We start from the raw sequence: 1137088 nt of genomic DNA on the forward strand, positions 1-1137088 counted from the left end.
TCCCAAAGCCCAAAGTCATTTGCTACTGCTGTGTGGGAATTAACACCAGACCCCTAGGTTCTGGAGACAAATACCACCACGCCTGTATTAGCTCAAGCATTCACCCCTCTGTTTTGTCACTTCCCTCTTTGTTTCTGGCACCTGGGGATTTGCTTTTATTATTTGTGAGCCTACCTATACATTTAAAATAATTATGTAATGTTTTACCCAGTACTTCTAGGTGATTATAGTAAAAGGATTTTCAGGTTGTCTGAGTCCACTAAATTTCTAGAAGCTGATAAATAGACTTTTTGTATCCACTGTTATTTACTAGTAATCTTGAGGCTTCATAATTTTATCTGGACAATTATTGAATGTTCATAATATGCCATTGTGCTTGAATTATGCAACATGTGTCATTGACCGGGTTTCAATTCTTAAACTTTGGTAGCGCTTATTTCTAAATAACTTTTCTCTTTGACTTTTTTTACATAAATGGGATCATATTATATATATATTTTTGAACAGGGGCACTTTTTGTTTTCTTTTACTTTTCCTTCCCCGAGACAAGCATGGCCTTCTCCCGTACCTAGGGAAGCCATGTTAACCCACTATATGGCCTTCCATATTGTTCTCTGTCCCATATAAACCTATATGGCCCTATGCATATCCTCATATATGCATATATTTACATACACAGTAATGCCTAATCAAGGTGGATTTATTGTTGTATGCTGTATAAGAATGTGATTATATTATTTATAATTCTCTACCTTCTGCTTTTCTAAACCAAAAATAACTAGTTGAAATCCCTGCAAGCTGTAATGGCTCTAATTCTTTTTCTTTTTTGAATGCATAAATCATGAATGTACTTCTAGGTGAATTTCCACAGTGAATACAACCATGTAACCACCACCCAGCACCAGAAACAGAACATTACCAGTGTCCCCAGCATCCATATCATGCCTCTTTTCATGTACCTCCACTTCCCCCTCCACCCCCACTCAACGGGAACCATCACCTTCACTTTAACAGCATAGGTTTTTTTGTAATCTGTTTTGTGCTTTATATAAATGGAACCATTCAGTACATACTTTTTTTGTATAACATTAAACATATGACATTCATAGTAGTTGTAGTTTCTTCATTCTGGTTTCTGTATAACATCCTATTGTGTGGATATACCAGAATTTATTTATCCATTCTACTACTGATGAACATTGGGGTTATTTATGGGCAGTGCTGTCGTGAACATTTTTGTTTATTAATTTATTTTTAATAGCTATATAATAATTCAGTGCTGTAGCAGATCACTCTTTATTGAGCCAGACTGCTTTTAATAGATATTTACTTTGTTTCCAGCTCTTGACCATTAAGGCAAAGCAATAAATATTGAACATATATCCCTATATATGGGTACTAATCCATTTCTACTAATAGGATAGACAGAAGTCAAATTGTTGGTTAGTATAGTAACTTTTTTAAAATTAAGAGCTATTGCTCTATTTTCTTTCAAAAAAAAATCTTTGGCAATGCCATTTCCATCAGCAATATACGAAAATTCCCTTTCCCCTCATTTCTACCGGCATTACTTTTACATTTTATGAATCTGATGAGTATAAAATGATATCTCAATATCTCATAAGTACTTTCATTTATATGCCTTGACTTCTAGAGGGTTTGAACATATTTTCATGTGTCTGGACTAGCTCTTCTGTGGATCGTACATTGATATTTTTTGTTCACTTTTTTATTTGGGGATATTCATCTTTTTCTTATAAAGTTGTAAGGAATTTTTGTATAGTATACAAATTAGCCCCCTACCATTTGTATTAACAATTTTAATCCACATTTATTGTCTATTTACTTTGTTCATCTTATCTTTTCCATACAAAAGTTATTGTGTTTTATTTTTTGTTATTTTTTGTTGTATTTTTCCATTACCATTTAGTCCCCTTATACTCCCTCCCCCCTGTAATCACCACACTGTTGTCCATGTGTCATTTTTCCTTTACTTGATCCCTCTGCCTCCTACCCTGCCCCCTCCCCCTTAGCTGTCATCTTGCTCTCTATGAGTCTGTCTCTGTTTTGCTTGTTAGTTTAGTGTGTTCATTAGACTCCACATATGAGTAAGATCATGTGGTATTTGTCTTTCTCTGACTGGCTTATTTCACTTAGCACAATGTTCTCCAGGTCCATCCATGCTGTCCCATGGGGTAAGATTTCCTTCTTTTCTACAGCCAAGTAGTATTCCATTGTGTAAAGGTCCCATAGTGGTTTTACCCACACATCTACTGATGGACACTTGGGCTGCTTCCATATCTTGGCGATTGTAAGTAACACTGCAATGAACATAGGGGTGCTTATGTTCTTTTGAATTTGTATTTCAGATTTCTTTGGATGAATTCCCAGGAGTAGAATCACTGGGTCATAAGGCAGTTCTATTTTTAGTTTTCTGAGGAAACTTCATGCAGCTTTCCACAGTGGCTGCACCAGTCTGCATTCCCACCCACAATGCACTAGGGTTCCCTTTTCTCCACATCCTCACCAGCACTCGTTTGTTGATTTATTGATGATGGCCATTCTGATAGGTGTGAGGTAATAGCTCATCGTGGTTTTAATTTGCATTTCTCCGATGATTAGTGACATTGACCATGTTTTCACATGTGTATTGGCCATCTGTATGTCCTCTTTTGAGAAGTGTCTGGGGTTGAGAACTACTGCCCTAAAACAGTGTCTCCTTCTTGATTTTAATTATTTTTAGTGTTTTGACATTTTAAATTATATTTGTTGTTTTGATAAATATCCTTAGTTTTGTTTAGTTTCCATCTATTCCTATTTTATTTACTTTTTATTAGAAATGCCTGCTTTTAGAATCTATTAATATGCTTATATGGTTTTCTCAGTTTATTAATATAGTCATATTGCTAGGTTTCTTCATATTGAAGCATTTTCTAATTCCTTTATTTCATGCGAGTCTTTGCAAATATGTTTTTTAGGATTTGCACCTATGTTTATAAACGAAATTGAGGTTGGGAAGGTGTTGTCGGGATGACCTTTGTCTGATTTTGGTATTTATGTTACGTTGTGCTAGCTAGGAAAATGAACTGGGAGACTTTACATCTTTGTTTCCTACTGCCTGAAATTGTCAAATCCTTGCTTTCCAAAGGGGGTCCATGAACCAACAGCATCCACCTCACCTGGGAGCTGGTTAGAAATTCAGGGTCTTGGGCCCCATCCCAGACCTACTGAATCTGGTCTGCATTTTGACAAGACTCTCAGGTCATTTGTGTACACCCTCAGTGTGACAAAAGCAGGTACAAGAACATTGGACTCACTTGTTCACTAAAGGCTAGCTAAAACCCAGCTGTAGGCCTATTGTGGGTCTGTGTGGGACTGGTGCCTTTTTCATGGTAGACTGTTGCTGGTCTATTTTGGTGGCTTAAATTTTGCAAAGAAATCACCCATTTCTTTTAAATTGTTTAAATTTACCTATGACTGTTTTTTATGATTCTCTTCATTTCTAGTAAATCTGTGTTAGGCCGCCTTTCCCTCCCTCCCTCCCTCCTTCCCTCCCTCCGTCCTTCTCTCCCCTTTATTTATTTATTTATCTTTTAGAGAGAGGGAAAGGGAGGGAGAGAGAGAGAAAAGGGGAGAGGAATACACGCCCCAACTGGGGACCGAACCCACAACCCAGACATGTGCCCTGACCAGGAATCGAACTGATGACCTTTTGTTTTGTGGGACAAAACCCAACTGAGCCACACAGGTTAGGGAAGGTCTTCCTCTTGTGAACTTCTGCTTGCCTGCTTTTCCTGTGATCTGCCCTACAAAGAGCTTGCAAGACTCTTGTTTGTCCTTTCTATTTTTCCTTTAAGCTATTTTGTGGAAGGGGTGTTTGTTTTCTTTTTTGACTTTTATCTGTGCTTACTTTCTCTTCTGATTTATGTTTGTTTATTATTTTGCTGTTCTTTTTTAAATTTAAGATTGGGCCCTGGCTGGTGTGGCTCAGTGCATTGAGGGTTGGCCGGTGAACCAAAGAGTTTTTGGTTCGATTCCCAGGGCACATGCCTGGGTTGCAGGCCAGGTCCCCAGTAGGAGGGTGCTCAAGAAACACGTTGATGTTTCTCTCTCTCTCTTTCTACCTCCCTTACCCTCTCTAAAAATAAATAAATAAAATCTTTAAAAAATAAATTTAAGATTGGAATAGGTCCTTCACTTTTGGACATTTTTAAAATAACGAAGACATTTAAGGCTATGGATTTTCCTTTAAGCCCTGCTTTCTCTGGGTCCTGGAGGTTTTAGTATGATATGTTCCCTTTTTAATTAGTTTCTAGGTAGTAATTGTCCCTTTAATTTCCTCTTTAATGTAAGGGGTTTCTAGAAGTGTGTTCCTCTTTACACATTTAAAGTGTCATATTTAAAAATTTCATTCTTTCATTATTTCTTAAAGACTTAATAAGATTTTTAAAGATTTATTTATTTTTAGAGAGGGAGGAAGGGAGGGAGAAAGAGAGGGAGGGAAACAGCGATATGACCAAGAAATGATCAGTTGCTTCTTGTACGCACCCTGACTGGGGACCGAACCCATGAGCAAGATATGTGCCCTGCCTGGGGATTGAACCAGTAACCTTTAGCTTTGTGGAATGACGTCCAACCAACTGAGTCACACAGGTCAGGGCTAATAAGATTTTATTAAGAAGTAGAATGGTAGTTACAAAATAGTCTTGGGGATATAAAGTATAGCATAGGGAATATAGTGAATAATATTGTAATAACTCTGTACAGAGCCAGGTAGGTACTGGAAATATCAGGGGGGACACTTGGTAAAGTATATGATTGTCTAACCACTATATTGTATACCTGTAACTAACACAAAATAATATTGAATGCAGACTGTAATAGAAAAAATTAAAAATTAAAAAAAAGATTTTCTTTGTGGCCATGTACCTAATTCTGTAAATGTTTCATGGATATACAAACAAAATATATTTTTCATTTGAAGAATGTCAGATTCTCTATGTATTTGTTACTCCAAATTATTACTTGTATCAATCACCACATTTATGCTCCTACTGACTTTTCACTTATTAGATATATCCAGTTCTGAAATTGAAGCATCCTAGTAACACTGTATTTTTATTACATTCTATTTGCACTTCTATAGTTTTTTTTGCCTTATGATTTTGGCATCTATATTATTAAATGCACATAAGTTTATAAACATTATATGTTCTTAGTTGTATATTTTTATCATATGGAGTATCCTTTTTATTCTGTTTTGAGCCCTAATTTTCTCCTTTCCTTTGATATTCCTGCTTTTTTTTGTTGTTGGCATTTAATTTTCAGTCTTTCTTTGTCACCTTATTTCATGTTTTTATCTTCTAAGCAGCATATACCTGGATTTTAATTTTTACTGCTATCTGACAGTCTTTGCCTTTTATTGGGTGAATTCAGTTTAATCAGCTTTGGTGAATTAACTGATAGACTTGATTTTACTTTACTCATTTTACTCTGTTCATTAAACTGTTGTTTTGTTTTTTCTCTATTTTTCTAGTTTAATTAAGTTGCCATTTATTTCATTTTCCCGTTAGTAATATGATAGCCAAATAGACTTTTACTGGAACTTACAGGGTTTTTTGTTTTGTTTTGTATTTTTTTTTTTTAGTCTCCCACATGAGAGTTCTAAGTAACAAAGTAGCAGAGATACAGTCATAGACTTGAAAGTCAAACAAATGTCTTTTTGACTCAACAGATTTTTAATTTTTTTTAATTTTGGAGAGGGGGAGAGAAACATCAATTTGTTGTTCCACTTATTTATGCATTCATTGGTTGATTCTTGTATGTGCCCTGACTGGGGATCCAACCCACAACCTTCATGTATTGAGACAACACTCTAGCCAGCTGAGCTACCTGGCCAGGGCCAAATGATTTTTCCATAATACCTGCGATATAGAGTAAAGCCAAATATTTCTAAATGAATAAATGTGGTTCATGCTCAGATCAGCTTTGGGTTAGGGTCTGTCTCTCTCTCAGGGTACATTGGTGAAGGTCTCTAGTGAGTCAGAACTGAGCATCCAAGGGGAAAGGGTGGCTCCTTAGTGTCACATAGCTCTACGTACTTGATATGACCAGAACTGCAAGCCTGTTAGGTGTGTTCTCCAAGAGACTTATTAGGAGGGTTCTGGACTTCCTGCCCTTCTAGGAGTGTGTCCTTTCCAGTAGAAAGGCACACCCTTGGACTCTGAGCATCTTAGGGCAGGAGCGAAGCTTTGGGCTGTGCTGAGAGGTCCAGGAGGATGGTGCTCTCAGGTACCCTGTGGCTTTGGGGCTGTCACCAAGGAAAGAGGGTTCTGAATCATCAGAGTGGGAAGTCTCTGTCTTAGGCACATGCTTGAGACCCTGTTCCCAGCACCAGCTATTATGGCCTTTCTTTTCCTACAGTGCTTCCTTGGGCCATTGTCCAACCCTTTTCCTAGCGGGTGGGTTGCTTAGACTGGCGTAGCTGTTCAAAGTCCATGGCTCCCCTCCTGGGGTCCCTGAACCTCCTGGGAGGGCCGTCACCTTAACAGGAGTCCATGACATGTTGTCATTTTATAAAGCCCTCCAGAGACTGTTCATGGAGCTCCAGTAAGACATCTCAGGCCAACAAAAATGTCACATTTCTTTGTTTTTGGAAGGAATCCCAGCTCCTCAGCTTGGGAATACCATTCATCTCTTGCTGAACAGAAACTTCATTTGGCCATTATGTTGGTCTCTAATTAATAAATTACAGGAGAACAAATCTACTTATCACTTGAAGCTTGGTAGATAAAATCTTTGAAAGCATAGAGAACATGAGGTGATAAAAAAAAAATATTCCTGTTGCACCCTGGCTGGTGTGGCTCAGTGGATTGGGTGCCAGCCTGGGAACCAGGAGGTCGCCAGTTTGATTCCCGGTGTAGGGCACGTGCCTGGGTTGCAGGTTGGGTCCCTGGGGCGGTGGGGGGTGGGGGGAAAGGCTCGCAAAATGCAACCACACATTGATGTTTCCCTCTCGTTCTTCCTCCCTTCCCCTCTCTAAAAATAATAAAATATTTTTTAAAAAATCCCAGTTGCAAACATGTTGTAGATCCCTGAGGCCACTTACATGTTGGGGCTGAGAAGATGAAATCGCTCCTCATTAACTAGCTTCCAGGAGAGCCACAATCAGGGCAGGTCCTCACCCTGGTAAGCTCCTGGGATTGGTGTGAAGATCCGGGTGAGGGGACATTGTTGAACCTCCTGCTGCCTGAATGTGTGTGCTGAGTGATGAAGGTGACTGTGTCGTGGTTGTGGGGACCCTGCCTACTCGGCCTGGTGTGGCTTAAAGTAACACTGCTCCCCTCCCAAGGGTGTCAGCGCCACAGGACTCGGAGGGAACACATCAAAGAACACTGCTGTGGAGACAGGAGATGGCCCTGCTCCCACTCAGTTGCTAAAAATGCGTGAAATGGGACTTGCATTTCCTCACCCGTAACAAAAATGACAAGGGAGGATTCCGGAAGGGCTCTTGGCAGCTCCCACAGCCTGTGAATCTGCCTCTGTCAGGTCTGCCTGTGGCTGTCTGTGAAGGGAGTGTGGTCCAGCTCCCTCAGTGCTCAGCACTGTCACTGAAGGTCTGACAGCGCTGCGGTGGTGAGGAAGATGGTGGTAAAAGTTCAATTAGCATTTCCTCTGAGCCAAGCGCTGTTCTAAGCACTTCATGCATATTAACTCATTAATCTTCACAATCACCCTAGGAGGTAAATACTATTATCATCACTCCTATTTCACAGACAGAGCTTAAGCCAGCTGCCCAAGGTCGCCCAGCTGGTGCAGTGGCGCGGGCTATGAGGCCTCGCGTCTGCGGGTGGTCACCATGTTGCGCGGTCTCTTGTCCGTCCTGGGCGCTGAGTTAACCAAAAGCCGCGCAAGGATGTGGAAACTTCATTTTAACCAGGAGTATCAACTTCTCCCCTCTCACCAAAATTTACTTCTTAAAACCAATATTCAAAATGGTCAGATTTGCCCTTCTTTTCTTTCCCGGTGGCCCCGGGGCATCCACCTTGGTGCTGGTGAGAGGATTTCCTTCCTGGCTGCCCACTGGGCCCTGCGCCATGCCTCTGAGGCTTTTTCCGAACAGGGATAGTAGTAAGTGCGGGCAAATGATTTAAAATAAAAATAAAAACAAATCAATGCAGGCAAAGAGGGCCCCGGATCCTGCTCCCAACTATAAAGACCCCAAATAAAGCAAATAGAAATAGAAATTCTGCAGCGGAGTGATTCACTTCACCATCATGAGTCATGCTCTGCTGAGGTTTCCATGAACAATATGTTCGCAGTCTGATTTAATTATAGCCCGATGCACTGCTGCCCCCTTGGTGAGCCTTGGGAGCGCGCCCCGGCCCTCACTACCCCGGGCTGCGCGAGCTGAAAGGCCTCCCTGTGTGAGTGGGAAAGGGCCCTGGAGACGGTTTGCTGCAGGTGCCATTTGTCGTATCGCGTGTGATGGACAGCTCTTGAGAGGACCTTAGCAAGGAGAGCAGCCTCCTCGGATAGGCTGACAAAACCTTGTGATTGGTCTAAGCCCTTCGGGGTGCCTACCTCTTGGGCTTCCCTTCGTGCAGGGGCTGGATTGAGATGCACAGAGTGCCAGCGTGTGGGTGTCTGCAGTGACGGATTGGGGGAGAGAAACAGGATTTAGTCAAAGCTCCGCGGCAAGGGTGGAGGGAGACCCAGGCTGCCTGCCTGCGAGGACTGGTGCCTTCCACCCTCCTCATCGTTTTGTGGCTTCAGGGAGAACACTTGGAACTGCTGCATTTGAAGGGTCTCATGTCATGAATGTGGAGATGTGCCCACAGTTACATCCTCCGTGCGTTAGTGTTCATTTCAATGGAAAATAATGCATTTGTCTCCAATATCTGGCGTTATGCGAAGTGCACACCTACTGGCCTCTGTTGAACTTCAGTGTTGCCAGATATAAAATACAGGGCACCCAGTTCAATCTGAATTCTGTCCAAGTATTAGCTGGGACATGCCTGTACTAAAAATTTATTCATTGCTTATCTGAAATTCCACTTTAACAGGCATACTATGTTTTTATTTGCTGGGAAAATCTGGACAAATGCCTTGAGCATTGGAGACTCCATTTCTTGTCCTGCAAAATAAAAGTAACTGTTGGTGGCTGCCACATCCCCTTCATGGCCTGTGGACCCAGGCCCAGGACTAACCACTCGCATTTGTGCCCCTTTCCCCTGAATTGCCCTAGGCTGATAGGAGGCACCTGCCTAGGAGTTCGTGCCCGGTGTCTGACTGAAGGAGGAGGGTCACACAGCTCAGCCTCCTCTCCTCAAGGCAGGAAGTGGTCTGTTTTGAAGCTGACACTCCAGAGCTCCCTGAGGGTTCAGCTCCTTCCCCTGCTCCACTGTTTGCTTCTCTCACTTCCTTACAGGTCTCTTCTAAGAGCAAGCTCTCACTATGTCATGTGCACAAAAGCCCACAGCCTGAGACACTGGAATTACTGCTAGCCCACTGATTGATAACTGAGTGTTCACCTAAGCCTGCCTGAAGCCCGGGGATGGCTTGTGTCCTGAGGAGGGATGTGTTGGGGCATGGGGCCCCTGGCTGGGGTACAGTGCTGGGCAGCAGGGAAGGGACTTGTCTCTTCCCACGACAATGGGAAATGGGGAGTGGGGATGGGCTTCAGGCCTGGTCCTCTCTGCAGAGTGGAGCCGAACACCTGAGGGTGGGTGGAGGCAACCTAGCTGCCCCCTCTCCCAGAGCCAGGCCGAGGTGGCGCGGCCCCGCCCCGGGGAGGCTTGGTCTCAGCTGAGCAGTGGTTGGGGAAACAGGGCCCCATTAAATGCAGAACAATGAGATGGGGCGGGGGCTCAGCTGGGTGCTGCCTGAACTCTGCCTGTCTCCACATCTTGCTGTGCACGCTACCCCGTATTACTTTGAAAAGAAGCTGTGGGAAGGACAAATCCTTAGGAGAGGGTGCACAGTTTTAAAGAGCAAGGCCCAGCTTTGACTCTCAGCTCTGCCATTTCTATACAGGCTCTGGAATCTGGAGCAGTTTCTAAGCATCTCTAAGCCTCAGTTTTCCTTCCTACAGAATGGGGATAATACATGCTTCCTCTCAGGCACTAGGCAACAAGTTCCGAGGACTTCAGAGGCTGAAGATTAAGATAGGGCTCTGAAGCTCTTCGGTCCTCCTCCCAAAAGTGCCATCCCTTGCGCCTGTCCACCCTGCTTCATCCTTGGTCCACAGCAGAGAGCGCTGCTCAGGGTGGCATGGAGGGCAGTGAACCTGACCTCGCTACAGTGCTAGTTACTAACACCTGAATTGGGCCAACCCGAGCGCTGCCAGGTTGCAGCTGTGATAGAGCTCTTAAAAATTTTTGTTGCTCCTTCAAAATCTTAGCCTGACAAATGAGGAAATGTGACTCAGAGAGTGACTCGCCATCCATGACCATGCAGCTAAAAAGCAGCCTGTCTGAATCCAAAACCAGCACCCATAAACACCTGGGGCGCCTGCCATGGGGTTAGGAGTCTGCATACATTGGCAGGGTGCCACGCGGTGTGCTGGGGGGGTGACTGCAGCCACTGTCACTGAGCCTCTGCCATGTGCCCGTAGCTTATCTACAGTGTCGTAACATTATCAAACTACCGTGTTATTGTTATTTTTACATTATGTGCTAATCTCTGGAACTGCCCAGTGAGGAGAGTTTATACACTTACCATCCCATTTCACAGAGGAGGAAACTGAGGCACCAAGAGACCATGCATAATTCAAGGGTACCCAGATCTAAAGAGAAGTGTGGAAGTCTGACTTCAGGCCCAGCTGACTGCAGAGCACCTGTGGGATAAAGGGCCAGGGGGCCTGGGAGGTGGTCAAAGTGAGGTGCCACTCCTTAAACCACATGCTGCCTCCATTCAGTTGTGCCGAAGGCTGACTATCTGGTCAAGGCCTCTCGGGCGGCGGTATCCACATTACAACAGACACGCTAATTGTTCAGAGCTGTGAAGTTTCCAAAGCACTGACCAGTCCTTTAGAGAGGACAGAGCAGGACCTTGCCACCCCTTTTTAGCTGGGAGTCTAAGGATTGCCTAGGTAGGGGCTGGCCTTGGACTGAGGGCCAAGCCCAGAGCATTGCCGGTCCGACCCTGAGCTCTGTGTACACCCCAGGCTTCAGTCCTGATGTAATGCAGGAGAATTCATGAAATTCACAACCACTCTTGAGCCTTGGTTTCCCCCTCTGCAAAATTCTGTGCTAATAACTAAGCATAGTCATCTAACTAAGCAAATAGGTGACAACATTGTGCTCTCTACCGATATCTGAGGGATGTGTTACTCGACCGGATGTCCGGTTTAAATCTCTGCATCTTCCTCTGTCTTTCCAACACATGTGAGGGTTGCCCAGACATGAGACCCACAAAAGACAAAGTCATTAATTCCAGGGAGTCCTCAGAGCCAATTCTGTTGGCCTCAACTATTTCCAGCCACACCCGCATTCTCTTCACCCTCAAGGTGCACAGCCTGGCCAGCCTCCTGGAACGTTCCCTTGACCACCACTTGCAGCAGGGAGCTGCTTCCTTCCTCTCAAGAATGACTCACTATATTGCTTGCCTGCTTACTTGCTTTTCATTGTACTTTTTTTAAGTTCCCAAAAAGAAATGTGTCAAATTTAAAACTCAGCACAGCACATCTATTTAAAGTGCAGAGGAAGCAGCCTTTGAACGGCTTGCAGAATGCAAAGCCTTTAGAGCCTAGAAGGCCTCAGCCCCAGCCTTTTTAGTGCTTTCTAATGCCCCACTTGAAAGGCAGGTGAGTGGGTGCTTACGGGTGGCAGAGAGGAGGTCTGAAATCCCTTGGGTTGCAGATGAGGAGAAATTTCTCCAAGGGCAGTCAAGAGCAGGAAGAGCTGAGCCTGAGGGTAAACACTGGGGCCTGGGGACAGATTCCCAGCCAGCGTTCCTCTGCGAGCCCTCACGGCACAGGGCGCAGGAATCGCCACCCCATCCCCAAGTGTGGCGGGCAGAGGCGCGTGATGGCTGGCTACAGAAGTATGGCTGTGTGTTTGAAAAATGGTCAAAGGACCACTCACGGTTAGCCTGAGACAGGAAAGGAGGGTTGAAGAAGAGAGCAGGAATAATTTCCCTATCATTCAATTAGCCGATTGCCTCCACTTTCCAGCTGCCTGATTCTTACCCCTAAACAGCAGCAGAGCAGAGGCTGCTCCAGGAGCTTCTGGGCTTCTCACAGTGGGAGGAAGGAAGTTAATCATCTCCGGCACTTGCTCCCTTCCTCTCACCCACACCCCCTGGAAGGATTGGCAATAACTGTGTCATTCCTCTGTCCCAAACACCTCAAAAGCCAAAGTCTCAGCTCTTCTCTTTGAAGACACCACTTCTGTCCTCTGATCTCTTTCCCCTTCTGCAAACATTAAATGCATTCCTACCTCAGGCCTACATCAGGCCCTCTGCCTGGCATGCTATTCCCCTAGGTATTGCCTGGCTCAATGCCTCGCTTCCTCCAGGTCTCTGACCAAATCCTGCCTTATGAGAGATTTTTTCTAACCATCCCATATGACAGACCCACCACTCCTAGGCCTCCTTACCCCTTCTCCATATTATTCCTGTCCTTGGCTCTTGTCATCCACTGACACGTTAAGCATCCAACCGCTCCTTTGTTTATTGTCTGGGCAGGGACAGGAAGCAGGAGTCGAAGGCTGGTTTCGTAACCCCCTTGGCCAAGCTATAGGATGCCGTGGAGATGGCCTCACCCAGCTGTTGTTCCCACCCCCACCCCCAGCACAGCGTTTTGACATCTATCAGTAGGACAAAGTTCAATACTGATGGGTCACATTCTTAACAAGCTCTTGGTGTGAGGTCCAGTTTTTCAGGGGAGTATTTTACTTACCCTTGGCCTGCTGAGGGTGGGGGGTTCATCACACCCCAGGAGGGTTTCGAGGAGTTAACAGTCTCCCTCTCACACAAATCCACCCCGACCACCGCCAATGTGGCCTTCTCCTCCTTCAACCTTGCATCATGGAGAAAACAGGGCCAGTCCTCATGGAGTGGCCCCTGTCATCGAGTGACAAAGGGCTCTGCTACGGCCTCTCCCATCCTCCTTTCCGACCCCCCATTCCAATCTCTGCCGGCCCGGTGCTCAGAGTGAACGCTTCTCTGGCCCTGGGCTCTAATTTGACCTAGCTATGCCTGTTGACTTTCTTATTTTGTCTCTTCACTTACTAGGCCTGGAGCCGTCTACACTGCAGCCTGCCAAGCATAGTGCCAACTGCATACATCTGTGTTGACAGTGCAAAAGCCATCTCTGATCTCCATCAGGGGACAGGGACACACATGGCAGGTGTGTGTGTGATCCCCGCAGCACACGTCAGCTCAGGAGACTCAGGCTGCGAGGTCAGCACAAGCTCCCACGCTACATGGCAAGGGCCCACTTAGCAGTTTTTTCATCTCCCGGCACAAAGAGCTGCCTCCCCCGGCTGTGTGTACAAGGCCCTCTCAGAGCCACCATGGAGCCTCCTGGGCCCTTTTAGCTCTGGATCTCTTGTGGTTCAGGAGGGAGAGGGAACAGCCGTGGGACGTGGTGCTGCTGCCACAGGAGAGGGAGAGGGAGGGCAGCTGCAGAGAGAGGCCAGCTCGCTTCGATGCCTGTGCTCCCTCGAGCCCGGGAGAGTGACTCGGGTGTGTGCAAGAGCTGAGGCCCTGATCCCGGATGACAGCTGAAGGAAATGATCCACAATGTCAGGAGAGAGGCTTACATCTGGAAGCAATTCCAATTCTTTATTTTTAAATCCCCAGCTGGCTGAAGACTTAGAAAGGAAGATGCAACAATCATTTGTGTCTTGTCCCAGACGGGCTGTCACTCAGGGTCCAGAAAAAGGCTAATGGAGCTGGGCTGGGGTCACAAAAAAGCTGTGAGGCCCGGTAACTCCTCCAGGGCCCTGGCAGGAGGGCTGTGACAGCTCCCTGGAAGCTGCGTGCTGGGCAGTGGTCTGCTTGACTGGGCAGCAGTGGCCATCCAGCCACGACAGCTTCCTAACACTCCTATCCAAAGGGAGAAACTGCAATTGTCCAAGCCGAGCCCAGAGGGGGCGCTGGAATTACCTGCACAAGCCTGGGGGGTTCCCCTGCGCGCCCCTCATCACTCCTGTTGCACACCCTTTCCCAAAGGGCACAGATGCCTCTTAGGTCTGCTTTCTGGGCAGACTCGGGGGAGAAGGGAGATACAGGCCCTTTTCTGGACAAATGAATAAAAGGAAAAAGTCCTGGCTGTAGTGGACACTTAAGTTTTGGATGCTCAGCATTGAGTCCCCTTCCTGGGTCTGGGGGATCTGCCACATTTTGATGCCAACCCCGCCTCCGCTTTAGGAGGAAGTTGAAAATACTGGCTTTTCCAACCTCCCTCTCAGCTAACAAGCTGCCCCCCTACCCCCAAGCTGATGCAAGACACCTGCCCGAGACTGAATTCACAGCTAGCAGCTGTGTGAAATCCACTATGGTGACAGGTGACAGCTTCATATTCAGTTTCCAGAAGAGCAGAGACCATGATCCTAGAGATGGCAGCTGGCGTGGGGGACATCTGCGGTGCAAGCCTCAGGGTGCGTGCCTGGGAGCACCCGGCGGTGACGTGGGGCCTTGCTCCTCGCTGGGGAAGTGCCGAGCCTGCTGACCATGTGACTTATCCAGTATCCTTTAACAAATATACATCCTACCCAGCCAGAGCTGCTGTTATTTACAAGTGAGAACTCCGACACAGCGCCAAAGGGTGCCACTGATGCCATGAGAAATTAGAGCCAATGACTGGGCCTTCTCCTTGGTGTGCCTATCCTGGGTGTGTACCTGGAAAGCTCTTTCAAAAGAGGAGACACGGAAGGCACCACCATGGCCCCGTGCCCAATTCAGATGCAGCTTGTTCCCATGTGGGCAACCCAGAGTCGTGTCCTTTGCGAAGCCTGGTGCTCTAGTTATACCAGCTGGAGGTAGAAGCATCTGGCAGCCACCCGCTGAGACGGGCCGAAGCTGCTCAGGATTTAGGTTTGAGATGTGGAGGTCCTGGTAGACCAGGTGCTAGGAATTTCCAAGGGAGGCTGGGAAGTGCCCTTCCTTAAATGTCTTCGCAAACCAAAGAGCCATTTTGTTCATCTCCCACTACCCTACTCCATGTTTCTGCATGCCGAGCCATGCACAATGAATGCTTTCTGAGAAATTCATCTTTCAGAATAGTCGACATATTGCAATAAGGCAGAGGGATGAATCATCACATGACTTCAGAGTTCATTGGTTCCAATTATTCCAGTCCTTCTAAGAAGGTATTTTTGCCAAAATTGCACATATGCTCCTTAAACACACACACACACACACACACATACACGTTTTCCGATGAAATTTTTCCCTCTCAGACCATCAGTCAAACATTTCATGCATTAGACTTGAGAGCAGTTTCTCCTGCTGTTTCAGTCTTCTTATTCCTCACATAACTCTTTTGGTGACTCAAGGACATGGATTTTCCTAAATGGCTTTCTGTAGCGGAGAAAGGGGCTCTGAGAAGGTGACCGCAGCTTTACTTTACCCTCACAGCAGAGCTATTGGGGGCCAAGTCTAGGAGAGCAGAAGGAATTCTGGGACCCAGCAAAGTGCAGAGACACATGGAACAGATGGCAGGGACTTCAAAAGCATAAGTCACCTTGAGGGACAATGGTGCCAAGGGAGGGGGTGGGATGCTTTTGTACCCCCTGACAAAAAGGAAGCAGAGAAGACAAAAGCTATTTGCCAGACTTGTGCACGAGTCAATAGAACTGAGAGATGGTTCTGTGTAATTTACATCAAAGCAGGCCGTGCCTCCTGTCTTCTTGTCCAGAAATAAATGGCATCAATCAGCTGACGAACTGTTTCTCTTGCCTCCTAATCTTCGGTCTTTTTTCTTTTTCTTTACACCGGGAGCATTTACATGCTCTCTATCTAGGCAGCTAATGGGTAACAGTCTCTCCTTCCATTCATTGTGCTTCCATAGAGTTGCAGAAGCTCTGACTGACCCCTTGACAGATGGCCACCTTGGGAGACATGGGCGTGACCGACAGAGCCCAGCCCAGGTCGCCATCAGGCAGGGCTGGCTTCCTGTGAATGGGAAGGCCCTGAGCCCTGACTGCCAGAGACGGGGGCATTGGGTGGTGGTGGGGGTCCCTGTGATTTCCCTGGGCTTACTCCTGTACCTGTCTTCTTGCACATTTTCCAGATGGGTAAATTGAGGCACACAAAGCCTAAATAACTGGCCCCCATCAGAGTTGGGATGGAGGGCTAGTTTGACTCAGAGACTGAACCTTCCTCCTTGCTGCTGGATTCACCTGGGTCAAAGCCAGGGAGAGCAGCAGGTGAAGCCGCTGGCTGCTTTTCACCTGAGGATGTTAAAAGAAATGTTTGATTCTGGCTCTGAGACAGAACATTCTACCCGCAGCCCCAGCAAAGGTCAAAACTGGATTCTCTGCTCTGAGGGGGGAGAGAAGAAAGCACCCCCGGCCCCCAGCACCATGAGGCCAGGATGGTCAGGACAGGCCCTCCACCATCCCCCTGCGACATCTGTTCCTCTTTGCCGCGTGGGCTTCAGCTGCTCGTGAAAGGGATCAAGCCTCAGAAGCCTGTTCTCCTTTGAAGCTGACAGCTTGATGCTTGTGGAAATGCAGTACTATTTCAGGATTTCATTTGAAAGAGGTTTCAAAAGAGTGAATCGAAGGCTCGGCTGAATTGCTTATTATGGCTCTTCTCCCGGCCTGCATCTCTGTTGGTGAGCCCAAACACTGCATCTGTGGCTTTTGCACGTCATCCACGGGCAGGTGATTGTTCTAAATTAGCACCTGGCTCATTTCAGAGGGCCGTAACTCTTCCTGAGCCTTCTCCCAAGAAGCAAGCGGAACTTTTACAGCTTGTACCTTTCCTACATTGTCTGTGTCTGAAACGATCCACCAGGGAGTCTACCAGGTAAATTTTACATGAGCCCTGTTTATGGCAAGCATGTCGTAAGAACACCAAAAATAAAGGCTATGAAATGTTACTATGGAACCTCGGTGGCTGTGACCTGCCCTGGACCTTGGAAGCAAATGGGAGCAAACAGGTTTCCCAGCGAAGACAGCATGAACAGGAAGGCTCCAGGGCATGGTGGGGGCAGGGGGCATGGTGCCCACGCTGCCCCTGGGATCCGCCCCACCAGTGCCAGTGTTGTGGGCAGGCCCTGCGCCTTGGCTGACTCTGATACCGCCCCCGCCACAGTGAAGCATGGCCATCTTTTCACATCAGTCTTCCTTGAGTCGCATCTCATTTCTCTATATATTCTCACACAGGCACAGAGAACGCTTTCTCAACAAATGCTGACAAATGAAGTCAGGATGTGGTAATCTGAGGAGAACAGTTTTGCATACTGACATTAACGGTGGGGCGGGGGTAACCAGCACCAGAAGGGCAAGGGAAGGTGGAGAGAGAATGTGGATGTCCCTGGGGACAGAAGCTGACAGATTCTGGAGCCTTTCCCTTCAGTAACCACTCTGTACTTCATAAAGGAAAGTACTGTGTTTTGAGGAAATGAGAAACAGAGGCATTGGCGTTCCTGTGAACAGTGCCTAGACACCACCGGGCCAGGGAGGTGCACCGAGACTGTCCCGGGGGCAACTGCCAAGCATTTGGCTGGGACTGAGGAGAGGCGCTTAAGCAGGGACCATCAGGAACTTCCCTCTGCTTCCGGAATAACTGTCAGCACTACATCTTGACTCTGAGGGTGCGTTGGGCACCGCAACGTCTGTTCAAAACAGCTAGAACATCAGCTTTCTCCACGGTCACTTAAACTTCCCAGCAAAGATCCAATGACCATGTTCCCATTTCAGAGACAGGGTTGTCACAAATCCAACCCATCACTCTCAACCAGCCAGAGCTTACCATGTAGCTACCAGCAGACTGTCCTTTCGAGTCCATTATTCACATAAACTGTTTGCCTATTCACCCCCACCCTGCAGAAGAATACGACCAGAGAGAAACTCCATCACCCAGGACACTGGCAAAAGATGGACGAGGCCCGGCCCAGTCACGATTCGTTCTGCATTCTCTGAATTCGAGGCCTCCAACCACACTTACCTGACAGTGTTAAAATGGAAGTGCTTGCAGGAGAAGGGCTCGAATCCCCAGCCCCCAGCCCGGCTTTATCGTAAGAGGGAAGCACTGCGTCTGCAGGAGCACAGCACCTCCACTTTCCATGGCCTCTGGTGCCGCAGACTCACCACCTGGCTCCCCCAGAGCACAGGGGGAGGTTTGGGGTAGGGGGGCCATGGGCCTTCCCGAGGGACTCCCTGCCTGTTGCAGCCTATACAACAGTTTGCTCCTCCCCTGACATTGTTTTTTGTTTGCTGGATTCTGGGAGATGGGGGATTTTTCGGAAGGCAGGAGAAACTCCTAATTCACAGGCAGTCAGGATAAAATCCTTGAAGACCACGAGTCAAAGTTAATGAAGGTAGCTATGCCAATAAACCAAGATGTCAAGAAAGAAAGCAAGGTGCAAGAAAACCAAACTTTCCCAGAAAGCTAGAGTTGTTCTATTTGGTAAAGTATTTGGTCCACAAACAGGATACATCCCGTTAAGATGTTCCGCTTGTCAAGGTCTGCTTGTCTAGCTACTGCTACTGGAAGTATCTTTAATATGTGCAGTAGCTCGCCAAACCTATTTTGGTAACTCTCTATGAGAGCCAATTTAAGCTGGCTTCTTAGTTCACTATGTACTCAGACCAGTTTCCAATTCCTCCTGAGACTCCAGGAGACCAGATGCTGTGACAAATGTTCCAGGAAAATGGACCTAGACAACGATCCTATGCCGCTTCTTGGGGAGGCACAGGATTCCTTGGCTTTCTCTGTGGCTTGGACATACCCTGGTTTCAGGTTGCTGCCATCTCTGCCCTGCCACTGTATCTGATGAGACATGCTTTTGTGACAGCACAGGGGACCTTGGGCAACAGAAGAAAGTTCCCAACGAGGCAAGGGGGCAAGTGACAGAGTCAGAGCGCCACGGCCTTACTGCATCTGGCAGCCTGAATTGGGCAGCAATTCCTGCAAATGAGAAGCCACTGCCTTCGTTAGGTAGGTCATTGTCCCATAAGCCCCACTTGGAGCACTGTCGTAAAAGAAGTGGCAAATGCCTGTGGCTGGGTCTTTCTCCAGGGTGTCCATGGCACCAATCGACATCTGCAGCAAGAAAAGGCAGAGGAAAGGATGAGCAGAGTTCACGCTTGCAGCCCTGTGATGACTGTGTGCTGCAGGCGCACAGCCTGGGGAGCTCCCAGCCTGGGGAAGGAGAATGTACAGTGCCCGGGGCGGGGGGGGGAGCACTGGCCTCTGCTCCGGGCACTGCCCTGGGTTCCCACACACCCCAGTTCACAGGGCTCCCCTGACTCTTACAAGACAACAGCTTCTTCTAATGCAACTTCGGGTGCAGAGTAAGTGGTTTTGTCTACCCAGGGCCATACGCGAGCAAGGATGGTATCTGCAGTAAAACCTACGCTGAGCCCTGGCCAGGTAGCTCGGTTGCCTAGAGTATTGTGCCAGTATAGTAAGGTTGTGGGGTCTGATCTCTGGTCAGGGCACATATAAGAATCAATCAATGAATGTGTCAATAAGTGGAACAACAAAGTGATGTCTCTCTCAAATCAAAGAAAAAAAAATGTATGCTGAGATGGGCCTGACCATCTTCAAAGGTCTTTAGATTTCCCAAGTGGCCACTGTGCCATTTTCTAACCAAATGGTTGACATTTTTCACCATCTGTGGCGACATTTTCTTTGTTCGAGAACATTCTTTCCTATTGGACACAGAATTGCCAGCCTTGGTAAATGCCAGCCAAACTGGCTACCCTGCCCCTGTCCCCGGGTACTAGACTGGCCCGGGTACACCCACCTGGTCCTGCAGGAACAGCTGGTTGGCCACCTGCACAATCTGGTCCACGTGGATGATGCCCCCAATGCTGTTCATCTCTGTGTCTGAGAGCAGCGTCAGCACCATGATGGCCTCCACCAGCAGCTGCCGGTACTCAGGCTGGGGCACGCGGTTCAGCACTGACTCAACGTGGACAGCAAACTTGATCTCCTGCGGAGTCATCTGCCAAAGGGACCCGCCCGCCCGGGGCGTTAGGAGTGAGGCAGGACACAGTCCTGTCACCAATGCTGATCACAACACCCACTGGGTCTGGGGCTCAGCTCAAATGCTGCCTTCTTTTTGGTCACTGTCCTGATTTGCCAGCAGGGACCCTCTGGAGCAGGAGCCCGAGGCCTTGCTCTGGGAGGCAGTCGGCCTTGTCCTGGTTTTATTTACCTAGCCCGCTGGGCTCTGAGTTCCTGGGGGCCAGGACCATTTCTTATTTTTCCTTCTTTTTCATCATTCTTGTGGCATATGGCATGGTGCTTTGGGCAGGGTAAAAACTAAAAAATCAGTTTTTAAAACAATGTACAGGGGAAAAGAAACCAGGGAAGATGGCTGCTGTCAGCAGAGAGGGGTCAGAGGGGGCTGCACGGGGCCCAATGACTGTGGCATGCAGCTTTGCTCTTTTCCCTTAATAGGGTTTTATGAAGGGCAGATCTAAAGGCCGTGACAGTCAGAAATGCTGTTTCTGCCAGTAAATGTGAGAAAGAAACTTTGCAAAATTTTAGGGTTTAGTAGCTAAAAAGATCAGACCTCCAAATGGCCCGTCTCTATGTGTAAGAAGCTTGTAAGAAGCATCAGCGGTCAGAGTCCATGAATACAGGACTTGTTGGAAATGGTGGTAGGCCAGCATTTGGATTTTTCCCATTACCTCTCGTGTGGTTGAGGACGGAAGCACGTAACCATCGATGGACAGACCATGGCACTGCAGGCAGAACACATACATCGCATCTCAGTCAGATTCCAGAACGTGGTTGATACGTGTGCACACACGTGCACGCACACGCACCTGTGCACGCGCTCAAGTCACTGTGCCCTGGAAACCTGTGTGAGGGCTGGGACACGCCAGGCTGTCATTTATTTTTAGAGAGCTGTTCTCACTGCCCACAGGCTGTGTTTTTGATGGAACAATTCTAGGGAACCAGCAGGCATGTTTCAGCTCTCACATGAACAATGCCCCGGGAGCTGCTGGGTCCTCCTCTGTGGAAGCTCCGCATTTCACTTGGCAGAGAGGCCCCCACCGGTGTCATATAAAGGGAGAGCTTCATGGCTCCTGCTGGTGAAGCGCTACTTCTGTGCCTTTGCAAGGCATCTATTTCTGAGATTTCTAAAATAAGCAGCAATCACAAAAAACTCGAGCACATGCACAGACACGCACGCCCATGTATATAAGTATCAAGCGCCGACTCAATACAAAATGCTGCTTTTTCATAATAAAAGTGTCTTGGTATTGAGCCAGTGGAAGTCCGGGTGAAAGCGTGTGATGTCCCAGGAAGGGTGGGGAGATTTTCTAGGAACAGTTTGTTCGAGTCTAATTGGCTGCCTTCTAAGCCCCCATGTCCCGGCTGGCGGCAGCAGCCCACCCCGTGCCTGGGGGGCTGAGGACAGAGCGGCCGCAAACATTCGTGCCTCCTGAGAAGAGGCAGAGAATAGAGGACTAGAGGCCTTTGTGGGCTCTGAGGACTCTGCTCCCACGTGTGGACCCGGAGCCCAGCTGCATGAGGAAGGGGACCGCTCTGACCTCCCCATGCCCAGCTTGGTGAGGAAGGCCTTTGTCCTCCAACACATGGAGGCCGAAGGTTCCCTAACAGGCCTGGGGCTCTGCTGCAGAAAAACCACAGTGGGCTTTGGGGAGGGGCTTGCTGTATGTGCTCGACTGGTATGACTTTTCTCTCCTCTGCTACTGTGAACTGAGTTAACAAAAATAGCTTATGAAAAAATCGGTCCTGCCCTTTGCGAGAGGAAAGCTAGGCTCTAGGGGGACTTGGAGAAACAAGTGTTCGGGGGCTGATGCGGGAGGGGGACAGAACGGGAGTGCGGAGAGCAAAGGGGCACGGCTTCCCCGCGGACTCCTCCTTGGCTATAGGCACTTGGACGGGGCTCTCCCGTGTTTAGGTGAGTGCCCTGCAGTCTGGGGCTGTCCCCTTACATCTGTTTCTGATGACCTCTGCTGAGATTTTCACAGCCCCAGGCAGCTGCGAAATGCAGCCCCATCTGGTGGCCACAGGAATAGCAGGCACTAAGGGGTGCGGGTTTGGGGTCCTTTTCCTCCACGTGGGGAAGTGCAGGCCAGGGTGTGTGGAGCTTGTGCCCCCAGGGCACCTGGGACCTGGAGGGAGACTGGAAGCCCTTAGGACCTGACATGGTGCCCTGCAGGTGGGAGATGCTCAGTCATGTCGCTGAATGGCGTGGATACCAGGATCATGCAGGAGGCTCAGGGATGCTGAGGTGGGGGCTGTTGTGGGCCATCTATGTCATTGTGTTTTCACCCAAAGCCTTCCCTGCCTTCTCTGGTTCTTGTCTATTGTCTGACCTGTCTACATTCCCAAAATGTTAAAGGTAGTCCTACATAACCGGAGCTGCCACCTCATCTAACTTGCTGTGGTTTCTGCCAGCAGTTCTCAACCAGGGGTGACTTGCTGCCTAGGCGGCACTTGGCAATGTCCAGAGACAGTTTTGGTTGTCACAAGTGGGGCAGGGAGTGTTATTAGCATCGACGGGGAGGAGGCCAGGGATGTTGCTTGACATTCCACCATGCACAGAACAGCCCCCACAGAGAAGCATGCCCAGCCCCAAATGTCAGCTGAGCCAAGGTGGAGAAACCCTGCTTTAGGCTGTGAGCTACCCAAGGTCAGGGGCTGTGTGTTCGCTTATTATGCAGCCACATGCTGCTCAATGATCCTGGTAGGTGCCACCATGCCTCACAAAGGGAGTAAGAGGGGTCGGTTCGTTTCCCTGGGAGTGCGTGTCCCCCAGCCCCAAGGCCTGTGGAATTCAGCACAGTGGCCAAGCTCACCTTCTGAAGGATCTTCCACACCTTCTGGTAGAATCCCACGGGGACTCTGTTGATGGCCCCGTCCAGCCTTCTCCTGCGCAGCCACTGGCCCTGCCGCTCCCCCCAGCCAATGTGATGTCCGCCTGAGTCTGACGATGACGTGCCGGTGGGCGAGGATGGGGTGCTGGACTTCTGCAAGACACACAGTGCATGGCCTTTAGAAGCCTCATAGAGGGCTCTGCAGGACAGCTCAGTGAACCAGTGAAAACACCAGATCACCACTTTCCCACAGAGTAATGTGGTTCCTTGATTCAAGCCTGACCAGTTCTTGAAGCTGGATTAACTCTTTCACAGACCAGTGTGGTTCCTGAACTTCTTTGGTGCACTGCGCCAGGCCCCATGAGGTAGCGCGGCAGCAGGGGCCCCAATCTGACGGGCAGGCCGAGCAGGTGAGAGCACAGACTCTGGGCTGAGCTGCGAATCCCAGCTCAGCACCAGCTGCGGCCATCCCTGACTGTGACACTGGCTGCAGGGTGCGACCTCATCTCACAGTGGGGACACAGTCGGACTGTCTGGCAGCATTCGCTGAATAAAGATATAGAAATCCCCAAGAGCATGCCTGGCTGGTGCTAAGTGCTCATGGGGATTAGTTATCACTGGAAAGGCCTCTGGCATCGCTGTAGGAGTACTCGGAGAGTGACACTAGGCCCTTGGAGCAGGTGAGTCCCCCCAGAGGCGGTGCAGCCCAGGGAGACAATTGTCAAAGTGCCACTTTACTTCTACAGTGCAACAGAGAATGCAACACATAACAAGGGGTGGGGGTGGAGTGGGTGGGGGAGGGTCTGGAGCCAAAAACTAAAAGAAAAGGCTGGGGATCCCCTTTTAGGAGTGAGGACCTCAGAGAGTATGGCATGTGCACTTGTCCTTTTCAATCTGCTCTCTACTCTGCCTATTCTCAACACAGGGCTTTATCCTGGTTTGGGGCAGTGGCTGCCTCTGAGCCAAGAAGCCATGCTTTGCTGAAGCAGAGGGAGAGGGCGTCATCTCCTGCCCGCCTCATTGCCTGAGGCTGGACTCATCTGGCCTCCATGAGGGATGCGCTGGGGCAGGGCCAGCAGTCCCGCTCTGGCCTCAGCAGGCCCGCCCGTGACAGCAGCAGGGGTCTGGAGACCAGGCCTGAATGTGGGCCCCCCCTTCCACAGCAGCCGCAGGGGCGCTGAGGCCATACCTCTGCCCTGCAGCAAGGTTCTGGGCCTGCTTCTTCCTGTGGGTGAATTCTCGGCGCACGGCCTCCAGCTTGGAACACCCTTACACATTATCTGGACCACCTGGCACTTTCACTTCTCAATGCACGACATCACATTTAAAGGTTTAAAAATGAAATGCAAATGTTTAGCATGCTACCAGGGCAGGAGGCAGGAGTGTTCTCTATGGAGTCATTTTGACTTTATCAGATCTTATTTTGAAAAGGCTGTTTGCTGGGTTATTCCACTGGGCTCATTACTGCCATTTAAATACGGCAACAATTAGATACAAATAAAAGTAATTACAGCAGCACTCATCAATGACTCAGCTGGTTTCCTCCTTCCCATTTCAGGAGGAAGATTCAGACTCGCTTCAGCAATTCCAATACTTTCTAGTCCTGCACTTCATCTGAGGCCTAACACCAAGCAGGGGCATTATGAGCACACAGAGCTAATGAGCACATGGGGACAATGGTTCACCACTGTGGCCCCACAGAAAAGCTGCAAAGGTTCCAAAAGCATCTGGACGAAGATCAGTTTAAGAACTTCTTGGCTTTCTTTGTAGACTCTCCTCATAATGACAGTCAAGTGAAAACACTTAAACCTGTTCAAATCTTCAGGAGTGGGGCGTAAGTGGGAGCACGAGAAGGGCAACAAGAGGATCGAGACACCACAAACAAGGAGGCAGCAGTGGGGACAACGACTGGGACACACGGTTTACCATAGACTTGGAGGAATGTGGACTGCTGGACACGGCCTGGCTCACAGAAAAGAGCTACAAGACAAAGAGAGTCCATTCAGTCATGTGCAGTGATACCAATGGGCGCAAGTGGAGAGGAGGAACACAGAACAGCATGGAAAACACCTGCAGAAGGTGCAGAGGACGCAGGTGGGCAGAAGTGCTCATTCGGCAACCAGGCAAACAGCCCCAGAGGCCGGGGTGCTCTGGGGCTCCGTGCGGAGAACTTGGGAAATACTCTGTCAGTATGAAACGGGACCACGTTCTAGTCAGATGCAGACGGTTCCTCATCAAGTTAGGACCCGATTTATTTTCAAAGTCACAGACATGAAATGCTAATCTGTTATGTTAAGAGTTGTGAAAATCTATAGAAAGCAACAAAATACCCATAACCAGCATTTAGCATCTCGTACCTACTGGCATTCAGTAGATACCTGTTAAATGTGTGAATAAGATCAGGCTGATGACCTTTGGCTGAGTAATTATTTCCTCATCTAAAAATCCAGAATGTACCCTTAATACCCTTAATAATGTACTTCTATTCACACACATGTGCACCCACGCATGGTGTTTTTGTGTGAATAGAATAGAAGTGAATAGAAATTTAAAATACCATGGCATCTAATTACATTTTGGCTAGAGAAAATGTTTCCTTGATGGAAGTAGCCAAATTCAAAACTTGTACTTGACTGACTGACTCTAAAGCCATCAAAGAAGAAAGATGATCATTTTGTCCCCATAATATGCAAGGATGACATTAAATGGAGGCAGAAGGAACCACCCATATTCCCCGGAAAGCACCATAGGGATGTGAGTAACCAGAGGGACGGTGCCACCGAGTGGCTGGCAAAGGAATGTGTTTGGAAAGTCTTTTCTGTATTTGCAAAGAGGATAAATTTGAGAGAGCACGTGTGTTTTACCCTGGGACAACACAGAGTGGCTACATGTCATTATACGATTCTTCTGCCCTCTCTCAGTCGCGGAGACATTAAATCATTAGGGATGTGACTCCAGTTTTCTGGAGGAAGCACGGCACAGGGTGATGTAAAACAACAGTAGCGTTACATTTTTTTCCTTCCAGGGGTAAATCCACCCCCTCCCAAGATAATCTGGGAACAGGAATAATGGTATTCTTTCTACTGATATAATCAATGACTACATTTTACTTTTTCTTATTTATTCCCCCCCACCCCGGCTTTTTTTTTTTAAACAGAAACTCCTGCCAAGGTGAAGCCTGGGACCATCTCTTTCACAAAATATCCTACAAAACCCAAGAGTTTAATGAATGGATTTTGTTTAAATGTCTGGGGCAAGGACATTTCTCCTGCTTTCAAGTCCAGCACTGTGCCTGTCCCCAGGGCTGCCTGCCACTGCTGTGGCATCACCTCCACCTAAGCCTGCTTGTTGGGCAGAACTGCTCTCCACACATTCAGACTCTCCATATTCACAGTTTCGCTTTCCACGTCCAAGCCAGAAAGAACATGAAGCACACACAGTAAAGGGCAAAATAAGACAAAGATGTTTCACCTGTGCATCGGCACTAAATCGCCTAGTCATCTGAAAGTAAAAATACATCAGAAATAAATAAACCGGTTTTGAATCAAGGGTGCCCTGCTACTTCTATCACCCTCCGGACAAGCCAGGGAAGCACTGGTCTGAGTGCAGGGTGTGAACCCATTTGTGCCTCCTGGACTCGAACTAGTGGACCATCATCATTTGAAATGCGGAAGAAAATCTGAGCACATTTCTCACTGCAGGTCATGGTCAGAAGGAAGCCGTTTCCTCCCGTAGATCATGGTCAGGCCCTAGCACAGTACCAGCACGTTAGGATTGAAAAGCTGTTGACTTGTAGTCCTGTGGGATCCGTTCAGGAGGAATTTATTGTGAATTAAATAAAGGACAACAAAGAAAAAAGACACCTGTGGCTGGTGGAAAATACAGGTATCGTGAGCATTTATACTATTTTTAGATTTCTCTGGTTATTTCTTTTGAAAGACACATTCAATGGAGAGATGATGCAGTTAGTTTTTGTATGACTGTACTTTTTAAGTGGCTGTAGTCCACTCAAACAGCAGTACTCAGCAGCAGAGGCAAACATGGGGAAGGCGTTTTCTGGAATGTTCACATAACGTGGTAAAGTTAAGGGTGAGCATATGGGAGGGGCTCTGGGATATCTGGGTACGGGGTGTGTTCAGAGTCCAGGACAGAAGGAATTTCACATCCTCTACAAAGAGCGGGCTGCACCCTGCGTGCCCTGGTTTCTAACACTTTCTGAGGTGAGCCCAGGCAGGAAAACCACTTCTCTCCTGGCACCGTCACCACTGAGAGCCCTTCTTACCTGTTTCATCTCACTTCTCAGCCTGTTAATGCCACTCCTCTCGGTTTTGGTGACTCCGGTATGTCCCACCTCATGGATGGAGATGGCGGGGCTGGATGTAGAGGAATGGATAGGTCGCACTGGAGGGGAAACACACGTGCTTCTTAGCAACTGTAAGTAATCACCGTGAGGAATACGTGTAGTGTACTTAGTTTCATCCACGTCTCTCTCCCCCACTCGAGTATAAATTCCATTAGAGGAGGCCTCACCTACACTGTTCAGTCCTATTTCCAGCACTTGGAACCATACCTGCTACACAGCCTGGGCTCAATATGGGTCTGAGCGAATAAATGAGCGTGAACGTCACTTAAGCAGCATGCAGAAAACACTGGGAGGTCATAAACCCTTTCATGAATGGGCTATTTAAAAAAAAAAATAAAAAACTTCTTTACTCCTCCAAAAGCACACCTTCCTTGTAGAAAACAGACCACACAATTAAGGGGCCGTGAGGCTAGACAGGGAAGCCCTGGGAGAACAAGCAGACCAGGGTTAGGGGCAGAGGAGCTGTGGCTGCCCCGGGGTCAGCGCGTTGTGCCATCGCAGAAGGGGACAGAAGGGGCAGAGAGGCCTCCATCATCTCGCTCCCAACCTGCTGCTGCGGCCTCGGGACTCACGCCTGTCTGCAGCCCTGCCCCCGACTAACCAGCTCTCTGGGCTGTGGTCACAGTGACTGCTTTCAAAGGCCAAGTGTGCTCCTGTCACTGCCCACTCAGAATCCTTGCAGGCTTAGCTGTCTTCAGGATAAGGCCCCATCAGTCCTCCCAGCGGCACACAGGCCCTAAGGACTTGAGCCTCACCCGCCCCTCTCAGCTTTCCACTCTGGACCAGCCACAAAATGCTGGGCATTTGTATATGTTGCTCCCTTCTGCCCCGCCTGCTCCACACTGCCCGGCATATCCTCTCCTGCTGCTGGCCCAGTTCAAAGGTCCTCCTCAGGCAGCGTTCCCTGTGCGCCCCGGCTTCCCAAGAAACTTACCACTGAAGCCATGCAGTGGGGGACACTGCCCAGGGAGTAGAGACAAATAAAGAGCTGGGGGCACCAACATTTAAAGCACAGCAAACAGGGAGGAACCCACAAAAAACCAGTGATTAGCTAGAGAGGGAGGAGGGTCGAAAGGAAGAAGTCGAAAGGGTCTGGGAGGCTACGGTGGAGCCTGTATGAGGTAAGGAAATATTCATCTCAGACATCTCAGGATTTAATCAAAATTCTATGACTATTTCCATTTCCTGATTTATAAAAATTAAACAATTACAACGGACAATTAACAAATGATGTTATATGTCAAAAGTCAGGACTTCTGGCTTTGCTTGCAATTAGACATTTATGGCTTTCAGGTGACATTACTCTGTTTCTAGTTTTGTAAGCAGCTATAGCTTTATATCTAATAACAAAATTTTAGTGACTACCTGTGTCAAAGCATGTATATTATTTTGATGAGCAGAACAAATTAAATATTTATCTTGCATATTTACAAGAACTGGGCATTTGGAAGAACTGAAAATTACTTTTAAAAAAATCTTCATCCGAGGATATGTTTATTGTTTTGTTTTGTTTTTTTTTAGAGAGAGAAGAAAGACAGAGATGTGAGAGAGAAACATCAAATGGCTTCCTCCCATATGAACCCTGACTGGGGATCGAACCCACAGCCTAGGTATGTGCCCTGACTAGGGATCGAACCTGTAACCTTTTGGTATACAAGACAATGTTCCAATTAACTGAGTCACCTGACCAGGGTTGAAAATTACTTTTGGAAAAGATCTCTTCTTTCAGGAAAGGAGAAAAGTCATCAAAACTCATCTGATGGCACAATGCCATGTTTGTTAGCTGGCTGGCACACACTCTGGGGAAAAATATGAAGTACCCAATGTCCTTCTTATTAAATGAAAAGGATGACAGCCCACACTGCATTTCTTTGGCTTGATGAAATAAATTCACAAATGGGTCTGCAAATCATTTTGTTTTATTATGAGGAGAAATGGTAATTGCTTCAATTATAATTAGAGAGCATTTGAGAACAGAATTCCACCAGGACTTGGGCGATTTTATTTCCTAGCACTGCACACAGTGTTCCGGTACAGATAAAAACTGAGCGGGCCAGCCCGGGACGAAGCAGACTCACTCCGTGAGAAGGTGTTGTGAGGTTGTAGAGGGCTCTTTTCCCAGTCCCATAAAGGGGCCTGGGGTTTGGTTCAGGACACTTCTGTCCAAGCCAAATCTGGGCACTTGGGTGTTTGGAAAAGACAGCCCTTTCATCCTGCCACCCTGGTTACCTCACCCCTCCTAACGCCTGTGCACCGTGACAGCACCTGGACCTGGTGGGGGAAGAGGACAGGCCAGGGCACAGAGGTGTGCATATCACACCCAGGTGGGACCACAGCTCACGCAGGAAGCCTATGAGGGCTCCCAAAGCCCAACAAGCAGGAACCTAGCATCTGGAACTCTATCCATCGCATACTTTAGTAGGAACCTTACTCTCGTACATTATGCCCCAAACTGCAATTACTGATGTCAATTTGTATATAAATGAAGCAGTTTCAGGCGACACTGGATGCATCAGTCAGACCCTCTCTGCTCCCCTCTGCACAGAGGTAAAAGGAGCATTTACTTACTACTTCTTTCAACGCCAAATTCCTTTCCACTTAGGATATGGTGCAGGAGATTTTTCATATCAAAAGGGCTGAGGTTCATCAAACTTTCAGAAGCTTCTTCTCCTAAAAACAAACATCTTGTAAGTGTCCCAGACACAGGGCTGGTAGCAGGTGAACACAGAGTCAGGTGGGCCTTGGGGGCGGTGGCAATGAAGGGTGTAGCAGATCTCCCTGCCCAGGATTACCTCCTCACTGCTTCAGGGCTGAAATGTATTGATCCTTGGTGACTGTGAAAGCTATGTTTATGTTGTATACTTTCTTAACTCTCAAACATATATTTTTCACATTGTAATGATCTCGACATTGCGATGTGCCTTGCAGTTGATTTACATATTTCAGTTGGTAGGATTTCTCTCAGCGGAGGTGTTATTAAATGGGGGATGATCGTACCGCAAAGGGATACAGTATGGAATTTAGATGTCAGGATCAGGGCGGAAGATTCTAATCCCTCATTTCCCTTGACAAATGAAATCGAACACCCTGGGCTGGATGGCCAAGCGGACGTTCCATCTAAACTAGGCAACCAGGTGAAGCAGGAACACGCGTAAAGGCGCAGAAGCCCAAGTTCCAGAGTACTCGGATAGGGCTTTCCAGGGCTGACCTGCAACAGCCTCCCAAGGGCCCACCCACGCTTTGCACCTGAGCAGTTCAGGCTCCGCGCCAGCTCCGTGGCCATCACCTGAATGATGAGTCCGATCCGGAGCCTGAGCATCTCCGCGAAGAGGCTGGGCTGCGCCCTGACGTACATGGCCAAGTAGACCACAATCTCCTGATGCAAACACACACGGAGACAGTGTTTCAGAGGCCGCGTGGTGGCGAAGGCCCCTGCAGCCTGGGCAAGGCCGCAGCCCTGTCCCTCTGAGCTCACCTGTGTGAGGACGGCGATACTAATGTCCTGCCCGCTGGCTTCGTAGATGAGTCTTGTGAGCTCCTCGGGGGGAAGGGGCCTAGGAATGAGCATCAGGACACAAAAAACCGTGAAAAATACCTAAGCAGTGTTTCCTCGTCCTCCGTGGAAGATCCTTATCTTCCTGCCGGGAGCTCCCGAGTGACAGTGAGCTCCCTCTTCCTGAACAGTGGATGGCACTGACGTTCCCCCACGGCCCCCACAAACCTCAGGGCCCCAGGCTGAAGACTTACGCAGAGATGATCTTCTCCCGAGGCTCCGGCGGCAGGCCTACTGTCAGCTGTGTCTGGTGTGAGAGCAGGTCTGTGCAGGCCTAGCCATTTAGGGGAAAGGGAGAGGGGGAGAGGGGAAAATGAGCAAAGCCAAAGGGGAAGGGGACTGTCAAGATCATAAATTTACCTTTACTAACTTCATGACCCTTGTTGCCATTTATTTGGGGAAAAAAAAAAAATCATTCACAGACCCCAGACTGAGCAACCCAGGCAGAGTTGCATCTCTGTAATCTTCGTGTTCCCAATACGTGGCTCCAGGCCAAGCTCTGCAGGGCCTGCTAGTGGGCATTTAATGCCCACCCACTGTAGCAAACACGTTGGATTCCATGATATGCCACACGGGGCGGGGAGTGGACTGTCATGAGTCCTAAGATACCAATATTAGGGGTTAATAACGATATTATAATCTTAAATTGTCAGTTTCCCCATTATTCACATATAATAAATACCATCCCCTTACCATAACACTGGAGTTTAATGTCTTAGAAAGCAGCTCTGGATTTTGCAGGGCCATGGGGTTAAAAATATTAATGATGATTATGCTGTGGATATATAGGTATAAAAGAGCTCTGTTTAAGAGGATGCCAGGCCAGAGTGAACTTTCGTTTTACTTCTTACTAAACCTTTTTCTGCAGCTAAGAAGGAACAAAACTAACCAACTTCAGTTTCATTTCCTTTGCTCGCCTTCCAAGAACAGTGGGAGGTCAGGAGAGGAAGGCCCACTCCACCTACATATTAAATAACTGGTTTCCTTTACAAACAAGAGGTGCTTGCCTTTAGCTTTCATAATAGGAAGAGTGCATGGGGTAGAAAGGATAGACGGACAGCCAGAACAGTGGCTCTGACCTCAGCCAGGACCTCCACTTTCTTCCTGAGCAGGCCAGAGATGTAGCGAATCAAGCCCCACTCCTGGTTCAGGCCTGCTTTCCCATACAGCTCGCTGAGGAGGTTTTGAACTGTGACCCCATGCTGTCCGGAGAGGTTTGTGTCCCAGCTGGGGCCCCTGTTGAGAGACAGAAAACCCCAGAAGTGTGGCCAGAATTGCAGGCTGGATTCTCGTGCAGCAGAGCCCACTTGGCGGAAAGGGGAATGAATCACCGCACGCTCTGCCAAGTGCTCGGGGCCTTCCCACTGCCTCTGAATCTCAGGATCGGGCTGAGTCTTACCAAAGCATCCCTTCTGTCCATTTGAAACAGAAGCCTAACCTCAGGAAATGGTGAGCTCCTGGCCTCACCCAGCCTCCTTGTCCTGAGAGGCCAGAGTGAGTAGGCAGGAAAGGGATGGAAGTTTGTTTGCAGTGATCCTGGGTAATTTGAGTGACAGACTCATGACCCAGCTTGTTGGAAGGCCAAGAAGACTAGGACGGAATCAAGGAGGCTGGGGAAAGCTTGGCCTATCAAAGGCCAGAAACTTACTTTATTACATACAGAATGTACAGAATGTCTGCTTGGTCCTGCAGGTTCAAACAGTCTTTCAGCTGCTCAACCAGCTTTTCACAGTCCACGTCACCATGATCATCTCTGGGCCACTGGAAGTCACCTTCGGGGGCCTGGCCGTACAACAGGCAAAACTCAGGGGAGAAGAGCCGAGCATGTGAACTTTGAGATGGGGAAGTCACAGAGCAGTCTGGTCTTGGAACTCTGTCACTGTGCTCCAGTGAATCTTTTGTAGGTTTTCATTTATGCGCTTTACCATTTTTCATCAGTGAATCACTGTGTTAGTCAGTGTTTGCAAGAGACTGGGCTGACAGGTTAAAATATGTGTGACTTTTGTTTATGCCAAGTTCAAAAACAGCAAAATTAACTGTTAGAATCTGTGCTAGCAGTTACCTTTGCAGTTTCGGGTGGGAGCGAATGGGAGGGGCACAAACGGTGGCTGGTCACTGAGCCATGTTTATTGGCTCAGGGATAATTCATTGAGCTGTATAGTTACATTCTGTACACTTTTCTATATATGCTACACTTCAGTAAAAATATTTTTAAAACAAAAACAAATGCAAAAAGTATGTGAATTTTAAACAACCTAAAATTGAGGTTAGGTTAAAATATTCTCCAACAGACACTGAATCTTTCTATTTATATGGGATAAAATCAAGGGAGATTTCTGGATAAAATGATGAATTATGGGAACTGGTGTGGAACACCCTGAGATTTATTTTCCTGAGGAATCTTTTCTCGTTTTGCATTCTACTCTGCAAGGAGCCCTGCCTTGGCTGGCTGGCACAGACAGGACAGGGCTAGGCAGTGAGCTGGCTTATTAACTCCAGCATGACATAGATTCCGGTGAGTGGGCAAAAAGTCAGTAGCCTTTTTCTACATCCAGTACATAAAGGTTTGCATCAGATTCAGTGTGCATGCTGACACAAAGCACATTCTAGACAACTGAGTGGGTTCACATGGAAACCCAAAACTTTTCATCTTAAAAGTCCTGGATATCACAAAATACACTCTCTCTTTTGAGTTCAACCACTTAAAAGACTTCTTGGAGCTATACCAGCATCAAAGGATATTACACTTGTTAAAAAAGCGATTCTAAATATTTTACCTGCTTTAGGAGTGGCTGAGGAGAATCAACAAGATTCAGCGATTTACGGTGGGCACTTAGAACTTTAGTTGGCAAAGCCATGGGAACAACTGGAAAGCAAAAGAATAAAGAGAATTCTTTTGAGGAGCAGGGAGGATAAAATATTTCTTTTAAGGGTACAGTGGTTACTCCTTATTCAATACAAACCACCTAAAGGAATGATTACTTACTGAGTGTAATTAACCAGAGTTTATCACACAGCCTCACCATGTGCTGGAAACACATGAGCAGGACATGGACCTTGCTTTAAGAAGTAAAATTTCACTTTTCCTTCCTGAAATTCAGGGAAAAACTACATAGCATCTTAGGACTGGAGTGAGCCTCAGAAATGATTGAGTCCAACCTCTTTTTCTTTCAGATGATGAAGCTGAGAATCAGCAAGGGTAGACCATTTACCCAAGGTCACTGGACTTCTCATAATCAAGGTATCTGGGCTTCCTGTCCAATATGCATTTCACTTTGCCACTGCTGGGCATTGGGGCTTCCATTTTTTAGCCACCTTTAGATGCTATCATTATCATTATTTATCCATTAAGCCACCTGTATCTTCTAGGCTATATCATATCATCGTGGGAAAATAGGAAGTTTTCAAGGTATAGACCTCCAGGTTACATTAGTGAATTAAACATACATTTTAATTTTACTTCGTCTTAAACCCCAACTAACACTACAGAAACAAAATGTTTTAAAAAAGACAAATCCTCAAGAATAGGGAGAAATAGGAGAGAAGTAACAGCATTTTGGAAGAGAGAAAGCTAATGGATGAAAGATAACTGATTTAGTCAACACCAGGCAACCAAACCCCAAGTCTGTAGTGGAAAAAACCAAGAACTGGTCAGATTTACATCAGAGAATCCGTGGATGTCTCAAGAGCTTGCTGCACTATGTACCTCTGCAACAGGGGAGGTTCAGAGGGGTGGTCCAGAATGAGGAAGACTGAGAAATTGCTCTGTGAGAAGCAGTGAGCTCCCTAGATGCCTTCCTCAACTCCATATGGCCTGGCAGCTGCCTTGCTCCCCTGACAGAAGAAAAGAGGGTCTCTTTGGGGAGGGTCTCGAGAGTGCGGGCTAACCGGCATATCTCAAGGCCTGGGTATATTCCTTAGGGGGAATAAGGACCAGACCCTTACCTACCAAAGAGGAGACTAGAGTATCTCTGGGAAATCTGCCCAGCTTACACCCATAAACCCAACAGGCCCCACCTACATACTTTGAGATTCCCATGCATGAGCAGATAACCAAGGAACACCCTGCACTGAAGCAAAGACTCTACTGTGGAAGACAGAAACAAAAATAAACAGGAAAATTGACTTGGGGGAAATGGAAACCATTTAGGGAGAAGAAAATGTAAAAACCAAAACAAAACCAAAACCAAAACCCTGGATTAACATTCTTAGAATAATAAGAAATTATATTGTATGCATAAAACAAAAAAGAATGTAATTCAGAGAACAAAGATTTAAAACATGATAGCAAAAGTGAGAAAACTCAGTTGAGGGGGGTGGAACAAAAAATGGAAGCAACTGTCGTCAGAACAGAGCAAAAGACAAACAAATGGAAGACAGATGAGAAACAATAAACACCTCTCGGGGAGGTCAACACTGAAATCACAGAGTACCAGAAAGAAAGAAGAGAGAAAATGTAGGGAAGGAAGTGAGTAAGGAAATTATTCAGAAAAACTTTACAGGCCTGAAAAACACAAATTTCCAGATAGAAAAGGCCCAATGAGTACACAGCACCATGGCAGAAAATACACCTAGATCAAGGCACATCACTGAAATTTCAGAACCTGGGAGTAGGGAAGATCCTAAAAATTTTCAAAGAGAAAAAGAGTTTATAATTTGAAGGGTCAAAAATCAGAACAGATGTAGGCTTCTGGGAACACTGATATAGGGGGACAATGAAACGATGCCTTAAAAATTCTGAAGAAAAATTTCAACCTAGAATTCTATATGCAGCCAGACTCTCAAATGGACATAGAGTATTTGTAGTTATTTTCAGACTTGGAAAGTCTGAACGATTTCACTCACCATGCACTGTTTCTTGGGAAACTACTGGGTGTCCTCCACCAAATTAAGAGAGTGAACTAAGAAAGGAAAAGTTGAGACAGAAAATAGGAGAGCCAGCTCAAGAGACAAGGATACTTCAAAGAACTTCCTAGGATGAAGGTGAAGGGAGATCCCAGGGTAAAATCTATATCCTGGACTTGGAGCGCGACCAGGGCAAAGGAGCAGTGAACTTCAGAAACAAACAAGTTGATAGTTGTCATCACCATACCCTCTTCCATTGTATCATTTTTTAAAACTTACTGAAACTATTCTAGAATGTTTTCCACCAAAGGGATAAACTGAGAAAGGGGAACATGCCAGATTCAAGAACCAGGGAGCCCAACTGAAGAGATAAGCAAAGCAGATTCCAAGGATTATGGTAAAGAGAAGTCCCAGGTATGCAACAGGACTAGAGCTCAATCAGCGAGACAGAAGGAGACTCATGGATTCTTAGAGAAGTCGTGAAATCAATAAATTCCTGGATATGGCTGACCTGGTAGAAATTTGGATTGAGAGGCCATTGGAAGGTATAAAAAGGAAGCAAGGCAGATTGAAAGATAGGGCAACTATTAGCTTTAGGAAAAAAAACGTAAAAATAATATTTGCATACATACAATAATATAAAGAGTACTGATTTATTTTATTTATTTATTTTTACGGAGAAGGGAAAGGAAGGAAAAAGAGAGGGAGAGAGAAAGAATAAAGAGAATTCTTTTGAGGAGCATAATATGTGTGAGAGAAACACTGACAGGCAAGAGACACATTGACCAGCTGCCTCTTGGACACCCCCAACCAGGGACCTAGTCTGCAACCCAGGCACATGTCCTGACTGGGAATCAAACCAGAGATCTTTTGGTTTGCAGGGCAATGCCCAATCCACTGAGCCACACCAGTCAGGGCTAGAGTGAGCACTGATTTAACTAAGCCTTACTACAACTACATTGGCAGGTTAGGGGAAGCGAAGCAGAAGAATGGTGATTGAAGATACCTAAATCCTGACCCCAAGAGAAAAAAGTCTACAGATACTGAATAAAACCAATGCAGCGAAAGACAGCAGTATATGCACATTATTTTAGAAACATGGAGATATGTGAATGCCAGAAGAAACAATGAACAGTTGAAAGCAGTTGCCTCTAAGAAGGGCTGGGGGCAGTGGGGTGGGGAGGGGTGAGGCAGGAAACAGCTGCATTTTGTCTTTTCAGATTCTTTGCCTTTTAAATAATGCTCAAGCATTACTTTGATTTTAAAAAAGTTATTTTAACATGCAGAAAAGAGTTGATAACATACATGGAATTTCCAAACCCTTTGCTTTTGCCATCACAGAAAGTATATCGCGAGTGGAGTGGATGGCACTGAAAACATGGCTGTCTTCTGAAGTCTTCTTACGAAGAGGGGGCAGATAGCACTTCAAGGATGTGCTTTGCAGGAGGTGATTGATATACTGGTCGAGTTCGTCCTGGCTTTCTGTAATTGGACAGGCAAGCAAAAGAGCCAATGAAAACAAGCTGCAGAAATATTCTAAAGGCGTAATAGTGATTTTGTGTAGCATGCAGCATGGAGTAAATGTAGTGGAAGACAACATTTGGATATAAATATTTGCACCCCCACCCCACCCCTGGAAAGCAAAGAGATTTACATAGATAAAGTATGTGTTTATAAAGTTACTGATTGGATAAACCTCATCCTAGGACAAGAAAATACAGGTCAAGGTAGAGCGTATAGCACAGCAACCAAACATGAACTGAATATGTTGAGAACCCGAGGGCCAGCAGCTGGCATCTGATCTTTTTGTTTTAATTTGTCATGAGTGAACTAAGCATTATGGGACCCCGAGCCCCAATCCCAAATGCTGTCGAAAAGTAAAAATCAGGTCACTTCAACCCCAAATCCTACTTGGTCTGAAACACGTTATATACTTAGGATTTCAGCACTCATATCCAACCAAACCTAGATCATTCTACCATTCTTTTGAATATTCAAGCCCAGTGTTTCTGTCTTCAGAATATGTTTTGTGAAAAGCCCTCACTCCTGAAACTCTTTGTCCCTCTGGGTTTAAAAAAGCCCCACTTTTTCAGTTTAAATTTTTAAAGTGGCATTTTATTTATTTTAATGCCAGCAAGTTTGCAAAGCCTTTTTGTTATGTTAATTACAAGTCATTTTTTTGGTGCTTGCATATGTTAGTGCAATTTTACCACAGTGCTAAGGCTTGAGTAAATTCAATGAACCGCTTGCAAAGGCATGCCTAGCTATACCTTGATGGTAGGTGTCTTCCAAATATCCTCCCAAATCTGAATCGCTATGAGGACTGGACCTCCCTTCGCTGGCATCATCATCAAATAACTTCTCATCACAGTCGGGATCCAGGAAGGTCAGATACGTGTAGAAAGACGTGGTGAGAAATTCTGAAAGGCTCCCCAGTTTTACTCTGCCAAGGAGACACTATGTTAGAGATACAGCTGCATGTGGACAAGCTTCCACTAATGAAATCATGGGGAGACTTTTCAACAACCAGGTGGCGTTTCTGCCAGTATCAATAAATACGTCACTCTGAAGTAGTCAGCCAAGAAATTAAAATGAAAATTCAATAACAGCACGTATTAAGTGAAAGCACACAGCATATTAACAGCCAAAATGAATCATGCTGATTTCTAACTCCCGAACCCAACACAAACAGGAACTTATTTTACTGAACCAACCAAAGTTTTACAAAACATATCAAGTGAACTACTTTTAACCAGAACCATGTTTTAGGAGGTTTTTGCCCTAAAATGACTGGACCAAACTACAACCATATGCAGTGATTCTCTGGGTGCACTTGTGCCATTGTTTGAGTCCCAACCACACAACAGGGTCACTCACATGCAGGTAGGCAAATCTCAGAGCCCAAGATCCGTCCAGAAGGAATGCGACGCGTAGGACAATTCCAGACCAGAGCAGATGCTCAGAATGGCCCTAGTATATTACCAGGTTGGGAAAACTCCCACTGAAAACTGGGAGCTGCGTTTGGCAGCGTGGGGTCCTGCTGCAAAGGCAGCGGCCTCCAAGTTCTGCAGGTGCACCTCAGGTTCCGGGAGCAGGGGCTCCCCGCCCTACAGAAAGAACTCCTGCTTGCTGTGCTTTTTAAAGTGTTAGATCTGGAGGCAGAAAACAGGACGATGCCTTGGAGCTATCTGCATCAGATAATGACTTAATTGAAAAGGCTGAAAGAACCATTTAAAGAGCAAATTAAAGAGGAGGATGCAAATGAATTCACAGGTGCTTGAGCTTCAATGGGTAAATGGACTACATCATAAACATGGCCTGAGTGCAAGAAAAGCCTTCCCTTCCTAAAGTAATAACTTTCTCCCCTGGAACCCTGGGGTCCGTTCTAGTGATAGTTTTGTCCTGAGGTTAGGGACAGGGGCGGGTGAGGTGGAGCCAGGAAAAGAAACAATGGAAAGTTTCCCTCTGAGGAAGTTCAAAGGAGTCAGATCAAAGGTGAAAGGCAGCACTTTGATAGCAAGTGACTCCAGTTGGATCCAAGCGGTAGAGACCACCGTCTAGAGTGAGCCCAGCTTTTTAAATGTCCTTCAGAGAACAGCCACCACCTTTCAGACATAAAGGAAAAGGCAAAATGACATTTAATTGTAACTATCAAGAACTTAGTAGGAAAGGTGGAGCCTAGGCATTCCTGTTTCATTCCCCGGGTCTCTGAATCATTGCCATACTCCACAAAGCAGTGGCTCTCCTGACTCCTGTGAGCCCCCTGCCAGCTCCACACGGGGTTAGAGCCTGGTTTCTGGATTCACACAGAGCTTCTGCACCTATCTGTCTTGTGCCTTGGGTCTTTGAGGCAAAAGCTCCTTCTCCATAAAGTGGGAATACAGCCCACGTGACAAAGTGAAGAGTAAATGTGACAATGCAAACAAAACAACAAAGAACCGCAAGTGCTCAATTAACTGCAGTATCCTTTGGACGATGATTCTATTTCAAGTAAAGAGTTTATTTTGAAAAACAGATAATAATGGGCATATGGGATTTTCTCTCAATTGTGATGCTGTATACTAGGTGGGAACTTATCCAAACTGGAGGTAAAATGTATGAACGTGGGTGCCAACTGCAGTATGGCGCTGGTGCTGGAAACATAGATGGCAAAATTCTGGGGAAAGTCACTGACACTCCTGAGAGAGGCCGGGGAAGCTCAAAGTAAGGGTCACTGCAAGTCTGCAGCAAAACCAGCAGTGAGCTCTGTGAGCAGAGTGCCAACCCCAGCACTTAGAAATACAATGACTCAGGCCCGAAGCCATCCAGCTACGTGAAAGGGGCCAGTCACAAAGACAAATGCTAGAGGAGTCCACTGAGATGAGATATCTAGAGGCCGAAGCAGACCCGTGTCTCTCAGGGGCTGAGGGCAGGGGGAAACGGAGAGCTGTTTAAGGGGCACAGAGTTTCAGTTTTGCAAGATGAAAACCGTGGTAGCACAACAATGCAAATGTACTTAACATCACTGAACTGTATACTTTAAAATTGGTATTAAATTTTGTTATGTGCATTTTACCACAATTAAAAAAAAATAGCGTGGCAGCAGAGTCCCTAGTGTGAGAGGATGTGAGAAGAAGGACTGATTTCAAGGCCCAAACACTTTTAGCAACTGGCATTCCGTCAGGGACCAAATGGAAGCCTCCCCGAGCCCAGGAAAGGCCACGCTTCACTAGGGGCAGCTCCACAGCGAGGTTCTCCTGGGACCCTTCTGGCATATCCCAGGGAATTCAGAGATCGGGGCATAGATGCTACTGAGAAAACCTCTGCCTCCTGACAGTCACAGGGTACAAAACCAGAAGAAGTTTTCCTGGGAGGTGAGCTCCCTATCACTCCAGATGCTTAATCATGATACCTGGGAGCGTCTGTCGTACCGTGGGCCTGCGAAGGAATGGGTATCATTCCACTGAGAACGAGGGGACAATGGGCTAGGCAGGCCCATTCAGGGGCTCTGCTCTGAGGGTCACTAAGAAATTTGTAAAGTTCTGTGAATTATTCTTAAGGTGATAGCATGCTCGAGTCCATTCAAGGAGCAATTATTCAGCACTTGCCAGATCTAAGGTACTGGGTGTTTTCTGCCATGCCTTTTACTAAAAACAGACACGGCATTCCACAGATGCATTCCGGGAATGCCACTTCAGAGAAACTGATATGTTTACCTCTCCATGGCCCAGGCCTCCTGGCGCCCGCAAAAGCTTTACAAACACCCGCCGAATGCTGCTTAGAGATGATTCCCGTTTCACATGGGTCACTGGATTAACTAAGTTTGAACTTCCTTCTTACTCTAAAGCACCATGCTTCTATGTTCAGCAATTGATATGAAAAAATGGGAGAAGGGCAGCAAAATACTTTAAGAAACATCAATGTTACTTTTATTTTTTAAAAAAGTCATACATTACCTAGCTCCTCCAAAATATCCATCCTCTAGTTTTCTAATTGTAGAAAGAACTGCAGGATGAATGTCTGAGCCATCATTGACTAAGGGGGGAGAAAAGACGAATTAGTTTACTTGATACTTTTTTGGCGGGGGGAAGGGGCATGCACTGAAATGTTTTCATCAACACAATCTAATTAAGATACATATGTCATAGAAGGTTCCTGAGCTAAGAAACTGAACTGCTGAGAACCCCCTTCAATACTTAGCTCTGTCCATGGGAGCCATTTTAAACATTGTAAGAAGGGCCCAAACCAACAGTGGGATATGAATCAGGTAAATCAAGTTCCTGGAGTTACTGAGCATGGTGTGGGTGATCGGGAAGGTGAGCGTGGGTCTGCCCGTCATCCGCCAGCAGGTGCATAGGTAGGCCAGCTCAATCTTCAGCATCTCCACGATCATCTCGTTGTCCAGGGCCAGGTAGAAGTGATACTGGTCAGTGAACTGCAAGTCAGAACAGGCCAAGTAAGAGGCTGTCCTTCATTTCCCTCAACATAACCCCACATTATGCCTTGTGCTGTGTTTCCAGAGAAGCAGCTCAGTCCTGGCTGTAATCCACCCATCATGGGGCTCTCCTCGCAGTCAGACAAATGGATCTGTCACGTGCCCAGGAGCCATGGAAGGGAAAGGTGCATGGCTAGATCTATTTACAGCTCCTCAGATGAGGATTTAAGCACCTGGCTCAATACCGCTGTCTCCGAAAGGAAATCAATAGCTCCTTAATTCCCCCTCCTCCAGGGTTCCGAGATGCTTTCCAAGTGAGGGCACTGAGAGCAGGTGAGATGTGGAGACTGTTTACCTGATCAATGGCCTGGCTGATGTGAACTAAAGGCACTGTTGCCTGATGTCAATGAAAAGCAACTTGTTCTTCTGGCCCCTGGACTAGTCCATGCTCAGTCCATGCTCTGGTCTAAAGTTTGTTGTGAAAGGAAGTAACTCACAAGAATTAAGTGAGCAGTGTGGGTTAGGGCAGAAAAGAGCAACTTGGGGCTACTGACCCCTGACCGACTATGTGCCCTGGCAGTAGGGGGGCTGTGTCCCATGTTGACAAAGTGATACCATAGTTGGTCTTTCTAGCTGCCCAAATGGATGGAAAATGTTTGGTTTGGGTTCCACAGGACTAGTTTCCTTTGGAAACAAAAACTCTGAAGGAAAGTTTCATAATCGGTGTATTCAGGATCCCATCAAGGGAGTTAGTGCCTGAAAATCAGACTGGCTATGTGTTACACAGAGGGTCTGATGACAACTTAAGCAAGGGCGAGGGACTCTTGTGATTAGGGGAATAAGGACTGTGGGTCAAGTGACATGGTACTAGCTATTTTGTAAAACGATGTGACTTTCATTGCTACTTGTGACGGGAAGTGATAACACACTCAATTCGATTCAAGCCACGTTAACTAAGCACCTCCTATGAGTAAAGAATTGTACTAGGTAATGGGTGTCATCTTACATTTTTCTATTGGAACTTACGCATGCACGTTCTGATGCATTCAAAGTGGCCCACCAGCCAGAAAAGACAGCTTAATGAAAAGATGCTTGTTGGTTTGCTACTGATCTGCGCTTCTCACCTGAGGTGTGAAAGTAAATATTTGGTTCCTAATCACATATAGTTTAGATGTTCCAAGGACACCAATTGGCCGATACGGTCGCCCACTCAATTTCATATTTTTATTCCGTCCTATTTGGAAAAAAGAAAAAAGAGAAACCGGTGTTAAACACAGCAACATCTAATGCAACTGACTTCAGCTAAGACTGAACTTATTTTTATGTCAAACAACCCACTGTAGGGTTTGTTTTTTCTAATACCATTGTCTTTCTTTAAGTAGGACAAAGAGGAATTAAAAACAAATCCACCCCCCTTTTCATGCATGTATATGAGCAGCACCTGGTTCAACATCTATCTAGAATAAAACTATTAAAAGGACTTTATCAGTGTTTACTTTTAATTTGCTAAACGAAGTCAGATTTTAGGAAAAGTAAAGAAAAGCCCCTCCTATTTTATTTCATTTTTTAAAAGATTTTATTTATTCTTAGAGAGGGGAAGGGAAGGAGAAAGAGAGGCAGAGAAACATCCATGTGAGAGAAATGTTGATCTGGTACAGGCCTTGTCTGGGGACCAGACCCACAACCCAGGCATGTGCCTTGACTGAGAATCGAACTGGCCACCTTTCGCTTTGTGGGATGACACCCGACACCCAATGAATTGAGCCATGCTGGTCAGGACAACCCCCTCCTATTTTAATGGGTAAATGAGCATTTTCTGAGAGTACTGATGAAAATCAGAAACATTATCAAGACACAAATGACGGTTCCAATTGTGAATTTTCAAAAGTGGCTGCAGAATGTATAACAGATGTGGCAAATCTCATGACCAACCTGTGATGACATCTACTGAACCCGCATGAGAAGAACATGCTTGTTTGCCCATTCCTCTTCACACAGAAGTGGTCAAACCACCTGCTGTAGTGCTTTGCCCACTTCTTTAGAATTTACACACATCACTGTCTCCCCCAGATCCAAAATCTAGGACAAGATGTCTCCTTGCCAAAAATGCCCTATTTCCCCAAACCTACCAAGCTTGGCGTATATGTGACTGAGGATCCGGCCTGGTTGGACTCGGATTGGATGAATGTCAGCAATACTCTGGACATCTATCCCATGCTTCCTCAGCAAGTCCTTAATGTGGCTGTTTTCTGCCAGAACAGTAACTGCGAAGAAGAAGAGCATACAATCTGCATTACATTGTGGCCCTTGTCTCCTCACATGGATACATGCATCGTTGCCCGACTTCTTCCTTGGCCTTTGATACACACATTAGCATGCTCTCCTTGCACTGTGTGGCTCTGAAAACGACAGCACTTGTACTGCTGCTCTTCTAGGTCCTCTCTGGCCTTGCCTCCCCTCAACACCCGCAGTGCATATTTATGAAGTACACACAATTTACAAGACAGTCTGATAAGAGACTTCTAGAAATGGTCTTCAACAGATCCTAAGTCAAATCACCCCATCTCAAATGATGTCTTGCCTTTCCCTGGGTCTGCATTTATTCTAAACCTGTTTTGTGTTCTTTTCATGTGGGGTCAAGAGCGGAAACAACTCCTCATGGGGGAACCAGCAGAAACCTGTGCCCCTGCCCCGAAAGGACACAGCTCCCATCACAGCACATGCCACCTGCGTCACCACAAACATGTGAGTAATGTGTTGCACTATGATGTTACATATTAATATATGCTAAAGCATAAACACACACACTTTTTAAAAATAAAATAGAAAGCTACAAAACAATATGCATTAAAAATACATGACTTTTTCCAGAAGTGGAATTGCTGGGTCATAAGGCAGTTCTATGGGAATATATCCGAAGAAACCCAAAACACTGATTCAAAAGAATATATGCGCTCCTATGTTCACTGCAGCGTTATTTGTAATAGCCAACAGTTTGAAGCAGCCCAAGTTTCCATCAGCAGATGAGTGGATAAAAAAAGCAGTGGTACATTTACACAATAGAATGCTACCTGGCCGTGAAAAAGAAGGAAACCTTACCCTTCGCGACACCATGGATGGACCTGGAGAGCATTACGCTAAGTGAAATAAGCCAGTCAGAGAAAGACAAATACCACATGATCTCACTTATGTGTGGAGTCTAATTAACAAAATAAACTAATGAACAAAACAGAACCAGACTCATAGATACAGAGGACAGGCTGACAGCTGTCAGAGGGGAGGGGGTGGGAGAGTTGGGTGAAAAGGGTGAAGGGCTTAAGCAAAAAAAAACCCCAAACAAAAAAAAACCCTCACAGACACAAACAGTATGGTGATGACCAGAGGAAAAGCGAGGGGAGGGGGCAAGGTACGAAAGGTTAAAGGGGGATAAATGGTGATGGAAGGAGACTTGACTTAGGATGGTGAACACACAATACAATATACAGATGATGTACTATATAGAATTGTACCTCTGAAACCTATATAACTTTATTAACCACTGTCACCCCAATAAATTCAATTAAAAAATTCAAGAAAAAGATACATGGGTTTTACAAAGTTAAATAGGAATAGTAAACATGCTCACAAACCTTGTACTACAACATCAGGTTTGACGGAAGTGGAAAATCTTCTATTTAAGGGGTCAATTTCACCAGCGGCAAGGAATCCCTAGGAAAAAAGGAGCATTAACACTGTGAAATACTGATTAACTAAAATTTCACCTAAATTTGAAAATGAAATATTTGGGGGCTCAAAATATTCAGTATTTACTTCTTTAGATATTTCAAGTCACTTGCTATTTTTCTTTGAAACATAGTAAACCATTTAGATAAACAGCAATAAATGTATTATGTTTTTGGTACCTAGCTCTCCAAGGCTAGTCAAATGTGCAACCATCTTGTGTGAGTAAAAAGAACAATGGTAACTAATACTTCCAGAGCATCTAACTTTAAAGCTATGAGGATGCCAAAGACATTCACAGCCACACTGAGCAGAGAGCCCTCGTGTTCTTTTAGTTTCCCACCTGTGAAGTCCCCAAGCACCCTACCTCTGCCAACAGCGAGCTGAGGATGTACAAAGACTGTCCCCACAGATGGGGCAGCTTCCCCAGAGGAATTCTGTCCACCGTGTGAGGATTCTTATACTCTTCATCTACCTGGCAAAGAGAGCAAACCCCAAAGTCAGAATGTCAGAGGATAAAAAGGTCAATGTTACTGACACTGGGGAGCACACTGAGGACTTCCAAACTGCTACTCATTTACTCCTCCAGGCCAATTCTGTGCGAGAGCTGGGACTGGGAGGCTGAGGTGGCTAAACCCTTGCCTGGGCGGTGAGGGTGGGGGTCACACATGAAAGCAGCAGAGGCAGAACTCTAATCTAGGCCTGGTTCCAGGCCAGTGCTCTGCCCACAAGCACACTGATGGCAAAAGGCAGGCAGACAGGCCTTGGAAGCCTGGTCTGCCTTCTCTGAGCACAGCTCAGGCTTACATTACGGGTACAGTGATCTAAAACATCAGGCTTCCCGTGGCAGTGCTAAGTCAGGCTTCTTCTATCTTGCTATCCCCAGGAGTTCGTAAACTCTGTATGCTTACACAAGGAAATTACCAGAAGGTGGCACTATTTATTGAGAAAAAAACAATCGTACTATTGGATCACAAATTTTCCATCAGAGATTCAAAAAGCTGAATCAATTGGGGGGTTTTGACTCATCCAAATAAGCTGCAGCTCTCGTTCTGATGGACAGTGCTGGCTACACATTGTAAAAGTTAGCCTACAACTTCCTCTGTTGTAAACTCCATGCTGTCCTTTGGGTTTTGAGTCATTACAATGTTGGCTGAGGGCAGCGTCAGTGACTACATTTTTCTTTCAGAAAAAAATCAGCCAATTAAATGAAAGGAAATAGGAAACACTTATCCTTCTCCAAAGGGGAAAATCACACCAAGAGGGGAGTCATTCTCTGTTTGTGGATTATGAATAAATTTAGTTAAATTGAAACATTTTTATGTAGTAGTAAACATTCAGAAACCCTTAAGCTTGTAAACTAAATAGGATTAAACATCACCGGTAATCAAATAATCAAATAGGATACTAGTGTGGAAGGAGATTCTCCAAAATGTCAGTGTTTATCTCTGGGTAGTAAGAGTAGATAGATATTTACTTCGCTCAACAAGAGTCACAGGTGTTTTGCAGTGTGTAAGATTACTTTTACAAGCAGATTGTCCACTTAAAGCTTTTGAAATGTAAGTTGTGTTCAGAAAAACCGCCAAGATCTCGAATGAGAAACAGTCCATGCAAAGAACATAAAGCAGACGAGGTGTCCGGATCACAAGACAGCCTGGCTCTGCCCTCCTGCCACCCACAGGCCACTCCTGCCTCCATAGCAGCAGCCCCCTCCGCCTTCCCCGCCCCAGCCCTCCTGATCTGTTGCAGGTCCTCCAACGCATCAGGCGTTTGCCACTGCCACTACTGTGCCTGCCCTCCATCCCTGAACTGACTCCTCCAACCTGCACTGGCTTGCAAGTTTGCAGAGGTAGAGCTGGCACTGTAACGCTTTTGTGCCCCAGGACTTAGCCTGGTGCCTGGCCCAGGGCAGCTGCTTGATACATATCTGCTGGGCACACTTGCGTGAGTCTCAAGCTGTCCAATGGAGGGCCCCGCGGATGGTGACTCCTTTTGCACAGGCACGTCTGGCCAAGGAAATGAGTGAGGCAGAAATCCAGGCTGGATGCCGCATTGGCCGGGGCTGTGGTCACTCCAAGGATGAGGTTCTTTTTCTAATTTGCACAAAGTGCCATATGAGTCTCAGTGGCCCTGTCTGCAGTGGTTTTTACATGTCATTGATGTGATGGGTGACTTCCCAGCTGTCCTCTGGAAGCAGCCAACACAAAATGTGGTTAACATAAAACAGTGTTCAAAATCCGTGCCTCACCTATGTGTAAAACCCACTGGGTCCCATATTGTCATGCCAAGTAGAAACCCAAAGGTCAGTGTGGAGTCAGTAGAAGAGAGAAAGTTGCAGAGCAACATTTCACAATGTGTAGCCAGCACTGTTCATCAGAAAGAAAATTATAGCTTATAACACTCAGCATTTACTACAGTCAGAAAAATGTACCTTTTAGTAGAACACAGATGGATGGTTATTCTCTGTTACAAAACAGGTAAAATACAGGTAAAAGTCATTGACTTCCCTTTGTTCTGCTTCCAGGTTCCAAATGACCTCCCATTACTAATTTTGTTCCGCCAAATGCCTCAGTCCTGGCAAGGGGGCACTCTGAACACATAGTTGCTAGAAGATAACTATCCAGAGCCCACCATCAGCCCCTCCCCACCAACACATACATGTCACTCATAGTAAAATGAATACATTTGCAGGACATCTAGGTCTTAGACACTTAGAGAGAAAGGAGTCTTTGAAGGCTTCATGGTCTGATCTGTACAGTGAGGGACTCCCCCCCACCTGGAAATGCACCGCCCATTAGGAGGCAGTGCGGGGCAGTGGGGAAGCCCCGACCCTGGGGCCTGGGGCCAGGTAGAACTCGGTGTGGTCTGGGCCCTAACAGGTTCCACACCCTCTCTGGGCAGAGGCACACAATTTCAGAGGCTCCACCATTGCCCTGACCATGTGCTTGTGAGCCTGATTCAACCACAGAACCCCTAAACCCAAGCTGGGGCACAACAGCTTCTGGTGGGTTATGATCTCCTGCAGGCCCTCTCGGGGGGAAGACGCTGCTCTCTGAAGTCTCTTCCTCCTGCAAATGCAATAATGAAGCTTTGGAGCAAGAGGAACATCTGAAGGACAAATAGCCTTGAATCGAGAATTCCTCTAAACATGAGACACATAGAGGGAAATCTTCCCACCAAGATATATAAGTCCACCATGGCCCAATTTAGGAAGCTGGACAGAACAAAACTATCTTGAGGCATCCTGGAACTAGCCAATTTCTCTCCCTGATATAGAATGACTTAATTACTTGAGCTCTAGCTCTGGAATGACTTGACTCAAAGGAAGAGATTATCAACTATCTCTACTCTTCTGGGGATACGTGTGAGAGCATGGTGTCCAACAGTGCTCTATGCACTTTAGGGCTCATTTGGCCTTGGGCTCAGCCGGCGGACAGGTTGCCTCTGAAGGTCCTCAACTGATGCCTCACTTGGGCACCCCTTCCCAAGAGTGTCTCCAAAGCCACAACTCCTGTGGTACACAGGAACACCACCAAAGGCTTTACAAACCACTTCTTCTGGAGAAAAAGTGTTAGGTCTGAGAAGGGGATGGAAAATAGGAAAAGGCCAAGCACCAAGTCACTTTGTTCTTAACAAGAAGTTCCTGGTTACCTTGTTAGGTGGGATGGCGTAGAGTTCTGGCACCAGGTGGATCCCATTCTTGCCCCTGATTAATATTCCCTCCAGGGCTTCTCGGTATTCTTGGACCTGGAAAATAGCCCCATCCCCCACAGTGTGAAAGAGGGGTCCTTACTGCTGTAGCAGCAATGCAACACAGAAAAATAGATCTCTTGGCAGCAAAGAGATTAGAAGCAGGACACAGGGCCAAGAACTGCACAAATACCTTCAGCTCAAGGAATGCAGGAGCAACTGGGACTCTTGCTGACAGCAAATGTGGGGAGAAGCTAAACATGACTGGTCTCTTCTGTGTTGTCTTTAACTCACGAGTTAAACGTTTCACTCTTCTCACATATTCAAATTTTGTTTCACCAGCTAAGCTAGACTACACGTTTCTTACAGTGGAGGCCAGATATTAAGTGAGGCATCCCATTTCTACCTATGGGCAGTTTTCCACTAAAAGGCCCTCATTCACATATTTATTGCTCAAAACATTTACTGAATGAATCTGATGTGAGGGAAAAAGTATATGTATTATGATCCATGTACCTCTATTCATTACTCAATTTAATGCATTACTCAGTATAATGAAGGCTGCTTAGGTAAACACTTCCATTAAATTAAAAAGGTACTGATAAAAGCTAAGTACTAAAAAGGGAAAAGAAGAAAGGGGAAAAAAGCCCTTAGCCAGTCATCCAGTTATTCAACACATTTCATTTCTGGAAAGCCCAAACACTTCCCAGATCTCGTTTTCTTTTCTTTAGCAATTTATGGACAGCAAAGCATGACCAGGGGTGCGTCATTTTTTAAAATGTCATTGGGCAGCAAGTGAAAGAGACAGCATAGATTTAAGGCTAGTAAGTTCTGTGAGACCTAGAAAACAAGGTTCTAAGTACAGTCTTTTTTGTCTCCTTAGTTTTCTGTTTGTTTGTTTCTGATCATTGTCAAGCTTGTTCACAATTGAAGTTCCAACTCAATCCTTTTGAGATCTTTCAGTTCTGGGATAATAAGACTCAAGATAATCACTAAGCCATAAGAGTAAGAATGAACAAATGGGGGAACAGTATCATTTCAAGCTCGTTGCAGCACCCCCTGCCCCAGCATTCCTGAGCAGGGGCAGCTTTCAAAAACTAAAACAAATCTTAGATTGCTCACCGCACCCCAGAACATGTGATTCAAACAGGCTAAAGAAAATGGCAGATATGAGCTTGTTAAAAAAGTGGCAAAACTTTGAGTTTGTCAGTCATTTACATTAGCTTTACAAGACAGGTCTGTTCTACTTGCCAAAGTATGCATGGCAGCAAATGCTAAAGGAACCTGTCCTGAACAAATGATTGCTGCATTAACAAATAGTTACCGTGCACTTATTATGCACTAGGCACAGGGCATATGTTAGCAAACTGGATAGAGACCACCTCTACCAGGGTCCTTGGACAGCTAAGTTGGAGATTAAATACAGTTACAAGTGCCATGCTGTTATAAGAGCCGTGGGCATATAAAAGGGGCACCTGACCCAACTTCTAGGATCAGAGAAAGCTTTCTGAAAGAAGAGGCACTTATAATGAATTGAGTGAAGGAGGGAGGGACAGTTGGGCATTTGAGAAGAGGGAGAGACAGCATGATCTCTGAAAGAGTTTCAGCGTGTTTGGATCACAGAACTTAAGAAAGGAAGTAGTAAGAAATTGGGCTACAGCGGTGAAAATGAAGGTCAGACCTTACAGGACTCCATGGAACACATGAAGACGTTATATTTCATCCCAAAAGCAATCAGCAAGCCATTCAATGCTTTTAAGCAAGGCAGTAGATAATCTAATTTGCCTTTTAACAAGATCACCTTGGCAAGGTGCGTGGAAACCGGTAAGGAGAGAGGCTGGAGGAAGGGAGGCCAGTTAGGAGGCTGTTAGAGTAAACAAGACGTTAGCTGAGAGTAGCCTTAAACTAGAGCTTAACACAGCAAAACCATCAGCTGATCTGAAAAGAACAAGAGCAGCAACAAAACCTGTCTGTGGTGGACTGCTTAGTGCTCACCAATGAACCCGCCTCCTAGTACTCAAGCCTTTGTATAGTGCCCTCTCCTTGAACGTGGGATGGCTCTTTAAACAGGAGAATGCAACAGAAGTGAGACTTTGCTAGGTCCAGATATAAGCCTTGAGAAAGCTTGGCAGCTTTTGCTTTTGCTTCCTGGTGGAAGATGACAACCATGTAAAAAGCCTAGTTTGCCAGAGACCATGATGCTGTGAGAAGTGCAAGCTAGTCGCGTGGAGGAGAACCGAAGTCCAGGCCAATAGCCCAGCCAAGCTCTTGGCAAACAGGCAGCATCAGGCTAAGAGCCATCTGAGTGAGGCCGTCACAGAAGTAGATCCTCCAGCCCCACTGAACAATCCCTGCTGACACCAGGTGAAGCAGGGACAACCTGTCCCTACTGAGCCCTGCTCAAATTTCAGAATCACGAGCAAATAAATAGAAATAGTTATTGTTTTAATTCGCTAAGTTTTGGGAAAGTATGTTAAGTGGCAACAGATCATTGAAACAGTGCCCAAAATTCTTGCATAACCTTATGTTCTAAAAACAAACACACGAGTGGAATGAAAATGCTGATTATCAACACAACACCCAGCATTTTCTCACCTGGACAGCATCACCGTTGAAGACCCCATCTATTATAAAATAGGTCCAGAACACGGGCCATTCACATTCAATGTTTTCGAAGAGCTTGAGTTCAGCAGGGTCATAATGCAATCGGTTTGGGTCCTAGAATCAAATAGGTAAACCTTCTAAAAGGTGATGTCAGACTCCATACGTAACATCATTGAACCTCACTGGGTTTCTCTCATGTGTCTATTTCTGTTTAAAAAAAATTTTTTTTTATTGTTGTTCAATTACAGTTGTCCCCATTTCCCCCTGTTGCTTTCCCCTGTACTGCCTACGCCTCCTCCCACATTCAGCCCTCTCCCCCACCCCGTTGTCCTTGTCCATGGGTGCTTTCTGTACATGTTCTTTGATGGCCCTCCCCCTTCCTTCCCCGTTATCCCCCTCCCCTCTCCGCTCTGGTCACTGTCAGTTTGTTCTCTATTTCCAGGGCTCTGGTTCTGTTTTGCTTGCTTATTTGTTTTGTTGATTAAGTTCCACTTATTGGCCTCACGTGTCTATTTCAATGTAGCTCTGAGGCTGGTATAATTAGGATTCTGCTATAATGGGGAGATATTATTTTTGGCAGTTTTCCACGGTAAAATTTCAGAAAAATAAATAAAAAATATACACAAGACTCCTAGGTAACTTATTATATTAAGCTTCCTATATCGCTAACAAATAAATAGCAATTTGTTTCTCACAGTGCTTGGCAGACTGTTTTATTGATATCATTATACAAGTATCAGTCACTATGGCAAAGAAACCCAAGGAGGCGGCCAGGGTTGGTATTTAAAAAACCATGTGAGCCAAAGAACTGTTTGTCCTTGTCTACAAGCTGGTTTTAAACCACCAGCTTGCTGTCCTCCTGATGATCTTACTATTCGATTGCCTAACTCCCAGGCTTTTTGGCTCCAAAATTAAGACTTCCCTTTCCAATATTCTAACATGTAATTATAATCAACAGAGGGAGAACACCACAGTAGCAACTTAGATATGAAGCAGTTTAGGAGTCATAAGAAACATTATTTAAATACAACCTCTCTTGGGGTTTTATAACCATCTCGAAGGAAGCGACAGCATCCATAACGCCCCTGAGAAGATAAAGAAAAATAAGTACATTTGAGGAAATTAGAAGAATTTCTTTGCCTTTTGATTTTAATTCCAAACAACAGTTTGCTCCCCTTTCTCATGGATCTTTTAGTAATGAAGTGTTTACCAAGTGCTCTTTGCTCTCAGTGCAAAAAGTTATTTTTAAGTCCTAAGCGAAGTAAATTCAGGTTCGATGAGTGCTTGGAAGGAAATGCCAAAACATTACATTAGACGATGAGAGGTGCGAGAGGAATTACTGAGAGTTTAGTGAATGACCAGCCTTTCATTCTGATTTGCCATATTATGCAAAGGGACCCTCACTGCTTGGAGAAGCCACCATTCAGCTACTTGGATTGGACTGCTTCTACTTGAAAGGCTGGAAAGCTAATAGGACATTCCAGACTTCTTGCAGTTAGGTTTTGGGTACAAAGGAGCCTTGCAATCTGCAGGCTTGACAGGGAGGCCTGCGGGGCTGCCTGCAGCTTAGGACTATCACTGCTGGTTCTCCTGCTGCAGGCTCCGGGGCTCCTCCCCAGCTTCCTGAGTGTCAGCAAAGTATGGCAGTGGCAGTGCTCTTTTAATCTGCCTTCCTGACCCCTGGAGAGCAGCTCTGGGTCACCATTTCCCAGTTTCTTAAGTGTGTTTGGGCTGCTCTAGTGAGGGCTGTGGGGGCAAGCACACCCTCTGGTGGCCAGCCCCAGACTGCTCTGGGAGCCCTTGGGAGGCCCAGCCTAGAATCTGCTCCCTTATAAACACTTCATTCCCTGTATTAACTCTCAGCCTGCCCCACCTATCTAACGAGGTTCCTTTTTCTCCACTGAACCCTAACTAAGGCAGCTACCTTCTTTTGGGGGTATGATTGGAGACCCTTAAACGTCTTGTTTCTAAGGGCTAAAAGCATTTTTCACTGAATCTAAGATCATAAATATGCAGATTTTGGCTTAGGAAACTTACATTCTTGGATAATTTCACCGATAACTTCAGTTGGCTGGAATATTTAATAACATTTTCACTTTGGTGTAATGTGTCATAGTTACATAGTTACTTAGAGCAGGGATTTAAAAAAAAATCTCAATTTAGCTTTGGTATCACCAAGTCCCCTGACGTTGTGCGTAAAGTGTGAGGATATTGAAACACATGCATTTTTTTCCTATATGGACTCTATAGCTTTCAATACATTTTCAAAAGAGTCTGTCTGTGATCTCTAAAGGGTTAAGAAGCTCTGCCTTACAAGTATAGCACTGGTATGAGTTGGGGTTCAAAGACGGCAGCTTGAGTTCAAGCTCACTATTTAGGAAGAGAAGCAAGCACTTGATCACTCAGAGACTTAGTTTTTTGCCTGTAGACTCAGCTGTGGATATCTCACTCTATGAACCCACTTAGGCAAACCAAGCCATTGACCTCATGGAGAACTGGGACCTGGGTGAGCTGCTCCAAGACATCATGTGAAAATGGCACTTAACACGGGGCAGAACAAGCACCAGTGTGGCCAACACTTACCTGGAGCTTGGAAATAATTTCATTTTTGGTCACATTCACAAGATTCATATCTTCCACTGCAAAGGCCGGGAAAGAAATAATAGAAAGAAGTCCAGCGTCAATCTCTTTAGATGTCGATGCTCTTGGCAGCATGGAGAACAGAATAGACTGAATGAAAAACAGAGGTGGCTTTAACCTGGGGAGGAGGAGTAGTTACGTACAATAGCTAGAGATCATGACCTTGGTCCCAAAGGAATGTTCAAATAATTAAAGCCTTGTCCTACCAACATGATCCCTGATGGGCGACCTTGCCCACCCAGCCAATGAGTCCTGCTCCTTGGGGGAGACTAAGAAATCAGGGAGAGCACAGTACTGCCTGGAGCCCGAGCTGAGAACTGCTTGTCTCCCTTCCTTCCATGACTTCTGTTGACTCCTCTGGGCCTCAGGACACACAGGGGGGGAGCTAAGGGCTACCTGTGTCAACACGCTAAGATGTCCTGTCTGTGAAGACAGAGATAGAGAACCCGTATACAGGGTCAGTACAGAGAAATTTCTGGTTTCTATGAAATGTGGTCAGTTAGACAGGGTGACTGAGAAAACTACTTAAAGAAAACATCAAATTCAGAAGACCATAAGAACACTCAGGCAAAATGGTAAACAACAGAACTAGTTTAGTTCTAGCGAGAATGGGTTACTTAGCGACAATATAATATGGCCTCAGTTATAAGGTGGTTGGATTAGGCACTGTAAACCAAAGGAAGTTGAGATTATAAGGAAAAATCTGGGAAGGGGGAGCTAATCCTGAGATTTAACATGCACAGACATAGTGCTAGAGCCCTGCAAACATAAGCTTATTAAATCTTCCACATGAAAAAGGAATTCAGGTAGTTAAGTACATCCAATTCACACATAAAGTACTCTAAGATGCATGCCTAAAGGAATGCAGCTAGTATGCAACAGATCTAGGATTCCCACCCAGGCCCAGCTGGCTACAAAGCTCACACAATTTCCACTAGACTACAGATCTACCAAGATGCACACCAGCTTGACTCTGTTAAGCCGAACCTCCAGAAATTAGGTTCTCCACTAAGGACTGTTTAATGGGGGAAAATGGAGTGAGCTGGGCAGTGGGATAAAAAAGGGAAAGACTCTTCCAGCTTCAGAATAAAACTTCATTTTCTATAGCCAACTGATCCCTCATACTAAGCCTAGACCTTTAACTAGCTCTCCCTGCCTGGAAACATATACTCCCACTGGAAGCTCTCTGCTTAAAATTTTTTACGTATCTGACTGCCATAGCCCTAGCATACAGTGGGCCCTCACTAAATAAGAGTTAGCTGATTGGCCAGTAGTTGGTGACCTACAGTCTCCTTAATGAAGTTCCCTAATCTGCATCGAAATCACTCCTTTCCCTGATCTGTATTTCATGGATGTCCTACTAATTTGCCATTTCTCCCATCTCATCTCTCCACCATTACCCATTGTGCCCATCCGCACTCCCCTCCCCAAGTGGACTAGTGTTTGCTAGTCATTCGATTTGGGGGCATCATGAAATAAACCTGAGCGAAAACCACCTATGTGCGCAAAACAAATAGAACAGATTTTGCCTTCCGCGAAACACAGTGCCTTGATTGCTGACTCCATATACATAACGGTGGTGTATCTTATGTTTGCATGGTACTTTCTGGCTTATAAAGTGCTCTGAAAAACTGAGTTGACTTACTCTTTTCCCGAGGACCACCTTGTGCAGCAGGAGGGGAAGGGCCTGACATGTCCAGTGCATAAATGAGGGAACTAAAGCTCAAAGAAGCCAAGTACCACCGCGCTGGAGAGGAAAACTGGAGCCCAGGTCTTCCCTCCATGAGTCTCCCTCCCACCTCTCTGGAATGTGAGAGGCTGAGCTGTTACCTGGCAGTGTTCAACCTCATCAGGCAGGACATGGATCACTGACTTGCGTCCTCCATGGGCTCCAAAAAGATCCAGTTCATCAATTGCCTCAAGAGCCGCCTACAAACACAGATCTGAATTACTTTTTCTTTCTAGTGAACATGTACTCCCACATCTGATACTGCTTTTTCATTAAGCAATCTAGCATACATGTTTTCCCAAAGGTGATGAAATGCATCTTTAAAATCCAGCTGAAGAATCCTATGGTCGTTTTCTACCCTCATTTTCATGAGATCAGAGCTTTCCTGAATGCTGCGGTTCATTGAAGGAACAAGCAAGAGAAAATAGAAAAGCATTTCACAAAATGAAATCATTCTACCAAAAATGAGATATTAACGAGTTTATAACGTTGTTGGCAATGTGCAGGGGGCACTAAATTCATGGTCAGCTTTTTTTTTTTCACCTATTTTAGCAGTTAACTCCAAAAATGAGCATATCTGGCACTTAAGAAAGTTAATTCGTTTAGTACTAAGTGTATTTTCTGTCAGTTGACATTAACAGAGAATATTTTTAATTTAAAAAACTTTTCCAATTGCAGTTTACATTCAATACTATTTTGTGTTAGTTTCAGGATTACAGCCTAGTGGTTGGACAATCATATACTTTACAAACCCACCTGGCACCATACACGGTTATCACAATATTACTGACTATATTCCCTGTGCTGTACTTCACATCCCCAGGACTATTTTGGGACTACCAGTTGGTACTTCTCAACCCCTTAACTTTTTTCACCAAGTCCCCCAACCCCTGTCCCTCTGGCAACCATCACTCTGTTCTTAACAGAGCAAATTTATTGTTGCTCTAACAATTCTTGCTCTGGAGTCTTTACTCTGTCCAAAAGTACACATTGGCATTCAGGAGGATGCAAGAGAGGCGTGCTAAATGTCTAGGGCAAGAGATGTAAAGTAGGGGCCTGCAGGCTGAATCTGCCCTACAGGTGTGTTTTGTTTGGCTTCAAGAAGTTTTTAAAATGAGTTTGAATTGGAATACCTTTAGAGAATGTTCCCAGTATCCCCAGCACTCCAGAATACTTTTCCTTCTGATCGACTTCATTTGTAAATGTTACTTGCCTAACACTATACACTTTTGAACTTGTGAGCCCTGCCCTACAAAGTAGTCATGTTCTTCAGCCCTCTTTATGACCCAGAAAAGACTGGATGTCTCCATCCAGCTTCCTAGACAACAGCGAAAGCTCAGACCTCTGGGTGATAACAATGGATAATGAGGAGAGAGTGCACTTATTTTTTAGGCACATGCAGATTTCAGTGTATGAAACCTACATGCTTCACCTATAATTTCAGTTGGCTGGGATACATGTGCCACTTGAATTTCATACTTGCTGTTGACTTTTGAAAAATATGCTAATCAGATTAATTCCAAACTTCCCATGAGAACCAAATCAAAGCAGTAAAAACGCAGAGAAGGAAGAACAAAGAGGATGAGCTGTCACCTTGGCCATTCCTACAGAGCTTGCATTCAATTCTGGAATGCCCTGATTAGTCTTATCGCCACGCTCCCACATTCCATAATCCTGCAGGAGAAAAAGGCAGTAATCAGAGCAGGAGAAAGAGGAATTTGAGAGGTACTACGGAAAACTGATTCCTTTATGTTATGGCAGGCATAACGGAGCATGAATATTTCTTCTCAAAGACAACCAAATTCGTGGCTTTACAGACTCAGGCTATGTTCTTCCTCGATTTCAGTTCATTTGACCTTTGTGTAGAGTTTTAGAAGTAAACACTCAGGTGGAACAAAAAAATGCATGCAAAAGTGCTCTCGATTTTCTTTTTTTAATTAATTTTTTATTATTATTATTTTTTCAAATACATTTGTCTCTGCCTTCCCCCCACCACTATTAATTTGTAAGAAACTCTTGGTTTGTAGAGAACAAAATGTTTTATTTATCTTAAAATCAAATAAAATGCAACCCTTCTCTTTAGCTAATTCCTTTGAACTTATATTAAATTATAAGATGGAATAAAGAAACTTTAACAAATGGGTTATAAATAGCTGAAGCCAACCAAACCATTTGAAATAATTTAATATCTTTTTCTAGCATTACCTCTTGGGGAAAAAAAATGCTCAGCGAGTAACAGGAGCCCAAGTCAAAACCAAGGCACAGAATACTGGTATCTTAAACTGATTAGTCCACGTGGATGACTTGATACATGTCTATCTAACTTCTATAATTCATATTTTCTCTTTAGAAACCAAGCACTGGGTACTGTTTTGAAATAATGCTATGTGCACTATTGAAAGATTACAACTCAACAAGAATAGGACCAATGCCAAAATTTCAGTATTTATTACTTGGTCTCTGAAGATGAACATTTTCAAAATGTGAAAATTTCAACTTAGACACACTACAGCGATTTTAGACTCTGCTTTGTAGCTGAGACCCAGGACTCCTTCCTTCAGTATTCCTTACACCTGGGCCTTTCCGCGTTCCAGCTCGTCTTCACTCCAACTCAAAAATTGCTTTAATCAGCTCACTCCCTGCTTAAGAGCCTAAAGCAACAAACTGTTTATCCCACCCTAGTGGATCTTGTTTAAATCTCTCTCTCTGGATGGCCATACCTCCATTATTTGGCCTCCACCCCCTGCACGCCCACAAACTGACTTTATTTTCTACAATGTTCCAACACTCAACTTTTACCCTAAGTCTGCTCCTTCACTCTGCGGCCCCTTTCCCCAAGCATCCCTCCAAACTCACACACTCAGAGCCTGTTCCTGCCTCACCCCAAACACCCCTTTTTCTCCCTTCTGCTTATCTAATCCTACTCATCCTTTCAGGTCCAGCTGAAGTCCCACCTTTTCCACAAAGATTTCTCAAGTTTCTTTAGACCAGGGTTTGTCAACCTCAGCACTACTGACATTTGGGGCTGAGTCACTCTTTGCTGAGGGGCTGTCCTGTGCACTGCAAGATGTTCAGCAGAGTCCCTGGCTTCCCCCCGCTAGATGCCAGCAGCACCCTCTCCAGTATGACAACCAAAAATGTTTCCAGACATTGCCGACTGGCCCCCGAAAGGGAAGACTGCCCCTGGTTAAAAATCACCACTTTAGGCCTGGGGACAGCAAACTATGTCCCTTGGATGAAAAGCTAATTTGTCATCTGTTTTTGTAAATAAAGTCTATTTGAGACAGAGCCATGCCCACATGTTTATGTGTTCTCTATGGCTGCTTTCCTGATTCAATGGCAGAGTTGAGTTGTGGCAAAAGAGACCATAGGGACCACAAGGCTGAAAATATTTACCCTCTGGCCCTTTATAGAAAAAGTTTGCTGAACCTTGCTTTAGATCATACTTGCTTTCTTTTTCGAACCAAACTCTACCCTTTCTTTATCACCCTATAGTCAACCCTGGAGGAGCTGCAGTTTATGCACATTTGCATCTGGACACACCTGGCCTGGGGCACACATCTGGCTCAGGCCCTTCCACCTACGGGCAGCCTGGGGTGAGCCCCGCGGCAGTGCAGTGCCCACCAAGGCACTGATGCTGCTGCCCGTAACCCTGATTCAGGCCAGCCTGTGTACATGCCAGAGGACATTTCAGGGTCTTATTTAAAACAAGAATAATGGATTCAAACAGAGAATGTGGTGCATTCCGAAACCATGAACTCTGCAATTGCGTCCCAGGACAAAAATGTGCCCTTTGTGTGTGAAGGTGACATAATCTTATACCTCTAATCATGCTAACCTTCTGGTCAGCCTCAAATAGCCTGGCCCTCAGAGAATTGTATAATTTTTATTCTTTCTGACAACTGAAAAAAAAAATACTGGGGTTTATACGTACAGCGACTTTATATGCAGCTTCTATGTAAAAAACAAGATTCTGTATGAAAGCCACCTCATCGAGGGTAAAAATAATACGTAAACCTAGTAAAGAGAAACAGTGAAATTATAAAGTTATGTCATGAAGAGAGCTTCCAATTACAGATATCACACTAGCAAATGAATCCTTTTATCCCCATTTTCATTTTTCTTACTAGAGCATCAAAAATTAAGTCTGAAGTAAATTGTAACACTTAATGTCTAATCTCAGAAAGAGGAAGGAAGGAAGGAAGGAAGGAAGGAAGGAAGGAAGGGCTCCACTGTTGTGTGTGTGCCTACATGTCTCAGAGTCAGTGCTCATAATATTATAAAGAAGGATGCTCTTTCTTTACAGAAATAGCTTATTTTTAATACTTATTTTGCCCCTCCCTGCCCCCTTCCGGATTGTCATTCCCTGTATAATGGGCTCAAATGGCCCTGGCTCACCCGAGGCAGTCATCTGGGCCAGGAACAGGAGGTAGAGGGAGGTGGCATCCACCTGGAGGTGGCCCCACTGGTCGTCGCCGACCACGGTGCTGCAGGTGGCAGTGTTGTACTTGGCGTGCAGGCTGTCCTTGGTACTCTGAGTGTGCTTGAACTTCTCCACTTTATCCACCTGAGGGAGAAGGCAAGCCGGTTCTGCGTAGCTAAGGGATTCCTGCCTGGCAGAGGCCACACCCAAGGTCAACCTGCTAGACGCAGACGTCTTATCTGCTACCTCTGGAAGCACCACATACTGTCTGCAGATCCTAGTATGATGTTCTTTATACACAACATGCTCAATGAGTTGTTTTATTTACCCTCGCTGAAAATACCAGTAAATAATAATGTCAACTTTTACAAAGTCAAGCATTTCAACTCAAAAGAAACCCTTTTAAAAACTCAACAGAATAAATGTGGCTTTCTAGGGATGGCTTTTAAGAACAATGTTTTCTTCCCCATTTTTTTTAAAAAAAGGCATGCTCTCCTTTCACACAATTACTCAAAGAAGACTCTGAGACATAGCGTCCTTTGAGTCTGTGGTTCTCTGGTATAATGAAGTTTTGAAGATAATTTTAAAAGGAGAAGGTAAGCAAATTATTTTCAATGCCCCTCTTCATCTTGAAAGGAAAGCTCAAAATGCTTTAAGAATATTAGTTATCATGAAAATGACAAAATGCCCACTCAGATGACCTGCAAACACATTTGTTGCTTTTCGCCTACCTGTCTCATCATGCACTGGAGAAGACCCCGCATGAGTTTCACCACATTCTGTAGAAATAAAGTGGGGTCAGTAACAAGGTCAGCTTCCCTGCTCCACGGAAACCTCATCACATGGCCAGTAAGCCAGCGCTGCTTGCAGACTTCCCCGAGAAGGCAGATCCTGAGCTCTACAGGTATTCTGATTGTTTTATTATTTCCACCTCCCCACTCCATCTCAAAGAAAGAAAATCTTCACGAAGTGACTTATCTCAAATAAAGAGGTCGGACCAGATGGCACTTCATGGCTCTGGAATCCAGTGATTGTTCATTAATATTTTAGCAAGACAATGGTAGAAGCCTAGTACCCTGGAGATTTATGGCACAATTCTTAGTAATTTATTTTTGTTATGCAAGGGTGAATTAAGTCTACCATGCCTGTCCAAAGTAATGCTGATTTGTGCCAAAATAACCATTTGTGACACCATTACTGGACTATTGAGTAAAGTTCTTACAAAATGCAAGTAGATGCCAAGGTTTCTTAATAATATGTATTGTAACCAATTATTACAATTCTTGTTATCATGATAATCAGACACTTTGTCCAGGCATTGTCCAAAACACTCTACCTCATTCTGCCTAATTCTTGCAACAGCCTTATGAGGTGGGTATTATTGTTACCTCACTTTATAGATGAGAAACCAGAGGCTGAGAAAGATGAAGTAACACTGCTGAAGCCTCCCAGCTGGCGGCAGATGGAGCAAGGGCAGAGCCCAGGCCCCCTGACTCCAGAGTTTGAGCCCTTAGTCAATGCCTTACGTGGCCTCTCACTTCCTTTACCACTCAGGCCCAGTGAAACACTGGTCTTTATATGTCCTAGTAACAATGATATAAAACTACTTCACAAGTGGCTGGAGAACAGGCTACCCAGGGCCGTGAGCATCTTCTCTCTTACAGAATGTATATGGTTTGCAGAGGAGGGAGCTGATCACCAGAGAAAAGTCTGGAAAGGATCATCTTTCAGATACTCCTGCCTCTACAATCCTGAGATTCTAGAATATAATCTTACTTTGTAATATATTCTTTTGAGGCAGAAAATGTTACCTCATAAATATAAGGTATAATTAACATTGTTATAATTAACATTTCCATAGTGTATAGCATAAAGATTTGTCAGTTTTACTTCCCCTCAAATAAAGAAAAGCTGTTTTTCCATTATGAAGAAGCTGAGTGGTTCCCAACTGCAGGTGACATTACCATCTCCTGGGAGTGGGTGAACATCTGCAAATGTGGGGGTGGAGACATTTTTATTGTCACCATGATGGGAGTGGGGCTACTGGAATTTAGTAAGGACCAAGGACCCTAAGTACCCTGCAATGCATGGGTAGTCTCACACAATGAATAACTGTATTGCCTAAGCCCCAAATGCAATAGCATCTCTGTTGAGGATCAGTGGGAGATCCCACGTTAATTTCCATAATCAAAGGAGATGTCTCCTGTAGTTATTAACCACGCTCAACAAATCAAACAATGTGGGCTGTTTCACCTTGTTCTCAGTTATGGAGCAGCAAACTGAGTCAACTCTGAGATCAGAAATCACTTACAGAGGAGAGGTAGCAGTATGTGCGCACGCGCGTGTGTGTGTATAGACAAAGATGGCTTTACTTTGATTTTGTCTCAAAGAAGGATGGGAAGTTTGAAGGACACTGACATCAAATGATTATCCTATTAAATGAATTATTCATTTACTTTTAACAGCCATCCAACTTCTTGGAAGAGCATTCAATGCTTGCTGTATGTATTTAAAAAACTACATATTGTTGCCTTACCTCCAGGACTGGGTGATTTTTATCGCCTCACACTCAGCATGTTAGTCAAATTCAAACTGTCCTTCCCTTGCTCCTCTTTCAGCCTCCTACTGCTGTCAAGGCTGCCTGCCACTCATGCCCACTGTGGTTGCTGTAAATAAGCACCAACTAGGTCATAAGAACTCTACCTGGACTTGATGGTCCACTGGCTGTGAGGGCCAATGAGGAATATATGAATCAAATATAAATCCCAGCCTTGACCAGTCTGGCTCAGTTGGTTTGGTGTCATCCCATAAAGCAAAAGGCCACTGGTTCCATCCCAGGTCAGGGCAGATGCCTGGGTTGTGAGTTTGGGCCCTGGTCAAGGTGTGTATGAGAAGCAACAGATCGATGTTTCTCTTTCATATCGATGTTTCTCTCCCTCTCTTTCTCCTTTGTATATACTCTCTAAAGGAAAGAAGGAAGGAAGGAAGGGAGGGAGGGAGGGAGGGAGGGAAGGAGGAAGGAAGGGAGGGAGGGAGGGAAGGAAGAAATCCCAAAGGCTATCATGCCAAAAGAACTATACTTTTATGTGTCATTGCTCCCTAGTTCAATGCTATCACTCAAAACATTCTGAAAATACCTCCACTGCTCAGGGGCAGATTATATTCTTATATAATCAATGATGGTAAATCTTGCCTTTGGTGAGTAACTTTGTTTCTGATTTTGGAAAATAATCAAAGGACTTCATTGTGCTATGTGGTATAGGCACAAAAATTGGACAACACCAATGTAGCTCAAAATTAGAGAGTGACTATAAATTAATAAGACTGCTTTGGAATGGCTCAAACTAGAAAGGCATTTTTAAGGGAAATTCAAAACATATTTTAAACAGGGACAATACTGTTTGGATAAGTATCCTTTCAACATGACCATTCTGAAAGGAGTGTACAGTTTGGAGTATGTAGTTCTAGTGTACTGACTTTTAAAAAACAATCATATTAATTTATATAACCTTGTATATAAGTATAGATTAAACTGATAGAACATGTGTGAGATAAATGTAGTTAGTTAGAAATTTGAATGCTTTATTTTCCTATTTGGAGTGATTTTTTGGAAGGAAAAATCTCAAAGGGAAAGACAAATGAGAAGTTGAGACCACTTAAGCGCCTCCCCAAAATGTTCTATAGCAGAAACGGAGCCAACGCCTACACCAAACTGTTCTGCTCAGAGCTGCTTCTTCGTAGGCTTTTCATGTTAAGGAAAAGGTGCTGAGTGGCCAAGACATGGCAGCCAGTCAGCATTACCTGCTCCAACTCGTAGGCCTTGGCCTTGTCCTCATCACGGTCGGCATTCTTGCGGTAGGCCATGCCCAGGCCCCACACAGCCAGGATGCTGTAGATGTTATCCCGCACCCAGGCATCCTTCTGCTCATGACTGGCAGACAGCAGCCCCGTGACAGGATTCTATCAGAGAAGAGACACAAAATGACTCAGCAACACTTTTCGCCCAGCTCCTGGGCAACGAATGTTTGTCCTCAGTGGGTACAGTGAGGGTCAGGATGACAAGTGAAGAGACTGGGGTTCCAGTACTTGCTCTGCCACCAACAGTGTGATCTTGGGAGAGAAGTGACATCACTAAGAAAATCTCTTAGGAACATTCTCGCTTTGAAGCTTTTGTTCTTTTGCTTTCAGACCAGATCGCACTATTGGAACTGACAAACAGAAAAAGACTGCAAGGTATTTACAAATACATGCACTGTGGGCTTTAGGTCTTTTTTTGCCTTCACGTTTCCACACAAATTCGTAAAGCATTGAACTTGGGGAGTAGAGCCCCATTCTGTCACTGTCTCTTCCCCTGTCCCAGGGAAGCTACCCACTCTATCTTGGCCTCAGCTGCCTCACCTGTAACGCAGATACTTCATGTGCCTAAAAAGGAGGTGCTGAGCAAGAGGACATTGGAGGTCTTATTTAGCCATGATATCCCCTATATTTATTTACTTAAATACTCACCCAAAGATTTTTTTTTTATTGATTTGAGGGAGAGACAAGGGAAGGGGGAGAGAGAGATGGAGAAATATTGACCAGTTGCCTCCTGTATGGGCCCTGACCAGGGATCGAAGCCACAGCCTGGGTATGCGCCCTGACTGAGAATGGAACCCATAACCTTTTGGTGCATGGAACAATGCTCCAATTAACTGAGCCACATGGCTATGGTTGGTGTCACTGGTATTTAAGTATACATAATGTTTATAATAGCATATTCATAATAGCCCCAAAGAAGAAACAACCCAAATGTCCATCAATTGATGGGTAAACAAAATGTGGTCTATACAAATAATGAAGCATAACTTAGCAACAAATAGGAATGAAGTACTGACACACCCTACAACATGGATGAACCTTGAAGACATGATGCTAAATCAAAGAAGCCAGTCACAAAGGACCACATTTGTATGATTTCATTTATATGAAATGTCCAAAATAGGCAAATACATAGAGATAGAAAGTAGATTAGTGATTGTCTAGGGCTGGAGGTGGGGGTGGAGGGGGAGGAAATGGGGAGCAAGCGAAGGTTAGCAGGCTTTTTTTCTCTTTCTCTGGGGGATAAAATGTTCTAGAGTTGATTGTAATGAGTATATTAAAACTATTACATTGTACACTTAAAATAATTATATTGTAAGCAAATTATACCTCAATAAAGCTATTATTGTTAAAAAAGTCAATCCTAATAAACTCTGTACCTAGAAATAAAATAGATAAGAGTAATAAAGCCTCTGTTGACTTTTCCTGAAAATATGCAAAGAGTATGTATCTGATAAAATACATTGTAACAATCAGCCTTGCCAGCTTAAAATAAGGGCACCAAATTATTTACAAGAGGGCTCATGAAAAAAACTCTGCTGGGTACATTCAAAGTGATACTGCCAAAGTTATTAGGTAAAGAAACATTGGCAGAGTTTCAAATGGTCCCAGCTAAAGAATTAAATATTCAATTCTTTCCTTTAATCTATGCCCTCTTCAAAAACATCTAAAACTCAACGGATAACTGCCATCAGGGGGCAACGGCATTCAGTGTATCGACATAGTTCTACAGCCAACAACTACAAATCAATGATTTGAAAGTCAACCAGAACTGAAGTCTAGGGATGGCTGAGTGAGGTATGAGTCTCATACCAACGGTGGACTTACGGAGTTCTTTTTTAAAAAAATCACTATGCACCAACAATGTATAACACAGGCATCTTTATCTGTTCTGATGTCAGTTGACTAACTCCAGGACAGGAAACCTGGGACATCCAGGGAAAGGACTCAGCCGTTTCCCGGTGTCCCCATCGACTGTGAGTTGAGTGAGACAAACAGCCTTCCGATGACACAGCAGTGACCGCTTGCACATAGCGCCAAGTGTGGTTTGGATTATGAAATGTCACTGCCCTGTTAACGGAAAGTTACTTCTTTTATTCTTTAAGTTTGGCCTAAATTGTTGAAGTGGATTATTTCATCCCCACCCAGAGCTAGACTGTCTGAACCCTCTGCTCTACTCCAAAGCAGCAGTCTGGTGTTTTGGCAGTCCCCACATTCAAAACTGCATATGCAAACCATTTTATTTTTTTTAATTTTATTTATTTTTAGAGAGAGGGAAAGGGAGGGGGGAGAGAGAGGAAGAGAAACATCTTTGTGAGAAACATCGATTGGTTGACTCTCGCACGTGCCCTCTCGCACGTGCCCTGACCTGGGACTAAACCTGCAACCCAGGCAGGTGCCCTGACCGGGAATTGAACTGGTGAACTTCCACTTTGTGGGACAACACCCAACCAACTGAGTCACACTGGCCAGGGCCACAAGCCATTTTAAATTGGGGCGCTACTGCACTCAGCATAAGGAATATTTATTGTCATAAAGTGAATGTGTTTGTCTCCCGGAAATCGTATGTTGAAATCTAATTCCTATTGTGCTGGTATTAGGAGGTGATGCCTTTGGGAGGTGATTAGGTCATGGAGGCAGAGCACTCATGAACGGGATTGGTGCCCTTACAAGAAAAGGCCAGAGGGCCAGCTTGCTCGCCTTCTGCCTTGTGAGAATGCAACAAGAAGTCAGCTGCCTGCAACCCAGAGGAGGGCTCTCACCCAAAACCGACTGTGCTGGCACCCTGATCTCAAGACTTCCCAGCCTCTAGAACTATGAAAAATAAATTTTTTTCTGCTGGTTACCACCCAGTCTGTGGGATTTTGTTAGAGCAGCCCAAGCTGATTAGGACATGCTTCTCTCTTTAAGTCTATAGAAAAAAAAATGTACTGTGTTGGAAGATGTGGCAAGTTCCATTTTTATGTGACTCATAAAAATTGAAATGATCATAGACTGGGACATACTTTGCAATCCCCGCCCTGGCACAATGTTAAGTATTGTTTCCATGCCTTAAGCTTCCTAAGGGCAAAGCCTGCGTTTTTGGTTTACCACTCTAACTCAAGGTCCTGGCCTAGTTAGGTGCTAAATAAATAACTGAATAAATCTATAATAAAGGTTATAGTTTTACTGATATATAGCCTGAAATATCTATATTTGTACATACTACCTATCTATATTTGTATTATGCATAGCTACTGCAAGTAATTTTCCCTTTAAGAATGCTTGCTTTATTATTCTGAACATTCTTCTGTTCAAACTTTCTTCAGGAAATCCTGAAGAGGCAAATCAGGCATGCACAGCATGAATCTTGGGCATGGTTCAAATAGGAGGTAGAGCCTCTTTTTTGCTCTAAACGTAGAAAAGTGAATAAAACAGGGAACTGCTTCAAACACAGGAACTGACTTATTGCTAGACTAAGAGATGTGTGAAATAGAGAACAGTCACCTCACAGAACAGAGCTGGGGTTCGAGAAGGCAGGTGGTAGGGCGGTGGACTTCATTTGGGGTAGGGGTTCAGTGATAGAGGGTGACCAGAGAAGACTCCCTAGACTGGGGAATTCATGACTCCCTAGGGTGGTGGTGGTGTGTGTGTAGTTTATAAGCAAATATTCAACATTAGTATTACCTCCTTGAAAAAGTTTTAAAAAGCTAAAGTCTTCATCACGCAAGCTCAAGAAATGGCACGTACACAATCTTCTTGGCTGGTGGCAATATAAAGATGATTCTCAGAGCAAGCAAGGGATGGGGCAGAGTTTAACAACAGAAGAAGGCAAAGATGCTGAAATGCTGACATTTACTACTCCTTAGAGGGTGTGTGCATATAAAGGTGCAGATCTGGGCTGCGAAATGGATGCTGAGCCAATATGAAAACAGTAGGGTGCTTTTGGACTTGAACAGTAGGTCAAAACGAACTAGACAGAATTCAGCAAGAATTTATTTATTGGGCTCACCTGTTTCATAAATGTCTGCTGGACTAACTTTATTAGTCACTGCTCCCACACTTTTAAGTTGACTCAGCTCGCTACACACATATACTCCCGCCCCCAGGGCTCTAACAAACGTTCAAACAGAACCTCTTCTCTTTTTTCCAAATCAGCCCCCCTCTCCCATCCCAGCGGCTACCCCGTGACCCAGCCACATCTTACCCCAATACTTAGGTACAAGAAATTTCAACTGTATAACACTGACTGCAAGTTTGAACAGCAACCTCCCAACAGCACGTGAGTGGGTGCCAAAAGCGAATGCTGTGTTAATGGAAGTAGTTCTCAGAACAAGGGAAATAAGAGTTTCACTGAACTGCCAGTCTGGCAGAGTGCATCTGACATGCTTTGTCACTGACAAGCACCATGTTTTTAAAGGGACATTCACTAACTGCAAGGTACCCAGAGGGTGATCAAGACTACGAAGAGGCAAAAAGCCAAGTCTCATGGGAACAGGGGAAGAAGATGGTTGTTTAGAGAAGATCCCACCGCATTTGAATGTGTTCTGTTAGTTTCCACAACACCAGGCCGAGGACTGACATCTCAGTACTATCTCACCTTACTACAGGAATTAACGAGAGGCAAAGAATGAAAATCTCTTAGAGAGTGGTAAAATCATTTGCACATTATGGCCCAGAATGGTTGCTGAGTTTTGAAAATTTTAAGTTGAGGCACTGGAATCTGAAACAAAGCTGGAATAAAGAGATTGCCTGCAATGCTTTGCTACCTACCCAGTTTATTTTCCTATAAATCATCATTCAGTCATAGATGATGAATTTGCATCATTCAGAGATGGTGCAAATGTTTAGGCCCAGGACGGCTTGTAGCTTGTGCATTATCTGTAAACCTGGAGGGGGAAAATCTAATAAGCAGCAATTTAGGAAAAGACACCTCTATGCCTCTCATTTCTTTTTCATGTCTGTTAAATGGGTCACCTGTTTTGCTCCTTGGCCCCTGACGGTCAATGTTCCATGCAGCTGGTGGAGCATGTGAAGGTTCAGAATGAGCCATCCCAAAAAGTGCTTCAGGGTTACGCAGATTACCTTGAGCCAAAGGCAATTTTAGCTTGAGCAAAAGAGGAACTTCTGCCCATCCCTCAGAAGACTTTGAATTAAAGGTTTTGCCCATAGAGATTATCAGAGATAACATCTTTTGACCAACCTACAGGGCAATTTACTAATTTACTATTTACTGCTCTTCTTATCATCCTGGGCTCAGCTAATCCTTAGCTCAGGATGTTTCACAGACCTCAATCTCCCTTTCTGTCTCTGAATTTTTCTTGCATGTGGGATCTCTGACTTGCTCATGTATGTAGGGTTCCCACAAGCAAGAGCTTAAATTTGGTTTTCTCTTGTCAATCCACCTCCTGTTGATTTGAGTATTTGGTCAGCCAACACACACACACACACACAACCAAACAACAACAACAAAAACCAGAACAGGGAAAGGGGTATTTTTCCCCTTCCTCACAAATGATTCTCTTCAAGCGTTATTCAGATGTCACTTGTCTGCTCAAAATTCTCATCGCTTCCCTTCCCACTCAGAATAAAAGCCAAATTCCTTTACCCTCAAAGATAAGTGAATAAACCTCTAAATGTTCTGTGGTTCTAGTCTGTAAACACATTTTGGACTAGGACTTTTTTGTTTACTCACTCAATTTCTTTAATAGTTATAGGTAGGTGTAATTAGGATTTCATTTTTTCTTGAGTTAATGTTGGTAACATCTATCCAGAAATCTGTCCTTCTACATTTTCAAACTGACTGCCAAAAATTGCGCATAGTATTTTTCCATTTACTCCTATACTGTTTATTTGTACCTCCTCTCCCATTGTCTGGCCAGTTTACCTATTTATTAGTCCTTTCTAAAAAACAGCTTTTGGTTTTGTCAATATTTATATTACATTAATCATTACTCCTATCTTATTCTTTTCTTCTGTTTTTTGGGTGCACTCTGTTGTCCTTTTCTCAATGTTAAGTTCATTAATTTTTAAATCTTCTTTCTAATATATACATTTCAGGATATACATTTCTCCTCAAATCCCACTCTAGCTATATTCCATAAATTTGTGTTTGGAATGCTTTTGTTGTTATTCAGTTTTAGATATTTGATAATTTCCATTATAATTTCTTCTTGTATCCATGACACATGTATATATCCATGACATGTATATCCATGATCTATTTAGATATATTTGGAAGTGGATTTAAGTTAGATTCCATACATATTGGGGGGGGGGACTTTAGAAATTGTGTTTGTTATTGCTAGTTTTCTTGCATTTTGGCAAAAAAATGTGATGTGCATAAAGTTTATTTTTCAGTATTTTTATACTTTCTTTATACACTAATTTATCATCAATTTTTTAAAAATGTACTTTGCAAGATTGAAAAATTTCCCATTGGTGGAGCACAGAGTTCTTTGTATGCGTACTTGATCAAGTTTGTTTTTTATGGTGTTCAAACTTTCAATGTCCTAATTATTTCTCTGCTTGATCTATTAGTATCTGAGTGAGGGTAGTTTAAAAACTCCTACTGTAATTATGGATTTAACTTTACAATTAGGTCAAGTTTTTCTTTACACATTTTGAAGCTATGTTGTTAGTATTCTGTGGGTTTAAAATTGCTTTATTATTTTCTTGGTGAATTATCCTCTTATCATTTAGTAATAGTATTTTTATTCCTAATAATATATATTTTAAACTTTAAAATCTGTTTGATATTAGTATAATTACAATTTCTTTTTGGTTAGCATTTGCCTGGTATAGCTTGTTCCACTAAATTTTCAACCTTCCAGTATCTTCTATTTAAGGTTCTGTCTCTTATAAATCACATGTATCTTTTAAACTTTTAAAATAATTTCTATTATCTGGCTAATTTAAGAATTTGCATTTATTGTGACTACTAAGATAGCTGGACTTATTTGCATCTTATTTTGTCTTTTTTATTTACTTTTTTTTTTACTTGTCTTCTCCCCAAGCTCTCTCTTCCTTCCTTCCCTTGGTGTTATCAAATCTTCTCTGTTCCTCCATTGTTTTAAGTTATATATTCCACTCATATTGCTTTAATGTTAATGCTTAAACATGAACTCCTGACTTAAAATATATAATACTTCTATCCTCCTTAATGTGATTAGGGCCTTAGAATGCTTTAACTCCAGTCTCCTCCTATTGTTCTGCCATGTTATTACTTTTCAGTATTTAATTATATTTTTTATTATTACTATTTTTTCCACTATCCCATTCTTCTCCTTTTAAATTCCATTGCTGCTAAATAGCATTATTCAGTTACTGCCCTGGTCTCTGAATTATCTGCTTTTTATACCAAATAATCTGTAGTCACAGTGAACGCTGTCTTGATCATTATTTTTCTTTCTGATCCATATTCTCTTATCACCACTTTGTACTTAACACTTTTATGAATAAGGCTTCAAACAGAGTTGATATTGAAGAAATGTACAAAGTTAACATTTTCTAATCTGGGCCGAACACAATCTAGGAATTTATTTTTTTAAGATACCTTCTAGAGTACATATTTGTACTCTCTCACTATATAAAATCAAACCTGCAAAAAGACCTTTTATAAACATAGCTCTTTCCTTCTTGGCTTGTAAATTCAAATAATATTTAGCAGCAAGTATATTTGGCAAGTGACTAATGGGAAAAATTCTCTTTTCACAGATACAGGAAAATGAACTTATTGACATGCCAGCTGATATGAACAAACTATTGCATCTAACAGAAGAACATTTATGAGTTTGACATATTAACACTGAATGATTTCTAACAAGTGAAATCAATATAAGTCAATCTTGATTTACAAAGCAAATCAGAAACAGAGTTCAGAGCTTGTACCAACTGATACTGAAAAATGCCTCATAAACATCTGCACATATCTACTGTAGGTGGGGAGATACAGCATAAACTTTAGAAACCATTTTTGTTCATTTTTTTATTGTGGTAAAAATATAGATAACATAAAATTACTCATTCATTTTTACAGAGTGGTTAAGTGACATGCCTAAGATCACTCAGAAAAGATGATGAAGCCTTACATGGATTAGGGTTCTACAACTGTGAAGACTAGTTGTTGGGACAGGATGGGTGTGGGGTGGGGATAGGTGGGAAGGAGTACGGTTCTCCATGCGCAGGCGCATGGGATCTCCCAGCAGAACCATTCATGGAATATTCTGGTTAGCCAGCAGAGCCTGACAGTGCAGCCAGGAAGGGGAAAAGAGGGCGCACATGAAGGCTTCTCACCAGCTACCCCCAAAATAAATACAACTAAAGGCTCAGACAACTATTTAATGATTAAAATGTTAGAGAGGAAAGTCCAACGCTGCAGATTTGCTTTCATGAGAAGACAGTTCTTTCGCTCCTGATGGACTGCAAGCATGGATCAATAGCTGGGTCATTAGGATAGCTCAGAGCCTGCAGGAAGTATGTTATCAACAAGGACTTAAGGGTAACTTTCATTTGCCTGGAGCACTGCTTGATGCAAAAGGAACAAAACTAATGAGGTCTCTATGCTTAAGGATCTCATCACATCAATGGAAGACATAATTATGCTCAAAGACCAGAAAGCAATTAGTAACTGGATCAGGGCTTTTGGGGCAGGGTGGTGAGGCAAGGACATGTGGCCTGGGTACGTGTGGCTTATGTCAAAGTCATAAAACCACCAACAGCACCCACAATTTACCGATTGCCTACTATGGTGCCAGGCAACATACTGGGCGCTATTTTTTCCTGCATAATACTTTGGTGGAGGCAGGTGTTATTATTCCCATTTTAAGGATGAGGACATGGACTCAGAGGGGCTGGTTACATGTCATTCGTTCAAAGCAGAGCTCGTGATTTAAAACCGGGTGTGACACAAGAACCAAGCTTCATCAGTTTGCCTTATAGCCCCTTCCATCACAGTAATGAAGGGAACAGCCTTTCAATGTGGATTTTAAAACACTTTGTAAATGTAATGATAATATAGTCCAAAGAGGAAGGCAAAAGGACAACCTCCATTCTCCTGCTTACTCCTTCTTTAGTTCCCAACTTGAACATCATCTCTTCTAGGACTTCTCCCCTGCTCCCCAAACTGGGCTAACCTCCCAAAATAAGAGCCATAATCCTTAATGTGCAATTTCAAAAGCCAATAAGCTCTGAAAATTTCAAGTGTTTTCATAAGTTTGCAGCAAGCTCATCTGGTGACAAAAGATGGCCTGAACGGGATGTGAAGCTATTTTCAGTCCTTATTTTCCTACTCAATATGAATATTCATATTCTGATGTGGAAATAATAATGTACTTGATTAAGGGGTGCTGCCCAGACTCCACTGCAGTTATTGTAGCATATATAAGTATATTATCTTTCTAAAAATCCCAATATTTCTGACTTGCAAACCACATCTGGCCCCAGGGGTTTCAGACAATGGATTTTGGACCTACACCTTATGCATAAATCTCACTGCACTACAATCATTTATTCTTCTGTGTGAGCCCAGCACCTGACAGAGTGCCTTGCATATACTAGGTACACAATAAATGTTTCCAGAATGAGGAAACAAGACTAAGAAATTGGCTAAGAAGGGAAAATGGTTAGTGGCTTGGGAGTGACCACGGTTCCCAACATGCAGGCCAGGTATCTAACCATGGAATGCCACTGCCTTCTCTGATAGGAGGCCCTATAAATAGTTGCTGTTGATTGAGGGCAAGCAACATAGCTGCTGTCTTCACTAGGAACAAAAATAGTCCAGTTGTCTTATATGATGGACCCACGAATAGCTTTAGCCCAGTAATACAAAACAGCAGGCATACTCATACTTCAGACTACATGGGCAGCTTTATAGGTCCCCTGGAACTTGGGAGCAGAAGACCTGCATTTAGGTCTGACCCTAGTACATGCAGTAAACTTTTGGCCTGCAGTTTTCTTGTCTGTAAAATAGCAACCAGAGTAAGCCCTAAAGCCCTCCTCTCAGGTGGGTCTCTAACAAGATGATCCATGGGAGGGACAGCAGCAGTCTCCCCACATTCCAGGGTGAGATGAAAACCTCAGGAGCTTCTTCACTCCTGTGTACTGTCCTTGCAGTCCCGAGTTCATCGTCCTCATTCAGTGTGCTCTGTTCAACCTACACACACCTCCTTTCCCATCCAAAAGAAGCAGAGTCAATACAAAAAGACGCATTTTGTACCCAGGGCACCCAGGGGGCTCTTTCTGTTTTTTATCCCAAACAGTGGACAAAAAATTCTGTGAAGAGTAGCCCCATAGCCCTTTGGTCCACTAACTCGTGGAGGATGGGGTGGGATGGGGGGATGGCGTAATCACAGGCCAGCAGGACTGAATTTAAACAGGAAACCTCTTAACTGCAAAGTCTCAGGAAACGAGACGGGACTGGATAGAAGAACGAGTGAATGAGTATCAAGAGAGGGCAGCTCGGGACGGTCCCTCCTTACCTGGTAACACAGGATGGTTTGCTGAACCAGCCGCGCGTAACCGTCCAAGCGGACCCCGGAATTGCTTCTGCTCCTCATCTCCGCGATGCACTCGGGGCCGCGGTGCCCAATTTGGTGCGTGGAGGTGGGACGCGCGGGCTACGGCTGCCAAGCGTTCCTGGTTCCCAGACACTCACAATCTCGGTCAGTTCTCGGGATGGAGCCCGGCGGTCGTAGGTCAGGGCTTACAAAAATGATAGCATCAAAGTAGGATTGGAAAACAAGCCAACTAGAGTTTCGTACAACTGGAAAGCGCGGGGGCGGGGACGGGGCTGGCTCTCGCGGCCTCGCGGCCCCGCGGCAGAAGCGGCGAACTGGGTTCCAGGCGTGGGGCGACGGTACCCGCGCGGAGCCTTTTTTGTCTTCCAGCGACCGTGAGGAGGCCCCGGAGAGGACCCCCAACCCTATCCTACCCGACAGCCGCGGCCCACTTGCAGCTCCGCCCCGGTCCCGCCCCCGCCTCGGAACGGAACCCTCCGAGCCGCGGCCTAAGGGGGAAGGAAAAAGGGGTGGTCCGCTGGCGCAGCGGAGAACCCGGCTCCGGGCCGGAACCAGTTTGTCTCCCTGAGCCCCTTACCTCCCCACCGGCCGCCGACTCCAGCCGAGGCTGTAGAAACAGACCTTTCCGCTACAGCCACCTCGACGCCCCGGCCCCGCCCGTGGACCCGCCTCCGGCTCCGCCCCTGGCGCGGAGCGGAGCGGAACCCGCTGAGCCTGGCCTCCGGAGCAAGGTAGGCGAATTCTCCGCTAGGGCCCCAGAACTCTCCAAACTCCTCCCGTCACTAGCGGCCCCGCCTCTCCGAGGTGAGCTCACAGTCTAGCCCGTGGTCCCGCCCTCCAGTCCTGCTCCCAGGTCTGTCCCCTCCGTCCCCCGGCGGAGCGGAACCCTCCTACAGGGTAGGGGTAAAGACGGGTTTCCGGCGGGGCCCGAGGCAGGTTGGAGGAGGCTCCCGGGTAGAGCCACCAAACGCACCGGAGGCGGGAGAAATAGACCCGCCCATTGCAGCCTCCCGGGCACCCCTCCGCGGGCTGGAATGTAGCCCTGCCCATGGCTGAGTATCCGCAGCTGAGCGAAAGTCGAGTAGTGGGGAGAAAAGGGGGCCGCCGGGACAGGGTCCCCAGCGCTCCCAGTCCAACGGGTAGTCACTTGGATGCCGCTCACCTGGCCAGGCCTGCAGTTCATCTCCAATAGGTCTACATCTTGAAACTTACTAGTTTCTTGTGGCCCATAGTTACCTACACATCAGTCTTCTGCCCAGTATTCATTTTTCCACCAAAATCTGGCCCCATGTGAATTCCGTTGGACACCTCCGCTAATGTAATCGTTATTTCCACATGCCCATTGTTAGCCTCCATACCTTTACGGTGTGCTTCTTGACACAAGGCCCTTCCTCCTCCTTGCTTATCTGAAGCTTGTTTCCTTTAAGTGTCCTCACAGCTCCTCCCTCCTGTTAGCCCTCCCCATTCTCTTAATTCCCTTACCAATTTCTTCACTAAGAGTTTAGATCTTGGAGTGACTTTAAATCGAGTTTATATTCCAGATCTTCTACTTACAAGTGATGTGAGCTTAGGCATGCAATTTTAGCTGTTGCAGATTCACTATTCTCATCTGTAAAATGGGGATAATAATAGCACCTACCTCCTAGGGTGGCTATGAAGATTGAGAGGATGAATATAAAGCACTTAGCGCCATGCCTGGCTTAGAAAAGTACTTCATAAATCATAGGTGTTTTCATCATCATTTGACAGTAATGTAATTGTAATTTTTTTCATATATGGTGTGTTTTTATAACTGGGTTGTAAGTTACGTATGGAAACTGTCTTTGGTATTTCCCACCATGTCTGGTATGGCATTGAGCAGGTAGTTGTACCTCAATTAATGTTAAATGAATGAATGAATGAATGAAAGTCAGTCCTGCTCAGCCAGGTACCCCTATGTATGGTCCCTAATCAATGTCATTAAAAAGTTCAATAACATAAATCTTTGCCTCTCAACTAAAGAACCAACTCCCTAATCATTTTACATACTTTTTGTTTTCTTAACAATCTGGGTAACTTTCTTAAATTATGCAGTGATTCATGTGATGTGCCTCCATGCAGAATTTGTTATGGCACAGTGGTAAAAAAAACTAGACATTAAGTTATCACCATTAAATCCCTTTTGGAATCTGAATATGTACTCTTACTATAACTCTCATGTGTTCTTCTGCATCTAAAAGCTGGGATCATTGCTTCTTTTCATTCTTGCTTTTGTTCACATTGAGTGCTTCTTCAGGAATCCATTTTGCAGCCATGGGGGGAAATGGCTAATGAGCTTTGCTCATTATCTGACATTTCCATCCAGTATGGAAACATTTTCAGTTTCCTTATCTCATTCTTTGTAAATTCTGCTACACACACACACACACACACGCACACACACACACTTTTTGGCACATAGCCAGCCTGCATTCTTAGGGTTTGATCTATGCGTCAATGCATATTATCATATGATCTGTATTTTTCAATTAGCTTGAAATTCAGAGATAAAACCAAGAAGGAAGGCTACAACTTCCTAAGTTTTAAATTTTCAAGTGACTTTTAGTGACTAGATTCATTTTGGACTAGAAGCTGTGCTATATAAAAATACACTGTCTTAGTATCCTCAAGCCCCTGAGATACAAAACCTCTATATCTTGGTCCCCAGATCCAGGAAGGCTTTCTGTGGTTGGGACCCAATAGTAATCTGTCTCTAGATCATTTCTTAAATTTTTGTCAAGAATGAGGTATGGAATGTGATGGGGTCTGTTATTGTTTCTGAAGCTGGTTCACAATCTTCATAAAGGTGAAAACCCAGAACTGAATCCTGGGGTGGCACCATATCTGACCCCAGCCAGAGTGTCCACCCATTGTCCTGCCACAGGGACTGCAGCCAAGGAAGCTCCCAGAGAGCCATATGTCAGCATCCAAGGCAGAAAAACCAACAAATGTTTCTTTTAGCATGTTCAAGTCTTTGACTTTAAAGAAAGGCATTCCATCTTTGACACAGAAGAGAAGGACCATTCTGAAACAATTTGCTGAAAATAGCCAATTAGCCAATTTAGTTAATTTATGACATTTTAAGTTTAGTTAACTGGAAATCATTTTGTTTTTCATCACAATATATTAAAAAATCTTGAATTTGTCTCTGCTCCAGCTTCCTATAGATAGTTTGAAACTGGGAAGTAAAGAGGAAAAAACAGGGAACATAAGATTTCTTCACAGTGAATACTGTTTATAAATATATTTAAAAGAACACATTCCCAAGGAATGTATTCAGTTTTTGTCTGCCCTAACTTTTTGATGCTGCTTCAGACTCCAACGATAGCAGCAAGGAGCTGAGGCAGAGATAAATTGAATAGTCATTAAAATGCTGTTATGAAGACAAAATGACAACACACAAATCAATTTGGTAAATTGCTCATTTAGTAAATTAGCTCTTTTTCAAAATGGCCCTCAACAAAGTAACCTGCCTCCTAGGTGGGTTTATTAGACACAACCAAGTATCACAAACGAAGCAATTTCACCATTTTTGCTGAGAGCAATCATCATGCTGCTCATTAGTTACTTTGTGGATTAACGACTGCAGCGTGTTTTGGGGAAAAAAAACTTCTCAAACGTTCTGAGGAAATAGTTCAAATACTGGTCATTCCTGTAACACTCCTTGCCTCGTATTGGCACCACCTCTATCTCCTTCAATAGAGTCTCAGATTTGGGGGCCAATCTTAAACCCAAAGGAGGATGCTTCTCAGAATAATTATCTCTGTCCTGCCCCTTAGCTGTCTGAAGTTAAAAAAAAAAAAGACAAGAGAATTTGGCTTAAGGACCACAGTCCAGACAATAAACACTGCAGGGAAAATAAGGGGGAGGAGGTTTAAAGGACACCAGATATTATGCGCCTTGTTGCATGCATTTAGGTTACATAATCCGCTTCAGGAGACTTTGTTTTGGAGATCTTATCCCCCAAATCTAGAGTGCCTTTACCACCGTCCTCAGTACTCAACATCTTTGAAGTACCTGAGCATTGTTGAAGGAGATATTGCCTGGAGACCTGTTGGGAGTTGAGGCCAACTTTCCCTTTTGTGGTTCCCATATGCTAATAAACTCCCCAGAAACCCCACATCCTGTCCTTCTTGGAGTACTACTGTTTGATGCTGAGGAAGCAGACACTTGAAGGAGATCCAAATCTGGGGCTCACGTGGGGCCAATGGCAACATCTGTTAAGGAGATAATCTTGAAAGAATAAGGGGGATTAGATTAGAAAGAAAAATCAGAAACTGATCTCATGAGGAAGAACAAGCCTTGCTCTCATCTTGCAGTCACAGTGTGCCTGCTATTTGCCAAAGGATGTTACTATTTTGGTCATCATCATAATCAGGGCTGTCCTACCACCTCAATACCACACCTCCAGAGAAAGGATCGCAAATGTTTTCTCTTTGTGAAAGTTCTCAAACTTAAAGGAGTTAACTGCAAATTTATTGTGTTGATTTTAATATTTTTGTCGATTTTAACATATAAATACAAGACAATTAAATAGAGAAGAAATATTGCAAAGGCAAATCAGCACACATAGAAGTGTATTACATTATTATTATGGTTAGCCTGGGATACAACATTCACTTGAAATATATGCAAGGGAACCTTAGTGAAAGGCCTAACTAAAAGGTTTGGAAATGTTCCTAATAAGGACACACTTGAGGCACTGCTCAAGCAGCTGTAGGTGGGAAGCAAGACAGACCCTCTATAACTAGGAGCAATCAGGAATTGATACATATGGAAATAATAGCATTGCAGGGCAGTTCACCATTCCCAATAGCTGTTCCCCTTGTCACTACACACTCTTCAAGACTAGAGCTCTTTTAAAAAATAATTATAGCTCTGGCTAGGCCAGAGTGTACCAGTCATAACCACCAACAAAGTACCATCGAATGCCTTTTAAAGAACAGCGATATGATTTTTTCTTTATATACATCACTTTTAAAAAGTAATCCCTATGCTACTCCCCTTTTATGAAAGGCCCTGGGGATCTGAGAAGTGGCAGTGTATGTATCTCCTCCACATTCACAATTTACCTGACATGGTCTAGATTGCACTCCCATCCCTCTCTGAGGCATGGTATTAAGCCAAACATCTTGGTGCAGATTCCATAAGTTAATGATTAGGGATAAGGTCAGGAGATGGATATCGAATACCATGTCTACAGGTGTATACAATTCACACCCTGTACAAGGGTACACCCTAGAGGGTGAGTGGGGCGAAAATATGGCCCCCACTCTGTTTGCCAAACCATGAGCCCATGGGGCTGTGTCTGTCTAGTGGCAGCACCTTTTACTATTTTGCTCAAAGGCACTGTATGAGCTAATTGTGGAACTGTCTGCTTACATTTTTCCAGTCTGGCTGGCATCATTATTTCTTGATTTGAATGAAGTTTCTGTATTTCACATCCCATATAATCTCCAAAAAGGGTTTTAGAACTCACTGAACCAGCAAGGTTTTTTTGAGTTATAACATTAGACACAACAACACAAGCATGATTCTACAAAGAAATAAATTTACACAGTAGAAAATAAATACAAAAAATGTAGAACTAAGATTTTTGACATATGAGTCACTAGAATTGAGCTTATTTACAACAAAGACATGCACAACTAAACTCACCAACAGGCTGAAGTCAACAGTTGCTTAGTATAATGTTATCAAAGATAACATAACCTCTTTAAAATGTGGCTGGAAATGAACTACTTTTATTTTCTTTAAATGAATCTTATTTAGTATGTTGTTTAAAACCAATCTTCTTTTAAAATGAAGGATAAGAAACCAAGTTGCAAATGTCTCAAAATATCTTGGTTTCCTCTTCCAGTAGTAACCACTGCCCTCAATTAGCTTATGGTCCTCCAGGGGTTGCTGAGTATAAAATTAGTTGATTTCCATACATCTCACATTGCGGAAAAGGTAAAAATGGACGTTTTCACTGTCAAGCATCATGCTTTGATTTCAGAAAAAGGAATCACATTTGCTCAATAAAGTGTAAGCTTCCCCGCTTTGAAGTCCTTCTGAGAGCGATACGACTTTTACCATTATAGGAATCTTCTTTCTCATTAAACATGTGCTGTTTTCCAGTGAAATCATGAAGGCACACATCTCCGTTCTGAACACTGAAAGAAACACCATTCTTCTCTGTAGAAGCATTCCCTATATAAAGAAAAATAAAATTGGTGTCATGAAGTATCCACAAAAAGTATTTTAAAAATAAACTTCAGTATTACTTTATTTTTAAGTATACACACATATTTTAAAAAATGTTTATGATATATTGTCATATTTACTTTCATTCCTTCCCTAAAGCCACACAAGGGAAGCAAAACATGTTGGAGGATATTTCCTCTATGGCAGTTTTTAAAAATGAAATGGTCAAAATACGAAGCAAAACAATATATTTTATTTTAAAAGGCCCATTTCCTAACTCTGCTTGAACATATATTGACTTCAAGTAGTAGCATGTGTGTAATATAACCTGATGTAATATTCTGATCTACCCCCAAAAGTTATGGTTAACAGAGATCACCATATGACCTCTTACAAGGTTCTTGGTCCCCTAAGCTTCCTATTAAATAAAACTTTGTACCAGAGAAACCTAGAGTGACAACAGTCATGGCAAGGAAAAAAAACGGTCTCTTGTACACTGAACCTGCCCCTCTTACTGGACCAGGATAGGAGTGATTCCCAAGAGGAAACCTTTAATTCCAACCTTAGAGTCCAGGCCACGGGGCAGCTGGGCATTCTCGAGAAACTGTAATTTGGACTCTACCCCAAGCAGACCTTGAATTGTGTGTGTGGGGAGCGGGAGCACGTACAACAGCTGATGCCCTCTAGCTACTTGACATCATCCTTCTGACCGTTATACCATTAGAAGACAACTTAGAAAGCTGAATAATAAGCCCATTTGTTAGTTTATACCATAGGTATAATAATGACAACAGTGCTAAGAACTTTAAAAGTACTACATCATCTATTACCCTACGGGATGGGTGCAGTTATTATCCCCATCTCACAGATGATGAAACTAAGGTTTCAGAAATTAAGTGTTTTGCTTAAGGTTAAATGGCTCAGTAGTGATGGAGTCAACATGTGCTGTTTCTTCCAAACTGTGAGCTTGTGGCCTATGTACCAAGTGAGATAGCTGTTGGTACACAAGCCTCTAAGGCAGCCCATAATTGAAATATGTACCATTCACGTGAACTACATGATAGATATTGTTAACACAGCACCATCTCTGACACAGCTCAAATAAAGCATGTGACTGTCTGAGGTAGCTGTCCCGATTTAGACATTTTGCTTCGAGGACATTTTGGTGCAGGAACAATTTTACCTAGTATAGTAAAGCATTAAATTTCCAGCTTTTTTGAAAGTACCTATCCCATCCCTTGTCCATTCTAGATACTGTTGTATGGACTGAGGAGTCAGGGATGTCTGTCTGACATGCATTTTATATGGTATTAAACACTTGGCTATTTTGGTGGCCTAAAATGCAACCCCACCCTCACCATCGGGCAGCAAAAATAGCTGTGTCAAATTAGTCATGTCAGACAGCTGTGCAAACTGTGCTGCTTCCATCAAATCTGACTCCCTGAAGGATGGCAACATATTCCTAGGGTAGGCAAATGAGGCTTCATCTCAGCTCTTTCTAGAATATGCATACATCTGGCTTTTAAGATACTCAAACACTTCTTTGCAAGCCAGTAGGTCTTCCTGACATGTTGTGATTCTTGGTGGTTCACCTCACACCTTTAATTTCTCTACTTTGAACTTGCTTTCTCATGCTAACAGTGAATCAACCTTGATTACCACTGTCTCTAATCTGTTTACCTACATATGAGTCATTCCTGATAGAGTTATTTGGCACAGAAGCCAGAGCTCTTCCCTAGTACCTACAGTAAAGAGCTAAGGCCATGTGGCAGCCTTTTCTCACCTTATACAGCAATGGTTCTCAGTGATGGTGCAGGAGATTTTTACTCCCCAGAGGACATTTCCCAATGTCTAAAGACATTTTTTGTTGTCACAACTGGGGAGTGAGTATGTGGGTGCTACTGGTATCTGGTGGGTGGAAACTAGGAATGTTGCCAAATGTCCCAAAATGCACAAGACAGTGCCCTGCAACAAGGTTTTATATAGCCCCAAATGTCAATTGTACTGAGGTAGAGAAACCTCAATTTAGAGGCACCTTTGAGAGGTTGGAAAATTATTTGGTAGGTGTATGTATGAACCTTCTCATAAATTTATTTGAATTCATCATGAAAATAACTAATATCCTGAAACAATGAATAAAGGGCAAATTATCCAGGAAAGGAGAAAGTATACCAGCAAATTTAAGTTTTTTTATAAAAATGCAAAAGATGTATTAAGAAGCCAAAGGAGAAAGAAATAGATAAGCTTTTATGAGTAATGAACAGCCCAGTCTTATGAAAGAAAGGAAATGTAATGGAAGTTTTAGCTAGAAATGTCAGAATTAATGAGTAAGGCTGGTGCAGCAGCAATAATCTGTTCATATATTGGTGACATATATTGTCATCAATACTGGTTAGGGTATTTGATATATTTATGGGGATTCGGGCACTGTCACAAGGAGCCACACTGTGGAAAATAATGAACAAACATGGTAAGTGAAAAAGAGGAAGGTTTAGTCACATTGAAGATGTGTATGACTATAGGTGAGGTAAAAATTGACATAATTTTATCAACTATTTTAGGTCCTGGTCCTAGAAATAACAGAAATTTTGGGTAATACTTAAATCAGGATTTGCAATGTTAAAACTTTTAGGTCATCATCAATTCCCATCACAAAAACTGAATCTTAAAAAAAAAACAACCACCAACCCAGTTCTGGTATTTGCTCTAAAGTGAATCCATTTGGATTAATAAACTTCCTCTTTTATAAGGGAACCACACTTTGACCCACTAGCCATATGTGTAATTGTTCATTTTCCAGAGCAAAAAGGCTGTCAAAGGATAATAATACTTTAATAATATGAACACTAGCTTAAGAAATACTATATTGAGAGATACATACCATTCCCGCTCATGAGTCCTGAGCAATCATTATTCACTAGCAGTGTGGTGGAATGGGTGGAGTTACTGTTTGACTGTAGGGAATTTGAAGAGCTGGACACTCCTTGGTTTACAGTCTGCTTCTTTAAACCATTAGTAGCAGTTTTGCTCCAGTCTATAGCAGAATAAGCATTACAGAAAAACAGGGAGGAATGTTGAAGCTCAAAGGCAAGAGACAGATCACAATGTAACTTGTAGTAACTGATCTCCCACTTCGAGATCTTACAGAGAAGTCACACATTTCACAAGTTGGTATGATGAAATGTCTGCTCATTTAAGACTATATACGTTTGTTCTTTAAATGACTACTTGGCTAAAAGTAGCATATATTCTCTTAGAAACAAAGGCCAAGCTAATTTGATTATCTCTATAAATAGCCACTGAATTATGTAATAGCCAAGTTGTGTAAGTTCTTAACAACACATACTGACCTTGTTGTGATGACTCATGGTTCTTCAATCCATGCAAATGACTAAACTACATGTACTGCCATTTTCTGAATATATATCTTGTGCAACCAGAACTTTGCAATACTACAAAGGTTATATTCATGGGTGGTATTCACACAAAAGGAGTTTAGTTTTCAGACAGTACTTACATTTTCTTATTCTCTTAAAAATGAGCTATTCTACAATCCAACAGAACGTGAAAATGTTATAACTTCAAAATAACCAAGCGTATGCTATAACCAAACCACCAAATAAATGTATGCTGAAGTTTATATACAGGGTTGAGTCAAGACTTAAAAAATTATGAAAGTAAATATTAAAAATTACTTTGAGTGAATGGGAAACATTAGTTCAAAAGGAAATATATTCTAAAATTTTCACTGTTGCTTCATTAAACAAAAAAAGCCAAACATTAATTCTATTGCTCATTAAGTTCCTAGATATGAGTAATTATTTTTTAATTCATTAGGGTTTTTTGTCCCTAATATTCATAATATTTTCTGTTGAGCAGGTTCCATTCATTAATTTCCAGATCCGAAAGCCCTTTGGTATTGATTGCTTTGAATCTTAACTTATACAATCTTTTCCTCAAGATTTAGAAGGATAAAATGTAAAGTAAATCTTTACCAGAATTTTCAGCCAGCCGTAACTTTCCACAACAAAGATACCGCCTCCATTGCTTTCTGACATTCTCTTTTGCTACACAGTAAAAGATGAATATGAAAAATCCTATGGGGGAAAAAAAGACCCATAACACAATGAATTCCAAACTAAGACCTGAATGTTATGAGCTTCCTTTGCACAAAAGATAAAATCTTTGGCAGCTATAGGCAAAATGAAATTTTGCAAACTTGAAAAAAAACAAACCCAAAGTCCTGGGTTAGTTTGCTATTGAAAGGCACCCTGGGAGACTCTCTTTGTAAGATTAAAAAAAAACCTATAAAAGGAATGATAATTCTGTATTTCTAAAATTAAGCTCACTGTCTCTTCTCTGTCCTCGGCCTTCCCTAGCTTTGGAAGTACAAGCTATCCCGCCAGGATGCCAGCTCGGACCTAGGCTCCTACCTCCCACCCTTCCATATTTATAACTGACTGACTTCTAAGTCTGTCGAATGCCATCTCCTCCATTGGTCTCACATCCCTTGCTCCTCCTTTCAGCCCTCGCCTGGTCCTTCCCCTCTTCCTCACAAGCCTGGGGCACTGCAGTATTATCCTCCTGCCTTCCAGCCTCCCTCTAACCTGCTCAAGGAAATTCTCCACTGGCATCCCGGTTCAGAAGAAATGAACACTCCAGACTTAAATCAGCCCTCAGGCTCCACCCCCTATCCACCTCTGTCCTAGTCTTGCAGTCACAGAGCTTACCACACAGCCCCATTACTGTGACTCCTCAATGCTTTCACCAATAGATACTTGCTGAATGAAGGGACAAATTTGGAGTTCTCCCTCTCCCCAACCCCCAATCTATCTACTTGAAAATCTTCATTTTAAAACATCAGGTATGTCTTTTCAGGTGTTCATCCTAAAGACTGTTATCTTGACTACTGCATGCACACCTTTGTTCATTTGCAACCCTGGGCAGTTACCCTTGGTTGTATTAGGGGAGAAACAGCATGTATGAGAGAGATCAAAAAGGGGGTACCCAAGTCCCAAATCAGAGCCTAAACATATCTCTCCTTTAATCAACACCAAAGCCCTGCAAATTAGATCCCTTTTATAAATGAAACTCTACATATCTTCTGTCCATTCATATTCTAATACACAGACATTCTGGGGACATGAAGAGAAAGAGGCAGATTTAGTTTCCACATTAAATACGGGAGGGTAGATACCTTGCTTTTGTTTTTATGATTAGTGTGATCTGAGCATATTTATTTTCTCTTAAAGTGACTCTTAAAGTATGCCATTGTTGGTAAATAAAACTTTTCTATTTAATACTATGTAGTGCAACACCTAGATATACCAATCCAGGAACTGGTACATTGTAGGTTAAAATGAACAATTGTATGTAACCAACAAGCATATTAACTGGCTTCCTCCAAATAAAATAAGAACCAACGGCTAAATCAGGCATTTGAATTCAGTCTCAGGTTGGGATTTCTTTGAAAACAAACAAAATGATCTACTGCCTGATAGGACTACAGGAGGATGCTATGGGAGCTAAAGGCAACAGGAAAAGATTAAAACAAGCAGTGAGAATGCAGTTAAAAAGCATCTCAACAGAGGATTTGGAATAAAAGGAAACCAAGGGACAGGAATTATTGTTACTGTAATGTAAATCTATTAGGCTGCTCGGCTTTTAATACCAAAGTACTACACTTCCATTAAAAATTAATCAGCCCTGGCAGGTGTGGCTCAGTGGATTGAGCGCTGGCCTGCAAACCAAAGGGTCGCCGGTTCGATTCCCAGTCAGGGCACATGCCTGGATTGCAGGCCAGGTCCCCAGTAGGGGGCACGTGAGAGGCAACCACATATTGGTGTTTCTCTCCCTCTCTTTCTCCCTCCTTTCCCCTCTCTCTAAAAGTAAATAAATAAAATCTTTAAAAAATTAATCAGAGCTTACAAGTCTTCTATAACACTGGTCTAAAAGAATTAGTAATTTGCTTTCCCAAAGAATACAGCTAAGAGGTTTTGAAACAACTACAGCTGGGCTTCATTACCAAATAGGAAGCTCTGAAGTAAGGGTGATACACAGAGCCTGACCCTTTCCTGCTGCATGTCCCAGCAGAGCAACTTCTCAGGACAGGCCACTGGGTTAGGCTGCTGCCACTTGGGTCTGTCAATTGACTCCATTTTTATCATTGTCTCCCAGCCAAACACAGACCAAGGAGACCGAAGTGGTGAGACCTCACAGAAGCATGTATGGCATGTGTACTTTTCTGTATGGATGTTCTATTTCAATAATTTTTTTTAAAAGTAAGGAACCAAGCGAAGGAAGAGTAATTGACTTCTGGAATGAGTTCCTGGCAGGTTCCCCTCAGTATGTTCTTTGAGGAGATGATGGGAAAGGAAGAAAAAAACTACCACTTCTTTTTTTTAATCCTCACCCAAGGACATTTTTTTTCCCATTGGTTTTTAGAGAGAGGAAAGGAGAGAGAGAAACATCAATGTGAGAGAGAAGCATCAATCGGTTGCCCCCCTCACACCTGGACCAACAATCATACGTGACCAGACCAGGAATCATATGTGCCCAGACTGGGAGCTGAACCCGCAACCCAGGCACATACCCCTACTGGGAATCAGACCTGCAACTGTTTGGTTACAGGATGACACTCCAACTAACTGAGCCACAATGGCCAGGGCAAAGTACCACTTCTTGAATTTAATGAATGTCTTTCTTCCCAGGATCTCAAAGCACACTTTCTCAAAAATAAATCTGTTTTTCAATGAATGTATTTGAAGCTAAATAAACCACTTTGAAGATACTCGTTTAGTAGTAATATTTTTAAGTTCAACTGGGATCATTCAGTGCAGATTTACTGCTGTAGAGATTACCTTGTAAGGTGTTAAAGATGGCAAAGAGATACATGAAGGTGACATTAACTGGTCCCCAGGCAAAGAAGGCAAAGCCCCAAGTGATTCCCAGTAAAAATGTAAGGCCAGCAACGCTCCTGAGGTCTTGAATACTGGTTTTTCGCTGGGCTCCTAGTTGCTTCTTCTTTTTAATTCGACAGAGCTGGACCAGGACCACAATGAACATGCTGACATTCAGCAAAAATATCACACAGAAATATCCCACAACTGTAATGTAGAACACAGCATTGCTATTGATCCAGCAACTGTAATTTGGGAGAAAAATGGGAAAATGTATTACAATTATGAAATATGGTTTAAAATGATGCAATGAAACATATCCTACAAATAAAAAAAGGAAAAAAATGATAAAACCACTGCTCTCCACAACCATTTATACTTGTAGGGAAAAAAACCTAAGACCATTTATTTTAGGATACTTGGTTGCTGTAAATATTTAAAAATTATTCTTTAAAAACATTTAGGGTTTTACTCCATTTAAATCCTAGTAACTTTGTTCCATGAATCTTTACTAACATAATGTAACTGGTTACTTGTATTTTCTTTTTATCAGAGATTTAGAAAAGTATTTTTAAAATACCTCCTTCTTTTTTTTAATACTTGAGTAGTAGTATAGCATTTCCAATGAGTTTATCCATCTCTCTCTCTCCTTTTCCCTCTCCCTCTCGCTCTGTGTGTGTATGTGTGTGTGTACAGATTGCTGTAAATGTTACTGGATTTTATTAGGATGAGAGCCAGAATTAATATGCTGATTAGATCCCCCACTTTCTTGTTTTCCAGTTCACTTAACATTCCCTCAGGGACTTAATACTCACAAGTCATCAGGCGAGCCATTAGGGAATTTCCCATATGATCCAAGCCCATAGTTATCTGGGGATATAGTCAGGACAATGGATACAATCACAGCTGGTACTCCTGCAAGATGGGAAACACCAGTCACATGTAGTTGTAATAATCAAAGGTGGTAAGAAGAAAGGATAGAGATCATGGTCTATTTTATTCTGGCAGAAGGGCCTGGTGAATTGTTCACCAAACCCAGTTTCTCTTCCTCCTTGGTATATGGCTGAATATCTCCCAGCCTCCCTTGCAGCTAGGGAGATATGGCAACATGACTAGGTCTTGGCCAATGGAATATGGACAAAAGTAATGTGCTCTACCTCTAGGCCTGTCCCATAAAAACCTCCTATGAGATCCTCCACTCTCTTTCTCCCAAATTTAGGGCAACCTTGGAAGCCCTGTCTTGAGACAGAGCAGAGTCTCCTGAGGCTTAGATCCTCAATAACTGCAATCCCAGAGACTCCTTTGTTCCTGCTAACTGGACTGTGCATGAGTAAGAAATTATCTTCTCCTGAGGTCTCACGGTTTGTCCACTATAGCAGCTGGTGTTACCCTTATTTTATGCATGCCTGGAATATAATTTTAAGTGTCACATCGGAAGCAAAGTGAAAGGCTCCAAAATGTAAACAAAATATGAGTCATAGTCGACTTATTGGAATTACCAGCAACTCCTGGCAAATATTTTATTGTGAACTCAAAATGACTGATTATCTGGAACCCATTGATGGATTGAGGAGCCTGACCTGGTTGATTTGGGGAGGTAACTGCCATTATGCTGGCTTTCTCCAGGGCTCACAGGTCCTTCCACTAAGAGGAGGCCAATGAGAAGGCTCCTTCCAGTTTAAAATGGCTTTTGGCTAGGAAGGAGTCCTTCTCACCCACCCCTCATCACCCTCCCCCTAATCCCATGCAGACACCTCACACAGACCCACCTGATACCAAATCTCAAGGCTCTGAGATCTATAAAAACAACTCATTCTCACAGACAGGTTGGATTTCCTGGTACAACCTAACATAATATTTCATTTATCTCTTTTATATTTGTGCCTTCTGGATACACTGACATACGACTTCCAAAGTGAGACACTTTCCTAAAAATAAAATATTGGGAGTGTGGAGTTAGCCCTTGACAAGGAAATTTGACCTTTCAGGATTCTATGGAATTTGTGCCAGTGTCAGAGCAGTGACTTATTTTTCCTGGAAAGAAGTGACTTATCTCTCTGGAAAGATGTTCTGTTATTCTTCACAAATCTATAATGACAGGCAGGGTGACAAAGGTGGTAAAAGTTCTGCAACCCTGTTGTGTGGGGAATATTTGAATGAATATTTAGCCTGAGGAAGAGAAGGGAGTTTGGGAGGGATTGCATCTATAATACAGCAGAAGGGATATGCATAAGAAGTCAGAAAGCGAGGCTTGGCTGGTCTTGAGCTTGTGTGAATTGGGGTAAATCATGTCATCACTTTGAGCTGGTTTCTTCACCTGAAGTTAGCAATAACTACCTTGTTAACCTCACTGACTTGTCTTTCATGGGGTTACTTGTGTGAAAATACATTGAAAAAATGGACACTATGCACAATGTTACAGATTACCTAAAGGACTCTGGCAGAAGAGATGTCAGATGATGATGATGATAATGATGATTTTGCCTGAGAGAGTAAAATGCAGACCCGAGGTAAGTGCCAACAAAGAGCCAAATTAACTTAATGGAAAAACAGAACTGTAGAGCTTTAAAAAATTGTTACTGACTGCCTTGTAAAGTATTAAAAATAAGGCAACACGTCCCAAATGGAGTTGCTTATGCTATGGGGATTATGCTAAGCCCCATGTCACCAAACCAAGACTTAATTACAGCTTCAGCTCTCCCAGAAGTGGAATCTTACATCAATCAGTCAATCATGAATCAGCTAGTCAGCACTAGTTAGGTCATCTACCTGATAGACCCCTGTCATCCCCTAAAGGAAAGTAACCTTGCGGAAACCAACCTGTTTTTTTGTCTAGTATAACATCTTTGTGCCTGCTTCCTTCTGCCTATAAAAACCTTTCATTTTGGACAGATCATTGGAGCTCCAGTCAGTCTGCTAGATTGGATGCTGCTTAATTCATGAAATCATTGAAAAAAGCCAATTAGATCTTTAAAATTTCCTTATTAGTTGAATTGTGTTTTGTAACAAAGGTTATGAGCTCTCCCTCCCCCAAATAGAGGTGTTCAACCAGAGGTCAGGTTATCTTTTATCAGTGGTAAGTCAAGTTGAGGAGGTTCCTACATTTGGTAAGTAAGTGAATAAAGAAACCTTCAAGATCTTTGGGGTTCTAAGACTTTGTGACCCACCACCAATAGGTAGCATGGTCTGAAATATTATGCCAGTGTGGCAATGAGGCTACATTAGGTTTTATCTGTACATTCGCTCACTCTGCCCTTCTGAGCATACCATCATGCATGTATGTGATATCTGGGAGGTACAGAACAGAGTGAGGCTAGCTGGGAGCTTAGGGGCTGAGAGTCTGGCTTCATTGTTACCAAGCTAACTTTTTCAATTTATTGAGCACCTTCTGTGTGCCAGCCCCAATTCTATTTGCTGAAGATACAAATTCATAGCTCCAAACCTCAGCTTTTTTAAACTTCAGAGTTTTTTGTAAAATATATTTTTATTTATCAATTACATTTGATGTACAATATGATGTTAATTTAAGATTTATAACCCAGTGATTAGACATTTATATTATTTTTGAAGTGATCACCTCAATAAATGAAGTACCCATCTGGTACCATAGATAGTTATTACAATAGTATTGACTATATTCCCTGTGCTGTACTTTATATCCCCATGACTATTTTGTAACTACCAATTTGTGCTTCTTAATCCCTTTACCTTTTTCACCCAGTCCTCTAACCCCCTCCCCTCTGGCAACCATCAAAATGTCCTCTGTGAGTCTATTTCTGTTTTATTTTGTTCTTTAGACTTTACATTTAAGTGAAATCATATGGCATTTATCTTTCCTTGTCTGACTTATTTCACTCAGCACAATACCATCTAGTTACCAGGGGTGTCCAACCTTTTAGTGTCTCTGGGCCACACTGGAAGAACAAGAGTTGTCTTGGGCCGCACATTAAATACATTGTGACACGTAATCACAAAAAAATCTCATAATGTTTTAAGTAAATTCACAGTTTTATGTTGGGCCGCATTCACAGCCATCCTGGGCTGCATGTTGGACATCCCTGCTAGGCCCATCCATATAGTTGTAAATGACAAGATTTCATTCTTTTTTATGGCTGAGTAATATTCTATTGTGTATATATGCCACATCTTCTTTATCCATTTGTCTATAGATGGGCACCTAGCTTGTTTCCGTATCTTGGCTATTGTAAATAATGCTGCAGTGAAAATATGGATGCATATATCTTTTTGATTTAGTGTTTTGAGTTTCTTTGGATAAATACCCAGAAGTGGAATTGCTGGGTCCTTCTTTGTCTCTTATTATAGCCTCTTTTTTAAAGTCTATTTTGTCTGGTATAAATATTGCTACCCCAGCTTTTTTTTCACTTCCATTTTCATGAGATACCTTTTTCCGTTTCTTTACTTTCAGTCTGTGTGTGTATGTTTCAATCTGAAGTGAGTCTCTTGTAGTCAGCATATGAATGGGTCTTGTTTTCTTATCCATTTAGCCATGCTGTTTCTTTTGATTAGAACACTTAATTCATTTACATTTAAAGTAATTGTTGATAGATATGTATTTATTGCAATTTTATTCATAGTTTCATCTTTTTTTTTCTTCTCCTTAAAAAAGACCTTTTAGCATTTCTTTTAATACTGGTGGTGATGATGAACTCCTTTAGCTTTTTCTTATCTGGGAAGCTCTTTATTTGTCCTTTAATTCTAAATGTTAGCCTTGCTGGGTAGAGTAATCTTGGTTGTAGATTCTTGCTTTTTGTCACTTTGAATAATTCATGTCAACCATTTCTGGCCTGCGAAGTTTCTGTTGAGAAATTATCCGACAGTCTTATGGGAGCTCCTTTGTAGGTAACTAACTGCTTTTCTCTTGCTGCTTTTAAGATTCCCTCTTTGTCTTTAACCTTTGGAATTTTAATTATGATGTGTCTTGGTGTGGACACCTTTGGGTTCATCTTGTTTGGGACTCACTACACTTCTGGGACTTGTATATCTATTTTTTTTTTTTTTTTGCCAAGTTAGGAAAGATTTTTGTCATTATTTTTTTTTTCCAAATAGGTTTTCAATTCTTTTCTCTCTCTCTCTCCTCCTTCTGGCACCCTCATGGTGGGACTGTTGGTACACTAGATTTTGTCCCAAAGGCCCCTTAAACAGTCCTCATTTTGGGGGGTTCTTTTTTTGCTGCTCTAATTGGGTGTTTTCTGCTACCTTATCATTCAAATTGCTGATTTGATCCTCTGCTTCATCTAATCTACTGTTGATTCCTTCTAGTGTATTCTTCATTTCAGTTATTGTATTCTTAATTTATGATTGATCCTTTTTTGTTTTTTTATCTTCATTTTTATGTTTCCTATCTCTTTGTCAAAGTTCTCACTGAAGTGATCTATTCTTCTAAGTTCATTGAGTATCCTTATAACCAGTGTTTTGAACTCTGCATCTGACAGATCGCTCGTCTAGTTCTTTTCAAGGACTTTTGTTCTGTTCTTTAATTTGGGGCATATTTTATTGTCTCTTCATTTTGTCTCCTCCCTGTGTTTGTTTCTATGTATTACATAAAGCTGCTGTATCTTCCAATCTTCATAGAGTGGCCTTAAGTAGTGGGAGTCCTGTGGGGCCCAGTGGCACAGCATTGCCAGCCACCTGAGCTAGGCACTCCAGCTGTGCCCCACATGTGGTCTTTGTGCATTTTCCTGTTGTAGTTGAGCCTTGATTACTGTTGGCATGTCAGTGGGAGGTATTAATCCCCAGGCTGATTGGCTGTGAGGACCATCTGTGACTACAGCAGAGGAGCTACTATGCAGGGCATCACCCCACAGAGCAGGACTTGCTTCAGTCCACTCCTTTAGAATGTCACTCATGGAAGTGGGTATGTGGTGCTCTGGCATGGTCTGAAGCTGTCCACTGGGTGTGCTGGCTGTGGGGCCTTCCCAGAGGTGCAGGCCAAGGTCAGCCACTGCCTATCCCCTGTCCAGGGCCACCTACCATGAACTACAAAGTGATATGCAGATAGTTGCCACTGTACTGGACTTAGAGGTGCCTAGGAGAGGCCAAGCTGAGAACTGAGGCCAGCTGCCATTAGTGCAGGACTTGGGGCTGCTTAGCAAGAGTTACGGGACACACCAAGGCCATATGCCACTTGTCTGTGGTTTCTGAACCTTTGAGAGATTTTAGGCAAGTCTGTAGCATGAGCCAAGACAAGCCTTTTGATGGAAAAGCCACTGGAAGGGGTTCAGATGGGCCCACAAGTTAGGTGGGGCAGGGTCTCTGGAAATCACCAGGTCAGGGTGAAGAGTGTCAGGTTGATGGAGACTCAGATATGGTGCCCACCTCTGCCTGCAGGGGAAGGGATCTGTAAAGGAACAATGGCACCTGCAAGCACTTCTGTCTGGGAGAAAGCTGCTCCTTCAGCCCTTGCCCTGAAGCCAAACAATTCAGTACCTCTTGTATATCCCTGGCACCTTTCTCTGGTGCCTTTCAAGCAAGCTGCTGCCCCAGCACTGGAGGGACCAGCCCATTCCATGTCTCTGCCCCTCCTACGAGTCTCAATATGGTTTCTTCTTTATATCCTTAGTTACAGGACTTCTGTTAAACTAGCCTTCAGGTGGTTCTCAATGATGGATGTTCTGTAGTTTAGTTGTAATTTTGATGTGGTTGTGGGAGGATGTGAGTACCACATTTATCTACTCCACCATCTTGACTGGGAAGCCCTCCTAAGAGTTTTATGTCCATAACCAGTCCAGTGGAAATATACAGGTGTTCTAAAAAGAGACTTGACAAGGTTGCTCTTTGGGCAGTGCAACGTGTGAGGAAAATAAAGCTGTTTTATAAACCTGGCAAGTGTGACTGGTTTCATCATTGTTTCTATGTAATTAAAAATCAAAACACTGGAGAAAAAGCAGAGGAAGCCGAGGCAATGTACAAGCAAATTATACATACCCCAACCGATGATGCAGAATTTAAGGATGTATTTTCGGATGTAAGTATTGAACACTTTGACAAGAGCCAGATACATATGGAATGCTTCTAGGCCCATCCATGTAAATGAGACCAAGAGAAAATAATGCAAAAATACAGCTGCTGAGATGCAGAGGGCTTGCATGTCATACAGAGCAACCCATGAATCCAAGAGAAAAACCAGATTCAGCAGGAGCAGAGCGGCACAAAGCTGGATGAGAATTTTGGAAGGGTAATCCCTCCGGATCTTTCTAAATGAAAAGGACAAGAAAAGAGTTAGCATCACATTCTCCTTACATGCCTATATGAGTTTTAAGCAATTCATTTTTATTCTTTGGTAAACATTTCCAGTAGTCCCCTCTTATCCACAGGGAATATGTTCTAAGACCCTCAGTGGAGGCTTGAAATTGGGGATAGTGCCAAACCCTATATATGCTATGTTTTTACCTGTACCTACACGCCTATGATAAAGTGTAATTTATATTTTATGTACAGTAAGAGATTAAAAAATAATAAAATAGAACAATTATAACAATATAGAAATAGAAGTTATGTGAGTGTGGTGTCTTTCTTTCTCCAGTAATTTTTATATTTTTCAGCTCAAGCCTATTCCTGGATCTGTGTAACCATCTCTTCTTGGTTTGGTGTCACTTGTTTCAGGGAATCCCCTGCAGAAGTCTTCATACAATAGGATCAGTGCCTCTGGTACAACATTTGCCATCAGTTGGAACACATTTTCTGTTCTTGTCTTCCACCCATGAATTTAATGCCTTTTCTGTCTTAACTAAGCATTTATCATGCACTTGTGGCTACACCTTTTGCAGTTTGAGGTGCATCAGCAACACTAGCACAAATTGCTTTTTTCTTCTTCATAATTTCACAGATAGGAGATGAGTTCTTACTGTAGACCTTAGCAACCTCAGCATATTATTTTTTTCTTGCCTTATTAAGTTGAAAACTTTTACCTTTTCACTTAAAGGAAACACTTTACAGCTTCTCTTTGACATATCTGAATTGCCAGCATCACTATTCTTGTGATTTGGAGCCATTATTAACATAATGGTTAGTTGAACACAAGCACGGTGATAACCAAGCAGGCTACTAAGTGACTAATGGGCAGGTCATGTAAACATCATGGATATACTGGACAAAGGGATGATTCATGTACTGGGTCGGATGGAGGAGTACAGTGTGAGATTTCATCATGCTACTTACTTAGAATGGTGTGCAAGTTAAAACTTATGAATTGTTTGTTTCTGGAATTTTCCATTTAATATTTTTGGACTAGAGTTGACCATAGGCAACTGAAGCTATGGAGAACCAAACCGTGGGTAAGGGGAGACTATTGGATATGTGTAAATGTCCTCTCTTTGAGCATGTGTGTATAGACATTAAAACCAACAAAAAAAGGAAAAAATCTAAACAGAATCATCAGAGGACTCATATGGAAAATTTGTCTTTGCATTTCTGTGGAACCTTTTACATGCTGACTGTTGACCCGTCCTTTTAAATAGTTTGTAGTGGTGTCTACTGAGCACCATCCCCTTTTCTTCTAAACTACTTCTAGAAGCATTGCTGCTGCTTCTCATACAACAGGCTCCTATATTCAGATCTTCAAAACATAGCCAGATTTCCCTGTTATCTTATGTTATTAGTTAAAATGAGATCATGGAAAGAAGAGTTTAAACTATAGCTAAATGAAACAGACGTAGGAAAATATAGCTAATTGATGACATGTACATGTTTATGTATGTGAAATTAGATCTGGTGAAATCATTCTGAGTAATGGCTGGCCTTATGGTAATTTAGTCTTGTTAATATTATTTTCCAAGTTCCACTGGAAGATCTGTAGTTACAGCTGGACCTTAAGTTTGGCATTCAAAGTAGATGTGTGCATTTCTTGATCAGAGTCCAAAATCTACATCTCAGAACTTACATATTGTTTCATTTAGTTTAGTTGCCTATTTTCTTTTTTTTCCATCAGAATTTGTTGGAATTCCCCCCAAAAAAGTGACTAAAGGGACCCTTTTGTAAGCCAAGAAGAAGATGCTGTAATTTGGAATGTCATTCTTTCTTTGACCTACAAAACTGCACTCACCAAGTATCTATTTTTCATTGAGGCTTTACATCCATTATTCTTCTTTAACCTACATGTGTTAATGTATTTAATCTTTTATGCTTGCTAGGTATAATTTAGAAACATATTAAACATAGCTCTTATGCTATACATAGATCTATGGTGTATTTCAAATTGTAAGCTGTTGGATTTCAGGGTCTTCATCCATCTTTCATTTCACACTTAATGTCAACTAAGTACCAGGCATCATTTTAGGGTATAAAAATGATTAAGACACAACACCTGTCTTCAGTGAGTGCATAGACTAATGGAAGGAATTGAGTATGTAAACCAAAAAGTTTCATGAAGTTTTACATAGAGATGGCTCCACTAGATGGGTGTGCAGGATAATATAGGCTGAGGAGCACATTTAATTAATACATTTTGGCAATGGAGGTGAGCATATCCTATAATCCAAATTTCCAGTTAGTTATGGATACTCACTCAAAGGCTATGTAGGTTACAAGAGTAACTGACAGAAAAATTGATGAAAGCCCACAACCAATATATGTGATAAACGTCAGAGCCATCATTTGAGCTGCTGGCAAGGATGTTCGTGATAGATCCTAGAAAATAAAATATTGTTTTCAAGACCATATATTTTAAAATAAATAAAAGAGTCATGGTTTACATTGATTGAGTGTTCTAAGTGCCCAACTCATTGAACAAACCAACAAGATAGCCATAATTATTATCATTAGGTAAAGATAATTAAATCGAGGCCCAGAGAGGTTAAGTAATTCGTCCTAGGTCATGGAGCTATGAAAGTGGAGGAGTCAGGAACCAAATTCAGTTCTGGCTGACTCCAAAGCCCATGTACTTGATCAGTGTGTTATGGTACACTGGAGAAGCACCAGGCTAGGAATCTCTAAAGACTTGAATTTGGCCTTTGGGTCTATATTTCTTAGTTCTATGATTGTGGACAATTAACTCACAAATAAGTCTTAATTCTCACTTCATTAAAATGACAAGAACAACTCTCCTTCCTACCTATCTTGCAGAACTGTTGGGGAGATTTAAATAAGATAATTTATCTAAATAAGATAATTTTAAAGTGTATTGTGAACTAAACAATTTATTGCCCATTTTAATCTGAATTCCCTAGTCCTCCTATCTATTTAAATGAGTAAAACGGAAATGTAAAAATAGAATGGGAAAGAATACTATTATGTTCAAATATTGTCCTTCAAGTGCATTTGCTTATTAGAAGGGTAATTTCATTGGTCTATAACTTTGCCACAATATCATATCTTCTGATCTATCAAAGTCATCCAGCAGATTAGACATCATGGTATGATGTCCAGCTACCCCTCAGACCCAGAATCTAAGGCCAGGTAGTATGGGGATGTTACCAGTAGGACGCCAAAGCTCGTAAGGTGGCTGCAGGTACAGATGGTTTCATTCAGCCTCCTGTGTTTGACGGAGCAGCCATCGGAAGACCAGCCTCCTCTGCCACCTGTTGGCATCGGGAAGAGTATCTATTTCATCAGCAAGGCCACAGTTCCAATAATTGCCCTTCCTCCGCTACGCCCCCTCTCCCACCTACTCAAGACTTTGAAAAAAGTATGACTGGAACCTACCGTTTCTGCCTAAGTCCCAAAATACGCATCTTACTGTTAAGTCATCCTGCAGTAGAAAGATACATCACAAATAATTAATTTATTAAACTGAAAAAACAAAAAAGCAATTAGAAAAAAACTCTTAATTTTTAGAGACTTCTTATTTTATACTGGTCCCTAGAAGCAACTGAGTCTTATATAGGTATTTCTTAAACTCAGCAATTTTGCATAGGAATCACCTTGAAGGCTTCTTAAAATGCACATTCTGATTCAGTGGGTCTGGGGGGGAGGCCTAAGAGTCTGCAGACCCCACTTTGAGTAGCAAGATCATAGATGATGCTCCATGTGAACTAATGTGAGAAATGTTTTCTCTTTGGAGGTGAGAACAGATTGAAATGCACTGAAATTCAGCAATTGATAAGAGCTTGCTTTTGCATTGCTCCTTCTTGGAAATTAGGTAGTCAGTCAGAGTGACTATATGACTCTAGTCTTACACACTGCCCTAACTGAGTCTTAAGGTTCCACTGGATTTCCTTTTTGCAAGCCAAATCTTCCAGGTATAGTTTGCACAAGGTGTTTCTGGCCAGTGAACAGTCCAGACAGGCCTTCCCCACCTGGCTTTGGTCGATGTGCTTTAATATAACTGTCACGTTTCTTGTCAAGTTCTTGACAGTCAGGTTTGCAACACTTGATGATATGACGTAGCTGATCAGAGAGAGGTTCTGCAGGGAAGGGTCCTAGTTCACCAAAGAATCAACAAGATGGCAAGGGAAAACAAAATGTTATTAGAGAATTGAAGAGTCCCTGAGGACTATTTAGTCCTCATATTTATTTTACAACCTAGGTGAGAAATTGAGGGTCAGGGAGTAAAGTGACTTTCCCAAGGACCATAATTAGAAGCAGAGCTTGTTGCACTATACGGTGCTCTAAGTACTGAGTTAAATTTCGCAAATTGACACAACAGGAACTTCATGAATCCTAAAGGGAACAACATTACACCATTTAATATATGTGCTGCCAAAGTGAGCATGACATTAAGCCATTTAAGCTGTGTGTCCTTGAGCAAGTTACTTAACCTCTCTGTGCCTCCATGTCCTCATCTGTAAAATGGGAATAATAATTTAATAGTTCCTTCCTCACAGAGTTGTTGAGAAGATTAGAGTTATTGTTTCTAAGTGCTTAGGATAGTGCTTGGTACTGGTAAACGTTGAGTATCAGCTATTGTTACATACCATCACTAACATCATTAGGTCCTGTTTAAAAATAAACTGCAGCTTTTCAGCAATTCTTTTAGCTTACGGCAGCCATAAGATATGTGAGGATTAAAAGAACCATAAGTCCCCCACTCCAAGTAAAACCTGAACAAAAGCAGTTAGTGGCAACTTTACCTGAAACAGGGCAGGTGTTTCAAAAAAGTTGAACTGTACCCTGGAAGCTAGCTGTACATCATTAGCTGGTAAATTACTCATCAGTGATGCGGGCAGAGAAATAATGCCAATACTATTCTCAGGAGCCTCAGTTTCCAGAGAAACCTGAAAATCAAGTAAAAGATATTTAAAACTGTCTTGGGCTACCATATGAGGAGTTAGAAAACACAACAATTAATTAAGATGGAGGATCATGTAGGGGCATTTATCTGTGGTGTGTTTATGTATAACCAGTTCATTTTGCTTCTCTGATGCTGCAAAATTAGAGGGGATGAGTAATAGGGAGAGGAGGCCTTGGAGCAGGAAAGAAAACATTTTAAGTATACACATAAACAGTCAGAAAGTGCAGGATATTATATGTCAATTATATCTCAATAAAGTTGAGGGCAGGGTGCAGGATAATTGCAGATCCCAGGGAGACCACGGCAGCAACACGCCACCTTGGGGACTTGTTAGGGCAAAGTATTCATAGGCCCACACGCACTAAATTGGTAAAGGGAAGACTATAAAATTAAGTTAAAAGGGAGGACTTGGTTTTACTTGGGTGTTTCCAGCCCTGAACCCCTCTAATAGGTGGACAGAAAACAACCAGCAAGCAGATAATCAGTACCACTATACATACACACTAGTATAGTAATAAAACTTGTTAAAATAATGGAATGGGTTGATAAGTAGCTGATGTTCTTGTTATTTCTCTACTACCTAAATCCCTCTGCTGGACACTTCTCCCAATTTACCCCCCAAACTTCCACAATCCAGCTGCTAAAGGGTTAACACTGGGCCACAGCAAAGGCCTCTGAGATCCTGCTCCAGCCAACACCAATGTCCTTTTTTTTTTCATTCTGTGGTGCCTCATTGTTCTAGATATTAAATATTTTGAATATCACCCCTGATTACAAGCAGTAATTGCCTCAAAACTCATATACATATAACATATACAAGACTCTCTCATATATCATGTGATGTAAGATATGATATATCATATACAAGAAAAGGCTGTTTCCACACTAAAATAGAATGTACCTGAAGATTTGTAGGGTCTTGGGCAGCGAAGGTAGTTGTGTTGAAATTACTGGAATTCACTCTGATCACAGCCAGAGCCAAAGAAGGGGAGGTTAGACTTATGGTCTTGGTTGAAAAATTCAGCTGTAAGCCAATGTCATCCACTACTTTTAGCAATCTGTAAAGATAAGTGGCAGTTCAAATTCAGCTCTCCCACTTTGTTTTCCCTGTTCTAAGCACAAAACAGAGTAGCAACTTAACAAGTCATTATGAAACTCATAGTGGGAGAAAAATACTTGGCTATAATTATGTTAGAAGCATTGTTATCACTGTAGGGTCAGTTGGCTAAGTCATACCTTTGGGCCAGAGGAGCCAGCAAGGCAGGTGGGGAACGGAGGAGTTTGCTGACTTGGTTTATCATTTCTCCTGCAATATTGGGCTCCAAGCTGCCTAAGGACAGCACTTTCTCCATCTGAGACACTTGGCTCTCAAGATCAGAAACACTGATGCTGCTGGTGTGAACAAGTTCTACAACAGAGAGCCAGATCACTTTAGGAACACATAATGAAAAAATCACTAATACAGAAACATAGACTCTGTGATCTGGCAAACCCACTCCTAGGTATTTGCCCCAGGAAAATGAAAACATTCTTAAGAAGACTTGTTCATGAATGTTTATAGCAGCTTTTTTCCTGGTAGTCCCAAACTGGAAACAACCCAAATGTCCATCAACTTCAGAAGAGATAAACTATGGCCCATCTGTACAATGGACTATATTATTCAGTAATAAAAAAGGATGCGCTACTAATACATGCAACAACATGGATGGATCCCCAGTTCTCCAATGTATTATGTTAAGTGAGAAAAGCCAGACTCAAAAGGCTACATACTGTATGATTCTCTTCATATGACATTCTAGAAAAACCAAAAGTATAGTATAGGGAAACAAAACAGATCATTGCTGGCCAGGGGCTGGGCATAGTGGGTAGGGGTTGATGACAAAGGGTTATGAGGGAGCTCTAGGGGTAGTGGAAATGTTATGCATAGTGATGGTGGTTATATGACTGTGGGTGTTTAGTCAACCTCATAGAACTATAAAATTTTCATTCACCCATTAGAACTGTATGGATTTTACTGCATGTAAATTATACTTCAAAAAACCTAACTTAAAAAATGTAAAAGCACATCAGTACACTTAGTGTATATTCGAACAAGCATAAATATACTTGTATTTAGTTTTTATCATGCATACAGGATTTTATATGGGTAACTAGAAGTGCTTTTTGTGAAAAAGAGATTATGAAATTAATAGCTGAACTACCAGCTATAAGCCTGAGTTTTAGTAATAAAAAAAAGATTTTATGTATTTATTTTAGAGAGATGGGAAGGGAGGAAGAAAGGAAGGGAGAGAATGCATCCATCAATTGCCTCTCACACATCCCCAACTGGAAACCTGGCCCACAACCCAGGCATATGCCCTGACCGGGAATTGAACCAGCGACCTTTTGGTTCACAGGCTGGCACTCAATCCACTGAGCCACACTAGTCAGGGCTTTAGTAGTGTTTTAAATTGGGAAACAATGATGAAAAAACTAACAACAAAAAGGTCTCTTAATTTGACCACTTAACATCCTATTTCTTATTTTGCACATTATTTTCTAATCTTTATCCATGTGTTAGACATATCCATGTGTTATCCATGTGTATAAACATAGTGTGCAAACTACTTATTGTTATTTTCATTTCACTCAAGACTTGAAAACTGCCCCCAAGCTTCTGTCTAGCTGTTCTTATGCACAGTTGTGTAAAAGTCATTGTGTTATGACAGTCACTGTGAGAATATCATATTTCAACATTCCACTCCTATAGAACTGTTTAGTTATACCCACTTTTTAGCTACCAGGTAATAACCCAACACATCTTTTATACATATGTCACTTTGCTTCTGTTGTCTCATTGCCTGAAACCCAAGCCTTGGGGGCAGAAGCGCAGATGCAAGAGGCTACCTTGCTGGCCCTTCTGTGTAGCCTGTTAGGTTGATTGTAAGGGTCAATGGGGTTAGCTTTGTAAAGGTGGGCATTTTAGGCTCAGGCTAATGAATTTCAGTTTTACTTTATTCTTCATCAGTCTGTAAACCTTCCCTTGACTAGAGCCCCCCTGATTTTATAATTTGGCCTAAAATTTCCATATTTATTTTAAAAATTACTTAAGAGAGAGCAGTGCAAATATGAAGAAATATCAAGTCATTTGGCAGAAGTTCTAAATCTCCTGGGGATGCTGGCACTATGGTAGAAGAGATGGGACCACAACCTGAGCTCCAATCTCATGTCACCAAGAATTTGGCTTTGCCTCAAATGATCTAAATTCTAGAGGAAGACCTGCTTCTCACTCACTGAATTGGAACTCTGGAGAGTATCCAGATTCTTTCTGCTTCCTTCCTTCCTTCTTCCCTTTATTCTTTACCCCTAAACCTACTTTGTTTCTGGGGAGCCCTTTGCAGTTTCCATGGCATTCTCATGTATGCCATTGTTCTTAACCAAGTGCTGGTAGTATGATTATGTTCATCTTCAAGTAGAGCAGGCTGAGTAAGGAGCTAAATGGCTTATCCCAGATCCCAGTGCCTGTGAGGGCCCATGCAGAGCCATGCCTAGGTATTCTGAATGTTTCTCCTCTCCTCATGGCTACGTTGGCTCAAGTCCCAGCTCTGTCACTCTGTGACTGATTTTCAAGAACACCAGTTTGTTTGTTTTTTAAATTTGTCTTCTAATTGGAGTTACTGTGTTTAGCAGTTAAAAAGTTTTTTCTTTGGTATGTTGAAAACAGTGACCCCAAAACCTTTTGTAGGAGAAGGAAACCTTTAAATAACTCATCTCAATAAAATGAGATCTGTGCTTGCCTCAGAGCTGTTTCTCTATTCTTGGTCAAAACAATTACACTCAAATGCCTGAAAGAAAGCTCTTGAAATAAGCAGAAATTATAAAAAGAAAAGACTCAATATGATCTTTTACAGATATCTTGATTTGGCAAGCTGGCAGCTGCATTTCGGGTAGCAGAGTTACAGCAAACATGGGAGCAGCTTGGCTCCTTGTATTTACCTGTCTTGTCAGGAGATGTACTGGTCCGGATGACATCCACAGGGGCAGATGTGGTGGGAGAGCGAAGTGAGGACTTCACAGGTGGCAGGGAAGTACCAGTTTGCAGACTAGGGGAAGAGATAGTTCCGGATTGGAGGAGTGTATCAATGGTAGGGCTATAACCTTTGGGAGCTGAAGGCCGGAGAGAAGGAGGGTGGATCACCCCTGTTGAGTTCTGGGTGGCAACAGATGGATGATATTGGGACTCAGATAAGGAGGAGGCACTGGAGACCCGAGAAAGAGTGGTGGCCTGAGGAGTAACTTGGACGGAATTGCCAGAAGAAGGAACTGGTGGGTCACGTGGATAACCATCAGCAAGACACATAATTGGATCCTGCAAGTCACTAAAGGAAAGAATCAGAGAGGTGCACATGAGACACAAATGAGTTACAGAGAGGTGAATCTCCTCCTCTGGCAACCATCTGACACCACCTGGAAGCTCAGGCTACACCCCCAGACCAGTGATATCACCATCTCTAAGGGTGAGAGGCACAGTGTTTTAAAAACTCCCCAGATGATCCCAATGTGCAGCCAGGCCTTAGAACCACTGCTCTATGGTCTGGACCCCTGTTACTTGAACTGGAATCCAGGAACCAGCAGCATTGGCTTCACTGGGGAGCCTCTTAGAAATGCAGAATCCAGTCCCTGCCCAGACCTTACTGGATCAGAATATGCATTTTAAACATGATCCTCATTGATTAACATTTGCAGTAACACTTGAGAAGTGCTGAAATTGAAAGGCTGTATTCATTGTTAAAATGCAAAAATTCCTTAGTCAACATGGTGATTAAATGTTAATAGTTTTTTAGGAAAAGGGTCAGCATGTTTGCTACATACCACTGCAGTTTTTCTAATTCTTCTGGGGAGGAAGGGCAGGATATTCTGACAGAACAGCAGCACTGTTCTGGAGGAGACAAAAGGAAAGAAAGAACAAAATGCATGGTTAAGAATAAGGCAAGATAGGAGCTCAGATCCATCAAGTATTATGATTCTTACACTGACTTCATTTTAAAGAGCATTTGTCTAAGACAGGTGATAAAGTAAATTCGATGCCATTATGTTGACACTTACATATACATAATAGGTGCTCAAAAATATTTAGTGAATACTTTGGGTGGGGGGGGTTATATGCACACAATATCAATTGCCCTTCAGCAACTTCTGAATTCCCAGCAGCAAGTGATTGAACTCTCCAGATAGATCTCTGTTTCTTAACAGGGTTTTACCATGTTTTCAAACACAGTATACTGAAATTTTATTAAGGAAGCAGGAAAAATCACCTTTTAGAACTTTCTAAAAATTGCCCAAGGTCAAAAGAGCCAAAACAGAAAGCTGTAACATACATAAATTTATTAATTACATTTTCAGTTTTAAAAAAGAACACATCAAAGACATGTGAAAATGAATACAGCAATAAAGAGAACTTACCCAACGGGTGAATCTTTCCTCTTTCCAAAGCCACCATTGCGGCACATATGTTCATTGTCTTATTCAGTTTTATTGTGAATGTACAATTTAATGTGCTATAAAGAGAAATATATACAACCAGAGTGTTACTAAACTGAAAACTTATCTACATATTTGTAATTGCTTTGTCAAACTTAGAGTGAGGAAAGGAGATAATGACACTGTTAACTTGCAGTTTCACTCTATAAGCTTGTAAACACCCGCCCTTACCATGGTCTGAACTTAATCCAAAAGACTTTATAGAACAAGAAATTTATAGAGGTTTACATTCACAGAGGTTGCAAACCAGAGACCCTCTGACCACACAAGGCTGCTGATTCATTTTGCCTGTCTGCACAATGAACAGGTAGGGGTGAAACTTGACTGCAAAGATAAGCATCTTGACATCTAGAATCTTACCCCCAGCTGGCTATTTGCCTGGCATCTGTAGGCATTTGAGTTTCCATTATAGGAGCCCTTTCAAATACTAGCCTAGATGAATATCAAGGTCTCTTAAACCCAAAGTGTCTCTGGCAATCCAATCTAGATTACCAGGCAACTAGGAATTTAAGACATTCTGTTTCTTTCTACTTTAGTCTTGGTGCAAAAATATTAATATCACAAAGAACAAAAAGAAATAAGTGAAATGAATTTACAGTGGATAGGGATTTGATGTACAATTTCATAGAAGACTTGCCATTATTTGTACCAATGAACAGTTTGATGAGTAGAAACTGTCATGTTAGGACTTTTACTTTCACAGAATGCTCAAGGTTCAGGTAGTGAGATTATTGAACTATAAACCATTGGCTTATGCAGCCCAGACAACCAATGGACACAATTTAAGATGATAATCTGTGCAACCTCAAATAATTGTTGGGCAATCTCTGATTCACCTTTGCATGCACTTTTTCATTTCTCTTTCTTTCCAATCTTTTCCTTCCCTCTCCTTCTCCCATGTTCCAAATTGTGTTCCTTGTTTGCTGTCTTTCACTCTGACTGGACCACTGCAAGCCATTTCTTGGTCATATTAGTGGCCATTGGGGCTAAGGACATGGTCCTTAGCCTCATAGAACCAGAAGCCAGCAACCTGACACCACCCACCTCTCTGTGCTTCATAAAGAAATGAGAAGATGGTTGTGATAGATTGATGACTGTTTGGAAGAATAAAAATTCATATATCCAAAATATCATTAATATGTATTTATTTCAGAAGAATGCCTTTGACTTTGCAAAGACTCCTTAATACCTTTATTTCTCGTAAGTAGAGAAATAATATTTATAAAAGTATTAAAAATAACTGACCTTTGAGCCTCTTCTGTAGCACACACTATAAAATAAGTCTGAAACAAACAAAGTATACAAATATACATGTTACTTTGACAGTTGGAAGTATCAGACAAGACAACCTGGACTAATCACAGCATCACTGAATCTTAGAGCCACAAGGAAGATACAATTCACATTCCTACCAGATTCCTGACATATGATCAAAGCTATTCAGGTCATACAGGCTCTGCTTATAAATACCGCTAGTGTCATGGAGCTCACTATCATGCAAGAGAGCTCATTTTCCTGGGGCCCTTGTTTTAAGAAACTAAGTTTTACATGAAGAAAAACCTACCTCCTTGTAACATCCATCCACTATGCCTAGTTTTGATTTTTGGAATAATGGAACTAGTCCACTCACTCTTTTACATGACAGATTTAGGGGAATTTGAATACATATCTCCCCAGGAATGCAGAACTCCATGCTTTCCCCAAAACAACAATTATAAACAAGGTACAGTGTGTACTATAATTACCTCACTTAGGGTTTGCAGGGTTTTGTTGAGCTCTGTTCGTCTGTTAATAAAATTAGAGAAATTGACATAAAGGAGACCATTAGTGATGTTAAATTCAAAACAAGTTAGATTTTTAGCAAATACATTAGGCATATAGTATTTATTGCTTGCAGTGTTCACTTTGAAGAAACACTGGGCATAATAAGAGATTCCTACGTAATCTTCTTTAGTGGGAAACACTAAATTACTTATATGACAAGGGAAACTAACCAGACAGAAACTGTATTGGTACTAGCTAACAGTTGCAATATAGAAATAATGGTTGAACAATCACATTATTCATTAGGCTACTGCAACTCCAAGGCAGCTTTGGGCAGAGGGCCAAAGGAAGAGCTGGCTGGCCCAAGGTAAAATTTCTGAGACGGGCCAGCCACTCACCCTGGAGGCCCTGGGCCTCTGATTTCTTCTTCATTCCCTCTCCAACTGACCCTGCCTGCCCTCTAGCACTCTCCAGCCTTGCCTTCCCCTTCTCACAGCTCCTCTTTAGGAATTTCCCTCATTCCTCTCTAATTCCACTCCAACAACACTTTTATTTCTTTAATGTGGCAGAGCTTCATGTGAGGTTAAGATGAAAGAAATCTAGTTTAAAAATTCACTCTAAGGCAGTGGTTCTCAGCCTGTGTTGACTCTGCCTCCCAGGGGACATCTGGCAATATCTAGAAACACTTTTTTCTTGTTGCAATTGGGGGTGGGGTGCTTCTGACATCTAGTGGGTGGAGACCAGGGATTTGTTACACATCCTCCAATGTACAGGACAATCCCACATAACATGGAACTATTAGGCCCAAAATGTCAGTAGTGCTAAGATGAAGAAATTGTGCTCCAAGGAATTGGCAATAGTTCTAGGTGGCTCCAGGGAAGGTCTGGAGGTAAGAAGGGAAGGATAGTGGCAATCGCAGTCAGTTAGCTTTTTGAGCTGGCAAGAGCCTCTCCTTCATAACTGTGCTCAGAGGCAACCTTCCTTCTGGGGGTTTCCCTGGCCACTCCAGTCATGCCCAATCTGCTCTATATTCAGATACTTAGAACATCCTTTGGTGCCCTATACATGTCACCTTCATCGAAGGGATCACACTGTTGTGTTATCATTGGTTCCCATCCTGCATCTTTCCTACCAGACTCTGGACTCCCTCAAATGGCCTCATGCTGGAACCACCAGGGGAGCACTCATGAATGCTCATGCCTGCCTCTCAGCCCCCAAATACTGGTTTAATTGGTATGGAGTGTGCCTGGGCCTCAGTGTTTTTAAAAGTTCCCAAGTGACTTTAATATGCAGCCTAGTTTTCCATTTCAGAGAGTTGAGCTGATTGCCATTTGTATCCTCAAAGCCCAGCATATAGTAGCTACTTCACAAATGCTTGGCGGCTTTAAATGAACTAATCTCTATTTCAAGTCTAGTAATTAAGATGAATTACAAGTATGCTAAGTTATATTTCTATTTATAAATGTGTGAGTTTAAAAAATGTTTCCTATTACTATTATTGCTCATCTAAAGTTTAAAACCCTTCTAGGACATTGATTATTTCACAAACATACTTTGAATAGTTAGAAAAGCTAGGTTTTTATCAGAAGGTGAGAAAAAACAGGCATATAAAGGATATGAACTACACCCCAGCCCATTCCCGTTCTCACTATAACTTTTTGCCACTATAAACTCAGAAGAGCCTTAGGGATATTTGATATCCACCAGGTGGAATCATGAATGACAGTCTTTTACATCTAGGGTGTTCAGCCTTTTGTCATCTTTGGGCCACAGTGGAAGAAGAAGAGTTGTCTTAGGCCACACCTTAAGTACACAAACACTAACAAAAACAAAAAAAACCTCATAATTTTCTAAGAAAATTTATGATTTTGTGGTGGGCCACTTTCATAGCCGTTCTGGGCCACATGTGGCCTGCAGGCTGTGGGTTGGACACCCCTGAGTCCTAGGCCTTGCTGAATCATCAGAAGTGGCCAGGTCACAATGCTAATTAAAGGATGAGCCTTAAGAACAGTTTTGTTTTCTTTGACCTAGGAAAGATTTTTCTCTTCAGTGTCATCAGAGTTACTCCCCAGAGCTTTTGAATTTGGTTGAAAGTTTATAAAAACTTCATTTGAGAGGTAGTCTGAAGGTTAAAAGTAGATGAATTTCATCTCTGATGTTACTTCTCTGCCATGAGGGCAAAGACATGAAGTTGCCCCTCCAAGTGGAGAGGGTAAGGCTGTCCTGGCTTAGGCCAACTTGCTCGCCCACAGTTCGACCTATTGTCTAACTGGGGACATCTATTTGTAAACTGAGGTCTACGTGACAAACACCTCTCTGTGGCTTTTCAATCACTGATGCTTCGTGAAAGCATGAAAAAATGGTATACATGAAGTCTTAAACTGTTCTTTCAGCCTTGCTGGTTACCAAATCATATCACTCAAATACCAATTCAAATGGAGGTAATTTCTTATCATCAACAAGAACGGCCTCACAAGGATATTAATTGATGACAGGTGATTATGGTTATAGTTTGCAAAGAACTCAAGAGCCACTTCTCTATGACCTTTAGGTCTTTTTTCTATTCTGTTTCCAAAAGCAAAGATCGCTCATCAAGTATCTTTTCATAGTTGATCTTAAGTTTTAAATGAAACAATAGATTACTCACTTCAATTCACTTAGAGACAGGACTCCAGTTAAGGTGCCATTAGCCATATTTTGATTCTGTTAGGAGCACAAAATCATTAAGAATACAGCAAATATTGGTTTTTTAAACACTCTCTAACAAGAATTTGTTCTTTAGTTTTCTTCAGCCACCTAAAGAACTACACCAAAAAGACTGAATACTAACTGCAAATGATCAAATCCACATAGACTGAGCCAGTTTTTGTTTTCTTTTATCAACGAGTGTGATGTGCTAATTTCTGTCTTTTGTTATTACCCCAAAAGAAGACTATTAAAGCTCTCTACATGAAAGGTCCCAGATTTAAGTAAAAGATCTCAATGTAAAAAGGGAAACTTGATAGCAGGCATCACTACATTTCTAGAACCTAGCTCATTACCTGGCACAGGGTAGGTACTCAGGAATATTCACTGAATGAACAGACCACGTGTAGCTAGGAGCCTCTGAACCAACCTATGTTATGGAAGGCTGATACTACTGTATCCGAATCCCCAGTAGGGCAAATAAGATCAGTATCAGAAGACTGATTCAATATATATTATATATCTTCTTAAGAGGAGTTTCTAATATAATTTTACATTTTGACTGGTAAAAGAATTACATCATATAAACATTCAGCAGCAAACCTAGTGAAAACTAAAATATAATTATTAATAAAATACCATAATTATTATGAAGTCAAGCCCTCTTAGCTAGGGATTCAACAACTAAATTTATTTAAATTTGGTCATCAAAAATAAATATGCCAAATATTATAAATATGAGCCTTAAACAAATCCTTAAATACATGTGAATTCATTTTTTATGATTGTAATAAGAAAAATCTTTAAAACCTACCTGAGTAACATTGCTTTCTTCGTCATATTGAAACATTATCTCACCTCTAAAAAATGCTAAAAATAAATTTTTATAAAGAAAATTGAGACTTGCATCCATAGAGGTCAAGTATTAATATAACAGAAAAAGATTATCAAATTGCTTTATAAACAAAGTTTCATAAAATGCTTTGCTGTTATTCACATTTACTCTCTTTTCTATCAGAAAGTTAATATAATTTTCAGAAAACATGAACTATAAATTTTATGTAGGAATACATAAAGAGGGGACACTTGTTCGCTTGTCAGGAAGTTTTACCCCAGCCTGCCTGAATCCCAGTGCCCAGCGTGTCCTGGGGACGGTCTGGCAGTACCCGTGATAGTGCATAAAGCCGCACCGCTGGCCACTTCCCGGACTGCTCCTTGGTGCACCACCATCGCAGGCCTGCCTCGCCCCTGCAACCCTCATCCTTGCAGTCACCACCTCTGTTGCCTCTGCCCCCAATCCTGTTCCCTTCAGGTGCGGAGTCCCGGGAGCACTGCGTGGGCACCAGGCACGCAGACATGGGCAGCTGCGCCAGAGCCCATGGGACTGCTATGGCGCTGACCTTCACCAGGCTGCTTTGTGCCATGCTGGGTACCATTATGACTGTACAGGTGCCCTCCATCATCAAACAGTAGGTCCACAAGAATGTGCACATCGACCCCAGTAGCCTGTCCTTTCGCAAATGGAAGGAGATCCCAGTCCCCTTTCCACCTCTCCATCTACTTCTTCGACGTCCTCAACCACAATGAGATCCTCCAGGAAAAGAAGCCACAGGTGTGGGAGCACAGGCCCTACATGTACAGTGAATTCCGGCACGAGGGCAACATCACCTTCAATGACAATGACACAGTGTCTTTCCCCAAGTACTGCAACTTCCAATTCCAGTGACAAACCCAGTGGCTCGGAGAGCGACTGCATCACCACACCCAATAACCTGGTCCTGAATGTAGGAGCAATGATGCCAACCCCATCCTGGCAGAGGCAGTGCTGGGCCTCCACCTCAACAAGAAAGAACATGCCCTATTCCTGGACATCCACCCAGTCACAAGAATCCCCGTAAACTGCTCTTTGAAGCTGCAACTCAACCTCTCATCATGACTGTCAAAGGCATCTGACAAACCCCAAAAATAGAGCCAGTGGTCCTGTCGCTGATGTGGTTTGTGGAGGAGAAATGCTATTTATTTTGGAGTAGTAAAAAGGGGTCAAGGGATGAGGAGGCCATGCAGACCTATTCTGAATGCCTAATAATGTCAGTTCCCAAGGGGACTGTTCTACATGAAGCCAGACTGTAGGGTCCCGGAGATGTTGAGAGCCAGCCTAGCCCAGCTGCTCAGCCAGACCGGCTCCCTAGCCCTATACCTTGCTTCTTCAGGACCTCCTCAGCAGATGGCCAGCCAGTCCCAAAGTCTGAGCCTCCCAGTTGCCACACACGTGTCTGCGCATTGTACAACCCCCAACATGTATATGCATATGCATGTACAGACACACTAGGGGATGCAGATGCTGCTAAGAGGACTCAAGGAGGGGCTTACCTACAGAGATTGTTCAGGAACCTTCTCTCCAAGGCACCCACAGGTGCTGTGAGCACTGGGTCCTTTCCCTGGAGTGAGCCCATTCAAAATTGGGCCACCTCCCCCCGTTGCCCTCTCCATCAGTCTGGAAACACTGCAGCCCCCACACGGTAGCTCACCCAGCAGGGCCGGGCTTTCAATCCAAGGGGCTGGCCACTGTCCTGAAACCCAGCCCAGGACTGCAGACTTATTATGCCCAAGCCAGGGGGGCAGGGGGTTGTAAGGTCAGGGCCCAGCTGCGACCCAGAGCTTTGCCCTCACTGCACCCATCTGGGCTAGGGGGACAACCACTTCACACAGACCTCAGAAACCAGGGCGAGTGAGAGATGCCCTGTATGGCTGTCCTGTCTCCTCACCCCCTATAGGACTTTGGTCTCTCTGAAGTCTACACAGGCACTGGATTTGGGTGCCTGGGGGCCCTTTCCTCCAGCTAAACTGACACCATCCTGTATGTGAGTCGGCCACTCCCTGGTTAGTGTGGCAGGAGACTCTGCCCCGAGCCACCCCCCATAACAGCCCTCATCTTTTAGGTGCTGGGCCAGAGGTGGAGAGGTCTGGGCCCTGTCAGCCTGGGTGTCTGGCCAGGTGGGAGACCTGTCTACCTGCAGCTTTTGGTCTCTGGGGTAAGCCTCTGTCTCTTTTCTACTGGAAGAATAAATGAGTTTTATCATCTTTTTAAAAATAATTCACCACTGAAGTAATAAACCTTTTTAAAAAATGACAAATACCATATGATCTCACCTGTAAGAGGAATCTAATGAACAAAATAAACTAATGAACAAAATAGAAGCACAGGCTCGGAAACATGTAACAGACTGACAGTGACCAGAGGGAAGGTGGGGAATAACAGTGGAAAGAAGGGGAAGGAACCAGCCAGAGAACATGTATGAATGACCCATGGCCGTGGACCCATGGCTAGTGACTGAGGGAGTGGGGGATGGGATGGGCAGAGGAGGGCCAAGGGGAAAGAACTGGGACATCTGTAACGGAATAACAATTTTTACAAAAAGTGAAAAAAAATTTGTCTCTATATTCTTCTTATCAAAACTTTATTTCCTTTAAAGATGCTAAAGGGAGGAACCATGACTCTAAAGTTAATGTTTGTAAAAAATATTTTAAAGTTGTTATAGTTGCAGTTGCATAGATAAAGGAGGAAGGGAAAGTGTTTCTCATAAGTTTAGCAGCCTCATGGGATTCCATTTATTCCTTGCTTGTGTTTTGTTTTTTCTCTTTTTAAAAATACAGCTATCAAATTAAGTATCTTTCCCAGGAACAAAGTTGAGATTTTGCTTTGAAACCGAAATAGAGTGCAAGGCAAATTGTTTTTTTCAGTTGAACTCATTGGGATTCTCATTCCAGAAATGCTAGAAAACCCTGTTCTTAAAATGCTTACTTTGGGTAACTTGAAGTAAATTTCAGTCATCTTATTTCTTGTAGGATATACTTGGAGGGGCTATGACTCTATCTGGAAACAAATAAAATAGAGACCCCTTAACAGAAGTACATTGTGTGTACTTCATAATCTAAAGACCAAAACCAGGCCTCTTGAGCAAAAGGACAAGGATTTCGTATAAACTGGAGCTCAGCTCATTAAACTTATTTTTGTGAAGTATCAGACAGCTAGTAAGTATTTGAGATTTTGTGGGTCATATGGTTTTTGCTGAAACTATTCAGCTTTGCAGTCATAGTGCAAAAGCAGCTACAGACAATATGCAAATGAACAGGCATGGCTGTGTGCCAATAAAACTTTACTTACAAAAACAGGTAGCAAGATATATTTGGACTATGGGCAGTAGTTTGCCAAGCAAGAGGGTCGAAGGCCTCTTCATCTTCTTTTATTGTATCCCAAATTACAATTGATTCCCATAGCCCAGTTCCCAATGGTCCACTTCCACTTAAAACAGCCAACAAAGCCACTAGACCAGAGATTAACATGATTTATCTATTTCAACAGTTTTGCTACTGAGAACTTCAACTCTGCATATTGAAATTGAAATTCCAATTCATACAGCACATAAGTATTAAAAGTAAAAAGATTCTTGATATATGCAAAGACTTTTCCATTTTTGAAAAGAAAGGTTATATAAACTAATTTAGCATGTGTGTATGTGTCGACACCCACAATTTCTGTCCCTCACCTCTCTATTCTCCAAGTTCATCTATCAGTCTTGTTGAGGACATGCTGAGTTTTATAAATGTGCTGGCAGCACAGTGGTAGCAGAGCAACCAGGAAGCCATGAACTTTTGACCCTCAGCCTAACTGCGACTGGTAAGGTCCCAGTTTCTTCACTAGCCTCCGTTTCCCTTAATGAACCCACATTGGAACCTGCAAGAAGTGAAGGTTTCTAGTTTCTGGCAGGATTTCATGGTATTTCTGGTGCCAAAAGAGTTGGTCCCCTGATGAGGTTGTTTTCAACAGACACTAAGACAAATGGTCAATTCAGTCATTTAATTAGGGAAAACATTACTCCAACCAGCCTTCTGACATCTGTTATTCAAGATGACCAGTTTTTTTGACTAAATGTTCAACTTTCAAACAGTTATCAAACATCATGTAGACACAACACTAAAGTAGACATTAGTCACCAGTCCAAACATAGATGAAGCACAAAAATAATGAAATTATGGAGAATTCAGTAAAAAAGAGGAGGGGGGAAGGAGGAGAAGAGAGAATTACACAATATATGAAAGTGAAATGTATCCAACAGGTTTTTTTTTTCTTGAATCAAAACCAGATAATATTTTCCTGCTATATTCTACCTGGAGCAGAAAGCTCATATAAGCAAATCTCCCATGCAGGCAAAAAGAAAGTGTCTGTGGAACATTCTTTCAATAGAAAGTTTTCTAAACTATGCAATCTTAACTTGTTTTACTTGCAGTTTTTTCTAACATTTTTCTTTTCTTTTTTTTTTTACATTTTCAAATGCACATTAATTCCATTTACTGAATGATGCTCTGTTTTTCAAACAAATGATTAAACTGTTAAAGGGAACAGAATAAAAGGAAAATATTCCTATGAGTGTTTCTTTTTATATCAATGGGGTCATACTAAGACTTTAATATTATAAAATATTTCATTACCTTCCTTGTCTCTCTTCCCATGATCCAATTCTGACCTGCCACATCATGTTTTTCTGTTTTCACATTGGCTTTCATTGGTTTCAACAAGGACGGGAGCCCAGAGAGGGAAACCAATGTGAGAAAAGTGGTTAGTTATTTCATTCCTTTTGGCCCATGGCAGGAGGGAAAATATTCTCATTTCAAAAATAGCATGTTCTCAAGAGATTTCCATCTCAATTTTTAAAATTAGTGGGCAGTCTTAACTAGAGATGGCAAAATACACTATGGGCACTCCTGGAATTAGCACCCGATTAACTAGGTGTACGTGAGGTTTGCAACATTCTAGTAGAGTGGTTTGTTTTATTTTTAGCAAAAGACAATATCCTGTTTCTAAGCTATAATAATACTTAAGGTTCTATGGAAAAGCTTGAGGGGTTGGTATACAAGAAGTGGCTTTCCATAATTAAGTTCATTATTAATGATGTTCATGAATCAGCTCTAAGGGTATTAGTTATGAACTTGAAGCTATGATGAAAAATACCTGGTGTAGAGCTTCATGTTCTCAAATTAAAGACGCTCATCCATCATTTCACTAGGCAATGGGAAGATAATTTTAGCCAGATCTAAAATTTGCTTTTGTTTTAATTTGGGACTCATAGTAGTCAGGCAGTATGAAAGGAGACAGAACAAAGAGGCACACAGCACACACTGAAGAGGAGAAAGACCATTTTTTTTCCTCTATGAGGCTAATTTATCTAGTAACATATAATGTGCATAAGAACTAACCTGAGTCATTGCAAATAGATGACAAATTGCAGATATTTCTCTGGGGTTTGACTCCTGCAAAGAAAACACAACCCAGCTGGTTAAGCATGTCAACACTTTCACTTGTATACTACATTGTCAAGAGAATTAATAAATTTAGGCATTAAACGTGGATCAAAAATATAAGTTGGATATAATTAGTTGGGTGAATTCCACAAAGACTAAAGGAATGAGTTTTCATTTCTTAGCTGCTTAGCTATGGAACTTGATTCTTTACTATTCTTTAGTATATCAGTGTCTGGTCCCCTACTCCTTCCTAAAATTCCTTGTCCTATTCCCACCCAATTAATCCTTTTTCTGTCTGATACCAACGGAACAGTGTGAGTACAAATCAAGCATAGAGACTTTAAATGAAATAGCCTTTACTTTTAGACTCTCCTTTCTTTCTGGGTAGGGGAACACATGAACACTCTAATGCTGGTCTCAGCTCCTTATGCAAATGTATGTATGAAATAACATCAATGTTATGATATTATTTCACATGAGCAAAACCTACAAAATTCAAAAAAATATTTGCTGAGTTGCCTACCATATTCTACAGGTTTTGCAAGGCTCCAAATATAGGCCCTGCCCTCAACAACCTTACAATCTAATGAGTGATACTAGCCAGTAAAAAAGTTATAGTGAGGGCAAAATGGAGGGATGGCCGGGACAACAGACCACACAGGCATACACAGGAAGCAGAGATAAGTGGGAGACGAAATAAGCCACATTAGAACAAAAAACTTTATATATGTTAACTGGAGAAAGACTTTCACCAAAGGTAAAAGGGGAAATACATCTCTTCTTTGATTTGAAAAGAGTTTAAGGTTTACTCTAAGAATCTTTCCTTCATTAATTTCATCCTTTTGGCGGAGTATAAGAAAACTGTAGTAAATGTGAAGTTCAAATGCTGACAGAGTATTAAGCAAACTGCCAAGGGGAAAAGGTTATTATATTAAGGAATTTTTTTGTATCCTTGTTAGGTCTGGTTTGGTCGAAATTATGTACATAATGCCTGATAGCTGTTTTATTTCCATTGCATTTTATGAGTGCCTAATCCTTTCCTAAGAGAAGTAGTTTGGACACAAACTAAAATTATAATTTGAATTGGTGTGTATGATATGGTTTCTGCCAGAATGATTTAGTTGACTTGTGGTGGGTAGGCATCAGGGTTCACCTAAGTTTTGATTCTGTGAACAGACTGAATTTAGATGCCAAAAGTTACCTGACATATAGATTTCTGTATTGTTTCACAGCAATGTTACCCACATCAAAAGAGAAAGGTTTCATTTTAAATATACTTGCTTATGAATATAACTCACTAGAAATATGCAATATGCAATTATACAATATATACATAGCGGGTAGTAATGCTTTAAATGTTTCTTACAACTATCAGTCTGTTGCTTACTAAGCTTTTCATTCTATCATATCTCATCTTTTTCTGAATTTTAGTGGCACCTTCATTTCCAGTGATGTGTGTCTTTTACCGCTCATTCATACTGAGAATTTTCTTAACTACTGCTAGGGCTGTTACCTGTAATTTCTGGCAAGTACATGGCCACAGGTTATCCTTTAAATCATGAGTGAGAAAACTTTGTCTGTAAAGGGTCAAATAGTAAATATTTTAGGCTTTCTGGGCCATAAATCCTCATTGCAACTCTACCATTTATTGTAATGGAAAAGTGGCCATAGACAATATGTAAAAAAAAAAAAAAAAGAGCATGGCACTTTTCCAATAAGACTTTATTTACAAAAAAAAAAAAAAAAAGTGGATATGGCCTATAGGCCATAGTTTGTTAACCTCTGCTTTAAATCAACCTGAAACCTTTGTTAAGCATATCATGTATCTCTAGTCTTCCTAGGCACCTAAAAGCACATCCCCTCTTTTGTAATTTAAGAAGAGATTTAGGGATCTTTTGTTCATAAAATGCATCCCACTAATAATCATTAGCTCTTCTATCTCCCATGCTTCTTAACCGTGTCAGAAACACTTGTGTAATCATTGCCTGTATCTGCATACAACATATTCATATTAATTACCTGTTTGCCTTATCTCTCCCCACAGACTAGAAGATTCTTGAGGAGGGCATTGTGTCTAATCATTGCTACTATAGCCCCAAACACTTAGTACAACTTCAGGTACCCAGTGCATAAACATCTATTCATTAAGAACAAATTTCATTTTTAAAAGGTAGGAAAAGAAAACATTGACATCATCCATTTGTTTAATTTTATTTTATAAAAAAGAAAGTCTTGATATTGATAAGTCATACCTGATACACTGATGGTGTTTACTATAGTGATTTTAGTTTTTTCTGTAAAGAAGCAATTTAAACATTAGAGCAGAATTGTTGCTTGTTTTTAAAAAACAATTTGCCATGAGTATCATTTTAGTGAAGTGCTAAGAAAATCATGCTGTTGATACCTTTAAGACATTATTGGTCATCTCAGCAGAATGAATGGGAATCGCATACACAGATCATATAGCATTGGCACAGGGTGGGTCTGGGATTTAGATTCCCATGTTTATCCAGTTAGATCACAGCCATTACACACCCCACTGCTTGTGTAATTCTACTGCAGTCTCCATGCTCTGCTGCTGCTAGACAAATTAATGAGGACTTACACTTCAGATATGTAGAATTAAGTCACTATCAGGACCTTTAGGTGATAGATTGTAAAGATCAGGTGATTAGAATAAAAATTAATGGAAACAGTAAACAGCACTAAAATATTGCTACTATACTCTACAATCAACAAAGTGTCCTGCTATTTTCTCTAGGAGTTAATACAATACTATTCCCATTGTATTGATAGATAAAATTATTCTCAGAGAGGTTGAAACTATCCAACTACAGTCATACAATAAGCTCACAGCAGAACCAGGACAGAACTGTTGTGAGTCGATGACTCACAGGTGAATATTAACACATTCTGAGGAAGCAAACTTTAGAAATATCTTCCCAACACATTTCGGGGACAGAGCCCAAGGTTAATTTTGCAGATAATGGAGAACCAGGTTCAGAAATCCTGGCTGTAAGGATGGCTGTGTTCAGGGCACTGATTTACAAAGAAGCTCTGTCTCCTAGGTTGAGTGGCAAATTCTGAAGGAAACACAAAGCTCAGATCTTGGAGAGGTACTTAAGAATGATGATGTTATGCTGACAGTTCCAGAAACCTCATCTGTGTATGTGTTATTAATGACTTTCCGTTTCAGTGTGACTGACCCATGGGCAATGATTGGTGGTAATTATAGAGGCTGATAGCATTTTGTATTATAATGAATAATCCTTTAAATACATTATTTTGTTTGCCTTGATACTTTCCTTTCCAGAGCAAACAAGATACAATGGTAAAAGGAGCTTCTGGATCTAGTAACAAAAGTGCTTTATGGGAAAGTTTTCAACCTCACTAATGATCAAAAATGGAAAAAAACCAAAGAAGTTGAGAGAAAATTTTAGTGATACATCATAGAGACTCAGGTCTCAGCAAAGGTACAGTGACACAGACATTCTTAGCCACTATTGGCAGGAATATTGCTGGGTACAGCCTTTCTAATTGGGCAGCAGGTATCAAGGGCCTTAAAATCTAATAACGCTGACCCATTAAATCTAGTCCTTGGAATGCATCCTATGGAAACCAGGGACAACTGCAAAGATGTTGGCACAAGGATATTTATTGCAACAACTTCTATTTAAAAAGTAGAAACTACTCTAATGATCAACAGATGGTACATAATGGAATATTATCAAGTCGTTAACAGTAAGGGACACTAGAAAATACTTATACCTTAATATGAAGTCCAAAGGGTAAGATTTAATAATCTAGGTAAAATATGACAGTGTATATGTACATATTATACTGAATGGAAATATACCAAATTAGGAACAGTAATAGTCTTAGGAAAGTAACATTAAAGATGAATTATAGTTTCTTTGTATTTTTCTCTATTCTTCATTTTTGTGAGCTAAGATATATTATATTATACTAAAAATATTATTTTAAATGGAGTGCTATGGCCATAGAAGTTTGGAAGATCCAGAGTGCGGCGACACCAGAATTACAGTTAATGCCAAAGTAAAATGAGTACTAAGTCAACAGTTGAAGGCACAGGAAGTGGGCAAGGAAATAACTTTTACTAATCCAAAAGACCACACAAGTCAGAAACTGAAGAAGCCACAGAAGACAGCTATTATATTTAGAAATAACTTGGTATTACCTGTGTCGTTTGAAGTAGGTAACATGGTTGAAGTAGCATCTGAAATAAAATAATAAAAATTAGCCTAAGTATTGGCATGATTAATTAACACATGCATCTTCCTAGGTTTCTTTAACATTTCACTTTTCCCCAAATCTTGGAGAAGTTAGAGAGTTTTGCTAAAACCAACTGACACTACCAAATGTATTTGCTGCCCACCTCTCACCACACCATCCATTCTCCAACCCCCAGAGACAACTCCTGAGCAAGTGTTCATTCATTCAAAATGTGTTTCCTAAATAAAAGTTATATGTCCAAAACATAGCAACACTCCTGTAATTAATAGATTTAAATAAACTCATTTATGTAGCTTTGTAGTTTAATATATTATTCCCTTTTTTCTCTATTATAATGAAAGTCCCTAAGGGATATGATATTTTCACAGTTAATACTAATTTTAATAGATAGCCCCATGGATGCTTAATGCACTTTTATATAATGTAGTTCACCCTTATGAAAATCATTCTAGTTTAAATTTGGAATTCTTGAGCATTATACTCAACTAACTTTTAGGAAATCTTATTTTCATCTTGTTTCACTTAAAATCCAATTTAAAATCTATTCTATTGGTAGTTCTTTTAACAAAAAGCATTTGAGAATTTATTATTCCAGATGAAACTTTAGGGGGAAAAAAGGCATGTATTACATTATCACACTTTTAACCACATAAAATGGGATTCAAAAACTACTGCCAAAGCTATTTTGAATATGTTCTTTCAGTGTAAAAAGTAATTGCACATAAAAATGATAACGTCTGGCCCTTCCCATTGGGCCAAAATTGAATTTAAGCCAGTTTTGATCAGTGTGAGCTGCATCTATAATTATTTAGCTCTTTAACTGCCAACCACATGGTGAGATCTTATTTTAACCAAGGGATTGTGAAAAGTGCTGGATTTCGACTGCAATAAGATGGAAGGCTGGCTACCCACCAAGGGGAGGGAACAGAATGTGCTGCCCTGCCCACCTCCCTCGAATTTAACCTGGTTCTTTGCCCTTTTTGCCAGTATAATGTAGCCAGTTTTCTTTTTATATCATACTATTTTAAAATTAATAAAATCATCTGTAAAAAGGCTGCCTTTGAACACTCTGTGCCTCCAAAGGCTTGCTGAATCATATTGAAGTCACTGGATGTGCTTTTCACATTTAAGCAATCTGTCATATAAAATGTGTTGGCATTGTGTTGGTGAGCAAGTGAAACAGGGCACTCAAAATGTGATCAACATTTCTTTTCTTTTACAGAACAGTTTAGAGTGATGGAGGGCTGTCTTCCCTCTGTGATATGAATTTTATTATTTAACCAGAAAGTTTAAGTTGCTCTCCAGGGTTGACAGTCTTGGGGATTTTGCGGGTTTTTCTTTTTGTTTTTTTGTATATGGAAACCTTCAACACCATCCATTATACTTATATTCATATTAAGGGTTATCAATTTTCACTTGCTTCAGAAAAATTCTTACCATTTAGGCTTGTAGTTTCAACCTCTTTTGTTCCGAGGGAAAAAACAATACAGAGATATAATTAAATCACAAACTTAACAAATTGGACTAAATCTAGGTTTAAATTTTTTCAAAATCTTGCCTGGAGTACCATTAGGGTAGGGGACAAAGCCAACAAGAGAGTCAGCTGCAGGAGAAAAAAAAACCACAAATTTTTCAAATTAATATTTTGAAACATTCTATTTTAAGAAGTTAGAACTTTTGAGATACAATCACAAAAAGAAATGGAAAACATTCTATGAGACCAATATGTAATTAAATCTGCAAGGTTTATAATCACCTAGTATACATTTAATTGAAGAATTGTAGAGAAAGAACCCAACAGTCTCATTTTACAAGATGAAGAACCCAAGACTCATTATCACAAAGCCTGCTCCTACTTATGGATATTATGGAAATAAGTTTAGGAAGCACAACAAAATACAAGGCATACTACTTTCAAAAATTTTTTTCAACCAGAGAGTTCTAGAAAACATTTTATACTTTAAAAATTTTGTCAAACTACAATTATGAAACATATTGGCAGATTGGCTTCATTTGGTTATAATGATGCCTGGCAATTCTTCCCATAGTGAATTTAGGATTTAAAAAAAATAAAACATTGCTATCACTCAATATTGTACCACCTAACACAATTTCCTGGTAAGTTATTTTAAAGTTATAAATTTACCGTGGAATAACTCCGCTTATGCTAAGGGATCAGACTACTACATACATTTTACATGTTTAGATATTAAAAAGATCCAATGGCTTGACCTCTATATATATACAAGAAAAGTAAACACAAACATTTTATAACTTAAACTTTGCACTGGGGCGCCTGATATTCAGCCTGTAAGGACAGCATTTGGGCGTGTCAAGTCTCTTGGCTGGTCCGTTTTAGACTGTTCATGCCTTAACTGAAATACACACACCCTGTCTGTCCTACATTATTCATTCCGTATTTTGTCATTTACTACATTTTTTTAATTACCAAGGACGTTGCTTCAGAAGTAAGTTCCTGAGAAGTAAGATGCAAAGTGTGGATATGGAATCCTTTGCTCCTGTGGCAGAACAAAATACTTGGCCAAATCTGTTTTTTAATTAATGACTACCAGTTTTTCTAAATGTCAATGATTGGTGAAGCCATAAAGAGGAGGTCTGTGGGCACAGCTGCCCTTGATGTGCACTGGCTCTTACCTTCCAGTTAGTGCAGCTCTCCCCCAGGGCACCTAGAACCCAGGCTGTGGCTGGAATCAGTGTGTGCCTCCAAAGCCCCATATTCCATTCCATGCAAACAAGATTTTGCAAAGATATCACTATGATTAAGTCTGATGAGGGCTATTGTACCAGAAGAAATACAGTGGTTCATTTTACCCTAGAAGCTTCACAATGAGGGGGCAAAATGGCAAAGTAAAGAGAGCTTGGGGATTTGGAGACTTGCAGTTCTGGGTATGAATCTTTGCCCCATTTCTTAATAACCCAAAATAATGATCATTATTTCTTATTGAGGGTTTACTCTGTGCCAGGCACACGTGTTATGTCATTTCATCTTCACAGTTACTCCATGAAACAGGTACTGTTAAAGATGAAAGAGCTTGCCCAAAGTCATACAGCTAGCAATGGGCGTGGAGGACAGTGGCTGAATTCAAATCCAAGTAGTCTGGCTTCAGAGAATGTGTGAACATGAACAAGTTTTATCCTCTCTGAGCCTCAGTTTTCCATCTCTAATATGAATATAATGATTTCTGTGCTGCAAGATTAGAAGCAAAATGAGATGTCTGAACATTCCCAGGCATGTAGTATGTGCATAAGAAGTAATAGCTATTATTATTTTGTTTAAATTAATTCATAACAGTATAAGCTCATTTTCACACAACTAAGAATAGAGTGTGAGTTGATTCACTCCTTACCACAAAAGATTGTTCTGTAACACATGGTATGTCAGAAAGAACACAGAAGTAGGAGTCAGAGAAGACATCTCTGTGTGGTGTGGGGCAACTACTGTGTGACTTTAGACAAGTTACTCAGCTGCTCCAGGCTTCATGTCATCAACTAAGGGATGGGGCTAGAACGACTTTGTCCCTGATGTCCCATTTCAGTGAGTAGTCTCTAATGCAGGTTCTGTTCCTGGTTCCTGCCATACATGTCTTAGTTATAAATTTCTCTTTAATTTATTTGTCTTCCCATTCTTATGAGTGCTAAGCCCGTAGAAGCCTTTTGAAAAATATTCAGTGGGGCTACTGAGGAAATTTAAGAGGATATTTCATCCTTTGAATATAAGAACATTTAGCATGTTTATATTCTTGATGCTCTTTAGGAGACTTGTGAACTAGAATACTAAAAATAACATTGAAGAACTTAAGCAGTTACCATAATGAAAACCCACTATTTACTTCCCTACTTTGTCCAGAAATGTGTAGGAACAATGTGCCTGTCTGCTTATGTTTCCTACTGACTTTTCAAGTGTAGGTTTAATGACAGAATTTAATGTAGTTAAGCTTCATGGAGAAAAAGAAAACCAACAATTTTGCTGTATCTGACTACATGCCGTATTGCATGGAGAACTTTTAGAATATTTTCCTGAAATTTCCCAAAGTCATGAAATAACAGTCTTACCAGATGGTGGTAACAGACTGGAATTATCAGCATTCTCTGTTGAGGAAAAAGGTGACTTAAAATTAGCTTTGTTTCTGCATAAATTTGTAGGAGAGTAACATCTTTAATGGCAGAGAATGTAAAATGAGTTATAAATAGTTACCAAAAGAGGGCAGTATGTTAATCTGCTATTTCCTTTCTCCTTCTTTCTCTCTTTCTTTCTTTCTTTCTTTCTTTCTTTCTTTCTTTCTTTCTTTCTTTCTTTCTTTCTTTCTCTCTCTCTCTCTTTTTCTTTCTCTCTCTCTCTCTCTTTCTTTCTTTCTATTTTATTTATTTATTTATTTTTTCAAATACATTCGTCTCTATTTTCAACAGCCTAATCAGTACTTTTCAGTTCTCTACAAAGACATATCTCTGGTGAAGCAGTCTTCCAATTTAACTGTTGATAGTACTTAATATGTTTTGCTATATAATGGTTTAGTACATTTTAAACTAAGAGTGATGACTAAGTTGTTGGCTAACATTCATTACAATTTGTAAAAGTAAATGTATACATCTGCATATATTAAACTTCCATTAACTGTGCTTCTTTTTATACCTATTAGCACAGACTTTATACCTATTGAGCCATTTCTTATGTGTTAAACTAGATCAAATACCTCTGTGCATATAAACTACAAGAACTGCTGTGCTCCTTAAAAGAAAAGTAATTCTATTTTTTCTCTATGAAAAATAATACACAGTTATTGCAGAAACTTCAGAAATTACAGATAAACAAAAAGAAAATTTAAAAAAACTGCCTATAATTTCACCACCCAGAGATAAATGACATTAACATTTTGACAGATATTCTTTTCTCTCTTTCTATGTGTATATGCATATCTACAGATATACAGTTGACCCTAGAACAAAGTGGGGATTTGGGGCAACAATCCCCTTTGCAATTGAAAATCCGTGTATAATTTCTGACTCCCAAAAAACTTAACTGCTAATAGCCTACTGTTGACCAGAAAAAGACTTATCAATAAGATAAAAAATTGATTAACACATGTTATTATATGTATTATACACTGTATTCTTATATAGTGTAAAGTAAGTTAGAGAAAATATTATTTAGGCAATCACAAGGAAAGTACCTTTACAGTATCTATTGAAAAAATCTATGCATAACTGGACCTGCATAATTCAAACCTGTTTTGTTCAATATGTATTTATATGTATGATAAGAAGGACCATATCACATAAACTATTTATAGCCTGATTTTTCTCCATGTACCCAGTATATTTAGTGACTTGATGGCCTCATTTAACTGGAATTGCCTCTTCTTAGTCTCTGCCCTTCAATATATCCATAATTTTACTTTAGTATTTCACAAAAGAGTGTGTTAACAGGAATGTAATTTTTAAAATACTCTTGGGAGAGAGCTGGTTCTTTCAAAAGATAAAAAAGATTGATAAACCTTTAACTAGACTCATCAAAGAAAAAAGAGAGAGGGCCCAAATAAATAAAATCAGAAATTAAAGAGGAGAAATAAAAACTTACACCACAGAAACACAAAGGATTATAAGAAAATATTACAAACAGCTGTATGCCAACAAATTAGACAAACAGCAAGAGATGGATAAATTCCTGGAAACATAGAATTTCCTAAAACTGAATCAAGAAGAAACAGAAAATCTGAACAAATTACAAATAATGAAGTTGAAGCAGTAATGAAAAAAACTTCCAACAAACCAAAGTTCTGTATGGGATGGCTTCACAGGTGAACTTACTAACACCTCTCCTTATTAAACTATTCCAAAAATCTAAAGAGGAGGGAAGACTCTCAAGCTCATTTTACAAGGCCAGTGTTATCCTAATTCCAAAACTGGATAAGGACACTACAAAGAAAGAAAATTATAGGCCAATATCCCTGATGAACATAGATGCCAAAATCCTCAACAAAACATTAGCAAACCAAATCCAGCAATGCATTAAAAAGATCATACACTATGATCAAGTGGGATTTATTCCTGTGATGCAAGGTTGGTGCAATATTTGCAAATCAATTAATGTGATATACCACGTAAATAAAATAAAGGATAAAAATAATATCATATCAATAGATGTATAAAAAGCACTAGACAAAATTCAGCAACAATTTATGATAAAACTCTCAGCAAAGGGTGAATAGAGGGAACAAACCTCAACATAACACAGGCCATATATGACAAATCCACAGCTAATATCAAACTCAATGGGGAAAAACTAAAAGCATTTCTCTTAAGATCAGAAACAAGACAGGTTGTTCACTTTTACCATACCATTCTTATTCAACATAGTAGTGGAAGTCCTAGCCATCGCAATCAAACAAGAAGAAGCAATAAAGGGCATCCAAATTGAAAAGAAAAAAAAACTGTCATTATATTTGTAGATCATATGGTATTGTATATAAAGAACTCTAAAGAGTCCACCAAAACAAAACAAACAAACAAACAAAAAACCCTGCTAGAACTGACAAGTAAATTCAGTGAAGTAGCAGGATACAAAGTAAGTATCCAGAAATAGATTGCATTTTTATACACCAATAACTAGCAGAAAGGGAAGCTCAAGAAAACAATCCCATTTGCAATTACATCAAAAAAATAGAAATAAAATACCTGGGAATAAATTTAACCAGGGAGGCAAAAGAAAATAACTGTACTTGGAAAATTATAAGACACTGAAGAAGGAAACTGAAGATACAAATAAATGGAAGCATATACCATGCTCATGGACAGGAAGAATTAACATTTTTTAATGTTGGTACTACCCAGAACAATCTATAGATTCAATGCAATTCCTATCAAAATACCAGTGGTATATTTCAAAGAACTAGAACAAATAATCCAAAAATTTATATGAAGCCACAAAAGACCCCAAATAGCCTTGGCGGTCTTGAGAAAGAACACAATTGGAGAAATCATGCTACTTGGTAGCAAACCATACTACAAGGCCATAGTAACCAAAACAGCATGGTACTGGCATAAAAACAGATACGTAGATCAATGAAACAGAATAGAGAACCCAGAAATAAACCCATACCTATATGGTCAATTAACATTTGACAAAGGAGACAAGAATATACAACAGGGTAAAAAAAATTATTCAATAAATGGTGTTGGGAAAATTGGACAGGTACACATAAAAAAAGAAACTGGACTGCTTTCTTACACCATATACAAGAATAAACCAAAAATGGACTAAAGGCTTAAATGTAGGACTCAAAACATTAAAATTCCTAGAAGAAAACATAGGCAGTAAAATCTTGGACATTTCCCTTAGTAATATTCTTCTGATATATCTCCTTGGTCAAGAGAAACAAAAGAAAATAAATAAAATGGACTACATTCAAACTAAAAAGTTTTTGCACAGCAAAGGAAATCATCAACAAAATGAAAAGACAACACACTAAATGGGAGAACATATTAGCCAATGATATATATGATAAGGGGTTAATATCCTAATTTATAAAGTTCTCAACATACTACTCAACACCAAATACCAAACAATCCAATTAAAAAATGGGCAGAGGACCTGAATAGCTACTTCTCCAAAGAGGACATACAGATAGCCAATAGACATATGAAAAGGTGCTGAATGTCACTAATCATCAGAGAAATGCAAATTAAAACCACAATGAGATATCACCTCACACATGTCAGAACGGCTGTCATCAATAAATCAACAAACAATAAATGTTGGTGAGGATGAGGAGAAAAGGGAACCCTAGTGCACTGTTGGTGGGAATGCAGATTGGTGCAACCACTATGGAAAACAGTATGGATGTTTCTCAAAAAATTAAAAATGGAACTGCCTTACATACCCAGTGATTCCACTTTTGGGTATATAGCTGAAGAAACACAAAACATTAATTTGAAAGAATATAGCACCCCTATGTTCATTGCAGCGTTATTTATAATTTCCAAGGTATGGAATTAACCCAGGTGCTCATAATTAGACAAGTGGATGAAAACGCTGTGGTACATATATACAGTGGAATATTACTTGGCCGTAAAAAGAATGAAATCTTACCATTTGCAACAGCATGAATGGGTCTAGAGGGCATTATGCTCAGTGAAATAAATAAGTCAGAGAAAGACAAATACCATATGATTTCTCTTATATGTGGAATCTAAAAAAACAATATAAATGAACAAACAAAACAGAAACAGACTCAGATACAGAGAACAGACTGATGGTTGCCAGAGGGGAGGGGGGTTTGGGGACTGGGTGAGAATGGTGAAGGGATTGAAAAGTACAGATTAGTAGTTACAAAGTAGTCATGGGGATATCAAATACAGTATAAGAAGCATAGTTGATAATACTGTAATAACTATGTATGGTGCCAGGTGGGTACTGGAATTATCAAGGGGATTACTTCACTATGCTATGACACCTGAAACTAATAGAAAATAACATTGAATGTAAACTGTAATTGAAAAAAGTTAAAGAAAAAACATAGTTACTTTCATATAATACAAAAAATATTTCACTGATTATTTAATGGAAAAACTGAAGATTGTTAGTAGGGTAACAGGATACTGGTCAGTCTTTTTATGTTCTCTGCTGGCTAAAGTCCATGTTCAGAGCTGATAAAAGTTTGACATTGAATTAACCTGGCAAAAGTATCACTTTCTCTACACTATAAAACTCTCTAGAGATAGTTTTGAGTTGTAAGGTATATATAAATAATAAGTACATTGCTTTATGGTCTTTAGTCTCAGCTGTAAATAAAAAGATAGCCTATCTCCATTTAGAGATAATCATGTACTTCACACATATATTCCCACTGACAGTGACCTTAATTTAATGCTATCACAATTAAGGACTTTTACATATTACAGTTGAAAGAGCAAGCATGGTCTTAGGAGTCAAATGGTTTTGTGTGCAGTCTATATAACTTTTTTTATGTAAGTATATGAGTGATGTAAATGCTCAGAGCCTCAATTAAAAGGTTTCCTATGTATTAAAATAGTGAAAATAATACATATAGCACAAGGCTGTTGTGAGATACAATGTTTTTTATAAAGGGTGTGGCATATAATAAATAATTAATGCTTAATGGCTATCATAAAACAAAAAAAACATCTTGGGAGCACTAGGGGGAAATCAGTCATTCACACTTTAGTATGAATTAATTCCAGTTGGCTGAATTCTTCTGATCATATAGTAAAGACCTACCCTACTGAGCCATATAGAAAAGTATCAGGAAGAATCAACATCCAAAATTGGCTATTGTGAGAATGACACTATCAGTGTGTGCAGATGAGGTGGAGTGGGGAGAGAACATGGCACAGGCAGAGAATAACATAAAGACACTGACGAAGAGTTGAATACCAGTGAAGAGGGATGGAGAGTGATGTCAAAGGGCAACAGAGGCTACGAGTGGCTGCCATAGGCACCAATAGTTCCAACTTTCTCCACTGCTAAATCCTTTGAGCAGAGCTGTGTATCCACAGGGAAGGGAGCTGATTTGAGTTTCACCTCATTCTTAGATGACAGAGGATATGGACCAGTCAAGTATGACAGGAAAGCCAGAGCAGAGAAGGAAGTTTCCTGGAAAACCCACAAAACTGGTTGGCCATCTCTGGGTAGACAGGTTGGGCATGCATGAATTCACAATCAAGAGATAAAACCTGCCCTGTCTTGTGTGGCTCAGTGGATTGAGCACCAGCCTGCAAACCAAAGGGTTGTGGGTTCGGTTCCCAGTCAGGGCACGTGCCTGGGATGCAGGCCAGGTCACCAGTAGGTATGCATGAGGCAACCACACATTAATGTTTCTCTCCCTTTCTTTCTCCCTCCCTTCACCTCTGTCTAAAATTAATAAATAATATATTTTTTTAAAAAAAGAGGTAAAACATGATGAAAATGTAGTTCAAGGGGCTAGACCAGCCCATCCTACAGGCAGATCTGACCTCTCCCATTATGGAAACTACAGGGCTCCCAGAAGTAATGTACATTAAATAATGAAGGTAGAGATCTGGTAAATAGAGATTTTAAAACTGGTTTTGCTTACTTTTTTTCTTTTGGCATTTTTTCCCTCTTCCAGGATCCCTACTGCTCAGTGACTAACATTTTATTCACTTTTTCTGCCTCTCATTATGATGCTCCACATCAGTCTTCTGGTCTAACATAGAGACGTCCCCATAGACCTTACATTTTCCTGAGTATCTGCCTCTGTTTCTCTTGGGCTGTCTCCTAACTCACTTCCCAATTGTTACAACCAAAGAGGTGGTCGTCATTTCCAGTGAGTCATATATTTGAGCTTCATGCCACTCTTAGGAGACAAAACATTTCCATTGTTAAAAAGATACATAAACAAAGAAAGGAAAAACAGTTAAATTTTTCAGATTTTCCTTTGGAAACCAACAAAGCAAATTTTAAAGCATTATTCATTCATTGAAGTCTCGATTTAAGTCAATAAATAAAATTATTGTGATGTGTCTATAAAATTTACTCAGTATGACTCCCTAGTGATTTGTTAAAACAAAGTCCATATATTCCAATTAGGATGAGCAGGAGTTTGGCATGCATAAACTTAGAATAGAAGCCAAACAAAGAAACTGGAAACTCAAGAATCTGGCTCCCCAACCAGAGTCCTTAAGTTTCTTCCGTGACACTTTGTTTCAAAGTTATTGCCACTACCTCCCAAACTCCAATACTACATGGCCAAGTGTGGACTGACCACTGCCTTGTTGTTACTGCCTCTTCAACTAAATATATCTAAGAACTTAATCTCTCATCACCCCCCATCATTTTCATACCTAATCAGTTTTTAAATTTGACAGTATAGCTGGTAACACCAGCCAAATTATTCAAGCTGGAAATTTCAGTGTAGTATTAGTTTCTTGTTGCTGCTTTAACAAATTACCATGAACTTAGTGGTTTAAGACAATAGAAAATTGTTGTTAGAGTTCTGTAAGTTAGAAGTCCACTACGTGCTTCATCAGACTAAGATCAAGGTGTCAACAGGCTATATTGCTTTGGAGGCTCTAGTCGAGAATCTGTGTTTTGTTTTTGTGGGGGTTTTTGACAGAATTCAGTACCTGTGGTTGTAGGACTAAGGTCTTCATCTTCTTGCTAGCTGTAAATTGAGGGCTGCTCCTAAATTCTAGAAGCCACTCATATTTCTTGGCTCATGCCCCACTCCTCCATCTTCAAAGCTAGCAACTGTGAGATGGCGTGGGGAGTCCTTATGTGGTGCCCCTCTGACTCACGCTTCTGCTTTCCTCTTCCATTTTAAGAAGTCTTGCAATTATGTTGGGCCCACCCCGCAGTAATCCATGATAATCTCTCCATCTCCTGGTCCTTAACTTTAATCACATCTGCAAAGTCCCTTTTGCCAAAGATAACATATTTACAGGTTCCAGGCATTGGGACATGTATGTCTTTGGGGAACCATTATTCTTCCTACCATGCTCAGGAATCCAGTATTTTAAAATATGAAAAATATGAGTTGTAAGGAACCATTCTTTATGGAGAAAACTTCCATAGATGTTAAATGAAGGATCACAAACCCAGAGTTAGTTTCAGCAATAGAGCTGAGTCTAAAAACCAAATACTCACTCTCTGACCATTTCTCCCAACTCCTTCCATTCCCCACCTCTCATCTCCATATCCAGTCAATCATACTGTGCATTCTTCTCATGGTAGCATGGGGCTGTTGCAAGGATTAAAGACAAATGATGTATCTGTGTTAATAGTGAAAACTGCTTCCTGTGATCCAGGCTTAATATACTAAGGGCTTCTTACACATTTTATTATTTAAACAACTCTATGAAATATGTGAATTTATTAGCATAAGTCCTTTATAGTGCTTTAGAAACTGCAGCTAGGCAAGGTTTATTGACTTGTTCAAGGCCTCACCAGCAATTCATTGTAGAGCTGGAATTTGAACCCAGGTAGTTTGACATCAGAGTCTATTCTCTGTGCTTCTACTCTATCCTACTTCCAATGACAAACTCTGCAGACCATAAACTAGTATATAAATGTAAGGTATTATTATGAATATTCTCTAATCTCTCTGCCCGGTCCATTTTTCCCATGCTCACTGTCCCCATCCAAGCCCAGGCCTTGATTGCCTCATACATGAGTGAAATATTACAACCCTGGAATCTTTTAATTGGAAGGGATCTTAACATTCTTTGCCTCTGACTTCTCCCCCAATGCGGTAAGCCACCCGCCAAATGCACACCATTGGCAAACAATCCCAATTCAGCTCCCAGACAAGTTCTATCTTGCCCACACAGTGGGAATCAACACTGAGGTTTTTGAAAGTTTGAATTACTTACCAACATTTATAAATCAGGAGATTTCAAACAAAATTTCAAACTTTTACCCTTCCAAACTTGGAAGTTTTAGAAGACAACCCTTTTATGTCAGCTCTCTGGGCCTCAGGCATGCCCTGGCTGCAGAAGCTGATGGAGATGGCTCTCTCCTTTTTGTATCTTAAAGTTTATTCACTGACTACACCATTCACTTGGCATTTGAACATATACTGTTAGACATTGTTAGTTAACTTTGCCACTGTATGACTTGTTTTCTCAACTATATGCTAAGCTGCTTGATGCTTTATTTATTATCCTCCAGGAATTCAGTCCAGTGCCTTGTAACTAGATGTTCAAAAACATTTTTGGATTGACTGATGACATTATTGAGTCTGTCAATCAGGGATCAATCAGGAACCCATGGCAGGTAGCTCAAGAGCAGGAATTTAATCCAAATATTGCAAGGGGTCAGGTTCCTGTGATACAAAGTAGAGCAGGGGAAAGATGAGGAATGGATCTGAGAGCAATGAAGCATAGTCCATGAAGACAAGACTTGAGAATACTTCTTGAATGATTATTATTCATAATCTGAAGCTTGGAGTAGAAGTTATAGCTGCCAATTACAGTGTATAGATTGCTTATGAGACCTTACGAATATGTGCTAAAATGATCCTTCAAATACAAATCATATACAACATTAAAAAATTCAGCAGTGACCTCAGTAATGTACCTTTAATTGACTTTCCTTCTCTTTCTAATGCCCTCTCTGTGTTCCCTCACTCCTGACTCCTGGGAGCACCTCCCAAACAAGCTACCTGCACCCAGGTCATGCAAGGTCATGGCTAGGTGTTTCTGAAGTTTTTGTTTTTCTCCCCACTATTTGATACTGTGGGGGTGTAAGACTTAAAATGTGAGCTGGTTGGTTGTCTTAAACCTGTGACTGTGGTAATACTAATGAGTATTTACTGCCAACACATTCACCCCTAAGTTGGGTGGGAAAGATCAAAGCTTAATCTTCTATGAGTGGCTCTAAAGAGGATATGACTAGCCTCCTTGGGTGAATATTTTAAACCCAACCAAAACTTGTAATCTGATGGCAGTCCTTCTCTGGATTGAATTATTTTTCCATAGAAAAATGATTCAAAACAAGGCACAATGCCTAGGTGTGCTTGTATGGGAACCCCACCACCAATAATAATATTTTTTTTATTATATTGGCACTTCAGGGCTTGGGACAACAGACACTCTTCCAAGAATTATATTTTCAGATTTTACTATATAGCCAACAACACGAATGAAAAGATTTCTACTTTGGCATAGCCAAAATGTGTTTACTTGAGCTGTGGCCATCTCATATCACACTGCTCAAAAATACTCTCACATAACATTTTTATTAATTAATAATGACACCATTAAAGAAAACTTCAGCTCCAAGCTGATGGAACTTGCCAAAGTGCAAATAATCAGCAATTCTAGGTGGGCCTTGGCCAAAATGAGAAAAGGTTAGGATGTGTTCTAGATCCCCCAGCTCCTGGTTCTTACTCTTCCAACTCTCTCATAGTACCACCCTCCCATCCCTTTGCCCTTTACCCCTCCAAAACTGACATTAGTTCTCTCAGGGGTCTATGGGCTACCCCTCCCCCAAGGGTGTAGGACATACATTTTGGACTGTCCATAAATTCTGTGAAATAGAATGCAAATTTCCATGTGGATTCATATGCATTTTTTAAGATTTTATTTATTTATTTTTAGAGAGGGGAAGGAAGAGAGGAAGGGAGAAAGAGGGAGAGAAACATCAATATATGGCTGCATCTTGCACAACCCTTACTGGGGAACAGGCCCATAAGCCAGGCATGTGCCCTGAACTGGGAATCAAACCAGCGACACCCTGGTTCGCAGGCTGGCACTCAATCCACTGAGCCATATCAGCCAGGGCTCATATGCATTTTTTTTTCAGGAAACAGTAGCGTCCCAAGAGGGAGTCTATTTTTAATTAACAAGCATTTATATAGCATTAATATGACCAGGCACTTCACAAATATTAACTCATTTGGTCCACATAACAACCATGAGAAGCAAGTTACCCTCATTTTATACATAAGGGCGGAAACTGAGGCACAAGGAGGTCAAGTAACCTGCCCAAGATTACTAGTAAATAGACAGAACTAGGATCTAAGCATGGACTGTCCAGCTCCACATGACACTGGGCTACTTCTTATTTTGGGCTGTGGTCTAAAAAATCGAAAAGCCGCTGGCCTACTGGCTGTCCACTTTGCTCCCACAGGAGGGACATGTACTTTAGGAAGGATGAGAGCCTTGAAATAAACTATTTCTGGCAGGTTGGGGGATATTGGAGCATTATTCCCTCTTCCCAGTACCCCTGAAGTTAGATACATAGACAGTAAAGTAATCTAGGCTGCTGGTCAAGGCCAGTGCAGGTAATGCTAGCCATGATTTGTGTTCACTCTACTTCTGAAGGCTGATAGCTTCTAGAACTGTTTCAGTTCAATATGTAAATGTGGCTTAGGGCTTCAGGAGGTTGGATGAAAAGAGGCAGACTGCATTTACTGAACACTTACTACACTTGGTGTTACACTCATCCTTCTTTGTGCAACCTCGCTATATTCCTGTGAAACAGATGGCCCTCCACCCAGACCTCATCTCCCCCTTCCCACCCCTCACTCAGCCATACTGGCCTCCCTGCTGTTTCTCCAACACAAGAGGCATATCCCAACCTCAGGGCCTTTGCACTTGCTGCTCCCTCTGCCTTGAACACTTTTCCTCCAGAAAGCCCTTTGGCTTTCCCTGGCATTTCCTTTGAATTTTACTCAAATGTCACCTTCTCTAAGAGGCTGATCTAGACTACTCTATTTAAAATTACAACACTTTCCTCCTTGGCCTGACCCTTTCCATCCACTTTATTCACAGCACTCCTTGCCATCTAATGAGTACATATATTTTTATGTATGTGTGTGTGTTCAAACACACACAAACAGAGCCCCAAAAGTGAGTGTCTCCTAACATTTTGTGCCCTAGATCCTTTACTTGCCTCATCCTAGCCCCAGCCTTCTGCAATACATAAGATTTATTTTGCCTCCAAAAACCAATTTTCATGCCCATTGGGACAACATTGACCCTGTAGAGAATGCATATCTAGGGTTATCTCTGTTCCCTCCTGAAGAGTTACAGCTTAATAAAAGCAACATTTGCTTCGGTGTCCCCGTCTCCTCGATTCCGACTAGCGTCTGCTGTTAGTTATATTCTTTCATGCTAAAGCATCTGTAATTTATGAGTTAGCAAGAGTTTCTTGTGGTAGAGTCATAAGTACAGAAGCACCTGGAAAGGTGGAAGTGGGGGCACTAGTAATTACTGTATGGAATTTCTGGTCTCCCTTAGACCACACCACTCTTTGCTTCCTCATAGCTGAGCAGTAACCCCTTGGCATCTTAGTTTAGGTTCTCTGGGGGTGCATAGCTTATGATAAGGACTCGGTACCAAATGGACTCCCCATTCTCCCCTCTCCCCAGTCCCTGACACAGAACAATATCTTTTTATATAGCTATGAAATAAACAAGGAGCATGATCTGAAATAAGAAGGCCAGAGCAGACTATTGCAATAGGTTGGGAAAGACACAATGAGGACTTGAACCCATGTTTGGAAAGCTGGTATGAAAAGAGAGGTTCAACAGATACTTTTAAGGTAAGATGAAAGGATTTGTGGTGGGGTCACTGGAATGTGGAGGTGAGGGAGAAGCAGCAGTCAGCCTGCCAATGGTTAACCTAACAAACCCCAGCAGTCCGTGTGACATTTTCCTGAATCCCTCAAGTGTGGTAGGAAGGTTAAGAACCTAGACTCTGAAACTCAGACAGCCTAGTTCCAAGTCCACCACTTTTTAATTTTTTACTACTTTTGTAATCTGCCTCTATGTAACTTTAGATAACTTACATAACCCACCTGGCCCATCTGGAAAATAGGGGTAAAGATAATCATAAGAGGACGCACTTCATAGATACTACTATTATTACAGCATTGAGAAGAATACACAGTAAATGCCGTTCATGTCAGTAATTAATATGGTGATGCTCTCTCTATTCCTCATTTTCCTAGTGACTTTTCTAAAACTGATTTCTCCTTTCTATTGAGCAAGACTTCCACTTCAATTTCTTTCCTCTTTATATTATTTGTTTCAAATTATCTTTAGGGTTTTCAAAATGCCCTAGGGATCATTTTGGAAACATGTGAGGAAAAAGGCAGAAGTCAAAGGGTATCAGATCTAGTGACCATACCTTATGTTTCCTAAGTTCTGGTACAAAGCCACGACTCAGTGAAGTTTCAGGAGAAAATTGGAAAACACAGTTAATCATGATGTTATTAGTTTGTCCTCTGGTTGGGTGTACAGTCTCCATAGAGGTCATAGGCTGGTTTATAAAAATAAACATTAATTTCTTTTCTGATTATAATAATAATGTGGGTTTATGTAGAGAAAATTCTAAACCACAGAAAAATGTAAAGGAAAAACTTAAAAAGATAATGTTGGCTGGTTATAAGGATCTTCAGAATATCTTTGGGCCAGTTGCAGAACAGGAATAACTAAATACAGCCTTGGGAGATGTTAGTATCATGTTTTATTTAGAAGTATCAACAGATACAAAATTGAGTTCACTAGCTTTCTAGTATGTGTGATGGCTTTGTAACGTAGCATCATTGCTAGGTTGAGCTATGTTTTCCAGAATTCCCTTTTATGTGTATTTCTGGATAGTGTGGAACACAAGAGAGCTTCTTGTGGGAGATTTGGGTAGAAGTTGAGTAGCAGCCATTGTATAGCTCCCACATGTGGCAATTATTAAGTGCCTCACAACATTAATACACAGGAGCTGCCAGCCTTCCCCTCAATCCTCCTTTGGCTTCTCTAACTCCTGGGCTGAGTATATATTTAATTTTATGCCGAAGGGCTCAGCTTCTGCAGACATCCATGCCACCGAGGTCACAGGCAACAAGAATTGACATGGGTGCCAGTCTGTTTTTTGGCTACAACTCATGCTTGTGGTTTCCAGGTTGTTCTTGCTCTCCCCATCTTATATCCATCCTTCCTTCCCTACTGCCTGCCCTTCATAGATGTCATTTCTAACATCAGATATGAAGACAACAGCTTTATAGAGACTGTTTCACCAACTTCCAGAGTTGTAGAAGGTCAAATCCCTTTTACAAATTCCTGTGTGTGTGTGTGTGTGTGTGTGTGTATCCCTAGTGATTCTCCTGTGATTGAGCCCTGACTTAAATAGTATCAAATAGAAAAGTTCTGAGGTAATTAGAACAAATAATCTATAGCTGCACTGTTCAGTACAGCAGCTGCTAGCCACATGTGGCTATTTAAACTTAAATTCATTAAAATTAAATAAAATTTAAAATTCACCAAAAACTCTAAGTCTCTCAGTCATGGCACTGTGTGCATATGAAAGAAGATGTGGAAAAAGTTTGAAGGAATGGGGGCTTGCTCCATTGTTCTAAGCCAAAAATATCAAAATCTGGCTTATAAGATGATGGAAACTAAAAGTCTGCTTATTCCTATAGGAGATTAATGCATTACTCAACCTTGAAATATTATATTGCCTGGCAACTGCAAAACATGTTTAATTTTCTCAGTCCTATCTTTATTCTTTTATTTTTGAATCCAGTATCATTCAAAAGTTCTATCTGATGACAGTTAAAAATTTCATTAGGATACTGTACAGTTGATTCTGTCTTCACGCTAGGAGCTGTTAGATATGTACATTTTTTAATAGAATTTAAATAAAATTGATTCAATATTTCTTTCCATATCTACTTAGTTGTTTTTAGTTTAGGAAAAAGGGAGAACTAGAAAACACAAACTCAAACACTTCTCTAAAGAAAAAGCATTATGTATTACTTTAACATGGTTCCCTTTGAAGACCACAAAGTCACAAAATATAGAATTCTCTAAATAACAGTGTTTGGCTGATTTTATTTTCCCCTTTCAAAAATAATCAGGATGGCAAATAGCAGTAGTGGTATTGATTTTCTGTTCCAGGTTTTCTTACTTAACACCAAAAAATAATAAACTGTAGCATTGGGGGTCAAAAAATAAAATACAATAAAATACAATACAATAAAATAAAATAAAATAAAATTCAGTTCCTCAGTCACCTTTCAAGTGCTCAATAGTGATGTGCAGTTGGTGACTACTGCATTGGGAAATATAGATATCAAGCACTTCCTTTATTGCAAAAATTTATGTTAGACAGTGATGGTCTTTAGTGATAATGGCTGGTGTTTCCTGAATGTTCACAATGTCTCAGATGCATTACACGCATCTGTTCTACATGCATTAACTCATTTAATCTTCATATAACTATGAGAGATAAGGAAACTGAAGCATAATGACCTTGTTACAGTCAGAGTCACATGCCATTCTGTGAAGGTACCATAAACATTAGGGACATTAATTTATCCCGCTTAATAGGAAATCCAAAAGCAGACAGTTGTAATGTTGCTCCTGCAGCTCAGGGATAGCAATGAGCACTCAGACCCTTTCCATTCTTATGTTTTTTCATCCTCAGGATACCATTAATTGAGGGACTCAACATCTTCAAAAACTCAGGTTACCTCCACTTTCTACTTGCATTTGCTAGTTCCTCTTAGTGTTTTTTAGATGGCTACCACTGTTTCAGGCATCAAATTCAGACACAAAAACTTCCAGATACAGTATTATCCAACTGTCTGCAGTGATGGAAATATTCTACATGTGCACTGTCAAGTATAGCAACCACTAGCTTCATGTGACTATTGAGCACTTGAAATGTAACTAATGAGACCAAGGAAGAAGAGGAACTGTTTTTATTTATATCTCATCATTAAGAGTGGGGAAATTTTTCTTAGAAGTCTCCCATCAGATTTTCTCATTTGTCCTATTGGTCAAAAGTGGGTCATGTGCCTACTCCTATATCAAACACTGGCAAGGAACAGCATTCCTGTGGTTGGCTTAGAATAATCAGGACTTTTTCCTGAGTCATGAGTGAGCACCCTCTGATGAAGCCAGAGCTTAGCCAGCAAGAAAAAAAAATTAAGAAATGGTTGTTATGTAAATGCTCAGTAGTATGCACTGCACCACTTTCGCTCTGTCTAGATCAGGAGTCTGTAAACGATAACTATGGGCCAAATCCAGCCCACCAACTGTGTTTGTAAATAAAGTTTTATTGGTGCAAAGCCATGCCTATGTGTTTACATATTGCCTATAGCTGCTTTCAAGCTATACTGGCAGAGTGGTTGCCACAGATACCATATGGCCCACAAAACCAAAAATATGCATTATTTGGTTCTTTACAGAAAAGGTTTGCCAACACCTGGTCTAGAAGGACATTTCTATGTTAAAGTCACCATTGTTAAAGATCTTGGCCAAACACAAGCATTTTGTGCAGTCTGGTGTAGAGGAGAGAGTTTTGGAAAGCAGCTTTCAGGATCTTGATACTACTTCTTGCTGGGTAACCTAGAAAGTTACTACACTATTTTAACTTCAGTCTTCTCATCAACAAAGTGGGGATAATATAGACTTCTCTGCCTACCTCAGAGGGACATGGTGTAACATGTATGCCAAGGCATTTTGTAAACCATGAAGACCTATAGAAATGTCCAGTAGAGTTGCTGGTGCTATATTAACGTTCAGTACTATGAGCTGTTGCTACTGGATCCTAACAAGAGACACTGGGACGTTTTTCTGAAGATCAAGGCAACAATAGCACTGGCAACTGAGAGACTTATCAGCCAGCAAAAGCCACTTCTGGAGCTTTTATCAACTTAGAAATAAAATGATTCATTGGCTTTATTGTAATTTTAGAGCCTTTGAAACTGCCTCACATAAAAAATGTAGTTTGAAAAAAATATGACTTTTCAATGATTTCCAATTTCATATTAGGAACTTTGAATGGAGAGCAGCCTTAAAATGGGATTGCAAAGATGGGTAGTTCAGAGTTCAAAGTAGACTCAAGGATCCCTGGTATCCCTGAACAAAATTAGGAATCTGAAGACTGTCCCTACAGGGTAACTGAACTCACAGAATGTCAGAGTTTGAAGAAATCTTAACAGGCAATCATCTGAGCCCCTTTATCACATGGAAGAGGAGAAACGCATTCTTCAAGGGTAATTCTAGCCATGTACAGCCACTTCCCTGTAGTCTGTGCAGACATTTAGAGGAGTAATATATGTTGTATCAGAACTCAGGTTCAGATGAGGATAATGCTAATGATGTAAGCTGAGGGGAGAGGTCTGCTTTATTGAGCACTTACTATGGAGAATACAGAGAGGAAAAAGATGTCATCCTTACTCTCAAGGACCTCACTAGGTATTTCTTTCATACCTGAAAAGATAAACAAGGAGGAGCAGAATTCAGGATATGATGATGACCTTCAACAATTCCTCACAGAGAGTCTTGACATGTTTTGAGTTCAATATGTGTTCACTTTAGAGTTGGTTTAAAATTTATAAATATAATTTAGACATATAAATAATAGCAACAATAAACAAGTAAGTAAAAAGTCCCTGAGCTTCCTTGGATGTCTAGTTTGGCTCCGTCTTATTTTGGAGTCTCCGTTCCAGAGTTATAGGAAAAGCATTCTTAAACCCGATGATTTAAAGTAGCTCTCTCTTTTGCTCTCAAGTGCTGTTTAGTTAACACAATGTTTTTTTGGATAAATGCATAATCTTTGTTTTCCCTCCTCTTCCTTCCGGTAGTCAATATGACTTTCAGGTTGGGAATGGGGTGCTAGTGTCCTTCTGACAACCTGGAGAAGAGGCCTGAATCTGTGAGCTCCTGCTGTGCTGACCCCTGGGTTCTCAATGGCCCCTCCAGGGATCTTCCTCACCCTGCAGAGTTTCTGAGTATTCACTGCCAAAGGCTGTGGTCACTGGGCCCCATGGTCTATTCTCTTAGAATTCCACCATGGCATGGGGTCCCTCTCTTATTGACCCAGGTGTAAGCTTTCACTACTGTCTGTCACATCCTCTATCTGGCCTCTGGTCTAAGTTGTCCACAGCATCGTCTTTGCAGCTCTGTCCCTGTCCCTGGCTCTCAACACATCTGGCCACTAGGGGCATGAGGGCCATTTAGAATCCCTACCGTGCTACACAAGAGATGCGGAAGACTTAGAATGCCATCTCCTTCCTTCCCTCTGCGTAAACACACTGTACCACTGTTTCTCATCTCTGCCATAGCCCTTTGTTGATGTACAGGACCCTATGAGTTCTCACCAGTTTTAAGTGGAAAGTGGGACACATTGTCCTCTGTTTTCAGTTCCTTCCTCAAACTGTCTAGAGTCTCTGTCATTCCTTGTCACCACTTCTACCTGCCAGGGAAAAAGGGACAGGACCCAACAGAATTGGCCTCATGTTTACATGTGGGGAGTGGTATTTGGGGGGGTTGTGAAATTGGCTGAGGATCAGATCAATGCCATGGTATTTATGATCTCATCTTTACAGATATGGAATTGAGAGCAAAGGGGACCAGCACTGGGTTTAGTATTGGAGGACAAAGTCAAACAAGACAGGCTGCCAAGTGGAAGGGGGTTTGGGGAGGTGGTGAAAAAGGTAAAAGAGATTAAGAAATACAAATTGCTAGTTGTAAAAATAGTCATGGGGATGTAAAGTACAGATTAGGGTATGTAGTCAATAATATTGTAATAACTGTGTATGGTGCCAGGTGGGTACTAGAAATATTGGGGGTATCACTTCCTAAGGTATAGAAATGTCTAATCACTATGTTGTAGAACTGAAACTAATTTAATATTGTATGTCAACTGTAATCAGAAAATAAATGTTTTAAAAAGACAAGTTCCCTGCTTTTCAGGAGCATGTAGTCTACCTCTTACAGCTCTAACATGTGCTGTATGGCACAAAGAAGAACCAAGTCTTGGATGGACAAAACATGAGATGGTAAGAGGAAACAAGACAGTGAGGCCTTGGAGAAGGGGGATTATAGGGGAGTCTAATACTGGAAATGCCTAAAGCACAGAAAGATCTAGGCCTAGCCCAGAGAAAGATTATGTTGGGAATTATAGCTCATGAGATCACCAAACTGGCTCAAATGTGTAATTGTTTCCAAATGGGGAAGATAACTCTGCAAGAATGAAATTGTAACCATCTTCCACTATTATTATGTCATCTCACCCTCTGTAAAGTAGTTGTACCTAAAAGAAGACCTCCTTTGAAGATTTTTTTTTTAAGAAAGAAAGAAAAGGAGAGGAAAAAAGTATAGCCTGGGAGAGCTAGAGGCTAGATGTAAGTATAGTTACCTGCCCAATTGGGCTGCTGATGAATCAGGAATGACCCCTTCAAGCATCGCCAAATCATACAACTGGAAGTGTTAAGGTCTGAGGATTCTCTTTGTTGGCCAGTGTCCCAACAAGAGTGTCAGACCTACCTTTCCTTGCTGTCAAGAGCTATTGAGTCATCTCTCAGGCTTCCAGGGTGAAGCTACTGTGTTTGCAGTCCAGATTCCCCAGAGCCAGGAGGGATGGCTGCTCTCCGGCAGCGTATCCCTGGCTCCCTCTCCATCTTCTCTTCATGCCTTGGTGACATGTTCATTCAGTCTTCAGACACTGACTATCCTGGTATAGTATGAACAGTAGTCTATAGATTCTGATAGGGTCTCTTCCCTCCTCTTCCTTCCGGTAGTCAATATGACTTCCAGGTTGGGAATGGGGTGCTAGTGTCCTTCTGACAACCTGGAGAAGGGGCCTGAATTTTGGAGGGTACCTTCCAAGCTGTGGGACTCTGGGCAAATGACCTCATCTCTTTAATGCTCAGTTTCTTCATCTGTAAACTGAGACTAAAAATATCTACCATGAAGAGTTTTTGTGAGGCTTAATTATGATATACATGAAGTACCTAAAAGGCCCTCCATGCTCATTAGTTTTCCTCCCATTAGTTTCCCACCCACCTCACTAAATCCCCATTCTCCCTTCTCACCCGGCACTGACAATGCACTAAAAGGACTCATGGTGTGAAGTACATAATGACATGAGACAAAGTGACAAGTATAAAAAAATGGGTGAAAAGAAAAAAGAGCACTGGGGAGAGACATTTAATTCTTCTGAAGAGGTAAGGGCAGGTTTTATAGAGGTATTAATGTTTGGTTGGACCTTGGAAGATGAGCGCATTTCCCAAGAAGCAGAGGGAGGGAGTAGGGAAGTGGGATAGGGAAGGGAGTAAAGTCAACAATGGGTACATTAATGAGCAGGTTACTACTGTGGGCAACTAGGGCACACTACAGCTTGCCCCACCAAGGGATGAGGAAGCTGGCATAGGTAAACGCCAGCTCCCATCTCTCACTGTTGTGGGGTATTAACTTCCTGGCACTTCTGGCCTTTTCGATGCACAGGCAAAGCATGGTTCTATGGGCACAGATCATTCTCAGTCAGAGAGACATGGGAGCCATCAGCATTCACAGGATCTGTCTGTAGGTGACCTCTAGGGTGGGCCAGAGAATATAGATAGGGCACTAATAGCATCTGCTACTGGTGGCTTAAGATTTATCTAGACAAATCCAAAGATTTGGCCAAAAGCCTTATGCTAGAACCCTCTAGCACTGATTCACATTTTATGACTTAATTATACTTTCATTGTTCTCGTGTGTCATAATCATGTCCCTTCAACTAGCATGTAAATTCCCTGGAGTCAGAGATAATGTTCTCTGCTAGGCACATAGCAGGCTCTCATTACTACACAACTGATTATCCAGTTTTGTATCTTCTTCAATACATGTCTCTATTTTTCATATTACATGGCTGGATACCTTCTGGACAGACCTTGTATACTGAGCCTTACAAGAGCCCATTGGGGGAGCTCATGATTGCACCCATTTTGAAGATGAGGAAATAGAGATCCCTGTTGGTCTAGTGGCAAACCAAGAGCATGCCAATAGCAGGTGACAGGCATGGGGAAGGCTCCTTTCTATTGTATCATGCTGTCAGCAGTAATGTTTTAACCAATTCTTTATGACAGTGGTTCTACATCTTGAGCCTTCATCAGCATCTCCTGGAAGGCTGATTAAAACACTGACTGCTGGGCCCCACCCTCAGAATTTCCAATTCAGCAGGTCTAGGGTGGGCCTGACAATCTGCACTTCTAAAAAGCTCCCAGGTGATTCTGATACTACTTGTCTGGGGCCACACTGCTTTCAGAAATCAATTCATATGAGAATAAGAGCAAGAAATAGATTCAGTGGACATAAGCATCCACTTAAGTTTTCCCTACTAAGATTTGTTTCAGAACTATGCACTTTCTGGTTTACCTGCTCCGTTTCATCACTTTAAATATACTTTTTAAAAAAGAATTATTTCTGCCAAACAGCTTTCATCTTGATGATTTTTCGTGTGTTCCACCTTCCTTCCTTATCTACCCCTGTGGTGGAGAAAGCACTGAAACATTAGACCTAAGATCTAGTATCTAGTCTGACTCTACCACTTCCTAATGAATGATGTCCCTGGGGACATTTACTCATCAGTAATGTAGGGACATTTGACTTTTGCTCTGCTGATCCCACAGTTGAGATGTGTGTCAGCATAATGGACATGAATGTTACATAGCCACAAGAGAATTTTGTATCCCATGGTAAGTATCTGGAGGAGTTTCCTCTCTCTACTTCTTCCAGTTGTGTAGGCAGTGGTTCTCAAAGTGTAGTCTCTGAACCAGTCACATCAACATTACCTGGGAGCTTGTTAGAAATGTCAGTTCTCAGGCGCCACCCCAGCCCTACTGAATCAGAAACCCTGGAGAAAGAACACAGAAGTCTGTATTTTAACAAGCCCTCCAGGTGATTCTGATGCATATTTAAGTTTGAGAATTCTGATTTTCTGGTTTAGAGTACAAAATTCAGAGCTCAGTATAAATCTCAGCCCAGCCAGTCCTTTGAGCAAGTTTCTCTCTCTGAGCCTCAGTTTCTTGATCTGAGAAATGGAGCTAAGATTATGATATCCTTTTCATAGATTTGGTTGAGAAGCTTAAGAGAGTGAATGTAAAGCACATAGGGACCTGGCATATTGTAAGCAGTCAGTACATGTTAAGCTCTTTTTTTTCTGTAAACTATAGTGACTTTTTGACAAAATGCCCCAGAGCCTTCTTTTTGAAGGACTGTCTATTGTGTTTTAGCATGTTGGGAAGTTTTCCATTGATTTTGTGTTCATGTATGTGTGTATGTGTGTTGAATGTATGTTTTGTTTATGTTATTGTTATTTGCTCCTAGTAGATATTTGCTTTAGCCAATGAAGATTCCTTGGTCCTTCTACTCTTCTGAGTAAGAAAGGTATATCTCTGCATGTCCTTAATAATGTCTTCGTAAATAACATTCCTAAGGAGCATTCTTTTTATTTGCATAGCACTGTGTTATTTTGGCAGTTGTACCCATAGATACTGCAGCCCCAAGATTTCTAGCCTTTTTACTGCCTTCTTCAGATACCTATTCTCCTTGTTTCATAAGCTTCTAAAGGTCCTCTTTTCTGAAAATCATGCTGCTTCATTTGGCTGATTCTCTACCTCCCCTAAATTTCCATGCAGAAATGTCTTCAAGTAGATACTTTTAAAAACAAATAAACACCAGAAATAGACCTTTACATATATAGACATTTGATTTTTGACAAAGCTGCCAATGCCACTCAATGGAGGAAAACAGTCTTTTAAACAAATGGTGCTGAGAAAAGTGTATATACATATGCCAAAGAATGAATTTGGACCCTTACCTTACACCATATACCAAAATTAACTCAAAAATAGATTAAAGGACCTCAGAATAAGAGCTAAAACTATAAAACTCTTAGGAGAAAACAAAGGAAAATCTTCATGACTTTGGCAAAGTCATGGGTTTGGCAAAGATTTCTTAGATATGACAGCAAAAGCACAGGCAACAAAATAAAAATAGATAAATTGGGCTTCATCAAAGTTAAAAACTTATGTGCATCTAAGAACACTATTAAAAGAGTGAAAAGACAACTAACAGAATAAGAGAAAACATTTGCAAATCATATATCTGATAAAGGATTAATATCCAGAATATATAAAGAACTCCTAAAATTCAACAATAAAAAAACTCCCCAACAACCCAATTCAAAAATGGGCCAAAGAGTTAAAGATATTTTTGCAAAGAAGATATACAGATGGCTAATAAGCACATGAAGGGTGCTTGATATCATGAATCATTAAGGAAACACAAGTCAAAACCACAGTGAAATACCATTTCACACCCATTATCCAAACAACAGAAAATAACACGTTCCTTGACTACCCTTCCCTTTCTTTCCCCCTTTACTCCCCTCTCTCCGCCCCTCTGGTTAGTGTCAGTTTGTTCTTTATTTCCATGCCTTTGTTTATTTTGCTTGCTTGTTAGTTTTGTCGATTAGGTTCCATTTATAGGTAAGATTATATGCTATTTGTCTTTCACTGCCTGGCTTATTTTACTTAGCATAATGCTCTCCAGGTCCATCCATGCTTTTGTGAAGGGTAGAAGCTCCTTGTTTATTTCTGCTGTGTCGTATTCCATTGTATAAATGTACCATAGTTTGTTGGTGGGAGGAGGGAATGGGTGGGGCGGCGGGGGAATGGAGACAACTGTACTTGAACAACAATTAAAAAAAAAAACCTAGAATTCTGGGTTTAAGCATGTTGTGTGGCAGGGTGTGAAAACCCCATGTGCTTGTCAACAGAGAACTTATTTGCAACCTGGTTCTTGTGAACAAGAGGCCAGTATCAGTTAGTGGCTCAGGGTGATAAGTTCCTTGGGTAGGGAGTATGAATAAAGCATTAATGAAAAAGTATGAAATTGATGGGTTTACAGAAATGCTTGTGTATCAGTTAGGATTACTTCATATCAAACTTAATACTTAAATGTAATGTGGAAGCTAGGCATTATACCTGGGTACTGTGTCATATTACCAGTTGATAAAATTGACTTACTGACAAGGCACAGAATCAGTCATCCATATCTGTAGCTCTTCTTCAAAGGCTTATATGATTGTATCCATCTCGTTGTCTAGTTGTGCTAAAACACAAATCTGTCGGAAACCAATTTATAAACTAAATGACATATTTTATTATCTATTACAAACTTCTGAAACAGAAAAAAACAAGTGATGATAAAGATATAGAAAACTGTAATCCTTGTGCCTTGCTAGTAGGAATGTAAAATGGTACAGCCACTGTGAGAAACAGTTTGGCAGATCCTCAAAAAGTAATACATAGAACTACCATATGACCCAGCAATTCCACTGTGAGGTATACATACCCAAAATAAGTGGAAGCAGGAACTCAAACAGATATTTGTACAGCAATGTTCAAAGCATTATTTACAATAGCCAAAAGGTAGAAAAAACCCAAGTGTCTATGAACAATGAATGAATAAATGAAATTTATTTGTGGAGCATTATTCAGCCTTACAAAGGAGGCAAACTTTGATACATGCTATAATATGGATGAACCTCAGAAACATTATACTAAGTGAAAGAAGTCAGAAATGAAAGAACAAATATTGTATGATTCCACTTATATGGCAAAATGTATAGCAACAGAAAGAATAGAGGTTATCCAGAAGTGGGGGTAGTAGGGAAATGGGGAGTTATTGTTTAATGGGTACAGAATTTCTATATGAAATAATAAAAATGTTCTGGAAATGAACAGTGGTGATGGTTGCACAAAACTGCTAATACATTTGATGCCAGTGAATTGTACACTTAACTGTTAAAATGGTAAGTTTTATGTCATGTCTATTTTACCACAGTAAGAAATTCCTAAATAAACACACACATAAACATGCACATGCACATACACATACACATACACATACACATACACATACACATACAATGAAGGAAAACAGGTACCTTACCTTCCAGGGATGTAACCAGAACAGCATGAAGACCAATGACAAGGAATATCTTCAACATCAGTAAAAGTTCTTCAGGTCTGCCAACATGGCCACACTGCCCACCAGAGAAAAACATCCTGGAATAAAATAAGGGAAAATGTATCATCATAGCTTGCCATAATCACAATACAGCATTACCCAAAAGGTCAGTTCTTCAACCAAGGCAAACCACAATCCTACTTCCTTTAAATCACTGTAGTTGCAGAGAATTGGCAATGACAGGTGGACACTGGCTACAAAAAGCAAAACCTATGTTTAATATGGGAGGACCACCCAGTGGAATATTATATTATGTTATGTTAAAAATGACAAGCAAGGTCATCCATGTGGACTTACGGAAATCATCAACACATGTGAAATATCAAGAAGAAACTAAAAACACAAAACACTGCATATATAATTATTACCACTAAGCTAGTTTAAAACTATACTAAGAATTAGAAGGGGCCACAGAATCTTACAAATAATCTACTCTTGTTTATGTCTTATATTGTAAAAGGATGGGTACATTGCATTTCCTCTTAATTACATGTTAGTTTGTTATCATTGCTTGCATTTTCAGTAGTCAGGAAATAAGAGTCAACATTTTTTAAAAAGCAAAATTTATATCAGACCTGAATTTTAAAACCTCATTTATTCATTCACTCAACAACTATTTATTGAAGGCCAACATACATCATATGAGATTTGAGGGCTAAATAGGAGTTAACTAGATGAGATACAAGTGGTGGAGGTGGGATGGGAGCTTGGGGAGCTCAGCACACAGAATTAGAATTGCACATGTTAAGACTGTGTTGGTTCCTCTCATAGCTGGGGGGCAATGAGAGCCCAATGAGTAGGCTTCCTCTGTAAGGCCACAGGTAAAGCAGCTGGGGCAGATCAGGGTCTGTGCTCTCAGCTGATAGAGCTCCTGGCCATAGGGCACCCATGAACCCAGCCACCACTGCAACTTCTACCAACCTAAGACAGAGTGTGTGTGCAGTGGTGAAGACTAAAGAGATGAGTTCATAGGTTCTGTGCACACAATGTCTTAGTGACATTGGGCAGGTTGTGTTCAATGGCCAAGATTTCCCATTTAGCAAACTGTGATGAGAACACCAACCTACCTGATAGTGCTTCTGTGTTGAGTAAACAAGAGATCTTCACACAGTGGCTGGTACCATGAAGGCACTATAAATGCTAGCTGTACTCTTCATTCAGTCGAATAATATCTATTTTGCACATAGTACATGCAGGGTCAGATAGTGCAGGGATTACAGGGTTGCAGGGATGAGGTCATTGAAAGATGGGGATAGTCGCAATTTCTCAGTTAAAGAAAAGCTGGCAATTTTTAAGAATCTTGTAATTTTCTAGCCATCACCAGTACCAGGGGGTGATTCTTTCCTAGTCTTAGACCAGGAAATGAATCCTTCCAAAGAGAGCTTACATTTTTTTTCTTTTTTTTAATTAATTAATTTATTTTTCCAAATACATTTGTCTCCACCTTCCCCCAACCGCTTTCCCCTGCCCGCCTCCCCCCTCTCCCTCCCTCAATCCTTCCCCACTTTGGCTTTGTCCATGACTCCTTGCTATGTGTTCCTTGACTTGTCCCTTCCCTTCCTTTTCCCCTGCCCACCCCTCCCTCCTTGTATTATATATTAATATTATACTACATTAATGTATTGCAAACTACCTCTGGTTTGTCCCTCCTCTTCAGTAGTTTTATCTTCTCTCTGATCATAATGGCATATTATTGACCCTCCCAAATGAGTCACTCAAAAGAGAATGCTAATATAGTTGTGCAAAAATGTAGCAACATCTCTCTGGAGGAAAATTTAAGTGTCTGGAACAGCTACACACAATATTGATGAATCTCAGAAATATAATGTTAAATAAAGGAGCCAGACATAATGCATATTGTACATGATTCCATTCATCTGAGGAACAAAAGCAGGCAAAACTAATCTATGGAATAAATCAGGAAAGTAGTTGTCCTTGGGAGCGGGTAGAAGGTGTAATAATTAGGAGTGGGCACAAGGGGCTTCTGTTACATGGGTGTGTTCAGTCCCTGAAATTCACTGAATTGTACATTTATATGTATATCATAAAAAGTTTCATTTAAAGTTTAAAATCTAATCTATATTTTATTCCTGAACTCAGTTCCCCACTAAAATCATTACTCTTTTTTGAAAGCTCTATTTTAAAAAACAAAAACAAAAACAAAAACCTCTCTTCTATACAAATGCCTAAGATTCAATGTTACCTGGAATTCATAAAGCTGACTTAGATTTACTGCACAAGTATCTAATTTTAGTTCTGGAAAAAGTGTCAGAGCAGTTTATTTCTGGAAAGGAACTCAGACTCAGAGTTCACCTTGCCTCAAACGCGCATTCTACAGATGAAGAAAGAGGCCCAAAATGCTCTAGAGGATGGGTCAAGGTCATTTGGCTGTTTGGTGGGACTCCTGCCCTTTCTACCAGGCCATGATGTTGGCCTCCTGAGAATTTGACGCCTTGGAAGTAAACTATTTTGTGTCTGTCAGGTGAAAAAAATTAATTCACAATGCTATTTATACAATTTCAAAATTTCTGCAAACTCCCAGGGTAGGACCTAAGTGGTATTTAAAATATGGTCAGTTAAACCAGTTATTATGGGCTAGAGCTTGGGCCTCTGATGAAAACAAACTATGCCTTTCACTGAAAAGAGCTTGTACTCAACTTCCAAATGAGTACACGGTAGGCCAGAAAGAAGGGTGATTCCAACAATCATCCTGAAAACAGAATGTAGATCAAGAAGAACTTAGTAAAGACCAGGCATCATTGAAGAGACTTTTTAGTTGTTAAGGCTGGAATATGTTTCCTCAAATATATGTAAAATATATATTTCCTAAGAGAAGTTTTATGGTATTTGAAGTAATACAGCTCCTGTCACCTTTTCACATAATCTAGAGAACATCCTGTTAGGTCATAAGTTTGCTAGAATCTTTGATCAAAGAGGGAAATCTGTAGATTTTGAAACCCTTACTCATTTTAATATTTTCCAGCTGGAACTTTTCTTCATCTTCTATTGCAAGTTGGATTAACTCAATGCTATCTAAGTCATCGGTAAAGATAATCTGAATAGCTACCGGTTCTTAGCACATTTTTATGGTACTAAGGATGTCTGGTGAGATAGTATCAGTTACCAAGAAAACAATTTGTTAGCATTTAAACAGTAAAATCTAGACATTGACACTAGACAACTTCTCATTAAAGATTATCCCAGATTCATCTTGGTCCTAGGCCCCTTTCATGGTTGTGGACTCTGATATAAATGGCAACCCCAACAGTTGTATAGTGCACAAGCTACATGAATGTATGCCATGGCCTTGCTTGGACCACTCTAAGAAATTGTTTTAGGTCTCCAATTTTATTTTAAATACCATCACTATCATATTTTTAAAAATCTGTATCATCAGTACAAGCTCGAATGGCAATAAATGACAAATCTATCTTTATCTATATATAGAATAAAGAGTATATATATTTGGGTTTATTTTGTTGTTCTTTTTCAAACTTCTTGGGAGTTGAACAACAAAATAAACCCAAATAAAGGAAATAAAATAAAAGCATGAAATAATGATATAGATAAAAAATATAAAACAAAGGTTATTAACAAAGCCAAGGTTGTTCTTTGTAAAGACATTCTGACAAAATTAAGAGGAGGGGAAGAAGGAAAGAGGAAAAGTGGGGAAGAAAAAGGAGGAGTATAAATAGCCAACAGAAAGAATTTAAAAAGCAACATAACTGAATATGCTATAAATATAAAAATGATAACAGGATCTAAGGGACAACTTTAGTTATTAATGTGGAAAATCTTGATAGAAGTGGGTGAATTCTTAGAAAAAAATATAACTTATCACGAAGAAATAATCCTAGATTAAAAAGGTAAAGAGAGTAAGCAAAACATACAAACCAAAAAAATCTCATAGACAAGACTACAACTTGGTGATTACCAGAGCGGAAGGGGAGTAGGGAAGGTAGAAGAGGGTAAAGAGGGGATAAATGGTGATGGAAGGAGCCTTGACTTGGAGTGGGGAACATACAATACAATATACAGATGATGTATTACAGAACGGTACACCTGATACCTATATAATTTTATTAACCAATTTCACCACAATAAATTCAATTAAAAAATCTGGAAAATTGAAAAAATGTAAAAAATAAAAAGAAGAAATAATAAACCTGAATAGACATATAACCATCAAAAGTCTCAAAAATTTTCCCACAAAGAAAACTCCAGGCCCAGGCATTTTCACTGGTGATTCTATCAAATAATTAAAGGATAAGAATTCCAACCTCATAAGAACTCAAAGACTAGAGAAAGAGCATAGCCTAACTCATTTTTACCAGGCTAGCATAATCCTGGTGCCAAAACCTGACAAAGTCCTCACAGTTTTACCCATTTTATAAATCAAATGTGACTATTTACAAAATTCTCTGGAATGTTCACAAAAATGTCTAGCAGCAATTTTAACTCTTGTAACTTGGGGTAATTTGAATAAATGTAGGACAAAAGGAATTATTCCAAACTTCAGCAACAACATTTTTTGAAGATAAAGTCACCAAGAACTAAAGCCAGCAATGCTGTGGTGAGATAAACGTCATCCAATATGCAAAAGAAAGCCCACAAAAACAAACAAAGAAAACCACAAAACAATGTCCTAAAAATGACAGAAACCGGGTTAACTGGTAAGTGCTGAATGTGACCTTGCAAATGGCAGCTTTGTGTGTCATTTGTCATAGCATGAAGTGGTCAATGGTGGACTAGACAGCATGATTGTAACATGAAGCTTTCACGTCTCCAGAAACAAATGGAAGGAAAATGATTTATTTGGTCTTTACAGAGCAAAATGATTTCCTTAATAAGCATTAAGTAGTTTCTAATGAAGAAAAAAGTAGTTTTAATCAATAAAACAAGAGAATCAATATCAGGTGTGCAAGATCAGAAATAAATTATGCACTTAAAGAAATATTCATAAAACCTTGTGAAAGTTGTTATATTTTTCAGTTTCCTCATTCATCTCCAGATTTCTCCACTGCCCTACCTGCAATTTACCATCCTCTTGATTACCCATGTGTGAATGACCCAACACAAAATGAAAGCCTACTTTATCTCTCCTAACTCTTCAAGGTCCTCTCCCAAAGTTCATAGTAAATATGTCCAACAACACAAACAAGCAGAATAGAAAATCTCATAGACACAGACAAGAACTTGGTGATTACCAGAGAGGAAGGGGAATGGGGAAGGTAGAAGAGGGTAAAGAGGGGATATATGGTGATGGAAGGAGCCTTGACTTGGAGTGGTGAACATACAATACAAAATACAGATGATGTATTACAGAACGGTACAAGAGCATAAATGGTAGAGCCATATGCCTGCCTTCAAATCCAAGCTTCACCACTTACAGTGTAACCCTGCCCTGTTCCTTAATCTCTCTGGACCTAAATTCTTCACCTGAAAAAATGGAGGTAATATTTGGTTCTACTCATAAACTTCCTGTAGAGATGAAACAAGGAAATATAATGAAGTTCTTATTATAGTCAAGAATTGTTAGCTATTAATATAAGCATAATTAGAAGACAACTTTATAGTACACCCCTGGGATAAGTGTAAATAGATTTTGGAATTATTTTCTGCATTCATTCATCTATTTTACAAACATTTATTGAGGTTCTATTACATGAAAGGTAGTATGCTACAGGCTCAAGATATAATAAACAAGACAGATGTCTCTCCTGTGTGTAAGAGCTTACAGATGCTACTTAGATTAATTGGCCATTGGTGTGGCCAAATAAGTAGCGATTTTTAGAAAAACTTAGAAGGCACTTTCTCTTCATGGCCCATGAAACTCCTCTTGGCCTAAAGGCAAAAGATGGCACCAGAGCACAATATCCTCTCCTATACAGACTTGGTCTCTACCTCACCCTAACTCCCATAGCATGCAACTCCACCTACAGAAGGCACTCAAAAAAGATTTTTAAATTGATTTAGTCCAGAATCTGTTGCTGCGCAAAAGTTCTATCAATATGTAGAGAAGAAACATAGGAGACGCTCCTTAAAAGCATCTTCAAGGTATTGATCTGCACTGGGGGGATGGGAGCAGGGATGGGGCAGAAGCACATGGTTTATATCATCAGGAGACTACATTTGAGAGGAAGTGAGGTACTAAGGAAAGCAAACCACCTATCAATGTCTGTGCACTTTCTTGCTTTTGTCATCACACCATGTCAACTCCTGCTTCAAATCCTAGCTTGGACATTTACTAGCTGTGTGACCCTGCACATGTATTTTAACATTGTTTATAACAATAACTTATTAGCATGTATTATAATAACTATGTATGTTTTTATAATCTAAATTATAGAATAATTATTATTTATAATTAGTATTTTCATTAGTTATAAGATTTCTGTTATTTATATCAGTGAAGTCCCAGAAATAACCACTAGCTTTTTCAAATTTTTTTATTTATTAATTTTACAGAGAGAAAAGAAGGGGGAGAAAGAGACAGAGATAGACATTGATTTGTTGTTCCATGCATTTATGCACTCATTGGTTGTTTCTTGTACATGCCCTGACTGGGAATCAAACCCAAAACCTTTGTATATTGGGACAATGTTCTAACCAACTGAGCTACCTATCCAGGGTACCCCTATTAATGAGTCTCAAAGGAAACAGGAAGTGTAAGTCAGTAGTAGCTTCAGAATTTCTATATAGAAGGGAGTTGGGAGCAGAAATCTGATTGGGAGGAGCCTTTGGAAGCTGCATGCACATAACACTTTTAAAGACAGAAAACACTTCAATGGTCTGTTTCAAAATAGGAGAAGAGCTGTTGGAAATAAGGAAGCCAGTCTAGGGAAAAAGGAAGGGGAAATAGTTAAATAAAATCCCCAAAAGTTCTATCTGAATGATCATTCTCCTTCCCCAGAGTTTACTGCACCATATCATTTCAAAATCTGTACCCATCATTGAAAGTTACTTTAAAAAATTGGATTACAGAGAAGAAGTGGGTCAGCAATAGAATCCCCAAGGAAAAGAAAATGTCTGAAGAAAAGAAGGCTCCAAGTGGGTGGGAGTAAGGAGTTCAAACCAAAACAAACAAAAGAGAATACAGCAGTTAAAGGGATGGGGAATTGGAATGAAGGGGGGTAATTTGAAAGGAAAAAAACACAACCAAACATTCATTATTTCTACATTATCACTTAGAAATAGCCTTACTCACCTGACAGGAAGTTCAGAAGAAAAGACGGAAATATTCTGCACAGATCTGAAAATGAAAAAAGAAAAGAAAAAAAAAGATCAATGGAAAGTGGTCTTTGTTGGCACCATAATGCTTCAATACTACAGTTGGCCATAGGGCAGAGGCTATACAGACCACCCCCCAACCCCACCTCGCTATATACCAAGGCTTAAACTTGGCAGCAGACTTACAAAAGAAATGGAGGATGCAAACCCTGCTCTTAAGGAACATAGTGGAAAACAAGCCAAAGCCAGTTTGGGGGCTGACCTTGTTAATGTTTTAGTAGCATTGTATTACTGCCCAGCCTCCGGCTTCATTAACAGCATCATAGGGACACTGGATAATGAAGTGATCAATCTGGAGAGAGGTGGCCCCTTATAAAGACCATGCTTTGTTAGATATTTCTTCATGTTTTTGTGACTTAACTTCCCTAGAATCTGAACTCCTTGATTTTAAGGATTGGGTCATTTATGTCTGTTGTACTTCCAAAGCCAGAGGCGGAATTCTTTCTCCACAGAGGGACTGAATAAACAATCCTCTATTGGTTGTTAAGTTTGGCTCAGAGTTAAGGCAGGGGGACTGGCAATGACAAGAGTGAGGGGCAAGACGGATGCATGCTGAGGAAAGGAAATAGTGTGCCCACCCACAGCAGAGAGCATTGTTGACAATGTGATTTGTATCTTTCAGAATATTCCATCATGCTTTACTTCAAAACCAAAACACTGGTACAACTATTAGCTTAAAACTGATAGTCACTTCATACAATGGTATCTTACCATGTGAAATATATACCTAATGATTTTCAACCATTACTTCCAGTTGCCAAAATATGGAAGCAGCCCAAGTGTCCTTCAATAGGTGAGTGGATAAAACAACTATGGGACATTTACACAATGGACTACTACTCTGCCATAAAAAAGAAGAAAGTTCTACCCTTTGCAACAGTATGTATGGATGGACCTGAAGAACATTATGCTAAGTGAAATAAGCCAGTCAGAGAAAGACAAATATCATAATTTCACTCGTATGTGGAATCTAATGATCAAACTGAACTAACAAGCAAAATAGAGACAGACTCATAGATGGAGAGCAGATGACAACTAGTAGTGGAAGGTTAGGGGGTGGAGGGAAAAGGATAAAGAAGTCATGGACATGGACAACAGTGTGGTGATTGTGGGGAGCGGGGGGTATAAGAAGACTAAATTTTAATGGAAAAATACAATTAAAAATAAATAAATAAAAGAACTACTAAACTTCACGACAGCATGGATGGAACTGGAGAGCATTATGCTAAGCGAAATAAGCCAGGGGGCGAAAGACAAATACCATATGATCTCACCTATAGGCGGAACCTAACCAATAATACAAAGATGCAAGGAAAATAAGACCAGCAACACTGAAAGGAAAAGAAACCAACAGAGACAAGAGGGAAGGAGGGAGCGGGGCAGGGAAAAGGAAGGGAAGGGGAAAGTCAAGGAACATATAGCAAGGACTCATGGACAAAACCAAAGGGGAAGAGCTGAGGGAGGGTAGGAGGGAGGGGGCAAGGGAAAGTGGTTGCGGGGGAGGCAGAGACAAATGTATTTAAAAATAAAGAAAGAAAAAAAACCAAAATCTATCATGTTTTTCAAATCAGTAAGAGTATTTAACATTAATTTTATTTTCTTTTAACACATTGATCTCCTTAACTGTAAATTCTGCACATATTCTCGATTTCCAGTTCAATAAAGGAAATGTTTAAGAATCTGCAAAAAAATAAAAATAAAATAAAAATAAAAAAATAAAAAAATAAAAGAAAAAATAAATTAAAATAAAATAATAAATAAATAAATAAATAAATAAATGTAAAATAAATAGATTTACAAGAAGAAACTATCTATAGGGTGATCTTGGCACCAACTGACCTGGTTTTAGTCAACAGACTATTACGACAGAAGTTCAATGCTCAAGGAGGAATCCAGAATATGAATTCAAAGAAGAAATAAGGAGTCATGGTGAGTTTCTATTAATCACAATGTGTTCTTTAAGAGGAAAAAAATGGAGTTCTTAATAAATTGAAGCCCAATTTGTCATAGAATCTTCATTAAGCAATGTTTAAAGAAGACAAAAATGAAGGCCAAGCATGTTGTTCTGTCCTAGGATGAACAAATTACAAACACATGTCCCAGTGTTCAAAATGGAATGAATGTAGAATTAACAACTAAAAAAAATTAAAATAATCAAACAAAGAAATAAATTGATTGTGGCTTGAGTATGGAAATAATTTCACTTTATATTTGTGTGAATAAAGATTTCCTACTAGGGATTTTTGATGAAATTTCACAACTGAAGCACATTTCCTCTTCCAAAAACTTTATTGATAACTACAAAAATAGCACACAATGGTTCCCGGTAATCCAGTTTATTAATAAACAACATGAGGCTCTCTTTGCTCCTTTGGAACCCTTTCAAGTTAAAAAAACAGGGCAAGCAACAGTGAAATGTTTTGCCCACTGTATGAAAAAGTTCAAAAAGCCTAATAATATCCAAAGGTGGAGAGCATGTGAGGAAACGAACCCTTGCATAGACTACTGGAATAAACGTAAACTTTGAGAGAACAGTTTAGCTATGTTTTGAAGTTTTAAATATGCATACCTTTTGATCCAGAATTCTCATTCCAGAGATTGTCTTTATAGTAATATTGATTCATATACACAAAAATATACAAACATAGTCATTGCAACTATGTATGAGGGAGAAAGCCTAAGTATCCATCAGTAGATGAATAGTTAAATAAATGATGGTCTATCCACATTATGGAATATTATGCAATGCTTTAAAAAATTTGTCTATATATATTGACAGAGATCGTCAATCCATATAAGTCAAGTGAAAAAATCAAAATTTTTGGATTTCTAAGCAGTAGAAAGAAAGAACTCCTACCCTTCTCAACAGCATGGATGGAACTGGAGAGCATTATGCTAAGTGAAGTAAGCCAGGCAGTGAAAGAAAAATACCATATGATCTCACCTATAAGTGGAACTTAATCAACAAAACAAACAAGGGGGCGAAATAGAACCAGAGACATAGAAATAAAGAACAAACTGAGAGTGACCAGAGGGGTGGGGGGAGGGGGATAACGAGGAAAAGAAGGGGAAGGGTTGTCAAGGAATATGTATAAAGGATATACAGACAAAGGCAATTGGGGGCGGGGACTGAATGTGGGAGGTGGGGATAAGGTAGGGTGGAGGAGAGTAATGAGGGGGAAGGGGACAATTGTAATTGAACAACAATAATATAAAAACTTTTTAAAGATTTTATTTCTTTTTAGAGAGAGGGGAAGGGAGGGAGAAAGAAAGGGAGAGAAATATCAATGTGTGGTTGCCACTCACGTGCCTCCAACTGGGGATGTGGCCCGCAACCCAGGCATGCGCCCTGACTGGGAATCGAACTGTTGACCCTTTACTTTGCAGTCCAGTGCTCAATCCACTGAGCCACACCAGCCATGACAAAAAAATAAAAATTAAAAAAAATAAAATATATACAAAGATATGCTAAGCAAAGCTATATATCTGTATGCTTCTTTATATGGTGACAAGTGTGAATACATAAAAAAAAAAAGCCTTGAAGGAAACCCATCAAGCCTCCAGATAGAAGTGTGATGGGGGAAAGGGTGAAGCCCAATTTTTACTCCATGGAACACCAACAGATATTCATGTATTACTTACACAATTAAATATATTTCTTCTAGCAAAGAAAAGCAGAATGAAGGCAGGGCCAAGCCATTTAGATTCTCAAAACGGAGCTCCTAAATCAAGCTCAGAGGGAGACTAACTGGGAGGTCATGCCATTACTTGCTCAGCTGGATGCCATCTCCCCTGGCCCTGCTATAACCCAATTAGAAAGACCCCATTGAAAGACCAATGATTTCTGGTGTCAGAGCCAAGAAATCAGCTTCCCATCGAGGGAGTAGGAACTTACTTGAGCAAGTTGTGGAAAAGAATGTCAAAAGCAATGATGTGAAAAATGCCTGATGGACACAGAGGCCTAAACTTAATTAAAGAACTGCACATCCTTTGGCCTCCAGATGCCTCCTTTTGATTATTGCTGCCACACACCCACCATTCTGTATCTCCTAGAAAAACTAAACAAGATTCAGAATCTGATCAGCACCAGCACTCCAGTAACAAAACATAGTGACTGCCAATGTTCGGGCTTCTTACATCATTGAAAGAAAAGGGCAAGTCAAAAAAAAGAACCATATTGACTTATGTAAGACATGGCACGGAACAGAGAAGCTTCTCAGAGAAGAACGGCAAATTCACCAATTGCTAGGATTAACTGAAACCTCCCACAGTTGCCGACTGCCCCAAACCATGAAATCATGGAGGCTGGAAATTCATCCAATTTCCTCTATTTACCAAGTTGGCTAAAACCCAGGGCAATATCAATGTGACCAGAAAAAAAAAAAAGACAAGCTGACTGTACAAGTGGTGTGGGTGAGAAGGAAATTAAATCTGTATGTACTTGGAGCCCTCTCCAGTGCAGAGGAAGCTCTCAGAAAGGCTGCATCCAAGAACTGGAGCTCCTGCACTCACAGGCTGCTCAGAGGCCCGGAGTGTCTCCCCTCCCCCCAGGGCCAACACATCCTGGGGATAATAAACAAAACAATGAGCAAAATACACAGATAACAGAAGCCCCAGGCAGGTGTCCCTACTGTCTTGAGATAATTTAATGCTGGTCCCAGGATGAACCAAAAACAAAACAAAACAAAACAAAACAAAACAAAACAAAACAAAACAAAAAAAACCCCAGTGGCATCCAGCATCCTGGAGGGCTCAGCACTTCATTTAGAACCTAACAATTAATTAGGGGCCTAGGTTGAGGAACGGAGTCGCTCATAGTTCCTGGCAATAATATTGACAAAGAGGCCTTGAGAAATGAGGAATGGGGACAGAAATCAGCAAAGAGAAGCTTTTCATATTAGTAGGAAAAGAAAATTGCACAGATAGAAATGATGGTGAAGGTTAGGCTTGTAGGTATATCCAGGAGATGGTTGGGGATATGCAGATTCTTGACTGTAGGTATGTCACTGAGGAACAAATAAGAGTGGTTCTAGAATCTTGTGGTGGCACCATTACTGATGAGACCCTGCCTAACAGGACCTTTACCTGCACAGACTGATTTGTTCAGTTCTGGATGCCACCATTCAAGAGTAGTTAAATTGTGAGATGGCTCTGGAAAACTCTAAAGCTAATTCATTCAACACACATTTCCTGAATGCCTACTATGTACCAAAAAAGAAGGCCACTCTGCATAATTGTGCAGGTTGTGCCCTGCATAAGGGCAGTTGGCCAAGAGAACCATTAGAATCTGAATCCAGAATGCCATATGAACCATCTGGGAGCTCTGTCACAGGGATAACGAGAGCTCTGAGGAAGGGCACCTAATCCGGTGTAGGAAAATGGATCTAGGAAAATTTCCCCAAGGAGATAACAGTCATGCTGTTAACTTAGGAGGCAGTCATGCCTCCTAAATGATGTACAATACCCTTTGGGTGAAGAAATGGGAAAGAACATTCCAGAGAGAGGAAACAGCTTAAACCAAGACATAGAGCCAAAGACTGGCATTAAGTGGACATGACTCAGAATCAGCTCAATGTTGCTGAAGCATAAAGAGCAAAACAGCGACTGGCCATGAAGGACTGTGGAGATATGGAGCAGAAATCTGATGGAACATATTAAAAATACAGTCTGTGAACAGGCTAGGAAAAATCTACATTTCATATCCAGATGGAGGTTGTGATGAATTATGAATAATATCCACTATACAAGGCACTCACAGAAAGAAGATGGCAAATAGATGTTCACTATCTCTACCATGAGCAGAGGTGGTATCTAAAAGGTGGTTTAAACCATAACCCAAGGGATTTATTAAATAGCAGGAAGAATGTAGTGGTATTGATCATTGTTATATTGTAGAAGTGACCGAGAGAGCTTTTCAAATTGCTTTCTGAAACATCTAAAAAGATGACCTCTTAGTCACTGGTGAAGCTGCATGCCTGGAATGAACCAGGCCAGGAAAAGCAGCTGGTGGATCTCTTGCAACTGTTGGTACTATGCTATTTTTCTGCAGCAGTAAGTGCTTTCTTTTCTCTCCTCCCCTTTCTCCTGTCTTCTCTTTCTCTCTTCCCTTCCTTTACTCTCCTTCATCCTACACTCTCCATGTCTTCCTCCCCTCCTCCCCTGACCTAGCTTGAGACTTGTCAAACATATTCCAGGGGCTAGAATGTTGCTGGTTACCTCTGCCCAGAGCTGAAAAAAGGAAACGGTATTAAAGACCACATGGTGAAAAACCCACCTTCAAATGACTCCTTAATCACCAGACCCAACCCTCTTGGTGAGGCAACCACAGCCCTTCACCCAACATGGTGGAACTGAAGGTGTTTCAAATGGCATAGCTTTCTTTAGGGTGTAAATTATCACCACCTTAAAAGTAAATGCATATGCAAGGACATACCAATTAATTATTTCTCAGAGCATTAATTCGCTATTTCACAAAAAAAAAAAACCCACATGCTTGATTTTTTTAAATGCAAGTCTTAGATTAAGCTGTGTTCATACGAAGTTAACTAGGTTGAACTTCCATTTGTATGAAAACACTTCACCAGGAAAACTGAATTTAGATAATTAGTGCAACCTTAAATCAACCTCAATTTCCATGTCTGATGTTTTTCTGATTAACTCTTAACTTTTCTTTCCACTGGGTAGCAACAAATGCTGAGCATTTACCTCTCTTTAAACTATATTTTGATATTGTATTTTCAATAATGAAAAACAATATGACTAAAAAAAATACAGATGAGGAAGAAACAAACAACTGTACATGTAGGATGGGTCCTACCAAGTAACTTAAGACAACCACCATCTCAATTTTTCCTTTGTTTGTTAAGTTTTTGTTGTTTATTTGACACTTGGGCTAGAAATTAAGGCTGGAGCATTAAGACTTTTTTTTTGTTTCCAAATTTATTTGCCACTTGAGATGTACTAAACACTTAACTGCTCCTTAGTCCAATCCAGGGAGTAAAAAAAAAACAAGGAAACTTTTGCCCATAAAGTTTTCATTATTTCCACTGGAAATGAGTAAGAAGTTACATTATTATCTAGCCCTATTCGACAGATAAACTATGGGAGATAGGAACTTGTGATTTATTAATATCATTTTTAATTCAATGTGAGAGCCTCATACTCATCCTCTACACTGCTGTGTCTGCCAACTTTGCCAGCATAAGAAATTTCTAGCCTTTTCTCTTCTGTGGTAGATTGCAAAACTGGCCACAAATCCTCCCTATCCCAGTATGCCTATTCATAAGCAATGTGACTGCAGCTCTACTTATCAAAAGGTGTTGTTTTCTCCACCCCTTGAATGTGGGCCAGCCTTGCCACTTGCTTTGCCCAATGGGACATGAGCAAATGTGATATTAGCACTAGTTTACAAAGTGCTTGAGCATGAAAGTTTGCTCTCTCTTGCTGTTCCTGGAACCCCAGACCACCATGTAAGCATGCAAACAAGCCTAAGCTCACCTGTCAGATGGTGAAAGGCACATGCCCAGTCACTGTCATTGTACCAACCCCCAAAGACAGTCATCTAGCTGACTGGCAGCTCAATACAGGTGCCTGAGTGAGCACAAATGAGACCATCAGGACCATCCAGCTGAGCCCAGCCCGGACTGCAGGCTCCAGAACTGGGGACTAGTAAAATAGCTGTGGCTTTATTTTAGCCCCCAAATTGGTGGGGGGGGGGCGGTGTTTCATTAAAAAAGCTAACTTGTATACCTTCTTTCTTTCTTTCCTTCCTCTTCATTCTTACTTTTCCTCTCCATCTACCCTTTGTTCCCCCCATGCCTCCTGCTTTCTTCCTTCTACAAGAACTAAAAGTACCCATTGGGCATCAGACACTGGCCCAGGCTAGTTCTAATTCAAAGCCTGCCTCATTTTCTTCTACCCCACACCGTCTGAAGCCTGCAGAAGCATAGTCAATGAGCCCCACTCAAAAATGATTCAGCACGATGTTTCTGGGGATCAGCAGGCCACGTTGTGGACTCTTGGCAATTTGCACCTCATCTCTAGGCATTTGCTAGTGATCGTCTCCCCGGGAGAGTCATTTGACACTGTGACCTGTTGAAAGGACTACTGAGGTGTATTCTAGTCAAACCCTCTACCCATTGCTCCTTGCCACCACAGGGGAAGCATAATAAGAAAATGGACCTTTCCAGCCAAATGCTCAAAGGTTAAGGGGTATACTCTTTCTCTTATCTGGCTGTGCTGACTGCCTAGGCTACTTGAACATAAAATATATATATATATATATATTTTACATTTATTTTTTCAAATACATTTGTCTCTGCCTACCCCCCACCACTTTCCCTTGCCCCCTCCCTCCTACCCTCCCTCAGCTCTTCCCCTTTGGTTTTGTCCATGAGTCCTTGCTATATGAACATAAAATATATTTATAACTACAGGAAACAACCCACTGTGAGTGGTAAAATGCTTAGATTTCCATTTGTTTACTACATGAATAAAAGAAAATCAATAGGATCATCTTGCTAATGACATCACATTACTCAGTATGACTCAGAAGCCAGAAAGAGGTTCATTTCTGAAAATGCTTTTCTTCCTCTTCCATTTTTAGAGTGTACTTTATCTCCATTCTAACTTATTTTTCCAGACTTTTAAAAAGCTCACTTTTACCTTGTGTCCTGGAACCTGCCATCTGTAGTTGTAACATTAATGTTTAGAAATGTCAATTTGGGTGTCAGGGTTGAAAAAAAATGTTCATTTTGTAAATGATTTTTAAATGGGAAGCTTTTTCTCCCTTAGAATTCCCTGGAGAAGTTCTCTTCTTCTCTAGGTGCATGTGTGAATGTATTTTGAAACTGAATTCCAAAATGTCAGGTGGACAGAGATTTTTAATGGCTTCCATCAACAAATGTAGATGAGAAATCAGAAGTATACCATCTGGAACACATTTCTAAGATTTTTCTTTCTCCATGCAGTCTTCTGGAAGAGAAGGGGAAGATGTTTTCTTCTTTCTTCAAACGTCTTCCAATATCTTCCTTTCTATGTTCTAAAACTATCTCTAGAACCTCCCTGTTTAAAGAGAATTACTTTTCCTCCTTCTTGCTTGTTCTTGAGAACCTTCCAATTGTACAGTGATTCATGGTAGACAACATGCTTTTGCATATATTATCCCAATTAACACACAAATGTTTACAGAGTAGCTGCCAGGCAAATTCCTAACCCCATGCTAGATACTGGGAATACACTGGAAAGTGAAATAAATCCTGTCTTCAGGGAACTTGTTGTCTACTAGGGAGACAAAGATATGATCTGAAAATTCATAGCAAGAAATGCAAAAGTGCAACTGTGTTAAGTGCCACCCAGAAAAGCATGTGGACCTCTGGGTGAAGGCAATGCGATTTGACCTAGGGGGTCACAGCAAAGAGGCAGAGAAAGACTGCACCAAATAGAGGAAGCAGTATGTGCAAAGGCACTGTGGCAGGAGGGAGTCCAGCCCATGTAAGGAACTTAGAAAAGGCCAGAGTGGGCAGGACACAGAGGGGTAGGAAAAGCATTCTGAGAGATGAGGCTGGAAGAGTAAGCAAGGCTCAGCTCACAATGGGGCTTGGTGGCCAAGGTGAGGATTTGTGTCTTGTTCTGAGAGCAATGAAAAGTCGCCAAGAGGATCTTAAAGGAGAGTGATATGTTCACATTTTGACAAGATTGTTCTGGCAGTTAAGTGGAAAATAGACTGGAAGAGGACAGAGTAGAAGTGGGGTTCCAGCTTGGGGTTTTTGCTCTCTGTTGTAAAGGCCTTAGCAATTCATTAAAATAAAAATCCAAAGAGGTGTAATGAAGGGAAGGGAGACTATAAATTTGTTTATTTCATGTTATACACATGAAGATCTACTGAAATATAACGGGAATACAGTTCAGAAAAAGAGGAAGATTCAAAATAGTTATACAAATCAGCTTTCCCTTTACAAGAGTCAGCAAACTTTTTCTATAAAGGGTCAGATAATAAATATTTCCAGCTTTGAGGGTGTAGGATCTCTGCTGCAAGTACTCATGTATGCCACTAGCAAGAAAACAGCCATAGACAAAAATGTAAATGGATGGGCATGGCTGTGTGCCAATGCAACTTTATTTGCACAAACAAAAGCTGGTATGGGGGGATTTGGCCTGTGGCCAATAGTTTGCTCTGCTCTGTATTAGTGAGGAAGTGGTGATGTATTTGAGGTGAGAATCGATAGCTTGGATGATGATGGTGGTGATGTGATACAGACATATCTGAAAAGTATTTGGAAGGGAGAATTGGGACTTGTGTCAAGATTGGATATTAAGAGTGAGAGTGACAGGCAGTACCTAGATTTCAGCTGAGGCAAGTGAAGCTCAGAGCTGGTAAGTGGCTGAGTGTGGCCTAGTTCATCTCACTTCTCCACACCTGGTCTAGCATACCTTCCTACCACAGCCACAGCTTCTCTGGTAGTCCAATCCACAGCTCCCCATCCCAGCCCTTGCAATGTCCCAGCATTTCACTTTTGCTAGGTTGCAAGTATATGGGATGCTTCCTCAAAATGCTTTTGGCCATCATAATCACAGTTTCCATGGTGTTAACATCAATTCCTAGCTTTCCCCCCTCACACCGGTCCCTAAGAACAACTTGAAAATGAGTCAGGTATCAAAAACAACAATAAAAAACAGTATAGTAGGCAGTGAAGGCCTAATTTCAGAGGGGCACAGAATGAAGAAACCAGGAAGGGGGGGTGTAAAATTAGAGGCCAGCTTTAAAAAGATGAGCTCTGAGCCAGGTGCCTGGAGAGGATGAGGAGGGTCAAAGATGGGAGGAGGAAGGGCAAGTCCAAATGTGAGGACAAACACTTCCTAGGCTTCCAGGGAAGGTGCATAGACTGGTATAGGAAGAGCAGGAAACCAGTCCTGGAGCTTCAAGTGGTGGCTGCACAGGCACTTCTTTCCTCTCTTGCCTTCTAGCCTTGCCCCCTACTCCCCAGCATCTTAAAATTCTGTCCTTGCATCTGTCCTTGTGGGATACACAAACCTATCCTGAACCATGCTCTAGCCTAGGAGGTCTCTGGAGAGGTGGAGGAACCTCACATGGGCCTTGTGTCTTAGAATTTTAGCAATATTTTCATTTAGAGACCTTGCCTGTTCCACGGAGGCCAAGAGATAATTAACAACCAAGACCAGAGATGACAACATGGCACTCTGTATTCCCCTCCTCCCACAATGAAAAGCAGATTCAAGAAGAATATAAATTAGAAGAGATTAAAATCAAGGAGGAGAACAAGAAAACAGATTACCTGGTAATATGCTCTTCATATTTGTATCATTAAACCACAAACATGGCTGTTCAGTGCCCAGATAGAAAACAGTATCATGTTCCATTCTGAACTCTTACCCATGAAGAGGAGAAACTATAATAATCCTTTAAAGAAGCAAATTCTTGCAACTAGCTCTTAAATGAATGTGCTCAGAGGTTAGCCATACTCAGTATCTCTACTCTTCCCAGCTTCTCTTGAACTGATTTCAGTCAGGCTATCTCCAATGACTTTCACCTCATCAAACCCAGTAGTCACCTCTCAGTAGCAGCCTTGGATGGTTGATCTCATTGTCTGCAGGAAGTTGTGGCTTAATTAAATTAATTTCATCTTTTCTAAATGGAGGCCAGTCCATTTTGCACAGGAAAAGGATAAAGGGATATGTTCTGGGAAGGCAAAAAACATCTCTGGTCAACTCCTGCATGTAGATGAATGGTGTTATAAAATGTGTTCATGGTCATAAGAACATCGCTATGGGGATACAAATACAGGAGTGATTGATTCTATCCTTTGTGTGTTTAGGAGGTAGAGGCCATAGAAACATGTTCTGTATCAGAGGGACTGAAGGAGATAATGGTGACCTAGAAAGCCTGTGAAAGCTAGTGTAAAGTAGGACTCCTCTCCTATTCTGAAAGTTCTTAATTTTTGACAGATATCTAAATGGCCACCTCTCAAGGCTTACATTTTGGTAAGGCATTGCAACCCATTAAAGAATGCAAATTTCAGTCACTGTTGTCATTAACAGATGAGTTTGACTTAATTGATCAGGTCAGCTTTGATGGTGAGGAGGGAGACTACAGGCATGGATGACTGAGGAAGGCCCAATGGAGTCAGGCCTGAACAACGCAGGAGCATTGACATGGGTTCCTGCAGTGAGTTAGAGAGGGCAAAGGGGGAGGGATGGAGAAGAGACTCCCAAGGAGGGGCTTTTTCTACAATACGGGTTTGTTCAGCTGGTCCTTAGAAACCAAAGGGCAATGTCATTCCAAGCTGCTCTCCTACATCCAGGAAAATCTCCTGGTTGCTGACTGGCCTCCTCGTTTTATTTTTTTTCCCCTCCCTCATAAGTATGTTCTCTTAAAGCATTAATGCTACCTTTTCCTTTTGCTTACATTGCCTTCAAATGACTACTTGGCTCCACCGGAAGTGGAGTTATTTTTGCAGACTGGATGGTGTGAGGTAGGGTGGGGAAAGCCTCCGATGGTGGAAACTCCTCTCTCACTGGGGAACTTGGCTGCGGCACCAAGGCCTGGCCTCACCAGAAAAGGACCATCCATTTTCTTTTTTTAGAACGATCCTCTTTGACCCACCCAGTGCTGAGATTTGTCAGTGTGTTTTTCCAGGATACCTGGCAAACAACAACTTGACAGATTCAATGGTTTTCATTGACAGCCCCAAAGGAGCCCTCTGAAGACTGCAAAACTGGTCACACAAACAACCCACAAAAATCGTACCTCCCACAAATGTCTGGACTCTGCCTTTCCCCAATGACTCCCTCCAGCATTGATGCAGCATGGGTGGCTTTGCAGTATTTTTTAAATGATTTTTCCAAAATGGAGGTGTTCCAACTAGTGTGGGAAAATAGTAACATTATTTCTCTCATCTTAAGTATAAGAGTCACATAACTTAATCTCAGGGATTATGAAAATTTTTATAGGAAAAAAAGTACGGGGTGAATATAAAACAGAACCCTTCAATTGGTCTCCTGGCTTCTCACTGGAAAGGGTCGGGTTGAAGAGAAATGGACCAAAATGGGGAAGTTGGGTTACAGCTAGTGGGATTCCTCAGAAAGAAATATTCCATAACTTCCTAACTCGTGAATTGTCAATAACTGTTAACCATAGGAAAGAAAGGTTGCTGCGCCCATTCATGAAGCAAAAAGAATGTTTCAAGGGGCATAAACCTCTGCCTTTGAATTCTGGCTTTGCCATTCGCTGCTCGTAAAACCTCGGGCAAGTAACCCAGTCTCTCTGTGTGCCTCAGTTTCTTCATCTGTAAAATGGAGATAATATCAATAGTGCCCATCTCCCAGTTACTGAGACACATAAATATACCAATATATATAATATGCCTAAAACAATTCCTGGCACATAGTGAATGCTCAACAAATAGTAATCACCAGTATTATAGTTAGAAATATAAATTGAAAAATAGCATTTAATGTAAAAATGATCCTGCCTGAATAAAGATGTAGTGTGCTCATGCAAGTAAAAACAAATATACAATATCTTCAAATTTCTGCTCTTAAAATTCACATTACAGAAGTATTATAAAGTGCCTTTATTCTACTGTAATAATGCCAAATCATGGACAAAATTGGCAAAGCATTTTTACACATAAGATATTGCAGAGAAAAGGGAAGTGTAGCAAGGCAGCGAGATATTTTTCTGAGTTAGGATAAGAATGACCAATATTTAATTTTAGCCTATCACAAGGTACAGGCTGAAGTAGTCACACATATTTAATGACTCTCTACCTCAAGATTCATTACCCATAAAATGGGGATAATCATATATTTCTGTCCTAAAATTCTTATGAAGTAGTAAATATAGGAAAAGTGCTCAGCACAAAGTTTGGCTCCTGGTACATGCTCAAAAAAGTACTAGCTATTAATGTTATCACTGTTGTTAACTGCTTAAGTGTGTCAGGTGCTGTGCTATTTGCTTCACATGCCTGGGTTGTGAATGAAATTGAATGTGCTTCTCTAGAGGAAACTGTGTATATAGGTGGTGGGCCTACTGTCCTTTCTGTGCCCTTCCCTCCCTGGCCACACCCCCTTGCCCAGCCCCTCTTCTGCCTCCCTTCCCTATGCTCTTCTCCTCATTCCCACTCTATCGCAAATGCCCCCCAAAATGTAGCTAATATCTACTCTTGATCCCAAATGTGAAGGTCCTAATGAACTTCCTGTCTCAAAAGGCATTGGCACTTTAAACCAACTGGATGGTCGAATTAATGGCTTGGTCATTGTTAAAGGAATATGAGACCTGGGGGAGAGAGTCAGGATGATGTCTGAGCACCCCATTTTAGGGTTTCATTCTCTCTCAGCCAAGGACCTTGCATACTGGCCATCCCCACTCTGGCTGAGGTGGAGGGCAGCTCCACTGCATGGAAGGTAAGTGTGCTTGCTGTGCTCAGGCACCTTCCCATTCAACAAATATTTGATAAGTAAACACCACGTGCCAGGCACTACATGAGGGGCTAGGAACACATTGGTGAGCAAGACAGATAGAACTGTGCCCTTCTGGAACCTACATGCCAGAGGGGAACCTACATGCCAGTGGGGCACTCAAACAAATAAAAATGTAAATGGACAAATATATGAAACAATTATAAGTTTTAAGGCGGCCTGGGGAGCAAACATGTAAGGAGCTGAATCACATTCTTCAGTGAGACAATGACACAAAAAGAATGTGCAATTTCCTCTATATTATAAAGAAAGTCAGCAAATAGGAAGTCTGTCACTACACAATCATTTCTATTAAGACATTAATGTTGGCAGGAGTCAGGCTTTGTGAACATGCCAGTAAACCTTAACTCCAAGTGGGGTAACATTCCTTTTCACTCATCTGCTCACCCATGATTTTTCTTTACTTCTGGAGATGGGACTAGGCTGGACCAGTGCTTTAATATTTTCTGTCAGATCAGTTTCAGATGAAAATATGGAGAAAATAATTTTACCTAAAAGGAATCAAAATTATAATACTTAGGGAACAGAGTAAACCTACTTTTGCTTTTAATCTTTTGAGCTAAATGTATATAATTAAACTAGAAAGTACATTCCCTCTGGAGCTGGATGTGTAAAATTTTTTTCTTAATATACCTCAAAATACTAACTCTGGGGGCATGGGTGGGACTATGGGTGAATTATATTTATTTCATTGATGTTTTCTGTAATTTCTATAATTTTAACAATAAAAATACATTATTTTTAAAATGATAAAAATAAATCTTATGGGCAGAATGAATTTTGTGGTTTTTATCTATCCAAGTAACAGCAAAACTAAAAACATTATTAGAAAAAAATGAAAATAAAAATATTATTAGCTGCTCAATAGAATCTGTGTTATTAGTAACAAGTATTGAGTACAAAACTAAAGCAATAAAATTAATATAAAATGTGTGTGGGAGGAGGTGGCAATTTTTTTGAGAGGTGACCTGTGAAAGCATCATGAGAAGAGGACATCTGAGCCAAGATCTGCTGAAGGAGATCAGGGAGTGAGCCAGCAGGCTCTCTGGGGAATAAACACTGTGGGCAGAAGACACTGCGCCCTGGAAGAAGGATCCTTGATGGCCTGTTTACCCAGACATGCAAAATCACTTCAGACAGGAGTCAGTCTGGACTTAATGAAACCAAGCAACAAGTCAGAAGAAAATTAACTGATAGATTGGCATGGCTTTAAGATAAGAAATGACAGCCAATGTCTAATAAATGCAGGCTATGGTTGGTCAGGTTTCTAAGTGTTTTATTTCAGCTAACTCTAGCAACAACCCTAGCTAGGTAGGTATTTAATTTAATGTCCAGACTGGCATACATGAAAGTTAAATGAGACACTATTAATGCAGAGAAAACAGGCATAAATCAGGGCTGCCTCAGGCTAGCTGGGATATATCACCACCCCACCCAGAAGGCATACTATTATAATTGCTTTATAGAAAAGGAAACCAGAGGAATAGCACAGAGAGGTTAAATAACTTGCCTGAGGTCACAGAGGTAGATAGTGGAGCAAAGATTTGAACTTAGCCAAACTTCAGAGACCACACTCTTGATGCCTACGCAGTATTACCTGTCTGTGTTTCAGGTATTAGAAAGTTCCATGTGCTAAAAACCTGGGTTATATTTATCATCAAGAATAGGAAATTAGGCTGGAAAAAACACCAGCTTCTAGAATTAAACACCAGGTCAGCAGCCCTGGACAACCTCTCCAAGCCTCGGTTCAGTCACCTGTAAAACAAAGCAACTGAGACCTACCTTACAGCACTGCAGCAACACTCAGATGAGGCAGTGTTTGTGAAAATGCTTTGGAAGCTGAAAAGCACAACATGAATAATAATTCATAAAAGGAATGTCATATGTAAAAATCTGCACTTTCTCTGCACAGAGCTGCAAAGTAGTATTTTCTGTAAAAGGCCAAATAGTAAATGTTTTAGGCTTTGCAGACCATATGGTCTCTGTCACAGCTACTCAACTCTTCTGTTGTAGCATGACAGCAGTCACAGAAAATATCTGTGACTGAATGAGTGTGGCTGTGTGCTACTAAAACTTTATTTACAGAAACAGGTGGAGTGCCCACAAGACCATAGTTAACCAACCACTGACCTGTAGAAATGCTATTTAAAATTGCAACCCCTTGATGCTCCCTGTGTATATTTTCTGATTCATTTTCCTCCACAAATAGCACTAATCACCATCTAACATAGTGCATATTTTAATTTTTATTACTTGCTTCCCCCACTAGAAAATAAGCTTTGTCTGTTTGTTTCACTGTTGATTCCTCAGTGCCTAGAAGAGTGCCTGGCACATAGTAGGAACTTTATAAATATTTGTCAAAAGAATGTATGGATAAGTGAATGGAAAAATTTTGAAGTTGAACATACTATTGGAAAAGAAGGGCAGATCCATGGCAAGTAAAAAAAAAAAAAAAAGGAGGGGAGGGGACAAAAAGAGAATGATACCTGAAAACCTAGGGGAAGAAAAACTAGTGCAAATGAATTCAAACTGAGCTTTGTGATTCCTTACAGGCAAAGGGAAAAGGATTACTTCCAAAACCAATTTTGTGGGTTGTGAACTAAAGCCTTACAAAACAATTTCCAAAATAGCTGGTTAAAATCTAAAGGAATATTGGCTTGATATAGGTTTAGTTAAGAAAATAGCTTGAGGTTTGTTCCAGATCAACTAATTATGAGTGAGTGAGTGAGTGAGTGTGTGTTTGTGTGTGTGTGTGTGTGTGTGTGTGTGTGTGTTTAATCCCTCCTCACCCCAACCCTGGCAAATGTGGGTTCAGTTCACTAGGAATGATCTGGGAAGTGGTTTGAAATTGATTCAGCAGGCTTTGCAGGGAAACATATATGTTTGTGTCTAATTTAGTTTGGGGCTTGGTAAATCATAGTGTCAATCATTCTCATTTTTCTGCATGGTTCAATTCAAGCTCATGGTTAAAATTTACAGCAAAATATTGCTTAACTTGGTGATTTTCAACCTTTTTCATATAATGGCAGGAATAGATAAGCTAATTACTAAAATTCTGCAACACACAAAAACATGTTTTTTGCTGATTTGACAAAAAAATAGGTATAATTTTGATTCATTCATACTGGACAGCTATAGTTGTGTTGGCTATTGTCATTTTTTTATTTGGCAATCTAAGGGAAAAGAGGTCAGTGCCCCTTACTGAGTAGTCAGATATTGCATGTTTTATAAGTTCTTGCAGCACACCAGTTAAAAATGGCTGGTTTAATTGAATAGGAAGTTTTCTAAAGAGACAAAGGTTCTTGCCCTGGCCAGTGTGGCTCAGCAGGCTGGGCATCATCCCGTAAAAAAAGACTGTAGGTTTGATTCCTGGTTAGGGCACATGCCTAGGATGTAGGTTAGGCCTCCAGTCAGGCATGAATAAGAGGCAACCGAGATGTTTCTCTTTCACATTGATGTTTTTCTCCCTCTCTGTCTCTATCTCTTTCTCTCTCTCTGAGATCAGTAGCATGTCTTAGGTAAGGATTAAAAAGAGAAAGAGAGAGGTCCTTTACATAAGGTGCTTTATATAACTCTTTCAAAGCAAGATCTATATAACACATTCAACTGATATTACTTGGTGTTCACAGAAGAAAACACTACTTCTTCAAAAGCTAGTGTGCACATCTAATGCACACCTGACAACCTAAACAACATTCATCTTTTCAGACACAGTGCTTAGCAGAAGTTTGACAAGATTCTTTTGAAGAACTCAGATGCCGATCCTCTAACCTGGTACACTCAGCCCAGTGTTCGAGGGCCTACTGCATGCCAACAGAGAGTGAGGCTGAAGAACTTCGTTGTTAGGCTCGTGAGTAATAATTTCATTTCATCCTTAGCTTCTTGAAGAAACAAATTTCTACTTGCTGACTGATTTAATGTGTAACTGTGAAAAGAGCACTGGACTTAAGAGTCAAAAGACTTGGCTAAAGGACTGAAGGAATGAAGGAAAAGAAACAATGAAAATGAAGGAAAGAAAAAGGAATGAAGTTCTGAATCATCACATGGAAGATACTTGAAACATAATGCTAAGTGAAAGAAGCCAGGCACAGAAGGCTACATGTCACATGATTCCATTTATATAAAATGCCCAGAATAGACAAATCTATAGATATAGAAAGTAGATTAGTGGTTGCCAGGCACTGGATGAGGGGAAAAGTGGGAGATAGAGGCAGTGACTACCAAGGAGTGCAGGGCTTCTCTTTGGAGTGATGAAAATATTCTGAAATTAGATAGTGGTGATGGTTATACAACCCTGTGAATATACTAAAAACCACTGAGTTGTATACTTTAGGAAGGTGAATTTTATGATATGTGAATTATTTCTCAAGCAAAGAAAAGGGGATAAAAAGAAAAAGTTTAAAAAATAAAAGATCAGACTCTGCTATTGACAAACTAGTTTTGTGAGCTGTGGATAAGGCATTTAACCTACTTCCCATTTTGTTGGTGAGATGCAAAGGAGATATCTATGTATAAGTAATTTTGGGAAAAAAATGTGTAATGCTACAAATTCAAGGCAATTTCACTCAAAATATTAATGAGATTCTTCATGGAACTTTATGGTAATTCTAAGGTATGTATGTAAAAGCAAGTGGCCAAGACAATTTGACAAAGAACAAGAAGTGACAGCTTGACCTACCAGCACCGAGCCTCATTAGAAAGCTATAGCAATTGAGTGTAGCATTCACTCAGGGTTAGACAAATATTCCAGGAAGCCAAATTTGACTGAGCCTGGAAGCACATTCATGATATATGGGCACATATAGCAGAAGAGGTGCCAGAGTAGATGAAGTTTAGGTGGGCAAGAATCAGTTCTTCAACAGATGATGCTTAGGACAACTGGTTTTCTATATGGAAAAACAATCTACACACAGATTCCTCCCTCAATTCCAATTAGACTAAAATTATATCAAAAGCCAACATTTAAAACTTAGGAGAAAATATAGAAGAATGTCTTTATATCTTTATAATAGGAATACAAAAAGTACAAAACACAAAAGAAAAAAGAAGAAATTTGACTACATTTAAAGTAAGAACTTTATCAGAAGACACTGTAAAAAGTGAAAAAATAAGCTACAAACTGGGAGACATTATCTACAACATATATCACTAAAAATTAGTATCCAGAATATATAAAGAACATCTATAAATCAATAAAAATGCAGATAATCTCACAGAAAAAACTCAAACTAAAATTTCACAAAGATAAAATTTAAATAGTCAATGAACACTAATACTCAAAATGCAAATAAAAACTAAAAGAGATACAATATCATACCGATTATCTTAGCTATATTCAAAAGTCTGACTATGCTAAGTATTGGCAAGGATGCTGAGCAACAGGAAGTACTTATACTGTTGCTTAGAAAAGTAATCCAGTAACATCTAGTACAGTTGAAGAGGCATATACCCTGCCATCCAATACCTCCAATCCTAGATATAATCCCTATATTAGTATAAGGAAACATGTTCAAGACTGTTCATAGCAGCTTCATTTTTAATACCAAAATCTGAAACAACATAAATGACCACCAATAGAAATGTATAAATATATTATATATTTATGTAATTAAATACTACAGATCAAAGAAAAAGAATTGAGCTAGGACTAAATGTAGCAACAAGGATAAATCTCAGAAAAATAACTGATTAAAATGAAAGTCACGTGCTTGCTTCAGCAGCACATATACTAAAATTGGAACGATACAGAGAAGACTAGCATGGCCCCTGTGCAAGGATAACATGCAAATTCATGAAGCATTCCATATATTTTTGAACAATAAAATAGAAAAAGAAAATGAAAGTTGCAAAAGAACATGAGAGTAAAAAGAACAATCATATGAAGTTTAAATGCATGCAGGTAGCATTCTCTCTTGCTTAAAGACCTATTCATATGTAGAATAAGTATAAAAAAATGTCTGAAAATGTAAGTACCAATTTCAGGATAGCGCTTACCTCTGTGTACTTTTTTAATCTAATGTATGGCCAGGATTGAGGGCCTCTAGATGACACCATTGATGGAGCAGGTCCAAAGGATATGGAATTCCATGTACTTTCCTCAGCAGAACTGAACTATCACTGACCCACCCTCAGTGGGTCCCCCTAGGAGCAAAGGTCACATAGGGGTCAAAGCCATGTGCCTGACTGATAGTGTTCTGATTACCTGAAGTAATTATCCACAAGCAGCTGATCCCAGCAATAACTACCCACCAGAAGGGTCACTTTACCATTCTGATGCTAGCAAAGGAGGAGATGAAGTATTGAAGTGGACATATCTTGGTTGATAAAGGATTACCTTTTAAGCAACAAACAGTAACAAAGACTTTATCAAAATCACAGTTAATATGAAAATTATCCCATACATAATTTAATAGTTGATGATTTGAAAAGTACTTTAGGCTTCAACAGCACATAAGAATCTTTACTGCAAACATCTGTTGTCATTATACATAATTTGCTGGCTCATAAGAAGTCTATGCTGATAGAAGGCTGGATAAACCAATGAGAAGTTGTACTTCTACCTGCCCTTTGTAGAGTCAATTAGACTACTTCATTAAAAGACAACATCTTGTCTTTAAAATTGTTCGTAGATCTAAGAAAACAAGGTTAAGTACTCAATTATTTAATTTTAGGGATTATTTTTGCAAAAAATAAAAAAGATGATAAGCAAATGATTCTGAGGACTTGAACAGGTCTTGCCAAAGTTAAACAGACAGACATTGCTTGGAGAAAACTGACTTCCATTTTAGTATCCTTTCTTTCCCCTAGGTGGGGACCATTCCCAACCTATAGGTACTCAGTGACCTCATACTTTTTGAACCCTTACCTGCTCTCAGGAGACGACCTCACACAGAGGCACATCAACCAAAATCTGTGCCCATTTACATTTTAACAACTCCTTAAGCCAAATAAATGCATCTCTAATTGTGGATTTTTCGTATTCAGCTACATAAATTGGTGAAATGCTGGGGGGTTGAGGGAGGAAGCTGGGCAAAGTTATTGCTATGGACCAAACCCTGCCTGGTGTGGGTTCAAAATTCCTATGATGAAGCCCTAACCTCCCGTATGACTGTCTCTGAGACAGGGTTTTAGTAGGTAACTAAGGTTAAATGAGATAATAAGGGTGGGGCTCTAATCCAATAGGACTGTGGCCTTAGAAGAGAAAGACCTCTTTCTCAAATTCTCTCTTCTCCTCCTTCCCTCCTTGGCGTCCCTCCCTCCCTCTCCCCCTCTCTTTACTGTTTGAGGACACAGCAAGAAGGTGGCAGTATGCAAGCCAGGAAAAGAGCCCAAAGTCACAGGGAAGCAGTCACCTAGCCATCCATTCTTAAAGTTTTCACGGGTGTTTACATTAAAGCTAGCCTGGTTAATATAGCCTGTTCCTTTAAAATATGAAATCCAAAGGACCAAGGATCTCTAATTAAGAACCCTAAGAGGTCCAAACAAAGACATGGGTATTCAGCCCAGTGGGCTGCACACCCTGGCAGAGGTAGAGCACAATTGTGAGAAATTCCAGAATTCCAGAGTTCCAGAGTCCAGAGTTCCAGGTCAGGCCACCTTCCCAAACATCACTGCCTAGTGTGGGTTCCAAATATGCGAAGAACTACAGAAAGGAGAATTCTGCATACAAGGTCTTGAGAGAAGAAGGTTAGGTTATAGCATACCTCTGAACATACAGAAGGTCTAAGAACCCCCATCTGGGTGCAGACAGCTCTAAAATGCCCTGAGAGGCTTCAATTATGTGAAGGTTTGGATCCACTTTCAGTCTAGGGCAGAATGCAGGAGGAAAGGGACAAGTTGAAGACAGCTAGGAAGGGCATTGACCATCGATGCAAAGCTTGGAGAACAGGTGTGGGCATGTCCTGGAAACTTAGTGTCAGGAGCCTCCACACAATAAAGGTCCATGAAAGAACTCCTTGTCCCAATAGGATGGGCAGAGAGTCCACAACAGAGACCCCCAAGGTGGGAGGCCTGAGGAGAGGAGCATGGAAGTAGGATACAGGCAGGATGAAGTTCACAGGGGCCACAAGATGAGGTCAAGAGCTCTGAGGCAGAACTCATGAGATATGCTCCCCAACTTTTGCCCCCAGGCCAGAGTCAGAACAACCAGAATCAGCTCTGCTGGGGAGCCCAGAATATTGACTCTGTTGATGTGATCCCCAAATACCCAGGAACACGGCAGCATGCTGTCCATTTTTCGGCCTGATTTCCAGCCATCCAAATGGTTGGCATCATACCAACAAAATAACTCTACAATCTCCCCCACTTCACCCCTGCAACAAAGCCCATGGAGCTCCCTGTTGTTTTCTTGCAATGCTGTTTTATTAAAACAAAAGTACTTCCTGACTGTTGGCTTCAAACAGCTATAGCTTTGGTTCCTCCAGAAGGTAACTCTTAGGCAAGGATTCAAAAGCAAAGGTTTATTTAGGATGTGATCCCAGGAAACAGGAGAATGGGGAAGTGAGACAGGGCAGGAAGGCAGCTAATACGCACAGATGTGTTATCAAGCCAGTTACCAGTGGGGGCAACTGAAGCTCAGTCCTGGGAGTGTGGGAGTATAGAACACCCATCACTCTGTCTCAGAGTTATCCTGCTCACTCAAGGGCAGGGGAACTGGGTTGTTTACTAGTCCCAACTAGACCCAACTAGGTCTGTTGCCCAAGTGGGGTTGGGAGGGGAGAGGAGTGTTAATTCTCTGGCACTCCCAGTCTGCCACAGGGGTGGACAGAGGAGGCTCTCTGGCAGAGAAATACACAGCGAGTGGCTGGAAGGGGGCTGGTGTATACTTAAGTGGTCAGGGTCAGGGCTGTTGAAATGGATACCCAGTCTCTCTGGAATGAGTGAGGAAGTATGAAATATTGAAGCCAGGCAAGAAAAGGGTGTTTTCATGCCCGCCCTGCCCCGCTCTTTTCTTCAGGCTAGGGCTGGGAGGACAAGCCCAGAAAGGCTCTTGGGCAGAGATGTTTATCATCCATAAACGGGTAACTGACAAAGCTTTCAGGTAATCCCCAGCTGTGCTCTTAAGCCTCGCTATTCAAGGTGTGGCCCCCAAACAGCAGAAATCTCCTGCCTCACCCTAGAGCTACAGAATCCGCATCTTTATTTAACAAAATTCCCCGGATTATTGATTTGTATATTTGAAAGGCACTCCTGTAGATACTTTAGGGACTCTCAATACAGAGTACATTCAGTGAATGTGTCCTATCAAAACCAAATGGTAGGTATTTGCTCGATTTTAGGCTATATTTGCTGTAACAAATTTGTCAAATTAACTTCAGATTTGATGAATGGAGTAAGTTAATACTAGTGCCAACCTGCCTTCCTGGGTGTAATCACAGCAAAAATAAAGCATACTTGAATTTTTCAAAACCTCCTTCATTTACTTTGTTTTCCTCCTCCCCCCTTGCCAAAATTCTTAAGACATTTAAAAATGACACTTTTATACAGGTAGTTGGTAAAGGGATAAATGAGCATAGAAACAGACTCTTAGGGAAAAAAAGTAGAAAAACAACTGATGCTAAAAATTAATTAAAGTTATGAATAAAGGGCCTCAACGCTGTATATAGATACAGTTGTGTATGTCCAAAGTTGGCTACTAATCTTAATTGCATTCAGAGGAGAAAATAGTTGACAACTGTTAAAACAATTAGAAATATATTTAAAGCATTCTATTAGGGGGAGCAGCATATGACATCACAAAATATACCTATTTGGCATAAAGATTACCTTGAGATTTATTCTTTTTAAGAAATAAGACCCAGGAGGAGCTCTAAAAACTGAGAAGTTACCCTGTTGTAAGACACATTTACATTTACATTTATAAGGGAAATCTCCATTTGTAAAAGTGTGACTCTAAATCTCTAGAAGGTCTTATCAATGGATGAGCCACTGACCTAAGCCTAATAACAACCTTACCCTTATCACCTCCCATAACTGCTCCCCCACCAACATCTTCTTTTGTCTTTACCTGGCGATGCTATTTAAGGTGGTGGTTTAAGCCATTTTGGGGAGTTCCTCAGTTTTCCTGGGTCTCTCTCATGTATACATGAGGTATTCATATTATTACACTTGTTTGTTTTTCTCCCCTTAATCCATCTTTTATTATGAAGGGGTCTCAGCCAAGAACCTAGGAGAGTAGAGGGGAAATTATTTTTCCTCCTCCACAATGTCAAAGTCACAAAAGACAAATAAAGGCTGTGGAAATGTTGCAGACTAAAAGAGGCTAAGAAACCAGACAAATAAATGCCATAACAACTCCAGACCAGACCCTGTACTAAAAGTAAAAATATTGTGAAGGATGCTATCAGGTCTATTGTCAAAATTGGAATATAAATACCAGATTAGGTAACAGTTACTGTAGTTTATGACACTACTGTGGTTATGTAAGAGAATATTCTTATTCTTAGGAAATCCATACTGATGTGCTTAGAAGTAAAAGCCATGATGCATGTAACCTTATCTTCAAAATGTTCAGAAAAAAATATGTGTGTCTATGAGTGCAAATGATAAAGCAAATGGGGTAAAATGTTAGCAACAGATAAATCTGGATAAAGGGTATATGGGTATTCTCTATACCATTTTTATTTTTGCAAGTTATTTTTAAAGTTTAAAATTTCCAAATAAAAAGTTTTAAAAAATTGTTTTAAAAGAATAAGTCTAGAGCCTGGAAAAGAAGCCAGTCTTTGACACATTGGGGATGGGTCATTCACAGTTTCACAGTAACAGTGGGGCGTATCATGAGTATTGGTACAAATATGGGTATGTTAGGAGTTTGGGTGGCAAAACTATGAGGAGGTTGCTGTCTGATGAGCAGATGACGTAGGAGTGGTGGAGGAAATAAAGGAAGGTGTAAAACAGCTGTTTTGGAGGATAGAAATACAAACTCACTGTGCAAACGTGGTAGGTAATGCTGAAGGCCCACTTGAAATTTATTAAGGTCAGGAACTGCACCTAGATATCAGTATTTATTCTGAAAACTCCCCAAGTGATTTGAATGGGCTTTCAGAACTGCTGTGCTAAGGCAGGATTTCTGCAATACGGACCTTTGAGCCAGATAATTATTTGTTGGGGAATAAGGGAACAAGGCAGGGGGTACTCTGCATTACAAGATGTATAGCAACATCCTTGGCCTCTACCCACTAGATGCCAGTAGCACCCCTGCCCCTGCCGGTCATGATAACCAAAAATGTCTCCAAACATTGCCAAATGTCCCCCAGGGTGGAGTAGGGGGCAAAATCAGTCCTGGGTGAGAACTGCTATGCTAAGGGAACGAAGGCTAGAAACATTACATGTTTATAAAGGTCAAGAATTGTGTATATTCTTTGTTGCTATAAGCACTGTGGTTAAGAACACAGACTATGAAATCAGATGGCTTGTGTTCAAACCCCAGATCCACTACTTACCTTTTGTATGACCTTAGACAAGCTACTTAACCTCTCTGTGCCTCAGTTTCCTTTTCTGTAAAATGATAATAGTAGTGTCTCAAGAGGTTGAAAGGATTAAATGAGTTAATATATAAAGCAATAAGAGCAGTGCCTGCTTAATAAATATTAGCTATTAGCTATCTTTGTTATCACAGAGTCAAAAACATAATAGATACCAGATGTCTGTTGATTAATGACCTGTGTACATTAAAATATACTCCATGCTAAATCTAAAGAAGTTTCCACATTAAAATTTAACAGAAAGAGTACACTGAATTTCTATTAAGATTAGTGTGTGATTTTTTCTAGATTCTATGTGCACTCATCATCCATTTGACAAATACTTATTGATCACCTACTATGTCCCACTGTTGTAGATATTGAGAATACAACAAACATTGACTAAGATACATAAAGTCCTTGCCGTCTTGGAACTTATAGTCTAGGGGGGGTGGGGAGACATGGATTCAGTAAACAAATAAATAATATATAAACACAGATAATAGTGGTACAAAGAATACAAAAGTAGGATGAGGGAATGGACATTTATAGTGGTAAGTGACTAATGCCATTTTAGAATGAGGGTTAGAGAAGGCCCAAATTAAATAAGGGAACAAGTTATATGAACACCTGGTGAAATGGTGCAAAGGCTGGGAAGCAGGCAAATGCTTGGCTTGGGTGAGGAAGAGTGAAGAGACTGGTATATTTGAGGAAGTGTGAGAAGACTACAGGTAAAGGCCATATAGGGCCTCAGAGGCTACAGTAGGGATCTGGGATTTATTCTAAGTACAGTAGAGATTATTAATGGGCTTTGAGCTGTGAGTTTACAAGACTGCATTTACTGGTTACTCTTGGGGTCAAGGGTGGATGCTGGGAGACTGGTTTAGAGGCTACACAGCAATTCAAGAGAGAAATGTAGTTAGCATGATTATCTGAGGGTGTTATAATTGAACCCCTTTGCATCGTAGCAAGATCTGATGTAAAATGAATTTGTCCTGGACATAGTTCAGCAGTTTGGGGCTTAAAAACTAAATTGTTTTTATAAAACAATGTTTTATGAAAGAGTGGTCAAATCAATTTAGAGGGTTATGATTATCATTTTAAAACGAAATAGAATAGATGGGAGAGAATTGCAAATATCAGCATACACTGCACAAAGGAAAAGTGCATACTTTGTGAGATTCATAACACTTTGTGAAATGCTGTTTCAATTATATATACACCTATATTCATACTGGATTGAAATTTAAAGTATAGTTCTCACTATGAATAGTGGGACAGGAAAGTTCGAAAAACACTACAAAAAGCTATTTATTTATGAATAAATAGGTTATAAACTGTCCCTTTATTCTTTCTCGTCCTCATTATACCTGGCATTCCCCCCCTCAAATTTAAAATATTAAAAAGCTCGAAGGGTAGTTTCTTCACAGTCTAAATAAAATGAATTGACTTGTGCTACACTATCTTCTCCCCCAGGGAGATCAAAATATGACCATCTAAAGCTGGGAAAACCGACTCACCTCTAAACTGTTAGACTTTTCAATGAAAAAAAAGTTCCAAGCAGAACTAGAAATTTTAAAATGAAACTTCAGATATTTGAAGCTAAAAATGGAAAGAAACCCCCTGGAGGTAATAACGGAAACTACCAGAACTCTACAGCAAGCATAATTAATACCTAGTGTACACTGTTAGAAAATTCCCACCCAAATAACTGCCCTAGAGGGAAACCTAGCCACTGAGGTAGGTAAACAAAATGAGGAAAAATCATTGAGGGAGAGGGGGCCCAAGTTATTGCTATTTGCAGACAGTTTGATTGTCTGCCTTGAAAATCCAAGAAAATGGGCTGAAAAATTATGAGAGCTAACAAAAGGTCAGCAACCTGCGTTGAATATGAAAAACCTACCAATAAGTAAGCCTTTCTGTACAATAGTGTAGTAATTATAAAATGAAATGGGAAAAGGGATAAAATTTCTAAAAGCAATAAAACTTACATACACAAAGCAATCTAGGAATTCACATCACAAGAATGTGTAACACCTAAAATGTATTAGCATAAGGGTAGACATACAGTAGACATACAGATCAATGGAATAGAACAGAGTTCAAAAATAAACCCATACTTCTACTGTCTATTAATTTTTGACAAAAGGGCCAAGGGGATACAATGGGGGGAAAGTACAGTCTTTTCAACAAATAGTGTTGGAACAACTGGCTATCTATATAGAACAAAACTGAACTTTGAGCTATAAAAATTAACTCTAAATGAAGTCATAAACCCACATAAATTATAAAACTATTGGGTTGGCCAAAAAGTTCGTTTGTTTTTTTCCCCATAAGATGGCTCTAGTAGCACTTAGTTGGTCAAAACAATTTTGTTTAAACTGTATTGTGACAGCTGTCATATCAGCATGCATTTAAAAAGCTTATCAAAATTGGTGAATTTTTGTGTAGCCATTTTAATATTGAAGATGGAATAAAATACACAACATTTTTGGTATATTATGCTGTATTATTTTAAGAAAGGTAAAAATGCAACTGAAGTGCAAAAAAAGATTTGTGCAGTGTATGGAGAAGATGCTGTGACTGATTGAACTGTCAAGAGTGGTTTGCAAAGTTTCATACAGGAGATTTCTCACTGGATGATGCTTCATGGTCTGAGAGACAAGTTGAAGTTGATAGCAATCAAATCAAAACATTAACTGAGAACAATCAACGTTATACCACACAGGAGATAGCCGACATACCCAAAACATCCAAGTCAATAAAGTTATTTGTGAAAATGAAAAATAATGTCTTTTATTTTATGGAAAAAACTAAACGAACTTTTTGGCCAACCTGCTATAAAATGTCAAAAAGAAAGTATAGCAGAAAATCTCAGTACACATGATGTGAACAAAGATTTATCTAACAGGTTACTTAAAGTGCTATCAATAGAAGAAAAATAATCTGATAAATCAGACTTTGTAAGAAGTTAAAACTTCTGCTTTTCAAAAAAAATCACTAATTCTACCTTGTATAAGTCAAATAAAGTAGTGCAGCCACCTGGGAAAAGTTTGGCCGTTCTTATAAAGTTAAATTTACCACACAATATAGTAATCCTACTTCTGGTTATTTACCTAAGTAAAATTAAAATTATGTCCACACAAAAATCTGTATGTGAATGTTTATAATGACCCTATTCATAATCACCAAAAGTTGGTGAATGATAAACAAACTGAAATATTACTCAGCAACGAAAAGGAACATGTTATTGATTCTCCCAACAACAGGGATGAATCTCAGATGCATTGTGTAAGATTAAAGAAACTAGACTTGGAAAGCTATATCGTGTATAAATCCATTCACAGGACATTCTGAAAAAGGCAAATTTATAGGGATGGAAAACAATTTAGTGGTTGCCAGGGGATGAGAGTTATGGGAGGGACTGACTGACTACAAAGGGTCAATAAGGAATTATTTTTTAGTGATGGAATTCTTCTCTATCTTCTAAAAAGAGTGAATGTTATATAAATAAATTGTACCCTCAATTTTAAAAACATGGAATTGATTCATGAATTTATTAGGTAGCTTTATAAAATGGAACAGTGTTCATAGAATCTTATTTGATTGAGGGAATTTATTTTGTGATAATTTCTCCCAAATGTTTAGCCCATTTCTCAACTCCCAGTATCCCCCAGCTCATACCATGCCCCTGAAATAAGTTCCATGTGAACTAAAAACCCATGTATTTTTTTAAAAAACATAAGCTTTTTAAAAAGATCTAAAAGAAAAATGTTTTTCTCTGTCTTGAAGGAGAAAAGGCCTTTCTCAGTTAGGCATAAAAACTAGCTCCCAAGTTTTTTACTAAAGGCAGAATCTCTCCTTTCTATGTTTGAAGTTATTAACATCACAGAAACACATTCCCTCCCCCTCCCCCCTTTTTAATTGAATGGTGTTCTCCCCAGTTTGTAGCATGTATTTGAAAGTGATGTGGTACTCTCAGGCAGCAAAATGGAAAAATGTATTTGTCAGTTTCATGTGAGTAGTGAAGGCACCAGGACATATAGTTATGTCCCATTTCTGAGTCCCAAACCAGACTCAGCCACACCACAGCCACATCACAGCCACACCAGAGCCCCCAGAGTGACCACGTTGGCCTTGCAAAAGCAGCTTCTTCACCGGCTCTCCCTAACACCTGAGCAAACTCAACTTGGCCATTTCTGGAATTCTGTTCATGGTACCAAAAACATAGCGGCTCTCCATTCCCTGCCAAAGCCACCAATGAAATTCCATTTCTCAGACTTATTCTCCCTCTGTAGAACACAATCATATCCATAATTAAAGTTCAATTTTTTCTTTTCTCTGTTTCCTTTATTTTTTTTTTTCTGTAAAAGCACACACACCTGGAATCCATGGGTTTGGGGCAAGAATTCTTCACGGAGAAAACAGTGATGCTGGCCCTGCATTTCTTCAGTGTTTTTCAATAGTAAAAACTGCTCTGCCCCCTTTTAGTGAAAGTCACCTTGCAGGGATGTGGGAATGATAAAAGCAGAGGGAATCCGATCGGGGCTGGCATCTAGCTGAGGCTTTGTAAAACAATACCCCTGGAACAACTACAAAATTTGGCCACTTTTTGTTTTCCAGCTTTGCATTTGAGCTCTAAAAGCAGCCAAACCAAGCAATGTCCAGCTCACTTTAGATCTTAACTAAGCAAAACTTTGAGACACTAAAAAGGACTCTCCAAATCCTTTGGAAATAACATGCACTTTGTCACTTAATTTACAAACTATTACGACATCAACCTTAATTGTATTGTTTATTAATAATTAAGCTCTTAATAAGTTGTTTATTGTTAATATGAATAAACAATACATATTGGCATGCCCTGTGTAACTGAGGTTATACTCATAGGCTTACTTCTTAAAATAGTCCAAGAGAAGTTGAGAAAGATAGGAGGAACTGCAACATCTAGCTAGTCTCTGCTTAATAAACCTTCACTCTCCACTACCCACTCAGCAGCTCTGAACCCTCTTAGGAGAAATGGATCCTTTTTTTCTGCCTATGGCGACTATTAGTATCAGCTCCATAATCTGTGGGGCCCAGTGCAAAATGAAAAGCCAAAGCCTCTTATTCAAAAATTACTAAGAAATTCGGCAGTGACAGCAGAGCACTAAACCCAATATAGGTCGCAAGTCCATAAAGCGAGCTCTCCTATTAGATAATGTGCTTGGCTAGCAAGTAAGTGGTAAGGAAAGTACATTTCTCTACTTAAGGAGTAGGAGTCGTTACAATGTGTGTGATTGGGGTGGGGGTGGGATTGTAAAGTCGTAGGACCAACTCTTCCAATCTCCCACTTTTTCTAAGGTTTTCAGACTGTTGAACAAAAAGTACTTTTGCAGGCCCTGTCATGTAAATGTGGTCCATGGAACAGCAGCGGCGGCGGCGGCGGCAGCGGCAGCAGCGGCTTGTGGGGGCTTGTTAGAAACGCCGACTGTCAGGCCCCATCTCAGACCTATTGAATCAGAATCTGCATTTTAACGAGACCCCCAAGGGGGTCGTGTGGACAGTACATACAAAGGAGTGTCACCGTCGAAGCAGCCACGGACGACGCTACCGCCTGCCTCATCTAGCTCTCTGGAGGCCCATCAGCTTTCCTCCTCACCTTTGTAGTCGAAATGACAAGTCCCGGTCGAAATGCGCTCACCTGAGACCTCCAGCCTCCTCCTTCCCCCATGCTCACCCCCAGACTCCGGGCTGCCGCTCCATCCCGCGGTGCCCAGGGCCACCTGTTCTGGGTCCCGCCAGGCGGTGCTGCGCCAAGCCTTCCAGGGTCCGGAGCGCCTTCGGGCTCCGAAGGCTCCGCCGCACCCACTGACCGGAACGGTAAACTGAGTGCCCGCGAGTCGCGTCTCGAAGAGCGACCGCGAGAAAAAGACTCGTGGTTCCGTTTTCCGGAGGGGTGGGGAGAGTTTGAGTCCGTTTGAAGCTTTTGGGTACACTTGTCACCCCCTCGGAGAACGCGTCTCAGGAGCCCCCTTTCCCACGGCGCGCACTCTCCCACTGTCGGGGTGTCGGCCCCCGGAGCTCGGCCATTTGCCTCTGCCTTTCAGGGCGGCCTTGGGCCCCGGCTCAGAGCCGCAGCTGGGAGCGTTCGCCCCGCTGTCCCGTAGCCCTTCAAGTTCAGGCGCTGTGCCGGAGCCGCCCGCGCCCGTCGCCAGCTCCCCAGGCTGGGTCTCGGGAGCCCGAGGGGATAGACCCATCCCCGCGCTGTGCGCTTACCTGCCGGTCCCCACAGACGGGCTGGCTACTGACGCCCTCCGGCTCTCCTTTTCCCCTTTCCCTCTCTGCGCGTCCCTCCTCCCGCCTCCCGGGGGCTGGGCGCCGCCCCCGCCGCTCCCGCCGCTCCCGCCGCTCCCGCCGCTCCCGGATCCCTCGCCCGCCCGCCCGCTCTCCAGTTGCCCAGCGGCGTGGAGAGTGGAGCGCTCGGCGGCGGCGAGGCAGGGCGCTGAGACTGAACGCGGAGGTGGGGAGCGGATGGGGCTCGGAGGGAGGAGGGTATGAGCCTGTGGCGCGACCAGCCGAAGCCCTGCGGGGAGCTCGGGGCTAGGGGTGGAGAGGGAAGTGGGACGCAGGCCGGTTGGCCCACCCCACCCCACCCCACCCCACCCCAACCAAGGCCCCTGCGGCGCTCTGGACTCCCTGGACCGCGAAATCCTCGGACGCGCAGCGCCCGAGCCGACGCACTTCCTCAGGAACCCCAACGTCTAGAACCAGCCGCTTACCTTTAGGGGTCGTCCTAATACCCTAATACCTTTCAGCACCATGAACTGGGATGGGTGGTAACTCCTAGGTCGCTGCTCTGACACAATAGTTCTCATGCAAAGATCGGATGTGAGACCACTTGAAGGGAGATTCTGAAGGATTGGTAAAAAGGAAAACGTCCTGGGAGAGGATTCTGCTTCACGGTTATCTGGTGAAGCACATGTTACACAAGATATCTAGAAACTGGGATCCCCAATACTCCGCCTGCTAGGTGAAATCAGTTGTTTCTGGTTCCCTTTACTGTCTGTCAGCATTTCTTCCCTCTACCCCTTTGTAGAATAAAAACTAGATCTAGGTAGGATTTAGAGATTATCTAACCAGTTTGTAAAAGGAACCCAAGTTACAGATACGGAAACCAGAGGCCTAGAGGGGGCTGAGCTCTGTTCTGCATGCAATTAATTACTTGCAGAGACCAGGAAAAGAATAAACTCTATGAATTCCTTCTCTGGTGTCTTTTATAGCCCCCACGACCCTCTCCAGCTGTTCTCTTTATCAAATAACTCCTATATTTGCAAAATATGTTATTTTAAAAGCACCATTCTCGTCTGTTAAAACCTGCAGAGAATATTCCATTTTTCTTTACCACCAAAACGAGAGTCTATATGCTGAATTGCATTCACAACTCTGGAGACGGTGTTCATACAGTGCAGATGTTCAGAGCACATCCTGGCTGACTCTGCCATATTAGACACAACAAGGGGGAGATAAATGAATGGAAGTGTTTTCAGAGAGACTTTTGACTGGTTGGATTAAGGGAAATTGGAGATCAGAAAGCTCGTCCATGTTACATAACAAGTTAAAGACAGAATTATGATGAAGGGGAAACTGTATTTTAATAAGCAGATTCAATGTTACTCCAAAGGATTAAATTTAACCATTTAAAGTAACTTCACACTTGCATATGTTTGACTTACTACAAAATAGACCTCATAGTGTGTAAAGCCACCAGAACTCTCATACATTGCTACTGGGAATGTAAGTTACTTTAAGCATTTTGGAAAACTATTTGGCAGAATCTATTAAAATTAAGCACACAATGACACTATATCCAGCAATTCCTCTTCTAGGAGCACACTCAATACAAATAAGTATATATGTTTACCAAAGGATATGAGAATATTCATAGAAGTGTATTTGTAATTAATTCCAGATTGGAAGCTACTCAAATGTCCATCAACAGTAGAATGGATTGTGGTAGTACAGTCACAAAATGGAAAACCAGACAGCAATGAAAATGCATGAGTCACTTCTGTGCTGAGTATAGACAAACTTCATAAAAATATTGAGCAATGGAAGTTAGACATGAAAGCATACATACTATGTGATTCTGCTTATACAAAATATAGAACAGGCAAAACCAATCTATGATATTTGAAGTTACAATGGTGGTCATTGGGGGTTGGTGACTAGAGGGAGTTACAAGGGAGATAAGAAGGGTTTATGGGACACAAGTAATGCCCTGTTTATTGACTTGGGTGCTACTTATATGGATCTATTAAGTTTGTGAAAATTCATGATCTAGTCATCTATGATATGTGTACTTTTCTCCCTCTGTTTTCCTTCAATAAAAAGCTAAAATATGTATAGCTTGTATGATAAGTTGTTTTAATTTCTAAAGTAAGAGTGATGCCAAAGTAAGTATGCTTTTCCTTTAAACAACTTTGCTGTTTTTTTTAAAAATAACTTTAAGGAAATATGTCTAAAACACAAAAAGGAGGCACTCCTTAGCTTAAAATTAAACATTCGTATTTTGATGCACTTCCAGCCAAATTTTCATTCTCCTTGCCACACACTTTCAGGTCAACAGAACTCTGCCATCAGGACCCACAGAAGAGGAAAGAGGCTGAGACTGGGGAAGGGGCCCCAGCCCTCCATCCATGGCTCCCTGCATTTTCCATGAGAGGGAGTCCTGCTCACATGCCTCCTAAACAGACACTGTGTGGCGACATGAAGAAAGGCTGTGAGTGCTTAGGATTTGCAGTTAAATTTTAGCCAAAGCCCGTGGACTGATGTCCCAGCAACTGGATAGGGGGCGACTTTGTGTCTTGTCCCACAGGGTCTTTGAGCTGGTAATAGAGTTTGATCCCCAAACATCGGTAGGTCAGGAAACATAGCAGGGACTGAGTAGGGAGGGAAGAAGTCCTTGTCTCCTTTCCCTCTCCTACTGGTGGACCACTTAGTGTGGGCTCTCAGCAAAGGGAAGTGGCAGAGGGGGACAGCTCATTAGTGCTCAGAGCTCAGCTTTCTCCTTAGAACTTCAAAGGCAACTTTACCTGTGGCCAAATATTCTAAAAATATACCATGCAATGGTCTCAAACATTATTTTCCAAGGGAAATGAGCAAAAAGAGAATATAGGACTTGGGTGCAAGTCATGACAGTGGGATGAGGAACTTGAATGATGATGATAATGATAGTGATAATTGTTAACATTATAGTTACTGTGTGCCAGGCACATTAACTTTTTATGCTTTATACTTTGTTACTAAATCTTCATGGTAATCCACTGAGGATTGTTCATCTGAGGAAACTGAGGCACAGAGAGGTTAAGTAGCATCTCCCAAGGCCTACAGCTAGCAAGTGGTAGAGCCAGGACTGGAATCCGTGGGAGTGTGACTTGCAAGTTCTTGACTGGGTATGAAAGGTGGGATGTTGGGATGGCAAAAGAACCAGATGGAGAATGAAGAAATGAGGTGTTCAGTGTTTATTAGATTTTTCACTAACTTATCAGTGTAGTCACTAAGTCTACACTGAGTCTAGCTCTCAGTTTCCCCATTTGTAAAATAGTAGGGGACAGCAAATTCAATCTAATCTCCAGTGGTAATGACAAGGATTGGATTGGGGTATTTTATGCCCCCTATAATCTCTGTCAACATTCCAATACCAAAAATAAAATGTATCTTACAAAAATTGTGTGCATTACTATGAAAAAAAAACCCCAAGAGAAATCCCTTAGCTAACGTGGCCTCCACTTCCCACACAATTGTAATCAAATCACCATGTCTGAATTTATCCTTTATGGAAATTGTAAAGCTGTCACTGCTCAGAAGTCCTTTATGGCTTAAGTCATTCATTCATTCAACAAACATTTATTTTATGCCTATGGTATCTGTGAGGATAGCCCAGGTTATGCCGCAATAACAAGCAATTCTCAAAATCTTCGTTATTAATGCAACAAAGGTTTATGTCTTACACTACATGTTTACTGTACATTGGAAGGGGGGCTCTACTTATTGCAGTCACTCAGGGACCCAAGCTGACTGAGTAGCCACCTTTTCAAATGTTGCTGGTTGCTAAGTTAGAAGGAAAGAGCTCTGGACCACAAGTATTTCAATGTTCCAGCCCAGAAGTGATGTGTAACACTTCTGCTCCCAACTCTTCAGCTGTAACTGTTCATAGTTGCACCCAGGCACAGAAAATGCAGCCTACATGACTGAGGAAATACAGCCCTACAAGGACCCAGGAGGTGGAGACATAAAAGTATTTGGTAAAAAGCACTGATGACTACCACACTCACTATGTGTCAGATCCTGGGCAGATGAAGATGGGCAGGAAGTGGTCCCAGCCCTGCAGGCGCTCTCAATCAAACCAGAGAAGTATCTGGCGACGTGATTTCATCCCCTGTGGTGTAGGCTTTCGTGGATCTAGTGAAAGACCAATCACTGCCAATGTGAGTGAAGTCATGGTGTGACACAGCAAAATTTTTCTCCAGAACATTGAGCTAGTTGTAATGGTGGTGAAGCTATTGCACAATGGAGGAGATAAATAAATCACACACTCTCGTGGGAGGCAAAAAGGCTCTCCTTGTGAAAATACTGAATGAAGACAGTTGGGCATGTTGTCATTCTGGTCGATGAAAGTTACAAATGACACTTTAATGAAAAATGAAACCACACTTTGGCCTCGACCAAGATGAGGATGGTGGGACCAGCCCTTTCAGAGAATGTGTTCCAACTTGGGAAGAGCTGAGCATGGCCCTCTGCCAACACAAATAACCCAAGGATCCAGAGGAAATGAAATGCATCTCAGTAGATCTGCATGCTGGCATTAGCTTGTGCAACGTACCACCACCCTGCCTGCATGGAGCAATCCTAGGGTAGAGACTGGGAAGGAAAACAAGCCCATTAGGCTCTTCAGTAGTGAGACAGGGGGCAACTTTCTGGGTCAGACCATATCCAACTCAGTCTTAATTGAAGGTCTCTGAACAGCGATGACCCTTTTTGTTTCTTGGAGGGACCCATGAAGTCCTGGCCATGTGATTTTAAACCAAAATTTTTGGTTTACCTGTCTCTGAAACTACAGGGCATATTTTAGGGTAGAAATTCTGGATAGACAGACCTCTATAGCACCCTAGTTTGTCTTATGTCTATTTTCCCCTTTGGGGAAGATACTTTGAGGTTATGCAAATACTCTGTTCCTCCTCAAACCTTCTCCCATTAATTTTAACATCCATCAGTGGATCATGCCTGCAATAATAATTACTGTGGTGTTCTAACAGGGATTTTCTATTTCTCTCATTCTTTCTATCAACATTTATTTTGTTATCACATTTTCTTAGCTTCAGTCATTGTGAGCTCTTTCAGGTTGGCTCCTGTGTCTCATTCTTTTTTTTTTTTTTTTTTTTTAACATTTCCTTACTTTCCAGGACCACAATATATTCGGGGCGTATCTTGTATGTTACTCCATCTTTTTTATTTCACCTCAAAAGATGCTTTAATTCTCCTTTTAAAAAATTATTTCTATATTTTTTAGCCAATTCACCAATGGGGACCCAGTGCATGAAGTAATGCTCCAATTTACTTGTCCTAAGTTGCCTTTTTCAAGCCGTAAGTTATTCTACCTGGATCTAGTGTTTGAGAACTTGGTGGGGGAAAAAAAACCAGTTCACTAAATACATCCGTACTACTAAATGGAGTTTCCAGGGACACTCTGGAATATTGCTGCTCTCTCCCTCCACCTGAAAAAAAAAAGCCAAAAAACGCAAGTTACTCTCCAAGTCACCAGGTTAGATGCCCAGTTTCCCTCCGGGGAACTTCTGCTCTGGCAAGAACAACAATAAGATCCCTTTCTCCCAGCTGGAGAGGTGGGATTCAGGAATAACTACAGTCCCTTGCTTTTTGCTTCATCCTCTTTATTCCTTCACTCCACAAAGCGAAATGTGATAGTAGCATACTTTTTGTAGCTTTTCTAAGAAATTCCTCTTTGCTGGCACATAGAAAGGACTCTCCTGGATTCCTGCCATTGGCCACGGACCTTTAACACATTGTTGTTGGCTCAGCTGGGGAGCCAAGATGAGTAAAATATTCTCTAAAATCCTGTGGAAACACACAGCAAGTGTTTCCAACCATACTGTATTATTTGACCCAAAATATTTTCCCCCTCCTATTTGCCAATTCATGTGTTACTTCCCTCAAAACTGCAAGCAGCCCTTCTTACTCAAACCCCACAACCCTTGGACTACTAAGAGTATCTGGGACCATCTCTAACTAGTTTTGTGATCTTCAGCAAGTTACCTCCCTTTTCTGGGCTTCTAGTTTCACATATCATGGAAAGAAATATATTAGAACAGAGTGTCTCAAACTCTAGTGTGGATCAAAATCATCTGCAAGGTTTGTTCACACTGATGGCTAGTCCTCCCTCCAGGCTTACTGTTTCAGTAAGTTTGGAGTAGGATTCCAGGATTTTCATCTCTAACAAGTTCCCAGGTGAGGCTGAGGCTGCTGGTTTAGGGACCACACTGTGAGAGCCACTGTATTAGATGAACTCTGAAGCTTATGTCACATGTTCATTCAGTGAGTCTGAGTCAGAGCTCTTTTGGCTATAAGTGACAGAAACTTGACTCAAACTAGCTAAGTAAAAAAGGGAATTTATCAGCTCACAAATCTGGAAAAGACAGAGATGGAGCAGATTCTGGATATAGGAATTCAAATTATGTCATCAAATCTCTCTCTCTCTCTCCCTTTTCCTTCTCCTCCCTCTTCCTTTCATTCTACACAGGGCCTATTCCATGCTGGTGGCATGAAGCATGGCTATAGACACCTCCAGCTTATATTAGCCAAGATAGTGATCCCAGAAAAGAAATACAACTCCTGTTCCATAGTTCAGTGTATAATAATCCAAGGGACGGACTCTCATTGCCTGGCTAGGACCATCATATGTTAAGGAAGTTGCAGTGTTATGATTGGCTAAGACTAAGTTTCATGCCTCCTCTCAAAGTGGGATTGGGACATTAAGATAGACAGCAGCCTTCTCAGACTGTAACCTTTATGCCTACCCTGTTCATTGCCATATTTTCAGAATATAGTGCCCAGCATACAGCATGTGCTTAACAAACATTTGCTGAATGAATAAATGAATCATTTCATGAAGAATATTAGCTTTTTTTAGTGAATCCAGAAATTTTCCATATTGGTGATCCCAAGCACTCTGTGGGTAGATGTGAAATTTCTTCAGATTTCCACACAATTTTAATATACCCAAACAAAGTACAGTTTACTGTTCTTTTTATCCCCCTCCCAGTAGAGTCCAAATGCCAGCCCCACTACTTGGACAAATTGCATAGTTTCCCTAGGACTCGGTTTCTCTGTCTGTAAAATGGAGACATTAACAGTACATAGGGTTATTGTGAGAATTCCAAGAGATAATCCAACTGGGACCTTGCTGTTCAAAAAGTGTTCACATCCCAGCAATATCTGCATCAGTGTATGCTTCTTAGATATGCAGATCTCAAGTCCCTCCCCAGACCTACTGAAACATAATCTGAATTTTAATAAGATCCCTAGACTATTCTTATGCCCATTACAATTTAAAAAGCATCAGTGTTAAGAATTTAGTAGTCTATCTACAAATACCATATGATCTCACCTATTAGTGGAACCTAATCAGCAAAGCAAGCAGGCAAGGAAAATAGGACCAGCGACATTGAAACAAAGAAGCAACCACCAGGGACAGGAGGGAAGGAGTGAGTAGGGTAGCAGGGAGGGGAATGGGAAAGGTCAGATCAAGGAACAGGTGTGAAAGACACAGGACTAAGCCAAAGTGGGGAAGGATTGAGGGGAGGGGGTGGAGGTGAGTGGGCCAGGGGAGAGTGGTGGCTGGTAAATGGAGACAAATGTATTGGAAAAAAAAAAAAAGAATTGAGTAGTCTATCTAGCACATAGTAAATATTCAATCTATGTTAGTCATTACTAATGTTTATACTAATAACTCTTAAGGTAAATTATTCTATTTCCATTCCTGCCTCTCAAATTTTTCTAGACCCAACATTAATATTTTAGTCTTTGGACTGTTCTTTAAAAACATTTATTCCCAAAGCTACTCATTATTAAAGATGTAAAATACAAATTTGTTTTCATTATAAGGGGAAATACTCTATAACCAAGTTTTTTTTATTGTTGTTCTATTACATTGTCTCAATTTTCTCCCATTGCTTTCCTCTGCCCCACCCAACCCCCTCCAAGTTTTTATTGTAAATTAAACAAAACCTATTTCTGCAATGCTTATATTCAGTGCCCTTGACAGCTGTACAGTTCTTTTCCAGTTTAGAAAAATAGAAGTGTATTTCATATAACTAGGATTTTTCTTTAAAACTACCATATTTGGTATATTCTACTTAAAAGCAGAGTTTTTTCACATAGCAAGAACATGATTATTCATTTGTTTTATATTTTTGTTTTAAATGTCATGTCTTCACTTTGAAGATAATTATATGCAAGTAAAATTTGGCAACCAAAAACCCACTGACACTATGATAAAAGAAAAATAGATTTTGTGTTTTGTGGACTTAGTGTTTACATATTATGAAACAGATTCAGAAATCAACACAACCCTAAACTCTAAGCTCTTTGAATGTCAATGTGAAGTTCTTTTGTGTTTGCCACCTGCAGCTTTACCAAATTGGTCTCATTTATAAGGTTATTTTCTGATTCTTTATTTTTCCTTTTTGGTTTTTTTTTCTTTTTTGCCTAGAAGATTATTAAACATTTTTTATCGACCATGAATTTTCAGACACAGACCCATTTCTTTTACATGTTCAAGGCTCAACCAGGAAGAGAAGCCAAACACTGACATGCAATGACCTTGATGTTTTTGGGGAAGGGAAATCCTGTACTTCTTTGGCCCAACAAAAGAGACTTCATATTGGCTGCTGATACTCATGCTTCTGTTGGCACCTATAGGAATAAGGAAGGTCATCAGCTAAAGCCCTCTTCACACCTCTCCCTACTCTTATGAGGGCAGAAGTTCTTTTGGTTAGAAGTTCTTTACTTATGCAAGTTAAAGATATTCCTGTCTTTGATTGAACATAATTGCAATGCCTGTTCCTCTGACTGGCAATTTCAAGTATGGTGGTGGGATCAGTATTGGCACCATTACCTGGTTAGAAATGCAGAATCTCAGGACCACTCTGGACCGACTGTATTAGAATTGTTTTTTTCAGTAGTACAACATATAGACCTCTGTTTTAAAAATAAAATAAACCTAACCAACAATACAAAGATGCAAGGAAAATAAGACAAGCAACACTGAAAGGAAAAGAAACCGACAGAGAAAAGAGGGAAGCGGGGGGCGGGGGAAAGGAAGGGAAGGGGAAAGTCAAGGAACATATAGCAAGGACTCATGGACAAAACCAAAGGGGAAGAGCTGAGGGAGGGAAGGAGGGAGGGGGCAAGGGAAAGTGGTGGGGGGTAGGCAGAGACAAATGTATTTGAAAAAATAAAATAAAATTAAAAAAATAAAATAAAATACACAAATTTAACTATACATTGGTTGCGCTACCTTTCAAAACAAAAGTTATTTTTTTAATTTCCCCCATATTTATCAAGATAAATCAACAAATAACATTGTGTGAGCTTAAGATGTACAATATGTTGATTTGATACATTTATGTATTGTTATATGTTTACCACCATAGTGTTAGCTACCAATACCATCCCGTCACATAGCAGAATTGGTATTTTCACAAGATTCCCAAGTGTTTCATATGCACATTAATATTTAAGAAGCACTGTTCTATATACTTTTATACAATATCTTCCTATTCCATATTTTAAAAGTTGGTTTAGAGTATTGACACCTATCCTGACTAGTTTTTCCTTCAAAATAAATTTATAAAAGTTAATACCTTCCGTTTCCCCTCGTTTTGAAGGACTACTTTTCTCCACATTATCCCCCTTGATTTTCTCATTTTTAGTCATACATTTTATTCATCTGTCCAGAAAGTGATTCCGTGAAATAAGAGGACGTAAGACTGTTTGTTCCTCAGAGCCCTTGGGGACTATGTGTAAATCCATTGGTCACACCCCTTATGAGGCAACTAACTTATTGTCAACGTGAAGTTCTTTTGTGTCCTCAGGATGGCTTTTGTACACAGAAAATATTATTCAGAGGCTAATTTGGTTCTTGGAAATAACATTCAATTCAAATTAAATTAACAAATTAAAAAACTTAAAAATTGAAATCTTAAGCTTTTAAGATCAACTTACAAATCTTATTTATTTATAAATACAATGCGTTTTATCAATAATATTACAGGGACTTTACAATTAGGTTCTTTTAAATAGTTTGAACAAAATTTATGCATTTAATATATTTTATTTTCTGTTTAAATACATCAATTGTTTTCTAACAAACAATTCTTCCTCAAGAATGTCACTGGTTCTAATGAATTTAATAAATTGAACTTCTAAATAAGTTTTGTCATGTGTTCTAATACTGTTTGTAAATTTGGGAAACTGGTAATCATAAGCCTAAATCAATTACCTGTGTACAGATTTTATTTCATTTATTTTTAACCTTTAAGTATGCTTTTAAATTTTTTTAAATTAAATTTATTGGGCTGACATTGGTTAATAAGATTATATAAGTTTCAAGTGTACATTTCTATGATACATGATCTGTATATTGCATTGTGTGCCCACCACCCAAAGTCAAATCATGTTTTGTCACCATGGATTTGGCTCCCTTTACCATTTACTATCCCCCAGCCTCCTTCCCTCTGGTAACCACCATACTGTGGTCTGTGTCTAAGAGTTTTAGTTTTACCCCACATGAGTAAAATCATGAAATCATATGGTTCTTAGCTTTTTGTGAGTGACTTATTTTGCTTAGCATAATAGTCCATCATGTTGCAAATGGCAGTATTTCATCTTTTCTTATAGCTAAGTAGTATTCCTTGATATATATAAGTACCACATCTTTATCTAATCATCAATCAAAAGACACTTCAGTTGCCTCCATGTCTTGACCACCATGAATAGTGCTGCAATGAACATAAGGGTGCATGTATCTTTTAAAATAAATGTTTTCAAGTTTTGGGGGTAGATACCCAGAAGAAGGATTGCTGGGCCATGTGATAACTCTATTTTTAATTTTTTTGAGGAACTTCCATACTGTTTTCTGTAGCGGCTGTACCAGTTTACATTCCCACCAGCAGTGAATGAGGGTTCCTTTTTTTCCACAACCTCTCCAACCCTTGTTATTACTTGTCTTGTTGATAATAGCCATTCTAACAGGTATGGGGTGGTATCTCACTGTAGTTTTGATTTGCGTTTTCCTAATAGCCAGTGAAGGTGAGCATCTTTTCATATACCTCTTGGCCACTTGTGTGTTTTCTTGGGAGAAGTGTCTGTTCAGGTCTTCTGACCATTTTAAAATTGGATTGTTTATTTGGTGTTGAGTTGTGTGAGTTCTTTATATATTTTGGATATTAATTCCTTGTTGATGCTGTTGTTTGCAAATATCATCTCCCATATGATTGGTTGCCTTTTTGTTTTCTTGGCATATTCTTTTGCTGTGCATAAGTTTTCAGTCTGATGCAGTCTCATTTATTTATTTTTGCCTTTACTTCCCTTGCTTTTGGGGCCAAATTCATAAAATCTTCTCTAATAATAAGGTCTAAGAGTTTAGTACCTATGTTTTTTTCTATGTACTTTATTGTTTCAGATATTTTATTTATGTCTTTGATCCATTTTGAGCTCACTTTTGCATATGGTGACAAATAGAAATCTAGTTTCATTCTTTTGCATGTGGCTTTCCAATTCTCTCAGCACCATTTATCGAAGAGGCTTTCTTTCCTCCATTGTGTGTTTTTGGCTCTTTATTCAAAAATTATATATATAGTTCTATATATGAGCTTCTATTTCCAACCCCTGATCTGATTTTTTAAAAGCATATTAATTTGCCCAAACACAAGAACATTTATCCATCTATAAAATTTTATCACAGATATTCAAATTTTCCAAGGAGTGCAGTTGAGCTGCTGAGCTCTTGAGCTACCAATAAAGAAAGTCCTTCTCCACACAAACCTCTCTAAAGCCATGAACAGCATCTTGCTAAAATTTGCCTAATCATATTTTCCATAAATTCCCCCAAATGTTTATTTTGGTTTAAAGGGATAAAAAATTGCTCTCCAGTTATTATAATGTGTCCTTAGGTCAAACTGAGCACCAGCCCTTGAGACTTTCTAATTACACATTCATGAATAAGCAGCAATTCCATGGAGAGGATGGATAGCCATGAATATGTATATACAACTACAGAAGATGGTTCCTACAGTCAAGGATCAAAATTACCAGTACCCACCTAAAAAATAGGTAACTTTATGTGTATGATCAACTTCCTTCAAAAAAGCCAAACAGACATTTCAAAACAAACAAATAAAAATATAGAAATCAACAGAGACAAGAGGGAAGGAGGGAGGGGGTGGGGAAAAGGAAGAGAAGGGGAACGTCAAGGAACATATAGCAAGGACTCATGGACAAAACCAAAGGGGAAGAGCTGAGGGAGGGAAGGAGGGAGGGGCCAAGGGAAAGTGGTGGGGGGTAGGCAGAGACAAATGTATTTGAAAAAATAAATTAAATAAATAAATAAATAAAAAGAAAACAAAAAATAGCATTTAGAAGAGGGCAGTAAGTAAAGAAGTGGACAAGATCTTTGGCAGGTAGTTCTGAGATTTAATATTAGCCTCTTAGTCAAAGTTCCAGCAAGAAACAGAAGGCACATGCAGCCAGGATTTGTGAAGACAATTTAATGAAGAGAATGTTTTGTGGAGGTGTGGGCAGAGTTGAGGGAACCAACATGAGATGTCAAGGTACCCAGAAACCAGCAACAGCGGGAAGCTTTTAACTACACTTGGTCTGGAAAGGAAAAGAGGAAGAAATGGTGTTTCAGCTCCCAGTGAGAGCTGGAGCTATGGAGAAAGAACTGACAGAATCTGTAGCCATGAAGGGAGGCAGCTGCTACCATAACCATATAGATGGGAGTCTCCTGTGGGGATTCAAGGCAGTCTGAGGCAGTACCCCCAGATGCATGGGAGAACCAGAATAGTTCTTGTCTTGAGCCAGCGTCAGAGCTGTGAAGTCAGTTTTCATGTGTACCATTTAAAAGGTGAAGCCAGGACAGAAAACTAGTGTGGAATATGAACAGTGCCTAGGGGTGATGGTCAAAATATTTAAGAACAAGTATAATATTATAGAGATGCAGATATAGAAATATAATATATGTGGGTGGAGATAGAGACATATTTGAATATATTAATACATATATTAAACATTAAATGATATAAGTCCTTTTATTCTCTAAATTCTATGTTTATACTCATATATTATACAATTGCTTATTAAATCATTCATAAAATAGTTCACGATTTCTAAATTATATTCAATTTTTAGAAAATCTTGATGTGGTCTTTTATTTGGCAAGAGCTGTTACTGCCAAATAATGTTCCCAAGTGTGTGCAGTGATTTGATGCAGGGAACAATGTCAAATTCTTCTAACAACTATACTGTTGAATTGATAGTCATTAGGTAACTTGTAGTCTCAATTCATAGATAATTCATCTTAATATCACATTGTTCATGGTGCTAACCTCTTTTCAGCTGCTACCGAACTTAAGCATTGACCTTTGGAGACTTCCTGGTTCCTATACTTCTGATTGAGAATTTTGTAGATTCAACATCTTTTTTTTTTATTTTCATGACATTTTATAACTAAGTATGACAATCATTTACTGGAATTTTATAGAGAATTAGTTGTCTTAATTAAAAAAAAATTGTTCTCTTACAATCCAAAAAGATTCAAAACACCACTTGGTCAAATTTCAGGTTTTAGTATTTGTGTTTTTTCCTCATATTTGTCATTAAACAACGAATCAATTTTTAAATAATTTTAAAGGCAAATGAATAGTTTTCTTGGAATTCATATTTGCTTAGTTTCAAAGTGTATATACTGATTCTTTATCTCTAATAGTATCATCCACCTCTCTTTTATACTTTGATTTATTTTATTTTATATACTCAGTAACTTTCCCTTTCATCTAAATAATCTGCCAGCTTTAATATAAAAAGATGTCTTCTTGCAGAGCTGAAGAAAGTTACTGACACCTCAGTTAGAATATCACTGACTTAAGCCAGATCTCCTAAAAAATATTATTTTCCAAATATTTAATTAATTCCATTTAATAATAATTATTAAAGTGATTATATTATAGGCTAGAAGTCATCTCCAAACTTTTGTAGCTTCTAGACCTTCATATTGCCTAAGAGATACAAATATTCTCATTTTTATTATTTCTATTTCCAAATTTTCAAATGTTTTATTTAATTCTCCCCCCCCTCTTTTTTTTTAAGGCATAGATCTCTTTTATTGTTCTACTCGGGATGTTAAACATTGTCTTTCTTTTTTAATTTTTTTATTGTTGTTCAATTACAGTTGTCCTCATTTTCCTCCCCACTGTTGTCCTTGTCCATGGGTCCTTTATATACATGTTCCTTGACTTGACCCTCCCCTTCTTTCCCCCGCCCCACCCTCTGGCCACTGTCAGTTTGTTCTTTATTTCCATGTCTCTGGTTCTATTTTGCTTCTGATTATTATTTTTGTGTGGTTGTATATTATAAAATTTATGGAGAAAGTATTTTAAATATTTTACTTCAGAGGCTGTTGAACTTTTTTGGTAATGGGCCAGATGGTAAATATTTTAGGCTTTGAAGGACACAGGGTATCTGTAGTAACTATTGAACTCCGCTTGGAATTGTAGCGTAGTTGTAGTGTAAAAACGGTCACGGACAACATGTGAATGAATGGGTGTGGCTGAGTTCTAATAAAATTTTCTTTCATATGTAATGAGCATGAACACTTCCAAGTAGAACCAAGTGTCCAAATGGGTTGACTCCATGGTTCTGGGATTCAGGAGAGTGTTATAGGCAGCTGAATATAGATTCCAGAGAGGAGGGTCATCTAAATATGTGTGGTAGTTGAAATCTTGAGAATGGACTCCTCTATGGATAAAGGACCAGATGGGGAGAGAAAAGAAAGAAGAAAAGTGGAATGAGGAGTGAGGAAATAAAAGGAGAGGTATGGAGAAGGGAGGACAAGGGGGAGAAGGAGAGATAAGGGAAAGACTGAGAACAGGACCATGGATAACAGCTATATTTAAGAAGAGAGGAGGCAACCATAAGAAACCTATGAAGAATATAAAGAAAGACCAATCAAAGATCAAGAGGAACATGAGGGGAAGGGAGGGACCACCTAAATCAAGAAGAGTTTTGCCCTGGCCAGTGTGTCTCAGTTGGTTGGAACGTTGTCCCATAAACCTAAAGATCGCAGGTTCAATTCCCTGCCAGGGCACATGCCTGGGTTGAGGGTTTAGTCCCAGTCAGGGTGCATAGGAGAGGCAACAGATCAATGTTTCTCTCTCACGTCGATGTTTGTTTCTCTCCCTCTCTCTCTCCCTCCCTTTCCCTCTCTCTAAAATCAATGGGCAAGTCCTCAAGTGAGAATAAAAAAAAAAGGAGTTCTGAAAAGGAGGCAGTGGCCAGCACAACTGTGTGCACTGGTTTTGGCAATGAGTTCCTTAAGTGCCTTAGAGTGAGCAGATGCAGAAACTTACTAGGGGCTGAAGAAAAATCAAGGTGGTTTGAATAATGAACAGGAGATAAGAAGGGAAAATCATAATAAAGAAGCTGGATTGAAAGAGAAGGAAAAATAGCTGTGGCAAGATGGGACAGACAGTAAAAAAAAGGGGGGGGGTTGATTTGAAAGTGTTTACATCCTAGAGGAATAAAAGGCAGAGAAGATATGAGGGTTGAAGATGCAGGAGAATATGGTAACTGAAATACTGGGAAGAGATGGGTGCCCCTGCCCAGGTAGATATAAAGTAAATACCCCCTCATAAAAATGGAGGGAAGACTATGGAGTAGGAGAGGGAAAGAATCTGTTTGACTCGTGGGGGTAGCATGAAGGAGAGGTCTTTCTCTTTGGCTTCCACATTTTCTGTTGTGTGAGGTCATGTGCTGGAAGAAGAGAATGGAAAGTTTGTTGTGAAAGTTTGAACGAGCTGCTGTGAACAGTGGGAGAGGGAGGATGTGATCAGGAAGTAGGACTGAGTTGAAGATTTTAAGATTCAGGATAAGTGCCTCTAGTTCTCGCCAGCTATCTTGCCGTGGCTTTACTGATATTGCCAAGCTGTGATATCATCACAGGAAATTAAAACTATGTAGCCTATATTTTGTGCCTGAGATTTTCCTGTCCCATTCCCTGCTGCTTCCTAGACATTGTCAGCCATTTAGAACTGAGAATCACCTCTCTACAGTGATTCACACAATCCTAATTGAGGACAGGAAGGGAAACAACCAAGCCAAGATCCAATAGTCCCCCCATCAGTTTTATAGCATTATGAATCCCAAAACAATTCTACTTGTGTTCTTTGTCCACTGACTTTATACAATCCAGTTACCAGCCCCTAGAGTCCTTTCAGGCTAGCTTGGGACTGTGACTGAATTCTCTACAGGTCTCTTTCAGTAGTTCCCTTCATTACGTGAATATTAAGTGCCCGTGAGGTCTGATTTCCAACCTACCAATCCAAGTAAGGCCTCTCAAGTGCTCTTCCAGTCCCAACTGATGTGAGCTCTCTCAGAGCCTTGTGATTCCTCCTGGGGTCTGGATGCTGACTGGGCTTTTCTCAATCAGCCAATACTCTGCTGCTTTGCACCCCCTTCACCACTACCACCAGGTGGGCTCTACTGGGCATGGTACCCCTGGCCAGTTTTACCCATGAGATTCATTTTAGCAGGTGCTTCCCAGCAGCAACAGCCCCTATAAGCTGGGGCCACACTGTCCCTGTACGTGCATTCCATAGAATAGCATGTCTCTGCTCTGGTTGTCCAGAGTCCTGGGGCTCCAGGGGGGACCCATCCCAGCACAGCCAGGTGATGCAGCCTCATACTCCCTGGCTTTCCAAATGTCAAGTCTTCCATTTGTGGGGTATCTGTCCCATAACTCTGTCTCAAACAATCACTTAACTTTTGCAGGCAGATAGACCCATGGCTCTAGGCACTTGGCAGTGGAATGCCCATTCCTTCTGGTGAGCAGGCCTGCCATGTTACTGGCCCTCAAACCAGCCTGTTACCGCCAAGTGACTGAAGATTTGCATTTGCAGCATAGAATTGAAAATAGCCCTCCATCTTTTGGGGTCCCATCCACCAGTCAAGGCAGACACTGAATGCCACCTCTTCCATGCAGCCTTCCCAAATGCTGTGAATAAATATCATTTTTACATTCTCTAAACACCCACAGAGTCTCACCTGTGCTTCAGGTTCGTTCATTCATTCATTCAATGAGTAATTATTTAAAAAAATTTTTATTTTTAAATCATGTTTATTCTATTACAGTTGTCTCAATTTCTCCCCCTTTGCCCTCCTCCACCCATCCCACCCCGCTCTCTCCTCCCACAGTCAATTCCCACTCTGTGGCCTATGTCCATGGGACATTCATACATGTTCTTTGTCCAGTCACTTCCCCTTCTTTCCACCGTTGTCTTCCTTCCCCATCCCCTCTGGTCACTTTCAGTCTGCTCCATGTTTCCATGCCTGTGGTTTATTTTGTTTGTTATTTTGTTGAATAGAGTCCATTTATAGGTGAGATCATATGGTATTTGTCTTTCACTGACTAGCTTATTTAACTTAGCATAATATTCTCCAGTACCATCCATGTTGTTGCAAAAGGTAGGGTTTCTTCCTTCCTTCCTTCCTTCCTTCCTTCCTTCCTTCCTTCCTTCCTTCCTTCCTTCCTTCCTTCCTTCCTTCCTTCCTTCTTTCCTTCCTACCTTCCTACCTTCCTTCCTTCCTTCCTTCCTTCCTTCCTTCCTTTCTTTTTATTTTTTAAATGCATATTGATTTTATTTATTTATTTAAATGTCAAGATTCATTATGGAATACTAAAAATTTTAAATCCATTATAAAGTTTCAGCAATTAAAACAACATGACACCAGCACAGAAATAATCTTTATCAATGAAATAAAAAAGAACATTCTAGAAATAAATGTATATATCTAACAAAGTAATATATGATTAAATTGATATTTTAAATCAATGGGGAAAATAAGGCTTATTCAACAGATAAGGTGAATGAACCACTTATTACTTGCAATAAAACAAATATAGAGCCCTATTTCATACATTATACAAAAAATATTCAGGTGAGTTAAAAATCAATATGTAAAATCTAAGGAGTTTTAGGACAAAATACAAAATAATGTTTTTCTTACCTTGAAGTAAAATATTTAAAACCCAGAAGTTATAAAGTAAAATATTGATAATATGACTATATTAAACATTTAAGACTCTAAAGTAATATACATATAAAAAAAGTTAAAGGACAAGTAATAGAGTAGGAAAGTATTTGCAACACATCTGTTAATAAGTTTTTGGGGGGGTTTTTTGGAAAAGATTCTACAAACATTTAGTCAAAAAATGGATAAAGAATACCAAAAAGTCATTCAAAGCTTTTTTAAAAATAATAGAAATAGGCAAAAAAAATACAAAAACAGGTTTAGTTTCAACAAATAATAAAGTAACAATTAAAATAACACATCATTGTCACAATTAGATTAATAAGTTTTAAAAATATTGGTAATATCAAGTATTGGTGACTCTGAAAGGAACTGGGTATTCATAGAAACTTTTTCTTCATCTTAAAGCAATCCCTTTAGCATATTTTGCAGTGCTGGTTTGGTGGAGGTGTACTCTTTTAGCCCTCTTCTGTCTGGGAAACTCTGTATTTCGCCTTCCATTTGAATTGAGAGCCTTGCTGGGGAGAGCAGTCTTGGTTGCAGGCCTTTGCTCTTCATGACTTGGAAGATTTCTTGCTAATCCCTTCTGGCTTGCAGGGTTTCTGTTGAGAAGTCAGCTGCTAGCCACACCGGGGCTCCCTTTTATGTTACTACCTCTTTCTCCCTTGCTTCCTGTAGGATTCTCTGTTTGTCTTTGATATTTGCCATTCTAATGATGATGTGCCTTGGAGTGGGCCTCATTGGGTTCCTCTTGAATGGGACCCTCTGTGCTTCCTGGACTTGTGTGGCTTTTTCTCTCCTTCAATTAGGGAAGTTTTCCATCATTACTTTTTCGAACAGGTTCTCTATCCTTTCCTCATCCTCTTCTCCTTTTGGTATCCCTATTATATGGGTATTTTTATGTGTCAGGTTGTCCTGCATTTCCTTAAATGCCTCTTCATTCTTTCTGAGTCTTTTTTTTTTTTTCATTTTCTTGCTCTTTCTGGGAGCTTTTTTCTACCTTGTCCTCCAGCTCATTGATTTGATCCTCAGCTTCATCTAGCCTGCTTTGGATTCCTTCTACTGTTTTCTTCAATTCAGAAATTCTGTCCTTCATTTCCTCTTGCCTCTTATTGATAGTTTTGATGTCCTTTCATGGTGATATAGTTTGCAGGAAGTTCCTTGTAGTTTCCCTGTGGTTTTTGGTAATTCTCTCTGGGGTCACTGAGCTCATTGAGCTTCCTTAGAACTTTTGTTTGGAACTCAATATCTGATAGTTTACTTGCCTCTCTTTCATTTAGTTCTCTTTTTGGGTATTGCTCCTTTCCCTTCGACTTGGGGGGGGGGGCATGTTTCTTTGTCTTCCCATTATTTGTGAGACTCTTCTCTTTTGCTTCTGATTCTTAAGTTGATCTGTCTTGATTTCCTGACTTTGTGGTGTGAACTTCTATGGTAGGAGACTGCTGTTTTTTCTTTCTGGACCTGCCTCTGATGATGACAGATGCTGACCCTGTCTGACCTTAGGCATTCTGTTTGAGACTTCCAGGAATCTACTGTCTGTGGCTGTCTCCTTCAGTTGTTAATTTAGTCGCTTTGCACTCAGCAGTCAGGCTTAGTCATCACAGGGCGGGGCAGAGTCCCTCCAGGGGTGGGGCTATGGTATCCTCTCACACTGTTGCCACTCAGGGGAGTGGTCTGCCTGAGCAAGATGGCTGCTGCCATATGGGGGATGAGTCAGCACCGGGATCCCGCTGGCTACTCTCTCAGTTCTCTCCCCAAAGCCTCGTTCCCCAGTCTCTCCTCAGGCGTCTCTAGCCCACTCTGTGCCCACCTGTGCCAGATCCCAGGGTAAGTGGCTGTAAATAAAAATTGATGCATTGGGCCTTTAAAAGGCTTTTTGCATCTCCAGCCCCCTGTCTCTGGCAGAGAGCAACCCTGTTGTTTTTCATAGCTCGCTGTTATCTGTGTACTTTTTAGGCTGGTGCTGTAGCCTGGAGACCCCTGCTTATGGTGTAGACCCTGCTCTTCTCAGGGGGATCCCACTGGCTGTTTCAATATCTTTCTGGTGCTGCTGGCTGTGGCACCCCTCCCCCCCACCTTCTCGAGTCTCTCCCACACTCCTTATCAGTTAGGTTGTGCTAAAGCTGATTCCTCTGTCTGTCCAAGGTTATAAGGCTCTTCTCTTGTGATTTTTCAGCTGTTTGTTCCAGGCGATTTCTCCACAATTTAGTTGTAATTCCAGATTGGTCCTGAGAGGAGGTCACTGTGACTTCCATTCACTTCTCTGCCATCTTGATTCTCATTCAATAAATAATTATTGAGAATCTTCTGGGACCAGTCTCTGTGCCAAGTGCTAGAACATAAAAATGAAGATGCAAGTCTCCTACCTCATAGAACTTTCCATAGTAACTGGGAAACAGTTGTATACATGAAAAATTGAATATTAAAAAATTCTTGTGTGGTAGGTAGTAAAGTGTGGGCTCTGAAGCCAAAGTTCTTAGATTTGAATCTCAACTCCACAACTGACTGGTTATGTAAACTTGGGAAAGTGCCTAAAGCGCTCTGTGCCTTAGTTTTCACATCTGTAAACTAAGAGAGCAATAATACCTCATAGAGTGTAGGCTACTGAAAGTGCTCTATAAATGGGTTCCTAATATTATTATTGTTATGATTGCTTTAACGGTTACAAGTAGAGAGGGAAGTTATAACATGGGAGGAGCATTTAGTCCTCTTGACTTTATATTTGAATTCTTTATATGTGAGTCTTATCTCTCCTACCATATTATAAGTCCTTCAGTGCAGGCATTTGATGGCATAACATTTGACTCAATTTCTTGCACTTAGTAGGTACTCAATAAATATCTACTTGTTTAACAAAAATGGATTTACCCAGATTTGGGTCAGCACCCAGGCCACTCCAATTGGGTGTAAAAGTAATAGGAGCTGTCCCCTGCCTTCCAGACCAAATGTTGAAATGATGCATGGGTCTGGGGACAAAGGAAAGGGGTAAAGGAAAATGAAGAAAAAGCTGCCTTACCCAGAGTTGCCATGTGTCCATCCTGGGCTTTACATTTATTCCTTCTCATGAAAGCCATTTCAGTTTTGATGTTTCTGTTCCATGATGTAAACATTTCAAGGGTTGGTTATTTGGCTTTGGAGTTTACTTGGTGGACCTCAGCACTCAAAAATTTATCCTGGATGCTCAGCATCACTAGCCATTAGAGAAATGCAAATTAAAACCACAATGAGATACCACTTCACACTGGTCAGAATGGCCATCATAAATAAATCAACAAACAATAGGTGCTGGTGAGATTGTAGAGAAAAGGGAACCCTAGTGCACTGCTGGTGGGAATGCAGACTGGTGCAGCCATTGTGGAAAACAGTGTGGAATTTCCTCAAAAAGCTAAAAATGGAACTGCCTTTTGACCTGGCAATTCCACTGCTGGGATTATGCCTAAGAATCCTGAAATACCAAATCAAAGGAACTTATGCAACCCAATGTTCATAGCAGCACAATTTACAATACCCAAGTTCTGGAAGCAACCTAAATGCCCATCAATAAAGGAGTGGATCAAAAAACTATGATACATTTACACAATGGAATACTACGCAGCAGAAAGAAACAGCTACTACTCTTTGCGACAGCATGGGTGGAACTGGAGAGCATTATGTTAAGTGAAATAAGCCAGGGGTGAAAGGCAAATACCATGTGATCTCACCTATAAGTGGAACATAATCAGCAAAGCAAGCAGACAGGGAAAATATGACCAGCAACATTGAAAGAAAGAAGAAACCAATGGGGACGAGAGGGAGGGAGGGAGGGAGGTGGTGGGGAGGGGAAGTGGAAGGGTCAGATCAAGAAACAAGTATGAAGGACACATGGATGAAGCCAAGGTGGGGAAGATTCGAGGGGAGGAGGTGGGGTGGGTGGGGCAGGGGAGAGTGGTAGTGGGTAAATGGAGACAAATGGATTAGAACAATTTTTTTAAATAAATAAGTAAAAATTTATCCTGGGAACTGTTAGCACTTTCCTACTCCCTAGCTACTTAATATACTCACTCAAAGAGAACAAAATGGTCAGTTTTAAGGTCCGCAATGCAAGCAACTTATTGTTTTTCTAAGAAAGTCACTTCTAGCCCTGGCCGAGTAGCTCAGCTTGTTAGACTATTGTCTCGATATGCCAAGGTTGTGGATACGATCCACAGTCGGCACATATAAGAAGCAACCAATAAATGCATAAATATATGGAACAACAAAACTCTTTCTCTCTCTCTCTATCCCTCCCTCCCTTTCTCAAAAAAAAAATCAATAAATTTTTTTTTAAAAGTCACTTCTCTTATTGAAGTTAGTCATCATTGACCTATTATGGAATTTTCCAGAAATTCCTCAAATTTCTTAAATTTTTAGTTGTGTGGTTCTGAAGAGAAAGTATGTTGTGCTGGTGTTAATGGTTTTGAAGTCCTGGCAAGTTCTTATTCTGGATTGAACCCTAGATGGACTTTGAATTAATTCTAGTAAATGATGGAATGGATAGCTTGCCAGTTGCCAACTTCACTGAAGTAAGTTAAGGCAAGTTCAGTTAATATGTTTTTCTTTCCTACCTTGGGTATCACATGCCTGACTAATACCTTCATTCCTATAATTTCCAGTCTTCTGTAATCTTATTAGAGAAGTGTTTTTAAAATACAATTTCATAAAGTGTGCGGAACACTAATCACAAGTTCCTCAAGTAAATTTGTATTATATGTAGAATGTTTAAAGGAGCACAGATCAAAAACTGGAACTAGATGTAGCAAGAATAGGCAGGGTGACCTATTTTTGAAGGTGAAGGAATCACAGATTTTAGAGAAAAAAATCAGATCAGAAGTTTTTACATCCAACTACTTACAGAGTGTTAAGTCCTGTCTAGAGGATTCAGGGCTGTTTTTGTAATTCCAGGGAGAAACAAGTGTCTGTATGTCAGACTCTGTTTGTGCTCTATCCGTACTCCCTTCACATTCACTTCTCCACTTCTGGATATCTGTGACTCTCCTCCTGAGGGCATTTTTGTTGGAGCACATTTGGCTCACATGCAGGGTGAGCCTGGAGTGCTGGAGAGTTTGGGCTTTTGAAAGCAGTTCTAAACCAAATGGTGGGTAGGAATTGGTGAATAAGTCTTCACCGTCCTGATGATGTCCCTTGCAGGGACAACTCTGAGGCATGCTCCCTTCTGTCTCCCAGAGCTCCCCAGCAGGATAGAGCTCCAGTGGCCTGTGTACACCAGCAAGTGGCTTGCTAACACACCTGTTACTGTCTTCCTTTCTTTTCAGGCCTCATTTCCCCTCTCTCCACCAAGTATTTACTGGGATTGCCTCTCAAAGAAACTTTTTGCATGTGAATCTTCATCTCAGGGTCTGCTTTGGGAAGATCCCAAACAAAGATAATTCTTAGTTCTGCAACTCTAGTTAACTCTTTCCCACTTATCTCCTTGATGATTTTGCATATTCTTCACCTGGCCTCTGGTTTGCAATCTCTTTCCTTTTTTAACATCCATTTTTTTCCAGATCATCCTTCCTCCTGAAGTATTGCTTGGATGTGTTATTCCCCCTTCTCTTTTAGAATTACCCCACTTTCTGAGTGGGAACAAAAATCCAAACCTATCTCATAATCTGGCCCATACTCCTCCCTAGATTTTGACTCATAATACCTTTGAATGTGTCAGGTGCTCCTGCTGACTTACCATACTCAAAGTTGCTAAATATTTGTAGAATCAAAAAACTTAAAGGGAGGTAAGAAAAGTCAGTTAGGCATTATACTTCTACTTTTATTCTACTTAAGAGAAGTTCAAAGTATTTCTTTGCACTTAGAAGTTTTCTGTAAATAGATTAGAAACAGTCCCCCCACCACCCTAGTTCTTTCATTCCAGAGCTAGGTCTCTTATCAGTGTAATTAGAACAAAATTCCACATATGAATATCCTCCTATAATTTCTCATACTACAATTTAACTTTAATTCCAGGGGGGAACTAAGTCACTGGTTTTCCTATTGCTTTTATATATTGTTTAAGCCAAAAATGGGTGCTATAATGATAACTATTTCATAAGTGCAGACAGAGGGAGATAGATACTATGCTATGTTGGACTTAGCTGTGTAAAAGGCCTTAGGTCTATCCTGGCTCTGCTCAGTATAGCTCAGGTAATTTTAACAAGTCATGTACTTTCTCTGAACCTCAGTTTCCTCATCTGTAAAACAAGGAAGTTACTCTAAGATTCACTTTAGAGCCAACATGCTACTAACAAGCTGCTATGATTTGAAGCTGTGGTTGCTAGGAATGAATAGGTGGGGGTATTCAAATGTTTAGAGATGAATCTAAATTTGTTCACGCATCCCACAGTGTTAGTTTTGTGAGTCCAAAAATCCACTTAATTTTTGAAGTCCATGAAAAATGATAAATGAGTGTTACCTATTGGGACATGAACTAAAGTCAGCCATGTTCTTTGCTTCCCACCAACGCCCCTGCCTCTCCCCCTCCACCAGTACCTTCCTGATCTTCAGGCTGGATGACTATAACATGCCAACTTGGTTCTGGCTTCCTCTTGAGAAAAATAAATATTAAATGTGAAATGAAAACCACACATATAATAATGTTGGGATTAATGAGGTGCTGAATTGTATTCTTACTTTGCTATTGTTGGCAACTGTGGTATTCAGCTGAATTCAAAACTGTGGAATCATTCGTAAAAGAGAAATGTTAGAAATGTAAGTTTTGTATTCACTATGTGGCTTATTATCATACTGAATGGAATGGCAAGGCCCTTAACACCTGGGAGGCAGGGCAGGCAGTACTGGCATGATATAATCTGGGGGTTCTGGGGAAGCCCCCACTTCCAGCCTCCATTCTCAGCCAGTTGCAGAAAAGAAAAAAGAGAAGAGGAGAGTAGAAGAGAGGAAAGAAAGGAGAGTGGAGGGGAAGGGAGGGGAGGGGAGGAGAGGGGAGAGGATTGTTCCCACTTACCTATCTCTGCTGAAGGTTGCTGGGAAAGGCTGCCAATTAGACCATAATTGGTCACCAAAAAGTAAAGTCTCATTACATTCCAAAATTAACTAGTCTCCAAGCAGAGCTGAAAAGAGATGCGAATTAAGCCTCATATGTGCCATTTCTCACATATTCATTGTAATAGCTCTTTGGGAAGGTGTCATTATGAAGAAACCAAGTCTTAGAAAAATAACTGACCCACTAAAGTCACATACTTTTCAAGCCAAGGTTTAAACCAAGGCTTTCTGCTTGTAACTCCAGCAGTCAGTGCAGCTACCACCCATCCTACCCTCAGAGACATACAGGAATGTATTCCAAAATGTGCCTTTTCACTGTCCCATATGACAGGTGGGAATGAAAATTGGGCCACCTTTGTGACAGGCAATTTCAATTATGTATCAAGACCTTTAAAATGTTTATACCTTCTGATTGTGTAATTCCACTCTTAGGAATCTTTCTGAAATAAATTATCTGAGATATGGATAGTTACCAGAGATTAGTGTAAAAAGATGCTTATTATAGTATTATTTTTAATACTGAATGGCTCTAAAACCCCCTTACTAAGAGAATGATTAAATCACCATGGCAGAAGCCCTAGTTAAACCAGAACAGAAACTCATATACATTGAGTATACCCACCCTTTGAGTATAGGTTTGAATTAATTGGTACACATGGGCACTGAAGCAGAAAAAGCATTAACTCAAGCACACTGTTGGAGTTTGGATATATATGTATAGACATGTCGGGTAGACTCAATAGGGAGGAAGAAAATGACAACAGAAGCCAGGTGATAGGGAAGGACCATAGTCCCCTCCAAAAAAAATTAATCCTAGAAAAGAAGGGATCTGGTGTGATAAAGTGGATTCAGCAATAGCTTGAGATTCCAAGAAAAGTGGCTACTATATACTACAGCATGCTGCAGTGCTGTAGGGGATGAATGGGGGATGACTGCATATGTGGACTAGCAGAGCCAACTCGCTAATTTCTGTACACTTCAGAGCCCAAGCAACCTTGCTATGGAGCCCTCTCCTCAGAAGGAATGTAATGCAGAAAGGAGCCCAACACAGAATGTATCACATCTGGGGAGGCTGCTGAGTGATTGAAGCATGTGAGGAGTGGGATCATGAATGGCAAACTTGATCTCCAGGAATTTGTCCCTTTATGGGATAGAGCCTGGGTTTAAGCAGAGATCCTTTTCAGAGAGGGCAGCAAAGGCTGTGCCAGAACTTAGAGAAGCAGAAGCCAACAGAGCACTGTGGCCCAGACTGACAGTTATGAACACATGAAGTGTCCCTTGCTTTTTCCCAAACACTCGGGAAAGATTTAACAAGGGACTGAAAATTTTGAATGAGTAAGTGAGGCTTAGAAGAGTATGAGATGCAAGTATTCATGCTAAACTTATCTTTCAGCACCCACAGACTCTGAGGCCTAGGATTCAGGTTTTATGGCATATTTTGCCTATTCCTTGCTGGTATTTTTAATCCCCTGGAAAAAACTTCTCCTCTCCCCAGTATTCTACTCCACAGCTTATCAAGCTACCATCATTGGAATTTCTCTTGGTCTATTGTCTTGGTGACCACCTTAGCCCTTTGCCATATAACTCTCTGCCATTGGCTTGTTTTTGTACTAACGTCTTGGTTCGAGTCCCACCCTAGACTGCCATCTCCCTACTTCTGTTGGACACACATAAAGAAATATCTAGCAGCCATGAAAAATAATGCTTAGGAAGAAATTTAAATGAAATAGGGAAAGTGTTGGATATCTTAAGCAAGTAATGGAGGATATTTTAAAAAACTGTATATATGGGATGATTTTCATTGTAAAAATGCATTAAAATGTTAGAAAGAAATATTCTAAAGCCTTAAAATGGGTAGTGGGGTTATGGATGACATATACTTTACATTTTATTTTCCACAAACAGGAAGGAATTATTTTATACTTACAAAAGCAAGGCATTAAGAATGTGCCCTTTTGGAACAAACTGCCTATGGTCAGACAGGGTCAACATCTGACATCATCAGAGGCAGGTCCAGAAAGAAAAAACAGCAGTCTCCTACCATAGAAGTTCACACCACAAAGTCAGGAAATCAAGACAGATCAACTTAAGAATCAGAAGCAAAAGAGAAGAGTCTCACAAATAATGGGAAGACAAAGAAACATGCCCCCCCCCCCCAAGTCGAAGGGAAAGGAGCAATACCCAAAAAGAGAACTAAATGAAAGAGAGGCAAGTAAACTATCAGATATTGAGTTCCAAACAAAAGTTCTAAGGAAGCTCAATGAGCTCAGTGATCCCAGAGAGAATTACCAAAAACCACAGGGAAACTACAAGGAACTTCCTGCAAACTATATCACCATGAAAGGACATCAAAACTATCAATAAGAGGCAAGAGGAAATGAAGGACAGAATTTCTGAATTGAAGAAAACAGTAGAAGGAATCCAAAGCAGGCTAGATGAAGCTGAGGATCAAATCAATGAGCTGGAGGACAAGGTAGAAAAAAGCTCCCAGAAAGAGCAAGAAAATGAAAAAAAAAAAAGACTCAGAAAGAATGAAGAGGCATTTAAGGAAATGCAGGACAACCTGACACATAAAAATACCCATATAATAGGGATACCAAAAGGAGAAGAGGATGAGGAAAGGATAGAGAACCTGTTCGAAAAAGTAATGATGGAAAACTTCCCTAATTGAAGGAGAGAAAAAGCCACACAAGTCCAGGAAGCACAGAGGGTCCCATTCAAGAGGAACCCAATGAGGCCCACTCCAAGGCACATCATCATTAGAATGGCAAATATCAAAGACAAACAGAGAATCCTACAGGAAGCAAGGGAGAAAGAGGTAGTAACATAAAAGGGAGCCCCGGTGTGGCTAGCAGCTGACTTCTCAACAGAAACCCTGCAAGCCAGAAGGGATTAGCAAGAAATCTTCCAAGTCATGAAGAGCAAAGGCCTGCAACCAAGACTGCTCTCCCCAGCAAGGCTCTCAATTCAAATGGAAGGCGAAATACAGAGTTTCCCAGACAGAAGAGGGCTAAAAGAGTACACCTCCACCAAACCAGCACTGCAAAATATGCTAAAGGGATTGCTTTAAGATGAAGAAAAAGTTTCTATGAATACCCAGTTCCTTTCAGAGTCACCAATACTTGATATTACCAATATTTTTAAAACTTATTAATCTAATTGTGACAATGATGTGTTATTTTAATTGTTACTTTATTATTTGTTGAAACTAAACCTGTTTTTGTATTTTTTTTTGCCTATTTCTATTATTTTTAAAAAAGCTTTGAATGCCTTTTTGGTATTCTTTATCCATTTTTTGACTAAATGTTTGTAGAATCTTTTCCAAAAAACCCCCCCAAAAACTTATTAACAGATGTGTTGCAAATACTTTCCTACTCTATTACTTGTCCTTTAACTTTTTTTATATGTATATTACTTTAGAGTCTTAAATGTTTAATATAGTCATATTATCAATATTTTACTTTATAACTTCTGGGTTTTAAATATTTTACTTCAAGGTAAGAAAAACATTATTTTGTATTTTGTCCTAAAACTCCTTAGATTTTACATATTGATTTTTAACTCACCTGAATATTTTTTGTATAATGTATGAAATAGGGCTCTATATTTGTTTTATTGCAAGTAATAAGTGGTTCATTCACCTTATCTGTTGAATAAGCCTTATTTTCCCCATTGATTTAAAATATCAATTTAATCATATATTACTTTGTTAGATATATACATTTATTTCTAGAATGTTCTTTTTTATTTCATTGATAAAGATTATTTCTGTGCTGGTGTCATGTTGTTTTAATTGCTGAAACTTTATAATGGATTTAAAATTTTTAGTATTCCATAATGAATCTTGACATTTAAATAAATAAATAAAATCAATATGCATTTAAAAAATAAAAAGAAAAGAAGGAAGGAAGGAAGGAAAAAAAAAGCTTTGAATGACCCTTTGGTATTCTTTATCCATTTATTGATTTAAGGTTTGTAGAACTTCCCCCCCAAAAAAAAAACCCCAAAAAACTAAATAAAACCTATTAGCCATGATTTAGATGTGCTGCAAATACTTTCTTATTCTATTGCTTGTCCTTTAACTTTTTAATATGTATATTACTTTATAGTCTTAAATGTTTAATATAGTCATATTATCAATATTTACTTTATAACTTCTGGGTTTGAATATTTTACTTCAGGTCATGAAAAATATTAGTTCTATTTAAAAAAAAAGAATGTGCTCTTTCTCTCCCTCCTCAGGCTAACAAATTTAAAAGGCATGCAATCCACAAATCTATTAAATTTGGGTTGCAAATAGATGGAATTGGCCTGGAAGTCACTAGAGTAGTCCATCTGGTTTAGCTGTATTGGCTGAGAACCAGTTGATTGCTTAATTTGGCATTGGTTTGAGCCACTTGTGCTTTTATGCAACCTCAGAGAGAGAGAATTGAGCTGTTCCACATCTGGAAAACTGAGATGGTACCATCCTGATATAGGTGGTCCAAGGGGAATAATTTTGTATGATGTGGCAAGTTAATGTTTGCACAGAAAATGGTGTTCTGTTCTTCAAGTGTCTTTAAAAATAGCTTATTGAGACTAGACAGTCTCCTTGTCCGATTACAAAAGAACTTTCAGTTCTCATTTATGATAAGTGAACCGTGAATCAAACATTGACCAATAACCCAAATGTGATTGTGAAGATTTTTGTTACATATTAATATAAGCAAGCACATATATTTATATATTAAATTCAGAATTTACTACTTAAATGTAAATAACTTCTCTTTTCACTAAAATAGCCATAATTTATTTTTAACATATATTATGCTCCTATTTTTTCTATAGTTTAAGAACTACTAGCACTCATGTATTAAGTTTTGAATTGTTGCTTTACAGAAAGTTAAAATAATGTATATATTTTCAACTATTATTACAGTTATGCTTTTAATTGTATACACTTTCTCCTCTGCCTAAACATAAAGATTCACTCTATACCATAACTACTTATTGAATGTATAAGAACTAAAGGATTTGGGGCACTCTAATCAGCATTCCCGGTTTTATGGTACCATTTCCCCTCTGAATTTTGCTTCCCTTTATTTCCCTATCCCCAATCTGTTCCATTTGCTCTAGTTTGATTAGCTGCTTAAGAAAAGCAATTTTTAAAAACTCACACAAGCTCCTTACTTTAGCATATAAACACATTAATGTCTCTACCATCTTAAAACAACATACAAGACAGTTCCAGGTTAAAATGGAGACCAGATATTGATAAGCTAGGGGCAAGTACATTGCTCCTTGAGCCTCTAAACCTCCAATGCTGGAAGAGAAGAGGAATCCCAAAGCTCTGAGTGCTCCAAGTAAGCGCCACCTTCCTCCTCCTCTAACACTCACAACTTCACTATTACACTCTGCCTTAGAGACTATGGGGGCTCATGCTGTCCTACCCTTCGTGTTATGGGCTGAATTGTCCCCAACATTCATAGGGTGAAGTTCCAACCCCTGGTACCTCAGAATGTGACCATATTTGGAGATAAGGTCTTTAAAGAGGTAATTAAGTTAAAATGATGTTTTAAGGTGGGGCCCTGTTCTAGTATGATTGGTGTCCTTATAGAATAAGAAGACAAAGAGACACCAAAAGGGCAACGCTGTGAGAAGATAGCAAGATGGTGGCCATCTGCATACCAAGGAGAAACACCTTAAGAGAAACCAACCCTGCCGGCATCTTGATCTTGGACTTCTAGCCTTTAGAACTGTGAGAAAAGTTCCTATAGTTTAAGCCACCTAGTCTGTAGTACTTTGTTACAGTAGCCCAAGCAGATTGATACAGTCTCCATCTCTGTTTGTGTCTGAAGCCCAGCACCCCTCTTCACTACAACATTCAAACCCACGTGGCTCCATATACTTCCTAATCCAGTATTTTCAGACTGCACATTGGAACCCAGTACTGGGTTATGAAGTCAATTTAATGAATGCCAAACAACAGATGAAAAATTAAATAGAATAAAATAGAAGATAATAAACATACTGGCACAGAAGAGAATAGAATAAAACAGAAAATATCAGAATGTAGTGCATGTATGGAAGGTAAGTATTGCTCTTATGCAATCTTTATTTCCATTATTTATATATGTATATATGTTTATAGTGGGTCATGCTATAAACTGTATTTTATACTGTGGGTCGTGGTAAAAATAAATGTGGAAGCAAATGACCTACTTTGACCCCATAGTTTGTCTCTCTCCAATTCCCAAAGCACTGTGATTCTAGTCCATCATCAGCAAAATCCCCCATGCATTAAACTTTCTCCCAGTGTTCTGTTTATTTTGCTCAAACCAAAATTTAAAAATGCAAGTCTCATTAACATAATTGTGGCAAAGATAGATATTATTAGGTGTGCCCCAAGCAGGAAACCTTCTATTTCAACTTCACTTACATTGGATTTATATAGAATAACCTTGTGTTCATTTTCAAAGGAGAGAACACAATTTAAAACAGTGTATGAAAGGCTAGAAATATGTCTTAGATAATTATGTCTAAAATTAAATGCAAATTTCCTAATCATAATTTTTTATTGAATTTCTTCTTTCCTAAGATGTCATTAATTGTAAGATCGACCGTTAATTTCACAATGGCTTCTAAGGCAAGAAAGAAACCCTATAGAGTTGTTCTGTTTAATACAGTAGACACTAGCCACATGTGGCTACTTAAATTTAATTAAAATTAAAAATCCAGTTTCTTCATCTCACTAGCTACATGTCAACTTCTTGGTAGCTACATGTTCCATATTATAGAACATTTCAATCATCACACAAAGTTCTACTGGGCAGTACTGCTATAGAGAGTTATTGAATGAAGGATGATAAAGAAGGTTTGAGGGCAGCTGTGGCTTGTGAAAGCACCAGAGAGCAAGTCACTTTAGAGGAAACTGATTTTTAGCAAGTGGCATGTGTCGGTTATAGTTGGATTTTCACTAACTTCAAGAGAAAGAAGTAAAAATTGGAATTGCATAAAAGTAGAACCCTGCAACAATAGGCATATCACTTTAAAACTGTAATTATAATTTTTATTAAAAGCTTGCTGTTCTCAAATACCACCCTAAGTGCTTTATAGATCATCTGTGATTACAACCCTAGAAAGTAAGAATCAACCATTTTTATAGATGGGAAAATTGAGGATCAAGGGCTAAGGAGGTAGCCAAACAAGGTTTTGAAGCCAGTTTCCAAAGTTCATTCTCCCTGTTACCCCAGCAGTTTTAAACTGGAGATAGGACAGAAGTCAGGAGGAGCTTTAAGCATCACTTGGATTTAATGGAGAACCAGGAACACTTCCTACTCCCAGGAAACCCTTTCAAAAGTTCTCTTTTACCATCCCCGACCCTCTGTCCTACAATTCCCTTTGCAGTAGCCGTTGAGAATCTGCAACTCTCAGAGTACAAAAGGGCTGAGGCCAGAGTGGGATCATGCAAAGGCTGTCCCAGACACATAGAGTTAGAATCTGTAAGTGGGAATGAAAAGCCAGGGGAAGTGAGTTTACCAAAAAAAACCCCAAAAAACTCTCTAAGTGATTATCATTTGCATGCTGTAATAGAGGAAATTGTACCACACCATAAAAAGATTGGCAGCAAACTTGGAAGTCAATTAAATATTTAGTTAAGTAAAAATAATTGTTGTAAATATGTTTACTAAAGTCGGTGCAAAATCCAAAGCCAAAGAACATTTGTATAATAAATATAGCACAATAATTGAGTTTTATGACCCCAGGTTACATTAGTAAAAATAGGAATTTCTGGGAAGTAAAAGCAAAGCAAAACAAAACAAACAAAAATAAAACCCACTTAATTCTTAAGTGGATGATGTAAAAAATTATTCTTTTGCTCTTCATTTTGACATTAGAGAACTATAGGTTCAGGGCTACATTTAATAAAGTTAAATGTAATCACTACTAGAATTAAAAACCACCGTACAAATTACCACTGAAGAAAAGAAAAACAAAAACATAGTGCAAATGAAAAAGACAAGGAGATAGTAAAAAAGATGTTAGAAATAAGAGCTAATGCATCAGTTCTTATGGTAATTATATTTTACACTGTAATAAAAAGCAAAAATGTTCACTTTGGGCTAAAAACAAATAAAACATGATTATGTGCTGCTTATAAAAGACAACCTAAAACAAAAATACACTAAAAGGTTAAAATTAAAAGGGTGAATAAAGACATGTGAATCAAAGATGAGCAAAAGAAAATATCAGTGGCAATATTATCAATACTAAGCAGAGGATGCAAGACAAAAACACTATTCAAAATGAATATTTATTAAGTACTGGGAAGAGGGTGAACTTTACGAACTTAAAACAATGAAAAACTTCTCAAAGATCTTTTCATAAGGAAAAAGTTTACTAGACTTAACTATATAAAAATTTAAAATGTTTGAATAGCTGAAGGCAACACAATCCATTGAAAAAGAAAACAACAAAGAGGAAAATATTTTCAACAAATGTGACAAAGGGTTAATATCTTTAATATATAAAAAGTTCTTGATCCCTAGAAAAATATTAAGGCAAAGATAATTCTAAAGGAAACTGAATCAATCTAAATCAAAGAAATTAGACTAGCAATGAGATAACTTACTTCTCTCGCATTAACCATTTTAAAAAGCCCATCAAGAGCAGTGAGGGAGATATAAATTGATACCTTATTATCTGAAGATAATTCTGGCACTAGCTCTCCAGAGCTTTGAAAAATGTCCATTCCTTTTTGAACAATAACTCCACTTCTGGGATTCAAGTCTACAGTCAGAATCAGAATGTCCAGACCAGGGTTTATGAGCAATGATGTTCAAGAAAATATTCTTTATGATAGAATTTTGAGAGAGCCAGAATATTAAATGATGGTGGAAACTTCTAGAAAAATATGGTATATTCATACTTTTGGTATAAAACTGAATATTCTGGATTGTCAAAATTATATTTGAGAAGTTATTAAAGAAATTATTTATGGGATAATGTTAAGTAAAAAAGAAAAGGTATGCCATATTCTATAAACTGGGTACTAAATTGCATGATGGTATTACTCCAATTAAATTAATAGTATTTGCCTTTGAGTAATGGGATTATAAGAGTTTTTTCTGCTTCAGAGTACTTTAAGGTACTTTCTCAACTTTCTACATTGAGCACAGATTACTTTTAAAATCAGAAAAAAATATGAGTAGGCTCTTTAATAAATGGTGTTGGAAAAAATGGACATTCACATGCAAAAGAATGAAATTGTATCCCTATGGTGAGAAAATTAACAATTTACTCTGTTAGCAACTTTCAAGTATATAATAGAGTATTAACTATAGTCATCATGCTATATATTAGAGCCGTAGAACTAATTCATCTTATTATTGTAAGTTTGTGCCCTGGGACCAACATCTCCCTGTTTTTCCCACTCCCCACCCCGCCCCAGGCCCTTGTTAATTTTCTGTACCACTCACAGAAAGGAACTTGAAATGGATTAGACCTAAATGTAAGACCCAAAACCGTAAAGCTCTTAGAAGAAAACATTCCTTGACATTGGTCTTAGCAATGATTTTTTGGATATGACACCGAAAGCACAAGCCTCAAGCTGAAAAGCTCTGCACATCAAAAGAAACCATAAACAAAATTAAAATGCAACCTATGGAATGGGAGAAAATATTTGCAATCTATGTATCAGATAAAGGGTTAATATCCAAAATATATAAGGAATTCAACTCAATAGTATAAAAACCAAATAGTCCGATTTTTAAATGGGCAGCGGACCTAAATGGACATTTTTCAGAAGAAGACATACAAAGTGCCCCTTAGGTACATGAAAAGGTATTTAACATCAGTAATCGTCAGAGAAATGCAAATCAAAACCTGACACCTGTTACAGTGGGTATTATCAAAAAGTCAAGAAATAACAGCATTGGCCAGGTGGAAAAAGGGGAACCCTAGTGCACTATTGGTAACAATGCAAATTGGTATAGTCACTTGAAAAACAATATGGAGGTTCCTCAAACAATTAAAAACAGAAGTGCCATACAACCCAGCAATCCCACTTCTGGATATCTATCTAAGGGATATGAAATAAATATCTCGAAGAGATGCCTGCAAGATCATGTTAATTGCAGCAGTGTTTACAATAAGCAAGATATAGCAAGATAAGCAAAATAAATTGACAGACAGTTTTATATATATATATATATATATAATTCAGCCATAAAAAAGGAAATCCTGCCATTTGTGACAATATGAATGGACCTTGAGAGCATTACACTAAATGAAATAAGTAAAGCAGAGAAAAAACAAATGCTATATAATCTCACTTGTATGTCAAATCTTTAAAAAAGCCAAGCTCACAGAGAGTAGAATGGTGGTTTCCAGGGCCTGGGGGGTGGGTGGGGAGTGGGAAAAACAGGGAGATGTTGGTCACAGGGCACAAACTTACAATAATAAGATGAATTAGTTCTACAGCTCTAATATATAGCATGATGACTATAGTTAATACTCTATTATATACTTGAAAGTTGCTAACAGTAAATTGTTAATTTTCTCACCATACATATACAAAAAAAATCATGTGAGGTGAAGGATGTCTTAACTTATTGTGATAAATCATTTTGCACTATATATATGTATCAAATCATCAGGTACACAAACTTACACACTGTCATATGTCAATTGTACCTCATAAAGCTGGAGTGAGGAGAGAAAACCCCTAAAAGTACAATAAATGTAGCTTTAAATTATAAAATAATAAAAAAGAAAAGAGAAATATTTGAGTAGAAACAAATCACTTTCACCCTGTGAAATCTTCAGTTATAGCCTTCTTTTTATTGAGCAGGGTTCTTGGCTGCAGAAACTGCCTCTGGCAATCTTTAGCAAAAGTTAATTTGTTACAAGGAATTGCCGGACAAAAGGAAGGTCTGGCAAAGCCTGGATGGCAATGGGGTGCTGTGATAACTGACCTTTAACAAGTCTTCATATTCTTCTATCACTCAGGCCTCAGAGACCTGGGACAGGGTGTCCATGTCCCATGGCCTAGTCTGGGTCATCTGCATGCACCAGGATGAGGGATCTGGCCCATTAACTTCCACTGAGGGAGGGAGATACCACCTATCTCCAAGACAAGATAGAGTGGGAGAAAAATGAGCTCTCAAAACTATTAGGATGCTGTTAGGAAGGAGGATTAAATCCTGTTGAAATGAAATGTGATGTCACTACTGTATCTCTTCTGTTGGTAATTTTGCTTCTAAAGTGTTTTTCTCCATCGTTTCTCTCCTATTAATTTCTTATCCCCCTGAAATGTGGCATATCTCCCTCTATTTCATTTAAACTTTCTCAATCAAGGCACCAATCGAACCAATCCAGTGTGTGTTTCTCAGGTCTTATCTTTCTAGATGTCTTCGTTTGAGTTCTGCGAAAGAAGAATCACAGACAAGAATTCAAGTTAAGTAGTTTATTTGGGAGATGATCCCAGGAAATACAGGTAAAGGTAAATAAATGAGAAGGAAAGGGAACAAGTCAACACAATGTGTATTATCATGCAAATTACTGCTGTGGGCAGCTGGAGCTTAATCCTGCTGGAGAACTCTGGGAAATGTACAACATGCATCTCAGAGTTATGTCACCCAGAGGGTAACAGAGCTGGAGTAGTTACACACCAATATCTCTCAATCATTGTTTGAGGGCTGCTTGAAGGAGAGTGGGGTGCCTTAATTCCCCAGCACTTCCAACCTGCCATATTCAAGGTCAGAGCACATTCTGGAAGCCAGAGAAATGTCCAGAATCAAAGAAATGCAGGTTCTGGCAGTTGGAAGTCTATAGCCACATAAACTTTAAAGGGGTGAGGGGTGAGAGAATATGGCTTGGCACCAACAAAATTTACTTTAATAGACATTTCTGTGCTGCACATTGCTCATGACTCTTCTCAAAATTTTTCCTTCTCTTGTATACTAGACCACACCACCACACTTGCTTTTTGCCTTCCCCTCTTGCCACTTCTTCACATTCTTCAACATAAGGTCCTTGTCTTTTCCCCTATACTTAGGTATTGGTAATCAGCCACTTGTTCTCTTCTCATCCCATATGATCTCCCCATCAACCTCAACACATCCTTGCCATCAAAGCCCATCTATAGAATGACTGACCCGGAATAATATTTCTAGCCCTGCTCTCTTTTGTGGAGTCTAAACCCAACAGCTTAATAAATATCTCCACTTGGGTCTTCCATGAGTACCTCAACACTAAGGAGTCCAAAACTTCTCTAAATCTTATCTTCTCTCTAAATCTCTCTCCTCTGAGTGTCCTCTCTCAAAATGACAGTGCCATCCATCCAGGTTCCAAAGCCAGAGACCTGGAATCATCCTTCCTTAGCTCTTTGCTGTCCTCAGCTCTGATGTCTAATTGGCCACAAAATCTTAACAATTCTAACTTCTAAATTTCTCTTTTCTGCCCTCCCTACTTTTAAGGCACACTACATTTATGTACCATAGTCAATAAAGGCAAGGTTCATAAAGTTGGACTTATCCTTAGAATCTTGCCACTCTTGTTAGCATTTTGAGTAAGTCGGGATCCAGTTTGGTTGTAAACTACTGAAATCCAAAATAAGTGGGATTTACATAGGCTGGAAGTGTATTCATTTCTAATATTTAAAAAAATCTTCAAAGGAAATTGATCTGGAGCTTGTGCGGTTTCCCATAGTGTCTCAGTTCCTGATTCTGAGAAACCTAAATTAAGACAAAGGTGTAAAAATTCATATGGGGCTTTTGATTCAAAATAAGAATTTCCATTAGCGCAGTTCTTTAACAACTTGGTTTAATTTCAGATGTACATAAATCTGTGGAGGGTAGAAAACCTAGGAAGATTTTCAATGAGTTACTTCTCCATGTGAAATTATCACATAACACTGCTTTGCAACAGCTTCCAGGAAGCTCGGTTCTGAGAGGAATCAGAGAATGTGACTTTTTCCTTCTGGGGTTCCCTGGGACATTACTGCCCACAGGGAACCACCACCATGTTCTAACTTCTCAGCGTCTTTCCCCTCTTCCCCTTAGGCCTATTTATTCTGGAGTCCAGCAACTAGCTCACTGACTTCCTCAGGGTCTTACCCCACCCCCCTGGGCAAGGTCTGAAAACTAGCCCATTATCCAAGGGAGGTGTCACTGAGTTGTCTGGTTGTAAGAGCTGATAGCTTAAACACCTGAAATGTTAACAGTTCACAATAGTTTGCTGAGTTAACCCTTCCCAAGGGATATTTACATCTTAATGAGGACAATCTTGAACCAGTGTTTTTCCACCACTTGGCTCTCAAAGATGGTGGTGATTATCTGAATAGCACCCTATGGAAGACAGATGAAGCTACTCTTGGCCATAGGCTAACAGTGCAGAAATTCTGGCCACTTCTAGAGTCCCGCCCTCTGCCTTCGGCCCCACTGACAGCTTTAAGTTCTAAGGGGTTCTTTATCTCAGCCACACCTGTAATCCACACTGGCAAACTGGTAGAAAAACCACCTAACACCATTGATGGAGGGATGGGGCCAAGCTGTTGTTCAGGAGGCAAAGACAAGATTGAAAATCAGTGCCTGAAAACAGAAAAGTGGACTTTTTCTTTGGAAATATTGCAAAACTATATGAGAGTACAGAGTACAAGTAATCCCTCTGAAACTACCCCCCAGATTTAACAACCACTAATACTTTGCCATTCTTGTTTTATCAAGTACCCACCACACTTTTTTGTGGGTGAAGTTTTTTTTTCTAAAGAAAATGTCAATGGTCATATCCTTTCAATATGCATCTGGGAAGAAGGAAGGAAGACAGGAAGGAAGGAAGGGAGGGAGGGAGGGAAAGAGGGAGGGAGGGAGGAAAAGACTTTCCTTATATAACCACAATGCTATTATCACAGTTAAAACAAAATTAACAATTAATAAATATCATCTGTCACTCAGTCATATTTGAATTTCAAGACATTTGGGAAACCAGAGGAGTGCTTTTAAATGATGGGACTTTTTTTTTTTTTTACATCAAAGCAGGCAGATTTGTAGGAATAAATTAGAGGAGCAGAGACTGTACCCTCTTTGACCCTCTCAGAATACCCAGCTGACCCAAACTAAGGTGGTGGAGTCTTGCTAAGCTGAAAAATCAAATTATCTTTTTATACTTCTTCAGTCTAATAAAAAGTAAAAGTGCTTTTCCCAGTTTCGCCTTGGGCTTCTATTCACAGGATTTTGTAAGGTATTGGAAGGTTACTTTTACCCACTTCAAAGGGCACATATCAGTCACCCTCTGAAACAATGTGAATAAAAGACTCCTTGTACATTCTAATGGGGAACGTTACAGCATCCACCTGTCGTTCTTTATATCAAAGGCTCAGGAAAAACATGAGGATTTGTACCCTTGTACATGAGCCAGGAATTGTCCATTAACTTTCTAAATGATCCAGTCACAGTCTACTGGATTTGGAAGAACTGCCAAGGATGAAACAGCTTTTCCTGCTCAACTGGAACTAAGGGTAAGTGGTTTGGGACAGAGAGTGACAAGTCGGAGAAAGATAAAAATCACAACTCCTACCAGCTTGCTTAGAAGAGAGTTTGCTTTAATTTTATCTCATAAAGCTTCCTCCTTGCTTTAGAATGAGTGTTTTCTAGTTATAGCTAACATTTTTCAGTTTTTAATATGTCCCAGGCTCTATTCTCAGGGCTTAATATGTTTTAACTCATTTCATCCTTGTAACCCTGTGAAGTAGGTATAATTATTATTCTCACTTTTATAATGAGGAAACAGAAGTGTAAAGAAGTTAAATGATAACTTGCCCAAGATTGCATAGCCAGTAATAATTGGAAGACGTATGAGAGAACATAGTCACTACTCTCAATAAATAATGAAAAAGACAAATATAATAACACATTAAATCAACAAAACTTAAAATTATGAGATACATTGTTTCTAGGAAATTCTTTGTGTTTACCTGACTTATTTGAAGTTAGCTATCTCAGTTATTTCAAGCAGGTTGTTAATAAGGTGACAGTAATTGACCAACACTCTTTAAATGCTCCTCAAATAGCATGTCCTGTGAACAATGACTCATTCATTAAACATTTACTGAGCACCTATCATGTACCACATTGTGTATTAAAAGTTGGGGATACAGAGATGTGGAGTTCAGACGTCTACCAGGAAGGTTAATAAAAGGCTTCTCAGAGGGCCCAGGGGCATGCCAGTTTAGAGTTGGGATGTTTGAAAGAGCCCAAAAGATAACTATCTCTGTTTGAGATCTGGAGCACTTATAAAATAAGACAAAGAAATTGGCAGTCAGACATCTAGGCAGGGATCTGTCACAAGTCCATACAAAAAAATTTAAGAACCATCAAGCAATTCTAAGTAGTATGAAAACAGGATAAGATTTGCATATTAGAAAAATCACTACTATATCCAGCCCTCACTCACTCCAGGGAAAAGGATTGCACAATATCAGGGCATCACTGGGAACCATTTTGGAGGCTACCTACCACCATACCTTGTAAATTTTTAACTGTGCAAATAGCAGCCTCCAAATGCTGTGAAAGTGGTTATAAATCATTTATCATCCTTTCTCTCATAGTTTTGCAAACATAGTAACACTATCATCTCTTTGCTCTTCAAAATCAAAAAGTACTCCAGCCGGTAAATGGACAGTCGTAAAAACAACCTTCGCACTGCAAAGATTCCAGGGAGGTTCAAATGAATGGCTTTGGGGCAGTTTCTATTTGTGTCTTTGGAACACAAGACTGTTCCCTAACTAGAAAGAAAGTTAGGTTTATGTCTCAAGCCCATCTCCAGCAACCCAGCAAAACTAGATACCAGTTTGAGCATAAAAAAAGAACTATTGACTGATAGCTCATTTTACTTAAATGCTTGTTCTAAGATGCCCTGTGAAGATAAGTATCACTATAATTAAGCATTTTGAGTGAGTGGTCAGTGTTTTCCAAAGAACAAAATATGGATTTGTGTCCTGAAAGGAAAAAAATTTTTCTTTATTTTTAAACACACACACTTTCTCTCTCATGAAAAAAAAATCAAAGAAAAACTAAATGCTTTGCTTCTTAATGAATTTACTAAAAAATATTGACTAAGTTAGCCAAAAGCAAATGTGGTCTCATGTGAATATTTTCTAACTGGTAAACCTATATGGTCCTTTGATGGGTTAAAGATATGGGCCCTTTATCTATTTTTAGCCCATTATTTCTACAGCTTCTGCCAGTGGCTTCACAAGTGCAACTTCATTCTGTGGGATGTGGCTTTTTATGCCAATTCCAGATAAAGCCTCAGAAAATGCAATTGAATGAGGAGCACACATGGTAAAGTGGAAAAAACAATATTCCTCTTATAGGACATTTGAATCAAACTACCCCAATAGAGAAATGAAATTTGTCTAGTTAGTATCAAACACACAAAGAAAGGAAATTTTGCCAAATATGTTATGGGTGTGACATTTTCACACAGCCTTTTCTCCCACACAGTTTTGCAAGAGGCTGCCAAACCTGGTCCAGATGTTTCACATCAGTCTTCAGAGATCACATCTTCTCCTAGGTCAGCAGAAGCTCAATGTTTGCTCTGGCTGAATTTCCCTAAACTCTGTACCTCCAAGACCAAAAGCATCTTAGTCCTTAGAATTTTGTACCACCTTGGCAAGCTCTGTGTGGCTGGTAACCTTAACCATAAAAAAATGCTTTTAAATCATTTCTGTGATAATTAGATTAAGGTTTGTCCTTTGAAGTCTGCCTCTAGTTGGCATTTTCAATACCACTTAACAAACTCAAACCCGGCTTTTGTGCTCATATGTTGGCCCCGTGGCCATAGGGCCTATTAAGTTTATTTCAAGGCTGGATTAGTGGATAGGAGCAAGTTTATCGACACCAACACATCTTTGAGAAAGATGCTTTTATCAGGTAGCATTTTCTCCTTTTCTCAAACAGCTCTCTTTTCTATCAGATGTTTAAATAACAATTCATGTTGGCCTAGACTAGTGAAAGTGAATATGAATCATGAAACATCTTGTTAAAATGCAGGTTCTGATTCAGCTAGGTCTGGGTTGGGGACTGAGATTCTCTATATCTAATGAGTGTCCAGATTATGCTAATGTTGCTAATTCAAGACCTGCTTTGAGTCTCAAGGGCCTACAACTAAACCAATAGTGATTAGTGGCAAAGTCACTTTGCTTTTAGAAACCTAGGTGATCTCACTCTGTCACAAGGCAAACTCTTGAATTTTATTCCACCTACATGGGTTTGAATTGAGGAAATACTGTTTGAGCCACTTTAGATCAATAAACACATTTCTTGTTTCTAATGACTGTAGTAATGGAAATTATATGGACATTTTTAGCAATTGTCTTTTTTTCTTTAAAATGCCAGCACATTAGCTGTGGTTTATTTACTTTGTTTGAAGTAACCTCCAATGCTGCTCAGGAAACACTCTACAAGTTACTTTAAGATAATTAATCACATTGAATTAGTGATTGGTTTTTAAAAGCCTCTCTAACGCCAATACGTTTCTCAAGGACTTCCAGTGTTATTTCATTCCTCTCTCTCTTCTCATAATTGGCCCATGTCTTATAGACTCTAGAAGGCTTCCCAGTTAACTGATACTCATAATTAGAAGTAGCAAGATAGATGAGCCCCATTTCTTTAAGGATACTCCATCTAGCTCCAAGAAGCAAACTGGCCAAAAGAGACTAGAGATGGGGCTTCAGCTGTCAGAGGACTACCAGGCTAGAGAAAAATTCCCTTTGCTAGTCACTGGAGAGTTTTAGACAGTTCCAGAGGACTGGCCACACTCAGTTTCATATGCTATTTAATTTTGCAAAGCACATTGCCTTTTATGTCTTTCTTGTACTTAAAGAATGTAGAGTCTGCAGAGAGGGAAAAGCAAATGATTCCCACTGAATCTCTCTCTTGGATTGGATTTACTTGCTAGGATCTTGTAGAACAAATACTCAGGACACAAACAGTGCAATTTCACAATTTCTAAGTTACTCCAATGTCTTGGCAGGTCTAAAACATTTAGTTATTTTTTTTAACTCAAATAAGGAAGATGTATAGGTGACTTCCTTTGCATTGTCATTTCAGGATTGACCATTTTCTTTACTTTTATAGGGGAAAAAAAATAGTAGCTACCTTGCTACTACATTACCCTAGATAGAGGAGCCTCAGGAACCACAATATCTGGGTTAACTACTACTTCATTATTTAAGTTACTTAATCCCATTTTCCTCATCTGGGAAATGGGGATAATAAAAATACCTCCTCTACAGGGAGTTTGAAGGAACACTGCCTGGCACAATAAAAGTGCTCAATAAGAGTTACAGGTTATTTTAATCTAATTCAACACAATTAGCTGCAAAATGGCCAACATGGATTATTGCAACATAACCTACTACCAGATTCTGTCCAATTGGTTCTAAAAACAGCTGGTCAATCATTTGCATAAAGTCAATTCAATGGTTTAGTGGTGTGACAAGGCAGGCATATGTGCCCAGAACATCAGGGGATAGCAAATGTAATTGTTTCTTTGCAACCCGTGAGGGCTTGAATGAGAACATAAGTGATGAAAATGTTTTGAAGAGTCGAATGCCCCACACCGAACAAAATACATACAGAATAGTAATTGCTATAAACTACATTAGTATACTACAACCCTGGATTTTATTTTTAGTTTCCGGTTTCCTAAAACCCTATATGGTACAGGTCAACCAATATTCAAGTGTGCATTAGGTCCATTGCCCTAAATTAGGTGCTATGAAAACATTAAAGATCATGTAAGACAAGGTTTCTGCCCTCAAAGAGTTGGTGGTCCATATTGGAAAGATCAAGTGTCTGCAATTCACTACAAGGATGGGGAGAGGTGCTCCAGTATAGATTCATGGAGGTTTTTGAAATGTTGTTATAAAAATGAAATATCAACTGAGGCATCCCTTTTTAGAACTCAGGTTTACATCCTAAAGAATTCTGGTTCACTCCTACAATGCCCCCAAAAGTGTGTGTGTGTGTGTGTGTGTGTGTGCGCGCGCGCGCGCGCGCAAATTTGCTGCCCTAGTCCAGTATAAACCCACTTTTTTTCTTTTCTTTTTTAATTCATTCAACAAATAACTGATTAAGAGCATATTATGTGCTCTATAAATGTTACCCTATTTATTCAGGTCACAATTGTACACAAGGGTCCAGAGTCCTTCAGGCCATAGCCTTTACTAAAATGAATGAATTAGGGTAAAAATCTGTCACTCTTCGATTAAGCAAAATATCCGTATAGACCAGTTTTAAGGTATCAGATTAGTTTTAGAAACAGACATAAAGACATTGGTGGAGAAGTCCAAAGTTTAATTATGCATAGATGTGTACCAAAACCTGAAATGATTCTCAATACCTTTTAGGGTAAAATCAGAGAGTTGTTGCCTCTCTGTTCCAACGTCGTTCCATTGATAATCATTTTATTTTGGGGGTATTAATAGCTACCAAAAGAAAATAGAACCAGACCTTTAGGTCAGGCACACTGTAATAATATCCCAGTCTGCTAGATGCTGCAGGTAAAATCAGCAGGCGGCTGAACAGATGCGGCTATTTTATGTTCAGCTATAGGACACTCAACCTTTGACATGAGATCTGTTTATGAACCAAGAACTGTTAGCTTAAACCCCAGGGCTTCTTAAACCCTTGACTTCTCTGAAAAATGCTGCAGGATATGTTGAGGCAAATAGTTTAGGAAAGTTGAAAATAGAAATAAATGCTTGATGAACAAACATATCTGAACCCTTGACATTTCAGCCCTGTTGGTCAGGAGACATCTTGCTATTTTCACAGGGAAACCGTTTTTTTCTGAAATCCCTTTGGAGGTAACATTATTTTTCTTCCTTGCCACTCAAAAAATGTTTTTACTTGTCGTAAAATAAAGTGAAAAAAAACACCAAACCTGAGCCCAAGCATATAAAAGCCTTAAATGCATGAGCCTTCTCATTGTCTTTCCTTCTGTAGTTCCGTTAGTCCATAAATGTCATGGTGCTGAAGATGTTCTTTCTGCATTTATTTTCTAGATTGTTTCCTGTCTGAGCAATGATTACCAGAGTCTTTTAGAATGACTTGTATTTGTTAATTGGATTAAAGGAGATATAGCAAGAGATTTTTTTCAATATCCCAGGAGCATTCTTAATCTGGGAAACAGATGTTCCCACACCTTTTTGCATCTCTATATATACAGTGATTATAGTAAGAAGGTTTCAGAACCTTCCAAATGGTTCAAATTTATTTTCCACATAGTTGGAAGTGGGAAATATTAAAATAAAGGCCTTGAACCTTAAATGTAATAAACAGGAAGTGAAAAAAGGTAGACAAGGGAGGAGTTTATTGACTTGTTCTTTGCTCTTGTTTTCTATATTTCTCTCAGCAGTTAATGCTTTTTATTATCCCACACACACAGATAAAAATATTAAAATGTGCTTACTAAGTGGGACATGAAAAATAATCCTGACTTAGGTGGTAATAGTACCTTCATTGTAAATAGTTCTTGTATCTAAAACACCCTAAAAAAGGCAGTTTATCATCTATCCATTACAAAAAAATGTTCAGTTTAACACACAAATAAAACCTTCTCCTGTCCTTCATAATAATTTTGTCTCTTAACAGTGGTTATATAAGTTTTGTAGCCCACTGGTTTTTGAGAAAATGGTTGTTTTAATATCAAAATAGAGCGCTTAATGAAAAATGTGGTTTCTAATATTCAAGTTGTGTTTTTTTTTAAAGGCACAAAAATCTTATAACACCCTGGTTGAAAAATTTAACAAATATAGTTTTTTCCCCAAAAAGTTCAGTAATAATAATAATGGAAAAATTCCTTTGCTTATCTTATCAGTGAGATTGATTAATCTGGCATTATAAAAACCACAACCAATACTCAGAATCCAAGATGTACAGAACCTCTATTTACATTTGATGTTATACAAAAGCCTTGATGTGCATAAAAATGCAGATTCTTTGGTCCTGCACCCAAAGATGCCAATTAATTACGTCTGGAAGTTCACCTGGGAATCTGCACTTTTTGCACACTGCTGTGGGTGATTTTGATGTTGACAGCCCAAGGACCATTCCTGGAGAAGGAGATTCTGTAGCTCCTCTTGGCATGGTAACAGTGCAACCCAACATTGCCTGCCACTCTCGGCTCACACTGCTATTACTAAATATTCTTCAACAAAGATCTTCAGGGGGATGACTTCATTGCAGGTTGATATTTCTAAATACATTTTGAATTATCCTCAATTTTAAGTTATTTTTGGTTCAACACCTTTGATATATTCACTAAAATCCTCCTGAAATTAATGAATATGCAAGGCGTATCTGGTAGCTCTCTATAGTCACAATACATGTTTGGCTAGAACATTCTGATTAGATAATAGAGGTGGAGCTGCCTATTCACCCAGTTTTGAAATCCAAATGAAATGTTAGAATTCAATAAAGGGGTCTTAGCTTATCACCATTTTATATCAGAAAAGTGATTATGTCACATACAGCAAATGCTCATAAATGGTGCCTATACTTATAAAGATGTTGAAAGAGTAAAAAGAAGGGATTGAATTTAGACAAAGACCTGGTTATTTTGACAGTTGATATATAGTGTTATCCATTTTGCTGATTTTCACCAGCTACTGCTTCTGTTTATCTTTCTAAATTAATTTAGACATGTTGATGCAAGCAAGATTTGAGAAGGCTTCTGGTGAATTCTAGACTGCCACTAAGTAGCTTATCCTTCATCACAAACACCTGGAAGCAGGGAGAAATCAGGAAGTTGCTGCACCAGAGAATGGCTTTTCTCCCCCTGCATGAGGACTGGACCATCTCTTCAAAGGAAGCCAGATAAGCTCTCACAGAGGAGTTACAAGGTAGAGTTCCTGTGGAAGCCAACTATTTACTTCCTCCTATCTTACCCCTCTTTTCTCCTCTGTTGGCATCCTGCAGAAGGGAAGGGAAGTTTGGTAGAGTGTATTATTTGTTTACAGTTCTTCCTTTTATTGCCTTCACTGTGCCATGGCTTCACTAGGTAGGTTATGCTTCTCTGTCTCATTGATTTTGAGTTTGGCCATATGACTTGCTCTTACCAGGGGAAAGTGGGCAGAAGTGATCATGAATGAGTCCTGAGCTGAGATGTTCAACAGCATTGAAAATTTCTGCCAGATTCTTCTTTTATGTCTGTCATCTACCATAAGAAGAGAATGCCTTAGGAAACTGCTGATTCAAGAATGAGATACATATGGAACAGGCCTCAATGTGATGCACAGCCTTAAGCACAGCTGCCATAAGTGACCCAGAGACACATGAGTGAAAACAATACTGTAAATGTTGCTTTAGTAAGCCAATAGGATTTTAATAGGGGATGTTATGTAGCAGCATCATAACATTAGTTGACTAATATAGAAGGGTAATCTCCATTGACTCAGGACTCAGTCCTTGCCAAATACCATTTACATTAGCTCCTTTAGTCTACAAAACTTCCTTTTGAGGTCTACTAATGCTCCCATCTTTCATGAAAAATCTGCTCAGAGAGGGTAAAGGCCCACAGGTAATAAGTGGCTGAGCCAGAAACTCAAATTCATATGTGCCCATGTCCAAATACAGTGATTATTTCATGGCTTTTCCCCACCACACCGCAGGTACATCACAGGTGATAGCAACAACAACATAAAAGTAATCTCTTTTATGAAGGGATTTACAGTTCAGTGCACTTTCATATCTTTTTTCATCAATAAGAAAATGTCCAATTACTATTGGGATATTTAGTTCTGTTTAGCTCTGCTCTATATTGAATCACAGCCCATGTGATTTAAAATGGTAAGTCTTCAGTTAGGAAAGCGTTGGGCTTTAGAAACCACAGAAAAGCTTAAAATAGATTGGAATATTCTGAGGTTACAGGTATGAGAGAAAAAGTACTAAATACAAACCAGTTGAGCCAGTGTTTGGAGCTTTTTGACAAAAGCAGACAGACTCCATAGAAATTACTAACAACTGTCCCTTTGACTTACTGGAGGAGAAGGTAGTCGAAAAGCGCCACTGGTATTGTCGCTATCAATGCTCAGAAAGAACAATATTTCCAACTCTGGCTATACGTTAGAATCACTTGGGGAACTTAAGAAAAAGAAACATCTGGGCCCTGCTCCCAAACAAACTCCATCAGAATTTCTGGGTGAGAGGCTAGGCATCTGTATTTTTAAAACTTTCTGCAGTGGTTCTAATATGCAGCCAGAGTTACACACCACTAAACCAGAAGATAGGACACAGAAACCGTATTTTCTGACATTTAATGTTAAAAACCAATTCCAGTCAATGACCCATACTTGGAGATTGGAGTGAGGTTTAGTTTTGGATGTCTTTGAACTTACTGCTCAGTGCTTTCCTATTATTCTTTATCATTTCTCTTTCCTCCATTGACTATTTACTGAGTCCATATTTATTTACTGAAATCTATGTCTGTGTCAATTCCGAAATCAGTGTTTACCAAGGGCTAGACTGTAAAAATCTATAGAGGTTGTAAGGAATTCACTAAAACTGAGGTCACTAACTTAATAGGAATGATGTCACTGGCTTACTAGAGAAATATGTTTAATTAATTAATTAATTTTAAAAAGTCAAGACTGTCATATTGATTCTAAACATGATTCACATTCTCCTGTAACTATTTTTTATTATATTTCACCATTTATGCTTTTACAGTTGTACCCACTTTTTCCCCCTTTGCCCTCTTCCACCCAGCTCCACCCACAGTGCTCTCTGCGTTCTTGGGTCATGCCTATATGTTCTTTGGCTAATCCCTTCAACTTCACTCATCTTCTATAACTATTTCATAGCACTTACATTCTGGTTTAATTTGCACATTCAAGTTCCCAAGAATCGGCTTTGATTTGCATAGTCTGAGATTGGGATCCTGTAGGCTAACTTGCTTCTGCATACAGAGACCCCTTGTGGCACTTATCTGATTGCCTCCCCAGGTTCTGTGGGAAACTTTCTATTTCTTTTACAGTAAGACACAACTCCCTTACTGCACTGGTGGCAATTAATTTCAATATATTTGAATGAAAATAATACCTAACATTTATGGAATACTTTCTTTGTACCGGGTACTGTTCTTAGTGTTCTATGTGCATTAATTAATTTAATCCTTAACCTAATGGCATAGGTAATTTGTTAGCCCCATTTTACAAATGAAAAAAAGCTGAGGTAAAGAAAAGTTAAGGTACCCAAGGTCACACACTTATTATATGACGAAGCTGAAATTTGAACCCCAAAAGTTTAGTTTCAGAATCTGGATTTTTAGCCACTGAAATATATCACATCCCCCAGTAGGTAGGGGACCCGCGTAGGTACATTTTAGGAGAGGATGTAGAGCAACTGGTACTCTCATCACAGGTAGAGGAAGTGCAAACTTATACAATGACAAATAAATTGGTTGGTAGTATCTACTAAGGCTGAACAAATGCTTACCCTGTGACTTAGTAATTCCATATATACCTAACAAAAATGTACACTTGTGTTGATTGAGAGACATGAATTTGAATGTTTGTATACAACACTGAACTGGAAACTACCCAAATGTCTATCAACAGAAATTCTGGCATTTTTTTTTTTACCACAATGCAGCAATGGGAATAACCAATCTATAACTACATGCAATACTAAGGATGCATCTCATAAACATCATGTCAACTGAAAGATGTCAGGAACATAAGAGCACATGCCATGCTGTCTGATGCTATTTATATAAAGTTCAAAGGCAGTCAGAAAGAATCCCTACTATATTAGCAGTCAGGCTCTTTGTTACCCTTAGGGTTAGGAGCTGTGACTGAAAGGAGTATTTGGGGAAGGGGACTTCTGGGTGCAGGGAAGTCTACTTTCTTGATGTGGGTACTGACCACAAGCATGTGTTTAAGTTTTGAAAATTCAATGAGCTACATGTTTAGGTTATATACACTTTTTTGTATATATACTATATATCAATAAAGTTTAGAAGGGTACTGTCTGTGATTAAATATTATCTAGAGTTAGGAGACTTAGGTAAATATTTTCAAATAAACAACACATATTAAAGAAAAGTCATTCCAGGAAATGAAAGAGTAAGCTTCTGATATCTTTAGTTCTTCCCTGAATTCCCACTTATCACAAACGCCAACGTGATGAGCTAATAATAATAAGAGAAACTGATCAAATCAATCAGGCACATAAAATGGGTTCAGTGTGGCGGCGCTCACGTCTAGACAGGGGTTCAAAGGCTGGGTGACTAATGAGGAATGTAAGAAGGTGCATTTGGTAGGAGGCATCAGAACAAAGCGTCCCCTACTTGCTCGCTTTTGTGTCCTCTGGAGCATCTGCTTGTGGGGGCATGCAGAGCAAGTGAAAGCAGGAGACAGGTTTCTTCTGTAGAAATCTTCAATAATGAGGAAATCGAGGTCTAGGGTGAGAAGCAACTCCACATGATATTCTGCTGAAGGGCAATATCTCTTAAATAGAAGGGGGTAAGCCACCTTCCCTAAGAATTCTCACTACTTTTGAACCCCAACCTCTGTGAATCAACCAATCAGCCACTCCCTACACATTTGAGAGGTACAGCCCAATCCATAATGCCCCATTTATCCCACTTCTACCCTTGAAAGAAAAAGACTCCATCAACTGTCAAAAAGGCAATGCTTTGCTGGGAAAAACACTACTTGTGTTTGCTTGAGAAGCATCCCTATAAAAACTTTCACCACTTCAGATGCCTTTAGCCAAGTTCTTAGTTCCATGGGAAGAATTTTTAAATCTAGATCAAAATTTGTAATTAAAACAGCCATAAAAGTTATCTCTGTATCACAGTGGTTCCCTTCATTGTCCATTGTCCCAGCCCTTGAGTCCAGCCACTTTACCTTAAATAAAGCTATGAATCCACAACCTCTGTTTTCCTTCCCCTCTTCTGCGCATGGCACAGAATTATGGATAATTAAATATGAGATTACTTTGGCAAATACTTTTCTTAGAGCTCTGCTGATATTTTCCCCAGGGGAAAAATCATATTTAAAGGAAATAATTTGATTTAAATACTGAATTTACCCAATTATTTAGTGAATTTGCTTCTAGGCCCGATTTCCAGTTACATTTTACATCTCAAGCTATTTTTGGAATCAAATTTTTTCTCCCCTCATTCTCCTCATCATGTCTCCCTCTCATCTCCCTCTCTTTCCATTACAGACTCACCAACTACCCACCTAAAATCTTTCTTTCCCATACCAACTTAGTAGGACTGAAGCTGAGAATTACAACATGGCTTCAGTGATGGGAAAATTTTTCTATAAATCAGTTTGAATATTCAAATATTGTGAGAAGGCTTCAGCTCCCCTGGGGTCTACTGCCTGGGGACATTGTTCATCACCTCAACCCAGTGGTTTGTTGCCTCCACATTGGATATTTGAACAATCACCAAGTTTCAAAGAGCCTTTTCAGTGTCCTTGTGACAGCAGAGTTGTAGCTTCCAACTTCCATCATTACTGCAGACTGAATTTACTGAGGAGCTACAGAGTGGGCATGAAGGGTCCTCATGAAGCAAAGTGTCTCAGCGGAGTCCCAACTCAGGAGTCAGTGTGTCAGCAGAACCACTGGGCTGAGGGTACCTGCTGTCTCAGTTTTGCTTGTGTTGATTTGAGATGCTTTCATTTGGGGGCAAAAAAAAAAATGAGAAAAGAGCTCTGGAGACAGGGGAAAGGGAAGACTTTGTGTCTGCCTTGTGCGTGATCTGATGAGGGTTCTGAGATCCTGGAAGAGAGGGGTTAGGGCCTAAGGCTGAAGGGACTTTATTCACCAGACTCTCTTACATGCTGGGCCCCAGAAGGGGTTGTGCTCTGCCAGTGGTACTCTGCCCCAGATCACCACATAGCATTGGGACCCTAGGGCCTTGGAGTGGCCACTAATGGCAAATGGCACTTCACACAAGAGAAACAGGTGCCTACCTGGCAACCATCAGGAAGTAGATGCTTGACAACAGGGACAGCTCAGAAGAATGTGGGCAAGTACTTTCTTGAATACCTGTAAGACACTTGTTGTACAAAGTCCCAGGGGTATCAGAAGGATTGGGGTGGGTGGGTAGTGATGGTCTAGGAGTCATAATTTGGGCAAAAATGTTAATGTAACATCATTTGTACCCCAAACTGCTAAGATCTGGTAATATTTTAATTATTCTAGAAAAGGTCATTTACCCCAATCTCCTGGAAAAAAGTTATACAGATTGTTTTCTGGAACCACTTTCATATTAAGGTGCTCTATGAAAAGAATATTCAATAGTCAAAACAGTTTGAGAAATACTGTATTATATAATGTCAAGCAGATTTTTTTTTACTGAAAAACTTCTCATCTTCTTTAATGTGCCAGTGGAGTAGTAAATCCCTGGGTCAGTTAGGATAGACTAGGTTATGCTGCAATAAAAATTGACTCCAAAGTCTCAGTGGCTTAAATCGACAAAGGTTTATTCCTTGCTAGCTCTGCTGCACATCATCTTCACTTTGGGGTTTAGACTGAAGGAACAGACTCTTTTGTTGTTATTTTTGTTTGTAGGAAATACTCTTTGTTTTTATATATAATAAAATGCACAGGTTTTATATGGAGAAGTACAGGAAATTTAATGCCTGTGGGGCAAACTTGGACCAATGGGAGATGGGTGATTACAGTGAGTCAACTCTCCATTCTCACTGTCATAGACTGTATGAGGCACAGTTCTTTCAGTTAGCCATGGGGCCAAGTGAGTCCACCTGAGAGTGTCAGCTGTGTCTCACACAGTTTGTTGGAAAGCTTGTTGGGAGGCAGTGGCCTGTGCTACAAGTCATCATCTTATATTTGAATCTCATTCTATTGTGTCCTCACTTTAGCTGCCCTGGATTGTTACCTCCATTAAAGCATTAGTATTTAAGCCCTGCCTCAGCCTCTGTTTTCCAGGGCACCCAGAATAACACAATGTGCAAAATTATTGGGATTTCCGGTCTCCTAAGCAGATCAGTGGAGTTGCTATCTTAGGCCTCCTTCCTATTCCTCCATTTCACAAAGTACAGTCCCAGCCTCAGCACATGCTTTTTCTCTATATGGAACATTCTCCCTTCAGACATATGCATGGTTTACTCCCTCACCTCCTTCAGATCATTGCCCAAATATCACCTATTCACTCAGGTCTTCCCTGCTTTCCTATTTAAAATTGCACACATACCCCACTATATTTCTTCATCCCATTTATTTTTCTATAACTTTATATCTTCATTTATCACTCTCTAAAACTGATATATTTGCTTGGTAAGCTCCATGAAAGCAGGAACATTCAGTAAGTATTTGTGGATGGATTAATGGATAGATAGACTGATGGATGGACAAATGAATAGATAGACCAGTGAATAATAAAGAACTGTTCCTCTTCATGGCTCAGGAGCTCTGTAAACATGGTGTAAAAAGAACACTGGACCAGGAGTACTGCTTTCCAGATGTAGACCTCGTCTGATGTAAGCACTATGAGTAACCTTGGGCAAAGAGGATTATTTGAACTGTGCTTTAGAGTTTACTGTGTACCTTGACTATATTTCCCCCTTAGATCTTGAAAATAATTCTGTGGGATAGGTAAGTCTTAGCTTTCTTTTATAGGTGAGGAAACTGAGGTTCAAAAACTTACATGGCTGCCCCTGGGTCACACACACAATGACAGAGAAACACCACATGAAGAAATAGCCTCCAAAGGCTTTACAACCCCTTCTGGTTCTAAACTGTGAACAGAAATATAAGTGAAGGAGGACACTCTATACCAGGAGAGTGTTTTAGGGAAACAAGTCTTATGATAATTTTGAAAAATAGTATTCAGAATTTTATTACCACATTGATATTAATTAGACAAATTCCTGGGAAATATGTATAATATTGCTAAACTCAAATAAGTTTTCCAAGGCAGGAAATGAACATATTCTGTCTCAACAGTATTCCAAATGCACTCTATGCAATGTGATGTTGTATTTCACAAATAATATTGGTTGTCTTTCTGTCTTCCAAATGTTCCCAAAGGGACATTTTCATTGTCTTTGAAAGCTAGGACAATCCACTGTCAAATGTAAAGAGAAGAGTCAGCCTGTCGGTAAACAACATTGGGTTTATTTTATTCAATAATTTACTTATCACAGAATTCAATCATTGCTTTTAAAATGCTTTTGATGATGACAAAGAGGATGGTGGTATTTGAGAACCTGCTAAGGCCTCTGAGCTGAGACGGAGTAGGGTGTGGGAGAGTTTTGTGGATATAGACACAAGGGTAGGCAGAAGTAAATGCAACAGCCAGTATGGTCCTAGTGCCACCATGACCTCTGAATCTTGGACTGGAAAATCAGCAGATGTACTGAGGGCTTTGAGTTGTCAAAACTTTCTATAAACCTATGCAGTCAAAACCCAAGGCTTCCCCATTTCAAAGACCTATGAAAAGCGTTAATTAAGGTTTAGAAAATTCTGCATGAAGAATATTCAAAACATTTAAGAGTTTGTCAGTGGATGATTTCTTCCCTTTGCTTTTGCCAGGGTAAGTATGCGGCCCAAAGTATGAATTTAGAGTGTGTAGACTTTTAAAATTCTTCTGTGAAAGACAGTCTATACCTACTAAGGATTTATCCTCCAGGCAGGCAGGAAAAGCACTTATGCAGAAACTCAGAAGCAGACAAAACATAAATAAGAATAAAGAAAATGGAGCTACGCTGAGATGCCATATTTTCAACTTCGAATTTCAATTCTGGCTGCTATCTGAGGAGCCAGGGGCTTTAAGAGAATCTAGTTAGTATAACCCCTGGAGGGCTTCCTTTAGGAACATTTTTGAAGACTATATATAGCATGGGTAGCTGCATGGGGGCCCTGTGCTCAGAAAGACCCTGACTGTGGTTTAAGGCTCTTTGTCATTGAACTTCTTAATAATTTTATCTTTGTATTTGTGTTTTGTTAAGTCCTATGCAACAATAGAACATGTAGGGGGCAGGGATTTGGAGCCAGGCCCACTTTGAATCTACCTTCTGCCACCTCCCCACCTCTCTGGATGGGTTCTTGACTACTCACTTTCCTCTATCCACTGGAGCCTCAGTCCTGCCTGTCCTGGCCTCCCCTCTGCCCTGTGACCACTGCTATCCCTACCTGGGCAGTGTCCAGGAAGCACTGGGAGGATAGGGTGAAGTGGTGTGGGTAGGGTGAAGTGGTGTGGATAGGCTGAGGTAGGGGACTAGGGGAAGGGAGGTGCCAGAAATGTCAGGGTTGGGGTGGGGGTTAGACATGTGCCCCATATGAAGTCTCAGGTGGGGCATGGCAGGGGCCTTTCTTATCCCAGGCTGGCAGCACCATGGTGGGTTCAGAGGACAACTTGGTAGGTGCAAGCCTCTAGCCCATACCCAATCTGGGTATGGAAGTTGCAATCTCTTGAGAGTGGGCCATCTGCCATGGGTTGGGACAGTGGGTTGTGGGAAGAAGGGATTGACTTCCCAACTAGGGCAGGACTGGACATTGGTCCAGTGGCTGGTGGGAGGTGGAACCTGGCAGCCAATGGACCATATGCACCCCTCATAGAATGGGATCCTCAAGAGTTTGTGAGGGTTTAGTGTGACATTAAATAGGAACTAAAAAGAAGAGGGAGATAGAAAGAAGGAGAGAAAGAGAACACAGGGAAAAGGAAATATTTTGTATTTTAATATCTTCAACAGCACTGTTTTTCTGCCTTTTTTTTAAGAGAGAGAGGAGGGGAAGGAGAGAAACATCTACGTGACGTGAAAGAGAAACTATGATCAGCTGCTTCTCGCACATGTCCAAACTGGGGACCAAACTTACAACCTAGGCATGTGCCCTGACTGGTAATGGAACTGGCACAGTTTCACTTTGCGCAACAATACCCAACCAACTGAGCCACACCAGTCAGGGCTCTTTTTCTGCTTTTTGAAAAAGGGGCCCCACATTTTTATTTTGCATTAGACCCAGCAAATTACATAGCCATCCCTAGACTACAAAATATATTTTCAATAGTTTCAATGAAAGGAAAGGGAGCCATATCTATGATCTTGGCACAGGCTGGCCCAGAGAGTGAGGCAGTGCACACTCTTTTATATATCCATTAAGCATATAGCAGCCTGTCTCGGCACACCTTTCTTCTATATTGTGCTCCTGAGTCCTATTGGCTGTGGGCCCACATGTTGCTGCCTGCTGTAAGAACTGGGAGCAAAGACCTGGAGTTGTACTTACTATTCATCTTGATCCTAAAACTTGAAGTTCTATATCTCATCGTTTTGCATTTAAACCATTCTTGGCTCTCTGCATCTCCCTCTTGCCTTCCTGCCTTCAGCATGCATGTGCTTTGCTTGCCTTTCAAACCAGCTGGAACACACAAACTAACATTTAGACACAGGCAAAACTCTCTCATTTTAAGTCGTTTTGCCCCACAGGAAGGTGATAGCAGGACAGAAATGTTCATGAGACTCCCTTGAATAGCCATGTTGGAGTAGTATTTGGTGGAGGTGGAAGAAAAGGAAGAAATGGCAACACATTTGCAAAATAATATATACAGTTATTACCTTTTTTTTTCAAGTGTTAAAATGTAGGCCTAGTAATTAATCTAATAATTAACCAAAGCACACACTTCAATGGACAAATCTGAGTAGAACCTGATGATGTCAGACTGGGAGAAAAAAGAAAATTTTCTGCTTTGAGAGAGTTAGAAGCATTTCCCATTGCAAACAAACAAAAGACAATACTCCAAATGCACTTCGGTTTCAGGATTCATGAGTAGTTTAGGAAAGAGCTGTTGTGTTATCTCAGCTATGCTGAACATTTTCTTCAGTTACTCCCATCAGCGGCTGAGCTCATCATTTTTGGAAGACATCCTAGGATGTCTCATTAGGGTGTTTGAAACTGTTGATGTCAGAAGATAGCACTCTTACCCCTTACTTTTTCATTGTTAATTAATGGATTAAAAGTCCACTATAACAATATTAGAATCTATAGCCCAGGGAGAAGGTGGACTTGCACTGTTGCCTAGTTGTGTGTGACAGCATCCAAGGCTGCCAATGCCTGGCCATCAGTGTGCATTATGAGAGAGAAACAAAACCCACTGATAATACTTCTGGAGTGGTTGCTAAGTTTAGAAGCATCCATTAGTGGATTCCTGTTTTTAGTGAAATGGAAATTTGTTATTTAGAATTTTTGTTTTGAATTATTAATTTATGTAGAAATAAGAAGTGATTGGATTTTTAAGCCAGATCAGCTTGGGTCCGCAAGGTCATTCTGCCTATTTTAAGATGAGATAAGTCCATCTGTTTGTCTGGAAGAGAATTGAATAGCTCTTGAGTACCTTGTAAAGTAGCAAATGATGGACTGTCTTAAGTGGGTTGGTTTAGTTAAGTCTACAGACTATTCTGTATTTTAACTCTCTATTTATAGATTTTGCCCATAATGTTATGAAATGAGCATAAAACCTAGTTTTGGTGGCATCTAGCTGTTCATAGCCCTAGCTTAGTGCCTTTAATTCTAACCATAATAGCTTCCACTTAGTGCTTACTAAGACCCAGGAATCACATTAAATGCTTTCAATGTGCTATTTTATCTTATGAGCTAAATATCATTATTCCCATTTTATAGATCAGGAAACTACCATTTAATGGTAATCTGCTCAGGGTCACACAACCATTAAGGAACAGAGGCATGGCTTTACCATGTTTACAGACTTCTAAATCCAGATTCTGGGGTTTGAAGAAAAAGGGGAAAAGCCATATAAAAATTAATCAAGTTCTAAAGTGTCAAGTGGTAAAACTTAGATGATCCTCATAGAACCAGTTCTTCTGCTGTATTTATAAACCTGGAAGAATCCACCTTGTTTAGGAGGAGGGGCATACACACACATAGATACACGTTTATACATATGCACATACACATAACAGCCCTTGGCCATTCACACCAGGGCAGTCAGCAGATACTCTATTCTGGGATCCTTCAAGTTTGACACCAAGTTGTAAAGGTAAGCCAACTGGATAAGTACAATGAGCACCAATCTATAAGGACAATGATATTTCCAATGGAAATCAGAAATATGATACCATTTAATTCAGTTCTCCACATATGACTACTTCTATAACCATCAAAATATAAATTGGTTCCACTCCAGCCAAGCAGACAGTGGAAATGAAAAAAAAAATGATCTTGGTGCCAGCTCTGATTCCCCACTAAATAACTGTTGCATTAATATTGAAAGTATATCATCTGAAGTGCACCAAACCTCTAGTCTACCTTGAGTGCCATGTCTTGGCCTAGAACTGTTTGTGCTGTGAGTGGCACCAAAGTGCTAGCACCAAAAGTGCTAGAGTCTCAAGCACTGTGCCTAGTCTTCCATCCCAACTACACTGTCCTCTTGCTGTCACGTGTGGTCCAGTGCATGAAGTCTAGTGCTTGTCTCTATACTTGGACTTTAATTTTCCTCTAATCCAGTATGGGATCTGGGGAACAAATCATGATTTCCCTGCTGGCCTTCAAGCTTCTTCCACAGTTGGACTTTACATACTAGATTTTCACTTTGACTTGGAGTAAACTACTTTACTTGTTACATGGCAAACAGGCATACTGCTGAGTCCATCCAGCCTGGCCTTGCCTAACATTTGGCCTGAGCTTCTCATAGTATGTTGACTGGATCCCAAGAGGAAAGAATCTGGAGAGCAGGTGTTCAAAGAGAACTAAACAGAAGCTTCAGGCTTTTTTTGAAAAGGTCTTGGAGGTCACATACCATCACTTCTGCCACACCCCAGATTTAAGGTGGGGGAAGGGGAGAATTAGGCCCTACCAATTTAGGGGAGGAATGTCAAATATCTTGTGGCCATCTTTTAAAAGTTCCATGACAATGTTAGCACTGGACACATGAATGAAAGAATGAATGATGCTTACCTAAGCATACCTGAAAGATGTGCTCTCTAAAATCTTCACTTCTATTTATCAATTACATTTATTCTGAAATATCTTAGGCCCAAAATTAAGACAGGAATTTTGTCTTAGAAAGGTAGGTAAAAGTAAAGAAAGAAGAGGAGTGGAATGAGAGGCAGAGCAGCTATCCACCTCTTCAGGTATCTCCCCATTTATCTATCTCCATGCCTGAAATTCCTCCAACAGAGGCTTTTCTTCCTATTGAGTCTTGAGGAATTTCTATCTATAGAAATCACCCATCATGATACAGACATCATTTAGAGAAGAAGAACATCTTTTTTTTTTAAATCTCACTCTTGGAGGTTAGAGTGGGAGTGAAGAGGAAGTAGAAATGTTGGGCTTTCTTAGGTGTGAGTTCTCTGTATCTCTGTAGGAAACACTTTCCAAAGCTCCCAAATGGCCCTCCAGCAGTCTCTCCCACAAGGCTAACAGTGAAGAAGGTTATGGTCCTTCCACCCTTAAAGCACAGCAAAAATTCTCTCCAAAAAAAACCTCTTCACACCTTGACCTCTTTGATGCCCTTGTTCTGGTTGAGGGTCCAACATCATAAAAACAAAGCTTCCCCTGTGGTTTCTGCCTGTAGGGCTTCACCTTCTACTTCTAGTATCTGATATCTGCTGTATTAACACCTCAGCTGAATTTGAGGTAGGAAAGTTACATTCTAACCAACTGTTATGTAGGTTAAACTGTTGTGTTAAAGCTAGACAAGAAGCGATTTTTAAAAATCATAATTCCTGCATTCAAAAAAACTAATCCAAAATTGTACCAATCCAATGTTATTTAAGACTCTTTTTTTTTCTTTTCAACACTTTCTTGTTTTTTCATATACATTTGTCTCTGCCTACCCCCCACCACTTTCCCTTGCCCCCTCCCTCCTTCCCTCTCTCAGCTCTTCCCCTTTGGTTTTGTCCATGAGTCCTTGCTATATGTTCCTTGACTTTCCCCTTCCCTTCCTTTTCCCTGCCCGCCCCTCCCTCCTTCCCTCTTGTCTCTGTTGATTTCTTTTCCTTTCAGTGTTGCTGGTCTTATTTTCCTTGCGTCTTTGTATTGTTCGTTAGGTTCCACTTATAGGTGAGATCATATGGTATTTGTCTTTCGCCCCCTGGCTTATTTCACTTAGCATAATGCTCTCCAGTTCCATCCATGCTGCAATATCTCTGGCTAAAAAATTGCCTCATTATTTAAGACTAATTGTCTCGTTATTTAAGACTCTTACTTCTTCAACTCAGTCCTATTGATATGCTGACAGTCAATATAATTTTTCCCTGATCCTTGGCAATTTTTTAGCCAGAGATCACTTTTCATCATGTGACTGATGCAGTCATTTTATTTTATTTTATTTTTAATTAATTTATTTACTTTTTAAATACATTTGTCTCTGCCTTCCCCCCCCTCTTTCCCTTGCCCCCTCCCACCTTCCCTCCCTCAGCTCTTCCCCTTTGGTTTTGTCCCTGAGTCCTTGCTATATGTTCCTTGACTTTCCCCTTCCCTTCCCTTTCCCTGCCCCCCCCTTCCCTCTTGTCTCTGTTGATTTCTTTTCCTTTCAGTGTTGCTGGTCGTATTTTCCTTGCTTCTTTGCATTGTTGGTTAGGTTCCGCTTATAGGTGAGATCATATGGTATTTGTCTTTCGCCCCCTGGCTTATTTCGCTTAGCATGATGCTCTCCAGTTCCATCCATGCTGTCGCAAAGTTTAGTACTTCTTTTTTTCTTTCTGCTGCGTAGTATTCCATTGTGTATATGTACCATAATTTTTTGATCCAGTCATCTACTGATGGGCATTTAGGTTGCTTCCAACACTTGGCTATTGTAAATTGTGCTGCTATGAACATTGGGGTGCATAGGTTCTTTTGTATTGGCGTTTTGGTGTTCTCAGGGTATAGTCCCAGCAGGGGAATCACTGGATCAAAAGGCAGTTCCATTTTCAGCTTTTTGAGGAAATTCCACACTGCTTTCCACAGTGGCTGCACCAGTCTGATGCAGTCATTTTAAAGCCATCCCCAAGATTTGTAGGGCCAAGTACAGTGACTTACAGTTTTGCATTTCTTACTCCAACCAAAGTAACCTAAATGGAGGAGAAATCCATTGGGAAACAAGTTCTGAGGAACAAAAGTAATTTCAAGTGGACTGTCTGAATCAACTGAAATGCCAACATTACTTTGTGTAGACTTGTTTACTAGTGGGATTTTCATATATGCAAATGTGATCACAAAAGTCATGCTTAAACAGGTAGTTTAATTATAGAGGGAAGAATGTTTATCTCTGGGTATTTTTTGTGGTTTTTACGTAGTCTACTTTCTAAAAGAGAACATATATTACTTTGATAATCTGAAGATATTATTTACACATATATAGTTTTAAATGCAGTACATAGCATATTTAAAGAGAGAATGGGATAGAAATTTGAAATGGTCTTTACAGAGCTGTCCAATAGAAATACAATGCTATATAGCAAGGACTCATGGACAAAGCCAAAGTGGGGAAGGATTGAGGGAGGGAGAGGGGAGAGGGGAGCAGGGGAAAGTTGGGGGGGGGGTAGGTGGAGACAAATGTATTTGAAAAAATAAATAAATAATTTTTAAAAAAGAAATACAATGCCAAACACACAATATAATTTGAAGTTGTCTAGCCACATTTAAAAAATGAGAACTTAATTTCAATAATATATTTTATTTAACCCAATATATCCAAAATATTATCATTTCAACATGTAATCAATATAAAATTATTAATGAAATGTTACATTCTTTTTTCATACTAAGTCTTTGAACTCTGGTGTGTACATTACACTTACAGCACATCTCAAGTCACACTAGCCTCATTTCAAGTGACTCATGTGTAGTGACTACTGAATGCAACAGCTCTATAATGTCTATGATGATCTCCTTGTAATAGATAAATATTAAAGATATTATTAACATGGATTTGTTCTTATGTGCTTGATCAAAATTCTGGGAATATGCAAAAAATCTCTTCAGTTATTTAAGTAGATCATTCTTGCATTTTTCACCCTACTAATGTTATATTTATGAACTGAACCTTCCATGCCCTTTAATGATTTGTTAAATCCCAAAGCAGTGTCTAGATAAACAATAAATTGCATCTCAAAAGCATGAGTAAATCCTAAAGGAGAATAGATTAGTTCACATCATCATTTGAAGTATGGAGACCACTGCTGTCCAGTCTTTATTGGTACTTATCTGTTGAGGTAACACCTTCAAATCAATAGTTCTTTTCTATTTTTAATGTCCTTCTGCCATTAATCTGTTCTTATGTCTGTTTTTCTGGCTCAGCAAAGATTGTGCAGAGGCCTAAGTGTTTATGGTTTTTTTCCCCCTCTGTTTAAGCAAATCGTATTTCATTTGGAGTATGTTAAGTCACATCAGGATTTAAAGATTGGCAGTACACCTCCATTTTGAACAAAAGGAAAGCAATTCTTAGGTCTGCTACATGAAAAATAAAACCTGGGTGTTATGTGTCTTTTTAAAACTATGGTAGCAAAAAAACATATAATATTAAGTTTACCATCTCAACCACTTTTAAGTGTACAGTTCAGTAGTGTTAAGTATAGTTACATTTAGTACATTTTTGGTGCATCTTAGAGAAACAAGTAGCCTCCCACCTTGTGCAGACAAGCTGATTTGACCTCTCAGGCCTCAGAGATGGTTGGATGGGAAATTGACAATTAGATCATGGGCCTGTAGGGAACCAGGGAGGCATTAACTTCATCTGACCCACTGTGCAATGGAGGCAGGCAAGCTGTCCTCTCTTAAAGTTCCAAGGTTTGAGTTTGGAACACTCTGTGCAAGGGTCAGGACAGTCACCAGTGCCCCTATTGTTTCTCTTGTGACACTCTCAGTCAGCTTGTACCCTTTGCTTTTGAACATCAGTAGATGTGGAAAACTCATCTGACGGTGACTAAGCCAGAATAAACACACCCAGTTTACAAAATTCAGATCTTTCAGTGAAACCACATGTTAATAACCACCTGTTCAGAGCAACCCAATAAACAGCATTAATGTTCAGAAATTTACATCTTAGTAAGCTGCTACATTAAGCAGTGTTCTATTGTGACTCTTCTAAAAAGTAATTTTCACTATTAGAAACCTTACTGGCCAATAAAGTAATAGTTGTTCCCATTTTGACTTGCCAGTGATCAAATGATTATATGAACTGCATGAACTTTATATTCCAGCTCTTAACCTCAATTTAACAAGCTCATTAAATTATTTCTTAGTTTTCTAGAGATATTTAACTACAATTAACTTTTTATTTTGAATGAATTGCTAGAATATTATGATGAATTCCCAATGGCCTGTACCTCGATCCACTGATTGTTAATGTTTTGCTACTTTTTTTCTCTCTCTCACTAGAGATATTTCTTTATTGAGGTGAAATATACATAACATAAAATTAACCATTTTAAGTGAACAATTCAGTGACACTTACTATATTCATAATTTTGTATAATCACCACATCTATCTAGTTTCAAAACATTTGCATTACCTCAAAATAAAACCCCATATCCAGTAAGCAGTTACTCTCATTCACCTTCCTCTCAGCCCCTGGCAACCACCAAACTGCCTTCTGTCTGATTTCCCTTTTTTAGGTATTTCCTATAGACAGAATCATATAATATGTGACTTTTTGTTTCTGGCTTCTTAGCATAATGTGCTGTGGATTCATTCACAATGTAGCATGTATCCATACTTTTATCACAGATATTTTTCATTGAAGGTATAAACTGACTATAGGAGAACACTCCATCACCTGCATTTTCCTGCTCCCACTTCACCCCATGAATGGGTTGGATAGGATCTCAGAGTCTCTTAAGACCTATAGTTTCTTTTAAATCAAGCACCTCTTTGGGGAAAGGGAGGATATTTATTCAAGTACATGTGCATTCATATCGCATAAGCATATTGAATAGTTTTAAATGGCATAAAGAATAAAATTCCCAAAGATAACCACAGTAAATAGCTATATCACTCTGGATATGTCACTTAATCTCTCTTGTCCTCAGTTTCTTCATTACAGAACAACCAGAATGGATCCAAGCCCTAAGAGCCATAGTAATGAAAATTGCATGATTCTATTCCCCAGCTTACACTTTCCCTAAATCTATTATTCCAGAGAGCTACTTTTCCTCTGTGGTATATTAGAGCAAAATTGATATTGATGAATCATTAGGTGTGTGACCCTGGAGGTTACAAATTATAACGTGAATGAGTTTACAATTCAGTTGGAACTCAAAGACAGATGAGCATGTGACAACAGGGATATTCATAGCCAGAAAACAAATCATGTTAAGAGAGATTAAATATTCAACATAAACCACACACATATCCAGTAAGGAAATTGGTAAAAATGCCAAGAAGTGTCAGCCTGCCCTCACTCTTCACAGGTCACTGCCCTCTTTGATTTGACCAGTCATCCATGAGTCAAATAGTTACAGATGCTTCTGGAAAATATAAGATTAAAGTTTGCCTAACTGGTATACCAGACAGAACATTCTCTCTTCAATTTATTTTTAGTGCTGCATTTATTTTTATTTGTTCCAGTATTCTATTATAAAAATCTTCACACACACAGCAAAGTTGAGAGAATTTTACAGTGAATCCCTGTATACCCCCACCTCACAGAGTCTACCATCAACATTTTACTATACTTGTTATATTACATATTTATCCATCTTTCTATTCATTCATCCATTTTATTTTTTGAAGAATTTCAAAGTAACTTACAGACACCAGCATGCATGTCATTAATTAGAATTCGGTATTTGTTTACTGATTTTTCTTTTGATGTTAAATCTACATATAATGAAATATACAAATCTTAAAGTATATAATCATTGAGTGTTGAGAAATGCATATACTTGAGTAATCCAAAATCCTATCAAGATAGCTAACATGGAATTTATTTTTAATTTAATTTTTATATAAATATATTGTTTTAAAAACTAGTCAAACAGAAAGACTGCAGTCACCTGCCCCTTCTCCCAATTCCAGTTTCTGCTTCCCAAAGGCAACTACTTTCAAATCTTTTACATGTTTCTTCTGATACTTCTTCATATATCTCTGTATAGAATGTTATTATTTCAATTTAAGTTTTTAATTTTCAAATTATCTATTTGATTAGTTATTTTAGAAGCTTAGGATTTAGCTATCTCAAACAATTCCCTAAACATAATTTTCTTTGCTCCCACCCCAAACATATTTATGGACATAGATTGTGGTTAAATCAATATTCAATGTTTATATTATTTTAACTATGTAGATATTATTGATAGTAGACACTAGACACTGATTACATTTTATATCCTGTCTAACTTTGGTTTTTCCCAGAATTATTAATCATTCCTTTTTTTTATTTGCTATTTGCTTTTTAAATATATCTCTCACCAGTTCATCTCTAAACTCTCTCAGAAAACTTTAACATTCCTTTAAATGTGGTGTCACACATTAGATAATGGCTCAGTTCCATTTTTCTTGGAGGCATCAGTCCAGTCTGCATTATTTGCTCCCTAGGCCTTGCTGCAGGGCTGCCCCAGGGCACTCCTTCACTTCCTCTGGCTTGTGTTGGATCCCACATCTTTCTCACAGTTTTTCCCCTCTTTTTCATGGAACATATCCTGCTGTCCTTTCTTGGGCTTATAAACTTTGAGAAGCAAACCTTTTGAGATCCTACCCATCTTAAACTATTTTATTCTCCCATCACATTCAATTGATCATTTATCTGGCTATGGCATACTAGATTGGAGATGACTTTTCCCAGAAATTTGAAGATGATCTTCCATTGCCTGCTAGCTTTCAGTATTGCTGTCTGAGGCCATCTGTTTCCTAATACTTTATCTAGGCTTTTGGAACACTCTCTGTATTCCAGTGGTCTGAAACTATGTTTATACACCTTGGCATACTCATCCAATCTAGAAACTCACATCCTTGATTCCTTGAGGGATGTTCTTATATCATTTTTTTTTATAATTTCCTCTAACGGAATGTTTTCTCTGTTATCTATTTTTGTAACTCTTATTAGTTGATTGACTTCTGAATTGAGCCTCCAACTTTATATTTTTCTCATATAAAATGTTTTGTTAAATATTGAAAAGATTAAAAATTATCTTTATAAAATATGTTTAAGTTATAAGGAATAACAATGGAAACACACAGTACCACTATTCATTTTAATGAGAAGATCACTAATGGATTTGGTGTGAATTTGCTTCCATGTGACCTTCCCAGAACCAATAGCCTTCCTTCCTACCTCAGCGGTAACCAATGCACTTTTCTTTGTAGTTTTATCACATACTTCTTTATCTCTAAAGAATCTGTTGTTTAGTTTTTGATGTTTTTTAATTTTATATGAATGTAATCATATTGAATGATATCTGAGACTTGCTTTTTTTATTTACATTCAATGCCTAAGATTCACCCATGCTATTCTATGAAGCAGTAGTTTGTTCATTTTCACTGTATTTATGTATAAATCATAATTTATTTATGCATTCTTGTATTGATAGGTGTTTAGGGTTTTTCCAAATTTTTTACTATTTGTAAAAAATTGTTATTAAATTGTTATAGTAACAATGTTAATATTAAATATTAAATATTTATGCCAATATTTACATTTGGTGACCTTTAGTGATGTGTTTGAATTAACATTGTTTTTATTAACATCGTTACTATGAATGTTCATCAACAAATGTGCTAGTTCTAGAATATATATCTAAGACTGGGATTACTACACCATATTCAATTTTCCTAGGTAATACCAAATTGTTTCTCAAAGTGGTTATACCAACTTATACTTCCACTATTAATGTAGAAGAGTTCCAGTTGCTTCACATCCTTGCCATAGTTAATTTCATCTCCATTTCAATTATTGTTAATTAGGTATATATGAGTGATATATTGTGGTTTTAATCTGCATTGCTCTGATTATTAATGAAGTCAAGCAATCTCTTCATGTTTATTAAAAATTTATATTTCTTCTATGACATGCTTGTATGCCTGTTCAAATCTTTTATCCACTGTTTCATATTAGTGTTTATCTTTTCTCTTATCTACATCAAGGAGTTCTTCATATTTTCTGAATACTAATCTTTTTTTGTTATTTATGTTGCAAATATCTTCTCCCAGTTTGTGGCTTTTCTCTTCATGTTTTTTAAAAAGGCAATGGGAAGCCATTGAAAGATTCTCAAACAACAGTATGACCTGAGCAGGTGAGTACTTTTAACTAGACCATCAGTGAATGTGAGGAGTGGAGATGTGACTTTTTCAGTAGTCCAGGTAGAGGTGGTTGGTGGTGAGCTCCAGAAAAGGGTTAGTGGTGGTGGAGATAGAGATGAGGGGGAGGATTTAGGAAATACTCGTGTGGCAAAATCCTGAGAGTTTGGGGCCTGACGGGAGTGGGCGTGAGAGAGATGGAGCTGTGGAGGCTGGTTCTCTGAGGAGCTGTGTGGTCAGTGGTACATCCACCTGGGGCAGAGGAGGATAGAAGCAGAGCTTGTTCTGAAGGGAAGATAATGTGCTCAGGTTGAGTCATACTGAGTTGGAGGTTTGAGATATCCCACTTTCCATTTCCCATTTTCTATGTTGTCTATTAAAGAAAACAGCCAGTGTAAAACACATTTTAGAATCATTTCTTTCTTTCTTTAGTAAAAAGGTTAGAATGAAAGATTTGGGCATGCAAAGGAATTAGCTTCAATTTTCAAAAAAAAATATGGGATGTGAGTTTCCTTATTCTTTGAGAATTTAGATAAATGAGGAATTGCTATGATGGGAATATGCCTTCATAAGAAGTGACTTTATTAATCAGGAAGCTTGTCAATTAATCATCTATAGGAGTCTTTGGGACTCAAAAGCTGTGTATTATTTCCTGCACCTGAATCTTTACAAAACTGTTTTGGTAAAGCTTTCATCTTAGCTCAGCTTTTCAGTGACTTACTCGGGGCAGAGATGAATGTAATCATCTTCTTAGAACACAAGTAGATTTCCTAGAAAAACAGCAGCAGGGAACACCATGAACAGGATTGCCTCATGCTCTTGGGACGATCTACTTACCACACAGGACACTTGAGAAAAGAAACCAAAATCCAAATCCAGAAAGTGAGGAGGGAGGTAATGGCCAAATTATCAGAGCATCCAAGTACTTTGCTAGTTGGGGCCACTTCCTCATTTGCCACAACTCACAGTGAAAAAAGAAAATGGGCTTACATAGTTCTATTTGCAATATTATGGGATGTAGTAAGTCTAATGAGTTTGTTAGCATTCTTTTTGGTGTCTTTTACATTTGGTGACCTTTAGTGATGTGTTTGAAAAGCAAGTCTACCTGTCAGAAGGTTGCTTTCAGGGGTCTCACCCCTAGATGCTGGGGAGCTTTAAAAAGGTCAGATGCCTAGGCTCCGCTCTGGAAGAATCTGATGTTATTGGTCTGTGATACAGTCTGGACATCAAGATTTTTTTAAATCTTCCCAGATGATTTTAATGTGCAGCTAGTGTTGAGAAGCAGTGAGTGCATTCAAGCCACACTGATAACAATTTTTAAAAAAATTTTAAAACATCTTAATGTCTACTTGGCAGAATGTACATAACTGAGTTTATAAGCTCTGAAATATTTGAGTTAGGACAAAAGAAAAAGAAAATATATTTTTGCTCACAGATTCACAGCTATACCAAGCCCACTAAGCAGATAGCTGAGACAGAGATCCTAAAAGAGAATAGAGAGGAAGATAACTCAGTGTGTTCATAGTGGGGGTTCCAGCAAGCACTGGGTGGGGCATGGCAAGGAATACAGAGATGAGCCTCCAGGAGTCCACAGGGTGAGGCAAAGACAGAAAGACCACCACTAGGAAGTAGAGCAAGAAAAGTGCCATAAGAGATGCACAAGTGAATGTGAACATGGGACCAAAGGAGGAGAAGTTACTTTTTTCTTCAATAAAAGCTCCCTAGAGGAGGCAGCATTAGAACGTAATTTTTTCTGACAGCAGCACAGGTGAGATATAGGGAAGCAGCCAGAGGAGAAGTGGAAAGAGAGGCTGGGACCTTGTTTTAGGGGGCATAGTTAAGTCCCCAGGTGGAGCCCTCTCCCTTCACTGCACTAGATCCCAGCTTGCTCTCACACAAACAGTGAACTGAGCTGAGTTCTGGAGGGTGAATTTCCAGGAGGGAAAGCTAGCTGTGCCTGTCTCTCAGCCCTGAATCTTACCTCTCCCTGGGACTTTTGTTACATTGATACCTATCGTAAGCATGGAGAAAAGGCTCTTTCTTGACTTCTTTTGGCATGTTGGGGCATGATGTCACTTTCAAGATTTTTGATAAATATTAGGGAAGAATTAAAAAGGAAATAGTTATGTTTAAATAGCATTTTAGTATGGCAATAGTCAACTCTCCAAGTACCAGTTTTCTGAACCCATATCCCAATAGAAGGAACCATATGGGCGACAAAAATCTCCTTATCCTTAGTTGATAACCCACTGTAGACCCAAAGGGCTAGTATAGTCTTATATGTATCATGCTAGCTTCTTTCTGTTATGACTTCCTCTGAGTTGCAGCAAGCAACTGGCTATTAACTAACTTCTTTGTTCCCTCCCTTTCTTCCATCCTTCTTCATAAATTTATTGAACAACTACTATGTGACAGATGCTATGTGAAAAATTAAGTGGTCAATATTTTTATGTGCTTCTCACCACCAGGGATAAATCTGCTTTTACCCAATATGTTAGATTAGATGATTGTTCTGTTCTTCCCTCCGTTTTCTGCTAGTAAACTTAATAGTGCTTGTCAGTAGAGTAGAAAAGGCATATTTCCTGCCCTCAGTGACTTTGAGTTTGGCCTTGTGACTTGCTTTGGCCAATGAAATGTTAGCATATGTAACATAACTCAAGGCCTTCAAAGTGCTAGATGGTTGACTTCTGCTCTTGCACTTCATGTTAACCTTCATGAGATGAATGTACCCTGGGTAGATGCTGCTCCCATAATGAGAAGATACAGGAGTAGACATGACTCAGTCTATAATCCAGAGCCCAGCTGGGCAGAGCCATAGTCAATATGCAAATCTCTGAGCCAAAAAAGTTAGATGTTTTCATAATAAACCACTGAGAATTTGGGGTAGCTTATTATATAGCATCTTTCTAGCAATAGCTTACTAATATACCCAGATAAGGACTAGACCAACAAAACCAAAGAATCCCTTCATACAGCCTCACATCACTAAAATTCTAAATTTTTTGTGGGCATGTCCCAATCCCAGGGTCCTCTGTGTTTTAGTTTCATCTGTAAACTATGGGTAACATGCATAGATTAAATGAGTATGGTATATAAAGTGCCTAGTATAGTGTCTGGCACAAAGTAGACACTCAATAGTCGGTAGCAGGTATTCAAACATTTTAGGAAGATAATTCTACAGCAGCATAAGGGGAAAGGGACACTAAATTAACACACTCATTAAGAGCTTACTGTGTGCCACACAGTATTCTGAGTACTTTATATTTATTAACTCAAATAAATCTCATAACAACTCTCCAAGGTTGGTACTCTCATCCCAATACATAGACATAGGTAAAGAAAGTGACACACAGAAAGATTAAGTAATTTATCTGAGGACCCACAGCTTAGAAGCTGTAAACGAAGACTTTGAACACAGGCAGTTTGGCTCCAGAACCCTTGTTTTTGTTGTTGTTGTTGTTGTATAGGTATAATTGACGAATAACATATTAGTTTCAGGTGTATAACATAATGATTAGATATTTGCATACATTGTGAAGTGATCACCACAACAAGTCTAGTTACCATCCATCACCATAATTAATTATATTTTTTCTTGTAATGAGAACTTCTAAGATCTATTCTTTAGCAACTTTCAAATATTCAATACATAGACTTCTGGTCAAGATGGCTGCATAGGCAGACATAGCTCGCCTCCTCACACAACCACATCAAAATTACAACTAAAATATAGAACAACCATCACTCAGAACCATCGGAAATTGAGTTGAATGGAAGTCTGACAACTATGGAATTAAAGAAACCACATCCATCCAGACAGGTAGCGGGGGTGCAGACATGGAACAGGCTGGTCCCTCACCTACATATGGTGGATAAAAATTTGGGATGGATATCTTGGGAGCAAGGAGTCCTAGCCCCATACCAGGCCCCCCAACCAAGGGTTCCAGTGTCAGGAAGATAAGTCCTCACAACTTTTGGCTGCAAAACCAGTGGGGATTGAGCCGGTGTAAGACACTTCTCGAACCCAAAGCAGTTCCTCTTAAAGAACCCACACATGGGCTAATCTACTCAGACTCACTCCCTCTGAGCTCCAGCATCAGGGTAGCAGCTTGAAAGGCACCAATAGCATAGAGGGAGGAACTGAAGTGTCTGGTATCAAGGCAAGCAGAGGTCATTGTCCCTTTTCGAAACCCTACCCCAACAGAGCTGGCAAGATTGTGCCATATCTGAGACTCTATCAACCTGGCTAACACTGTGTTACCCACCTTGGAGATCCCCTGAGACTCTGCCACACCCAATGTACCAGCCCACCCAAGCTGCTAATCTATATGAATGGCTGGTCTTGGCTTATGCTTAACAACTTCCTAAATCCTAACAGAAAGCAACAGCTGGCCTCAGTGAGCTCCAGGCCCGGATGTAGCAGCAGCCAGCCTATTCACAGCTTAGCTGTGCCTGGGAATCTCCAAGCCCAGCACAAATAGCAGCCATCTCAGATTGCTTTGTAGCTCAGGCAGGGTGGCCCTGGGCAAAACACAGGTGGGGGCTGACCTTGGCCTGAACCACCTGGGAAACCCCAAGGTCAGCACACTCAGTGTGTTGCAGACAACATCAGAGCACCACCACCCTGCCACAGCACAGCTGATCCTCCACAGAGAGCAGAGGTTCGTGGTCAGTGGTCACAGCCAGTCCTTGCAGCTGCCTGGCCTAGGTAAGTCCCTCACATTGATCTACAAGAGCAACCAAGGCTCAATTACAAGAAGAAGGTGCACTAAGCCCACACAAAGGGCACACCTCGAGTACCCAGCTTGGGCAATAGGGGAAGCTGTGCCACTGGACCTTTCAGGATGCCTACGTTAGGCCACGCTACCAAGACATTGAGTGAAAGCAGCTCTACCTAATACATAGAAACAAACACAGGGAAGCTGCCAAAATGAGGAGACAAAGAAACGTGGCCCCAATGAAAGAACATATCAGAGCTCCAGAAAAAGGTAAATGAAAGGGAGATAAGCAATCTATCAGCTGCAGAATTCAAAACGCTGGTTAAAAGGATGATCAAGGAACTTAGTGAGGACCTCAACAGCATAAAAAAGACCCACTCAGAAACAAAGTATACACTAATTGAAATAAAGAACAATTTACAGGGAAACAACAGTAGAGTGGATGAAGCTGAGAATTAATGATTTGGAACATAAGGAAGCAAAAAACAACCATGCAGAAAAATAAGAAGAAAAAAGAATCCAAAAAACTGAGGATAGTGTAAGCAGCCTCTGAGACAACTACAAGAGGTCCAACACTCACATCATAGGGCACCAGAGAGAGAGGAGAAAAAGCAAGAAATTGGAAATCTATTTGAAAAAAATAATGAAAGAAAACTTTCCTAATTTGGTGAAAGAAATAGACACTTCAGGCCAGGAAGCACAGAGAGTCCCAAACAAGATGGATGCAAAGAGGCCCACTCCAAGACACTTCCTAATTAAAATGCCAAAGGTTAAAGATATAGAGACAATCTTAAAAGCAGCAAGGGAAAAGAAGTTAGTTACCTACAGGAAAGTTCTCATGAAACTGTCAGCTGATTTCTCAAAAGAAATTTTGCAGGCCAGAAAGGACTGACAAGAATTATTCAAAGTCATGAAATGCAGGGACCTACAGCCAAAATTGCTGTATCCAGCAGAGCTATCATTTAGAACCAAAGAGCAGATAAAGATCTTCCCAGACAAGAAAAACTAAAGGAGTTCATCATGACCAAGTCATTATTGTATGAAATGTTAACAGGACTTATTTAAGAAAAAGAAGATCAAAACTATGAACAATAAAATGCTTAAAAATATATCTTTCAACAATTGAATCTAAAAAACAAACTAAGCAAACAAGAAGAACTGAGACAGAATCATGGATATGGAGAGCATTTTCATGGTTGCCAGATGGGAGGGGGGTGCAGGGGAATGAGTGAAGAGGTGAGGGGATTTAGAAGTACAAATAGGTAGTTACAGAATAGCCATGGGGATGTAAAGTACAGTATAGGAAATGGAGTAGCCGAAGAACTTATACACATGACCTGTGGACATGAACAGTGGTGGGGGGAGTGCCTGAGGGAGGGGGGTGCTGGGTGGAGGGGGCAAAGAGGGAAAATCAGGACAACTGTAATAGCATAATCAATAAACTATAACTTAAAAATATGCAATACAGTATTATTAACTATAGTCACCATGCTGTACATTATATCCTCAAGACTTTAGTTTGTAACTGGAAGTTTTTACCTTCACCCATTTTGCCTACCTCCCACATCCCCAGAATCCTTGCTCTTAATCACAATTTGTCCCCCTCTAAGTAGGGGGCCTTTCAAAATGGTGGATTAGGGGTTCACGTGAGCCAAGAGGCAGACCTGGACTAATCTTGTGCCCAAAGGCATGCAAAGTAGGAAACAAGGGAAAACACAATGTAAAGTATAATATAGCAAGCTAACTGGGCAACCAACTACAAGTAGTGGGTGTTGGATTAAGAGGCAGAGCTTATTCTGCTGTGTGTGAGTTTTGCAAATCATGAAAGGATACATTCTCAATCAGTTTTAGGTTCTAAGAAATTACGTCATGCCCTAAGAAGTTAACATGAGATAGTTGAGAAACTTTAAACATCTTATACAGTGGATGGAGACTAAATCTGATTTGGGACTGCCACTGTTGAACTATGAGAAGACAAGTCAACTTCCACTTGGTCTTTTTTCAACCCAGAGATTTCACTTCTTCTATAGCTATGCCAAAGACATTCATGTCATATGTGTATTCTGTGTCCAAGTCTGACGTAAGTGCAAAATAACAATATGCACATCCCACTCCAATATCGAATGTCTGCCTAAAGGTCAATCACAATTCTCCACCCTTTCCAAAGGATGACTCTCTCACCTGCCTTCTACCACTCCCACTCACCAGCAACTCTTCTTTTTCCCTTTGGTGAGTTCAATAAACCTTCCTTATGTTATGAATTAAAATTTATTTCCTTTAAAATTGTTTATTATACATGGAAACATGTTTTCACCATTCAATTGATGTATTTTCCTATTTGCAAAAATCATTCCAGTATCGGTGTTTGGGGTAGGATGTACCTGATTTTTTTTCCATTGAAATTAATGAAAATATCTTATTTAATAATGTTTTACTCTGTGGCAGGATTTTTAGAATAAAATGAAGAATGGTTTAATTTGGTCATGTAATGAGAATTCAATATGTGTTTAATGAATGAACAGGAGCATGCATCAGTGAAAGTCACAGGAGGAGGGAGTTTCAAGATGGAGAAACAGGGCTGGTGCTACCCTCTATGGTGAGAATACATAAATGGTACATTCTTTTATTTCCACTCTCTCATTTCAGTCTCTTAGTAGCTATTTGGGAGAAGTTTTCTCATTTGGTCCTTTGAAAATCTAAGATTTTAAGATCTAGAGATCAATAATCTTTGATGTTTATAAGTAGTCTCCTTTTGAAATATTAAAATGACTAATCCATCTACTAGGTTACCATCCCTTGTGAACCAGGCCAATATTCAGGACTGAATTATGTGGTTAAAGGCTTGTGTTAAAATGTGAAACAGTGGAAAATGAATTCATTGGAAGCCATTATAATATTGGCATTAATTAGTGCTCTGAGGGGTTGTTCTCTCCTTTGCCACACTGTCCAGAGATTGAAACTTAACCTGGAGAAATATAGTACACAGCTAAAAAGAGGTCCCTGAGAAGACTGGGGAGGCCACAGGTAGGTGCTGAATTTCTGGGCCTGGGAATAAGTTGATGGAGCAATAGGCTGAATGTTTGTGCTCTCCCAAATTCATATGATGCAATTCTAACTCCCAATGTGATGGTATTATGAGGTGGGACTCTTGGTAAGTAGTTAGGTCATAAGAGTTGAGCTCTCACAGATTGGACCAATGCCTTTAAAAAGAGACATGAGAGAGCTTGCTTTCTCTCTCTGCTCTCTACCATGTGAAGACACAGCAAGAAGGTGGCATCTGTAAACCAGGAAGAAGGCTCTCACCAGAATCTGACCATGCTGGCACCTAATCTCAGATCAGAACTGTGAAAAATGCATTTCTGTTGTTTATAAGCCACCCAGGTTATGGTACTATGTTATAACAGCCCAAGCAGACTAAGACAGGAAACCATCAGATTAGAGGACAATCATGCTAAAAATATATAATCAGCTTTATCTGTTTCACTGGAGTTGACCATACTCATTGCATTGAATATTGTTTAGAATGTGTTATCCATGGTCTGAAAAATAGACATATGGTTAAGGACCATAAATGGACTAGGAATTTTTCTTTTTTTCTTTTTATATTTTGAAATCATGTTTATTCTATTACAGCTGTCTCAATTTTCCCCCTTTGCCCTCCTCCACCCATCCCACTCCACCCCCTGCTCCCACAGTCAATTCCCACTCTGTTGTCCATGTCCTTGGATCATTCATACATGTTCTTTGTTTAGTCCCTTCTCCTTCTTTCCACCATTGTTCACCTTCCCCAACCTCTCCGGACACATTCAGTCTGCTCCATGTTTCCATGCCTGTGGTTTATTTTGTTGAATAGATTCCACTTATAGCTGAGATCATACGGTATTTGTCTTTCACAGACTGGCTTACTTAACTTAGCATAATATTCTCCAGTTCCATCCATGCTGTCGCAAAAGGTAGTTCCTTGTTTCTTTCTTTCTTTTTATTTTTTAAATGCAGATTTTATTTATTTTTTTAAATGTCAAGATCCATTATGAAATATTAAAAAATTTAAATCCATTATAAAGTCTCAGCAATTATAACAACATGACACTGGCACAGAAATAATCAAGTAGATCAATGAAATAAAATGAGCATTCTAGAAACAAATATATATCTGTCTAACAATTAATATATGATTAAATTGATATTTCAAATCAATGGGGAAAATAAGGCTTATTCAACAGATAAGGTGCATGGACCACTATTACTTGAAATAAAACAAATAAAGAGCCCTATTTCATGCATTCAACAGCAAATATTCAGGTGAGTTAAAAATCAGTACGTAAAAATCTAAGCAGTTTTAGGAGAAAATACAAAATAATACTTTTCTTACCCTGAAGTAACATATTCAAACCCAGAAGCTATAAAGTAAAATATTGACAATATGACTATATTAAACATTTAAGACTATAAAGTAATATACATATAAAAAGTTAAAACAAATAATAGAATAGGAAAGTATTTGTAACACATCTTAAAAAGGGTTAATAGTTTGTTTGTTTCTTTCTTTCTTTCTTCAAGGAAAAGATTCTACAAACATTTAGTCAAAAAATGGATAAAGCATACCAAAAAGTCATTTAAAACATTTAAAAATATATAAATAGGCAAAAAAATATACAAAAACAGGTTTAGTTTCAAAAAATAATAAAGTAACAATTAAAATAACACATCATTGTCACAATCAGATTGATAAGTATTAAAAAAATTGGTAATATCCAGTATTGGTGACTGTGAAAGGAACTGGGTATTCATAAACTATTTTTCTTCATCTTCTTAAAGCAGTCCCTTTACAGCACTCCCATATCTTGCAATGCTGGTTTAGTGGAGGTGTGTTCTTTTAGCCCTCTTTTGTCTGGGAAACTCCTTATTTCACCTTCCATTTTAATTGAGAGCCTTACTGGGTAGAGCAGTCTTGGTTGTAGGTCTTTGCTCTTCATGACTTGGAAGATTTCTTGCCAATCCCTTCTGGCTTGTAGTGTTTCTGTTGAGAAGTCAGCTACTAGCCACACCGGGGCTCCCTTATATGTTCCTACCTCTTTCTCCCTTGCTGCCTTTAGGTTTCTCTGTCTTTGATAGTTGCCATTTTAATAACGATGTGCCTTGGAGTGGATCTCATTGAGTTCCTCTTGAATGGGACCCTCTGTGCTTCCAGGACTTGTGTGGCTTTTTCTCTTCTCCAATTAGGGAAGTTTTCCATCCTTATTTTTTCAAACAGGTTCTCTATCCCTTGCTCCTCATCTTCTCCTTCTGGTATCCCTATTATATGGATATTGTTACATTTTAAGTTGTCCTGCATTTCCCTCAATGCCTCTTCATTCTTTTTGAGTCTTTTTTCATTTTCTTGCTCTTTCGGGGAGCTTTTTTCTACCTTATCCTCCAGCTCATTGATTCGATACTCTGCTTCATCTAGCCTGATTTGGATTCCTTCTACTGTGTTCTTCATTTCAGAAATTGTATTCTTCATTTCCTCTTGCCTCTCATCAATAGTTTTTATGTCCTTTTTCATGGTGATATAGTTTGCAGTAAGTTCCTTGTAGTTTCCCTGTGGTTTTTGGTAGTTCTCTCTGAGCTCACTGAGCTTTCTTAGAACTGTTGTTTGGAACTCAATATCTGATAGTTTACTTGCCTTTCTTTCATTTAGTTCTCTTTCTGGGGATTCCTCCTTTCCTTTTGATTGGTGGAGGGTGTTTCTTTGTATTTCCATTATTTGTGAGACTCTTCTTTTTTGCTTCTGTTTCTTAAATTGATCTGTCTTGACTTCCTGACTTTGTGGTGTGAACTTCTATGGTAGGAGACCGCTGTTTTTTCTTTCTGGATCTGCCTCTGATGATGCCAGACATTGACCCTGCCTGACCTTAGGCATTCTGTTCGAGACTTCCAGGAATCTACTGTCTGTGGCTGTCTCCTTCAGTTGTTAATCTAGGCACTCTGCACTCAGCAGTCAGGCTTAGACACCACAGGGCATAGAGGAGTCCCTCTTGGGGGCAGGGTTATTGGGTCCTCTTACCTTGCTGTCGCTCAAGGGAGTGGTCTCTGCACCCCCTTTAGCCAGGGATCTACTATCTGTGGCTGCCACTCTATAGTCAACTGTCAGGCTTTAGTACCACTGGGCCAGGGCAGAGTCCCTCCTAGGGGCAGGGCTATTGTGTCTTCTCACACTGTTGCCACTTAGGGGAGTGGTCTGCCTGAGCAAGATGGCTGCTGCTGTATGGGGGATGAGTCAGCACCGGGATCCCGCCTGCTACTCTCTCAGTTCTCTCCCCAAAGCCTCGTTCCCCAGTCTCTCCTGAGGCGTCTCTAGCCCACTCTGTGCCCGCCTTTGCCAGAGCCCAGGGTAAGTGGCTGCAAATGAAAATTGATGCGTCAGGCCTTTAAAAGGTTCATTGCATCTCCAGCCGTCCATCTCTGGCAGGGAGCAACCCTGTAGCTTTTCGCAGCTCACTGTTATCTACTTTTTGGGCTGGTGTTATAGGCTGGAGATCCCTGCTTGTGGTTTAGACCCCGCTCTTCTCAGGGGGATCCCACTGGCCATTTCAATATCCTTCTGGTGCTGCTGGCCATGGGTGTCCCCCCACCTTCTCAAGTCTCTCCCACACTCTTTATCAGTTAGGTTGTGCTAAAGCTGATTCTTCTGTCTGTCCAAGGTTATAAGGCTCCTCTCTTGTGATTTTTCAGTTGTTTGTTCTAGACTATTTCTCCACAATTTAGTTGTAATTCCAGATTGGTCCTGAGAGGAGGTCACTGTGACTTCCATTCACTCCTCCGCCATCTTGATTTCTGGACCAGGAATTTTTCATTGTGTGGCATTTGTTATAATGAGATTTGAATTCTTTTTCTTTAAAACCAAGCAGTGCCCCTATAAATTAAAAGTCCAGTCTTGGACATTACCTGTGGCAGATGCTCCTGGTTGTCTACCCATCAGCCCTGTCACATCCTTTCTCTGTAACTAATAGAACCCTGATTTCATTTAGATATCAGATAGCTATGTGTTTCAATTAAGGTCAGGACACTTTCCAGCCCCACAAGATGAATCTTGAGTATTCAATGGCAAAAGTTAAAATTCTTCTTGCTGGTGATCAACTAGATATGAGAAAGAGTCTTCTGAGGGTGGGGTGCAAAGTCTTCTGGGAAAGGCTTTTCTTTATTCAAAGAGAAATAAGGAGAAACAGATGTTTCTGTGTCTGTCGATGCCTAGGTGAAGAGATAATAGTAGTCACTGCTGCAGCCATCTTGCAGCCATGAGGGGGCAAATATGTAGACTATTGCCAACATGCTGAAGGTGGCAGAAAAGGAAGGAAGGAAGGAAGGAAGGAAGGAAGGAAGGAAGGAAGGAAGGAAGGAAGGAAGGAAGGAAAGAAGAAACAAAAGAAAGTAAAGAAAGAGAGAAAGACCTGGGTTTTTTAATTGTCATTCTATTACAGTTGTCCCAAGTTTTCCCTCTTTGCCCTCCTCCACCCAGCCCATCCCCCACTCCCACAAGTTATCTCCATACTGTTGTCTGTGTCCATGGGTCATTCATACATGTTGTTTGACTAATCCCTTCCCCTTCTTTCCACCATTACCCGCCTCCTCACTTCTCCCTGGCCGCTGTCAGTCTGTTCCATGTTTCCATATCTCTGGGTCTATTTTGCTCATTGGTTTACTTTGATCATTAGATTCCTCTTAGAATTGAGATCATATGGTATTTTTCTTTCACCCCCTGGCTTATTTCACTTAGCATAATGCTCTCCAGTTCCATCCATGCTGTCACAAAAGATAGGGACTCCTTCTTTCTTTCTGCTGCATAGTATTCCATTGTGTAAATGTACCACAGTCTTTTGATCCAGTCATTTACTGATGGGCACTTAGGCTGTTTTAGCATTTGGCTATTGTAAATAGCGCTGCTATGAGCATAGGGGTGCATAAATTCTTCTAAATAGGTGTTTTGGGATTCTTAGGGTATATTCCCAACAGTGGAATCACTGGTCAAAAAGCAGTCCATTTTTAATTGTTTCAGGAACTTCCATACTGTTTCCCACAGTGGCTGCACCAATCTGCATTTCCACCAAGAGTGCACAAGAGTTCCCTTTTCTCCACATTTTCACCAGCACTTGTTTGTTGATTTATTAATGATAGCCATTCTGACAGGCATGAGGTGATATCTCATTGTGGTTTTAATTTACATCTCTCTGATGGCTAGTGACATTGAGCTTAAAACCTGGTTTCTTGATGATATCATTAAACTTCTGAATGAACCAACCCTAGAACTTTCTTCCTCTGGACTTGTTATATGAGGGAATAAAGTCTCTTACTCAAGGTGCAGTATGATTACCAATACAATCAGCAGGCTTGGGAGCTTGTTAGAAACGCAGAATCTCAACCTGCTCCAGACTTACTGAATAAGAATCAGCATTTCAAAAAGAGTCCCCAGTGTTTTCTAACCGTGTTAAAGTTTAAGAAGCACTATTCTAAGCTCTTTCTAATCAGAATTTCTGGTCAGATTTTCTAGCTGGTTGCAGCTGCAAAGCAAACTGATATCCTGTCTTATATACCGATAGCCAAGATCTTGTTTTCTTATCACCACAAAGAAAAGGATGCAAGAAAAGGACAAAAGTGTTTCTGTACAAGTCTTTTGGACCTTCTAGAAAAGTTCCCTAGCTCTTTAAACTGCTTTGTTTATAATATTGAGAGGAAACAATTTATTACATAGTAAATGCACTTTTTGGGCTTCAAAGGGTAGTAAAAACAGTTCTTAAACTCACTGAAAATGTGGACTGTACGTATACCTCTCCAGTTGATATCTCTAGATACACCAAAACTAAAGGGGCAAGACATGGAAAGAGGAAAAGGCACCAATGGAAAAAAAAAAAAGTTCTAAACTGTGTACTTGACATCTGAGATTTCCTCATTAAGACTTCTTATATTTCCTCATAAATGTTGTTACTCAAGAGTATTTGTGGTTCCCATCCAAATTGCAAACATGTTAATAACACAAAATGAAATAATTCTGAGTTGTAAGGAAAAACAAGATACTCTCATAGCACTGTTATTCCTGAAAAGACTACTCGAGTTTCTTGAGGTTGCCCAGATAAGGCAATTTCATAAGTCATTCTGTGTTTACACTACATTTAAGCAACTATTAAAATAAAAGAGGCCACTAAATATGATTATTTAATAGTCTATTGGTAGACCCTTAACCAATTTCAACAAACGAAAATTCTGCAGCTTTTTTAAAAGGAATTTTCACTGTTCTGTTTTGATTGCCTTTCAAGAAGCTATTGGGAAATCATTTAGGTTGGTGCTTATTATGAAAACACTGTTATTAAGATTATTTAATAGCCTGAATTTCTGAATCTCATTCATTATGAGAAGTAAACAGCTGAGCAAAAATTATGCTGAGAATTTAAAGGTTAAACTGGTGTATCGTTTAGTAATAATCCTTAAAAAACATTAAGGCCATGGGTTCACAAATTTCACTGGCATTCAACACTATAAAATCACTTTATTTCCACTATAGAATCTCTGAGAGGGAAAATGGATATACACCATTCTACAGTGTTTATAAAAGCAATCAAGAGGCATGATACAAACCCAAAAGAGATTCCTCCCTCCCCCACCCCCACCCCCAAGAAACCAAACTGCATCAAAACCTTGCTTTGGTCAGTTTAAATATCTATGGAAAATGATAGCCAAAGCTAATAAAAAGTAACTACTGAACTGCATGTTTGCACATTTCCCCTTAAAGAACTAATAGACACAACCTATTCCAAATAAGTCACTTGGAAGTTCATGACTCTATTTGTACATTTGTCTCCATGATCTTTTCCACTCTGGCTAACTGCATTGCTTTCCTCTTTAGCATCTCCAATGATGGAAATGTGCCAGAGAAAGGGAAGAAAAAAGTTGAGACACATCTTTGAGCAGCTTCAAGGGTTGACTGAAAAATTTACTTCAAGATCAGGAGGCATGAAATGGATAGTGCTTGTGCCCCACAGATGGAGCTCACATATATGTGGCCTCCTGGACTCTGTTCTTATGGGAACCTTGCTCTATTTCTTCTCTCAGTTGAATCTCTAATCCTCAGCATTCAGGAAAAAGGTAAGGCTGAATAGCTTCATGTGGAATTATCAAATACTGGTATCTACAATATACCTGCCATGAAGACCCTCTAGCCTGTGAGGGTTGTGGGCATACAGGTATATAAGACTTGTTATCCTACCTTGTCAGTCTTACTCATTTCTGTATTCTGAGCACCCAGAGTAGCTTCTGGCACAGAAAAAGAGCTCAGTAAATATTTGTTGAATAAATGAAGAAATTGTGACTGTAAAGGCTTTCTTCCTGGGATTTACAACAAACATATCCCTCCTAAGACAACTTGGCATTGACTCTTTTGATTTATCACATGAGAGCTCAGTAGAATCATACATTTAGAGAAATAGTGTCTAGGATTTCTCTATTGCATCTCACTAGTGAAGCACTTGCAAATTGTACATATTCTACAGTCACACAAAAGCAGCCCCACAAAGGCTCCTCTATATATTGAAAGATGACTTTGGCCATAGGAAGAGGAGTGTTCAACCAGGTGCAATCCTGTAACTATGTTCTACAGTGATTTGGGATGGCAGGAGTTAGAAGTTTTTGCCTCAATAAAAGACTATTGGTTGAAATCTTTATCTGTTCCATATTTCCTAACACAACAATTTTGTATTAGAAATACAGATCCCTGTCCCTAACCATGAAGGGTATTTTCACTGCTAATTAACCAAAATTAAAAGAGTCCAAAGAGCCTGAAGAGTGGCCAGACAAAGCCTCTGATGGTCTGTGATTTGAGCTCCTCTCTCTCATCTGTCTTGCCCTGGCATACAAGAGAACCCTTCCTCAACTCATACCCCTTCCCAGACAGAGCATACTCATACAACTATTTTCATCCAAGTGTTCAAAATATAGCTTTTTAAAATTTACTAAATAACCCAGAGTTCCTTAAAACAACCTTATAGGGCCTGTTGTATTTTACCAAAAATTTCCTAGTGTAAACAGATGCCTGTGATGTAAGGGTTGGCTCTGTTGGGCTCCAACAGTAGAAAAGAAGAAATAACCATGAAGCCCAGGAACAGAAAAAAGAGGGGCGGGGGGTGGTTTTCCTTCAGGAGAAAAAAATCCCAACACCATTTCAATGGAAACTAAGCAATGGAACAAAACATGGGACTGTAAATTTTGTCTCTTAAAGTCTTTATTTATCTAAGGTTTGTATTAATATTCTCAGTGGATGTTGTGTTAGTGATCAACTCAAACCCAAAGAAATAAGCTTCAAAATGTTAAGCTGGCTAAAGTCATTTAAAACAAAAAATAGTGAGGTGTTTGGGGGTTTCATTTTTGTTTTGCTCTTCATATCTCAAAGTGCAAAGATTGAAACTCCAAACACTGCAAGTGATTATTTATAAATATAGATAAGATTGACGCATCATCCTCCTTCTTTTCAGAGAATATGTTGCTAAGTCACAATATGTTGATGAGCTCTGGTGTGGAATCCATTTTAGTAAGAGGACTAATTGTACATTTGTTTTGGGAAATTATCCTGAGATACTTACCAATGGTTCTGAGGGGGTTTTTTCAGATCTTTTGGAAAATGGTAAATGCTTCAAAACTCTTATAGATACTGACATTTTAATTTGTAAGCTTCCCTTGTTGCATATACCGAGGCACTGAACAAAAATATTAGAGAGAAAAGCGGAAGTGAAGAAAAAGAAAAAGATTCAAGACACTTTAAAAAAAAGGGAGGGGATTAAACACACACACACACACACACACACGCACACACAGGTAAGAAGAACCTTTGTTTGTGGTTAATGTTTGTTTCCATCCACTTCCAAAAGATAATCTTTTGGTCTGTTTTTATATTATGCTTAGTTGTGTAATGTGATTATTATTTTTATCCATTCTTTAAGATGTTTAAAAGAACTAAATATTCTTGTGTGAGAATGTTGTTTCATGGTCTTATGTTTGCATTTCATGAAATCCCTGGATAACACTACCCAATTTGGGGGAGCTGAAGGCAAAACCAGATCCATGTGAAAGCATTTTATACTAGTTACATGTGTAGTTAGAAATTATTAAGAGTATTCTGAAGGAGAAAAAAAGTCTAACAGCTTCTATTAAGTATGTTATTTTTCTATTTTTCCCTGGAATTGCAATTAATATTACCCTTTTTGAGTTTCCTTTTCACACTTCAGTTTAGATTTTGGGTGGTAAAGTTTGTTTGTTAGCCATCAATGGAATGTCTAAGTCCCCAATTTCCAAAGAACCTAAATCTAAAAGTTGGACCATAAAAAATATGAAAGCATCAATGATGAAATGTCCAGAATGGGAAATCCATAGAGACAGAAAGACTAGTGGTTGCATAGACCATGAGATGGAGGGTAGGACGAGATGGGGAGTAACCCCAAATGGTACATAGTGAAGGGGTTCAGACCAAGTCTCCCACAATGTATCACTTTGGCATGTGGATTATTTTAAGCTGAAGGCAATCAAGACCCAGCAGACTCAAGGAAAACTTTTACCACTTAACTACATAAAAGAATTTAGATAGAGGGCTTGGCCCATAAAGAGAGTTATTACTAGAGATAACTGTCAATCCAAAGGACCTATCTGTATGGTAGGACAAACACCTAATTACCAAACATCTGTTCTTACCATCCTGTGAATTACCCTCCTTCCCCTTGAAGCCCCCAGCTACTATCCTGTTCTTTAGCTTAGGATGGCCTATACGCCTTAACTGCTGGACTTGTCCTTGGGCCTCATTTTATTTGTGAGGCTCCCATACATACATAATTAAATTTGTCTTTTTCCTGTTAATCCATTTTATGTGAGTTTAACTAATATACCAACCAAAAGAACCTAAAAGGGTGAAAGAAGTTTTTTCTTTCCTATGGTAGTTTCTTTTGGAAGGGATAAAAGGGTTCCAAAATTAGATTGTGGTGATGGCGCACAATTCTGTAAGACATTGTATTGTACACTCTCAGTGGGTGAATTGTGTGGTATGTAAATTATATCTCAATAAAGTTTTTTTTTAAGCATGAACCATGTCAGGCTTAAAGAAAAGTTTGGGCAATGCCACACACACACAAACACCCCTCTCCTTCCTCCCCTTTATCAACTCCAGCCCCAGACCCACAAAAGCAGGACAGATACAGGTATCCACTAGGCTCGTCTAAATGGAAAGAACAGACTCTTCAGCAAGAGAGACTGAACATTTTTTAAAAAGGAAATTTGGGTCATTATTGTTTCCATTTGTGAGAAAATCATTGTTTTTCTGAGTTACCACACACATTTCTTGAACACTGAAAGCAAAAGCCTGTGAGTCCCCTTAGAAACAAGAGTGATAGATAAGTCTCACCCCATACAACCTTGTTCATATCTCTGCTTGAGCAAGTGACAGTGTGTCATTTATCTTTGGGGATGGGCAATAGAGGTTTTTAAAATGTTGGTAATATGTTTTAAGTTTTATGAGAAAAGCTAGTATATGAGTAGGAAGGAATTCTACAAAGACTCCATAGAACTTTCTGGGTATGAAATGCAGAAAGTCAAGAAGGAAGCAAAAGGGATCCCCAACATTTGATCTGCATATAGCTGATCAGAGTTAAAGGAAGGTACAATGGCCATGTTCCCCACCCTCACCTTCTTTGCTACTTTCAGGATCCTAACTGTGGAAGTGAGAAAGGTTAGATGGTCTTTGGAGTAGAAGGCTGTTTATTTATGTATAGAGAGGGGTTAAGATGATGTGTGTGAATACACACTAGTTCTGTATTTAATGCTTTCATCATAGTCTGCCCCAGGGAGGGAATGAAAATCAAAAAGCACTCAAAATATCTGAGGATAAGATAATATTTTAAAAGCTATTTATTTGAATATTGAATGGACATTTGATAAAGAATTAAACATTTTTAAGAAGTGAAAATGATATCATGATTATATATTTTTTAAAAGAGTCCTTTTTGAGATATATACTGGAATATTTATGGATGAAACAATATAATATTGAAGATTTGCTTCAAAAAACGTTAGGCAAAGAGGAAGTAAGTAGGAGTAGAGAATGAAACAAAATTGGCCAGGAATCTTTAACTGTTGGAGCCAATGCAGTGAGCAAAGTGGTTCATTATGTTATTCTGTCTAATTTTATAAATGGTTTTTTTCCATGATAAAATGTTCAAACATTTTAAGAAAACATTCTTAAACATTCAGAATAAAAGTTAGAGCCCAAGACCAAAGATGCTAAAGGGGGGGGGGGCAAACATTTGGTAGAAATGAAACACTTACCAAAATAATATTCTAGCATTACAATAAAAGAACTATCGTCAAACATAAATGGAAATGTTAGTTCATAATCAAGTTCAAATGGATGACAGTATTCCGGTAGTATCTACTTCTGTCACCCATTTCAGAAGACAGTTGACCCAAATAGGAAGTTTCCCAGCTGAAGGTAATTGGAAGTAGCAGGCTGACTGGGGGCGGTGCAGAGAGCACTGGCCTGGTGGCCTTTTGGACTAAACACAGTGCCAATCTGAGAGGAGTTTCCCAGCTGAGACCAAGAAGGAGGAATTTAAGAAAAGAACAGAAAAACAACATTTCCGTAGACTGTAAAGTATTCTTTTTTAAAAGGGAAGGAGACAAGAATTAAAGTTAAATTGTTAACTATCTCAACAACATAAATGTCCTCTTTCATAATTTTGTTTATTAACTTCACATTCATGCAGGTTAACTTGTCTATAGTATGACACATTGAAATTTCAACTCCCTAGCATGAAACTGATCAGGACCTTGTATTAACTGGAATTTTGCTACATTCTCTGTTCAAGAGAAAATTTAGACTACTAACCAAAAAATAAAAGAGAATTTGCTCTTGCTCTTTTTCCTCAAAGAAATTTTGTACCTTTTTACACAACTTGCATCCATAGTTACAATATAGTATTTGTAACTATACTCTAGATGAGGTATCTTTTTCTGTACAGAGTCAGACAGTAAATATTTTAGGGTCTGCAGGCCCAATGGTCTCAGCCACAGCTACTTAACTCTGCCATTGTAGCACCCATGGACAATATATGAACAAACGGGTGTGGCTGGGTTCCAGTAAAACTTTACTTACAAAAACTGGTGGCAGGCAAGATTTGGCCAGCAGGCCGTTTTTTTCTGACTATTAATAAACTTATCAATAAAGGGCCTGTGTTAATTTCCTATTGCTGCTGTAACAAATTACCACAAATAGTAACAACACAATTTATTATCTTATACTTCTGGAAGTCAGAAGTCTGAAATGGGTCTCACTGAACTAAAATCAAAGTGGTGGGAGGGCTGTGTTTCTTCTGAAGGCTCTAGAGGAGAATCCCTTTTCTTGCATTTTTTTTAACTCTTCAAGGCTGCCAGCATTCCTTGGCTCATGGGCCCTTCCTCCATCTTCAAAGCTAGCAATGACCATCAGTCTTTCTCACATAATGTCGTTCTCAACTGCTCTTCTGACTCTATTTATTTCACATTTAAAGATCCTTGTGAATATATTTGTCCCACCTGGATAATCCAGGATAATCTCCCTATTTTAAGGTAAAACGATTAGCAAACTTAATTCCATCTCAGTCTTAATTCCCCTTTGCCATATAATATAATGTATTCATAGGTTTCAGGAGTTAAAATATGGATATCTTTGAGGGAGCCACTATTTTGTCTACCACAGGGCCTAATAGGAAATATCTCATTCACTAATCACACTATGGTTAGGTTTTTGCTCATTCTTGGCAGTTGGCTCATGTCATTGGCAATGATGAGGTTACATCAGCAGTGGAAGAATAACACTTATGGTTCTAAAAGCAAGACAACTAGTTCACTGTGATGCAGAGGAATGTGTGTGCATCAGTGTGTATCAGGGCACTAGGAAGCAGCATCTGACACAGCTGAGAGTGTAGCCTCTGGAGTACAGTGATTCACATCTCTGCCCTAGCACTTACAGGCCTTAAATCAATTAATTGTCTTCTTTGCGGCATCAGTTTCCTCCTGTGTGAAATGGGAATAACACTTACCTTGTAAGGTATTGTACATATTAGATGAAATAATGAATGGAAAGCAACTAGCACAACGCCTAACCTATAATTAACACTATTTGTGCAGAACTATCATATTCTACTTTGAGCCAAACCACGTCCTTTTGAACACAATAAACACATGAGAAAAGTGTGCTATGGCTTAATTTCCCTGCAAAGCAAACTCTACTAGAACATTATATTTGGGTCTTAATTATTAAGTCTAAAGCAACATTCAAAGGACCTTAAAATAACACTATACATAAGCACCTGGTTAATAAAAACCTTCCAAGTATAATAATACATCAAAATATTTACTCCCAAATTACTCTGGCAGACAATTCACTGGGGGAAATGCTGAGGACTTGCCAAGTACAGCACTCGTTAAAAATAGTTAATTCCAGCTAAGATGAAGGCATAGGTAGATATACTTTGCCTCCTCACATAACCAAAAAAAGGACAACAACAAATTTAAAAACAAAAGATAACCAGAACTGCCAGAAAATCAAACTATATGGAAGTTAAACAACCAAGGAGTTAAAGGAGAAATATTCATCCAGACTGGTAGGAACGGCAGAGATGGACAGCTGGGGCAGAGAGGACTTGCATCAAGACAGCAGCTGGCAGAATGGGTGGTCTCACATTTACATGAAGATAAACTGGGAGGAACAACTGGGGAGCGAGACAGACCTCACAACCCAGAGTTCCAGCAGAGGGAAATAAATAAAACCTCTGGCTGTAAAAACCTGTGTGGGTTGCAGCAGTGGGAGACACTCCCAGCCTCACAGGATAGTTCATTGGAGAGACCCATAGGGTCCTAGAACCTATACAAACCCACTCACCCAGGAATCAGCACCAGAAGGGCCCAGTTTGCTTGTGGGTAGTGGGGGAAGTGACTGAAAGCCTGCTGAGAGCCGAGCAAGCGGCATTGTTCCCTCTCAAACCTCTCCCCCACAGACAGCACCACAACACAGGTAAGTGGGTTGCCCAGCCCTGGAAAATACCTAAGGCTCCTCCCTTTACAACATAATAGGTGCATTGAGACAAAAAAATATATAGCCAAATGAAAGAACAGATCAAAACTCAAAAAAAAAAAAATACAACTTAGTGATGAAGAGATAGGCAACCTATCAGATGCAGAGTTCAAAACTTTGGTAATCAGGATGCTCACAAAAATGGTTGAGTATGCTCACAAAATGGAAGAAAAAGTGAAAGCTATCAAAGTGAAATAAAGAAAAATACACAGCCCTGGCTGGTGTGGCTCAGTGGGTTGAGTGCTGGCCTGCGAACCAAAGGGTTGCCAGTTTAAATCCCAGTCTAGGGCACATGCCTGAGTTGTGGGCCAGGTCCCCAGTAGAGGGCACTCAATAGGCAACCACACATTGATGTTTCTCTCCCTCTCTTCTCTATCTCTTCCCCTCTCTGAAAATAAATAAAGTCTTTTTTTAAAAAAAACTTTAAAAAAGAGAGAAAAATACACAAGGAACCAACAGTAAAGGGAAGGAAACTGGGACTCAGATCAATGATTTGGAGCAGAAGGAAGAGATAAACATTCAACCAGAACAGAATGAAGAAACAGGAATTCAAAAAAATGAGGAGATACTTAGGAGCCTCTGGGACAACTTTAAGCAGTCCAATATACAAATCATAAGGATGCCAGAAAGAGAAGAGGAAGAGCAAGAAATTGAAAACTTATTTGAAAAAATAATGAAAGAGAACTTCCCCAATCTGGCAAAGGAAATAAACTTCCAGGAAGTCCAGGAAGCTCAGAGAGTCCCAAAGAAGTTGGATCCAAGGAAGCACACACCAAAGCATATCATGATTACATTACCCAAGATTAAAGATAAGGAAAGAATCTTAAAAGCAGCAAGAGAAAAGGAGACAGTTATCTACAAAGGAGTTCCCATAAGACTATCAGCTGATTTCTCAAAAGAAACCTTGCAGGCTAGAAGGGGCTGACAAGAAATACTCACAGTCATGAAAGGCAAAGACCTCCATCCAAGATTACTCTATCCAGCAAAGCCATCATTTGGAATGGAGGGGCAGATAAAGTGCTTCCCAGATAAGGTCAGTTTAGAGGAATTCATTATCACCAAGCCCTTATTATATGAAATGTTAAAGGGACTTATCTAAGAAAAAAGAAGAAGATCAAAACTATGAACAGTAAAATGACAACAAACTCACAACTATCAACAACTGAACCTGAAAAACAAAAAACAAACTAAGCAAACAACTAGAAGAGGAAGAGAATCACAGAAATGGAGATCACATGGACGGTTATCAGTAGGGAGGGGGAGGGAGGAGAATGGGGGAAAGGTACAGGGAACAAGAAGCATAAATAGTAGGTACAGAATAGACAGAGGGAGTTAAGGATAGTATAGGGAATGGAGAATCAAAAGAACCTATATGTACAACCCATGGACATGAACTAAGGTTGCGGGGGGGGGGGGGGAATGCTGGGAGGTGGGGTGCAGGGCAGAGGGGAATAAAGGGGAGAAAAAATGGGACAACTGAAATCACATAATCAATAATATATATAAATAGTTAAACATTTTTACATCTATATGTCAAAAATAGATGTCAGAAAGCCATTCAATTCATGCAGCAGCTTTTATAGTCTTAGAAAATTGTATTAAATTGCTTTAACCCAGTTATGGGATAAAGCTTATTCAAATTTAAAAGCAATTATCTTCTCACTTTGATAGTCAATCATCATATGTTTTCGATAAGCAGTGTCAACTATTTGGTGCATCATACATGTCCTCTATCAGTAAGGTATTTGTAAAAATCTTCTAGGCACCTCTTAATTATTTGTATTTTAGCATTTTACAGAACCTGAAAAAAGGGCGAAATTAGTTGCCCAAGACCACCAAAATAAAATAATGGCAAAACAGAGAAAGGAATGCTCAAACTCATTTTGATGCCCCAACCACTATCATACTCATTTGTAGCATTAAATGAAAACAAATCACTCCCTCATAGAGAACTTCCATAATCTCAGGAGAAATACTGACATATTGCATCTGAGTCATTTTTCTGTGGTCTGAGTATCAAAATCAGAAGCTCCCTGAGCTGCTCCCAATGCACACCTATTTTGTTTTTATCCAAAAGAGTATCCAGAATGAAGAGAGCATTATCAAATGCATACTAATTTCAACAAATTCAGATGGTTTTTTTGTCAGTTCATATATGAAGGAATTCTTTCCTTTGAAGACAATTATTCCAACTACTAATAACTTTCTCTCTTCCCATCCCTAGGGCTTCCCATGTTTTTTGAATTCTCTACTTCAGAGTAAAAACTTAAAGTGAAGCTGACTCATGTACCCCATGATTAACTGGAACTTCTTTTCCTTTCTTCCTTCAGATCCTTTCCACAATGTGAATATTTCCTGTGGCACCTAGCCAAAATTCCTCAGCCAGCCAAACTAAGCAAAAAATGACCACTGTTTTAGTAACCGAAAGGTCTTTGAAAGCAGCTTCAAAATCTCCAATGGACGTGGAGATAGACTACTGTCTAATTATATTTTTTAAAATCTAATTATAAATGCAATAAAATTAGGAAAGGGTGCAAATGGATAAAGTTGTTGACTGTTTCACCTAGCTATTTGTGTGCATCAATGGGTTTGATGATTTGCTTATGAAAATAAATTTATAAAATATAATCAAAAGTTACCTTATGGACAACAGTGTGGGGGTTGGCTGGAAGTAGAGGAAGAGCTGGGCAGAGGGAGCCAAAGGGGGAAAAATTGAGACAACTGTGACAGCATAAGCAATAGTAAAAAAAGTTATCTTATAGTCAAGGAATGTATGTGATTTAACCAAATTCCAAAATTTAAGCCTTTGGAAGGACTAGACATAGTCATTTAAAAAATGACATTTCAATGCTGTGAATATCAAAGAATTTGTTTCTTTTTCATGTTTATCACTATTTTTAAAATAATACCTTATTCTCATTTTTTTAGCTGACAAATATATTTAGAAGTATGCAATTCTCAAAAAAAAAAAGATTTTTAATGATAATACCCATTGGTAGTAGAACACAAAATGAACCTCAGTCACTTCTGATGCAAACTAGAGTAGCCTTTTTGCTATTTGGCAATAGCGTATCAAAAGTCTTAAAATTATGTATCACCTATCATCCAGAAATTCCATTTCTTGAAATTTATTCTAATAAAGCCATCAACAAAGCACCCAATTCAGTTTATCAAAGGCCTTTCTCAAACAAAGACAGTTCATTCTTTTACACAAACTTGGGTGCCAGCTGGAAAACATAATATTTTTGCTCACACCACTGTACATAGACACAATATCCTTTGTGTCAAAAATTTACTAGGAACCCACTGGAATGGCAAAAATGAAAATGACTGACAATGATAAGTGGTGACAAGGTTATAGAGCCATTGGAACTCATAATATGCTAGTGGGAGTGTAGAATTATAAACCACTTTGGAAAAATGTTTGACAGTTTCAATAAGGATTTTTAACACACATCTATCTTGTGACTCAGCAATTCTACTACTAGATATTTATTCAAGAGAAATAAAAAAATATGTTCCCAGAAAGATTTGTGTAAGAATGATCATAACAGCCTTAACCATAATAGCCCCAAACTAAAAACAGCCATATGTTCATCAATAGAAGAACAGGTAAACCAGTTGAGGTACATCTATACAATGAAATATTATGCAGCATCCATAATGTGGATGAATCTTACAGACATTATGATGAGTGAAAAAAACTAGACATGAGTACGTATTATACAATTCCATTTCTCTGAAATCCTAGAATAAAAAAAATTAATCCATGGTGATAAACATAAGAAAGTGAGGTAAGAGAAAATTTCTATATCATGTGCTGGGTGGTAGTTACACAGGTGAATATAATAGAAAAACTAATCTAACTGTGCACTTATAAACTATGCATTTTATTATATGTAAATTATATTTCATTTTTTAAAATAAAAAAAATCATCCAAAAATGTAGCCTGTTAGGACACATTTGGACCTTACAGTGAGTCTTTTACACCTATAGGGGAAAAGATGGGAATTAATATTTGGGTCCTGCTGTGTTCTAGGCTCTGCGTGAGATATTTAACATAGAATTATCAGGCTTCCTCCTGAAATAGTAGGTAATTCCAGGAACCTAAATGTAATTCTGTGGCATTTCTTATCAGGCCATTTCTAGAGAAAGCATTTCAGGCATTTTAATGGCAGATGGAACTTTTAAGGAATTATTGTTTCTAGGTGGACTAATAGTTTTCCCAATTTTTCACCTTGAAAATAATTTTAGTACTTATTCATTTTTGCTCATGCAGTAAAGAAAGTAATTTCTACCTAAATGACTGATGAATTTTATTTGTCCCAATAAGATTATATTTGTCATCCCTGGCTAGGTGACTTAGTTGGTTGAAACATCGTCCTGTACAGCAAAAGGTTGCAGGTTCGATTCCTGGTCAGGGCACACACCTAAGTTGCGGGTTTGATCCGCAGTTGGGGCACGTATAGGAGGCAACCAATCAATGCTTCTCTCTCTCTCTCTCTCCCCTACCTCCCCCGTTCTCTTCCTCTCTTCCTCCCTCTCTCTAAAATCAATAAACATATCCTCAGGTAAAGACTAAAACATTTTTCTTAAAGGTTATATTTGTCATTTGAAGGGCTTAAATTGGGATTGAAATGTGAATCCAAATTTCATTGGGATTGAATTTACATATGATAATGATAAGTGCTCGATGACTCAAAAACACACGAAACAAAATAATTTTTTTTAACATTTTTGTTGAATTTATTGGGGTGACAGGTTTCAGGTGTACAATTCTATAATACATCATTTGTATATGGTATTGTGTGTTCATCACCCCAAGTCAAGTTAATAAATTTTCCCTTGAACCACAATAAATCTTTTAATAGAATTTTATTTCAAGAATATAACAATCCAGGAAAATTCCAGATGTTCATTTTATAAAGCCAAAAGGAAGAAGAGAACAAGAATAATCTATAAAACAGAAGTTGGTATTTGGGTGAGAAAATGAAGTGTTCAGGCAAAGAAAAATAGATTTAGGTTTTCTTAAGCAAGAAACATAAGATGAAAGGTTCTTGGTTGAGTGGAATCTATTAGCGCTCAACTTGCTGACTGACTATGCAGATATGACCCTTGGCACTTTAATTTAGTGCAAAAAGACATCCATGATTTCAAGAAATTTACTTTTTACTGTTCTTTCTTATTTATATAACATCCTTTGGAAAGAAGTTAAAAATTCTTTACTCTCAACTGCCAGCACTTTCCCCTTATCCATAAAAGAACATCTAAACTTTAAACCTCATATTTGAAGATTTTTATAATCTGATCCAAAGTTATCTAACTTTCACCTCCAACTGCTTCTCTATACTTGCTCTTTGATTCAGCCAACCCTATTTACTTGATGACTACAGGACTCACCAATTCTCACCTCCAAATTTTGTTCATGCTATTATTCTTGGTAAGGCGGTAAAGTGGAAAAAGTATGAATTAAATTAATTTTCACTCCCCACTCAATTATTAATTAGCCATGTGAGCTTGGGAAGGTCTTTCAATCTTCCTTAACATCAATTTTTTTATCTGTATAATGAAAATACTAATAATCTACCTATATTTTGATATTTTAGCACTCTGTTTTGAGTAATAAATGAGATCGGTGATGTGTCCGACCCATCATACATGATAAAGACTACCTCCCTAGCAGGTTTTATTCTCACTTCTGCCTAGAATTAACTGCAAGCTTTATATCTTCCAAAATCCTATCTTTCCTTCAAAGTCCAACTCAAATCAAATCCCACATCCTGAAACCTTGCCAAACTATGCCTTTACCACACAATTGGTTCTTAATATCATACTATATGATATTGCTGAAAACTTCCAAAATTTGATGAAATACATGAATATAATCATCCAAGAAGTTCAACAAACTCTAATTAAGATGAATTCAAGGGAACCCACACCAAGACATATTATAACCAAACTTTTGAAAGGCAAAGACAAAGGGAGAATTTTGAGAGCCGTAAAAAAGAAACAACTTGTCACATACAAGGGATCCTCAATAACATTGTAAGCAGATTTCTCATCAGAAACTTCGGGGACCAGAAAGCAGTAGACCAATATATTAAAAATGCTAAAAGAAAAAGAAATGTCAACCAAGAATTCTATAATCCAGCAAACTTGTCCTTCAAAATCATGACATTCCCAGGTAAACAAAAGCTGAGGAAGTTTGTTACCACTAGACCTGCCCTGCAAGAAATACTCAAGAAAGTCCCGAGGGTGAAATGAAAGGACACTAGACAATAACTAGAAGCTGTAGAAAGAAAGAAATATCTCAATAAAGGTAAATACATGGGCAATTATAAAAGCTAGTATTATTGTAACAATGGTTTGTAACTCAACTTTTTGTTTTCTACATTATTTAAGAGACTAATACACTTTTGAAAACAATTATTAGCCTAAAAACTAGTATTATTGAAAAGAAATTAGTATTATTGTAGCTTTGGTTTGTAATTCTAAATTTTGTTTTCTACATAATTTAAGAAACTAATGCATTTAAAAGAATTATTAGTTTGTGTTTGGGGACACACAATGTATAATGATGTAATTTTGTGAGATCAATAACCAAAAAGGTGGGGACAAAAATTGTTTTAACTTGAGAACATTAATGTTATCCCCATAGTAACTACCAAAAAACAACTATAGAATATACACAAGAGGAAGTGAGAAAGGAATTTAGACATTTCACTACAAAGAAAAGCTAAACACAAAAGAAGACAGTAATGCTAGAAATGAAGGCCGAAGAAGCTATAAGGCACTTAGAAAACAAATTAGCAATATGACAGAAGGAAGTCCCTTCTTTTTTAATTTTTATTTTTTATTGTTTTTCAAGACAACTGTACGTTTTCTCCATTTTCCCACTGCCACCCTTCCCTGCCCCACCCACCCCCACCTCTCACCCTCTATCCTATCCCCCTTTGGCTTTGTCCATGGGTCCTTATACATGTCCCTTGATGACCCTTCCCCTTCTTTCCCCTGTTATCCCCCACCCTCTCCCCTCTGGTTACTGTCAGTTTGTTCTTTATTTCAATGTCTCTGGTTATATTTTGCTTGCTTGTTTGCTTTGTTGATTAGGATCCACTTATAGGTGAGATCATATGGTATTTGTCTTTCACAGCCTGGCTTATTTCACTTAGCATGATACTCTCCAGTTCCATCCATGCTGTCGCAAAGGGTAGAAACTCCTTCTTTCTTCCTGCTGCGTAGTATTCCATTGTGTAAACGTACCATAGTTTTTTGATCCACTCAAAGTCCCTTCTTATCAGTAATTACTTCAAATGTAAATGGATTAAACTATCCAATTGAAAGTCAGATATTGGCAAAATGGATAAAAACACATGAGCCAACCATATACTGTTTACAAGAGACTCACTTTCAGTTCAAAAACATAAACAGATTGAAAGTGAAAGAATAAGAAAAGATATTCCATGAAAATAGTAACCAAAAGAGAGCAAGAGTGGCTATACTAATTTCAGATAAAATAGACTTTAAATTTTAAAAAAGATTTACATGAGACAAAGAAGGAAATTATATATTAATAAAAATTCCAATATAAGAAGATATAATAACTATAAACATTTACACACCAAAACATTAAGAGTAAAAATTACTTCATAATCCCATATATTGTTCCTCCTCCCAATTCTTATGAGCTGGTAGGTGTATTTATCCTATAATCTTGCTGCCGTAACACCTAAACTGATGATGACCTTGACACAAGGTTATAAAAGTGCATGAGTGACATCACAAGCTCTTCTGAACCAAAAGTCTTCTCCCTCCAAAAACCAAGTTACAATGAGCATTGCTTTCCTGGTTGGCTTGACATAGTGGTAGCTCTTCAAAATCTAAATGTCAGTATGTATTTGCTCACACCTCTGTGTTTATCATACAGCCTAAGTGATTGCATCTTTTCTTTTTACTCACTTAAGTGAAAAATGTCTCTGGCATATAACCTAAAACTTGATTTTTTAATTTTAACCCCAAAATTGTTTTTCACCTATCAATATCTTTGCCCATGTGTTGTTATGCCAAGGTAAAAATACTGAGTCCAAGGAAAACCAAAATGAAGGAAATTCTGTGTCGTCTCCCTGGGTACTCCAACTCCCAACCCCCACCCTCATGTCTAGACATTGCTACAGGCTTCGCAGTTACCACCCTTTTTTTTCCACATTTCATTAATAATTGTACAAGTCAAACAATAGCTAATCTGGCAATTATGCACAAGTTAAAACACTGGAACATGTTACCCTGCATTGCCTGCCAAATCACACTAAAATTTAGATCAATGAAGGTGCTGAATGATTTTTCAAAAGTTAATCCTGCCTTTCTTCCTGCTTGTTAGGCAGACTTCTAAAAGGGACTGAAGTTAGTCATTCTAAAAGCAAATCAACAACAGCATAAAACCTGTCTCCTTATGTCTGTATTTTCACAGTTAAACCAGAGTTTGAAACCCAGAGTTTGGGGGTAGGGAAGGAAAAAAAAGGGGAGTGAGGCAGAGTACCCACACCCTGAGATGATTGCATCAGGGTGAAGGAATGAACACCACACCCCAGGCAGTCAGATTTCTGGGGTCACTTAATCATGCTCTGTACACCTGTGCTATGAGGGCAGTGCAGCTGCAAAGACAAACGCTGTTAGACTAAGAGGCCAACGTTCCCATTCACCCCCCCCCACCCCAGATTTAGCTACTTCCAAACGTCCAAGATTAGCCACAGGATTTTTGAGGAGTGAAGTAAAGCAAAAGCAAGACTGGGTCAGCAGTGTGCTCTTCCAGAATCAGTCTCAGGGCCAAAATTTTCTTCCACACTTCTCCAACCTGCGCTCCGGCTTCCAGCTGCACACAGAATCTCAGTTCCCCGTGGCCATGGCATCCTTCAGGTGCTTACCATGGGGTAAGCTGTGTAGACAGGGGTGTCCAGCAGCTTCCAAAAACAACTTCAGAACTCAGATTCAGCCCCTATAAATAGCATCAACTCTGCGATCACCTCCTCCTCCTGAGTTTCCTCACTTTTAGTACTCCCAGTAGATATTACTAAGAGGTGAAAACATGAACATTTGCAGGAAATAGAACATTGATCATTCCTTCATTACTGATTTCCATGGAAATCCTGGAGAAGAAACAGAAAGGAAGTCAACCGAAGGACTGCTTTAGGCTTGAAGTCTGATTCTAAAGAAAGGTCAGTCAGGGGAGTTACTGCCAGGTGTGTCCTACCTGTGGCCTACAGGCCGCATGCAGCTCAGAATGGCTGTGAATGCAGCCCAGCACAAAATCATAAATTTACTTAAAGCATTATGAGATTTTTTTGTGTGTGTGATCATGTATTGCAATGTATTTAAAGTGTTGCGCAAGGCAACGCTTCTTCCAGTGTGGCCCAGAGACGTCAAAAGTTTGGACACCCCTTTCAGCCATCTCAAAAGCCAATTCAGTCCTGAAGTACTTCAATTCCTTGCCTGCACACCTGACTTGGATTTGGAATTGTATTGGGAACAGGATGTAATATACCAAAATCATGCTGGGCTTCATATTCAGGGGATGAAACCTGGCTGCTGAACTTCCAGGGTTCAAAGACATGCCTGGTTGCTGGGTCCCTCCTGAGATTTGGTCTACCTCACAGCTAGATGCAAAGACCCAGCATTTGGACGGGAATCCTGGGATAGTTCTGAGATTGCCCTTGATGATCTCAAACCTACCTTGGAAGTTTCCAGAAGGACCCATCTACCCATTCTGTCTAGGGCACTTGGGTAGAAGAAGACCTGGAGTTGTCCTGGAGCCTCTGAAAGCAATCACCAGCATAGTCTCATTCCCCCATGGGAATCCACTTCAATCTTTGCATTCATCTAGGGCTGGCATAGATAATAAACTTGGTTTGCCTTCATATCCTGTACCCCCTTTCAGAGCCCACATCTTCTATATTGTTCTTTCTCTGTCTTCCTACCAGGTGCCTAATACACTCATGTGGCTGTCAGTTGGCTCAGATTATTCTACTCTGGTGGCCCAGAAAGATAAACTCTGGTGGCCCCAACTACTATCCCTTCTTACCTGTATTCTGCAGCAACCTCTGGTCTTGAATCTCCTAAAACCCATTCTGTATTCTAAAATGTAAATCTTACAAGGACATAGTCTCATAGTCTTACCTAAAACCCTTGATTGGCTTTCCATTATCATTGGGTTAGATATCATGTTTCTTTCCGTAGTGTGCATGTTATTTAAGATCTGGCCTATGCTTATGTCTCCAGTCTCATCTCTTGCTACTTCCCCATGTATACATCAATACTCTATAGAGAATTTTCTTCAGCTCTTTTTTTAATTTTTATCTTGTATTTTTAATTTAATCTTTATTGTAACCATTCCCATTACTATTTAGTTGCCTTATACCTCTCTCCCCTCAGCAATTACCACTGCTGTTCCTGTCCATAAGTCCTGCTCTCCATCTATGAATCTGTTCCCATTTTCCTTGTTAGTTCACTTTGTTCATTGCAGCGTTATTTACAGTCACCAATATATGGAAGCAGCCCAAGTGTCCATCGGTAGATGAGTGGATAAGACAACTCTGGGACCTTTACACAATGGAATACTACTCAGCCATAAAAAAGAAGAAAAACCTACCCTTTGCAACAGTATGGATGGACCTGGAGAACATTATTCTAAGTGAAATAAGTCAGTCAGAGAAAGACAAATACCATATGATTTCACTCATATGTGGAATCTAATGAACAAACAGAATTTTCTTCCGTTCTTTACTGTACCATGGCTTCCAGCCTCCATACCTGCTATTTCCGCTCTGAGAACACCCTTTTCTTCTTTCTTTACCCAGGCCACCTTTGATGCAGAGACACCCTTCATCTATCTCCTCCATGGAGACTTCTAATTCCCCTAGGTAGGTTTAGGTCTGGAAGCCATCAACACGTAAACTGCAGTTGAAGCAAGAGGAATAGATGAGCCTACTCATGGAGACTGGAGAATAAGAAAAGAGGACCAAGCACAAAACTTTAAGATGGAAGAAACAAAACTGATGAAGGAGACTGAGAAGTGGAAGTCAGAGAACTAAGAAGGAACATCAGCAAGTGTGTTTTTAGATACATGTAACAGAATATCCTAGTTTACATCAACTTAATCAATAAGGGAACTAATTAGTTCATGTTATAGGAAGTTGAGAACTAGCATGGGCTCCAGGCACAAATACATCAGGGCTCCAGCCTCACTTCTCTGCACCTCGTCCAGAATAGTATTGGCTTCCTCCTCAAGCTGGAGGGGAAATGGCTGCAGAAGTTCTTAAAGTAACCATTCATTGTCTAGAAGAATAGAACCATAATGATTGACTTAGATAATCAGATTTGGGTTTGGATGAATGCTGAGGTATGAATCACTGTGACCACAACAAAAGGGCAGCAGGACACACAGGTGTCAGAAAGGCCAAAGAAGAAAGTACGGTGACTAGCAAAGTCAAAATGTTGCATTGAGGTCAGAATGCATACCTTGAATAATTTTTAATAAAGTATATTATTTGGTGGTTGATCTTGGTGAATTCAACTTATCCAGGTGGAACCATATATGTAACAGCTCAAAATTCTAGCAATTCAGTCAAAGTAAGAGATCAAGAAACAAAGAGGATCACAGTAAGAGAGGACAAGGGAAAAACAAGTGAAGATCAAGAGTAAAAAAGAAAGTGTTTTGAGTTGCCATTAACAGCATAGAAGACATCCCCCCACCACATTCTGCCAAAAAAAAAAAAGATTAAATCAACCAGAGAACAGATATTCTGAAGATCCAGAATTAAAACTGTAACTTGTGACTTATAGTAAATTTAAAGAACTTCAGTGTCTTGTTTTACTTAGCGTTGTCAAGGCAACCCCATAGCCTTGAGGACTTTGGCAAAGCACTCCTTGGCCAATGGAGAAACCATCTTTCAGTGGCCTCAGTTGGCCATTGCCCACTATGTAGATCAGCTCCTTGATGCTATTCTCAGAACAAATTTTCCAACAGATGCTAATTCAATGAAAACACACTGAGAATTGTAGGATAATTTATTTTCCATCTGTTTTCACCTGTACTAAATTGAGAATATCAGCTCATAGCCCAGGCAATATATAACAGAGACCATGGGCTACTCCACCCATATTTTATAAAGTGCCTAGGGTGCCAATTTCAGCACTGCAGCTGTAAATAACAAGACCTTAGAGTCATAGGGAGTGATCTCATTCTCCAACATACATCCAAACCTTAAAGAAGGCCAGTGTGTCCTTATGGATCATTGTGTTATTGGTGTTGCTGAGCTCACCAAAGCTCATGTGGCCCCGCTTAATTTCCTCAGGGCTACTCTGTATATTCTCCCCTCCCTTCCCCATCTGGCAATTGCATATACTGCTGCCGAGGGACCAAAATCTAAGAAACCATTCACTATGAAATTTGGTAAGAAGTTGGGGAGCCACATCATCTCCATTGGCATAATCTAGTAGTTTCATTTTTTGTGTTACTAAGTGGGAAATTTAATAGCAAAGCATACTGAATACATGAATTGAAAACTCTCCTTAAAATCTGTCAATAGCTTTTCATTGCTTTAGAAACAAAGATCAGATTCCTGAAGTGGCTTTTAAGCTCCTCAGGGTCTGGCAGCCACTTCAGGACCTTCAATGTTGCCCCTACTTCTCACTGTCCACTGTCTCCTATTTCCTTGGCAGATGAGGACCAGTTCCCTCTGTTTGGAATCCTCTTTACCTCACACTCAATCTTCACATAGTTTATTCTTAATCCTCAAAGCTCAATTCCAACATCTCTTCTTCAAAGAAGCTCTCCCCCGACTTCCCAGGTTAGATTGGGGTCCTCCATTTTATCTTTTACTACTATTTGACTTCTAAGACATTTTTCTCTATTATGTAATTAGTCATTTAATGTGTGCCTTTCTAGCACATTCTGAGTACTATGAGTGTAGAGACCATGCCTGTCTTGTTCACTCTTCTCAGCCCCCAACCCAGTGCCTGAAGCAAAGTAACTCAATAAATATCTTGCTAAGAATTACTATTCCTTGTGCCCACTAGTGCTAACATTGAGCAATTCTAAATTCTGATCTGTTAAAAATCAAAATAGCACAACAGTTTTTTCCAGTGCTAGTTATTTTTATTTATTTATTTATTATTTATTTATTTATATTGAATTTCTTTGGATGACATTGGTTAATACAATTATATGGGTTTCTATTTCTTCCCCTTTTGTTCAAAAAATTTAATGAGTTTTATTTAAATATAATTCATATACCATGCATTTCACTCATTTAAAGTATACAATTTAATGGTTTTTATTATATCCACTGTTGTGCAAACATTACCATAATCAATTTTAGAATATTTTCATCACCCCAAAAGGAAACCCTGTACACATTAGTAGTCATTCCCCATTTTCTCTCAGCCCTTGGCGACAATTAACCTGTTTTTCTCTCTATAGATTTGCCTCTTTTGGACATTTTATATAAGTGAAATCATACTATATGTGGCCTTTTGTGACTGGCTTCTTCACTTAGTATAATGTCTCAGACTTGTAGCATGTGTCAGTATTTATTTCATTTTATTGTCAAATAATATTCATTCTATGGGTTAATCACACTTTGTTCATCAGTGGGTGGATATTTGGGTTGTTTCCATCTTTTAGCTGTTATGAACAATGTTGCTATGAACATTGATGTACAAGCTTTTGTGTGGACATATATTTTTATTCTCTTGGTATGTATAAAGAAGTGAAATTTCTGGATCATATGGTAATACTATAAATAGCTTTTTGAGGAACTGCTGAACTGATCTCCCAAGCAGCTACATCATTCAATATTCTCACCAAAAGTACGTGACAGTTCCAGTTTCTCCACATCCTCACAGAACTTGTTGATCTGCCTTTTTAGTTGTAACCATCCTATTAGGTGTGTAGCAATATCTCATTGTGGTTTTGATTTGCATTTCCTTGATAACTAATGATGTCAAGCATCTTTTCATGCATTTATTGGCCATTTGTTTATTTTCTTTAGAGAGATGGTTAGTTAGATCTTTTGCCCATTTTTTGATTGAGTTATTTTTTTTATTATTGAGTTGTAAGTTTCTTTACATATTCTAGATAGAAATCCCTTGTCAGATATATGACCTGCAAAAATGTTTTCCATTTTTGAGTTGTGTTTTTATTCTCTTGATGCTGTTCTTTGAAACACAAAGTTTAATTTTGATAGTACCAAATCATCTACTTTTTATTTTGTTGCATGTGTCCTCACCTGATGGGAGAGATGAGCTTGCTTTCTGGGGTCTCTTTATAAGGGCACCAATCCCATTCATGAAGACTCTGCCTTCATGACCTAATTGTCTCCCAAAGGCATCACCTTCTAATACCATCACCTCCTAATACCATCAGCTTGGGCATTAGGTTTTCAATATATAAATTTTGGAGGGACACAAATATTCATACCATAGCAGTTGTCATATTTTTAGTCCCCTATAATATAGATCAGTTCCTCAGTATTTGTCTCATATGGCATTGACACTTAAAAGAATACATACCTTTTTCATTTTTAATAAAATGTTCCTTAGATTCCACTTATACATTCCTAGCTAGAATACTATATATAAACGGTGTGTTCTTCTCAGTGTACTGCATCCATCTGACCCTTATTTGTGATTTAATTCTGATCCCCTAGTTGAGGTATTACCCAACTCTGTTTAGTTACGAGTATTCTAGGATTTTAACATTTGCCTTTTCCTCTGTTCTAACTGTATAAGTTCAAGCTTTTTTCTTGAAGTCATTTGATATTTCACCTTGTGTCCATTCTCCTTGCTGTTTCTAATTAAGTTATTCAACTTCTAATTGTATTGCTCTGGTCCTCAATTTCTTTACTTAACTCTCACATATCTCTTTTTAACCACATCTGCTGTTTTAGCATTTCATCTTGGTTTTTGTCTTATTTTTATTTTCTCATTCTCCATGTTGGCAGCTGTCTGGACCTTCTGTTTTCTCTGACATGTGAGAGTGAATTCTTGACCCTCTTCTAAGTTACCTAAAACTCATTTATCTTCCTCTCAGAGCTCCAGTTTGAAGTCTAAATGAGGTGTTCTATACACTTTTCTCCACACTGATGACAAGGTGATAAGGGTAGAGATAGCAACTCCAACTGTAGTTGTGTGTTCCCTTTGTTGGAGGGACACAAACTCTCTTTAAAGAGATTCTTCTGTGTCCTGTACTAGGAGTTCAGACCTCATACTTGAAGACATATCCTATATTTAATATGTTGTATATTTAGGCTTGAAATTATGCTCTTAACTTTGTATGAATTCATAGCAAATGGCACACTCAAGGAATTTTTAGAATTGTTTGTCTCTGATGAAATATTCAGCTCTTTTCCTTAATTTTTCCTAGGGTTTCTTACTTTTCTCATCAATTCACTTCTTTCTGGTGAGAATTTGGGTTTTTGTAGACTCACTTTTCTCTCCTCCAGTACCACTTCAGGCTAGTGATGCTGGGGTTGACGTTTAGAGCAATGGTATGGCAGTAAATGTTTAACAATTGGTTATCAAAAATAAAAATCACTAATATATAGTATATGCCCATTTCCATACTAGAAATACTTCCACCACAGCCAATTTCAAGCTACCAACATGACGTTGCTAAATGTGGAACTGGAGCACACACCACTATACAGTATCTCCATCATATAGATACTACAGATGGAAATAACCTCAAGAGCATAGATGATAGTAAAGGAAGTAAAACAATTAAGAAGTGATAATTTTTAGTACTTACTACTTTGTTTTAAATATAATTTACTTAATTGTAAGTTTATATAATTTAATTTTTAATAATTTCTGTGTTTAATACCTTTTTTGAAAAATCTCTGAAAATTGGACTATCAGCTCTCATGAGCCAGTGTGCATTGGCTCCAACACACCCCAGAGCTAGAATAAGAGTCCAAATTTTCTATTTCTTCCTCTAGCTACCATTTCTTATTTTAGGAGTCATCAAGTCGTACTCTTCTATGATTGTTGTTGGTAAATTTATGCTATTTTTAAAGAAATCCCTCTTGATTTTATTAAGGGAAAGGCTCCTGTGATTGGCTTTATCCTGCTACCTTTATCTTAAGATCTTAATCTTTCTTGCTAAAAGTTTCTTTGGATATTTTTAGTTTTTATGCACTATTAGAATTCAGAAGATAATATTACCTGAGACAGTAGTCAAGTACAAAGACAACCATCTAGAGTTGGAAAAAATAGTAATTAAGCACTCTTGAAGAAAGTTTACAAAAACAATTACACAAATATGCAGTTTCGAATAGATATTCAAGGATAATAATGGAGATAATGCACCTTGGAGAGAGAAAGAATGAGGTTCTAATACATGACAAAAGCCAGCTCCTTACAGATTCCTTTGAAAGGAAACTACAAAGGATCAGGTTTGGTGAGAGGTGCCTCAATATACCCAGAATATAATTGAATTGCTCAAATATACATAATGTATTGTGTGTGCATACATGCACATATATAATATTTAAATTGCATTTTGAGAAGTGAGGGTGTTTTTAAAAGATTCCTTATTTAATGATGTTTTACTGAAACAAATCATAGATTCTAGTCAATATTTCCAACAATGCAGTTGTTCTCAGCTCTGGCTGGACATTAAAAGCACCTGGGGAGCTTTTAAAAAACATCTATACTAGGTCCCTACTCCAAAAAATTCTGATTCAGAATATGAGGGTGATCTGGCTGCGACATCTGTCATCCCATTGATCACCAGGGTTGATTTGGCTGATCTGGCTGGCTAGGCAGGTGTCCTCTTCCTCCCTCACCGATTCATGTGTGTCCCTCCCAAAGCTACGTGCTTGGTCAAAGACGACGACCTTCCCAGCTAAAGGAGAGGACAGGTCTTTGGTCAAGGGTATAAGAGCAGCTGTGTTTCCATGCTAGAACCTCCAAACAAGCTCTCAGAAAATTCTGATTCAGTTGGTCTAGGGTGGGGCCATGCCACTGGTATTTTTGAAAAGCTCCCCAGGTGATTTTAATTGGTAGCCAGGGTTAAGAATCCCTGCCATAATGTAACACTTAGAGTCTTATTAATACTCCAGAGTATCTATTGAAGTAAATATATTAACCTCCTAAGATGGATGGTAATGAACAGAAAATTCTATACCGTTCCTGAATATGTTTTAAGAAAAACAAGATAATAATGTCATTAAATTCATTTTTTGTCTGGGCCTACAAATTTTTTATGATTAAAGATAAATAAAAATGTATGCAATGACTTATGGAGCAAAAGTTTATTAAATTTAAATAGCTTGAAACTGAAGACTAAAAAACAGTATGTTTCAGTTTTTCTGTTGGAAATTCAGGATTGTCTATGATCAGGATATTAGCACATTCATTTATTCATCAGGCTGAGAAAGACTTCATAAGAAGAATACATTTTCTACAATAAAATCCCACTGATATCTTTTAGCTAAGATGGGAGTCAGAAGCTATCCTTTCTGAACAAAGTATTTCTCAGAAACACAAACATCATAAATAAGATTGTAAGGGGAAATCTCTAAGATATTTAACCAAAGAGACTTCTCCCAAAGGACTGATTATAAGAGAATTAATTAGCCTTATTAGATGCCATAATTATGTCATCACTGAAACAAGGTCTCTGGAGAGCTCCTAATTTTAAGCTTAGATTTAATTATTGCATATGTTTAAACTATTACAGATTATTTTTCCTTATCAATCAGGGCTTTTTGGTTGCAAATAAGTCCAATTAAACTAAATCTAAAAAGGAATTAATTGATCAAAAAACTGAAAACTCCAGATACAGACTTCAGGCAAGGCTTGATCTAGGGCTCAAACAATGTCACCAGAAATTTGTCTAACTCTTTCTACATCTCTTCTGTTTTCCCTCTAAGTAGACTCCATTCTCAGGTGATTGTCTCCTCATGGTAGCAAGATGGCTGCCAGTAACTCTAGGCTTTCAGAAAATTGTTCAGCAACCCCTGCAAAACATCCCTCCATCTTAAGAACTACAACAAAAATCGTGAACTGAGTCTTATTGGCTAAGATTGGCCTGGCTTTTGGTCACGTAGCTTTCCTTGAACCAATCTCCAAAGTCAATGGAATACAGCACTCTGGTCAGGCTTGTGTCACCTGACCATCCCTGGAAGTGGAGTGGCATCAACTGTACCTGAATGACATGATAGAGAGTACAGTAAAGGGTAGTTACCCAAGGAGAGTTGGATCTTTATCAGAAAATTTGGGAATGGAAGCTGAGCAAGGGAAAACAGAAGTTCACCACAATTTAGAAAAACTATTTCAAATTAAACTTCCCTGCCTCTTTCCTACAATTTCCCATTTAGCCATAACCAGTGAGGTCTTATGGCATGTTAGAAATTATCTTATTTTTCAAAATTCAAACACATCTTATAGCCCTTTGGTATAGTGAATAAACATCATCTGATATTAGGTGCTTAAGTAATAAATGTTGTAGGGGTTGTCCTATGTGAAGCCATTCGTAAAGTTCAGTATATTAAATTTTTTCTTGCCTCAACCAGAGCTAAAATTTATTTCATATGAGAAATGCACATTTTTAAAGAATAGAGTAACATGGCTGAAGACACTGCTCTCTAAACACTCATTAGCCACAGAGACACAAAGCCTTATGTCCAAGTTTCCCTTGAACCCAAAGCAGATGTCTTGGGATTATTTTCAAACTAGAAAGAGGAACTCCCTGAAATGAATGAGGATATGAATATATACTTCCTCATAAACACTATCAGCTTCCACATTTCTGAAGTGGACTGCTGGAAGGGAATTGGTGACCAGTATTGAAAAAGTTCACCAGTATTCAGAGAGTCCATGGTTTGTATTTTGTTAGTACCAATCGTCATGGCAACCAACTGGTTCTACATAAAGCCTGAAGCCAGCAGACTTGTAATGGAATACATTCCTCCAAGTGAGTCAAAGCCTTGTTGAAAAGGAAGCAATCACACTGTTATGGAAATAAATTATAAACTCCTACGAACTGCTCAGGGTTGAAATAAGCAACTTTTTTGGAATCACATTTCCCCCTCCTCCCACATATTTTTGATGATAAGTAACTTGGCAATGTTTCATTTCTGATGGGACTGCCCATCGCATCTTTGAGAAGAAGCATGGTAATATGTGGCCTGCCTACTTCACAAGATTTCAGGGAGGCTCAGATGAGAAAGTATATGGGAGGGTTCTATTAAAACTGCAATGAGCTACACTAATATGGCCAGTGTTATGGATTAAGCATTTTTAACATTCAGAAATGGAAGTTGCAGATATTATTTTAACCCACCCCTGAGCCTTTAGAGATTACTTCCTATGACACACATACTAATATTTTGTTCAGTCTAAAAAACCCAAGTGATGAAACTTCTGCTGTTCCCCTGGGGCATCATCCTACTCCACTACACAGCCAGAAAGTTTGCACCGGTAGAATATAGTGTTTAATAATAGCTTGGTGAGAGACCCATGGATTCAAATCCCAGCTCTGCTGCTTTGTAGTTATGAGAATTTGGGGATTTACTTAAAGTCTTTGCAATTCAGATTCTTGTCTTTAAAATGGGGTAATGGTATCCACTTCACAGAGCTGTGAAGAAGATTCAATGTTAACATTAAAGATAATGTTAATAAAAGCACCAAGCAATCTCTGGCACAGAAGGGGCAAATAAGTGTTGGGTATTATTGCCATTAGCTTTATTCCCATGTGGACATGACCATCTTTACTTTCCTCCTAATCCTTGTTGGAATTGTTCTGACCATATTCTTGTTTCTTCTTCATTTACTCTGTTGCTTTCAAATACCACTTCAATAAATACTTCCTGCTATTTTAAACCCTACCATTTGTTATCATCTCATTGATTATGATAAACCATTAGTGGCTTATCTTCAAAAAGTATATTCCATAACAAAGATTGTTAGCATTTTTACTTATTTATTGTCCAGTATTATTATTGGATTTTCTGGTATATGTTGACCCCAACTTACCACTGTATTCTATGGGACCTCATTGGCTCCGAAATGAGATTGTTCTTAAAGTATCAGTGCAAGAACCCACTTCCAGCAGGCCATGTAGGAAGGGGTCAGCCTTGACAGTCACACACTCCCCCATACCCTCACCTGGCAGGGAGCTGGACTTGGATGGTCCACAAAGCCAAGTTGCACAACCTTGGCAGTGAGTTTCATCCTCTCTTCACCCATTATTTGGACAAGTTGTTAAATTCCTGCAAATTGGGCCTATCTGAGCTCTTCATCATTTAACCTGAGCAGACCAATTTCTGCTTCTAGGAACATTCCTTTGAAGAAGAGTAGAAATTTCAACAAACTCTCAAGTGCTCTTCAAATTCCTGAATTGATGAGGCTCTTGAGCTGTTTTTTCTAATAAACTCATAAGAATGGTATTTGGAGCTACAAATTTGAATGGGGTCAGTTTTTCCAAGAAATGTAATCCTTCTTTGGATAGTTAATTTGAAGAGACTGGCATTTCCTTCTACCTGCCTACATTTGTTTTCTCAATCTTCTAGGAGACTGACCTTAAAATAGTTTCTCTATCTTCATCCTTCCAGCATTTTCATCTATGCTCTTCCAGCCTCTTCATTAATTTTAATACCAGGCTGATTTTTCTTTGCCATAAAATCCTTTTAGCTGCTTTAATAGCTCTTTTATTTCTCCTGAACCTGCTTCTGAAGCACATCACAGAGTAAGGTTTAACAAAGGGACTTTTTGAAACAAGCATGCTTTGTCCTTTAGTGACAAGCATTATAAGTAAGACACTGTTGGCCTCTTCTTTCACTAGCAAAACTCAATAGTTTGTTGGGCAGGAAGTAACAGTAGTCAATTACCAGAACAGCTTTTTTCCTCCTTACTCGAAGACACCTTGAGGACCTCATGATCAAGCCAGAACTGTTTTGAGTGAAAAGGAGACAGATCACTTGATACCTTTGTGTCTGGTAAAATGCTCCCCAAATACCACTAGACTCACCCCCTTCTTTGCAGTTGCTAATGATTAAGATGCTAATTCTACTACCCTCACCTTGGTCTGCACTCTGAACCACAGATCAGTTCTTTTTGGGCTGGGTATCTCTTTAGTTAAAACCACACCTGGAGGAAAAATGCTTTTGATAATAGAGGTAATTTTTTTAAAATACTCCATGTGCTCCAAAACTATTTTATTCCATATGACCAACTACCCTCATTTGTATTTTGAAAAACCTCAATTACATGCAAAAAAGGCAATAAACTTGCCATTTTCAAATACTGCAGACTCTAAGGCAATAATATTTAATGAGTAATTTATAGTGTTATCAGTAAACTAGTGGTATTTAACTTCATTGGAGTGTAGTTTTTAAATTGCAAAGTTATAAAGAGTATTTATTACTAATTTCCTTGCTGATAGGGCTGTAATTTTAATGCAGAGAAAAGCTTCTCAACCTCAGCACTAGTGACACTTTGAGTTAGATCATTCTTTGTTGTAGGGGCTGGCCTGTGCATTGTATGATGCTTAGCAGCATCCTTGGTCTCCCTCTAGTAGATGCCAATAGAATCCTCACTCTGGTGGTGACAACCAAAAATGTCTTCAGACTTTGCCAAGCTTCCCCTGGGGGGCACAGTTGCCCCTGGTTGTGAACCACTGATGTTGAGGACCTGGTGAAACAGTTTTTCCTTGCTTGCTTTTCTGGGCTATGAAAATCTTAGAGACCAATGAAAACACGTTATGTCTTGGAATGTTCTGTTTCAATTCTATTATTATAAAATTTCTTACTTTCCTCAATTGTGATATTTAGAAAAACAATCTCCAAATGTAGCTATAATACATAAACATTGATCCCTGGCAAATCTCATCCCTCTGCCAATGGGTCAAAAGAACAGGACTTTTCATGAGGTTTTCCGAGAGTTTTCAGAGCCCCTCTCTAGCCTAGTTCACTGAGGGCCAGGGTAAAACTACTCATTAGCAAAGTGACTAATCCACAGGCCTATTAGTTGAAGTAGTCAGCGAGAGGAAAAGGAGAGTAATGTTTCCTGTGTACTGTTTTCTCTTTTAAAGCAGAATATGCAGTAGTCTAATAAGTGGCCACATCCAAATTGGTTTTACAAATTGGCTAGTTTGGTCCTTGCTGTCCAGTACTTGCTTCCAGACTAATAAGGATTTCCACAGACCCTGAAAGTGAAAGGAAAATGGTGGCATGCCAGGCATTCTCTGCCCTAATAACTGCTCCTGTGCCCTATCCCCACCTTTCCTTCTACCCCTTGCCCCATTTCTCGATGGGCTGCATTGCTATTCTGAAGAGGGTTAGGCAAGAAAGGCAGGGAAGCAGATAGGAATTAAAATCACTTAGAGAGTTTATCACCCTGCATAGGCCAGCAAACCATCCCACCCACTCCCCATCAACTTAGTCCTGGCTGGAAACAAAAGGCACAATTAGGAGAAATTGAAGAGAGTTTAATAGAGGGACTATGTGCAGAGGTGTGCTCAGGGTTTAGGGAATCCCAAAGGGGAGTGCAGTACTTCAGAACAAATGACTGCAGGGACCTGTTACTACCCCTAAAGTTGGACGGGCAAAGAAAAGAGTGGTAACCAGAACCCAGAGGGTAGTAGTGGAAGCAGCCATCTTGTGGGAGCCGTTTGGCAAGTCAGCTTGACCTGGCAAGAAGAAGAGCTGGAGAATAAAAATCCCTTAACTTCACTTTCCCCTTGCTCTCCAACTTCCTGCTCCTATCTCCCATTGGATGAAGCCAACCAGAAGAGGGAGGGCAAGAGAGTCTGGTCCATTTAAGGATGCAGTTCACATGCCCTGTAAAGCAGAGAGGAGGAGGATGGAGAATGGATCTGAGAAACAAAGGGAAGATAACCAGTCCACATGTGAACGCCGAGGAACATCAGAAGCCCTCTGAGTGGGGAAGGATGTCTTCTGAAGATTCTTTCCTGGTAATTTGGCAATGTCCCCTGGAGTTCAGGTCGCCTGCCTTAAAGCCTGATGGGCTTTTTTGAAGCTCTCTAATCCCCTCTGAATGTGTCCATTGCTGAACCACTGAGAAACAGGCCCAACTTCTACAATCGCCATTCCGTTCCCTATCTTTTCCATTAACCCATTGTTCTGATTTCTACATGAGTCTGCAGGAAAATTATTTGTCAGTTTTCCTCTCACCTTAGGGTTCGCAACCACTTAAACTATGTAATAATCTTGTATAAAGCATACATTTCACTTCACATTGGAAATTAAGAATAGTTCTAGGATGCTTCCAGAACAGGCTTTGGGGAGTGAGCCTTTCTAAGGAAGAAGTAGGCTGGACAATGCTCTGAGTTAGGATTGGGCAGAAGTCAAAGGCCAGACAAACTGCTTCCTTGTCCAGTCTGCTTCTATGCAGGTGTCATTAGCATTGGAACAAATTTTGTGTGTGCTTCTGGGGAGTTTGTTTTTTGGCTTCTTTATGACATGCACATAAAGTCACACTGCCTTCTGGAAAAGCTGCCATCTTGCATTAATAGCAGTACAAAAAGGTGAAAACCTGGAGAATAGGAGAATTCCATTTCGTATACTCACCTAAATTGGAAAGCATCTCCCAGAGCATCCCCACTCCTCAGAAATATCAATGGCACAGTGTTTTCTTGCTAACTACTCAGACAGTTTTATAAGGCATGATTTATAAGCTAATTTAAACATAGCAATCTTCTCACATAGCAAAAAAATAAACCTCACAAAGAAAATGGATATGGGAAACTACTGTTTGTATCATTAAAATGCAATAGAGAAAAATAAGGATGGTGTGTGAATTACTCTTCAGTTTACACTTACATGTACAAAGATACTTATTTTGTGATGGCAGCACCTAGGTAAGTCATTAGTGCCCATTGATAAGTAAAGCATTTATTTCATAAGCATATTTGAATTTCACAACTATTATATGTAAAGCAAGAGAGCACGTTTAACCAATTTCAATGCTTTCAATCTTAAAAGAATTCCAACGAACAAATATTCACTTTTACAATTGAAGTGCACAGGTAATTCTTTGAATGTTGTAATTGTCTCTATCCTTACTATTTAATTTCTAACTACTACACTTACAATTATCTGCGTATTTGATACACACACATATATAATGGTATAGGTCTTGTTTTTGAGAAAATTAAGCTGCTAAGACTATATCCCCCCCAAGACCTGAATCCCACCCTACACTTGAAGTAGACACAAAATCTGTTAATCCTTGTATTCTTCAGAATCTGCTGTGAATTTCTCATTTCTGGTGGGGCAGGGGGTGGGGTATGCAAGCAAAGCTATCTATATGCAAGACAAGTTTTACATGTAGGTGGAGTCAGTGATTTATTATTACAACAAATATTGAATGAGAGCCTGCTATATGCCAGTCCCTGTGCTAAATGTTAGGAATGTAGTGTAAATGTGACTGGAAAGGTCCTGATCAAATTCTAGTGGAGGAGACAGACAATGAGTAAACAAATAAATAAGCAGTGCAATTCCAAGGGGTGACAAGTCTTGTGAAGAAAAACACAGCAGGGTAAAAGGATAGGAAGTGACTGGATGGTGGCTGTCTTAGTAGGATGGTCAAGGACGGCCTCTCTGATGAGATGATGTTTGAGCTAATATTGAATCAAGTGCAGAAGCAAGCCATGAGAGTATCTGGAGAGCATTCTGGCAGACCGAATGGTGAGTGTAAAGACCCTGGGGTGAGAATAAGCACTTTGCTCTTGAGAGGGCTTTGTAAACTGACTTCCGTATTGGTCAGTGTCTGCACTGTCTCACCTGTTATAGAATTTGAAATAATATTTAGGGGTTACTTTGAAACACTGGGCATTGTCTAATTCTTTAGTAGGTCTCTCTTCCATCATATAATCTTGTGCACTGAAGGCCTCAGCTTCTGTGGCTAAAAGGGAGACACAAAAGTTCACCCTAAAACAGTGCTAAACCTTAAACCTCTGCTTCTCAAACATCAACAGGCACAGGGTTCTGGTTCAACAGGTCTAGGGTGGAGCCTGGGGGTCTGCATTTGCAGCAAGCTCCCAGGAGAGGCCTATGCTTTGAATAGCAGGACCTCAGGAACTCTGAATTGGGCAGTAAGGAAAGAGAAATAACTCAGGACCGGAAGTGTCAGGAGACCTGGGTGCAAGTCTAGATGAGGACATAAACTAGCCACATAACCTCAGGTGAGTCACTTAGTTATTTCTTCATTTATGTTTTTCTGAATTAAAACATCTTTAAAATTCAAGAAAAAATATTACTGTCATATAAAATCAAGTTGTATCTTCTCTTGTACACATCATATAAAGCCATAGTCATTTAGGGCAGTGTAGAAGAAACGACAGAATTGTAATTTCTAAGAGACTTATTTATTGCTTCACTTTATCACCACACAGGAAAATATCCTTTCTCTTAGTTAGCAAAGTCTAGTGACCTTCATAGAAGGACTTGCTCTGCTGGGAACAGTTGTAGTTTTCATAGAATACCTCAGAGTGTTCTATAACAAAACATTGAGGGAGGGGAAGATTCTGCAGCCTCATTATCCCTACTGCTTTGTTGATACCTCAGGAAGATGGCAAGATTTTAGAGAGCAGAATCATGTGGTACATTCAGGGACACTGGGTCCCAAGGACAGGGGGCTCCAGCTTTGGCATAGTCCTATGACCCAAGCATATCTGGGTAGCACCAGAATTGCTGGGCTCGAAAGGGAGCTAGGACTCTGTCCAGTATGGGCCACCTGCATACTCATGGATACACAATACAGACTGATGGCTGCCAGAGGGGAGGAGGCCTAGGGGCACTGGGTGGAAAAGTTGAATAAATTAACAAGCACAAATAGGTAGTTATAGAATAGCCATGGGGATGTAAAAGTACAGCATAGGGAATATAGTCATGAATATCATAATAACTATCTATAGTGTCAGATGGGTACTTGAAACATCAAGAGAACCACTCTGTAAAGTACATGATTTTTTAACCACTCTTTTATAACCAGTGCTCTCTCTCTATATATATATATATATATATGAGACTAATACAGAATAATATTGAATGTAAACTGTAATTGAGAAAAAAATATATATATAGATGAAACAATTGCACAGCTCTGACATGGGGAAGACTTAATAATTGAGTTCAAATTTTCCTCTGCCATGGGTATCCAAAATTAAATTTACATTAAAGAAATAATAAAATGATGTTTTTATATTTGGATTTTTGCACTGAGAAGTACCTTATTACATTAAGTAACGTGTATTGAAATATATGATTTGCTAAGTTAATATGTTATCTCATTTGTCTGCACAACACTATGACTTAGGCGAAATGATCCCCATTTTACAAATAGGGCAATTGAAGCTTAAAGGAGTTAATAGCTACTTGCCTAAAGTCACACAGCAAGTCATTGATGGAGCCAGTTGAACCCAGGAAGCCTCACTGTAGCATCTGAACTCTTAGCCCTCCTACCATGCATTTAGGTGGCTACCCACCTACCATAAGACCAGCCCTTCCTGTAGCAATTTCTGCTTCTAGCCCTCAGGCCTGAATAGGGCCTGTGATTTACTAAAAGGAGATGCTACTCTGTGGTGTAACAGAAATGTAAGAAGCCCATCCCAGCTCACAGAGCACAAGAAAATCATCAATTCCATCCCTTTCAATAGGCAGCCAAACTTTCCATACTGCAGATGACTAAAAGATAGAGCTGATTGGGTCCAGGAGGGTGGGACTCTACTGCCAAATGTCCTGGCTGGTGATGCTCTCCTATCTTCCAAAGAGCAGAGTTCTTCCAAACGACATTAGTGTTCTCCATTCCCACCATGAATGTGTAACTTAGTCAGGTAAACCTGCCAAAGTCACATACTGTGCCTCATCCAGGACCTGAAAAGAGCCGGTCCCATACTAAAGGCAATTTGTGAAACATAATTAATTGCAGATTCCTTCTGGAGCTGCTCAAGCTCCTTGATGTCTCAGATGTGTGGCCAGGATGGAGTTCTCTTTGGCAGCTGAGCATCCTTCAATCTCCAGCTGGAAAGGTGGTCCACATGACAGAAACCAAGGATATCACTCAGATCAAGTTTGGCTTTCCCAAGACTTGGTGGGGCAGGCTCAGATCCATGAATGAGGCTTTGGGGAGGCTACCCTTCCAGTAGATCCAAACCACACAGATCATGGAGATCTATGGAAAATAATGTCTTCCTTACAAGCTGACTGTTAGTGATAGTCTCTGTTTGGCTCCATTATACTCTGGGTGGGAAAATGATGCAAAGGACATTTTATTTCAGTGAAAGGAACAATGTGATCAGCAAAGCACATGCTCAGTAACCTAAGAGAAAAGTTTTTCCCAAGATAACATTTGCTTTCTGCTCAGAGAAGCACAGTAGGCTTCGATTTTGCTACTGTAGTATTTCTAATTGTATTTATTATCTATTATTATTAAACCACAAAAGTAATATGGATATAACTCTGTATAATTTTTTCAGCTATCTTTAAGTTTAATTACTCCCCAATGCCTAAGACATGGCTGTCATGTATCCTATTTTACAAATAAGTAACCAAGTTAATATAAACCAGAAATAATTTTAATTTTAATAAACGTCAAATCAAACTTACAAGCAGAGGACATTGAACGACAAGACTGAATCTTAGAGATATTGAACCAAATGAAAGAAGCCAGATAAGGAAGAGCACATACTATATGATTCTATTTATATGATGTTCAAAAACAGGCAAAACTAATTTATGTTGACAGAAATCAGCATAAATTAGGGGGACTGAGTGAAAAGGTGGGTTGAGGGTTGGGAGACTGGGTGAAAAGGTGAAGGATTAAGAAGTACAAATTGGTAGTTACAGAATAATTACAGGGGTGTAAAATACAGCATAGGACATATAGGCACTAATATTGTAATAACTAAGTATGATATCAGGTAGATTTCATAAATATGAAGGGATCACTGTAAAATATGTCATTATCTAACAACTAAGCTATACACCCTAAACCAATGCATAAAAATATTTTTTAAAAAACAGTGGTTACTTTTGGGAGAGTAGTATTGACAAGAAAGGAGCATGACAGCCTTCAAGGATGCTGGAAATAGTCTAGATTTTTATTTCATGGGCTGTTCCATAAACATATACAAATGTACAGATTCATTGAGCTGTACTTCTAAGACTGCTGCACTTTACTATATTTAAGTTATCTCTCAAAACAAAAGATGAAACAAAAATGAAAAATGGTACAGAGAGCATGACCTTTAAGAAAGGAAAAGAAAGAACCAGACAGAAATCTTTGCATGACATCATTTCAAATGACTGCATGAAAGCTTCTGAAATAAACAGGTGCTAAGTTGAATGTCTGAATCTTAAATATACCAAAATATTGTATCAGTCAAGGTACCAGCAAGTAACAGATGGAGCATGTGAACTGGGTAAGTGGAGGCAAGTTTAATAAAAGGTGAATTCATAAAGGATTGGGCAAGTGCTCTAGAATGCCATGAGGAGTAAAAGCACTGACCCCGTAGGCTCCTTTTGCCCACTGTTTGGACCCAACTTGAAGGCCAAGAGTTAGGGGCCTGTGGATGTAACTTCTGCATGTAAGTCACCTGGGCCACAGCAGGGACAAAGTGGAGAAGGTGGAGGATGGACTTCAGAGGGTGGAAACAAGATACATAGCATCTCAACAAACCCAAACAAATCAGATGGCTACGCACCCCGCCTGTGCTGATCGGGGATCTGCGGGGACTATCCCTTTTTTCATTTCCCTCTGCACAAACCACCAGCCCATTCCCTGTATATTTTACACTTTCTTTGTGTTTGATGAATGGGTTTATGGAGAGCCTACCCTTCCAGTAGATCCAAACCACACAGATCATAGAGGTCTAATGAAAATAATGTCTTCCTCACTGTTAGTGATAGTCTCTGTTCTGATAGTTTCTGGGTGTCTGTGCCTTTCATGTGCTTTGAACATTTGATGACATCTCCCTAAACTTATCAGCTGAGGGAACCATAGGCCAGTGTGGCCTCGATGAGGAAGTGGCATTGGAGCCAAGCCATGACTGATGAGAAGGAGATATTTGTGCAGACATCTAGGAGAGACCATTTTGTGCAGAAGGAAACAGCGATTTCAAAACTCAGAGACAGAGGGGTGCTTGGAGTGTTTGAAGGAAAAATTATGCACCCCAGCATCTAAAGCTGAATGCTTTGTTACATGTCAGTTATTGGAAGGCTGGGGTCCATTACCCCACACTCAGGCCCTCGGAGTCCTCCATGGTTGCGGGAGGAGAGGAAGCTTTGCTTTGAGAAGCTTCCAGCTCTCTGAACATGTTTTCTCATTTTTAAAGTGGAAGATTGCTGGGATTGTGCTTGAGCCCACCTCCTACTCTAAAAAGGTGTGACTTTTTTATCCTATGAGAAAAAAAGATGCAAAGTGTCATTGGTTTATTTGAAAAATACCAAGCGGGCACCTACTGTGCACTTGCTGCAGGGCCCATGTAGCCGACATAATACTGTCAGTGCACCAACAGTACCGCCCTTGGCGCTCACCATCCCGTGCCTATCGCTGGCTCCCTCCTGCAAGCACCAGTCACTCCCCAGCCAAGGGCTTCCTCCTGTGATGGGAGCACACCCAGCCAGCAGGCAAGGAAAGTGGGCGTGGCCTTGATGAATGGGAGTGGGAGGGTCTATCCCCTGGCTTCCTCCCCGCTATATGGGACAGCTCTGAGAGGTGCTCCACACCTGCTCCTAGAACTGCTCTGGGGTGTGGAGCTGCGGTTGCCCTCAGAGGTAGCCTGCGCTGTAACGCCCCTTGCATTGGCTCCTCCCCTTTCCCTGCCTCCCCTCCTCACTCCTTGACCTATGTTTTTGCCAAGTAAGTGACCTGCATTTGAATCTTCCTCTCATATCCGCTTCTGAAGGAGCCCCACCTAAGGCAGCATGTCACAGTGAAGGATACCAGTTTAAAATACGTCTCCGCCCACCATGAGCTCACCATCTAGTTACTAGTTTTTAAAAGTGGACATTGAAGCCTTGAAATATAATGTTTGACCCAGCGGTTCAACTTCTAAGAATACATCTTACGAAATAATCAGAGTTCTGCACAAAACTTAGATACCAAAATGTCTATCTCTCATCAAAGTATTGAGAATGATAGAAAGAATTAGAAAATGTAAATGTCCTATGGTCGGGAAATAAGTAAATAGTATTACATCCACACAGCAAAACACTATGCAGTCATTAAAAACCATGTAGTACAATAATCCTTAATGACATGGACATTAAATTAAAAATAGTTACCCAACAATATCTCCAGAACATATCACTTTATTAACAGTAATATACAAGTGCATGGGAAAATTACAAGAAATCTAAAACACCAAAAGATTAATAGATGCTAGCTGTTTCTCATCTCTGGGTTTATCTATACTTCCAAAGTTTCTATAAATAACATGTATTTTCTTTCTTTAAATGACTTTCTTACATTTTCTTTTTTAAATTTATTACTTTATTTTTTATTATAGTATTTTTCCATTACAATGTACCCCCATAGTCTCTTTTACATGCACCCATCCCCTCACCCTCGCAATCACCACACTGTTGTCGTTTCCATAAGTTCCTTTATTATTGTTTTTATTGTCGTTCGAGTACAGTTGTCTCCACTTTCCCCGCACCCTTCTCCCCTGCACCACCCACCCCACCTCCCACCCTCAATCCAACCCCCTTTTGGTCTTGTCCATGGGTCCTTTATACATGTTCTTAAAGCAGTGCATTATTAATTTACATAGTCTAAAATAAAAATAGCGTTTCTCAGCCTTCGCACTGTTGACATTTTGAGCTGGATCACTCTGCTATGGGGCTGCCCTGCGCACTGTAGGACGTTTAGCAGCATCCCTGGTCTCTACCCACTAGATGCCAGCATTTGTTGTGACAAACAAAAATGCCTCCAGACATTTCCAAGTGTGCCCTGGAGGCAAAGCCACTCCCAGGTGAGAATCACTGGTCTAAGAGAACCTAAAATCACAAAACAATTGTATAAAAGAACAGCAAATGAGAGGTTCCAAGACATCAACTGTTTGTCCTCTAAGGGGCTTAGACTCTAAAATGTTGAAGACATGCTGGTATCACAGGGCATGCATTCCCCATCTGTGCACACTGGATGAAGAGCATGAGATAAAAGAACCCCTGAAATGTTCAATATCAAGACTTCCCAAGTGCCATAATTTTCCGTGATTTAACTGTGGTTCTGTGTACCTGCAGAAATGTAACAGATGCAAAGAAGCTCCAAAAGGGGATTGTGATGCTTATATTAACCTGTATGGAGATGATTCCACCGGAACATGCTTATTGAGCGCCTACTGTGTGTCCAGCACTGTTCTAGGCTCTGTGGATACGGAGCTGAACAAGATGCTCAATATGCCTACTGTGGACACTTTCTGTTGTGAGGGACAGACGGCGGATAAACACCGGCCCATCCACTTGAACAAGATCACTCCGCGGAAAAGATCAGGAGGCCAAATAGATGCGGTTCGCCCATCCTGCGGAACTGCCTTTCCCTGGGGCAGCCTCTCTGAACACCCAGTGCAGAAGCCAGAGATGGCAGCATCTATCCAAAGACCTCAGCCAGGTATGAGTCAGAGTATTTGAGGGGCAAAACGCAAAGTGGCTGGTCTACAGAGAACAGAAGGAAGGCAAGTGAAGAAGAAGGAAGTGGTCGTGGGGGCAGGTCAGGCGGCTCCTCTAGGTCTTACGCCGTTTGTGGGGCACTCGAACTGCAGTGGGCAGGTCTGGAGGGTACTAAACAAGGTAGGACAAGTTCTGGTTTATGCTTCTGGCAGATCCCCTTGACCTCATGAGGAGAGTGGGCCAGAGATGGCGACGGTGATGCAGGGAAGTCTGCCGTTCAACCTCTGCAGTAGCCCAGCTGAGAGAGGCGCAGTAGTGACCTAAGTAGGGTGGAGGGGGTGGAGGCAAAGTGCTGGCATTTGGAAGAAGATTCAAGACAAGGGCTGGAAGTCTGCATGGCCCTCGCAGTACTGGGACGCTGACACAGGTGTCCCCAGCCGAGAGGGGACAGTGTACAGATCAGGGCTTGGCAAAGCACTTGGGCTTCCTAAAGCCCAAGCTCCGGGGACTGAAACAGTGACTAATGGCAGACGGCATGAATGCCAGGGCCTTATAAACCCATTTTTGTTTGTTAAATAGGCTAACAGCCAGGAAACAGGGCATTTAGTGGCACCCAGTGCTCCCAGCTGTGTAAGCAGCACCAGCATAGGCCAAAGCGCCAGGAGCCTGAAAATCCCTAGTCAGTGGCTGAGGCCTCCAACTCCGCCATTTGAGATTTCTTTTTACTTTAGGTTTCTTTTTTTAAATTTATTTTTATTGTTTTTTTTTCCCATTACCGTTTATCCCCCTTATACTCTCTTCCACCTCCACCCCCCTGCCTCCTCCCCTACAATCTCCACACTATTGTCCCTGTACAGGAGTCCTTTAACCATTTTGCTGGATCCCTCCACCCCCTACCTCCTGCCCAGAGCTGTCAGCCTGCTCTCTATCTATGAGTCTGTCCCTATTTTGCTTGTTCAGTTTGTTCATTAGATTCCACATATGAGTGAAATCACATGCTATTTGTCTTCTCTGACTGGCTTATTTCACTTAACATATTGTTTTCTAGGTCCATCCATGCTGTCGCAAAGGGTAAAACTTTCTTCTTTTTTTATACTTGAATAGTATTCCACTGTGTAAATGTCCCATAGTTGTTTTATCCACTCATCTACTGAGGGACACTTGGGCTGCTTCCATGTATCTTAGCAATTGTACATAATGCTGAAATGAACATAGGAGTGCTACTTTAGGATTTTAGTTCAAGACAAAATGCAAATTCCCTTCCAAAAGGCAAAACAGAAGGCATGGATAGAGACTGGACCCTGATGAGCAGTGTGACCATGAATTTCAGGGTAGTCAGCTGGGACAGAAGATTAGTTCTAGTTCAGAAACAACTTTGGGGCCTTGGAAATGGGAAGCACTGAGGGTACTCTCAGTGGGCAACTGCTGGGTGGCCAGATCTCAGTGGAGTCAGGGGAGCTGAGAAGGAGGAAGCAGCATGTTCAAACCTGGCAGAGTCAGGTGGAGGGCAAGAAGGCAAGTGGAGCTTCTTCCCATGTTTCCCAAGGCAAGATCTGGCCTTCTACATCTGGTTTGCAAATTGGAAGCTCTTACCTCGCCCTCCAATGGCTGCTGGTCCAGCCCAGCCTTGGGCAAACCTGGAAGCTTCTTGGGGGATGAATCCTCAGGGGACCCACACAGGCAGCTTTCCCAGGCTCCTCTAGGTGAGTAACTCTAACATTTAATTTGAAAACTAAGTTTTAAAGCAATTAAATGACTAGAATACTTGCAAGTGCTTTTGGAAACTCAATCAAATGTAATGGTCTCACTAAACTTCATCTTTTTAAGTAAACTTTGTCAATCGTTTTTTATCTTTTAATTTACTACCTTAAAAAAATCTCAACCTTGGAAGGTATTTAAATGAAAATCATTGTTATTTCAGTATCAGTCACATTTTTCTTTACATTTTGCACTACTTGTCCAATTGCAAGATACAGAAGCCCTGAGGATAGAGTTCAGACTCTAGGTTTTTATGTTATCCATGTTGCCTTCTCTTGATTTGTTAGATCTTCCCTAGACTCTCACATTTTTATTCATTCTTTCTTTCACTTATTTAATAAGTATTTATTGAATTATCACTATACATCAGTTACTGTGGTAGAGACTGGAGAGGTAGAAAAGTTAGATATTTGGTATTTGCCCTAGAGGACCTGCCAATGGTAAGTACAAACAAGTCATCAAAATAAAAGAACATAATTAAAATATCTCTAAAGCACTGAAAATATATGTACTAAATTCTAATTTACTAAGTAAATAAATTTGATAAGTTTATCACCTCATATTTGATAATAATACCTTGTTTGGTTAAATGCCAAAAAAATTCCCATCCCCCAAAGCTCAAATCTTTTCTATTTCTTATGTTAGAGTGCCATCTAATGACATTTTCAGGAAACGCTAGCATCAACTTTTGCATTTCTTATGTTAGAGTGCCATCGTGTGGAATTTCAGTGGAGTTGCAGATGTACTTTTTCTATTTCTTGTGTTAGAGTGCCATCATGTGGGAGATTTGTGTAATTGCAGCTCGTATTATTTATTTATTTTTTTGTTGTTACATTGCCCCCCAGCGGATTTATCACGAAATTGCAGAGGATTTTCCCCCCCTATTAATCAGCTTGATGCCACCAGGTACAATTTTCATGTAATTGTTTAAACATGTTTTTATTATTCTGATTAGAATGCCACCCAGTGGAATTTTGCTGCAATTGCAGATCAGATAATTTTTCCCTATTTTTCAGATTAGAGTACCACTCAGTAAAATTTTCATTTAATTCCAAATCACCTATGTTTTTCCTATTACAGGTATTCTACTTTTTGAGAGTTTCTGTTAAGCTTGAATTTTATGAAAGATCTACATTAGTAGTTATTTTTTTTCTCACCAAAAAGAATCCAAAGATTCTCTTTTATGAAAATAGGTGAAAAGTAACAATAACATTCAGTATTTGTTTTCCATCAAGCCATTATTGGTAAGGCTTCAGGTCAACAGTAGGCTGTTTGTAATTAAGCTTTGGGGGAGTGAAAACTTAGATTTTCAACTGTGTGGGGGTCGGCAACCTTAACCTCCTCATTGTTCAAGGGTCAACTGTGCGTGCGTGCGTGCGTGCATGCGTGTGTGTGTGTTCAGAGAGAAAGAGAGAGAGCCCTGTAACAAAAAAAACATAGTATCTGATTTGGAATTGCATAACAATTCCACCAGGTGTCACTCTAAGCTCACACACAGGAAAAACTTTTTAAATCTGCAATTGCAGTAAAATTCCATTGGGTGGCATTCCAAGCAAACTGTTGGGTTGGCCAGAAAGTCTATTTAGTTTTTTCCATAAAATAAAAGACACATTTTTCATTTTCACCAATAAATTTATTGATTTGGATATGTGGAGTATGTCTGCTATCTCCCACTATTGGCTTCTAGTGGGTAGAGGCCAGGGGTGCTGCTGAACATCTTCTAATGCCTAAGACAGCCCCCCATCAAATAATTATTTGGCCAAAATGTCAATAGTACCAAGAAACTTTGCAAACCACTTTTGACATGTTCAATCAGTCACAGTACCTTCTCCATACACTGCACAAATCTTTTTTTGCATAACAGCTCCTTTTTTACCTTTCTTGACATAATATGCCAAAAATGTTGCTTGTCTTCTTCCATTTTCAATATTTAATTGGCTACACAAAAATTCATGAATTTTGATAAGTTTTTTAAAAATGCATGCTGATATGACAGCTATCACAATACAGTTGAACAAAATGATTATGAATGAAATTAAAGACAATTAAGCACTACTAGAGCCATTGTACAGAAAAAACCACATGAACTTTGTGGCCAACCCAATAATAAGAAAAACATGTCTGTATGCAGTTACATGAAAATTCCACCTGGTGGCACTCAAACTGATTAATAGAATAAAATCTCTGCAATTATGTGATAAATCCACTGAGTGACACTGTAACATAAAGAATAAGAAAATTAGCGTGGTCTGCAATTACATAAAGTTCCACCAGATGGCATTCTAACACAAGAAATAAAAAAGTCAGCTGTAATTACATGGACATTCTACCAGGTGGCAATCTAACACAAGAAATGGCTGTTTTATCTACAGTTACTTTGTGGAGTAGAATCTGAGAATTTGCATTTCTTACACATTTCTCAGTTACTTTGATGCCACCTGTCTGGAGCTACACTTTGAGAACCACTGAGGTACTCCTTAGATTTGTTTCACACATAACTGGGATTTTTTTTTTTTAACCTGTGTATAATTCTACAATTGTTTATTTTTTGAACAGTTACAGAGATTGGAAATTTTTGTCTCCGGAGCCTTTCCAAAGAAGTCAGAATACCTTTTGACCTTTATTTCAATGTCTCTGGTTATATTTTCCTTGCTTGTTTTGTTCAAGTGTAAGCCAAAGGGGGATAGGACTGAGGGTGGGAGGTAGGAGAGGGGAAGGGAGGAAAGCAGTGGCAGAAAATGGAGACAACTGTACTTGAACAATAAAAATGAAAAATGAAAAACAAAAACAAAAAAACTTCACCTAATTAAATAAAGAAAAAATGTAGTTAAAAAAGACTACCTTTTGATTAAACCTACCAATTGCTTTTGATACCAATTTTTGCAAACTTATTTAAGCCACTTACAATGGGGAGTCATGTTTCCAGGCCTTTCTCACTGCACCAGATATGTGCTGTCTTGGTGTGAAACTTAGTGGCTTAACACAACAAAGCTTTATTATCTCAGTCTCTGTGGGTCAGGAATCCAGAAGCAACAGAGCTGGGCGTTTTGGACACAGTCTCTTGGGAGATCACAGTGCAGATGCGGGCCAGGTTGTAGTCATTTGAAGGTCTGTCTGAGACTGGAGGAGCCATTTCCAGCCCCTGCTGGCTGTGGGCTCGACATCGGCTACTGTGAAAGGCTGCTCAGATGCAGCAGCGGCCTTCTCCCAGAGCCAGTGATCGGTGAGACAAAGACACAGTGCCTTTACAACTCGGTCTCAGCAGTGACAGATCATCGCTTCTGCCATATACGATTAGTCACACAAACCAACCCTGGTACAGGGTTCAAGAGGAACGGGGCCGAAGGATGAGTAGCAGGAGGCGGCACCACTGGGGCAGGCTGCGGCAGTGCCGGCATCTCATTGTGCTGATGGGACCCCAGGTGAGGGGTATGCCTGCTAAGTCTGAGGAGTGCTGCTACCTGGGCAAATACTGTCCTCTTGAGGGAAGGAAAATCTTGTTTCCCCTTTTGTGCTTTCTCCAATTCCTCTCACTTCTCCCTCTTTCAGTATTCTCTCCAGAAAAATCACTTTCTTCCCTTCCAGCCAGTCCTCCCAACCGAGGTCCCCCCACCTTCTCTCTCTCTCTCTCTCTTCCCCTCTCATCCTTTTTTTCTTCTTTTCTTCCTTTCTTCCCTGCACTTCCTGTTTTTCTCTGATTTATTCAGTATTGATAAAACCCAGGAGGATTTCTAAAAATACTGTGTCAATAAAAATACCAGGTTTAATGTGCACAAAACCAAGACAACCAGCAATACCGGGCACTAAGCTTGTATCGCACTGTCCTCTGAACGCCTCGCAGAAATAAGCCCAGGAGGGTTATTTTCAAAATGATTGCCCAGAACGACTCTAGGAGGGATGACAAATACAAAAGTGCTCTGGCCATTGAGACTCTAGTGCTTTTACAGCAGAGGTCCCAAAGCTGCCAGGAGGAAGAAATGGCCCTTCTGACTACTGGAGCCTTCAGTGAAGGCCCGCCAGCTCATCTGGGGGCAGTGCGGCCACGTGAGCAACCCCGCTTCCCGCGGAGAGTAACCGCAGCTTTCATGGGGACACTTGCCAGGAAGCAGTCCAGCTCTGCGCTCTGTTGCCTTAGAAAATGGCAAAATTCCTTAAGATCCGGCCACTTTGGAAACTGAGCAAAGTCTCTTGGTCTCATAAGGTGAGACTGATAAATATTGCCCAAGAATTTAAGACAGACATTGAGCTGGTCCTCAAGCAGGCCCAGCAACATCCCCTGGGAGCTCTTGGGAAATGTGAGTCAGCCCCGCCCAGAACTGGGGTCAGAACTCCTGGCACGGAGCAGCCCTGCCCTGAGGCCCACGGGCTCTGTTGGAGACCCAGGGTTTTCCTGAGAGCACGGGTGGGGCGTGCAGGCTGAGATCTTCCTGTAAATGAAAGCAAAACGCTGGGAGACGCCAGCAGGTGAGACCAAAACAATACTGCCATGTGGCGGGACCCCCATCTTTGCTTAGTTTTCTAGGTGTGAACAGATTCGCACGGCTGATATTCTTTCCCTTGTCCCCCAATGTGTCCCTCCACCCTCCTGCCCCATCCAAGGTTCACAGTCTTTCCTTCCCCAGAAATGACCAGGTTCACTTGCAGGGTGTCCAGCCCACAGCCCACAGGCTGCAAGAGGCCCAACATAAAATCATACATTTACTGGAAACATGATGAGACTGTGTGTGTGTGATTACGTGTCACAATGTATTTAGTGTGTGGCCCAAGATAATTCTTCTTTTTCCAGTGTGGCCCAGAGACACCAAAAGGTTGGACACCTCTGGATCGCCAAAGTACAGGGTCTGGCACAAATGATGCCCCTTTTTTATTACAAAATCTGTTACTGCAAAATCATAAGCATGTAATTCTGTAACATAATATCATGCTCAAGCATGTCATATGACATTTTAGGTGGAATGTTCAAATAAAACTATAAATAATTACACCCATATTATTACCCTACCAACCACACTGAAGCAGGCCTTACTCCTGCCGGAGCCTGTATATCACTGCAGGTGACGTACTGGCTTATGAACTGGTTTATGTGGGCTGTGTGCTTGTAGGATATTTTCATTATAAAATATTGATGTATCTTTAGTTTCCAGAATTTCTATGTGGAACATGTTTCCTTTATAATAATTTTTTTTAAAGGATGCTCGTTTTAAAATGCTTCATGGAAGAATCCTATTATAGGCATTTGGTAAATCCCATGATTCTCTCCGCCTTTTGTTTGGTCAATTCCAACTTTAGTTCCGTAGAAGTTGGCAGGTTTCTGCAGATTGCCAGGGTTTATTGGCCAATTGTGCAGACAGTTGACAAGGCCCGGTGGATCTCCTGCTGTGTACAAAGAGGTTTATTGAGGTGTTAGAAACATGTCGTCATTAAACAGGACTGGACATGAGACATGTAATACAGGCCTAGGGGACTCTGGGGTGACCGGCACAAACTCCCTCCTGGGACTTCCACATGCACCGCCAGCGAGCGTCCAGTGTGCTCACTGGCTTCTGTGCTCTGTTTCTCTGGTCAAAAGCTGTGGCCACTGTGTTCAGGGGACCTGCTCCAGCCTCTCAGCCTGGGGTCCCTTAGAACAAGCGATGTCCAGGGGCCTCTGGACAGAGACCTCGGGGGCTTGGGGTGCTCAAGGGCACTGCTGCCCCCTCAGGCACAGCCACACGTTCTCACAGCAATTGCCCAAAGCGCCAGTCTCCGAGGCACCTAGGCCTGGCAGTACCGGGCAGAACTAAGGGAGAGCTATGGAGGCCCCAGAGACCTCCGTCAGGGACACCCTATGAAATCAAACTGCTATGTTTCCCAAAAACAGTTTTTACAGCACTTTAAATAATTTACCAAAAAACCCCACAAAAATCATATTTACCAGGACACACATGTTAAATAGGGTCACAATGGCTTCCATTCCCCCTCTGCCCACAGTGTTGCCTATATACATGCACCGGCACTCTTACAGAGACGCGCTATCCACACACATGCTGGCACCTGGACGCCTCATCACAGCTTGAGGACTTTGCCCTTGACTACAGGCCAGCGTCCTGCACGGAGGTGTTGCTCAGCTCACTGGTGAGCTGCCCCAGGCCTCCTGGTCCTGCCTCTATCCATCCTGCGTCTGTCCCTCAGGTCCACAACGGCCTCGTCTGAACCCGAGTTCCTGCTGTCGTGGGAGCTGAGCACTGCTGCCGCCTTCTTCCTTCTTCATGATCAAGTGTGAGCTTTCGAACACGAGGCGGTGGGGGCGGGGCCTCCCCGAAGGCCGAGGAGGACGGGCCCTGCAGAGGCAGCTCACCAGGGCTGAAGAGGCCGCCGGCTTCGCCCCGCGGGAGACACTGTTCCCGAGGTGGGATAACTGTGTGGAGAGCAGCAGGGAGGAGCCTGCGAAGGGCAGGCCCTTGTTGGGGTCCGTGGCAAGGCCGCCGCACCCTGGGCCTGGCCCTCCGTCCCCTTCTCCCTCTGGCTCCCCAGGACCCCTTCCCACGCTGCGTCCATGCCTTCTGAGCTCAGTGTCTGCTCCAAGAGGTCACGGGCAAGGTCCCACCGGGGCTTCCTGCCGAGGCGCCGCTTCCGCACAACTGGACAGTTGACCAAAAGCGCTGTCCCCGGGGGCAGGCCCTGCCCCTCATGGGCTCTGGTCTGTGTGGGGATAAAGATTTCTTCTACATATGGGTGACCCTCTGGCAGACACAGTCCCACTGGAGCTCCTGGGCGGCGCCGGCGGGCCTCTGGACAGAGCGGCGGGAAGGCCGGACTGCCCCTCGTCCCTAGGCCACTGAAGGGTCCCCCTGCCCCTCTGGCTCCACCTGCACATACAGGGCTGAAGGGCCAGGGACTGGGGCTGCTCACCGGCTCCTCCTTGAATTTCTGAACAGCTCACGGACTCCTTGGACTCAAGCTTGATGCTGTCGTCACTGTCCACGGAACTGCTGTCGTCAGACCCAAAGAGCCGGGGTGGCGGCTGAGCCGTGAAGGTGGCTGGCTTCCGCCTCGCTGCAGCACCCACGCCCTTTGCAGGCTCTCTGCCGAGACGGGAGGGCCAGGGGTGCATCCACGGGCCCAGCGCTGCCCGGCTTTGCTCTCTCCGTCTGGCTGCAGAAGACACTGGGAGGTTTCCTCAGCGTGTCCTCCCTGTTGTCCCTTTTGGATTTGAGGGTCAGCTTTTCAACAAGGGCGGGCTTCTGTCCTTGAAACCCCTCCGGAAGCCACCCTCCAGGCTCAGGGCCTGCATCTCAGTGATGCTGAACCTGACCTTCCTGCGCACAGCTCTGGGGTCCCTGCACCGCTTCTTGGGCCTCCGCTTGAATTGTAACAAGTGCCTCTTGGCGGTGCTGGTCCTCGTCGCTGTCCAGTGAGCTGCTCCTGTCCTCAGAGCTCTCCCTTCCATCCGCACTCCTCACCTCCCGCCTTTTCCATGGCCTGGCGACACGCCGCCCCTCGAATCTGGGGCCACGTGTTCAGCACCCAGCCTGATGGTCCTGCAGGGGAGAGGCTGCCCCCTGGCTTTGCCCTCCCTTCCAGGGGCCTCACTGGCTTCTCCCTGGCTGAGGTCAGTGTCCCGGGCACCCTGCTCCGCCATCTCTCCTATTTTCTTGGGTGTGGACAGCCACATGGTGTTGCAGGCGACGGCAGCGAGCTCTGTGCGGACTGCGGGCAGGTGTCCATTCTGGCCAGCAAGCGACTGCGCCTTCAGTGCCAGAAATGTCCAGACCTCCCGCTCTACGCTGTCATCGCTGTCCATGGAGCTGCTGTGGCAATCTGAGTGGGAAGGCACATTGGGGGGCAAGTGAGTGGGCTGGCGGAAAGGGGCCTGTCACCGCCCTCCCCGGTGACAAAGTAGGATGGCTTTGGAAATGTCCAGGACCGTCCACAAACTGGCTCTTGGCCGCTGTGTTTGGCGGGGAAGGTGAGGTACAGGGGCTTTGGTTTCCTTGGGTGGCTTGGAGGGACGGTCCGGGTCAAGACCACCTGGGCCGAGGTCCACGGCCTTCGAGGCCACTGGCTTCTCTTTGCCAGGCGTTTTCCTGTGGGCTTTGGGCAAGGCACTGCTTGTGGCGTGGCTGGCGCTGTGGGCAGGAGGGCTAGGCTGCTCCCCCGCCCCACAGGGTTTTCTGCGGTGGGTCCCCACGCTCTTCCTTTCTTTTCTCCAGCAGCTAAAGCTAGACAGCCGCCTCCGCGTGGTCGGCACTGCTGGAGTCGGATGCCTGGCACAGCCCTGTGGATTTTTGCGAGTGGAGAACTTAACACACAAAGAAGCTGCAAGCTGTAATGCAAAGGCAGCTGAGCACACACTCCCACCACCATCTGCATCTGCCAATGGAGAGTCCACTTTTGTTTGGCCTGGATGTTTAGTTCACAGCCTTTGTCTAAGCGTTAGCGGTAATACAGGTTCTGTGTCTTTACTTAGTAGAGCTTGGTGGCCCCCAACAGTAGTTAACTATTGACTATAAAGATAGCAGTCACCCCTTAAATTGGCTGAGTACCCAGCTGATTCATTCTCAAAGAACACCTGGAAGACGGAAGTTTCTAAAAGTTGTTACTCATGAAGACAGCAAGGCACCAAGAGATTAAAAGATTTGTGTACTTACCGAATTCTGATATAGTGCTGCTAAGGGTAAGGTACTGTTCTAAGTGCTTGGCAAATGGTAATCCACATAAGCTTCATAACAGCTCTATGAGATAAATATTTCCATATGTTCCTTTTAAAGATGAGAAAAACCAGGCACAGAGAGGTTAGGCAACTAGCCCAAGGTCATACAGTGGTTGAGCCAGGATTTGAGACCAGGTGGACTCATTCCACAGTCCAGGTGCCATACTGCCTCTCTCAAAGCCAAAGGCTGCTTCTGTTTGGGGAGCAGCCACGGGAAGTTATTGGAAGTAACTTGAAGGGAGGCTGACAAGCCGTGGTGTGCATGACGGGAGAGCAAGCCTGGATTTAGAAGGATGTGCAATGTGATGCAATCGGTGGTCTGACGAAAGCCAGCCCAGAGTAATACAACCCACAGATAGAAGAAAAACTTTGTCCTCACTTTTGTTGGGACACGCAGAATAGGTCAAAGGCAGCACTAAGCCTGAAGTACAGACCTGGTGGCCTCAGCATTTCATGCTTACATTCTCTCGGCTTGAGCACATCCATATTTCAAGAAGGAAGATTTTAGAATCCATTATCCCACGTCGGCTAATAGAAAGAGATGCTCATACCCACCATTATTCTCACACCTTGCTGCACCATTACTGTGGATTAAGGAGACTCATGTTTCCATGAAAACACTATGGCATCTCTTTCAATTAGCTTTCCTTGGGGTCCTGTCACGAGTGGGTGCATCTTCTTTATCTTCCATATTTATAAAATGCAATGCTAACATTAAAATCCTTTTTTGACGTCTCATTGTTCCCAGGACAAAGGTCTAAAAGGACCAGGATGTCTCCCGTCAACCTTGTTTCTATTTTTCAGAAGTGTCTTTGCCCTGGGACTGCACCACTGGTCGGTGCAGCTCAGCCGTCAGATCGTATCTGCAAGGCTTTCCCTCAGCCCTTCGTGGCTGCCCTCAGCTCTCCACAACATTCTCTATCATGGAAATGTAGTCATTGTAAGTATAATCATATGTATAATTTATCCATTTAATATCTGTCCTGCAGGTCACAAGCTCCATGACAGCCATCATGCCCCTGACACCTGTAACTCCAGTGCCTGGTTTATAGGTTCAGTATGTACTGTGAAATGAATGAATGAATGGATGAATATTCATAGATGTCTGTGATGGGCTGACATAACCAAGTCTTTCCTTAGCTTCAATGTGCTGTAGCAGATACCAAAAGGTGGAGTATGGATTTTCTTAAATGAACTAAAGATAATTGTTTCATATATAATCAATGATGTCTGGCATCTATACTGCTCTTTCTGTAATAAGAAATTTCCAAGCATCCACAAGAGAGAAGAGTACCGTAAACCCTATGTGGGAACCACTAACTTGAAGAGCTGCCAGCTGGTGGTGTGTCCTGTTTCCTCTGTGGCAGCCCGCAAACTGCCCCAGCATGACCACCCTCAGGCCCGGGTGATTTTAAAGCTGCTCCCAGACATCATATCATATCAACCATAAAACTTCATTGTGTATCTGTAACAGATAAGGACTCTTTAAAATTACTTTAATGCTATTTGCACACAGGGACAATTCTTTAATATCACCAAACATCCAGTGTTTAAATTGCCAAAATTATATGATAAATGTTTTTTTTAAACAGGTTTTTTTTAAGTTTCACAGCCAAGACCCACAGGTCTCTTGGGTCTATTATCAGAAGAGAGTTCCTGTGTCCTTTTTTTTTTAACCTTGACATTTGTTTATTCAAGACAGTAGGTCATCTGTCCTATAACGTTTTCCCCGCTTTATTAAGTTCCCCAACAGCTACATCCATAATCTCCCTGGCAGTTGCAAGATGGGGGGGTATTAAAATTCTAGGGTTCCTTTTTATTTATTAGCGGAAGATGTTCTCTTAAGTACTTTTTTCATCAACTATTTGTCTACCTTGAAATTAAGTTTGTACAGGAGAGGCAAGATAAGTCTTCGACTCTTTCCTTTACTGGACTTTGCAATAATTACAGTCAGGTAACTCTTTGCTTCTAGGCCTTTCCAGTGACAAGAATTAGGGTGTATATTTTTTAAGGGGAAAATAGTCATGATTTTATACTGCCATTTTCAATTCGAAATCAGGACTACTAGGCTTTTACTTCCTTTGATTTTATGTTTGTGTCTCTTTTCTTTTATGCTGAAAATGTTGGTTCCTAATGACATTAACAATTACATATTCACTTTATCCGCAGTCTTAAATAACAATAAAATTGATAACTGAAAACAATGTGAGATTTTTTTTTTGGCAGTGTTATTCAATAACCCTGGGTCATTGTCTGCAGGGTTATGTCAACAACTTGGTATGTGGTTAAATTTACTTGCTGCATTTCGTCTCCTTTTTTTATTACATTTTGTTCTATGGTTATGTAAAAACATTTATATGGTTCCAAAGTCAAAATAGCCCCTAGCCATAATCCTTCCACCAGCACGGAGCCTAGCATATCAAAAACACTCAAATATTCATTGGCTTTTATGACCTATGTTCTATCCGAAGTCATCCACTGGGGGCATGGCTCCCACCAAGAAAGCCCAAGGCAAGGTAAGGGCCATAGTTGGCCCTAATATTCAGCTTGGTTTGTCCTAATATTTAGCTTGATTGAGTACTTTTAGGGTGATTTACAAAGGAAAGGCATTGTTTAGGATGCCTTCACTCAGAGAAGCTGGTCATAAACGCGCCAGGCAGGTGAGCTAGGGAGAAGGAAGAGTCTCTGGTTTCCAGCTCCACCCAAGAGCAGAAGCCCTCCTTTTTAAAAAAAATTATATAGACTGTCAAAGTTTATTTTCCTTTAAGAAATGAAACAATCTTTTTTTTCTTTCTTGAGCTATAATTGACATTTAACATTATGGGAAGAAGCTTTGAGAGGCAGTTTAAATGATCTATTTTCTCTCTGTCATGAAACAAGCTAAGTTCCAGACTGAAGCTGCTCATTAGTCTAGGTTCCAGAGTGAAGGTGACATGCAGCAGAGCTCCAGCCAAGTTGTGAGGACCTGTAGTTTGAGCAAAGTGGCTGAGTCACTTCAAGTTCTTGTGGAAGACAATCGTCAAACTATAACCTAACCCACTCTAAGTTAGTATGTTTTTTTCTAACTCCTTTAATCATTCTTCACCAAGTCACGATTTCAGTCCCTGACCATTCTGGTCAGTCATTTTTATCATGATCCTCTTGTGCTGGAGGGGGAGGGACATGGCTGGTGTATTAGATTAAGAATATGCCGATTAAAACCTGCTGAATGAGGAAACACAAGCCACCCACGCCAGGGCAGCAGGTAGCTTAGCATCTGAGCTCCTTCCACTTTAGGGAAATGAAAACCCTGGGTTATTTTGATTAAAGGCAGAATACACTCACACAAAGGAAGTCACGTCACAAGATTTATTACTAACATCTCAGAAAATGCCCAATGTTACTCCCCCATCCCAGGTCACGTGTGAGCAGGAGATAGCAGGGTAGTACGCACCTACTACTTACAAGGTGGTTAGGGCACAAGTCGCTAACTTTTCGCAGGCTCAACTCTAAATGGTTATTTTAAAAGGTGCCCCTGGAGAAACCAAAGCTGAAACTTGTGGTGGGAATCCTAAACTCATGTTCTTATCTAAATGTCCAGACTCTAGGTGTGAGCAAGGTTGTGATACAGTAAAATTCCTAGACAACAACTCAAAATAGCGGTTTTCTCATCACATCCCCTTAAAACGTGGAGCCTAAACTTGAACCCAGTACCCCAAGTGCACTACTAGCACACAATTAGCACTTTGACGTGGGAACTCCTCTGAAGATACCCTAGAGTTGCTTTAGTGTTGGTTTCTTTGTGCTGTTAACATCAGCAGCATCATGCTGTTCAACTGACGTTGAGCATGTGAATCAATAACTAGAGCCAAAAGGCTTTTCCCATTGACCTCTCAACATTCCCCTGGGAAACCGATTTTTGGGTCCTGGTTGAAGTAGACAGGGCAGTACTTTAAAATTTTTACATATCTCTTAAGGACATGTTAGCAGCAGAAGCATTTATAGACACCAGATGCTGTCTTTTGGCCCGACCACCCTATTAATCTTTATCATCCCGAGTATTGAGCCAAGGCAGCACCGACAGAACTGGACACACGGTAGGATTGTCCTGCACGATTTCCAATCGTACACGACTAATCCGTAGTGCTAAATTCAAGGCTCTTTTCCCGCGGGGTGCAGGAGGCGGGGCCCCACTTTCCCACGCAGGCGCTCTCGGTTCCACGGCTCCGCACCCGCTCGCCAGTTGGTGACCGAAGCGCCTTCATCCCCACCTCCCTCTGGCAACGACACCCAATAGGCGACCGCGGATTTCTCAAGTGGGAGGGGCACACCCTGGAGACCGTCCTGGTTGGCCCGCGGTCCGGCGCGTAGTGTGACGTCTCTCCGTCTCCGACACTTCGCGTTGCAGCTAAGGCGTGGCGTCCACTCCGGGCGCCTGAAGGAGACTCGAAGACGCCTGGGTCGTGCGGCTTGTGTCGTTGGGAGTCGCCGCGGCCGCCGCCAGTGCCCTCGGTCCATGAGGAAGATGCTCGCCGCCGTCTCCCGCGTGTTGTCGGGCGCTGCCCAGAAGCCGGTGAGGTGGCCTTAGCGGCCCGGTGTAGGGAGCGAGCTGGGCCGAGGCGGAGCCCGAGTCCGGAGGACGCGGAGAGCGGGCCGGGCCTCGGGGCACTAGTGTGCCTCCGGCTGGGCGCGACGGGTGCTTCCAGAACTGCGAGTCTTTGTTTTGCTTCTTTGCGGTTTGCTCCGCTCCGCTCCTGGCCTCAGGAGGAGCGGTTGTTGGGACTATCTGAACCAACAGGGGTGGGGATGGGGGCTCTACGAGGTCCGCGAGGAGGTCAGCGGTGGCTCCAGGCGCGGGACTGGGTGTGCGCCAGAAGTGCCCGTGACTTGACTTCAAACAGAAAAAGGGGCCCTTGGACTTTCTCGAGTGTCCAGTTGACCAACCCCCTGGCCCATTCATTTTAAGTTTTCCTAACTACATTCCTTTTGACCCAGAAGCCATGTAATATGTTAAGAGCATGGAATGCGGAGACTGAGTGGTTCCTTCAAACACCAGCCTCACCATTTACTAATCCTGTGACCTTGAGCACGCTCGTTCTCTGTGTTTTAACATCCCTGTGTTCAGTTTCCTCATTTCTAAAATGGAGATAAATACCCCGAGCGGTTGTGAGGCTTAAACGAGTGAAAAGTTGTGTAAACCTTTCCAAATAGTACCTGGTACATAGTAGGGGCCATTTGTATTAAGTATTATTATTTGAGTGCCCAGTTTGGTACATACACTTGTTGAACACCTGTGCTTGGTTCTGTGGAGGGTTCAGACAAGGTCAGGGTCCCCAGAAACAAACTTCTTCCCCTTTCCTCACTTTCTTGGCAGTCAGTTCCAGAGCAGTCTAGAGAAGGCAGAAAACCCTTTCCCGCTTACACACACACACTCACACACACACTCTCTCTCTCTCTCTCGCTCTCGCTCTCTCTCTACCCCCCCCCCGTCCCCCTTCCCCGTCCCCCTCCCCCCTCTGTCCCCGCTGCCCCGGCCCCCCCCAAGCTAGAAAAATCCACAGTGCTGCTTGAGAGGGTGCGGTCAGAGGTTAGCGCTATTTCTGGCTCCAGCTTTCAGATGTGCCTAATGCCTAAGCTTCTACCACAGGAAGGTAGTATTTCTTGGTGTAACTGCAGGCAAGGTTTAACTTACAATTCTGGCTCTAGAAACTCCCCCAGAACTTTGTGGCAACTCTGCTTAGTAGGGGCAGAGATGGTGAAAGGTGGGAAGTGTACCCCTCTAGGAATCCCGTTGACTGAAGTTAAGTATTTAAATTGTAACTGGATCTTCCTAAAGGAGAAGTGCATTTCACCGTTATGTTTTTCTGCATATACACATGATGTAGCCAACATTTATTGAGCTCTTAATATGTGCCAAGCACGAGGCTAGGCATTCACATGTTTTATTTCATTTACTTTCCACAAGTTTTTAGTTGAATGCAAATAATACAAACGTGTTTTCAGCATGATGAGAGGTCTTAGTTCTGTATCATGTTAAATTTAAAGGATTACATTAAAAAGGAAAAGCTTTGATAAAATTTGTAATCTGCAGGAAAAGGAGAATTTGTGTGTTGAGTTTTCAAATCATTTACCTCTATGTCTCTTCCTATGAACAGAGAAGTCATTATTTGAAATCAGAGCCTAATTCCCTCAACTGTCCAAAATACTCCTGGCTGTGTTTTTCCAATCTTCCAGCAATGTATTGGCATGGAATGCAAATTGCACTTCATCTTTCCCTTAGTAAAGCTGTGGCCTCTTCAGAAATCATATAATACAGACCATATTAAATGGAAATGAGTTTTGAGTTGCAATGATTTATTAACTACATAAAAGAGCGGAGTGTAACTTCATTCAGTCAAAAATTCTTATTGAGAGGAGACTATTGTAGTGGAATGGAAATGGATTCCCCGTGTATACCATTTTTTTTCTTTTTCTTTTGTATGAAGATGAGAAACAGTGAAAGAATTAATGGTCCTTACTTTGAGCCACCCCTGTTTTTTGGATATTTTGCATATTTTTCCTGTTGCTTGCATATGGCATTAATTATACTAAGGCACAGAGAAAAATATTTTTAGGCAATTATGTATTAACTCTAGATAATGTGTGTCTATGGCCTGAAACCCTGTTTAATAGCTCCCCCTTCCCACTGCAGAGCAAGTCAGCTAATCAGTGTTTCTATAAAATGTAGTAATTGATGAAATTTTCCCAGAGTGCTCAGTGTACTTTGGGCTCTTGGGTCTAGTGTGCTCATTCATCATCAGATTTCAGTTGTGTTAACACAGGCTACTAGCAGATTGAAAACTGTCTGCGATGGGCTGGACAAGTTTCTTGTTCCACAACATGCCAGCTTTCCAGTGATTCTGGGTTTGAAATTTTGATTTACAAAAGTGTCTTTAACATTAAGTCACCATATCAGATGTTAGTCTTATCAAGACAGAAACTACCAATTTGGAACTTTGATTTGCAAAAGTATCTATAAAGTTAATAATGTTAATCCTATCAAGACAGGAACAACCAATTTCTCTCTAAGCATAAGTGATACAAACAGGCTCAAGGAATTTATCTTTTAACAAACTCATTGTATGAATTAAAGTATGTGTATCTTAGAGAACCCAAGTGGAAATTTTGGTGTAATTTGTTATGGTGTTCTCCTCTCAGGGTTTGAGAGCATTGGGAGTTTCTGGGGTCAGCCCTCGGTGGACATTGTCCCACTCTTTCCTCTCTCTACTTATCACCCTTCAGCCAACCCACCAAAATCTTCAGAAACTGGATCTTCGTGCCTCCTACAGAAAGTTGAGAGTCTCTAAAATGAAAGCAGAGAAGCCCAGTGTAGTTTAAGTCACTTCAGGTACTTAAGCACCTGTGATTTCATATTTGAATGAAGTTGAGAGTTTTCAAAGTTTATATTTCACAAAAGATTAAGTTGCAAAGAATTTTGATTCTTTGTCTTATTGTTTGCATCTCCATTATGACTCCTTTGGTGAGATCTTTACTACCAGTATTCAAGGAGTAGGTAAAATTTTTCACTTATACTGGTAGAATCTGGAGTTTTAAAAACACTTTCTCTTTCACCTGAGTGGTTGCCATGCATTTAGGAACTTAAAGTTTTTAGTTTTGCAACTGTGAATGGGTTTTGCCATAATCTCTCAAAGAGGAAACCCTCTTAACAAAGAAGCTTTTTATGGCTCTCTAGAGAAAACAAATGGTAATCATTTCAACAATTTCAGCAGTTAAAAAGAATTATACACTCACACCTCTGTTATGACTTTTAGCTTCTTTTAACTTAGCTCCTTTCGCCTATTTTGTCTGATATGAACTCTTTGGGTTCATCTTGTTTGGGACTCCCTGCACTTCCTGGAATTTTATGTCAGTTTCCTGTACCAGGTTAGGGAATTTTTCAGTCGTTAGTTCTTCGAATAGGTTCTCAATCCCTTGTTATTCTCTGTTTTCTTCTGGTATCCCTGTCATGTGAATGTTGGTATGCTTGGTGGTGTTCCACAGGCCCTGTAAACCATCCTTATTTGTTTTTTGTTTTGTTTTTTTTCCTATTTGCTGTTCCGATAGGGTATTTTCTGCTACCTTTTCTTCCAGATTGCTGATTCAGTCCTCTGCTTCATCTGACTTGCTGTTGAGTCCCTTTGATTTATTCTTCATTTTTGACTTTTTTTTATATTTTCTATCTCCATTCTTACACTTTCTCTTTCTGTAAGTTCTGAGTTCATCTAGTCTTCCCCTAATTTTATTTAGAATAATTCTAACCAGTGTTTTGAACTATGCATCTGATAGATTGCTTATCTGCATTTTGTTTAGCTCTTTTTCTGGAGTTTTAACCTGTTCTTCCATTTGGGCCCTGTTTCTTTGTCCCTTCATTTTGGCGGCCTCCCTGTTTTTGTTTCTATGTATTAGGTGGGTCCATGTCTCCTGGGCTTGGTAGGATGGCCTTATGTAATAGCTGTCTTATGGGGTCACAGGCCTCCTTGGTTACCTGAGCTGGGTGCTTCTAGGGATGTCCCTCCTATTGTAGTTGAGCCTCGATTGCTGTTGGCATGTCAGTTGGTAGGATTGACCCTCAGCCTGACTGGCTGTGAGTGGACATGACTACATTGGACGAGCTGTTGTGTGGGGCCTGACTCCACTCAGCAGGAGTCATTTTAGCGGGGCTCTGGTGCCAGCTGAGTCCACCCTTTGGGTGTGTTGTTTGCAGAGCTGGTTGGGTGGTACTGTGGTGGGTTTGAATCCAGCCACCAGGTGTGTTGGTTCTGGAGCCTCTGAGGAGTAGTTCTGGTGTTGCTCAAGTTCTGCCACTGCTTTTCCCCCAGAAAAGGAGCTACAGAGTAATCTGCAGTTGGTTGCATCTTGTGCTGGGCTTGGAGGCCCTTGGGAGAGGCTCCTCTGTGAACCAGGACTGCCTGCCACTAGTGTCGGGTTTAGGACCCTTTGTTAAGTACCACGATATGTGCTGAAGCTAGGTGCCAGTTGGGCTGGGTTTGTCGCTGCTTAGTTGAGGCTATGTTCCAAGCCAGGACTGGCTGCTGCTTATTTAAGGTTTAGGGCTACCTGGTGGGAGGCACAATGCAAGTTGAGACTGGGTCTTCACTTATGTTGGGCTTGGGGTATCTTAGCAAGAGGTACAGGGCACGCTGAGGCCAGCTACTGCTTGTTTGGGGTTCAGACGTAGGAAAGTCTGAAGTGAGAGCTGAGGCAGGCTGCTTGTGTGGAGGAGCCACTGGAAGAGGTTCTGGCCAAGTGTGCAAGTTGGGTGGGGAGAGGTCTCAGGGAATCACCGGGGCTCAATGAACTGTGTTAGTCAGATTCACAGCGAGCTCAGATTTGACGCCCCCTCTGCTGGGCTGGCTGTGTGGGGAGAAGGCTCAGCAAAGGAACAGTGATACCTGTCAGTACTTCTGTCCCTGGAGAGCTGTCCCTGCCCTGTCCCTCCAGTCCTCACCCTGAAGCTAGTCAGTTTAGTCCCCTCAATGTCCCCGGTGCTTTTTGAGCTACTGCCTTTGCATTGGAGCCCAGAGCAAGTGAGCTTGTGAACAAGTGAGTCTGTGCATGGGCTCCTTAAGACCTGCAGTGTCTAGGTCTCCAGTAGCTCTCCGCAGTCCCTGCCAATTCACAGCCAGATGTTATGGGGACTTCTCTTCCCAGCTCTGGAGCCCTGGGCTGATGAGCCTGTTGTTGGGCTGGGACCCCTTGCTCCAGAGGGAGATCTCTGCAGCTGAGATATGTTCCGGTTTTTATGTGCCACACAGCGGTGTGGGACCTGCCTCTAGCGTGGCTCTGCCCCCTCCTACCAGTCTCCACCAGGCTTCTTTAATTCTGTAGTTGTAGGACTTCTGATCACCTAATCTTCAGGTGGCTCTTAAGTGATAGTTGTTTTGGAATTTAGTTGTAATTTTGATGTGATCATGGATGGAGGTGAGCACAACATTTACCTGCTCCCCTACCTTTACTGGAAGTCCAAAATAATTTTTTAACTTCAAAAAATGCTGTTAGCACATCTGTTTTGTAATTGCCAAACACAACCTTTTGTCACTTCACCCCTCTCAGCTCCATTTCTTCCCAAATTTCTCAATATTCTTCACTTATTCTTAGGTATATTAATGGACTTTACCTCTAACTTAATTAAGTAAAGCATTTATTTCTAGGATTTCAGCTTTTTTTTTTTTCCTCCAACACTGTCATTGTCTTTACTGGTTAACTTTATTAGACAATGGTACCCTCTTGGGAGAAGAGATAAGATGATAACAGTTTTCTGCTTGCAGGCTTGCATGCCTGGAGGTACACTTATCAGATCAATCTTAACTCTTCTCACTAAGATCAAGTCCAGTGCTAGAAGTTGGATAACTAGTATGAACATATCAAAAGGACTTTTTCTGGGGGTCTGAAGAATGTGCTTCAAGTTTCCAAGGGAAAAACTCATGTTGGTCTATATATTCAGTGTGTGAAAATTTGGCAGAATATGGCTAAGATAGTACAATAACACTAATTACTTCAATGTTTGTAATCTAATCTGGACTTTAGCCATTATGTAAAATACTTTTGCTGCAAGCAGGTATGTTCAATTGTAAGAATGAAAAGGAAACATTTCTCCCAGCTTTTTACCCCTAAGCTGTGACAGGCACTAGAAATCAAGAAGGGAACACTGTTGTAGAGAACATCTCTCCCTTGTGGGGCTTCAGGAGGAACCTACCCAAGGTATAGACTGTTCAAACTATAAAACATCCCTCAAATCCATTGTTTTTTGAGCCATGGAGTGCTAAGTACCTTTCCTTCTGCCTTACACATTTCTCTCTAATGTCTTTATTTCATACTATAGATCCATTTCATTGAAAACTGGTTTGCCTGAAATAGAAATTGGATCATAGTTTTATTTGAAGAATGATTCTGAAAGTAAAGCTTAACCTTGCTCAGTTTATCCGTTTATGGCTAAATTAGCATAAATAAACACAGTCCACAGATTATCTAGTCTCTTCAATTTCGCCATTAACTTCATTATATCCTCATTGTAATTTCTTTGGAAACAAAGTGGCTAAGTGGATTGGTTTGGTTTTCACCCCCATTCTCTTTCTGCTTGTTTGCCTTTGGATTGGGGTACAATCATGTTTCATTGGTCAATGGATTCACTTTGCAGGATAAGCTCTCAATGCAGTGAATAGAAGGGAGATAAGCTAGTGAATATAATGGAGTTTATTCAATTTCTGGGACTGCATCCTGATAGCTGATTAATATAATGACTTTAAAAATAACTGACAATAAAAATACTGATATAGTTCTATATTTTGGTCTTTTAAGGCAAGCAGAGTGCTGGTGGCATCCCGTAATTTTGCAAATGATGCTACATTTGAAATTAAGGTAAGAGGTGTTTTACTTTGTGTTAATGACTTTTCCACTGGTCCACTTTGATATATGTCATATTTTGTCATGTGTAACCCGCACCCACATTTTTGGCCCAAACTTTCAGGAAAAAATCTTTTGTTTTAATTCAGTTATTTATTTATATTTAGAAATAAAACCGATTATCATAATCCAGGCTATAATTTTGCATACAGATATTGTTATGGCTTTCTAGAGTTATACTTTTAATGCATAAGCATAAATAAAAGAATTAAAAACATTTTCTTAGATACAGAATTAGTACTACCCATATATAATGCGCATCCTTATTTTTCCCTTAAAATTTTGGGTAAAAAAGGGCATTATACACGGCAAAATACGGTAGTTTTACCTTTGGGATTAGAACATTTTGATATTCATGCTTTTTACACCATTTTCTTTCAAATGTTCTAGAATCAAAGGTTTGGAGATGTTTAGCAAAAATTAGAATTTATACTTCCGACTAAACAACTTGCTGGTGTATGGGGTGAAGGGGCAAGCTGAAAAAGTTAAACCCCTTAGAAGCCCCTTCCCATTGCGTAGTGAGCTTTATGTAAGAAGTCAAGGAGTCAGAAGCAATATGTAGCATTTCCGATGTACCCCTGTGGGTTTCGAGTTAAGTAGTATTCGTGATGGAGTTAGATCTTAGAATGGGTTGCCAGTGTTTACAGCGTAGTGACTGGAAGACAACTCATTCTGTTTCAGAAGTGTGATCTTCACCGCCTAGAGGAGGGCCCCCCTGTCACAACGGTGCTCACCAGGGAGGATGGGCTCAAATACTACAAGATGATGCAGACTGTTCGCCGAATGGAGTTAAAGGCAGATCAGCTGTATAAACAGAAAATTATTCGTGGCTTCTGTCACTTGTGTGATGGTCAGGTGAGTGATAGTTTTGTAATAAAATCGTGGTTTTTAGGAATTGAAGTGTGGCTTGTACTTAGTAGCTATTACCCTGGTTTATGCACCTCAAGGATTCCGGGCTGGTATTTTAGAATCAAAATGAAAATGCTGAGATCTGTTATGAAGCTTATGCTAAAGAATTTATTCATGCATCACATGTCTGATTTCCTTTGCCTTTATGGTATTGTGATCACTTGTATTGGCTATACTTTGGGAATTAAGAGTTTTTTGTTTCTTTTGTTGGGCGGGGTTAGACCAAGGGTTACCAATTTAGATGCCTGTAGGGACCAGCCGAGGTAGAATAAATGAGTGAAGAAGGCCAGCTATACAAAATAGAAGTGGTGACAAGGAGTGGTGGTGAACTGGAATGGGGAGGTCCCCCTTGCAGGGGACATCATGACTTGGTTCTAGCCAGCTGATGCCATATGGAAATACGGGGCTCATGCCTCCTATTGTTCATTTCTTAAAAACAAGACAGAAGTCTCAGTTGTCATGTGAAATTCCCTCTGTTTTAATACTGGTACCTGATTCAGGATATTTTTTTTTAAACCACCTTACAGACCAAAGAAAACAATACATCTGTGTATTGCTAGTTTATGACTTCTGGTTTGGACCTTACTCTCCACTCTGTTTCTGATGAAAGGTAGAGCTACCTTCTATGGTTATTAATGAAGAGTTCAGCTAGGCCAAATGTTTCATATTAGCCTAGGAAACCTTTTATCTGGGAATGTGTCCTGTATTGACTCATTGCTGCTTCTTCCTTTAATGCAGGAAGCTTGTTGTGTGGGCCTGGAAGCTGGCATAAATCCCACAGACCATCTGATCACAGCCTATCGGGCTCATGGCTTTACCTATACTCGTGGGCTTTCTGTACGAGAAATTCTTGCAGAGCTTACAGGTTTGCTATTAATTTACAAAAGGGGAAAATTAGTGAATTAAATTTTCAAATCTTTTGTTTGAGGTGCTAACTCTTGCGAGTTAATATCAAAGCCTTTTTGTGTTAAAAAATTACAAATACCCCTCTTCCTTTTGATGCTCTGGTACTTGTGTTGTGCTTCTGAGTGACCTAAACATTTTTGAGGTCATCCGACCTTTCAGGTAAAAGTTTAAAAAAGTTAGGTCTATAAAATGAGAATTGTGTTTATTATCACTAGATCATGCCAGCAAAAATAAAGCAGTCATTGAGTGGGAGCATTTAGTGGTATGCAATTTAAATTCTAGGAATGTTTGTAGTATTCCCTCTGTCTTTGTTCCCCTTGACTGTTGAACTGTTATGCTAACATCTGAAGGAAATTTAGTGATTAGAGAGCTGGAAAGGACCAAAAAGTGAAGGACATGGGAATGGTCTGTCCTTTATTATAAAAGGACCTGGGGAAAAGGAGGAATATGTGTTTGCATAGAGGGGCAGGTGCTTATGCAACAGAATTGGCCTCTGAGTTCTAGGATCAGCCTCTAAGTAAGTGCTTGGGTGTGGTTTTGTTTTGTATATTTGGTCTTTGATGCATATGTGTGTGTGCGCTGCCATTTCTAGGACGAAGAGGAGGTTGTGCTAAAGGAAAAGGAGGATCAATGCATATGTATGCCAAGAATTTCTACGGGGGCAATGGCATCGTTGGAGCTCAGGTAGTAGGGGATGAAGATTGCATGCTTTTCTAGATTTAATCCTAGCCTGTGTCTTTACAATAGTTCATGCCCCAGAGAACTTCCCTCTGATGTATTTTAGTGCTCTTGCAGCTTAGAGTGCTTTGCAGACCTATTGCTTCCTACCCTGCCATTTGGTCATTTAATAAATAAATTTGGACAGTGACTTGAATTTTTCTTAGGTATATGTTGTCTTTTATAAGTAATGCAAAAGTTTCTAGAGGTGGAGCTATACCTTCCCTTTTTTATTTATATTTAGGTACATTATTGCTTTGTCACATCCACTTTGCCCTACCTCTTTCTGCTGTAGACAGTGCTGATGCTGGTGCCAGACCAAGAGAGACAGGTGATGAGATCTCAGGGCCTAGTTAGAATCTAAAGCCAACTTTGGTGGTTATTTGGTCCTCTGTGTTCTCATCAGCTAGTGAATAATGAAGTAACAGCATAAAATCATATGCTGTTACTTTTACTTTCTAATATATTGATATTTCTATGATTTTTTTTGGCCAAGGTTTCATTTTTTAGCTCTTTAGCATTGGTAGTCGAATCTTTGAGCACAGAAATGTTACTGCCTAATGGTTGAAAGTATAATAATTACTCTCTTCTAGTGTGTTTATAATATTTGAGGTGGGTAAACAGAACTTGAGTTGGGGTAGGGAGAGTTTGTAGCAACAGTGTAATTTCTATGTCAGTTTCTGGCCAGGAATTAAAATTCTGAGCATTAATTACTCCCTTCATGGGTTTCTGTGCTTCCTTTCATGCTTGCCCTTAATGCTAGGTGCCCCTGGGAGCTGGGATTGCTCTGGCCTGTAAGTATAATGGAAAAGATGAGGTCTGTTTGACCCTCTATGGCGATGGCGCTGCTAATCAGGTGAGTATGTGTCCGTTAAGTTTTAATAATGATTAGAGTTTTATTTCCAAAGTGTTGAATATTCATAAGTCAGTTTCTAAAGAATATATTACTTACTAGTTGAAGTAGCCATTCACATGGCAAGCTAAATTTTGGTTTTATGGCCAGATTAGAATTTTGCCTCTTGGGTGTTTCCCACGTGCTTTATAGGGAAGCACTCTGGTGAGCGAGCTCTCCTCTGCTCTACGTCAGTGCTTCACAAACTCTGTGGTGAAGGACGTTTTTAGATTTCAACCTATAGCAAACCAGTTCTTAAGCCAGTACTGTAATGGTCAGATTCAAGTCTCTTGGAGGCCTTGGAACTGTCACAGTCCTTTCTCTGCTTCTCCTGTCATGGTCCCAAGCTGTCACCAGTTTGTGGATGACACTCTTAGGCCCTGCTCTGCACGCCGATTTTTAGACACTGGTTCACTCTGGTTATCCAGTGGGACTCTCAAACTTTTAAAAAAACATAAAACAAGATAGCCACACATTTTTACCTGTTCATTTTTTCCTCAATATAGTCTGTCTTGGCCCCACAGAAGCAAGTGGTGGCGGTATTTGGTTTTTCACTTCCCTTAGTTGCAAGAGATGATGTTTGCTGCTTCTCTACCCTCCCCTAACCCCAACACACACACTCTTTTCCTCAAAAACTTGGTTGTAGAAGAGGAGGCTTTTTATCCTTTATGAAAGCTTTCTCTGCTAGGTACAGCAGCAGCTGTCAGGATTGAAATCTAGAGGAAAAATAGCAAAATGAAACCACTTGAATTTTTATACACTTCCAGGGTCAGATATTTGAAGCTTACAATATGGCAGCTTTGTGGAAATTACCTTGTATTTTCATCTGTGAAAATAACCGCTATGGAATGGGGACATCTGTTGAGAGAGCAGCAGCCAGCACTGATTACTACAAGAGAGGTGACTTCATTCCTGGGCTGAGGGTAAGGATACTTGTCGTAGAGCCGGGACTGCAGCTTTGTTGCTTGATGCCTGTGTGTGTGCACTAGACAATTTCAGAAACATTGAAGAGTTCTATTGTCTTAGTGCAGGAACAGCTCATGTTGAATTAAAATGGTTTTAGGCAGTTTGATTTATGCTCTGCCCCTTTCCCATGTATTAACAGGTAGATGGGATGGATGTCCTATGTGTCCGGGAGGCAACAAAGTTTGCAGCCGCCTACTGTAGATCTGGAAAGGTAAGACTTTTTCGTAGACCTCTGGACTAAAGGTTTCCGATGATGATCATAAAGTTAAAAGAAGGCCTCCCCCGTGTCTATCTTAGGTATGCAGGGGTAGCTGCCGACTGAGGTGTGTAAGATAGAAACAGCATCCAGTCAGGTGAATCAGGTCCCGTCATAGATAGTGTCGTCGTGGTAGCTTACCTCCTGGGAAATATTCCATGTTGCCTCGATGTGGGGTAAAGTTTTTCTTCCAGTGCTTCCTCAGTATTTTGCCTCTGTCTTCATCATGGCACTTTATCTAGTTTGCCTTTTGGTTTGGTCAATTATGTGCCTCCAGCCCCCCCCCCCCATTAATTATAAGCTCCTTGGGTGAATAGACTGGAAGCCCTGCAGTGCTAAGCAGAGAACTTTGCTTATTTAATATTGGAGTATGTAATCTTAGTCATGCTGTTTGAATCCTTAAGAATCTTGACTTTTGAGTTATGGAGTGGAGAGGGGAACAGTGAGCTTGGCCTGACAAAAGGATGTGCCATCAGAGTTAGTGGAAATATGTTCTCCCTAAATCAGTTTCTGCAGCCCAGAAAGCATGCCCCAAGATGTACCTCTCAGTTACACAGGCTCCTGGTGTGTGCATGTGTTTGGGCAGTAACATAAATAAGATGTGGCCAGCAGTGATGAAAGCGGAAGGAAAGCGGGTGAGGGAGCCAGGAAAACACAGAGCACTTAGAAAACGAAAATCGAGTAGAGTGTGACGAAGATGGCAGGTTGGTGCCAGTGGGCTCAGCAGTCTGCATCAGGACTGCAGGACTAGGGATCTGGGCCCTGGGTGGTGGGTACCGTCTGCCTCTCTCCCAGTTCCTGAAAGATGTGGGGCCCATCCCCACATGGAAACGGGATCAGTGGTTTGCAGCATGTATTGACTTTCCCAACCTGACCAATGCCTGGTCTTGGAATTAGGGAGGGTCTGGAAATTCCCCTATCATGACCTCCTTAGCCCAACCCACTGTGCTTCCAAGTGGCTGCTGGATGACAAGAGAAAGAAGAGGTGACAGTTACTGAGGGATTGACACATGCCGGGTAACACACTAACCACTTTTTTATGTATTACCTTACTTAATTGGCTGGCACAACTGTGAGATTATTCCTATTTTACCTGTTTTGTAGATGAGGAAACAGGCACAGAACAGAACACTTACGGGTACACAGCTACTATATATTACAGCCAGGATTGGATCCCAAGCACTTGGACTCAGTGTCTCCCTTTTTAACTACCATACCAAACTGCCGAGGGATCCTAGATCCACCTCTCTCCACTCTGTGTTCAAAGTCATCTTCTTGTAGGGAGCTTCTAGTGCAGCATAAGCAACCTACCTGGTGGTATTTGGGCCGGCCAGACTCCCAGCAGAGTCATGGGGTCAAGTATCGTGGTGCTGTCCAGCCTTCTCTTACACACTAGCCAGATCTGTGTGCAGCAGGATGGGTTGCCAGCCCGTGAAACAGTGCCTGAAATGGGTGTGAGGTGGAAATGCACCTCCCCAGCCTATCTTTAGTTCTCCTACCGTTTTTACTTTCCAGCACACATGGAGGTTTGCTTTTAATCTTATTTTGTTAGAGTTTATATCAGTATTTTTTTTCTAGTGTTTAAAAAGGATCAAAATGCTTGTAGATGTCACCTGTGGCTGGGGGAGAAAGACTAGCCTAGTGACCCTCAAGATAAAAGCACCACTTTTCTGCTGCCATACCTACTTTCTAGTAGGTTTTTCTTCCTTAAACCTAAGCTGTTTTTAAAGGATTACATGACAAATGCAGTGCTGATGAAACAAACAACTCTTTATTTAACATCAGTCGGCTCTGTAACATGCTAAATGCCTTTTTGATTCCAAACAAACTGGGACAGGTTCCTGTTTAAAATGAGAAGGATGAAACATGCAGTCAGTATTAAAAAGGAGAACAGATAACTTAAGAATCAGTCACTAAGAAATTCCTGACAACTCACCCGATTTATAGATCTGATGAGAATGTTTGACCATGAAAGTGTGTGCACCTGAGGCCATTTGAAGCCACCGATTGTTGATGTGCTGCTGTGCCTGTGGTCTTACCTAATCTGCCTTGGGTTCTGTTTTAGGGGCCCATACTGATGGAGCTGCAGACCTACCGTTACCATGGACACAGCATGAGTGATCCTGGAGTCAGGTTGGGTCACGGGAAAGGAGTGTGGTGGTCTAAAGTGGGGTGGGCTTTGAATGGTGCTATTAACATGAAAAAGCAAAGCATGTCAACATTTACTTTTGAAGCAAGACACCAGTTGGCTTCAAGTAATTATTTGAGTCCTGGAAGATAAGCAGTGCTTTCCAATAAATTGGTTCCAATGTAGAAAGCACTGTGAAAATCCCTACTGTATATAGTATCTACATATTAGCATGAGCAGCAATAAAAATTGCAGAAAGAAATTGTCCCATAAAGCAGGTCTGCTGGTACAGTAGTATATTAGGGTAGCATTACCCTGAATTCCTTTGTGGCATATTTTTCCTGAAAAGAATTTGAAAATGTCCTGGCTGGTGTGACACAAGGCCAACTGGCATGTGGGGCATTTGATATATTGAAATAGATCAGTCACAAGAAGGGGTTACACTAGAAGATAGGAGTTTTACTTGTCACTTAGTAACTCTGCCATGTAATACTGCAGTCCAGAGTGTGACACAGAAGTAGCAGATTTCGTCATAGTAAGCCATAACAAGTGTTTGAGTGTAGAATGGCATTCTAAGGGAAAATGTTATAAAAGAGCAACTTACAGATAAAAATGTTCTGTAATTCTTTTTCCAAAAAATAAGAGTCCTTGTTTTTAGTGTTATTTCAAGTGATGTTTGGGATAAGGCTATATTACAGATTCAAGAATTGGAAAACCCGCTGTCCAGGTTTTTGCTGGCCAAACTGCTCTGAAGTCTTAAGGGAGAAAGGAAAGGCACATTTACTTCCTGCCTGACATTCTGCCTCAAAGTCTGTGGTTATCACCACATAAGACTCATGTCCCCTGTCCCCATCCATGTAAAATGTAGGAGCTCAAAAGGGTGGGACAGTTAGCACAGAAAGGCTCCACTTCTTTCAGACCGTACCTCTAGATGAGAGCTGCAAAAATAGACTTGGTCCCTGTGGTCAGAATGCTAGAGAAGCCAGGTGACTTAATTGCCAGTATAGTTTTCTATAAAAGATATAAGCAGCTCTTACAGAATGTTAGGCAGAATTCTTGTACTTTGAAAGTGTATTTCTACCATTCCATTGGTGACATAGGTATTGATGAACTTCATCGGCAACATACTTCCATATGTCACAGAACTTTTTGCTATACTGGAGCTGTTCTTACCTACTTCTAACTATGTTTGCTTCTGGGTAGTTATCGTACACGAGAAGAAATTCAGGAAGTAAGAAGCAAGAGTGACCCTATCATGCTTCTCAAGGATAGAATGGTGAACAGCAACCTTGCCAGTGTTGAAGAATTAAAGGTACTGTCACGCTTGGTGGTTTAAAAGTGGGCTCTCCTTTCTGAGCAATCTACTTTTCTCCGCACAAAAAGCTGCCACTCCTGGGTGAACTGCATGTGGGAAAGTATCTATTATCACAGGACATTAGTCAGTCATATTGGCAAAGCCCTTAAACCCCCCAAGAGTGCACTTTTTTCTTAGAAGTAGACTTTGGATTTTTTTTTTCTTGATTCGTAAGTGTTCCCTTGCCAGGATATGCATGTATATTTATATGTTGATGTCTGGACTCCAAAATATTCCTGGGTATAGAGCATTGTGTCACTTAGTTAAAAAAAAATAACATCATTGAAAATAGCAGCTATTTTATTAGTACTTACAGTACTAAAAGAATTATAGTTCTACTACTGACACGATCTGAGTAGAACTAGTTGGTACCTAAGCTGTTATCTGATTTTTTTTAGGAAATTGATGTTGAAGTGAGGAAAGAAATTGAGGATGCTGCCCAGTTTGCAACAGCGGATCCTGAACCACCTTTGGAAGAACTGGGCTATCACATCTACTCCAACGATCCACCTTTTGAAGTTCGGGGTGCAAACCAGTGGATCAAGTTTAAGTCTGTCAGTTAACAGGAGACTGCATGTGATGGTTATACCTTCAGTGGGCTATTTGACAGCAACTGTAAGGAACTTTTCTCAACTTCATTAAGGAGGGAAAACCCACAGAACATATGTAGATTAAGATAGTAATTGCATGCAGTTTATACAGTTTTGCATTAAAGGTTATGTTAGCTTTGTATAGGTCTAAATAGGTAATACTTTGCTCAGCCTTCCTTCAAATTACCTTCAAATTATTTCCTTCAAATTATTTCCTTAAAATAGTTCTATTTGACTTAGTTCACTATTTTAGTAAGTAAGTACTTTTTAGTTACTGAAAGGAAAAACAATTCCTTGTATGCCTGTCCAACTCTGCCACCTTATTGGGTGGGGAGGAGGGGGTGCTCATTCACTAGTCTCTGGCCTGACCCCACAGCTAACACAGTGTACATTAATGTGTGCGCACATGCCTCCATGAGTGTGCTTGTCAGTGTGGAAGCCTGCTCACGCTCACTACCATTGCTCTTTAATAAAACAGCATTTACTATATAACCAGGCTGTGGGTACAAGGACAATTCTACTTTTAAAGAGACTATTTCACAGTCATTTTAAAATCCAAATAACTGTATTACCTGCATTTATATGCATTTATACATTCAATATAAACAACGTTGTAACGGGGAAATAGCTTCAAATGCAATTACTCAGTTACTATTAATGTATAACCTAAAACAGTGATTCCTAGCCTTTTTGTTAAACACCCATTGTTTTACCTTTGCGGCAAGTGCTAGAGGGTGTGCTTATTTTTTTCCATTGGGTAAGTTAAAACTCATTTTTAAGAATTCCATAATATTCCAGATGTAAAAACTGGGGCTCACAATCACTGTTCTCAAAATACATACTATTCTACTCACCTTTAAAACATGTTGATAAACAGAGGCATAAAACATGTTGATAAAAGGCACAAAAAACACACCGATAAATAACAGGTACAAAAAAACATTTCATTAACTCTTTATAACTTCAAATTTTTGAACTGTTCATGGTGTGTGTGTCTGCCTGAGAAGCTTTAACAACAAAGATGTTGTCGCCTTGCTCCCTGGCTTAGCTGGCTGGCTAAGCCTCATCCTGCATAGCTGCGGCTCCCTGAGTCTGTCTTCTGTACTGGGAGATTGCAGTCCAGAGCTTGCAGAGGAGCTCACCACTACGAAACAAACAACAGTCTTCTTTAGAGTCAAAAAGAAAACTTCTTTAGGAACCCCTATGGCAAAAACTATAGCATATAATTGTAGGCTTGTCTAGATTCACCATTTGGTCTTAAAAACTTAGCTAAAATAAGAATATGTTCTTCTCACGTATGGAGGTGACACTTTGTGTCCCAGCAGGAATGGGACATGGCCTTAGAGGTATAGTCAAAGCTCAGCTGTCAAACAAAACTTTGGTTCTTGATCTGATAACCCTTTCGTGCTGATACTTGTGGGATCAGTTATGTGTCTCTCAGGTGACAAGGGAGATTTGGTTTTTGAACAAATCGCTCCTCAAACAGCCTTCCAGAATGAATTAAGTTCGAGAACCAAGGTTCCAGGTGTGCTGGCGGATGTTTGTAGAGCAGCACATTTAAGATGACAGGAATTAGAATGCAGGTTGCAATTTAAAGAGGGGTTTGGCTGTAACATGGAAGGGGGAAGAGATGCTTCTCTTTTGCCTTCCTACTTCTGACTTTTCCTATGGGGCCTTTATAGCGTGTGCCACCTTTTGGCTTTACTCCCAATTTGAACCTGGGAAAACCACAGAATGGCATTTTCTGATTAAGCCATAGGAAAGGGAGTTAATTTCAATGAAGAGTGAAAGGCAGTAGCATTTTGTTTTCTACTACTTTGTTTAAAAGCATCATCACATGAAAAGCATGTTTTTTCTGTTGTACAAAGTGTTCTGAGGCTGTTCTTACCGTATTCCGAGGGAACTAAGGTCTTCCTTAGTGAGCTCATTACGAATATCAGAAAGTGTATAACCCTCCTTAACAATCTGAAATAAAGATCAAATACATAGGAGTTAAGGAGCTTTTGTAATAATAGCATAGGAATGGTTTTCTTGGCTATAAATTTACCTTGTCGATGGTATTCGCATCTGCTCCTTGCAGTTGCAACCAGTCTACAAGCTCTTGATCTGGTCTCTGTCTATGAAACCCAGGAGGGGGTGCTGGAGGCGCTGTAATAATTAGAAGTTTGTTTTATTGTATATTGATGTATAACAGTTAAACTTCAGAAGTCACAAGGTGGATAAAATAAACTATTCCTGAGTGTAAATGTTATGTGAAAAGGAAGTGAATTCAACCTGTCTCAACTGCTCTAATGCACAGTGCACAGCAGTCCATAGTTCTTGAATTCACTCTCCACAGGTTCAAATAATCCTTACCTATGACCTTTAGTTAGTTTGGAACTTGGTTATCTGCCTATCACTTTAAATGCTTATTCTCAGCTTTAAAATGTTTTTCCCTCAGTAGTCAATCCTTAACAGCACTGGAAATTCAAAAGAGGAAATAGGTTTTAGGGAGATTTTGTTTCAGACCTCATCCATTCACATTCTAAGAGGTAGCCAGTGGCAACCCTTTTGTAAGGAGCACAAAATGAATGAGGCAGGTTCACTGAGATGTAACATGCAGCAATGTGGTAAACCACCCTTTTTTATATATGCAGCACAATGAACTTTGACAAGCAGTCATGTGAACGCTACAATCAAGATACAGAAATTTCTATCACCCCAGAAAGTTCTTGTGGTCTTTATGATTCCCCACCCATTCTAATTTGTTTTCTGTCCCTATAGCTTTGCCTTTAGCACAATATTGTATAAATATTCCATATTTATGGAGTCATAGTGTGTAGCCTTTTGAATCTGGCTTTCACTTAGCATTACACATTTGCTATTCATCGTGGTTTGAATGTACCAGTAGTTCCTTCTTAGTACTGATTAGTATTCCAGAATCTACTGGAGTGCTTACTGGTTTAACAGAGAATAATCTCAATTGTGCCAAGGTTGACTAGAATATTAGCTTTTAAATGGTCTCTCTCACACATGTAAGTCAGAGTAAGTGGAAAGTCACTTACCATTATATTTTAATTGTGACTGAAGGTGAGACAATTCCCGAGTTTTCTGTTCTAGGCTTTGCCGTAGAAGATTCTGGCGTGCTCTCTCTGTTCGAAGTAGGTTTTCCAAAATTCTGGTTTAAAAATAAAAGCCATCATCCACAGTGTCTTAACACCAGTCAACTCAACTCAAACACCTGTTGAAGACACCTCTGGTATCTTCATAGTTCTGTGATCAGGTTTCAGTGTGCATGAGGGCAAATTCCTTGGGTTTCCTCCCCTTGAAAACAGACCACCTCTGAGGGTGGGAATGTTTTGTCTCAAGATGAGTCATGAACCAAAAGATAACCCAGCAGAACTCAGCCAGAATGATTTGATAACTTCAACTTGTCTCCCTAAGTCAGATCAAGTCACTGAAACTAGCGGCCAGGCTCTTTCCTCCTCCCAGGGGATGAAGCCAAGGAGGTAGAAGCCTTGCTGGAACAGCTGAGGGATGGGATGGTGAGAAAGGCTGCTGTGGAAGTGGGAGGAGCCTACTGCAGCCCAAAACAACCCAGGACTGTGAACGCTGCACAGGAACTTGTCTCTCACACGCTCACACAGACCAGTATCCTCAGGCAACACCCTTTTGGGCAGTAGGTGCCATCTTCCTGCTCTACACAACAGCAGCTAGTACCACAAAGGACAGGTGTGCTTTGTAGGGACTCATGTTTGTGAAGCATTTGCAGTTGGAGCTGGCTGCTATTACTCATTCAACAACAGAGAAGAACCTTTGAACCTATATGTAACATTTTTTTGAATTGGTGATTATAAACTTTACCAGAAAAACATTTTTAAAAGGTGCTATTACTATCAACTTTCACATTTGTTTATAGTTCAAAAACTAAAAATTTTGCTGCCACCACAACCAGTTAATTAAAACGAAAGTTCTTTCTAAAAAGAGATTTGTTTGAGATTAAACATCAGAGATCCCTAGGGGTGTATACAGCTTGTCTTCCAAAGTGTGTACACCTGGCATCTTATCTTTCCCCCGGTTAAATATTAATCAGCATTATGGATGATCATATGGCAAAAAGACATAATTTGGGACCAATACCAACTAGTTTGCTGTAACTGTGGGCTTATACTTTTCATAAGACCATTGATGATGTGATTTCCCCAGAGCTAAAGAATCATTTTATCCCTTTAACAAATATTTTTTGAGTACCTACTGTGTGTCAGGAAATTAATAAAACAGACCAGCTCTCGGGGGAATCTCATAACAGTGTCAGGGTCCCCTGGCTGGGAGGGTAGTCCATGAATGCCAGCCTAGAGATCATTACAAATCACAAAGGAAAGATTCAAAGATGAAAGGGCAAACTTTCTTAGGGTCACAGTTATGGGCCACATGCACCTGCAAAGTGCTAAACCAATCCTCAATTCAGTGACTTTTGCAGGGGTGGGCTGCAGATCTCCACTGCTGAGCCCGCTGCACCCATAGGCCATGCCAGGGGCTCTATTTGGCAAAAAGACAGACCTCCAAGATGCTGCTGCCTTTAATGTGGCTAAATGCTGTGTGGCCTGTGGCAAGGCACTATATTTGGATTCCAACAGTAAAGAAAAGGCAGCATTTAATCTGTCAGTTGAAGCTGAGAATACCCCCTTGCTCGGTTCCTTGGTGGTGAAGATGTTTTTCTGACACCTGGGTGAGGCACTCAACAACTGAACTGATTGCCTTGCTGGTCCAGGTCACTGTCCCATCTCTGCTGACCTGTTGGTTTCCTGCCTGAGCTGTTCCAGCTGGAAGCTCAGGTCCTGCTGGTAGAGCTCCTGGGGCTGGGCATCTTGCACAGGTGCTGAAGCGGGTCTGGCCCCTCCTTGTGTCACATGTGCTTCGCTTCTGGGTGGGTCTGCTGGGGGACAGTCCTGGTTCACCTCATCCAGGTCCTTATTCACCCCTTCTGTCTTGGAGGTGGCCTCACGGTCTGCTTTGAGCTCTGAAATCATGAAAGAAGCAACAACCATGGTTTAACAAGTCCATGGCCTTGTATAGCTCATGTCCCATGCCAGCAAACAAGGCTGTTCAGAAACTGACCCCACTGTCCATTGGGACTGGGATTTTATAATTGGAGAGGAACCATTTCACTCAGTTCTCTGCAGTGCAAAGGTGATCATCCTGTTTACAGATGAGGAAAGTGAATGTTAAAGATGGTAAGTCAGTTAGCCGAGGACAGTTTTTAAAAGGTACAACTGGGCTTCTGACCTGGTCTGTGTACTTTTACTATAGAAAATAGCCTGTTTGGAGCAGGGAGTAATGGGGTCCTGGGGACTAAGGAGCCTCTCGTGGAAGCTGGGCTGGCTCCCTTGCATTCATGGGAGCAGGCAGAAGACAGGGAGCGAAGTCCAGAGAGGAAGTGGCAGTATCAACACAAGTGTTCCGAGCCTGCCTTTCTCGGAAGAAGTCACCACAGAAAGACAATCAACTTTGGTATTAAGCAGCTCTAACATAGAGTCAGCAAAAGCAAAAGATATCTAGAGCTACCACACCATTCTGAGAGATGGAGCGAGCCATTAAATCATCAACCAGCAGCAGGTGCTCCTAAGGATTCACTGTAGGATCTATGCTCACTTTTAGGTCACAAGTTTAGTGTTGGTTAGGCCCAGGGAGCATAGAAATACACCACCAGGATAAATTCTTAGACTCACAGAATCTTAGCCCCAAAGGGCCTATGACAGCGTTACTTTACTGCAAGGAAATGTAGCCAAAGTGAGAACACAACTGTTGAGTGCAGAGGACATTTCTAGTCTTTTCCATAGCTTGAAGCTGACCCTGACCGGGAAGCAGGCACTTACCTGGGAAAAGAATGCTGAGTGCAGCCAGCACAGCTTGCTGGATGATGCTGTCCATCGCAAACATCCAGTGGGGGTTAACTAAGTGCTTTTTCACAATTTTGTTGACCTATAAATCACAAAAATCCATTTCTGGTCCGTTATACTTCTAAAAAGTAGGACTTCTTACTAATTCTAATTTGCTTCTACTCTCTGATACAGTGTTAACTAAGCTTCTCTCAATTTCTACCCTACTTGTATCTCTTCTGGACTGCGTCTTTCTCCAAGCTGACCCCAAGTTGTGCTGAGGTCCAGGAGATGGGTGCAGTGATCGCACCTACTGCACTGGGCCTCTTCATTGCTTACGCATGGAGCACTTACTGAGCAACTATGAACCCTCAGGCTCTGTGTTGAGGCCTTGACACAAAGCTCAGCCAGACACGGTCTCAGGCCTGGAACAATTCACACTTGCTTGGGCAGGCATGTAAGCTTAAACCCCAAACCTAGCCAGCTGGCAGAGAATACCTGTTCCCAAACCCTACACTCCTGCTCTTTGTAGCCAAGTACAACTGGCCTGTTCACTGTATTTGCATATTCAGTGTTTAGGAGGAATTGCTGAAACCTGGACTGAGGTGTAAACAGATGAGAAAAGATGAGGACTGTGAGAGAAGATGGTAACTGAACTCCATGGGCTTGGTTATGAGCTGCTTCAGTGGGCTTCCTGCCTTCTGGCATGTTCTCTAGGGCCAGATATAGTACTTACAGCATTGTGAAATCCAAAAAATACCAGGTGAATCTGATCGAGGGACGAGCTGTCAGATTCCAGGTCCACCTTTAGCTTTGATATCATGGATGCCATCACCTTGAGCTCCTGGGACTGGATGAAGTCCCTCAGGATCCTAATTATTTGCTTGAAGTGGTCGACTGAGAGGTACAGCTCTTCTGAACTCTGATCACACACGCACACAAATCATGTTCATTTAAGTAAGTCAAAGAGAGGAAGGAAAATTTAAGTATTGCGGGGAACTAGATTAACTAGGTTGTCCATTAAGCATTTGCAAAGGAACTGTGGATGCCTCAGGTGAGACGGGGTCTCTCTTCCTGGAACTGCCTCCATCCTTCCTGTTACAGCATTAGTGGCCCCTCTCCTTGCTGGCCTGCATACACATGCAACTAAGCCCCCTTAGGAATGGTCCCGCCATCCTGCTTAACCCCTTGTAAGACCCCCTTGATAGCTTTGTCAGAAGGGACAGAGTGGGGCAGTGGCCTGTTCCTGAAAGGGCCTTTCCTCATCTGCGTTATAATTTAAATATTTTCATCCATGACCTTTTTCCCTGAAGTGGCTGTTCGTCCAGAGCAGGTCAAACCAAAGGCTGGGAGGCCCTGGACTTTGTGCTGCCATTTGGCTTGTTTTCCACCAGGGGGCAGCACCACCCTATCCATGTCCAGATTCTCTGCAGTGTTTTGCAGACTGGTTTCAGTGGGGTTCTTTTTCCCCCCTTTGCATTTTCTTTTGTTGGAGGGATGAACATTGAGAAATACTTGTGATTATTGTAACTGCAAATGTTCCAGGGTAGCAGGTACCTCAGTCCCACTGGCCCTGTTCTGGGACCTGGACATGCTCCCCCTAGCCTGTACCTGGGCCACACACTCCTGCAGGCTGGAAACCACCTGGTTCTGCTCCTCCCTGAGAATTCTGTACAGGATGGCACGGCACTCGCCATCCTCGTTCAACAGGAAGAGGCCAGGATCCCTGTTCTCGGGGCACAAGGTTGCGCACTGGTCTTCCAAGCCACAGTCCTCGACTGGAACACTGAGGACAAATACAGGTGAGACAACCCATATCCCTGAGCAAAACCTCTACTGTAGGACCCCCAGGGGTAGGGACTAAGAGCTGACTCTGCAGTCTCGCCTTCAAGAAGATAAAATTACAGGATGCAGGCTGATGGAGGAGAGATGCAGTGTGTCTTCTCTGCAGCAGTGTCGGGAGAAGGAGGGAAAAGGGAGGAAGGGAGGTAGGATAGAGAGCAAAGAGTAAGAGGCAGAATGAAGGGAAACTGGGGAGGTAGAGGTGGCGAGGGAGGAGGGGGCAGGAAAAACAGCCAGAGGAGACAGAAGGGCACAAGGGAAACAAGAAGGCAGAGGGGAGACCAGTAAGAGAACACACCACACCCTCCCCTCCCATTGTTGGCCACCTGCCACCCTATGGATCCAGCAGAAGGAAGCAAAAGCCCTTCACATCCATCTGATTTTGACAGTGGGATATTCCGCCCTCCCCTCCCCACTGAATGAGCAGCCCTCATAGACCAACAGTGAAAGGACAGGACAGGCAGTACCTGAGTAGCTGACAGATATCATGCTTGGGCTCCCAGGATCTCTCAGAGGACCTATCAGGCTGGGCATCCACCTCCGGGGGGCCAGGGTCACACTCCCTCCTGCTGTGGCTCACGCACTTACCCTTGTCCACGGCCGGGGCAGTGGCCTGGGAATCCTCTGTGTGGGGGCAAAGATGAAGGGGAGGAGAGTCAGAAAGGTAGGGTGGGCTCAGAGACGGAGGGTGCAAAAGGGGTGGGTTAAGAGAGGGAGGATGCTAGGGCGGGGAGGCTGGGACGGGTGCAGCAGGCTGAGAGAGGACCCTTGCTGGGCTTTCTAAGCCTATGCTGTCCTAATGGGTGCAAACAAATATCCAGGGATCCTGGTAAGATGTGGTTTCTGCTTCGGCATGTCTGTGATGGGCCTAAGGCTCTGGGTTCTAAGCAGCCTGTGGGAAACACTGATGTAGCTAGTCACGCTCTGGGGGCAGTACGCTGAGCCGCTCTGTTCTGCCTCTGACTCCAGCCACACCAGGGAAAAGAAAACAGCTTCCTTTTCAGGGGCCACTCTTAGGTCACTGCCAGTAGGACTTGCTGCCCTAGAAGGCATCGCCTGGCTACAGTGGACTACGGGACAGCCACCACAGGCAAATACCCCAGACATGCCCTTTAATCAAGGTCAGGAGCTGCACAAGGGACCAGGATAGGCTCGGCTCCAAAAATGAAGCACTACGCCTTGCAGGTGGGGAAGACACAAAAACCCAGCCAGGGCCCCTCTGGCTTCCCTCCTTGGCACAATCCCCAGAAAGACTTTAACAGGGTGGTGGAGGGCATCACTGTCACCTGTAGGGCTCCCTCCATCTCTGTCAGGAAATCAAGGGGCATTTATTGGCTGTTTTGACACCCCCACACCTGCTGGAACTCCTGCCACTCTTCACCAAAGTGGGCGCAGTGTGGGCTTACTCAGTGCTCTGGAGAGCTGTCACTCTCTCTCACCAACACAGAACCCAGGGGCCCAGTGCGGCACTCGGCTGTCCTGGTAGGCCTCACCTGATGGTTTGGGAGTCATTTGGATCTTCTTGTCCTTGGTCACTTCCCTTATGAAATTCTTTTTGAGAAGATCAGTGGCAGTGGCACGTTTCTGGGGTTCCGGCTCAAAACAGGATAAAAGGAAGGCTCTGGCTGCAGCTGAAAGGGCTTTCGGAATCTCAGGGTGGATCTTAAACATCCCCACCTGCATTCAAGGGAGAGGCGATCGATGTGACAGTGAGGCCTCAGGGGACCTAGCATACATGCCTTCGATACAAAGCTCCCCACTTGCCATCCTAAGGGGCTAGGGATGCAGCACAGCAGCCTCAGTGACTTGCACCCATGTCCAAGCCCCACTGGCCTCTGGGACTTTGCCCAGGAGATTGTGGTGGCAACGATGTGGGGGCAGTTTCAGAGCCCAGGCCTTAAGAAGCCTTAGGGTCTCTGCTGCAAGCCCTCCTGGAGCCCTGAAACCACCATGCTGAGGGGACACCCAGGGTGAAGGGCCACGTGAGTGAGGGCCTCAGAGCATCCTGCCCCAGCCAAGCCAGCACATAAGTGAGCCTGGGTAAGACCAGAGGGGGAGCCAATGGTCAGGCCACAGAATCGTGGGAAATAAAAAGTGACTGTTTTCAGCCTCTATAGTTTTGGGGTGGTTTGTTACACAGACTGTAACTGAGATTGACGCTGGGACCCCAGCCTGCATGCAGCAGGATGCTCTAACTGAGGGGGTTCAAAGGCATTTGTGATCTGTTTGACGATACACAGAGTCCCTGAAAGGATGGCCCACTAACCTCTAAGTGTCTGTGCATTCACAGCCCAAATCCCCTACCTCCAGCGGCACAAAACATGCAGACCAAACCTGGAGGCTGGTACCTCATGACCCGCACCCTTATCCCCAGGGGGCACAACTGGACAAGGGAGGGGCACTGCCTTTTCCTCTTCAGGTTCCTGCTACAGTTTCTATTTTGGCTCGCACTTCTGGCCAGCTCATCCTTGTCCTGCTAAAGGCTCTCTGTCCCTGTGGAATGGAGGGGAGCAGGGGTTGGGGCTGAGTTGTCACATGTCACTGTGACATGGGAGTGCTTCCCCAAGTCCTGCTCATCTATCTTGCATAACCCATCCTGTATAACTGTGCCCATCGGGGGCAGCTCTCTCTTCTTAGGAGTTCTTATCTTAAAGTTCGCAATCTACTCCGCATCTTTTTGGAGCCCACCAGATAAGCCCTGGGTGTAAGCCCCTCTGGTCCCAAGACCCACCCCATTTCTAGCTCCTTAGCACCCCCGGGGCTGGCCTACGCCTCCCTTGCACCCTAAGCAAGATCTGGGTGCTGCAGAGAATGGCCTTTCGACTTCACATCCCCAAGTCCTTTGACCAGGGTGCACTTACCACTTCTGACATGCTGCTTGTCACGGGCTCAAGAGTTTGGGTTGGGGGACAGGGAAATGGAGAGTTACTAACCAAAGGGCATAAGGTTTCAGTTAAGCGAGATGAGAAAGTTTTAGAGACCTGCTGTACAACATCATACCTGGAGTCAACCAGATGGTACTTACTGTGCACTGAAAACTTGGTTAAGGGGTAGATCTCATGTTATGCGTTCTTAACACAATACAATAAAAATCTGAAAACAAGTTTTGAATTTTGAGAACACTAAACACTGGGTGGAACTGAACCCCCAAGACCTGAAATGCAGGGTGCATTACAGGTGGCACTCCTCGCCTGAGGGGCAGGGACATGCGGGAACTATGGGAACCAGAGACAAAAATTCAGAACCAGAACCCAAAAATGTAAGTGGTGGCTCCTCCCCTGGGTCTCAGAATGAAAAGAACAAACATGGGTGGCATCCTGTAACTACATTTTATTTAAGGGTGCCTCACTGTTAATTCAAAGGTTTCGCAGGGCTTTCATGACAAAGTACGACAAAGTCGGTGGTTTAAAATAACAAATGTAGCCTCATAGCTCTGAAGGCTAAAAGTCTGAAACCTAGGTGTCAGCACTGCCAAGTTCTCTCTCTCTGAAGACTCTAGGGCAGAACCCTGCCTTTCTTCTTCCCAGTTTCTGGTGGCGGCTGGCAGTGCTTGATTTTCCTTGGCTTACAGATGCACCACTGCGATTTCTGTCTCCACTCTCACTTGGCCACCTCTCTGTGTCTCTTCAAAGTTCTTCACTCTGTGGGTGTCTGTCTCTGTGCTCAAATTTCCCATTTTTATAAGGTCACCAGTCATACGGTATTAGGCCCATCTGACTGATTCCTTTTAAACTTGATTATCTCTGTAAAGAACCTATTTCCAAATAATATCATATTCTGAGGTACTAGAGATTAGATCTTCAATATCTTTCTTTGGAGGGCACAATTAAACCTGTAATAGCGACTTGTGTGTGTGTGTGGGGTGGGGGGAACAAACAGTTCCTTTTGTTTTAGACAGTACTCAAAAGTTTCTTGAAATTTTTCTGAAGGATTCTAGAGATCCCAGAAATAGCTTCTACAGTCTTTGCAAAAAGCACACAGGAGACGTTTTTTAATAGTAGCTTTCTAGTTTGCAATAAGAGCTGACCTTACATGCCAGCCTAAAAAACTCAGTATATTTTCAGACTTTGTATAGCTAATTAGCTAGCCAGAAACAGAAGGAAGAAAGAGAGGGGAGTGACTTATGCCCTATGGATAAACTGAGCAAGTCACAGCCTCCAGAGAGGTTTCCTGAGTGTTGCAGGAAGTTGACAGATCAGATAGTGGCTGGCCAGCCATGGCTCTCAGGTTGGTCCTGATGTTTTTCTCAGCACCAGCTCCTATTTATTCCGGGGCTCATGGCTGAAGTGGCAGGTAAGAGCTTCAATGGCCCCAGTCAGCTCCATCATGGAGAGACATGAAGGGCTAGGGGAGGTCCAGCCCTGGTAGTCAGGGTCTTGTTGGGATTGCAGGTGCCAACAGACATTTGTTGACTTGAGTTCTAGGCTTTGGAACTGTCTGACAGCTCCTGGGAGGGCGGGGAGCTCTGAGAACCTTCTGCAGGGGCTGGGCTGAGGAGAGAAGCCACAACACCCACAGCACCATGGGCTGGGCTGGACTCAGCTCATGGGCACAAACCTGCACTCGCGCCTTTCATTTCTTTCAGGCAGAAATACAGGCGGGCTCAGAAGCAAAAAGGAAGAAATCACATTCTGGAATCACATTACATCAGGCTGCTTTTATGCATTGCAATCTCATTGTCCATAAGCAGCGGCCATTTGACCTTTGGTGACTCCCTCTTTTCCTTCCTACCCTTGGGGCAAACAAAAAGGCTCCACTCAAGGTTAAGGCTGGTAATGGATTCTTAAGACTACAGCCTTCTTCAACTTTTCCAAGCATACAGAGACAGAAGTGACAGACCCGACCTTGGACATACAGGGCTGTCCTGGCATCAGGTTCCCTTGGAGCCACTAGCAAGTATGTGACATCCTCAAGGGGACATGTCCAGCGGTAAAACCCCACTCACAGTGGCCAATGGTCCTATGTGGACCTCCATGTGCATGGGTTGCCCTTCCTGTTAGCTGTGGGAAGGTTTTATTTTGTATTTTTATTAATGTTTTAAATTAGTTCTGGGAGGGTGTGTAGAGTGACAAAGAAAAATCATCAGCTACCCAACGTTCCCCTCTCCCAAACCCATTCAGAAACCTGTTCTCCCAAGATACAGACCCATGTGGCCTTTGAGACTACCCAGTATAAAGGCAAATACAGATTTAAAATAAGAGGCTTAATTCTCCTTGCTAAAAATAAGGGAAAAGGCATCCCTCTTTTCTTAAGAGCATTTACTTTAGAAAACTTGTAAGTTCTCTCTGAGGTGTACATCAATATTTTGAAAAGGTGGGTAAGCCTCTTGCTGGGGATGTTTTTCTCAAGGACCCAGGAGCCATCTCTTTGAATGTCCTCATCAAGGAAAGTGATGTCTCTACCTCCCGGTGTCTGTTGGAGTACAGGAGCCCAACTTCAGTGGCACCTCACTTCAAAACTACCACCTGTCTTAAAGATCTGAGGTTATTTTTCCTTTGGGTAAAGCCTGTTAAATAACACAGATGGTCACCCCAATGAATCTCTGGTGAGCTCTTGGGACCAATGGCACTGTCCAGTCCTCACACCTGAGGGCTAATTAGTGTTTCTCTTGAGAACACGGGTGGAAAGGGTTGTACTGCTTGGTTCAATAAAAAGATGACAGTTATTTCTGTCTTTATTATCTCTTACTGGATTGCCTATGATACACATCACACTATGGTTGAATGCTTTTTCAACAATAAAACTGTTTCCTTTCTCTCCTATCTTTGTGGAGGGGTTTCTGGATTGGGAGGATATTTAGATTTTCATCACATATCTCCAACATCGACAACCTAAATCACCAAACATATCTTACTTTGTACATTGCCACTTGGGGATCACCAAGCTCATGGAATGGAGGCCTGCCGGTGGCCATCTCAATGACGGTGCAGCCCAGGGACCAGATATCAGCGGGGGAACCATACCCACGAAGTCCTTGATCAATAATCTCAGGTGCCATGTACTGCAGAGTGCCTATTGAAAAAAAAAACACACATTGTGGGCACCCTATTGCTTAGAAACTAAGCAGATTACTAGTAAACAAGAGTGTGAACTTTAACTCTCATATTAATGACAGATGAGGCCTGGCCTCATGCATAAATGATGCGGTCACATCTTTTCTTTAACCAGAGACATGCAACATGTCTTCCTTTAGTACTAACCACATTGAGAGAAGGCTGCTCAGCCCCTTGAAGGACAAATAGGCCCAATTTAATACACACATATTAACACACACCAGATAGAGGGACACCAAAATGCAAGAAACAGTGAAGGGCCTTTGGAAGCTGTCTAGTGGAGGAGACAGACACGATGATGATGATGATGATGATGATGATGATGATGATGATGATGGTGGTGGTGGTGGTAACAGTGGCAATGATAAAATGTAGTAAAGCCCCAGGCATACACATAGGACTTCACAAATATGGATAACAACTTGCTTGATTCTGCCTGGTTCAAGCCAGAGAAAGGTATGGCTAAATCAGTTTGGGTCTCTCAGAAATAAATGCTAAGACAGGATTAGACTTATGAGAGATTTACTGGGGAGAAGGTGTATGTATGGAGGATAAAAAGGGAGGGAGCAGGATGGCCAGGAGGAGCTGTCAAACTGCACTGCAGATCTGATGCCTGGTAAAGGAGAAGATGAAGGAAGAATTGGGTAGGAAGGATCTCAGATGGCACAGTAGCTCTGAGAAAGCTCTAGCCATGCCAGCTGGGAATCCCAAAAGTTGCCCACTGGAAGAGTCCCATATTTGTTCTAGCACCCCGAGTCACTGGCTAGGAATAGTCGGGGTCAAGCATGACCATCCATAAACAAGGTGACAGATCCAAAGAGGCAGTAGCAGGCACTGCCAGTGAACCAGACTCCTGGCACAAAGGTCAAGGAGGTGGACAAAAGGATGAGAGGACTTCCAAGCAAGGGGAAGAGCTTGAGCAAAGGCCCATGGATGTGAGGTACAGAGTGAGTGAGTCCAGGGAACCACAAGCAATGTCTGACACAGGGCAGGGGAGGGAAGAATGAAGGAAGCAGTGGCCAGGGCACAGCCCAATGGCAAACTGTATTCCAAAGGCTTTGGACCTTTCTCCTGTGGCTCATGAGCCACCAGTTGTCACAAGGAAAGTGGTGATCAGACAGGGAGAAGGGGCTGTTCAAGGAAAGGGAACAGGGAGGGCAATCAAGTGTTCTGGCAGTTAAAATCTTTGGTTTTCCTTGAAACTAAGCCCAAGGAAAGGGGAAGTGTAGAAGCAACAGCAGCAGACACTATGAGCTGGCAAAGAGTTTTACACTACACAGCAGACTCAGAGATGACATGGGCCAAGGTGTGAATAAAGAACACTGATGCACAGAGAAAATTCAAGTGCCTGTCTCAAGATCACCAACCAAAGCATGTTTCCTGAGTCTTGATCATTGGGGGAAAAAAGCTCATTGGTTTAAAAAAACATATGGAGATGTTACCTGCTACATCCTCCTCTTGAAGATCCAGTGTCCTATTAGCACTTTTCCTTCCTATGAGCCTTTGAAAGGGTCTAGGACAACTCTGACCAATAGAATGTTGGTAATAATGGAAATGTTCTATTCTGTGCTGTTCATTATGGTAGCCACTAACCACATACAACTGTTGAGCCCTCGAAATGTGGCTGGTTAGAATGAAGAATTTTAATTTAAAATGGTAAAAACTGTCTTTGATTCTTACTAACTTAAATATAAATTGTGTTGGATCAGTGAGTTTAACAAAGCAGGAGGACAGATATGGCAGCTTTGGTCTCCCAGCTGAAAACATGGCGGGGAAGCATTCAGCTGGCCGCAGGGTTGGGCAATGTGAAAGCTCGGCGATTGTTGTGCTGTCAGGCAGTTCCCAGAGTCCAAGGGAAGGAACTTCCAGTGCCACAATATCCCCTTCAGGTTCCTGCTGCTGTGAAGCACCAAGGGAGAGGCCTTGGCAGGGAATGTGCCTTCTAACTAATCCTTAGTTGATTCATTAAGGAAGAATTTGACATTGTGCTGTTTCTTAAGTTATTATCTCTTAGTTATGCTCTGTGATGCTGGGTATGAGGATCTACAAACCACTTTACTGCTTTGCCAGCTGCTCCCTATTAGGCTCTGCCAGTAAGCAGTGCTAGAGGGTGAGGGAGTCTGGAAGGAAGGAGGAAGAGGTTGGCTGTTCCTCTGAGCAAGCTTTACTTTGCAAGTTCCAGTGACAGTGCCTGGCTCCAGTTTCTAGCATTCTTGATCATCCAATTACATTTGTACCTCGGTACTTGTCGTTCATTCATTCCAGAACTTGTGACGAGTGCTGAAACTGATTAGTACATGAACGATAAAGCATTCTCTCTTGCAGGGCAGTGTTGTGACTCATACAAGTTCTAGCCAAGTGCAATGAGTCCTGAGCAAGCACTGAGTGCTGAAACATTTTTTTCTCATCAAAATGTGACGACTACAGGGTTTGACAAGTTCTGAAGCCGACAAGTACTGACGTATTATTGTACTTCCAGAACCAGCTTCATCTTGCCCCCTCAGAGTTACCTGTTCCAGCCCAGCGGCATCACCTCATGAGAGGTCTGAATCCCACCCTCCCGGTGCACATCCTCCCCGCCAAGCTCTAGGGTTGTAGACTGCTTCCTGATAATTCAGTCTCAGTAAACCGTTCTTTCTATTACATTGCCTCTGTAAAAACACCTAGGGTGATTTCAATTTTCCTGTTTGGACCCTGACTAATACAATCACTAAAAGTTAATTCTTAAAAGAGCAAGAGACTAAACTTACCAAGTTATTCAACAGCAGAAAATAGCACTAAACTAAAATGCAATGGCTTACTGACACTGGTCAAATAATGCTCACCTTAGTACAACTATTTCATGGTTGGAGGATTAAACTACTTAATGATAAACTGGTAGACCTTCTTTATAGGGAATCATAGTGAACACCACTCTTTCTAAAGGCAAGGACTTACCAATGATATCCATACTAATTATTTATGGCCATGTAATAAATTACCCCAAACTTCAGCAGCTTAAAACAACACTTAGGATCAGTTTCAGACTCTTGGGATCCAGAGACAGCGGGGCTGGGTGGATCTGGCCTGGCTGTTTCATTAGACCACAGCCAAGATGTCAGTGGGAGCTGCAGTCACCTGAAGGCTCAACTGGGGCTGGAGGATCCACTTCTAAGCCCACATACTCATGTGGGGGTTGAGAAGAGTCTCCAGTTTCTTTCTAGTGGAATCCTCAATAGGGTGGCTCAAGACATAGCTTCCCCTGGAGCAAGTGATCCAAGAAAGAACAAGCAACAGGGAGGTCCCACTCTTTTTTCTGACCTAGCCTCCAGGTCACACATCACCACTCTACCTTATTTGATTCATTAGAAGTGAGTCACTAAGTCTAGCTTTCATTCAAGGTGAGGAAATTATACAGGGCTGTGAGTACCAGGAGGTGGGGATCACTGAGGGGGCACATTATGGAGGCTACTGGCCACAGCATCAGACTTCCGATTTGTGCTCAATGGCTTACAAAGTGTCTCCACTGAGTATTGTCCATCTGAATCTCGTAATTCCGTGAGGTCAGGCAGAAGAGGCACTATCTACTGTTATTTCCATTTCACATCTGAGGAAACAGCCAGGGGATTTGCTCAAGCTAGAACCCAGGTCTTCTCTGAATCTGTAGCTATACACCATGGCAGAGCTCATCTATGTTATGAATCTAGGAGAAGCACAAGTGAAGGAAAAGCTCCCTGAATAAAAGGAGCTGATGCGAGGATTTCCAAAGAGATAATGTGACTTGTTTCCATATGACTAGAAGGTGTAGAGCAACAGTGGAGACCTGGGTGCTCCATTTTATTTACTATGGTATTCCTAGGGCAACCACCCACTCCCTGTAAACAGTCCAGAGATGGAGCCATGTGACTATTACAAACAGTCAAGGGGTTGTCCCCGGGTGGTGTGCATGCTACAGGCTATAGCAAAGGGTGGCTTTTGTCAAGAAAACCAAGTGAAGATGCCACAGAGGGTATCTGAGTAATGTGGGACTCCTGAAAAATTTGCTTGCCTTAAAAATGGCCCTCTAAAGGGTTTCATATCTTCCCTAAGTGCACTCCCTCAACCCCGAGTGTGTCCACACACTGCTCACCTGGCCAGCCATGGCTCTCAGGTACTGAAATCCATGCAGGGGTGTGGAATTCCGAACAAGGTGACCAAAAGATCTACAGGTACTGGTGCAGAAGCCTCCCACCCAGATCAAGGGGTTCAAAAGGTTGAAAGAGTAGAGACTGGAGATAAGAGGTGTTGAAAGTGACTTCTTTAAAGAGAACTGTGCTAGAAGGTCTACTCTTTCTCATTAAAGGAATTGGGGAAGGGCTGTCCCCAGAAAGGTAGGGACCTATAGTGACTTAAGCAACTCAACATTCACTCAGCATAATCACACTTGAAAGGAGATCACATGTATTAGCATCTTCCATGGGTCCCTCAAGATAATGTTAGAGGCCAAAATTTCAAAATTTAATATTAATGAAGTACATAAATGAGAAGTAAGGTGCAGCTTCCCATGGCCCCAGGGGCCTCCCCAGTTGCCCTGCCCAAGGGATGGCCCTGGTGGAAAGGGGCCCCACTTCCTTCTATCCAAAGCCTTTTGCAGGCTCCTTGGGGTCAACTCAGAGCTACATATGTATGTGTCCCCTGCAAGTAAGGGACACAGATAGATGGTTCCCATGGGAACAAAAGTGGCTTAGAGCAGCAGTGTGGGGGACCATACCGTCTACAGATATTGCCATTCCCTTTTGACAGCAGGTGAGAGGTACATGAACCCCAGATACCAGATGTGGGACTTGTTATATAAATAATGCTTTAGGGTCTTTTAAAAAGGAATCCTGCCCAAAGGCAGTCCTGGATCCCTCAGCAGGGAGAGATGGACAGGAGAATATAATGTGAGGAGTAAAAGACTGGGTGGGGACAGGGGACGGTCAGCTTAAAGGACAGGCCCCTGCCCTTGGCATGAGAGCTATACTCAGAGGGACCCAGTCAGAGAGTGTTAATAGTAATAGCACACAAAGCCAGCCTAGGACAGGGGGAGTCAAGTGAAAATGTGCTGTGGCCCTTTCCTCTCCTCCTGCAGCTAGCCCAGAGGAAAGAGGTGAGGGAAGGAGAAAAGGCCTACATCCCAACTCTGGTGCTGCCCGCCACTGGGCCAGCAGGGACAGGGGAAGAGTCTACCCCTTTAATGAGGACCAGAGCACTGACCAGTATGGTAGCTGGAACTCTTCCAAGTACTGTGTGCTGACTGTGTTAGCTTCTCAAAGTGCCATTAAGACTTTCTCTTTGAGGACAGACAGTTTTCAGAGGGAAGGAAGGTTTTGGGAACTGAGTAAAAAAAATGAAGGGATTAAGAAGTACAGATTGGTAGTTTCAGAACAGTATGGAGATGCAGATTACAGCATAGGGAATATAGTCAGTAATATTGTGATAACTATGCATGGTGTCAGGTGGGTACTTGAAACATTGGGGGACCACTCTGTCAAGTACATGATTTTCTAGCCACTATGTAGAACATCTAAAACTAATACAGAATATTAAATGTAAGTTGTTATTGAAAAATACAAATAAATAAGAAACTAAAAATTAAAAGAAAGACTTTCCCTGTTACCTAATGGTGGCTGGAAAAGTCACAGGAAAGGACTAGTGCCCTTGGCAGGATGTAAAGGGCAGTGGGAGACAAAAATAAAATGGCTGTTATGATTACACGCTCAGTCCAACATGTTTAACATGTGAGTTATGCCCCAAAATTCAATTCTCTCAAAGGCCCCTTCTGGCTCTAATAACCTGTGACCTCTAAGTGCAAAGTAGTACTTATTTCACAAATACTTCAGTTGCATTTGCTATGAATCAGATACTGGTCAACACACTTCACCAATATTTACTCATTTAACCTTCATAAAAGAAACTCTATGAAGTAGGTACTAAGAGCATCTCTGTTTTACTTGTGAAGCAACTGAGGCACAGAGAGTTTATTAAAGAACATGCCCAAGGTCACACAGCTAGCAAGTGATTGAGCCTGAATCTGAACCAAGGACGTTTACAGCCATAGACCAGAACAGAGTTCCTGTCCTGAGTTCCACTCCTCTGTATCGACCCAAGGGGAATGAAAATGTTTCCAGACAAAGGCTTGGTTGTGAGAGTTCACAGCTGTGTCATTCACAATAGCCCCCAAAGTGGAAATAATCCCACTGACTACTAACTGGTAGGTGGATAAACAGAATGTGGCCTAGCCACACAATGGAAGACTACTCAACCAGAAAAGGAACCAAGTGCTAACACAGGCTGTAATGGGTGAACCTCAGAAAGACTGCAGTGAAAGAAGCTCCATGCAAAGGACTATACATGCTACTACTCATCCTCTGTGAAATCTCAGGAGCAAATATACGCAAAAGGAGGGTAGATCAGTGCTCACCTGGGGCTGGATGAGAATGGAGATTAACTGCAGAGTGGCACAGGGACCTTTTGCCGGGGGGTGGAAACATTCGAAACCTAGCTTGTGGCGATGGCTGCACACCTAGGAAAACTGACTAGAAACCATTGACTTGTGCACTTCAAATGGGTTCATTTTATGATATGTAAGTTATACCTCAATAACACTGTCAATAAACAAAAGCACAGGGGGCTGGCCCTGGCCATAAAGGCCCTTCCTCCTGTTCTAGCTGGTTTACACGCACATGAAAACCCTTTAGAGGAACTCCGGAACAGAGGATTTCAGGCCGGGAAGTTGCTGGAAGCCTGTGGCTCTCCTTCCAGGTTCCAAGAGCCTCTGGGCATTTGTGTGGAAAAGGCCCACCTCACACACCAGCAGGCTGAGATGTCTTTACAGAACTGTTCTGTTTTGCAAAGAGTAATTATATGTAGGGGAATTTCCTACCCAAAATAAGACTTCTTTATTATTCCCCAAACACCCCTGCATTATTTTGCAATGCAAAATTCATGCCTCCTCAAGCCAATTAATTGGGAAAATGTGATATGCAATAATGAATTATACACGTCTTTTCTTTGTGAATTTTTTTCTCCATGGGGATGCTAATTATGAGATAAATTGTTGGGGGTTTTATGTCTTGAAATAACTTCTTGTCATATCAGAGTCATATTGCCAAGCTAACTGGTAGCTTCCAAAGAGGAGGATATAAGTCATTTTCAATTGAGGTAGTAAAAAAATGTGCCAGTCATACATACATATGTATATATCTTATATACCTGTTGATATACATATTTTTGTATCAGAAACGACGAAAGAAAATTTCACACACTCTTCCTTTGGCAGATTATGGTGGAATCCTTGGTGTAACATTTTTCCATTTTGAGGTACATGTACCTCCCCTGGTTTATAACTGAAAAGTCCTTTCTGATGCATGAAAGTTCTCTTTAGCTAGACAATGTGTCTCTACTGTGGGTGTCCAGTGACTGACATACAATAGGTCTCTTGTTGAAGAAAAGTCTTCCCAAGCTGAGATATTATTCATCCACACTAAGACTAAATCTGTCCACTGTACACTTTGGTGCTACAGGAACAGAGAACAGTCACCTGGCTTTTATATAGCTTATTTCAGAGCTATAAAATCACAAGTGCTGTTTCATAATTCCATCAAGCATGATCTTTGTGATCCCTTTATTAAACCTTAGGGGATCATAAATCTTTACTTATTCAAAATTAGTACTTCTTTCTAAGGATGAAAGTTTTTGCTATAGTTGCTTTTAAGCAGGAGTTTTAAAAAGCCATAGGTATCTTTTGAGCATCATTCTACTCATTGGTCTTGTAAATGGAAAGCTAGCTGGCAATTTTAGATCACTTTGTGAATCCAGTCCCTCTCAACACTTAAATGATCCATCACTGACACATGCAAAAGAAACTTCAATGCCTCAAACCCACTTAGGAGTACCATGTTTCTGCCTTTGGACATTTAATCCTATCAATTCTGGTACAAGGTACCAGAATTCATTCAAGTTAACAGGCTATTCTTATGACAGGCCAATAAAATGCTCTACTAAGTTATCTGAGGAATAGTGTTCTTCAGAATTACCCACAATTCCAAATTACATGCTACTAACTTAAAAGAGATGTCACCATTTTGCTGATTGGTTAGAAACCCTCAGGAAACCTCAAACAGAGCGCTACAGCCCCCCAACCTTTGAAGGCAAAGAAGAAAAGTAAGGCAATCTTGTTGCCCCAGTAGCTGGCTAAGTGCATCATTATGACAAAGTTCAAACAATTTGAAGTCGGGGACAAAAAAACCATCCACTTCTATGATCAACTGCCCACATGCCAAGTTTTGTTCTGCTTACCAGCAAAAGTGTCTGTACATGCATTCACTCCCACAAGGCGTTTAGATGTTCCAAAATCGGAGATTTTCACCACTCCACTATAGATATTCACCAGAACATTATCACCCTTTAGAGAAGAATGAAGAACAAACGCTTAAAGACATTTCAAAAAACAAACACAAAACAAACTTGGACCTTAAGAAACAGTCACAATTGTCTAGGAAGACTAGACTGTGCACTTTAGGAACTGTCATGCTCAATCCTTTCCCTTCGGCGAGCTAGCCAGTCTACAGACACTGCCAGCAGCTGGTGTGATCTGAGATGTACTAACAAGACTCCTTTGGCTCAGACAAGCAAATACCTTTATGTCTCTGTGCACAATCTGGTTTTCATGGAGATACTTAAGGCCTTCCAGGATCTGCTTGGTGTAAAACTTGATGGTGGACTCCTTTATCGGCCCCCACTTTGATTGCAAAAGAGCAGAAAGGCTTCCTGGAAATAGACACAGCAGAAAATTCATCAGGGTGACCAAGATTCAATTCTAAGAGTTCAGGGAAATAAGGTCAGGTGGTGTTTCTATCCTAATGTAAGCACTCACACCAAAATCTCTGTAGCTGGGCTAAATGCAATGCCTTTCTTCCCCCTCTGTTGCCTGTTCCCAGATGTGTGAGCACCGCAGCCAGAGAAGGCACTGGAAGGGAATCAGCACATCAGCCTGACTGCAGGAGGTGGAGGGTGAATATGAACTCCTCGTGACCCTGGAAATTCACCAGGGCTACCTTTGGGTTTAGCCCTGTTCAGCTGCACAAAATCAGAAGGAGAGTGCAGCAATGTGTCTCTGACCTTGGGAGGGCTGGCCCAACACCATAGATCCTGGACAAGTGTCTCAGCCATTCGGCTTTGGTCAAAGCCACATTTTACACCTCGCCCTGAGTTCAAAGGTGAATAGGACCAGAGAGAGGAGCACTGTGGGGTGACAGGGACGAGGACCAGAGGATGTTGGGTCTCTCCATCCTCACTGTGAGAAGCCCCCAATGCCAGGTCACAGGGACAAAGCCATCTTAGCAACTCCCCTGCAATTATACTATTAAACATCGAACCTTTGGGCCCAAAGTAAACCTTCCTTCACTTCATCCTGATCATATGTTTCAAAGGGCATTGTGCAGACTCCCAGGCATCAGCCAGTCTTGGCTTCCCCCCTAACCCAGAGCTGTGGGGAACTTTGCTATGCCTCATTTCCTCATTTCCACTGTCATCCTTAAACTTTATGCCTGGAATATCAATAAATGAGAACAGCAATTGATATATTTTCTGCTTGACTGTGAGCAAACTGAGGGAAGAAACTTTATTTCTCCTTAATGTAACCCTCAAACTCAAGCCCACTATCTGGCTCTTAATATATATAGTTAGGCTCCTAATGTGATAGTAGGCTCTTAATAATTGTTGGTTGAATGAGTGAATACAGATTTCTAACTGAAGTTTTTATATTTTGTATTGAGATCATAATTATTATTATTCCTTATTATTTTATTACTCTTATTTTTGAATGAACATTGATTGAGTTCTCACTTTCTTCCAGGCACTGTTTTGAGAGCTTCACATATATTTTCTCATTTAATCCATCCAAAACCCCACAAAGAAAGGGGCACTATTATGACAGTAATTATTACTATACCAAATATTATAGTGATATTGTTATTACTCTGATTTTACAAATCATTTAGTTAATCAGAAAACTGAGGGCACAGAGAGGTAAAGAAACTGTCTAAGGTCACAGAACTTGCATATGGAAGGGCCAATTCGAAGTAGATGATCTGGTTCTGGACCCAAGGAACTCTTCTTACTCTTGCACCATACTGCTGCATTTGGGGATTTTGCAGATAAATTTGCAGATAAGATGCATTTGGTGTTCGATTTCTCTGTCGACATGTTGTTTTGCAATGTCTAAACCACCTTTTAAGCTCTTAGACTGTGAAGGCCTCAAAACCAGAGACTACGCTTTATTCATCTTTGTATCCAGCACTCAGCCACAGATTCTCAATGAATGTTTGAAGATTGAATTAACAAACCAGAAATACTATTTACGTGAACCGGAAAGTTTTCGTCCAGCTCCTGAGTGATACACGCTCTTCCACATCTGAGAGGCCTGTCATTTTTAAATGGCAGGATGGATAATGATGTGTATATTATATTTCCATCAGTGACTTTCAGAGACCAGACCCAGCAACTACTCACCGCCAGGCACCTGCTCCATGAATATCTTAATGTAGCCGTTTTCCGAAATGGAGCCCAGGTACTGAACAACATTGCGGTGCTTGAGGTACTTGTGTAGGGCTATTTCCTCATGAAGAGACTGGGAGTGTCTACTAGGAAAAACAAAGCTGGCATCACTTGTCAAATCCCTGGGGCTTAGGGTCCACATCATATCACCAGTACCTGCCCTGATACTGGCCATTCCTTCTTTCTGTAAACCTTCTCTCCCTTGGCTCCCATGAGTCTACTCAGTTACTAGGACACTGTCCTTATCCCAGGGTGCTCCCAGTTTGGTAGGGAATGCAGAAACCTTGCCTGGGAGCCAGAGTGGCAAGTGTCATAATTGAGCACACAGAATGTTTGTAGAACATAGGAGAGGAATGAATTACTTCTGTAACTTAGTGGTAGTAATACCAGCCACAAAGGGCTGCTGGGGGCCAAAGTGTGTCAAATTTCTCAGGTACCCAGTGGAATGCCTGCTGTGTAGTAGGTACTCAATAAGTGGCTGCTGTTGTTACGGCTGCTGTTGTTACTACTGCTAGTGTTGTTAGGGCCTGAATTCTCCAACTATCCTTGACTTCTCTCACCAGTCCCCATGAAGGGTGCTGTTCTAGAAGGTTATGTACTCCTGCCTTCTGGTCTCATTCTGCAGACTCACTCCAGACTACAGCAGAAGCTAGTGAAGGGACCTTTCTGTCCCAGCCTCTGGCCTCTTTAGTTGGTGCTATCTCTGGCCACCATATTCCCTCTTCCTAAAACACAAACCTCATCATTTTACTTCCCTTCACAAAGTCCACATAAAGACCATATTGTTTAACATGGCACACAAGGATCTTCAAACTCAGGTCAGACTACATATTTAAATTTTTTTTGCTTCATCTCAAGAGCCCCCACTGACCTACATTTTACATTCAAGTCACAACAATTTATTGTTCTCTGAATACACTGTGCTTAATAGCTCTCTTCCTCCCTCAGCATAGAATGCTTTGGCCTCCTTTTCTACCAAACAAGCTCCTAGTCATCTCTCAAATACCACCTCAAAAATGATTTATTTTCTCAAACTTGCCGCAACTCAGCCAGGAGAAGGACAGTATCCTAGTAAACTTTCAGGCCACAGTGCCAGCCCAGAAAGAGAAGGTGCCCAATATCTTAAGTTCAGCCTGCAAATTTAGGAAATGGGACAAAACAGTCCCTCAGGTCCCTCCTAGTTCTGAAGCTCAGGAACAACTATCAGCAATGAAAAGCTGAAACAACTATAGCAATCAGCTGAAGGAGGTAGTACGTGCCAGAAGTGCCCCCCCCCTCCAAACCAACTGCAACACCTTAGCCATTGTGAGAACAGGAGACAGAATACTGAACGAGAAATTCAAGAGGCTGGATCCTAGTCTTGTTTCTTTGTGTTCTTAGTGAAGTCATTTAATCTTCCTCAGCCTTGGAAGAAGTTGAATGAGTTCCTCTAAGATCTTGCCTTATAATTTAAACATGATAACATGCAATCCCATTAAAAACAAACAAATGAAATGAAAGTGAATGAAAGAACAAATGAATGAATAAAGGGTCTTACAGCTGCTGGAAATCACTTGTTAGCAATTCCTAATAATTCACCAACCACCTGGGTGGAGGGTTCTTTGCGCATGGCCATCAGTGTCCAGCACTGAAGGCAACAGTGCAGATGTGGTCTGACCACACCTATGGAGCATGAAGCTATTATCTCTTATGCTGTGGCCATTACTGTGTATGTAGCTTCTCTACAAAAACACTACACAATCAGCCTACAAAAATTGACCTACAAGTAGGACTGCAATGTACTTGTGTAGAATTAGGAGGTAGATGAATTTAAAAAGAAATAAATATTTAATTAGACTCTAAAAATGTTGAAGAAATTCAGTATTAGTGGTGATTATAAAAACCCCAAAATCTATGGGTGAGATTGAAGGGCAGGATATAAAAGAAGTCTGTATTGCAAAAAGCTAATTTTTTTTACCACATTTAATTTTCTGTAATGACATATCTGAATAAATGATAGCCATTTAAAATGGTTACAGTGTGAATTAAAATACTGAGTCACATTTTTAAATGTTTGCAAACAACTATGTAAAAATGTAAAACTGTAGACCTAGTTGATCGAGGGAAATAAAACTAGTTTTCTTTTAAAATATGACTGCAATCCACATGCCCCTAAGTGAAATAGTCCGTTTTCCTCAACTGTTCATAATATGCGGACAACAAAAGTAAATCACCCTTATTACAAGAGAATTGCAAATTTTTTGATGACATAATGCTGTCATTCCTAAATCATCTGCACTGTCAGTGAATGGCACAGGATTTGGTTGTAGAGGTGGTGACTGCAGAAATGTGGAAGGTCTGATCCACTTGCCTGCCTCTCTCTGGGATTTCTTTGATAGCTATCCGTACTTGATTGCTCAGATCTCTCCCGGCATACACGATCCCATACGCACCTCTCCCCAGCACAATTCGATTACCATTTGCATCACGGTCATACTCATACTGAAGAAGGAAAAGCAAGATTAAAAAAAAAAAGTATACTACTTGTGGTATACTTTTGGGCCCCACAAAAGCCCAAACATTATCCAGCAATTTTTAAAAATTTTTGAATAATGCTATTTGACTACCAGGCAGGTCACATTTCTTAGGTTATGTTCTTTCAATTACTTACTTTAAAGGGGTAGAATTCTCAGTTACCCACATATTCATAACATGATTTTCTGAAATGGAATCCAAGAAATTTAAAAATATGGCTCATATGAAACTTAGCTAGCTCACCTTTTGGAGAATTTTTCCCACTTTAATGCTGCAAATTAAAAATGCCAAAAAAAAAAAAAAGCCTCTTAGCATCTCAACTACTCCAAGTAGGTGTTTTCCTGCATGATCCCTTATCAACCTGTCAGGAAATAAACCTCCTTCCATAGCCCAGAAAATAATCAAACGTCAGTAAAATTGAAATTGTCTTAATGCAAAATATGTATGTGGGGCTGCCCCCACCTTTAGATGTATAAACCTAGGGTTACACATACCATAAAAATTGACCTACAAGTAGGACTGCTATTTTTTCCCCCACAACTTATCATCAAAAGTTGGTGCAGAGCTGCATTCCAGTTATATCTTCTCGAGGATTAAAACAAATAGAATTCTAGGATGAGCAATCCTTATGTAAAGCAGAGCAGCAACAGATTCTTTGTTGTTTCCTATGCTCTACTGTGTCAACTTACGGAAATGCACAGGACAGCATGCATGCATGTCTCTTCCTATCTACTTCTAGTGGTGTTCATAACAATTAAGTTTACTAAAGGGTCCCCATCATTGTCCAATTAAACCAGATATCATCAGCCTGCTCCATAAAGGCTTTTTATCTTACACCTTTCTCTGCCCCACATCTGTTATCTTCAAAGTATATCACTCAGTTCATTTCTTCAATACACTTTGATTCAAAGCTAAGAATTCAAGTACCTGACTCTATTATTAAAATGACCTCTTTGATATTATCCTGAAAGAAGCCTCAAGGAATTAATTTCAGTCTAACTTGAAAGTATAATAAAACTTCATTAAATTGTAATCATTGGGAGAACCTGGATTAATGGCAAATCTGAATAATTGCACAAGATTTAAATAAATGTGTAATGGTGGACTACAACTGTGCTATTCAAAAGAGCTTATGATAATCTTACTTTCTTAAAATGATTTTTAAATTGTTATATTTAATATATTATGCGCAAGTAGCTATAACTAAAGTTACTGTAGGCATAAGCGAAAAAGTCTGCTTCCATTGATCAACTATTTCTCTTTTAATCTCAGACATTATTAATTGGCTTAGAAAAAAACTTCTCCTGAGGTTGTGCACAACAGGAAATTTTAGTCTAATCCATGCCAAACTCTTCTTAAATATGCTAGCTCAGAGGATCCCCAAATAAGGTTTTTCTATAGAGAGGCATTAAACGTAATCTCTGAAAGTCATGGTTAGTGATGGTTAGTTTCTTCATAAATGAGTATTTTTAAATACACATATAAAAAATTTCACACAAAATGGGGCATTTTCTTTAAGCATCAAAGATACAATAAATTACTTTTTCCATGTTCTAGGTCTTCCATGACTCACCTCTAAGGTGTCCCCACCTGTCTGTCCCTCCAGTTCCACTATATTCTCCTCTGCACTGGTTATCATCTCTTTGACCAAAGAGCAAAACCTGGAACAGCAAATGTCACAAAGATGCTGCTAATTATGATCACTTTTGTTCCCTACCTTTACTTTACCTTCTTACATTAAACTGCAATTAAATATAAACCAGCCTTTTACAAGTTCATGGAACAATCAATCCACTCCCTGATTAGACATGGTACTTTAATGATTATCTAATCTAGTTCAAATACCCACATGATACTTGAATGCCCTCTATATAGTATCCCCACAAGTTGGTGAGTTGATGCTTGACCACCTCCAGTGACAGGTAACTCTTTACCTCACAAGGAAGCTAATTCTTTGAAAAACTCGAGAAATGCTTCACTTATACTGAACTAAGGCTTCTTTATGTGGGTGTTACCCACAGATTCCTTAGAATTAATCCCCTTTCTACAGAACAGCCTGTTAGAAAAGTACATAATTTTATTATGTCCCTATAAGTCTTTCCCCCTTGTTCCCTCAATGTTTCCCCCAAGACTTGTTTGTGAGTCATTACACTAAGAGGTAATTCTTCAAAGGTGTCCCTGTAATACTCTCCAAGTCTGGCCCTGTGACAAGTGTTCTAGGAACACTTTTTAACCAGTGCTAAGGACAGTGGGACCATCATCTTTTCAAGTTGTAGACACTCTAGTTATTGGTAAGAAATAAGGTCTTGTACAAGGGAGATGTGAGAAGAAAATGCATAAGGTGGCCTCATTCTATTGACACAGATTAAGCTTAATTATCAACTACTACCCATATATCTTTCTCACAAATGCTACTAGGCCATATCAGCTACTCCCTAAACTTGGGTAGTAGTTTATCTGCATACAGGTGATTTGACTCTGGTAAGATGGCAGGGAAGAATATTGTACAAGTTAAAAGTAATTTCCACAAGTCTGGTAGTTCCTCAAAAGGTTAAACAGAGTTACTATAAGACCTAAGAAAACAGAAATTTGGCTCCAGGGGAAATGAAAACATGTCCACACAAAAACCTGCACACAAATATTCATAGCAGTATTATTAATAATAGCCAAAAAAGTGAAAACAACCCAAAATGCCTTTACCTGATAAACAGATAAATTAAATGTGGTCTATCCATACAATGGAATACTATTCAGTCACAAAAGGGAATGAAGTACTGGTACATGCTACAACACAGATAAACTTGAAAACTTTGTATTAGTTGGAAGAAGCCAGTCACAAAAGATCACAACCTGTATTTTATTTATATGAAATGTCAAGAATAGGCAAATCTACAGAGACAGAAAGTAGATTAATGGTTGCCTGGGGCTAGGGTTAGAGGGAAAATGGGGAGTGACTGTTAGTAGATACTGAGCTTCCTTTGGGAGCAATGAAAATATTCGAAAAATAGATTGTGGTGATGATGGCAAAACTGTAAATTTACTAAAAAAGATTAAATTGTATACTTTAAATAGATGAATTGAATGGTATGTGTATCTTATCTCAATAAAGCTGCAAAAACAATTTTCATAAGTTAAAACTTCAGGAAAGGCAGTAGAGCAAATAAGTACTTTCACAAGAAAGGCCTTTTAAAAAAATTATTCACCATAATTATATTGCAAATATTTGAATCATCTATAACTCACCTACTACAGTGCTCTTTGGTGGAAAAGTAGATTTGAAAGTCATCAGAATTTCCATGAACATAAAGAAAACAATATCGTTCATCAAACCTGGATATGCTGTAAAAATTCAAAACATAAGAATGCTTCTAATATATGTGATGATATTAATTTTAACATTTTGAGAAAAATCTAGTAACAGATTTTCTTCCATTTTACAAATTTTTAAGAATCATTGTTTTAACAAATACCCTCAAAATTTGACATTTCTCTATGAAATTTAAATAGTGGGACATTTATCATATGTTAGAGTTTGTATTCATTAACTGACTTTATTATGTATCAAGAACTTACTATATATTCAGTGCTAAGCAAAGCATATGGGCAGCAGAAAAGGGAATAAAATGTGGCCTCTGTCCTCAAGAGCTTATAATTTTACAAAAAAAAAAAAGACAGGAAAGGTATTTATGAAATAATTTATCATAATAAATGAATTTCTCGATTTCAAAAATATCAGGACACAGTGTTTGTAGCCATACAAGGGAAGGAGAAATAAACATGGTATCTTAGCTCAAAAAAGGCTTTTAAATGTTACCTGGTCCATCCCTACCCAAGGTCTGGATCTGAGTCTACAGTGCCTTTAAGAGGTAATGTACACATGGATGTGTTAAAGAGGTAATGTGTACATCCAGTGACAAAAAAAATCACCACACTCCATGTGCTGATGGATTTCACTGCTAAAAAGTTCTTTACCCACACCAAAGCCACACAATGGCCCTCATTTTGCCCATTCTAAATGATCTCTTCCTGGGACCCATAGCTCCTTGACCATTCTTCATATATTATCAATTATATGACAAATACTGAGTTGAAACAGCTTAAGCTGTACAGGGTGATTCAAAAAGAATTAAAACTAGGTTATACATGAGTAAATTTTGAAAACCAAGCCATAAAGAACTACCAGTTAGTTGGATAGCAATGAAAATGTTCAACATATGCTCTTCATGTCAACATTGGTCCCAGGGTCTGATTCACCCAGGGCCCTTTGAACATTCCTGTTGATGGTGGAAATGGCAGCAAGAGGTATCTCTATGAGAGGGTACAAACAAAAGTTTCTTGACTACGTGTTCTCATACAACTTAGTTACTAATACATTTTTGAAAATGTTCAACACTTTTTTAATTATCTTATATTTTCTGAATAGTATTCTTCAAATACCCTACTCTGTTCTTAAGTCATTTCTCCCCCTTTAAAGCAACAAACATTATCCTAATTTAAACACTGATATGTTTAGGACAGGATCATACTGTGTCTGGAGGTAACAGGTGATTCACTCAGTGGCCTGTGGACTCAGAATCAGAGAAAAGACATAGAGCAGTAGTTCAAGACCCTGGTTTGATGGAAACTAGAAGAAACTGAGACCTAGAGAGGCTGAGTGACTTTCCCAAGGTCAAGCACCAAAAGAAGGATTACAACTCATATCGACTTCAGACCTGCATCCACTCTTGGATGTGTTGGCAGGGTGAGACTCAGAGTGTAGCCATGTGGTTTAGGCCCAAACAGTTGCCACTTCTGACCCAAAGAGCATGCATTACACCTCTCCTCAGAACACACTGCCCCACTCCCTCATTAATAACAATGTCCAGGAGACCTGAGCCAAAGGTCATTACCAAGTAACTCCAAACTCTAGTTTGGGGTGGAGGTGGGGTCCCTGAATACTCTCACATTATTGGATTAAAGAAGAAACACTTTCTCTTTCTACAGATATTTTTTAAAAGTTTGAGACAACAGAGTTTGGTCTGTTGCATACAAAGAAAACTACTCTGTTATAAAAAGAAGCCCTTACTAGCAATACATTATGAACAAGCTCAGACAGGGCAACCAAAGTGAAAATAGTCCATTTTGGAGTCCTTTAAAAATTACAACATCACACATATAAGTGGAAACATTAAAGTAATAAAACATTATTATTATCGGAAAAAATCATTATCATTTATCTGTATTTAAAAAAATAATTAGCCCTGGCTGGTGTGGCTCAGTGGATTGAGTGCCGGACTGCGAACCAAAGGGTCACCGGTTTGATTTCCAGTCAGGGCACATGCCTGGGCTGCAGGCTGGTCTCCAGTAGGGGTCATGTGAGAGGCAACCACACATTGATGTTTCTCTCCTCTTTCTCCCTCCCTTAGCCTCTCTCTAAAAATAAATAAATAAAATCTTTAAAAAATAATTGTATTTTCTTTTATGATCTTACCTTATTCCCTTAATGGAAGCAGCTGTAAAATTCCATTCATGGATTTGCTTCTGCAGGTATCAAATACAAAAGTCAGTACCTTGATTTTTTCCATACAAAGAATCATTTTTTGGTTTTATTCTATGGTCAATCACTTCTGCTATTCTACTTTCAATAGAGGTTTAAGGGTTAGAACAATATATTTGGCATAATTTAGAACACCAGAAACATTTTCTAATATATTACAAAAATTCATTTGTTATCTCTAATCCAGTTTAGAGCCAATGATCTAAATTTGAAATAGAAACACTAAGCACATAGTAAGTACACAGTGATTGGCCTTTCATCATCTGTCAACATAGCAGCAAAACTCTAAAATGAGCATAAGAATAGTCCACCTAAGTTGAGTCACCTGAAAAAAAGTTTGGAGAAGCAAGAATGCGGAAGAAGACACCCGTCAGTGTTCACCAATCTTTATTGCTTTTTCTCCCTGAGCACATACCTAGAATATTTTTCGTAGCCTCCCCTGCAGCTAGATGAGGCCATAGGATAACATTCTGACCAACAGGATGTAGGAGAAGTGGTGTGCATTACCTGCAGGCCTGGCAAATAGCACCCTCCACAGAAATACTCTATATTATCTTTTCCCATTCACTACAAGATGGAATGGGGACCCAACCAACCTGGATAGGACATGAGACAGAGATATACTTTTATCATGGAAATACACTAATATTTGGTGGCTATTTGTTTTAGCAGCTAGCCTACCATGACTAACTAGATTTTCAATTTGTGCAAGACATGCTTTTAAAAAATAACGTTGTCCCCTCCCTCAACCACTATTCCCTGTTCTTAAATTTTGCACAAAACTCAGCCTTAGAAGGAATGTCCAAAATCCCAGTGTCTGAAGAGCCATAGACTACAGCACCAATACATCACAATAAATTTTAAACAAGAAAATACATTTGGTTAGTGTAAGGAATGTCGTAAGTGACCAAACAGCTAAGCCCCCTAAATAAGAGAAGTATAAGATCCAAATGACGGAACATTATGGCTCAGGAGAACAGCCACAAGCAGTTGTATGACAAATTTCTTGCCATCCAGAAGACATAACAACAGAAACAGCTGGGAGGATGATTCCTGATGGGAGAAGATCCATTTGTACATGTTGATTAAGCACCTACTATGAACGAGGCAAGGTACCAGCACTGAAGACATGACAGAGAACAAAGTCCATGTTCCTATGGTGCTTACGTTAGAGTGAGGGAGATGGACAATAAATTCCATAACAAATTAATGACGTGGTGGAGGATGAAAAGTGCTACCGAAGGGAAGGGAAGGGAAGGGGGAAGGGGGAAGGGGGAAGGGGGAAGGGGGAAGGGGGAAGGGAAGGAAAGAAAGAAATGAAGGGAAGGGAAGAGGGAAGGGAGGAGGGAAGGGAAGGGAAGAAAGAAGGGAAAAGAGAAGGAAAAAGGAAAGGAAGGAAGGAAAGAAAATGAAGAGAAAGGAAGGGAGGGAGGGAAGCAAGCAAGCAGGGATGAGCATTAAGGTGGGACAGAAGGTCATGATGCTAAATCAGATGTTCAGGGCAAGTCTCTCTGATGACTTCTGAACAAAAAACTTGGAGGTGAAAGAGTAAGCCATGCAGACATCTGGGGGAACAGTACCAGGCAGAGGAAAGAGCACATGCAACGGCCCTGAGGTAGCAGTGTGCTTGGCATGTTTGGGGACCAGCAAGGAGGGGTCTGAGTGGAATGGGTGATGGGAGAGTGGTAGAGGAAGCTGGAGAGTTCATGAGGGAGATCATGGCTCCAGGTTCCCCCAGGTGCCACTCGGCTTCTGCCCTGCTACCCCCAGAATGCAGACTTTTGAGGAGGAATCTTGGCTGTCTGTGACAATTTTGTGTTAACAGCATGGAATTCTTGTCTAAGTTTGTCCTGTTTCTTTTATATATATATATATATTTTATTGATTATGCTATTACAGTTGTCCCTTTTTTCCCTCTCCTTTATTCCTTTTCACCCTGCACCCCCCTCCCACCAGCATTCCCCCTACCCCACTCAGGTCATGTCCATGGGCTGTACATATAAGTTCTTTGGCTTCTCTATTTCCTATACTATTTTTAACATCCCCCGTCTATTTTGTACCTACTATTTAAGCTTCTTATTCCCTGTACCTTTTCCCCATTCTCCCTCCTCCCCTCTCCCCTCTGATCTCCATTTCTGTGATTCTCTTCCTGTTCTAGTTGTTTGGGCTTTTTTTAGGTTGTTGTTGATAGTTGTGAGTTTGTTGTCATTTTACTGTTCATAGTTTTAAATCTTTTTCTTACATAAGTCCCTTTAACATTTCATATAATACGGGCTTGCTGATCATGAACTCCTTTAACTTTATCTTATCTGGGAAGCACTTTATCTGCTCTTCCATTTGAAATGTTAGCTTTGCTGGATGGAGTAATCTTGGATAGAGGTCCTTGCCTTTCATGACTTTGAATACTTGCCAATCCCTTTTTGCTTGCAAAATTTCTTTTGAGAAATCAGCTGATAGTCTTATGGGAACTCCTGTGTAGTAACTGTCTCCTTTTCTCTTGCTGCTTTTAAGATTCCCTCCTTATCTTTAATCTTGGGTAATGGAATCATGACGTGCCTTGGTGTTTGCTTCTTCGGTCCCAACTTCTTTGGGACTCTTTGAGCTTCCCTGGCCAGTCTATCTCCCTGGCCAGATTGGGGAAGTTCTCCTTCATTATTTTTTCCAAGTAAGTTTTCAATTTCTTGCTCTTCCTCTTCTCTTTCTGGCAATCCTATGACGTAGATGTTGGAATGTTTAAAGTTGTCCCAGAGGTTCCTAAACCTTTCCTCATTTTTTTGAATTCTCATTTCTTCATTCAGTTCTGGTTGAATGTTTCTCTCTTCCTTCTGCTCCAAATCATTGATTTGAGTCCCGGTTTCCTTTTCTTTACTGTTGGTTCCCTGTATATTTTTCTGTATCTCACTTTGCATGGCCTTCACTTTTTCCTCCATTTTGTGACCATACTCAACCAATTATGTGGGTATTCTGATTACCAGTGTTTTGAGCTCTGCATCTGATAGGTTGGCTATCCCTTTGTCTTGCAGTTCTATTTTTGGAGCTTTGATCTGTTTTTTCATTTGGCCTATATTCCTTTTTCTAGGCACACCTGTTATGTTGGAAGGGGTGGAGCCTTAGGTGGCAACCCAGGTTGCTGCCTTGTGACACTGTAAGTGGGGGAAGGGTCTGAGAGGGAACAATGCCGCTTGCTTGACTCCCCGGCTGGCTTTCAGTCACTTGCCCCGCTACCCACAAGCAAATTGGGCCCTTCTGGTCCTGATTTCCAGGTGGGTGGGTTTGTGTACATTCTAGGACCCTGTGGGTCTCTCCAGCAAACTATCCTGTGAGGTTGGGAGTTTCTCCCACTACTGCAACACCCATAGTTTTTTTTAAATTTTTCCAATACATTTGTCTCCATTTACCTGCCACCACTTTCCCCTGCCCCACCCACCCGCACCTTCCCCGCCTCAATCCTTCCCCACTTTGGCTTCATCCATGTGTCCTTCACACCTGTTCCTTGATCTAACCCTTCCTCTTCCCCTCCCTCCTGTCCCCATCGGTTTCTTCTTTCTTTAAATGTTTCTGGTCATATTTTCCTTGTCTGCATGCTTTGCTGATTAGGTTCCACTTATAGGTGAGATCATATGGTATTTGTCTTTCACTGCCTTATTTCACTTAGCATAATGCTCTCCAGTCCCATCCATGCTGTAGCGAAGTGTAGTAGCTCTTTCTTTCTGCTGTGTAGTATTCCACTGTGTAAATGTACCACAGGTTTTTGATCCACTCATTTACTGATGGGCGCTTAGGTTGCTTCCAGCACTTGGTTATTGTCAATTGTGTTGCTGTGAACACTGCGGTGCATAGGTTCTTTTGAACTGGTGTTTGGGATTCTTAGGGTACAATCCCAGCAGTGGAATCGCTGGGTCAAAAGCCACTTCCATTTTTATCTTTTTGAGGAAATTCCAAACTGTTTTCCACAGTGGCTGCACCAGTCTGCATTCCCACCAACAGTGTACTAGGGTTCGCTTTTATCCACAACCACACCAGCACCCGTTGTTTGTTGATTTATTTATGATGGCCATTCTGATTGGTGTGAACAACCACAGTTTTTTACAGTCAGAGGTTTTGAGGTTTGCTTTTCCTACACTGGAACCCTGGACTGCGCAGTTTGTCTCGCTTCCCGGCTGTTCCTCCCAATTTATCCACATGCAAATGGGGGACTGCCCAGTCTGCCAGCTGCCACCTTTCCTACCTGGTCCTCCAGCAGCTGCCTTGCCACATGTCCTCTCCACCCCGGCTGCCCATCTCTGCCCCTCCTTCCAGGCTGGATGAATGTTTCTTTTTTAACTCCTTGGCTGTAGGAGTTCCCTCCAGCTTGATTTTCTGGCAGTTTTGGTTATTTTTTATTTTTAAATTTGTTGTCCTTCTTTTGGTTGTGCAAGGAAGCAAAGTGTATCTACCTACACCTCCATCTTGGCTGAAAGTCCCTGTCCTGTTTCTGACATAAGTATAAAAGGTACCCCAATAAAGGGCTTCCCAAAACCTGCAGTCCTACCTGTGTGGACAGGGTTGGTGGCTAGTATGTGCCTGTTGGTGACTTTGAGGCCCATGAGGAGTTGAGGAAGAAATGCTACATTTTTTCCTTCCCTGTGCAGCCTCCTTGTATCAGTGTGTTGTGTACAGCTTGTGCCATCTTGGGATGCACATCTCTTCCCAATCCCATGTTCGGTGATTCAATGAAGCTTTTTAAAAACTGACCATGGTTTTCACAGAAATTGAGGTTTTCATGCTATATCACAGAAATTAGCAAACATGACAAATCAGCCCTCTTCTCCCGTGTCCCTTGGGAAGTTTGTTGTTAAACCTTGACCAATGTAAGTTCCTGAACACTTAGCTAATAAACCACAACTTAATCTCATCTTACAGCAATGCTGTGTGGGGGTGAAAGTATGATCTCTTCCACCAGCCATAGCCCACTGGGGAAAAAAATGCAACATTGTGTAGAGAAATGTCATTTAACTGGATGCCAGTGATTTTCAACCATTCTCATGTCATGGCATACATAAATTAATTACTAAAATTCTGTGGCACAACAAAAAATATATTTTTTGCTGATCTGACAAAATTAGGTGTATTTTTGATTCATTCACATTGGATGGCTGTTGTGTTGGTTGTTCTTATTTTTTTATTTGACAATCTAAGGGAAAAGAGGTCAGTGCACCTGACTAAAGTCAGGTACTGCATGTTTTAAAAGTTCCTTCAGCACCCCAGTGTTCCTCTTGTGACACACCAGGGTGCTGCAGCACACTATTTGAAAATTGCTGCTCTAGGCCAATCTGCTTGCTTTCACAATCTGCAGAATTTCAAAACTGCACATGAAGGCAAAAGCAAAGGCTTCCTCTCAAATAAAAAAGACAATTTATATATGTCTTAGACATTTGCTCTGACAACTATAAGCACTTGTGTAAAACATTTCATCAGTCAAGGAAAACTAACAGTTGCTGCTTATGTAGTTTTTTTCCATTTCTTATTATATACCACATGTAAACAAAGTAAAACATTTACAACTAGTAAGCTATTGTAGTATATGTACCAATGGAAACTTCCACTAAGGGTCAGCAACCATTATAAGATTCAAATTAAGTGGGCAAAGTCTGTAGAATTCCATGAGACCAAAATCATTTGTATGAAGAGTCATTTTAGTAGAATTAGTTTTTCTACAAGTACTTCTCAAAATATGGGGTATTTTGTACCTATATCAATGGAATAGTGAGATTACAAGTTAAAATTTTGAAAATTCTCTTGTATCACAGTGGCATCAATGAGACAAAGAAAAAAAGAAAAGTTGGTCTCTAGTATGGAAATTTCAACACCAAGAATAGGGTGCTTCATGGAGATAGTGCCTTGAGATGGGCAAAAGGAAGCACAAACAGGGCTTTGGGGCACGGGTGAAGTCTCTTTCTTGACCTGTACCAAGTACCTAAATGTGTTCACTTAGTCCAAATCCACAATTTATGATTGATACACATTTTTGTGTATATGTAATACTAATAAAAGATTAAAAAAACCAAAGTGGCAAATTTAATAGAAACACATGCATTCTTTTTTTAAAAATTTAATCTTTATTGTATTTTTTTAAATACATGCATTCTTCAAATGAGGTATATCTGTATGTAAACCATGCATGCATTTTATTGTATCTTTAATTTTTCTCTTTTGCACTCAAATATTTAACACACACAGGGCAGGGGGGAAAATCCCAAGCACATTATGGCAGTTCATCTTCACTAATGGTTGCTGACTCTATCATCAATGAGAAGGAGGTTGCTTCTTTGTTAAATATTACGCAAGTTTACTGGGTTTGGCTTGTGTTATGGACAAATATCTGTGTCTCTGAAAATTCATCTATTGCAGCCCTAACCCCCAATATGATGGCAATTAGAGGTGGGGCCTTTGGGAGGTGATTAGGTCATGAGCGTAGAGCCCTCATGATAGGATTAGTGCCCTTATAAGAAGAGATAGGAGAGTTCTCGTGTGCTCTCATCTTAAGTAGACTAAGACAACTTGAGATGTCATTTATAACTATTTCTTTTTTATACCTTTACTGAGATATAATTGATATATTAAAAACTGCACAGCTCCTGGGCAAGATGGTGACATAGGCAGACATGGCTTGCCTCTTCACACAACACATCACAATTACAACTAAAATATAGAACCACCATCACTCAGGAACATCAGAAATTGAGTGGAATAGAAGCCTTACAATTACAGAATTGAAGAAACCACATTCATCCAGACTGGCAGGAAGGGCACAGACGTAGAATGGGCTGGCCCCATACCCACGTGGATAAAAATTCAGGAGGGATCTCTCAGTAGTGAGGAGTCCCTGACCCACACCATGCCCCCTGGCCCAGGATTCTAGTTCCAGGAAGATAAGTCCCCACAACTTCTAGCTGTGAAAACCAACGGGAATTGAGTCAGTGGAGGAAGTTGCTGGAGTCCTAAGCAGCTCCTCTTAAAGAACCCACACATGGACTCACCTACTCAGACTCACTCCCTCTGAGCTCCAGCACCAGGTTGGCAGCTTGAAGGGTACCAGTGGTATACAGGGAGAGACTGAAGTGTCTGGTACTGGGGTGAGCAGAGGCCATTGTCTCTTTGCTGAGCCCTCCCCCCAAAGAGCTGGTAAGCTGTTGGTCCTCCACAGAGGGCAGAGGTTGGTGGTCATTGGTCACAGCCAGTCCTTGCAGCTGACTGGCCTGGGTAAATCCCTCTCATTGACCTGTCAACAGCAACCAAAGATCAACTACAAGAGGAGGGTATACTCAGCCCACACAAAGGATGTACCTCAAATACTCAGCTTAGGTGATGGAGGAGGCTGTGCCACTGAACCCAACAGAACACCTACCACATTAGGCCACACTATCAAGACACAGGGTCAAAGTAGCTCTACCTAATACAAAGAAACAATCACGGGGAGGCTGCCAAATTGAGGCGACAAAGAAACGTGGTCCAAATGAAAAACAGAGCAAAACTCCAGAAAAAGAGGTAAACAAGATGCAGATAAACAATCTGTCAGATACAGAGTTCAAAACACTTGTTTATAAGGACACTCAAGGAACTTAGTGAGGACCTCAGCAGCATAAAAAAGACCCAGTCAGAAAAAAAGGATACGTTAATTGAAATAAAGAACAATTTACAGGGAAACAACTGTAGAGTGGATGAGGCCGAGAATCAAGTCAATGATTTGGTACATAAGGAAGCAAAAAACAGCTATGCAGAACAAGAAAAAAGAATTCAAAAGATGAAGGTATTATAAACAGCTTCTAGGACAACTTTAAGAGGTCCAACTTTCATCTCATAGGGGTGCCAGAAGGAGAAGAGCAAGAGCAAGAAATTGGAAATCTAACTGAAAAAATAGTGAAAGAAAACTTCCCTAATTTGGTGAAGGAAATAGACATGCAAGTCCAGGAAGTACAGAGAGTCCCAATTATGAAGGATGCTAAGAAGCCCACTCCAAGATGCATCATTATGAAAAGGTCAAAGGTTAAAGATAGACTCCTAAAAGCAAGACAAAATAAGTTACTGGGAGGTTGCCAGATTGCGGGGGGGAGGGGGAGAATGGGTGAAAAGGTGAGGGAATTAAGAAGTACAAATAGGTAGTTACAGACTAGCCATGGGGATGTACAGTATAGGAAATGGAGTAGCCAAAGAACCTATATGCATGACCCATGGACATGAACAATGGTGGGGGGATTGCCTGAGGGAGTGGCGGGGGCTGGATGGAGGGGAGCAAAGGGGGAAAAATCAGGATAACTATAATAGCATTATCAATAAAATATAATTTAAAAATAAATTTAAAAACTGTACATACTTAATATGCATAACTTGATGAGTTTGGATGTATGCAAACACCACTGATATCATCGCCACAATCAAAGTAATAGATGTAGCCATCAACCCTCAAAGTGTCCTTCTGTCTCTTGGTTTCTGTTTTTATTTGTGTGAGTGCATTAAGAACACATAATGTGGGATTTACCCTGTTCAATTTTGAAGTGCATAATACCATACTGTTAACTACAAGCACTATGTTGTATAGCCGATGGCTGCAATTTATTTATCTAGCATAGCTAAAATTTCACATCAACTGAACAATGGGAAACTGTATCCTTACTACTTCTAATAAGGAATTTGTAATATGATTTTGAGCCTCTGCTTATTGTCCAGTGTTGCGCATTTTTATTTTTTAAGATACTGCTTCTCAGTTGATTAAGATAATTTTTCTACACTCTTGTCTCCAGGGAAAAAAATAATCCTTCTTTGCCAAGTTAATGGCAGAACTCTGCACATGCCATTAAAACATATACATAGCAAATAAATCTATCTAACGCATTTGTCAAAGGTGCTACATCTTTTTATTACAAAATATTAAAGAAAAAAAGCTAGTGAAGTGCTTTAGACACATAGATATGAAAATACAGCTGTTATCACAAATATCAGGCCTGACCAAACATTTTTATAATCTCTTTAATGGGCAATTAAATTCAAATGTTTCCTCTCCTATATGGTTGCTTTGAGTAAAACTGGAAAGTTCAAATTTGACAGCAGCTATTGAAGTTTAAACATGTGCAGTCCTGAACTCAGCAGGTCTATTCTATTTCTGGGAATCCCTGCTCTGGAAACAGCTATACAAGTGTAGTAGTGTGTAACCACCAGAATGTGCACTGGTGTATCTACTATTGGGTAGAAAGCAAAACAGACCTAAATCAGCAGGGAAAGTGGTAAAATAAATTATGGTTCATCCATACTCGAAAATGCACCACATGATATGAGGATGTCAGGAATATTACGCTTAAAAAATCAGGTGGATCAGCGTGTGCATATAATGTATGGAGGTATACACACATTATACACATATAAGTCAGTTTAGAAAAAAGATATAGATGGGTAGCCACTAAATCATTGGGGATGGGAATGGGGACCAGGTTTAAGAGATTTGTAGGGACTTTTCTTTTACTCCTTATCTACGTCCTCATGGTATAACGTTTTTCCAACAAGTCTGTATTCATTTATATATACATATATATAAATACATACAATATATGATATAAATACTGTATTTTGCTGTATGTGGTGCACACTCATGTATTAATGCACACCCACATTTTTGGTCCAAACTTTAAGGAAAAAAAATCTTTCATTTTAATTTTTTAATTCAATTTTTATGTATTTATATTTAAGTACTTGTTTTTTTTGTATTATAAAGGAATTTTAGCACTTATTTTTTAACATATTATGGTACAAGAAATTTTATGTAACAAATAATAAGAACAGATACAAGGTATTTCAGGTACTACCCATGTATAATGCGCATCCATATTTTTCTCTCAAAAATTTGGGCAAAAAAAGTACACATTATACACAGCAACATGTGGTATATAAAATGGAAAAACCTGCCTCTTTTCTTTCATCTGTGGTCACTCTCACATCTACTCCCATAACCCAGAAGTTAGGCACAGCTACCTGTTCTTTCAAGGACAACATAGACTCTTCTACTTAAGAATCAAATCTTTGATTAAATCATACAAAATAAAGAGAGAGCTATTGGTGATCTTTTTCTTACCATTTCTGTGGGTGAGACATGCCACAGAGAAACTGTCCTCTCTTCAGCTTCACTGTTTACAGAGACATATGAAGGCCGATAGACTTTGGATGGTTCTAGCACCAAAACCTAGAAGAAGAACAGATTTCTGTAATGTACAGGAATACACAACGTAGGTCGCCCTGCCCACTGAGGAAGTGGGAAGCTGTGCATTCCACAAACACACATGAAGGACCTGTACAGTGTGTCAATGCTGCTCTAGGACCCATGGACACAGTAGCCCACAACAGAAGTCCCTGCCCTCAGGAGGTCTATGCTTTAATGGGGCAGATAAAGGAACAAACAGATAGGGATATGCAATATAGCATCATATAGAACTCTGAAGAAATTAAGGCAGAATTAAGGTGAGAGCAGGGGCAAACTTCTTCAGACAGGGCAGTCAAGAAAGGCCTTCTTGGGAAGGTGATAGAAAAAAGAGGAATGTTGCAGTTCTTCAGAGAAATGAGAAAGTAAACTGGGTGATCACAGATAGGTACCAAGTCTAAAAAATGCAAGGGGATGAAGAGTGAGGTGACATCAGTCATGTTTTATCTTGTTGGGGTAGAGAGGGGGAGGAAGGGAAGGGGCAGGGAGACAATACGGGAAGGAGATAGGAAGTGAATTTCCAAAGCAAATAAAGCAATATGTTTAAGACTGCTAAACCTAAGTGGAGATTACCCAAGTGTCTGCCCCATTATTTTTTCCTACCTTTCAGCAGGTTTAAAATATTTCATAATTTTAAAAAAGATTTTAATATTTATCGCCTAGGAACAAAATTATCATAATCATTTCAAATAAATTAATCTTTTATTAGTTGTTTAATGAGATTCTTGAATGCTACATATTCACAAAATCTCATGGCATAAATATGAAATGTAAGTTCAATTTCCAGAATGCTCAGATATCTTACTTATGCCTTCTTATGATATGGTCATAAAACTGCAACAAAAACTCACTAAAATGATAAAAAAAAATTTTGCTTTTAAATAAGGTTTTAAAAAGTAATTTGTGGCACTAAAGCAAATCAGAGCTAAACAGGAAACAAGCTTTGAATTCCAAAATTTTACTATTAGTACTGCATTGTTCTAGAGCAGCGTTTCTTCACCTAGGCACTACTGACATTTCGGGATAGGTAATTCTGTTTGGGGAGGTGGAATTGTCTTTGGCATCTGTGGCCTCAACCCCATGAGCTGCCAGTTGCAACACCTTTCCCACAATTGTGACAATCAAAAATGTCCCCAGACATTGCCAAATGTCTTCTGGGAGGAAAAAATCACATCCAGTTGAAAACAATTTTAGACGATACAGTATTTATTGAAAAAAATCCACATATATCTGGACTCGCACAGCTCAAACTCATGTTGTTCAAGAATGAACTATGCAGCCAACTTTTTCTAGTAAGTTGACCTATCACTCGATTCCACATAAGACTGATGAATAGCTTAATATTTTAAATTACTCTTACAGTTTTTTCCTTGCAGTAATGAACACCAATCCCCAGTTTCTTTTTTATCTCAAAGGAATGAATTTAGCATTTCTTACTGGAAATCTGACTCCATTAGGAACTTTGTTTGTCGCTGCGAAAATGATATCTAACCAGAAGTTAAGTCGTTCTCGCCGGGGTGAATGTTCGATAATAGGTTTCTTGAAGCGCAGAATTAAAAACAAATTCTGGACTAGTGATCGCAAGTACCTGGGAAAAATCACAAGCATCAGTAAATTAGATTCCCAAAGAAACTGAGTTCAATTATACTCCCTTCAAAAGAAGTTTCCTGAAAGTTTTACTTAAATTCGTATTGTGCAGTGAGTGCTTCTTAATCATTTGGCAGCCATACACTTAAAAGAAACCCAAATAGTGGGCAAAATAAGCTTGCTCAACAAAATCATACAATACGACATTTTACCAACAATGGTCTAAACCTCAATTTTGGGACACAGTGTTCAGAGACTGACAAGCATTTGCTAACTGTTCGAAATAACAAGAGCAAGTAGTTTGAATTTCAAAACAACTGCAAAATAACAAGATTTCAAACTCACTGTCTTTTTCTTTAATTCAACTTTTTATTTTGAGGTAATTGCAGATTTGCATATGGTTGTAAGAAATAATACCAAGAACCATGTACTCTTGCTTTGGCCCAGTTTACCCTACTCCAATGGCAACACCTGACTGAATTCTAGAGCAGTATCACAGTCAGGATATTGGTCTTGATACAGCCAAGATGGAGAGTACTTCCAAAGCCACAAGGATCCCTCTTGTTTCCCTTCTATAGCCATGTGTACATCCCTCTCATGCCCAACTCCTCCTGGACCTTTGGCAATCACTAATGTAAAATTCATTGTCTTTTCTTTAAAAAAAATTCGATCTCAGCAGGTAGATTTTAATGTTATGAGATCTTGAATCTGACCACATCTTTACTCTCCTCAGGCAAGATGAAGTTTTTGAAACATAATTGCCCGGCAGTGGTGGTCACATTTTCTCTGGCACTGAAGTGGGACAGGTCAGGTGAAAGCATCAGAGTATTATTTTGCCCTTTGAGGATAGTCTGGAGTTATCCTGGGAAGACAGAGCAGTTAGACTCTGAATGACTTGCTTGAGCACTGTGCAGTACAGGATTAACTCAGCCAGCCTGGGTTGTCCAAACTCTACACATTCCAAAGAAAGATCTGGCCTTAGATTGGCTGCAGGAAAATCACCTCTAAGTCCTGGGAATAGCCTGCATTATAAAAGCCTTGGGCAATGCCAGATAGTTTATATTAATAATATGATTTATGTTGGGGGATTTGGGCAATGCTGCATCGGTGTGATCTCCAGAGAGGTTGGGGACTCAGTGACTAAGGTCAGTCACATGGGTACTCCATGTCTACGTGACTGACCCCAATAAAAACCCTGTATAGCATGACTTGGTGAGCTTCCCTGGTTCACAATACATTGGGCATGCTGTCAGGCATTGTTTGAGAAAATTACCATAAACTCTGTCCATACAACTCCAACAAGAGAGGACAACTGGAAGCTTGTGCCTGGTCTCCCTGGCTGTGGCTTTTGCCTTTGCTGATTTTAATCTGTATCCTTCTATACAGTATAACAGCTTTTCTGAGGTCTGTGAGGCCTTCTAGCAAACCATGAACCTGAGGGTGGTCTTGACCCACAACAGTAGGTATCAACACTGTAATGTAGCCCAAGCTCTGATGTAATCGGAATGTATTGAAGCCTCCGGCCTGCTCTCCAAAAAGTCAGCTAAAATCATGATTCTGGAACATCAGCCACTCGGGGAGAGCTAGAGGCTCAGCCTGCCTCTGCATTCTCTCAGCCTCAGAGTAACTTTCCAGAGGTTGGCATGGTTTGGGGACCAAATTTAAGTCCTTCAAACTGGGAAGAAATGAGGTAAAACTAGATGTGACTGAAGAGATTCGTATACTTCAGAGTCCAGTTTGGCCCACTGGGCTGGGAAATAAGAGTGGGAAGATCAACACAGGTTATTAAAAGGAAAAAACTTTAAATTGTGCAAGTAATTCAGATGTATCTTCAACAAGTCAGAAAATAGAGATAAGGGAAAAAACATTAAAAACGTATAAGGCTATCACCCTGAAATAACCACTGTCAATATTTCAGAGAAAACCATCATTCATTATTTATTCATTAAAACAAGTATCTACTGAGCATCTACTATGAAAGAGTAGCAATCAATGAAATAAGCACAATTCTAAGGGAGCTTAATGTCTATTGGGAAAGTCAGGTATTACCTAACTCGCTCAGACCTTTTTTTTTTTTTTTTTGAGTCACATACCAAATACATATTTTTAATTAAGATAAGTCCATATAGAACAGTGGTTCTCCAAGTGTGGTCCCCAGACCATCAGCATCAGTTTGTAATTTGTAAATGCAAATTCTCAGACCCCACACTAGACCTTTCGAATCAGAAATCCTAAGGGTGGGCCCAGCAATCTGTTTTTTAATCAACACAGGTGATTCTAATGCATGCCAAAGCTGCTGGCTTTTCTTACTCTATGATAAATACATTTCCATGTTTCCAAGTATGGTTTCTTGTACATTTTAATGGCTGTATAACCTAGGACCATAGCTATGCCACATTTTCTCAACCATATGTCTATTATTGGTATTTTAGTTCCAGTTTTCATTTGTGATGAGTGTCTTTTTTCTTGCTGTGTTTTTCAGCTTTATGATCTACCTTCCCACAGAATCACAATACATTCTAGTACCAAAGAATGTTTTGCTCTTGAGGATCTGGATGACCTGAAAAAATTAATAGGACTGAGAGTTTCACCTTGGAGATACAGCATGTAGGGATATATCTTGTGTGTCTGTCTGTCTTCCCTTTCCTTCACATAAAACCAAGTGATCCTTCAGAATTGTTCTTTCTGCCCTAACATTGCTATAATGAAGTCAGAAGGAGAAACATAGAACTTGCTACTGTTTTTTGCATTTAAACCTCTTCTCCCTGGCAGACACGTGTCAGGACATGATCTGATATTGAGGAGGATAATGATAATGCACAGACAGGACTCACCACACTGGAGGCTTCAGTTTGAACAACCTCTCTGCTGCCTGGATGGCCTTCCCGATATTACTGGCCAACAAGCTGACGTTGAAGAACTGACCTACATCCCAGTAATTGTTCATTTTCTCCAAGCACCCTTTTCTTCCCAACAAACTGTTCAGCTGGGCACCTTAAAATATGAATTTTAGATAAAGTTATAAAAATGTTTCTAGTTTCTATCATATTTTGGAAGCCTTTAGAAAGAAGAAAAATGGGCATTTTATTTTGGCTACTGTTTCAGGTGTGCCATCAAAGAGTAACTGTCCTTTTCGAAATATAATGCTAGCTACTTGAACATAATTTTTAATGCTGAACTTGTTACCAAAGCATCCACATTTGCAAAATAAACAGCTTTACCTATATTCCTTAGTTCCGTGGATGTTTCAAATTGCTGTCCAGCGACTGTCAGCAAAACTGCAAGGTTAACTCCGGTATAAAGAGATGACTGGAGCGCGAACCCTTTGCGATACCTGCAATCACAGAACCACCCAGTTCTTAATATATAATCTTACTATGGTAGGAAAAAATGTGTAAATAACGAATGGCACAAACCAACCTTGTAAAAATTTTTACTATTCTAATTTATCGGTTTCCAGCTTTCCCTTCAATCTTTGTAACAACTACATGCAACACTCAAGTATCTTCTTAAAAATTTCACAGTAGCAACACAGGTGACCTACACTAGGGAGTTTAAAATTTTTTCATCAGCCCTGGCTGGTGTGGCTCAGTGGACTGAGCGCCGGCCTGCAAACCAAAGGGTCGCTGGTTCGACTCCCATTGTAGGGCACATACCTGGGTTGTGGGCCAGGTCCCCAGCAGGGGGCATGCGAGATGTAACTACACATTGTTTCTCTCCCTCTCTTTCTCCCTCCCTTCCCCTCTCTAAAAATAAATAAATAAATAAATAAATCTTTAAAAAAAGCAGAAAAATTTTTTCATAAGGATTAAAAACAAATAGAAACCATGATCATTGTATAAAATAAGAAAACTATATTAGTGTACAAAAGAAATTTAAAACTGATTATAACCCTACTCCCAAAAGGAGACCACAATTTGATGTCCAAATCTCATTTTTAGAGGTAGACCCCATTTGTATGTTGAACATTTTTTATTATAAAGAAATTATATCAATTATAGGCTATTTTTCTGCAGGCCATTTGTTTGTTTGCTTATATCACAAAATGTAATCATTTTTTCATGTATGAAGCAGTACTGCCAGAATCCTGGAGCTCAAAGAACTGTAAGAGCAGTGGCATAAAGTGACAGAAGGGCCAGGAATCTATTACATTAGGATAAAGATACAAAACTGTGAATGCCACTTACATACAAAAATGTTAACCATGCCACTTTTAATTCTCCTATTTATTCTTTATTCTATACATAAAAAGCTTCTTTCTCTTCCATAAGTGACTATGAGTAACCATGATGCGAAAAAAGAATCTGATCAATAAAGTATGACAAGGACTTCTAAAACAGAAGTTGTTTTGTCACTAGTGTGTCAAGAGAATTAGATACCAACAAAATACTAACTGTGGAAGTAAGAACTTATTTAAGGCCATTAAAATCTGGTTTTATAAACTTTAGGGCATAATACAAGTACACTCAGAACAGAGGACACTAAGATAGTCCTTCCAACCCCAACCACCAAAATTCCAATAAAAATGAAAAATTTTCCCCCATATGTTTTGGGGATTTTAGTTCTATATCTTACTGTATTTGATTTTTTTTTTCATTTTCTTTTACTATGAGAAGTTATCAGGGAAGAGGGCAGAGTGACTTCTCTATGCCTCTTATTGATAAATCAAACAGGCTCAGCTCGGGGGCAGACAAGACAAACTTGGAGTCAGTATTGTAGTCCTAGGTTTGTCTCTGACCAGCCCGGTGACCTTGGACCAGACCCCTATACCTCCCTGAACCACATGTCCCACATTCGTACTTGAGGGCCTGGGTCAGACAATCCCTAAGGTCTCACCTGAGCCATCATGCCCTGACCAGAAGACTAAGCTTCATATGCTCCTGTACCCACTGCTACTACTTTCTCAAGTGGATGGAGAAAGGATCCTATGACTTTCTTGAAGGAGCCACAGATAGTAATTTCCTGACCTTGGGGTTTAATTCTCGCCCACAATGGTGGGAACACAGCTTCCTATTTTGGCTCTACCAAATGTTAATTTCCCTTCCTTACCCTTCTGTTCCACACCCTGAGTGATTCCTCTCTGCTGTATAATGCATTAGGTACTACTGAACTAAGAATAACACAAGGTCCCTGCCCTCCAAGAACCTATACTATGATAAAGGTGATAAGATCCATACATAATTAGTGAAAATAGAAGCGTGACTGTGATAAATATCCTAAAATCACACAAATACATGTCTAGAGGGACTCACAGAAGACATATGGGGTAATCCTTAGGATCTTCAGAATTGGCATGAAGATGGCTAGAATTATAACAGCAGAGATCTGGAAAGTGAACCCTCAGCATAGAAAATGGTGGGTGGGAGCAGAGACTGGAGTCTGGGGAGCTCCTAAGAACTTCAGTTTAATCAGACATATATCAGGCCACAGAAAACAGGACTAGAGATGAGTTAAGGAAAGTTTGCAGAGCACCCATAACAATGATCTAAGTTTGAATTTTTATTTACTAGGGAATGGGCAGTCATGGTGGGGTCTTTGAGTTTTAGAAGTGTAGGCTTTAGAGAGACCAAGGAGGAAAGCTATATGGGATACTGTTAGAACATTCCTGACAAATAGTAAAACAAAAAAAAAAGGTGCTGATTGGAGGAGGGTGATGGGAAAGGATTGGCAGGGAGTGAGAAAAGACACAGAGAAGGGTTGGCATTGGGGAGCTGGAATTGGGGACTGATTGTGTAAGTTAATGAAACTTATCAAACATCAACTAAAAGTTAAAGTCTAGGAGGCTAAAGGTAGTAAGAAAGCAAGATAATGGAAGCCACACCTTGTGGCGATGAGAACAGTGACTCCACCCTTGGACACGGTTAGTCTCAAATACCAGCACCATCTCAAGGTAGAACAGGTGGACAAAGAGTGGGCAATGTGAGGCCACAGCTTAAAACAGAGGTTGAGCTAAAGACCAGCTAGGGGTCCCAAGATGTGGGACTGGCAAGGATCACCAGGGAAGAGTATGTGGACAGAGAGAAAAGGGTAGAGCAGCGGTCCTCATCCTTTTTGGCACTAGGGACTGGCTTCATGGAGGACAATTTTTCCACAAACCAGGGGTGGAGGGATGGTTTTGGGATGACTCAAGCACATTATATTCAAGCTCATCTCCTGCTGTGTGGCCTGGTTCCTAACAGGCCCCAACCAGTACTGATCCAACAGCCCAGAACCAGTTCATGGCCTGGAGGATGGGGAACCTGGGGGTACAGGACAGAGCCTCTAACATGTATGAAAGGAGAACAAAGATAGATAGATAGATAGATAGATAGATAGACAGATAGATAGATGGATGATAGATAAGAAAAGAAAAAGAAGTAGTCAGAATTAAATCAAAATAGAACAGCAATGCCAAGAGCTCTTGTAATGGAAATGGATAATGTGAGCTGTAGGATCTACCTTCAAAGGACATCCATGTTTTGAATTGGCATTTTCATCACTACAACCCTAGTTCAAGTCACCATCAGCTCTCATTTCATATTGAAATTATTTCAATAGTCTTCTGTTCCCTGCTTCTGCTCTTACCCTTGTGGCAAATTGTTCAATGGCCACAAATTCCTCTCATCCCACTGTGCATGTACCTTTGCAATATGGCTTTGCTATTTCTCCCACCCACACGTAGACTCTTTCTCTACTCCTTTAAACTGTGACAGCCATGTGATTTGCTTCGACCAATAGCATGTGGTAAAATTGGCCTTGCATGAGTTCCTGGTCCTAAGCCTTAAGAAGCTTTGCAGCTTCCACCTTTGCTCTCTCAGGATGCAGCCCACCCTGTGAGAAAGCTGGTATACAAGGATTAGAACCACATGGCAGAGAATGGAGGCTCACCGCCAATACTCAGCACCAGCTGGCAAACATGTGTGAGCCCCTCTTGGACCTTCCAGCCCTCTTACCCTCCAGCTGACTGAAACTTTAGGAGAGAGCCCAGCACCTGGAGAATGGAACCAGCAGAGGTACTGCCTGGCCAATCCACATAATCATGTGAATCACTGTTTAAAGCCACTAGATTTTGGAGTTGTTTCTTATGCAGGAAATGATAGCTGATACACACCCTAAAATGTATTCTTTGCATAACAGTGAGAGTACTCCAATTAAAATGCATGTCAGATCTTCTCACTCCTTTGCTCAGAATACTCCAATGTTGTATTATCTCCTTCAGAATAAAAGGGTCATTTTCCCTCTCATTTCCTGCCACTCTCCACTAATTCGTGCCTATCATCCTTGAGCTTGTCCAGCATGCTTCCTCCTCAGGGTCTTTGTCCTTGCTGTCTCCCTCTACCTGGAACACTTTCTCCACAGTTATCTGTAAGGCTCATTCTCTTACCATCTTTACATCTTTACTCACCTGCATCGACCACCCTACCAAAAATAGCAGACAACTTCTCCCAACCCTCCTTTTCCCCTCCCTGCTTAACTTTTTCCCATAGCCCTCATCATCAGTTCACATCCTATACATTTTATTTTGTTTTTCTGGCTTCCTTTTCCAGTAATGCAAGCTCCATGAGGGCGAGAATTCACATCTGCTATGTGTTTATCCCCATCATCTAGACAAGTTTCTGGCACACAGAAAATCCTCAATAAACATTTGTTGGTTGGTTGGTTGGTTGGTTGGTTGGGTGGATGGATGGATGGGTGGATGGATGGATAACTCACTGAGGAGACAATGCGTTGACAGTGGGAGAACAAGGTTCTGGAAGGAGGAGCTGGGAAAGAGCATGCCGATCCTCCTTTAGACCCCGTGAAAGAGTGACATTGTGGGAAGAATGTCACCAGTAAAAAAACCTGTCTCTTATGGTGTCCTTAGGGAAGAAGGAATGTGGAAATTCCCAAACCACACTTATGGCATGTTCTTTTCCTGCCAGCAAACAAGCATACACACATACATAGGAAAAGATGTGGATTTTTAGCCACTGTAATTCTGTTCTTTGTAGAGATACACATGCTACTGGACTAGGGTTGAGGGTTTACCACTCAATGGCGCTGTCTCTGCTGGCGTAATCTCTGCAGTGTGAATCCAAAAAGATGTCCTTGTAGATCATTCCACACAGGCAGAACATGGCAGAGGATGGGTGATCACAGCTTTGTAGGACCTGGAGTATGACCTGCAGAGACTTTTCACGATCACCTTTGCCATTTCTCCTGAAAGAGTCATGTGATGAGATCATGAATATCTAAATCAACACACAGGAGCATATATACATTCATTCTGTGAGGGGCTGGGCACGAGGACACTGTGCTTTATCAGAAAAAAATCTAAATTATATTTATTTTTCGTATCAAAATGTAACGGCTTCTTAAGATCCGCACCAGACTCCTGGGAAAGATGGAGACATAGGTAAACATGACTCGCCTCTTCACACAACCACAGCAAAAATTACAACTAAACTACAAAACAATTATCACCCAGAATCATCAAAAATCAAGCTGTATAGAAGTCTGACAACCACAGAATTAAAGAAGTCACATTCATCCAGATGGGAAGGTAGGAGGGGCAGAGAAGAGGAAATGTGGAACAGGTGGTCCAACACCCATGTGTGGCAGATAAAAATCGGGAGGGATACTTCGGGAGTGTGGGATCTCAGCCCTGCTCCAGACTGCCCAGCCCAAGGTTCCAATGCCAGGAAGATAAATCTCTGTAATGTCTGGCTGTAAAAATCAGTGGGGGTTGGGGCAGTGGAAAAAACTGTGGGGTTCTCAAGCGTCTCCTCTTAAAGGGCCCGCAACAGACTTAGGACTTACACAGACTCACTCTCTTTGGGCTCCAGCACCAGGTCAGCAGCTGGAAGGGTACCAGTGACATTCGGGGAGAAAGTAAAGTGCCTGCCATCAGGGTGAGTGCCAGGACACAGCCTCCTCCCAGACAAAACTTCAGAGGCCAGGCAGCAGCACTGCCTCCTTTCTGAGTCCTCCTCCACACAGAGCCACAGAGCAGTGACACCATATAGGAGACTCCATCAACCTGGTTCAGACGGGTTGCCCCGCCCTGGAAACAACCTAAGTCTCCGCTCCATCGAACTTACAGGTGCACTTTTCTACAACAGGCCACACTACTTAGACAGGGAGTCAAAGCAGCTATACCTAATATGGAAACAAACACACAGAGGCTGCAAAAAGGAGGAGACAAAGAAATATGGCCCAAATGAAAGGACAGAACAATACTCCAGAAAAAGAGGTAAATGAAATGGAGATAAGCAATCTATCAGATGCAGAGTTCAAAACACTGGTGATCAGGATGCTCAGGAAACTTACTGGGTACCTCAAAAGCATAAAAAGATCCAGACAGAAATGAAGGTTACACTAAGTGAAATAAAGAAAAATTTACAGGGAACCAACAGTGGAGGGTATTAAGCCAAGAATCAAATCAATGATCTGGAACATAAGGAAGAAAGAAAAATTCAATGAGAACAGCAAGAAGAAAAAAGAATCCAAAAAAAAAAAAAAAACATGGATAGGCTAAGGAGTCTCTGGGACAACTTCAAAGGTACCAACATTCACATCATAGGGGTGCCAGAAGGAACAGAGAAAGAGCAAGAAATTAAAAACTTATTTGAAAAAATAATGAAATAAAACTTCTGTAATTTGGTGAAGGAAACAGATATACAAGTCCAGGAAGCACAGAGTCCCAAAAGAGATGGATCCAAAGAGTACCACACCACGACACATCTCAATTAAAATGCCAAAGGTTAAAGATGAGAGAATCTTAAAAGCAGCAAGAGAAAAAGCAGAGAGTTACCTACAAAGAAGTTCCCATAAGATTGTCAGCAAATTTCTCAAAAGAATCCTTGCAGTCTAGAAGGGACTGGCAAGAAGTATTCAAAGTAATGAAAAGCAAGGACCTACAACCTATATTGCTCCATCCAGCAAAGCTATCATGTAGAATGGAAGGGCAGATAACGTGCTTCCCAGACAAGGTAAAGCTAAAGGAGTTCATCACCACCCAGCCATTATTATATGAAATGTTAAAGGGATTTATTTAAGAAAAAGAAGATCAAAACTATGAACATTAAAATGGCAATACAGTCACAATTATCAACAATTGAATTTAAAAAACAAATTAAGCAAACAAGCAGAACAGGAACAGAATCATAGATATGGAGATCATTTTGGGGGTCATCAGTTGGGAGGTAGAAGGGGGAGATTGAGGGAAAAGGTGCAGGGATTAAGAAGTACAAATTGGTAGGTACAGAATAGACAGGGGAATATTAAGAAAAGTATAGGAAATGGAGTAGCCAAAAAACTTACATGCATGACCCATGGACATGAACTGGGGGGAGGGGATTGCTGGAGGGAATGGGAGATACAGGGTGGAGGGAGGCAAAGAGGGAAAAATTGGGATAACTGTAATAGCATAATCCATAAAATGTGTTTTAAAAAAAGATCCACACCAGTAAATTTCATATAATCCTCCTCACTCCCTACTTGTTCCTTTCCCTTTAAATTAGACCTACACTGTGGATGACAGCGTAAAGAGATCAATGTAAATGGAAAGACAGACAAAAATAACATGGCAGCCTCCTGTAACTGGACGGAGAGCAAGGATTTTAGAACCTAAGCCTGAATCATGTGGATAAGATAGTTTGATAAAAGTTTCTTTAGAAAATATTTGAAGCCAAAATGAATTGAGAAATGTATCTTGGCATTTCTTGACCTGAAATGCCTTGCCATCCTCCAACAACAGAGGGCCTTAGTTAAGTCCTGTTTTCTTATCTGTCATACCGACCCAAACAGGAAATTTAGAAAATTATTTCTATATTCATAAATCACAGGCTTCCCTATTATTAGATTATATGGTAAAATGTTCATTTACACACAGGAAATGGATTCCTTAGACAGTTGTTAAAATAATTCTTGCCACAAAATAACCTGAGTTTGTGGCTGTGAAATGTTAAATGTTCCTATGGAGATTTGGAAACAAATGTCCATCAGCAGCGGAGACTGATTAAATCAACCATGACTAATGATATTCATATTCACATTATAAAATATTAAACATTTGTAAAAAGAAATGAAAGAATACCTCTATAACACTGCTATGGAGAGATCTCCAGAATATGTTGTTCAGACAAGAAAGAAAGGTAATGAATACTGTGCAGAGAATGCTGCCTTTTTATTTCAGAAAATGGAGATGTGAATAAATATATGTATCTGCTTTTATGTCTTCAAAATGGAAGGATGTACCAACAGGTAAAAAGAAGTGGATACTCATAGGTGGAGGGAGAAAACATGATGAAGGGGACAAGGACAGAGGTTACACTTCTTGGAATTTGACTTTGAAACTACACAATTTTACATAATTATAAAAGAAAATGAAATAAAAATTTAAAAACAGTGTTTCCTAAAAACACTGCTTGCTAATGAACATACCACCTGAATTTGTAGTTGGGGCAAAACAAATAATGAACCTATGCATCTGGTTGATGGCTTTCCCACAAAAGAGGAACTAATTCATATGATTTTAACACACAGCAAGGAGAAAAATCAGCCAAGCTTTGGACAATAGCATGGCCTTTAGGGATAGAATGGAATCTGAAAGGGTCCCCAAGCAAAACCAAGTGGCTTAACAATTTCTTGCCCCACACCTGCCTCCTGAATTTTGCCAAGAAAGCCACAGTAAAGGAGAGGTGTAAAAATAGAAATATATCATGTGCATTATCAAATCACTAGATTCTGGGATCCTGAAAAACTCAATCCAAAGGTATCAGAAACTGCAGCCCCAAACCTTTTCTGCTCAAATACTGCCAAGATAAAAAAGGTGACAGAGGGGCATGAGGTTGGAGGTTGGGTTAATTACAAGTGAACTAATTTTAATTAAAGGTAGAGTCCAATCCCAACCCAGCTATCCTGTACGAGAAATATGAAAAAAACCAGCCATTCATGCTAATTATCCAACCTAAGAAACGTTTCAGATATTCAGGATAACTTAAAAATTGAAATTATACTTCCATCTCCACTGTTCTCTTAGATAAAATATCTAGAGCACAATAAAATTATGAGATCTGCACAAGGCAAGAAAATGTGGCCCATAATCAAGATAAAACAATCAATAAAACCAGATACATAAACGACATTAAAATTAGCAGATTAGAACTTCAAAACAGCTATTAGAACTATATTTTTCTATAAATATATGTATGTGTAAAGAAATAAAAGGTACTTTGTGATAAATGGAAACTCTCACAACAAAAATGACTAGAAGTGCTAAACCTGAAAAATTTAAAAATTCAAAAAATGTTATTGAATGGGCATAACATAAAATTTGGATACTACAAAAAGAAGTATAAGTGAACTGGAACACAGGTCAATCAAAATTATCTAAAGTGGGGATGGATGGTGGAGAAAGAGCAAAAAGAAACTTTTGGAAATAAAACACTCCATATCTTAATTGTAGTGGGAGTAATGTGGGTGTATTTATTTGGCCAAAGTCATCAAATTGTGTACTTCAAATGGGTGCATTTTATTTTATGTAACATGCTTTAATTATACCTTGAAGAAGTTAACTTAAAAATATGAAGAAACCAAATAGTGTCTCTAAAAGTAAAGTATTGTTTAGTCACAATCCTTGGTATTTTTGCCGTCAGATACATTCTTCTTTCTCCTGCTCTGTTCTGTATCACAGGGGAGCTGGCTCCTCCAGACTGCTTCCCAAGCAAGCTGATTACCAGCAATGAGCAGCCAGTGGGAGGCACCAGTGGACAAGCAACTGGAAGAGGGGAAGAAGGAAGGGAAGCCAGAGTACTTTCTCCCTCTTTTTGTGTTTTGTGTGGTGGCTATAGAGACAGTTGCATCTCTTCTATAGAAGGCTGGCTCACAATAGTTCCAAGTGATCCTAGCTCCTGGATTCTGATAACATCACTTCTTTCCTGTGTGCCTGCAGCCAAGGGAGACATGGCAACAGCCTCCTGCTGATGCTAATTTCTGAGCAACCTCAGCTCCCTGTGTAATCCTCAGCAATTCCATCACCTGTGTAATCAATTTCCTGTATTAAAGTTCTTCTATTTTAAATACTTAAAGTGCCGTCTGTTTCCTGATTGGTTCACAGATGTACACCTGTCAAAAGAAAGCAGGTACTCTACTCCAGTCAGATGTCTCATATTTATATAAGGAGAAGAGAATGACTAAAGGCAACCTGTGTTTTAGCATGAACATTACCCAGAGCCAAAGAAACACATAAACCAGAATGGCTGTTTTCCTACCTACAAATAGGACCTACTTATGCAACAGGGAAGAACCACTATGATATCACCCCACTCCTGTTTCCATCATCTAAATCTTTCCCAGTCTTCTGAGACCACAAAATAATCTGTAAAGACTGGACTCTACAGTGGGCTGGCAAATCCTGATGTGGAGCCAGGCATTTCTTTTCCATTCTCACAAAGGCAACACGAGCTGAAGCGTGTTTCTGCCTGAACTCTTGGTTCTGCTATCTGACATGCTCCCAGGGATCTCCATATAGATGGATCCACTTAAATTCTACTTCTTCTTTCCAAGTTGTGGCAGAGACTATAGAATGTGTTCACTAAACCAAATTTAATTTTTCCTGGACAATCAGCCAGACCACATTTCCTAACTTCTCTTGCAGTTAGGTTAGGCCATGTAACTGAATTTTGGCCAGTGAAATATGCTAAGCAGTAACAAACACCACTTCCTGACCAGGCTCATGCAAACCTTGGTATCATCAAAAAGTGGAAACAACCCAAATATCCATCAACTGACCAATGAATAAAATATGGTATATTAGTACAACAGAATATTATTCAACCATAAAAAAGTGAAGTACTAATACATGTTATATATGGATGAACCTTGAAAACATTATGCTAAGTGAAAGAAGCCAGTCATAAAATGTTACATATTATATTACTCTATTTATATGAATTGTCCAGAATAGACAAATCCATAGAGCCAGAAAATAGGTAAGTGGTTTCCTAGGACAAGGAGTGAGGTGGGGGAATAGGGAGTAACTGTTAATGGACTGCCAAAACAGATCAGTGGTTATTTAGAGCTGGGGAAGAGGGTTAAGGGGAAATGAGGGGAGTGAAACTGGTAATGGATTCAGGGTTTTAAGGGGAGAGATAATGAAAATGTTCTAAAACTGATTATTGTGATGGTTGCACAACTCTGTGAATACACTAAAAACCACTGATTTGTAAATGTGAAATGTGTGAATTGAATGGTATGGGAATCTTATCTCAATAAAGCCATATTCTCTCTCTCTCTCTCTCTCTCTCTCTCTCTCTCTCTCTCTCTCTCTCTCTCTCACACACACACACACACACACACACACACACACACACACACACACAGTCCCCTGGTGATTCACCATGGTTTCTCTTTTCTTACTTGGTTGAAAGGAGATCTAAGGATCTAAGAGAAGACAGAGCCTCAAGCTACACAGAAATAGTTACAGCCATGGCTGAGCACCTGCTTCATGCCAGGGGTACTCCAAGTAATACTACATGGTAGATGTTAATATTCCATTATACATACAAGAAAGCTAAGGCTTTAAGAGATCTTGACCACAGCCATGACGCTTAAATACAGAAGTCAGAATTCAAACCCAAATCTGTTTGGCTTTAAAGCCCATAGTAATGATAATGATTTCTTATGTCCTGTGTAAGCTGGCTCTTAAGGCAATTCCAAAGGAAAAAATCCCCTCATCCCAGTGACATGATATTCTGAATAATGGCAACATTGTCAAAATAAATGCAGTGCATTGCAGCACAATTAGTTTGAAGAGAACAAGTTTGTCTGTATAAGCTCAAGTGTGTGCATGTGTGTAATATTTATGTGAGATTGTATTTTTAGTCACTCATTAACTTTAGTTGCCCCTCATGAGCTCTCTCTTTAGACGAAGCCCTTCCGATGACACATAAGTAAGTTAGTAAATGAAGCGGGGGAGAGAGTGAAGTAGAGCAGGAAGTAGAAAAGGAAGATATCACAGACTCAAGGATGCCAATGTGGAAGAATGAGGACAGGTGGAAGTAGTAAGCCCTTTGAATAAATATTTTTCAAAAGGAAAACATGTTATTGGCAAGGCCACTGCTTAGAGGATAACTAGATGGTCAATTTCTCATGGAAAAATGTAACTAGTCTTTTGGTATAAAAAGTATATATTACGAAAAGTGGTTTCACTATTCAGCTACCATCCAATTTCAACATATATGACAAAACAGGACATATCAAAAGTAGACCTCCAATTCCAAGTGGTCCGTGGCTGGTTTTGGTTATCCTTCACACAAACCAAATATAAGATCAAGCTTTCTGGGAATACTTTCATTGATTATGCCATCATATTATTAAACTAGTGGATGAAGAGTACTGTGCTAAAATTGGGGAGTTCTGGTCCCAGCTCTCTTATTGAACAGCTGTTATATTTTAGGTTCCTGCCTTTCTTCCTTCCATCCCCCTCTCTAAAATAAAGGGTTTGGACTAGATGATCCCTTGTAAGTTCACAGACTTTCTGGTTCTCTTCATGGTTAGGAAAACAGTCACCATACATATGTATCCTTCTTTTGCAACATGGTTTTAGATCCCTGGAGACAAATGCCCTTTAAAAATGGGGAGATGTAATCATTTCTCTACTTTACAAAAATGTTTTAAAGAATGGCTATTTATATAAACATATAGATTAAGATGGTGAGATCTTGAACAATGAACATAAACAAAAGAGACAAAGAAAAAGAGGCTGGCGGTTACTGCATAGACAATGAGCCCACACTGTCCTCCTGGAGACATCTGTGCCTCTACCTGAGCAATGGTCTGCCTGGATAGCTCAGAGGCTGAGGTTTAGGTGAGTGCTGTATGTTCTGGAACAAGCCTGTAGCCCCTCTGGCATGGGCTGAATTCAGTAACATTCATCTAGTATCTCCTCTTCACACGTTTCTAGGGCCCCCAGAGTATCTTCTCTCCATCACTCCCCTTTACTTTTACAGTGATATATTAGATATTACAATAAATGTGTCATGCATTAAGCTTCCCCTCCACTTGCTGAATAATTCAATGAATTGAATTTTGCTGGAGTTGGAGGTCTTGACAGAAAGATGCAGGGAGTAAAGTAAGTACACTCCTACTTTGCAGCAGGCAAGCTTTGTTGTTTTTAACCTAGGACTTTTATTCTTCCAGACAATTCTTTTGCTGACTGCCTGGAATCTTCTGGCTGCATTAACATATCTAATAAAGTCTTGTCTGTAAAAGAAGCAACAAATAAAAATTGCTCATAAAGGATTCATGCCACTGAGAGGCAAGCTGTTTAACTGCTCAGTGGAAATTTGAAGTAGTCTTGAATGGGCTTCAGAATGCAGTAAAGTGGAAGATACCAGGAAAAGCTGGTCAGCTCAAGTCAGGTTTTCTAATAAGAGGGAGCCCTTGACATCTGAGGGCCAAATGCCATTTATTACTGCTAACCTTTAGTAACTAATTTATGGACATGATTTGCTCCAGTTCCTACGAGTTAAACCGGCTGTAATATAGGAAAAATACCACGATTTGCCACCACCAATTTCTCCTCTATTAGTACAAGGTAAGTCCCTAAACGTCCTCAAAAGTGTATGTAATGCCAAATCCTACTACAACTATGCTGACAGCTAGCCAAGTTATACCTACAGCAAAGATGTGAAAATCAGGATCAGATCGCATGTTTAAATGAAGCAATTATAGTAATTCTATAGAAAACCCCTAGTTGGTTGGAGAAAATGAGGTTCTTGGCGTTGAGGCCTCTGCCTGGCCTACAAATCAGAGCCACTGTCTGTGTCAATCAGATGAAAAGGAAAAGACCTATTGTCAGAGAGAAAGGTAGCTCTCTGGTGTGCAAACCCGGCCATTCTGTTTCCAACTTGGAAAGATATTCATCTTGGGATCACTTCATGTTGCCGTACCCATTTCTCTAAAATACTGATTTTCCTTTTCAAAACTTTTTTTATTCTTTTATTACTTTAAGTGGATGGCAACCAGATAGTTTCATTCTGTTTGACAGCAGTTGCCTTTACTCTGTTTGGGAAAGGACATGATGGCAAGTGATTTAAATGGCCTTCAAAGCTTTTATTTAACGAACTCTTGTTTTTATGGCACTTACAGTGTGCTGGGCATTCTTCCAGGAACTTCACCAGTGATAACTTATTTAGTCATTATAAATCAAGAGTCAATCAAGTATAATTAAGTATAAATAAAAGTGGAACCCATTACTCTGTGGCAAAGGAGTTACAGGACTTCTTTTTTCAGTCTTAATGAAGATGCTTTTCCCAGCACTCCCTGCTGCTGAGTTTAAAGACCACTGGGGAGAAAGCAGGCACATTTGCACAGAGACTATGAAGACGCCCACCCTCCAAAGGAATCAAAATCCTGACCACCACTGTTTGTCCGCATCTACTATAGCAGGACACATGCATATATGATATACCTGACAGAAACATGTCCGCTTGTGTACAAAAATCATGCACACAAATGTTATACCAGCATGATCATAGTATACCTAAACTAGAAAAAACCTAAAGGTTTATCAGCAGTAAAATGGAGAAATCAGTTGTAGCATATCCACACAATGGACTACTACACGGCAACGAGAGTGAACGAACTGTTGACACATTCAACAGCATGGACGAACCTCACAAACATGATGCTGAGTGAAGGAAGCCAGACAAAAAAGAGTAAATACCATGTGATTCCATTTAGATGAAGCTCAAGGACAGGAAAAACTCATCTATGGAAACAGAGGCTGCAACAGTGGTTGCCTATGGAGGGGTGGTGATTGCTTACAAAGGTGCACAAAGTAACTTTCTGGAGGAATAGACTCTTTTTATTTTGATAGGCGTGCTGTTTACACGGGTATATCCATTATCAAAACTCATCAAACTGTATACTTAAAATCTATGCACTTCACTGTTTGTGCATTTTACTTAAATATAAAAGAGAGATGTGACCTCAAATGAGTCATGAGACTCCTTAAGCCATCGGCTTGTGTTGCTGCTGTCCTGCAAATGCTGCCAGTACCAGGCTCCTAGTCTGTAGCCTAATCCAGCTGCAGAGGCAAAGCCAAGCCTCTGAGAAACCAGACACTAGAGTCCTCTAATCCAGATCACCTCCAATCTCACTTTATTCATTCCCTGTGAAAGACGTTAGCTACAGAAGGGTAAAAAAAGGTGACAGAACTCTGGCTCTCAAGCCAAGTCTGAATTCCCTTCCAGAGTTTTTTTTTTTTTTTTTGTTTTTGTTTTTTTTTTGCTGTATGAGTCAGTATCATCATTCCTGGCCCCAGAAGAGGACAGGCCTAGCATGAAGTGTATATCCAGGCACGGTTCTCACCATAGTAGCCTAATGCTATTCCTCTTCCTGTATCTTATCAGGGAAAGAAGAGAGACTGTAAGGCTGAGACATTTAGGCATCTGAGATTTTGTGAGGTCAAATGTGGCAAACTCCTATTTATCCTCCAAATCCATAGTAACCGAGTTTGTATGGGCACATAACCACCTAGCTATAGACTATATTTCCCAGCTTTCCTTACCCACTAGATGGGGGTCACATGACTATGCTCTCACCAGTGGAATGTTAGAAGTGGAATGTGCAAATTCCACTTGCTTTAAAAGAAATTACTTGCCCTGAGCTCCTACTCTTTCCTCCTTTCCACAGGCTAGAACACAGAGTACCAGTGACTGAGCTTCAACTAGAGAAAGAGGGCAAGTCTTAGAAATGAAAGAGCTACAAAATGGTCAGAAGCCATGTCCCTGATCAACTCCTGGAGCAGTGCTATGCCACTAGCCTGGACCAGTCAGCTCTAAACTGCTATGTAAAAGACAAATTGCAACCTAATTTAAAGCACTGCATTTAGGCTTTCTTTATTACAGCATCTTAGCTAATACCCCTCACATGTGAGCTTTTGAGGCTCATGGTCTCTAGGCTGGAATTTCCAAGTCTCACATACTCTACCTAGCCCAGTAATTTGTATTTCAAAGTTCAGATTATACCAATACTTAAAGACAGCACCCTCTTTTCCTATCATACAATGTTAATCCTGCTGTTTAACCTGGTTTCCCACACTCTACAAGATACTATCAACTCCTTACTCATGTATACAAGGTCCTTTCAAGACATGGTCCCATCCTCCATGCTGAGCCTCACTGTATGCATTTGTTTCACCTGCAACTTGAGTTTTGTTCATACAGTTCTCTGAAGACACACACTGCACATAAAGAACTCTATGCTCAGCTCTGGCCAAGTGGAATGGCCTTTTTACCACCTCCCTTCCACACCCTCTCCTGGCCATGACGTAATTCTTACTAAGCCTTCAAATATCAGCCCAAAAGATCCCAGAAAATGTCCAGTAAGAGTGACTTCCTCCCTCTGTTATGCTTCCACAGCACATTGGGCAAACCTCATTAAGATCTTTATCTCTATAAGCTAGTGAGATTTAGCTACATGGCTGACCTCACAGCTAGAATATATGTTCCAAAAACAAAGTCCCTGAAGACCAAGACCTTGTCCATTTTAATAACCTTGACATTTTCGTGCCTTGCCCATTTCACAACCTTGACATTGAGCACATGATCTGGCTTATATTCAATGAGCGTTGAGTAAATGAAGGAAGCAGAATAAAACACGTGGCTTGTTTCAGAAGTCCTTATCATCCTTACCTATTCAGTGCAAATGCATAGTGGAATTTAATATTATGTTGGTCGGTCAAATCACACACAGGCAGGAGTTCCATTGTTTCTACCAGGTCCACCATTGCATCATAGTCCTGTTGGCAAGAGGTCCCAAGGTGAGAAAGAGAGGAAACACATATCTCCACAGATTTTTCTGAAAAGTTATAAGCATGAGACAGCCTAGGCACTTAAATATAAGTTGAATGTGGCAAATTCCTAGTTATTCTTCAAATCCATGGTAGCCGAGTTTGGATGGGCACATGGCCACCAAGCTACAGACTACATTTACTGAAGTTACTCACTACCCAGCAGCAGCCATGAAAAAAGCTACCATGTTTTGAGTCCAGGAGAGTTACCACCACCAGCACAGCTGTGGATTAAAATAAACTGGCCATAAACATACAAGAAACCTTGCAGCCACTTGCCACATAACGGGAAGAAACATCTCAGTCCTTCCTATTTTGCCAGAAACTAACAAATCCACCTAAACTAGCATTTCTCAGCCTTGGCACCATTGACATGTTGGGGTTGGATCATTCTGTATTATGGGGCACTGTCCTGTGCATGTGGGATGTTAAGCAGCGTCCCTGGCTTCTAGCTACTAGATGCCAGGAGCACCTCCTTCCTCCCCCCTCCAAGGATGTGACAACCAAAAATGTCTCCAGACACTGCCACATGTCCCCCAGTTGAGAACCACTGCATAATTACCTAGGGAATAATTGCTACCATGTTTGCCTCAGCTGGATCCCCTATGAGTAGTGCCATCTGCTACCCTTTCAGCCAGGCTTAGAATCACTGCTACTGACCAACTGCCTGACAGCCAGACACAGCACAGGACTTCCCACCAAAACCCCATGCCTTTTTTGTGGCTCTGCATCTGAATGCAGTTGCCCAAGGAAAGGGAAGGCAGTCGATTCTAAGAAGCTTCTGGCTCACCTTTGAATCTGAGAGCCCCAACAATGGAAGGTTATAAAAAGAAGAGATACGTGAAGACAAGGACAGGAGGAAGCCAGCAGCTCAGGAAGAAAGGCTTCAAAAAAGGGCATCCCCATTCTTCTGTCCCATGGGGCATAGTTTAATCGTTATAACCCTATTAAAATCAGTAAAATGCATCTGTTTATCACTAGTGGCACAATGGATACCGCTCTCTTTAAAGACCTGTAACCAACAATCTCCTTCCTATATGGCTTTGTGGAATTATGCAGACAAGGTGCTTTGCCTTTGTACATTCCTCCAAAGGGAAGTAAGGCAAGACATCCTTAGAAGTGGCTCAACAGCACTGAACATGGAGGGAGGACATGCCTGATTTCTTTCATGGTATAGCATCCCACAAACCCTGTCTCAGGAACTCTCCAGAAGTCTCTGACACTTGCCTTAGGATAAACATCTTTATTCCCTGGGTCCTGGATGTGCACCTGCTACTCCTTTTCTCCCTGTCACTGATGGGTGCTGGTAAATAAAGAAGGAAGTGACAAAGGCCTAAATGAAGCAGCACAGCAGATGAATTAAGAGCAAGGACAATGGAGCCAATTGCCTTGGTTTGAACGCTGACTTTGCCAACTGCTGTGTGACCTTGAGCAAGTCACTTAATTTCTCTGTGCCTCATGTTCCTCATTTGTAAAATAGGGATAATCAGAGTATTCACCCCACAGGCTTGTGATAAGGATTAAACGAATCAAGATTCACGAAGGGCTCAGAACAATGTCTAGCTTAAAGAACATATAAACTCTTAAATTCTGCATTTATGGTAGTTTTGTTGGAGTGGCCATCTGACAGGACAAAATCTTCTCCAATATTTCTACCACAACAGATACACGAGATGACCTATGACCTAGCCACATACCCATTTTGTCTATAAAACAGCTACTTCGCCATGTACCTGCTATAAGAGTACTTCATATAAGGAATTCCTCATGCCAAGGAAGAACTCAGCATGTGTTAGCCTCAGGTAAGCATACTTCATACCTGGATATCGCGGTAGGACAGCAGTAAATTAATGATGATGTCTGAACTCAGAACTTCATTACTATCCATGCGGAGTTTGATCCGAGCCAGCTCCTTCGCTAGATCTTTGTCCTGGTATCTCTCTCTGGCTCTCTGGATATCATTTAACAAAGTTTCTTCATAATAAAAACTGGAGAGGGAAACAAGAAAACCTCAGGTTGCATCTATCTCTATGCATCCAGGCTTGACTTAAAATGACCAGAGAGTGATTTAAATTTGTTGTCCACTTTCCAAGTAATTTTTTCATGGAGATTGGGCATTGCCAAGTGGTAGGACCATCAACCCATTAAGTAGCAGAAATGAGTTAACTATAGAGACTAAAATTAGGCTCTTCATTAAAAAACAGACTAACAAGCTCAATTAAATAACAGTCTTCAGAAAAAGAGAACATGTAAGAACTACTTTTTAAAAATAGATTTTATTGATTTTTATTACAGTTGTCCCAGTTTTTCCCCCTTTGTCCCTCTCCATCTGGTACCCTCATTCCCTCCAGCAATCCTCCCCCACCCCGCTTAGTTCATGTCCATGGGTCATGCATGTAAGTTCTTTGGCTTCTCCATTTTCTGTACTATTCTTAACAACCCCCCTCCGGTCTATTTTGTATCTACCAATTATGCTTCTTAATCTGTGTACCTTTCCCCCATAATTCCCCTTCCCCCCCAGCTGATAAACCTCTAAATGATCTCCATATCTATGATTCTGTTCCTGTTCTGCTTGTTTACTTTTTTAGATTCAGTTGTTGATAGTTGTGAGTTTGTTGCCATTGTAATGTTCAGTTTTGATCTTCTTTTTCTTAAATAAATCCCTTAAACATTTCATATAATAATGGCTTGGTGATGATGAACTCCTTTAGCTTTACCTTATCTGGGAAGCACTTTATCTGTCCTTCCATTCTAAATGATAGCTTTGCCGGATGGAGCAATGTAGGTTGAAGGTCCTTGCTTTTCATCACTTTGAATACTTCTTGCCAGTCCCTTCTTGCCTGCAGTTTCTTTTGAGAAATCAGCTGACAGTCTTATGGGAACTCCTCTGTAGGTAACTCTCTTTTTTCTCTTGCTGTTTTTAAGATTCTCTTTTTAACTTTTGGCATTTTAATTATGATGTGCCTTGGTGTGATCCTCTTTGGGTCCAACTTGTTTGGGACACTCTGTGCTTCCTGGACTTCCATGTCTATTTCTTTCATCAAATTAGAAGTTTTCTTTCATTATTTTTTCAAGTAACTTTTCAGTATCTTGCTCTTTCTCTTCTCCTTCTGACATCCCTGTGAGTTGGATGTTGGCACGTTTTGACATGTACCAGAGGTTCCTAAGCCTCGCCTCAATTTTTTTAAGTTCTTTTTTTCTTCTCACTATTCTAGTTGAATGCTTATTTCTTCCTTACATTCCAAATCATTGATTTGACCTCAGATTCATCACCTCCTCTGTTGTTTTCCTGTATATTTTTCTTTATTTCACTTAGTGTAACCTTCATTTCTGCCTTGATATTTTTTATTTTGTTGCTGTATTCAATGAGTTCTTAGAGCATCCTGATCACCAGTGTTTTGAACTCTGCATCTGATAGATTGCTTATCTCCATTTTGATTAGTTCTTTTTCTGGAGTTTTGCTTGTTCTTTCATTTGGGCCATATTTCTTTTTCTCCTCAATTTGGCAGCCTCCCCGTGTTTGTTTCTGTGTATTAGGTAGAGCTGCTTTGACTCCCTGTCTTAGTAGCATGGCCTGGTGTAGAAAAGTCACCTGTAAATTCTGTGAGGTAGAGCATTTGGTAATCGCAAGGGCAGGGCAACCTGCTTCACTGCTTTGTGGCAGTGTTGGGGGAGGGCTCAGAGAGGGGACACTGCGACTGCCTGACTTCTGGAGGTTTGCCTGGCACTGACTCTCTGTGGCTGGTACCCTTCCAGCTGTAGCCCTGGTGCTGAATCCCAGAGGGGGCGAGACTTTAAGCAGAGTCTCCTGAAAATCCGTCAGTTTCTTCTGCCACCGCAAACACCACTGGTTCTTACTGCCAGAATTTATGGGGATTTATCTTCCTGACATTTGAACCCAGGGTTGTGCAGTCTGGCCTGGGGCTGGGATCGCTCAATCTCAAGATATCCCTCCTGATTTTTACCCACCACACATGAATGTGGGACTGCCTTTTCTGCAGCTGCTGCCTCTCCCTGCCACACTGCATCTCTGCTCACCTCCGCATCTCCACCCCTCCTACCCGTCTGGATGAATGTAGCTTCTTTATATCTTAGTTGTCAGACTTTCATACAGCTCAATTTTCTGACAATTCTGGGTATTATTTGTTTTGAGGTCTAGTTGTAATTCTTTCTGTGGTTGTGTGAGGAAGTGAAGTGTGTTTACCTACACCTCCATCTTGACTGGAAGTCTTCAACTAGTCAGAACTGTTATTTTAATAATTATAAAACTATGCCAAATAAATATGTGAACAATACACAGCCTTGTCCCAATGCTTATAATAAAAAGTCTTAAATATTTAAAGAATGAAGTGATGCCCACACAAACTACTCTGATATAAAAATACCAGTGCACTGCTTTAATCTTTTATTTCCTTATTTGTCTATTGCTCATCACCCCAATGATAAGCAAATTAGGAGATTCTACCAATGTTTAAAATTCTATTAAGCATAAAATTCTATTATTAATCTAATGAGTCATTAACTTGGATGACAGTCATTATTCATTTGATGAACTAAAGGCATCAAAGCTATTAAGAGGTCAGTAGTTTAGCTTGACAAGTAAAAAGTTATACTTTAGTTTTGTCTTGTTTTCCAGGGTAATTCTGAAAAATAGTTTTAATAAACTAAGAAACCCAGTAAGAACAGTAACTTGTAAGTAAATAAACAAAACACTGAATTGAGTATGGCTTGAGGACATATATGTAATAAGCATGCAGCCATTTTTGCCACTGCAAACCAGCAAAGATGTTACTAGTTAACGTGAACTTGGAAATGGCTTCTAACCCCCTTTTTATCAGAGGGCTCCAGGTAGCCTTTATCAATTAAGAGTTGTCACTTGAGCTAAAAACTTTGCCATCTTCATTATAGATGTTTTTAAATCATAAGCACCATTTACCCTATCAGTAATCATTGTTAGGTATCTGTCAGCTCAAGGGGTGGAATCAACCAATAGATGTTTCAAGTCCCTTCAAATTAAACCAAACCAAAAGAGTTTTTTTTCTTCTGATACATATATACACTGAATAAAAAACAAACGAGTATGCTTCTGGAAAATACCTTGCTCATCTGGCTGATTCAAGCTAACCTATCCCCTTGTCAGATCTGAGATGACGATACCCGGAGACTCCTTACACTTTACTAAAATATTTATTAAGACAATAGTTAGCAAGGGGAGATTAAATGAGGTTTTCCAGGAAAGTGCCACAAAAGTTCCCTATTTTCTTTCTATGTTGGCATGTGGTCACAGATGTCTGGGTTTTCAGTCTTCTTTTCCAATAAAGCCTATAGGAGAAACTTTGTGTCCAGAATAGAGGTGATGAGGTAGAAAAAGAAAACAGACTGTTAACTAGAGTGTACCTCACACCAGTACTACAGTAGTTATGCTCCGCAGGTCAGGGAGCCATGATTTGAGCCAAAGTGGGACATGTGGTCCTTTACATTTCAAGTCGGTTCAGCCAGTACTTTGTATTTTCATTTGTTTTGGAAGGACAAAACCTTCCCTTTGTGATATAATTTACAGAAGTAAATCCTTTAAATTGGCTGCAAGCAAAATAACTGGATCCTTTGGTTAAGTAGAATCATTTTTATGCCTTTAAGTTTTCAAATAAGAACATTTTAAGGCATGGTTTCTTAAGCACTGAGGAACAAAGAGGTGAGCTGACTTTATAAGGCTACACAGCAATGAATTGCTTGAGCCAGCACTCAAACCCAAACCTGCCCACCTCTGAATCAGTATTCTCCACTTCATCCAACATCAATCTACAAAGAACATATTACAGGACATCCTGAGGTCAGGGTGGCTTCAGCTGGACTCAGTGCATCCTGACCTTTATAGCTCAAAAACTTGCGGTCAGAATGACCATGCTGAGGCATTTTAACAACCTCAATAACTGAATGGAGTGAAGAGGGGAGGAAATCATCTTTAGAAATTATTTAAACCACTAACTCTCAGAACATTAAGAAAAATCACTGATTTAACTTCCTTATTGCCTACATGAGAAATGATTACAGAGAAGTTATCAAAGTCACACAGAAAGTTGAGGCCAGACACATGCTCAACCCTGACCTCCTAATTCCAGTTTTATTCTCTTTTGGCTACATGTCAAGGGCCCCAACCCAGTGTAGGGAACAACAAAAGATTTCAGGATGACTTAAAATGATTGGCAGGATTCCCCATTCTCTGGACACCATGGTCTTTGGAGGGTACATCACCTCCATGAATGTGAAGGGAAGATTGTGGCAAAGATCCTAGGCTTGTTGATGGCTGAGAGGAATTACCATGAGGTCGCGTGGATGTCCCTGAGGAGGCTGGTGAACCTGTCCACCAGGGGCACGCACAGGGCACCCATGATGGTGACCCAGTTGGGCTGCATGCACTCCGAGGCAAGTTTCTGGAAATCGCCCTTGCAGGAAACGTAATCAGTGCACGGTTTCATGGTGTATGGGATGAAATAATAATTTCTACTACACACCTGGAAAAAGGAAACAAAGAGGTTTCACAAAGTAATTGATTCAGAAGCATAGCTTTGGATTTGGAACCTGGTGGGGCAGGAAGGAGAAAATGCCTAAATATCACCATAACTTGTGAAATATGACTATAAACCTATTGAGCACAGAAGAGTAAGACACTCAATTTTGTAAGCTCTAACACATGGATGTACAGTGTGACAAAAATTTGGTTTTAAATGCTGAACTGATCTGTATATGCCTCAGAACTTCACTGGCAGAGATTTTAGAGGTTTAAAGTCTCAGAAATCACATCATTTCATTACGTGCCCCCTTCAAATCAGAGGGAATCCGAACCTACTGAAAACCAAGAATTGCAATGTAAAGGCCTATTTTCTTTCTCTTAGCATTGATGGAAAAGCCATATAATTTGATAATTTAACAACAGGTGAACTATCATAAACTTTGTTGAGTAAAAATTGTTTTGTGAGCAGATACTAATAAATATAATTAGTCTCAAAGACATTTTGAAAAAGGATCTGTTTAAAAATTTTATATTGTCAAATAATACTCAAATAATAAATTTTCACTGGAATAATTACAATTTGACTATGAATTGTGATTCTTTGTAAGCATAAATGCTACTTTAAAGCATACTAAATTAATACGCTTTTTTAACACATAAGAGGGTTAAAATACATTGTTATATGACATTCTTATATCATTGAAAGCAACTGGCTCAAAATTTCAAACTTTTAATTACTATCCCTTCATTAAGTTTTAAAGAATTTATATGGTGTTAGAAATAACTCATCTGATTTCTTGCATTTAATTTTTAAAACTAATGGAGTTATCTAGGTATTTTGGCATAATAAAGACCTATCTTAGGAAACACACTTTCTCCAAGAATAAAAATTCAAATAAGAGGCACAGCCTATTATAAGTTAAATTCATTAATTACAAAGAAAACTATGTGAATACCATGGTCACATATGAAACAGAAGCATTAGGAAAACTTACAGCATTGGGGAATTATTTACAAATACATCTGTGACATACATTTGTTCTTCTACCTAAAATTGGTTGATTTTATGGTTAAAAAAAAGTCTTCACATTTCAGACTAAGAGGGAGAAAGGGACACATGAACAGTGAAGTCTAGAAGGTAAAATGTCTTTGAAAAAGTGAAGTTTGCCATTTTCAAAAAGTTAGAGCTATACTAGAGCTGTGAGGAGCTCCTCTCACATCCTCTCCCCAGAGGAAAAAAAATCATAACTGGTAACAATAATTTTAAAAAAACATTTAAGTTGCTACAAATTGTCTTTAAGAGCATGTATCAAGTAGAGAAACATTTATTCAAGAAAATTTACTAAATCTAGGTAAGAACAAGGAGAGTCTAGGCATTTGAGCTCTAACCTGTCCCTCCCTACCCTCCAGCCCAAAGTGACAGAAGCTCTACTCTGGGTAGTACAGGCAAGAATATGGGGCTCCCTCTCACCCTTAACCTCCACTCTAGGATGATAACAGCATTTTCATTCACTACAGCCATGTGTTTTAGAAGCTCTCTTCTAGGCAAGTGGTCAAAAGGACAAGGGTTCCATTTCTCTACCCAGTTCCCACTTGTAGGGAAGAAACTCTGTCCTAGGCAAAGCAGGCCAAGAATATTAAGCCCTGATCATCTTTGTCCCAGCTCACATAGGGCAAAGGTTCCAAGCCAAGAGAGGCAAGCTGAGATTAGGGCTGCTACCCCTGTCCAGACCCCCACTCATACAGCAGAGTGTTGCTCTGAGAGAGGCAGGCTGCTATCCCGCTCCTAGCTCTGGAGCGTAAGTGCAGAGGCCCTGCCTAGGAGTAGAGGCATGCTGTAAGAACAGAGCTCTGTAGCTCTCCGTAAGGGGACTTACTTAATAGGAAACATAACATGGCAAATTTCACACCTATGGGCACTGTCAAAAAATTAAGATTTTTATGGCAGGAAATAAAGAGGAGGCTAGTAGCTCCATGATAACAACAGGTAAAATGTAGACCAGCTAGAAGTTTAATAAAAAGGAAAAGGGGTAGAGAGAGCTAAGAAGAACCTTCCTGAAGTCAGAGTAAACTTTAAAGACTGGCTTTATAGACCACCTCTGCAAAGGAGCCCAACATTAATTATATCAGACTAAGGGACATTTATGTTTCAGGGCATTGTCAAAAAACAATAAATAAATCAGCTAACAATTAGGGGAGACTAGCCACTGGCTGTAACATCAATAGAGGAATCCCAGTCATCAATGTTTAACAGGGAAATATAGGGGAAAGATGTAGTCTTTCCCCTGTATAACCACTGCTAAGTTATAACCACTGTCATCCCTGGGTGAGGATTAGAGAGTCAGAATATCTGTGCACATGCCACAAACTGTACCTGCTGGGGGAGTGACATCAGCAGCTGCACACTGTGGAGGAAACAGACTTCACTGAACTAGTCTAGCAAAGTCATTAAACAAATTAACCAGCAAAAAACTAAAGCTCCAGAGTAAGGAAGAAGAGAGGTCAGTATCCAGAGTTGCTATATTATCCAAAAATGTCCAATTTTCAACAAAAATACAAAACATGCAAAGAAACATGACAGTGTGATCCCTACACAAGAAAAAGTAGCAGGCAACAATATCTGCCTTTGACGGGGGCCAGATATTAGACTTAGGAGAAAAAAACTTGAAAACAGTTTTTACAGTATGTTCAAAGAACTAAAGGAAACCATGCTTAAAGAATTAAAGATATAACAACAATGCCTTATCAAATACAGAATTATCAACAAAAAGAATGTCAATTACAACCCTAGCTCGTGTGGCTCAGTAGACTGAGTGCCAGCCTGTGAACCAAAGGGTCACCAGTTCGATTCCCAGTGTAGGGCACATGCCCGGGTTGCAGGCCAGGTCCCCAGGAGGGGGTATGTGAGAGGCAACCACACATTGATGTTTCTCTCCCTATCTTTCTTCCTCCCTTCCCCTCGATAAAAATAAATAAATGAAATCTTTTAAAAAAAAGAATAAAGAATATCAATTACAAAAAAAAGAAGCAAATGGAAACTCTGGAGTTAAAAAATATAGTAACCAAAATTAAAAATTCACTGAAGGAACCCAATGGGAAATTTGAATGGAAGAATCAGCAAACTTGTAAATATACCAATAGAGATTACGCAGTCTGAAGAATAGAGAAAAAAAGAATGAAGAAAAATGAACAGAGCCTCAAAGAAATATAGAACACCATCAAGTGAATCAACATACATTACACATATTGGGAGTCGCAGAAGGAAAGAAAAAGGAGCAGAAAAATGCTCAAAGAAATAATTGCAGATGGCCAATAGATATATAAAAAGATGTTCAACATCACTAATCATCAGAGAAATACAAATTAAAACCACAATGAGATATCACCTCCCACCTGTCAGAATGGCTATTTTATCAATAAACCAACAAACAAGTGCTGGTAAGGATGTGGAGAAAGGGAGACTCTTTTGCACTCCTGGTGGGAATGCAGATTCATACAGCCACTGTGGAAAGCACTATGGAGATGCCTCAGAAAAATAAAAAATGGATATGCCTTTTGACCCAGCAATCCCACTTCTGGGAATATATCCAAAGGAGTCCAAAACACTAATTTGAAAGAACATAAGCACCACTATGTTCATTGCAGTATTATTTATGATCATCAAGATATGGAAGCAGCCCAAGTGTCCATCAGTAGATGAATGGATGAAACAATGATGGGACATTTACACAATGGAATACTACTCAGCCATATAAAAGAAGAAAACTTTTACCCTTTGTGACAGCATGGACGGACTTGGAGAACATTATGCTAAATGAAATAAGCCAGGCAGAGAAAGACAAGTACCATATGATTTCACTCATATGTGGAATCTAATGAACAAACTAAACTAACAAGCAAAATAGAGACAGGCTCATAGATAGAAAGCAGGATGACAGCTAAAGGGGGGAGGTGGTTGAGCAAAAAGAAAAAGGACTCATGGAAGTGGACAACAGTATGGTGACTGCGGGGTATAAGGGACTACATGGTAATGGAAAAAATCCAATAAAAGTAAAATTGATTAATTATTTTTTAAAAAGAAATAATTGCTGAAAACCTCACAAATTTGATTAAATACACCTACACATTCAAGAAGTTAAAATAACTCCAAGTAGGATAAACTAAAAGAGATCCACACCCAGATACACCACAGTCAAAAATTTGAAAGACAAAGAGAAAATCTTGAAGGCAGCAAGAGAAAAAGGTCTTATCAAGTACAAGGAAACTCCAAATAAAATTAACATTCGACTTTTCATCAAAAGCAATAAAGGCCAGAATGAAGTAGGATGATATTCAAAGTGATGAAAGAAATTTGAAAAAATAAATTAATTAAAAAAATAAAAAATAAAAAAATAAAATTATACCTCAAGCTTAAAATAAAAAAGTCAACCAAGAATCTTATCTCTAGCAAAAATATCTTTTCAAAATAAAAGTAAAATAAAGACATTTTCAGATAAACAAAAAGTGAGACAATTTGTTCCTAGCAGAACTGTATTACAAGATACTAAAGGAAGGTCTTCAAGCTGAAAGCAGTGACACCATACAGTAATTCTGATTCACATGATAAAAGCAAAGTAGGCAAGAAAAGGTAGTTATATAGGTAATTATAAAACACAATATAACTTCCAATTTCTTCTTTCTTCTCTTAATTCATTTAAAAGACAATTGCATAAAATAATGTGAGTAATCATATGCTGGAGCCTATAGTATATTTGATACTAACAATACAAAAGATGCAGGTGGAAATAAAACTGTATAGGAACAAGGAAACAGTACCAAATAAACTTGAATACACAGAAACAGAAAAAAATCAGAAATGGTAAACAAAAAGGTCAGTATAACAAACTCTATAAATATATACTTATTTTCCTTTCTTCTCTCAGCTTCTTTAAGCAATATAACACTGTAAAGAGTAATAATTATAACAAAAGTACATTACAACTAAATAATGTACCCTGAATCTCCACTATAGGTAGGCAAACTGAAGGTGCAAGAATCCTATCTATTTGGACAGAATTCGTATATATCCTAATACTATTTTCCAAAACAAACATTTCTGCTGAAATTGTTTCTAGTCTTCCTTTAGCAAACTATTCTTTCCAGATAGCAGAAAAGCAAAATTTGCTTCAGTCCTCCTCAAATCCTAAATAATGAGGTGTGAAAAAGTAAGATTTTGACAAATACATATATGCTACATGCTGTCACAGATTGTGACTGAGGTGGGCAGAGCAGCAGCAGCAGAGGCTGATGAGGGCCTGCCCACAGCTGGGAGGGTATCTGACCCTTTGAGCATATATTTAGCCACAGAGAAAAATGAGTAGAACAGAGGGAATACATGAACTCTGAAAACAACTGAGCGAGTTTAATGAACAGTACTGAGGAGATGGCAGGAATCTGGAGCCCTGAAAAAGTAAAAATAGTTCCTTTGAGACAATCTTTCATAAAGTATATAAAATTTCAAGAAATTTTACAAAAAGAAATTGGAGCTAATGACTGCATTTATAAAAGCAATTCATAAATTTCCCAATGAAAACACAGGCTCTTGAATAGAGTACTTTTGTTCCTAAAAAGAAGAAAAGGCCCAAACACCTTCAAATGAAGACACACATTCAGACTTTTGTTTGTGGGGAGACCAGAAATTAAAAAGAAAAAATACTGATTAGCATAATATATGTTCAATAGTGAAGCAGGCTTGGATATTTGTAATTGTTACATTTATAAAAGGAAACATCTCAATAATCTAGCTCATTGAAATGAATTTTACAAAGGTCGCTTAGTTTCCTACATATAGGCACATGAGAAACAGTATGCTAGGTACATTAATATGTATACCTTTATTCCAAACACTCTTTCAGTATTTCCAAAATGGATGATTCTGAGGTCAAAGAGCAGAGTAAAAGCCACTGGTCTCTGACACTGCGAAGTTAGGGGAGGGAGGAATCTGTCCTTAAGTTTTTAGTTCCTAATTTAGCAATTGAGATCTCCAGATATTCTACCATCTAAAATTTCACCATGAACAATCTGTTCATGTTTCAACCATGAACATATTGTCCTATATCATCACTAGGTTAAATAATAGGTGCTTTTTATAAAGCTATTACAAATATTTTATTATATAGTCTCAAATGCTGTAATTTTTAATGCCTGCCTAACAGACCATCTATATATATAGATAGACATGAAGTGTACTTAGCCATTCTCCTCTTAACTTTGTTCTACATTTTCTTCTTACTATACATTAAAATAAGCACTTTTTAATATGGTATCTTTATAATGTGGTTTTTTCCTAAGAGAAGCTTGCCAGGAGAGAAATTGCTAGACCAAGTTTAAGGTTCTTGATATGTGTGGCCAAGATGCAGTAAAAAGGATGGAGCAACTCAACACTCTCACCATTAGCGTTACAAAAGCATTTCAATTTCATCATCCTCTCAGCAGAATGGGGTAGTGTTTATTTTTTTCACATTTGCTAAGTTAGGTGAAAAAGGAATACCTTATGAGTATTGAAAGAGGCAGTCAGTATCATCCCAGCTCAAGCACAAAAAGATGATGGAAAATTCGAATGGTCAAGGATTGAATTCCAGCTCCACTCCATACTATACGGATGACCCTGGAAAATGTACTTATCTATTTAAACTTTATTTTTCTCATCTTTAAAATGGGGGCAATAATACTGTCAACTTTGTTAGGTGATAGAGGCTTAAATATGGCCCTGGCACAGAGTGGGTATCCAACAAATATTAACTATGTTCAGACCAGACCTGGAGTTCTGAATCTAGAGTTCATTAATTCTTAGGATTCTGTGGGCTTAAATGAGAAAAAAATTTACATCTTTGTCATCATTTTCCTTTATTTGAAATGTAACCCTGACTTTAATTAAAAATGTAGATAATACATCCTACTTTTAGCGGGACCTGGAACTTTGTCACTAACAGAAATTCTAGTCTCTTTCATATATTACAGTTCCTGCAGAGATCTCAAAATAACTGTTATATCCATCATAACTCCAAAATTACGATAGTTTTTAGACCTGCTGTTTGATACTACTGTTTGAGACATTAATAAAGAAGCAAATAGATTACAATATACACCTTTAAAAATATTTTGATAACTATGTTTCAGTATAATTGGTCTCTTTTGTAGTCCTTTGTATTTATTTAAGCATTTTAAGATATATTCTGAGAAGGGGTCCATAGGCACCTCCACACTGATAAAGTGGTCCTATGGCCCCCTCAAAATCTAAGAGCTCCTTCTGGACTCTAAGCAGATGTTTCATATAGGACATCCTACTTCCAGCCCTAAAATATCAGTTTCTTCGATGGGCTTCACATATAAAGATTTCCATTAAGAGCAGCTGCCTAGATTCTCCAGGACAGCCCAGAAGAGCATACTGTGTCAAGGTCTCAACCTAATTTTCCATCAGGTTCAATCACAGCCACTAAGCAAGGGTGCTTAGGACTTGCCCCTGAGCTGGCTCCTATGCAAGAAGACCAAGGGCCCAAGAAGGGAAAGATAGGTAACTTTTACACCAGCACATATTTTTCTTTATGGCTAGCAGAATGTAGCAAAGTTGGTCAATAACAGCACAAATTTTATAAGTTAATTATTTGGAGCAAATAAAACATGTAAGAATTTATCCCAACAGACTGTAGAATAAGACTTTCAGCTTGACCTGCCAGAGAACATTTTTTAAATAATAATACAAACATGTAAGCAATCAACGAATGGCCTACTCAGAAGAAGGGAAAATAAGCCAGATGGAACATGGTTTCACACTACCCAAGAGAAACTGATTGCTGAGCACTTATGGAATAATACATATACTGACTGCTGCAGAATGTGGTACTTTGGAACTTGTATTTTATAATGCAAAAGGGCTGCAAATCCTTAGGGAAAACAAACTAAAAAAGCAGAGAAAATTGTTCCCAAGAAAACTTAGGGAGTGCATGAACAATAATTAAAAAAATTATTTAACATGACTATGTGTGACAAAGTCAATTTATTAAGAAAGATAATCCAAGTGGGATGCTCTTCCAAAAAATGATTACAAGGTTTAAGCTTAACAGATATAATTCTCTAGTCAGTTAAAGGACAATTTTTAAAATCAGCACACATGCAATCAGAGAAATGTATTTTTTAAAAAGATCAATGCAAGTACCATTCTACATTGCCACTTTTCTATATCTGGTCATAAAAGGAACAAATATACAAAAGCTGAATAATGATTTCAACTGGATAATGAGGCTATTCTGCCACTTAAAGGTAAATGAAGATATTCCTGCTGAAGACATGCCACGTAGTGCCAACTGAGCTACTGCAATCATCCATCTACTTTGTTCAAACAACAGAATGGCTATCATAATGACAGAGAATTATTTCAGGGTTGGTATGAATCTCAGTGATCACCTAATTAATCATCTCATTTTATCGAAGAGGTAAAGGTTTACCAACTGGCCTACAGAAATCCACAGAGCAAGAGAAATATCATGTTCTCCACCTCCGTTACCAAGATTCTTGTCACTGCCATTACAGCTTAATTCTGAAATATCCTTAACTAAAAACAAAGACATAATAAACAAAACAAAATACCCAATACACATGAGTGAACGGTGACTATTATGGTATGTAAATTACATCAATGTAAAGGAAATAAATGGGTATCATGCGACACCAAAGACTTACTCAATTGGCAATAGAAATTTAATATTTATATTTTGGTTCTGACATTGGCCCTGTGAAATGTGACATTACTGCTGTGATGATAAAAAGGTACAGAGAAGAGTTTTGTGGTTCGTACTTCTGGGGTACTCCAATTGAAAAGAGAATAGATGTGTACGAAAAAAAGACAAAAACACTTCAACAGGAAATTTAAGATGAGATAGTTTTTTAAAAAGAGCTACACCAATTAAATAAATATTCAAAAGGCAGATTTTGTACATAAATCATATTCTATGTATAAAATAAAATTCTCCATCTACTGTGGGAGGTTGCCTTCTCGTTTGAATTAATAAAAGTGGTAGAAATTCTGATTCTGAACCCAGAAAACCCAAAGGATATAGAAAGAAGAAATTTAACTGTCCTTTCACCAAAATGTCCCTAAGCAATCTATATCATCTTTGATCATTCTGGATATCAAGCCATAGCAAACTGAAGAAGTGAAGAAGGCAGGTAGGAAGGACCAGGAGATATTGTTGCTCTCAACTCCAAGCCTAAATGTGGTTGTAACCCAGGTAAAAGACTTTCAGTGTTATAAACAATGCACCCAATATTGCCAGTGTCTGTTTCTCAAAAAAATTCCAATTCATTAGGATTACAGAGATAGATAGTTATTTTGATTGGAACAATGAGTTTATATTAAATCTCACTGGCTTTCCAGAAAAAAATAACCACCTGGTCCAAGGATCAGAGAATCAGATTAGCTTTTTAATAAGGTGTTTTTAATAACATGATCCTAGCTTGGAAATTTAACTCTCTTTTTTAAAAACTGTGAACTCTGGCTTTAGGACATGACAAATGAAAATCAGGTCTAGTGTATTATATCAATTCCTTCTACAAGTACTGGGTGGAATATCTCATCTTCTAGTAATTTCTCCAGGGGACAGGGGAGGTTGTATATACCCATGTTTCCTCTCTGGCAAGGTAATCACCCACCAATTCCACGGAAAACATTTTCTGTGCCTCCTAGCCTTGGAGATACATTTATTAGTCTTGGGGTGTATATGACTTACATATTTCTCAAATGATTTGATTGCACTATGATGAATACTGAGGCCCACATCCAGATCCCCTTCAAAGAAGGACATTGCCCCAGCTGCTGGGAGCACTGCAGTCACCAGCCCCTGCTGTCAGCCCCTTGAAGAATTGCCTCAGTTGCAGAGAGCACCTTACCCAAGGTCACACTCCTTATTCTGAGGGATGGATGAAGGAATATAAAAACCTGACCAACTCAGGCCATTCCAGCTCCAGAGCTCCCCATGGGGCCATCCAAGGCTGTCACTGAGCCAGCATGCCAGCTTGATTTCTCTCTCTGCCCAGTCCTGCTTCCTTCCCTCCTCTTCCTCAGCATTGATCCCAAGGGCACTCCTTACCTAAATCTGTTCACTAAACTCAGTCTCACAGGCTACTTCCAGGAGGAAATCAACCTGTGAAATATATGTACCATAACTTTTAAGGTATGGTTATATTTTGCAAAGGAAAATTAAAACAAAGTTAAAGAGTATCTGTGGACTATGTACACTAATCACAAACTACCAAGAAGTTCCAAGGTTTAATAGTCAGTCTCTTGGGGTTGGCTATACTTCACTCTTGTTTTCATAAAGGCATAACCTTTATCTCTCATCATAGGAACACATTTTCTGAAGTGATAAAATGGCTAAAAGTGGCTATCTTTGCTATCTCTAAAGCAATAGAAAATAGCATAAGAATTAAAGATGAATGAAAAAAGTTATTTTATGAAACTATAATCAAAAGATGAATGTTTTAACTTTAATAATGAATTATGAAGTAAAATGTGACGTGTTTAAGATTTTTGTGAAAGATATTTAACTGCAAATTTTATCCTGAAAATAAAATTAAGAAAACAATTTAATTTACAAGAGCACTCAAAAGAATAAAATATCCATAAATAAATTTAACCAAGAAGTTGAAAGACTTGTACACTGAAAACTACAAAACATTGCTGAAATAAATTACAGAGAACCTAAATAAATGGAAAGACATCCTGTGCTCTTGGGTTGAAAAACTATATTGCTAAGATGTCAATACCACCCAAGAAATGTACAGATACAATACAATCACTATCAGAATTCCAATGGCCTTTGCTGTAGAAATGGAAAAACAGGTTCTCAAATTCATATGAAATATGCTAGTCACCCCAAATGGCTAAAACAACTTGGGAAAAAGAACAAAGTTGAGGGAACCAGATTTCCCAATTTCAAAACTTACTGTCAAGCTATAGTAATCAAAACTGTGTGGTACAGGTATAAGGGCAAACATATAGATTAATGGACTAGAACTGAAAGTCCAGAAAAAAACCCTTACATTTATGATCAGTTGTTTCTGAGAAGGGTACCAAGACAATTCTCAACAGGGAAAGAATAGCCTTTATAAGAAATGCTGCTGGGACAACTGGATATCCATATGCAAAAGAAAGAAATTGTACTCGTATAGCTCATACCAGATACAAAAATTATCTCAAAGTGTATGAACCAAAACTATAAAACCTTTTAAAAGAAAAAATAGGAGTAATTCTTCATGACCATGGGTTAGCATAACAGTTCTTAGATACAATACCAGGAGCTATTGTATTACGTATGGGTATTAATACCCATAATAGAAATAACTGATAAAATCCCTGATAAGGTCCTTGCTTTCAAAATATACAAATAACTCTTACAACTCCACAACAAGACAAAAAAAACAATTAAAAGTTAGCAAAATACTTGAATAGACATTTCACCAAAAAAGACTATGAATGGTTAATAAACACGTGAAGATGCTCATCATGATTAGTTACCAGGGAAACACAAAACCACAATGAGACACCACTTCATATTCCCTAGAGCACATATAATGAAAAGACAGAAAATACCAATTAGTGAGGATATGAATAAACTAGACCTTTCATTGCTGATGGGAATATAAAATGGTACAGCCACTTTGGATATCATTTTTGTAGTTACTTAAAAAGTTAAACCCATATTTACCATATGATCCAGGAATTCCACTCTTAGGTATCTACTCACGAGTAATGAAGACATATTTCCACCCAAAGACTAATACTTGAGTATTTATAGCAACATTATTCATAAAAACCAAACAGTGGAAACAATCTAAATGTCCATCAACTGGGGAAGAGACAAACCAAATGTGGAATATCTATACAATAGAATACTATTCAGCAATACAAAAGAAAGAACTACTGATACGTGCTACCTCATATGAACCTAAAAAAAACATCATGCTAAGTGAAAGAAACTAGACATAAAAGGCCACATTATTGTGTGGTTCCATTTACACAGAAAGTCCTGAAAAGGTAAATCTGTAAGACATAAAGCTAATTAGATGCTTGGAACTGGGGGTGAGAACAAGATTGTCTGTAAACAGCTATTTTTTGAGGGTGGAAAGTGGATTATGGTGATGGCTATACAGCTCTAATTTATTAAAAATAAGTGAATTATGTGTACATAGTTATATTTTATGGTATATAAATTATACCTGGTTTTTAAAAAATCCTGAAACACAAGAATATGAGCATTATCTGAAAAGAAGATGAGCACAAAAGGTGATACTGTGCTGCCAAAAAAACAGAAGCACAGAATGGCTAAAGGTCTGCTCCAGTCTGAAGCCTAGAGATTGGCTTCCCATCCTTTACATCTCTGCAAACCAACTGCTCCTAAAAACAGAAACAAATATGCCTATCTGTGACACTTAATTTTGTGTCAATAAGACTGGCCACTGGCGGTCCAGATTCAATATATTTCTAGGCGTGCCTGTGAGAGTGCTTCTGGATGAGATCAGCATTTGAGTCAGTGGACTCACTCAAGTAGACTGCCCTCCCCACTCTGGGTGGGCATCACCCAATCCATTGAGGCCTGCACAGAACAAAAGACAGAGAAAGAGGAATTTCCTTGCTTTGTCCTGCCTAACCTTGAGTTGGGACATTTCATCTCATCTCCTCTGATCCTTACACTGGGATTTACAGCATCAGTGACCTGTTTCTCAGGTCTTCAGCCTTGGACTGAATCATATCACCTGCTTTCCTGGGTCTCCAGCCTGCAGGTGGCAAATTATGGGACTTCTCAGCATCCATAATTATATTAGGTAATTCCTCATAATAAATATCACCATCTCTTTCTCTATCTCCTATTGTTTGTTTCTCTGGAGAACCCTAAGTACACCATCCCTCTATCAAATTAAGTCAAGCTCAATATATCATCAAATTAATTCTGGAAACTTAAAATGACTCTCTGAAGACAGAGATCTCAAAGCATCTTGGTTTCCATATATCCATAAATCATTCCAAGCATCCAACTGTATGTTCAGTGTGTGGCATTTAATACTGTACACCTGACTCACAGGACTTTTTAATTCACCACCTATGACTATGTTGTATCCCCTTTTTAAAAAGCTGTTCAATTATCACAGACCCACAACTTTATTAGATTCAAACCTCTGGAGTTCCACAAATTCAGACCCCTGTCCAAGCAGCATTACTCCAATCCATATGGAGGGGGAAAGTGAGAAGACCCTCTTTAAAAGTCACCTCATTTACTTTGATATTCTATTTTAACATTTAATAACCATTAGTTTGGAGCTGTCCATTCTGCTGATTCCAGTCTTTTCTAAGTTCACCCTACTTCCATGACATCTGAAGTAGAAGAAATAACAGTCTCTTTACATTCCAAAAGGGATAATATTTGAAAATTGCCATGAACAATACCTCTTAAGGCTCATGTCCCTTCACCCTTTCCTCTTAGGTGCTATTTTCTACCCTTCTAGCCACCTCTGGTCCTTTATTTTGTCCTCCTGAATGCTCTAACTTCTCATACTCCATCATGCACGGCAACCAGCACCAGGCACAGAATTCTAAAGTAATGCCAAATTTAGCAAAGAGATTAGTTGCCAAATCCTTTAGAATAAGTTCATTCCTAAAAAAATCAAAAACTTAGGAAGAATGGTGCCACAGTATAATTAGAATTACCAAGAACTGAAGGATTTCCTGGGTGTTTAGGAGGGAGAATGTTCTAGAGAAGGGATGGTATATAGTGTAATGTTAATAGAATGACACTAAGTCTCCTGGAGGACAAGAATAGTTCTAGACCCTGACATATCCTACAGTCAGGATGGGAAGAGTTTTCTTTCTTGCACCTTGCCTTTAATTTAATTCTTGTTTTAAGGACTATTTCCTAGACATTCCTTGCATTAAATCCAAGTTATGTCTTTTCACCTGTGCAATAAATATGGAATGACAGACATTAAATGCTGGAAGTTATAAACAAAATGAGAGAATTCAACCTTCTCATTTTACTGATGAGGACACTATGACTGGGGTGGGGGATGGGTAGAGTGACTGCCTAAAGTTCGTTAGAGACAGGGATGAACTACAACCTGTGTCTCCTGGCCTCAGGCCCAGTCTCCATTGACTGGACCCCCCTTCCCTGTCCCCATGAGGAAGATAATTTAAGAAATCTAGATCTAGAAAGAATAGGAAACACCCCCCACCATAAATGAACAGTATCAGTATGTAATAGGGCCAAAATGAAGTAACATTTCTCCACCCACCCCCCTCTGAGAGGAATTAAAAAATCACCCTGATGCCTCATTTTACAGGCCAGCTTGTTAAATCCAGGCTCCAGTGGTAATCCACTTGTTTTCTTTCTAGAACTTCATTCTCAGAATTCGAGAAGGGTCAAGGCTCTGCCTCAGGTAGGATACTCTGCCTGGGTGGAGAAGAAGCCTGAGCCCCACAGCTGCAGGGGTTGCCTGCTATGGAGGTGATAAAGTCTTGCAAAGCTCTCGCTCCCCCTGTGGAGGGCACCCTCAGGAGAGCTCTTCCTCCTGGGACCTTTTCTCCTTCTCCGTCTGGAAACTCCAAGAGGAACAGGAAAAGAGGCAAGAGGGCCTTTCCATTTAGAAGGGCCACTGGGAAGGAGGCTGATGGCCCCAAAAATGGGGGGACAAAGGAACTGTTCCTAGTCTAGGTCACAATTTTTCAAACCACAAAAACATAGGTCGGGAAGGATGGGCAGATTGGGGTGGCATTCAGAGGGATAACCCTGGCACAATTTACAAGGAAATGATCTTATTTGAAAGTTGTTAGAGTGAGGGTTTCATTATACAATTCAAATCAACATGGCATTATCAATACAGCATTGCAGGAACTTTTAAGCCAAATTGGGAGACTTTAGCATATACACAGGAGAGAAGGAAGTGGAATTCTATCCCACTTCTTTTCAGCTGAGGCAAGGAACTTGGGCTAAGTCCCCATATTAACTGGGGTATAAGTTCATGTTCCTCTGTTGCTAGGGAAACTGGTGGCAAGTACTGGCTCCAGCAAAAAGAATCTTTTCTTTTAGTGCTGGGATATGATTTTGCTTTTTTTATTTTTTAATTTTTCAATTACAGTTTACTTTCAATATTATTTTGTATTGGTTTCAGGTGTACAGAACAATTCGACAATCATATACTTTATAAAGTGTTTCTCCCTGATATTTCCAGGATCTACCTGGCACCATACATAGCCATTGCAATTATTATTGACTATATTCTCTATGCTGCACTTTACATCCCTGTGACTATTCTGTAACTACCAATTTGTACTTCTTAATTCCTTCACCAATATCACCCAATCCTCCAACCCCTTTCCCCTCTAGCAATCACCAGTCCAGTCTCTGTGTCTATGAATCTGTTTCAAGTAAAAAGTACATGAGTGGTCCATGGGAACACCAACTCGGCTCAGAAGGAGATGGCTGATGGTTCCAGGTTCAAAGTCCTAGTGTGTAACAAAGAATAAGTGCACTTGTCCAACCGTGCCTTCTGCCCCACAGCCTGGATGGCTGAGTAGGGCTGGAGCTAGTTGGCAACTTGAGGGACAGGGGGTTCTAGCTATCCCCCTTAGAAACACAACCAACAGACACAATCAGAAATCACTCTTCTACCTGTGGGATTGTCAGGCAATCAGTTTATGCATTTATATTTACGAAGTTAAAAATCTGAAACTACTAGAGAATCAAGATGGCAGAGGAGTAAGTGGAAGTCACACTGATCTCCTCACAGGACCAACCTGGAATTACAACTAAATTGTGGAAAATCACCTGGAAAAAAACAACTGAACAAAAACGAGAGAGGAGCCTTTTAACCTTGGACAGACAGAAGAATCAGCTTTAGCACAGCCAAACTGTTAAGGAGTGCGGGAGAGACTTGAGAATGGGGGTGGGGCACCCATGGGTGGCAGCACCAGAAGGATATTGAAATGGCCAATTGGATCCCCCTGAGATGAGTGAGGTCTAAACCATAAGCGGGGATCTCAGGCTACAGCACTGAGCCCAAAAAGTACACAGGTAACAGCCAGCTGCGAAAAGCGGCAAGGTTGCTCTCTGCTGGAGATGGATGGCTGAGGATGTAAAGAGCTGTTTAAAGGGTCTACGCAAATTTTTGTTTGCAGCCACTTACCCTGGGCTCCGGCAACAGCAGGGGCAGAGTGGGCTGCAGATGCCTGAGGAGAGACTGGGGAAGGGGACTTTAGGGAGAAAACAGAGAGTAGCCAGTGGGATCCTGGTGCTGACTCATCCCCCGTGCAGCAGCAACCATCTGGCTGAGGCAGACCACTCCCTTGAGCAGCAGCAGCATGAGAGGACACAATAACCCTGCCCCCAGGAGGGACTCTGCCCCGCCCAGTCTAAGCCAACCTGCTGAGTGTAGAGTGACTAGATTAACAGCTGAAGGACACAGCCACAGAGAGTAGATTCCTACAAGTCTCAAACAGACTGCCTAAGGTCAGACAGGGTCAACATCTGCCATCATAAGAGGCAGATCCAGAAAGAAAAGGAAAACAAAAACAGTGGTCTCCTACCATAGAAGTTCACACCACAAAGTCAGGAAATAAAGACAGATCAATTTAAGAAGCAGAAGCAAAAAAGGAGAGTCTCATAGATAATGGGAACACAAAGAAACACTCTTCAGTCAAAGGGAAAGGAGGAATTCCCACAAAAACAACTAAATGAAATAGAGGCAAGTAAACTATCAGATATCGAGTTCCAAACAATGGTTCTAAGGAAGCTCAATGAGCTCAGAACTACAGGGAAACTACGAGGAACTTACTGCAAACTATGTCAGCATGAAAAAGGACATAGAAACTATCAATAAGAGACAAGAGGAAATGAAGAATACGATTTCTGAATTGAAGAACACAGTAGAAGGAATCCAAAGCAGGCTAGATGAAGCAGAGGATCAAATCAGCAGGCTGGAAGATAAAGTAGAAAAAAGCTCCCAGAAAGAGCAAGAAAATAAAAAAAGACTCAAAAAGAATGAAGAGGCATTGAGGGAAATGCAGGACAACCTGAAATGTAATAATATCCGTATAATAGGGATACCAGAAGGAGAAGAGGATGAGGAAGGGATAGAGGACCTGTTTGAAAAAGTAACAATGGAAAACTTCCCTAATTGGAGGAGAGAAAAAAGTCACACAAGTCCAGGAAGCACAGAGGGTCCCATTCAAGAGGACCCCAATGAGGCCCACTCCAAGACACATCATCATTAAAATGGCAACTATCAAAGACAAACAGAATCCTAAAGGCAGCAAGGGAGAAAGAGGTAGTAACATATAAGGGAGCCCTGATATGACCAGCAGCTGACTTCTCCACAGAAACACTGCAACCCAGAAGGGAATGGCAAGAAATACTCCTAGTCATGAAAAACAAAGGCCTACAACCAAGACTGCTCTACCAAGCAAGGCTCTCAATTAAAATGGGAGGAGAAATAAAGAGCTTCTCAGATAAAAGAAGGCTAAAAGAATACATCTCCAGCAAACCAGCACTGCAAAATATGCTAAAGGGACTGCTTTAAGAAGATGAAAAGTGTCTATGAATGCCCAGTTCCTTTCACAGTCACCAATACTTGATATTACCAATATTTTTAACCCTTATTAATCTGATTGTGACAATGATATGTTAATTGTTACTTCATTATTTGTTGAAACTAAACCAGTTTTTGTGTGTTTCTTGCCTATTTCTATTATTTTTAAAAAGCTTCAAATGACTTGTTGGTATTCTTTATCCATTTTTTGATTAAATGATTGCAGAATTTTCCCCCCCCAAAAAAAGAAACCAAACAACTATTAACCCTTTTATAGATGTGTTTCCTATTCTATTACTTGCCCTTTAACTTTTTTTATATGTATATTACTTTGTAGTCTTCAACGTTTAATATAGTCATATTGTCAGTATTTTACTTTATAGCTTCTGGGTTTGAATATGTTACTTCAGGGTAAGAAAAGTATTATTTTGTATTTTCTCCTAAAACTCCTTAGATTTTTACGTACTGATTTTTAACTCACCTGAATATTTGCTGTATAATGCATGAAATAGGGCTCTTTATTTGTTGTATTTCAAGTAATAGTGGTCCATGCACCTTATGTGTTGAATAAGCCTTATTTTCCCCATTGATTTGAAATATCAATTTAATCATATATTACATTGTTAGAAAGATATATATACGTTTGTTTCTAGAATGCTCATTTTATTTCATTGATGTACTTGATCATTTCTGTGCAGCTGTCATGATTGCTGAGACTTTATAATGTACTTATTTTTTAATATTTTATAATGGATCTTGACATTAAAAATAAATAAAATCAATCTGCATTAAAAATAAAGAAATATAGAAGGAACTCCTACCTTTTACGACAACATGGATGGAACTGAAGAATATTATACTAAGTGAAATAAGCCAGTCGGTGAAAGACAAATACCATATGATCTCACCTATAAGTGAAATCTCTTCAACAAAATAAACTAATGAACAAAATAAACCACAGGCAAGGAAACATGGAGCAGACTGAAAGTGACCCGAGGGAATGGGGAAGGAGGACAATGGTGGAAAGAAGGAGAAGGAACTAAACAAAAAACATGTATGAATGACCCATGGACATGGACAACAGAGTAAGAATGGACTGTGGGAGAGGAGGGCAGGGTGGGATGGGTGGAGGAGAGAAAAGGGGGAAAACGTGAGACAACTGTAATAGAATAAAAATGAATAAAAAAATTTAAAAAATACAATAAAAAATCTGAAAATACTTACTGTGTTTTTTTGAGTTACCATATCCTGAAAAGAAAAAGATAAACTGAACATAGTGTTTTTCTAAAGCAGTTAATTTCAGTAAGTAATTTGTCCCACCCCATCATCCAGAATAAATCATTTGAAACCTCCCCTGCACAAAACTTCAAATAAAATGAGCCTCCGAGAATTATAAAATTTCTAAGAAATATTTATAATTGGTTAGCTTTTGAACTACTGGGGAGCATATATGGTTATAAGAATTTTCCCATAGCAATGGTAATGCTTTTGTCCCAAGAGAGTTTGAGATTCAAGTTTGGGATTCTGAATGCCCTACAACTTCCCTGTGAGGAACATCAGTGACAGCAAGGAAGTACATGGGAAGCACCATGGTATTCTCATATCTGAACCACTTCTTGACTCATCAACGTGAAGGCTGCAGGCCACCCCCACAGACAGCTTTCCTATGGAAGAGGTGTCACTGGTAGGATTCCTGACCCCTTACTATAGTTGTCTAGAAATTTTCAAACTCAATGACAACAATTTTAGTCAGTTAACTTAGAATATTTGTGCAGCCTTTGATTGTATCATTTAGGTACCACAAGCCAACATTTGCCAAAAACAAATATAAATATGTGTGTGTGTGTGTGTGTGTGTGTGTGTGTGTGTATAAAAATTGGAGCTGCCCCATAAAACATTTTTTACATGTTCTGAGATTTCTATTTTCTGACAACAAGTGCGGAATGCTTCTTCTGGCATCAGATATAATTGACTACCCACTTCCACTTTAGGAAATATTATTGTATATCATTAAAAATTAAAACTTATCTAGGTCATGGGACTTTCCAGAGAAGTTCACTGAGGCACAGCTGAGAAAAAAATGTATTATATCAGGAAAAAATCCATTCTAATTTCATGTTTCTCATCAAAATATACTTACTAATCTACCCTTTCATATTTTCTAATTCTAATTATTTCCAAGCATAAGTACCTTAGTGAAAATCAGTAAAAGAAGAAATAAGTATCTAAAGTAACTTAGATTGGTTTGTAGACTGTTGAGAAACTATTGTAAATGGACACTACACTAAAATAAAGTTTCTTATTTCAAAGTCATATGAATGACTTCTTAAAACACAACTCTGTGCTTTAATTACAGAGCACATACCTACGTAGAGTGGATGTGATATATAACACATACAGGTTACACATCTGAAGAAGATGGTATTTATACCAGGAAATAATCCCAAATTATTATGGAACCCAGAAAAATCTGGTTAATATCAAATTTCAAGAAACACAAAATATCCAACTTTGCCATCACAAAATTATGATGTCCATGAAAGCTAATTCTGAACCACTGGTTCTCACCTCTAGCTGCACAATTGGGAAGTTACAAAGAGCTCCCTCAAGACTGTAATGTAATTGATCTGGGGTATGGCCTCGGTACTGGGATATTTACAAGCACTCCAAGTGATTCTAAAGTGTAGTCAAGGTTGAGTAACACTGCTGCCCACAAACTAAGGTTTTATTCCTGAAATGACTTAACACAGATCAGGACTATCTGACCAACACTAAGATATTCAACAATATTTATGTATTAGCTGTATTTTGTAACAACTCACCTTAGGCATTCACATTTTACAAATATGAGCATTTTTTAAAAGTACTGTGTTATAGTTGCCCTGGCTAGATGGCTCAGTTGGTTGGAGTGTCATCCTGTATACCAAAAGGTTTCAGGTTCAATTCCCAGTCAGAGCACATACCCAGTCAGGGCATGTATGGGAGGCAACTGATCAATGTTTCTCTCTCACATCAACGTTTCTTTCTCTTTCCCTCCCTGCCCCACTTCCTCTCACTCTTAAATCATTTTAAAAAGGCATATCCTTGGGCAAGGATTTTTTTTTTAAGTGACTATGTTATCCAAAAAAAGCATTTGCATAAAAGCCACAAAAATACATTTAAAAATTCTCAATCATTACTGAGTTGTGCCTAAACACACAAGTTTTCAGTTTTACTCTGCTTTAAACTGAGGGAAAAATAACAAATACTGATTATATCTATGCCAAAACTTTTTGGTAACTATTAAATGCTGTCTTATTATCCAAATTGAGCAATAATTTTTTTAATGTGTAGATTTGGATCAAATTGCCCATGAAAGGATTCAGAGTGGTGTGTTTGCTTCAAAGGACACTAACAGGAGTTTTGGGCTTTGCTTCTCCAATGAGCCTGGAAACATTCGGATTGTCTGTAAAAGCACATCTGTAGCACATATGCTCACACAGCAGCCAGGAAGTCTAGAACCTGTGATGGGAAGGAAGGAATTGCACAAGGAAGTCTTTATTGTTTCAACTGAACATATAATAAAGCTTTCCCAAAATGAAGTATTCAGGAGAAGGTGAACCATGCCCTTTACCTTCAATGAAAGAGCAGTGTCGGTGTCGGTGTCATAGTACAGGACCACGTTATTTGCCATGTTGAAGCTTTCTCGAACTCCAAGATGGTAGAAAAGTGAAGGCTGTTTGGAGATATCACTCATATCCACCACAGCAATATCTGAGATGAACAAGGAGAGGAAAAGGTGTGGGTGAGAGAGGTGATCTGTCTACTTAATCTACTCTCTGATGATCACCAATGGGGAGCTGCTGCAGTTTGTATTTCTACCACGAGCCTTGTAGGTAAAGCACAAGTGAGGAATGATTTGATTAAAATTATGTACTCCATGAACTCTGGAAGAAAAGCAACAAGAATTTTTTAAACACCCAAAAACTCTTCTGTCTTCAAAGTGCCGGGAATGTAGCATCACTTAAAAATTGCTGGGGGATTTATTTTCAATGTATTTTTATTAGGAAATATGTCATAACCAATGAATATATTTAGCTTATATACAAAGTGTAAGGTAAAATGAAATGAAAAACCACACACCCACCATGCAGCCCAAGATGCAGAGCATCATCTGTACTGTTGGAGCTCCATTCCATGTGCCTCTTCCCAGTCACAGCCCCTCCCTCCTGCCCCAGAACACCTTTGTTCTGATCTCTGTATTTACCAGTCTCCTGTATGTAGCCATTTATATATATATGCATGTTAAACATTATAATATATGACTCCCTGAACAGTACATTGTTTAGTTTTGCACATTTTTAAACTTTACATAAATAGTATCACATCATTTGTATTCTTCAGCTCGCTGTTTTTGGTGTGAGACCACCAACTTGTATGTCTAGCTCTAAGTCTCGTATTTCCACTTCAGCACAGCGTTCCATTGTATGATGACTAGACAGCAATGTCTTTATACATCCTGCCTAGAGACATTTTGTTCATTTTTTTTCCTATTTCAAACTGCTGTAATGAACATTCCTATGTGATGATCCTGGATCACATGTCTGCCATCAACTTGACACTGTAGCTCAAATGCCCCTGGAGTTGTGCCCTAGCAAGACCTACTCAAAAAGAGGGGAGTGACATCTCACATCAATATGGAACATATTTAAATATTCCCAGGAATATTGGACACCATTCCAAAGTTTGTCATTTTCAAGAGTGCATAAAAGTTCTAAGTTTGACTGGATCTTCTCTACCACATGCAGAGATTTTGGAAAGTAATGTCCAAACTTATATTCACACTGCTGTGACTCACAGGGAGTCACTGAAAATTCCAATGAAACAGAACAGAAGCTAAGTGAATTGAGTGTGAAGAAACAAGGTGTCATGCAAAAGTCACATGAGCACAAGGCATAGCTGGCTCTGCTCAGAGGCACTGGGACCTGGGTCCAAGTGCCAATAAACCCTGGGTGGGCCTTTTATTCTCCAATTTATGGGCTGGATGCTTGCTATATGCCAGGTATTATTATGCTGGGTACCAAGGATACAAGTGTGAATGAGCCATGATCTCTTTCCTCAAAAAAAAATAACAGGGGTGACATGAAGGAAATGGTGGTTAGAATTACTGTGAGGAGGGCTAAAGTAAGAGAAACAGCAACAATGGCACCCCTGGCCGGAGAGCAGTCAGGGAAAGCCTGGACAAAGTGATGTCACCTGGGACCTGAGGGTCCATAAGAGTTAGGCAAATCAGGGTGAGGATGGGGGAAAGGAAAGGGAAGGAAAGGGTGTTGGAGGAAGAGAAGACAGCAAGTGAAAGGGGCCTGATGTAAGATGGGGCATAGGTGTTAGGGCCACTGCAAATAATTTCATGGGACCAGAACACCCAAGAAAATGAACCTGGAAGGGTCAGTACAGGTCAGGTGGTGACGGGGTCTGAAGGCCATGTTAAGAGCACTGCCCTCTACCTTGTGGCAATGGGAAGCATATGATAGGGTTGGGTTATTCCTCAATTTTTATTATGCACAATTATAAATATATATAAAAGTAGACAGAAGAATATAATGAAACCCCTGAACCCCCTTCAACTCCCTCAACAATTATCAACTGACAGCCAGCTTCCTTGTTTCATCTCTATTGCCATCCACACCACCCACTTCCACATTATTTTGAAGCAAATCCCAGACAGCATATTATTTTCTCCCTAAATATTTTATCATGTATCGCTAAAAGATGAGAATTCAAGGAAAAATAAATAAATACACATAGTATCAATATCTCATCTAACATTTAAAAAAATCATGAGGAGTTTAAAACAGGAGACTAACATATCCAAATTTACCCTTTAGAGGTGGTTGCTCAAGAAAAGACAAATGTATATGCTGAGGAAACACTTTATAACCCAGCCTAATTATTTATCGCAGATAACTGTTCCCCACAGACATTTGCTTGGAATAAAAAAAATCACACTGCCACTGAGTAAATTAGACATTTGACCTATATGATTGTTTCCCGGACTGTATAACCTACTCAAATTAAAAAGAATGTGTTTCCTAGGGATGCTATTAAGAAGTGGTGACATAGATACTAATTCCACAGCCATGGGGACTCCTTTAGTTAGTAAAGAAAGCAGGTGGAGAAGACAAAGGAGAGGGATGGGAGAGGGAAGAGGGCAGGGGTAAAGGATAGCAGCCCCCAGGTTATGCAGGTCATTTTCGTAGAAAACCTCCACCTTTGTGGAGTAGCTTGTCACTGAGTAGATTAAGTTTTAGTCTAGTGACATAAATTCCTTCCTTCCTTTGCCTTCTCAGCATTCGGTGCTGGGACATATACACTGGCCTCACTCCCTCCGCTAAGGAGCCTCTCTCCTTAGTCTTCTGGGATGGAGAGCTTTTGGTGCCTAACACAGGACAGATCTATATTGCTACTAAAAAAAAAAAAAATCCCAGTTCAGTAGGAAAACTGTCCTCAAACCCAAAGTTGACATTTTTGACTGACATTTGTCACTCAGACCAGTAAACAAAGTTTATGTTGAGGATTTCTATGATAATAGTTAACCAGTTTATTTTTAGAACCTCTAATTTAGCAGATTTAGAAATACTACACATGATAAAATAACAGGTATATGAGGAATTGAGGGTTTTTTCCCCTAGAGAGACCATAAATTACCTAAAAGCTTCAATTATCACAATTTGCCATTTACAAAGCACTTCCATGGACATCTAAGCTGAATTTCAGTACCACCTTGTGAAACAAGGCAGGGCAGGTATTAGGGTGACAGACAGGCCTAAGATCACACAGCTGGCGAACAACTGAGTCAGGGCTGGAACTCAGCCAAGTCCTGTGCTCTAGTTCCCAGATAAAGCTTACTACTTTCCTGTCTAACTTTATGAAATCAAGCCACTTGGGAACAAACAGTTTATTTATCAAGCTAAATCATAGGCAAACATCACAGATGAAAAGAAAGAGATAAAATTCAGATTTTCATTTGCGAATGTACCCTGTGCTCCCTACAACTATTACCTTCCAGTTTCCACTGACAGCCTGCGTAGGAAAAAACCACTGTCCTTGGTCAAGAACACCCCCCCCCCACTACCTATCTTGGTTTAACAAACTTTCAGAAGTGATACCACATCAGAGAACACAAAAAGCCAAGGTTCCTGTTAAAATCTACTTTTAGCAAAAAAGTGTCTGAATTTAAAATCAAAGGCTCATCAAACAATTTAAGAATCAACTGCAATCATCTCTCTACTATGCTAGTGTGAAATAAAGATTAATGATGCATTGTATTTTAGTTCACTAAATACTTTTGAACACTGTATGTTGAACAATTTTTTGAAATGTTTTATAAGTAAAACTGTAATTTTTCTAGTGTGGTTTTAATGTACCTGATTTCCAAAGTGGACATTAGTCAACAAAATGATATGATGGCAAATGACTTACCATACAGTAATTCTGTGATTGTACTGGCTCATGCCAGTCTTAAATATATTCTAGGTTATCTATAAATCCCACTCCCAGCAGAAAAAAATAATGAATATAAAATTGGTGGTATCTAAATGAAAAAACTAGATTTTAGAATATTTTTCCCACCAAAGTCATTTTTAAAAATCTGATTACATTTGTGGCAACAACTGGCCATCCAAAAGCTACCTAAAAACAACAGAGCCCAGATTTTCTGGACAGGAGGCACCTCTATTAACTCCAATCATAATTAAGATCTTACTTCATCTACTTCTGCTCATTTCTTACAGACTTGAGGGCAAGTCAGTGGAAAGAACATTGTGAAGTGTCATTTAAATCCAATTTTCCAATTTCATAAGGAGGAGACAACCTATCAATTCAGTGTCAGGAAGTCAACAAATCCTTACCAAGTGCAACACTGGGTGGATACTAGTTGCTTGCAGTATTGATTTTCAACTGGAAGGCAGGTGGGAACAATAGGGACATTAGGAATCTCTATCTGATCCCCTATGCTTTGCTTTCCAGTATCCTTTTTGTAAGAATGATCAAAAAATCATTTTTATAACTTTGTAAGTATGATCAAGATGTCTCCACCACCTGTTTTTTCCAAAAGAAACATGCCATGTATAAGCAAAATATGTTTACTCACTGAGGTGAATGGACTCATTGGGCTTAATTTCAGACCACTCACAGTAAAATATTTGTAATATTAAGTGTAGCATGATTTGACTCAGTTTAGCTTTCACAGGAATATGTTGCTCTTCCAGCTAACAAGGCAAAAAAAAAAAAAAGGCGAAGCATTATACTACAAGCTAGGGTGCATCCATTACTTTAAATAGTATCAATATCATCAAAATCATCCATGATGTCACACGCTTTTAACAGTTCCAGCTCTGGGTTCCCTGGCAGCCTTTGAATACATCATCTCAATATTTTCATCATTATTTGGAGGTTCTTCTTGAGCTTCCTTCAACCCTTCTATAAAGCATTCTGCTTTGACATGAGTCCCTTTGGCATTTTTTGAAACCTATTTCTTAGAAGGTTTTTCTGACCTGCTGACAATGACTTCTTCTAAAAAGTCTGTGTCATATGTCACCTTTGAGATGTGAACAACTTTAGAGAAAATCAGACCCTCATGTACTGCTAGCACACACTGCAAACTCTGAAAAATATATATCTAAAAAGGTATTTGCGCATATGAAATGATCTATTTAACACTATGTTTTATTAACATTAAGATATTTTTTATACTTCAATAAGTGTTATCAACAGCACATAGTTTTCTGTATACAACAGTCAAGTGTTCAGTTAATATCGGATTGCTGTGGCTCAATTGTCAAAATCACTTCTGAATGGATCAGAAGCACTTTGACCTCTGGTTAAAATTATTTATCTAGTTGTTCAAATGCAGTTCAGTGAATCAAGATCATAAATGTACTTCGCTCATTCTGGCTGGGTGGCTCAGTTGGTTGGAGCATCATTCTGTACACCAGGGGGTTGTGGGTTGAATTCCCAGTTAGGGCACATACCTAGGTTGTGGGTTCAATCCCTGGTTGGGGCATGTATAGGAAGCAACCAATCAATGTTTCTCTCTCACATTGATGTTTCTCTCTCTCTCCCCACCTCTACAAAATTAATAAACATATCCTTAGGTGAGGATTATTAAAAAGAATTCTTAAAAAAGTTTACTTGGCTCATAGTCATGCGCTCTCTCAATCAAAATTTGCTGAATAACAAAATATTATCACACAACTGCATTGAACCAATAATTCCTAAGAAACTACCATTATGAACATATTTGGGGTATAAAAGAAATGTTGTTTAATTTAGGGAGATACATATAACAACTCAAACTGGACTACAACATTTCTTTGTTCATTGGTTCATTTACTCAAACTATGGTTGAGAGAGATCAACAAAATAAGCCATATTTGCAATATTATTAACTCATACCAGAATGCACAACTTTTCCTCTCAGAACTTGGCAGTCTAAATAATAAATGTGTGTTTAATTTAACTAAATATCTAAATAATATTTCTAAGATGTCTGGAATATAGTTGCTCCTATAAATATAAATCGCTACTACCACCCCAGACATTATCAGGGTCTTATTTATAGTATTAATTTCCACCATCTATGAAGAAAGGGTTGGCAGAGCAAACCTCAGACTAATGCCTAAGGAGTGAAGAATGCAATTCTTAATGGAATTAAGCCTGAACTAAGGAGAGTTTATAGCATTTAGAACCAGAGGCAGAGATATTCCCTTGAGGGATATCTGTCTTCAGAATTAACATTATCTACTCTTTGGGTTTTGCTGAGTCAATAGTGAAGGAAATGTAAACAATATTCTGGATAGTAAACAAATGTTTTCTGGAATTTTAAGGAAAATTCCTTCAAAGAAAAGGAGGGGGCTTGATAAAAATCTCCACTGCCCCTCTCCCCAGTATATGTGGATACTGTCCCACTGTAGCAAATAAATACAGGAAAGAATCTGACTGATACTACTCCCAATATGTCAGTCTTACTTTATTAAATTTCCATTTTATTTCCATAATCAGGAAGATTCCTGAGGCTCCTTTCCCCAATTGTGCTTGATAATAAATTTATTTGGTTTGCTTTGGTGTGGGAGAAGAGCAGCTAATGGTACTCTCTTCAAAAATTATGAAATCTGTTTTACCTTCCTTCTCTTTCTTTCCCAAAATTTTAACTTTTCTTTTCCAAATAAAACTCCATTAATTTTTATCACAGATGCAAACATTAGAGCACCCAATATGTGTATCTTGCACTGATACAAAACATAGCAAAGAAATGACAAGGAAGGGACAGGAAAGCAGGTGAGAGAAATTAAAATTCCTTAATTTTTTTTAAAGAAAAAAAACAGTTCCTGTCCACGAAAAACACTTATCTAGAACAGAACTGTCCAACAGGGCCTTCGCCCATGAGGGAAATGCTTTCTTTTCACGCCTGTCGAGCCCATGAGATATGGCTGGTGTGAATAGGGACTGGCCCTATTTTACAGCATTTTAACTAGTTAAAATGTAAATAGCCACTTGCAGCTAGTGGCTACTATAGTGGACAGCATGGTTTTAGAACTTTTACAAAAAAATTCAAAGTGACAGATTTGTATCTTTTGGGTGGAGATATCCAAAAACTGTGAGCGGTACAGATCAGGAAGCCAGGAGAGGTGGTGGTGGGAGTGGGGGCAGGGGGTGTCACCTGTTTAATCCATAAACCCACTTATTGGAGGTGTGTACCTATGTGAAGCCTATGAAAAGGACTTTAGTTATAATGATGTACTGGGAAATGATCTATTCAAGATCAGGCCACGGTCAACCAGAGCAGATGCATGGCACAGCTGAAAATTCTAGGCAATCTGGACCCAGACAGAGCAAGAAAACGTGGCTTGCCTGTTGTATAGCTTTGGAATTGAAAGCCCAAGATTTCTGACTGACTGAACCAACCAGAAGGAAGAGTCCTGTTAGTAGATGAAGGCTTGTTACACACACACACAGACACACACACACAGACACACACACACAGACACACACACCCCCACACCAACACCCACACACACACTCTCTCTCCAGAGAAGCAAAGCCACTGCACACTAATTTTTCAGAGTTAGCACCAGCAGTGAGAGGGCCACAGTTGTAACTAATGGTAAAAGGGATATTTAACCATTCATAAAAGAGTGTTCAAATTCCAATTTCAGAGGAGAATGAGGAGAAGTCGAGAAAACCAAATGGTTCCAGGTGAAGTGAGCTCTGGTAAAACTTTTCTAAAAAGATGTGCTGAACAGTATACTCAGAGTGGTCAGAAAATGTCAACAGACTGTTTTCCATGGGCCCAGCTGCCACTTATTTGAACAAACCTCACACCCTGCCCCCTTCCAGCTGGCGAGGATTTGCTCTGCAGAAAACAGCGGTGTTCCCTAGGCAAAGGATGAATGGTGATAAACTTAGCTTGCTTCTGCAGCATGGTGTGGCAGGTATATTACAGAAATTCGCCAATCATCCTCCCACATGCTTCTAGGTTTAGGGTAGGCACTATTACTTCCTTTTAACCAGTGGAGGAATGAAGGCACAAGGACACCCAGGTAATTACCGTCACACTATGATTATGTATATCACCCAAGTGCCAGAGGCTTGCCGCATAGATGCCACAGGGCTGGTAAGGAAAAGAGCTAAGCAACAGTCCATTCCACACTTGGAAAAACTCTTGTCAACCAAAAGTACCGATTTTAAGGCTAGGTTAGGGCACACTTGTCACGCTTAGAGATGTAGTATTCCATTCTTGAATGCTTGTACATTATGAAGCAAAAGTCTGCCACACTGGTGTTGGGGGCAGGAATTAAAGTGTGCAAAAAGAACACTAGGGCATTTCTAAGAGCCCCCCCCCCCCACCTCGCAACCGCAACACACCAATGCTGACTGTGGCTGAAAATAAAGTCCTATCAGTCCGGCTTCGGGAGCTCTAGAAGCTCCCCAGGAGATTCTAATGTGTAACCAGGGTTGGAAGCCGCTGCTGTAAAGGACACGCACGGGTGAGAAAGTAAAAGGTGGATAACCGGTGGGGAGGGAAGGGCGGCATTGTCTGGGTTACGTATTAGCTGTTTCTTGGGTCACCTGGTGTTAAAGGAAACTGACGCACAAAGAGGTCTAAATACCGGTGGCCTTTGTTTTCCCATCTGTAAAAAGGTATAATGCTACCCCTACTCTCTCCTCCCCGAAAGGCCGGGCATTCCCGTCGAAAGAGTCAGGGCGGGTGCTAAAATGGCGTGTGTGAGATAAGGAGAGCGAGCGGAGCGGGATGGCGGGGAGGGGGCTTCCGTCTCACCTGCTTCGTGGAAGGCGTCGAGCACGGCCGTTTCCCCGAGGTCGAGCTCCCCGAAGGGCACGGGGCTGAGGTGGGCGCCCTCGGCCTCGCAGGCTCGGGCGAGGCACCGGAGCGCTCCCGCCTGAGGACCGCCGGCCGCGCCGTCCTGCGGGCTCTCGTTGCGGACGTACACGGCCCTCAGAGCCCACCGCGGCCGCCTGCCGCGCCCCACGCTCGCGGCCGCCCCGTCTGGCTTCCCCGGCCCAGCCGGCCTCGCATCTCCCGGCGACGGCGGCCGCTGTGGGGGCTCGGTCGCCGCCCAGAGCGCCTCAGCCGGGGGGCTCCCGCGGTCGCTCTCCATGGGTTGCCCCACAGGACCTTCCTTGGTTCCCACCTCCGCCTGAGTAGCGGGCGGCTCCGCCAGCGGCGGGGCCTCAAGTAGTCGGGTCACCTGCTCCTGAGGCATGGACGGGACCAGCGCACGCCACAGGTCTCAGGGAGAAGCTCCAACCCTGTGACCCCCTAGCGCCTTTTGAAGCTCCGGAGCGGGAGGCAGGCGGGATAGAACGTAAGGGGTCAGGGCACGCGGAGGGCGCGGGGTGGTCTGGGAGGGCGGGGAGTGGGGGGGAGGCGGGGGACGGGGGCAGGATCGAGCAGGGCGCCCCCTGCAGCCTCTCCCGGCCGCGCCCAGAGAAGGGTGGATTCGTCAATTGAACGATTTTGCTGTGGCCATCTCTCCAGCTGGCCAACTTTTGTTTTTCTCAACACTATTTGAGGATTTTCAAGTCGAGTAAAAACTCGTTCAACGCGCCGTTTCGGTGTAAATAATATTCAATTCCAAACTAAATAGAGATGTCGTTTTAACCCAGAATTGAGACGAGACGATGCTTACTTAAAATGCCTCCCATTTTGTACTCATTGTCCCAGTTGCCAAGAGCATGGCCCTTCTGAGCCCACTTCTGGAGGCCCGCTCCTCCTGATTTTTACTGTGAACTTGACAAAAGTATGGGGATGCATCCACATCACATTTTATTTGTTTAGAAAACAGACTCCAATTGGACTGCCTGTCCTACCTATGAAATTCTGTGAACCCACAGGAATCTTTACTCTGGATCATACCCACCTCGCGATTTTGGCCCAAATATTAAAAAGTAGTATTACCACTGCAGGTGGTACTTGTATTTAATAGTCAGGAGTACTGACGTTGTCACAAATTTTGGGGGGTTTTCTGTTTCCATTTTAAATAACAGTGTCATGGAGACATAATTCACAAACCATCCAATTCACCCATTTAAGTGGTTTCTAGTATATTAACAGAGTTGAGCGCCCATTACCACAATCAGTTTCAGACCATTTTAATCACCCCTCAAACCCAGTACTCATTAGCAGGCACTCTCCATCTCCCCCCACCAAAACCCCTCAGCCCTGGACAACCACCAGTTTACTTTCTGTCTCTACACATTTGCTGTTCTGGACATTTCACATACATGGAACCGTACAATGTGTGAATAAAGGTTTTCATCTATCATGTATATACACCTATTAATAGGATTTCCGGGTCATATAACAACTCTATGTTTAACCTATAGAGAAACTGCCACTGTTTTCCAAAGCAGCTCCCCTATTTTACATTCCCACCAGCAGTGTACAAGTTCCAATTTTTCCATACTCTCATCAACACTTCTTGTTGTCTTTTTGATTATAGACATCCTAATGGGTATGAAGTGGTATCTCACTGTGGTTTTGATTTGCATCTCCCTGATGACAAAAAAATGTTGAGCATCTTGTCATGTGCTTATTCCTCATTTGTATAACTTCTTTGGAGAAATGTCCACTAGGATCCTTTGCCCCTTTTAAAACTGGGTATTTGTCTTTTTATTATTAAGTTGTAAAAGTTCTTTCTGTATTGTTGATACACAACCCTTATCACATTTGTGATTTTCAAATATATTCTCCCATTCTCTAGGTTGTCTTTTTACTTTCTTGATGGAGTCTTTTGCAGCACGTTACAAGCCATTTTGACTCAAGCAGGATAGGATTTACCTTATAAAACATTTGGCTTTCCTTCATGTTGCAGTCTAGCCCTCCAACTCTTCCCCCCCCCCCAAAAAAGCAGAAACTGCCAATATAAATATTTGAAGAAATCAGGCCCTAATTTCGGTTCTGGTAGGAATTAGGAACTTCACAAGTAATATTAATGTGTACTCTCTACTGTGGCCAATGAATGGAAAATGGGCTCTGAGGAAATCTGTAAAGACACACAGACCAGAATTGGGAAGAGGAAGCTAGGGAAAACTTTCAACACCTTTGTGCAAAGATTTTTTAAAATACGATGCTATAAAAGGACACATTTTCTTTTTAACCTTGTAATGCATAATAATAGTTATTTTCCTAATGTGCCTGTTCATCTGAGATTATTCCAATGACTGGCACAGCCTTCACAAGGGCAAAAATGCCCATTTTCACAATTGCTTGCCAGTTATCTTGCTGTCACCCCTACTTCTATTTTTCCGTGTTTCTTCCAGCGCTCACTGGGGCTCTGCTGACAAAGACACACAGGATTCATGAGTTCTGGCTTGGATAATGTCCTCCTCTGAACACAAACCCTGCTGAGTAAAGAGCCCAGCATTTACCCAGCCAATGAGTGCCTTCCTCGTTGTTGGCCTGGGTGTATGCAGCCCACCTTCTCATTGTCTCCAGTAATTTGCACACCTGAAACATGCCCCAGCTCCTTCTCCTTAATGCCCTTCCTACCCTGCCCCAGCGCCACTGAGGAGAAAATTGTAAAATGCTGGATTAGTCTTTTCTGTCCAGTTGAACAATTGTTCTCTTCTGACCCCTGCCTTGCCGTTTTCTAACTGCACATCCTGGAAACCACTTTGCCCCAACACAGAGGTGTCATTTAGTTGAGAACAGTGGACTTAAGGGTAGAATGGAGGCATTGTAGCTAAAGAGTGAGAGTAAATCTAGGCATTTTCCTTGTTTCCTTTATTTTATTTTAGGCTGGTTATTCGTACAAACCTTGGTCAACCAAGTTAGTTCTTTGACTCATTTAACCTTATAAAAATATTTTAGTTACCTTTCAAGTGGCACCTTCATCACTTTTTTCATTGTACCTAGGGCCTAGAGCAAATAGTGACAAAAGAGAAACAACAAAGTTGCACAATATACATCTTTGGTTGAAGAACTTTTATATAGTAATTCAACAAGGACTTATTGAGCACCCGTTATGTGTCAGGCATGGTTTAGTGCTCAGGATATCACAGCCAAGTTCCTGCTGTCATGATAGATGATAGATAGATAGATAGATAGATAGTTAGATAGATAGATAGAGGCAAATATACCTGTGTATATGAGACAGGATAGTAAGACGCTAGGAAAATTCCTTGGCAAGTGGAATAGGGAAACAGACAGATAGCTCAACACAATGACCCAGCAATTTACAGCCAGGTACAGATTGTCACCAGGGTGGAAGGCCCCCAGTGCCTGGCAGTGCCCAGGGTAACCTCTTCTCTGCTGGCCTTTCCACCCTGGAGATAACATCTAGGCCTCGGTTGTATTTCAGCTCCAGGCCCAGAAATGCAGCAAAACCAGGTGGGCAACACCAGGACCAACTGCAATGACTAAAGACCCCCTGCCCTGTCATTGACCAATCAGTGGAGACCATGACCCTGAAAGGGCACACCTGGAAAACATGGTAGCTTTCCAAGTACCACATTTTTAGGTGATACCCCTCCTTTCCAGACCCTGCAATCATTTTTTCATGACATAATTTCCAGGCTACTAACCACCTTGATGATTCTCTTCTAGAAGATTCCCAATTTGTCTCTATTTCTGTTTTGTGTGTGCAAAAGACTATTTAAAATTAAACATCTTTATTTTGAGATAATTGTAGGATCATATGCAGTTGTAAGAAATCATACAGAGAGATCTGGTACTTTAACCAGTTTGCCCCAATGGTAGCATCTTGCTAAACTATAGTACACTATCACAACCAGGACATTGACATTGACACAATCGCAATACAGAACAGTTCCATCACCACAAGGATCTCTTCTGTTGTCCTTTGAATGCCACACTCATTTCCCTCCTTACCCATCATACTTAACCTCTAGTAACCACTAATCTGTTTTCCATTCCTACAATTTTGTTATTTCAAAACAGTTATATAAATGGAATCATACAGTATGCAACCTTTTAGGATTGTCTTTTTTCACTCAGCATCATTCCCTTGGGATTCATCCAGGTTGTTGCATGTATCAGTAGATTGCTCCATTTGTTGTTGAGCACTGTTCCATTGTATGGATGTTCCACAGTTTCTTTAACCAGTCACCCTTAAAAGGACACCTGGGTTGTTTTCGGTTTGGGTCTATGTATAAAACTTCTATAAACATTCATGTACAGGTTTGTGTGTGCACATAAGTTTTCATTTCTCTGGCAAAAATGACCAGGAGTGTAAATTCTGGGTCATACAGTAGTTGCATGTTTAATTTTTCAATTATAGTTTACATTCAACATTATTTTATTTTAGTTTAAGGTGTATAGCATTGTGGTTAGACATTTATATAATTTACAAAGTGATCCCTCTCAATAAATATACTACCCACCTGGCACCATACACAGATATTACAATATTATTGACTATATTTCCTGTGCTGTATTTTTACATACCTGTGACTATTTTGTGACTCCCAATTTGTACTTCTTAATACCTTCACCTTTTTCACCCCGCTTTTCAATCCCTTCCCCTCTGGCAACCATCAGTTTGTTCTCTGCATTTATGACTCTGTTTCTGTTTTGTTTGTTTATTTTGTTCTTTATATTCCACATATAAATGAAATCATATGGCATTTGTCTTTCTCTGTCTGACCGATATCACTTAGCATAATAGCCTCTAGGCCCATCTATGTTGTCACAAATGGTAAGATTTCATTCTTTTTTATGGTCAAGTAATATTTCATTATATATGTAACACATCTTCTTTATGCAAACATCTATTAATGGGCATTTAAGTTGCTTTCATATCTTGGCTATTGTAAATAATGCAGCAATGAACATAGGGTGCATATATCTTTTTGAATTAATGTTTTGGATTTCTTTGTATAGATACCCAGAAGTGGAATTGCTAGGTCATAAAGTAGTTCAATTTTTAATTTTTCAAGGAACCTCCATACTGTTTTCCAAGATGGCCACAGCAATTTGCAATCCCATCAATAGTACATGAGGGTTCCCTTTTCTCCACATCCTTGTCAGCACTTGTCATTTGTTGGCTTATTGAAGACACCCATTCTGACAGGTGTGAGGTGATATCTCATTGTGGTTTTAATTTGCATTCCTCTGATGATTAGTAATGTTGAGCATCTTTTCACATGTCTGTTGGCCACCCGTATGTCCTCTTTGGAGAGATGTCCATTCAGCTCCTCTGCCCATTTTTTAATTGGATTGTCTTTTTGGTGTATAAGTTCTTTATACACTTTTTATATTGCTGTGGCTATTTCTGGTCATTTGTGGTTTCATATAAACTTTAGGATCATTTGTTCTAGTTCTTAACAAAATGCCATCGGTATGTAAATAGGGATTGCATTAAATCTATAGAATGCTTTGGGTAGTATAGACATTTTAATGATGTTGATTCTTTCTATCCATTGCATGTTTAATTTGTTTAAAAAAACCTGCCAAGTCATTTTCCAGAGTGGCTATATCATTTTATTTTCCCACCAGCAATGTATGACTGATCCAGTTACTCCACATCCTTATCAGTGTTTGGTATTGTCACTTTTTTATTTTAGCCATTCTGAAAAGTGTATAGTAATATCTCATTGTTTTTTATTTGCGTTTTCCCAATGGATAATGATGTTGAACATCTTTTCATGTGTTTATTTGCCATCTATATATCTTCTTTCATAAATGTCTGTTCACATCTTGTGCCCATTTTCTAATTAGAATGTTTGGATTTTTACTGTTGAGTTTTGAGTTTTTTCTTTATATTCTAGATACCATTCCTTTGTCAGACATGTGGTTTGTAAATATTTTCTCCCAGTCTGTAGCTTTTCTTTTCATCTTCTCAACAGGGTCTTTTACAAACAGCAAAAGTTATTAATCTTGATGAGGCCCAATTTATCAATTTTTCCATTTATGGAGTATGCTTTTGATTCTAAGTTAAAAAACTCTTTGCCTAGCCCTAGAGCCGAAAGATTTTCTCCTATGTTTGTTCTCCTAAAAGTTTTATGGTTTCACATTTTACATTTAAAATCTATTTAGAGTTAATTTTTATATAAGATGTGAGGTTGAGGTAAAGGTTAATGTCTTGGCTCTGGATGTTCAATTGATCCATCACCATTTGATGAAAAAGCTCTCTTTTCCTTCATTGAATTGCTTTGCTCCTTTGTCAAAAATCAGTTGGGCATGTTTCTATGGGTCTATTTCTGGGTTCTATGTTCTGTTCCATTGACCTATGTATATACCCCCTTATCGATACTAAACTGTCTTGATTGCTGAAGTTATACAGCTAGGGGTGTCCAATCTGTTGCTCAGGGGCCACATGTGGTTCAAGATGGCTGTGAATGCGGCCCAACACAAGATCATAAATATACTTAAAATATTGTGAGATATTTTTGTGATTACGTGTTACAGTGTATTTAACGTGTGGCCTGAGGCAACTCTCCTTCTCTGAGTGTGGCCTAGAGATGCCAAAAGGTTGGACAGCCCTGTGAGTAACCCTTAATATTGGGTAGAATGATTCTTCCTTTATATTTCTTTTCCAAAATTGTCTTAGCTATATTAGAGCCTGCGTTTTTATAGATAAATTTCAGAATAAGCATATCTATATCTACAAAGAAACCTTGCTAGAATTTTAATAAGAATTACATAAACTTATAGGCCAATTTGGAAAGAATTAACATCTTTATTATATTGAATCTTACAATCTACAAACACAGGATTCCTCTCCATTTATTTAGACATTCTTTGATTTTTTTAATTAGAATTTTCTAATTTTCAGCGTCTAGATGTTGTATATACTTAAATTTATACCCAAGTACTTTTAGAGTGAGTGTAAATGGCATGGTGTTTTAAATTTCAGGTTCCACATGTTCATTTTTAGTATGTAAAATGCAATTTTGTGCTTTGCATTTGTATTATTACATGAACTCACTGAGCTCACTTACTAGTTCAGGAGGTTTGGTTTGGTTTTGTTTTCTAGATTTTCCATGTAGATACTCAGGTCATCTGCAAATAGGGACAGTTTTATTTCTTTTTTCCAATCTGTATGCCTTTTATTTTTTTGTCGCCTTATTGTAATGGCTAGAACTAGCAGTTCTATGTTGAGTAAAAGCAGCGAGAATAGGTATCCTTGCCTTATTCCTATCTTAGAAGGAAAGCATTGACTCTCACCCTAAGTATGATGTTAGCTGTTTGTTTGTTTCTTTTTGTAGATGCTGTTTATCAAGTTAAGGAAGTTTCCCTCTATTTCTAGTTCACTGAGAGTTTTTATTGTGAATGGATATTTTTAAAATACCTTTTCTACATCAATAAATATGATGATTTTTCTTTATCCTATTGATATGGTGGATTACAATGATATTCAAATGTTGAAATTGCATATTTGGAATAAATTCTACTTGATTGTGGTATGTTTCTTTCATATATTGCTGGGTTTTATTTGCTAATATATTACTGAGGATATTTGCATCTAGGGTCATGAGATATACTGACCTGTAGTTTTTATTTATTTTTTTGGTACTGCTTTTGCCTTGTTTTGGTATCAGAGTAATATCAGCCTCATAAAATAATTTGGGAAATATTCTACCCTCTCCTCTTTTCTGGAAGAGTGTGTGAGAAATTGGTGTTACTTTTTTAAATGTTTGGTAGAATTCTCTAGTAAAACCATTTGGACCTGGAGATTTCTTTTTTAGGGCCTTTTCATTACAAGTTCAATTTTTTTTTTCTAATGGTTATAGGACAGTTAAAGTGGTCTATTTTATTTTGGTTGAGTTTTTTTAATTTATTGATTTTTTTAGAGAGCAAGAGGATGGAGACAGAGACAGAAAGAAACATTGATTTGTTTTCCACTTACTTATGCATTCATTGGTTGCTTCTTGTATGTGCCCTGACTGGAGATCAACCAACAACCTTGCCATATGAGGATGGTACTCTTACCAACTGAGCTACCCAGCCAGGGCCTATTTTGGTTGAGTTTTGATAGTTTGTGAGTCTTGAGGAATTAGTCCATTTCTTCTAAGGTGTTGAATTTATGATACTAAAGTTGTTCATAGTATTCCCTTATTATCCTTTTAATGGCTGCAGGGCCTGCAGTGATAGCCCATTTCATTCTTGAGAGTGATTTATGCCGTCTCTCTTTCTATCTTTGTCATTCCTGCTGTTTATTCAAGTTAATATAACTATTCAAGTCTGACAATAAGCCCATCAAGGACAGTCTTCATTTCTGTTACTATGTTTTTGTTTTCAGTCATTTGATCCTTCCTTATAGTTTCCATCTCTGTTGAAATTACCTATCTGATCTTGCATGTTGTCTCTTTTTCATTAGAGGCTTTAACATAGTAATCATACTTATTTTAAATTCCCTCTCTGATATTCCAGTAGCTGTGCCATATCTAAGTCTTGCTTTTGTCTCTTCAAACTGCTTTTCTTGCCTTTCGGCATGCACGTCTTGTAATTTTTATGCTAAGTGAAATAAGCCAGGAGGTGAAAGACAAATACCATATGATCTCACCTATAAGTGAAACAATCAACAAAACAAACAAGCGAGCAAAATAGAAACAGAGACATGAAAATAAAAAATTTAAAAAGACAGGAGAGGGGAAGAGGATAACGGGAGAAAGAAGGGGAAGGGTCAAGGAATATGTATAAAGGACCCATGGACAAGGACAATGGGAGAGGTGGGATTCAATGTGGGAAAGGCGGGTGGGCAGGGCAGGGGAGAGTAATTGGGGGGAAATGGGGAAATCGAATTGAACAACAATTAAAAAATTTACAAAAAGGAAGCCAAACATTTTTTTATATGGCTGGAGATACTGTGAAATAAGCCTTTAGTATAGGAATTTATGTTAATCGAGCCAGGAACTGGGTTGGGTTGATGTTCTTTTTTCCTATGCCCATCAGAAACTTAGAATTCCTGTAGTGATCTTTTTTTCCTTCCTCATCTTAGTTTTTAGGCTTCCCTTTGTGCTATTCCTCAAAGTCTGTCTCTGAAACTCTCCCTGCTGTAATCCACTGTTGTTAATCCTGGAGTTTTGTTAGTGTGCAAATGGGGCTTTGAGGGGGTAGTCTCTAATATACTAAGCTTCATTTTCAGAGGTGCAGCCTTCACCAGTCCTTCTGGCCCTCCTCCACAGATAGTGCTCCCTCCCCCAGTATCTTCCTTCAGATGGAATGGGTGGATCCAACAGTGTCCTCAGTGAACAGCCATAAGGCCCTTCTCCCTAAAAATTAAATCTTAATTATTTTACATGAGAGAGGGATAGGGAATGGGGCTGGGTGGAATTCCCTTCCTTCAGCTGCAATGTAGTTTACCAGTGCCCTCAGACCATGTCCTTCCCTCCTGTAGAATAAGCCTTTTGTTCCTTAAGGGAGGAAGGTCTGAGTGGAATTCTCAGTGGCTCCTGAAACAGCATCCAGCCTGCACCATGATTTTTTTCTGGATTTTCCCTGATCCTCCCTGTGAGAGCCAGGTGGGGTTTTCTGGGGGAAAAGCCTGCATAATGGTGGGAACCCCTCCCCGAAGAGCTTCACAATCTCAATCAAGTCCACACACAGTCTTCAGCAATTTGTTACATTTTCTGGTTTGATTTTTCTACCCCCTTCTATGGCATCTGGTGGCTTCTGTCCCTGGTAAGTAAGTACTTAAGTCCCATGTCTCACAGAGTCTCTCTCCAGATTTTGAAATAGCTGTTTGCTCTGCAAACTCAGTTCTCTTTTTAATTTCCAGTCTGTCCAGATTTTTTTTTCTTGTGGTAAACATCGGAAGGCTATCTCACAGCTCTCTCCATCTCTGAGCTGGAACTGGAAGCCCTATTCACCCATTTACCCATGTTTGGCCTACAAAAATGTCAATTTCATATGGCTCAACCTAACAGACTATGACATAGTTTCTGGATAGTGTATCTTGCATTGCTGCAGCCACAGTCTAACTAGAGATTTCTTGAAAAGACTACATGGGTTATTTTATACACAACTTATTGGGAGGGAGATGATTCCCCTACAACATTAGTCCTCAAACATGAGCATGCATCAGAATCACCAGGAGGAATTGTTAAGTCACTGTTTGCTGGGTCCCTCTCCAGAGTTTCCGATTCACTAGGTCTGGGGCAGGGCTCAAGACTTTTCATTACTACCATGTTCCTGGTTGGTGATGCTACTACTGCTTCTCTTGGGATCATGCTCTATGAACCCTATGGCCTGTCCTGGAGGCCCAGGGCTGATCTACACATCTTACTTATTCATCACTTTGAGGTATATGGTCAGCCCTGAGGGGCAGCAGTTAGGTTCACAGCTGACTTCAGAGAAGTATCAAGACTAAACTGTCAGGAATATGCTTTCCCTTGAATACCTTCTTTTTCCAGAATGAATCTAAGTAAAAACTAATGCTTTATGTCTTTTTCTTTTTGGATTATTTTTATTTATATTTTATTGATTATGCTATTACAGTTGTCCCAATTTTCCCCCTCCACCAAGCCCCCCACACTCCCTCAGGCAATCTCCCACCACCATTGTTCATGCCCATGGGTCATGTGTATAAGTTCTTTGGCTACTCCATTTCCTATATTGTCCTTTATATCCCAAAGGCCATTCTGCAACTACGTATTTGTACTTTTCAATCCCCTCATCTCTTCACCCATTCCCCCACACTCCTTTCCCATCTGGCAACATCAAAACGCTATCTGTATCCATGGTTCTGTCTCTGTTCTCCTTGTTTGCTTAGCTTCTTTTTTAGATTCAGCTGTTGACAGGGATATATTTATTGCCATTTTATTCATAGTTTTTTTTTAAAGATTTTATTTATTTATTTTTAGAGAGAAGGGAGGGAGAAAGGGAGAGAAACATCAATGTGTGTTACATCTTGCACTGCCCCTTGCTGGGGACCTGGCTTGCAACCCAGGCGTATGCCCTACACTGGGAATCAAACCGGGGACTGTTTGCTTTGCAGGCTGGAGCTCAATTCACTGAGCCACACCAGTTAGGGCTCATAGTTTTGATCTTCTTTTTCTTAAGTCCCTTTAATGTTTCATATAATAATGGTTTGGCTGATTGTGAGCTTCTTTAGTATTTTCTTGTCTGGGAAGCTCTTTATCTGCCCTTTGATTCTAAATGTATCTTTACTGGGTAGAACGCTCTTGGCTGAAGCTCCCTGCTTTTCATGACTTTGAATATTTCTTGCCAATCCCTTCTAGCCTGCAGTTTCTTTTGAGAAATCAGCTGACAATCTTATGAGAACTCCCCTGTGGGTAACTAATATCTTCTCTCTTGCTACTTTTAAGATTTTCTCTTTATCTTTAACCTTTGGCATTTTAATTCTGATGTGTCTTGGTGTGGGCCTCTTTGCATCCATCTTATTTGGGACTCTCCGTGCTTCCTGGACTTGCAGGTCTATTTGCTTCACCAAAGAAGGGAAGTTTTCTTTCATTATTTTTTTTTTCAAATAGATTTCCAATTTCTTACTCCTTCTCTCCTCCTTCTGGCACCCCTATGATGTGAGTGTTGGACCTCTTGGAGTTGTCCCACAGGCTGGTTACACTATCCTTGTTTTTTAAAATTCTCTTTTCTTCTTGTTCTGATTGGTTGTTTTTTGGTTCCTTATGTTCCAAATCATTGATTTAATTCTCAGCTTCATTCACTGTGTTGTTTCCCTATAAATTGTTCTTTATTTCAATTAGTGTATCCTTCATTTCTGAGTGGATCTTTTTTATGAATCTGATAGATTGCCTATCTCCATTTCATTTAGCTCTTTTTCTGGAGTTCTGATCTGCACTTTCATTTGGGCCATGTGTGTCTCCTCATTTTGGCAGCCTCCCTGTGTTTATTCCTATGTATTAGGTAGAACTGCTTTGACTCCGTGTCTTGGTAGTGTGGCCTAATGTAGTAGGTGTCCTGTAGAGTCCAGTGGCACAGCCTCCCCTATCACCCAGGCTGTGTACTTGAGGTGTGTCCTTTGTGTGGACTGAGTACACCCTCCTCTTGTGGTTGAGCCTTGGTTGCTGTTGGCAGGTCAATGGGAGGGATTTACCCAGGCCAGTAAGCTGCACAGACTGGCTGTGACCACTGACCATCAACCTCCGCCCTCCATGGAAGATCAGCAGTACAGGGACAGAGTGGTGGTGCTCTGATGTGGTCGGTATCTGTCCACTGGGTGTACAGGCTCTGGGATTTCCTGCGTGGTGCAGGCCAAGGTCAGCCCCCACCTGTGTTTTGCCCGGGGCCACCTTGCCTGAGCTGTAAAGCAATCTGAGATGGCTGCTACTTGTACTGGGCTTGGAGATTCCCAGGCAAAGACAATCTGTGAATTTAGGCTGGCTGCTGCTAGTCTTGGGCGCAGGGCTCATTGAGGCCAGGTGTTGCTTATTTGATAGGATTTAAGGAAGTTGTGAAGCATGAGCCAAGACCAGCCATTCATATGGGAAAGCAGCTTGAGTGGGCTTGTAAGTTAGGTGGGACAGAGTCTCTGGGGATTTCCAAGGTGGGTCAAACAGTGTTAGTCAGGTTGATGGAGTCTCAGATATGGCACCAGCTTGCTGGCTCAATCTGGATGGATGTCGTTTCTTTAATTCTGTAGTTTTCAGACTTCAATTCAACCCAATTTCTGACAGTTATGAGTGGTAGTGGTTCTATAGTTTAGTTGTAATTTTGATGTGGTTGTGCAAAGAGGCAAGCTATGCCTGCCTATGCTGCTGTCTTGACCGGAAGTCCCAGAGCTTTGTCTTAAAACAGAGTTAGCCACAGTTTTCTAATAGTGGATGACAGCCTTAGCAATAACAGTATACAGACCAAGTGAACTTACTTTAAAATTCATGGTGATATAAGCACTCTCCTTAGGGCCTGGGTGTTGGCTGAGATTCAAATACAAGTCAAGTGTCTCTGTAGGCTATCTTTATAACTGTTTTCTTATATCATGAATCCTCCCTAATGTTAGTTTTGTGCATAGAGTTTTCATAGAGATGAAAATAGGCTGCTGAAATTTGTAGAATAAATTCCAATTGGTATCAATCGTAATTACTTATTCATCTATTCACTCAACAAATACATATCAAGTGCTTTACTATGCACCTGGCAATATTTTAGATGCTGGAAATATAGCAGCAAAGAAGATAAAGTCACTATCTTTATGGTGGTTTCATTCTAGGGAGGGGAGACAGGAAACAGACATATGCATGTGAGTGTGTGTGTGTATGAATGAATGAAGCAGGGTATCAATGCGGGGTATCTGTGGGAGGACTGAGGCTAAAGTTGGGTCTTTTATTTAGTGGGTTAGGGATGTCCTCTCTGATGTGACATCTGAGCAGTGACTAGCCAGAAGGAAGAGATCCAGATCTGACCCCCACCAAAGTTTAGGTGAATACAACCTTAACGACAGATAGGCAGCTAGTCACTTTTGTATACTAGTGTGAATTCAACTATGTTTATAATCAAGCGAGAATTATTCTTCCTAAAAGTATGAGGTAATTCACATACACACTCTACTGGCAGGAATTATCGTAAGGCTAAATCAGAAATGAGAACATAGAGAATTAAGATGGCGGAGGAGTGCGTGGAAGTCACAGTGACCTCCTCCCAAGACCAATCTGGAATTACAACTAAATTGTAGAGAAATCACCTGGAACAAACAACTAAACAATAGCGAAAGAGGAGCCTTATAACCTTGGAGACAGAAGAATCAGCTTTAGTACAATTTAGCTGATAAGGAGTGCAGTAGAGACTTGCAAAGACGGGCAGGGTGCCCACAGACAGCAGCACCAGAAGGATATTGAAAGGGCCTGTTGGATCCCTCTGAGATGAGCGGGGTCTAAAGCATAAGTGTGGATCTCCAGTCTACAGCACCAGAGCCCAGAAAGTACACAGATAACAACCAGCTGTGAATGGCAGCAGGGTTGCTCTCTGCCAGAGTCAGGCAGCTGGGGACGCAAAGAGCCGTTTAAAGGGTGAACGCATACATTTTTATTTCCAGCCACTTACCCTGGTCTCTGGCAAAGGCGGGGCAGAGTGGGCTAGAGACGCCTGAGGAAAGACTGAGGAAGGAGGCTTTGGGGAGAGAACTGAGAGTAACCGGTCGGATCCCCATGCGGCAGCAGCCATCTTGCTTAGGCAGAAACCACTCCCCCTGAGTGGTAGCAGTGTCAGAGGACCCAATAGCCCCGCGCTCAGGTGGGATTCTGCCCTGCCCTTTGCTATCTAAGCTGCCTACTGAGTGCAGAGTGGCAGCCACAGAGGGTAGCTCCCTGGCTAAAGGGGGGCACAGAGTGGTGTGGAGACACTTGAGACTGGAGACAGAGGCTTTAGGGAGAGAACTGAGAGAGCAGCTGGCGGAATCCCAGTGCTGACTCATTCCCCATACGGCAGCAGCCATCTTGCTCAGGCAGACCACTCCCCTGACTGGCAGCAAGGTGAGAGGACCCAATAACCCTGCCCCAAGGAGGGACTTCGCCCCACCCTGAGCTGTTTAAGGTAGCCTGAGTGCAGAGTGACTAGATTAACAGCTGAAGAAGACAGCCACAGACAGTAGATTCCTGGAAGTCTTGAACAGACTGCCTAAGGTCAGACAGGGACAGCATCTGACATCATCAGAGGCAGATCCAGAAAGTAAAAACAGCAGTCTCCTACCATAGAAGTTCACATCACAAAGTCAGGAAATAAAGACAGATCAATTTAAGAAGCAGAAGCAAAAAAGGAGACTCACAAATAATGGGAAGATAAAGAAATATCTCCCACTCGAAGGGAAAGGAGGAATCGCCAGAAAGAGAACTAAATGAAACAGAGGTAAGTAAACTATCGGATATTGAGATCCAAACAATGGTTCTAAGGAACCTCAAATGAGCTCAGTGAGCTCAGAGAGAATTACAAAAAAACTACAGGGAAACTACGAGGAACTTACTGCAAACTATGTCAGCATGAAAAAGGACATAGAAATTACCGATAAGAGACAAGAGGAAATGAAGAATACAACTTCTGAATTGAAGAACACAGTAGAAGGAATCCAAAGCAGGCTAGATGAAGCCGAGGATCGAATCAGCGAGCTGGAGGACAAGGTAGAAAAAAGCTCCCCGAAAGAGCAAGAAAATGAAAAAAGACTCAAAAAGAATAAAGAGGCATTAAGGGAAATGCAGGACAACCTGAAACGTAATAATATCCACATAATAGGGATACCAGAAGGAGAAGAGGATGAGGAAGAGATAGAGGACCTGTTTGAAAAAGTAATGATGTAACACTTCCCTAATTTGAGGAGAGAAAAAGTCACACAAGTCCAGGAAGCATAGAGGGTCCCATTCGAGAGGAACCCAATGAGGCCCACTCCAAGGCACATCATGTGCCTTCTTGGTACATCTACTTCATGGACCCTTCTGGGCTTCAGGGGCCACCTTCTGCTCCATGTGTCAGGAACCGAGCCTCGGTGACCCTATGAACAGAACTAGGGATGGCAGCAATGCCTCATCACCTTAGGATGCATGACCCCGTCTGTCCTTACACCACTGACAAACATTTATTTCTGGCTAGGAAAGAGTTTTCTGTGCCTCGGCCATTGTATTCACTCATCAAAGCTGATTTTGGGAACGACATTCTCTTCCCTAGGCTTGGGTCATAACCACCATGCTTGCCCTCTGTTGGCCACTGCAATCAGCCATAAAGAACACCTCTCACCCATGCACATGTTGCTTTGTTACAGTTCTCCTTTGTACGAAACCAAAGAGAAAGATTTTTGCCAAGCCCTCCAGGTGCTAAAACACTTTGACGTTAATTTGTGCTAAAATAATTGGAGGACTAAAACCTAATCTCACACAAAAAAGGAGGGCATGATGACCTTAAGTTACAACACAAAGGCCTTTGTGGAACCAGGATTATTTTTACACAGACAGTGGCACCGTAGCAATAAATTATACACCCCGTGGTTTTCCCATCAAGGAGCTGGTTATGAAAGGAAATAAAACCCCACCGTTAGTAACCAAAGACACACACGTGATGCTAGCTATAGACTGTCTTTATGGGAGAAGACAAATCATGTACTTGACTGCACTGTCTAGAAGGCTGTGTATGAATAAAAGTGCCTTTACACAATTATTTGAATAATGACAACTTAATGATTTTTACACTAAAAAATCTATACCTAACTAGAATTTTGTGCTTTAATCTGAATGTAACATTGAACAATTAAAAACAGAATTCACAGCCACAGATTTTAATAAATTATTTCTGTTCACTAGAGAAGGACAAGGGAGGGCACTATATTCCATGTCTTCAGAAGACATTTCAGTAAGATTAATTATATTGTGTAAAATGGAGAAAAATGGTTTGAATTCCAAGAAATCATTCTTCTTGGACCAGGACAACTTTGAACAAAAATATTTTCACAAAATTTCATTTTAATCATCTTCTTTACAAAGCACAATACTTAAGACTTTTCTAAATATAACTTTAGAAAATGAAACAAAAAAATAATCTCCATAGATGCTGGTAGAGTCCATGCTGAAGGCAAAAGAAATTTTTCAAAAGTGATACTTCCAAGCTTCTCAGTATTTTTGACGGGTCCATTTTGTAAAGAGTAAAGATGGTGGCTGTTCAGACAGTGGCTCATCCAGTTCCACGATGCACAATTCTCTGCTGGTTAGCCCAAGGGTCAGTAATGAAGCTGGATATGCCAACTCCTAGAACCTTTTCTCCCTCTCCTTATACAAACAAAGCCAGTGGCCTCTATGAGGGGAAGATGACGGCCCTCTACATTCCAGGTTTCCAGTGCCCCCCCCCATGGGAAACCTCTCAATGTAATTATTAATAATCCTACTCTGTATATACATTATATGAAACTATATCATTAGGGCCTCTCATGATGAATAATGAGAAATCCAAATGTCTAAGAATCCACGCCTTATTCTTATAGGTGGTGGGAAATCTTTGGAGGCTTCAAGTTGAACATAAAAGTTCTTAGAGCAGTCAAGGAGTACCGGAATGTTGGATGCTGCTCTTGGACACTTGGTGCTCCTGGCCACAAGCACACTGAGAGCAAGGCTGCTGAAAAGACATGGGAATGAAGGATGGGAGGTTTCTTTCTTTACACCCTTCTCTTCCCTGAACCCCTTCCTAATCCTAGCAGACCAGGTATCCAGGCTCTGAAACACTCTAAAGGAAGGAGCAGCCCCAAGCAAGGATGAGTATGTAGGCAAGAGGAAGGCGGGGGAAGAAAGGAAGAGACTTTTATTTGCAGTACTTAGGATGATCAATAACATGTGATTTCTTTTTTTTTTTTTTTTTTTGGCATCACTCCTTCAGTGTTATCAACTAGCATTCTTTGTGGTTGTGAAAAATCTATTAATATTTAGTACTTTCACTCTAGAACTCAGGAAATAGAGAAAGCAGGTTTTTAGAAACACATAAACCATCCTCAGGGGCCATTAAGGGACCACCACCCCCAACCCCCAAACAATCTTGAAACACAGTATGCCCCTTCTTTTCAGCTGAGGAGGAGAAAAAAGATACATAGACTAAGACTGAACTGTTCATTTGCTACAAAGATAAAGCAGACAAGCAAACACCAGTTTCCTTCGGAGGGAAAAAGCAATTCAAAAAAGGCCAGAAAGAACCAATGGCTACATTTCACCAAGAGCACCCCTCCACTCCCTTGCACCTAAGGATGGGGTTAAAAGAGAGGGAGGTAAATGACAGTATGTGAGTACAGTTGAAACAATAACACACAGATAACCCGGTGCAGGAAATAATACAACTTCCCCCCCTTGTTTTGATTTGCATTTTACTTTTATTTATTTTTGCTTTAATAATGCATATTCTGTTCACGCAAAAGGTGCAAAGGACAGGAAGCAGGGGTTTAACTTGGCTGATGAAAAATCAAGCAGGGGTGACATTTCTAGTTTCATGAACAACCTAAAACTAGGAGAACCTAAAAGTTGCCACAGAGCACACCCAACTTCACAGCTGTCTCCTCTTAGGACCTTTGGCTAGGGGAGAGAAGCTTTGAAGACAGTGGCCTCTAGTGGACTTTGATAAGTGGCTACAAAAATTTTCTTTGAATCATGGTAGCTGCATCACAAAAGTTCCAATCAAGAGGGTGGTAAAAAGAAGGCACAGATCATTGCAAATACCGATTTTCTCTCTTTTTGTAAATATACCATCACATATAAGCTAAAGTTGATCTCAGGGTGGAAGGGGGGGTTGCTGGCAGGAAAAGGAACAGCTTGGATCTAAAATTGCATATGTAATAGACTCCTAGAGGGGACATAAAGCAAGGCAGCTTTCCGCCTGCAGCAAAAGAAAGGGACACTCGCTCCAGACTATGTGTAATACAAATACTGGGGGAATCTGTGACAAAACACGATTAAAAAAATCATAAAATTATAAAGCTTGTAAACGAATAATCTGAAATTACGTTTTATTAATGGAAAATATCATCAAAATAGTACCACTATGGACTAAACTGCCTGAGTTTTCATTTCGCATTAGATCTCATAGTAAAAAAGCCTTTAGCACAATTTGCTCTGTTTAAGTCACAACCAGTGCCAGACCCAGGACTATACCATGGGAAAGAGTCTCCTCTTGGATGGAATTTGTGTTGTGCTATCAAGACTTTTGTGCTAATCTTTCAAATAGGGAAATAGTGAGGCAAATCTTTAATCTTTTGGCACAAAGTTATTTTGGCTGGGGCGGAAAATTTGAGTCTTGGACTCAGGATGAATAATGCAACATTTCATTGATCAAGTATTCATTTTGATTGAAGAGCTTTCTTTATGTCATTAACTTCCATCTATAAAGAAAAAAAGAAGAACCAATACAATGATAATGAATTGGCTGGTTTGATAGAAGCTGAAAAATAACCTGGTTGACTGAAAGAAAATCTTAGAGGCAAAATGGGTAAAATGATATCTGAGTAAGAGTTGATAATGATAACAGAAATGCATAGACATGAAAGAACAGGCACACAGGTGCAACATGCTAGGAAATGGTGGACGTTTTAATTCTCAGGCTACCAGCATCCAAAATTTGTCAAAAGCAACAATAGCTGGCTTCCTGACCAGAGGGTGGAGCAGGCTGTCCTGACACATGGGACCACCTGGCCGTGCTGGGAGGCAGCTGCGGTTGCGCCAGCGAGCTGTCTGTTGGCGCCCCCCAAAGTAAGGACAAGCAGTAGCCCATCCTTTCTTTAAGCAGCATGATCCTAACCGCCACCAAGAGCACCAACTGGATGAAAGCTGAAAGTCTTGCTTTGGCCATTTGGTAACGGCTGAATTGGATCAGAGGCTGGAGGGGCACAGGGCTCTGACACCCTGGCAGGACTGACACAACCAACAGGGAGGAGGGAAAAGATGAAGAGCAAGTGCCGAGTGTGGGCAGCCATGGTCCTTGGAGTCCCAATGACTGCACGACAGCAGCCAGCTAGCAATGGGGTCTCCCCAGCGCCATGTCCTCAGGCAGTTACTATGATGAGGCCTCTGGGAACCAGGGGGAGCTTTTCATAGAGGAGATGTTTCAGGTAAATTCCAAGTGAGAAACCCAACCGGAGGCACATTTACTAATGTCTCCCTTCCCCAAAACTTCCTGGGTCCCAGGAAAGGATGTGAACTGAGCCTATGAAATTGTAAGAAAATTGCCACAGGAAGCATGCCTAAATATGCAGAGAAAACAATTGCTTATTTTCAAAACAAAGCCCTGATGCCACCCCATACCCAGCTGAGCCTCTCAGGAGGCAGGAGGACCCCCAGGGACCCACCTGCAGTCGAAGTCGGATTTTCTTTTCTTCATCCAACTCTGACAGTAACTGCTTAATCTCTCGTCTGAAAAACAAACAACCAGGAAATGAAACAAAAGCCCAGACTTCCCCAATAAGAGATAAGAAGAATCTTACCACTACAAAATCCATCTGACTCTTTTATAAAAGACATGAACAGAACATCGTTTTCTTTGCATTGTTATTGCTTAAAATTTGTCAGACACAGAAAGGCTTGCCATTATTCCTGGGCTCCCAAAATATGTAGCTATCCAATAGTAGGTCTGAAAGGACCTTTGAGATCCCTCAGTCCAAGCTTCTCCAAAGAGAAGATGGGAAAACTGAGGCCTAGAGAGGTGGTCCGCTTACTCAATGACCGGGCTACAAGTATCCAGGCTCGAATTCTGTTGTCTTCCCTCTTAGCCATCATGACTGGAAACTAACTAGCCCTTTATTATAGAATCAGTTGTTTTTAGATGTACTTACATGATAATTTTCATTGTAGACATTTTGACCATTCCATATACATTTCCTTCATTTTCCCAGAATTTTAAATTAATAAAAGGTTACCGGTATGTTTTCATGGATTCTCACAAAATCCTACCAATAGCTATATCTGAAAGCTCAGAGGTAAAATAACTAAACTAATGAATGATATGGTAGTCATGTCATTGAGAAAGTAAAGGACACACAGTCTAATGACGAAGTAAATGACGAAGTTAAACAAAACTAATCATCTTGCAAACTCAGGGCTCTATACTTAGGACACTGCAACCATCCCAGCTGCTCAGAGCTGTACTCCATTTTAGGGTATCAAGCACTCCATTTCACATGTACACTTTTACAAACTGGATTGGAAAATCAAAAAGCAAGCATTGTAGAAACAGCACAACAAATAAGGTGGAAGTTATATTGCATTGGCTTGCTTAGGAAGAGCACCAGTGATGGTTCCTACACTTGGGCTAGTGTCCCAACAGTGTTCTCAACACATTGGGTTCTCTGATATTTACCAGTGTGATTGGTTACTGTACAGGCAGAACACAGAGATATTGGGGGTTTGGTTCTAGACCACCACAATAAAGCAACCAGTGCAATCAAGTGAGTTGTAATCTTTTTGCTGGCGGGGGCGGGGGGGGGGGTCTTGCTTTCTATTTGTAAAAAAATGCAACATCTGCGAAGCTCAATACAGCAAGGCACAATAAAATGAGGCATGCCTGTATTTATTCAAGCACATGCTCTACACCACTATCTCAGTGGGCACTAGTTAGGGCTTAGGAAAGATGTAGAAGGTGAGGTCCTAAGCAAATGGCAAGACTCTGGGAAGGCGATGGCAGGCAAAGCCTCGAGTGGTCTAGGTCCAGGTGGGGGGAAGTTAGTTGCAGAAGGAGGTGCAAAAACAGTCACTAAGTCTTGACCTAGTAAAACAGGCCACTAGTCCACAAGGAAGAAGGAAGGTGGGGAATTTATGGAGGAGAGCCGGGACAGAGAGGAAGTGAGAACCAGCACGTTTAGGGAGGAGTGGAGTCGGCACAGACTTGAGCTGAAGGCTGAGAAAAAGGCGACACCAAGAGCTGAGGAGACTGATGGGAACCCAGTGCCCTGGGCATAAAGGCCAGGCTGAGGAAGGCTGCAAAAGGCAGGCCTTGGAGAGGGGCCACTGTGACGTGTGGATTCAAGATGTTGGCTGGGGAAGGATAATTCCAGCCAACTATGCCCAGGCTTCACAGTGGAGAGATGAACACGGGGTGGAGCAGACCCAAAGCACTGGAGATTTTGCAATCAGATGCAGCCAGTTTCAGACATTCGGGAAGGTTCCAAGCACCTTGCAGAGGACCTCATGGGCTGAAGCCCTGGGTCCAGGCTGGTCTGACCCAATGATGGTCCTGTTCAGAAGGTCGAGAACCAGTGCTCTGGGATATGCTGGGATGTGGGGTCACTGTCTAGGCAGGGAGCCAGTGTCCCCTGGACACAGATGGGGCCTTTGGGTATGCAAACCTGTAATGTGCAGAGCCAGATAGGAGCTGGGGACTTTAAGGAGGTAGGGGCAGCATGGCTGGCCCCAAGAGACCCTGTCTAGTTGCAGCCTGCCTACCTGCATAGGTATCTGAGGGGCCCCTTAAAGGTAGTCCTGCCTGAGTGGACCAGAACCTGAACAGAGCCACAATGCTCAAAGTGAGTTCCACAGAACACTCATCCTAGAATGCTCTTGGTGGGGGAAGCTCTATGGTTAAGTACAGTTGGGAAACACTGCACATGCTATCCTCTCCATCTTCCCAATGTACAGCAGGGCTCTGAGCAGTCCTTCAGAAAAGATATTCAGTTTGTTTAACCCAATTATTCCACAAAGTACCTGGCTGCAAACACTTCAGGGCCCTCCAGCGCTGCGTACAGGCGGATGCTGGGGCAACTGCCTCAGGGTATGACTGTGGGTCTCTAACTCCATCTCCCGCCACCACCCCAGGCAATTCTCCATCCAAGAGGCCAGGTGCCGGGGATGTGCTGACCCACCACCCACTGGGCTTCTGCGTGCCCATGAACCTGCCGACGCTGTTCGTTCCCTTTGCTAGAGTGCTCTGCTCTTGGCAAGCCTACATCACCTTTCAAAATCTTACTCAGGAAATACTTCCTTCAGATGCTTCCCCCCATCAACCCCGCTCCAACAAGAAAGAGCTGGTTCCTGAACTCTTAGCCTCAGTTTACTCAGCTAAGTACCTCCTGACTTCTAACCCTTCAACCATTTTTGTCACTGCATACAGCATCCTGGTTATGCCTGCTAGTTATTTTCATTTTCAGATCTTTTTCCCCTTCGAAGGGCTCCTTGAGGGTGAGAGATGTGGAGAGAGCATGTGGGTGTGTGGGCATGCACAGAGAGCACTTCAAGGCTCATGGGGAGAACACCTTGCTGAGTATAAAATCTTGGGTTTAAAGATTCCCTATGCCTTTTCATACATGGCAGCCCCTAAATGCGAGCCAATTACTGAACTGGGCAGCTAACTGAAGAAATTGCTATTTTTCTGATGCTAGAGGAAAAGCTAGCTGTTGCGCTGATTAAGAAGTGGCACATGTGCGTCCTGGCCAAGTAGCTCAGTTGGTTGGAGCATCATCCCGTAAACCTAAAGATCGCAGGTACAATCCCTGCATGTGGTCTGGGTACATATGGGGGACAACCAATCAATGTTTCTCTCTCTGCCCCACCCCTGCCCCTCTCTCTAAAATCAATAAAGATATATCCTCAGGTGAGGATAAAAAAAAGTGGTGCATGTGTATATTGTATTTTATGGGCATTTAAAGATCTTTCCTTTCAGCGGCCTGCTGGGCACATCACTCCTTGTAACCACCTCCTCCCTGTATGCCCCTCCCCTTGGCAGACGCAGTTACACAGGGAGCTGAGCCCAGAGAAGCCTCTCAGGTTCGCACCCACTGCCATGCCCCGCTACCACCATCGTGGGGAGGCCGGCCCATGCTCCAAGGCAGGCTGGGACCCAGGCTTGCAGACTAGGCCCTGGCTCAGCAGAGAGTGACCCAGAGGCAGATGAAGAAGGGACCTAGACACTCACTTCTGCTGGTCCTTCATGGTCTCAATGATGCTCCTCAGCTCACGGATCTGCGTCCTTAGCTCCTCCACGGTCGCCTGGCTGCTGGCCACAGGCTCCATCTTTGGTTTTCCTTCCGTGCCGAACAGAGATGGGGAGTTGGCCCTGTGTCCAGCTGTTCCCAAAGAGGACGACAGGGGGGCGGGTGCCGCCGAGGACAGAGTGGCTGGCCCACCACCACCACCTGCAGCCATGGTCCCTGGCTTGGGCGGCAGGGGTGCTTTGTTGTCAGACACCTGTAACAAGGGAGGGCATGGAGGACTCAGGCCAGGGATTTGTGTTCAGCAACACCCCACCTACATCGCTCCCCTCACGTTCCCCCATATGCTACTCGCTCATTCTTTCACCCACAAGCCCCTAGGCACCCCCCTGAAGTGCCTTCCCCTGTATGTTTTGACCACCTTTCTGGCCAGGTGGTTCCCATCTGTTTAATGTACACGTCCAGAGACCCACCTGCTTGCTAGGCTCTGAGAACTCTGAGCAAAACATCTTCTTGACCCTCAAGAAACTCGGGACCCAGAGAGGTATAGATAGACAGAGGAACCAACCCCCTGCAGATGAGGGGGAAGTCCACACACAGGGAGGGAAGCACGGGGAGCCACAGAAGTACACGTCTAGTGGGCAGAGCCAACAACTGAAAGAGCGAGTCGGGCCAGAGAAATGTCCAGAGGAAGAGATAGCCACGGGGGTGAAGAGCACAGAACTAGAAGAGAAGATGCCCAGTGATGGAAGCTGGGGACTTTCCACACTGAAGAGGTGGGGAAGGAAGGGAGAGCCCTTGAGGACGATGATAGAGTGGTGAGAAAAGGGACAAAGCCAGACAGGAAGAGGAGCCTGGGTCATGAAAGTCCCCTGCAGGAACTTCCAGAAAAAAAATGGTTGGATAAATGGGTCAAGGGTGCTGACAGGAAAACTGGGGGAGCCCACTTGGGGGAACAAGTGAGACTGAAACCTGACTAAGGCAGTCAGTGCCCGACTGAGAGGTGAGGGGTGTGGCATGCAGGTTTAGAGCTCTTTCCAGAAACTTGGTAGAGGAAGGAAGATGGGAGAAAGAGAAGATTCATGCAGAAGCCTCAGGAGGAGACAGGACCAAAGAAGGGTTTTGTTCACTCTCAAAGATGGGGGAGAACTTGAGTTGGATGATACCATGAGGGGAAGGGCCCAAGGGGGCCAGGCTGGAGACAGAGGAGACAGGTGAAGGAGGCTGGATGGAGAAGTGTCCTGAGGAGACCAAGAAGGCACATGGCATGGAACAGGCATTGGGTGCGTGGCAGGCCTAGAGGAGGAGGCGGCAGCAAGGGAAGGTGAGATGTAGGCAGGTGGGGAGGGGAGGATATTGGGAGGTGAGGGGGTGAGTGACAGGCAGAAGTCAAAGCTGGTGGTGACGCTGGGCCACGCAGCCAGAACTCCCTGTAGCAGCAGGCACCCAGGGCGGGAGCCAAGGAGGGCTGGCATGGTGAGGAGGCAGAGTCTGGAGTCAGACTGTGCTGGAGGGAGAGACTGGGCAAAGTAAGCCAGAGGCAGATGGGCCAGCATTCCCAGACTCTCTGCTTGCCTTTTCTCTGCCAAGTTCCCATTGAGGAAAAGCACTTTCTGCTGCCAGAGATAGCAATCAGCTATCCCATGCTTATTGTTCGTAGGAGTTATAGTAAGAGGGAAGAGGGGCCGACATTTATGGAGCACTGGTCACATGCCGGATGTCGGCTAGACAATTGAAACAAGGATCAGTTGGCACACGCATTTGACGGAGCAGGAAATGGAGGCTTAGGGACGTGGTTGAGAAATTCCCCAAGTCTCACAGCTAATAACTGGCAGAGCTGGGACTCAACCCTCTCCCCCGTCAGCTGGACCCTCAAGCCCGGTACCAAGACTGTGGCTGACCGAGTCTAAAAATTCATACCCTCCTTTCTTTATTTTCTTTGCTCCTTTCCTATTCCCGAGTTCACACTTTTTCACATTTCGCATCCTGCATCCTCCTGTACCTCCCTCAACCCCACACTGACTGACTTGCAGGCATTTCTCGAAGGAATGCTTCTCTGAGCATTTCGTACGTGACCCACTCCCCAGGCCCATTTCAGCTAACAAGTACTTTCTAAAATGCTCACAGAACATAGGTCACCATATATCTTCATCAAATTAGTCCAAGTGGAATTTCTAGAAGCAATAAACATGACATGACAGCTGTGGGGAAGTGAAATAGGCTAACAGGCTGGAACTGTGAAAATCAGAACCATGAAGTGCCACTGCCCACCAGTAGATGTCACTGTAGAAACACCCCAAGGATGTCAGAGAGGTCAGAGAGAACACAACTATATGTGCTTACACACACACACACACACACACACACACACCCGCCCCACCCAAAGAGTCTAAATCCAAGTTCTGCAAATGAAATCCTTTTATAAATGAAGAATGCTTCACTTTTGTGAGTAATTATAATTTCTCTCTTTTATGGGATTATTAGTTTTGCTTACTGTAACAGATGTTAAAGAAAATATACACATGTACAGTTTTAGATCTATGAGAGGGAAAATCCCACATAACTTTTGATTTCTCTGTGTTAATTCCTGCTTCAAGTCATTAAAAATGACTACAGTTTTCTACTTTTAGACAGAAAGTAGTTGCAAGCAATTGCAGAAAATAATTTCAATCAGCTCTGTTCTCTTAGCATAAATTTCAAAATCTTGGTTCACATTCACAGGTCAAGCAGAACACACAATGGCTAAACAATGTCTTCTTTGCTTCTCACAAGCCAATGACTTCAAATAGCTATACCATTCCCTGGGCATGCAATGAAATTAAAATGTTTCTAGACTATCAATTTATCCTAATAAATGAATCCAAATCCTCTTTTAAGATACCACTATTAGTTATTCAAATTCATACCAACCACAGTTTGTGAGACCACCAGTTTTGAACATAAAAGTCAAGATCTGTGGGCAGCATTTAATACAGTTAATATATTCTTTCTAGACACCTCTAGGCTTTTTAAGTTGTTGGTTGTTGAGACGGTGATCGTGTGTGACAGCATCTGTGGATATGTGGTCGATGGTATGAAGGTGAGAGCAAACCACAAGACAAAACATGGGAAATCATCAATCAAACTTGTATCTCAGACATTCTGCCCAGTTTTGAAGACTCTAACTTGCCTCAGGGATTCTGATTACTAAAGTAATCACTGTCATTAAAGAATGACAAAAACTTGCATTGTCTGTTGCAATAGACTAAATGTTATTGTGTCCTCCCAAAATTCTTATGTGGAAATACTAACTGGTTGTCATGGTATTTGGAGGTGAGGTCTTCGGGAGGTAACTAGGTTATGAGGGTGGAGCCCTTGTGAATGGGACTAGTGTCCTTATAAAAGGGACCCCAGAAAGCTCTCGCACACCCTTCCTGCCATGTGAGGATCCAATGAGAAGCCGGCAGTCTACAAACCTGAGGAGAGTCCTCACCAGAACCTGTGGTGCTGGCACCTTGATCTCCGACTTCCAACCTCCAGAAATGTGAGAAATAAATTTTACTATTAATAAGCCACCCAATCTATGGCACTTTGTTATAGCAGGTTGGACTGACTAGACATCTGTTTATCCTTGTTTGGTTTATGACTCGCCAGAGCATACATGAAAAGGCAGGGATCCCGTGCTGTAGGGACACCCTCACCATGGCTGGTCACTCACTTGGGATATGGTAACAGTCTTTGAAGTTTTCTTTGACGCGTCCACTCCTCTGTGTGCAAGCGAAACGTGTTCCTCTTTATCTTCTTCGGGACTTGGGGAGTCAAAGATATCAGGGCTTGAAAGGGAAGACTGGATAAAGCCAAAAGAAAATGCTCTTGTCAGAATTACACCTTAGCTGACATAGCTTTTGTTAACATAATGTTGTATGCTTTTCAAAGCACTTGACACTTGTATTTTGTCGCCTCATTATAACCCCATGAGGCAGAAAGTGTGCTATTATCTGTGCACTAGAGACAGTGGCAGAACTGGGACTAAGAAGTCAGATTTCCTACACCAGGGATCTTTCTACTGATGTCCATGGGTCATTTCATCCACGCAAGTATCCATCATCCAACTTTTCCTGTTCCCTCCATCCCTCGTAGCCTCTGTCCTTTCTGTGAGTAACATTTGCTACTACGTGCCAAGCAGTGAGCTTGGTACTGAACTTAACAGTATGCCAGACACGGTCCCTGCTCTCACAGGGCTGACAGCCCAGTGGGGAAGGATACACACGTTGAGAGGAGGCTGCCTCCAATGTGCCTCTCTTCCATTCCCTCTTTATCCTTTTCCAAGACCACCAGATCAGCACAGAAAAGTGCCTAAAAGGACTCCCCTAAGAGGAAACTGTTTCCAAGGGCAAGGGGTCACCAGGCGGATTGGTGACCAAAGTTTCTATAGCCCCAGAGTGAAGCCTTCCTGCCAGCACAGCAAGCCCCCACCTAACTTGCTACCTGCTGCTAAATCTCTGCTCTCATTGCTATGGACAATCAACATCCAGTTTGGACTCTATCTTTGCTATGGCATATTTACAGAATGGCAGCATCTTTTGGTAAAATGTGGAGTTAACATTCCTATCCTTCTTTCATTGTGAAGATCTAAAAGCTGGATGAATGTGAACCAATTCACTGGAATTCATTTGGTCATAAATAATTATTGTGCTAGAATTTTCCTAATTTAGGACAAAGCAAATGAAGGCAAGAGTTCCCATAGCAAGGAAATTTTTGAAGGAAGACTCATTCAGAGATTGCTTTGGGTGACCTCATATTCAGCTTTCCCTCTACGCTTTCTACCCCCATAGCAGGGACACAGTCCTATATAGAATCCCCACTTGGTGCCACTGTAGAAAAACCCTGCCTACAAATACTGTCTGCTTTCTTCTGTGTATCTACTTGATAAGGTAGAAACCTAAGATATTTAAGAAATTTGTAAGCAAAGTTTTAAAATTAAAAGGTCTTGTTTGTTAATCTTTATTTAATCTGAAAATCCCATTATCTAGAATAACATCCCCCAACCAAGCTTTCTTCTTAATCTAAGCTCAATTGCTTAACAACCTTGTAAAGCCCGAATCCTTTCATTCTGAGATTTTATTTAAAAACCCACTTTCCTCCTATATAACCTATGGTCCGTGACCTGCCAATCAAAGTTTGCTCTTTGAATTCTAGGAACATAAATAGCTCAAACAAGGATGAGAGGCCCCATAACTGGTGCATTTCCTCAGTCCTTCCGTCCAATGGCCTTTTAGGATTATGTCCGTGTCCACTAATCCCATTTTGTAGGTATGAAAAACCTACAGGTGCTAACTGGAAGAAGAGTAAACATGAATTCACTGTACATGATGGATAGCAATGAACAGAAGAGGGTACAGTAATTCTACTTCTGTAAAGCACAAATGTATCCTATTGTTTTAAGCCTGTAAATAAAGTTGTTTCATATTAAATGCCAAACTCTGAGTCACTGTGCCATAAGCTTCCTGTGGGCAGGGACCACGTACATCACGTTCCCAGCTGCAGCCTTGGTATCTGGCACAGAGAGCTGAGCCCGTAGGAGATAGATACCTATAAATATTTGTTGAATGGGTGAATGAACAAATGTGTAGTCTAAAAGCAGAGCAAAGATGAGATGCCTTCACCTGGTCCCCCAAAATATATACAAACTCCCAGGCATGGGATGTATGAGCCAAGGGTGGGGTGGTAGATGGTAGTTTGAATTTTTCTGTATTTAATCCTGGATGCGCCAAGGCCTTCTAGATTCGTAGGAAAGAATTTGGAGGGAAAACAAAAATGATGAAGGATCTATAGAGAAGCTGGGAGGTAGGATTAAAAATGTAAGTACAGAGATACCAAGAAATAAACAGCTTGTGTGTCTATGAGGCGTGTTAGGGTGGGTGTGGAGAGGTGACAGGGAAAGGGGAAAGAAGGTGGTATTGACACAGTAGTCTCCATAAGAGGGAAAAAGCAAGCCACTTTTCCAAGACTTTCTTCACAAAAGGCGTCAACACAGAATTAGGTTTGTTTCATACAAGAGGAAAAAAAGGACAACTCGAATCACACTTCCAGGCTCAGAAGACAGGAGAGAAGAGGTTCAAAGAGGAGGCCTTCTTTTCCTTCTAAATGATGACTGCTTAGGTGGGGTCAGTGATGAGGTGAAAGGAGAAAGTATCCTGGAAAGCCTGCAAATGGTTCATTCCTTGGTGTATCGGGTGAAGGTCATAAGGCCGTAGACTTGCATTCCTAGCAAGGGCAAGGCAGTGTCATACAGAGAGACAGATTGATAGGGAGAGATAAAGATAGACAGGCGCACATACACCGCTTGTGGAAGCATCAATATTTTTGTACAATGGGGTTCACTTCAGTGTTTATAATGAAGAATCGGAAACAACATAAATGTTCAATGACAGTGCACTGGCTAGATAAACTATCATCTCTTCACAAATTAGAATACTGGGTAGCCAATTAATGCGATGTTATTGAAGAAGGTGTAATGATTGGAGAGAAAGGTGCACAATATAAGGGGGAAAAGCACGTTCCAAACACTGCATACTAAGTGACCCTTTTTGAAAAAACAATTTTACACATACAAATAGAATATTAAGTACAATGTAAGGATACAGCAAAAGGCTAACATTTTTTAACTCTGGGGAGCAGGATTACAACTAATTTTCTGCTTTATGCATTTCATTGTTTAAATTTGGCACTATAATGTGTTATGGGTTTCCAATGAGAAAAGAAGTTATTCAAAAGAACCCAAACAAAAAGCTTCTACAGGTTATCTGGAGTATTCTGACTGCTGTCTCCAACATGAGCGGGTGCCTCATACGCTTAAAAACAATCTCCTAAAGGTCTGCGTAGGAGAAAGGCTTGCCGCTGCCAAGCACTGCCTAGTGGCAGAGCTTTCTTTAATAGTTTTGTTTTGTTTATAGACCAAACCAGCCACGTTCTCCTTTCCCACCATAAAGCATTACTTTTTTTTTCTTACCAATTTCATTTCAGGTTCAAATGAGAATAAGTCTGGAAGGAGAGAAAAGTGGGAACATGGAGCGCCCTCCTGGCTGGCAGACACACAAAGAACAAATAGAAATGCTGCTTGATTCTGTAAGACTCTCAAACCATTTTTTGGCTGACGGTGTATCTCACGACTTTTCTCTCCCACTTGTCCTCAAAACAGCCACTTGCAGAAGAGTCCTTAGCTAGAATCTCTCATCTTTCTTGCATTTGAGCTGTAGAGAATTGAGGAGGAGACACTTACTGATGTGAGGGACTGGGACGGAGGCCGCCGCCCTGTGGCTTTTGGTCTGCTTGTGGTTGGGTGACTCAGTTTCTCAGTAGATGATACCACGGAGTCAAAACCTTCTAGGTCTAAAACAAAAGTAAAACAGATTTTTAAGAGCAAAAATAGGAGTGAAGAAAGGTTCTCATAACATGCCAGAAGCACCTCTTTTCCTTAACAATCATCCTTTATGCCTGGATTACATTTCATCCTCTATGAAGGCTGTAAACACGACTCAGATGGAATGAAGAATAATTTCCACGTCAGTATAACAAGATAACATGGAGGAGAAAGATGATTCTTCTTTCCCTCTTCCACACCTATATTCCTAAATCTTGAAAAGCTACAGAAAGAGTAAAGGAGGAATCCTCTTTTTTCCCCCACAAATTCAAGTTCATTTTGGTAGTAAAATATTAGTGCAGGCTCATCACAAAAAGTAGTTACCAGTTATCATGAGGGACAACATCCTCAGACAAGTGAGTGCTGGTCATTGATTCCAAAAGACAAGAGAGCGCAGCCTCCTCCGCTGGCTGTACCACCGTACTCTGGCCATCAGCTCTCACCCTCAAGTTAGACCATAATCTCCCTGAGGATGCTGGGCAAGCTTCTATTTCTCCAGATAACTCACAGAGCCTGCCACCGTTCTCTTTCCAGAGGCATCACTCAACAAAGGCATCATCTTCTTCAGTCATCAGTATGCTCATGCCGTTATGATCAGGCAACTACTCTGCACACACACACACACACACACACACACACACACACACACAGAGCGCAATACCAAGGCTACACCAGTGAGTATGATGGACATGAACCTGCCCTCAGACACCTCGTATCTCTTTGACTGATGTTTCAGACGAATGTATTGTAGAATCATTCAGCCAGATTGATACTATACCTGGCATGTGACCAGGAGGAAGGCCTCTGCCTTGACTTTGCCACCATCTTCAAGAAATGATCAGGCCAAGTGGTTACCTTGATCTACAGAGTTTGAGAGATTTACAAATGAAGTGTACATGTGTATGAGATGCACAAAGGAAAAGCTGGCAGAAAGGGGCCAACCCTGAGACTGGGTTTTTGCTTGTGACTGGGGCAACACCATCTCTTCCTGAGAAGTGTACTGTGTTCCATCTGCTATGCCAGGCACTGTCTTCCCAAACCAATCCCTGTTCTCCCTTTAACACAGCTGCAGTTTTGTTTCAGGACAATGTGCCCAGGCTGTGATTGGTCTGGAAGTGGCCATGTAGCCCAGTTTGGGTCGCTGAGAAATAAAGGGAAGTCTACTGACATCCTCTGGGAAAGAGATGACCTCTCTGGCTAGAGAGTGCCAAGTGAGTGGAACGCCATTTGTGTTGCTGCCCTTTCTTCTTTCCTGTTTGGGATGCTGTGAATGAGCAAGATGTCTAGAGCTGTGGCAGCCATCTCACGACCTTGAAGGGAGGCTGGCCAATGTTGTTGGAGATCTTGAGCATGGCAGAGCAGAAAAATGGGAAGATCTTGAGTGACCCAATGGACCACCCACCAACCCTGGAATAATCTAGTGCCCAGACTTCATGCCACGTGAAATTAATAACCCTCTGTTATTTCAGCCAATTTTAATCAGATATTCTTTTTTTTAAAGATTTTATTTATTGTTAGAGAGAGGGGAAGGAAGGGAGGAAGAGAGGGAAAGAAGCATCCATGTGGGGTTGCCTCTCGCATGCCCCTTACTAGGGGTCTGGCCCACAACTCAGGCATGTGCCCTGCCTGGGAATCCAACAGGCGACCCTTTGGTTCGCAGGCCAGCACTCAGTGCATGGAGCCACACCAGCCAGGGCCATCAGATAGTCTTTATATGCAGTTGAAAGCATCCTAATCCATAACTGCAAATCTGCTGACTCAGGACAGAAAAGATAAATTATATGCGTTTTTTTCCCTCCTTATGTTAGGGAGAGCTCTTTTGTTGATGGTTATAAGTGGTCTGGCTGTGTGATGTCTTTATTCTGTTAATAACTAGGTAGGTGTTGCCTGCAAATTATTTGTTTCGGTGGAATACACAAAACCAAGCACAAGTCACACTGATCAGGACAAATCATTATATTACATCTAGGGTTATATCGAGTGACTTTATTGTAGCACCTGGTGAATGAATAATTAGTCAATAAACTCATTTTATAAGGGCAAAACAAGTATAACCAAAGGCTAACTATCTGTAGAGACAGTACGAAGAAGAATATTGGTGGTGTTCAGAGGCCAAAGTGGGAGCCAATCAGCACCCAGAACCAGAGGGAGACCACTAAAGGGCCCCACCTCACAAACCTGCTCAGCAGGGTTCAGGGATGGGCTAAGGACCCCACTGCTGGGTGGGCCCCTCCAGAGCCAGTTCACTTCCCTGACCCTCTCAGAGGCCTTCCCTTTTCAAACATCTGATTTTCCTAAAAGGCTTCCTTCCTGATCACACCCCAGGACTCATCTCTACTAACTCCACGTTGTCTGAAAAGGAAATTCCCTATTACATGCTTGGATTGATGCCAAAAGCCACCATCTGACATTAACATCCTCCCAAATAATTAAAGTCACTTTTTCTCTGATTACAAACGTAATACATGCTCACTGTATAATTTTAAAAAACATAAAATGGTGACAACGAAGGAAAGTCAACTATAATCTTACCACGCTGGTACAGCCACCATTAGCATTTCGGTATATTATCCTCCAGCCCTCCAGGCTTTTTCTATAAATAGTCTAGTTCATACTATATGTAGCATTGCATCCTGTTTATTTTATTATCATAACATGGTACAACTCTAAATTTTTTCATAAGCATTTTGATCATTGTATAATCTTCTACTGCGTCATAGTTCATGATTTATTGACTCAATCCCTTATTATTGGATAATTCGTTTCCATACCATTTCCCCCTCCAATTTTTTTTATTATAGAAGAGCGTCCACCAATATCTTCGCATGCACTCTGCATACAATGGGTTTAGCAGGTGCTTTATGCCAGGGGGTCCCCAATCTCTGGGCCACAGACTGGTACTGGTCAGGGCCTGTTAGGACCTGGGCCGCACAGCAGGAGGTGAGTTTGAATGTTTTGTGCTTGAATCGCCACCACCCCCGTCAACCCCTCCACCGCAGGTCTGCAGGAAAACTGTCTTCCACGAAACCAGTTGCTGGTGCCAAGAAGGCAGGGGGCCACTGCTCTGTGCAGCTCCCAAACAGGGAGCAGGAAGTAAGGCCCAGAACAGGGAGGCCTGCTCAGGGAGAAGGGTTGGTTGTGCAGGACAGGGGGCACAAGGAGGGCAGAGGAAGTCTGAGAGAAAGGAGAGAGGACATGAAACTGAGGAGCAGACGCTCAGCAGGCAGTCAGGGGAGGAGGTGGAGGACAGGGCCGTTAATGGTTCCAGCAAACAAGGCGCTGCAGAGGGCCTTGGCTGTGTGCTATCAGGGGCTGGGAGGGACCACCTCTGTCATGGCTCTGTCCAGGAAACAGAAGCGAGCTCTGGAAGCAAAACCTGAGCACAGTGAAATGATTACAGCAGTAGATCAAAGTGGTGACGGAAGGCTTGGGTGATCGGTGACAGGTCAGAAACACTGCAGCCGGGTTGAGAAGGAGGCCTGCCAGGTGCCCCAGCATGCAGACTGGCACGGGAGAGCGGTGTGGCCAACAGGTGGAATGGCCGCGGGTCCCCTTGGGATGGGCTCAGGACATCCACTGCTGTGCAGGGGCAGACAAGTTCATGTCCAGGAAACATCTGCTAGGCTCCGGGGAGGATTCCATCTTTGCTTCGCACCCACCCTCCTGAAATAATTAAGTGCCCCTAGGAGTTGAAGGTTTGATGGCATGTGAGATGGTGGTCTGTCTTAAATCACACTTTCAGAATGACTCAGAGGTGGGTGTCTCTTTCCCTGCACTTAGACTGTGAGCCCTAGGAGGGCAGGAACTCATCTTTGAGCTCTCAACGTCTAGCACATTCCTGGGGAAAACATGCTTAATATTCTGCAAATGAAGGAACAAGAGAGCAACTGAACAAGCCAATGAATGAATGAACTAATCTCAAGAAACTCTGATTCCAGGGCTGCAGCTTATGGAGGTGACCACTAGTGGGATGTGAGGCGGCAGCTCAGAGTGAAGGCAGCATTCTGTGCCATGGCTGCAGAGCCAGCTTGGCTGGCCCATTTCATTTTCCTGGCTGAGGTCTGCACTGAAAAGACCCGCACACGCTGAAGCCTGGCTACACTTAGCCAGTGTCTCCACGACAGAGGGCCAAGAAGACTGCCTCATCCGTCACTCAAGAGGGTCAGAGTACTGCAGGGGAAGCTGCTCTTCACTTCCTCCTGCATATTCGGATCTGTTTACCTTCCTTCAGTTTGAGCTTATATAAAGCACTTTTTGGAAACAACAACTAGACCAAACTGCCAGAAAAAGAAAGACACACCAAGTATGAGGTCACTTGCTGAAAAGGGAACCTCAGACCCTGACCTGCAATGTCCTTCTGATTTCTGACAGTGAAGCGGGAAACTCTTCAGTACTGTAACCTAACGCTTTCATGACTGTGACCATGGTAGCTGAGATTAAGGCAGAATTTCCATGACTAACCTATTGTGGTGCGAAGAAAATGTCCCAATTTCCACGGTGGTTTTGAAATGAATCAGGCTGAAACTTGATAGGCGCTTTCTCAGCCTGGCTGAGAATTTTTCCTCTTAATAAGAAAAAAAAAAAGTTTTAATGCCCATAAGCCAATCCAAAACTATTGAACTGGCAAATGGTGGGTATTTTTTTAAAAGTCAGTTTCATAAGGAAGAGAGGTTCTTGGCTTTTGTGATAACTTGGAAGACGAGCCCTCTGCAGACATACGGGGATAATTCACATTGGACACAGAGTCGGCTTGGAAAGGCCTCCGACTCTTCATGCCACATAGAATGGCCCATTTTCCATGAATTTCAGTCACACCCTATTTAGTTCAATTAGAATATGTGGGCTCATTTTCCACACATGGGAGGGATGATACCAGTGACCACAGGTGACCTAAAGCACATGCACTGAAAGCACAAAGGAGAAAGAGTCAAAAGTCTGAGACAAGCCAGCTGTCACCAAAGGAATTATTTGTGAGCTCTTAAATGGCTCTGTTTATTCATTGTGGCTCACTACTCTGGCCTCGAGAAAAAGCCCTGGAATGGAAGATTCCTTCAATTGAAGCCTGTCAACATCACTGCCTCCCAGTACCTCTGGAAGCCATTCCTGCTCCTGCATGCCCCTGTCAAGGGTCACTAAAGTTGTGGGACTTCTTGCCTGGAACCTCTGTTTAACAGATTCCTCACTCTAAGCCCTATACCGCTCCACAGGCTGCCAGCAGGGATGTTAAAGTACAGATCTGAGTATGCCTCTTAGCTGCTTGAAGTTCTTCCCAAGTCCCCAGGAAATCCCAGTGCCTTAGCAGGGCCAGCGTGCTCGTGGTAATGGCTGGTGCCCACCTCTCTCTCTGCCCCTCGGGTGGCTTCCTCCCCTCCCTTCTCTTCCCTTCCCCTGGGGCCACCAAGGCTTGGCTCCCTAAAGTCTAGCTTGGGTGCTCCCCTACTCACCCATCATCCCAATCTCAGCCTTTAGCAACCTGAACTGACATTCCTTGGTGACTTACCTATCTCTCGCATGAGCCAGGGAGTATACTGCGGCTGTTATCCCTGTCTGTCCCAGGCCTAACATCATTCCTGGCTTGAAGTGAGTGCTCAATAAATGATTATCAAATAAATTAACAAACAGCCATCTGGGCTTCAGTTTTTCCACCAGAAAAGAAAGAGAATTATCTGAGCTATCAGCTTTGGAGGGTTATTCTTTTGTAAATAAGAGATTATGTGAAAATTCAAATCACCCAGGTAGAATTTTGTTTTCATACATCATTGATGGAGTTGTGGGATTTGGGAACAGAGATCTAAGAGTAAAGCTAAATCTTAATTTAAAAAAATATCTTTGTTAAAAAAAATTAAGATTGAAGATGTGAAAACCCTAAACACACAGGGTTGTAGGGAGGAAATCTCACCCTGCACATAAATCATGTGACTAGCATGCAACATCTGTGCTGACTACAGAGATGGGCCCATTATTCGGGTCAGATGAACACCTGCGTTAGCTGAGTCACCAACTGAAAAATTCTCATTTGAGCAATGATCAGCTTCTGCAGGAAAATAAGCCCTCCAAAATGTGTGAGGATATAGCAGATTAGCTGTCGTGTGTTCATTTGCAATCCAGGTCTGACGTTTGCAAGATACAAGCTGCTGAGAGCAAACAGGTTTGAACTACTGTTCAGCCACCTTTTACTCCATGCTTTACACATACTCGCTCATGTAACCCTCCCTAAAACCCAGGCCCTGTAGGGGCTGCTCTATTCCATAAAGGGAAACAGGCAAGGTCAGAGGTTAGACCATTTGCTCAAGGTCACAACCAGGAAATGACAGGGCCCACATTCAGATTCGTGTCTGTGGAATTCTTTCCACTACAGAGAATTGGGCAGACAGCAGGGACATTTGACCTTACTTCTCTTTCAACCAATGGTGAATTCTGAGACTTGTTTCTACATCGAGAACAAGAAAAGATACTAGGAAAAGTAATTTTCTTTGGCGAAGAAACAACTGTATGCTCTGATAACAAATTCCCTTTTCCTAATTTATTCAAATGTTTTAAAAGGACTGAAAAAAAGAGGCTGGCTTCTTTAAAGGAAATCTCTGATAAGAAATGGAAGGAGTTAGGCAAGTTAACTGAGACTGTTTGGCTATTCAGTACCAAGTAATGTTTACATGGAAACTTAAGGCACTGGGATTTCATGGGAACTTGGGAGGAACTTCAAGCAGTGAAGCAACATACTCAGATCTGCACTTCAACATCCTGGTGGCAGCCTGTGGGGTAGTATGGGACTTACAGTGAGGAATCTATTACAAGAATAAAAGAGGGAGATAAGGAGTTTATTTGCTCATCCACTTAATCAAACATTTATTAAGTCTCTATTGCATGCCAGGCATAGTGATACTTTTGAGAATGAAAGTAATCGCTCTAAATCAGCATTATCCATTAAAACTTGCTGTGATGATCGGAACCTGCTATATCTACATTATCCAACATGGTAGCCACTAGCCCCATGCGGCTAATGAGTGCATGGACTGTGGATAAGTGTGATTATTTAAACGAAATTTAAATAGTCACTTGTGGCTAGTGGCAACAAAGATCTCTATCACAGCCCTACATCATAGTATTTCTTCTCATTCATGCTCAGTCCATTCATTGAGTGCACATTTACTGAGTGAGAACTATGAGCCAGTGTCTGCGCTAGTCATGTGGGGGGGACAGGGTGGAAAAAAGAACCATGGTCCCTGCCCCATGGAGCTTCCGGCCTTCTGGGACACACACACACACACAATTACAGATTCTGCTAGCTACTATGAAAGAAAGGTAAAAAGATAAAATTAGCAATGATAGCATGGGGACCTAATTTAGATCAGTGGAAGGGGGCATGTGTCTTCCTGAAGTCTAGCACTGAGGAGAGGTAAAATGCTTCACGTGGGTGGATAATAAGCCATGTTAAGGCAGGAAAAGCAACTTTTCACACTTGTCAGGCCTTTACAAACTGCACACTATAGGCTCAAATTTGCTATGCAAAAGGATTTAATAAGTAATGTATTTCTTTTATTGGAAATAGTAGTTATGCTGTTATTCACAGCAACGTAAACTGCACAACCTTTTTGAGATGCCATTTGGCAATGCCTATCGCAAAAGATAAAGGTGTACACCTTCAGATAAATATTTCACTTCTACAAATTAACCCACAGAAATGCTTATATAAGTATAGAATGATATATTTATGAGGCCAGTGGTCTTCTGACTGCTTTGCCAGTGTACCTTCTAAAATAATTTTGAAAACCTATGAACCCCCTTCACACATCTTAGGTTGACATCTAAAATTTTGTATATGTTTTAGTCACAAATGATATAATTTGCTATAATCTAAATATTGATATCTTAAAATATAACTATGATGTTGCTCTCTTAAATACATTCAATATGCATTTGAATACCACAGCAACATAACAACCACCATAATCCATTTAAAAAGATCATGAATAAGCTTTTAACAGTTGAAAATTCTGCATCATTTCTTTCCCCTCCTTGAATTCATATTCCATCATATTTTTACTGCTGAATTTTAATCTAATTTAGTATATTTTTGTCCTTCATTAATCATTTTTATGCTATAAAATGCATATAAATTGAAATTTATGATTTTTTATTTCCTAAAATTATAAGACTCTAAGTGTAAAAATTAGTTTTTCTTCTGAATTGGTTATCATTATAATTATTACTAGTATATGAATGACCAAAACATATGTATTCACACATATCACACATTTTGATAATAATTTATAAGCATAAAAAGGTAGAATTTTATTGGGTTCCCTCCTCCCAGATACTTCATGCATATTACTTAGCACTAGATTGACATGGTTTGGCACCAACCTATTCCTATTTTTCATTTTATAGTTGTAAGTGCCAAGAAACTTTGTTCACATAAATAGAAGATGGAAATGGAAAGAATTTTGTCACAATGTCACTCAATTCTTTGAACTCCTTTCAAGTTATATACCACAACTCAAGACAGCCATCTAGCATCATCAAGAACTATTTTTAACAGTCTATCAATGAACAACTCAGTAGGGATCTTCTTCAGTTTTGCTGGAAGCAAAGAATTAGAAACCAACTGATTTGTAAATGGATTTTTTTTGTCCAGTCGATAGAGTCACTCGGCTTCTCAATTCCAGCACCAATCTTAGAACTGTCTCATAGTTTGCACCAGGGGTTTTTATACCCTGGACCTGGCAAGAGATTGGCTGTGCCATGTAAAATAGGAGAGGGCAACTGGGAAAGGGGAGAAGGGGAAGCGCCGTGACACCAGGGCTCTCAGGAAATAAGTTTGAAGAGAGAGCACACAAGAAGACAGGCACTATTTGTGGCCTGAGAAGTTTCCATGGCCCCAAGGTACAGGTAGTCTGGTTTGTAGATCCCTGTCCTAGGCTGCTCTTTGCAGCATTGCTCCTAGAGGACTGATCATGGCAGAATCATACAATGGAATATTGTGTAGCCTTTAAAAGTATAAGGCTGATCTTTGTGACTTATGTGGGAAGATGTTAAGCATATGTTATTTAGTACAAAAAACAATGCAGAACTGTATATATAACATGGTCACAAAAAAATCCATCTATCCAATCATAGAAAGATTTCTAAGTGTTTATAACAAATTAACAGTGATTATCTCAGGGAGAGGCTGTACTTTCTAACTTTGTGTTCTTTTCCTTTTTTTAAAATAAGCACCTATTCTCTTTGTAATTGGAGGAGTGGGAGAAACTCTTTAAAATACACAACTGAGTAGATTGTGTATGAAATCATTGGTTTCAGACACAGCTATGACAATCTTAGTGATGCCCTGGCCAGTGTGGCTCAGTTGGTTGGACTGTCATCCCGTGAACCAGGGGTCACCAGTTCGATTCCCAGTCAGGGTACATACCTAGGTTGTAGGTTTGGTCCTGGTCAGGGCATACACGAGACGAAACCAATCATCACATCGATGTTTCTTTCCCTCTCTCTTTCCCTCCCACTCTTTCTAAAATTAATAAGCATATCCTTCAATGAGGATAGAAAAAGAAATCTTAGCTGATTTATGTTATGTGTTCAAGAACTTTCCTAATTTCCAATAACAGTATTCATGGTAAGAATGAAGGTTCATGCCTGGTGCTTCTATCTGAGCTACAGCTATACCAACTACCAGGCCGAAGCGCCTGTTTTGTGTCAGCCACGTCACATCATTATATCTCAATTTTATAACAGCCCTCTAAGGCAGGTGAGCATTACTAACCCTGTCATGTAAAGGATGAAAGTGAATCTCAGAGTCACTCATCCTAGAACTTGCAGAGCTACTATTCAAGTCCAAGTGAGCCTATCTGAGAACCCATGATTTATTTGGTATACCACACCTTTTCCTCCATGACCCATGGGATTATCCTGCCTCTCTATGAGGGTTTGCTCAAGGAAATCAAATTTATTTAGGATGGCAAACATCCTACCCTTTTACATTTCTCTGTAAAAAAAAATTGGGTGAAAAAATCCTAACTAGTTTTTTAAAGGTGAATTAATAAGTATAAAACTTTAGAAAAATTTCTTCTATAACCATTATACCCATACCTGTTAATAACTTAGACTTGCACATGGCCAGCAAATCTTTTATAAGGAAAAAATTTTAGACCAAAGAAAGCCCAGATAAGACCTTAAAAAGGGCCAAACAATCAATTCTAGGTTAAAGGAACTAACAGAACTAAAGGAACTAAGGTAAAGAGACAAAAGAATAAGCTATTTCATCTAAAAGAGGATTCAGGGAGAGCAGTTTTCTCAACATCCAGGCAACTCAGCTAAAAGAAACAGATTGAGAGAAACAAGGACGCGAGGTTGACCTGGGCCCCTTTGATCATTTTATCCAAGCCCCTGGTTTAAAGAAGAAAAACCAAAATTGAAAGAGGTTTGAGGCCATGCCCAACGGTTTGCTACAGGGGGAGGTGCGACCAGGCTGAGGGCCGGTTTCCTTTTAGGGAGCAAGACACACAGGACTTTCCATCTCAGTCAACAGCATTCTACTTAGACAAAGAAGGGGCAGCCTGACACTCAGAAAATTTTAATGCACGTGTGAAACAACAACATCCTAATATCCAGAATTACACGGAAGCCAACATTTATGCTGAATACAAAACCTGAGGAGTCATTGCCTATCAGAAGCCTAGTGCCCATTTTACAGCCTTGGGAGCGACTGGCACCTCCAGGAAATGCTAGAAGGGCTGGTGGGCCCCATCCTCCAGCCCAGCAGGAAGGCAGAGGATAGAGGTACAAAGCATTTAAAGTGCCCTTAAAAATCTGACATTCCATAAGCGATTTTAAAAAATCACAAGCAACTGTGTCTCTATAAAAATAAAATCACCTGCTAACTGTACATTTCTGGGTGCTGAGAGCTGCCAGAGCTTCAATAATCACCTCTCTCTGGGGCCTTTTCTTTGCCGCCCCCCACCCCCCACAATCTCTGCAGACAAGGACTGAACCTGTGGTTTTCAAATGCCACCTGAAGAACTGGTATGTGTCCATGAAAACCTATCACTGGTTATAAAGAGAAAAAGAAGGCCAACATTGTGAGTCTCCCAGTAAGCTAAATGTGTGCAATTTTTTAAAATTTTATTTATGTATTTTTAGAGAGAGGGGAAGGGAAGGAGAAAGAGAGGGAAAGAAACATCAATGTGTGGTTACCTCTTGCGCGCTCCCTACCGGGGACCTAGCCTGCAACCCAGGCATGTGCCCTGATTGGGAATTGAACCCGCAACCCTTTGCTTTGCAGGCTGGCACTCAATCCACTGAGCCACACCAGCCAGGGCTAAATGTGTTCAATTTTTAAACTTGGAGATTATATCCTTTCTACCAGGCGATGGCATTTGTTTTTTTAAACTGTGCTTAATGAGTGAAATAAAAATCAGCACTCCTTCACATTTAAAGTGTATTTTGTTTGGTAAATGAATCTGTGAAATTACAAAGATTATGAACAACCTCAGGGACAGATGACTCAGGCCTGGGGACACAGAGACAGCATCACTATAGGTCACCTCGAAGCTAAATAAAGAGGCTTCTTCTGGCTCTTACTCTGGGTTCCCTGTTCCCTTATACCTCATCTTTAGCTTGTCACCACCAGATCTAATAACCTTCTAATGGGTCCCACCAACCTCACTCCTCAAGTACTCATCACTTTTCTCATGTACTGAGTCAAAGTTGGCAACAGGCTGAGAAGACCAAGGCCTCTAGACTACGCCTTAACAAGAGCCTATGGCTAGAGAAGGGGTTTGATAACTCAGCTTTCCTCCTTAATAAAGTGTACTTTGTCTCTAATGCTTTTAGTATCACAAAGGGGCACTTGATCATGGTTTTCTGGCAGGTGGTATATCCCTCTGGATATTTACAAGTCAAACAGAAGCCATAACTCGGCCCTGCCAATGTGTGAGCCACAGGCAGTGGGTGGAGGGGGCGCTACAGGCCAAATAAATGCCCTGTGCAACCAGAGCTGAACGTCACCTGTTTTCTTCTTGCCTCCACATTCATACCCAGTTCAGAGGCCTTGGCTGAGCACGCTGTGGACGTAACAAATGTTACTATATGAGTGTCTTTGCTGTGCTTAGACTACTTAAACCCTCTGCATGTGTGTTCTCAGAGCTATAAATGGTCTCAGCATGTAGCAAAAGCAGAGATGCTCAAGCCATTGGGCTGAAGGAAGAATTCAGGGGCCCTGACCACAGAGAGGCAGGCAACCAAAATCCCAGGGGAGGATATGCGACCTCTGCACACAGGTGAGCTTCTGAGCCAGACCACGAACGCAAGTGACTACTTAGCACTGTGGATCTCTCCAGGCCAAGGGCCGCCTGAACTGAGCTTTGCTCTGCACCCAAATGTCCCTCCGCTCCTCTCTCCTGTCAGTTACTTTTCCTCAGCAGGCTGATGGCTGTAGGTGGCTCAGGCAGCATGGCGCTGTTCACTCTTTGTGGTTTAGAATAATTCACACCCCCAAATACTCCTATGAGGTTATGCAACATTTATCATTGTCTCCTCCCTTTGATTTTTTTAATCTCCATCTGTGACTCTACAGTATTCATGAGACTTTTCCTACTGGCACTTTGAATGTTTGTTGCTTTTGCGCTTATTGGATGTGATGGGGTCAAAGATGTGTGTGGAACCCGTCAACCTAAGTACATTAGTTTGCCTTGAAGGGGGCCTGCCCCTGCTGCCCCGAGGGGGGCCAAGCACACAGAGGTGAGCACCTCACTTCCGGTGTGGACCGGTGTTTCCCTGAAGGTCTGTCAGCGGACATCCCCAGTTTACATCTGCGATCAGACTCTTGGAAGTACTGATGACGGGCCTTGCCACCAGCCCATCTCCTCGAGGACTGTGAGATGATTTTGAAACTAGTGCTGCTTGCCAGCTTGAGCTCTTTTATTCAGCACAGACCTAGGCTGTGAGCCCTAACAGTTGTAGGTGAGAGGTCAGGAACCAGGGCCGCGGCGCTTCAGGGAGAGGTGCAGGCATACAGCCTCTTCTCAATTAGTTGGAGCCAAGACCCATCAATCAGAAGTTCAACCTGTTTCACTTCCTTGGTATAAAGCACTTCCTTGACCTTTGGCACAATCTTTTGCACTTTGTCATCATGCTTGAGAAATGCATATTGCTTCTCAAATAGTCCTGATAGAAAGTTAAGTTTTATCATGGCTTGTGTCCCCGAATAGGGTCCAGAACAGCATGCGTACACACACACCCTCACAGCCTCATCTGCAGACTAGACCCTGACATAACAGAGATCACGTCTTCCTCTCCTCTGCATGAGTAATGTCAGCCATGTTTCTGATTCCCAAGGCCATGTCTGAAGGTCACTGGTAAAGCAACACTGTGTGGAGGAGTGAGCCGTGGCCCTTGCATGAAAGTTCTCATGTCAGACTGGCTAACCCCAAGAGAGCTGAGAGGCACAGCTCGCTTACACACATGGTCAGCCAGCAGTCCATCTGGAACGCTCCAAATGTCACTCCTGGGGGTTCTTGAAGGCAGGCAGGACATAGTATACGTTATCCTATAAAACCCGAGAAGTCACTTGACTGACCTAAAATGCTACAAGGACCAAAGGGGAAATTTAAAATATAAAAAAGGATGGAAAAACCAACAGCCCAAAGCCAGGGATCTAAGGCTTACCCCCCAAATCTGTTTGAGAACCCCAAGAAAGATTTCTTATTCTAAAAGGCAGGAATTTCAAAATAAGAATTCAAATACTTATTTACAGAGATTTGGTATCATAAAAATTTTGTTAATAGTCATTATTAAATGGCTTTGCATATGCTTTGGAAAGCTTTGGTATACAGGACACAAATTTATAATATAGCATTCATTAAATTTCATGTTTGTTGTCCTTTTATTTAATACTCATTTAAACACTGGGTATTACATCTTCGGAGAGTATCTAATCCCAAATATAACAATCTTTCCATGTGAAAATCAGACTCAAATCCTATTTTTTTTTTCTAGAGCAAGTAACTTGCCATAAGCCTGAGGACGAGCGCTCGCTCAAAGGTCACGGAGACTTTCTCAGTCGATGTTTAATTACTTCAAGTATATTTACTTTTTGTATATAAAGTCATCGGTTTCAACAAGCTCTGAAACCATTTTCAAGTTGTGTTTTACAGAGATTCTCAGGAAATGAGATGCCCACATCAGGACTGCAAGGCTGCACTTGAGGGAACAATGTCCTTGGCCCAGCAGTTCCCAGTTCACCATCGGATTCTCGACACTGATCAGACTTCTCTCACCCTCGGTGCCACTGACACGTGTGGCCAGATTGGCCTCTGCTGTTGAGCTGCCCTGTACACTGTGGGATGTTTAGCAGCACCGCTAGTCTCTAAACACTGGATGCCAGTAGCACCCAGGCTCCCATCCCGAACCTTGTGTTATAACAACCAGAAAAGTCTCCAGACATCAATAAACGTCCTCTGGAAAGAATGGTTCGGAACCGCTGACATAGACCAACCTCATGCACTGAACTATCTGGGCCCATGAGTCAGGGAGACCTGGGTCAACTCCAACTCTCCTACTCACTAGCCAGTTAACCTTGCCCAAATTACCTGCTTTCTTTATCCCCCATCCCTTCCCTATAAAAATGAGAGTCATTACACCTCCTTTACAGGGCTGGCGATGGTAAGAAATATACAAAAGCTACGAGATGTCTAGGTGGCACTCCAGTCACTGTTAGTTCCTTTTCCCTTTTTCCCTTGCTCACGCCGGCTCCTATTAATTCACCCACTGTAACCTCAGGACAATGGCAGAAGGCAGACGAAGAAAGGGGGTATGTGCCTGTAATTGTATTGGACAAATGGTTCTCACACTAGGACATTACACACACGGCTACATTGTTCCGAAGCAACTCTGCAAATTGTACCTGAAAAAGGAATTCGGATTATAAAGATATGTTCTACCTCCAAATACTCTTAGAAAACACTCCTAGGCCCTCCAAACATTTTGTGAATATTCTATAACCAGAGCTGTAATCATACTTATCAACGTTCAGCTGGGCCTCAATTTAAGACAACTTTGTAACTATGGCCAGGTAGCTCAGTTGGTTAGAGCGCTGTCTTGATATGCCAAGGTTGCGGGTTTGATGCACAGCCATGGACATAGACAACGATGTGGCAGAGGCTGGGGGTGGGGGTTGTGGGGCCCGCTGGAGGTGGGCTAAGGCGGGGGGAAATGGCGGACATCTTGTAATAGTGTCAACAATATAAAAAGAATCAACCAAGGAATGCACAAATAAGTGGGACAATAAATGGATGTTTCTCTCTCCCTTGCTCTCTAAAATCAATAATAATAATAATAATACCTCTGTAAAACGATATCCTTATTTAACACTTTAAGGGAACTTATTTGTATTGCAAAAGGATTCCTCTACAAGCTTTTAGGCAGCTTTCTTAACACATCTAAAACATAATGCTATTTATAAAAGACTGGTTTACAGACAACTCAGAAACAGCAATATAATGGCTATTCATCTAAATAAATACAACTATTTTATAAAGGGGGGCCAAAGGGCATTTCTAACCCCATACTTACAAATTAGTTGTGCATATGTATCTTTTTTGACATCGAGACCTCAAAGTGAGTGCTAAGAGAATTTCAATTAGTTCTTTTTTCCATTTTAACAGCTTTAGTGAGGTATAAATTATATACCACAAAGTTCACCCATTTTAAGAATACAACTTAGTCATTTTTAGTAAATTTCCAGAATTGTGCAACCATTGCCACAATCTAGTTTTAGAACCTTTCCAGCACTCCAAATCGATTAGCTCTTAATAGCATTCTCAGGGCGTAGGGAAGTGCCTTTGCATTTCCTGGTCCAAATGAATAGGCCTAGAGGCATCTGTGAGAGACTGAGGACAAGCTGAAGTTCGTCTTCATAGCTTTCAAACCAGGTCCACGTCCTAAGTCCATTGACTTTAAAGCTAGTGACACTTGGCCCTAAACTGGGTACCATATGAAGTGAGGGTCTGTGGCGGGGGGTTGGGGGGAAACAGAGGGAAAATCTTCAGCTTCCTCAAATAAAGAGAGGGTGGTACCCATGTAAAGAGATGGAAGTAGGAACAGTCTGATGGGAAAAAACAACAACAGCAGTTAAAACAAAAAAGGCAAACAAATGAAGAGGAAGGAGAAGGGCATTTTCTAAGTCAGTTGAAACTAGATGGCTTAGTTCCCAGGCTGCTTCCCACCTTGAGGCCCACTGCCATGTACTTTAGTGGGAAAGAAACGGGAAGTCTCTGTAGTATTGAAGTATAACAATAAATCCTGCCATGCTGTGGGAACTACAATACATGGCATAATAAAAGTAAATGTTATGGCACTTGACTTCGCGGCCTATAATCTCCCATTCAATCGGAACAGAAGAGTCTTCCGTCAGCAAGAGAAAACTGGACAATTTAATTTTCACTTCTATTCACGCACAGGCCTGTGTTGGAGCTCATCCATGTTTTCTCTATTATGTTTCTGGAAATATGGCTGCGTAGTTTCATACAAACAATATCTCAAACTGACATCAACAACTTAGTTTGGGATCAACTGATTTCATTCTAAATTATCGAGGGCTGAGAGATGCTGATAGCTGCCCACACGAGATCTGAAAAAGCCATGTTCTCTAATTTAATATCATAATAATTTAAAATTATAGCTTTATTAAGAGGCAACACATTTATTTATAGCTAACACTGATGATTGCTAATGGCTTTCAGGACTGTGTTCTGCTATTCACCGCAGCCCACATTTGGACAGCTTTGATTGTCTGAAGCACTAACAAAACATTCTGGTACAAATAATTTCCCTCTTCATTCAAAGCAATAAACACATGACACAAAAGCAGAGATACAAAAGCAGCCCTCAAGAGAGCCAGCACCTCTGCAATGTCCTATTCTCCTTGAGAGCATTTCTGCATTCAGGCCCAAAGACATTTTGCTTAAAATCCTCTCCTCCCTTGGCCCCTGTGATGCTGCAAGATTCTGCCTTTCCATTACATGTGGACTTTCCACAGGATTTGATCTTCAGCTCTAGGTTCTTTGTTCTCGTGGTAAAGATTTTATCTTTCTTGTTGACATTTTATCGCTTCTATGTAAACAACATTAGAAATAAGCACCTTTATCTCTTTGCAGCCCACCAAGTAACTTTACATAATTTTGGAAGACAAGATGAGGAAGTTGGCAGAGCTTTAGTATTCTTTACAGGTAGAGAAGCTGAAGCTCAGAGTCTATATAGATTAGGGAAGGTCACTCAGCCAGGAAGCAGCGGAATCTGTAGCACTCACACCCAGGCGTGCAGACGCTGACCCTGCGTTCTTTCCTAATCTCTACCTGCCACCCCTGCCCGCCTCCCCAGCCCCAGCCTTCCACCTTTAGCCTTCACCCAGCACTGACAAGGGATGTCTGACCAAAGCTCAAAGTCAACATGCTTACACGAATTCATCACGTTTTCCCCCAAACCAATTCTTCCTCCAGACATGCTTATTTCTACCCAAGTCATTTTTCCCCAGCCACCCAACCCTAAAACCTCACAGCTAACAAATCATTCACTCCTCCTCCCCACTCCCAAATCCAATCTGTTACTGAGGCCTAGCTGTAATGCTCTCGCATTACTGCTTCCGCATCTATCCCTTCTTTCACAATCCTTGTGCGAGCAGTTTAGTTCTGGCTCTCTCTCACTTCCTCTCACTGGAACTATCAAATAACCTGACTCCTGACACCCATCTTTCCTTCACCTCATTTGTCCCACAAAACTCCATTAGTGATACCTGAATTTTTAGATCTGATCATGTCACTTCCTCAGCCATCAACCATCGACGGCTCCTACTGCCTACAGAATCAGTTACAAACCCATCCCTCTCAAAATCAACCCAGTCCCAACTTCCACTGGCAGCCCCCTCCTTCCTGTCCCTCCCTCCATGCCCGCACAAACCCTCTGTGGCAGCCAGGCTGATCTACGCTCGGCTATCGGCAGTGCCCAGGTGGCTTCCCTGCCCATCTCTGACTCCACCTATGCAAATCCTACTTCCAGATTCAGGTGAGTCTGTCCCCCTTCACAGAGCCTGTCCTCACACCCTGGGCACCAGGGAGCACCCCCAACTCTGGGCAACACTACTTTCTCCCACTCAGTCATCCCTTAGGCAGACTTTCAGTGTTACTTCACTTTTCATTTGCTGTCTTAGGGGCACAAAGAGACCCAAAGACCCTGGAAGGCAGGGCCTGCATGGAAGGGCCTTGGTAGCCATTCAGCCTTGCACTTGAGTAGTGGATACTCAAGTACGTAGTGGTTGATTTCATAACCGCCAGTCATCGTATCTCACAATACAAATAACATATACATTAAATTATTAGCCTGAAGAATTATAGTTTTCTGGTATTAACGTCTTCTTGTCAAAATAAGAGCAAACTAAACTTCAGCATCTCTTTGTAGTCTCCCAGATACATACATCTGGTGCTTAGTTTCCACAGGATGAAAAGCTTCCATAGACTAACCCCGCTCCATCAATGCCCCCAACATTTCCAAGATAGTCTGCCAGAGGGAAAACATGAAATTCATATATTGGCAGTAGCCACCTTAGTCATCTCCAGATCCAAAGGAAAAAAAAAAGGTCAGAGGCCAATGTTCTTCAAACATCAGGCATAGCTCTGTATTCTGGAGCGGGGGAGAACACCTCCCTTTCTCGTGTGAGGCCCACACACATTACCTTCAGCGACACTTTGCCCGCCAGCCACCCTGCCTAGAAATGGGGCCTGAATGCTAAACTGAGGTGGGAGAACCAGAACTTAATCAGACTCATTCCGATGATTCCTTGTTTTTTTTTCCACAGCCAATCACTGCTCTGCTATTCCCTGCCCTTTAACCAGGTCAAATGCTACAGCAGCCCAGCATTTCTATTATTATTGTGTCAGCCCAAGCTGTCAGAAGCTCTTGGTCTTACTTCCTGACTGAGGATACAGAACAGTTTCTGGAAATAAGACGAGCACTTTCGGTGTTTACAGTCACAATGACACACCCTAGACCCAGAGCCTTCGCAAGTTCAGGTCAGAGACTGCAACTCAGCAGTCATGAAGAGGCAACTGTATTAGCAGGTTCAGAAGAAAACGACACCCCAGCAGGGGAGTAACCCCAGGTGACGAGAACGCTCATGTTAGGCACTCTGGTGCCTCTTACAAGACCTGCCAACTGTCAGACATGTGTTTCTAAATTGAGCAGCGAAAGCAAAGGATGCTAGAAATATTCCACGTCCAACCACTCCCTGACAGTGGCTGCCAGAGGTTAGCGAAGAGGAGGGGGCAGGCGGGAGGTGGGTGTGGTTAAAAAAGGAAACAGAGGGATCCTGGTGGTGATGGAATGTTCTGTATCCTGACCGTGGTGGTGGATACAGAAACCTACACATGTGACAAAATTACGTAGAACTAAACACACACAAGTACAGTACTTGTAAAACTGGGGCACCTGGTAGACCATAGCAACGTCAATAGCCTGGTTGTGATCTGGCACTACAATTTCACAAGATGTTACCACTGGGGGAAACTGGATCAAGGGTCTGTGGATCTCTCTGCATTATTTCTTACAACTGCATGTGAAATCTCTACTTATTTCAAAATAAAAATTTTGATTTTAAAAAAGCAAATTCCAAACTGTAGCTGTCTCTCTTATGTGGAATATGAGAGTGTGCTAACTTACAATTGTGATAGGTACAAATAAAAGCAATAAAGCTAAAAAAAATTAAGTCCTTGAATCTGGACTTCTTAAAAGGGCTGTCACCCAAGTGAGACCAACAGTGGCCTCAACCAGCATACGTGTGACCTCAAACCCACCCATGCATATCCTCAAAAGACCCTCCAACTTTTTTATCCAAAGAAACTTTAGCTACCTTCGCATTTATCACATGGTGGTATCTTGACCTTGGGAAAACTCACTCATGTTCTGAACTAAGTGGCAATTATTATATCAAAGCTCATTTTGAACTCAAAGTCAAAACACTTAGCGCTGGATTTACAATGAACTCTGCCATTCTAATGCATTTTCACCCCTTCACCTCGTTACATTAAAAACATAAATCATTGGAAAATATGAATAAGTGCTAATGCCCACTTTTACAAAAAGGTTTATTCATCATTTCTTTTCATTGGACCTTGCAAGGCATTTCTAAGGCCAGAGAGAGAAAATTTCCCAGGCATTGTGTTGTCATGTGGGGACCACCACAGCTTCCCTGATTTATAAGACCGCAACACCTAAAATCAACCAGTGCCATTAGCCTTGCATTTAAATAGCTGTGTTAGGTCTCATCAGGTTTCTTGGAGGGGAAAACTGAGCTCTGCAGTTCCTTCAAAACTGTGCAAAGAGAAGCAAAAATGCTCTCCTTACTCACCGATGTCATTGCTGCGGTCCGAGAGATCCTTGTCCAGGATGCCGGAGAGCGAACTGCCCAAGTCAATCTTTGGACCGTCACCCCTACATTAAAAACACAAGTCCAGGCATTTAGTAATTGGTGTGTGTCCTTGCCATTTTCTCAGCTTTCTTGTTGCACACAAGTTAAGGAGTGTGCTGTGTATGGGGCAGGTGGCACTGTCGCCTGTGAAGAAGCCAGTAGGAGCCAACGAGTTCTCCAGCCACAGGGGCCGTGGTGCAAAGCGGCCGACAGACTGGATGCCCCCCTCTCCAGTACATATTTTCAAAGATGGCTATTTTAATAACGACTGTTCAGCAATGCACCTTTAGCCACAAACCCTCCTGCTGGTACACAGGGTACAACGTTAGGCCCTGCTCCCGCCTCATGGCCAAATAAGCACCAGCAAACAGTAACTGGGAGCTTCCCTTTTAAGGAGCAAGGAATGCAGCCAATGCTGCTTGTCAAAGGTCAACTACTTTTAACCTTGAGAAAAAGGTTTTCTGGCCTGGAGCTGTGGCATCAGCCAGGCTGTTGACAGGCACAAGGTGTCGAGTTGAGATCTGGCAGCCTGAAAGCTGGCGCTGGGGCACAGGCCTGTAAAATTAGACAGCTCTTGGGTGGGTGCCCCTGTGCCCATCAGGACACGCGCGACTTCCCTCTGTATTTGGGTGAGGAGCAGCCCTTGGGGTCAGGAATGAGCCTCCAAGATGACGAGAGAAACAGCCCACTGATGCACGAGCAGAAGGTTCCTCCAAATTCCTACAAAAGGGCAGCTCTTTGGGCCCTTTTGGGTGTGTGTTGGGGGGTGAGTCCCAAATCAGATTATCCAAGGTCTGTGATGGCAGTGAAATAGGGAAAAAACGTTCCCTATAAAATGAGAGGGCAAAGTCAAGCAGTTGTTCCCAGAAAGCAACAGAAATAGTCCCCCTCATGGCTTCTAGCAGTCACCATGGCAGGAAGCAAAACTACACAATGAGTAGAAGTTGGGGGTATCGAGAGGGCCAGGCCAGGTGGTAGCTACCCTGGAGGGGCTCATGGTCTAAATGGGACAAAGAGACAGGCAGACAACTACAAGTCCACATGGGATACGCTATGTGACAATATAGGCACATTGGAGTCCTGTGGGGAGGGCTGGGTCAGTGCAGGGGACATGTACGGTAGTGCGGGGCACGTGGAGGAGGCAGCGTTACCGTTGGGCCTTGGAGGGAAAAGGAGAAAGGACATTATCAGTAAGACACCTGATTGAGCAAGGACCCAGGGTGGCCAGGGGCCCCAGGGCTAAAGCCTGAGGTCCCCTGGGGGAAGTGACAGGAGAAAGGTCCAAGTGCTGGGCTGAGTACTTCAGGGTTCAGCTTGTCCTGGAGGTTATGGGAGACAGAGGGAAACTGAAGCAGGAGACTTATAAACCGGGAGGTGAGGGAGGGAGTCGGCAGGGCTCATTCCTGGGTTTCTTCATCCAAGAGGGGTGGTAGTGGTGGTAGCATTCAATGTGCCGTGCATATCCTGTGGTGGTGAATACCCAAGGAAAGAAAGCGAGGCCCCGTCAGCTCCCAAACGGACAAGACTGACTCCTAACATCAAGCATAACCTCAAGCACCTCCAAACAAAGACAAACAGAGGTGAGAACCCCAGGGAACCAGGGCTGAGCCAAACGTTCTGGCCTTTACCAAGGGAAACAATACAGCTCGAAGACTGTGTATGTGCATTATGGGACTTCGTGGGCTTTTCGGAGTTTGGCTGAAAGCAAGTTCAAGGAAAACATGGACTACTGTACTTGGAAAGGGGAGCCAGCTTGAACTTCACAGCAGAGGCTTTATTTCCTGCCTCTGCTCAACCCCGTAACGGGGTGGGAGCCTTCCTAGGCCAGGATTCCGCGGCAGACTCCCTCTCTGTCCCCGGGCTACCAAAGCCCAGGCCCCACAGGGCGCGCTCGCTCAGACAGACCCCAAGCCAACAGGAATGGGGGGACTGAGGCAATTTATTTAAAACCATTTATTCCAAACATCCACTAATTTGAATGTAACTTTTGGAAGTAAATGTTTTAGAAATGAAGTATTATTAGTAAGAAAGCTTTTTCATTTTTATAAGTCTTCAGGGCGCTTAATATTATTCAGTATCTATGGAGCCCAAATGATTTGGTGCTGTCTCCCTCGAGACTAACTGACTGAACTCAAGCTATACTCACAGCCAGACAGCTCTGTCCTTTTGAGAACACACCAAGGACCAACAAGCTTTAAGAACACATGTTCTGTCCAGGGAGACAGGGCAGTCAGGCAATGAAACTCCAGTTAATTCCACTGGGCTGCTTTTTAAAAAAATTTGGCCAAAGGGGAGGATGGTCTGAGGTGACAGCACGGTGGGCAGCCAGGGGGAGAATCAGAGGGGGCGTTGGTGGGGAGAAGGAGCTTTGCACAGCAGTTAAGCACCTGTATTGCAGAACAAGCTGGCTGCTTCTGAACATGTGGTTTATTTGCGCATTTTGGTAAAACTGTGTGTCTTGGAGCTGCCGTTTCCCTCTTTGATTTGGAAGCTGGAAGCTTCCAGTCAAACATGAGCCTATCTCGAGAGACTGCAGAGAACCCTACTGCGCATTACAGGCGCCCCTCGTTCTACGGTGCTCTGCTTTACTGTGCTGCACAGATCATCGCTTTTTTTCTCCCCCCACAAACTGAAGGTTTGTAGCAACCCAGCATTACCTACGTTGGCACTATTTTCCTAACAGGCTCAGACGGTGGTTAGTATTTTTTTGGCAATGAAGTATTTTTTAATCCTCATCCGAAGATATATTTATTGATTCCACAGAGACAGGAAGGGAGGGAGAGAGGGAGGAAGGAAGAGAGGGAGGAGGAGGGAGAGAGGGACGGGTTGGGCGGGGAGAGAGACAGACAAGCAGACATCAATGGAGAGAAACATCGATCAGTTACCACCTATACGTGCCCCAACCAGGGACCGAACCCACAACCTAGGCATGTGCCCTGACCGGGAACTGAACACATGACCTTTCAGTTTACAGGACGATGTTTCAACCAATTGAGCCACGCCAGTCAGGGCTAAAGTACTTTTAAATTAAGGTATGTACATGTTTTTTTCTAGACATAATGCTATTGCGCATTTAAAAGTCCACAGTAGAGTATAAGCATAACTTTTACGTGCACTGGGATCCAAAACATTTGTGTGACTCGCTTTACTGCTGTGGCCTGGAACAGAACCTGCCATATCTCCAAGGTCTACCTGTCTATCTGCACTGTGCTCATCTTATCTTGGGCTGGGATTACTTTTCTGCCCTTACTTCCCCTTTATTGTCACTCTCAACTACTTATTATTAAAATTCACCTCAAAGCCTTTGGGGACTGTGCAGGGTAAAAAGAAGTAATTTTAAAGAATAGGATGTATATCAACCTGCTTTGGACCAGTTCTGGGAGTATATGCAAAAGAAATAGTCTAAAATAGCCAAATGGGATCTGCAGATCAATATGTTGATCAGTGTGATATGTAATAAAAACTGAAAAGAACTGGAATCTTTCGTAAATAGAGAAAAAGTAAAATAACCTACGGTATTTGGTAGACTTTTATATAGCCATTGAAATAATATTCATAAACAGTTTATGACAACAGGACAACTTCTTACAATGTTAGAACATCAAGGAACAAAGTTTAAAACGACATGTGCCTCCATGCACATGCACCCATGTGCACTGCTGATAGATACACAGTCATACCTTGGTACCTGTCGGCTTCAGAACTCGTAAAACCCTGTACTCTCGTTGCATTTTGATGAGAAAAAAAAAACGTTTCAGCACTCGGCGCTTGCTCAGGACTCATCGCACTTGCTAGGACTTGTATGAGTCATGACACTGCCCCACAAGAGAGAATGATTCACCATGAGGTGCTCATCAGTTTCAGCACTCGTCACGAGTTCCGGAATGAATGAACAACACGTACCAAGGTACCACTGTCTTAGGAAGAGGAATTAATGTTTAAAGACTGGAAGAATATTTACTGGTTATTCCCGGGTAGTCTGATAAGTAATTTCTAGCATCAGTTCAGCACCTGGTACGTGGCAGGGGCCCAAAAACACTTGTGGAGTTAATGAGCATTTGCCTTTTTTTTCTGAAATGGGGACGTATTATGTATTTTGTACAATAAATATATTTTCCCCCAAGAGATAAAATTTTTATGACATTCAGTATGATCATAGCTATGGAAAACCAATGAAACCAACCAAATCATACATAGGAAAAAGATGGGAAAGAAACAGTCCAAAACATTAATAGTTGCCTCTGAGATAAGGCTATATGTAAATCTTTCCTTCCTTTTCAAGTTCACTTTAATATTAGAGACTGTACAATTCATGCAGCTTCTGCTTTTTCTCCTTTCTCCCCAACAGTATCATCCCGGTCAAAGGTAAGATTGCCTGCCCCTTGCTAGAAACTCTCCTTTAAGAATCTCCCCGACCACAGGTGCCCATGTGATTGCCTGTGACCACACCTGGCACTCACCTGGGATGTGTGTAGAGTTACAAATCCCAGAGTGAGAGGCCCAGGTCATGAGGGCCCACCCTGAAGAAACAGGCAGTACCATCCCTGAGTGACCCCTCCCCAGATTCTAAAGTGCCAGCCACATTAGGGTCCCCCATCTCTCTACTGAGCCCTGACCCCTCATGCCAAGACAAACACAGGCTTTCAGTTGAAATCATCTTCTATACAGGGCCAGAAGCAAACCTATTTTGAAAAAACAGTAGGTGTAGTTTTAAAAAAGGTCTGATCCTTCCAAGTAGGGAAGCTGCAGCTGGTGTTTTGACAGTGTTCAGACTGTGGGTGGGGAAGCATTTTACAAAGTCTATTTGTAAATGCCTTTCACTGTACTTACAGACTCTTACAACAATGCTAATGAATTTCAGTTCTAAAAAATACCAGAATTTCTGAAATTGTCCAAAGCACGTGTTTGGAGCGGCTGATGCCCAACGAGGCTGCGGCTGTCAATGGTCCCTGCAATCCATCAGTCTGCCCAACACATGGGTACCATTTTGCCAAGATGGATGTCACTAAGTTCAACAAAGAGAAAAAAGCCCATCCTTTTGTAATTTACTAGCTCCTATGAGGGTTTTTGGGCCATGAGTTTCTCTGCCCAAAGCTGTTAAAAGAAGAAAACACAAGACAGCAGACTTATTATCACCACAGATCCAAAGATATCAGGACAAGATTGCCCTTACTCTTTTCTGGTTTTTAAATCAAAATAATGTTGTTTTCTTATAATTTCCTCAGTAGTTTTGGTTATGGGCACTTAAAAACAGGATTTAGATAGGCAACAAGCAGCTGAGAGTCTCCTTGCTCTACTGGACAGGGGACTTAAATCAGAGAGAATGAGTTGACTAGCCCAAGGACATCTAGCAGGATGAAGTGGGACCCACAATCCCACAGAAATAAAAGCAGCAACTGATAACTGATGACCTACCATGAAGCAGGCATGAGGCTTGCCCCTTTCACACATTATGCAATCATTACAGCCGACCCTTGAAGTATCTGCTCTGCCTGTGGACACAGAGCCACACTGCCCAGAGCCTCCTTCAGTGAAGGGTTGGATGTCCCTGCTCCTGGGAGGGCTGTTGGCCCCTCCAGGGACCACTCCAGCTGCAGAGAGCCTCCTCAGCCGAGGCACACCCTTTCCAGGGTGGGCTACAACCCGTGCTACAAAAGTCTTGGCCATTTCAGTCCAACACAGGACAACTTGGAGGGACCATTTTAGCCCCAAAGCTTCCTATGCAGTTGGCTGAGGCTTTGGTGAGCCAGTATCACAACCTGTCTCCCTCTGCCCGAAGCTGCTTCCTTCTTCCCTCCATGGGCACTGAACCCTAAAACAGATCATGCATACTAAACGCTGCCTCAGAGTCTTTGGCCTGGAGAACCTTACCTGCGATGCCCTTCTTTTCATTATATAGACCAGTAAACTGAGGCTCAGTAAGATTAAACTGCTTGCTGACAAAAAGCTATAAAAGCAGTAGAGTAGTGCGGTCTGGATTTGAATCTAATCTGGATTCCAGAGCCCAAGCTTTTGACCACTTCTCAAAGCTGCTTCACTTAGCCTCCTGGTCATGAGGCTGGTGAACCATCAAGGACACCGGGCAGCCTGTGTCACTGCAGGTCACTGCCAGCTGGGTAAATTGCCTTTGTCCCCCAAGTTTAAAAATACTAATCATAAACAAAAATCACACAGCTGACCCAACCTGAGGGCCTGCTCTTCCCCCTTAGACTTGAGACACAAGATCGGGCATGTGCATAGTCGGAAATGTGGAAGATGCGCCATGTGCATCCCTTGAGAACATGAGCTCAGCCAGTGGCATGGCCCAATTTAGCCCAAGTTGGGACAGTTAAGCCAAGACATGTGGCCTGGGAAAGGTGTTGGACTGCACAGGAAGCCAAGGCAATGAAACAAGTAAATAAATTAGCAGCACTAACAACAGCATCCAAAAACCACCCAAAAGACCCTAAAGCCCTTGTGGAGGTGAGTGGGGATGAGGGGAAGAAGAGTGAACACACAATTCCCACTGAACAAAAAGATCCCAAGTCCAGATGATGGCTCTTTTTGGCAGTCCTCTCTCCCCACCCTCAGAAAGACCTATTACTATAATGTAAATGTTTGGACTTTAACTGCCTAAACATTCTTACGGGGTGGTGGGGTGTGTTGTGGGGGGCGGGAGCTGGTAAGAGAAGGAAAGGAAAGGAAATAGAAAAGCCCCGTGCCCTGCGCTCAGGAAACACTGAAGTGCACACTGTGAATCCTCTAGTTTTCTCCAATTTCACCCTACCTGGGGGGTTGTCAACTCATCTGGACGAGGGCAGATGTCAAATGTGAAAATACTAAAGAAATGACTTGAGTTACCCTGTCTCTTTCTTGCTCCAACTCCACAACCTTGTTTTATCACCCTCATCTAAAGTAAAAGCACCAGATCCTACAGTTCAGGGGAGCCCAACCTCTGGGCCATAGGACAGTACCAGTCTGGGCCTGTTAGGAACTGGGCCACACAGAGGGAGGTGAGCTTTAATGTAATTGAATCATCCCAAAACCATCCCTCCCCACTCCTCCCCCAACTGCAGTCTGTGGAAAAATTGGCTCCCACAAATCCAGTCCCTGGTGCCAAAAAGGTTGAGGACCACTGCTATAGTTCACTTTCCTTGTCCTGGTCCAATCACACAGTGAGGGTGCAAGGCCAATGGAAAAGAACGCTCCCCTCCCGTTTTCCTGGCTGCCCACTCATCACATCTCAGAGTTGGGCTCTGACTACTAAAAGTGAATACAGATTACCCAGCTCGAGCCCCCACTTTTATTACAGGCAAGGGTCCTGTGCTCCAAGGACAGGAGTTATGTGCCCAAGGCCACACAGCTAATTGGTGGCAGAGCTGAAACCGGATGGAAGCTTCCTGATGCCCAGTCCTATCTTTGCCCACCACACTTGGGATGGCAATAATGAAAATGAGCATCCACATGCACATGTTTTATGCTTCTAGAGATTTTTTTCCTCTCCACCCATCTGTGAAGGTAGCAGATGTGAAGCTAGTCCTTCGGAAGCATTCTGCACTAAGAAGTTACTGCCTGGGGAGATTGAATCTTTCCACCAGGAAAGGACAGAATTGTAGCAGCAACAATCCCAGTTTCCTTCACTTATCAGCGGAAGGAAGGGCAGGAGGAGCGTCCTTTTCCAGAAATGCATACCCAAAGGCCCTGCTGTTATCTGTGGAGTCCCTATATACCCACCTGGTGGCCAAGAATGTGCCAGGAATCACAGACACTTTTTGACTGCGAACTTTCCATTTAAATGTGGGACAGCTCGAGCCAGGCCAGGGGCACAAGGAGCGGGAACCAGAGTGGTTTTCCTGGCAGCTCTCCCCTTGTACTGAGTCCTTGTTTGGATGAGCACAAACAAGCATGGCTATTTATAGTTGGTGAAGACATGCTGGAAGGTGATGGGACACTGCCCACTCAATTCTCCTCCAAATTTCTGTTCTTTGTGCAGACTCTGCAAGTGTGTGTGGAAACAGGCCTCACTTCAGAGCTCATCCAGGGCACGACAAGCCCACACCCCCTAAGGCAAAAGGGCGATGACATCCACAGCCCTCATCTGCAAACCCACAGCTGGGCAGCTCAGAGGGGCAAGGGGCCTGGAGGAGGGGAACTCTGAGAAAAGTTTGTGGGGTGCCACTTGAAGGAAGAGTGTTCAAAGAAATAGCCCATAGAGAAAGCATTACACGGACGAATTTGCACTGGGCCTGTGTGAGGTGTCACTATCTCCTACTGTTCCCTTGCCTGATTCTGGCCATCACTGGCAGGAAAATCAATGTGCCTCAGATTAGATTGGGGTTAAACCCTGTCACTACTGCTGGTTCTCGCTGCAGGGAATAAAATTTATTCTAGGTGTGAGTGGAAAGAAGTAAAGAGAGAAGGTTATACACACAAATGAAATGAGGTCAGCAAATAATGCAGACATTCCTTCAATGTGACAAGGTAATTGCCTTATGGGATTCTTATGTTCTAGAAATCAACTGTCTTCCCTCAGTCCCTAGCCTTCCCTGAATCCCAACTCCCCTGACTCTCTTACTGCTTCTGCAGGAGGCTGCTCAGCCTTTCACTCCCTAGAGACCTCCTGAAGTGCTATCTGAAGTGTCCACATTTCCTTACCCCTGCAGAGCTACTGAGCATGACCCACTGAGTGCCTCTCAGGTGCCAGGCAAGGAACCAGGGGCCTGAGGTATGGTGGCTGTTGAAATATCCATACTTAGGCAAGATAGGCCTCACTGTGCCATTCTGCAGAGGCAGGAACTAAGACCCAAGGGGGTGTGCACATTGCCCAAAGTCACAGGGTAAGTTAAGTACAGGGGTGGGACTTTGACCCTGGTGTGCCCGGCTTCGAAGCAATAGATAGGCCAGAACCACAGCTAACTATTACCTAGAAGGGGACCTGGCCAAATGTAGGCACCTGATAAATATCTGAAACAAATGAATGATACCATACATACACACACATGTTCACACACAGACAAGGGTACTTATGTTTGCATACACACACGTAGTCCTCTCATCACTGAATCCATGCCTAAGCACCCATTTTCCATAATCAAGTTTCTCACAGAATGAGTCTACACATGCTTGACTGTCTACTCATTTTTTCTTCAACTCTCTCCAAGTCTGTCTCCTGTCCCCAATAATTGTATAGAAACCACTGAACTGGGATCACCGAGGACCAGCTAGTGACCAAAGCCCATTGGTACCTTTTAGTCTTCCCTGGTGCTCACTATAGTGGTGGTTCTCACAGCATGGTTAGCCAACCAGCAGCAGCAGCATCACTGGGAGCTTGCGAGAAATGTGAATTTCCCGGCCTTTAGTTACAAACTCGGAGGAGCAGTGATCTATCTATGTTTTAACAAGCCTGCAGGTGATTTCAGTGCACACTCAACTGTGAGACCCATGGATCAGTAGTTGCTCTACATTCCCTTCTTTTAGCTTCCATGACATGACACTCCACCTACTTTTTACAATGGTTCCTAGTTCTTCTTCCATCCAATAAATAACAATTTCCCCCACTGTTGTCTTCACTTTCTCCTTTTCTCCATAATCTCCTGGAGTGATAATAGCCATTCCATGCTTGTAACTACCACCTATGAGCCAACAACACCCACCTCTGTAATTTCTAGCCAAGATCTCTCTCCTGAATTTTCCAAAGACAGGTCTTGGTCCCAAATTGTAGAAAAGAAAGGAAACAAACATCACACAATGCATCAGTAGGACTCTTTGAAAAGACATTTGGAATACTTGAGTAATCCAAACTCAAAATGATGGCCTGAACACGCAAGTGCCCATTTTACCCCCCTACTTAGGGAACATGTGCATGTACCCTATCTTCTTCTTTTTTTATTGATATATTTATACCTAATAAGAGTAAAGAGGTCTTTTTTTAATGCTTTCTTTTGATGGGCTTGGGGGCCAGACACCTACCAGAGCAATCAGGACCTAGAAGCTTATTTTATGCTAAATTGTAACCCCAGGGGCTTGAGCAGCCCAGATGCCTGTGTAAATCTAAAGAAAAATTAACTTCAATGTAGGCAAGTTGGTCTCAGGAGAGACATCTGCCCTTCCCTAAGCACTTAGTTGATGTTTGGCATATAAATGTTTACTTAATCTTTGCCTTGAGCTAAAATGTCTCAGAGCTCAATAGTCACTTATCTCCCAGTGTTTCTCTGAAATCCAGGCTCTATCTTTATTACAAGTCAAAATTTTGCAACTCCACTGCTCCTCCCCATAGGATCTTGTGCTCTAGTCTCTCAGTATAGCCCCCGGCCCTTCACAGAAAAGGTACCTGGTGTGTTAAACATTTAAAGCAATAGGCCATGTCCAAGTGGCATGGGAAATCACTAGGCCTGCTGCTCACAGCTTGGTGTCCAAGATTTAAAAGATTCCTCCTCCAACACAGGCTTCCACATCTGCAGCTATCCACTTTACAGTGCCCTCTGGGATTCTGGAGCCACAGTAACCAGTTCCCCACACCCAGAACCTCCTCATTGAATGGCCTGCTACCACCCTGGCTAGTGAACCTTTCTTATCACTGAGTGTCATCAGCTCCCAGAACACACCGACATCCATCTGAGAGGACACTGACTTCTAGAACAGCAACCTCACCTCACTTCAATCTTGCCATCTTCCAGAGCCTATGAGAGCCATGTGGGTAATCCACCCGCAGTGGCAGCCTCCTCCTTCAGACAAACTCCCCCTCTGAACCTGTGAGCACCAACCTCCCCTTTGATCAGCGTCTCCTGCACTTCTGGCCATTGACTTCTCTCACTCCATCCTTGCTCACCTCACCTCCTTACGCCTTTTAGCTTTCCCTCCATCCCAGACCCCTATTACTCAAGGCCCCAGACACCAGCCCTCCCTGTCCCCCATCCTGCCAGTCACTTGCCCCCAGTTGGAGAGTAGGGGCTGCTCCCTACTGTAGCAGACAATGGGCAAAGCTCGTCCTCTCCTTCTCCGGCTTCCCCACTCTTTGGGAAGAAAAAGAAAAAAATATTACAACTTACAGTGCCTGTGTCTGTAAGATTAAGGAACCTGTTCTGGTCTATCCAGCCTACTTCTACCTCTTTCCCTATCGGGTTTATTTTCTTTTGAAGGCACACACCTGCTCTGCCCCTCAGGTTTCTGGCTTGCTGCCTCCTGCTGCATGAAATCGCTTGAGCTCAGAGCAGCCTGCTTCTCTCCAGTGTTTCCTTGGATTTTTTTCTTTTCTTTTCTTTTCTTTTCTTTTCTTTTCTTTTCTTTTCTTTCTTCTTCCTTTTTTTTTAATTTGGATGCTCTCCCTAGATTTCAGAACATTCAGGGTCCGGCATAATTAAGGCCTGTTTGAGTGTGGTTGGTAAGGTAATAATACGGGTGTAATAATGTATAGTTTTCATTTGAACATTTCACCTAAAATGTCACAGGGTGTGCTTGAGTGTGATACTGTTATGTTACAGAATTACATGCTTATGATTTTGTAATAAAAGATTTTATAATAAAAAGGGGCATTATTTGTGCTGGACCCTGTATATTCATTAAATTGATAACACATATTATTAAACATAAAATACCATTTGTTCATGTATGTACACACACACATAGAAAGCAGTTTAGGTACATTCTGCTGCTGAAATATACTTACAATCAAAGCAAGTGAGTAGACCCTGTACTTTTGAGCCTCCATTTTCTCAAGTGTGAAAACAGGGTAGACAGAATGCTCTTTACACCACAATTACCTTAGTTACGTGGTGAGCTGGACAAGATGAGTATTCACTGTCTTTGCAGACTATGAAAAAATAACCAAGGTGTCCCCAAGGCACAGACTTTCAAACGAAGGAGGCAATGATGGTCTAGAGGTATCTGCTATTAGCATTCACTTTTTATATCACCTCTGGTATTAAGTCCTTTTCTTTTTAAAAAGTCCTTTTTCCTGTGAAAATTCCAACTGAACTTACTTTCTAGAAATTGGAAGAACACGTCTACCTACGTGTGCGTTAATGGTGTGCTTCCACTTGCTCAGAATGGACACACGAGCATGTGCTGGAGCCCACTGGCTCCCTTAGACATGGTTCCTGCAAACTGATCTGCATTGCTTGAGCTTCAGCATTACTAAGATCCAGAATGGTGCTCTGCACAGAGTAGTCCCGCAATACAATTCTGTTAAGTGAACGCATATAAAATGACTCCCCTCTTCCTAACTTTGTGTATTCCTTTTTTACTTAAAGATGCCAGTTCCTGTTAAAATAGAAAGAAATCGATCTCTTCTGGAGGCCACATTTGGCAGCAAGCTTTCTGCCTGGTGAGAGGAAGCTCCAGCCCACACACTGCAGCTGGAGTGGTATGCCTGGTTCCCAGAGAGAATGGCAAACAATGGCATATGTCCATGGGTTCAACGGTCCATCCATCTATCCACCTGGTCAGATAAATCCTGATGATGACATGGGTTCACACAGTAGACAATGCTCTCTTCGGAGGACCATGGACACAGAACTCTGAATAACATTAACATTCTTACCTCGACTAATTTGGCAGAACTAAACTAGTTCCTGTATGGGTTGGTTGTCCAATGGAAAAATACGAAGTGCATGAAGTACTGAAAAACTATCAGCCTTTCTTAGATTTTCTTTTAAAAATTACGTGGAAATCCATGGCGCACTAGGTAACTTAGAACGTAAAAGACACTCACACTACAGAGCCTGTTCAGAGGCAGGAAAGGATGACAGGATGGGCAAAGTGAACAAAATGTGAGCACTCGCAGCTCCCCACTTTTAGGAGCCACAGCCTTCAACAAGTGTGTTAAATGAGCCACTACCATATGCTCAACTCTGTAAAGCATGTGGAAATGACAAAACACACTCTTGATCTGCTTGAAATCTGGTAAAGTAATCCGGGGGTGTGAGCATCCCAAGTGGCACAGGATGGCGCCCCCCACTAGGCTAAACACGGATGTTGGGTGTTGGGAGGAGAGAGTGACTCTGTGAGGTAAGAAAACGCTTCCAGAAGAGGGGCGTGCTAACTGGGGAGCATTAACAGGTGCATGTCAGGCAGCCAGGGAAGGAGGGAGGCAGTCAAAAACTTGGGAGAATCTAGACCAGGGGATCTGGCAGTGTGAACCCAGGCCAACAGCATCAGCATCACCTGGGAGTGTGTTAGAATGTAAATTCCTAAGCCTACCCCCGACCTACCAAGTGGGCAACTGTGGGGGTCATGCCCACTGATCCGAACAAGTTCTCTGGGTGATTTCGATGCATGTCAAGTTTGAGAACCACCAAGTTAGAGCAGGCTCTGTCCCCCTTTCAACTGGCTAAGCAAGTGGCTAAAGCAGGTTCTGGTTCCCCAAACATTCCCAACCTTGCCTGGGCCCGCCACTTCCTAGGACTGTCATGGAGAAAACCCGGGGTTTTCTTCCTCCTCTTCCCTTTCTGCAAACCAGTGCCCTGGGGACCTGGCAGCACAGGGGGAATGGGAGGCTGGTGACTGCTCAGATGCCACACACAATGTGAAAAACAGTTACATTTCCCTCGGGCTTCTGGACAAACCCCTCTCATGGATCCTCCTCAATGACCTGTACTTCTAACGGGCAGCTGGATATTGGGAGGGCTGGAGGCAGAGTGGGGCCAAGCAGAGGGGCAGGAGAAACAAGGCCTCTGTGAGCCCAGAGGGTGGACAGTTATTATTCACTTCCTTTCCCCATGCATGTAGGTCAAATTCTTGGCTCGCAAAGCCTGCACCTATCCCTTAATGAGGTGGTTGAGAGCAACCTTCGAAAGCAAAGAAGCCATTGGAATTGCACTTCTTTTCAGATCAGGTCTTTAGAAAGCACAGCAGGGATAGTCTGGAAATTGTTATTGACTTAATTGAAATGTCTGTAGTCCCTGGAAGACTAATAAAACAAAAGCGGAGCGTGGCTTCTGTTCCCCTCTCACCCACCATAAAGTGATGTGCTCCTTTGCCGCTCTATTCTCCCTGTTTGCGTAGCTCGTATTCTCTTCAGAAGCACATAGGTTTACATGACCTTTTTTATCTGAAGTGCTTGCCTAGGGGCACACCATGCTACTGAAGTGGCCCTTGCTAACATCAGGGCTCTCAAGTGGTCCCATTGTACGCATGCGCAAACAGCCTTCTGCAGTCAGTCAGCAGAAGAGGGCACAGCACATACAGGCCTGGCCCACTCAACAGCAGTTCTGATTCCATTAGTTTCCCCAGGGATCACCACAAATGCTGTACGATTCCACTTAGGAGGCATGTAGAGTAGTCATACTCACAGAGGCAAAAAGAGTGCTCGTTGCCAGTGGCTGGGAAGAGAGGGAATGGGGATTTACTGTTTAAGGGACACAGAGTTTAAGTTTTGCAAGATAAAAAGATTTCTATAGATGTATGGCGGTGATGGTTGCACAACATGAATGTACTTAATGTCACTGAACTGTACACTTAAAAATGCTTAGAATGGTAAATCTTGTTATGTGTGTTTTACTACAATTTAAAAATCTTTTCTAGGAAGTCAATGAGCTATTTCGTTTTACTACAATACACCCAGTTGGATACGCAATAATAAAATGACCGTGAAAGTAACGATTTATAGGCATGGGGTTACATGCTTGGAAATCACCTCGTTCCATCCTTTTAAGGTGCATTCTGTTAACATCCTCAGTTTACAGATGGAGGAAGTGAGATGAGAGGGACGGTGACTTGCCAAGCCTCACACTCCTCCTATGAGGTAGGGTAAGACACGAGCCCGGACTGAAGCCCCATGAGACTCTCACCATGCAAAATTAGCTCAACGGAACAAAAATCTGGTGAGTGACTGTGTGCTGACAGGTAATGCAAAGACCTCCAGGCCACCAACTTGTTCTGGTATGTTACACCAACACATATATTACACACGTGACACATGTACACTAAGACAATATTTGCCACGCCGCGTCCTGGCTTTCAAAAGGGCTGTGCAGTCAAGGCAGAGGGAGCCTGAGGGTGTGGAAGGAGGCCCCACAGAGCAGGGAGGGGGTCAGGGGACGGAGCTGCCAGTGAAATGTGTGTGCCTGAGGCCAGTGGGCAGCCAGGGCATGAAGGTGGGTATGGTACCTGCATTTCCAGTCAGAAAGGCTGTTGGCCTTGCTCTAACAAAGCACAGGGAAAATTCCTGTCTATGAGCGGGCCCTAGATGCTGGATGCCTGATCCTGATCTGCTAATCCTGACACCCACGCTGCCACTCCCAGCCTCGTACCCACTTCTGCCTGAGCAGCGGAGCAAGGACAGTAGAGGCAGTCTTCGTACGCTTTGGTAGAGAATGGAAAGGCAGCTTTACTTCAGCTGGATGCACTCAAGGCCCTTCCCCTGTGTCCCTGAGTCACTTCTCACCCACCCTTGTGCCTGCCCCAGGGGCAAGAGCAGAGCAGTACCTGGTGTGGGTCAGGGGACCCACTGGTCGTTCAGGTCTCCTCGGGGGCAGTGCCCCTGGTCTGCTGAGAGAGTTTGTCTTGGGCGGCCGTGGCTTTTTTGGTGGTATGGCAGGAACGGAAGGCTTCTGTAAATCCAGTTTTGGCTCTCTCTCTGGTCTTTCTTTAAGTCATTGTTTAAAAAAGCATAAAGAAGACAGATAGATCTAGCGTAAGTACCAGTACTTCGGTGCAGGTTGTTTATTTCATGCTTTAAAAAAAAAATCACCAATGCCATTTACAAAGGTGAAGTTGGACAGTGAAGAACATCTTTTATTCTCTGTCAAATTAGAGGAAGCCCTGTGGAGCCCTGGTTTACCGTTTGCCTTTGCTCATGCTGGTCCCTTTGGTTGGAAGCCTTTCCAGCCACTGACCACCCTTGGTAAACTCCTACTCATCCTTCATTAGGGGCCTACTTATCAGGCCTGACTGAAATGTGACACCAACCATGTTCCCTTCTCAACAGCTGGACCCATACTCAAAGGCAGATTTAGCTTCCTCACCTGAGCCACACAGGGTAGCCCTATATAAACAGGCTCCACTAGGATACTTGCTGGGTGTTGGCATGTTTGACACAACCTGGAGGCTGTCAGCCCCGAGGGCAGGGCCCACATCTAGTCATCTCTGTAGAAACCTACATGGCGCCTGGCACATAGCAGGTGCTCGGTGACTGGTTGGTCGACAGGTTTGGTAAATGACCCACAGGACTGCTAGGTGTGGGGAGGAAAGAGGCCTGATACCTCCCCGGTTGGCCTGTGTAAAGCCAATAATGGGGGCGTGTTTCAGGGAATGAGAACTAATTCTGGATTCTTTCTGTGCAGTTTGAACTTGGAAGGTAAACTGGAGCTTCACAGATATTTGGTTTCTAAGGGTTTTTGGAGTCACAGCTATTAAAATGAAGTTAAAGTCAGATCTGGTGGCCCAAATGGGCAGCATTAAGTGACAGCTTCATTTTTACTGTCCCCAGTTAGCCTTGTCCTGTTTATGGTATAAATAGCAGGTATCCATATTCTTCTTTATAAAGACAGAACTTCAGAGAGTTGTCCACCAGAGGACAGGCAGGCTTCCTATGTTCAACTGTAGCTGGAAATCTGAACACATTTTACTTGCAAACACAAACTCATATTGTTTGGGTGCCCAGGCTGATTGGCAAAGCTTTTAAAAGTCCATCAGCTATTGTGGAGCTATCACAGAGCTATCACAGTATTTCAGTGGGGAATATGCTCCATCCAGGCAATCCTGGCAACTCATTAGCTGGTTCATGGGGAGCAGAGGAGGAAGGGCTGGCTGAAACGCAAAGGGAGGGGACAGTCCTCCTGCTAGAAGGAATGGGAGGCAAAGTTTTAGGGTGGGGCTGGTTCCCTGGCTTCCCTGTTGCTTCTGCCTTCCTGACCCACTGCAACACAGAACAAAGGATCCTGGGAAGGAAAGGAACCAGAAGTGTGTGGCCACTTGGCCAGCCAAGGAGGGCGGCTGTTCACATGTAAGCTGAGGCTGTATGTTAGCAGGAACAGAGCAGGAAGTGTCCTTGTCAAGGAGCCTGGCTATTAGCCAGAAACCAGCCACGTGTCTTCCAGGAGGCAGAATTTGGTTATGTCACAATATATGCTTTTATCAAAGAGCTATTCGTATGGCACATGGTCAATGGCTATTTTTTCATTGATCTATGACACATATCTGGCCTTTAGAATGAGGTTCCACAACTCAAGTTTTAACTATTCACTATGAAAGAAAGAGGTGTAACTTCTTGAGAGCTCACAATGTCAGTAAAACTTTTGGCAGGCTGATATAAAATATTAAATTTCACAATAAAATTTCATGAGGCCACCCAGGAGCACCTCCAAATAATTACATTCATTAATACAGCATTTCTCTTGTGACTTACACATAACTGCTTTTTAAAATGGAATGTGCTCTGCTTCCTGTTCATAATAATAACATAGCACTTTCCCCATAAAATGTGTGATCAATCAAACTTTAGACACCTAATAAAATGAGTCCTTCCACAGCATGCAGATTTCTTGGGAGACACACTCAGAATGGTAGAAGTCAAACACATTTGTAAAACTGACTGTGTGAGATGGGTTAAGCTACTTCCCTGCAAATGACATTTTTGACCACCTTCAGGGGACTGTAGACACTGAGCTGCCTCTTCCAGTTTTACCATGTTTCCCCTCTCCCCGCATTCTTGATGGAAGACATGTGTCTGCAGCCAGGGGTAAAGGCCCAGGAGGGACTGAGGACAAGGACGCTGCTGGTGAGGGCAGGGTGGTGATAGCAGGAAGACTGGGATGGAAGAGCCGCAATATATAAGTGACTGGGCCTGTTATTTTCCATTTGGTGAGAACTTCTAACCCAAAGAAACACCATATAACCCTCTCTCCTATTTCCTTAGATATGGGATCTTTAAAAGCAATCAAAACCATATTCCAAACAAAGAGCAAATTCTGTGGGTAATCTGGACTAGCCCTGTGACAGACAGCTCTGTCTCTTGCTGTTCTAGAAGTGCCAATAAAGACTTGATTTCATACCTTTTTCTTCCGTTCTGTTTGGAAGTGTTTCTGGTCTTTCAGGAGGTATCTTTTTAATTTCATGCTTTCTCTCAGTGGTACCTAGCGGGGAAAGGATAACAGTGATCAGAAAACGTTTTCCCTACTCATTTATTAGACATACCAGCATTTTAAATATTTACCAGGTAGAGCAAAGTTAATAGATTCCCCCCACCCCAAGCTGAGTGCTGGGGTTACTTGACAAATACAAGCTGCTAAAAAACAGAAGAGAAGCCATTTCTGTTCTGTGTTATCAAATTTGTCTGCCTATACATCATTAATTTATAAGAACACTACAAAAATGTTCTGATACTTAAACCTGACTTCCTTAGGCATCAAAATAGTCACAGAAAAGTCTTAGTGTGGGTGGGGAATGTGTATACATAAATAAAGAAGTCAATCTTCAAAATATGCAAATAAGGGGTCACGGGGTATTGTGCTATAAAAATAAAAAGGAATTTCACAGGGACCTGGGTTCCATTTTGTAGCAGTTTTAAAATATGGCCTCAAATGGTTTGCTACCCCTCGCATTAAGGGATGAGGCCAGTGTCCCCTGTCTGGAATGTGGGTGGGCTTGTGACTGCTTCAACCAGTGGCCGACGCAATACCATATAATTTCCAAGGTTATGTTCTAAAAGGCCATGTAGTTTATGCTTTATCAGCTAGAATACTGAGCCTCCATGTAAGAAGGCAATTACCCTGAAGCTACCATGCTGCAAAGGCCACACATAGGCCATGTGTCGTCACTCTGGCCCACAGCTCCAGCTGGGGCCACCCTTCCAGCTACCCCAGACATAGGAGTGAAGTGGTCATCTTCAAAGTGGATCCACCAGCCTCAGCTGATCTTGAATTCCCAGCTGAGGTCCCAGACATCATGGAGAAGAGAGATGGCACCCTGGTCATGCCATGCTCAAATTCCTGCCCCCCCCCAAATTTGTGGGCATAAGAAGATTGCTGTATTATACTGTCAAGTTTGGGGTGGTTTGTTATGCAGCAGTAGTAACCAGGACATATTTTTAAGTGGAGAGACATGCAGAGAAGATGTGGTGGTTCTCCCTATGTCCTTTCAATTTTTGTCTGAATCCCTCAAGTATTACATCTCTCCAAATGCACCAACAAGCATTTCCTCTTTTACCCACATGGACTGCAGCAGCTCTCTCCCCTGGGGTCTTCATCAGTGTCAGTGACGTCAGACACAAAAGAACACTTGAAAAATAGCCACTGCGTGAAACCAGTCATAAGTACTCCTCTGACTTATGGATTTGGTTGAGTGTTTGACAAGCTCCTTACAGGACTAGCCCTACAGATGCTTGGTACTAAAATCTTAATTACATATAGCATCAGTGGCCAAACGAACTTTAAAAAATTCAATGACACATACTTTACCTAAATCTCCTTAACGACTCACTACAAATGAAAAACTGTATCTGATTTCTGTCAATTCCATATCTGATTTTTTTTGTCAAATAATCAAACACAAGGAAAGCTGATGATGGAGAAAATATGAATATCTACCTCCCTGTCACAAAGAGGTTGCCCAGATCATTCAGCAAGATAAATGAGCAATAATAATCTAGGGTAAATGTCCTCTTGTTTTGCTCTCAGAAATCCAGCATAATCTTTGGTAAAAGTGTTTTGAAAGGATCAGAATTTGCCTACTATGCCACAATCTAGTCTCCTAATGATAATGACGAAGTCCAGTATCATTCCTTAGAGACACAGGCAGAATTGACAATCCTACTACCATAAAGAACCCAGTCTTAGTTACATTCTAGGCTACCTGAGCCTTGGACCATTCAACTCATCAACTTGGCTTCTCATCTGTTGCCAAGGCCTCTGGGGAAAAGGGTCTTTAGAGACAAGAAAATCAATAGCTTCCTTTGATTTCAGCACAATAAAATATTTGTCCAGCTGAACCACTAGGTGGCAAGACTAAACTGCTCAATGCAAACAAGGATGAGGGCGGAGCAGAGATGTAATTAACATCTCATTTCAGGGCTTAATCTCTCTAATTCTCAACTATGCTGAAGGGAATGGGAATGGAATTTGGGGTTAAGCTGATTTTTCCAACAAACTTGATGAGCCAAAAGACCTTAAAAAAATCACTCCTAATAAATCTGTAAATAAACCAATCTGGAAATTTGTTCATACTTTAAATGCTAGAGAAATATCATAATTGTGAGTATACAGAACTAAAAATACACCTATACTTCTTCAGTTTTAGTTGTTAATTTTTAAAATGCCACTTATCTAGTTATTCATGGAGGAATTTCCCCCCATAATTAGTTTTTAACCATTATAAAGAGGAGTTCTATTGGGAAATATGAATAACCATCTTTATGTATGAGATTCCATTGTGCAACAAGTTACCCAATGTCTGACAATATCAAGTCGTCCCATATTATTCAACCCTAATGTGTGAACTGCACAGAAAAAGTGATTTAGACTCTTTTCAAGATTAAAAAAATCACAAGGAAAAGTATTTATTGCTCGAAACGTAATTTTTGGTTGGGGCGGTAAGTGAAATAAGTACAAATTCTGGTTAACCATGGGACAGGCACTGAAAATTTGGTGCCTCCATACATGCGCGCTGAGGCCGTGACCTGTGGGAAGTGGTCCTCCCCAAGCTGACCCTTGATACAGCAGGCACAGGTGAAGGAGGACAATTTGATTCTTCCCTCTTCAGAAGCCGTTTATTAAAACAATAAAAAACAAAGCTGACAAAACTGGTTTATTCCAAAGCTGAGTCTTTCTGGTCATTCTCTTTGGGAAGTTAGACTTTTCTTTTTTTTTTTTTTTTTTTTTTTTTTTTTGCTGTATCAGGGATACATTTTAATGATATGTTTATTTTTTAGGAAAAACAGCAGTTATTTAAAACCAGCCTGTTGAGACCAAGTTATTACTTCCTAATTTGGCAATCTGAGGCATCTGAATCTAAGAATCTTGAGCTCTACCAAGGATGCTGTAAATACACACTGGGAAAGGTGCCCATCATGTTGATGGAACTGAAAGGTACTTACCTGCCCCTTGCTTGCTGACAGGAGCGGATGGAGGAGGTGGCTTCTTGGGCCTCTGAAAAATTAATCAAAATGATACCACATGAAGTTGTTGGCAAGCTCGGCTTCACATAAGGACCACAGATAGTGTTTTCTAGATGGAGTTTGAACAGCTCAGAGCAGCTCTCAAAAAAAAAATTGAGCAATTCTCTCTCTAGGGACGTTAGGTTTCGGCACCTTTAAACAAACACTAAAATACATTCAGTCTGCAAAACAAAACTCTTATGGACTAATGAAATACCATTTCCCCCTTTCTAAATTTGTAACAGCCTTCTGGAAAAGCTCGGCTCAGCAAAAAATGGCCTGAAACCAGCAAGCACAATGGTACTCCTACGCTGAAACCGCATTTGCAATTAAGATTTAATCTGCTGAATAACCAAGCGATTCAGAAAGAGTCACTGGAGTGGCGTTAAATCAGATCTGCTCTGGATGTGGGACCTTCACCAAAATGCAGGCTCAGGGGCTGGTGAGTGAGACTGGGTGGGTTTCTAAGCCTGCTGCCCCTTTCTCTCCCAAGGCTGGCAGGCCATTTGCAAGGCCCCCGCACACCAGCTGTACCCTGGAAACTGGAATGGAGCTTCTTTGCTTATCAGCCACTGCTTGTTTTACTCTCACATCATGTCACTCTGTAGGCGATGGAGGCAGCAGTGCAATCAATGATATTCACCCTGAACCGGTTCTACGGTATCTCCTTGCTCGTCAAAGTTGACTGAAGGAGAGCGATGGTCAGGCTGGGCTTGGCAAGTGATTCAGGGGCTGAGAATCCAGCCAGACTGCAATTCTTGGACACTCTTCTTGGACGGGAGGGAAGGGGGCCAAAGGCAAGGAGAGAAGCATCTCAGTATCAAATTTCTAAGGAAAGATGGACAAGGGAAGGGTTTGAACATGGGATCCATGTCGCTGCTGACACTTCCCCTGACCCTTTCTGGGCATCATACACTTGTGATTAAAAAAAAACTCACATACTCTCTTCTGGGTTCTGAAAATTTACTCCTGTGACATTACCACAGGGACCGGCAAATGCCCACCAGTGCCTGATACCGTACCAGGGCACAGGAAAAAAATGGTTTTAAATAAAACCTAGAGAATATGACACCCATAAGTCACTTTCTTAGGGTGGGGGTCACGGCATGTAGACTTTGGATTCAATGACACTTCAGCTCTGCTCTTTACTAGCTGGCTCATTCAGCCACGTTACCTCTGAGTAAGCAGTTTCCATGCTGGACGAGAGGTGGGGCTTCAGAATCTGTCATTAAAAATTCTGGCTCTTTTGGTTATTAGCATAAACACTGGGCAAATGACCTCCCCTAGCTGGACCTTCTCATTTGTAAAATGGCAATGATATTACCTCCTTCTTAAAGAAGAGGCAATTTCAAAACAGAGGGAGTAGGTAAGCACTGCCTTGTTTAATCTTTGTGGCAACTCTATAAGTAGTGATATCATTATGCCCATTTTGCAGGTGAAATAATTGAGACATAGCGGGATGAAGGCATTTCCTGAAGTCACCAGGCTATGACATTTCCTGGCGACTTCAGGAAGGTGGGGGAGGGGACTAGAAGTCTAGCCCAGGGCTGTGTGACCCACAGAGTGCTCTTAAGCACTGTGAAGGGTCCATCTGGCCACAGAGCATTCACGAGACAAACCATCAGGTGGCTGTAAACCACACAGAGTTTACAGAAGCACAAGGAACTGTAGTATGTTAAAGTTGGAAAACGAAACAAAACAAAACAAAACAAAGCCAGCTATCAAACTGCAGCTACAGTATGAGCTTAACTATGTTACTATACATACAGAAAAAGACCAGAAAGCAAGAAATTTATAGTGGTGATCTTTGAGATTATGAGTGCATACGTCGTATGAGTTTCTTTCTTAATATTTTTCTGTCTTGTCCACATACATACAAATTTGATGATAAGAGAGAAAGACAGATGCTCAAAGGCTACCTCTCCTTGTGCATGGGCCTCCCCTGGACGGATGTCCTGGCTGACAGGCCCCACACTACTCTTTCCTCTTCTGCCAGCTCCTTTTAGACCTCTACCCCAACCCCTTCCCTGTTCTTCCTCCCTTTTCTGTCTTTGTATAAATTAGACTGGGGACAGATGTGTGTTAACCTAATGAAGTTATCATTGAAACTCTGCCAATTAACCTTCATTTACCTCAAGATCTGAATAATTTCTTATTCACGAAACTGCCAACACCCTGTGGCCTAATTCTTCCCAGCCAAGTCCCAACAACGCATACCCCACAGAAGTCTTCCTCACCTTCTGCTGGTTTGAGAATTTTTGCAACCAATTTCACATGAGCCTCCTCTTGCCGAGGCCACTTCCCCAGTGACCTTGCTTCAAACCACAGGGCCCAAAGCTTTTTTTAAAAAGACAGTTATGAGTCATCATGCTTTCCAAGGTTACTGTGTAGAGAACAAAAGCCCTGAGCGTTGTGTCAGATTTGGTATGTAGCAGACACGAAACGTGACAAAGCAGAGCAGGGGGGCACTAGACGTGATGGGGAGTGGTGGGCTAACAGGCAGCATGTGAAAAGTTTGGTCGTGGCAAGTGTGTGCTTGAGTGTGGCAGAGGAAGGAGGCAGAGGCGTGAGGTTTGGTTCGGAGCCCTGGCAGGTGCGGAGGCAGGTGGGGCAGTTTGGAAAGGCAGGAACAGTTTGTGAACTGTCTGTCTTGCATCCACCGTGCTTGATCGATGCTGGCCAGGTGCCTGACTTGCTTATTAGCAGAGTAGGTTTACAGGTTGTCCTTTTGGTTTTCCTTGACTGACTTCATTCCGATTCCATCAAACTTAGCTTCCCTGCCTCCTTAGATGAGAAATGATGCCATATTTTTAAATAAGATACCTTTTAAGGTAATTCTAAACAAAAACCAGGACCAGGGGTCCATGAATCTCTAGATCACCCCCCAAATGACTAATAAAGAATTGTACATGAACCTACATTGACTTTTTTCTTTTCATGTCATGAGAAGGCAGGGTAGTAAGAACTGGAAGTCAGACTGGGTCAATCTGTAGCAAAACGTGAGTCGAAAATTCATTGTGGGAGTTCAAAATTCCCAAATAAAAAGACATAAGCATGTCATTTAGTTGATTTCCCCAAAAATGTCCAGTTGTGACCGGATAAAGAAGATGGGACCACAGGGACCTCCAAGTTAAGCAGTAGGTCCACGTTTTCTCTGTGGTGTTTACCAGAGTTAACTAGCTCCTGTAGGTGCATGTGCAGGCAGAGACATCTTCAACTCAGGCGAGCATTTTAAGTCATGAATTTTTATAGTTCTATTTATTCTCTTTATTCCTCCCCCTGTGGTGAAAGTAAAGACAAACTCCAAGCTCAGGTGGCTCAGCCTCCTCAGAGGGCCTTACAGCTCTGCTGGTGCCTAGAGGGGCCATGTGAACAGCTAGATGGTAGCCAAGGTGGGCACGGAGCTCACATCTCTCAATGCCCTGACTGTGGCAATTAATTTAAAAAGAGCCAACATGAAAATGTTCTGAACAAAATCAATGGGCCAGCATTTTCTGGGAGAGCATAATGCTTCCCATGGTCTTCACATAATACAGGGCACATAGGCTTGTGTTTAGAGTTGTTGGCTTGGGCAGAGAGGCAAACAGCATCCTTCAAAAGACATAATAACTAGATTTGATTTCTTACCATATTACCAGGAAAGAAATAGATCTGAATGTTCTGGAGTGAAAACAGCAAGAAGGCGAGTTTTGCTTCCTTGTGGAGGGATTTCAGAATTGACTCTGCCCTTTGGCAAGCCTGGCCAGTCCCAAGTGAAAGAGCTCAACCAGCCTCCCCGGTAGGAATTCTCTTGTAATACTCCATTTAGGTTTTCCTTTATTTCTCCATTGTTATGTTTAACAATGGAGAAGTTTCACACATATTTCTTTTAGCTTATTCTTACATATTTGATGTTTTGATGCTTTATTTTGATTTACCACTTGACCCCTTGAGCCAGTCTGCCTTCAGAGCTCTGGCCCAGGCATGCAGTTTGGTGAAAATACCAAGAGGCATGTACCCCTGAGGGCTGAGTAGCCTTTAGGGGTGCTTTGTGAGAGGAATATGGTGAGGTTCTAAAAACAAATTTTAGCTTGGTTTGGGGCCTTTGGAAGCCCATCTCCAGGCATTCAGCTACGTTCTCTGGAGGTATCTGTGTGTGAGGCTGGAGAGGGTGACACAAATGGACGTTTCCTGACCAGGGCACCCCTCATGCCTCTAGAAACACATGGGAGCTTCCACTCCACTCTTTGCTCCCCTATCCCCTGATGATTGGCAACACCTTTGAGGTTTGCTCCTGGAGCTTTACTCAGGTGATTACAGTGTCTGTAACTGCCCCTCTGTACCCTACAAAGTTCCCAGGACAGGAAATCCCAGGAGCCATCATAGAACATGCTCTTGGCAGGGTCTCTTTCAAGTTTCTACTCATTAGCCTCTGGCCTGGCGGCCTTCATCCATGGCCTCCCCTGTGGCTGGGCCCATCCAGATTGTTGGCCTAGTGGGTAGTCACCCAGGCTTTGGTATTCAGTTTCTCCCTAAGATCTTTCTCCATTCAACCCTTGGTTCATCCCTTTGCTCCATCCACCCTACCCTGAAAATGATGCCTCAACTCCATGACCAGACCTCATGTCTGGATAGAAGGACCTGGGCACCTCTTTGTCTGGGAAGAGAAATCTGACAAGGAACCTGGCTTCCCCCTTCCTCTTCTTTCATACCAGTCCAGGAGAGAGTAACAAGTAGGAGAAGAGGGACAGAAGGAAGGAAAGGTACACCTTGTTACCAAATGACCAAAAAACAAAAGATTCCTGAGCGCCAACTATGTACCATGCATGCTGCTATGGACTGAATACTTGTCCAAAATTCATATGTTGAATTCTAACCCTCAATGTGATGGCCTTTGGAGAGTAATTAGTGCATTCAGGTGGAGCCCTCAAGAATGGAATTTGTACCCTTATAAAAGAGACTCCAGACAGCTCCCTTAACTCTTTCATCACGTAAGGATACAGTGAGGGGATAGCTATCTATGAACAAGGAAGTGGGCCCTCACCAGATGCCAAATCTGCCATCACCTTGATCTTGGACTTCCCAGCTTGCAGACTGTGAGAAATAAAGTTCTGTTGTTTATAAGCCACTGAGTCTTCTGTTATACCAGCCTGAATGGACTAAGACGCATGCTATTATGTCCCATGAAGGAGAAGCTCGGGGCATGGGTTCTGCCTTCAAGGAGATTACAGTTCAGATTGGGTGATGACAGTGAACCAGCTCAGGCGAGAGTATAGTGAACGAGGGGCTCAACTGGGAGAGCACGGGCTGCAAGTACCAATGGAGAAGAGAGAAGGAGCACTGTCCAGGCCAGTTCGAGGAAGCTCTGTTAGGGCTCTGTCATCAGGCAATACTTGGGTGACATTTACACCTTGACAATCCCCACCTCCACAGGTGAAACTACTCAGAAAAGTAAATGTACAGACAAATGATGTGTGGGTGAATTTTTTTCATAATGCTGCTCATTAGGAGCACATACTTGTTACTTTTTGGAGGACTAAATACAGAAAAATAATTTATTGGGCATCTTTAGAAATTTAGAGTACTGGTTCTCAAACCAGTACTGAAAAACATGGCTACGAACAAAGGAAATTTGGACTAAGAACAGTTTTACAAACTGAGTTGTCAGATAGTAGGGGCTAAGGTAAGGGGCCTCCTAAGAGCTGGAAAAGAAAGTGCAGTTACAGTTAAACCAGCAAAATTCACCTACAGTGGATCAGCCATGTGGAAATCAAGGAAGAGACTCCCTTTCCTGTAAAGGCTGGAACCTGCAAAACTCCTGCTGAGTGATCTAGAATGATCTTAAGAATTGCAGTTGAGTAGGAGATCTTAAAATTGGCACTCAGCTGTGATTGAGGACATGGGATACCTATTTGATTGTACCACAATGTGTCTGGAAACTGATGATGAACAGGAAGGGTCTGGTCAGCCATGAAAAGAGAAAAATGGAGAGTTGCTGAGACTAAGGGTGCAGTGCTCTTACAAGCATCATTCAGGTTTAACTGAATTCAATACAGAGTTAGTTCCCTTGGTAAATCTTTTCCTCTGGTGCTTGAGGGAGCCTCAAGCTATACCTGTGAGGCCCTTCATGACAACGACTAGCTCCTCTTGCTTTCATTCCTTGTTTTCCCAGAAAACACGAACTAAACGGTAGTTTCCTGTAGAATCTGGCCTCTCAGGAATCAGGCCCACAGGGAACAAATGCCCCAGGGAAGGCAGACCCATACTTTCCAGACAGGCTGACATTTCAGTTTCTGTTGCAATTTGTAAGCTGCAGTCCACTTCCCGAGTATAAGTCTCTGTGAGTTGGCAAATGTGAGCATGCATCTGTCACAAGGCATGTTTAGAAATCTTGGAGAGCGGATTTCTGTATCCCTGAGGCTGGAACATTCACTAAAGAAACACTATGGGAACCTTAGCAATGCCCCAGTTTGTGACATGGCTCAAACTCAGAAGGGCCCTCCAAATCAGTGCATGTTAGAACTGTAACATCCTCTGGTGATTTGAACAGTTTCTCTTAAAAGGACTGGAGCCTGAGACTTTCTTAAAACACTATTTTTCAGAAATATCATATTTCAGAAAACTTCTAATTTCTTTAATGACAGTGGGAACTTGTTTCTGCTGTTTGTGAGAGTCCTTGGTTCCCATTTCCCTTCAGTAATAATGACAGAGCACTGCTTCATTAGAGCTCTCGGGATATTTAATCTTTCCATTCTGATATTCAATTTTACTGTCAAGGCTCCAAATAAACAGACAACCATTGAATTTAAGGTTCTCTGGTAAATAGCCGACATAATCACTCTAAAACGTGTACCAAGAGATCAATGAGTACTGTCTGGGAATATCTTGAGAAAAAAGCTCCAAAGTGTCTGTCACCCTGGTAGGAGAGAATTCGCTGAGTACTCTCTGAAAGGAAGACCATCCCAGAAGCCCAAGAAGAACCGGATTGCCATTTATGAACTCCTTGAAGGCCATGCAGTCCCCCAAATCACGAGGCTACATGAAATAAGTTTTCCTAGAGACATTTGTACCAGTACCTTACCAAAGAGGGCATCCAGTATCTCCGGGATTACCTCCACCTGCCCCCTGAGATCATGCCTGCCGCTATGCACTGCAGCCAGCTTGAGACGGGCAAACCAAGGCCCAAAGGTCTGGAGGGCAAGAAAGTGATACCTACAGATGGAACATTGGGCCCCCTGGTGCCAACAAGAAAGCCGGGACGGAGGCTGGGTCAGCAACTGAATGCCAGTTTAGAGACAGATCTGGTCGTGGACATGGTCACCCACCTCAGTAGAGTTGGAGGGAATATTTTGTGTTGAATAAACTTTTGGTCAGAAAATTAAAAAAAAAAAAAGAATTCCAAAAGGCCCTGTGATGCCCACCTGAATCCACAGCTCTGCAGAAAGTATGCCCACCTTATGGGAATGCTTCAGTAATACCTACTGATTCAAGAGGTCAGCTGTTGAACAAATGCTGTGTGCTGCTGTCTACCCTAATCATCACAGATCGTCTTCTTTTCTGGGTGAATGACTGCAACCCCAGCCACTGGCAAGATAAGATGACATCTGTTGAAACTGGTGGCAGAATAATGTTTCAGACTCTGTCATTCACATAGTGCCTTTGTGTTAATGATTCTAATCATCTTTACACAGTCAACTCAACAAATGACAGCCCCATCTCCGGTCACATTTGCCATCACTAACCCACCAATACTCTGGGTGTAACAATAAAGGCTGGTATAACAACCAATGCCAAGCTGGTTGGCTGGTTTTATAGGCCAGAAAGGATGAAAAAGGATGCACTACTTTGAATTTTCTAAAAGCTAAATGTCACATTATACAATCACTTCTCAGCTATAGGTATTACTTTGTCTGACAGATATGGCTATTGTTTCTCTAAAATTGAGTTTTCTGCTTCTTAAGGACAAGATTAAAACACCTATCAAAGAGATGTTGGCTGCTTGTCTCAGGTTGGAGAGGTGCCCATGGGGTCCCAAAAAGTGTGCATGCCTCAGTGAGCAAGCCAGGATGGGTCCACTCATCGCTGACAACTTCACTCTATGAGTGGAAATTTTCCCTTAATACCTTAAGTAAAAAGCAGAGCTTCTAAAAAGTATGGCATGGAGCCTTTCTCACCTGAGTGAAGTTATTGCCCCACTAAAATATGACTGGGAACTAGAAGGCAGAGTGCTATCGTGGAGGCAACCACAGGCTTTGCCCATTTGTTAAAAGAATGAACCAAAACCAAGAAGGCAGCAAATGTCTTGTAAGACAGCACACTTGCTCATCATCATGAAGGTCCTGGCCTTCAAATGCTTTAGGACACAGCCACCTTTTCGTAGGCTTGCAAAGATCGGTGAGAAGGGTGAGACGGGGAGTGTGAATGGTCCCCTTGCTCCACTCCCTGAGAGAGGTCCACCCTCAGAGTCCTTTTGAAAAGGTGTGGAAGGTTTTCCAGCCCTGAATAGAAGACCTACTGCCCAATTCTAAGCTCACAAGGGCAGCAACTGTGTGTACTCTTCGTTTCCCATCAGCCAGCGGGTGGCCAGCACAGAGAAAGGACTCAACAAACACAGACTGAATGAATGAGTATAAAACATGATTATCATACAGCAGATCCTGAAAAAATGTAAGAAATAACCTGAAGACTATGCCATTCTGTTCTCAACGGTCTCTACAAATATATTTTATAAGGCACTAGATTTCTTAGATTCTTTTGGATTCCCAAGGAAGCTCGCCAAGACGCCAAGATAATTCTGTGTTGACTTGACCAGCTGAAGCAAAAAGAACCAGAGTCAGATTTCTGTCATTATTGCAGAGTTTTAGCTGATGCCTTCCTATACTTGTAGTAATAGTAATTACAACCACTAGAATAGTTCACATGTATGGGATGTTTACAAAGTACCTGCTGCTGTGCCAAGGAATTCATATGCATCATCTTAGATAATCTTCTCAAGAGTTCAACAAGGTAGATACAATTATTCTCACAATTTTATAGATGAGAATACTGAGGATTAGAGACATTCAGTGAGTTGGCCTTGAACTGAACAAGTAAGTGACAAAGCCAGGGCTCAAGCCAAGGTTTATCGAATAGGACAGCCTAGACTCACAATCAGTATACTCTAAATGTTTGCCAAACTTCATTACTGTTTCTTACTGTTTAAAAACATTTACTATCTAGTTGTGACTAAGCTTTGGAATCTGGCTTTGTCAGTGATGATTCTGTCAGCTGATAACCCACCACTGTGATCGACTGTCATCAGTAAAAAAGGCTCAAGTGATTTTGCTTTGTGGAAAATTTCTTTACCAAATAGTGAACTCTTCTCTGTTCTGTGACTTTATTTTTTTTATTAATGATTTAATTTATTTTTTCAAATATCTTTGTCTCTACCTTCCCCCTACCACTTTCCCCTGCCCCCTCCCTCATCTCCCACCCTCAATCCTTCCCCACTTTGGCTTTGTACATGAGTCCTTGTTATATGTTCTTTGACTTGCCCCTTCCCTTCTTTTTCCCCTGCCCACCCCTCCCTCCTTCCCTCTTGTCTCTGTTGATTTCTTTTTACTTTCAGAGTTGCTGGTCTTATTTTCCTTGCATCTTTGTTTTGTTGGTTAGGTTCCGCTTATAGGTGAGATCATATGGCATGTCTTTCGACCCCTGGTTTAATTCGCTTAGCATAATGCTCTCTAGTTCCATCCATGCTGTCGCGAAGTGTAGTAGTTCTTTTTTTCTTTCTGCTGCGTAGTATTCCATTGTGTAAATGGACCATAGTTTTTTGATCCAATCATCTACTGATGGGCATTTAGGTTGCTTCCAACACTTGGCTATCGTAAATTGTGCTGCTATGAACATTGGGGTGCATAGGTTCTTTTGAATTGGCGTTTTGGGATTCTTAGGGTATAGTCCCAGCTGGGGAATCACTGGATCAAAAGGTAGTTCCATTTTCAGTTTTCTGAGGAAATTCCACACTGCTTTCCACAATGGCTGCACCAGTCTGCATTCCCACCAACAGCATAGAGGGTTCCCTTTTCTCCACAGCCCCGCCAGCACCTGTTGTTTGTTGATCTGTTTATGATGGCCATTCTGACCGGTGTGAGGTGATATCTCATGGTGGTTTTGATCTGCATTTCTCTGATGGCTAGTGATGCCGAGCATCCTTTCAAATGCCTCTGGGCCCTCTGTATCTCTTCCTTGGAAAAGCGTCTGCCCAGGTCCTTTGCCCATTTTTTGATTGGATCGTTTGTCTTCTTGGAGTGGAGTCAAGTGAGTTCTTTATATATCTTGGAGATCAAACCTCTATCTGATGTATCATTAGCAAATATATTTCCTCATACAGTTGGCTCCCTTTTCATTTTGCTGATGTTTTCTTTAGCTGTGCAGAAGCTTCTTATTTTGATGAGGTCCCACTTGTTTATTCTTTCCTTTATGTCCCTTGCTTTAGGAGACATATCGGTGAAAAAACTGCTGCATGGGATATCTGAGAATTTCCTGCCAATGTTCTCCTCTAGGACATTTATGGTGTTGCGACTTATATTTAAGTCTTTTATCCATCTTGAGTTTATTTTTGTGTATGGTGTCAGCTGATGATCCGATTTCTTTTTTTTGCATGTAGCTGTCCAGCCCTCCCAACACCATTTGTTGAAGAGGCTATTTTTACTCCACTTTATGCTTCTTCCCCCTTTGTCAAATATTAGTTGCCCATATAGACCTGGGCTTATTTCTGGGCTTTCTATTCTGTTCTACTGGTCTATGGGTCTGTTCTTGTGCCAGTACCAGATTGTTTTGAGTATAGTGGCTTTGTAATATAGTTTGATGTCTGGTACTGTGATCCCTCCTATTTTGTTTCTCTTTCTCAAAATTGCTGTGGCTATTCAGGGTCATTTATGGTTCCATATAAATTTTTGAAATGTCTGTTCTATTTCTGTGAAATACATCATTGGTATTTTAATAGGGATTGCAGTGAATCTATAAATTGCTTTGGGTAGTATGGACATTTTGATGATATCAATTCTTCCAATCCATGAACACAGTATATGCTTCCATTTATCTGTGTCTTCCTTAATTTCTTTCTTCAATGTTGTATAGTTTTCTGCATACAGGTCTTTTACCTCCTTGGTTAAATTTATTCCTAGGTACTTTATTTTTCTTGTTGCTATATCGAATGGTATTTTTTTTCTGATTTCTTCTTCTTCTATTTCATTGTTGGGTGTACAAAAATGCCTTTGATTTCTGAATATTGACTTTGTATCCGCTGTTTTGCCAAATTCACTTATTAGGTTGAGTAGTTTTTTGGTGGAGTCTACAGGGTTTTCTATGTACACTATCATGTCATCTGCAAACAATGATAGTTTTACTTCCTCCTTTCCTATTTGGATGCCTTTTATTTCTTTTTTTTGTCTGACCACTGTGGCTAGGACTTCCAATACTATATTGAATAGAAGTAGTGAAAGCAGACATCCTTGTCGTGTTCCCGATCTTAGTGGGAAAGCTTTTAGTTTTTGCCCGTTGAGTATGATATTGAGTGTAGGTTTATCATATATGGCCTTTATTACGTTGAGGAATGACCCATTTATTCCCACTTTGCTGAGTGTTTTGTTCATAAATGGGTGCTGTACTTTATCAAATGCTTTTTTTGCATCTATTGAGATGATCATGTGGTTTGTCTTTCTTTTTGTTTATGTGATGTATTATGTTTATTGATTTGTGTATACTGAACCATCCTTGCATCCCTGGGATGAATCCCACTTGATGATGGTGGATAATCTTTTGAATGTATTGCTGGATGCACTTTGCCAATATTTTGTTGAGGATTTTAGCATCTATGTTCATCAGTGAAATTGGCCTGTAGTTTTCTCTCTTTGTAGGGTCTTTATCTGGTTTTGGGATTAGGGTGATGCTGGCCTCATAAAAAGAATCTAGGAGTCTTCCCTCCTCTTGAATTTTTTGGAATAGTCTGAGAAGGACAGGGGTTAGCTCTTCCTTAAATGTTTTGTACAATTCTCCTGTGAAACCGTCTGGTCCAGGGCTTTTGTGTGCCGGGAGTTTCTTGATGACGGCTTCAATTTCCCCAGCTGTTATCGGTCTGTTCAAGCTTTCTGTTTCTTCCTCCTTCAGTGTTGGAAGATTATACTTTTCTAGAAATTTGTCCATTTCATCAAGGTTTTCAAATTTCTTGGTATATACTTGTTCATAGTAGTTTCTTAAAATCCTTTCTATTTCTGTGGCATCAGTTGTTATGTCTCCTCTTTCATTTCTGATATTATTTATTTGGGTCCTGTCCCTTTTTTTCCTGATGAGTCTGCTTAAAGGCTTGTCAATTTCATTTATCTTTTCAAAGAACCAGCTCCTGGATTGGTTGATCCTTTGAATTGTTCCTTTCATCTCTATGTCATTCAGTTCTGCTCTGATCTTGACTATTTCCTTCCTTCTCCTTGCTCTGGGTTTTATTTGTTGTTGTTTCTCCAATTCTTGAAGTTGTAGTGTTAGGTTTTTTATTTGAAATGTTTCTGTCTTTTTTAGGTAAGCCTGTATTGCTATGAACGTCCCTCTCAGGACTGCCTTTTCTGTGTCCCATAGGTTTTGGACTGTTGTATGTTCATTTTCATTTGTTTCCAGAAACTTTTTGATTTCTTCTCTTATCTCATTATTGACCCATTCATTGTTTAATAGTGTACTATTTAGTCTCCATGAGTTTGCAAGTTTTTGAGGTTTCGCTTTGAGGTTGATTTCCAGTTTCAAGCTCTTGTGGTCTGAGAAAATGCTTGGTAGTATTTCAGTTTTCCTAAATTTGCTGAGATTTGCTTTGTGTCCTATCATGTGGTCTATCTTGGAAAAAGTTCCATGCGCATTTGAAAAGAATGTGTATTTTGCTTCTTTGGGATGTAAGGTTCTATATATGTCAGTTAAGTCCATTTGATTCAATGCGTCATTCAGCTCCACAATATCCTTGTTGATGTTTTGTTTGGAAGATCTGTCCATTTTTGACAGTGGGGTGTTGAAATCCCCTACTATCAGTGTGTTGCTGTCTATATCTTTTTTGAAGTCATCCAAGATTTCCCTTATATACTTGGGTGCTCCTATGTTGGGTGCATATAAGTTTATAATGTTTATGTCTTCTTGATGGATTCTTCCTTTAAGTATTATAAAATGTCCCTCTGGATCTCTTTTTATGGCCTTTGTTTGGAAATCTATTTTGTCTGATATAAGTATTGCTACCCCTGCTTTCTTTTCTTGCCCACTTGCTTGGAATGTTTTTTTCCATCCCTTTACTTTCAATCTGTGTAGGTCTTTTGCTCTGAGGTGGGTCTCTTGTAGGCAGCATATGTGTGGGTCATGTTTTCTTATCCATTCAGTTATCCTGTGTCTTTTGATTGGGACATTCAGTCCATTTACATTGAGAGTTATTATTGATAGAAACTTATTCATTTTTTCCCCTTTGTATCTGTGTTTTTCTCTTTCTCACTCTTTTTCTTCATCTTCTTAAACCAGTCCCTTTAGCCTATCTTGTAGTGCTGGTTTGATGGAGACGTATTCTTTTAGCCTTCTTTTGTCTGGGAAACTCCTTATTTCCCCTTCTATTTTAATGGAGAGCCTTGCTGGGTAGAGCAGCCTTGGTTGTAGGCCTTTGCTTTTCATTACTTGGAATATTTGTTGCCATTCCCTTCTGGCTTGTAGTGCTTCTGTTGAGAAGTCAGCTGCTAGCCATATCAGGGCTCCCTTGTACGTTACTCCCTGTTTCTCCCTTGCTGTCTTTAGGATTCTTTCTTTTTCTCTGATATTTGCCATTTTAATGATGATGTGTCTTGGAGTGGGCCTCATTGGGTTCCTCTTGAATGGGCCCTCTGTGCTTCCTGGACCCATGAGACCTTTTTTCTCCTCAAATTGGGGAAATTTTCCATCATTACTTTTTCAAACAGGTTCTCTATCCCTTGCTCTTCTTCTTCTCCTTCTGTTATCCCTATTATGCGGATATTATTGCGTTTCAGGTTGGCCTGCATTTCCCTAAATGCCTCTTCATTCTTTTTGAGTCTTTTTTCCATTTCTTATTCTTTCTGGGAGCTTTTTTCTATCTTGTCCTCCAGCTCGCTGATTCGATCCTCTGCTTCATCTAGCCTGCTTTTCATTCCTTCTACTGTGCTCTTCAATTCAGAAACGGTATTCTTCATATCCTCTTGTGTCTTCTTGATAGTTTCTATGTCCTTTTCCAGGTTGATATAGTTTGCCGTAAGTTCCTGATAGCTTCCCTGCACTTTCTCATAGTTATCTTTGAGCTAGCTGAGCTCATTGAGCTTCCTTAGAGCCATTGTTTTGAATTCAATATCTGATAGTTCACTTGTCTCTATTTCATTTATCTCTCTCTGTAGGGATTCCTCCTTTCTCCTCATTTGGGGGGAACTTCTTTTTCTTCCCATTTTTGTGAGAGTCTTTTTTTTTTCTTCTGCTTCAATTGATCTGTCTAGATTTCCTGACTTTGTGGATTAAACTTTTATCATAGTAGTCGGGTCTTTTTATTTCTTTTCTTTTCTTTCTGGGTCTGTCTCTGATGTTCTGTGAATTTATTTCTCTCCTAAAATATGGTTGGGACCTGGAAAGTGGGGTTATCATCACTTAAAAAATACCTGCTTCTATACCAGCATTTCCGACACTAATGTGCAAACAGATGATCTGAGGATCTTGTTAAAATGCGGGTTCTGATGCACCAGGTCTGGGGTGGATTCTGAGTATTTCTCACAAGCTACGTGTAATGCTGATAAAGTGGTCCATGAAACAGCAATAAGTATCAAAGATCTGGAAAACACCAGGAAGCAGAATCTACATTCTCTGGACCCCAAATTCAGTTCTAAGAGAGAATAATAAGTGTGGAACAGAACATCCTTCGGCTAAACAATATAAGAAACTAAGCTACTAAAAGCCTAAAGGGTGTGACCCTAGGCTTCAAATCAATCTAACAATCTATGGGGCATAATTTTGGTGGGCACCGACACCATCTAGCTTCTTAAACAACTACATCCTTTCATCTAAGCAGCACATGTACCATCAATGCTGTTTAGTACCCTTGGTAAACAATCCCCCAGTATTTTAGCTATCGTACCCGAACCTCAGCTCCATGGGAATGGCGATGGGTCAAGGTCAAGTTCATGGCCCAGTAACAGAGCTCTCATGGGCATGAAGAGGGTCTAGGCCAAGAAAGGCATGAAGAAGTCATGTGAAAGCCTGAGCCAAGAGCCCTGAGGTGTGAACAGGATGGATAAGACCAAATTGCTGCCCCCTTATGATGTAAAGGGCTTCTAACTTTTCAACATTTCTTTTTACATCATCAGCCAAGAAACAATACACCTGAAGTGAGGTAAACAAAGATGGACTGGCTCATTTAAACAATGGCATCATATAGTGAGTCACCAAACAGTAAGAGAAAGCATAGATCAGAGTTGTGTGTATATATACACACATGGATGTGTGTGTATACATGTCCATATACATGCATACACACACAGAGTATAACATTAGCAGGCCTCACTCTGCATCCTCAGGTTCACAATGTGTTTTTTAGCCACTTCCACAATACTGGCTACTTCACCACCTCCAAGGTCCTGCTATATAGATGCTGGTCCATTTACCAAATGGAGCACCCATGGGTTCTTGCCATTTATTTGGGTGCTTCAATCTGCAGATACAATACCCAGTGTTTTTCACACATTATCTTGTGCATTCATGCAGCATCCTTACAATAAGGCTCACTGATGCCAGCTGACAGATGAGGAAACTGAGGCTTGCTGAAATTAACGGACTTCTTCACAGTCACACGGGCAGCCGAGGACTCAGAACCTAGGTTCACCAAACTAAAATGCCAGCATTCTTCAATGATACACCAGATTTCCCCCACCTCACATCCCAAGCCCCATCAGGGAAGCCACAATTCTCAAAGAACGTGTAACACTGAGACCAAAAGCCACGAAGACTTACATTCCCCTCCTTTTCAAAGTCTGGTGGAAGCAACTTCACGAAGTTATCAGGGAACACTCCTCGTCTGCCGTTGAGCTCTCCTTCCCACCAGCCTACGTCGATGCAGTCCTATAAAACAGGAGAGCAGAGAGTGAGAAACGGGGCGAGTGTGCTCCAGAGAGGTCTGAAATCCCTTTTAGGGAGGACGAAGGCCCTTTCATTGAGGCCGTTATCCATGGACAATGGTTACTAAGACTAAGTCAGCACAAACCCCAAAGTCAGAGGGGAGAACAAAAGCTTAAGTGTGCTAGAGCTTCTGGCTGGTACTCAAAACCCACTGCTGCTTTTTGATGCCCTGAATCAAAAAGATCTTTTTTTCCCCTTTATACATTGGAAGATAAGTATTTTCTTCATTTTAATTTTACTGAAATAAAAACATTTCATTAATTGCAAAAGTGCTTTAGGAAACATCACATGCAGAAATGTCCTCCTTGATTAGCTTGTCACAAAGCTTGTCGAAATGAAAGAGGGCTTTCCGACAGGCAGCCAAGCATAAGAAAAATCATACTTTCTGCAAGCTCATTAATGCACCAACTGTCCTTCACCTTCTCCTTTTGATGTTGATGGGACCCAGTTGTCATCATGAAAAGCCCTTCCCCCACTTAACAGAACTCAATGTTTGTTTACTAAATAAATGAGTAAATCTATTAATCTATTTTTTTCTCCCAGATCAAACCTGCTTCCCTTTGAATAATCACTATTCTGTTCACTCACTCATCACACATTTACTGAGTGCTGACTCTGTGCCGGGTGCTAGGGAGACAGCAAGGGCTAGCCTTTGCTGAGCTTCCGTCCTGAGCCTCACAGCCTATGGTTCTCTTTATGCCACAAAGCCACTTCTATTTTCCCCCATATCCAATTGGTTGGAAATCTGATTTGTTCTAGTTTTATAACTCATCTCACGTTTGTCATCTGGGTCCAATTCCACGTCTACTGCTCCAGTCCAAGGGTCACCTGGTCTGCTGTAACGCTCCTCACTTGGGCATCGTTTCCTGCCGAGGGTACGTACAATATGCACACCACTGACAAGTGCGCATCTTTGAGTAACAATCTGATCATCAGACTGTACCAACAACTTCTAGCTGAAGTTCAAAATGAATGAAGGCTTTCAAAAAAAATACATCTGAAGCAGGAAATGCTTAAGAAAGTGAGGAGACCATGCTTGGGGCTCATGGAGAGAGCTCCTCGTGGTCCTCCACCCTCCACAATACCATGGGGTGGGGGAAGGGGCCAGGAGGGCTCAGGCAGCAGATGTGCAGCTGGCCTAGGACTTGGCCCTTGGGCCCTGGAAGCCATGCCTTCTGAATCTCACTTACGCCTTTCTAGAGGATATATCTGAGCAAAGTGAGGACCACATCTGACTTTTCACCGTTACACCCCCAGCCCATTGCACAATGGGTCCTTAATCACAGACTCTAAATTCTAGTCCCAACCAACACCACAACACAGACACCTGAAGTAATCAAGTTCAGATTTACCTACAACAATACGAGGTTCAAAAGACTTCCAACATGAAAGTATGCTTATCTTCCCTGGAAAAGGACAATGAGAAGTCCAGGTAAGTATTCTGGTCCTCATCATCACACCCCCTAGACACTGTAGCATCAGTCCCTAAAGAAGGGACTCGTGAACAGGGGTGGTGGCGACAGGATGTGATGATGGCCTCTGAGGCTCTTCCAACCTCGAGATGTCATATCATGAACAATACCAGAAAAGTTTATGGGGTTGGAATCTGTTTACTACTAATTGTTAGAAACTGTTTGCGGCTACAAGGATCTGCTTCTGAGGAAATGTCTGGCACATTTTTTTTCCTTCTCTTTTTGTTGACGAGTCCTTCTCATCTTCAAAATCCACTTGAAATACACCTTAAGGAATGTGACTGTGATGAGTGCTTTATCTTTTCTAACACTCACCACTGTATTAATTTGCACTTCACAATATTCAATTCAACAGATCAATTAAATGTAAAATATACTTAAGTTCATCTGTAGGCATTGAACATTAAACATGATCCCTAACCCCAGAGAACTTAGAGGTTTACATGAAAGACAGACACACAATATTATACAAAGTCCTTTTTGGTAACAGGTATCAACCAAGAGTTCTGGTACCAAATATGAAAGAATCATTAATAGCTTTCCAAATAATCTTAAATCTTTCCATTTGTGAAGGATTTGCTTATGTGAGGATTGGACTTTCCCTCCACATTCACTTCCAATCATTTGATACAGAATTGTGTCCACAAAGGGCACCCAAATATTGTTTAGTGCTACATTACTCTTAAAAGGTGATTCGACTTTGGGTAGTGAACACACAGTGTGATATACAGATGATGTATCACAGAATTGTACACTTGAAGCCTATATAAATTGAAACCCCAATACATTTAATTTTTTAAAAAAGACTTTCTAAATGGTGCAAATCCATGCTTTGTCTTAGCCTTATATAAGCAGTAACCCAAGAACCACTGTAATGAAGCCCTTTGGTTTGTATGTGAGAAAAAAGAATGAAAATTTTAATAAGCAAAAGCATAACCAGAATAACTTTAGAACTGATGTATGCCTACAGGGGAAAACAGTGCATATGAGATTATAATTATTATACCTCCCATCAGTGGTAAATGGCTTAAATGGCTCACCTATGCTGTGCTTCTGAAGGAAAACACTAACAGTGCTAATTATTGCGTAATTCAAGGTAACAGAGGGAAAGAACAAGATAGAATACAATCTAATTGTTCTGATGAGTATAAGAACAAACAGAAGGCTCATGGATGAGATAAGCACATTCAAAGAAGAAAACTGCCAATGTGACTTAGAATATTAAGGGAAGTGCAAACACGAGCCTGCTGCAGGACAGAAAACAGCCGCAGGGTCAAGGCGCCGGCGGTGGGATGGAGACTTACAGAGGACCGAGGCATTTTTTTTTTCCTGGCAAAAGAAGCTAACTTAAGGGAAACAAACAATTTTGACAGCAAAATGAGAAGTGAAAATAAGTCCTCCTCAACAAACCAGACAAAACAACTAGCCTTTGACGGCAGAGATGAAGAGAGAATTATTAGTATGAGGGCTCTGCTTCTTGAAATGTAAAAGAACAGCAAATTCAATTTATTTACTGAGAACGTGAAATATGCAGGATAAAAGAGGGATTCGGGGGAAAAAAGAAAATCATCATGTCCTCATGGCGTGCCCAGGCTCAGAGCCGAGTGGGAGGCACACACCCAGTGAATCAACATGGCACAGACACGCGGGCAAGGGTGCTAGGCTGGATTTCAAAACAAGTGGGACCCAGACAAGCTGGGTAGCATGGAAAGAGAGAATGAGGGCAGGAACTGAGGCAATGAGAAAGGGCAAGGGCAAGATTGCCAAGTGTGAAGGAAGGGAAGGCAGAGAGTGGGAAGCGGGTCACGGAAGAGAATATTCAAGAATTGGTGCCCAGAGCAGCGATTTCAACCTTTTTCATCTCATGGCACACATAAACTGATTACTAAAATTCTGCAGCATGGCAAAAAATAGGTGTAATTTTGATTCACTCATATCAGACAGTTACTGTTGTGTTGGCTATTGCCATTTTTAATCTGACAATCTAAGGGAAAAGAGGCAATGCCCCTGACTAAATAGTCAGCTATTGCATGTTTTAAAAATTCTTGCCAGCACTCTGGTTGAAAATCGCTGGCTTAAAGTAAAGGTAGTGTTTGGTACCCAGAAGGTTGCCAACCAATGTCAATAGAACAGTGATATGTGGGGTGAGTCAAGATGGCACCCATGCATGACAGGGGCAGAACTGAGGGGCAGGTGGTTAATGATTTGTGAGGCCAGAACATCATCAGAGTGGAAGTGGATGTCCCCGAGGAGGATGGCTGGAGGTGGGTGAAGGCAGGACAGTGAGGCAACAGCTGACTGCTAAGGACAGAGGCAGTGTGGCTAAACTACTAGAAGATTTTAGGGTGACCCTATAATTTATTTCCAAACCTAGGACACTATAAAAAATTACATCAGAACCATAGGCATAGCCAAAGACGATGGTTACCCGAGCAGATTTTGAGATTCCAATAAGGATGAAGGAAAGGCAGTGTAGGCAGGTGAATGAGGTGGGAGTTTGCAGTGGGAAAGAGTTAAAGATTAGCGTGTAGATGAAAGCTTCCAGAAGAACGATGATACAGAAACAAGCTCTCTTGGCACAAAAGCAGAGGAAAGTAGACCTGGACTCTCATCAAGAGTTGAGAGTATGGAAAGAATTACATTTCTGACATAAAATGTTCACTCTTCTATGATCAAGTCCTCAAAATGGCCAAAATGTTTCTCTATTCCTCATTACCAGGCAGATTTTAGAATAAAATATTATATTTTTCCTTGTAAGATACAAACGATTATTTTTAAGGAGTGAATACACACATCCCTAGGTGTGCTGTCCTCCAACCTCTATGTTCTCTACTATCTTGAGTTATCCAAGATATCTCAGAGCGAGAGGGAAAAGAGCAGACTTACTTGGTCCACTAGTGATAAAAACTCTGAGTCTCAGTTTCTTCGTACACATGAAAATCTTTGCAAGGCATAATGAGTGGCAGGATTGCTGGTGATTGTTACTGTCATTATTGTGATTCTATGGACTGGGCCCAGAGACCTTGAGGGATAATGTGGCTTGAAAGGCTTCTTAATTAAGCTCACATGCATCTGTCATGTGACTCGGCACCATGGTTGGGCGAAACCCCATGGCAGCAGTTCACATACTTGGAGGAGGGCCGAGGGGAGAGATGCCAAGGCCTCAGGGTGTGCCTGAGGAAGGAGGCATTGCCCAGACCTCAATGCCATGGCTCAGTTGGCTAGATCCTGCCTCAGGGCCCCTGGGTAACATGGCTGAAGTGTTCTGTCCCTCCACACAGGTATCTTGACAGGGATCAACTAAGAGCTAGTCCCTGACATACAACCTGTCAGCAGGAAGTCACCAGGGAGCCCTGGTATGTCTGCTGCTAGTCTGGATACTTCAAATCTTTCGAAAAGACAAACTTGCCACCTGGCTTATAAATTGATTGAAAGAATGAGCCACAACCTCATCTTGGGCTCCATTTTGTCAAGAGGACAAAATAACATATTAGCCCTGGCAACTGTGGCTCAGTTGGTTGGACCATCGTCCTGTACACCAAAAGGTTGTGGATTCAGTATCCAGTCAGGGCACATACCTAGGTTGTGGGTTCAATCCCTGGTCAAAGCACATACAAGAGGCAACTGATCAATGTTTCTTTCTCAGCTCCTCCCTACCTCCCCCCAAAAAGTCAATGGGTATGTCCTCGGGTGAGGGTTTAAAAAAAAAACATATTAGCAGTGTTTCTCAAACTTGGCTGCACATCACCTGGAATCACCTGGGAATTTTTAAAAATCTCAATACCTGGGCTACACCACACACCAATTTAATCAATTTACGGGGAGGATGGGAACAGGAAATTGGTGCTTTTTAAAGGTCCTTCTAATGTGCAGGTTGAGAATCAATGACTAAACCACTGCTTCTCAATTTTTAATGTGAATGCTGTATACTTGGGGATCTTGTCAAAATGCCAGTTTGGATTCAATAGGTCTGGGGCAGGTCTGAGATTCACCATTTCTAACAGGTCTCTGGGTGATGTCAATACTACTAGACCAGAGACCACACTTTGAGTAGTATGGGCCTCAAAAATGGTAAGCTCCTTGAAAACAAGGATCTTATCTTTAACACCTTTGTAATCACCAAATACCTAGTACAGTGCCTGACAAATATAGATTCTGACTAAATGTTGGCTGAATGGATAAATTGATGGATGGTCCAATCTTCCCTCAGACTACTGGCCTACTACTCTCAATTTCCAACATCAGAAGTAAGGTCAAGTTGAACAAGGAAGAGGCAGACATATATTAGGCATGCAAGAATGCTTCATCTACATGATCAGGCTTATCTCTTGGTCTGTACTGAATTTATTATTTGTTGATAATTGTGGTAACAATTTAAAAGTACCTCCAAAAGGCAGGCTACATTTCCTAAGACATCATTATAAGTGTCCTATTTGAGTTCAGACAGGAGCATATAGCTTAGAAATGGGCATATGGAACCAAAAAAATGAAAAGATGAAAATGGGTTCGCTAGCTGGTCCAAATGAAAAAGGATAGCACTCTGCTTAGTTACTTCCACTGGTGGTCAGCTGTCCCCACACTTTCTAGTACCAATTTCCCAGAAGTTATCCACTAGGCTGGCTGTTTTCCATGACTTTCTCTGATGACTGAGATACCATTCGTGGAGAAAGTGAGTACAATTTTGGTGTGGCTGTTAAGTGAGCCTCGAAGTGCCCTAAGGAGGTCTCACACCCTCGGCATCCCACCAGCAACACGGAAAGTGCTGCTTAATATTTACTAATGAACACCTTCTTGCACAGAGCTTCAAGGGGGCTGTTGAGAGAAAGCTCATGGAAGCCAGAACCCAGGAGCACTCATCTCTGCCTCTGTTAACACCTCCCCAAGAGATGCAATTACTCTGCTTGGCTGGGATTTCTGCTCAGAATTTCCAACATCCCCATAAGTCAGTTACTAAAGCAGGCTCATCAGCACACAGTTTATGAGGTCACAGGGTAAAAAAGAAAACTATGGTCTATCTCAGAGTCAGCAGAAATGTCTGGCAGACCACAATTAATGAGGGAAGCCAAGGAGACAGTCCCAGGGACAAGCCCACTCAAGAATATGTTACAGTCCAAATGTCAACATCCTGGGATCACTGGGGCTTAGGCGCTCATTAATGTTTTTGTGATACTGGGAATTTATGACCTCAAAGAGTTCATCTACCTTTTTTTTTAAAAAAAAAATCCTTTTTATTGGGCAATAACATACAAGTTTTGCTATATCAGCTTCCAATTTTTTCATTTTACATATTGTAAAACTGGTAACAAAAAATTGGGTAAGTAACACAAAAAAATCAGTAATCAAGCTTTCTTTTGGTCATGCCAATATTAATTGAAACATGTATTGATACCCGAAAACTACAGAGACAGACCCCGACTTTCAATGGTTCACCTTGATTTTTCTACTTTACAACAGTGTTAAGCTGATACGCATTCAGTAGAAAGCTCACTGGAGATTTTGACGTTTTCTTGGGCTAGCGACATGCTGTGTGGTGCTCTCCCATGATGCTGGGCGGCAGCAGTGCGCTGCAGCTCCCAGTCGGCCGTGTGATCACGGGGCTGCACAACGCATGCTCCACAGTGTGTTCATCGCGTGAGATGATTTTGCCCAACTGCAAGCTAATGTAAGTGTTCTGAGCATGGTCAAGGTAGGCTAAGCTGAGCTATGATGTCTATATATTAGGTGTGTTAAATGTATTACACATGATGGGTTTATCGGGACTTAACCTCATCATAAGTCAAGGAGCATTAGTATTCAGAAATGCCCTCATGTCTTTTATAAGCTACCTATACTATACCTCACATTTTCCTGCTTCTTCATATATCTAATAATTTATGATTGTATGTTCTTAACAACTGTGCATGCTATATTGTTGAGAGACTGGATTTTGTTGTCTTCCTTTCAAGAGTGTTGAGTTTTGTCATGGTAAGTTATCTGCAGATCAGCTTCAGTTGTCAAGGCTTGGTTTTAGGCTTTGTTAGGATAGGTCTAGTGGAGTACTATTCCTATGGTTTCCCTTTTTTGGTTCTCAGTTGGATACCAGGTGTGTTCAGCAAGGTTTTTCTGTTCTGCTTGGCCAGAACTCCAATCTGTCCCATCACTGACTACCTCTGAGATAAGCATGCAGCTCACAGACCTCTGCACCCTCACTTTCTTTCTGCACCCCTGTACTTACTTTCTGCCAGGCCTGGTAGAGTCTCACCCTATTGATGTACAGCTTAGTATTTGGCCAAAGACTGAAAGGGCCCCTATAAATAGCCTTCTGGAGCTCTTTCTGTATACAGCTCACTCCTCTGAAGTTTCCTGCCCTGAAAATTCCAGCCACCTTGGCAGTCCTGAATTACAATTTGTTTCCTCTATCCAATGTGTCTTCTGTTCTCTGTTTGGGCTACTGCCCTGTGCTACAAATTAAAACATACCCCCAGGCAGAAAACCAGGATTGATGTGGAACTCACTGTATGCTCCTCTTCTCTCAAGCATCACATCCCTGTGCTGTGTATCGTCCAAGGCCTAAAACAACTGTTTCATGTATTTTGTCCAATTTTAAAGTTGTCCATGGCAGGCAGGTAAGTCTAACAACTTTTACTCTATCATGGTTGCAACCAGAATTTATATTCTCACTTAAAAATGGTTTATTTAATGAGAGTAAATTTATTTTATTCTAGATATAACCCTATCTTTAAGCCCTATCTTTAAAAGTCTGAGCTATTTCAAGTTCCAATTCCCAAAAGAAGTCCTGGAGAAAGAATTTCTGTAATGAAGATACATACATAGGTTTTTAATTATTCTCTAGTTTCCTTTGCTAGAGTCATATGTACCCTTCTCTAACAAGGAAGGTGAACTGTTCCCTAAGGAAAGTAGAGTCATTGTTAAACATCTTTATATGGAAAAGTTAAATACATGCAGTAAGTTAGTGCCACCCAATCCTTTTTAGATAATGGCACACATATAAAATGATAATATTTTGATGACATACTGCTGGAGGCCAAACACTGTTAGAGGCCATCAGCCCAGAGGGGCGTTCCAATGACCCAAGGCCCTTCCCATCCACCCTGGAGAGCTGAGGAGATCACTATGCTACACTCCTATAACCCACTCCTAGCACAGGGTAAGGAAATGCTATAGAAGTAAACTTTGAGTCCAGAAGTCACTAACTAAGAAATGAGAAAAAAGCTGAAACCGAATCTCAAGCCCCAGAAACAGAACAGAGCTTCCTTCCATAGGCGTTAGGAGAGGCTGCGGGCAGGAATCAGGAAGGCCCAGAGGGGTCTTCCTAGAAGACTACACAGAGCAGATGCCCAGAAGGTCACAGTGCTCACACCCTGTTTCTCTCTTAGAAAAAGATGCTTCTTCTAAGGCCTCTTCAGAGAACAGTAGCCAACAGCTCCTGCCATATTGGCCCAGCTCCAAGGTCCCCATTCATATCGGGCACCTCCTGGAGTCATGGGACACAGCCATAGAGTTTGTACGCAACCATATACAAAAACTGCTTACTCACTTCATTATCTTATTTGCAGCTTAAATAATTTTAGGCCTCAGGAAATGTTTATGTGTTTAGCCTTTTTATAATAGTAGAATGAAAGATTGCCTACTCCCATAAATCCACTTCAAAAATCAGTAAGCATGAGAAAAGGAAATGTTTGCAGAGAGGGCCTTTCCTGTGTATTTGTAATCTGGCTTAAGCACAAGAGACAACAACATATAAGGGCACGTGAACAAGTCATATGCAAAATGCAAATCACTAAGGTAGCACTTGTACATTTTTTGTCCAGTTAAAAACGATCAAACACTTGAAGTTATGTAACAATGTTTTCATAGAAACTCCTCACTTTCTACTTATTAAGTCACTTACATTCACGTAACCACCTAATGCTAAATTTTAAAAGCTATTTCTAATGGCACCTACAGCTTATCCAGAGCACATGGCTAATGGCACAATTTACCCTCTCAAGGATGTATGTCCTACAGCTGAGTTTTTATTTTCATTTATGTTTACAGAACTGTATTGATACTGTATCCAAATCCATGCTTTTCTTACATTAAAAGGATGGTAGCTGTAATAAAAAATAATTTTGCTTCATCGACAAAGACACTGGCAATTATAAAGCATCTTTCGTGCCCTGGCTAGCATGGCTCGGTTGGTTGGAGCACTGTCTCATAACCGAAAGGAAGACTCAGAACCAAACCAAGGTCTTTGGAATTCATGCAATTGCACAGACCAACCAACGACATTCTCTTAGCAGTATCTTTGCAGAGCAAAAGTTCTTAATTTTGCCAAAGTCTAATTCAGCAGTATTTTCTTTCATAGGTTGTGCTTTTAGCGTCATGTGTAATAACTCTCTTCTCTTATGTGTCCATAAATTACTTTTTATGTTTTACATGTGTTAGGTTTAGGTTAGAGTTCACTTTTTTTTGCCTGTGGATGTCCAATTGCACCAAAACCATTTCTTGAAAAGATTATCCTTCTTTCTAAAATTTTTTTTGCACCTTTGTTGAAACTCAACGGGCTGCAATTTCATGGGTCTGTTTCCAGATAGTCTATTTCAGGGGCCAGCAAGCGATAATCCCGGGCCAAATCTGGCCTGCTATCTATTTCTGTACAGCCCACAAGCTAAGAATAGCTATTACATATTTAAATGGTTTTGAAAAATCAAAAGAATATCTCGAGGAATGTGAAAATTACATGAAATTCAAATCTGAGTGTCTATAAATAAAGTTTTATTGGAACTCGGCCATGTCCATTCATTTACATCTGGGACTGCTTTCGCAGAGTTGCAACTGTATGACCCATAAAGCCTAAAATATTTACTCTCCGGCCCTTTACAGAAAAAGTTTGCCAAGCCCTGGTCTAAGACATGAGGATCTTTATATACATCCATGCAGGACCTCAGGGGCTCTCTGAATGCCAGTATAAAAAATACTGTAAGGACAGAAGCTTTAAATAGAAACTCTGAAAGCCCTGAGGAAGGCAGAAGAAGAATGCATTTAATAGGTGGCTACCCATTCCAACTAGGGCTCCAATGTAAAAGCCTTAAGTAAAACTATTCTGAAAAGGATGAATTTTGCTGCACTATATAGTTAACTATAAAAATGGGGGAAATTTAAGTCTGAAGGATATTTATTTTTAATGACATTTTTCTTAAATGAATCATAAACTATGATTGTCTACATGAATCATAAACTATGAAAAAATATTTTTAATGTGAAAAATGATAGGTTAATGTCATGAATATAAGGTATTTTTATAAAAATCAATTGGAAAATCAGAGGTAAAATTTTTGACTTGAGTAATCATTTTAAAACACGCGAACACCTATCAGATTAGCAGAGATTAGAAAAAATGACATCTAGAGATGACAAGGATGGGGAATACATTGGCAATCACTCCTGTGGGGAGAGTAAACTGGCACAGCCTCTCAGAACATTGTTTACATGTCTTTAAAAGGCACTGAGGCAGCATTACATTTAGCAACCTATCATCAGAAAATAACTGCTAGCAATTATATGGCACTTACTATGAGCCAGGCATTCTAAGTGTTTTACCAGCTTTAACTCATTTACTCTTTACCACACTAGAAGGGAGGCATTATCATCATCTCCACTTCACAGATGTGAAAACTGAGGCACCGACAGATTGAGCAATGTGCCTAAGGTTGCACAAGTAGTAGAAAGTGGCACAGAAAACAATTATGTGCATGAGGATTTATAAATAAGGTGGTGATTATGTGCAACATCATCTAAAAGAGGGGAAAACCAGAAACAAGCTAAATATAATAGAGGCTTGTGGCACTTGCTGGTGTGGCTCGGTGAATTGAGCGCCAGCCTGTGAACTGAAAGGTTGGCAGTTCGATTCCCAGTCTGGCCACATGCCTGGGTTGCAGGCCAGGTTCCCCACTGGGGATGTGCGTGAGGCAACTGATTGATGTATCTCTCACACATCAATGTTTCTCTCCCTCTCTTTCTACCTCCCTTCCCCCCTCTCTCTAAAAATAAATAAATAAATAAAATCTTTAAAAAACAAGAGGATTGTGGTACTCCATACATTAGAATGCTAAGGAACTATTTAACCATGCTGCCAAAAATAGGCATGATATATTTTGGAAAAAGAGTTAAAAAATAGTGTCTATGATATGATTGTATTTTATTTTGAACTGTTTGTGTTGTGGGGGGGGGTGGTGTATAAAAAGTCTGGAAGAATATAGCTCAAATATTTAGGGAGGGAGCTGAAGGTGGTGAGGCCACAGATGACTGACTTTTCTCTGTATCTGTTTTGTTCTCATTTTTTTCCTGCAAGGGTAAATATAATTTATATAATTTTAAAGTATTGCTTAAAAGTACATCCCACGCCACTTGCCATCTCAAAAACTGTATTTTCATAAAATGCAAATGTGAATGTAAAAGTTTTGAGGCAGTTGAATAAGACAGGGGCTATACAACTATAATAAATTACTTTCATCCTAAGAGAAGTTAAGTAATACAGGGGAACTTCAGGGTAAGTACTGACCTTAATTTCAAGACAGTTCAAATACGAAGAAAGACTTTCCAGTCACTGAACATTTGTCTTTTCTTCTTCCTACAATAACTTATCATAGCAAAACTGCAGTTTACCTTTTACATTTTAAAGCATTTTCAGCCACTCCATCTCATGGCATTCTCACAACAGCCCTCTCGGAGTAATAATACAAATAGAAAGGCTGGAAAAAGAAAACAGGCAAAAAGGGAGTTTCTCTAATTCCATGTGGCACCTGTAGATTCTTCTGTGTGTGGCAGGAACAAAGTATCCTGAGATGTTGTCGCAAGGATTACTAATGTCCTGCCACTGAAGCACAGCACTTTGGAGAGAGATGACAATTAGGCTGAACAAACACAGGGTCCCTTTTGACAGTTTTATATAATTTGTGGCGGCACATGGGGCTGGGAATTTGCAGCAACTGTAACTCATCTGTCTAAGAAAAATCTGCAGTCACCACCATCAAAATGTTGGGCTGGCGTTGTTTTGACTGTGTACCAGAAAACTAAAGAGAAGTTTTCTCCCATCTCAAGTCTTACATTTCCCAGCCTCACCTAACTGAAAACTGCATGTTTGTAAGGATGCACAAGCTCAGTGGGGAAGTTTGGATGCAATACACTATGGTGTAAGGATTCTTCTCAACCATCCCACGGTCCTGGTGACTTGAAAGAAGATAAAATAGCACAGTGTAGTCCTTGGGATTGCTCATGCTCCTAAGAGGAGATATATTGTAACTTCTGTGTTGAGAAAGGACATATGCAGTCTAACAAGACAGGCCCTGTTACAAGAAATATATCCTATGGCATAAATGACTCACTTGCTGAACACTGACATTTTTCAAATGTGTGTAAACCCAGATGATCCCAGGCCTGTGCTTAACTTCTTTGTTCACTCATAAAACATGTCCTTTTAATGGGCCTGTTGGCATATCATCATTTTCAGGGTGGCACCTGCTAATTTACCCCTCGCCCTTGAAACCACATTTAATCCTAGCATTTGAGCTCTACTAAAAGCTTCAGCAGTTGAGAGAGAAAGGGTCAAGGCCAGCAATCTATTTAGCTGATCAGTCCTCTTATATAGAGCTGAGAACCTTTCTTGAGATTCCTAAAGACACTTCTTTTTGAGGAAACAACCTTACAACCTGTGGAGCGGGAAGCAAGAAGGTCTAAAGACATTTTTCTCCTAAATAAATGTTTCAACTAATGAATGAATGAATGGAAGGGAGGCAGGAGGGGAAATAAAACATTAGAACAGACAATAGAACATATAATCACAGAACAACTCAGTAAGGAGCTCAGGATTCCTGTCCTTTTTGTTTTATGGTAAAAGCAAGCAGAAAACTCTGTGGCACATGGGCCCAGAACAAAGAGGAAGGCAGAATGCACTGGCAGGGAAGCAGAAGAAAGAAGCAGAACAACAGGGCTCTGGGCATAAAAAGAACCAACACTAGCCCTGCGCTGAGCTCATCATTTCCTCTGCACTGACTTATCATTTCATTTCTGTGGAAGTGACAATGGAATCGGAAAGTCATGGGTAATCCTGACCGGAAGAGATCAGAAGCACGGACACCAAAATGCATGCCAAAGAAACACATGGACAGGGTAATGGCGTTGTGACAGTGTTGTCCTGATAAGATAACGATAATGTCATCAGTTTACAAAAAACCCCACAGGCCCTTGCCCTAGATATTTAGCAACAAAGGGTGATTCAGCTCTGGGAATGATGGAGCTCCACCTACCCGAGGCATCCGACTGCCCCACAGGAAGTTCAGACACTACCGCCCTGCCCACTCCAGCCCCTGAGTTCGGGGTCAGGGGACACCTCTGCCCTGGCTCTGCCACTGACTTGCGATAAGAACCTTGGGAAAGTCGCTTCCAGCGCTGCACCCATTTCTTCTTTGCTAATCTGGACAGAGAGCCCGTGGTGCCACCCAATTCCCAGGCCTGCTGTGAGGCTGAGCCGGGGAGAGACCGGCGGGGTGGGGAAGGGGTGATGAGGCATCCTGGGGTCCTGCTGCCAGTGACCCAGAGGGTCCTGCACTGGGAAGCTGCAGGCGTGCAGGTAGATCAAGCCATTTGTGAGTTAGGGAAAGACGGGAGGAAGACACACTGAGGCAGAGACGGAGAGCAAGTCCCAACTCTGCTTTCACCGCAGGGGTAACGCCAAACATTTGGGTTCCCTGGTTTGATAAATGCCTAGGCAGAGGTGTAACTCCCAGTTTGATTTTTTGTGCGGTGGTTACCTTATATTTCTACCTGTATCGAACCCTCTGGGTTCCCTCTTTCTTTAGGGTGCTTCTATCCTCCTGACCATTAATACTGGCTTATATTGTCTCTTTCCCCTTCACTCCATCTCCACTGCTCCATGATTTTAGCCAAGAATAGTATTCTTCTTAGTGTTGATCTTCATGTTGTCAAATAGGCATATACCCAAGAAGCAACAGAGGGGCTGTGTCTGCTTCAGTAAAGGTCAAAGACACAGCTACTCAGGGGATCGTTTTCATAAGAAATTAACCTGAAGATTCCTTATGTACAAACAGGTCACATGGGGGAGCCCTCCCTCCCAGATTGGGGAAGGAAGTGGCCAGGAGGAAAAGACCATCACTCTGAGGCCAGGAGGCTAGAAGCCAAGGGCAAAAACATCGTCCCTCCCTCCGCAGCTGGGACACTGACCCCAAGCGGCAGTGGACAGAACAAGAGGCACCCTTCAATGGTGGCCATCATCACAGCTGAGCCTGGCCTGCCCCTACCAGGCTGCTCTCAGTCCTTCTCCAGGGAGCTCCTCTGGTTGGACGCCAGACCCAGGGGCTTCTGAACCCTTTCAGCCACACTCTGGGCACAAATCAGAAGGGCAGGGAAGGGAGCAGAGGGAGCGCTGACAAAGGAGCTATTTTGGGGTGACTGGAAATAAAAGCTAAACACAGGTGTGTTTCGCACAAGTGGAAATGTTCCCAAATCCACAAGAAATCTTTATAAATAAACTAAAAAACAAACCATTTGGGTTGCCACATTTCATCCTAGTTTCCAGGGACGCACGCAAATAGTTGGGGTCTTGGCAGATTATTTCAGGAATCGCGGAGAGCACTCCCAGTAAAGGTGTCTGAGTCATTTTCTAGAAATCTACAGGAAGTGACAATCTAGGGCTCAAAATGAGTGCAGCGCCTGCCCTATGACACCTGCCACAGCACAGAAAGCGGGGCAACGGGAAACCACCTTAACTGACTATGAAAGAAAAACAGGATGGAATTCGGGGTAAATTGAGAACCTCTATGGCAAAAGCAATCAGATTTCAGAGAGCAGCAATTCAGGTCTTTCATCGCAACTTATATATGTAATAAAGATGCATATCCAAATGCACATTAAACACATCAGGGTGAAGCTGTTCACTCTACAATATCAATAGCACACAATCATCTAAAGGAACTCTGAGTGATTCCTTAACTCAGAGGAAGATTTAAGAATCTTCTATAATGTCAGCAGGATTTCATAGACTCAGACTCCATTTTTCCCACTTCCAGCAGGCAAAATATTTATGGCCCATCTTTTCCTCCAAATTCTTGTTGAAATCTCACCCATTGTGAATTCTGAACTACTTCAGGTAGATTTTTCACCATGGTTACCTACTTCACGTCCCAGCGTTCCAACCTAGCAGCAAACTGGGCCAAGACACAAGAGCCCTTTCACTCCCATTTCAAGATCAGAGAAAGAGCAGCTGAAGTTGAAGTGACAATTCCTAGGATCACAGGTACCACTCACAGGCAGACCCCTCCCTGTGAGAAGCACTTTATACCCAGCATCTTAGTAAATCCTCACAGCATCCCTGCGAGACCAGCTTTATAGGTGAGAAAACTGAGGCCCAAAGGGGTTAAGTGACATGCCCAAAGACTCACAGCCAGGAGTCGTGTGGCTGTGATTCAAACCCTGGTTTCTCTGAGTTGGTGGCCTACGTGGGACTTGTCCATGTAACATGTTGCTTCCAACAAACTGGAGTGCTACATCATTCATGGGAATAAAAATCAAAACCTGCAGAGGTTCAGGATATCAAGAGACCTGATTTCATAGACCATATAAAATAATAATAAAAATGAAATGATGTGCTGCAAAGGATTTTTTAAAGTGAGAAGCTCACAGTGGGTCCAAGCACGTGAGACAGCATAAATTAAGACTGGTGTATTATCAGCTACTGAACAACTAGCTGAATAGGTAGGCAGAGGGCATCCGGGTGGCAGGAATATGGTCTGCATCAAGTTAGGGAGGGCACACGAGTGGGACTGGAACATCCTGGGAGAGTTCGTTCATGTAGAACAGTGACATAAACCAAGGCCAGAAGGCCAGACTGACGCTAGCCTACGCTCTAATGAGCATAATGTAATTGAGTTGGATTTTACAAGAAAGAAGTCACTAAAAACCTTCATTGGAACAGAGGGATTACATGGGCAAAGCGCCACTATAGGATGGTAAAAAGAAGGGACTGGGGTGCTAGGGATGAAGTGACCCTCCATCCTGGGCCACCCCAGGGCTCTCCTGCAGAACAGGCATGGTGGAGGGTGCTGGGAGAGGGACGGGTCCCAGGAAGGAGCTGCCTCCAGCCTGGGCCTGGCTCTACCAGGGACAGGAAGTGGCCGAGACGGAGGAGGGAAGAATCCCTAGGTTCTGGGGCAGTGTGGGTGGGACCAGAAGAGAATCCCTTGCTAACTAAGCTCTTTTATCAGACTGGAGGTAGGAAGGGAACAGTCAAGATGAATGTGCTCTTATCATATGTAATCAATGACAGGGACTGGAATAGCATGATGCAATAGAAATAGAAGTGTTCAGATGAGGGACTATCCGCAGCGGTTTTTTCTTTTCCCAAAACCTTATTCAATATTAATTGATACACCTGGTTTTCAATTAAAATGAGGCTGCCCCCTTCCAATCCAAAACAGGAAAGTGAGTCCCCCCACTATCAAGAATGGGAGCTACTGAATTCCGTGCTCGCTTTATCATCGCAGGAGAAAGTGCTCCCCCCTTTCCTCTGTGTATGTGCTATTCGCCAAAGTATTTGTATTATGCCTTACACCCACTTAACAACTCCCCTCTCCCCACAGTTAGATTAAGGGTCTGATTCAAAACAGGGAGTGCTCCATGCACTGCCCAGCCTCCTTGGCAGAAACAAGAGGGCAGCATTTGCCCTACTCTGGTTTCCTCCCACCACGGAAAACACCAAACACCGACAGATATCCACTGAAATAAGTTCGGGGAGGATTATTTACAGGTAAAAAGAGGGATGAGTTCTTGGGCCAGCAGAGCAGGGAATAGTTTGCTATTCCAGAAAGGTGCCCGCCCTTAGCATTGCCTAACATACCACTTTCACATTGAGTGGTGAGAAGGCCAGCTCTCTCCCTAAGGTAATTTCACCTTTCACAAGCTACTTAAGCTCTGGGGTCATCAGCTGCCTGGTATCGTTGGGTCAGGCTCTTAAAACACACAACCTCGGCAGCCATTTCTTAAAGGTAATTTCCTTGATTATAAAGGTAAAGCAAACTGGTCACTTAGGGTAGGAAATGGTGGGGGCGGGGGGCAGGAAACGTGGTCCATTCCTTCTCAGCGATGGCCAGAGGCAGTGGGACCCAGGGCCTACGTCCCACACTACCCCCGGTCCCCTGCCCCCTGTCCCTGAACCCTCCACTCTGCCAGTGCTTTCCAGCCCTGCATGAGTGTAGGCAGCCATGATACCTGTGCTAAGGTAATTACGTGTTCCCTGCCACTCACCTGGATATAAGAATAAAGCCACCTTACATATCTTAAAGATGGTTCAGCTTTTCATCATACTTGACCATCATAAAATTCCCATACCTCAGAAAGGAGGCCACACATTCTAAGAGTCACTTAAAAAATTTATCTTGCAACCACCTACTTGGCGAGTACCACTGCATGAAGGCATAAACAGTACACGGCCCAGACCCTGTTAAGCTGCATCACTTCAGACAGATTTTATAGCTCTCTGGATGTTTACAAGACTCTGCCCATAATGATAATAAAATCATTCAACCTTCTTAGCCCAAACAAGACAGGCAAAATTCTCTCAAGCATGCTACCTGTCTTTGATCTGAGGAGCAAACATCCTTTAAGTACTTTCTGCCTTTGAAGCATGACCTACCTTTTTAAAGTCTCTCCTTGGCTACACCGTGACCCAGGGCTTTGTAGCCAGGGCTGCTGTGCAGTCTGGGTCTCCAGCCAAGAAGGCCACCTTCTGGGTTAGCCCTTCTGAGATGGACATATTCTCCAGAGCCATGCAAATCTACAGCTGGCTCCAAGGCAAACCAAATCTATTTGATTTTTAAGTTCATTCATTCACCTGGATATACTGGGCTTTGCCTGATCAAGAGAAAAGATGCCAAAGTCGTCCTGATGAGCTCAGGACCACGGCAACCCAGTTTCAAGGGCTAAAACAAAGCTTGCCCCACGGAGTCAACACCTCAAAGCAGTTCACAGTTTAGAAGGCAGGAGGGAACCTTTGCTTTACCTTATTGATGAGAGTGACTATATCTCCTTCTTTGATTGTCAATTCATCATCATTCTGTGCCTCATATGGAAATATTACTTTGCAGTAATCCTTGGCTGCAAGAAGAAAAGAAAACACAACCTTTAAAATGCTTTATTTAATGAGCTGGTCCAGGAGAAGATGTTCTCCATCACATTAACTTCAGGGAAAAGCACACTTATGAGACAGGATGTAACCACTGCATGAAGAAAGGATCGCTCTTAGTTTTCTCATTTTGGGCTTATGCATATTTATTCCCCCCCTTTTTTCCCCCTTAAAAATCACACGATGACATGAAATGCCATTGACTGCTTTGCTTATCTCAGGCAGAAAAGCAAAAAGGTTTCCTCGGTCTCAGGAAAGTAAATGTGTATATTTTATATACGCTTTCTTTTAAAGAAAGCCTTGTTTATTGAACCTATATTTAAAGGAATTACAGATAAGAAAATTGAAGTTCAAGGATATTATTTAACTTGTCCTAGGACACATAGCTAATAAAAGCTAAAACTGAGGTTCTAAACTCAGTCTTTCTATCCCAAATCCCGTGCTAGTCCAGCTAACTCCTGGGACACCATTAAATATACTTCATTTTTCTTTTTTTATTGCTGACACTATTACAGATGTTCCCATTTCCCCCCCTCTTTGCCCCCCTCCACCCAGCCCCACCCCTAGCCTTTACCGCACTGCTATCTGTGTCCATGGGCCATACATATATGCATATATGTACTTTGGTAAATCTCTTCCAATCCCCCCACCCACCCCGTGCTCCTCTGAGACCTGTGCTGGCGAGGATGTGGAGAAAAGGGAACACTAGTGCACTGTTGGTGGGAATGCAGATAGTGGAAAACAGTTTGGAATATCCTCAGAAAATTAAAAATTAAACTGCCTTATGACCCAGTGATCCACTTCTGTAAATATATCTTAAGAATCCCCAAACACTAATCAGAAAGAATACATGCGTCCCTATGTTCATAGCAGCATTATTTACAATAGCCAAGATGTAGGAACTGCCCAAGTGCTCATCGGTAGATGAGTGGATTAAAAAAAGCTCTGATACAGCCCTGGCTGGTGTGGCTCAGTGGATTGAGCATTGCCCTGCAAACCAAAGGGTCGCCGGTTTAATTTCCAGTCAGGACACATGCCCGGGTTATGGGCCAGGTCTCCAGTAGGAGGCACTTGAGAGGCAACCACACATTGATATTTCTCTCCCTCTTTTTCTCCTTCTCCTCTGTCTAAAAATAAATAAATAAAATCTTTTTTTAAAAAAGCTCCAATACATTTACACAATGGAATACTATGTGGCTGTAAAAAAGAAGGAGCTCTTACCTTTTGCAACAGCATGGATGGACCTGCGGAACATTATGCTAAGCAAAATAAGTCAGAGAAAGACAGATGCCATATGATCTCATTTATATGTGGAATCTAATGAACAAAATAAACTGATGAACAAAATAGGACCAGAGGCATGAATATATTTTATATACTCTCTATTTTATATACCATTTCATACACTCTTTGGATGCATGCATAAGTAGAGATAATCTACAAAGAGCAAAAAGCTCAGAATTTGCCCTCACTACCTTCTTCCACACATCACCAAATCACAGTGTATTTGTGTTTGTTACAAAGCTGACGTGGTACTCAAAACAATGAAAAAGACTCACTATGGTACATCTTAAGAGACCGATGTTGATATATTTTTATGTAAACCTGTGTCAACTACAAAGAGCCAACAAATACTGACCAAATGTTGACACACAGGTGTATGTGTAAGGGGGCGACCTTGTAGGAATGTATGCCATGGCCTCTCTGCGGGAACCTGCCTGTTCATAGAAGGGGCTGTTCATCAGCAAGAACACATGGCAGCCCTTGCCGAAGAGGGCGAGACATCAAGGTCACTCAAAATCAGTTCAAATATGTCCTCAATTATATGCCTTTGAAAGTCTATCTGATGTTAAATCTTCTCTATGTATACAAAACACAAGTTTAAAAGACTAAAAACATTTGTAAGATATTTGGGAAATTAAGACTTAGAAAACTGGGTTTTGATGACTCAAAACAGAAGGTAAAAAGAAAAATTCAAGAGAATACTGGGACAGGCATTTATTATTCTGCATCAAAGTCAATGGTCCTAATGGCTTTAAATGGCCTTAAATATTTCCCCCAAATTAGGCCAGTTCTTGCAAACAGATCACATAACCTAGAGAGATATACAATGATACTGTCCATAGTACAATTTATGTTACTGAACTGTGTTTTGTATTATGCTTAATGTTATATCAATCAAAGAGTGATATATAAAAAGAGACAAGAAAAAATCTGTAATACAGATACACTGTGGTCTAGGGATGGTCTAGATAAGACAGAGAGAAAAAGAAGGGAAGGAGAGACAGGAGGACTTACTTTGTTCCAATCAGATGTATCTGCTTTCTGTTCATGTCTCCAAGATATCAGTTATACCACCTATCCTAGAGTTAGAAACCTGCTGTCTTAGGTACTCTGGGCCCCTAATGCGTTTTGTTCATTAGCTGTGCTGAGGGGGCACTAGTTCTAAATCCCACAGTACCGAGCTGCCTTAAGATTCTGAGGACCACATAGTTACCAACATTCTAGCCCTCTCTAATTAGTAGTAAAAAAATCTCTCAAATTCTGAATCGGCCAAATGTTCTAAAGCGAGGAAAAAAGTTAAGCATCTCTAAATTGGATAATGACAGCTCCCTGCCAATTTTCCTATTAACTATCTAGTGAAATAGGACTACTCAACCTCAAAACTTCCAACAGTGAAACCAAGGTAGTGTTATTGAATAACTGCTCTGCAGAGTCCCGTGTTAAGGATGATTCATTGGATCAAAATCATGGAGATGTGTTATGAAGAAGGTAAGATACCATGGCCAACAAAGAAAAGGGACAAGTTATGTTTCTACTCTTTTTCACCAAAAAAGTTAAGTGTGGTAGATGTTGTTGGTTAACCTCCCAGTAGCCATTTCCCATCCCCTTCGCAGGTCACAGAATCCTATTATAGGATTATACTCAGGAAGAGGGACCCCTCCCACAGTCCTAAGGATGAACACAGTGCATCTAGGCAAATACTACTACTCTCATGCCTCTCTGTCAGGGGCTGGTTTAAGGGTGAGCATGTGATATTTCCAGCCAGTGAGATGGGAGAGGAAATCTGCTTGGGGGTGGGGGTGGGGAAAGCTGTTAGATTTTGCTCTCGAATTAAAAGAGAGAGAGAGACATGAGGAAAACAGCTGCCCCTGCCTTTCTCCTTTCAAAATTGTTTCATTTTTGTTGGAAGACAACACAATGTTTGGCAATGTGGCAGTCATATTTCAACCATGAGAGGAAAGCCAAGAAAATCAGTCTCAGGAGGTGACCCTGAGCCCTGACACTGTTGAGATGTCTGTCTTATTAACCAACTTCAGAAGGCCTGTCCCTAGATCTTGTTATCTGATTTAATAGAAACTCTATTGGTTACCACCACTTTGTGGTCAGGTAGATATTTGTTACTTAAAGCAGAAGGCACCCTGACATGAAGAACTCAGCAGAAGAATGAGGACACTTCCAGGTACCTCCTCTGAGATACTTGACTCTAATCTGTCTCCCCTAGAAGCCTCTTCCTATGCATGTCTGTCATTCCTTTTGCCTCCAACTCTTCCCTTGCCACCTTAGGACCTGGCCTATAGTAGGAGGTCAACAAATGAGTGTGGAATTGACATGTAACCCACACAGTGACAAAACATTTACAAAACATACTAGCATGCCTTTAAAATGTTTCACAGGGCCATTTTGTTTTATGCCCACAACTTCCCTAGAAGATAAGGATGGCAGGTGTCCCCCTGCCTGTAGGAAAAGCAGCTTTAATGACATATAATTTATATACCAGAAAATTCACCCATTTTAATTGGGCAGTTTGAAGAATTTTAATACATTTATGTAGTTGTATACCATCACCATAACCCAGTTTTAGAATACTGTGAGGCATTAGACACAGAATTATCTAGAAAGGGCCAATTTTTAATTGATTTTATTGGGGCAACATCGGTTAATACAATTATATAGGTCTCAGGTGTACGATTCTATAAAACATCACCTATATATTGTATTGTGTGTTCACCACCCCAAGTCAGGTCTCCTTCCATCACCATTTATCCATTCTTTACCCTCTTTTACCTCTCCCCGTCCCCTTTAATTTTAATTTTACATAAAAGGAGGAGATACCAGTGCCATTGGCTATTGTCAACCATCACCTTCCATGAAGCAGGTTCCTGGACATCTTGCCCCTCTTTGTATCTCCAGAACCTGACACAGCTCCCACTAAATGTTCCATGATCCCCTAGTGGCATCTATAAAGTGGAGGAAAATTTGAGGGGCAGCAAAGTAGGATGAGGGAATTCTGGGCCAGGAGTCGAGTCAAAGGCAATCAAGCCAGGCTTCAGTCCCAGCTGGGCTGTCCCGAGCACATGACCTGAGGGAATCACGCAGTAGCTCTGGACCTCAGTGTCCTCAGTGAGAAATGAGAGACCAGCCAAGGAGGGATAAGAGGAGAGTTTGGGTAACTTCAGCAGAAGTCTTTTAGCAAGTTTAAACTCCGAGATAAAACAACGAAAAACAGAGTTGTTCTTTAATGAGAGTGAGGCTGACCCATCTCCCACCTAGGTCCCCAAAAACATCTCGATGAAACACCAGAGTCTCCAAGGAGCTCGCTGGGCCAGACCAAGGTCCCTGTGGGCTGTGACACTGCAGGGTACTAGTCACAGGCACTGCAACTCAGGATGCTTGTGACCAAATACGGCAACCTATTAGCCTCACATTTTAAATTATGATATATTAAAAATAGGAATTTGTTTTTGCCTGAGGCATTTGGGCCTGAATTCAGCAGTATTGAAAAATAAAAACATTATGTTGATTTGGATGTACCAATGGTTTTAAGATACTCAAAAATAAGCGTATATGAAATGTATTAACTCTTGAGACCATGATTTTAATTTTATGGTACATGGAATAAAGATGTTCCTCACTTTAATTCAAAAATGTATTAAGTCATCCCCATGAAAACGATATTGTCAGTTCCTGGGCCTGAAAGATACAAGTCAGTCCAACTACCACCTCCCACCCTCACATGGAAGTGACAGCCTAATGCTTGGAAAAGGCAAGGGGAAAAGAAGGACAGAAAGAAAAAACAAACACAAATAGCACAGACTCACTATGATGGACTACTTTTGCGGTGTGCCAGAGAAAGGCAAGATTACATTCAGGAGAAGAGTTCACGAAAGAGGAGGTATTTGATATGTCTTGAAAGAAGACTATAATTCCAAATCCTTTTGGACATGGGAAGATATAAATTTTAAATGAACAGCAGACAGAGATAGAGAGGAAGGGAATAAAATTAACTTTTGGAGGCAGGCATTTTCCACCTACTCATCAATTAGATGGATTTAATTGGTCAGAGATCAAACAGGAATGAATACACACATGCACATAAAGAAAGAAAGGCACAATTTATCCAGTGATTGAGATGACTTTGTCTCTATTTTTTTTCTTTAGAAAGATTTAAAAATACTAATGAATTAGCATAAGACTGAAATCCTAAGTTAGTTCTTAAGCTTTTTTCCTGGTCTTAGAATCCTTTAAGAAGATAATAAAAAGCAATCACTTTCTCTTTCTAGAAAAAGGAAAAAACATAAGATACATTCAAAGGTAGAGAGAAAATGTGCACAATATTGGAAGGTTCAAGGACACTGCTGAAACCCTTGCTTCATTCCAGATCAAGATCCCCTTTACTAATTAATGGTTGGCTTCCAATTTTGGAAACTTGTTCTATTAAAACAAGTCAAGATTCACACCCCCACTCCCAAAACACATTACCTCAATCTCTAAACTTGTAGAAATTTACATGAAATTAAAAACAGACTGTTTAAGGAACTGCACTCACATGCCCACATCCCATGACTCCCTCCACCTGGTCCTATAATCTATTCATATAAAAAACCCAACCAACCAATTTTAAAAAAATACCCTCAGCTTAAAAAAATGAAAGCAAAACAAAAGAATAAACATATCAGCAGGCAGAACATATACACACACACGAAGGAAATACAATTAAATCCAGGACAATTCTCTGGGCTCAATTTTAGGACAGGAAGATCAAAACCCTGTGTGTCATGGTGTCTAGTAGTAAGCCTTCCAGAACATTCAGCAGGGGTGGAAAGTACCAGGTCACACCTAGAACTCTTTGGCGGGCGGGGGGGGGGGGGGGTTGACCAGAAGAAAAGGATCAAGCTCAGTGGGATCTACTTTCACTGGCCTCGAAATGTGAAATTCTTTCATTAAACTGAAAAATATCTGAGACACTACCACTTCAGAATCCCTTATCTAGAAGCCGTGGAGATAGAATATTTCAGGTTTTTCCTTAGAAAGGAAACATTTTGCACATACCATGTAATATATAACATCCTCAGCTGGGGTGTGGCACTGCAACCAACCATCAAATACATTTTAAAAAGTCTGCAACAAATGGATGAGCCGTCATCCCAAGTGGAATAAATAAATAAATACTATACATAGATTCAATGCTAGAAAGGAGCAAAACAACCATGAGGATGTGGAGCGTGGACCAGTGTGGCAGTGGCGGCGGGGGCGGCGGGGGCGGCGGGGGCACTGGGACTGTGCTGTGTGATAGGTTTAGATGGGCAGTCCTGTCCTCAGTCAGAGTCTGAGGATCTGGGGCTAGTGGGGAGGGAAGAAATGAACACTACGTTTGTCATTCGTTCAATAAATATCACCCGAGCTTCAACTGTATGCCTGGCAGCGGAGATGCAGCAGTGCTCGGGGAGGGGGGGGCTTACTACCATTTACAGCAGCAGTTCAAAACTGGGGTGAGTTTGCTCCCCAGAGGACACTGGCAATGCCTGGAGACATTTGTGCTCGTCACTGGGGAAGAGGAGATGTTCGGTGTTATTGGCATCCGGTGGGTGAAACCCAGAGCTGCTGCTAAACATCCCACAGTGGACACAGGACAGCCCCGCAACAAAGAGTGATCTGGTCCAAATGTTAATAGTGCCAAGGTGGAGAAACCCTGGTCTACACTTAAATCCAGACAGGGAAGTGAAACACGATGCATACGTCACTATGTTGTCAACTCCAGTCCAACGCCTTCCTTCATGAAAAAGCTGACCGCGAACCCAAATCACAGGACTACCTCTGATCTTGGATCCTGCTGGGGATGCGACTTTCAAATTATTTCACAACTATGAATTATGACACCTTTTATTCTCTCACTTAGAGAAGAGCAATTTAAAAAAAGAATAAAGAAAAGAAATCTAACGAGCCAAGCCTTTCTGTTCGCCAGTACGGAACAGATCGTGGCTCCTCTCATTGGCACTTTCTCCTGCTCAGATGAAGAGCAGCTCTGAGTCTTTGGGAGAAAGGGAATCCGCAGATAACACAAAGGAGCTAGCTTTTCTCCTCCACGAGGGCTGTGTTTGAAATCCAGGTCTTCAGCAGCCAGGGCAGGCGGGGCACCTTCACAGGAAGAGCCCCTCCCCACTCTCAGTCTGGACAGCAAGGTCTGTGTTGGGGGCACTTGATGAGAAGTGCCTCCTAGGGAGAGAGGAGACCCCTGAAACAGGCACCCTGGGGGCCTGAGTACATAGCAGGTATGAGAGGCACTAAAGCGCTTGGTGGGAGGAAACACATTTCCAATTAGATGTGCCCAAATTCCCAGGCCCAAGAATGAGCGGGCTTTGGGGAAGGTAAGTGAGCAAAAACACCTGCCCTCGAAAAAGAGGGTAAAACAGTTTCCAGGTAAGGCTGGGAAAAGCCAACAGAACAGAGCTGGCACTTTTTTCTGCTATTTAAACATGTGGTGAGAAAGCAAAAATTAGCTCAAGCTGAGAGAGTAAAAATCTGCCCGGCCATTCGTCAGGCTGGGGCAACAAGCGCAGTCCAGCCAGCTGTAGAGTGAATGGGAAATGGCATTTCTCCCAGGCACACAGTATAGCTGCAAAGGGCCCTAGCAAGCCCTTCTCTGAGTGACTGCTGCTTTCTTACTGCCCCAGAGAGTTTCTTCTAAAACCACAGACTACCTGAAACTTTGCTTTTTGATAATCACTAAGAAAGAAATGTTCCACTCTTGGCCGAAGGGACTCGGTCATTTTGACAGAGAAAACAGCCTCGATTCCTCACACAAGTGCAGAGCTTCACGTAAGGGACTCTGGACACAGCGCTGCATATCTATGTTAACTTGGTGGTTCCCAAAGGTAAAGGACCTGGGTCCCCCTTGCAATTCAGACCTGATATTGACCCCTTGCCACACAGCCCTGCCTTGCTCTGATCCTATCAGAACACTGCTTTGTTTACATTTCACTTCAGTCCCCCCTCCTCCAAATCTGTAACTGTTTTTTTCTTTGTGGTGCAGCACTTCACAGGTCCTCCTGTACAGTCTTCTTGGCACGATGAGCCAATAAACCTGACCTTGTTGGACAAGCTTGGTTTGCCCTGTCGCTCTGGGGCTGACTGGGCTAGAGCAGGTGCTGGAAGAACAAAGGATTTGTCAAGCCCACGGGTAACCACCACTAACCCCACAGAAACCCAAAGTAAGCTTGAGGGTCTGATGGAAATAAATATGTCCTTCTCCTCTCAGTGACTGTGAACCTGGAAAGGAGACCCATGGTTACCGTGCCTATTTCACAAGACTCTGTCTAATATAGGGCCTGGTAAATGGGAAATCATTTATAACTCTCCATTTGCTCAAACACAATTTGTTATGTGTTCACTGAGTCCATGGCACTTTTCTAGGCTATAACGTGGGAATATCAAGTAAAAGCCAGAGCTCCCACCTTGAGGGAACAATGATAGCCACAGGCACCATGTGTCTCTATCAAAGGGAACAACTCAATGAAGCAAGTCAATGAACAAAGTGATTAGAAAGGTGGTACGGTGTCTAGTGATTGAGCAAGGGGAGGTTAGGCAAGAAGGCTTAGCCTTTCCCCACAGTCGTTTATTCAAAAGCCTGATCTACCTTTGTACAAACTGTGTCAAGGATTATTTTTTTCCCCTAACCCACCTGCTCACTGGCCTTCTGAATCTCGAAGACTGAACTGTTTGGTCAGAAAGATTCTAAATAGTCCTTTCTCTGAGTTCTTCTTTTTTTTTTTTTTTTTTTTTTTTTTTTTTAGCCCAGAGAGGCCACAAATCTGCATCACTTGTAGTAAGGAAGAGAGAAACTCCAGATGTGGTGAGCTGGAAGAACCTCAGGGCACTCCACTTATGAATATTTAGACAGTTTCCCTCTTGTTATGAAAATTATGGCAATCTGTTCCCCAGCATGTGTTTCAGATGAATTTCAATATCATAAAGGCTTTATAGGGGAGGGGGAGATGATGTTAGCTGTTCAAGTAAATCCTGATCAGCTGAGTTTCACTTTCACTCAGAAAATGCCAATTGACAAGAACATTTTTTGAATCATTGTAACTCTTAATCCTGATGGGGTTTGTATTTTAGCATGCTATGGAGGGGGCTGTGCAGGAGGGAGCTCCTCTCCTGTGTAGTGCTGGGCAATTTTTGACATAGGTTTGTCTTCCACCCAGAAGGAAGGACACACTGCTCCCAAGCTCAAGGTCACTTCTAGTCACTGGTCAGCACTCTGTGTCCTTCCACCTGAACATAAATATTACATCAAAATTTGGAAGCAACAGAATGTTCGCAATGGAGAGGGCTTTTTAGCAGACTAGTATGCCTCACGGACATTATGGAAGAATAATTACCCCAGAATTTGCTCTTTAAATGAAAGCCAGAGTGAATGTGAGGAGTGAAATTAAACGGCAGAAATTCTTTCTCAGGGTCCATGAAAAATGTCAGCCAACAAACATCCCACAAGGCTTCGCTGACAGCAATAATTCTCCTTCCTGGCCTACTACCCTCCTACACGAACAATTACACCTATACCCAGTGACATCATCTCATGTTCCTACCAAACTGTTCACATCTTACTTTTGTCCCTCCCGGCTGCTCGAGTCTCCCAATGCAGAAACCTTTCACTCTGAATCGTAAAACATTTGGAATTGAATCAGAGGATGAAGATGCTGGGAGGAACCTCAGGGGTTCTCTCTAGTACAACCCTCTGACTTCACAAACAATACAGACAATGAAATAAAATTACGTGCCCAAGGTTACACAGCTAATAGCAGAGTTGGTCCTAGAATCTGTGTTTTCTGACTCTCGGCCAAAACATACCACTCAGCCTCTGTAAAACCACTCTTCCTTAACAACCCATGCCCCCGCCATAATGCTTCCAGAGACTCAGGTAGGCGGACGTAGTTAGGAGGTATTTGTAGGACTGAACGAGGCATGGGCTAGAGTCACGATCCTCCTACGTGCTTAAAGGAGCTGAGCATTCAAAACTGTGTTACAATCCAGACCCAGGAAGCCCATCTTAGATCCCAGAATAACCCTCAACCTATATCCGCCAATTGGTGGCCACTACACACATGTGGCTACTGAGCACTTGAAATGTAGCTACTCCGAGTGGAAATGTGCCATACATGCAAAATACACACTGGGCTATGAAGACTCATATGAAAAAAGAATGAAAATATCTCATTGAATAATTTTATATATGTTACATGTTGAAATGATAACACTTGGGATATTGAGCTAAATTATATTTAAATTAAGATTATCTGTTTCTTTTTTCTTTTTTAAAATGTGGCTACTAGAAAATGTAAAATCATGTATGTGGCTCACATAATCTTTCTATTAAGCAGCACTGCTCCAAAACACAGCTAACCCCCACCCCACCCAATCCTTCCAAAAAACGATTTAGTCCCCTGCCTACAGGCATTGCCGGGGGTGAGAAGCAAGCATCAAGGACATGCTGTTATCCTGGGGCCAGTTTTTGAGACCTGAGGTTTAGTCACTTAAGCATGCCCTCAAGACTGCCCTGTTTTGTGTCACATTTTTACAAGTGACATTCAGGTCCCTCTTGCTCAACCTCTCTGCAAAAGAATCTGCAAGACACCAAGGTCCTATTCACTGTGGACAGAATTGAACAATCTACAGGGAAGTTCTCTTTCATGTCTGTTAAAACTCTCTTCCATTAGAAAACATTTTCTGCTTCTCAGATTATTATTTCTGCAAGCACGAGTCAGGGTGGTGAAGGCCACTGGTTGTCTCATGTCATAAGGACAGCCTGTCCTAGGGACCACATTCCAATTACCTTTGAGGTTTGCTGCATTTTCCCCTTTTCCTTCTCCTGCTTACTGCCCACTCCAGCCCCCCAAGCAACTTCCCTAATAATCCTGATCACCTACAAACTTGTTAATAGGCATAGCTACAAAATGAGCCATTGAATGGAAGGAAAGATGGGCTACTGTCCGACAAGAGCAATGTGTCCGAAATGGTGTGACTGTCAATTCCCGAAAAAAATGTTTCAGGACTCTTAAAGAATCTCAAATATTTTAGTGCCTGAAGGTAGATTTAACATGATAAGCCTTTAACCTGCATAAACAAATGCAGGGCCGGCTCCTCCTTAGGAACACTTGTAAGCTAAGAACAGTGGTTCTCGAAGTGTGGGACTGAGACCAGGAAGCAGTAGCACCTGGGATCTGTTAGAAAAGCAAATTTTCAGGCCCCACCCCAGATCTACTGACTCAGAAATTCTGAAGGTGAGGCCCAACATGATGGCCGGGAGATCTCCAAGTGATGGTGGGCCACACTTAAATTTGAGAACCTCTGGATTACAGCATTATATTAGTATGCAGTCTGTACCATTAATAGATGGAAGGCATGCAGGTTCATTTGAACCTTAAATGCCAAGACAGGACATCTAGCATCTGCATCTATATCATCCATGAATTTATTTACCTAAACCACCATTTTTGGTTTAGCAAGTCCCAGAAATTAATTTGCTTGTGCCTAAGGCAGTATCCCTTGTTTGCTCTCAAAACTACCTGTTTTGCACTACGAAAGGAGTTCCTGGTGTATTATTCTGCAATTAAAAGAACAAATCTTTTTGCTTGCTCTTACATTAATCATAATTACATATGTATATCTTCTCTTAATCTGTGGCTCTCCAAACTAGATTAGTAGTCTGTCCACATTATCCTCATAAGAAAATCTAAAGCTAAAAAAAAAAAAATCCCCAGAAGGAATTTAAGTACTTGTTTCTGGGAAAAGACACACTAGAGCACATTCAGAATGCTCCAGTTATGGGAGGAATGACTAAAGGAAATGGAGAGTTGCCTGATTTAGAAAATACAAACACAGGATGCCCAGTTACATTTGAATTTCAGATAAACAACAAATACTGCATGGGGCATACTTATAACTCCAAAGCTATTCATTGTTTATCTAAAATTCAAATGTAACCGGGCATCCTGTATTTTATCTGGCAACTCTAGAATTGGGAATACTGACCTTTGGGAAGGTTTTGAAGAGACAACTGTCCTCAAATATGTAAAAGGACTGTTACAAGGAAAATGGGCCAATATCAATACAGACCTAGAATTAGAATGCAAGGGGAAAAATTATAGGAAGAGTATTCTGGCTCAGGAGAAGAAAGACATTTGTATCTAGAGGGAGGCAAGCAGAGATGTGCTGCGGTGCCGGCAGGAAGACAAGGTTCGGGGGGGTGGTGGCTGAGTGGTCACACTAAAAATAAGGCCTCTATGACTTGAAGGTCTGTTGTGAACCCCTAAATTGCTCAAGTTGCCATTCTCTAGGATCTCTCTGCAAAATGCGCTCGACAGATATGGATGAGCCCTGGCTCTGCACATGGATGAGATACACAAGACAGGACAGAACGACATCTCATAAAGGAGACACCCCCGCCCAAGAGTTCTGATTAATTGCGCCCATCTTACTGTTGGGACCCAATGAAACACATTTATGTGCATTTTTTTTCTTATGTGCTGAAAAGGGCCATTAAGATTATGTGAGGATTTTATCAGAGCATTTCCATTATTTAAAATGCCTTAGCTGCTATCAAATGTCAAATGGATAAATAAAGGGACTCACTCTTTGTCCTGCTGTCCATTTCTGTTTTTGAAGAGTCTGCAGTTGCTATGGCTGGAGGTAACTTCTTTCCAATAGTCTGAGAAAGAAAAAGATGATTCTACTTATCAAGATGATTCTCTCCGTTAAGCAAAGGAATAAAATCAAGATCATAGGGACAAAATGCTCACAACTGGTTCTGAAAACCACCCACTTAAGCTTTGTGCTGCCCTGTGTATTGGCTGCAGTTCAATTGTTTTGAACTTCAACAACAAACAAGCAGGAAAACCAGGTACAAAGGGCTTATCCTTGTAGGCATTCAGTACCTTTCGTTCCCATTCTTCCTTGATGTTGTTACTCAAGGGCTGATTGTGTTTAGCCAAGCAAATAAGTACATTTCCCCTCATTTTATGAGAAGCTCACTAAATACATGAAGGAAGAACACTTCACCCAGAGGAAGGGCTCAAAAGGATCTATGGAGTGGAAGAGTAAGAATGGTAGTAAGAGGGAGTGAATGAAGGGAAGAAAGAATGGGATTAAGGGATGGAATGCCAGAAGGGCAGATGAACGGACGGGTAGGTGCGAGGACAGGCAGAAGCCAGAGTGTCCAGGGCAACTGTGCTTTACTGCAGCCCCTTCTAACCCCCCCACCTTGCAAATGGCTGTGGATACCAGGGAACAGCTGTCAAAACCAAGGAGCTGGGTGAATCTACCTCCCCAACAATGAAGGGTTTCCCCAGTGAGAATTCCGGCCACTGGGAAAACCAAACATATCTACCCCTTGGACACATGAAGAGAAATGAACTGCATAATTCAAAAACCGGCACAGTGGAATGTTTCTTCAAATAAAACTGATTCACCACAGTTTTTAATTTGAAAAATGTCTTCATGCTTCAAATGTTGAAACTAACATTAAATATGAATAAATCACAGAAAGAAGATAAGATAAATCAAATCCTCAGCCCCTCATGAATTTTTAAAAACATTTGTGACAGAATGCCTTTACATTTTACATGGTGACATTTTTATTTAGTGCTACAGGGCTTTCTATATTAGATAAAAAAATGAAACCCAAAATATTATGCCGCCCCTCAACTGCTGTTAAGCACTCAAACTAATAACATTGTGTGATTTCAAGGAAATATCAAGGAAGAAAAAAACTTCATGTTATTTGGCCATAAGGTCAAATTTGATGAAAAAACTGTGCTTAGGATTATCTTGAAAAATCAGGAATGACAATAAAAAATAGATGCTCTCACAGTGTCATTCACATTCCCGTTCATGCATCAAACGGCACTGTCATCAATCTCTTTGTTTTTCCCCTTTGGGGACCGGAATAAAGCATCACTATTGTTAAAGCATTGGCAAGAAGCAAAGAAAAACAATTAATACTTCAGTTATTACTGACAGGGGAGAGAGGAAATCAGGAGAACACAACAGTGAACACTATATCCAATCCTAACTTTCCAGAAAAAAGTAAAGAAGAGAGAGAGACAGCCAGACAGCCAAAGGTTTGGGCTTAAACCAAATGCCTTCCTTTAGAGAAACCTTCGCAAGTTGTATATTCTTACAACTTCCTCTTATTTGTAACAAAAAGAAGCGCTGCCCATCATCTCTGATGTCCTTGTTTACCGGTGCGCCCAAGCTAGCAAACATCAAATGAAGAAAGGCCACCAGTTAAATCCACTTACTTCTGTAGAGAAAGACACGAGAAAGCAAAGCTTGCTCTGCTCCTTCTTCTACTCCTTCAGAAAATCCAGCACACTGGCCTCTGTGTGGATCCCAGCAACAGGGATGACGGGGAAGCTGATACTGAACTCATCTCCCAGGGGTGCTAGACCTTAACCCCATCCTTCCTCATGGGCCACGGCTGAAGGTCTCCAGTAAGGCAAGCCCCGCCCCTCTCAGCCTGGTCCTCCAGGCATCTGCGAGATGTGAGTTGTTCAAGTGTTGGTCTCTTCTCTAGGACCCGGACCCAGAGAAGTAGGGCTCCCAAACCAGCGGCACCAGCATCACCTGGGAACTTGTTAGTAAAGCAAATTCCCAGGCCCCGCCTCAGGCTTTCTCAATCAGAAACTCTGGGATGGTGCCCTGCAGTCTCTGTGTGAACACACCCTCCAGAGGTTTCTGATGCACGTTCAAGTGTGAGACGGAGGAAGATTTCCAGTAGTGCTCACAGTATACCTTTTCTTGGACTAACAACGCGAGTGCCTATTCTCAGAGCTAGAGAAGTTCTAAAACACCTTTTGCCCTCTTCTTTCTCTCTTTCCACCTTATTTCTATCTCCTCTATTCGTAACTGGCATAAGAACGTGTCATTGGTACTAAATGAGTCAGTTCAGGAAAAAAATGGAATTTAGTAGAATAGGCAAAATGACAATATCACTGAGATTAAAAAAAGTGGGGAGCATAGGTGGCCATGAGACCCTTCACCGAAGGAATACTGAAAGGATAAATGGACGGGTGGATGGACAGACAGAAAGGTGATTTTTGAATAAAAAAATGTAAGAGCGCATCTGGCCTCTCTGGCTCAGACTACCTCAAAGGCCAAGCAGACAGCTCCCCATGACTGTCCTAACCTTCAGGGAAAGCCATACCCTGCTGCCCCTTCAGCGTTTTCCTTTATTGGCCTTCATTGTAGAAGGCTGTCGCACATTAAAGGACATTGAGCAACCATTGCTCCTGCCCACTAACAGTCTGTAGTGCTCTTATGTCACTGTGTCTACCCCAACATCCCACACATTTCCAAACACCCCATTTGAGAACCTCTCTCCTCAGCTCTTCTGCTGAATACAAGAACCAAGACGAAGGGCAGTGACGTATTGCTTTCCCACCAGGCTTCTAGCTTCCGCTACCTCTGAAAACATCTTTGATCAATCGGAATGAAAAGGACAGGACCCCAACCTTTAAAGGGCACGCATCATGAGAGCAATGCCTAGCTCCAGCACACACATAGGTCATGTATCATGGAAGGTCAGCTGTGATGCAGGTCAAAGTGAACAGAAAAAATGGAGAATCACATCCACACATCTCTCATCCATCTTGCAGTTCACGAAGGAGGATGGGAAGCTTGTAGTGGCTGTGGGAGAGGATTCAGGATCTCTCCTTGTGGCCTCCTCGGCAGAGTTCCGAGTTCCTGCCCTCCTGGCTGCTCTAAGGAAGATGGCTTACCCAGGACAAGCACCGGCCCTGTCGTTGGGGGCTGTGTTGACACAGCTCTTTTACCTCCTGAGAGATCTGCCAAGAGCTCCACTGTGCCATATGCTGACTGAAGGGACAGGCTCCACTCCATAGCTCAGCCCAACATTTCCTCTTCTCCTCTGTCTTGTCGCTTAAGACTTCCTAGTACCCACATCCCATTACTCTGGTCTGCTTGTCCCTCAACTCAGAAGCCACTGTTTGCTCTGGGAGTGGAAGTCCATATGGATGGCTGTGTGCAGCTGAAAGCTCTACAGATAGACTATTGTCATCAATCTACTTCACCCCACAGTGATCGCCAGGCTGCTGTCAACTTGTGTCTCTCTGACCACATCCTAATCTCCATTTAAAACCTGATTTTTAAAAATAAGTAATTCAAAAATTAATTCCTTTGAATATTTAATATCAGAAGTCCCTCTCGTGTTAGCTCACTTGACAAAAGTACTCAATAAAATTTGGGGATGGGGAGTTGTGTATGGTAGGAGCATCATATATATTCCTAGCTCTACAAGATCTGGTAATACAGCACCAGTACAGATAACCCCCATATGATTGCAGTTAGTGGAACGAGTAATTTTTTTTCTTTCTTGTGCCAAAATAAAGAAGTTAATACTCATAGCACATACAACCACTGGATTTGTGTCCAGTGGAATCCAGTTCCCTAATGACTACTGTGTCTGTTTCTCATTGTGACTGCTGGAGCCTGAGACCAGGGTCCTGCTTATATACAGTATAAAACCATTCCTCTGACTTTATTCTAATTTAGATGCAAACTTCTTTGAGCGTAAAAAGTTTTTTTAATGATAGGACATTGCTAAGGAGAAGGAAGTTTCAGTCCTATCTCTGAAAGACCCCTCTCCACGAATACTACACACAACTTGGGAATCACAAAGACAGCCGGTTTGATGTGTAGGGAGGAGGGAGAGAGCTCCCTGCACTGGTGAGGCCCCCCTGTTGGCAGTCCGGGCTTTCAGAGAGCTATTCTAGAAGAAGGTGATTTTCTGAGAAACTATACGTAGACATTTTTCAAGTGCTCACACAAAGCCTCACACAAATCGACACAAAAAGAGATGACTTTTCAAACCACTGGTAGAATATGAGATGAAGGATGGCTTTTTGAAGGCATTCCTTTTACTAGACTAGGATCTAATGGAGCTCCTTCCCTTTCCACTCAGCTCGGATTTATTAAGTGCTTGTTCCATATGACTCAGGGAAGCAGACAAAAAGGCAAGAGGATGCTGAACATCACCGCAAGCACTAAAAGAGCAATTCGTCAGCTTCTCCGGAGTGGTGTGTTGAGGGCTGCCCAACCATTCAGCATGGTTATCCCAAACCCTGACTCTACAAAGGATACAGAGGGATACAGGCTACAGGAGACAGTGGTGGGAAAGGGACAAAACAGTATTTCTATATGACCGCATCCTCAACCTTTCAGCTTTCATTTTCTAACCATATTTCAGAGAGATGCACAAATTGCTATTAAAACTCACTGTAAACTTTTAATATTTATTTTTACACAGTCCTTTCACGAACACCTTTGGCTGATGGAATTATGCTAAGTTTTCATGGTGCTCAGTAGGAAGCCATAGGAGCAGAGCAGAAGCTTCGTGAGCCAGCTCATATCAGAGCCAGTGAGAACAAGCACAAAGGAGCGCCCTTACAATGGAGCGCCTGTGCGCTCTAATGGAAGACTGTTCTACTCCCTGGGAAATTTATACAGCAACTGTCAACTCACTCGCCTTAGGTTGGCCCAGCTGGAACTATCTGATAACAACACAAGATATGCCAGAGTAAAATACCACTCAAAATTCGAAAAATAAAACACACGTTCCAGTAGAAGACAAAAATATACTTGCAGTTCCAGTCTAGGGACAGAGGTTACCTTTGAAATACCTTATATACCACTATGTCAATTCTGACATCTCCAACAGGTTATGCTTTACAGCATATGCTTTACAGCATAACCTGAGTATAAGAAAAAAAAAATTAAGTCACCTTCTGATGATGAAATTCTGCTTAAGACTTTCAGTTACTCATGTAATGTTCATTTCCCTGGTTGTCTTGAAAAGTTAGTGGTAATTTGAGTTACATTAAGCCTGTTTGCCCACAAAGACCTCATCAGATTCACAACTGCTTTAGAAGCATATGCTAACTCTGTTACACTTAGAAGTTTAGCTGCTTCCCCCCTCCTCTTTCTTCAGAAATAGTGCCCTCCTGGAGAGTAGGATCTAGATGGTAATTATTCGCTTATCTCCATGAAGTCAAGGGTCAGTAAGTGTTTGCTGAATGCAGCAGGGAGCTTGGGGGATGCCATCCACCCAGGTTTTGCCCTCGCACTAACACCCTACACGACACATCAGGTAAATGAGGAGAGATGTCTTCCTTGGCGTACCGGACCAGGAGGCCTTCTTGCAGCCCCACTGTTTGTTACTGGCATGTATCAGCTCATTCCAGCCTGGTCACTGGTGACAACACATCATCTGAGATGTCTTTGTCAACCTTTGTTGCCCCTGATTTACTCCTTTGTTCCCACATGCACACCCCAGACCTGCTATTAATTACTGGTCACCATGAGGAATGATCCAATCTCAGCCATGCTGCTGGTCACCGTTTCTTTGCCTATAACTTCCAAATATTTATCCTAGCCTGCTCTCTCACATTCTCTCAAGTTCCTTCCTATCTGTTACGGTCAAAGACCCTCATTTGGAGGGTTTATTACCATCCAGGTATGTGTACACAGAGACGTACACAGAGACACACACAGGCACGCACACACACCATTCTCTTGTTCTAAAATCATTTTCCAAAGTGTGTTCCCAAGATGTTCCACCAACCAACCAACAAACCAACCAACCAACCACAAAATCACCTATTCCTACATGCTGGTAAATTGGAAAACATAGAATACTTGGTTGAATCCTTGCATAATAGCATATTAAAGGCTCTGAGAAGTCCTATAGTTGCTGTTTAACTTTATCTTTAACATTATCTCAGTGTTCTCCAAACTTATCTGACCACAATTCCTATTTGTGATACCTATGAACACAACCCGAGAATGAGTAGTGTATGGACTAGTTGGACGACTATCACTATGCCTACTTCCAAAATTCTCTTGGCTCATCTTCTCCGTCTCCCAGACTCATGACCTGGAACTCACCCTTGATTACCCTCTTACTGCGACTTCCTGTATTGAACCAAAGCCCTATTTTCAGATTCATCCCTTCCTCTTTGACTTCCGCCTAGAGCCTTGTTACTATCACGGGGACTATATCAATAGCTTTGTAGACAAGAACCTTATTCCCTGACTCAAGCTGCTTTATTTGCTCTCCCATAAGACTCAACTCTTCACCCTTCTCCACCACCACGACTTACTGTATCTATTTCAAAGCACTCCGAATATATACAGCAGTCTCTCCTTATCTGCTGGGGATACGTTCTAAGACCCCCTGAAACCACACACATAGTACTGAACCCTACATATACTATGCTTTTTCCTACACATACAGAGCTATGATAAAGTTTAATTTATAAATTAGGGGCACTAGGATATTAACAATAACTAATAATAAAATAAAACAATGATATTAATATAGTATAATAAAAGTTATGTGAATGTAGTCTCTCTCAAAATATCTTACTGTACTATACTCACCCTTCTTCCTGTGATGATGTGAGAGGATACAATGCCTATGTGATGAGATAAAGTGAGTTGACATAGATCTTTGTAGACCACAGTTTGCAGTGGGTAACTGAAACCACAGAGAAGGATGGACTACTGTATGGTTTCTTTATGGTTGTTCATGTAAACATAGGATTTACTTCAAATTTATAATTGCTGCAACTTTCCTTATTTCTAGGTGTCTGGTATCTTTTCTCCTGCTCCTAAGACTAATAATAGTGAGCTTTCTCTGAATACAAAACACCTAATCCCATCTTAGATGCTTCCATTAGGTCTTTCAGGGTTATTCTTTCAATCTGTCCAATAAAAACTTCAGTATCTGTCATGCTGCTAAACACATGTATATGAAGTCTGTTTTATATTTGTATATTACACCCACACTCATAGACACATGTGTGCATTTGTGTGTACCAAGAGAAATATATCTGAGAATTTGAGCTAGATTTTATTTTTTATCATGCACTTGAACTTCTGCCAGAGTCTGATCATTTGGTTCATTTGTTGGCATTTTGAATACCTCTAGAAACCAGGCCCTAAAAAATGGAAATAACCATACGACACTTTCACAGGAAGGATAGAATTTTCTCTCCGTCAAAGCAAAATAACTTTCTTAAGGTTTAGTAGGGGTTTCCACTCATGCTGGGAAACTCAGTGCAGAAGTACTAATCAAAACCTGCTTAAGCGTTCAATGAGGTGGAGAATGTACATTCAGACAAGGTTACAATCATAGAAGGCAGCTCTTCAAACGTCTGACAATATATGAAAACACTGTTTATATTTTACCCCCACTGTTCCAGAGAAAGAAGCCTGCCTGCTATTTTGTTGTAGGATCATCTTATTCACAGAAGGAACAAGCCAAAGTAAACTTCCATTTTGTATACCACTTTGGCGAAATACAATTCACCATTATGCTTTAAAAGACTATTTTCTGCTGTTAGGGTAGATAAAAGGAAATCTTAAACCTTCCTTCTACCATAGCATTAGTTTTATCTTTTGATTAACAATGCCTTCTTTGTAGATGCATTTGGAGAATTTAAGAAGACTGTGGGTAAGAGAGAGAAGGACGGTACGGTAGGAATAAATATCATGTGGCCCTTTTAGGTTTCGTTCGTTCAGTGCTTTAACATAACACTTGTTGTACAAGCATGGACCAAGTCCTGATTGTCCTATCAAGTAGTTGTATGAGCTCAATTAACATACAAAGACCTTTTCCAGATCTAAAATATTTTGACTTATTCAATCACAACATAGACTAGACTATTCCTTTTACCTGGGATGGCACAATTTCTCCCCAGTATATTTGAATATAAACTCATCTATAAGGTTCAACTGAAGTCCAGCTGGCTAAAGGAAGCAGCTTTCAGTAACGTTTTATACTGACATGCAGCCCACACTGACTGTGGCATTTTTATGTGTATGAGATACTTGAGGGCAAAGCTACATGTTACCAGTTTATCAGTTTTTCTGTATACCTTTAAAGCAAAGGTCTCAGAGGCTCTCTCTTTCCCTCCCTCCCTTCCTTCTGTCCATCCATCCTTCCATTCAGCATTCTTTTCTGGAACTACCATAAGCCATGGTCTATGCTGCAGGCTGGGGATACAGAGATGAGACGGGCAGAAGCCTGGATCTTTATTGAGTTCAGAGTGTACCAGCAGAGATAGACTCATTAACAGAGCAACACAGTGCAAAGGGAATAACACTACAATCAAGGTGTGTATAGAAGAGGAAAAAAGGAGCCATTAACAATTCTACATGGGAAATAAGCCTCATAGCAATGACGAGGCTTCAGTTAAGTTCTGAAGGATGGGTATGGGAATTGGCCAGGTAGAGAATGGTGGAAAGGATATACCGGCTGAACAAAAGCAGGAGCAAAAGAGAGAATGTGCACAGGGAATGGGAATTTTGCAGCACAGAACAGGGGTGAGGGCAGGGAGAGCAGTCTGGGGTGAGGGGAGGGAGATTTGTTTGGGCTAAGTGGCCAGCAAGGTAAGTTGAAGCCAATGCTACAGTTTGTGCTTTATCTTTAAAACAACTGGCAGTAACTAGAGGCGTAGCATGATCAAATCTGTGACTTTGAGATCAGTGATCTGGTGGCACTGGAAGAAGAAATGAAGAAAAGATGTGCGAAAGTCAAGAAAATAATTAGGAGGTTGACAAAATAATTCAACGAAAGCAGTGAAACCAAGAATGTAAAAGAGAGGTTTGAGAAACAGACTGCCAACCTCTCCATACTTCACAGTCACTCCAGGGAAAAATCGGTGATTGTGAATGGCTTGAATACAGATGGGGGGAAAAAACACCCCAAGTTCTGTTATGTTCTATATGCCGTCTACACAGGTACTGAGTGCCACTGATGTGCAAAGAACAACATGAAGTTCAGACCCTGACCAAAGAGGCAAAAGAGCCAGATGCAGGGGCTCAGGGAAGCATTGTGGAGAATCAATCTTGATGTGGAGAATCACAGTGAATGTGCTTCTCAGTGCTCTGGTGCTGGCGTGGTGACATTCAGTGGAAAAAGAGTAAGCCTGTGATAGTTTAGAACAGTTAGCTTACTGTTAAAGCACCAAAAAAATCTACCCTTTGAAAACTAAAATGTTTTTTAAAAGCAGAGACACACAAGAAGCTCTTGACACACGAAAAAGCATCTTTCTAACCTGACAAATTTGAAGTAAATATTCTAGTCAAATATGTCTCCAAAAATGCCTTAACCTAGAGACAAAAATGGGACATTTCTTTCCCCAAAAGAAATTTCCAGAGAAGCTTTTCTGTCCTTCAGAGTAAGAAAGGGAAACAAAATAGTTTCAATCAGAAAAGAGCTAATACTTGGAGCGATGTTTTGGTGTTTTGTTTTCAAGTAAAACTGCTACTTAAAAGGCCAGGACATACAATAAAATATTATTGAGCCTTAAAAAAGAAGGACATTCTGACACCTGGTACCACACGGATGAACCTTGATGACACAATGGTAAGTAAAATAAGCCAGTCACAAAAGGACAAATACTGTGCAGTTCCACTCATGGGAGGCTCCCGGAGTCGTCAGACTCACAGAGACCGAGAGTTCAGTGGCGGTTTCCAGGGGCGGGGGGGCAGGGGAAATGAGGAATTGTTGGGTGCGGGTTTGGTTTTGCAAGATTCAAGGGGTCCTGGAGAGGGATGGTGGGGATGGTTGCACAACAATGTGAATGCGCTTAATGTCACAGAACTATACACTTAAAATGGTTACAATGGTAAATTCTATGATATGTATATTTTACTACAATTTTTCAAAAAGGCTTAGGGGCATGCTCCTCTTTTCCTCAAGCCTCTACATAGCAATGTTAACTAGAATGGCAAGAATCTGCTTCTGAGGCTCTGATATCCCGACACTTAATATTCAACCACAAAATAATCAAGGGTACAGACAGGTGTCTGATGAAGTGAGTTACAGAACAAACCCTACTTTGTCCAGAAATCCGCTCCAGTCTTATAGGCAACACCCCTTCCACCTCTGTGAAGGACAACCTAGTGGCTCCATAAAGGCAATCTCTAAATCTGGCTTATGTTAAATAGCTCTGGCTTTAACACTGTAGGACTCATTCTTTACTTTCATCGCCTGCTCCAAAGACTCTCAAACGATAACACTTAGTCCCTCCATTAATCATCTGGCCTCCGCAATTGTACAGAAGAAGGGAAGAGAAAATTGCATTGAAAGTTAAAGACTCGGTGATACTCTCTTTATATTTTATTTTTATTACAAAGAATGAGTTCACATCACCTACTTAATCAAAACAGGAACTTCCTAAATATACCCGGAGGTCACATACACATTGGTTACATCTTCTACACATAGAGTGGAATACTTAGAAACATGACCCCCAGCTGCTCTAAGAAAGATCTCAAAGAGAGATCAAATTAAGCTCAAGGCACTTCAGTTGCTAGTTACCAAGACACATTCTACCACGAGGAGGGAACCCACACCGTGTGCCTTCTATGAAAATATCCTAGATGCCAACTGTTGGAACTCACTCTCACCTCGCCTATAATCATACTGAACTTGCTTTGAATCACTCACTACCCTCTCCCTTCTTTTTGGGCTTACTTAGGTATGTGTCTGCTTAACTAATTGGAATGCAAGTTCTGGGGGGCAAGAACTGTGGCTTGGTTACCTTTGTAGCCTTTAATGTGCTTTGTATATTGGAGACACAGTAGTCCCCCCAATTTAAATGCAGAATATGTTCCAAGACGCCCAATCCAAATGCAGAATATGTATGCCTGAAACTACACATAGTACCAAACCCTACATATACTATACTTTTCCTATACATACATACCTATGATAAAATTTTATTTATAAATTAGGCACAGTAAAAGACTAACAACAATAACTATTATAAAACAGAATAATGATAACAACATACTGTAATAAAAGTTACGTGAATGCGGCCTTTCTCTCTCTCTCAAAATACCTATTGCACTGTACTCACCCTCCTTCTCATGATGATGTAAGAGGATACAATGTCTGCGTGATGAGAGGAAGTGAGCTGAAGGAAGAAGATGTTGTCAGACTGTGGCTGACCTCTGGTAACCAAGAACGTGGAAAGCAAAACCAGGTATGGGATGGGGAAGCCCTATACTGAATATTTGTAGTTTACTTCAGTCATAACAAATTCAACATTCATGAAAAACATTTAAATTTATGGAGAAAATACTGTGCGCGATACATTTTTCAAGGTGTGAGGGATATGACAATGGAACAAATAAACCTGTCCTCCCCTCCTCTTTATGATATCATCTAGTAGTAAGACTGAATTAGTATTAAATAGGGAATCCTCTCTAAGAACACACATTTTACCAGCTATTTGATCTTGGACAAGTTACTTAACCTCTCTCTACCCTCACCTTCGTTGTCTGAAATGGAGATAATAATATGTGCCTCATAGATTTTCTAGGAGGATTAAATGGAAAAATGTATATAAAGTACTTAGCCGTTATTACTGTTATTGAATTTTCTGAATAAAAGAATCGATCATCATAATGCTTCCTTATGAATCTAGTTACAGAGAATGACTGTTTCGATTACAACAGCTTTTTAAAACAGCAGGTTCACTGCCCCGTTCCTTTGCTTTGGGACCGGAGAGCATGAAGCAACTTTTATAAGACAGTCACACAGCAGAGAAGAGCTCAAAGGAAAGTGATAATTCTGAAAAATGAGCAAAGAACAAAAGCAATAGCCATTACCGCATAACCATTGCCTGGGAGGAAAAGCAGACAGAACAAAGGAAATAGGAGAAACAACGAGGGCCAGAGCAGACAACCCACAGGGCTTTCAGGTCAATAAAACTTCGCTTAAGGTGACACCCTACAGTGAGCGGCCGAAAGACGGTTCCAGAAGCCCTTCAAGTACAAACTCATGCCAAGGGCTTCTGGCCGCATCCAAACCGTTATCTACTGCTAATGATAGAAAAACAAGGCGTGTGTCTGGGGGAAAACAGCCTGTTGTCAGAAAACAGAAACTCTTTTTTACTGAGAATTTTGATACTCAGGAGCAAACACACCACAATAGAAAATCACCTCAAGCCATCTTTTACAGAGCTTGGCATCCACTCAATAATGGATGAAGAAATCCTAAATCGCTAGGTCAAACGGATATTCCTCCCAAAGCAGTTAAGAAACAGGGGCCAAATGAGACCATAAACTCATGTGGCACAGATTTCTAAAGCCACGGGTGGAAATTACTGACAGACACTTAGATGTGAAAAGCTGAATTCACAGCCTCTACCTGGAAGCAGCCAGGCTTCCTGCCAAAGGCTGCTCTTAAAGGCTTCTTTCAACAGCAGCAAGGACGGGACAACTGGAATTCTGTTCGGATCCTATAGGTAGTACACAGAATTCAACAAATCTCTGTGGAATACCCACTGCTGCACGGCCCATGAGCCAAAACCGCTTTCCTACGTTATTTTTATTTTTCTGTTTTTAAGAAAGTGTTGTGCTCTCAGCTCAAATATGGGCAATTTGAACACAGTGTTGACGGGAGTCAATGCAACCACCACATTCCAGTTCTCCCAGATCTTCTAGGTATATCAAGCCTTAACACTCAACATTTCACAACTTTTTAAGGAGATTTTTACTAAAAGTCTGTAATAACATGGGACATTTTATATAATGCTAAGTGGAAAAGATACACAATTATGGGTGTGAAAAAACTGTGTGTGGCACAATCTCAACCAGTTACAAATATATGGCCAAAGGACTGAAAGTAAACAAAAAAAGTCAACAGTGTTTACCACATTGTGATTAAGTTATAGTGCTTTCTACTTTGCTTTATATTTTCCAACTTTCCCATGTTTCTAGAAACCTGCTATGACTTTTATAATCAGAAAATATAAAGTTTGCACCAAATAACATACACTAACATAACTGCAAAGGATGGTCTACCTCTCCATATTACTGATGTCTTTCCATAAGGCTGACTTGATTTGAAATGCTCCCTAACTAGAAATCACATGCAGCTTTCATTACTGTGTCATTATATTTCCTTTTCCAAGTCATTAGCAGGATGTTAAGAACATCAGATGTAAAATGAGTCATGACGGTAACTCACAAGACACCACCCATATAGAGCATTCCCTGCCATTTATCATCACCCTTGAGTTATAGTTATTCATCAGCTCACATCCTCAGTATGTGATATAAAGTCATTTCCAAATAATAGTTTTCCAAATCAAGTATTGAGACATTTTAGCAAATGTTTTCAAAGTCAAGAAATATTATTTCCTGCTCTTTTAATGCAACCCATGAATTCCTATTCATTTGTGTGAAAGGGACTGAACAATTGAATTTACTTTGTAACCATTTTTCATATATGATCAAAGACAATACTTATAGAGTCTTCATGCCCGGTATTTGAAGAAGTATTGATTTAAGGGGTATGATCCATTAGCATACGGTCCATAGCTTAACTGTTCTCAGTTTTCCAGCAGTTCTCCAGTTCCTCACAAGTAAAAACTCTTTTTAAATACAAACCAAAGTGATTATCAGTTTGTCAAATGGGAGCAGAAACAAATGTGATATAAACCAGGCCCCTAAAATTTTGAGGTTTCATTTTTCCCCTGCTCTTAGAACTATGTAAGTACATCATAATCTTACAAAAGTCACACAAATTTCAGTTATTTTCATTTCTCAGCTTTTTGACATCCGTCTATACTTAATGTGAACATACTTTGATTTTCCTGCCTTTCGAAAATCATACCTGACCATTTTTATGGGATTCAAGTTTGGGGTGTGGGCAAACTCAATAAATACGCTTTTAAGAGGAAACTTTTTGTAGAATAATTTCTTGGGTGCTGGGGAAAAGTTCACTTCAACCTGTGCTTGGCTGTCATTCATATTCCTTCTTTTCTTCCCTCTTTCCCTCCTTCCCTCCTTCCCTCCCTCCCTCCCTCCCTTCCTGCGAACTTCAGCTTAGTAGCAAATCTCAGGAGGAAAAAGGGTTCTCTTAAGCCTGTAAATTCTCTTCAGGGTGCCCGATGAGTTTTAGGCACAGTAGATCCTAACCATATGAACAAATGGTATGTCTTTCATTACTTATTTTGCGTGTTCTTATTTTCCTGGACTCAAACAGTTCCCCATTCTCTTCTCCTTTTTTCGTAACATACACAAAGATAGTAAATTACACAAAATGGAAACAAAGAAAGCCCTCATTTAAAAAAAATGAAATCACCTATTTTAACCATGTGCTTCCCTAACTGACACTTTTTTGTGGTTATATGTTATTTTTAAAAGGTATATTTTGTTTTTTATGGGGGGGGGAGGTAGACAATGTGCACACGAAATTGATGCATTTTCTGGTCTTGAGAAATTCCTTGTCTTTTTCAATTACAATAGAGAATGTTCATTTCAATGCTCTCTAATTGTGAGTTGCGGAGAGCAGCAATTCCTCTTTGTGCCTTCCACAAAGACTTGCTATAGGCTCTGCACAGAAAAACAATACAGATTCATGGAAAATGGTGACAAAGGAGGACAAAGACCAGAAATGGGACTTCTGGAGTTTATAACCCATTCCCTATTCCCGAGTTATTATACTTAATCTATTTCTGACAGATGGGTTTCAGATGGTTATCCATCCAATTCTACAGGGACCTCCAGTGAAAGATTTCCACATCCTCCCCATCACAGGACAAGGAAGAGTTTATCAGCCCTCAGTATTGGCTACATCTCCCTTATTCCCAAACTGATCACCATGCCTCAAGTTAAAGGAGGTGCCCTGTCTCCCATCAGTGGGACCAGAGAACAGTCAACTATCAAACCCCACATAATTTCTCATTTCCTCCTGAGCTCGGTTTAGCCTCCTCTAGCCACAATAACCCTTGTTTCTCTGCAGCTTCAGATTTCTAGTTTCTTGACCATTTTCAGTCACTGCCTTCTGTCATCACCTCTTAGGATACCCTGGTCTCTTTCTAGGCATTCATTTTCATGACAAGATGATCAACCTACATTAGAATCTTCATTTCATATAGTTTCTAGACTAAAGCCAGGGTTGGGCCACACATGCAAATACTGCTCTGGGGCTGCATAAAACCATTTTTAGTACTTGGAACCAGTGGTCCTTTCCCTGACCCAGCGTATCTTTTTTGGCCTCTATTAACTTTCTCAAGGCCCCTCACCATGTCTTACCTGGACCACTTTTCTCCTCCCCTGTATAATAATCTATGAGTAAAGGCTCTCAGTGGAAAAGCCTGGAGTTGTTGGAAGTCTTGGGCAATGAATACAAAAGTTACACCAAAATTTCAGAGATCCCAGAGCCTTTGACTGGAAAGCACAGTAAGGTCGCCCTCAATTATGTCTGCTCACCTCTGTATTATAAATGGACAATGTGACGTGTATTGCTTAGCCAGATTACTTACATGGTAGGTACAGGGCTACCAGACTGTAATGTTCTAGTCTCTTCTGAATCTAAAAACAGCAAGACTATTTGCATTCCCATCACTTGAAAAAAAAAACTAGGATCTAAATTATGAACACGTCTACTTTGTATGCTATACACAAGGCCCGAATGTGGAGGGGGTTCTGGGGTATGAAGCAAAAGAAACTAAATTTAAAACTTAAGACATCTAGGACTCCCAATGCAGTATCTAGACAGTGCTAAGCACTATACCAAGAGGGCAAATTAGAGTTACTCTAGGATCTAAAATCTTGATACTTTGCATCATTATTGTTCTTATTAGGAACTTTATTAATACCCTAGAAAAGGTACCTAAGAAGTTTCAGAAAAGTTGCTTCTGGTGGAGAGAGAAAATGAAAAGCCAACTAAGAAGTCAAAATAAAAAAGAACAAACTGAGCAGATGCTACCAAAACAAATGGAGCAAAACATATTAAAATCAGTGGTGGGTGAAAATGCTTAGCAAGTGAAAGAAAAAAAAAAGAAAATGAGGTAGTAAATCCACCTTTACCACTTCTAACTTCCTCATCTTAAATGAGCAAAACCAAAATACAGCGTCTAAATGATAGACTCCGAATAGCTGCCTTCGGTTTTCCGAACGTTGGCTATACTATTCCCAACAGTTCAAGGATAAATTTAATTGTGGTGCCACTCCTGAGTCATAGGCCATCCATGAAATGGCTTCACGATGGCCTTTTGATGAAGAACTGGCTTTCAAGGCAATTCTGGGATACTCCTAAATTTGTGAATTGTTCATGTTATAGCCCAGGTGCAGAGAGAGAAATCTCTACTAGAGGTGAAAGTAGGGGCTATTGTGCTTATGCTTCCATTTGTTTCCAGAGCATCTATGGGTGTGCATTTGTTGGGGACCTGGCCTTCAACATTAAGAGCCTGAGTGGAGAGTAAGGCTGTCATCTTGCATCTTTGAAATGGCTTCCAATGCCACATAAAAGTACAAGGCAGGTTGCTGACTGACTGAATGACCTCTGTGATCTAAATTCTTTAAATGTAAGCAAAGGCACACCACCATGCAAAGTAAGCTGGATAGCTAGTTTTAAATTAGCCAGTAATCATACAGCATTAAACTTAATCCATCCTATTGAAACTCAGTTGTCTAGAACAGTGGTCTCCAACCTTTTTGGCACCAGGGACCAGTTTTGTTGAAGACAATCTTTCCACGGACCAGGGAAGGGCGGTGGGGAGCGGACAGGAGGCAGAGCTCAGGCGGTAATGCGAGCGAAGCTTTGCTTGCTAGCACTGCTCTCCTTCTGCTGTGCAGCCCAGTTCCTAACAGGCCACGGACCGGTACCGGTCCAAGGCCCGGGGGTTGGGGACCTCTGTTCTAGAATATCATTTTATAACCAGTGAGAATATCAGAGAGAAAAAGGCAGGCGAGGTTCACAGATGATTATATTTATTAATGGCCAGGCAGAGAATTTTAAAACCTTGAATTTCAGGAACCAAACTTCAGGATTATCAATATTAGGAATTATTAATATAAGAATAAAAGAGAGCCACAATGAAATACTTATAGATACTTCAGTCCACTGCACTGAAGAATATCAATTGAATCCATTGATTTCAGCAAATAATGTGCAAAGGGAAGGACTTTCATTTCCTATCCCCAAGGAATTCTAGAGCACAAGGTGAGGAGAGGAAATCAATCATAAAACTGACTTTCCTCACTATGTAAAATGAATCAAGTACTATTACTTAGAATTAACAATAGCACAAAAGAGAAATTCATCTTTTCTCAAAAGAACTGTTTTGAATCCACTGTCCACAAACCTTGGGTAGGGCTATATGAGAAGCGGCACCATTAAACCTCTGAAGCAAGCAAGACCTGAGCTCTCCACTCATCTTCTCTTCGGGGGCTGGGGGGATAGGATGACACAGACCTTCCTTTGAGCAATTTGCAATCTCTCGGGATTGTGTAACTGATTTGCTAGCTGATGAAGATCCTCAGACAAAATACCTTGTCCTCAACTCATCATTCTAAGATGGAGAAAAATAGTATCCTCTTCTCTTAGTGAGAGGCAACATGGACACAGGTCAACACCAATTCTAACCACCATGAGATACCACTTCACACCCATTAGGATAGCTATTATTAAACAAAGAAGAAAACCAGACCTGACTAGGTGGCTCAGGTGGTTGGAGCATTGCTCCGTGCACCAAAAGGCTGCAGGCCTGATCCCCAGTCGGGGCACATACAGGAGGCAACAGATTGATATTTCTCTCTCATGACTCTGCCTGTCTCTCTCCCTCGCCCTTCCTCTTTCTCTAAGCATATCCTCAGGTGAGGATTTAAAAAGAAACCAAACAAACAGAAAATGGCAACTGTGGCCAAGGATGTGGATAAACTGGAACCCTTATGTAGTGCTGGTGGGAACGTAAAACGGTGTAGCCACGGTGGGAAACAATATGGAGGCTCCTCAAATAATTAAAAATAGAATTACCATACAATCCAGTAATTCTACTTCTGGGGATATACCCAAAAGAATTGAAAGTAGAACTCAAACAGGTATCAGTATGTCAATGTTCACTGTAGCATTATTCATAATAGGCCCAAAGCAGAAACAACCTAAATGTCTATCAGCAGAGGAATAAACAAATTGTGATATATATACATTCAATTGATATTATTCAGGCTTAAATAGGAAGGAAATTCTGACACATGCTATGATGTGGGTGAACTTTGAAGACATTATGTTTAGTGAAATAAGCCAGACACAGTGGACAAATATTTTAGGACTCTCCTTATCTAGAGCAGTGGAGTTCATAGAGACAGAAGGTAAAATGGTGGTTGCGAGGGGCATGGGGAGTTCGCATTTAACGGAGACAGAGTTTCTGTTTGGGAAGATAGTTCTGGAGATGAATGATGATATGGTTGTACAACAATGTGAATGTATTTAATGCCACTGAATCGTACACTTAAAATGGATAAGATAGTATTATGTTATGTATATTTTACCACAATAAAAATGTCCCACATTTCTGTAAGAGTACATAGGAAGCTTTTATGGGGATTTCCACTGGGAAGCAAAGCTAAGTGTGTGGGATTGAGAAAGTCTTACTTTGTTCTGTTGGAATTTTTTTACCATATAGTTGGGTTATTTTTAATAAAAACAAAACAACCAGAATTAAGTCAGCCTTTACCTGGAAATTCCCCTCTTAAAAATTCGGCCTAAGGAAATAATCAGGGAAGGTACCATATGCATATACAAGAATGTTTTAAATATTAAAAATGTGAAAGCAACCTAAATAGTTAGCAGATGGGAATTGGTTAGGTAAGTGGTGGTACGGCTCTCTAATGGATGACCATGCAGGTATCTGGCAGAAAAGGGGCCCACAGTACTACTTGCACCTCCTGGCTTGGATAAAAGCCTGGAAGAATACATATAAAATGTTCATTATGGTTATTCCTCAATAACAGGATTAAGATCAATTGCTATTTATTTATTCATATTCTTTGCATTTTTATTATTATTATAATAATTATTGCAAAGAGCTGTAATCATAGAAGCCACAGAGCTGTTTCCATTTTGAAAAACAAGGGTTCAGGGAGCACTCAAGAGTACCAGGAGTGCTTTACAGGTCACAGAATGTTTAAGGGTCCCCGGGGCTACCTTTCCTGTCCCATCTCCAGGCGCTAGCCGCAGAGAGCTGCAGAGGCGCCTGACAGAGAGCCCAATGTTATCGCTGAGACTTTTCCATATTTCATGTCTTATAATCGATCAGGCTTTCACTCATTTCCCAAAGAGTTGTCATCTAAATTTTGAATATAAAATATCTAATTCTGATTTCTACTTTTCAGAACTCAGAATGATGGCAACCAGCAATAGTAACAATAATAATAATCCTAAGCAAATTGGAGGTATCTTTCAAAAGAAAATCCTCTCAAGCCTTGCAGATGAATATACTTTTTATTTTAGCCAACTGTTCCGTGTACTCGCATCCTTCTAGGCAAGCAACAGGCACCATTAAACACACACACACACACACACACACACACACACACACACACACTTTTCAAGTGGGAAAAGAAGGGGAAGTGTCAAGTCAAGGGACATGTATAAAGGACCCATGGACAAAGCCAACGTGGGGAAGGGTTGAGGGTGGGAGGTGGGGGCGGGTGGGGCAGGGGAAAGTGGTGGCAGGAAAATGAAGACTAATGTATTTGAAGAACAAAAAAAAAAATCAACCCCCCCCCGAAAAAAGTTCTTCACTTAAACTGTGTTAAAACAAGGTGTTTCCTTATGCTATTTTTCTTTTCTTTTTTTTTTGTAATTTTAAAAAATACTAAGTTAAAGCCAACATAAGAAGAAATAAAGGGACGTATTTTGTAGATCTCATCAACTCTCTCCTTTAAATTTATTTTCAACAAGAGACAGGAATATGGAAGACATATGACGCATTGTAAGCCTTACTTATCCTGTGGTTTATTTAGGGAATTTTATTTTGCGCTTGGAAAATGAGAGACTTCTGCTTTTAGGAAGACAAATATGAACAACTCAGAGAGAGAAACAAGACCTCCTATTACTAGCAAACTCTTAGAAAATCAAATAATTTAGTGTCTATATTTTACTCTGTATATGGCGAATGACTAAAAATGCCCAGTACTACAAAATTAGCCAAGTATCTTTACCTCTGTGAACAACAGTTCGACAGCACCCAGATGTCACTACGCAGAGCTTCTCCATTCACAAGGAAAACTCCCAATGTCCATGCCCCCAAGAGTAAAATGCCCCGGACCTGGCTCGCTCTGCGTGGACATATCCTGCTCTCCTAAATTAACCTGAAGAGCAAGCTGGATTTGTTTACTGCACTAACATCTGTAATTATTCAACATCTCGGTGACATGGTGTAACAGTTACTGCTTGTGCAAACTGCCCATTTAAATTACTCTCGGCAGTGTGAGCACATGAAAACCCACAACGCCGAGAAATTAGAAACATCTGTAAAAATTAATGGCTGAACTGACCAAAAGGGTGGGGGGATTAAAAGAGCTAAATAGTTCCAGTGCAAGATTTGACTTTAGAAAACAGTCCTCCACGTTTAGGTTACTTCTTAGCATATCCACAGTTCCCCCTCTGTGAGGACTCCTAGCTGCATACAGTTCATTTTAACCCGCCAATGCAAACCCATTACCAGTCTTATTACAAAATAGCTCATAGGTAAGGGAGAAGGTTAAGGGGATTCATTACATCTTTAAAAGCAGAAAAAGAAATACCTCTTCTCCCATCATGCAGTCAGCCTCCTCTCTTCAGTTTGAAAATGTCCCAGAACTATCCTGGAACCCTCCCACTTCCTTCCAACAGCCGAAGGCACGGAGGCTGAAGGACCCAGCCTAACCCTGAGTCATACTTGGGACCAAATGAGCAATGGGAAGAACAAAGCTCACATTTGTTTATGGTTCAGGAAGCCAGGGCCGGTTCATGGCTTGGGTGGCTTCGAGAGAAGTCCTCCTCCCTCGCCTACGTTACTGCAGGAATCCAGGCTGCCTGCTAGGACCCACAGGTGTGAGCAGTCGCACAAGGAGCACACTGAAGGAGTGTTTATTTGGCAGGATCCAGCAGCTACTTCTGTTTAAAAATGTCAGAAGGAAAAGAAAAAGCCCACTACCTTTCCACAGATAATATGATCGGGGAGTGAGAGATATCTAGGATATGGTTTGTATATATGTCCATTGTGAAAACGTCTGTATTTTAAAGAACTAAAAGCAGTTGTACAACAAAAAATTATTCATTCAAAAAAGAAACAAACTGAGGGAGGAAAAATAGCCATGGCTTTCTAGAAACGCTTCCCCTAGGAAAAATACAGAAAGATTGTTGCCAGCCGTGTCACCGGTAGCACCTTAACAGAGTGCCAATAAAAGGTTTAAATAGCAATCTGATTTTCTTCTGCCAAATGAAATACCATTTTAAGCACCACTTCAAGGAAGTTAAGCCCAGTGGTTAAAACACCAACATTCTAGAGCCAGGGTGTCTAAGATCAGAATTCAAGCTGGCCCACTTCCTAGCTGTGTGATACTGAGCAATTAATTAAACCTCTGCTCACCTTGGTTTTCTTATCAATAAAATGAAGATAATAGCACCAACCTATAGGACTGTCTGAAGGATTAAATACAAAATATACATGCGGTGCTTATAAAAGTGCCAGGCACACAGGCAGCACCCTATTTGCCACTATTACAAATTCAGAATGACTAACAAATCAGGACATTGAGTCGATAGTATCCTCATCTTAGCAGTTTTTATACAGGGGCCGGCAGAAGTAAGGCTTACTTGAGTATGGCTGATAGGGTACATGAATGTCTCGCACGAGATATACGGCAATTTGAACATTTCATCTACAATGTCATATGGTGTGTTTGACTGTGATATTGTTATGTTACAGAATTACATCCTTATGATCTTGTAATAAAAGATTTTGTAATAAAAAAGGGGCTTTATTTGTGCCGGACCCTGTACAGAGACTCTAATGGCCTGCTTTAGTTATTAACTGTGGGTAATTTTTACATTTTTAAGTTAAACTCATTTAAAAACCATTTATTCCATATTTATTAACTGCCTGAAGTGTGTCCAATTCTGCAGAGGGCTTTGAATAAGACACTGTCTCAGTCCTCAATAAAATTTGCAACCTGCTTGGGTAAATAAGACATCGATCTGTTTATGTGTCACACGAGAAAACAATGTGGGAGATGTCGCTGGGCTGTAAATGGCAAGTGTGATGCAAGTGCTACAGAATTAACATTTGCAATTTAGAGGACAGATAAGAGATCACCCTATCAAAACCTAATTAGGATGAGAGAGAATAGACGAATTGCCTGTGTAGAAGAATTCCAAATAATTTACGTAGATACCCTCCCTAGAGGAGGAGAGGGTAACTCTCTACTCCTTAAGTGTGAGGTGCACATAGTGACTTCTTTTTAAAGAGTATAAAAAGGGGGAAAAAACCTGACAACTTTACAGTAGAGAAACCTGACAGATGCTACCTCAGACAGGTGACCAAAATCAACATCAACAGTGAGAAGCCATGTTGGTACCATGTACCCTTGACATGACGTGGTGAGAATGGCACTTCACCTCTGTAGTCTTTCTCCTCCGATCCCATCGCTTCAGTCTACTCATGAGAAAAACATCAGACAAATGCCCATTTAAGGACATTCTGCAAAACTCCTCAAAACCGCCAAGGTTACCAAGAACAAAGCAAGTCCCAGAAACTGTCACACCCAAGAAGAGCCTAAGGAGATAAGGCAACTAAACACCATGTGGGATCCTGGATGGGATCCTGAAACAGAAGAAGGACATTAGGTAAAAGTGAAGGAAATCCGAGTAAAGGATGGACTTTAGTTAATAATCATATATTAATATTGACTGGTTCATTAATTGTGACAATGTAGCATATTAGTGTAAGATGTTAACAGAGGAAACTGGCTGTGGGGTATATGGGAACTCTCTGTGGTATCTTCACAACTTTTCTATAAATCTTAAAGCTATTCTAAAATAGAAACTTTATTTAAAAACTAATTAGGAAGGCAAGCTTGCTGAATGTATATGTATACATAAACATATATGTGTGATTTGTAGACATACATGATTATGTTCATGAGTATATGTATATAAATGTCTTGAGCAATGCCCTCCTAAATTTCTTTTTATTATCTCTATGTGCTTAGCCTATCTATTTAACAACAAGAGTTGAATGCTGACTCCTAGCGTTTTGCTTTCTATAATACACAAAAGATTTTTCTTTGAAAGGAAACTTGGCTCTTCTGTCAGTTCTGCTGCCAAACCGGGCTACGGCGGCTCAACTCAAAGACTGTGCATGAGGTGGGCCCATCTGCCCCTTTCCAAGAGCTACTAGAAGTTCCTGGTGCCTGGCCAATTAGTCATCAACCACGAAGCCCCATGGCTGGCAACTCTCCCAGCGACTTCCTCTCCCGTCTCCACTCCACATTGCCCGGCGCCTCCTCAGTTATCTCTCCAAAGTGCCAACCTGATCATGCCACTGCCCGACAGAACTCCTCCACCAACTCGCCAGCCCACCTGGAAGTGGAGCTTGTAAGTGAGCTGGCTGAGCCTTGGGGGAAGAGGGTCCACCTCCCCTCCAATTCCCCACCTCTACCACATCACGTGCTGGGTGCTCCAGCCAAACCCAGCCCTTTTCCACAACCATGCTCCCTCTTTGTCCATGCACACGCTGCAAGTACCATGAATCCCCATGTATCTTTTTAACATGTTGCTCAAATACCACTTTCCTTGAAAAGATCTCCCCAACACCCCATCCTTTCCTTCTACACCTACAGGAAAGTCAGTAGCTCCTTCTCTATCCTCTTTGACGCTTTGGACATACCTCTGCTAGCCCTTTCCCACTGTATCATAATGACTTTTATATATACATCTCTCCCATATAGGGAAAACCCAAAGCACTAAGTGAGAGGCCTGTGTGTGACAGCTGATTCAAAGCGTGGGGTGGCAGAGGATGTGTTAACCCCATTCCAATTAACTAATCCAAACACCTCCCCAAATAAATAACCTGCCAGGAGAAAAATCTGCAGTCATTATGCTAATACTACAGCTTCTAGACATGCCACCTAACCTATCCCTTTAAAAACAGATTGCCACTCCTTAGCTCATTTATCTAGACATTCCAGAGCTGCCACGGCTGATCCATAAAAGGCATTCAATAAAGCTTCAGTAAATGAATAAATGAGCCAATTAATGAATAAATGGAACAGTGAATCTGTGGCCAGACCACAAGCACATCCCAAACAGAATGAGTCTTCCTTTATAATTTTGATTGGATTGGGACAAAATGTTATATTTGTGTATCCAGTCCACAAATATTTATTGAGGGCCAACTATAATTTAACAATGATTTTCAAGGAATTGTAAATAAAATGGTGACTAACACAGACAAGGTCCAAAACTGTAGCACTTACTTCCTAATGGCTGATATTTAAGACTTGGAGTTGTCACCCTAGCTGGTGTGGCTCAGTTGGTTGGAGCGTCATCCCATACACAGAAAGGTCACGGGATCGATTCCTGGTCAGGGCACATGCCTGGGTTCCAGGTTCAGTCCCCAGCTGGGGCATTTACAAGAGGCAACTGATTGATGTTTCTCTCTCACATCGATGTTTCTCCCCCCACCCCCCCTCTTCGTCTCTCTAAAATCAAGAAGCATGTCCTTGGGTGAGGATAAAAAAATAACTAAAAAGACTTGGGGATGTCAAACAAATAGCTACCACAAATATAGCAAAATTCAATCCTATTTCCTCGAGTTGGAAATTTTCCATAATAAAAAGTTAAAGAAATTATCCTGAAAACTACAGTGCTGTTTATAGGCACTCCTTCTGTTCTAATAGCCAGAAGGAAAACAATATTAATATTTGTAATTAATAATTACGAATGTTAACCAAGTGATTATTATATGCTAGGCACTTTTCTACCCATTTTGCATGTTACTTAATCCTCATAACAACTGTATGAGGAAGGTCTTCTTGGTATTCCAATTTTACGGATGGGGAACCTAAAGCACTGAGTGTCTAAGTAATTTGTCCCAGGAAGACTCAGAGTTGGAATGTGAACCCAGGCAGTTTGGCCTGCATGCTTAATAACTACTATACTCCTGAAAACACAATTTTGGAGGCCTTCCGAAGACACGATTCTCTATGATCTGGCTGCAATTAAACATTTCTTACAAAATACACTATGCTGAGTGCTTTAAAAAGTATATGTCAGCACAGATAAAACAGTTTTCTGGTTCTTTTTCCCCACCAATGCTCCTCTCCTTACTTTGCCTAGAAAACGAAGCCTAACAGAGACACCCTGGAGGAAAACACATAAACCCAAGTCTGAAACTCCCGTAGAGCTCAGTCAGCCCCAGCAGCCACTGGGCACGGACATTGCAATACCTGTGCTCATTAGAAATATGGATTTCCCAGCTGCTCAGGAGATGTTCCATAATCTTATTTTTCAACCAAAATGAGGGACATCCAATACTATAGGTCTCAGATAATCACAACAAGGTTTTGACCTAGTTGTGTTTCATTAGCCAAAGAATATATCATTAGCTCCTGGACATTTGCCAGGACATTCTAGTCTTCAAAGGATTAGATACATAACTCTCTCATTTTTAAGGAACTAAAACCGTCACTTTAGATGTTTACATGTTTTAATTTTACTTAAGCATACAGCTTGATGAGTTTTTACTAGAATGGATAAAAAGACTGTGTGGGATATATATGAAAATATTAAAATTTCTTGCACTGTAATTTGGCTGATTAAAAACTGGTAGCTCATTTATATACAATTTTAATTCTAATTCTTTGTTACAAGTAAAAGCTACAACACTGATATTATAAAGGCATTAATTTGGGTGACTGTGATTCTATAAAGGAGATTCAAGATGATTAGAGTTGAAAAAGAGACTGTCACAAACACAGTGTCTAGTTGTGGAATATAACAGAATATGTTGAAAGAAACCAGAATCATTTCAAGAGAGGTATCAGAAGTCACTGATGGAAATCAGCTAAAATAAGAAGATGGTGAGAAAGGAGCTGCTTCTTTTTTTTTTTTTTATGGTTGTTCAAGTACAGTTGTCTCCATTTTCCCACCCCTCCCACCCTCAATCCTTCCCCCTTTTGGCTTCGTCCATGGGTCCTTTATACATGTTCCTTGACAACTTTTCCAGAAAGGAGCTTCTTAAAGGATTTCCTTGCATGGGATCCAGTAAACAACCAACCCGGGAAAATATCTTTTCCAATCTGGCTATTGGAAGAGCCTCAGCCCAAAAGACTTTTTGCCAATAACTAAGGAGGCCAACACTAGTTAGGCCTAGAGAACCTTGGCATGAAATGAGCTGGCACTGAAAAGCCAGGATTATTCTATATAAAGACATATCAGGTAAGGTCCTGGAGACTCACCTGAGTATTGATAATTTATCCACCTATGTGTAATACCTGACACTCCTTTCCCTAAGTGTTTGGCTAGGAGTAGCACCTGAGTCACTCGTAAAAAGGGAAGGAGTTCAGAAAAAGAGCGGGAACAGGCTGGAGTAACAGGGAAGCAGCCTGGTAAGGAAACTCCTTTTGAGGTCCATGGGTGGGAGACAGAAGGAACCAGCTGAATTCATGAAAATAATGTCCTGTCTGGGTTGCCTTCTTCCAACCTGCTCTAAGCTAATGGCTCCCAAACCTACATGTACACTTCCCTCCCAATCACCAGACTTATTTACCTAACTGCCTGCTGGAGTCCCACAAGTACCTCAAAATCCAGCTAGTCTAAGACTAAATCCATGACCTTCCTCTCAAAATAGCTTTCTCCTCCAGTGGTCTCTAATAAGGGAATATTATACTACCATCCACCCAGCTGCTTAAGCCAGTTGCCCAACGCATCATCTCCAAGTCCTTCCTCTCCCTTATCCATCCTACACTACCAAACTTCTTGAATCTACCTTCAAAATATTTCCCAAAACTACCTAAGACAACAGTTCAAAGCTGTTAAGAGAGAAAATTCCTTCTCTTATATTGATGTTTCCTGCCATGTAAAAGGGAGTCCAAGTGGATATTCTCTAGGCACTTTGGCCTTTGGACACAGTTGGCCACTCCTGGAACTCTTTGCCCCCTAATTTACTGTCTCCTGGGAGAGTGAAGTGACTTCTCTAACAGGTGAATTTATGAAAAATAAACTAGATGTGCTCAACTCAGTTCTTCCCTTTCTTCCTCTTGGAAGTTGGCCTTGTCCACTCTTCCCCAAGGGGCAAGTCCTTCTATCTCATATGGTTCTGCCCTAGCCCAGTGTTGCTGAGACTGGTAGGTGAGTCTGCCTAATCCTAGGAATCCGTTTGCAGGCCCATTTGGCTCTCACACTAACCTATATCCTCCAACTTCACCTTCCTCAATAAGATAAACATTACAAGATAAAATACACAGAGAAAGCCGAACAAATTGTAAGTGCACAGCTTGAGGAATTTAAACAAAGTGAAACAAGATCTACATAAATAGAGAAATATACCATGTCCATGTGTTGAGAATGTGTCAATTCTCCCCCAAAAGAACCTACAGAGTCAGTGCAAACCAAATCAAAACCCCAGGGGTTTTTTTTGGGGAGGGGGTAGGATTGACAAGCTGATTATAAAGTTTATATGAAAATACAAGGGGCCAAGAATAGCCAGGGGAATCTTGAAGAAGAGGAACAAAGATTGAAGACTTACACTGCCAAGTATCAAAACTGACTATAAAGGTACAATATTAAGATAGTATAGAATGGGCACAAGGACAAACAGGCCAACAGAACAGAATCCAGAAATGGACCCATATATACACAGCCACTTAAATGAAGACAAAGGTACAATACAGAAAGGACTGTTTTTGATAAACAATGCTGAGTCAACTGGATACCCATACTGCAAAAATGAGCACATATAATACTTGATTATCCATCCACTGACTCATCTTATTCATTAACTGGTTTAGAACCTAGATTGGGGGGATTTATCGGGAGAGCCACTATAAGTTTGTTACCCTCTCTCCTGAACTTCAGTTACCCTGTCTTCTCTAATCCACTCCTCCCACTGTTCCTTGGAATACTTTCTCTAAACCACCTATCAGATCATGTCACTCTCAGGCTTAAAAAAAAGCTTTCCACTGATAGCTCCCTATTGTCTGCAAGATCACGTCTCAACTTCACATGTCTTACCGGGCACTTCCTGATCTGGGCGCTGCTTCTTTCTCCTCTCTCACCTTCCCCTACTTCCTGTTGGAGACTCAACACATGCTCTGTGCCATTTCTTTTTCCCTTTGAAGCATTTATACATGTTGCTCTTCCCATCTTGACAACTCTGTGCTCCTTTCCTTGATGAATGTCTACTGGACCCATGGGTCTCAGCCTAAACGCCACTTCCTGTAGGCCTAAAAACATCACTCCCTATAGCTCTAATTATCACTTCCTGGAGGAAGTGGATACACACCCACATGAACACACATTCTCCAGCCTCCCTAATGAGTCACTGCTTCCTGCTACACCCAAGGGCTCCTACAGCACAGCACTGTGTTCTCAGCCCAGTCACACCATTCCCTACACTGTATTAGTAGTGCTGGTTTACTTTTCTGTAGCTCTCTGAGGGGCAGCAACCTGGTCTTGTTCACCACTATACACCCAGTGCCAAACACATAGTGAGCATTTAAAAAACACTGTTGAAAGGAGTTACATTTACAATTTTGAAGTATTTTTAGGTATATAACTTTTTTAAAGTTCTATGATTTAGGATAGGTATAAAGAGTATCCCCATTTTACAGATGGCCCAATTGAGGCTAAGTGACTTTGTCAAGGTCAACCAGCTAGGACAATTATAACATGCCCTTCTAATGTTATGATATTTAACTTGGTTCATCTTTAGCCATACTGTTATTTCCCACTACTTGGATATAACACACACTTCCCTCTGGGCTTAGTTAATTTAAATGGTATGTTTTTCCCCAAGGTTCTCTTTTTCTTTAACCTTTTTTCTATCTAGGGAAATGTTCAACATATACAAAAATATAGTGTAATGAACCCCTATGTATGCACCACCCAGTTTCAACAATTAACTCATGACCAATCTTGTTTACCCTGTGCCCCCACCCTTCCACCTTCCAAATTACTGGAAGCAAAATCCCAGACATTAAATCATTTCATGTGTAAATATTTCAGTTAAATAGTGCATGAAACAAATCATTCACAGGTGTATCCAACTGGTAGTATTAAAAAGACTTCTAATTGGGGTTCTTCCTTATAGCTCAGTAGGAGAAGCAAGGATATTCATTATTTCCTTATTGTTGGGGGTGAGAAGTGTTATGAAGTATCTCCTGGAACAGAATCATTAGCATTCAGCCACTCTGGGTGAGGTGATGAGGATTAAAGCATAGGTACAATCAGCACAAATTAACTCAGAAAAATGGATCTCAAAACTTGACAAACTTCAATAGAAAGTGTAATATGCTGCTTGCAGCTGTTAGCAATTATCAGATTCCTTTTTCCCTTCATCCAAGCTATCACACCAGCCATGTCAGAAGGCCACTTGCCCAAGCCTGAGTGGGGGACCTTCTTGGGCCTCACCTAACAAATGCTGTCACATGACATCCAATGGGTGCCTCTACAAAATCAACAGCGAGCTGAATTCTCAAAGGAAGCTCCCAAGATTCAGGAAGCTTCCTTTGAGAATTCCACAGAAAGTTCCATGAATCTTGGTCACAAAACCACCTCAAAAGTGATGAGAACCAGGCTGTGCACTAGTAAAACATGATCACACCCATCCGCTCTCATGCCAGGTTGTGCAATAACATAATGGGTCCATAAATCTATACAACTATCCATGGCGCCAACAATAGGGGTGGACAGAGTTTTGAATCCTCTTAGACACTAAAGATTTTCTGCAGCCAGTGAAGCAGGCTGGGAAGTTTACGTTTTCCCCTGAGGCTCTGCAATGAGAAGTGGGTTAAGGATGCCGCCAGCACATGGTTTCCTTCTGCAAACAAATCATGAATCAAGATGCACACACATGCGCTTGTACATATATATATTATTCTGATGAAGTTAACATTGCATGTGGCCAAGACCAAGGCAATAAATCTGTCTGTTCCACAAAGATGCAGTGAACCATACAACCGCTACATTTTCAACTATGTAACTGTTACATTATCCCTCATTTTATAGATGTCTGTAATCTCTGAAGTGTTATGTAAATACAGTTTTAACATTATTTATTCAACTAATATTTACTGAGCACCTACTATTTGCCACACACTGTTCTAAGCACACAGCATACAACAATGAACAAACAAATAATAAATATAATAAAAAATAAATATTATTTTAGAAGGGGGCAAATGCTACAAAACATGCAGCGCAAGTAAGGAGGATGGGCTAAGGGGGCAGGTTTCAGAATGAGTGGGATGGGGCAGGCCTTGTCGAAAAGGTGAGGTCTGAGCCAAGTCCCCTGAAAAGAGAGGCAGGACACTGGGTGGACGGCTGGAAGCCAAGTGTCCAGGCAGACACTCTGTGGCAAAGGTCCCCAAGTGGGAGTGTGGATGGCATGTCTGAGGAAGAGCAAGGGGGCTGGGATGAACCAAGTGAGGCGAAGGGCAGCGAGGGAAGAAGTGTGAGTGGTCATGGGCGTGACGTCACCTCAGCCCCTGGGCCCTGCGGAGGACTTTCACTTTGGTTCTCTGGCAGGGTTTGCAGGGGAGAGAGCAGAGGAGTGGCATGATCTGACTTACGGTTTCAAAGGCTCTCCCTGGCCTCGCTGTTTAGAATAGACTGTAGGGGGAAGGGGAGGAACAGCTGGCCCCACTACAATGACAGCGAGACAGCAGGGGAGCAGCAGAGGTGACAAGCCGCAGTGGATGCCGGGCCTACTTAGGAGGGGGTTTGCTGATGGAGCAGACATGGGATGTGAGAAAAAGACAAGAGTCAGGGACAACCCAGGGCTTTTGTTCTGAGAAATGGGATGGGAAATGGCCCTGTGTTTAACTGAGATGGGGAAGACTAGGGACAGAGTGGTTTGGGGGGAATGATGACAAGGTCAGTTTTGGATAAGTTGATAAGACTTCAAGATCTTCAAGTGGAGCTGTTCAAGTCAGCAGTTAGACATGTGGCTCTGGGGTTCAGAGAAGTGCGCTGATGTACAAACTCGGGAGCCTTATGCCTGATGCTGACATTGCTGTTCATAATGACCCCAATTTATTATTACTGGTTAACACAAATATAAATAGCAGTAATAAAAGTCAAACACCCAATGTCCTATATAGAGAAGAATAAGACCAAGAACCAAAAAATCAACAAAAGGAATTAACTGTGCTGACTGAGTCAATGCTCAGGGTCATTTCAACTACTCGAATCAAATGAAGAAAAACTGCATACATCATTCCTTCCCGAGATGGGGCCTTGCTCTTTTGTAAATATTTACAGGAATCTAAAAGTGACCATGTAGAACAGAAATGAGCTCACAAGCTGGATACTACTAACTACCTCGTTTTCAGATCTGGAGAGACATCATATATTGATTACTCAACAACACAATACTGGCTCAGAGACACTTCAACAAAAGAAGAGTTTAAGTGAGACAGTCTTTAATTTCTAAACATCTGCTCCTTCTACCGTCTTCACAGGGTTTTACATGAACATCTACTAAGGGTATTAAGTGTCCAAAAGTTTCTTTTTCAGATTCTGTTTCTAAGGCATGACCCTGGGCGGTAGTGGGGAGGGAGGTGGATGGAAGTTCTACAGCTGCGGAAAATGATGCAACTTTAAAAAATTCATCTCATCAAAACATGAAAAACACTTAAAAGCTACCAATAAACCTGCATTAGAGATCTTGCCAATGCCCTATTCCCCCAAGCCTGCTGGCACAAACGGCAAAGCAAAAATTTCAGCACTAAATCAAATTAACAAACATTCCTTAAGCACAGCACAAGTGTAGTTTATTACAATCTGGAAAATTCCATGGTATTTATCAAATCCTAAGCAAAGCTATGATGCTTAGAAGTGTACCACAGTAGACGTCATTAACAGCCACAAGTGCGATGGCTCAGGGTGTGTTGCTGTGGCAACCGCGTACTCAGCAGCAACACGCTGTCTGCTTCTCGCCAACCCAGAACCAGAAGCAGAAGAAAAAAGTGAGCTTCCTGACGGTAACAACCCAGGGAGCCACAGCTGGGCCATTTCCATCACTCATACACGTGGTAGACTTCCTTTTGGCAGTCTGAAATCATTCCCACCTAACTAGGGGAAAAAAATGCACAGCCTCTTTCCTCTAATGCAGAAGTTGGCAACGCCCCCAAGCGCAAAGCATCAGAGAAGTGTACATGGGCAGAAGAGAGATTAGAGGCAAGGCAGTGCTTGAAAACTATCAAGGTCATCTGTTTAGCTGGGTCCATGCATGAGGGACTTTTCTGGGAAGAAAATGGAGGAGTGCTGGTCCATTTGAAAAGTCAAACTGGGAAACACTCCAGAGCGAGGAGATCAGTAAGAAAAGCAGGAGCAAATGGAATAAGTCAGTCAGAGAAAGATGAGTACCATATGATTTCACTTATATGTGGAATCTAATGAACAGAATAAACGAACAAACAAAACAGAAACAGACTCATAGAAACAGAGAACAGACTGGGTTGCCAGAGGGAAGGGCGGTTGGGGGACTCGGTGAACAAGGTGAAGGGATCGAGAAGTACAGATTGGTAGTTTCAGAAGAGTCACGGGGATGTAAAGTACAGCACAGGGAATAATCAATAATATTGTAATAACTACGTATGGGCCAGGTGAGTACTGGAATATCAGGGGGACCACTTTGTAAAGTATATGACTGTGTAACCACTATGCTATACACCTGAAACCAATACAGAATAATACTGAATATAAACTATAATTGAAAAATAAAATTTAAATTTAAAAAAAAAAGAAAGAAAAGCAGCAGCAAACTAGAGCCCGAGCCTTCAGATGAAAGTTGTTCCCACGCAGAGGGACTACGTGTAAAGGGCCGTGGGCCAACAACTACCACGTGAGGACACTGAAATCCCAAACGGGAGGCGTATGAAGTGTCAGACACCAAGTCCTATAATGTACTTTTGGATATTCCGCATTATGTTGCGATGAAAGAGAAACTGTTGAACATACATACCTTTTCCGCTGGTAGAAAGTCATTTTCTACCTCAGTTGACCTTGGTCTTAGTTTTTTTATTGCATTGTCTTTGAAAATATCTCCAAAGCCCACTCCCTTAACTTTCTTCGGCTGGATTGCGGCAGTTGCAACTGTCCCATTGGCACCTTCGGATTTGGTACTGCTTGAGTCACCCCCATCACTCTCAGAGCCTGTGGTTTCCCTTAAACCTGTAAAGAGGGGGGATGGGAGAGAAATAGCTCAAAAATCAGTTGTAGCCATAAAGCACCTCACAGCCAGCCAGGAAACCACCTCTAAAAGTGTTACTGGGTATAGGATAACTTGCACTGGGGTTTTTCATTTACTGCATTAAATATGTTATGTTTGGGTATCTTTGAGTTTTGTTTGATCTCTCCCCCCTCACCCTTTAATTTTATGAAGTGAATAAAAACTGCAGAAAATCTCATTTCAAAGCAGATCTCTTTGTAAATGTGTAAATGTGACATTTTACCTGTCCTCAGCCGGAGTCTGGTTCTTATTCAAATTTGTTCTGCCACAGCCTGTGCAACAACAATGCTTCCCGCCCCTCCTCACCTCCCTGCCCAGTCAGTACCACACACTGTACCTCCAATCTCTATGACTCATGTCAATTAGCAATTAGCAATGGAAGTAACATTTCCTAAAGGGAAACTGTAAGGCTAAAAGCCATTTAAACAAATTAGCAACTTAAAAAACCACACAAAACCATGACTGCCAAAGAATTAAATCTCTTTGGATGGCTTCACAAGGAATAAACGCACACAGGCATGTTTCTGTAGGAAAGCATTAAACAAAACTTGACATTGAGGCTGGCAAGATGACTGTGCTGTTCAAGAGGGAAGGAAGCTGCCCTCTCGAAGGCCAGAATCCCCCAAGCTCTTCTTCCCTCCTTTAACGCCATCAGTTCTCCAACTCAACTCCTCTCCAAAGAAGAACACTGGGGATATTACAGCCTTCCTTCGACTTCTTGTGGCACGTGTTGGAAGTCACAAAATAGTAATCAGCAAGACAACATGGGCACTTACCTCCCCAGATTCTTTTTAACCCAGGCTCTGCCCACAATCATGTTCCTAAAAGGAAGAGCCTGTTCGTTTCTAGTTAATCTCTGTGTGTATATTCTCACTTTGATGGTTAGTGCAACAGGGATGCTATCAGTGATGCCAGATTCAAAGAATATTTTATGGAATACTAAACTCTGCCATTAAACTTGACTCTCAAATGTTCTAGATGAGTAGGACAGCTTCTGAACATTTACTGTGTATCTCCTGATGACAACCACGCCCTTGGGGATGAAAGTATACCATCACATCTTTTTCCCTATTAGCCAATCGTGTATTATCTTCCTATAGGTAAGGTGGCCTCCTAGCACATAACAATGATACACCATGTAATTGCTCACATAAAATCTCATAAAATGTTGAAGTCATTCAAATAAAGAAGTCTCAGTGCAGGAAGAAACTGTTAAATGAAAACAGACAAAATATAGAAAGGTTATTATAAATTGCTAACAAGTTTCAAAATCAAATCCTTAAAAACCCGATGGCTGTGCTTGTTGCTGCCACTGTTTTCAATAAATGGTATTCATAAGCCAAAAAGGAGGAGGGAAAAGGAATATCCCTGGTGTACATTTTAATTAACTAAAGAACAGCATTCGCAAAGAACAGAGGGCAGAGCAATGAGGGGCAAAGCAATGAGGAACAGCCCACAACAAGGGGTCGGCTGCAATTTACAGGGCTGGATTTGAGCAGGCAAACATGGACACCCCCCTGGATTAGCTATCCATTTGTTCATTGTTTTTAGAAATATCCCTGCTGGAGATATAATTTTTGAGTCCAAATATTGTGTCATTTCCCCCGTAACATGTTCTCATTTTGCTGTATGGATTCTTCCTTCGTGATAAATGGCTTATATATTCTTTTCTGGTTTGGAAAGAGCCATTTGAGGGTAGAATAAAGAAACGTTAGTGAAATGAAACCATCACCACCCCCCTCCCGACCACCACCACAACCACCGCCACTGCCAGCGCCGCGACCCGAAGGCAGCTGGGCAAATGGATCAGGGCAAGGCTGTTTCAGCTCTCAACAAGAAAAATGTGACGGTTTGTCTCTCATTCCTCTTTAGCTAGAACTATAATATTTTCAACGACGGCCATCCTGATTTCACCAAGCTTCTGGTTTCAGGGATATGCTGCCTTCCAGGCTCATCTTAATAACTTTTTATTAACCACTGTGAGAAATACTCTTTACATTACACAGGGAGGGGTTGCACAGTCATTCAACCACACAAGCATGAACTAGGAAGGAAACACACGGCAGATTTTTCTTCCAGAAATTCTGGCAGCCCACTTCTATCCATTTTAACTATGTAAATTAAATATGTGAATATCTGGGTTAGTGAAATAACTCAAAATCTAGTTCTTTCCCTTTGGAGGAAAAGAAATGTGACTTTTCACTTTAAAGGCTCTTTTGCACAGCATCTTTTAGCTCCTGGTGCCCATCATAGACACTATGCCATAAAATGTCCCTGGGTCACACTGAGAACACGAGGTAACACTCTCAGGCAGTACGACCCAAAGTGTTGCCTGCATAACGAGGCTGGTTCGTGAAAGGCTTGTTGCTGGTACACAGTGACCTAAGTGCAGAAAGTGTGTGTGTATGGAAATGCTTATAGCCGTGTGCACTGGTTCGACTTCCAGACGTGGCCAGTGGGACTCATCTAGGCGAACAGGGCGTAGATCCATCTCGGGCTATCAAATGCCTGTGCTGAGGCCCGGACCACTGCACACCTGCGCAGAAAGGCATGTACAACAGAACCAGGTATCTGTGTGCCCGGGAACAGAAATAAAAATACACTTCCCCACAGATGGTGTGAGAAGCACAGCTGCGGTGTTCGCATTTGAATCTTCTCTTTCATCACTTCTGTAGATGTATGCATGTATGCATATGTGTTGGTGCGCGCTAAGGCAGGCATTTCTCCTTCAAGGTGAAGAAAAACAATGCTGCCTCAAATCTGCTTTGGCCACTTGTGTACCTGTCCACTTCTGTGTAATCTACCTTAATATTCCAGCACTGATCAATTCAGGCCCATGGGCTATTTTTATTTATTTTTAATTCACATGTATAGAGTGCTTACTGTGTGGCAGGAACTGTCCTAATGGCTTCAAAAAAGTCATTCATTGATCACATTCATCTCCTTCCTCCTAACTTTTGGCAGCTTTATTTCACAACACAAAAGGCTACACATTGGTTTGGCCAAAAGAAGTCTGCCGTGTGGTGACTGGCTGAATGAGCAAAGCAAAACACCATTTCTGGCATGGACTTTCATGCCATATTTTTATTTCTTTGAACCACACAATGAAGAAATGGTTTATTAGTTTTCAATGACCCACTCCGAAGAAGCAATAACCATAAGAGGTGGACATGTCCATGAAAGGCCATCTCACACCACCCCCGAGGCCCAGAGATACCGGCACAAATACATATGCCATGACAAATGCTACCAATCCCCTCTCTGCACGCATGGTTCATGCACCCATGGCACACACATGATAGAGGCACAAAGCAAACAAGAAAGCGCCAGGGGACGTGGTGGGAAAGCTCCTGGAGCACGCACCAAGGAGACGGCACTTATCTTAGGCAAATAAGCCCATGTCCTTGGACCAGAAATTCACACACACTTGGCAAAAGCACGAGCAGCTCAGGAAAGTGCAGCTGCATCAAAAAACACAAGTACCCAGATCTTATCTTTACAATTGCCTCCTGCTGTTAAGGTCACTCACTGTAATAGCGTCTGTGGCCCTCCGTCTTTCCCGGTGCAGCTCGGTACAGAATTGTCCCTTCAAAGGTAGCCTTTCCTGACAGTGAATGAGAGAAGAGAAGGGGAGAGAAAAACAAGAGGAGGGGGAAGGAAGGGGGAGCAAATGATGGCAAAAGAAGGAAGAGGAAGAATCTTTAACTGAACTTGCCTTCAATGAATCCACTGTAAGAGGTTCATCAGCATAATCAATTAGAGACCATTAGGCAGAATTTCAGAATGTCACAGAATGAGCCCAAAGTCCCCATGCAGCCCTGATGCACAATCATGAGCACCCATAACTGGGACTTGCCTCTGCATATGACTGGCATATACATTATGCTCCATTTAAACCTGGAAGCCATTTCAACATTTCAACATGATAATTCAGTAATAGGAAAACCTCAATTAACCAAAAGGAATCCAATTAATGGGGTTCCTTAGTTACCTCAGTTGTACAGCACCATCTTCTCTTTGAAGAATATGACCCAAACATAATATAGATTCAGGCCCATCATATTTTATCTTCTGCCCCATGACTGCAAGATTCTAAACAAGGCATGGGATTCTCTTTAAAAGATACTTATCATCCTCAGTACCTTTAAGCAAGAAAATGTACTAATATACTAGAGGCAGGGTTTCACCGGTGATGCTGGAAACCATTGGTGGCATCCAAGGCCATATAAGGGATTTTCTGCTTAGCACTGAGGACATCAGAAAACCCTTATTTCTTGAATCATCTTAATTGAGGTTTTTCCCTATCAGTCATGAAGCTATACTCAGGCATGAGGACATAGGACTCACCCAGTGTCAAATTATCTCTTTTTTGTTGTTACAAATAGAGGTTATCAAGAGCATAAGACTGGACACACAGCTAAAACTCAAATCTCTGTGGAAGCATGGGTAAATACATAGAGTACACACACACGGCCCCATTTTGGGTGTGCACAAACACACACACACACACACACACATACTGGCATTTGTACGCCCTACAGAGTATACCACCAGCAGGTAACTTAATTTACTAAAGGCAAACTCAATTAATAAATGCATTACTCTAAATTACCCAAGACATAAGTTCTATTATGGCTTGTAAGCTAAATATCAAACCGGAAGCCAGTCACATGGCTTCATAGTAAGTCTGAGCAATAAAAAGGCAGGCTACATTTACAAAGAGGCATGGAGTAAAACTGAGATAGGAGAGAGCAACTTGTCTCACTTCTTAGAAACACTCATTAGGAAAACGGGAACTCCTGATAGGAAACATAGCGTCAGCTTCTGGGCCATGTCTTCCCTAATACAGGAAGGGATTGTGTAAGATCAGACCAACAACTTAAGTGGAATAAGGTATTTCTAATTTCCATGTCCTACAGGAATGGTGGTACATCCTTATTTTGAAATCTGCCCCTGCTGATAGATGTGTTCCATGCAATTACGGCAAAAACTCAGAAATTCAAATCACTGGCTATATAAGAATAATCCAAAGAAACAATAAAGTGTTTCAAATGTTCTTGGTAGACTTATAGCTCCTGAGAGCTTTGATGGCAAAAGCAGAGCAAGTAACAGTGTCTAGTTTTTATGTGGGCAAATTTTTATTCTGCTTAACTTCAATCATTAAGGCAACATTACTCCTAAGGAATACAGATATTTTGTGAGCTAGGTCCTCCAAACTGGACAGTAACAGTGCTTTCAGTGTCAGGAAAATTAAGTGTAAGAAAAAGAAATTGACATTTCAGTAAAGTTCTTCCAAGTGCAACAGAGTCTCCCTGTGTTCGTCCCCGGAACCAAGTCTGAGAATCACTGAGATAGACCATGGCCCTAATGTCTCTGAATGGCCAAGAGTTTCTACTAAGTCCCCTGTGCACTGGCAGTAAGGCCACCAGATATGGAGCCTGGGCTGGAGGCGAATGAGGACATACACATTAGATCTAAAGAGCAAAAGAGGTGAGCGGCGGACAAGTTCATGAATGTGAGTGCTCTTTATTTTAGCGGAAGAAACACTCTCCGGCACCGCAAGGCCACAAACACTGTACAAGAAAATCATTTTAAAATTTCAACACAAAATCATATGCTCATGTTAGCATCTAATTTTGCCTAAAAATCTTTGTTTCAGCAATTTACTAATTGCTCTTCATTGCTAATAGGTCACACACAAAACAAATATCTAATATGAAAAAGAAAAGAAAGTCTAGTGATGGCGCAGAGCGGGCGGGGGTTGTCAGCCTGGCTTTACTTCAAATGGGCAAGGGGCACTGAGTGACCCGTGCGTTACAGCTGATGAAATACAGTATTTGTGCACCATGGGAGCGGTTTTTCCTAAGCTCTAAAAGGCTTCTCCATCTCTGTCTTAGCTTGACAAGTCACTAAAGAATCAAAATCTGAAATTCAAAACTAAGAAATTAAGAAAAATAAGAAAGTCAATTCAAACTGAAATCTCATGGTTAATAATGGTTATAGAAAGGAAAGGCAAACCTTTCCCCCTGAAAATTATGGGGGAATAATTGAAAATATTTCTATAGCTAAAAGGCAGTGTTTGTAAAAAAAAAAAAAACAAAAACCAAAAAACAAAAACAAACAAAAAAAACCCTAACAAATACTTTTTGGTTTTACAATTATTTTAGAATCTAAGAAATTAAATAATATAAAAAGATGTTAGAAACAGAAAAGACACTTTTATATCTTAAATGTGAAGCAAAGTATGTATGAAATTGAAACTAAACAATAGTCATATCTGAATTTCTTTGCCTCTAGGTTTTAACAAGTCTTATAGATTCAGGATATTCTCTGACTATAATTTGATAAAGTAATATAATATCAATATAATTTATAATTAGTTCCATTTCACACTATTTAATCAATGCTAGCACAAGCCAAATTGTAACTGAAAAGCTAATTAATTAATCATGATCTGTGACAAGAAGAAATAAGCTAAACTGTACTCAGATTTCAAATTCGCCACATGCTCTGTGAGAGGGTGAACTACAGGCCACAATGGAGACAACACCAATGTGTGGGGAAGGCCTGCATATGCTTGTGGCCTCATCACTCATAAGCCAGACCACGGCCAAGACTTAATTCCATTGGGCTTTAGTGTTCTTATCTGACACCAGGCTAAATGATCTCTAAATTCTTTTCCATTCCTAACATAAGAGTCTGCCCGCCCTATTACTGCAACCATGTGGATGTTTTATTTTTTAAAAACCTAATTTTCTCAATTTTTTTCACTACTGACCTGTTACATTGGAGCCCATTTCGTTCTTTAAAAAAATTCCTTGTTGGCCCCATTTTGCAAGCCCTAATGAGTAAATAGATCTGGGTGATAATCACCAGTGGCTGCTGATATTTAAAAAAAAAAAAGACAGCCAGACATTATAAGCCTCCAGATAGACTATACATTACCACCTATGATGCAGTTTTGAACTATATATGTGTGTGTATAAATTTAATCAAGCCCCTAGAATTAATTATCCATTTATAGGAATACAGAGTAAATGACATATCAGAGATGAAATCAGCAAAGGCAGACAGTGGGAAAGTAATGGACAAAGGATCTCAGTTTGGTAAGGAAACAAGGAGACATGGAGGAAGAAACTAGATTCAAAGAGACTTGAGACATATCAACAAATCACAACGAATGTACCTTCTTTGGATGCAGATTCAAACTAACAAATTGTATTAAAAATATAAGACTAGTAGGGGAAAGTGAGCAATGATTGTATATTTAATTAAACTGATGAAATTGCCATGATTTTTGGTGTGATAACAGTATTTTAAGACACCCTTTTATGGATACAACCTGAAATACAGTCATGTGTCGCTTAACAACAGGGATACGTTTGGGCAAATGCATCGTTAGGCAATTTCATCACTGAGTGAAAATCACAGCGTGCACTTACACAAGCCGAGATGGTATGCAGCCTACTGTGCACCTAGGGTACACGGTATAGCCTGTTGCTCCTAGGCTACAAGCCTGTACAGCATGTTACTGTACTGACTACTGTAGGTCACTGTAACACAAGGGTAAGTATTTGTATAGCTAAACATAACTAAACCTAGAAAAGGTACAGTAAAAATATGGTACAAAAGATTTTTTTTAAATGGCACACCTCTACAAAGCACTCACCATGAATGGAGCTTGCAGGACTAGCAGTTGCTCTGGGTGAGGCAGCGAGCGAAGGTGAGTGAGTGTGGAGGCCCAGAATATTACTGTATGCTACTGGACACTTTATAAACACTATCCCACAAGCCCTACCCCTGCTTCCTTGTGAAAGGGTAAGAGATAAAACATCGAAGCTGTGGATGCTGCTCCTTGAACAGGGACATGGGCTGGACTGACTGGAAATACAAAGGAGAAACTGGCTATGACGTACATCACCATAACGGTGACTGTGAGGAGGGAGTGAGAGGTGGCCTGAGGATCAGTAAGAATAAAAAATCAAGATGAAGAGACAAAGAAACATGAGGATTGTTGTGACTGTGTGGTTCTGGCCATTGCACATGGGAGCAGTGGTCAAATGAAGGAACTTTGTGGTATTCATGAAAAAGAGAGGGTGTTTAACACGGGGAGGTTGTAGAACTTAGGACTCAATGTCTAGACTTTGGAAACCTGTTTTTGGATCCATTGACCATATCCACCACAAAGGGCTCTCTCTGGCACTGAATTAAAGGGAGAAATACAAATTATCTATGCTTTACATCACTACAACCTGGAAATATTTCCAAAGCACAGGGACAGGCGGCTCCATATGACCACAGGAAGCTTTTACTAAAGTGGCAGTGGCACTCAATACTTGTTAGGGTAGCTTCCTGTGGACCTGTGTCCTTGTACAGGATCTTAGGTCCTTGACAAAGAATGTAGAGCAATGTACTCTGAGCACTGTGAAGCTGGACCTGGGAGGGCTGTAGCACCCTCTGAATATGGACATCTAGGGGGACAGGATCCTCTGTGCTGAAACAGGTCAGCAGTTGATGTAACCTGTGCACTCAGAATTGAGGTGCCGTGAGTGAGAGAAAATCTACTGCAAAGCCCCACAGATACTGCTTCTGTCAAAGAAAAAAAAATCATCCTGAACCACATATCCTTCCATTTCTCGCTGAAAATTCAGCTCCATTAGAATCTTATGGGAACACCGAGGAATATTTCGTCCCCCGTTGACCAAAATGTCATTATGCAACACATGACTATATTTATGGATAAAATTATGTGATATCTGAATTTGCTTCAAAACAATACATAGTGGTATAAATACAACCAACTGGTGATACTGATAATTGCTGAAGCTGGGTGAAGGGCATACAGGGACTCTTGATACAGTTCTCTAGACTTGTGTACATGTTTGAAATTTCCTGTAATAAAAAGTTTATGGGGGAGATAGAAAAGGGGATGGAGGAATAAATGGTGATGCAAGGAGACTTAAACAAAAAAGTGTATAAAAATCTTTTCTTAAAAGCACCATTAAGGTTTTCTAAGTTCTATGAAAGGTATGGATGTTTTCTAATTTAATGATATAGCAAAAAGTTTCTGCTACTAATCACAATGAATTTTCTTATCCAAGATAAAACATTTAAAACAACCTATCAACCAATACAACTGCTGTAATGCTTTCCTTGATAGATTAGATTACCCTGAACAAAGGTTTAAAGTTTAGAGATTTTTCATAACCACCATAATATAAAAATATATCAGGGTAAAAGAAAAGCAAGCTTAACCAATTTGCACCTGTCATTCAAAGACAAATATGCCTCTCCTCAGAGTAAGAAGGGATTCAGTAAGCATTTAATGAACACCTACCATGTGTCAAGCTGTCTTGGTACACTTCCTTATAAATCTAATGCAATGTTTGTTCTACTGCATTCACCCATTGGTTGACAAAACTGAACTGAATAACTGCCCTCAAATACTTTCTGGAAGTACAAATACCAAATGAGTATGTATGTGCACATACAGGAATGTGTGTGTGTGTGTGTATGTGTGTACACACGCACACGCGCAGCAGAGATACACAAGGATACATTGTACACAAAGTTTTTTTCATATTTTATCTGTCTTAAAAATCCCACCCTAAAATCTGCTAGCGCTTAAATTAAGAAGATTTTATATGCCACTAGGATCTCTAAAGATTATCAATATGGCACTAACATTAGGAATTTAACTTACTCCCAGAGCCATGTAGTAATTAAGCGATCTCCTGTGAAAAGTAAGTGTAATTTATGAACAGTATTAAGTGGGATGCTCTAACGAAGACCTTGATTAACTACAGTTCAGCATATACCACAGTAAAAAGCTAGATGTCTTTTGGGCATTAACTACATTTGTCTTTCTTAGTTCTATAATAAAAGTAAATATGTATTTTTATAGTTAGGATATTATTTCTGGGGGAAGCTGGGTGAGGGGTGCACAGGACCTCCCAAAACAGTTTTCTTTTTGTAACTTCCTGTGAATCTATAAATATGTCAAAAGGTTTTTCTTTTTTTAAGTAAACCACATCAAAACTACTAACACCATTCTCTGGGCATTCTCTGGGGGTAGGAAGTAAGGAGATTCATTCTGAAATCAGAGGTTCCTCTTAGATTTGTCTACCGGTGTACATAATTTCTGCATGTGACCTATGATTATATAAATTTTACCATCAGAAAATAAACAGCTATTGAAAACCCTGTCAGAACACTGAGAGATGCTATTTCCCTCTCTTTCAAAAGATTGTTTCAATTTGGCAAGACTTAGGGACATTATCACCACATCTACTTTTCTATGAAGCCCTCTGTGACCATCATTGTCCCCACATCCCCGTGGGACTGGCCTCGCAGCCTTTGTACCCCACTGTTCCTCAGACACCTGGCTAGCTGAGCACCTAGGGCACTTTCTTGAACGTGTGTTGATCTGTGTGCCCCTATCTGATTTGTCTCTATATATCTTCAGTGCCTTCCACAGTGTCTGGTCACAACACGGGCTCAAAATAAAAAGGCCAAATGAAGAGAAGAAAAGGAGGAAAGAAGGGAAGAAAGAAGGAAGGATGGGTAAATACATATGGTCAGGCAGAGAGAGAAATGGATAGACAGGCCCTCTTTTCCTTAACTGTGTATATAGGAAGATTAGACAAGCCATGTAGGCTTTACCAGAAGCATCCATCTTTCTTAGAAGACCATGCCTCTTCAGGACCTCAAAATCCCCTCAACAAGACAAAGATTCCAGGGTAACTCAATGTGGCTGCTGAAACTACTGGGTTCTCGGGTCCTGAAATGGAAGAGTTTTACCTGAGTGAGAATTGGGGAGGGCAGTCTCTACAAGAGAAGCAGCCCCTTGCAAATGTGTGAAGGAAGGCTGCATGACTGGGGAAACCACTCTGTTCAGCCTCCTAACCGCCTGCCTGCCCCAGGAATTCCAGCCCTGTGTACTTTGAGCTGAGCAGGGTCAAAGGTCTATATTATTGACCTGGAGCAAGAGGAGAGTTTATTTCAACCGTTCCAAAAATAGAAGAGGCATTACTTCTCTGACCCTCCAGCTCTGACAGCATAGCTATCAAGGCGGGATACTAAAAGGTCAGGGTTCTCCCCAAAAGGTTGTCCAACATCTCCCCACATCTCCTTTTCTGCATCAGTAGAGGAATCCCGAAGTAATTTCCTAATGCAGACAATGTTTCAGTGAACACGGTACCAATCAGTGTGTAAGCAGCCTCAAAATACTAAATTGTTTCGTCCCCAGAGTTCAGCATGATTAACAATGAGAGTACCATTTATGGAGGGCCTTCAATGAGTGAGGTGGTTTATATACATTGTTGCTATGGGAATTCATAACGCACTTTCCCATAGAAATAGTGGTATAATGACCCAATTTGGTCTTCCCTGCAAAAAAGCACATTTAATCTACAACATCCCTGAGGCATAGTATTGCTATTACAGGGTCCAGCTACCAGGTACACTACTACTCCAACGTACAGAAGGATGGCACCAGGCAGTTAGAATTGTAATGTGCAATTTGGGAGCTATACTAACAACTCCCACTATCATGGGATCAAGGACATGCTCTGCTCCGCTGGCCATACTCATCAGTTGAGTCATGTAAGCAGAGAACCCCCTCTCCCCAAGCCAGAGAAGGCAGTGGGAGGTCCAAGATGCTTCATTTGCTCCAAAATCACGTCCTGTCCTACCTACCATAGGTCCTAGGATAGAATGGGGTTCAGGAGTGGGGAGGCCCCAGTCTTTGCAGGTATAGGGAAAGGGTATGGCTGAAGCCACTGAGCCAACCAGCCAGCACTGCTGCGTCTATGGGTGATGAGCTGTATGTGTCAGTGTTGCTGAGACACCAAGTGAAGGAGGTGGCCTGAACACTCCTCTGGAAATGGCTTTACCTCCAAATTGGGAACTTGCCCAAACATGCTACTGGTTAAGTAAAAGAAACACAACTAACTTAAGAACACCACTCAAGTCAGATTTTTCCAAATGGAGAACAAAGCTGATTAAGAATTATTTTTGACAGCACGGAGCTGTCCTCCTCTTGTCAGGAAGGAAAGTCTGCAACACCAGTCAGTGCCTCACCACTATGACACAGTCAAACCTCTTATGACATTCATGCTCATGACCTTGGCTCAAGACAACACAAGAGATACATAGACACCCACACAGGAAGCTGGGATAGCACGTGGGAGAACAAAGCTTCCCAGTCCTGACCTTTTGCTCCATGAGCTGGAAAGGGTAGCGGAGAAGCTGGAGGGAGGAGAGCTTCAGGCCCTGGAGAAAGAAAGACCTGGAGGTCGTTCTCACCATCGCAGAGGGACATGCTTGCTCACCCGGCATGGGGCTAGGCTCTCAGTTGTCTTGTCATACTTTCAAGGAACCTGGCATGCACTAGTCCTCACCAACAACATGTGTATATTCGTGCCAAGTTCTTCAAGGGATGCTGAGAAATACAGCATTCTCACTTGTTTCATTTAAAAATAATTATAAACTTGCAGTGAGTGACACTTCGGAAGTATATGAAGGCACAGCAACATGGGCCACCTGTGAGGCAGTATTACCATGACATGGAGGTTGGAAGTCACCTATACAGAGACGCACGGAGTGTGCCTCTGCACACACGTAAAGATGGGCATGTCACACGTGTACAATGATAAACCTACTAAGCCCTGTGGGTTAAGGCAGCATAGCCCAAATACACTCATGAGCTTTCATCACAGCTGCCTGTCACAGGCTACAGAACAGACAGGAGGCAGGAGTAGGGCCCAATTGGCACCCCCACCTCTTTCCTGGGTGGTTGTGGGGGGACATCCTTACTTGACTTGGAGAGCTGCTCATCCTGGGAAATGCTGAGGTCGTCCGACTCCCCTGACAGCTCCTTGATGAAGTTGGAGGGAAACATCCCAGTCTTTCCATTGAGAACACCTTCCCACCATCCTTCTTCTACCTGCGCAGATACGAACAGAACAGAGAGGCAGGAATCAGGTTAGACATGGCGCCTCCCAGTTTCCTCTCCCATCTGCGTGGTACAGAGCTCCCACCGGCGGAGTCAAAGGACCTAAAGCTTACACTTTAACAGGGAACCAGAAAGCAGGCCTCAAAGAGCCTGGGGATTCAGACTCAGGAAGGCGACCATAAATACAAGTGGAAAAGAATTATTTTCACTAACCTCAAACCAACATTTGGCACTTCCTTTGATTACAAAGGAAGGTAACAGTAGGACTTGTGATTCGTCACTAAATAAATCACGTATGTTCTCATGTCACATCATAGATGCTATGAGTATCTCAAGATGTCGTTTGTACACATTGCTACTTGGAAGTGGTGGTCATTATCACACCTGCTGGGAGATCTTGTTATTTAATGTATTAATGAAGAATTACTTATTACATATAATAAGGAATTCCACAGAAATCAGTATAGGAAAATTTGCTTTTAAAACAGTTTGATAGCTACTTCTATATAAATGGTTCTCTTTATAATCTTTTGTGTTTTATTTCATACATTTAAAACCATTATTTAGAAACTGAGAATGGCTTCCCAGACTACTTAAACGAGACAGTCTAACAAAAGCAGTTAAGAATCCCCAAGCTAACGTGGGAGAACTCCCTGCAGGATTCTGAGGGGCTGTGGATCACCCTGAGATGAGCTGAAATGGGCCAAGGGAGGTAGGAAGGGCAGCCAGACCGCAGACATCCGGGCGGGGGAGGGAAGGCTGGAGCTGGGGCAGCAGCGAGAAGGGAGAGGGTGCAGATTTGAAGGCCCTTTGAGGTGTGAGCTGGTCTTTAGCGACCAACTAACTGGACAAGCAAGAGAAGGGTAAACAAGAAAGTCATCCCAAGGTTTTGTGATGGAGCCACTAACAGAATACCCGAAGTAAGAATAACAGCAAGCTGGCTTCTTGGAGGAAATTTACAGGGCTTTTTGAGAACAAGCAAGTATTAAGTTACCAGTGGTGTGGTAGAACAGAAAGAAACCTAGAACCTTTGGAACTTTGTTTTAGCACATGCATATATTATCTACTCAAATCAATAAATACAAGGCAAAAGCTAACATGATGAAAAGAGAAAAAGAATATTGAGTGAAAAGCCCAGTTCCCATCCTATCCTGAAACTTAGCAGATGTATAACATTACTTAAATTGCCTACCAAACTGAACCCTGGTTTTCCTATCTGTATAATGAGGAAAATTAATTCACTTGATCAGTGTTACAGATGGATGTGCTGTGATTCTACACTAGGGGCTAAGGCCACAGAACTGTACAGGGCTTTTCCCCCCTCAAGAAGTTGATGTTCTACCAAGGTAGAAAGGGCACATGGTTTAAAGAGGGGAGAGGGAGTGTATAACTAAAAACTAGCAGTGCAAGGTAAATAGATGAGAAAATGCCATAACTAGGCACTTTGTTACCCAAAGTCAAGGTCACTGAGATCTGGGATGCCCAAGGAAGGCTTTGAGAAAAAAAGAAATCAAAATTAAATTCAGCCTCTTAGAGTAGAAGTGACAGACACAAGGAGACGAGGAAGAGTGAGACCTTCAGGAAAGGGGGAGGCTGACAGAGCCTGTGGAATGCAGCCAATCAGAATGGTGTTCAGAGCATTTGTTAGGGAACTCATGGAATACACACTTGCAGAGTGGTGACAATATCTGCATGGTCACAGAATCCTCTGGAAAGAATCCAGGCAACAGCATCCATGCACAATAGTCCCAATGACCATTCAATACTAAATTATGGTGTTTAACAGCATTTTAGTTGAAATCATTCCATGTTTCTATGCCAACTCAACTGATATGTACTATTCTTTTAAGGAGCTTTTTATAGGATTAGGATGGTGAGGAAGACTCACCATGAGCCTAAATAGAAATAGTCACAGGATTTATAGCATGGAGTCCTTTGTGCTTGTCCTGAATAAGGAACCGTAAAATGACCTTCTTTCTCCTATAATCATAGGACAGGAGGGGAAAACCAAGGGCATGGGCCACAAATGAGCAGTCCCTGGCATAATCCCCAACAGTGCAGGGCAGCTGGGCCAAGTCCGTCTGATTCAGTTTGACAGCATCTAAAACGTTCCTGTTCCCAGTAATAAGCGGCTCCAGCCCGAGCGCCCTGAAGAAAGTGCTCCTGATCGTGGGATCAGTGGGCTGCCTGCTGGGAAAACAGGTGTGTCTTCACCTCACCACACCTCCAGATGACCGTATCACTGTCACAGCGCAGTCTGAAATATGTGGCCCACAGGGAAACAGCAGAGACCTATCATTAGCCATGCAGCGAGTGGAGGGGCAGAGAATAAAGCCACTGCTCATCCCCTGGGAGGGTACACTTTCCATTGCAGGCTCCTTGGGCAGGGGGGTCTGGCCCCAGGACTGATGAGAGCTGTTTAGTACTATTTCTTCCTATAGCCTGCTGCTTTGGTGGTGAGATTCAGGCTGGAGATATGAGGAAAATGATCCTCACCCTCACACTATCCCTCTTCAGTGATATTCTAGTTCAACTTCCTGTATAAAGATGAGGACATTGAAGCCCAGGAGGATCACATGCATTCATTCACTCATTCGTTCATTCAAAGAGTAAAGCATAGTACCTTGCACAATGAAAGAATGAAGGAATTGAATGCATGCATGAATGAATAACAGAAAATCATTGCGGGGAATCCTCCATGAAGACCTACAAAGCCCTGATTCCTTCACAAAAGGACTGCTCCTTTCTGTGAGGAGCAAAAGGGACCAAGAGATTCTGATTATATTGGCCACTGCTCTAAATTAGGTACTGCCAAGCCTAGGTCTATGTATCCCACTCAATATTTCATGAGCATCTCTCCTGCACTGCCCTAGGATCTCAGGGCACATTGACTGACAAGCTTCTGGAACAAAGAAATGAACATACAGAGCCTGTACACCCCCTGCTTAGAAAGAAAGTTTGCTTATGTTTATGCTCCTATACTTAAAAAGAGAGAAAGAAATGTGTCCCTTTGTAATAGAAATTATGGATGTTACCAAGGGCTTACAATTTCTGCCCCAAAGAAAGTGATGAAAGGGGGCAGGTATGCATGTTCTCCATATCCACATTCTCCTCCTCCAACAGCACACATCGAAAGTCTTCTGCAGGCCTTGGCTCTAGGCTGAGAACAAGCCCCCTCCCCCGTGTCCCTCTGTGACCAACCCAGCCAGCTCTGCAGCCCATGGCTGTGTCCCAAGAGAGAACCCCACCTTCGGCCCACCTTTGGGAGCAGGGCGGTTTACATGTGGTAGCGTCTGAGAAAGACAGAGTAAAACCACTTAAATACTTTGTGTCTGAGTGCCCTGCAATTCCCATGTGTTCAGAATCACCAGCAAGTGGGTTTAGGGCCCAAGGAGCAAGTTTGTAGCTCTTAGCCCTGTTGGAAGTTGGGAAGGCATCTGAATGAATTTCAACACCTCCACCCAATCTTACAAACATTATCACATTAATAAGGCATCAAAGAGGACTTCTGAATGCTATCTGGGGTTCCTAGGAACTCAGAACAGTTCCATCTTCAACTTATCATTGTTGAAGCTTTACTTGTCAACTGTACTGAGAAGGGGTACAACAATTACCAAGTTTAAAGTCTACCTCAGGGTACAAGTAACAAGACAGAAAAATCCATTTAAGGGCTGTTACACTATAGCTTTTTATATCCAATTAGCCCTTGAATACCCAAACCTTAGTCAGAAGCACACTGGAGGGGTGCATGTGGGGGAAGCATGGGGGAGAAAGAGGCACACAGGTAAATGAAGTCAGCTTCATTGTTCTAAGAGCTGTTTTGCCATTCTTTCCCAAAAGGAAAATGGACGAGTCAAGCTTTAAGAAAAGAACCACACCTTAACATTACTAAACTTTTCCTCAAAATATATTCAGACTTAGTAGGTTGGATGTTTCTAGGAATTTATCCATTTCTTCTAGGTTGTCTGATTTGCTGGTGTATAATTGTTCATAGTAGTCTCCTAAGATCCTTTGTATTTCTGTAGTATCGGTTTTAACCTCTCCTCTTTCATTTCTGATTTTATTTGAGACCTCTCTGTTGTTTTTCTTGGGGAGCCTAGCCAAAGATTTGTCCATTTTATTTATCTTTTTAAAAAAATCCATTTCTTGGTTTCATTGATCTTTTCTATTTTTTTTTTTTAGTCTCTGTATCACCTATTTGTGTTCTGATCTTTACTTTCTTCTTTCCACTAACTTCAGGCTATGTTTGTTTTAGTTCCTTCAGGGCATTGCGCTAAGTGAAATAAGTCAGAGGAAGATGAATACCGTATGTTCTCACTTATATGGAATCTAAAAAAACAAAACAAAACAAAACAAAAACCGAAAAACCTAAACTCAGAGCGAACAGATTGGCAGTTGCCAGAGGCAGGGGGTAGGGCAGGTGAAATGGATGAAGATGACCAAAAGGCACTAACTTCCAGTTATAAGATAAATAAAGCCTGAGGTTGTAAAGTGCAGCATGGTGTGACAATAGTTAACAGTACCATATTGTATATATGAAAGTTGCTAAGAAAGTAGATCTTAAAATTTCTCATCACAAAAAATTGTAACTATGTGTGGTGATAGATGTTAGCTAAACTCACTGTGGTAATCATTTTGCAATATGTACATGTATGAAATCATTATGTTGTACACTTAAAACTAATTTATTATTATATACCAATTATCTCAATTAAAATGTATTCAGAAATAATTAAATGAGAATTTTAATAGTGGCCCTTTACCTTACCTGTGAGAAGGAAAAATATTTTGAAAATTTAAAAATACTAGAGAAATATTAAGATAATTTTGCCTTTTCTAGACTGTACATAAATGTGCTAAGACATAGTTTACCTTTGTAATATTGCTGGAGAAAAACAAATTGTTTCTAGAAAAAGATCTTTATATATATATATATATATATATATATATATATATATATATATATATAGGAACCACTTCCTGAAGGCATAAACACCTACTTATTTTCCATTTCAGTTGCTTTAAATAACTGTCCTTATTGATTGGGGGACATGGGAAGCTGGTTGTGCCAAATAGAAACAAGTATTATATAGGTCCGAAATGCCTGGGCCAATATTTTCCCCCAATTCCTGTGTATCAGCCAATGGTAAAATCAAGCCAGCAAAATAACCCTTCTGATGAATAAAGATCCTGAAGTTTTGTCTAGTCACTATTCCCAGGTGAGAAAAAACTATCTATGGGGATGTGTTGATCTTAGAAAACCCATATGTAAGAAACCTTTAAATGGGGTATTCCTTTAAAAGTTCATTGTGGGCAACACTATAACTTTTATCTCAATTGAATTTGATTGCATCTGCCATCTCCTGCTTCCTATACTCCACACTTGTCCTTGAAGATTCCTAGGTCATACCCAACTTTGGAGCAAGGCTGTACTAACCTCATCTCCTTCCTCGAGACTAGCCCAGCACCTTACACAATGCAGCTGTGCTTGCTGAATTCATCCAAGTAACTTCTCACTTTCCACATACCCTGTTGAAATGTCACCTATTCGGAAGCATCTTCTTTACCCTCACTGAGAACATTTGTTTTTAAATCCATCTCATCTGTCAATGCCATCCCTTACCACTCAATTAACATCTTGCATCATTAATTACATTCTTAGCTGTGTATCTTATACCCTCCCTGACAATAGGAGACTATGGGTTGGGGGGTAGTGGTGAAAGTTCCAACCCTCTAATCACATGATTGGCTCTACTGATAACCCACCCTCATCCTTAGGTGCAGCCAAAAGTCATCCCTAACATAACAAAAACTCTCAGGAAATTCCAAGGGTTTTAGGAGCTCTGTGCTAGAACCACCAGGCAAAGACAAATATCGATTTTTTATTATAAATCACAATATCTTCACTACTCATCCAAACTGACAGAGGCTATCTGATGAGTTCAAATTCTGAAGGATTTCAACAGCTATTTAGCTCTAGATAAGAGTACCAAATCTTCTGTTATGAGCACAAGGAAAATGCCTAAGTTTCTTGGAAGTGCAAGTTACTTCTTTGCAAACTGCAAGGCCAAGTTAGGCTTTCGTCTGAAACTGAAGCCTCTGGTCTCCAGCCAGCCTGACTAGGGACCAATGAGCAATTATCTCAAAAACTAACCACAAAGAATAAATAAAAGCAAGAAACTCTGAACATCCCTTAGGTCATGACTAAGAAAGGCTGGTTGAGACCAAGTTCATCCAACGCAAAATGAGAAGTGGCTCATCTCCTCTGCTCTAGATGATATAGATGGGAAGACAAAGGGGCTTCAACGATATTTTCAAAAACAACAGGCCAACAAGCCAGTTTTGAAACTCCAGATGCCCTCCAATGGCATGTCTCCTGGTAATATTATCCATATGCCACATCTGTTCTTGTAATCAGAACTTCACTTGCACTTATCAGTCCATTCCACTCCAGACAAAATGACACAAGTGTGTATTTACAAACAATCTCTTTAACAATATCTACCCAGGAATTCAGCATGCTATGTTTCCTTTTGACCTGGCAGCCCAGTTCCTTTGGTGAATTGATGACTTTAGTGATGAGAGGAGAGTCGCTCACAGCTCTCAGGCCAGGAGGCAGAAGCATGATGAGGGCTTTCTTGAGCAACTTCACCTTGCCAGCTCCACTGCCCCTGGATGGCCACGTGCTCTCCATTCCTCCGCTAAGCCACACTGCAGAGCCCCATCCAGGCTGAGCACTGGAGGCTGATAGTCGACCCCTGCTCAGTGAGGGTCAGGGCTGTGTCTACCCAAACATGCTGAAGGCCGCTGCTCTTACTGCTAGCCCGCAATCCGCTTAAATAGCTCAAAAATATGTAAGTGTGAAGAAAAAGAGTTAGTAGTGTGAAGAGATAATGGTAATGATTCAAAGGTTAAAAAAAATGCCAAATTAGGCATGGAAAAGACAACAGGGAGATTAGGAGTGGTGACTACAGGACCTTAGGTTTACATACTCTGGTTGTTTCACAGCATATGCATTTGTGTGAGTGTGTATAGCTTTGCAATACAGTAGAATCAACCTACCCACCAATCGATAAGAATATAGCATATAAAATGTGCAGGGTGTGTGTGTATACACACACACATATACACACACACACACAAGCTATTGCTATGGTCTTACCTTAATCAGTCTCCAAGATTTAAGGGTTTTTGTGTATTTGGGATTTTTGTTTATTTTGTTTTTACCTTCCAGTGGAATTAGGAAATGCCTACCCATTGACATTTATACAACACCCTTTGTAAGAAAAAAGGGCAAATTTTATATTATACAGTGAGAATGGCCCAAACTCCACAATATTACAAGTAAACTGGAACAGGGGGATTAATTTTTGATGATATAACTTTTAAAATATGGATTCAAAGGTCAACTTTTATGTTTTGTTTAACATAAAGAGCATAGGCTACATAGCTATTTTTCCTTTTCCCTGCTTGAAGAAAGCCCAGAATGGAGCCTAGCATTGAACTGGCGGTGAGTGGAAAGAAGACTGAGACTGTAGGCGGTGGTGAAGTTCTATGTCATCCCGGTGAAGAAAAACAGCTCTGCAGTCCCTTCTTCAGCCACCCATGCTCGCTTTCCTTACAGCCAACAGGTAGGTGGCAGTGGGCGATATGTCCCAGAACCTTATTAATAATTTTCCTTACCTTGATTTCTATTTCATAAACCATTATGACAACATTCAAGGAAAAATCATCTATGACAGAACCATCTTCAACTCTTGCCCCCTTTCAGTCTCTGGTCATGTGCATGGCGATTTCTTTCACATGACTATATCCTGGTGTATGCAATTGTGTGTTCTAACCTGATCATTTATTTTGAAAAAAATCATTTCATGCTTCCATTTATTAATTTACTTTATTCATCAAGGCTTTATTAAGGTATGTATTAGGTTTTAGGCACTACGCCAGGTACCACGAATATAAAGATAAAAACCAGATCCATGTTGTTAAAGAGCTCGCAGGTTAGAAGAATAGAACAGATAATTACAATGCGCAGTATTGTCATAAATACAGATTTAAAGGTCTCTGTGTTTACAAGCCTAATGGCTTCACAATCTTCTAGCTGGATAATATAACAATTCATATTACTATTCACTTTCTTGATTATTTTTCACTATCACATGTGCTGCTGCAATGAACATGTTTCATTTTTTTTTCCTGTTAACCATTTTCTATGGGTAAATCCTAGGAGTAAAATTGCTGGGTCAAAGTGTATTAATTCAGATTTTTATAGCTCTTGACATACATTGCTAAATAGCTTCATAAAAATATACAAAGGCACCACTTCTAAGCATTGCCAACAGTCTAACCACTAAATATTTTCTTAGAATTTTTAAAAGCAGGAACCCATTATTGTGTTATTATGTTCATTTGTATTTATTTAATTAATAGCAGGATGGAATATTTTCTCAGGGTTAAGATTTTAATTTCCCCTTGGGGGATTGTGTTTATGGCAGATCTATGTATCATTTATCACTGCTACAGCAGCTTCCTAATATGTTTTCAGATGCTACAAATATAATAATTTTCCTGTATTGAAAATTTTTCCATTTGTTGTTATCTTTCTTTAGCTAAATTCACTTCCAATCATTAAAAAATTTTGACTCTTTTTTTAAATGTCACACTGTTTCTTTCTCTGGAATTTCTTCCATGATTTCAGTCTTTTTTTTTTTTTAAGATTTTACTTAATTTACTTTTAGAGAGAGGAGAAAGGAGGGAGAAAGAGAAGCAGAGAAACATCAATGTGTGGTTGCCTCTCACATGTCCCCAACCAGGGAACTGGCCCACAACCCAGGCATGTGCCCTGACTGGGAATCAAACTGGTGACCTTTCGGTTCGCAGGCTGGTGCTCAGTGGATTGAGCACCAGCCTGGGCTATGGTTTCAGCCCTAAGAAATTTGTTTTTCGACTATTAGTATAAATGTTCTACTCTGCTGCCCATTTTTCATTCATTCAACTTTCAACAAATCTCCTATGTGCTCTGCTTGCTACCAGGGATAAAAAATAATGAATGAATGACATACTAATACAAATTATTATTATCCAAAACTTGGAAATAGACAAAGGGGTTACTGCATGTCTTCCCAGTGCCACACTGGGAAGAAACCCTATTAACAAATTCTCCAGGGACACATATCTTGTTTGACACACTATTTACTATTCATAAGGTTCATTTATAACTCTGTTAGTGGGGATATTGACTGGTAGAAAACTGAAAGCAATGTAAATGATTCTTGTCACATGGCAATGAAAACACATTTTGACCAGGAGAGATGTAAGTGATTTATCCCCTAAAAAAGATGACCTCAGAGGTTACGGCTTTATTACCCTGTAGGACACTACGTAGTTTTGCATCTAACTTAGCAAACTTAGTCAAGTATTTTCTCTTTCAGTGATTATAAATAGTTTGCTCTTTCACAGTTCTCTTTGAGTCAGCCTTACCATCTTACAGATCCCCTCATTAATGAGTTAAATAAAGCTTTGACACATGCTCACTTTATGTTTATATGAGAGTCAGGAAACCTGCCTGCCAGCATCAGTCCTACCCACATCATAGTTCATTTAATCTCCTCCATGACTACTAGCTTCCTTTTACTGTAAATTGTGTGTTTCTGTAAGATCCAGTGGTATTCAGGAAACCAAAGTAATCAGAAAACTGTATTCCTTTACATAGATAACATGTGTTGCATCAGAATGAATGATTAGGATCTAAGTTGGAAATCCAGGCCTAAGGGAATGGAGACTGAGAAGCCTGAGCCACTGTCTGGTGAGACACTTCAGCAGCAGGGCTGTCTCTGAGTAGCCAAGACCAAGCAGGAACAAGGGACAGTGGTGCAGTGGGAAGTTCAAGGTCTGCAGCCAGGTGGACCTGGCTTCAGCCCTCAGCCCTGCCTCTTCTACAGTCTCTTGAGCCTCATTCCTCATCTACAACAGAAAGTGGTTGTGATGAGCCAATGGGCCAGTTAGTAAAGAGCCTTGTCACGCCTGGCACACACCGGGTCTTCTATGAGTGCCACTTCTTTTCCTTCCCTCTGAATCCACACAGTGCCCCACAATGAATACAGAATCCATCCCCTAGCGGTGGATCAGGAGGACACCTGGATAACCAGAGTCTGCTAGTAATTGAAGCAGAGCAGAAGCGCTGCTGCAGTGGGTGGGAATTTTAGAGGCACCTAGCAAATTGCGTTAGAAGGACAATGGTTTTAAATGGCCCGCATTGGCCCCCCACAGGGCTTGGTGGCATTATTCTCCGAGGACCCTTTTCTTCTGAGAAGATACTTAACTAGATGCTGTCTAAGGTCTCTTTGAGTTTTAACACCCACCACCACCAGCCGTAGCTGGGTTCTGACAACCCGCCCCCCCCCCAAGGCTACCGCACTCACCCACCTGACACACTTACCTCTCCTACCACCTCTATGATGTCACCGACTTTCAGCTCCAGCTCGTCGTCATTCTGGGGCAGGTAGCTGAATGCCACCTGGCATCGGCGCCTCCGTCGCTCGCCTAAATGGGAAAAGCAAAATATTTAGATAGAGCTCTTCTCTGAAAATTAGATTTTAAAGAGAGGCTTCCTAGGCATGCAGGCAAATTAAGCTGACTCGTCTCAAATACGCTCTCTGGGACATGGCTAGAGGCACGGCAGCCCTGGTCTCTCAGAGAGAGGCAGGAGAAAGCAGAGCAATGCTTCTTGGTCTTTTAAAAGCTGCTGGGTCAGAAAGGCATGGATATGAGAAACAGATCCGCTGGTGCAAAAGGAAAAACCCCACCCCGAAGCGCTGGCGCACAGTGTTGCCTTAAACAGTTTTCCATGGATGGGGCTTTGTATTTGCTGCTATTGACTTTTAATGAAAGCTGATATGATGTGGTAGAGTAAAAAGAATGGTCTGCTTCTAATGCTAGCAAGGCAGAGGGAATTTTTCCCCAATGTGCAAAGGAAAAGATAAACTGTCCTGGCCTTTTTCTCACTAATCATCACCCTTTCAACATGCTGGAACTCAGGCCTGATAAGCAAAGGCTGATTAGATTTCAGCCTGCTCTCGATGCCATTTCAAACGCCCCACAGGGGTTCAACAAATCCACTTCTGTCCTCTCCTCTCTGTTCCCAGGGGATCCATTAGCAGGATCCCTGGCTGCTTACACAGAACCAGCCCAGGCAAATCAAGATAAAAGCCAGGACCACACTTCATGACCAGAAGACATTCAAGGCTATAGCATCTCACTCACCAAGTGCGGCCCAGATGGGCGGCCCTCCCTCACTTAGTGCTGGTTCGAATACAGGCACAACTGTCCACACCACACACATGCGTTGTAGGGAGGAACAACATGCAGGCGCTTTATATGTGCCGGTGGGTGGGAGGAGGAGACAGAGACAGCAGTGGAGGCCCAAGCTGGGCACAGGAGACCAGGAGAAAGGAGCTGAGATCAGTATTGCTCAGAAGTTTGTCGCTCAAGGCTGACCACCTCACATCATTCCTTCCGGCCACCACATGGCCTAGAAAACCAAAAGGATCAACAACTTCAAGGAAACATTTAGAAACGCTTACATTATTTTTGGACACTGCCTACAGGGATTTTTTTTCTTTTCTAATCCTTTCCCTGAGAAAGCAAATCTGCACAAGAGTGATCACACGCCACATTAAGGCCCCACGCAGCAGGATATCATACAAAGGGGAAGGTCTGCTACATCTGATGTGCTCACTGATCAATATTTTTCAAAGCCAGTGGCCTAGTTCTCTCTGTTCCATTTTTCTCTGCCTGAACTTCACTAAGGAAGAACAGAGTTGAACAGAGAGAAGAGGGTGGAAGTTCAGAATCAATATACTGTCCCATCACATCTTTGGCGACTGCAAGAACACACTCCACCCCTTTGTACAAAATCACAAGCCTCTTGATCTTGATGAGAACAAATGCTTAGCACCTGGGAGGCCAAATCCCAGGTGCTAACGGCACTGTCAGGAGGCAAAGTAAGGCAACCCAATGAGGCCCTGGCTCTCCCAGGGACAGAGGGCCCACCCCCACTGGCTTTCCCAGGTGGCAAGTCAGGAAGTGCAGTACCCCAGTGCAAAGAACTCCACCACTAGTCTATGACTTCCAGCACAACGGAAGACCAATCAAGCATCGTGCATCAGAAAGGATGCAGAGTTCTCATTCTAGCTAAGAAAGTCTACATGATGAGGTGGTCCTGGCACTCATAACCTGCACCTGGTGACTCTCCTGCCCCTACATACTCCCCTTAAGATGAAGTTCTACTATAGATCTTTAAGAGCTTTATTTGCTAGATGTTAGGTTAAAAGCAAACTCTGCAGATACAAATCTAAACACAAAATAAACAAACAAAAAAATGAGACAAATGTCTGAAACCCGACACTCACAACCACAGAAGCCCCCCCAAGTCCTCACCAAACTGATTTAATATCTAAAGACCTAATAAGGACCTAGTGTTAGCTGATTGTGACTAAGTTCAAAACCTTCTGTAAAAGGTAGCATCTAACCCAACACTACACAGATGGCAAAGGAGAGGGTGACATATTCTTTAAGAAAAGACTAACCCATCAGATTCCAGACCTGGAAGAGAATACTCAGACTTCTCTGGAACCAAATCTCTGCATCAGACTTCTATAACATCCTGTCTGGTGTTAGGAAAATGACACATTTACTCTGCCAGCCTGGTCAAAATTTCTTTAAAAGCCTCTGCGAAGGTTATTCAATCAGTGGCATCAAGTTCTAGAAGGCACATGGCCAACACGCAAGATTAAGAAAAGTGAGGCCTTACAGGGAGGAATGCAGAGGTTGCTGTGGTAAAGGTGACCTGACCTGACCTGACCTCAAGCAGAAATAGTTATTCCCTCTGGCACTGGGACAGCTTGTAACCTTCTCTAAAGCACTTCTGATAGCCATCACCCTTATCACATGCTGCCAACTACATGAGTTCAAAAGTAAAAAGAAAGGAACCAGAATCAGCAATCATTATGCAAATGCGGGTGCTGGCGCTGTGACTTACCCGAGGTTACCAAGTTACTTAAGTGGCAGTATCTCCTTGGCCTGAGTTCAGAGCTCTCCCTTCAATGCTGGATGAACCAATTCAGCTCACACCGTGTCCCAAATTCTCTGCGATCTGCACTTCACTGCCTCCTGCAACGCTGCATAGCACAGCCTTAGGTCTTCACCAGGGCTTTCTCATCACCCGAAACTGCCAAACCCCTGGACTGCTGCTCTTCCAGGCCTCGATTTCTGCACATCACTGTTTCCACCTTGTTTGCCAGCTCTGCCCAACCTAAAGCCCACTTCAGGTGGGCCGGGGACGTGGATGTGGGAACACTGCGTCTCAGTTGCCTCCATCTGTCTTAAATTTAAGGAAGCTTAAAGATGTCATTTGCCATTTTTCCCTCCACTGGCATTTCATTGAGGTAAACTAGCCAGTGCTGACCTTCCTCGAAGAAGTATGTAGACAACAATGTCATCTCTTTTCCGTAGCTGGAATAAACTGAAGGAAAAAACTATGACTTTCCCAAGGCCATGGCCGGGAATCCTGTTACCTCGTGCCCAGAGCGCAGTCCACATGAACTCAAGTTTTAACACATTTCAATGGGCTTTGTTCCCCTATGGAATAAACTGACTCTCGAAAGAAAGTTTTCTTTCAAAAAGAAAAGTTTGCTCATTATGGCCAACAATAATAACTCGGTATTAGAATTATATAGAAAGAGGAGAGAACACATGCTTTTCTTCTTTCTCGTCGCGGCCCTGGCCACGGTCTTTCATCACTGCAGGACAACTTAGCTCCTTACACATAACTGAAAGTAAGGGGCACAGATTTTATGGACATACATGCAAATGTATTTGCAACACGGCTTACCAAAATAGTATGAATAAGGCAGACTTCCCAAGCAAACTTGATACGTCTCTACTTCATTGCCATATTGGTGATGGCCACAGAATATACATGCATAAACATGCATTTATATGTAGGAACACAGGCACACTCTCAACTCCCTCACTAAGCCTCATAACCACCATTTATTCATGACCAGCTTTGTTGAATAAAATAGTAACAGCTACCATTTACTGAGCACTGACTGTGTGCCAGGCACTACTAAGCACCCTGCATGTATTACCGCATTTCATCATTACATTGAACCTCTGGGATAGATCACTGACCCTCTTTTACAGACAAGAAGACTGAGGGGGCACATGGAGACCAAGTACTTGTTACCACGGGTCCTACCGCTAGAAAGTGGACAGCCTCGGATCTCAAGTCAGGAGATGCAACTCCAGAGACACCGCCTCCCATGTCTGCCCATTCTTAAGAAGAATTCTTGGCTGTAGGTCTTGAGATTGCGGAAAGGATGAGCTGGGCTAACATGGCACATTATTAAAATGCAAAACCAGGGAGTGAGAACCTACAAATCTGGAGCTTTTCCGTACAGCTAAATGCTGGGAACTGGGGCCCATGTTTTAATGAAATAAAGCTAGTTTGATGGGAAGGAAATGTAGTACATTTGCATTCTCTGCAAAGGAAATAGCAGAAACTGAAAAGGGTGACGTGACTCAGCCTCAGAAACAGCACACACATCTATTATTTTAGAGCCTTCTGAGGGGTCTTATAACATGTGAAAACTTTACTAGGCCAATTCATTGGATGACCATAAAAATATAACACCAAATAGTGCAGTGGGTAAAACAAGTCTTTGGGTCAATGGGTAACTTTCAACACTCAGGCAGTCCTTTTTTTTTTTTCTTTTTTTTTACATCCCACACTCCCTCCATGAGAGTGTAAGAGTGTAACTACAAGTATTTCAATCATTTGATACTTTCAAAGAACCCAATAAATTAATCAACTAGATCTTTACCACATGCTTAGGAAACACAGCATTATCCTGACATCTTTTTGCAATACAGAAAGCACTGATAAAACCAAAGAGGAAAATCAGAAGAAGACCTCAATTCTCAGGTCACTTTGGCATTTCCTCCAGACATGGCCTGGGGACCACCTGTGTCAGAATGTTGAAGTGCAGGGCAGACCTGTGGAACTGGGAACTGTGGGTTGGGGCCAGGAACCTGCACTTAAATGTGACTCCCCAAGTGGCACTCCCCATGAAAATCTAAATCTCAATAATGAATCAGTGCCACCTGTTATAGGTGACAAGAGATGACAATGCTGACAACCGGAAAGCACCTGGTGGGAACAGGTGGTCTTCCTTTGGAGGACTCTAACCAGTGGCTCTCCGTGTTGGCTGCACATTGAAATCACCTGGGGAGCTTTCATAAAACCACCGATGACCTTCTACATAGCAGTTCCTTGGGAACCATCTCTATAGAAAAAAAGGGCTGAGGCAAACAAAATACAGAGTGATTCTGCCGAAATTAATGAAGTGCTCAAACACTTGAGGGGTAGTTTCAAAAGGACAATGCGATCAGCCGGATGGGGCTTCCACAGGCCAAGTTCGGAACAGTAACAGCATGTAGTGGTGAATGTATTGTAATTTATTTATTTCAAAAAATTCATGACTGCATATTGATGAGTTCAATAGGCAGCTGTGTTGATAGCTAGATAGATAGATGGATACAATTAGGTAGTTAGATATGAGGCAAGAAGGGTAAGCTCTTCTTTACAAAACAATGTCAACTTAATAAATACAGAAATAATAGAAACAGACAATTAATATTTTATAACCATCACAGCAATAGTTGATTCTAGCAAGAATCAATGGTTTCTAAATGACTGAGTGAAAGCTTCTTGAGGATGAAGATAGTCACAGAGTCTCAAAACCCTCCCCCACAGTTTACTTATTAATTACACAAGGAAAATGGTCCCCTTAGAATTAAGAAAGCTGGCAGGTATAGCGTTAAAGTTCATGTCACCAGTAATGGGACAAATTGACATCAGGCGCCTCCTTATGTATAAGGACTTAACCACCTATAGAATGTTCTGGCCCAAAACATGTAACCTAAATCTGACCGTAGGAAGCAATCCTACAAATCCAAATGGAGGGACAGTCTACAGAAACTGACCTCGTTTTTAAAATTTCTTTTTTAAGTCAATATCAAATAAGATTTTTAAAAGGCTAGGGAACTGTTCTAGATTTAAAAACAGTAAAGAGATATAACAACTAAATATACTGCAATCTTTAATTGGATTCAGGGTTTTTAAAAAAAGGTTATAGAGGCCATTATTGGGAAAACTGGAGAAATTTAAATACAAACTAATACTAGATAATAGCATTAAGTTAATGTTACATTTCCTGACTGTGTTAGTTCTGTTGCAGTTACATATGTCCTTGTTCTGAAGCATTAGGGATGGAGTGTCCTGATATCTGTAACTTTGTTTCAAATAATTTCAGGGAAAAAGGAAAGGAGCTTGTGTGAATACACACACACACAGAGGGGGCAAGATGGGTGTACATTGTACTACTGTAAGTTACAACTTCTCTATACATTTGAAATGTTTATAAATAAAAATTTTGAGAAGAATAAAAATACAGATGTCTGTGCCCCACCCCTAGATACTCGAATGTCATCGGTCTCGGGGAGGCCTGGGTACTTGGATTTAAGAGCTCCCGGGGTAACTCTAACATACAGCCAAGGTCAACAGCCATCTTGACAGATCCGCGGTCCAGCAACAAATGGGACTTTTCCAGGGCCAGGCTATACAGGTCTTACATTCAGCTTCTTCTACCAAAGGGGGAAAACATGATACTTATCTGTCAATATCTCCCTAATGCCTAACCCAGAGCAATGCTGCCATGCTCATTTTTATTTCACAGACCTGTGGGACAGCTGGACGAAGCAGTCTCTAGCTCTGGAAATGTGTTCCTGGGGGTAGGCGGTGGAAAAATCAGTGATCTCCCCTAGGTTTTATCAGCAAATAATGCTATAGGGGTGCAACAACTCCCCAAGTTACTGAGCGGCAGGCACTCTGGCTTTTTGAAGCTGTTCTTGAGTTGAAAACTTCTGCAAGGGGCCAGGTTTCCTATTTGGGATGGGAAAACAACACAAACTTAACTAAGTAGGGAGAATCACCCATTTTACTTGCGACATCCAATGGATTCTGGGTGCTAAATTACTCACTTCGTGAGCCAAGTATCATACCTTTTCTTGGAACAATCCTCACTCATTAATCTATTTCAATATAATGTAACTCAAGAAAGACGAGGACCCTTCAGACACTGATAGCATGCCAGGAAAGAAAAAAGAACTTGTAGATCTTTCTTTACCATCCCCTCTTGGCTGTGGCTGGACTGTTGCAGTGGAAATGTACAGAATTTCATTAACCAGCACTGTTTGTCCCCTGCCGATGAGCCTAGGGACGTGTACAGTAAATATCTGTGCATGGCAGAAAACAGTAAACCAATTTGCCTGCTATTTCAAAGGCAAGGGTCATCTGAAAAGAGACTATAGTTTACACCAGTGATCATTTGCTCCAGAGTCCCACCAGGATATAGGAGAAAAATGTAGAACTAGTAGGGAACCATTTATTACAACCTCTGAGCCATGGGGTGGGGGTGGGGGGGTGCGGCAAGTAAAGTAAAAAGTCACATAAGGAAAATCAAATGAACCTTGTTGGAGATGAAGGAAATAGACATCGATTTAGTGTCTGCTATGTACCAAGAACCATGCCAGGCATGTTATGTGCTTTCCCTTAAATCCTCACACCAGGTTAGGGGCGCTGGCCCCATCTTTATGGATGAGCGCCAACAGGTCGGATAACTTGCCCAAGGCACAGGAGTTGAGGAAGCTGTGGTCTGCAGCCCTCTTCTTCCACCAGCTCAAGATAGGACCAGGAAGGCAGATTAGGGGTGCATTTCAGGGGGACTTTGGATGCCATGCTAAACATGAGGACTTTATTTTATGGGCAATAAAGAACCAGAGGAGGTTTCTGGGCAGAGAAGAGACAAGATGTTATAGGGGCAGGGATCTAGGGAGAAGTGCCTGGTGTCAGGGGCGCACACAACAACTTAAGGGAGGGAGTCTAGAAGCAGGCAGATGACCCAACAAATGACGATGAAAAACAGAGAAAAAGTCTGAAAAACACGGTGGAAGGAATCATATACACAGGGAAGGAGGGGGAAATATCCAGTGTCATCTGTAGTTGACGTGCGTCTATTGCCCCCTGTGGGAGCCAGTGTCCCTCTCTGGCTTGTTTTGGATTAAAATGGATGCATGAATGAACTAACGAGGACCTATTCCACATTCTGTCTGTGGGTCATGGGTTTTGTGAACACAAACTTGCAGACAGTCAAAAGGGCACTGGAGAGGGACAGCAGAGGTAGGAGGAAAGAGTTAAAGGCTCAGCTTGGTGTTACACAGGGCACCCACCAAGGTGTGCTTAAAAGCCAATGCCAAAATGGTCAATTTTACATTATATGTATTTTACCACAATTGAAAGAAAAAAAAAGCCAGTGCCACCTTGAACTGTTGCAACTATATGGAGGGAAAGGTGGTAGCCCCTGTATCCTTGCCACTGTGTTGAAGGTGCCTCATTCAACCAACGCTGTAGTCTGAAGCATCTGTGATACTAAACAATATATGCCTTACAGTTTTTGTCTTCCGATTTTATGGTCCACTAGCAATTACCCAAAGCAAATGGTAGGGCAGAGCTATAAATATCTGAACAAGAAATTATGTATATTTGATTTTAAATTTAAACGTTTTAAAAGACAGAAGGCTTGGCTGGTCGTGTCTCAGTTGGATAGAGCGTGGTCCTGTAGACCGAGAAGTCATGGGTTCAATTCCCGTTCAGGGCACATACCCAGGTTGCAGGTTCAATCCCTGGTCGGGACATGTACAAGAAGGCAACCAATTGCTGTTTCTCACATCAATGTTTCTCTTGCTCTTTCTCTTTCCCTTCTCTCTCTAGAACAATGAAAAAATGTCCTCGGGAAAGGATTAAAAAAAAAAAAAAGAACAGATTTGTTTTAAGTAGGCAAAGCTATCTGTATAACAATGTTCAGGGCAGCACTATTTCTAATAGCAAATGCAGACATGCACAAAGATCTACACAGGAAACATCCTGAATGTCCACTGAGAGGGAAGGGCTACATAAATCATGTGGGAAACTAAACAGCCTTTAAATAAAGCAAGCAGCTCTATGTGTATGGACATGTAAAAGGTGTCCATAGTACCTTAAGTCAGTGATTTTCAAGCTTTTTCACCTATGGCACACATAAACTAATTAGTAAAATTCTGTGAAACACCAAAAAATATATTTTTTGACAATCTGACCAAAAAAATAGGTATAATTTTGATTCATTCACTCCAGACAGCTATTATTGTACTGGCTGCTGTCATTTTTTTTTATTTGATAATCTAAGGGAAAAGAGATCAGTGCCCCTGAGTAAATAGTCAGATATTGCATGTTTTAAAAATTCTTGCAGTACACCAGTTGAAAATTGCTGCATTAAGTCAAAAGAGCAAGTCGCATCATATGTACAATATGATCCCGGAACCTGGCACAGAGTATGTATTCAACAAATGTATATAAATGTGTAAGTGGATTCATTCAACATTCAACCAGTGTGCAAGGGCCTAATACAATTAAGTGAATGAGAGACAGGGCATGTGTGTCCACACTTGTATAAGCACGGAAAATGATATGTAGAATACACCCCAATGTAATAGTGGTTATTTTTGGAAAAGGGGTTGGGGACTGTAAAGGGAGGCTCATTTAAATGTTTCTGCACATTAATGTGTTTTTACAAAGGGCACGAAATACACTATTTTTAAAACATCATAGTTACCTATTAAAATAATTATCTTGCATTATGAAACATCCTTCTGATCACGTTTTGATGACATCAATCGTAAAGTTAGTTCTTATCCTCCAAGTAAATAAATAAATAAATACCAAATGAATCAGGCAGAAAGGTGATCGTCACAGGCTAAATGACAAGGGGGCTTTGAACTGGCTGGGGCCGGCCCATAAAGCCAGCAGCAGGTGTGAGCCGCGGCAAGCAGCCCTGCACCTGTACTCACACTAACTATTCTGACTAGACACTGTTAAAGAACCCCAAGGAGCCCCACAATATCCTCTCAGTTGCTAGTCAAAGGTCGTTCCCCTGGCCTGACTCCTCAGACCACACAGCCCAAGCAGCCAGCTCCGTCTTGGTGGTGGAAGGGCACTGTGTCCATTCGAGCTCGCTCGCACTCACTCACTCACTCACTCACGCAAACCTGTACACGTGCCCAACCGTGGGGGCCCCCTCTCCGGGTTCCCCTAACAACCACCGGTTGTCTCTAGCACTGCTTTCATCCCACTGTCTTCCAATTATTTCTGAGTGTCAATTTACATGCCTGCCTCCTCCCCTTCAGCTCTAACACCTTTCAGCTCTTTCACACACACCTTTGTCAACAAATGCAACACATTTGCCCACACGCACGTGAGCCTCATGATGGTTATGTGGATGCCACTTTACGACAAATGCCCACTCTCGATTCACCTGTGAGCCCAAGTGCCACATATCTAGAAACAGAGGGAGGGACACAAACTCCTGATCCAGTCCTTCCTCAGTCCTAGAAACTGCAGAGTCTAATGCCCTCCTTAAAGAAGCCACTGGAAGCAGTCTTAAAGTCAGTCAATTAACATAGGACCAAAAAATCAAGTTTCTACTACCAGCATAATGCAGAAAGGTAGCAATTTTCAACGGGTGTGCTGCAAGAATTTTTAAAACATGCAATACCTGACTACTTAGTCAGGGGCACTGGCCTCTTTTCCTTTAGGTTATTAAATTAAAAAATGACAACAGTCAAAATAACAATAACCGTCTGGTGTGAGTGAACCAAAATTATACATATTTTTTGTGCCAGAGTGACAAAAAAATATATTTTTTGGTGTGCCACAGAATTTTAGTAATTAGTTCACATGTGCCATAGATTAAAAAAGGTTCAAAATCGCTGCAGAAACGGGCCATCCATTCCGTAAACTGAGTTTCCGCAAAGAGAAGCAGCATATGGGTATTTTCAGTATTAACACTGTCACCTGATATTCCCATAGAAGCCACATCTATAACTTTGGCACCATGGGTATGAAGAGCTCCTCCAACCATGATGTCCTCCACCTCAACCGTCTTATTCAAATCGGGTAGGAATTGGCTGTGTGAAAGGGCACACAAACTCTGGCTGTACAGCTCACAGACACGTGGCCCATGTTGCAGCACCGAAGCGCACAGAGAGCACCAGGACTCACGACACAGACAGACGGATGACCAGTGGACCCAGCATTGTGACCATCTCGTGTGGCCTGCTTCATGGCTCTTTGCCTAGTTTTTTCACATATAAAATTAGAATGATGGGGACAGACCTACTCTCCTTGAAAGGCTTAACGCCCCGTGACTCCCTCCATTCTTCCATTTGTCTTTATATTCATAGATATGGTAAAAGGCAGCTTGTTCATTATTTATACCCGTCCAACCAGTGTTCTTTTCACCAGCCTTCCCTTCGCACCAGAGTGAGATAAAGGAAGCACACCGAAAACCAAAAGTCAGCGAAGGGTGTAAACGCCCTTCCAGTTTCCCCCTTTCCGCACACTGGTCCCAGGGGCTAGTTTGGGTCTTGCAGCACGCCCCTTAGCATTCCCCTTAATCCAAGTGACCCGACCCACAGCAGAGCACATCTAGGGGACACTTCTCCGAAGTGCTGCTGTGCCCCTGGCCTGACCCCCCCAGCCCAGGCCACCCTCTTATCTCCCTGGGGAGGCAGTCTGGGCGTTCAGAGGAGAAAATCGGATCCATAAAGCACGTTGCTTTTCTCTGCTCCAGCAAGGCAGATTTGGGCAAAATGCCCAAAGGAACTCGACATATTTATAGAGTTTTGTTTGCTCTACTTTTAAATGCTCCATGTCGAATCATTCAAGTGAAATGAGAATACAGAATTTCAAAGGAAAAACTGAAGGAAGGTCCTAAATATAAGTTATTTGTTGAGCATAAACAAGATTTCTTCCTTCTATCCAATGTACTCTCTCTAATGTACCTATTTTTAAAGGCATTCTCAAACTTTCCTGCTGACAAATGGACCTATCAGACCCCTAACTTTTATAGTTAAGGGAGGAGGCCGGGAGGGAACAAGAGGAGAGGGAGACGGGAGAGGGAAGGGCGCGTGTGAGCACACGTGTATGAGAAACTGTGACAAAGGTCTAGAAAAATCCTAGAGACCCTCCTCTGGGATCCATCGCTCTTGCCTATTCTTAGAGAATTCTTGCGGGGGGCGGGGGGAGAATGCCATAAACAAATGAGAGTTTGCCAGTTTTTAAAAGTAGTACCAAAAAAATAGTCACTGTACAGAGAGATATAGAGAATGACAGAAAATTCTACATTTCTCTTTATGAAGGAGGAAAAGATCTGTATTACAGGTAGTCAAAATGACTTTCAAGTTCTGACTCATTTTGAATACATTTTCCCTTCTCATCCCCATCAAAATAAAGAAGGGGAAAGCCCAAGTATTTATGAATTTTCTTGATGCAAATGAGGGTTGTCATCTCCACAATTCCTTCTTCTTATTTAAAAGCAGAGGTTCTCAACTGCGGTTCATGGACAGAATTTGAAGGGCTTAAACATGGCTGGGAAGAAAACTGATCTTTATTTTTACTGTGTTCTCCCTGAAATGTGGCCTCACTTTCCACTGTACATATAGGAAATGACCCACACTGGTATTAGCGGCACCTGTGGATTTTATTTCTTCCCTATCATGGGGATAGATATTTTCATTTCATATCATGACCGGGGCAGTTATCTTGAAATATCATTTACTTTCATCCCTATTTCAAAATTATGATAACTTCTAGACCTGCTGGACCTTACTATTAATGCATCAATAAAGAATATGTATTGTTTATGATCTTACAACATTTTGAAAACTGTATTTCGGTATAATTGGTTTTCTTTGTAATCCTAAGGATTCTATGTTAGCCTTTTATGAACATTACTCTGAGAAGGGGTCCACAGACCTCAGTAGACTGGCAAACAGGCTTCACAGCAATTTCTTGAAGTTAACTCCTGGTCCTTACTTTCAAGATTATGGTTTGCAAGGAAACACAGAGGTGCAAGGGGGAGTTGGACATGTAAAATAAAGCCGGAAACATAACATTTTGACTCTACATTGGAATGTTTCATAGGCTTTGGAGCAGCCCATCATGACAAAAGAACCATACTAGGCAACTTAATAGGTCCTGATCTATGAAGGGCCGCGTGGCACCGCATTCAGGAGGCTCCTTGCCAAGTGCCCTCTTATTACCCGGGTCAGTGGCTGGCAAGAGCCCCGCTCTGTCATCTGGAGTCTTGGCTCAGCTGAGCTCAATGCCCACACTCCCTTCCACGAAGGCCAGCACAGCTCATTGCAGGCTGACACCTGCCACTGCCTCAAAGTCCCTCCTTCGGCCAAGCCCTCCATTTCTCTCCCTTTGCTAACTAGTAAAGTTCTAGAATGCACTCCAAGGCCTATCCCCTCCAACCGCCGGCCAGGTATAAGGGTTCCTGGGGCGTCTGTGAACCCACAGTGCTTTCTATCCACCTCTTTCTCTCAGCCCTGGCCAACTGCATTGTCGTTGTTTGCCTACGTGTCCCCAGAGCCTGCTGGGCAGTAAGTGCACACGTATTCCATGAAGGGAGGGACGTTTGTACCAATGTTTATAACTGCACAGGATTTGCCTGGGAGGGCTGCCACCGCAATCCCATCTTTGTGCTTCACCACAGGACAAAGGGCCCTGAGGTCAGCAAGTCCACCTGAGACCGAAGCCATCCATCAAATTGTTCAGAACATTTATCTAAACCAAGAAAACAGCAATTCCACTTTCTCAGAAGCTATATTCCAGATGCCTTACATGAAATGTGCCAAGACTTATGCAGAAAGGTCACCGCTACATGATTCAGAAAAGTGAAAAACCAGAATCATCCTAAATGTCCTTCGATCAGGGAACTGGTTAGTCAAGTCATGGAATATCTGTGAACATCTACAAACAGGCGGTGTCGCTCTCAATAAACTGCTACAGCTACATTTCCCAGATTGTCTTCAACCTCACAGAACTAATTGCAATACAGCAGAAACAGTATGATCCCATTTGTATTTTCTTAAATAGCAATATGTCTGTATCACTGTGTGCTTAGATTAGATCTGAAATTGATGTTTTTGTGGTTGAATCCCTGCAATTGCTTATGATCTGTCCTAGAATAAATGTGCGGAGCTCTTCTCAGGAGATAACCACGGGCCACGTCTCCTGGGAGTATGACCAGGGGAAGGGCTTTTATACTACACTTCATGCCATGACTTTCCTTTAATTTTTTCACAATATTTGGGTGAGAAAGAAAGAAAGAAAGAAAGAAAGAAAGAAAGAAAGAAAGAAAGAAAGAAAGAAAGAAAGAAAGAAAGAAAGAAAGAAAGAGAAGGAGGGAGGAGGGAGGGAGGGAGGGAGGGAGGGAGGGAAGGAGGGAGGGAGGGAGGGAGGGAGGAAGGAAGGAAGGAAGAAGAGAAAGAAAGAAAGAAAGAATTATTTTGAGAATAAGTCTAAGAAAATTCAGGGTGAGTCTATGAGAAAATGTGCAACTCTCATTAAGCAAACAAAGAGCAGTGAGGTCTAAACGGCAGAACGGGCACGCACGAACGCAGTCTCACTATGTGGGTGATTCTCTGGTCAGCGGGACAACAAAGACCATTCCTGTGGGCTTTGCTTCCCCTCGGGGCTGCAAATGGCTTTGTCGCCAAGGCCCCTCTATAGGGGTGTCCTCCAAGAAAGGCCAAGTTTCTAAGAGAGCGAGGAGTGTAAAGGGACTGGGTAGCTGTAAGGGGACATTTTTAAGCAGACTTTTCTTCAAAGAAATAGGTTAGTGATGCATAAATTGTCTCCTTGTTCCAAGCAAATAAAGACATTTCTCATTTACTTAAGCAACTCCTATTTTCCTTGTACGTATGCGAGAGTAGCAAAGGTACATTAAAAAAGGGCATCTTACACTCAGACTTTTCCTTTTCCAAACTGATCTGCGACCTTTACTCTCCTCCCAGAGGGAGGGAACCAAGTGTCATGAAAAGTGTACATTTAGAAATTATAAACCTGAAATGTGTCAATCTAGAAATTTTGAGGCAAGAAAATGAATGTAGATTCATTTGTGGAGAAAGGACAGCAGTAGGGGAGAAGCAGATAAATAAATGTGCGTGGATCTCTCCAACACCATTGATTTTTGCCTGGCACTACATGCTTCAGCATTTAAATATCTTCACCTTGACAGGCTTCATTATACAATTTTCTATATAAGTCAGTCTCCTTGGCGAGGTGAAACCTCCTGGAGGGCAGGACTTGAGCTTTTCTATTTGTCTACACCACGTTTGGCAAACGTTCCCTAAAGGGCCAGGGTGTGCGTATTTTAGGCTCTAAGGACCATTCAGTATCTGTGGCAATTACTTAACCCTGCTGTTCTAGTTTAAAAAAAAAAAAAAAAAGCAGCCATAGACAATATGTAAATGAATGGACATGGCTTCGTGACAATAAAACTTAATTTACAGAAACAGGCATAGAGAATTTGACCCATGGGCTGTGGTTTGCCAACCTGTGGTTACCTATAGAAAGGGGCAACAAAGGGTCCAAATAAGAGACCAGGAATGATAGTTTTTAAAGGAAATGCAAGAGACATTGCTAAGGTTAAAATCATCAGCTTAGAAGCGACCCCCTTCCGAGCTTTCTATACCCACAGTGCTTTCTATACACCTGACTGCCTTTGAGGCAGGGGCAGGTGCCCCCGTCACCATGGTTGCAGGACAGCATTGCACCCAGTGTGTGATCGCTGTCCTCACCCTGCCCATACCACCCAGGACTGTCCCTCCATGCCTAGACTCCGCGGTGCAGCAGCTGACTGGCCTCCAGTGGATTACTAAAAGCTAGCCCGGAGCCCCGCCCAGAGCAGTCCTTTAGTAATGACCCCAAAAACAAAGGAAAGAACAACAAACAAAGAAACGATGAAGGGGATTAAGGGGCAGGAGTTACAGATGACCCTGAGGGCTGGTGGGAAGAACTGAAGGTTGGGAAGCAGAAGAGAGAAGCAGTAGGAGCCTGCCAACTGGGAGAATCTACTGCTCAGCCACGTGGGGACAGTTGAGGACATAGCAGTTACCTCCCATCAGCCACTGTATCCCAGAACACCACACCTGGGCCCGGTCCAACTAGGAATGGGTTCCGGGATGGGCAGGCAACCCTAGGCCAGGATAGCACGATGAGTGTCTGCCCAAGGAATTTCAAAGAAAAGAAGCCTGCTGTCCTCGCCCCACTGGATGTAAGCAGGGAAGGCCATCGGCCCACTAGCTGGCCACAGTGTGAAGCCAACTGAACGCAAGGCAGGGCAGAGAGAGAAGAAACCTGGCCCCCAAACAGCCCGCATGGCTCCTGGACTGTTGTGCAATACACACATTTCCTTACGACCTCAGCCACGTTAAACCAGGTGTTTGTGACTTGCAGCCAAGAGCCCACTAACCAGCACCGTATCTGCAAGTGGAGGTGAGGGTGATGTTGGGCAAAGGGGTGGAGAGAGCAAGGAGCGGAGGCCGGCTCAGAAATTAGGGTTAGAGGCTTGTATGCTTTCTGGCACTGCTGAGCTCAGAAACGAATAGACGGTAGAAGATGCCAAAGCCAGAGGCACAAAACAGCTTGCATTTAAGAAAGTGAAGAAGAGGAGTCAGCAAAATAAAATAGAGAAAAGAGGAAGAGTGGGGATGGGGGGGCAAGCACAGAGGCATAGAAGACAAAGTCGACATTTCCAGAAACAAACGGTAATCCAACCTGCTGGGAGGAATCGTGCACAGAGGAAGAGGTCTGACAGACCTGCGTTCCAATCCAAACTACACTGCTCCTTAGAAGTGTGGCCTTAACTATAAAATGAGGACAGAGGGTACTGTTCGCAGAGGTGGTAGAGGACAGCCTAGATGTCCCTACTACAATACTCTGCACAGAGTCAGGGGTACCACACACCATAGTTAGGCCTGAATTATCCCCCCCTCATGGTATCTAAGCCGTTTGTCACATGACTCTAGAACGCCTCCCTTAAAGACAGAGTAGATTCCCCACACACACCATGTGACTTGTTTTGGAAAACAAAGCGGAAGTAGCAGTGTGCCAGTTGGAAGCCCAGGCCCCATGAGAACTCAGATGTTTCCACTCACTCTGTTGTGTGTCCACCACTGCCAGGCAAGCACACTCAAGCTAGCCTGCTGGAGCACTTGAGTGGCCCCAGGCATGCACCTGAGCTCAAGATATACGCCAGCTGATGTCCAGACACTGAGAAAGCCCAGTCAAAATCAGAGAAGCCGCCCAGCTAGCTTCCAGCCTAGCCCAGATTCAGAAGCAACAGATGCTTATTGCAGTGCGCCACTGACGTTTAGTGGCTGCTTGTTATGAAGCATCACTGTGGCAACTGATGACTGACGCGACAATGCCTGGCACACAGCAGGGCCTCCAAAATGTTTAAAACGCACACTCCTTGAGGAGAAAAGCTGCAAATGCTATAACATTCTTCTTTCCTGGAAAGTTAAGTGTTATTTCTCTTGACTGTTTCTCTATGTTCATCAAGGCCCAACTGGTAAACAAAAGTTTCTAGACCGATTTCTTTTTAGAAGTTTCTAGAAACACAAATTTTAAAAGAGAGGTTCATTTTCTGCTTGTTGTATGTTTCTCTTTAGCCAACAAATGCAAGTGGAAAATAAAACAGAAAGAAAGCTCTCCTGACACAGAACTCTCTTTCCCAATTCATCCTTCACTCCTCAAAAAAACACGCACTGCAACCGAAGACAAGGTAACATGGACAATATGACATGTCAACTGTAATTGTTAATTTTTAAAATTTCTTAGCTGATGGTAGGTAGAAGGGTGTTGGGTAGTTGTCATTATTATTGATCCCCTTTTTATTGTGGTAAAACATAACGTAAAACTTGGCATTTTAACCACTTGTAAGTGTATAGTTCAGAGGCATTAAGCACATTCACATCACTGTACAACCATCAGCACTAACGATTTGCAGAATGTTTTCACCTCCGCAAACTGAAACTCCATACCTATTTAACTTCCCACTCTCTTGCCCCCAGAGCTGGCAACCACTCTGCTACTTTTTAGCTCTATGAATTTGACTATTCTAGGTGCCTCATGTAAGTGGAATCATATAGCATCTGTCCTTTTGTGGCTGGCTTATTTAATTTGGCATAATGTTCTGAGAGGTTCATCCATGTTGTAACATGTGTCAAATTTCCTTTCTTTTTTTAAGGCTGAATAATGCTTGTACCTTTTGCCTACTATGAATACTACTACTATGATCATGGGTATACAGGTATATGTTTAAGTCCCTTCTTGACCCCTTTGGATACCTTAATTAAAACTTTATTTTGAAATATTAAACCTGTTAAAAGAAACACATCACTTAGCTAGCAGGCTTCAAGCATCATCTAACAAGGTTGGCAGGATGTGGTTGGCACCGAGAGTTTGCAATTCAATCCAATTCACCATGAATGGCTGCATCCCACATTCATGGAAATCAACATGGAGACGGTACGAAAAGCCTTGAGGGAAGGTAGGGTTCTGGAGCATGCTGAGCTGCATGTAAAGTGAACCACATCCCACCGCCCGGCCAGTCCTGTGCAGGAAAGAACTTGCTCTGTTGAGCCGTGGGTGAGAATGGGTGGTTTACCAAAGACAGAAACCCTGTTGTAACTTCATTACTCAACAAAATCACCATGGGGCTTTCTCAGCAAAGAATCAGAATCCTCTAAAGCTCTCCAGAAGCTTCTGACAGGTCACGTGGAAAGCTGGTTCATTCAGCAAATGTTTGCCGGCTGTAGGAGCGAGAAATGGGCTAGAAATAGTATGAGAATGAACCCCAATATTCCTTCCTGGGGATCCTGGAAAGGGTTTACAAAGAAAAGAGTGGGGTCCCTATGCTTTTCAACATTCCAAAAGGCTTAATGGCCAAAAAGAGGATACGCAGGTTAAAATGCTTTGCAGGGCTATATACAAATAGCCCCGTGACTCTAACCTGAAGAACCAGTTATGTGCTAATGAAGATACAGAAATTTGTCACCCAAAGCGACAAAAGCATTTAGAAAGGATCCCTGGATTAAAAAACACTAGAAACTTCTCAATCAACCTTTCAACCTGAAGAAACTGACGCTTCAAAAAGTGAAATGACCTTCCCAAGATGGCTACTGGCTGCTAGGGCTGAGATTTATATGTATGTTCCATGAGTCCTCGGTTTCTGAATCATCCTGGGCAGAGTATGAGGGAGAAAAAGGAATATAAAAGGAATATAAATGCTTTTCCAGCCTCAACAAACTTAAGAGTCAATTTCAAAGTCACTGAAAAAGAAGAGGATATTTGTCAACTGCCATCAAATGTTGCTGGTTGCCCGGGCCCAGCTGCCTCCGGCCATGTGCAATCTGAAGACTGAAAGGGAGGCCGTGCAGGCCTGTGTGGTTTTGTTTGTTTTGTTCTGTTTCCATACCAAGCTGACACTCATCAGCTCTAATAAATGATCACTTTCCATTTTCCACTTCAACTTGGGCTTTTGATAGAGGTTCATACATCAATATGAATAGATCGATACAGTTCATAATTTATGAAGAGGTGGAGGGAGGGGAAATTGATCCTGTGGAACAACCCAAATGTTGCTTGCTTCTCTTCCTCTCTTCCTTCTTGTTGCCTGGGCTTGGTCATTTTTTAATTTATTAACACCTCCACCTGAGAGGACAGTAGGGAGTGAGAAAAGTGAAACAACATCCTACATAAGCCTTTCTAATAAAAGATTTATAGTTAAACTGCAGAACAGTTTTCTGTGGGGCATCCCTGCATTTCAATGATCCATGTTATTCCTGTCAAGCCTGCTTGATGTAAATAAGAGCTAATGGCACACATACAACATATGTACACATATACACAGTTGTTCCAGGATGGGATGCGGCTTAAAAAGTAAGGCGTCACAGAGACAGGGATGGAGAGGGAGCCAGAGGGAGAAGGAAGGAAGAAAGGAAAGAGGGAAGTAGGAAAGGAGGCTCTTAAATATACCTGTGAATTGCACACGAATTCTGTGAAAGAAGACTGGAGCTCTAAGGCCAAAGCTTAGGAGGAGAGTGTGACGTATTTTTTTAATGTAAATATCCGTACAAAATACAATCACAATTTCCATTCCTAGCTCATCTTGGCTTGCTTGTCCCTGTCCACACACTGTCAGAAACATCAGCAACTTGGCTACTTTTACCCTTCATGTAACACTTCAAGGGCCTTACATTTTATCTCAATAGTTTAGTTAAAAATGAATTTAAAAGGAAACCCATTTCTTTTCAAGAAACAAACTACTCCCAGTGATATTACTAAAAGGTTGCTTTAAAGCTTTTTAAAAGTCAAACATAAAACAACTGGTATCATTTTTCCCTATACAATGTTTTTTTAAAAGGCGCCTATCAACAGTATGTTTGTGTTTATTTGTTTGCTCTAATCTGTCAAATACCATGGCCTAGAAAACTCAATAGCAAAAGGTCCTGAAAATATGATTTTGCTCTGTAAGGAATGACAATACTGAAGAATCCATCTAAGCTGGCCCCGGGGACAGCGAAAGGGGAGGGGAGAGGAAGTGAGAGAGAGTAAGGGGGCGGAGGGCTCCCTTCGCCAGAGTTCTAGCACCTTCAGCCAGCCAACTGGAGGTGGTTACACAGGTAGATTTGACTTAAACTCAAGTGTGAAAACACAATACTAATAACTGGTAACTCAAAGTAACAGGTTCCTGACAAGCAAAATTAAATACCATCATATAATCCAAGCACCTCTTTCGATGAACATCTTCAGTTTCTCTCCCTGGCTCTGGCTCTGGTGATGATGAGCACTCAAATATTAATATTAGAGAGGGGGAAGTGCAGGAAGAAAGGAAAGGCTAAGTCTAGCCGGGGGACTCCAACAAAAAGAGAAGAGCGGATACATAGCGGCACGTCTATATATTTTCACTTAGAAAACCTCGCGGAAGGGTATCAAATCAAATACAGATGAAAATGATCACATAAACTCTAAACCTGCCCTCGCCCTGGATACATTCTCCCACTTTCATCTCTTGGTTAGATCAGGAAACACGAAACCTTTAGGAGCCTTCTTGCAAACACAGTTACCCTGATAACATAATTCTACTTTCAGTCTTGTTACTCAAGATCTGGTTCAAATTTTCTCCTGTGGAAATGCAGTTCACTCTCGTTCTCTGCTAATGGCCTTTTATCAGGCCTACAGCTAGATTCAGTACTTACTGTCAGGATCTACTTTCCAAAACAGACACTTAATAAGTTTCCTCTTTCCCTCAGCACTCAGTAACTAAAGACAATTTCTCGGAGTCACAGAATTTCAGCAGCTTCTCCTTAAATACAGAACTTAATAAACGTGGTCTCCCTTTGGTAGTTTTCCTTTCGGCAACTTGTTTTCAACATGGTTAGAGTGTTTGAGCATAAGTACATACTCCCATCCAGTAACTAAAGTTGGTTCCAAGATGAGTATGATGTGGCTTATTCCTTCAGGGAGGTTACAATCGAGTAAAGAAAATTAAAATGTAAATGTGCATGTATGTGCACACGCACACATATACACACACAAAGAATATAATTGTATTAACATAATGAAATGCAGCCACAAGTGTCCAAAAATAATCATTTAGGATCAGCCATTCACTAAGACTTCTCTAACACAATTACTCGTATTACTGTTGATATTTTTGTAAGATGAAGGCAGCAAAAGACAGACTATGTCAACCTTTATTGGTGCCTTGGGTAAATCATTTTTCACTTCTTCCCATCCCAGTTTCCTTGTATTTAAAAGGGACTGATACATTATGCTAAGCAAAATAAGCCAGGGGGCGAAAGACAAATACCATATGATCTCACCTATAAGTGGAACCTAACCAACAGTACAAAGATGCAAGGAGAATAAGACCAGCAACACTGAAAGGAAAAGGAATCAACAGAGACAAGAGGGAAGGAGGGAGGGGGGGCGGGGAAAAGGAAGGGAAGGGGAAAGTCAAGGAACATATAGCAAGGACTCATGGACAAAACCAAAGGGGAAGAGCTGAGGGAGGGAGGGAGGAAGGAGGGGGCAAGGGAAAGTGGTGGGGGGTAGGCAGAGACAAATGTATATGAAAAAATAAATTAATTAATTTACAAAAAAAAGGACTGATAACGATGCTTCTCCTACTGCCTTTCACAGGGTCATTCTAAGCAGTGAGAGAGTCTTTCAGTCACGCTCTCTTTATAAACTGCAAAGTTCTATCCAAGTTAAGAAATCTTTGTTTATAAAATGTCTTGCCCTTGCTGGTGTGATGCGGTGGACTGAGCGCTGGCCCATGATCAAAAGGTCACTGGTTCAATTCCAGGTCAGGACACAGGCCTGGGTTGCGGGCCAGATCCAGATTTAGGGGTGTGTGAGAGGCAACCAGCTGATGTAGTTCTCACGCATCAATGTTTCTCTCAATCTCTTTCTCCCTACCTTCTCCTCTCTCTAAAAATAAAAAAATAAAATCTAAAATAATTTTTTTAAAAGAAAAAATAATAAAATGTCTTATTCAGGTGACTGGAGGGGTGGGTGGAGGTGGAAGAGGGTATAGGAAGGATAAATGGTGTTGGAACATAATAAAATAAAAGTTAAAAAAAACGTATTCAAATATAACATTTTATCATTTCTATTCTTCCACCTTCTGAAAGCTAGTGACTGATAAGTAAATTAAGAATCCTCCTAGTATTAAATGGAAACATTTTGTAATTAACAAAAGCATTCCACAAAGGGCTATTATAATAGAAAAATTCAAAAGTTAAATTCTTCTGTGGATTAGCAACAGGAAAAAATATGAGAGGAAAAATCCTATTTACAAACGCCAACAATAACCACAATCTGTGTAGGAGTAACATTATAAGGAGGAAGCAGGACCGCACAAATAAAACCATTCTGACAACTGACTTAACAGAGTAAGGCCCTATGTCCCTGGATGACTAGCATCAGCTCTTTGGAATTCAGGAAGGGGCTGCATGGTTTATTTCATTAATAGAGTTGCAATATTTGGTTCACTGCAATGCCTATGGAGGATAGGCAAGGTGGAGAAAGGTTTTCACTTATGCACTTGTATACAGAGATAGTTTGTATGGCACAATACAAAACTTTCAAACAAGAAAGTTGGGAAAATGTCACTTCTTTCTAAATTGACTTACAGATTTAATGTAATTCAAATACAGCTTCTGGCCAAGATGGAGGTGTAGGTAGATACACTTTGCCTCCTCGCACAACCAAAAGAAGGGCAGCAACAAATTTAAAAATAAAAAATAACCAGAATTGCCAGAAAATCAAACTGTATGGAAGTCCTACAACCAAGGAGCTAAAGAAGAAACATTCATCTAGACTGGTAGGAGGGGCAGAGAGGGCAGCCAGGGTGGAGAGGCTGCAAGGCGAAGTGGCGGCTGGTGGTCTGGGCGGTCCCACATTTGCGTGCAGATAAACCGGAGGAACAACTGGGGAGTAAGACAGTCCGTGCAACCCAGGGTTCCAGTGTGGGAAAAGAAAGCCTCAAAACCTCTGGAGGTAAAAACCTGTGGGGACTGTGGCAGCGGGAGAAACTCACAGCCGCACAGGAGAGTTTGTTGGAGACCCATTGGGTCCTAGAACGTACACAAACCCACCCACCTGGCAATCAGCACCAAAAGGACCCAATTTACTTGTGGGTAGCAGGGGAAGTGACTAAGTGACTGAAAGCCAGCCAGCCAGGAGCCAAGCAAGTGGCATTGTTCCCTCTCGGACCCCTCCCCTACACACAGCGTCACAATGCAGCGACCTGGGTTGCCCTTCCCTGGCGAGTACCTAAGGCTCTGCCCCTTCCAATGTAGTAGGCCTGTTGAGACAAAGAAATACGACCCAAATGAAAGAACAGATCAAAGCTCCAAAAATAGAACTAAGTGATGAACAGATAGCCAACCTATCAGATGCACAGTTCAAAACACTGGTAATCAGAATACCCACAGAATTGGTTGAATATGGTCGCAAAATGGAGGAAAAAGTGAAGGCCATGCAAATTGAAATACAGAAAAATACACAGGGAACAAACAGGAAAGGGAAGGAAAGTGGGACTCAAATCAATGATTTGGAGCAGGAGGAAGAGAGAAACATTCAACCAGAACAGAATGAAGAAACAAGAATTCAAAAAACATGAGGAGAGGTGTAGAAACCTCTGGGACAACTTTACACATTCCAACATCTGAATCATAGGGGTGCCAGAAAGAGAAGAGAAAGAGCAAGAAATTGAAAATTTATTTGAAAAAATAATGAAGGAGAACTTCCCCAATCTGGCCAGGGAAAGAGACTTCTAGGGGATCCAAGAAGCTCAGAGAGTCCCAAAGAAGTTGGACCCAAGGAAGCACACACCAAGGCACATCATGGTTACCTTACCCAAGATTAAAGATAAGGAGCGAATCTTAAAAGCAGCAAGAGAAAAGGAGACAGTTACTACAAAGGAGTTCCCATAAGACTATCAGCTGATTTCTCAAAAGAAACCTAGTAGGCAAGAAGGGGCTGACAAGAAGTATTCAAAGTCATGAAAGGCAAGGACCTCTATCCAAGATTACTCTATCCAGCAAAGCTAACATTTAGAATGGAAGGGCAGATAAAGTGCTTCCCAGATAAGGTAAAGTTAAAGGAGTTCATCATCACCAAGCCCTTACTGTATGAAATGTTAAAGGGACTTAGCTAAGAAGAAGAAGAACATCAAAACTATGAACAGTAAAATGACAACAAACTCACAACTATCAACAACTGAACCTAAAAAACAAACAAACAAACAAAAAACCCCAAAACAAACTAAGAAAACAACTAGAACAGGAACAGAATCACAGAAATGGAGATCACATGGAGGGTTATCAGTGGGGAGGGGGAGGGAGGAGAATGGGGGAAACATACAGGGAACAAGAAGCATAAATAGTAGGCACAGAATAGACAGGGGGAGGTTAAGAGCTGTATAAGAAATGGAGAGGCCAAAGAACTTATATGTACCACCCATGGACGTGAACTAAGAGGGGGGGGATGCTGGTGGGAGAAGGGGTGCAGGGTGGAGGGGAATAAAGGGGAGAAAAAATGGGACAACTGTAAAGCATAACCAATAAAAAAAATATATATATAAACAAATATAAACTCCAATGGAATTTTTTAAAACTTGATAACATGATTTTAGAATAAACAAGTGAGACTATTTCTCAAAATGGAGAATAATAATTGGAAGGACAAAAGCCATACTATAAATTAAAATGTATTATAAAGCCACAATAGAGAATTACCTTGATACAAAAACAGTGAGACAAGTTAATGGTACAGAACTGAAAGTCCAGAAAAAGGCACTTATATGTAATAACATGATAAATGAGGTGGCTATTTCAAAATAAAAATCAATTTGCATACTAACCCCAAACTATACACAAAAATCCCTACAGATTAAAAATTAGAAGTAAAAAATGAAGCCAGTATAAAGGAAAAGAAAAATTAGGTGAGGATTTATTCAGAGAAATCATAAAAGGAAACATCAATATACTAATCTGCATTAAAATATACTATTTCTGTACATGAAAACCAATTGTAAACAAAATGAAAAGCCAAAAAATTGGGAAGCACAATTTTCCATGAATGACAAAGGAATAATACACTAATCAGAATGAAAAATATAAAGATCTCAGTGTAAGAGCAAAGAATATGAACAAATGAATGTTCAAGCACCCTACTGATCAAAGAAATTCAAGCTTAAAATACTAATAAGCGTTCCCCTCACTTCTCGTGGTAATGCAAATTGGTGTAAGCCTTCAAGAAATCACTGTGATAATAATAACTTTAAGTCCCATAAAATATATACATGCTTTTGTCTGGCCATGCAACATCTAAGAATCTTTCCTAAAGTAATCATCGGAGTTGCAGATAAAGATTGATGGGCAAAAATAGCCAACAGAGAGTTTCTGACAATGGCAAGAAAAACTGGAACCATAAATGGATTCTTTCCAGCAAAGGCCCTGTGAAGCATAGAATTTAGAATACAAGAGGTTTGGCTTTTGATTTACAGGGAATCTCATTTCTTTTCTCAAGAAATGAACAATAGAATGCCATCGTCAGTTCTCTACCCTTCTCAAATCAATTACCTAATATTTAGGTCATCCCGAGTAAAACAGTGCTTTTTTGATCCCTCGGACCCACTATCTCCTAGGCAACTGATTGAATAAAGAAAAATACAAAGCTTCACTGAGAACTATATAATTTTAAAGACTTGAATAAATGGAATGTCACATCTTGTCCCTCAGCTGGGAGCAGGTAGAAATCCATGGGATGCAAAAGAGAAAGAGTCAGACAGACAGACAGGCATAGCCAGACACTGCATTTTCACACTGATTTGTGTGGTAACCTTTTTTTTTTTAAGCAGCTTTAGGGAGATATAATTTACATACCATAAAATTCACCCACTTTAAGTGTACAATTAAATGGTTTTTTATATATTTACAGAATTATGCAACCATCACAACTATCTAATTTTAGAGCATTTCCATCGCCCCAAAGAGAAACCTCAGGCCCATTAGCAGTCACTTTCCATTTGCACACCCCGTTCTGGGCAAGTGCTAATCTCTCTCTGTCTCCAGGGATTTGTCTATTCTGGACATGTCATATAAATGGAATCATACAATATGTGGCCTTTTGCGTCTGGTTTCTTTCATTTAGCATAATGTTTTCAAGGCCCATCCATGCTGTAGCATGTGTTGGTACTTCATTCCTTTTTATTGTCAGATAACCTTCCCTTGTATGGATAAACCAAATTGTGTTCATCTCTTCATCAGCTGATGGACATATGGGTTGTTTTCTTTTTTTCTTTTTTTGGCTATTACGGATCACGCTATGAACATCTGTGTACACATTTATATGTTGACATATGTTCTCATTTCTCTTGGGTGTAGAATGCTGGGTCATATGGTAACTATATACTTACCAGGTTGAGGAACTGTCGCACTGTTTTCCAAAGCAGCTACACCATTTTACATTCCCACCAGCAACGTACATACTGTTCATAGTATTCCCTTATAATCCTTTTCAAGTTCCTCCTATTGGTAGTTTAAATCTTCTCTCCCTTTTTTCTTGATTACTGTAGCTAAAGCTCATCAATTTTGTTGACCATTTCAAAGAACTAACTTTTGGTTTCATTGCTTTTCTCTACTGTTTTTTATTCTCTATTTTGCTTACTTCCACTGCAATCTTTTTGATTTCCTTCTTTCTGCTTGCTTTGAGTGTAGTTCGCCCTTCTTTTTCTAGTTTATTAGGGTAAAAAAATTAGGCTATACGCAATCCCACTTCTGGATATATATCTAAAGAAAATGAAATCACTATTTCAAAGAGTTATTGTATACCCATGTTCAGTGCAGCATTGTTCACAATAGCCAATACATGGGAACAACCTAAGTGTACAATGGCAAGTGAATGGATAAAGAAATTGTGATATGCATACACACAGAGGAATATTATTCAGCCCTAAAAAAGGAAATCCTGCCCTGGCTGGTGTGACTCAATGGATTGGGCACTGGCCTGGGAACTGAAAGATCACTGGTTCAATTCCCCATCAGGGCACATGCCTGGGTTGCAGACCACCCAAGAGGCAATAATATTTCTCTCTCTTTCTTCCTGCCTTCCCCTCTCTCTGAAAATCAACAAATAGAATCTTTCAATTAATAGGAAGCCATTTGATGTTACCTAAAACAGATAAATTAAAAATTTTTTTTAAAAAGGAAATGCTACCAATTACCACTAGAGGACATTATGCTTAGTGAAATAAATCAGACAGAGAAAAATAAATCTTTTATGTTCTCACCACCATAACTAAAAAAAAATCAGTAATCATGTGAGGTTAAGGAAGTGTTAACTAACCTTACTGTGGTAATCATTTTGCAATATATACATGTATCAAATCATCATACTGTACACCTTAAACTTATACAATGTTATATGTCAATTATATTCCACTAAAGGTGGAAAAAAAGAGAAAATTAGGGCATTGATTTCAGATTTTTTTTTAAATATAGGAAATTTCAGCTTTAAAATCTCTACCCTACTTCACTCTATTACTGCCCTTTGCACCCAAACTTACTTTCTTTCCTCATTTATATCCTTGTAATTTTCTTGAGGGGATTAACAAGAGTTGTCTCCTTATTTTACAGAATATGAGACTTGCCTAAAGTCCCACAGAATTCTTGGGGGGAGCAGAAGAGGCGTCTGGAATCTGCCAACAGCCATTCTTCCTGCAACCGGCTCTGCTGCTACTGAGCTTATTCAGGTCTCCAGAGAAATGCAAATGGAACAAGTCCCTTAGTCCTCCCCAAAGGTGCTTCCTTGTGCATGGACATGAACACTGGATACTCTGGCTGCTCTCCTTCTCCTTTCCTGGCTGGGGACAAGGAGGGCCACCCACCTGATACTGCAGCTGGGCCCACTGGCGGCCTGACCGTGGGTTAAGGAGATGTGCCATGAAATGTCCTTGTTGTTCGGGGCACAGCAGTCCCAGGGCCTCACAGGCACAAAAGGCTATGAGTCCAAAGACTAAGCTAAGGCTGCAGGTAGCATCAGGGGCACTGGGCTGTGCTGATAGACCAACAGGTATAATTTGAAGAAACTGAGGAAACTACAGAAGGAAAGGCCCCCTTTCTGGGGCTTTCTACACATGAGAACAGCTGCTGTCTCAGTGCAATACCTCTAATTAACCTACCAGCTCTCTACCCAGAACAGGGTCCCTTTGGAAAGGACGGTCCCATGCATTCCTAACAAAGATCAGAGATCAGAGGGGTGTCCATTTAGGTCCCCTGGGGAGACACTCCATGTCTTCTTGCCTGGCATGTTGACCAGTGGGTCCCTCTGCATCACGCTGAAGGCTGGGCCACCATCAGGGACCTCAGCCCCCTCAGGGATTCTATGAGTCCTGAACTCTACAGTGGCACCTCATGTGGGTTTTTCTCACAGCCCCACATGTGGGCTCATGACCTGAACTCAAAACGAACGGTGGCCTGTTTCAATAATGGGGGAGAGAGTGAACAAAGCTTCCCTTTATTTTTTTTAAAACAAATTGTATTGATTTATTTTTTAGAGAGAGGGGAAGGCAAGGAGAGAAACATCGATATGAGAAAAAAATATATAGATTGGTTGTCTGTAGCACGCCCCCAATCAGGGACCTGGCCCGCGCCAGGTATCAAACCATCAACCTTTCGAACAAAGCTCTTCTTTATGTACATTTAGGGCTTCAGGGTATCAAGAAAAGCTAAGATTCCTCATCTTTCAACCGAAACAGTTAAAGAAGGCAATGAGACTGTTTGAGTACATGGGACTACTGTTTTGTCGCCATTATAAAGTCTGCTGCCCCTGGAATCCCAGGTTCCATCCAGATCCAAGTCCCAGGTACACCTGGCCTCACTGTTCACTCAGCCAGCTCAGCCCATTTTTCCTGCCAAAGCCCAGCACGGGGAGACAGCTCTTAGACCCAAGTATCCAAGAAATGATCAAGGAAAAAAATCCCTTTCAGCTTGTCACTTGGAAAACTACCAAAAGGACTGGCTTTCAAGTTTTAGATTCAGAGACTGTTCTCCCAGCACATCTAACTTGCGTTTCCACAGCCACAAGCTTTCGAAGCATCATCAGTCATTTTTTGCAATGCCAACACCACCATCTCGGCTCACTCGCTTTACCATTCCCTGGGCAAGGTAGAATCTGAGGATGATCTCAGAGCTGCTTAGGTAGCACACTGCCAGCATTTTAAAACCCAGCACATCGCAAAGCAGAATTCTAACCAGTATTCGGTAAAACATGGTTCGGTGGTCAATGCAGAACAGGTTTGTTTACCACAGGACATCTGAGAGACTGCAATATGCTAATGTGCTTGTCAGTCTCTAAGAGGGTGTCAGCGTGTGCAGCTGTAGCCCAACTTTATTTGTCCAGAGAGTCAATTTTCTCTCCCTCTTTGTCTCCTTATCGCTCTCTCTCCATCCCTCTTTTGTGGAGCATTTTGCAGGGCTATAATTCTGTGCAGCACACATTGACACAGGCTGGCCTGGCTGCTGTCTGTGTTTGCCACACTTGTTGCACAGTCTCCTCTCTAATAGGTGAAAACATACAAGAGCATCCCTTTTAGAAGATGCCTCATACAGACAAATATGGGCACACAGGGGTCCAAGTGAGAACTGGTAGAAATGAGTGCTGCATACAATGGTGCTGTCTGCTTGAACTCAGTGCTATCCTTGGAGCCTAGTGTGTGATATAGAACTTGTACAATTCCAGCATTCTGCACCATGTGAATCATAAACTCTTCTGCAACATGAGAAAACTCCAGTCATTCCCAATTATATGGGCTCTCTGACTCAGAGTACCTAAGGCCTCATGCCAGTGATATAAAAAACAAAATAGGAAGTCAGATTTACAAGGAGGTTATGTACAGCGTATGGAACTTTGTATGCCTTTTCCCATAGAAGCAAAGCCCTAAGTGGTGATTAAGTTCCCAGATTAACCCACAATATAGCTAAAACAAGGCACATCTGCAATGTCATCAACTAACAAAAACAAAAAAAAACCCCACAATGAAATTGAAAAAGAAACATTTTTATTTATCAAGAATACTTAAGCTCCCTGTTTTACCCAGAGGGGGACAGAGGGGGAAGCCCATGCCCAGGCAGGAGGGGGCTTCCTGTAGAGAATCAGCAAACGATAATAAAGCCAATGAAGTCAGTTGTCTTTTTACTTCACCACCTGCTGAGAACCGAAAACATCAGTAATAAAATATTGTTACTGTGAGGAAAACTGGGTTCAACAAGAAATGGAGAAGTAGAGTTGACACTTGAACAACTCAGAGTTAGGGGTGCCAACCTCCAGAGCAGTCCAAGATCTGCATATAACTACATTTTAGGGGTATTTGGAGCTATTAAGGAGGAGACTTTGGCTTACCTACAGGGATTTTAATGTAAATTTTACCACATACAAATTAATATCTACACCCAGAGTCATGCCTGCAGGAGTCCCTTTTTTTATGCTCATCAACAATGATCCTGGTCTGTGGAGGTATAACAGATGGAACAAAGATGGAGAAACGGATTCTATGAGCTCAGTGAGAAAATATTAGGTGTCTCTTTTCCTTTTCTTTTGTCTTTTTTTTTCCCAGTGAGCAAGTTTTAGAAGAGAAAGGAAAGGAGTTAAAGAGAGAACACATGTGTCACAATAGCCAAGGCATGGAAACAACCTAAGTGTCTAAGGATGGATGAATGGATAAAGAAGATGTGGCGCGCACGTGCACACACACACACATACACACAATGGAATATTACTCAGCCATAAAAATATGAATATCACATAGGTGGATCCTGAGGATATTATGCTATGTGAAATAAGTCAGGAAAGGACAAAACCTGATGATTTCACTCTTGTGGAGTAGAAAACCAAAAAGTAACAAATACCCCAACAAAACAAAACAAAACAAAAACAAATTCACGGATACAGACAAGAGAATGGTGGTTACCAGAGGGAAGCGGGGGTCAGGAGAAAATGAATTGTGTAAAGAGGGGGTAAAATACATGGTAAAGGAAGGAAACTAGACTTTGGATAGTGAGTATGCAATAGAATATACAGCTATTGAGTTGTAATGTTGTATACCTGAAATTTATATCATGTTATTAACCAATGTTACTTCAATACTTTTTAAAAATAAATAATGTGTTTTTTAAAAAGAGAGAACCTGTGTACTATAAGTTGTGAGTCTGAGATGGAATTGTATGAATTGAGAACACTAAGTCACCAGAGCCAAAGGCATCTTACCTTGTAACAAGGTTCACCCAGGGAGAAAGAAAGGTGGGGAGGAGGAGGAGTTTACTAAGAGAGCCACCAGGTGGAGCCATCACCACAAAACCACTCCATGGACGGTCCCCTGGGTGGACTTGGCTGGAAATCCAAGCAGAGTGCCAGGGAAGTCTGAATCAACAATGTCTCCTTGGGACACTCATTCATTATCCTAGTGTTCATGTCTTACAACCAGGATGCAGAGATTGAAAGGGTGAAAAGATAATAGAAGAAAAAATCTAAACACCAAATTTGTCCATGACCCACATATAGAACATATATAATAGCAACACTCCTCCAAATGGCCTTTTTCTACCCATTTCACCATGACCACAGGCCCAAGAGGCAATACTACTCAGTTAAGAAAGTGAACAAGGGTGCCCTGACTAATGTGGTTCAGTTGGTTGGGCGTCATCCCCCAGAATGAAAGGTTACAGGTTTGATTCCCGGTCAGGGCACATGCCTGAGTTGCGGGTTTGGTCCCCAGTCAGGGCACATGTGAGGGGTAGCCAATTCATGTTTCATGCATCCATGTTTTTCTCCCTCTCTTTCTCCTTCCCTTCCCCTCGCTCTAAAAATAAATAAATAAAGTCTTTTTTAAAAAAAGAAAATGAAGAAGGGCGACATACTCCAACATCAATTACTGGTTCTTACATGGGCTCCCAGGAGTACTTGTACAGAAAAGCAGTCAGGGATCAGTTATTTTAAATGACCTCTCTATGACCCCTTTACTCGCAAACTTTCAAGAACAAAGGCCCAGCCCTGGTTAGTGTGACTTAGTGGATTGAGTGCTGGCCTGCTAACCAAAGGGTCACCAGTTCAATTCCCAGTCAGGGCACAGGCCTGGGCTGCGGGCCAGGTCCCCGGTAGGGGGCGCACGAGAGGCAACCACACATGGGTGTTTCCCTCCCTCTTTCTCCCCGCCTTCCCCTCTTTCTAAAAATAAATAAATAAATAACCTCTTTAAAAAAAGAACAAAGGCCCACTAGAGGGGAAAAAAACACTATAAAAGTATATACAGATACGTTCACACAGGTATATGTATTATTGAATGACTATAAATTGTCTCCATCCACGTTCACTGCCAGGTTGACAGTTTTATTTTCATCTCCCCATGGGAAAGACCAGCTCAGGTGATAGCCAAGAGTTTGCACACAACAGTAATGCCTTCTATTAACTCTTACTCTTCTAGCTGTCCATAAAAGCCAGCAATTTAGATAGAATCAAAAGGTGATTTGGAAATCTGAAGAAAAATCTGACACAACATGCCATAGTTCTCATATTCCTAGTAAACCGGCAGCAATTCACACTGGTTTCTCTAAAAGGAAATTTGAAATGAAAAAAAGTCTGGTTTCTATATAAACAAATCCCCATATCTCACATCCACCTTAAACAACAAAGCACTGGAAAACCAAAGCAGGTAACATTTTCTTTATTAAGGACACACTTTTCCCCATCCTTTGTTTACAGTTTCATTTCAAAGAGCCAACAACATACGAAGATCCAGGCCACTGCCTGAGAGCCAGCTGAGAGTCCCATGCCAGTACGCGCACATTTGCACACGTGCGCACACACTCACTCACATTCTAACGAATAAGCCAACACATACCTTGAGAAGACTATTCCAAGTAGCCAAGTAAATGTTAAAGAAATGAAAGTAAAACAAGGGAGGGAGGTGGCCCCTATGGCCAGATCTGTTTAGGGATTAGAATGACTAATGCTGAAATTATAAGGAAAAGGAAGATAAATATTAGGTAAAATTCTTCTGACAGCTACAGGCAGCAGACCAAAATGGAGAACCCTCCAGTGCAGCAAACACTAGGCCCATATTAATGTTGAAGGGCATGTGTGTGTCCCCCATCCACACACAAAAGGAAGTCTGAGGAATTTCTGCACTAACTTTTAAAGCAACAGTGTGTCACCAGAGGCAGAGCAGCTGTTGATCCCTCTGTTAAGGAAAACCTTTGAATTAAACCTGTCTGAAGGACAAAACACATGAGAAATGAGCCCACAGAGCAATGTTCTACAATCAAAGTCATATCCACATACCAATTCAGAGAGCAACCCTCCCCCATTTCAACTTGACTCTCATCTCAGAGCATCAGTGCTAGACGTGTTACAAATAACATCTTTTAAACCATCAGACCTTTCAGCATTAATCTCTGGAAAAGGCAGTCAAATGCAAATGCATAACAAACCTTAAATAAAGATGGTAAAAGCAGTTTATCTTTCAGAAGGCAGATGCCAAAGTAGCAGAGCGACTTAAAAAGATGATTATAAAATACATTTATATCAGGAGAGCATAATAATAAATATCAGGAGAGCATAATAATAATAATAATAATAATAGTAATAATAGCAAAGAATAATAAATGTGCAAAATACAATAGAGACTTACCAAACACTGAATTCATGATAAACTGGAAATAGAAACAAGGACATATAAAGCCAACCAGAAACTTGCGGAGTGGCTTCACATTCAGAAGTAAGAGACAAATCCCCATCTTGCCATATAAAAGATATAAAATGTGCAACACTTTCTCCACATTCCCCAAGTGACAGAACAGACTGGAACTGCCTGCAGACAGGGCTGAATGGTGGTTTTCTAGTCTGTCTATTGGCCTCAACACCAAGCACAAGGGCAGGTCCATAGTGGGCATGCAGAAAATGTGCTATTCAAAGTTCGTCTGTATCCGCCCAAAAGTGAGGAAGGAACAATGTACAAAATTATAGGCAGCAGTGAGAGGCAGCTCCCCCATGAGGCCCCCTAATGAGTCGGAAACTAGGAAAGGAGAGCCCTGAGACAGAAGCTGGGCCTCACGGGCCAGCAGGGTACCGATTACAGCCCGGAGACTTAACCTACCGTATGGATAAAGTTGGTCCAGAAAGCTGTCTAAAGATGAAACCAAATGATTTCTTCTTTCATTTTAATTCAAGTAGAAGAGAGTCCATATTCAAATGGACAAAATCCTCCTTGCTCATTTTCGAGTATTATTTAGTGTATTTGCTGTTAACTGTTAAAATGTCCACTTTTTTTCAGTTCTGCTCTTAAACTGAAGGTTTGAATGTGTTTTTGTTTCTAAAACTCCTCCATATAGCAATGTTCCAATTTAGGAGGGCCCATCACTCCCCTGTATGGTTTTAATGATAGGAGAAACAAAATAATAAATCACTCTCAGAAGCAAACAGACAGCCTTTTTCGGTCTGGTTCATGAGAATGACATTTGGCTTTAGGAGAAGTTTTCAGATTTCCTAACTGCAATTTGTCAACATTCTGAGTCTGGGATAACTTTAGGATATACAACATCCATGCTGCAAGTTGAAATGAAAAATGACTTCTTACTCCTTGGGAAAGGCTGGCTTTAAACAGGAAGCTCCTCCACTGTGACTCAGGTAAAGCCCGGAGAAGTGGCCAGGGGCGGAGCAGGCACAACCGTCCTATAGTCCTAAATGCTTGGAACAATATAGCTGACGATTGCCAAGCCATCTGGAGGAGCTGTGCCTGAGCGTGTGCTCGCTCACTTGCTCTCTCTCTCTCTCTCTTTCAGTCGTATCTTTTTCTCAAATTAAAAGCCTGTAGAGTCATTCCAGTACCTCCTTAAATCAACTCTGCAGAAATTTGCAAAGGTTAAAGCTGAAAACTGAAACTAATCAGTCCCCAAACTGATGTTTCCATGGTCCTGGCCTTTCTCAAGGCTATGAATAGCTTTCTTCAAACCTAGGGTATCTTTTGACCTTACGCAGGTGCCTCAGGAGGGTGAGTTCATCCCACACCGTGAGGTACTACAGCCCATTTGCCACTGCTGCAAAGTGAGGCACGTCCCTAAACGCAAAAACCGCTGGACACAATTGGGCAAACTTCTTCGGCTATGTCTACCTCAAGTTCAGGACCCAATGAAGTGGTTCCGTATCAGACTCATAATAGAAATAGACTTTGACCAATGCTAAGCCTGTATCAAATGAAAAGGCCCATATACAGTAAACAGGCATCTCATCTTTGATATAGAAAAAGAAGTTGTGTTAACTCTATTAACTTCTCACGGGGTCCAAGGCTGAATCACAAGGTGGACTCATATACTATAAGAAATCGAAGCAGGCTGTTACTAAGCTCTGAAAGTAACTTCCCTCTAAAACAACAGCAATAGACAAAAACATCCAAGAGATTGCTAGTGACAAAGGTTGATGGAGACAAAGGGAAGGCGGAGACTTCAGTCTTTTACTATAACTCATAAAACTTGAAAAATTGATTGGACAGAAGTGTTTCCAAGTAACTAGAATCATCCCACAGATTTAGCCTCTGATCCTTGTTTTAAGAAAAAAAGTGGTTTTTCATTGATTTGGGGTGGGAAAAAAATGTAGCTTTTGAGCTCAGCACAATGAACTATTTATCTGGGCTGACAAGGCCAATCAATCCGCCCGCTGTTCAGTAAAAGGAGTAGTAGGATCCTGGTAGTCTTGACCGGTGGGGGCAGGGCCGAAGAAGGCACCAGCCCTGGTACACAATGCCTCCCTTCAACTGGAAATTTATGTTGGGCCCAGGTGACGGGGGGGTCAGTGTGAAGCCTGGGATGGAATGGAGATGGTTTGCTATGTGTTTCGTATTTACAGTATGCCCCCATGTGCTAAGGCCTCAGAGTCAGTGGCAGATTCATTATATAAAATACCTAAGAGTAAAAGGTTGGTCAGAATCAGGCAGAAGGCCTAAGGTGGAGGCTTAAAAAAGGAACACAGTCAGGAAGCCACCCCTTTAATGCCATTCTTTGGTTAATGAAAAATTTCATAAGGGACCTCCAAGGCCAGATTTTCAGCTGTGAAGAGACAATTGTCTGAAAAGTTCGATTCCTTTGTTGATTTAAAGTTCTCAGGTAATTTTACCAAACTCATCCAGATAATTACCTTAATTCCTTAATTAATTCCTTATCTTGTTAAATTTAATTAATTACCTTAATTCTCTTATTTACTTTAAAAAACAGGGCTAGCAGAGAGGCCTTGCTGCTGATCAACATGTATGCAATCCCTCAGCCTATGGCCCCCAGAAGCATCAGGAGGAACCAGAGGGCTCAGAGCAGCAAGGGAGGTTTGGAGACATGTCGACAGACTCACTGAGGTCTAGCTCTCCCACTCTGATGAGGGCAGGCTGGCCTCAGGATTTCTGGAACTTATTTGCAAGAATGCAGGAGACACTTTTGGGGACAACTATAGTTTTACAGCAATGCTTAATTCTTAAAATGGGAAATCCCCTGCATTGGTAAGATGTGGAAGGGAGAGAGGAAGGAAGAGAGGAGAGGGAGAGGGGTAGAGTGGGAGAGGTGAGGGAGGGAGAGGGGAGGAGGAAGAGAATGGGGAGGGGAGGAGAGGGGAGGGGAGGGGAGGGGAGGGGAGGGGAGGGGAGGGGAGAAAATGCTATAGCTGCTAACCAGTGTGGGCCTCCAGCCAATATTTGATCTGAGTAATTCAAAAAAAAGAAAAAAAGGAAATGTAACCCAGGGCAGCTGGAGGGGGTAGAGGAAGAAGCAGGAAGGAAGAGAGACACAAAGCTAATGTCTCAAGCACTATGATCAATGGACAGTTTATTGGACAAATTCTTATGCTGTCTAAATTTTATGAAAGATTAGCTGTTCTTCCCCATGGTTATGTAAACTTGCCTTCTTTTTTTTTAATGGAACTCTTTGCTAATACATTTCCTGCTCCTGCTTTTGAACAGCTCTATATTTCTCTTTAAGGAAGTAATAAGCCCGTGAAAAGCCTGCAGCTGAATGCTAACCTATGGGCTTAGCTGATCCACTGTGAGGGCAGGGTCAGGAAAAACCCAGGGAATCTAGTGTGACCAGAATCTAAAATTGAGCTGAGTCCTCTCTGCAATCTTATATTTTCTCTCCTACCATTTCAAACAATGTCACAAAGGGGGGATATGGGAGAAAACAAAACGCCAACAAGCTGATACCTAAAAATCTGCCTTGAGCTCTCAAAAGAAGGAAACAAGATATTTAAAGGTCTGTTGTTAGACAGACGGATGAGCTCTCCCTTTGTCCATACTGCCTCCTAAACCAAGAGAGACAGGTGTGTGTTCAGGGGCCGAGAGGTTAGAGAGACAAAGACCCAAATAAAGCCTGCCCTTAAATTAAGAAGAGAGCACGGCCAGATATGGACAGCTCAGCCTGCACCATAGCATTCCCTAAAGCCTATGAAAACAGAAGCCAGAGCCCTAGAAAACATCATTTACAAATTTAGTCTACCTTCCCAGTGTCAAAAATCTTATTAGTTCCCTTTATTATAGTTATTGTATTGTTACTTGCTCTGTGTGTGTGTGTGTGTGTGTGTGTGTGTGTGTGTCCAAAATTTATACTAAAAAATCCAAAAGGGCAAATGCAGGTCAATTTTTCAGCCATTTGAAATTTGACACAGTTCACCCAGAAGTCTCCAGTTTTGGTTTGTGTGTGGGGAAGGGGCTCTTTCTTCGTTTCCATACCTCTCTTATTGGTTCTTAGAATTGCTTCAGAAGACAGCAAAGCATTTCCACTGGACACTTCGTGCATGGGCTTTTCTGGAGCTTTGCTGGAGAGAGGGTCTTTCTTCATCTCTTTCTTTATTTCCTGTGGGGGTAGATAAAATGAAAACAAGATTGTAGTTTAAAATTTGTAAATGCCTTTGACTATCTTCTGCTTCAGCTTTCTGGAAATCAACTATAATGACCTCAACTCAGTATAACATGATATTTTTAAAACACCATTTTCTATATTTTTGTAGCTTGTTTTCCTTAAATTTATCAGGGAAGTGCCTGGTCCTATAAAATAAAATGATGTCCAATATGGTGATGTGACCTTATGTGACTACGGCCATTCCAAGTGACCATAAAGAGAATGAGGGATACATAAGGCCACTGCACAGCGGTAAGTGACTGCCTGTTCCACTTTTTAAATAATGACAAGCTCTGGCCAAGCAGAATCATTCCTTAACAGATTTCTGGTTTCTATTCTTCCCAAAAGAGGTTTAGAGAAGTACATTCCCAAATCACTATTGTGCTCACGATCATGCTAAACCCAAAAGAAGATGATTTAAGTTCATCTCCAATCATCAAGTCCCTCTAGCCTTTTAACTCTTGACAAAGAAAAATATAAGGATAATAAGCTGAAATAAAGGCTGTCATTCTAGGCCAGGGGTCAGCAACTATAGCCTGCTACCTGTTTTCATAAGAAAAATTTCATCACAACTCAACCACCTTTGTTTGTTTAAGTTTTTTCTATGGCTGCTTTGATGCTATGCAGCAGAGATGAGTACTTGGAAGAGAGATCAAAGCCTAACATACCCAGCCCTTTATAGGCAAAGTTTGCTCTAGGAGGTCTCACATCAAAGCTCCATTAAGATATGGATTTTTAAAACCTGATGACTGAGACAATTATTTCAAATTGTTTTAATAATTTACATAATTATTTTCAAAAGCATTAACAACCTGAAATGCTAGCAACTCACAAACTACAGATCTGGAGCTGGGGGTTCCTGGGCTTGTGGGAACCCATGATCACAATGACTCGGGGAAGAAGAAAGCTAAGGGGCTACACCCAAAGCATGGCTGAGTGGCAGGAAGGGCTCAAGGATGAAAGGTGCTCTTCAGAAAGAGCGAGGGGCAAGAAAGGGGAGGCGCTCCTTCCATCGCATGAACATGAAGATGAAATTAGGTAGGGGACCACGGTTCGGCCTGGGCAGAGGCAGAAAGAGAAGAACAAAAGCTTGTCAAAATATAGCCACTGCCTGGCAGCTTCCTCCTCACCAGAGTTACGGTAGTCAATTCCCCAACTGCTGGATGGCCGGCTCAGTTCACAACAGCCTCACCCTCCTTCCCTCCCTCCTTCACCAGGGCCCCACCGGAAACCAGCAACTGTGGCTGGCACTTTGCTGGGTGGAGAGTTTCAGCTGGCACCCCAGGCCAACAGAGCACAAAGCTGCGTGCGTGCATGGATATGTACACAGACTCCCACCGCAGCAGCCCTGGCACCTGCTAAAACAGCAGTTGCCGGGGGTTTCTGCAGCTTCACAGGCAGATGGCATCAGGGGACAATCTGCAAACATTGCCCGCCTGAGCCACATGACGGGACGCTTTCTTAGTGGTGGCTGCCAGTCTCTGGCTCCAGAAGCAAAGAAAACAAGCCACCATGGGGGCTCATTCCCCAACAGGGGGTTCTTTGGGGATAGGACGGTTGCTCAAATCTCACTTCCCACTGCAGTGTGAATATGAATGGACAACACATAATGCAGTGACGTAGCATCCAATGTTGCCAAGGAGTAATTCAGAGAAATTCAGTGGGCCGTGGGCGACATGGCAAGCATCTGCTCAGCACTAACAGCTAGTGGCATGCAACTGGGGGAGGATCAGAGAGGGGCACATGTTTGAGAGGTGGGGGCGATCACTGCTATGGCTTCAGAAGCCATGGTTGTTAGGATGCTCGCACCTCAGGCTTCAGAGAAGCACCCCAAGCACTTGGAAGGGCTGATTTGATGAAGCAGGTGTTTAAGGGCAGTGGAACCAGCACCAGGAGAGGGTTGGTTCATAAATCCCACCAGATTCATTTGTCCTCACAATGATTGTTTACATTTGCCAGATAGAGAAGCCTGATGATGATTAAGCTTCTTAAGTTGATTTTCAGATGGAAGCAGGGAGGAGACAGAACTTAAAATGTGCCCTGTACTTTTCTGGAGAAACCTATCAGACATGTGGGCATGGCAGTACCTCCTATAAGCTCTCTGCCTATACGACACCCAGATACACCAGGCTCAGCACAGCTCCACCCAACCCCAACATCTCCCCTCCATTCTACCCCTTCTCTTGGAGAAAGTCCATCATCTACCCACTTATCCAGGCTGCAAAACTCAGTATTAACCCCCATGTCTAACCCAGTGACCCAGCTGGGCTCTATCTACTTCCTCAATCTCTCTGTCTCTCTCCTTTCCTCCTATACCGCCTTAAAAATATGAATACCAGGCGAAGAACTTGAATAGACATTTCTCCAAAGAAGATATACAAATGGCAAGTAATCTCACGAGTAGATGCTCAACTCCATTAGTCATTAGGGAAATGCAAATCAAAATCATAATGAGATACCCCTTCATACCCACTAAGATGGCTAGAATTGTTTTTATTAAAAGGAAAATAAATGTTAATGAGGATGTAGAGAGTTGGCACCCTTGTACATTGCTAGTAGAAATGTAAAATGGTGCAGCTACTGTGGAAAACAGAACTACCATATGACCAAACAATTTCACTCCTAGGTATATACCCCAAAGAACTGAAAGCAGGGATTCAAAAACAGAAACTTGCATGCCAACGGTTACTGCAGCAGAGCTCCCCTGCTACCCCTCACCTCCCGGGAAACACTGCTTTCATGGCTATAGCAAGGAGACTGAAAACCACCCCGCCTGTGCCTCCAGTGGGAATCCTCACTTCCCTCCACACTTAAAGAATGCAATGTACTGCTTTATCTGTAAGCCCATGAGTACTTAGGCCCAAATCCTTGAAGTCCCTTATCATCCACACACAGAAAGCCCTGTACTTCAGAGGAGGGTGGAGCTGGCACAGGAGTAATGGCTGCCTGCCTCCAGCTGCCCGCATCTGGCTACCTGGAGCTCTCCGAGGTTCTGATCCAGGGGGTGGGACTCGATCTCCTGGGTCTGAGTGTTCCTGGCCCCAGACCCTCAACTCAGCTTTCTGACCACTAGGCCTATACTTTTAAGCATTTGTTAAGAACCTTAATCACAGGGGTAGAGGCTATACTCTGAGCCAGATTAGTGGGCCACAGGGTCTTATAGAAGTCCAACATGCCCACATATATCAATCTGCAATGACTGTGCTTGCTTAAAGATGCTAAAGAATACCTGGGTATTGGCAAAACACTTCAGGAGGAAGAGGAAATCCAGCTTCTCTTTGTCTCAAGTATGATGCCTTAACAGTGGAAACTTGTCATGGACAGTAAAATTGAGGCCATCATTAAGATATCGATGCTGCAACGGCACTTTACCTGTGTGGCAAGGACCACCTGAGCAGAGGGGGAGAAGAACTCACACCAATTCCTGCTTCCCAAAGCACTGCGTTGCTCAGAGCCTAAGATGGCTCCCCCACATCTGGAGGCCATAAAGCCCGGATAATGCCACCCTAGCAAGAATTCTGTGACACATTTAGCAGCCTGCAAACATCAGCCTCACTGGGCAATCGCATAATTTGTATGCAACTGGGAGCAAAACTCGCATAGTCTGCTTTCTGCTAAGTGGGGTTGCCAGAATGTGGCTGGCTATGGAGCCAAGTCGGCTACTTTTCTCCTCTCCCTCCCCACCCATTACATACTAGGCACGTGCTTGGGGGTGCGGGCTGGGCTGAACCTTAACTTCTTTTCAATTACCCAAAACAGCACACAGGAACACCCAGTAAAAGTCCAGCTTGGGAGCCCTTGCTCCTCTCATCCTTTATGTCTTCCACCAACCTGGACCCAAGTTAAGATGCAGGCTTCACAGTAAATGAAAGAATGATGCTATGAGTTTTAAAAACAAACAGAACTAGTCCTGGCATCATCATTTATCAGGCAGGTGACCTCGAGTGCCATGCTGAAAGACTCTAAGCAGCTCTTCTGTCTCTAAAAGAAGCCTCATGCTAAATGCTTCGGCAACCTTAACAGAGTGGTATCTTCAGAATTAAACAGTGAATTGGAGAATAGTATCATTGATTGTCACTATTAATGTCATCAATAAGTAGCAAATGCTATAAAAAAGGACAACACCCAACAACACAGATGAACTTCACAGTCGGAGCGTTGAGTGAAAGAAGCCAGGTCAGAAAGATGATAGACTGTGTGATTCCATTGACTGAAGTTTAACAACAGGCAGAACAAATCAATGCCGAGAGATCTCCAAACAGCAGTTACTGTTGGGCAGATGCTGACTGTGAAAGATGCAAGAGAACCTGCTGGGAGGATGAAAATGTTCTATAATTTGGTCTGGGTGATGTTTGCATGGGGATGCACACACCTAAAAGTTCACTGAACTGTGTTTCTAAGATCTCCACACTTCACTCTTTGTTATTTCAATTTAAAAGGACATAAGCGCTTAAACAAGAAGACAGATTCTTTTAAATCGAAATATGCTCACATTTTGTCCTAGAAGGTAAGAAACATGAAAAGCTAGTGCTTGGGTGTTTTAAAAAGTCATTGCAGGGGGTGGAAAGCTTTCCGGGATCAACAACGAGGAGACGAATGGTCAGAATGTGACAGATGCACCATACCAAGGGAGTCGCCAACGGGCGTGCCATCTAAGTGACACAATCAGCCAAGTGTCCCACCACAGCGCCCTTCCTCCCCATCTCAGCTGCTTTCCTCATGTCTTGCGGTATTTCCTTCTCTCCTGCCTCCAGGAGTACAAGCACACAGAGCAGGCTGTGCCACGGACACACCGCCCTGACCTGTTGGAAAAGCTGGTCCTGGGTGTCCCCCTGGGCATCACAGTGCGGCTGGGCGGGGGCCCCTCAGCTCAGGGCAGATGCAGGGCCGGGAAAAGAGGCGGCACTCTTCAGTCTGCCCCGCCCTGTTTCTTTCTGGAACAGCTGTGCCCCTACACTAGTTCATGGAAAACCTTTTGCAAAATTACCACTGGCAGGAGATAAAAGGAAGTTGCTAAAAACAAACCCTTACACCAAATCTACTGATCAAGAGAGTTTTGAATAGCTACAGAATCCTAGAATAGCACATTGCCCACCCCCCACACCAAAGGCAAGCCGGAGGAGCAGCCGCCCCATGAACATCCTCTGCCTGCAGAACTCTGCTCTCCCAGTATTTGGCTTCCTTCACAAAAGGCTGGTCAGCCCCACAGCACCTGGGAAGACAGCGCAGTATGCTGAAAGCCACAGCAGAGCACCAGGGAGCTTCCGCTCTGTCTGTAAGATTCTGTTCCTTTAAAAACAAATGTATCTCATTATCACAATTTTTTAAAAAATACCCATGTTGTTGAACCATGAAATGGAACTTCATTAGAGAGAATTGTCAAGAAAAAAAATATATATGCAATGCTTGAAGTAATAATGCAAACTATAAGAATTTGATAAAGTGGCGTGGTGGGCACACTGCTATTTGTTATTCCATTTCTGTCTTTTTCCAATGCTTGAAATATTTCATAATTTCCCCTAAAAATTACATAGTGAAACCATGTTGACGTCTCATACCACAAAGGCCTTCTTATATGTGCAAAATATGCTGCTACTTAAAAAAGCATTCTAACATATCTTTGTAAATATACCCAAGATATTTTCAACTCAAACCTAACGAGGGAATTTTTTTTTTAATGTAACAGGATACCTATTGTCATGTTTCCATGTAAACCTTCAACTACATATTTGCAAATTCATTTACAGTATTATCTTCCAAGAATCATGATAACAGCAGGCTGGGCAAGAAGCTCTTGACTTGCAGGAGAGGAATGAAGGCTACAAGGAGCTCAGCAAGTAGAAGATACCAAACAAAGATGAAAATGGCTACCTTCACGTCCCAAAGAGAACACGATTGCCAGGTATGCAACATAATTACCTGCACAACAGCTGTCTTTATATCTTCATATATAATATCCATTCCCTGCCAAACATCTAGATTATTACCATTGGATCAAAGGGTATCAATACCAACCAGCTGTTTAGACATGCCTCACTGGGCATTTAATAAATATTTGTCAAATAAATGGTCAATTTAGCAGAGTATTATGAGCAGGAAGACTACAAATGAGGGGAAGTATTTTCAATTCAGGAAACTATAAATACAATATGGAAAAAAGAAAATTCATCAAAAAAACAAGTCAAGATGGAGGAATATTGTCAGTTACAGAGAACTCTTTCTACAAATATCAGCAAAAAGATCGATAACCCAACATAAATACCAAAGGAAAAAATCATAGGAAAAAAACCGCAAACCTATGAAAAGATGCTTAACCATACTCATAAGAGAAATGCAAATTACAGTGGGATTCATTTGACAGTATCTGTACAGTTCTCACTGCACAGAAGAAACCCAAATCCTTCTGCCTATTTTCTTACACCTAAAATTACAGCATTTACAACTACTATATTATAATACCCACACGAGTCCTTCACTAGAATCTGGGCTCCCTCAGAACACCACCTCTGTTTTAACAGCACATGGTGCAGTGCCTGGCACACAGTTGGATTCAAGTAGAGTAAGTATCAGAGACATGGAAAAGAGCAACCACAAAACTCTCCAGAAGTTGACAGCCTAGATAGAGTGGGATATATACAATTTCTTTTAAGTATGACAAGATATCATTTTTTTCCTTGATATTAAATACCATAAAGTTTCTCAAAGGACCTCTCCAATAACCAGTGACTATATTACTTCTGCTGATGTGAGATCTCATTTTTTATCTGTCAGATTGGCAACAATCAAAACATCGATAATATAATTTTAGCAATGGTGTAGAGATAGATACCTTCTCACACTATCCAATGAGAGTATAAATTGATATATAAATCAGAACAGCTTCTGTGGGAAGCAATGTGGCAATTATCTATCAAAAATTTAAATGCCTACGCCTCTTGACTCAGTATTTCCACTTCTAGGAATTTAAGCTGCAAATTTACTTGCACATGTGCAAAACAGCATATGTACAAGATTAATCATTATGGCATTGCTTAAATTAGCAAAAGACTGAAAGAACATAAATGTGTGTCAGTAGAGAACTGGTTACATGACTTAAACAATAAATCCAAACCATGTGACTGTCTCTAAGAATGAGGCTGGTCTGTAAGTATCAATAAGGATAACTGCCAAGACATGTTGCTAGGTAAAAAAAGCCTAATACCGTATGCTAGCATTTGCATGATGGTGTGCATGTTTCATTGTGCAATACAGAAAAACAAACTGATAACTGAGGCTGCCTCCAATGATGGGAAAATGATGGCCAAGAGGCACGGAAAGCATGTATTTTGTCCCTGTTAATTGGTACCATGTGCCTGTGTTAGCTATACAAAATTTTAATTAAAAATTAATCACTGAAATGTGTTTACTATTTTCCAATCACTACACTATTAACTGCTATTTTTCTGCAAACAAGGAAGAGTTGACGCTGGCGCCTAATATAATTTGGTTATATAATTTCCACTACTAGTTTTTACAAATCCCAACACTGCTGGTCACAATGGTGGCAGTACCTATGAACACACCCAGTTAAAAGAAGGCTCTTCAGTCTATACATTTCATTAAGAAGGGGAAATTGGAAAGGTAAGATGTCAGGGAAATCGCACTAAGCCCAATGACCAATTCTTTTCAATCATATGATACGAACTTCAAAATTTTTGAAATGTAACTAATGAAATAACAACCCAGAAAAATGAAATCTATATAAAGAGGCAGTATTTTATCATGGGTAGACACAGTTCACTTTGGTAGCCAGAGTACAAGTAACAAGAGTTTAGATAGAGATTCTTCAAAAATATGATCCAGCAATCCTACTTCTGGGCATTTGTCCAAAGAAATTGAAGACACTAATTCAAAAGAATATATGCCCTCCTATATTCACTGCAGCATTATTTACAATAGCCAAAATATGGGAGCAACCTAGGTGTCTATCGATAGACAATTGGACAAAGATCTGTTACATATATAATGGAATATTACTCAGCTATAAAAAGGAATAAAATCTTACCATTTGTGACAATATGGATGGACCTAGACGGTATTATGCTAAGTGACATAAGAAAGATAGAGAAAGACAAATACTGTACGTTTTCACTTATACGTGGAATCTAAAGAACACAACAAACTCATAGATACAAAGACCTGATGGTTGCCAGACGGGAAGGGGTGGGGAGGTGAGTGAAAAAGGTGAAGGGGCTTAGTAAATACAAACTCACAAATATAAAATAAGTCATGGGGATGTAATGTACAACACAGGGAATACAGTCAATAATATTGTCATAACTATGTATGGTGATAGATGGGCACTACACTTATCGGGGGATCATTCTGTAAGATACGTAAATGTCTAACCACTATGTTGTATGTGTAAATGTCTAACCACTAAAAGTTCTGTAACACTGTGTGCCAACTGCAATTTTTTAAATTTTAAAAAGAGAAAAATGAGAAAAAAATTAAACCATTTGGGATTGGTTAATTAGGCTCAGAAGGGTTAACTACACAATCTCAAATGGAGCTCTCTAAGAAGTGGGCACTTTCTCCATCAGTATTTTCTGGAAAAGTTTTTAAATGTCTCTGATAACATCATACCTCCTCCATGAAGCAGTGCTACCTGAAACACAGGAACTGTTGGATCGAGTGCTAGGTAAACAGCTTGCTCCTGGAGAAAAAAGAAAAAAGAGGAAGGGACACACGAGGTCCAACAGCCATGTCACCTTTAACAGCTCTGGTGATGATTAAGGGCCTGTGTTCCTTTGGCCCTTTGTCAGAACCCCTGTCACAGCACCGACTCCTGTACGCTAAATGTGAGTCCATAAGTCTCTCTCTGAGCTACTGTGTGAGTACCTCAGGGGTAAGGAATAGGTCTCATTCATCTTTCATCGCCAGACACTCAATAAATGGTAGCCAGCAGGCACTCAATAAATGGTAGCTGTTTTAAAAAAAAAAGTCGAGGAAAACAAAAATAAATAAATAAAAATAAATGCTAGCTGTTGTCACTGGCTCTATTAGTTATTAACAGACATCTGAGTACCTACTATGTGCCACGTATAAAGGAAAACAGTACATACATCTAACCCAATGTTAATTTTTACAATCACAATTGCTTAAGGCTAATAAGCTAATAGAAAAATGTAAATGTGACAGGATTTTTTATATCTAAAAAGAAACTAAATATATCTTTCATTTCCCAAGATCTCCCCAAAAGTACAGAATTAGCTCACAATCATATATACTATGAGCAAGGTACTGTTCTAAGGGTTTACATGGAAAAATTCATTTACTGCTCATAGTCACACTAAGAAGTAGGGAGTATTATTATATCTCTCTTTGACAGATGTGAGAAGTGGATCCCAAGAGGGAACCAGGCAATAAAGGGTTGGGTGAGGGCTGAAGCCCAGGCAGTCCTGCGGCGGAGATGGTCACAACACGCTCCACCCACCCAATGCGTGTGCTCCTAATGCTGCTCTTGGTTTGCTCCAAAGAGCCAACTTCCAAATTGCCATTTAAAAGGGGACAGGCCTTGGTGGAGAGGGGCAAAGGGGGAAAAATCAGGACAACTGTGATAGCATAATCAATAAAATATAATTTAAAAAAAGAAAAGAGGGGAGACAAGGAAAAGGACCACAGGATAAACTTTCAGAAGTGATTTGAAATCTCCTGCCAAGAAACCCTTGAATTTTTACCAATAAAAAAAGTACCTGTTTACTGATTGTTAAAAGAATGTTTATATATATTCCCATCAAGGATCACTTGATCATCAAGAATAAATTATTCCAAGCCCATGACAAAACAATGCCATACCATGCTCATTTCCTGATTAAAGCTTTTAGACAGCTGGGCATTTTCATTCTTCAGAGCTGTAGGGAGCTATGTAAATTTCCATGCAGCAACTCCAAGATCATTAATCTAAGGAAAGCATGTGCCAACAGAATACTAGATTTTATACTGTTTCAGTAAAGAAGAGGAGGGGTAGGTTCACCTAATTACCCTATTTGTGGTCACCTGACTATGGCTAAGAAAAAGATCAAATGCTAAACTGTACAAATCAGCAGAAAACTGCTAAGTAATGAGGCATTTCATAACACAAAAAGAATAGAAAGGGGGAGTGAAATTCTTACATCACTTGAAACGAGATACCATAGCAATAAAAATAATCATACTGAACTTATATGACTGATGGGCAGAACATTTTAATTATCACGAAGAACTAAAAGCCTAAGTATAAATCTTTCTCTCTCTGTCTCTGTCTCTGTCTCTCTCTCACAAGGTCAATAAGACTGGAACAGACTTCTAGTAAAGGAAGGCTAACTGGAGCTGAAGGCATCAGGAACCAGACACAGGTGGGCACACATAATACACTCCCCCTGCATCCGTGACTGTGCATTTGGCACTTATCACTCATGGCCGGCTACTGTTACTCCTCTCCCCAGTAAGGAGCAGCTGGGTTTGGGGAGAGCAGCACTGGCTCAGGCAGCCGACACTTCAGTTGAAGTTCTGGCTCCGACACTGCTGAGGGTGTAACCTTGGGGCCTCACATTTGCTAGTCGTAAAATGGGAGATTAAAATGTTTGAAAATCAAATGAGATCTTGTGGATAAAGGCACAACCTCTGGGTCCCAAGGTTGTCAGGCTCCATCAGCAGGTGGGGGAACACCAACTGCCAATAGACATGGGCCAGGTACGGAAGAGCAGTGAGTATTAAAAGGAAACACTTCCTAGTACACAACTCCTGCTGTGGTTGGTCTGGCAGAAGTATCCAAAAATTGACTTCCAAGCACTCTGTCTCCGAAAGCTACTGGAGGGTGTGTTCCACCAAATCAAGTGAGTGAAACAAGACCGGAGAGGATCCAGGAGGCAGGATGGTCAAGAATGAGAGAGGTGATGGGAATTTCCTGGGCAGCAGCTTCAAGAGCAACCAGTTCTGGTTGGAAGGTGCTGGTATTTTTCCAAGAGGTAGGAAGTGGGGAAGATATTAAGAGGCATTTTATAGAGCTGTTTAGCTCAAGTTATGAGAAGATTTTGATGTCCTGGGATAACTCAACAAACAAAAAAGAATTATTATGTGTAGGGAAAACAAAGTTATATAAGGAAATCACAGTATATTCTTACTTCAATACTCAATACCACCATTGCTAAAGTAATGAAAACATTAAAATATATATATATCATACAGTGCTAAAATACATTAAGTATCAGGAGCTCCTTGTCCCTTCTCATGTTCTTGTCTTCCAGGAGACAGTCACTTTTCAGTTCGAGCTATTGCTTCTAGTATTCACTGCTGTAACTTCTGAATACCATGCATGCCCTGCTGTCTTTTGCTTTGTCAATTCTAGACATCATCTATTACCTATTATGGTAGTTGAGGGTTTTGCTCACTTATGCCCTTCCCCCTATACCCCAGCCTTCCTATATGGTTTAATCTATGCTGAGCATTACTGAGTCTGTACCTGCACATACACACAAGTGTAACTGGGGGACAAATTTCCAAAAGCGAAATTTCTGGGTCAAACACATGCTGTATCCTTACTTTAACATGTCATGCCAAATTGATCTGCAAACAGTTATCTCAGTTACACTCTCACCAAGAGCATGAAAGAGCACCATTTCCCCATATTGGGTATCTTTAAATGTCTTAATGTTGCCCATCTGGTAAGAGAACATTACATTAGTTTCCATTTCTTTAATTAGTAAAAACAAGGCCGATCAGCTTTATGTATGCTTGCCATCAATTGGACCGTCTATTCCTGTGATCCGCTTGCTCATGTCTTTTGTCAGTTCTCCTATGGAGCACTTTGCCTTTTTCCCTTTCATTTCCAAGAGTTTTCTGAATATTAAAGAATTATCCAATGGTCTTTCATATATGTTGCAGAATTTTTCTTTCGTTTGTCACTGGGCTACTTTTTCTATCAATTCTATTTCTTTCCATACAGAAGTTTCTAGTTTTTATTTGGCAAAACTCAATCTTTTCCGAGATGATCTTTGATTTGCGACATGATTTGCAAAAGCCTTCTCCACTCAAAGATTTAAAAAGGAAAAAAAAAACAGTTCTTTTTCTAATTATTTTATGGCAAAGGTTAATTTATATTATTGGAAGGTCTCTCACTTCTCACCCACCCCTCCCCCAAAGAAGAAGGGAATGCCCAGAAGCTCACCTTAAAATAACCCATTCTGAGAATTACAAAGCCTAATTTTAGGTGCCTGGTTTACAAAGCTTAGGTTTGAGAGTGAGGAAGTATTTCATAGTGGGAAACTGCCCACAGATAGCAGCTGAGACAGGAGTCTCTTCATTTGTGCTTAGAAATATCTGTCTTCATTTAGTATTAACAGATGAAAGAGAAATCCTATTAATTAACAGACAGGTCACAACTAAATTTGGTCATTTCTTCTCAAAGCAGACTGCTTGTCTTCTACCAAGAACAGAAGCCTCCTTTCCTCCTGAACCCTGCCCCTGGCTGGTACTCTGTAAGCACGACTGCCCCACTCTGTCATGGGGCTGGACAACTAAGAGCCAGAGGCCCCCACAAGTGACAGTAAAACCTCAAGGGCACTGCTTCTCACCCACCCAACAATGGCAGGAAAAGAAAATGTTTTCTCAAAAACACACAAACACATACACACAAACCCTTTTTGGGTTTAACCCTATGGTTTCCAGGACAGAGCAGCAGAGGGACAGAAGAAAAGGCAATCATATCATCATCATTCAAGCCATTCAAAGCTATTAAGCACCTACTGTGTGCCAGGCACTATGTCATGCAGTGGAGTTCCAGGTGGCCCCTGCCCTCTAGGGCCTCACCAAGCTGGAAATCTGAGTAGAGTGGACATGCGTACCAGCTCTTGATCACAGTTCCAGTAAATGGGTAACCTCGCGCAAGGTACTCACCTCCCTCAACTGAACAGTCCTTGTACTGGGTTGGCCAAAAAGTCCATATGGTTCCTTCCATAAAATAAAAGACACATTTTTTCATTTTCACCAACAACTATTGATTTGGATATTTTGAGTATGTTGGCTCTCTTCCACATGATAGAGCACTGATTGTTCTCAATGAATGTCTCGATTTGATTGCTGTCAATTTCAACTAGTCTGCCTGACCATGGAGCATCATCCAGTGAGAAATCTCCAGCACATAACTTCACAAACCACTTTTCACACATTTGATCAGTCATGCATCTTTTCCATACACTGCACAAATCATTTTTTGCATTTCAGTTGCGTTTTTACCTTTCTTGAAATAATAAAGCATAACATGCTGAAAATTTCCCTTATTTTCTTCCGTCTTCAATATTAAAATGGCTACACAAAAATTCACCAATTTCTATCAGTTTTTTTAAATGCATATTGATATGACAGCTGTCACAATACAATCTAACAAAATTGTTTCCAATGAAGTTCAAGACAACTAATCGCTACTAGAGCCATCTTACAGAATAAACAAAACAAACTTTTTGGCCAACCCAATACTAGTTTCTCTTTTTTTGGGGGGGGAGGGGCTTTTTCTCATTTATTTGTCCTTGTACTAGTTTCTTATCACTGCTATTACCAATACCTTGGGGACTTAGAACAACACAAGTTTATTCTCTTATAGTTCTGGAGGTCAGAAGTCCAAAAACTGTCTCACTGGGCTAAAATTGAGGTATTAGCAGTGCTGAGTTCTTTCTGGAAGCTCTAAGAGGGGTTTCCCTTTCCAGCTTCTAGAGGCTGTCTATATTCCTTGGCTTTTGGTCCCTTCCTCCGTCTTCAAGGCTAGCAGTATAGCATCAGCAAAGCTACTCTCTCTCTCTGACCCCTGCTTCCACTGATACTATGATCCTCCTCCTTTCCTCTTTTTTTAAAATGTTAATTGTGGTAAAAAATACAGGTAACATAAGATTTAGCAACTTAACCATTTTAAAGTGTACAGTTTAGTAGTGTTCAGTACGGTCACACTGTTGTATGACCAATGTCCAGAACATTTTCATCTTACAAAACTGAATATCTGTCCCCATTAAATAATAACTCCCCACTCGACCCTCCCCCCAGCTATTGGTAACCACAATTCTACTTTCTGTCTCTGAGTTTGACTACTCCAGAAACTTCATATAAATGAAATCATACAGTATTTTTCTTTTTGTGACTGGCTTATTCACTTAGCATAATGTCCTCAGGGTTGTAGCAAGTGTCAGAATTTTCTTCTTTTTCAAGGCTGATAATAGTCTATTGTATGTATATACCACATTTAGTTTGTTCATTCATCCATTGATGGATATTTGGGTTGCTTCCACCTTTTGGCTGTTGTGAATAATGCTATGATCATGGGTGTACAAATATCTCTTTGAGAACCTGTTTTCAATTCCTTTGGATGTATACCCAGCAGTGGGATTGCTGGACCACATAGCAATTTTTTTTTTAATATTTTTGAGGAACCACCATACTGCTTTCTATAGCATCTGCATCATTTTGCATTTTCCACCAACAGTGTACTAGACTTCCAACTTCTCCACATCCTCATGAACAGCTGTTATTTCCTGTTTGGTTTTTTTTTTTTATGGTAGCCATTCTAATGGTTCTGAGGTCATACTATCTCACTGTGGTTTTGATTTGTATTTCCCTAATGATTAGTGATGTCAAGCATCTTCTTATGTGCTTGTTGACTAACTGTAAATCTTCTTTGGAGAAATGTCTATTCATGCTCTTCGCCCATATTTATTTCTTCAAAGATTTTATTTATTTATTTATTTATTTATTTATTTATTTATTTATTTATTTATTTTTTCAAATACATTTGTCTCTGCCTTCCCCCTACCTCTTTCCCTTGCTCCCTCCCCCCTCCCTCCCCCCTCCCTCCCCCAACTCTTATTTATTTATTTTTAGAGAAAGGGAAAGAGAGGGAGAGAAACATCAATGCGTGGTTGTCTCTCATGCGCTCCCAACCTGGGACCTGGCCCACAACCCAGGCATGTGCCCTGACTGGGAATAGAACCGGTGACCCCTTGGTTAGCAGGCCGGTGCTCAGTCCACTGAGTCATATCAGCCAGGGCTCTTTGCCCATTTTTAATCAGGTTATTTGTTTTTTGTTTTTTTGAGTTATAGGATTTCTTTATTATTCTAATCAGGTTATTTGGTTTTTGTCATTGTTGTTGAGTTATAGGATTTCTGTATTATTCTGGATATTAACCCCTTATCAGATACATGATTTGCAAATATTTTCTCCTATTCCATTGCCTTTTCACTCTGTTGATTATGTCCTTTGATTCATAGAAGTTTCAAATTTTCATGTGGTCAACATTATCCATTTTTACTTCTGTTGCCTGTATGCCTTCCTCAGACAAGGACCCTGGTCATTATAATCTCCCTATTTTAAGAGCCTCACGGCTGCAAAGTACCTTTTGCCACATAAAGTAACATATTTGCAGGTTCTGAGAATTGGGATGTATACATCTTTGAAAGCTTACTTCACCTTTAAAATAAGAACAATGGAAGCATGTAACTCAATGGTTGTTATGACAACTAAATAAAATAATACATGAACTGAGCTTAGGATAGTGCCTGGCTTACAGTAAATGTTAGCAATTATTATAACACAATACAAGTGTTACAGGAGATACAAGTATGACTAAGGGTACTGATAAGAACAGAAGCTGGGGTCATTCTTTCTGCCTGGGAGAATAAAATACCTTCCCAAAAAGGATAACATACCAATTTGGTGATAAGAATTGAAAAGAGAGGCTAGAAGGGAGAATTCTGAATTTTCTTCTACATTCTTATATCAGCATTAAAATCTCAGAAATCTTGTTTCTTTCCCAAGAAGCCACATCTGCTTTCAGACAGGAACTGTGAGGTGATTTTTTTTTCTTTATTTATAAGGAAACATGTTCAGCTGAATTTCTGAGTCTCTCTTTAATAAACAATTCACAAACTTTTTCCCAGCAAACTATTTTTAGGGTAGAAAGATTTAAAAAAAAGAAGCAGCAGCAGCAGCTCATATTTATAAAATTTGTCCTCAAAGTTTAAAAATAGATTTAAAAATTTGGTGACAGCCTGCCCCACCCCACCCATCAGATAGAAAAGAGAGACAAAGCATGCTTTGAGGTTCTGAATTTTTAAAATTTTGCCTTTGCTTATCTCTTCTCCCAGGAATGTTCACAGTAAATAGCAGGTGCACCGAATAATAAAGGAAAATAATCACTATTGATGTTATTCTCACTTCTCTTTTCATACATGCTGGGAAACCACTATGATGAACTGGCTGAGATACAGAACAATTTCTCAACTTGCCTTATCTTCTCATGATAAACCTTGTCCCTGCCCCACACCAACAGAGCAGCCTAGCTTCAGTTCCTGTGGAGCCTCAACATTTCTATCTCGGAGGTTAATTTGCTCTGGGACAGCCTAACAAACAAGTAGTGTGGTTTTAGGTCACACATAGAAGACACGTTGACAACTATGCATTGCACTGGTTATCAATTTTCCAATTGACTGCAATCAAACATACAACACACAGGCACGCAAAACACACATGCCAGCTGCAATTTGAGATCTTTAACCAGCCACAAACACAGATGAAGAAACTCACAGGATCTATTTCCCTCCTGAGTTATCTTGCTGCTCTATGCCCGTTTGGGCCAATCAGCTATAACCACCCCAACTCAAGAAGAAGAGGCACCCCCAAAAGGGTAAATACAGAAAGGAAAGGCTGGTGACTCTGTTTTAAAGCTCCTTGATATATTGAAGGGGGAAAAAAACGCACACAGTAATATCTGGGGTTCAATCAAAATTAACAGGACCACTGTATAATTTACATCCCGCCTTATCAATGAGTTGAATTCCATACATATTTTCCACAGCCCGTAAGTACTCAGGGTATGGTTAAAATCCACCTAATGTAACTGACTCAGCTTCACAACCAAATGGAGTGTATCGAGAGCATTCCTGGACACACCAAACGATTTTGTGTGTCTGGCACTTGTCTTAGAGCTTAGATAATATGGGCAAAGGACTGAGTTCTGCTTGAAGGAAAAGAAACAGATACAAAATATTTTCGTGGTGTCTATGTTTAGAAGAAACAGAATATGCTGAGTTTTCAAAATGAAATAGATGTTCAAAATAGGAAGATTAAAACGAAGTCAAAAATTTCCAAGACTGATCCCCAATTCTGTAGTTTTTTTATTAGTAATCCCATGGTCTGATTTATAAGTCAACACATGAGTACAACATTAACTATTTAAGACACTTTCTACATCCACAAAAACCTAGATGTGACCGTTGGAAGCAGTCAGGTTGAAAAGGCAGAGAGAACTTGACATTTTACATCTTGTTTTCCTCTCTTGAAGTAGAGAAACATCCTGTTAAGTTGAAAGAGGCTTTCAATCTCATCTGTAAGATTATGCTGCACAGTATTAGTTAAAGGTATATTGTAATTTATTTTCACTGCAAATAGCCACTGCATGGTTTTGTTCCTTTTCAAATCAATGTTATTATTGATTTAGCATCACTTGGCAAACAAACAGAAAGGGGAAAAAAATGTCTTAACTACTTTCCAGATACAGACACCCAAAGCTACGGTGCTGTTTGAAAAGTTGATGTTACTAGTGACATTAAGTGCCAAAATGGGACACTTCATGTTCTTCTCAAGTAGAAGATGTTTAATACAGTATGTGCTTGTAATAAGCCAAAACACTGAACTCTCATACTCCAGTTTGAGTATTGGAGTAAAACCCCTAGAAATGTCTCCAAACTTAACGTAGCCATTGGCTTTAAACCTCTCTCTAATCAATATTATGGAGCATTTCTAAATGGCAGATAAGATACCCAATATCATATAATCAGAGATCAAAATCCAGAATTTTATCCTTTCCAAGTTCTCATGTTGAAATCTGACTGAGAATCTTGGCCCACAATCCTCCTCTCTCATTTAAAATGTATACATACAGTACAGACCAAGAGTTCTTATTCTGGGATTCGTGGACAAACATCTAAATTTAAAAATGGACAAAGGCTATGAATAGGCAGTTCACCAAAGAAGAACTACATACATATGGTCAGCAGACATATGACAAGAGAAACTTATCAGTTTCACATAATGAGATACACGGCAGGACACAATAAATGTTGAAGGGAGACTCCACCCAGGGAATGGGGCATGGAGCCTTCTCCCAAGCTACTGGTGGCTGTCTGAATTGACAGTAAAAATGAAGCAGATTCAAAATTCTGGTTAAAGTAGGAGAGAAAGAGAGGGGGAAATAGCTTGGGAACATTAGTTAAATTACTGTTGATGACAGTATCCTTTTTAAAAACTCAAAGTTATTACCGACAAGAAGAGAGTCCTTTCTGCTTCTAGGAATGATGTTAGGAGGAATGCATTCCTAGCTGTGCACTCACGGCAGAGGGGCAATGTTTCAATAAAGGGAGTTACCGGTCACCTCTAATAGCTTTGGGAAGCTCTGGGACCCTCATGGCTGAAGCAAGAAAAGAAAAAGAAATGGAAGGAAAAAAGGTCAAAGGAAAGATAGCAATCAGAAAATTAAGGCCAGCACAGCTCCGGGCCAGTTTTTAAATATTCAAGGGGAAAATTCTAGACATAATAAGGGATATTTCCCCAGCTTCCTGAGTCACCACCCACACTCCCTCATTTCCTCTCCTTTGCAATGCTGAACACTGAACATGAAAATTAACGGGAGCTGTAATAATGACTCCCAGGAGGAATGGATTCTACACAAGAGAAAGTCAAAGGAAGCATTCAGAATTCTGGAAATATCCCATGGAGATGGGCGAGGATGAAAGTAATTCAAAATGAGAGATGTGTGGGTGGTTTGTCAGGGAAAGGGTGGGACGGAGGATGTAAGTCCCAAATTAAATACAACTCCAAAACTTCCAGCTCTCTCTTCCTCCTCACCTTCCCCCACCCTTGTGACAGGTGTCATATGACCAAGAGGAAACCTGTTCAGTGTGTGGGGCTCTGAGGGGCACCTCTTTGCTCCTGCTTGCAGCATTTCTGCAGTGGTCAGAAAGCAGATGTGGCACTAAAGGCAGCCCAGCCACTCCGCCTGACGAGAGAGTTCCTGGAGCAGCCATTCAGTGCAGGAGAGTGAGAGGCCCACACAGAGGCACAGGCAGAGACAGACGCAGGCCCAGAGACAGACAGACACACAGAGAGGCATGCACACACACAGAGACATGAAAAGAGAGAAGTACAGGCAGGCCTTGGAGATATTGTAGGTTAGGTTCCAGACCACCACAGTAAACAAGAACGTTGTGGTAAAGTCAGTCACACCAATTTTTTTGGTTTCCCAGTGCATCAAAAAGTTAAGTTTATATTATGCTCTAGTCTATTACTTTTAATCCTCACCCAAGGGTATGTTTTATTGATTTGAGAGAGAGAGGAAGAGGGAAGAGAAAGAGACAAACAATGTGAGAGCAAAACATTGATTGGTTGCCTCCATATGCACACTGACAGGGGATCGAACCCAGAACCTAGGTATGTGTCCTGACTGGGGATCAAACCTGCGACCCTTTGGTGTATGGGATGTCACTCCAACCATCTGAGCCACACAGGCAGGGCTATACCGTAGTCTATTAAGTGTGCAATAGCATTATATGTAAAAACAATGGGCATACCTTAATTTCAAAATACTTTATTGCTAAAAACAAAAACGCTATCACCTGAAATTTAATGAGTCATAGGCTTTTTCCTGTTGGAGAGTCTTGCCTCAATATTGATAAAAATGCAGTCTCTGGGAAGTGCAGTAAAGGGAAGCACAATACAACGAGTACGCCTGCACAGACCACACACATACAGAGTGGACAGACACGCAGCGAGCAGAGAAGCCCACAAGGAGAGATCTGCTAGGCCCCAGAGGCAACCCGCTGTGAAGGTAACCTTAGTAGCCGTGTTTCATTCCTCTTCCCACCTCTAGCTCATTCCAGGGGCTCCTTTGTCCTACATCACAACTTGATCTTTGGAATTCTGCCTCATTTCCAATTACTCAAATTGAGCGGAAAATGTATTTTTATTTTCTATAACTGTAAAGCCACGGGTTCATATGCACATCAGAGCCATCCACATTCGCTAGTCAACTTTTACCTGCTGTTTTCTCAGATGTCAGCTACCATCTCTGAACTGGAAGGCAAATTTCACCAGAGTCTTACACACGCTGACACACACATCTATGAGAATCAACATTTTCGGAACAGCTAAATGAACAGGCAGGGTCTGGGCTGGCATTCCCTCCCCAGGTCCCAGCTGATGGCACTGTGTGTCAAAGGCATGTGGCTTTGAGAAACAGCTCCTGTCTTGAGAACACCCTGTCACCCAGTGCTACCCTTCTGGAGAAAAATGCAATTACCAGCTGTTTGTCAGCATTCACAAATGCTCCGAGTTGAAGAGGCAGAATCCTGGGAAATCAGTGACTTTACCGTCACTGGACTCAAATGGTCCTCACAGCTACAAAAAATCTCCCCGTAATCCTAACGGAAGGGTCTTTTTTGAGGGGTTGGCCCTGATTTTATATTTTTCCTATTTTCTGGCATAAATAAAAGCACTTGATTTTGTACTCTGTAGTGTGTGCTTTGGTTTTCATATCTTAACTTTTACAGACAACCATATGAGCAAAGTGAACATAAATCTTAGCATATAATATATCCTTCCGGTAATCTTCAGAGATGATAACCTGGTTAACTTTTAAGCCTGAGGAAATTCTACTTTATACTGTTTTCCTCAACAAACTGGGAGAATTTATTAAGATATACCAAAAACTGAATCTTCACCTTTACATTTTAAAACTATATTCTCAAATTACAGAGATATCTAGAAATGTATTAACTAGGAAATTTGTGATAATTGCAGGGGCCATCTTACTTGAAAAAGCTAGACCTCAAAACATGGCCAGACCTGCCAACAGGCCTCCTGCACATTGCTCTATCTGGGCTTTGGGTGATAAGTAAAGCTAACAGCTGAACAGTCCTAACGACCTGTTCCCTCCTCAAAAGCCTCTCCGTCTAGTAGTGTTGCACAGAACATTGACAAAGAATTTGTCACCAGTCTGTGGAAATTCCATCTGTGGCCTGACATCAGGGGACTTCATCAGAAATAGTCTACCTTGACTGAAGCAAATCTCTCCGCAGGTCTTCACACGTACACTTACAAAAGGACTGAAATCAATGCCTAGCAACACTCCCTCATTCCTGTCAGCCTGACTGAGGTAAAACACCACACCACCATCAGAAGCTCCCGGATATGCCAGGAAGGGATGGCGTCACAGAACTACAGGGGAGTTTCTTTTTCTTTTTCTTTTTTTTTCCTTACACAAGGACATTTTTTCATTGCTTTTAGAGAGAGAGGAAAGGAGTGGGAGAGGAGAGAGAGAAAGAGAGAGAGAAAGGAACATCGATGCGAAAGAAATACATTGACTGGTTGCCTGCCGTATGCACCAGGACCAGGAATTAAACCCACAACCCACAACCTTTTGGTTCACGTGATGATGCTCCTACCAAATGAACCACCCAGCCAGGGCCAGGAGGGTTTCTTTTCATTCATATTCACTTGGCCTCTAAACAAACTAAATATTGGGTGGGCTTGGTTTTCTGCCAATTAACTGCTCTTCTTTAGCCCATAAGCCTTTTCGGGAAAGTTTCACCTCACATTTTCAACTATTGATTTAAAGATCATGCCTCATTCAATGTTCCTCAAGAAATATTAGCACTATATCTCAAACAGGCATGCCTGTATATTCTAAATCATTCATTACCAGGAAAATTTAGTGCAAACATTAACTCCAAATGGAAGGATTAGCTGTATTAGTCAACTGTTAACTCCAGTCCATTAATAAACCACACCACAGCTTAGTCCTTAGTCTATTCGGAATACCTGGGTCTTTGATGTTGTCATCTGCATTATAGGCACCTCTGCCCCATGTTTATTCATCTTTTTCAGAGACTCGTCCCCATTCATGCTTCCTAATGACCCAAAGACAGTAAAGATCTGGCTTAAATGGCTGTAAAGAAAATTACCTTCTCAATTATAGCTAGGAAAGTACCTTAGCAGCTGTGTTTTCATTGAAACAGCCATAATAGCAAAAGATTTGCAAGCTACTTCACAGTTATTATCTCCCATTGATATTTAATAATTTCATTTTCAAGCACTGCAGCCTAATTTACCCCTTGCACAAGGGCAAAAATAAGACGGTGTCCTTATCCCACAGTGTCCATGGGGAGCTTAGCTGATATTTAGCCCAAAGGATGACAGAGGGTGCCAAGCATCCATCCCCCCGAAAGGATTTAGGAGCTTCTGTCAGTTTACAGAACATAAAGACCCCAGAAGACATTTTCTTCAGAACGGTCTCAAATCGGAACTCTCAAAATACCGTACACTTATAAATGTCCACTCTTCCTCGGGGGAGTTAGCATCACCCTGTGCTGTTGAAAAGAATATGATACAGAAATGTTTTATGACCTGCACCTGTAGATTCTTGCTCAGGTGGCCTAGTAGAGCCTAAAACAAGCTGCTGGGGGAGAAATGGAAGCAGGAGGAAAACAGTACCTCACAGATGCAATCCCCACAAGAATGGGACTAGATGGGAGGATGATCCACTAGGCAGTGATGCCCCTGCCTTGATAAACAATAGAAATAAAGTGTACATCTATCTTGACAGCCTGGCTCTTTAAGCCAATTCCTTAGTTTTCCCAGGAGCCCTTGCCATCCTGAATATTTTTAATTCTTTTAGCGACTGATTTTTTTTGAGAGAGAGAAAAAGGGAGGGGGTGGGGGGAGAAAGGGGAAGAGAGAGAGAGATTCGTTGTTCCACTTATTTATGTCTTCCTTCTTTGGCTGATTCTTGTATGTGCCCTGACTGGGATCAAATCTACAACCTTGGCGTATCGGGATGATGCTCTAACCAACTGAGTGCCTGGTCAGCCGTCCTGAAATGTTTTAATCAATTTCTTATTTATACCAAATTGCCAAACGCCTGCCACCTGAATCTGCCGGGAAACAGCATATAGGCATCACCAAGACTGGAAAGACCCACTCATTAAGAGATGACTGAACATTCAAGACAAAGTTGCATCAAGATTCCCTCCATCTGCCCTTGACCCTCTCTAGCTCCCATTAGTTGTCCTTAAGTCTTTGGGGGTAAATGGGAGAGGTAAGCCCTGGAGGCCTCCAGATGACAGCGCAGTTTGAGGACTCCCAGCCTGCTCCCCATTTCACTAAGGACGGCAGCTTCCACCACCAAGGGGCTTGCCCTGCCTGAGCTGAGGGGGAAATCCTATGGGAAGGAGAGGAAGTCAACAAAAAGAGCTGCGGCTGAAAGGTTATGATGTTCAGCTCAGCCATGTGCTAATGGAAGTATGAGACGCACAGCAGGCCAAGGTCCTCGAGTGCCCCATGCCTGCTGGCTTTCTGTATCAAGTTCCAAGGAGGCCCTGGCTTTCTGTATCAAGTTCCAAGGAGGCCCTAAGGACCTGGGGCTTCTTTTCTTACCTCCCGAGTTCCCCACTTTCCTAAATTACTCAATAACCCCAGTCCCACTACTTGAAGGGATTTGTTCCTTATACCCTGAAAGGCCTACCTGAAGTCTCATTCTTTAGCTAAGGGTCACCACTGAGAGAGCAAACACACAGCACAGCAAGGCCCTGCATTAGAGGTCTGGGTACCATCCCTGGCTGCAAGAGCCTCAAACACATCAGTCCTCCCGCACCTTACTTCGCCTACTTGGAAGTGATTACAGGGGAAGAGAGGAGGTCCAGAGCAGTGGTTCTGGAAGTGGGGCTCCAAGCCACCAGCATCACCCAGGAACCTGTTAGAAATGCAGATTCTCTGGTCCCACCCCAGACCTGCCGAATCAGAAGCCCTCGGGGCGGGACCCAGCAGTCGATGGGGGGGCGCGGGTTTCAGGTGTACAACAGTACAGTCCAACATCTGTATATATACTACAAAGTGATCACCCCAAAAAGTCTAGTTACTATCCATCGCCATAGAATTGACCCCCTTCACCCCTTTTACCCACTCCCAACCTCCTTCCCCTCTGATAACCAGCAATCTGTTCTCTCTGTATCTATGTTTTCATTGTTTGTTTTTATTTTATATTCCATAGGAGTGAAATCACACAGTATTTGTCTTTTTCCTTCTGACTTACTCATTTAGCATTATATCATCAAGCCCCATCCATGTTGTCACAAATGGCAAGATTTCATTTATTTTTAGGGCCAAGTAGCATTGTATTTTGTGTGTGCATGTATGTGTTCACTCATCGATGGGCACTTAGGCTGTTTCCGTATCTTGGAGATTGTAACTCATGTCAACAGACTATGTTTTACCAGGCCCACCCAGAGGTGCTCTGGTGTGAGAAACCACTGTCCAGAGGAACAAAAAAAGTTGCCCACACAGTGAAGTTACGGGAGGCCCGAGAGCCTCTGAAGCAGCCAGCTGGATCAGATCACTCAAGAATAAGCACTTTTATAATCTACACCTCTGTACCGCTATCCCCTGGGGCTGACGGGAAGAAGAGCGGATTCTTTTCAGGAAATATAGCAGTGGGAAGCTCAAAGAACATGGCAGCACAGAAAGGGGAACAATAAAGCTGAGGCCCCCGCTCTTAGACACACTCAGTTAGTCCTCCTCAAGCTAACAGACTGGGCAATGAGACAGTTAAGAGGCAGCTCTGTAAGCTCTGACTTCCTCACATACTCCCCAAGGACCTAGGAATGAGAGAGACAAGTGAATACTTAAGGGACCAGGATCCTTGCAATAAGTGGGAAAACTGAATCTGAAGCCCAATGTGTTCTGAGAATGAGACCATCACTGCCACATCCGTGACTTCCCGCCTATGAGGAATAGTGAGCTACAGATTGTTTAAGCTGCAGAAGCTTCCAGGAGTAACATATTGGGCTGCTTACAAGGGTAGAGCTGACGGGTGGAGGATTAGTGAGGATTACAACAGATAAGAAAGGCATTACACATGGGTCCAGCTTTTTGCCCTTTCTATTTCTCTGCTGCTTTGTAACAATCTGTGCTTCACTTTTTGGTGCCGTTTTGGTTCCTTCATTTGCCTCATTCAACAGTGATGCTAAAGTTCAAGAAGACAGAGGTGAAGGTTAGCAAGATGCCCCTGCATCACACGTTGCTGCTCCAGATTTTCCATTATCTGCTCAGCTTCAGGACCAGTTCCAGAAAAACAGTGCATTAAACGACAAACTACAATGATCAGCAATTATATGTACTTTCTAAATTTTAGGAGCATATCTCTAATTATTGCCCTAGGATAAATTCCTAGAAATGGAATTACTGGCACAGTGGATATGAAAGTATGCACAGTTACATACAAAGATGGTCATCATAGTTTCATTTTCAATAGCAAAAAAGAAGGGAAACTCAATGCCTGCCCTGAAAGAGGTTTGGTTAAATAGATTGTGGCGTAGTTTTACAGTGGGATTTAAAATGTTCTCCAAAGACAGTGAATGATTTGGGGGAAACACTCCTAATATATTAAGAGGACAAAGGATCAATATAGTAGATACAATCTATCAGTGCTTCTGTAAATCTAATACACATACGAATCTCCTGGAGATTTTGTTCAAGTGCAGATTCTGATTCAACTGGTCTGGGGTGGGGCCCGAGAGTTTGCCTTTCTAATAAGATCCCAGCTGATGGGATTGTATTACTTCACATTTTACAATCAAAATGCATTTCTAAGCTTTAAATAAAACTGTATTTGAAACATCCAGAAAAGGCAGATCTATAGAAACAGATGGTAGACAGTGGGGCTGGGGGGACGAGAATAACCATAAACCAGAATGAACGGTCTTACTGGGATGATAATAAATAAAATGGTGATAATAAAATGCTTTAAAGCATTTCATGGTAATGGCTGCACAACTGTGTGCATTTACTAAAAATCATTGAACTATATATTTGAAATGAGTGAATTATATGATATGTAAAATGTGCCTCAATAAAGTTACTTGCAACGTGTTTTTTAAATAACCAGGCAGACTTTTTAAATGATCACACAGCCCTTCTAAAAACAAAACCAACATTTAGAGAATGTAAATGAAATAACAATCTGAGGGGAGGGGAAGTGGAGGTGTTAGTGTTTAATGGGCACAGAGTTTCAGTTTAAGAAGATTAAAAAGTTTGGGCAATGGATGGTGGTGATGGTCACACAACAATGTGAATGTGCTTAAGGCCACAGAACTGCACACTTACTGTCATTAAAATGATAAATTTTATGTTATGTATAATCTACCACAATCGAAATAGTAACAACAATTCAGTAGCTAAATAAAAGCACTAGGTCCTTTAAATGATTACCAAAGAAGGGTTTCTTTCCCTCTGCTTCCTTCTTGAGGCACATAGTGTAGTTCCTGCAAAGGGCCCATCCCGTCTTGGTTTGAATGGTGACCCTCCAACAGATATATCTACACCTTCATTCCAGAACCTGTGAACATGACCTATTTTGAAAAAAGGGCCTTTGCAGATGCTATTAAGTTCAGGATGTTGATATAAAGAGATCACTCTGGATTATCCAAATGGGTCCTAAATCCAATGACAAGTGTCCTCGTAAGAGCCGCACAGAGCAGACAGACATAAGGTGATGTGAAGATGGAGGCAGACATTGAAGTGATGTGGCTACAAGCCAAAGAAACCCAGGGGCCCCTAAAAGCTGGAAGAGACAAGAAAAGAATTCTTCCCTAGAGCCATTGGAGGGAATGCAGCCCTGCTGACACCTTCATTTTGGATCTCTGGTCTCTAGACCTGTGAGAGAATAAATCTCTGTTGTTTTTAGCCACCCAGTTTATGGTACTTTGTTATGGCAGCCACAGGAAACTAACCTACCCACCAATAAGGCACTGGTGTTACTGGCTCCACCTAGAGCCCTACTTCCCCTTTGAGCCTGGCAGGGAATTCCACTCAGGTCCCAGGTCACTACCCGAAACAGCCAGAGAAAGGTCAGCCATGATGGAACGAGGGAGGACAGGACAAGAAGGCCTTGTACATGCACACACAGCCACCCCAAGTTATGTTTTTAAAAACTGGATCTTTCTGGAAACAGTGATAGTCTGAGGAATATTGATGAATTAAAAGGGCATCTGAAAGAAAGCCTCTCCATAGCATGGCTCCTTTTTGCCATTATCTTGTCACCATTCTGAGGGGCCACAGTGTTGAGGGATCCTTGCCACTATAATAGGTCCTCTCAGACAGATCTCAACTCCCTTTCTCGTTGTCTTCAGCCAAATGGTGTGCTGGTTACTAGCACCTTCCATTGATCACTGATGCCCTTCCCCAGTTCAAAAAATGGACTACTGACGTTTGCCACTCCTGGGCGCAACTCACAACCCTTTTTATTATTGCAAACCCTACTTTTTTAACAAGAATTTTTTTTCTTTGAAAAGCATTCAAGCAAGATGCTAGGATAGCAGACCCTAACGTTCTGAACAGCTCTCTGAAAATAGGGAATAAAGTCAGATTTTAAGTGTCTTTTTGTATTCATTAACTTGAGTCTCAGGAAACAAATGAGGGAGGATAACTTTTAAACACTAAATATAATTCTCACTTAATTTTACAAGTTTAACCACTTCTCATATTGTAACTGAAATAAACTGTATCCATATCCTTAACTTTCTATTCCAAGTACGTCATGCAATCAAATCACTGGTTCCAACTTTCCAGAGGTTACTTCCAAGACATTAGAGAACTCAATTTCAAAAAGAAAAAAGAAAAAACAGAAAGAAAGAAAAAGAAAAGAAAAGAAAAACACTGTTGGCATTCAAAGATCAACAGAATGACTAAATCTTTCTACTGGAAAATCCAGGCCACTGTTCCCCAAATGTGCTTTAAATGAACGTATATCAATTATTTGACGACCATCTGGTTGCTAACAAAGGGACTTTTGAAAACCAGGCTTAAAACAAATCCAGAAACCAGCGCAAAGTTCAGAAAATCCAAAAGATTCAACATTCGAATCACATCTCCCTCCATACTTCTTTACCAGTTTTTTGAACTCTAATTCTGGAATCTTCATTTTCCTCACTATGCTTATTGCCTTCACTTCTTCTCATGGTGAGACTGTCACTCATGAGTTCCTGTGTAAAGATGATGATGGCAAGAGGAGGTTTGTTTTCTATCCATGTATATCTAGAGAACCCAAGTAGGCTAAACTTTAAAAAAAAAAAACAACTTTCAGCTGGTGGCTTTTTGTCAATCAAAAAATGTTATCAGTACACAAAGCAAAAACGTCAAGTTCAAAATGTTATTTTAAGGAATACTAATATCCTGCGATGGTTCTATTTGTAGGTGACCAACGCTGGGATACAATGTAAGGGGCACTGAAAACATATCTATCCAAAAATCTCTCTCTTCCATCCCTCCACCCTTCCCAGGCTTCCAGACTCTGACATTTTCATCATCAGATTTAATCATGGACCCAAACAATGTCAGGACCAAAAAGGTGCCTTAGAATTCATCTGGTTCAACTCCCTGACTGCATAAATATGGTTATGTGCCTTGTCCAAAGTAAGGTTCATTCTATAACAAATATTTCCTGAGCACCCAGCCAGCACCAAGTACAGTGCCAGGTACTGGGCAAAGGAAGACACCTCCCCATCCCTGCCCCACTCTCTCTAAATTTGTAATCTAGTCTAGTGAGAGACAAAATTCAATATAAGAGCTTTGAGGGGAAAAAGGGTGCTCTCGGTCACAAGAACAGGAGGGAAGGTTTGCTGGTCCTCGCAAGTTTAAGTATTTGGCATAAAAATTCTCAAACTACGCAGGATGACTCTCTTTAACTGCAGGATCATGGCGCACTGCTACATTCTGGTGTGCTGTGACATAAAATGATTATAAGAACCTTACATTCTAAAAGGAGGGGGGAAAGTAAAAGGCACCCCCAGAGTCCACAGATGTACGAATGAATAAACGAAATGTATTCTGGCCCTACAATGGAATATTATTTAGCCTTTACAGGGTAGGAAATTCCAAAACACACTGTAAAACAGGTGAACCCTGAGGACACTATGCTAAGTGAAATAAAGCCAGTCACAAAAGCATAAACACTACATGATTCCACATATATGAAGTACCCAGAGTAGCGAAATCCACAGAGACAGAAAACAGAATGGGTGGTTGCCGGGGACTGGGGAGGGGAGAATGGGGAGTCATTCTTTAATGGGTACGGAGTTTCCGTTTTAAAAGATGAAAATGTTCTCGAGATTACTCGAACAACAGTATGACTGTACTGAGCACTACTGAACTGTACTCTTTAAAATGGTTAAGATGGTAAATTTTATGTTATGTATATTTTACCACAATTTAAATGTTTTTAAGAAAAGTGCGCCTAATGAGAAGAGCCAAATTTGGTTACAGAAAGATTTTTCTACTTTAAGCATCCATGTGCTCTGCACGTCTGGGCCACGGTGGGACTCCGGAGGTCAGAGTAACAGTTCCAAACAACACAATCATAAAGGCATTTTCTTCAAAAGTATGAAGGCCAGGGGTGGAGGGGAGAGCAAGGAGGAGGAAGAACCAATGAAACAAGATTGGCCAGTAGCTAATAACCGCTGAAGTTCAATGATGGGTACAAAGGGGTTCATTATGCGATTCCCTCTTTTTTAGTGTGTGCTTGATACATTTCTAGTGATAACCAATAAAAGTGAAAAGCTGGTCAAGGAAGTTTCATTTTCTGGGCAGATGCAAGAGGTTATCCCTCAGATGTCTAGTGTGGCTGGTTATCTTCATTCAGTATATCCCAGCAAGGCAAAGCGTGTGACACACTGAAATCAACTTTAGAGTAGCAACAGTAAGAGCAAATACTGCTGTTTTCATATCTATCTGTCTCTGTAGCTTTTTTGATAGGACACATTTACATAATTGAAATCTCTAAAACTCTCCTCCCCTCAATGCCAGGGAATTGCCACAACCACTCTTATTGTACTTAGTTTCTTGGGCATCTTCCAGTTTCTTTAAGCAAATATCATATGTTAACATATATTTCACACTGTCCTGCACCTTGCTGTTCTCGCTTGACAATATATTTAGGAGGCCTTTCCATATTTGTAAAAAGCATTCTCATTCTTTTCTTTTCTTTTTTTTTTTTTTTTTTTGGCTGTAGGAAAAAAATCCATTCCACTGCAAGGATATACTATAATTCATTCTTCCCAAGTTGATGTGCATTTTGATTTTTTTTTTTAAAAAACAAACAAGGTAAACTCAACATACATTGGGACTATTACACAGTTAATGATAGTGTGTTACTATTACCTTGGGCTGGTATCCTTGCTCCTCTTGTTGGACCTCTAACCCTTTGAGATCAGCCCAAGCTAAGCTGAACTCCTGCACAGAGCCTTTCTTTACTCTTTACCCACAGTGAGCACTCCTTTCTTCTTAATTTCTGTACTACACATTCTCATGCATCTTTGTGTATATTATCATGTATTTTTCAATTGTTTGATGTGAACTGTGTGAGACTGGAGGCTGTAACTATTGCCTATACTAGCTCTGTAACTGCACAGCAATTAGCAGAGTTTTAGCGAAGAGAACATGCTCAGTAAACACTAATGGATTAACTGGAATCGATAAATGCTTCCCTTTCTCAGAACTCCTAGGTTTTCTAGACCCGAAATGACCCTCAGAGAAGGGTTCTAGCCAGTTTTGCTCTGCAAATTATTGTAAAATCATAATCAAATTGTGATTCACTGCAAAGAAAAATCCAAATCCAATAAGTTGAGTCCTCTTGGCATGCTCTACGCTCTGAACAGGAAGCATCGTGACATTCAGAAGGTGTCCGGTATTGTAATTCACAGGCACAAAATGATATTTAAATAGCATCTATAGCAGTGACACAGCCAACATATACAAAAGAGCTACAAGTAACATCTATGTGGTGGTACAGTGACTCTCTCACACTTTCAAGGGTAAAATATCAGCATAATTATCAGTCACATATTGATTTTACTCTGCAATGTAGTTCATTCATTCTATAAATCTATGCTGAGAGTAGCTTCTTTGAAGAGGTGACTTCTGAAGTGAACCCTGTATGACAAGTGGAAGTGGCAGACCAGGTGAGGGGACTTATCCTGGGCAGCTGTGGGCCACAGGCAGGGGAACACAGTTGGCAAGTTGGGTTCCAATATAATTGGTGTTATAATTTGAATTGTATCCCCCCAAAAGATGTTAAAGTCCTCATCCTAAGTACCTGTGAATGTGACATTATTTGGAAATAGGGTCTTTGCAGATAATCAAGTTAAAATGAGGTCACTTGGGTGGGCCCTAAGCAACATGACCAATGTCTTTACAAAGAGAAAAAAAGAAATTTGGACTTGGAAATGTGTGCAGAAAGAGAAAGTCATGTCAAGATGATATCAGAGCCCTGACTTGGGTGGCTCAGTGGGTTGGGCGTCATCCTGCTAAGCGAAAGGTCGCCAATTTGATTCCTGGTCAGGACACACACCTGGGGTCGTCCCTGGTCGGGGTGCGTGTGAGAGGCAACCGATCGATGTTTCTCTCTCTCATTGAAGTCCTTCTCTCTCCCTTCCCCTCTCTCTAAAAATAAATAAATAAAAATTTAAAAAAAAAGATGAAGGCAGAGATTGCAGTGAAGTATCTACAAGCCACAGAATGCCAGAGATTGCCAGCAAACCACCAGAAGCTGGGCGAGAGGCCTGCAACAGATCCTCTCTCACAGCCCTCAGAAGGAACCAACCCTGCTGACACCTCAATTTCAGGCTTCTGGCTGCAACTGTGAGCCAACACATTTCTGTTGTTTAAGCGGCCCAGTTGGTGGTGCTTGCTTACCGCAGCTCTAGCAAACGAATACAGTGGATGTTAGATATGGTGAGAACTTACATCACACTAAAAGTTGTTTTCAGTCCATTTTAGTAGAATCACCATCCTAAATAAAATGGTATCTGGAACCCCAGTATGTTAACAGATTAAAAGAATGAAAAGGGTTACTCAGAAGGAAATACTTCATTGCTTGGTAAACCCATGAGTTCACTGCAACCCTGTTTGAAAAAGGCTTAAAAGGAAAGTATAAAAAAAATACCTCAAATTAGGCTGAGGCCAGAAAACCTGGGGAGGGGAGGGGCATTAGTTTTTATCATTATTCAATTAGCATTACCCCCAGCACCACTTGTGAGTACCTACTATATGCCAGGTATAACATCTGTCCCTCACTTTGAGTCTGAAAGGTAGGTGTTGTGGGCCTCTCTTCAGGGATGGGGGAAGCGAAAGCACTTGCGTTCATTTGCCAGGGATGCCATGACAAATAGCACAGGCTGGGGGGCTTACACAAGAGGAATTTATTTCTTCAGAGTCTAGGAGACCAGAAGTCCAAGACTAAGGTGTCAGCAGGTTTAGTTTCATCGGAGGCCTCATTCCCTGGGGCAGATGGCCGCCTTCTCACTGGGCCCCAACATGGTCTTTGCTCTGTGAGCCCACATCCCTGCTGTCTCTCTGTGTCCTAATGTCTTCTTATAAGGACACCAGTCAGATTGGATTAGGGCCCACCAGAACGGCCTCGTTCCAACCTAATTACCTCTTTAAAGGCCCTATCTCCACACGCTTCACATTCTGAAGTATTGTGAGTTAGGGTTTCAACACATGAATTTGGGGGACACAAGTGAGACCATAACAGCCCCTTAAGGAAAAAGGCACAGAGCTCACATTCCATCCCAGAGCCGTTTGGCTCTAAAGGCCATTTTCCTTGAATCACATACTGCCTGCCCCTAAAAATCTCCTCTTTATTTGCTAAAAAAGAAAAGATAGTACGTGAACAATAAGAAAAAGTAAATGGAAGGCCTTTGGTTGGTTCCTTTTTAAGACTCTCTGTTGAGATCCCAGGCGCCCCCCGAAGGCTCTTGGGAGAGTCGCGTCAGCGGGGCGCAGGGTGGGAGGCCTCTTCCCCTGCAATGAACCCCGCCACGGCCAAACCAAAACAGACTTCAGCTTTCACCTTGCAAAGCAGGATTCCTTGGGCCACCTCCTAGCATGAGCCAGAGCACTGGAAAATGGGATACAGCCCAGGAGTTGCCCCAATTTCACGCTCATTGACATAAGTTTTCTGAGACCAGCTTTCCTCTCTGTGTCTCACTCTCGTGGTGTCTCTCTCAGGGCAGCTCACACCAGGCCGACTGACTGCGTTCTGGCCAAGACTGCAGTGGAGGAACACTCGCAGTGCCCATCAGAAAGCCCCCTGATGTGTCAGAAAACACAGGCCTTTCACGCTGTCACCCAGGGCTGTGGCAGCTGCCGGACCCGCAGGGGTTCATGAAACCATCGTCAAACATCAGCCATCCTCCACTGCTTCAAATACCAAATCAATAAGATGGCACCTTGCTGTGACCTTCCTCAGGCAGGAAAGCAACACAGTGAAGAGGCAACAGAGACCTTAATGAGGACCATTCAGACGGCCAGCAACAGCGTTGGGGGTGGGGGGAGGTGTCAAGGGACAGTCCTCCTTTACCAAGCACAGGGACCCGGTAAAATAAGGAGAATTGTAAAGGGAGCAGCCAATCAAAATACATCCGTGCCAAATACCATGCTAGGGTAATGAGGACTAGAAACCAAGTGCTGGTTCCAATTTTGTTACGGAAACAGAGCTCATCAAAAATAACATAATAAAAGAATAAAAGGACCAAAATGCAGTACTGAACATTTAAAAAAAAAAAGACAGTGCAAAACAATCAACATGGAGTGGAAGACAATGGGGAATGGAGAAGCATAAGGAAAAGAGTTTATGGAAGAGATCTAAGGGGTGAAAATGACTATACAATGATTATACCACATTATAATTACGTTTATTATATTATATATTTACATGTTACCATTTGTACATTGTACCAAATGCCAAATTACATACTCTTCTAATTTAGAGAGCCACTGAGAAGTAAATATTGCAACCTCTTTAGTAATGAAGGTCCATTTCTAACCACCTTGACTTGAACTGAGGCACATTATCAAATATCACCAGAAAACTGCCTACCTAGGTACAGGCATACCTTGTTTTATTGCACTTCACTTTGTTGTGCTTCACAGATGCTACTTTTTTTTTTTTTTTTTTTTTTTTACAAATTGAAGGCAAGGCCCTCCAGCAGCAAAATCATTATGACTCAATTTATTGCGATACTCGCCTCATTGTGGCGGTCTGAAGCGGAGCCCACAATACTTCCGAGGGATGCACGTACTGCCTTCCAATGGGATACATGTATACACTTCTCATTCCAGGGTTGAAAAAAGTAAAATCCAACTTCAGACCAATCCCAAGAGAAAACCAGGAAATACATATCCCCTCAAGCACCACTCCCAAGGTCAAAATCCAATGCCTACAGTGGTCACTGGAGAGACCCTGGCTCCTTCTAACGAATTGTGACCCTTCCCATAGATGAGGTTCGACTTTTGTGTTCCCGGTTTATTAATCCATAGCTTATGCCAGGCAGAAAAAAAAAGTGTTTGCTGGAAACAAGTCAACCCATATACTGCTGGTGGAAGGGCAATTTTGCAAATTACAAGGACATAGACTCTTAACCCAACAACTCCACTGCTAGGCATTTTTCCTACAGATAGACTCGCCTAAAATAAGGGGCTCTGTTGCAAGAGAAAAAGGAAAGCTTGAAACAACCTCAAACAGGGCAGCAAATAAACAAAATAAGGTGCAGGCGTAGAAAAACACATTTACCAAAAAAAGGCTAGTTCCATCAGACCTTGCATATTGTTGTCTAGTTTGTGGGCTTTTAAAATTTTTTATATCTTTAATGTTTATATATATATATGCATAGAAAATTTCTAGAGAATTAAAAAAAAACGAGGAGAGAGTAAACTAGGGAATTTTACTTAAGCTCTACTGTACTGTTTGAATGTTTTTACCATGAGTTTATAATATTTAACTATATAAGAAAAATCCATGAGCAATGAGAATTCATAAGAACATAGCTCTAAATTTCCCCCAATAGTGAAAAGAATTTTAAAGGAAGATTCAAGGATCTTTCCCAGGCTGTAATTTCTACTCAGGAAATAGCCCAAAACACTTAAGAGTGGTTTTCATGAACAAGGCATAAAACTTAAATGGTTTCTTATTAGTCATCATTTAATCAGAAAAGAAAAGAATTTTCCACACCCACTCTGCAAGCCTAGTGAATAATCACATTTTTATCAATGAATTTTCCTAATTTTAAGGGGCAAAGGTATGTATTAAAATCAAAATACAATCCAGCACATTATGAATTAGGTATCTTGTTCAACTGATGCTAAAATTTCTGTAAGAAAAAAAAAGGTTTGAAGGGCTTACAGTGTACACATAGATCTGCATCACAGTTTTGCATGTAACGGCAAACACAAAATTGGAAACTAAACAGATGTACACAACGGGAGACTGAGGGAACAAATTATGCCGTAGCCACACAACAAAATACTATGCGGCCATTAAAAACTTTAGCTCTGTATCACAGATACAAAAAGATATTTGGGGCATGTTTAAGCTAAAAAAAAAAAAAGCTGATTATAACAGCATTTCTGACATGGCCCTATTTGGAAAATGATATGCCAATGTATACATGTGTGCTGGCAAAGGTTAGAATGAGATAGGGAATAATGTGATCCGTGGTTATCTCTGGGAGACTTCATGTATTTCAGCTGATGTCTAATCTAACTTTTCTACAGAAAACATTTTTTGCGTGATTCTTAACTCTAAAAAAAAGCTCACCATCTTATCCTTCCCTAGGAGACCCTATGCTTTTTCATGGAGGTGAATTCAACATGAAATATGTTGCTTGTTCTCTTTTCCACCCCTTTGTAGGTCTTTTGATAATTTTTCTGATGCTTTAAAAACTACAGAGAGGGGGGAAATGGCAACATTTTCCAGGTTGTCTTTTTTGCTCTTTTCAATGCTACATTCTATGTAGGCCAGTGGTTCCTAACCAGGGACAATTGTGTCCCAGAGGACATCTGACACTGTCTGGGGACATTTTGTGTCATCGCAACTCGGGGAGGATGGAGGTACATGCTACTGGCATCTAGTGGGTAGGAGCCAAGGATGTGACTAAACACCCTACAGTGCACAGGACAGTCCCCACAACACACTGGGCCCAAAATATCAACAGTGCAAGGTTGAAAAACTCTGTGTTCGGGTAATGAGTCTTCAAGAGACATCCCAATCCTCCATGCACAGCACCCTCAAATAGCTGTGCGAGAACAACTGGCTGAACCCCAGGCAGCGGACCACACCACCCAGCTGATCTTCCACCCTCCTTTGTAAAATGCAGATACCACCACGCACCTCACAGGGCAGCCAGAAGCTTCAACACAATAATGTAGACGGAAGGGTCTTGGAAACTATAAAGCACCACACATATGTGAATGGTTTTATTGCTCTGGGGTGCATGCAGGGTTTCAGTGGATCTTTGCCCAGCACACTCAGCCACCCTAAGTTACACATCCTAGCAGCAATTTTTACAAAATACTGAGACCGAAAAACATGAAGAGTGCTGTTTTTGTACTACATGTTCCTTGGCCTGAAGTTGTGAGATAGCAGAACTTAGCGGTCAAACGACAAGATCTGAATTCAGCCTCCTAGGAAAGAATGCCCGCACTCTCCCCCACTGGCAGGTGACCAAGCCAAGTAAAGTGATTTCTCTGTGCCTCAGTGTCCTCATCTGTCCATCCAAACCAGAACATCTCAGAGTGAAAATAATTTCTCATCTGACCCAGGACACTTCGGAGTGAAAGAGGACGCTATTGATGTCAGCGTCGGGACAACAGGCGTACAACAGGACTGTCCCCTGCCAAACAGGGACCTGAGGGTTTTCCTGTCTCCTTCCATTCATTAAGCAAGTACTGAGAGCCCTGGCATGGCACCAGCGCCAAGAGAAGAATAGTAAGTCAGACACGCGTACCCTGTCCCCAGCAGGTGCCTCCTCTTGTTCTACAGCGTGTCTTTTACAGTCCCAGGGCTTTTCTTACACATACACAGTCACATCAGAAACAGAATTAAACACAAACCCACAGCGAGCACTGTAGTTCCAGAACACCAGGAAACACGCACCAAATGTGCAAGAGTTCGACCTCCTTTGCAAAAAAGCCAACAATGAGTAAGAGCTTGTCTAATCAACAAAGGCAAAAGAATTTATTATTACCCCAAAGTCCGTGATTCAGGGAAGCCATTGCAGTTTGACTAAAACTTACCTATCAAGGCATCTCACAAAAGGCATTAATTAATAAAAGTTTGTAATAGCATGCCCTGTTCAAAAGCACATTAAAATATTCACTCTCTTTCATTTCTATACACATCCCATTACAATGAATTGTGTACAGTGTGTCCACTTACACAGCCTTACAGAACTCATACATTATGAAAGCAAAGTTCCTCTAGCTTGCTTTTGTAATCAGAAGCATTTATGTTTTTTGCCAAGAAATAAGCACTTTGATTCAGTATGCGAAAACAATTTTCTCTACAAGTCAATACTCACCGTGAGAGGTAGATGTTCCATATTTTAAACAAAAGTTCATTGATTTCTAGGAGCTTGGGACTCTAATCACAAGTTCCCTTCCCTGCTTCCCACCTGCCCTCATTTCAGTAAAACTGGTCTCAATTATTGTCACTCATATGTTTCCATACTGAACTGGGGGGCCTTGCCCTTTCCTCCTCCTCCTCGGGCCCAGTCACCAGGCACCTTATCAGTCAGCCTCTTTTTGTACCCATTTCTCAAAGCCCTTAGGGAAGCCTTGAACCATTCCTTCAGTGGCTGTTAGATCTTCAAACACCAGTCAGGCGCCCATCACTGGAAACACAAGATACAGACCTCTACAAAGACAGATTCTCCCGAGTAAGCCGTACGTGCATAATTCAGAACAAATCGAAGGCATATCAGTTTCCGTGGTACTCCATGACTGTCTTGATTCAAAGAAACTTAAATCAATGCCGTGTGTTTTGATCTGGTGCTGGTTACACAGATATGCTGCTCACTTTGCAAAAATTCAACAAGCCATACACTTATGTGCGTTTATATGTGTATGTTACACTTCTATACACACTTCTATTTATTTATTTATTAATTTTTAGAGAGAGAGGAATGGGGGCAAGAGACAGTGAGAGTGAGAGAAGCACCGATCTGTTGTTCCACTTATGCATGCACTCATTGGTTCCTTCTTGTGTGTGCCCTGGCCAGGGATCAAACCCACAACCTTTACGTATTGGGATGACACTCTAACCAACTGAGCTACCCGGCCAGGGCTGTATAAAAGTTTTAAAAACCGGCTTACATCACATAAACCTCTATGTAAAGTAAGCATATTTTACATGCCACCTACACTGGTGGTTTTCAAACTGTTTTCAAACTATGGGTTGCCACCAATTACTGGGCCACACAATCAATTTAGAAAGTCCTTAGCAGCACTTTAAATTATTGTGGTAAGGACACTTAACTGGAGATGTACCGTCTTCACAAACGTTTAAGTGCATAATACAGTATTGCTAACTACAGACACAATGTTGTACAGCAGATCTCTAGAGCATATTAATCTTGCATAATGGAAACTTTATACCAGTCGAACAACAACCCCCTCATTTCCCCCACCTGCAGCCCCTGACAACCAAGACATGGTAACATCCTAAATGTCCACTGATGGAAAAATGAATTAAAAAACTATGGTATATACATAGAATGGAATATTATTCAGCCTTTAAAAAGAAGGGAACCCTGCTATATGCTGACCAGCATTTTTTAAATGCAATGGAGAATATCAGAATACATCACACACAGCAAAGGCAACTACTGTTTGAGGAAACATACTGCAGTAACACATAGGTGTAGATATATGTAAATGTGGACTAAGTTACCAGTTTTTTGAGGAGGTTGTTTTGTTTGGTTTGGTTTAATGCAGGGCATGGTCAAACTGACCTGAGACGTACTGAATACACCAACAAATGATACATGGCTTTGGAAGCCAGGGAGACCTGGGTTCTGATCCTGGCTGGTTATGACCTCCCGAAGGTCTGCAAGCCTCCATTTCACCACCTCTAAAATGAGGTCATATTATTGACTCCCCAGAGTTGGTCACAACGAGCCAGCCAACAGCCCACCGCAGAGCAGCACTTAGATACTGTCCCCAGCCCTGCCACCATTCACATGGTGCCCTGGGTCAGGCTCTTTACCTGAACGATGTTTTAAAAAAAATATACAAAGAGGGGCACCGTCAAGACTGAGCCCCCATCATGTGACCTCTTCGGGCCTCCAGAGAACAAACCGCTAATATTTGAGAGCAGCGGGGCAGGGAAAAGCTATTGCCCAGCACACAGGGTGATAAATCATCTGGCTTTGGGTTCTGACCAGAGGGAAAACCACTTTCCAAGATAAGAGGGCTTTCCCATTATTCTTGGCAGGAGGTGGGAAAAGGCAGGGGAGAAAGAAGGCCTTGGTAAAGAAATGAGCGTTTGTGTTAGGCAAATCACTTTGAAGACAGGTGGTTTTCATTTTGAGAAAATGATACTTAAAAGAGTTAGAGGGTTATTCTGCATACCAGCTACGGGCTTGCCAGGAGAGGGAAACGGGGCCCTGGGTATGGAGGGCTCCCATAAGTGTCAGCGCAATCGCGAAGGAAGGTGGGGCTGGGAGGCAACAGCACAAAAGAGATGGAACAGTCTTTATCGGCTTGTAGTCGCAAACTATTTCTAAGTCATCCAATGTATTCATCATCCAAAGCCTCGATTCACTCAACAAATATTCGTTGAGCATCTACTATGTGCCTAACACTGGGGATAGAGTGGAGTAAGTCAGGCAAAGCCTCTGCCCGTACTGGGGCTGAAATTCTAGTGGGAGAGACAGCAAGTGCCAAGTAAATCAATGAGGAACAAGGAATTTACAGACTGTGATATAAGTGCTCTGCAAGAAATAGATATGGTGGTGTAACAGGAAGGGAGAAAGAAAACTTAAAATGGAGGAAGTCCCTTTAGATAAGATGGCCCAGGAGGGTTTCTCCCGGTAACACCTGAAAGCAGAGCAAGCCAGCCAAGCAGGAGCCAAAGAAAGGGTGTTCGCAGCCCTGACCAGGTGGCTGAGTTGGTTGGAGCACTGTTCTGTACCCCAAAGGGTTGCGGGTTCAGTCCCCAGTCAGGGCACATGCCTGGGTTGCTAGTTCAATCCCCACTTGGGGCACATACGGGAGACAACGGATCCATGTTTCTCTCTCACATCAATGTCTCTCTCCCTTCCTCTCTCTCTTTCTCTTCCTTCTCATCTCTCCCTTTTTCTCTCTCTTTAAACCAATAAAAATATATCCTCAGGTGAGGATTAAAAAAAATTGTAAATGTGATATATCTTTTTTTAAGAAAGGAAGGAAGGAAAGAAGGAAGAAAGGGTGTTCCTGGGAGGGGGCACAGCAAGTGCCTGGCCCCAGTGGCAGGAGCGGGGGCAGCCAGGGCACCAGTGTGGTGAAGGCAGTGGCCAAATGGGAGGTGACCTTGATGAGGCTGGAAAGGTAGGCAAGTCCCTGACCATATAAGGCGCAGCCGGCCATGGGAAAGAAAGCAGACTGGAAGAGAGAGCAACTGAAATCGGTACATTGTAATACATGATACTGATATTGGTTGCCATAAAAGGTACTCTTGAATCACTGCACACAAAACAAAGTGTACAGATGACATGGTGTACCCAAAATCAGTGATAAAAATTAGCGCTGTGCTAGAGTTCATGGATACAGTTATCAAGGAGTCTTTCTAAGTAGAGGCACACCACTTTAGCCTAAATATGAGATGAAATATGAGTACAAGGAACACAATGGGGGTAAAGGGTGGGAGAATGTGCAACTGACAAGGGAACACTATTATTACCAATTGGCTCACAGTTAGCAAATAGAAAGCTCATAGGAAAATGAATGAACAAGACAGGCTCTCGAAAGTCCCCTAAAGACACACACACACACACACACACACACAGAAACAATGGTGGAAAGACAACTGGAAAATTGATTGATGGCAGTTGCCTCAATCCCCGAACAGGTTAACTGAAACAACCGGATGTAAGTCACCATGACAGTACCCTATGCTTACTTCTGAATCTGAAATCAGAGAGCTGCGGAGCAGTATTCTTCAAGGTTAACTTTCTTTTTCTTCTCCCTTGCCCCAGCTGAATATAGGCATCCATAACGTGGAAACTCAACACTGAACTGGAAATGGCTCTTCGGAATTATCACTCTCCCTCTAGGACTCATAACACGATGTCATGACTTGAGTCCGCAGTCCCCATGATCTTAGACACAAATGTATCATTGAGACACAAGCCTAACACACTCATACCTTCTCCCTGGGACCTCCCTGTTCTTAGGGGGTCACTTGACCATAACTAAAACGGCAACCTGGGGCTGTGGACTTGAGCAAGGCCAACTGACCAACCTCAAGATCAAATCTATGACACCAACCAAGAGAACCTGGCGCCCACAAAGGCCACCTTGAAACAACCTGGGGTCAACGACATGGGTGCCATTTTGCAAAGCCCATCACCCTGCTTGCACTGATGGTAAAATACCCCATGAAGAAAGGAAAAGGGGTAAGGGCCAAAAGACATCACTCAGTTACAGATTACCAAGTGTCAGGCGCTTTCACATTCATTTCTTTGAACAATCCAGCAATCCCACAAAGTGCAGTGATTGAGATTTTTAGATGAGATAAATAAGACTAAGATTTTTCTTAGTAGCTCAAAGCTACAGTTACCTGAGTGAGGACTGGAGCATTGCCCACCACCCAGAATCTAGCAACAGGGCAGTGCTCTGAGCGGCCCAGTCTGACCTTCTGTCCCACCTTCCCTCTCATTCTAACCTCCTCCCCCTTTATTCATTCCCACCGCAGGGGAGCTGCATTCCACACCTGGCTTCACCCCAGACTCGCAAATTGACCAGCTGCCTCAGAAATGTTACCTGAGCCCAACCTTTGATCAGGACACTTCACTGATTGCAGGGCCACCTGCAGGGTGGGAGGTGGGGAGTGCCCCCTGGAAAACACTCATCCATATCCGTCAGAAGGAAAGGGCCCTCATACCAGATGACAGGGCTGTTTAAAATCTTGAGAGATGCCACTACAAAAAGAACTCAGCCAAAAGCCACCTCTATCACAGAGGAGGACCTAGGGAAAGAAACTCCCTTCCACCAGAAACAAGAAAACTGAGACCTGAGTCCAAGTGGAAAACGGTGTTGCTCACCATCTGGGAAGGACTGAGCCGGGACCAAATTTCCCACCACGCCTCCCTCCTGGCCTACAAAGTAGTCAGGCGACAGGCTACAAAAGATGCAGACATAACAACAATCCAAACAGATGTACGTATGGCCTACTTACAATCTCAGACGCTTCTACAGCACTCGGGGCTTTGGCTGAGGAAAGCTCCATTCTGCGGGGTGCAGGAAATGGGGATCTGGGGCTGACCGTGTCTGAACTCCGGGCAGGAGTGCAGTCCGTGCTCGCTGAGAACTCCAAGTCCTTCTGATTCACTTGGCAGCTGAATTATTCTAAGCATCCTGTCCCGTACCCAGCCCGCCTTGCCCCTCCCACTACACATTCACACTGGGTGGGTTTTTTTTTTTTTTAATTCTCTGCACTTAGTTCTGTCACAACTCAAGTGAAACTCATTTTTCAAAATGAATCCACTCTCTCACACTTGAGAGAATGAAACCTTTATGACACAGGAGGAGAAAGAGGAAGAAGAGCCACCTCATTAGGAAGTTGTAACTCACACTGGAGAGAAGGGAGTTGGAGAACCGCAAAGTTTGCAGTAACAGCAAAATGGAGATTATTCGAGACAGCTGAAACACTCCACCCAGCCTCCAGGAGGGGACATGCACGGGAAACAAAGGGCATATGGTGTTTGCTTTCTTCAACATCCGTTCTCACCATTAAGAGCTGCACCAGCAAATGCTGATTACTGACATGAAGACAGACCTCACTCCACAACAGACTTGAAAACACAGCTCACAATCAAATAAATTACTTTGCAAAGCACAGGCATACCTTAATTTTTTACTACATATAAAGCAAAATGTAATAAAGCCCAAATAACCGGTAGAATGTCTATTTGCCTTCATGAAGCATTAATTATACTTGAAAAAGTCAATTGCTGTTCATTTCAAGTTCATATAGTAACTTGAATACTGATATATTCAGGACAGATTTTTATTTACTACTGGTCACATATTTAAACATGTCTATCCCTGAAGCAAACAGGTTTTTCTCATGTCACTTAAATCATCCATCTTCCACATACGTTAATGCTAACACTATTCCCACTAATGCCCACACTATTAAAGCTCCCAAAGGCCAACTTCGTGCACTCTCTGACCAAATTACAACAAATTCCTTAATTGGGGAGCTGGGAACTGACGACACTTCCCACAGTGGTATAAAGCCAGGGTCAGCTTGAAAAATGCTCACATATTACTTTATTACTCACAAGCCTACGCAGCAGAAGCCAGTATGGGTCAGAGATGCCCGCCCATCCACCACAGGGCCCATTCTCAGTAGCCCAATGAATTATGAGCCAACCATTGGTTCAGGGTGGGCCACGGGAACTAAGCTCACCCAATGAGACAGACTGCAGGAAAGGACCCCTCCTCAACACCAGCTGTGAACAGGGAATCAGACGGCTGCTAATGGATGCCACCCAACCATCTGACAACCACGGAGACACCAGCCCTTGGGTGAAGCTACTGCCAGAAGGATGCCGTGGAGGAGAAATGACAAGAACACAGGTCTCTGATGTCACCTTGAGCAGCTGAACACACTGCCCTCAGGGTCCGCCCTACATGTAAGCCTCCCAATTATGTGTGGTAACAAACACCCCTGTTTAAACCAGTCCCAGCCAGGTTTCTGTTCCACGCAATCCAAAGCACTCCTGATGGGAGGGAAGGATCTGAGGAGGAGCTGGAAGGCCAAGAGCAAGAGTTTATAATTTGGCAAAGATATGCCGTAAAGTAAATAATACACTCATGAAACATTCCACTTAACGTTAAAGAAAAAGACGAAATTACAAAGATGCGTGGCTGCTGAGAGCTGGGCGTGGAAATGAGGAGTGACTGCGAATGAGCGCAAGGTTTCTTCTGGGGTGATGGACATGTTTGAAAATTAGATTGTGGTGATGGTTACACAACTCTGTTAACTACAAGGAAGACCACTGAATGGGATCATTCAAGTGGGTGAATTTTATGGTATGCAAGGCACGTCTCAATAAAGCTGGTTTTTCAAAGAGCCTCGAGGGAACAGATGATCATTCAGGAAAAGTCACCGGGTTGAAGGAACTTTTTCTCCATCCACATCTGACAGCAGCACGCCTCTGCTAAAATCCTTTCTCCACCTCTTCTGCATTATCTCTAGAGTCCAAGTTCCTCACAAAGGCACACACGGTCCCTGTTAACCCCCAGCCTCACTAAGCCCACTTGTTGGCAAAGCTTATTTCCAGACACCCACCAAACCATCTCCCCCTCCGGGTCTCTGTTTGCACTTCACCTGCATCCTAGGTCACTGGCCATCCTCGCCCCCACCCCCGGGTCTATTCCTTCCTGTCCTGTGGCAGGCTCTTAGGTTCCTGCCTTTTGGGTCCCCTTAGTATTCGGGGCATGCGCCACAATGGGTTAGAATTCTCTCTCCCCTACCGGGCTACACACCAGGGCCTGGAGCAGCATTCCAGAAATGACAGAACTGGCCTTATCTTTCTCTCTTTCAGGGAGGACACCAGCTTCTTCTGTGGGTCACTTCTGTCATTGAGGCTGGGAGTGGGAGAGCCAGAGGCAGGTTCCAAGTGTCCTGCCCATCCACACCAACTTTCCCACAGTGACTTCAGGCTTAGCAAGGGACATGGGCGACCACAACGTGTGTTAAATGGGACCCTGTAAGAAATCCCTCATCCCTGACCTTCTGCTTCTCTCCTCGATCTCTCTCTCTGATGCAGAAGGTAACGGCAACAAAGCACAATGTGTCTCTCACTGTATAAACTTCAAAAAAGGAAAGGAGAGAACACCCAACCATTGTTTCTTCTGATTATGGGGTTTCCCTTACTTTTTTAACCCTTACATAACATAAGGAGCTGGGGTACAGAACATCACAAATGCAACAAGAATGGGAAATACTTCCTTTTGAGAAAAGACTAGACATTAAAAACAAACCGAACACAATAGATTACAGAAAGCTGAGAAGATTTGTCTCCACCTGGTGTGTTATCTTTCTGCAAGACATCAGGGGGAAAGATTAATAGTCAGATTTAAGAAATATTTAAAAGCCAGTTGGTAGAGAGTCTGGAGAGAGAGAGAGAGAGAGAGAGAGAGAGAGAGAGGAAGAAGAAGGAAGGGAGGGAGGGAGGGAGGGTCATACTGGGGAAGGAGAGCCATAGAATTTGAGCTGCATTACAACAAAGGCATCAGCAAGCCCTATCTTCCTAGCTGGTCCCAGCTCCCCCAACACCACCAGAAATGAAACCCCAAAGCCAGGAGCATAGGAAAGAGCTGAAATGACACTTTTAATGTGCATGATGGTAATTTCAACCCCTACCTCATAATCATGACTCCTCTTTTCCATATTTGGGCCCCAGCTTTCCTGGACGCACCCTGGGAGCCTTCACAGACATTATCTAATGCTAAGCAGGTCCGCAAACTAACCATTAAGTACTCTCTTTTTCTCCGTGCTCTCTGATTTAAGCTGGTCTGGGCACAATCAACAAGAACTGGTCAGTGCCCTTTTGAGGGGACGGCTAAGATTTCTCATGTACTTTGGGTCAAACAGGAAGCTCTTAGGGTATCAGAAAGTTTGCCTTTAAACATCTTGATCTGATCCATACAGTGAAGTTTTCAAAGCTGGCATTACCCTCCCCCCCACCGCTCCACCCCAAAAAACAAAGCTGGCTAATGTATTATCAAGTCATTCTGGTAGCTTCCCCCGCCGCCAAAAAAATCACCTGTCTGGCCTCAGCCCCCATAACTCTAATCCCATCCCTTCGGGAATCTTTGTCCCTGAAACTCCCCCAGGTGATTAGGGGGGGTCCAAAAGGACCAGATACAAGCGACATGCACTCTGGCAGAACCTTGGCCCGCCTCCCCACGCCCATCTGTCCCAGCCCAGACCCTCTAATCCGAATGTGCATTTTCACACAATTCCTGGGGGAGCATATGGCATTCAGGCTCTGTCATCACCTGGCTTCAGAACCTCCTAGGCTGTGTTTTGTTTGTTTCCCCTGCACACGTGGGAGAAGGAGCAGTGGGAGGTCACTCCGAAACCACATTCCAAACTTTTTCAGGATCTTTCTGATAAAGCACAGGGCCAAATCCTGCCCCCTCCCCTCCCCGCCCTCCCCGAAACTATGAGTAGTCAGATTAAATATAAAGGGAGTCAAAGAGTAGACACAGCCTGCTTTTTCGATTTAAGCAATATATTTTTCCATCTGTGCTGGCAGCACTGACATTTGCATTACTGTGCATGTTTCAAGCTACTCCTACATCACCAAAGCCGTAGGACCTGCAACATCTTTTACTACTAAAGAGCTTGACGTGCAACCCAAATAATGCCAGGAGAAATAATTCTTTAAACTTATGAGAACTACTAATTGCACCCATTCCTCAAAATCAATATACTTCAAGAAACTCTTTAAAAATTCATATGCTTGTTTCCCTTCTGCAAACAGCATCATGAGGCATTCACAGGAAGTCGTGGTTCCATATGAATGTGGTTGCATATTAAAAGAAAATCTCGAGGTGGCCTAACACCCAGCTCAGCCAAGATTCCCAGCAGGTTCTCAGAACCTGACAGATTGGGGTATTCCCTCATGCTCATTACAGTTTGTTTCGCTGTTATTGTTTTAAGGTCGCCAAGGCCACCCAGATAATCCTGTAGCACAGTACGATTAGGAGTGAGAGCACCAGACTCTGAGGCTAAACCACCCACAGGCTCAAATCCAGCTCTGGCATTGGCCAACTGTGCTCCCTTGGGCAAGTTCTGGTTAGAGAACACTCAGCCCACATTTCATTTCCTTCAATGAATGTTCCATTACCGAACACAAGCAACCTTTTGGTGTGTCAAGAAAGGTGCTTGAGGGAAAGTATTTTGCTTTCCTCTAATGGCAATAGAAAAAAAAAACACCCAGAAACCAATGGATATATCCCCCTCTTCATCCACTGTAAAGTTCAAACTCCTCCCTCTCCAATCCTGTACTTAATATGGTTTATGTATTCTCAAAAAGTATTATTATAGCCCTGGCTGGTGTGGCTCTGTGGATTGAGTGCCAGCCTGCAAACCAACGGGTCTCCCGTTTGGTTCCCAGTCAGGGCACAAGCCTGGGTTGCGGGCCAGGTCCCCAGCTGGGGGTGTGCAAGAGGCAACCAATCAATGCATCTCTTGCACATCATGTTTCTCTACCTCTCTTTCTCCCTCTCTTCCCGTCTCTCTAAAAATAAATAAAATCTTTTTTAAAAGTATTATTATAGAAAATATGAAAAGCATTTAAGCAGGTGAAAAATACAGCCTGCAAAACAGTTGACTGGTACCAATTATGTAACAGTTATTGAAATAAGAAATGCTGATTTCCAGGATATTCTCAGTAGACAAGTACCAGAAAATATGGCTTTCGCAGTATTACTACTATATAGTAACATATATAGTAGTAAGACAGCAGAGGGAATTGGGAAAATGAAACTATTTTAACTACCCATTTTCATCTGTTTTTAAGCACTTACGACAAGTGAACAAATGATATATTGTTCAGCATGTACTTATGAAATCCACTTCCCCAGGCAGTTTCACTAGCCAACACTTTAACATAAACTGAGTTACCATAAGAATGAAACAATGATGTTCATTTTTTTCACCAGAGGCTATACTTTCTAAGAATATCGGTCCTTCCAGTTAGTTCTTACAGTGCAATTATGCGAAGTTGGGCTACTGGGCGGGGTTCAAATACAAAGGCTGACTTTTAATAGATGGGCAATCTCCATCAAGTCAGGTAACATCTCTGAGCGCCACTTTTCCCGTCTGCGTCACAGGAATAATCATTACAATATTCCATGTTGACGCACTGTCCTTTAAACTGATACCAACCATCATTATTAATATTCATGAACTGGAAGTTACTAATAATCACACTCTCATTCAGCAAGTGTTGGATCCCTGGCTGCAATATATCAGGTGACACCAAGGAACCTAACATATATAAATGAAACCAACAGCAGCCTGGTAAGATCCATCTCGTGGAAAAAAATGTCCTCTTTTTACTTCAATAAGTCACTACCTTAAATAACAGCAAATAAATTACATGCTATGAAAAACTGAATTTATTAATGACTCCAAAACTTCAGATTAATCTTCAGGATTGTATATTAAATTCAATTGAACTTCTGAATATTTAACCCAATCCCTCTCTATATTTAAGACCATTCTAGCCACTCTGGTAAAAAATGGGTAGACGTGAGTAACCTACCAATCGCTGCCATCAGGACAAACACAGCGATGGGGTGCAGGGCTGAGAGGAGCCCGAGCGGCCAGGGAACGGCCAGCGTGGGGATGGCAAACGCACAGCACAGGCCGGGGACGGCTCCACGGTAAGCTCATTAGCAGAAAGAGTCACCTGTAATGATTTTTATGCTTTCATATTCACTCGTACATTCCAACGGAAAGGAAGAAAAGGGTATAGTGTTTAGTGAAGTAGATGAAATTCATTTGGCTTTCACCGTAATGAATGGAGACAGGCCTAAGTCCGTCTATAATGAGACCAAAATGGAATGGCTCTGCCCATGATGATTCTATAGCTTTAGTTTCTCTGTGTGGCTCTCTGAGCTGCATGCGAGGTAGAACTGCAATCAGGGTGACCAGTCAGATAGCTAGTAACATACTTCCCTCTGCCTGAGAGCCATTGCTTGTCAATTGTGCTACGATGTTACAAGGGCTGTTTACAAATCAGCTACACCCGTGCATTATGGACAGGCCCGAAATTAGATTTCACATTCCGCTCCAGGGCAGGGGAATACGTTCAGCTTTAAGTTGGCAGCACTCTTGACTTGACTGTCACCTTAAAACACTGTTAATGGAACCCATTCAAATTCAAGTTTTAAAATAAAAGGATGAGTTAAATTGAATAAAAAATATCAGAAGCTAAAAAAGAAGTAAGGTATATGGATTTTTAACCACCACTGACAGGAGAAGCTTGCACTATAATTGCATGGATTATATGTACCAAAGAGATCGTCTGTCATGTTACAGTCGGAACCAAATAACAGTGTTCCCTGAAAAAATATCAATAAGCGCAAAGAAGCAATTTTTCAACATTTGAAACCACATAACCCCGGCATGCTCCATATTCAACTGTATTTCAAAGTTCCTATCATGCGCCACCAGAGCCCAATGTCATAATTACTCATTTAACACAGCAATAGCTGAAACTACTTTCATATGGCAGATGTACTTTTTTATAGTCAGACTGGCAATTATTCCAGCGTCAAGATTTAGAGGTAGCAGGAGCTGGGTGGAGGCGGGCAAAGGGGTGGGGGGGGTGGACATCTCTAATGGTGTCAACAATAAAAATAAAGAAAAAAAGATTTGGCAATAAAACAGGTTGTGCACACATTCATGATTTTGCAGCAGAGAAAAACAGCAGAAGACTGAGTTGGGAGTATAAGCCAAGCTGTTACAGAGCAGTTACAGAAAAACACCAATAAAACAGAGTCCTTCTCTGTTTGTGCCCACGGAGGCCTCAATATTAGAGTGTTTAGCAGTTATAACTTGATAATAATTACGATTTTAAATAGTTGTAATGTAGCTTTTGCCCATCATCTATCAATCTAAGCAAACACCATGTGACCGAAGACTTCAGCAGGTGGCATCAGATTGCAGACAATGAGATACTGCCTAAACATTCACCGCCTTGCTAAGAACACATTCCCATTTTAACACTTAAACGAATGGCCATTATAGTTTCCTATAACCATGACTAAAGTGTACATCTATAGTAGTAAATATTTTAAACACAATTTAAATTCACTTTTTCTTCCATGATGTGCAAAAACAGTCCTTTCTTGGTTTTAACCTGGCACCCACTGTACTGATATTATCTCACATCTCAACCCAGGCCTTGTTTTCTGGCCAGGAAAATTACATCCCTCTGAGGTTCATGGTCACCAGTAAGTTTAGAAAAACAAGGTTTACTGTAAGAGGAGATAGCAGCCAGGGTGTCCTCATGCCGCCTGGGAACCTCATGCCTTGGCTGCCATGGTCACGGGGCTCCTCCCTCTGGGCCTCCATCTGGGACCACCTGCCTGAAGAAAGCCAAGGCAGGATGTGGTCTGGCTTGGACAACCTCTCAGCTTACACATGCAGGCAAGCCCACTTTGTTTTTCACGTAGACTCCCAAACACAGGATATTCGTCTCTTTGTTGGTTTTCTTGAGAAAAACCTGGTGGTCCCAGAGGAAGTATGACAACAAATGAAACACTCCTTCCTCCATGACAAGCAAAACAGGCAGCGAAGAGCGAAAATGGGCTGACTCCAGGCACCTCATTCCACAAATCACTAAATGTACAAGAGTAGGTTTCTAGTTGTGAGTACACAAAACGTGGAGTTTATTCCTGTATTATTATTTATTAATTAGTGTATTATTTTCCAAACAAGCAACTGGAAACCTACTTTTGCCCACCTTGTCTGCGTGTGTGTGTATGTGTGTGTGTGTGTTGATGTATATACACACACACAGCTTTGGAGTTAATACATGTTGTGACCACACATTAAAAAGGCATTCACATTTTCACCTTCCCTCTCCCTGAACGCCCTTCCTAACTTTCTGGTCTAATCTTCCTCAGTGGCAGAAAGATGATAAAATGTACCCCCGGTTCCAAGAGGTGGAGGCGGGGCTGATATGTTAGTTTAAATCCTTTTGTGAGTCAAGACATTAAAGTGAAACAAAATGTCTCCACAGCCCTTGAGGTGTGCTGCCCCCACGTCACACCCTTCAGGACAGAACCTGTGCCCTCAGGATGCGCCTCACTTTCTAGCTGAGGCCGCCTGCCTTCCAGGAGCAGCCCCATCGGCCACTGACCTGGGGGGCAGGTGAAGGGGGACGCTAGCACCTGGCCACCTGCCCATTTCTGTCTCTTTTGTCCTGCAGGCTGGTGGGCCCCACGGCACCACCCCACTCATTCATCTCCACGGGTGTCATCCGCCTCCACAAATAAACCTCCCACACTCCCACCTCCAACTCAGCATCCGCTGCCTACAGCGCCCAACTGACAAACACCATCTCTGTATTTTTCCAGTCCCTCAGCGTGGCTTGATACTTATATTAATAGCTGATATCTGTTGACTGAGTCAATGTATCAAACACTACTCTGAGTTGCCCTGTACACGTGATCTCATGCATACTCCCACATACAGTAGCAAAGAGGTATACTACTGTGCTTGCTATTCCTGTTTTTCAGAGGAGGAAATAAATGGATACCCAGAGGGATTAAATAACTTCCCCAAAGTCCCGAAGCTCATACATCTAAACTCAAGCTTCTAGGATCACTGGGCACTACTGCTTCCAGTCCAAGTCTGACTGAGCCCCAGGAGGCAGGTATAAATGAATGAATGAGTGAATGAATGAATGAATGAATGAAATTCAAAGAGCTTAATTAACTTGCCCAAGGTGGCAGAGCTCAGCTGGGACTCCAAACCAGTGCTCTGATTCACTAGTTTGTGATAAAACCAAGATGCTGTATCATTACATACTCAGATATCTACAGACATGATAAAAGTCAAACCAAATTACATAACAAGAGATCAATCACCCCAGTTCATTCGGTACTTTTATTAACCTTATATTCACTTGGAAGAAAAGAGGGTTTTTTTTTAAACAAACCAACTTAAAAAAACTAACGTACAGATTGGGGGCTACTTCAGTCACAAGAAGCTGAAGAATAAAAGCACCCCAATCCCTGAAGACAAGTAAACAAACCAGATCACAATAATTTAATTTGAAACGAACTTTTAAAAAAATCTTAGAAATATGCCCTGGCCAGGTGACTCCGTTGGTTGGAGCATCATCCCATACACCAAAAGGCTGTGGGCCTGATCCCCACTGAGGGCACATACCTAGCTAGGTTGCAGGTTTGATCCCCAGTTGGGGTGCAGACAGGAGCAACCAATCGATGTTTCTCTTTCGCATTGATATTTCTCTCCCCCACTTCCTCTCTCTCTAAAATCAATAAACATATCCTTGGGTGAGCAGTTAAAATGTTTTTTTAATCTTAGAAATAAAGATACAAAAAACCGCACTATTATTAAATTTTAGCATTTTCCCCCTATGCTCAAGGTTTGGTCATTTTTATATCATGCTGCAAATACAATTACGTACTCTCCTTTTTCTCTCTTACAGCATACATATTTTCTATATTGCTGCATACATTATTATAGCCCCAAATTTTAAGGTTATATAGTGTCTTGTCAGCATGCAATGAAGTCTCAGCTGGTAAAAAGAAAAACAAAGAATACAAACAGCAGCTAAACACATAAGCCTGGCCCTGACCAGTGCGGCTCAGTTGGCTGGGTATCGTGCAGCAAAGCAAAAGGTCTCTGGTTCAATTCCCAGTCAGGGCACATGCCTGGGTTGCGGGCCCGGTCCCCAGTTGGGGTGCATGCAAGAAGCAACCAATAGATGTTTCTCTCCTTCTCTTTCTCCCTCCTTTCCTCTCGCTCTAAAAATAAATAAAATATTTTTTAAAATAAAATAAACATGCAAGCGTGCAACCACTGTTCAGCAAACCATCTTCAACTGGACTGTGAGCTCCACCACCGAGCCTGGCCTGGGTGTATTTCCTAAGGGTCAGGACAATGAGTTCCTTTGGAAACCCTCGGGCCATATTGCTTTTGGAAAGCAAAACCGAAGACCCTGAACTATTTAAGTATCCATCATCCAAAGAGTAAGGGCTAAGTTCCTAATGGTGTCAATAAGCCCAAGAGCAGAGAAACCACCAACAAAGCAAGTCACTCACTGAACAAATATAGATGAGCCCTGCTGGGCACCGGGCACCAAGCACACAATGCTGCACAGGTGCCTCGGAGCCTCAGTCCAATAAGACAGCCATTTGTCAAACAGCCACAAAAACAGATGGAAAATCCCAGGAGTGACAAGTGCTACTGAGGAGAGAAATATGGCACTACAAAGCCTTGTAGAAAATGGGTATTTGTGAGTTGGGATGTCTTGGAAGGTTTTCCTGGAAAAGCAGAAGCTGAGCTCTAGGGCTGTGAATGCATTAATGGGGCACAGGGCTGTGAGGTGGGCGATGAGGCTGGGAACAGAGGTGGGGGCGGCAGCACGCAGCACCTAGCAGACTGACCACTTTCAAGAGTTCAGTTTCTATCCTAAAAACAAGGGAAGGCCAAGGAAGGATTTTAAGGGTATGTGGGGTCCATGGAGAAGGAGGTATGATCCAATTTGCATTTCAAGACCATCGCATAACTGCTGCCCCCGAGTGAGGCAGAAGCCGCAAGGGCATGTGGGCAGGAGTGCGCCCAGGAGGCCAGGCCCAGGGCTGCGTCCTGCATCCACGCCCTTTTCATCAACATGCTCTCTGAGGCCCCCATCGCCTCTTTCCCACACTCCACTTCTCCCCTCCTCCACTCTTCTTCTCTCCTCCCGTTCTCCTTCTGTCATTGGTTCCACCAGTCTCCAGGCCAACCCGAGACAGGCCAAATACTAACGCGTCCTTGTACCTGCTCAGAGCAGTGGGCGGAACTTGCCTAAATCCCAGCCATGACTATCACAACGTGATGACAGAATATGACCGGGCGGAGAGATGACTGGAACTCCCAGGATGGGCTGGAGAACTGTAGTATATGGAAAAGTAGATGGGAAAGCATTTTTTAAAATTTAATGGGAAACAAAAACAAGAAGTAGAAGTCCTAAAACAAACCAGTGCTGAGACTCACAACCAGACATACAAATGGGTCTGCGGTACAGCCTGCACATTGGGATTTTTTAAAGCTCCCCAGATGATACTCATGTGCAACCAAGGTTGAAACCCAGTGACATTCTTTTTTTAACTTTTTATTTTGAAACAATTATATGCTCGCAGGAACTTATAAAAATAGTGCATAGAGTCCCATGAATCCTTCACCCAGCTTTCTCCAGTGAGAATAACTTACATGACTACAGTACAATGTCAAAATATTGATACAATACTGTTAACTACACTACAGATCTTACCTCAATTCTCATCAGTTTTTTCATGCACTGATGTGTGTGTGTGTGTGTGTGTGTGTGTGTGTGTGTGTAACCCTATGCAATTTGAGCCAAGGTATAAATTTGCATAACCACCATCACAATCAAGATACAGAGCTGTTCCATCTCTACAAAAGAACTCCCTTGCGCTACCATTTTGTAGTCCCACTAGCCCTCCCCAGACTCTGTCACTGTCCCTTGGCAACTAGTCAGCTGTTCTCCAACTCTATAGCATTGCCCTTTTGAGAATTTAATATGAATGGAATCACACAGTATATAATATTTGAGTTTGATTATATTCACAAAGCACAATACCCTTGGGATCCGTTCAAGTCGCTCCCTATGTTCATTCCTTGTTATTGCTGCATAGCCTTCCATTGTATGGCTGGACCAGGGTGTGTTTAACCATTCACTCATTGAAGGACATTTAGGTTGTTTCCAGTTTGGACTATTACCAATAAAGTTGCTGTGAACTTTCCTGTACGCGATTTTGTGTGGACATTCATTTTTATTTCTCTGGGATGAGTGTCCAAGAGTATAATTGCTAGGTCACGTGGCAAGTACATAATTAGCTTTATAAGAAACTGTCCAACTGTTTTGCAGAGTGGTTGAACCATTTTACATTCCCACCAGCAATGTACAAGAGGACCAGTTTCTCTACACCCTCACCAGCGTCTGATGTTATCACTATTGTTTTTTATTTTAGTCATTCTAGGGTCCATTCTAATAGATATAGTACTACCTCACTGTGGTTTTAATTTGCATTTCTCTAATGGCTAATGACGTGGAAGAGTTTTTCATATGCTTATTTTCCACCTGTATATCCTCTTTTGTAAAATTTCTGTTCATGTCTTTTACTTATTTTTAATTGGATTTTTTTGGCTTCTTACTATTTATTGTATTTTGACAATTCTTTATATATTCTAAATACAAGTACTTTGTCAGACATGTATTTAGCTAATATTCTCTCCCAGTCTGTAACTTGTCTTTTTATCCTCCTCACAGAGTTTCTCACAGAGCAGGAGTTTTTAATTGTGAAGAAGTCTAATCAACTTTTCTTCTTTAATGTTCTTTTGGTGTGAGGTCTAAGAACTCTCTACCTAGGCCTAGGTCCTGAAAGACTTTCTCCTATGTTTCATTCTTAAACTTTTATAGTTTTATGTTTTACATTTAAATCCTTGATCCATTTTCAGATAATTTTTATATGGTCTAAGGTTCAGGTTGAGGCTCCTCTTTTGCCTCTGGATGTTCAATAGATCCAACACCATTTATTGAAAAGGCTCTCTTCCTCCATTTAATTGCTTGTGTCCTTTTGTTAAAAATCATTTGGGCATATTCACTTATTAGTTACAGCGTTATTGTGTAAATTCTTGGGATGTTCTCCGTAGAGAATCATGTCATTTGCAAACAGGGACAGTTTTATTCTTTCTTTCCAATTTGTATGCTTTTTTTCCCTCAAGACTGTGCTGGCTAAGACTTCTAGCAATATGTTGGCTAAAACTGGTGAGAGCAGACATCCTTGCCTTGCTCTGATTCTCAGAAAAGCATTCGGTCCCTCACCATTTAGTATGTTAACTGTAGGGTTTTTGTAGACACTCTTCATCAAGCTGGGGAAATTCCCCTTTATTCCTGCTTTGCTAAGAGTTTTTATCATAAATGGGTGCTGAATTTTGTCACATGATTTTTCTGCATCAATTGGTAGAATTCTGTGACTATTTTTTCTCCTATAGCTTGTTGATGCAGTGAATTACATTAATTGGTTTTCAAACACTGAAGCAGTCTTCCATACCAACAAGGAATCCCGCTTGTCATGGTACATTACTCTTTTCATATGTTGCTGGATTTCTTTTGCTATTACTTTATTGGGAATTTTTGTGTCTATGCTCTTGAGGGATATTGGTCTGTAATTTTGTTTTGTTTTGTTTTTTGTACTGTCTGTCTGGTTTTGGTATCAAGGTAATACTGGCCTCATAAAATGCTTTAGGAAGCATTCCCTCCTCCTATTTTCTGCAAGAGGTCATGTAGAATTGGTGCTAATTATTTTAATGTTTGGTGGAAATCTCAAGTGAAACCCTCTAGGCTTGGAGATTTTTTTTAAAGCTTTTAAATTTTGAATTCAATTTCTTTAATAGTTACAAGGCGACTGAGATTATTTCATCTTGGGTGAGTTTTAGTAATTTGTGGTTTTCAAGAAATTGGTCCATTTCATCCAAATTGTTAAATGTATGTGCACAGAATTATTTGCAGCATTGTCATATTATCCTTTTAATAGCCACAGGATCTGTAGTGATAGCCCCTGATTTAGTCGTAATATTATAATTTGTTCCTTCTTTTTTTATTTTTGTCAGTTTTCTTATTTATGCTGTTTGGGTTTTGCTCAGCTTCTTGATTCTGAAGGTTTATCCTTTTTGCCCAATTTGGGGAGCTTTCAGCCATTACTTGTTTGAATATTTTTCATTTCTATACTGTACTCTTCTCCTTCTGGGACTCCAGTGCCACAAATGTTAGAGCTTATGTTATTGTACCACAGGTCTCTGAGGCTCTGTCCATTTCTTCCCCAGGCTATCTTCTATCTGTTGTTCACATTGGGTAAATTCTATTCACCTGTCCTCAGCTTCACTGGTTCTTTCCCGTCATCTCTAATCTATTAAGCCCTTCCAGTGAACTTTTTAATATGGTGATTTTCTTTTCCAGTTCCGTAATTTCTATTTTTAAGTAACTTCTACTTATTTGCTAAGATTTTCTAATTTTTCATTTGTTTCAAGAGTGTTTTTAATTGCTCATTAGGACATTTTTATGATGGCTGCTTTAAAATCTGTGTCCAATCATTCCAACACCTTAGTCTTCCTGAGGCTGATATCTGTTGATTGTCTTTTCAGCTGTGATTTTCCTGGTTCTTGGTATGACAAGGGATTTTTTTTATTGTGACCTAGGCATTTGGACTATTATGTTATAATGTTTAAATAATGTAAATTTTAGCAAGTTGTCCCTCCATTTAGAGTAAGCATACAGGTCCAGAGCTACTCTGGTGGGCTGTCAGTCCACGACAGTTTAGTTTCCAGAGCCCCAGCAGTGCTGTGCCTGTATGTTTCATGTGAGTCCCCTACAGGTCAAGCTGGGAACCTGGGTGGTATTCCACATTATAGTTTCTATTCTCAAACTTCTCGACATGTTGATTCTCGTCAGATTCATGTCTGGGTCAGTCAGGAATCTGCCCGGCGCTGCCTGTGTAGCTTTAATGATTCTCTTTCTCTAGCTCCCTCCTCTCTAAGATCCTCCCCACGCTCTAGCGGGAATGGCGATGCGGGCCACTTACTACTGCTGAGCCAGGGGCAGGCAGGTGGAAGTCCAGACTCTCCATCTGGTCACCACTGACAACATGCCAGCAGATGAAGGGAGAGCTACCATGAGTCATCTGATGTCATGAAGTACGGTACAAAATTCCAGATTCTCCACTCAGTCTCCAGTAGACAAGAGTATTGCCCCAGGCCACTTGGTATCTTTATTTTAAGCCACACACTTAATGGCTTAAAACAACATCCATTTGTTGTCTCACACTTCTGTAGGTCAGAAGTCCAGGTGGGCTCAACTGGATTCTCTGCTCAGGGTCTTACAATGCTGCTTACAATCAGGTTGGACTCTCATCTAGAGGCGTGGGAGGATAATTCACTTCCGAGTTCACTCAGATTGTTGGCAGAATTCAATTCTTTGCAGCAGTAGGTCTGCTTCCTTATTGGCTGTCAGACATGTCCTGCCCTCTGCTCCGATAAAATTGCCACATTCCTCCTCATGTTTCCCCTCCACCTTCAAAGCATCAATTCCTCCTCGAGCTTTGAATCTCTGTGACTTCCTCTTCAGACACTAACCAAAGAAAGTTCTCTGTTTTTAAGGGCTGATGTAATAAAATTAGGCCCAGCCCTGGTTGGTGTGACTCAGTGGACTGAGTGCTGGCCTGCAAAGCAAAGGGTCACTGGTTTGATTCCCAGTCAGGACATGTGCCTGGGATGTGGGCCAGGTCCCCAGTAGGGGGTACGTGAGAGGCAACCACACATTGATGTTTCTCTCCCTCTCTGTCTCCCCCCTTCCCCTCTCTCTAAAAATAAATAAATAAAATCTTCAAAAAAATAAAATTAGGTCCACCTGGGTACCCCCCTTTTCGTAAGTCAACTGTGCCATATAACAATACAATTCCAGGAATAAAACCTCATCACAGTCACGGGTTCTGGGAATTTAGGAGTGGAATCTTGGGGTCCATCCCTAGAAATTCTTCCCACCTCTTTATCACTAGGGAGAGGGCAGGATAGAGTTTGTTCTTTACTCCAGAGGTTCTGAAATTAGAACATTAATTTTTTTTAATTTTTAAAAATACTTTATTCATTTATTTTTAGAGAGGGGAAGGGAGGGAGAAAGAGAGGAGGAGAAACATCAATGTGTGGTTGCCTCTCACATGCCCCCCACCGGGGACCCAGCCCACAATCCAGGCATGTGCCCTGACTGGGAATTGAACTGGTCACCCTTTGGTTCACAGGTCGGCACTCAGTCTACTGAGCCACACCAGCCAGGGCAGAATATTAATTCTAATGGACTCATTCAAAAATTGAGCATTCTTTATATCTTTCTATATTGTTTATGTATTTATAGTAAACATTTCCTACAATTTTCAGCATGATTACACACACACTTTAGAACTAACATTATAGTATTTTCAACTGTAGACTTACAGGCCACAAGCTACCAATCCATGGGCTTGAGGAAAGATAATACATTAAAAAGGATTAGGTTGCCTATCAGTCCCATAGCACAAAAGGAGTGCACAAGCTTTCTCAAGCAGTAGCATCACCTTTTACAAATATTCTAAGGCCCCGATCCCAACTCCAACACTCTGACTGTGCAGTGCGCTTGGTGCAGAGCCAGGCTGGAGGCTCACTGCCCTCGATTCTCCTGTGGGGCCCCACGCTTCACAAAGTTAACTATCCAGTAATGATCACAGCAACATCCTAGATGGTTTAGATTTTGATCTGCTAGAAAGCTGGGGGTTGAAACACATGATTTCAAAGTTCCTTTATACGTTCAGACTCGATAATCCTGTCATTAGAAAGTAAGACTCCATTATGTATAATCACCAAGATCAGCTGTGTCAGAGGACTGCTCTCCCTGAGTCACAAGACACCCCCACACCCCCCTCACACATGCTTCCTGCACAGCAACAGTGATAAAGCCCAAGGAATCTGTCCGATGCTCTGGGTTCCTACTGATAACATACTTGCCCTTAATCACTCCGGACCTTCCTTGGAGTAACAGTTCTCACAAGATCTTCTAACAGGTTCCAGTTATTAGTTTCAGGATTTTGTGTTCTAATTTTTAAAAAAAAACCTATTGTTTAAAGTTAAAGAATAATTTGAGCAGGAACTGATTGCTTTCACAGGCCCCATGGATGGGGGAACAAGTGGGTAGTCAAATATCTGGATCATTTACCACTGATAGAAAAGACAGTCTCCTTGTGAAAAGCATATCCCAATACTGTAAAATAATGTTTCCGTGCAAATTAGCAAAATGAAGTATTTCCCTGAATTGCCTTGCTTTCTGAATTTGTAGGAAAAACAGCAGAACCCCATACATGTAGCCAATGGCTACTCTATGAATTGAAATAGCTGATTTCTAAATGGAATCCTTCAAAATTCAGAGAATATGTTAACAGCCATGATTCCTAATACAAAAGAACAACCTGTAAATCCCTGCTTTCTGTCAGCTGTTAATTAGTAATTCCTTCTTAAATCACAAATAGCAAAGTAACTGTGAGCCTTATGTGAGTGGCCCATGTACACAGAATCCCGATGGGCCACTGGCGGAAGGCGCAGACAGCAGGCCATAATGCTGAGGGCTTAATCCCTCCGAGGCAATACAAACACCTCGATAATGCTGCCGGCTGGAGAGCAGGTTCTAGACCAGTCTGCCAGATTCCAATGTTCTCTCTGCTCCTCACCAGCCTATGTGAACACGGGTGGGTCTTTTTACCTTAAGATACCTCATTTATCTCATCAGAAAAATGGGCACGATAAAAACAGTACCTATGCCATTGATTGGTATAAGCATTTAACAAGATAGAGCGCATGAAGGACCTAGGCTCCTTCCTGCCTGGCGTACAGCAAGTGCTCGATAAATTTTAGTCACTGAACAGAGACACAGGCAGATTATACACACAAGTGGAGGCAGCCAGTAAGCCTGGAATACAATGTAGTCATTATCATTCCATAAAGTAACACAGCAATCGGGGCCAAAAGATAACTGTGGGTTCATTTAGCATATTCTAACAGAGCTGGTGATAAATCCAACAGAAACCTTCTCTAGTGGCATTTTAATCAGGAACATCTTTGTAGAACAATGTGCAACGTGTGCTATCCGGAGTACAAAACGACCAAAGGCCAGATCACAGGAGCTAAAACAGTGATCCCGTGGAAGAAGCTCCACTTGGGACAAGCCAGCATTCCATCGAATGTGTCTCACGTGTGCTTCCAGCCTCATCGAGCACAGCAGACCCACACACCCCAGCACATCACCACTAGGTGCTGTGAGCACGGAGAGGCTCTGCGCCTTGTGTTACATAACAAAATTCCTGGTACCTTTTCAAGAGACATGAGCATTTCGAAAACAACCTTCTATGTAGCTCACAACACGAATGGCCCGTGAATTCAAAGTTTTGTTTTTCATTGAAATTTGATCAAAGAGATCCACTCCGGGGTCTCTGAGTATAGACTAGCAACTTGGAAATCTATACTTTATGGCACTTGTTGAAGTAAATTTGTGATTCTTTCTGAAACCATAAATAGCAAAGTAACTCTGAGCTTTATCTCGGAGTGGTGCATATATGCAAAGTCCTGACCTTTTACCTCAATGATTATAAAACAACAACCATACTCACCAACCACTTTACACAAGCACACAAAAGGCTCTAGATATGGCAAAGACAGATCTCAAACACCTAGCAAATGAAAGCCGAGGCAACGGGAAACCAAGCTGAAAACTGTTCCACTAGGCATAAGATGTGCAAGCTCCAAGCAAGCCCATCTTGGCCTTCATTGGCGGGGCCTGTGTAGAACGTACTGTTACCTAAAACACACAGCAACAAGCAGGGAGCACAGCTCACTTCCTCACAGACAGTGAGATCAACTGAAAGATCAACAAGCACATTCTTTTAACCCTACCGCAGCTTCCTGCTTTTCAACACATCTATTTGTGAGCAGCAAGATGTTGGGGGCCTGGGTCCTGCTGCACTTCACCAAAGGCCCCTCCCCAAGCAGGAGCGCGCGCGCGCACACACACATGTCAGCCTAAGCTATAGTTTCGAGACTTTTTTTTTTTAATTCCTCTGGCTTTTTAAATTCCTTTGGCTGGCCATTTAAAAGTGTGTATCTATGGATACATGTCAGAAGAACCCAGGAAGAGGCTGCTAATTGATCATTTGCAGGACTAAAGTACACTGATGTCTGGATGTGAGGGATAAGATTCTGAAAGGAAGACACTGCAATTTAATCCAACATGGGGCAAATGAATCCCTAAGAAGGAGCCCACATCTTCCTATAATAGGTGGCTGGCTGTCTTTCTGTTTTAGGTGGCAGTTTTGGGTCCCAGAAGGGCAGCTGTGTTTCATGTTTGTTTTTTTTTTTAAGTAATGGACTAAGGATTTCATCCTAGCAATACTTCCTAGTATTGGACACCATATTATGTCCATTACGGTCTGTTCAGAAAAAAATATCCAAAACTGGGAAATTAGACAAAAGATGATGCTCATGTGACCTTTTGATGTCATTCTGATGCATTTTCTAATAAGCTCCCCTCAGGGGTCATCTGATTCTGGAAACGTAGCTTCATGTCACTAACACTTCATTAGGGCATTTTACAACCCTCGAAAAGTCAGAATACAACACGCAGGAAAACAATAAGGTATGCAGCTTTCTTTTCTATCTTTTCTGGTAAAAATTATAACCCCAGAAGTTAAAATTTTGTTGTTCTCCAAGACATGAACCCGTTTGGAATCTAATTCAGCAATCTTCTTCGCACATTTCTTTTTCCACTGCCATCTTAATCAGTTTCACCTATCCCTACTGAATCAGTTTTGTCATTCGGCTAGTTCCGCCATTAAATGAGTTCAACAAAATTTTGACACATGCTCACTCTCTATTTGTACGTTTTTAACCATTTAAGAATGAGTTTTTCATAGTTCCTGGGTCTGACAGTCAGATGCTGCCCAGGAGCCTGAGCTCTCTGCTGCAGGACGCCCCCCGCCCCCCGCCACCGCAACCGTCATAGGGCAGCCACATGAAGACAACCAGACTCAGGCTGATTAGCTCAGTCAGCTAGTATGGCGCGAGGTGGCTCCAGCACAGGTGTGACACCTTCCCCCATCCACAGCGGCCACAGCTTTAGACAAAGAAAAACATACACTGAAAGTGAGTGATGGCAGCAATTCCACTCCTACATGTACATATACAAGAGAAACAGTGCCTATGTCCACAAGAAGACTTATACAAGAATGTTCAAGGCCTATATTCATAAAATATCCAAACTGGAAACAACCCAAGTCATCATCAACACGAGGATGGATAAACAAATTATGGCATATTCACAAAATAGATCTATGCAGCAAGAACAAAGTGCTGATATACACAACATTTTGCTGCATAAAAGAAGACATATATAAAAGAGAAGATCTTTTATTAATCCATTTACATGAAATTCAAGTATGGACAAAACTAATCTATGATGACGGATTACCAATGGTCAGGGGAATGACTGGGAAAAGGCACGACGCAACTTTCTGGAGGGACAAAAATAGCATTGATCTGGATGATGGTTACAGAGGTGCACACTTAACGGTAAAAAAAAAAAAAATCAAGCCATACAATTATGACTTTAGCATTTTACTCTATGGAAATTTCACTTGAAAATGAATAAATTTTTTTAAAAAGAAAAATGCCCTGTAAAAGAAGTGGGTGGGGAGAGAGGGAGGGAGAAGAAAGGGAAGTAAGGGTTTAAAAAGATTCTTCTTCCACATGTACAGTAGATTAATTAGATAAGAACTAAATAAAAGAAAAAGAGGGACAAGTCTGAAAGACCAAGAGGCTTAGCCAAGTACGTTTATATGTGCCAACAAATCCCAGCTCAAGAGCTCGTGAAGCCCGGGCACCTTCTTAACCATGGGGAGGTCAAAATGGCTGGTATTTTCTTCTGAGAAATTGAGACAATGCAGAGGTGAGAGCAGACACTGAATCCTAACTCTCTGGGGGCCCATGCTCAATTGGAACACTGACTAAGGATCCCACAAATGAATCAAGAAAATTAAGGTAAGCTCTCTGACTGGGGCAACACTGGCATAAAGGCACAAATAAACAAAGGGTTCTACAGGATGACCCAACTCAATCTGAGAACAAACTATTCTTAGCTAAATAAGGCATGTGTAAACCACTCTCAAAACTACGAACTTATGCCAATATGATCATTACTTAAAGACGTATTTTCAGCTTCTGGAATTCTCTATGGCAGTTTTCATTATTGTTAAATTCCACTGCATCCACCCCACTGGATTTTCAATAACAGGCCTAAAGCATTCCCAGTGGGTGAAGATTGGAAGAAAGAGTCAGACATCTGAAAGAACAGAAGTTTCTCTCTCTGCCAAATGCGACAGCCATTAGCGGTGCAGCCCCAGCCATTCCTGCCACATCCTTTCTGGCCCAGGAGGAATGAGCTCCTCCAAAGAGCACGGCTTCCCCTCACTGGAAGTTTTCTAGCTGAGGTGAGATGACAAGCGATTAGGCAAGAACAGGGGCACTCGGGCCAGGGGCGGGGGACAGGGCACAGTCGGTAAGTGGCTGGCCATGCTCTGTCTCTTTTAATGCTCAGAGTGGCCTGATGGGGTAGTCAGGCTTGGAAAAGGAAACAGATGGCACGCTCAAATTAGGTAACCTGAGGCGGGATTAATAGAGACTTTTGCGAAGTGGATGAGGTACAGAGAAACTCCGAGGCAGGAGCCAGAGCTCGAATCAAAGGCTGCCCAGGCCTGCAGGGATGAGAGGAATGGAATGAGGAAGAAGGGGACTTGATGGAAGCAGCTACCATCTGGCAGAGGGACACAGCCAGACTGAGGGAAATCCAGGGCAGGGATCCAGCAGGATAACTCCCGACCTGGCCAGTCTCCCTTTGAGCCAAAGTCCACGGAAGCCATGGGGTAGGAGCCCGCCGAGGTGGCCCAAGGCCGAGCAGGTGGAGACAGGCCCCCGTTTGAGAGCAAGGAGCCCCTCTGTTCCCCAGAACTCTATGAGCAAGCCTGCCTGGCTCTTCCTGTGCTGTCCTGCCCTGGTGCCCACCGCCCTGCACAAACGCTTACAGTGGATGCACCCACCTTAAGCCCCAAGCAAAATCCAGCTCAGAAGTTCTGAGCCTGCAGACTTGTGGTTTGGAATGAGGGGGCACTCCACCAACAGGATGCACTAAAGGTTTTGAAAATAGGGCCTATCTTTATAACTGGAGCCAACACTGTAGTCCCTTCTCCTTCCCAGGGTTCTCTTTTCTCTTTCCCATGGTCCTCCTCTCCTTCCCAGAGTCCTCTTCTCTCTTTTCCAGATCCTTCTTTCTCTTTCCCATGGCCCTCCTCTGTCATTCCTTCCTCTTCCGTCTTTACCCCAAGTTTTCCCCTTTGATCTAGAAAAACACTCCTTCCACACCAGAAATTGGTTCACCTTCAAGGACAATCCTGGTCCCAAAATTGGAGTTTTTATTTGAAGGGGCAAAAGAATTCGCTCTCATTTACACATCAACAGAGTCAATCCATGGTGGCCCAGACACAAGGCTTTCCTACTCTTAAAATGGCAGAGAGCTGCTGCTAGGTTCAACTGTAGTCCAAGAAAAGACTGTTTATACTCCCACAACTATACTCCCCAGCTCTCTGCACAACCCCCCCCCAAAAAAAACAAGAAGAGGAAGAAGAAGAAATGTTAGCAGGATCGCTCTAAGTCAAGATCCTGAAGTAAGATTAAACTGGGTTCCGGTTTGCTCTACACTGGGGGCTGGGTTCAAGTAGAGGGCCCAGGTGTTGGAAGCCGGGGCCACATCCCTATTTTTCATCCAACGACCCCTTTCCATAGAAGGGCCCATGCAGCCCTCAAGGCTCTTTGAGGGGGGCAGCTGCTTCTCTGGGCCCGCATGCCCCTCACCAGCTACCCCTACAGTCTCAGGTCTTAAGCATGGCTTGGAATCACTGAAACTACAGCAGGGGCCCTGGGGATCGCTGCGCACAGCCCTTCCCACTGAGAACAGTCCGCTCCTCTCCAGGGTTGCATGGAAGTTTACGGTACACGGACTTGTTACACCTTCTCGGTATTTTCCCCCAGGGAACAGCCCCCAGGAGATCCATTTTTTTACCCAATTTCAACCACTATTTACAACTGTGCAGTATGCAATTTCTTCCTTTGGACTTTTTAAAATTTAAGATTACTTGGTATACAATCTTATATTGTTTATATCAGTTTCAGGTGTACAATATAGTGATCTGACATTTTTAGACCTTACAATGTGATCACTACACACTAGAAATCATCTGTCACTGAGCAAACTTACCACAATATTATTGACTATATTCCTCTTCCCTTTTCACCCATCCTCCCACCTGGTAAATAACCCTTTGACCTCTGTTTCTATGAGTTTGTTTTTGTTTTATTGGTTCATTGTTTTGTTTTGTTTTTTTTAGTCCTTAACATAAATGAGCTACGTTTTTATAATTAATCCTAGACGACTTTGGTAAAGAACAAATTTTCAAAAGTTTACTGAAAAAATAGATTTTATTCAATGCTACATGGCCATAATGAGGGAAAGGAAAATAATATTGCTCCTATCAAAAAAAGCAACATGAGCCCTGGCTGGTGTGGCTCAGTGGATTGAGTGCCAGCCTGTGAACCAAAGGGTCGCGGGTTCGATTCCCAGTCAGGGCACATGCCTAGTTTGCGGGCCAGGTCCCCAGTAGGGGGCATGCAAGAGGCAACCGCACATTGATGTTTCTCTCCTTCTCTTTCTCTCTCCCTTGCCCCCTCTCTAAAAATAAAAAATAAATCTTTTTTTTTTAAAGCAACATGATTACAAAGGTGAGAGAGTATAATTGGGATTCTGCATTTAGTTTGATTGCTACTTAAGTGGTCAAAACTAGTTTCATCCCCATTTTGAATGAAATGGAAAAGGGTGAAATCCCTTTAAACCAGCGATCTTCAACCTTTTCCTTCTATGGCACACATATTCTAATTACTAAAATTCTGTGGCACACCAAAAAAAAATTTTTTTTGGCTGATCTGACCAAAAATAGGCATAATTTTTATTCACTCACACGGGATGGCTATTGTTGTCTTGTCTGTTGTCACTTTATTTGACAATCTAGGGGAAAAGAGGTCAGTGCCTCTGACTAAATATTCAGGTATTGCATGTTTTAAAAATTCTCACAGCACAACGGTTGAAAATCGCTGCTTTAAACCATCAAAGCAAATAAACAAGTATGTAAATAGCTTAACAAGCTTTGTTTTCCTAGCATTTTTTTAAAGCATCACACCATTTTAAAACAGAACATTCTGGGCATTTCTAGCTCTCTAGGGCCAGGCTGTATGTGTTCTTCCCAATAGCACATAAGAGGTCAAGCTGTCAAGTCATCCCGTCAGAGCCCAGGAAATTCTTCCTCAGGTGCCCCCACAGCTTTGGTCAGCAGCGCCCACATAGGAGACAGGAAAAGGGTTTCGCTTTGTACTCACTCTTACAAAGTTGTCAGGGAACAAACCTCTCCTGCCGTTGATCTGTCCCTCCCACCAGCCTCCATCCTCCTTCCTGATGTTGGTGATGATCTCACCCACGCTGATAGTCAGCTCATCATCGTGCTGGGCCTGGTAGTCAAACTCCACTATGGCCTCCACTGAAAGAAAGGAACAGGAACAAAAAAAAAAAAACCAAAAGTGAGAGAGCACATTAGATGGGATGTTGGAGAAGTCTGAGGTTCAGCAGCCTTAGAAGATCAGTAAAGGTAGGGGCTTCCCTCTACTGATACTTAAATAACAGGGCCACACACAGCGAGCCGATTTTGGTTAACCTGAGGCCCATCACAATACAGAAGCCACCAAGGTCGGTGGTCATGAACAGGCTGAGTGGCCTGCAAGTCTCAGGGCCAGCAGGGGCTTTCAAGGGGAAACTGCTCCATGACAGAAGGCCAATGACATTTGCACCCCTCGCCCCAGGGAGCCCCGGCATCATTTCCTCCAGTGCAGAGACGGTAGACAAGAGGCATGAGTTTGGCTCTTGGTGCCTCCTCCCTTGCCAAGACTAAGGTTGTGCAAACTGTAGGTGATCATAGTTCCCACTCTACAAAGGTGATGGCTTCTCAGCAACGACTCGTATAAAAACAGATATACAGAGGCCCCGCTGGCCAAACCAGTGCTTCAGACAGCTAACATTTGCAGGCACAACTGCCCTTTCAACATATGGCATCCCAGGCAGCAACCACTTTAAATTGTTCTTCCAATCTGTGGTGAGTTTTTATCATTGGTAATAGGTGGAGGCAATGGATGATTCAGATGGGTCTTCTTGGTGACAAAGCATCAATGCAAACTGGTTGAGCTAACCAATCTCAAGACTGGATTATCCGCAGATGGATTATACAGTTTATCTAGACTTTGAGTCTCACTTCACACCCACCTCAATTTATCAATCCCGTGTTCTTTTCCTTGTTATTGGCAGCTCAATATGAATGAATGAATGAACAAACGAACGAATGAATGAACAAACGAACGAACGGCAAATGAATGAATACAAGAGAAGTGAAAATTAGGTGAAACCCCAAGTGGTGAAATAGCAGCCTAGAAATCATAGTAAAATAATGGAAGAGGAAAAGTTAAATAAGCTCTTATAGGAAGCACACATACAAAAATGAATTCATCATGGATTGCAGACCTAAATGTAAGAGCTAAAACTGTAAAGCTTTTATAAGAAAGCATAAGAGAAAATCGTAGTGATCTTGGGTTTGGCATAAATTTCTTCAATGGGGAACAAAAAAAGCACAAACAACTTTTTGAAATTCAGTAAGTTGGGGTAGGGTTTTCAGGAAAAAGGACTGGTGGGGAAGCGGGCGCCTGCCAAATGGGCTGTGCATCTCCATTAGGGAGAAGTTCCCAGAGTGCTTCCAGACCAGAAGACCCTCTCCATCCAGACGGGTGCGCTCATCATCCACTCATAATGGCAGCTAACCCAGACAGTTCATAAGCAACTAAAAGTGGAATTTCCTTCCCTAGATCCTTTTCTCATTCCAAAATCGGCTGGCCAGCTCTGCTGTCATCAATCTGCCTAGGACGAAGTTGACTTATGAACCATTCTCATCCCTTATCAACAGAAAGGAAGAGCAAAAGAGCATAAACAAGGCAACGTTTCCTGACAACCTGACAAGTACAAAGGCAGAGACACTCCAGTTTCCTTGTACCATGCGCTGCTCCCCCGCAGTTAAAAGGAGCCATCAGGCCACTGCCGCCGAGACCAAGATGGCTGGGAGACCCGCCACCTTCCTGAAGCCAAGGTGCTGGTTGCATCATTCACCATCAGGGGCCTCACTGCAATTCTGCCCGGCTTCAGAATTATGTCGCCTACACCAAGTACGATGCCATGACCAACCAAGTCATGCCCTACAACTACCCAGTGCCCGTCCCAGATGTTGGGAACATGCCTGACGTGCCCTGCCACTCCCAGGACCTCCAGGGCTCAGCTTGGTGTGGCTGAAGAAACGGTGAACACATCCACTGACAGGGAGGAGTAACCCTCCCCTGTGTCTCCCGATAATAATGTGAAAACCAAAAAAAAAGAAGCCATCAGAAGAATCAGAACCAGGTTGGTTAAAAAACAGCTTTCTTCAAATTGCCTACACATGGATCTATTGAAGTTTTGCCATCAGAACTGAGATTACAGTAAGCGCTGTTTATGTGTCAGACACTTTCCCCACATTATCCCAGTTAATCCTCACAATATTGCGATGCCCATCCTCCCAGTTAAAGAACCCAAGCTCGGTAAAGCTTATTTGCTGAGCCAGTGCTCTCCAAAATGGGATGTGATCACTGTAGGAATGAATTGATATGGGGAAACAAAATATTAGAACATCTATTCATTTTTAAAATTTTATTTATTTTTACAGAGAGGAGAAGGGAGGGAGAAAGAGAGGGAGAGAAACATCGATGTGTGGTTGCCTCCCACACACCCCCTGCTGGGGATCTCACCGGCAACCCAGCCATGTGCCCTACCCTGAGAATCGAACCGGCAACCCTTTGGTTCGCAGGCCAGTGTTCAATCCACTGAGCCACACCAGCCGGGACTATTCATTTTATTTTAATCTTAAAAAATGAAAAATGCAACTTCTCTAATATTCCATTTGCAGAATGGCACCGGCTCCTCCTCAAGGCCTCTCAGACGCTGCCCACACCAGCTTCAGCTCCACGGGGCGCCCTGCAGTTCCGGGAGGCCTCTCAGTAAAGCCTCTTTATGGCTATTACCCCTTTTAAGTAAGATCGCCCTCACTAAATGGATGAGAGGCTTGAAAAGATCTGTGAAAAGAAAGTAGGGATGGGAGACAATACTCAACATGTGACCAAATAAACAGGAAAGTGGCAGAGCTGCCACTTCAGCTCCTGGTGGGAGCTCTTCGCCAGCCATTTTGGGAGGTGAACAAAAGGACAAGCCGATGACATCTGACAGGGAGACAACCAAAAAACTAAATCATCAAGACAATTTGTAATACAGGTTTTCTTACACTCTTGATACAGGTGTACGTTACCTAAGTATAATATGGAACTATTGGAATTAGCAATATATTGAAACCATGTATCTGAACCCTGAAGACAAATGTCTTCATTTTTTTCACCCATGTCAAAAGTCACACGATATTCAACCTTGTTTTCCAAAGGCCCACTAAACCTAATAATAAATATTTAGAAGCTTCTTCTGGGCTTTCTCAATCAACTAGTACAGAAATACATGGGCATAATCCATAAATAAGTACATATGTGAAAATAGTCAATTATTTTGTTAATAACAGGTATTATTGCTTAAACAAGAAAAGGCTTGGAACAGTGACCGAGGTTCCCCCCAGCTGACCCCATTTGAGCACTTGGAGATGAAAGCCCATAGCTTTTCTGACGGAAACAGAAAATCATGGGAAGAGCAGAAGCAGCACCTGGGACCTGCCTGCAGGAGAAACAGACAGGAAGGGAGGAAGGACAGGAAGGCAGCTAAGGAGGAATCTGGTCAAGGATCCACCTAATAAACCCTGTGTACACTGGAGGACTCAGAACCTCATCAACTCCCAGGACGCAACCTTGCTTCTTCTTTCCTAAACAGCAAGTTTCATTTTCTCCATTCTGTATGTGGGCTTCACCAAGGCAAAGCTGGAAGAAGACAACGAATCTGCTTCAAGAAGATGGTCGCTAAGAAGTAAACAGCTGCCACCTTTTGTCGTAAACTGAAGACAGTCTACCTGCTCTTGCTTCACTCTCCCTCTCCCCATGAGCCCAAGGACACACCTTACCTGGTGCCTGCTATGAGCCATGCTAGGAATTAGGAATGGGGGTCTCCGGGATAAATAAAGCAGAGCTGCCTAAGTTCTCAGTCTTCCCAATATCCTATCGAGCTGGTCTTTGCTGATTCAGCCTTTCCTTAAATTCCCAGACACTTAACTAATCACGAGCATCTCGCCTGCCTTCTGGCCCCAGCTGGGCCCTGACTGCCTCTTGTCACGCCCCTGGCTCCTGCAGCCCCAAGGCCTCCCCGGCCCCTGGCACTGAGGCAATTCCACCCTGTGGTGGCAGCGGCCGCACTGTGTCTCGGTCTCCCTGTGGGCCTCCAAATGCCTTCTGGGTACAGTTCATCCTTAGTTCTGTCGTGGCCTCCTATGAGTGTCCATGACATGTAATAGGTGCTCATTAAAGCTTTAATAAACCAACTGCTCAACTTGCATTTTATAATGGCAGATAGTTCTCTGCCCAACCAAGATGCTACTAAAATGCCAAGTGTCAATCACATTTTTGCAAATTGAGTCAGAGTCTACAGTTCACTAAGGGAGCTAGCTTGCTATTTAAAGGATCCTGTGGTTAATTCTTTTGTAACATGAATGATCACTTCCTGCTCTACCTTTCCTGTCAAGATGAATTTTTACATACCAGGTTTCTCTAAGAGGAGGAAGCCTACATATGGCTTTGTTAAGAGCTCACAAATTATGAGGCTATATCTCTCCTAGCCCCTCTAAGGCTCTTTCCTGTATCCCCTGCAAAGCTTCTGTAAGGTCCAGGGCTTTACCATCTACAACAGCATCACTCGCCACGTGTGGCTATCGAGTACTTGACGTTTGGCTACTCTGAGTTGAGATGAGCTGTAAAATTCAAAGCAGGTTGAAAAGACAGATTATGAAAAAAAGAATGTTAAATATCTCATTAATTTTTATATTGATTGCATGTTGAAATGATAATGTTTTAGATACGCTAGGTTAAAAATATTATTCAAGTTAACGTCACTCATTTCTTTTTTACTTTACAAATGTGACTACTAAAGCATTTGAAATTACTTATGTGGCTTGTATTATATTTCTATGGGACAGAGACAGTTCAGGGTAATACTTGGCAGACAGGAGATCAAGACCTCACATCGCATAAGCACACTCAAAACCTTCACAAGAACCTGTGAGACAGTCTGTGTCCCCCAAACCCATTTCCTTGCCTTCAGGAAGCTGCAGGTAGCTGCAGCAAGGATAAAACATTACCTAAGATTTTTTAATGGGTACCCTTTGGGCAACTACCTCTGAGCTTGAGCACAAAATTAAAACATTAAGCTAAACAGAATATATCAGAGGTATAATTAGGGCAACAGTCCACAAAATCCCATCTTTAAAGACACCATAAATTACAAAACTTAAGAACATCTCTGTGTCAGAAAAATATCACCCTCCAGCTGCTTGCTGTGCCAAAAGCCAGCCTCCACAAGTTCGCTACATCTACTGCCACTGCAAAAGCCAAAGCCACAGCTAACCGGTGTGTGATAGAGATCTGCTTGGGAAAGACAGAACACTTCAAACTCCCCCATCTCTGACCTCTGACCTCCGCCTTCAAACTTGCTGGAACATCTCCCTCAAAAGATGAAATGGGTGGTTTTTAACTGTTGGTTGGCTGTGCCAGTTGCCAAGATCTGTCTCAGGCAAACTTCTCACGGTGGCAGTTCAGAGGCCCCTGTGGGTGATCCGGCCCCTCCCTGCCTGTGTGGAGGGAACTTCCTCTCTCCTGGGTCTCCTATACTGTGAGTTTGTGGTGGCCCACCCCAGTCAGACTGCAAACACCATCTTGGTGTTTGCACCTGATCTTTTTCAGGATCCCGCCCCCCTTGTCTGGCATCAGGGCTGGCTCCATAAATGTTTGAATAAACCAGAAAGCATGAAGGGTAATGCAAATTGCCAATTTCCTCCATCCACATATACATAGACGGCGGGGCAAAAGTAGGTTTACAGTTGGTCGTATGGAAAATAATGCAATAACCAATAAGTGAGACAAGAATAAGCTCTGTGTTTCACGTACTCACAACAGTAAACCTACTTTCGCTACACCTTGTATAGATCATGTCGCAAGCCTCACAGTACAGTTTGAAGCTTTAAGAACTTCAGAAGTAGAATGTCACCAAAAAAATTGCTTTTACACTTATTTTATTTTGTGAATTTTTAAAGAATAAATTTCTAATGTTAATGTTTTCTTTCAATCCTCTGAGGAACACGCATAAAATCAGGAGGAATTTTTCGCCAAAAAAGATCATGACCGCTGATAGAGACAAAAAGAACATTACTTGATATCTTGTCAAATCCTTTTTTTAATTTTATGGATGAAGAACTGAGGCCTGGAAGGTTCCATTACTGAGGCTTAGAGAAAGCGAGAGCTTAGTTATGGCAGCATCAATACTAGGACTAAGCCCTCCCAAATTACAGTGCAGGTGAGAGAAGGGAAAATCTAAAATGAAAAGGAAGAAAAACTGAGACCAGTGAGATATAGACTTCCACACCATTGGGATTTTTGTTCCTTTCACATATAGCATAGTTTCTAGAACACCCAGAAAAAATTACACCAGTCAGGAACATATAATAATCTATGTTCAAATCTAAAGAGAGAGAAAACAGATCAGTGGTTGCCTAGGGGCGGGGGGGAGGGCGACTGGCTGTCAGTGGGTAGGAGAGATCTTTAGGAGGTGATGAAAATGCTCTAAAATTAAATTCTGGTGAGAGTTTCAAAATGCTATACATTTACTAAAATTATTGAATTGTATGCTTAAAATGGGTAGAATTTTATACCGTAATATAGCTTTTCAAAATAAAAAAAAGTCTATGTGATGTCTATTTTGGAATTTATGCCAACATTCGCTCATCAAGGTGGTCAGCTGTATTTGTGTTCCAGAGAGAGACCATTCCCTATTCAGGCAGGGGAAGCAAATTGAGGGACTCCCCCTGCCTCCCGCATTAGATACAGTCTGCTCGGAGTATCTATCAACATGTCCTGTCCTCCACCAGCACAGAACTCAACTACGTCTCACAGCAGTGATGTGACAAAGGCTGGAAATGTCTGCAGCAGATGCTCCCGCAAGGCTCCCAGAAGAGGCGGGGATACTTGGGGCTGTCTAGTTGCCGTCTTTCCCCAACCTGATCCTCCGGCTTTTCCTTCCACCCTGTAAACCTGGTAAGTGCTCTTCCTTACTTTAGTTAAGGGAGAGTTGGTTTCTGTTGCTTGCTACCAGAGAACGCTATGGATACATTCATGTATCAACTTTTTAAAAACCAGACTCTTCCTTACACAAGTCTGCACAAAACCCTGTTCTCACTACTCCATGCTTTCCCAGTAACATAAGAGCTGAGAGTTTGGGGACGTGAACTTCCCAGGTCAGGCCACAGGTACTGTGATCCCGTCCAAGTCCAACAAAGCTGACGTTTCATGCCACGATTTCCTTTGGCGTCTACGCACGCAGAAGTGGCACCAGACTAACAAGGGCATGGTTCCTCAGGCCTGAATCTATCAGAAACTGAACATCAGCTTCCCCAAGGAAACAGGCTCGGAACACAGACCCCAGTGAACAGCCAGCCACCAGCCTGAACCCTCTCCCTGGGCAGGAGGCAGAGACGGCTTCCTGCAGGGCCGAAGGACGTCTGCAGCAGGCCCGGGGGCAGCTGCCAGAACTGGGCATCCACAAGGAACAAGTGAAAGAGACACATCAAGAAAGAAGAGAAAGAACAGATCCAACTGTGAAAGAGGAAAGAAGGCCCACCACTGGCTGCCTCAGACAGCACAGAGGATGGTCCTGTCGCTGCTTTCTAGAACAGCCCAAGGAACCCAGGCCTCCCAGTCCATCTGTCCCCTCTTGTCACCTCTGTCTAAGCATCTTTACAGAAGACACAAGGTGTAGGAGAAGGAACATAGGCTTTGAAGCCTAGTAGGCCTGCGAGTGAATTCCAGCTTAGACATTTACTAGCTGTTTCAGTTCATTTTCTTTGTGCTTAAAATTGGGAGATGAGCCCTGGCTGGTGTGGTTCAGTGGACTGAGCGCTGGCCTGCAAGCCAAAGGGTCACTGGTTCGAGTCCCAGTCAGGGCACAGGCCTGGGTTGCAGGCCAGGTCGCCAGCAGGGGGCACACGAGAGGCAACCACACATGGATGTTTCTCTCCTTCTCTCTCTCGCTCCCTTGACCCCTCTCTAAAAATAAATAAATAAATCTTTAAAATTGGGAGATGATCTACCCAGTAGGTTACTGCAAGGATGAGGGATGATGCCTGGAAACTCCTGTACACAGAAGCTGCTCCATAAATGACAGCCACTAGTCTCACAGGCAGTCATCAGGCTGTGCTGTGAGGGTCCCCCTTGGTCTGCCTTCCCTGTCTGCCCCTTGGAATGGAAGCCTTTAAAGCAACGGTCCCCAACCTTTATGGCACCAGGGACCGGTTTCATGGTTTTAGGATGATTCAAGCACATTACATTCAAGCTCACCTCCTGCTGTATGGCCCGGTTCCTAACGGACCCAGACCAGTACCACTACATGGCCTGGAGGTTGGGGGCCCCTGCTTGAAGGGCAGAGCTAACCATCCCCTCCTCCTTGTTTGGTGCCTGGCACATAGTAGGTACTCAGTAAGTGTTGGTGATCGAGTGCATGTGCTGAGAAAGTATCCCCAAACCATAGCTTATCACTCAGCACAATGAAATGAGTTACAAATGTGAGCCTAGTTGTATGATTTGAAGACTGGGGAAAGTCGAAGATTGGCATGACCAGTCAGTCACCAAACAAGTATGGCCCACTGGTCCAAGCCTCTCAAGTGCTACCGTGACCAGCCTTGACTCCATTCCCACCTCTGCCAGGACCGCTGCCTCAGACAGCAGAGGGGCACTCAATCAAAGGCACGGACATGATGCAGGGCCATGGCTGACTTGCCCTGCTCCCTCGACGGGGATGTGCTTCACAAAGCCTGGGGGCCGAGTCCCTGAAAGCCCACAGTGAGAAGCCTTTGCCTCACCAGGGCCTCACCCAAGGAGCCAGGAACAATGAGTTATTAAACACTTCCCGACTAAAACTCACCCCTGCAAACCTAATGCATAGCTCTTTTAAGAATGTGCATTACACAGACTGGAAAAAAGTAACTTGGCCAGAAGAAGCCTTTTTGAATAAAAAAGAAAGCACAGAGGAAGTGTGCAGATGATTTTGCAGGAAAAAAAAAAACTAGCAAAGATAAAAGACAATTGATTAGAGTCAACTAAACCAACAGAGAATGGTCCTATACAATATACATAGCGGGAAAGCAAACTGCATGTTAGAAAACGAATTTAATAAAAAGTTAAGTCAAAATAGTTGAGCCACTTAAAGAGATCATAATCTTTTTTTCAAGTAGACAAGAGAAAGGACATGAGTGTTGCTTTACATAAATATTTGATGGTTTTAGGTAATCCGATGGCCTGAAGATAAGCAGAGATGGTATTCCTTTTTCCTCACTTTATAACGACAGCCTGGTTCTCAGACTCCAAGAAGACTCAAAGATGGGTGCCTAATTAGAAGGTGATCCCCATTTTTCTCAGTGAGAAGATCCAAAACATTTTGGGCCAACCAAACTTTAAAAGGAAAGCAGAAACAGTCAAAAATGTCTGTTTATACTATGTATTAGTTTAATTTGGCATGTAAAATAAAATAATTAGAAGACAGTGCCCCCCACACAACCCTCTCATTTCATGAACAAGTTTTATTCGACGGACATTGCATCGATGGTTAAAACACATTTGATTATGGCTAAGGAACCTAAAAGGTTTGCTTTTCTACAAAATTAATTCACAAAGCCCTATAGTACAGCATACTTTGCGAGGACTAGAATAGTATGGAGTGAGGATGGGGAACTGGCTTTACGGCTGGACATGTATGAAAGAAGAAAGGTTAAAGTCTTACTGTTGATTTCAGTGTAGCTAAGCTGAATCAGCTGTAAGAGCCAAGAATGTTTAGAAGACTAGGGAACCAGGTCAAAAGGAGGGAAGTGGAGAACAATTCCACAGAAAACCGTGGTCAGCCTGCGCAGTGGGGGCTGGGGAGTGAGGGCTGAGTCACTGCATGGCCTTCTGTTAACAAGAAACACACTGTCTGGTAAGAGAGAAAGTAGACAGAGGTGACAGGAAACCACGGTGAGCCCTCGCCGCCTTTCCTGGGAGATCTAGTGCCCCTGCTCAGCCTTCCTTTATACCCCTTGGCATGACAATCTTGCCCAAGTGTGAGCCCCTGGGAGGCAGAACGGAAGGTTAAAACCAAAGCCTGTGGGCCTCTGAAAAGAAAACTCATGTTGCCCGGTGCATTTTCCCCCCTCAAGTACTGAGCTGACTCCTTCGCCCCATCAGGCACTGAAGAAATGCCTCCTTGTCAAAGCAAGGAGGTCATCAAACACTAACAGTTACGTCAAAAGAATTCAGAAATGAATGAGAAAAGACTTCCACTGGCCACAAAGGGGACAACATGCGTATCAGTAGGAATAACTGCAATGGATTAAAACACATCAAATATGTTTGACATCTCGATTTGATATGCTATATGGTCTATATTTCATAGTGACATTTTAAAAAAAAAACAAACCAGTGGTCACCTTTGGAGGATGCTGGGGAACCTACTCACTGTTCCGAAAGCTGGTAAATGAAGGGAAAGGATCAAACATTTGTCCTTCCTCCCTCAAATGGACAGGATAAGCAATAGTCAATGAGGAGAAATTTGGCTAATAATTGAAGACAGAATGAGAGAATTAGACGATCAACATTTTGCAACCTCTAATGCCAATCAAGGACCTGGGCAATGGTCACTAATGGCTGCTAACATTTCAGAAAGAGAGACAACCACGCTGCATGGGCCTCCTGCCAGGAGGAAGTACGTGCCACCCCATAAAGCATTCTTGCCAAAGAGCTAAAACCTGAGCGGGATCAAGCCTCTGGATTTACTGCCAATTTGCAAGGAGTACAGGGGCCCAAGAATATGTGAGACGGTACCCTAAGGTGCAATGAACAAAATACAAACTGCAAGCAACTCTACCAGCAAACGACTTCAACCGAAAGAAAAATTGCAAAGGAAAAAGGAAAGAGACGTGGGAACCTAGGTTAAAAGAGACTCCGAGGCAACCAAGCAATCACACAGTATGGACCTTCCAAATCCAGATCTTAACAAATGCCTATAAAAATATTTTAACTATGTGTAATAATTGGATGTTTGAACTGGATGTCTGAAGATAAGGAAACATTGTTAGTTGTTGCAGATGTAAAAATGATATTGTATTTATGGTTTTGAAAAGAGTCCCTTATCTTTTAGAAATACATGCTGAAACACTTCCGGATTGTTAAAATGCTCTCTGTGTGCAAGTAGAAGAATAATATTCTACACTGAACCTAAAGGATGAAGAGAAAAATCATACTGCTGGCGTAACTTGAGCTGGCGCAATCTCTAGTTTCACAAGTGATTCAGCTAACCCTGTTGTGCACAGCAAGGCACCTGAAAAGGAAGATGGGGTTTTTAAGTCAGCAAGATATTCGAAGTGCATGTGTATGTATGCGTCTGTGTGTTTCAATACCTGAATTTTTTATTAAAGGCACTATCTGCAAATATATTTAAATAAAGAATAGTTCCAAAAGTATTTTACTTTTTAGTGCTACAGTTTATTGCCTGTGAATAATTTTAAAATTTACCTCAAGTACTCAAATTTGTGATTATCTCCCGACATGACAGGCATTGTAAAAGAAATCCTGAGGCAACTGGGACTTAAACTGTGTTTACTTTGGTGTTTGTACAATGCTTAATCCTAACTCCTTTGTTAAAATATCCTTTTAGCTACATAAAGAAATGTAATAAGCAACAAGTACAATCCAAAACGTGTTCTCCACCAGACGTCCATGAGCGTGGACCTCAGAACGGAGCTGCAAGGCTGCCTCTGTGAACAATCTGAATTTGGATTTTTTTTTTTTGGTTGGTATGTGTGTGCACATGCATACACAGTGAGGATATAACTATTTTTATCATTCCTGTGTTATGCCTTTTTCTTTTTTCAGCTTCAGTGAGACACAACTGACATATAACACTGTGTCAATTTAAGGTATAAATGCAATGATTGGATATGCTCCTATATTGCAATAGGATTACCGCAATAAGGGTTAGTGAACAGATCCTTCACCTCATACAATTAGCATTTTGTTGAGGTGGTGGCAATGGTGAGAACACATAAGATCTAATCCCTTAACAACTTTCAGGTATACAGGACAGTATTATTAACTATGGTCATCCGGATCTCCCTGAACTTATGACTGGAAATGCGCCCTCCGACCAATGACTCCTCATTTTTCACGCCCCTCTTCCCCGACAACCACCAGTCTACTGTTTCTATGAGTTCAGCTTCTCTAGAGTCCACATGTGAGATCACACACTATTTGTCCTCCTCTGTCTGCCTTACCTGACATAGTGTGATGCCCCGAAAGGTCATTCATGCTGTCGAAAGTCACCAGATTTCCTTCTTTTTATAGCCAAATAATATTCCACTGTATATACAGACCAGATTTTTTTGTTTTTATTGAATTTATTGGCGTGACCCTGGTTAACAAAATATAGAGCCCTCAGGTGCACAACTCCACAGCACATCATCTGTACACTCTGTGGTGTAGTCACCATCCCAGAACCACAATTTCTTTACCAATTCATCCACAAATGGATACATGAGCCATTTCCATGGGTTGGCTGTTGTGAATAATCCTGCAATGAACAGGGGGATGCAGAGAGCTCTCTGAGATAATGACTTCATTTTGTTCAGATATGCATCCAGAAGTGGGATTGCTGGGTCATATGGCACTTCTGTTTTTAATTTTTGGAGGGACCCCCCTAATGTTTTCCATAGTGGTTATACCAATTTAGATTCTGATTTTGGGTTTCTTGACCTGAGCTTTATATAAAGAAGGCTGTAGTTCTGCTTTTTTAGGTGCAAAACATTGTGATTATGGCTTTTAAAAAGAGTACTCATCTTTATGAAATGTGTGCTGAAACATGGCAGATCACCCGCCTAGCCCTCAGCACCGCACTCTCTGAGAGCCGGCCCCTCGACAGCATCTGTCTGTACCTCGCTGGTACTTCCTGCACCCTCACTGCTCAGCGGCAGGCTCCGGCCTCACACAGACCTACTGCATCCGAAGCTGCAGTGTAACAGGATCCCAGAGGACTGACACATACGGTGTCACCTGAGAAGTGCTGATCTGTACCCCACAGGTTCCTCACCCAGGAGTCAGAATCGCCTGTGCAGCCTCCTCCTGCCTCTCCCCCCAAGCCTGGTCCACACCAGAATAGGGGGTCCACATCAGAATGGGGGATCCACATCAGAATGGGGGGTCCACATCTAGGCTGAAGACAGTCCCATACGTGACGCTCTGTACCTCCACCACTCTCCTAAACCCCTAAAAGGAAGGAGGAATGTAAGTCTGCATTGAACAATGGGGTAGCAGGGTGCTTGCGATCCCAGGCCTAATGATTTCTGAGACACCGGTCGGCACTGAGCCGACAGGTCTGCCGAAGTCCCACCCAAAAGGCAGCAGCGAGAGGGTTCACATTAACTTTGGGAAGATGGCCCTTCCTCACATTCATGGGAGGGGAATTCACTTTGGTCTCACTTCAAATGAAATAAAGAAACTACACATTCGACCAGTCCATCTCCGTGAACGAAGATGGAATTCCAAGTCCTTGTCCCAGATCTAACCACACTGGATTGCTGCCCGCGTCCCCCACTAGAATGAAAGCTACAGGAGGGCAGGTGACATGTCTTGTGCCCCTGAAGACCCAGCGCCAGTTTAATGCCTGGCATATGGTAGGAATAGAAACCCTTGGTGAATGAAAATAGACTCTTACACTTCTAGGTGCCAGGTGCCTTTATCCTCATCGCATCGTTAAATTGTAACAACCACTCTGTGGCACATTATACTTTCCAAGATGGCTGCAGCAGTCTCTGCCATCTGTCACGCTCTTCCAGAAGGTAACCCCAGCCACCAACGGGGGAAGTCTAATGTCCCTCCCGGGGCCTTTGAATTTGGGCGGGCTTGTGGCTTGTGAACACCGCCACCAGGGGAGTGCAGGAAAGGGATGCTGTGTGACTTCTGAGGCAGGGTGACAAGAAGCTAATATGCAGTTTCCAACCCACTTGCTGGGATACGTGGAAGACCACCAGGCCGGAAGAAGGCGAAGTCCCACTCGGGGCCCACATGCAGGTACTCCGGCAGGCTGCTGAGTCACCCAGCCCACAACATGTCAGTGTCAGAGCTTTCAGTTGATTCCAGGCCTCCCAGTGTTGACTCACCCCCCAGCCTTCAGGTCTTTCCAGCTGAGGGCCCAGACATTTTGGAACGTGACAAGCGATCTCCACCATGTCCGGTCTAAAGTCACAAAACCCATGAGCATATTAAATGACTGTTTGAAAGTGCAAAGTTTGGAGTAATTTGTCACACAGCAGTAGTAACTGGCACACATCCATGACGTACCTATTGCTGTCCCTAATTTGGAAAGAATCTGGTTCTCAGAGAGACAGATAACTTGTCCAAGGGTAGGGAGCTGATATCCCAGCCGCCAGCCAGTCTGGATTCAAAGCCTCTCTTCTTGCCCCTGTTCCTTGTTCATATTTTTTTAATCAAGGAAGGTTTCCTAAGATGTAAGCTCCAGATACTGTGACTGCACAGATACAAATGTGAAAATAACCAAAGCGCCCACGTGAATACAGGTAGTATGCTCAGATATGAAACCAGGCCAAATTAGGCCTGCCTGCTCTTATAAATTCTTAGCGGACATTTTCTCAGACAGAATGGCTCTTTGATCCAGTATTTATTGAGGGTTTGGGGGAACAGGACACCAGGCTAAACAACAGGAAAATGAGTCAGGGGCCCGACATGAGAGAGAATCAGGAAACGATGACAAGAGAAGGATATTTCTTTCCCTGACATTAGATTAAAAGAGGATAAAGGGGGATAAGTGTGCCAATAGCAATACGGATGCGTAGAGGTGAGGGTGCACAAGGGAGCTGACCCTTCCCTGACGTGGGCGGCAGGGTTATCTGCTGGTAAGGGTCAGGGTGGGGAGAGCATCTGAAGAGCTTGAGAAAGAGTCTAAAAGCAGCTCAGCACAAAGTGCACTATGGGATTTTCTCTTGCACAGTGTGTTTGTGTGTGTACATGAGAGTGGGTAAGAGGTAAGTGAAAGCATTCATGGGTGGCTATGGGGACCCAACAGAATGAGCAACAGCCCCTTGGCCCATTCCTTACCGCCCCTCCAGAGCCCACGGCGGGGCCGTAGTCAAGCACCACACAGGGGCCCCAGGGCTGTGCCCAGGCAGGAGAAAAAGGATTCAGAGCTGAGCTTAGTGGCCTCCAGCAACCGATCTGGGGAGAGTGGCTGAGCTTGGTGTCTGCCAGGCACCAAGACGGCAGGATACAGACCGTGAGGGGGCAGTGAGGGAGTGGGGTAGATGGCGGCAAGCTGGAAAGTTATGATGACTGACCAAATGCATAGGGCCAGGGGTCCGGAGGGTGGGAGCACACCCCACAGGGACGTGTGCAGGGAGCTTTGCAGACCCAGATAAAATGGGGGACAGAAGCCCTAAAGGAAAGGCAGAGACTAATAAGTGGCCAAGTGTGGGGAAGGGGAGAGGTGGTCTCGTCCTTCTTTCCTTTCTCCCTCCCAATGTCTCTCATCTACACATTTCTTTCCAGAATTCCTTTCTCAAAAGACTCTCTAGAACATTGTCAGCATGGGAAAAGAGGTTGCCTATCCATACAAGTCTCCCGGTGTTAGTGGCCTTCAAAAGATCTCAAGGTTCAACATCCCTTGGAAATGACAGCATTTCTTCAAACACACCTAGAACTAGCACAACATGAAAAAAAGAAAAGATGGATTCACTAGTCCACGAGGGGAACATGCATCAATGAATGCGAACATCCTCTTGGAAGTCAACCACGTAATAGGTCTAGAATAAACATTTACTGTAAATGAGTTTCGCCTTTGGGAAAAACACGTTTGGGGAAGGTTTTCATTCTTGATCCTGGAACTCAGAGGATCTCAACCTGGTGTAGGTCTGACGTTGACAACCCCACCTGCATTCATACCCAGCCCCCAGGCCCAATTCCGGATGCACAGTCCTCGTCTACATTGCCCCACACACTTCTCCCTGAGCACCATGTATGTTCTCATACATGAAATCTGGCTCCTTATTCCTTACATCACAAAATGTCCTCCAGCGTCATGGCTTGAGGTCATCTTCAACCTGTTTCAGGCTACCCACAACTACATTCTCAGACTTACTAACTACAGAGTTACTGACTAAATCACTTCTAATTATTATACGCTGCCTGGTAACATCTTTTGAATTACTGTCTTTGACCAGGAATTGATAAGCTTTTTCTTCAAGGGCCAGATCATAAATGTTTTAGGCTTTGTGGACCACGTATTCTATTGCAACTATTCAACTCCGCCATTATAGCGAGAAAGCAGCCATGGACAATAGGAAAAGGAATGAACATGGCTGTGTGCTGATAAAACTTTATTTATGAAAACCATCAGCAGGCCAGATTTGGTCTGCAGCCCATAGTTTGCCAATCTCTGTCTTAGACTGTTATTTGAACTCTTATTGTCTCTTAAATTATAATATCTCATCTCTAAAACAAATTTAAGTTCCTTAAAAGAAGGAACCGGGTATGTATTTTCATTTACTCTTGGCCCCTCCCTGGTATAGTACTACACAAACAAGGAATATGTAAAATTTTTGACTAAGCATTTGAGTATACATTGAGCAGTGTGCTCCATATCATAATTGGACTCCTTTGTGTCATTTAAATGTGTACATTGATGGTGCAAACATTAATTTCTAACCAGTACACACTTAATTCAATTGTGTGTCATAAAGTACAGTGGTACCTCGGTACTCATTGTTAATTCGTTCCAGAACTTTTGAGGAGCGCCAAAAACGCCTAGTGCTGAAACCAACGAGTACTGAACAATGAAGCATCTTCTCTTGTGGGGGGACATCATGACTCACACAAGTGTCTAGTAAGTGCAACAAGTCCCAGGCAAGCACCGAGTGCTGAAACATTTTTTTCTCAAAATGCGACGAGTACAGGGTTTGACGAGTTATGAAACTGACGAGTACCGAGGTATGACTATACTTTTTAAAATTTCCTGGTCTGCTTGTTTGCCACATTTTTTTCTTCTAATCATCTCCATAAGTGGCCTAATACAATCATTCCACCAGCTACTTAACAAACTAGTACATTCCACAAGCGATTTGACATCAGGAGGACTCAGGTTCTGTGCAGACAGAAGTACCCACTTCAGCACACAGTTTTTCCATCATGGCACGAGAGAAAGGAGAGAGAGGAGTTTGCACAGGTAGAAGGGAAGTTTTTAGAAAAGAAAGGAGAGGAAATCTATTGCCGATGCTCCCCACAGAGGCAAACATAAAACAATTACCAAAATAAAACTAACTTCACTGCGGGTTAGTGACAGTTCCTGTCAGATGCTTCTAGCTCACTTCAAAATTGGTAACTGCAACACAGGGAAAAGAAAGTAGACACCTTCCGAAGAAATACAAATATGCAATAAACTACATTGTCCCCCCAAACACTGCTTTTGAATATCTTATAGTAAATCCCATATAAAGAGCTAAAAAGTAACCATTATGCTCTCAAAATGAAACGAAAAATAGGTCCCAGAAAGCCTGAAACGTCACTTCTTGTCAGTAGTGACCTTTAATGCCAATACAGTCCCCGCTTCCTTTTATCACCTCAAATGAAGGTGAGAGCAGCTCAGTGCAGGCAGCAGGGTCAACACAGGTCCTTGCCATCAAAGTCACCCTGCGCATGCGTAGAAATTCAAATAGCTATAAAGAAAGGTCTGTTGGGAAAAGGAGCACTCTAACGCCTTCCCCCAAACTCCTCTCCCCAGAAGCAACTGTTTCTTTTTTTTCAACTTTTTAAAAAATCGATTTTAGAGACAGAGGGAGAGAAACAGAGAGAAAGAAACACCGATGTGAGAGAGAAATAAGCAATCAATTGCCTGTTGTTTGCACCCCAACCAAGGACCGGACCAACAACCTAGGCATGTAGCCTGACCGGAGACAGAACCCACAACTTTTTGGTGTATGGGATGATGCTCCAACCAACTGAACCACCAAGCCAAGGTGAGACAACAACTTTTCCCTCTTTTAGTTGGTCGTCTGGTATTTGCTTCCAAGTCTCTAAATAAGATGCTAATATCCCCATGCCTTAATGTCTTCACTCTGAGGCATTATTTGCTGCTTTCCCAGCATGGAATCTGAAGTTGTTGCTCTCCTCTCTCATGCCACCTACACATTTGCTACCTTCCCTCACCGGTAGGTGAGTGATCAGCATTTTGGTTGGGTCAGAGTTCAAAGCCTTTCAAGGTTAAATTGTTTCCCTCTCCCAAATTCACATGTCTTAGCCCCCCCAGTACCTCAGAGTGTAACCTTATTTGGAAATAGGGTCATTACTGATGTAATTAAGATGAGATATTTAGGATGGACGCTAACCCAGAATGACCAGTGTGCTTATAAAAAGGAGAAACTTGGACACACATATAGGAAAGGGGATGTGAAGAGGCAAAGGGAAAGACAGTCAGTCAGCCAGCTACCAGACAAGGAGAAAGGCCTGAAACAGATCTTTCCCTCACAGTCCTGAGAGGGAACCAACCCTGACAACACCCTGATTTCGGACTCCCAGCCTACAGAGAACTGGGAGCAAAAACATTTGCGTTGTTTAAGCCGCCCAGTCCATGGCGCTTTGTTCTGACAGCCCCAGCAAAATGATACACAGGGCTACATCATCAGGACTGCATGGCCTTACCGAAAGCCTGGCCACCTGCTTACACTAAGACCGCTTCTCTTCTGTCAAAACTTTTTTCCTTGGAACTAATACTAGTTTTGTTTGTTCCTTTGCTTAGTTTTCACTTGCTCATTGAAAGCTTCAGTAAACAAAACTGACTCGATTTCAAACACTTCCTTCCTTGTCCACCTCACTTCTCAAGAGGCCCAGGCACACCAGGCGGTCCTCAGGTCATCCCCCCTCAAGCCTTCCGGCCTGCGGCGCAGTGAAAGTGAGTATATAACCACGTGGCAAGGCGGGCTCTGGCCCTGGTACAAGTTCAAGGCACTGCATTATCCAGAAGCACAAGGAGTGACCAAAGGTTTGGGAGCAGAGAGGAAATGCAACCATAGGTGTGGGTTCTCGGAAGACACCTGGGGCAGGTGGCCTCAGGCAGCAGCTACAGGTGGCAGAGAAACCAGCTGGCCAGTAAAGCAAGAAGGGGGAGATGAGAAGCAGAGCTGAGGCGGTGCACTCAGGGACATTCCTAGGATTTAGGGACGTTCCTAGGATTTACAAAGTGTCCATAAACAAATGGCATTCTAGGACATGTGAGTGCAAGTAAAAATGTCACTATTTAAAGATAAAAATGACACCTTCCTTCACACCAATACGAACTTTGCCAAATTCTAACTTTGCAACTAAGGCGAATTTCTTTCAAAAAAAATAAAATAAAAGGAGGGGCAGTGCTTTCTAGATCATCTGAAACAAAGAAACAGAGGCCAGAAAAATAAATCAGAGATTCACGGAGCTTAAAAGAAAATAATATAGACCAGACCTCACTTCAAACACAAATCTCTGAGGATGCAGACTTTACTCCGCAGCTTTTCTCAGCTGAGATCAAAAGCTCTCAATGATTTCTTATGTATTCTATCATCACATTCCACCATTTTCCACAGAGGTTGTGGCAACTCCCAAGAATTCACGCAATAAAAGAAAAATACATGAATAATCAGGATCAGGAGAAGTACAGTTAAAAGGTCAAGAGCCAGGAAAAGTTAAGGCATCAGTGTGGATGGCGTAAGTCCACCATATAGAGATACAGAGGCTGCATGGTCAAGCCAATTTGGCTTTGAGTTTCCTGACCGCTAAACCAAAAAAGGAAACATGATCAATTACATGGTTTACATTTTTCATGGCGAGGGGTAGATAGGAAAAAAAAAAACCTAACTGGCAGAAAGAGTTTCATATGTGAGGCTTCACGTAGCAGTTTTCAAACCAAGGGCAAACCAGGTCACAATAAGCTGTTTTTAAAAAAAGGAACAGATTTGAATCCAAAATATCAGAGTATATCTTATGTAGTAAAGGTAAGTGTTTTCTGTGAAATTAGTATTTCAATCCTAAGTAAAGATGGGTGTGTGTACCAGGTAGCAATGTTAACTATATTTCTTACTGGAAGATATGGTCACAAAAATTTGGAAACAGGAGGAGGAGGTAGCAAGTGGACTTCGTTTCCAGCTGGGCCCGTGCCTATCCCCTCCTGCCCGGCTCCGGGCGGTGAGGAATGACTGCCCTTGCTGCACCGGCTTATGGTCCTGACCCCCTGCCGGTTCTTCCCCTCAGCCTCTGACTCTGTCCAGTGGTCCTACTTTGCACCCAGTGGTGGCTCCTTTGGGCAAGTATGACGATGTGGGCTCCCTCTCTCCTCCTGGCCCTTCAACCTTCTGACCCATCTCCGAACCCCCCTGCCGTCTCCCTGCCCCGCTGTACCCCAATCTCTCTCCTGGGAAAGCCGCATTCAGGCGACGGGAGAAACTGAACAGCACCTTCTCCTGCCAGCTCCAGACTCTACCATCTCCAGTTTCTCCACATTCCTTTTGAAAATGTGAACCAGCTACTTAAAAACAGGCATACCTTGTTTTATTGTGTTTAGATTTATTGCATTTCGCAGATACTGCTTTTTTTTTTTTTTTTACAAATTGGTTTGTGGCAACCCTGCATTGAGAAAGTCTATTAGCACCATTTGTCTAACAGCATTTGCTCTACATCACATTTTGATAATTCTTGCACTATTTCAAACTTTTTCATTATTATTACATTTGTTATGGTGAGCTGGGTTCAGTATCTTCGATGTTACAGTTGTAATTGTCTGAAGGCACTACAAACTACACTCATATAAAATGACAAACATAAATCAATAAATGTGTGTGTTCTGACTGCTCCACCAACTGGCCATCTCCCCCATCTCTATCCTTCTCCCTGGGCCTCCCTATTCCCTGAGACACAGCAATATTGAAATTAGGCCAATTAATAATACTACAATGGCCTCTAAGTGTTCAGGTGAAAGGAAGAGTCACTTGTCTCTCATTTTAAATCGAAAACTAGAAATGATTAAGCTTAGTGAGAAAGGCATGTCAAAAGCCAAGTTAAGCTAAAATCGAGGTCTCTTGCACCAGTTAGCCAAGTTGTGAATGCAAAGGAAAAGTTCTTGACGTAAATTAAAAGTCCTACTCCAGCCCTGCCTGTTAGCTTAAGTGTCATCCCATAAACGAGAGGATCATGGCTTTGATTCCTGGTCGGGGCACATGCTTAGGTTACGGGTTCAGTCTCCAGTCAGAGCATATGCAGGAGGCAACCAATCAATGTTTCTCTCTCTCTCCCTCTCTCTCTCTCTCTCCCCCTCCCTCCCCTCTCCCTCCCCCTTTCTCTAAAATCAATAAGCATGTCCTTGGGTGAGAACAAAAAAAAAATTGCTACTCCAGTGAACACACTAACGATTAGAAAGTGAAACAGCCTAATTGTTGATGTGGAGAAAGTTTTAGTGGTCTGAATGGAAGATCAAACCAGACACAGCATTCCCTTAAACTGAAGCCTAATCCAAAGCAAGACCCTAACTCCCTTCAATTCTATGAACACTCAGAGAGGTGAGGAAGCTGCAGAAGAAAGTTTAGAAAGTAGCAAAAGTTGGTTCATGAGTTTTAAGGGAAGAACCCATCTCCATGACATAAAAGTGCAAAGTGAAGCAGGAAGTGCTGATGCAGAAGCGGCAGCAAGTTATCCAGAAGATCTAGCTAAGATAATTAATGAAGGTGGCCACATAGAACAACAAATTTTCAATGTAAATGAAACAGCCTTATATTAGAAGATGCCCTCTAGGACTTTCATAGCCAGAGAGGAGAAGTCAATGCCTGGCCTCAAAGGACAGGCTGACTCTCCTGTTAGGGGCTAATGCAGCTGATGACTTTTTAAGTTGAAGCCAATGCTCATCTACCATCCTGAAAGTACTAGGGCCCTTCAGAATTACATTAAATGGACTCTTCCTGTGTTCTGTAAATAAAACAACAAAGCCTGGATGACAGCACATCTGTTTACTAAATGGTTTACTGGTTTATTGAATATTTTATGTCCACTGCCAAGACCTACTGCTCAGAAAAAGATTTCTTTCAAAATACAGGGTGGGGCAAAAGTAGATTTACAGCTGTTTGTACGGAAAGTAATACACTAATTAATAAATAATAATACCAGAATAAACTCTGTTTCATGTACTCACAACTATAAACCTACTTTTGCCCCAACCTGTATTACTGCTCATTGACGACACACCTGGTCACCTGAGAGCTCTGATGGAAATGCACGATGAGGTGAATGTTGTTTTCATGCCTGCTAACACAACATCCATTCTGCAGCCCGTGGGTCAAGAAGTAATTTTGACTTTCAAGTCTTATTATTTAACAAATACATTTCACAGTTACAAAATAGTTATGGGGATGTAAAGTACAGCTTAGGGAATATAGTCAGTAACATTGTAATAACTATGCACAGTGTCATACGGGTGCAAGACTTATTGGGGGATCACTTGGTAAGTTATATAAATGCTTAACCGCTATACAGTACACCTGAAAGTAATACAATATTGAAGGTCAACTGTAATTGAAGAATAAAAAATAATTAAAAGCCATTGTTGCCACAGAAAGTGATTACTCTGATGGATCTGGGCAAAGTAAATTGAAACCTTCTAGAAAGGATTCACCATTCTAGATGCCACTAAAAACATTTGTGATTCATAGCAAGAGGTCAAAATATCAACATGAACAGGAATTTGGAAGAGGTTGATTCCAACCCTCACGGATGCCTTTGAGAGGTTCAAGATTTCAGTGGGGGAAGGAACTACAGTGGAAATAGCAAGAAAATTAGACTCAGTAGAGCCTGAAGATGTGACTGAATTGCTGGAGTCTCTTGATAAAACTTTAACGGATAAGGGTTTGCTTCTTATGCACGAGCAAAGAAAGTGATTTCTTAAGACGGAATCTACGCCTGGTGAAGATGCTGTGAAGACTGTTGAAATGACAATACATACAATATAGAATATCACATAAACTTAGTTGATAAAGCAACAGTAGGGTTTGAGAGGACCGAATCTAATTTTAAAAGAAGCTCTACTGTGGATAAAATGCTACCAAATGGCATTACATGCTACAGAGAAACCATTCACAAAAGAAAGAATCAATTGAGGCAAACATCACTGGTGTTTCCTTTTAAGAAATTTCCACAGCCACCCCAGCCTTCCGCAACCACACCCTGGTCAGTGAGCAGCCACCAACATCAAGGCAAGAACCTCCACCAGCAAAAAAGATTGACTCGCTGACAACTCAGATGATGGTTAGCAGTTTTTAGCGATTAACTTTTTAAATTAACATGTGTATACTGTTTTTTAGACATAATTCTATCACACACTTAATAGACTACAATATAGTATAAACATAACTTTATATGCACTGGGCAACCCAAAAAATTCATGCGACTTGTTTTATTGTGGTAGTCTGGAACCAAACCCACGATATTTATGAGGTATGTTCATAACAGCACTGTTCACAACAGCCAAAAGGTGGAAGCAACCAAAGTGTCCATCAACAGATGAATGAATAAACAAAATGTGGTATATCTATACAATGGAATATTATTCAGCCTTAAAAAGAAATGAAGTTCTAATACATGCCACACCATGGATGAACCTTGAGGACATTGTGCTAAATGAAAGAAGCCACTCACAAAAAGACAAATATTAAATGATTCCACTTATATGAGATACCTAGAATGGGCAAAATCAAAGACAGAAAGTAAAATAGAGGTTATTCAGGGCTGGGGGAAGGAGGTAGTGGAGAGCAACCACTTCATGGGTACAAAGTTTCTGTTTAGGATGATAAAAAAAGAGTTCTGGAAATAGTAGTGATGGTTGTACAACACTGTGAATGTACTTGATGCCACTGAATTGTACACTTCAAATGATCAAAATGGTCAATGTTATATCATATATATTTCACCACCATGAGAAAACCTAATCTGAGGGACATTCAATCAAATACTGATCAATACTCTTCAAAAGTGTCAAGATAATGAAAGACAAGAAAAGACAGGAAATGTCACAGATTTCATAAGACTAAGGAGTAATAACAACTAAATGCAATGTGGGATACTGGATAGGATCATAGAACAAAAAAAAGGACATTAGCAGAAAACTGATGAAATTAAATAAGATTGTTAATAAACAGTATACCAATGTTGATTTCCTGGTCCTGATAACAGTACTATGATTATATAAGATGTGAACATTAGAGGAAGCTGAGTGAAGGATATTAAGGAAATTATACTACTTTTGCATCTTTTCCTTAAGTCTAAAGGATAAATAAAAAGTTTTTTAAAATTTAAATCAATCCACCCTTTAAAAAATGGTGTAATATACAGATGTACTTGTATTCCGGTTAATCCTTACCCTAAACATGCTCAGTTCACATCTGAATTACCCAGATAGAAGAGAACACCGCAGAGAAGGTGAAAGACTAATCAGAGTCCCTCTCCCCGACTGGTCAATTAGCATAATGGAAATGAGCACTGGCTCCCTGCTCTCCGGATTGGGTGAAAACACCATGCTGGCATCTCAACCCTAGCAAGAACCACTCAGAATAACCTAGGAAGACCATCAGTCCGTCCTGTTCAGAGAGGGGGCCCTGGGGTGTGTCAAGGCCCATGGTGGACTCTTAAAGGAGGGCCCTGCTCCCCCTCCCCCGGGCTAGCTGAAAGCTGTCCCCCGGCACACCATCACATCTGTCTTGAATGTCTCTCCTTTGGCAAGGAAGCACTAGTTTTGCTGAACTTGAAGAACAGACTGGGGGCTCTCTCTGTGCCTGCGTCATAACAATCGTCTGAAAAAGTGGCTAAAATCTGTCTGAGACTTGCTCTTCCTGTAACATTCCTCCTGGTGGTGGGACTGTGGGAAAAGACGCACAAGGCTCCTTTCAATTGTTTCCCAAAAGAATCTGACCATTCTTCAAAGGCCAAACCAGTTTAGGTCATCAGTTCACAACACATTATTTCTTCGGATTCCTGAGAACACGCCTGTGGCTCTTGGAGCATGTGCCAGACCAGTCTACACTCCCCAGAGCAGAGTCCTCCTGGGATGAGGTCTTGAGCTGAGCTGTTACTCTCTCCAGAGAGAGCTGTTTGGACAGTGACAAGCCTCCCCTGAGACACCAAGTGTCCACACTGAACCCCTGGGGCTTGTAGGGGCTGCAGTGGACTGCATGTCCAAAACATGACCAAACTAATTTATTTAGCCCAGAGTCTCCAAGTTGACTCAACAAAGGAATCAACCACAAAGCACACAACAAAAAGCCCATGCTTTTATTTTCTTTGGGGCCAGATGTAACCAACCCCATCTTCTATTTTCTTCCTCCCAAGGGGCAGAGTCGTCTGTCATTTCCTGTCCTCGTCCCCCTGCTTCCTCATTCCTCTCTTGCTGGTCAGCCCAGCTGTTACCAGCTATCCCAACTCCCTGCTCTTCTTCAAATCCACGCCCAGGCCCAGCAGCCCTGGGAGGGTGGCCCTAGGTGAGGGTCCCAGCTGGGATCATCAAAACTCCAGGACAATCCTACAGAGAAACAAGGCACCTGACAAACGTCATGGCCTGCCGAGTTGAAAAAATTCTCCTTGCCAACTTCCTCAAACTCTGCAAATATGGAAGCTGTCTTCCACAAGGGCCACCATCAAAACAACTGACCTTTGGCCCTATCTGACGTGATGCCCACACCCTAATCCCTGGAACCTGTAAATACCAGCTAAGGGACATTAAAGTTGCACGTAGAACTAAGGGTGTTGACCAGCTGACCGTAAAACAGGGAGAATAGCCTGAATTATCCAGATGGACCTACACTTATCCTAAGGATCCTTAAAAGTCTAAGTTGGGTACATAGAGAAGGTCAGAGTGATGCAGTATGAGAAGAACAGGATCCACTGTCCCAGGCTTTGAAGATGGAGGAAGCGTGCCATGAGCCAAGGAACATGGGCAGTCTCTACTGGAAAAGGCGAGGGAATGGAAACTTCCCTAGAGTTTCTAGAAAGGAACGCAGCCCTGTCAATATGTTGATTTTAGGCCAGTGAGACCCGCATCAGACTACTGACCTACAGGACAGTAAGATAATAAATTTGTGCTGTTTTAAGCCTAATATTATGGCGGGGGGGGGATTCTCCCAATTCTGTGGTAATCTGTTTTGGCAACAATAGGAAAGGGATATACCTGGCTATCAAATGCCATGGTAGCCTGCTTTAGGCCTGATGGATAGGTGATTCTTTCTTAAGTAAAACTATCTATGCAAAGTCTGCAGCACTTTCCGATGCCCTCCCTGAAGGCCTGGCTCCATGCCATTGGCTGCCAATTGGCCTCCATTTCCTTAGGCCTTACCTCCAAGAAAACCAGTGCCCGGGGAGAGAAAACACACATGGTTTTGTGTCACAGGGCAATTCTAAATAGAACACTTTGCCTGTGCCATTTTTATGAGTTATCTGCTTGACACAGATCTTTTTAAAAAGAAAACCCACTCAGAGTTATTTCTGTAACCGAAGGTGGGCAAGAATGGGGATAGTAAAATGAGACTATTACTTATGAAATGAGCAATGGAAGTTAAGCCTAGTCTTACCTATCATTTAATGCATCGATTTGTAACTATGTATAGTGACGACAATTTCCATTCAGACCACCCCGACCCCACAGTGTGTGGGTCTGCATCTCAGCGTTGTTCTTCAATGGCCTCGAAGCTGGTGTATGCCAATCTGTTCTGGTTATTTGTTTGACCACTGCCATAAATTCCCAGAAAGCCAGAGCCAGAATTCACTCTTTTCAATGCTTTTTGTTGTTTTTGTTTTTGTTTTTTTGTGACAAGCACCCTAAGAGCACAGCAAAACAGAATCCTCCTAAAGAGCGGGAGGGGTGAAGAAAGGGAGCCTCGTGGCGGTCAGCACTCTGGATTTCAATAGAGTGGGGCTCTCCTTCCAACTAGCTGGAAGTTAGGGTTCAAACTCGGAACAGAATCCAAATGACAAAGGTCCTGCTTCATGATGCCTATTACGCAGGCTTGAAAGTAGTTACAGCTAACAAAGGCTGGCCTGAAAATAAAGCGCCATGATTTCCAACGCCAGAGCAGCGGGGCCCTTGAAGCTCTATTTTTAGCAAGTCTCGGTGACCTGTGAAGAAGCATATGGGTCCTAGAATCCTCCAAACCATGAAAGTGCTAAGAGACTGCAATGCCCATGACAGTGCGCTGGTCCCCAAATGAGTGTTCACTGAAAAGCAGACGGCCGATGGTCCAGTCAATCCAACCAGCTTCCAAAGGGACTTGCCATTGTGCTGCGACCTCCCAACTATGAGCAACAGCTAAAATACTAAGCCAAATGACAGAGGTATTTTTGCTACCAACTTAAGATATTGGAGACTTGATGTTTTTGACGAGAATGCACTTTCTAAGCAATTACTCCCTAGGGAGGAAGAAAAAAAAAATCCTGATGCGAAATGCCAGGCACTGGGTTCAGGCTAAACGTCAAGTACAGCAAGAGGAAAAGAGAATAAAAACATTGCACGTTGCACAGGGGGCCAGCGACACTTCCCTAAAATGCAGGATGAGAACCCTGCAGAAATGAGCACGTTGGCTCCCTTATCTGAGATCTGCTCTGCACAACCCAGGGCCCACGCATGTGCTTCACTTTGTCCCCAGGAGGAAGTGTGGCAAGCCCGAAGGGTGACCACAACTAAGAAAGATAAAGTAGAAGATTTCTTCTGCGGGGGACCCATGGCAAGGAAAGTTTGGAGGGGACGGGAAAACAAGCCTGCCTGCCGGCTGCCCTCGCAACAGTGCACCCTTCACAAGGAACGATCATTGATGTTTTTCTCTTGACAAAGTCAATGCAAAAGAAATGCCTGTTAATGCCTAATCAAGGGTCACGGAAGACTCTTACACGTACAGCAGAAGCAGCCTGGGCACTAATACTGGCATGCTGCTGCAATTCTCCTACACGACAACATCATGAATAATTTTTACATATTTCCTCAGATGTTTCCAAAGAAAAATACTTCCAAACATGTCTACATACCTTACGAAACGACAGGGCCAACAGTAGGGAAGACTGAGCGGCACTTACTTTGTCAGCCGTTCCTGACCATAGGCGATGCGCACAGGAGATGCGCATAAGCGATACCATCAAATACCAATTTCCGCTTTGGGGAAATGAGACTCTGGCTTTACAGTCACACATCATACGTTGTTTTTACTCATTCAACAAATATTTTTCTTTTGCTGCCCTTTCTGGCTGAGACACCGTGCCAGGTGCTAAGATACCAGCGTCGGGGAGGCAGACGGCCGCGGTCTTCACCTTGGTACCAAAGGAACTGCCGGCCACGGAGCATGGTGTGGGGTACCCCTGCAGGCCCCCAGGGGCTTCCTGAGCCGGCATGTGCCCTGTGCCCTGTTCTCAAGCAGTGCTCCTTCCTCTCTCCATCCAGAAGCATCTGGGTTAGGAGTGAGGAGGAAGGGAGGAAAGGGAAGAGGCTATGATGTCTGCCTACAACAAATCGGATTTCCTTGCACTTTCCAGCAGAGCAAAGATAAAAAAACATGTCCATGACCCCCCCCCCCCGCTCAAAAATAAATAACTCATCCCCAGTTGGGGGTTTCTTCCCGTTTATAACAAACTGTAAGCCCAGGAAAATGACATTATGACTGTAGCAGGCATGAATTATTTTAGTCAGGCATGCTCTTCCCTTCCATCTCCTAAGCAAGAACTCATCAGTTCCAGGCGGGAAGCCAAGATTTCCCAGGACCGGGTCCTACGGCCACACGGAGGGATGGGAGCAGGGAGAGCCCGGGGAGGCAGGGGAGCGACGGCGCTGCCCGGGCCAGCCAAGGACTAATGACTCCGGCAGATGCCTGAGTCATCACCACAGAAAGTTTTCCCTACCTTATATCCAAAAATTGATGCTCATAAATTTGACAAATTATCGACTTAGCTCCCCCATTATCACAAGAAAGCAATCTGTGGCAGAAGAAAAAACATAGAGGATTCCTCAACAAGCTGCCAGGTGCTGGGGGAGGCTCTGAGCTAGCACAGAATGGGGCCCACTCCTCCCCACCGCTCCTGCCCCACCCTGCTCTCCCCACGTTAAGAAGTACAGAAGCACGCTTGCCCACAGGACTCCCCAAACTGGCCCTGGTTTTACTTATCCATATCCCACCCCTAAATGGAGTGGTTCGGAACACTCCAGACATGCTGTGCCTTTAAATATGTTTTCCTACCACTGAAGGTCCACCACCAGGGTGCTCTTGGCAGAACAATCTATTTTAAAACAGCAGCTCCCAAGGCACATCCAGCACAGAGCCAACATGTGCGAGTCAGCAGCCGATGTCGATGACAAAGCTGGCCTAACGAACGGGCAGCAGACACTGGTAGCATTTGGGTGCTCAAATGAAAGCTCAGGTGAGTGAGAGGAGCCTGGGATATTGGGAGCTATTGGTTTTTCTCACTCATGGGCCAGGCAGACACAGGGTGGGACCAGGGTTAGGAGATGAAAAACACAGCAGCCCTGCCAGGTGTGACTGGGACATTCAAAGGAGAGCGACCTGGGTCAATCATCAAACAGCACTTCCACCTAGAAGTTCACATAGTCATTATGACGTGCAAATTTTCAGCAACTCCCTCTGAAAGAATGATTCAGCTCCAGCAAAGAGAGCACAATCTAGCTGTCATTGCAGGAAAGCATTCAAACTCTTAAGATTAGAAGTGTTTGAAAGTCAACTCAATGGTCTATTAGGACAGGCAGGGCACCCGAGAGGGTGAGAAAATCCAGGAACAACAGCATGGGCCTGATTATCTCTAGAGACTGATTGCCAATCACAGCTATGTCTGGGAGGCAACAGGGAGTGGTGGGGCACGTGGCAAATTGAACCCACACGCTCGCCCGTCTGAATAGACCTGCCTCGACTACAGACAAGCAGGAATGCAGGTCCAGGGTTACCGGAACACCTGGTGTTTAAGAGCAGCCAGGGATGGAAAATGGTATGTGAAATCTTAATCTGATTCTCCAACACTGGTAATTCCAGATATGTAAAACACCACGGGCTACTTTGAGACAGCTGGTCTGGCTCTCACAGCTCCTAACAATCCTAAGATTATTTTGTACGCTGGAATTTCCAGGACATCCCCCACAGCAAGCTTACCGCAGACCCTTCCCACAACCTTCCCACTAATAAGCACAGTGTTCCCAGCACCTGCTCTCAGTCCACAGGACTCAGTCCAGCACCCCATTCTAAGACACACTGAATTTGCTAGAGAGGTAAGTACTGACTTGTTTTCATTTCTACATCCTGACTGAAAGAGAAAAGATTCATAATTTCAGATGATTCACACTGGGTTATTTACCAAAACTTCTACATATCTATCAACATTGATGCAAATGTTTGCAGGCTTCCATCAAAGAGACAAACTCAGAGACTCAACAAATAGATACCGCCACAGCTCTCACATTTGCCCCTTCTTTCCCGTGCTGTCTTAGTTTGGGCTGCTATAACAAGAATGCCATAGACAGGGGGACTTAAACAGCAAACATTTATCCCTTACAACTCTGGAGGCTGAAAGTCCAAGATCAAGATCAAGGGCAGATGGAACACTGAGAAAGAGGGGGATGAGGAGGAGCAGGGGGGAATGCTTTCTCCTGTCCCTTGTTTTAAGGGCACTAACCCATCATTAGGGCTCCACCCTCATGATCTAATCATTTCCCAAAAGCCCCACCTCCAAATACTATCACACTGGGGATTGGATTTCAACATATGAACTTCATGGGAACCCATTCAGTCCATCCATCTCTCTCTCTCTCTCTCACACACACACACACACACACACACTCACTCTCTCTCTCTCTCACACACACACACACACACATACACACGAATGAACACAAGCTGGATGACCAAAAAGTACTGGGAAAGGGAAGTTTGATCACTGCACCTACTGTATGCACAAAATGTATGATGAGGGAGTTGTTACACACAAGAGGGCTCTATCTGGTACAGTGTGCTAGTGTGGCCTTTTTGTAAAAATTTGTAAGCAAGCCCCTACTCTGTGCCAGGCTCTTAGTACACAGCATGTTATTTAATCCCAGGGATGCCAGCTGCTCTGTTAGCCTACCTGAGCAAACTACATGTAGAAGAGCGATCGGAAATGGGCTTCCCAAAAGGAAAGTGGCAAACATAGGACTGATGGTGGACAGTCATTCACAAGCAAGGATGCAGACCTCAAAAACACGGCTTGATCATGTGATTTAGTCATGTGACCCTCAGCAATCAAAGTGTGAGAAGACAAAGTCCTGTCTTCCACAAGTTCACCAGCTCTGACAATTTAATACCTTTAAAACATATCCCCAGCCATGAGACTGGCAAAAATGTAGTCATATGATACAGCAGGCTGATCATTATCTCCCAGTATCCTCTTCTTCCTTTTTGAAATAGACCTCTTCGCTCCCTCCCTCTGTGGGAGACAAAATAATGCCCCCCACCAAATGTCCATATGACAATTCCTGGGACCCACGACTATATCACCTAACCTGGCAAAAGAGACTTTGCAGATGTGATTAAGTTTAGGATCTTGAGATGGGGATTATCTGCGTGAACCCAGTGTAATCACAAGCGTCTTTAAAAGATGGAAGAAGGAGGCAGAAGAGCCAGAGAACATGTGATGAGAGACGCTGAGGTTGGAGGGATGCCAGGAAGGGGCCAGCAGCCAAGGAATGGGGGCCACCTCTAAAAGCTGAAAAAGGCAAAGGAAACAGAGCCTCCAGAAGGAACCAGCCCTGCCGACCCATTTGGACTTCTGACCTCCCGAACTGTAAGACTTAATAGCTCTGTGTTGTTTTAAGCCATTAGCTTTGAGGTAATTTGTTACAGCAGGAATAGGAAACGTAATGCGCCCCCACCCCGGTTTGTGTTGAGCACATGGTTGCCTAGCTGGTGATTACTTTCCCCCAGACTCACCCACTACTAGGGCTGAGACTGCAGCTAACTTCTCGCCCGTGGAGTGTGGGAGGGACTGACACTATTGGTTTCCAGGCCACATCCTTTAAGGAGGGGAGCTGTTTATCCTCCACTTTCCTCTCCCAGTGGGCTAGTGAGCCAGCTCCCACTGTGCCAACAAAGGCAGCAATCTAGAAATGGTGGAGGAGCAAAAAGAGTGAACAAGAAACCCAGCCCCGATGGCCTTGCGAGGCAAAGCCATTCACCCATCTTGAACAGCCCAGTAGCCAGTAGGCAAACAGGCAGCTATGCTATCTTGGAGTCTCTGCGACAGCACCTCAGCCTCTGTCCTAATATATCTGTATACCAAATGGTGGCGGGAATGAGAGCAGCAGAGACAATTCCACTCTGGGAATCCACACTGTGAAAAGCAATCAGGCACTCGCTTCTAAACACTCTTTCCTCCAATGAGGAGTTTTCATCGTCATTCATTAGTGTGTTCATTCACTCATTTACTGAGAACACATGTGGGTACAACCACTTTGAAAATCCTGCAACTTGAAACTCAGCAAAATCACTCCGTGGTATACACCTTTAAAAAACATACTTCACATGTGCACCCAGAGACATTTATCAGAATGGTGGCCATGGTTGGGTGGCTCAGTTGCTTGGAGCATCATCTCGTTCACCAAAAGGTCACAGGTTCGATTCCCAGTCAGGGCACATACCTAGGTTGAGGGTTCGCTCCCCAGTTGGGGTACATACGGGAGGCGATTAATCGATGGTTCTCTCTCACATCGGTGTTTCTCTCTCTCTCCCCTCACCCCACCTTCCTCTCTCTCTAAAATCAATAAACATATCCTTGGGTGAGGATTTAAAACAAAAGAAAAGAATGGTGATAGTTGGTCCATTTATAGTAGCAAAAACCTGGGAGCAACGCAGCAGCCCATCACCAGTGGAAAGAATAACCACATGGCGACACGTTCAAACAGCAGAATGTCAGACAGGACAAATAAATGGAGTACGAAATGAGACACAACAAGCAAATCTCAAGTCTCTGTGCAGTGCGGATGCCGATTTCATAAAATAAAAACCAAGCAAAACCAGACAATATGTTTTTAGGAGATACATATGGAAGTAATAAAACTGTTTCTTAAAGAAAAAGGAAAAGATGATTTTTTTAAAAGACTCATGGTGGCAGTCTCCTCTAGAGAACACAGGGAAGGGGACGGAGCCAGAGCGCACTTCGGAGGACAGCTTCACAAGTATATATCCTATAATGATGCTTGATGCCGTCCACATGGCACACAGCCTGGGGGGATCAAATAGCATTATCAGCTCTCAGCGCTGTTCCGTAAGGCGTAGTACCACGTGAAAAGGCCTCAGAGAGCACTGCACGAAGGAAGGATTCTCACAGCGCTTTGGAAAGAGAAAGAGATGAATGCAGAAGAGAAAAGTGAACGCGGAAGACGGGGCGACATCAAGCAGTGTGTGCGCTGTCACACCAGCAATGAATTCATTTTTGAAACATGCCATCGTGTCTCCCATTAGTGTTGATATGAGCTTCACTGGGTTGGTTTACGCTTAATTTGTTTATCTGTTTCAGGTTTCTACTTACAGATGAGCTAAAAGCAAAAGAAGCTTCTATCTAGTTAAACACCTGTATTTTCAAATAGCATTATTATTTACAAGTTCAAGGCAATTAAAAAGGAATGGAATTTTTGACACATGCTACAACATGGATGAACCTTGAAGATATTACACTAAGGGAATAAGCCAGTCACAAAAGGGTAAAGACCGTATGATTCCATTTATATGAGGGCCATGGAGTGGGCAAAATCTCAGAGACAGAAAGGGGCTGGGGGGAGGGAGTGGGAAGTTAGTGTTTAATAGCTATGGGCTTCCAAGTGGGGAAGAAGCTCAGGAGACTGACAATAGTAATGGTTGTAAAACAATGGAATGTGCCCAATGCCACTGAATCGTACACTTAACATGGTAAATGTCATGCTATGTATATGTTACTGCAATTAAAAATAGTTACAATGGAAAATTTTTATGTTATGTATCTTTTACTGCAATAACAACATAAGTAAAAATTTATGTTATCGATAAACATAAACTAATAAACATTTGTAAAAGTTTAAGGTAAAATAGGGATTCTTGGCAAATATTTTCCTTAGGAAGGGAACTTCACGTTACTCATTTGAGAAACCCCTTTATTCTACTTCGTTTTTTTCCTAGAGTGTCTAGAAACTCCCCATGAGGAGAGAGATTTCCAGACTCACTAAACGTTGTCATATCTCAGAAAGTTGTCTTCTAACTTGACGTGTGTGCCTCAGGTTGACACCTTCTTTCTGGATAAACAGAACTATTCAAATAAATACCCCTTGCTTTAACTGCTCATCTCATTGTGTGGTTCATGAAATGATCACATCACAATCTCCCCCTGAAAGGGAAATGAAAGTTTACTAAAATGTGTCACGGAGTGGAACTTTAGCTATCTCTGAGGTCCTCTGGCTATCAGATTTTACACTTGACAGGCACTCAATAAACACTGGTAGAATTTAATTGAATTCCAATATACAGCAGCACTGAGCCAACATTCTCGTTTGTCCTACCAGTGCAGGCCAGTTTTGCTGGCAATTTGAAAATGTAACAAAGAGGAGAAGTATGGTACAAGTTGCTATAACTACCTGTGCTTTCTAACACATATCATAGAGTTTAAAACTTTCAGAAAGACTTGCCCCAGAGAGGGCATCATAAACATTCAACTACATTTTTTTTCCAGGTACATGAACTGACATTTGACAAACACTTGGTGGCTGAGGAGCAAAAATACTTTACACGATGCTGTCCATTCACGAAATGCATCAAGAAGACAAGGCTTTGAGATGGTTCTTCCAGCCTGGATCCTGGACTCCTAGCCACTGTTACCTAATGCCCTTTGAAGCTAAAGGCGCAGTATTTTTTAGGGGAGTGTACGACGATGACACAAAGCTAAGCCCCCGGAAACCACAGGAAGGTTATCTGAGCCATGACCTTTCCCTCGTCAGCACGGAACTTGGAATCATATCCTAGCCAAATACGGGGTCACCCTGAGGACGCAGGGCCTTCTGCACAGTTTTCCCTAAGGTCTGGGAAACAAGGTTCCTTCAAATGCCAGTCAGGGCACGACGTGAAAGCAAGGAGGGAAGGGGGAAAGAAAGAGAAGAAACCAAACCCCCAAGAGTTTCACCTTTCACTATGTGTCCCCTAACCTCACATCTGAGCACTAAACCAGGATTAATCATTTCAAAATGCCACGCTAAACTAGTACTGCGCTGTGGAATATGAAAGCCCTACAAGCCGTCCCCTTCAGAGACCTCTCTCTCGCTCTCTGTCCCTCCCCCCCTACATGTACATGCTCTCTCTCTCTCTCTCTCACACACACACACACACACACACACACACACACACACACACAGTACAGAAGGGATGATAAACCATGTGAGCACACAGTTTCTTGAACTAACGCTGTGGGCAAACACAAGGACAGCAGGTACCCGGCCAATCCACATGTAAGAAGCCCCATGAACCAAACTTCTCATTACCATCCTCACGGACCACTTCAGTCATTCGGAACAAAGAGTTGATATGAGGTGTTGCCCTGCCTACAACCTGATTTCCTTGAAGGATAAAAAGGAAGATTATGTCTATCACTTCCTTACTTATACTATCAACATAATGGAAGCAACCAAAATGCTTAGATGGTAGAGAAATGCTTACATAAGATTCAAGAACGCAAATATTCAGCTACTAAAAGCACTGGCTTTGAAAATGACTATGAAGTGATGAAAAAACAAGATATATATATTATATATCATATATATATATCATGTACATACACCCACAAGTATACAGTAAAAAGTCTGAAAAGACATATGCCAAAATAAAATTACAGTGGTTGTATTGGGCTACTGTATGGGTGGTCAATTTAAATTCTTCTGCTTCCTATTTTTTAATCTCTATAATATAGTCACTATACATTTATAACAAAAACCATCTGTTTCAGGTTAGAGAATATTGGAGCTAGAAGAAGACACACCCACCCCTCTCCTGAATCAGGGCGGGAGCCCCTCGCCAGCATGGACTGCTCTTGAAGAAGCCAGCTGAGGCCGTGGGCAGGGGAGACCTCCTGCTCCTGGTCACTCCAATCCCCAGCTCCCCTGCCCTGAGGGGCGGCAGGAGCCCTTCCCAGGGGTGGGTATTGGGGGCACCCTGTGGTGTGTTCCCCAGGGCACCACACATCCTCATGTAACCATCTTGACCTTAGACCACACATTATAAGTGATAGTTTCCCCCTGACCAGTGTGGCTAAGTTGGTTGGGAGTCTACCTGCAAAGGGAAGAGTCGCAGGTTCAATTCCCACTTCAGTCCCCAGGTCAGGGCTCATGCAAAAGGGAAATAATCGAGGTTTCTGTCTCCCATGGATGTTTTTGTCTCTGCCCTCCCCTCTGTCTGGAATCAATTAAAAAGAAAAAGAAAAAAGAAACGATAGTTTCATCTAGTTTCACGGGCTACAATACTTTTTCCTGAGCACAGAAGGTGGTGATATCAGTGGGAAATCCTGAGGCATGGGGTAATACTGCACGGGAGAGGGTTTAAAGGAAGAATGGGGAGAGGTGTGAGAAAGAGAGGAAGTGTTTGCTGAGAGAGAAGTTGAGAGAGAGAAGAGGGAAGAGACCACAGACTTGGGGGTTCAGGGGAGAAAGACAATGGGAGACAGAAGGATTGGGGGAGAGATGAGAGGAGAGAGAAGATCTGAGGCAGAGGGGGGCTGGGGAAAGGAGGGAGAGTTAGGGGACAGAGAGGGGTGGGAGGGGGTTGGGGAGGGGTGAAGAGGGGTGGGGAGGTAAAAGGGTAGGAAAAGAGAGAGGGGACGGAGAAAGAAGAGGGGCTTAGTAAGAAGAGGAATAAATGGCAGGCAGTGTGTAGGAGATGGAGCGTGTAGAAGGGGGGATATGGAGAAGGGCTGTGGGCAAGAAGAAGGGGCGCAGACACAGGGACGGGAGACCAGGGGTGAGGACGAGAGAGAATGAAGGAAAGGGGGCAGGGGAGAAAGGGGCACAAAAGAGAGGTGCTGAGGGGAAGGGCAGGGGAGAGAGAACAGGAGGGAGGGCCAGTCAGGGGAGGTTGGGTAGAGGGAGGGGGTGGCTGAGGGGAGAAGCAGGCGGGGAGGGGGAGGGGAGGAGGGAAGAGAAAGTTTGGTGAGAAGGAAAGTGCGAGTGAAGAGATGAGGGGGAATGAGGGCTGGGAGATGAGGTGAGAGGATGAAGGGCAGGGGAGAGAAGGCGGCAGGAGCAAGGGCCTGGCTGAGAGAGGACAGGGGCCAGAGGGGTGGGTAGAGGGGTCACTAGGGAGGAGGGCTGTGGGGGGCGGATATGGAGGGAATGAGCGATGAGAGAGGGCGAGGGAACAAAGAGGAGGTGGGGGACAGACAGAGAAGGCACGAGGCTGGGGAAAGGCAGACAGCCAGATACTAAAGGGACAGTCCCCTGCCCCCCTTTTCCCTACATCTCTCCACCAGGCAGTGGCTGTTTTTCAGTGTCTTCATCTCTTCCTCCATTTAAAAACCCGCAGGTTCCCTAAAAGGGCCAGACAATGTCACAACGGCACCCTGCCCCCACAGCAATCCATCCAAGTACCCTCAAAGTCACATCCACATTTTTTAAGTGCTGCCAACTCAAAAGGAGAACCCGAGCTCAGTTACACAATCTGGGGTCTCAAAGGGTAAAAATAACCCTATTATTCATTCGGAAGCACGATATTTTACCCTATTTTACGAAGGGTAAAAATAACCTTATTATTCACTGCGCCTGGCGCTGCCGGAAGCCCTTCCTCAAGGGACCCCGTGAAAGGGACTCTGAAGATGGAACATCCTCAAATCACCAACCACCCCTTTGCCAAGAGAAAGCCAGGAAAAAGGGCACAGGGCACTCTCCGGTGTTCCGACTTCAGGCTTTCAAACACCCTCACTTCTAGTGCTTGCCTGCCGGAGCGGCCCAGCACCCGACCCCACTTCCTTTGGGCTCCCACTGTCTCGGCACCGGCCATACTCTGGGCACCAAGCAAGCCCTCCTTAAACATTTACACAGCTCAGAACTGGTGTGGGCGTGGAGCAGCCTCTTGTGTGTCCCCCAGGGGGCGACGCCAACTCTAGGGGGCTCAGAGCCTCACTAATGGGAATTTGGAGCTGGGACCAAAGCAAGTCACTCTGAAGTGCCTGGAACTGTGATGTGTGCCCTATGAAGGAGCTGCATGCAGAGAAGGGGCCAGGGGCCGGGAGACGGCCAGAGGGCACGCTGGGCAGCTGGCCCATCCCTGGGGCCCTTGGGTTTCATGACAGGTCCCGTGGACCCGGAATAAATCCCCTTTTTCTGGTGAACAGACTCTCCTTGGCTTCGCTTCAAAAAAGTCCTTACGACACATAGGACATGAAAGTGGGAAGACACTTTCTAACTCACTTGAGAAGGAAGGTCTAGATTGGTTAAGATCCAGGAGAAAGTCTCTTCCCGTTAAGGCTCAGATCAGTTGAGACACAGTACACAGCAGAATCTTCTAGAGAACTCTTCCAAAATACACCTGTCCCTCGGTCACAACTGGATGAGGAGGACCCAGGCACAGAGTCCCAATGTACGTCCCCAGGGGAAAAATCAGCAGCTAGATATGAGCTCTCCCATCATCCATTCATCATGAGGTGAAAGGAAGGGGAAAATAACAGAAACGCCTGTGGGCTGGCACAGGCATGAAACCTGCCTGGAAATAAAATACCACCGGCCTCGGGGGAGGGTCCCGGGCCAGCAGGCGGGCTGGGATGCGGAGGACGCTTTGCGCTCTAAGCGCTCCTCACCTTCTCGATTTCGAATCATGTGGACATGTGACCTAGTCTAAACACTCTGTTTAAAAAATAACTTAAACATTTCTCTGGCAAGCAGCTGTAGTCTCTATGCCCAAGAAACAGATGAATGGTGCGAACTGCTTCCCCCTGCAGAGTTTTTCCTCAATTGGGGACACCCCTACAATTCCCACTCTCCCCCCAACCCCTCCCCAAAACTAATTACTCTCTTTTCTGCCAAAGGTAGCAATTAAGCCAAAAGAAAGATAATCGCCATCAAAGTAACAAACACTTACTTTGCCCAACCTGCTTTAGGTACCACTGATGAGCTAATTAACAGACAACTTAAGTTGACACCTCTGTTCTCCACCTAATATTTTATTGAGAACAAAGAAACTGATTAAGTGGTGAAAAACTGTCCCATTTTGTTCTTGTGAAGAGGCTTGTGGGTTTGGGTTTTTTAATGATCAAAACAGGAGAAAGGCACAGCCACAGCCCATTGACGAAGCCACTCGCGTCAGATGAATTTCGCCCAGAAAGCAACGGGCCAGTCCGGCGCAGAAAATGGTGCCCCATGAAGAAACTGGCTAAGGGCAAAGCCGGGACAGCATTTTCCAGCCCTGCTCCAAAACAAAATTCAGCACCTCCCTCTAGCTCCAGGCACAAAAATGAGAACTAGTTGGAATAATTAGAGAGGACACTAAGCTAATTAAAGACTTTTCACACGGGGAGGGGATGCGTGAGAGATAAAACTGGTGCAGTCCCAGAGGACCAGACCTAGAACAGGGCCCCAAGTCTTCCAAGTCTAGAACAGGCCAGAAAAATCTGGCAAAAACAAAGCGCTGGTGTTTGCATACTGATGGCTAAGAAGTTTAAGGAGACAGTAATTTGAACAGTCTATACATGCTGATTTGGGGTGCTTACTGACTTAAACTTTGATGCAAAATGAGAAATTAATGAGCACCTAAATATTTATAATATTAAATCCAAGATACAGAGGAAGAAACAGCAGTATGAATTGAATAGCACCTCATCTTGCCACTGTGTCCCCTACACCTGGGGGACAGACCAGCCTCCTATGGTGGCCCCCCCACTTCCCTGGCCACTGGAAGGAATCAGTTAAAGCCTTTACTGGATTTTTCTTGCCAACTGAACACAATTTAATGAGGACAAATATCACAGGATTTTTTTTTTGTTCATTAGTTTTTTCTTCCTGAGGCTAAATATATGCAGTTTATCACTGAAGTAAGGTCTACGAGCTACATTTTGCTTTGTTTAAAAGTCCCCTAATGAAAACCACAGACCTCCCTGTAAGATATTTATCCATAAAATAACAATTAAGTTGAAAACTAAGTGCTCATAACCAACCACGTTGCCACTGTATCTTTGCCAACTGAAGGAACTTAGGTGCATATACGTGGACTCCATCAACCCTCCACGTGTGAAGGCGCTGCTAGGCTTTCTCCCATGACTGAAATATCCTTAATGAACCCCAGTAATTGCCAAGGAAGTTATCCAAGCAACTAACTCACAAATGCTTCAGGATGTAGAGACTTTCAAAATTCCCCCACAGGACAAAGGGGATGTAACCAAGGGAGATGCCTAGAGGGACAGAGCCAAAATGAAGTACCTCCCAAGGGAAGCATCAACCAGAAATACTAAAGAACAACAAAGCCATACTCCCTTTTCCATTCCTTTAGATTCTTCACTGGGAGCCTTGGGCTTCCAACAAGTGTTCTCCAAAGCAGCTGGGCGGTCCAGGAACCCTCAGGGGACACAGACTCTAATCTTCAAGTTAGAAACTTACCAGGAGGGGTGATGAAAAACTTTTTGAAATAGACAGTGGTGCTGGCTGCACACACTGTGAATGTACTTAGTGGTACTTAAACTGTGCACTTAAAAATGGTTAAAATGGCAACTTTTGTTATATATATATTCACCATAATTTTAAAAATAATGCAATATTCCAAAAACCATTGCATTGAACATTTTATTTTAAGTTTTTATTTGTTGATTTGAGACACACACACACACACACACACACACACACACACACACAGAAACATTGATTTGTTGGTCCATTTATTGATGCATTCATTGGTTGATTCTTGTATGTGCCCTGACTGGGGATCAAACCCATACCCTTGGCATGTCAGAACAGGATGATGCTCTAACCAACTGAGCTCCCTGACCATGGGCTGAATTACACATTTTAGATGGGTGAATTGTAAGATATGCGAATTATATATCTCAATACAGCTGTTTAAAAGAAAACTTACCAAGGAAACAGCCTGTAGAAAGAGCCTCACTGGGGGAAGCAGGAGACTGGCATTTACTGAGCATTGAGCATCTGCATAAGCTGCCAGTTCTCTCCTCCTGAAAGGGGGGCGAATTCCACAGCAAGGGGACCATGTCACTGTGCCTCTCTAAGTCTCGGTTTCATCATCTGATGGCGCAGGCCATGACTGTCAAGGACCCTTCCAGCTCCTCAGCTCCAGGGACTGATGCGTGCGTGGCAGGAGGACCGATCATCTGTCACCCAGCATATAAGCCCATCCCAATAGGAAGGGAAAACACCAGGGGAGCCAAACGTGGGACAAAGAAGCTTAACAACTTCACGACCCAGGTATTGACAGGAGAGCGGCAAGAGCTGTATTAAACACTTTCTGCTCTAAGAACAAAATGGTGAAAGAGTGCCAGAGCCCTGCTCTCTAGTGACTTCATGGTTCATTCATAAAACAAAGGCTGTGGCTACAGAGGAAAACCTTCTGTTCCAGAGCAGCTGGTGATGAAGGAGGGAAATGGGGCTCCGGCCATCTGTGTGTAACACTCAGCCAGCCTCCCCCACATTTGGACAGGAATACTGGGGCGAGGGCTGTCCTGTGCACTGTAGGATGTGTAGCAGTGTCCCTGGCCTCTGTCTGCCAGATGCCAGTTCAACTGCCCTCCCCCCACCAGCTGTGACAACCAAGTGTCTCCAGACATTGCCAAATGTGCCCGTGGAGGGCAGAATCGCCCCCAGATGAGAACCACTGCCAGGGAGAATTTTCTATCTTAGAACTTGCCATTCTCAGTTGAAGCCATGTGACACATGTGACATTATCCTTCTCGTCCACTGCAGTGCAGGCCACTGTGAACTGTCAGCAAGCAGACCTTGTCAGCAGGTTCTGCCTGGCGATTTTCCACAATTGCACACACCTCCTGGCAACCAATGGCCTTGGAGAATTTTGAGTAGTAACTGCACTTGGGTGAAAGGGTTATTCATTCATTCATTCGTCAACATAGGGCACTTACTGTACGCTGGGCAGTGAGTCAGGGCAATGGAGCTAAAGACACTCAGTCACAGATGAACTTAGTACAAGATGAAGTGTTGTACAGCAACCTTTGGAGCAGGCCTCAAAAGATGAACAAGGGGTGTGCCAGGCTGAATAACAGCCCCCCGGAGATCACACCCTAGTCCCCGGAACCTATAACTATGCTACCTTCGAAGGCAAAAGGGTCTTTGCCGGTGTAATTTAATTAAGGGTCTTGAGATGGGTAAGGTACCCTGGATTATCCAGGTGGGCCGCCTCTAATACAGCAGTCCTTATAAAAGGAAGACAGGAGGGTCAGAGTAAGAGAGGAGATGTGAGCACAGAAGCAGCAGTTAGACTGATGTGGCCACAAACCAAGGAATCCAGGCCATCTCTAGCAGCTGGAGGGAATGGGTTCTCCCCCAGAGCCTCCAGAAGGAAGCAGTCCTGCCGACACCTTGGTATTGACCCCGCAAACCCCAATTTGGACCTCTGACCTCCAGAAGTATACAATTACAAGGTGGTGTTGTTTGAAGCCAGTGGGTTTGTACTACTTCGTTACAACATCAAAAGGAAACTAACAAAGGGAGAGTACCAGGCACAGAAGAGAGTGAAATGGTTCCCCATAAGGGGAACTACGCAGGGACAGTTCAATCTGAATGACCAGGGAGCAAGAAAAAGCTTGGGTGGCTGCTGGGCTTTACAAAGGCTCTGCTAAGGCATTCAGGATTTAACGCAACTGCAGAATAGGAGGTACAAGGGATTAATTGCAGAAATATCCGGGGCTTGACTGCATTGGGAGGGGCCGAGAGAGGGGAGAAAAGAAGGAAGAAGAGGCAAGACAAAGAGATGAGTATCTACGGAGGTGACAGGAAAGGTGGCAATACCATCAAGGAAATGAGGATGAAAAAGTCAGGCCAAGGACCATGGAAGAGAAATGCTGAGCTCCATTTACAACATGCTCTGTTTGAGGTGTCTAACACACAGCCAGGTAAAGGAGCTAGGTTAAGAATAATAATTACCACAAAAGTATTCATTTTAGGCTTACCATGTGCCAGGCACAGGCACACTATGACCAAACAGACGCAGTCCCTGCTCTCCTTAACTGTGGCTGGGAGAAGCTGAAGACTCAGTATCAGGGTGATATGCTATCAGAAAGGCTTGACTGGCCATTGCTGGCTTGGAAGCCGGAAGGGGCCATGAAGCCAGGACTGTGGGCAGACTCCGGAAGTTGGAAAAAGCAAGTAAAGGGATTCTCCCCTAGGGCCTGCAGAAGGAGCACAGCCCTGGCGACATCTTGATTTTAGCCCAGCACGACCCATTTCAGACTTCTGACCCCCAGAACTATAAGACAATAAATCTGTGTCACTGTTTGTGGTCATCTGTTATAGCAGCAACTGGAAACTAATGTACAGGTACCAGGTACAGAAAATCGCAACCATTGCAACCCCTAATAATGCAAACAATCTATTTTTACTGTCCCTTCTAAAGAGGATAGAGAGGAAAAAAGGATGATAGGAAAGATCTGTGTGACACTGTGGCAAAAGTCCAAGTGACTAACAATGAGATGACCCAGCCAGTGTCACTAATGCCCACGTGCTGGAGGTCTGTCTTGGACTGAATTCATGGAAGTATCAACACTGTACTGTTCTAGCAACTCCGTAAGAAGTTTGTTCTGAACTGGGAGCATATTTTTCTCCTCTAAGATCACATGTCACTTACATCGACATCTTGTTTTATGACCAGAGTGCCCGTGTACTCTTCAGTGACCCACATACTCTGGACCTCAGCTTTCTCGACTCAACCTTGAGCATGCATCAGAACCACCTGGAGGGCTCAGTAACACACAGGCTGCGGGGCTCCACCCCGAGTTCCTGATTCAGTAGGTCAGAGCTGGGCCAGAGAATTTGTATCTCTAATGGGATCCCAGGGGAGGCTGATTCTATTGGTTCCTCATATCAATCACATCACACTCTGAGAACCACCGTATTAGAGACACTCCTCTCACATTGAAAGGATTCTAGTGTCTTCCTGTCCTGCATCTTTCCCACCAAGAGTCGCCCTGACTTCTTGGTTCTCAGCAGCTTGCTCTGCATCGCTCTGGGTCTCTTCCCCGAGTATAGCATTTCAGTTGTCCATTCTGCAAACAGTTGAACAACACCCAGGACTAGAGTTGGCTGATATAAGGAATTAGCCACAGAACGTACCTAGAAAGCCATTCTCCTCCCCTACCACCTCCTATTCCCTGCCCCAACTCATCACTTACTTAACTGAGGGCCAGAGAAAAGCAGCCCCTGCTGTCCGGAAGCGGGCCGGGCACTTTCCTGTTGAACATAAACAACTGCTCAGAACACCAGCAAGAGGCAAGGCTGCTCTGACCAGGAAGGGACAAGATGAAAACAAAGCCACTCAGTAATCATGTCTGAACATAGACAAAGCATGGACATGGTCCAAACCACAAACGTCACCAAATGTCCCCCAGTCCTGGCTAATGAGGGACTGCTGCTTCTTTACCCATCACAACCGCTGTCGAGTCTTCCCTGCTTCCAGATGACATTTATTAAGACACCCAATCATGGAATCGCCCCTGCCGCCAGTCCAGAGCAACACTGGCTTCCTTAAACGCTCCCCAGAAGCACCTGATACGGGCCCAATCCTATGCGTGGTCCTTCCTGACACCCTCTTGCTGCGCTGCCCCGCGGCGTGTGAGCTCCCTCACTCCAAGGAGAAGAAAACCTGCTTGTTCCGCTCCAGGTGTGTCCCTGGGGGTGTGGCTGGAGGGAAGTGACGACTCCTACTCAACTTTCAGGTTTCACCTCAAACACCATCTCCTCGATGCAACTGTCCTTACCCTTCAGCTGCCTAAATCAGATTCCCCCTCACTAATCTCCTTTCACGAGACCTGCCATGGCTTATAATTACATATTGTCATGAGCACTGCACTCAAGTCTGCCTTTTCCTCTAGACTGAGATGCCCAAGCCGGTAGGTCTGCATTGTTGTGTACCTGTTCCTAGCACAATGCCTTGCACAAAGCAGGAGGTCAATACATGTTGATTGGATGGATAGATGAGTGGATGAATATTGAGTACTGTATACAACCTACTTTAAAACAATTACAAAAACAACAGTTGATTAGAGCAGGTCAGCGACGCCAAAAGAACTGAAGTGGTCAGAGAAGAAACAACCGAGGTGTGAGCTACCAGGACAGCAGCAAGGCTTTGCCTGTGCCGTGATGGGCCTGTAGTCATGAGCGATAGAGGTGGAGTCTTTTCTTCCATTTCTAACTTGAGACTGTGGAGGCCAACACATGATATTCATTTTGGCTTTAGTTCAGCATAAGGCAGTCTACCACCAAAACAATACATTGCTAAAACAGTCCAAACTTTGTTGTTACTCAGGAATTCTTTAAATGGCAATCATGTGCTGGGCTTGCAAATTCTTCACTGCTCACAGCTTTGGGTGGTAATAATATGTGTGCAATCGTAATTACAAGAGGCTTACCCTGTATCCGGCACCGTAGGCATCTCCCCACAACCTCAGAGGGCACGTTCTGAGCGGACTTTTGTAAGAGGCCATTTCACAACTAACCAGCTTTATCTCAGGGCTAGGGATTTGATACTTTTCAGTTATTTTTCAGATCAAAGACCATCTGATACAGTTTTATTGTGTTATCCATCAACGGAAAAATCATTATCAGTCCAGGTAAGAATACAAGTGTCTCAAATTGATAAACTGGACAAATCTGAAAACCAAAATCTTGGGGGACTGGGGAAGGGGTGGGGGCACCTGTGTGCACATGTGTACACACACACACACCTGCTTCAGAAACAGCAGTTAGGTGGCTCCATCAGAAGACACAGAATCAATTGTTAAATACCTGTACATAATCACAAATATGAATACATCACTGAAGATGCTTTAGAAAAGAGCAGATGATCTTTAGCCACAAACTACTACAAACTTCTTAAATCCCACTATAAGCATTTTAATGAGTTAAATAACAGTATTTACTTTACTCTTATTGCTTCTAACTATTAACACTTGATATAAATAAAGGTCATTTTCTGCACCTCCTCCCTTTTGCAATAGTTATAGTAAAAAAAAAAGATTACGTTTGTAAGGACTATAAACTGCAGAAACACTCTAATTTTCTTAGACAGGTCTGGATAATGAAAACAGTTCAGACTTGAATGATAAACAGGTCTGTCTCTTCTTAAATAGGGCCCAGTCCTCTTCCTACTGAGATAGAGAAAGCACCGTCCAGCCCCAGAAGACGTGCGTGCGTGCGTACGCGTGCGTGTGAGCGCGCGCGCGCAACCCTCTCAGCAACCCACCCAAAGTGAAAAGTGATCAAAACAACATTTTTGGTTACCTATGGAGAAACCAATCTGCTACTAAAGTGATAGGTGATTCTAAAGTATATACTTTTGTTAATGAACTAAATCATCTTGTTAGGTGCCAAAGCACAAAGAGAGTATGGAGCTGTGTTTTATCTTCCACAGAGTAGGAGGGTTTCATACTCACTCATTCATTCAATAAATATTTATTTAGGGCCTGCTCCCTGCCAGGCACCACAGAAAACAGCACTGAGCGAAAACGGCGCGACACAGCACTGTACTATGGTCATGGAGCTTACAGTAGCAGAGATAAATGCTAAACAAAAAATAAATATGTAAACCCTGCCATACAAAAAAGAAAAGGTGCTATGGGAGAAAGGATAACAGAAACAACTTTAGACTGGGGTGGTGAGGGGCTCAGAGAAGGGTACTGAGAAAAAAGTGACACTGAAGCTGAGAGGCCATCAGATCACCACCAGTTTAGAAAAGGAAAACTGTTTTGGCAAACGACCGCAAATGGGATTTTAACTTTGCCTGTCAACAACCGACTGGGCTACACCTCCCCTTTCCAGTTCATCTGTCTTCATGTGCGTGCTCTGACGGCTCGCCTATCACTTTCTGACTAGCCTACCCAAATCCTATTACCTGAACACAGAAAGGTCTCACTTTATTATAATTTATTATAATCTACAGCCTTTCTATGCTTGGCCTAGAAACACCCTAAAATAACCTGCCAGAGGCATGAAAGAGAGACTGGCTGCCAGCCAGAATATTGGCTGAGTGAACCAAACGTGTCATAGCCAAGGCAGTCACAAGTCCTTTGCCCAGTCAAGTGTCAAGTCCTCTGGGCAGCAAGGTGGCTCCAATGCTCCGGGGTCTATACCAGATGGGACCCGGGAGGGGGCTTGTGTTGAGGGTTAGTTGCCTACTCGGAACTGATGTTTGATCGGTAAATCAAGGACTGGATCGCCTTTTCCAGTTCCTGGAGCCTGCAGACTTAAGAGGATGTGAGAAGTGGCCTTTGAGCACCACGGAGCGGATAGCTCCCCGGGCTGGAAAAAGGAAGGCAGGCAGAGAGAGAGGGGGTCAGGACCGGTAGGAAGAGGGGTGCCCAGGACCCGAGGTGCGCCAAACGAGGCGCGCCAAACGAGGTACTGGGGCGTTTCCCGCGCCCCACAACGCCAGTCCCCAGCAAAGGCAACCCAGTCCCTGGCCGCCCCGGCCGCCCCGAAACCCCGAGAATCTGGCTTCCCCCGCAGCGGTCAAGGGAAGCACCACGAGCCCCGCGCACAGCCGGAACCCACCAGCTCCCGGTACCCGCGCCTTCAGCGCAGAGGAGGGCGCGCTGGGGCGAGAAAATGGCCAAGACCAAACTCTCCCCGCCCACCCGAGGAGCCAACCACACCCCCTGCATCCCTCAGCCCAGCCGTCCCTGGCCGGCCCCCGCGGTCCTCCGCCCAGGCCCCCGCGGGGTTCCCGTCCGCGCCGCGCCGGCTTGGCACGGACGCGGGCGCGAGTGGGAGTGAACGGGGGTGCGCGAGGCAGGCAGAGCACCCACCACGGTGTCACCCGTCGGGGCCCTCCCCTGGGGCGCCCTGCCCTGCTCCACGGTCCTGAAACAGACGCGCCGCCCCCAGGCTTAGGTAGGCACCCGGGCGCCTGGGCGCGGGCGGCCCTCCACTCACCCATTGGCGTCGAGCCGGGCCGGGCCGCCGAGGCAGCGTGAAAGTTGGCGGAGGCGGGCGCGGGGATACAGGCGCCGGGGTCGGGGCGCTGGGGTCGTGGCGCGCCGGGACCGGGGCGCAGGGATCGGGACGCGGTGGCTGGGCCGGCTTCCTTTTCTGTATCGGCGGCCGCGGCGGCTCAGCGCCGCCCGCTGCTGCCTCTGCTGCTGCTGTCGCTGCTGCCCCGGGGCGACTCCTGCTGCTGCTGCTGCATCGCGGCCCGCTGCGCCCGGCTGCGCCGGGTTTCCTGCTCCCCGCGAGTGGAAATTGCGAAAAAAAAAAAAAAAAAAAAAGAAGAGCGCCGCCCAGCCTAGCGCCCGGCAGCCGCGGCCGCGCCGCCCGCTCTCCCCTCCTCCCTGCCGCCGCCGCCGCGGTGCTCCTGCGGCTCCGCCTGCCGGGGACGCGCGGCAGCCGGGGCGGGGGCGGGGCCCGAGGGCGGGGCCTGCAATGGGCGGAGTGTCCCTGCGGCTGCAGCGCTTGGGCGCCCCCCTCACCGCCCTTTGGGGAAGCACCCAGCTCTGTGCTAGGACGCCCCCCACCCTCCACGGCAGGCTAACGCCCCGGGAAATGCCGCGAGACTCCTCGAGACCCGAGGAAGTGGGAGTCTGTGGGGGAGGGGGTGTCCGAGTGGAGGGGCACGTGGGAAAGGAGGTGGAAGGAACCCACTGCGAGGCGCGACCGGAGCGGGAGGACAGGCTGGGGGAGGGGAGACCAGGGACAGGTGAGGAGCCGAACACCTGCTGAGAGTGATGGCCTGGGGTGGGGGGTGGGGGCGGGGGGAGATTGAGGCAACACAGAATAAGGCTTCACAGGAGGGGGTGTTGGAAAGCAGGGAGAAGGGGTTCCTATAGAGGGAGATATATACTCTGTCCCTTTAGTGCAGCTTGGGAACCGCAGGCCAGGTGCGAGTTTGCACGTAGGAGGTGGTGGGATGGAGATGCGTAAAGGCAGAGAAGGGCGCAGCGGGGCAGGTGGGGCGCGTCGCCCCGCTCGGACTTTAACAGAGCCCTAACCCAGAGCCCGGTGCCGGGGCCAGATGGGGTTCGGTTGCTCGGCAGTGTTCCCAGCCTCTGATGATGTTCCCAGGAATGCACTAAGGCAAGAGCTAGCTCCCTCCCCAACGGGCATCCTTGTGCCATATTGATCCGCAGACCCGCACAACCCACCCTTGAGGGGGCACTAAAATTTAAAAAAAAAAAAAGAGGGGGCGGGGAGTCCGTGGGAATGCATGGCTAATTCAGGAACTCTTTGGGTCCATTCACCATCACACCTTTTTCACTGTAGTCTGCCAGCCACCACATTCATTTACCGTCCCGTTATTTTCTTTTCCCTTTCCACCATCTGGTGGTAGGAAGATATAATGAAATAGACGGGAGACATTCAGGAAGAGAGAAAATAAGACAATAAAGCAATTAAATCATTGGCCCTGAGAAATGGAGGAAGCTGAGGGTTCGTGGACCCACAGGTCACCAATAAAAGCTGACCCCCTACCCAGTGTAGGGCTGTCTTCATACCTCACCTATGATGTGGAGCAACTCTTGTGAATTGGTTACATCCTGGGATTTCTGCAGAAAGATGTTCTTGTAACTGTTTCATTAGCTTTGAAAAGAAACACACCTGGGCATCAGGGTCTTACGAAAAAAAGATCAGTAGCATCAGCTTTCCTATTACTTTTCTTGTGTGTCTGAGACCAATCTAAACAGATTAATGCAGGGGCAGCAGAGCCATCCACAGAGCTGCTAAGAAGGTAGTAATGACGTCAATGGCAGAATCCTGAGGAACATGGAAACTATGTATCTGAAGTGTTGAAGGTCTAGCTGAAGACTCAGTTATACCTACTCCAGGCACCATGGCCTCTCACTCATTGCATACCTTGGCATACCAGGGCGTCAAGACCTTGTGATATGACAGGTGAGTTGACAAACCCTGAAACTCACAGAGCCTGGCTAAGACTTACTATTGCTGGTACTTTTTACTTTCTTGAACCTCATCCAGAAGAACTGGTCTGGGGTCTGCCCAATTCCAGAGTTAGTTCTCCTTCCTAAGGCCAGGTCACTGGGCCACTTCATCCCTCTCTCGAACAGACTTGGAGCCCTAAAAGTGACAGGGCCAGTTTCACCGTGGAAATAGCTGCTCTGGACTGGGGGTGGACTAGCATCTCAGTGCTGAGGACTCGGCCGGCTGCCGCATGCGTTCCTGGAACAATGCGTGCACAGTCTGAGCGCTGTTGGTGAGACCCAGCATGGCTGGGGTTACCTGGATGTGGCAGAGGCCAGTACAACCACACGAGCAAACTGGTGGCTGAACTCTGTAGGGCTCAGGGGTGAAAATCAGCAGCTTGTCTTATGTCTTGCTTAACCTTACTCATCTCTCTGTCCTGCCTGAGAAAGTCAGTCTTCTTGTTTACTTTTTTTCCCCCCAGCTTCACATGCGTGAATACAGATCAGCTGAACTTTTGTGTCTTATTTTGGCTCTGGTCTATTTCAGGGCATACCTTTTCCTTCTTTAACCTGAATAATGTGGCCCTACTCCTTGATCTGGTTATGCTTCCTGCATGGACAAATCTGTCATTCTCTCTCTCTCTCTCTATCTCTCTCTCTCTCTCTCTCTCTCTCTCTCTCTCTCTCTCTCTCTCTCTCTCTCACACACACACACACACACACAGATGGCAAGTCTTAACATTTTAAAAAATTCCTCATCTGTGCTCTAATTTTAATGTCTTAAGTAAACTGAGTTGTATCAATTCTACTCGAAGCACTACAGATTTTTTTCATTTGAAGTTTAAATTACAAAAATGGACATCCCCCTTCATTGTTTGATTCTTCTGAATTGTTCCTATTGTCCTTTTATGTTTCTTTAGAGAAGCTTTTGCTGACCAGCAGCACAAGGGAAGTTAATGTGAAGATTCAAATCCAACTGCTAACATGAGTAGACATGATTCCTCCTCCCGCCTCCCTCCTACAAGAGCATTTTAAAAACAGAATAGTTAGTGTAATATTTTAAATTATGTGAATTCATCTCATGAATGTTAGAGAAATACATTGTATTTAATAACACATTTTTATCCCACTGGGCTCCCACTTCTACCAGAAAAGAAGATGAATTTTGGGAATGGAAAGTAGCTGGATCATCATACTTAAAATGAGATCACATGACTTAAAAGGCCCCACTGTGTTGCTTGGTGGTGGTAGCCTTTTGGATAAAAGTGGAAGGCGGTCGAGCCTCTGCCTATATACCACTTACAATCTGTCGTGCTTGCTCTCTCTGAGTACTTGGACTTGACATCTGTAATTTGCACGTAATGAATGATACTTTGCTTTGATAACCTTTAATATCATTTTACATTAATATAAATTACATGCCAAGTGCTTTACAAAAGACAGTCATTATCTGGTGCTTCTCATGAGCATTGTGGAGAAATGTAAAAACCTTCTGGTGCCAGAAAGTAAGGACATGCTCAATAAAAATGACGAGGCAAGTCAAAAGGGCACAGGAGCCAACCTGAAAGCTCTCCCAAAGGCCGAGGCTGGAACAATTCAAGCAACAAAATAATGATTCTGTTGAGTTATAATCCACAGAATAAAAGTCATATCTTTAAGTCCCTGTGGATATAAATAAATAGCTGACTAAGTAAGGCAGGAAGAGGGCACAAGACTTCTTTATAGAAGAACTCCAATTAATAAATGTAGAAAAAATGAGGGAGAGAAAATCACCCTTAGGACACCACAGTGATCGTTGAGGCAGACATAGTCCACCTCAAATTCTCAAATTAGTGGGTGCACATTTAAGGAGAGCGCTTCGAGCGAGCAGTCAAGGCTGTGTGCTGACAGTTGTGAGGCGGGCTTTCCCCCTCCTTCCTTTGTATCATGTACCCCAGGTTAAAGGTGAGTTGTTCGGGTCACATCAAAAGCTGTAGAAATAATATCTCCCTGTGTTACCCTTGACCTGGCTTAATAACCACTCTTGGAGTAACCCACTCACTTCCCCTTTTAGCCTTTTCAGTGAATCTTTTGCAACAAATCCCAGAAAGCTGGTTTTGCCAGCTCTATGGAGATGCAAAGTAATCAAGTCGGAGAAGTAGATCATTTATAGGACAGCTAAACTATGATTAGCCTTATAAGACGTGTAGGAAAAGCTTGCTTTGTAAAGGAAATAACTAGAAGGTGAAACGTGCTCTCCCACAAGGCTATAAAAACTGGAATAGGATGTTCTTGTTTAAAAATCCAGAGAGCGCCTGGATAATCACCTTCAAAGTTGATCAGTCACAGGAACTTGTATCAAAAACAAGAAGAGCCTCAGTTTATAGACTAACTTGCCAAGAACATTTTTCCATCCTCTTTCATGGCAATTCTTTGTCTAAAAAAATAGTAAATTGGGAAAAGAGTCTTAGGAGATTAGTAAGAAATACAGTTTCTATTATTTTCTACCCACTCTACCCAGCCTCTTTCCCTCTCAAAATTACAAAGGCTCATGTGTAAGGAAGGACATTTTCACAATTAAAAAGTGAGCCAAATGATATTCCAAAAAAGTGCCAGCCAGTAACAGAAGATCGTATATATGAAATATGCATTATAGTAAGTGTTAACAACTTTAAACAGAAAAATTGGTGTTTAACGTAGGAATCAATAATCCCAACAGGCCAATTTTTACAAATGAGAGCTGATTAACGATAGGGGACTTTTGATCTTATCAGTAATGAAGATTTAAAAGTAGGAATTGCCTTGCAAAAGTGACTTCTCTTTTTCCCTGACCTTTCCGGAGAAATTAAGTGCCGAGGCCCTGTCACACACTGGGGTTCCCTTGGAGCTGCGTCTCCAGCATACGTAGATGTTCGTTGGCGTTTCAGACAGAGGGAAGAATGAGTGAGAATGCTCAGAGCCTGGGGAACAGACGATGTGACAAGGGGCCTTGTGTGAAAGGGGCAGGAGTGCAACCAAATGTCTGTTTCAGTGGTTTCTGGGCCAGGCCCAGTGTGACCAAGACCTGCAGGCATTGGGTAGGAGCACAGGTTTCTAAGCCGACCGATTTTAGGAAGGTAACTGGCAAGATAAACAGGAGCGGGACAGGAGGAGGAGGGAGAGCCTGAAAGTGACAGGCCATGGACAGGCTGGAGATACTCAAGGCAAGAAATACGATGCATTAACATTGACAGAGAGGAGAGGTCACACTGTAGAGTCATTTCTGAACTACATTTGACAGATCTGGTGAAGCAGTGTATTTGGGGAGGGTGTAGGGAGCAAAGAAGGAAGATTTGAGAGAAGTATTTCGTTTGGAAGCTTGGTAGATGGAGAGATCAACCAAGTGGAGAAGGAAATCATTGGGGGTAGAGAGGAGATAATAAATTCACATTTCAATCTTATTAAGAGTGAATACAAAAGGGAATGAGGTAGTGATCCAAGCTATAACATGGACGATCCCTGAAATCATGACGCTAAGTTAAAGAAACCAGATATAAAAGGACAAAGGTCATATGATTTCATTTATATGAAATGTTCAGAACAGGCAGATTTATAGAGACAGAAAGTACATCAGGGGCTGAAGGAACTGGGGAGTGACTGCTAATGGAAAAAGATTTCTTTTGGAGGTGATAAAAATGTTTTAAAATTTAAAATTCATGGTGATAGTTGCATTACTATGAATACACTAAAAAAATCATTGGATTATATACTTTAAAATGGGTGAACTGTATGGCATGTGAATCATTATCTCAACAAAGGCAATTGTGTATTTCAAAGCGATAATGGGTACAGAGTTGCGTTTGGGAAGATGAAAAGGCTCTGGAGGTGGATGGAACAATGTGAATGTAAAACCACTGAAATGTACATTTAAGAAAGGTTACAATGGGAAATGTCATGTATATTTCACCACAATAAAAAAAGAGAGTGAATACATTTCTGATTGTGGATTATATGAGGTATGTGGAGATGGTTTTCTCTGTATTTTGCCTATTCCGAGAACAGCCCCACACTGCTTCCCAAACAGGACGTGAGTATTGCAGTAACCACCACCCTGTCCCCCTCATCATATGTCCCCTCCTCAGGGTTCAGAGAAACCACAGCCCATGGCCTGGGCTGAGGGTGATGAGCCACAGCCACCCCAGGTGGTGAAAGCCCCAGTGCACACAGCCAACCCTAGATTGGATCCTCCAACCCCAGATGCCATGAGACTTAATTGAAAAGTCTCTGAATGAGGCTCTCCTTTAATAAGATAGGGTGCATCTCTTTTCTAATAAAACTTCTTATTAAATAGAGACAGTCAAATCAAGTTCCCTTCCTCAGAAATAATTATAGGCCAGCCAGAGGCAAAAGTGGGCAGTGAGTGACACTTGTCTTTGCTTGGCTTTGATTCCCCTGTTGAGGTTTTCTTTCCCGGGCCATAGCAGTTCTTAAAGTTTGCAGCATCACATGGGAACCTGTTAACAAGGCACATTATGGATCTCGCCCCAGACCTTCTAAATCGGAGACCCTGAGGGTGGGCCAGCCGCTGGATTCTGAGGCAGCGCCAGTGTGAGAATCCCTGCTTTGCCTCAGCTCCCCGGAGCCCAGGTGACTGCTTTGGTCATCTGATGATCTGGTGATCCTCAGTAATGAGGAAGGGCTGGAGGGAGTTAGCTAGCAGTGACACTCCTGAGCTGGTAAAACCAATACCTGCTTGTTTTGGTTTTTTAAAATTTTTTAAAACATTTTTACTTATTAATTTTTAGATAGAGGAGAAGGGAGGGAGAAAGAGAGGGAGAAAAACATCAATATCTGGTTGCCTCTCACATGCCCCCTACCAGGGACCTGGCCCACAACCCAGGCATGTGCCCTGACTGGGAATTGAACCGGCGATCTTTTGGTTTGCAGGCTGGCACTCAATCCACTGAGCCACAGCAGCCAGGGCTCATTTTTAAATTAATAAAACATTAAAGATAGAGTATAGAAGGTGAAAATCTTCCATAATCTCACAATTGTCAATTATTGTAGAGATAACTGATAATCATTGTTAACTCTTGATGGAATATTCCTCCAGACAGTTTTTAATATATGATGATTTCCACATACTGTAATTGTAAGGTTGTTGTTTTTTCTTTTTTGTTTTGTTTTTTTTGTTTTTTGTTGTTTTTTTTTTAACCTGGTAACTGCTCTGTAGTGCTCTTATGATGGAAACTGTGAGAACCTTGGGGATGGAGGACTTTTTTTCTTCGAGAATTCCCAAATTGCCTTTTCTTTTTCTCATAAATTCTATTGTAAAATATTAAATCTGTCTGGAACCAAATTTTTTGAGAATATATCTCATAACCTTCTGGGGAGAAATGAGAATTCCTGATAAAAATGCTTAAGGAAATCTCTGCTACTCTTTAATAAGATTTAGCTCTTTTCAGGGAAATGAGCTTCCTTCCCGCCTACCTACCCTGCCCACTGACCTCAGGTCAGAAGTCCAGCGAGCTTTAGCCTGACATTCTTCTTCCTGTGTCAGGTCTAATAACGACCATCTAAGCATTCACTTCCCAGAAAACATCCTGACCAAGAGTGAATCTTGAAAGGAACTTTTTGCCATGTGTTCATAATTAAATTGTCTGAAGTTTTATATAGGCATCAGTCTCTCCTAACTGTAGACAAAACAACCAGCCTATCAGATCAGGTCTAGACTTTTTCTCAGCACCCAAACCCAGAAGGGAAAAGGTTCAACCTTACAGAAAAGTACAGTGTGTTACCTATCTTTTAAAAATCTCTCTGGGCAGTGAGGATGATCTTAAGATAATAATTGCTACCATTTATGGAGGAGCAAGGGTCTGCAATACTCTTTTATACTCTTAAATTCTCACAATAGCATAACATGTTACTATCCCCATTTTACAAGTGAGAAGACTCGAGTTTAGAGAGGCTAAATGTCCTGCCCTATGTCCCTCAGCAGGAGAGAGAGACAGGCCTGGGAGTGTACAGTCAACTCTGCCTGACTCCATTAGAAAGTATGAAGTCATCTGAAGTTGAACAAAGCATCCACTTGTTTCATGGTTTAGGATTCCTACTCAGCGTTGTGCAGTGGCAGTATCATAGCTAATGAGGTTTATCTGAGGTGTAATTACTGTTAACTTAAAAAAAGAGAGAGAGAGAGAATTTCTGCCCTGGCTGGTGTGGCTCAATGGATTGAGCACTGGCCTGCGAACCAAAGGGTCACGGGTTTGATTCCAGTCAGGGCATGTGCCTGGGTTGTGGGCTAGGTCCCCACTTGGGGGCGCACGAGAGGCAACCACATATTGGTGTTTCTCTTCCTCTCTTCCTCGCTCCTTTTCCCCTCTCTAAAAATAAATAAATAAAATCTTAAAAAAAAAAGAATTCTACTCAATGGCCTTAGTATAATATTTAAATGGATCCATGTGAACATTTTGCTAGGTGTGAAATTTGTATACATATAAAATGCTCTTGACATTAACAGTGAATGATAAAACCCAGAATGCACATTATACATACCTTATACTTACAATTGCCTTGAAAACTTTGAAAACAAATATTCCAAAAAGTTAAAAGATCATCTTGGAGCCATAGAGCTATAGCTGATCCTTTCCTTTCTATTTTCCAAGCCAGTGGAGGATGGGGGTACAGTCACTGGCCTGGGTGCAAACCACTCAGGCTTCACCCACTATTAGCTGGCGTGCATTCTTGGGAGGTTTCTGAATGCCTCTGGGCCTCAGGTTCCTCATCTGTAAAATGGGTTGGCACGAGGCTCTAATGGGTTAATGCTTAGAAAGCACTCAGGTTAGTGTCTAGCACTGTTCCAGTTTTGTTTAAGGAGCATTATTTTAACAACAGAAAAGGTGGCAATTTGTAGCAAATTCTTAAGATATATATACTTGGGTTAACCCTAGCATATGACTACTTGTGTTACCACCTCACCATCTCAAATCCCAGTAAAATGACGATAAAGGAATGAGAGGGAATTCGCCCACAAGGACAAGGAGAACAGGAGAGGAAACATCACAGGACTGAGCATTTCAAGGTGCTGTCGGGGTTCAAACAGCTGCTTGGAGGAGTGGCCAGATCAGCAGGAACCACCAAATAGAAGTCTGCAGTAGACCCCAGAAAGGGAGTGTGTTGGCTAAGCAAAAGCCAGGCAAGGTTCAGGGCTGCAATGAGAGGGACAGTATTGCTGTCTATACACTAAGTGGCCGGGCCCTCGGTTCCCTCCTTATCCTGCTCCACCATACATTAAGCCCTAAAGGATCCAGTTCCCAGAAGCCTGCTGACCAAGCCTGACCATCCCCCTGTCTTTCCTCCCTGCCACAGGCAGGGGATGGGAGGCTCCTTGTCCAGAAAAACTGAAGGGGCCTGGAGGGAAGATCCCAGATGCTGATGGGGGAAACACTGGAACCAAACACTGCTTCCCTGGATGCAGGTGGGCAGATGAGTTTCACAAGCAGCTTCCCATTAAGCTTTCAAGCTATAAACTGGGGCAATTGGTGGGACCTTCTCAGAGATTCTTGAGAGTTGCTGCAGCTTCTGTGTCAGCTTTGGTGCCTTGGGCCAAGATATTTAGCGTCACCTTCTCTGACCTTTTGGGCAGCATCCTTGACCTCTGCCCTCCCACGCCCTCCGGCTCTTCCAACCCCCACATAAGCCCCCCCCCCCGATTCTGCGTTCAGCCGTTTATACCTGAAACATGCAAAGTGGCTTCTGCTTTCCCAACCGGACCCAGGCTGATACAGCCTGTGCGGGAGGTCTTCCACTTCCGCCCGTGGTCCTCCTCTAGTCCGCTGTGGGCGCTGGAAGCAGAGGCGGCTTTGTGTCAAGTTCTTTCAGTGGCAGAAATGGATGAAGAAAGGAGACATGGGTCAGGGTGTATGTTTCCTGCTGTGTCACCAGTTGGCTGTGTCCTTCTACAGCCCCCATCAGCAGCCCATTTCCATGTGGAGACCCTCATAGAGTTCCAAACACAACTCCCTCCGTTGGGCCTGAGGCAGTAAATCTCTGTTATTGCTACCCAGAACACACTGATCTACCCTTTGCTGTTCCCTTAAACCCTGCCCACGTCTTCATAAATAATCCCTTATTAAACCCTTCTCAGAGGCCTAGTTTAAGTGCAGTGTCTGTTTCTCACCAAGCCCCAACGGACACATGGCTCCTTATCCCTCCTCGAAGCCTCTGCCAGGCTCCCAAGATGGCCAAAAGGCTTTTGGGTGCCTCGGTGTTCAACAGCTAAAGTCAAAGGCCTCCAGACCCTTGAGGAACATTTCCAATGTGAAGGAAAGAAACAGAAACACATAGACTACAGCCTGGTGCTGACCAGAGGGAAGGGGGTAGGGGGAGGAAGAAGAGGGTAAAAGGGGATTAATGGTGATGGAAGGAGCCTTGGCTTGGGTTGGTGAACACACAATACCTTATACAGGTGATGTAGTATAGAACTGTACACCTGAAGCCTATATAGTTTTATTAACCAATGTTACTCCAATAAATTCAATAAAAAAAGAAAAAGACAACAAGTGTTGGTGAGAATAAGGAGAAATTAAAATGCTGGTAACACTGTTGGTGTGACAATAAGATTGTGCAACCACTATGGAAAACAGTATGGAGGTGCCCCAAAAAGTTAAAACGAGAACTACCATGTGATCCAGCAACCCCACTTCTGGGTATTTAACCAAAAAAAATCCAAAGCAGCAATGGAAAGAGATATTTGCACACCCATGTGCATTGCAGCATTGTTCAAAGTAGCCAAGATGTGGAAGCAACCAGTACGTTTGTTGACAGACGAACAAATTTATTTGTCTGTCGATGAACATTTGTGTTATATATAATATATTACGTACTATATTATATATAATGGGATATTATGCAGCGTTTAAAAAGAAGGAAATCCTGTTACATGCTACAACATGGCTAAACCTCAAGGACATTATGCTAAGTGAAATAAGCTAGTCGAAAGTGGACAAATACTGTATGATGCCACTCATTTGAAGTATCTAAACTATTCCAATTCATAGAAACAGAAAGTAGAAAGGTAGTTTGCAAGGGCAGGGGGCTAGAGGGGAGGGAATTAGTGTGTAATGGGTATAGAGTTTCAGTTTTACAAGATGAAGCAGTTGTAAAGATCTGTAGCACAACAGTGTAAATATACTCAACATTACTGAACTGTACACTTAAAAATGGTTAAGATGGTAAATTTAATGATGTGTGGTTTTACCACAATAAAAGAAGAAACCTGGAAAAGAGAAACAAAAACACACACAAAAAAAGAAATAAGAAAAAATAAGTGTACAGGGAACCAAAGAAGACATCATCATCATCATCAACTGAAAGATTCGCAGAACAATTAGGAGAAGATATTGCGTCCATGAAACAAAGATGGGACAAATGAAAATAGAAAGAGGGAGGAGGGAGGAAAGAGGAGGCAAAGCTGTTATGATCAAAAGACAAGAAAGATCTTGGAAATTTGAAATATGGTAGTGAAAATGTTAAGGAGTGAACAAAAGAGTTGCTATATAAAGTCAGGGAAATCTCCCAGGAGGTAAGAATAAAAGATAATAGATACAAAATAGAATAGAAAGGATAGAAAATACAGAGAATCATTCCAGAAGGTCCTGTATCCAGCTTATAGGCAGTTCAGGGAAAAAAAGTGAACAAAGAAATGAAAGGAATGGAAATATCAAGTTAATAATACATTAAAATGCCCCTAAGCTGAAGGACAGTTGTCTCCACATGGAAAGGGCCCACCAGATGTCCAAAACAATGAGTGGAAAGAGGCTCACAACAAGGCATGCTACCATAAACTTCAGAACACCAGTGATAAATCGTAAAAGCTTCCAGAGAGAACAAGGACTCAGGAAACAAGGGATGCCATACAAGAGAGCAGTGAGAGAAAAATCCCTGGGAGCCTCTGTGTAGCAGGACCAGAGGACAATCAGTTCAGCTAGAACAGCATGGAGAGCTCTGGAAAGGAGGTGTGGTTTAACCGAGTATTAGACCATGCTATCGATAAGCTTTGGCAGATTTGGTGGAGGATGTGGTAGGCAGAATAAGGGTCCCCTAAAGATGCCCAAGCTCTAATCCCCAGAACCTATGAATAGGCTAGCTTAGAGGGAAAAGTGGGGTTAAGGTTGCAGATAGAATTAACGTTGCTAATCAGCCAAATTTAGGATGGGGAGATTATCCCGGATTATCCAGATAGGCCTGTAATCACAGAGGTCCTTAAATATGGAATAAATATGGAATAGGAAAGGGAAAAAAAAGTCAGTGTGGGACTGATGCAGCATGAGAAAGACATGACTGGCCATTCCTGGTTTGGAAGGTGGAAGAGGTCATGAGCCCAGGAATGCAGGCAACTTCTCAAAGCTGAAAATGGCAAGGAAATGGATTCTCCACTAGAGCTTCCAAAGGAGTGCAGCCCTGCCAACACATTGATTTTAGCCCAGTAAGACCCATTTTGCACTTCTGGCTTTATAGTAGCACTAGGAAACTAATGCAGAGTATTTGGATGAGTGCCTTAAAACTAAGCAAATAAGAAAATCAACACAGTTATTAACATTATGAAAAACAATAACTTGTAAAAAAGGAAACAATCTATAGTATAACCTATGTGGTTCATCGAAAACAATATTTATGTGGTCATATAATATAAATCAATTAATATTAATTAACTAAAAACATGACAAAATATATTGGGAGACTTTGGGGTTGGAAGTCGGGAAGAATAAATTGGGCTCGTGAAGAGCTAAATTATCATCTATTATAAGATAGTACCTAAAATTAGAAAATCCAGAAATACCAGTATAGGTAGATTATGTAGATATATGGAGGTAAAATCTAGAAGTAACAGGTATAAAAGTTGAAAGCAGCTCCCCCAGGAAGTGGAACTGAAATATAAAAGGCTAGAGCAGGGACCAATGCATAGGGCGGTAAGCCTTACTTAGGACAACTGTTTAAACAGTCGCCCTGTAACAAATCAGCACAAACTCAGTGGCTTCAAACAATACAGATTTGTTATCTTACAGTTCTGGAGGTCAGAAGTCTGAAATGGGTCTCACTGCGCTGAAATCGAGATGTTGGCAGGGCTGAACTCTTTCTAGCTGCCCTAGGGGAGAATGTGTTCCTTGCCTTTTCCAGCTTCTAGAGACCAGAGGCTGCTGGAATTCTGGGTTTTTGGCCCTTTCCCAGTCAGCAAGCACAGCACTCTGCTTCCATCATCGTATCTCCTTCTGTGACTCTCTTGTCTCCCCATTTCCCTAACAAGGGTGACTACACGGGGCCACCTGGATAATCCAGGATAACCCCCCACCTCAAGATCATGAATTTACTATAATCACATCTGCAAAATACCTTTTATTGGGTAAGGTAAGGTAGCATAGTCATAGGTTTCAGGTATTAGAACATGGACTTCTTTGGTGGAGTAGCATTATTCTGCTTACCCCTAATGTACCTGTATTACTTTAATAGAAACATTTTTTGAAAACATGCATTCTTTGATCTAACAATTCTATTTCTAGGAATTAATGCTAATGGAATTAGGCATGTGTATGAAAACCTATGTTTGTAGACATTGTTTATGATGCTATAAAATTATTTAAAAAACTACATGTTGGAGATTTTTAAAAAAGGTTTAAGATATAGCTATAAAGGCTACTATGTAGCAATTAACCATTGTTATAGAGCTTTATGAGTAGAAAAAGATGTTCACTGTATGTAAAGTGACAAAAGCAAAATACAAAATGGTAAGTTCATTACTGTCAAGTTTTTGTTTAAAGTGTGTACTGCATAGAAAAATGTGAGCATTTTGTGTATGTGCATATATATACACACACATATAGAGGCAGACAGAGAGAGGCACAGAGGGACAGAGAGAGAGAATAGAGAAATGCGTGTGTGCATGTGCGCAGTGGGTATACATGAGCCAAAAGCCCAGAAGAACTATGGTTACTGCTGAATGCTAAAAGTACAGGTAATTTTAATCTTCTTTATGCTTTCCATAATTTCTAGGATTTCCACTACCATCAGGTGTGATTACTCTTGTAACCAGAAAAAATTAATTTCATTTTGCAAAAATAAATAGATAACTTTTACAAATGAGCATCCGAGGCCCTAGAGACTATGGCAATAGCTGTCACCAAAGATTACAAAATGTAGCAATTAGCACAGCTAAGAAAAGATGTCAACTACCCTCATTAATTAACACTCTCTAAAACATGGGGGAGCTCTCTACATGCTCTAGAAGTATGTTGGAGCCATAACTATAAATCTCCCAATCTTATTCTATTTAGAACCTGGGTTTGTGCTAAAGTCTGTGAGGCAAAACATCTTGGTGGGCACAGACTCTCAACTAGTTTTCAGGCAGCATTTAAAAAAGGCAGCTCAGTTCCCTTCCTTGTCCATTAGGTGGGGCAAGAAAGCTTTAGAAGAGTCCCTACCAGCTCAAATGTGAACAGGAAGAGACCAAATTGCAGGGGGCGAGGGAAAAAAGAACAGGTAGAAGGGCTCAGAAGTCATCCGGGCCCATTTTGGTGGGATGTGTGCTAACATTTTTCTGGGATGGAAACTATTTCTGGAGAGTTTTTTTTAAAAATACCAACAGTCTATAAAATGTTTCAGTAGCTGACAAATGCACCTATAACCAAGACTTCTTTTTTCTAACATTTTACACATAAACTATATTTGGTTAAAATACAAATTAAGACAACATTGAGATAGCATTTTTCATGGATCAGGTTGGCAAAAATCCCAAAGCCTGTCAATACACCCCTCCAGCCAGGCTGCAGGATAACAGGTAGTCACCTGCATTGCTAGAAAAAATGCAAACTGGTACAGCTGGAAAAGAGCTGGCAATATCTAAGAATGTTCCAGATACCATTTACCCATCAGTCTGGCAAGCTCATTTCTTGAAATTTACCCTGGAGATTTACCTCCAACAAGATGAAAATAAACATGCACATGGTTATTGATTATAGCATTATTTAAGTTGCAAATATCAGGACCTACCTTAAAGTCTAAATATAAGAATGTGGTTGAGTAATGGCACAGCTACACGTGGAGCATTATGCAGCTGTAAAGAACAAACACAATCTCACAATCTGATATGGAGTGATTTCCAGGATTATGTGAAAAGAGCAAAGTGCAATAAGAGATAGAGAGGATGGAACCTTCTCTGTAAGGCAAAAGGGGAGTTAAGAAAACATACCTATATATCTGCTTGTCTTTATCAGAAGGAACACAGTCCTGGCTGGTGTGCTCAGTGGATTGAGCGCTGGCCTGTGAATTGAAAGGCGCTGGTTCAATTCCTGGTCAGGGCACTTGGCTGAGATGCAGGCCAGGTCCCCAGCTGGGGGTGTCCAAGAGGCAACCGCTTGTTTCTCTCACACATCAACGTTTCTCTCCCCTTTTCCCTCCCTTCCCCTCTTCCTAAACATAAATAAATAAACTTTTTTTAAAAAGAAAAGGAAACACAGGCAGGTGGAGCCAGAAGTTGGTCACCTACAAGGAATGGGAGCGAATGGTGTTGAAGGAATATGGGAGGGAGGAACACTTGTTTAAGTATATCTTTTTGTATAGTTTTATAAAGATTTTATTGATTTATTTTGACTGAAGGGAGGGGAAAAGAGAGGAAGAAAAATACCAGTGGAAGACAGAAACATTGATTGGATTGCCTCTCACGCACGCCCCACCCGGGAACCAAACCCACAACCCAGGCATGTGCCCCGACGGGGAATCAAATGCACAGCCCCTTGCCTTGCTGAGCCACATTGGTCAGGGCTCTGTTTGTATAGTTTTGATTTGTGGAACTTTGTTAATGTTGTATCTATTCAAAAACCAAATCAACAAGGATAGGAAGGAGAAACAAGCTAAAACTGAAAGCAAATTGAAAAAAATGCAACAGTATTTCAAATAAACACATATACACATTACGGGGGACTGGGGTAGGGTGGACTAATCCAAGCAGTGTATGAACACAGTACTTATCTATATACCTTCTGCCTTAGGTAGGGGGTAAGGCGGAGAACTGCAAGCAAGTCCTGAACTGTTTTTACTAGGCTTCCTGTAATGGTATGAGTGAAGCAACTCTGAAGCTATTTTAGATGCGTTGTGGGACGGACTGAGCAAATGATTAAATGATTGGATGTTGTTGGGAGCCAGGGTCCTTGCTGTGGAAGAAGGGACATACAAATATGAAACAGATAAGGCAAGGAAGGATCCTTGGGGACTGATGGTGAGGTATCAGTGTGACCTCATGGTTTCTAAAATACATAGGCATATATAATGTGCATGTGTTGGTGTGTTTCCTAGCTTTGGCCGCAAAGACACCCCAGTAGCAATGGGCATCAGTGCTCAAATCTTGGTCTTTCCCATCCTTTCCCACTAAAAGGAACCAGGGCTCCTTGGAGAAATGGCAGATTTCAAGGGTGGGGCAGGGAATTCCCAAGATGAGCCTGGAGCGCCTTGTTGTGCCGGAAAGTAAGAAGCACTAAAAAAAGTTACAGGGGCATAGCTAGGACACAGCAGTCAGCCTAAAGGGGCTCCCACTGGCCAAAGCTAGGATGAGTTGAGCACCAAAACAGTCAAGGACAATAATGAAATCATAAACCGCTGAAAAAGTAGGAATGAATAATGAATCCCTAGCAATAACAGACAAATAAATAGGAGGAAATGAAGGGGTCTCTCTTACAGGAGAATCACAAAGAGCTGGTAAGTGTGGAGGGAGTACTAGAGTTGGAAAATCATCACTTAGCAACTGTAAGCGTGCAGATTGGTTCAGACAGGAGTCACCAATAGCTGCTTAATCTATAGGGCCGTGTCCTCATTGTAATAAGGAGCAGCATATTTCAAAATCTGAAAGTGTCTCCTCATAAATTGCTTATTTATTGCAAAGCATAAATATTAACAGTAATTATATAGTGGAAAGAATGGACAACTCCTTGACCAGGTGATTGAAACTAACATCACCGATGAGGGTCCAATGGACACGGATATGACATCTGAGAGGAACACAGCGTCACTGATATAGTATTCTGGCCGGGAATGCAGCCCTGCCAATAACTCGACTTTAGCCCAGTGACAACCATGTTGGACTTCTGACCTCAGAATTACAAGAGAATAAATTTGTGTCATTTTAAATCACCAGATTTGTGGTAATTTGTTACAGCTGCAATAGGAAACTAATACACTTGGAATGTGGACCAAAAACTAGATAGAGGTATTCTATCAATATTAAATTTTCTAATGTTAACTACTATGGTTATGTAAGAGAACATCTGTATTCTTAGAGAGTATTCACTGAAGTATGTAGAGGTAATGGGTATTATCTATGAAACCTACTCTCAAATGATTTAGAAAAAATGTGTCCATATGTATGCATACGTGAGTGCACACACAGAGACGGATGATAAATCAAATGGAAACTGTTGATAATGAATCTGGGGAAAAAAATGGTATATAGATGCTCCCTGTACTCTCCTTGCATCTTTTCTGTAATTTTGAAATTATTTCCAAATAAGAGTTTTCATAGATAGATAATGATGATAATGTAGATAGATAGACAGACAGAAAATTGGTTGAAATGTATAAGCATGTCATCTGTTTCGAACTTTGGTGGACATGAAAAATAGTTGAACCATACCAGCACGCTTTGTCTTCTTGAAAGCAGTGAAAGATTGTTTCCCATCCCCAATATAAATCTATGAGAAAAATCATTTTCTCTAGACTTAATTGCTCTTTTTAACACCTACAGTATTTACTGAGGGCTGTTCTGTGGCTGTAGCCTCCGAGCCTAGCAGCGTGCAAGACATCTGTTCTTGAGATGCAGGAATCTGATGAGGGGAAAGATGGACTATGGGTAGAAATGCCCATCTGGAAAAATAGGTAGAACTTGTACTATTGGCAAGGAGGGAAGAGGCTGGGGAGGAGAGCAAGTAAGTCAAGGCTTGGGGTCAGGAGTAAGCCCGCCGAGGACGAACAGTGACGCTACTTACCATCTCGCACCTGCCACGGAGCAGCTGTCGAGTTCGATGGCTTCCTTTATGCCTCATCCTCATCAGGCAACCGTGCCCCAGGGCTCCTGGGAGGGCCCCGGGAAATAAGGCTGGGTAAACAGGAAACCTGGAAAGCAGCCCGCCGTCTTGCCTTTCTCACCAAGTATTTCATAAGCCAGGTACTAGAATTTGGACTTTTTTTTTTCTATAGGTACCAAGGGGCCATTATAAGCTTTTGGCTAATATGAAGGTCTTTGGTCAACCAAGAATTTTTTTTTTGAGCTACTTCTATATGTGAGGCAGGGAGCCGGATGGAGGGAAGAGAGAAGTAGGCTGTGGCCCCATTCAGTGCGCTTAAGGGCTTAAGCAGGAGTGTGTTTAGGTGTCCGGGGAGCCCAGCGGAAGGGCAGCTAAGCCAGTGAGGCTTGGTTGGGAGAGCGACCAGTCTGAGTCTTAAGGGCCAGGTTTGAAGCAATTGACCAGATACAGGGAAAGGGTATTTGGGACCAGGGAAACTGTGAAGAGTATGTGCACATGTATAAAGGCGGGAGAGCGGGGGACAGTTGAGGGGACTTCAGGTGGTTTGGTCCACTCTGCTGGGACAGAGGCAGTAGACAGGGTTAGAGTGCAGGCAAATAAGCACATGAAAAGATGCTCAACATCACTAGCCCAGTTAGGGAAATCCACATTTGGAACACAATAAGGTGCCACTTCCCACCTACTAGAGTGGCTTAAAATACAAAGTAACTGAAGCTGGTGGGGATAGGGAGCCACCGGGATTCACGTACTCGTGGTGAGAGCGTGAAATACAGTTACTTAGGGAAGCAGTTTGGTCATTACAAAGTTAAAACATATGCTTAAAATGATGTGGCAATCTCGTTTCTGAGCATTTACCAAACTGAAATAAAAAGATAGGCCTACATAAAGACCTGTACTTTATGCACAACTGCCAAAAGGTGCAAGCAACCAGTGCCCATCCAGTGACCTTCTGTAACTGGTTCATTGTCCTTGCACCGCTCATGTCTGTCTGCCTGCCACATTACCACTGTAAAAGAAAAAAAAGGCCTTATCTTATAAAAACAATACAACAGCCCTGGCTGGTGTGGCTCCGTGGATTGAGTGCCGGCCTGCAAACCAAAGGGTCGCCAGTTTGATTCCCAATCAGGGCACATGCCTGGGTTGCGGGCCAGGTCCCCCGTTGGGGGTGTGCGAGAGGCAACCACACATAGATGGTTTTCTCCCTCTCTTTCTCCCTCCCTTCCCCTCTCTCTAAAAATAAATAAATAAATATCTTAAAACAAACAAACACGTTCATTATGTTCACCAGTACAGGCAAGTAGTCACTCATACTCCCACCACTTAAAAAAATCACCAGTGTTGCCCTGGCTGGTGTGGCTCAGTGGACTGAGTGCTGGCCTGTGAACCAAAAGGTCGCTGGTTCGATTCCCGGTCAGGACACACACCTGGGCCAATTCCCAGTAGGGGGTGTGCGAGAGGCATTAGTTAATCAATATATCTCTCACACATTGCTGTTTCTCTCCCTCCCTTCCCCTCTCTCTAAAAATATTAAATAAAGTCTTTAAAAAATCACCAGTGTTAACAGCAGGATTCATATGTACAGACAGGATTGTTGGTGAGAATAACTACATTTTTTATATTAAAAAGCATTAATTTATTTGAATGCTAAAGAAAAAATTAGAAATGAAACTGAAAGGGCCAAACTTCAGATCACTGTTTCTTCACCATAGGGGCTATTGGTTCCTAAAAGAGCTAAGTGGCTCTCACACCTGAGCCTGCATCAGAACCCCCTGGAGAGCTTGTTAAAACAGACTGTTGGAGCTTCCGGACAAGATGGCAGCGTAGGCAGGCATGGCTCACCTCCTCACACATCCACATCAAAATTACAACCAAAATATAGAACCGCCATTACTCACAGCCATCAGAAATCGAGTCAAATGGAAATCTGACAACTACAGAATTAAAGAAACCACATCCATCCAGATTGGTAGGAGGGATGGATGCGGAACAGGCTAGTCCCACACCCACATGCGGTGGATAAAATTATGGGAGTGATATCTTGGGACCGAGGAGTCCCAGCCCCACACCAGGCCTCTGGCGCAGAGTTCTGGTGCCAGGAAGATAAGTCCCCACAACGTCTGGCCACAAAAACCAGCAGAGATTGAGTCAGTGGAAGGAACTTCTGGAGCCCCAAGCAGTTCCTCTTAAAGAACCCACACGCGGACTCACTCAGACTCACTCCCTCTGAACTCCAGCACTGGGGTAGTAGCTTCAAAGGCACCAATGGTATACAGGTGTCTGAAGTGTCTGGCATCAAGGCGGGCGGAGGCTGTCGTCCCTCTTTCTAAACCCTGCCCCCACAGAGCCAGCAAGCTGGTGCCATATCTGAGACTCCACCAACCCGGCCAACAGTGTGTGACCCACCTTGGAGATCCCCAGAGACTCTGCCCCACCCAGTTTACTGGTCCACCTTCGCTGCTTTTCCATATGAATGGCTAGTCTTGGCTGACGCCTCACAACATCCTAAATCCTGTCAAACAAGCAATAGCTGGCCTCAGTGAGCCCCAGGCCTGCTTAGGGACTAGGAGCAGTGAGCCTAGATTCACAGCTTGGCTTCCCCTGGGAAACTCCAAGCTCAGCACAAGTAGCAGCCATCTCAGATTGCTTTATAGCTCAGACAGGGTGCCCCAGGCAAAACACAGGTGGGGGCTGACCTTGGCCTGCACCACCTGGGAAACCCCAGGGCCAGCACACCCAGTGGACAGCTACCGACCACATCAGAGCACCACCACCCTGCCCCTGCACAGCCGATCCTCCACAGAGGGCGAAGGTTGGTGATCAGTGGCCACAGCCAGTCCTTACAGCTGACTGGCCTGAGGGGTAAATCCCTCCCATTGATCTGCCAACAGCAATCAAGGCTCAACTACAAAAGGGAGCTATACTCAGCCCACACACAAAGGGCACACCTCAAGGACCCAGGTTGGGTGATAGAGGAGGCTGTGTCACTGGACCCTACAGGACACCTGCTACATCATGCCGTACTGCCAAGACAAGGAGTCAAAACAGTTCTACCTAATACATAGAAACAAACACAGGGAGGCTGCCAAGACGAGGAGACAGAGAAGCATGGCCCAAATGAAAGAACAGATCAGAACTCCAGAAAAAGAACTAAATGAAAGGGACATAAGCAATCTATCAGTTGCAGAGTTCAAAACTCTGGTTATAAGGATGCTCAAGAAGCTTAGTGAGGACCTCAACAGCATAAAAAAGATCCGTTCAGAAATAAAGGATACACTAACTGAAACAAAGGGCAATTTACAGGTAAACAACAGTAGAGTGGATGAAGCTGATTTGGAACATAAGGAACCAAAAACATCCAATCAGAACAAAAAGAAAAAAGAATCCAAAAAAAAAAAAAATGAGGATAGTATAAGCAGCCTCTGGGACAACTTTAAGAGGTCCAACATTTGCATTATAGGGATGCCAGAAGGAGAAGAGCAAGAGCAAGAAATTGGAAATCTAGCTGAAAAAATAGTGAAAGAAAACTTCCCTAATTTGGTGAAGGAAATAGACATGTAAGTCCAGGAAGCACAGGAAGTCCCAACCAAGATGGCTACAAAGAGGCCTACTCCAAGACACATGATAATTAAAATGCCAAAGGTTAAAGATAAAGAGAGAATCTTAAAAGCAGCAAGAGAGGTTAGTTACCTACAGGAGAGTTCCCATGAGACTGTCAGCTTATTTCTCAAAAGAAACTTTGCAGGCCGGAAGGGACTGGCAAGAAATATTCAAAGTCATGAAAAGCAAGGTCCTACAGCCAAGATTGCTCTACCCAGCAAAGCTATCATTTAGAATGGAAGGGCAGATAAAGTGCTTCCCAGACAAGGAAAAAACTAGAGGACTTCATCATAACCAAACCATTATTATATGAAATGTTAGAGGGGCTTATTTAAGAAAAAGATCAAAACTATGAACAATAAAATAGCAAGAAATACAAATCTATCAACAATTGAATCTGAAAAACAAACTAAGCAAACAAGAACAGAAGCAGAATCATGGATACAGAGAGCGTTTTGATGGTTGCCACATGGGAAGGAGGCGTGGGGAAATCGATGAAGAGGTGAGGGGATTAAGAAGTACAAATAGGTAGTCTCAGAATAGCCATGGGGATGTAAAGGACAGTATAAGAAATGGAGCAGCCAAGGAACTTATACACATGACCCACGGACATGAACAATGGTGGGGGGACTGCCTGAGGGAGTGGGGGGGGCTGGGTGGAGGGGGGCAAAGGGGGAAAAATCAGGACAACTGTAATAGCATAATCGCATAGAATAAATAAATTAATAAATAAATAAACCAGACTGCTGGGCCCCACCCCTGGAGTTTCTAGTTCAGTAGTTCTGGGGTGGGACCAAGAATCTGCACTTCTAACAAGTTTGCAGGCGGCGCTGATGCTGATGCGGTTGGTCAGGGACCACACTTTGAGAACCACTGTGCAAAGGTCAGAGAAAAGACTGTGAAAAACTTAAGGTTGGGTCACTAGGGTTTTTTTAATAATACAATCCTAGACATTAAAATTGGACATGACACTTGGCCATGAAAGATGAGGCAATTAACTCTTAGTCTTCATTCCACTTTCCCTCCCCCATGTACCAACTGATCAATGTATGTGAATTTTTCTTTCAAGAATGATATTTACATTCCATTCTACAACTGTAATTCCTCATTTTTAAAATCTCAGTTCTGTATTTCAGTGGACTCAGAGCTCCTAACCATTCCTTCTACTAGAACTTTCTTGGGAAACCTGGTCCCCTTTCTTGTGGGTTCCCAAATGTCCAGAACAGGGGTTGACTGGACCCAATCAAAGGTGTTCCACCTTACCCTCTGGGCTTTGGCTACCATCGGTGGCACTGCGACCTGACCTGGAAAAGTGCCTCCTCCTGGGGACTCTCCCCAAGGTCCTGAGATGGTGGCAAAGACTTCGCCTTCCCAAGGGTTTTCCATGGCTCCTCCACACGGCCTGGTTACCTGGCAGTCCGTGTCCACACTGGGACCCGTCCTCACCAAGATGCTGTCCATTTCATTTCTTTACTCAGTGCTCCTTAGGAGAGGGGGGGCGGGGAAGGCTTGCACCGCCCCTGCTGCATCAGCATCTTCTCCCCTTACCTCCTTGTTTGGTTGCTGCCGATAAAGTTGTGACAGCTGCTCATTGAGTTAACTATTTAATGGAGGAGGAGTTTCTGATCCAGTTTTACTTCTCCTGATTGTACCTGGAAATATCTACAGCCTTCAAAACAACTACTGAAAAATGTAGGGCTTATGGGTAAACTGTGCTCTATATTAAGCATCCACAAAATTATTATAATGTAACTATAATAGTAACTATAATAGTTTTTTCCAATAGCAAAAATAAGTATCCTCCAAAATATTTATAGTTTTCTCTGTGATAAGATTATGGATATTTTAATCAAAATTTATATTAATTAGATTTACATGCACCTAGAAGAAATAATACAGACAGAACCCATGTTCACTTACTCAGGTTTCCCCAGCCCATCAAATTTTGAAACCAGCAAAACCAACAGAGAAGGGCCTTTTGATTTTTGTGAAACCAGTGAGAAAGGAGTGTGACCAGGGGGCGCTCAACCAGGAACACCAGTGTTTCTCTCGACCTTCTGTACAGTATGTATGTCCAGTATGACATGTACACTCTAGACCCCAAGTCTCTATTTTTGTGACTCTTTCCCAACAGTTGATGAGGTTCCTCAGAGCAGGAACCGTGTCCTATCTTTGTCTTTCCAGTGCCAGGGAAGGGCCTACCACGCAGAGGAGGAAGGGGAGAAGGCGATGGTTTGGGACTTATCAAATCAACTTCTCTTCTACAGTCTTGGGCATTACTGAATTCAACTTTAAAAAAAATTGTTCAATTACACAGTCGTCCCCATTTTTTTCTCCATTGCTCTCCCCTGCCCTACCCACCCCCCACATTCAATCCCCCCTGTAGTCCTTGTCCAAGGGGCCCTTTATATGTGTTCCTTGACTTGCCCCTTCCCCTTCTTTCCCCCGTTTGCCTCCCTCCTCCGGGTCATGTCAGTCTGTTCCATGTTTCCGTGTCTCTGGTTCTATTCTGTTTGCTGGTTTTGTTGATTAGGTTCCACTTATAGGCGAGAGCATATGCTATTTGTCTTTCACCCCTTGGCTTATTTCACTTAGCATTAGTTCTCTCCAGTTCCATCCATGCTGTCACAAAATGAGCTCCTTTCTTTCTGCTGCGTAGTATTCCATTGTGTAAATGGACCATAGCTTTTTTTATCCACTCACTTGCTGATGGGCACTTAGGCTGTTTCCAGCACTTGGCTATTGTAAATAATGCTGCTATGAACATTGGGGTGCATAGGTTCTTTTGAATTGGTTTCAGGATTCTTAGGGTATAGTCCCAGCAGTGGAATTGCTGGGTCATAAGGCAGTTCCCTTTTTAGTTTTTTGAGGAAATTCCACACTGCTTTCCACAGTAGCTGCACCAGTCTGCATTCCCACCCACAGTGCACCAGGGGTCTCTTCTCTCCACAGCCTCACCAGCACTTGATTTGTTTATGATGGCCATTCTGACCAGTGTGAAGTGGTATCTCATTGTGTTATTTTTTTTTAAAAAATTGTATTTATTTTTAGAGGGTAAGGGAGGGAGAAAGAGGGAAACATTAATGTGTAGTTGCCTCTCATGTGCCTCCTACTGGGGACCTGGCCCACAATCCAGGCCTGTACCCTGACTGGGAATTGAACTGGTGACCCTCTGGTTCACAGGCCAGCACTCAATCCCCTGAGCCACACCAGCCAGGGCTCATTGTGGTTTTAATTTGCACCTCTCTGATGGCTAGTGATGCTGATCATCCTTTCATGTGTCTCTAAGCCCTCTGCATGTCCTCCTTGGAGAAGTGTCTGTTCAAGTCCTTTGCCCATATGAATTCAATTCTTTCCAGTCAATAAAAAAAAAAAATGCTATGGATAACCATTGTTCAACCTACATGAGAAAACCAGATGTTTAGATCTTAATAAACATTCTACTCATTGCTCATTCATTCAGCTAATATTAAATGAGTTCCTATTATGTGTCAAGTAGGATGTGGGGAGCTGACCCAGTACTATGAATGAGACAGATGTGGCCCCTGTCCTTATGTTATAGTCTAAATTATAAAGCAAGCCTTTCTTTTTAGGCTTTATATCTTATGCACTGAATGTTTTCTGACTATACCCATGCTACGAATATGTATTTTGCAATAACATGCTTTGCATTTTGACATGCAGATTTCAAAACCAGCAAAACCAACAGAGTGGGGCCTTTTGATTTTTGTGAAATCAGCGCCAAAAGTAAACACAAATATCCCTAAAAATGAAAATCAGTTGTGGAATGATTTAATACTGAAGCAGCCATTTTACCCTGAAATGCTACAATTAATAAAAAGAGCTAGGGAATCAATGCCATTTACTGAGTTACATTTTTATGCTTAATGTCTGTTTTCCCTATCAGATTGTCAGTACCATAAAGGCAGGCTCTATGTGCCTTTTTGTCTTGTTCATTGTGGTAATTTTAGCACAGAATCTGTACAATAAATATGTGTTAACTAAATGGTTCAATTTTTGAGGCTCATAACTCCCCCAGAACATGGGAACAAATGAAATAAGTCATTTTTAAATTTAAGGCAGATATTACGAGTACCTAACAAAACCTGAAGTTGTCATGTTACTGTGTGTACGCGTTTCTTTCTTACCATAAGTGGAATGTTAAATATGTTTGGAAAGCCTGGCCTATAGAGACAGAGCACAGCATAAGACAGGCCACCTACCTAAATTTATTACCTGATTAAAATGAAGTATTTTTTTAAAAATTTTAGTTTTTTCTTTTTTTTTTTAAGAGAGTGAGTGCGAGACACACTGATTTGTTGTTCCACTTACTCATGTCTTCCTCTTTTGCTTCTTGCATGCGCCCTGACTGGGGGGCCGAACCTGCAACCCTGGCTTATTGGTATAACGCTCTAACTAGCTGAGTACCGGCCAGGGCTATTACCTGATTGTAATGCAGCAAGTGTTCTCACCCCTCTTTTCACTGACCCATTAAGGAAACAGTGGCCCTACCTTTTAAAGGTATGTAAATAAATTAAATATTTGTAGTTTTTCACAATCTAGGCATGAAAAATCAAGTTCTTACCAGATTTTGATTTAAAAAGGTCTAAGTGCAGAAAAGTATTTTTAACATCAGTAGGCCCTAGCTAGGGCTGTAATTCTCATATGAAATTAAAATTATATTCTCACAAACTGGCAAGTAACTTCCTCAAGCATAACAAGCAACAATATTCTGTTTTATTATCAATAAACATTTCACAAAAATGTAATTGGGAATGTACATGTACTATTAAGCAGAACACAGAAAACAAAGAAATAAGGTATTAAGGCGTAAAATATCTTTTAAAATTCCATCAATCCTATCTTATACATAGTAGATATTCAATACAACTGAACTTTATTTTAAGTTCACTTTATACTATGTACTTGCAAAATGTGTAATGCTGTAGTAAAGTACAATTCCCAAATATGAGACTTCGTCAAAAATTTAAAAAGTCTTTAAAAATATGATATGCATAAGCTTGCCCTGAGGGAAAGTAAGATGGACTATAGCTTACAAAATCGTCACATATTTTCTACAATAGCATTTCAAAACTGGAAAAGAGCAAATAGTTTTGGAAAAAACTGAAAGAACCATTTACTAAAAATTCAGTGCACTCACTATCTGATGGAATATTTTGAAGCACCTTTTCTCTTGCCTTCTTATATCATAATATGAAATGTATGAATTATATAGGCCTTGATCTTCAGAAACTTAAAAAAAACTTCAAGTAATAAGACAAAATGTCATCAGAAAAAGAAAAATCCGGTATAAAATTTGCTACTGTAAGGCCACTGTTTAAAGTTCTTTCATGTGCAGATACTATATAATTCAGATACTTTTGTTTTCTATTACATAAGAAAAACTTTCCACATATAAATGTTTGGATATAACTCAGTTAAGTTCCCTATGAAACCATGCTCAGAGAACAATTCAACAAATAATGAATGCCCTTTTGAGACTTTTTGCAAAGAAACTTTAGTTAGACATCTTTTCAATTGAATACTGCAATTTAAAAGCCAGTGGGTGTGAAAAAGTTGCAGCATTCCATTACAGAGAAACAAAGTTGATTTTTTTCAAGGAAGGTACAGTATTAGTGCTTTTAGTGCCAATTCTAACTCTTGACAGAGATGCTCTCAAATATCCTCTTGTAGTGTTGTTTTCATTTGTAACAATTCCCGATTAGACTGCTATGGCAATGTTTGTACGTTCCTATGGAAAGAAAACAAAAGAAAGACAGACCAGTTATAACATCTGAGCTACAGTTTTGTTCACATTGCAATTTTCAAAATATTTACATTTATATAGTACCACTTGCGCCCCTAGTCCCAGCAAAGGTACGTGGAACCGCAAGCACGCAAAGTAACAACAGCACACATCACAGTGGGTATCAAATGATGTCACTAAAACAAAGAAAATGCACGGTACTCGACACATCGGTATTAGTAAGTTGATGAAAACGGCATCCTGCCATTGGGTGAGTTTCACTGCGGACAGCCCTGGCAAAAAAAAAAAAAATCAGCGCTCTTAAACAGTAGTCCCTCAGGTGCAGAGCCTCATGTGACATATGCACACCTTGAAACTGGTATTTTTATCTTTGTCATCATATAGTATCTAATTCTAAAACTATATGGACTCCTCCTGTGTGGCCGAGGGTGGGTGGGGAAGCGTTCTTGCTTTTGGCTGGTTACCCACAATATAAAAATACGAAAAGCTTCGATAAACACAGCAAAAGAAATTCACAACAGTAAGACAATGACTAAAGGGTAATGAACACGGACTCTATACTGTGATGCTATGTAAAATATTAAATTGCCAACCACAAACTGGACGTAAGACCATGCAACTAATAAAAGGGCAAAAATGGTAGAATCACATGTTATTTTGGGACATTAAAAATTATTAACACATAAATGCTTACCTTTTACTAGGATCTTACATTATTAAAACTGAAAGAAATTTAAAAGTTGATTTATTTTTTGGCATTTATATTAATACGCAAATGTTTAATTCCAAACAAAAACAGTACTGATAGAAAGTTCTTATTCTTCTTTCTATTTTGGTTAATGAAATATTCAAAATACATGCAAATATATTTGTGAACATTATTCATTTAAATAGAAGTAGACTTCATTGTATCCTATTTCTTTACTCAGTATATAATATTTAAAAAAGTCCGTTGTCTACTGACAACTTTAAAAGAATAGTCTACCTATAATAATTCTAAAATTTTTTTCAATGGAAATACCTTGTTTAGAAAACTGTACAATTATTCTGAATCATAGTCACCTTTGACACAGCTCCTTCTACACCATTTCTTGGACTGATCACTCCATTTTTCCAATTTTTTGAAAACCTAATTAAGCAGACTGCTGACCCAGCTAAGCGAGCACTACCCTCATCTAGGTTTTTATAACTTGACACTTGAGTCAGTGCAAATGCCCCCTTGTGGGTCTTCCTGCATCTCCTCTCCCCCCTAGAACCCTGCCTACCCACTGCTCACCAGTCGGTCACCTTCAAGTACTACCTTTTCCTTCTCGGGCAAGGAAGATACCCTATTACTACCACATCACATCCTGCTCAACCAAGTTTTTGAGGTCCTTTATAACTTGTATCCCTATCTCTACCCAGCTCGACACTCTACTGCCAACCGTGGACCTTTGGCTGGAGCCCCTGTGTGTCCTGCTCTGCTCCATGACTGAGCTCATAACCTACCCGCTCTGTGAAGAAGAGTAGAAATCAAAGTACTTAGCACACATTCCATGACTATTCCTAGCGCATTGATCTTTTCCTCCTCTCTTTAGGCACTGACCATCTGTGCAATTAAGCTCTTCAAAAATATGGTTGTATAGCAAATGGTTAATGTAGTATTCCTGACGGCTACCCTGTGAAAGGCCTGCTTACAAGGTTGGCTGTCGGCTGGCATCTAGGAACTTAGATTTGGGGAGGGTTCCCACCATTGATGAGTATCTTAACTGTGCGAAGAATACAGTGCATGCTGACACCTGTTTCCTTCTGAGAGTGGAATTTGGGTGCGTGCCTGGCAGGGGCTGCCTGTGTGACCAGCTCCCAACAAGTCTCCAATGCGCACCGAGTCTCTAACAAGCTTCCCTGGCTAGCAACATCTCACATGTGTTCTCACAGCTCATTGTTGGGGGAATTAAGCAAGTGTGACTCTACTGGGAGCAGACTCTTGGAAACTTGCACCTGCTGTGCCCCTGCACTTTGCCTGGGTACCAATTCCCTTTTCTGATTGTGCTGTGCAGCCTTCCACAGTGACACGTCATAGCCATGAGTGTTATTATATGCTGAGTCCCCCTAGAGAATCACTGAAACTGGGGTGGTCTGGGACCCCTGACACAATGGCTGCTGTTCACTAACTTTTACAGCTATGGATGGAAGTGTTTGTGTGAGTGTACGTATGTATGTGTTGTGTGTGTAAGATTCAATTTGATTCATTCAACAAGCATCTTCTAAAAATGGACAACTTGAAAGGCAACAGGGGAATATCTGAAAACTAATGAGATACCCTCTATTCTCAAGGAGCTGACCATCTATTTGGGGAGAAAGGAAGGTAAAGAGCAACAGAGACCCAATAAAAGGAGAGTGAGAGAGGGAAGCAGGCTTTGGTAAGGCTTCACAGTAGGTCTTAAAAGGAAATCAGGGTTTTAATAAGATTGGGGATCAGGAAGCAATTTCTAGCCAAGAAAACAGCGGGCACAAAGATACAGACACGTGAAAACATATGTTATACTCCAAAAAACAGAGGGTCCACGGAGAAAGGTAATTAGAAAGGTAGCTTAAGGCTGGACCTGGCTAATAAGTCTAGTCTCTTTTTTCATAGGCAACAAAACCCTTGGAAGGTGTTTGCACAGGAGCGATACGATTCAGTCTGTGTTTTGGGACAATGACTGGGCTAGTCGTGAAGAAACAAAATAAGCAAATCATAGGAAGCAAGGAAACAAGTTAGAGGCTCCAAAGAGTCCACAAACAGACCAGGAATACACAGAACGTAGCATACAGTAAAGGTGGCGTTTTCAATCAGTGGGGAGAGGACAAATTATTCAATACAGTGTTAGAAAAGCTGACTATCCAGTGGGGGATCACTGAGATCTTGACCTCACATTGTATCATAAATTCTAAATGGAATAAATATTTGTGTTAAAAATTTTATAACCATAAATTTAACCATTCTGGTTATAAAAATAACCATAAGGAATTTTTATAAGCATACCATGATACTTGTCAGACTTAGCAACATTTACAAGTTCTGTAATAGAAAAGCCACCACAAACAGCTGATGAAGACCAGCAAACTGTATGGCAGATGAGTACCCTCAGTAACCGGGAGCTCTGATAAGCCAACCAGAAAAGTACCACCCCTTAACAGAAACACTGGGAAAGCACAGAAATAAGGAAATTGAGGGAAGAAAGACAAAGGGCCAATAGAGACATCAAAATACAGTCACATCATTAACAATCAAAGACAGGCAAACGAGATTTCCTGCTATCAGATTGATAAAGACTGATAATGTGGAGTGTGCACTAGGGTGTAGGTAAACAGGCCCCTTCGTGTACCTCTGGGGAGAAGAGAAATGAATAAAAGGGGCACTATGGCAAGGTACCATAGTGTCAATGTTCCCAGGAGTATTACTGGAAATAATGAAAACCTGTAAGTTATCCCGAAGTCACTGACAGAGGCTTGGTTAAGAAAGTCAGCAATCATCAAACTGGGGTACGCAAATCCTTAGGGGCGGATAAAGACCTTCCAAGGGGTGTGCGGCTACAGCTAGCTTGGAGGGAATTAATTTCCCGATCTTAATTCGCAATGCTTGCTTTCCAGAATTAACCTGCCTGCACAACTGATTAAGTCTGATTCCCCACCTCCCACTTTATACAAGAAAGATACACCTTCTCATCCCGAATCTTACTACTTTGCAGTACCTGGGGAGCCCCAAAAAGAGGTGACTGGAACTACTGGTGACAGTGTGAAAAAAACGAACCCATGCTAACAGCTAGTAATAAACACCATACTGCTGCAGGTGCAACGGTTTCTGAGTCTTTGCTTTTGTTTAATACAGCAGAAAGGAGAAAAATTAAGTTGCCAGTGAAAGAATACTCAAAACACTTTTTGATGACAGATCACTAAGTGATTTTTCTGGCCTAGAATTCAGAGTGAGTCCAAAGAATTGAGTGGCTCTGCTATAATAAAAGTCCTTTCACTCCCACCTATATAATCATATAAACAAGGTTTCTCAAGACTTACATCTATAAAAAGAAAAGATAGAATTAGAATGGATATTTGAACACTGTTATGATTTCTACCAGCAATGAGTCATACTTATCTATGACTACATGAACTAACTAAAAAGATAAATATATTTCTAATAAAACTTTTCTGTCTAATCAATACTTTACAAAATATGTAATATATTTATGCTGTTTTTATCAATAGCAATGTTAACTCAATCCAGAGGAAATATTAAACACCTAATAGTCACGGAAATCTATTCACATTTATGTCAAGTTTGATTTGGTTATCAATAAAAGACTTTCAAAGAAAAGCCTATGGGGAAATTAAATGAAATCCAAATTCAAGGCAAAAAAAAAAAAGGAATGATGTAAAATTTCTCACTGTTTAAATGGATGACATCTGTTATCAAATTCCTGTGGTGTGCAGGTTCCACTGAAGAGACTTAAAACTATGATGTAACAGTTCTATTTAAGACTCAGTATTTATAATATGCCAGATACTATATTCTTTATAACAATTTAAACTTGTAATAAAAAATCAGATAACTAAACATGTGCAATGAGGTTAATAATTTTTCAAAATTTTAGGGTAAGTAAGCAAAAATATTTGAAAAGCAGTGAAATAAATAATACATCCACAGAGAGGAATACAATGCAGCCATTAAAAGCAATGAGTTAAATTACAAGATGAGTGAGTCACAGAAAGAAGAAGACTCGGAATGGCTGAAGGTAGGAGGACTAGGAGGATTAATAGGACAAGTTTCTGGTGTGGCTGGCGGGTTGCAGGAGCTGCAGACCATGAGGAGAAACCAGTGGTCTGGGGAGGAGAGCGCATTTTATTTTATTTTTAACAGTATTACTGCGATGTAATTCACACATCATACTGTTCGCCCATTTAAAGTGTACAATTCAACAGTTTTTTAGTGTATTCAGAGTTGTGTAACCATCAGTCACCATAATCAATTTTAGAATATTTCTCTCACCCCCCCTAAAAAAAACCCATACCGTATTGTTCCAGCCACACACACACAACCACCATTGCCCTAACCCTCCAGTCCCTCACAACCACTAACCTATGTTCTGTCTCTGTGGCTTGGTTTATTCTAAACATTTCCTATAGATGGAATCATACAATGTGTGGTTATTTTGTGGCTGGTTTCTGTCACTTAGCACCATGTATTTAAGGGTCACCCATGCCACAGCATGTGTCACTGCAAGAGTGACTTTGAACATGCTGAATTTGAGGTGCTTTCTGGACATCCATGTGAGGGTGCTGGGGGCTGCTGGAAATCTGGGGCCCTGGAGAGCAGTCAGGGCTGAAGACACCACCGGAGGCAATGGCTGAAGCCTTGGGAAAAGGTTGAGGGCAATGAAGGCAAGTACAAACAAGGAAAAAACAGAATAAAGAATATAACACTAGGGAATGCTTACATTTTTCAAGGATGCACGGAAGGAGAGAAATCACTAAGACAGAGAAGTCAGAGAAGTAGGTGGCGAAACTGGAGGCTCCAGGTCATAAACGTTTGAAGGCGATGAGGCTTCTACGCAATGTTTTTGCACCCTGGCACGCTTCGGTTTGAGGGACACGGCACGGAGGTAACAGATTTTTGTTGCTTCATCTGATCTTGTTCCTGTTCTAATCTTTGTACTCTATCACTTCCAAGGCTTTTTTTTTTTTCAACTCAAAAAGCCATAAATGCCAGTCTCTAACTTCCTTCCTGCAGTGTCTTGATGCTCTCTCCTTTGTCCCCTTCCTATCCATAGACAGAGCTCCGGTTGGCACCTAGCTCGCAGGCACGTGAGAACTGCTGGAGAATCTATGATGCTAGGGAACCCCATGTCTTCCTGACCAAATGCACGACTGCTCACAGTTTCTCAGAGGCAATGTGCCCAGAGGTGGCTTCATGAATTCTTATTAGGTTCTTTGTCCTATGCTGGTACATGGTCTGACCCTCAAGAGTTTCTGCAGCCCTGGCTGGTATGGCTCAGTGGATTGAGTGCTTGCCTACAAACTAAAAGGTTGTGGGTTCTATTCCCAGTCAGGGCACATGCCTGGATTGTGGTCCAGGTTCCCCAGGATAGATTGTGTGTGAGAGGCAACCAATCTATGTATCTCTTGCACATCAATATTTTTCTCCCTCCCTTCCCCTCTCTCTAAAAACTAAATAAACACAATCTTTTTTTTTAAATAAAGTGTTTCTGCAAACTTTCTGTGACAAGATATTTAACAGGGACAGTGGAGAAAAGATCAGCCTTATTCTAGGTGGTAACAGACATTCCTCCCACCCCTCCGTCGTCAAACCCAAGCCCAGATTCCAAAAGAAGGGAAATGCAATAAAAGGGAATCAGCCGGAACGGGACCGACATGACGAGTGCATGATAAATGAGGAGAAAGAACTTCAGTTCTGTACTTTCCTAATACTGCTTGGGAGTCTTACTACTTTGTAGGCAGCTGGGAAACCAAAGCGGTTTTAGGGAAGCCACAATGGTTCTGGAAATGTGACAGAGGAAGTATTAGGAGCACACCTCCCCCATCCCTCCCTGAGACTGGTGCTGGAGACAGGAAGCACATGTCTGATGCACAATAACCAGACCGTACTGCAGTTGAGCATAACAAGACTTTCAAGCCACGAATGAGCAGCCCAGGTATTTCAATATGACGGGAGAGTGAGAAGTCCAGACAGGATCCATCTAACCCTTCCTGATGGACTCTGAGGCACATGGGAAGATGTTCCAGCATACCTAGATGAATTAATTCATCACGCACCCTTAATTAATCTAGGTGGTGGTCTAATAACAGTGAAATGAATGAAGTCCCTATTAGGGCAAAAAGTCAAAGCCGGGAACAGATGGTAGTCAGACTAAGGTTTCTCTCTAAGACAGGAGCTTCGAAGTTCCCTCTAATGCTGAACTTGGGATGAAAAGTGATGTAAAGGGCACCTCACATCCAGTAACCCCATTTGAGAAGTGTCCCTAATATAAGGGAAAAGGGAAGCTAGCAACATTAGAAGGAACCAAAGACTCCAGGCCTCCACCTCTTTTCCTTAGGGCATGAACGCTGAGGTAAAATGGAATTAATAGGTCTAAACCATCAGCGTCCGCCCGTGGAATGGGGTTTCGGAGGAGTACACTGCTGCTGGGGCAGCACTAAAGCCAAGTAAGCCTGAAGCGCCTTCGTCCACACCGTGGCAGAAAGAGACCAGCTGCAATGCCTTCTTACTTTGCCTGAAGGTTAGGAGAGTATGCAAGCGCAGTCCCACTATTAAGGAGGGTGCTAAGAATAGTAGGACACTGACTTCATGCTGTACTCACAGAGTCTGCCTTGTTCAGACACAATCTATAAAAGCCTGGCTATGGCTTGCTTGCAGGCACTGACGGCAGCCAGACTGGAGAAACCCCTGTCAAAGTAGCTACAACACAAAGACATATGAGGTAGTATCCAGAAGGGTGTGCCTAAGAAAAGCAATAGTAGACATTGATTTTTTTTTAAACCCGACGAGTTGGGACCACCTCTAAAGCACTCAGATGGCAGTGAAAGGCAACAGGAGGGCAGGGCCATGACCTGCGTTGAACCCTAACTAGTTGCTACATTTTAGATGACACAAAAAGCCTAAGCACCTAAAGACAGGAGACCTGGAGTAGACAGTGGCTCCTTCTAGGACACACTTCTCATGTCCTAAGGTGAAGCCTTGACATGTAGTTTCTCTTTGCTGTTAGGCAAGGCTGGCGGTCACTGTGGCCTGGAAGATGTGGGTGTCACTGGGAACTGGGCCAGATGAGACAGACAAACGTGATGCGATGGAGCAAGTTCAGTGAGCGCACAGGAAGCACAGGCCGAGGCAGGCAGACAAGTGAGTGCTCAGGAGTCCCAAATCATCAAAAGACTAGAGGTAAAAGGGAGTTAAATGGAGCTAATGCTTAAAGTTCAAAAAAGAACAGGAAAAAAACCCACATAACATGTATCTGAAACGCAACCTTAAAATTGAGGAAAAGGCTCGTCTCGGCTTTCCTCCTTGAGTGGAAATCAATGACTAGCTTCCCTGAGACCATTCAGGCTGCCGCCTGCGATTGGGGACAAATACCTAAAAGATCTGTTGCAAGGAAATTTGCCACAAAAGACAGGAAGAGAAGGAGCACCTCAATCCAACAGTACAGAGGTGTACAAGAGGGAAAAATGACACCAATTGCGCTCACATTTTTAAAGGAGAGATGATGGCTTTTATAACACTTAGGGTGACATACACCGTGAAATTAGAAACCTCTTCTAAGGCACTGTTACAACTGGGGCGTAAGAGAGGTTCAGGAAATACTATATTTAATTTGAAAACTTAAATCAATTGTCAACTCCATTCTACTGATCCATGTTTTGAAAAATAAGTTTTACTAAAATCACTAAGCAAGCTCGGTGTAAAGGCTTCACAGGCATGATTAAGGAAACATTCATGGTTAGGAAATTTATAAAAACACAGTTGTACTATTTGATAGCAACACTGAATATACATATGTTTCTCAGAAGAAAATAGCAGCCCAAAATTATTAACAAAAATGAGTCAAAAATTGACAAAGATACCTCACTTAACTTCAATTCTATTATTCTCATCTAAAATATATGTAGAAGGTAATTTTATATCATGTTTATGCTGCATTTTCAAATACCAACATGGCAAATTTAAATAAAATCTATCTACAACTAAGAGTACTAAATTCAACTTATCAAGTAAAAAACTTTTTATTAACATTAACAATTAGCGTAAAGTGGTGATGGTCACACAACACTCTGAATGTAATTAATGCCATTGAATTGTATACTTAAAAATGGAAAATTATGTTATATAGTTTATCACAATAAAACATAGATGAATGGGGAGGAAAGAACAGTTAATGTATTTTGCATTTATGCTCCCTTTTCATATACTCAGTTCAATATTTTTTGGTACTTGGATGATTCACATTTTTATAAGGCTAAAATATATCAGTTGAAAGTATTTACCTGAATTTCCATTTCAAAAATTAATCATGTAACAGAAAGTCTAAAGTAAAAAGTTTAAACAACTGGCATAGTCCAAGTATTTGAGATATAACAGCTAAAAGATTAAACAGATTAAGATGAAGATTAAACAGTCTCACAACTCAGTTACCACCAGCCCTTGAAGTTTTTCTGCAACTATCATACAATAAAAGTATTTTTGAAATCTAAGTTGTTTTTCAAGTCAAATTAAAAAACCCAATTTATCTATTAAACAGAGGTAATTTAGAAGTTCAAAAGTCACTCAACATTTTTAAATAATCACAAAACCAACTAACCTTCTTTTTCTTCTTCAGTAATCTTTCTCTGAATTTATTAGTGATAAATCCCTTTGACCCAGCGAAACGTAAACGCTGATATTTGGCCTGGATGTACAAGCTCTTCTGGACCACGCCTGATTTAGACTGGGACTGGAATCTGCCACCTCTAAAGCTGGTCTGTAAAGGAAAAAATAATTAAATGTTAACACCAGAGACTCCAAATCTACTTTAATAGCATAAGAAATGGGAAATTTTCTGGTATTTAGAGCTGCCCTTGATTCCAGGCACTACAAATATTAAAAGAGTAGAGATTAATGATAGTAATAAAGTACATTTTCCTCAAACTAGCTTCCTAGCCTATTTTTTATGTAATTAGTTTTAAATTTACATAAAACCATTTTAAAACTGTTAAGTTAAAAAATTTTGAAATTCTTGAAATTTATCATGCTAAGATAAATACAACCCCCAAAACTTCTAATGAGCTAAAATTATCCTTGTTATTCATAGTGAAATATATCAAATCACAAATGGAGGGGAAAACATTAGATGTCAACATCTATTTAAGAATTGACAACTCCCTTCACTATATTCTTGTCAATACCTTCAGGCCAATCTTTCTTTAACATAAAAATTTCATTACAGCAAATATTTTCAAGAGTTATACTTAAAAAGCCCATTTCCTCACCTGCATACTGCAGAGTATTACAACAGATGTAAAAGAACAATGAGTATTTGTGTTTCCCATGTGGGAAATGTACAACTGGTGTATTATAGTGGAGTAATTATAAAAATCAAGTATATTCCTCTTTCTACAATTATTTAACAAAGGGTATGTCATGCATAATGAAGCACACAGTTTATAAAAAGTATCCCACGTCTATTTTCCAATCATTTTCTTAATGCTACAAAATATTCAGGTTAAAGAGAATTATAAAAAGACTGTGATTTTTGTTAAAACTATCTGCACAAACTAAAGACATGAGAACTAATCTTCAGATTTACGCTGTCTACTTTCACATATCTAATAAGATGATTTCTAATTCTGGCTTTGAATTATTCCGATTAATATAACATTTTAATGAAATAACTTCTTTTCTTAGGAAGGATTATTTTTCCTCCTTCTATTCTACTATTAAGAATGGTGGACTTCTAAATAATCAGATTATATCACACAGCTTCAAATGAATGGTCAAGAAAATTATTGCATATATTTTAAAAAATATTTATAATTAATGTCAAAGAACTTCCCATTAAGGAGAGGGGGAAATAAGAAATAGATCTTATAACAATAGTAGAAAAATACTACAATCAACTCTATCTGACTAATGATTAGAACAACATATAGGAAGCACTTAAATCTGAAAGCCCATTCACACAAAGTTATGCAGACATCACATTTTCAGGTAATGATTTTATGCTTCAACAGATTGAAAGATTGTAAAAAACATGTTGATATATTCTATGGCCATAGCTATTTTTGAAAACCTAACATCACACATGTTTTTAGCAATATTACGTACTCAACGCCTATTAATCATGTTGCTCACAGTGGAAAAAAGTATTTTGTCATCTAAAATTTTGACTCTCAACAAGTCAGGTAGTAACAGCAGGTCACTCAGCTGCCCTCCGACTCTGTGGGATAGCTTATATTACCTTTCTGCTCATGCTAACTTCCTATGAATGGGCTAACTACTCCATTTGGCTTGCCTGTTCCTTTTACAGACACCAAAAAAGAACTCAGATCCCTTTCTAAAATTTTTGGAAGGGGGAGGGAAAAAGACCTGGTGGAATGAAAAATATGAATAAAGTACCTATCATAAGCAAGAAAATTAGTCCAATGGATTTAAAAAGCACTTCAACCTCTGAGAAGCAAGGAAAAAACTGACAATGCTTTGCACTGTAATTCTTATCCCATATGTTTGGGGGATGAGGTTATTTGGATAATCAATTCTAACATGTTAGTTGATTGTAACTATCACTTACGTCAGACACAGTTGTACCAATAGAATGCAATGGAATTGTTTCGGCAAAGCCTGCTGGACCCGAATCCTTCTCTGATGATTGACCCAAAGGGCCCCTGAGGGCTGCATATCTACAGGCAGGGATTTTCAACCTGTGAATCCTGGAGAAGGCTCTACAGTTATGCATTTACACCTCAGAGGTAAAGAGAAGGACTTGGAGGGTTTGGGGCCTTGCCTGCCTCCCCACCTGAAGCTTCTCTCTCTGGATCTGTTTTATGTATCAGTATTTCCATGTAACATTTGTAAAAGGGTTCCACTGACTTAAAATATATTGAAAATCAAGTCCTGAGGAAAGGGGTCATCATTAAATTGATTCAAGTTAACTATAAATGCCCAGAAATGATAGGTTATAGCTATTTGAAATGTTACAAAACAGCTTTTAATTTACTACTACTTAGAACATTATGTTCAAAGTATAAACTAAAAGCTAGAATTAAATGGAAAATAACACTCAATAATTTAAAAGACCTTCTAAAGCCTCGTGTTTTGATGGTTTCTCTCAACTCCAAAAGGTGAGTAATGTCTTTTCTCTGCATGGTGTAATTAGGCATGAAAAAAGTATTAGCATGGGCGAACACACTTTAAAGTTTGCTTTTAAAACTTCATTTTACCACAAAAAAACACCCATTTTGAATGCACAGGATTAAGAACACAAAGATGTAGCTTAGCTACAGGAACATATGCACACACATCTCCCTTCACGTAACCCATGCCAGTTTGTGAGGGACTGGTTTAATTTATGAATGTGAGAAGTATAAAAAAAAATACTCCTGCTAACACAATGGGTAATTTTTGAGAATGAACCAAAACTGTAGCATTTATTCAGGCATCCAGAAGAGAAACAGGCCCATTTCATCAGAAGTTGCTAAAGAATTCCCACTGTGTAAGAAAAAAACAAATTCTCAGCACTGTAGGAGGCAGGTCTGGCTGACTCAGATAAATGATTTGAGTAGACAGATGCTCTGGCCATGACCAGGAAGCAAACAGAAGTCAGGGTGTAAGACGGTAACTACAAAGACCCTGAATCCTTCGATGGCAACAGAAAAGATGGGGCCCATTCTGAAAAATGGTTTCTTTTTCCCAAAATAGCAGTATTCTAACCTTCTCTTTATTCCATTTGGAGTTTATACTTCTCACAAATCTTCCTTTTTTACACCTTTACCTCTCTTCTCAGTTTAAAAAAGAAGTCACATAAAACTCTTTTGATAGTAGTCATCTTGAATTTCAGTAAGTGCAAGAAGGTACGTGTAATGAGATGAGACTTTTGGGGACTCTGGGAGGGAGGAGGTGTATTTTGCACGTGAAGGTAAAGATGTGAATCACTGCGGACAGTGGGACCCCCGTCATCCCCACCTTGCAGTACCCAGGCCCCTATGTCACCATCTTCCTTTGAGCGTGGGCTAGACCTAATGACTTGCTTCTTACAGAGTATGATAGAAGTGATGGAATGTCACTTCTGAGATTCGGTTACACACACACCCTGGCTTCTCTCTTTCCATCTGGCACTTTGCTTGCTCTTAGGGAAGCCAGCTGCCATTTGTGAACTGCCCCATGAAAAGGCAAATTTTTAAAAACAAAAATGCAGATTAGTGGGTAGCAAACATGAGGGCTCTTATTGGGGTCATGAAAATGTTATACAATTAGATTATGGTAATGGTTATACATTTTGGTAAATTTACAAAAAATCATTAAATTATACCTCTAAAACAGGCAAATTTCATGTAAAATTATACCTTACTAAAGTTACTCTTAAGTAAAAAACAAAACAAAACATACTAGCACTAAAATAAATGCAATAAAATCCTGCTAAATCAGAGACGGCCATTTCTTCTGTCACAATAACCGTATGTCTCAACAGAATCTTAACGTTGAACAAAAGAATTATAACCCTTACTTACTGAATAGTTACAAACATTATGAAGAATATTGGTGATCCCCGTACATGTAGATAAATGTGAGGAGAATAAAATGTATGAAAATGAAATATTTGGACATGCAATCTTACCATGTAAGTTCTCTGAATAAATTTTCTAGAATTTGATTTTATAGCCCATTTAGGATTTTGGAGTCCACCAACCTGAGTTGAAAAACTGAAAGACTCATCATTCCTAATAAAATGAGAGAGAGAAAATAAGAGTCTTTTATTAGTTTACCTTTATCCAACAAATAAACAAGAGAAATCAAATTACCCCCTTCAGAGACAATTAAAGAAGCACAATGGTAAAAATAATCTCAGTGATCCATCACTAAATAAATTACAAATGAAAGTTATCAGGGTTAAAACCGTCATTTTTCAACAAACATTACTGAGCTAAGTTGGAAGTTAGCAACGGGGTAAAACAGAATTCTTGGACCGGGGTTCTCAGTCTGAGGTCCAAGGACAGGTGTCCCGAGGGCTGTAGACCCTTGAAACCCTACTAGAATGTGTGTTTTCGGAGGGAAGATAACAACTGCTCTCAAGCCTGTGGCAGCACTGGACCCTGTTGCTGACAGACTCTTATTGGTGAAAGCACTGGGGAAGTGGCGTGTGATGGACTCAAAGTCCCCTCACTGACAGAGCTGGGGCCTCTGTTACTGCTGGGTCACAGTGACAAAAGACAGCTCCCCTCTGCTGTTGCCACTAGGTCCAGAGGCCAACAAGGGGTCTTCCCAGAGGGAAGGCAGCCCTATGTGGGTGGGGGGGTGGGGTCTTTCCTTGGGCTTCTCCTCTAACCCCAGGGCCTCATTTCCACAGTCCCCGGGAAGTTCTCTCTCGGTCCACCCACGTCTCCCTGCGATGCTCCTCAGACCCTTTCGGCTCCACAGTGAACGAACACCTCACTGCCGTGGCCCTGCTTCAGTCCCTCCCTCAGGTCCCTCACTGACTTGGGGATGAAATCCACTCTCCATCATGAGCAAAAACCCCCCAAGGCCCTTCTTGCTCAGTCCCTTGCTGCCTCGCCCGACTGCTTCATTCCTACCTCCCCAGCATGCACACTGAGCGCATACTATGCTTTAGGAACATTTATCTACATGCGGCTCCCAGCACACACCACAATCTCTCCTGCTTCCACAGGCTGGCATGTGCACTTCCTTCTAACTTAGAACAACTTCAAGATGTGGCTCGATGTGCACCTGCTCCAGAAAGGCTTTCCCAGACTCCTCTGAGGTGGACCAGGTACCCCTGCTAAGTGCACATGTAGCATTCGAGGTCTTCACACGCATCATTTGCGCTCGCAATGCCGGGGCACCTGTCTGTTTCACCCAGCAAGCTGTGACCCCTTTAGAGGACGCACTGTGGGTGGCTTGTTCTGTGGCCCCAGCTCTGACCCCAGTACATGACATGAAATAGCCAGCCACTCAGGGTTTCTTGAAATGTTAAGAAAAACCCCTAGGTTCTGTCAAAATGTTCATGATAATGATAGTAAGTCCAAAGAGTAGGGTACAAAGCCATATCATAAGGATAATTTCAATTATTTAAAATATTCATATATATGTCCAGAAAAAATAGTTAAAAGATAGGAAATGTACTACATATTAACAGTGGATGCCTCTGACTGGTTAAATTAAGAATGCCTCATATTTTTTGTTTTTAAACTTTGTTATATTTTTCCAGATATTTACTATTAGCATGTACGACTACTTCTATAAACAAAAGAATAGACTTTAAAAGATTTTCTTTGCAACGCATATATCTGATAAGAGAGTAGTATCCAGAATTATAAAGAACTCTTACATCTCAATAATAAAAAGACAATAATCCAACTTAAAAATGGACAAAGGATTTGAATACTTTCCAAAAAAGACACACAAAGAGCACATGAAAAGATGCTCAACATCATTAGTCATTAGAGAAATACAAATCAAACATCAATGACATATGACTTTGCGCCCACTGGGGTGGCTATAATCAAAGAGAGGATGCCACCAATGTTCACAACAGCCGAAGGGTGGAAAGCCCAATGCCTATCAACAGAAAAATGGATAAACAGAATGCGTATATCCATACGATGGAATAGTATTCAGCTTTTAAAGGAATGAAGTTTAAAATAAGAAAAGAATTCTGACATATGACACAACATGGATGAAAACATTATACTAAGTGAAATAAGCCACACACAAAAGGATGATTATTTTAAGATTCTACATATATATGAGGTAACTACAATAGGCAAATTCATAGAGAAGGAAAGAGGTTATCAGGAGCTGTGGACGGGGGGATAGGTGCTACCGTTTAGTTGGAACAGAGTTTCTGTGTAAGAAAATGAAAAACTTCTGCAAGAGAACAGTGGTGATGGTTGCACAACATTGTGAATGCACTTAATGCCAATTAATTGTACACTTACAAATGCTAAAATTTATGATATGCATATTTTGCCACACTAATTTTTTTTAATTCTTTGAGATTTGATTTTTGATCAGGCAAATATGAGTGTCCAAATTAAAGAATATACTTCCTAGATTTCCTGGAGCTATGCATAGCCCTGAGGCTAAATAAATCAGGTCTGCTAATGCGTCATGTGTAAATTCCAGGAAGTCTGTAAAGAAAAGGCTAGAACATGCATGTGAAGGCTAAGGCACAAACACTCCTCTTGGACCATGAGGCAAATGCCATGCACAGGAGAGATCTGAGGAGCAAGCTCTAAGGAGCCTGGAACCCTGGTGGGTCCAACCTACCATGTTCTGACTTCCTGACTCTATAATTTTTTCTTACATGAGAGAGAAATAATTTTTCCCCTAGCTCTTACAGTTCATATTCTACCCAGCAAGTAGAGTGATCCTTTTAAAATTTAATGAGATTATGTTTCTTCTCTGGTTAGTACCCAAAATGTTTCCTAACCTCAGAGTAAATTACAAAGTCTTCATGTTGTTCAAAGCACTTCATGATTTGGCCTCATCTAACTCTCTCCCTTTTTCACTGTGTTACATACAACCTTACGGGCCCTTTTCTATTGCTTGAACAAGAGAAAGTGATATCCTGCTTTAAGGTCTTTATTCCCTCTTTTGAAATACTATCCCCTCAAAAACAACTCTATGGCTAACTCATATAATTCACATCCCTCTCAATTTTTTGAAAAACTGTAAGTGCATTCTGTAACTATCGTAAATAAAATCACACAAAACAGCCCTGACCAGTGTGGTTCAGACGGTTGGGTGGAAAGGCCACTGATTTGATTCCTAGTCAGGGCACATGCCCGGGTTGAATGAGGGTTTGGTCCCCAGTCAGGGCACACACGAGAGGCAATCAATTGATGTTTCTCTCACATCGATGTTTCTCTCCCTTTCTCCCTTTCCTTTCTCTCTAAAAATAAATTTAAAAAATCTTAAAAAAAAATCACACCACACTTATCACTCTATTAAAGTTTTCCTCTGCCTTACTTTCCACCTATTCCTGGCCAACATATATTTATTTTTAAAAAATTTCTCCCACTATTAGATTATAAGCTCCATGAGAGCAGAGGCTTCATGTACAGTTTTTCACTGTATGCCAGTGCTTAGAAAAGTGACTAGAACATAGACACTAAATATATAAATATTAAGTTAATTCCAGTTCAGTACAGATTATAGATTATTATGCAGCAAAAATAAACACTTATGCTTTCCGTAATCTGCCTATTTAAAAAAGAAAATCTTGGCAGTTTCATGTCTTCTTAAAGTCTACTGACATGACTTTGAAGCTGCTTTTTCACATGCACACCATGCCTGTATACCACAACACCTCAATAGCAAGGTAGAGAACTTCGTAATGCTAACCGCAAGCGGGAGAAATAGCGTGTCAGAAAAAGACACGGAGAAAGACAAATACCATATGATCTCACCTATAGGTGGAATCTAATCAACAAAACAGACAAGCAAAATAAAACGAGCAACACTGAAAGGAAAAAGAAACCAACAGTGGCATGAGGAAAGGAGGGAGAGGGGTAATGTGGAAAGGAAAGGGAAGGGATAAATCAAGGAACATGTATAAAGTACCCACGGTCAAAGCCGAAGTGGGGAAGGATGGAGGGTGGGAGGTGGGGGTGGGTCGGGCAGGGGAAAGTGGTGGCGGGAAAATGAAGACAAATGGATTTGAACAATAAAAAAAAATGCAAAGTGGAAAAAAAAATCTCAGCTAAGAAACACAATGTACCAGCACTATACCCTAAAATGTATATGTAAGTATGTACATATATATATATAAATTTATATATAGTAATAGGTTATATGTTACATATATTATATTTGTTTATATTTAAAACATTATATTATATATTTATGATATTAAAAAAAAGGACATGGAGACATCAGGGTAAGAGGTCGGTCAGAACTGGGAGAAAATAGAGAACAGAGTCTGAAGACTAGATAGAATGTCCTAGTGCTAGGCTCGCTTGAGGAAGATTACCTAAGTTATCAGGGAATAAATAGTGATCCAGCTCTAAACGCATACAATTTCAGTACCCTCTGTCCTGTCTACTCCTTTGGAAAGAAGACTTCATTCATTCAACTGCTATGAATTGAGCTCAAGGCAGTGGGGATATAATCGTGGGCAAACATAGACACAGAGCCTGCATACAACTTTTGGAAGGGGAAAAAATCACACAGGTAGGAAATAGCTACATTTTACGATTCGTGATTTCATCATATTCATTTCTTTTTAATTTCTATGGAAATCTATATACTGACTTAACTAAAAAGGTTTATGCGAAAATATTAATGAGGTCAATTTTGATAACTGAGTTTCTAAGGTAAAAGAATAAAATGACTTTTTTGAACAAGGAAATTAAATTATAATAAAGTGAGAGATTAAAGGTTCTATAGTCTTTTTTTATTTTTTTAAATTTATAAATCATGTTTATTCTATTACAGTTGTCTCAATTTTTAGCCCTTTATATATAGTCTTTTTAAAAAGATGAACAATAATAAATTCTGGTGAAGGTTTGGAGAAACTGGAACGCGACCCCCCCCAGCCCCGCACACAACTTGTGCACACGTGTGTGCATACACACACTGCTGGTGAAAATGTAAAATGGTAGAGCCACTGTGGAATACAGCATGGTAGTTCATCAACAAGTTAAACATAGTTATCACATGACCTAGCAATTCCAACCCTAAGTGCATACAGAAAAGAAATGAAAACATACGTCCACACAAAATCTTGCACACGAATATTCACAGCACCATTATTCACGATAGGCAAACAGTGGAAACAACACAAATATCCATCAACGGGTGAACAGATAAACAGAATGTAGTATGTCCATATAACAGAATATGATTCAGTCATAAAAGGAATATTCATGCTATACGGAAGAATGTTGAAAACATTATGCTACAAGAAAAAAGGCAGTCACAAAAGGCCACATATTATATAACTGCAACTATATGAAATGTCAAGAATACTCAAGTCCACACAGACAAAAAGTAGATTAGTGGTTGCCAGGGGCAGGGTGGAGGGAGTTATAGAAGTGACAATCAATGGGGGCCAAAGGAAATGTTTTGGATTTAAATAGTGCTAACAGTTGTACAACTGTGACTCTACTGAAAACTACTGAATTGTTCACTTTCAAAGGTTGAGTTTTATGGTAAGTAATATCTCAATTTAAAAAAGTTTCCATGGTTCCACCACACCACACCACACCTGCTACTCGATACAAATGAAATAGTCCAACAGACCCAGCGAAAAACATCTTGCAGGAAGCCATCTTTGCATGCTACAACGCCACCCTCAAAGCTAACATTAATAAGAAGGAACACTGACCAGCTATTCTGTACCTTACATGCATCACTTTACTTAATCTTAACCACCAATATGCGGTAAGTATAATTCTTATCTCTGTTCTACAGCTGAGGAAAGAGAGATGAAGCATATTGTCCAATGTCAGTCACAGAGCTAGGTGTCTACACAGCCAGGCATCGAACTCAGGCGTAACTCCTGTGCTTGAGCTCTTAATCACCTCACAGGGTGAAGATACATTCTGAAGCATTCCACAGTCTTTATAATATGTTGGTTATCTTAAATCTGTTTTTAAAAATCCTCTTTCTTGGTTCACTGAGTCTCCGAAACATGCTGATTCAAAGAAAAGCATGAGAGAGCTTGTGTCACTAAACAGCAGTCGTGCTGTCATATTAAGAAACTGGAGACTCTCACCCACCAAGGAACGAGATTTTAACCATTTGATTTTCAATTGTTTTATATGTCTCAACACAGTTTTGCTATTCTTTAATTTGGTCCCAAACTTCTTGTCAGAATCAGGTTGTTTTAAACAAGCTCCGTATATTTTGACTAAGACCTTGTTAGCCATAGACTTGACTTAAAAAATCTAGTCAGATATCAGTAATTTGACACTAAGGACAATGGAAAGAGAATTAGCATTGGCCCTTCCGATTCATACATTCCCACTTTCTGGGAGATCCAAAGAATATGAGGACCGATGGAGAAAACTGGGGATTTTGCCCTATTCAATTATACTTCACAATCACATGGGGACCCACGGTTGTGATAAGTTCCACAGTTTTCAGAGCTAGAGGTAAACTGGGGACAATATAGAATACATAGAGCCACTAAAGAACAAGAATGTACTGATGATCAATTTGCCATGCACGGCATAAGTACTTTGCATATGTCAGTTCATTTACTATTCTAACCCCTCCACCACAAATTCGTTGTTCTCATCTTAGAGAGTAAAAGGCTCCAGAAACTAATCAAGTTTGCCAAGAGCTTGTAAACCAGCAGAGATGGGGTTTAAACTCGGGTCTCCTCTGAACTTTCTACTACACCTGCCTCCATTTCATGGTCAGACATTCATGAATAGTTCCGAAACAGAATTGCACTGACCTTAGCACATTTTGTAATATTTGGAGAATAGGAGAATCTAAAGGGTAGAACGTGTCACAGTTTGAATCAGCTTGAGCCAAAGAATCCATAACCTTGCTGGTCCTAGCTCTTGTTAATATTAAAAAAGCCATTACACTCTTTTCTAGAATTATAAAGACCTCAAATACTCACCTACTCCCCACAACTTTTGTTGTTTACATCAAACAGCATATGATGATCACTGAATAACTGAAACATTTTAATAGATTTTACTTAAACACATAAAATAGATTTGAAGGATTAAATCCCTATGCTAAAATGAAAATTATCGTCACACAAAAAAATTGAAAAGTATGCTGACACCAAAAGCTCCCTGATAACAGGATGTTTTTCATCTACTGATTACCTCTCTGTAGCACTATCTATGTGAAAAATGTGCTCATCTTCATTCTGTAACCGTTCTTTTCTCCTTCTTTCAATGTCATGTCGTAGGTCATTTGGATCTATTACTTTGACCAGAGTCTGAGGAATTTTGACAGAAGACAAACCATTCACATTACTGTTAGTTGCACAAAGACCATATCTAATAAGAACCTTAAGTAAAAGTCCTAAATAAATTATCTTGTATTTATCCTGCTAATTGTAGTGTAAACTAATAAAAATATTTTGAGATACAGTTGATAATAGAGTTGGAAAAGTTTATGACATTGAACCAGGAATCCCACTTCTGGGACTTTAGCCCAAAGAAAAGGCTATCTACCCAAATATATTCTAAGTGCTTTATTTAAAATAACAACAACAAAAAACCAAAAGCAACTTACATATATTGTAAAAAAAAATTAAAGGGGAAGGGAAGAATGACTTTATGGTAAATTTAAGTCAAAGGAATAATGTACAAGCATTTAAATTATGCTAATATAGACTGTGTGGGAGTACTCATGGAAAAACACTTATTGAAAAAAGTTAATTGAAATTTAAAGAGCCTCAATCATAAAAGGTCATGTGGAACTTGGAGATTTTTACATAAAAGTGGTGTTGTTATGGTTTAAGTAAAAAGAGAAAAATATCCAAAACTGCCTGTAGTAGGGTAGCGACTCTGTTAAAATGCCCGATGCAGGACAGCAAGAAAAGACAATCAAAACATGTTTTGTGTTAAGTGGTTAGATTAGAGGCTTTTTTAACCTTTAATTTTTAAAAACTCTCAGATTTCCTTTAAGTTGATTACAGTACTTTGATGAGTAAACATTTTCTGAAAATATCATTTATTCAATAAACTAACCTTTCTTCATGAGTTCAATAAAATTGTAACCATTCACAAGTGAAAAAATTATTTATATATTCTATCCTTTAAATCTCTCCTTTACAAAATCTCTCCTTTACAAAACCTCTTTACTCTTAATGAATAAATTAGCGGCTCTTTTAGAACTTAATATACTTTTTAAAAAAACAAAAGCCCGTTTCTTCCCTCGTGGCTAGGTAAGATAGTTTAATTAGCCAAGAAATGGGTAGGGGGTTGTGGGAGGTGTTGGATAGGAACCACCACACATGTGACAACAAAAAATTTCAGTATTAGTTCCATTATATTGCTAGTTCATATTCCATAGACTCTGAAGGGCAATCTCAAATAAAACTAAGTTCCTTTGTATTCATTCCACATACGATTTAAAAATATATTCCACACAACTGCTTTGGACAAAGTAGGTATCAAACATACTTTCTGAAAGCTTTACAGTGTGAAGTTTTGGAATAAAGATTAAATGCTATAATTTTGTGTCAATTTTACAAAGCTGTTGCCCTTAAGGACTGTTGATCTTAGGGAATATTTTTTGTCTTTTGTCAGTTTTCTCTCTGCAACCTGGCCAATAACTAGAATCACTCGGAGAGCTTTGGAAATTTCAGATATCTGGGTCTCAAACCTTCTTCCTCATCTACTTTAATTCCCAATCACCAGTTCCCTTTTCCATTAGTATGCCAACAATAAGATAATCTCTCATCAAAACTTATATTCACTTACCTGTTCTGAATCACATACCATAATGTGTCTATCCTGAAGCTCGGTCAAAGACATATTTATTCTCCTAAAATAATAAAGGCATATTATGTTATACACTGATGGCTTGATTCCATTACTACAGAACGGAATTTGAAGTAAAGCTGGTGTGTCTTGGTGGGAGTAAAAGAAACGTGCCACCAGGTGGTTTCTCATCTATGTGGCAGTTTCCCAAGATACACATTTCCTTTGAACAACATCACAGCGACGCCTTGGTGGTTCTCAAATCACTAGTCTATGTAATCTTAAACTTTGCTCCGGTAACATTGATTCAACTCAGCTCACAAGACAGGGTATGCCACCTGCTCAGACAGGTGCCAGTAGCAGACAGCCATTTCTGACCACAGGAGGCAACCCATGATTTCAATGGCTCAACAACTGTCTTTCATTCTTCCAGTGATAACTTCAGTAGACAATTACTATAGACACAGCAGAATCAAAAGCTAGGTAGGGAAATATTTTCAAAGTCCTACACATTTAAACAATACCAGTCAATGGCTTCATGATAACCTAGTCCATCACAGTACACACACACCTGGTACCTGCTGGGGTCTGTCCTGTTTTTAAGCAGGAAATCCAGTCTTAGGATATAGAGCGAGCCCAGGAGGCAGTACCTTCCCACATCTCCTCTGAGGCTTATTCCCATGAGATAAATGGGCATACAATAATTAATCATTACCTGTGAATTCCTGGTTCTGAAGTCAATTTAATTTCATTTACACTTGCTGCTTGTTGATCTTGTATTTTTGAGAAACGCTCATGTAGAGTAATGTGAGATAATTGCAAATCATCTGAAAACACAAAGTTTTATCTCAGTGTTAAACCAATTTCACTTAAAGATCACACAGAAGCACAGAAAGAAGGGATTATTAAAAAAACACTCCTGCCCTGGCTGGTGTGGCTCAGGGGATTGAGTGCCAGCCTGCAAACCAGAGGGTCACCGGTTCGATTCCCAGTCAGGGCACATGCCTGGGTTGCCGACCAGGTCCCCAGTAGGGGGTGCGTGAGAGGCAACCACACACTGATGTTTCTCTCCCTCTCTCTCTCCCTCCCTTCCCCTAAAAATAAATAAAATCTTAAAAAAAAATCCAACCTGTTTTCTCTTGAAAATATGCAGGACCTCAACTTATTCCACAGACTAATTCACAGTGCTCCCATGCCTTTTCAAGCCTGTGCAATAGTAAAACCCCTGATTGATGGAACCAGGAAGCCTGTTCCTATTTGACAGGCCTGCTTACTTGTTGGGGAAAAAGACAGTAGCTCTCTCGAAGTGAGAACCCTTCTTCTCCAATATAAGACCTTACTGTATCTGGGAAGTAAAGGCGGTCCAGAGCTCTACTTCAGCTAGAGTAAAAAGTAACTCCACACACAATCCTGAAACATCAAAATCATTCTGAACAAATGTTAAATGTTATGTTTACATATCACAGAAGGTCTCCTAATGCCATTTAACATTAAGTAAAGTTCATGAAGACATTTTTGAAATCCAGCTATGTTATGGGCTTTTAACAGGATAGAGAGAAAGGTAATACTCTTGACTCATTAGAATTGCTACTTAAGCAACCCTTTTTCCCTAACTTGCCATTACTGTCCTCAGAGATTAGATTCTCTTGGACTTTTCTGCAATACCAGTTCTCTTTCTACCAATAACCACAAGTCCTTTGGGGAAAAGGGGCTGAAACTAAGAAGGCAAATCGTTTCAGACAAACCGCATGCTTAAGTAAATGTATGCCTTAGTTTGAGGAATGCAGAGAAAATAATTCCTTTTCGAAGTATGTTTTAAGAAGGTAAAAAAAAAGATTAATGCAATCATCTAGTAAAAAACATAAAATAAGAATTTTGGAATTTTTGAAGGTGCTTAGTTTATAATACCCACAATTGTTTTATTTACATGGCATCGTTGAGGAAAGTTGTTCTACATGACTGAAATTTCCAATTACTGGACATTGGCTACCAGTAAAAACAAATAAAAACAACTCAATGCAAATCTTCCAAGTATTTATTATGCGACTCCCTAATGTCATAAGGTATGCCAAATCAAACTGGAATCTTTTATTGATCGCTGAGCATCACCCTTCTGGCTTTAAGTCCCATAATTCCCCCATTAAGAATATCACCAGATGACCTAGACTTCAAGATTTCTTGAGTTTCCTATCTGGTTTTTGTTGCTTCCTTCTTGTTCTGTTATCAGTTATTGTTTCTTGCTGCTCTCAGTACACTTGTCTTTTGTAGCAGTTAATCTCTCCCTTCGTAACTTATGATTTCCAATCTACTTTGAGTTGAAGCATCAGGTTATTGGAACTACTTATAAAGAACAACTAGGCCTAGGTGCCATAGCTACCTTGACCATCTAGTACTCTGTAAAATAATAATTAAAAAAACCCAACTAGGGAGAGTTAACATCTGCTACTCTCTTCAACAGATTTCTCAATGAATGATCTAGTTTATAATGAAATATTAATTACTATTACAATATTACAGATATTTTCCTATATCTCATGGAAAGTCAGTACATTGTTTTTGTGTTATCCCTAATGTATGTGCAAAATATACTAACCTTTAGCTTGATGGATTACAGTTATGATTTCCTGAGCAAATTCTTCTGTACTTTTGTTTTCAGTATTTTGAGGTGAGTCAAGATGTTCAGACACTGGATGCAAGTCCTCACTTTCACTGCCAACGGCAAACAAATCATCTGACATCTGTCTCTCTGTATTGCTAGAAGCATCCCTAGAATAATTTGTAAATGTTTAACTAAATTTGAAACTATTTTACTGAGGAAAAAAAGTATTAAAATTAATCAATATAGCTATAAAACTAAAAAGATGTTTATTTTTTCTTATAATTAAGGCACTAAATTGTATGCCATAAAACGTGTATGAGTAGGAGAAAAATAGCTATAGATGCATGGTTTTGAGTTCTTCTCAAATCAGAGATCATTAAATATTTGCCACTTTAATAAGATCCTCCAAATCCTAAGTTAAACAAGTTTTACTTCAAAAAATACAGCAAGGCATTAAATACACTCCATACGCAAAAACAATCAGATTATTTTCTGCTCCCAAATGTTTATAAAATTGTAAATCCAGCAAGCTTATAGTAACTACCACCCTTTAAAAGCTGATATCAAACATAATAACTTCTCTGACTTCATAGAAATCCTTATAACTCTGTATGAGTAATAAGAAGCTTAGAATAAATAGTATTTTGAAATCAAACTCTGTTGAGACTAATTTAATCACTTAGAAAGTCTGACCAAACTCTCAGAAAACAGCCTGTTGTTAGGAAAGCTATGATCACTATAACTAATTATGGTGTTTATCCTAAATGCATCCTTAAAGAAATGCTACCATTTAGTACATAAAACCCAACTATCTTACCACTTCAATGCTTTCTGAATCTTTATAATTTTCATGAAGAGTTTCCTGACCTTTAGGTGCCATTATAAAGCCCTTATCATGATATGTAGCTAACAATTCTTGAGGGCCTATGCCAAACTCAAAAGCTTAGAGCTTATAAACATTATCTCATTTAATCTTTAACTAGGCCTACAGGCAAAGTGTCCTGACACTGAGACAATGGATGTCCTGTTTTGCTTACATCCCCAGAGGTCAAGCATTCATATGGACACAATCCTTCCAAGTGCCATAATGGGGAACTATACCTTACCCTAAGGATGCTGCTCTTGTTTAAAACTACTCTTCAATTCTTCATCTGGATGCAGTTTATTCATCAGAAGAAAATCTCATTATTTTATATTTATACCTCATTTTGAACCCAAAATGGCACTAACCAGCTTACACAACCATCTTACTTACTCCTCTGCACTTAACTCTAACTAGCTTTTGGCTCTTGCCAAAAATCAAGGTCACTGTCCAAAGAACTGAGACTTACAACTGCTAGGGTTCTTTTATGAGTATGTCACAGGCTCTGAACATACATCCAAGAGAGAAACCTGAAATATGTTTTAAATAACAGCAGCACTGCCCCCATCTTCTTGGTTGGACCCTCCTCCATCAATAAACCTTTCCTTACTCAATCCATCCATCCACGCATCCACCCATCCATCCACCCATCCATCCACCCATCCATCCACCCATCCATCCACCCATCCATCCATCCATCCATCCATCCATCCATCCACCCATCCATCCACCCATCCATCCATCCATCCATCCATCCATCCATCCACGCATCCATCCACCCATCCATCCATCCATCCATCCATCCACCCATCCATCCAACCATCCATCCACCCATCCATCCACCCATCCATCCATCCATCCATCCATCCACCCATCCATCCATCCACGCATCCACCCATCCATCCACCCATCCATCCACCCATCCATCCACGCATCCACCCATCCATCCACCCATCCATCCACCCATCCATCCACCCATCCATCCACCCATCCATCCATCCATCCATCCATCCATCCATCCATCCATCCATCCATCCATCCATCCATCCATATATACATAAGAAGAGCAACGCCACTGGAAAAAAGGGAGACTTCTTCATAGAACAAAACCAATCAGATAGATACATTTTGGGGTGTGGGTGTAGGTGTGCACAGATTTACTTATTTATTTAAGTCGCTTCATAGCCATATAACCAAAACTGCTCCAGGGTTATGAGGGGCTTACATATGTTCCTTTAATTAAAAACTTTAACTCCTCTAACAAGATGGTTTTATGTGCCTATTTTTAACCTATCAGACTTTCCATGCTCCCTGCTCTCAAACCAGTGCTGTGAAGACAACCGCCTGTGAAGGCAGAAGCATGGAACAGTGGTAACGCAGCAGGCTGATGCCGCCGCTGCAGGTTCCTTGGTTTATTAGAAGACTTTCATGAGAAGGCCCACTTCCCTTCTTTCCTCCTAGTTTTCTCCAAGCTTCCCACTGCGTATCTGATAACTAGTTAGGAGACATTTAGTGATAAAAGCTAGAAGCTAGACTGACCCTGTAACAACCTCCACTAACAAAAAACTACAAATGCTCTCTGCTCAAAGGGGTATAATGGTACAAAAAGCCTGCCATACCAAAAACAAACAAAGAAAACAAAACAACCCCCCCAAAAAAACCATTGCTTTTAAAAACATTTTACAAGAGAAAAATAAGATGTTTAAAATACAACCATAAAATGGTCCATCCATAAGAGGAAATCAGTTGATAACAGTTTTTATTACAGCCTCATTTTCTCCCAAAAGGAAGCAAGCTGATAGAGGCTTTCAGTAATTAATAATTTACTTGTAATTTATTATTGCCCGCATAATTCTTACCCCCACTTTATGCCCAATCCTCAATCCACAGGAGTAATGTGGTATACACTGAAGCTATATTTCTTCAATTCCTCAAATTTTAGTGTTTAAACTTGCTATCAGTTAAAAAACTTATCCTAGGGTTACTTCACTGCCATGAAAATAGTAAAACCTAAAATTAGTTTTTTTAAAAAATTTTTATTGATTTTGAGAGTGGGGGGAGAGGGAGAGAGAAACATAGATTTGTTGTCCACTTATTTATTCATTCATTGGTTGATTCCTGTATGTGCCCTGACTGGGGATCAAACCCATAGCCTTGGCATAGGGGGATGACGCTCCAACCAACTGAACTACCTGGCCAGGGCCTAAAATTTTAGTTTTTTAAAAACAATTATACTTTTGCCCTGACCAGTGTAGCTCAGTGGTTTGGGTATTGTCCCACAAAGTGAAAGGTCACTGGTTCGATTCTCAGTCAGGGCACATGCCTAGGTTGCAGGTTTGGTCCCCGGATGGTGCATATGCGAGAGGCAACCAGTGGATGTTTCTCTCCCTCTCTTGTCTCCCTCCCTTCCCCTCTCTAAAAATAAATAATAAATAAAGTCTTTTTAAAAAACCATTATACTGTTGCTATATGAAAAACCTTCTTGAATAAAATTTTTAAAAAAATAAAAATAAAAAATAAAATATATATGTGTATGTACATGAAAGTGGATGAAATAAAATAGGCAAAATAAAAAAAAAAACACCTTCTTGAGACTTGAGAATAAAAAATGTTCTAGGTCTTACATTTGTAAATTTAATCACCTCTTAGTTCACATTTTCCTTTTTACTAATTTCCGATGACATTATTGATCAACAAGTTAATACTTTCAGGAAATAACCTCCAACACAAGTAGTTAGGCTGTAAAGGCCAAGTTGTTCTCATTTGAGATGAAGTTTAGATAGTTAAAAAAAAAATACAGCCAAACATCCATATTCTAAATGTGTGATTAAATCCTCCATGTTCCTCTGTTCTGTCCTCAACCCCTCCCTGTTTTTTCCCCTCCGTTTAAAAATATTTTCCCTGGCATTCTGAGTGTTGTGCATTAGTAACTAAGAAAACAAAAAGCTACATTAAACCTTTATTTCCTCCTACACACAGCTAAGATCCATAAAAAAAGACCAACTGCATGGCAAAACAACAGTAACAGAAAAACCAACAACCAAAATCCTGCCCTCTGGAAGCTTATAATGAGAACGAAATACATATAACACATAAAGGTTTTCTTAGTTTTCTCCCCCAAATAACTCAGTTTTGTACAGTATCCAACAGTTCATAAAGCACTTTCCAAATCATTGATTTGCTCCTGTCTTCCTAAGAACACATTTAGAATTTTTGGAGTTGACAGAAAAGAGGGAGACTGCTACTCCCTTCATTCATTATCTCATTACTTATGCACGAAAGTCCCCTAACTGGCCTTGCCAACCCCCTCGCCCTTCCAAGCCTCCTCAGAGGAGGCAGTCCCCTGGCAGCCAGAACCGAGCCAACCTGTCCTCTCCTATTAGCTAATCCTGTCAAGTTAGGCTGGCAGTGTGGCAGTCCTACCTTCGCAGCCTCCTGTACCTCTATTCCCTTTTACCGACTATTCAAAGCCACCCAGTTCCAAGTTTCTGTGTGTGGTATCTGCTTCTGTTAACCTATGAACACGAGTATCTTGCATTTGTCATCACGTGTGTAAAACACACCATAACCTCCGAAGCCTAATTCACGTGTCAGGTCCTGAAAGAAGCCTTCCCTAAATCCCCCAGCTTGAGATCATCAGAGGCGCTCACCACCTCACACATCGCTCACCGTGCCATGTTTTACCAACATCGCCCTGTTGTCTGCAAGACCGGAGGAGAAGAAACCTAATCCTGTGCCTGCCTACAGTCCCAGGGAACCCTAACAGGCTGTCTCACAGGCAAGGTCCTCAAAAACTACCTGCTGAATGAATAAATGATAAAAGGAAAATGACTTGGACCATTTGAAATTGATTCAGCTAAAAAGATGACCGACTTCAAAATTCTCATTGAGGTCAATTTAATTGTTTTTTAACTTCCTTGGCTTTTTACTTAATTTTTTTCTTGATTTAGAGCAATTTAAAATTTAAATATTTAATTTTTTAAATAATATAGAATCTCAAATATACATAAAAGTTCAGAGAATCCTATGATGAGCCTGTCATACCAGCTTCAACAGTTACCGGCCAATCGAAGCAGACTCATATAACCAGGAGGAGATGCGGATTAATTTGGGTCCCAAAAGACATGGCCAGGTGACCTGCCCAATGTCACAGAGCTGCTCAGTGACCCACGAGAAGACAAAAACCTATGCACCCCAACCGCGAACACAATGTTCACCTCCCTATACGAGGACCCCTATGAGACACTAGGGGAAGCTATGGTGATAGCAATGAAGGGGAACATTCTCTCAATTTTTTATTTAAAAATGTATATGACAAATATTTTAGATAAAAACCTTACTTTTGTGATACATAACAACAAGATAGCAGGCTTTTTTATATCTCCACCCACAGCTTATTTTTGCCACCAGCTGAACAGTACCTATCACAGGTAAACTTTGTGTGATTAGGTTACCGTCCTTCAGTCCTTGCTGTGGTTTTTTACACTGTTCCTCCACCTATATAGCAGACCTTTCCTCAGAGCATCAGGGCTGCATTGTCTTCTGGGACCCATCACCCAAGTCATCCCCTTTCAGGATGGGGCAAGATCTGATGGGGGTAGGGAGGCCCACTCTATCTTTTCAGTGGGAAACAAAAGGATTAAATGCAACAAGGGCTAATATGCTCAGTCCACATCAACTTTGCTAGACAAACTTTGCATCTGAGATGCCTAGTAGCAGCACCTGCAGAGGTCAGGGGGGCCTTGCGTCCTTCTGCACCAGCTTTTCATCTCCAGAGACTGGCACCGCCTGCTCCTCCCTCTCACTTCCTTTCGAGCCTGATCAAGGTTCAGGCTCTCACCAACTCAGGCCTCCATTAAACCAGAACTCCCTTCATCTGGCCTGAGACTTCAGATACACACAGCTGGGTGCTTGGGGTTCATAATAATAACCTGAGTATAGATTTTCATATTGTGGCTCCCTAACTTACATTCTGAAACAGATAATTATGCAACTTCTACCTCTGATAACGTAGTTTCTGACCAAGTGGGTCACTAGAATATGATCTTTGTTAACAGAAGTGTTAACTATGCAGTGAACATTCAAGCAAGTATCTATTGCTGCTCTACATACAAACTGGAATCTAGAAAAATCACTAGGTGATAGCCATGGTTTTTAAAAATTTTATTTATTTGTTTTTTAGAGAGAGGGGAAGGGAGGGAGAAAGAGAGGTAGAGAGACATCAATGCGAGACAGAAACATTGATTGGCTGCCTCTTGCATGCGCCCAGACAGGGGACTGAATCTGCAACCTAGGCATGTGCCCTGACCAGGAATCGAACTGGCAACCTCTTTGCGGGATGATGGCCAACCCACGGAGCCACACCAGTCAGGGTGACAGCCATGTTTTTAGCTATATATGTCAAAGCTTAACCAAAACTAAGAAAGTAAACAAATGCACAAAATGAACCATCTTAGTCTTTCAAAAAAAAAAAGAAGGACAAATTCTCTGGATTTTAACCAACAAAAACCTCTCTCTATTCTAGGATTATTTAAATCTTTTCAAGCAGAGGAAAATCTGATTTATGGCAATAGTTGAGAACATCACTCTATTGAGGTTAGCATTAACTACCTTTGTTTTATGGGTATTTCATCAGTCCATACATAATTCAATCCAACCCCACAAAACTCTTCCACAACTCATTAGTCAATAAATAATTATAATCAGAAAGATCTTGTTGAGCATGATGCTTTATCAAACTGAAAAGATGCATGTATTTATTAAGTTATTCATTCTTCATGTTTTTGAAAAGAAAGCATTTGCAGTGGAAGTTTTTTATTACACAAGCTGTCTTTCAGGTCCTTGCCAGATAATTCAAACATGTGCTGACAGGTCCCAATGACAGGTCATAAAGTTTCACAGAATTACAGTTTATAAATTCAAACAAAAGATATTGCAGCCTCAATTTTAGGAAGCTCATTTTTGTGGCCATGATGATGATCAAGCTACCATTTCTCAGTATCAAATCACGAAACTGTGTTCAGTATCTTTAAAATAAAACCCTTCAAAATTGGTATTTCTAGCACTCTTTAAATATGCTACAGCCAATGTATTAATTCTCTTTTAAGTATAAAGCACTTAATTTTAAATGTGGTGGTATCGTTACTTTTATCCCCTTGGTTGCTTGAAAATTCAAGATTTTTTTTTGTGATTTGATTATATGTAATTTTACCTCAAAAGGAAAAAAATATAAACAAAAATTAAATACTGAAATATTTAAAGGGTAATGTACTGATATCTGCAATTCACTTTGAAATACATCAAAAAATAAGATGGAACAACAGATGAATAGATGGACAGATATGTGATTACAAAAGTAGAGTAAAATGTTAAGATAGAGTAGACTCTGGATGGTGGGCATATGGATGCTCACTATATAATTCTTTCAGCTTTTCTGTATATTTGAACATTTTCATGTTATAACGTTGGAAAGAAAAACAGCTTAAATCCCCAAACTTGATGTGTACAGAAGCCTTTGTACTCTTAAGATTAAGAACTAGTAGGAAATATAATAGCACAAAATGATTTAAGAAATATTACATGAAATAGGATACAAAATTATTAATACAGTATTATCACAACCATGTAAAATACAGGTAGAAAAATAACAAAAGGAGCTGTACTAAAATATTAATATAACTGTTCTAGGGTAAAGATTATGAGTTATTTTCCCACCTCTATTTGTCTAACTTTCTGTACTGTAATTGTATTTGTAAATGTTTTCTATGCACATATAAATATACACATGTAACCCTGGCTGTTGTGGCACAGTGGATTGAGTGCTGGCCTGCAGATGGAAAGGTTGCTGGTTCAATTCCCAGTCAGGGCACATGCCTGGGTTGTGGGCCAGGTCCCCAAGGCGGGTGGGTGCACGCGAGAGGCAACCACATGTTAATGTTTCTCTCCTCCTTTCTCCCTCCCTTCCCCTCTATAAAAATGAATAAATAAAATCTTTTTAAAAAAGAGCTAAATCAGATGTTGTAAAAATGGGCCTCTTTCTAGACTCTAACCTATTTCCTCTACCTAGGCGATTCTAGTAGGTTGAGTACCAGCCATTTTGAGATGGTAGCAGGAACCATGTTACGTCACCAGCCTCCTTGAGTCACAAGGGGTCACGTGGATTTGAGACCCAGGTACTCTGACTTCAACAAGCCGTTTCATGTCTCAGAGCCTCACTCTCCCACTCTATAAAATCTTGGCCTGCTGAGGTCCCTTTCAGGTCAAAAATTCTCTGACTCTCAGGCAACAGGGAAAACAGGCTCTGAGAAACTAAGCAAGGAATAGGTCTCCTTGAACTCCACCCAGCCTATCCCTGGATACAGGGCTTCTGGCAGCATAACAACATGCACATTCATGAAGAGAACAACTCCATGGCATGCTCTGTCCCCCGAAAGCACCTTGAGATACGAAGTGGAAATAAGCAGACATGAGATCACCCCATATGACTAATCATGAGATTCATCCTCATAACAGGGCTTTTTTGAAATAATCTAGACAACCCCTCTCCCTCGATGGACTCTAGACACACTACTAATTTCATTTTCAAAGCTTTGAACAAAGATGGCAGACACACTTATTAAATATCATTAAGAAAAAAACAAAGATAATACCTGGATGTTTTTACTGGTTTCTTCTTATCTACTTTAATTATAAGTGATTTCTTTTTAGGACTAGCAGGTGAAGACACATCAGAAGGTTTACTTTCATCAGGTTCATAACTGGAAGAGTCGCTCTCTGTTTCGTCATCCTCTTCTTCTTCTTTCCTTAGTTTCTTCTGTTTGCCATTCGAGGCTCTCAAACCAACATTTTTATTTGAGTGAGTAGAGGGAGTGCTGTCTTTCTTAGATGATTTAAGAGGTTCTTTGACTTTCTCCCCTTCAGTCTCTCTCCCTCTTCCAGCATTAGAACTGGACTTTCTATTGCCACTTTGAGAAGTGTTTCTCCTATCTTCCTCCTTAGAGTATTTCTGAGTTTTTCCATTAGAAAAGTTCTGGTCTGCATCTGAGGTCTTGCGACGTTTGTGGTGAGAGTCACTGGTTGCTGAACTGGTCTCTGCGGGTTTCTTCTGAGCACGCCGATGAGCTTGGGCTCTATTGTCCCGCCGACTTTTCTTCTGGTGAGGTGAAAGAGAACGCCTGGACTTCCACTCTGGGTTTCTGGAACGCTCTCTGGTTTCATACCTCTCTATGCTCGTACGTCTTTTTGATGTGTGTTTGTATCTTCTCCAATCACGATCCTCAGTATACCTGTGGGGACATAAAAAACAGTTTATACTTGCAATACAGAGAAGAAAGTGAAAACTTATATATGTGGAATGTTGGGTAGCATGGCTTTAAATGCACAATGCAGTGGCAAAGTTAATCTATCATCCTTCAAGCTAACTCATACAGGTTCATTAGAGAGGAAATACCATCTTATTTTTAAATATTCAAGCCATCAACATAATTTACTCTAAAAACAAATACTTCACTACTACCAGTAGAACTAACTACATTACAATGCTTTTTATCTTTTCAGAAAAAAAGATTTTCAAGGTGGTTATCTTCAACTATAAAGTAAACACACTTTTTCACTTTATATCAAATTACCCAGGTTTAGTGTTTTCTTTTACCTCTTCTGAAAAGAGCTCCTTTTCTCAAAATCTTCAGAACCTCTTCTATAATAGTGAGAATATTTTTCATCTCGTATCCTGTGGTATCTCAGCTCATCTTCATGCCGTCTTCCTTCAAATCTAAAAGAATCTTCTATTGACCTGCGAGGTGATTTCCTTCTTCTTCCATCTCTTCTACCTCTGTGGTCATTAGCAATATGCCTTCCTCGCCCTTGCTGAGGATGACAATCCCACCGATACTCTTGGTAATATATACCCTCTGCGTATCTGGGTGTATACTGAAGTCTGTTATCGTCCTCCCTTCCTGGTGAATATAGTTGGTAAGGTTTATAAGAATAAGAATAGTATGCGTCTAAAGAACTTCTTATGTTTGGAGAAGGTGATCTATGGTCATAAAATCGGTAATATGTACTTTCGCGAGGCGAAAGCCTTGGTCTACTCTGTTCATCCTTGTGAATTCTCCAAGTGGTGGATCTGTTCGGATCCAACCTATAGTCATAGCCATAATACCCATGAGGGTATCTTTCCCTGTAGTATTCAGACTTTTTAGGTGCTGGTGATAAAGACCTATGTAAATAAACACAGAAAAGTTTAGTTCATTTAAAGGCAATTAACTATTTGTCTTAATATGACTACCCAGATAAAAGATTTGTTTTCTACTGTTTCTTCCACTCAAATTAAATTACTCAATTGGCCATATCCACATTCTCAACTGTCCACGTGGGGCTCTGATTATGCCTGCCCCAATTCAACAAGTATACTCTTTCCATATGAACTAACGCATCCCATGTGCATATTCAAATCGGCTGAGCACTCCCATCCTCTTGGAGGACCAGCTCAGGTACACAGCAGACTCCATTTTGGAAGATTGCTGACAGCAAAGTTCTGGCAAAAGAACCGGTCAGCAAGAGCTTGTATCAGGTTCAGCAGTCAGGTAAGGAAAAGGCAGAGGGGCAACGAATCGATGCTTCTCTCTCTCGGAAGGCAATGGAAGAAAATTGTCCTTGGGTGAGGATAAAAAAAAAGAAAAGGAAAAAGGCAGGAGGAGGGCTGGATTCATACAAATAAACATGTAGGAGAATCTCTGGCAAACTGAACATAACCTCTGAAATTAAGTTAGATTCCAAGAGTTTAATGCCACATAAACTCAAACTCAGCCCCAAAACTGACCCCACAGTTTTTCCAATTGTCTATTCTCTCTACTAAGGCTATATATCAGGGAGCAAAAAACACATACTTAAACTGTATATGGAGGTAGGGGAGGGGGAAGAAAAGGAGGGTCTTAAGACTTGAACCTCATGCTTCGTTCCTCCATAAATACTACTAACATAGGAAAATTGCCCTTCTCTCCCAGACCTAGTCCCTTATGTGTGAAATGAAAGATGTGTAACTTTGGCAAATGTGCGCTTTTATGCTGCTAAAATGCTCTCCAGGGACAGACAGCACAGCCTTTCTGTAGCTACCTTCTCGAACACCTCAGCAAGTCTACATCGAGCCTTTCATTCCCACTGAAGAGGAAAACTTCTATATCCAGAGAAACCAGTCAGCCTGAGTTACCTAGACTTCAGGATGAGAGAGGAGCGCCACTATCTGGAACACAATGAAGTTCAAATTTGTCCCCAGGGACATCTCCTCCCTGAGTAAGTCTCCTCCCCGAGGGTTTAACGTCTTATAATCAATGAGGCTGCTTGCTACCCTTGCAGCTTTTGTTATCGCCCCCGTCTTCAGAAGCTGCCTTGCAGTCAGAACCAAGAGTAAAACCCTTTTCCATTTGGTGACCCGCCTGTGTACTCCTTGCAGGAAGGGAGGCAGATTCAGCTTTCCCACCTAACACTGGGATTTACATACTGGACTCGACAATATCTCCCTCTCCAATCACCAAGCTAGATGCACTGGCAAGTGTGTTCTGTAGCTGAAGCTGAAGCTCTGTCATCCAGCTGGCTGCACCTCATCAACACAGCAAAAAGCAACTGGAGCCTCTACAGACTTTCTGGAAGATTTAATTTCTTCCACTGCTAGGGAGAAGAGGTGGCAGCCAGAGGCTAAGGTTTTCCAGACTGGACCAAATAGTCAATCTCTTACTTTAGTCCATACTTCACCTTGAGTACACTTAGATGATATTTCACTTCACAGTTCTATTGTACAGAGCCCCTATTCTTCCGAAGGGGATTGTTGGAACGGGTGCTATCATTTTCAGTTCTCCTACGGGGGAAAAAAGGGACCCAAGGGGTCTGTTGGGAGATAACTCTCCAAAGGTCTCTCCCATTCTGCACACATTGTGAGCAGAGGCACGTCCAAGGCAAACAGCCTAGGAAGATGGAGCTAGGGCCTCCGGCACGGGCAGAGGGCCTGTTTGCTACCCAGGATAAGAAGATAATATCTCCCCCAAGGCAGAAGCCCCTCATGGGACTTGGGTTCCTCGGCTCTGTCATCACCCCAGCACTAAGCTTGGCAGGTTCTTTTGTGTCCCCTCACCAGGGCCTACCACAAAAGCGTGACACAAAATGACTCCTGTGATGCCCTCCATGTTAAAAATCATTTGCTTCTTTACATTCTCCTTTTTTAAAGCTCCTCCCCATTACAATTTGGTCTTGTAAACTCCAAATTAAAACTGTGGAAGAAACGATTGATTAGTCATTGTAGAACCATAATGGAACAAGCACAAAGGCTGAGTCACATTAACATGTAAAATCTTGGTCTGACTTTTGTGTATTTAACTATGGTCCTTTTTAGAAGTCCTGGAATGTGCTAGTCACTTTCACAGCTCTGCCTTTGCTGCTGTTGTCCCCCTTAGTGGGCATATATATTTTTTTAATCCTCACCCAAAGATCTATCTATTGATAGCGTGGGGCAGGGAGAGAGATTGATTGATCAGCTGCCTCCCATAAACTACCATACCAGAGGTGGAAGGATGGAACCCACAACCTTTTGATACACGGGGCGACACTCCAATCAAGTGAGTCCCCGGCCAAGGCTACCTGGAATATTTTTCTTCTCTTTCTGCCTTTAAAAATTCTACTCATCTTTAAATGGCCAGCTAAAATCTTTAGACTTTCTTCGTATATCTCCCTTTCCCCTCCACAAAAGCAGCATCATTCCCTGCCTGTGGATCCAGAGTACTTTGTCTCAGTTACACCACACTTCCCACGTGCTATGGCGTCAATTTTCCCAGCCAGGCTGTGTGCTTGCTGAGGGCCCAGAAGGTTTTGTAGCCCTAGAACTTGCCTGTAAGCAGATATACAATACTAGCTGAATTCCTGCAATCTAATTATATATACATATTTGATACTACTAACTAAGAGGAGAGTTGAACTACAATTGAGTTATTCAAAACTCTATTATTCTGCCATGAAGAATAAATAGGAAACTCCCAATTTCTTCAAACATACTGATTATGAAAAAATAAAACACAACCTGAAAAGTTCTAAACCACTTACTGTTGCAAAAATATGGAACACTCTCAAAGATGTTTTTCACTCTCCCTGGCTGTGGCCGCTGTGTTCTTTTTATTATGGATTAATTCTAGCTGCTGGCTGTTATTAAAGAAAGCTGTCAGCTCCTAGAAATACAACCTTTATCACTGTAAAGCACCTACTGTGAATAACCACATCCCACGAGCTCATTAAAATAGATCCTTAATGATACTGGTGAATTGGAAGTCAAAGTACATCTCAAATCCAAGGTCACCCTGATAAATTAAGAACTGCTCACCTCTGTTTCCATCTGGGGGATCTAGAGTGTGACCGTGTCATCCTTTGTTGACATGTGAACCACTATCCGCTTTTTACACTGCAAAGAAACACAGTATTAGCAAGTTTATAGAAAGAGCCTGCAATCTGCTCTAAAAACAGTGAATGCCACAGGCCAAAGAATTACTTAGGCCCACTATGCTTCAGTTTCCTCATCTGTAAAATAAAGATGATGATAACAGGACAACTTTACTGCAATGCTCTGAGGATAAAATGAATTAAATCAGGGGTGAGCAAACATTTTCTGCAAAGGGCCAGGCAGTAACTATTTTAGGCTTTGCAGGCCACATGCAGTCTCTATGCATCTTCTTTTTTAAACTACCCTTTAAAAATATAAAAACCATTCTTAACTCGGGTTCCTCCCCCCACCAACACACAAACAGGCCCTAAACACCAAATGCAGTACAGTTTGACAATCCCCGAGTTGACTCATGAAAAGAGCTTAGAATAGTGTCTGGCACACAGCATAGCAGCTGCCAAGTAAGTGTTCCAAAAGAGGAAAATTACCCAGAATTCTTCTGAGTACAACCACTACTACCCTCCTGTCTTTTGCCATGTACATAAACAATTCATATAATCACAGTCAAAATGTTTAAGAATATTTGATGGCATCTCCTGCTTTTTAAATTGTCAAATAATAAGAATCACAACGCCCAATTATAGTACTCAATTGCTACCTAACTTTCGCTGAATTAAATATATCAAAACTTAATTAACCATGATTAAACATTTGGCTTGCTTCTGATTTTTTCCTAAAATGCCAAATAAGTACATTTTAAAAGACACAGACTTGACTTTTTTAAAGCTATACTTCAATATTTAAAAGGAACTGATGGCTTTAGGAACTGAATTTTAAATATATATATAAAAGCCTAAAATATAATAAATTATATATATATAAATATATATAAAATATATATGTAAAAAACTCAAAGGTTGTTGGGGAGGGAGGGTGGACACCAAATATTCTTGGTGATGAAAAAGCATCATTTTTCTGGCAGGTAATCTTTTTTCATTTTATTTTTTGAAAAACAGATTTATTGAGATATTCACATACCATATAAATCACCTATATAAAATGTACAATTCAACATTTTTTAGTATAGTCACAGGAATGTACAGTCATCATCACAATCCAATTTTAGACTATTTTCATCCCCTCTGAAAGAAATCCTATTAGTAGTTCCTCCACATTCCTCCCCTCTTTCAGTTAAGTCCCTGCCTGCCAACCACAAATCTGCTTTCTGTTTCTGTGGATCTGCCTATCTTGGACCTTTATATAAATGGTATCATACAATATGCAGTCTTTTGTAACTGGTTTCTTTCCCTTAACATTTTCAAAGGTCACCCTTGTTTTCCCACGTATCAGTACTTCATTTTTTGTGGCTAAATAATATTCCATTTTATGTGTATACCACATGATGTTTATTCATTCATCTCTCAAAGGACATTTGGGCTGTTTGTGTTTTTGGTTATTATGTATAATGCTGCTATGAAAATTTGTATACAAGTTTTTGTGTGGACACATTTTTGTTTCACTCCTAGTATATATACCTAGGAGTGAACTGCTTGGTCATATAGTAACTGTTTTACTTTTTGAGAAACTTACAAATTTTTCCAAGCAGTTCCTTCATTTTGCATTCCCACCAGCAATGTATGAGGGTTCCAGTATTTCCACATGCTCACCAACCTCTGTTACTTTGTGTTTTTTATTTTAGCCATCCTAGTGGGGGTGAAGTGGTACCTCAACTGTGGTTTTGATTCGCATTTCCTTAAGGATGGGTAACCTTCACATATGTAAGAAATTATGAAACTAATCCTGCCTACTTTCCTTGAATCTAATAATTTCAGTTTAAATTTATTAATCCAAGATAATTTAAAAGGAAAAAGTAGCTATATATAAGAAGTTTGTGTCAGTTTTATAATAGGAAAGAAAACCACTCAAACTAATTACAACCCAAATGCCCAACAATCAGTAAAAGATTAAACAAATTTTAAATATATAGATATATATAGGCAGTTGCCTCCTACCTTTCTCCCAGCCTTATCTATGTCTTTTCCACACACCCCACTTTTTAAACTCAAGGAAAGAATCCCAGGGGATATGATGGTTAAAGAATCCAGAAAGGATAGGGATTTGTCAGGCAGAGTGAGTGAAGGCCATCTATGTGGCAGGAATACCATGGCCCAATCAGAGAAAAGCAGGTAGTGTGGTGTGGTGGTTTTCACCTCTCTGTTTCTTCTTGGGAATTCTGGGTATATTCTGTAATTATTTCAATACACTGTGATTATTTACTTAAATAATTACATTTATTTCATTAGGCAAAAGACTCTAAAAAGCATACAAACCCAAATGACCTATGGACATCTGAGATATTCAACCTTATTAGTAATTGAGTAAACATGAATTAAGATCATAAGCATCCCATACCCATCAAATTGACACACACAAAAAAAAAGGGAGTTGTATATTCTGGAGTGCTGGCGAGGATATGGAACCATAGGGACTCTCATAAATTGCTACGTGAGTATGCATAAGTAAAACCAATTTGGACGGGGCAGGCAGCACCTGGTAAAGTTGAGTATGCTCATATTCCACAGCCCAGCAATTCCACTCAGAAACATACCGTAGAGCAATGGTTCTTAAACTTTAGTGTGCATCAGAATCCCCTGAAAGGCTGGTGGGGGCACATATTGCTGGGCCCTTCACCAGGGCGGGCCCCCCTCCCAGCATGTTCCAGGGTGATGCAGGTGTCCATGCTGCTGGCCCTGGAACTACAGAACTACTGGTTTAAAGGGGAAAGGTAGAGGTCACTTGGGAGAAAATGTTTATGTGAGATTTACTGATTACATGATAAAAAGTGTTAGGATATATTCCTTTGTTAATGTGAACATTAGCTTTATTGAAATTCAAATTATTTACTCAAAATGGATGAATTTTATTGCAGATAAATTATACCTCAAAGCTGCAAAGAAAAACCAAGCTTCGGTGATGAAACGGCTCTAAGATTAGATCAGCTATTATGGAGATGGTTGTACAACCCTGCAAACATACTAAAAAAACCATTGAATCGCACACTTTAAACCTGTACATTGTATGTCACTAAAGCTGTCTCTTAAAAAGTTAACTTCATTTGCAACTGCTTAGTGCATATCAACGAGTAATAAAATGTACCAGCTCAGGGCTTAATGGATAAGAGAGGAGAGTTCATTTAAACCTTAGAGTCTTAGCTAAGAATGTTTAAATGGTTTTTACATTTTATTTTATTTTTAAAAGATTTTATTTACTTAAAAGAGAAGGGAAGGGAGGGAGAAAGAGAAGGAGAGAACCATTGATGTGTGAGAGAAACATCAGTTGGCTGCCTCCTGCACACCCCCAACCAGGGACCTGGCCAGCAACCCAGGCCTGTGCCCTGACTGGGAAATGAACCTGTAACCCTTTGGTTCACAGGCCTGCACTCAATCCACTGAGCCACACCAGCTAGGGCGGTTTTTATATTATTAAAAGGGTTGTTAAAAAAAAAGAAAAAGACTATGCCCTAATATTTATTTATGCCTAATATACTGCGGGCCTTAATATATGCCCACAAAGCCCTAATATTCACAGTCTTAGGTAAATATTTTATTTACTGGTCCTTTACAGAATAAGTTTGCTGACCCTAATTCAAACTAACTTACCTGTAACTAGCAAAGCTAATCAAAGAAACCAGCTTTAGGAGAGAGGAGGCAGGAGGAGAGAAAGAGGGGGAGGGAGAGAGGGACTGAAACACCAGCAGATTTTGTTCCTCAGGAGGAGATGTCAGTAACAGAAGAAAAATTCGCTTACACTGCTCCTTCAGAGTGAACTGTACAAGGCCAGGGGCAGCAAACCCATCTACCCTTAAACGGAGACAGATGATGACTGGACAGCAGGTGCATCCACTCTCAGGGGGGATGCTGATGCCAAAGAGGCCCCCGCTACCAGCGTAACATTGGACAGACACATCCCTCATGGAGCTGAAAGACCAGCTCCAGCAATTGTCCTTTTCCTCTCACAACATGGCTGTCTCCTCTCCACCAGATCCTCCCAATCACCACACAGCCCTCCCCCCTCAGGAACCACAGCCCTTGGGGCTACCAACATTTCTCTCCTTTTACAATGACCTTTCTCAAAGGGCTACCCTTAAGCCACAGCCATTCTCTCAGTCCTTCTCTTCCCACTCTTTTTAATATGGACCAAGTTTGTTTATGTTGTGGCCAAGGGGATGTGGATGACATCTTTTTGTCATTAAAATTTTTTTCAATCACAGTTTACATTCAATATTATTTTATGCTAGTTTCAGGTGCACAGCATAGTGGTTAGACAATCATACTTTACAAAGTGCTCCCCCTGGTATTTCAAGTACCCACCTGACACCATACACAGTTATTAAACTATTATTGACTATATTACCTATGCTGCACTTTGCATCCCCATGGCTGTTTTGTAACTACCAATCTGTCCAATTACAAAATGGGCAAAGGGCCTGAACAGACACTTCTCTAAAGAGGACATATGGATATGGCTCATAGATATATGACAAGATGCTCAACATCACTAATCATCAGAAAAATGCAAATTAAAACCACAGTGACGTATTACCTCACACCTGTCAGAATGGCTATCATCAATAAATCAACAAACAACAATGCTGGCGAGGTTATAGAGAGAAGGGAACCCTTGTACACTGTTGGTGGGAATGCAGACTGGTGCAGCCACTGTGGAAAGCCATGTGGAATTCCCTCAAAAAATTAAAAATGGAACTGCTTTCCCATTCTTTCTTGAGCCTTCGCCAGTCTGACTTTCTACACCACTACTGCATCAAACTGCTCTAGTCAAAATCACTAAAGGAATACATGTTGCTAAATCCAGTGGTTATGGTTCCTCCTCCTCCTGGACCTATTGAGACAGGAGAGTAATAAGCAAGGAAAATTCCTTTGCAAGTGGAACAGAGAAACAGACAGCTGAACACAATGGCCCAGCAACTGACAGCCAGGGGCAGATGCTTACGGGGGAGGGAGGCCCCCAGTGCCTGGAGGGAGGCAAAACTGGGAAAACAAGGCCCTTCCCTGGAGGGTAACCTCTCCTCCCCAGGCTTTTCCTTCCTGGAGATAACATCTGGGTCTCAGAAAAGTAGCAAAACCAGGCCCAGAAAAGCAGCAAAACCAGGTGGGCGACATCAGAACCAACTGCGATGACTAAAGACTCCCCACCCTGTCACTGACCAAACAGTGGAGACCATGACCCTGAAAGGGCACACCTGGAGAACTGACGCACATTCTGCTGAAGAGCCCTCCCCGAGGATTCCCTGCAAGAGAGGGATAAAAGCCTCAAGACCCAGGGAGGCTATAAACATGTCCGAGTACAAACTCCTGACCTCCCTCCAAAATCTGTCCCTCCTACAGTCTGCCTCACTTCAGTAAATAGCAGCTATATCCTTTGAGTTTTCAACAAAGAGGAAATATAAATGTCCACTAAACATAGAAAAAGATAATCAACCCTACCTAACCAGGAAAATAAAATTAAAACAGTAAGATACCATTTTATACTTATGAGATACGCAAATATTTTAAAGTCTGATATCCCTGTGTGTTTACAAGAAAGTGGAAAGAGAGTTTCTCAACTGAAGGAAATTCCTCCCACCAAAACCATGAAGCAGAAGGAAAGTCTAAATCTATAGTCCAAACAGAATAAATATAACCTGAAGCATGTAAGGATAGTTAAAAACAGCAACAGCAGCAACAAAAACCTCACCCTGAATCAGAAATTTTAAAACTAAGAGAATAGGCCAAAAAAAGAGTTATCTTAGAAGTGAAAAACAAATAACAAGGTGCCCATGAGAAAATAAATTCAAATAAAAATTTAATAAGGGACACTGAAGAAAGTCATGAAAACAACCAAGAAAGTGAAAATGACTTTGCAGGGGAAGACAGAGCAAGTAGGGAAGACAGAAGACATAAAGAAGGAGTAATATTGGTATTATTATAGTCCCAGAGAAGAAAAACTAACAATAAAATGGAACTAATATTAAAAACTGTAATTCAAGTAAACTTTCCAGAAATTAAAAAAAAAGACGTGAATCTACATACTGAAGGGCTCACCAGGTAATTTGGGAAAATTACCCTAAAACGATCAACTCTGAAATATAGCCTAGTAAAAACTATTTGATTTCAAAGCTAAAGATAAAAATCCCCCAGACCTTTAAGCCAAAAGAATAAATAATTTACAAATCCAAAAAATTAGACTAGCATCAGATATTTCAAAGCCAACATACAAAGACAACAAAGGATCAGCATTGAAACTTTTAAAAATAAAGTCAAATCAATAAAAGTAGGTGTGAACCAAGGATTTTATATCAGCTAAGTTGTCCCTCAAATATCAAGGCTACAGAAAAAAAGCTTTCAACATAGAAGAACATAGAGAATTTCTGCATTTATGAGCCCTCCCTAAGGAATCTACTACAGGATGAGCTTCATCCAACCAATGACTGAGAAAACATCAGCAAAGCTGACGGTGAGCATTTTAACAGAATGCAAGTGTACATGTAAGGCATTAAAAGAAAGATGGAGATGAGGGTGGAAGACTAATGTAAAATTGTTGCATATTGTGAAAGAGTAGGAAAGCTGTAACTAAAACAGGGGAGAAGAGACAGTGAAAGAGAGTAAGAGTGAAAGCTCAATGTCGTGTAGGTGATGGCTGGGTGTAAACATACTGAGGGGAAACATGATAAATCAGACATTAAGAGGTTAAACAATCAGCACACACTGCCGGGACACCTGGATATCCTCACGCAAAAGAATCAAGTTCCACCCTTCCTCACACCACATACAAAAGTAACTTATAAAATGGATCGAAGACCTAAATTTAAGAGCTAAAACTATAAAACTTAGAGGAAAATATAAGGATAAATAATCTTTGTAACCTTGGATCAGGCAGTGGTTTCTAGATGTGACACCAAAAACAGTAACAAAATAAACAGAGCACCATAATTAAAAATGATTACACTATAAAAGATGCTACCAAGAAAGGAAAAAGACAACCTACAGAATGGAAGAAAATTTTGTGCAAATCATATCTGATAAGGGATTGTATCTAGAACATATAAAAAAATCCCTTACAATTGAATAGTAAAAGACAAATAAACCCAATTAAAAATGGGCAAAGGAGCTGAAAAGACCAAAGTAGATATACAAGTACCAAATAAGCATGTGAAAAAATGCTGAACATCACTAATCATTAGGAGAATGCAAATCAAAATCATAATCAACCAGGATGGCTATATTCAAAGATAATAAGTTCTGAAAGGATGTAGAGATAATAGAGCCCTTATATTGCTGGCGGTAATGTAAAATGATGCAGGGCACTTTGAAATACCAGTCTGGCAGTTCCTTAAAAAAATTAAACATAGAGTCACCACATGACACAACAATTCCACAACTAGGTACATAACCAAGAGAAATAAAAACATAAGCCCACACAAAAACTCACACACAAATATTCACAGCAGCATTATTCATAATAGCCAAAACTCAAAATATCCACAGTGCAATGAATGACTAAACAAAATGTTGTATATGCATTCAATAAAATATTATTTGGCCGTAAAAAGGAATGAAGTTACCAACACATGGTTAAACGAGGATGAACCTTGAAATCACTATACTAAACGAAAAGAAGCCAGTCACAAAAGACTACAATATTGTATGATTCAATCCATAGAAATAGAAAGTATATTGGTGGCTGCAGGGGTGGGTCATGGGGGTTTCTTTCTGGGGTGACGAATGTGTTCTAAAATGAGACTGTGGTGATGGCTCACAGCTCTGTGAATACACTGAAAGAAACACTGAATTGTACACTTTGAAATGGCAGAATTGTGCAGTATGTAAATTACATCTCAGGAAAGCTGATACCTCCCCCCCGAAAAAAGTAAATTAACTGACAGAAATTCCATACTAACAGTGAACTCAGCACTTAAGAATTCCCCAGGAAAGCCTCTGCAACAAAGGATCCAAATTCCCAGCACAGAACCAAAGTCATAGTCTCCAGAACAAGAGGGCCATCAGCAGATCAAAGGAAGCTAGACCTGAGGAGACCAAAGCAAGGATTATTCTTGGCCAGGGCGGCTAGGTGTTGCCGCCGGTTCTCAGTAAGGAGGAGAGCTGGAAGGGGATCCAGAACCCCACTGCTGCCTAATATTATCCTGCTTCGATTTCATGAATGCCATGTATTCCTCTCACACTCAAAAGGATAAATACACAGGGGAGTAAGGGCTTTTTAACAGGTGTAAGTACAAAGGTTAACAAAAATACAAACCTTCCTAAATACCCCAATTGTTTTATATAAGAGAGCAAAAGACACCTCCTAACAAAAGAAACAGCAAATATAACAAAACACAAATAACTATAAAATATTATGGTAGAGCTGAGACCAAATATATCAGTCCTAGCAATAAATGGGAATGGGCTTAACTCACCTACTGAAATAAGAAGTTTCTATTTGGATCACAAAACAAAACTCAAGGTGCTGTACAAGATTCATCTAAAACAAAGCGATTCTGAAAGGTTAATAAAAGAGTGGCCAAAGTATACAAGGCAGATGTTTCCAAAAAGGTAGCAGGCAATCCTGGGATAAGGCAGGGAGGAATTCAAGCCCCAAAGGATTCATACAAAGATGTTTTTTAATGCTTAAAGTCACAATTCAAGATGATGATGGAATAAATTAAAACATACATATTCACACGAATGTGACATAGCAAACCACCTTTATAAAACAAAAGCTACAAGAGATGCAAGGAGATACAGATAAACACACTAATAACAGGATACTTTAATATAGCATTTTCAGTGCTATATTAGGAGAACCAAAAATAAAAAGCAGATTTAAACAGTATAATCAATAGGGTAAATCTTAAGGATATTTAGCAAACTCTACACTCTGATACTAGAGAATACACATTCTTCTAAAGTGCTCACACTATATTCACCAAGAAAAACCACATATTAGGTCCCAAAGAAAACATCATAACTTCTATAAAATAGAAATAGTACAAATAATACTTTCTAATCATAATGCAATAAAACTAGAATTTACTAACAAAAACAAACAAAAAACCAGAAAGGCCCTTTTCCACCTACAAATTTAAATTTGCCTATTAAACCATTCCTGGTATTCTGTAACTAAAATTATAGATTTTTAAAAAAATAATGGCAATGAAAGCACTACATATAAAATTTTGGGATATGATTTGAAGTGGCAATCAAAGGAAAATTCATTGTACTAAACATAAAAATGAAAGAATAAAAATCAATACATTTATTTTTTGTGGTAAAAATAACCTACAAAATAACAAGGTAAACAAAAAGGAAATAATAAAGATAAAAGTAAAGGAAGAGAATAGAAAACTAGATCTAAGTAATAATTCAAAATTCTGTAGTTTTTGAAAATATTAAAATAGATAAAGCACTATATCACTTGATTAAGAAAAAAATGGAAAAAACACAAATATACAAAATAAGAAACTGTAAGGGCGAAATAACCACTGAAATAGAAAAATAAATTTAAACCACAAGGGATTACTTTGCAGCCCTCTAATAAATCTGAAAATACACATGAAAGGGATAATTTGCTGGAAAAATACAAATTACTAAAATTGACCCCAATAGAATTAGAAAGCTTAACTAGAACAATTTCCATAGACAAAATAGAGTAAATTATTAAGGAAATAATACTTTAGTCCATGAAAAAGCATCAGGACCAGATGATTTCACGGGGGAATTCTAGTAAACCTTCCAACACCAGATAGCCTCAATGCTCTCTTAAACTCTTCCAGAGCCAGTATATTACACACAAAAAAATATCAAGCCTACAGAAACACCAACCGTTGGAAGAAGATGAACTAGCCAAAGAGACCTAAAGGTGCAACTTTGAGGAAGGAGGAAACCCTGGAGCACAGAATCTCAGAAACTAAAAAAGGACCCTTTTCACGGATGGTACCCAAAGTGAAGGAGGAACCTCCTGCCGCTCCCAACGCCCAAGCCAAAGCAACCGTTTTGAGAGCAAAGAACACAGTACTGAGAGGTTTCCACAGCCACACAAAGAAATCAGCATGTCACGTACCTTCTAACCTCACCCATCTTCTGGCGCCAAAGACACTGTGGCTCCGGCTCTGAAGGCTGCCTAAGTATCCTCCAAGGAGCGCCCCCAGGCAAAACTAGCCTGACCACTAAGCCATCACCAAGACCACCCCGCCCTCATCTACAGAGTGAGCCAGGAAGAAAACAATCCGCCTTCAACTACGGAGTGAGCCAGGAAGAAGACAACAACAATCCACCTGTGTTCATTGTGGAGGTCATGGCCAATAAGTACCAGATCAAACAGGCTGTGAAGAAGCTCTGTGACACTGACATGGCCACAGTTAACACCCCGATCAGGCCTGATGGGGAGAAGAAGGCACATGTTTGACAGGCTCCTGACTATGATGCTTCGGACATTGCCAACAAAACTGGGATCATCTAACCTGAATCCACCTGGCTAATTCTAAATATGAAAATTTTACACTAAAAAAAAAAAAGAAACTAAGGAAGGATAGAGGTGGAAGAGGGTGTAAGGGGATAAATGGTAATGGAAAAAAATACAGTAAATAATAAACTATTAAACTTTTAAAAAGGATGTTTCAAGAAAGGAGACTTTAATGTCAAAAGCTGCGTAGAGACCCAATAAAAGGAATGAAAAATGTAAGCAGAAACAACTGAAATAGCATAAACAATAAAAATATTTTAAAATAAAAAAGAAAAATGTGACCACATGGATTCAGTAGAAGGTAAGGAGACTGAGAAAGTCAATTAATTCCTTCTAACAGTCTAGCTGGAAGGGGAGGAAAGAAATTGGGTTGCTTCTGGATGATAGGGGTCTAGGGAGTAGGTTGATTGTTGATAAGGAGGGACTATATATGCCTGGCACTGAGGATATACTGTAGAATGACAGTAATAATAGAGATGCCTCTAGGTCCAATTAGCTTAATGTTTCCTTGATTCCTTATTATCCCTTCCAAATAATACAGTCAATTTCTCCCAATGTTCCACATTTACATATTACCTCCTTCAATGGTCCAAACTGAATTTTTATCAGCAGTCCCATTTTATGTTAATTGAGCAAACAGTGACTGCTCAGGGGCTGGGCATACAAGTTTGGGAAAGACTTAGTTTATTTCCTGGAGATGCTAAGTGTTCAGCAGATAACAAAGATCACAGAAGTGCCAGTACTGTGTTACAACTACTGTCTCATTTAACCTTCACGTGTCTTTGAGAAAACTGGTATTATCTCCATTTCAGAGGTGAAGAAACCAAGCCTCAAAAAGATTAATCAATCTGCTCCAATGAAGGACCTGAAACTAAAGTCCACGTTCTAACACTTCCACACCTTGCACCCCCACCTTCAGAAAAATGACCCTGAAGGGACTGTCCGGTCATTTCATAAATGCTCAATCACTAGAAATGGACTTCAGCACACTCCAGAATAGTTGAATCCTGCATCACATCTAAAATTCAGAAAGCAGCTTTTATGCCCACTAACTGCCTGGACATTCTAGAAATGGTAGGATACAAAGACTAAGTTTTATTTACCTTGATCCCAAGGATTATGTTTTATTTAGCTTTATTATATCTGTTCTCCTCAGTTTTATATATAGTGCTTTTAAATATTTTTTCCTTCATATTATGCTAAGTGAAAAAAGCCAGTTGGTGAAAGACAAATACCATATGATCTCAGCTATAAGTGGAATCTCTTCAACAAAATAAACTAACGAACAAAATAAACCACAGGCATGGAAGCATGGAGCAGACTGAAAGTGACCAGAGGGGATGGGGAAAGAGGACACTGGTAAAAAGAAGGGGAGGGGACTAGGCAAAGAACATGTATGGATGACCCGTGGACATGGACAACAGAGTGGGAATTGACTGTGGGAGTGGGGTGGGGTGGGGTGGGGTGGGTGGAGGGGGGTAAAGGGGGAAAAATCGAGACAGCTGTAATAGAATAAACATGATTTAAAAATTTAAAAAAAGAAATATTTTCTCCTTCAACATTTGTGTAGATTCATTCATTCACCTAATTTTATAACTGGTATCATTTTTAATATAATCTGGGGCAGCAGCATAAAACTTTTTAAAACTTCAAATCTCCTACTCACTCTATGATGCCTTTGCCTCACCTAGATAAACTTTCTTTATTAAACTGGTAAAGGTGGAACGAAAGATGAGAAACTGAAATGCTATCAACAAATAAGAGGAAAAAAGGATAGTTAGAGAAGACATTTGCACATGTTTGGAGAGAAAAACAGAAAAGGGCAAAAGTGTTTCTATAAGAATCCTTTAAATGTTGCCTTTAGCTAGGGTGTAGAAAAGCACATTTACAGATTGTTGGTGGAAGTGCGAAACAGTACATCCTTTCCAGAGGGAGACTGAGCAATTCACATAAAAACCCCAACAATTCTATCATCTAGGAATGTACACTAAGAAAGTAATCACGGATATGCGGACTTTACATTTCTCCAACTATGTATTTAAGTAGTGAAAAATGTGAAATAGCCCACTAAATAAATTACTATGGTCACGTAAGGGCATGCTATGTAGTCAGGAAAAAAAAAAAAAAAAAAAAAAAAAAAGGCTACCAAAGAGTATCCGCTTTAAAACAATTCAGACACTCATGGCTGCATAGTAAAAGACTGGAGGCTTTATACTTAGTGCTACCATATTCACAACTGTTTTCTGGAACAGTGTATCTTATTTGTAATCATTTGTATATTTTACACTGTTTCTAATAAGACGTTTTAAGGTTTGTAGGAGGTGTGTGTGGAACAGAGGGGCCTTCGAAAGAACATCTTAGTAGCCATTTTAAAAATAACATTAAAAAAATAAAGCACTACTATACCATTACCATTAAAATAGCATTGAATTACACTGTACGCCGAAACGTGCTATTAACCAATGTCAACGTTTTTAAAATAACATTAAAAAATAAAGTACTACTATACCATTACCATTAAAATACCATTGAATTATGTTGTACACTGAAACTTGTTATTAACCAATGTCATCTCAATTTAAAAAATACCGTTGAAAAATAAAACACTCATGAATCCACACCCAAACCTATTCTTTTCAAATCCCAGTCTTTTATTCCAACGAGTTCGAATTCAGAAAAACGCTACAACGGTTGCCTGGCCAGAAGTCTGACAGACGTTCCCTATTCCTACCTGTAGTTTTTACTTTTGTTCCAGAAAAGCAAAGCATCACCTAAGGGACAGCTCTAACAGCGCCTCGGTAGGAAAATATTTGGGAGGGTAAGTTTCTCTCCCATTTCGTTCCTTCCCTCCCTCCCGACAGGACAATCCTAACAGGGACTGGCCCAGTTTCTTACTACACCCTAGGGAAGCACAGGAGATGAAACCGATTTTCAGTGTACGTTTCTAAAAAGACAAGTTAAACTCTCCAGGGTAAAGAGCAGCCTGCACTACTCATTCTGGATGAAGATGCCCCGGCGCGGCAGTAGTGCCCCTGGAGAAGGACAAAGCGGGGGCTCCTCCGCTTGGGTTGCTGAGGCAACGCGTTAGCGACCGCATCACAGACAAGGGCACCGTCCCCGGACACTGCTCCCTCAGTCCTCATGTCAGACACTCCCAACCACCAGGACCGCATGCCCAAGGACGGGGGAGGGTAGGGGCCATGGCAGCAGGTGGCCGGATCGCGGAGCCTAAGGGAAGGCATCCGCCCGATGGCCAGAGATAGTGGCAGGGAAAAAAACGGTCGCCCGGGAGCCCGTGCCCCGATGCCTCATCCTCCCCACTGCCCCACCCGCCAACCCAAGAACCGCCCCTCCGGGGTGATGGACACGCCCTCCCAGTGGGTCGGAGCCTCCACGCCCCCTCCGCCCTGCTCGGCTACTGACCCATCCGGGAGGTCCAGGTACCAGCGTCCGCTGCTGCCGCCACCGCAGCGCAACCGCTGCGCCACCGCCGCCCCCTCAGGCCTCGCCCCTAACAGAGCAACGTTCTGCGTTCGGCGTTCCAAAGCCTCAGCACCAGTAGCCGGCCCGCGAGACCGGAACCACTTCCTTCTGCAACCGCCGTGCCCCGCCCTGGCCCCGCCCACTGCCCGCAAGCTCTAGCTTTCCCAGCCAGCGCGACTGCGCCCCCTGTCGGCCATTCCTGTCTCTACCGTTCTGTCCAGAGCGCGTGCGCCGTCTGCCTACCGGTCCTCTGAAGAAAGGACCGCACCGGGCGTTGCAGGTGCTTGGATCCTAGGGGCTGGAGCTCACTCCTCAGTCAAGGACAGGAGCTTGGTCCCGTAGGCCTTCCAGCCCCTGGCTTGGCCCTCAAAGCCCTTCCAGAGCCATCCCACCTGAACATGCATCTCTGTGGCCTCTCTCCCTGCCTACTCAATCTGTAACCATTTCCCCATGGCCTCAAATTAAACTTCTACCCGAACAAACAAAACCTCCCCTCTGGACCTCCCCAAATAAGTTAATGATACCAACACCTCTGCACTGTAAATTTGAAATACTGACTTATTTTTGTCTGTTGTCTTGATTTTTCGCCTCCTACACTCCATCCACAAGCCCTAAGGGTAGTATGTCCCTCTCTCTTGGAGCTTTCTCACTTGCCACTTTAATATTCTTTTTACTTCTTGCAGGGTCCACTGTCATCGACTTAGTACAATAGTTTTCCTCTCCTTCTGAATTCCTGCCATCATCCAGATGAGTCCAACACTCATGACTGAGCTGTTTCCTTAACTTCCTCAACCCAGATGACTTACCTCTACTTTCTCCACCCATTCGCAGACATATATGCTAGAATACCTAGACATTCATCGCTTTATACTGCTCCATCTCGAAAACCTTAAGTTTACAAATCCCATTTATTTGGACTCACAATCCCCATCCTTGCGGTCCTGTCTCTCCCTTAGGCCCAATGTACTTACTCTTCAAACACCCCTGAGCTCTGACATCCCCTGAGCCTTCTACCTGACATAAGCCCAAGAGCTTTGACTTCAACCACTTTTGTAAGCACGGCCCCTTGAATTGCCCTATCACCTATTGTAACGTCAAACCACTATCTTAAAATACTCAAGTTATCTGTACCTTCCATTCCTACATCTATGTTTCCAAGCACTGCTTGGGAGGAAAAAGCCACACAATTATAACAGAATGATGCCACGGCAAATTTATGGACACCCACCACTGCGGAGTGTCTTGGTGCCTCTTAGGAATCGTCTTATGTGACCTCTTTCATTTCCAGTAATTACTGTTACTAACCCTTACCACACACTCTCTTCACACCCCATACCAATGATCATTTTCCTCTCTTCATACACAATTTTACTTCCTGCTTTGCAGAGAAAATTCCTTAGCATAGTATATAAGGCCTTTCATTAGCTGTTTCCCACCTCTCGACCCCCTCTCCTCCTTGTATTCAATGCTCTGGCTATACTGAAATGTTTGCACTTTAAGAGGAATACTACTTCTGTTTCTATGTGGTTGCACATATTGTCCTTTCTGTCTGGTTAAGAGGTGTGAGACCTTTTAGTCTACATATATATGGCTTCAGTTCAAGGTTTTCTTCCATTTTATTTACAAGAATTGTCTCTGCTCCATTTGATGTGGTCTCTCTTTTTAGGAAAAGCAGTTTGTGGTAGTTCTATCTTTTTTTTTTTTGGCTATTCTGGCAGAACTCAAATTTGCTTTTAATATTACCAGTAAGGTTACCCAAAGCATTATTTCTGCCTCTGTTTTTTAAAAGATTTTATTTATTTATTTATTTCTAGAGAGAGGGGAAGGGAAGGAAAAAGAGAAGGGAGAGAAACATCAAGGTGTGGTTGCCTCCCATGTACCCCCTACTGGGGACCTGGCCGGCAACTCAGGCATGTGCCCTAACTGGGAATCGTACCAGCGACCGTTTGGTTAGCAGGCTGGCACTCAGTCCTCTAAGCCACACCAGCCAGGGCTCTGCCTCTGTTTTTACTTAAATTCTATTAGTGAGATTTTTGTTTCTTTGTGTTGGTTGCTTCCCCTCCCCTCTTCAATTCATCCTATTGACTTTCCATCTCATCCTTTCATTTCCTTAAGAATTTCTTTCTTTTTTTTAAAGATCTTATTTCTTTTTATTTTCAGAGAGAGGGGAAAGGGAAGGAGAAAGAGAGGGAGAGAAACATCGACATGTGACAGAAACATCAATCCACTGCCTCTTGCCTCTCACCCGCCCCCAACCACGAACCTGGCCCGCAACTGGTGTGGCTCAGTGGGTTGGGTTTCGTCCCACAAACTGAGAGCTCGCTGGTTCAGTTCCTGACCAGGGCAGCACATGGCTGGGTTGCAGGCCAGGTCCCCGGTTGAGAGTGTGTGAGCTGCAACCAATTGATGTTTCCCTTGTACATGGGTGTTTCTCTGTCTGTCTGTCTGTCTTTCTCCTTCCTTTCCCCCTCTAAAAATAAATACAATCTTTAAAAAAAAAAAAACAGTTTCTTGTGATCCTAGAGGGTCTCTATTGCCTTTAGCTTAAAATAATTCACATGCTAAAAATGGCACATCTTGGGGAGGCCTGTTCTGAACCCCTTTAGTCACATAGCTCTTGGTGTGTATATGAATAGCGTACACACACACACATCTATACATAGAACAAGCCTAAGAGAAATGGACTATTATCTGCCTTTCCATTTATTTTATTTTTCTTTGACTTTTCATGCACAGCTAAATCTGCTGTAAAATGCCGAGTATGGTCAATACAGCATTCTGTATTAGTAAGAATATATTATGCTACAATAGCAATCCCAAAATCTCACTGGCTTATACCAACAAATATTTATTTCTCACAAGTCCATCATGGGTCAGCTTTGGTTCTTTTGTCTGGGCCACAGGCTGAAGCAATAGACCTTATCTGAGACATTATTGGTGTTATATCAGAAAAAAGGGAGCAGGGAACTTCCAGTCAAGATGGAGGCAGAGGCAGGCATGCTTTGCCTCCTTGTGCAATCACAAAAAGAATTACAACTAAATCTCAAAACAACACCCAGGACTGTCAGAAAATCGAACTGTATGGAAGTCTGACGACCAAGGATTTAGAGAAGCTGCATTCATCCAGACGGATAGGAGGGGCAGAGATGTGGAGACGGTGGAGAGGCGAGGAGGTGTGGCATTGAGAGGTGGAGGTGGTGGAACAGGCATGGGCAGTCCCATGGTCATGTGTAGCGGATAAAAATTGGGAGGGATGCCTTGGGAGCAAGCAATCCCAGCCCCAGACTGACCAGACCACACAGACCAGGGTTCCAGCGCTGGGAAGATAAATATCCATAACTTCTGGATATAAAAACCAGTTGGGGTTGCGGAAGAAACGGCCAGATTTTCAGGAAACTCTGCTTAAAGGGCCCACACAGTCTTAAAACATGTACAAATCCACCCGCTCTGGGATTCAGCACCAGGTCAACAGTTGGAAGGGTGCCAGTAGTATATGGGGAGTGGGTGAAGTGACCGGAAGTAGGGTGAGTGCTGGGCAAACTCCCAGAAGCCAGGCAGCAGCACAGTCTCCCACCAACCCTCCCCCCACACAGCACCACAAATCGGTGAAGTGGGTTGCCCCACCCTGGTGATTACCTAACGCTCTGCCCCATACAAGCTATAGATTCCTTTACAGGGGGTCAAAGCAGCTCTACCTAATACACAGAAACATACATGGAGGCTGCCAAATTGAGGAGACAAAGAAATATAGCCCAAATGAAAGAACAGAACAAAACCCCAGAAAAAGAACTAAATGAAATGGAGATAGCCAACCTATCGGATGTAGAGTTCAAAACACTGGTCATCAGGATGCTCAAAGAACTCATTGAATATGGCAACCACATAAAGAAAGAAATGAAGGCTACATTAAGTGAAATAAAAATCTACAGGGAACTAACAATGAAGGGAAGGAAGCCTGGATTCAAATTACTGATTTGGAATGAAAGGAAGAAATAAACATTTAACCAGAACAGAAAGAAGAAACAAGAATTTAAAAAAAGAGGATAGTATAAGACTGTGGGACACCTTCAAATGTACCAACGTCTGAATCACAGGGATGCTAGAAGAAGAAGAGGAAGAGCAAGAAATTGAAAGCTTATTTGAAAAAATAATGAAGGAGAACTTCCCCAATCTGGTGAAGGAAATAGACATACATGTCCAGGAAACAGAGTCCCAAACAAGTTGGACCCAAAGAGGAGCACACCAGGACACATCATAATTAAAGTGCCAAAGGTTAAAAATAAAGAAAGAATCTTGAAAGCAGCAAGAGAAAAGCAGAGTTACCTACAAAGGAATTTCCATAAGACTGTCAGCTGATTTTCAAAATAGACTTTGGAGGAAGGAAGGGACTGGCAAGAAGTATTCAAAGTGATGAAGAGCTAGGATCTACAACCTAGATTACTCTATCCAGTGAAGCTATCATTTAGAATGGAAGGGCAGATAAAGTGCTTCCCAGACAAGGTAAAGCTAAAGGAGTTCATCGTCACCAAGCCATTACTATACAAAATGATAAAGGGACTTATTTAAGAAAAAGATAAAAAGCTATGAACATTAAATGGCAACAAACTCACAACTATCAACAACTGAACCTGAAACCAAAAAAAAACCCCACTAAGCAAACAGGTGGAACAGGAACAGAATCATATATATGGAGATCATTTGGAGGGTTATCAGGTGGGAGGGAGAGGGAGGAGAATGGGAGAAAAGGTACAGGGATGAAGAAGCATAATTGGCAGGTACAAAATAGAGAGGGGGAGGTTAAGAACAGTACAGGAAATGGAGAAGCTGAAGAACTTCCGTGCACGACCCATGGACAGGAACTAAGGCGGCAGGGGTTGCTGGAGGGATGGGGGTACTGGGCGGAGGGGGGCAAAGGGGAAAAAATTGGGACAACTTTAACAACGTAATAAAATATACTTTAAAAAAAGAAGAAAAGGAGCAAGAATGGGATCATGTGAAAAAAAGATCATGAACAAGAAGGCCTTAAGGCTTCTGCTTTAGAGTTGAGTCAGGAATTCTGGGGGTGGGGTGCAGCATAGTTTCAACAAACCCCTCAGGGGATCCTGAAGCTAGCTCAAGTTTTGGCAACCTCTTCTCTATGGCCTGTGTTCCCTACAAACCAGAGGAAAGACATAGAGGCTTGATGAAATTCAGAGTAGTTTTAAAATTGCTAATTCTTAAACCAGAAAAAAGCCAAATTAAAAAAACAAAAGAGGGAATCAGGCTTTGGTAACGAGTTAGGCTGAGTGCCACTTTTATTGTCATTTTTTGCAGGGATATTGCTTCTGGGGAAACCTGCTCTGTCATGTATCTCCAGCTGTCCTCCTGTATAGTTTTCTTCTTAAAACACTGATTGATGAGAGAGTAAGATAATTAGGGAGGAGTAGGACAAACAGCTCTCTCATCCCTTGACAACCCTGTTGACCCAGATTTTTCTCATAGATTTTGAATGATTAGTATCGTGTTGGTCACGTCTTCAGCATCTTTGTTAGTCTTTATAACCCAGAACTGACAGAATCGGGTGAGTTTTCTCTTTCCTTAACTATCTGACTTTGGTTGTGTTTCTTAACACGGACAGTGAATTGTGATGTATAAGAGCGCCCTACTTGAACGTTGAAAATGACACGTGTGGCTCACTTTGTATTCCCATTGGACGGCTCTGGTCTAAGTCAATCATGCCATGGCAGAGACAACTAACTATCCACCAAAGTACTTGTGCTCTCCCTTGCATAACATAGCAATACCTTTGGTAAGAAGGAACCCAGCCGGGGGCTACACATCTCAGTATCCCTTGCAGCTAAGCGGGGTCATGTGCCTAGTCCTCCAATGAAATGTGAGCAGAAGTGGTAGGAGTCCCTTAGAGGCCAAGGTGGAAGCCGTGTTCCTTTCATACCCTTTCCCTATTCTGTCCGCTTGATGCAGAAAACCATGATAACATTGTCAGATGAGGGAGTTACAAGATGGAAGAAGCCTGGTCCCTGAATTGCCACTCAGAGGAGAGTTGTAATAAGGCTCATCTGTTTTGGACTTCGCATGAGGGAGAACAAACTTCTACTGTATTTGAGACATTCTGCATCTTGGGGGGAGTGCCGTTACAGAAGGCAGCATGGCCTTAACGGGCACGTAATCATCAGCTTCCTTTGGCCAGTGAGTAGCTTAGCTTAGGGGTCAGGAGAAGACCTGGTACTGGCCACTGAAAAGCAGGAATCTGCTGGGAGCTTCCGGGAATTTCCTCCCTGGTGGACAGGGGAAGCAGTACAAAATGCAGCCTGCCACTTACTTCTTCATACCTTGACCACAGCGGAGTGAGCATGGGGTGCTGATGCCACAGCAACCTTCTTAGGAGCCCAGAGATTCAAAGATGGGATGTCCCAGAATCCTGATGTCATTGAGCTACCTTTGGAGCTTGCTATGTATTATGTGTGATTAATAAATACCCTTAATATGAAGGCACTTTTTGCTGTGTGTGGTAGAAACATTCAAACTGGTATACATATTCTCAATTTTCTAAAAAAAAAAAAAAATTTTAATCAACATTAATTCATTGTGGAACTACTTTGTGACAGGGGCTGCTCTGGGTGCTGGGGATCCAAAAGCAAATCCAAAACCCAGGATCCTTGAGACTCTCCTCTCATGACACAATATGGGTGTCTGGCAGAAAGATATGCAGAACAGAGGCCATGGATTTTACTCCACAGATGTCCTCAGTAACAGCTGTGCTTATTCACTCACAAATATTTACTGAATACTTGTGTTAGTGGTAGGAACAGGGCAGCCCTATCAGAAGGCTTACAGTGAAGGAGACAGACTAAATTAATCAAAGAACCAAATAAAGAAATATCTCATCACAAACTGTAATATGAAAACGTGCAACGGACCTGACCTCCTTACCCATCCCAACTGCAAGTAACAACTCTGGAAATTATTTGTCTACTGTCTCTCTTCCCTGCTAGACTACAGGCTCCAGGAAGGTGGGGACAACATCTAGCCTCACTCTCTGCTTCATCCCATCCTTAGCAAAATGCTTGGCATGGACAAGGGAGTAGGTATTCATACAGTTAATAAAGGAGCATTTCCTCCTGGGTGCAAAAAAATCTAACGCCAACTTTCTGTGCTTCCAGACCGAGGGTGCAAGTATGCTGCTGGACTGAGCAATAGAAAGATAGATTGAATGCCCTCTGCAGAAGATTCCCAGGGACCTGCAAAGTCAGCAACAACTTCTGGTAAGGGAAGCTGGTTGAGATCAATTGGGAAATTTGCAAATATAGCTAAGAGATGTGTAGACTGGCAAGAGCCTCTAGGGGTTGGGTATGTGTGATTTCCCCGGGAAGGAACTTTGAGGTGTCGTGGGCCCGGACAAGCACAGGCTCCAAAGGAAATCTTGGGCTTGGAGCCCGGCTGCGTGCTTCCTGGCTGTACGTGACCTTGGACAAGGAACTTCACCTACCTTGGTCCTCATGGTAAAGAGAGCAGAGCAACAACAGTGCCCATCTCTGAAAGTCATTCTATTAGGGTTAAGAGAGAGAATGCATGAAACCCTGGGCACAGTGGCTAGCTGGCTCAGGTCGGGTTCTCCAGAAATAGGCTCAGAGATCCATTAGCCTGTAGAAAGTACATGGGGAGTGATGGGGAGTGCCGGGGAGTGGAGGAAGGAGGGGGAACCTGGCCTGCACTGCGGTCTCAACAAAGGCCTCAGGTGAACGCACGGAGAGCTGTGAAGCTGGGACAGCCCTTCTGAGTTGTCTCACCTTGAGGCAAAGGTCTTTATATGCCCAGTTATCCAGTCACCGGATACAGGCAGCTCACGTGAGAGTGTTTGACCTTGATGAGGCAGCCTCCTTCCGTCAAGGGCAATTCTCCGAGGGGAATTCTACCACCGAGACTCAGAAACTACCTCCAGCATCTAGAAGGACAAACACCTCAGTCCTAAAGGGGAGGCCCATCTGGGCAGCGCGCCACGACAGCCACTGTAATAGCATTTAATATGGAGCTTTAAAGCCACTGTAGCAGCTGTTTAAAATTTCCCAAAGCCCGCTGAGGACTTAAAGCTTCATCATTGTCAAAGTATAACTTCCCAAAGGTTCAAAGCATAATTGTGATGTAAATATAGAGTGATCTGAATATATGTGTCAAAATGTGTTTAACTCATTAAGGAGCAGGATGACAAAGCTGGATGAAGAGAGGATATGGGAGCTGATTGTTACGTACATGCTGATGTAGGTCTACACACAGCAACACGCATACACACAGATGTTATACACACAGCAACACACATATACATTTAGTGGCGGGAAATGCTGGAATATGATTGCAAAGTTAGATATAATTGTTTAGTACCCTGCAGGGACAAACAGACATAACCTTTAGAGTTAGCTTTTCTACAGGACAAAGTCATCTGCAACTTTCTAGCTAAAGTGAGTAATTCCAGACACTGGGTCCTAGTCAATAGCACATCGTCAGTCATAGGGAGTCACATCCCCGAGACTCAGCAGCCCACTGGGCTGCCTCATCGAGACCATGATCTGGCAGGGCTTTGACAGAGTGCACAGTCATCTTTTGGCTTTATTTCCATATTCTGGAAAATTCCTTACCATTGGTGAACATTGAACATCTCATACCAGCTTATTGGGGCTGTCCCTGCACAGGGTGGCCCCTGAGAGCACTTCAGAAGGCCAGGTCCACTGAGGAAATGGAATTTATTCTTTCCTCTTAGTGGTTCCAGTAAGAGTCAGCGTTTGTTCTGGAACAGTCTCTGAATTGCACCATGGCGACTGCATCAATCCAATAAGCTCTCAGCATGTCTACTGTGGATGACTAGCCACTAGCCCCTTCCTAGCTCTCACTTTTTTGTTGACACATTTCTGGTTGTTTCAAAGATGAGCCCAGACCTGGCTGGTGTGGCTCAGTTGGTAAGAGCATCGATCTGTGGCCAAAGGGTTGTGGGTTCGATCCCCAGTCCAGGGCACATGCCTGGGTTGCGAGTTTGATCCCGAGTCCGGGCACGTACGATCCCCAATCGAGGTACATATGGGGGGCAGCGAATTGGTGCTTCTCTTTTGCATTGATGTTTCTCTCTCTCCCTTCCTCTTTCTCTAAAAGCAATGAAAAAATGTCCTCATGTGAGATTATATATATATATTGTTTTAAAAAACATAAGCCCACACACTACTGGGAAAATGTAGCGAAAAGACAAGGACACGCACTAGAGAGCTGTTGGCGCTAAGCTGAAAGAAGTGACTTTACGTAAAAGTTCAATTGCTTGGGACTATTCCTTGCATTTTGCATTTCCTTTTGGTAAGATAGGGAAAGGTTACCTTCATACTTGGATGTGCAGAATGCTGGCCACTTTAGACGCTTCCCCTAATGCCAACCATCCCTGTGTCAATGGGAGGATTGAACACTGGCATTTCCTAACTGCCTCACAGAAGCTTCTCACTTGTTTACTACAGAGCTAAAGGGAGAGGTGGGGAGTGAACTCTCCAGGCGCGACATCTGAAGCCGATCAGCTCCCTATACCTTTTGCAAGATGCCTCTCTGGCTCTGGGCTGTGGGAGGAATGCTTTCTTTCCACAGCGCATACAGTGCCCTTTGTCTTGGACCCTGACCTAGACCTTAGGCAGCACTGAAACGCTCTCACCCCCTGGTCAACATGGGCCATCTGTCTCAGAAACACGGGGTCAAGTAGAGCCAGCTCTTGCCCTCCTGGTCTAACGGCAACAGTTAAAGGCACGTCTCCAAAGGTTCAGCATTTCCAAAGCGTTTTAAATGTTTCACCCACTCTATGTCTTGCGTTGACCTGGAAGTCCCATGCCGTGTATCTGATAAGGGAGCCCATGTTTGACATTTAATCCAAGATTTATGCACAGAGAATGTGAAACAGCACAAAGCAGCCCACATGAATTAGGTTACATACACACACCTCTAATTTGGCCCATTGGAAGGGGGAGAAGGGGCTGTGACTGGTTCAGGTGATACTATTTTCAAGCCTCATGTTCTTGCTTCCAGGTACAAAGGGAACATGAACTAGTGATAAAGCCAAGCTGTGCTGCTTTGAGGAGATGGATAAATAGGAAATATTTGCAAAACCACACCAGATGAGAATGCTCTAGAATTAGATGGTGGTGATGGTTGCACAATTTTGTGAATAAATCAAAGGTGGAGATGTACACTTTGAAAGGGGTACTTTATGGTATGTGAATGATTCCTCAATCTTTTTAAAAATAAGTGCACACTCAAAATTAGGGATTCCCCATGGGGCTTTGGGCCCTTCTCAGCTATGAGCACTTGCTATAGCAAAACACTCCTCTGCTTTCAGGGGCAGAAAGGCCTGTCAGCTCTCTCAGGGTACCAAAGCTGGGGCCCTAGAGTCAACCCCAGCTCTGCCAAATTCCGGCTGTGTGTCCTTAGGCACATACCTACCTACCTCATAGCCTGGAGACGTGTCAGGGCCACCTCGTGCACAGCGGGAACTCAGGGCGTGCCGACTGCTAAGGTCTACTCCTGGAGAAGCTTAAACCACGGCGAGTATAAGCCACTGCTTCTCACCTCCTGAGGTCACGGCACATCCTGGGGAGAGGGGGCATCACTTTAGGATCTGTAAAGGCTGATACCAAGCCTTGTATCTACATTCTTCCTTGACTTAAACCTCAAACCATAATGTGTACCCACACCTTGGATGGCACTCCTGTCTTTACCATTTCCTGACTGCTGAGCCCTTACCCCACCCCACCAGAGATGCTGAACTCACTCCCTCAGGAGACCATAAACCACGTGCTCTCTCTTTACAGGAATAAATGTTCCACTCTGCCCCGTCATGCTTAAATTCTTACAACTCTTGGATATGGTGCTGATCTCTATTTCTATTCTAATGTCAGTCTCTCTCTGTCAAACTACACTGTTTTTGTTTTTGGAAGTTAAATCATGTATTTTTCCTGTTTTATGGGGGAAATTCTCCCTTTTTAAAATTCCGTTTTGCCCTGGTCAGTTGGCTCAGTCAGTTAGAGCATCATCCCGTACACCAAAAGGTTGCGAGTTCAATTCCTGGTCAGGGCACATACCTGAGTTGCAGGTTTGATCTCAGGTTGGGGTGTGTACGGGAGGCAACTGATAGATGTTTCTCACGTCGATGTTACTCTCTCTTTCAAATCAATAAACATATCCTCAAGTGAGGATTAAAAAAACAACAACTCCCTTTTAAAAACCCATGAGTTTCTTAGCTTTTTCTTTTTAAATTTTTCACAATAGAGCAAATCCACTTTATTTACTTTCCAATAACTTTAAATCCTTGAGGGGTATAGCATAACACGGATTCTGTGTCCAACGACCTTAGCAGGAAGGTCGCTTTGAATTTAGCATGAATCACGCCTGTGCTTCCACGAACAAGAATTACCTTTCCCCCAGGTTGCCTTGGTTTTGTTCGGTTTGCCACCAGAAGTCACTGTGTGGTTCTTTGCCTTGTTCACAGAAGCACCGCTCTTGCCCAGAGAGAACAGTTTCATCTCGATCACAAACACATTCAATTTTAAGAAGAGCTGTGTGTGCTCCCTTTGGTTCCGGAGACACCACTTATAGCCAACAAAAATGGCCTTGGACCACAGCCTTCCAGATGAATCTGTCCGCATAGAAGTCCTGTTCCCAGCAGGCTCCCCAGGCTCCAAGACGCCGGAATGAGTGTTTATTTTCTTACATGAACTGTAAAATTATATTTTCAAGTTGCAAAAAAGAAATCCTATTGATTGGAACTTCATTTAGTTTACAAATACCACACATCTGGGGACATGGCTTGTCTTTCCATGTACAACTATGCTAATGACCGCAGTCAAGTTTTAGACATAGCTTGATATTTCCAGAAATTACTTGGGTTTCATTGGGATCTATTTCTTGCTTGTTAACCTGTAAGAAACTATTCATTTTTCTTTATTTAGTAGGTGGCTCCCCTGTGAACTTATTCTAAGGGTTTTTCAGCTGTTTCTTTTGGGTTTCCCCAAAAGAGCCTATCTATGAAGGCTTCTCTTTTCTAATGTTTCTAAGAGTTCTCATTTCACTTTCTTACATAATTGTGCTTTCTGAAGGATGCTGAAGAGTGGGGATAGAGTCTTCTTGTGCTGTGCCCCACTGCAGTGGGTATACCTCTAGAAACAAATAGTTCTTTATATTTGCTTTCTAAATTGAGTTTACCAAAACCTTTGCTAATAGGAAACATGTACATACTAAGAAAAACTTTAGAATGTTCACGAAACAGAAATTGCTCTTAGGAGTAACTGACCTCTACCGTGACCCTCTGGCCAGAGTTCACGAGGACAGAAGCTACCTGTAATGCCACTGTCAAAGGCCAGCACATGGAAAGAGTCTTTCCACTCCTGTGCCCTCACCAGAGCCTTTGCGGGCAGAGCCGGGGGTGGGGGGGTAGCTTGCACTGATTGGGCCCCAGCCTGAGACCGCAGCCCGGAAGTCACCATGCTGACTCCAACGTCTCCATTCTGGCCCTGCCTGACTGGTATGGTCTCCCAGGCTGTAGGCAAGCCGTGGATTAGACACCAAAAAGCTGGTCTGGGACTTAGCTTACTGAAAAATAAGGGTCACCATTCCATTATAATTTTGTTTAAATGCCAGATTGCTATGTGGAATGTCTCCATAGGTTACACTGCATCTTAATTAGCTAGAAATCCCTCCTATCCGTGGTCTGAAAGCACAGCGACTTTACTGTACTTGCAAGTTCACCATGTCCTAGGGCAGCTCATCACTTAAGCTTATTTCCACAGTTGGCTTCACTTGGAACTGACAACAGAGGAGTTTCAATAAGTTTGACAGGGAAAGGACAGCCACACAAGATTCTGAGGGGTTTTTTCCACAAGGGTTTGAAAAATTCTGATGTGGTTTCAGCAGATTTCTTCATTGAGCCTACAGAAACAAACAAAACACTAGCACACCATCAAACTCTTCAGTGAAAATGTATTTCACATTAAAGACAATGTACACATCATGCAAATGAGGCATCACCACAGTGACAACGATGCTGTGAGGTACAACAGATCACAACAAAGCAGACCTTTAGCAAAATAAAGCGGTAAGAAGATGGCGAGGCATTTTTTGAAAGCCAGACCATGCTACGATTTTCCATGTGCTTGTCATAAAAGGGGTTTTCCCCGACAGTCGTCCAGATCAATGGTACCGCATTACCGGAGGCATGTATTTTATTTAGTATATATACATACACAAACGTACAGAGTTTCCATAACCAATAAAGTCTTAAACTATAGCTGGTTTTGAAAGCACATAAACAAGATTACTATTGACTCTACGTTTCCTGGTTGCAAGCCTCTGTCAGAATTATGGATCTTTCCAAACTCTTATTGTACAAGTCAAAAAAGAGTTTCAAGGGAGAAAAGGTCATTTTAAATCAGAAAGCCACATTTCACCACAAGAAACGAAATTGAGAAAACACATTATATGGCATAAAATGCAAGGAGTATACATTCTAGTGTCATTTGTCCTCTGTTCAGACATTGTACGTTAAAGTCCATTCCAGTGACACAGAGTCCCGTTCAGAGCCCACTTATTTCAGGGCACTATCATTTCCCTTTGTGCCTGCTCTTATTAGAGGTGAGCAAACACAGGTGCAAACAAACAAAAGCCCCAATATTAACAACATGAAAACCAACCACCAGTGCATGAGACACACAATTCATTCAGTCCAAAAGCCACTCGATGGTTTGGAGTGACCAGAGCTTGGAGACTTTAAGGTGCGATATGAAAAGGTCCTTTCTAAATTCAGCTGCTCGTGTCTATAGGAATATGCATAAGAAAACAGAAATCATTCCACACTGTTTAATGGCTTTGTTACTCAACCAGACTTATTCCGTTAGTTCCCCAAGGAGTAATGTGGCACAACGCATTTTGCAGGTGACTACACTTAATAAAAAAAAAAAAAAAAACACCTTCTTGACAGTAACTTCCAACAAAGAAATCTCAGAGAGGGGAGGGGGAGAAGAACCACCCCCCAACCCTGGAATTTCTTCTTCCAAACACAGACGGGGAGATATGCAGCCCAAGTTCAGTATATATTTAAGTAGAGTCTGGGTAAATGTCTAGAATATTTACAGGGAACGATATCTAAATGTTTATGTGCTCCAACTTTGGGAATAAGAATGGTTACAAGGTGAGTTTCCCAGCTGGAATGACTCGGTTTTGGGTGATCACTATAACAGAGTAAGTAGTACAGGAAGCGCTTTATCAGCAGCCGAAGCTCATACATAGAACCATAACATGAAACATTGCTAGGACTTCGCCAGGTTTCTACCAAGAGTGGCCAGTGTTTGACATACTAACTAGGAATACAGTTACAATTCGATCTAAGAATTTGGAGTCCAGTGGTTAAGGACGACAGGAGTTTCTTCCGAGGGCCAGCAGCTCAAATTTGACTACCAGCAGCTTCATGGCTTCTCGAAACACCACCTGTGTCAATTCACAAACAAACCCCAGTGAGACCAACGAAGAGACTGAGTATTTGGCAGTTTGTAGCATCCATTCCCTCGCACTAAAGCGCTCACACGCTATGAAACTGGCTGCCTTCTCGGTGATTTTCATTCTCTTTGGCTCACACAGTATCCCTCAACAGAAGTGCTACAGTCTTTTCTACAGGACCATTCTTCTAGGGGGGCCAAGTTCTCTTGGTGCGAACTGTCCTAAAACCTGCAGGATGTTTAAAGCCCTAAGCTTTGCTTTCCAAATGCCAGCGCTGCCACCCAGCCATTGTGACAATAACAACCCTCAACACATTTCCAAATGCCCCCCTGCCCCCCTCCTCACCCTGCGGGGGTGGTACCACTTCTGGTTGAGAGGAACTGAGAACTTGAGTTTAAGACAAATTGAAACATGTCTTATGAAAACAAGCAGTACGAAGGTGATTGTTTAGCCAAGATATTTTCTTTGCTTTTAGGACAGGGTTTTCATACTTCTTTTAGAGATGTAGGAAATAGATTCGAGAAGCCTACGTTTTGTGGATTTTTTTGGTCCTTATTGGATAGCGAGGTTAGTGAACGGAAGGGTTCAAGGTATGCTAACAACAAAGGAAATCTTTTACTAAATATTGAGCCGTATGTCAGGGAAACAGAATGCTCAGGTGAATGGCTTTTGTTTTTGAGTGTCCAAGAAGGCAGCTGCTCTTCCCAACTAGGGATACTGTTTTTTCCAAAAATGACCTGTCACGCATGCCCTCGAGAGCCAAGAGACCAAACTCGGAAATGCGCTGCCTACAGCCCATGGCTGAGGTCAGGCAGATGTAAGTCTATGGAACACCGCGACCTTGGCTGCGCAGCCTCCCCAACCTGTCTCCTAGTTTGAGAAAGAGACAGATTGGACTAAATCATAGCAGGCAGCAAAGTTCTGCTATAGGAGTGGAGCAGCATCAAAAACAAAGTGGCTGAGAGATGGCTGAGACTATAAAAATGTCTAAAAAGAGTGTAAAGTGGGAGGAAAACTGGCATTATAAAGTTACAAAAAATTGATGATAAATTCCAATTGTGTTTTCATTACTGAAAAACAAATACGCCCCAAACTGAAGCACATCTAATGTGAGATGTGTAAACCAAATTCACACAAATGCAGAGTGTTTACAACCTATAGATATACCTTACTCAAATGAAAAGAGCTTTTAGAAGGACTGTGGCAAGAAAAAAAGGCCAAAGGTAGGGAACAAAAGCTTCAGGGCACAAACTTCAGCTCTCCCCAAGCCCCACTCCCTCAGGCATGCTTCCTTCAAGAACAAATGTTTGCTTTGGAAGACTCCAGAATGGATAAATGGAACAGGAAATCATTTGGCCCAATACTCAGCAATGTACACAAATGATTCTGGATAGAATGTGCGATGTTGCTGGGTAAAACTAGGGGAGAAGTTCATGTTATTAACACCGCCTTGCACCACTATTAGAGTATGCTCTCTTTGCTTCAAAGTAAGCTGCTAGTCTAGACAGGTGGTGGGTCAAACTTTTAGGCAGCACTTCTCAACACACATACCCCCTAAACAGCAGGGCTGGGAGTGGCGGGGGTGGGGCTGAAGGCTCCTGTGTGAAGGATTTACTTGAAATCCATTTCAGTTCTTGTGTGTGCCGCAGTATATACCATATATTCATATGCATGTTTGCATTTCTCCAAAAAAAAACCTGACCATCCAGGAGGCTGAGTGATGCTTATTCTACCTTCATGACCCAGTTGGAGAGTTACGGATTTAGACTATCATCAAAAGACTGTACCTTTCATTAAAGAGCTGCTGTATTTGTCAACAGAAGGTGTTCAGAGTACTTTCTTGGCTGGGACTGTTAAATCCTTCGATCAGGTTTTTGTTACAGTCATCCAGGCTGAGATTTTCACTGGATCTCTTGGGGAACATGGGGGGACCGGTGAAATCTAAGAGATCTTGAAGAGCTCGGGCATTACCAGTTCCATTTTGGTCCAGAGACACCCCAGGAATCATTTCACTCACTGGTGAAAATTCTGGGATGGAGATAAGCTCTTCTTTTGAAACAGGACTGGGGTTGGGGGAGGTGAGGCGGAGAGAGGAGGGGAGAGGGAGAAGGAGAGGGAGAGAGAGACAGACAGATAGACAGATAGAACTATTAATTCTAATATTTTGTTATACTACTTTTCTTTTCTAGAGAAGATGGATTTAGAGCCAGAACTTGTGTGTAACACATTGTAAAAAATATATGTTAGTTCAAATCTGAGACACTGACAGACATGAGGCCTCCGTGGATGAGAGCAAGGGAAGGGGACTGAGCAGGGCTGAGCACGCTGTCCACAGGAAGGAAGAAAATAAGAACCGCAGGCACCAGCCCTCTACTGCAGAGAAGCCAAGCACTTCCCAGACCTTTGAAATGGGAAACCCGGACAGAAGGCAAAGGCTGGAGGTTAAAAGCGAGCTGAGGAAGGGCTCTCATCGGCACCGGGGCTCAGGGCTTGGGGTGCTGCCCCTGGCCAGCACTGCGGCCCTGGGCGAGCTGCTTTTCCTTCCCTGGCCTCAGGTTCCTCCGCTGTAAAATGGGATGAAGTCATTTCTCCCCACAGGGGCTCCTGCGAACGGGGATGTGCTCATGCTGGGCGAGTGTTCCTGCGGTGCCGCTGGGTATAATGTAAGTGCTTAATTAAGGTTGGGGCCTTTGTCAACAAGGACCCGGTCACCTGCAGAGCGAACCTCTCCCACAACTCCCTCTCTAAAGGGAAGCTTCCACTCCCACCTCTGACTTGTCCAGACCTTGCCCGGTGGTCCTGGCTCGCTCCCTCCCCTGTCCCTAGAGGTGGAAGGCTGGCTGCAGCAACCACCGGCCTAGCTCAGAGGAGTGGCAGCTTGCCATTTGAGGACTGTCATCTGGAGTCTCTCCTAACAGCCAGAGTAAGGCCGCTGCCAGGTTGATCTGCTCTTTTTTCCCTTGATAAGATCTCAGAGAAGAATCTAGAAAAACCCAGTGAACTGTGGAAGCTCAGAGGATCCGTCTCCTTCACACTGAGCAGCAGCTGACCTAATACCACTTCTGGCGCCTGGGGCCTGGGCAACCGTCTCATTAGCAGACACCCCATTCCCTGGGTTTAAACAGCTGGTCAGAGCTTGGGGAAGAGAGGATGCCACAAGCTTGGGTGCAACCTCCCGGCACCACCCCTCTCCAAAGGCAGAGGTGGCTACTGCGAGAACTCAGTGCACACACAAAGCCCCTTCGTCACTTTCTTGAACCCTGGCTGGTGCCATGTCTTGCCCCCTCCCCCCACCCACTCAGGGATAATTTGCTTATAAGAAAATTATCTTATAAGGAATAAGCTGGCTCAGCATAGGGGTGAGGGGGGTGTTGTGTTAACTTTTAACAGGCCTCAGGTGTTTCCCCCGGCGGAAAGGTGGCGCCAGGCAGGAGAAGCTTGCCGTGAGGGTGGCCGGTGGTGTACGGTGGTGGCAGGGGAGGTGGCAGCAAGGGTTGAGGAGGCCCTGCTATCTGTTTGTACAAGACTTGCTCTTCTGGTGATGGGCTGCTGGACCCTGGGTTTTCACACATCCAGCTCAAGGCCAGGGTGTACGAGCTGGGGTATTAACAGTCAGCGAGCCCTAGGAAAGATCCTCCGCCCCGCGCCCCTGCTCCCAGACGAATGTGACAATTCACAGCCAAGGACAGCAGGGTAAGCTCTGGGAGAACTTCTGCACAACACTGTCGGTCCCTCCTGACTCGGAGAGCCGCCCCCCCATGCCAACGACCCTGCTCAGGACTCTGTTCTGGTGCCTCTGCCCCAGTCCCATGCTAACTGAGTTCTTCTTTCGTCTGAGATTAGTTTGCCGCCTGGTGTTATCCACAAACACACCGGTTTAGGAATTTCTTAAGTTTTTAGAATCTGAAAGCAAATTAGTTCCTTTCTCAAGTCTCCAATGACAGGTTCACCTAAACGTGAGACACTAGATGCAATGACCCTGCTGGTGTCCCTTCACCTACAAGGGCACCCATCCCCCAGCTGCAGAGAGAGCTGGCAGCTAAGGATTCAGAGCCGCCACCCTTTTTCTGACAACTGCCTTCAGCTGACAGGAGCCTCATGCCCACAGACACTACCCCTGTATCCCCCCGCCCCCGCCCTGAGTGGCCCACAGCCGATGCCTGACGGATGCAGTGGCATGAAGGCCGTCTCCCTTATCTCATTCAAGCCACTCTATGGTGGCTATGCATCCTCCAGGACTCCCACAGAATCAGTTGGGACTACATCCTTGCCTAGTGACTCTCCCTGCCCCATCCTGTTCCTCTCTCCCTCCACTTTCTCCTATGAACTCTCTCCAATCAATCCCAGGCCCCAGGCCCCAGGCCCCAGACCCCCTGACCCTAGGCTCTGCTTCTAAGGAGCCTGACCCAAGACACTAATGTACCACTGAGGGCTTTCCTGAACAACAACTGAACCTACCGGACGTGATCTGCGTGTATAGAAAATGAAGAGATCAACTACAAGGCAGGGGAGGTATTTGGAGAAGAGATGAGGCTCAAATGCAAAAAAAGCCAACTTACCTCACATCCATAGACTGAACCTCTTCAGTTGAGTCATCCAGACTGTTTGATTTCCCATCGAGGGTGTCCAGATGAACAAGTCCCCCAACTGGTTTAAGCCCATTGGAGAAAACGTCTCCGGGGAAAGTTGCTGGGGTAGCGCGCTCCACGCCATTAACTTCCTGGGCGGTGCCCAATCCATTGATTTCTGATTGAGAACACAAAGTCACTCTGTTAATCATAAAGTATCCCAAACAATGGAGCAACAGAGGAAATATACATATGGAGGCAATTAATTTAATCTTCTGCTTTATCAACAATGCAACATCTTTTGCAAAAAGAATCCCAGGTAATCACTTTCACACAGGGGAAGAGGAGACAAATGGCATTATCAGTGTCTGTGCGGCAGGGCTCATGGCCCGGCCGGGGGACTCGGTGTTGTACACAGTATAGGTCCCCAGGCTCTGGTAGCTGGTTCTTGGGCCACAAGACAAAGGAGAAACGTGAAGAGTGACTCTGAGATGGACTTGCCTTTTCTGACTTTGGCTGCCATGAAATATACCACCCTAGGGAGTTTCAAGTGCACACGCCTGACGAGAGCTGGACTACCCAGGAGTGTGGAAGGCAGGAGAAACTGCCATAAAACAGTACTCAGTTCTTTTTTATAATTTTAAAAAATATGTTTGTTGATTTTAGAGAGAGGGGAAGAGAGAGAGAGAGAGATAGAAACAGTGATGTGAGAGAGAAACATCAATTGGTTGCCTCACACACACACACACACACACACCTTGACTGAGGGTCAAACGTGCAATCCTAGGTATGCGCCCTGACCGGGAATAGAACCCCCGACCTTTTGGTGTACAGGACAACACTCCAACCAACTGAGGCACACCAGCCAGGGCGGTCAGTTCTTAACAGAACCTGCCCAGCAGTGAAGCTCCCTGGAAGGCAGCATAGGCCAGCGCCGGCTGGCTCCTGCAGCAGGATGACTAGAGAAACCGGGGAACACGGTGCTTTCCAAACGGACCCAGCAGGCCTGCGCCAGAGCGGGAGACTCCACCAGGGAAGGGAAAGTGCACAGCTCCCTCCCAGCAGATGCGTTCTTAGGACCCATGGGTATTTGTCCCCTGGACGTGTATTGAGCCCTCACTTGCTGAAAGGAGGGACCCAAGAACCAGACCCACACTTACCTATTTTGTTCGGGACAACTGCTTTTGTCTTATTTTCCACGCACACAGTAGGCGGAAGCTCCATTTTCAGGTCTTCTTTCTAAAAACAAATAGAGGGAAGACTGACTTACACAGAACGACAGGTTTTTGAAAGGCATCAGAGGCTATCTGGAACCATGCTGGGCCATCTGCTTGCTCCACGGAATTCTCTGAGTCCTCTGAGCTTATTGCAAGTCGGCTGTATTTCCTGTGTTAATATCACCATTCTCTTTTTTATTCATGGCTACTGTGTCTATCCTGCATCCCCACCTCCATTTCTCTGAGGAAATTTTTCACTATCACCCTGTCTCTGAAACTCCTCTTTTCAGGCACCTACGGCCGGGAACAAAGCAGGAAGGGTCCATTTGGTCCGGGTGTCCCCCTCCGAGATTGACGATGCCAGTGGAGGGATTCTGCCACTCAGCCCACAGACTATGGAAAGAGGATTCTGAATGCCCACCTTCACTTCTGGAGACACGTCACTCTTCCTTGTTCTCTTCATGATTTCATCTATTCTCTGGAAACCAAAAAGACTCAGGTAAGAGGAATGCAAGACCAAGACCCCATAAAAGTTGCTGGGTCTAGGTGCAATTTCACGTTTCTCAGCAAACCCATAAAAGAGAAACGTCAGCAGAGGATAATGAGTGTAGAAAGGGCTTTCCACTGGTTTTGCAGATGTACGCCTTTGCCCTATGAACAAGGTCAAATGTTGGAAAAGTGAACTAGTAAGTGTCTAAAATCAACATTGCGTTTACATCCCATCTTTCTCCTTCCTCTTCTTGGGTTACTGGAAAAATCAATAAATCACCACCTGCCATTCAAGAGGAACACCCTAGACAAAGGTGAGGTTGAGATGCAAGTTGGGAAGGGAGGCCAGGTTGGTCTCCTGGGTCCCAGGCCTGCAGTGACACAAAGCCCAGGCTGGAGCTATGATCATCAGCACGATGGACCTTTATAGAATCTGCTTCCTTAAAACCAACTTCACCCATAACTGCATTAAATGTAAATAGACCAAACACTTCAATGTAAAGGCAAAGACTCTCTAACAAGTCCTGACTATATGCTGTTTACAAGAGATACACTTATAGGGACACACACAGGTTCAAAGTAAAAGGATAGAAAAAGGTTTACTATGCAAATGCTAATCATAAAAAGACTGACAAAGTGGACTTTAAGGCAAGTATTATTAACCCTGACTTGTGTGGCTCAGTGGGTCGGGCATCGTCCCACAAACTGAAAGGCTGGTGGTTTGATTCCCAGTCAGGGCACATGCCTGGGTTGCTGTCCAGGTCCCCGGTTGGGGGCATGTGAGAGGCAACCAGTTGGTGCTTCTCTCCCTCTCTTTCTCCCCCCTCCCGCCCTTCCCGTCTAAAAACAAGTAAATAGAATCCTTTTTAAAAAAGACAAGTATTACTAGAGATAAAGGATGTTTCTAATGATAAAGGTGTTCATTCAACAGGAAAATTAGCTAATTTCAAATATATATTCACGCACCAGTAGAGTTTGAAAACATAAAACATAAGCTGATAAACCTGGAAGGAGAAATGGACAAATCCACAATCACAGATGGAGCTTTTAACACTCCTCTCTCAGTTAACTGACAGAACAAGGTGACAAGAAGCTAATAAAGGTATAGAAGATCTGAACAGCACTATCAATGAACCCAGCTTAATTTGACAATTCTAAGGTCACTCTCCCCAAGAACTGCAAAAAGGAACTGGATTCTCCTTGCCTTCAGTCATCCGAATCCCTTAGCTCTTACCTTCTTCCTCTCCAGCCGCTCCTGTTCAATCTGTAGCATGATCTGTTCTCTGTCTAGACGCATCTGTTTAGCTGCCTCCTGGGCCTTTGCTTCTGCTTCTTCCTTCTGCTAGAAACAGGTAAACCAAGGCACAGGCTTTACTAAGCTAAGAAAACAGTATAGTTATTTCCTGGGGTTTGCACATGTTCTTCGACCACGTCATCTACCCCCAAAGTGGCTGCTACTCCAACATTCATGTGGATTTACACAGCCGGCTCTACGCCACAGCAGACATGGCTGGGCCTCACTCATCTACCCTCAGTCCACCATGCAAATCAAGTGCAGACAGTTCCCTTTGTGGCCAAGGTCTGTGTCGGATGGTAGTTTCTGGCCATGAAGTGTATACGTGGCCAGGAATTTCAGGAAATTAACTCCCCAAGGACTGACCTTCAAACATAAGAGGCAGAAGTTGGCATATAAATAACCCAGTTTCCTCACCCCTCAGAGGGATAATTCAAAGGCATGTTCCACAGTTTCTTAGTCCCAAAAGGAGTGAGTTCCAGTTGTCCACAGTAATCCACTCATCAAGGTGCTTACATTGGCTTTCCTCTCACCCCCCGACCAGCTCCCTGGGATCTTTTTCCTAAACCAACCACTGACACTCAAATTCTCATCCAGGGTCTGTCTTTAGGGGGAACCCGAATCAACATACAGCAAACACCATCAACATCACTTTTATTGCCCAAAGGAACTTATATTTAATAACCAGCCCAGTTGGATTAAGGAAATACTTCAAGTAGCCTTGACCAGCGTGGTTTGGTTGGTTAGGGGTTGTCCCACAAAGCAAAAGGTCGCAGGTTTGACTTCTGGTCAGGTTACGTGCCTGGGTTGTGGGTTTGGTCCCTGGCTGGGGACGTGCAGGGGCAACTGATTGATGTTTCTCCCTCACATCAATGTTTTTTTCCCTCCACTCCCCTCTCTCTAAAAATAAATATATAAAAATCTTTAAAAAAAAATACTTCAAGTAAATATTATGAGTCATTCAAATTTAACTAATTTTCCCTAATATAAACTAAGGCCCTTAAGGAAAGTTTATATAAAGACTCATGCAGTACCTGCTTTTCAATCATGGCTTTTTCTTGCTTTTCTTTTTCTTGTTTTTCCTTTTCTTGCTTTTCTCTCAGCATCTCCTCCTTGGCCTTTCTCTTGGCCTCCTCTTCTTCCAGTCTTTTCTTTTCCTCTTCCAGTCTTTTCTTTTCCTCTTCCTGCTGCTTCTTTTCCTCTTCCTGCCGCTTCTTTTCCTCTTCCTGCTTACGGGTCTCCTCTTCTAGGCGAAGTCTTTCCTCCTCTGCCTTTCTTTCCAATTCCTCTCTCTCCAGCCTTTTGAGAACAGAACTCTTGTTAGAAGACAAGGACATACTCAGAAAGCAAACTGCCAAAGAACCAGGTGCTGACAGGGGGGGTGTCATGCACGACACAGTCACAGACACGTGCTCTTCCATTAGTATCTGCTTAAGAAAATGACTCACCCTTCCCAGAAAGCCACTCTGGCCCATATACTTAAAACAAAAAATTAACCAGGGTTGACTTTAAATTCTGTTATATAAAGAGACATGGTGTATTGATTTGTAAACATATTGTAATGAAGGCACAGATGTTCCCCGGTCAATCTACAAATGACCACAGCTCCACCATTTTTATTTAATGACAATTCTTTACAAACAAAAAAAATAAGTACTTAGACCCAACTCGAGCTATAGAAGATTAAGTGTCTCAATGGCCCCAACTGTGCCAGTTGGCAATTTGAGAGCAGTGACAATGAGCTCAAAAAGCTCACTTTGGGTTTTGATTAGTATTTGACTTCCGAAGCATGAAATGGAAGAAATGCTCAAAAGAAACTTGACATTTAATACAGAAATTAAAATATCTATTTTCCATTTATTGGGGAAATCTTTAAAAATCTGTCCTAGCTTTCATTCTTTGCCATATAAAATTAAATGGCATTTGGACATTTTTCGTCCACAGATGAAGCGTTGGTGATGTGATGATCACGAGCTCTAAGCAGTGAGGGGAAATTCTGTAATATCTCAGCACCTGGGTTTACATTTCTGCTGTTCTTCTTGCTCACATGTGCGCCCCTTCCATCACCTATAAGAAAGTGCCAGTTATCACACTCACCTTGCAGTGGGTTCCTCGCCGCAGTGTGACACACGGGCAAGACCAAGGCTGCGTTCTGATTGTGCTACTCACCGTATGACCCTCCCTTGGAAAGGGACTGAACATTGTGGATACCCATTTAAAAAATGGGGATAGTTACAGTATGGGCTCCGTGACACACTGTGAGAATGAAATGAGATAACGTGTGGGAAGCACTCAGCGCAATGCCTGGCTTTGGGTAGATTCCCAAATGCTAGTTTGTCTTATAATTTAAAATGAATCCTCTCTCCAACCTTTGAAGTAAATCTATAAATCTGTATGTTTTCTGGAAATTACCTTTACTTGGAGCAAGCCAGTCCAACCAACAGTGTCACTGATTTACCGGATGCTGTTATATTGTTATAAAAAGATTGAGACTTACAAAGAAGATCCTTCTATCCTAAGGGTTGGCTTCAGGAATCGTGGAGATAATTGTGTCAGAAAAAGAGATATTTTAAAAGGTAAAGAAATACTTGCACACATTATTTAACCTAAGACTGTAACAGTATGTGATAAACATATTCTACAGTAGCAGAGGCTGCAGTGCCTAAAGGTATTGCTGCAACAACTGAAATTATTAACAGATATTCTGGAAATCTGAGATTCCTCAGTAACTGACTGAGCACACCCAACCCAGGATGATCACAAGTGGACGTGTGCAGAACAAGATTTATCCAGACATTACTCAGAGAACTGTTTCAGTTCTCATCTCCTCTAAGGAGCTGGTTGTGACTGTCCCAGATAAGTTAATTCACAAACGATATGTTGTGTGTGAATAAATGCCCAAGCTGCTTCACTTTTCTCTTTATCTTCAGGATCTGAAAAGTCACTCTCTTTCTCTTGTTTTACCATGAGGACTTCGGAGGTGCCTGGTGCACACACACGCAGCGAGTATCATATCCTCTTGACCCCTAAGTTTCCATGATCATCCTTAACACAGATTCCCCCACACAGGCCCAGTAGCCCTGCTTGTCCCTCCTATCACAGAAGCAATTCTCTCCATTAACCACACCCTGCTTCCCTCAGAACTGGCTTTGCAGGTGTGAAAGTGAGTCCCCTCAATATCCTCTCCAAGGATGACCGTCCTTCCTCTCGTGCTTGAAACACCGCAGAGAACATGGATTCGGTCATGTCCCCACCACCCCTCTGCTGCAGCTGTCCCCACCCTGTCAGCCTTGCCATCATCACCCAGTTCCCTCCGGAGTTCGCTAGACCTGTGTACAGTTCTGGCACCCTCTCTGCCCCTGTTCCGGTCACCTATGCCAAACCTACCCCCTACCTACCCCCTTTCCTCACTGGGTAGAAAGTACCAGAAAGCTGTGTACCATGGTGATCACTCAGCAGATGCATCCCTACCCCCATCACCAGCCACTGGTGAGATCTTCGCTGAGCAACTCCCAACCTCTAGCTCTTCACCCCGCCCCCTCCCACCCTTTCACACTTACGCCACATCCCCGACACGTGCTCAGCCTTGAATTGTTCACTATTCCCTTTCTTATGTGCTTAAAAGTTATTATTTAAAAAAGCTTACCTTTAACCTGCTAAACCTTGCGTTTTATGAAACGCTCTCACTCTGTCCTTCAGCGCCTTCTCCCCTGACCCGTGTTGCATGTCACCGTGCAGTCACTTGTGTCTGCTCCCTCCTCCCTGTGCCCCAGGCCTCTGATCCCCTCCTGGGCACTCCTGGGATGGCATGGAGCCCACTCTGCGGCCCAACTCCCAGGCCTAGGTGGCCCCCAGGCCCCCTTGTGTCCTCCTGGGCTGCCGACACTGGTTAGAATAAGGCCCAAACAAAGCTGACTGGTCATCTGCACCTGGGCCTCAGCTGCCACTCCAGTGTTTTGGCCTCATCCCTCCTCCCGATGCCTGTAGAAACGGTCCAAGCCTCTACCTTTCCTCAGTGTTCACCGTCCTTCTTGGTTGATGGCATCACTGACTACTTTACAGAGAAGCCTGGGGCCACCAGTTGTGAGCTTCCTTAAGTTTTCTTGTCTATTGCATCGCTACTCCGAAATTCTCCTTCTTCTTCTGCTTAGATGTAGAGTATAGATGCCACCACTTGTGTCATTAACTCCACACTCTCCCGCACCGCATTCCTACCACTCCCCAGCATCTTCCTTCCATCGTTTCACCCTCCTACACTCACCTCTCCACGGCCTGCAAAAGCACTCAGGTCTCAGGCATCTCAAACAGCTCCTCCGCCCCCTGCCCCCCGCCTTCCACGCACAGCCTCTTAGCTTCCAGCTGACGGTTCAGGACCGCCGCCCTCCCACCTCTTCCACACCAGCTTAGTTCTCTGGTCCCCAGTTTCCCTCCGAAATCTCGGTTCACTCCTAACAAGACCAACAGCCTTTCCTCAGCCTCAACATGTCTTGCACACACAAGACAGCATTAAATGTCCCTCCTCTGAGGACCTCTCCCCAGTCCTGTGTGCAGGAAGCTCCCCCTTCCTGCCTCAGCTGCTGCCAGGCCCCCACCCTCTCCCCGACGCCAGATGGGTCCCGCCTGCCCCACCTCTCTCCTCAACAGCTGAGCGCCTGGAGGCTCAGCCAGAGGCGCCAGGTCTGAGTGCCAGGAGGCCCCGCTCACAGGGGCTGCCTAGCCTAAATGTCTTTCTGCATGGGCCTCCTAGCAGCTATTTTTAGCCTCTTTTAAAAAAAAATTTTTTTAATCCTCACCCAAGGACACTTTTTCATCTCTTTTTTAGAGAGAGGGGAGAGAGAGAGAGAGAGAGAGGGAGAGAGAGAGAGAGAGAAAGGGAGAGAGGTGAGAGAAAGATCAACTGGTTATTTTCTCATACACATTCTGACTGAGGATCAAACCCACAACCTTTTGTTATATGGGACAACGCTCCAACCAACTAAGCCACACCACTCAGGGCTATTTTAGTTGCTTAATGTGACTTCACGGGCTCTGTTGTGGAATCACAGTAAGATCGCTGGCCTGCTAGTTTCTGCTAGTGCCTCCCTCCCCCAGGGTGGACCTGGGCTCCGGGCTTCCTTACCCCAACTCCAAGAGTCCTGGATTTACATCTTGGATCACCCACGAGCCCAGGAGCTATGCCCTGCTCTGCGTGCTTACAAGAGAGCCCCGATGTCACTGCTGGTGGCGACTGGACCAGCTTTTGCTCTCTGTCCTCGGCCCCAGCTATCTGGACTCGTCAGCCCTTCTGTTCTGACTAGTCTCATCCCTGGCATTTTCCTCACCAGTTTGTGACAATAATTGGCTTTCCATGGTTTGGCTCAAGAGCTTTTATTTTTTTCTATTGTCTTTCATTTGGCAACCACTTTTCTGTGGCTTCAACTATTAACTGTAAGAACAAAACAGTGGTGGGATGATCTTATTCCAAGTGATATCCGTTGTATTCCAGCCCCAGGTTGTCTGGTGCTTTCTCACATCCCACGTGGTGCTATGCAAAGCTTCACATTCTGGCAAGAGAGAGGAAAACTGGTTTTCGGTCAAGTGTATTACTCTCATTTTTATCTAGGCCTCAGGTGTCTGCTCTACCTCCAGTCACCCGAAGAGGTACCTTTAACTTAGTTTATCTAAAATCAAATTGATGGTTTTTACCTTCTAAAACTAATTCTTTCTGTCTTTCCTTTATCAGTTGTGGGGGTCTGCTATTCTCCTAAGTCTTTAGTTTCAAACCTCAGCATCAGCTTTGAATTGGCTCATTTCTGCTGGGTTGCGCAAGTCCACAGACTGCAGCTGAACCACCTGATACGAACTCACCCTCCCTTTTCCAGGCCCACCTCCCCCATACTGTGCTAGCCCTCGACTGCACTGGTGCTTAGCGGGGCCTCTTCCTCCTCCTCGGCCTTCCTCCTACACGTACTGAGCACCAGCACCAGTGACCCAAGGGCTGCATCTCAGCCTTTCAAGGTGCTTACTAGGGGGAAGTGAGCCTGTGAACAAATGAGGCTGTGTTAGGCAGCCCACCAGCCGGGCTCAGGATGGGGCCAAGGGGGTGGAGGCGAGTTCTCTCCCTGGTGCAGGGCCAGAAAGGCTGCAGACAGGGAGCTAGGCTTGGCTCGACTCTGGAGAAAAGATGTGTCTGGCAAGGAGCATGAGTCCGTGTGGGGCGGAAGGACAGAGGAGGTGGAGGGGCAGGTGGTGACCAGGTCTCAAAGGCCTGTGGATGGGTTTGGGTGGATCCTGTGGGCAGGGGAGCTGCTGGCTTGTTAAAGAACGGGAGCACGACAATGTCACTTACGTGTGAAGTCACTAAGGACACAGTGTGAAGAGTGGACAAGATCTGGGAGAACCAGAGCAGGGAGCTCTGCTTGGATGCCACAGACAGCCCAGGTGAGAGACGACAGGGGTCGGAGCTCAGAGGGGAGGACGGGCTGGAGGAGAAGGGACAGGAGATCGATGCTAAAGAGGTGGCCTGGAAACACCTGGCAACTGATGGGACACCGAGGGGGAAGGAGAGGGAGGAGCTGAGAGCTGGCGGGGACTTTGGATTTGGGTGCCTGCAAAGGTGGGGAGAGAGCCTGGGAAAGAGAAAGGGAGTTTGGGAGAAAGATAAGGAGGCCTACGCTAGAAATGCTCGATTTGAGGTGCACATGGCACACACACAAGTGAAAGTAAAGGCAGTTGGAAATATGGCCTCTAGTGCTATCCAGTAGAGCTTTCTATGATGAGGGTGATGTTCTAAAGGTTTGTGCTGTCCATGGCAGCGGCTAGCCCCGTAGCTGTTGTACACTTGAAATGTGGCCAGAGATGTTGAAGAAAAGGCGAGAGAGGGTAGTTGCTGGCCGGTAAAGAACTTCACCTTCCTCAGCACACAGCTACCGTGCTATCACTTACCTGCTCAGGGCCTGCCATCACCAAGGCCTGTCATCTGAGGTCCTGGGATTCACCTTCACCTCCTGCGACCTCCCTTCACACACCCACCCAAACCAGCCTAAGCGCACCACTCAACAGAAACATCCGCCGCCGGAGGTGAGGGAATCATCAGAGAAGGCTGGAGTTGGAAGAAGGAACCAGCCAGACCCCCTCAACCGCTGCCCCCGCACCACTTAAAAATAATAAATCATCAAACCTGTAATCAGAGACCACAGAAGACTTGTCAAGGTCACTTCAAGATCGAGAATACTACTCTATTATTTATTACTCTCAATTCAGTGCCGGTCTACAAAGTGCTGCTTCCTGTCATGTTAATTCTCTAAATAGTATTGGATTGCACTCTGTGATTATTCTAAAAGCTCCCTTTATCAGTTTAGAGATAAAATCTACCTTGTCCTGCAACCCGCATTCCCTTTTGGATACAAAGATCAGAAAAGGAAGGCCGTCTATATTTGGACCAAGTGCCCAGTACTAACAATGCAGCGGCTCTCCAACTTTGGGGGCCTGGTGAGGCAGGACAGGGCCTGAGCCTGTGTGTTTTTGCCGCATTTCTGGGGTGATTTGGACACCCTCCCAAGCCCAGGGACCAGTCTTCTGTCATGCCCCAGGGCGGGAGCCCTGCCACTCATGGCTCCTGCGCTATGAGGCTGGCTTCCGCCCCCGTCCGGGGGGCCCCTGCTAACCCTCCTCTCCCTCCCTTGGCGCTGCGGGTTAGGGTAATTTGGGGAGAAAAACACGATTCAGGGAGCAGAATCAAAACCCTGACATCCAGAACCTCCTGTCTTTTCAGGGAGAATCTCAATCTATAAATAAAGCTCAAACTCCTTTGATGGGTCTATAAGGCCTGACCGGTCCTATAGTGCAAGAGGATAATGGGAAGCTGCTGGTAACTCTAGATCCAGGAGCTAGGAGTTTCCATGTCGTCTGAAAAAAGCAAAGTTCCATCGCTATTAGTGACATCTAACAACAGGTGCGGTCTCCTCCACACCTGTCAGGCAGACCTAGACCGAGCTGAGGCTTTATCCACTCCACAGCGCTAGAAAGAAAGGCAAGCTGCTCTTTCCACCGCAGCCTTTCGCACGAGATCTCGACAAAACTCTGAGCATGCCCATACCTGTCTTGCTCGATTCTTTCCGCCCTCTCCTGCTCCTTCTGCAGCCGGGCCTGTCGTCTCTTTTCAGCCAGGATCTTTGCGGCCTCCCCCGCATTGGTGGTGCCTGCAGTAGGCTTCCCTGAGGCTGTGCCAGACGAAAAGATCACGGGAAATAAGCGGTGATGGCACTCACATGGCCCCTGCCACTTGAAAGACCCTACCCAGTGGGGGATGGGAAATGCTACAGGAATGGCACAATTAGCCACTGAGCAGAGACGCTGCAATGGGCAGCTGTAACCCGAATGCGTTTCACAGTGGAGGGCAGCAGAAAGGCAAGGAGGAAAGCCAGGGCTGTGAGCAAGTCCCATGGCAGCCGCCCCCCCGCCACCCTCACTGCTGCGCCCATCTTGAACTTGCTGCACCCCTCACGGCAGCTTACAGGACTAAAGGAAGAGCCTCTCCGCAGGAAGTGCTGAAGCTGGCCCAATGCAGCAGGGGACTCTCGGGAGACTGAGGGAAGGTCTCAGGGGCAACGCGCAAGCCTGAGAGAGCACAGGGCACGCAGATGTCTAAGGTAAAACCCCGTCCCCGCTGTCTCCCTCAAACACGAGACTCCCACATGGATTGTGGATCAGGTCAGAGGGCGAAGAAGCCAGGACAGCTGAGGCTCAGTCGGTGTTGGTAAGAAGAGCCTACCTGCACTGGCCTCGGCTTTCCCTCCTACAGCCGCCTGCTTCTCGGTGACATTCTTGTCCACTATGTGCTTCTCTGGAGGTTCTTCCCCAAGTAGTCTGGCCACCCGCTGAGCCAAGGCCACTTCCCTTTCCTTGTTGCTTTTCTCTTTCTCCTCTTTCTTCTTGGGTATGTCCTGGCTGGAAAGGGTGGTTAAACGGTACTTCACAAAAGACTCTGGGTATGGTAGTTTTGTATTCTTTGGAGACTGTGGGCTTCCTCTGGCAGATGCCCTAGAAAGCAAAAAACATGCCAGAAAATAATTATGGCAGCTAACCATGGAACTCTGTTCCAAAGACACCTGGTTCCAAAAAGTTGAACAATTTCATCCTTTCAGAGGAGCAAATGTAAGGCCTAGCATACACTCAAAAGTCCCTGGCACACTATCATCCTAACAGGAACATATGGTGTCTGTAAGATGTCCCCGGTGGAAGGGACATTTTAGGAAACCCATTTGGTGACACCATGTCCTAATTTCACTTCACTTGGATGACAACATAAAGATGGAGTGTTAGGCATTTTCTCACCACCTCTTTTTAGATGGACACCAGAGCTGGATCTGGCTTTAGGGTGTAGCAATGGGCAAGCCAACTCCTTTTTTCCGTTGCAGCAAAATACTTGTAGCATAAAACTTACCACCTTCACCATTAAGTGTGCAGTTCAGTGACATGAGGCACCTTCACACCATAGTGCATCCATCCACAGAGCTCTGTTCCCATTACATACTAACTCCCCATTCCCCCCTCCCCAGCCCCTGGCAACCCGCTCCCTTCTGCTTTCTGTCTGCGAATTTGTCTATTTCAGGTACCTCACAGAAAGGGAATCATAGGGGGTTTATCCTTTTGTATCTGGCTTATTTTGCTCAGCATAATGTCTTCAAGGTTCCTGGTTCCTTTTATAAAAAAAAAAATTTTTTTCGCCTTTACTGAGATGCAATTGACATCTGGTTGAACTAAGTCAGTCAACAAGTGGGGAGAGGAGGTGCCTTTCTGGAGTGTCTTGAGGTTTAAAAGAATCTTTCTTGCTACTAGGAAGATGTAAAAGGGCAGGACAAGCCCGTTTCTACCCAGGGAAACACCGTTTCGTTAAATTCAGGAGCTTGTCCTATGCCTGGTGGAAGAAGGTCCATCACAGGTGCGCTGGGCTAACCCTGGCCTGTGGGGCTTGCTGCGTGTTCACAACATACCTAACCACCGACACCGAGTTTACCCAGAAGTTCGCACAGGGATGTGGCATTATATACAGAGTTCCTTTAGGAAGAACATGGAGTAAACTGCATGTAAATTACAAACTGTCACTCAATCCTATAGCAGGTTGAAAGACATGTAATTTCTAATGTTCAACTGTTTTTAATCTATAAAAACAGCAATAAAAATGGCAACTCAGTCTAATATTCAAGGCCAACTTCTCATCAGAGTACTAAGAGTTACCTAATAGGATCCTGATGATAAGGAAAATATATACGCAGATCAATTCAACTTGGTCTGGAGTTAGAAAACAATCCTCAGGCGGTGTGTGGACTGGGTAACATGCAGGCCAGTTTTCCAATGATACTCTCAGGCTGACAGGCCAGCTCCCAGCACGCAAGAGACACCTCCGCTCGGTCAACACCAGGCTGAGGGCCTCAGTAATGTGATCACTCACCCCAATGGATATGACTTGAACATAACTTGAATTTTTAGAAATCATTTTTTTGACATCAACTACTTTACTGATACGGGAACAGCTCAGATCCCACTTCCATGGTGGGCTGTCCGCCCCTCTCCAGCGTTCTGGTCTGCTCCCCAGCTGGACAGCTCTAACCCCAGGAAGAATTGCTTCGTACCGGCCACGCTGACTTCCCCGTGACACTCATCCACGCGGACGGGGCCCCCCCTCTGCAGATTGTTCTCCTTTCGTCCTTGGGCTCAGCTGACTCGGGCCCATCATTCCTCAGCAACCAGGCCTTCCTTTCCACATGCACTGTTATAACCCTGGTTTTCTCATCTCATCCCCAGACTCGTAACCCAATAAAAGTCATACACAGAACCCTCCTCCAAATATATATACACCAGGGTTTCTCCAACCCTGCCATTACTGACGTTTGGGGCTGGATCCTTCTTTGCTGTGGGGCTGTCCTGTGCACCGTGGGGTGTTCAGCAGCATCCCTGGCCTCAACCCATTAGATGCCAGTAGCCACCTCCCCTCCACCCCAGGTTGTGACCATCAGAAGTATCTCCAGACGTTGTCAAATGTCCCCTCAGGGGCAAGATCACTCCCAGCTGAGAACAACTGAGGAGAGACAGGCATATAGGCGCCCCCACACCCCTTCTGCTTGTGTCAAGCAGAGAGCATGTAACTGCTGTGGTTGAAGGGGCAGTGTCCCCAGACGCACAGTGACCCCGAAGCTTCCTGAGAGCCTGAGCTTGAGAGGTGATTACTAGGTGATTACTGTGTTTTAACAGACAGAATCACACCTGATCCCTCCCTGGATGATGGCAGCTCAGACATCCATGAACACCCATGGGCCAAAACTGGGTCCATGCTTCCTGGGTGCTGTCTACAGTGGCTGGTGTGTAGACAAATTTGTGTACGTACTTGTGTATATGGGTGTCTTTTAGTTGTTAAAACACAGTATGACACAGGTACTACTATCAGGGTCACTACCAGGTGAGGAAGCCAGGCTGAGCAAGGTTTAGGGGGCCACGGAACTGCGGCCTGAGCCCACGTCTCCCTGACCCCACTTCCCACAACGCAGCCCTATTCCATGCTGCAGTGGTGGCTAAGCCTGAGTTTGGGGTCACCAAGACCCCCAGATATTCATTGTGGAACTGGCATAGAGTAAGCACGCAACAGCTCTCCTCGTTGATTAAACATATGATCAAATAAAAATCTGAACTCTCCTCACAGACAAGGACGAACTTCCACTAAACCAGGAGGTCCTGTGCCGGGGCAGGCCACAGCCCTGCCCTGCCCCGAAGACAGTGCTCCACAGAGCACTTTCCCAATCGGCTGCGAAACCCCGTGTTTAGGTTCAAATCACCTGCACAAACATATGGCAGGTGATCTTTTGCTGAGCAACACCCTCCTTACATGTTGTCGTCCAGGACAGTAATGTTGTCATAACAGCCAGGAGAGTGTCTTGAGGGACCCAGTGTGATGTCTTGTGAAGATCAAAATGAGTCACCCATTCCCTGGAGTGTCATGCGCAGGGTGTGGCCAGGGAAGGGCAAAGAATTACCCTGGATTTGGGATTTGGAGAGAGGTGATGGACAGGGCGCTATTGTATGGCAGATGATGCAGACGGACAGCTTTCCCCTCCGTAAGCGTTCCTACCTTGATACATGAAATAAGAATTGCTGGCATTAGACAGACAGACAAAAAGCCTTTTGCTCTTCCCCCTTGCCTTCCTCCTCCTCCCTGATCAGTGAGACTGAGCAAGGTGCTGGGCACCTTCGAGTGCTGTCACTGGACCTGCCTACAGTGAGCCACACCCCTGGGGGCCTGCAAGGTAGGTGGGTGAGGAGCCCTTCTCCTACAGACGCAGCTCTCACCATGAGGGGCCCCCGGGCTGGACTGCAGGGAGCGGGTAAGAGGCCAGAACTGGCTGCAGGCCGAATCCACTGACAGCCCTCAGCAGCAGAAAGCCAGCATCTGGATCCCAGCATGACCCCCTGGTCTGGTTTAAGTGGCTCACTATCAGAAGGGAACGGAGCGCGATGGAGCTACACCCTCCATCAGTGAGCCTGCACCCCGCAAAGGGCAATGTGCGGCGGGCTCGCAGTCCCGAGGAGCAACGGCAGGACTGGCCTGGATGGAGAGGCTCTGACAGCTCGGGTCGGCTCCGCCCCAAGCAGCTTTGCCTCCGCTCGCTTTAACAGAACAGTCGCGTGTAGGCTCTCTTCACACCACAGACTATTATTCTAAATAAAACTGGGCCAGTTATTCATAAGCACACATCTAAAAATAATTTCTACCTGGAAAGTAAGGATGGATTCTTTGGGGGAAAAACTCAAAATGTTAAGTCTGTTTATAACCCCCTATCTCAGCTCCTGCCCAATAAACAGAAAAATTAGAGAAAACACACACATACTCCCTTCACATTAGAGAACAGGCAACTCATCGTTTTTTGTTTTTTTTTTAAAAAACAGTGAGTGACCAAAACACAGAAGAAAATCTTAGAAGTTTCCTATTTTATTTGCATATCTGTAGGCTTTCCTGCTCATTCTGCCACTTCACTTCCCTACACGACTGAGTCCCCGCCAGGCCCCTACTAGGCCCGGGTATCTTGAACCAAGTAGTGACGTGGGTCTCGCGGGTCTCGCAGCCCTTAAGGCTCTCTGGCCAGCCCTGCTCACACAAAGTTTGGCAAAGTCACCCTCCTGCCAATTTCCTAGAAGTAAGTATCTTGGCTGATGAAAGAAATTAAGTGCAAATTAATCGAGGGGAGCTCACTGTGCTTTCATAGAGTTTTATTTTTAAGTGCTTTCTTGTCTATTTAAAAAGGATCTATTTGATCACCATGAGAACCCAGTGAGGTAGAGAGGAAATTACTGTTAACCATATTTTAGATAAGAAAACCTAAGTCCTAAATGCTGAAATGACCTTTCCTAAGAGATGTCAACACATGAGAGAGCCAGGGCTGACATCCAAGTCACTGATTCTTCATCTTGCTTTTTAACAGCTCTTCCACTTTGATTTTTAAAAGTTCAATACCTCCAGTGGTTAAAAATCTCACAAAGGGAGCTTAAATTTTGTTGGGGTGGTAGAGCTTCCTGGTGTGCGAGGCAGAATTATGTAACATTTGAAGGTTCCTGACTATAGAAAACATGGACAAACACCTCTGTAACCAGAGCAGCAAGAGTAATTCTCAGGAGAGGGTTGTCATATTTCTGAGCATGAGTTCACTGCAGAGCAGAACCCCAAAAGACTTTTTTTCTCCACAGCTTGGAATCTAGTTCTATTTTATCCAAAGCCACTTGACTCCAGGCATGGCAAACACAGCCCGCACACAGGATGGGAGGAGTCTGGCCTCATCAGCACCGGTCCACCAATATCCTTTTTTTCTTTTTTTTAAATTTTATTTTTATTCCAGAGAGAGAGGAAGTTGGGGTGGGACAAGGGAGAGAGAGAGAGACATTGATGTGAAAGAAACATCTATCAGTTACCTCTCATGCGCACCCCAACCAGAGACTGAACCCGCAACCTAGGCATGTGCCCTGACAGAGAATCAAACCTGTGACTTTTTCGTTTACAGGACAACTCTCCAGCTGAGCCACACCAGCCAGGGCTTGGCTGGCATTCTCTAAAATCTATGTTTATGGTCATAGCTTATTCTTTCCCAGAGAGGAAAAGAACAATTTTATACCAGAGAAGCCTGTGGATACCACCTTAACACAGTGATCACAGTTGTCACAGCCAGGAATGTAACCATCTGACATGCTGGCCTCCTGATATGATGTGCTGAGAAGAGGCTGACATCCCTCCAAGTGGGGCTCCTGCCAACTTTATTTTTTTAAGGTTTTACTCATTTATTTTTAGAGAGAGGGGAAGGGAGGGAGAGAGGGAGAGAAACATCCACGTGTGGTTACCTCTCGCACACCCCCTACTGGTACCGCAGCCCAGGTCTGTGTGCTGACCGGGAATCGAACCAGCAATCCTTTGGTTCGCAGGCCAGCACTGAACCCACTGAGCCACTCCAGCCAGGGCTCAACTTTCAACTTAAAGAAACAGCACAGAAAACTGAAATGTAGAGAAGGTACGGAGACTGGGACCCCTACTGTGGCACCTGACATTCCCACTGGGTCAAGGGGAGGAAGAGAGAATGCTGCAACTCACTGCTGACCCCAGGGCAGAGTTGCATCTGAGGTGGCAGTGCCCTTCCACCTCCAGTAAGGCTTGGAGAGCCATGCTCTCAGCACATCACCTGCCAAATTCTGCCGTTAGGCCAAGTCCTGTTCTTATCAGTCTTAACATCGTTTCAAACTTCTTTTGTAAAGCTGGCAGGCAAAATAACCTTTCCCCTTTTTGGAAATACAAAAGTGACATGTGATTTTTGAGATAATCTTGAAAATACAAATACAAGCAAAAGAAAGGGATAGGGAGGATAAAAACCTCATTGTCCCAAGAATCACTGACTGTCTACATGTATATACATTCACCAATGTGATCAGGAATATGCCTATTAAATATCTCTCGATCTTTTAAAAGTTATTAATCTTATATCTGAAAATCCATCTTAATATTCATAAATATGGAAAATATGCACTTGATAAAAATGGAACCATGTTCCGCATACCAATTTATAACAATATCCTGATCATCTCTCCATGCAATTACATAGTTTTTCATGACTTTTTATGGCTGTATAGCACTCCACTATTTGGATGTATCATAATCTGTTTAGCAATTCCCTGTTGAGCATATTTATGTTGTCTTCTATTTTACACTACTAAAGCAAGGCTATCCTTGTACTATTAAAAAAAAAAAAAGGCACCGAGTCTACTGAGAGCTTGCTTCCAAATATTGAATTCTCTCTCTATAGAGAGGGCAACCAACCCCTTGTTCATCTTAGTGAAACTTACAATGATGACGATGATGATGAAGAAACTTGCCAGCTATTATCCACAGAGAGAATATGAGTCAATATCCTGGAAAGAGAGGGGAGGAATCTGGAAAAATCCCAATGGGAACAGGCTTTTCTTTCTGTTAATGTCAATGTCCCAAGCTATCACCAGAGTAGCGCCATGTGAATGGAAGGCTCAGGAATAAGACCAATTGAGATCTTACAGCCCACCTCATAGAGTTAAGATTTTGTAAGAGAGCATAATCAAAGGCAGGCAACACAAGCACAGAAAGGATATAGTGGGCTTAAAAAATTAACAAACCAAGATGCTATTCATTTAGCAGTGCACTATGGAAGTCTTTTCCTTGTGCAGGGTAGGTGTAGCAGTAGCAGAAATTTGTAGTCTATATAAACCATAGTGGTCTCTGAACAAAATAATAATAGTGAAAACGTGTCTGGTGGAAAGCAACAAATTAGAAATAAGAGTTGCTGTCACCTTGAAATATTTTAAAGAAATTCCCAAGTGTTCATTCAATTTGTGTTTTCTCCTACGTTCTCTGAGCCAAACTGATTCACTGAACAAGTTTTATATGATTCTCTCTATATAAAGAGTTTCCTCTTTTTCCAAATTAAAATCATATTTCTCTTCCTCTCTCAGTCTCACTGAAGAGGTTTCCATTCCACTGCTGGACTGAGTTACTTACCGAGTCATTCTTGTCAGTCACTATCAGTAAAATACATTAATGACTTAAGACAGAGCCACAGAGTGTAAATTTGTTTTCCAATTACAGTTTCACTGGTGAGTTCACCCAGTTCTTAATTTTAAAAAAGGGCTTCATTATAAATAATCACACTGCTAATGGTGCCTGACAAGTTATTATCGCCTCTTTTAATGAGACAGGCCCAAGCAGAATGCAATCGCTTCACTCTGGATGCAGTCGAAGGAGGAAGGGGGGAAGAGTGTCAGAAAAACAGAATGGAACTGATGGACCTAAAGAGGAAACGCTGAATGGATCATCTCGGTAACCAAGTCTCATACTTACCAGCAACGAGACCCCTTAAGAGCCTATCGTTTACCTGGAAGATACTCAGAGAGAGGATGTAAGCCCAGCATCCCTCCTGCCACCCTCTCAGGGCGGGCTGAGCCTTGCGTCGACTGCAGGAGGCACACCCCGCACTGTACTGCGCCCCACCCAACTGCTTTATTTGTGCAGCTGTCACAAAGGGGGAAAGATGCTCACCTGCATGCCACGGGTGAAGATGACCTCTTAATGTTGGCCCCGGGAAAATCACGTCTTTTCACAGGGGACGCAGGGCTCCCGCTGGAAAAGGAAGCTGTTGGTTGGGGCCCCTTTTTCATCTTCTCCACCTGTGGGGGACACAGAATAGGACGCCATGACCCACAACTTTAATTTCTAGAACTATCCCAGGTGGAAGCAACGCACAGCTTTCTTTCAGAAGGGTCTATCTGAAGCTACAGTGCTTCCCACAATAGGAGGATCTGCAGAGAAGCACCATGAGGTCAGCATATTTAGGTGACTTAGCTAAATAAAAAATAAATTCAGCCTCAAGATGCACTGATTTCCTTGTCCTTGATATCTTGAGTAGAGCAGACAACAGAACCATACTCTGGTCTTGGATACAGGGGTTAACAAAAGTAGGTTAAATTAACAGCCACCCCACCAACCCCTCCATGTCTTCCCCTTAGTCTCCCTCTGCAGGAGGCCGGAGGCACAGGCCTGGTCCGCAAGGTGGTCCCTTCTCTCCATACCGCGCTTCTCTGCGGCAAACCCTCGCTTGGTCTCCACACCCACATATGTCGGCCTCCTTCCACAGCAATCCACGCTACAGTAAAAACCAAGGGTCTGAAATGTTCACTTCTCATGTGAGAACCTCAGGATTTAAAAAATAAACATGGTGTTATAAAAATAAGTACCCAATAGTACAGTAACGTGGCGGTTTTAAAATAAGTGTACACATCATCCGGTGCTCTCCCTCCAACGGGGGGAGCTCAATCCCTGTGTCCCTGAGTGTGGGTTGGTCTCAGTGACTTGCAAAAGTGATGTTGTGCACCATCTGAGGCTGGCGCAGAAACATGCTACGGCTGCCCCTGTGCTTGCCCTCTGATCTCTTGCTCTGGGGGAGACCAGCTGCCACGTCACTTGGACACTCAAGGAGCTCTATGGAGAGGCCCACGCAGTAAGGAATTGAGGCCTCCTGCCCACAGCCATGTGAGCGAGTTGGCATGGAGAGCCCCGGCCAAGCCTTCAGGCGGCTGCAGCCCTAGCCACCAGCCTCACCGCACCCTTGTGAGAGACCCTGAACCAGAAGTACCCAACTAAGCCACGCTCCATTTCTGACCCAAAGAACCAGTGAGGTAGTAACCATTTGTTTTAAGATGCTAAGATCTGGACTGATTTTTTTACATAACAAGTGACGACTAACAAAATTAGTGTAGTGTATAATTTCTAAATAAATATACTTAATTGGGGGTACCTGATCAACATTTGTTTTGCTTATGGTTGCAGTGTAACAGAAAACATTTTTCAAGGTCACTGTTGTGAGTGAAGCCCGGCTTAGAACCTCAGTTCTGGCTGCCTGTAGAGACAAAGCTGGCCCGCATTCAGATGCCCTTAAAGCAGCAGAGAGGGGACACTCAGAACATCCCTTCTGACTCGTGTCCTCTGGAGGGCAGGCTGTAAGGAGGACAAGGTATTGCTCCAAGGCAGTAAGATTTAGGAGGGTATAAAAAGTTAAATGCTTTTCAAAGGTTGGCTGAAATTTTTAACTGACTCTTCCCCTTGAGCAGTCCCTGGACATTGATGAACAGAGGCCCAACTCAGGTCAAGTGCAGGGAGCAATCGTACAGTCAGTTAAGCGCATCCTGAGGGCGAGTGGGCGGGTGTAAACATACCCGAGGGGCCTCTGCTTCTGCAGGGGCTGCTTTCCAAGCCTCTCCTCCAGCAAACGGCGATGCAGTCTTCTTCTTTTCAATGGACCGAGTTGGGGATGACTTGTAGACATATTGATGAGGGCTGGCCGTAGCTACACGAGGACAGGCACGAAAAACTAGAGAGTTACAGTATAACAGCCAAAAGGATAGGGAGCATAGATGGAAAAAGTAGGGCAAAGCAAGGAGTTGGGGAGAACACATTTCTGTTAAAACGTGGCACAGGCAATCCATAGTCTCAAAATACCACCCTACTTTTTCTCAAGTGCACAGAAGGGCCTCCATGTTAAAAGAACCCACGCTCAATGTTCAAGAGTCCAGTTCATTTCAGGAGTTCAGAATCTGGGCGTTGGAGCCAGGCAGACCTAACACTGTCACCTAGTAGCTGGATCACCTTGGGCAGGTTACTTAACCTCTCTAAACGTCAACTTCCTTGTGTAGAAAGGCTTAACATAGCAGACCTGACTACTGTCTTTGGAAAGACCTGCTTACAAAGTTGGTCCTTGGTCAGCATCTGGGAATTCAAGATTTCAGAAGGGTTCCCACCATTAAGTAAACAGTAGCTCACTGTACCTAAGCTGCTTGTGCAAACATGACTTCTTGTGCTTTCCTTCTGAGGGTCTGGAATTTGGGTATGTGCCTGGCAGGGGGTGCCTATATGACCAGCCCCCAATAAAAACCCTAGGCACAGAGCACAAGTCATTGCTTGGAGAATGTGTCCTGTGTCACTATCCTGGGACAGGACTGTGGAAGCTTGTACCTAGTCTTCCCCAGACTTTGTCCCCTGAGCCTTTTCGCTTTGCTGATTTAGCTCTGTAGCCTTTCCCTACGACGAATCGTGGCTATGAGTTCTCCTAGAGAATCACCAACCCTCAGAGAATCCCTGACCTCCTGACACATCCCCCTTCTCAAAACGGGAATACTTCCTATCTCCTGGGAATTTTTTATTTGTTTGAGAAAGTCACATACCATAAAATTCACCCAATTGAAATTTAGTGTTTTTAGTATATTCACAAGGTTGTGCAACCATAACTACAGTCTAATTCCAAAACATTTTCAACGCCCTCAAAAGAACCCCCGTACCCATGAAGCATTCACTCCCCTTTCCCCCCTGCCCCATTCCCTAGCAACTACTATTCCAGACATTTCATATAAATGAAATCATACAATTTGTGGCATTTTGTGTCCGGCTTCTTTCATAAGAGCATAATGTTTTCAAGGTTCATCATGTAGCATGAATCAGTAATTCATTCCTTTTTCTAGCTGAATAATATTGCACTTTATGGATATACCACAATTTTATTTATCAGTTCACCTGTTGATGAACTTTGCGGTTGTTTACACTTTGTGGCTATAATGAAAAATGCTACTAAAAGTATTAATGTACAAGTTTTGGTGTGAACATATGTTTTCAGTTTCCTTGGCTCTATACCTAAGAGTGGAATTGCTGGGTCATATAGTAACTCTGTGTTGAACTTTCTGAGGAACTTGGCCAGACTGTTTTCTAAAGTGGCTACACCATTTTCATTCCCACCAGCAATTTCTCTACAGCCTCACTAACACTTTATTTTCCTTTTTCTCTTTGAATTTTAGCCATACTAGTAAAATGTGAGGTAGTATTTCATGGTTTTTTAAAACTGTTTTTTATTTACTGATTTTAGAGAGAGAGGGAGGGAGGTGGGGAGAGGAAGGAAGAGAGGGACAGAGAGAAAGATTTGTTGTCCACTTATTTATGCGTTCACTGGTTGATTCTTGTATGTGCCCTGACTGGGGATCCAACCTGCAACCCTGGTGTAGCTCTAACCAACAGAGTTACTCAGCCAGGGCCTCATTGTGATCTTGCTAACCATTTTCCCAATGACTAATTATGTTTAGCAGCATGTCATGTGCTTACTGGCCATTCATATATCTTCTCTACAGAAATAGCACTACTACTCAGAAACAGCTGGAACTAGGTAGAGAACTATACGTCATTCATGACATCTCTCTGAATACACTATCTTGGGAACTGAGACCAGACCTACCCTAATGTGGACTCAGTGTTGCTCATGTGCAAACAGAGGATGCCATCCCTCATTAATCTTGCCATGATGATTTGACCCACTTTGGTCAAGGAAGGGCTTGGATGGCATGACCCGGTACTTCTCAGAGTACAGTGCACAGGTCTGCTGGGTCCTGAGAGTCTGCCTTCCTAACATGCTCCCAGGTGATGGCGACGCTGCAGGTCCACAGACTAGCCCCTGAGTACCGAGGCGCCAGATATTTGTTAAGCTCTCTTACTGTACCAACCATTGTGCTATCTCATTTAATCCTCATGTCAATTTAAAATTAATTCATTTTATACATGAGGAAACTGAGACCTGGGGGGGAGGTTAATTAATGTATCCAAAGTGGTAAAAAGTAGCAAGTGATAGAGTTGGCTATAAGTATTCCAGAGACTGTGGTTTAAAGTCTACTTTGCCAAACCGTCTCTTAACAAAAGATCAGTAACTTCCACAGCTCCTGAAAAAGATTTTTCCCTGATCCATATGCCCACGACGATAAAATAATTCACTCACCTTTGTGACATTTAAAAGAAAAGAAATATGGCAATAGCAAAACACTGGTGGGGAGAAAACGTTAGTACCAGTTGAAGACATTTCACAAAGCTAGCAAACGTGAAGCAAAATACAAACACTCCAGAATAACTCAGAGGCCGAACAATACCACCTCTGTCAGTTTCCTTCGTGTCGCCAGCTTGGCCTCTTTTACCTTCTTCACTCGACTGCTCAGAGAGTATGACTGTACTTCTGCTTCTGGCTAAAGAAGCCTGGGTGGGTGCCAACAGTCGCATAATGAGAAAGTTTTCCATGGGAGAAATGTGCATGCGATGAGCTGAGGAATGGAATTGAGGAAAAATGATAAAAAACAAAAGAAAAAAGAAATGAAATGAAATGTTTAAAACAACACAGCGCATGATGCAAATTAACTTTTTTGGGCGGTAGAATGAATGTGGAAAATAAAAATATTCTAGCACAGGATGGCTTTGGAGTGTGTTGTAGTAAAAATAAAACAAATGATGTGCCATTTAGAGTGTGAAAGAGTGTGTTAATCCTCTTGGGAGCCGAAATACATTCAATATGCTAACGCAGTATTACCTGTATCGCTGTTAGAGCATTAGCTCATCTCCCATGACATAATATGGACTCAAGAAACCATTTACTCACCAAGTAGATCTAGCATTGAAAAAAGGGTTACTTCTACAAAACGTGTTTTAGGGCCTCTGTAAAGACATTTTTCATAATACACTGATTTTGCTCATGTGTAAATATGCATCCTTTCATACTTTTTCCATGTAAATAAGGACAAAATTAAATAAGCACAAAAATAAAAATAGCTAAGTGATTATCAGCTTTAATGGAAGCAGTAATATTCATAATCCAAAATTCTGTGACTTCAGCGTCCTTCTGATGGTTTTAGAGTGGATGATAAGGTAATGGATTAACTTTTCTACTTTGTACTTTGTACTTTTGTACTTTGGGTACCCGGTGGCCAGTAAATGGTTTGGGAATTAAAATTTTCAATTTATAATTCACAAGCAGATAATTTAGCTGCCAGCAAAATAACATATTGGTATCTTTTCATACTAATCAATGCAAACATGAATTTAACATCAATAAGTAAGCATGTGAATTCATGAAAATATATGGAATCCATTTGCTAATGGAATAGCTATATAGAATTTAAAATGTGTATATGTTTTATTATCTAGCTCTTAATTAATTCAAGGTTTCCAGTGCTTCCCCATGAACTGTATCAGAGATCAGCCACAATGACACTTACAGGTCTCTGTGCTGGAGGCGCAAGGTCGATGCCATTGAAAAACAACCAGGAAGAGACACTGGCTTTTTCAAAGTCACAAACGTCCTTCTGTTGGCCCTTTGGTGATGACTGGATGTGTTAAATATGCCATTGGCATCCCGCTCTTCCATGACGCTTTAAAATACACTTTTGATGCATGGAGAACTACTCTACCTTCCTTAACCTACATACTCTGAAAGGTCTCAGTTCAGACTTTTAATGACCTATTTGAGCCTCTACTAAACTCTGGAAGTTTTAAATCTATCCAGTTTGTGGCTCTGGCACATGTTCTATACATGTCATCTCCCAGCTCAAAGCAGGGTGCCAGAAAAGGCCATCTCTCCTTTTCCCCTTTAAAGGCTTCATTAGTTCTGCACTGTTGGGCAGGCCTGCAAACCACAGGCAGTAGCAGAGCCCTGTTTTTTTCACACATCTAAATCTCCCATGTACCTCTGCCTCATCAGTTCTGCCTTTCTGGCTAATCAATGATATCACACCAATAATTGGGCAGTTGTACCGGTCACATCTGCTCACTGGCCAATAAATTCCGGGGCAGGCAACTCCTGCATACACTGTAGGAAACGGAAGTCTCTTTCATGCAAGGAGAACAACATTCATTCCTGCTTCTATCAACCGTGATCTGGCTCTAAAGGGTGATGCCACTTTCCAAAGTCCCATTAGTGAGGTCCTGGGGCTGTCACATTCACACCACAGGGCTAGGGCAATGGAGGTGTTTGCAGAAGGCTCGGGTCAGGAGTGGGGGCTCTCATGAAGACCGACACTAGGACATTAAGATGCTCACACTAGAAAGAAGAAAACTGGAGAGATCAAGTCTACATGATCACTTGCCTCGTTCTGGGGAATACGATATTGCCGCAGTGGATGAGGACAGGCGCTTACTCATGGGAGTCTCCGTCTGCTTTGGCAAATTCATAGTTGATGTTGAAAGCTTCTCACGGGCTGCAGAGAAATGCATTGAAGACACTGCTACACACACCACTGTAGACTGAGAAACACAGACCCCAGCGTTCTCTCCGTCATCCACACTCCTTCTAAGCCACTGTGACACAGCACACTGCTTCTAGCACCCTCCTAGCTACCTAACCTATCTACAAATGCCCAGGCCCCGACAGCCATTGGTCTGAAGCATGATGTTCTCTTCCACTTCTAAACTGTTCTTCTCTTTGATTTCATCCAATCTCACTCAACTGTTCAACTAAAGCCATGTTAATCCCACCAGCAAATCATTTATTTCCTTGTGTCCAGGGGCTTTTATTCAGTATATTCAGATTACATGAAGACATAATGAACCTGGACTCAGAGACAAATCAGCACCAGGAAATTTCTATGGCCTGCGTCTGCATGAGCTGAAACCGGACTTTTTCTGAAGGTTATCTATAGCTTGGGTTGGAAGGAGAAGTCATTTGTAAGACAAGTTCTAGTTACAGCAGAACAACTTTAGTAGGTGGTTTCTTCCCCTTATCAAGTGATGGGGGTCACAATGGCTATTTTTCAAATATCATGACTGCTTATGGTTAGGATGTCAACATGTGGTCCCAGGTTTGGTGTTCTTAATTTCCAGCTGTTTAGAGTGGTATCTAAAATGAAACCTGTGCAGCAAATGAAGAGGTACAGAGAGTGCCCTGCCAAGCTATACTATAGCTCAAGGCAAAGGAAAGATGTGCGCCCTGGCTTGCAAGGAAGCAAATTTATCAATAAGATTCTCAAAATCTACTTAAACTCCTCTCCTCATGTTTTCAAATGAGATAACTGCCATGTTTGACTGTCTTCTGACCCAGAGATGATCTTAAAAAAATTTTTAATTGACTTAAGCTAAAGTAAAATTGTAAGTTCTGTTTTGGTATAAATAAAATATTTAAACTTAAAATTATGTTTTTTTTTTTTAGAGAGGGGAAAGGAGGCAGAGAAACACCAATGTGTGGTCACATCTTGTATGCCCCCCACCAGGGACCCAGCCCGCAACCCAGGCATGCACACCACACTTGGGAATCGAACCAGTGACCCCCTCGGTTTACAGGCTGGTGCTCAATCCACTGAGCCACACCAGCCAGGGCAAAATTATGTGAGCTTTACTACACTTACTTTTCAGTTTTTTTCCAGTATTTCTGCAACTACTTTCAATGCTCTGAAAAAAATTAACTATTGGAAAGGACATCAAGCCGTGTATATAGATAGGGGTACACAGTTCTCCCTTTGCCTCAGGCTCTGATATGGCTCAGGATGGCACTGTTCTTTAGAAATTTGATACTATCTTGAGAGAGTAAGATTTTTGGTGCCCTCTTAAATTGTGTGCCCGAGTCAAATATACTTGCCTCACCCTGGCCTGGGCCCTGGGCCCTGGCTGTGATCCCCGAGGGGTGATAATGATCATTTCTCTGTCAGTGGAAGGCCAGTGCCCACACTACAGCTCACTCGGTACGTGCAGCAAAGCCTCTGCTACTCAGTTATACCAATAAATATTTTTCTTTGTCAAAGGAATTCTGGAAACCAAGGATATTTATTCTTACTGCTATGAAGTGACCTTCTGCATTGCTGGTAAATAGTGCATCCCTTTTACCTCTTGTTTTCCCCTTTGCCAGCCAAAGGTGGATTGAATTTCTAAAGTTTTGCTAATTCCCAGGCCTGTATCCAAAGAGAGGTGCAATCAAGAACAGAGCCAGCTGATCTTGTTTGGGTCCCCAGTGTTAGTACGGATGAACTCCCTATCACTCCCTCTCAAACACCTCTCCGAGGACCCATGGCATGAATACCCATAAGTCTGTGTGATTACCCGGAAGTGACTGAAACACAACACTTCCTAATGTCCAAACCGATGACTAATGAGAATGTGAGAGATCGGAATGCACAAAACTTAAACACTGACAAGATTTTCAAGGCAGAAGTCAGTGAGCTAAGGATGACATGTCTCCAAAGCACTAGGATGAAAGGCATGCAGAGCTCTGCGATGACAGGAACAAAGAAATATGAGCATGTCATTCACATCGCTAGGAAAAAAGAACTCCAAGGGGTCAGACTAAGAAATTAATTGCAAAAGTGCTTGAGACACACACAGTGATGGAGGAGGGTGGTCAGAACAGTCATCACAGAATGCCATGGCATGGTGATGCTCGGATATACCATTGGTGGACTCGGCGGCAGCAGCGGTTCCTGGGTCAGGAGGGAGGGTGCTGGCTGCTAAACCTAGAGGAGGGGGTGGAGTGTTTTCTGATTCACCTACACAGCAAAAAATCAGAGAAAGGGAGGTAAAAGAAAAAGTCCCAATTTCTGGTTGACTTACTCTCTACTAAGGAAATTAGAAAAAGTAGCTGAAATGGGTTGACTTCTCAAAAACAGAAAAAACAAAGTATATTCACTGATAAAAGGTTAAATACACAATACAGCGAAGTCAAGAAACTGTAATATAAATGTAAAACCTATTTGCTTTCAGAAAGAGCCAGTATACAACTCCTGCGAATAGAATGACAAGAAGACAGACACCGAAGGGGAGAAAGCCACTCAGACTAGTAACAATCCACCCATTAAAGATTTAAAAATTTTTAAATAAGTATGAACTGGATAATGAAATAAGTCATCTTGAAACAGAATTGAAAGAGCAACAAAAATTAATAATGACGAGGGCAAACCGCCAGCCCCCTTTTTAGAGGGTAACTGCTGCTCAGCCTTTGCGGGTCATGCTGCAGCGGCAGCTTAGCCTCCTGCCATTGACCTTCCCTGAAACGAGACTGTCCCAGGGCTTGCCAGGCGGATCGGGTTAACCAGACTCTGCATTCATTTTTCTTTGCTTTTCTTTTGCTTTACCTCACAGCCCAGTTACTGTATTGACTGCTGTTTGCTAGCAAAAGGAATGCACTGATCCCCTTCACCAGAAACGCATACACCCGCAGCCTGGCAGTTTGAAAACATCGCATCTGAAAAAGGTCTCTATCAATTGTGACAAAGCACCCCCTTAGACCCTGCAGGCTGGGCTCAGGACTCCCGCCTGCCCTGAGGCCCCGCAGTGCAGGGACAGTCCTAAACTCACCATCTCGTCCTCCAACCGTGAAGGTCTGCGATGCTCCTCCCGATGTTCCTCCCGACGTTCCTCCAGACGTTCCTCCTGACGTTCCTCCAGATGCTCCTCCCGATGATGATGATCCTCCCCATGAGTAACGCTTCTTCATCTCCAGCTGCTGGGAGCGCTCCAGGGACCGGCGCAGCATCGCCTCCAGCCGCTCCTGCCAGGTGGCGCAAGGGAGAGTGAAATTAACACAGCAGACTCAGTTCCGGGGTGGGTCACCAAGGGGGGCTCTCTGCTTAGCATCCAAAGCCCAAGGCACACGTGCTCTCAGCCACACCAGAACCTTCTCAGTGGATGGAGAGTACACAACGCGGCTGGTTTGATCCCAGCCTCAAGAGCTCATCTCCGGGAGAGGCTGCAGCAGCCAGGTCCTGATTTGTTTAAGAATAATGCTAGACAAGCATTAACTCCTTGAGGCCTGTTGCAAGTCCAGGTTTGCCCTACCTAGTAGAAGAACTGGAATTGTCCTCTAGAACCAACTGAATGCCCTTTACTTGAAATGCATAAAACATTCTGATTTGAGAACATTTAAATTCAAGTATACTTTCAATTTTATAGCTTTAAGCCTAACTTTCTGGGGTGCTGTGTGACTGTGGGACTTATTTTGCAAAGCCCCATTCTCATTTTATAATTCTTAAAGGGGGAGGGGGTCGATTGTTTTCTACATTGTAACACTTTTCTGCTGTACAGTTTTTTGGGGAATAATGCTACACATGACAAAATTTAAAAGAGACAAGAGTAGGGAACCTTCTGGCCACAAAATAAAGTGTCTATGCATTCTCACAGTTAGATGGGAGGAGGGGGGGAAGAACTAAACAGTTTCTGGCCAGAAGAGAAAAACAAGCAGACTTCTCTCTCAACAGAGCATTTATCGAAGGCACTCTCCTGTATTAACGCTGCTGACACTTTCGTAAAGTTGGGCCTGACTGCAGGCAAGGATCTCCTTGGCACTGGAGTTCCAGTTCTACACTCCTCACCGCCTCAATGACACTGCAAACACTAACCGCTCTCCCCGCCTCCCCACGGAGAAAGCCAAAGCAAGGTAAACAGTTACACCCTGTCGCCCTCTTAAAACCCACCCTGAGGTGCTCCAGGAACTGCGCTCATCCTAGCCTGACTCCAAAATAAAAAGATATTCTTTACTCCTGGCTTAAAAAAGCAAGCCAAATTAATTTAGGGCAGCACCAACTGAGTAACCATGACTTAAAGATCGGGGAAAGGCTTCCTTTTTTCACTCACTAGAAACACAGAAAAGTCACTTAGGAGATGCCTGGACCTGGACCTAGAAGTTGAGCATTCTCCACATCTCGGCCTCTTCTGGATAATTTCTCTCTGAATGACCCTTCGCTAAGAGATGGCCTCTCCGGGGACCTGAGAGCAGACAGGGGATTTTTTTTTTTTTTTTTAACTCCTGGGAGTATCAGATTTGAATTTGGTCTAGTTTTTGGCTGAGGCTCTACAATCGTGAGTTTACATTTCCTGAGTCGCGTCCTAACAACCCTGTCCCCTTAAATTCTGAGAGCCCACCCTGGGGGTCTGTCAGGGAAAAGCTGGGGGCATTGGGAGGATTTGTATATCTTGACTATTTGACACTTGAGGTACAGTCGCTCGGGACTGGGCTGAATAGTATTTCATTATATGAATTTAACATAAAGAATTTCAACCAATGATTTAATTTGAAACCCTGCACCTGAGAGTAAATTTAATATGGAGTCCGTTATAAGAAGGATCAGAAGGACCTCACAAGGTAGACCCTCCTCAACTAGGAGATCAATGAGAAGAAAGAACACTAACAGCCCTCGGGCCAACCTTATCTAGGGGCATGATTAGAAGGGAATGATCACCCAAAGCCAGACCTACTCTTGAACTGGACAGTTACTTTTAGAAAAAAACACCTCTCCATCTCCCATCAATCCACTGAGCGGCTGCAAATTCCACCATTAGAGATTGATTTCTTTGAATCATTAGTAGGCTTATGAAAATAAATCCATCCCTGAGAGAAGACACAATCACTTTGTGTCATCCACTTTTGGCAAGATGATGAAAAACAGGTAGTAAGTAACCAAGCTTTACGGTAAGGGGATTCATAGAACTCAAAGTTGTCAGAATGGGGTGATTCAGACATCAAAACAAAACTCGTTCATTTCACTTTTTCTTAGAGGTTAGATTACATAGGTCAGTGCCCTTCTGTTCCTTCATGAGATGAAATGGAAAGAACCCTAGATCTGGAGCCAGGAGATATGGATTGAAATGCCACCCGTGCCTGCCAGTTTTTAGCCCTATAACCTTGAGTTAATTGTTTAACATCTTTGGGCACCCGTTTCCTCATCTAGAAAATGGGGTTTGTACCCAAATCCGCAGACCATGCAAGTCTACAAGGTCATAACTCTCAATAATAGCGTAGTAAATCCTGAGCCAGCGCCAACTGATCTGGACTCTGAAGAAGATCACTGACAGGGCAGTTTGAGCAGTGGTTCCCCAACTGGAGTGGGCCTGCATCAGACCCTTGGGGGGCTTGTTGGAATGCCGCTGCTAGGCCCCAGCCCCCGAGTTTCTGGTTCTGCAGGTTTCGGGTGGAACCTGCTGAGAATCTGCATTTATGACAAAGTCCCAGGCAACGTTGGTGCTGCTGGTCCCAGGGCTACGCCTCCACAAGCACTGGTTAGAGGAAAGGCTGAGCATGCGGGAGCATTTGAGAAAGTTCAATCCATCAGGAGAAGAGTATTAATAAATGTTAGAGTTACATACCGCATACCTCAGTTCCTGCCAAGCTCTGCTTCTCATGCCAACTGATAGAGGATGGAGAAAGGGCAAGGCAGATTCTTGTCCCTAGAACGTCCCCTATTGGGTGGGCCTTAGTAGAAGAAGGAAGAAATAAGGAGACCCCCACCTTTGACCTCTTCAGCTCTAGATCTCTCGGGATGAACTCAGAGGAGAATCGCGACCAGGGTGACCCGCTGAGCCGGCCTAGCAGTATAAAGGGAGTCCAGTGGGGCCAGCCTGGGCGCTGCTACCCACACAATGTCCTCACTACATGTGTTCCGATGACAGTGTTGGACAAGCCCCTGAATGGCCCTTGGCGGAGCTCTGTAGAGGGTCTTGCTCTCTACAAATGCTCACCTCTGACCAGAAAGGCCTTGCAGTCACCATGGCCCCACATCAGCCAGTGCCTGTGAGTGACCAGCCCTCAGCTTAGTGAAGTTTTTGTTGAGGCTTAGTTCAAATATTTGTCATTTTTACAGTCTCGCTGGGTGGGTCTTGTTAGGTATCAGTCAATGACAGTATGAGAAGTTGTGATGTGTCAAAGTAACTTACAGAGATGCAGCTACTCCTCAAAAGAGGTCTTTTTCCTGGTTATCAGTGTAGCATGAGAAACAGAGTCAGCTTTGCCAGATCCCATTTCCTGGGGCCTCTAGTCAGGAAGCCATCCTTCCTAAGTGGACAATGAGTGATCACACTGTGTTGTCAGCCCTAACCCAGGTAGGTGACAAGTGCTTGTTCCAGAAGCTTGATTGTTGGGTTATGACAGAGTTGGAGAAACCCAGCTTGAGGAAAAGGCAGCCTCCAGTGGACACTGGGCCACCTCTTCTCCTTAGTTAGACCTGATCTGCTAAGAGGACAGGCCTGACCAGCGTCCAGCCTTCCCAGCCCTCGAAGTCCCCAGAAGTCTGGCTGTCTGTGCTGCCCCTTCTCCGCTGGCAGACAGGAGTCCGACGTGCCCCCATACAGATGTGAGAAGTTACCCAGGGCAACGCCATGGCAACACCAGTGGCATGGCGCCGGGACAGGGCTGGGGGGCAGGTGGGCAGTCAGTGGGCCTTTCGTGAGCCCCTAATATCAGACCCTCAGAGACAGAACTTGGTGGGCAACCCGAACACTTTCCAATAAGCTACAGAAGCAAAATGAGCTGCAGTGGCATAAACCCCTGCAGAGGCTTCTCCCTGGGTGGCAGAGACAGAGCGTGACAAAAAGAACTGAGGTCTGCCACAGCCGTGTGCCAAGGAGGCAGCAGCCCTCCCACAGATCTCCAGTGAGTGAACCACGGGGCCGCTGGCCATGTGGACTTGTGCATGCGCTCCAAAAATCACCCACAAGGACACCAAACGGGACTGTGCACAGGCAGAGCCGAAGCCAACGTGGTCAGCAGGCTGGCCTGTGTATGCAAGGCCCTAGGCTCCACTGGGCTCTCCCAGCACCCTGAGGGTGGGAGCAGGTGGCAGAGGGAGGCTGCCGCCTCCCGTTGTTGCTATGTTGCTCCATAACCGCAGGAGGCCTGGCTTTCTCAGCTCTGCCCTGCATCCTGCATGTCTGTGGAGAAGAGGGAAGCAAGCCCGGCTTGTATTTATGCTGATGAGGGTCAGGTAGCATCCCTCATACCTTTGGAGCACACAAAGCAAATAAAAAATTAGCCAGATGCGCAGCCACTACAGATTCAGCTGCATCAGGACCAACCATCTGGCATGGCATCCCCTCATCTGCAAGAGCGGGAGCCTGAGAGCTTGATTTAAAATGCCTGCAGCACTGCTGTTCAATGAGAAATAGTACAGACAGGGAATGCCTCAAAGGCAGACCCCTGTGACACCGTAGGTGTGTCACAGGCTCAAGAAGAGTCTCCAGTGACTGCACAGTGCCCCTTCGTGGAAGCAGGAGTAACACGTTTGCTCTGGAATCAGCGAGCCCGCAGGATGTGAGGACTGCAATGGAGAGCGCAGGGAGGAAGAGGACAAGCCGTGTGAGTCAAGGAATGGAGGAGAGGAAGAAAACGGGCGAGTCCAGGGACTCACGACACACACACACAGGCTGTGAAAGGAGAGATCGGTCCCAGGTCACTGAAGGGGCCTAGCACACTGTGGCCTTTTATTTTTTGAAGTCTGTGGACTGCACCATAATCTTTTCTGGGTAGCTCCCTCTTGACCTTGCTATAGCCAAGGTCAGCGAAAATCACTGAAGGGAATCAAACATTTCTGAGCACTATACTGTGATAGGTGCTTTGCCGGACACTTTCACAAAGTCCCCTCCTTTAATCCCTATGATCACCTCTGTTATGGGTTGAGGAGACCCAGGTAGAGGGTTATGAGGGGCTCAGCAACTTGCCCCTGGCTACCAGCCGCCTAGTGGCAGAGCCAGGATTTGCATCAGGAGCAGATGAAGCCACACAGCGACCAGGCTGCAGCCAGCAACAGTGAACCATGGCTAAGGCCCTTGCTTAGTTAGACCTTCATTTGCTAACAGGAACAAAGAAATCGCCATGTAATCAAGTGCTTTGTGGGCAAAGATGAATGTAATTGCACGTGTGTGTGCATGTTCATGGTTTTTAAATTTTAAAAAAGGGAAGGGGTAAAGATGTAAACGATTCAGGGACTTAAAAAATATGGAATTTATAGAGACATTTCTGTATCCCATAGTGTTGGCAATTAACAAACTTCTATGTTGTTCATATTAAATGATGAGTCATTATACCTTATGAATAAAGAATGATCCCCACCTGATACAAGGCTATGACTACATACCTAAAATATGCTTGTTAAGAAAATCTATACCCCAAATATACTTTCTAAATATATTTCAAAGTTTAGTAATAAAAGACTCTGTAAGGGTAATTATACTACTATTCCATTTCTTTTTTAAAAGGTAACTGGAGAGAAAGGATGATTAAAGCAAGGAACTGCATTAAAATTTAAATATACTAGCATCTTTGGACTTGAAGGTAGAGTGTTTGATTTTTCCAACAGTGCATAACAACAGGATCAAGTTCTCTTCTACCATCACAGATGTTCCTGGAGCCTCATGCCTGCCCTGCAGGCTCAGACCCCCAGCAGAACGCCCAGGTCTGTATCACCCAGCCCCTATCCACAATCCCCTCTGACTCCTTGAGTCAGAGATGGTTAGGCCTGGAAGAAGCCTTGGAGACTGCCTAACCCAACCCACTCACTTCAGAGACAAGCCATTCAAGGCCCAGAGAGGTCAAGTGGCTTGTTCAAGGTCACACAGCAAGTGAAAAGCTGAATTGACCTGGCTGGTGTGGCTCAGTGGATTGAATGTGAGCCGGTGAACCAAAGAGTTGCTGGTTCGATTCCCAGTCAGGGCACATGCCTGGGTGGTGGGCCAGGTCCCTGGTAGAGGGCGCGCAAGAGGCAACCACACAGGGATGTTTCTCTCCCTCTCTTTCTTCTTCCTCTCTCTCTAAAAATAAATAAAATCTTTCAAAGAAATGAAAGAAAAGCTGAGTTGAACAGATAAGTCTCTATTCCTAGTCTAGTTCTGCTCCCACTGTATAGTGTCAGGCTGCTGAAAGAAGGCATGGTGGGCCCCCGGGAGAGAGCTTAGGAGTGGATCACTCTCGTACCACCAAACTGGGCAGGACACACGGGTGCCCTGAGCACCAAGCCCTGCATGAGCGGCTCAGATGGCCTGGGGTTCCTGGGACTTTACCCCATCCTCCCGGAGCTTTTGTTTTCTCTTCTCTTCCACGGCAGCCCTTTTCTGGTTCTCCCGGCGCCGCTGCTCCTCCAGTTTCCGCCATCGCTCCTCCATTTGCTTTTCATACTGGAGCTTGGCCCTCTTCTGCTTCTCTAGGAACTGCTGTTCCCGGGCAGCTGGGGGAAGAAAAACAGAGGAGAGGGGGCATGACCAAAGCACTCTGCACCGTTTGGATGAAGACCAAAAACACAGAAGCAAGAGTGAGACCCAAAAAAGAGCCCCGTGGGAGGTCAGGCTACAGTGACTGAGATGAGGGGTTCTGGCACCTCTGTCACTAGCTGGGTGACGCCGGGCATGCTAACCATGTAATCTCTTTGGTTTCCTCCTCTGTGACATGGGGACAGTCACAGCTGCAACATCATGGTGCTGTGAAGATCAAATGAGACAATGCATGGGAAGTGTACAGTAAGTGCCCCTACACGTGGCAGCTACGACTGTCATTGCTATCCGCCAGTTCGTCTGGTCACCCTGGGTAAGCCATACACTGGTGAAGAGATGAGAGTTGTAAAGGCACGTTTATTCAAAACATGTTAACTGTGCATGCACCTTGCACCAGTCACCGAGCTAGGCAAGGGGGTAAACACATGAATAAGATTGGCATTCCCCACAAAACAATTAAGAAAGGGACCTTAACTCCCCCTGGCCCAGTAAGGACAGGGTTCCCTGGAGGGTGCAATGCCTGAGCTGACCAGCAGGAGGCAGCCAAGGAGAACTTGCAAGTTCATTTGTCCCAATTCAGGGGGGAAATCACTACCTACCTACCTCAGAGCATCCTGTGGGGACATGCCCTATGTATCCACCTAAAGCCTGCAAGAGGTGAGACAGCCTTTCTCAACTGGGTTCTCCACCTTAACACCGATAATATCCCAAATGGCCCTCCTACATGCCCTGGAGAGCTAGAGAGCCTGAGTGCGTGCACACAGTGGACACCTGAGCGGTAGGGGTGGCAGCTGCTTCTCTGGCTCCCGTTCTGCATGCTATCCACAGCCTCTAGCACAGCACACGTTCCACGTTCGCCAGGTGAGTGAAGGAACTGTCCCGAGGATTCCAGAATTGTGAACTTACCAGTTGCAGCATGGGTTCGCCCCCAATTCTCCACATTCATCTAACAATTGTCCTAGCTCTCTTGCAATTTAGTCAGAGATTTCTAAGGCTCTTGAGGAAAGGCCCCACCATATCTCCACTCCCTTGGACCTAAACTGCCAAAGTGCACAACTTACCAATACATTTTTCTCTCTCTTCTCGCCTTTCTTTAGCAAGCCGTTGTCTCTCGTCACATCTTAAAAACCCATCCATGCCTACAAGAAAGAAAACACAATGAAGTGTTTCTTCATTCTTTCCCTACCTGCTGAGTGCCGGGGGTTGCTGGGCCCACACCCGGATCTGGCCACATGCACACATCACCCATTGTCCTCGCTCTGTCCTCAGAGGCCTGGCCCATCACTCCCGTCCCCAAATGGCCCCCACACAGGACCCACCACACACACACAGCTGCCACACCCACCCACCAGCACCAGCCCCGGTAACCAAGCCCTTTCCCTAGTCTTCTGTCCCCAGGCCTGACCCTACACGGATCAGAAAGTGTAATAGTGACAGGGAGCCCTGGCACTACATAGAAAAGTACTCCAGGCCTCCCTCAGCCCAGCTCCCAGGGGAGGGGAGAAGCAGGAAAGTGGACATGATTATTACATAGAGAGAACATTCTAGTGTCTCTAGGTGGCCAACGGCTGTGGGACACACATAAGCTCCTCAGGTGAACAATGAGAACCACAACACTGATTCTGGTTCTACTAAGTTGGCTCTGATGTCAGTCTTAGTATTTTGGAATCACAAGGAAGCAGTATACTCTTATTCTCCTGTTTGTCACTTAAATATCTACAACAAATAAAATGGAACAAATGCAGTCCCCTCCCCAAATGTCCGGGAAGCATCCCGGGGCTCCTCCCTGTTAGCCATTTTATCCATCTTCTACAGGACTCTAAAGGGCTGTCTTAAGTTAACAACGAAATGACCTTTGCTGTCCTTGTAGGATGGGAAATAACTTATAGCACTAGGCCACTATCAGTCATTCATGACTATTATTTATATAATGTTCCAGCACAGCATTCAGGAGCAACTGGTTTCAGTGGTAGCACAACCATCATATTCTGAGCTCCTGAGCCTTCCTCTCTGGTAATGTTAGACGCTGACCTCATAGTGTCCGTTGCCACGGTAACCTGTACCCCCCACCCATGAAGGTCCCTACATTGTCCAGGAGGGGCCTACAGGCCTGGACTGCAGGGTAGGCATGGCAACAAGGACGGGGATGCATGAGATAAACTGGACCGCTGACTTCCTGGTGTCCGTTGCCACGGTAACCTGTACCCCCCTCCCACGAAGGTTCCTACACTGTCCAGGAGGGGCCTACAGGCCTGGACTGCAGGGTAGGCATGGCAACAAGGATGGGGATGGATGAGATAAACTGGATCGCTGACTTCCTGGTGTCCGTTGCCACGGTAACCTGTACCCGCCCCCCCCCCCCCCATGAAGGTTCCTACACTGTCCAGGAGGGGCCTACAGGCCTGGACTGCAGGGTAGGCATGGCAACAAGGACGGGGATGGATGAGATAAACTGGATTGCTGACTTCATGGTGTCTGTTGCCACGGTAACCTGTACCCCTCCCCTCCCACGAAGGTTCCTGCGCTGTCCAGGAGGGGCCTACAGGCCTGGACTGCAGGGTAGGCATGGCAACAAGGACGGGGATGGATGAGACAAATACTGGACTGCCACGATTCCTCACCAGCGTTTGCTTCTGCAGCCTGGATCACAGATAGGGGAAACTGATGCTGAAGAGACAAGCACTGTAAAACCAACCCTTGACAAGCACCGCTCCCCATGTTTGGTTTCGGTCAGCTCCTAATCATTACAGTGCTCCCAACAACATGGATGCCATCAGGAACGTCAAGTCCCTCCCCCCAGTAAAAGAATTTCAAGGCCGGACTTCTCAGCTTAACACTGCCCCCCCCCATCGAACCCGAAACTCTTCCTAGCTTGACCTCAGCACTGCCCATCTCCCACCCACCTTCCACCTGAAACCGCCCCTTCTCCCACCGCCCCTGCTTGTTTAAACCCCCCCACCTTCAAGACCCCACAGGTTCCCCAGACCCCAGGATGCTCTGTGCTCCCCCGTGATGGGGGAAGCCTAATTTCATTCTGCTTGGTGGTTGTGTTCTCCTCTAACTTGGTCTCCCTGGAGAGAGCGCGGCTGCTGAGCCAAGGTGGCTTACTCATCTCTGGGTCACCCAGCTCAGGCCACTGTCCCCTGCCCCCCTCCCAGTGGCCCCTAGGTACACACAGTGCTGAAAGACAGGCCATGTAGTCAGTGGGAGGGGAGCAGGGAGGTAAAACCAGGTTTCTCTAAATACTTTCAGGCACTCATTTCTACCACAAGAATTTGATCAGTAAGAATATGTTGTGTGAAGAGCTACAAAGAGAAGCCCAGGAACCCTGGACAGGCACTTGGATCCTCCCAAGAAGGACAGGCACCTCTCCAGGTTCATGGACCTGCCCCATATCTAAGGCAGAGCCTAAGAACCACTGAAAGTGCTCTTTAAACACAAGGAAAAATAACTGAGGGAAAAGGGCCCGGCACATTTTAAACTGGCCACATTACCTCGAGGCCTTACAAACAGGACACTGGCTGTTCCGCGGACACAGAAGGCCGGAGGCTGCTTCTTCGCAGCCATTTTTAAGAGAGCCGACTTCAAATCATTTCTTTCCCACCAAGCCTTCATGATGCTCTGAGTCATCAACATCAGTTTCATCATAATAGGAGGTGACAACACAGTGGTTGCTAGGAAACCAGCATACTGCTTAGATCACTGCCATGATCCTCACCTTATAGGTGCAGAAAGGGAGGCACAGAGAGGTTAATTAAGCTGTGTGACGTCCACCATCAGAAGCAGAGAAGCCAGATTCCAATGCAAGAGCCTAACTCCAGGACCCACACTCTTTTTTATTTTTAATTTCATTTTTTCCCATTTTTTAAAATGTTTTTTATCGTATTTTTTCCATTACCATTTAGTCACCTTACACCCCCTTCGCCCAAAATCACCACACTGTTGTCCATGAGTCCTTTTTCCCTTTTGCTCAATCCCTCCACCCCTGACTGCTCCCCCAACACTGCTGAGCTGTCATCTGCTCTCCATCTATGAGTCTGTCTCTATTTTTCTTGTTAGTTCAGTTTGCTCATTAGATTCCACATATGAGATCATATGGTATTTGTCTTTCTCTGCCTGGCTTATTTCACTTAGCATAACGTTCTCCAGGTCCACTCACGCTGTTGCAAAGGATAAAATTTTCTTCCTTTTCATGGCTGAGTAGTATTCCATTGTGTGAATGCCCCATAGCTGTTTTACCCACTCATCTACTGATGGACACTTGGGCTGCTTCCATATCTCGGCAATTATAAATAACGCTGCAGTGAACACAGGGGTGCTTATGCTCTTTCGAATTAGTGTTTTGGGTTTCTTTGGATAAATTCCCAGATGTGAAATCATGAGGTCAAAAGGGAGTTGCTTTTTTAATTTTTGGAGAAAACTCCATACTCCTTTTCCCCAGTGGCTGCACCAACAGGACCCACACTCTCTATCACCACTTTCCTATGTGGCTCTCCAACAAAGGAGGGAGTGTAACAGCTTGATCTTAGTGCCCATGAAGAAGAGCTGTGACGCAGTATCCAGGGCAGGCAACAAACCCCATCCATGTCCCAGGAATGAGCCTGCAAATCTGGAGAGAAGGGCAAGTCTAATTCCTTAGAGCAGTATCAGTAATCACTACTGTGAGCCAAGCACGGGCCGGCTGGACACGCATGTGGCCGCTGCCCAGGCCAACTATTTGTTTCCTCTTAAACTGATGATTTGGAAATGCTTGCTCAAGGATGTTTTAGAGAGGCTGATGATGCTGGGGAGAGGGTTAGCCAGAGAACCCTCGGGGACAGCTGTGGCAAGTCTTCTGTCTTGTCCTACTGAGGAGGGTAGAGTGACTCAAACACCCCAACATGGGTAAACCTGGAGTTTCTGTGCTGTCATATGGCAGCCATGGGCCATGGGCAGCTATGTGACTTTAAGATAATCAGAATTAAATGCAATTAAAAGCTCAGTTCCTCAGTCACATGGGGCACATTTCAGGCACTCACTAGCCACATGGTGGTTGGTGGCTCCCAGACTGGACAGCATTGAAGGAGTGGCCTGGCGGCTCAGTCCTGTATTCTCTCCCTTCATGATTAGCTGCTCTGGGACTCATGTATAAGGAAGCTCGCAGAGTTCAGTCAGGATTGAGTTTTGCTGGGTGAGTAAGGCTGGATAGGACCTAGTCCTTCCACACGGCATCTGCCTCCCCTAATTCAAAGAACTGTCAAGCACCCCAGTGACAAGGGAAACAAACACAAAAATAAACACAAAAATAAATACATGAAACTAAAAACTTCTGTCCAGGAAAGGAAACCATCAACAAAATAAAAAGGCAACCAACCAAATGGGAGAAGCTATTTGCAAATATTTTCAATAAAGGGTTATAAGAACTGATACAACTCAACAGCAAAACATCAAACCTGATTTCAAAAAATGGGCAGAGGATCTGAACATTTTTCCAAGGAAGATGTACAGGTGGCCAACGGGTGTATGAAACGATGCTCCGCATCACAAATCATCAGGGGAATGCAAATCACAAAACCACAACGAGGTATCACCTCACACCTGTCAGAATGGCTATTATGAAAAAGACAGGAAATGTTGGAGACAATGTGGAGAAAATGGAACCCTTGCGCACTGCTGGTGGGATTTTGAATTGGTGCAGTCACTATAAAAAAAACAAATAGTTTGAAGGCTTCTCAAAAAACTAAGAATAGAACTACTGTGTAGCAATCCTACTCCTGGGTATTTATCCAAAGAATATGGAAACATTAATTCAAAAAGATATGAATCTTTTTGAACAAGTACCCGTATGTTCACTGAAGCATTACTAACAATAACCGAGATCTGGAAACAGCCTGTGTTCCTCCACAGATGAATGGGTACAGAAGATGTGGTATTTGTATGCAATGGAATACTACTTGGCCATAAAAAATATGAAATACTTCCATTTGGGACAATACGGATGGAACTTGAGGGCAAAAAGGGGTGGAGAGAGGGTGAAATGGATAAAGGGGGTCAATTATATGGCGATGGATGGAAACTAGACTTTTGGTCATGAGCACATTACAGTGTATACGCATATTAAATTATAATATTGTATACCTGAAACTCCTATAAACTTCTATAAGGTTATTAACTAATGTCACCTCAATTAAAAAAAATGGTCAAGCAAACAGTCCCAGAATATCCATTTGAAGAGAAGCCAAATAATTCACTCACATCTCCAACTTCCACCTATGACTCTTGATGACCCTCCAGGGGCCCCCGCTGGGAGGCCCTGGGCTTGTCCCAAGGGAAGAAGGGGTGCAGCACAAACCAGACAGCTCCTATTTGTTAGGGGCCACAGACTTGACTAGTTATTACCACCACAGCAGCACGGCTGGAGGAATCGAGGTGGATGATGATTAACAGACCCAGAGCAAGTGACCTTAGTACCTGAGCACTAACAATACCAGGAGATGTCCTCTACACACACGGTGTACTCAAGAATTGATGCTGAATTTGGTTCCAAAAGGAAGCCTTCTTTCCATATGGCCCACAGTCCTCAAGTATTTAGTTTTCATACCTACTTGTCTTTTGCCCCTTGTCCCTTATATTGTACGTGCACACTTACCGTCTGTCTTTTATTAAACCAGACTCGCAGCTTTAACTTTGAACCCCATGGGAACAGATGGAGAATGGTGCTTGCCAGGGGGCAGGGAAGAGGCGTCATACACGGGCGTCGTGATGGGCCCCTCTGGTGATGGACGCGTCCTCCCCTTGACCGCACTGTGTCGGCACCCTGGCCGTGACAGTGCGCTACAGCGCTGCCAATTAGCGCCGCTGGGGCAAACTGCGTGACGGGTGCACAGTGTCTGTCCATACTATTGCTTATAACTGTGTATGAATCTACAGCGGCCTTAACATAGAAAGATTACTTAAAAAGAAATCTGGCCCAGGTGTGAAGGCCTGGGAGGGATTCAAAGACAAAAAGGGGGAAGAAAAAAAAAGAGGGAGGGAGGAGAGGAGATGTCCTACCCAGAAGGACAGGGAGCACCCATGTCAGAGGCACCCCTGCCCCATCCCTGATGCAGTCTTGCTTCCCAGGACAACAGCACGGAGGTGATGTGCCCTCCTGAAATGGGGGCCTTCTCCTGGGCAGTCCGCCCTGCAGGAAATGAGAATGAAGTGGGGGAACTGAGCTGCTGAACGGCTCTTCTGTGTTAACAGAACAGTATAAAACTCCCTACTTCACTGATTTGCTCTTGTTGGAATAACTTCCCGTTCGTTGTCCTTGGGCTGCAGCAACACACTTTTAAAAACTAATTTGAAAACGAATTTTATTAGTCAGAGGCACTCTCCCACTAGAATATTAATAAGATGATATTAGTCAATTATTCATGGTACTGGTAATAACCATTAGCGAAACAAAGTTTTCAGGGGAAGTCAGCTGTGTTCGACTTCTCGAAATTAATTGCATTGAATGAATCTTAAAGGACTCTTCCCAGTCATACTCACATCCGTGTAACTGCAAAGTCCCGAAAAAAGAAAAGGGACCAGAATGAAGGGCTCATCAAATGGGAAGTCCAATGCTAGCTGTGATGATCGATCTGCCTAAGTGCAGGGAGACCACTGCTTTTGAACTGTGGCCACACAGTGGAATCACTTGGGAGCTTTGAAACTTAGAGTTCAGGTGTGGCCAGGGCATCGGTGCTCTCAAAGCCTCCCGGCCCCGCTGACGTGCAGCAGCAGGACCGAACACAATCCTCGGCCTGCTCCTCCCGCTGGAGCTGCCCCAGAGCTGCCTGGAGGGCTCGCAGCCCCAGGCTGCTGCATGGCGCCTGGAGTTTCTGATGGAGTTAATCCCGTTTGTGGCCTTCTTCCAAGTCCCCCAAGTCACCAGTTTTACTTTTTCCTCTCAAGTATCCGGATGATAGATCCGGTTTCAAGAAAGCAGTTTTAAAAGTAAATTTATTGGAGTAACACTGGTTAATAAAATTATATAAACTTCAAGTATATAACTTTATAATATGATGTCTGTACTCTATTGTGTGCTCATCCCCCAGTCTAGTGTTCTTCTGTCAAAATATATTTCACCCCGCCTTCCCTTCGGTAACCACCATTCTGTTGTCTGTATCTACATGGTTTTTTTTTGTTTGTTGCTTTTTGTTTTATATCCCACATATGAGTGAAATCATGATTCTTGTCCTTCTCCATCTGACTTACTTCACTTAGCATAATATTCTGAAGACCCATCTATGTTTTCACAAATGGCAATAGTTCATCTTCTTAATAGCTGAATAGTATTCTATCGTGTGTGTGTGTGTGTGTGTGTGTGTGTGTCTACTTCAAAGAACACAGGGATGCATATATTTTTACTAAGAAGTTTTTTCAAAATTTTTGGGTATATATCCAGAAGAGGGGTTGCTGGATCATATGAGGGCTCTATTTTTAATTTTTTGAGGAACCCCCAGACTCTTTGGCACAGTGACTGTACCAGTTTACACTCCCACCAAGAGTACATGAGGGTTCCTTTTCTCCAGATCTTCACCGACACTAGCTATTTCTTGTCTTACTGATAACAGCCATTCTAACAGGTGACAGGTGGTATCTCATTGTGGTTTTGATTTGCGTTCCCCTTATAGCTTGTGATCCAACAGAGCATTTTTAGTAGAATGCAAAGGCATGTGGTTCATTTGAGTGCAAAAATTACATATCCCCGTAAAGTGTCTTTGCCACATAATCTCAAGAGCTTTATTATTATATTTTATAAAACTGGGGAGCAAAAATGAATGTTGGCAAGTTGAAAGAAAAATAAATTATTCTGCTACTGTTAAAAAGGGGGGCAGGGGATGAAAAAACTGCCAATAAATGATAATGTGTGGTGATAAAGTTACTGTGATTACATGAAATTATGTATGTGAAGAACTTATAATAAATGCTCATTAAATGTTAGTGGGCATTATTTTTAGGGGGGGTTATATTTGGAGATTAAAGAAACACACTCAAAAAGGTCGAGTGGCCAAACCAATGTCATATTAAGTGGAAGGACTCTCATTCTCTCTCTGACTCTTTAATTGGTTGTGATTTCTCCTAGACTCTGCCGCTCTCTGGGAGAGGGGCGGCGGGGAGACAGGATCAGATTCAGATCAATAAAGGGCAGGGAGGTGGAAATTCCAGGAAGGGGTAATGGTATACGCAAAAATGTGCTAGAGAATAATTGTCAAAGCCTGAAATCTCATTGAACTTCAGTGCTACCAGTGGGAGCTGAAAATCAATAAGACAGAATCCAAAACCTTTTTCATCTTTGCATGCAAGTATATTGTTTTTGTTCAGAAAGCATCACATATTCCTGCCTCATATTTTCAATTAAAATCTCAAAACCAATTAAAACTGCACGGGGTCAGTAAATGTTCCATTTAAATTTATTTCCTGGTGGAGCTAAATCGTGGCTGCCAATAGGTCCCATTGGTGTCCACCCACAGCTCAGGGGGCCGCTTCAGTGCAGTGGGCTGCGATAAAAACCAACAGCACTAACAGCAGAGGAAGAGTCTTCTCTGGCAAGGTGATTTTTCTCCAAAATGAAATTCATATCCACTAAAGGCACTATGAGCCCTGGCTGGGTGGCTCAGTTGTTTGGAATATTGTCCCATACACCAAAAGGTTGCAGGTTCGATTCCCGGTCAGGGCATGTAAGGGAAGCAACTCATCCATGTTTCTCTCTCATATCAATGTTTCTCTCTCTCTCCTTCTCTCTAAAGTCAATAAAAACATATCCTCAGGGGAGGATTAAAAGATTAACTAAATAAGGTCACTCTGGGAATATTAATAAATCAACCCTTAATGCTGTTAAAATCATACTGGTAAACAATGGACAAACCCCCCCCCCCCGAAAAGTACATTTAATGCATGGTTGGCACTTTCAAAATCCCAAATCATGGAATTTCAGGGGGAAGAGCTCTCAGGAGCTCCAATTCAATGCTCTCCTTGCTTGAGACAGAAAGATGGTTGCTCCCTGTTCTCCACCGGAAAGAGAACTGTCATAATCCTCTCAGCTTCCTCCATTCTGCTCATTCAATACAGTGACTCAGCTCTTGGGTTGCTTTTGTACAGATGGAGAACTCAGGTAGAAAGGGTTTCAGGGAGGCAAGAAGTGAATCAGCTCTGATTACTGACATTGGAAAAGGGAGCAAAGGCCGTGTGAGGGGTCCAGAGAGAAGGAAGTGAGACACGAAGGACAAGGAGCCATGGCAGGCTGCCTGTAGGGAGAATTATGCCTGAAAGGTGAGCGCTGGAAGGGGTTTCAAATGACTCCCAGAAGGTATGGGGGGTGTGTGTGATATTGGGAGCCAGAGGGCCAGGCAATGAGCTGCAGGTTAGAAGTCAATCCTGACACTTTTCACATCTCCAGTAAAGATCTGAATTGCTTTGAATCTGTTGTGACTACTGAATTGTGTTTCTTTGGCTATCATATGGGGTTCTGTAATTTGGATATCTATTTTAGAGATTTTATTTGTTTATTTTTAGAGAGAGGGGAAGGGAGGGAGAAAGGGAGCGAAACATCGATGTGAGAGAGAAACATCTATGGTTGCTTCTTGCATGCCCCCTGTCTGGGGACCGAACCTGCAATGCAGGCATATGCCCTGACAGGGAATCAAACTGGCCACCTTTCACTTTGCAGGACAACGTCCAACCACACTGATCAGGGCTGGGATGTTTATTTTACATTGTAGGGTTACAGACACCCTTCAGGGGCCATTTATTCCATTTTCTGTATCTGATAAGAGATGAACTAGGTGGCTTCAACTGCAATTTGTGTCTTTGGAAGATGCCATTTCTCCCAAGAGCTTAATATCTCAGCTGAGAATTTGGGCGGGGACACTAATCCAGTGATTCTCAAACTTTAGCATATATCACAAAAATCCCCTGGAGGGCTTGTTAAAACAGGCTGCTGGGCTCCGCAGCCCCCCCCCCCCCGCTGCGCACCCAGTTTCTTAGGCAGCGTATCTGGGGTGGGGCCAAGAATCTGCATTTCTATTAAGTTCCCAGTTGGTGCTATTGTTACTGGTCTAAGAACCACAATTTGAGAAATGCTGATCTAATCCATTTCTCACCTGCTATAACCCAGGTATCAAAATACATTAAAAATATGTATACAGATAACAGAGTCCTTAGAAAGGAGGAAGTGGAGAAATAGGGAAGTACATAAGAATATACACAAATCTATACTTTTATTATGTTTCTGTAAAATATGCTTGCTAAATTCCTGCAGGTTTCCTTTAAAACACCTGAATAACATTTTCCCCAATTATGATAGGGGAGGAGGGGAACCTAAATGACTAAGGATCTCGATGTCCAGAGACTAGGAGCTATTCTTGCTGGCGTGCATGGAGGAGCATGGTAAGAAAAATGCAGATGTGATAAGGATATTACTAAATGACTCAAATGATTCCTAAATGATTCTCTTAAATCACAACTGCCTACTAGGACAACGACCAGTTTTTGTTATGGGTTTTTGTTTTTACTTTCGAACTGAGTAAGTCCAAATAATCACGAAGACCATAGTGGTTTCACATCAAGGTCAAACAATAACGAGAATGGATCTCCTCCTCTTTGTCCTGGACTAGGGCTCGTAATCTTCAACCAATCTGTCACAAAACCCTCTGTACTGGGTGACTGGGAGGCGGTGCACCAGCAGGTCTGCTCCCAGTCTCCCCTCCTGGAAAAGGGAGGTATTGGTAGTGCCTGTCTGAGTTGCAGGCAGGGTAGGAGAGATCACGGGCACTGCTTTGCTGCATCTGTCACACAGCGGGAGCTCCACAAGCTGAGCTAGTCCGCGTTAGCTGCTCTAGCCCCCCCCCCCCCGCCCCCGTTCTTATTTGCTGTTCTTTGTCTTCCACCACTGAGGTCTCCTGCACACATATCCGAAGACCAAGCATGTTACCTTTCCTAATGGGCGATCAGATACAGTGCTCAAAACACTGCCAGGATAAATCCAGGGCAGGCATTCCTGTTCCATACAAATTATATTAGAACAGGGATGAGTCCCCTTGATTTTTCATCTTTGGCCGAGGGTATCAGTTACTGGTCATTGTGTCTACACATGCAGGCACAAGCCCCTTCTGGTAAATCTGTAGAAAAGAGATCCTGTCTTTAGCAGGATAATGTCTTACGAAGAAAGAATACACAGATGACATTTCATACTCACTGTAAAGGTGGAGGCTATGACCACACTGTTCTTTACCATTTCACACAGTAAATCACTTAATTATACACACACACACACACACACACCCTCTCTCTCCCCCCCCCCCCCCCACTCATCCCAGGAATTCCTGCATCAGCAACTCAGATAAGCTCCCCTAGAACCAAATAAAAGCATGCCAAGTTATAAACTTCAACTGTGCCCAGTTGGGGCAACTGTACACATATTCATGGGCCAGACTGTCTTTCTCTAAAGGTACCATTTGTTAACTATCTATTTCTGGCCGAGCATTACGCTCTCCAAATGTATTTAATGTTCACAATAATCCTAGGAGGTGGGAGGCACCTCCTGTTTACAGATGAGGAAGATGAGAGTCCAAGAGGTTAAGAAATCTGCCCAAAGTCACAGTCTGGCTGACACGTGAGCTGATGGAATCAAGTCAATTATGAGAGGGGAGGAAGGGAACCTAAATGACTAGGGATCTCGATGTCCAGAGACGAGGAGCTATTCTTGCTGGCGTGCATGGAGGAGCATGGTAAAAAAGTGGGCTCAGCCTGAGCTCTGCTGAATCCCTGATCAGCAAACACTAACAGAATGACCACTGGGGAAGCATCTAGGCCTCAACTTTCTCATCTGTTAAATAGGCATAATAGTAGTATCAGTGTTCTAATGGGAAGATTGAAGAAAATTATATCGAAAGCTCTTAGCACATATTAAATGCTTAATAAATATTAGATAATGGCATCATCATCGTCATCGTTGGTTTAGACATGGCTCTTCAACAGGAATGTAAATACAAGTGCTCAGGGCATATTAAGCGCTCAGAAAGAAAGTATTAGCGTTCATCAGTATCTACAGTATCACCACCTTCCCCACCATGGCTACTACTACAGTCTAGAATTAGACCCCGATCCCCCCTGATCTTTACACCCTGCTTTCCAAGAGCAATGTTTTCAGCTTGCGCCAGGCCCCCAGCGCGCATGAGATGGCCCACCCCAACACCTGCGGGGACTCCTGTTCCTGCCTGGGACCCTGGGCCAAGGAAATGTACATTTTTGTCCCAAATCACACAATGGTACAGTTAAAACATGTGCAGTTCAGTTTATGATACTTTTAATGCTACCATAACGGCAACAACAAACAGAAAACGCAAAATTCAGTGCTGGCTGACCTGCTCTATGTCCTTAGTGCCAGAGGCTGCAAAGAAAAACCCTGGAATTTCCAGGCAACCACATCCTTACTGTGGCCCTGTGAGGAGGTGAGAGGACTTGGACTCCAAACCAGTGTGGAAGACAGGAGGTCTGCCTGCCTAGGGCCAGCATGGAAACCAAAGTCACCTGCGCAGGCTGGAGGACGGGGAGGATGGGCTGGAGCCCAGCCACAGGGCTCTCCAAGAGCGCTCAAAGAGCACATTGCGATCAGGAGATAAGGAGGTGTAACAAGCCCGCACCTTCGCACCTTCTTGCCTTCACTCTTTCCTCCTGGACCTTGACAGCTGTTCTCTTCCAGGGCCACTGTTAACTTGCCTTTCTCAGGACGTTAACCCTCTCTGTCCCACACCAGATCCCAGCTGCCAATGTCCAAGTGGCCTGGCTCTGTCCACAGCCACCAGGAACACTGCCTCGGTTGGATCACTTCCTCACTCGTGTAAAGCTCCGCCCCGGGGGCTGCTTCTTGCCTCCCTCCACGTGGCCTGCCCAACACTACCCTAGTCAAGGGACCTGAGTAAATTCCTTAACAAGTTAGAGCTTTGGGCTCCTCTTCTGTGAAGCAGGAATATTACTACCTACTTCCCAGGGTTCCGGGGAGGGGCGGAGGTGGGGGCAGGGCTTGTGAAAACACTTGGCAGGGGAGCAGCCTCCGCTGGCTCCCTTCCCCTGATGAAAAATGAGAACACAGAGCAAACAAGTTGTGGCAGACGCTCACTGGGGCCCTAAGCCCCAGGCCACGGAATCATGAGCTCCACATTCCATCCAAGTCTTCCCAACCTCACAAAATTTCCCCAGGAAACCCTTCCACAACTTCCTAAGAGGTCACAGTTTCCATTTAAGACTTGCTCTGTCTAGCTGATCATTCACTTAGAAGGTGAGATGGACAAAGTTAAAGGGAGCTAAAAGAAAACAAAGATTGGCTGGAAAAATTCAACCTAATTATCTACTGAGCACCACGATGTACAAACTTCACTCCCACCCTGGCTCCTCATGTGGAAGGCAGGAGTTACCTGGATTCCTGTGCTTTTACAATAAACTAAATACAAGGATGTATTAATATACTTTCAAAAGGACCCATATTGCCCTGGCTGGCGTGGCTCAGTGGATTGAGTGCCGGTCTGTAAACCAAAGGGTCGCCAGTTCAATTCCCAGTCAGGGCACATGCCTGGGTTGTGGGCCAGGTCCCTGTTTGGGGGTGTGCGGGGGCAACCGATTGATCTTTCTCTCACACACTGATGTTTCTCTCCCTCTCTTCCTCCCTTCCCCTCTCTCTAAAAATAAATAAATAAATAAATAAAAATCTTAAAAAAAGAGAGAGAGAGAGAGAGAGAGAGAGAGACCCATATCTATTTACAACATGATTCACTAGTTAAATGCGACCTACATAATTTTCCCTCCATCCTTCTGAGTTCTCGGCTGGGACCCCCTGTAATACAAAGGGAGGTTTAATAACATGTATACCTCCTGTATACATGGGAGGGTCCAAGGAAAACAGTCAAATTCTCATATGGCCCACACCCCCTGAAATACAGTCTTCAGTTAAAGAACAGGGAGACATTACAATTCATAGCTGGTAAGAGGAGGAAATGTTTGTTGAACAAAGGCTGTCCGACTGTGCAGATAAATCAGATGCAAAAGTGACCTCTGATGATAGTTCTCTTCCTGGTACAGGCCCATTTCTAACGTTCATTTTCTTTTAATTTTTTTATTGTTCAATTACAGTTGTCTCCATTTTCCCCCTACCTCCCCTTCTCCCAACCCCCTCCCACATTCAACCTCCCCACCCCCCCTCACATTCAACCCTCCCCCCGTGTTGTCTTTGTCCACGGGTCCTTTATACATGTTCCTTGAAATTCTGTACACCTCCTTATAAAACGGTAATGTCTACTGTTTTCAGAGCTTGACTCAAAATCCTTATGCCAAAGGGGCATTATTTGGGGCAGTGCATTCTGCCCCCTTTAATAGCTAAGCGCAGGGCTCACCAGGGTAACTGGTGGCTTGGTGCTGAGGTTCGGCCCCCGAGCTCTTTTCGCCATGTGGAGGGCGGCCGCGCCATCATCTCTCCTCTGCCTCCATGCTCCCCTGCTCTGCGCATCTCCGGTCATCACAGAACTGTCTGCAGCCACAAGAGTTTGGAATCTACCCATCCCGTCAAGGGTGATCACAAAAAAGTTAAGTGGGAACTGGCACCAGAAAAGGGAGCGAACGTGGACAGCAGAGCAAGTGCACATGTTTCTACCATGGACAGAGCACACAAGGCCAGGTGTCTGAACTTGGCCGCAGGGTCCTGAAGAGGTGGAAGGGCTCTGCCACGTGAGGTTTGGACAGAAGCATCCGCAGGCTCCCTTGATGTAGGGCCCCAATCAAGGGGTTAGGCTCCAATCTGCAGACAGAATGACCCTTGAAAAGACCTCTCACTCCCCAGGAAGTATGGAGAAGGCAGCTGGGTACCATGCCTAGGAGCCTAGGCTGTGAAAGCTAGGGAGCTGGCGGCCTGGGCGCCATTCCCTCAGACGCCACGGCGCATCAATGCAGAGGGAGAGAGACAGGGAAGGGGGAGAGTGAGTGTGAAAACACAAATCCCCCAACTCCCCATCCTGAGAGAAGGCTCGGAAAGCCCTGAAGTGTGTTAGGAGGGCCAGACACGCGAAAAAGATAACTGTTCTTTGCATTTTTCAGCAACAAAGTGCCATAGGCTTCTGTCTCTCTGGAACTGGGGACAGAATCCAGCTGGTAAAGAGAAATTAACCATGGCCTTCCCATTATTAGCACTGCCATTTGATGTTCTCTTCAGGGTGGTGTCTGTTTAATGACCACGAACACAAAGGATCTATAAAGAATCCCTGAGCATCACTGAAGACCCTTCTGGACAACCTTTATGTCCCTCCCAGCCCAGTTACCTATAAGGTCCTTCCTGTGGGAGCAGTTGTACCCCTTGAACATGAGTGAGCAGGCCAGAGAGCTCCCTGTCCCAAGCCCTTTATACTGTCCTCGTATTTGCACACACTGACATGCTCGTGGGCCTTGAGGTCTCTCCACCCTTGCTGCTACAGAATTGGCAGGAGCCTTTAGGTCCCTTCCATGAGGAGAGCCCTTGGGTTCACAGGATGCCTCCTCCCCTGCACCCCCCGCCACCACGCCGCCATCTCACTGGGCACAAGACCTCAACTTTGACCGCTCCTGAGCAACTAAACCATCCAAAGTGAGCCCTCCCGCTCCTGGCTCCTCTATTCCCAGTGTCAGCTGGCGGCAGCTCAGCCCTGCATCACAAACAGCCACAGTGACACCAGCTGGCAAGTCGAGGGGCCACTGACGGGGCCCCTGAAACTGAATCTGAATCCAAGTCATCAGTGTGGTGCTCAGGCCTGCTTCCCCACCAGCTGGCCTGAGCTCTGAAAGGATTCCTCAGTTTAAACACAAAAATACGAAGGGGGAATAAAGAAGCTAGAAAATAAATCACTCCAGTATTGCAAACCATCTGCAGACATATTAAGAACTTTGAAATTTGCAACCTCCTGTTCCTTTTCTCCCTGGGCAAGGTTGTTCCACCCTGCCCCCACCTGCAGTCTCTGCATCTGGCATCCGCAGCTCAGCCGTAATTCTTCAACAAGGACATCTTCAAGGGCACTTTAAGCCTTGAGGCAGAAAGAGCTTCTCGGCTCAAATAGATTCTTTTTAAACCGTAAGAGCAGCACAAAAACATGTGCCCCCCTCACTGTGTTCAGGCCAGTCTGGCTGCCTCTTTTTTTTTTTTTTTAATCCTCACGCAAGGACTTTTAGTACTTCGAGGAGAGGAGGGAGGGGGGAAGAAAGAGACACACAGAGAAACATCGATGTGAGAGAGAAAACATCAATTGCCTACCTTGCAGGTGCCTCGACCAGGGGACCAAATCAGCAACCTGGATATGTGCATGACACTCCAGCCAACTGAGTCACAGCAGCGAGGGTCTAGCTGCCTATTAAATGGCTTTGCAGATATCTCCTGCTTGTTGATGACATTCACCCCACCCCAAACCCCTCCAAGCCCACCCCCTAAGCAGCGCTTAGGAGAAACACGAGGCACGTGAATCTTAAAGTTCTACTTCAGCTGCTGGTGGTGAAAAGTTCATTTTAAAAACAGTAAGATGACAGACTGTGATAGTGACAACAGCAAAGTTTTAATGTGAGTCTCGACATTTGTTTCTGGGAAAGATTTTTGCAAAGTAACAGGACAAGGCGTTCAGAGGTGAAGTCCCAAGGCTTATGGACAAGCATAGGCTTCTCTTAGGGTCCCTGCCATTCAAAACAGCACAGAAGAAATGCCCCTTTGTGTGCCAGCGCTCCGTCTGCGCAGGGGTGTCTTGCTTATTGTGGCTGTCACTGGTTCTTTCCTTGTTTTTTGTTGCAGGAAGATAAAAACTGATGATATATGTATTTTCAAATCGCACCTCTTGCTCTTTACCTGCCAAGACTATCATCAAAGAACAAAAATATACCATTGCTACTGAAGCATTGCAGCCCATTCCAGCAATCAGGATTGGATTCACCCCATTATTCTGGATGGGCCTGACTGTCACATTTCTATTACAGCTGACCCAAAACCAGTGCTTAAATGCCCACTGCCTTTAAAAGCAGCACGTACACAAACCTTCCACTCTAATACATTGACTCTCAACCAGGGCGGGGTCACTGTGCCCCCAGGGGACACTTGGTAATGTCCAGAGATATTTTGGCTTCTCAGAACTTGGTGGGATGCTAACTGGCATCCAGTGGGTAGAGGTCAGGGAAGCTGCTGAACATCCTAGAGTGCACAGGACAGCATCCCCCACCCCACGAACCATCCAGTCCCCCAATGGCAGCAGCGCCACGGTAGGGAACCCTGCTCCAGGAAGCTGCACGCATGTGACACGTAGCAAAACATCCTTAACTGCATACACCTTGGTTCATGCCGCATTAATATACAGCACTAAGGGAAAAAAAAGCTAAAAAATGATAAATACAGAATAAACATGACTCCCATTTGGGCAACTGCTCCATTAAAACACTGCAGCAATTTGTGGCGATATCCATTGTATTACAAAATTCTTCTTCAAAAATAGAGAATCAGTCAAATTCTTATAGGTGTTCAACACCGCCAGCAGGCACAGTATGTTTGCCGTAGAGCACTGTGACTAAACGCATCGGTAGTAGTGGGAAGGGTCTTATAACAATCATCATGGAAGCACTGCCCCTAAGCCACGTTCATGGACAGCAATGTAGTGAAAACAGTGCGAAGTTGCAACGGAGGCAAAGACAACCTGCTGCCCTTGAGAGCTGGCGTCAGAAGCCTTGCAGGGCACCGTCACCACACAACAGGCCACCCAGGGAGGCTCCCAGGGAGGAATACACCCATCTGCCTTCACATGGCCTTCTCGGGCCCACTGGGCAAAGTCTTCAGGAGTTCCCTCCTGAAGACTTCAGGACAAAGTCTACCCTTAATCATAATCCTGGCTGACGGAAACGATCCATACTGTATCTTACAACGAATGTCCTGCCCACTTACCGGGGGCCCCGGGGAAGAGAGATGGATGGAGGCTGCTCTGATTCCTCTAAAATCTAATAAGCATTTAAAATTGGGTTTACTTGATTTGATCGGCACGAAAAGGAAGTCTTAAGTATCTGATCAGAGTTATTACAAAATACAGCATTTCCCTGTGGGCACTTTTCTACCACAAAGGATCTGTAGAATATAGGTTGCCTGATGACTACAGCCACTGCATCCCTTTTTATAGTAACAGGAAGGATGTCTGCGTTGCCAAGGAAATGTGAGGTTCCACTCATCAATACAGCACTGCGTACTGTCATCGAGCACAGTATCAATCTCATGGGGCTTCAAGTCTGAGCCCAGGAAAGGGCATGATGTCCTATGCACACCATAGCCGCGATGGTCACCAAATGTCAGAAACAAAGATAAAGACCAGGCATTGGGGTAAAACATTTCCTGAAGTTTTTCTCCAGGTGATCATTCAAGCTGATGACAAGCCATTTCTCCAATTCAGTCTACGGCCTTCACTCTACGTAGAGAGGCAGCCCCGTGTCGAAGCCTAAGGCAGTTCGAATACATGGAGGCCCTGAGGTGCAGCCTGGTCCCTTTCACAGCCCTCTCCCCACTATGCTTTCGCCCTGCCCCCTTAGGCCCACCCTGCACCCAATCCTGTCCTCCCAGGCCACCCAGGTGGGTCCAGGGCTCAGCTCCCGGAAACCCTACACGGTGAATGAATAATCCAGAGGAAAGTTCATGAGGATACGAACCACAATGAATAGGACGCAAAGGGTGGTTCTAGCCCAGAGACGGGTGGGTGAGCTACACACATAGGCGACTGAACGCAGGTGGGAGGTTCTGGGCCTGGGGAGCCGGGAGAACAGTGTCTGGCACCGTATGCAGAAACAGGGAAGTAGCCTCAGGACACTTGGGGGGCAGGTGAGGACTTAAGTTTGGTTGTTCAAGGATTTGGGGAGCTTGGGAAATAGCTAAGTGGGAGATTTCGCCCATAGCCAGTTCAGAGACTAGAGATGATGATGAGAACAACGACGATGGTGACCAGCCGTGACCACACCAGGCCCAGTTCTGCTTCACACTGGTCAGCTCGTTTAATTTTTCCAACTAATCTATGTGGTAAGTACTATTACCATCCCCATTTTTCAGGTGCTAAAACTGAGAGGTTAATCATTTTCCTGGGGTCACAAAACTGCTAAATGGCAGAGGTGAGCTGCAAACTCAGCCAGTCTGGAGGGTAGGGCTACAGGTTGGAGGGGAGGGTGATGGTTGCCTAGAGGTCAAATGCAAGGTCTTTCCTTAAAAGACATGGGTCACCAAAGAAAATATATTCTGCATTCACCACAGAAACCTGCAACATGTACTCAGGCCTGGGCTTCTACTGCATGTAAGGAAAGGACTTTCAGAACCTGTCTTAGATGATAAAACCTCACAAATCTTGCCCTCTGTGTTTTCAGAACTGACATTATTTCAGACACATGTGACTGACTATTGCTGTGCAAAACGCCTGAAATTATTTCACTTCTGTGCAAACGGTCATGATCTAACTCACAACCGAACAGCCAGTCCAGGTTCAAAAATACATAGACAAATTGACAAGGGTTTGAGAAGGTCAAAGTTCTTTTTAACTTACAGATTCTATGTGCTGAAGTGCCAGTCAATGTATGATGGATTGCTATGCGACAGAAATGTACTCAAAATAGCTTTCTGCGTAAAAATGCTTCTGCGCTTGGAGGTCATGTCACAAGACCCTTGGGCAATAAGGAGGCGCTTTTAGCCAAGTGTGAGCATTGCTGTTGCAGGGCCGGTTCACTCAAGTCTGGGGCTCTGCACACTGTAGGTACCTCTCAGTACTCAAAAACAAAACAAAACAAAACAAAACAAAACACCTCACCCAAGGATATGTTTTACTGATTTTAGAGAGAGAGAAGAAGCAGGGGTGGGGGGGAGGGTGAAACATTGACCCATTGTCTCCCATATCAAACCCACAACCTAGGTATGTGCCCTGACCAGGAAAAGAACTCACAAGCTTTTGAATGGTACCCAGCCAGGGCGAGCTATCAGTATTTTAAGTAAATAGTATAAGGCTGACTGCAAGGAGGCAACAGTGAGTATTTTAGGATGATAGAAGTATTCTAAAACTTAATTGTAGAGATAGCGGCACGACTATATTCACTTAAACTGTTCACTTAGAGTGAGAGAACTTTACAGTATGTAAATGACAACTCAAGAAGGCTGTGACGGGAAGAAAGGAAGAGAGGAATAGGGGAGGAGAGCATAAGAAAGGAAGGAAAAGGAATAGAAAAATAAGTGCAAACCTAGAAAGGGCAGGCATTTGTGAAAACCTGTTTCAGCTGTACCAATGTGTACACTGCAATGCGTGTCTAACTGTGGAATTATGCATGACCCAAAAAGCCCAAAATCTCCTGCTTCGAGGGAATGACGCCCAGGGGGAATGCAGCGCAACCTCAGTGGGAATCCCCTGGGGATCTCCTTACAACGCGGTTCCGTTCAGCAGGTCTGGGCGAGGACAGAGTCTGCATTTAGAAACCCCCACCCCCCAGTGATGCTGACATTGCTGGCCATGGACCGCACTTTGAGAAGCCCAGGCTTAAACTGGTTAAACAGCAAAGACGTTTGTGATCTCACTTAGGCGGTCTTTAGGAAAAGAGTCCTGGGATTTCTTCAGTGGCTGGAAGATGAAGGACCCCCAAGATCCTTTTGCTCCTTACTCAACCATCCTCAGGGGACCTTGCCTCATGATTACAAGATGACCACCACAGTTCCAGCATCACTTTCTCACAGGAGAGCAGGTGAAGCGGAATGAAGAGCATAGGAGTCGAATCAGGGAGGAAGGGGCTCTCTCCTTGTGCTAATTCCTCTCTGATGCCAGGAAGCCCCCTAGTCATCTTCCCCTTAAGTCTTCTCGGTTGGTGTTGGGTCACCTGGCTGAAAGGGAGGCCAGGAGAGTGAATACATGGCAAAGGGGAGCGGAACCACTGAGAATGACTTAGGCCTGAAGTGACTCATAGCTTGGTCCCAATGCCGTCTACCCCAGTCGCTGGGCTCGCCAGAAAGGGAAGAATGGCTGTTGGGTAGGCAGCCTGCCCCACTCACGCTCCTGTGTGGATGCCCCACTGCCAGGCAGTAAGAGGGCGCCCCTCCCCGACACAGCCCCCGTCAACATGCTGCTAAAAACCAACCTGCCTGCATATACTAGCTGTTTAACAGACTTAGCTCTCTCGGCCTCCTCTCTCCTTGTAAAATGAGGTTAGTTCTGCCTTTGTCACACGGTGGAAGGGAGCGCTAAATAAAAGAATGGGGTTGTCTGCTTTTTATCTTTACCAGACTGGGCTTTGGAAAGCAAGGGGCTGTGCTGGCTTTATCACAGGTCACAGGCTGGCACAGGCCAGGCACTCAATGAACGCTGCGGAGTGGACCAAGACCTTCTTTTAGGCTCTGTCGAGGTCCTTAATACAAATCCCTTCTGGGGATTTTCACATTAAAGGAAATGCTGCTGAACTGGAAGCCATTAGGAAATGAGAACCAACACGTATGGTAAGTAGGGGAGACCAGCTGCTATAAAAACAGAGCCAGAGCATTCCAGGCTGTGACTCAGCCAGGCTCGTGTCTAGACAGGACATTCAAAAGACACTGCCGTGGAGGAGTGGGGTGGAGGTCAGCAACCTCTCCCGCCCTACACGCTCCAGGGGTGACAAACCAGGCCGCGCCTCTCCTGCCAACCTTGACCAACACTGAGGCCACCTCCAGGTGACTTGAGCCTGGCATGGAACAGACAGGACAGGGGGAATGTCAACATATGTGGCACACACATTTTGCTCTCCCAGGGTGAAATAACCATGGCATGTTTATTTTGACCAAAAGAATCGGGCCTAGTCTTTGTGCCCATTTGAAGGTGTCACAAAGCAAACCTGCCAGTCTTTTCCAGGCCTGGAAAGGCTACTTGACTCTGACCCACAAAAGGCTTGAGATGTTTTTTCTAATCCTTAACACAACCCCAAGAAGTAGGTGTTATTGGTACCATTCTACTGACAGGAAACAGGTTCTGAAAGATTTTTTCCCCCCAAGACAACACTGAGCTAACAGGCTGAGGCCGTATCTGAAGGTGCATCTGGGAGGCGCTCTAACACTCGGCCACTGGCCCTGTCCTGGGGTCCGAAGGCTGAGCCTGAACCAGACCCCTGCTGAGGGATCATCTGGAGCCAGGTGGAAAGGGGTCCTTCCAGGCTGAACCTGATAAAAGCCTTCTATCATCAGGATGCTCGCCATTTTCTATTTTAAGAAATAAACAAAGCCCCAAAGTTCCCCCACCCCCAATAAACAGGAGCTTATTCAATTTCAACTAATGTATACTCCAGAACACAAGGAGAGGCAGGACAGATCTTGTTCTAAGAGTACACTCTGCTTCTCTCTCACGTGGCTCAGGAAATTCCATAGGAAGGGCCTGCTGGTACTTGTCTGTCTGCAGCAATATGGAGATGGAACAGAACAGGAGATATATATAGCATGCCTGGGAACACACTGCTGATGTCTTTGTAACACCAAAAACAATTAGTAGATCCATTAAGCAGGACCCTGACTACCCTTTTTTGTTAAGGTTATTTGTTTTGAGCAAGATGGTTTGCCCTGATTAAAGCAACCAGCTGCCAACAACAAGTGATAAAATGTTTTAATTTACCCACAAGAAATTACAATCTCTACGATTCCCAGAAAGAACCTAAGCTTAGCCAAATCTTTCCTGTGTTGATGTTTATAATCAACAGTGTTGAATGAAAATGATTTAATAAAACGCAGAGTTCTAGAGAGAAGAATAAAACGTGGCAGTCACCCAGCCCCTGCTTCCCCAGTGTTCTCCCATCAATAGGGCTCCTGTTTGCCTTTGCCTTAACTCCTGGCAGAACCTAATCGAGCATTCTGTATGCGGCAGGGACACAATAAAATATGGCCTCTGATGCCAGCTAACATTAATGAGAGCTGACTCTGGCAGATGCTGTGTTAAGTGTTGTGCACGCATTATCTTAGGTAAAGCTCACAACCTCGTGCAGTTGGACATGTTACTGTCCCCTGCTTCTGCAGAGGGGAGCAGGCTTTTAGAAAAGTGAAGTGACTTGCTCAAGGTCATGTACATGATAAAATGAACAGAACTAGTACTCAAACCCAGGCCTTTTTTTAAATACAAAGCAAGCAAAAGCTATACTGAATGAATAAATACTTAACGCCCAAGCACACCAATATTTTCTTGCTGGCAATAACAGCGACAGATGGACATGCTACATACTGATATCTGCAGATTTTGAAACTGCCCCGCCATTAGTGACTACTAAGTAGTATTTTTTGTTAGAGAAGAAGCAAGTTAGCGAATTTACGCATCTAGAAACTGAGCACTTGATTTCCACTGCAGCACTCACATGGGATCACTGATCAATCCCAGGGTGCTTCCAGCCTTGTGGCTCTCACTGGCCTCACTCTCTGAGTCCCTGCAGCCCAGGCAGTGAAAGAAAGCCAGCCGCACGGTGACAGAATGAAGGCGGGTGGCTCACAATGGTGTTCCAGGGCTCAACAGTGGCTATCTGTCCATCCCTGCTCTTTTGGATGAAATCTGAAACTGTTCCCCGTCTGCCAATTCATCCACTTGGACAGCTACTTAAGAAGGATTTACAGCTAAATACCAGAAAAATTTAAAGAAAAAAAAAAAGAAAAAGAAACAAGAGGAAAATGATAAGAATGCAACAGGGAGGGAAAGAAGGGTGGATGGCTTATACTATAATTCGGGGGGGGGGGGGGAAAACCACTGTGAAACAAGTATGCAAGAAAGCTGGACAGAAATCTGTAGAGACATTAATTTAGTGGCTGGGTGGCTAGGGGTTGGGAAGAAATGGGTAGTGACAGCTCATAGGTGGGGGTTTCTTTTTGGGGTGAGGAAAATGTTCTAGAATTGATGGTGGCATTGCCTTTATATCGCGCAACTCTGTGAGATGCTAAAACAAACATTGAATGTCACACATTGAATGGGTGAACTGTATGTACGGTATTAAAAAAAGAGAAAAGAAAGCTGGCCACATATCAGAAGACCACAATAAAACTATCCCCAAAGCATAAAATACTAAAACCACAACTATGTAGCAAGAGCAAGTGACAATCAGAGCACCCTGTCTGTACGAATGGCATAGAATCACAAAACTGGTTAAATTTTATTTGCTTCAAAGCAGAGCAATCTGAATTCTAAAAATAAAATATTTAAGGCATTTATTATAAATGATTTGCTTTGTTTGGCAATGCAAGTAGTTGCAGAATTTGGGATCAGAACCAGTGCCAGGCCAGGGAAGGACACCTGACAAAGAACACATGAGAGGTGCGACAAAGCAGAAAGCAGCCGCCTAAAGGCCTGTCTGATCCTACAAAACCAGGCTTCCAGGGCATCCCTGAGGACTCTGACCCACTTGTGAGGTTATTCAACATCTTGTTCCACAAAACAAGGCCTCGTCAGTAGCTGAAAATATGTCAGGTGGCAGGGGAGCCTTTCTGAATTTTGGTCCGAAAGCCTTGTAGTGGGCAGGGTATTCTTGCTAAAGACTGCATGGCATTTCAAGGATTTGGTACAAATATCCTTCTTTCTAAAGAGTCCCATATAATCCTGAAAGCTCCCTTCCTTACACCCAAGGCACCTTCAGGACTCCCTCCCAACCCCTCAGGTTCCCAAGAGGCTATAAAAATCAGTGGCTACCAGGGACGACTGCACATGCTTGTGAACATGCTAAAAACCACTGAACTGCACACTGGCTTACAAGGGTGAAATTGATGTTATAGGAATTCTATCTCGATAATAATTTTTAAGCTGTTTTAAAAAATCAGGGCCAAACGCAGAATTGCCATATTACCCAGCAATTCCACTTCTGGTTATATATCCTCCCCAAACCGAAAGCAGGAACTCAAACAGATGCTTGTACACCCATGGACATAGCAGCACTGTTCATAATAGCCAAACGGTGGGAGCAACCCAACTGTCCATCAACAAGTGAGTGGTTAGGCAAAATGTGGTACATTCCATATGATGAGATCTTATTCAGCCTCACCAAGGAATGAAAAATTCTGACACTTGGATGAACCTTGAGCACACTATAGTAAGTGAAATAAGCCATCACAGGATAAATATTGTTTTATTCCACTTACATGAGGTACCTAGAACAGATAGATGCAGAGAGACAGAAAATGGAATATTGGTTACCAGGAACTAGGGGGAGGAGGTAATGGGGAGTTACTTTTTAATTGCTACAGAGCTTCTGTTTGGGATGATGAAAAGTTCTGGAAATACACAGTGATGATGGTTACACAATATGGTGAATGCATTTAATGCCACTGAATTGTACATTTAAAAACAGTTAAAATTGTAAAGGTTATGTTATATATCTTTTACCACAATAAAAGACAAACCAGCCCTGGTTGGTGTGGCTCAGTGAATTGAGTGCTGGCCTGCAAACCAAAGGGTCGCCAGTTTGATTCCCAGTCAGGGCACATGCCTGGGTCGTGGGCCAGGTCCCCAGTAGGGGGTGCAAGAGAGACAACACACTGATGTTTCTCTCCCTCTCTTTCTCCCTCCCTTCCCCTCACTCTAAAAATAAACAAATACAATCTTAAAAAAAAAAAAAAAGAAAGAAAAAAAAAAATCAGGGCCCTCTCATCTAAGATTCCACACTTGATATCTGCTTCAGGGAGATAAGGCATTACACAAAAGGCTTCAGATAATGAGCAGCCATTTTCTATTACAAATCTGAGGTCAAAACATTTTAATTGTATTAGTCAAGTTTCAGTTGATTAGGTAGCTTAAGATAACCCTCTAGAATTATCACTGTCCCAGGGAACTGTGGGCAACGATGGAAATATTCGCTATCTCTGCTCTCCAATACAATAGTCACTAGTCACATGGGGCTACTGAGTTCTTAAAATGTGGCTCGTGCAACCGAGGAGCTGAGTTTTAAATTTTATTTAATTTTAGTTAATTTAAATAGCTACGTGTGGCAATTGGCTGCCACATTAGCCAGCAGAGTCTAAAACCCTAAACTTAAAAACTTACAGCATGCCATACAATGATCTTATATTGCCAAAAGCCCCATTCCGTCTCCACAGTTCCAAAAAGTCAGATGATCATCTCTTGAGCTCTGGGCCATTTTTGTGGGGTGAAGCTCCTCGCAGTGGATATCAAAGAGGGGTAGAGGGCAAAAAATGGGGGTGTCTCTCTCTTCTCCTGTGTTCTCTGTGGAAAACTGCTAAGTGCACAAAGCGGGAAAAGCCTGTGAATTGGGCCCAGGACAAGACTCTGACATGCTTAAAGGAAAACGGAAAGGAACCCCCCTGGCTGTGCAGGCTCCTGAATAGGGCATCACTGTATGCTTTAAAAATTTCAATATGTAAATTAAGCTCCGAGAGGGGGAAAAAAAGCACCATTTCTGCACGGAACCTGGAGAGCAGAGCCAATGATGGGCCACTATTTACCTGGCAGTCCTGTCCCGCTAACCACGGGCACCTAAAGGTAAAAGACTGGGACTCACACATGCACAATGACTGTTCCCTGTCCCCCAGCAACAATGAACTGTTTGCTCCTGTATGTCCTCATGGTCCACTCTTCTATTTCCCTGTATGGTACTTTTCAGTGTTCGACTTAGATTACAGCAAGTTAAAGGAAGCCTATGTTCACTAGGTCACTAGCTCCTTGGAAGGCAAAAGCAGAATAGAAGTATATCCATATAAATATATTGATGTAAATGTATACTGTACACAAAACTATGATTTTTGGTGTCCATAGACATGGGTCTGGGGCCTGGCACTAGGTGTATAAACGATCGCGCTACCTCACTGGAGCGCTACCTGTGGGCAAGGCGCTACGAGGTGCTTTCCCTGTATTACCTCATAGAATCTGCCTGTCGACTCCCCCAGGAGTTTCTGTTATTATCTCCATTGTATAAGTAAAGAAACTGAGGCTAGAGTAGACAAAGAAACTCACCCATGACCCCACCGCTAGCTGGTGGTCAAGCCAGTATCCATCTGATCAGGTTAAAGTCTTAGGTGGTAAATTCTTTTAAAATGTTATTGTATTTAGAACATGTAACATGAGATCCACCCCTTAACCAAGTTTTCGGTGCACAGTAAGTACAGTCTGGTTGACCCCACGTGCGATGCTGTACAGCAGGTCTCTACAACTGTCGCATCTCGTTTAACTGAAACCTTATGCCCGTTGGTTAGTACCTTCCCATTTCCCCCTCCCCCCAGGCCTTGGCAACCACCATTCCACTCTTTGACTCTATGAATTTGACTATTATAGAGACTTCATATCAATAGAAGCACGCAGTATTTGTCTTTCTGTGACTGGCTTATTTCATAATGTCCTCAAGGTCTATCCACATTGTCACATATTGTAGAATTTCCTTCTTGTTTAAGGCTGGATCGTGTTCCATTGCAATTTGTGCAAAAGGTTAGAGAAGGAAAACACCAAGGTCACAGGAGTAAACGCCACACAGGAAGTCAAGTTAGGAGGGTTCAGGGAACTGGGCCCCACACAAGGTCCCGGGTCTCTTCATGGAGACTGGGAGGTTTTGTGAAAAGGATGCTGAGTGCTTGTCCTGCCTGTTCACAGAGGTCATGAGCAAGAGCAGAGACCTTGAGAGGAGAGATGTTTGTATGAACATAAAGGACTTCTCGCCCAGGAGGCAAGGGGTGCCCCTCCAGCCTCAGAGAGCGTGGAGCTGGGTGGCAGATCACCTCACCTTCTCTGTCCAACTCTCCTCCTGAGCTGGGGTCCACAGAGGGACTCCAAAAGGCCAGCCCCAGGCCTCCCTGATCCAAGGTGCTGGGTCCGGGCCTTGGAGGGACAGTTCTCAGCAGGAATGCCGTCACTTGACATTCTCCACAACTTGAATACAACGGGCAGAGAGAACGTCCGGGAAACCACTGGGACTCCAAAAACACAGAGCCATGGCCGTGTTCGGCCTGTCCCAACCCTCCTGGTGCGTGTGCTGGCCAAACTACTCAAGGCCCAGATGTGCCTCGGCTCTGGCACAGCTGGCTTGTTTTCGGATCAGCCTGTGAATCACATGTGTACTTATTCAAATGACTAGAGCTGTGACAGAGTCAATCCATCTTCAAAGAGGGACCAATAACCCCAGCATAGGCCCCTCACAGTAACTCCTACCCTGAGATGATAAAGAGCAATTCCTTTACGATCTAAACACCAACCAGCTCGGTCCTGGTTGATTACAGAGATTCTTCTGTGAGGGCCAAAGAAATCCTCTGCCACACGGAGAGCAAGGTTTCCCACACACACACACCACACCCCAGAGGCTCAAAGTCATGCCAGGCTGCAGGAATGCTGCCAACACCTCGGCAGCCTGGAAAGATCAGACTGAGGCCCTGAAACCTGCCAGTCCTCCGGTAACCAGGTGCATACCCAGCAAAGTAACCTGGGGAACAAATGAAAACACAGAAAGTGGCTACTCGCATTAGGACGTTCCCAAATGAAGCCACGATCCTGTCAGCGCTTTGTTTAATACTCACCCCACTTTCTGGTTTAGCTCCCTGGCGCCAAGCCCTGTGCGCCCACCACCCTGCATCGGGGGGGGGGGGGCAGCGGAAATTCGTTTCTACTCTGGCTTCACCTTCCTCAGAAGTTCCGGCCTCAAGTTTCCAAGGCAGGTTTAAGTTTACACACACGACATTCGCAGAGATCTAGAAGGCCTACTTACCTTCCAGACCTTCCTTCTGCAAGGGAGAAGCTGCAGTGTGTTGGTGCGTGAGGAAAGGTATCCAAGATCACACTCCCCAGAAGTCTGCCAATGGAACTATCTGCATTTCCCTCCTCATTTACATACACAGTGAAGTCATTGCAGCCAACGCCCTCAGGAGTTGGGGCCCACATCTCCTTCTAGGGCATTACTCACTTATAGATGAACTACCTTGGGAGAGACAACAGCATGCAGAAGCTAGGAACCAGGCTCTTCGCTCTGGTCCTATTTTTACTTGGGGGAAAACCCTACCTGGAGCTAGAGATGGGGCTGTATGCACAGGCTTTCGCTTCCATCTTTGGCTCTGCTCACCTCTCTGCTGAAAATTGCCCTCAGACATTTCTTACCATCCAAGGAGCATGCACTGAGCCAGCTATTATATGACCTACATCATGAAGGAGTGTACAGTTTGGCCAGGACAGAGGCATATAAACAAATATTTGTAAATATAATACTGATAAGTTGCAATAAAGCTGTACTGGAGCAAAGGAGGATACACTGCCTGCGGGTGGTGGCTGTGGCTGTGCCCCCACATCCCCAGCAGAATGGCTAAAATTAAAAAGACTGACAATACCAAGTGCTGACAAAGATGTGGAGGAATTGGAAGTCTAATGCAAAGTGGTATGGCCATGTAGGAGGCAGAATAATAACCCCCCAAAGATGCCCACATTCTACTCCCTGGGACCTGTGAATGTTACCTTATGTGACAAAGAGGCATTTGCAGATGTGATTATCGTAAGGCTCTTGAACTGAAGAGATTATCCAGGGTTTTCACGGTGGTCCCCGAGTAATTGCAAGGGAGGTAGGAGATTTAGAATGAGAGAGAAGAGATGTGACAATGAAAGCAAAAGTTGAAGAGAGAGCGATTGGCAGATGCTATGCTGCTGGCCTTGAAGGTGGAGGGATGGGGTCATGAGCCAGGGGTGCAGGCAGCGTGTAGCAGCCAGAGAGGGCAAGGAAACAGATTCTCCCCAAGAGGCTCCAGAAAGGCTGTGGTGACACCTTGATTTTAGGACTTCTGACTGCCAGAATTATAAAATAATAAATTCATGTTGTTATAAACCAGAAAATCTCAGGTAATTTGTTAAAACAGCAATAGGAAACTACTTCCAACTGTTTAGAAAATGGTTTGGCACTATCTGCTAAAGCTGAACACACACCTACCATAATACCCAGCCATACCACTCCTAGGCATGTCTGCAACAGAAATCCATCTGCATGGGCACCAAGGCATGTGTACAAGCGTGTTCGTAGCAGTTTTAGTCAAAAGAATAAAAAACGGAAAATAACTCAACTGTTCATGAGCAAGAGACTGGATAAAAGAAATGTAGTACAGTCACACAGTGTAATAGTACTCAGAAATAAAAAGGAATGAAAGCTTGAGATCTGTAACAACATGGGTAAGCCTACAGACAGAATGCTGAGTGAAAAACCAGACACACAGAAAAAATTTTTGATTTTAAAAAAAGTTCTGGGGATAGAGTGTGGCGTTGATTGCACAATAATGTGAAAGTACTTAATGCCACTGAACTGAACTCTTGAAAATGGCTCAAGTGATAGATTTCATGTTATGTATATTTTGCCAAAATAACGATGTACATACTACTATTTTAATAAAGTCCAAAAAGAAGCAAAACTAATCCATAGTGAAGAGAGGTGAAAACAATGGTCACCTTTTGCGGGGATGCTAGGAGGAGGCATAAGGGAGTCTTCTGGGTGCTAAAAATGTTTAGTTTTTTGATCTGGGTGTTCGTTGCAAGGGTGTATATATACACATTCATTAGGCGGTATGCTTAAAATCTGTGAACTTTCATTTCCAAATGCCAACGCCAAGTTTATTTGCCCACGATTTGATTTACCTGCATTAGTGTTATCAACACTGTAATGGAAATGGAAGAGAGAAGGGAAAAGCCACCCAAAGTGGTTGCGTGTTGGGGAAGGCTTTAGGGAAGAGGTGAGGTGTGAGCCAAGTACTGAAGGATGAACGTGGCAGACACAGAGAGGAAGGGAACTCTGGGCAGAGCAAAGGGTACACACGTGGGCAGTGAGATGCAAGCACGTACATAGTGTGCCAGATACTACCAGCTGGGGGTGATCACTGGCCAGAGAGGCGGGGCTGGAAGGGTAAGCGGGGATCCCCATCGGCCGTTTAGACTGTGCTCAAACTAGGTAGACATCAGAGGAGGTTAAGCCAGAGAGTGACATGATGGATCCATGACAGAGAGGGTGACATCTGGACAGAGGGACAGAGACCCCTAAGGCTATAATGGTCCGGCCTTAGACGACAGGGTCTTACCCAGGTGATCGGAATGGAGTTATGAAAAATGAAGGAGGCAAAACTCCCTGTCTTGGATATAATGGGAGGGGGGTGGGTGAGGCTGTTACATCTATTGCCTCCAAGCCTAAGTGGCTGGTGATTCCACTAACACAAAGGGTGAAGAGACTACCACCTCCCTCTGTCCCCTGGGGTGGCAGGAGAGGATCGCAGCATCTCAGAGTTGGAAAGCACCAGCCAGATTTCCTAGCGTACCATCTCACGTATAGACAAGCAAACAGGTCTTCCCACAGGCCAGCACCCGAGGCCACAGTTTGTGTGGAACAAGCTGGAACGGGAGAGCTCAAGCTTATCTACTTTAGTGAGCACGTCCTAGAAGAGGGAATATGACTCATTCAGCTGTGGTGCCCTATGCCCCCAAATGCCCTTGCCAGCCTTACCTCCCGCCACACGGTTCTGTAGCCTAGACCTGTGGTCTCAGTCCCTGCCAACCCCTCACTGGAAAAGCTCTCCCCACAGCCCACCCAAATCCTGTACAGCTAATGCTTCCATCTAATGGTTTGGTGATGCCTTGTAAGTTGATCTGGCTTCTCTTCCAACCAAGTTGTATAAGCAAAATAGAGGCAGGGACAGAAAGGGGTAGCTGACCAGGGGCAGCCCAGGCTACCAGCAGCGAAACATAACCCTCAGCTACTAGGTTCCACCACGACCCTACAGGCCTGGCGGGAACCACAGGAGCTAACTGCCGGTTCCGTTATCAGTGGCATGTGCACATCTGTGCGTAGCTGAGTGACAAGTGCCAATACCAGAGCTTGCAGAGGAGAAACCAAGAACAGATGGATTTGAAGTGACTTTTTTGAGGCCTGAAACTCAATCCTCATTTTTTGTTGCTAATCTGGCAAGGCTAAGTCAACACCTAGTTGACTGTACAGTCTAATTCAGGAGCCACTACTGGATGTAGCTATTTAAATTTAAATTATTTAAAATCAGATACAATTCAAAAATCAGTTCTTCAGTGCTCAATAGCCACGTATAGCTGGTGGTTACCATATGGAACAGACACAGAACATTTCCATCCTCACAGAAAGTTCTACTGGACAGGGCTGTACCTCATGTGTGGTATCTCCTTGAATTGGCCTGAGCATAACACGCACTCGCTCTGAAATCAACTTTACATGCCAAAGTAGTGAGAATTCTGTCAATTTTTAACTAATATAAAATTGTGAACCACAAAGGACAGTCGACACTCCTCAGTAGAAAGGCACTGAAGTCTTCTTGAGTCCCTCAGTGGAAACTGAGAGAAAGTAAAAAGACAACTAAGAGAAAGGAAAGCTGAACAGAGTAGAGCGAAACAGTCCATGCTCTTCTCTTGACTGTTCTGCTATCAAAAGAGTTAATCTCATCCCAGAAGACTGGCAATATGTGAAAATTAATGGACCATTAATAAGAAGCAATTATTCTTTAGAAATAATTTGTGACTGATGAAAACAAAATCAAGTCAAGTGGAAATCAGGGCGGCTGAGGAGGGAAACAAGGAGAGCAGGAACATGTTTTGCAGTAAGAAAACTGCAATTACAATCAGTAATTTTTTCAGGAGAGCTTTTAGTCTGAAGATGTAACTAAAACTGCTTACATAATATTGGTTACCTAGCTAATAAAGATGATCACTGTTAAATTGTGTTCATGACCCACAACTCCACTGGGGGAAGAAAAAAAAGTCACACAAGTGCAAGGAAAGCTTCCGCTGAAGGCTGTCACAATATTTCACCACCAACTGTCACTCCTGACTGGTGCTCGAGAGAACTGGACACACAGTTATGAGGGAAAGAGGAAAACCTGCTACGAGATGGCACTACCCCCAGCCACAAGGACTGTGGAATGCTGAAAATACATGCCTACGTGCTAAGAAAGGAGAACATACAGGAATGGTGTGAGGGGTGGGGAGGGATGTGTAAAAAATAAGCACAGCAGGAGAATCCTGTTTTGCCCAGTACACAATTTGGACAGTTATTTCAAGTGAAGGGCAGGTATTAAAATTGTTTTGAAACAGGGGCACAGAGCCCTGCTTAATGAAGGCCTTTAAGTGCCTGGCGGAAGACTGGAGCTGCAGGAGCCTTTCCTGCTCTGTGTCTCCGGTATTCATTTATGCCCTCCTTCTGCGTCCACAAAATATAGCAGAAATAAATATGAAAAGTGAATGAGGAGAAAAACAATAGTAGGCATGCAAAAATGGAGCCAAGGAGGAAATTAATCTAATATATCTACCATAGCAACTGGGGTTCCTCACTGGTTGACTTGCTAAACCAACCCTTAACTCTTCTTTTATCCTTTTTATTTTTCACCCACAGTTTACATTCAACAGTATTCTACATGAGTTTCAGATGAATAGCAAAGTGGCCAGAAAATCACACACCCTACAAAGTGGTCCCCTCCACTGCCCCAAGCTCCCACCTGCCCCCAAATCCTGTTATCTTGACACTACTGACTATATTCTCCATGTTGCAATCGGCATCTCTGGGGCTATTCTGCAACTACCAATCTGTACTTCCTAATCCCTTCACCTATTTCACCCAGTCCTCCCTCTCCTCTCCCCTCTGACAGCTGTCAGTCTGCTCTCTGTATGGGTCTGTTTCTGTTTTGTTATTTTGTTTTGTTCATTACATTCCACATATAAGTGAGATCATATGGTACTTGTCTTTTTCTGACTGGCTTATTTCACTTAGCATAATGTTCTCCAGGTCTGTCCATGCTGTTGCAAACGTTAAGATTTCCTTCTTTCTGCTGCGTAGTATTCCATTGTGTAAATGTACCACATCTTTTTTATGCACACAGGTACTGATGGGAACTTGGGCCACTTCTGAATCTGGCTATATAGTAAAGAGTGCTGCAATGAACATAGGGGTGTGTATATTCTCTCAGATTAGTGTTTCGGGTTTCTTCGGGTATGCTCCCAGAGTTAAGGCATCTGTCCAGTCACCCAACCTGCACTAGTTGGTCACAGTCAGCGAGGGGTTTCTATGAACAGGTGCTAGGAAGGCACACCACCAGCCCTGGGGGGAAATGATCAGACCTGACCACACAGAGCCAATCTCAACCCAGCTTGGTAGACCCTGCCCAGCAGATGGGATTCTTGCTGGATCCAACACGGAACCTGCAGAGCCTGGGCCAGCTACTACCACGCTCTCCTCCTGCCTACCATCAGGCACATCCCATGCTTTCCCCGGGCACCGGCTCAACAATGACCACCAAGTCAAGCCCACCCCCTTTCCACAGCTGTCAAGTCCCCAAGACAACGATCTGTGTGAGGACCTTGCCCTCTGCCCACTCTGGAGAAAACAAAAGAAGCTTCTCCCCCTGAGGGCCTAGGGGCCCGGCCCCGATGCCTTACTGCCGGTCGGAGAGACCATTTTGTGAAAGCATCTCTCCATTTCCACCGCAGAGACCCAAGGCAGACCGACCACCACAACACGTTCTGTGCTTCATCCCACATTTGACGGCACAGTGACTGACCACTTCAATACCACCGTGCCCTCTGTGGCCATGGGGCTCGTTCTAGAGTAAGAGAACTTTCTGGCTGGGTGGCAGTGTTCCAGATCAGTGCCTCCCAATAAGCCAGCTGCTAGCCAGTTGACTACCGAGCCCTTGAAAAGTGGCTGGAAGTGTAAAATACACACTGGTTTTGGGTGACTTGCTGCAAAGACTAGAAGTAAGATATCTCATTAATAATCCTTTACATTAATTACTTGTGGAAGTAATATTTTGGATACACTGGGCTAAATAAATTATATATTAATTTTACCTGTTTGTTTTACCTTTTTAATGCTGCTATTAGAAAATTTAGGATTAGGATTACATATGTGCCTAGCGTCCTCCTGTAGTAGCCAGCACCAGCCTATACTATTATTTCATATTTTTCTTTAAATTGAATTTTCATTTTTAGTCATTCCAAAAAATATACATGAAATAACAGTTTGATGTACTAGTTGTATTTTTACAATTAAAGAATCCACAGAACTTTTAATCTAAAATGGAAGAGATAAGTTTGTCCATGTGGAACCTAAAGCCCTCGTGTACCACACTGTTTGGGAAATGCCGACCCAGGGCAGAGCTACCTTGAGTGTGGCCAGGCGCCGCGTGCCATTCTCCTCATTGTTCCTTTTCATCCACAATAAGGACATAAATTCAAAGTGTGCATTTATAAATGTTTATAGCAATCTGGTACCCACTGATATTCTGGAACCTAGTATTTAATCTAATGTAATATTTAAAAATTGGGACTTGTATTTTCCATGTCTGTTGTATTTTATTTTTCTAGTAAGTCTTTTTGCTGTATGTTACCAGGATATTGGTCAACAACAGATTGGAAATTAGAAGAAACAATAAAATGCTCCTTCACCAGTATTAGTCTGAGATACGCTGGCCTAGACTACAAGAGACAATTTTCCACGGGCCTTCCAGAGTGATGACCGAAGAGCCACAATCCTCAGTCACACCCAACGCAGTGTCCCATGACAAGAAAGAGAACTAAGGAGATCTCCCAGACCCCAACAATAAAGGCTGGCGGGGTGGGGGAGTGGGGGGGTTAATTCCTAGCAAACCAGAAATTCTGTTAAATAGAACCTCTCTTCCTGTAAGCATTTTAGTTCATCAATTTTTGCTCTAAAAAACAAGGGTCCCTATGAGCTTTGGGGAGGAAAACAACTGTGTACCAAGGAAAAGGCACACAAAACCCTCGTAAAACGTGGACTGATAGCAGCGAGCTCGATCTTGAGAGACGTGCAGGAGACATGGGCAGCGTGGCCCACGTGTGAAAGGAGTTGGTTACCATCCATTAGGGAAAGCCCAGCAGCAGAGAAGCTGAAACTACTTCACTCTGAAGTCAATCACACTTGGGTGTGAGGTCTTCCTCGCCACTTACTGTGTGCCCTTGAACCTCTTTCGATCAATGGACTTACCTTTTGCAGTAGACAATCTCCAGGAGGTTGAGATTTTTTCTCCCAGAAGGTGCTTACTACTCCTTGTATCACTAAGTGGAGTCTGTTTCCCCTCCTCTTGAATCTGGGCTGGCCTTGTGACTTACTTTGACCACAGAATGAAGCAAAAGTGATATTCCAAGACTTCCAAGTCCAGGACTTAAGAAAACTGGCAACTTCTGCTTCTTTGCTCTTGAAGTGCAGCTGCCACACCGTGGAATCCAGGACAGACTCCCTGGACTATGTGTGAGAGGCTTTTTTGGACATTTTAAGTCCATTGAGCTACCAGGTGAATGCAATACCAGGAGCCACTCAGCTGCCACCAGAGGGACAAGAAGACCGCTAACTGCTCAACTAAAGCCAACCAACCCCAGAATCCTGAGAAAAAATAAGCTTTCAGTGGTTTGTTACACAGGCATAAATAACTGAAACATCTGTAAAAGGAGCATAAAAGCAATATAAAGGGCCCTGGCCAAGTGGCTCAGTTGGTTGGAGGATCATCCCATGCACCAAAAGGTTGCAGGTTTGATTCCCTGTCAGGGCACATACCTAGGTTGTGGGTTTGAGCCCCAGTGGGGGACGTACGTGAGGCAACTGATCAATGTTTCTCTCTCACATCAAAGTTTCTCTCTCCCCCCCCTTCCTTTCTTTCTAAAAGCAATAAATATATTGTCAGGTGAAGGTTAAAATAAATAAGTAAATAAATGAATAAATAAAAATAAAAGTGTGTGCACGTGAGCAGCGGTTACTATCTGAAAAGCTAAAGTCAGACTGCCCGGGGAGGTACATCTGAGTTCGGGCAGCTTGGGTGCCCTGAGCAACAGCGCACGAGGTGACAGGGAAGGCTTTATGGGGGAAAGTCAGCCCTGGACCTAGAAATCGCAGCGTGGCGATTTCTAAACCTCTGGTGCACGAAGACCCATGGGCTTCCAGGCAACCACACCATGTGCAGACACCAGAGGCTGAAGGCCACATGGCAGGAGCCCCGTGGTCACTACTGAGGCATGCTAGACAGGTGCCTGCCAGGGTCTGGCGGCGGATGGCGAGGGGGAGTGGGGAATGACGGTTAATGGGGGCGGGCTTTCTCTGTGCGGTGATGAAAATGTGTTCAAATTGACTGTGGTGATGGCTGAACGACTGTGTGAATATACCGGGAACCATGGATCTGTGCATGTTAAGTGGCTGAAATGTGCAGTGTGTGAGCACGTTGTCTTCATAGAGCTATTATTATAGAAAGGGGGAAGGGAGGGTAAAAATGAACAGGTGAGATGACAAAGGATCAAGAAGCATTCCATAGAGTCATCTGGGGGCTATGAGATGCCAGGCTATTTGGCATCAAGATGAAAAGCCAGGACCCTGTACCCTGGGGACAGATTCTGCCATTCCGAGGTGCCGTTTGGCATGACCGCTGCCAGCTGTTCCCTCAAACATTATGTGTGTGTACAGCTCACTCAGACCTGTTTTCCTTTCACTTAAATCACAGCCTGAACTCTGCAAATCACAAAGCTTTTAAAAAGAGAACTTTCTAGGCAAAAGGAAAGCAATGCCTTCCAACAGAAAAGCAGACGAGACCTACATTCAGGAGGAGGGGATCCGGACGCTTGGCCCACCCTGCAGCCCCAGATGCCGAGCCTGCGTGCTCCACACTTAAAGGTGGTCCCCTTCTCCAAGGTGGGCAGTGAGTAAGCGCTCCAGTGCCACCGTGCCCCAAGGTCAGCCACCCTCAACCACTGCCTCTCCCTTCTGGTGTAATTTGTTCTCACGAGGCTGCAGGGTGGGGCCATGCAAAAGTTTTCCAATCCTTGAACTCCTGCCAGAGCCCACTCAGCACCAGGCAGTATCGTCGTCAGCATGATCACACCACCTGCCCTGTGAGCACTTACTATGCCGAGCGCATTACAAGTTACACCTTTTTACGTCCTCCCACCAAGGCCCACCAGGCCACGTGTCTATGTCCCCCCACAATCCCCATCCCTCGCCTGCCCAAATCAACCTGTTTTATAAGTCAATCAGTATAATTAATACAGAAGATGAGAGGCTCTCTCAAAAAATGCACCACGGCAGAATATGGGGGCATCTGAATGAGAGGAAAGCATCCTTTAATCTTGGAGAGGAAGAACAGTTAGAAATAGAAATGACAGACTTTGACAGTTGTGTCACCAGGGTGGGGACATCAGAAGAGAAACCACTGATCGTCAGGCAGACTTTCAACAGTTTGCCCTGTAGGTCCTGCCAAGTCCAAGTCCTCGGTGCTGTCACTAAACAAAGCCAGATGCCCCAAACCAAACATGACTCTATGTCTTTGCCTACTAACCTGGGGATCCTTCCTGCTGCCAAAGGGATGGATATTTTAATCCACACGCACAAATTCAACTTGCTCTTCCTGGGTCCAAGTAGTTTTAGGATTCAAGTGTTCAGGAATGGTTTTAAATGCAACTCTGAGAAAGGATGAAGAACTCTGATTTCTTGGGGACCCACCTCAGCCTTTCCTACTCAGTCCCACCCTATTCTGGGCCTGTAGGGATGCTCCTTAACTTCCAGCTTACGCCCCTACGTTCTCCTGATCTAGGGCAAGGGATGGAAAATACGCAGGCCAAGGGACAGCAGGGAGCCTCATCTTACCTCAAAGCCATTCCTCCTTACTAGGGAATAATGGGCAACTCAGTAAACTATACTGACTGGCAGAATGCCCTGGAAAGCTCAACAGGCCTCAGGAAATATGCTCTGTAATTCCATGATTTCAAACTCCCTCACCTTCCTTCACTGACACACTTCCCTAACCTGCCTCATGAGTATTTGCCAAGCACTCAACTCAACCCTGTGTGGCTGCTGCCAGCAGAATGCAATTGTCAAATATCAATGACACACCTACTACGTGCAAACACTCTGGGGAGGGGTTGGATAACCATCCAATCCAGCCTCCCTCTGCCCCAGGGGGCACCTAGGGAGGCACATATACCCTGGACCCAGTCCTTGGCACTCAAGCCAGTGATCTAATAGAGGAGACAACGGCTAAACAGCTTGAGCATGTACTATGCGTCAGGCACTGATTTGTGGGCAGTAATTCATTCATCCTCAAAGCAGTGCTATAGCTTCCTGTGTTGTTTTTCAGCTCATTTTAAAGGTGAAAAAACTGAAGCTCAGAGATGTCAACCTCCCCGAGGTGAGGCAGCAGGAAGGGGACATGTGGCACCATACCCTGGCAGTCTGGATCTCAATCTACTCAGCTCTAGCGACCGCAGTAGCTTCCAGTGGGCACCCAATGAACATCTGCTGGGAGGAACTGGGAGCTTAATGTGACACAGACTATGAAGAGTGTTTCACTGCAGGTGCCAAAGGCAGAGACAGGACCATGCGCCTTAATTTGGACTGTGAGGAGCCCAGAGGAAGTGCATCCCTGAAGAGAAAATGGGAGAGGGGTACATTTCAGGCTGAGGGGAGCACAGGACCTATGTGACACTGAGGCAGTCCCACAGCTGAGATCCAGTGAGTCTACCGGCTGGCTAAAGGTATTTAACCAGATCCAAAGGACAGGCGCTGGCTCCTCCTTCGTTACACTGTGCATATAACAGAGGCACTAAAAAGAACAGTACATCTGGTCATTTCCATGGGGGGAGGTAATTAAAAGGAAAGAAAACATCACTGGTAGATAATGGGAACACGCACCGGATTTCCATATCAGAACAACCTGTTGCTAAAGGAAACAGCCAGGTGTAGTCTTTTGTTGCCTTCCACAATCGCTCCCAGGAAAACTCCTCACTCACCAACTCATGTCCATCCCCCAATGTGCCCACATGAAATCTTTCAGAGCTTACACGTCACAGGTCTTTTTGTCTTTTCTGGCTGTCACAGGACTCAGCACAAACTCAGGAACAAAGGCTAACCCCTCAAGAAATGCAGGTTTGAATCTCACTAGGAATGATATGGCCTTGGGTGACCAAAGAATGATCAGATTCTGGTGTGGATTATAATAAAACCTCAATAATCAACACTTTTCTGAGAATGACATTATTTTTCTAAGTACGTGACCTCACAAACCCTCAAAAGAACAAACCACGGTACTACCTGGCACCAAAACTGAACACTCCAATTTTTCCACACCAACCCTAATGCACACAGAAATGTATTTAATATTTTAAACCTCTGCACATGTCTTCCAATATTTCCACTTTCAAATGAAGGAAAATGGCTTTAAGCTAATCTTAATATCAGTACAGAGTGCATTAAATGGTTCTACAATAAGGTTTCCAATTAGTCTTGGTAAGACTGCCCCCTTATTAAGTTCCTTCAAATAAATTAAAATCCCATAGATAAAATTGCAGGCCCAACCATACAGCCCCTCCCTGCCTGTAAACACTGAAATCACCTGTTGTTTAAACTCTCAACCAAATAAAAATGTGAACTTCAACAACCTCCCCTTTCTAATGTGTGATTCTTCTAGGTCCCTCTCCCCAGCAGCTGGCATTGATGGGTGAGTGGGTGGTGAGGCAAACCCAAGTTTTGCCACCCCAAAATGTGCATTTTGGGATACTGATTTAAACTGGTTATTAAGAAACAAAAGCCTCAGAAACAGCCTTTGACCCCTCCCCCTTCCTGCCTAAAGAATTCAAATGGAAAAAGCACCTTAGCGCATATGAATTAGCACCAGTGATGGACAGGAAGCAATCCAGCCAAGTGTTTCCCTTTGTGTCCTATTTTTTCTGGGTGGCTCAGGGAGAATTTGTTTAGCATATGTTGGCTCTTTCTCCAACCTGTGAATTATCCACTTCTTTGAAATCCGTGATCCCTACGCCTCTTGTCCTTTGTCTGGAGTGGCACATAAGCCTCAACTGGGGTTTCATACCTTATGACACTCACGCATACAGATCTGTAATAAACTTTGTACATTTTCTCCTGTTAATCTGTCTTTGTTAATTTGATTATTGCCCAGCTAGAGAAATTTAGAAGGTAGGAGTAAAGTTATTTTTTAACACCCCACCACAGTGCATTCTGGGTTCTTCCTTAGCAAATGCAGACTTTCTCAAGCAAAAAATGATGAAAACAGAAGTATATATTTACAGTATTTATATCATTATCCTGTGATGTTTGTTAAATTCTGCCTTAAAAATATGCATGATGAAAAATGAAATACAAACTAGGAAAGGTTTAAGCCACTTCCTCCTTCATGAATGATGCAAATAAAGGTTCAATCATACATGCCTCCCCTCAATTAAAAACATGTTTTTAGTGACTAAACAACATTTCCCTTAGGCCCTGACCAGGTAACTCGGTTAGAGTGTCCTCCTGATATGGCAAGGTTGTGGGTTGCATCTCAGTCAGGGCACATACAAGCAGCAACCAATGAATGAATAAATAGGTGGAACAACAACTCGATGTTTAGATGTCTCTCTGAAATCAATAATTTTTTTAAAAATCGGAGGTTTTGTCTTTTTTTTTAAACCTTTCCCTTGATTCCTTTCCCTTCCTTGGTACATCTTATATAAAATAATCAGATTTCACTATGCAATAGTGCTTCAAATCGTATACTTAAGATTTGTGAGCTTTGGTGGTATACATGTTATACTGCAGTAAAAGGTGTTTTAAAAATAACTCCCATTAACTTAAAAAAAAAAAAAAAGCTTTGCCAAGAAAAACAGCATGAAATCAGTTTTCGCGTTGCTTACACCCCCACACTACCTGCAACCACTTTACAGAACATTAAAAGACTGGGATATTTGCTTATCTAAAATTCTGCCAAATGTCTTCAAATCTCCTCCTGCTCCTCTCATTAGGTCTTAGCAGCTGCCACGTGAGCGGCCCGCGGCCCGCGGCCCCGCCAGACCCCCGGGGAGCGCACGCCGCGGGCGGGAGAACCCGGTCAGGGGCTCACGCTCCGCCGCCCAGGCGGCGCTCCATCCACTCGTGCCAGTGGCTCACCCACGGGTCCTGCCCCCCGGGAACACCCCAGAGAACGCAGCTGGGCCACCTTAGCAGGGAAATGAAGCCGCTTCTCGCGCGTTTCTCCAGACGCAGAGTGGGCGGGCGCGCAGGCCTGACTATCCCCCGCAGGTTGCTCAGTCTACCCCAGTGCCCCCTACACCGGCCGCTCCCGAGGAGAGCCTCCCCCCAGGCATCAAACGTGGGCCTCGGGACCCCACCTCAAACACTCTTGCCACCTACCCTTACCCACCCCCAAGCTCAACCTCTCAGGCCATCCCAGAGGAGACCCTGCCACCCGCGCCAAGAGGGGCGCGGCCCTCGGTCCAATGCCCAGCCAAACCTAGGTAGGAGGAAGGATCTTACCTCCGCGCCGCGTCCCCGCCCAAAGAGCTCCAGATCTTTGCCTGCGCGGTCCGCGGCGGGCCCGCCCCGCCCCTGGGGGCCTGAAGCCCTGGCGGCCGCTGAACCCGCGGGCCCTACCTGAAAACCGATGGTTGGGCGGCGAGGTCCGCACTGCACTTGGTTCGGCCATCTTCCCGGGGAGCGGAGAGCCCCGCGCAGTCCCTTGCGCAGTCCCGGCTCCGGCCCCGCAGCCGCCTCCGTGCTCCATCCGGACGCGCCGGCTGCCGAGGCCCACTGCCGAAGCCGCTGCGCCGCACCGTTACTGAGCCGCACGCGCCCGCACCCGCCCGCGTCCTCGCACAGCATGCGCACACGGCGTGCACGTGGGAAGTGCTCACCGGTTCTCACGCCGCGCACGCGCGCCGCGTGCACAGGCGAAGTGCACACCGGTCCTCACGCAGCAGGCCCATACCTCGTGCACTTGAATGTGCGCACTAGTTCTCACAGTGCGCGCACATACCGGGTGCACGTGCGATGTGTACACCGGTCTTAACACAGCGGGCCTACACACACGACGTGTAGACACCTCCCCATACAGTGCACACTCAAAGCATTATACACATTGGATGCAGTTTCTCACACAGCCTGTGAAGAAAGCGCGCACACACCACATGCTCACCTGGCACACATGATCTCACGCCATCCACGCTCATCCTCACATGGCTCGCATACGTTCACACACTAGGCACCCACACACACATAGCGCTGCAGCTCTGGAAACAGTTCCTAAGGCCTCAGGCAGGCGCCTCTTGGCCCAGTGCTAACGTGTGCAGACGCGGTGGACCCTCCCAACAGTTAGGTTTCAGTTCTCCAGATGCCCGGGTGGCTGGCGTTAGGTCCTCCCTCACACCCAGCCACGTGCAGGCCACCCAGGGCGGAACTCCAGCATAGCCAGCCTGGACGACCTTCCAAGGAAGGGCAGCGGCACCAGTTTGACGGACTTCCACCTTCCAACCATGCCCCCAATCCCTGGCTGATTCGGCCGCAGAGCTACTCCATGGTTTTTTTCCTGAGGCGCAAATAACACGCACTTCAGAAAGCTGTGTGGAGGACCCCTCTGGGAATAAACAGGAGAAAACTTAAACGTATAGTCTCTCAGGAGTAGGATAGGGGAATTGTGTGCGGGGTGTCTCTTTCCCCTGCACACCCTTTTACCCCTGCCATGACCATTTATCATCTTTTCAAAATGACACATATTGAAAAACATCTTTGCAGAGCCAGCTCAAGCCTCCAGGTGTTTACTCAGGTATAGCCTCTGCCAAGCGTCGCTCCATCGCAGCGGAGCCCCACGCTTAATTTGCTCTGTTGGGCCGGCCTTCGGAGGTTCCAACTCTCACACTTACGGGAGAGAGAAATACATGATTAAAAAGCCGAATTATGTTACATATAAAGGTACAAGGTTTCTTTTGGGATGATGAAAATGTTCTAGAATTAGCTAATGGTGATGGCTGACTCTGTAAGTATACTAAAAACCACTGAATTGTACATTTTAAGTTGAGAACTTTATGGTAGGTAAATTACACGATTAATAAAACAAAAACCAAAAACCAAGCCGAAACCCTCAGGAAACAAAAAGCTTGTCGAGAGTCCCTTTGTGGCACAAAAATGTGTTTGTGACACTCCCAAAGGTGTGGTGGGAGTAGGGTGCGACTGGTAAGAAAGCCAGAAGGGAAGTTTTAGACACAATTGAGCAGGTAAGCAGGCATGTGGGGCCTGGTCCCTTGGCTGTAAAGAAAACTAATTAGGTCATGCGAGCTGTTTTCCACTCCCCTCCCCCATTTTCTTTCAGATGTTATTCATTTCTAGAGATGGGAAGGGAGATAAACAACAGGTGTGGTTGCTGCTAGAGCACCCCCAACTGGGGACCTAGACAGCAACCCAGGCATGTACTTTAACTGGGAATTGAACCAGCGACACTTTGGTTGGCCAGCCAGTACTCAACCCACTGACCCACACCAGCCAAGGCTGTCCTGCTCTACCACCCCCCCTCCCTGCCCCCCCCTTTCTTACAGATGTTGGGAGTAATTCATCCAATTTTGAGCTCATGGCTTGCTGACATGTCAGAGTAGCATCCTTCTCTAGTTTTTTTTTCCTCTTTTTACTTTGTTCCACTCCATCCTCTTTCTAGTAATGGACACCTCCTGTTTAACGTATTTTTCTAGCTGTATTTTTTAAACATATTGTGAAGATATGCATGGTTTTAGTTTATATAAGTGATATCGCACAATAGTTATTTTTCCTTGCAGCTGTATGCAAATCAGAAATAGATAAGCCATTCATAGTGGTTTTTACTCTTCTGAAAATTACGTATTAAATACTCATCCATCTTTCTATTAGGCTGTCTCTCTTGATTTCCAGGAGTTTCCAGTATCTAGGTAATTCCTTGTGTTTAAAAATATTGCAAATATTTCACACTAGTCAACTTTTTCTAAGATCAGTAAATCTCCTTAATTTTTATGCCAAAAACCAACCCATTAACAAAGCTTTTTATATAGAAAAAATCTCAAATTTACAGGTTTCAAGAGTTCACAGAATATACCCTTTACTCAGATTCACCTATCACTACCTTTTTACCCCATTTATCATTTGTACTTCTATCTGTATCTCTACCTTATCAACTGTTTTGAAAGTTGCATATCAGAGTATATGCTTGGCCCTTCACTCCTAAATATTTCAGCATTTCCTAATAAGGATATTCTCTTACACAACCACATTATTGACTTCAGTAAATAGAACATGTATACAATTTTATCTAATTGGCTCTTTCTCCACTATAGAAGTATATCATTTTCTTTCCATTTATAAGTGATCTGTAGGGAGGCACTTTAAGGCCATGCAAATATCCTACTTCTTGCCCAAACTTCCCCCTAGATTCAGCCTCTATTGATAGTTCTTGCTTGATCCAATCTTTGTTACAAAATAAAATCAATTTTTCCTTTTATGGTTTATGCTTTGAGGTTTTTTTCAAAATGCAGCTATAAAAGGTCAAATTGTGCGATGTTTATTGTGACTCTTAGGCCTCAGTGGAGTTGGGAGTCAAGGGGTAAACTCAAACTGCATTATCAGGTAGTAAAGACAATAGAAGGAAGTAGAGATCAAAGAGGTCTTGTTTAGCATACACTTTCCCAGCCCCAAGATAGTCTATATTTCCTGCCATTATAGATTCACCTTAAGTCTAGAGCAATTTATTTCCTGTATATGGTGTGACAGAGATCCACATTTTCTCTTCTCTATAAAGTGGCTTTCCCAGCACCATATACTGATAACCGAACTTTTCTCTCTCAATGGTTGTGAAACAAACCACTTTTATCATATATTGAATAATATAAAAATAAGGTCCACTGAATGTGATCTTGACAGTTTGAAGACATTCTGGACAATTGATTTAACATTAGAAAAATGCCATCTTCACCACAGGCGTGACAAATTTACTCACCCAGAAAACACAACCCCGTATTTGAAGTCTGATTGGATTCATCTGAATCAAATAACCAGAAACACACAAATAAAAACAGGTAAGTAGATATTTCCCTCATATCACATGTAACCTTTTAAAAATAAAATTCTCAGAAAAGAATCATCATGAGTAAAAGTTTTAGTAGTTAAAAGTCAGTTTGAAAAGAATCAGTTGCATACAGCGTTGCAAGTTATTTTATATTTTATTTTGTAATTGCAATTATTTTGCATCTGACTTTTTAAACATAATTCCACATGAGAAAGGAAACTGCCAGATCAGTCAGTACTAATTAGCTTGCATGAATCTATAATAAAAGACTGTAAAAGGACTCATTAAAGACTGAAGAATGAAATATGACCAGAGCTATCACTATTAATAACTATAAACTTTCTCTAAAGAAATATAGAGCAGTTGGTATTTTGCAAAACATCTCCGGCAATTTAGAGGCTTCCATCTGTTAGTCTTACACTGAATTAAACAAGGATGGTAGCAATTATTTTAAATAGTGTCAACATGAACATACAAATATATACTGTATGTTTTTCTTTTATTATAGAAACCAAAGACTACATGTAAAAGAAATGGCAGAGAATATAAAAAACGTGCATCCTCTATCTTACACAATCCTGGATATCGAGTGAAAAGCGGTGGACACTGCTCTAAGTGCATTACATGCACGACCATCTACTTGTTAATCCCCAACAGTTCTGTGATTCTCCAGGGACTGTTCTCATCATCTCCATTTACAGGTGAGAAGCATGAAGCTCAGACACGCTGTAAGTACCAGGGGTCACCTACAGGTAAAGGGAAGAGTGGAGGTTGGGACACAGGCCACCTGACCCCAGGGCCCATGCTCCTCACTCTGCCCCATTGCTTCCGCAGTGTCTGGCAGCTGGGGAGAAGAGAGGACACAGCCCAATACGCTCTCCAAATTCCTTGGTTCGCTAAGAGGCTAGTGTCTTATCATACTTGTAGTAAGACAACTCAGATTGTGTACTTTTTGGAATAGGAAGAAAAAATCAGCAAGGATAAAAACAATGGTACTTTAAGGTAAATCAAAACCACAAAACGGTGTGTGAAAGTTCATGGGAGTCCAAACAGCATAAATGAAACTTTCCCTTGTGAACAGAATAAAGATCTAAACATCTCATACCAATACAGTTCTTTTTTATCTTTATCACAACCAAGCAACATAAAAAACCTCACTTTCATTCTGATACTTTAACAGTCAAGCCACAATTAATACTGAATGTTAAATCTGTACATAATAAAGTATAAGTCCAGCTAGATATTTTATTTGAAACATGCTTTTACCTAATTGATTACTGTTTGCTCTTTAGTCAATACTGATAGCATCCTGTAATTTAGTATTTACACATGATAGGTGAAACTAAGTTAAACCACAAGTCACAAAAAGTTTTGTAATCAACTATATTTATAGCCACGATACCAGAGATGCAGTGAGCAAACCAATGGCCATTCCTTAATAAAATACAAGAATTTTCGTCATGCATAGTAAGAGGCGGTCTCTTTAAGAGGCTGCATGTTCAAGAAAGATTCAACAGTCAAATCTTGGCAAGTATTTTTTTTACACAAACACTTGGTTTGATTATTTAGTCAACTTAGTAATACATGTTTATACTCTAAATGGAAGTGGAATAAACACTACATGAAAAAAGCGAGCCTATCAAACTCGTTAATAACTATTATGCCTCTTAGCAGTAAGAACTATTATCTTAGGATTTCAAACATTTTATTTTCTCTCACAGCACATTTTATAGCTTTCTATTTTAGGAATCAGAGTATAACAAAAAAAAAATTCCAAAATCCCCAAAAACAACAAAAAAAATTTCCTTAAGGACCACTTCCATTCGTTTGAAATATAGTCAAATCAATGAAAACGGAATTATTCCCACAGTAAAGACAAGTTAGTAAAATAATTCCAAGTAGTGCTGCATATGAGCTACAACTTTACCTCAACTGTTTAATGATTTCTGATTTTTGAGGGTGCAACAGCACTACACTGAGCTGTTACTACCAAGGCAAGGAAAAATCGCTAGCAAACATATGAAGATTGGGGGCCATTGTTGTAATTTTTAAAGAATCTTTAGATAAACCACATTTATTACAGGAGTTAAGTAGAAAAACTAAGGTTTGAGTTGCACTGTCCTTACCATGAACTGTATCCCAGGCACAGTTAACTAACTATTGACAATTCTTAGAGGCTGGTTTCTTGTAAGTATTAAAAACTAGCTCATGGGCTCAGGTACATCCCACCTAGGTAAGTTTTCAGGAATGCCAAATAAGAAACAAGAACCCCAATTGTTCACTCTTAATTTCTGTTCTTTGATTTAACAATGTTTTATAGAACCTCAGATTTTGATTCCAGAATTTGCACTTAGGAAATTATACTAAGCATGGAATGAGATAAGATTTGTGTTTTCTTGGGAGCCACGTGAAGGTTTATTCCTCGTTATATTACTTTTCATCATGGCAAAGTTCTCTGAAGACCAGTAGAATAAAAGCTTCACGTGCTACATGATGGATCTCTTTTTTAAAAGTTGCATACGATTTCAATGTGGCTAGTGAGGTCTAACTAGTCCAGCCCTTAATTTTATTTTACTAGAGTTGATAAACAAAAAAGCTAAATAAGGGTGAATCTAAATCCTCAGTAACATATATATATATATATATATATATATACACACACATATATATATATATACACATACACACACATATATATAAAATCTGAACACACAATAAAATACACCCTAAACACAAAGTAAGGTATAATATAGTTTGCAATGTGACATTGTCTTTATTGTATTTCTCCACTGTGTAGGAATGGGAGACCACCTTTTCATTAACTTGTTATTCCCTCCTCTTTCCCCAGCTTTGGGATAGTTTGAAAAACACTTAACTTTTACAGGTTGTTATGAAATTAAATTTTCATTTATACAGCACTCAAAATTGTAGTTTACATGTATATATGATTTCTGAAATACAATGACACAATGTAATTCTTTTGTTCTGCAAAAAATTCCACATACATGCATACTGATCAAAACAATCTTGGTTGAGAAATTTCCTACGCACGGTTAAGTTAAAAAAAAAGTTGACAACTGTACCAGTATTTCCAATGTTAAGATAACTGGGTGCCACCTAGTGTTCAATTTCTGCAACTACTAACCTTACAAATAAAAATAGCTATTAAAACCCAGGTTCTAAAATCTGCATCTTGGAAATGTTTTTTTGTTGATGTTTATAGTGGCAAAATTAGATAATGAAAAGAATATATGTAATATCAAAATTAGTATAAAAATAGTCACACGATACTTAAATATGAAAAAGAGACCTAATCTTTTGACTTCAAATGCAGATTTCTGCTCTCTTAAATTTTATCAAAACTTCAAAGGGACGTAAGTCATTGAAATATACAGAAAGTCACTGTACAGTCAACAGGCCAGTCAAAACTAGGGCTTAATCATAATCCACGAGTATAGGGCAAATGGTTTATTCAAAACATCCATTTACTTACTGGAAGTGGTCAAAGTAGGAAAGGTAATGAACTTTTTCTCTTTTTAAAAATAGTAGATGTGCTCTTTTTACCCATAAGCTCCATTACACCAAAGAACAAAGTGGGCTTAACATTTAGTTTAATTCAGCACTACCAGTTTTTAAAGAAATACCTTAGAAACAAATCAGTCTGCTTTAACAAACTGCACTCAAACTAAAGATAATTTTAATCTTCTTTAACAGGCCATAGCCAAAATCCAAATTGTTGACCAATCCGCAGAGAAGTTGGAATGTAAAACGTCGAGGTCAATTTAGATCTGAAAGGTAAAAGAACATCAGGTCAAATGAAAATGAGTTCTTATATTGCAGCAGCCTACCACATAAGGGAGACCTTTACCCCCTTAGGGTATCTGGGAAACAAACCCAGTCTGAAGAGGAATTTCTGTATACCATGCATTTCTCAATTCTGGCCTGCTGCCAATAAATCTTCACAACCTCCATCAGAATGTTACATGTTATACTCTTAATACTTACCATGAATACTCTTAATAAAGTTTAGTGTCATCTTCTGGGGGTGGGATCATAGGGGGGCATTATTTCTTTAAGAAAGGACCAAGGACAATACCAAATTCTTCTTCCAGTCAACCTGGTTAGAGGAGTGAAGGCTAGAATACCTATAAACCTTCTAGAGAAATGTCTTGAGGAAGAAGTAAGTTTCTCAGGTGATACAGCCACCCTTACAAATGTTCAAGAAGATATCTCCAATTCCCTTAGCAACTACTGTCTTTATCATCTTTTCCCCACCAGCCTGCTGGGCTCAGTTCTGAGGAATCACTAGCCGAGATTCAGGAATTTTCTTCTTAGAAAATCTTTCTCCTGTCTAGATTCTCAACCTATCACCCCTGCACGTGGCTTCCTAGTCAGGCATGTTCTCCGGTTAGGCTCTTAATTTCTGAAGAGGCCTCCTACCCCAGATCAGCTGTCCAAATGTTTAGATCACACCTTAATCTACAACATAGCTCCATGTCAGGTTCTTGTCAGAAAATATAAATCTACTGTCAAAAGTATCATTAATAGTTCAGTCACAAGAATCTTATGGCTCAGGGTCTCCAAAAGGAGCAACATTCAAAAAGAGCCCTGGCTGGCGTGGCTCAGTGGATTGAGCGCCGGCCTGCAAATCAAAGGTGCTGGGTTGATTCCCAGCCAGGGCACATGCCTGGGTTGCGGCCCAGGTCTCCAGTTGGGGGCGTACAAGAGGCAACCACACATTGATGTTTTTCTCCCTCTTTCTCCCTCCCTTCCCCTCTGTCTAAATATAAATAAATAAAATCTGTATTTTTAAAAAAATATTTTATGTATTTACTATGAGAGAGACGGGGAAGGAGGGAGAGAAACATCATCTTTGCCAAGAGATATCAATTGCCTCTCACAAGGCCCCCAATCAGGGACCTGGCCTGCAACCCAGGCATGTGCCCTGACTGGGAATTGAACCAGCAACCTTTCAGTGTTCCCAGGCCGGCACTCAATCCACTGAGCCACATCAGCCAGGGCTAAAAATCTTTAAAAAAAAAAAAAAGAATGTGCAAAGCATTAGGAGAGTAGTACTATATATGTTTAAAAATTCATAAATGTGTCAATCCTAATTGTTTGAAGATGCATCAAAATATAAGATGGACTGATGCATAAATAAAGGTATAGATACGTGATAAATCAAGTATAGGGAAGAGTTAATTGTAGAATTTCTGTGGTGGGTATCACTTGGGATGCCTAACTCAGCCCAAGACCAGTCTTCGCATTTTTTGAAAAGCTCTGGTAATTCTGTTGTAGTCTTGGTCAGGAATAACTGCTCTTAGGTATGTGACAATTTCACCTTTGAAACAAATCAAACATTAGTATTATTTTTAGACTCATCTAGGCAGGTGGTTTCTCCACTACATTTTTATTTAAAGGGGGTTGAAGAGCCCAAACCAAATTTGTACCCTAATTATTAAATAAATTTACACTGCCAAAACCAAAGTTTGAATTTCACTTAAATATTTTAAGAGCAGAATGGCAATGAGACATTTACTCTTGTGAGCATCGCTGATTTACTGTTAGAAAAAACAATACATTTTTTCTCAAAATAGACACACCAACTCCAAACCAAGATTTTGCCAATAGTGCATATCCAGCAGATAAAAATCACATAATGGCAAAAGACCTTGATTTTAACAAAGCTTTTAATGTATGTTGTAATTTCAAACTTCTTATCAAGCTGGTTCACACAAAATTCTTCTTTAAATATACTAGTATTTTGATTGACAGAAGGCATGTTTCTGTGCTAAGATCTTATATTTCTTACAACTAAAGTTCTTAATAGCTATCCCATTAGACACACTTAAGAAAAAAAGACTTTATTTATTTTTAGAGAGAAGAGAAGGGAGGGGAAAAGAGGAGAGAAACATCTACTGGTCGCCTCTCAAACGCGCACCGACCTGGGACTGAACGTGCAACCCAGGCATGTACCCTGACCAGGAATCGAACGGATGATCTTTTGCTTTGTGGGATGACACCCAACTGAGCCACACAGGTCAGGGCTCTTAAGACACTGTTAATTAAAAAAGTTTTGCTTTCAATGCCTAGCATTTATATCATCAAAGCAAAGACTGATCTTTCTAGGAAGAAATGTTGAAAATAGATGAATTCCCAGAGTATAAACAGTCTGACTAGTTGTCTACTGAGTATTTTAATTCATGGACAAGTCTTGAAATATACCCTTATTTAAGTGCTCAGCATTCTTAGATTAAAGGAAGTTAGGGGAAAGAGCTGGTTTCTCTGTGGATAATTCACAAATGTTGAAAAATGCAAGGTGCATCTACTTACATCATCAATGTCTTCGTCGTCGTCTCCAATGTCATCAAACTGGATTTCATCATCATCACCAGGACCAAATGTATCAGTTTCATTGATTTTAGCTGAAGAAGCAATAACAAACAGGCTCACTGAACATATTATTATTTTAATAACCAAGACGTTAAAATAAATAATTGCCCACTAAAGAAGTGGTCTGATACCAAATGCTGAACTACAAAAAGAGACTCTTACAACAAACTTTTAATTAAATCTAAGTTTTATTACCATATCAGAAAGATCCTAACTTTGACCTAACAATTCTACTATACAGAACAGTCAGAATTTTACACAACAAAACCTCTAACAAAGTGACTGCTAAGTCAAGATGGAATGTACCTGTGTTATAATTTTCTTTTGTTTATAAAGGTATTTTTAGTAAGGCAGGCCCTAATTATATAAATTCTGAAGCTATTACAACTTCCAGCTATGCTTTAAAAAAGGTTTAAGCACATACTGATCATTTACTAATCATCTAACTCATCAATCAGAAAGATCTGATCAAATCATGCTATCCCTAAGCAATGAAAATGAACCATAAAGTGCTAGTCCTATTCCCAGATATATTAGCACTTCCTAGATTGGAAATGCCAGGTAATTGATTTCAGCTGCATTTTCATGTGTCCAAAGGGAGCGACATTAAAAAAATAATAGAATGATGTATTTATTTCTTATCCTTTTGCATCTTCTATTTTAGGGCATGCTTTAATACATACATATAGCATTAGTAAAGTAGTACTACGTGTTTAAAAATTCAAATTGGGTGTATTTTGTAAAATTTTTTTATCTACTGATTTGAGAGAGAAAAACATCAATTTGTTGTTCCACTTATTTATGCATTCATTGGTTACTTCTTTAAAAAAATTTTTTAATTTTTTATTTTTGATTTCAGTGAGAGGGGAAGGGAGGGACAAAGAAAGAGAAACATTGATTGGTTGCCTTCCAACTGGGGACATAATCTGCAACCCAGACACATGCCCTGATCAGGAATGGAACCAGTGACCTTTTGCTTTGCAGGATGAGACCCAAACAACTAAGTCACACTAGTTGGAGCCATTGGTTGCTTCTTGTATGTGCCCTAACCTGGGATTGATCCTGCAACCTTGGTGAATGGGGACAACACTCTAACCAACTGAACTACCTGGCCAGGCCATAAATGCATGTATCCTAATGCTTTGGAGATGTATCAAAAATAAAATGTAATACAAAAATATCATACTGTTTTCATGATAATATGCAAGAGCCTCCCTCCCCCCAAAGTTAACTACCAAGCAAAAAATGCAGGCTTACAAAAAAGTATGTGAGGTGTATTTCCCCTATGATAAAGTTGTGATGGACTTATTTTTGTTTTACTTAAGTTTTCTGCATTAAGAATGCATAATGTTTGTATTGGGAGAGGAAACCAAGAATGCTGGCCTAAAAATAATCCTATGGGATACTGTGATACTAGGGTAAGATGAATTGAAGACTGACTTTTTAATAAAAGTCAGCAGTAGTACCTAATGACTATCCTTGCCTCACATTTAAAGTAGACGAACACTTGACAGTCTCCTTGAGAAATGAGTTTTAAAAGAAATACTACAACTTTTTCTTTGACTACTATTACACAGAAGCCCAGAGTTTATAAAGTATAACTTCTCATGAAAAGTACTGTATGTTTACTAGAAACAGAATCCCAGTTATTTTCTCAAGGCATCTAGTACAGGTGTTTAATATAGGCAGTCAGACTTAAAACAGATCATGTAAGCACAAAAGTAAATATGCAATGTTGGGAAACGCCCGGTCTGGTTTCAGAAGCTGTAACCCTGCCACCAGGCTGCAGGGCCCCAAGGCTGGAGATAATCAGGAGGCCTTGGAGAAACAGGCTCCTGTGAAGGGACTTGGCCTGTCCGCATAGCCCCTGCCTCTCTGCTTTGCCATGGGTGGTCAATTAGCCAATGACGGGTAAGGGACCTCGCGCTGAGGTTTTCGACCTAAGACAGGCATTAACCTGATTTTGGCAGCAGATAAGAAATTGGGGGACATGGAGAAGGGGCAAAAAGGCCCCCATACCCCTCGGCTTGGCCATGGCCGGAGTCCTCATTGCAGCTGAGAAGCAGTCTCCTTATCTCTTGGTTCCTTCCCCAGCCTGGCTCAGGCTTGAAACAATGTGGGAACAGCCCTAAATCAGATCTGGCTGTCCCAAGGTAATCAGGTCTAAAAATAAATTCTATAGTGTGCTCTTCCTCCCTCAAATCTCTGGTCAGCTCATGCCCGAAGGACATTCATATTATTTACATCCCTTTGCTTGTCAAGACATTTGCTTTATTTACACCTTTTATCCTTTATCTTACCTTTAAGGCATCTTTAAGTCTACTTCCCCCTTATTCAGTCTCTGTTGTTGATTCTTGTCTCCTCTCAGACCCATGTAAATCACTGACTTCCTGTCACTTGTTTTCCTCAAGGTATGTATTCTCTGTGAAACTTATCTTGCTAATGAGTGTATGTATGCTTTCCTGTTATTCCCCACGGATAAGATGTTCAATAAAAGCCTTGGAATAAGGGGCAACAGGACCTTCCCCACTAAAAGGGATGTGCCAAGGCCTTCTCTGGGAAGAGGGAAGTGCCCCTGTCTGCTCCCCCTGGCAAACAGAAGTGTTTGTGACGTTTCGTGTTTGTCCCCCTCATCCATGACAACCCTGGGATGGGCTCTGTGGGTTTCAGAGCTCTGCTCCCACCTTAGCTGGCCCCAGATGGTTTCCCTCAGATTTCAGGGAGCACTGTGCTCTCTGCGGCGCTCCCCCGCGGCAGCGTGTCCCCTATAGCCAGCAAAATCCACAAAATTCTACCGAAATTCGCTCATCTTAATACCACCAGGTAATAGCACCGTAACAGGTTAATATAGTAACTCAGATATTACCATGCTCCGGAAGCTCGCCATATGCCTTCAAACTTCTCGCTTCGTCTGCATTGTATTTTAAAATTACATCAGCTTTATTGTCCTTGGAAAGAGAAAAATAACTTTTAGATCTAATTATGGCAAAATATTAAGTTTTCTCCTACCCTCTGAAAAACATCCTCAGGTCTAACCCAGTATGAAACTTGCATGAATAAATGAATAATGATCAACAAGCTTAGGAGAAACATTCACAGATCTCACTTTAATAAGAGCAAAACTGTGCAGATCCAATCTTGTAGATTACTCACCACTACCCTTTGATCAGAAGTCTTTTGAAATACGAAAACTTCCAGGGATCATCATTTACAGGGTGATTAAACATCGTAATTCAAAAATTGAGACTGGTATAATGACCTAAGGAAATTAATACACCTTTCCACCTATCAGCGGTTCTTTAGGTAGAATTGACCAGAATCTCCTGTGGAGCTTTTATACCTCCTGAAGATGGATTAGTAGATGTGGAGTGAAGCCATGAATTTTCATTTTAAAAAGCTTTTTGAGTGTTTCTGTCACACGGAGTCCAATGAAAACTACTGCCTGAAATGTTCACACTTCCCCATTTAAAAAAAAATGACTCAGTTAATAAGAAAAAAGGGTTGAGGCTGATAGTTTCAAAGGCAATAAAAATGATCAGTGATGCAAGGGCAGTGTGGCTCAGACCTGAATTTCATAAACTGTAATGTATCTAGACACCCAGGGGGAGCTTGTTAAAATGCATATTCTGAATTAGGAGGCTTCGGGTGGGATTCGAGGATCTGCATTTCTAATACGTTCCCAAAAGTTAATGTTACTGGCCCCTGGACCACCTCTTTAAGTGGCAGGGAGAAGAAGGATTATGGGAGATTAAGAATAAAAAACATTGGTCCTGGCTGTCATTTTCTAGTCAAAATGTTACACCTTTCAGAGCCTTAGTTTCCTATCTATCAAACAGGGAACTAATTATTCTAATTCTGGGGTTAGTTTTGAGATCAAAAGAAGAAAATGGACATTAAAATGGTATGAATTTAGCCCTGGCTGGTGTGCCTCAATGGACTGAGCACTGGCTTGGGAACCAAAGGGTCACCGGTTCGATTCCCAGTCAGGGCACATGTTTGGATTGCATGCCAGGTCCCCAGCAGGGGGCGCTCGAGGGGCAGTGACAGATTGATGTTTCTCTCCCTCTCCTCCCTCCCTCCCCCAATCTTAAAAAAAAAAAATAAAAGATGAATTTAAAGCACGGTTTCTCAATTTCAGCATGATGACATCTTGGGCTGGACAATTTGTTGTTGAGACTGCCCTGTGCACTGTTAAGGTATTTAGCAGCATCTTTGGTCTCTTGGTCTCTACCCATTAGATGTCAGTGGCACTGTCCCCCTCTCTCAGGTGTAACAACCAGAAATGTCTTAGGATACTGCCAAACAAGCCACTGGAAATTTAAAAAAAAAAAAAAAAAAAAAAAAAATCACCCATGGTTGAAAACCACTGATTAAAAGTAAACATTTTAATTTTTTATTCTGGAATATGGATACATTTTAAAAAAAAAAATCAAAGTATGACCAAGGTTATAAAGCCAGAAACATTTTATCACTCACAATGTGATTTAACACATGGTGATGAGTTCCAACAGGTAGAACCAAATAGATTTCACAGACCCACAATGTCCTGGGGCTGAAAGCAACAGGGGCAACTATCGTGTTATTATCTAAGTGCTTATCTAAATTTAGAGTACATACTGCAACTACCTGTATTCCTTGTCTTATTCCCCCAATCATTAGGCTATAAGCATCTTGTGGGATGGCAGCATGAATCATTCAGCTGTAGCCCCAATGGTTTCTGTAGCTGGAGTAATGGTTTCCAGATTTTGATTTCAAGATGTATATATTTTTTTAAAAATTGGGGTGGGAGGACCAACATAAGGTTATTTTTTTATTTTGCCAACTAAGAATACTAACAGAACTATTACTATACACTATCGCTTATTCCAAAAAGGAAACTTTTTAAATATCAAAAAAGGAAAAAGAACTATTTGGCTTCATTAAAAATGTACATGGCCTGTATTTCTTCTGCAGTGAAAATATGAACTGGCATTTGGGAACCATAATACCTGGGGTACCTAGCACAATGCCCAAGACATAAATGACTAGCCCTTATGAAATGTTTGCTGATACAAACAGTTAAATGTGGCTATGGCTCATGTTCCTAACATTAATGGATGTTTACAATCAAGAAAGTGAACAATACAAATTTTCTTTTATTTTACCTGGTAATCTCGCAGACCAACCAATATTATATCTGACGTATTTATCCAAACCTATAAAAGAAATAAAAAATCAAGAGCAACATTTAGTCAGCATTCCCATAAAATGCTATTCACCCAACTATGGGCCAAGTACCTATATTTAGAATTATATTGTTTTTTGGGGAAAAACTTCCCCCAAAACAAAACTATAGGAAACAGCTGTGCCTGTTTTAACTTTTTGGTAATTTGGGATATTAAAACAATATTCTTATTTAACTATTTGGCAGTTTAGTAATTCTAGAGAAATGATGATTAGTTTAAAAATTAAGGGATTTTTTTTTCATAGTGAACCACTCTTTGGTTAGTTATCCATTCATTACATATAAGAATATGAAATTTGAAATGTGGCCCTGGCCAGGTGACTCAGCTGGTTGTAGTGTCGTCCTGTACAACCAAGGGTCATAGGTTCGCTTCCCAGTCAGGGTACATACCTAGGTTGTGGGTTCAATCCCTAGTAGGGGAACATACAATTGATGTTTCTCTCCTTCCCTCCCCCCAGACCAAGAAAAACATATCCTCAGGTGAGGATTTAAAAAAAAAAAAAAAAGAAATGTGGCCTCATTTCTCTCTGTCCGTTTCTTTTACTCACACCCACCACTTTAGTTTGGTAACAGGATTAACAAACCAAAAAATTTTTTTAAAAATCATAAAATCAGAAGTTGGAGGGACTTTCAACCAACCTAATTAATAAATCTGCCTGAACACCTATTATGATGGGAAATTAGTCATTACTTTCCAAGGCATTCCATTTCTGATCACAGTTCAGGAAATTTAACATTAACATAACACTTAATAGCACCCCAGCCTTTCCCCACTCTCCTGACATTAACAATGTATTAAAAAGCCAGGCCATTTATTTTGCAGAGTTCCTCAATTTGGATTTGTTGATTGTTTCCTCATGATTAGATTCAGGTTAAACATTTTTTGGCAGGAATACAACACAGGTGATGCAAATGAGTCCTTAAATAGAATCTGTAAATCATTGTTCTACTGAACTCTTTTGGGGACTTATGAGGTCCTGGACCCATACAAACTGTAGAGCCATTTTCCCCTCCCTTAATGACAATTTTTTTATTAAATTAAAACAAATCCCCACACTTACCTTTTTTCTCAATTTCCCTCTGATGTGACACAACCTCTTTACACCATCGAAACACATTGCTTCTAAGCGCCCATTTCCCAACATTTTGATTACTTGAGCATATTCTGGGGGAGGGAAAAGAAAAGGGTATAAGATATTCAACTTCTGATAAAAGCAACTTAGCAGTCTACATAAAACTGACTAGAAGTATAGGTGTACTAGTTGGGAATACAAATATACAGGAAAAAAATGCAAGGGACTGATAAACCCCAAGCTAGATAATGGCAGAGCCACAACCAAGGCTCTGACAAGCTGTCTCTCTGCTATCAGAAATGTTTTCATTATGAACTCACTTTGATTAGCTACACTACTGTCTTTATGACTGTTTGCTTTACTTTTGGAGATCAAGGTGGCTTGTCCCAAAATGTACAAACTACACCTCGTCCATCTTTCATATTTGAAGCCTTTCCCAATTTTGGATCTCCTTTCCCTTAGAATCCTTAGAGGCTAATCTCAACACAACATTTGGTATATTTGGCAAATAAAAGTAGCTTAAATGTTAACTATGTCTTTGTTAAATCAGAATATCTTAGTGATTATTCCAGAGTTTCTGTAAAGTCAGAAAGATGTTATCAGGCAAAATGCCAAACTTTTAATTAAAATCATTCCGAAAGGGTACCCAGGAAGCCAACTGGTTTAACTGCTATCTGAAAATCTGACATTACTTATGAGCATTAGCTTTGCACATGGGCCTCTTTTGTTATTAAGTGACAGAAGACATGGTGGCGGGGGCACGCACATCACTTCAGAACCTTGAGCTTGCTCAAGCTGTACGTTCTACAGACTATCGCCCAAAGAAGATATCCGCACATTGGTAAATACGCAGATGTAATTCTGAAAAGCTTGACTGTAGGGTTGACACGTGGAAGTAAGTTAGACCACATGCAGTGAACCTAGCGCCTCAACACGGTCAACTCAAAGATGGTCTCTCTTCCAAAGTGGTGGTCAAAATCAAATCAACTGCTAACAGGGGCTAGGAATGACCCTAAGGCTAAGAAACAAAAAAGACCTCTTAGAGTCAGAAAACATGTTTCACTTTTATATGGCATGAACAAGTCACCAAAGTTCTATAAAAAGGTAATTAAAAAATTTGTTTAAAATTTCTGGGAAAAAAAGTGCTGGAAATTCTTGGGATAACTGGAAAATTTTGAATAGGGACCATATACTGGATATATAATATAGTCAAAATCATCTGAGTGCTCTGTTTTAATTATGTAAGAGAATATAGCTGTTCTTAAGAGACAGATGATGAAGTAGTAAGGGAAAAGTATCATGATGTCTGCAACTAACTTTCAAATGTTTCAGGAAAAACACACACACTGCGAATACCCAGATAAAGGGTACTTTAAAGGAAGTTCATTGTACTAAATACTGCAACGTATGTGAAGCTATAAAATTACTTATAATAAAAACACAAAAAACTAGTATTACATACCCTGGTCTGGCACTTACAAAGTCTTACCTTTGAAAAGCTAAGTAAAATGTTCAGTTTCATTTTATTGTATTTTATGAAATTATATGCTAAGGGCACCGGAGAAGTAAGGGAAAGGCTTCAGATTCATCCCTCAAGTATCCATGGTCTACGGCACATACTATGTGGCACCATTTACTATCAAAAAAGGTCTAGTAAATCATGGATTGTCCATAATCACTTTTGAGGCTTAATTCCCTCTGAACTGTGTAATTCATTCTAAGATATAAGTGTTCAGACAAAACAATGAAATCTACACATTTCCAGAAACACCGCCAATCCTCAAGGGAGACCAAGGGTACCAAGAAATGACTACCAAAACAAAGGCTCTGGAAAAGTGTGGGGGATGAAAAATGGAGAAGAGCAAAAAGGGATGTGTGATTCATTGCTCAGGATTATGAATAGTACCTCCTTTATGATTAGAAATTGAAATTCCGTATTTAAAAAACCAAACTATTACTAAAAGAAATCCACCTTATGAAAATGCTTACCTTGCCCATCTTCTTTGAACACCAGTTCTCTTTTTTCAGATTCATTCTCATTCTTACCCCTACGTCTGTTTTTACCTCCTTTACCTAATGGTTTTAAAGAAAGAAAAAGCATTATTATCTGCAAAACAGTAGGAAAAGAAACTAAACTAAATTAAGGCTTATAAAATGTTTTTTAAAAAGTCACTTAAATTTAAAAATTCACCTAAGTTATTAGTCGCACAATCATATTAAATTTACAATCTCCCAGCATACCAAACATATACATATCGCTATTCCCCTACTCTTCTTAGAAATTCCTTTTGGAATATTTCTGACATAAAATACAAACAAACCAAAAGAGGTATTATATAAAAGTATATAGAGACCTTTCTGAGGAAATCCGTATTCAATGATCAAACTGCCCTGGATCATAACAATAACAACCACTCGGATGACTACACTGCTCAGGAAACCCCTCCTGCAGCGGCTCACACAGGACAAGGTGGGAGATATAATGGTCTTGATAAATTTTATAAAAATGCCTTGTTTCTGTTGTACCTGACCTCCGCACCTCAATGAAAGGTGTGGGTGCAAGTAGGAGATGACTGAAAAGAAAAGAAAAAAGGTAAAGTTATAGTTACTGGAATGGGAAACACCGATTTTGTGGTGACGGAGAAAGAGCCAGAGGTCTGGCAATTTTAAGTTTGAATCTTATCCTATTGCTGTAGTATACACTGAGCAAGGTATCTTAAGTTAAAAAGCAAGGTGCTAACTGCCTGAACCTGAGAGTAACTAAGATGTTGTTCATTAGGTAAACAAGTAAATTGTGGTATATCCATACAATGGAATATTATTTAGCAATAATAAAAAGAAATGAACTACCAAGGGCCTAAAAGACATGGAGGAACCTTAACTGTGTATAGCTACAGGAAGAGAAGCCAATCAATCTGTAAAGGCCGAATGGTATGACTCCAACTATGTAATATTTTGGAAGAGACAAAGCTATGGAGACAGTAAAAAGATTGGTAGTTGCACAGAGTTGGGAGGGAGGAAGGAAGGACAGATGAATAGGTGGAACACGGGATTTTTAGGGCTGTGAAACCATTATTCTGTATCACACTGTAATGGCGGATACATGTCACTATACATTTTTCAAAACCCACACCAATGTACAATATAATGAACCAACCTTAATATAAGCTATGGACTTGAGTCAATAATGATGCATCTAGATTAGCTCATGAAAGAGGTTAATAGAGAAAACGGTTGGGGAGGGGAGAATGGGAACTCTGTACTTTCTGCTCAATTTCCTATAAATATAAAACTGCTCTAAAAATAAAGTCTATTAAAAAACAACAACAACAACAACAAAAAGCATGGTGCAAAAGGGTTGCAATCAGCAAAATCCAAATTGTGGGGGCAACTGTATGAGAGTTTTCACCCTGGCTGGTGTGGCTCAGTGGGATGGATATGAGAGGTTGGCGGTTGATTCCCAGTCAGGGCACATGCCTGGGTTGTGGGCCAGGTCCCCAGTTGCGGTGGTGGAGAAGCAATGGATTAACTGATGTTTCCCTTTCTTGATCTCCCTCCCTCTTCCCCTCTCTAAAAACCAAAATGTTAAAAAAAAAAAAAGAAAAAAGACAATCTGTTTTCTTCAATAGACACATTGTGGGGAAAAAAGAAAACACAAATGGATGGGCAACCGACAGGTTAAAAGATACTTGAAAGACATCTCAACCAATGGCAATGTGTAGACCATCTCTGGATCCTGATTTGGTGTGGATGGTGCAAGTTTAGTCATGAACTGATGGCACCCGGGGCCAGCACATGAACACATAAAAGTTCCTTACACTAGTCAACTTTTGTACATATTCGAAATTCTTATTGTAAGTTTAAAAATAGAGCACAGTGAAGAGCATGAGGCCACCATTAATGTAAAAACAATTCATACTCATATCTGCTTATGTATACATAAAATCTCATGGAAGGGCATATACAAAAAAAGTTAATGCCTGTGAGAAAAGAGAACTAGTTGGCAATGGGACACATTTAGGAAGAGAGATTTCATTTTTTTTATACTTCTTGAAAATCGACTCATAAAATTCAAAAAATTTTAAGAAAAAAACACTTCAACAAAAAGCAGAGGCGTGACATGATCCTCTGGGTGGGAAAACTGGTGGGAAGGCTGCTATCCTTCTTACACGTAAAATGAAGCAGGCTGAGCTTAGTCACGGGAGGAAAGGAACTGGGAAGCAACCAAGGTGTCCTCCAGTAGATGAATGGATAAACTGTGGTACTACCAAACAATGGACTGTTATTCAGAGGAATATTTCTGAGAAGAAACAAAAGAATTGTAACCAGATATAGAGGGAGGGAGGAGTAAAGGATACACGGAGCTTTCACAAAAAACCCCCCTCAGGATCTCTTTCAGCCTCTGTAAAATGAGGGAGTTAGAACAGAAGATCCAGCTGCCTACTATTTATGATTCTGTAACTCTTGTAGCTACTGTTGTCCTTCAAAATCTGTCATTTCCCACCCCCGTTCCGTTTTTCATACTTTCAACAGTGATACTGCTCATCATTTGTCAACTCCCCTTTTTTGGACAACTTTTAAAGGGTCTCTTGCACCGTTCTTCACCTTTCACCAGCCCCCCCCTTCATTGTGTCTATCCCATTGGAGCTTAATTAAGCCCAAATTCCTACCTTCTGCTTACCCACTCTCTCAGAAAATTTATTTTTCTCTCATCTATCACTTCCATGCTGATTAATTTCACAGCTCAGCCCACCTATTTCAACTAAGCCTTGGTCTCCTATTTCTAATGGCTCAATATATTGCCAGCGAATGGGTACTGTCATCTCAAGCTCAGTTTTATTCAAAAGTCCATTTACTTTCTTTTACAAGTCCGGTGCTTAATCAACATGCTTGTTTCTGTTAGCGGCACCATAACTACCTTAAAGAATATAATTCTCTCAACCTATAAACATGACATCAACCTACCTCTCAATACTTCTCTTACCTAATGCTTCAATCGAAGTAGACTACTCGCTGTTTTGGTAACTCACCCCCAACAATCTATGCCGATGAGATAGGTACTAATTTACCTTTATTTCACAAGATAATGCACCTCGAAAGGTTATGTAACTTCTCTGAGGCTGTTATCATGTGACCTGAGATCTGGGAATACGAAACCCCAGTGACTATTCTCTTAGCCACCATACAATGCCACCCATTTACTTGTCACAATCACTTCATGAGGTCATAAGTCATTTACCACCGGTTTACCAGTGAGTTCATCCAAGTTCAGAGAAGTAACTACTTTAACATTAGGCAATGAGTGTGGGCGACCAGATTCAAACCTAACCTTTAGTTCCTGGCCTCCACAGTAGGGTAACTTTCCACAGCATTTTGTTCCCATTCTAGAACCTAAGACACATTGGCAGCCATTTCCAAAAATGACTGTAAGTGGTAGTGACACTAAGGGACATATACAAAGAGTGTGAAAGCAGCAAAAAGTTCACAGTCCAAACAGAATAAAGAATGTGCCCTTGGCCACGAAAGACAGACACTTAACTTCTTGCATCAAGTGCACTTAACCCTGGGTGCAGTCTCACAATGCTCTGTGCAACTGTTAGGTGGCCCTCTACAACTTCCTGACCCACCCAGAGTCCTTAGAATTTAGTATCTGAGGCATACTCAGGGCACGCCAAAACTAATTTCCTAGGAAGAGAACAGTAGCTTCTGCTTCAAGCTGTTAATCATGCCAGATCTTTAAACTAGAGTGAAAGCTTCATTAGGGCAAGAATCACACCTAGTTTGTTTGCTGAGTTACATACCTGACCTGGCAATTCTTTGAATAAATCAGTCAAGAGTAGTCCTATATTCCTAAATGAATGTTGTGATTTTAAAATCGAAGGTAGCAATGTCTTCAAAATGTGGGAGCACCTTACCCTACATGCTCTTCTGAATGGACCAAAGGATACCCCTTTTCTCCAAGGTAATAAGCTGACAGAATCTAGAGGAAATAAACTAACGATAAGTCCAAAGCTAAAGTCTTTTGACACACAGTTCATGGCAATTTATATCCTGACTTGTATAACCATCATCAAGATTATATTCACAGGGCTTCTCGCTTTTCCAATAAACAAAACAAATAATTTCTACATTAAACTTCACTTCATAAAATGCAGGGGTCTTGAAAAGAACTAGTCCTTTAAGAGAACAAGTAAGATAACTGACTGTTTTAACATTTACAGGAACAATGAATACTAAGTGCAGAATGGTGGTTATCTCCAGAAAGAGGAAGCAGATTGGGGAGGGAGACACAGAGGGCTTTACCTGAACCTGTGTTGTAATTGTCAAGTTCAGAGTAATAGATTCCCAGGTATACACTGCATTATCTATAATTTTTGCACCCCTCAAATATTATTTATAAAAGTGATTCATCTTGTTAATTTCCCAGAAATAACCATACCCTTACCACTCCCCTCTCTATTTTATTGCCATGTAATGGAATGACCTTTAAAAGAGGTTAGTGAACTAGATGTTATTTAATGCAGAAGTCCTGTCCCCTTGGAACCAAAGGGGAACCTATTATTCACCTAAGTGTGGACTCAACATAAGGGGGGTGACTTAACCCAACAAATATTTATTGAGCATCTACTAAGTGTCAAGTGCTGGCAATCCAATGTGATTAAGATAGGTACTATTTTACTGTTGTTTAGAGCATATAGTCTAGTGAAGGAATTGGAAATCTTGTGCTATAAAAACAGTAAGATACCCACTAAAGTGATGTAGTTACCATCTCAGAAGGAATAAAGGATTACACAGGTTACAAGAAAACTATGACTTTTAAAACCCTATTTTAACACCCCATCTTTCCCAGAATAATTAGCAGCAAAATCCTTGCTACTAAATAGGCCTACAAGTTAGACTTCTAAGGGCAATAAAATAGAGTGCACTTAAGGAACTGCACCAAATTTTGCACAGAACAGCAACCAAATATCCCGAGGGATAAAATGAGTAGTGACAGCTACAAAGGAAATGAGGAAGAATCCCTGGAGCCAGCTGTGAAGTAGAAAAGAGAACAGAAGTAGGCCAGGTCAGGGCGGTGGGGGACGGGGGCCTTTCAGGATGAATAATGAAAGGAAACTTCGTGTAGGTTCTGAGAGATGCTCCTCTCCCGTCAGAAAGTTTTCCCAGTTTCTACTTGCACAATTTCCTTTGAGAAATTATAAGGATGCTTAAAAAGCAGAAACACTCTTACGCCTAAAAAAGGGATAATTTCTTTAGTACTATTCTGCTTTTACCTAGATTAGGCTTTCTATTTTGGAAATTCCAAATAAACTTATCCTCAAGTCTGATAATTTGTGAATGTTTAACTTCAGAATGGAGGGAACTTAAAGGTCTTTACTCCCAGCACTATGTATTTGTGTGTCTGTGTACCTACACACACACACGCATGCATGCATGCTCTGAAACAAAAGTAAAGAAGTTGGCTAAATATGAAACAAGTGTTCTGGGAGGAAAAAAGTTAAACCCTGTAAAGGGAATATGGAAGGGTAAATCTCTACAAATGTACCTCAGAAATACATCCAGGTTTTGCCCACTGTTTACATGAGAGTAGTCTCAACAACATTCAACTGTCCATAAAGAAACCCATGCAGGAGTATCTGATGGTGGTCACTAAAGCAAGCATCATCCTCCAAAAGTTAAGAACTGCTTCCAGCGTTTAACTCCCCCTGCCCGGGAAGGCCAGAGGACGTCCATTTGCAAAGCCTAAGCCACCCAGGGGAGGTCTCCCCACAGGTCCCCATCATGCCGCGGTCACTGTGGCGCGAATGAGGCGCAAAAGCCCACATTCTCCCACAGGAGGCCCCACAAAAATGGCGTCGGCTCCACCCCAATGTGACCAAACTGGAAGACTGGAGTAACTTCCCAGCTCCTCTCCCGCGTTCAGAATCGCGCCCGTACCGCCCAGCCGCCTACAGGCAGGGTGGAGAAGAAGGTCACTGCGGCTTGGGCTATCCCGAAGCCCCAGGCAGGGCCGGAAGATCGGGGCGAGCGGAGTCGTGGTGCCGGGGTCCAGGCGGCATTACCTTTATTCTTGGGCATGGCGGTGAAGACGGCCTCGCGGCTTTACCGATTCCTATCCGGACGATAGCGGCGGCGGCGACTCCTCCAAGGGGCTGAAGAGGCGACGTGTGGAGCCGCGCGGTACAAAGCAGGCGCTAGAGGACGGGTCGCGTGCGCGGGAGAGTCTCCCAGACGAGCCCTTCCGAGATCAGCCTGCAACCACGCTCGGCCGCAGCAAATGGCGTCGCGTCTGCTTGCGTCGCTTCTCCCCGCCCTCCAACGCCGCCTGGGCCCGCCCCCCGCCTCCCCCGCCCCCCGGCCCCGGTCTTTTCTGCGCAAGCGTGTCCTACGGACTCCTATTGTTAAAGCAGAGGTACGAGCACTCCCAGTGCGGTCACTAGAGGGGGCGGGGCCGTTGGCAGGGAGGAGGCCGAGTCAGAGTGGGCGGGGCCCGGGCGTCCTAGTAAAAGGCGTGTTCACAGTGCACCGGCTGCTGGCTGATACTTGACTTCTGCTTTGTGACGAACCAGCTTCTCCGGGTTTGAGCAGCTGACTCATCAATTGTAATCTCACGCTTGTTTTAATGGGGCTCTTACACCCAGCCTACCAAATTGGGAATCTGAGGGGCACAGCAAGGCTTTCCTGCCATTCCCATTACCAAAGCGTAATTATCTGCATGACACTTGTTATTACTTTATAAATATCTGTCTTCCCTACCTCACTGTACACCTTATTAGGCTGAGACCCCATCTGTTGCTTCCTATTGCCAGCACTTAGCAGAATGTCTGACACACAGTAGGTGCTCATTACAAACGAAGTAAGAAAGGGAGGGAGAGGAGACCTAAATTCAGTGTTGTGGGCTGAATTGTGTCCTTCTAACATTCATATTCTGAGGTATTAGGGGTTTAGCATGTTGGAGGTAGGGTTTTTAAAGAGTTGGCACCTTGAACTACTGGACTCCAGAACTGTGACAAAATAACTTGTCAATCTGTGTTCTGTTATTACAGCCCTAGCAAACTAATAAATCGTCGTAGCATGACTAAAAATGTCTACTGGGAAGGAAAGGGATAACTGCAGGTCTATGATTCACTTCTCTACCAGCAATCAATGAGCCAAACTTCCTTTTAAATGTGCTAATATTTACTAGCAGAAAGAGAAGTACAGTCCTTATCTCTAAAATGCTTTTTAGCAAGATACACTTGGTTTATAGAGATATCTTATTGTAAAACCTGGAATTTATGGACTTAGGAGGCATAGTTGACTGGAGAATGGGGGCTCATCATTTAAATTGTGTAATTAATGAGGCATAAAAAGGGAATGTTGCAAAACCAAACGACTCCTTTTGTTTAAACAATGTCTCCGCATTTGTAACTCAGAAGGAAACTTGTCCTTTTATTCTGACTCAATCCACAATGTACCATAATGAGGGAGAAAAAGGTTGTTTTGGAGCTTAATCTGATAAACTTGGACTTCTCCAAGAAAAGATTTTCACCTGTGCCTAGGGATTACCCTGTATCCTTTGAATGATTAATCAAATTTGATATTGGGTAAGATCTATGACTGATATGAGTCTGATTTGACAAAATCTTTTGTCTAACCAAAACTTTGCATGGAAAAATTAGTTTGTACTTCTTGTTGACTCAGAAATATCCCCGTTTTAAGTTCTACCAATTCAATTTGATAAATTTATACTTTGGATAGAATTTGATAATGCAAAGGCTTAATCATGTAACTAAAATAATCTGATACAGGAACATGCATGCATTTATTTGAAACTTTATTATATAAATTTTCATTTCTTTTAAACATTACAAAACCTGTTCTGTGACAGGAATACAAGCAATATTGTTCCAGGATTATTCATGGATACATCTGAAAGAGCTTAGATTACACATTAATAGTATTATTTGAAAATTTCCCAGATTAGACTCTTAAGTAAAACAATTTAAAGTATTCAGTGATATTTAATCCTTTACAAGCATTTCATAATTATGGCAGCAGTGCCAAGCATCTGATGCGATTTAACCATCAATAAAAGGTACAATACATATGAACTGATGATATGGTAGCTTGGGCTTCTGGCATGCCTTACTAGAGAGAAACTAGTATAAAGTAAGATCATATATAATAGTAGAAAAATATTTGTGATTTTTTTCTTTTTTAAAAACTGTTTTTAAGTTGATGCCCACCCCCTTCCCACCCATGGCCAAAAATTCAAAATAATTACATCCCTTAGGTGTATACCGGATACTTTCCCATCTGTAGGGTAAGAGTTAAGATAAACCTAATACATGTACATGATTTTAAGAATTAAAAACTCATCACCCATAATTATTAAGGATGCTAAGAAATGGCAATACCTTGAAGCATTTTGTGATTAAAAAAACAAAGCTTAGATGAAACAATATAGTTAGAGAAACACAAACTCAAACCTTTATCCTTATGCCCTTGCTTTGTATTTAAAAGTTCTACTTTAAATACTTGTTTGAAAAACTCAGTACACAGTTCATTCAGTACTATAGTGATAATAGGAGTAAAGATTTTCACTTCCATTAGATATTGAACTAATCTACTGAGAAGACTATTATAGCAACTTTCTTCTCACATACGTTTACATATATTGTACTCAAATGGTATGTGCTCTAAAGAGGTTTTCTTGAGGTTTGCGCTTCTGAACTTAAGTCTCTAAATTTTCCTTTTCACTAATCTCTATTCAATGTCATATACTTTGCTAGTTGCATTGGGAGAAGTCATGGACATTTCAACAGCTTATCATGCACTTCAAGGTTACATGGAAAAACAATGAGGAAAGTGCCTTAAGAGGTAGGAAGTAGGCTCTTATCCCAACCCTTTGTATGCCCTGTTATGAACAGTTAATAGACTGGAATCAAAGTGGTAAATGTGAGACTAATAGTAATACAAGGCTTAAGAAAATTAAGTCAACTTAGTTACTAGAATTCTTTGAGAACACTCACATTGGAACCAGTTACAAGTCACTCGATCACACAGAATACAGCAGTGTCAAAAATACATAAAGCACACTGTAGATACAAATTCTTCTTGGCCATCCATACTTAGGTATTATCGTTCTGCAGATTCTTCGCTAGAAAAAGTGGTTAAGCATGGCTCTTCAGAATACCACAGTCCCAAGAAAGCGAATTTCATTCCTTCATTAATTGGCCCCCACCAATGGTCACTTGGGGAGACCAGCAAAATGTAAGCAATCTGGAGGTGAAAAGAGGACTATTTTCATTTATTGAAATAAAAATACTGAGTTAAGTCAACCTCTCTGTGAATTAAATAAAGCTCAAAATATACATCCAGTTTGTTAGTCACATGGAGTTGGACCTTTCGGAGGGACAAAACTCTAAGACTAGATTGGAACCTCCTGGTTTAAGCACCAAGGGTCAGCCATGAAACCCATGTTAGATAGAGCAGACCTTTTCTGACCTTTCACATTCCTGAGATATCTGTCCAATGTCTTCATAAATCTCAAATGCCTGATACCATCAGAAGAGAGAATTTTCTCTATAAAATATAGTAAAGGAAACTGAAAAATTTTAGGACATTTATAAAGGCCAGGGAAGCAGGGAATATCAAAGCCATGTTGAGATGTATATTGCTGGCTTCCACGGTGATTAAGCATATCTGTATCAAGGCCCCCAACTCTTGCATGTTTTTCTGCTTTCATCCCAGGCTGGACCTACCCCAGCCCCTTTCCTAACCAAACTATTCTGCCTACTTGTGAAGCCTTTGCACCCCTCTTCCCCTTCAAGTCTTTCCTGGGCCAAGAGTGCAGGGCACAGCTAACAGGCCAACCCCACCCCCATGATGTCCCCTGGCCCCAACAGTAACCGCTTTTTAAAAATACATGGGAAACATTTGACCCAAACCCGTTCTTTGCAGCCCACCACATGTGAAATGTGGAATTTCTGCCACACACACACCACATCCTGTCCAGACACTCACTAAGTGACTTTTCCCACCTGTCAGCTTCACGGCATCTCATTCTGCCTTGTCAAAATTATTACATTTTCTGGACTTTTGGGGTTGCTTGTGAATAAAAGAATCCATTATTAAATCTGTTAAAGAAAAGGGTCTATTGTACTTTGAAAGAAGGCATCTCTACAAATTAGGAGTGGAAGTAATTTATATAAAAAATTAAAAGGACAAAAAACTTACCTTAGTTTAACCATCATCACTTGTAAGGGAAGATACAAAACACATGGTAGTATAACCTGTATATTCCAGTATGCCCACTGCAATGCTAAATGCAATTTATCATTTTGGATATTATTTTGGATTATAAGCTAAGAGGAGGTTTGTGAATGAGGCCTAGTAGTTCAGTTCCTTTTCACACTGGAATTATCTTTAACCCTGAACTAAAACCTCCTGGGAGAAGCCCTGGTAACCAGCAACACTAACTGGGGAAGGGCCTCACTACCACAACTTTAGAGGCTTGGAAGAATTGGACTTGAATTAAGGAAAGGTTAGCCCAGCACTAGCGCTTCATTTAGAACACACTGTTGGCCAAATTTGTCTGCTCTAAGTCAAAGGCAATAGAACACCAGACCCACAGATAAGATAAATTGTGCTCATGAACTGCTTTTTAGGCAGAAAGCTTTCAATTTTATAAACATATAACTTGCTTTTCTCCAATAAAACTGGCAGTTGGACTAGGCAAAGAAAGCAGTATCTTTGAAAGCAATAAACTTGGCATTCATATACCAGTAGAGGAGTGCCACAAGAAATATGTAATTTTTAAACAACTCAGCTCCTGGTTGGGTGATAATCTGAAGGGAAGGCAGCATGGTGCTATGGGGAAAAAAAACTGAATGGAAAGTTAAGGATTCTAGTCTTTGCTTTGAGTCACAGGTTCTTCACATGTAGTATGAGAAAGTTGGGCTAGATTACATGAGGATTTAAACATTTACTTCTGGTTCTAAAAAAACTATGACAGAAAATATACCTAAGCAATTATGAAATAGCATCAGTGTCAAAAATCTGAAACTATATGCCCAGAGTTACATTAACGTTTTAAAAGTGACAAGAATTTGGGATGACCATGGTTTAAAACACTGAATAATAGAAAGAGAGGGAGGGGAAGCTTTCTTTCCAGGTAATGGAAAGTATGCATATACATATTTTAAAAACTTTCTCCATCTGCATCTTCTAAAATCCCTCCTCCTACACATTTTTTAAAGATAAACTTACATTTGATTTCTATGCAATAATCATTTTGTCACTTGGGCAAAAGGAATGTTATAGATTTTCCCTTTCTCTTTAATTGCATAGAGAAGAAATTAAGGAATAACAAGTGGCTTACAGGACAGATAAACCACACTTTCTTGGCTTTGTACTTTCAGGGGAAAGATTTAAAGCTTCTGGAAGGAAACCTTTTTCTGATGTAAATGGCTTAGTACGTGACGAAGGAATATCTGTTTGGGCACATTCTTGATGAGGTAAGTTAAATCTTTTTTTCCTTGCTTAACTGTTTTTCACATTACATATTGATGTATGCTAGGTAACTTGGTAAAGATACAGGTCATAATATGGGTACAGAAATTCCTTTAATCAAATAAAATTATGGAAACTACCACATTAGATGTATATAATGAATACTGTAATCTAGGCAGATTCAGTGACCATCATGAAAACGGATCATATCTGAAGTTAAAGGAAGTATTACATGGCTATAAATCATCAGGAGGATTCAGAAAACACTCAATGCTAGACATTCACTTAACCTGTCTTAGCTATGATTTTAGGTTAGCACAGAGACTGATCAAGAATGCTTTATTCCCTAGAATAAGAAAGTTTTAATCCAATTTTATATAGTGGCCTGTGGCTTTTATTACATTCAAATTAGTGTTTAATTTAGAGCATTGTAATGGGAAAAAACTCATTATGGTTTACCATTTTTCAAGAAAAGCATACTTTTCTCCCAGGTATACTAGAACAGGTATCCTGTTATTCAGATGCTAAATTCTGTAATTTGATCTATTTAAACATGAGATACACAATGGGACTTAAATGACCTGTTGCCACATTTTCCTTTGCCAATCTCTTCACCATGACTCTCAATAGGCCGCATATTGGCAGTATTCCAAATTATATGCCAATACTAAATATGGACACTATTGAAGATCAGAAGTGCAAGAACTACTTCCTTAATTAAAGAGAAAAGAACCCTAAAGAGTTGTGAAGTGTACGGACTAACTTCATAGTATACTCTTGATGTCATGCCACAGACATAACTTCCCTACTGTAACAGCTCTCTAGGATAGTCTCACAGAGCACCTGACTTTAAGTAACAAACAAATGAACAAACCAGTGAAACAGACACAGGGAAAGATATGTACATTTTGGAAGCATTACATTCAACAGCTGTTCCACAATCTGGCCATTTTTAGGGCTGTCCAACAATACTGTTAATACAGGTGAACTATTTAACCAGATTTAATAGTCAACTGATTAATAATAATAGAATCCAAGTTAAACAAGGCATGTATACATTAAAGAAAGCAGTACAGAAATGTACTGTATATGAACTGTTTACAAAAACATACAAAATGTTGGATGGCACAAGGGATACAGTGCTAATATAAACGTATTGTTTAAGCTAAGTGCTTAACATAAACTGTCCATCCCTATAACTAACAAAGAATATTTAAGGAACATGAAATATTTCCTATAAAAATAATGCTATATGGTGTAAAGTACTTTATTCAGTGTATTTTTAGGTGGTATTCATATGTTCATTATTCTTCTTATTGTTTCAGTGAATATATCTTCGTCACGTTTCCATCATCATCACATCCGAAGCTCCAGGAAAATCTAACTTGCTAACAATCATGTAAAGCGAGAAGAGACGAAAGCGGGAGCAGCAGCAGGAGCAGCAGCATTATGGGTACCAGCTGGGACAGTGTGTGCTTGCAGGTGTCTTTCAGATATGTGCTACCTGTCGCCACCACTTGTGCTATCAGCTTACACCATGGTACCAAATTCTGTATCTCACTGAGGTCACTTCACAGGGCTGTGGAGGTGATTTTTTTAATACCTCTCCGCTGAGCAAGAGTAGAGCGGCCTACTGGTTCCAAAACTGGGGACTGATTACGGTTTAAAGCAGAGTATGTAGCTGCCATGGCACCCTGAAAACAGGAAAGAAAGGTCAAAACAAAAATGACATACACAGAACATGAAATGGACATTTTTTCCCCCCAGATAATTTCATCAATAGCAACTGTATGTAGATACTATGAGGCTCATAATAAAAATAACCACATTGGCCAAAAACTCTGATTTAACTGAAATTGAAGAGGCCAATGTGGGATGTTGAGTGCCAGATGAGAGAGGATAGAGATGGGCTCATAACAAGCAGTCCTCACTTTCCTCAGGACTATTCAACTTTTTTTCCTTTTGCCATCTTTTAATCTGAGAGGCAGCAAAGCATGCTCTTTCGGAATCTGTAGTTTGCTTTGGCTTGTGCATGAGAAAGGCAAGTATAGAGAAAATAGGAAATCCTTGGTTGCTGGTGTGACTCAGTGGATTAAGTGCCGGCCTGTGAACCAAAAGGTTGCTGGTTCATTCCCAGTCAGGGCACGTGCCTGGGCTGCTGGCCAGGACCCAGTTGGGGACATACAAGAGGCAACCGATCGATAGATCTCTTGTACATCAATGTTTCCCTCCCTCTCTACCTCCCTTTCTCTAAAAATGAATAAAATCTTTTAAAAAACTTGCAAAATATATTTAAAAAAGAAAATAGGAAATCCATAAGCTTGTGGATAAATTCAGAAATTTAGAAGTCATTCTTAAACTAGATTTATTACAATACTTCGGCATGGCTTGACTCCCCACCCCCTCACCCCCTTAAAGCACCCACTGTAAGAGAATCCCACAGGAGAACTGAATGCAGGCTGAAGGAAAGTGAAAGGGAAAGGTGCTTGTGGACATGTGGAAAACAGGGCCTGAATGGGACCGTTCACCTTGACCAGATGTGGTGCATCCTGCCTGTTCAGTTGGTATTGCGGCAGTTGGTCCCAGTGGACTATCCATGGGTGTCTGAGCACAAGGGCAGCAGTCAGTCTCTGATGAGGGTCCACGTGAAGCATCTTTGACACCAGGTCCTATAATGGGAAGAGTAATAATAAAACAAACTGAAACCTTTTTGTTTAATTTTTTTTGTATCACTAGATACTGTTGAGCATTTTTCCTTACTCTGACACTATTTTTCCCTGGTAATAGGTAGACCTTTAGGCTCAAAGCAGTTTGGTCAACATAACAATTTGTTTTTTTTTAAAGGCAAAAACCAAGTCTCTCTTCCCTGAGTAACAATAATTTTGGTGCATTACAAAGGGTGAATTACCATATTTTATGTATCTTATTTTTTTCTTGGCTCTTTCTTTCCCTTAGATATTCTAAGGTTTCCACATTTCTGTAGGATTATTTCTAAGTAATTTTTAGTCACTTAAGACTTTTTTGTGCTTCTAATAATACCCAGAAGCAGAACTGTCAAATTATAGGAATTTAATTGGAGAGCTCTAAATGCCCCTCCCAAGATTACAGAATTATGTTTTTTTCCTACTTCAAAAGCAACTCATGGGTATTATAGAAAAATCAGAAATACAGAGAAGCAAAAGAATGTAAAGAACACCCAGAATCTTACTCTTGCAGAGACAAATGCTTTCTATCTATCCAAAGGCTTTGCTTTGCTATGCAGGAAACATAGATCCATACAATTGCAATATGGTAGTTTTATACTCTCCAAAATAACACAATTGTGATTTATAAAAGCCATGTACCATCTGTTTCATTTTCATTCAAAACAGATCTATTGAGTATCCATTAAAGGCCAGGCATCCTGCTAGGCATTGGGTAATTAACAGTGAACAAGGTAGAAAGGAACTGTGACCTCAGGAAGCTTTCAACCCAGAGAGGGAATTAATTACAAAGCAAATAGTAAGTTCTTTCGTGGGATGAATAAATGCGAGGTGCAGCTGGAGGAACACAGAGGTATGACCTGAACAGGGTACGGTGGCTTTGAAGTGGCTCCTTCAGAGAAGTGTGAGACCTGAACGATAAGCAGGAGCTGAATTACAGAAGGAAGGGAGAAACAGAGCATTTCAAGGAGATAGAGCAAAGTATATCTGAGGTAAAGTCCTCAGGTGGGAGAGAACATGTCACATTAAGGAACTGAAAGAAATGCAATACAGCTACAGCATATCTCGTGAAGAACATGGCAGCAGACAGTGACAGAGGTAAGAAGGGACCAGACCATGAAAGGCCCTAATAAGCCATATTAGCAAATTTAGATGTTTTCTGGAGGCAATGAATCATTTAAAGCAAGGAAGTGATGTGGTCAGTCTTGTATTTTAGAGAGATTACACTCCCTAGGTGTGGAGGAAAATGGATTGGAGGGGGCAAGCCTGGAGACTCCAATTTGAGACTGGCGAGAGACAACAGCTCGGGGGGTGGGTATAAATGATGGAGAAATATGGATGGAATTGAGATACTTAAAAGAAAGAACTGACAGAATCTGGTGGTTGATTGGACATTGGGAATTGGGGAGATGTTACTGCAAGTACTCCTCTGCTATTAGTATTTATAGTTTCTTACTTTCAGTTATCATTAACAGCTAAGAGCAGGAATAACTGAACAGAATTAGAAATAAAAAGCAAAGCAATTAGGGACCTCCTCCTCCAAATTCTGAATGTGGGCAAATGTTCTTTAAATGAAGAAAGGTTGCAAAACTGCCCTGAGACACGATGCAACTCTATTATAATTTTAATCAGATCTCTGTGTTAACCAGTGCACCTTGGCCAAGTCACTTAGAATCACTTCTCCAACTGCTACCCTTCAATGGCTACTCCTCCTAAGCTTTCTCTTTAAGTGGTGGTGCTCCCTGAATTCCTTCCTTGGCTCTCTTATCGCTCTGCTCAGATAAGCTCATTCTTACTCATGGCTTTAGCTACTATGGATAATGACAAGTTCTAATTTCAGTGTCTACCGCAGACTTCTCTGCTAAGATCTACATCCATACAGCCAGTTGCTTAGTGGACATCCATCTCTTAATTATACATCATGGAAGCTTTTCAAATTTATAATGTCCCAATCTGCAATCATCACTCTTATCAAAACTATTTCTTTTGTATTTCACATCCTGGCGAAGGACACTACCACCCACTCATTTGCCTGAGGTGGAAATGTGGACTACATGCTTGATGCCAGCTTCTCCTTTGCTTCTTATGTCCAATAAACCAGAGTCTATTCTGCCTCCTAAATTTGTCTTTCATTTGGCTCAAATCCCAATGTCACAACTGTTCTGGTTTAGATACTCATCATTCATGACCCAAAATACTGCAAAACCTTATGTGTGATGTCCCTAACATTGGGTCAGTGAGACTGAATGAAATAATGCAGGTAAAAGTGTCAGCACAGTGCTTGGCACGTAAGGGCTCAAAATGGTAGCTATGGTCCTATTCTTGTCAAAGCCACATATGGTTCATATGCTTGATGACATTCACATGTGCAACTTGCTCTTGAGAGGACATGCCAGACCGACACTCCTCTCTCCCAATTTTGTGGGTATTCACTATATCATGCTTGTAACTACGAATTTTAACTGGAAAAATTAGCAAAAATTATTAGTAATAATGAGGCCATTTATAAGATAGTTTGTGAAATGGATGCAATTTGTTGTGCTCTAGCTGTATCTACTCCTCACTAGTGTTTTTCTTTCACTAAAAAAAGCATACTGGAATGCAAGTGAATGAGAACCAAATTATAGAAATTAGCCTCTCTATAGAAATAGAGAGATAGCCTTGACTTGCTTTAACTTGTTAAAAAAGCAGGCAATGGCTAAACTCTGATACTTTACTTGGTAACATTACTTGACATGCCCTACAACCAATCATGACAAAATTTGTGGCAAACTCCAGGGGTACAAATAACTGCTCCACAGAGTGAACTTCAAAAAGGAAAATATGATCACTATAATGCTTAATATTTTTCAATAGTTCCCCAATACCTAGAGTGAATACCAAATCCCGAGTATGACCCAGAAAGCCTTTCATAATCTGGGTTCATCAGCTCCCCTATTAAACTGTACCCTGTACTAGTCATATCAAACTACTCGTAGCCTCGTAGCTCCCTGGAGACGTTCTGCCTTTCCTGTGCCATTATGGCCACACATGTGCTAATCCCTCAGCATAGGATGGATGATAGCCTTCTGTTCTCCAAAGCTACCTGGAAAATCCCTTCAATGCTTCTGGAAAACTTTCCTTGAAATCTTTCTGACCGAGCTTCATCTGTGAACTCCTTAAGCACAGAAAACGTGCCACCATAACAACATATGTGACACTAGTTGGCCTTTTCCCAACTAGCCCATGAGCTCCCTGAGATCAGGAATTCTGAGTCTTATCTTTTATCTCTGGAGCCTTCACTTATGAAGCACATTGTAGGTGCTCAATACATGAATTAAAAAGGAAACAAGTACCTAAGAAAATGAATTATCTGGTTTCATAAATTTTATTAAAAAAAGGAAAGGCTAACATTTCATTTTAAATGCAGTTATAAAACCAAACATTATCTACACAGACATTAAACTGATTAGCTGAGGCCAAAAGTATCTACATAAATTTTGCCATACCCTATTTACTTATGCAATCACAGCAACTCAAGTTTCTACCTCTAAGAAAAATCAGCAAGCACTTTTACCAGTATGTATCTTCTTCGATTCCTCTATGTTTTTCTTAAATTGAAGTGGAAAAAAGAATTTTTTAAAAGGATTTTATATATTTATTTTTTAGAGAGAGGGGAAGGGAGGGAGAAAGAGAAGAAGAGAAACATCAATGTGTGGCTGCCTCTCGTGTGCTGCCCTTCCCACCCCCTGCAACTGGAAACCTGGCCTACAACCCAGTCATGTGCCCTGACTAGGAATCAAACTGGCAACCCTCTGTTTTGCAGGTAGGCACTCAATCCACTGAGCCACACCAGCCAGGGCAAAAAAAAAAAGAAGGAAAGAAAAAAAAAGAATTTTCAATGAATAGAGTAAAACTAGAGTCAAGGTAGAAAACAAGTCAGTGCTATTCAGAGGATATCAGATCTTCCAGTGAGAAAGGCTTTTTAAATGGATTTCAGGCTGGCACTAAAACTATACTACTGTTTATTATGAAGTGCCCACAGGTACCTGGGGTGTTAACTATGGGCAATTTCACACTAAAATTCTGGGCTATGGTTTCCTTCTGTGAAATGGGGATACCAGACCTATTTTACAGGGTTGTTAAGAGGATTAAATGGATAATTTAGGTGAAGTGCAGCAGGAAGCACAGAGTAGACACACATATCATGAAGACTACCACCATTATTTATCATGTTCTTCATGATAAATATCACATTATCTACACATCTAGAGGATGTATACATCTAAAGGATGTATAGGTAATAAAGCCAAACCAATGCCTCTGGGAAATAAAATAACTGGTCTATTTTTGAGTTCATATTATTTGGTAACATCATTTCAAAATACTACTTTATGAACAAGTTTCTAGTTGATATTATTTATTCTCACCAAGGATTATGAAAAATTACCTTAGCTGTATCTGAAACAGAATTCCAATAACCACCACTGAGTGAGAATTTTCCACTGCCGATGCGTGCCAATATTTCCTCTGGTGTATCATCAGGGCCATTTGCAAATGGAGTGTAACTAATTTATAGGAAAATTAAAATGTCAATGGATAAAAAATTCTTTGTTGGTTGGTAATCTTTCTATTTATTTGCAGTGTCTAAAAGTACTCTGAGTGATTCAATTAATATAATACTTTATTTAAAGTGAAAACTGTCCACAACATGAAGCTTCATAAAGCATCAGGTCAAGGTATGTTGTGAAATATTAATTAGACTGTACAAAAATATGAATACTTTAAGATATGAAACATTATATTTAAAATAGTGCATGTTTATGACAAAACGAGTGAAAAAATGTACAGAAAAATCAACTTAAGACTTTGAGACATTAATAAGTAGTACGTTATAGAAAATTAGTAATGATATAGCTATAAATGTGGTATATATATGCATACACATGATGTATTATTGAAAAATGAGAAACATGAAAAGATATTACAACAAAGATTAAAAATACACCTAGATAATATAAACAAAATGTTGAAGAATAAGTGCTTACAACATATAGTATACACTTACCCAGTAAGCATTGTATAGAGGAGGACACCAAGGCTCCATATATCACAAGCAGCATCATAACCTTGTCGTTTCAAAACCTAGAAAAAGTAAAAATTAATATTAACACACCACTGTTTATCATATAGATTTACATAGGTTGTGGGAATGGCATTATATCTCCTAAATGTAAGAAAACACTCAACAGAAGATGATTAACAAACAAAACAATATATTGGAAAAAATACAATAAAAAATATATTAATCCCATTCTAGAACCTCCTGCTAACGATTCATTCATATATTCATATATATGTATATATATATAAAAATTTAAATTTTAGTACTTGAACGAACATTTATTGAATGCTGCCTTGGCACATAAAGGACTATAAAATAAATTGAAGGTTTCTTATTTATTGATAAATGAATGTGTATTTTGTGTGGGGCTACAGAAATGGTTACATAAAATGGTATTTTTAAGAATGCATATAATGGTACAAATAATATAGTGTAAAAAATTTAATAAACACCAGCTATAATCAAGCATGAACTGTGAGAAATACAAAACAACTCTGGTTTCCTTAAGAAAATCAGAATCTGGTAGGGGAAATATATATATATACAGGGTAGGAGCAAAATTAGGTTTACAGTTGTTTGCATGGAAAATAATACAATAATTAATAAATAATCATATAAGAATAAACTGTGTTTTGCATACTCACAACTGTAAACCTACTTTTGCCCCACTCTGTATATGTAGTTAACAAGTCAACATGATTAAGTCTCATAAAAGTATGTCTAAAGTGCTATGGGTATAATGATGAGGAAGCAATTTATTCCTGATATGAGGAAAGAAGGAAGGCTAGAGGACAGCCTATTTGTACTGTTCCTATAGGTAAGAATTCAGGAGGCAAAGGAGAGTGGGGGAGGGGAGAGGCAAGAGAGCAGAGCATACGAGTAGTTAGTGACAGTTTTACATGGCCAGATCTCCAGGTAGGAGATACTAGAAAGATTGAAGGACTTTTATACACGTTGTTAAGGAATTTACATTTTTTTCTGCAGGCAATCAGATGTCACTGATGCATTAAACAGGAAAATAAAATAAGTAGATGTGTATAACTCAACTCAAACATAACACAAGGTATAGAGCCAATGCTGGCAAAAACAGAGAGTGGAGACAAGGCCACCCGATAGGAAGCAATCTGTAGGGAACTAGTAAGTGAAAGGCTGTGAGGACCTGCACTATTAGAGACTGAATGTATAGGGTAAAGGGAAAAGGTTCTAAAATATTTAGAAAACAAAATGAGAAGAATTTGGTGACAGGCTGAATGTAAAAAGATTTCAGGAAGATTTGAAAGTTTGGACTTGGATGACTAAATGGAGAATAGGAGACAAAAAATTAAAAGATCAAGTCTAAGGAGAGTTTAATCATGGAAGATATCCTGAAGATGAATTTGGAGGCAGGCTTTGAAGTGAAAAACATTCCAATGGGCCAAGGCATACCAGCTACAGGGTGACCTCTAGAAGCAGATTACTTGCATGAAGTAGGAAATACTCACAAGGGAAAATGAGGTGGCTAGATTAAGTGGTCATGCTCGGACACCAATGTGTGTCAGAGGCTGTAGATATGCGGACAAATAAGCAAAAAAATCTGTTCCTTATCAGTTCTACCACCACCAGTAGAATAGATGCAAGCAGTCTTATAAAAATATTTTATATCTTCCCAGGCTGTATGGCTCAGTTGGTTGGAGCATCGTCCCATACACCAAAACATTGCAGGTTCGATTCCTGATCAGGGCACATACATACGTTGAAGGTTTAATCGGGGTTTGACCCCCTGTTGAGGCACATATGGAGGCAACCAATTGATCTCTCTCTCTCTTCCCCTTCCTCTCTCTCTAAAAATCATAAGCATATCCTCAGGGTGATGATTAAAAAAATGCAACCACTGTGGAAAGCAGTATGGAGAAACCTCAAAAAATTAAAAATGGATCTGTCTTTTGACCCAGTGATCCCATGATCCCACTTCTGGGAATACATCCGGAGGAACCCAAAACACTAATTTGAAAGAACATGTTCATTGCAGCATTATTTACAATCGCCAAGATATGGAAGCAGCCCCAGTGTCCATCAGTAGGTGAGTGGGTAAAACAACTATGGAGCACTTACACAATGGAATAACTACTCGGTCACAAAAAAGAAGAAAAATTTACCTTTTGTGACAGTATGGATGGACCTGGAAAATATTATGCTAAGTGAAATACGCCAGTCAGAGAAAGACAAATACCATATGAAATAGAATCACTCATATATGGAATCTCATGAACAAACTGAACTAACATGCAAAATAGAGACAGGCTCATAAATAGAGAGCAGGATGGCAGGATGACAGCTGGTGGGCAAGGGTAAGGGGTGAAGGGATTGAGCAAAAAGGAAAAAGGACTCATGGACATGGACAACAGTGTGCTGATTGTGGTGGGGAAGGAGGTATAAGGGGACTAAATGGTAATGGAAAGAAAAATAGAATAAAAAGAAAACTCCGAACAAAGAAAATCAATTTGCAAAATTACTGATTTAAAAAAATAAAAAGTAGCAAAATTACAAAAAGTTTAAAAAAGTAAAGGGGGAATTTAACTCTATAACCCAACTATCCTAACATTACCAACTACTACTGTTTTTGTGAAATATCAGCGCATGGTAAAAGCTCAGACTTTGTAGCCAGATGGCCTGGGCTCAAATCTAGACTGACCTCAAGCAAATTACATAACCTCTCACTGTGTATCTGGTTTCCTGTAAAATGCTAATAAAAGTACTTGCCTCACATAGTTATAATGAGAATGAATTATTATATGTAAACTACATGTTGTGAGGATGAAATCAGTTAGTATATAAGCCTGGCATATAAGTCCTATATCAAGGTTTACTATTATTTTTTAATATCTTGTTCATAGTTACTTTTTTTTTATGTAGTGATAAAAGGTAAGAAATCTTGAAGGCAAAGCAGTGGACTTTAGATTTACTACAATGGAGAACTGCAATTTCTTAAGAAAAGAAGCAACATGATCAAAGCAGTGTTTAAAGAAGAGTTCAGTAGCTTTGCAGCTCTCTTGTGGAAGGACCGCAGTACAACAAGAGGGAGCAATGTGCACGTAGGCTGTGGCAGTCATCTGGAGGGAGATGAGGGAAATAGGAAATAGGGTGGCAGTTCTGTGAACAGAAGAACTGTGAACTGGTTTTGGGGAATAACAGAGATAGTAACTAGGTATGCAGCTAAGGACAAGAGACTATGATGTTCTAGCCTCGGAGATAAAGGAAGACAGTGACAAAGCCAGGAAATTAGGAGGATATTAGGAAAGGTGGAAAATAAGCTACTTTCCATTTAATTCCATGCACCAACATGTACAATATTGTTAGTGGTAATAGACAGTTATAGATGTCTCATTATACAGAAAGACACAAGTCAGCACAGGAAGGGGATTATAGGTAGTAGTGGACTGATGACAGAATGAACTACAGTATTAACAGAAGAAAAAGGGCTGTTATTTTATTTTAATTATTTGATCAGTAAGTCTTCGGCTAAACAACTATTAATCATTCTATATTAAATACCACAAATGAGTTTTTAACTATACTGAGATACTACAAGCAAACTATTTCATAATTACCTCTGGTGCAACAAAATTTGCAGTGTAACAAGGCGTCATGAGAAGGCCGTTTTCTGCTCTTAGCTGCTTGGCAAAGCCAAAATCACAAATTCGAATAGATTCTGGATTGCCAGATTCATCCACATAAAGAATGTTGCTAGGTTTCAAGTCTCTGTGAACCACCTAAATGAAATACAAAGTAGAGCTACATTTACAATACATTTCCATTCTAGAAAATTCTTTATTCAAAACTGTCAGGCAATGCACTTAACTAGATAATGAGTGCTAACCTTTAAATTAACCCAACATTATAAAACACTGATAATGCAAGTATAACTCTTAACACAGAAGTGGAGCAAAGAGAGGAGGAAGAAAGAATAGTATTTACCTTCCCCCTCTTTATCCAACTGAGTAAGTGGGTTAAGGAGATATGCAAATAGCAATAATATCTGTCTCCAGGTTATTCATTCATTAGACAAATATTATTGAGTTCCTATCACGTGCCAGGGTAATACATAAGGAGCTGCACTTACTATGGTGAACAAAACCTGTAAGATCCTTGCCTTTACATGCTAGGAGCTTACGAGGTGGTGGGGAGTCAGAATAAGCAGTTGAGAGATGGTGCACAACTAGGGAGGTCAGGGGAGTTCTCTAGAGGAGGTAACATCTAATCTAAGACCTTTAGAACAGAACGAACAAGCCAGAATAGCGGGGGACAGTCATTCTAAGAAGAAGGAACAAGTACAATGAATGTACATAACAAGCTTATGCTGGCAGGCTCAATGGATCAGGCATGGGATTTAGGAGTGAAAAGGAAAAAAAAAATCCAGACTTTATGTATTGCCTATCTGATATCCATGCAACAATGTCATACACACAAAGATATCATTCCTTCAGAGTTTTGTATTATTTTTCTCCTTTAATCACCTACTTGAATACTTCTTTTATCATAAGCCTCTCTGACACTCCTTATTAGACTTATGTATTTCTTCCATCATCAAATTCTGAGTCTCTATTCTGATTATTCACCTCAGTTTTAGTTCCTAACATCCTGAACGTGTCTTCTCCAGACCATTTTAATAACTTACTACTGTGAAAACACTGAGAAAAGAATATAGAAGACTTAGATAACTGCAAAGTCATAAACACTTGAGTTTACTAGTTTCTGGGTACAGTATTAGGTGACTCTTGACCAGCTACAGTCAAGAAGCTCTAGAATTAAATCAAAACAGTCCACTTGTTAACTTCTAGGGGTAAAGACAAACAAAATCAGTATTGAAAATACACTCCTTAAGAAGTAATCTTTTTTTTTCTTGCTTCTTATTCCTTTTCACCTCTGCTGTTTTCGGTTCCTCCCTCCCTCCCTGCATTTTCTCCTTTTGCCTTTGTTCCCTCTCAGATTTCCCTTCTTTTACAAACATGGCCTTTTTTTTTTTTTTTTTTTTTTTTTGATATTTACTAATAATTTGCAGGAAGAAATGAGGAGAGCATCCACCAGCCAGAAGCCAGGTGACTATTTGGCCTCATCCATTTGAAGGATTTCCTTTTATAAGTGAATACAATCCATGATTCTCTGGTACTGTTTCTAAACTTTAAATGGGCCCATTCCTCAAGAGTACAGAGTGGCCTAGCAAAATAATGATGTCTTCCGGCTCAGAAGATCCCAGACACTTCTCCTTGAGAAGCATAAGAATTCAATATAAACAAGCTAGGATTTCAAAGTAGCACTTCAGGCATAATGGCAGACAGTTACATAGAGGAAGAATAGGAGGATAGTTAAGATAATAGTAGTTATTTTCGATTACATGCATAAAGTAACTCCTACCTTTGTGACTTTAGTTCAAACATGAACAAAAGAAAAAGGTATTTATGTTTGTGTGTATGTGCGTATAGATGTATATATATTTATATATTAATATTTGCATATATAAAATGTTAAAAAGACTTACCCCTTGTGCATGAAGATATTCAACAGTTTTGGTTATAGTAAACAGGACAGCACTCGCCTCTCGTTCAGAGAAAAATTTCTGTCTAAGAATTTTATCCAGCAATTCACCCCCTTTCATAAGTTCTGTCACTACATACACATATTTCCCATCATCATATACCTATAAAATTCAACACAAAAGTGGGAAAAAATTATGTGAAGCTTTACATGTGTTCAAAACAAAGTTTTGTATATTAAAGAGAAATTAAAACTTACTTTATACTCAAGGGAAATTTTACTTATCACAACCACTGGAGGATAAAAATCTTGCAAACGGTTTTATACACATAATATGAAAATAGGAATTGATGAGGTTGAATGTCAGAAAAACCGCCTGTAATTTCTTCCTGTGAAACTACGGGCATCGTATACAAAGAGGATCTGAACTTTTGCACTTAGGGTTTGTTCCTCTTGATCTTTCTATCTTCTGCTGAGGGGGCAGGGATTGGTACAAAGACATACTCCTGTGATTTTCCTGGAACTTCTGCAATTGCAGAAATTCTATATTTATATACACAGAACAATGCATTATTCTGGTTTTGGTTAAACTGAAAGTCAAGTTGTGGCCAGAATGAAGTAGGAAAATTAAGTAGCAAAGAGAAATTCCATTCAGTCACCCAGAAGCACACCAGTTTCCTTCTACTGTAGAAATAGTAAGGTCACTGTAATTTTGGATTTATATTCCAGGCAATCCTGAACTGAAATGGCCCCTTTATTAAACTTCAGAGCCTCCTATTCACCCTTCACCAGAGTTACTGCATTTGGGGTCCCAAACATGGAAAAAACAAGGTACCTGCCCTGAAAGTTTTTATTCCAATAGGGAGAAAAAGACATAACTATAAGAATTTTAAAACTATTGGAGATGCTATAATAAAAGTGGGAAAAATATTATTAGAGACTTTGGAATTTGAAATGAGGGAAGGAACAAAGATATAAAAAATGACAACAGCTTAGGGAGTTTCCAAGGCAAGGATGACAAAAAGTATTTTCTACATTTCCTTTTTAATTTATTGGTTAGATTCTTGGAAGTTATATTAATTAAAAAGTCACTTAGGTTGGACAGCTTCACATTTTAATGGGACTAAGCTAACATTTCCCTTATAACAATGAGCAGCGATAAATTAATCTGAAGAACTGGAGTTTTAATTCAGAAGGAGAAGGGAGGGTAAACTTTGGAATTCCCAAAATCTTAAAGGTGAAATGTTCCTCAGAAATCCTCTGGCTCAGTTAGCCACGTGACACCTGGTATACAACAACCAGATGCGGCCTTTGAGCCTATGTGACCACCATCAGGAAGAGAGGACTCAATACTGCCTGGGAGTTTCACACCCTTTGCCAAGAGCTCTGTTATGATAAAAATCAAAGGTAGCAGGGAAAGGATACCTCACTTGTCCTAGGGATCGTGGTGAGCAAGGCAGGCTTCCTGGGGGAAGTAACGCTTTAGCAAAGTCTTAAATGTGCAGTAGTTAGCCAGGTAAAGAAAGGAAATGGTGTTCTCAACTGAGGGAACCATAAAGTCAAAGACAGAGCTGCATGAGAAAATGAGGCATCTTCAAAAATGTATACATATTGGAGCATGGATGGAGCATAGGATGGGTGAGAAAACTACTATTCATGGAGGAAGGCAGAGACCAGAGGTGATGAGAGGTTATGAACTGTAGGCAGGGAAGTGACATGATTAGATGAGAGCAGCTGTCTCTGGCAGTATTGAGAAAGAGAGTTTGGGGAGTCCATGGAGTATGAGACTAGTCGATCCTGAATATTAATTAATATCCAAATGTTCCAGTGAATGCAGATATTAAAAGCAATGTCAATAATACTTTTCTTCTTATAGCAAAAGTAGAAAAATTAACTGTATAAATATGTTTTTCTTTATAACTGAAGTTATGCTATATATGTTATCTTCCAATCTACTTTTTTACTCACTATATTCAGTTTTGTCTACCACATGATATTTGAAAACATTCCAGATGCAAATTAGACAAATGATTCAAATGTCTATATTAAAGAATCTACTTACATCCTTTAAAGTAATAATGTTTGGATGCTGTCCATAACGAAGAAGAATTTCAATTTCTTCTGTTGGGTCTCTCTTGCTTTTATCAATAATCTAAAAAACAAATATTAATAACAAAACCTCATGAATTGTACATTTATAAACCTTAAGTATTTACAGCTACAGACCTTGTGTAGCATCTTATGTAAATGCTGTATATATAAGCCATTTATTAACCAGTTTTACTCAAGTACCTGGCCAGACTGTCAAATCAAAATTCAAAAGCCAGTCTTGATGTAGATGGTAAGGCTGTAAATAAAGTAAATTCTATGCCATGAGTCACATTCCCACCAGGTCTCTCCAGTTTAAGTTTGTAGTAAGTTTAGGACTTACTAAAAACTCAAAAACCTCAGGAAAAGGTACCAAGAACATGGTTAACAGCTTTCTTTCAACCTTAAACATTGTAAACTTCTGGAAACTCAGTCAAGTTCTAAGCCTTGTCAATATAGATAATTAAGATATCTATATCTATATCTACATCTATATCTACATATAAACACCACCACCAACATCTGTTTATTGAATTAACTTTACTTCCTTTAATAAAATGCTTCAATGGAATATCGCATTAGTTGTAAGCCACTTGTATAAAAAATTAATTAACAGTTAGGTAGAACAAGCTTATTTTTGAAGCTAGGCAGAAAGCTAAGCAGAAAACCACACTTAGAATTTTACTTGGCTAGAATTAAGTTTAATTATTATAATAAAGCTCTTTAAAATACTAATGTAGCTTTCCAACCCTCTTATGTCAGCTGCTTCTTTTTTTTAAAGATTTTATTTATTTTTAGAGAGGGAAAGGGAGGGGTAAAGAGAGGGAGGGAAACATTAATGTGTGGTTGCCTCTTGCATGCCCCCTACTGGGGACCTGGCCCACAACCCAGACATGTGCCCTGACTGGGAATAGAACTGGAGACCCTTTGGTTTGCAGCCCGGCACTCAATCCACTGAGCCACGCCAGCCAGGGCTTATGTCAACTGCTTCTTAAAAATACTTCTCTTAATGTTTTAATCTATTAAAGTGATACTGTATTTAAATAAGGTTTGATTTCATTTTATCCGAAAGGTAGTTGGACTCTGGCGGGCAGCTCTCAGTTGGTCAGAGCATGGCCCTGACATGCCAAGGTTGTGGGTTCAATCCTCAGTCAAGGCACATACAAGAATCAACCAATGAATGCATAAATAAGTGGAACAACAAATTGATGTTTCTTTCTCTCACTTCTCTAAAATCAATAAATAAAAAATTTGAAAAGGTAGTTGGAAATAAATTTTGGGACCTACCTATTTTCAATTTTAGAACAGATTAGTAACAATATACAGATGACATATTACAGAATTGTACCCCTGAAACCTCTACAATTGTATTAACTGATGTCAACCCAATAAATGCAATTAAAAATAAATAAATAAAACAGCTTAGTAATTAATATATGCAATAAATATCCAAATGCTCCAGCAACCTAGCTTGCAAATCTCAACATGAGCCACATCTGCTACCTAACACGGATTTCGTTGTAAAACAGTTTTGTATTTGGAAAACAGGGAAGACAAACATATAGGTGTCCACTGTAATCAAATGTAAATGATAGTTTGGAATTAGGCAAATGGATGATTATGAGGAAAGGTATACAGAATAGACATGTTAATTCAAGGGATATGATCTGGGGCTAGTCTTGTGAAAACCAGAACACACTGGAAGTGTTATTTTTGGCAACATTCTCTCTGATCTGCTAATCTTAGCCCAGCTTACATTAAATCCATACTTGTGCTTGTGGATCTTAAGATTTGTAGTAATTTCCGTAGAATCAAGTTATGCTGGGATTGGTTTTATGAATGTAAATTTAAGTCACAAGAATCCACAAATAGCTTCAAGATATTCTCAGGGTTTTGGCAGTTCCTGGACATTTTTTCCTTTTCCTGATGTGTTTATGGAAGCAAGTCTTTTAACTGACTACCAAGTACATTATTCACATTCTCTTCTTTCATGTAAGCAATTTGAAAATTTCTATGTACCCCAGATTTTACTATGAGCAATGAGTAGGGGAAGAGCAAATTAAAATGTATTTCTGGTTTACCCTTAGAATTGACAGAAAGGCACCCTGGCTGGTGTGGCTCAGTAAACTGAATGCCGGCCTGCAAACCAAAGGGTCACTGGTTCGATTCCCAGCCAGGGCACATGCCTAGGCTGTGGGCCAGGTCCCCAGAAGGAGGCGTGCAAGAGGCAACCACACATTGGTTTCTCTCCCTCTCTTTCTCCCTCCCTTACCCTCTCTCTAAAAAATAAATAAATAAATAAAATCTTTAAAAAAAGACAGAAAGCCTTATGGACACCGATGACTTTTCAAAGCAATTAGATCCAAGTTTAGAATAGTAAGAACAATATTTGTGTGTATGTCTTCCCAGATATTTGCTATGCATATATAAAACACATTATTTTTACATATGAAATCATACTATATATCTAGATAAATGGATGGAAGGAAGTAATCATAATTAATACTGCTCTCCCACTAGGTAAACACGAGCTACCCATACTTACAGACTAGTTCTAAGGTTGCCGATCAGTTGGAAGCTTTAGATATTACTTGAATTGTCTGCGATGGGAGAGAAAAGGCTACCATTCCAAGAAGTGAAAAGGCAGAGACTTGAATATTGTATTTGTTCACATACAGCTAAAGGTTTGGAACTCAAACTTTATCACAGAGCCATGTGTCTTGGCTTTGGCTTAGAAAAATCTTACTGTCTTAAACACCTGATAAAATTAAAACCACTAATGATAATAAATTTTATGACAGTGGTTCTTATTTTTTTATTGGCTTACAGATTCTTTTAGATATGAAGGAAGTATGAATCACTTTTTTGCTAGAAAAATATAAACATACAAAATTTTGTATACAATTTTGAGGAATTCTTTGACACCTTGAGCATAAAATGGGAGTCTTTTGAGAGTAAAAGGGGTGTCACAAAAAAATCAGGTCAGGTGTAAACTGGTGCTTCCCTGAGCAAACTGGATGTGCGCTACCTTCCCTTTAGCTCACAGGGGAATCCATGGTTTTCTGACAATCACTAGCCATAGATTTAAATTAACTTTACCTTTCTATAACAAAAGACACATTTACCATGAATAAAAACTGTTAAAGTTGCATTTTATATCTAAAAACATTTACCTTCACTGCAAACTCCATGTTTGTGGCTTTATGTATACATCTCTTGCAAACGGAGTAGGAGCCAACTCCAATATCTTCTTTCACTTCATATCCATCAGTAAACTGAATACTGTTCCTGTGCAACTGCTACAAACAGTTATAAACGGATAAAGAGTTCTGTAATGACTTTGGTACGTTTCATAATAGGGGAATGTTACTCAACATGCACCGTTGATGCTAAGTATAAACAAGTATCAGTAAAAATAAAAATCAATCTTTAAATCATTTATTCTTCTACACTGCATATTTTAGAAGTGTCTCCAATAAAATGTATCACGTGAAATACGCCCTTTAAAAAAAGCTTACATTAAAATGAAAAAGTTAAATATGTACAACAGAAAACGCAGAACTGCTTGGTAAGGTGTCAACAGTCTTATCTGTGACTGAGCCCTCTTCTCCTCCCCAGAAGGCCATTGGTCTTTGAGGTACTTTTGCAAATAGGGAGAAGTATGAAACCTCTGGTATAGAAAAAAAAGATTTAGCAGGATTCAGAATTACATCTGGATTCTTGTCTCAGGTCTACCACTTGTAGGCTGTGTAACCTTTTTTGTTTTTCTGCTGTGCAACCTTGAATTTCGGTATTCTCGGAGGGTAATGGTGAGGATTAAATAAAATAAAGTATTTGGAGGTGATAACTATTATCACCATTTTGAACTATTGGTAGTCATACCTTCCCTTCTCCACCCTCAAGTCATAGCTTCAATACAGCTCCTTCTAGAAAAGCCATTAACCCTGGGTTAAGGACTAATAACATAGAGGGTGATGAACAGCAAATTACTGGTTCCGTAACAGGCTAAGGGAAGTTGTGCTGCCCTGGACTATACTGATAGGAGACTCTCCCATGCCTATAGCTTCATATAGGTTAAAACTTGAATTCTATAGAATAAATGTTTGCAATTTCTATGTTCGGTATAGAAGTCATAGCTTTAAAACTTGCAATGTATCATATGGTTGTCATAATAAGAGTGACAGACTATTTCAGCATGAACTTTGTTCAAAAACCAGTGTTTAAATTGGTTTTCTAGAAAGTGGAGAAAGCAAGATGACTGACTCACAAAAAATACTTTAGAGTGAAAGGAACTTAATTATCAAGGAAATTCAAGCACTAATTAATTACACCCTCAAAACAATCCCCTCTATGATTAGGAAGGTAAATTAAATTTATCTTTCCATGAATACTAGGATAAGAAGAAATAAATCTAATGTTTTGTACTACTTCTGTTTCTTTAATAACATTTAATTTACTAGTCCAGTCTCCTGTTACAAAAACATATACATACCTAAGAACTGCTTCTGTGGCTTTTACCTCCTTTTTTTCCAACTCTGGTAAACAGATGGGATACTGAGGTAGGAGGCACCCTAAGGCAGTACCCGTAACCATTTTTGTCTAATGACAATGGGGGCACCAAAGGAACAAGGACACAAAAACTTTGCACACTTAAGATTTAAGGTCATTTTGATTTCTTATATGTTTCTATCGCAGAGGTTGGCAAAGTCCAGCCTGTGGGCCAAATCTGGTTCACTACCAGTTTTTCTAAAGAAAGTCTTACTGGCACATAGCCATGCTCATTCATTTTTGTATTGTCTATGGCTGCTTTTGTACTGCAGTGGCAGAGCCAAGTAGTCGCAACAGAGATCATACAGCCTACAGAGCCTCAAATATTTATCATCCGGCCCTTTACAGAAAAAGTCTGCTGACCCCTCCTCTAAGGCATCAGGGAAGCAGGAGGCAGACCTCAGTTCATCAGACCTGACTTGGCAGATGCAGAGGTTGAAAGAAATTAGACCTGAGAAACATTTTGACGCACAGGAGAGAGGAGAGACGAGATGGCGGTATTTATCTCAACTCTCTTAGAATTTCCACTTTCAAGTCAGAAAGGTACATAGGACTCTGGCGTATGCAACCTTTTCAAAGGCATATGAAAGAAATTTCTAAGAGTAACATCAATGATATAAAATGTATTTTAAGCTGCCCACTTAAGTCAGCAGATCGAACCTAATGTAATTATTCATACAATGAACCATATCTTACAATATTTAATTTAAAATTACTTAGACACTCACTCACCTGAACAATTGAGTGCACACCAACTGTCTGCATAGCTTGGCTTTCATCATCTGAGGTAATAGCAACAAAACTAAACCCTCGGAAAAGCTGATGTGCATTAGCACTCGGTGGAATGCCAGGTGAATCTGAAAAGAATAATAAATTACTAAGAAGGTAATAACCTCAAAAGGTAATTAAGGGAAAAACTGTCCATATTACAACCTTTCACCCTTTTTCTGGAATTCTACTTCTCAGGCACCTAGTACTTACAGGATAAGTCAGTGAGGCACTGTGTCATATCTGTCCTGATGGCTTATTGCCACCACAACTCTAATATCCCAGTCCCTCAGAGCCCAGAAAATAGCTAATTCATTTAAGAATACAATAAATCAATGGATAATTGTGTTAATGCTATTCTAAATTAGCACTGTACCATAGACTTTCCTGCAGTGATGAAATTTCCTTTTTCTGTGTTGTCTAATATAATATGGTAGCCACTAGCCACATACAGCCACTGAACATTTGAAATGTGGTTAGTGTGACTGGCAAACAAAATTTTTTATTTCAATTAACATAACTTTCAATAGCCACATGTGGCTACTGGCTACCACATTGGATGATGCAGCCCTAAATGGTAACCTAATGAGGTTGATCTACAGATAATTTAGAAGAAAAGAATTTAGTTCAGTGATCCTTGTATATAAAGTCAGAATCTAAATATCTAAACTACAAGTTAAAATTATTATATATATATTTAAGGATCAAAAGTAATTTCTAGGACAATGATGATATGCAGTCCTTAAAATATATTTTATGATATGACATGTGTTGTTATTCAAATTATTTATTGGAATTATTGACATTAACAAAAACAGAAAAACACTTTTACAATATAGTTAATGCTCATTTTAAAGACAAACATGTTATTCATAAATAAAAACATACAACTAGGCATACTAACATTTATAAACATACTCAAAATGCTAAATGCAAGCAAAAAACAAATAGGTAAATAGGTAAATCTAGTTAAACGTCAACTCTATATAAAGAATTTTTTATCATCAGCTTGATATCCTCAGCAGTGTATACTGTTTATTAAATTTTAAATCAATGTGACAGTATTACACTGAAGACTTCTGCTAAGAAAACCTATCTAGGCAGAATACATAAAGAACTGCTCTATTCTGAGATTTTTTCCTCTATGAGGACAAATTGTATTGAGAAAGCAAAGTAAAACACCACCACATATCATCAATTCTATGCCTTTCACCGTCCACGTATTTGCTAAAATTTTGTTCATATATTAGTCCAAATTTCTAAGACTATTTTATAAAAATAATAAACACCTATAAATGCTCAATTATAGATTGTAAAGATTTTGGCTGGAACGCTTTATAGCAAATATACATCAGTATACTTTTATTTGCTAGTTGATGATAAATCTGTGGTTTGGTACACCTAAATGAGAGAGTATTAAAGTGCAAAACACACCATTATATAATATACACACATATACTAACTAATGAAATACAGGTTATCATTTCAAAGATTACTTCTCTATAATAGTCACTGTTTATGCAACTTTAGGATAAATCATGATACAGGATATGATTTATTTTGAAATTATCAATCCTCACATAAAGTTATGTTCGGGATTGACACTTTACAAGTACTTCCAGGACACCACCTCATATTAGAATTTTAAAGAGAACTATTTATACTGAAGAGTATTTCATGTAAAAATATCTACAGGTAAATAAACACAAGTAGTTTTCCACAGAAATAGTATAAAAGTTTAAGGTACAATATAATTTGCTAACAGATTTAACAAGGATCTTAACTGCTATAAAAGCTGGAAAGAATTTATTAATTATCTAGTTACTGTGGCAGGAATAGGGTTGGAAGGGAGATATGAGGATAGCATAAAGAATTAAACTGGAAAAGATTTTCTGATTGAACAAGGAAAATACTGTCTTACATTTGGGTTTTTGTGTTTTCTTCTTACCTTTGGGAGTTTTTGCAGTAAACTCAGGATCAAAATAGAATGTATCTTCAGGTCTGCCAGTTGCAGGTTTAAAAGGTGGATGAATTTCTCTTCTGTATAGTTTCTGGGAGAAAAAAGAGACTTAGACATGGGTTAATTATAAAAAAAATTCAAGCAAATTTTCATTCTATACTTACATTCCAATCTATTGTTGAGAAAAATGAATGTCTTTTAATTTCTTCAACTCCATCTGGTCCTGCGCCTATCGAAAATTAACCAGCTTTCATTAAATGGTAATTTTATATGAAGCAGGCATACATATTGTTTATTTAGTTGTCACTTTTAATATTTTTCCTAATAGTTCATAATTCAACAACAAAAACAAATATCCACCTCCTACCCCCTCCCCCCCCAGAACGAAAACAAATACCTATAAACACAAAAGAACAAAATAAAAATTTTACCTAATCTGTTTGCAGGATTCCGTTTGAAAAGCATTCGTAAAAGACTCTGGGCTTCAGGACTCAAAAACTGTGGCATCCCAAGTTTAGCTCTAAATAATAAATCCACATAATAACATTTTATTTTTTTGAAGTACCTGTATTTTACTTTTAAATTTTTTATTTTAAGATAATTGTGGATTCATCCTCAGTTGTAAGAAATAATAGAGAGAGATCTTATGTACTCTTTACTCAGTTTTCCCCAAAGGTTGACATCATAAAACTATAGTACACTTTCACAACCAGGATATTGACATTGATACTATCCACTGATCTCATTCAGATGTCTCCATTTAATTGCATTGTATGTTTGTGTGTGCGTGCACATATGTGTTTAGTTCTATCACATGTGTAGGTTTTTGTATCCATCACCACAATAAAGGCACTGAATGGTTCACCACCACCAGGATCACTCATGTACCGCTTTACAACCACATCCATCTGCCTCCTCCCCCAATACCTAACTACTGGCAGCCTCTGAGCTAATTCTTCATTTCTATAATTTTGTCATTTTAAGAATGTAAATGGAATCATACAATAGGTAACTGTTTTATTTACTCAGCATAAATTCCTTTGAGATTTTTCCAAGTTACTGTGTGTATCAGGAGTTTGTTCCTATTCATTGCTAAGTAGTAGTACTCTATGGCATGAATGTACCACTGTTCGTTCATCCATTCACCTATTAAAGGATATCGGGATCCTGTCCAGTTTTGGGCTACTAAAAATAAAGCTGCTCAGAACATTTGTGTATAGGTTTTGGTGTGAACACATAACAATTTTAGTCCATAATATCCTAATGAACTTTTTCATTTTTCAGAATTTTGCAATAAGCACTACTGTGAGAGTAAGAGCATCTAAATCTTAGTCCTCGCTCTTTCACTAAGAACTTTGTGACCTTGCTAAAGCTAATCCCCTTGGGGCTATTGCCACTTCTTCATAAGCAAAGGGATGGGAGATTAGATCAACAGTTCTCAAACTGTAGCCTTGGAACCCTTTTTCAAAGGAATTTTAAAAGTTCAACATTTAAAACTGCTAAAAGAACATATGCTTTGTCTGTTTATTTTTCTCCCCTCCATTCCCTTTAATAGTCCTGCAGGGAAGAGAAGCTGGTAGGGAAGGGATCTATGGAATATCTATGAGTTTGGGGCACACAGTCTGAAAACTAGTGGCCTGGATGAACTTGAAGGTCTGTTTCAGCTCTAATACATAATTTTAATCTTTTCTCCAACCTACAAATTAAGAAAACCAATGAACCTATAAGTATGAAAATAATAACAGAGCTGGGGAAATGGCTAGCAGAGAAATTTCTATTTCAGAAACAGATCCATTTATAATTCAGTGTGGTGCTATTGAGCTACTATGTGCTAGACACTGCTTAGTGTTGAGGATACAGAGATAAAGATAGCCCCCGATGGTCAGTGGGGAAGATGGATATAGATAATCCTGGTACGTTAAGAGACAAATTCAGAAGGACATATGGAAAGAGTGCTAAAGGAACAGTAGTGGATATCTATTTTAGCACCAGAGACTGTGAAGACAGGACTTCAATGCAATTTAAAGGTTGAGAATTTATTCATTTAAATAAACAAACAAACAAACAAACAAATAAATAAATAAATAGACCCAGTATTTTTCTAAACATTTGTTTCCAGAAACTCTCAGAGAGGACCTATTAACATTTTGTACAATTAGGGTTCTGTTGAACAAATCTGGGGAAATACTGCTCTGTTATGTAACGGGGATATAGCAGAGGTCTTTAAACTGTTGACTAACATGAACAGATTTATTTTCAAGAAGGTAAACTCCAAGGATGGTATAAAAAGTTCTGGAGTAGGAAGTGTTGGTAGGTAATACGCATTGTACTTCGGAGCTTGGCCCAAGAATAAGGGTAGGAAATCATCATGGCTCTCAACTGTAAGCAGTTCAATGCAGAGGAAAGGCTGGGACACAGATATTTCTGAGAATGAATTTGGTGAATACCTGCATATGCACGAGAGAGGAATCAAAATGATTCCCAGGTTTCTGGTTGCATGGAAATGCTACTAATTAGGAATACAAGAGGAAAGAACAGCAAATAGAGATTAAAATGTTAAATCCTGCATATACATTTTTTGAGAGAGCTAGAGAGGTGAGTAAATGAAAATATAGGTCTGGTGTGTGGTAAGTTAAGGAAAGAGTGATTTGGGAGTAATTAAAATGGTGAGAGTAGCTATAGGAAAGACTAAGGTCAGCCAGGAAAGTGAGCACAGAGGGGAAGAAAAGTGTATTAGAGATGAAACACTGGGTAACAAGGACATTTAAAAGGTGATCAGAATAAGGACAATTTGGACATTAAAAATAATGAATGGAATTGGCTGAAGCATACTATTAAATCCCACAAGTTCATTATAGTAAAAAAAGAAAAGTCAAAACTAACATAAAAACCCAACTAATTGGGCACCAACACCATTGAAAGTAACTAGGGCTCTGACAAATGGAAATAATTAAGAAAAGAATTAAGCATTTATTCTGCCTTTCTTGTTTGAGCCTCATTTCATGGTAACAAAATAGCCCTAGTCAAAAAAGTTCATTGTGTGGGGAAAAACCAGCTAATAAATGAACGAATAATAGTAATAGAAAACCACCAATTTTTAATTCCTAGTAAAATAATTGTTTCAAGTAATGATTATCAACGAATGAAACCAAAAGATAAAAGCCTGACAGGGAACTTTACAATGGAGGGATCAGTTGTAACCACGGGAACTCATGACTTAAAGTGAAACAACCAGGTGTTGTAAGCCTCTTAATGTGATGCAACAGCATGAACTATGAAATAATCTTGCCAAAAACACGATGAAGGAACAAGGTAAATGATATCATAAAGAGAATAAAAACATATCCACGCTAGTAGAAAAAGACTAATTGTTATGTAATCATGGTAACACCACAGCCACCAGAACTGGTTTTAAATCCATTCAACTGATCAAGGACAATTTGCCTAGGTGAACAGAGCTGTTGCTGGTTTTGTTTTGTTTGTTTGTTTTGCAAACCAACCAATCAGTAACTGCTCTCTGTGAAAATTAGCCAAACAAGAGTGGGTTGCCTTCACTAACCACACCTGAATGCCAACTGAGCAACAACAGTCCCACCCAAGTAAAAACACTCTTTCAGATGATGTCAACCCACTTATGGCCCTGAAAAGTGGCCAAGTGTTGAACTCCACCCTTCCCCCAAACCCTATGTAAGAACAGTGGTCTATTCTGCTTGGGGAGACTCTACTGGACTAGCTAGCATTGCTCTCCCTTACTTCAGTAAGCAATAGAATCAGCTTTATGTTTTTCATTTCAGCTATTGAGAGGTGGTCTCATCTTTACACAAAGTAAATTCAGAAAGCAGAATTCTATATTGGCTGACTTGGGTTCTAATGGCAGGGGACAAACAAGGGTAGATCATTCTAGGTGAGAAGAAGCTTAACAAATGCAACCAAATTAGATATGCAGACTTAGTTTGGGACTATAAAAATACTGTTTTTGTCCTGGCCAGCATGGTTCAGATGGTTGGGCGTCATCCCGCAAACCAAAAGGTTGATGGTTTGATTCTTGGTTATGGCACATGCCTGGTTTGTGGGCTCTGTGCTCTGCCCCTGTTGGGGTGCTTGCAGAAGGAAACTGATGTTTCTCTATCATCACTGTTTCTCTCCCTCTCTTTCTCCCTCCCTTTGCCTCTCTCTAAAATAAAAAATAAAATAAAAACACCATTGTGGAGGAAATCTGGAAAATCTGGTTAAAGATTGGTACTGGGTAATATCTAAGCATCATTACTAATTTTTTAAGATGTGGTTATGTAAAAAAAACCCTACTTTTTAGTGATGCAAACTGAAGAAATGACATGTTTATAATGCTGAAAATATTTCAGTAAATTAGAAAAAAGGAATAAATTAAGCAAATGTGGCAAAATTTTGATGACTGCTGCATTTGGGTGACTGGTACATGTTTGTTCACTGTATTATTCTATTTTTGAGAATTTATCTTTGAAAATTTTCATAATTAAAAAGAGGAAAGCAGGCAGATAAGGAATAGTTAAGCAAGAGACCAAAAGAGGAATGATTAGAGAGGTAGCAGCCAATGGGAACAGGAAAAACTAAGGGGAGAGGGAATGACTAACAGCGTCAAATACTCCTCAGAGAGATTTGTTTTAACTGTTCCATCTAAAATGGCTTCTGCTCTTGGCTGGTGTGGCTCAGTGCATTGAGCACTGGCCTGTGAACTGAAAGGTTATTGGTTCGGTTCCTTGTCAGGGCACTTGCCTGGGTTGCAGGCCAGGTTCCCAGTAGGAGGGGACATGTGAGAGGCAACTGATCGATGTTTCTCTCCCTCTCTTTTCCCCTCCCTTCTCCTCTAAAAAATGAAAAAAAAATTTATAAAAAAAATAAAATGACTCCTGCCTTGCATCACACTTCAAGAGCACTGATTTATTATCCCTATTGCTCCTATTACTATCTGAAATTATTATTTTTGTTTAAATATTAATTCCAGTCTCCACCAGGAGAATGCAAGCTCTGTGAGACCTCAAAAGATCTTGTCAGTCTTGTTCACACTGCATTCTAAGTACCTGTAGCAACACCTCAATCATCTGTTGAATGAATTCTGTGAACAAATGATAGACAGTCACGTTTGTAACAATCTGCCACTGGTTCCAGGAACCATATCATTGATGACAACAGTGAGAGAAGTTTGAATAGAGTGGCGGGAATGAATGACAGAACAGACTATGGAATAAAAGCAGCTAAAAAATGGTAACAAAAATACTACTCTTTAAAGAGGCTTTGTGTTGAAAGGATGCAGGAAGATATTGCAGAAACTTAGAAGGAAAGAAAAATTAAAAAAAAAAAATAGAAAGAAAAAGAAACCTCTAGTGTTTTTTTCCCCAAGACTAGAGTGTGTTTGTTACCTGAAAGGAAAGGGCCAGAGTAGATGAATGATGAAGGTTGGAACTGAAGAATATTCATTTATTCAGCAAGCATTTTTTTAACCTTTTTTTTATGAAGAAAAACAAAGTGAAAAAAAAAAATCAACCCAAAATATAAAGCTCAATGATTTACCACAAAGAGTCATCTGACCAAAAAATATAACATTGCCAGAACCCCTAATCCAATGTAACACTCCTTATTTTGGCCACAGGCTTTTGTGATCTAAATATGGACCCTAAAAACTATACTTTAGATGAAGAATCAAGATGGCGGAGGAGTGAGTGGAAGTCACACTGGCCTCCTCCCAGGAACAACCCGGAATTAAAACTAAATTGTGGAGAAATCACCTGGAACAAAACGGAACAATAGTGAGAGAGGAGCCCTGTAACCTCAGAGACAGAAAAATCGGCTTTAGTGCAATCTAACTGGTAAGGAGTGCAGCACAGCCTCGAGAAGGCGGGCGGGCGGGCAGGCGGGGAGCCTACGGGAGGCAGCACCAGAAGGATATTGACACGGCCAGTTGGATCCCCCTAAGAGCGGGGTCTAAACCAAAAGTGAGGACCTCTAGCTCACAGCACCAGATCACAAAAAGTACACAGAAAACAGCCAGCTGCGAAAAGCGGCAGGGTTGCTCTCTGCCAGAGACAGGCGGCTGGAGACGCAAAGAGCCTTTTAAAGGGCCAACGCAAAATTTTTATTTGCAGCCACTTACCCTGGTCTCCGGCAAAGGTAGGGGCAGAGTGGGTTCGAGACGCCTGAGGAGAGACTGGGGAAGGAGGCTTTAGGGAAAGAAGTGAGAGAGTAGCCGGCTGGGTTTCGGTGCTGACTCATCCGCCATGCGGCAGCAGCCTTCCTGCTCAGGCAGAGACCACTCCCCGTGAATGGCACCAACATCAAAGGACCCAACAGGCCCGCCCTGTGCTGTCTAAGCTGCCTGCTGAGTGCAGAGTGGCAGCCACAGACAGTAGATCCCTGGCTAAAGGGGGCGCAGAGCGGTCTGGAGACACTTTAGGAGAGACTGGGGACAGAGGCTTTGGGGAGAGAACAGAGAGAGTAGCCAGCGGGATCCCAGTGTGCACTCGTCCCCCAAACAGCTGCATCGAGAGAGGACCCAATAACCCCGCCCCCAGGAGAAACTCTACCCCACCCTGAGCTGTGTAAGGTCTCCTGCTGAGTGCAGAGTGAATAGATTAACAGCTGAAGGAGACAGCCGCAGGCAGTAGATTACTGGAAGTCTCGAACAAAGTAAACTATCAGATATGGAGTTCCAAACAACAGTTCTAAGGAAGCTCAAAGAGCTCAGAGACCTCAGAGAGAATTACAAAAAGCGACAGGGAAACTACGAGGAACTTACTGTAAACTATATCAGCATGAAAAAGAACGTAGAAACAATCAATAAGAGACAAGAGGAAATGAAGAATACCATTTCTGAATTGAAGAACACAGTAGAAGGAATCCAAAGCAGGCTAGATGAAGCCGAGGACCGAATCAGTGAGCTGGAGGACTAGGTAGATAAAAGCTCCCAGAAAGAGCAAGAAAATGAAAAAAAGACTCAAAAAGAATGAAGAGGCATTGAGGGAAATGCAGGACAACCTGATACGTAATAATATCCATATAACAGGGATGCCAGAAGGAGAAGAGGAGGAAGGGATAGAGAACCTGTTTGAAAAAGTAATGACAGAAAACTTCTGTAATTTGAGGAGAGAAAAAGTCACACAAATCCAGTAAGCACAGAAGGTTCCATTCAAGAGGAACCCAATGAGGCCCACTCCAAAACACAGCATCATTAAAATGGCAAATATCAAAGACAAACAGAGAATCCTTAGGGCAGCAAGGGAGAAAGAGGTAGCAACATATAAGGGAGCCTAGGTACGGCTAGCAGCTGACTTCTCAACAGAAACACTACAAGCCAGAAGGGAAAGGCAATACTCCAAGTAAAGAAATGCAAAGGTATGCAACCAAGACTGCTCTACCCAATTCTCTCAATTAAAATGGAAGATGAAATAAAGTTTCCCAGACAAAAGAAGGCTAAAAGAATACACCTCCACCAAACCAGCATTGCAAGATATGCTAATGGGACTGCTTTAAGAAGATGAAGAAAAAGTCTATGAATACCCAGTTCCTTTCACAGTCACCAATACTTGATATTACCAATATTTTTTTAATACATATTAATCTGATTGTGACAATGATGTGCCATTTTAATTGTTACTTTATTTGTTGAAACTAAACCTGTTTTTATATATTTCTTGCCTATTTCTTTTTTTTAAAAAAGCTTTGAATAGCTTTTTGGTATTCTTTATCCATTTTTTGATTAAATGTTTATAAAATTTTTCTAAAAAGAACCCCAAAAACTATTAACCCTTTTTTAGATGTGTTGCAAATACTTTCCTATTCTATTACTTGTCCTTAAACTTTTTTAATATGTATATTACTGTATAGTCTTAAATGTTTACTACAGTCATATTGTCAGTATCTTACTTTATAGCTTCTGGGTTTGAATACGTTTCTTCAGGGTAAGAAAAATATTATTTTGTAGTTTCTCCTAAAACTCCTTCGATTTTACATAGTGATTTTTTAACTCACCTGAATATTTTTTGTATAATGTGTGAAATAGGGCTATTTGTTTCCTTATTCAAGTAATAGTGGTCCATGCATCTTATTTGTTGAATAAGCCTTATTTTCCCATTGATTTGAAATATCAATTTAATCATATATTACATTGTTAGACAGATATATACGTTTGTTTCTAGAATGCTCATTTTATTTCATTGATCTACTTGATCATTTCTGTGCTGGTATCATGGTGTTTTAATTGCTGAGACTTTATAATGGATTTAAAATTTTTAATATTTTATAATAGATTTTGACATTTACAAAATAAATAAAATCAATCTGCATTTAAAAAAGGAAAAAAGAAAAACAACTATGCTGTAGTTTGTTTTTAAAACTTTATAAATAGAATCATATAGCATTCATTCTTTTGTGTCTGAACTGCCTTTGCTCAACCTTCTTAATGAGATTTAGACAAACTGTTGCATATAACTGTGGTTTGTTCCTTTTCTTTGCTATATGGTACACAACATCCATGGGCTAAAGGCCTCAGTATGTTTTTATATGGATTTTGAGCTAAGAATGGTTTTTACATTTTTTGAAGTATTGGACACAAAAGACATACATTAAGAATATGTGACAGAGATTGTGTGGCCTGCAAAGCCTTAAATATTTACAGGTAGTTTGTCAACCCCTGCATGAATATATAATAATTTATTAATCCATTCTCCAGTTAATGATCGATCCAGTTTCCACTTTTTGACTATTACAAATAATGCTGCTATGAACACCTTTGTGCTTTTTTTGATGTGCATATAAATTGATGCCTATAAATTGGGTGCATGCCTAAAAGTGGGATTACTAGATGAGGGTATACATGTGTTTGACTTTAGAAGATAATGCCAAAAACTGCTTTCCAAAGTGGTCACACAAGTATTTATGTTCCTTCCAGCTATGTAAGAAAGTTGCCATTGCGCCACATCCTGTCAGCATTTGTATGGTCAGTCTTTACTGTTGGGCATGCAGTTATAGCCTGCTGTGCTTTTAACTTGCATTTTCTGATTAATGAGGATGAGCACCTTTTTTAAGTTTATTGGCCATTGACACCCCTATGTCTCTTACCTATGATGTTTGTATTGTGCTTTTTCTTATTGATTGACTGGAGTTCTTGATATATTCTGGATATAAGCCCTTTGTTGGTTATATTAATTTTAATGTAGTAATAATATATCAATCTTTTTCTTTTATAGTATATCAATCTTTTCTTTTATAGCTTTTTGTGTCTGAAGACTACTCTTCCTACCCCAAGGTCTTACAGGTATTCTCCTATACTCTTCTAGAATTTTTGCCTTTTTAAACGTGCGTGTGTGTGTGTACATATATACATATATATGTAATACACTTGGAAATGATTTTTGTATATGGCGTGAGATAGGCATTGTTTTATCTTTTTCTACATGAAAACCAATTTTTCCAGCATGATTTACTTTAAAAAGGCTGTTCTTTCTCTACTGCTCTGCAATTTCCAATGGTTGTAAACCAAGTGCTCATATATGCATAGGTTTGTTACTGGGTTCTCTATGGTACTGCATAGGTTTATTTTCTGTATTTGTTTCAATGCTATATTTTGTAATTACAGTTATAGTAAAGCTTGGTACTTGGAAAGCAAGAAAGCAAGTCTCCCTATATTGATCTTCTTCGGAGTGTTTTACCTATTTTTGGTCTTTTGTGTTATCATATTAGAATCAGGTCCCATGCAAAAACAAACAAACAAACAAAAAAACTTGTTAGGATTTAAATTTGATCTGCATTCAAACTATAGTTATGCTGTCCAATATGATAGACACTAGCTACATATGGCTACTGAGCACTCGAAATGTGGCTAGTCTAAATTGTAAGTGTAAAATGTACACTGAGATTCAAATAAGTATGAAAAATATATCTCATGAATCATTTTTAATGTTGATTACATGCTAAAATCATAATGTCTTGGATATATATTGGGTCAAATAAAATATATTACAGTTGTGCACTGCTTAAAGACAGGAATGTATTTTGAAAAAATGTGTGATTATGTGATTTCATCGTTGTGCAAATACCAGAGAGCACTTGTGTAAATTCAGGTGGTACAGCTTACTACCTACCTAGGATCCAGAGTATAGCCTACTTCTCCAATGGCTACAAACCATGCTTCTCTACTGAACACTGTAGGCAACTGTAACACAATGGTAAATACATAGTGTACATAACTGTATGTGCTATACTTTTGTAAGAATGGCAGGCAGTGCAGGTTTGTTTGCACTAGCATCACCACAAACACCTGAGTAATGTGTCACAACTACATTACAATGGCTGTATTACTAGGTGATGGAAATTTTCAGCTCCATTATAATCTTATGGGACCACCATCAAATGTGAGGTATGTCATTGACTGAAACACTGTTATTTAGTGTACAACTGTATAAAAAACAATTACTTTGAACTTTCTCACTTTTTTAAATGCTGCTACTAAAAAATTTAAAATTATGTATGTGGCCATACTGTATTTCTTTGGATAACACTGATCTACATTTTTTAACACTGGGTCTGCCATAATACAGTATAAATACAGCACAACCTTCCATGTTATTTCAGTCTTTTAAAATTTTTTTAAGTAAAATTTTATAATTTTCCGCAGAGTTCTTTTATAACTTTTGCTAGATTTATCCCTAGGTATTTGATATTTTTGTATTATTATAAATAGTATTTTCTGTTGCTAGTATACAGACATGAAATAGATTTTATTGACCTTTCATCCAGCAACTTTGCTAAATTCTCATTAATTCCAAGACTTTATATGAAGATTTGGATTTTCTATGGACACAATCATGTTATCTAAATAATGACAATTATATTTCTTCCTTAAGCCTTAAAACTTTTAAAACCTTAAACCTTACTTCTTTTGTTTGCCTTACTGTACTTGCTAGTACCGCCAGGATAGTGTGAACAGAAGTGGAATAATGGACATCCTTGTCATATTCCAAATCTTAAAGGTAAAGCTTTCAATACTTCACCATTAACACAAAGATAATGTGAGTACTCTAAATTTATGGAGTTTATTTGTGTTTAACCCACATAATACTAATGTCAGTACGTTGATGAATTTCTCAGTTTTTTTTTTTTATTTTTAAGATTTTATTTATTTTTAGAGAAGGGGAAGGGAGGGAGAAAGAGAGGAAGAGAAATATGATCAGTTGCCTCTTGCACACCCCCAACCAGGGACCTGGCCTGCAACCCAGCCATGTGCCTTGACATAGAATTGAACCAGCAACCTTTCAGTTCACAGGCTGGTACTCATCCATTGAGCCACACCAGCCAGTGTAGTTATTTTTTAAACTATAGCCAACACTCTAAAATCTCTCTCTCTCTTTTTTTTTTGCTTGAAGCATTTACTTTAAAATTTCATCAAAACATATCCACTAGGGAGTACTTACTTAAGGATCATAGTCATTGTTTCTTTTCGATCTTTTCCTTGGAAAGGTAGTGTACCAGTGAGCATCTCAAACTACAAAAAGGAAAAATAATCAGAGGTATTAGTAAGTATAAAATCTCAAGGGCAGAAGGTAAGAAAGCATCATATTAATAACAGAATTTTTAAAAACTGCTATATAATAAAATATGTAATTTACATTTTTATTCTCTTCACTACTGAACTTCTCAAAAAAAGACACAGCAAGTCTTACCATTAACACACCAAAAGACCACCAGTCCGCACTCTGAGTATGACCTCGACGATTGACTACTTCTGGAGCCATATACTCCACTGTTCCACAAAAAGAATATGCCTTCTTCTCATGGTCAATAGACTCCTTACTTAGGCCAAAATCTGCCAAAATAAATATAGAATTCATAAATATCCTACAATAATTTGCATATGTAAAGTTTACACTTTGAGTTCCCGTATTTAAATCAACTATTAAAAATTCTAATCCAGATTTTTTATTGTTACACATTATTTGTACTATGATTGACCTTAAAAAGAAAACTTATGTAGAAAGTAGGAGAGAATATTTTAACAAAATGAGGAATTTTACCTGTTAATTTGATGTGACCTTCTTCATCAAGAAGTATGCTGAAATAAAAAGACAAAGTCAAAAAAAATATTTTCAAACCACTAGAAAATTAGATATTAAAACTAAAATTACTTTGTTATGGCATCAACTCACCACAGTCACTCTAAAATATTGCTTTAGACCATGAATAAGAAGGCAAAGGTAAATGAGGAAAAAAGTTATTTTTTGGACACAAATATATAACAAATCCCAAAGATAAAGCCTTATAAACTTGTATTTAATGAGCCAGGAGCACTAGAAAACTAAGAGAAAAAGAACCAAAGCCTATATATGCTCCTTAGTTGCTCTTTCTAATGCCTTTCTGCAGAGGTGGCCTAACTAAACTCCCCAGTACTTGCACAACAGACAGAGGGTCCAAACGTTTAAGTCAAATGCATTAGAATTGTCATTCTCTTGGTCATTTTCAAGGCATCTAATTCAATAATTCTTTTCTAGCCTTTTTTTCTGACATGACCAACACAATCCTCTTCTCCTCAACACACCTTCCTCACACTCCTTGGTTTTCACTGACCAATCTCTTCACCGAACACATTCTCCAGTGTTTTCTCTCAGTAAACTGTGAACTCCTAGAGGGTTAGACTTTATTCGTCTTGTAACTCAGTGCCTAGCAAGGCACAAATAAGAAACGCACATTGAATGAATGGGGCCAGGTCAACAGGGCATTCCAAATAGTTAGGGCTTCTTTTCAAGGGCACTGAAGACCAAAAAAGTTTACATTTGGGGAGGATAAAAATGATCAGATCTGCAAATTTAAAAAACAACTCAGAGGGAAAAATAAGGGGTATTTAGTGAGCTCTTACATATGGTGATATTGTGATAAAGAAGAGCCAATGGAGAAGACACTCAAGTTTCTGGCTTAGCAGATATGTGAGTGGAGAACAATGCCATTAAATAAGGAGATATAGAGTACTAAGCTGTAAGCCAATTGCATTTTTGGATAGGTATTTTAGTACATTGACTTGAAAGGTCAAATAATAAATAGTTTCACTTATATTCAAGTACTTAATATAGTATTCACTTATATTCAAATACTTAATATAGCAATTCCATAATATACACATTTCCTTACTTTTAATCTTAACTAAAAAATGTGAAAGCCAAATTTTGTTATAATGAAATTTTACTATGTCAAAAATACTACCAATTTTCCTATGTCATCAATTCAACTATGATAACAATAAAGTTTATCACTGAGGGTAATTCAGTAGGGACATATTTTTCAAGTGTCTTTGCAACAAGAGACTTTTTATGTTAAAAATACTAATCTTGATTATGATTGTTTATAAAGCAGAGCAATACATTTAGGAAACACACAAGGAATTATTAGGTATGGTGGAAATCATCCTCCATTCTAATAAACACATGAAAGACAGTTCTAAAAACAAAATAAAGCCTCAAATCATCCTTGATGTTGAGAGGAAAAAAGAAAACATGGCTAAAAGGGTATTACTTACACCTTCTAAAGAATTCTTTTAAGTAGCCATGTCCATCCATTATATTTTAAAGAAAAAGTCAACTGTATTGCTCTCAATAAGCGAAGTTCCCTTTCAGCTATTAATAATTACTTTGAGCTATATTTATAACAGTTTAAAGGTCTGGAAAAAATCCTCACAGTGCATAAAAACAATTGGGCTAAAGATTTATATTTCTCCCAAGTTCTGTATGATGGTCTTTACTTGGATCATTAAACAAATGTTACTTCAATATAATAGCATTGCCTAGACATGTATGTGAAAGATCTCACTATCAACAATCTTACCTATATTTGATCTTATTCAGTATTTGAGACAGGGCCCATGCTTTATACGTAGTTTTATGACCAATGTTTATATAATGGTCTAAAATAAATACATTCAAATAAGTGATATAAAACACTACCATATTTATATTATGAATGTTTAATCTTATGTTTATAGTAATTATTTTCTTCTAAGGATTATATACTTGAATATTTACTCTTACCAGGAGTTACATTTTATGTAATGATAGTTAGAAATTGGGCAAATGATGAGAAAAACTCAGTAATTATCTGGGGAATAAAAATAGATTCATAAGAAACATCCCCAAAACAGAATACATGGGAAAAAAAAACATAAAATGTGAAAAGTATAACAATTTCTGAATGATCACTTTAACAGGATTCCAAAGGAGCATTTCCTGTTTACTGCTGTAACATATTATGTAAATTGTGCATGTAACATTTTAATGTAAGTAATATCTAAATTCTTGATAGTTGCATCAAACCTCGAATATACTAAAATCCATTGAATTGTATACCTCAAGTGGATGAATTGCATGCTATATGAATTATATTTCAATAAAGTTGTTTAAAAAATTCTCGATAGAGCAAGCCTCTTTATCCTTAAAAAGGGGGAAAAAAACCTTTCTTATTGAAAATGATAAACACTTAAAAATTAAAACACAGAAATGTGTACAATTTAAACATTAGCTTCCTGATAACTATTATAAAAGCAATGAGAAATTTGCTCAACTCACACTTAAAATCTGAAATCATGTGAAGAGGAAAAGTTTCAACAAATGATATTTGGAGAAAAGTATTAGCTATATGCCATAACTCATACCAAAAAGTATTCTAAATGGAGTTGAAAGTAAAAAAAAAAAAACCCCATAAAATTAGGGAAAAAAATCTGATCATGGGATTGGAAAAAACCTTTCTCAGAATATAAGTCATAAAAGAAATCACAAAAGACTGATAGATCTTAAGGAAAAAATACTTATGTAGGTTAAAATAATATAAATAAAATTAAAAGATAAACTAGAAAAATGTATTTTTAATACACAGAGTAGGGCCAAAGTAGGTTTACAGTTGTGAGCATGCTAAACAGTTTATTCTTGTATTATTATTTATTATTGTATTATTTTCCATACAAACAACTGTAAACCTACTTTGTTCCTACCCTGTATGCCAAATGGTTAAGTTCTTAATTTGTAAAGGTCTCTTACAAATCAATGGGAACAAATAACATTCCAAAAGAAAAATGAACAAAGGCCATGAAGAGAAAAACCACACAAAAATACAAATTGCCAATAAACATATGAACACAGATTTCAACATCATTAAAAATTAAAGAATGCAAATGAAAGCAAGATAACATTAGCAGAACTTTTGATTAACAGGTATTTAAAAACATGAGAAAATAATGTTAGCAGAATTGTGAAGCACAGGTACTCTAATGCAATGCTGTGGTACTTCTATGAATTTTATTTTTTATTACCTCCTAAACAATGATATTACATTGTATTCAACTTAGTAGCATGATTCCTTACTTTTCTGGTTTTAAGTCTCTATAGATTATTCCTAGGCTATGTAGATGGTCTAAAGCAAGTGCAAGTTCAGCCAAGTAGAATTTGACATCTTCTTCTGTGAACATCACCTAAAATAAAATAATATTTTTGTCTTTATTTTCTTTTTGTCTGTAATTTTCATTTAAAATTCCATCCCAGAGTTTTAATAGTCAAAATTTATAAATATGCTATTACATGTAATTTTACCCATAATTTATGAAAAATTTGCAAAAATTATCAAATCAGTCAACTAATCTCTTACTAAATGCAAAATATGCACTATGGGGGAAATAATTTTGCATTTTGTTAAGTAACAACTATATTCAGATTGTGCCACTGTCACCCCACTACAGTAACATGTTAGAAATGAAAAGTGATCTTTCAGATGCATGCTGAATTTCCACTACCAGTTGTTTAGGGGTATCTTATTGATATATTGTTGCTTCTGAAAAACTGTAAGTAATAGAAGCAGGACAAAAGACTAAGATAATTAATCAATTTAAAGTCCTACTTTCAGAATAAATTCAAAAGGTAGAAAAAGAACTCTAACTCCGATTCTTCAATGTAAGAACCTTGTGCCTTTAGAGAAAATATGAGAATCATAGTATTGAATAATAAATGCTTTAGCTGAAACAGGATGAGTATAAATAGATTAAAAATAAAGATTAATTGTATACCTCTTTGGATAAGCGTGTAAACAAATCTCCTCCCCTGAGAAAATCCAAAATAAGGTACAACTTCCCTTCAGTTTGAAAAGCTGAATGAAGGAATAAAAGTTTTTGTTTAATCCACCATAGTTTAGTTTCTTAGGCTTATATTAGGTCAACTCATTCAGAAATTATTATTTGCAGCAAATTAATAATTATATCATAGATCTAAACTGACTTTTATTTAGAAGATAACTACTGATTTCTCTTAGTTTCCATGTAGAAATGTTAAATGCAATGTTTCTTTTTATGGAACCAGTAGAACATTTGTTAGATTTTCTTCAGGCAATAGTCTCTCAGGAATACAATAATTTTAAAACATGATCAGTAAGAAAAATTCCCAAAAGAAAAAGACATACTTTAAACATGAAACAAAATACAAAAACCATCTCACTTTACTACAGGAAAAAATGTGGGTTTGTTAGCTTTAATTACATATAATAAGAATCACCATACATTTACTCACTGAGAAAAAGCACATATGCCTTTGGAAAAAAGGAAAGGCGATAAAGTTTCAGGACATTAGGGATCTTTCTTGCTTTTAAGTTGGGCTAACACATATGGGCTATAAAATGCTAGTACATGATTATTAATGTAATAAAAAATTATTATTATTACCTGTTCCTATGGTGACCCACTCAAGACACTATAATGTTTAAAATAAACATAAGCTAAATGTGATAAAAGCTTCTAAAGTTTAAGTAATGGTTTAATTTCTATGACTTTACTATATGTATCTGCTAAACACATGTGAATATACAGAAATAAGTGTATTTCTACACATTAGTATACCTGAATGCACTCAGGGAGTCGGGGATGAGGTGAGGGGGCAGCAGGTTTATAACTTACCATAATGCAACTTAACAATAAAAGGATGATTAACTTCTACCAAGATATCACGCTCCATTTTTGTCCGAACACGGTCTCGAACTATAAAATATAATGGCAGTTGCAATAGGTTTCAGAGACAATCTTTAAAACAGAATGTCTTTGGTGCCTATTTTAAATAAAATTGTGCTTACATGTTATAAAAATGTAAATCACATTTTATATATTTTCCTCTTGAATTTTCAAAATTAATAACTAATTTTACTAAATTATAGAACCAAAAGAAATTGTATAAATTTATAAAATCTGTGCTTCAATTTAAAAAATATAAAGAACATATTTGATATTGGCTTTAACATCAAATTTACAAGTATTTTAATCAAAGTTATGAAAAATGATCAAAAAAGAACAATTTTAAAAAATTTTAAAGGCATCCCAATGAAACATTAAAACATAAAAAAGGGAACAGGTTTCAATACCCCTATTAATCCTATCAACTCAATTCAATAAATATTCATTAAGCATCTACAACATCTGGCAGACATGGGGAAGGATGGATAAAATAGAGCCCAAAATAGAGCCCAAAGCTCTGTTTTGAGGTGGGGAAGAGGGAGAAGAAATACTGTGGTACAGCTGATAGAGCAAAGACTTTTTAGAATTAGAAAGATCTGGATTCAGATCTGTGTAATCTTGAGCAAGTTACTTAAACTCTCTGAGCCTCAGTTTACCTTGCATCTACAAAATGGGGATAACACCACTATACTTCTGGAGGCTGTGTAACTGTTTGAAATAAGGTCTGAATATCCCAGATCGTGGTATATAAGATATATTCAATTAAACGGTAGCTATAGCACATTGGATATAATGAAGAGATAAAATGATTTATTACCCACAATAAGTAATACAGGAATTCAGAGAAGGGAAAGATCAGTGTTACTTGCGTAGGAAGGCTAGAGGGAAGAGGTAGGGTTAGGAACTTTTAGAGTGGAATTGAGATGGGTGGGAAGGGTTGCGCCTAGAGAAGAAAAGCTGCGGTATGGAGTAGCAGGGCGAGCAGGGGCATGGAGGCACGCATGAGGAACAGGAAGAAACCAAATCAGCATGGAAAGTGGGGAGGTGAAGTAGGGATGATCCAGGCTCTGGGCAATTTGAAATGTCAGAAAGAATTTACATTTAAGCCTGTAGGCAAAGTTTTCTTTTTACCAACCAAACATTTCATGAGCAAATGCTATGTCCCAGGCACTGTGAGACAAATACAAATAATGTTGAAGAAGCTCATAATCTGGTGGGAATGACAGACAAGTGAATAAATGGTTACATCACATTTTGAGAATTATGATAATTGTGTTGGATTTAAGAGGTGAAAAGGATCATTCATTATAGTTTTAATTTTTTTCTGTTGCATAAGGATAAATCATAGATAACTTCTATTTTTCAGGCCAGATTGACTGAAAGGTTGCACCTTTTCAGAGGGTCAAGAGAAAGATGAGTTGGTTTTCTTTTCATTTTAAGGTGACCACAGATATTTAAAACACAGAAATAAGACCTCTGGGAAAAATAAACAAAGAAGCTAAAAAAAATCCTGTTTCCCATTCTACTAGTTTTCTGCTTCCAGTAGAAGTGTCAGTGATGGTCAAACCAGGAATAGAAATCGATCACTTTTGATGTCTCTGTCACTCCTTTTAACTGACTTGTGCGACTAGAATACCAAATTCAATACCAACCTTTGATTTCATTATCTTGTCCTATCACTACAACTTGGGGGTCTTAGAGCCAATAGGTCCTTTCTATAATTTGTGTGAATGAGGTTCATCACCTAGGCTTCCTGATAATCCTGTCCTAGTCTAGCCCAAATCTGCCCTTTTCCCATTGTTACCCATACGGATTAAGTTCATAGTACCTTAAAGCTGGATTCCAAATTTCTACCTCCTTCAAAAATTATACAGACCTTACAAAGCTTCTCATTTAAAAATTATTCCTCTGTTCAGTAAGCAGCAAAAATGCCCATCATTATAGTTACTGTATATCCCTCTTCTATTATTCTACCACAATGAAAAGCCTAATTATTTGGGGGTCAAAAGCTATAGTTTAGTGGTCATGCTAATAACTAGAAGAGTTAACTTGGTCAAATCCTTTCACTGCTCAAGGGCTTCCTGCTATATTCTCTATAAAATGAGGGACTAGAACAAGATGCTTTCTTTCTAACTGTTAACTTACATATACTATGATTATCGTGGGAGACTGTTTCCTTATATGTAACATTGATGAGACTTTGTTTAGTCAAAAATGTGCAGTGAGATTCATTCACTAAAGAATTCCTTCATTTTGTCTGAGGTAGAACTGTGTAGTAATTAAAATTTTGTTTCTTTTACTTATGTAAAGACCTAGTGACAAATACAAATCACTCTATAATCAGGAATTTTGATTAGGATATACTGGTTCATAAGAAAGCATGTTTTATGTGCTTATTATATGCCAGTTAAATCTCAATAAAGCTGTTTTTCCAATTTTTTAATTTTTAAGTTTATTTTTATTTTTAATTTTACTTTTCAACTACAGTTTACATTCAGTTACAGTCAAAATCTAAACCCTAATATAGAACTTGTTAATAATGACTCATGCTATCAAAGCAACTACATTCCTCTGAAATAATTTTCTCATATACTAGTTATTAGTTCTTAAACCCTCCTTCACTTGAACATGAGAATGAACAAGAAGTGCTGTTTATGCTTCTAGGATGATGTATTAAGAAACTGCTTTAAACAATGGTTTATAAAACCTTTTAGACCCAATATCTACTTTATTAGGGCAAAAGTCCCCGTAAGCTGAACCTAACACTATTGATTTTTATTTGACCACATTTACTGTATTAATGGAAACTTTAAAATAGAAAGAGACTTCTGGTTAAACATAGATGTTTTACTTTCTACTTCCTTCCAAAAGACCATTGAAATTACAATAATGGAAAAATTATTCACAAACTCTCAAGGACAGAGAAGAGGAGAGGAAGCAATAGCAGAAGATGAGTAAGTGGTAACTCACATAGATCAGAGAGAGCTAAAATCTAAGCCCAAGGGAAGGAAGATAATAAGCAATAAGCAAATTCTTGCTACAGAATCCTTTCCAATCAGCTTTTTGTTACCTCACTCTTAAATAACAGATAACTTATTTAACTTAAATAAGGAAAAGATAGCAAAGGATCCCAAGGCATTTGAGGAAAGGCTCTAAATATGAGAAACTGTTAACAGAATAAACAGGAAAAAAAAAAGGAATAAAGTAAAAAAAAGACAATGTAAAGAACAGGAGAAAACTTAAAACAAAAATCAGCCTTTTAATTTATATCCAGTGTGAGAGCGAAGATCATATGGTATCCGTGAAACAAGAAGCTTTAAAAGAAGTAGGGGGAAGGAAGCAGAGTTTTCAACAAATAAAGTACAATGGGAAAAAAAAAATGGAGAGAGAGCTCATAGATTAAAAGTCTCAAAGAGTTATCACCCAATTGCAAAACACAGACCTTATTTAGAGCCTGATTCAAACAACTGCTAAAATAAAAATGAATCATAATAATAGGGACCACTGGATATCTGTATATTCATTTTTAGGTACATGATAGTTATATATTACTTCTTTTAAGAGTCTTCATCTTTTACAGATACTATCTTCTGTTTCTTTCTGTAAATGTTTGATACTTACCATAATAAAAAGTTTTTAAAAAATGGAATTAAGCTCTGGCTGGTGTGGCTGAGTGGATTGAGTGCTGGCCTGCGAACCAAGGAGTCCCTAGTTTGAATCCCAGACAGGGCACATGCCTGGGTTGTGGGCCAGGTCCCCAGTAGGGGGCATGCAAGAGGCAACCACACATTGATGTTTCTCTCCCTCTCTTTCTCCCTCCCTTCGCCTCTCTCTAAAAATAAATAAATAAAATCTTAAAAAAATGAAAATGAAAATGGAATAATTAGAGAACAAGGAAAATCTAGAAAGTTAAAAAAAAAATGATAGAAACAAAAAGGTCACTAGGAGAGTTGGAATACTTCCCCAAAACTGAAGAAATGAGTTTTTAAATCAAAAAAGGCATCTCATACCTAGTATGAAGAATTTTAAAAAGCCACAATAAGAAATACAACTATACAAATTTCAGACCACCAGAGATAAAGAGTAGATTGATTCTAAAGACTTCCAAAGAGGAAAAGCAGCTTATACACAAAGGACTGGGAATCAGAATGGCAATAAACTTCATAATTGCAACACAGGAAACTGGAAGACAATGGAAACAATGTCTTCAAATATCTGAGGAAAAATTATTTCTGACCTAGAATTTTACACCCAGCCAAATTATAAATTAAGTGAGGAGGTAGAATAAAGGCATTTCAGACATGCAAGGTCACAAAAAATTTACTATCTCTTCACCCCCTCTGAGGTAGCTACCCGATGTTCCACAAAAACTAGAAAGTAAACGGACAAACAGGTAGATACAGAATTTAGAAAAGGAGATCTAATACAGCAAAGATGTGAAGGAAATGTGACTCCAATATATCATTTAGCTCAGAAACAGTTTTCACAAAGCTGTAACAATGAAAACAAAACATGAAGAGGGAAATTGTGTGTGGGTGGTAGTATAAAATAAGTAAATCCTAATCTTCCGTGTTTGGATGTCAGTAGATTATGTCTTCAGATGAACACACAAAAAAATGCAATATGAGTACTGAATGTGGAGGTAAATGGTAGGAGCAGCACCTGAAGAGGTGAAAAGTCATTGTCTCTGGGAGTCAAGAATTGGGACAGGGAGGAGGGTAGGAAAAGCACTGCTATTTTATAAGACTCTGTACACATATTACTTTGATAAAAATAAAAATCAAATTTAAGAACATATCAAGAATTATTCAGCAGCCTACAATTCCAGTAAGTCAGATATTTTCACTTTTCTATGGTCTGTTCTACAGCTTGTATCGATGTAATTTTACATACTTACAGTAGACAAATCGGTTATAATTATTAACTTAAAAATATTCAATTAAGTCCATGTTGTGATTATATTTTAAATGTTTCATTTAAATAATAGTCTATTAAATGGTATCCCATAAGTTTTTAAGCATTCCTTTATTTTTCAATATTTATGTTGATATGTAAATTCTCGATATTGTAAATAATGTTACAATGAGAATTTTCAAGTGCAATAGTGGCTCTTTATACTTATTGCAAAAGTGCTTTCCAATTTATGTTTCCATTCCATTAAATGATGACTCAGTACTTGATATACATTTCTTTATCAGCAAAATGGGACTTTTTTCCAAAGATTTTTTTTTATTCTACGGCAAAAACATTTATTCTGAAATCCTTTGGTGATGTTGTAACATTATTTCTTAGGAACCACTAATTCAATCACTCCTTTCACAATTATTAGTTGGAGTTCTTTTGTGAGGAAGAGCTCTCTCCCTTGTTCCCCGTTAATTTATATATTAACTCATGGATTCTTGTTTTATTCAGTGGGGTCATTATCTATTACTATCATCATTTATTGAAATATTCAAATTGTCCTAGATTTGGCTAGTTAAAAACCCTTTAACCAATTCCTTATATTAGTATTTTGTAATATTTGAGGCAAACAATTTCTTGATTTCCTATTTATACTATTTTTCAATGTATGAAAGACTAAAATTTTTTTCGAATTGTCAATTTGTAATTTGTAATTTGCTCAATATTGCTTCATAAATTTTCTAGGTGTATTAACTTGTAAAATTCCCTTAAGACTGTTGTTTATTACAATATAAACAACAGCATAGGGTTTAAGACTCTAATTTTTCCAAGTTGCTCAGGAGTATTTCAGACAAGATTTATGAAATAATTGTTTTATTTCCCATTGTTCTATATACCTGCTTTGTCATACAGCACAGGAAGTACTCAATATTTTTGTAACAAATACAGTAAAAATTTAATATAAATACTTTTATACTCTTTTGTTCCACTGATTTGTATGTCTGTATTATTTGCCGCAACAGCATACTGAATTATTATTGCTTTAAGTAAGCTATAAATCTGATAGAGCCCGTTCCTTTATCATTCTTCTTCTTTTCTAGAACACTCTTTGTGTTGTATGCTTTTCAAATGAAATTTTGAGTATTTCAAGGAAAGATGCATCTGGAATCTTGAGGATATGGAGCTAACTGGATGGCTAGAGGAATATGGAGACTTCCAACAGTTCGCCTTCTCTAAAAGGAAGTGGGCATTTATTTCTTTTTCTGGTATCTTTTGGTTTCTCAGAGTTCCTCAGTTTTCATTACATATATTATGTACAACACAAATACTGGTAGGTACATGAAAACAAACTCTTTTACTCATTTTGTGAATGAACTCTTATAGAAGTTCCATCTATGTAGCTTTGTAATATGGGGTTCATGAGTATAAAGTTCTAAAGTAGTGCTATAAAAAAGGGCATTGAGGACATGATTTAACTCCCTGGTCCTAGCAAGAATCAAGTTAAGGAGTAAGGCAGTGGGTAGGGACTGGATAAGAAAGAAACAAAATATATTTGGGAAGGGAGCAAGAGAAAGAAAGCAAAGGACAATGTTTATAAAGGAAGGTGAAATTTCTTGGAATGATGATAATGCCCAAGGTGGGTGACTAATTGGGAAGAATAATATCAGAATTAATAAATGATCCTCACCGATGTTCCTTCTAGAATATTTTAAAAGCTTTAGAGATTACAGGTAAATTAAAAAAGAAAAGAATGATGTTAGCAATCAATACATAAAACTAGAGATTTTTGTGGTGAAATAACTGATACTACTAAATAAAAGATTTAAGTATTTAAAAATCTATGTAAAATTTCTTCTAAATGATTGTTTGCCTATAAGAGCCAAGTCTCACATTACACTTTTTCAAAATCAGAAGCTTGGAATAAAACTTATTTGAAGACCAAAAGTAAAGATGATGAGAGTCCTTAGAATAAAATATTTTGAATCCAATAAAACAGTAAGTTTTCAGAACATTAAAATAATTATATTAATTTGAAGATACATCAAACCCAGTTTTAATCTTCTAAATTTCTACTTGCCTGAACCCAAAATGAATTTATAATATAATACTTCTTTCATAATATGGCAACTCCCATTCTCACCAGTCATATGAGTCCTAGCCCGGTAGGAAAAATTCACTAAAAGAAAGTCTAAATTTAAAGATAGGAACAGGAACAGATTCAGAATGTAAGTGGCCTAGGAGTCACATGATGTCTATTGAGATCTTTTAGTTTATTTATATTACACGAACATTACAAATAGTAGCAGCACTTACCTTTCAAAGTGGCCTTCTTCAGTACTTTCATGGCATAAAGCTGTCTAGCATCAGAGCCTGAGATTTTTTTGACTAAGAAAACCTGTGTTTAAATAAGAGAAAATAAGTTTTACAAAGTTTCACAAAGTATACTATTGTTAAAATAAGACACCTGATGTATCATTTATAACTTGAATGATTGTGACCTCTTTTTGTTACTTGTCAAATCCCAAAGAGCATGTAACATATAAAATAGAAACAAAAAGATTTAAGCTATGCAGCAATTAGAGAAAAGTCTAACATGGTTAAAGAGTAACACAGATGGTGATTGCTCTGCTTTTTAACAAAACAAAAAGTTTTCTGATTCCTTAAAAATTGTTATATAGGAGTTCCCCTTGACCACAATTTTCTGTTCGTATAATTATTCATTCATGAATAGTATTTTCTATATATGAAAACTGCACATAAATTTCTCACTGCTGGGCAGAACAATTTGAAACACACTGAAGAAGCCTATTCACAAATATTTAATGTAACTTAGTAAAAACTTACCTTTCAAAAATCAAATGACCACATACACCTAAATAGGAAGGACACAATTCCTAGGTATGGTATTGAGCATCTTCATTTTCCAGATATTTTTAGCTCCTTTCAACATATAACGTGGGATTTATACAAAGTGAACCAAGCCTGCTCTAAATAGTTCATGGTTACACTGTAATAAGTGTAATACAAAACCATCGATAAATCTCTTCTACTCCTTTGACCATTAGTTTCATGGTCTCTTCCGTCAAACCTTTAAACAGACCTGCAAATGGATCTGAATTTGAACTGTTTTTCTCCTACCCATTCTTTTCTAGCAGTGCTATTGAACTGCCACAGATTGAAATAGACAATTACAATCAAGAATTAATTTAGGGTCAGCCCTCAATTATCTGCATTAGCACGCCAGACAATTAGCACAAAATTTTAAAAAAAAGAGATTCATTCAACTGACTCTAGGGCACAGTACCTCACTTGGAGAAACTGTGCCAAATAATGGGCAATGACTCTAATTCAACTGAAGAGAACCAGAACTTGCACAGAAACCCTGATGCAAGCAAGGTGTGTTCCTTTCCCCAAACCACTTCCGTTTGCCCCCTTTACCATGCACCACCCTTTAATTCCTTCCAGACAGTTAGCAGTGAGCCAACCTAGGGAGAGAAAAGCATTCTTTTTAAATTTTTTTTATTTATTGATTTTTAGAGAGGTTGCGGGGGAGGGAGAGAAACGGGGGAGAAAAAGAGAGGCATCACTTTGTTGTTCCACTTACTTATGCATTCATTGTTTGCTTCTTATATGTACCTTGACCGGAGACTGAACTCATAACCCTGGAATAGTGAGACCATGCTCTAACCAACTGAGCTACCTGAGCTGAGCTATCTAGCCTGGGCCATGAAAAGCATTCTTGATCAGGGAATTCCAAAGAATGGAATGATGTTCAAATGTTAATGGTTATCAGAGATTATTACCATATTTTGCCAGGTATAATGTACTCCTGAGTATACTGCGTGCCCATGTTTTGTGCGCACTATGCACAGGATTATTGTGCACATTATTATAACCTATGGTATGTAATCGTTATATCCATGTATAATGCACATCCTTCTTTTTCTGTCAAAAATTTGGGCAAAAAAGTGTGCACCATACACAGCAGAATAGAGTAATATATTTGAACAGAAATAAATCGTAATTAGATGGAGGTAATTAGGATTTATGATATTTATTCATTCTTAAGATTCCCTAATGAAGCTTCTTTGTGCCATTGTACAAGAAAAATTCTCCTTGTGGATTCCAAACTTTTTTCATCCTTCTTTGAAAGCACATTCTTAACACTTCTCAGCACTTCTTAGTCTGTAAAAGACCTTTGCAGGCATTTGTAATACATCATCATGATAATTTGGGGAGGTAGGCAGACTAAGCAATGCCTGTTTTATAGCTGCCCAAGCTAGGGATTAGAGAGGTTAAATACTTTGCCTACTGTTACAACAGTGGAGGTATTGGGACAACAACCAAGCCAGCTACCCAGTTTTGTGTTCCTGCTTAGGTCGTTCTTAATCCAGTCCCTCTGGCTGTTCACCAGTCAAGCATAGCAAGAACAGCAACAGTCCCAGATGTCATTGGATCTTCCCCCACCAGACCATTTCTGACCTTTCGAACTCCCCCATGAAGCTATTCTAGGCTCTGACAGGTCATCCTTTTTCCCTTGGCTTGGACTGGCTTTTTAGGATGAGTAAGAAAGGAGACGCCCTGTTTTTAATGTTTGTTATTTAAAGTATTTAAAGAAATACAGGGAGAAGCATGCTAACTCTGGGGAACTTAAATATTGTATTCCCTGAAAATCTAATGTATAGAAATAAACCCCTCTATTTGAGTTTATCTGTAAACACTGCATGATAATACAATTTCAAAGCAGATGTTATGCACCTAAACTTACATCATTTAATCATCGCTACTACCCTATGAGGTCAAGCACTATCATTTATTCATCAATTCCTTTCTAGAATTATATGCTAGGTACTGTATGACTAGTTCTATGCTCAGACATGGTACAAGGCATGGCCCCTGCACTCATAGAACATATAGTCTAGTGGGGGAGAGAGCCAATAAACAAATAATTATACAAGTAAAAAACTAATTGTGATGAGTGCTGTGAAGATGAGGTGTACAATGTTGAGAGGGTGAAATAGAGAAATATGACCTAGTCATGATGGCAGGGAAAACTTCTTTGAGGTCATAAGCAGGAGAGAAGCTAACAGGTAAATGAGAAAGGCTTGGGGGTTGTGTGGAGTGTTTCAGGCAAAGGGAACAGCACGTGCAAAGGCTTTCTAGTGGGATGGATCAGGTGCTTAAGGACTGGAAAAGAAGGCCAACGGGGCCAGAACACAGATAGTGAAAAGTATATAAGGTCATGTTGAGGTACCCAAGGACTTGAACTAGGGGCTCCTCAGCCAGCTTTAGAATTTATCTTTATCCTAAAAGCAAAGGGAGGTTACTAAAGGGTTAAGGAGGTGGAATATCAGATTAGCTCATGCTGGCTGTCAAGTAAATAATGGTTTTAGGCAAGGATAAACTTGGGAAGCCCAAGTTAGGAGCCCCCTTCAAGAGGCCAGGAAGAAATGGTGGTGCACAGGCTGGAGGAGTGGCAGTAGAGAAGGACAGGACAGGCACGATTCCAGAAATCTTTACTAAATCAACAGGACTTGCTGACCAACTGGAAGGAAAAAAAGGGGGCTCCGAGAGGTTAACTAACTTGCTCAAGCACACCTGCCAATTAAGCAGAAGAAAAAAAAATTGAATCCATGTCTGGCTGACCAGAGTCCAACTCGCAACCATTATGTTCTGCTGGCCACTCTATATTTGGATCAAACACATCATTTTGGGTTCGGGAGAGGTTAACGGCTATAACAAATAATCTATGTTAGCCAAGAGTTGCTAATTAGTCCTATAAAAACACAAAAGAGAGCTTAAATGGGTGTTGCTTTAAAGCTTGCAAAGCACATCTTCAAATGTTTCCTCACAGAGAGGTGGTAAGGAAGTGCTGCAAGTTGAAAGTTGAATCCTATCTCAGATTCTTCCTCTTGCTGAGAAAGGTACTAGATAGATCAGGTAGTAGTGATTATACTGCTGTACTTCTCAAAATGGAATACAGGGAGTGCTTCTGAGGTGTGCTGCGGGGGGACAAAGAACACTTGAAGAAAACTAAGTTGGTGGCTTTGGGAAATATTTTGGATATTAAAAACAAACGCGGTTGGTAGAATGCAACCTTTATGTTCATTTTAAAGGTAAACTGTAACTCCCCGAAATTGCACACTTGTAGTGGTAACGCCCCACACTAGTTCATGGGAGTACCCATTCACTTCTTGCTGGTATTTGACACACTGTGGAGGAAAGACTGAGATGCATTGCAAGACTGCCTTTCAATTCTGCACGAGGACTCAAAGAAGCCAGTGCATCCATGACATATTTTGTGACTTTTTAATCACTCAAGGAGTGCAATTAGAGAGGCCATATGGTCTTGAAGATAAAATGAATATAAAGTGAATACTGCAATTTATGAAAGTCTTCAATGTGTTTTTGAATGACTTTTTATTAACTTTCTCACGTTACTGATAATGAGAAACATAGAAACACAGAAAACACTGTTTGTGGGGAGGTCAGGTCAATAGTATTTCATAGACTATTTCTGTTCCTCACCCATATAAGATATACATGAATTCCAAAAAAACAATTTTTTAAAAAGCATATACTCATGACTTACCTTTCCAAATGATCCCTGCCCTAATACTTTTAAAAGTTCAAATTGGGAAGGATCTGCCTTTTCATGTCCTTCCTTTACATGATGTGTGATTGCAATTTCTTTGATACTGCCTTCCTCCTGTTGATGCAAATAAAAGGGGGGGGGGGAACAGAGTCAGAGCTACTTCCTCCAGCTATAAACGAAGTAATATGACTTTAGTATATATTAGAAATCCTCAAATTAGTATACGCAAACCACCTTCACTGATCCACCAAGTAAACAGAAAACACATGCCAAGCAAATATACTTTCAAGTTAAATGTCAGAGACAAAATAATACCAGCCTACCACACAGGCCAATTTAACCTCTACATAATATTAGCACTGAGTAGTTTCAAGTCTTCATTCTTCCTATGGGAAATAATTAGAATAAATAGTTTTCAAGGGGTGAGGGCAGAAAGTGTCAAGAGGTCTGAAAACAGATCAGACTAATATGCTATGTTCTGACATGTGGTTGCATTACGTAGACCAATGCTATGTACAAAAAACCCTGTTTAGCCCTGGCTGGTGTGGCTCAGTGGATTGAGTGCTGGCCTGCCAACCAAAAGGTTGCCAATTTGATTCCTGGTCAGGACACATGCATCGGTTGCAGGCCAGGTCCCTGGTTTGGGGCGTGCGAGAGACAGCCAAACCATGTATCTCTTGCATATCTCGATATTTCTCTCCCTCTCCTTATCCCCCTTCTCTAAAAATAAATAAACTTAAAAAAAAAACAAAACAAAAAAACGCTGTTTATTATGAACAGGGGTTGAAAAATATCCCAGGGTGAAAGTGGAGATTTCTACCCTCAGCAAGGCCATTTGAATTAGTAGGCTGAAGTTTGTTCTGTTTGAAATTTCAAAGTTATGATCTGTTTCTAGGACTACCTGAGATCTGTGAGGGGAGAAAAAAATAACCATAAAACAAAATAACTCTAAATGTTAAATCAAAAAATCATTGCCCTGGCTGGTGTGGCTCAGTGGATTGAGTGCCGGCCTGCAAACCAAAGGCCTGCAGGTTGAATTCCCAGTGTAGGGCACAAGCCTGGGTTTTGGGGCCAGTAGGGGGCGTGCATGAGGCAACCACACATTGATGTTTCTCTTCCCTTCTTCCTTCCTCTCTCTAAAAATAAATAAAACATTTAACATTTGGAGGAAAATATTTAACATCAAGAGGCTGTGAAGAACTATATTATGTACCATTCTATGTTTTACCACTTTTCTTTATTAGGCTGTAATATTTTATCATCTTGTATATCATAGCAAATACCTACAATTGTCTGTCACAAATAAAGATGCAACATAGGCAAGAAAGGACCTCTGATGTCTACCCTTCCTTTTCTTTGTCAAATGACTAAAAATGCAGTCTCCCTTTAATTCTTTCACTCAATAAACATATACTAAAATAGCGACTACATATCAAGCATGGTACTGGGGATACCTTTCATTCTTCTTCTATTTTCAGTATCATCCAGGTTTAATCCTTCATTACCTTTCCTCTAGAAAACTGAAACTAGCTTGGTTACTCATAATGCCCCTTCCTGCCGCTGCCAGTCCAATTCATCCTCCTGACAAATTCATGTTCTGAAAGTAGACAGCTCCAGTCATACGACCAGATTGCTCAAAACCTCCTCCAAGCTATCCCAAATTAAATGTACTGCTTCACCTTGGCAATTGAAGCCCTCTACAATATTTTTTTGTTTTTAAAATCAAAAGTAATAAATTCATGCATGCGAGTGACAAATCAGTGACAGAAGAGCTTATGATAAAAAGCAAATCTTTCCTTATCCCCATACCTAGGCTTTTAAAAAAATACTAGTTCTTTCTGCACTTAATTTATTTCTTAGTTTGTTAAGTTTTAAGACAATGCTTACTATTTTAAAAATTAAGATGAGGGGCTTACTTATATTATGCCCCTTGCTTCCATAAAGTTCCTCACCACTATTGGATAGTTATTTTACTTTTAAACAAACCTCTTGTCTTTTCTCTCAGTTTTGGATAGGATCCTAATTCCTCACTTTGTAAAAAAACAAAACAAAACAAAAACCTAATAGTGCCCATACATTCTTTCTCTCACACTTCCCCCACCTCCTACTAGTTGAACTTTTACATTTCTATTAATATTAAGAGAGCTGACATTCTCTCCTATAACTGCAACCAAATCCTTCATGCTCTCTTCACAGCCTGATTCTAAAGGCTGAAAGCCTATACAACAGCATCCACATTTTCATGACAATGTATTGGTCAAATGCAGGCTAGGAAGTGTATTAACTTTCCCTTTATATGGGCTGTAACAGTGACTTCCAGGACAATCCAAAGGGACTTAAAAAAAAAAACCCCAAAAAACAACACACACACTTCATCAAATGCTTAAATTCATGATATATTTTAACTTTGATTTCTACTAATTTCCTGTAGTTTTCTATTTTTCCTCTAACAGCCCCACATAATTCTCGGCATGAGGGAGAGGTTAATTTGGCCATTATTCTTAATCTTTTCTTAGCCCTTATCCACACTTTCCCTTCTTCTGAGAGCCTTCTCTTGTCCTCCCATGGGGATTGGTTGTTTTCTAGGCCTTGCTGCACAGCTATTATCTTTGGATATCTCTTTCCTGGTTGAATCCACTATCCTTCGTTTCCATGTCTTTCTCTTTCTTGGATTACTCCCTTGTAACTTCCTAAGAAAGGTGATGTAGAAGAAAACTTTCTGAACCCTGTACATCTGACAATGTCTTTATTTTGTCTTCACATTTGTATAGTTTGGCCTGGTACCAAATTCTAAAATAAAAACAATCTTGCCTCAGGATGTCGCCACCATTGGTCCATCACCTTCTAGCAACCAGGGCAGCTGATGAGGCGGGTGACTAGCCTGATATACACTTGTTGGTAGGCGACCTGGTTTTTCTTTCTGGAAGCTTTAAGAATTTTCTCTGTCCTCGTACTTCTGAAATTCCACACTAGTGAGATAAATATGGATCTTCTTTCCTTCAGAATGCTAGATGCTTGGTGAACCTTTATAATCTAAGGACCTGAATGCTTTACCTCTGGGGGAATTCTAACATTTCTTTGATAATTTTCTACCATCCATCTCCCAGGGTTTCTCTTTTTGCAGCTCCTTTATTAGCTGGAATTTGTATGTTTGGAATGGAATCCTTTACGTCACTTATCTTTTTTCTCCTATTTTTTGTCTGCATTTTTCTGAGACTTCCTTGACTTTATTTGCTTACTTTTATACTGAACTTTTTATTCTGGAAAATCTTACTTTTAAATAAGTTTTCAAGTACTCATTTTCTCAATTAAAAAACAGCACCTTCCTCCACTCCTTTTCCTCTCTCCCACAAAGTGAATGCAATAATTTCAAATCTCTTTGAGGATACAAACTTGAATTTAAAAAATCTTTTTCTAAACTGGGGCTCAGAGAGTACAAAAAATGTTCTTTGAGTGGATAAAAAAGATCAATGCCTATGGCTCAAGTTCCAAAAATGTGTCACTGTTTTATCCTCAGTACATTTTACTGTTCCCTCCAAGTTCAATTTTTATTAAGCACATCGGCAAACTATTTTCTGTCTACTTTGATGTATATGTGAAGAAGTTATTGTAGCATAATGTGAAAAATATCCTTGGTTGGTATCTTGATGCCCAGATTGTGCTTAATTTTTCCAAGTTATGGGATCATGAGTGTTTTAGAAATGAATCTGAAGTTCAACGAGGACAGTATTACTATGGTTGGGCGGTCTTGCACAACAGGTGGAAAACCAACAATGTGATCTTCCACTAGCTCATACCTGGAATCCAATGAGATCAATGCAAAGAGAAATATCAAATTTCTGAAGGCACTGGTAACCCAGAACAGACTGACATTTGCATATAACAAACATGTCTTATGTCAGTAAATTACTTGTTACTGAAATAAATCTGTCCCATGAAAACACAGAACTAGAGTTTGACATTTTGTAAAACTGTGTTTTTTGCCTGTAAGTACCCAGTGAAATGGCTATAATTTTATGAAAAAGAATTTTGGCAATGAAGTAGAGCACAGAAATAAGTTATGTTCATTATAATTACTGTGAGGCTCACATATTCATTACCAAGAAAACTTCACTTTGCATATTTAAAAATTATAATAAATTACATATTTTTACAAAGTCTGTTTATTTGATAAGTGAAGGTTTAGTTGTAGGCAAAATTGTGAGGCTGGCCGCTGATCTATATCACAACCATGTTCATCTGTACTTCCATCGCTTTAGACCAGTGATTTTCAACTGGTGTGCTGCGGCAAGAATTTTTAAAACGTGCAATACCTGACTACATGTGTAGTCAGGGGCACTGACCTCTTTTCCCCTAGATTGTCAAATTAAAAAATGACAACAGACAACATAACAATAGCCATCTGATGTGAATGAATCAATATTATACATTTTTTTTGTCAGATTGGCAGAAAATATATTTTTTTGATACACCACATAATTTTAGTAGTTTATGAGTGCCATGAGATGAAAAAGGTTGAAAATCGCTGCTTTAGATACTTACCACCCCAAGGCTCTCTGTTCAATACCCTCAAGCTATGTATTAAAATTCATCCCTTTATCCATTTAAACATTTATTTATTGAGCACCTAATACATGCCAGGCATTCTTTTAGGTGCTTGAGATATACAATAAATGAAAGATTAAAATCGCTGCTGTTTGGGGGAGAGACATAATAATAGTAACAATAATTATAATTATTATTCATGTTAGAACATGATACATATACCATGGTAAAAAAAAAAAAGGTATTATGTTGGGTAACAGGGATGAGAAGTGCAGGAATGGAAAGGAGGGTTTGCAATTTTAAATAAAGGCATCAGGGCAGGCTTCACTGAAAAGATTCTATTGGAGCAAAAACTCAAAGGAGATGAGGGAGTCAACTACCCTGGGGAAGAGCATTTCAGGCAAAAGGACAAGCCAGTGTGGGAGCACACATGGAGACGAGCGTCTCTGGCTCAGAGAGCACATGCAGGAGAAGAAAAGAACAGATCTGAGAGAGGATGAAAACTCAAGTTGTTCTCACGCTTTCACTTCTTTCTGATTGCCTGGTCCTTACTGAAAATATTTCTGATCTATGACATACTATCTTAGGTGCATTCGTTTTTCTTAGAAGGTGATTCAGATTATGAGCCAGTACTCTGCTTAGGTGTTAGAGATACTAAAATAAAGATTATCTGCCCTCTAGGAATTTACCTAGGATTTCAAAGATTTATTATTAGATAAAACCTGTTGAGACATCACCTCTGATAGGTAAAACAAAGTCAATTCAATTAAAAATACATAACTTTAGGAATTCTGTAAATTTTATTTGTTATTTGAGACATCACAGAAAAATGGCAGAAGAAAACTCATAGACAGGTGGATCCCACAGTCACACAGAAAGCCACCTTGTTTGTTTCTTGGGACCAACAAAAGGCCTGTAGGTTCCCTCTTAAATGGTCTTTAATGCTTGCCCTTTAGCGGAAAAAAAGTTGACAATTTTTTTTTTCATGTTGAAAGGTAAAGAATACAATTTGGTTCTTAAAATGTAAAAAAGATTACAGAAAAGAAACAGAAATCAATTCTGTCTATCTGAGTTACAGAAATCCTAATGGTGTAACATGCTAATATTAAGAAAACAAACTGCGTGATATTAATTGATTTTAAAGAATGATTCAACATTTGGCATTATGCCCTGCCTTGTATACATAATTTCCTTTTTCCTCCCCTCCCTTGAGTCAGGAAGTGTGTTCTTAAGGCATTTGTATTTTCTAAATTGTTTTGAATGTCAGAAAATATTGTTGAAGCTTGAAGTAAAACATTTAAATATTCCTTGGTAAAAGCCAACAAATATTTTCTAAACATGGATATGTAACCATTTTTTGGCTTAACATAAAGATCTTACAAATGAAAAATGTACTTTATTTACTTCTTAAAAGTAATTCAAATTAAAGTATCACTCCGTATACAAATACCTATAGTTCTATAATATAGTTTTTTATTTTAAGAAGATACTTTAATTTTTTTAGATGATCAAGATATATAAAAATTATTTGGTTGGGACACATAATTAGGCTAGTTTTCCAAGCCATGGTGAAAAACCACATTTTAATTTATTCTAGATTACAATTCAACCAAATCCAATTTACTTGATTTGCTAACGGATGATAAATATCCTCAGCATTTTTCATTTAACCAAATTCTTAAAAGAGGATTATTCCAAGCCAGCTTCTTGTATCCATGTTTGAGAAAACAGTGTGCTGATTCTCCAGACTAATATTCTCAATCACTGCCACAAAAAGCACAGTTTTCTCCCAATCAACATATTTAATTCTCTTTACAGAGCAGCAGGACAGCACAGTTCTCACAGCAAAATATCAAGTTGATTTGGCAGGATTTTAGATTAAATATAGTACAAATTACCATCCACTAAGCACATTTTAACAAAGTAATGCTTTGAAAATTGTGCCTATTCTAAGTTAGATAAAATTACTTGCTTAAAGTTACTTAAATATAGTTGATCAAAAACTTCAAATTTTTAAAGGAATACTTTCGACAAAAATCTGATTTTAAGTTCTTTACTGTCTACATTTTCCTACCCATGAAAAGTATTGCTTATATTATAGCAATCTCTTAAATATTAGTAAGTTCATAATTTTGTTCATGGCTGCTTTAATACTGAGTTATAGTCATCTGTTTTACTATACAAAATTACAAACACTAGCAAGATAAAAATTACTCCAGCTCTGAAAAGCCAATGTAAAAATAAGCTTACAAAATATACGGACTTGAAATATATAATACTCGTAACAGCTTACTTTTAGTAAATAGAAATATAATCCTTTAAAAGTGCTACAAAAACTGGTTTTGAATTTTGAAAAGCCTCTTAAAAGAATATATTAAGTATTTAATTAGTATAATTATACTTAGCACCAACTAAAACATTTTAGTCTTTAATGAAGTTGAGTAAAGCTTACCTGTAAAGAACGAACACGAAAAGACAAAAATTTAAACATGGCTACGAAACCATGATGGTGAGAAAAGAATTTCGGACCGTAAAACTTAAGTTAGAAAGAGAAGGCCAAGCCCCTGCAAAGTTTTCTCCTACCAGCTGTTCCGGCAATTAGAAAATTTCCTGTCAGGCGGGTCCTGAAATGCTAGAAAAAGAGGCCTGACAATTTTCCTGTGGTAAAAGAAAGGAGAAACAAATGGCGAGGGCACTAATGGAGCTGATAGGTAGAGAGGCCAGAACAGGAAACCAAAACAGATTTGCTGATAGCAAAATCCTGTTGAATAGTTCTTTACTCCTGGTTCCCAGCAATGCAGTGAATTTTCATGACCAGTGAAGTAAACATTATTTTACTTCTGAATCCTGAGAAATGCCAGTATTTCTTAACTAAATGACTCTTTAAAAGCAACTGAAACTAGTCAGCACTATTAAAATAAGTCATTAATGTACATGTGAAATTTCACCCTTTGTAATGTTTATACACACAATCCAAAGGATAGTCTCAAGATTACTTTAAGACTATATATAGACATGCCATGGGTGTTCCCTGTCAATGAGGAAAAGTTTCATAACTATGGGAAGAAAATGACCACATGCAAAAGAAACTTTTTGATTGTGATATAAAGACAAATTCTTCCTATCTTAAGTGAAAGTAAATTACATTTAAATCCACATTGGTTATAAACATCAATTATCAACCAGGTTAAAGATTTCAAGGCACATAGCTAAAACTCACATTCCCAGTTAATAAAAACTAAATAAAAAGTCCAGTCCCTAGGTTATTTCTCAGCAAACAGAACACTTACTAAAGAAGCCAACCTGGAAAAGGCGGGGTGAAGCTACCAGATAATCCCTTACTCCATAGCTCATCCATCCTCTAGTAGCTTCTGGAAGCTCTTCTAACGTATTTTTGTTTTGGGAAATATTTTTTTGAGTATGCCAATATTCAGAACATTATACCAAGTAGCGGTGCTTAAACAAAACCAAAGGACAGAAGCATTGACAGCTGTGGGGAAAATGTGGTACTTAATGTACATTTCATCTACAGGGAACCAACAAAACCCTCAAGCATTAATCTACATTGCCAATACAAATTTAATAAAATTACAAAATTTTCAAAACCTGAAGAGCTTCTTAAAATACCATGAACAATCCACTTACTCTCTGGATGAAGGAGCAATGGTCAAGGTAGGCATGTGTTTGACAATGCAGCTATCTATAATGGGAGCTCAGTTCAGAACTCCCTTATTGAGCAAACTCTAGAGTGCTCATTAGGTGCTACAGGTACCATATGAAGGCTAGGGGCTCTCCTGCTATATCAAATTTCTATGGCAATGTTCTGTTGGGTTGGCCAAAAAGCCCATTACGTTTTTTCTGTATAAAGGCTCTAGTAGTGCTTAGTTGTCTTTAACTTCATTTGAAACAATTTTGTCAGACTGTACTGTGACAGCTCTCATATCAGCGAGCATTTATAAAAACATCAAAAGTGGTGAATTTTTGTGCAGCCATTTTAATATTGAAGATAGAAGAAAATAAGCAACATTTTCGGTGGATTATGCTTATTTCAAGAAAGGTGAAAACGCAACTGAAACACAAGAAAAGATTTGTGCAGTATAAGGAGAAGGTGCTGTGACTGACCGAATGTGCCAAGACTGGTTTGCAAAGTTTCTGGGTACTACTGACATTTAGTCCAAAAAATTCTTTGCTACGGGGCTGTCTTATTATGCATTGGAAGATATTTAGCAGCACCCCTGGTCTCTACCCACTATAAGTCAATAGCGGGAGATAGCCGACATATTCAAAGTATCCAAATCAATAATGTTATTGATGAAAATGAAAAATGTGTCTTTTATTTTATGGAAAAAATGTAATGGACTTTTTGGCCAACCCAATATAAATGTTGCTGCTATATCAAATTTTTATAATGTTCTATAAATGACCTAATGGAAGGCTAAGAATAAGAAATTTTCTCAACCCCTGACCAGTGTTGCTCAGTTGGTTGGAGCATAGTCCCATAACTTAAAGGTTGGGGGTTCAAGTCTTGGTCCGGGTGCATAGTATTCCTGATCTGGGCATTTAAGGGAGGCAACCAACTGATGTTTCTCTCCCTTCCTTTTAAGAGCAATGAAAAAATCCTCTGGTGAGAAATAAAAAAATAATGATAAATAAAAAAGTAGAATATTTTCTCAAGCAAAAAAAATATCTTATGTAAGTAAATATAATAGAATCAAATAGAACCCAAATAAATACCCAAAATAAAACTTTGAAATCTGCCTGGGGAATTGTGTACTTCTCTTGACTAAAAATGCAAACCTAAATTTTTTAGCAAGTACATTACTTAGAAAGTTTCCCATTAGAACATGAACCCTCTCATCTCCCAAAAAGAATTACTTAAGGCTCCTTACAATGTTGTAAAAGGGCAGTGAGACTAAGACTGTCCAGAGAAGCAAACATCATAGTTATTGCACAACAGATTAAGATGTACAAAACAAAATAGGAGCGTCTCTGTATGGAGCGGTCATCAACTTTATTCAAGCAATACTTAAGAACAGGAGCAACCAAATAACCCTTTTTGGAATTTAAAGGATTAGTCTAAATTGGCTTTAATGACTGCTGATGCTCAGGTTAACAAGTCACATTTTGCTATGCATTGTGCTTTTTTTAGTATGAAAATGAAACAGTATTTCAGAGAGAAAAATCTGAAATCAGTCTCCCTGAGTTAAAATGATATCTTTATTAAAATAGCATGGGACTTCCGGTCAAGATAGAAGTGAGGGTGAACATTCCTCACCTTGCACAGCCACAGAAAGAATTACAACTAAACCTCAAAACACCCACAACTGTCAGAAAGTTGAGCTGTACGGAAGTCTGACAACCAAGGATTTAAAGAAGCCACATTCATCCAGACAGGTAGGAGGAGTGGAGACGTGGAGACAGGTGGAGAGGTGCAGAGGATGCAGTGTGGCACAAGAGGAGGCAGTGGCAGAATGGGTGGTCCCACATTCCCATGTGGTAGATAAAAATCAGGAGGGATACCTTGGGCGCGAGCAGTCCCAGACTCAGGCCTGACTGCACAGCCCTGGGCTCCAGCACCAGGAAGATAAATCCCTATTAACTTCTGGCTGTAAAAACCAGTGGCAGTTGGGGTGGCAGAAGAAACTGCTGGATTCTCAGGAGACTCCACTTAAAAGGCCCGCACAGACTTAAAAGGTATGCAGAACCACTCCCTCTGGAATTCAGCACCAGGGCAAAAGCCGGAAGGGCGCTAATCGCACAGGACGAATGCTGGGCAAACCTCCAGAAGTCAGGCGGCGTCATTGTCCCTTCTCTGAGCACCTTCCCCACACACAGCCACAAAGCAGTGAAGCAGGTTGCCCTGCCCTGGTGATTACCTAAGGCTCCACCCCATACAATTTACAGGTGCTTTTTCAACAATAAGCCACCCTACGAAGACAGGGAGTCAAAGCAGCTCTACCTAATACACAGAAACAGACACAGAGAGGCTGCCAAATTGAGGAGACAAAGAAATACGGCCCAAATGAAAGAACAGAACAAAACCCCAGAAAAAGAACTAAACAAAACAGAGGAAACCAACCTATCAGATGTAGAGTTCAAAGCACTGGTAATTAGGATGCTCAAAGACCTCCCTGAGTATGGCAACAAAATAAAAAAGACCCAGGCAGAAATGAAGGCTACATTAAATGAAATAAAGAAAAATCTACAGGGAACCAATAGTAGAGGGGATGAAGCAGGGATTCAAATAAATAATCTGGAACATAAGGAAGAAGTAAGCATTCAACCAGAACAGCAATAAGAAAAATGAATGAAAAAAAAAAGGATAGTAAAAGGTGTCTCTGGGACATCTCTAAACGCACAACATCCGAATGATACGGGTGCCAGAAGGAGAAGAGGAAGAGCAAGAAATTGAAAACTTATTTGAAAAAATAATGAAAGAAACCTTCCCTAATTTGGTGATGGAAATAGACATGCAAGTCCAGGAAGTACAGAGTCCCAAACAAGCTGGACCCAAAGAAGACCACACCAAGGCACACCATAATTAAAACTCCAAAAGTTAAAGAGAGAATCTTAAAAGCAGCAAGAGAAAAGCAGTGAGTTACCTACAGAGGAGTTCCCGTAACACTGTCAGCTGATTTTTCAGAAGAAACCTTGCAGGCTAGACGGGACTGGCAAGAAGTATTCCAAGGGATGAAAAGCAAGGACCTACAATCTAGATCACTATATCCAGAAAAGCTATCATTTAGAATTAAAGGGCAGATAAAGTGCTTCCAAGATAAGGTACAGCTAAAGGAGTTCATCATCACCCAGCCATTATTACATGAAATGTTAAAGGGGACTATATAAGAAAAAGAAGAATATCAGAACTATGAACATTAAAATGGCAAGAAGTTCAAAACTATCAACAACTAAATCTAAAAAAACAAACTAAGCAAACAACCAGAAGAAGAACAGAATCATAGATATGGAGATCATTTGGAGGTTTATCAGCTGGGAGGGGGAGGGAGAATTGGGGAAAGGGTGCAGGAATTAAGAAGCATAATTGGTAGGTACAAAATAGACAGAGGGAGGTTAAGAACAGTGTAAGAAATGGAGAAGCCAAAGAACTCATATGCATGACCCATGGACATGAACTAAGAGGAGGGGTGGCAAAAGGAAGGGGGGTACCGGGCAGAGGGGGGCAAAGGGAGAAAAATTGGGACAAGTATAATAGCATAATCAATAAAATATATTTTTAAAAACAGCATGGTGCTGCTATATAAAAGATAAACACTGTGACAGGACAAAAAAATGTGATACTTTACTCCTGAGGGAAATGTTAGGACATTTGGCTTACCATTTGGAAAATACAGAAGCCATAAAGCAAAATACTGATATAGATTTGATTATAAAACTCAAAAACTTCTCTAACCAAAAGGCGCCATAAACAAAGTTGAAAGATTAGCTCCCTTATAATCTTGTTACAACTAAGCAACTGCTTTATTTGGGTGTTAGCTATCACCTAACCTGAATGAGAGCTCTTAAGGTCTTTTGGTACATTGCATATAGCATTTACTACCATTTGAGCGCATCTTATTGCCCCTGCCAGATTAACCTTCAGAACAGGCACGATATTTACCTTTGTAGTCCCATAGTACTTGGCACATAAGAAACTAAAATAATGGCTGCCTAAATAAGTACCATATGCTGAAATCTGAAATGGACATTACTTATGGGGTGGCATGCATAAAACTAGATATTATTGTTCATAGTTTTCTTGTCTCCAACTCTGTTAAAATTTATCTTATTTTAATAAAATTTTCAGCTAGTTTTTCTTCATTTGTGTGCCTTACTGGTTTCATCTACCTTATTATTGAGAGTAACATTTATTATAAAATTATGCATGTCACCCTAGCCGGTATGCCTCAGTTGGTTGGAGCATTGTCCTGTAAAGTGACCTGTAAACTGAAAGGTCACAAGTTCGATTCCCCATCAGGGCACATGCTAAGTTGTGGGTTTGGTCCCCAGTTGGGGCACCTATGAGAGGCAACCAGTTGATGTTTCTCACATCAAAGTTTCTTTTCCTCTCTCTCTCCCTCCCTACCCCTCTCTCTAAAATCAGTAAGCATGTCCTCAGATGAAGATTTTAAAAAATTATGCATGTGCACTACAGAAAACTTAAAAAATAGTGATACACAAAAGGTAAAAAAAACAAGAAAGTGAAAATAACTATTTTGGGGTATTTTTTTCCCCAATCTTTTTCTGTATATACACATGCACACATTTAGACCATACTACATACATTATCACTTCTTTTTGCAAAGGGCCAGACAGTAAATGTTTTCGGCTTTGCAGGCCATGTGGTCTCTGTCAACTCTGCTGCTGCCATGGAGAAAGGAATGGGTGAGGCTGTGTTCCAATAAAACTTCATTTACAAAAACAGGAGACAGGTTTTGTGTTTCCTTTGCTGACTCCTGTTCTGTACTATTAAATAACCTTCAATGCATTATTCACAACTGCAGATGATTCTACTGTACAAATCCCCTCTGGTTGGGTATTTGATCTTCTATACTATTGTGATGTCCCCATCCTTTGAGGACATTGACAATCATTTAGAAATAATTTCTAGGAGTTAAATTGCATTTCTAGAAGCAGAGTTTGCAGTATTCTAATTTTTTTTGATCCTAACTTATTTGCCAACTCATCCTCCTGGAAGAACCTAAATAATGAGGGCATCACACTAAGACCTCAGGCAGGGGCAAACTAGAGCCAGGCCAGGCCAGGAAAGGGCCAAATCTGGTCGTGTTCATCTCTGTTTATATATGAGCTCCTGCTGTTTTTGCCCTACAGTGTCTACTGCTGACTTGAATAGTTGCTAGAGAGAACATATGGCTCACAAAGCCAGTAAAATATTTACTACCTAGTCCTTTATAGACAAAGTTTGGACTACAGCCCTCAAACAGAAAGAGCAGCAGATGCAAAAGGCCTGAGATAGGAATCAACTTAATGAATTCAAAACATAAAAGAAAGACCTCAGTGGCTTTAGAATGTGAACGCTGAAGAAAGAGAAGGAGATGGGGAGGTAGGATGGGGTCGTATTAACTAAGGCCTTATCGATTATCAAGAAGTTTGGATTTGGATTTTATGTAAAGTGTAATGGGAAACTAATCTTCCCCATTTTAGGCAATGGCATCAATACCAATCCTCCAAACCCTAAGTCCTTTTTGGCTCTTTCCTTTCTTATCTAATTTCCTTCCCTTCATATTTGATCCATCAACAAATTTTACTTATTTTACCTCTGAAATTAACACATCAAATCTATTTCCAGTTCCTCTGCTACTCTCAGTACAAATCCTCATCATCTAGTGCCATCTAACTGGTTTTCCCACTTTCCAATTTTCCCTGTGCAATCCCTTCTCTTCATGGAAGCCAGAATAATCTTAAAACAGAAATCAGACCGGGTTGTGCTCCTATCTCAAATTCTTCAGTGGCCTCCCATCACAAAACAAAATTCAAATTTCTCATAGTCTATGAAGCATAAAGCAAACAGTAATAAATGCTACCTTGATCCTGACCTGAGAATATACTCACTAAATCATTCAAATATGATGTCACTATTTGGTTTTAGACATGTTTTATCATATTAAAGTCAGATTATTTCCTCTTTACTAAAAGAGGAACGAATTTTCAATTCATACAAAATGACTTTTCATTATCTATTAATATAGTCACTTAGTGTTTCTGCTTTGATCTAGTGATTTAATAACAGATCAATAGATGTCCTAATATGTTTATATTTCTGGGGAAATCCATTGTTTTAATAAAAGTCTGTATTTGATTTGTAATTTTCTAGAATTTTTACATCTATATTCATAAATTAGCAGTCTGCTTTTCTGTGTTAACTTTCATTTTTAGACCTATGTTAACTTTATAGAACAAACTAGAAGACAATGAAAGTTTTCTCTAGGCTTTGGGACAATTTAAAGGCCACAGGAATGATCTTTTTCTTAAAAGTTTCAAACATCTCTCCTACCAAATCACTGGGGCCTGGCATTGTAGTTGTGAGGGAGGGCTCATTCTTTAATAACTTAAATTTCTCCCTTGCTGTTGTTATAACTCAGTTTTTCTATCCTCTCTTAAATGATAACATTTAGATTTTCCTACAAAACAACGTATTTCAGCAAGACTTTCATATTAGTATAAGATTACACTTAGTATTCTACTTTAAATTAAACTTAACGAAAATTTCAAGCATATCTAGAAGTAGACAGAACACTATAACAAACTCTTAAGTACACAGTACTCAGCTTAACCATCAACTCATGTCCAATCCTGCTTCATACACTCACTTCCCCCCATTCCCATACTTAATTATTTTGAAGCAAATCCCAGACATTGTATCATTTCATCTGTAAATATTTTAGTTGTTATGATGTTTCAATCTCCTTCCTATCTGTGGTTATATCCTGTTTTGCTTTCCTAATGCTGTGCATTTGTTTTTCTCTCCTGTTTTCTATTTCACTGATTTTGGAATTTATATTTAATTCCTTCCTCTTGCTTTTCTTAGGTTTACTTTGTAGTTCTTTTTCTAGCTTCTTTTACTGAGTCCTTAGTTCCTTTATTTGAATTCATTTTTTAATATATTATCTTTCATGTATAATTCTAACATTATCATTTAAGATACTACTATATTCTAAGCACCATACTTTACATGAAATTATTTCAGTTAATTCTTACCACAATTGAGATTCGTATTATCATCCACACTACAGATGAAGAAACTTAGGCTTAGAGAAAAGTAAGGAAACTGCTACCCAAATTCACACAGTTTGGAAGTAGGAATGGCTGTGACGTTGGTAGAAGCATAACCACGTAATTCTATCTGGGAAAGGAGCACGTATGTATGGCCAGTGGCTGACTTAGGCCAGAAACCAGGAAGTGCTAAACCTTCTTTTGATAAGACCATGAAGGAAGACAGCTCAGTAGATGGTCCACAGCAGAATTTCTGAACACTGTTTTATATCATACATTTGTCTGGCAAAACCCCAACCCTGGTCAAACCCAATTACCAAACCGTCTTCATTACTCCATGATGACTGAACCCTTCTAATTTTATAAAAACTTAAAATTAACATGTTATTAATCAATTCCTTTGGGAACATTTTTTTATATGGATCATTCAATTTTTCAGGCACCAAAGGATACTCACTTAAGCACAGGAGAATTACCCTCTAGCACACATCCATCAGCAGATGATGTTATAAAGTGCTAAGGCACTAAAGTTTTAAATTAGAGTTGGAAAAAAAGTTTCATCATCATCACCCTGAACCAAAGGTAGTGGCTTCCGAGAGCACTGAGAGGGGTTGCTTCTAAGGCTCTGTCTCAAGGGAAAGCTTGTTATGTTCCACTCACAATATCTCCCATGAGCAAGGAGAGAGGGTGAGGTGGTAGCAAGACCAACGTCCCAGGTAGACTTTTGCAGTTAAGTAGCAATACCCCCTAGGTGGTATTGCTCATCTCCCTATCCACACATTTTTTTTCCCTGCTTAGCTCAATGTTCTTTTTAACTAAATCATGTTTGTCTAAAATGGCTTAAATTAAAAGACTCATTTAGGTAAAAGGGTTATAACTTTTAATATGCCAGTATTTCAGGTTGACTCAATAAAACATTCATAGTTGAACATAACTTAATCAAATCAGTTTGCTCTCTTTCCAATTATGGATTAGATCACTTTAATTGAAAAAATGGGTATTGTGATAAGTAGACTAGAGCAGAGGAGAAGCAATTTTGGATCAGAGGTACCGTATCACTTAGGCAAGCCATGATTTAAAAAAATGGGAAGGGATTTAAATGTTTTTAAAAGTGCTAAGGTATGAAGGAAACGACACTAGGAAATTAAAAAAAAAAAAAAAAGGCCTGAAAGAAAGGCAAAACAAAAGGAAACCTTAAAACAAAAGGAAACCTTACACACTCCATTTAATGCTACTATACACTGCTAATTATAATGCTACTTATCTCAAAAATAATTTCTTAGTGGTATATACTTAATTCTTCTAAAGTATATTTTTCCCATGCTCTGCGTGCTAAAATATACTCTCAGCCAATGAGAATTAGAACAGACAATACTGTACACCAGTGGTTTTCAACTGGTATTCCTCAAGAATTTTTAAAACATGCAATACCTGACTATTTAACCAGGGGCACTGACCTCTTTTCCCTTACATTGTCAAATTAAAAAATGACAACAGCTAACACAATAGCTGTCTGGTGTGAATGAGTCAAAATTATACCTATTTTTTTTGTCAGATCAGCAAAAAATGCACTTTTTGGTACACTGCAGAATTTTAGTAATAAGTATTGATGTGTGTCATGAGATGAAAAAGTTGAAAATCGCTGCTCTTCACAGTCAGTAAGTGCTGTTAATGTACCACTCCACAAATGTTCCCTGCCAAAGAGCACTCTATCATACTTTCCAGTGTTGAATGGGTTCTTCAGTCTATTGTCAACTCTGCTAGGGCTTCGCTTTCTGTAGTTTATATTGTATTTGAGCCATGGTGACTGTAAGAGGTGTGGAAGTGTGTGTTGGACTCATAACTATGAGTATCATTTTGGATCTTCAAATGCAAGTTTTAAGGCAGTTCTGGGAATCTTCAAGGAAAAGGAGAAAACCATGGACAACTGGAAACTGGTGAAATCCCCCGGATAGTGTGAAGACCATCACATACATCACTGCAGCCTTAGGGTTACTCTATGAATGGTAGCTGGACTAACGGCATGCATGGATGCTGGATTATACTACTGCTAAAGGCCCATCATGACCTTCAGGGGACTTGAAAAGAACGGGGCGCTGCCAGTGTACTCCTGCCTGTGTCCTTCCTATGGGTGTTGCTCCTCAATCTGGCATTTAAGGTCATCTATAATCTGTCTTCACTTTATCTTTTTAAACAAGCTTTCTCCAATCCTTGACAATCATGCCTATGACTATAATACAAGAGGTACAGAGGTTCAAAGACTGAGTTGATATGTATAGTGTTTAAGACTATAGTAATATATATTTACAAAGCTGTTGCTATGACCAATTAATGTATATATGGTCATTAGAAAGACTGATAAGGGTAACAGAAGGATCAAAGGACCAAGTTAAGAGGAAGTCCAGTCATTTCACAATTTTGTCTGTGGCCAGGCCTACTGTCGCCACAAAATCACTAGATACCACCCTAATTTCTAAGGGGCCTACTTTATCCCTTGTGAATAGTCTGAGAGAGCAGGACTGGCCTCTGGAAGGAAGAGTTCAAGAAAATTAACACTTACTGGGCTCTTACTTTGTGTTAAGTATTTATTTATCTCCTTTAATATTCAAGCCCCAGAAGAATCTTCATTTGTACAAGAACTGCTAAGAGAAAAATTTCCTACTACGCAAGAAACTGCTTTAATGATTCTTAGATGAATATGGAAACCTCAACAGTCAAGACTCCCTATTGCTTCAGCATTGATCATACAGAGCATGGAGCCCTCTGGCCAGCTGACAAAGAATGGCAAATTCTGGAGCCCAGGAAAATATCTTGACTTGAGGTGCTATATACAGTGTTCAACTTTCTGCTAGTCTCTCTCTGCAGCCCCACCAAAATAAAGGATAAAAATAATCAACTCTCCAGCAGGGAAAGAACAACACATTGGCCAGAGCAAGTTAATTGGTGAGAAATTCAACTAATTAGACATAAGTATGCATTAATATGCAAACATTCCTGGGGAAGAAGATGGGGAAAGCTGATAATTATGTTATATTCTGGAATGAACCAATTTAACTCCATAAATTTTCTTATATATTTATGAGATACATGGAGGAAATAAACGTTTTTAGTTCAGGTACATAAAGACAAGAAAGGATCAAGCCTTTAGAAGGCCAGAAGAAAGGAAAACAGCATTAAAATTCCAAAGATGGAGGAGAAGTAGATCTAGGATATGGGAAGGAGTCAGACTGCAGTGTAAAGAATAAAGGAAAGAGAGGAAGGGATGAAGTGAGAAGAAGGGGGAAATGTAGCCAAAATAAAAGAGTTCTGCTGCATAAAGAAACCAGGGGACATGGTCAAGAGACATCGCAGGGGCCCCTCCACCATTCAGGAGGCAGATTTCGTTTGATCTCCCTATTTCTAGCCCAGTGTCTCACCCCACTTCCTACTATGCCTAGGGTTTCCCAAGTGTGGAGCCTCTCTGGTTCATTTTTTTTTTCTACCTTCTGTCTCTTCCAGGGGTAGGAGATGGGAGAGAGTGGAGGTTCTTTATATAGACATCCAACCAATCTGTTTTCAGCCCTGTGTCATATCTCCACTTTCTGTAGTACCTGGTGACCTCATTCTTAAGCTCTTCTGGGGCTTTGGGGGTGGGGAATAAGGCTTGCTTCCTGCTGATATACTCCTCTAAAAGCGGTTAGGTCCTATAACTTCCTCTTGTTATGACTCTTTTTATCTGCTTTTTGTATATACATATTGTGGTTTAGTAACAGAAGTCTTCTAATTTCAAAGAACACGTTTCTGTTTCTTATTCTCCTTATTGTTTTGGGTGATAATTTCCCAGAGAAGAGGACACAAACAGCTTTATCTCGCCATTTTAAAACTAAAAGTTTTCCTTGTATGCTTCTGTGCCCCCAACAACCTAACATAGTTCTTGGCACGCAACAGACATTCATTAACTACTTGATTGATTAATGATTAGATGTAGTTACAGACTAAACTGCTGTAACAAAAAGACCTCAAAATGCAATGACTCAAACAAAATAAGTGCCTATTTTTCTCTCATGGAGCACTCCATAGGTAAGAGGGTAGGTGAGGGTGAAGAGGTGTCACTATATAATTAGGCCATTCAAAGACCCAGGTTTCTTCTCTCTTGTTATTCTCCATCCATACTGTGGTCTTGTCATGGTCAAAACTGGCTAACCATTACACTCTGCATTCTAGCCCATGGAAAACCAGCCGTAATATACAAGAAAGCCTACCAGGTGACAAGTTCCACACATACAATTATCTGTTAGGTTCTACAGGCCGGGAACCCGAGCCAACAAACATATCAGCTTGGAAGAGATCCTTCTTCACGTTAAGGTTCAGATGAGACCCTACCCTGGCCAACTGCTTAACTGCAGTCTGTGAGAGACTCTGATCCAAAGAACCCAGTTAAGATGTGCACAGATTCCTGGCCCCCAGAAACCGTGAGATAGTAAGTGTATGTTGTTTCAATCTACTAAATTTGGCAGAATCTATTATGTATCAAATAGATAACTAATGTGACATCTCAACTTTCTCTATTTAAATTATCAGTAACTGACAAAGTGAAAACTTTTAAGTGTACACTGAAGGCAAATATAATTTAAAAGTATAAAGCTAACATATATTTTGAAAATCTTTTGGTTTTAACACCATTAAGGAAATAGTAAATATTAGGCTTTTACCTTATACTTAAACCTAACGTCTATAATCTGTTCAACAAGTTCGTCCGCTCTGCTGGTAATGTCTTAGTCCTGTACCTTTTCACCCTATCTCTGGAATGCAGTTTTCTTCCAGAGGTACATGTTACTAATGCTGTGAGTACTCTGAGGGAAAGGATGAGCCAAATAATATTGCAATGGAAAATGCTTTGATTTTAGACTAGAGAGAATAAAAAATTTGAAGGTCGTCCTTCCAAAGGAATTGTTACATAAAGGAAAAAGATAGCTGGTGGCAGAAAAAAATCAGTATTAACACTTACAGATTTTTTTTTTTAAGATTTCAATTATTTATTTTTAGAGAGAGGGGAAGGAGGGAGAAAAAGGAGAGAAACATTGATCAGTTGCCTCGCGCATCCCCTGACTAAGGGACCTGACCCACAACCCAGGTAGGTGCCCTGGCTAGGAATCAAACTGGCAACCTTTCGCTGCTCAGGCCGGCCAGGGCTGGCTGTTTTTAGGTTTGCTTAAGTGCTAATAAATGCATATTATAGACTAATGAAGTAAAGTGCTTCAAATGGTTTGGGAGGTACAGAAATCTAGACCAAATGTGAGGGTAGCCTTGGGCACAAGGCCCCACGCCCAGGTCCCTGTGCTATCCAGAACATAATTCATGCATTCATTTAATTAACAAGCACATATTGGGGTGCTAGATGTAAAATAAGGAATAAATCAGATAGGGTCGCTGCCTCATGGAGCTCACAGTTTAGTAGGAAATATAAACAAATAAATAAGCAACAGAATCTAGTGTGGTGCTGCCATTTAGGGTGTGGATAGACTGCTGTGGCAACACAAAGGAAAAACCCTGAACTCAAGGTGAAAATGGAAGTGACAGTTGTTTTCAGGAAGATGTCTCAGTTAAAATGATATCAAAACTTGGATCTGAAGGATGATCAGGAATTAAATGGGGCGGGGTGGTAAGGGGAAAAAATTCTGGGAGAGGGCATATTGCCTCTGAAGTCCCAGAGGCAAAAGAGAGCCTGACACATTTGAGTGATTGGGCTTTCAGCAGAGGGTAGAGGTGTGTGGCTGGAGAGGATATGGAGAATTGTATGCAAAGGCCTTATTATGCAGGGCCTGGTAGGTGACACTGCAGTTTGGACTTTATTTAAAGGGAACACAAAACTATTAAAGGGTTTTAAGAACAGTTCAATGATTTCACTCCTCCATAACTAACATAATATTCATGAAAACTTGTTTGGTTTCTGGAAAATTACCTTTCCCAAGATGTTAAAAAGCATATAGAAACATAATTTTTTAATATACTAGCAATAACCACATGGAAGACATAGAGAAAAGAAATCCCACTTACAATGTAACAAAATATCCATGAATTATTTTAATAAGAAAGACAAAACTACATGTAAGAAACCATAAAATTTTGATAAAGTTTATAAAAGAATATCAGAGTAAATCAATGTCCTTAGATGTGATGACCCAATATTATTAAAATAATTTTCTTCAAGTTCATCTGTAAGTTAAATGTAATTCTGATTAAAAAATCCCAATACATTTTTCAGGAGTACTTGATAAATTGATTGCAAAATGTATCTGGAAGATGTACAAGACTACAATTTTGAAAAGTAAAAAGGTGGGAAGTTTTGGTTTGCCATATAATAATAAAAGTACAGTAACTGAAATTGTATATGAAGTTGAAGCCTTCAGGGGTGTTGTAGGTTGAACTGTGTCCTCTAAAAAGGTATGTTCAATATTCCCTATGCTGTGCTTTACATGATCCCACATGGGTACTAGATTTACTGGGGTGACCTCTTCGTAAGGTACATAAATGTGTAATCTCTATGCCATATACCTGAAACTGATTTGTATGTTAGTTATAACTGACAAATAAAATTTAAAAAACTGTTAAAAAAGTACGTTCAAGTTCTAATCCCTGATACCTGTGAATATGATCTTATTTGAAAACAGGGTCTTTGCAGATCTAATTCTGTTAAGATGAGGTCAGACTGGAGTAGGGTGGGCCTTAATGCAATGATTGGTGTCCCTATAAGAAGAGGAACTTTTGAACACAGAAACACACAGGGAGAATGCCATGTTGACAGTGGAGGTAGAGATTGGAGTGATGTGTTTACATGCCATGGAATGCCAAGGACTGCCCCACCAGAAGCTGGAAGAGGCAAGGAAACCTCCCCTGGAGTCTTCAGGGAGAGCATGGCTCTGTCAACACCTTGATTTCAAACGTCTACTCTTCTGGACTGTGAGAGAACAAATTTCTATTGTTTTACACCACCCAGTTTGTGGTACTTTGTTAGGGCAGCCCTAGGAAACTAATACCATGGGTATATGGCAATTTTATATATGATAAAAGAAGGATCTCAAATGAGTGGGAACAGTTGGGTTTTATTTATTCATTCAGTTACATAGAGATTAGGACAACAGGTTATTTGTTTGGAAAGGAAGGTTAGACTTCTACATCACAACAGGTACTAAAATTCCAAGTAGATCACAAATCTAAATGCAAAAAATAAAACCACAAAAGTGGTAGATGAAAATGTAAGAGAATATTTTTATAACCTTGGTGCAGGGAAGAATTTTCTAACCAAAACATAAAACCCAGAAGCCAGTTCCAATGACTTAAAAATGAAGACTTCTGTACATATACAACATAATCAATCTTAAAAAATATGAAGAAAATATTTTCAAGATACATTATAAACATGGAGTTAATATCCAGAATATATACAGAGATTAATACAGATCATAAGAAGACAAGTAACCCCAAAGAAAGTTTGACAAATACAAAAATACAAAAGCCAATAATGCATGGATGCTCAACTTCACTAATAATCAAGTAAGATGTAAATTAAAATGAGAAAGTATTATTTATTTAGAATGGCTCAAATTAAAAACAATTTCTGATAATATCCAGTTTGACCATACCCTATTCAACACTGGAAGTAATTTTTGGTTTGGAGGGCAATCTCGAACTGTCTACTGAGATTTAAATGTTCATACCCTTTGTTCCAGCACATCCTTTTCTAAGACTATATCCTAATGAAACACAAGTTCACAAAAATAAATAGGGGATGATTACATTAAGTATAGGACATGCATAAAATTGATTACACGACCATTTAAAAGATGTAGATCTACATTTTCTGTCATAAAAGATGTTAAGACATTAAGTGAAAATAAGTTGCAGAATATATGTATTTTGTAAACATCAACAATAATTGTCTTATGCACAGTAGAAAAAGAAAATAATAACTGAGCTGATAATAACTAAATAATAATAACTAAAATAATAACAATGGTTATCTTGCAGGGGGAGGCAGTTTATTAACTTGCCTCTGACAATACGGTTAGTTTGATATTTAAAAAAAATTTTTTTAAGGTACTAATGAAAAACTTGCAACAATATAAAAGCAATTTTTTTTCATTCTCTTAAAATCAAACAGATCTGTCTTATCAAACAGATTTTTAAAACATCACTGGCATATTCAAGAATGTATTTTGGTAAAACTCATGTGAAAGCATCAACAAATTTCTAATACCAAAAAATCATCATTTTACTCAGTTTAAAAGTAAGAATACTTAAATTTTATGGTATCTGATTTATCTATATCTCTTATTATACAATATTTCACTTACAGTTTGTGGATTAATCTCCTCCTCTCCCATAGGTTCATCCATAATTTGCTGTCCATTCTGCGAAAAGCACAGCAAGTAGAAAGTTACCAAAACAGAATTCACATCAGTTAAAGTTAAATGAAGGCAGACAAAACAAATTCATACAAGAATATTTTCACCCCTGAAGGGTTCTAACGAAGTACAGAACCACCATGAGTATGCAGTTGCCAATTTGAAATAAGCTGTGCTTCAAAAGTTAATATGTAAATTGTTTATTTTAAACTATAAAAACACTTTCCATGGAAATGATATAATAAATGATAATTACCTTTTGGGGGGGGCCTTGAGTTTATTTTAATAGTTAAATGCATTACAAATGGTCTTATTCAAATCGTATCAAACTTCATTTACAATACTTTCTATGGGAAAACACATTTTAAATTCCAACTCCACTGATAATTAATCAGGGCAACTTAATTCAGGGGAAAATTAAGCCAGATCTCTACATCAAAATAGATTCCAAATGGATTAAACATTTAAATGTCAAAGATAAAATTATACAAGTATTAGAAGAAAATATAGGTGAATAATACTTATGGGGTAAGGAGGATGGAAATCATAAAGAAAAAATTGACATTTGAATCCATAAAAGTTTAAAACTTCTTCTGCCAGACACATAAAAATTAATTACAAAAGGAAATAAAAGCAACATGACAAAGGGTTGGTATCTTCAATACACAAAGAGCTTTGTTTTACAAACCTGTAAGAAAAAACGATGGACCTCAACAGAAATGAGCAATAAAGGAAAAAAAGAGTTCAGCCTTAGCACTAATCAAGGAAATGCATTTAATTGAAAGATACCTTTGCCTTTCAAACTGGTAATGATTTACAGAGAAAATAACACCCAGTGCTAATATGGGGAAAAGAATACTCAGGATATACTGCTGGGGAAAGTGTAAATCAGCTCAACCTTTCAGGAAGGCAATACGAGTCTGTATCTAAAAAAAACAAACATAAAAGTTTGAAATGGCCTATCACTTCAATTTATTTTTTTAAAACAATGGACAAGTGTGCAAAGTGGTACATACAAGAACGCTCTCCATAACTTTTTCCGAAAAGAACTTCAAATTGGAAATCTAAATTCCTACCAATAGAGAACTAGTTAAATATATTTGGTACAACCACATTATGGAATACTATGCAGCCATTAAAAATGATGATAAAGATGTAAATTTATTGACATGAAAAGACAGTTGCATGTAATAAGTGAAAAAGCAGTTTACAAAACAATATGGATTGAATGATCCCATTTTAGATAAATATATACATGTTTCAATGTATATATTTCTATGGGAAAAACTCTGGAAGCATATACACCAAAATGTTAACAGTGGCTATCTCTGGGTGGTAGAATTTTAGACAATTTAAATTTTGTTTGTTTTTGATTGTTTTAATTTTCTAATGTGTCTATAGTGTCTTCAATGAATATGTATTATCTGTGTAATTTAAAACAAAATAAAACAAAACCAGAGTCAGGAACATATAGTGTCTTCTCTAGTTTCCTCACTGGAAAAAGAGGTGAATTCCCTTGACTACTTTTAATTCAACAAATGTGCGAGAATCTAAGCTAACCATCTTTGAAGCACTATGAACTGTAAACCACCCATTTTACCCTATAGTCCACATGAGACACCTGCCCTGATTTTTAATTCCTCTCTCTACTCTCTCCATTCCTATTTATTCATCCATCCATCCATTTATTTAATTTTATTCATGCTATGTTCTAGGCACCAAGCTGGAGATGAAAGGTTAATAAACATGGCACAAGGCTACTAACCCATAAATAGGGCACCTTTCATTTTCAAATACTCAAGAGTATGTTCCTAGGTTAGGAAATGCCTGTACAATATTATGAAGTACAGAAATGGTGCTGAAATGCAAAAAAGGGGGAGGCAGGTATAAAATCTTTATTTTCCCAAGACACTTTCAGAGGTCATTTCTATGTTAAGGACTCAACTCTAGGATACATCTTTCTCCTAAAAGCCACAACTATTTTTTCAACTGAATACTGGTTATTTTTACTTGGACACCCCAGATGAACCTAAAACTAGCTCTTAAGAACACTGGCTTCGGAGTCAGGCACTTAGATCAGATATCTGCTCTTGCACTACTTATGAAGGCTTAGACAAATTATTTAAACTATCTAGAGCTTTAGTTTCTTCATATGGAAAGTGAAAATTAAAGTCTTATCTTCAGAGAATTGTAAAGACTAAATGAGATAAATGATATAAAACTCTAAGCACAGTATCTGGCACTTAGTAAACAATCGATGTTAGCTATTTTAATTACATCCAAAATTCAATTCAATCACCCACTCTGTCGCCCACCAACCTGCTACTTCTGTGTTTGCTATCTTAGTGAATGTTACCATCATTCATCTAGTAACCCAAACTAGATTTTTCTCATTAATTGTACACAGACTATAATAATTTATTCAACAGCTCCCCTATTATTTGGCTTTTGGAATCCCTAGTCTAACTTGAGCTACATTTATATTTCTCATTGGAATATAATTTGAGAACTGTCTGCTCCTTGCGGCTTTCATGTGTGCAAAGCAAGAATCACAACTTATAACTTACTTTTGAAGGCAAACTGATACAGTTGAAATAGCACTAAACTTGGAATTGGTGGACCAGGGATAGAGTCCTAGGTCTGCCACTTATAAGCTTCATGTTTTGAGGCAATTCAGATTCTCTCCTAGCCTATTACTTTTATTTGGATATGTGCAAATGAGGATACGTGCCTTGCCTACCCAATGGGTTATTTATTGTTAGGTTGAAAACTGAGTTAACTCATAAGAAAGCACTTTATAAACTGTGAAGAGCTATACCAATGCAAATGACTATTATTAAGGTGAGATAGATTCATGAGGCTAAAATAAGACTCCATAAAGTCCTTTTGATCTTAGAACCAAAAAAGTTTAGGATTGGTAAGGGATCTTGAAGGTCTTCTGTTTCAAATATACATCATATGCTTCAGTTCTTTCTATCCCATTCTCATCTATGTTTGAACACTATCAAGATAAAAATGCAGGCAGCCTACTGCACCGTATCTCAGAAAAAGCTTTGGCTGCTAGTAAACAATCAAAAATTCTTTATTGTATTGTAACTTCCCTCAGCAACAAATTCCCTTTAAGAGAGATACTAATATGTGATGGCTAACTTGCCTGCACTATATCTGCAAAGTCACAGCAAGTAAATCCACAGCTACAATTACAAACCACTCCAAGTCTCTTCTTTTCTAGATAGCTCAAGTTCCTTCAAACATTATTTTTAGACAGATGAAGCCATCTTCCTTCTGAGAATGCGTCCAATTCCTCTTAAAGGGTGGTACACAGAATTGCATGCAATGAACATTCCAACCTTGATATGACCAATGCAGAGTAAAGGGCGTATCATCTCCTCTGTCCTAGATAATAACTTATATTAATGCAATTCACATATGCAATATTTTTGGAAAGTCCACAACACATTGCTGAGTCATATTTAGTTTTCTGTTGATTAAATCCTCATCTTCTTTACTTACACTGCAACTAAACCATGTATTCTCTATCCCATGAATAAAGCCTTATTTTAAATGTTTGCTTCATCCTTTTCCAGTTCTGATCTATTGCTACAGACACTACAGATTCCAAACTCGGAAATCAGTCTCTTCACAATTTTCAGCTTCATGTGATCCATAAATTTTACAATATATTTTCTTTTCTAAACTCCTTACCCAGCTAATCAACAGTAATATACTAACAAAGCAATCTAAGAAAAAAAAATTGAGTGAAACATGATAGGAAGGTATTATATGCTCTACTTTTTGCAAAAATATTTATCTCCTTCCTTTCTGAGTTTAGCAAAGATTTAAATTTTTAAACAATTTATTTTTTAAAGCAGGAAAATATGAAGGCCAATGTTATTCTACATACCAATGCAGGATCTTTACAAAGATCTACCAAAAAAAGCACCTTTACTTCAACAAATGTTTTGTTTCATTTCACCAAAAGAAGGATTCAAATGTTATTTATTAGAAACGGGCACAGTTACTTCTGCAGTTTAAGAAGTCTGCCTTTTGAAAATTAACCCTTGGCTTCATTAGAGATTAGGTTACATGGACTATCAGTCAGACTCATTGCAATTTCTATAGTTCCAAAAGTTCAAGAAATAGCACCTATTAAACAGGAAAATGTATTCTCTAATTCTAAGAAATAGGGAAAACAGGTGGTCTGAATCTGGCTAGTACCGGGTTTAAATCCTAGTACTGTCGCTTAATGCTGTAGTTATCCACCCTTGGGTAAGTTACTTACATTTTGAGCCTCAGTTTCTTCGCTTGTAAGATGCATATAGTATCGACCTCACAGGGATGTTGTAATTAAAAGGTCCCACCAAAAGGGACAGTAGATGCTCAGTAAATGCTACTTCCTGTCCCCTCTTATGCCTCATTTGACAGTGTAACATTTGCATTTCTATATTTAACTTTAAATGCAATGCAAATGCAGTGAACGAGTACTGGAAAGCGTTGAGATACCTGTTTCACCACTCAGTAGAGCCAATTTCCTGCCAAAGAAATAATTCATATGTGTGGTATATTTTTATACAATGTGGCTAAAGAATGAGAACAGACAAAAAAGAAGAGTTTAAAAGAGAGGCAAATATATTTATCCTCTCTCATCCCACTATAATGTCTTCCAGCCAAAAAACTGCAGAGCTTGGCAGAGTGTACATATGCAAATATTATGTGAAATACTGGGAAAGGTTAGAAAATTCTAATCACACTTTACTCTGTTCGTCTGAAATGTGTAAAAGTCAGAAATTAGATAACGTGCAATATGGGTCTCATCAGTACAAATCAGATAAAGGAGACTGTTGGCTTGAGTCTCAGCAGGAATTATTTTCAAAATAACTTCTAATGTTGTGGTATAAAATTATCCCTTAAGATCATCTTTCTGGTTTAAATTAAAGGTGATGAACAATTCAAATGAGTAATTCCGAATCAAGGCTTTAGGACTTCTAGAATATTCCCAAGAATTTCAAAGAAATTCTGAGATGTTAAAAATAAGAACATTTTACTTAATTTAAAAATTTCACTTTAAGTAACCCTACTAAACAGATTGTTTTGCTGTAATGCCATGTTACAACAATGCATATTTCCAGGCTGCTGCTTGATACCTTTGAAGAAAATATAAAATGTTTTAATAAATGATTTGAGGTCAGCAGGAGATCATCATGTATGAGTATACTGGGACTAAAAACATTATCTGATTGATTAAATGCTAACTTTAACTTAGCAGGACACACCAGATAACTGACATCTTGCTACCTAGAAATGAAATGTACATATGAACATAGGGAGAAAAGAATTCCTTACAGAGAACAACAGCCTGAAATAAAAGGAAGGGAAGAGGAAAAAAAAAGCGTCCAGAGCCTTAGTGGAGACCCAGGTTGAAGAAATGAGCAAGGGTCACACTTTTTTTATACCACCTTCAAGTTTCCACAAGTATATTCACCTTCCAAACTCCATGATATCAGCATTGTTTTTCCTGTCCAAAGCTTATACAGCAGGAGTTCTATGAAGGTGTTGAGGAGGAGGCATTAGAAACCTCTCTCAAATTTCAGTTAAGATACCATCATATTGTTCAGAATCCAAAAATTTTCTATGCAATCACAATGAAACAGTAAGAAACAAGCATTTTAAATTCTTAATAAGGAAGGTATATAATCCTTACCAATGTGTCAGGATTAAGAATCAGCTCCTCATTTATCCTAAGGAAATATCAGAGATGTGCATAAAGACTTATGTACAGTGATAGTCATCATACTCATTATACTGAAAAATAGAAAACAATCTAAATGACCAACAGGGGACTGGTTAAATAAATCATAATACATCTATTCATATGTAGGAATACTATGCAATGGTTAAAATCAGGGCCTCAAAGGAAAATTAATGATGCAAAGATATGCTTGCAATATATTAAATTAAAAAGGATAAAAACTACATAGTACGACCCCAATTTTGCACCCCCCTCCCAACATGTGTGCATGTAACTGGCAAAGCACATATCAAATCTTATCAGTAGTTACCTGGGTCATAGGATTTTCTTCTTTGTACTGTATTTTCAAAATTATATGTATTTATTATATTTTATAAAGATAAAAACAATCAGTGTAATTAGATTAATCCATTTATTCTAGTTAAGGTGCCCTTATGCCTGCTTTGCTATTCCCTCCAGCAACTAAAGGCCTGCCAGTACTCAAACCTGTTCTATTTTCTAGAGAAGAGTAGGAATGACCTCTGGTTATCTTCATTTTAAGAAGTTTTTTCTTTCCTTTCTGGTCCTGTGGTTGTGGTCACAGAAAATAGATACATTTTAGGCCTGAATCCACCTCATGTTTTTTGGAGTGTACTCCTAAGGGGACTTCTGCTTATGGGACAAGAGTATGTTGAGATAAGAATAAAAAAAAGAAAACACAGTAGCCAAAATTAAATCTGCATTGTGAATAGCAAGTATTAGAACTGACACTGCAGAAAACGGAATCCATGCCACGGACAAACTTGAGTAAATGAAAAAGGAAATGAAAGAAAAGTTTAAAAACTATGGAGTACAGACATAGAAATAATCTATGAATAACAGATGTTCCTAAAGAAAAAAACAGAGCAGTTTAATCAATCAAGAGTATAAGAAAACTTTCCAGTTCTGAAAAAAAAAAATACCTGAGACTGGAGACTGAGAAGGTTCAACAGAGATCATCAACACCAAGACATGTCCTGGCAAATGTTTTTAAATTTCAAGGATAAAGATATAATCCTACAAGCATACAAGCAGAAAAAAATAGGTTATTTTCAAAAGAACTAAAATCCAATTGACCTCAGAGTTTTTCTCTGCAATAATAAAATGCCAGAAGACAATGAAGTAATGACTTACTGAGAGTTGAAAGGGAAAAATTATGATCTAAGAATTTTATACCTTGTCCTAGTTTTTCATGTACAAAGGTCACAGGAAATTATTCTCAGCTCTGCAAAGTCTTACAAAATGTTACCATCCTGGTAGTATCTTTTTTCATAAATTGTTCAAAGGTGTGTCCTAGACTATTGAAAGAGACTCAAAATAAGAATTCAAGAATACTGAGGTAGGAAAGAACAGGTGAAGTATACTGACAGCAACTTAATATCTAGAAATCACTGAATAGAATAATTAATCCCAATAAAAAAGAAATGGTCAAATGAAGAATAAATAATCAATATAGTATATAAACAATATAAAATTTTTAAAAGTTAAAGGTATAAGATGTGTAACCTCAGGCTAAATTAATATGGACTCAAAAGAGTTAGTGGAAGAAGGGAGAAACAAAGATTCTCAATTTTCTGTCTTTCCTAAAAGGATATTTAAAAACCTCCATTTTTAGTAATTAGCTAGTAAATATAAACTTTGAAGTGTTTGTGAAAAACCATTCAATAACCAAGAATTCTATTTATTTATTGCAGTCCAAATCACTGGAAGATAGTAACTGGCAAAGCCTGGATAGTACTTTATGCAGGCATTACATACAATCCTAAGAACATGAGGTAGATATAATCATCCCTGCTTTACAGATGAGGAAACAAACGCTCAGCAGAGTTTAGTGAGTGGCAGAAGCAGGATTCAAATCCAGGTCTTTCTGGTTCCATAATTCTTTCTTCACTATTTCAAAACCTCCTCAACTAAACAATCCATATGACAAAAGTAAAAAGTTAAAAATCAAAATACTTAAGATGAATGAAATCATTCCAAAAGTAATAACGTAAGAAATGTAAAGTTTAAAGTATCTAATTAAAATCAAGGGTCTTACTGCATATTTGATGCTATTACAGGATTATTGATGTTTTTGTGAATGATGACGGTATGGTAGTTATGTTTTTAAAAGTCTTTATATTTTAAGAAATATAAATGTGAATATCCACATCTAAGTTGATGTATCTAGATTAGCTTCAAAGTAATCCACTGGAGCCAGGGAGGGGAAAAGAGAGTACATGTGTTGGGGGGGCGGTGTGATAATTCTTGAAGCCTGGTTACAGGAATATGGTGGTTCATTATACTATTCTCTCTACTGTGGCATGTGTTTAAAATGCTTGATAACAAAAACTTTGAGAGTCTTAGGTTATATTATTTAAAAGGTTAAAAAAGGCCACATAATCACTACTTTAAAGAGAAACCCAAGTGAAACAGAAATGTAAAAAGGCATAAAGAAAAAGAAAGCAAGTGTAAGATTAAGGCCAAAAATAAACTGTGAGGCAAAAATCTTAAGCCGATTAAGCTGGTCACCTAATTTAGACTAAAAACATAATTAGTACTTAATACATATAGTAATAATAATTGCCATCATTACTGAGCAATTACCATACACCAGGCAAGTACTAAGTACTATAGATCACCTTTTATGCTTCTGACAACTCTGTGAGGCATTATCACTAATTTACAAATGAAGAAATTAAGCCAAGATGAGCATGTCTACCTTTTTAAGCACTGTGTCCTCAGCCCCTGGCAAAATGCCTGTAACACAGTAGGTGCTCGATAAATATTTGTTGAATAAATGAAAGAGTCTAGTAGCCTGCCTATGGTTAGTAAGCAGAGCCAAAATTCAAACACAAATCTGATTCTAAAACCCCTATTCTTTATCACATTTACATTTTAAATAATGATATTTCACAGCAACAGTAAAGGTGTGTCATTTCCTTCTGTTTATGTTTCTCTTTTTCAGATTTTTTATATTTAGCATGTTATTTTTTTCAAACAAGCCATTAAAATAATAAATGCAAAACAGTATTGAACATTTTATCACAGACTAACCTAAACACAACACAGCAAAGATATTCTGGGGACTATAACATGAAATAAATGGTAACAAAATAGAAGGGAAAATTTTACCACATTAATATCAGCTAGCATAATAAAATAAGGACAAAGCATATGAAATAATTTATATTAAAATAGGTAGATACTGAATTTTATGATGTAAAAAGAATATAGGTTCTTTTCAAGTATCTATGAAAAATTATAAAGACTGATTGTGTTCCAGACCATAAAGTAAATCCAAAATTCTTAAAAGCAGGAATCGCACAGATCATATTTTCTGATTACAATTTAAAAACTGAATAAAGAAATAAACTAAAGCATTTGTTCAGAAATATGTTCTTCTAAAAAAACAACTGGCTCAAGGAAATAAATAATAACAATAGCTATCATTTCTGCAAAGCTTATTTCGTTCAAAGTATAGTGTTAGTTATGTTACACATATTCTCTTAATCCCAATTAATCATTATTACACCCTGAGGAATGTTGTCCTGGCTGATGTGGCTCAGTTGATTGAGTGATGGCCTGCGAAACAAAGGGTCACTGGTTTGATTCCCAGTCAGGGCACATGCCTGGGTTGCAGGCCAGGTCCCCAGTGGGGGGCGCGAGAGAGGCAACCACACACTGATGTTTCTCTCCCTCTCTCCCTCCCTTCTCCTCTAAAAATAAATAAAATCTTTTAAAAAAATAAACCATGAGGTATGTTATTATGTATAGTAGAGAAAAAAAGGTTAGGTTGATATTTAATGCCTTGTTCAAGATCACAGAGCTATTAAGTTTGCAGAGAAGGTAACTGAACCCAAGTCTGAATCAAAAGCTAATACCACTACACAGAAATGCTGTCTTATATTACTGTTAGAATTCACGTATAGGCAATCTAGTTATGCTCCTTTTTCTCTATTTATAAATTAAACTCTTGTAATAAAAAGTGGAAAAAATTAGAGTTCTTCCTTAACACGTGTTCTTAAAGTGTGCATTTGTTAAACACACTATTGTAAGAAGGTAATGGTTCATTTTTCTAACATATCATTGATGAGATATAATATTTCAAATTGTATAATATTCTAAGAGATTCCTTTGAGTGTATTTATATTCTTAATAAGACAATCAAAAAGAAGCCATAAAATTAGATAAAGTAGGGAATATATGGAAAACATGATTTGCCACTAATTTCTAAAAAGCAGCGTGACCTTGGAAAAGTCACTATTTTCTGGTAGTTATATGCAATCTGTAAGAGCTTGATGGAACCTTGGCCAGGATAGATTTGAAAATCTGCCACTGCTGTGGCCAAGCCCTTAAGCCTCTCTGACTTGTGGCTTTCTTCATGCATAAAATATATGTATACCCAAGAGCTCTTTCAGCTTGGAAATGTTATAATCCTGTCATATTAAGGATTAGAGTTATTTAAGAGTTTGTGGGTTTTTCTACACCTGAGGAAGTTACTGATTCTGTATTTAAAGCTATTTTATGTTATTTCTAATTCCTTCTTTCCCTTCTGTATCTAAAATAGTTTTATCTATATCCTTCAGTGGTACCTCTGTACCCAAGTGTAAGCAAGAATAATGCCAAAGAATGGATTGCACAAATGTTGTCACCTGAAAGAGAAATACCAATACAAAGAAAATAAAACATTGTTTTCTGGTGCAGATTAAGGAACCTAAAGCAATAATTTCCACAGTCCAATCTTACTGTTCTTACTTAGCTAGTGTTGAAAACTATTAAAGTGTCAATTTTTTTTAAGTGCCTCTGTCTACTCCAAGACAGCCCTCTTCATGCCTTGCTAATACCTTCAAACCCCATTTTTTAGTACTCATGGAGTTAGGCGGTATTTCCCAAACCTGCCTGATGATCAGAATCACCTAAGATTCCCGTTAATGATACATTACCTGGCCGTACTCCAAACCTAAATGAATCACAAGTTCCAGAAGCCCCATGGCCCAGTATTTCATTTTTTAAAGAGGCACCTTAGGTGTTTCCTGTGATTAGACAATCTGGGAAATCACAGTGTAGAGAAAAGATCATGGGCTTTGGAGCCTGACATACCAAGCTTTAAAACATGGCTTTGCCCTTTATTATAGGTGTGACTTTGGGCAAGTTACTAAACATGAGTTTCAGTTTTCTCCACAAGATTTGGATACTAGTTATGTTGAAGATTGTGGTGAAGTTCAGTATGCCTAGCCATGTTGGGTGTTCAGTAAATGTTAGCTTTTCTTTCCTCCTGCTCATCTTGCTGCAGAAAATGACAAATACAAATATCTGAGGGGATCCTGATGAGTCCCTTACCCTAATGGGTCCACTTCCATTTACAGGGCTAAAAATCTGAGTACTAGATAACTGTTTAATGCATTACGTGGGTTCTCTAATTTAAGAGTCTCAGGAATAAATGTAATAATTTCTTCTGATTTCCAGAGGCTTAAAAAAGCCCTCCTATCTAAAACAGACAGAACCATTATGCTAGGGTTCAAAGCCCAAATTATGTGATTGTGGCAAGATTACCTGAACCTCTTTTTCCTCATCCGTAAGACAAGTGGTGCTTAAATGTTTGAGGAACTGACCATAATATCTTATTGATAACATAACTGTTAGCTAATAATTACTTAAAATAATTAACTTACACACAGGCTTACAAATATCTCTACGAATAAAAAGAAGACAGCAGTAATAGCTTGTAAGTGAAACAAGACAGGATGGGACTTGCTCAAATACACAATAAATCAGACCTTAACACCCAAGCAAAATGCTTGTGTAGTATCAACTGTATCTTTTTAAAAAAATCCCCACCTGAGGATATATTTATTGATTTTGGAGAGAGAGAAACGGGGGAAGGGAGAGAGAAACATCTTTGTGTGAGAGAAACACTGATCAAATATCAATCGGTTGCCTCCCATATGCGCCTCGAGGATCAAAACCACAACCTAGGAATGTGCCCTGACTAGTAATGGAACCCGCCACCTTTTGGTGTATGGAACAATGCTCTAACCATCTGAGCCACCTGGCCAGGTTTCAACTGTATCTTCTTTAAAAATTAAATTTATTGGAGTAACATTGGTTAATAACATTATATAAGTTTCAGGTGTACAATTCTATAACACATCCTCTGTATATCACATTGTGTGCTTACCACCCAAAGTATAGTCTCCTTCGGTCACCATAGTTTTGGCCCCCTTTACTCTCTTCAACCTCCTCCCATCCCCTTTCCCCTTTGGTAACCACCATACTTCAACTGTATCTTAACACAAAATGTTTTAGGCAAGTTTGGAGTTGGCTGAGGAAAAAAATCAATCCAAACTACTCGTTAACTTTTTTAAAAGTGTGTGTATGTGTATTTAAAAATTATCATAGATGTAAACACACAATTTGGCAACATGACTTATTTCTGAGTTATCAGAAATATAGTTTCTAATTACAGTTTCATAATTAATTCTAGCTACATATATACTATGCACATACACTATTAATAACAGCATTTTACTAAAAGTTGTTAGTATTAACTATTCAGATAAGCTATAAAATAAATTTAAAAAACTAAATTTTTTTTCTGGGAACATTCAAGACAGAAGGAAAAGTTACCCTCAATTCTTAAAAAAATAAGAAGAAAAAACAAACCTCCAAACCTCAAACCCTACTGAAGGTAATTTAAAGAACCACAGCTTTTCTCTTGATTTATTCAAATTATTCTTTAATGCAACTGAGTTTCATTCAGTTTCTACCCTTTGCTTATGTTTATTTCCAGACATTTAATATTTTTACTGCTAGTTTGAACGACATTTTTTTCCATTGTTGTTTCTACCTAGGAATGCTATTTATTGATTTCTGAACATATTTTGTGTAATACCACCTTATTAGACTATCATTAGTTTTAACAAAACTTTTTAGTGGTTTCCTTAGATTACCTAAGCAGATGATATATATATCATCTATGAATAGTAATCTTTTATCCTTCTTTTGAATATCTTTGATTTTCTCATCTAATTGCAATAGCAAACTCTTCTAGATTGTAAAATAGAGATGAAAACAGCAGGCATACTTTTGATGAGACTGCCTATATGTCTCCATCAAGCATGATGCTGGCTATTGGTCTGAGGTATTTTTTAACAATATTAAGTCACACCATTTTATTTCTATTTTACTAAACTTTTAATTGAGAATAGTGAATTTTATCTAATGCTTTATGATTTTTAAAAACTTTTTAATTAGAAATGATTATAGGTTCAAGGAAGTTGCAAAGATAATAGAGAAAGGTCCCATATACCCTTAACCCAGTTGTTTCACCTTACATAAATCCCTGTCAAACACAGGAAATGTATACTGGTACAACGCCCAGACTTTATTCGGATTTCACCGGTTTTACAGGTTCTCACATGTGTGTGCATGCTCCTTATTTTACCACATGCATAGGTTCCTGTATCTACCACCACAGTAAAGACACTGGCAATTCACAACCACCAAGGAGACCTATGTGTTGCCCCTTTATAACGATACCCACCTCCCTCCCTCCCTTTTTTTCTAACCTTGGCAACCACTTATCTAGTCTACTTCTACAATTTTGTCATTTCAAGAGTGCTGAAACACAATCACACAACATGTAACCTTTTTTCACTCAGCATGAATTCCCTTGAGATTCATCCAGATTTTTGTGTGTATCAAGAATTTATTCCTTGTCGGAAGAGATACAGAGGGCCCAGAGACATCTGAAAGGATGCTCGGCATCACTAGCCATCAGAGAAATGCAGATCCAAACCACCATGAGGTACCACCTCACACCGGTCAGAATGGCCATCATAAACAGATCCACAAACAACAGGTGCTGGCGAGGCTGTGGAGAAAAGGGAACCCTAGTCCACTGTTGGTGGGAATGCAGACTGGTGCAGCCAGTGTGGAAAGCAGTGTGGAATTTCCTCAAAAAGCTGAACATGGAACTGCCTTTTGATCGAGTGATTCCCCTGCTGGGACTATACCCTAAGAATCCCAAAACACCAATTTCAAAGAACCTATGCACCCCGATGTTCATAGCAGCACAATTTACAATAGCCAAGAGTTGGAAGCAACCTAAATGCCCATCCATAGATGATTGGATCAAAAAACTATGGTACATTTACACAATGGAATACTACGCAGCAGAAAGAAAAAAAGAACTACTACACTTCGCAATGGTATGGATGGAACTAGAGAGCATTATGCTAAGCGAAATAAGCCAGGGTGCGAAAGACAAATACCATATGATCTCACCTATAAGTGGAACCTAACCAACAAAAGGAAAATATGACCAGCAACATTGAAAGAAAAAGAAACTAACAGAGACAAGAGGGAAGGAGGGAGGGGTGGGCAGGGGAAAAGGAAGGAAAGGGGAAAGTCAAGGAACCTATAGCAAGGACTCATGGACAAGGCCAAAGTGGGGAAGGATTGAGGGAGGGAGATGGGAGAGGGGGGAAGGGGAAAGTGGTGGAGGGAAGGTGGAGACAAATGTATTTGGAAAAATAAATTAATTAAAAAAAAGAATTTATTCCTTGTAATTGGTGGGTAGTATTGGATGGTGTGGATGTACTGAAGCTTGTTTACCATATTTTGCTGTGTATAATGTGCACTTTTTTGCCGAAATTTGAGGGAAAAATAAGAATGCACATTATACAAGACAGTACTAATTCTGTATCTATATAAATGTTTTTAATTCTTTTATTTATACTTCTGTGTTAAAAGTTAACTCTAGAAAGGAATAATGATATCCATATACAAAATAATATCCTGGAATAGGATGATTGGTTTTGTTTCTAAATATAAATAAAAAAATTGAATTAAGAAATTAAAACAAAATATTTTTTTCCTGAAAGTTTGGGCCAGAAACGTGGGTGCAAAGTATACATGGCAAAATATGGTAATTATTCAGCCATTGAAGGAAATTTAGTTTCTAACTTTTCGATATTACCAAAAAATAAAAATAAAAAAGCTTCTATGAACTTTTGTGTACAGACTTTTATGTCGACATATATTTTCATTTCTCTGGGATAAATGACCAGGAGTATGACTGCTGGGTCATGTAAGTAATGGCCAAATTATTTTCCAGGAGGGCTGTATCATTGATGTTCCCACCACCAGCTTGTCCACATCCTCACCAGCATCTGGTATTGTCACTATCTTTATTCTGGCTGTTCTAATAGGCATGTAGTGATACCTCATCGTGATTTGTTCATTTCCACGATAGCTAACCATGCTGACATCTTTTCACATGCTTATTTGCTAACCATATATTCTCTTTGGTGAAATGTCTGTTAACCTCTTTTGTCTAACTTCCAATTGTATCCTCTGTCTTTTTTACCATAAGATTTTAAAAAAAGATTTATTTATTTTTAGAGAGAGGGGAAGGGAACGAGAAAGAGAAGGAGAGAAACATCAATGTGTGGTTGCCTCTCACATACCCCTATTGGGGACCTGGCCCACAACCCAGGCATATGCCCTGACCGAGAATCCAAATGGTGACCCTTTGGTTTGCAGGTCTGCACTCAATCCACTGAGCCACACCCACAAGGGCTACCATTAGGTTCTGAAAGTTCTTTATACATCCTAGATAGAAGTCCTGTCTCAGATATAGGTTTAAAAATATTTTCACCCCATCTGTAGCTTGTTTTTTTCATTCCCTTAACTGGATTTTTTCATAGAGAGCAGTGAATTTTAATAAAGTCCAATATATTTTTTTTCTTTTATGGATTGTACTGTTGGGTTCTAGCCTAAGAACTTACCCCACTGTCCTGAAAATTTTCCCTTATGTCTAAATTGTAAAAGTTTTATAGTTGTACATTTTATATTTAAATCCATAATCCACTTCAATCCATTTTTGTGAGGTGTAAGGTTTACTGTTTTACCTATGGATGTGTAATTGCTCCAAGCACCACTGTTAAAAACACTATCTATCCTTCCTCCATTGAATTGCCTTTGCATCTTTTGACAAAGATCAGTTGGCCAAACTTATATGCTTCTATTTCTAGGTTCTCTATTCTGTTTCATTGATCTATGTGCTTGTCCTTTCACCAATACTAGAGAATTTTGATTACAGAAGCTATATAGTAAGTCTTAAAACTGGGTGGAATGATTCCTCCCACTTTACTTGTATCTTGTTTTCAGTATTTTAGTTCCTTTATGTTCCCATATGACTTTAAGAATAAACTTGTGTTAAACATATAGAAGAATTAGGGGAGAACGGACATCTTTACTATGGTGAGCCTTCCAATCTATAAACACAGTACACCTCTCCATTTATTTAGACCTTTGTTTCTTTCATCAGCATTTTTTAGTTTTCAGCATACAAGTTCTGTATGTTTTGTTAGATTTGTACCTGAGTTTATTTTGAGCAATTTCAAATGGCACTGCTTTTCATTTGTTTCCACACGTTCATTGCTAGCATATGGAAATTCAATTTACTTTTTTAAAAAAATTAATTTATTTAGAGAGAGGGGAAGGAAGAGAGAGAGGGAAACATCATAGATAGGTTGCCTCTTGCCCCCAACCTGGGACCAGGTCTGCAACCCAGCATGTGCCCTAACCAGGAATTGAACCAGCAACCTTTTGGTTCACAGGCCAGCGCTCAGTCCACTGATCCACATCAGTCAGGGCCAATTTACTCCTGTATGCTGATCTTGTATCATAACTTTGTTGAAGGAGACCATCATGTCACTCACAAATAGGGACAGTTTTATTTCTTCCTCTCGAATCCATTATGTCTTATATTATTTCCTTTTCTTGCCTATTATGCTGGTAAGAACTTTCAGGACTATGTTCAATAGCAGTGGTGAGAGTGAACATCCTTGCCTTTTTCCTGAAATTAAGGGGAGAGCACATGGTCTTTCACTCTTATTTTTTAAAAATATATTACTTTTTATTTCTTTTTAAAAAAGATTTATTTTTAGAAGGGTGAAGGAAGGGAGAAAGAGAGGGAGAAAAACATCAATGTGTGGCTGCATCTTGCGCGCCCCCTGCTGGGGACCTGGCCTGCAACCGAGGCATGTGCCCTGGCTAGGAATTGAACTGATGATCCTTTGGTTCGAAGGCTGGCACCCAATCCATTGAGCCATACCAGCTAGGGTGGTCTTTCACTCTTAAGTGTAATGTTAGTTGTGCATTTTTTGTTTTTGTTTTTATTTATTTTTAATTGTATTTTTCCATTAAATGTTCCTTATCAAGTTGAGGAAGGTCCCCTTTTATCCTTAGTTTTCTGAGTTTTTATCATTAATATTTAACTTAGTTTAATACATTTTCTGCATTAATATAATGATATTTCTTCAACTTTTTCATATGGTGGACCACACAGTTACTTTTGAACACTGAACCAGTCTTACATCCTTGGAATAAAACCCACTTGGTCACACTCTATAGTTCTTTTATATGTTGCTGGATTTGTTAAATATATTGTTGAGGATTGTGCATTCTATATCTTGAGGAATACTGGTCTGTAGTTTTCTGTATTGTCTTTAGGTTAATGAGTTGGGAAGTGTTTACTCTTCTATTTTGTGGAACAGGCTGTGTAGAATTCACGTTCTTATTTCTTTATTCTTGATGTTCCAGATCCTTTTACCATTTCCTTTCTGGTTGAACAGCTACCTGTAGTCATTTCAGGGTCTGATACAGACAAATTCTCTTAGCTTTCCTTCATTTGAGACTGCTTTGACTGTACCTTCACTTCTGAGGAATATTTTCACTGGGTATAGAACTCTGGGTTGAGAGTTCCTTTCTTTCAGCTCTTGAAAAACAGTGTGCCATTTCCTCTGGCTTCCACGGTTTCTAATGTGAGATCTGCTGTCATTTTTTAATTATTGTTCCCCTCAAATTAATAGTTCGTTTCTCCCTAGCTGTTTTCAAGATTCTCTCTTTACTTCTAGTTTGACTTTAAAATATTGTAAAACTGTGGTAAAATACACATAAAATTTATCTTAGGTAGTTTTAGTGCAGAGTTCAATATGTCAAGTATATTCATGTTGTGCAACTGATCTCCAGAACTTTTTCACCTTGCAATATTGAAACTCGATATCCATTAAACAACTTCTCATTTCCAAAGGTTTGATTTTGATGTATCTGGGTGTGAAGTACTTTGAGTTTGTATTGTTTGGGATTCAATCAGTTTCTTGACTCTGTAGACTTGTATCTTTTGGCAAATTGGGAACGTTGCAGCCATTATTTCTTTCCCGCCCCCCTGCTTTCTGAGCAGAGGTCCACATTTTTCCCCCTCTGCTTTCTGAGACTCTGACATGTCCCCCAGGTCCCTAAGGCTCTCTTTTATTTTTTTCAATTTATTTTTTTCTGTTGTTCAGAGTGGGTCATTTCTATTGCTCTATCTTCATTTTTACTAATGCCTGTCATCTTCATTCTTCCATTGGTCTCATGTATTTCAGTTATTGTAGTTTTCAGGTCTAAAATTTTCATTTTCTGCTTTATGTCTTTTATTTCTTTTCTAAGACTAATACTTCATTGGTTTTAAATGTATTTGTGATTGTTCACTGAAGCACTAGTATTGTAGCTGCTTTAAAATCCCAGCCAGATTGGTATCTGTTGACTATTTTCTCATTTATGTTGTATTTTCCTGGTTCTTATACTAAGTGTCTTCAATTGTATAATGGACATTTTAGAGATTATAAGACTCTGGATTCTATTTAATCTTTTTTTGGCAGGTTGTCGACCAGTTGAGATGTAGTGTGAGGACAGGGTTAGTGTGTATATTCAACTTCCTGCTGGGCTCCACCGATATCACCCTGGAAAAAGTGGAGCAATGAGTCACACTGCTTTTTTGCCAGATGGGTGAGATGCAAGTTCAGCTCTACTCTTGGTCCCAGTGAAAGTGGGGCACCAACCTTTACCATCTCATTGCCTCTGGGTAGGGGTGTAAGCTGAGCTCCCTGAAGGATCCCACAGACAATAGGGTGGAGGGAAGCAGAGGGCTGACTCACATTGCTTTGTTCCTGTAAGGGAGAGTGGAAAGCTCACTAACAACTGTGGATGGGAGAGAGGAAATGGAGTACCAACTGGCCCTACCATCCACCAGTTTATTCCACCTTGTAGATGCTGGTTGGGAGTGGAGGCTCAGCTCCCCAGTGGGCACCACTGACATCACAGGAGGGGGAGAGGAGTGTTAACTAGCCTTCCGCCAACCATCTTGTTCTGTTTTGTTGATGTTGGGTGAGGGTGGAGGCTCAGCTCCTCATTGACATAGGGTGTGGGGAGGCTTAGTGGAGACTAGCCCTGCCTCACACCACCTTGATAAATGTCACTGCTTCCAGGTTGGGGTGAAGGGTCAACTGGCTGCTTAGACTATGCTGACACTACCCTACTGAAAGCACTACCTCCTTCTGCAGGGGGTTGGATGAGGGAGATGAGAAAAGATAAGATCCCTGATCACCGTGCCAAAACCACCCAGCAGAGGGACTCAAAAGTGCTGTTTGCTTTTGCTAGGCAGGGAATGGGAGATCAGGTCCCTGATTTACTCAGCCAACATCACTGGGTGGGGGAATCTGAGCACTGGCACTTGCTTCCTTGGAGTAGGGTGTTTCTCTGTTGATATTTGGCTGCAGTAGGGTGGATAGTTGCAAAAAAAAAAAAAAAGTTTACTATTGTTAGGCTACCCTTTCCCCAGTCATCTGGCTAAAGAGAACAGGCCTTTTGGGGGATCCATTTTATCTGTGCCTGTTGGCCATTTTATGTTGGAGGCTTTTAAAGCAGCCAATTCAGGATATATGGGAGACAACAAGAAAATCTAGGGAATTATTTGTGTCATGCCTTGAATCCCAAAATCTATAGGCAGTCTGTCTTCTTGTTTCCACCTTTCAGGGTATTCCTGTGCTTGTGTGTTGGGTTATGTCTGAGGTGTTTTAGTTGTAAAGGAGGACCTCGGAGGAGCAGGGATCCTCTACCTTGGCAGGAGCAGATCGTTCTCTATTTCTCTTTCTTTCTCTCTGTATGTGTGTGCACGTGTGTTAAAAGTAACTTTATTGGATGTCAAGGGTAAAAACTTATTTTCCAGTTTTCCACATTATGGTTAAAAATGTGCTATGGAAACTGCTATAAAATTATAGATCAAAGTTTTGCCCTAAAGATCCAATTACATCTATTTATATAATTCCTGGCTAATTTAGTTTTTCATGTTTTTCAACTGTCTTTCTACCTCAGTACTTTTAAGACTACAATGTTCCAAAGGAAAGAATTCTATTTCATTCATCATCGCCTAGTACTCTGCTATACACTCTCACACAGCCAGGAGAGAAAGATCACTTTAAAACTCATTTATGAGCTCTTCTTTTAATAATCCAAGGGAAATCTTATGGTTAACTTGCCTGTGACCTTTATCTCTTTAAGTAACCCCCCTTACTACTATCAACGTCCACTGTGATGTTTCTCTTGAATTATACCAAAAACCATCAGGAACTTGAAGAAAAGGAGGCAAACTGGGATTTCATTGTGCATTTTTACTTCTTTAAATAAAACGCCTGTATATTTCACTTTAAAGAAAAAAGTTCTTGAAAAGAATCCGTTTGCCTGATAACATATTTCATTTCAGATATTCTAGACCTTCTGTTTTGATTGACCTTCAATTAATGTCTGTGCTCTTGCTTTAAATAACTATAAAAACAGTATAACAAAACTGAGACTGTTGAGAAAAATTTTACTGACTCATACAGTAAAATATACAATATACACCAACACATGTGCATTACTGTATATTTTACTGTATAAATTACTGTATATTAAATGTACAGTAAAATGTTACTGTATACTTTATACAGTAGTATTATATACCTGTATATTACTGTCTCAATCCTTGTTTTCTTTCTATAATTCTCTATAATTAACCTTCAACTCTGTTGTGTTCCTTTAGGAACTCTGCTCTGGCTGGGAAAGGGGTATCCTAAGGTGATGAGGTAAGTAGATGAGGTATCTACTTCCACAAAGCATGGTGCTCTATTTTTTAAAAAGATTTTATTTATTTTTAGAGAGAGAGGAAAGGAAGGAGAAAGAGAGGGAGAGAAACATCAATGTGTGGTTGCCCCTCACACACCCCTTACCAGGGACCTGGCCTACAACCCAGGCATGTGCCCTAACCAGGAATCAAAGAGGCAACTCTCCAGCTCCCAGGCTGGCACTCAAAGCACGGAGCCACACAAGCCACGGCTACATGGCGCTCTATTAATCCAGCTGGAAAAGCACTGTTCTAGGTAGAGCTTTGTGTTTATCACATCTAAAAGTTAAGAAATCTTTTAAAAGCACAAGCTGAAAGGAAGCCTTCTGAGAACTATGTATATAACCTAACATAAAGATCTTCTATATCAGCATTAGAGCAAAACACCATTTAAGTCCCTGAATCAGTAACATAGTAAGCACAAGAGTTAATTATGTATATAAGCAGACAATAAGCACATGAAAAGGTCTTTAATATCCATAGCCACTAAGAAAATGCAAATAAGCAATAATGAGATACCATTTCACACACACTAGGATGGCTATAATGAAAAAAGACAGTAACAAATGTTGGTGAGGATGTAGAGAAATTAGAATGCTCATACATGGCTGGTAAGAATGTAAAATGGTGCAAGCAACTTGGAAAGTAATTTGGCAGTTCTTCAAAATGTTAAATACAGACTTACCACATGACATAGCAATTCCATTCTTAGGTATATACCCAAGAGAACTTAAAATATATGATCACAGAAAAACTTGTATATGAATGTTCATAGCAGTATTATTCATAATAGCCAACAAGTGGAAACAACCCAAATGTCCATCAACTGATGAATGAATAAACAAATGTGGTATATCCATACAATGGACTATTACTCAGCCATAAAAAGGAAGCACTGACACATGCTATAACATGGATGAACTTTGAAAACATTATGTTAAGTGAATTATGTCAGACACAAAAAAACACATATTGTATGATCCCATTAAAATAAAATGTCAATAATAGGCAAATCTACAGTGATAGAAAGCAGATTATTGGTTGCCAGGATTTGGCAGAAGGAGGAATAGGGAACAACTGTTAATGAGCATGGAATTTATTTTGGGGGGTAATAAAAATGTTCTGGAATTAAATAGTAGTGATGGTTGCAAAACCTTGCGAATATACTAAATGCCACTGAATTGTATACCTTACAAGGGTGAATTTTGTGGTATGTAAATCATCTTAACTTTTAAAAAGATTAATTATGGCTATTTGACCTAAGTTAAAAACCCAACGAAAAGAAACACCAATGACTTTATAACTTTTCTTTAAATTTCCTTTTCTTATACTATAGCAAGATAATTGGCAACTTTTTCAGGTTGAGCCAGATGCTGTTTTCTGGTGCTTTAAGAGAGTAACAAATAGATTTTTCTGAAAAGAAGAGGCAAATAAAAAGAGGTAATGGTTTAATACACTGCAATCAAACAACAGAGCACAGTTAACTCAGCACGCACCTAGGCACTTCTGTATAGAGAACTGTTAAGTAACATCTAGGCTGTCCCCCTTTTCCAAATGCCATAGTTTCTGTTTCAAATGTTCATTTGTAAGACAGCTGTTTGGAAATCTCAAAACATTTTCCAATACAGTGTCATACATGCTCCTTCTCAGGCCAGCTCACAAAAGCCTATTTAACCCACACCGTATTTGGAGAATAATATTAATTTTATTTTTCTGACTCTACCTATACATTACCATAAAAACATCTACTCATGCAAATGACCTGAAACCTCTCTCCCCCTATAGGAGATTTCATCTAGACTGAATCACTCACCTCAACGCAAGCAGGGCAGTCTAGTGGAAAGCCAAAGGAATTCAAAATCTGAGACTTGGCAGAAATGACTGAATTCTGCCTCCTCCACTTACTAGCTATGCAGCCATGAGCAAGTTACTTAACCTCTCTAGGCTTTAGTTTCCTCATCAGTAGGTTGAGAATAATTGTGTCCACCTCATTCGAATGGGTATATAAAAGTGTCTAGTCAGAAATGGCATTCAGTGTATCAGTCTCGAGCTGTATCAATCCCCTTTTCCAATGTTAATATAACACAGTATAGTGAACAACGCAGCATATTTTGGTGTTATTATTGAAATGAGAAATGTCACTGTAAAACTAGTGAAGTTGTAGAAAGTGCAGAATGGTGATTTGAGGGGCAAGTACCACCTAGCAGGGCTTATCGAAATCTTCAGGGTAGGAGAGAGACAAAACAAAGCTGATTAAACCATAATTTGAAAGTATATATTAAATATATTTTCCATTTAGAAAAAGCTTTAGCCTATTAATTTCAATATATAAATAATAGAGGGTAGAGTTGAAAAACACCAATATAGGAAAAAATGGTTCAATCTGTACTAATTCTGTAACCTAGAACTGTGTTGTTCAATGTGTTAGCCAATAGCCACAGGTGACTATTTAAATTTAAATTAATTAAAAATAAATTTAAAATTCAGCTCCTCAGCCACACTAGCCACATTTCAAGTGCTCAATAGCCATATGTGGCTAGTGGCTGCTCAACAATGCCAATGTAGAAGTTTTTAAAAAAATTTTTCAGTGTCTCTTTACTGTTATTTTATATGGTCTTCAGGAAGACACCTTTGCCCCTAAATATAAAGAAGTAAAATAAGAGTCTGGTAACTCAGGTTTTTGATACAGGTCCTACAAGATTTCTGGAGTGGAGGTTTCTCTCAAACACTGCACCTGAGATGCATTTCAATCTATTAATGTCAAAATGATCTTTTGCTTCAGGCTATCATTTGACATCTGCTTCTAACACATATCAAATGACTGAACCAAGTTTCCTATGACAAGCTTTGTGGACCAAAGGATTAGAGACCGAGGTCTCAGAAATCTAGATGACCAGGTCAGATTTGAAGATGAGATCATCATCATATGTCAGATTATAAAAATCAATTTACATGGTGGATAAAACATAATTAGTTTTTAAGGTATGTAAGAAACCATGAATATATTAGTTAATATGGGAAACCTGATTTGTTATCTATTATTGTGATTCTATTTATATTAACAAAGGAAAAGAATGACAGGAAATATAAAAGCACTTTTGGATTTATACATAAGTGTAGGGTATCTAATATTTAGGAAACCAGCACTATTTCATGAACCTCCCCCCGCCCCCCCCCCCCAAGAAAAACAACGTAAAAAACAATGTGGAGACTTAACTCCAGGTGGGGCAATAGGCTAGCTTTTGGTCTTCTAGCTGCTTGTTCTTTAGTTCATTCACATTCCTTCTGAACTAACAACTTCAAGAAAGAAAGGCAAATACGCAGACTTAGGTAATACCAGTAACTGGGCCATTTTGTTATGATACGTTGAAAATGACTGCATCAAAATATCATTAATCCTAGCTATCTGTTTTCTAGTAACTGCAAGTTAGAAGCAATTAATTAAAAAAAAAGAATGGGAGAAGTCGGCAGATTGACAGCATAAAGTAGTAAATGATAAAAGAAAGTCCTTAAAAACTATGAATATTAGACGTAAGTTACAGAGCAAGTCAATGTAGGGGCCATTTAGCAGGGGCAGTTAGTTTGATATTAAGGTAGAACATGGCCCTTAATTTTCAGAACACTGAATTTAAAAGTTTACATTATTTTAAATTTTTATTTAAATTATTACATTTAAATTTTTAGTTCACTGTAAAGATTGAAAATTGTACAATTTAATTTACAAATATTTCAATTTAAAATGAAATAAAAACTATTGATAAAGAAAAAAGCTTTGATTCAGTCAATTAAACATAACACCTCATTTCCAGGCAATACTGGATCATGTTACTGTACTTATTGGACTTTCCAAAACTGTGTTTTGCAAAGCATTTGTGTCCTTTGAGACTTTATAGCTGGCTCAGAAAAAAAGGGGTTCTGACTTCAAATCTCAAATGCTGGGGTTATATCCTTTTTGCAGATTCATCAGGTACATCATCATCTTAAAAGTTCTAAGAAGTTATGCAGTAAAAGACATTGGTCAAATCTTGTTTAACTCCACAGTTCCCAAACTTACTTGATTATGCCATGCTCTTTCATTTCTTTTAAAGGGGATGGAGCTGGTTGTTGGGGTACAGATATACCTTTAACATTTCCAGAGACTTTCCAGTTAAAAATATTGTAAGTACTACTTAAAGTTCCTTAAGTATCAATACCACATAACAAATCAAATCCAAAGGATTCTATTTCTAAACAGGAAAATCCAGTTACTCATGGCACATTCAAAAACAAAACAAAACAAATGTGTTTAGAGTAATGAGGAAGGAAGTGTACAGTATCAATTTTTGTCCCTAAAAATGGAATTAACAAAAAATTGATCCTAAAATTTAAAAGCTGTGCACTTATTTCCTGTTGGTATGTTTTAGAAAGTAAGTTAAAATTCTACCTATTCACACTATATATTGACTCTATCCATTTCTTCAAGGAAACACTTCCTTCAAGAGGTGGACATACAGGATTAGAAGATACCATCATGTGTAAGACACACTATTATCTTATGTATCACTAAGGAAAAAGCCTACTCCTAATTAAGGACATGCCATGGATTGTAAGACTCCTTCCAATTTGAGCAATCTTGAAATGTGAATGTACTTGCCTTACTTCCTTCTTCCAAACATATTCTTCAAAATGTTTTTGTATCTCTTTTCACCCTTTATAGACAGTATCAAGCCCTGACCAGTGGCTCAATTGGTTGGGCATCATCTGGCAAAGTGAAAGGTCACTAGTTTGATTCCTGGTCAGGGCACATGCCTGGGTTGCTGGTTCGATCCCCGGTCCTGGTGGGTAGGAGAGGCAGCCGATCGATGTTTCTCTCCCTCTCTTTCTCCCTCCCTTTCCCTGTCTCTAAAAATAAATAAGTAAAATCTTTTTAAAAAGATGGTATCAAAGAGGGTAACAATACAAAAAAAAGGACAAGATTCAAGAGATTTCTGTTCACCTTACCCTTATAATTATATTCAGATATTATAATGGTTCTGTTTAAATAGATCAAACAAATCTTTTAAATCCTTACTTGAGGACATGCTTATTGATTTTAGACGGGGAGGGGGAGAGATAGAGAGAGGGAGAGAGAGAGACAGAGAGAAACATCACATCCTCAGTTGCCTCTCCTATGTGCCTCCACCAGGGACCAAACCTCATAACCTAGGCATGGGCCCTGACCAGGAATCAGCAATTGAGTAGCAAACTTTCAGTTTGCTGAGTTTGCTGGATTGAGCCACACCAGCCAATGCTCAAACACATTATTTTTAATTGTGCTGCTTAATTTTGAAAAAGCACAGAACTTCCTCTGAGATGATTCATTATAACTATTACTTATTAAACACTTAAACCATGTACTGAACCAAGTGCTTTTCATTTAGTTCTCACCACAACCCCATGAGATAAATATTATTTTCATCCTATTTTACACACTAGGATGTTGAAGCATAGAGACATTTAAAAACTTGCATAAGATCACAGAGTTATTAAGTGGCAGAGCCAGGACTCGAACCCAGGTCTTTAAGACTTCAAAGCTATGTTCTTAACCCTTTGTCATACATCCAAATTATCCCACAAAATGCCTTCTGAACTTTAAGGAGATAAGTAAAACTGAAATAATTTAACTGCTAGTAGCTAATGTATTTGCTTAAAATTAGCCAACTGTATTAAATAATAATTATGTTCTATATACATACACTTTATCCTGAATCTGTTTTATAAAATGTATATAGTATATTTGTATTAGTTTTATTTCAACACATTTTACTTAACAATTAAGATTTATAGTTGTTTTACCTTTGCTTTTATGCTATTTGGTATTAAATTGATAAACCAGAATATCTGAGATCTGATAATGTTCCAGGTAAATAATAGGAAACTATATCAACTCTGAAAGGGAAGGGGCATCTAATGCCAAGATTTAAAATAGAGTTCCTTATTCTGTCTTTCTATTATGTGAATAGGGGTATAGGATATGTAACATATACTTGCACAATTGCATTTCGATGCTTTAAAACTTGTTATCTACCAAAGCACATATACACCAGACACTATCACACTCATGTATTTCTAAGAAAAGACCACCAAGATGTCACTATCGTATACTGTGATCTGAACCACTGGGTCTAAAGCATCTGGTCTGCCCTGGCAAACCAGGCCACTTGATGTCAACCATCATTCCCAATCTGGCAGATCACATGTCCCTGAGCATGGAACTTTGGAGCAAATCTTGTCAATGGCCACAATGGTATGAATTTTTTGACAGATGATAAATTTTTTAAAAATCTTTACAACAATTTTTCTGCAATTCAGACTTCTGATAAATGATCTGCTATATTTTTGATCATTCTATAATTACTGAATATATCCTTGGTCAAGAGTACAGATCCCAATTATGCCACTCTTCTTATACAAAATAGATAATACTCATTGTGATTTCCAGAAACATACTCAAGAAAAGGCAAAGTCTGTCTATACTTGTTTCTTTAACTAGGTAAGTTTATCTCTTTATCTTAAAATTTAAATGTACCTAAGAAGTTTCACATTTTGGATTAACCCTATTAGTGTAAGGTGAAGCTGCCAAAATAAAACAAACTTTCCTAAATTTTAGTTTAACAAAGACTGACATCCTATATTATAATCACTGAAAACAATGAAGTGTTCAGTAATGTGTCACAGTTACTTGACAGTTGACATGTAACAATACCTGTCCTCTCCTCAGATCTTCACTTGGGGGAAAGAAAAAAACCTGAAAGGTGGTAAAAATGAAACAGGAAAAGGAAAAGAAACTTAATAAAACATTTTTTTGCAAAATCAATGATCATACTTTAATAGAATGTTTTCCCCTACAGATGAAATGTAAGAAATCTAACATTGATATAGTAGAAATACTGCAGAAGCCAATACAATCTTTGAGGTTAAAAATGGCTGCACAACCAGTGAAGATGGTTCCCAACACAAGGGTCTCATCTTTCATAAGGAAAATATTTATATTTATATTTATATATTTATATTTTAAATATACATATTTATTATATTTATATATTTATTTTTTCAATTCATTATGGATAGTTGTTATTTAAAGGAACTCAAGGTGGCTATTTTTATATAACAGCTTTATAAAACAAAAATAACCTCTATAATTTTATTTTTGAAAATTGTTCTCATTTAGCTTTACTATCATTTAGCTTTACTATCACTTAGCTTTACTATCATTTAGCTTTACTCTACTGAAACTGACCAAAAAAGTATCACTTTAGATCAGGCTTATGATTTAGTAAATACTGTCCCTGATAGCAGTGGCGAAGAATTTGTAAAACAAAATAGCCACAATTCTTTAAAATCCATGTCCTAAACAGTCAAATATTTAAAAAAAAAACAACAAAAAAACAACACCCCAACATCTTTAAGTAACTCCTTGAAGAGTTCTGAATTCACCTGGACTATTTAGGAAGCTGTTTTTACTCTTGTACCAATCTTGACTCCATTAACATAGTACTTCCTTTATTATCCTAAATTTGCTTCTTTAAACATCAGCCTTATTCTAGCCTATCATATTCTGACCCATGTTTGAGTTCAACCACAAGGGTTTTTGTTTTGTTTTGAGCACCATGAGACCTATGCGAGGTCTTGAAGCAGGAAGGCCCTCTAAAGGAATCAAGAAACTGCCTGTACTTTTGGTGAGGTACTCAGGTGTTTTAAAGTTGTTCGTATTTCAATGTAAGATTAAAATAAGAACAGAGATAAGACTGATAATCACCCCATTTTTGACTTTCATAATTCATTCAGAGGACATCTATTGGGTCCATAATATATATGCATGCCAGGCACTGTGCTAAATGCTGAGGATTCAGAGAAAAAAGTTTCTGCTTTCAAGAGTTCTACTAGAGATGAGACCATAAAATTATTTATAGATATCAACCCTGAAATTTTTTAGCCTGGAGAGAAAATTTTTATCTACTCAAGTAAATGACTATTTTAAAAAATAATTTTAGTCTGGTAAAACACAATTATTCTCTGCAAAGAATTTGCTGGGGAAGAGATGGCTTAATAGTAGGCATAATATTAAGTCCAACATTAGACTTCTAAATGAAAATTCTCAACCTTTACTGGCTTCCATATTTTCAAATTTGTATTAGAAGCAATCTACTTCAAATAGCTGAAGAACCAAAGGCAACAAAATATTTAAAGGTTATTTGTTAAAATCTAGTTTTAATAAATCTAGGCAACACTGGCTCTGTTTGCCCTAACTTATGCCAGAATATCAAGAAAATTCTTTCAGAATGGCAAATTGTGTAATCCTATCTGCCAGGCTCTGGAAACCATGACAGTAACTGAAATAACTAGGCTTTAGCAAATGAGACCTCTTATAATAGGTACCATAATTGTTTCTGAAAAATACATGACCTCCAACTACTGGCTTATTTATTTATACCATGAATTTTTCCACAAAGGATTTGAAGCAGCTACTTTAATATAAAGCAAAGCACATGAATTATATCCACCTGGCTTTGAATTATGGCTCTGCCATTTACTCTTTATAATATTTGTGCCCTTAACTTCTGAGATTCAGTTTCTTCATCTGGGTACCATAATCCTACTGTCTTGGGTTACAGAAAAGATAAAATGAAATAACATGTAACATAGTGTCTGGCATATAGTAAGTCTTAAAGAAGTATCAGTTTTGTGCCTTCCTTATCCAAATGTATGATATACAGAAAAAGGATAAGGTGGAATTTTAAATGTTTTATTTACACATTGATACATGCCAAGCAGAAATGTGGACTGATTATGAGTTGTAAATGTTAACATTTGCATCTAAAAATCAGGCTGAGAGAAAATTAAATTTCTTTCCAAGAGGTCAGCACTTTGAGAACATATTTTATTAACCTTTTAGATATATTATTTAATGAGAAAAATTTCTGAGCGAAAAAAAGTGAAAAGAACCCCAGAATACTATTTTTCACACTATCCATTCAAAGAATGATTAAACATTCTAAATTTGATTTTCTTATAAAAGATTTAGAGTATTAGTCTGGCTAACATAATTTTAAATGATATTCTCATAATTATGCCAGTCTTAAAAGCATGGTTTCTTTTTTTAAAAAAATTGGGTAACATATCAATGTCTTTTTTATTAAAGAGCAGCATTTAATTTGGGGTTTTAAAACGCGATCCAAGTCGCAAAATACCAAGTACCAATCCTAAGCATGATTACAACTCTACTTGCGTTAAGCAGAGCAAGTAAACATTTCATGCAGCAGTGGAGGTGACTAGGAAAAAATTGAAAAGCTATTTGAACTGATCCCTCTCCCCTTCCCCACCATTATTCCCGAACATTGTGTCCCGCATCTCAGATCAAACTGAGCCTCGGTCTTAACTGACGTAACCAGTAACCCTATCCACCGCTCACACTGCGGAGGCCGGCAGGGCAGCGGCTGCCGCCAAGTACACCACTCATCAGAGCCTGCCCCATTCCACCCCCGCGTTTCAGTCATGCTTTCCAGAAATGGGGTCACTCACACAGTAACTATTACACACACGCAGCCTATCATCCTGTAATCCCCCAAAGTCCGCTGCGGGGATAGAAGACAGCAAAAAGTCAAGAAGGAAGAATCACAGACGCGCCACCATCAGGAACTGATTTTCCACTCCGGAGAGGAGCGCGGATGCCCTGGAATGGGTCTTGTCTGGGTTATTTTCGCAGACCCCGAGTTGGTTCTGGGACGGGGGCGGCTGCGAAACGCTCGATGCTATGGTGTGTCCGGAGAAATTCTATTTTGTCCTGTTTGGGTATCTTTGGGTTTTTTGGCATTCAGGTGGGTGTCTCAGGGGCGGCCACCAGATCGCGGGCGAGGAAAGCCAGAAAGCCTTTTACAGCGGCTGCTGATCTCCTTGAATATCACCCTCTCACCTCCACGGACAGGAAACTCAAGTTAAACTCGCAGGAACGGGGTCCTCGAGCTCAGCGACCTCAGAAACGGGGGAGGGGGCGGTGAGGACCTCAGGCTTCCACTTTCTCCTTTGCAGCAGAAACCGCTGCGGCAGATGGGGGGGGGGGAGGCAAAAACCCTTGGCTGTTCTGCACCCCTTACCCGAAACCCCCACAGGTCGCCAACCCTGCCCTGGGCGGTTCCTGCCCCCGCGCGCTCGCCGCCCCGCAGCAACCCCGTTCCCGAGCCGGACTCAAGAGTCTCTGCTCCCCAGTGAACCCAATCCATATCCCTCACTCATCTCCCAAAGCCACCAGGGTCCACGGAAGACCCCAACCACGCAGGGCCAAACTTCCCAACTCGTCGCAAAACCCCTCTCCGCCCCCCGCTTCCCCTACGCAAAGTTGATTAAAATCGGCTTCTTGCAAAGCCCCAGCGCCCACTACATACCCCACGCGCCACCACACCACAGCCCCCAGAGCGAGGGAGGGGGTATGGGTGGGTGGAATAGAAGGGCAAACAGACCAATCCCAACTACCCGAAACGGAATCCCGGAGTGAGGATACACGCGAGCGGCAGAAGAGGTCGAGTGACCAGCTCCGGGGAGGAGAGCCAGCCGGCGGGGTGGAGGGGAGGGGGCGCGCCGGCCCCGGCCGCCCGGCTGCACTCACCTCTGCGCTGTCCGACGGGCTCTCCACAGCCATCTTCTGCCACGGGTCCGCCAGCTGCGCCAGCGGCATCTTCCCCCCCGGCCCGCCGCCTTCACCGCCTCCTCCCTCCCCGCCCGCCCCGGGGCCGGCCCCACTCAGTCGCCGCCCGAGCCCCACGGCAGCGGCGGCGGTGGCGGCAACAGCAGCAGCAGCAGCAGCGGCTGCCCGGGAGAGGGCTCGGCGTAGACACCGACCCTTGAACACCGCGCGCCCAGTTGGAGACGCCCGCGCGCCAAGCGAGAGCCTCGCGCCTCTGCCCGGCACCGGGTCTCGCCCCTTTCTTCCTCTCCTCCTTCCGCCGCGGGGACTACAGCTCCGCCCCCCGCCGCCGGTTCCCGCGCCCGCTCCCAGCAGAACAGCAGCCAGCAGCCGCCGCGCGCTCCCCCACTTCCGCTCACAACATGGCGCCTAAGCGGTACCTGTCTCTCAGAGCAGGGCTCAGCCGCCGCCGCCACCGCGCGCGCACCCGGGGCGGGGCTTGGGGAGACACGCCCCCACCGCCCGGCTTTGCTCCTCCCTCCTTCCTCGCCCCAACCTCAGCTTCTGGGCCTCGCCTACTTTCAGGAAGGGCGAGCCCCAGAGATCTGGGGGCGTCGGCAGGAGGCGGGGGCAAAGAAAAGGGGAAAAGGCAGGAAGGGCGAAAGGCTGGGAGCCTTTAAGTGCCTTGGGTCGGAGCAGGTCGGAGGCTCCTTGAGGATGTAGAGAACAGTGGTCCCCGCCCAGCTGGGGAGGGAGATGGGCGAGGCGCAGGGGGCGCAGTCTGGTGTCAACGACCCAGCAACCGGCGTGCGGTGTCTATTCGGCCAGACTCCTCCGTGGGTGCGTGTGGGCGCGCCAAGTCTACGGGCACATCCCGTAATGGCCAGGACCCGCCCTCTCTAGGATAACACGCTGGGCATTCACCTGCCCCCCCCCACCACACCTCCTCCCACTCCCACGACGGGTACGCTGAAGGCTTTGCGAGCGGGAGCCCCTGGGGGTTCGGCACTTGGTTTGATTCAAGACTCTCCAAGTTAACGCTCTTCTGTAATATTTTTAATATTTGGAATTCATTCGTCTTACATGGGTGGCCCCCCCACCCCCCAGTCCGCAGAGCCCTTATAACCCCCACTCCTTGCTGCCTAAATTTTCGCGAAGGAGAAAACAAGGCGGTTCCTTAAGGCTGTCCGCGACTGTCGGCAGAGGTTGGGGATTATTCTAAAATATCTTGTTGGCAGGAGCCCGGGGTTCCCGCTACTCTGTTGACTTTAAATAAAAGATTAGATTAAAAAATCAGGCAGGCCGTGGGTGGAGGAGGGGGAGAAAGGGAGGAGTTCTAACTCCTCCTTCCCAAGATAGGGAAGCCCTGGGTTAAGGAAACCTAATCCCCAGACGGTGGCGGCGCCTAAGAGGACGAGGAGATAGTGTAGGACGAGGCCTGGGCATCTGGAGTGGGTCCCGAGGGACAGGGGGTGCAACGCGAGTGCCCCGTGCCAGGTGCCCTGGCGAGCTTACTGCGCCCAGGCAGAAATGTATAAAAGTCGCTGGGCCGATTGGAAAGCTAGGGCAGCCATTGGCTAATCGCCCTACAAGGAGAAGGAAAAAGTAAAGGGAACTCTCTAGGCTGTCCAGTGCCCTCATTCCCTCAGGCCTTGGCCTAGGCGTCCGGGGCCTCCCACGCCCAGCGACCACGACGCGTCTCCCGCTGCGCTCCCAGCGCGAGCCTTTTAACAGCTCCCTTTCATCGTCCCAGGACCCAGACACCTCGAGAGCCCTCGCCTCCCTTCCGAATGCAGGTGTGAGGATGTGATTGGAGCCCCGCAACTAGTCGGCGGGTGGGGCAAGGCTTCTCCCTGGGCCCGGGAGAGTTAGGTCCTGGGCTCTTCCTATGGCCTTCGCCGGCGCGCCCCTTGGCACAGGCCACCTGAAGAGGTTCCATATGTTTAGGGAGCCGAAAATTCTCGTTGCCCTCCCTCTCCCGCAGCTTTGGAGCAACATCTGGGCAGACTCAGCGTGGTCCGGGGGGTGGGGAGGATTTAGCTCGTGATTTTGTCACCTCACCCAACAAAATTGATTCATTCAAGTGCTGCAAATCCAATCTGGACCCTAATTCAGCAGTCTCCGTAATTCCTGACATCAAACCAGCTTGCAGAAGTTTGAAGATGAGTAATGTATTGTTTTGCGTTTGTGTGCAGAGTGCCTAATTTATCTTTCATTTACATTGCAAAGCCAAATGACTATTCCTTATAGCGCGAAAAGAAGTAGGTCAATTTGGTTAAAGGTAAATTAGCCCCCCCCAAAGAGTGATCACATACGTAAAAACATACGTAATTCAGACAATTATTGCGTGTCTAGCGCTGTTCAATGCTAATTACTCCATTCAAAGGGTGAACTAATCTTGAAATAAATCAAATTGTATACTGAAAAGTTGATTTCAGTGTCAACTTCTATTCATTTCTTTTTACCTTGAGAACTAGATGAATAACTTTTAAAAACAAAGTTAATTGATCTGCAAAAGTAATGTGAACAATGTTCACATTGCAGGAATTAAGCATTAAATAAACTGTTAATAATGCGCTGAAGTACCCCTTGAACAGCTAGCTGTCTTACATATGGGATCGACTTGGTAATATTTGCGGATTTAGAAAACCTCTATTATCCCTCTTTTTGCACCCAAAGAAAGTGAATTTTTTCCTTTCGTTAACAATAAACTTTTTAAAAAGTTTTTAAGAATGTTATTGATTTGGGAGGGTAGAGGGAGAAACACCGATTTGTTGTTTCACTTATTTGTACTTTCATTGGTTCATTCTTGTACATGGCCTGACAGGGGGTTGAACCCGCCACCTTAGTGTATTAGGACAGCACTCTAACCAACTGAACTACTGGGTCAGGGTTGTTTTCTTTTATTAAACCCAAGTGGTGCAACCGCTGTCTCTGGCTGGAAGAATTTGGGGAAATCAAATGAGGCTGGGGGATTTTTCTCGTAGGTGGCTACAAAAGGAATTATTTAAACATAGAAGCTGATACTGTCCTGAGCAGGATTACTTTTTTTTTTCCCTGTTTAAGAAAGAAAAACTCTTAAGAGTAGTTATTCAAAGAATAGCTGCCTCTAGAGATCACCCTGTGCAGGTTAATGTGGTAGCCGCTAGCCACACGTGGCTCTTGAGCACTTAAAATAAAGTTAGCTGGTTGCAGTTGACATGTACCACAAGTGTAAAGCTCACACCAGATTTCAAAGACTTAGTACAAAAAAAAAAAAAAAGGATGTGAGGTATTTCATTAATAATTTTATATTGGCTACATGGTGAAATTATACTTTGAATATATTGAGTTAAATAAAATATTTTATTAAAATTAGTTTCACCTGTTTCTTTTTACTTTTTATGTGATTACTCTAAGATGTATGTTTACATATGTGGCTTATTTGTCAACACTGGATCATAGTGCTATAGGACAGTACTGCTTTAGAACTTCCCTTTAACATTGAGCCTTTTATGTATTCCTACAAGTCATATAATGTGATATCCTCATAGTACGCTGTCTTTTGGGCTTCTCTGTGCAAAATCAGCAGAAAGAGCTGATTCGGTTACCTACTGATTCTATGCTACCATCACTAGCCCACACACATACACATACAGATAAACTTCTCAGAATCAAAATATTGGAAAGTTGTCGCTTGAAACTACAGCAAAGGGAAACAGCAAACCTCAGTTGAAAATATGGACAAGATTTCCAAGAAATCATTCCTGATGTATGACAGGACAACCAGATTTAACCTCCTCTATTCCCAACAATTTCCTGCTATAATTATAACCCTTGTATACAAGTTTAAATGGGCATTTACTTAACAAAATAACATTTGTTCCAAAAAATGGAGTTACATCAGTCTGGAAAAGTTCCAAGATGACTAACTACGGCTCATGGCACAATCTCTACATCACATACATCCAAAATTCACAGCTCTTTTACATATGAGTTTCTCACTACTATAGAAAACTCATAAATTGTAATCCTCACCTCTCTGAATAAGCTTTTTCTCTTTACATTATCTGAAGCATATTTATTTTTAATTTAATCTTTATTGTATTTTTTCCATTACCATTTAGCCCTCTTATATCCTCCCCACAGCAATCACCACACTGTTTTCCATGTCCATGAGTGCATATTTCTTTTTCACACAAAAAGAAAAAATAATCACTAGAAACTACCATTTCGACATTAATAGATTGAAGTGTATCTCAAATGCAGTGTTTTGGGAGAAACCTTCACTCCGGAAATCTCGTAGTTAACTTTCTTTCCAGAGAGAAAGATAAAGCTTAGGCTCCAATTTTATCTCATGTCAGACAATAGTGAAACAAAATGCATGGTGACATGTCTTTCATGTGTATTAATTTGGGGTTTTCTTAGAAATTTCCCAAATAAAAATTAAGAAAATTAAGAATATTTTCCTGATTGGCACACATCTCAAGAGACAACAGGAATATCTACGTCTATTTGAGAGAATTCAGATTTAAGGATTTTCTCTCAGTTCCCCTCCAGATACAAATTTCCATGATTCTAGAGTTGCATGTGATGAAAGATGCTAATAAAATCTGTAAGGAACCAAGGGGGAGACATTCTATCATACAAATACTTGAAATGTTTACTTTAACATTCTTCCCAATTAGGCAGTCAGGATTACGATAAAAGCAGGAGCAGGCCTCTGTTCAAACTCCAGGTTCCTTAACACCTCCAAACTTCAACTGAAGACCTAGAACGGGGTCTGGCAAAGAATAATTGTTCAACAAGTATTTGCAGAATAAGCTTTGTTTTCCTTACCTGAAAATAAGGATAATAATAACCACCGTATAGAATTGTTGGGAGGGTTAAATGCAGATAATGTCTGTAAAGCATTAAACACAGTGCCTGCCACATAGGAAGCACTCAATAAATGGAACTATTGTTATCAGCTTCAGAAAGGGAGTGTTCCTGCATATATAATGTAATTCAGATACTTGACTCTTGAAAGTTATTTCTTTCCATTTGCTGTGTGAGCATTTTCTTATGGTATAATCTATTTCTTTAGGGCACTCTTGTATCACACACACACGCATACGCGCAAACCATACTGAGTAACTTCCTGTGGAATTCAACAAAAGAGCATGTAGGGTAACTTACTGTTCTGTTTTTCAAGCTGAATATGTTGAAATGCAAATGATTACAGGTCAATTGTCTCATCGGTTATGCTCAAAACTTTGTTTATGTAATGCTCAAAAGAAACTAACAAATGTATGATTCAAAGTTAACATCTGACTCATAGTTACATTGGGAGTAAGGGAAGAACAGGGAAGTATGGAGGAGAGGTCTGTGTCAGACATGCTTTAATGTTTTCTTTTATTGGTTTCCAAAATGTTTAATCCTTAGAGGTGTCATTTTGTTTCAGAGTTGTTTGAAGGGAGAGAATTATGGGGCTTTGAGACTTGACAAGGAACTTAGAAGCCATTTTGGAGCTTTAATAAGCTACTGGGGTTTTTTTGTTGTTGTTTTGTTTTGTTTTAGTTTTCATTTTACTAGAACAGAAAAGATCTACTAAATGTTCTTGTTTATAAACACTTATTCATAAGAGAGAAATAATACATTAAAATTTCATTTTCAAACATATTAAAACGGCAGCCTTAACATTAACCAAAAATCACAGTATACAGTATTCCTTCAGAGGATAAACATTCCCATTTTATACCTATCAATTTAGTTTGGTTGGCTAGAGCAGTGGTTCTCAATTTTTTTCAGTCCACAAACCATTTTGAAGCAAAAATCCAAGGACCACCAGTTCCTACTCATCACTATGAATAAAACCCCAAAACTTTATGAAAGTGTTGTTTAAGAACATGGCTGTTATTGTGGTTATGTTCTTTTTTTTAAGTTTATATTTGTGCTTTTGAATGTAGATTTGAGTCTGCAGCTAGAAAAGATATTTCAAAAATTATCCTGACTTTTTTAGTGGCTTGCATTTAAAACTAGCCCATAATCAGAGCTCAACTGGAGAAGTGACTTAGGGAAAACTATGGAATTAAATGGGACTCTTATTTCTTGATCACTAACTGAACCCCAAATCTCTATGCTTGGGAAATATGCAGCTTCAATCACGAAAATTCTGTGAGTGAAGCAGCATCAAATGAGGAATGTTGCTGGAAAAACTGGCTGTGCACACAAAAGCCCAGGGCCAGACGGTTTCCCAGGAGAATTTTACAAAACATTTAAGGAAGAGCTAACCCCTGTCCTTCTCAGACTATTCCAAAAAATCCAAGAGGAGGGAAGACTCCCAGACTCCTTCTATGAGGCCAGCATCACCCTGATCCCAAAACCAGATAAAGACCCTACAAAGAAAGAAAACTACAGGCCCATTTCGCTGATGAACATAGATGCTAAAATCCTCAACAAAATATTGGCAAACCGCATCCAGCAATACATTCAAAAGATTATCCACCACGATCAAGTGGGATTCATCCCAGGGATGCAGGGATGGTTCAACATACGCAAATCAGTAAACGTGATACAGCACATCCATAAAAGCCAAGACAAAAACCACATGATCATCTCGATAGATGCAGAAAAAGCATTTGACAAGGTACAGCACCCATTTATGATCAAAACACTCAGCAAAATGGGAATAAATGGGGCATTCCTCAACGTAATAAAGGCCATATATGAAAAACCTACAGCCAATATCATACTCAACGGGCAAAAACTGAAAGCTTTCCCACTAAGATCGGGAACACGACAAGAATGTCCGCTCTCACCGCTTCTTTTCAACATCGTATTGGAAGTCCTAGCCACAGCGGTCAGACAAGAGAAAGAGATAAAAGGCATCCAAATAGGAAAGGAGGAAGTAAAACTATCATTGTTTGCAGATGACATGATAGTGTACATAGAGAACCCTGTAGGCTCTACCAAAAAACTCCTCAACCTAATAAGTGAATTTGGCAAAACAGCAGGATACAAAGTCAACATTCAGAAATCAAAGGCGTTATTGTACACCAGCAATGCAATAGAAGAAGAAGAAATCAGGAAAAATATACCATTCGATATAGCACAAAAAAAGATAAAGTACCTAGGGATAAATTTAACCAAAGACACAAAAGACCTGTATGCAGAAAACTATACAACATTGAAAAAAGAAATTAAGGAAGACGCAAATAAATGGAAGCATATACCGTGCTCATGGATTGGAAGAATTAATATCCTCAAAATGTCCATACTACCCAAAGCAATTTATAGATTCAACGCAATCCCTATTAAGATACCAATGACGTATTTCACAGAAATAGAACAGACATTTCAAAAATTTATATGGAACCATAAACGACCCCAAATAGCCGCAGCAATTTTGAGAAAGAAACACAAAGTAGGAGGGATCACAATACCAGACATCAAACTCTACTACAAAGCCACCATACTGAAAACAACCTGGTACTGGCACAAGAACAGACCCATAAACCAGTGGAACAGAATAGAAAGCCCAGAAATAAGCCCAGGTCTCTATGGACATCTAATATTCGACAAAGGGGGCAGAAGCATAAAATGGAGCAATAACAGCCTCTTCAACAAATGGTGTTGGGAGAGCTGGACGGCGACATGCAAAAAATTGAAATTGGATCATCCGCTGACACCATACACAAAAATAAACTCAAGATGGATAAAAGACTTAAATATAAGTCGCAACACCATCAAAGTCCTCGAGGAGAACATTGGCAGGAAACTCTCAGATATCCCACGCAGCCATTTTTTCACTGATATGTCTCCTAAAGCAAGGGACATAAAGGAAAGAATAAACAAGTGGGACCTCATCAAAATAAGAAGCTTCTGCACGGCAAAAGAAAACATCAGCAAAATGAAAAGGGAGCCAACCGTGTGGGAAAATATATTCGCTAATGATACATCAGATAGAGGTTTGATCTCCAAGATATATAAAGAACTCACTCGACTCTACTCCAAGAAGACAAACGATCCAATCAAAAAATGGGCAAAGGACCTGGGCAGATGCTTTTCTAAGGAGGAGATACAGAGGGCCCACAGGCATTTGAAAGGATGCTCAGCATCACTAGCCATCAGAGAAATGCAGATCAAAACCACCATGAGGTACCACCTCACACCGGTCAGAATGGCCATCATAAACAGATCCACAAACAACAGGTGCTGGCGAGGCTGTGGAGAAAAGGGAACCCTAGTCCACTGTTGGTGGGAATGCAGACTGGTGCAGCCACTATGGAAAGCAGTGTGGAATTTCCTCAGAAAGCTGAAAATGGAACTGCCTTTTGATCCAGCGATTCCCCTGCTGGGACTATACCCTGAGAACACCAAAACGCCAATACAAAAAAACCTATGCACCCCAATGTTCATAGCAGCACAATTTACAATAGCCAAGTGTTGGAAGCAACCTAAATGCCCATCCGTAGATGCTTGGATCAAAAAGTTATGGTACATATACACAATGGAGTACTACGCAGCAGAAAGAAAAAAAGAAGTACTAAACTTTGCAACAGCATGGATGGAACTGGAGAGCATCATGCTAAGCGAAATAAGCCAGGGGGCGAAAGACAAATACCATATGATCTCACCTATAAGCGGAACCTAACCAACAATGCAAAGATGCAGGGAAAATATGACCAGCAACATTGAAAGGAAAAGAAATCAACAGAGACAAGAGAGAAGGGGGGGGGCAGGGAAGGGGAAGGGAAGGGGAAAGTCAAGGAACATATAGCAAGGACTCATGGACAAAACCAAAGGGGAAGAGCTCAGGGAGGGGAGGTGGGAGGGGGCAAGGGAAAGAGGTGGGGGGGAGGCAGAGACAAATGTATTTAAAAAGTAAATAAAAAAAATAAAAAAAAAAACTGGCTGTGGATTAATAATGCCAAATTTGTTAATGAAGTACACTTCCAACAAACAGGACTTCGATTATGATTTCAGTAGCTTATTTTCAAGTCATGTTCCTGGTGACTAGTAAAATAAATACTTTTGGGGGAATAAACATTAAGAAATTCCTTTATTAAAAAGAAATCAAGTTAAATTTAAATAACATAATTACCTGCTAAATAAGGGACAGATTTTATAGATTAGATTAAATTTTAAGAACCCCCCACCTAATGAATCTAGATTTAATGGTGAGTTCATATGTAAGCAAGAATAAACCAACTGGAAATAGCATTGGCAGTTTTGGATACTTTACCCTCTTTTATAATGATGGTTATGTTGACAGTAATAGCTAGACATTTATTGAGTATATACTATGTGTCAGGCAGTATTTTAAGTGTTTCACATGTATTAACTTCTTTAATTTTGATGCACTCCCAAGAATACTAAGTATAGATAGCCCTGGCTGCTGTGGTTCAGTGGATTGAGTGCCAGCCTGTGAACAAAAGAGTCGCTGGTTCGATTCCCAGTCAGGGCACATGCCTGGGTTGTGGGCCAGGTCCCCAGCAGGGGTGCTCGAGAGGCAAGCACACATTGATGTTTCTCTCCGTCTCTCCCTCCCTTCCCCTCTCTAAAAAATAAAATAAAATCTTAAAAAATACTAAATGTATATTAATAGCATTTTCATTGTTGACACTATTACAGATGTCCCCCATTTCACTCCCTTTGTCCTCCTCCACCCAGCAGCCCCACTTTGCCTCATTGTTGCCTGTGTCCATGGGCTATAGGGCTATGTATATATGCATATATGTTCTTTGGCATATAACAGCTATTGAGTACTTGCAAACTGTTAAATGGTTTACACGCATTATCTTATTTCACTCTAACAATAGGTTTTGTTAGCAAAAATTAGTGTTTTACTGTGATAAGGAATGAATGTTTTTCACTATAATTAATTCTTTCAAAAAGTTTCAGGAAAATGCTTGGGGAAAATGGATATCATAAAATATAATTTGATAAGTACTTAGAAGTGTCTTTATTAAATTTACCTGCATGTCATATCATTTTCTTATTCTTTATTTTATTTCACCTTGGTGGAGACAGCAAGATTCTGTGAATGTCATTTTGAAAAAACAAGTTTCAGTTTCTCCAAAGAGCAATATAAGGCTTCTGAAAGGATGCTAAAGGAGATCATTTTCAAATGAAAACTTTCTTTTCCATAGTTCACAATGAGTCTTCAGACCACTGTCATGGGTTGAATTATGTCCCACCCCCACTCCCCCCGACAGTGAACTGTTGAAGTCCTGACACCCAGTACCTAAGAATGTGATCTTATTTGGAAACAGGGTCATTGGAGATATAATTAGTTACGATGAGGTCATACTTCAACAGAGTGGTCCCCTAATCCAGTGTGACTGGTGACCTTAGAAGAAGATGGCTATGTGAAGACAGAGACACTGGGAGAATGCCATGTAAAGACAGAGGACTGGAATGACGGATCTACAAGCCAAGGAATGCCAAGGATTGCTGGCAAACCACCAGAAGCTAGGAAGAGGCAAGGAAAGATTCTCTTACAGGTTTTGGAAGGAATATGGCCTTGATTTTTTACTTCTAGCCCCTAGAACTGTGAGCAATAAATTTCTGTTGTTTTAAAGCATCCAGTCTGTAGTACTTTATGATGGCAGCTCTAACAAACTAATACAACCATTGAGAAGACTTTTGTTCATATACTTGCATAGCATTTTTTCACTTTTGAAACCACTGTATCTACTATTATGGATTTACTAAAATAATAGATACATCCTTGTAAGCAATAGGGGAAAATAACAATAGAAAGATATTTGGAATATGTTTGAAATGGATAGGAACAGAGCCTAGAATTTAATTCTTTTCAGGTGAAACGCAAGGCTAGCAAAATAATCCCTGATTTTTATTTATAGACCTCTGGAATCCAGGCAATTCTGTAAGAGCAATTTTCCCATAGTATAGAATAGTATTCACTCACTATTATTACTAGACTGAAGTGAAAAAATTATGCTATAGCTTCCTAAATCTTTCCTTCTGTCTGGGAGGTCCGTGTTTGGATCAATTTAGTTTTTCCTTTAGAAAGTAACTTCTCTCTACCACTCTTTCTGTACTTCCCAAGGTGGTTTGGGGCATTATTATCTACTTAGTTCACCAAACTAGAAATCTAGGGTTCAGCCTATCATCCTACCATACTCCCTTTTGTCCCACCCTCTACATGATTTGAAAGCTGATTCTGCTTTCTAATCTAGATTCTGTCAAACTCTCCTACTCCATCACCACCACCACCCGAACCCCAAGGTTCAGGCCCTCACCATCTCTGGCCTGTATTATGACAGATCCCTTTAGGCCCCACTTTCACCTATTCTCTACACTAGGGCCAAAGGGTGCTTCCTAAAATGACAATGTCATGTTGTTTACCCCCCGCTTAAAACCCACAGTGGCTTCTATAGCTTAGAATAAAATTCCAGCAAGATGCAAGAAGACTGCCTTTTTCTCTGGCCATTAATGGCAATTAAAGAGAAATAAGAATTAATCATGCCTTTTCTTGTATAAACTGTATTCCATATAATATTAGTTGATACAAGTTCTTTATAGAAAAATACTGGCCTATAAGGGTAGAGGGAATGACAGACGCATAAAAGCACCATAACGAAAGAGTTGACTCAGGCAACATTGGAAATGAGTAAAGGCCACTAAATGAAAGGTAGATGGGGAACTTGAAATTGGAAGGATTAGGCTATTCTCACCCGAACGCACTGATCAATCTTAGCATCAAAAAAGTTGAAACAATCAAACACTATAAACCTTTTACGTCATGCAGTGGGAAGCATATAGCACTACCTATGACGCTTTTTCCCCCCAAAACCTGAAGTGAAATTCAATTGTGCCATTTAGAGTCGCACTGATCAATATGGTAGCACGCATCACATGTGACTATTAAAATTGAAATTAAGTAAAATAAAATAAAATTTAAAAATTCAGTTCCTTTGTCCCACTAGCCACATTTCAAGTGTCAATTTTCACCTGTGGCTAGTGGCTACGGTATCACTGCATGTCATAGAACATTTCACCGTGGCAGAGAGTTCTATTGAATAGTGCTGCTCTAGAGCTAATTCCCGTTTTAGGCAAAAAAGGGGCAAGAGAAAGAAATTAAATGACAGAAGCAAGCAAATAGACAAATATATTGAATGTGATATATTCTTTAGGTTTAGTTGATCCAGTTTCTGCAACAAGTCAATGGAATGAATAAAAGGGGGGAAGGGGTAATGCTTTATACTAAAAGAGACAACTAGATATAATACATGGACCTTGTTTGGATCCCAATTTGAACAAGTCAATTGTAAGTATATTTTTGAGACAATCATGGAAATTTGATTATGAATGGAAATTTGGTGGTTTTTAAGTTTCACTGCACACTGGTATCCCATTCAGCTCTTGGGATATTCATTTCCCTGGCTTTTCACGTCTGCAGCAGCTTCAGGTGAGAGGGAGGGATCCAGATCTGGCCGCAAGACATCCTGAACATGATGAGAGAGAAAGCAGGGAGCAAGGAAGAACCAGGCAAATGTGGACATATGGGATGGCAGAAGGGTCCCTTCTCTGTCAGCAAAAGGACAGCCCACAGCAAACAAGTCCCTGAGTGCAGCAGAACTTTCAAACCACTCTAGGTATGTATCACTCTCGCAGAAATGTCTGCTCTCTGGGAGCAAGATGAGGCTGTGCTTCTGAGAGGGATTGGAGGCAGACTGCATTATTAATAAGGAATAATCAATCTGATGAGAAGCCAAGAGACAAGAATTTGAGGTCCAGCATCAGGAGATGGGGCTGGCATTAATGAGAAAAGATGGCGAATCTGGGGTTGGAATTTCCACCATGATATTATAAGCCTAGATAATTGGAGAATCATGTGAACTTTAGAATCCTAGAGAGAAGAGGACACATGAGCAGATGTTGTCTCCTTTCCTCCACCAAGGAAAAACTAAATTCTAGAACCCTTTATCTGACAGTGGTCCTTAAAGACAAAAGTCAAACATTTTCAAGTCCCACTTGCTAGATAGGTTTCCATTAATTCTCGACTGGGCAAAATTTGTTTCCTTTGGTTCTCTTTTTCCCCCTCTCCCCAAAAGATGGCAGAATGTCTGTTTTATGAAAGATAGTCCAAAGTTTTATCTTTAAAAATATTTTATTTTTAATTGTGATATCAAACATATAACAATGCATTTTAAAGTATATAGGTCAGGGATGTTAAGTATATTCACACTATTGTGCAACCAATCTCCAGAAATTTTTCGCCTTGCAAAACTGAAATTCTGTACTCATTAAATGACAACTCATATTTCTTTTCTCCTCTCTGGCCACCGCCACTCTACTTTCTGTTTCTATAAATTTCACTATTTCAGATATCTTATGCAAATGGAAACATATTTGTCTTCTGTAACTGACTTATTTCACTCAGCATAATGTCCTCAAGGTCCATCCATATGTAGCATACATAGATTTCCTGCCTCTTGAAGGCTGAATAATATTCCATTGCATGTATATACCACAATTTGTTTATCCATTCATTTGCCAATGGACACTTAGGGTTGCTTCTACCTCTTGGCTATTGCGAATAATGCCTCTATGAAACGTGGGTGTGCAAATCCAAAGTTCTTTTACTATATAGTAGATTGCAAAATAGCCATAAATTATTCCCCTTTCTGTATGCACATGCCTTTGTGACGTGACTTTGCAGTTTTTCCCATCAAAGTGTGGAGTTTATTTCCTTACTATTTGAATCTGGGACAACCTTATGACTAGCTTTGGCCAATGGAATGAAACAGAAGGAATATTCTACTGGTTCCAAGTCTGAGCTTTAAGAGCTCACACACACTTCTGCTTGCTCTCTTAGAACCCATGTGAACAAGCCCAGGTTAGATTACTGGAGGATGACAGAGCATATGGAGCAGAGATGAGCTATCTCAGATGAGGCCTGAAAGATGTGCATTCTACATAATGGGTAGATAGCAGCTATGGAACCATACTCATAATATTTGAATGGTGAGTTTTATCAAAATCCATTTCAACATAGTTCCAACAATTGTTAGCAAAGCTGACCGGACAGCTGATGCAGATACATAAGTGAGCCTGCAAGAGACCAGCATAAATGTTTTTTGTTTGTTTGTTTGTTTTAGTATGAGAAAGGTTTATTAGAAAATTCTCACCCCTGAACTGTGCAGCATGTGATGCAGTCCTGCTGCTCATTAAAACTGACAGGAGGAAATATGCCTGTTTCCAAAGTGGTCCTTATACAAAAATGTATAAAAAGCAGTTTCTGGTGTGACTTGTGCTCTACACCTCTGCTGCTTGACATTCCAAAGTGTCCCACCAATGGCTATGGGTACCCACTTTACTGATGGGAGACTGAGGCACCAAGAAGCGGTTGCATCAGCGGCAGTTATGAGTTGTTCTTCTCTGCCCAGCCCAGGTGGAAGATGATGGGAGAGAGAGACTAAGGGTACTGAGTGGGGCATGGGAAGATCTGTGTGGTGTCTTGCCCCAGTCCCTGAAGGCGGAGGGAAGGTGCTCAGCCCAAGTTGCTAATCTGCAGAATTATGAGCTACAAAACTGTTGTAAGCTTTTTTGATTTTTCTATATAGCAATAGATAACTAATATATATTATTTCTCTTTTACCTATATGTATGCTTTCCTGGAAATTGAATCCAACTTTATAGGGACTTTAATGATCATGTCTATATTGAATGACTTGAAATCACTCTCCCTAGCACTGACTCTGATCTTTTGCATAGCTCTAGCTTGAATTTGGAACTCCATGCTGGGTACTCTATTGGGATATCATGTTAACACGTCAAGCACAATAGTTTGAAAGATGAATTTGTCATCAAATATCCAAGCCTTATATCCTCTGATGATATTTCTGTTACTATTGGTGGTACTACCATTCTTTCAGTCAACCATACTTGAAACTTCAGTGTCATTTCTGATTCCTTTCACTTCTCTCCATAATCAGTCAGATGATATTTTTCCAAGTAACTTTTTGCCATTTTTCCTCTCTTTTTATATGTAAAACTACTCACTCATCAAAGCTTCCTTACTGTTCCTTCCATCTCTGGCCTCTGAATCCTTAAGTTAACTTTATACAATGATTTAAGATTCATTCTTCTAAGATACAGAGTGATGAGTTCACTCCTCAGCTTTACTCATTACAAGCATATTTTCCTTATGTCTGCTTATTTCAACATCTGGGTCATCCCCATTGGTTCTCTCTACTGATTGTTTTTTTCTCTTGAGTATGGGTCATGTTTTCTTATTTCTTCATATGACTAATAATTTTGGATTGTATCCTGGATATTGTAAATGACACGTTTTAGAGATTCTGGATTCTGTTCTGTTCCTCCAAAGGAACTTTTTGTTTGTTTTTGCAGGCAGTTAACTTGGCTGAGGTCAAATTCCAAACTGTCTCCCCCATGGTGGGCAGCAGCTGAAATCTTGGTTCAGATTTTTTTAAATCTTGCATAGGCTTTTTGGAATCTGCCCTGCACATGTGTACTTCCAGGATCAGCCAGCAATTTAGGCAAAGTTTAAATACAGAACTTAAAGTGTTCTCCTTCTGTTTCTTTCCATTCAGAGATTTCTACCCATCCCCCACCTCACTCTAAACTCTTAACTTCAAGTTAATAAGACTGAGAGTTTAGCTGCCTTGCTTGGTGAACACTGGGACTTGCCTTCAGGCAAAAAGTTGTAAAATAAATATGGGAAACTCACAAAGAGCTGATGCTGTCCTTCAAATGTTGACCCCTTCCAGGATTTGCCTGCTTTTATTTGCTGTCCAGTGTCTTCAGGTAGGATTTTTAAAAAAAAATCTTGTCCGCAGGGTGGAAGGAGAGTAAAGGGGGGAAAATGGGACAACTGTAATAGCACAAACAATAAAACATTTTTAAAAATCTTGCCCAGGATTTATAGTTATTATATAGAGAAAGATGGTCACAAAGGAGCCATGTGCACATTATCAGGAGCAGAATTGCTTCACAAATTAAAAACCTTCCATAATTCTTCAGTGAAGTCTGTGGACCAAATCTAGGATTTGCTGTCTATTATAGACTTTCCATAAATGGGTTACCCATGCTTCCTCACTTCTGCTAAACACTTTCCTGTCTCTGAGCTTTTGTTTACTTTGTTCCTTCCTGTTAAATGCCCTTCTCATCTCTGTTTATCAAAATGTTATCCATCTTTCAAGTGCCCCAGGATCTGGTCTTCGGTCTCTGTTCTACTCTATCAACACTTTCTCCCTATTGATCTTATCCAGGTCCACGGCTTTAAATACATATATGTGCTAATGATTCACAGATCCATATCCTCAGCCCTAATGTCTCCATTGAGCTCCAGATTTGTATATGTAACTGTCTATTTGATATCTCCTCTTGGATGTCCAACGGATATCTCAAACTTAACATGGTCCAATTAGAATACTTGTTTATCTCTCCCCTCAGCCGCTCTCCCTCTGCAGGCCTTCTCAATTTCATTAAACGTCACTGCCATTCATAAGTCAAAAGCCTGAGAGTCATCTTTAATTCCCCTACTCTCCTTACATTCTATGTGCAATACATCAGGAAGTCTTTTTGGTTCTATCTTCATAATAGACCTTGAATCTATCTACTTCCCTCTAGCCCCCTGGCTACCAATTGAATATAAGTCACCATGATCTCTCACCTGCACTCTCCCATTTGCCTCCTGAGAGGTGTCATTGCCCTGACTCTTACTTAGTTATAAACCCTTCTCCACCCTGCAGTCACAGTGATCATTCAAAAATGCAAACCAGATTATGCTACCCTCCTGCTCAACCCTTTAGTGGCTTCTCAAAGTGCTCTTTTCTATGGCTTACATGGTCTTACATGATTTGAACCCTACCTACCTTTTGACTTCATCTCCTATCACTCTCCCCTCTTCCAATTACACTCTGCCCACACCACCCCACTTCTATATCTTGATTTCGCCAAGTTCTTTCCCTCTCACTGGAGCACTCACTCCACTCTCAAATCTTTGTTTGGTCTGTCTTCCATGTTGGACTGCAGCTTCTCTGAGGGCTGGGACCTTTCCAGTAAATTTTTCTTGAAAGATGGAATGAATTCAGCATCAATGTGCTATCTCTACAGTCTTTCCTGTACCTCTCTGATGGCAATCTCCTTGAATTTTATGTCCACATCTCTTTTAGCATTTACCATTTACCACTTTCTACAGTATTTCATGTTACAGTCATTTATGTATGTATTTTATCCTCCCAAGTTAACTGTGATATTAGACTGGGCAGAATCCCTGCCTGATTCATCTAAATATTTCCCACATGGCTTACTACAGGGCTTTGCACAGAAGGATGCTGATAAATGTTGAGTGAATGAATAAATAACCAAGTCAATATTTATTTCTATTGAAAGGGAGTATCATTAACATTAAAAACAGTGCCAACACTGTCTTAGTTAGGCTATTGCCAAATTCTTTTGGAATAAATAAAACATAATTCACCAAAATCTATTTTATGAAATGTTTTAAGTGGTTTGTAATGTTTTAGTGCTTAATTAAAAATGGAGAAAACTACTGAAGCATTCTGATTGAGGTACATTTGAACAACACTGCCTGAAATGTTCAGGCAACCAATATATCTAAATGTTCTAAAAACATACCAATGAGTCATAACTAATTCAGCCAGCAGAATTCCATGGGTATGTTCTATATAATGGATAGGTAGCAATTATGGGCTCATACTCATAAAGTTTGAATGGCGAGTTTTATCAAAATTCATTTCAACATAATTCCAGTCCCTGAAATGGAAAAGTTTTCACTTTAATCATACAAATCTCAGACCTGAACCTCAAATAGACTGCTTTTTATGACCTCATCTTCCTCCTTGGTTCCATTTTACTTTTTCTTTCTAGTCTCACAGTCCTTGATGCTAAACTATGCCTTTTCCTGGTACTATTTCAAGCTTCTACTTAGCATCTAAACTCATTCACCAATTCCATTAATGTCATAACACCTTCACCTTGGAGAGAAACACTTTTTAATATATTTTTCCATCTAATAGAACTATTCACAAATTTTATTGTCATAGTTTGTTGATAATTTTTTGCTCTTTTTACTTGTTTTATTGACTTTTTTGTACAGCAAGACCAATATTTTAGACTGTGGGTTATTTATTTGGGGGTGATTGCTTACTTATTTCCATTTTTTATACTTTTGTGTTTTTCATGTATTCTGTGGTGTTTTGGTCAGATTCAACAAAGAAGAGTTTTAATAAATTGAAAAGAGGAATTGCAGCATAGCCAACATGGAAAATTATTATTGAAAACTATGTGATCAAAGCAAATGAAATGTAAAGTCAAGATGCTCCTAATCTTGAACTGCAAAGGCATTGCTTATAAGTGGCATTGTGGAACAAAGTATTAAATAATTCAGTACCACTGATGTCATTGTTATCTGCCCAAAAACATTTGACTGAAGATGAATGATTTTTTCTCTCTTCAAGTTACTTTGCATAACAGATTTTTTCCTTCTCATGAAGTTTCAATTCTATTAATCTTTTCATCCCAATAGTTAAACTTTTAGAGTAATGCACAAAAGCATAGTTAACAGAAAATGAGGCTAAAGTATTGCCCTTTTGTACTTATACCAGGAGCGGCTTATCAGCATGTTTTTGACTTCAAAGAACTGAAGACCCAACTAAAATAAGGTTAAAGAATAAGGAAATTTGTTATCTCATACAATAAGAGGACTAAAAGTAGAATGCATGGTTAATTAATTCAGTGATTTGACAATATTATTAAAAGCCCGGGCTCTTTCCATTTTTTTACTCTGCTATTTTCAGATAATTGCTTTGGTCCCCAGGCTTGTTGTATCATGGTTGCAAGATGACCACAGCAGTTCAGCTGTCATATGTAGACAAAAGAAATATTTTCTCTCATAGTTCTGTTGGCCACAAGTCCAAAATCAGTTGTTGGCAGGATTGGTTTCTTCTGGAAGTTCTGAGGGATAATCTGTTTCATGCTTCTCTCCTAGCTTCTGCTGGTTGCCAGTAATCTTTGGTGTTCCTTGGCTTGTAAATGCATCTCTCCAATAATACCTCAGTCTTAACATGGTATTGCTTCCTGTGTGTCTCTGTGTCCTCATATAGCCTTCTTATAAGGTCACCGGTTAATGAATTAGTGGGTCTTCTTAATCCAGTATGACCTCATTTTAACTAAATGCATCTGCAAAGACCTTATTTCCAAGTAATGCCAGTTTGAGGGGCCAGGAGGACATGAATTCTGGAGGGGGGGGCACTACTTAACCCAGTACAGTGGCTAAATGCTTTCTACACCCATGCTACCCCTTGACAACTTAATGGAAAAGAAAGAAGAATTTTTCCAAGGGAAAGTCAGTAGCCTGTTTGAAGGAAAGTGATATGAAGGACATTGTAATAAATGTCCATCATTATTAAAAATGATACTACAGCCCTGGCCAGTGTGACTCAGTTGGTTGAGCATTGGCTGGTAAACTGAAGGGTCTTGGGTTCCTGGTCAGGGTACATGCCTTGGTTGCAGGTTTGGTCCTAGTGAGGGTACATGTGAGAGGCAACCAATTGATGTTTCTCTCCTTCTCTCTCCCCCTCCCTTCCCCTATCTCTAAAATCAATTTTAAAAATTATACTCCATACATAAGTGTTTAACACATTACTATGTATACAACTCTGTCAAGCCTCTGTATAATGTGTATGCACATATGTGTATACATGTGTGAGACTACATAAAGACTGCAGGTAGCAGACAGCTTGTTTTATAGTGAGTGATTAATGGCAAATATTCATTTGAAGATGTTCCAATAAAATTATTTTAAAATAAAGCAAAACAGAAATAGCAAGTTCTGATTAAATAGTATTTAACAAAGGAGGATTCTCAATGTAATATAATTTTCCCAAATATGTCCAATCAGTTGTAAAATTCTTGATGCAATCTTTCCCAAGGCTTCTTCCTTTCACAAATATAAAGTCAAGGAAACCCATTCTGAAATATTTCTGGAACTATTATTGCTCAACTCTTAGACATTAAGATGAAGACAGATTTTAACATGCCGGTCTCTCAGGATAAAAACTGACCAGTAATTTATTAGAGTTTCATGGAAAATTGCTGAACTCAGACCACATCCCAACATTGCTAGAAAGAACAGGAAAGAGGATAGGAGAACAAGGAACTGGTTACTGTCCCAGAAAACTTCATTTTGGTCTTTGTGACAAATATGGGTAAGAGATACAGTGTTCTTCCCCTGTCCATACAGTCTAGAAAAATTGGTCAATAAATTGACACAGATATAGAAGTGCTCTCCTCTTTTGCTTATGTAACAATTGTCACACTTATAATTACCTGTTTGTGATCTTGCCCATTCTAATGTATGCCCCATGAGAGAAGGAACTAAGCCTGACTTGTTTATTTTTGTGTCCCCAGAGCCTGGCACAGTGACTGACAAAGGGAAACAATGAAATATTTGTTGAAGTGAATTGAAATAGAAAATGTCTTAAGTCCTATGGATATAGATAATTCTACTCCTAAATATTGAGATTTACTGTTACTCCTTTAGAAGTGTTGATTTTTTTTAAGATGATGTATATGACTGATATTGCAAGGTGGTCCCCAGTAACCACTCTCCCCATCTGTTGTTGGGAGCATGCCCACGCAAAATGAAGAATACATCTCCTAGTTTCCCTTGCAACTTAATGTAGCCAATGGGGTATTAGCAGAAATGGTGTGTGGCAGCTTCCAAGAATCTTCCTTAAAAGATGGCCAGTGTGTGCCTTTTGCCTCCTATTTTTCCTTTCTTCATCCTGCTGCCTATAGCACAAGTATGAAGACTGGAACTCTAGCCACTATTTTAGATCACAAGGATGAGGGTCACACCTTAGGGTTGCAAGGAGCTTGGGTTGTTAGGGACTTTGTGAAGCAAGGCTGCTTTATCAGCCCTGGATTGCTTACTTCTCAGCTTTTATATGAGAGAGAAATAAATGTTTACTTTGTTTTAGCCACAGTTATTTTGGGTCCTTATTATTTGCTACCAAATCTAATATTATTGGTAGATAGAGATAAGATTTTAGGATATAACCGTAGGTAGATAGCTTAACTGGAGGTCACCATTCTAATTTGACAGCTGATAACCAAAGAGGTTAAATCATATAACCAGGTCACAAAACTAGAATGGAAGTAAAGCCAGGTCTAAAATCCAGTCCACTTCAGATCTCTTTCCTATTCCAATTGCATATTTAATGACATAGATCTATCAAAACCGTTTGTAACCTGATTCTTATTTTTCCATTGACTTTAATTATAATATTACAGATATTACCAGTCATAAATAAATATTTTTTTTTAGCAAACTGACTTGAATAATTTGTGAAAAAGGAGGTGTTTCTTCCATATCTACTAACCCCATAGCTACATGGTTGGAAAATCTCAGAATTTTGTCTGTTTATGAGGATAATAAATTAGGCTAAAACAGCTGGATTATAAGATAATGCTTCACAACTGTAGTCATATACAATATAATCTACCTTAACTTGAATATTCTTTAGACATGATTTTAGGTTAGTACAGAAAACTGCCTATTTTATCAAGCATGTATGCCAAGTTTATCAATAAAACACACTTTTTTGTGGACTATATAATAAAAGCTGAATAAGAAGGTCACGAGAATTGACGCAGTTTCCAGAAGTTATTACCTTAAGAAGAAGCTCAGGTACTGGGGGAAATCCTTAACTATAAAGTATATTAAGAGTAATCAAGGACAGAGGCAAAGACTTCTCTAGCTGAGTTTTGGTTCTCAATCCAAAATAGTTAACGCTCCATTTCACACTAATACAAATCTTGAACTACCATTGCTAGACCTTAATCAAAGATCATATACACAATGATTCTTTTCTAACATGATTGGTGCCTCCCATTACAGTAAATAAAATAATAACACATAACTAGAAAAAGTCAAACTGTGCCAAGAGACTGAGTATGAAATGTATCTGTCTGACATGATAAAGTTACTAATTTGATTTTAATAATTTAGAATTTGTGGGTTTATTTTATTTACTTTGTATAAGCCTTAAGGAAGTTTGAATAATAATCTAGCATAGAAATATTGAGGGCGTATACCTGCCCTGGTATGGGAGAATGTTAAAGGTCATATGTTGTACTAAGGCAGTAGTTCATAAACATTTTGAGGTCAGGATCCCGAGAAAATTTGGAGGAATTTATGGATCTATCCCCCCAAAATGCCTATACTCACAATAGCATACATATATTGGGATCATCACTTTAGCTCCTCTATTCCAGAAACTGCCTTTATATCTACTTTGTTATCATAGGATCCCCAATACCAGTACAACATGAACTCACCTATGGCTGCATCTGATTGGTCGGTAAATGATCACCCAACGCAAGTCAGACTACTAATCAGAGTCTAAACCCAACTTTTTAGAACAGAAAAGGAGAAAAAGGACCAGTCTGCCTTTAGATATTTGAAAAAAGTAAGATGTAAGGCTCTGAACTCATTGTTCGTCATGTTTTCCATCACATGGGGAAAGTAAGTTTTCAGCAATGGACAAGGATAAAACCAAGCAGAGAAAAGTATGATAGAATTCACCAAGTGTATCTCTTATTCTAGTGGTGTCTAAGGTTCAGCCAGTCACATTTTTGACTTTGGATTCTGTGAGAAATCTTTATCCTAACTTCCTCCTTTTGCTTGAGCAAGTTTAGTTTGCATTTTATTCATTTGCAGCAGAGAGAGAACTACCTACAACACACAGATACAGGGGATTTATCAAGGGTGAAGGATGCTGTGTATTTGTGTAATAGATTGTGACCGAATGGTTTTGGCTAATTAGACACGAATTATCTACCAAATAAAGTAAATTCAACACATCTTGTGTTTACAAAAGTTTGTCAGTAGGTTAGATTATATATGTATGATTTAAAACTTGGCTTCATTAGCACTGTCTTATGATTCAGACTTTTTCCTGTTTCAAACTTCTCCATCCATATTTATCAAGAATTTTAAAAGTTTTTTAAGTGCTTTGAACATTAATGTATTGATTTTCTTTTTGAATACAAAATGAGACAGAAAAGAAACAATAGCATGCCACTTTATTTCCTCCTGCTCTAGGAAGCAATCAGGTCGCAGCAAAACATAAAATAAAATTTATAGGAGTCCAGTTTGTGAACCAGATGAAAATTTTATTAATTTATGTAGGGGTGTAGACATTTCTAGTGACTTGAGCCATGGAGTCTTCTCTCCAAGGTACTCCCTTCCTGGCATACCTAGAAACATCTTATTTATCAGAAGGTCAAGAGGATGAGGATGGAATTATACAGAGAAGAAATTGGATAATTATAAGAGATGTAGTATCTGGGCTTTGACAGATCCTAATGAACTACTCTTCTCAAAAACAGAACTGCAGTCAGTGGGAAAAATCTAGATATCATTCTCATTGTACTGATACATTTTTTTTCTCTTGGCATCTATTCTGCTGGGTTGGTCCTGGATATTTTCTTGAATTTTTAATTAGCATCAGAGATATTGCATTCTCTCTGACTTTTGACTGGTCACTATTCATATAGTTTCTGATGTTTGCTTTTACCTCTTATATCTGGAGCTCTTTATTACTCTCCAAGTCCAACAATTTAGACCAAGAGAAGGTCCACAGAAAGCTGACTTCTGAGAGCAGCTCTACTTCCTATAAGAATAAATTTAATAAAACAAAAAGAAAAATACAGAACAACAACTTATATAAATTGTAGGGTCATAGCCTGAGACTGAACATGTAACCTAATTCTGAAAGGAGAGACTAAGCTCTTTAAGGATGGAGTAATTGTCTCCAGCCAAGTCTACTCCAGTTTAATAAAACATGAGGCCTTCCTTTTATAAATTGGTAGATGTTACAGAATCTCCATGCTGAGAGATATTTCCTTTTATTATGTTTGCAGTAGAGTAGAAACTACACGCAGTATTTCATCAAAGAGATTTTGTCAAAAATCTGGAGGCCCCTCATATTTCCTGCTTTAAAATATTCATGGTTCTTTTTTTTTTACTGTCCCCTTGATCTCATAAATGCTATGTGTTTCCAAAAGAGAACAGTTATAAGCTTTAGAAATGTACATGGTTATGACATTGTAGCCAGGGCCTGACATTTAGATGGGTTCATATTCAAAACACATCTTTCAAAATTAGCCGAGGAGCCAAGCAAAATAGTCAGAGAAAGGTGACTATGCACACACTTCAACGTTTTACTTCAGGTATTAAGTAGGAAATGAATTGGTGTTCTTGTAAGTAAACCCTCTAAGAAGTGGGTCCTCTAGCCCCAGTCAAACATTCAGATGACTGCAACCTCAAGAGAGACCAGAAACCCGAACCTCCCAGCTAAATGACTGACAACTCTTTGACCCACAGAGAGTATGAGGTAAAAAAAAAGTTTATTATTGCTCTAAATTGCTAACTTTGAGGTAATTTGTTATGCAGCAGTAGATAACCCAACATAGCCCATAAGGCGCTATGTAATCTTGCCTAAGGCTAGTTCTCTGTTACTTTATTCCACTATTCTGATTGCCCATTGCTTGCAGCCATGGTGATCTTTTTGTTATTTGTTGCCTCATTAAGCATGTCCCCTCCCCGTTAAGCATGTCTGTGCTCTTACCTGGAGGGCTATTACCTTAGGTCTCTACATAATGTACTCCTTCAATTCACCCATGAAAATAAGATATATATTTTAAAAAATCAATCATTCTTCTCTTTTCTAGCAATAAGTACCTAGAAAAGGAAATTGAAAAAATCTATTCCATTTATATTATTGGAAAAAACACAAGATTCATAAAAGAAAGCTAATAAGAAAGATTCAGAACTACCATAAAAGGCTTATAAATTTCAATTGAGGGTCCTAAAACAAGATCTGACCAAATGAAAAGACACTACCAATCTTGGAGAAGATAACATTAAAAACTTGATTTTCTTCAAATTAATATATTCATTCAATTAATTCTAGTTAGAATGCCAACAGATGAATTCTTGTATTTTTTTAAAAACCTGAATAAAATATCCTTTATTTCTTTTATTTTTTAAAAAAGATTTTTTTTATTTTATTTTCATTTTTAGAATGGAGAAAAGGGAGGCAGAAAGAGAGGGAGAGAACCAACCATTGGCTCCCTCTTGCACGCCCCCAACCAGAGACCCAGCTCGAGACCTAGGCATGTGCCCTGACCTGGAATGGAACTGCCGGCCTTTCACTTTGCTGGACAATGCCCAATCCACTGAGCCACACCAGTGAGGGCAAAATATCCTGTATTTCTTAGGTGGAAGACTAAATGTCTGAGAAGAGTCAAGGTTTTTTGTTGTTGTTATTGTTGTTGTTTTTTTAAATCAGAATAGAAGGGGCAACGTTTTGCCAGATGAGAGAAAATATTATAAGGCCCAATTAATATGGTGATTGAATAGGAATAAACAAATGGTGTAATGGAAAAATACAGAGTCCAGGAAAAGTATCCAAAAATTGTAGTTACGTATATGTCCTAAAATTTCTATATTTTTATTTTATATGCATAATTTCTCTGCCAATAGAAAAAATAGGCCAAAGTGCAAATCTAGAGAGTCAACACTTGAAAACATGCTATTAGCAAAGAGAAAGGCAAATTAAAGAAACAATAAGATGTTGCTCAAGAAACAGGTACAAAATTTAAAAGGATCTATAACTCGTATTGCTGATTGAATTCAGGGAAAAGGGAACTCCTATTCATTGCTGGATGAAATTTGACCTACTACAGCTTTTTGCAAAACAATCTGGCAGCATCTATTAAAACTAAAAATATCCATGCCACTTGACCTAGTCATCCCTTTTCAGGGTAACCAACTCTTAGAAATTAAGAACAATTGTGAACATACACATACACACAGACATATTACTTCTAGTGGCAGAAGACAGTTATCAAAGTAAATGTCCATCAGTAGGTAATGGTTGAATAAATTATGGCATAGCCATCCAGTGGAATATTGTGCAATAAACTAAAAAAAAAAAAAAAAAATGAATGAGATGCATTCCAGTAAACTTGGATTTTTCCAAATGGTGTTTTTGAATGAGAAAGCAAGATATAGAAAATCATGTATCATATAATCTCCTCTTTCTTAAAACAATGATCAAAACAACCCCTTGAATGTATATGTGCAGGCATTTGTGTGTGTATATAAACTATGAATTTGGAGAAAATATGTATTGAGTAGAGACTAAGTTGCTCTCATGGATTATTTGGAAGGGGGAAAAATAGCGGAGATGGGGAGAGGGAAAGGAAGCTGAATGGGGAAAAAAGCAAAAAGACTGCACCAAAAATCCAAATGTGTATGATATGATCACATGTATGCCTTTTTGTAAAATTATATTTGGGAGTAGAAATGTAAAAAAGAAAACATTTTAAATGTGAATACCAGATTTTTTTTTAGAAAAGGAGAGTAAATATTCTGAGCTCAGGGCATAATTTGAAAACATTTTTGTAAGGTGAATTCTTGCATGAAATTCTTTTCATTTTTCTCCTTTCCTTTTCCTCTTTCACTAGGAGCCAAATACCAGAAAAGAAGTGGTAATGCAAAAGTTCTAATTGCCTTCTGGTTATCATAAATGTTCCTTAGAGAAAGAGAATTACATTTGTCAGCACACCCTGGAATTTTCCACAGGGATGTCCTTTAGCAGAGAACAGTACGTTTATATTTTGCACTTGTTCTTTAATATATCCATGTTTGTGATAATATAAGGATATTTAAATTAGTTAGTCAAATTATTTAATGCCCTGTTTGACTGTCAGGGTCTTGCCTGGACACAGAAGGCACATTCAAACTGGGTAACTGAAGAGGGTTTGATAGATGGGCTACTTACAAAAGCATCCACAGGGGTTATGGAAACCAGAAAGGGGTAGTGCATTACCCTAGAAGTAGTATTATTGCGAAGCTGTTACCACTTCCAGGCCTGGAGGAGCAAGGAGAGGGAGTGGCCATTGGGACCCATTTGCATGGTCTGGGTTTTCTGAAAGTAGCTCTGGCCTTTAGCAGAGGGATGCAGCCAACCTGCAGAGATTCTGTGGAGACAGAATCGAGGAAGTCAATATTCCAGCCTCCTGTTTTTCCTGCCCTCTGATGCTGCCCATTCTTCAAACCCAACTGGAAACCAGAAGACAAAGAAGCTCTGTGGTGCAGTCCATACAGGTCAGCCTCCCGGAGCGCATGACTGGGTAGAGAAAGATGGAGGGTGGATCTGAAGGGCAAAGATTTCATCACTCTTTCCCACAACCAATTTCTTCAGATAATTAGATGGTTTGTAAATACAAATCATAATATTCAATCCATGGCTTCAATTATCACATGAACTTGGACTTATACTGTAGGGAATCCATATTTGAAAGCTTAACATGAAGCCATATGACACTATCATGTGACTTGATTAAATTAAATGCCATCCAAAACACAGAAGAGAAGCTCCCAAGTTTAAGATTTGGAACAAGGAACCTCTGAGATAGGAGTTGGAAAGGAGAATAGGTAAGGGAATATTTAAGTTTTCTCAAGAGAGAAGGAGAAACTCAGGTCAGAGGGGAGGATGTTTAAAATATAAATTCACTAATGCAACAGTTTTGCTAAAGTTGGTTATGTTCAGATGTATGTCCTCTATATGCAGAGCAGAGATCATTTGTTCAGGATAGAATACCTGGGTTCTGGAGCCCTGCTACTACTTAGTTCTTGCAATTGGAATAACTCATTTCCTTTCTCTGAGCTTGTTTCATTCTCTGTGTCAGAAGAGGTTCGGACTGATGATCTCAGCTTTCATTCAGTTCCATATTGTATGATGCTATTATTTCACCCAATCAGAAATTTTAAGAATGACTTAAAGCTGAGTTAGAAAAATAGTTCAGAACATTCCAAACAAGAGTCTTTCAAATTATGGTTTCAAGCAACTTCTAATTTTCTTCTTAGGATATTTCACCATAGAATTTAGCAGGCTACTAAGAGACAATAAGCTTCCCTGTTTGATGAACACCAAGTTTACAACATTACATCCTTAGGGAATAGCATCAGTGGGTACAATGGAGTACTCTAGGAACAGGCAATAAAAAGCAGGGGATAATTTGGTTTTAGTATATTGTATGATAGTTGAAAACCACTAAATAATCTATACCCTACTTCTTGTAGTATCACACAGAAATCTCAGAACTACAACACTGGGGAGAATGTAAAAGGAATGGGAAATATACAAAGATGCATCCGTGATACACTATGGCCTATCATACCCCTTACTATTTAGCAAAGACAGTGCTTATTCCAAGGCTACGCCAGAATTACATGATCAGATATAAAAATAGTAGTAACATTACTGTGGTATGCTAAGAGAGTGGCAATTGAAGCCACAGTTCAATTTTTTTCTTTATTTCTTATGTATGCATCAAATGATATGTTCTTAGAGCTTTTTAATTAATATATTTTCTCTTTCATGCTGGAGTAGTCATTGAGATCTACAGAAAGTTTCTTGGTAATGATACTTGCTACCAAGACAGTGTTTTAACTTTAGAGCAACATTAATTTTAGAGCAGCATTGATTTTAGTTAATCTACTTGATTAACTCATATCAATAAAAAAAAAAAAAAGGAGAGGGTCTCCCAAACAGGAGAGAGGTGGAAGCAAATTATATAATTTGTCAAGATATGAGTATGAGTAACTTTATTTTAGGGATATAAAGCCCTGGGAGTGTGCAGAAATATCTAGGAACCTAGAAAGCCAATATTCTATGATAGTCAATGTTGTATGGAAGATCATATTCTACGATACAATATGGCATGGTCCACTAGTCAATGTTGTATGGAGGATGATTAGGACAAGTTAAAACTTGAGATTTGGCCTCCTCCTAAGGGCGGAGCAGTGGGTGTTGGGAAAAGAGAAGATCGAGTTTGGCAGATAAACTACAGCATCCAAAGGGGGTAGTAAAAACATGTTGTACTGCAGGTGAGCAGTCAGCGCTAGAAGTTTAGGAGGAGGTACCTGAGAGTTCTAATGAATGGGTTTAACTACATTTAGGGGAAATCTGTGGAGGGGAGAAAAGGGTGAACCAAGGTACACAGGCAGCTAGGGTAAGGTGGTAGTAGGGCCTCCTGCTGGAGTTTTGTAACAGGATTGTGTAAGTTTTCTAGAGCTGCCATAACAAGGCACCACGGACTGGGTGGCTTAAAAAACAGAAAGTTATTGTCTCACAGCACTGGAGGCTAGAAGTCCAAAATCAAGGTATCAGCAGGGTTTGTCCTGAAAGCCATGGGGGAAATATCTGTTCCAGGCCTTTCTCCAAGGCTGTCATCTCCTTTGTCTCTTCACATCATCTTCCCTCTATGCATGTCTCTGTGTCCAAAGTTTCCCTTTCATAAGGACCCAGTCGTACTGAATTAGGGCCTGTCCTAGTGAAGTCATTTTAATTTGATTATATCTTTTGAAAGACCCTGTGTTTCAAATAAGGCACATTCTGATGAGGGTCAGGATTTCAACATGAATTTCTTTTTGGCGGGACGGCGGGGGGACACAATTCAACCCATAACCAGGACTGTGTTTTGATGGGCATAGGATGAAGCCCAAGTGCTACAAGGGATTGGGGAATGAAGCCGGTTCCCAAGAGGGAAATTCAGGCACAGAAACCAGGAAAGAACTTGGATATTAGAGCAGGGGCACATGGTGGACAGAGCCTTGGAAATGAGACAATTGCCAGAACTGTAGTCTGGGGCCAAGGCTGATGCATACTCTGGTACCTGAATTGAGGTAGAAGAACTGTTGAAGGATGGGTCACGATTGGCTCTCTAAGCCTGTGTGTCCCATCAAGAGGAGGTCTCAACTTCCAGGAGAGGGAGGACAGCCAAAGCTGAGACACTATGGGGGTTCGTGAAGAATTAGAAAGTTTCATGGGAAGTGGAAAATAGAAGTGGGAGGCATTGACTCAGTATGCTCCCTAGTGAAGCCTGTACAGAGAAGTTCCTGTGAAGACTGCTTGCTCCTCCTAAATCCCCAAATGGGTACAGCCAGAAGCGGATTACCTTTGCTCTTGATTTCCTGAGAACTGCAGGGTGGTAACCCTAGGTTCTCAAAGGCATGTCAGGCACAGGGTACTGGAAGGCACAGGATAAATATGGTTCCTATTCCTAGAGCATCACTTTAACTTGGAGATTATAACGGAATTAAATGCAAAATTAGGGTGAATTTTTATTGAGTTATGAGGCTTGAGAGTAATTCTATGCTTGCAGAGTGCAGCTTACTGTTCGGGTACGATCCATGTCCCCTTGACTTACCCTTCCTGTACAAGACTATTGGTGTCTTACTGCAAACACCTGCAACTCTCCACCCAAGGACTTTCTCTCAGTTAGAGGAGCAGGCAGTTAACCCTGGGAGTAGCCCTTAGACAATGGTGAATGGAAGCTGGAATTTAAATACCCCAGTTTCCTTGACCTTGGTGGGCAAAGGTAAGGGAGTGGGGAGGGGAAAGGAAACATTGACTTACGTTCTACACTGTCTCCCAGAGTTTCCCCGTAGGATTGGGCCCCCTGCTCACAGAGAAAATGTGCTCATTAATGTACCCTGGATTGACTTCCTTCCATTCCTGGTTCACTTCCCACATACTCCCAGGCTTCTTGGGACCACCCCCTGAGTAAACCACTCAAATCCTCATCTCTAGGTCTGCTTCTGGGGCAACCTTCTCAGAAGACACTGAGTTAGATCTGAATCAAGCCCTCGGAGTACAGTGGGTGGGGTGATGGTGGAATTTAGGGAGTTTATACCCCTGTGTCTTTAAAGGGACTTTGCTGATAAATTAAGAAGCACTGGCTTAAGGGACTAAATCATGTTGCACTTGAAACTGTTAAACAGGTGGCCCTTAAACTTTTTCCTTCCCTAACCCATCTGTGAGGTTCCACATATTATTTTCAGTAGTTCAAGTGAATCCTGATAAAAAATACTTTAGGTTATTCTCGTTTTACTATCACCACAAATAGAAATTTAAAAGTAGCAAGAAGTCAAAAGCAATACACCAGCCCACACTGAATCCCAGTGCCCTAAGAACACACCACAGGGAGCTGAGGAATCACCACCATGATTCCTCTAGAACTGGCTTCATTTCCTCAAGTGCTATTTACCTTTTCCTTGAAAGATATGTGCATAAAAAAGTGATAGTGGATTTCTGAGCTGCTAGAAATGATTCTTTTTCTTTGGCTGTTATTTAAAAATGAGGACTCTTTATTGTTGCTTAATAACACACATTTAGTAGCAGAAGTATCCCTCGTCTTGAGCTCAAACAGTACAAAGTGGTAAGTGTGAATTATTCCATCACCCTGCACCCTGCTCGTGCTTTATTACTTAGTAATAATGCTTTACATGGAGTGTAAGCTGGCCACCAAAAAATGACTGCAGGAGCATGCTAAAGAGGAGGCGCGTGGTTGCTTCTGCTTTCTGCAAATGTTGCTCTACGGTCTGTACACTTAATTTTTATTTCAATCTTCTTTTATTACTTCTGTAAACAAATTTTGGTAGCAAATGAAGGAATACAATAAATAAATGAAACAATAAACAACTTGCTCTTGGAGTAAATTGAATACTAGTAGAGGCGTGTTACTGTTGATCATTTATTATGCTAAGTGAAATAAGCGGGTGGTGAAAGACAAATACCATATGATCTCACCCATAAGTGGAACCTAATCAACAAAACAAACAAGCCAGCAAAAGACAGCCAGAGCCATGGAAATTAAGAACAAACCGACAGTGACCAGAGCGGACGGGGGAGGGGGATAATGGGGAAAGAAGAGGAAGGGTCGTCAAGGAACATGGATAAAGGACCCACGGACAAAGCCAATGGTGGGGGGAGGACTGAATGTGGAAGGTGGGTGGTGGGTAGGACAGGGGACAGTAATGGGGGAAAATGAGGACAACTGCAATTGAACAACAATAAAAAAATTAAAAATATCTTTATACTTTACTATCGTTCTTGATTAAAAAGTGCAGTGAAAAAAAAAGCACAGTGATAATAAGCTACACCAATTTAATCTTCTTGTCCCTCAAAGGATTCCTTAAGATAAACAAGCAGGTATGTTTGGAAAAAAATTAAATAACAATGGTAGAATTGCTCGGAAAGATATATCCAAAGTGAATCTACTGGGATGCTAGAATGTTTTCTATTTAATTTTGTTTGTTTTTACTCACATTTCTATGCAAGAATGTGGGATGTGGGATAATTAAGGTATTTCTAAGGAAATGAACATAATTATTGATTTGCGATGTTATTTATGGAGAAACCACTAGCAAGATGCGTTTATGTCTAGGGTTTACTTTTGTCTTGATTAGAAAGTAACCTCATAAAATTAGTGCTATCAGAAATGGATTTCCACCTCATTTGTTTACTGAAACACTGAGGGTTTTTTTTGTAGACCTGGACCTAAAGGGAATGGTAGGGCCCTTTCTTCATTTTTCTAAGTTTAGGGACTCCAGTTTTAAAGAAATTTTTCCCCTGCAAGAATTGAGTCTCTAGGCCCTGTGTTTCCATATTTTTTGTCCTTGGAAAAGCAATATGTATATAGTATGAGGTAATTTTAGTAACACATTTATTATTTATAATCTTTAAAATACGGTTGTCTTTTCATGAGGGGTTATAGTGACTTTCTCTTGCAACTTGATCCAGATTTTAGGATCATGCAAAATAGCATAAATTCTCTGTATTCTGGGATTTTAAAAAAAGGCTGCTAAGGCATTTGTAATAAGCAGGATGCACGTGACATTAAAATCACAGGATTATAATTGTCCTACTGTGACCACTTTGATTTATTTAGGACATTTATTAAAGGTCAGAGAAATGGCCACGTCTAGGTATCAACAAAACCAAATGCTGATTTGAAATTCAAAATAAATTTGAATATTGCAATGATATCATACCCTCTTTGTAGTAAAATTGGTTTTCTCTCCTTACTTCCTTCCTACCTTGTTCTCACTTTTGATTGTAAAAGCAATATTACAAAATCTAAGGTTGTTAAGAAAAAAAAATAAAGAATATTCCTAATACTGCTATAATTTTTGTTCTTTGCCCATACACATGTATATTTTTAAACATAGTAGCAACCATAGTATATGTACAATATTGTATTCTGCTTTTTTATTGTTAGCTCTTTTTTGAAAAGAGATCTGGAATTTCTGTAAAGAGACTGCAAAATAGGACTAAGGAAGTTATGTCACACCAGCTTGGGAAAAAAATAAAAGAGGGAACATGTGTTGATTGTGTGAATTTCAAGTTTTTCAAAAGTGATGTAACATTTACCTTAGATTTTCTTAACCAGAGATTTGAATCCAACCATTTGGGGTGGGAAAGGGGCATGGAATGTAAAATTTGTGAATGAAAGTAGAGCAGCATTTGCTTTCTGCCAAATTGCTAATTAAATGCCACGGAAGGCTTGCATATTTAATTTTAGTTATCTAAAGAATATGCAATAGTTGGTAGGCAATGGTTTTGGCCAGGAAATAAATGACTATATTTTTAGATCATTTGCTACTTCTGTTAATTTATTATCCTTTCATGTGGCTGAAGTGTAGAAATAGAAAAGTTCCTTCATTTGATCCAGAGTTAGACTTTTGCCAGGCAAAAGGGCAAGGTACTTGAGGCTATCAGCAAAAGAATGGTTGAAACGAAGTGTCATGAGTTCTAGATAGAAGACGGAAGGACGTGGAGACAGATACATGAAGACAAAGCAGGAGATGTCAAGGGGCCAGAGGTCTCAGTAATAAGAACAGATGTAATGGTAAAAAAACAGCAAGAAAATGTGAAGATTGGGGGGTTGCATTCAGTTGGCTTATTTAAAACTGAAATAAAATCTGAAATGTTAGTTGGCCTATTAAATTTTTTTTTTTGTTTTGTCTTGGTTTAATGTTGCAAAACATTTGAACCAGAACAGAGAACAAGGCATGGGAATTAAAATCCTTTCATGAATTCACTTATGCATTAATTTGACAAATACCTTGCCAAGCCTTGCCTATGTACCAGGAACTATTTTAGGGGCTGGGAATACAGTAGGGAATAAGGTGGAAAAAATTTTTGATGGTTTGAAATTTATACTCTAATGGAGGAGTAGGGCACTTAACAAATAAATATCAAATTATAATAAAAAAATAAATTATAGCAAGGGCATAGAGGCATGAAGGCTGGGGAGCTATTTTAAACATGGTGATTAGTGAAGTGAAGAGGGAAGATGGAAGTGGGAACATGAAGGAAATGAGGGGGGAAGCCAAGCAGACATCTGGGGAAAGGCATCAGAACATCAAGTGCAAAGGTCTAGAGAGGGAAATGTGCTTCGCAGGCCTATTCCTAACATTTGTGAAGCCTGGGGCAAGAGTACAAATAGAGGTCCATGAACTTAATGTCTAGACGTTAAAAGTTATAAAACATGACTTGTCATCCAAACTTGACAAATATACCTCAGTGTTGGCTTAGAAGGTCAGGTTTAGTTTAAAATTTCCTGGACTCCTCAGGGTTCTGCACCAGAGGTGTACCCCCTTTCTCTTCCCACCCCAGGATTCTCCCATCACCGTGAGGGGCCTTGCACAATATGACTGGACAGTCCTGCCTGTATGTCTAAACTCTGTCCACACAGCACTTATCAGCTGCCCTCTGAATGTTCCTTGGACCTAGGGATGTGCATACTCATGACACAGTCTGCTCTTGGGAAGATGACCCAGGGAAAGGGACCAGGCTGGCCCTGGAAGCAAGCTCTTGGCCATCTGGGTAGCATATTCATGGATTCTGAGTACTCAGGGTGTTGTCTAGATGGGGCACAGGCTCTGAATAGGCCTAGCTCCTTGATCTCACTGAACCTGCCCTGTGGGGAAGGGTGTGGCTGAGGGTTAGAGAGAGAGCAAGACCCTCAAAGTCATGGGACTTGGGGCAGTGGGCTCCTTTTGACAGGACCTGAGGGTGGCAGTTTTGCCTGTTACACTCGAGGAGGAACAAGGAGGCTATTTCTTAGATCCTCAGGATTTGAACTGTGATGGTGGAGGAGATATGAAACTTCCGTTTTCTGAAGGGTCTATAAAAAGTAAAGGAAGGAAGAAAAGGAAACCAGAATACATGGAGCATCTGTGCCAAGCTCGGCTGTGTGCAATACGCTTTTGCTCGTGTGATCTAATTTAATCTTCCAAACAACCCCGGAAAGTAGGCTTTATACTCTCCTGCATACAGGTAAAAAAAAAAAAAACAAAAAAAAAAACAACAAAAACGAACAATCCAGGGAGGTCACTTCCTTGTCCAGTCACACAGCCAGTGAGCCTTGGAGCAGAGGCTCAAATCCAGGTCTCCAGCTAATTCTAAAGCCTGTATTCTTTCTACTACACCACATTGCCTTTGAAAGATATGCTCAAAGAAAGACTTCATCTGTAACGAGAGTGAGCAGCAATAAAGAAAGTAAAATCCTATACTGTTCACAGAGGAAAATGAATGCAGGGATGCAAGGAAATGAATGTAGGGAAAATGAATCCAGAGCTGATTCCTATCCTGAGGTCCCCAGAGCTCCTGGGAGTCCATGAGGATAGCATGTGAGTTTGAAGTCTTTGGGTATTTTTCTTTTAATTGACATAAAATGTATATATAGTGAAATGCACAGATCTTATATGTACAATTTGAAGAGTTTAGTTTTGCAAATGCAAACACCTGAGTAACCACCACCCTAATGAAGACATTTCCTCCAGATATGTCCCTCCTTCCAGAAATTTCCTGTATCTATTTCCAGGCAATCTCCTCCCGCAATAGTCAACCACCTTATTTCTGATAGACAACTGCCCTCATTTCAATCACTATGGATTCATTTTGCCTGGTTTTAGAATTTCACATAAATAGAATCATGCAGTAAGTATTCTTTATATTTGGCTCCTTTTGCTCTGCATGGGTTTTTTTTTTTTTTTTTGAGATTTATCCATATTATGGTAAAAAAGGAGTTCTCTCTTTTTTATTGTTAACTATTCCATTGTATGACTACACCACCATTTGTTTACCTGTTTACTTCTTGTTAGACATTTGGGCTGCTTCCTCTTTTGAGCTATTATGAATAAAGCTCTTCTAACCATTCTTGCAAATGTATTTTTGTGAGTATATGTAGTCATTTCTCTTAGGTCTGTATCTAGGAGGAGGATTGCTGGGTCATATGGTAGGTGTAGATTTCACTTTTTAAGAAACTGCCACACTTTCCCATGGTGGCACTTTTACACTCCCACCAGTAATGTATGAGTTTCAGTTGATGATGTTATTTTAAATTTAACATGTTTAATTTTGAAATATTTCAAATGTAAAAAGGAAGAATTATATTAATAACTGGCAGTTGTTGTTCTTCTACTGAGATTTAACATATAAATAATTACCTGTATTTGCTTCGGATCTTAATAAATGAAATATTACAGATGTACTTGAAGACTTCTCTCCCCATCTCCTTCCTCTTTCATCTCCCTGGAAATTAGCATTATCCCAAAGTTGATGTGTATCTTCCTACGTCTGTCTATTTTTAAATATATGACATAGTATATGAACCATTTTCAATATTTCACTAAGCCTAACAAAGATGGCATATTTTCCTGTGATAATCTTGGGCACAGTTCTTGAAACAGCAGCATCTTAATAAAGAAGTCAATTCAATTATTAAAATTTTCTGATTTCTTATTTACCATTGTTTACTGATTCTAACATATATTAATTAGGTTGATTATACCTACAATTATTAAAAAATGGGGAATATTAATTTTCTTTTAAAAGGCAGTTTACATGGCAGATGAAAATTCTTCAAAGCTTGGGATCCTTGAAAAGAAAAGTAATGAGAAAGTCTTGGCACTTGAGCTGGTGAGAGCTGTAGAGCTAGTACAACCTTCCTATATCACAGATGAGGAAACTGAGTCACATACCAGTTGTGACTTGCTAGGTTTTTACGGCTGAAGAATGCCAGGCCATTACCAGAACCAGGTCTTCTGATGTCCCTTGCCCTCATCATGTGGCTACCATGCCACTGAAGGTGATCAAAGATAAAGGAGGAAGGAAGGGGAGAAGAAAATGTGATGTGGAGGCGGGAGGAAGGAAAAATTTCATAAAAACAAGACAGCAGAAATGTGGTATTTTAAGAAAGAAGTTTGCCCTTCATATGAATGATTCTTGGATTTTGGTGTATATTTTTGGTAGCAGTATGCGGTGAGTCACTAACAAAGAGCTTAAGACAGATGAGTTAACATAAATGGACCAAAATAAGCTGTGGTCTCTAGGCTGAGCAGCTGTTGGACCAACCTGCCAATATTTTATTTCCCAGAGACACTTGCAGCAGATATAAGTGAGCAGGCAGTGAGTGCCGCGTTAGAAAATTCTATACCATTCAGCTTCCTGTGCCTGACGTGTGGCTATCCAGGGGAAAGGGGAAAGCCCCCAGCTATGTACTGAAGCTCCACTTTGGGGAAGAGGGTAGGCAGGGCTGCCGGCCACAGCAGGGTACACAAGCGGAGGGATAATGCAGAGACACAGGAATCAGCCCTGAATGTGCCACTAGCCATGCAGTCTTTGGCTACTCTGTGGCTCTATTTTTCATCTTCTGAATGAGCAGCTTGGATTGGATGACCTCCTAAGTCCCTTGCAGTAAAAAAATGTATATAGCTCACATTTCTTGAGCACTTACTTTGTGCCAGGCACCTTGTGAAGTGTTTTACATAGGAATTTTTCCTCCTCCATTAAACTTTTGAGGTTGTTTCAACAGTACCCCTTTTTTGCAGATAAAGAAACTGAGGCTTAAAGAGGATAAGAATGGCAGAGCCTGAACTCAAATCCGGGACTGTCTCAAAAACCTGGCTTCCTAATCCCCATTTTGCGTTGCGCCCTCACCCTAAACAGGAAATTAGGAATGAGTTGTCTTCACATCTTTCTCCCTCTCCATAGCTTTATTTCTGTTTCAAATTGTTATGCTTCAATTGCATTGTAGTGGATTTTTAGGTCCTAATTGGAGCCCCTCACTGCATCCACGCATGGTACTGTGGGTGAATGGCGTTAAAGATAGTAATCAAATTCAGGACACACACTTCACACAGGACAGAAATAGCAGTGAGTGGGGCACAGCAGGGCCATTTGATTTACAGGATCATCGTCATCTTGAATATTTTGTATGTTCTCTCCAGTGGACACTCTGTACTTGGTGTTCCTGCTGATGTCACTGGCAAAGATGTCTTATGAAGAGACACCCTGTTAGAAAAGCCAATTCAGTAACCTCCTCTATATTGATTTAATATGATACGGCCATAGCAACAGTGGTAATAATGGCAGCTCCTCTGTTCCTTTTCAGTAATGACACACAATTTACACACCTCTTCCATTGCCACTCTTCCAATAAAGACTCCAGGCATAGAAAGAGCATCCCTTCCTCCAATGCAAAATAAAATAAGTAAACTCAAAGACAGTGGGTGATTTCATTTTACTTCTCTTCAAGATCAACTTTCAATTGGTGACTGATAATTTTGCTTCTAAAGCCTGTTGGGATATTCATGGCTGAAATCACACTTTCCATTATTGTTTCTTTGGTGTCTACATATACAGGAATGGAGAGCTGAAGCAATATCTAATAATTGAAACCAATAAAAGTACTGCTGCCTCTATTTAGTTGAATGTTTTAAGATACAGAATCTTTAAGCTGAAAAGGGGAGGGAAAATACACTCAACCTGCTGCATTTTTATACACCTGTAGTGAACTATCAGGGAGGGAAAATAAGAAAACAATGTCATTTACAATTGCTTCAGAAAGATAAAAATACCTAGAAATAAATTTAAGCAAGGAGGTAAAGGGCCTGTACACAGAGAATCATAAGACACTAAAGAAGAAACTGAAGGAGATACAAATAAATGGAAGCATAGACTGTGCTTGTGGATAGGAAGAATTAACATCATTAAAATGTCCATACTACACAGAGCAATCTATAGACTCAATGAATTCTTATCAAAATACCAATGGTGTGTTTCACAGAGCTAGCACAAATAATCCAAAAATTTATATGGAACCACAAAAGATTACAAATAGCCACAGAGATCTTAGGAACAAAGTTGGAGGTATCATGCTACCTGATATCAAACTACGCTGAGCAAGTGAGTAAATGTGGATTTGCATTTCAAAAATTTTTTAAACTAAAAATCAAGTCGAGTTTTATTGAATATCTATTCCACGTGTTGTATACAGTAGAGGAATCAAAGGTGAATTGGCCTAATGAGAAATACACAAGTGATCATATGAAATGGCAGCATGTAATAAATGCTATAAAACCAGATGCCAAAGTGTTAGCAGAGCTAGAAAGAGAGAGACATTTTAATTGCTGCTTTGGGAATGTGATATTTGATCTGGCCCTGGAAATATTTCTGCAGTTTGGGCTGGGTGGGAGCCGAGGTAGAGAAGGGGATGGATGTGAGTGGTGGGAAACAAAGACTTGAAGGCAGGAAGTCCCTGGCGCATTCATGAAATAGTGAAACCTGAAGTGGCCAAAGTCAGGGGTGGAGAGTCATGAGGGAGTGACAAATAAGAGTCCGTCAAAGCAGGCTGGGGCCTGCTCCTAGAGAGGCCTGGACTACTTTGCAAGGAGTTTGGCCTTCACTCCACCTGTAGGGATGAAGTTTCAAAGCAGAAGAGTAATTTTGAAGACAGAATTGTTATCCTTCCTAAATTAATACTAAAAAACATGTTCGCTTACAGAAAAATCGAAAAAGCCAATTCAACACAAAGAATAGAAATCTGATATAATCACTGCTATCACTTTCATATGCCAACTCTAAGATACTATTTCAAAAATTGATATAATTCTCATACCATAAAACTTACCATTTTAAAGTATACAATTCATTGGGTTTTAGTGGATTCCCAAGGTTGTGCAACCGTCACCGCTAACTCCAGAACATTTTCACCACCTCAAAAAGAAACCCCCACACCCATTAGCAGTCACTCCCCATCCTTATTCTCCCTAATCCCAGGCAACCACTAATCTACTTTTTCTCTATGGATTTTCTCAAGATACTTTTCTATCCATATATGTGCAAATAGATATTATATTTAGATTAATAATTATACATATATTTGCTTCCCCCCCCCCCCACACAAATGGATTTGTACATACTGTGAAGTAAGCTCTTGAGTCTTGGACATATCAGATTGGTTTGTGCAAAATTAGTCTGGGTGACAGAGCAAGGATGGATTGTAAAAAAGAGGTTGGGGACAGTGAGACTGTTCAGCAATGCCTGCAGCAGGGTAGACAAGAAGTCATGCAGGCATGATCTAGGATGCCATCGGTCTAGTGGATGCTGTGGTATGCTTTCAAGATCCTCATTTCAGGACTGAGACACTCATTAGCCCAGCTGCAGGAAATGCTGGTGGCTGAAGGATCTCCGTTGAGTCTGCTTCCGGGCCTTGCACTTACCTAAAGAGAGCTTGCTAGCCCCTGATCACATCTTATCTCTACACCCAATGATTGGTCAGCGTCGGGGGAGAGGGTGTTATAAAGGCCCAGATACCTTCCTCGGTTTGTAGAGTCTCTGAAGGGCCTTTCCAGCCCTAGAACTCTCTAAAAGCTGAGGCTTTTATTGTGACTGTATTGCAGCCCAACTCCTCCCTTGGTCCAACCCTGCTGCCCTCATTCCTCCATAGGTGTTGTTTCTAAAAAAGTTCCTTTACTCATATCTCTACCTCAGAGTCTGTTTTACAGGGGACCTACCATTTAGCAAATAACAAGGATGGAAATGGAGCTGGCATAGGTAGATGTCTTTGTGGAGCAACTGAATGGACAGAGCACGGTGATAGACTGGGGATGTGGGCTGGGAAGGATGTCAGAGTTAAAGTGAAGGAGCAAAACAAACATCTATGTATATTTATAATTTATACATTCAATTTATAAATATATAAACACATGCATTGTTTATATGTATAAATACATAATACAACCTCAGGCACTTAGTGTCTACTTTGTCCTACAAACGGTTTTGAAAACTGAGGTACAAGATGAGCTGGATCTGGTTGTTTTATTCACTGAATCCACAGTGTTTTGGGGCAGACAGAGAATAAAACAGGTAACTCTAATCCAATTTGTTGCACACCGTGGTAAATGATAGGGAAAGGTGATGAGGAAACATTAAGGGAGTGAAGATGCTGCCAAGTTTCTAAGCCAAGGTGTCTTGAAAGATGGTGAGACTATCATATGACATGGAGAATGCTGATGAGATTGCAACTAAAAATAAATATCAAGGTTAATATGTCCTCCAAAGAGCTGGAAATATGGGTTCGGAACTTCTCAGGAAGGTCATGAATAGAAACGTGCATTTAGGTGGCATCTATAGAGAAATGTGAGTTAATGCCTTGGGAGTAAATAAGATTGTCAAGGGAGATCATGTAAGCTGGAAACTTGAGAAAGATCTACAGTAGAGCTGACTAATGTCTGAACTCAGGCTGCCATTTCCTATGTCAACACCCATGGCAGACATAGCTCATTGATTATATGGCCTCAGAATCCTTAACACGTGGCTTCAGGCAGCCAAACCCAATAAATCTACTTACCACTCCTAGTTTCTTCTCGAAGTCCAGGTGTGGTGACCAGGAACAGTTGTGGGTCTCCAAGGAAGACTGAGTTTCTCTGGTTATTAGGTACAGAGAGAGCACCTAGGAAGGCAGGAGGAGTTTGAGGAGACTGGGGGTTCCTAGAAAGAAGAAAAGTGTTTCAAGAAGAAAATAATAGTGTTTATCAGGTGACTAAGCTGAGGATTTGAAAAGACAATGGAATTTGAAGTGAGAGGCCAGTGGTGGGCTTATGGAGAGTGGTTTCAATAAAAGTTTGCAAGAGAAGTGAGACGAAAGAAGTCTGAGTAGAAAACGAGAGGTATTTCCAAATGCTTGTCTATAAATGGACTGCCTTGACCCATGGCGGAGCCCGTTGAAAATGCTTTTCTAGGAGTCATCCCACAGCCACAGCCTCAGGCTGTACTTTGGCGTCCTAGGAGTGCTTTGATCAGGGTTAATTGTGGGGCACAGAAAGCCTAGAGGCTACAGGTGGGTACTCACTGTAGCAGATGCTCTTGATATCCCTTTCAAATGCATCCAGCACTACCATTCGGTACACACCACTGGCGTCATCCATAAGCACATGTGATTCTTTGCGGGGGACTTTCTCTGGCCACTGAAGCATGTGTGTCTGCTTGCCAGAAATGCCAGAGATTAAATTCCCAGGGAACAGCTCTCAACCAACAAAGGACAGAAGTGGGTAGATAAATGTCTCAGCTTCCTCACCTCTCAGATGGAATAACTCGGGGCTTGTTTTATATCATTTTTCCAGTGGTCACCAGTTGGGCTGAGCCTGAGGTACCAGAGTATGCTCATTAATATGCTCTGTATTGGCTTCCTTCTTTCCGTCTCACTTCCCTACTCTTTTCCCTAGGTGTTCTGAGATCAGCTCTCACCTACGCTATTAACCTTGTCTCATATCCTTGTCTCAGAGTCAGCTCTTGGGGAAACCCAAAACTCATAATCTCATTTCCTCTTCCCGAGCACACAAAACAACTACATATTCCAGTGGCTCTTGCAGTCTGGTTGAGCCCAAGTGACTAGGCTCTGAGACATGGGCAGAAATGATATATATCACCTCCAGGCCTGGTCACAAAATTCCTGGTGTGATCATCCTTTCACTCTTTCCTTTCCATGGGGACTTCCGAGGCCATGTGTTTAAGATGGCAGCATCACAAGATAGAAGGTGCCTGGATTCTTGAGTCATCAGTTGGAAAGGACCTACTAAGCAGAGCTGCCCCGCTTATATCATTCATGTCTTTGACATGAATGAATGAGAAATAGAACTTTACTCTGTTAAGACACTGAGATTTTGTTTGTTACAGCAGCTACTATTAATTACTGACTAATATACCTAACGTCTCAATCTCCCCTCTCTCAATTCCAAAATTACTTCTCTCCACCCTCCTTTAAAAATTTCCACTCTCTCAATCTGGCTGACACCGTAGCTGAAAATAGCCATGTGTTATTAAAGGCAAATATATAATTATCTGATTAAAGTGCACTCAGTTGTGAACAATAAGTACCAAATCCGTTCCCGAAAGATAGTTGTGTTTTCAATGGGTTCCTGCTTCGTAGGATCTTTGAGAGAGACCTTCTTGGTATCTTTTGTGTAATTGCTGGCACAGCCCACTCCCAGCTTTATCTGTGTTGTCCAAAAGAAAGAGGGGTCAGCCATTTTTAAGGGATCGCTGACCTCTGGAATAAGTCTAAACTCCTTAACCTGGCATTTTCAGGTGTCCCCAGTGGGCCCCAGCCTACATTCCTACCCTGATTTTTGCTGCCCCCACCCCCATGAAATTTCTTGATTCCTATTACTTCTGACACGGTGTGCTGTCCCACTTACACTCCTTGGCTCCAGCACACTCTCCACCTGCGGTGTCCTTTCCTCTCTTCTGCCTTTCCAGACCCGGCACCCACTCCCAGGTCTGACTCAAATTCTGTGTCCTCTTTAAAACCCCGAAATTGCATTTTGCCTTTCCCTTTGTTGCTCCTGCTCCTTTGGCCTTCAGCATTTGCTGCTTATTATTATTTATATCTTTTTACACGTTTATGTCCTCTCTTCTGAACTAGAAATGAACTATTTGGAGAAAAAACATTATGCCAGTTTCTCTTTTTAATTCCTGTAGCTTTTAATGTAGTGCATGATTACTGAAAATAGATAGATGATAGATATAGGTAGATACAGATGTAGCAAATGGAACTTAAAATATCACAAATGCAAAATACTGTTCAAATGATTAAAAAACTATTATTTGGAAATAATTTCAAACTTACTGAAAAGTTGCAGGACTAAAAATAGTACAATAACATCTGTAAATGTTTTACCTAGATTCACTTATTCACTTACTATAAACATTTTACCTCATCTTCTTTATATTTCTGTATCTACCTCAGTATCATCTATCTATTATCTACCTACCTATCATTCTCTTTCTACACATGCACATATAATGTTTTTCAGAACCATCTGAAGGTAACTTATACATCATGAGCCTTTACTTGAAATACTTCAGTGTGAATTTCCTAAACAAAAGAAAGTCTCTTATCTAATCGCAATAGAGTGATCAACTTCTATCAATTTAATACTAATACTACACATTTGTATCGATAATTTGTTCTCATTCAAATTTTGTCAAGTGAGCCAATAATGTCCTTTCTGGCACCTTTTGCCTCCAGTACAGGACCCAGTATAGGATCAGACGTTGCATTTCATTGTTATGTCTCTTTAGCCTCCTTTAGCCTGGAACACTTCCACAGCCTTTCTTTGTTTTATGTGACAGTGTGTTTTTTTTCTTCTTCCAGTTAACCCATCTTCCCATTTTAAAAGAATGTCAGAATTCTAAAAAAAAAATCTCCTAGGTTTGGCAGACTATTTTATACACATACATATGGAGGGATGTGGAGTTTCTGAGTAGTGTCACAAGCATTCCCAGTGCAAGACTTCCAACTTGAACACCCTTTTATTCTAATTTTGAACTCCTGATCAATGACAATATTGTTACCTCTGCTGTACAGGAACCTTTGTCTTACTATATTTACAATATCTTTCTCCTTATTTAAGTGGAGTTGGAGTGGAAGAGGAAATTGCAACTTTCTTTCTCCTCCAGTCTCTGCTGGCCTGCAGGCTGCATGGGAGGAAAAGTCAATAGAAGAAGCGAGAGAATAAACTGAGAAGTTGAAAGCAAAGTAGTGGGCTGCTGAGTCTCAGCTGTGGTGTATTTCTTCTCTGAAGTCAAGGCATTTTTAGAGACAGTATTCAACCATAGTTAAATAAAATCCTTGTGCTGTAGAGAGGGAAGGAAGGCATTAGTAATTTCTGCCGTCTATGAGTGGAAACAAAGATACTGACAGGTGCAATGACTTTTCTACTTTGAGTGTGAGAGGCAGTGAGGAATCATGGAAAGAGAGCTGATAAAGGAGTGAATCTGTTCAGGAGATTTGAAACGATTTATTACCACTGCTGCCAAGTAGTTATGTAACTCAGCAATTCACATCCTCTCTGAGTCTTGATATCGTTATCTGCAAAATGAGTGTTTGGAATAGACTAGATTCCCTCTAAGTTTCCTTCAGTGATTCTAGAATTCAATGATCATGAATTGCAGCATACATTCAGTGAGCATCTGCGGAGTGCCCACTATCAGTTGGGTAGTGGGCTAGGATGAGCAGGGCCTAGTTTTTGTTCTCCAAGCACGGTGGTAGTAGTGGTGAGGGGAAGGCATGTAAGCAAAGAATTGTGAGAAGGGACACAGAGTTAAAAAGTTCAAGGTACAATAGTGTTACAAAGGAGAAAGTAAGCAACTTTCCCTGGGAAGTGGAATGCTTCATAGAGGAAGTGACAATGGTTGTCGAACTGAGTCTTGAGTGTGGAGACAGGGCATTCTAGGCAGAAGGTTCGTGATTGTTTGTGGACTGGGTATGTTAATACTATGGATTTGCTGGAACACAATGTATCTGAGGTAAAGTGAGGGTAATAAGGCTGGAATGGTAGTTAGGCAGGGCCAGATCTGGGGGTCTGAACACCTACTTTGCCAGGTAGAGAGGAGTTTGAGGGGTGGGTGAGACTTGAGGCAAGGATATTACTGGGGAATCTACTTCAGAAGATGAAGAATAAAGGACTGAGAGATATGGGGTGATGAAGAGTGATTGGAGACATGTTTAGGAGAAAGAATTGAGAAGGCTCACCAATTGAGGGTGGGGGTGAAAGAGAGGGAGGACTGCCACGGCATTCCCAAGGTTCTGATCTGTGCAATGCACTGGACTGTGGTGCTATTAAATGCAGTCAGAAGTCCCCCAGGAGGAGCAGGTTTGGGAGATGTATTCTGAGTTAAGTTTAGGGTATGTTTGCCTGGAGCTGTGTATGGAGCACCTAAGTGGACATTTCCAGCAGGCAGTTGTATAAATGGATCTGGAGCTCAGCAGAGGTCTGGGCTAGAGACAGATTGGATGGCTAGGATGTCACCCAGGGAGAATGTCACTTTAGGAAACGACTGTGAGAGGGATGAACAGGAGTTGTATTGTCTTATTATGTCTGAATTCCTGATGAGATCTTAGCTGTATGATAGTGGTCAAGTCGTTTTGAGCCTGTTTCATCATTTTTAACAACGACCATAATTTGTAGACTTAAAAGAATTTGAGATTTAAAAAAAATGCAATTGATGGAACTTACAAGAGGAGCAGAAAGGGTGCCCTAGGACACACCATTCTACTGCTTCCTGTGGGTGTCAGGAGGAGCCATAGGCTAGGTTCCCTGCAGCCTTATTGCCTTTCTTATCACATCAATTTATTACAAGCTGCTCAATATGTCTCAGCCTTGGCTTCCTCCTCTGCAAAATGGATACAAGAATAACGCTTTTGGTTATCTCAGAGAATTCTTTGGAAAACTAAGTGAGGTAAGGTTTGTGTGAACACTGCGAACTGTGATATAAATGTTGGTTATCTAAATGAATGGAACAAATAGGTGTGACCAATTCGTCAGCATTTTCTGTGCTGTTACCACAGTGGAGTGTGCCTGTCAGCATCAGCACTGAGGAATGTTCTAATGAGTCAATGGCAGAACTGGAATAAAATGACGGGTCTCTGACTCTTGGCCATAGTTAGGCTGATCAGTGTATGGGACCATCCAACTCATCTGGGAATTACCCAGGATCGTGGGGCAGAAAGAAGTAGAACTATAGACTGGAGAATGTTTGAGGCTACCAGAGGCTTGGGGTTTTTTGTGATCACTTATTGTCTACTCTGCTGTCCCCCCGCCATGAAGAAGTGTAGAGATGAACTCTGCCCTTAACAGTGTGATGGCAACTCCTCCAGAACATCAAATTCTCATCTCCAGGTGGGGAAAGATAACCCCCCGCCCCTCTACATAAACAGTAGCATTAATGCAATAACACGAAAAGTGGGCCAGCACCCAGAAGGCCCTTAACGGATGGTTCACTAGGCAGGCCAGGTATTCAGAATGGAAGAAGACAGCAGTAGTCACTGGGTGGGGCAACCCCCGGTCCAAACCAGTCCATGATCACAGAGGCAGTAGGCCAGATTCCAGTAGGGTGGCAAGAATGAGCGAGATTAACAAATGAACTCAAGTCAAGGTTACTTTTACTTCTGTTTCTCTCAAAGCAGCTAAGAAGCCATGTCAACAATATCCAGGAGGTAGGAAGGCAGGATTGTGGATGCAGTGCCCCATCACTTCTCTTGCTTTTCTTAGTGGCCTTGGCAGCCTAGAAACAGTGAGATGTCCCTAAGGCCAGAGGAGCCCACGATTGTGGGCCCTTTGCCTTTTAAATTCCAGCCATACCTGCATTCAGAAACAACTTGTACAACCAAATAAAGCACTCGCCTTGAACTTAAGAAGCCCCCTTACTCGGTCCTAATGCCCAGGTTTGGTCCCTGAAATTTTTGCTGGAGCATCACAGGGGAACTGCCTTTAACCCACGCCTGCACTGTGGCTCCTAGGAGTTTACCGTCTATCGTGTCTACACATTTTCTGTAGCAGGCCTGCCTTTGGCCTATAGCACAGAGGTAAACCCTTTTATCTCCTCCCTCCCCTTCCATTTCTTCTTCCTTCTGTCTCTCCTTTTGATAGACTTTATTTTTGGGAAGTTTTATATTTACGGAAAAAGTGATCAGAGAGCACAGATAGTTCCCATAGACCTCACCTCCCCGACTACCTTGCACACATCTCTCCCTATAATTAACATCTGACCTTAGCAAGGTAGATTTGTTACAATTCATGAACCAAAACTGATACGTGATTATTAACTAAAGCCCATTGTTTATTCATGTTTCCTTAGTTTTTTCCTAATGTCTTTTTTCCAGGATCACATCCAGGGTACCACATGGCATTTAGTGGTCACATCTCCTTAGGCTCCTCCTGTCTGTGAGTTTCTCAGACTTGTTTTTGATGACCCTGACAGGTTTGAGGAGGACTGGCCAGCTATTTTGTGGAATGCCTCTCTATTGGGGTTTGTCTGATGTTTTTTCATGATTAGACTGGGGTTTAAGTTTTGGGGAGGAAGACTACAGAGATAAGGTACCATTTTCATCTCGTCCTATTAAGGGAGTATCAACATGGTTGATGACTTCATGTTAACCGTGGGCATCCAGCTAAAGCAGTGTTTGTCAGGTCTCTCCAATACAAGGCTACTCTTCTTTCCCCTCTTTCCATATTGTCCTTTTTGGAGGGAAGTCACTCTGCACAGCCTACATTTAAGGAGAGGGAAGTTATGGTCTACTTCCTTTAGGGTGGAGTATCTCTAAAATTTAGATTCTATTATAAATTTTTCTGCATGGAAGACTTGTTTCTTTTTCCTCATTCATAATTTATTCAATCATTTATTTATATTAGTATGGACTCATGAATGTTCATTTCATACTTTGACTTATAATGCAATACTACTTTATTGTTTTTTGTTCAAACTGTTCCAGCTTTGGCCATTGGGAGCTCTTTCAGTTGGCTCCTACTTTTCCTTCCTCCTTTCCTTTCCTTTCCTTTCCTTTCCTTTCCTTTCCTTTCCTTTCCTTTCCTTTCCTTTCCTTTCCTTTCCTTTCTTTTCCTTTCCTTCCTTCCGGCACTTCCTTACCTTTTTGGCATTACAAGTCTCTTTTTAAGAATAATTATTATTCATTTATTCATTCCACCAAAATGCAGTGTGAACTTTCTGTATACCAGGCAGAGAGAATTCAAAAATGAGCAGAACTTAGTGCTGCCATCAAGGAACTCTCAGTGGGGGCAGAAGGGAAGAGAGAGAGGCAAGAAAAGAGACAAAGATGAGACAGTGTGGTGAGTGCTTTTGCAGAGGGTAAAAGCTCAGGATGCTTGCCTCGGTTACATGTACTCATTTTCCTGCCTCCTTGCAGCATTTCTTACTGATTCTCTTAGGAGAACTTTCAGCTCCACATCCTGAACTGGTTTATCTTTTTCCCTGGGTCTCCGCTCAATTCCTGTACTTTTCTAGGCAGGGCAGCATTTTAGAAAGAACATGGCCTCCACCACAGATGAGCATTAATAATACTCTACATTGATATCTATCATACATAAATGATCCCTGACTGTAGCAAACAAGGACTGTGACATCCCTCTATTAGTGCTTTGCAACTGCAATGGGCATTGGGTAGCTTATGATTATGGAGAAAAGGAAATGTGAGTCAGAATTCCAGTAGCAGGAATTTGATTATATTCCCTCCCAACCTGCAGCCTTAGCAAAGATCAGGATCTCAGGAACCTGCTTTCTCAGCCCCCAGCATCACATTTCCAAAGTCCGGCTCATGGCCAACCCTTGGTTAATCGACATCTGAGCAGTAATTATTTTTAGATTGCCCACTATATGTTCTGCCACTCAGTGTTATGCGACCATGTAATGAAATCCATGCCCTAGTGCATTAACTAACCTTCTGAAAAAACCTTTCAATAGCATCTTCCTCTGTCTCCCCCTTCACAAAGACCTGGCAAAAAGCTCTTGAATTTGAGTGCTAAATGTTGAACCATTAAAACTGCTGGTGAAAGCTATGAAGTCATCAAGTATTGACCTGAGAGAACATTTAGCACCATCTGATTTCTCCATCCTGACATCAACATGAAACGGACCTTACATGCCAATGAATCACTTTCCCTATTTAAGTTCACAGGGTTTGTCTAAAACAGCTCCCATGGTACAAAATGAAAATTCAGCCCAGGAATTATAATGGTGAGTGGTAGATTTAAGTTTTATGCTTTCATCCTAAGAAAAGGAGGGCTTACTAAAATTGGATATTTTGGGGATGGGGGAGGGATGTTAGGGTAGAAATGTGTTCTTATTCACAGAAGGCATTTGAAAATGAGACATCTAATCCCATTTGTACTACATTTTCTTAATATTCTATGTTCTCCAAGTGTAGAGCAAGGAACTTGTTCTAAATGTAGATTCTAGCTCCACAGACAGACATGTTGATTTAGTTGGTATAGCAGATAATGTTGGGTCCCTGCCCATATTTCTTCAATTCTCATCATCTGGGTGCACCTCAACCAGACCCCCAACTCCTAGCACCTTCGTCTTTTTGCCAAAGGCTATCACTTGCAGGCTATCTGTGTAAGGGAATTAATGACACCCAAGTGCAGTGTCAATCAATGGCAGGGGAGTTGGTTTCCACAGACCTCAATTCCCTTTCCTCTTCAGTGGCATAATTCTGAGATGCATATACTATATTGTTTCCAAAGTTCCCCAGTGGGATTAAGCTCCAGGTGCCCACAGTAGTAACCAGTGTAAGATTGCACCTTTTACTGGCTGCCTTTCCTTCCCTGTCTCACTTCCTACTGGAGTTTTTGGGACCACCTCCCAAATCAACTTTGTGCGGTTGAATCCTTGTCTCAGGGTCTGCTTCTGGGGCAACTGACACTAAGACAGTTGTTTTACAGTTGAGCCCAGTAATTTGCATTTTTAGCAAGTACCCTAGGATGATTTGATGCACATGGCACAACATACAACAGTTTGAGAAGCTCTGCTCTAAGACTGAGACTTCTATGGTAATTACATGTAAGATTATTGGTATTCTTTCTTTATTGGTCTACCACTTTCTAGGGCCTTTGCATTTCCCTCAAGTGTTATGGTTATTGCTTGGGAAGGGAGAGAGAAACAAAAGGGGAGGGAAGGTTTATCTTCTTGAAATCTTTTCTCCAGGGTCCAGGCTGGGGCAGGGGTTGGGAAGACAGATGGTGCTCAGTTAATTCTCCCCAGGAAGTTAGAGGGTATGAAGGGCACTTGGAGAGGAATTGAAGGGGACCGTTCCTGAAAGAGCTGCCTCGAGAGAGCACTGTGTGTAGGGAAATGGGAAAAATGAATAAATTCCTAGAAACATACAATCTTCCAAACTGAATTAGAAAGAATTAGAAAATCTGAATAGACTAATTACAAATAATGAAATTGAAGCAGTAATCAAAAACTCCCAGGAAACAAAAGTCCTGAACTGGATGACTTCACAAGCAAATTTTACCAAACATTCAAAGAAGAACTAACACCTATCCTTTTCAAACTATCCCAAAAAAATTCAAGAAGAGGAAAGGCTTCTAAGCTCTTTTTATAAGGCCAGCATTATCCTAATTTCAAAACAAGATAAAGACACTACAGAGAAAGAAAATGGCCCCGGCTGGTGTGGCTCAGAGCACTGAGTGCTGGCCTGCGAACCAAAGGGTCACTGGTCCAAAGCCCAGCGTAGGGCACATGCTTGGGTTGCGGGCCAGATCCCCAGTAGGGGGTACATGAGAGGCAACCACACATTGATGTTTCTCTCCCTCTCTTTCTCCTTCCCTTCCTTTCTCTAAAAATAAATACAATATTTTTTTAAAAAAGAAAAAATGATAGGCCAATATTCCTGATGAACATAGATGCTAAAATCCTCAAGAAAATATTAGCGAACCAAATCCAGCAATACATTAAAAAGATCATACACCATGATCAAGTAGGATTTATTCGGGGGATACAAGGTTGGTACAATATTCACAAATCAATAAACATGGTATATCACAGAAACAAAATGAAGGATAAAAATCACATAATAATATCGACAGATGCAGAAAAAGCATTTGATAAAATGCAACACCCATTTATGATAAAAACTCGCAGCAAAGTGGGAATAGAGGGATCATACCTCAACATAATAAAGGCCATTTATGAGAAACCTACAGACAAAATCATACTCAATGGGGAAGAACTAAAAGCTTTTCCCTTAAAATCAGAAACAAGACAAGTATGTCCACTTTCAGCACCCCTATTCAACATAGTACTGGAAGTGCTAGTCACTGCAATCAGACAAGAAGATGAAATAAAAGGCATCCAAATTGGAAAGGAGGAAGTAAAACTGTCATTATTCACAGATGACATGATGCTATATTTAGAAAACCCTAAAGACTCCACCAAAAAACGACCAGATCTAATAAATGAATTTGGCAAAGTAGCGGGATACAAAATTAATATTCATAAATTGGTGGCATTTTTATACACCAATAATGAGCTATGAGAGATAGAAATTAAGAAAACAATCCCAGCTACTATTGCAACAACAAAAAAAAGGTACCTAAGAGTGAATTTAACCAAGGAGGTAAAAGCCCTGTACTCAGAAAACTGTAAGATGCTGAAAAAAGAAATTGAGGAAGATACAAATAAGAGGTTTGTGGATAGGAAAAATTAACATCATTAAAATGTCCATACTACCCAAAGCAATCAGATTCAATGCAATTCTTATTATAGTACCAATGGTATAGCTGACAGATCTAGAAAAATATTACAAAAATTTGTATGGAACCACAAAAGACCCCAAGTTGCCTCAGTAATCTTGAGAAAGAAGAACAAAGTTGGAGGTATCACACACTACCTGATATCAAACTGTACTATAAGCCCACTGTAGTCAAAACAGCATGGTACTGGCTTAAGAACAGGCATAGAGAGCAATGGAACAGAATAGAGAGCACAGAAATAAACCCATGCCATTATGGTCAATTAATATTTGACAAAGGAGGCAAGAACATACACTGAGCTAAAGGCAGTCTCTTCTATAAATGATGTTGGAAAAATTGGACAGATAAATGAAGAAAGGGTAATGAAATTGAAGGCTCATTCAGGGTTAATCACATGAATACCAGTGGTTAACTCTAGAGTTTTCATTGTATATTCTTTTTTTTATTAATTTATTTTTTTTGAAATACATTTGTCTCCGCCTTCCCACCACCACTTTCCCCTGCCCCCCTCCCCCATCTCCCTCCCTCAGTCCTTTCCCCACTTTGGCTTTGTCTATGAGTCCTTGATATACATTCCTTGACTTGGGATGTATACATCCCTTCCCTACCCTTTCCTCGCCCACCCCTCCCTCCTTCCCTCTTGACTCTGTTGGTTCCTTTTTTCTTTCAATGTTGCTGGTCATATTTTCCTTGCATTTTCATTTTGTTGGTTAGGTTCCGCTTATAGGTGAGATCATATGGTATTTGTCTT

At 41.3% G+C, this 1137088-nt stretch overlaps 9 protein-coding genes, 1 non-coding gene and 3 pseudogenes across 28 annotated transcripts; 3 read left to right on the plus strand and 10 right to left on the minus strand.

Moving 5' to 3' along the window:
* Window positions 1-18494: 18494 nt before the first annotated feature.
* Window positions 18495-75544, minus strand: PHKA2 (phosphorylase kinase regulatory subunit alpha 2). Of its 5 annotated transcripts, XM_054581112.1 has the most exons (34): window positions 75395-75544; window positions 74779-75001; window positions 64265-64423; window positions 61195-61242; window positions 60439-60607; window positions 59975-60057; window positions 57634-57714; window positions 56142-56240; window positions 54255-54401; window positions 52703-52756; window positions 51663-51785; window positions 49029-49124; window positions 45745-45852; window positions 45287-45365; window positions 43787-43921; window positions 42782-42891; window positions 41513-41657; window positions 41179-41257; window positions 38014-38186; window positions 37049-37225; window positions 33676-33764; window positions 32547-32680; window positions 31978-32134; window positions 31093-31172; window positions 30821-30899; window positions 30592-30721; window positions 29914-30015; window positions 27265-27383; window positions 26454-26483; window positions 24909-24962; window positions 22965-23135; window positions 20820-20873; window positions 19928-20128; window positions 18495-19221 (listed from the first exon to the last, which is right to left on the minus strand). In XM_054581112.1, exons 2-34 carry the CDS (start codon window positions 74854-74856, stop codon window positions 19051-19053), a joined length of 3714 nt encoding a protein of 1237 aa, XP_054437087.1. In that variant the 5' UTR covers window positions 74857-75001; window positions 75395-75544; the 3' UTR covers window positions 18495-19050. The 5 variants fall into 5 exon arrangements, with proteins under 5 accessions (XP_054437087.1, XP_054437089.1, XP_054437088.1 ...); XM_054581114.1 differs by lacking the exon at window positions 26454-26483; XM_054581113.1 differs by lacking the exon at window positions 75395-75544 and having other exon boundaries at window positions 74779-75244.
* On the plus strand, window positions 75515-112029 carry LOC129076930 (scavenger receptor class B member 1-like; annotated as a pseudogene).
* Window positions 80843-148972, minus strand: ADGRG2 (adhesion G protein-coupled receptor G2). Of its 7 annotated transcripts, XM_054581117.1 has the most exons (27): window positions 148857-148972; window positions 124705-124740; window positions 122189-122233; window positions 122068-122091; window positions 120575-120613; window positions 118629-118670; window positions 116332-116385; window positions 110891-110946; window positions 110039-110094; window positions 107373-107412; window positions 106873-106910; window positions 105550-105644; window positions 104959-105025; window positions 104083-104465; window positions 101344-101515; window positions 101009-101165; window positions 99947-100090; window positions 99173-99295; window positions 98580-98625; window positions 98352-98455; window positions 97444-97565; window positions 94866-95134; window positions 88736-88835; window positions 87882-88165; window positions 85017-85118; window positions 83903-84055; window positions 80843-81027 (listed from the first exon to the last, which is right to left on the minus strand). In XM_054581117.1, exons 1-27 carry the CDS (start codon window positions 148969-148971, stop codon window positions 80843-80845), a joined length of 3051 nt encoding a protein of 1016 aa, XP_054437092.1. In that variant the 5' UTR covers window position 148972. The 7 variants fall into 7 exon arrangements, with proteins under 7 accessions (XP_054437092.1, XP_054437094.1, XP_054437093.1 ...); XM_054581119.1 differs by lacking the exon at window positions 122189-122233 and having other exon boundaries at window positions 148857-148971; XM_054581118.1 differs by lacking the exon at window positions 118629-118670 and having other exon boundaries at window positions 148857-148971.
* A 27455-nt stretch (window positions 148973-176427) lies between these two features.
* Window positions 176428-176534, plus strand: LOC129077002 (U6 spliceosomal RNA). The gene has a single exon (XR_008529768.1). It is a non-coding gene; the product is annotated as a U6 spliceosomal RNA (small nuclear RNA).
* A 138188-nt stretch (window positions 176535-314722) lies between these two features.
* Window positions 314723-314836, minus strand: LOC129077008 (uncharacterized; annotated as a pseudogene).
* A 2256-nt stretch (window positions 314837-317092) lies between these two features.
* LOC129076855 (protein phosphatase 1 regulatory subunit 26-like) lies at window positions 317093-320162 on the minus strand (annotated as a pseudogene).
* A 3884-nt stretch (window positions 320163-324046) lies between these two features.
* Window positions 324047-341804, plus strand: PDHA1 (pyruvate dehydrogenase E1 subunit alpha 1). Its single transcript, XM_054581124.1, has 11 exons — window positions 324047-324228; window positions 330993-331052; window positions 331779-331952; window positions 332745-332871; window positions 333505-333596; window positions 334393-334485; window positions 335289-335444; window positions 335627-335698; window positions 337809-337876; window positions 339075-339183; window positions 339624-341804. Exons 1-11 carry the CDS (start codon window positions 324172-324174, stop codon window positions 339786-339788), a joined length of 1173 nt encoding a protein of 390 aa, XP_054437099.1. The 5' UTR covers window positions 324047-324171; the 3' UTR covers window positions 339789-341804.
* Window positions 340792-440586, minus strand: MAP3K15 (mitogen-activated protein kinase kinase kinase 15). The gene is made up of 30 exons (XM_054581002.1): window positions 440247-440586; window positions 431541-431680; window positions 429152-429175; window positions 410125-410318; window positions 405626-405794; window positions 403649-403755; window positions 391995-392165; window positions 387209-387321; window positions 386822-386981; window positions 383838-383988; window positions 382278-382385; window positions 372110-372159; window positions 369883-369978; window positions 368213-368300; window positions 366476-366606; window positions 364081-364211; window positions 362207-362337; window positions 361867-361972; window positions 353370-353527; window positions 348955-349192; window positions 347983-348139; window positions 347285-347459; window positions 346410-346595; window positions 345671-345776; window positions 344705-344814; window positions 344589-344644; window positions 342860-342972; window positions 341863-341963; window positions 341704-341780; window positions 340792-340959 (listed from the first exon to the last, which is right to left on the minus strand). The coding sequence occupies exons 1-30, from the start codon at window positions 440584-440586 to the stop codon at window positions 340872-340874; spliced, it is 3975 nt and encodes a 1324-aa protein (XP_054436977.1). The 3' UTR covers window positions 340792-340871.
* A 17587-nt stretch (window positions 440587-458173) lies between these two features.
* On the minus strand, window positions 458174-770902 carry SH3KBP1 (SH3 domain containing kinase binding protein 1). 3 transcript variants are annotated; one of them, XM_054581125.1, is made up of 20 exons: window positions 770629-770902; window positions 722493-722650; window positions 655344-655467; window positions 617441-617544; window positions 606864-606993; window positions 606261-606320; window positions 597577-597651; window positions 593781-593989; window positions 560353-560428; window positions 547318-547412; window positions 528628-528735; window positions 512590-512641; window positions 509552-509632; window positions 506985-507144; window positions 491523-491605; window positions 470993-471102; window positions 467429-467557; window positions 463716-463987; window positions 460162-460225; window positions 458174-459198 (listed from the first exon to the last, which is right to left on the minus strand). In XM_054581125.1, exons 1-20 carry the CDS (start codon window positions 770630-770632, stop codon window positions 459157-459159), a joined length of 2136 nt encoding a protein of 711 aa, XP_054437100.1. In that variant the 5' UTR covers window positions 770633-770902; the 3' UTR covers window positions 458174-459156. The 3 variants fall into 3 exon arrangements, with proteins under 3 accessions (XP_054437100.1, XP_054437101.1, XP_054437102.1); XM_054581126.1 differs by lacking the exon at window positions 606261-606320; XM_054581127.1 differs by lacking the exons at window positions 597577-597651; window positions 606261-606320 and having other exon boundaries at window positions 770629-770900.
* Window positions 770903-772818: 1916 nt separating this feature from the next.
* Window positions 772819-849949, minus strand: BCLAF3 (BCLAF1 and THRAP3 family member 3). Its single transcript, XM_054581003.1, has 11 exons — window positions 849936-849949; window positions 835938-836015; window positions 832227-832793; window positions 831226-831861; window positions 822709-822881; window positions 820831-820942; window positions 820116-820179; window positions 818508-818623; window positions 811334-811436; window positions 807326-807484; window positions 772819-772923 (listed from the first exon to the last, which is right to left on the minus strand). Exons 2-11 carry the CDS (start codon window positions 835976-835978, stop codon window positions 772819-772821), a joined length of 2076 nt encoding a protein of 691 aa, XP_054436978.1. The 5' UTR covers window positions 835979-836015; window positions 849936-849949.
* A 13067-nt stretch (window positions 849950-863016) lies between these two features.
* MAP7D2 (MAP7 domain containing 2) lies at window positions 863017-948402 on the minus strand. 4 transcript variants are annotated; one of them, XM_054581203.1, is made up of 18 exons: window positions 948270-948402; window positions 905966-906043; window positions 904698-904861; window positions 898230-898422; window positions 897326-897421; window positions 895037-895147; window positions 893099-893221; window positions 890312-890466; window positions 888639-888766; window positions 880818-881086; window positions 880143-880266; window positions 873100-873364; window positions 872006-872110; window positions 870704-870760; window positions 870226-870304; window positions 869057-869243; window positions 866285-866560; window positions 863017-864488 (listed from the first exon to the last, which is right to left on the minus strand). In XM_054581203.1, exons 1-17 carry the CDS (start codon window positions 948397-948399, stop codon window positions 866311-866313), a joined length of 2514 nt encoding a protein of 837 aa, XP_054437178.1. In that variant the 5' UTR covers window positions 948400-948402; the 3' UTR covers window positions 863017-864488; window positions 866285-866310. The 4 variants fall into 4 exon arrangements, with proteins under 4 accessions (XP_054437178.1, XP_054437176.1, XP_054437175.1 ...); XM_054581201.1 differs by lacking the exon at window positions 893099-893221 and having other exon boundaries at window positions 890312-890442; XM_054581200.1 differs by lacking the exon at window positions 893099-893221 and having other exon boundaries at window positions 872006-872113; window positions 890312-890442.
* Window positions 948403-952270: 3868 nt separating this feature from the next.
* Window positions 952271-972676, minus strand: EIF1AX (eukaryotic translation initiation factor 1A X-linked). The gene is made up of 7 exons (XM_054581128.1): window positions 972450-972676; window positions 966376-966459; window positions 964375-964478; window positions 963234-963284; window positions 960956-961037; window positions 958030-958121; window positions 952271-955484 (listed from the first exon to the last, which is right to left on the minus strand). Exons 1-7 carry the CDS (start codon window positions 972463-972465, stop codon window positions 955479-955481), a joined length of 435 nt encoding a protein of 144 aa, XP_054437103.1. The 5' UTR covers window positions 972466-972676; the 3' UTR covers window positions 952271-955478.
* A 1542-nt stretch (window positions 972677-974218) lies between these two features.
* On the minus strand, window positions 974219-1084469 carry RPS6KA3 (ribosomal protein S6 kinase A3). 4 transcript variants are annotated; one of them, XM_054581129.1, is made up of 24 exons: window positions 1084074-1084117; window positions 1059405-1059498; window positions 1058416-1058452; window positions 1052664-1052720; window positions 1029052-1029168; window positions 1024773-1024854; window positions 1017507-1017587; window positions 1016628-1016707; window positions 1015933-1016039; window positions 1012606-1012643; window positions 1012255-1012397; window positions 1012006-1012076; window positions 1000996-1001084; window positions 1000729-1000793; window positions 1000553-1000655; window positions 998569-998693; window positions 996462-996587; window positions 993263-993352; window positions 991205-991363; window positions 989277-989438; window positions 985633-985709; window positions 985015-985132; window positions 980412-980552; window positions 974219-979577 (listed from the first exon to the last, which is right to left on the minus strand). In XM_054581129.1, exons 4-24 carry the CDS (start codon window positions 1052703-1052705, stop codon window positions 979455-979457), a joined length of 2139 nt encoding a protein of 712 aa, XP_054437104.1. In that variant the 5' UTR covers window positions 1052706-1052720; window positions 1058416-1058452; window positions 1059405-1059498; window positions 1084074-1084117; the 3' UTR covers window positions 974219-979454. The 4 variants fall into 4 exon arrangements, with proteins under 4 accessions (XP_054437104.1, XP_054437105.1, XP_054437107.1 ...); XM_054581130.1 differs by having other exon boundaries at window positions 1058416-1058516; window positions 1084074-1084114; XM_054581132.1 differs by lacking the exon at window positions 1059405-1059498 and having other exon boundaries at window positions 1084074-1084185.
* Window positions 1084470-1137088: the final 52619 nt, after the last annotated feature.

The sequence above is a fragment of the Pteronotus mesoamericanus genome, unplaced genomic scaffold, assembly GCF_021234165.1.
Source record: "Pteronotus mesoamericanus isolate MK-2021 breed Mesoamerican mustached bat unplaced genomic scaffold, CSHL_Meso_final contig_65, whole genome shotgun sequence".
Classification (NCBI taxonomy): Eukaryota; Metazoa; Chordata; class Mammalia; order Chiroptera; family Mormoopidae; genus Pteronotus; species Pteronotus mesoamericanus.

Excerpts from the sequence above, each read along its gene's own strand:
- PHKA2 (XM_054581112.1), bottom strand. The coding sequence starts at position 74,856 with ATGAGGAGCAGAAGCAATTCCGGGGTCCGCTTGGACGGTTACGCGCGG. Across the intron at positions 38,187-41,178 it reads GGATATTTTGGAGGAGCTAG|AGTAAAACTGGGGAGCCTTT; the intron begins GTAATGTATGAC and ends TCTCCTTGGCAG. Across the intron at positions 31,173-31,977 it reads AAGTGGAGGTCCTGGCTGAG|GCCTGCACAGACCTGCTCTC; the intron begins GTCAGAGCCACT and ends CTAAATGGCTAG.
- ADGRG2 (XM_054581117.1), bottom strand. The coding sequence starts at position 148,971 with ATGTTTTTCTCTGGTGGGCAGTGTGGCCATGTTGGCAGACCTGAAGAA. Across the intron at positions 116,386-118,628 it reads AAACACCATCAGTGTATCAG|GAGTCAAACCCCAGAGAAAT; the intron begins GTATGACTTATC and ends TTTTCTTTGCAG. Across the intron at positions 95,135-97,443 it reads GTAACCTACATAGCCTTTGA|AAAGATCCGGAGGGATTACC; the intron begins GTGAGTATCCAT and ends CTTTTCATTTAG.
- PDHA1 (XM_054581124.1), top strand. The coding sequence starts at position 324,172 with ATGAGGAAGATGCTCGCCGCCGTCTCCCGCGTGTTGTCGGGCGCTGCC. Across the intron at positions 331,053-331,778 it reads ATGCTACATTTGAAATTAAG|AAGTGTGATCTTCACCGCCT; the intron begins GTAAGAGGTGTT and ends ATTCTGTTTCAG. Across the intron at positions 333,597-334,392 it reads ATGGCATCGTTGGAGCTCAG|GTGCCCCTGGGAGCTGGGAT; the intron begins GTAGTAGGGGAT and ends CCTTAATGCTAG.
- MAP3K15 (XM_054581002.1), bottom strand. The coding sequence starts at position 440,586 with ATGGAGAGCGACCGCGGGAGCCCCCCGGCTGAGGCGCTCTGGGCGGCG. Across the intron at positions 364,212-366,475 it reads GAAATCCCAGAGAGAGGCAG|TAGACACTCCCAGTCTCTTC; the intron begins GCAAGTGGATCA and ends TGTTTTTCCTAG. Across the intron at positions 346,596-347,284 it reads TGCAGGAGTGTGTGGCCCAG|AGTTCAGAAGAGCTGTACCT; the intron begins GTACAGGCTAGG and ends GTGTGTGATCAG.
- SH3KBP1 (XM_054581125.1), bottom strand. Across the intron at positions 471,103-491,522 it reads GGACCGCAGCAATGACATCG|ACCTAGAAGGTTTTGACTCC; the intron begins GTGAGTAAGGAG and ends CTTTTGTTTTAG. Across the intron at positions 467,558-470,992 it reads CGTCCCAGTCCCTCACATCA|TCTTCCCTTTCAAGCCCTGA; the intron begins GTAAGTGTCTCC and ends GGCTTTATCCAG.
- BCLAF3 (XM_054581003.1), bottom strand. The coding sequence starts at position 835,978 with ATGACACGGTCACACTCTAGATCCCCCAGATGGAAACAGAG. Across the intron at positions 818,624-820,115 it reads TGGTATGTGATTCAGAACAG|ACTCTGGTCAAAGTAATAGA; the intron begins GTAAGTGAATAT and ends AAAATTCCTCAG. Across the intron at positions 772,924-807,325 it reads TACTGAAGAAGAAAAAGAAG|GTAACCCCAGCCATGCTGGG; the intron begins GTTAGTTGGTTT and ends TGCCACATCCAG.
- MAP7D2 (XM_054581203.1), bottom strand. The coding sequence starts at position 948,399 with ATGGAGCACGGAGGCGGCTGCGGGGCCGGAGCCGGGACTGCGCAAGGG. Across the intron at positions 898,423-904,697 it reads AAAAGCTCCGGGAGGATGGG|GAGCGGCTGGAGGCGATGCT; the intron begins GTAAAGTCCCAG and ends GCCACCTGGCAG. Across the intron at positions 880,267-880,817 it reads GAAAGCCGAGGCCAGTGCAG|CCTCAGGGAAGCCTACTGCA; the intron begins GTAGGCTCTTCT and ends CGTCTGGCACAG.
- EIF1AX (XM_054581128.1), bottom strand. Across the intron at positions 963,285-964,374 it reads GAGGGAAATTGAGAAAAAAG|GTTTGGATAAATACGTCAGA; the intron begins GTAAGTGTGGGG and ends TTTCTTTTATAG. Across the intron at positions 961,038-963,233 it reads TTGGTCTGCGAGATTACCAG|GACAATAAAGCTGATGTAAT; the intron begins GTAAAATAAAAG and ends TCTCTTTCCAAG.
- RPS6KA3 (XM_054581131.1), bottom strand. The coding sequence starts at position 1,084,142 with ATGCCGCTGGCGCAGCTGGCGGACCCGTGGCAGAAGATGGCTGTGGAG. Across the intron at positions 1,029,169-1,052,663 it reads AGGAGATTAATCCACAAACT|GAGGAAGGCAGTATCAAAGA; the intron begins GTAAGTGAAATA and ends TTGCATCAACAG. Across the intron at positions 1,017,588-1,024,772 it reads GAAGAAGGCCACTTTGAAAG|TTCGAGACCGTGTTCGGACA; the intron begins GTAAGTGCTGCT and ends TATATTTTATAG.